General features: G+C 41.0%; 5 protein-coding genes and 2 pseudogenes across 15 annotated transcripts; 4 read left to right on the forward strand and 3 right to left on the reverse strand.

The window, feature by feature from the left end:
- The first annotated feature begins 9,869 nt into the window (after positions 1 to 9,869).
- On the forward strand, positions 9,870 to 17,280 carry TGIF1 (TGFB induced factor homeobox 1). Its single transcript, XM_004579623.4, has 3 exons — positions 9,870 to 10,240; positions 15,220 to 15,446; positions 16,234 to 17,280. Exons 1-3 carry the CDS (start codon positions 10,225 to 10,227, stop codon positions 16,807 to 16,809), a joined length of 819 nt encoding a protein of 272 aa, XP_004579680.1. The 5' UTR covers positions 9,870 to 10,224; the 3' UTR covers positions 16,810 to 17,280.
- Positions 17,281 to 49,654: 32,374 nt separating this feature from the next.
- On the reverse strand, positions 49,655 to 803,631 carry DLGAP1 (DLG associated protein 1). 11 transcript variants are annotated; one of them, XM_058676808.1, is made up of 13 exons: positions 803,516 to 803,631; positions 611,081 to 611,223; positions 508,339 to 508,420; positions 375,542 to 376,570; positions 299,825 to 300,039; positions 232,745 to 232,922; positions 226,383 to 226,623; positions 117,762 to 118,048; positions 98,486 to 98,577; positions 80,746 to 81,167; positions 58,279 to 58,370; positions 53,854 to 54,006; positions 49,655 to 50,976 (listed from the first exon to the last, which is right to left on the reverse strand). In XM_058676808.1, exons 4-13 carry the CDS (start codon positions 376,496 to 376,498, stop codon positions 50,767 to 50,769), a joined length of 2,847 nt encoding a protein of 948 aa, XP_058532791.1. In that variant the 5' UTR covers positions 376,499 to 376,570; positions 508,339 to 508,420; positions 611,081 to 611,223; positions 803,516 to 803,631; the 3' UTR covers positions 49,655 to 50,766. The 11 variants fall into 11 exon arrangements, with proteins under 11 accessions (XP_058532791.1, XP_058532789.1, XP_058532790.1 ...); XM_058676806.1 differs by having other exon boundaries at positions 117,762 to 118,132; XM_058676807.1 differs by having other exon boundaries at positions 117,762 to 118,132; positions 508,329 to 508,420.
- LOC101520238 (eukaryotic translation initiation factor 1-like) lies at positions 450,476 to 472,025 on the forward strand (annotated as a pseudogene).
- On the reverse strand, positions 488,169 to 491,279 carry LOC131482493 (myosin heavy chain, fast skeletal muscle-like). The gene has a single exon (XM_058676777.1). The coding sequence runs from the start codon at positions 491,277 to 491,279 to the stop codon at positions 488,169 to 488,171; it is 3,111 nt and encodes a 1,036-aa protein (XP_058532760.1).
- Positions 803,632 to 868,751: 65,120 nt separating the features above from the next.
- Positions 868,752 to 1,058,029, reverse strand: LOC131482514 (thyroid receptor-interacting protein 11-like). The gene is made up of 2 exons (XM_058676934.1): positions 1,056,426 to 1,058,029; positions 868,752 to 869,190 (listed from the first exon to the last, which is right to left on the reverse strand). Exons 1-2 carry the CDS (start codon positions 1,058,027 to 1,058,029, stop codon positions 869,025 to 869,027), a joined length of 1,770 nt encoding a protein of 589 aa, XP_058532917.1. The 3' UTR covers positions 868,752 to 869,024.
- On the forward strand, positions 1,048,306 to 1,048,479 carry LOC118758146 (U2 spliceosomal RNA; annotated as a pseudogene).
- A 75,073-nt stretch (positions 1,058,030 to 1,133,102) lies between the features above and the next one.
- LOC101535520 (ubiquitin-like) lies at positions 1,133,103 to 1,133,398 on the forward strand. Its single transcript, XM_058676930.1, has one exon. The coding sequence runs from the start codon at positions 1,133,153 to 1,133,155 to the stop codon at positions 1,133,381 to 1,133,383; it is 231 nt and encodes a 76-aa protein (XP_058532913.1). The 5' UTR covers positions 1,133,103 to 1,133,152; the 3' UTR covers positions 1,133,384 to 1,133,398.
- Positions 1,133,399 to 1,153,433: the final 20,035 nt, after the last annotated feature.

Below are 1,153,433 nucleotides of genomic sequence, written 5' to 3' on the forward strand. Positions count from 1 at the left end.
GTTGCGGCTCACTTGGGGAGTGAATCATCGGACGGAAGATCTTCCTCTCTGTCTCTCCTCCTCTCTGTGTATATCTGACTGTAATAAAATGAATAAATCTTTAAAAAAAAAAAAAGTACTGGTTGCTCCACTTCTGATCCAACGCCCTGCTAATCCACATGGGCAGAAGCTGATGACAGCTCATCCACTTGAGTTTCCATCACACGTGGGAGATCAGGATGGAGTTCCTGGTTCCAACTTGGACCTGGCACAAACCTGACAGTTGCATGCTTCCAGGAAATGAGCCAGCAGATGGAAGATCTCTCTCTCTCTCTCTCTCTTACTCTGCTTTCCAAATAAATAAATCATTTCTTTGAAAAATGTTCTTCTTTTCTATAGTTTACATGAGCACTTCATAAATTAAGTCCTTTGATGCAATTCTTTTTCTCAATTTCTTTGGTTTTGAAATGTTTGTGGAATTGCCTATAAATGTAAGCTAAAGATTTTTAAACTGAATAAATAAACATTTATATCTTATCATGCTTTGATTTTGTGCTATGGTTAGACAGGCCTTCCCAGTATAAGATTATATATCTATATGTGTGTTTCAGTGTGTGTGTGCATGTGTGTGTACATATAATACATCTTCTTCAGAACAGGGTGTCTCACCTTGGGCTCTTCTGGCATTTTGGACAGAGCTTTTGCTGTGGGAGCTGCCCTGTGCCTGGTAGACTGTTGAGTGCCATCCTTGTCCTGTCAACCTGGTGCCTATAGCATGCCTTCTCTCCAGTTGTGATCTTAAATATCTACAGACATTGCTACACACACTCTGGTTTAAGACCCACCTTGCTAGAACATTCCTAGATGTATATCTATTTTGTATTTGATAGACTGGAAGAGAGTTCTCAAGACTCCTGGGACACTGTGCCAATCCCCTAACAGTAGGGACGAGGCTGGAACTGAATGCAGCTAGGTGCCTGGAATGCAACCCAGGTCACCCACAAGGGTGGCAAAGACCCAGGGACTTAGGCATCACCTGCTTCCTTTCAGGGTGCACATTAGCAGAAAGCTGGATTCACGGGGAGAGCTGGGACTTAAACCAGGCACCCAGGTGGCATTTGAACTGCTGTGCCAGGCACTCGTGCCCCTGACTTTATTTTTAACTAAAGATCGTCAATTATCCCAATTCAATATTTATCTGGTGTGAAAAGATACCTTTGTCAAAATCTAAATATCAAGCACGTATTTTAATCTGCTAATCTACATGTCCTTTGTTTTTTCTTTACTCTCTGGTACACAACTTTCACATTTTAATGATAACCTTCAAAACACACATTTACTCTTTGGAAGGGCTCTCCCTGCCTCCTCTGCTTTGATCTCTTCATCTTTCAGAATTTGCCTGCCTGCTGTGAGGTGTTTAATTTCAAAGAACTGCAGCACTGTTTTGTCAATGTCCCTTAAAAACAAAACGGAACAGTCCTGTTGTTATTTTGCTGGAAAGTGCTTGGAATTGAAAGACTGACTTGGGGAGACTAAGCATCCATGCAGCTTTCACCACTGACCCTCGCTGGAAAGCAAAAGGTGCCTTTTATATCACTGACATCTTCCTTTATGTCTCTCAGTAGGGTTTTAAAGTTTTCTTCATAAAACTTGCACATATTTCTTGTTAATTTTATTCCTAGATATTTCATCATTTTATTGCTATTATAAATGGCTCCTCTACAGCTTTGGGAAAAAGTAATAATGGTGATGAATGGAAACATGTGAACAGATTAACCCTTGGATAGAAAGAGAAGGAATTAGTTAAAAACAGGTTCAGTATTCTGAAGGGCTTGCTGTTGCTGAACCAGGGTACTTATTCCAAGAAAATAAACACTTTTAAAAACCAGGATCCATTTACATTCCACATTTAAAATAGTATTTTGCTGCTTTCAGCTCTGCATATGAGCTTTTCTACTAACACTCCCCCCAAACAAACACCTAACACACATACACACAAATTATTTTTAAAAGAGGAGAAAAACAATCAGTACTATAGAAAATTATTAATGCACAAGAAAATATAAAATTGACAAGGGGGGCCCGGCACGATAGTGTAGTGGTTAAAGTCCTCGCCTTGCACGCCTGGGATCCCATATGGGCGCCGGTTCTAATCCCGGCAGCTCCACTTCCCATCCAGCTCCCTGCTTGTGGCCTGGGAAAGCAGTCAAGGACAGCCCAATGCCTTGGGACCCTGCACCCGAGTGGGAGACCCGGAAGAAGTTCCTGGCTCCTGGCTTCGGATTGGCTCAGCTCCAGCCGTTGCGACGCTTGAGGAGTGAATCAGTGGACGGAAGATCTTCTTCTCTGTCTCTCCTCCTCTCTGATCTGACTTGGCAATAAAAATACATCAATCTTAAAACAAAATAAAATAAATAAAATTGACAAGGGGCCAACATTGTAGCACAGCTGGTTAAGCCATGGCATGCAGTGCCGGCATCCTCTATGAGCTCCAATTCAAGTCCCAGCTGCTCCACTTACGACTCAATTCCCTGCTGATGGCCTGACAAAGGCAAATGGAAGCTGCCTGAGTGTTTGGGCCCCTGCCACACCCACAAGAGATCCAGATGAAGTTCCTGGCTTCAGCTTGGCCACTGGGGCCACCTAGGGAGTAAACTAGCAGATCTTTCTCTGTGTAACTGTGACTTTCAAATAAATAAATAAATTTAAGTAGACAGGTAAACATATAAAAATATTTCTTCCCCTTTCACACAAAATGTCAGTTCTAGAAAATTAGTGGAAAAAATAGGTTCCATTTATTTTCCTTTTTTTTTTTAAAGATTTATTCATTTTATTACAAAGTCAGATATACATAGAGGAGGAGAGACAGAGAGGAAGATCTTCCGACCGATGATTCACTCCCCAAGTGAGCCGCAACGGGCCGGTGCGCGCCGATCCGATGCCGGGAACCTGGAACCTCCTCCAGGTCTCCCACGCGGGTGCAGTGTCCCAAAGCTTTGGGCTGTCCTCAACTGCCTTCCCAGGCCACAAGCAGGGAGCTGGATGGGAAGTGGAGCTGCTGGGATTAGAACCGGCGCCATATGGGATCCCAGGCGCGTTCAAGGCAAGGACTTTAGCTGCTAGGCCACGCCGCCGGGCCCATTTATTTTCTTAAAAGGTAAGTTCTTTATGTTACTATTTAAAGGTATTTATTCATTTGAAATGCAGAGTGATAGAGCCAGAGACACAGAGAAAAATCGTTCATTTGCTAGTGCACACTCCAAAGGGCAACAGCAGCTGGGACTTGTTCATGGAGAAGCCAGGAGACTGGAACTTCATTAGGTCTCCTATGGGCTGGCAGGAGCCCGTGTGTTTTGGGTCATCTTCTGTTGCTTTCCCAAGCACATTAGCAGGTAGGCAGATGGGAGCCGAAAGGAGATAGGCTCAAACTGGCGCTCTGATATGGACTGTTGGCACTGCAAGTAGCGGTTTAATCCATTGTGCCATAGTGAAGGGCCCTGTGGAAGGTTTTTTTTTTTTTTTTAAGATTTATTGTATCTTTCTGTAAAGATTTACAGAAAAATAAGCAGACAGAAAAAGAGAGAAAAAGTGATCTACAATCCACTGGTTCACTCTCCAAATGGCCACAATGGTTGGAGCTGGGCTGTTCTGAAGCCTGAAACCAGGAGCCAGGAGCTTCTTCAAGGTCTCCCACATGGGTACAGGGGGCCTAAGAATTTGGGCCATCTTCCACTGCTTTCCCAGAAGTAGGAAGCTGGATTGGAAGTGGAGTAGCTGGGATTTGAACCAGCACCCACATAGGACACTGGCACCTCAGGTGGAGGCCTAACGCACTATGCCACGGCACCAGGCCCTGGTTGGTCTTCTAAATAAATGAGATCAGTTCAAATTTTGAATGCACATACTTTTCAACTTCCACCTTCCAAAAGATCTGTCAACATGCTAATCTGCTGAAATGTCAACCACAGGTTCCAGCGCACAGTCAGAAGCCTCTCAGAACGGGTGGTACCCACATTGTAAGTATTAAATAGTCCCAGTACAATTGCACTCTTTTTGTGTTTAGTGACAAACTGTTAACAATTAAATGCTCGTCCAGCCCAGCGGCGTGGCCTAGCGGCTAAAATCCTCACCCTGAACGCGCCTGGGATCCCATATGAGCGCTGGTTCTAATCCCGGCAGCTCCACATCCCATCCATCTCCCTGCTTGTGGCCTGGGAAAGCATTCGAGGATGGCCCAATGCATTGGGACCCTGCACCTGCGTGAGAGACCTGGAGGAGGTTCTAGGTTCCTGGCTTTGGATCGGCGCAGCACCAGCTCACTTGGGGAGTGTATCATCAGATGGAAGATCTTCCTCTCTGTCTCTCCTCCTCTATGTATATCCGCCTTTCCAATAAAAATAAATAAATCTTTAAAAAAAAAACAATTAAATGCTCGTCACCAGGAAAATTTTTTTAAACCCCACAAATTGCAAAATATCATGATTGTTTAGCTAATTGGCTCAGAGTTTACACTGGCATGAATAATTAAATCATTTTTCCCAATGGTGACTTCTTCACCTGTAAGGTAGGGATAATCATAATACCTCAGGGTTATTTTCACAAATAAATATGGTAAAATAAGACACGTATCTGTATTCTACCTGCCTGGCATGTTGTATCCAATTGAAGTTTGAGTTATTATTATTAATGATTCCTTATAGTGCCATTAGCATACACTATTTGTTGTGTATCTGTGATGTTTTCATAAAGGCTGAAATAATGAGTGTACATTTTGGAGAAATTACAAAGGAGAAAAAGCAAGTTAAAAATCAAACAAGGGCCTGGCGGCGTGGCCTAGTGGCTAAAGTCCTCACCCTGAACGCCCCGGGATCCCATATGGGCGCCAGTTCTAATCCCGGCAGCTCCACTTCCCATCCAGCTCCCTGCTTGTGGCCTGGGAAAGCAGTTGAGGACGGCCCAAAGCTTTGGGATCCTGTACCCGCGTGGGAGACCCGGAAGAGGTTCCTGGTTCCCGGCTTTGGATTGGCGCGCACCGGCCCATTGCGGCTCACTTGGGGAGTGAATCATCGGACGGAAGATCTTCCTCTCTGTCTCTCCTCCTCGCTGTATATCTGACTTTGTAATAAAAATAAAAATCTTTTAAAAAAATAAAACTAAATAATTAAAAATTGTGAGGGTAACCTTAACAAGCTAAACTAGTAGTTGCTATTCCCGCTCCGTATAAGTGTGTGTCTGAGTACTAGCTGCTCCACTTCTGCTTTAATTAACTGCTAATGCATCCTGAAAGGCAGCAAATGACAGCTCACGTACTTGGGTGACTGTCACTCTCAGGGGAGATCCCGAGGGAATTCTTGCTCCTGGCTTTCGCCTGGCCCCGCCCTGGCTGTTACAGGTATTTGGGGAACAATTCAGTGGATGGAAGATCTACCTGTGTTGTTTTGACTTTTGAGTAAATAAAAACATTTAAAAGGAATGTTTGTGCTATGAGAGAAATACATTGGCTGAGCTAGATCTGAGATTTGTCACCTTGGGTACATCTGGGGATGTCTGGAGACTTTTGCGCTTGTCCCAAATGGGCAGGCTGTGGTCCTACTGGTTATCAACCAGGGATGTGGCCCTACAACACAGACTTCACAACAAAAACATTATCCAGCTCCAAATATCAAAAGGGCTGTGTGAGAAAAGGCCTGAGCCAGGAGGTGGGTGGCGGGAAGGGGGGTGGTTTCCTAAGATAAGAGGACTCTTCATGAACCTTCAGACCAAACCAGGACTGGTGAGAGCCGGCCCAAACACCCATCATGAGGTGAAGGACTGTCCCAGGCGGAGGGGACTGAGAACAAATAGCAATGAAAAACCCACTGTTGACCCTCCCCGTGCCCCTCAGTGGTTCACATGAATGTGTATTCTTCTTAAATACGTAAACCACAGCAAAATAAAATAAATGTATTAAATAATAATTTACAAAATCCACCCCTTCATGTGACCACACCAGGAGCAGAGAGGCCAGGAAGAGGTCTTCAATTTCATCTCCCTTTCTATATAGAACTTCTTTCTCCTGGCCTTTTGGAAACAGACTTTTTGTTTTGTTTTGGCTTTTTGTCTTGCAAAGGGAGATTAGGAAGAAATGCAGTGCGTGGAAGAGGGCATCTGATAGAGCCAGTGGATTCCAGAGGGTGACTCCCCTAGTGTCTGGCGGCCCAGCCCCGTTCCTTCCCCTCCACACCCATCTGACCTCCCAGGAGGACAGGATTTCCTAGGAGTGCTTTGAGACCCAAATCAGTGATGTCCAGTTTTGGGTTTAATGCCTTCCGGCTCTATACCATCAATTACATGGCCAGTTCAGGTACTCAGTGAGATCATTTCAGCAAGTGTTTGCTCTGCTCTCTTGATTCCAAAACTCTTAAAGAGAAGTGAGACTTTGACAGAGGAGAAAGAAGGGCTGGGTGGGGGAAGTACACGCTCTGAGAAAACTGGTTAAAAACAAAAGTAGCAGCCCCAGAGACATTATTCATGCAGAGCCAAGAGGGGAGTTAGCCGGAGGGGGCTGATACAACCACAAGATGGCTGCAGCCCAGCCCCAGGCCCTTTAAAACACAAAGTTCAATCCTCCCTAAGCAAAGTGAGATTATGCATTGTTTGCACAGCGTTTGAAGCAGTGTGCAAATTTTATAAAAAGATCTGCCTTCCAGGTTCTAGCAACAAAAAGGAGCTAGTAAGTGCAAATCATCATTCCCCGACCCAGGACACAGAACCAGACAGAATCTTGAGTCTACAGGTGAAATGAACATACTCCCCAGTGGCTTCACCAACTGTTATCAAAGTGTTTCCTGGTAGCTGTGTAGGTGGGCACGCTTTTCTGCCATATTTGCCTCCCCAAGTTTTTGCTTTGGGTTTTGAAAGCTTTGCAGGCTGTGAAAAGTGCCTTAACTGTTTAGAATATGTTTGTTTCACGACTTGGCCTTGAGGAAGATTGAAACAGATGAGACACCAACTAGAACTGTGTGTGCCTGGAGACAAAGAACAGTGAACTTTCATCACACAGCCTCCAAAAGCACCAAGCAACGTCGCAATCGTACTCAGGAAATTTCCCAATGCAGTTCACATTCATGTGAATCCAGCAAACCATCCCAAGCAAATGTGAATCCATATAGTTTTAATTTTAGCACGGGGGTGGGGGTGGGGCGAGTTTAAAAGTCACCGGGTCTGTTTTACAGAGAGGCCCTGAGATTTTCAGGCACTGACAGAGCCAGAATGGAAACTCGTTTTTCCATCTCGGGAATGGCAAACAAACAAACAAGCAAAATATATTGTATGCAATTGCTGGTATGTGGAGCCCATAGTTTTTGGGGGGAGGGAGTTGTTTCCTTCAATGTGACAAAGCTAGGCACGTTGGGGAGGGCACTAATGCAGAGGTCCAAACGAGTTTGGGGTTCAGCTTAAGGGTGGTGAACCCTCTACCTAAGGGGTTATAAGGCTTCGGTAGCACAAGATGGTGGCCGTGTTCCCCTGGGGGAGCATCCCGCCAATTTTAACAAGGCCTTCCGTAGGATTTTCTCAAGCAAAAGGTGTGCATTGCAAGGATGAGGCCAGTGCGTTAGCCGGGGTGAGTTTCAAGTTTCCACTTTTTTTTTCCTCTTCAGGATGTAAAAGAGGCTTTACATTCTCTCCGCCCCCCTCCGCGTTTCCCCTAGAAAGTCTGTTTTCTAGCTGCAAACCGGCTCGCCCTCTGAGTTTCTACCCTGGTTGCCTGAGAATCGCGGTAATTGGCCAAGTTCACTTTAGAGCCGAAAGAAAAGCTATCTTTGTGTACAAAATGAGAGCCACCGCGTGGCCAAGGATAACCACGAAGAAGAAGGAAACGTTTGGGTCTCGAGCAGCCGAAAGCTGGCGGGTCGGGGGGTACGGGAGGGCTGCAGCCGACGGGAGGCTTGCTGTGCGGCCGGCTTAGCACCGCTTTCCAAGTTAGCAAACAAAGCGTCTCCGCAGTAACCGCCCGGCTTGCAGACTGGGCTGCTGCCACTCAGGCCGCCGAGCTCCTCCTCCTGGCGTCTCTCCTCCCTCCTCTCCCGGCTCTCCAGCGGATGTGAGCCACCAATCCCAGCCACAAACAACCCTTTAAATGAAAGGACCGGGCAGCCCTCTAACGGGCGGCGGGGCGCGGCCCCCTCCCCGCATCTGTCCGCCCCGGGCGCAGCAGCTGATTCATCCCCGGCCAGGCGTGGGGAAGGAGCTGCGCTGCAGGCGGAGGCAGGGCAGCTTCCAGCCTGGTGGTTCCCCCCCACCCCACAACCACCACAAGGAACCAGTTCCCCCCGCCTCGTGTCTCCTGTGCTGTTTCAGATGTGGGCTCTCTTCCGTGCCGCAGAAGCAGCAAAAATCCTAAGGTTGTTGCCTCTTTACAGTGACGCTTTTCTTCCGTGTTGATTCCAAGTTCCTATAGTTGGGAAACCCACCCCGGGCTTTTAAAACTCTGACCCGAATGCACGCACTCTTGGGGCGGGGGAAATTGGCTTTGTAAATGTTCAGAGTAATCCGAAAACAGAAGCTCTTAAAAGTCTGGTTAGTCATGTTTGGGCTGCCTGAATCCTCCTCTTCGGGGTTAACCTTATTTCCACTGGCTTTCTCTAGCGAGGTCACAAAACAAAAACAGCGCCGAGTCCACACTGGGGGCAGAGGCGGCGCTGACGTCTCCTCCAGGGTTATTTACGTTTGGAGGATTTTTTTTTTCTTCTTTGCCGTGGGGAACGTTTTCCCCGTGGCAGATGACAGATCGTTTGCTCCAAAACAACGGGACAACCCCACGCAAACACTAGACCCCGAAGGGGGGGAGGGGCTTGCGTGTCTCGAAACCAGCCTACAGCATCTGGCGTCTGCCAAATGGCATTTCATCAAGGGACTCCTGTTGGAGTCCGTCTGACTTTCCACCAAAATAAACCGTCAGGAACATGTGTTTACTTACTGGCTAGTTTCTGTTTGAAATACAGGGGGAGGAGAAGTGCTGGGTGTAAGTCCTCAAAGTAGACACTGTTTAACCGAAACGACCAGCAAACCCTCTTCCTTAGGCGTGGCTGCCCCTTCTTTAGAAAGGGTCCGGGAGTGGAGAGGGGTGACGGGCGGTCTGGCCGGGTCGCCACGGGGCGGGCGGGCGAGCGCGCGGGCAGTCCCCAGGCAGAGCTGGTTAAAGAGCATGTGAGCATGACAAGTGCCTGTCCGCAACGTGTTCGATTTCGAAACCGCCCTGCAATCCAATCCGGAACTCGCAGCTTTAGCCCCGGGGAACAGGCACTCGCCTAGGGTTGTCGGTGCCTCATCCAACCCCACCTACACCCCCGCCAGCTCTCGCTGTCTCCAACCGAGGAAGAGCCAGGGGAGAAGGGTGCGACGCGGCGCGCCCGCGTGTCCATGGCAGCCGCGCATTCTGGAAGAAGTTGGTGCTTGTCCCGAATACTTTTCCTCCCGCGCCCCGCCCCTTGGGCCAGAAGCGGCTCGGGCAGGGGCTGCGCCGTTCGAGGTAGCTGTCAAAAAACCAGAGGAGCAGCCTCTTCTCGGGGTTGGAAGAGGGGGAGGTGAGGGCGTTCTTTTTTTTCCCCACCAGTTGGAAATTTCTTACCCAAACGTACCCCCTTCGCCAGTCCCGGGAAGAAAGGCCCCAAGAGAAAACCCCCGGGAGGTGCTCGGCTGGTGATTCCGCCGCCCCGTGCGGGATGCGGGCGGCGGGTAGGCAGGAAGAATCGCGTTTCTGAACTCGGCTCCCAACTCCTTCCGCCCCCGCCGGGGACGGGGTGACAGCGGCCCGAGCTCGATCCGGTCCACCCAGGCTGGAAGGGCGGGGGAGGGGCCGAGGAGCGGCTGGACGGGCGGGGGACGGGGCGGGCGGCTGGGGGCGGAGGCAGGACCTCCTGTACCTTCCCTCCTCTCCTTTCTCACTCTGACAGCGGCGAGGTACGCCGAGCAGGAGCTGGGAACAAAGGAACCGAGTGCTGAGGGGAGCGGCTTGGGTGAGACAGAGCCCCCGGCCGGCTGCCAGAAGATCCCGGTAGGAGGAAGCCCAAGTGTCACTTGAATTCCACCCAAGGAGCGGGCGCCTGGGATCCGAGCGCCTTGTTTATCAATAACGGCTGGAACACGTCCTACAAGTTACGGGAGAATCGGCAGAGAGGCAGGAAGGTCGCCGGCCCCCCCGTGCGGCGGCTCCTGACCCCCCTGAGACCCAAGCCCTGCCTGGCGCTGGGAGACAGCTCCAGCATGAAAAGCAAGAAAGGTAAGGCGGCCGCAGGGGCTGAGCGCATCAGTGCGCGCGTCGCGAGTGCCGGGGAAACGTGCTGACCCAGCCGCGCTGGGTCGGGGGCCAGAGAGACTTGGTGGACTTTTCCCACCTGGGGACTCTGGGGCTGGAAAGGCGGCCGTGCTCTTTGTTGGGACAGCGTCTGAAACGCCAGTTGCTGTTTTTCCTCCTAGACACAACCCGAGGGGGCTGCTGGGGAGGGAGACGAGCCTAACTCCACGCTGCTTGGCGCGTTGTCAAGAAACACGCTCAGCGCCTTGTTTGTGCGCCTCCAAGTTTCATTGTCTGCTTCCATACCTCACGCTCGGCCCCGCCGCCGCATGGCTTCGCGAACCCTTTACCTCAGGCTGGAGGGGGGTTGTGGGGTCCGGGTTGGGGAACCCCGCGCCTAGCTTTTTCAGGGCGGGGTGAGCAGCGGAACCGCGCTGCGTCTTTGTCTGAAAGTTGGGCTCCGGGAGCCCCCTCACTCTCAGCCGGACCTGGGCACTTATTCTTGGGTGTGTGTGTGTGTGTTTACAATTAAGGGAATGTGAACCTGGCCCCTCACACGGCCCTCGTGTGTGAGCAGTTTTAGAAAGCTAAACTTCAGAAAAGAAAATTTCCAGTCTCTTAAATAACTTTTCCCACGATGAATTTGGGGGCAAGATGAAAAGTTAGGACAAGCGGGCCAGCAAGCTAACAAACGGCATTCAGTCAGAATGTGTCCCAAGTGTGACAAGCAGCAGGCTTGGTTGTAAGTACAGAAGAGCCAGGCTGTCATTGTTTCCACCAAGCGTTCTGGAAGTTTTACAACTAAAACTTGCCGTCTGGTTTAAAAAAAAAAAAGATCAAAATACACAAGGAAAAAAAAAACACCTAGAAAGGTCAAGGACTGAGAAGTCCCTTTTGAAGTTCACTTCGGAGTCCCGGCCTGGGAGGTCCCCCGAGTGTTCCGTGGAGGGCTTTTCTGTTGTGATTTATGTGGAGTGGATCAAAACAGAAGTTGATCGCGGGGGTGGGGGCGCTGCTGCGCATGCCCGGGAGCTCCCTCGCGTGTGGGACTCGCATTCTTTCAGACGCGGACGCCGAGCGCCGCTCCCACGGAACCATGCAGTTGTGGTGCGGCACACGCGCACGCACGCACCGCCCCGGCGTGCTCTTTCGGCCGCCTCTCTCCGGTGCGGGTGTCCTGTGATTCCTGTGAGACTTTGCAACAAGCCAAACTTATCTGCTCCCAAACCCGGCCCCTGACGTTTCCAGTGAGAGAAATACACGCGAAAGACCGGGTCACGGGGGTGGGGAAGAGTTCGTTGGTTGTAGGACTTCCCCTCTCTTCCTCCCCGAGGGACACAAGGGGACAACAGGGGCACGCTTAAACTTGGGGGACATTTAAAAGTCGGCTGTGAGGGGGCGTTAGCGGGAAGAACCGCGTCAGGCTGGACCCTGGCGGGGATGACAGGTCCGGACCCTCCCAGTGCCGCGGGGTTGACACCCTGAGGCGGGTGGGGTGGGGGTGGGGGCTGTTTTCTGACGCGGGTTCTAGCACGCCGAACTCCTAGCCCGCCTTCCGCCGGTGAGGGGGGGGCTCGCCCCATTGTTCGGGCTCCGACGGGGGGCTGCTCCGACCCGCCTCCCCCCACCCCAGTTCTCCTCCTCGGCGCCCCTCGCTCCCCGCTAATCCCAGGCTCCCCGGTATCCCACCCCCCAGCCCCCATCCACCCCCGGGCTGGGGGCTCGAGCGGGGCCAGCGGGCTGGATCCGTGGGGACCCCCGCGGCGCCGACTCACGGAAACAATGAAAGGTGACGTGTTGGAAGGGAACTTGGCGACTGCTTCAGGGCCCGTGTGGGGGAAGCTGAAAGTGACGAACTGGCCCGTGTTTGCTTTCCCTTTTGAGGTTTCCTCCCGGTTCGTCTGGGGCCGGGGCGGCAGGGTTCACGGCCTCGTTTCTGGGCTCGAGGGGTGGCCTGGAGCCCTGGCGCGTGCTCTTCCGCTCGCGGTCGCGGATAAAAAGTTTTGCGGGCGAGTTGCAGTGGAGGCCGCGGAGCTCTCCAGAACAAAAGCTGCCCGCTCTGCTCGGCCGGCTCCTCCCTCTGGCGCGAGCCTCCCGGCGTCCCGAGCCACCTGGGACGGGGAACGCCTTGCCTGCGGCCCACGAGCGACCCCCAGGGAGTCGGGTCGGGCCTCTGCTCTAGTCTGTGTGCATAGAGAAGTCTGAAAGCCTCAGGTGTCCTTAGAGCAAAAACTTTTGAACGGGATTCCGGAGCCCCGGGATTGGTCGGATAGGTCTGTGACAAGAAGGTCCTTTCTTGAAGGCTGAGGGTGCAAAAACAAAACAAAAAACACCTGAAATAGTGTAACAGTAAGCAGAGAGGTTAGTTGAAGAAGAACCCCTTCTTAATTCTCCCGGTTGCTGTGTGTTGAATTCCCGCCTGAGGGCGTTCGTCTTGGCTTGGGGCAGTCCGGGGGCACCTTGGGTTTTCGGTAACTAGGGAGTTTGAGTCGAATTTGACTTCTCCAGAGGAGATAATCGGAACTTGGTTAGGGTCGTCTGTTTTTTCCTTTTTCTTAAATGCCTTCTTCCCAGTTACTTCCAGATTCTTTTCTGGACTTTAGCCGCTAGGCCACGCCGCCGGGCCCCTTTTTTGGGTTTTTCGAGCCCTCCTTCACCACCACCCCCCTCTCGCCCCTTTTTGTGGTGTGATGGATCTGTTGAGAAAACGCTGGATCGATAACCGCTGCTCAGAGCTGTGGGATCCACAGGCCATCTTGCGGCTTTCGACAGCCCCATTTCCTTGTCTGGGGAGAGTCGCAAGGCTTGGGATTCTGCCCCCCACCCTCCCTCCCGGCCACATTTTTGAAGTGTAAGCAAAGCAAGACGTTTGGAAACACGTCGTAACCGGGAAACTTTTCAAAAGCTCTGTTACAGTAGGAAATGAGTAAGGAGGAAAAAGTCTTTTTGTTTTTCCAAGCCGAGCCACAATCAAGGGGGGAATTTGCATGAAAACAGCCCTGACAGCAGCCAGCATGGTTCAGCTGCAGTCAACTCTCAGCTGGCCGAGCCAAGGATCTCAAGTCTCCACTTCCTGTTACTTCAGCTTTTGTGCACATATTGGAAATATTTGTTAAGAGGTCCTGGGGCCTGGCATTCATTTATTTAAATGAACTGAGGACAGAGTGGAGTGGCGCTGCAGCTCCGCGGCTTAAATGAAACCTGCTTCTGAAACACCAGGCTTCTCGTGCAGCTCGCAGATCAAAGGGCAAACTTCAGGGGGTTTTTTGTTTTGTTTGCTTCAGACCGACCCTGTTATTATCAACTTACAGTGGGAATTCACTGTTCCATGAGTACATTTTCACACTTTTCCTAGATTTAAAAAAAAGAGGGGGGAGTGGGGAGGGACGAAAGTATAACCATTAAGAATGTCTGGCTTTTCAGACATTGGAGAGTTTCAACAAATTGCTTCATTGAGACGTGCTTTAGTGATTCGATTACTTTTAGTACTTTTAGTAGTGAAATCTCCTTAATTAGCAAAACAAATGTGAAACAGGAACTCATTTATAATTTACGTTGTTTTATTTGTGGTTCTTAACCCAATTTTCAGCTTTCTCAGCAGGGAAAGCTGTTTCAGCTTTCAGTATGCCCTTTTAAACTCTTCTTCTTAAGTTTAACTATTCAGGGTAGGGAAACGTCAGATACCCGGCTGTTAAAAGTTAGGAGTCCAGTGAGGTGTATTTATGGCTGTTTGTTGAGCCTTGAGCTAAAGTGAATTTGCAAGCTCATCCACCTCTTTTGTTAGAACTTGCTTTACTTTGTCTCTGGAGGGTCCTGCCTTGCCTGGAGGAACGCCCTCCGTACCTTCTGCCCCCTGCAGTCCAGAGCGAGGAAATGTCACCTAGTAGCAATCTTTGAGTCAATTAAAAGGGTGGCTTAAAAAAGATTCCCTAAGCTATTTTTTTTTTAATTCGCTAACCTAGATGTGCTAGTATTTGCACGAATGCTGTCGTTTCCCCTTCGTGTATACTTTTAAATTCCAGATAGCCTCCATAAAACACTGTTCTTTTGTCCTTCGGAATTGCAGGATGTACTTTTGGGGGCAGGGGGAGCCGAAGCATTTGTTATTTGGAAGTTTTTGTAGTTGAGAATGAGGCTCCAATGTCTCATAAGGAGGTCAGGTCTGAATTGTTACTAAAATCTGTATGATTTACATATTCTCTATGGTTTGAATTCTTAAAATTTCTGGTGGGATTAAAGTACTTGGGACCGAAGGAGCTTCCTTTGGGAGTAAGTTGCATATGCAAGTTTCTTTGTCATGTAATCACTGAAGACTGAACTCTGCTAATTGATATGTAATAGAGCGGTTCAGATTAAGCTGGTGGGGGAAATTTCAAGTTATTCAGTGTTAGGCATTGTTGAACCAGGAGTAGAAAAATATCTTTGTGTGATGAAGATAAAATCTGCAGTGATATATATTTTTTTAAGGTGACATACATTAGCAATGAGTCAGAAAGGACCGGTGGTAGAGTTTCGCTTGCTTTTACTCTAAACTTTTGCTGGAACCCAAAGGAAGAATACTGTTTAAAATATGCATTAGGACAGTCAGTGCATTGTTTCTCCCAGCTTGCAGTCTGCTTGAGGAGAGGAGACTGTTAGCTACAGCATCCTTCCTGTTCAAAACGTGTGCAAGCTATTGACCCTCGGCAGAGCCTGTCTCGAGTCAAATTGATGAAAGACTCCGAGCATCATTTAAAAGGAATGTGAGAATTGAATCCTGGAGAGAATAGCTGAGAAAATCTGGCAGTTGGTTGAGAATCTTTATTGTGTGCTGCAGGAGTGGACCTTGTGTAACGCTGGACGGGAAACTCCCGCGCTGGAGTGGAGGAAAGTAGTCACACTGAGCGGTCAGAGTAAAGGAGCGGTGCAGCTCACGGGGCTCTGCTGGGGATGGGGATTGACTGGAGGCCTTTGTCCCGTCCTAGGTGTCGTGGTGGCTTCCGGCAGTGACACTGAGGATGAGGACAACACGGACATTCCGTTGGACCTTTCCTCTTCAGCCTGCTCAGGCAAGAGGAGGCGAAGGGGCAACCTGCCCAAGGAGTCTGTTCAGATTCTCCGGAACTGGCTGTATGAGCACCGATACAATGCCTATCCCTCGGAGCAGGAGAAAGCCTTACTGTCCCAGCAGACACACCTCTCCCAGCTACAGGTAAGGAAAGAGCTCGAGGGCTAAGCATGCATTGTTATTTCCAAAAGTCATTTCACAACATTCCTCATTCCTGGGTGTCAAGTCATCAATTTCCTCTGCACTCAAAAGGCGAGAAGGAATATCTTTCTTTTTTTTTTCCTTATGGTAAACTTTACAGTGCTGGCAGCTAATAACTATTTCGAGAACACTGAACCACTTGACAGTCATCTGTCAAGTGGCGTTTCCTTTAATGCCTTAAAAGAACCCTCCTTTATGCAACAAACATAAAAAGGAGGTTAAACCTTACTCTATTGCCCTGGAAACTGGTTTATATTTAAACAAGGGCAGACTTCAGTGAGGTAATTCATATTGTGCCTGTTGACATAGTCATTTGAACTGAGAAAAATCAGTTACCGGGAGGAGTGGCACTTTTCATACACAGGAAAAGTTCTCCTGTAGTTGATTAACTTAAATGCTGGGGCAGTAGGTAATAGGTTAAAACGGAGAGAGTTAAAGGCAAACCTTGCTCTCTGAGCTCATTTTCAGGTGTTTGAGGAGTGAAAATCCTTTTGTTTCTTCTGCAAAGGTTTAAGCAAATTCAGTATTCAAGAGAGGGTGGTTGTGACCGGAGGCAGGCTTGCTTTCTTTGCTGGGTCAGATACCTTGAAATAATTTGGTCGCTTCAGACAAGCCCTCTTATGCCTTCCTTAACACAAAGAGAGGTCAGTTAGGCGCACGGAGGAATGTTCCCAGAACCTGTTTGCCAAGTGAATAAGGGAAATGTTTCAGCATACTGATGTGATTTCAGGTCTGTAACTGGTTCATCAACGCCCGCCGCAGGCTCCTCCCTGACATGCTGAGAAAGGATGGCAAGGATCCAAATCAGTTCACAATATCCCGCCGTGGGGCCAAGATTTCTGAAGCAAGCTCTATGGAGTCTGCAGTGAGCATCAAAAGCTTCATGCCAGCTCTCGAGGAGAGCCCGTTCCATTCCTGTACAGCTGGACCCAGCCCAATCCTAGGGAGGCCACTGTCTCCTAAGCCACCATCCCCGGGATCAATTTTGGCTCGTCCGTCGGTGATCTGCCACACCACTGTGACTGCATTGAAAGATGTGCCTTTCCCTCTCTGCCAGTCAGTTGGTGTGGGACAAAACACAGATATCCAGCAGATAGCAGCCAGCAGTTTTACAGACAGCTCACTCGTGTACCCAGAGGACACGTGCAAATCCGGACCAAGTACAAACACACAGAGTGGTCTTTTCAACACTCCTCCCCCAACTCCACCAGACCTCAACCAGGACTTCAGTGGGTTTCAGCTGCTCGTGGATGTTGCACTCAAAAGGGCTGCAGAGATGGAGCTTCAGGCAAAGCTTACGGCGTAACCATTTTGTCAAGCACAACAGTTCTCAAAAATGGCCTGGTTGCCGGGGTGATGGCAAGAGAGGAATTGCATTATTTTATATATTTTTTTATTAATATTTGCACATGGGATTGCTAAAATGAAGCTTCCTGTTACTGAGATCTTCAATGGAATACAGTCATTCCAAGAACTATAAACTCAAAGCTACTGTAGAAACGAAGGGTTTTCTTTTTTTCAATGTTTCTTGGTAGACAATTCAAAATGTGAGATGGTTCCCAACATCATGTGATCTTTTTTTTCCCTCCCTTTCCCCCTTTTTTGTTGATGTTTTTCAGACTGTGCAATACTTAGAGAACCTATAGCATCTTCTCATTCCCATGTGGAACAGGATGCCCATATACTGTCTTAATAAATTTTCATTTTTTTTCAAACAAATATGATTCTAGTTGATTGATGCCTTTTTTCATGACATAATAAAATATTTTCTTTAAAAGTTATTGTCATGCAGAGTATTCTGTTAAGGGAGGCACTCCTTAAGAAGAGAAGGGATATAGTGTCCAAAGAGCAGGAAGTTGGGTGTAAGACGGGATGTGAGTTAGGGGGTTGTCACCAACGCTTTGAAGAACTGGACAACTAGTCAGTGTACAGAAACAGGGTGTGTAATAGTTATGACTTGATGGGAGGTAGAAGCAGACCCTTGAATCTACTTCCAACTGAATGACACAAATTGAAGTGAATCAGATCATCTGTTTAGTTACTCAGTTCCTTAGTCATATTTCCTGCGTATTATAAAACATGTTATGTTGATAAGTCTGGAAGCTACTGCTTTTCCGAAAGAAGAATCCGAGCAGCCCTAGCAATGTGTATGTTCAACGCTACGGTGAGGGGGAGGCCCTTGCTTTCGAGTAACATCAATTTGTAGAGAAAAACCACTTTCTTCAAACATTTTTAAAGAGATGAAATAAAGCTTCTGTTTACTTGTGGATTATTAATTAGATAAATATTTTCCAAAGTCACGGATAGTGGAGTTTGTTGGGACAGGCAATTTTTATCAAGCAAGCCTGGATGGCCAGAAAGAAAGGAATGTTTAGTGTTCCTTTCACTTAAATGGTTGAGCAGATTTGTCACATGCCACAAAACCATTCTTTGTGGTCCTGCTTAGTGTGAGGTTTCTTTGTTACCATCAAGCCCTGCCCCAGCTAGGAATTGTCTAAGTTCGAGCTAGCATCATGCTTCAGTCTTGTCTAAAACATGCAGAGAAATTCTTTATTTACTAAGTGTAAATGTTTCCAATGTTTAAACTCTATTCAGAAAGTCCCTACTGGATGAAAACTTTTTTGTCAGTGAAAAAATGATATTGGCAACCAGGAGGTGTAAGAGAAGTGACGGACAGGTTTGGAGGTAATGCCTGATGTGTGTAAATGCATATTATTTGAAAGTAAGTAAATTTGGTTGAGAAGTAAATGTGAAAAGTTATTCATATTAAATCCAAATGGAGATTACTTCATTGCTTACTGTATTTATATATTGTAACTTTAATTTAGTATTTTCTGTTAAAAGTTCATCTCCTAGCATATAGTAGGGTCATGGTTTTTTTAATCTAATGACCTCTGTCTTTCATTTAGTGTATCTAGTGAATTTAGATTTGATATGATTTCCATATGTTTGGATTCAGTTCAATATTTGGATTTTTTATCTCTTCCTGCGTTCTTTCGGGTTAGTTGAATATTTCTATCAGTCGTTTTTATTTTTCTGTTGATGTCTAAGTTATACTGTCTATTTTAATGGTTCTGAGAGTTACAGCATGCATCTTTAACTTACTGCAACCTATCTCAGGTAATGTTGTATAATTTCATATAAAATATGTCTTATAAGTACAGTTCCAAACAATAAACTGAAAAGTCAGTGCTATAATTTGCACTTGAAACAGGCATATGTCTTTTAATCTAGTAAAAGAGAAAGGAATTTATATATTGTCTTTTATGTTTGCCAAATGTTTACCCTTCCAGCTCTCTTCCTGTAGGTCTGAGAGACATCTGGTGGCCTTTCTTGCCAGCTGGGAGGATTTTCTTGGGAGTTGTAGTAGGCTTGCTGGTGATATTGACAATGAGTCTATTTCACTTTTAGCTCATAATTTCACTAATGCGTCCCAGGCTCCTTGTTAGGAATCTGCCTCAGAAGCAGCAAGATGGGAGTGGGCGCCCTCGCTGGTGGCTTGAGTGCTGTGCCGCGGCACCCTCCTCGGTGATCTTTTCAATTTCCGCAGCTTGACCTTGATGTGCCTGCTAACTTTGATTTTCTTTGTGTGTATCCTGCTCAAAGGTTCATTGAACTGTCTGGATCTGTAAGTTTATGATGTTAGCTTTATTTTTAAACTTTATTTGAAAAACTGTTGGTCACTTTTTCTTTTAGCTTTCTTCCGTACTTCTAGAATTCCGAGAAATTTAGAGTGGATTACTTGAGACTGTCCTACGTGTCTCTGAAGCTGGCTTTTTTCCAGTTTCAGTAATTTAATTTCATTAGCTAACTCCTCTGTCTTCACTCATTTAGTGCGTTTTCCCTTCAGTTATTGTTAGGTTCACGTGTAACTTCCATTTAGTTCTTTCTACTATTGGGTCTCTGCTGAGATATTCTTGATTGATTTATTATTTATGCATCTATATTTCTTTAAGCTACTGGTCATAGCTGCCTTAAAGCTCTAACTGGCTAATAGTAACATCACAGTTGAGTTCTGTTGATTATATTTTGCTTTAGTCAGCCATTACATTTTCTCATCTAGTAATTTATTATACATTAGGCATTATGGGTGATTTTGTCACATACCTCTGAAAAGTGCAGTTTTGCCCTTAGGAAGTTCATTTGGCTGAGCTGAACCTTGAAAACCACTTGTAGTGGTTAGCAGCTAAAAATCTCAGATTAGTTCTTTTGCATTTCCAGGGCTGTCTTTCTCAGGGCCCATTGTGGGCTCCTGCCCAAGTCTACCCAGGGCTCAAGCAAAGTTCATATTTAGAATCAAAGATTGGCTCTTGTAACATCTTGCTTTGCCTTCTTTCTCCTGATTTTCCTAATCTTCCTGCTCTGCCCATACCATCTCAGGTCTCTCAGGCTGCAGGTGTCTGCCACTCCAGCCAGATGCAAAATGCGGACTGCCCCAGGGATAGAACCACAAGCTTTGTCTATCTGGAAGTTCTCTCCTTTTACGGAGAGTTCACTGCAGCTTCTGTCTGGTTGTGGTTATTCTCCAGGCTTTTCATTAGCTTTTTTGTGTTTATCCTTTCTCATTGTTAATCTGGAGAGGGATTTAGTATGGGGGGGGAAGGACTGTGATTGAATAAATCAGAATTTTACTGTAGATGTATGTAAACTGTGATTCTGCAGGTAGGCATCATCTGGAAAGCTTTAAGATACACTGGCCCGGGGTCAGGGGTTTTTAGGTCTCTGAGATTCTAATGTGTTTATAGGCCAGTTTGGAATCCCTGCCCCAAGTGATTTTTCAAATCAGCCATTGTTTGTCCAGCAAGAAATTGACCATTCTCTTTTCATACCTAAAAAATACTATTTTTCATTCTTATGCACTAGATAATTTCTGTAGAAGAAATATAATTTGCTGTAGAATTACTTCATTAGTCAGGTCAACTTACTATATTAGCATAAATTTGATGTCTGGGATTAGGCACAGACAATAATATACACATGGTTCATACTAGTAAAGCCATGCTGCTAATAGACCGAGAAATGCTGGAGTAAGGTGAATATTTAACGCAGCAAAGCAAAAATGCAAGTTTACCTGTGCAAACTGGCCAGGGAGCAGAAGGTAATATTGAGATGTCAAAGTTCTGGGTCTCGTTAAACTCCGTCACGGGAGGGTATGTCAAGACAGACTTGATCTCCAAAGTTATGATTTCCAATTAAAAGCAGACTGCCTTTGGGGGCTGTTTTCTGATTCAGAAGCTAAGAAGGAAAAAAAAAAAGATTCAACAAATGTTTTGTGGCTGGAGGAAGAGTTGATGGCCACAGTACAGCTGACACATGAGGGAATCATGACAAATTGACGAATGAGAAGTAGTGCAGGGATTTAGCCAAATGTCAAGGAAACGGGGTTTTTGAATGAGATGTTTTATAGACACAAATAGAATGTGCAAACTTTGAAGCACTGTGTGGCTGACTTTCAAATGAGCTCAGGTCTCGTAATGGAAACGTATTCAGATTTCGGAAGAACAATTACAGACAGGCATGTAACCAGTGGCATCTAGACAAGGAAAAGGGAGCTAGGGAGGATGTCATGAGATGGTCACCCTAGGAAGTACTGTCAGTTTTGCTTTTTTCTTTCTTTAAATATTCTAAACGATTGTGTTGACAAATAAAATGATTAGAAGTTGGGACATACCCACATTTGATCAGAGAGTTAACATTTTGTGAGTGGCAGGGAGGCCAACACTGGGCCCGTTGCCTCCCAAGCTGCACATTTGCAGGAAGGTGGGGATGGAAAGCAGAGCTGGGGCTCAAACCCACACCCTGCCACGTGGGACGCACCCTCACAGAGAGCTGACAACCGCGACCAAGGCCTGCCCTTCCATACACATTTTGATGTAAGGATAGGGATTTTAGAGATTATACGTAGATTAAAACATGACAAAAGTAGTTCTTTAAGTTTTTACATAGGCCTCTTTAAAAATCATTTTGCTACCCTTTGACTCGTTGCCTAACCATTAATGTCTTACTGCTGTGAAATTCTTAGTTTTTGTGTAGTTTGTTTTTTGCTTTTCTGTGTGTGGTGGGGTGGAAGAGGCAGAGAGACAGTGAGCTCCCACCCACTGGTTCTTTGTGCAAATCTTTACAAAGCTAGTGCTAGGCCCTAATGGAAGCCAGTAGCCTGAACTCAGTCTGGGTTTCCCACATGGACGGCAGGGACCCAGTCACCTGAGCTATCAGCTGCTGCCTCCTAAGATGCACAGCAGCGGGAAACTGGCGTTAGGATAGGAAATGTGGGCTTCTCGGGCAGCTCTTACTTGGTTCGAAACTTGGATTTACTTGAATGATTCTGTGAAAAGCAATGGGTACCGACAGTTCCGCCCTCGTCCACTGGTTTCACTTTCTGTAGTTTCAGTTACTCGTGGTCAACCTCAGTTTGAAAATATTAACGGAAAATTTCAGAACTACCCAATTCTTGAGTTCTAAATTGAATGCGATTCTGAGTCGCAGGTGAAATATTCCAGCAAGCTGCTCCGTCCCCTCCGCCCCCAGCACATGAGTCAGCTTGCCCAGTGCATCCACACTGGTTGCACTATCTGCTTATGAGTCGCTGAGTGGCTGTTATCAGAATGCGTGCTGCAGTATTTCGGTGCTTGCATCAAGGAATGCTCACTTTGGCCCCAAAGTGCAAAGCTAAAGATGCTGGCATTTCAGAGATGCCAGAGAAAAGCCATCAAGTCTTTAGGAGAAAAGATGAAAGTTCTCAATCTTGAAAAAAAAAGTATATACTGAGTTTTCTAAGATTGGCAATAAAAACCATACTTGCATTTATGAAATTATGAAGCAAGGATGAGAAATTCATGCTAGGTTTGCTAGCACACCTCAGACTGCAAAAATTTTGGACACAGCGTATGATGCTTAGTTAAAATTTTTGGAATTATGAGGGGCGAACATTTATTTATCCGAGAAAAAGAGTTTCAGTCTACTTGCTTACCAGATGCCCACAAACCACAGTCCTCTCCCTCACCCCACTTGGGGACTGAAGCAAACCAGAAGTTGGGAACTCAATTCAGGTCTCCCATGTGGGTGGCATGGACATGATGCTTGAGGCCATCACTACTTGTCACTGCAAGGGCTTGGACCAGCAGGAAGCTGGACTCAAACCAGAGGCAGGAATCAAACCCAGGTATTGTGTCATGGGATGAAGGCATATTAACTGGCTTCACAGAAAAGTGTGTTAGGGGGTCTGGCGCTGTAGCCTAGTAGCTAAATCCTTGCCTTGCTTGTGCCTGCATCCCATATGGATACCGGTTTGTGTCCCAGCTGCTCCACTTCCCATCCAGTTTCCTGCCTGTGTCCTGGGAAAGTAGTAGAGGAAAGCCTTGGGACCCTGCACCAACCCACATAGGAGACCCAAGAGAGGCTCCTGGCTGTGGATTGGCTCAGTTCAGCTGTGGCTGTTGTGGCCACTTGGGAGTGCATGAAAGGATGGAAGATCTTTCTCTCGGTAAATCTGAGCTGCCTTTTCAACAAAAATAAATAAAACTTAAAGAAAAGGAACGTGCCTTAATACTCTTGAGTCTGGAATTGTCATCTACGCAGTGATAACTGTACAGAATCCTCTGACAAAATCCCAGACACAGCCCACAGCTTCCAGCACAGCCCACAGCTTCCAGCACAGCTCACAATTTGTGCTCCACAGGGTGCGCTAGTGCCAGTGTTTTTTGGAACAGTATTCCAAAGTCACAAGAGCAATTCAACACTGCATTATGAAGTAGGCTTTGTGATAGATGATTTTTGCCTATTGGCTAACAAGAGTCCTTGTCCTAAGGTAGCCTGGGCTAAGCTATGCTATTGCGGAGGCTAGGTAAATTAAATGCATCTTCACTTTAAGTTATTTTCAACTTAGGATGGGTTTAATAGAATGACTGCGTCACAAGGGAAGAACATCTGTATTGCATTAGCCAACATTTCTGCCTGAGCCCTGTGTGTACAACACATCTACAACATCTGGAGCATGACTTATTTTACTTTCTTTAATAAGCCTTCAAATACATTGGTTACTCATTTGATTCAATAATTTCACAATGTATGGATATACACACACGCACACACACACACCTGTATACCAAAATACCACATTGTACATCACCAATATATATAATTTTTAGTTGTTAATTATAAAGCTCAAAAGCCATAAAATAAAAATTATACATATGATTTTTCTGAATCATCTGAAAATCGAGAATTGAAGAAAATAAGGTTAATTTGAACAGCATATGTAATCAGCGATTCAGAGCCCACATTCTCTGGGCTATTTTGTAAACACCCTCTGACTACACACGAGTGCCTGAACTGAAACATGGACTCATCTCCACTGTTGCTATGCAGCTCAGTAAAAGATGTGGGGTGGTTTTGGCAGACTGCACACCAAGTTTTATTTTCCAGGCACCTCCACTGATTTGTCGGCTGTGAGATTACTTCCTCCCCTCCCCCGCCCAGTTTCCTTTCAGCCACATCTGCTTCTTGGGGATAGGAGCAGGATCTGACTGACACAGCCTCCAGGTTTCCTAAGTCTTTGGACTAGCCAGTGCTTGAAATCAGTTTCTCCATGCCAAGAAATGTGTTTTGTAGCTTTTCTCTGTGAATGTATTAACACTTAATCTATTATTCAACGCATTTCATTTCCCTTTCTCTAAGTATCCGGCTTCCTAAGCCTGCACCCTGGGGCTGCTACCTTCTTTAAAAGTTAGGTTTCTGTTTTATTTTCACTGTTAGAATCTTCAGACTTTTTTCGCGTGGCTGTGGTTTACTCCGCACTACCCTCTTCCGATGTTCTGTCCCACAGCAATTACAGCTTTTAAGCTGTATTTCCCCAAATAGAAGTGAGACACGGCTCTGGAGTAGTAACACACTCTTAGGAAAATGAAGATTGAAAGGAAAATAGGCTGTCTCTCACAATCCCGAAACCTCTGCCTTTTTATTTATTATTATTATTTGAACCAAAGACGTACATTGATTAGATCTTCAGTTGTTTAGTCTTCAATCATTTACATCTGGGGGGAAGGTCAGTTTTAAAACAAATGAATACCGTCATGAAGACAATAAAGTAAGTCAGGAATAAACTTTGCCTTTGTGAGTTTTTATGAAAGGATGAACTTTATTTGTGAAATGTGTTGCTATTCCTAGGCGGGTGCTACACGAATCCAGCATCTTGGTGTTCATTTGAACCTGGCAGGCATCACATCAGAATTGCCAGGCAGACCCTAACCTCAGCCTTCCCATGGCTCCACATACAACAGCCTAGTGTTATTGAAGGGCATTTTCCACATTGTCTTCCCCTGCGTTATAGATTATGTTGGGTGCAACAACCCTCCAACCCTTCGGCCTCCTTCAGGGCTTATTCGTGACGCTGGTTTCTGCCAAAGGAGATTCCAGGTTGTTGGATTGTTGTAGTGGCATGCATGTGTGCAAATGCATTCCTGCTGCGGGAGCTGGAGGAACGGGAAGAAGCAGTCAAGTTTGTACAGCTCTACGGTCCATGGCCCAGTTCCCATGTGCAGTGAGTTCCGGCTGGGTCGGGGTGACATTCACTGAAACGCTCAAAGGAGGCTGGAAATTCAGAGCTAGGAACACCTGACATGTCTGTGTTCAATGTAGTGAATCCGATGGCAACAAGTCTTCTTTTTTTTTTTTTTTTTTCTTCAGTTGGCCTCTCATTCCTTCTGTTTGAAATTACAAGCCTGTACTTGCCCTTGGGTTTTATTTTCCTTTCGAGGCCTGTATATTTTTGGTTTCCAGGGTCTCCGGCCCCTGTGTTTGGACTTTTAAAGTGACTTTACTTTGTACATTGCCTTGAAAGGGTGTTCTAGAACTGTTGGCAGCAGAGGAAGAATTGAACTTGTGTAGCTGGAAGCGAGTTATTTGGCAACTCTAACCTTGGGTTTTTGTAATCTAATTCCGTAACACACATATAACATACATATGTGCACACAAACCACACATCTAAATCTCAAGGTTCATCAGAGAAATAAGTGGAATAACAAAGTGGAAATTGTAGAAGATTTAGGGGACAGCATTGCTGAAACTTAGAGCAAACTCACCTGGGTTGGGTTTAAAGCCTGTTTCCACCTGATGCTTGCAAGGTGAGGATTTAGCCACGAGATGCTTGTGCCGGTTGGGTTTCCTGTTTCCACCTGATGGATGTGTCCCCTCACACTGATCACAGCTATGTTGCTTGGCCTGACATGTGGCTTTTCTGCCACCTGTAGCCTGTTTTTCTGCAATTCCTTACAGCAACAGCAGAAGCATTCCCTTCTCCTGATCCTTCATGGTACATTTCCTTCTCTTCATTGATGTTACATAAGGAAGTAAGAAACATGAGGGTTTCAACATGGAGACTGTGTAGCACATTACACTGCTGCTTAGAACTCTTGCACCTGGACCTGGCACAAGCGCCTCATGGCTAAATCCTCACCTTGCATGCACCAGGATCCTACATGCCTACCGGTTGGTGTCTCAGCTGCTGCAGTTCCCATCCAGCTCCCTGCTTGTGGCCTGAGAAAGCAGTCGAGGACGGCCCATAGCCTTGGGACCCTGCACCTGTGTGGGAGACCCGGAGGAGGTTCCTGGCTCCTGGTTTCAGATCAGCTCAGCTCCGGCCATTGCAGCCACTTGGGGAATGAAACAGCAGAGAAAGGTCATCATTTTTTTTTCTCTGGAAATCTTCCTTTTCAACAAAAATAAATAAATGCTAAAAGAAAAAAAATGTGTCTGGGAGAAGCAGCAGATGATGGTTCAAGTGTTTTAGTCCCTGCTTAACCAAGTGGAAGACCCAGTGAACATCCTGACTTTGGCTTGGATCAGGCCCAACCCCAGCTGTTGTAGGCATCTGAGGAGTGAACTAGCAGATAGAGTTCTCTCTGTGCACTCTTCCTTTCAAATAAGTAAATACATACACCTTCTAGTATTAAAAATAATTTAAAAAATAAGTTCTGCATGGATGCGAATATTTTTCCAACAGTTATAAAACAAGTATTCAAATGAAAGGCAGAATGACAGAGATAAAAAGAGAAGGTGTTGGGCCCAGCAGGAGCCAGGAACCAGGGACTGCATCTTGGTCTCCTACACAGGTGGCAGGAGCCCAAGTACCTGGACCATTATACTCCTTTACTTTCCCAGGCACGTTAACAGGGAGGAAGATTGGAGGCATAGGAGCTGGAACTCGAACATGTATTCCTATGTAAGATGCAGGCATCCCAAGTGCTTGACTTGACCCTCCGTGTTGCAATACCTGCTTCTCCTCGAAACATTTGATTCATGGTTGCACAAAGCTGCAGATGCAGAATGGGTTGACTGTATAGCCAGAGCTTCTACCTCCGAGGAAGGACAGGTACTCAGCTGAACTTCCTGGCACCTCAGTATAGCACTGGCTGTGGGACTAACGGGAACAACTTCTCTGAGATAGTCTTCTTACCAGGAGAGTTAAGAGTTGGATTAGATGAGCTCTTACGCTTTTAAGGTGAATGTTCTAACATTCTAAAAGCAAAAGCAAAAACAATGCATTCAGTATCAGGGTAGGTTATTTGAAGTCAAAAATCAAACAAAGATCATCCTAAGTAAAGGTGAAAGGTTCTCTCAATGACAGAACACAAATAAAGAGGTGATCGATGAGGATCAGAAAATAATGAGATCGTCGCTTTTCAGAGGGGGGCAAGGGGCAAAATCATCAAAAGAGTGACCATTGGCTTTCCAGGGAACACGTCAGTCCAGGGAAAGCACAGTCCACACTGAAATATCCAATTGCAGAGCCTCATTGATTTGCTTCAGATTAAAGTGATGGGACTTGGTGTGAAAGAGAAAACACATCCTGACACAGCTGGCAGAGGGCAAAGGATAAGAGGGTGCTGGCTGGCGTAAGGGAAGACAGAATGGGGGCTGGAGGGCTCACTGGAGCCCTTGAGTCTCAGGGTCAGTGCTCCTGCCTGCCGACGCAGAGGGAAGACCGCAATGCACCTCCAGGGTTTCTTCCTCGAGTCTATTGTTTTAAATGAACACATAAAAATTGTATGTGTCTATGTGGTTCCGTGAGGTTTTGAGCCAAATATGCACTGTGTACTGTTCAGATGAGGTAAGTATCTGTGTTCTCAAACACTTATCATTTGTTTGTGGTGAACACATGCCTAATTCCCTTGTAGCTTTTTGAAATATACAGTATATTGTCATTATCTACGGTCACCTGCTGTGCCATGGGACACCAGAGCTTTGTCTCCTATCTAACTGTAACTTAGTTCTCGCTGACCAACTTTCCCCCCTACGTTCTACTGCCTGTGGTAAATACTACCTACTCTGTGTTTTTTTTCTTTGAATTCCACCTATGGATGAAATCATGCAGTATTTTTCTCTCTTGGTCTGGCTTGTTTCACGTAGCTTAAAATCTTTCAGTTTCTTTCGTGTTGTGGCTAATGACAGAATTTTATCTTTTTTTTTAATGGCATAATGGTATTCTATGATGTCTATTTATGACCTCAAGGATTTCTCTTTCTTTCCTTCCTTCCTTCCTTCCTTCCTTCCTTCTCTCTTTCTAATAGTGGAAAACGTGTTTAAAATGATCTCAGTCTTGTTGGCAGCATGCAAAGCATCACATTATCCGAACTGAGCCTTCTTCTCCCGGTCAGGCCTGATCAGGGTGTCGACCTTGGCTACATCAGTGTCACAACCTGTTTGATTTGGTGCTTGTTGACCTTGACATTCACAATAAGCACAGATGTGTTGTCTCTTCATGGCAGACTCAGGGATGGCATAGTGATCAAGCTCGTGTCTCCAGAGGGTATTCCTGTAAGGACATTCGCGCCACTGCCAGAACCTGGGTGAGTGTGTATCTTCTTCCTCCTCTTTGTCTTTCTTCTCTCTTCCTCTACCACCTCCTCCCCTCCTTCTTTTCTGGCCACCTTTCAGCACTGCCTTCTTGGCATCTGAAGACATTGCTTTCGCTTTGATTTGGGGAGGGGCTCTATCTTGGTGAAAATGTCTCAAAGATCTCTTAAGGATGGAAAGAACTCAAGGAAAACCTACAGTTAATTAGGAAAAATGACGGAATCACTCTCCAAGTGAGCCGCAACGGCTGGTGCTGCGTCGATCCGAAGCCGGGAACCAGGAACCTCTTCCGGGTCTCCCACGCGGGTGCAGTGTCCCAATGCCTTGGGCCGTCCTCGACTGCTTTCCCAGGCCACAAGCAGGGAGCTGGATGGGAAGTGGAGCTGCCGGGATTAGAACCGGCGCCCATATGGGATCCCGGGGCTTTCAAGGCGAGGACTTTAGCTGCTAGGAAAAAGTTTCTTTGGACCTGGCACAATGGCTCAATTGGCTAATCCTCCCTCCCCTTTGCAAGCTTGTATACCATATGGGTTTCCTACCCAGCTCCCTGCTAATGAGCTTGGGGAAACGGCAGAGGATGGCCCAAGTGCATGGGTCCCTGCAGCCATGTGGGAGGCCTGGATGAAGCTCCTGGCTTTGAATTGTCCCAGCCTTGGCCATTGGGAAGATCTCTTTCTGTCTCTCCTTCTCTCTCTCTCTCTCTCTCTCTCTCTCTCTGTAACTGCCTTTCTGATAAAGAAGTAATCTTGAAAAAAAATTCTACTTGAGGAAAATTATTCTGTAGAGCATCTGGTAAGATCTCAGATCCACAGAAAACTTTAGAGAACACTTACTAAAACAAGTAGTTTATCCATAGTAGCACAACTTCTTAGTGGCATGACCAGGAGTCAAACAGGTCTACCTTATTCCAAAGAACCAAAGGCAAAGATCTTAATTTGTAGATCTCTCTATTTCTCCTCACCTCTCTTTTTCCACTTACAGAATTGTGATGTGTTACACAGTGATGCCTTTTGTCATGTCAACATTGACTGTAGATTTCATCGCGGAAAATCTCTTGGCAAGGTTGTTCCCCTGAGAAGTTCACGGGAGAAAGGTGTGCAGAAGAGAGAGAAGGAGTTCTGAGGGCAAATGGGCAGCCTGCTTTGTTTTAATGAAGGATGATGAGTGAGAAGACAGACATCATGATAACATAGGTTAAGCTGTGGCTTAGGAAGACCTACAACCGTGTCAGATTGGTGGCTCAAATTCTGATCCAGCGTCCTGCTAATGTGCCTGGAAACAAGCGTGATGCTGGAATTGATGAGCTCCCCTTAGCCATATGCGCTACCTGGGTCCAATTCCTAGCTCTTAGCTTTCGCCTCATACAGCCCCAGATGTTACAGCCATCTGGGTAGTGAATCAGTGGTGCAACATTCTGCCTGCTTAAATTAATGAATAAATCCTAAAAGAAAATTTTTTAAAAAGACAGTGGCACAGTGCTTGGCAAGAATGAAGGAAGAGAAAGGAGAGAGGGATTAGCAAGATGAGGAACTGCTGAAAGTAGGTGCAGTGAGATGATCATGCCAGTTTTTATGCTGCCAACTTCTTTGTGAATTTTTTAAAAATATTGATTTATTTTTATTGGATATGAGTATCAGATTTACAGAGAGGAGAGACCGAAAGATCTTTCATCCAAAGTTGAGCAGTTATGAACCCAGGAGCTTCTTCCAGGTCTTCCACACAGGTGCAGGGTCCCAAGGCTTTGGGTTATTCTTCTCTGCTTTCCCAGAGCACAAGCAGGGAGCTGGAAAGGAAGTGGAGCAGCTGGGATATGAACAACCACCCATATGGGGTGCACTGGGGGAAGCTGATTTGGAAACAGGAAGAACAGAGGTAGAACCCGGGAACACTGATATGGGACTTGGGCATTCTGTGTAGATTTCTGGGTCTATCAGCATTAGAGACCACATGGGCTTCCTATGGCCCTAGAGATAAAATTACTTTGACCTACCCACTCCATTCTTTCTCCTCCCCAATTGCTTACCTGTGAAAGTTCACAATAACTGTTCAAGATTGCTGTAAATTCTTGGATAGGTACTTACGGTTTATTATCTTTTTAGCCTTTGAGTTCCCTGTATAATATACTTACGTTTTGTAGCATGCCAAATTAACTACGATGCCACAATGTCTTCCCTTCTTTATGCTTCTGATACTTGTTCTCCTGGCACCGCCTAATTTCTCTCTCTCTCTCTCCCTCTCTCTTTCTGTGTGTGTGTATGTGTAAGTAAACGGAGGAAGGAACTGAGTTCATAACTAATTCGCCATGTCCCTGCGTGTAAGCCCCTCCTTGAGGAGTAACAATGCTGACAATTATGCAAATAATCTGCTACGTGTATTCAAGTAAGTCTCTGGATCCAGGGATTCCACAAAAGCAGGAAAGTCAAGGATCAGAAAATGATTGTAGGTGATTCTTTATAACACGTTGAGTCTTGGGGTGTGGCATTGTGGCATGGAGTATGTAAGCCCTTGCCTGCAATGCCAGCTACTGTCTGAGTGCCTCTGAATCCGGCTGCTCTGCTTCCAATCCAGCGTCCTGTTAATGAGCCTGGGAGAGCAGTGGGTGACAGCCCAAATGCCTGGGTTCCTGACGGTCTATGCTCCTACCTTCAGTTTGGCTCACCTCAGCTGCGGCAACCATTTGGGGGAGTGATTCCCCCAACAGATGAAAGATCTCTCTGTGTGTCCCCCTCTGTAACTCTGCCTTCCAAATAAAATTTAAAAGAATAATAAGATTAGTTTTTTAAAAAGAAAAGAAAAGTATGTGGATTCTTAGTGCCAGGTGACTACACAGAAAATTTTTGTTGCATAGTAACTGGCTCACAATTTTATCACAAAATGTATATCAGCAAATAAATTCAAGAATTAAAAAAAAACACAACTTGTCAAAAGTGAAATAAAAAGATACGTTTATTTTGCTGCAAGAATATTGTTATCATGCATATTTGAACTCTCATGTGTATGTATTTCAAAACTTCTTCACCAAAATGAGCTTGTAAAAAAAAAAAAAAAAAGGAAAGTTGTTAGATGCAAGCCAGCCAATACGTAAGAATATGTTGTATAATGTTGTACTTTCTGCCTTTTGTGTTCCAATTCTCAAAGGACTGCCAAAGACCCAGGTCAACAAAGATGTTTAGCCTCAAGGGAGACCTCACACAGACTCAGCTCGGAACTGATAGCGTAGATGGATGTCGCTTACACACAGGCTGATAAATCGTATCCTACCAATAAGTAAAGATTGGCTTGTTTTTTTTCCTTGTACACAGGACGCTAGTTCCTACTTGTCCTCACTCTGGCATTTGAGTTAAAATACAACTTCAACAATGAACCTGTCATTCTAGTCGTGTCTATTTACCTGAGACTGATTCCTCAAACATTCACTGCTGTCTGCTTCTCCAGGCCTTTGCTCACTGATTGCTTTTGCTTCACAAAACAGCACGGTGGAGGCTCTCGACCTCAACGCACAGAAGCAGGAGGACGTTTGTCCTCCCAGACAAGCCTTTCTTTCTGTTGGTCTGCTGTGCAGATTTTTATGAAGTTCCCCAAATCAAAAAGCAGTACAAAACAGTACTTGCTCGGAGTATGGCCCATGTACTCTGGGTTTAGCCTCTACAGGGTGAATTTATTAGAACGACTCAGTACTAATTCCTCACCTTGCATGCACTGGGACCCCATATGGGCGCTAGTTTGCGTCCCAGGTATTCTACTTCTGATCCATCTCCGTGCTTGTGGCCTGGGAAAGCAGTGGAGGAATGACCCAAAATTTGGGGACCCTGTATTCACATGGGAGACCTGGAAAACCTCAGGCTCCTGGCTTCGGATTGGCTCGGCTCCAGGTATTATGGCTGGCTACTTGAGGGGTGAACCAGCAACTTTGGCCATTGTGGTCTTTTGGGAAGTGATCTGCTGTTCAAATAAAAGAAATAAATATTTTAATAAAGATTTATTTATTTTTGTTGGGATGGCAGATATACAGAGAGGAGGAGAGACAGAGAGGAAAACCTTCCATCCGTTGATTCACTCCACAAGTGTCGTCAATAGCCGGAGCTGAGCCAATCCGAAGCTGGGAGCCAGGAGCCTCTTCTGGGTCTCCCACGTGGGTGCAGGGTCCCAAGGCTTTGGGTCGTCCTCAACTGCTTTCCCAGTCCACAAGCAGGGAGCTGGAAGGGAAGTGGGGCCGCCAGGATTGGAACCACCACTTACATGGTATCCTGGCGTGTGCAAGGCGAGGACTTTAGACACTAGGCTACTGTGCATTCCCTCCCCCCTCTTTTTTTTAAGAGACAGAAGAAGTGCAGATAGATTCTCTGGTAGACCTTCAGATTGTCCCCCGAACGCTGCTAGTTATGCATTATTGTGCTCAGGGATATCAACCTCTTGCAAGTCAAGCCTCTCATCTATATTAATTTTTGCCTATTCCCACGTTAATTTATTACATGTATTAGAGCAATTTGTAAAAGGCAAAATGTACCGACCATTTTCCATTTTTTGTTGAAAAAAATTGTTGTTCCTTTCAGTTTTTTCTTTACTGTCCAAATAGAATGAGAAGATTTCAACAAATTCATGGAAAATGGAAATATGTATACATATATGTATATACATACATATATGTGTGTGTGTGTGTGTGTATCAAACTTAAGACAGTTTTGTAAATTATGATGTCAGCCATTCAATCCATTCCGAAAGAATGGAAGGTTCTGGAAATGTAATCATCAATGTAGTCATTTCTAGTTTTTAATGCAAGAAAAATATATGTGCTATAAAGATATTTTTAAAGCAAAAAGAAGTCAGAAGGAGAAAAATCAGTACTGTAAAGTGGGTTCCTAGTCCATGAAAACCCTCAGCAATCAATGTGAGGAATGAGCAGGAGTGTTTCTTCTTGGCAAAGAACTCCGGGGTGAAGATTTCCCAGGTATTTTTCTGCTGAAGCATATGTGAATTTCTCAAAACACTCTCTAGCAGGCAGATGTTAATGCTCTCTGACCTTCCAGAAAACCATTAAGCATAATGCCTTGAGTGTCCACAGTATTTGCCATGATCTTCGCTTCTAATTGGTTCAGTTTTACTTTAGACACTTTGTCCTCTTGAGAGCCATTGCTTTGGTTGTGTTTGGCTTTCAAAATCGTGCTAGGAAAGCCACATTACCTTGCTTGGTAGTGTTCTTCAAAGTGATCTCGGTTCTGTTTATTCAAAATTCCCACCAAAAGCCTTGCTTTTATCTTCGCCTGTTCCGCGTACTACAGCTTTGCTCACTTTAATTGTGGAACTTGAACGAGCTATGATGTCTTCGGAATTAGCTATTGTTTCTGCCTTTCATTGTAAGTCTGTAGGCCATGCACAAGATTTGTTTCATGACAAATCCCTGTGGATCATCTACCATCGCAGACACCATCTTCAATATCATCTCATTCCTTCTTTTTTTTTTTTAAGATTTATTTATTTTTATTACAAAGTCAAATATACAGAGAAGAGGAGAGACAGAGAGGAAGATCTTCCGTCCACTAATTCACTCCCCAAGTGACCGCAATGGCCGGTGCTGAGTTAATCCGAAGCCAGGAGCCAGGAACCTCCTCTGGGTCTCCCACATGGGTGCAGGGTCCCAAGGCTTTGGGCCGTCCTCGACTGCTTTCCCAGGCCACAAGCAGGGAGCTGGATGGGAAGTGGAGCTGCCGGGATTAGAACTAGCGCCCATATGGGATCCCGGTGTGTTCAGGACGAGGACTTTAACTGCTAGGCCACACCACCAGGCCCCATCTCATTCCTTCTTCAAGCAAGTTATTATTCCCCAACTGTAGGCAACTGCTTAGCTTGCCTTGTACCTACTCAAGTGTTACATTGCCGAGAGAAGAGCAGCCAGTAGCTGGCAGGTGTTCTGAGTCTGGTTCATGCCAAATCTGTGTTAACTGTATTAGCATGCCAGCGTAGCTGCCTGTTTTCTTTTCTTTTTTTTTTTTTTTACTACGTGGGGAAGGTGGGGAATGTCAGGCCAGGATACATCACCCTGGCCCTGGGGGTGGGGGTTGGTGCAGATTACCTGAAGAAGAGGGTCTGGGGATGTATTGGAGTGGGAGCAGCTGAGCAGCTGAGCAGCTGAGGGCATGTTTGACAGGAGAGCAATGACTTCTGGATTCTCACACAGACTGAGCCACTGCACTCATAGGTAGGCGGGGGAGCTGATACAGAGTGGTGTAGAGAAGGGGACCCAAGGGCATGCCTGGGTCAGGCCAAGGCACTTTCCCATGTGGGCGATCTGGGCAGGGCTAAATAACATTGCCTACTGCCCACTGGCATATGAAAAACCCGGGGTTGGGGGGCATGCCTGGCTGGACTAGGCTTGCCTACGAGTATTGCAGCAGGGAGTGAACCAAGTCGGGTTGAGCTGCAGCACCTACCACAATGAGAGAACCAGATCTGGGGACAGATTCTGTAGGAAACTTGTGGGCTTGCCCGTATGGGACTTCATCACCCTACTGTTTGCACGAGAGAGCTGAGAGTGGTGATGTGCCAGCTAGGCTGGACCACAGAAGCCTACCTGACACTCACAGGAGTTGGAGCTGGGAGAAGGCTGGGTGGGGCCAGGTTTCAGCAACCACTGGCACATGCAAAGGTCAGGACTGAGGAGAGACCATGCCAAGCAGAGCTGTAGCACCTGCACCCATGAGATCCTGGGCCTGGAAGGGAAACTTGGGAAACTCCCCTACTAGGCAATAGCTCTTGCTGGATAGCACAATAACTGGAGCTAGGTGTGGGCCAGGCCAGAAAAAGCTACAGTACTAAGTCATCATTTGTGTGTACTCAGTCTGGGCCAGGCTGCAGCACCTGTTGGCACACATGAAAGCCAAGATAGGGTGTGGGCAACGACTGGCTGAACTAGGCTGCAACACCAGCCAGAGAGAGCTGAGACTATGGGTGGGCCATATCAGGCCCCACCAGCATGCCCAAGATCTGGGGCTGGGAACAAGCCTGGTAGGAGAACTTTGGGGACTCCTCTGCCAGGCAGAAGCTCCTGCAGGTGAGTACAAGAGCTGGGACTGGGGGTGGACTGGGCTGGGCAAAGCTTTAGCACCCGTTGGCATGCATGTGGGCTGGATCTGGCAGCAGCCTAGACTATATTCCAGCACCCACTGGTGATCAATGAGAGCCAGAATGGATGTGGGATAAGCCAGGCTAGGTTGCAGCACCCACTGGGTCTCATGAGAGCTGGGCTAGGCTGTAGCATCCACTGACAAGAGCTGGAATGAATTTGGGCCAGCCAGGCTATGTTTCAGTACCCTCTAGTGAGTGCCAGCACTGGAGGCTGGTCATGTTAAGCTAAGCTGCAGCAATAGCTGGCACATACAAGATCTGGGGCTAGGAAAAGGCCTGATAGATGAACTTGAGGAACTCCCCTGCTAGGTCACAGTTCCCACTGGTGAGTGTGAGAGCTGGGACTTGGGGCAGGCCAAGCCAAGCTGGGCTGCAGCGTGTCAGCTCATGTGTAAGCTGGGTCTTGGGAAGGACTGGGCTGGGCTAGTTCACAGCACACACTGGCACGAGTGAGAACCAAGATGGGGCACAGGCCAGGCCAGGTTGGACTGCAACACCTGCCAGTTCAGAGTACTGAGGCAGGCTGGGCTGGGCCAAGCTGCAGCACCTGCTGGTGAATGCGATGACTGGGGGCAAGCCATCTCAGATTGGGTTGTAGCATTCTCTGACATGCTCAAGACCTGTGGCTTGGCATGGGGCCTGGTAGGGAAACTTTAGAGACTCCTTTATTTGGCCACTGCTTCTACTGGTGAGCTTGAGAGCTAGAACTCAGGACAGGCCAGTCTGGCTAGACTGATGCACCTGCTGGCAAGTGCTGGGACTGCGTGCAAGTCATGTCAGACTGGCAAACACAAGATACAGGGCTGTGAGTGGCCTGGCAGGGAAACTGTGGGCACTTCTCTGCTAAGCTGTAGCTCTTGCTGGTGAGCACAAGAGCCAGGGCTTATGGCAGGTCAAGCTGGCCAGGCAGCAACATCTGTTGTAATGCATGTGGACTTGGTTTGGGGGCAGAGCAAGCTGAGCTAAGCCACAGTACCCATGGTGTGCACAAAAGCCAGATAGGATGTGAGACAGACTGGCTAGGCTGTAGCACATGACAGCACATATGAGAAGCAGGGCTTGGACAGGCCTGGTGGTGGTTTTTTGGGGTTGCCCTGACTAAGCCACAGCACCTACTTGTGTATATGAAGACTGGGCCTGTGGCAGGCAAGGCCACAGCACCCATCAGTTTGTGGGAGACATGGAGCTGAAAGCAGAACTGACCAAACAGCTGCTTGCACCAGTAGGTGCATTAGATTGTGCAAGTGATGAACCAAACCTGACCCTAAGCTGTCTGACACACACCAGAATAAAATCTGAGGTCACTCCAGGCAAGGTTTCTTGAAGGACTCTCCAACTAGATCACCAAACTCAGATCCAGGCCATAGGGAAAATCACAAGATATGTGGTCTAACCTTGGAGTACATGTGTCAGGAAACTGGTCTCCTTAGTTGCTGATGCCTGTGCGGTGGACAGCATGCCCAGATGCACACAAGGGACAAGTCAACCAGCTCATCTAGGCCAGTGAGTGCCTCCTAAGAGGGTGAAAAGCAGAACAGGTTGGACTGCTCTCCTGACCAAGATTTGCAACATGTTTCCAGGCTTGCAGATGCACTAAGGTGGACTTGGTTAGCCCATAAACTTTGCAACGATTTTATCAACCCTGGAGCAAAGAAGCCAAAAATGTCCCAGAATATCAAAACAACTCAAGTAACACCCTTGGAACATTCTTCCCCATCTTGGGGTCTCTAAGACATCATAAATGACTAACCCCATCCCTGGGTGCTAGCATAGTCAGACAACAAAGAGCGGCCTTCCTCCTTATGTCCATGTGGATGCAGGAGAAAAAAAAATGAAACATTTGTTCCACCCACCTTCCTCCATGTCTTGACTCTCCCCACCCTGATTCTAGGCCCACATGGCCTAGGAAAATTAAACAGCAAGTTGTTGGGGCCAGTGCTGTGATATACTAGGCTAAATGTGTACCTGTAATGCTTATATCCCATATAGGCTGCAGTTGGAGTCCCAGCTGCTGCACTTCTGAGCAGACTTCTTTATGACTTGGGAAAGCAGGATTTCCTGGCTTCATATGGGAGACCTGGAAGAAGTTTCAGATTTCTGGCTTTGGACTAGCTTGGCTCCAACCATTGAGGCCATTTGGGAAGTGAACCAGAGTAAAGAAGCTCTTTCTCTCTGTTTCTCTCTCTCTGTGACTCTGCCTTCCCCCCTCCCGCCAAAAAAAATTTTAAAAAACAGTTACTCACAGAGTGCTGGTTTCTTTGTTCATAAAATTCTCGAAAGCATCAATGATTTATCATTGTCCCATTCAAGCTTCATCACTAATTCGGTATTTGTTCTTGTTTCCATTTTAGTACAATTGATGTTGCTCTGATTGAACTTCTGAAAAATGTGTCTTAACCTCCTTAGTGATTGAAAGTAAATGCTGGGCGTGGCGCAGTGGCCTAGTGGCTAAAGTCCTCTTGTTGAACACGCCAGGATCCCATATGGTCACCGGTTCTAATCCCGGTGGCCCCGCTTCCCATCCAGCTCCCTGCTTGTGGCCTGGGAAAGCAGTCAAGGATGGCCCAAAGCCTTGGGACCCTGCACCCACGTGTGGGAGATCCTGAAGAGCTCCTGGCTTCTGGCTTCAGATCAGCGCAGCTCCAGCTGGTGCAGTCACTTGGGGAGTGAATCATCAGATGGAAGACCTTTTTGTCTCTCCTCCTCTCTGTGTATATATATCTGCTTTTCCATTAAAATTAATAAATCTTAAAAAGAAAACTAAATGTTGCAGACAGATGATCACAACTCAGTACAAATTTCTTCTAGTGCTACAAGTTTTCAAACTTCATGCATACTTTTAAAAAAAATTATTTATTTTTACTGGAAAGATTTACAGAGAACAGAGGCAGAAAGATCTTCCATTTGTTGGTTCACTACTCAAATATCTGCAAGAGCCGGAGCTGAGCCATTCAAAGCCAGGAGCCAGGAACTTCTTCCGGATCTCCTACATCGGTGCAGGGTTCCAAGGCTTTGAGTCATTATCTACCGTTTTCCCAGGCCATAAGCAGAGAGCTGGATGAAAAGTGGAGCAGCCAAGACATGAACCAGTGCCCCCATGGGATGCTGGAACTTGCAGGTGAAAAACTAACCTGTTGAGCCACTGCACCAGCCTCAAGCATAATTTTTTTTAACATATACTTTACTCAAACTTTCCAAAGACCAGTTGTAGAATGGTGGCTACCAGAGGGTAAATACCAGTGTTTTCCATTTAATAAAGAGGTGGTTGTTTAATTTCAGTATCAAGTGACAGTATTTCCTGTTCTGGGGTGAAGTATGAACTAGACCTAAAGAAATTGTAGCTGCTGGGCGAAGTCTTCCACACAAAGGAAGCATGTCCTCAGATGTAATCAAAGTCACCAGACCATTTGCCTAATTGCAGCTGAGACTAGCATGCAGGTCACAGCTCAAGCACAGTGTTAGATGCTGACAGCCTAGAGGGAAGAGCGGCATTTTCTGGCCAGAAAGGAGTGGCCAAAACTGTAAAATGAAAAGAGTCACCACCCTATAACGTGACCAAGTGATGCATCTGGAAAACAAAGACTTCCTGCTCCTGACAAATGGATGTTAACAATTCCAGACTGTGCTATGCGTTCTGTCTGGACAGGAAAACCAGGGCTTCTTATTTTCAGGAGATCTGTTCAGGAGATCTGCTCTAACAGGAAAGAGTGGGCGGGCTGGGGGGAGGGAAGAGGGTGAACAAGAGTATCCACTGAAATGTTACTTACTTCCCAGAGAGAAGGACACATTCTTGGACTGAGTTCCAAAGGATGTCGGATTCAACAAAGATATCAGAACTAACTCTACCTTATTCTGGTTCCAGCTGTCTGCCAAGAACCTCGACTCACTCAAGTCTATTAAAGAGGGTTAGTTTTGAATGACACAATAGATGTACTACACCTGACGTGGTCACCTGTCAGTGTTGCGGGAGGCGAGGCAATCGCGCTCCTCTGAGCTTGCACGTTAGACTTCCAGTGTATGCACAACCATTACAGTGGGTTTTGGAACACAGAACAGCCTTTCGAAGTTTTGAGATCTCTAACTTGAAAGTAGGCTAAGTATTTAAAATGCTGAATATTTGGTCTTGGCTACCAGAAAACCTAAAGGGAACTTTATATTTGTTCAAACTCAGGGACCCTGAAAACCTGGAAGTGCAGTGACGTTATTTATCTGTATCTACTTTTTTTTTCTTTTCTTTCTCCTTTTTGGAATTGTTGAAGTTCTGTAATGCTGTAGATCATCTTAATGTTTCTTTATAATTATTTTGTTTAAGAGGAAAAAAAGTTAACAAGAAAAAAAGCAAACCCTCAGGATCTCAGTCCGGGTCCTGTGATATAAGTGTAACCATGAGAATACTTCTCTCCTCCTCCCTCTCCCAGCTGGCGCAGTGTGGTGAGTTCGTGCACCTGTGCAGAGTTCGTGTGCCATCCAAGATGGATGTAAACAGACCCATTTTTTGGATGGAGTCACACCCTAAGGCTACAGTTGTACTTATCGCTTTCTCAGTTCTGGGCACCTTGATCTGCTAGTTACAGAAAAATATTGTGTTGAAACCACATCTATATTTTTTGAGACTTTCTGTCCTGTTGAAAACTGACTGATTATTTGCTGTTTTTGCATATCTCTGAACTTGCTTTCTAAGCACTTTGTTTCTCTGTTTTCAAAAGATGCCAAGCTTTACCAGTAGGCAGCCTTAGATGATCTGCAAAAAGATTTCACTCAACCCAGAAAATGCCACAACAGCATGCAAATCATGAGATTCAAACATTCACATTCACTTTTTAAAAAATATATTTATTTTATTTTTCTTGGAAAGTCACATTTACAGAGGAGGAGAGAGAGGAAGATTTTCCTCCTGCGGAGTCACTCCCCAAGTGGCAGTCACAGCCAGAGCTGAACTGATCAGAACAGTAGCCAGCATCTTCTTTTAGGTCTCCCGCATTGAGTGCAGGGTCTCAAGGCTTTGGGCCGTTCTCTACTGCTTTCCCAGGCCACAAGCAGGGAGCTGGATGGGACGTGGAGCAGCTGGGACATGAACTAGCACCCATATGGAATCCTGGGTGCGTGCAAGACAAGGACTTTCACCACTAGGCTACCATACCAGGCCCCTTCATGTTCACTTTAAGAACACTTGAGAAACTTTCCAGAGCATCAGGGATATGCATATCTGAAAAGCCAGAAAGTATCTGAAAGCTGTCACCCTGGGGAAGCCATGTCTGCCATTTCTTGTTACAATGGTGGAGTTGGTAGGTGTGCCCAAGGTCATGCAGTAGGGTTGGATACAGGGTCAGTGGCCCTAAGAGAGTACTGAGTTTCCTCTGCATGTGGTTAAAAAGGCAGAGAGTGATGCTGAACTTTAGGGATCGGGTATGGATTTCCCAGTCATTGAGCACACCTGGGTGAACAGTACACCCAGGATACACCATCTACCGAGCTGCCTACCAGCTCCTGGTGGGATTAACCCATGAGCAAGTGATCAAAACAACTGAAAAGCCCGTCAGCAGGGCAGTAGATGACGCATGAATAATTAAACAAGGCAAATAGGAAAGAAATGTGTATAGTATGTCCACTTTGTGGGGGGAAATACATCTTCCCATTTCAATACTTGAAGATAAATGTTAGGAAGATGTTGTTGGTATAGTCAACCCGTTCAAAGACATCGAGCCATCTTGTGTGCAGCCACACCCATAGACAAGTTGAAATACTGAGAGTCACAGAGCAGCTGCCTTAGGGAGTAAAGATCACCCAGGTGACACGCTCCTGTTGAAATGGTTTGATCATCCAGGTGACAGATCAAGGAAGAACCGGGGTGAAAAGTGCAATCGTTGTACACTCCTTGTTTCTCTTTGAAAATGTCATGTGAGTCCTTTCCTCAAGAGGAAAAAAGAAAAAACCCACAATAGCTTTGTCTTGCACATGTCACATGTATGTGAATACAGAATCCAGCTCTGTCCGTTCCTGTGACCTTGAGAAACTCCCTAATCTCTCTGTAACTCAAATGTAGCGACTTCCTCATTGGGTGATCGTGAGGATTACATTACCAAATGCACAGACAACAGTTTGCCCCGGACACCAAGGCTGGCGGGGGGGTTCCTCGGTGAGTAGAAACTGATGGTAATGATGACAATGGTAATATTGATCAATTGTTGAAATACTGAACATGTGCTGGAAAGGGGTGGCGTGAGGACTCAGACCGGGTGGGCTGTTTTCAAATCTGACCCCTTATCTTCCACAGACAATGACCTTGGCTAGTCTGGCGTAATTTTGAGGTGGATGAGAGGGTGTCAAGCTTCCAAAAGAAACACTGGGAAGATTGAAAAATGTCACCTGAATGCAAGTCAGAATGTTATTACCGGGAAGGCCCCAGGGTGCCTCTGGTGCAGCGGGGACTTTCTGCTCTGTCTTGGTGGAAGTCTCCTGGGGAATCCTTTGCTGGGGCTGAAGGCAACAGGGAGATCTCTCTGGCTCTGTCACCTGCTAGACAGGTGTACTCACGAAGGGCCGTAGAGGAGCTCTCCTGGCTGGCGGACAGCATCCAGGTGACACAGTTCTGGCCAAGTGACTTCTCGCAGGTGATGTATCAAGTTTCTCATGGTAGTCACCTGTCATTTCTTTAGATAAGCTTTTCTTTAATATTTAACCCACGTTCTTTCAGGTGAACACTTAACCCAATTCGAATGTGTTGCCCTTGCTAGCCGGGGGTGGCGGGGAGGAAACTACAAGAACTGGTCTTTGGCCTGCTCATAACCTACCTAATAGATCTTGATAGGATAAAACCCAAACATCTGAAGTTCTACATTCCTGGGGTGATGTCATTTCCTTCTTTGCGGAATGACACTGGATTATCTGAATCATTATTCACCTTTTATGACGAGTTACAAGGTGCTTGAACACTCACTCTCAGCTTGGAGAGTCCCATTTTCCTGTGCCAACAGCTGCCCACTGTTACAGATTTCCAAACTGCTGCTCAGGTGTTCAGTGTCTGTGACGGCTTTGTGATTTCACGTGGAAGCACCTGCCGGTCAAGGGCTTCCTGGTATACCATCTGAGAACCAGTGACAGCCTCTTTGGAGATGCTCCCCACTCAGTCGTTCCGGCCTCCCTGTCATGCTTGGCTAATTCAGGGGCCCTGGAGCTGCTTATTCATGTTTGCCTAGCTGAGTGTTGAGGTGTGGGACTCACCCCTATCTCCTCCGGACCAGAGACGGTGACACTGTAGAGCCCCTTCTCTCTCTCAGCTGGCAGCCAGAGGGTGAGAAGGCTGCTCGGGCAGCACGTTCCCTTGCGTCACACCGAAAGGCATCTACAGGTCAAACGTTTACATCCAAGTCCCTTGCCATCTTTGTACATATTCTGCCTTTGGGATCCGCTTCCTCTCCCTCTTGGGAATTGCAGACAGACATCCTATTGGCTGAGGTTGTTTGGCACATTAGATCTTATTCTAAAAAAGCCCATAATGTCATAAACCTGGATTTAAAAAAAAAAAAAAGAGGCTGACTAGCCGTGAGGAGGGGAGGTTCAGGTGCATTCCACATTGGGCTTCACTTGTAACTCACCACCATGACCAGGAGCACATGCTGCTAGGGTGTAATGGCCGTGAACACTGCTTACAAGGGGTGCTGAACCTCGGGACAGCCTCACGTGTGGCATCCGTGAGGCCGCCAAGGCTTCAGACGAGCGCCAAGCCCATCTGCGTGTGTTTGCATCCAACTGTGGTGAGCCTACATATGTCAAGGTTGGTGGAGGCCCTGCGTGCTGACCACCAGATTCACCTCGTTAAGGTTGATGACAAAAAGAAACTTGGGGAATGGATATGCCTCTGTAAAACTGACTGAAAGGGGAGGCCCGGCGTGGTAGCCTAGTAGCTAAAGTCCTTGCCTTGGGATCCCATATAGGCGCCAGTTTGTGTCCCGGCCGGCCCACTTCCCATCCAGCTCCCTGCTTGTGGCCTGGGAAAGCAGCAGAGGATGGCCAGGGCCTTGGAACCCTGCACCTGCATGGGAGACCCATAAAAAGCTCCTGGCTTCAGATCAGCTCAGCTCTGGCCTTTGCAGTCACTTGGAGAATGAGTCAGTAGATGGAATATCTTCCTCTCTGTCTCTCCTTCTCTCTGTATATCTGACTTTCCAATAAAATAAATAAATACATCTTAAAAACCAAGAAAACTGAGAGGGGGGAACCCCCTGTCAGGTGGTTGGCTGCAGCTCTGCAGTCATTAAGGATTATGACGAAAGTGTCTTAAGTCAAGGATGCCATGGAGAAAATACTTCAAGTGCAAGAAATGAACAAATAAAAACTTCACACACACACACACACACACACACACACGCAGACACAAGGCATACACAGAAGTGAACAACTTCCACACCAAGAGGTTATTATCTAAGATTAAAGTAATGAAGAAGATGCCTCCTTTAAAACAGAACCTCCCTTTTTCAGTTAGAATATTTTTATGTGAATTCAGGGAGATGTTTCCTTGCCTGCTCTATGGAGCCTTCTGCAGTACATAATTCTTTTGAAGCTTCTCCTCACCTTTCATAATTTAAACTATTGTGATGGTGTTGCAAATGAATTCTCTGCCTGCTAGCAATTCATTCATCTGCCAATTCATTTCCCAGCTGCTCCACTTCTGACAGCTCTCTGCTTATGTCCTGGGAAAGCAGTGGAGGATGACCCAAGTCCTTAAGACCCTGCCCCCACATGGGAGACCTGGAAAAAGCTCCTGGCTCCCAGCTCCAGATTGGCTCAGCACTAGCTATTGTGGCCATTCGGAGAGTGAATGAGCAGATGGAAGGCCTCTTTCTCTGTTTCTCCTTCCCTTTGTGTGAATTCTGCCTTTCAGATAAAAATCAATAAACCTTTAAAAGAAATAAACTGTGCGTAGAAAAGCTCTAGAAAGAAAGAAGTGCCCATCAGTCGGTGAGCACACACTGGTCCTTTGGTCTTGGGGAGTGCTTGCTTCTAGGAGCCTCCATAAGTGCCGAACCTCAAGGATGCGCAAGGACCTCAGGTAGAGTGATACAGTGCTCACATCCAACCTACCCTCCCAAGTCCATGTCCTTCAGTGGACTTCAGATCATCTCTAGGCTATGCATACTGCTCTACTGGAATGCAAATGCCAACTAAAGAGCCGTTATCTCACACTTTTAGGAGATTGTGGCCAAGAGGGGTAGGGAGTCTGTACGTGTTAAATAGTGGCACATTTTTTGGCTTTTTTCCCTGATAGAGTCTATCTGAAGTTGATTGCACACACACATTCAGAACCCATGGATGAAGAGCACACACTTCCGGAAGGCTAGCTAGCTACAAAGGGAGGTTTTCTAATGGCGGAGCGGTGGCCTTCAGGAGTGTAAGCAGCCTGCCCAGAATCAGGGGTCAAAGGCCTTTCTGCCTCTCTCCACCACTTCCCCTATGAAACAGAAAACGCAGGCTCTACTTGCTTCCTCTTTTCCAAAATAAAAGGGAGGATTTTTCTGTGGAAGAATCTCTTTACTGAGATGATACATTTGATCTTAGCCAAAAGGCTGAGAAGTGACTTTACTATGATAGAAGCTCCCTCATTAACCCTCATTTGCCCAGCAAGCTTCCAAATAAAGTTAGAATTTACTCCTCCAAAAAGACAGTCTGGATGTGAAAAGGAGAGTGGCCAGTGTAACCAGTTTAGGGCAAACATTCTGTGCCATGCATGTGATAGTCACATTAGCTACAGAGAACAGCTCGATATCGAGCATTTGTGAAAATGCTTGAGTGTTTGCTTTATTTGGGTTTATGCTTGTTTACATAAAAGATCTTTGATTTTCTTTCTTTCTCCCTTCCTTTCTCTCTCTTCCTTTCTCTTTTTCTTGTTTTTCTTTAAGATTTATTTTATTTTTTAAATTTTTTTTTATAGAAAATCAGATATACAGAGAAGAGGAGAGACAGAGAGGAAGATCTTCTGTCCGAAGATTCACTCCCCAAGTGGCAGCAACAGCCAGAACGGCACCAATCCGAAGCCAGCCTCTTCCAGGTCTCCAACGTGGATGACTGTCTGTCCAGGCCACAGGCAGGGAGCTGGATGGGAAGCAGGGCTGCTGGGATGAGAACTGGTGCCCATATGGGATCCTGGGCACATGCAAGGTGAGGACTTCAGCTGCTAGGCTATTGTACCGGGCCTCTCTTTTTCTTTCTTTAAGAAAGATTAATTTATTATTATTGGAAAGGCAGATTTACAGAGAGAAAGAGAGACAGAGAGAAAGATCTTAGATCTGTTTAATTTACTCCCTAGGTGGCCACAATGCCTAGAACTGAGCTTATCCGAAGCCAGAAGCCAGGAGTGTCTTCCTGGTCTCCCATGTGAGTACAGGGTTCCAAACCTTTGGGTCATCCTCAACTGCTTTCTCAGGCCACAAGCAGGGAGCTGGATGGGAAGTGGAGCAGTGGAACATGTGGGACACAAACCAGCACCTGTGTGGGATTCCGGAGCTTGAGAGGCAAGGATTTAACCAGGCCCAGGTCTTTGGTTTGCTAAAGGGAGGCCCAGTAATCAGGATTTGTGCTGGGGATTCCCCTCCAGCGAGGTTTGGGTCATGTCAGCCGCCAGGAGAGCGCAGCACCAGGAAGTAGTATCCTATTTCTCCCCTCTCTGCTTTGGGGGCTTAGCAACTGGCAGAAAAACTTGCTTTTAAACTTGTATTTAGCTAATATTTTAGGATTGAGAGAGGGTTTTCAGACAGGGAAACTGGTTTCTGTTTGCCAAGGGGTTGATTCAGTCTTGGTTTAACAGCTAAAAGCCTGTTGAATAAATCCAAGGTAAATTTCAGCACCTTTCCGTATCAATGGTATTTGAGAATGAAAACATTCGGACACTATGATTTTTAACCACATTTATTTAAACCAAAATCAGTGTATGCCTTAAGGGGTGGGTTTCAGAGGTTTAAAAAAAGAAGTCAAGTTCACAGCAAGCCATTTTGTTCAATTTCTATTTGAAAACTAAGTTACATTTATTTTTGGAGGATGGATACTGTAACATGGGAAATTTCGTTGAACTTCAGATTTCTACATACAAAAGCTAGCTCATTTTTTCATTCTGGCCAAAATGTTTAAGGAGCCCCCAACGAAATATAAGAATTAATTTGCAAAAAGGTAAGAATTATAATCACTGTTCAGGCTACCTGAATAGTGAGTGCATGAAGCTAAGTAATGAGGTCTTCGCAAGCTCACAGGGCTGCGTCCTGCACATTCCTCGTTTGAAGCAGTTTGAAAAGAACACTGTGTTATTTTGATAACTGGCACAGGTCTTGTCTCTGTACAAAAACCAGGAAAAGTGGCTTCTCAGCTTACTGATTTCCAAGTGAGATCATTTAAGCGGATGGGTTTGCCCAGGAGCTTGCTGGGGGAGTTCAGGAAGCAGCATTGTAGACACAGGCATCGAATAATCGCGAAGTCTATTTCATAAAAATATTCTAAGTTTTTTCTTACTAAAGGCGCACTTTTGCTTACAGAGTAAGGTTTGCACAAAGGATCACAATGAAAACCAGATGAAATTGACCATGGCCAAAGGTTGCCCGCTTCCCATGTGGGAAGTGTGATAGAGGCAGGACTGAAGAAGGGGTTCCGTAAAGATTGGTATTTGGGACTCATGAATGTTGCTTGGTCATTGGCTCACCTTGGGCAGGTGCTAAACCTCTGTGAGCAGTTTGTCATGAGCCTGAGGATGGAATAAAATCCACCAAGCACTACGTTGTATGGGAAACAAAATGGGGGCGAGGAAGTCAAAATGGATGAGATACACACACACGTGTACACGTTTGAAAGGCTAACAGCTCCGTTCAGACAATCTCCGACTCTCACGGTCGTACAATTTCCTAGGTCTTGATCCAAAATTTCACATGTACACAATGATCAGAATGAAAAAAACATTTTCGTTCTTCCGTAGTGCAATGCGTGAACCCGGCTTCAAGTTCTCCCTGCTCACGCAACAGCGAATAGCATAGGTGTTATTACAGTGAAAAGTCCGGAAGACAGACTCTCGCTCTCATTGGTGAATCTCGCCCTCAAAGAACCATCGATGAGTTGTATTTTGGAAGAAACATGACTCTGTAGCAAGAACACACAGGCTTGAGAGCAGTGCATTGATTATTTTATTAATTTCTTCTTTTTACATTATGGGAAACATTCATCTATTTACAGTTTTATTTTTGTCCACACACAATCTAGGTAAATAAGCCTATGAAATTCCAATTCATAAAGCCATAAAAATGTTCCCCACCCCTCCATCTGAAGGCTTTCAAATGAATCTTTTTTTTTCAAACCAAAATAATTTTTAAAAATTACATTTGGGAATTCAGATATGCTAGTGATTTACATTCCAGTTATTTAAAATATGCATCTAGACATGTCTTTAAAAAGAAATGGTAAATTCACAAGGATAAGGCTTAAATTAAAGTGGCGATGCACAGCGAAACATTAAGGAAACATCTATAAATAACAGAAATATATTACAAATAAATTAGTTCTATTTACCATTTCAAATATTAAAAATCTTTAATCCATTTCTTCATCTCTCTTTACAAAAAGGTTATGTGAATTGTATGGAAACATCTGCAAAAAATATAATAAATACTTAATTTTTTTGAACGCTTTTGATGTGGGAGACAAACTTCTTTTGTAATTCTCCCCCCCAAGAAAATGCCCAATACCTTTATACCAAAGTTAAACAAAATAAGTAATTTTTCAGGGTACGTACATTTTCCATTATGAACTAAAAAACATTTCTACAAATTACATCAAAAAGAACAACGTAACAAAGGTTATGTCATGAATGTCAGTTTCAGGGGTCAAGTGGTTAACAAGCAGCATTGTGTGGGGTCATGTTCTAACATCAATAATTAGCTTTTTATAAAGTGTTTGTACAATTTAAACTGTGTTTTTAAGGAAGGCAAAGGTCATGATGCCCTGTAGGCATTTCAGCTAAAAGATTTTAAATTCTTACCAAAAATAGCTTATGAGTATACAAATACCCTTTTCACTTAGACAAGATAAATAGGCCTCCTCTTGTCTCTCTCTAGAAGATCCTGGGCTAAATCAGCGTCTACAGAAAATATTGTGGGATGACCTTGAATCGTACTAGGAATTGATTTCTTAACCCAAATCTTAACCCAACCTCAGTGCTCAGAGCTGTAATTGTCATGATTATGGGTCCTGGAGTGGGTGCTGCTTCTGTCATGTGAGTTTGTGAGTTCCAAGTCACTCCCACCAGTGAACGTGACCCTATGCTACCTAAGGTGGCAGATGTCCCTACTCCATGCAAGCTTTCGTCACTGCTATAATGGAAAGAAAAGGTGTATTCTTTCTAAAACCAGGAAACAGCTCGAAGTTCAAAACCTCTATGCTCCAACGTTACAAAAAGCTCAAGGTGCTTTGCTCATCCTAGTTAAAAGTTGATTGGTTGGTTTTGAAATAAGTGAGTAGCCCTTATCTTGTAAACCACAGCAGTAAACATTTGTGCCCTGTTTATAAAGATAGCTCAAAGCATCAATGGCTCTGAGAGGTAGCAAATTCTCTAGTGGTTTTAGAGTATGTCCATGAAAACATTTGTTGCCAGAACCCTCCTAATTTCGGAAATAAGATTAAATTAGCACCTGGCTATGAGAGTGCATTCTTTAAAAAGTGTCTCTGGTGCAAGCATTCTTGATGTTGTGTTTTAAACATCTCTCATTTTTTTCAATGGTAATTTCTAATGCTTTAGAGGGTGAGCTGGACACCAAATACCAGTGGTATTTTCAGTTTGCTGCACTCTAAATGTTTAAACTGCTAAAGTAAGGGCATTTAGCTAACAACTTCAGCTAGACACCACGGGCATACGGCCCACCAATCATGACTTCAAATGTAAGTCAACAGTGTCTGCCAAAAGCCTGTTCCTTCTTTCAGTAGTTCTACAATCACAATGCAGACCCAACCCCCTTCCCCACTCCCCTGCCTCTTCGGCCCTGCACCTGGTAGTCCACCCCTGCAGGTCAGATTCCCTCTTCACTACCTGGAACCTCAGGGTGACTTTTAGGCAGCTCTTTGAAATGAGGGAGCAGGTCTACTGGGTTAGAGAAGTTATTTTATCCATTTGACATAGGACAAAATCCCACGCGGGGGGTCTGATTGGACTGCATTAGAGAGATGAGCTACCTGGTTAAAACAGACGGACCTGAAGCATTCAAAGGGATCATAGGAAAACTCAAACTTGTCTCCGGCATCAGCTGTAGGCAGACATGCGCGTAGTTAGGTAGGTCCATCAGCATGGATGCTAACAAACGGACAGGACCAACGCTCTCCCCTTGCGGAACCACCGCCACAACAACAGAATATACACAGTACAACATTGATGAAACATTTCAGAGCTAAATGTTTTTAATACTAGGACCAAATAAATCAATCAATAAATAAAATCCCTTGTGTAGGATGTGAAACCATCCGGGCTACCATGGCCTTGCCTGTCTTGCTTTTATTGCCTTTCGGAATAGATTAATTTCCCTGAAAGATCAAATTTACAATCTTCTGCTGATTGAAACATCTGAAGCTGTGATTGATGAAGTAACAGTGAGGCAGTTTGTGCAGCTGTGAATGGCTGCAGGTTCCTCCGGCACCTGCAGCCGTGACTTCTGTCTCCCTTCTCGGCTACACATCCAGGTCCCCCACCCCCAGGCCGGCTTGGTCCCCTCTCTCCCTGTCACTCATTGATTCTGGTGAGATGATGTGATTACTGAGGCTGGGAATAAAGTGCTCCATCTGCTTTGTGAAAAGAATAGACCATTTAGGGGGAAATAAAGGGGACTGGAGCCCTCAGTGCTTTGCGCGTGGAAGACGGTGAGTCCCAAAGGATCGCCCTGTGCTGCTGCTGCTGGATTTCTGAAATACCCTATGATTTGATATTGCTGAGGTCTAGGAATAGGCTAACTTGAGAGAACTGAGGATGGCAGGGGACCTAAAGGGGTCCTTTCTACACAGGTGGGTGTGGCTTGGCCCAGAAAGGAAAGGGTTGTGTCTCTGGAGATGAGGCCGGGTGGCGGATTGAAACCTGCGGTGCGACTCGGTGGAGAAGATGGGCAGATTGGTCCAGGGAGCAGGGTGGTTTGGGGGTGGAGGGGCGGCTCCTGCGAGGTGGACAACTACGCCACGACAGTGGAAGTCACTGAGCTCAGAAACAGACGGGCTGGGAGGGGGCGGAGTGGAGGCCGGAGCCGGGCGAGAGGCGAGGGGACCGATCCTCGACGGGCGGCGCTCAGAGCCGGGTCTGCGCTTCGGGGATGTAGATTTCGATGCTCTCGGCGCTCTCGGTGGCCGAGTTCTGGCGGACGGACGCGGCGCGCTTGGCGGCCATCAGGCGCTTGCGGGCCTCCTGGCGCTGCGAGCTCTCCAGCGAGCGCTCCCGGATCAGCGGCGCGGGGCCCTTCGCCGGCTTCTTTGGCACTGGAGGAGGGGCCCTTCTCTCCTGATCAAAGCAGAAGGTTCAGGACATTACACAGCTTCTCAGGACAAGCTTGGGAAAAACTGGGATAGGTCAGTAGTTAGAACACACAGTTTTTTTTTTTTAAACCCCAGAGTGGTTACTTCTGATCTGCACAACACCCACACACACACCCACACACACTCACATACACATATATAATTTTTTATTCTGGTTTTGGTATTCAGAGGATCAAGCGGGGGAGAAAACTTTGTTGAGCCTAAGGCCAAGGGTAGGGCTGGGTAGCAGAAGTAGATTTCTCCAAGGGCACCATGTGGTTATTTTAAATGCCTCCTGCTGAACCGCTGCTCTCCCAGCAGTTCCCTGAGGACTTCAGGTGCTAGAACATCAGAGCAGCGTCTAGAACTCTGCCTCCGTTCTAAGGGAGCCAGGCACTGGTGTGAGCTCGGTTCATTGCTTAAATGCCCCTGGAGGCTGTCTCTTCGCTCAGACCCAGCCTGTCAGCCCGCCCCTCTCCCCCAGCCTGCCTGGAGGAAGAAGAGGGTTTTGATCTCAGGCTGTGTTCCTTAGTGTTGTTGATGCCACCGTAACCACCTTTTGCACAATCCGCAGGAACACACCGCAAAGCAAGACTGGGTAATATGGGGGAGGCAGGATATGGAGGTCTCCTACGGTTAGAAGGGGAGCCAGGTGCGAAGGAAGTCGGACCCCAGGCACCTCCTGATGAGTGGCCCAGAAGGCAACTGCGTTCACAGGGACAGAGACTGTGCCATGACAGTTTAGCACAAGCCAGTTCATTCCTGTTTTCAGCATCAAACTAGGAAAGCCAGTTCCAATGTCATTAAAAAAAAAAAGACAACAAACAAAACAAGCATTCATCCCTACCCCCCAAAACAGTGCCAGGTGGCGGCACCCATTGGTGGGCTGGGTTGGACTAAGCTGTAGCACCTGCTGCCTCGCGTGAGAGATGGGGCGGGAGGCAGAACTTACCAGGAGCTGTATCTACCAGTATGTGCGATGCCTGGGGTGGGTAAGGGTGAGACATCACCACAGACTGGGGGCAACGCGTGCTGTGCTCTCAGGCTGGGAAGGATTCACCTGGGTTGGACATTTTGGTTTCCAATAAAACACCCCCACATCACGGAAAACCCAATGAAACAGGAAATGTGAAACTCAACATGGTAATGCAGGAGTCTCCCAAGAGCACCCTTTGTGCTTCCCCACTGAGCCCACGACAGCAGTTCCTCCCTGGGGTGTCAGGGTACAGTGGCTTCTTAAACATACTACACGGCCGTCACCCCCCAGGCAAGTAAAGGAGGAATCTGAGTGGCTGAATGAAAGACAGGAAAAGGAAGGCCCAGCGTGCAACTAGAACCACCCCCCCCAGCTCTGTTTATCTGTTTCCTCTTGGATCCATGGAGTGATAGACAAAGTGCATTTTAAGTCTTAAACATCAATCTAACTAGTGATCACGTGAATAGCAGCAGCATCATGTCTTTTAGACATTTGAGATTTTCATGTTGGGTATTTCAGTGGACATTTTAGGAAATATCCATCCTGGAATCTTCTTAGTCATTTTCTTTTCCGTGTACATTTTTTAAAGCAACTTTAATTTCAAAAAAAATTATCACAGAATGAGAAATTAGATCAGCTCCTGAGATTACATTACCAAGTGGTTGACCTTCTGTGGTTGGTTTCTTTCTTTCTTTCTTTCTTTCTCTCTCTCTCTCTCTCTCTCTCCCTGTCTCTTTCTTTTTTTTTTTTTTTTAAGAAGACAGATTTTAACCCTTGTCTAGCTTATCCATTTTACATATAAAGAAAATGAGACTGGGTGCAAATGTTTGCCTTCCCAAGTGAGAGGCCCCTAGTGCACCAGTGCTACTGCTCACACTTAACACAAAGACCCCTCCCTCAGGGGAAGGGGACCGAACTGAAGATGGGGACAGTGATGACAGCATTGTCCTCCTGGACTTCTCCTGCGAGCCCGGAGCCCTGCAGGACCCTGAGATGAGTTAGGGCAGCAGCAGAATGCATGGGGGCGCTGTGAGGACCCTGAGAGGCAGGGCCAGCGGCGCTGCCCAGGAACAGCGTGCGGAATTTGCAGAATCTCCTGCCACATCTGATCACAGGCCATTGGAGAGTGAAGGGTGAAAACCACTGGCACAACGGGCCAGCCTGGGGGGTGGCCCCTGGATTCCTGTGGGAGTCTGCTGGACACCCTCCCCCGCAATCAAATGTGAAAATTACAGCTGCTGAATTAAAATAAAAGAATTTAAATTTTATTTCTAAATGTTTGCATGAGGTGAACAATATTACTCAAGGTAAGTCAACCAAAAGTAGAACATTTAAACCTCAAACATTAAAAAAAAAAATCCCAACAATTTACGATTAACTGTGAAACTGTATGGTTTATGTTTTTAGACTCGAACAACAGTAACTTCTTCCTTGCTAGATTTCTGAAATGATTCTCAAAGTCAATTATTTTTCAGGGCTTCCTATTTTTCTTGGAACCGCATCCCAAGGCGGGTAAGGAAGTTGAACTCTTGCTCTATGGAATCATGCACTGAAGATGTCATTTATTTTAGTTTAAAAAGCAAAATGGAGGCAGTTCCTTTCGGTGACTAAAATGGTTTAACTTAGTTTAATTGACAAAAAAAAAAAAGCCACATTCCCATTTTCCAATTCACAAAGACAGATCTTTTTTCTTTAAAAATATGCCTGAAACATTACAGATAATATCCCAAATGATTACTATGTCAACATTGTCAGTACAATGAAATTAATATGATATCAGCTCCATTTCACATTGTAAACGGCAGTACTAGCTGTAGAAGCCTACTTAGACTGTCCAGGGTTTGTGCAGGTTTTTAAATGAACCATACAAAATCTACATTGTTCTACCTTCTTGTCAAGAGGATCCATCTGTTTCCAATTATTGGCCTTTAATTGATGAAGTTCATCAAATTTCATACTAATATTTTCTATGGACAACTGCAGCATGTCCCAGAACCCCGCCAAATCCTGGGAGGTGGGCCTCGGATGAGCATTTGGATTCTGTACAAGACAAAGAAAAAACATTCCTGCTTTAGTAGCAATCCTGACAATAAGCCCAGGGCCAAAGATACTTTATTTCTCAAATACTTTAGATAACGTAGGGAGACGAGTTCCGTTTGGTTTTCAGACAGGAGATAAAAGTGAGGCTGCAAACAGCAATTTCAGACACTCATCCCTTTGAGTCAGTGGTTCTCAAATGTCAAGGTTGTAAAACTCTAGTGACGCAACATCTGTCAACAGGAGTATGGGGGGTGGGTGTCTGAACAGTCAACAAAATCCTGTGTGTGATCCACCGGATGCATTGTTAAATACCACATTTAAATGACAATGCGATCTTTGACAAAGAGATACAGCATATAATTATTAGCCTCAGGATCTGACTCTGTTCCACACAGTTTATTCAGAGACTAGACAAATAAATACGATTAGAATAATACCAGATGACAAAATCAATTTGAGCACTCACATTCAGTGAGACAGGACGGCAAACAATGGGCAAGTAGTAAGATACTTGGCTTTTCAAAGTGCCGTATGGTTGATAATCAGTATGTGAGGAATTCATTTTATCATGTGTCTGATTTGCAATCAAGATGAAATTGACGAAACTATAATACAGTCAGTGTGAGAACACATTATATGTACATACATGTATGTCTATGATTCATTTGCTAGATAACAGTAAACATTTTCCAGACTTTGACAACTGAATTTCTTTGTCTCCATCTACATACATTTGAAAATAAATATAAGTATATATTAAGATATACTTATAAAAGTAAATATAAACTTTGATCTATATGCTTGAAGACTGAAAAATTACAATTACATTTTTGACATTCTCATGCTTCTTGTTGACAAATACAACAGCAACCAAAGGCATTTCTGACTAGGTGGGTGGGAATCTTCGTGCATGAAGAACTGACAGTAACCCTGTGGATGCCAACTCTGGCTACTTCTGGATATTCTAGCAAATGAAATAGACTTGAAATCTCATGTCACCTAACAACACTGAGTCAGTGTGCACTTGTGATATTAACCCCTAGTAAAAAGAATATCATGAAATAAAGTGCAAACTTGATGCCATCAAAGTTAATAAGTTGGAAAGAACTTTAAAGGCCTTGTATATCTTTGGTCTGGCTCAAAATAAATGCCAAACAACAACAACAACAAAACCCATATGTCTGCAAATTTATAGTACTAAAACTATTCATAGTTCTACAATTCAAAGGAGGAAATAAATTCTAAAGTCTGTAAGTTTTTAGATTGCTATTGCAATGGATTCACATGGCATCTAAGTGACAGTTGATATTATTTTGTTTAGTAAGACAAATCAGAAGTTTCTCAGCATCTGCATGCTCAGGATAGATAAATGCTTTACAACGTGCTTTTCTAATAAAGTTTTATGATGCTACAATATATCTGACCCTACTTTGTGGTTAACTAGAAGCTAAACTTATGTTGGATTTAGTTAAGTCCAGGCCAGAAGCCCTATGGGCTAAATGTTTTCAGTGCCCTATTGCATGAAATGGTATAGTTTAATGGGTTTAGATCTGTAGTGTTTTCTTAAATGTAAATCACTCTGTAATGTGGGCAATTGGTTTCCTCTTCTTTGATCCCACATCTTCACAAAGACCACTAGGGAGACAGAAAGAGCTTGGGTGTTCAGCCATCCTTCCAAGCAGTGGGTCATAGGACATCCCATGCACTGGGGGGAGTGACAGCCACCGCTGAACCTAAACCAGGCCATCACAGAGGTGAGAGGTCAGGGAGAAAGTAACGGGATGACGAGGCCTGAATTCCTTGTTTTAGTTATTCTGGAAAAAGTCAACTTCTGCCTATTCATTCTGTGTCTGAAAGTCCATTCTGGGATAATGTGTAACTGTTTTCGGAGTAGGAATTCAAGGAAGGAGGGTTGGGTCTGGATCCGATCGACATGCCACTGTTACACAGCTGCGGACCTGCGCGGTGCCAGCAGCAAACCCCCAATGACAGGGCTGCCTGTGGCAAAGGGCGGGGTGCCCAGTTCTCTCCTCAAGTGTGCAGGCAACAGGCACCGGGGTTGCCCAGACTGCGACTAGTCTTGGCTTTGCCCTTTATGAGGGAACCCTGGCCAAGATTCTTAATCTTTCCATGCCCATTTCTCACATGTGTGCAAGCAGCGTTAACGATGACATCACGAGCAACCTTACAAGCTCTCAGCACAGCCGGTGACAGAGTGTGGGCTCCGGGTGTTCCCCAGGGGCCTCGGCTTGATCTAACCGGTGGCTCCCTTGCCTCAGCTGGCTCTGCCTCTGTCACCTTACAGTATTTCTTCCGTTTCATCCCGTTAAGTGCCTCCAGTGGCAGGAACATGAGCTCATCGGGAAGCAGAAAATGACAAAATTGGCTTTAACAAGGTTCCAATGTCTCAGAAATCTGCAAAACTTTCTAAAACTTTGGTCTGAAATTTCATCTTTAAAATCTGTGCAGCGTTTGCACTTGACTTCCTAGTGCACTGGCTCATCACGCTCCTTTAATAAAGTGTGCTATGTTCTCCCTCTACTGTAAATGTGTAGTGACTTTCGCATCACGTACCTGCCAGTTTGAGCACATGGTGTTATATGAGCTGTTTTACACTTCACAAAGGATTGTGTTCATTAAGTTCTGTGACACACCAGAAAGCTGACAAATTAGCTTGATTTCAGTACCTGGCACATAACTGAACCTCAATAAAATATCTGTAAAATGTATTCATACATTTGCTACTATAAATTGTCTCGTGAGCAAAATAAGATTTCTGAACTGGTGTCAGGTAACTTGCTGTGAGAAAGGAAAACCAACTATAGATGTATGTGGGTGTGTTTCCAAAGAAAAAAGGCTTGGAGGAGAGAGTATCTATCAACTTTATGTTTCATATTTTCTCTTGGTTGAGTCCTGTCAAAATAAATTCCTTTTAGTTCTATGAGGATGCTTCTAAAAGTTCGTGGAAAAATGGAATTTAAAAAATATATTTATTTGTGTATGAAATGTTTCTGCAATGCAGGCCAGTGTTGTGGTCCAGCAAGTTAAGCCACCACCTGGAACGCTGGCATCTCTGCTGCTCCTTCAGGTCCAGCTCGCTGCCAAAAGCCTGGGACAGCAGCAGAGGATGGCCCAGCAGGGACAGGAGGTCCCTGCCACCCACATGGCAGACCTGGAAGAAGCTCCAGGCTCCTGGGTTTGCCTTGGCCAAGCCCTGGGCATTGCAGCCATTAGGGGGTGAAGCAGTGGATGGAAGCTCACTTTTTCTGTTCCTCCCTCACAGTCTTGGTAACTTTGCCGTTCAAATAAATAAATCATTTTTAAAAATTGGAATTCATGCTTAGGAGGGATCATCAAAAAGTTCATGAAAGATGTGTATTGTGAAAAAAGTACGTGCAGATTTTAAAACTTTTTGCACCAAAATAAACCATACCTTGTAACTCCATTGTCCATGAACTTGAAATATTCTCTTAAGGTTGTCCTTGTTAATGAGAAGTAGTTAAAACCCTAAAATCATATCTTGGGCTATTGAAATTGCAAATCATCATGTTCTCAGCTTCCACAAGACATACAAGTCACTCTTCATTTTCTTGATTACAGTTCTAGTCTGAGTACCAGCTGAACAGTAAAAGTTGGTTTTGTGCACACAGAGCAGCATTTTTAAGGGCCTATGTAAGATGATCATGCGTTGTCATTTTGCAGTCAATTAGAAACAAAACAAAACAAAATAAAATATTCTGTTGTTAATAGTGGTGTTTTTATTTCTTTGTTTTGCTTTCCTGTGTTTTTGTATAGCAAGAAGACCGAATTCTTCTTTCTTATCAGAAAGAAAATAAAGAGCTCTCATCCTCTGGCCCTTGAATGAATACAGAGAACTCTTGATTAGGAAATGGCCATGGACAGCTACGTCAGAGAGATCACTACCCAAAACGATTTGTCAGTAACAGTGTGTTTGACATGGTAGTCTGTTTCTTACTGAGGTGAGGAAACTAAAATCAGAAATGCCATGTAAAGTCTGGAAATTTTTCTGTTCCAACACAGCTGGAAATGTAGCTTGACTTGACTAGATTTCTTTCTTCTGACTGTACATTGTAAAATGAGTATTTCTTAATCTGGAGAAAAGCAGGACACAGTTCATGGGCAAACTCGAGGTCAGGGAGAGACTCATAGGGTCCTTGGTTCAAAATCAGTTTTACTTGGGCTGGGCAGGTTTTGACAGCAACTTCCCAAGGAACTAGCAGGGAAGTAGGGGTGATGGGGCGTGATACCTACCAGGTTTTCTTCACACAGTTCTCTGAACTGGTAGAATTTCTGCGCCATGAGAAGTTGGGCACTGCCCACTGCAGTTCGGATTTTCCCTAGAACTGAAGAGAGCAAACATACAAAAAGTTTACACCAGATGCCTCGCGCTGTAGACTTGAGTCTGGTAAAACAGCAGACGTTGCGCCGTCAAGGTTAGGGGCAACGGCGCGCCCCTGCGGGAACACGCCCACCCGCTCAGCCCAATCACCGGCGCTGCTAACTGCTGAGTGCTACACTGGCTTCTGGGATACAGCACAGAATCAGCCTGGAAAAACACACGCTCCTCATGCGCATTTCTACGAGTCTTGGAGTTTTCCATCACAGCCCCGGACGTTACCAAGAGAAGAAGCAAACAGTTGTGTGTGTGTATGCGCGCACGCGCGCGTGTGTGTGTGTGTGTGTGTTTCTCCTTTAACGTCTTATACCGCAGGGATGAATGGCAAGTGTTTACCAGTAGAGTTAAAGATTTATGGAGACAGCAGTGGTGGTCTCCTGCTGTTTTCCTAACGAGCAAAACAATCCTAATTCGTAGGGGGAAAAATCTTGCCACGCACCAGACGATCAGATGTTATCTATATCCATATATATGTGTGTGTGTGTGTGTGTATATATATATATATACACATATATATATATATATATATTTTTTCCCCCCGGAGCTCAGCCACTGGGGACTGTCAAGAGGAAGCCCTAACCCGTTGACTATTTTCCTTTTTTTTTTTTTCCCAGAGCACACCTGCTCCACCACGGCGTTTACACTCCTGCCCAGTTTCCGTGCGATCCTAACTTTGATTTCCTACGCACTGTGCCGAAAACTTCCCTCTTTGCAAGCTACTCGGCATCGGCTGCGCAGCACCAGGGCGCGCGTGCAGAGCCCCGGCCGAGTACTCTGCAGTGCTGGTTCCCTGGAGACCAGGGAACCTGCGCCCTGCAGACCACGCGTGGCCGCTGCTGCGTGGGAGCCGGAGCCGGGTCGCTGGGTGGTTCTCAATGCACCCTCCCGGCGGAATACAAGGGCCTAGGGTGCCCTCAGAAGAAAGCAGAGATGGGGAATCTCCCAGGAGAGCACTAGGCCGGGAAATCTTCGCGGGGAGGACGGTATGGGATTGAAAGCATCTTGTTGTGTTAAATGTGTATCCTGCACACAGACTGTTTTCCTGTAGTTTGCTCCTCGGCAGGGCTAAATAATGATTCGTGATATTCAATGTATCTAGCCTTGGCTCACATATTTCTGTGCATCCACATCTGTTGCTGAGGGCATTTCAAAATCCTCCAACAAGTCATTAATCCCACCAAAGTGCATGCCTCCCCCATGATGGCAAGGGGTTTCCCGTGACAATTACCTGGAGACACCTTCTAGGATTACATTATTTGCCTTCTTTTGGGTCTGTTTTTGTTTAACGTTTTTATTTTCAATTTTGAAAGGAAGGATAAAAGATCTTTGATTCACTGGTTTTGCAGCAGTCAGGTCTGGACCAGATGGAAGCCAGGAGCCAGGAACCCCACCCTGCTCCCTCAGGAGGGTGGCAAGCCCTTTAACCATTAGCAGCTAACTCCCAGGGGTGCCTTAACAGGAAGCTGGATGGGAAGCTGAGGAGTTGAGACTTGAATCCAGGCACTCAAGACAGGATGTGCAGGCGCCCAGGGCAGTGACTCAGACCAGTTGCCAAAGGCAGCTCCCTGTCTGTTTCAGTCTTTTGGGATGGGTTTCCTTTTCCTCTGGAATTGATTCATGAATTGTATACAGTGTTCTTGTGCTTCAACATCCCAGGAGCAGAAAAGACAGTTTTTAGAGATATAGGCGCCACAGCAATGAAAAATAAGGGCCTCAAGTTAACCAGATTTCTGCTCCAACACTTCTCAACTACTGCTCTGGCCAAGTCACTTAACTTATATTTTCCTATATGGACAGTGGAGCTAATGCTATCTATCTGTAGGGTTGTGGCACAGCTTAGAAACTAGGGCAACTGTTACGGTGCACTGGCTTAAAGTGCCGCTTGGGACATGTGTAACTGCAATGGACTGCTTGGAATCTGGTCCCTGCTATTCTGTACTTGTGGTTGAACTTCCTGCTAATATGCCTAGCAGGTAGCCCAAGTACTTGGGTTTCTGCCACCCACATAGGAGACACAGATGGAGTTCTTGGCTCTGAGCTTCAGACTGGTCTGGCCCTGGCTGCTGCCATTTGGGGAGTAAAGCAATGGATGGAGGATCTTTCTCTCTGCTTTCAAGTAAAATAAATACATCTAAAAAATACTAAAAGGTGGGGGCAGTGTTGTGACATGGTAAATGATGCTGCTGCCTGTGATGCTGAAAGCCCATATGGATGCTGCTTCGAGTTCCAACTACTCCACTTCAACTTATTTGCCTGCTAATGGTCTCGGAAAAGCAGTGGAAGATGGCCCAAATGTTTGGGCACCTGCCATCCAAGTGAGAGATCTGGATGAAACTCCTGGCTCCTGGCTTTGTCCTGGCTCAGCAATAGCCATTATAGCTATATGACAAGTGAACCAGTAGATGGAAGATCTCTCTATTTCTTTCTCTATAACACTGACTTTCAAATATATAAAAACAAATTTTTAAGCATTTTTTTAGTTAAAAGAAATTTTGAAGGTTAAAAGCATTATATGAGTGAGTTAGGTCATTGTCTAGTATATGGTAAGTATTTTAATAAATGTCAGTTATGATCTAAGCTCAGAAAACCATACTTCCTTTGGGGGTATGCCAGCTGTGAGAATTACCCTTGCCCTGGTCTGAAACAAAGAGGAAAAAACAAAAACTGGGAACCTTAAAGGTGACTGGACATTCTAACGGTCCACGACAGGGCTGCCTCATGGATGATCTATCCCAGGTCATCCAGAGACATGGAACAGGCACCGCCCAAGTGAAATACACTACTTTTGGCAAAGGCAGAAGTTTGTGGACATCTCCTTGAACTATCTTGCAGAAGCGTAGGATTGCAACACCAGCAGATCTCACAATGAATCCTGGAAGCTTAGAACAAGGGTCCCTGTGTCTGCTGGGCATGCCACAACTCCCAGGATCTTTCAAAGAAACTCCAGCTCTTCGGAAACACCTAGGAACCTTGAGCTGATGGTTCTCAATGACATGGGAATGCCTGGCATAACAGACCGCCGAGGTCAGGGCAGCCTGGCAAAGCAATGATTCGCCACCATCACAAAGGCAACATGCCATCACGTGAGCCTTTGTGTTTTCTCGAAAGTGAAACTGATCTGGTGAGAGCCTGGATTGGGAACCCTAAGGAAGACACCTGCAGTGGGCTGCTTCTCTGGGTCTTCATCTTCTTTGCCTGGAAATGTCCCACTCTAGGACACTTGTGTTTTCAGTGTCTGGCTGATGCTGGTTCCTGCCCAGGGTGGGGAAACAAGGGCTTGGGCCTAAGGGAAACTATGGAGCAGGAAGGTTTGGGACAAGCAGGTGATTTTTATTTGGAAGATGATAATGCATATTTTCTTGCCCTTCAAACTTTCTTTTCCAGAGAAGTGAAAGCATACTTTCATCTAAGAAAAACACTTCAATGGAGTTTATTTTGTTTGATATTTTTTTCAAGTAGACACACACTTGGTGTGTCAGCTTAATTCTTTTGCTTTCAAAGTAGATTTATATTTGTAAATATGCCTTATAGAAGTAAGAAATGCATGAACAATAAGTGGCAAACATCGGTGAAATTAAAAAAAAATCAAAAGGAAAAAGCTGCAAGTTGTGAGATAAAGAAAAAGATGTGTCTTGATGTTGTTTTGAAACTACTCTAAAATGTTCATTATCAGCCTATTGCAGAGTGGGAAGAAAAAAACACCTCTTTCAAGAATACACAATAAGCGGTGAGACTGAAATAGTAAATGAAATTTGCTGGCTTTTCCCATGCATATTAAATGGCACAACTGATACGAGAAAGTTCTGGAAAGACCTAGGTGTAGAATATTAATATTGAATTTCACTTTATTGTTAAAATTTTGATTTTTGTGTGTTATTTAGTTATGAGGAAAGTGTATGGTAAGCAGTCCATTTGATGGTTTATTAATTGCCTTGTTGTTGAGAAGTTCGAGTTGATTATGTATTTAATATGATAACCATTTGTGTGCTGTGAATTGCATTAATAGTTATGTAGGGCAGAGATGATGCTTACTAAATGTACAAAATGGATTGATGAGATTAGCCAGTTAAATCTTTTCACCAGTAAGGCACTCAACAGCCCATGAGATATTTATTAAAAATGTCAAGTAAATCCTTTTATTGTTGTATCATAGTGTCAAATAGCAGTAAAATAAACATGTTAAGATCCTTAATCTACTGCTATGTTTCACTGTAAAATTTACCTTTGTTAAAATTTGCTTCTGTTCAAATTTGTTGAGATCGCACGTAAAAGTATCCTAATATTACTTTGGCTGGTATTTTCTAATTACTGTATAATATTTTGGGAATGCAAATTTTATTTGAATGTCAACTACAGTTAAGCATGTGCCGTTTGTTTTTCTTGCTCAGGTTTTGTAATTTGATGGAATGTTTTTATTATAGTTTAATAAATGTTTGCTTAAAAAAAAAAGTTTTTATTTGCACCACAGAGACAGAGCAGAGCTCCTTCTCCTTGGTTCACCCTTTGAATGTCCAGCACAGCTGGGACTGGGCCAGGCTGAAGCCAAGGGCCAGGAACTGAACCCAAGTCTTCCACATGGGAGGGAGGCACTCAGTTCATTAAGCCATCAGCTGCTGCCTCTCAGAGGGCACGAGAACAAAGGACTGGAATTCTGAGCTAGGTCTAGGAATTGAATCCAGAGATGCTGGTAAGGGATGTGCTTGCCCGTGAATACCTTACATGGTGGTTACAGAATGATAACTCCTTTGGATGTCTTTTTTTTAAGAAATGGAAAACAAAAATCATAACTTGAAGTGGTTTTGGGTACAATCGACTAGTTTGTTTTAGTAATTACTATTGAATTATATCACTGCTTTTTATTTGGAAAACTTAAAATACAAGAAAGTACAGAGGGCAATACAGCAAACACAGGTCTGTGTGTCCTCTGTCAAAGGAATGACAATGAACTACCTTTGTAATTTGCTTTTGAATCTTTCTCATCACTCTTTCTTTTCAACAAAATGAAACCTTATAGATAAAGTCTGGGCAGCTTCCAACTTACAAGAATGATTTGACTTGGGGGTATTTTTATTGCCTAAAGATGGGTGTGAAAGCTATAACATTTGGCAGAAACTGTGCTTGAACTGTTGAGTTTTATCTGTGGCTTTTTTCCTGGGTGAGCAAACTGCAGTCTGATCTCACAGTACTGGGCAGCTACAGCAAGAGCTACAACTCCTGGGGTCAGCATTGTGATGTATTGGGTAAAGCTGTGGCCTGTGATGTCAGGAGCCCATATGGAAACAAGTTTGGGTCCTGGCTGCTCCACTCTCAATCTAGCTCAGTGCTAATGGCCTGGGAAGAGTGGCAGAAGTTGGCCCACGCTGGGTCCCTGTACCCATATGGGAGATCCAGTGAAGCTCTTAGCTCCTGGCTTCTGGCTTTGGCCTGGCCCAGGCCTGGCTGTTGCAAGTGTCTGGGGAGTGAACCATTAAGAGCTCTCTCTTACTCCCTCTCTCTGTGTAACTCTGATGTTGAAGTAACTAAATAGACAAATCTTTAACAGAAACCTAAGTACATTTTAAAAAGAGCTACGGGCCCGGTGGCGTGGCCTAGCGGCTAAAGTCCTCGCCTTGAAAGCCCCGGGATCCCATATGGGCGCCGGTTCTAATCCCGGCAGCTCCACTCCCCATCCAGCTCCCTGCTTGTGGCCTGGGAAAGCAGTCGAGGACGGCCCAAAGCTTTGGGACACTGCACCCGCGTGGGAGACCCGGAAGAGGTTCCTGGTTCCTGGCTTCGGATTGGCGCGCGCCGGCCCGTTGCGGCTCACTTGGGGAGTGAAACATCGGATGGAAGATCTTCCTCTCTGTCTCTCCTCCTCTCTGTATATCCGGCTTTCCAATAATAATAAAAAATCTTTAAAAAAAAAGAGCTACAACTCCTGGTCAGGCACCAGTGAGGGTAGGGTAAATGCCCATACTCTGTTGCCAGTGGATTTTATATCTTGTGTGTTCCATTTCAGTATGTCTACAAAATATCCATCTGTGACTCCTACTTCTGAGAAGCCAAATGTATTTCTGATATTTTTGGTTTCTGACAGTTTTATTTTATTTATTTATTTTTTTTAGGATGTGACGTCCCTGTGAGTCGAAGAGCATCTGTAGAGGGTACCATTGTCCCCTGTTACTCTTCAGGGGCAGGGTTCCCAGATCCTTGGCAGAGAGCAACACTGAGGATGTTCAAGTCCCTTTTGTACAATGACATCAGTGTTATCACACACAACTGAAATGCCTGCTGAATGGGGAACTCTCCATTTTCCCTTCCTCCAGGACTTGGTAACCATGATGCCACCCTTAGACTCTATGAATCTGCCTGTTTTAGGGGCCTCATGTAAGTGTGGTCAGGCACTATCTATCCTGCTGAGAGCAGCTTCTCTCACACAGCACAGTGTCCCCCAGGTTCGCCCATCATGTTGTTTGTGATCGCCTTCTTTTGAAAGGTTGAATAATATTCGACTGTGTGCAAACATGTTCTTTAGCCCTGGAGAAGGATTTCTTTTCTTTCTATCCAGTTCTAGTGGGGAAGAGGGTGTCAAGCAAGTCAGTGGGGGAATCGAAAGAAATTCCCAGGGTCACATATCAGGAATGAGAAAGCATCTACTCAAAGGGGCTGGTGCACCAGGTAATTCAGTCATGAGAACAGGGTAACCAGAGATAACTTGATAAGGTTCACTGTGGAGACAGGGGTTTTGTGCAAACAGCAATGTAAAGTCTTTTGGCTATGCCAAAAAACTGATATTTAGGAAACAGCCTGCCTCCTCTTTCCCACTGACCTTTATGGAGAATGGTTTTCCCTTTGGAAACAGAGAGGTGGCTTAATACAGTCTTTAGAAAGTTTATGAAAAATGTGTATTATGGAAACAAGTGCTTGGATTTCAATTATTAAGCAAACATCTCATTTCATTTCATATCCAACAAGCTTTTTGATGTATCCTTGGGGTAAAGAAAATTACTATTTTTCTCTTAATCTTGTCAGTTAATTTCTCTGGTAGATAACAAGGCATTTGGAGATATGCCTGACATTTTGTTGAGTTAAAATCAGGATTTCAGGGGTAGACATGGAGTACAGTGGTTAAGATGCTGATTGGGATGTCCACAATTCGTTTCAGGGTTTTGGGGTTCAGCTTTTGATCCAGTTTCCTAAAAATGCAGCAGATGGTGAGTCAAGCAATCGGGTCCTTGTCACTCATATGGGAGACCCAGGTTCGGTTCTAGGTTTCTGGCTTCTGCCTGGCCCAGCCTGACAGTCGCAGGTCTTGGAGAAATAAACCCAGTGGCTGGAAGATCTCTCTCTGTCTCTCCACCCTTCAGGCAAAACAAAACAAAATCAAGATTGGAAATCCTGAAGCGTAATTAATGCATCTATCCTCCCGTATTCCACGATGAGTTAGGTCTCTCCATCAGAAAGACTGGAGCCCTGGCTCTTCTGATTTCAGTTCTTTACTATGGCTACCTGCAGTCATCAGGCTTCCGGGTTAAGGCCTCAGAAACAGAATAGACATATTTCTTAACACCCTTTATGTAGCTCTCCCGGTAGCCAAGAACTCCATTTCACTCACTGTAAAGTAGAGTGCCTGTGCCGCAATGATGTAGGTGACTCTAATGGACATGAGATGCAATCTTCACAATTGTCTGCCACTTCCACTCAATCCACCTGCTTAACATCCTTCAGGCTCACTCTGTGTGTCAGCTAGGGCTGGTAGGTTCAGAAACAGTGAACTTTGCCACTTGCCAGGTGCTGATCTTGGGAGAGTTTTTTAGGTTTTCCGTTTATTTGTCAAATGGGCCTAATACTATCTAAGAAGGCTGATGACTTAATGTAACGATATATGTGAATTGTTTTAACACAGCAGTAAATACAACGTCTTTATCCCATCTACACTCTTCAGTTCTTCAGCATTAACCTAAAAATTGAAAAGGTAACCTGGTTCCAACAGGAAATGATTTCTCCTCTGAATCCTCACCCTCTGACCCCCCTGCCCATCAGTGGGACTTGAGTGAAGGCCCCCTTCTTTTAATGCCTTCATTCAGGCAGATTTGCACTAGCGTCCTTGAGTAAATGAATTGGTTATTTTGTCTGTATATAGAAGGAATTCATAACAGTTCTTCAGGGAGTGGATTTTAGTGCCTCCGTCTCTAGTCTTTCCCTCCTATCAGCGCTAGGACCATGACCCACACAGAGGAGACAGGCTCTCCCGCACACTGGACACCAGGCTGCTCCTAGACTTGCTCAGGAAACTGAGCCCCGGTGACCCACAGTCACCCGCTCTTCATGGGCAGCTACTTCTGCAAAACAAGTTCCACCCCAGGATACAGAGTCCACCCACCCATCCTGCCAGCCTGTAGAATTGGAGCCTGACTTGGGGTTCGATAGTGCCTCACCATGGGACTCGCAGCCGAGGCCAAGCAGTGGCTGCTGTCCTCTCCCCGTTGCATGTTAGTTCTTGAACTTGCTCTGTTACCCTCACCACTGGCTGTCAGTCCCTGAATGTGCTTGGCTACCTTGCTCCTTGATCCTCATTTCTGACTCTTACTCATTCCTGGCTCAATTTCTAGTTCCTCATCTTCAACAATGCCTTGCCTCCTGGGGGAGGCAGAACATGAGGGAATCAGGCATGGATACTCTCAGTGTTGTGTCTTTCCTGGCACTTGCCACACACAGTCCCCTGGTGACTTCTCAGCAGCCCCCTGCCCATCCATGGCCTTGACCGGGTCCCCTCTCAGCTGCTCTGAGCCTGTTCCATAAGCCAGTCCTTGTCTGTAAGCTATGTGTCTGCTGTGGCACTCCCCAAGATACCAAGATGCAGCCTTAAGTCGCTCCAATTTTTTTTTTTTTTAAGATTTATTTATGGGACTGGCATGGTGGCCTAGTGGCTAAAGTCCTCGCTTTGAATGTGCCGGATCCCATAGGGGCGCTGGTTCTAATCCCAGCAGCCCTGCTTCTCATCCAGCTCCCTGCTTGTGGCCTGGGAAAGCAGTCGAGGACGGCTCAAAGCTTTTGGGACCCTGCGCCTGTGTGGGAGACCCAGAGGAAGTTCCTGGCTCCTGGCTTCGGATCGGCACAGAGAGAAAAAGAGAAAGACAGAGGCCACAACAGCTTCTTCTGGATCTCTCCACGTGAACGTAGGGTGTAGGGGCTCAAACACTTGGACTGTCTTCATTGCTTTCCCAAGCACATTAGCAGGGAGCTGGATTGAAACTGCAGTAACTGGGCCCGGTACAATAGCGTAGTGGTTAAAGTCCTCGCCTTGCACACCTGGGATCCCATAAGGTGGCTGGTTCTAGTCCCAGCAGCCCCACTTCCCATCCAGCTCCCTGCTTGTGCCCTGGGAAAGCAGTCAAGGCTGGCCCAAAGCCTTGTGACCCTGCACCAGGTGGGAGACCCAGAAGAGTTCCTGGCTCCTAGCTTCAGATTGGCTCAGCTCCAGCCGTTGTGGTCACTTGGGGAGTGAACCATCGAGCGGAAGATCTTCCTCTCTGTCTCTCCTCCTTTCTGTATATCTGCCTTTCCAATAAAAATAAATAAATCTTTTTAAAATATATATATAAAGACACTGGAATAACTGGGACTTGAACTGGTACCCACATGGGTTGCCAACACTGAAGGTGGCAATTTAACGTGACAAGCCATACCACTGGCCCCAAAGTCTCTCCCATTTGCAGAGGTGGGGCAGGGATTCTCCTCAACCGCATGGTTTCCTACAGCAAATGTAAAATTCTCTTCTCTGCTCGCATCAGTCATGTTATCACTATGGGTTAAGCTGCTGTTTGTGACACTGGCATCCCATATCAGAATGCTACTTTAAGTCCCAGCTCTGCTTCTGATCCAGGTTCCTGTTAATGTACACAAGAAATTGTCCCAAGTGCTTGGGTGCCTGTGATTTCCATGGGAGGCGAGGATGGAGCGCCTGGCTCATTCCTGGCTTCAGTCTGGGCTACACCAGGCTGTTGCAGCCATTTGGGGAGTGAACTAGTGTAAAATCAATTTCTCTCCATTTCTCCTCTCTGTCACTCTGCCTTTCAAACAAATATACATATAAATAATTACATTAAAATATTGTTAAATAGATTTTAAAATTTTCATTGGAAAGCCAGATCTACAGAGAAGAGAGACACAGAGAAAGATCCTCTATCATTTGTTCCATTCCCCTGTGACTGCAGTGGCTATAGCCGGCCTGATCCAAAGCCAGGAGCCTGATGATCCCTACGAGGGTTCAAGGACCAGGACCCTGGGTCTTCCTCCACTGTCCTCCCTGGCCATAAGCCGGGATCTGGATGAGAACTGGAGTAGCTGGGGCCTGAACATGCCCACATGGGATCCTGGCACTTAAGGGGGTGGACAAGCCAAATGAGCCACTGCATACTGCCCAAAAGAAACTTTTTAAGTTGAGGTATCTCAGAATGTGGTGGTATTTGGAGACAGGGTTCTCAAATAGATAAAGATTAAAATGAGGTCAATGCAATCTGATTGACAATCTTAGAGGAAGCAATTAGGAGACAGACATGTAGAGGGAAGACTACTTAAAGAGACAGGAAGAAGACAGCTGGTAAGCCAGCCAAGGAGCGAGGCCTTGGAGGAAAATTAGCACTCATCTTGGACTGTGAGAGAACACAGTTCTGTTCTTTAAACCACCAGTCCATGTCCTTTCTTGGACAGTCCCTTACAAAGGGGCTCTTGAATCAATGATTCTCTTTTCCCTTTTATTTCCTCAACTCCCGTTTATCTGCAGTCCCTGCCGCCTGGCTTTCTCTCCATGCTCGAACCTTCTGGACTCTGCCTTTGGAAAGGAACTTCAGCTCTCTTGGATCCCATACCCCACACTCTTTGGTTTACCTTCTATCTCCCTCATGCTCTTTTTCATTTTCATTTACTTTTTAATTTGTATTTATTTGAAAAGGCGAGAGAGAGAGAAGAAAGACCTTCCACCTACTGGTTTAATTCCTGACTGCAAAAGCCAGGGCTGGGCCAGGCTGAAGCCAGGAGCCTGGAGCTCCATCTAGGTCTCTTGTGGAAGGGAGGACCCTGGTACTTGAGCTATCGTGATGAGATGCAGAGGCAGGATGTGAACTGAGGCACTCTGACACGGAATGTGGGCATCTGGAGAGGAGGGCTAACCTGGCTGAAATTCTGTTTTTTTATGGACTTCTTTCTCTTATCCCACCTTGCAAATGTTGGACACAAAATCCAATCCTGAGTCCACTTCTCTACTTGCTTCCCTTATTTCCTGTCTCAGCTATTTGAAAGAAAGGCTTCTCAAATGTGTTAATCATGGGGAACTGACCCTTTAAGCTTCCACTGGGGTTGAATTTTGTAGTTCCTCTTGAGTAAGGCTCAACCATCCCATCCTTACTGGTCAATCTTGGAGATTTGGTTTTATTAAGAGAATTAGAGAGCCCTTCCGTCCTACCTCCCTGAATGTTCAACTCTAACAACTTTAAAACTTACTCCTTCAGTGAAACACCAGGGATCAAATGATCTGGTGTTTCACTGAAGGAGTAAGTTTTAAAGTTGTTAGAGTTGCCTACAAACTCTATGTCAACCAGAAAAAAACCGTAACTGCCGCCTTCTGCTCCTTGTGAATCCTAATGCATTAAGCTTCTTTACTGTATTTAACATATCTTATTAAATTATAAAGTTGACTAACTGGCTGACAGAATTCTTAACGGAGCTCTTCCTCCTCTTGGGTTGCTGTTTAGAATGCTAGCTACAGTGGCAGGCAGGACGAGCCAAGCCATCTGGGATAAATTGAACGTGTTTATTGGCGGTGGATTACATTTCTTTATATGCAAGTTTTGACTTTTTTTTTAATGTTTTGGGGTAAAGGAAAAAGAATTTAAAAGTGAATCCTCCTCTTACTTCAAAGTCACATGTACTTGTGAGTCCACATCCGTGTGATCCCATCAAGCTGGGATTACCCACCTGCAGACACTTGTTTACGATGTTCTCTTGGCAGAGAATTTTTCTAAACTGTGGCCCCGCAGCTCCTGGCTGTTCAGAACTGCTCTCAACAAACCATCCCACTAATGTCTTGGATGGTTTTATTCTCAGTAAAACTCAATAAAAACACTGCCATTCAGCTGTTTTGGTTTTCTAAGAGTCAAACTTTGGTGACTAATGAATGAAAACAGAATAGAATTCTCAAGTAGAAATCTTACTGGTGACTGAAAGCAGAGTTTCCATTGTTTAAAAAAAAAAACAAATCAATAAACTCAGGTTGTTTTATTTTAAAGAGCAAATGTTCAGAAACTTGGGTCATTTAAACTGACTTTTCCAGTCTGGATTCTACCGGGAGTCTTACTCATAAAGGATGATTAGACTTTGGGTCTTTATTTCAGCTGACATCAGTCATGGAACACTATCCATACACGAGGGTACTTTAGGTATAGAGGAAATAAACTGAAAGATGTTTATTTTGGTTCAGACATTTTTGATATCCAGGGCTGGCCTTGTGACGCAGTGAGTTCGGTTGTGTCACCAGCATTCCATAGGCACAACTCTACCTTCAACTCAACCCCCTGCTAATGTGCTTGGGAAAAGCTACAGAAGACAAGTGTTTGGGGCCCTGCCCCTGTGGGAGCCCCAGATAGGATTCCAGGCTCCTGGCTTCAGCCTGGCCCAGCCCAACTAATGTAGGCATTTGAGAAATGAATCAGCAGAAGAAAGACTGTTTTCTCTCCCTCTGTAACTCTGCCTTTCAAATTCATAAATACTTTTTTTTAATCCAAGCACACAAGGAATTTTGAAAAAGTTCATGAAAAAAAGTACACAAGTTTTTTTTTTTTCAATGCACCGAAGTAAACTTTTTCTTTTAAAAATTTTTAAAAGAGTAAGAGAGAGAGAGAGTGTGAGAGGGAGGCTTCCACTCACTGGTTCATTCTCAGAATGGTCAGAATGGCCACGGCTGGGACATGCTGAAGCCAGGAGCTAAGAATTTCTTTCATGTTTCCCACATGGGTCCAGGGACCCAAGCACTTGGGCCACCCTCCGCTGTTTTCCCAGGGTCATTGGCAGGGAGTCAGATCTAAAGTGAAGCAGCTGGGACTCGAAACAGCTCGCATATGAGATGCTGGGGCTGCGGACTGTGGCTTTATGGATGAAGCCATAGTGCTGCTCTCAATAAAAATCTCTATGAACTTTTTGAATTTCTGTTATATAGATCATGCAGGTCAATGAAGAAAGTTTTGAGAATTTGCAAGTTGGGTGAAATGAAATTAATTTCTATTTCCCTTGATGATTTAATAGAAAAGGACAGGACACTATGCCTGGAGTCCATTGCATTTATATTCCATGGGAATAGTTACTATTGGAGAAAACAATGGGAGATTGCCCAGGGAGTGGGTGCCCTCTCTCTGCAGGAATGATGGAAACACCATGGGCCTAGGGATAAAGTTGTTTCCAGACTTGGTGCTGCCTTCCTCTCACCACATCTTTTCTTCATCCCTTAACACCAGCTTCCCCTCCAGAACACACCCCTAGCAGCTCACCCACACCAAAGCTCCCTCCTGTCCTCTGCCACAAGCATCTTGCAAAGCAAAAGGAAGTAGGCATTTGTTTTTGAAGGTTAATCATCAAGCACGTTACACACTATTTCCTGTTCATGGCTGCCTCTTCCTCTGTACTCACTAAGCTCAGATTGCCTGTGGAGGCGTGGGGTTGGAGCAGGGAAAGCCAGGGGGGCGGAGACAGACCCTTTGAAGGTTCAGTTTAAAAGTAAGATGAGAATAAACCCGAAAGGAGCTGGGATGCGCCCACGGCTCCCTGCCGAGCAATCTACAGCGGCTGTAGGCGCTGAAGGACCCGTTCAGAGCGCTGCTTTTTCTGCCGCCGGCCCTTGTAGCGTCATCGCACAAACTCAGCCCGGGAGGCCTGGCGATCGCGCCGATAGACAGCGCGCCACGTCTGTAACCAAAGCTGAAACCAGGCAAACCTTATTTCAGGTCCTATTGGCTGCCCAGGCTCACCGGCCTTCTGGGGGACCCGACGGCAGAGTTTCACTAACGAGGATGCTATTACCAGGCACAATGGAAGTGGAATTCATCTGCCTCTTGCACATGCTCTAGGCTTATCAGTGTCTGATAAAGCTTGAGAATTCCTCACAGACGTTGTCCACCCTTCAGGAAGCAAAGAGGTTTTGAAGCACAATCAACCGGTTTTTCATCCTCAAGGCCATTGAAATCCGAGCGCCTGGCTCTCCACCCGGGCAGACAGCATTCCCAGGCAGGCGCATTCAGTTCCATCTGGCCGCTTCGTCCCGGCGAGATAATGCCAGACAGATCTCTGTGACTTGCATGGAGCCATCTCCCCGAGACAGCTGTGTCACACAACGGCGGCATTGTCTGGGCCAAGGCGGTCTCATTTCACTTCCAGGGCAGCGGAACAAGAACTCTGTCAGCTGCCATGGCTTGTAGGAAGCCTCACTCACTGTGGAGTTGGAGTATTTTGTCATCAAGCCAAAACCCTACTCTCCAGTGGGGAGACTGACAGGTTACAACCAGAACTGAAGTCTTCACTCGCCTTGGCTTTCATCAGGGAAAACAATAGCTGCACTCACCCAGAGAATTTGTAGTTACACTTTTTGGAAGACAGCTTGAAGTTACCAGGCGTCAGGGGAGCCTTTCAGTCTGTCCTTGGTTAAGCACATGTAGCCAGTTTTAGGCGAACGAGAAAAGTATTTCCCTGCCCTAGCATGCCAAAAATAATATCCCCAGGAAGCAGCTGTCAACATTAAGATAATAGCAGCACAAAATAATTGATAACTGGGTAATTATTTAAAACTGGATGGTCCCTCTCTTCCTCAACTCACCAAAGGAGAGATAAGTATAACAACCTGTCTCCCCGCCCCACCAATCCACAAGGTGAACTTCAAATTCCCATGGGGCAAAGAAGTGTCTCAGGTGTTGTGGACTCGGGAAGATACTTAGCAAAATGTCTTATCTTTCATATGAGAATGTTGGGATAGTCTGGCCATCTTGCCTACCATCAGGTGCTACGGCCCTTGGTTTTTTGGGGATAGTGGTGGTGAATTTTAAAATTTGTACTTATTCATTCTTTTTTTATTTGCAACGCAGAGAGGCAGTCACTGACAGATCTTCCACCTGCTGGCTCACTCCCCAAATAAGCACCACAGCCAGGGCTGGGCCAGGCTAAAGCCAGGAGTTTGGGAATCCAGTTCGGGTTTTGCAAGCGGGTGTCAGAAACTCTAGCGCTTGAGCCATCCCTGCATCCCAAGGTGCAAGTTAGCAAGCAGCTGGAACTGGAAGTAAAGCAGGACTCCAACCAGGCAATGAGCTTAAGGATGTGGCTGTCCAAGCAGTGTCTAACCAAACACCCATCCCTTAGGGGAGTATTTTGGCCATTTTAACCATTTTCAGTGTACAACTGGCGGCATTAAGTGCATTCACCAAATATTTTCTGAATATTTCAAGATTGTGATAATTCTGGTATTCCACACAATGATTTAAACAGGCATGATTAGAATCTTCCTTTATCATGTGCTACCTATTCATCTGCTCAATCTGACCTGGAAAAGCAGATTACCCGGGAGGATTTTGTGATGGAAGTACCTTTGTCATGTTCCCTGAAATGAGACCCACCACAAGGTACAAACCAGAGTGCCTCAGGAAGTTCATGGGGAAATGTGTATTTTCAAAAAACTACATATGGGTTTCAAAATTGTTTTGCATCAAGATAAATTTGTCTTTCAGTTTTATTTTCCCATATACTTTTTGGCAGTCCCTTCACGTGGGCGCCCAAAGATATAAAGTGACCAAGGGATGAATTTGTCCTTGCTGTTTCTCAGATACACACCGAATACAAAATGAGCAAAAGTTGGTTACCTGGAAATTGGCCTCTTTTCTTTACTATCTCCTTTTACAACTTAAAAAAAAAAAAAAAAAAGGAGAAAAGGTTAAATCAGAGAATCCAGAAAACAAAGGCCCTCTACAAGCGAGCCCAGTTATCGAGACAGAATTGTGGTTGCCAAGGAAGCAGGGGCACACACGTAGGGACAGCTTCACTGCAGACAGTGCCAAGCAACACAAAGTATCATTATTTTGTCAAATGTTATTCATGTGCTATCTGTTTTATCAGACACTTGTGTGTCCCATGACCTTGGACAAGAAGCTGCCAGAAAGTAGTTGGAGAGCAAATGGAACAGCACCTGTCAACATCTCTGGTCCACTGTCAGGGTCATTGTCAGGACAAGATGAATATTCCTCCATGTGCTTGATTCTCCTCCTCCATGGGGGTGGGGATGGGGTTCTGCAACTGCTGTATTGTCAGATTCTTCCCCACTGGCCTTATTAGAGTCTTTGCTTTGAGCATAGAGTTTTGTCTGCCATTTAGAATTTCATAGTTCTGGTAGTTTGAAACCCTTCTGTTGTGTCTCACAGAGCATGAAAAATGCGGAGGAGGGCTTCACTGTTTATGGGAAGCAGTTGCGTCTTAGGAGCTGGAAAAGACACATGGGTTTCATAGAGATGAGTCATCTGGCCAACACAGACGCTCTCCCTTCACTTCTGTGGCAGGTGCACAGCCCCTCTGCCACCAGCATCATTGCCCGTGTTGGAAGAATCTGTCATCTCACAGGGAAATATCCCTTCCAGTTTCTGGCAGCAGCAGCTGCTGCTTAATCATTATGGTCTGAATGTTTGTGTCCCTCCAAAATTTCTGTGTTGAAATCTAATCACTGGAGAGATAACAGGCCAACAGGTGGGGCCTGTAGGAGGTACCAGGCTATGGGAGTGGAGCCCTCCTAAATTCCTGCACATATTCCTGTGAGTGTCCTTCGGAAAGAGGCCTGAGGACATGTGGGGACACAGCAGAAAGGCACCAGCCTTGAGGCAGAAAGGGAGCCCTGGCCAGACACCAAACTGCCAGCACCTTGATCTCACACCTTCCAGTCTCCAGAACAGAAAGCAATCAATGTTTGCTCTATAGCAACGACCCAGTTTCAGCTATTTTGTTACTCCAGTCCAAACAAGAAGACAATATATAAATATTGATTCAAGTGGGGTTTTTTTTTAGCTAACTAGGAAAAAAGGTTTTTCCAAACAAAACACACTTATAAAACAGAGTTCCAAAAATCCTTCTGAAGCTTCCATTCTATGTTTGTGAACTCTCTACCTTGCGTCAGAGGCTGATTTTTAAATATTTATTTATTTGTTTATTTGTTTGTTTATTGGGCAGAAAGAGAGATTTCCTATTCACTGGTTCATACCCCCAAATGCCTGCAACAAGCAAGGCTGGGGCAGCCGAAGCTGGGGGCCAGGAAAGGCATGGGTCTCCCAGGGTTCTGGCAGGGAGTCCTGTACTAAGCCGTCACCTATGGGCTCTCTGGTGCCCATTAGCTGGGAGCTGGAATGGGAAACAAAGCAGGGATTTGAACTTGGACGTTTCAATAAGGGATATGGAGATGCCAAGTATTGTCTCTTAAAAAAGATTCATATACATATAAAACATCCATTTATATGTATTATTTGAAAAGCGGAGTTACAGAGACAGGGGAAGAAACAAAGAAAAAGAGCTCTTTCATCCACTGGTTCACTTCCCAGATGGCTGCAATAGCCAGAGATGGCCAGGCTGAACTCAGGAGCCTGGCACTGCATACAGATCTCCCAGGTGGCTGGTGAGGGCTCAAGCGCTTGGGCTATTCCTCACTGCTCTCTTAGGCACATTAGCAGGGAGCCAGATCAGAAGAAGCATAGCTGGGACTCGGAGCAGTGCCCACATGGGGTGCTTGGTGTTGAAGACAGCAACTTGACACACTGCACCACAATGCTGGTTTCCCCTCCCCAGGTGGTTTCTTACTAATGTGTCAAATAGGCATCCCAGAGGCCAGATAAATGAGACATGAATATTTTCTGTATGCAGGGTGCTCACTTCTGAGTGTAGGAGAGTATATGGACCATTATAAAATTACGTTCGAAATACTTACTGGATAAACACACAGTGTAACCCAGACTCCAGGGAGATGGGCCTGATTCAGCCTGAACAATGAAGTCAGTCTGGAACAGCAGATGGGTGGACGGGCAGTATTTATGTTCATGATTTTGAGACCTACCTGGCACTGTTCATTTTAAAGCATAAATATTTCTCCAGCAACTCTACAGAAAACCCGGGTTTTCTGTTGCATCAAAATAAATGTCATGTCCTTATAGCTCCTTTACTATTGAGGAAGATTTCCCACATGTTTCACAATGGCTGTTGGCAAGCCTCATTCTGCACCTAGACTGAGGGAAGTAGATCCAGTCTCCGATGCGGAGACCAATGAAAAGCAGACATCAGGTACCAGGGTCCCCTGGCTCCTGCCAGGAGCCAACCAGGGAGTTGAGCCAAGTCCCGAATGAAGGAATTGACTGAACTGAAATCTGAAAGGTAGTTCGTCCCCTCCAGCACTAGCACCAAGTGCCATGGCTCCTTAGATACCAGCGGGTCTTTTCTTCACCCCCATGGGAAAATCTAACCTAAACACGCACTAGCCAGAAAGAGCAGGATGATGCAATTGCTAAGGTTTTGTTACGCAGACCCACCACCAACCTCGCCCACAGTTACTGGCTGGTGCCTCTACCTGTCTACGCAGCCAAACGCTAACTAGCTTGTGCCTTAGCACGTGTGTTGTAGATCAGCATCCGGGAGAGTCTCCCGCAGTGATGCTCACAGCTAGGGGCAAATGTCAAGGACAATTACTTTTCCACTGCCACGTTGTTTGTCCTCCTCATGTGGAAGAGCTAAAGGAACTTTACAGAAACCCATTTGTGAACTTCCCAACTGACTCATGCAGGCAAAAAGAAGCTCTGCGGCCTTGCAGGTCAGAGGAGGAAGGCGAGCAGGGCCAAGCTACCAGCGGGAGGGCAGACTCGGGGAGGGAATCTCAGATTCTGTTCCTAAAAATATACCTAGGAGGGCCCAGTGTGATAGCGTAGTGGTTAAAGTCCTCAACTTGCACGTGCCGTGTGGGCGCCGGCTCTATTCCCGGCAGCCCTACTTCCCATCCAGCTCCCTGGGAAAGCAGTCGAGGACAACCCAAAGAATTAGGACCCTGCACCTGCATGGGAGACCCAGAAGAAGCTCCTGGCTCCTGGCTTGGAACTGGTACAGCACGGGCCGTTGTGGCCGCTTGGGGAGTGAAGCATCAGACGGAAGATCTTCCTCTCTGTCTCTCCTCCTCTCTGTATAATCGTCTTTCCAATAAAAAGAAATATAAATCTTTAAAAAATATATACCTAGAAGCCTCAGAAAGTTCACGGAAAATATGCAGTATGAAGAAACTATACGTGGAGTTCATTTTTTTCTCAGCAAAAGAAACTCATCTTTTATTTGTTTATTTTCAAAAACTTTCTTTTTTTTTTTAACTACTCCCATTGTCTCCCTATGGAAATACTCTCTGCCCCTTGACAAAGCTAGCCTGGTTCATTTAGTGTCTCTCACACGGTTTCCAGCGAGTGATAGATCTAATTATTAAGAAATGTACTACTCCTTATTTAATCAGAGATGATAATGCCTGATTATGTGCTTTAAACAATTTTTTTCTCTTTTATTTGACAAGCAGAGAGAGAGAGAAGAGAGATTTGCTATTTGACTCTCCAAAGCCCTGCAATGGCTAGGGCTGTGCCAGGCTGAATCTGCGAGCCAGGAATTTCATTAGGGTCCCCCACACGGGTGGCAGTGCCCCCGCTACATCCTCTAGCATCTACTGTCCCCTAGGGTCCACATGACCAAGGAGCTGGAATGGCCACAGGCTACACTCACACCAGGCACTCAGACAAGGGGGTGTTGAAATTGGTAGCCAAACAGCTAGACCAGACAATTACCTGTGGTTAGCATTCTAAGAATGTCCTTTTTCTCCTTGAATTGTAAAACGAAGTGGTATGAGGGCCTGGCACTTTAGCCTAGTGGCTAAAGTCCTCACTTTGCATGCTTGGGATCCCATATGGGCACCAGTTTTAATCTCAGTGACCCTGCTTCCCATCCAGCTCCCTGCCTGTGGCCTGGGAAAGCAGTCGAGGATGGCCCAAAGGCTTGGGACCCTGCCTCCACATGGGAGACCTGGAAAAGGCTCCTGGCTCCTGGCTTCAGATTCGCACAGTTCTGGCTGTTGCGGTCACTTGGGGAGTGAAACAACAGACAGAAGATCTTCCTCTCTGTCTCTCTTTCTCCCTCTATATCTGACTTTGCAATAAAAATAAATAAATTAAAAAAAAAAAAGAAAGAAAGTGACATGAGACTTTGGATTTCCTCTGGAATACTCCAGCAAAAAATATCAATAACAAATGAGAGAAAACATGAAGAGTGGGCAGTTGTTGAACGGATGATTATACAGGGGGATTAATTATATTTAATTCTCTACTTCTGTGCATGTTTTAAAATGTCCATGATTTAAAAATGAAATGGTTAGTTTACATAAAGGTCTAGAAAGCTACAGAATGGCAATGCTTTTCCAGATGATTTCCACACAAAAAATGTAACAATAAATATTTCTTAGTGCAAAAATATCAGTTGAAGAAGCAACCACTAACTTAATAATTGCTTTTCAGAGGACAATGAACATGTGACATTAAAGTGCGTACGCACTATAACTATATTCCAATTTCAGAATTGTTGAAAATGTGTCAAATGTATTAAGTTTACCCTAACGCCACCTCTGTACGTATTTCAGGAATGGCCTCAAAGTTCCTTTATGCTCCATCCTAAGTTGACATGTAAACAGGTTGTAACCTACTCTTGCAACAGAGAGCTGGGTCTCAGCCAATCACAAGCCGCCAACTGTTCCAACTAAGTTTAAGGAAGACTGATGTGAGTTACGACCAACAGGACTTCTCTGTAACTTCCTGCTGCTTCCCATAGCAGCGCTTCGTTTCCCCTGGCTCTAAGCACAAGCCATCCATGTGGTCAGCCAGAGTGTCCTGAACCATCTTGGGTCCCAACTAACACTCCATTCTAGAATTACCAACAAAGCCAATGCAGAAACAAATTAACAGAAAAACACAACGCAGAGCTGCAAAATCGCAACTGTGGGTTTTTTGTTTTTAACAGAAAGGCTTATTAAAACACCAAACTCAAAAATAACATATAAAAGATGGTGTCCTGTATTTCTTTTATTCAGTCATCCTTTTTTAATTTATTCTAACTCACTAAATTTGAACTTGTGTTAATTACATTACTGGTTGAAGGCTAGGGGTCTGCATTGCAGTGGTAACAGCTTAAGCTGCCACCTGCGATGCCAGCATTCTATATGAGCATTGGTTTGGTCTGGCTACTCCAGTTCCAATCCAGCTCTTTGCTCATGTGGCTGGGAGGGCAGCAGAGAACGGCCCAAGTGTTTGGGTCCCTGACACCCTTGTGAGAGACCTGGAATAAGCTCTTGTCTCCTGGTTTCCATCTGATCGAATGCCAGTCATTGAGGCTACTAAAGGAGTGGACCTGCAGACACAAGATCTTTCTCTCCCTCTGTTTCTCTTAAGTCTGCCTTTCAAGTTAGTAAGTCTCTAACACAAAAGTTGAAGATTTATCTCCCTGAAACTTCAGAGAAAGTACATGTTAAACAGACTGCTGAGTGCAACTCAGCATGAGTTTCTACTGGCCTGCCATCAGCCTCTTTTTTTAAAAAAAAAAAATCTATTTATTATTTTTGGAAATGCAGAGTTACAGAGAAAGACAGAGAAAGAGACAGAAAGAGAGAGATCTTTCATTTTCTGGTTCACTACCAAATGTCTGCAACGGCTGGAGCTGGGCTGACCCAAAGCCAGGAGCTGGGAGATTGCTCTGGGTACCCCTCCCTACATGGGTGCAGGGGCCCAAGGACTTGGGCCATCCTCCACTGCCTTCCCAGCATATTAACAACAAGTTAGATTGCAGCAGCTAGGACATGAACCGGTTCCCACAACAGGACACTGCCACCACAGGCAGCAGCTTTAGCTTCCACGCCACAACCCTGATCCCTGAGACTCTGTGACATGTCAGAACAATTGTGGGGAAAGAAGCCATGGTGGAGACACAGGGCCCCTCCATGATGAGTCTGAGATTTCTCAGAGAAGAAAAGGAACATCCCAGCCCTTGAGCTACAACAGTGTAACATCTGCGCAGTAGTTTTCTTTCTATCTGCAGCACCGAAGCTCCCGGAGTCTGGGCTGGAACTGCTTAGCTCTTCCACATGCCGCAGTTGGGGTGGGAAATGGCAAGGGCACACAGGTGAAGCTGGCAGGGCGAAAACAACGGTGCCCAGAGAGACACCGAGCGAGCCCTGGCCAAGCGCTGGGTGGACAGATGCCCAAGGCGGCACTACTTACTGTCTTCCGGCAGGTTGTTTTCCCTCTCCTCTCTCTCCATCTGTTGGCACCAGCCTTCCATACGGTCTCGCTCTGCTTGGAGAAGCTTCAGGAACCAGTGGCCGTCCCGGTGGCACACTGACCTTTGCACGGCCTCCAGAGGGTCCTCAGTGATAGAGTCAATCCAGGGGTCCGGAGGGGGCAGAATAGAGGGATCAAAATCCGTGTCAAAGTCATCGTCGGCTGCACAGGCGTGGTAGTGGTTTCCTGAGCCCTGAATGCTAACGGTAGAGGTGCTGGCATCCCTGGAGAACTGTCTGGCCATCGGACTGGGACACGAATTGTCCTCCACAGATTCCAGAGAATTTTCCAGATTATCATGGAAGTCCAGGTCAGCCTGTACTGCCGTCGTCACACTGTTGGATCGAGTGAACCTACGAAAGCTTGGGAGAAGAAAGAAAAAGAGGTTTAGTTCAAGGATGTATCTTGGAGCAACACTATCTTCTCCTTTTGGTGAAGGTGACAGTGGTGGTGGGAGGGGATCTTCATCTTAGTTTCAGAGCATGTGTGTAAGCAGGGGTAAGTAGATCTCCATGCAAAGTTACTGATTGTCATAACTGTAATGGAAAGAGCACAAATATCATTTTTTAAAATATGCAATATCTAAACATGTAACTATTTAAAACATTATAATACCCAATGTCCAGCTTCCTTCCCAAATTTAGGGTGGCTTACATCCTGAAGTTCAGATTAGTGATGAGAAAGAAGACAGACTATTTCATGGTGTAATTTTCTTGAAAGTGGTGGAAAGACACACTAACCTGGACCAAGATTTCAAGAATCCTGCAAAGCCACATTTTTCTAGGGGCAGATTGACCATTTGAGACTTCCTGAAAGCAAACTAAAGTTCCCTTAAAATGACCTGTCTCTGTCGTCTAAGTTATCATTAACATTTGTTCCAAAGCCTCTGGAACACAGACCACCTGACAGCTCTGGAGTTCTCCAGATGGACCTCTCTGCTTTAATTTTCCCTCTCATAGTTGTTGCAGGCAGATGATAAAAGCTAGCCGATTGCATCTGAGCAGTTGCCCTGGACTGCCAGGAGCACAGTGGGTCTGGTGGCTGGCTCGCTGGCCTGCAGGGAAGGTAAGGACACAGGCTGGCTGGAAGGCGTGGAAGAGACACGGCAAGGAGGGTGTGGACGCGAGTGAGTTAAAACGCATGCGCACACAGGGCTCCGCTGGTTCTGGATGGGCAGGAAAGAGCGGCAGACAATAGGAAGAGAGTTCAAATAACTTGTAGAAAACAAACAAAAAACAGAACAAAAGAGAAGTTTATTCTTTTCCATAAACTTGTGTCAATCTGTTAGCTTGTCTCTGAACTGTTTTTCTTTCTTTTTCTTTTTCTTCTCAATACTTCTTTTCCTCTCTTCTCCTTTCCCTTCTCCTCTCTTTCCTTTCCCTCTCTTCCTCTCCTGTTCCTTTTCCTTCCCTTTAAAAGATTTATTTATTTGAAGGGCAAAATTAGAGGCAGGGAGTAAATGATCCTCCAACCACTCAGCGGCCCAAGTGGTCGCCATAGCTGGAGCTAGGCCAGACGGAAGCTCCCCTGGCAAGGGTCCAGGCACTCTTGGGCCATTTTTGGGCTTTCCCAGGTGCACTAGCAGGGAGCTGGATTGGGGAAACAGGCAGTCAGGCCTGGAAACCATTCTCATATGGGATATTGGTAGCAGCATTGTCCCACAACTCAATATGCACAACCCCTTTCTTTCTAGAGTTCCTTCATAGTCGAGTGTTTCAGCCCTGATTGTGACCAAATATCTGTAACAGCTTACCCCCTTAGCCATCACTAAGTGCATCGTCCTGTCATGTTAACTGTCCTCACATGCCACGTCATCCCATGCACCATCCATCTCCAGAAGCTTTTTATCTTCTCCCTCGAAACCCATCACATGAGAACTCCTCGTTCCCTCCGACCCACAGTCCCCACCTGCTCTCTCTCCCTGGGAATCTGATTACTCCAAGTATATTTTATCAGTGGCACTGTGTAGTACTGATCCTTTTTGTCTTGCTTATTACAGTGAGCACAGTGTTTACAGAGGCTCATTTACATTGTGACATGCAGGAGAACTCTTTCCTTTTTAAGGTAAATCACACGCAATGTATGAACATGCCACCTTTTTGTAATCCATTTGTGAATGTGTGGGTCACTTCTCCCCTCTGGGTTATTGTGAATCATGCTGCTAGGAACACGTGTACAAATACCTCTTTGAATCTTTAGTTGTGGGGGTGTATATCCAGATGTGAAATTGCTGGATTTAAAGAAATTAAATAAATTCTATATTTAATTCTTAAGGAACTGCTATACTGCTTATTGTAATGGCTACACTATTTTACATTCCCACCAATAGGGCGCAAGGGTTCCATTTTTCTCCATATCTGTACCAATACTTGTTATCTTCTACATTTAATAAAATTATTTATTTATTTGAAAGGCAAAGAGAGAGAGAGACAGTGTTGGGATGGGGAGGGGCGGAGAGAGAAGAGAGAGATGAGTCAAGGGGGAAAGAGAGAGAGAGAGATTTTCCATCTACTGGTTCTCTCCCCAGGTGGCTGCAACAGTCTGCTCTGAGCCAAAGCCAGGAGACAGAAATTCTATCTGGGGCTCCCAGGTGGGTGACGGGGGTGAAGTAGCTGAGCCATCCTCTGCAGTTTCCTACGCACATAAGCAGGATGCTGGACCAGAAGCAGAGCAGTAAGAACCCTACTTGTCACTCAAATGACAGATGCCAAAGCCCTAACTCAGCCCACTACCACACAAGGCCGGCCCCTAGTCTCTGCATGTTAAAAATCATCACTCATGCTAATAGGTGTTAGATAGTATACTTTCTTGAGTAGTTTATGACTTTTAAGATTTTACCTGCCAGTTAACTTCCAATGTGTATCCTATTTAACAGTGCCAAAGTTAAAGGATCATATGCCACGTAATGCTTGTGGGACATTAAATATACCAGGTTATATTTTGTTCCTTAAAGTCCTTGTGGGGGGGAGTTGGCGTGCGTGATAGCCTAATGGTTAAATCCTCATCTCGCATCTGCTGGAATCCCAAATGGAAAAGCAGCAGAGGATGGTCCAAAGTCTTGGGATCCTGCACCCAAGTGGGAGAACCAGAAAAAACTCCTGACTCCTGGCTTTGAATTGGCTCAGCTCTGGCTGTAGCAGCCACTTAGGGAGTAAACCAATGGACAAAAGATCTTTCTCCTCCTCCTCTCTGCAAATCTGCCCCCCCTCCCTTTTTTTTAAAGAGTCAATTAAGACTAAGATTCAAATCTTTTTTAAAAAAAGACTAAGATTCAGTCCATCAAAAATAAGAACAACTGGGCCCGGTGAGGTGGCCTAGCAGCTAAAGTCCTTGCCTTAAACGCACTGGCATCCCATATGGGCACAGGTTTTAATCCTGGCAGCCCTATTTCCCATCCAGCTTCCTGCTTGTGGCCTGGGAAAGCAGTCAGGGATGGTCCAAAGCCTTGGGACCCTGCATCCGCGTGGCAGACCCAGAAGAGCTCCAGGCTCCTGGCTTCAGATCAGTGTAGCTCTGGCTATTGTGGCTGCTTGGGGAGTGAATCAATGGACGGAAGATCTTTGTCTCTGTCTCTTCTCTCTTTCTATATCTGACTTTGCAATAAAAATAAATCTTTTTAAAAAAAATTAGAACAGCCAATACAGTACCTGAAAGTGGCTATTTTGAGAGCTCTAGCAAGACTGGAAGTCAAGAACCAAAAAGGATACAACACCTCAATAAATCTATTTATTGCCCTAGAAAATAAATCCCAACGAAGAAGGGGCTGCAGGGTTGACTGGTGCTACTTGTTAAGATGCCCCATTCCATTCATTTCATTTCAGTCTCACCATTTGTTGTTTGCGGGAAATGCAGCAGGGACAGGCATTTGGCGCCATGGTTTAGGTTACCTTTGGGACACTTGCAGTTCAGCCAGGTTTCAGTCCCAGTGTTGCTTCTGGTCCCAGCTTCATGCTTCTGTGTAGCCCAAGAGGCAGCAGGTAATAATACCCCAAGTCCCTGGCCCCTGCCTCCCAGCTGGAGGGCGCAATGGAGTTCTGGGCTCTGGGCTTCAGCCCTGCTCACCCCTGGGAGTGAACCAACAGATGGAAAATCTCTTTTTGCCTGTCTCTGCTTTTCTAATAAAAATGAAAATAACTAAAAGTATTTTTAAAAAAGGCAAATCCCTGCAGTTAAATTGGTCATTTTTTTAAAAAGCTCTTTCACTCTCAAATGTACAAAAAAAAAAAAAAAAAATCACCACAAAGGTCTGTGTTACAAATCTCTTCTACTAGCAATGAAAGGAAAAACAGCTTTGCTAAAATGTTTTTCCACCTAGCACTCATTTCTTGGCTGCGAGCAGGGCACTCTGGATGGTCCCTGCTCAGCCCCAAATGTTCCATGTCCGCCCCTGGAGCTGAGCTCTCTCCAGCTGCGCATGTGTCAACTGGATGATTCTCCTTGCAACAGTTGACGTCTTGGCTGTTCCACTTACACGAAATCCCAACGACCAAAACATCAGGTTTCACTCTCCAAGGTCACATATTGCCAAAGGCATCACGTTTCCAAGCTGGAACAAGCCCTGGTTCCTCGCCGTTTCCAATCAGTGCACACTTGCCAGACACAGAAGCCGATGTACACAGCGGAAGAGAACGGCCTGCTTGTCCACGCCTCCGTTTTTATCCACACACAACTGTACGACCGGCATTCCTGAACACTGTCTCCTGGCTATGGGTCTTGTAAAGGATCCACCTTCTTAAGAAAAAAAATGACTTGGCAGTAGATTAATAGAAGCTTGCAGTTTAGTCACCCAGAAAAAAAAAAAAATAAAAGTTAAGTAAAATGAAAATGGTTTGGGATTAAAAGCGGTGCCTTTGAACTCGGGCAGTCCTGTCCAAGCTGCTAGTTTTCATCAATTAACTTCCTTAAGCAAGTGCTTTCAAAGAATGTTCTGCTCTATGAAACGTTTCATGTCTTTCATGTGCAAAGTTCCTTGTGGGTGAAGGGGTTCAAGAGGGTTGTTATTGTTGTTCTCAATGTTTGATAGGAACTCAGCAGGCTGTCCCTAGTCACTCCTGTACCTTTCAAAAGAACCGATCCCTTGGTGGGTGATGGTCTGAACCTAAAAGCCTGAGCCCGGCAGCTTGCTAGTTCTGAGCCCACACTCTCCAGACCTGAAGCATCTGCCAGCCCCTCGTGCCCTGCAGGCACCATGTGTAATAACTACAACCTGGGAAAAACGCAGGCCAGTATTTTGGCCAAAGGAGCAGAAAAGCATGAAAGCAAAGACTGGATGAACCAGTATGAAGTACAGTAGGCGCTCTGTTCTGCTGGCCGGGCACAGTCGCCTGCTGCCGCACACCGCTGCTGTTGTTTCATGCCCCTTCCATGGCACTGGCTTTTATTTCTCATCAGAGAATTTTCTACACCCCTGTTAAGACTTTTCTGTACAGCAGGTTACAAAACAACACGCAGGTGGCACATGGCAAAGGCCATCCTCACGCCTCCATCTGCTAAGGCTGCAGGTGGGTAACAGAAGGGGACACGGTCATAAACCAGGTGTCATCACAGTGTCGCCTGGCCTCTGACTGGTGTCTCTACCCTGTCGGTCGCAGGGCGACAGTTCTGCCACGTTAAATCCAGTTTCAACGAGGGAGGTGTCCATCTCCCTCTGTTCCTCCTCTCTTTGCAGGATCCTTTTAGTCTATTTTCCTGAGCCCTTCTGCCAAGGCCTGGGAATGGGCTCTGCAACGCTGCTCCTCCCAAGTGCAACTCCACGAAGTGGCTTCCTTGAAGGGAAAGTCCAAGATGCTTGTTATATTAGAAGAAAATCAAAGAAAGGTGTGGCAGTGAGGGAACACTTCTGGAGTTGGGTGCACACTTAGGCCTCGCAGGCACAGCATGGGGCCCGGGGCTCAGTACGGCTAGCTTTCCAATTCCAGCTGCCTGCCACTGTGCACCTAGGAGGGGGGTGGCAGGTGGGGTGACAGTGTAATAACTTGTGTACCTGACACTCACCTGTGAAACCCATATGGAATTTCTGGCTCGTGGTTTGAGTTTAGCCTAAACCTGGCTGTTGTGGCTATTTTGAGAAAGTGAACCAGTACATGAAGATTTCTCTTTCACGTAAATGGATAAAGCTTTTTTAAAAAAGCCTTGGGCCTGGTGCAGTGGCCTAGTGGCTAAATCTTTGCGTTGCACATCTGGGATATCATATAGGCGCTGGTTCATGTCCTGGCTGTTCCACTTCCCATCCAGCTCCCTGCTTGTGGCCTGGGAAAGCAGTTGAGGATAGCCCAAAGCTTTGGGACCCTGCGCCTGTGTAGGAGACCTAAAAGAACATCCTGGCTCTTGGCTTTGGATTTACTCAGCTCTGGAAGTTGCAGTCACTTGGGAGTGAATCAGTGGATGCAAAATCTTTCTCTCTGTCTCTCCTCCTCTCTATAGATATGACTTTACCATAAAAATAAATAAGTCTTTAAGAAAAAAAAAAAAAGGGCCCGGCGCAGTGGCCTAGCAGCTAAAGTTCTCACCTTGAACGTGCCAGGATCCCACAGGGGTGCCGATTTTAATCCCAGCAGCTGCTCCACTTCCCATCCAGCTCCCTGCTTGTGGCCTGGGAAAGCAGTCGAGGACAGCCCAAAGCCTTGGGACCCTGCACCCGCGTGGGAGACCCGGAGGAGGTTCCTGGCTTCAGATCAGCTCATCTCCAGCCATTATAGCCACTTGGAGAGTGAACCATCACTGTCTCTCCTTCTTTCTGTATATCTGCTTTTCCAATGAAATAAAGAAATCTTAAAAAAAAGAAGAAAAAGAAACTATCTCAAAATAAGCCTCTTTTAATTATTTAAAATCTTGCATGCTCATCATTCTTTTGCTTGAAGGTTTCTTTAAGCCAGAAAAAAAAAATTAGTTTTCTCTGTAAAGATCCTTGCCACTGTAAATGCATTTTGTGAAACAAACAAAAAAAAAAAAAAAAAAAAAAAAAGGAGGGGATGGAACACACATCACGTGATAGCTTCTGGAAGGGCCCTGCCTGCCTATTGCAGCCTCCTTGGGTACCAGCTGGGCCAGTGCACCTCTCTCTGCCAGGCTATCACTACAGGAGCCTCACCAACACGACCCTGAAGTGAGCGTGCCCAAGAAGGAACTCCTGCCCTGGCAGCCCAGGACATCAGGTCAGTCCTTGCTACCGACTCGACGAAACCAAAGCACCAGAGGTTTCACCAACCGTTGTTCTTATTTCTGGACAAACGGAAGGCACGGGCTTAGGAAACCACATGATGATTTTTGTCTGCAGACTCTCATGGAAAACAGGTAAAGGAGAGAGAAGGGAGGAAAGATGGAAGCAAGAAAGAGAGAAAATAAGAAGAGAAAGAGAGAGAGAGAGAGAGAGCGAGAGAGAATGCGTGAATTCTATCCAGAATTTTGCCAAGTTTCAGGCTTTGAAATCTGAAATGCACAAATGCCACACCTTTAACAGTCAGGTGCACAGTAAGGAACTATTTGGCTAGGTTGTGGCATTGGTGATTTGTGGTTACTAAGCTCTGTGGTACTCCAAGGAAACTATGAGGGGAGGGTATCGATTCAGAACTTCTGGTGTGCCAAGGAGAGATATTTTTGGCTGCCAAAGGTTTTCTAACCCTGTGGTTCCTGAACCAACTGTCATAATTTTGACTTTCTGTTATAACACCTTGGTGAGTCGAAAAGAAACACATCACTACAAACCCAAGTGTTGACGTATTTATGCCACTTGCCACCCAAAGAGATCTGTACAGCAGGAGACACGTGCTACAGGAAACAGGGTAAATTCCCTGTTTGTCCCACTCACCAAAGAGGCTGTGAGTTTTGATGTGGGAAAAATGAGGGAGATTTAAAAAATTCAGAGTTGGGCTACTTATAGAAAAAGAAACAAATCTGGGGGGAAAAGTACCCCCCACCCCCGCCAAAAAAATCCCTATTCGCTGAGGCCCTGGTTTCCAGGAACCAGGAGTGGCTGTCATGACTGATTGGTAGTGCTTTTCTTCCACCGTGGGGACTCCGGCTGTGCGTCTCAGGTCTGCTGGAGTGGCAGGTGTCACAAGCTCATGTTGATGGCAACCTTTTCTTGCCTTTGGCGTTGTGTGTGCTGGAAGTCTGAGCAGCATGCAGAATATGTAAGGCTACTCCAGGAGAGTAGGAGGTGGCTCCACCAGCTGGAGGTGAGAAAAAGCAGGAGGTTTTATACAAATCCTCAAACCGCCCATTTGTTCCTGATTAAAACTCAGCAACACGGGCCATAGATGCCGCTGTCTATGAGTGGGTCCCATCCGGACACACTGCACCGCTGCCAGACCCTCACTGCTTATCAGCCTCACCATTTTCAACAACAGCAATAACAACAACAACAACAACAACAAATTGCAACAGGAGGGTGTGATGAGGGAAAGTGGCCACATAATGGTTTACCATCCACATATCCTAGGAAAAGCTTTTTTCTCTAAGTTCCTGAATTTAGGAACTTAGAGGTGAATAGTCCTGACTCTTGCTTGGATGACCTCTGAAGATCCCCGAGAGTTAAAAAAAAAAAAAAAAAGTCTTTCACAAAAATTCAGGTGGAGGTGTTAAATTACATACACATTATCAAAAAAAAAAAAAAAAAAAAAAAGAATCACTTAAGGGGCTCATGTTGTAGCACAGTAGGCAAATCCGCTGCTCATGACACCAGCATCCTATACGGGCACTGGTTCGGGTCTTGGCTGCTCCACTTATATTCAGTTCCCTGCTAAATCACCTGTGAAAAACAGTAGAGGATGGCTCAGGTGTGTGGGCACCTGCTACCCACACAGGGCACCTGCATGAAGCTCCTGGCTCCCAGTTTTAGTCTGGTCCGACCCTGGCCATTGTGGCCACCTGGGGAGTGAAGCAGCAGATGGAAGATTTCACACTCTCTGTCTCTCCCTCTCTCTCTCTAACTCTTTCAAATACATTAATGAAAATTTTCTAAAACTGGGGACTTCTCTTTCTTGAAAACTATTGGTGGCAAGGGGTCGGGTAGGAGTGGGAGGACCATGAAATCAGGAATTCCATCCAGATGAGCCATGTGGTAGAAGGAGCCCACCTCCTTGGCCTGTCCTCTGCCACCCTCAGTGGGGAGCTGAACTGAAAACAGAGCCGGGGCACTCAAGTCATGGGGTCCATGGTCCCAAGTGGCAGCTTACCTCACTGTGCCACAAAGCAGGCAGTGGCCAGTAGTTTCTTTCTATATGGTCACTAAAGACAGATGCCATTGTCAATAAAGAACCAAGAAATACACACTTCTGAAAACGCTATCTCCTCTTAATGCTTCCAATTATAATGATGGGAGAGAATTTGCTTTACATTGTTCAAAACATGTCATAAGAACATAAGCCCCAACTACTCAGACAATAGGGTTGTGAACCAGCAGCTGGAAGATATCTTTTCTCTCTTTTCTTTCAAGTAAGACTTTCAAGTTTCTCCACCTTCAAGTAAATCAATGAATTAAACATTTTTTGGAAAGGCGATCCAAGCTACAATAAAGCTATAATAGCCAAGACAAAGTGGTATCGGCATGAAGGTAAAAAAAAAAATAGATCCATGGAAGGGAACATGGAGCAGAAATGCAGAAATAGACCCATACTTGAACGGCTAATGGATTCTTCAAAAAGGATATCCAAACGCAAAAATTAACCTTTGATCAATCCTTCACACCATACAAAAAAATGAGCTTAAAATGGAGCTCAAACCATAAAACCTACAACTTAAGACAATTCAAGAAAAGAAGGCAGGGCAAAGATCCCTGGTAACTTTGAAAAGATTCCTAAGCTATGACACTGAAAACATGATTCATGAAGGGGAAGTGGGACTTCATTAAAATTATTCATTTCGGTCTATGAACTCTATTAAGAGACTCAAGAGGTAAGCCATGGATCGGGAGAAAATATTTACAAATCACATATCTGAGAAAGGTCTTGCCATACAACCTAACAATGAACAACTCAATCTAAAAATATATCAAGAAGCACCTGACCAGAAAAATTATATGGGTAACAGTATGAACTCATGAAAATGAAAACCACTATAATACTCTGTTAGGGAGTCTTCAGAAAAATCCCTGGAAATGCATATAATGAAACAACTGTGCCCAAATTTCAAATTTTCTGTGCCCAAATCAACCTATTTCTTAGTCTTATTTTATTTATTTGACAAGCACAGTTAACAGAGAAAGAAGGAAAGACAGAGACAGATTAAGAGAGATACACACAGAGGGAATATCTACTATCTGATCGTTCACTCCCCAAATAGCCAGGAAAAACCCAGGGCCCTGGAATTCCATCCAGGTGTCCCATGTGGGTAACCCGGATCCAAGTTCTTGAACCATCGTCTGCTACTTTCCCAGGTGCATTGGCAGGCAGCTGGATTGGAAGTGGAGCATCTGGGACTTGAGCTGGCATTCATGTGGGATGCAGCATTTCAGGCAGCAACCTAAACTACTGTGTTACAATACTGGCCCATAAACTTGCCTTTTAATTCCATTATACATAAACTTTTGAAGTCCCTTTGTGTACCTACTCGTAGTCCTAAATTAAAGTTTGAGCAAGGATGGGCATTGGGTATGCTAGTTTAGACCACAGTCAGTTGGAATGCCTGCCTCCCAAATTGCCCTCGGAGCATGCTCCACGTCAGAGACCCTGGGATGGGAGGCTGGGTGGGGCTTCTCCCTTTATCTCCTCCCTTACTCCAGATACAATAACAGAGAGAGAGAGAGAGACAATGTGGAAACAATGGTTCTACCCATTTTCCTGTAACCCTTGACCCTCTGTGCCCTAATCAACTATGTAAAGATTATATTAAAAAAAAGTTCATGAGAAAAGTGTGGGCAAAAATACACCTGTTTGTATATAATAGAGTATTATTCAGTCATTAAAATTGATGCAATCTTATAATTTATGACAACATGTTTCATATAAATAGCATGCTCATTAACTTGGATATGCTGATTTTATTGTTATATAAAGTATGTATACACACATATGTGTATATATATCAGAATATATATATAAATATAAGAATAGCACATGGGGGGCCTGGTGCAGTGGCCTGGTGGTTAAAGTCCTCGGCTTGAATGCGCCCTGGGATCCCATATGGGCGCCGGTTCTAATCCCGGCAGCTCCACTTCCCATCCAGCTCCCTGCTTGTGGCCTGGGAAAGCAGTCGAGGACGGCCCAAAGCTTTGGGACCCTGTATCCGTATGGGAGACCCGGAAGAGGTTCCTGGTTCCTGGCTTCACATTGGTGCAGCACCGGCTGTTGCGCTCACTGGGGAGTGAATCATCAGACAGAAGATCTTCCTCTCTGTCCCTCCTCCTCTCTGTATATCTGACTTTGTAATGAAAAATAAATAAATCTTAAAAAAAAGAATAGCATATGGGAGCTCACAAGTATTTATAGTTGTTATGTATCAATTAAAAATTTTGTACCCATTTATTAATTCATGATTAACAAATTGGACATGAAGATATTAATTTTATTCCCTTATCAGTTTCACAATAGAAAAATGCTACCTTGCTTTTTCTAATAAAATGAATGTTTCAGTAACACGTAATCATTGTAAAAAAAGAAAGAAAGAAAGAAAGAAAGAAAGAAGGAAAGAAACAAAGAAACAAAGAAACAAAGAAGGAAGATAGGGACTAACATGATGGCTCCACTGGTTAATCCTCCACTTCCAAGAGCCAACATCCAATATGGACATCAGTTCATGTCCTGGCTGCGCCACTTCCCATCCAGGTCCCTGCTTGAGCCTAGAAAAGCAACAGAGGACGGCCCAAAGCCTTAGGACCCTGCATCCACGTTGGAGACGTGGCTCCTGGCTCTGGACCGGCTCAGCTCTGGCTGTTGTGGCCACTTGAGAAGTGCACCAGTGGGTGTAAAATTCTTCTGTCTCCCTTTTCTCTGTAATCTGCTTTTCCAATAAAGATAAAATATTTTTTTTTTAAGAAGTAGGTAATATACTAAGGTACTTCAAAAAGTTTGTGGAAAATATAATTGAAAGATATATTTGGTGGGCTTGTGTTGTGGTAACAAGTGGGTAAAGCCACTACATTCAATGCTGGCATCCCACATGGGCCCCGCTTGCTGTGCCAGCTGCTCCGCTTCTGCTCCAGCTCCCTGCTGAGGGCTTGGGAAGAGTACTGAGGGCTGGCGCAAGCCCCTGCACCCATGTGGGAGATCCAAACGAAACTCCTGGCTTCAGCCTGACCGCGTGCTGAGAGCTGCCACCCATGGGGAGTGAATCACCAGCTCAATTTCCTTCTCTGTTACTCCAAGTTTTAAAATATATCAATCAATAATTATTTATTCATTAATTTTTAAAGATTTGCTCCCCCAAAATGCTGCAACAGCAGAGGCTGGGCCAGGCCGAAGTCAGAAAGCAGAAACTCAATCCAGACCCCCTCTGTGGTTGGCAGGGAACGCGGCCTCTTGAGCCACCTCCTCTGCTGCTGCCAAGGGCAGCCGAAACTCAGAGCCAGGTACAGGAGGAAGCATTCCAGTTAGTCCTTTAGCCAACAGGCCAACCGTCTGCTCCCAGGCTGGATCTTTGAAAGCAATTTTTGTATATTTTAAAGGATGCATGCACTCCCCTAGCTTTTGTCAATTACTCCAGAACCTGCCGGAGGGCTGACACATGAACATGCTGCTGTAGATTTTTCCTTAAGGAAATTTGCATTCTCCTTTTCTAATAAATGCTATGATATTCTGTGTCCACCATCACAGAGCTCTACAGCTACCAGTGTGGTTCAGCAAAGAAGTCCTCATTTGAAGGCGTGTGAAAAGTACACTTGTTATCTGGAAGGAAAGGGGAGGTCCCTGGGAGCCTCTTGGCTTCCTCACCTTTGTCAACTGAAAGGACTGGTTTGCTAGATCTGCTAATTATCTGCTTGAAAGGCAAGAAGACCGCCTACGAATTCCTGGGGAGCGGTCACAAGGATGAGAGAGACTGGGGCCAGGATGCTGCAGGCAACCCCAGGAAGAGAGCCCTGCTGGAGAGGTGTGTCTTGGGAGGTGTGGCCGTAATTTGCCCGGGTGTTCTCAGCATCCGTGCTTTCTCTCAGCAAACGTGGGCCCTGGGGAGCCTACAGCAGATGACTGCCACTGGCTAAGACGAGAAGGTGGGAAAAGTGGCTAATGCTTGATGAAAATGGCTCGTTTCTTTCTTCTCCGGTTTGTTGCTGCCGCGGCATTGCCACTAGTGACCTGCGGGCAGCCCTTGTTGTCGCCCAGCCCCCATGGTGAGGCGACCTGGGAGGGCGGAGATGGCCGTTAGGCTGTTAGGCACACCGAGGAGGCTATGCACTGGGAGATTTGTAATGCCTGCTTAGACTCCATCTTCCTTCCGTTCTGAGTCGGAGCATTGAAGAATATCCTGCATTTACAAGTGTGTTCCTTTAATACACAAATCAGTTAGGTGGACTCAGCTGCAAGTTAGCTTGGCTTCCTAAATGATCAGAGGCAGTACGTTTCTTGGCCTCTCTCATCGTCTTTTAATCTTCAGCTCTTTGCATTATCTCTTTCTTTCTCTGGCTCTATTTTCCTTTCGTCACTTTTTTTTGGGTTGTTGTCTTTTCTCAGCCTTGTTTATTTGAGAAAGGAAGAAGGGATGCATTGTTACTGGCCACTCAGTGTGAAAACAGCAGTCTCATCTTTATCACTAGGTAATTAAAACAACCAAAAAAACAGCTGCCATTAAGTAATTTCATCTGTGTAATTTTGCTTTTTAAGATCCTATCTGGTTGAATTACCACCACATTATAAAATGAAGTACAGTTGAAGAGAGAGGATGAGGATAAAACCTTTTCATGACAATGGAGATCTTGTGGAGGGGTTAAAAACAATCATTATAAAGTGACCCTTGAGGAAAAGGACACTTTGGCAACTTACACACTACAATTGGTCTGCCAGCACTTTCTGGGGGATAATTTCCAATCTCTCAGTTTCCCAAGGAACTGACTATATTACAAACTTCAATAAATCAATTCAAGCTTGCCTATGGAATTGTATCATAAAATTTAAAAACTTACATATCAGTCAATGCTCAACTTTCTAAAAACATGATAAAAGTAGCTTCTTTGAAGCCCTGAGATTGCTATTGGGTAGATCCAAATAACGCAAAATTCAACGTTCCTGTGGCTGGACAGTGTCAGGGTGTTAATTTGCCAGGAGATTGATTGTGAGGGAAATATTTGAAGTCAAATAAACAGTTGATATGACTTTGTGTCATGTTTGAAGAAAAGATAGTACAATTGCTTTCTTAAAACTTCAATCATAGAAGTTTCTATTTCGGTACTTCATAAACTAGGAAACACATAGAGAATCTTACATGTTCGACATTCTAAAAAGTTTTACATAAATTTAATAGCACATGCTAGGACAACACTGAAGTAAATATCATTATCTACCTACTGCCACTGTTAAAAACCAAATCTTCCTTTCGTTTTCTAGAACGGTTTAAGGTTCACTGCAAAACCAAGTTCTGATGCCCCCTCTCCCCTCCCCGCACTGCACAGCACCTGCTCTCATATCCCCCAGCAGAATGGTATCAGGACTCCCTTGTGGGGGACGCTTTTGACAACTATATAATGGCATGACTCTACCACTGCATGACACTGAGCCAACCCACAGCTCTGAACTCCTCTGTGCAGTCACTGTATGTTTGTCCCTGCCCCCCAGCTACCCACCGGCAACCACGATTCCTTTTACTTTGTCCCTAGTTTTGTTTTTCCTGTGATGTCATAGTTGGACTCATATAATACACAGACTTTTGAGTTTGGTTTATTTCACTCAGCATAAACTTTATTTTCCTCCATGTGTTCAACAGTATGCTGTATCCCTGATATTCTGTATCAGAAAGCAGGTTCTTTGAGTCCCTAGCTGGTTCACACCCAAACCAGCTTCCTGTAAATGTGCCTGAGGAGGTGTCCCTGCCACCCATGAGGGAAACCAGAGTGGAGTTTCTGCCTCCTGCCTTTGAATTGGCCTGTAAAGTGAACCAGTGGATGGAAGTCGGCTCCCCTACTCCTAGTGTTGCCTGTCAAATAAATAAATACATCTTAAAAGAAATAAACTTTCATTTATCTGCTTGTGTGATCCATCTGTATGATATCTAATTTCTTCCTTTAGGCTCCTTAGCATATTAATCATAGTTTAAAAGACTCTTGATTTGGTAACTTCAACACCCCTGTCACACCCGTCTCTGATTCTGATGTTTTTCTATCTCTTTAAACTGTGCTTTTTCCTTATAGTATGCCTTGTAATTTTTTTTTTTTAAAGATTTATTTTATTTTTATTACAAAGTCAGATACACTGAGAGGAGGAGAGATAGAGAGGAAGTGGAGCTGCCGGGATTAGAACCAGCAGCCATATGGGATCAAGGCAAGGACCTTAGCCACTAGGCCAAGCTGCCGAGCCCTATGCCTTGTAATTTTTCAAGAGGACATGATACACTGTGGTAAATGGGCCTTTAGTAATGAATGGCAGATGTAGAGAGAAGAAACACAATCTATAGAACTCTAATCAGCCCTCAATGCGTTGGTGGATCTGTGCCCTCACTATGAAGCCCGCGTTTTTTAGTTTTAATTTAGATTTTTTTCTCCCCATTATGTTTTGTTAAAAACAGTGATAGAGGCCTGAGGTGGGAATTTCTCTCGCCACCTTCAACTCCAGAAGGCTAGAGGGAGTATTTCCCTTCCCCAGGCAGATGAGGCCTGATGAATCTTCAGCAGGCCAAAAGCCTAGGAACACAGTTTCTGTTGCACCAGGCCCTGGCATATTTCACAGTGGTTCATTCCCCTCCCCCTTGCAGGGAGCCAAAGGTAATTTTTCTCCAATATTCACAGTGAAGATCTGACAGAGCTCTTAGTAAACCTCACAAAAGCATGGGATCTTTGCATGGCAGGATCTGCCTTGAGTTTTCAACTCAGAGTTGTCCGCATGGAGCTTCCCTCAATGACTCAACTAACAGTTCAGGTTTTCCCACCCTGGCACAGGTCTTGAAGTTTTCTGACCATGGGCTTCTGTTCCAGTGAGCTCTGCTTCTCTGTTATCTGTGTCTCTAATTGTCAGGGGAACAGTTTGCTCTGTGACTCCACTCTGTCAGACACAGGAAAGGGCTGGTGATTTTTCAGTTTGTTCATTCTTTTATTTGTTTTTAAGAAAGAGTGGCAACTTCAAAACTCCTTATAGATTGGACTAAAGATTACCAATTGTGCCCCTTTTCAAGATGCAGTGATTTACTCAGAACCCTCCATCTGGTCAATGGTGGGGCCAGGATTTGGATATAGGTGATCTGGTTCCAGATTTTGTACTCTGAACCACAACACCATTGAGAAAAACAAGCAAGTTAAGCTGATGAAGGGTGGAGGAATGTGTTTCTTACTATGGGTTCTTTCATTGTCACTAAAATAGAATTTAAAAGCAACTCTCAAATCAATACCAGAAGATTCTAAAATAGGACCATTTTCAGAACTGATGTATGACTTCAGATACTCTGTCTATGAAATACATAGCTTTTATACATAGGAGGTTTATATAGTTATTTATCAAATGTATCTTAGGCCACTTCTTAAAGTTTATTTGGCTCATGATTCTAAAGACTGGGAAGTTCATGAACGAGACACACCTGTTAGGTTTGTGATTGTGGTAAGGGTTGGGGCTTAATTATAACATGGAAAAGCCCTAAAGAGGAAGATAGCTCACGCAAGGCAGCTAAGCACGAGGGGCTGGCTTCTCTGTAACAACCTTCCCTAACCACCCCTGTGAGAAAGGCATTAATCCTCTTTTACAATGTAATTCCTTTTAAGGGACCAACCTCCCAACATACCACAATGGCAAATTTTAACTTGCGTTCCAGAGTGGAAAAGCTGTTTTCAAACCATTAGTAGAATGGATGGGTAATGGATGACATCCAAATGATTGTTCCTAATTAATACACAAGACATTAGTGGCAAAATTGAGATAACATTCTGACTTATACGCTAGAACTCTCTGCCCTGTCATACTCCAGCTTAACTTTATACAGTCAACATTTAGTATGTGCAAAATACAGTGCTGGGAGGTGGGAATACCCGTACCCAATAAAACATAATTCCAACCACAGTTCAAGAAATTCAATACACTTTGTCTCAATCAAATTCTCACTTATAATGCCAAAAAATTTCCAAGGTACCTTCCAACTCCTGGATCCTGATCTGGTGAAATCCTAAATTTCCACTATTGATTACTACAACTTTAGAGTAAGCTTATTTCAAAGAGCAATCTAAAGATAGCGGAGATTCAGGGTAATGATAGGAAATATTTTCTTTATTTCTCCTCATTCATTCATTCATCATTCACTGAACACATACTAACTATCAGGCATTATGTGCTTGGAATAAAAATAGAAATATGTTCTCTTCTCATACAAGTCTATAATCTAAATGATTGAGGTCTTTAATAGAGGAATTGCACATGCAGTGTCTATGTGAATGTGATGCATTTACACTGTTATTGCATCTGGTACAAAATGCATAAAATGGAATCAATGCATATTGATTCAAACTTCAGTGCTTCCAGAAGTTGGTGGGAAGTAGCATTCAATTTTGTAGATGTACTATTTGGAACAAATACTTGCCAACATCAAGATGAAATAAGACAAACACCAATGGACTCACCACTTCTCTTCTTCTACTTGTACTCCCACAGACTGGAACTTACTGGCTGCCTTATTTTCCCCTGCTTTGTCAGGTTCGTCAGCATCATCCACCTAAAGAAATCAGAGAAATTGAGCTGTTCCATTTCAGTTAACTCATTTGAAAGACAAGTGTTATAGTTCATCAGGAATATGTTATATTGCTGGAATGCTTTGTGATTTGTAACCTATATGTTCAATGTTTGCATGTTTGGTGAGAATCCCCACTACTTTGTTAATGTGTTCTTTCCTGATTCTAGTAAAATGCTGTTTTTATTCAAAATTCAGGGTGCTAATCCATCTGTATTCCTCCAGAGATCTGTATCTCTATTCATCTCTCAGTACCCACAGGGACCTGTTTCAGGACCACTGACAGATAGCAGAATCTGTATATATTCAAGCCCCTTACATGAAACAAAATAGCATTTTCATATAACCTATGCACATATCCTTTTATATTCTTTAAAACAATTCTTGATGATTACTATAATACACAATGGGGTATACAAACTATAAATACTTGTTAATCTATATATTTTTAAGCAAATAATGGCAAGAAAAGAGTCTATAATATTCGTTATGAAATAAATTAAAAATACGTTTTCCCTTTGTGGTTGGCTGAATCTGTGAAAGCAGACCCCATAGACGCTAGAGACTGACTTACACAGTTCTCGTGAGCACTGTATTAGAGGGAAACATCACACAGAAGTGTGTTATTGGAAGGCTTGAATTTGTAGAAAGCAAAAAACAAAAACAAAAAGAAAAAGAAAATTCATGTATTTCAATTGTTGATGCTGATGATTTAGATACTAACCTTTTAGGACAAACTATAGAATTCATTAATTTTCCCTCCATATTAAATATTTGACTTTGAATATCACATTATGATTTCCAAAACTATATATACATATTAAAACTAATATGAAAAAGATATCCACATATGTCTAACAGCCTAAATGAAAGGTTAGCCTTAAGCCAAATTAGAAGTAAAGTGTGGGGCCCGGCGGCGTGGCTTAGCGGCTGAAGTCCTCGCCTTGAACACCCTGGGATCCCATATGGGCGCCGTTCTAATCCCGGCAGCTCCACTTCCCATCCAGCTCCCTGCTTGTGGCCTGGGAAAGCAGTCGAGGACGGCCCAAAGCCTTGGGACACTGCACCAGCGTGGGAGACCCGGAAGAGGTTCCTGGTTCCTGGCTTCGGATGGGCGCAGCACCGGCCGTTGTGCTCACTTGGGGAGTGAATCATTGGATCGAAGGTCTTCCTCTCTGTCTCTCCTCTTCTTTGTATATCTGACTTTGTAATAAAAATAAATAAATCTTTAAAAAAAAAAGAAGTAAATTGTGAAATTTTTCAGATTCGGTTTATTAGGGATTTAGCATTGCTGCTTTTTTATCCTTTTATATTTAGTGCAGTATTTGTCTCTAAAAACAAAAGCAATTAGTGTAAATTACATGAAATTAAAATACAGAGCCCAGTAGGGAAACTGTCGGTACGTCTCCGATGGGCTACAACTCCCACTGAGGAGCATGAGGACCAGGGCTGGGGGCAGGCCTGGCGAGTCAGGCAGTGGCACTGCCAGCATGAGTGTGGGCTGGACAATGTGGTTAGTTCGGCTGAGCCACGATCTAACACCCATTGATGTGTAGGAGAGCTGAATGGGATGTGGGACATACTGGACCAGTATGCTGCACATGCTGGCAAGCACAGGAACCAGGGCTGGGAGTGGGCCTAGTGGGGGTTATTAGTGGTTACTCCGACTAGGCTGCAGTTCCTGTTGGTGTATGTGAGGGCCGAGTGTGTTGGTCTGGGCCGCAGCCTCCATTGGTTTGCATAAGAGAGGGGGCTAGAGACAGAACTGATCCAGTAATTACAACTACCAGTGTGTATGTAGGCTGATGTGGGTGATGGACTAAGCCAGAGACCCCATACTGGCTAGGACACAAAAAGTCAGATCTGGGATCATCTCAGATGAGATTTCTTTGGGGATCACCTCAACTGAATTGCTGGACTCAAAACTCCAACCATCGGGAGAATTGTAGGATCTGTGGACTGACCATGGAGTGCATGTGTCAGAACTGGGCTCCTCGGGAGATAAGAGGGAGCAGTGGACAGCATACCCAAATGCACATGGAGCATATGGCAGTCCACTGGGGCCTGCAAAGGACATCTGGTAGCATAGCAGAGGAAGGAGGGAAGAACAAATTGGTAACCATCTTAGCCAGCGATGACAGCAAATATCTGGGCAAATGGAGATTCGAAGGTGGATTATGACAGCCAATGGACCTTGTCTTTGGATCGGCATTTCAGAACTATGGACACCACCTGAGCAGATCCCCTGGAGCATGCTCCACACTTGGGACTCCGGGATGACATTGGGTGTCTGTTCCCCATCCCCGGGCACTGAGGCAGTTGGGAGGTTGGGTGTGGTTTTTACTCTCATCTTCTCCCTGCCTGCAGATACAGGAGGAAGAAAAAAAAATTGGGAAAAAATGGGCTCACCCATTTTCCCTGGTGCTTGACCCTTCCCACCCTGATCAACTGTGTAAATATCATCAAAAATAAAAATTGAAATTAAAAATTAAAAAAATAAATAAATAAGCTAGAAAAAGAAAAAAGAAAGAAAGGAATTAGAACATAGGGGTCAATGCAGTGGATCCACAGGTTAATCCTCCACCTCGAAGCGCCAGGATCCCATATAAGTACTGGTTCATGTTCTGGCTGTCTCACTTTCCATCCAGCTCTGTGCTTATCGCCCAGGAAAGTATTGTAGAAGATGGTACAACTTCTTGGGCCTCTGCACCCACATAGGAGATCCAGAGGAAGCTCTTGGCTTCAGATCTGCTCAGTTCCGGCCGTTGTGGCCACTTGGGGAGTGAACAAGCAGATGGGAAGAAAACCTTTCTCTCAGTCTCTCTTCTCTATAATCTGTCTTTCCAATAAAAATAAATAAATCTTTAAATAAATAAAATAATATAATATATAATAATAATATAATATATATTATAGATTGCTGTCAGTTTGCTTTTAAATTTTTAAATTTTCTCCTAATACTGTTTACATGTGGAAAGGAATGCATGCCCGTGTGGGCCTCTGATCAGGGTGGTGAGGGTCAGATTTGAAGGAAGGTGGATAGGACAAATGCTTTTTGTTTCCTCCTGTGTCCCGGGGGGGGGGGGAGAGAAGGGGGCTTCTCCTTGCTGTCAAATTGCATTATCAACGCAGGGATGCGGGATGGTCATTTGATGATGCTTTAGAGATCCAGATATGGGGAAGAGTGTTTCAAGGTGTTACCTGAGTGGTTTTGATAGTTCTGAGATGTTGTTGGTTTCATTGCTCTAGGGTTGAGGAAATCTTTCCAAGGTCTATTGGTCAACAAAGCATACTTTAGTGCATCCACAGACCCAGGAACATATTGCAAAGCTTGGCCAGCGGGGTGGTCCAATCTGTTCTACCTTCCAAATTCTGACGTGGCAGTCAACATCCCCTGCTAGCCTGGCTGAGCTACCTGTCAGATCCCTCGTGTACATCTGGGCCTGCTGTCCACTTCACAGGCATTAGCAACTGAGGAACCCCAGTCCTGATATATGCAGTCCAAAGTCAGATCATGTATCCTGTGCTCCCCAGTGGAAACTGCACTTAGTATAGGAGTTCTCCAAGTTTCCCTACCATGCCTGCTCCCAGTGCTGGATCCTACATGTGCCAGTGGGTATAGCGCCCTGCTTGGCATGTCAGCCCTCAGCTCTTCCCTTTCCATGTGCCATTGGGTGCTATTGCCTGGCCCTGCCCAGCCTCCTCCCAGCCACAGCCCTTTTCAGTACCAGATGGGTTCCTGTCAGGTGAGTTCTGTGGTCCAGTCTAGACTCAGCGCATTACCACGCTCAGCTGTTTGGGTAAACCATTGGGTGCTGCCGTCCCACAGAAGGGAGCCTACAAATACTTTATAGAATCTGCCCCCAGATCCAGTTCTTTCACTATCTGGTGGGTGCTGTGGCCCAGCCTGACATGGTTCACCCCCTGCTCCAACCCTTGTAGGTGGGTATCGCAGCCTGGTCTAGCCAGGCAGGCTCCCCTAGCCCCAGCTTTTGTGTGTGCCATTGGGCTGCAGGTGATGCTATTTAGCCCAGCCCAGGTCTCCCATGTGGGCGACTGCCTTGACTTGACCCAGACATGCCTTCTGGTTTCCCTCCTCTAAAGACCTCTCCATCTCAGCTCCTCTGCCTACCTGTGAGTGCAGTGGCCCAGTCTGTATATGATTCTGGAAGTCATTCCTCCCCTGACATGCTCCCACTCCAGAGCCCTTTCCCCAGGCAATTCTCCCCCCAACTGCCTGGAGGCCAGGTTGCTGTCAGGGCAAGGCATTCCCTGCCTTCCCCACACATCTTAAAAAAAAAGGGGGGGGGGGAGGGCCGGCAGAGGCGAGGGAGAATAAAGAATAAGTAACTATGCTGGCATACCAGTGTGGTTAACACAAATTTGGCATGAACCAGGCCCAGAATGCCTACCAGCTACTGGCTGCTTTCTTCCAATAGTGTAATCTTTCCCTAGGTACAAGGCAACGTAGGCAGTTACCTATAGCTTGGAGGTTAGTTTGTTGGTACATATGTGCCCAGTGTGATTTAGAAATAGGTAGATATTTATAAATAATTATTAATACTAAAATTATGTAGGTGGGATCATATATACTTTTCCTGAGATTTGCTTCATTTATTAACACTGCTATTGTCTGAGTCTTTTGCTATGTCAGTGTATAGCTAGACGCCAGTTCCTTGGTGGCTGCATAAATATTTCCTTTAATGACTATTTAAGCAACATCATGGTGATATATTCTTTTTTGCTATTGCACATAGTGTTACAGATAATATCACCCATGTATCTTTAGAAGAGTTATGCAAGTGTTGCTTGGAAAACATTCTTAGGAGTGGAAATGGAAGACAACGAGCACACACAACTCTAAGAAGCATTACTCAATGGCTCTTCCCTAATGCCACAGCGAAAAATATCTGCTGCTTCTCAGTCTTCTTCTTTGGCTGATTATATCCTTTGCTTGTTTCTGCCTCTACCCAAAGTGAGATTTTACCAATTTTTGAGACCAATGCGGTGGCCCAATGGGTTAGGTCACCAACGTGAAAAGTGGCCCACTGTGTTGAAAAGCTAGTTTTAGTCCCAGCTGTGCCACTTCCAATCCACCTTCCTGTTGATGCACCTCGGGGGCGGTGGATGATGATGATGGCCAAGTAGACAGGTCCCTGTGACCCACGTGGGAGACTCCGATGGAGTTCCTGACTCCAGGCTTCAGTCTGGCGCAGACCTGGCTGTTGGAAACATCCGGAGAGTGACCCAGCAAAGCAGAGATTTCTGTCTCTCTTTCTCTGTTATCTCCCCTTCTCTATTAATCTGCCTTTGAAATAAGTAAATAAGTCTTCTTCTAAGAAATTCATGTTCAAGACAACAATGAGGTACCACCTAACTCCAGTAAGGATGGCACGCATACATAATACCACCAACACTTGCTGGCGAGGCTGTGGGGAAAAGGGAACCCTTCTCCACTGCTGGTGGGACTGCAGACTTGTACAGCCTCTATGGGAATCAGTTTGGCGAATACTCAAACAACTGAAAATCAGCATACCATATGACCCAGCAATAGCACTCCTAGAGATATATCCAAAACATCTCCTACACAAGAAACCAACATGCACGCCTATGTTCATAGCAGCACAATCTACAATCGCAAAAACCTGGAAGCAGCCAAAATGCCCATCAATAGAAGACTGGATAAGAAAGCTATGGTTCATCTACTCTATGGAATACTACTCAGCTATTAAAAAAAACGAAATGCAGTTCTTTGTGGACAAATGGGCCCGACTGGAATCCATCATGCTAAGAGAAATGAACCAATCCCAAAAGGTTATATACCACATGTTCGCCTTAATCTGAGATGAAAAGATGACAACTTGAAAGATAGTACCTGTATATTGTAATATTAGTGCAATCTCTAACAACCTGTATCCAATGCAATAAGATAACGCGATATAATCTATAAACCAACAATTAATGTCAGAATATTTAAGATCTACATTGTAAAACTGTAAAACCTACTATACCCTCAATATGCTATGTTAACCGGTAATGGGGAGGGAGTGCAGGGAAATCTTTCAGGACCATAAAAAGAGTGAGAAAAAAAGTACAATATAGCCTATCAAGGTCAAATCTGGTAATTCATAGACAACAGACTCAAAGCGGCACTAAACAACAATAAAACTATTATACCAATGCATAAGGGGGGAATCGGGTGCGATCCTGACAACCTCTTAACAGGAGGTCATGTGCGTGGAGCAGGGGGGCACTCCAGAGTGGAGCAGGTGGTAAGGAGGAAGCTTGGATCCCAACCATGAAGACTCCCAGACCTTCACCACAAACTACTAATACGAGCAACAAGGACTATACCCCAACTGCCAAGGAGGCCACAGGGAATTGGATGCCCTCGGAGGCTGAGTACTCTGAGGTCACCCACCCCCAACCGGAGCTTCCGCAGGGGATGGAAGAAGTCCAAACACTACCGCGCAGAAACCATCGTCCTCGGAAAGACAACCAGAAGCCCTAAGGGGTCCGCAGACACAGAAGAACAATAAATGTCCTTCGGGACCAGGGAGGAGAGCTTTCTCTGGTCCGAGCCTGGCTCCACCTCTGGACCCCCGCCCTCCCTCGCAGTGACCCATCGGGATCGCTTCAAAAACCCCTCACAGCAAACAAACAATCATACAAACTTAAAAAAAAAAACCTAAAATAAATAGACAAACAACAGAAAGTAGAGCTTGAAATCTGACAGGAAAGAGCTGGCGTGGATTGGCTCATGCCTTGCTGGGTGGGACACAAAGATTAGTCACTCCTCACCATGGTGTTGAGGATTTTCCTGCACACCCTCCCCCCGCAAAATGTTCTGCACCTTAAATGTTGACAAATATCTTGTTAGAGTTACAAGCCAGTCTAGATTATCCCCAAATCTGCCAAGATCAACAAAATTATACTTCAACACAACAAATAGTTAAATACTAAAATGAAATAGACACGAGACAGCTGAATGGTACCCTATAGCCTTTTCAAGGTATATAGCAGCCGGTCCGGTCCTGTAAAATTGAGATGTCAATGAGCTAATCATAGGCTGTGGTTAGGACTTGTTTTTTGTTTTTGTTTTTGTTTTTTTTTTTTAACATACTGGTTACTCAAAACCATGTCAATTCCATAATATTGCAAATTGCTGTTGATGTTATATTGGGACTCTTAATTGACTGTGATGATATTATACCAGCTCTGACTTCGGACCAGAAATGGTCTCCCCAAGAAACTGTTCAACCCATCTGGACAATAAGTAGCTGGACTCCATGATTAGTATATGTTTGCAAGGAAAGAATCTTGATTGAATTTGAACTGTAATGCTGCATCAAGGTGGAGGAATCCACCAGGGGGGAGGGGAGGGGGAGGGGTGGGGGGATTCCCAGAGCCTATGAAACTGTCACATAATGCTAAATATTAATAAAAATATATAAAAAAAAGAAATTCATGTTCACAGGATTCTATCTTATGATGCTAAATCCTTTCTTTTATGCATAACTGCAATTATTTTCTTTATCATTGATCTTTTAAACTCTGCGCTTCATTGTAGGGCATCTTTTACTATGTAACCATATCTAGCTTTTATGGTTTGAAAAGGACTTACCTTGAGCAAGTTTTTAAAAGTTCTCTTGTATTTACTTTTGTGCTTTCACATTCTTGGCAATTTTACTTTTTCTTTGGGATATTTACACCTTATCTCTCTTGCTTTGTGTCTTGGCTAATACAGGCAAGTGAAACTGAATCAGCTTGTGAAAACAAAGGATAAAAGTTGATTTCTAACTCCAGTTGGAATATTTCTATCAGTTCCCTCCTTTAAGTAGGAGTTTAACTAGCTTCTGGCCACAATTGGAGCTATATAGCGCTGGGGGTTCCCCATGGATACTTTTTACTGCATTGTTATTTGAAATGATTCTGAATTTAGCTAAATATTGTGTTTTTTAGTTTCTATCTGGATATCAGATTTTGTTTTTCATAGGCTGAGTTAACTTTTAATTTCTGGGCTATACACTGCTTGTCAATAATATATTGTCTTTAAAAAATGCTTACCTGCATTAGTTCTCAAATTTGGTTAGATTTCACAGCATTGCTTGTAATTGTATTCTGTAATTATATTTCTTCTGGGTTTTTTTTAGAGTTTCAATATCAGAGTTATATTTATTTGACCGTGAGAATCTTCACTTTTATTTACAAAATAGGAATTATTATTTTTTAAAAATTAAATGTTGCCATAACCTTTTCTGTAGAATCATCCACCTCTGTACTATTTTAGGGAGATTTTTTCTTTCTTTTTGTGTTTCTTTCTTTTGTACTAGCATATCAACATTTAATGCTTAATTATAAGCTATTTTTATCTAGTTTTTTCTTTTTTTTTTATGTTTGCATTTTCATTTCTTCTTCCAGTATCTGAGAGGAATGGAGGAGATAAGAGGAGAAGCCACACCCAGCCTCTCGATCACTGCAGTACCCAGGGATGGGGAACAGCCATCCAACATCAACCCAGGGTCCCGAGGTGGCATGTGCTCCTGGGAAATCAAGTGGTTTCGATGGTTATGAAATGCTGTTGATCTCACTGACCGAAAGGATGAAGGAACCCTTGCAATGTCCATTGGCTGGCACAGTTGGCCTTAGAGTCTCAATTCACCAAGGTTTTTACTGTTATCTTAGCTGGGGTAGTTGTCCAACTTGCTCTGTTCTCCATCCTCTGCAAGCTCTAATGGGCTGCCAAATACTCCACATGTCTGTGGGCCTGCTGTGCACTGCTCCGCCTTTTCCACTGAGGAAGACAAGCCCTCCCAGAGGGGCCTAAGGACCCATGCCAGGTGACTCGGGCCCTGTTTGTGAAGATTTTTGCTATTTTTACTATTTTTGCAATTTATTTTATTGTTGCTAGATTTCTTTTCCCAGCTTTTTTATTGCTTCTTCCTTCAGTACTAGTAATTTCCATAAATGTCTATTATATCTTGCGTTTAAATATGCCAACATTAGGGCTTGGCAAGGTAGCCTGGCGGCTGAAGCCCTCACCTTGAATGTGCCGGGATCCCATGTGGGCGCCGGTTCATATCCTGGCAGCCCCGTTTTTCCATCCAGCTCCCTGTTTGCAGCCTGGGAAAGCAGTCAAGGACGGCCCAAAGCCTTGGGACCCTGCTCCCGCCACTTTGGGAGTGAACCAGAGCATGGAAGATCTTCCTCTCTGACTCTCCTCCTCTCTGTATATCTGGCTTTCCAATAAAAATAAATAAATCTTTAAAAAGTAATCTCTATTAAAAAAACACGTATACCAGCAATAAATTGTCATAAGGCTCTAATAATTGCTGGACGGTCATTCCCTTTTTCCATAAGTAATTAGTGGCTTGAAGTTTCTCTTATTCTCAGATTTGCCCTTCATTTGATCTTGTTGAGAACCAGTTCTCATGGATCAATTCTATCGTACTGGCCATTGCCAGGCTCTGCTCACGTTTCCAATGCATGCATCTCCACTCTCATCATGATTATGTTCTTCCTGTTAGTTTTGTGTTTGTTTCCTTTGTGAATTGTGTTTTGGATCTGGGATATTTCTTCATAATTATGACAGAACACAGGGCTATAAATTGTTTTCAGACTGCAGTTCTAAGTCCATAGAAACGATTTACAGAACTCCCACTGTCATTTATTTCATAGTAGTCTTGAATTTCCTCTTCAATTCAAATGTTATTTAGATATTTTAATACATTCAAATGTTGGATTTTTATTATCTATTTCATTTTCATGCATTACGGTTGGAAAATGTAGCTAACTTGGGGGCAAATGAAAAATTATCTAAATTCTTTAGCTTTAGCTTAAGCTAAGTTAACTTAAGCTAAGTGAATCAGAGGATGGAAGATCTTCTCTGTCTCTCCTCCACTATATATATCTGACTTTGCAATAAAAATAATAACTAAATACATCTTTTTTTAAAAAAGTACTGAATTTGGGCTTGGCGGTGTGGCCTAGTGGCTAAGGTCCTTGCCTTGATCCCATATGGCCGCTGGTTCTAATCCCGGCAGCTCAACTTCCTCTCTATCTCTCCTCCTCTCAGTATATCTGACTTTGTAATAAAAATAAAATAAATCTTTAAAAAAAAAAAAAGTACTGAATTTAAAAAAAGTTAAAAAACAAAAGAGTTGGCTAGGACTCCTGTAGCCCGTGTTGCAGGGTCTGGGTTTGGCACCCAGCTCCGACTCCTGACTCCAGGTTCCTCTTGATGGTGATTGTAGGAGGCAGTGCTGATGGCTCCAATACCTTCCCTTTTGGGGCACCTGGATTGAGTTCCAGGTTCAGCAGGCCCAATCTCAGCCTTTACAGGAAAGTGAGAAATAAAACTGTGGGTAGGGCCCGGCGGCATGGCCTAACAGCTGAAGTCCTCGCCTTCAACGCCCCGGGGATCCCATATGCGCGCCAGTTCTAATCCTGGCAGCTCCACTTCCCATCTAGCTCCCTGCTGGTGGCCTGGGAAAGCAGTTGAGGACGGCCCAAAGCCTTGGGACCCTGCACCCACATAGGAGACCCGGAAGAGGTTCCTGGTTCCTGACTTCGGATCGGCGCGCACTGGCTGTTGCGGCTCACTTGGGGAGTGAATCACTGGACAGAAGATCTTCCTCTCTGTCTCTCCTCCTCTCTGTATATCTGACTTTGTAATAAAAAAAAAAATAAATCTTTAAAAAAAACTGGGTAAAAGCTTGCTCTCTGTTTCTCTCTCTTTGGGTCTGCCTCTCTTGTTTGGTCTCTTTACTCTCAAATAAATAAATAGATAAATACCGTTTAAAAACTGTTAGATACATGTGTGTATAAATGTATTTACAGATGGACAAATAATAAAGGAAATGTCTAAATCTTTTTTTTATGATTTATTTATTTTGGGGCCTGTTAAACCTTCACCTCACATGCACCAGGATCCCACATGGGCGTTGGTTCGCATCCTAGCTGCTCCATTTTCCATCCAGCTCCCTGTTTGTGTCCTGGGAAAGCAGTAGAGGATGGCCCAAGGCCTTGGGACCCTGCATCCAAGTAGAAGGCCTGGAAAAAGCTCCTTTCTCCTGGCTTTGGATCGTCTCAGCTCCCACTGTTGCAGCCACTTGGGGAGTGAACCAGCGGATGGAAGTCCTTTCTCTCTGTCTTTCTTTCTCTCTGTGAATCTCTTTCCAATAATAATACATAAAATACTTAAAAAGAAAAGATAAAATAGCATATTTTAAAGTAAAAATGGATTTATTTATTTTTATTGGAAAGGCAGATCAGATTTACAGAGAGAAGAAACAGAAAGAACCTCCATCTGCTGGTTCCTTCCCAAATGGCCTCAGTGGCAGGAACTGAGCCGATCTGAAGCCCGGAGCCAGGAGCTTCTTCTGCATCTCCCACACAGGTGCACAGTCCAAGGACTTGGGCCATCCTCCACTGCTCTTCCAGGCCACAAGCAGGGAGCTGGATGGGAAGTGTAGCAGCCAGGACTCGAACTGGGACCCGTATGGGATGATGACGCTTGGAGGTAGAGGATTAGCCAGTTGAGCCATTGTTCCAGTAAATCTGCCCTTCCAGTAAAAGTACATTAAAAAAAATTCACTGCAGGTGTTGCCCATGACTTTGTGATAATAACATAGAACTTGGCTGTAAATCTGAACCCAGCAGTCCTCCCCCCGCCCCAGCTGGTGCCTGTCAACACAGCCCCGGATACAGTGTTGGACGTGAGTGCCAGTGTTGTCTGTAAAGTATCTAGAATCATAGTCAGTGTTGAGAGATATTCCCAACTGATCCTAGACTTTCTCACTTCATTTAAAAAGTTTTTTTTTTTTTTTTTAAAGATTCCTTTTATGTGTTTGAAAGGCAGAGTTAGAGAGAGAGAGATCCTCCAACTGCTGGTTCACTCCCTAAACAGCCACAATGGCTGGGGCTGGGTCAGGCTGGAAGCAGGCTCGTGGGACTTCATCTGGGTTTCCCACATGGGTGGTAGGAACCCAAGTATTTGAGCTGTCCTTTGCTGCATTTCCAGGTGTGGTAGCAGGCAGCTGGATCGGAAGTGGAGCAGTTGGCATTCAAACTCATCTTACAGATTGCTGATGTCACAAGTGGCGGCCTAACTTACTGTGCCACAGCTGGCTCCTCATGGTAGGTTTTTCCTTTTTCTTATTTTTTTTTTAAGATTTATTTATTTTCATTGGAAAGTCAGATATACAGAGAAAACGAGAGACAGGAAGATCTTCTGTCCAATTATTCACTCCCCAAGTAGCTGCCATGGCTGGAGTTGAGCCGATCTGAACCAAGGAGCCTCTTCCAGGTCTCCCACACATGTGCAGGGTCCCAAGGCTTTGGGCTGTCCTCCACTGCTTTCCCAGGCCACAGGCAGGGAGCTGGATGGGACGCAAGGCCTGCTGGAATTAGAACCAGCGCCCATATAGATTCTGGTGCATTCAAGGCGAGGACTTTAGCTGCTAGGCTACCTCGCTGGGCCCCATGGTAGGTTTTAAATGCAGTCGCTCATGGAGGAAAACAGCTCATGTTTATCATGATCATGTGAATGCATTCTGTGGATTTATCTGCATCTCAGATTTCCATGCCGTACATCTCCAAGTTATATTCTTTCAACAAAGGAAGGCAGGACAAGGTCCGGGGCTTCTTCCTTGTTTGCACCTCCTGCTGGCAACCCTCAGCATCCCAGGGTGCAATGGCTGCAGCTTCCTGCTCCCTGCAGCAGCAGTCCAGATGCCCTGCACCCCTCAGAGGTCCCGGTGGGCTGAACATACGCCATCCATGGACCATTCTTCTGACCTCCTAAACCCCGGTAACCTCAGTTTTCCTTCTCTGTCTTACCAAGTCTAGGAGTGGTGCAGACTTGGCATCTTTTATTGCTCTCACAGCCTTCCCAGACTTGTGTAACCGATTCTGTGTATTAAACTGCCTCCGTTGAAGTCACAGTCCTGGCGTTTGATTTCCTCAGCTAGATTCTAATCAATTCCATATGGCTACATGCATGAAAATTAAAAATGCTTTGGATGGCAGCCAAAGTAGCATGTTACAGCTTTATACTGTAGGGTAACATCAAAGTGACCCAGTTGAAATGTTTTGCGAAAAAGGCAAGATAGATAATTTCCCAAGAACAAAGACCCTTCATATATATGGAGAAAAGAAGAAAGAAAGGGAACAGGGTCATGAGCACTAGAATGGAGACTCAACTTCTTCCTGGTTCAAGCTCACCAAAGTGGGGGGCATGTGCGATGAAGACATCACACTCCCTATCAGGTTTCTGCCTGGAGTCCTGGAGATTTTGAGCTTCAGATCCAGCTTCCTGCTAACATACACAAAAAGACCCCAGTACCTGGGCCCCTGATACCCACGTGGGAGACCCAAACACAGTTCTGGGTTGCTGGATTCAACTTGATGCAGCCCTGACTCTTATGGGCACTGGGGACGTGAACCAGCAGATGGAAGATCTCTCTTTGTCTTCGTGACTTTGTCTCTGTCTCTCACTCTGCCATTCAAATAAATAAATAAGTCCAAAAAAAAAAAAAGAAGAAGAAGAAGAAAAGAAAAGAAAAGAAAGACCCTGCCCTGCCTCCCTAAACTGCCAGCACCTTTGCATCAAAAGATTACCATCTTTTCCCGTGAGCTGTAAGCAACTGCCTAGGTTGCCTTGCTAGGCAAATGTTACACTGCTGGGAGAAAAGCTGCCAGTAGCTGGTGGGCATTCTGGGCTTGGCTAGTGCCAAGTTTGTGTTAACTACACCAGGGTGCCAGCATCGCTGCTCATTCCTTTCTTTTTTGTCTGTTTTTTTTTTTTTTTATAGATATGTGGAGAAGACAGGAAACAATAAGCCGGAAAACCCTCCCTGGGCCCCCCAGACAGTGGGGCTCCAGACTGCCTGGAGAACAGGGTATGGGGTCATGTTAGCGTGGGAACAGCTGAGGGCATGCACACGTAGTATCGGGAAGGAATGAGTTCTGGGGTCCTCCACAGACTGGGCCTCTGCACTTGCAGGCAGGTGAGGGAGCTGAGACAAGCTAGTTTAGAGAGCGGAAATCGAAGGCTTGTCTGGGTCAGGCCAAGGCACCCGCCCACGTGGCAGACCTGGGATGGGCTGAAAAGCATCACCTGTAGTCCATTGGCATTGGCAGAAGCCGAAGCTGGGGGGCACACCTGGCTGGACTAAGCTGTAGTACTTGTCCACACGTGTCAGAGCAGGGGGGTGGGCCATGTCAGTCTGGGCCACGGCACCCACCAGATAATGAAAGAACTGGATCTGGGGGCAGATTCTATAAAGTATTTGTGGGCTCGTTTCTGTGAGACTGCAACACCCAATGGTTTATGCAGAGAGCTGGGGGATGGTGACGGGTTGAGTCAGGCTAGACCACAGAGCTTACCTGACAGGAACCCACCTGATACTCAAGGGAGCTGTGGCTGGGAGGAGGCTCGGCAGACCAGGTTGTAGCACCAACTTGCACACACAAAGGCCAAGACTTAGGACAGACATGCCAAGCAGGACCGCTGCACCTGCTGGCATGCATGGGACCTGGGGCTGGGAGCAGGCTTGACCGGGAAATGCAGGGAATTCCCCCACTAAGCTGAAGCTTCTGCAGGGCAGTACAAGAATTGGGGCTGAGGCGGAACAGACCAGGTAAGTCTGCAGCACTTGTCAGCATTTGTGTGGGCTGAGTCTGGGGACAAGCTGGGCAGGCCAAGCTGAGTAACCACTGGCACATGCAAAAGATGGAACTGAGGGCAGATCATGCCAAGCAGGGCCACTGCACCCACTGGCACATGTGGGACTCAAGGCTGGGAACGGGCCTGTAGGGGAACTCGGAGGACTTACCTGCTGGGCTGCGGTCCCCACTGAGGCTGTGGGTGGAGGTTGGGTAAGGCTTCAGCACCATCAACGTGTGTGGGGGCTAGGTCTGGGGGTGGTTCAAACTGGGCTAGGCTCTAGTACTTGCAGGTGCTCTTGAGGTCAGAATGGGTGTGGGACAGGCAAGGCTAGGTCTTGGCACCTGCTGGTTCATGTGACAGCCAGGTCTTGGGGTGGCAAGGCTGTAGCAATCACCAATAAGAGCCAGAATGGGTACAGGCCAGTTAGGCTAAGCCACAGTACCCACCAATGAGTGCCAGGACTGGGAGGCCAGTCATGTAGTCTGGCCAGAAGCACTTGCTGGCACACGTGAGAGCCACTGCTGGAAGTGGGCCTGACAGGGGAACTTAAGGAACTCCTCTGCTAGGTCATAATTCCTGCTGGTGAATGTGAGAGATAGGGTCAGTCCAGATCAAGATGGGCTGCAGCACCCAATGACATACATGTGAGCAGGGTCTGTCCACAGCACACACTGGCATGAGCAAGAGCCAGGATGGAGTGCAGGACAGGCCTGGTTGGACTACAACATCTGTCAGTTCACATGAGAGCTGGGAGTAAGCCAGGGTGAGCTAGATTGCAGTACCTGTTGGTGAGAACTGAAATGGGAAAAGCCTGGGCTGAATCAGGCTGCAGCATCTTATACTGAATGCTGAGATTGGTTACGGGCCAGTATAGACTGGGCCGCAGCACTTGCGGGCACATGCAAGACCTAGGACTTGGTCATACATATAGGAATGTACATGACTCCCTTGCAGGGCTTCTGCTTCTACTGGTGAGCGTGAGAGCCAGGACTGGGAATAGGCCAGGCTGGGCTAGACTGTCACAGCCTCCGGTGTGATTCAACATGGGTGAGGGGTATCCAGACTGTGCCACAGCACCAGCTGTCAAGCACCTAGGCCAGGCCTGAGTAGGAGAAGTGTGTGTCCTGTCAGGCTTGACTACAGTACCTCGTGGCAGGCACAAGATCCAAGACAAGGAGCATGCTTGGCAAGAAAACTGTGGGCACTCCTCTGCTGGGCTGCAGCTCCAGCTGGTGAGCATGAGAGTCATGGCTGGGGGCAGGCCTGCTGAAGGGTACCATTAGGCTGTGGTACCCACTGACTGATACATGTGAGGATTGGGTCTGGCAGGCTAGCTGGGTTGGGCCACACCACAGCACCTGTTGATTCATGTGAGATCTGGAGCTGGGGTAGAATTGACCAAGCTGCATCCACCACTATGTGTGTTGGCTGGTGCAGGTGACAGACTATACCTGACCCTGAACTGGTGGGTACACACAAATCAATCTGAAGTTACCCCAGGCAAAGTTTCTGGGGGACTCTCCAATGGACTGCTGGATACAGATCCCAGCCATAGGGAGAAAAAAAATCACAAGCTGTGTTGTCTGGTCTTGGAATGCATGCAATGAGACAGGGCCTCCTCAGTTACTGAAGCCCATGCAGTGGACAGCAGGCCCAGATGCACACGAAGGATGTGACAGGCAGCTCAACTAGGCCACCAAAGGATGTCGACTGCCCTGTCAGAGGATGGAAAGCAGAATAGGCTGAACAATTCTCCTGGCCAAATTTTGCAACATGTTCCTGGGTTTGTGGATGCACTAAGGAAGGCTTTGTCAACCAATAGACCTTGGAAAGATTTCCTCAACCCTAGAGCAATGAAACCAACAACATCTCAGAACTATCAAAACCACTCAAGTAACACCTTGGAACACTCTTCCCCACATCTGGATTTCTAACGCATCATCAAATGACCATCCCGCATCCCTGCGTTGCTAATGTTTTTGACAGCAAGGAGAAGGGGAAACAGAAGAAAAAAAAAATTGAAGCATTTGTTCCACTCATCTTCCTTCAAATCTGACCCTCTCCACCCTAATCAGGTCCACACGGGTAAAACATCGCTCTCAATTATGCAAACAATATCAAAAAGAAAATTGAACTTTTAAAAAAGAAAAATAAAAGCCAAAGAATCTCACAACATATTAGCATCTTTTAGTTCTGGTCATTGTTTGCAAATTTCTCTCTATAACTTCCCTTCTTATTTAGATCTCATTGTTGACAGATGTCCTCTTATATATAATATCTAGGGTTGTTTGCTTAAATTTACAAAGTGGGTTTCACACTTTTCAAAAGAAATTGCAGGGTAAATATATCTGTTTTAAAAGAAACTGAGAAAGATCCCATCCAAAGCAGGAGAGAGAATGTCGGTGTGATTGGCTAGTGGGGGACGAGATGAGTGAGACAGCTCCACCCGACAGTGAGGAGCCCTTGTGTGCCGCCCCGTGCCGGCTTAGAGCCCCGCGCATGTGGTCAGGCCCCGCATGAAGACATTTTGGTCAACAACTGTGGTACCCTGGAAGACAACATGCTGCTCTATGACACCACAGCCATCGTAGTTGGTGTCATCACATCCTACAATGTTCCCAAAAAAACAAACTCCCCCAGATCTGTGTGTCTCAGAAGATGTCCCTGCATTAAGTGGTCTATGACTATATCACATAGGTTAAATTTTTTTTAAGATTTATTTTTATTGCAAAGTCAGATATACAGAGAGGAGGTGAGACAGAGAGGAAGATCTTCCGTCCGATGATTCACTCCCCAAGCAGTTGCAACATCTGGAGCTGAGCTGATCCAAAGCCAGGAGCCTGAAGCCTCTTCCAGGTCTCCCACACGGGCCCAGGGTCCCAAAGGTTTTGGGCCATCCTTGACTGCTTTCCCAGGCCACAAGCAGGGAGCTGGGAAGCAGGGCTGCTGGGATTAGTGCCAGGCCTGATCTCTAAGCATTTTTAAGTGTACCATTTAATGATCGAAGCACACTCCTCTTCTTGCACAATCATCAGCTTTTGCCAGATCTGGAATTTTCCCTTCAGGCCTGGTGTGATAAGCTAGTGGCTAAAGTTCTCGCCTTAAACGTGCCGGGATCCCATATGGCGCTGGTTTGGCAGTTGAGGATGGTCCAAAGCTTTGGAACCCTGCACATGTGTGGGAGACCTGGAAGAGGCTCCAGGCTCATGGCTTTGGATCAGCTCAGTTCGTTGTGACCGCTTGAGGAGTGAATCATTGGACGGAAGATCTTCTTCTCTCTCTCCTCCTCTCTGTATGTCTGTCTAATAAAAAGAAATAAATCTTAAAATAAAAAGATTTTTTTTCCCCTCATCTCAAACTGAAACTTTGTACCCATTAAAAATAATTCCATAAGAAGGTAGATTTTTGGAAATTTAGTTGTCCAAATAATCCTATAAGGGATAAATGAAGAAACCTAGGATTGGGGTGGTGGGAGGGGGAGACGGGTGAGGTGTGGGCCTTGCCTTTGGGCCCTCACTCCCTCCGTGTCATCTACTCCCAAGTTCCAATGTGACAATGTCTTCAGGGAAATTCAGCAACTTGTGCCATGGCAACCTGGGGATTATGAAAAGATTTGTGACTCACTGCTACTAGACAAAGATGAATCGCCTTTGAAGGTGGACTTTGCAAAACGGACTGTGAAAATACTGTGAAAAGTGCCTCCTGCCTGCTGTCTAGATGTGCCTTGGAATGGTTCCATGTGGGTAGGCTTACTGGAGTTCAAACAGAAGCTACAATTCAACGGGCACCTGTTGAACCATACTGCACAATAAGAACGAAGAGAAAAAAAATCATTTTGACAGAAGGAAATCTCTAGCAGGGTAACCCAAACCAAACAGTAGTTTTTTTAAAAAAAGACAGAATCAATTTTATCTGAAACAGACAGGAAACAGTGACCCGAATCGAGAAGCCTGCTGAGTTGTCTACTGCATTTATGAAATGCATGATTAAGTAGCCAGCAATCGGGCTGTGGCCCCTGCACATTGCTTCCTGGTGATGCTGGGAGGTGAGTTATTGCTTTCCACACTGCCACTCACTTTGGTCTTGCTCTCCCACATCCAGGAGAAATGACTCCCATTGTTTTCCCACCGGGTAACTCAGTGGGGTTGGACGTACTGTAACACAACCCCACAACTGAGGTGACCTTCGTGCGCCTCCTTCTTTGTTGAGGATTCAAATGCACCTTACATTTGAATGTACTCACATTCCTTGAATTATCTTAGAGTTTGAGTCACACATTGAACTTCGATAACAACAATAATAAAAAGCTGCTAGTTACACGTCTACAGACACAAATTCGTCCATGGTTTTGAACCACATCCAACTGTAGGAAGCCCACAGCCAGTTAATGTACAAATGCAATCATACTGTGGCTCTGTCCTCCTACAGGCCAACACAAAACGTGTTCCATTCCTCAGTTGTGGGTTCCCGTTTCAAACCCAGGAAGGGAGGTAGTTACCTGGATCCCAATGGAGAGGCATCGGTTCTTCTTAAAGTCTTTCTTCCTGTCCTCGGTGGTGACCGTGGCGATGGTGGTGGTGGTAGTGACGGTGGCAGTGTTATTGCCCATGTGCTGGCTGGCAGGGCCATGGATCTGGGCATTGGCGGCTTCGATGGCGGCAGTCAGAGCCTTCATACTGTCCAGGCTCTCCGTGGAGTTGCTGAGTCCAGACTGGCTGATGATGTCCCCGCGCTGGCCCTGGCCGTCCATGTAGGCATCTTGCGCAGATTCTGTGCTACTCTGGGCTGTGATAGAAATGAAAGGTTTCGTGGTAGTTCTGGGTGGGACTGGAGGTGGAGTCTTCTTATATGTTGTAATGCAAGATGACACTGGAAGACAGTGAAAACAAAGACACTGTGATTTCTGGGTGGGCTTGCATATCTGACACTGTAACTGACAGCCATTGGACCCGGGGCACACACAACAGCGTTACAACACTGGAGGTGGAGACAAGTCCCTTGACAGACACGGAAGACCCCTGCTTAGCTGGGGCACTTGGACCTCCCATGAGGCGATATCCCACAAAGGTAAGGGGCAACATCAACCTCTGAGATGGAAATTGACAGGAGTCAACATAGACTAGACGTCATCAGCCGTCTGCAGGAATCTGCCCGGGGAAACAACATGGTATAAACACATGGCTAAAGTGTGAGGTGCCTCTACCTTCTCAGGAAAGTGTTAACACACTGTTCAGGTCAGAAAGAGTATTACATTAGCGAAAATCCTTGTGGCTGAGAACACTGGGGGAAAAAAAGCAGGGAGAGCAAAGGGACTATGTGTGCTGACCCTAATGACAAGGCTTGGGGTCCCAGGAGCAAGCGCAGCAAGTTCCTGCAATGCACTTCAATGAGAGCCAGTCACTCCACCCTCTTTCCTTCTCTCCATCTTTCTTGGCTGTGTTTCTGTCTTCTCCACTCTGCTGCTTGGCCCTTCCACCCTCTTTCACTTCTCTGACAGGTGCTCATTGTCCATTTTTGTTGTGAACTTGGGTCTGTTTGGTGAAACAGAGCTGCTTACTGAGAAGGGGGTGCAGTGCCCCCACATTTCCCTGTTGTACCGAAAGCCTGGTATTACAAATCCATCTGTGTGTGTGGTCTGTCTGAGTCTGCTTCCTGATGTGCTTCCCTTTAAGGGGTCTGGATGGAGGACACACGGGTCCATGCCTGGTGTGGACTTGCCGAGCTTTCCCTGAGAGTCCAGCCGACATGGCCCCTAGCCCTTCCCCCAGCCAACTGAGTGTAACCCTGAGGATCTTAAAGCAAGCTTTCCACATGAGTGTTCTGTTTGCCATTTGTGGAGCGTGATTTAACAAAATAAAGGTCATAAAAGGTCTATTTAGGTTTCTGAGTGGGAACTCCCATCAGTGAAGAGTGAGTTCCTGGGGCTTGTTTAGTCCCCTCAAAAACTTTTTTTGATGTTCGGCTCGGCGATGGAGACTCCAGTTTAAGACGCCTTTGTCCGCCAGCAGAGAGTCTGGGCTCGGCGCCTGGCTCAGCTGCAGATCCCAGCTTCCTGCGAATGCAGAGCCTTGGGAGGTCAGCAGGCAGCGGCTCAAGTAGTTGGGTTCCTGCCACCTGGTCAAGCCCTTGTCACTGTGGGCGTGTGGGGGATAGAGCAGAGGGTGGGAGCACCCTGCCTCTCTCTCTTTATGTCTCAGATAAATTAATTAATTTAAAAAATGCAAACTATTATGTTTCATCACTTTGTCCTCATCACCTCACGCCTTTTCCGTTCATAACTGGCATTGCCGTGATTGGACTCAGACTTGGTCCCACAGTTCCCACTTGTCACCTGCAGTCCCAGCTACACAGGGGCCACTGCACTGATCTACTTGCTTTCCTCAGGCCACTCACACATCCAGGGTCAGGAGCAGAACCCTTCTGCTGGCCCTCCTGGGAAGCCCCTGGTTCAGCCATGCAAACACGCGGGCTGCTGGGACACGGCCTCCTTGTGCAAGGCACGGAACCCACCAGGGTGCTGCCTGTGGGCTGTCAGGATTAGGGAGAGTGCTCCGTCTCAGTGACCCCACTGAGAGCCTGTAGTGAGTGGGAGCGGAAAGCAGCACAACTAAGATTGGATCTGTCTCCTGTTCTATTGCCCCTAAGGCAAGTCTTCCCAGTGTGAACTCAGAATTTCGTTCCCAAGGCATTCTCAAGCCACTCAGCTCACTCACCCTGGGAAGCAGCTAAGTCACGCATCGCAACATCAACTGTCTGATCCTTTGGATTGTTTCAGGTACGGTTTGTCATCAGCTCTCCCAGACTTCCTCTTTGAGCATGGGTAATCAAATCTGAACAATGTGGGCCTGGCGCGGTAGCTTAGCAGCTAAAGTCCTCGCCTTGCATGTGCCAGGATCCCATATGGGTGCCGGTTCATGTCCCGATGGCTTTACTTCCCATCCGGCTCCCTGCCTGTGGCCTAGGGAGGGCAGTAGAGGATGGCCCAAAGTCTTGGGATCTGCACCTGCATGGGAGACCTAGAAGAAGCTCCTGGCTCCTGGCTTCGGATTAGCTCAGCTTTGGCCGTTGCAGCCACTTAGGGAAGTAAATCAGTGGATGGAAGATTTTTCTGTCTCTCCTTCTCTGTAAATCTGACTTTCCAATAAAAATAAATTAAAAAATGAGCAATCCAGCTAAGCATATCACTTCATTTTCTGTGATATACAGTAAAAATCCTGCCATGATATAATCAAGATGTGTGGGGGGATGTTAGGTCCCATTATGTCCAGTGTGGTGGTTGCACTTAAGACTGTGCTCCTGTGTGTTCCCACACTCCCCAGGTCAAATGCAGCTTTACTAGGGTTAGGTTGGGCAAGGAGAATGTTAGGAGCTTGGCTTCTGCAGTAGACGGGCCCAGCTCTGACACCCAAAGGAGCTAAGGGTTTGAAATGGTCCCACTTTGAATAAAGCAGCTTAGAAGCGGACAGGAACCAGCTGCATGGTCTGAGATGGGTGCTGCTGGGCAATGTGGGGGACAGTTATAACATGAGGGGATTTTATTATTTAAAAATGTTATTTGTTTGGGGGGCAGGCGCTGTGACGGTTCAGGTTGTGGCCCTGGCATCGCATCTGGGCTCCAGTTCAAATCTCGGCCGCTCCACTTTCAATCCACTCCCTGCTCATGTTCCTAGGAAATCAGGCGAGGATAGTCTGAGTGCTTGAGCACCTGCACCCATGTGGGGGACCCAGAAGAAGCTCCTGGCTCCTGGCTTCTGGCCTGGGACCCACCCAGCTCTAGCCATTGTGGTCATTAGGGGAGTGAAGCAGCAGATGGAAGATCTTTGCCTCTCTCTGTAACTCTGCCCTTCAAATGAATAAACAGTTTCAAAAGCGAACAAGTGCTTATTTTCATTCTACCTGAAAAACACAGATATAGAGCTTCTATCTGCTAGATTACTCTCCCAACGCTTATGATAGCTGCAACTGAGCCAGGGAGAGGCCAGGGACCAGAACTCCAGCCTGGTCTCCCATGTGGGTGGCTGGGATCCAAGTCCTTTAGCCATCATCTGCTGCTACAATCTGGTTCCGAGCAGAGCCGGAGCCCAGGTACCCGGATGGGGGATGGTAGGCATCTCAAGCAGTGGCTTAACTACTGAGCCTACCACCTGCTCCAGTGTGACACCACATTTCATGGCCACGTGAGATCTGGCACAGTCCTACCTCAGTCAAAAGCTTCCTGCGTTCCTCCCACAAGAATTTAAACAGAATTCAAATCTGTAAGCGTGGTCTCTGAAGGAAAGGAAGTGGGATCCACAGCGCAATGCCTCATGCTCTCTCCTTCTTGCCCAATTATCTGACACCGTAGGCTGTTCCAGAAATATCACTCAAAGCCCTGACTTCTTCCCTCCACGTCATTCATTCCCAGCTTTGCAGGCCAAACTCCCAGACCCTTTCTGCCCTCCCAAAGAAGCCTTGAAACACCATCTTCACTATTCAGCACCACAAAGGATTTCGAAAACCTGAGAAAGTTCGAATACCCCGCAAGTGTGTGAAATGCCAGATTCAGAAAGCAAGAGTGAGGGACTTAGACTTAGGTGGTCACCCTCAAAAAGCGGGATTTCAAAACACAAGTTGGCGGGGGGAGTATCTGGTCTGGCAGCTAATGTCTTCCTTGGAACTTAGGCTTCACTCTTGACTCAACTTCCTGCTAATGCCTGCCCCGGGAGGCAGCGGTGATGGCTGAGTCACTGCCATCTAACACTCACGTGGGAGACCTGGGTAGAGTTCCCAACTCCCAGCTTTCATTGGTGTTTTGGTAATGAACCAACAAGTAAGAGTATTTCTCTCTCGTTGAGAAGGTTTATTTATTTATTTATTTGAAAGGTAGTAAAATCTGGAAGGAAGGAGGGAGGAGGAGAGAGAGAGATCTTCCATCTGCTGATTCACTCCCCAAATGAATGCAACAGCCATGGCTGGACCAGGCTGAAATCTGGATCCTGGAATTCCATCCAGGTCTCCTTTGCTGATGACAGCGACCCAAGCCTTTGAACCCTCACCTGTTGTTTGGGAGTTCTTTGTCTATCTGCCTCCCTGCTTCTCAAAATACAAAAATAAAAGACTCATTAAAAGATTTTGGGAGTCGGATGGCCTTGACGGCTTGGAGTCGGATGGCCTTGACGGCTTGGAGTTGGAAGTGGCTCTGACCCGTTTGCTAGCATTGACTGCGCACATCTCTTCCTCCCTGTGTTTGGCTTCAAGTTGCTCTTGTCACGGATAGCTGTAAATGGGCAAGTTTCCGTCTGGAAGGCTAGTTGTACACATTTCCAGCACATCTCTGTGCATAGAATAAGGCTGTGTAAAGCATCCCCAGTCTGGTGCCGGTTCACACACTACCATGTTGGTTACCGTGCGAGAAGGGAAATGCTATACAAACTAAGAGGAAGCTTCTACTTATTGTACAGTGTTTGCTGAATCTAACAAAAAGAAAACACGGGGCTTGTTTTTATATGCTTTGCTTCTTAGATGTCCGTTCAGCTAGCATTTTTTTTTTATTATTATTGCATTTTACCAAAACTCTGATCTACAACAAGTTGAAGCTCAAACAAACTGGATGTTCATCAGACTGTGTGAAAAGCTCTGATGTTGAAATCTGCAAATCCAGAGAACGTATTACAGAGACAGGCAAGGTGTGCTTTGAGTCTAGCTCCTCTGTTTCCAATCCAGCTCCTTGCTGACGTGCGTGGGAAAGCAAAGGAAGATGACCCACGTGCTTGGGCTCCCGCCACCATGTGGGGAGACTGCGAGGAAGCTCCCGGCTTCAGCCAAATCCAGCTGAAACCACTGTAGCCATTGAGAAGTGAACCTGTGGTCTATTTCGGAGAGCATTTATGAAGAGAGCAAAAGAGAAAAAGTGTGAAGAGAAAGGATGAAATCTGGAAGCCACTGCAACAACTCAGACTAGAACAGCTCGGGCTGCAGAGGTGTGTCAGTGACTGTGGTATCTGCAACAGAGGGGGTGAGGGAGCTTGCCCAGCATCTTGTTCTGGGCCTCTTCTCTTTAAGAGAGAACTGAGGATGCTCTGAGGAGAGGATACTGCATCTTAAGAGCGAGGAGTGTTTGTGAGGGTAAGCAGGTGCTCCATGTGTTTTGGAGGGCTGTTCTGTGGCTGATGACAGGGCTGGTCGTGTGCAGGGTCCCAAGGGAAGCCACCCGGGCAAGAGCTCCAAGATGCAGGTTGGCCCATTCAGCCAGTGGCAGGTGTACACAAGCAGCCCATGTTTGGCTGAGAAGTTAGAGAAAAGGCGGCAATGTGTGGCAGGAGGCTGGCTCAGGCGACTAGAGCAGGCATGACTGGAATCGTGGCAGCTTCTCCTGGACAGACAAGCCCAACACGGGTGTCCTCTCTCCAGCTGTTCAGTGCCACCTGGGGACCCTGACTGCAGGAAAACCACTGGCCCCTGACTTCAGCTCTGGCTCTGAACCTCCAAATCCATGAACTGCGTCCCCCACCCCAGCAAAAAACAAACAAACAAACAAACAAAAAAACCCTTTCTTCCTAAGTAACATGTCTTGGATGTTTTACTGGACTAACAAAGGACTAACACAAAGCACCAAGCCAGGGGAGCAAGACAGACGAAGAGATGGGGAATTCGTTCAGGTCCCTGAAGTGCTACTAGATGTTCCTCATCTGCAGGGAGCAAACCCTTACTCTGGATGGAGCAGTGAGCTGTGACCTCTGGTGAGCAGACTGCAACATTCCCATTTGCAATGGCGGCTCCTAAGCCATACACAGGTGAGTTGTTGGAGTGCTCAGGCTTTCAAACCCCATCATTTTATTAGCTCAAACTGCTTCTATTCACTCCCCAAAAGAATCCAACAAAGCCCAGCGTTTCCCAGGAGTGACGCCTCAGTACAGAATGCTCAATACTCCATAGTAACTCAGGCAAGAGCCAGTGAACCAGCAACTGAACCTGAAGGTGTGAGAGGAGTTAGACCGGGTAGTAGGCAGTTAAGGTATTCTGGGTCTCCAAGTCATTTTTTTCTCAAATATAAAGGGGTATTTTCCCCACCATGTCTTGGATTCACCAGAGCACGTCTCTCCCAAGACAAGTGCATATCTTAACTTATCAGGAGTGCTTCCCCAAGAAACAGGGGCGACATTAACATATGTATTCCCCACCTGAAGCCTCCGCCCAATTCTGTCTCCAGCCATTGCCGAGGGGGAGGGCTTCAGACTGGCCTCCTTATCATTAGAAAGGGACCAAGGAAGTTGGCCAGTGACACCTTTCTGGCCTTTTGTCCCAAGGCCAGGTACCATGGAAACCAGGAATTTTCTCCACCATTGAAACAGGTCTTTTTGCCTTTCCTCCTGCCACGATGGCAGAGGATCTCAGAGCCCCCTCCCGTCACTAGGACGGGAGTCTCCTTTCTCAGCTTTTCTAATAAATCTTGCTTTAAAACTAAACTGTGTCCGCACGAAAATTCTTCTTTCCTGCGAGACAAGAGTTGAGGTTGCTGCCGTACTCGGGGTCAAACAACCCTACAACAAAGGGACCCACACAGGGTGCACCAGCTGCAATTTTTAAAAGATTGCAGGAAGCACGTTGAGCACAGCTGTCTCGGTGCTGTTCGGGACACTCTTATCTTCCTGTGCAGTGGCTGGGTTTGTCCCCGAGCCACTCCCGGGTCCAACTTCCTGCTAGTGCACACCTGACAAGCAACGGGGATGACTCAGGCAGCTAGGTCCTTGCTGCATGAGTGGAAGGTCGGGGTGGAGCTCCCAGCTGCTGGCTGCAGCCGGGTCCCGGCAGTTGGGGGACGAATCAGCAGATGGGAGCTCTCTGCCTTCCAAATAGACAGAAATAGCTCAGAAAGCAACTCTACGGAAGAAAAATGCACACGACCATGTTCCAGACTGTTTACAGCAGGCCACCCAGAGTGTGGTGGTCAGCTTCCCTGCAGGGGACGCGGAGATCGCTGGCGGCGGCGGCGGGAGGGTGGACATAGTGTGCCATTGGCCTCCTCTGGAGGACAGGCTCCCAAGAGGTGGCTGACTTCCACTGAAGTCATCTTCCACGGAAACCGCAAAGATGACATACTCATCCTCCCCTTACAAAGTAGAAAAAGCTGTGTGTGTGTGTGGGGGGGGGGAGCAGGGCGGGCAGACTACTGGCTGGTCCGTAGTTACCAGTATTCCAGACACTTCCTAATGCCAGATGAATGCCCAAGCCTCGGCACGTCTGGCTTGGAGATCTATTCAGCTGATAATCGCCGCCTCTTTTGGGGGAGAGCGGCTGTTGACTGGATGAAACACGACATTGTTCTCAGAACGGGTTGTGGGGGAGAGACTGGGAAGGTTTGTTTCAGAGTCACAGTTTTGTTTTTTGGTTTTTTTTTTTAAGAGGCACCCAAGTTGTTTTAACAAGTTCCTGCAAAACTCGGGGCTTCCTGAACTGATGCTGTTTTGCACAGTGCGAGTACTGTACTAAACTCCAGGCAGGGCGGGATCAGAAAGTGAGAGTCATTAAAAAAAAAAAAACTAAAAAGCCCCAGGCACTTGATGCCTGGAAATGATGTCAGAGACGGCCACTCCTCTGTTAGAACTACAACCAAACAATGCCGAGCAGCTGCTCGGTGAATGCCAGCGCCAACCCAGTTAAAAGCGTTACCAAGCCGCGGACTCAGGGCTGCGCCCCTCTCGCCCACATTGTCCCCTAGCCCTTTCGGGAACCTGGCAACAGGTAACGTGGCAACCTTTGACTTATAAAATGGCAAGTGGCATAATTTCAGGGAACAATTTTTTTTTCCAAGCCAGCTGCCTCTCCATGACCACCGCTCCCCAATCCCCCACCTCCCTGGCTCGTCCCTCCCAGCCCAAAGTCTGAGAAAACAAAGTGTAGCTGTAAGCAATCCTACTCGCGAGTGTCCCCTTGTGGCCAGGATCGGAACAGCATTTATGTACTCCTGAAATCCGCGGTTCAACTTCAAGGTGAGCGCTGCTGTGAGAAGAGGGGGACAACGTGGCCTTTTCGTCCAAAAAAAGCGTAAGTCAAGAATCATAACTTTCTGCCTTTTAAACTTAGTATCATCACGAGAATATAACCCTAGCTGCAGGTTTAAAAAAAATATCCCTGCATTGGGTAGGGAGGGATTGTTTGTTTCTGTTTCGAACCAGCTACTAGCATATATATATATATTTAGGTGACAGATTAAAAAGCAAGAACGGTTGTGCCGTTTTCCTTCCCAGTTCAAGGTTTGCAGTGGATGGTGGTGAGGATTAATAACCAGGAATGGGGGCGGGGGGACTGTTGCACTTGCCAGTTCTAGCTGAATTTGTACTTCCTCCAGTCTCCTCCTCCCAGGCCAGACACTGTTAGTTCTTCTCGCTGGCTATTAGGGGAGCCTGTTTACAAGGATTTAACTCAGGGTTTCCACACTGCAGGCCTGCTTCCCAGAGAGCATGCCTACATGCCCCACCTTAACTCTTTTACCTCTGATCTCTGTGTGGGGCAAACACCCACCCAAATGCCAAGGGCAGCATTTTTAACCTCCCTCCTTCCCTCGGCACAGGTGCTCCCTTGCCCGTCGGGGCTGTGGACGGAGGATAATTGTGAGCTGCATGGGTCGTTGTCCGAGAGAGAGGACATCTGTTGCATCTCGCTTTGGACATGTTCCCTGGAAACTAAGAAGGAGGTGAGATCAAAGTAACTGCTCCCTTTAGAAAGTTTCATTCATTAACTAAATTAGAGGACATTACATGATGATGGGGAGGGTGTCAGTCTAGAAGGCTCAGGTCCAGGGGCTAAGGTCTAAAACTTTTCATGTGCAGTTTTAATGTAACTTGCCGGTAAGTTAAATATTCGAAACAAAGTTTCCAAAGAGTACATCTGTTGCTACCTCGAGCCTAGACTAAAAGTGAACAATGTGGCACTCTGAGTAAGACTCACTTGACCAGCAATGAAGAAAAAATTTCTTCCCACAGCCAGGGCCGCCTTGTGGAAGCCAGGCTACGGGAGAACATCAGGTTTACTCATTTGCAGAGCAGGGAAGGGTGTTGCTTCCAGCAGGGAATGCAAGCAGCATTTCACGGCTCATTTTCCCAGCCTTTCCAACAGGTGCTATTGAGTCATCCTTGTACACAAGCGGCCGCTTGGTCGTTTCATCTGTTGGGCTTCAATTTCCATTTGTTTCCATGACTTGATGAAGTGATTTCTAACCCTGAGTCAGATACATCACTTCCGCTTGGATTATTTAAAAAAAACTAAACACGTGTAACAATGTGTGTGTTTTGCAAAATCTGTCCTGGCCAGGTCGATGGATCTTCCTGGGTTGAATGGACTGTTTACGGGAAGGGAAGATCAGGGGCCCAAGGTCAGCTACAGGATTATATAAGGTTTCCTGTTTGGGCAGCTGGTCTACCAGTCCCTCAGGTGAGACCAGGATAGGTCTTGTTGGAATTCAGGCTGGCTGGGTAGGGAAGCAAAGCTTTCTCTTTGGTTTTTCTGTGACCAGTTTTCATGTTGTGTCTGCTATCACTTGTCAGCAACCAGGTCCCATATTCCCTGCTAGTGGCTTTTCCCCCTGACCGGATGAGAGGAATGTGTTCAGTAAGGCAGCAGTCAGCGCAGGGCACGCACTGTATTCTGTCTGGGTCACGGATGTCGCTTGGAACACGTGTGGTGCATAGATGTGCCTGACGCACCTGAGGGAATGAGCTTGGGAGAGTAGGTACTTCCTGAAGGAAAAGAAAAAGGAGCTAATTGATCAGGAAAGGGGGTTCCTCAGGGTAAACAAATGCCCAAGCAAGACCACTCTCCGCGGCACCTGTCACCCTACGCTGCCTCCTCAGAGCCCAGTGGCTCCGTATTGCTGAGTTGTGCGTTTGCACCTTCAGCCCACCCTGGTGACTTTTTCCCCAATGCCTACACGGTGCAGTGGGACAGCCACTCGCACTGCGTTCACCCTGTAGATCTCTCAAGGCACCTAGAGAAGACCGAGAAGGCGTGCGAGGGTGTGCCCAGCTTCGAAGGAACCGAGTATCTGCAGGTTTTCATACCCCGGGAGTCCCAGCAGCAGGTCCCCACAGGCAGAGGGGCAATTGTACCGTCCTTGATCACCAACATTCGCTTTTGTGTGGCACTGGTCAAGTGCCAGGCTAATTGAAGTAAGCCAGCCCCCCAACTTTGGGCATGGAACTGGTGTCTCAAGTCCTAACCTGCTGTCAGGGTGTCATCCATTTACTGTCCTCCTGCAGGGTGTCACCCAAGGATGCCTGCTGGTGCCTGTGGAGGGCCCTGGTGTGCTAGCATCCCTTTCCTGCACAGCCGCTCCTCTCCTCCTCGCTCCTACTGCTCCTGGGACTTGTTCGCTGCTGTTTGTCTGCTTGCACACAAGTTGAAGGGTCACGGGGCTTCCTTCACATCCAGGGTGTCCCTGCAGAAGCCACATCATCATACAATGGGATGATGGAGACCAGAAACAAAGGATGAATCTGGAGTGGAATCCCGCAGTCTCCTGCCTCCCAGCCAGGTCTGGTGAAGAAACAGAGTAGTGCTTGAATATGTTCCTCCCCGAGGGCAACTAATGACTGTGGATAGAAACAGGATACAGGGTGCTGGCATAGAGAGCCAATTTGTTTTTCTTCAAGAAGGGAGAGACGGTTGCAGATCAGGACTGGCCATATCCAATGCCAAGCCAGGGTGGCTGAGGTCTAACTGACACTTGGATTACCAGTAGTCTCTGCTCCCTGGCAACCGCCCCCCTTGTGTGTTCCAGGGTGGGTGGAGCTAGCTGAAGCTGCAGCTCCAAGACCAGGGGCTGCAGGGGAAGCTTCATCCAGAACCTGCAGTGGGCTTCTGGCCCAGGCAAACTCAACCCTGGTGGGAGGATGATAATGACCTGGGCCTGGGAGCCAGGCCTGTGGGAGGTGTCTGCCGGCGCCCTGGGCTGTGCAGTTAGGCACTTAATTATATATCCAACTCCCCCCTCCTTCCTCCTGAAGCCCCCTCTAAAGGAATCACGGGAAATACTATCTGGGTTAGCCTTGTGGTCCTGTTTGTAGCAGCCCACTTGGACCAGAAAGGCTCCACTGCCTTACAGACACTCAAAGAATAGTGTTGGTGCTTTCAAAGCATGCCTCATGTTCCAACTACATCCCTGAGGAGGACGTGGGGAGACTCAAGACCCCCAAGAGACCTGTCTTCCACCCACTCTCAAGACTGTTTAAAGTGTTTTTCAAAGCCCACCTCCCAGTTAGTGCCTGTTGTTTGCCAAAAGTCAATAAAAAAGAACCTGGGTAGCCAGTAAGGCCAGCAGTGAAACCTCTATCAGTTTACTCTCCAGCACCCTCCTCCCCCTCTCCTCCTCCACCACTAAGGGTTTAATAATAAAGCCAAATGCTTTCACTGGAGTCTCATTAAATTCTTACAGAGGTTATGATCTCAATTCTGTGGATGGAAAGGAAGCTCCCTAGCTGGCTCGTCCAAGTTTGCCCAGTCGGAGTCAGACTGGAATCGGACTTGTTCCCACCAAAGCCTTTTTCTGTACCTTTAATTTTTACTTTAAAACATATTTGTCATGGAGAGAGAGAGAGAGAAAGAGAGAGAGAGAGAAAGGGAAATACCATCTATTGGTTTATCCCCGAAGGTATTCAGGTCTCCCACTTGGATGTCAGCAGAACCCAATGACATGAGCCAACACTGCCGTCTCCCCTGGTCTACACTGGCAGGAAGCTGGCTCCCTTCTTACACATGGAAGAGCTGGAAGGTTCTGTGAACTGGCTAGGTCCCTATCTGGAGCCAGACAGAGCCAGATGTGCCTAGGACTTTGCTAACACATTGTTCACCCAGCTGGATCAGGAACACCAACTCTTTTATTACCCTTGCAAACCTGTCTACAGACTAAGGTGAGGGTGTGTTGCCACACCGCACACAGCTCCGGGACCAGGACTTGCCTCGTGGCCTCCAGCACTGCTAAAGAAGGAATGAGGATCGAAGGAAGAGCTTGGAGTGGCCAGAGGGCCCCTCCGTGTCCTCCTGCAGAGGAACCCCTGCTCCTCATGCTCTATGCAGTGGACCACTCAGTGCTGTGGGTTGTGCAAGGCTTTATGTCTCTATTTAAGATTTATTTATTTGTATTGGATGGGCAGATTTAGAGAGAGAAGGAGAGACGGAGAGAAAGATCTTCCATCTGCTGGTTCACTCCCCAAACAACTGCAATGACCAGAGCTGAGCTGATCTGAAGCCAGGAGCCAGGAGTCAGGAGCTTTCTCTGGGTCTCCCAAGTGTTTGTAGGGTCTCAAGGCCTTGGGCCATGCTGTGCTATGTTCTCAGACCACAAGCAGGGAGCTGCATGAGAAGTGGAGCTTAATGCTTGGAGGTAGAGGATTAGCTATTGCTCTGGGCCTGGCTTTATGTCTTTAAAGAAAAGACAGAGCCAAAATGAGACTTCATTATTCAAAAAGTAGACATTAAAAGTACGTTAATTTTGGTGCAAAAACTTTTTAAACAGCATCCATAGCTTTTTCAAAATATCCATTTCATTGAACTTAAAAAAAAAAAGTTGTATTTACTTGTTTGCTTGAAAGGTAGAGCAACAGAGATCTCTTCTGTCAACTGGTTCACTCTCCAAATGCTTGCACCAGCCAGGGCAGGGCTGGGCTGAAGCCAGGAACTCCATCTTAGCCTCCCACCCAGGCAGCAGGAACCCAGGCCCTAGAGTCATCTTCCACACCAGCAGGAAGCTGGATCTTAAGTGGAGTAGGAATCACCATAGCGGGGACTGGATGTACCACGCCAATGTGCGATGCGAGTGGTCCCAACAGGTCATAAATCACTGTGCATCCACACTCCCCATCTTTCTAACTTCATTCCCTCTGTTGGGTGTCTAGATGTTTAGGCTCCTCTGTAGGAGAAAATTGACTGGATATCATTTGCATGAGAATAACTGAGTGGATATCATTTGACAAAACAAAGAGAAGGAGACTCCCTCTTGTTATTGAGATGTAAATGTATCAAACTCTCCTCCCTTGTGCCTACAGGACCCTGAGTCCTCGAAAGTCTGGTCTTGTTAATAAACTTCTGCTATTGACCACCGGTCAGTCAGTAGTTCACGTGTATTACCGGCTCCGTGCACCAGTCCATCGCTGCCAGACAGTGAACCTCCTCGCTCTGGTCGGGTTTCACACATCACTCTCAGAAACACACTTTGGTGCATTTTATTGTCTTGGGAATAGGGCTTTTAGCCATTGTCTTCCAAAGTGTGCAGTACTGTATGTCTGGGGTCTGATGTACCACGGTGGAAAATAACATTTGCAAAGGGGGTGTGCCTGATTTTGCTTAACTCATCCCACCGCCTGCCCCGCCCTTTCTTTACCAACCCCTACCCTCAGGCTACAGTCTGACTTCAGAGATAGTACGGCTTACATTCCTTGACCTGGCCCACTGTGATTTGCACTGACAGGAGGGCAGCTGGTGCTAGGGCCTGCCCGGGCTCTGGCTGATTTGATGTAGCCCAGGTCACTGGCCTGAGAGTTGGTCTGTGTCAGACACTGCTTATGCGTGAAAGCTCTAAGTCCGTATGCAACTTGAAAATCATTTCAAAAGAGCATGCTTCCACACAATTCCAACGTACGGGATACCTGACATCCACCCGACACGGCTTGAATAAAGCATCAATTGACAGAGGATTGACTTAGAAAGTTCCCAGATAATGGGATCAAAAAGGTAGAATCTCCAAAAAAATCATGCAAAAAAAAAAAAAGGCTCATTGTGGCAAAAACTGCATGAGACTAAGGATTTTTTTTTTTTTGCACCAAAATAAACTTGGGTTTGAATTTCATGGTCTGTGAACTTTCTGAAGTAGGCATGTGTGTCCCAGGTTAAGGGCAGACCTGCTGTATCAGGGCCTAGATCTCAAGCAAACCCTGCTATGGATTTCGTTTCAGTGGCTTACACAGAGAGGAAAGGCTATCAAAGTTTTTAAGACAGGGTCACCTTGAAAACTTCTCCACAAACCCTGAAATGCTACTGCACCAAGAGACTTTGGGGTCTCCTGAGTGGGGCTGGCGTGGAAGCTTCTCATTCCAGCTGTGTGCACTGGGCTCCTAGGGGGGCAGCTGACCCACGCAGGATTTTCTCTGCTTTGTTTAACGGCCGCTTTGGTTGCTAGTGGAACCCAACCGGACAGGCTCCTTGGGAGCAGGAATGCGGAAAACGTTTAGGAAAGTCGAGCGAGTCTTTGGATCGAAGTTAACTACCCATAAAGGGCTGGAAAATGGATCGCAGGGAAGGGTAGCGTTTGAATGGCCACAGCTCCAAGGTGCAACCCTTTGCAGCTGTAGATAACCTTGTCAGGTCGCCTGATAAAGCCACGTCTTGTCACCCGCAGGCACCTGGCTGAGAGGTAATAAAAACGGTTGCCTTATCTTCTAAGGGTGGGGCTAGGCAGACCACAGCCTGCAGTAATTATAGTAAACTGAAATTGCCTGTCCTTCACCAGGAAGAAAAAAAAAAAAACAGGAGCGGGGGAGGAGGAGGGAGTGAGGAAGAAAGGAAATTGTTTGTCTTTCTCCTTGGGTTTGAAAAAGAAAGCCAACAAAACAGCAAGAAGTTTTCCTGGGAGTGAGAAAAACAGCCTGGCCAGACTGCCCTCAGCCGGGGTTAACAGCATTGTTGACAGAACTGTCCCACGTGACTGCCGGCCAAGAAAAGAGGCTCACACAGCTGAAAATCTAAGCAATCTTCTTAGGAGCTGTCCTTTCTAAATGTAAATGACTGAGTCATTGCTTTGCTAAGGCGGGAAGCAAGTTACCCGCACACTGAGTGACTCATTCTTTGCTGTTAGCGCCTGCTGTTGGATAAAAAGTTTTAGCCCAAGCAGCAACAAATCTGCTTTAAAGACGGGCACAGCCAGGGAATTCCTCTCTTGCGGCGTGAATGCCATCCACACAAAAGAGCTCCTGCTGACATCTCATTTACAATCTCCCCCAGGACACAGGCAAGACCCTTTCAATAAACCCAGCTCTGAAGCACGGATTGTTTCAAATCTTCACCTAGCCACAGGCTACCACCACTCCCTATGGCTTTGCAAAATAAGAGTTTTTTAGGTGAGGAAGGTGGGGGGGATTGTGAAAACTGTGAGCAAAAGCTGGGGAAGGGAAAAACAAAAGTCCTGGGTGTGCGTGCAGGGAGAATGAAGTTCATGGCATTTCTTTTTTTCCAAGGAGAGCGTCAGAAATGTCTGTACTGCCGATTGGTGATATCTCGACCCCGTGCCAACACGGCGGCACTCCCGCAGCAGCTCTGCTGAATGAGCAGCCACGGCTGAACCTGACCTCTTCCCAGCCTCCCAGAGGCCCCGACGGCAGCTGCAATGAACCACAGGTGGGTCTCTACAGCGGCTGCTTGTTTCCCTGGGCACCGGTAACTCAGCCGCTCTCCTGTCCCAGTGGAGCTTTTGGGATGGACGTGGCAGCCCCTCTTTGCCTCTGGGCTCTCTCGTAGCCTCTTTATCCTCTTGCTGTCTCTTTTATAAAGTTTGACGTTTCCTGGAGTTGTGTGATTGCTTTCCAGGGATGCAGTGGTAAGTTTCTAACTCCAGGTTTCCTAAATGCATGTTGTTTTAATGCCACCCACTAATGGATTCACCTTCCTGGGCTCAGCACCCCACCCCCTTCATCACCCCGTGATCCAGTTGGCACTCTCCGTGTCACCTTTAACTCTTTTCGGGCCTTGTTTCCTCTCTCTTATGTCCCTCCTGGGATCCTGCCACGACCTCCTCTCCTGAATCTCAAAGCAGCTTTCTCCAATTCTGCGTTTTGATTCAGCCATGGGTCATGAAATCCGTGGAGGTGAGTCATGCAGTGTCACCATCTAGACGGCGGAAGCAGTTAGAATACCTGCGGGCCTGCATCGCGGAGACTCGCAGCAGTTCCTGTGTGTGCAGGTGCACGGACATTCTGTGCGTTAAGTGAAGTGTGCGTTGTCTGTTCATTGAGAAAAGACTTGCGAATTGCTCACAGGAAGTCTGTCTTGTCCTTGTTCTCACACTGTTGCACAGACGTACAGTCAAGACCGGAAGACATTGGACAGCTCCTTGTCACTCCTGTGTGCAAATCTGCCCTGGGGTAAAGGATTGAAGGTTTTGAAGATTCCAGAATAACTCTTCATTTTCCTGATCACTGTAACCTCTCGTGATTCGATCCATCAAGTTTCCTGACTCCGTACAGGAAATTCACCCTTGTAGGAAAATTCTTGCTTCTTCACGTACCAGTTTAGGTGTCGCTTCTTTTAGGAAGACATCTGGAATGCCCTTAAAATGCCAGGTTTCCAAACTGATTTCTTGCCTGGCAGCGCATTTTAGACATCATAGTGTCTTCCCAGTTGTCTGCCAGAGCTTAGCTGCAGGTAGTCATTCAGGAAATGTCGGTTTAGGCTGTGCAGGAACAGTGCCCTGGGTGACACGCAGCTCACACGCACCAGCTGCAAACTTCTTTTTTTTTTTTTTTCTTTAATATTCATTTATTCATTAATTACATTGCATTACATGACACAATTTCATAGGTACTGGGATTCCCCCCCCTTCACCCCAAACCCTTCCCCCATCATGAATTCCTTCACCTTGATGCATAACCACAGCTCAAGTTCCGTTGAGATTCCCTAATTAAAAGTTTACACCATACAGAGTCCAGCATCCCACTTGTCCAGTTCAAGTTCAACGCAGCTGCAAACTTCTTGCGTAGTTATTAGAAAGCAGCCTCTCTTTTTTTTTTTCCTCCAAATTTTTTTCATTATTATTCTTTTATGCTTCTCTATATCCAGTTCTTTGGCCTTCCAAACGCAACCTAACGCATTTTCAAATTTCCTGGGCTCCTCTTAAAAGTGACAGAACTCGGACAAGCTGTTTGTCTTTGCTGGACTCCTTCACCCTATGGAAATCTCAGATCCTTTAGAGGGAAATGCCAGGGTAGAATTCAGTAATGCCTCAGAGGGCTTCGGCTCTGAACTCTCTTCTACTGAGGACAAGAGAGATCAAGGGACCTTCCCAAGGTAAAAAGCTTTTTTTGGTGGGTGGAGGGGCAGAAATTGCCTTCCTATAGAGCTTTTCTGAAAAGAAAGCAGCCAACAGAAACAAACATGTTTCAGTGCCACTAACAAGTTTGTATGAGGAAAATTGATAAACGTAGTGAAAGGAACTTAAAACACAAGCTCCATAAGCAAAACAACAGAGATCCTGCCGAAGCAGGTGCTACATCTTATCAACGAGCTGGAGAAATGAACAGGGAACTGGCTCTGTGGCACTGTGTGTGAAGCTGCTGTTTGCCACGCTGAATCCCTTGTCAGAGAGCTGGTGTGAGGTCCAGCTGCCCTGCTGGTGTCCCTGGGCTGTTGGCAGGACACGGCCTACATACTTGCATTCTTTCCACTCCTGCAATAGACCAGGATGGAATTCCCGGCCCCTGGCTTCAGGCTAGCAGAGCACCCTATGGGGAATGAGACAGCAGGCACAAGCTTGCTCTCTCTCTCTCGCTGTCTTTCCAAATAAACGAGCAAGCCATGGCTAAAAAGTGTAGCAATAATCAGATGTCCTTTTCCAAAGGGAAGAATTTTGTGTATGCTGAGTTCTTGGCACATAGACACAGTGAGAATGTTCTAGTGCCATCCCCACAGCTGAGGCCCGGCTCCCGCAGCACGGACACCTCTCTAGCATGAAAGGCCATCTCCCCAGGAGGAAATGGGCCTCCATTCTTGTGCCCGTTTGCTCCTTCTGCCAGAACCACACTAAAGGCTAGGCTTTTGTGCCTGTAGTGTTTGCAAGTGGATGCCTTGCTCCATCGAGGAGAAATTCAACAATCACATCCCCTCCTTTGGGGGAAAACTCAAAAATGAACGATACTGCCAGCTGGGGCCAGAAATGTTACAGATTTCAATTTAAAAATACTTTATTAAAAAGAAGGTGGATTGAGTATTTGAAAGGCAGAATCAGAGAGAGAAAAGAAGAAACGGAGATCCTCTGTCTGCTGGTTCCCTACCCAGATGCCCCAGGACTGGGTCGGGCTGAAGCCCGGGGCCAGGACTTTCATCCGGATCTCCCTGTGGGGGCAGGTACCTAAGCATTTGGGTCATTTTTTTCCTGCTTTCCCAGGCACATTAGCAAGGAGTTGATCTACCACCCATATTAGATGCCAGCATCGCAGATGGCAGCTTGACTAGCTATGCTACAGTGCAGCCCACCACCAAATTTGGAATGTTTTCATAAAAGTATGCTATACACAAAATGCTCTCAAATCAAAACCTTTTTTGAACCCAATTTACAAAGCAGCATACACATTTCTGTACTGTGTTGCTTTTGGCTTCTCTAAGCCAAAAAGCAATAGCTTACTTTTGTTCAAATATTATGGTAAGAAGAGAATGACTTCAAAATATATTTATTTCTCTGGTGAGGTAGACTAATGGTTAAAGTCCTTGTCTTGCATGCACCAGGATCCCATTTGGGCGCCGGTTCATAAACAGTGGCCCCGCTTCCCATCCAGCTCTTTGCTTGTGGCCTGGGAAAGCAGCAGAAGATGGCCCAAAGCCTTGGGATCCTGCACCCATGTGGGAGACCCACAAGAAGCTCCTGGTTTTGTATCAGCTCAGCTCTGGCTGTTGCGACCACTTAGGGAATGAGTCAGTGGTTGGAAGATCTTTCTTTCTGTTTCTCCTCTCCTTGGTCTTTGCAATAAAAAAATTTTAAAACTTTTTTAAAAATTTGATGTGTGAGGAGTTGGTATTGTGGTACTGCCTGTTAAGCCACTGCTTGTAGCACCGTATTCCCATGTCAGAGTGCTGATTCAAGTTTCTGCTGCTTGCCTTTCAATCCAGCTTCCTGCTAACATCCCTGGAAAGGCAGTGGAAGAGGCCCAAATCCTCGGGTCCCGCTGGGTGGAAATTTTGGCTCCTGGCTTTAGTCTTGGCTGCTGTAGCCATTTATGGGAACTGAACCAGTTTATTACCATTAGCTCATGCTGTTTTTGTCTAGTTCTACTTCTACATGACCACCCAGTCTGCATCAAACCTAAGCATTTAAGACCAGTTTTCCTTGGGTCCTGGAGTCTTACGTTGACTCATTTCCCACATCATAGTAAGTGTTGGTTATATAGATTCATTATGCTTATCTTCTGTTATATGGGTGTCAGCCAGAATCCTACTGTTGAATAAGGAAAATATTCTATACATCGGAAAAGGCACCAGCTGGAAGTTGGGCAGACCGGTTGCATTTGTGAACTTAGACCACTGAACTCTTAGTTTCTTTTCTTTTTTTAAGAAAGATTATTTATTTATTTACTTATTTAAAAATTTTTTTTACTTATTTTTATTGTAAAGTCAGATATACAGAGAGGAGAAGAGACAGAGAGGAAGATCTTCTGCCCGATGATTCACTCCCCAAGTGACCATAATGGCCGGTGCGATGCCAATCCGAGGCTGGGAGCCAGGAATCTCCTCCAGGTCTCCCACACGGGTGCAGGGTCCCAAGGCTTTCGGCTGTCCTCGACTGCTTTCCCAGGCCACAAGCAGGGAGCTGGATGGGAAGTGGGGCTGTCAGGATTCAAACTGGCGCCTTTACGGTGTCCTGGCACATTCAGGGCAAGGACTTTAGCTGGTAGGCTATTGTGCCGGGCCCGAGCTCTTAGTTTTTAAGGAGTTAGGCTAATACCACCTGTCTTTACCAGCAGCAGGTGATGACCCAAGTTCATAAGAATCAGCAGCTTTCAGGATGGAGTTCCTGGGGGTTGGCCTGTCCCAGCCACAGATGTCAGGCATCTGGGGAGTAAACTAGTGGATATAATCTCTTACTCTCCCTCTTTCTCTTTGTTTTTCTTACTCTGTTTCTTTTATGATTGCCTTCCAAATAAAAAAAAATTAAAGATTCCTTTTTCTAATGATTAATATGAAAGGTTTTAATCACTGGTTTAATTCAGTTGTACTCTCCTTGGAGATCAGATCCATACTTCCATCCCAGCCCTGCCGTCCCACACTGATGTAAGAAGCACACAGAACACTCCCACGGACCCAGGTCTCGGTTCTCTGCCACTGCCCCATGCAGTGGCCTCATATGTTTCCCATTTCCTCTCTATCACCTTTCACTTCAGAAAAGAAAAAGAAGACATGTTGTGGCACAGCACGTTAAGCCGTCATTGTTTAGGATGCCCACATTCCATGATGGAGTGCATAGGATCAAGTCCACATCCGCTGCTTTCCATCAGCTTCCTGCTTAGGCACCTGAAAGACAGCCACTGATCATTCAGGCATTTGGGCTCCAGCCACCTGTGTTAGGAGCCCTGGCTGGAGTTCCTGCCTCACCCTGGCCCAGTCCTGGCTGTCTGGGGCATTTAGGGAGTGAATCGGGATGGGCAATCTCTCTCTGTTTCTATTTTAAAAGATTTGTTTTTTGTTTTTATTCGAAAGTCAGATATACAGGGAGAAGGAGAGACACAGGAAGCTCTCATTAGCTGGTTCACTCCCCAAGCAGCTGCAATGGCTAGAGCTAAGCCGATCTGAAGTCAGGAGCCTGGAGCCAGGTCTCCCATGTGGGTGCAGGGTCCCAAGGATTTGGGCCTTGGTCCTGCACTGCTATCCAAGGCCACAAGCAGGGAGCTAGTGGGAAGTGGGGCTGCCAGGATTAGAACTGGAGCCCCTAGGGGACCCTGGTGTGTGCAAGGCGAGGACTTCAACCACAAGGCTATCACACCAGGCATCGAAGATCTGTATTTTCTGTCTCACTTCTATACCTTTCAAATCAATAAAAAAGAAAGCTTTTTTTTTTAAAGGCAAGACAAAACAATAAAAAAAAAAAATCTTCAAACCAAAGTAGCAAACTTGGAAGCATGTTTTCTTCTGCCTCCATAGTCCGCACTTACAGTTTCTAGCTTGAGTGGACTGGAGGATGCAAAGTGAATGGATCCAGCTCACTCTCAGGGAGGTCAAGTGCATCCTTGAGAATTTAGCATCACAGATGCTCTGTAAGTTCTGCATCAAGTCTGGCAGCAACAGTTCCCTAGCTTACCATGGTAACAAGGTAGGGCATTAGCCACAAATCTTTCCATTAAAAGGACTGAAAATCTAGCTAACAAACAACAATAACTTTGCTTTGTTTCTATGTCTGTAAGCCAACATTACATGATGTTTAACGATGTAAATGTTGGGGACTGAGTTTGATCTGAATTGTATTACCTGGGGAGGTTTGATAAATCCTTAATTATAAGCATATTCAAAGAGCTTGTGGAAAATGGAATTAAAGGATCAGTTTATCTTGGTACTAGAGATTTTGGATTTTAGGCCTATGAGGGGGTCTTCAAAAAGCCCCCAGAAAATGTGTGATGAAAGGACTATGCATGAATCTTAATTCCTTGCAGCAACATGAACATTTTTATTTCTATTATCCATGAGTAATTTTGAAGTATCATCACATCTGGTTGTTTTTTTTTTTTCATTCTGTAAAATGGTAATAAAAACATATAGTAAGTGCTTAATAAATGGGAAAATAGCAATGACCTCAGTCATAGCACCAGCAACTCCATAGGAGAAATAACTTTCGGTCTTGCCTTGGTGGTTAGTCAGGTGCACCTGCAATCCTATATTAATGTTATCTAATTCAGTGCCAGGTGGTTGGTAGATGATGAAACCAATGAAATCACAGGCTAAAGTCTACCGCTCATTTTGTTAGTGGTGCTCCTAAAGTGTACCGAACCAAAATAACTGTCAGTTCACATTAACCATTATCTGCACATGTTAATTTCTCGTTATTCTCCACATGCTTAATTGAGACCAAAAGAAAACAGAAAGCAAAGCAGTGATAACCCTTCAACTAAACGGATCACGAAGTCTGGTCTGTTGGTCTGTTTTCCATTGCTAACATAAGAAGGATCCAATCAGAAAGTGTCCTGTTGAAAACAGTTTTTGAGCTTAAGTGAAATGTGGCTAATGCTTGATTTTCTAAGTGGTGCTGGAAATAAATGAAAAATCTTTCTCAGGAGAAAGGTTGGCATTCCTTAGAGGGAATAAAGGAAGCAATGTTGGTTGAAATGGCCCAGCACTGGTAGACTTTTTGCCTTTAGCAGTTAAGAAGACTCTGTGGGGCAGGCCTTTGGCATATCTGTTAATACACCACTCGGAAGGCTGGCATTCCATATTGCAGTGCCTGGGTTCAAATCCTGACACACTTTAGGAGGTAACAGATGATGGCTCAGGTGATTGAGTCTGCCACCCAATGGGAAACCTGAATGAAGTTTCCAGCTTCTGGCTTCAGCTTGGCCCTCTCCTGGCTGCTGTGGGCATGCGGGGAGTCAACCAGCAGAACAAAATGAATGAGAGAATAGTAAGAGTTCAGTGCCTGTATTTTTAGAAAGTAAGGATTTTTGTCTGGATGAATCAAAAGCTCTTGGAATTGCAGGTGGGTACATTGGTGGGTCTGTGACCTTAGCACTGCATTTAACTTTTCTATGAATGGAATGGTAATTATAAACAGTTGGTAGAGTGAGCATCCATGAGCTGGCATGTGTGAGAGTCTTTCATCAATTGCACATCGTTCAGTATAAACTAAGGATGTAATAGCTGCTACTTTATTAGGAGTCAGCTGAGTGGTATTTACAGAGCACAGCTCTTCCTGGAGTTGCATAACCTGGGTTGGTCCCTGGCTGATACCAAGTTGGGGCTCTGGGAGTATCACAAAATGTCATAAAATTTCCATAAGAGTGTGTGCACATTTAGGTCACACAGGAAGAAAAAATGCTGTGAAAAGTTTGTATGGATCAAAGGGAATGGATCTATTCATAAGCTGCACATTTCCCCTTCTAGCCAACTCCAACACTCTCATAACATTTGATATAAAAACACGTGGAGCCAATAGCTGCCATAGGGAGGAGCTATCCTTCCAACATAACTTAAGGTGAAGTAGTTAAGTAAATTTTCAAAATGTCTGGAGTCAAACATAACATGGAGAGGAGAGAGTCAATCTTTTTTTTTTAAAGACTCATAACTAGAGTTTGTCATTTTGGTGGTATTTGAATATGAGTAGAAAATGTGAGGCTTGAAGGTACAATGTTCTCATGGCTGAGGTCTCCATATTCTCACAGAGGTCTCCATATTCTCACAGAGAGACTGGCCTCTATGGGAAGGAGTTCAGACACAGGTTAACAAATACTGTTATGGAGCAGGTTCTTGGATGACCCTGCTTGAACTTCCAGCAGCATTAGCAGTGTATATTCTCAGGAGTTGCTGGGGTATTGGTTACGGAGATGCCCAGATGAAGAGAGAAAAAGGCCAGGGCGGATATTAGCAGTTGGCAGCGGGAGGGAGAGGAGATGGCAGATGGGAGTAAAAGCAAGAGGGGAGGGGATGATGGATAAATCCAGGCCAAGAAAACATCTCTCATCTCTCCTCGCTTATGTGGGAGGCAGTGTCAGCCGTAAGCCTGTTCTGAAGGAGGGGTGATTTCCTGAGTTTGTCTTTCCACAGGCAATGGGCAACCTGCTGCTGCCTTGACCCTCCTGGTCCACTCCAACCCCCATTCCCTGAGACACTTGCTGGGTGCTAGGTAAAAATGAAGCTGACCTGAGAAGGGAATGCACTGGGTCAGAGCAGTGCACATTTTTTTTTATTGCCTTTGATTTTATGACACAGTTTCATAGGCTCTGGGATTCCCCAACCCCTCCCCGTACCCTCTCTCCATGGTGGATTCCTCCACCTTATTACGGTATTACAGTTAAAATCCAGACATAATTCTTTCATTGCAAGCATGTACCATGCATAAAGTCCAGCATCTTATTGTCCAGATCAATTCAACAGTTTCTTGGGGAGACCATCTCTAGTCTAAAAGCAGAACTGGCAGAATATTACCCTGACCCATTAAAAGCCACAACATAACATCAACAACAGTTTACAACATTATGGAGTTAATTGACATGGTACTGAGTGACCAATATGTTAGCAAATGCAAGTTCTTAACCACATCCTGTGACTACTTCATTGACATTTCAATTTTAGTTTATACACAACTGGCTGTTACACACCTTAAAATGGCTATAGGGTACTATTCAGCTGTCTCGTGTCTATTTTCATTTTTGTATTTAGTAGTTTGTAATGTTGAAGCATAATTTTTACTGAACTTGGTAGATTTTGGGATAGTCCATGTTGGCTTATAACTTTAACAAGGCATTTGTCAAGAGCTGAGGTGCAGAACAGTTTTAGGAGGAGTGTGCAGAGAAATCTTCAATACCTTTGTAAGGAGTAACTAATCTTTGTGTCCCACCTAGTAAGGCATATGTGAGGCCAGGCTGACCGTTTCCTGTCTGGTACTGAGCTTTCCTTGCTGTTCTCTATCTAATCTAACTTTTTCTGGGGCCGGGGGGGAGCAGTGCACTTTTAAAAAGATTTGTCTGTTTTGAGAGACAGGGAGAAAGGGTGGAGAATGATGAATTTGCTTGTTCATGCCTCAAATGCCTGTGGCAGTTGGGGCTGGGCTTGCTGGAAGTCTGGAGCCCTGGATTCCATCTGGTTCTCTCCTGGAGTGGCAGCGTCACGGGCTGGAGCAGTCAGCAGCTGCCTCCCAGGGTGCACATAAGGAGAATGGAAAAAGCCGGACTTGGGAGTGGGGCTGGCACTCCAACCTAACCAATGTGCTATGGGATGTGGGTGTCCCGAGCGGCACCTCAACTGCTACTCCAAACATCTACTCCCGGAATGTGAATTTTAAAGGGCAGCAATTTTATCAAGTTGGTCTTAATTCCAGTGAATATCTAAAATTGGGAATTTCTGATAATGCTAATAGACCTACACTGGAAGCAAGCATCTTTCCATGACCCTCCAATCAGATTAAACCTGGAAACGAAACTACATTTTATCCCTGTCTGTTACTAGCATGGGATTGTGGAAGTGCTTGTTTTGTGTTTAGTACTCCGTTTTATAGATTCGGAAATGGAACTTTAGTTCCAAGAGGCCAGAGACCAGCCTGTGACACACCATGTTCTCTGAAGATAGCTGCCATGGGTCTCCCATCTCACAGATTCTTATAAAACAGGGCTCAGAACAATGCTTTTTGAATTTTATTTCTAAGTTTGACAGAGGAAGCTTCCATGTATTATTTCATTCCTCAAATGTCCATAAGGACTTGGAGACTCAATCCATGGTTTCCCACATGAGTGGAGGGGACTTGACTACCTGAGCCATGCCAGAGACTGCATCAACAGAAAGCTGGAGTTGAAAACTAGCCATTTAACTACGGGGGTCTAATGGCTGCCCCAGCAACCTTTCTTCTGTGAATACTCAGACAGTAGAAAAGCTGGGGCTTTGTGCATTATTTTGTTGGCCCTGGTTATTCAGCTCTGTCCCTGCAGCACGACCACGTGAAGACGCATTGGCATGGCTGTGTTCAGGAGGTGAGCAGGGCTTGCTCCCAAGGGCCCCAGCTTGTCAATCCCTGCCCTGCAACTAGGCTATTTCTCATCAGCAGGTGAAGTCCAATCCCCTCCCCTGGAATCTGGAGGGGTGTGGCTGTGATTTGCTTATCTTCCAGACATCAGGAAACATCACATGGCCTCTGAGCTACATCAGAAAAGGTGAAACAGCTCTACCAGTCACCTGGGAAGAAGGCCTGTCATCCAGGGGTCGCTGTATTGCATGGAAGCAGAAGATGGCCCACCTGGCGGGTTCTCTGCAGAAGCCCGTGATCTCTGATATGGGAAAGAGCGAGATGCTCACCAGGGCCCGGCGGCTGCTGCCTGAGGCCAACACAGCTCAGGCAAGGCTTGCGCTGGAACTCTGCTGACGCTGTATCCTCATTGCTGACCCCCACACACTAAGAAATAACAACGCCTGCTGTTGTGTGAAGGTGCGAAGTCTTGGAGTGGTTTGGTACTAAGAAATGAACAGGACGTTGCCTCCAAACTACCAAATGGCAGAGATGGGATCCCTACCACACACCCTTTCCATTTTTGGACTGTCTTCTGGCAGCCTTTTCAAAATGATGGTAACATGTTCACAACATAAAGTTGGTTGAATTATGAAGTCGTCAGCGCCTAGTCCGGCGCCGTCAAGTACGACCACACTGCTATGCAACCATCCCACCATCCATTTCCAGAACCCCGCTTGTCTGAAAACCAAAACCCTGGCTTCATGAACAGCAACTCCACAAGCCTCCCAGCCCCAGCCCCTGGAAACCGCCATTCCAGTTCCTGACTCGAAATCCAGCTACTCATGTATATATCTTGGTCTCTCATTTATATACACAACTCATAGTTCTTACATATAAGTATATCAGGTGACAAACATCATAGGTATCTGTCTATCTGTCTTTAGTACTCGTCTCAGAAGCCAAAGCTGTCCCATGTCCCAGGATGGCCTTGGCAGCAGCAATTACCTTAGCAATTACAATTCCAGTCACCGGCCCCTAAAGTGCTCTGACAGAGAGGAGCCTGTGTCTCTGGAGGAAGATAAGCTGTTTGGTTTGCTTCCACCTGCGGCCTGTTGGACTTCCCCATTAGAGCCATGCCTGCAGCATGAAATCATCTCCATCACGCCGGCCTTTCAAAGACACCCTGTCTGCTCTCATTTCCTCTAGACCTAGGTGTGCACTGACTTGGTGGAATTTCTGGAGAGCTAGTTGTGCAGTGAGGCATCAGGTAACACACCTAACCACAGGTCCACCTTTGGTAGCTTCTGTCGCCTTCCCTGTCTTCCTCCCATCCCTACCCAAGGCTGTTAAGGTTGAAGGACTCGCCCTACTGCATTGGTAGGCCACTTGTAATGCCAAGAATGAATGGAGGTGCTTTTAAAATCTCAAGATCCTAGCCCACTGTTGTAGGTGAAAATGTGTGCCCCCAAAACTACTATGTTAAAATCCTACGTCATAGTGCTTTAGAAGGTGACTGCATTTACAGGGACTCTTCTGAAAGGTGATTACATTACGATTAGGTCATGGGAGTGGGCCCTAATCCAACTGCATTCGTATGTCGAGAAGAGGGAAACCTGGGGTAGGTGTTGTGGAGCAGTCACTTAACCTGCTACTTAGGATGCTCACATGCCAAGTGGGTCACCTAATTTCACCCAGCTTGTGCCCGTGTGCCTATGATCCTAGTGAAAGCCCTGCCCTGTCCCTTGCCAGCTGTCCGAGCCCAGACATCTGTCCCCGACTAACCTGAGGGCATCCAAAACTCACTACTTGGAAAAGTATGATACCATGTCCTGCAGGGGCAGGCTGGCACCTAGAGGACCTGCCTGTGCGAGTGGCAGCCTGAGCGGCCAGCGTCCTCAAAAAACAGCGTTTCCTGTCATCTTGGCTCCTCCTTTCTCATGATGCACACAGCAGGCCTGTGGACTCCACCAGTGGGGTTGATGCTGGGGCACGGAGGGCCCAGGATGTAAACCAGAGTGTGAGCCTCCGGGCCACCAGGAGAGCCTGCGTGCACATCCCCGATGTCCAGGACAGGGCAGGCAAGGGATGATCACCACTCCCCTGCTGTTACTGCAGGTTCTTCCTGCTGTCCTGATAGGGCATTCCAGCAAATCAGTGGACAGTGGACTAGCCTTAGGGATTTCAAAGTCCAGCCTAGATTTCTGGGGACTTATTTGTAGCAAATCCATCTGCCAGGTCCCCAAACTTAAAAACCTTACCCCCTTGGAAAAAGAAAGGCCTATTTACTTCCATTCACTCTACCCTCCCCTCTCTGCCCCAAGGGATTGATTGATTTTTTTAAGAGTCTCAAGTCAATGTACTGAAAGTCCTGATGAGGAACACAGAGAACTAACACATGAAAGGTTAGCTGGTCCCATTTTTTAATTCAAATCTAATCTCTTGCTTGTTTAAGGATGAGTTGTTATAATGCGTTTGATATAGGCCATATTCTGAATTCCAAGAAACAGACCACAGAGATACGCCCAGGAACTTCACTGCCTAACCCCCTCGGGGCCTTAACCTCCCCACCAAAAGGCCTCCCCCAGTTGCTCCCCACACAGTGCCAAAGGGGGAACTACAGCCTGCAGCCCTTGGGGGCGGGGAGTGTCTCACAGAGCCTCCATCTCTGAAAGCCCTGCTAGACAAAATGCCCACCCCACCCCCTAGTGATTTTTATAACTGCCAAATTGTACTACTGTTTAGATGGTTGTATAAGGATTAGAGCATCCGACTTGTTTCTTTGGGGATAAGCCTCCATGAAGCTGGGTTGGCATTTTCTGTTTTGCACTCTGGTACAGGGTGTGTCTGTGCGTGTGTTAGAGATTATTTCAGGTGACACACACTACATGCACACTGCGACATACTGGTAAAGTTCTCCAGGTTTCTATTGTCCACCCAAACAATACCTTAGACAAAAAACAATTCACAGGCTAAATTTGGCAGTTGTTTCCCAGAAGGTCAGATTTTGAGCAACTTAATACATCCACCATAGAAAAATCGTTTGTTTTCCGACAATTAAAGCAAACATTTGGGAGGTGGGAGGCATGATCAGGTTATAAAGAGCGATTAATACTGTTCTCATGGAACTGAGTTAACTTGAGAGCAAGTGGTTACAAAACAATGCTGCCCTCCTACTTCCCTTAAGTCTAAGCATGCTTCTAGGAGTATAACAATGACTCATTTTTCCCCTTTAATTTTATTGGCTAGTCTAAAAAGTAAATTAATTTCTAGTGTTAGTACCCTTAACTTCTTCACAGAAAACACAAAATACTTAAAATACTGTAACTCAGGGCCCAGCGTGATAGGCTAGTGGCTGAAGTCCTTGCCTTGCATCTGCGGGAATCTCATATGGGCGTCGGTTCATGTCCCAGCTGCCCCACTTCCCATAAAGCTCCCTGTTTGTGGCCTGGGAAAGTGGTTGAGGACGACTGAAAGCCTTAGGACCCTGTACCCATGTGGGAGACCCAGAGGGGGCTCCTGGCTCCTGGCTTCGGAGTGGTGTAGCTCCAGCCATTGTGGCCTCTTGGGGAGTGGGCTGGTTGACAGAGGATCTTTGTCTCTGTCTTTCCTTCTCTGTAAGTTTGACTTTCCAATATAAACAAATCAATCTTAAAGAAAAAAGCTATAACTCAGTTTACCCTTCTTATTTATGCTGTTGGCATTACAAGTGTTATAGCTCTGAGTTTTCAATGTCACAAGACAATACTAGTACATCAAAAGCTGTTTGGAATTTTAAAAAGGTGAGAAGCACTATTCCATTCTGTTTCTAAAAACTTCATTGAAGTTGAACTTCCACAGATTCTGTAAAGGAGAAAATTCTTTCATATTTTGGGTTTCTGACTCCCTAGATGAATCTATTGAGAGCTACAGATATTCTTCTCCAGATACAATTCATGTGTGTGTAGAAGCATAACTTCTGACTATCACCTCATGTGGTTTAGGGGACCATCTTAAGCCTACTCATGGATCCAAAGTAAGAATTTAAGCTTGTAAAATATTGAATATGGGCCAGGAACTATGGCTCAGTGGCTAAATCCTCATATTGCATGTGCCAGGATCCCACATGGGTGCTGGTTCGTGCCCTGATTACTCCACTTCCCATCCAGCTCCCTGCTTGTGGCCTGGGAAAGCAGTCAAGGACAGCCCAAAGCCTTGGGACCTTGTACCTGGAGGAGGCTCCTGGCTCCTGGCTTCAGATTGGTGCAGCTCCGGCCATTGTGGTCACTTGGGAAGTGAATCAATGGATGGAAGATCTTCCTCTCTGTCTCTCTCTCTGTATATTTGACTTTGCAATAAAAATAAATAAATCTTAGAAAAGTGACTTATAGAAATGATTAGAATGACTTTACTTGCCATTACATTATGTAAATTATAATGTTTATGGTATATGCATAAATGTCCGCACAAAAATGTATTAAATGTGGCTAGACATTTTAAATCAGTAACTATCTGAACATTTTACCTATTGTAAATTTGAATTTTTTGCATGTATGAACAAAACCAAGTTATTTAATGGTTTTCTACTTTTTTTTTTTTTAATAATCCACACTACAAAAAGAAGAGATAGTAAGTGCTCATAGCTATGTGAATGAGCTCCTTTCCCACAGTTGAAAACTTTGACCTCTTTTTGTTTGAAAGCTAAAGTCCTCACCTTGCACACGCCAGGATCCCACATAGGCAGGTTTGTGTCCCAGCAGCCTCACTTCCCATCCAGCTCCCTGCTTGTGGCCTGAAAACAGCAGAGGATGGCGCAAAGCCTTGGGACCCTGCACCAACCCGCATGGGAGACCTGGAGGAAGCTCCTGGCTCCTGGCTTTGGCTTGGCTCAGCTCTGGCTGTTGCGGCTGCTTGGGGAGTGAACCAGTGAATGGAAGATCTTCCTCTGTCTCTCCTCTCTGTATATCTAACTTTCCAATAAAAATAAAGAAATCTTTTTGAAAAAAGACAATTTTGGATTTTTCGTCTTGACTTTGTCATTGGCTGATCATATTGCTTTTGCTTCTCTTCCTCAAGTTATCCATTTCTTGCGAACGTATAATGCTTTGATATTATATAGATGAAAGCTAGACTTATGTAGATTATACTGAAAATATTTTCTGAAGTTCTGTATGAATCTTTTATTTTCCATTCTACCACAGTCATCCGTGAATACTTTAATACAATTTTGCGAATTATTAAATCATACTGGCATCGTTCACAACAGATGAAGTGACTGGCAGAATAGCAGATGCTCTGATCATCAGGTAGAGGGAGGCATCTCTCAGCCGGTGGCGGAAAACCTGGTCACTCGTCTCCTAAACCAGCTAAGGATCAGATATCCTGCCTTCAGAATGGTCCCCAGCTCCAGGACATTGATGGGCTCTCACTGGCCTACATACCAATGTAGTTATGGAGGAGTGGGCGAAATAATTCTCATCTTTGTTAGATATTAAACATCCCATCTATTATTTCAATTTAACAAGAATCTATTTTTTGAAGCAGAACAAGTTTTCTGAAAATGTATTATCTGATATGAGGCACATTGTATACTATTAAAGAGAACTTTTTCGTGATTTTCATTATAGCAGGGTTGGGAGTGAAGTAAGGAAGTATGTACAACCATCACAGAGATCCCTACAACAGAAGATGTGGATTCCATGGAGATGTGTGAGTATTCTATCTTGCTGACCACAGAGAGTTTAATAGAAGCCAAGTGCTCAGGAGTCTGTCCCATTCTTACCAGTGAATGGGAAATGCATCTTCCTGGCCTTTGACCAATGCCACTGTCATTCATGCCAGCCAACTCACTTATTCATGTCTGGAGGTGTGCTGTGGTGGCGCTGCAAAGGGCAAATGACTGGCTAAGAACCACTTCCTGGGAACCAGGGATGCTGCTGGGGATAGATCCCAGCAGGGAGCCCCTTCAGCACTTGGCGGCTCAGCAACTTGGGATCAGTTGTTTGGCAACAATTTCTAGGTACAACCCAACCTTCCCCAGCTTCATGGAACCTTCTTGTACTGAATTCTAACCGCCAAAAAATAAAGAAATGGACAACCTTCGCTTTGTAAGCCATCTGGCTCTTTCACATCTACATTTAAATTGAAAGCACCTGCCTGACCCACTAGGCACAACATTGGCTCGAAGACAATTTAAATTGGAGAAACAGAGAAAAAGCTCCTACATCCCTCCTTATGTGTCTGTGATTGTTTGGCTCAGCTAAGTTGAAGCTGGGATACAAGAACTCAGTCCAGGTCTCTAACATGGTGGAAGGAATCCCATTATTTGAGCCATTTCTGATGCCTCCCAGAGTCGGTACTAGCAGAAAGCTGGAACAAAGAGAGGAAGTGGGTATTGAACCCAGGTACTCTGACATGGGTCACAGGCATCTTTACTACTATGTCCTTTGATATTCTTTGCTGTGCTGTCCACTTTGTAACACTACTTTTGCATTTTGTGGCTGGTATCAAGTAAAATAATAGTTACCTGAACACAAGTGGAATGATACTGCAACAGTTTATCTGAGACCCCAAAGGGCAGCCAAGTGCCTAATTGGCAGGCAGCACGCAGAAGAAGAATATGCTTGGACAAAGGGATAGCACACATCCCAGGCAGGGCTAAGCAGATCTCCACTAGGTGTCATCACAATACTAAAAGGCGAGTGTGCAACTTAGAACTTATAGATTGGGGCAGGCACAGCAGCACAGCAAGCTAATCCTCAGCCTATTGTGTCATGATCCCACATGGGTGTTGATTTGAGTCTTGGCTGCTCCACTGCTGATGTAGTTCCCTGCTTGTGGCCCGAAGCCTTGGGCCCCTGCACCACATGGAAGATGGAAGGAAAGACCCAGCTTTGGCTGTTGTGGCCATTTGGGGAGTGAACCAGAGGATGGAGGGCCTCCTTTCTCTCTCTTTCTTCTCTCTGTCTCTCTGACTTAACAAACAAAACCTGAATAAATAAATCTTTAAAAACTTAAATTTGCTTACTTTTGCAGTTTTCCATTTACTGTTTTCCAACCATGGTTGCCTGTGGGTAAATGAAATGATTAAAAGCAAAATGACAGGCACAGTGGGACTTCTGTGTTTCCCGCTCCACTGACTGGACCACGCCTAGACACTCCTCCAGCCTTGTATACCTGGCTAGACTCCTAAGCTTCCTTCAGGGCTGCTCTTGCCATTCTGGTGGAAACTTCTGGCTCACCCTTACTGTTTCTTCACAGGTGCTTCTCACACCTTCTATTCCACCTCTCACTACACACTTCTGTTGATCCAAGAGGTCAGAACTGAAGTCTAAAATATTGTGGAATCCAGATTTTACAAGGCTTGGTTCAATTCAATTTTTTTCAATCATACATTTATTTATTTTAAATTAATGCACATTTTTTCTAAGTTAACTGATTCCCCCTACCACCACCCAAAATTGGATCATTATAAAATAGATTTGAGTGAATATATCTTATTGTTTTAGGCACTGTAGTGCCGTGAGTTAAGCCACTGTCTGCAGCACCAGCATCCTATGTGACTTCTAAGACCCAGACGCGCCACTTCTGATCCAGCTCCCTGATAATACATATGGGACATCAACAGAGCATGGCTTCAGTGCTTTGGCCCTTGCACCCATGAGACCCAGAGGAAGCTTTGGCTCCTGGGTTTGTGCTGTCCTAATCTGGCTGTTATAGCCACTTGGGGAGAGAGCCAATAAATGGAAAATCTCTCTGTTGCTGTCTCTGTAATTGGGCCTTTCAAATAAATAAGATAAATTAAATTTTTCTTTCTCTGTATATTTAAAACCTGTTTCTTGGGGGTCAGCACAATGGCTTAGCTGGCCTATCCTCCACCAGCAAGTACTGTCATCCCATATAAGCAGCTGTTCCACTTCCCATCCAGCTCCCTGCTTACGGCCTGGGAAAGCAGTTGAGGATTGCCTAAAGCCTTGGGACCCTGCACCCACATGGGAGACCTGGAAGAAGCTCCAGATTCCTGGCTTCAGGTCAGCTCAACTCCGGCTGTTGCGGCCACTTGGGGAGTGAAGCAGCAGATGGAAAACCTTTTTCTCTGTTTTTCCTTCTCTCTGTAAAACTATCTTTCCAATAAAAAGAAATACATTTAAATGAATGAATGAATAAATAAATAAATAAATAAATAAATAAATAAATAAATAAATAAATGAAAATCTACTTCTGATTAGGGGTGAGGCTGCCTGGCTTTGATTCCTAGTTACTCAAGTGCCTTGGTTCAAGTCCCAGCTCTGCTTCTGAGTCTAGCTTCTTGCTAACGCACACCCTAGGAGGCAGCCGGGGAAGGCTCAAGCAGCTGGTCCTTGCCACTCCTGTAGGAGACCAGGGTTGAGTTTCAGGACCCTGGATTTGGCCTGGCCCAACCCTGACTGCTGCATGTTTTGATGAATGAACCAGCAGATGGGAGACATCTCTCTCTGTCTTTCCACCTCCAAAAATAAAAATATAAATATTTAAAAAATGATTTTATTTTGCAGAGAGAGTGAGGGAGAGGAAAAATAGGAGAGACAGAGTGCTTCTGCCTGTTGGTTCATATCCCAAGAATCTTCAGGAAAAGCTGGCTGCCAGAGCCAGCAGGATCCAGGAGCAGAGCCTGTCCCTCAGGATGTGTCTTAGGAAGCAGCTGGTTTGGAAGTTGGGGCATTCTAAGCAGTGTCTTTAAATGCTGTGCTCTCCCCACTTAAATCTGCCAATACTCACCTTCAAATATAGGTTTGTGTTGGCTTTTCTGTTGGAAAGGGTTTTTTTCTTTGTTTTGTTTTAGATTTGCTTATTTTTTATTGGAAAGTCAGATTTGCAGAGAGAAAGACATACAGAGATAGATTTTTATCCACTGACTCACTCCCCAAGTGTCCACAATGGCCGGAGCTTAGCCGATCCAAAGCCAAGAGCTAGGAGCTTCCTCTGGTCTCCCACAAACGTGGAGGGTCTCGAGGCTTTGGGCCGTCCTTGACTGCTTTTCCAGGCCACAAGCAGGGAGCTGGATGGGAAGGGGGGCTGCCGGGACATGAACTGGCTCCCACATCCACACGGGCATGTGTAAGGCAAGGATTAAGCCACAGAGCCATGGCGCCAGGCCCTGGTTTTTTTTTTTTTCTTTCATCTCAAGGCTCCATCCATTTTTCTTTGTACTTTGTTTCAAAAGATTTATTTGTTTATTTGAAAGACAAGAGTTAGGGAGAGAGGGAAGATGCTACTTACTCCCCAGATGGCTACAATAACTCATGTGGAGCTCATGTGGAGCCAGAAGCCAGGAGCTTCTTTTGGATCTCCCATGTGAGTACAGGGCCCCATGCATTCGTGTTATGCTCCACTGTGCATTATTGTGTCATTCTCCAGACTCATAAGAAGGAAATTGGATTACAAATGGAACAGCCAGGACTGGAACCGGCGGCTCTATGGGCTGTGGCACTGTAGATATAGCAGCTTTATCTGGTATGTCGTAGCACTGGCCTCATTACATGTTTTTCTTTCTTTAGTCACATTAATGTGTGTTTATCACTCTGAATATTGTTTTCATAATGAAACAATTTAACATTTTGTAAATATTACAGTGACTCTTCTGATAGTCTTATGATTTAATTTTTATTTTTAGAAGAGTGATTGTTATTTGAAAAGCAGATATTAGAGAGAGAAAGAGAGACACAGAGAGGTCTTCCATTCACTGGTTCACTCCCCAAATGGCCACAATGGCAGCTGGAAGACAGAAGCGTCTTCCCAGTCTCCCACCTGGGTACAGATGCCCGAGGACTTGGGTCATCCTCCACTCTTTTGCCAGACCATAAGCAGAGAGCTGAATCAAAAGTGAAGCAACAGGGACACCAGCTGGCACCCATATGGGATGGCAGTGTTAGCAGGTTGAAGATTACCCTGGTCGGCTACCATGCTGGCCTTAGTCTTATTTTGTTATTATTAAGATACATTATCTTAAAAGCAGCATAATTTAAAAAAATAGTGTCAAGTTCTTAGAGCATTACATTTTTGTTGCTTTTGACAACAGTAGAATATTCAATACTATGCATCATTAATATCTGAGTCCTATATTGTCTGGAAAACAGCTGTAAATTAGTGTGATCACAGCCTAAAATGTAGCCAGATCCCAAAATAATCACATTAATTTTTGATATCAAGGTGGTTATTAGACAGGTTACAATGATTGAAGAGTAAATGTTATTTCCTTTCGAGCCATGTTCAGTGGTGAGTTGAAAATAACTCGAAAACTAATGCTACATTGTTCCTTCTGTAGTTCCATTGGTTCCAAATGTGAGGATTTCCAAAGCTGTGACCGATTTCAGGGTTCAGAAAGTAAAAACTTGAAGCATAGAACTTTTGGTGCTAAGCTGAAATTGCTGTTTAAATTTAATTTTTTTTTTTTTTAAAGGAGAGAGAGAGAGAGAAAGAGAGGTATTTCCCATCCACTGGTTCAACCTCCAGTGGCTGCAACAGCCAGGCTGGGCCAGGCCAAAGCTAGGAGCTATGGACTCCACCTGAGTCTCTCACATGGGCAGCAGCACCTCAGCCATAATATACTGTGTCCCCAGGCACATTAGCAGGGAGCTGAATTGGAGGTGAGGTGTTGAAACTTGAACTGGTGCTTCAATATGAGATGTCAGAATCCCAAGTGGTAGCTTAATTTGGCTTCATTCACCACAACTCAGTTCCATTTCTTTCAAAGGATTTAATTACTTGAAAGGTAGATTGGCACATAGAGAGGCAGAGATAGTGAGAAAGGTATCTTCTATTTGCTGGTTCACTTCCCAAATGCACATAAAGCTCAAACTGGGCCAGACTGAAGTCAGAGACCTGCAACTCCATCTGGGAAACCCAGATGGGTGGCAGCAACTTTCTATTGTGTACATTAGCTGAAAGCTGGCACAGAGGCTGAGGTTGGACTTAATCGTAGGTACTCCCACGTGGTAGGCAGGTGTCCCAAGCAGGTGTGCCTCAACACCCACCTTTTATTTCCCTTATCTGGAAAAACAGTGGACCAAAGGTCTAGTCTGCCGAAATTGCTTCCTGCTGGGAAAGGGTAATGGAACCTTAACTCCTAGAAGGCTAAAAATCTGTTTTATATCAACTAGTAAGGATTTGGTTCTTTTGCTGGAGGAATGGGTGGAAAGTGCTGTGACAGCATCACTTTGACTTCACAAACATTCTGAGTTAAAGGACACTGGAAGGCCTTAGAGGTTACTTTATAGCCTGGGACTTTCTCGTTCTTCGTGCCCAAGCACAGAGGGTTTCCTGTCTGATGGAAGGAAGTTCTTTCAAAATAAAGGCAGGTGCCTTGGAAACCCCACCCACCGTCCCCAACATCTCATCAACCAATCAACCAATCAACCAGTGAAGCATTTTCTTTGAAGTTCCCTTATCTAGCTAAAGAGTGGATTTGCCCTTAGAGGAACAATCACTTTTGATCTCACTGAGATTTTATTGACTAAGGAAGGTTAAACTCCCATACTGAAGGAAAAAGCTTAACATGTAGCACCTCTAGAGCATCCAGAATAACTTGTCTCAGATAACTGTTTTATAGGCTCATTCCTTTCCTCTAAAAAGCACGTACTCCCATAGTAACCATGTTATTACTATAACAAAATGCCTGAGGCAATTATCTTCCTAAGGTAAAAAAGGTATATTTAACTCACAGCTTTGGAGGTTTAAGTTCTGGATCTGGCTGCTCTGTTGGCTTGACACCTGATGAGGACAAACATTGAGAAAGGCAGAGTGTGTGTGGGGAAGATTCACAGAGAGAGATGCCAAGCCCAACAGAGCTTTTCTAACCTGTCCTCTTATAAGGATTAGCTTTAAAGAACATACTCCCCAAAACATAAGCACCGCCCACAATGCCCACTTCCTAAACACCATAATTGGATTAAATCTTTGCTCCCTTGATTTTCTTCTTCTGAGCCAGTTTCCTGCTAATGTGTCTGGGAAATCAGTGGACATTGGTTCAAGTGCTTGTGTTTCTACCACCCACGGAAGAGACCCAGATGGAATTTGTGGCTTCTGGTTTTGGCTGGCCCAAGCTTGATTGTTTTGAATATCTACAACGTTGATCAGCAGATAAAAGTCAACATTTCTCTCTCTCTGCTGATCATTCAAGTAGATGCAAATAAATAAATAAACAAAACATACTTTGTGGGGCCGGCACCATGACTTGATAGGCTAATCTTTCACCCTATTGGGCTGACATCCCAGCTGTTCCACTTCCCATCCAGCTTCCTGCTTGTCGCCTGAGAAAACAGTAGATGATGGGTAAAAGCCTTGGGACTCTGCACCCACATAGACAACCAGGAAGAAGCTTCTGGCTCCTAGCTTTGAATCGGCTCAGCTCTGGCTGTTGTGGTCACTTGGGGAGTGAACCAGCAGATGGAAGATCTTTTTCTCTAGCCCTCCTTCTCTCTGTAAGTTTGCCTTTCAAATAAAAAAATTAATTTAAAAAAATGCACCATTTGACATAAGTGGGTCCCTACATGTATGAGAAACACACACACACAGGCTGAAATGGCGTAACGGCATACATGCCATATTGAAGGCCTGCTCTGGGCTCAAGACCATGTTGTTCTGTTCTCACAGCCAGGGGCTCTGCCCTCAAACCACATGCTGCAATCCTGAGTTTCTGGGCCAACAAGCATGGAAGGGTCCACTCTCAGGATGAAACACAGAATTCTTACTAACATGTAACAGTAGATACGATCTTCAAAGCGCTTCAAAGTGGCTGGGAAAGCTGGGCCTGCTATGGCAAGAAACAGCAGAGTTGGTTGCCTTTGACTCAGAGTGAGATGAGTTCTTCGTTGAGCAAATGATGGAAACCAACCAAGCCCTAGCCAAGGGGAATCCCAGCACACAGGGAAGTTGGCTAGACAAATCCCAGGCATGGGCTTCCAGCCTCATACTAGGGCCCAGGGATCACCTAAGCTGATAGCTTATCCTAGTTGAGGACTTGGTGCATAAATACTGCTCAAAACTCAGCAACTCTACAGCTACCTTGGCTTTATAAGCTAAGCTTTTCCAAAAAGATTAATCATCATTTATTTGAAGGTAAAGTAGTAGAGGGGTAGAGGACACACACACACAGAGGGAGGGGGAAGAAAAGAGAGAGAGAGAGAGATCAATCTTCCATCTGCTGGTTCCCTAGCCGGATTCCCGCAACAGCCAGATCTGGCACAGGCTGGAGCCAGGAGCTCCATTTTGGTCTCCCAGCTGGAGTGGCAGGTGCCTGAGTACTTCAGCCCACACCTGCTGCCTCCCAGGTACAGGAGCAAGCAACTGAACTGGAAGCACAGAGCAGCTCTGATACAGGATGTGGATGTCCCACTTGGCAACACGACACTACAATGCCCACCTTTTCAGTGACTCCTTATGTACAGAATTATTTTCAGATTTTAAAACATATGCTTGCTGTTGCTACTACAAGTACTCTCATTATTTATGAAGTGATTACAACATGCCAGACATCTATTCTAGGACATTACCTTGTATTAAACACTTTCAGGGTTACTCTTACTGTCATTCTAATTAATTTTTAGATTTGTTTATTTGAAAGGCAGAATGTCAGAGAGAAAGAAAGAGGACACAGAGAGAAATCTTACATTTTCTGACTTATTTCCAAACGGCCTCAACAGCGAAGGCTGGGCTAGGCCAAAACCAGGAGCCTAGGGCTGACTCCATCTTCGTCCATCAGGGGTGACATGGACCCAAGCCGTGACTTTCCAGGTTCCTAGCTGGAGCTGGAGGAGCAGCAGTGGGGGCTGGGATCCAGCACTTGGACATGGAATGCTGGTGGAGCTGAAGCTGATGAGGGCTTGCTTGCTGCACCACACTTTTCCAAACATTTATTTCTTGGAAAGGCAGAATTAGAGGGAAAAGAGGGAAGGAGGGAGGATTGGAGAGAGAGATAGAGACTTGACAAGACATGGAGATACAGGGAGAGCAAGAGAGACCTTCCATCTGTACCAGTTTTCTGAACAGTCAGAGCTGGGTGAGGCCGAAGTTCAAAGTTCAGAGCCCATAGTTCCTACTGGTTCCCTGGTGGATGCAGGGGTCCTTTCCTCTTCTTTATCAGGTACATTATCAGGGAGCTGGACTGCAAAGGGAGCAGCCAGAATATGGACTGGCAACCACATGGGGATGCTGGCACGTTAGGCAGTGGTTCAACATGCTATGCCACAATGCCATCCCCTGTAATTCAGGTTAACTGGGAAACCGAGGCACAGAGAAGTTCATTTGCCCATAGTGACACAACCACTTAGTAGGAGAACCAGAATTCATATCTATTCAGGTTCTAGAACTAAACTTTTTTTTAAAATTATTCATTTATTTATTTGAGTCAACAGCCAGGGCTGGGTCAGTTGGAAGCTATCCTGGTCTTGCAAGTGGGTGGTAGGAGCCCAAGTACTTAGTAGGGAACTGGATCAGAAGCAGATTAGTGGGAGTTGAATTGGCAATTGAGAACAAGATGTAGGCATCTCAGATGGTGGCTTAGCTCCCCGTACGACAACGCATTCCTCGGTCCAGGATTTTAAAAGTGCACCTAAGAGACAGGCCTGGTAACATACTGCTGGTGGGACGGCAAAAGGTACTACTGGTGCAAATATGGTAATGTCTAGTAAAATTACACTTGCGTCGATTCCTAAACTCCAGGTTCAACTCCAAAGAGTCCGCTTGAAGACAAAGCTTGCCAAATGTGAAGCAACACTGACTCAAGGTTATTCCCTGTGGCATCATTTATAATAAAAAAAATAAAAATATTCTAAAATTTTCACCTATATTAGTTGAATAAATTATGTACTACTTACCTAACAGAATACAGCCTTAACAAAAAATGAGGATATATTATGAAATTTAAAAAAGCAAGTTGCAATAGAGAGTACAGGAACATGGGAAGATAATCTCAAACAGGTTTTCTTCTTAATGTTTAAGAAGAACCTCAGTAAATCAGCAAGAAAAGGACTAGCAAGCTTGGAAAAGACTACACACTTAGAGTTCACTGAAAATGGAATTATAACTAACCCTCCTACATATGTCCAACATCGTAAGAGAATTGCAGACTGAAACCCCCAAAGTTCAGCAAGAGTTTGTTGAAGAAACTGTGGAGAGAGGGGTGGCAGTGAGTGGTACCAGTGGTGTCTGTCGCAAAACCCATGGAAGGAAATTTGGCAGCGATTTATGAGTTCATGCACCTTTTGTGACATGTATGGAGTTCGTGCTTCCCAAACCTGTGTTTTCTCTAAGTGTTGAAGAGCCACAGGACTAGTTTTGAATACTGTTTGTCACTTCTGGGATGAAGCTGCTTCCTCATGCCATGAGAGTGGAGGATGCAAGGGCTTCGTGGTGCTGGCACAAGGGGGTGCAGCCTGTGGCAGCCTGGGTCTCTGGCAGACTTTGTGGAGTGCAAACTTCCTGCCAACTTGGAACATGTAGTAGGGACTGGAAGATTTTAATTATGCTAAGCCACTGGAATGTGAAGGTTTGTTATTTAGCAAAAGCTAACCTGCATAATAGAATAAGCAGTCTTACTTTAGGGATTTAACCTGAAGAAAGTAGGACAAAATTTTGTCGAAAATATTATTTATGAAATTGCTGTCGGAAATTTCATGGTGTGGCAAAGCAGAAACTGTGTAAATGAAGATAAACCCAAACAGTGCAATACTGTACACAGGGAACTTCAAAAGGCTCACCGAGGGGTAGATGATAGTGCAGTGGATAGGCTGTTGATTAGGAGGCCTACCTCTCACATTAGTTGCTGTGTTAGGTTCCTCGTTCCTGCTACTGACTACAGCTTCCTGCTAATGCAGGTCTAGAAGGCGGCCAGGCTCAAGTTACGTGGCTCCTGCCACCCAGGTGGGGAGCTGGATGGATCTAAGCCTGGCCCAGCCCTGAGCGCTGTAACCATTTAGGAAGTGAACCAATGGGTGAAGAACTCTTTGTCTGTTTCTGTCGCTCTGTGATTCAAATACAATGAAAATAATTTGGGCCCGGCGGCGTGACCTAGCGGCTAGGGTCCTCGCCTTGAACGTCCCGGGATCCCATGTGGGCGCCGGTTCTGATCCCGGCAGCTCCACTTCCCGTCCAGCTCCCTGCTTGTGGCCTGGAAAAGCAGTCGAGGACGGCCCAAGGCTTTGGAACCCTGCACCCGCGTGGGAGACCCGGGGGAGGTTCCTGGTTCCTGGTTCCTGGCATCGGATCGGTGCGCACCGGCCCGTTGCGGCTCACTTGGGGAGTGAATCATCGGATGTAGGATCTTCCTCTCTGTCTCTCCTCCTCTCTGTATATCCGGCTTTCCAATAATAATAAAAAATCTTAAAAAAATGCAATGAAAATAATTTTTAAAGATGTATTTATTATTATTGGATCGGCAGATCAGACTTACAGAGAGGAGAGACCCAGAGAAAGATCTTCCATCCACTGGTTTGCTCCCCAAGGGAGCTGATCAGGAGCCGGGAGCTTCTTGTGGGTCTCCTACATAGGTGCAGGGTCCCAAGGCTTTGGCCATCCTCTATTGCTTTCCCAGGCCACAAGCAGGGAGCTGGATGGGCACCGAGAAATGAACCGGTGCTCATATGGGATCATGGTTCTTGCAAGGTAGACATTAATGTTTTAGCCACTGGGACATGGCGTCAAGCCAGAAAATAAATTTTTCGAAAAGATTTTTTAAAAGATGAGTTTATTTTGGTGCAACAAAACTTAAAATCTGTAAGTCCTTCCGTAGTATTCGTTTTTCCTCCAACTTTTTGAAGACCCTATATGGTTGCAAAACAGAACTGGAAAGTTTTCTATGGAAATAGTGAAATCTCACCAAAATAAACTGTTACATGGAAAACCAAAATACACATTAATGCATTTGTATGTTTTGTGTCATAAAAAGGGAAAATGCATAATGTTAATGTACAAAAAGCAGATACCTCTACAGAAAACAGACGTGAGGGGCCACAGGTGAAGGGCACTGGGGGCCAGGGTTAAACCAATGCCTTTTTTGCTGGTAGTTCGATTTTTGACTGTAATGGATAACTATTCTTTCACAAAATGAGATAAATATTAAAAATAAATGTGAGGATACTTTAAAAAATTTATTTTATTTTTATTAGAAAATCTGATACACAGCAAGGAAGATCTTCCAACCATTGATTCACTCTCTAAACAGCCACAATGGCTGGAACTGAGCTAATCTGAAGCTAGGAGCCAGGAGCCACTTCTAGGTCTCACACGCGAGTGCAGGGCTGTACTCGATGCTGTCACAGGCTACAAGTAGGGAGCTGAATGGGAAGCGGGCTGCTTGGATTAGAACCAGTACCCACGTGGGATCCTGGCGCATGCAAAGCAAGGACTTTAGCCGCTAGGCTACCACGCTGGGCCCAAGGATACTTTTAAAAGTTTGTAGAGCAGTGGAATTTAAACCTAAGTTTATTTTGGTACCAAAAATGTGTATAAGCAGTTTTTCATAAAACACATTTTCTAGGACTGATGTCGAGTTGCTGTGGGTTAGGCAGCCACTCGTGCCAACGTCCCATGTGGTTTGTCTCGGCTGCCGCGCTTGCACCTGTTCCCTCGGTGCCTGGGAAGGCGGTGAAGACGGGGTCACTGAAGGAGAACTGGCTGGAGTTCTGCGCTCTCGGCCCTGGGTCGGACCAGCGCCAGCTGGTGACCCTCTGGGAGGTGACCTGGCAGATGGAAGATCTCTCTGCTTCTTCCTTTATCTCTGAAACTCTGGCTTTGAAATAAATAAGCACATCTTTTAAAACATTCATATTTTCCATTAACTTTTCGAAGACTCTGTATGTATGGCTTTCAGAATCTTTTTTAAGCACCAAAATAAAGTTATTCTTGCTTTATTTTCTGTGGACTTTTTGAAGTGACTGTGAAGTGAAAAGCTTTGCTGGCAGTTTATTGCCTGAAGGAACCTTACAATGTGTGTCTTGCCCGCATGCCTGTTCTGGGCTTGGTTATTCCCTGAAGGCACGCAGCCTCAGCCACATGGCACGCAGGAGCGAGGCATACCGCTTTCTCTCCCTTACCACAGGGAGGCACATAACTCCATCCCCTGCCACCTTCTGTTTGCCTTCATGACTCTGATAGAATCACCTGTGCTCCTCCCAAGCAGCCGCGTTAGGCTGACACCTGCATCCACCTGATTCTTTTTATATACTTCCACTGCTACATTTATTATGTTAGAGTGACCTGTTTACACATAGGCTTCCTCTAGACATCAGAATTATGCCTATCTTTCCATTCCTATGGCTTAGTACTGACACTTAGTAGCTGATGGCTGCCCAGGGCACTGGAGACGAGGGGTTGGTCTGCTCCGGACCTGGCATGTCTCCCAGACTACAGCCTGGAACAGGAGGGGCCCCAGGAGCCAGTTACATCACCGACCTGGCAGGACTCCAGTTGACCAATGGCACACGTGAATGGACATTCCTTACATAGTTGGGGTACAGACAGCCCCTTTGCCAGCCCACGTGTCTATAGGAGTATAAAACTCCTCCACACGAATCTCAGCTGCCCTTTTCACCTCCCTCTTCCTTCCCCTCTGTGTGAAAGGGGCCCAAGAGCGGATTTTCCAATAAAGCTTCCCTTACAGCTCTGAACAATATTATTATTCCACCAGTGGGTGGATGGTCATCATCTAACAGTAACTTTATCCATTAAAATGTGCATAAGCAAATACAAGAATAAAAATGAAACATAGAATACATCATGCTTGGGCCCGATGCAATAGCCTAGTGGCTAAATCGTCACCTTGTACATGCCGCCAGGATCCCATATGGGTGCCGGTTCATGTCCTGGCGGCCCCACTTGCCATCCAGCTCCCTGCTTGTGGCCTGGGAAGGCAGCAGAAGCCCTGGGACCCTGCACCTGTGTGGGAGACCCAGAAGAGGCTCCTGGCTCCTGGCTCCTGACTCTGGATCGTCTCGGCTTCAGTCACTGTGGCCACTTGTGGAACAAATCAGTGGACGGAAGATTTTTCTCTCCCCCCCCACCCCTTTTCTTAAAGAGTGCATCATGTTTGCACAGTCTTTCTGTACATCTTGTCACAGGCCCTGAGTGACCTGATTGTACTACCTTACAGACCTTACAAATAGAATTTATCTGCACCTTAATATTGAAAAAGGCTGATATGGGGCCTGGTGCAGTGGCCTAGTGGCTAAAATCCTTGCCTTGAACGTGCCAGGATCCCATATGGGCGCCAGTTCTAATCCCAGTAGCCCTGCTTCCCATCCAGCTCCCTGCTTGTGCCCTGGGAAAGCAGTGGAGGACAGCCAAGGCTTTGGGACCCTGCTGCAGTGCCTGGACTTGATCCTGGGTTCTGAGCCTGCATCCAGCTTCCATCCAGGGTACACCCTGGGGCAGCAGGTGGTGGCTCAGGTAGTAGCCACCGTGTGGAAAACAACTTGAATTCCTGGCTTCCAGCTCTGGCCCTGGTCCCAGCACGCATGCGGGAAGTGAGGCAGGCAACGGGAGCTCTCAGTGTCTCTGTGTAGCTCTTCCTCCCACGTTTAAAAAAGTAATGACATATGCATTTTTGAATAATTCATGTTTGGGAACAATGTAATATAAATAAAAGCAATAAAACATGACATACATAAACACTTAAGTTTAGCTAAGTAGATTACTAGGGTCTTCATTTTATTTGCTCTTTTCACCATCAGAGTCCTCAGTAGCTTTAGCACCACTTTTAGATGAGGAAATTGTGGTTCAGGAAGGGAAAGTCTCTTTACTTTTAAAATTTTAATTTATTTGGGGCCCGGCGGCGTAGCCTAGCGGCTAAAGTCCTCGCCTTGAATGCCCCGGGATCCCATATGGGCACCGGTTCTAATCCCGGCGGCTCCACTTCCCATCCAGCTCCCTGCTTGTGGCCTGGGAGGGCAGTTGAGGACGGCCCAATGCATTGGGACCCTGCACCCGCGTGGGAGACCCAGAAGAGGTTCCTGGTTCCTGGCTTCGGATCGGCATGCACCGGCCGTTGCGGCTCACTTGGGGAGTGAAACATCGGACGGAAGATCTTCCTCTCTGTCTCTCCTCCTCTCTGTATATCCGGCCTTCCATTAATAATAAATCTTAAAAAAAAAAAAGAAAGAAATTGTTCCTTGGGTACTGGGTCACATGGCTCCATCTTTGCCATTTAGGAGGGTTCTTGTGGTAAGAAGCTAACATCAGCCTTCCGTATCTGTAATTTCTGTGTCCAAGGATTCAACCAACTACAGATTAAAAATGCTTGAAATGGTTGTATTGTATTGCAGTGGATTAAGCCACTGCGTGTGATGCTGACATCTCATCTATAATGTTGATTTGCATTCCAGGTACTTGATTTCTGATTCAGTTTCTGGGTAATGTGCCTGGAAAGCATGGAAGATGGCCCAAGGGTTTGGGGCCCTGAAAGCCACATGGGAGAACTGAATGGGGTTCCAGACTCCTGATTTTGGCTACTCCCTTCCTGGCCTTATGAGCAATTGGGGAGTGAACCAGTGGAAGATCATTCTCTTTCTTTATCTTTTCCCTTCTTTCCATAACTCGGCCTTTCAAATAAATAAGTGAATCTAAAATTCCATTTTAAAATGTTTGAAAAAAATAGCCCTAGATCTGTATTGAACATGTATAGGTTTAAGTCATCATTCACTAAACAATACAGTATGATAACTATTTACACAGCATTGACATCACATTAACTGTAACAAGAAATCTAGGGATTATTTTAAAATATTTATTTATTTATTTATTTGAAAGGCAGAGAGAGAGAGAGAGAAAGAGAGAGAGAGAGAGAGAAGGTCTTCCATCTGCTAGGTCACTCCTCAAATGGCTTCCAGAGCCAGGGATGTGCCAGGCTAACGCCAGCAGTCAGAAATTCTATCCTCATCTCTCACAAATAGCAGGGCTCACGTCCCTGGGCCATCTTCCCCTGCCTTCCCAGGCACATCAGCTGGATTAGAAGCCAGAACAGCAAGGACTTGAACCAGTGCTCTGACATGGACTGCAGGCATCACAATTGGTGGCTTAACCAGCTGGGTCACAATGCTGGCCGCAGACATGACTTAGGTATACAGGAGAATGTGTGTTAGTTCTACGCAGGTACTGTACCATCTGACTTGAGCATTCCTGGGTTTCAGTAACTGTGGGAGGTCCTGGAACCAGTCTTTCACAGACACTAAGGAGCAACTGTGTTTGGTAAATCCTCAATTGAACGCTTTCAGGCACATTACTACTTAATAGAAAAATCTTACCCAAAGTGTCATGAGAGTTTCTGCAAAACCCGTTTCAGACAAGCACGCTTATTTGTGCAGCAGCGGATCCAGCGTTCCGGTTCCCTTGTGAGCAAGAGGCCTGAGTTTCTTGGCATAAATATGTTTCTTGGGTCTTGTGGGTGGACACACTGCTGCCTTTCACAGTGGGGTGGAAAAGGAGGCATTCCTTCCTGGGGGGCAGCCCTCCCCGACCCCTGTCAGCCTCTGGGCCTGAAGGCTTTGATTTTCAGTAGTGGAAATACTGAAACTTCATTCTCAACTAGCCACTGGAAGGTGGCCTGTCACCAACTGATCTGTTCACGCGTGTAATGTAGTCCACACTGACATGTTGAGCAGATGGCTTTGCTTAAAACAAAACCAAGCACTTACAAAGACACAATGGCAAGAACCAAATTCATCTACAGAAGGAATGATATCATCACACTTGGAGTATTTTTAACACATTAAATCCATTTGGTTACATTGCATTGGACACATTGTGAAAAATAGAATTTCTTAAATAAAACCAGTTCAAATCTGCAACAGAGAAGCAAAACTTTCTCTTACAGATTTAAAATAAACAGAATGCTCCTGGTTTGGAGAATTTTGAAATGGGAGCAAAAGCATATCTTTGTATGACTATTTTTTTTTTTCTGAGATGGAGAAGTGTTGGCATTTGCTAGGCCCAAGGCCTGATAGGCACTATGGGCAGAACAAAGCATACGTTAAACATATCTGGGGTGCGTGTTTGACCCAGCGGTGAAGGCATTGCTTGAGATATTCACACTCCCATCACAGTGTCTGAGCTTCCAATGCAGTTCTGCTCTGAATTGCAGCTTCCCTCCTGCGCCCTGGGAGGCAGCAGGTGGGTACATAGATACTTGGGTCGCATCCACACTGTGGGAGTTCTGGATTGAGTTCCTGGCTCTTGGCTTTGGCCGGTCACAGCGTTAGCTATGCAGTCATTTGGGTCGTGGATGGAGGGTTTCTTTTTTTTTTTTCTCTCTCTCTCTCTTCCGCTTCCCCACCCCCATCTCTCTGCCTTTTAAAGGAAAACAATTCATTGGTTAAAACTTGGATATCATGTAGTGAAATGAAGAAAAAAAAGCAGGAAGGAAATCCACGTGCCTAGGGGAGTTTTGGCTACAACACCCAGACTGTTCATGGAGATGCACCAAGTTGAATCATTAACTCCAGCAGGCTTCTCTTGGATTGCAAAACAGAGAGGGTCCAGCAACCCCGGGCCAGGGGTCATCAGAAGCTGGCAGAGCTCTGATAGCATCTTGTCTAGCTGATGTCTTCAGGGAGGCTGGCTATCCCAGGAAGTCAAACTTCCTTTCCTCACAGGACTTTCTACAGGCGTGTTGAGTCATACCGGGGCTTGGGATGTCCACCTATAGGATATTAACAGGTTGCCTCGGAAGCATAGTTCATGTCAGAATCCATCCTGGGTACCACTGGCAAAGCCCTTGTTGGCCTTTCACTCCTGGGGCTGGTACCACATATCCATGGGGCTGCCTGTGTGACCTCTAATGGATAGAGCCTGTCTGGCAGGGGCTTGGCCCTCCCTCTCCGGAGAGAAAGAGTTGGCCATGGAGTTTCACAGCAGTGCTGACTTAGCTATGACTTGGCACTTGTGGTGTTCTCAATTTCCCTTGACAAGCCTCTGATGCTACTTGTGGAGACTGATGGAAAAACAAAATATGAGGACATCTACTTTAATACATGAAAAAAAAATCCATGTAGTAGTTTTTCGGTAGTCCTCATTTTCCATGAACTTTTTGAAGATCACTGGTATAAATGGATTTCATTTCTTTGTATGCCGAAATAAACTGGTCTTGTAGTTCCATTTTCCTTGAACTTTTGAAAGTGCTCTGGTATATGACCTAAGTTTAATTTCTTTTAGTTTTTAAAAAATCTTATTTATCTTTATATGAAAGGCAGAGTTACAGAAAAAAAGATCTTCCATCTGCTGGTTCAGTCTCCAAGGCCAAAAAGGCTGGAGCTGGGCCAGTTGGAAGCCAGGATCCAAAAGCTTCTTCTAGGTCTCCATTGTGGGTACAGCGGTCCAGGCCTTGCATTAACTTCCATTGCTTTCCCAGGCACGTTAGCAGAGACTCGGATCAGAAGCGGAGCACTGGGACTTGGATGCGTATGGGATGAGGGCACCATAAATGGAGGCTTAATTTGATCTGCCACAGGGTTGATCCCTCTTCCATTTTTTTTTTAAATTTATTTTTAAAATTTACTTGAAAGGTAGAGTTACAGAGAGAAGAGGGAAAGACAGAAAGAGAGAGAGAAAGAGAGAGAAAGTCCTTCCAGGTCTCTCACATGGTGAAGGCACCCGAGGGCGCAGGCCATTTTCTGCTCCTCTCCCAGGTACATCAGGAGGGAGCAGAGGTGAGGCAGTTGGGACTTAGGTGGGAAGGCGATGTCGCAGCTAGTGGCCTAACCCACTGTGCGACAGCGGTGCTTCCTTTTCCCCATTTCTTCTTCACAGGGCTGTGGCTTTAGTCTCCTTTGTGAAAGTATGTGTCACCGTCTCCCTGTTCTCTAGACTCCAACTTCAAGAAAGTCTCCTTCACTCAAACAGCAGGCTGACGGAGTTGTAAATCCTTATGAAGAGTTGTGACATTACGGGAAAAATCACTCAGGGGCATGGGAAATGGTGGGAGGGGAATCCCAGACTATACAGAATTGTATAATAAATTTCAAAAATTAAAAAAAAAAAAGGAAAGTGTAGAAGGTTCTATTCTAGGAAAATCCCCGGGGATGATTTTTCACCTGCTGATGTCTGGATGCACCTGTTTCACCCTGATTTCTTCAGTTGGGCATGCTCCATCTACAATTAGAGCTGCCGGGCTGGTGTCCCAGGGCAGCCTGTTGAGCTGAGGCTTGGGAGCCCAGCATTCCACATCCGAACACCAACTGGAGTCCTGGGTACTCCGTTTCTAATGCAGTGTCCTGCGAATATGCCTGGGGAAGCAGCAGAATATTGCTCACACAGTTGGGGCTCTTGCGGTAATGCAGGAGACCCACCTGGACTTCCTGGCTGCTAGCTCCAGTCTGGCTCACCCCCAGCTACTGCTGCTGTTTGAGGAATGACTGAGTATACGGGACATCTCTGTCTGTCTCTCTCTCCTCCCCAATCCTCTCTCTGACACAGCATTCCAAATAAACAAACAAAAATAATACAAAACATTTAGCGGTGAAAATCCATGGTGTTGTTTAATAAAACTATGTGATTCTTTCACTTAACTTTTTTTTCCTGTTCAAATATTTTTCCTACTGGTGAGATAATGAAGTCATTGTGTTTCCCTTGAAGTATAAGTTTGTCTTGCAAGGAAAAGTTCACTTTTTACTTACTGTAACTGTGATGTAAAATTCCTTCTGGTGAGTTTAAAAGCTGGCATGAAGTGGCAGAATGCTGAAGGGGAGCTCTGTGCTCCAGAAAAACAGCAGCTACATAATGAGGGCAAAAACATTTGGTACTTCTTTGCTCTCACAACTTTGACTGTCTGAAAGCAAAGAAGAACCTACCCAGAGACTAAACCCTATTTTCAGAGTTCTAGATTAACCCAGAACAGTGATTGTTAAGGAAATGAAAAGATGTCTTATCTGTGGCAGCTGATCCCCTCCGTAGCTCTCTGTGTCCATCAACACGATAGCTGTATGGAGACTGCCTTGAATTCATCTCCCAGATGGAAGGCAACACATCCGGTATCAAGTCAGCAGCCGCAAGATCACCATCAGAGGTCTGATTTCTCATCAAGAGACAGTGTTCAGCACACCTTCTACTGAGCATGCTGCGGAGTGTCGCGTTCCAGATGTGCTGATACATGCACCGAATACCACGCGCCCAGCACCTCTCCCACAGCACCCCTGCACACGCACGGAGTCTAACATGGTTGCAACACAACATGCTCCTGTTGCCTTCCAGCTGCTACAGCCCTCAGCCCTTAAGCTGCCCAGAAGACACTCACACGGCAGTTGGAGTTGGTCTTGACCTCTGTTATTCCAGAAGCTTGGGGGTCAGAAGCTACTGAAGAAGTGACAGGCAGTCATTCTGTCTCCTGCTCTCGCTTTCCTCTCAAACACGACTCTGTCTCCAGAATACACCACCCTGTTCAGGCCATGCCAGCCAGTAGCGGTCTAGTGGGACAATCTTTTAAAAATGATCTTTCTCTTGACTTTCTGGCTTCTAAGGCAATTTTGATGTTGTCTCTACATCCTCTCTTGTGGCACACAGAATCCTACGCTGAAGCCAAGCAGTCAGCCTAAAGCTAGGACTTCAATGCCATTCCTTGATAATACATCAAAACAGCCCAAGGTGGACCAAGTGTTATCTCTAATTCTATAGACAATGAACTGAACATCAGGCTCAAGCTGCCATTGGGAGTGTCTGCAGGCAATGTCCTCCCCATGGTCCTGCTTGGTTTCATGTATGGTTTTATTTTGCTAGGCGAGGAGTGCTCCGTAAGAGCCTGTTTGGATGGAGGAAGGACCGGGCCCAGGGCTGGGACACACAGCCTCAGCTCATGGAACTTTGTTTCTGAGTCTCCTCTGTAATACCCTAGCTGCACCTGTTGCTTGCCTGCCAGGAGCACTACCTTTTCAACTCAGTTTTGTAAAAGGTGATGGTTTTAAGTACACAAAGGGACAAGGACCCACCTCCTCTCCCCTCTCCAGGCCTGGTCAAGTCCCAGAACTCTGGATGTCTGTCCTATGGGTACATTTCTGAGCTTTTTCCCCCTCATTTCCCAGACTTTGAACCCCAGCCCATTGAATCTCTTTGCCTGACTCAGACCCAGGACGTCAGCATTCTATTTTTCCCACCCACCCTGTGTTTCCCTCCCCTTCTCCCCACCCATCTCCATGCATCATCACCCATCCATCAAGCCATATCCCTCTGTGGGTCAGAAAACTCACCTTAGAGCCCAACACCTCCTCCAGGCAGCCTCCCCTGATTAAGTGAGGATGAAGAAGCCTCGGAAGCATGACCGACAAACTCCCAGTAAGCGAGAACACACACACATGCACCCAAACAAACACAGAAACACGGTAGAGAACATTAGACAGTCTCTACTTTGGGGCTGTTAGAGCTGCTACGAGGGTCAGCTCCCTTTTATACCAGTGGCCAATGAATCATTTCAGATGCTCTGCCCTCTTTTCAAGCTTCCCGAACATTTCTCCTTTTTTGTTTTTGTTTTTGCCCCCTCGGTTTCTTCCTCACATAGCTAAAGGAAGCATCCTTCACAGAGAAGGAGGACATTGAGGTAAGCCGGTCTTCATGCCGCGTCACGGCGGCCGACCACGCGGGCGGTGTGTGAACTCAACTCGCGGCTGGCAAGGTGCCTCGGCCATCTGTTTTCTTACCAGGGAGCATGAATGACCCTCCACGCTCCTCTCACTCCCTGAGCAGATACATCTGCCGAACGGGGGATAAAGGACCAGGGTCCTCCACCAGACCCTGCTGAGCGACATCAAGGCAAAGCTTCCCAAAGCTCCAAGCTGCGCCTCCCTCAGGGCTGCCCGAGGGGACGGCATGAAGAAACGAAACAGACACACTGACTCCTGCAGCAGCACCACCCCCTGAGGTCAGGGTGGACGCCACTTGTTGGGGTCCTGAGAGACACAGGGCCTCACGGGACCAGAATGAGGAGCGACACAGACGGAAAGGCCAGGGCGGGCAAGTGGGACACGGCGTGAGACACCAGCGCCACAAGAAGCTCGCTAGCTACAAGCCACGCTGCGCAACCTCGAAGCAAAACAGAACCGACTCTGTGGCGGTCAAAACGTACCTTCAACTGCAGAACTCAGTTTTATGACACCTTGAATAGAAACAGAAAGTGGCAGTTATCTCATGGACCCAGGCGATCTTGGCAGGTACACACACACACACACACACACACACACACACGCTTCAGACCGCGACTGTTTTTGCTGACATTTCAAGAACTGAACAAGTATCAAAGTCGAAAATGAAATAATTGTCTTGAGTTCTTGGATTAGCTCTCATGGTGTCTTCATTGCTAAAGCTGGAACCATTTGTGAGAATTTTTCACTAAGTAGGAGATGGGCTGAGACCAAGGCCAAGCTTGCCTGGGGACTGTGCATCTTACGAGTCTATAACACTTTACACAGTAGGACATCAGGGACCAGTATATCTTATTTAATATACTGGGCATAGAGATCATTTGATGCTGGTTGGGACAGTTTTCATTGAAATCTGTGATGTCTGGTACGAAACAGTGCTGTCACCTGCTAATTTCTTTGAGCTGGCCCGATGGGCTGAGTTTTTGGTTCCCTACAGGTGCAACAATGAACAAACTCTGAGCCTGTTGGGTTGTTCGAGAAGCAAGGAGATGTTATCCTTGACCGAGGGGGAGATACATTTTCAGTAATTCAGTGGTGAAAATACTAATTAGATTGCATCTAATAATTTTATTTTAAAAGTATTGCTTTGTTCTCTGTAAGTCTGTCTTTCCAGTAAAATAAATTCTTTAAAAAATGTATTGCTTTGTAAGTCACCATTAAAATAAATAATGCTTTGTAATCTCTATGCCATAGCCACCATCCTCTAGGCTGGGCAAAAGTGGTGATAGTATTGTTTGGTTGAAATTCTAGTTCTCTTTTGAAACTAGAGGAGTTTCTGATTAAAATTGGAAATAAAACTTTTCAAAATGGTGAAGCCAAATTGGTATCAGCATGCTTCCACACTAATTTTAACAGACTATGTTCACAAAGAGACAAACCTGGTTCCATTATGGCTTTCTGAAAAAGCCACCTATTGAATTTCATCTTTCCTGCAGAATAGGTGGTGTCTGGTTAACACTTTAACAAGGGACTCTCCAGGGGGAAAAAGCTGCATCTATGTGAACATATGCTTATCAGTCTTGCCGATTTAAAGGCTGTGCAGCACGCAGTCCACGTATAATACACAGTTTATTTCTGGCAAGTTCCGTGTAGTCTGTCGACACTCGGAATGCTTTTGCCAATTTGCGCCAGTCTCTTTAGCCACAATTACAGACTGTTCAACCACGTGCAACAAAATCATGCTTTCAGTTGCATCTTGAGCTAGTACGTTTTTCTTGTCATTAACACCTTTTACATGATCGATTGTTAAACTGTTTTCACCTTCACACAAATTATCTTCTTGAAATCAAAACCTCTTTGAGCTTCAGCACGGTTGTAAATACCTGGTCCATGAACACCTGTCGTAGAATGCAGAGATGGGGGAGGTGTGTGGAAGCCATGGCAGTGGGTGGTGTTCCTACCATCCAGCCTGGGTCGTTGTAAACAACCACAAGAGCATGATGGGAAAATGTAGTCAGGTGGCTAGGAGGACGTGTGCTGTGTGTTTTTTTAACCTTTGTGTTTTTTTCTGTATAATTTATTTAAGTGTATATAATTTAATTTGCGATCATAGAGTCACAAAACTTCTAAAAATACAGTCAGTGATTCTCACAAGCTAGTGAACAGTTTTAGGACACCATTAATATTGCTAATATTTCCCCACTCTGTCTCAGGGCAGAACACCTTGAACTGACACTATTTCATAAGATCTTCACAAAGGGGTTGTAATTTAATCAAGCAGACCAAACGTGAGGGATTCTAGCATTCACTGTTACTTTGCCAGGAATTTAAACATCTCACACACCTGTCATATGCTAAAACACACTACACACGCATCACTGTGGAAGTAGCCACTGCAATCAACTTAGAACACAACCGAAATTATTGTTTTCTTTTTTTGATCAGGCAACTAAACCAAGAGGCAAAGCCAGCTATGAGCATTCAACTTTTAGACAAAAATCCAGCAGCTTTTCAAATTATATGATCTTTACATATTTTAGAATATTAATTTCTCAGCTGTATTTGTTTTTTTGGATAACTACAGTGTCAACAAGTGTTACTCACAAGGAAATAAAACATTGCATCCTAATCAATGTATAGAAACCTAACTATAAAAATCGACATAAATTCCTGATATGAAAGGAGTGTAGTGGAGGAAGTCAATAAACAGCAGTGGGGAAAAATGATTAAGTTGAAAATAAATAGAAGTTTGACTTTACAACTCTAACTATAAGCATTAATTTAATGAAACTAGTAGTGATTTATTTATTAGTTCCACCAGAACTTTTTTGGTCCCCTAAATTTTTCTCTATAGTAGTACAGGCATTTAAATGGAAAAGTAACTATGTTATATTGAAAACCTAGAATGAGCCAGATGTAGTTGTATAGCTAATATTAACATCATGTATACAATTATAGCAAGGAAGGGACAAGATATCTTTTAAGATGTGAAGACTTACAAAACGTTGAATATTTTTAAAGTGATTGACGTTGATGGTAAAAGCTACATATGGTACTGTTGAGTTCCAGCACATACAACAGACATTATCTGGTTAGCAGCTGACATTGACATTACCTGGGATTCAGGATAAGCCATAACACACACATATAAGCATATATACACACAATGGATTCCACAACTTCCGATTCCTGATAATTTGCAAAAGTATCTGAAAATAATATAGAAAAGATAAATATAAAAGAAAAAGGCATCTGACTGATTTCTTACTAGTTGATATCCGAGTGTAGAACAGTTGCTACCCTGGTGGTGATGTGTGTAGATGTAGATCCATTATCCTTCTGCAAGTCAGAGCCAATCACGAGCCAGGCATTATTTTTCCAAAACGTCTTCAACTCCAAAATTATTCTACCTTCTTTCATCCTTTATTTACCAAATAATTAATTCCAATTAATACAGAACTACAGGAGGGAAGGAGCAGGATAAGTTAACTAATAATAAGTGTGACTGACTGAGTTCACAGGACATTTATGCACACCGTGATGCTGCTGCCAAAAGCTGTGGAAACATTCAGACACACACATTTGTTTTGAAAAATAACAAAATTCGAAGAATCTCACGGAAAATTTCCCATACCACCCTGATTCTGAGCCTGAGACAAAGAAGGGAGGCCAAAGCCAAGGGCCAGGACTGCACCTGGATCTCCCACATGGGGGGAGGGCAGGGACTCAAGCAGCTACACCATCATGGGTTGTCTTCTCAGAGCATTAGCAGGGAGCTGGACCAGAAACGGAGCAGCTAGGAGTCACACTGGCACTCCCATGGGACACTGGCACTGAAGGCTGCGGCTTAACTCCCTATGCTACAAGGCTGGCTCTGTGTGCTTTGCCTAACAGGGTGAAGTCTAATAAGATTCATAGGAAGTCCACAAAGTTGACAAAGGAAGTCTATCAGTGCACAGCATTACCTTAAACAAAGGGAAAGAAGCTGCTCTTCAGGCCTGCAAACCACTATAGGCAGGAAAGAGACTGACAAGGTCATGCAGCTACTGCGTCATTTTTTGTGTGTGCGTGAAAGAGAGAACTCAGAAGGCAAAGCAAGGCCTGGCAGGTGCAGCTCAGAGCTGTGGAGCACCACACCAGGCAGGAGGACTGGGACCCCCGTTCCAGGAACTCGGAACACCTGCATTTCAGCATCGCCTCTGAGCCATGATTCCTTTGTGTCCACTGTAAAAGTGCTCCAGACGTTAGTCTCACACCAGCAGGATATGTTGCGTTTGCATGTGGGATAGATGCCTTTTTTTTTTTAAGTTCAAAAGTCTTTACAACAAGAGAAATTGTATCTGACAATTGCATTGAAAAGGGCCCCATCAGTGCCTGAACCTTACAGAGATAAGAACCTGCATTCCAAATTTCAATGTGGGCTTTTTTTTTAATCTTTAAAAGAACATTTTGCCTTACCTAGGATGTAAATGATTTGTGTACAAAGAATAAATTGTGGCTGACAGAACAAAGCCACAGATTATTTGAAACTCTCCCACTCCTCTTGATCTGGGAGTGCTCTGGCCAGGAGGAAATGCTGTCAGCCAGTGTCAGCCCTGACCTTGACTTCCTATCTCTGGGAATACTCCCTCGTGGAGTCCTGGGCTAACACGTAGGTTGCCTTGGAGCTGCAAGGCTGGAGGTGACACGGAGAGGTCACAGCTAAGCCCATGCTACTGGCTTGGAAAGCAAAGTACCAAGCATGTCAATTACACCATCTTGGATCCCATGACCACTTCAGCTACCATGGTTAGGTTGTTTATCCATTTGACTGGGCCGTGGGACAGCCATTCTGACTGTGTCTGTAAGGGTGTTTCTGGATAATATTAGCAACTAAATTGGTGAACTGAGTGAAGTACATTGCCCTCTGTAACATGAAACAAACCTCACCTTACCAGCCAAAGACCTGATCAGAACAAAAAGGTTGAATAAGAGACAATGCTTTCTGCTGATGGATTTGAACTTGAACTCTCCATTGCTTTTTTGGCTCTCGAGCTGTTGAACTCAGACTGGGAGGATGCCATGCACTTGCGTGGTCTCGCGCCAGTTTGCTCCCTGTGAAGTCACCTGCATCAGTTCCTTACTGTGCTGTTTCTCTGGAAGCCTTGATTCCCAGCGGAGAGTGCAGCAGAACTGCTCAGCTGAACCCTGCCGAAATCCCTCGGTATGCTGAAATGGTTGTTTTCAACCTGCTACACTTTAGGCTAACACAATTGTGCTTTGGTTTTCTGACTCCTATCTAGTCCCTTAGCTCTTAGTATTCCAGCCACACCACACCTGCAATCCTCTGGTATTGACACATACCATCCCGAGCAGGGCAAGAGGGAGATAAAGAAAACACCTAGACATAGGAAGTGCTGACTGAGTAAGCATTTGTTAAGTGGACGAGACAGCAAGGACACCTTTCGCACTCTGATGACTGCCACTACTTGCTCTCCCACTCCGCACAGTTGACTGCCCAGCCTTTACAATAGGAGGAAGACTGCGGTATGATGAGGCCCTGCCCCTGCTTCCCACCATCCGGGAAGGCAGCCACGTGCAGCAAGCACGCACAGCGGAAGGTCCTTCTTGTGACTCCGGGGAAGAGGAAGAGCAGCTGGGGACGGGCTGGCCGAGAGAGTGGGGAGATGAGGCAACACAGTGCTTGCCCATAGCTGTGTCTCTGCTAGGAACCAATCGGGTGCTTTCCTGAGAACCTAAGGAAAGCTGTGAGAGCTCAGAGTGCTTACAGCATATGAGGCAAGCTTAAAATAATTTATTATGAGATTGTGAGCTCCTTTCCACTGCTTTATTGGAAAGTGGAAGAAGGATCTATGGCAGAGCTGTCCTGCAAGCCAGGGAAATTCTGTCCCTTAGCCTTCACTGCCAGAATTGTTCTCTTCATACTTGATCTACATTTTTCCTGGTTAAACATACACCCCCCTTTGATTCTCTCTCAGCCTAGATGAGTAAATAAATAAATGAATGAAGAAGAAGGGAGTAGACAGTCAACCTCAGGCTTATGATGCCCCTGTTCCAGGTGACTGCTTGGGCCGGGCTTCTGGCTCTAGCTCCCCGCTCCGGCTCCCTCCTGGTGCAGTCTCCTGGGGGGGCAGAGGTGCCGGCTCAGGGAACTGGGTTCCTGCCACCCTCGTGGGAGACCCAGATTATGTTCTCAGCTCCTGGTTCCAGTGCAGGGCAACCTTGGCTGTTGCCGGCATTTGGGAAGTAAATCAGCTATGGGAACTCTGGCTGCCTCTTTTCTGGCTGTTAAAATAACTAACTATATACAGGCATACATAAACACAGTCCCTATTTAGTTGGTTGTGTGGACATGGAAAATGGATGCTCCACTGGAAATACACTTCAATAAAATTTTCCGACTCTACTATCAGTTTGTCATTTTTGCTGAGAATTGAATAAGCTCAGGTCTCTATAGATGGACTTAGAGTTTCCATTATACAACCTAAAAGGTATTTTCTTTTACCTCATCGTATTTTTCTTAACAGTCGTCTCCAAGTGGGTCTGTGGGCAATTATTTCATTACCCGGTTTAGTAAGCAGAAAGAAGGATATTCATTCCCCCTGTAATCTTCTTGTTCTTTCTTTACCAGTGCCCCTGCCTGGCAGGGCTCTCTGCAGACAGACCTATCCCACCTCATTTTAGTTAATGTACACACTCGAGACTGCCCATTTTCACGTCTCTGGTTTGTCCTTCCTCTGAGTGCACAATGCGGCGCTTGTCCCTTTTGAACATGTAACAGATTAAAGAGCGGCAGGAGGCAGATGCAGGCACACCTTTGATCACTCATCCTTGGGGGTTAAGGGAGGGCAGACACCTGGTGGCTGCCAAGCTGGAAACAAACCACAGGCCCGGACTGGAATTACCTTAAAAGGAGCCGCAACTCAGCCACAAAGGCAGCTGGAAGTGCTGAATGGGTTTGGAAGGAAGAGGGGCAAACGGTCGGGTGGGAGACGCAGGAGAGCCCTGACAATGTGATTCCGGCTAACTGGGGTTGGGCAGAATGACTGCTTCCTAGCAAAGGGCAGGAAAGACCAGGCAGCTGTAGCGAGAAACAATGGAAAGCACCCCTTTGTAAATAGTTATTTGCAAAACTTTCAGCTATGTACAGATGCTGGGAGGTGATTCTGACAGCAGTTCAGGATCCTTTCAAAGAAAGAAATTTTAAGCATTTCTTTTCTTGTTCCAGAACTCTCTAGTAAAGTGTTCAACTTTGCTCCAGGAGGCTTTCACAGGGTGTTTCCTAGGGTTCTGTGAAATACAGTGAAACTGCATTGCCCCCTGGTGTCTGTATACTGTCATTACATCATATGTGGGGCTCCAAGAAGCTGCAGCTCCATTTTATCCTACGGGGGAAGAGATCTGACATACACTATCAGAAAAGTTATTTTTATTTTTCATGTATTTTTTTAAATTGATAAGCAGGTGTATACAAATTCACACGCAGAGATAAACATACAGACTCCCATTCATTGTTTTATTCTCCAAAGGTTGGGACTGAACTGGGCCAGTCTCAATCCAAGTCTCCCAGGTGGGTGGCAAGGGCCCCACGAACTTGAGCCAGCATCTGTTGCTTCCCAGGAGAGTCCGTCCTCTTCTAACCTCAGCAGAATCTCCTCAGGAGCTCTGAACGGAAACTCGTCAGATTCCAATATGCTGGTTTTTCTTTTGTTTGAAAGGCAGAGAACACACACACACACACACACAATCTTGTCTGCTGATTCACTCCTCAGATGCCCCATGACAAGCAGGGGCGTGCCAGGCAGAGGCTAGGCACTCAGAACTCCATCCAGATTCTCCATGGGGTGTCAGGCCTGGAGTCAACATCAGCTCCCACACAGGGTACGCAGGAGCAATAATCAGGATTGGGGGTGAAGGAGCCAGGACTTGACCAAGGCTGTCTGCTATGGGATGACCACCGCACCAGATGGCCTCCCTAGATTCCTCTTTTACTTCCACTTTTCAACACAAACTTATGTCTAGCCCTACCAACCTTGGACTCTACGAAGCGATTCAAGCTATACCTTCCTTTCCCCAATGATGGCTCCTTTTCAGTGATATCATGAGCACCAGTAACATGTGGAGCAGGTGTGTCTAGGAGTCAGGGTGAAGGCTCCTAAGGATGTAATTGGAGTGACGGTGGCATATTGATGAAGGCAATGCATTCTCATTGGAGGGGCAGCAAAGGGGACACCCTGGGATTTCAGGCAGGTCCCTGAGGGAAGCAGCCTGAAGGAAAGGGAACAGATCAAAGATCGGATATCCTGGGATAATGAGCCCATTTTTACTCTGCAACGGATGTCACCTCATTACAAAGAATTAAAAATCAAATCTGAAGAATCTATCACATTAGAATAGGACAAAGAAAATTTACATTTATTTGTTTTAAAAATTTGAGTGACAGAGTTCTCTTCTGCTGATGCACTCCCCAAATGTTGGCAATGTTGGCAATCCCTGGGGTTGGGCCAGATGGAAGCCAGGAGCCAAGGATTAAATCTGGCTTGCTGCATAGGTGGCATGGACCCATGTGAGCCATCGTCACTGCCTCCTGAGATTTCCCTTAGCAGAGAGCTGGCATCAGAAATGGGGCTGGAGATTAGGGAAGACAGCCTTGCAGGTTACAGTGTTGCTACACTAATGCTATGGATCACAACTGCTTGAGCCATTTTCTAGATTTCAGTCAAAAAGTCTCATGGAGGAAGAGCAACACAGTACCAGCCCAATTCATACTTATTAGGAGCATGAATTAGGGGACCAACTTAAACAAACACACAAGCAATGCTGACTGCTACTTCCCACCTACCCATGGGACCTTGGAAAAGTCACTTTACCGTTCTTTGTCTTAGTTCCCTCCACTTGGACACAACGAGGCTGACATTCGGAGTACCAAGCATCTGATGCCCAGGAAATACTCTGTCACAGAGAAGGATCGTGTGAGGACTCCACGAGGGCAGACCAGGGGAATTATACATGAATTTGCATTGCTGACAGGGCCAGGCTCCTGGCCAAGGTCATGCTAGGAGGCCTTGTCAAAACACCCACACCACGAAGAGCTGTTCCGGGGCCTGGGCAGTCTCCAGTGCTGGTCTTGTCTCTGAAGCAGACCTCAGAGCAAACCTGGTGTTGGTCACATCTCAGACGCTAGCAGGTGGGTGTGCTGGACCTCAGAGAGTACGCAAGGCCTGTGGGGGAGCATTCTTGAGCTATCCAAGGACAGGGCTCATCCCCAGTAGGAAATGGGAATCAAGGACAATTCTTGGACCCGTTTCCTTCGGAAGGATACAGAATATGTCTCAGGCAATAAAAAGCACTTTGTGCTGAAAACATTGAACAGTAAACTTTCTTTAAAAGTGAAACCTCCCCAAAGAATGCAGCTGTTCTAACTTCCTTCCCCTTGAGTTTGTGTGACCAGGGCAGACCTACCGTTATCACCCACGAGGCACAGGCAGTGCACCTGACCAGATGTTATCACAAAACTTTCCCATCTCATCTCTTCTCCCATGCACCCATTTATCTTTTCTAAAATAACTTGTTTTTACCGAAATGTTCTTTTCTTCCTCCTTTCCCTGACTGAATTGATATATAAGTCTCCACAAGCCCCATTTTTCGGTGAGTTGCCATGTCTCCATGAACAAATATATGTCCTTTCTTGCATTCATCTGTCTTCCATAAGCTAAATGGGAAGCCCTTGCAGACACTTATCCTGAAAGGGCAGAAAATATTTTTTCCTCCCCATGCATTTTCCTCTATGCCTTTGGCCAAGCACCGAACTTCGCCAAGTGCAATTTTGGTCCAGGTGTTCGGAACCAGGTTGGCATGTGGTTCTGGGATATCTGTAAGTTAAACAGCTGTGTCAAGCGAGTCCACTATAAAGTGGACACAAATGTTCTATGTAATACTTGTGTTAATAATCAGAATATCTCTTACTAAAGATTGATACATACAAGTGCTAGGTAAGCTTGTTAAACAAAACTATTTGCTATAGTATGCAACCCCAGGCTTTCCGACAATGCAGATTAGCTTTAGGGTTCTAAGCCTTCCAGACATGTTTCTTACACAATGCATCTTTAAAAATTTTGCAGAGATTATGGAAACAGTGTATAATGTTAGCAAGTCTAAATATTTAGGGACAGTGCGGTGGTTCAACAGGTTCATTCTCTGTGCTAGCATCCCATATGATCACTGGTTTGTGTCCCAGCTGCTCCACTTCCAATCCAGCTCCCTGCTAATGGCCTGGGAGGATGGTTCAAGTCTTTAAGTCCTGCACCTATGTGGGAGACCTAGAAGAAGGTCCTGGCTCCTGGCTTCAGAGTGGTTCAGTTCTGGCCATTGTGGTCATTTGGGGAGTGGACCAGCAGATGGAAGATCTCTTGTCTCTTTCTGCCTTTGTCTCTGTAAATGTGCCTTTCAAATAATAATAAGTAAAATTTTAAAAATATCTAGACATTAATTGTTGGAGTAAATTATCAAAGATTATTTGAATGAATTTTGTCTTTGAAAATGTTTATTTTTATTTGGAACAGAGAGAGAATGCACGCGTGCGTGCGCATGCGAGAGAGAGAGAGAGAGAGAGAGAGAGAAGCTCCCTGATTTACTCGCCAAGTGTCCACACTGGCAGGCCTTGGCCAGCCACAGCCAGGAACCGCACACTCCATCCTGGTCTTTCCTATAAGGGCAGGAACTCAAGTATGAGAGCCACCACCTGCTGTCTCCCAGGGAATGCAATAGCAGGAAGCTGGAATTAGGAACAGAGTCAAAACTCGAACCCAGACACTCGGATCTGGGATTCAGGCATCTTAACCAAAGTCTTAAGTTCTAGGCCAAACGCCTCCCTCTAACTTCTGCCAAAGTTGAATTGGAAGTGCTTTTTAAAATGTGTGCCAAGTGTGTTCAGACTTACCCCCAAGAGAGCAAGTTGATGGTAAGGAAACAGCGCCAGCCATCACTAATACTGGGGCAAAATTATATTTCCCGTGGGAGGTTGGAAATCTATACTCTTTCAAGAGAGGAAGAGACTAGAAACCTATGTCCTCTGATACACTTTCCAAAGGCATCCCGGTATCCCAGAGCTGTGCGGGGCTGTCAGAGTATCCAGTTTCCTGGGAATTTCACTGCCTTCTCAGCGAACCAGGCAGCTGATAACTTCCTGAACAGCTGTTTCTCTCACGTACTCTTCCAATGCATTTTTGGCAATTGTCAGCTAAAACCTTACATGTGTGCACTATCTACCCTGCAAGAATCCATTCTTTGTAGGTAGCCCCATTTTCCTTCGGCAAAGGATTTGCAAGAATGGCACAAATTGTTAGTCTCTAAGTTTAAAGCAAGAATGTCAGCGTATGTTTCCTGCAAGTGTAATCAAGCATATCGTTGCAGCATCTTTATGAGAAATTCCTAAGCAATTCCTATTTCAGTGTCTCTAAAAGTAGCTCCGGTTCTGCTTAGATGTGCTTAGAGTAACATCTTGAAGTTAATATGGGACAACTGTCAAGTAAGGAAAATGTACTTGTTTTGATTGGCAAGTAACCTAACACGAACTTTTCCTTGACTGATCACACAGAGACTGAGGTCTGTTAATTTTCCTCATTAACACTACTGCAAAGTTTAAGTCGCTTGACTTTTTTAAAGGATGAGATTATTTATGTGAAAGGCAGAGTTTCTACTGCTTTACTCCCCAAATGTCAGCAATTGCTAGGTCTGGGCCAGGCCATAGTCAAGACCCGGAAGTTCCACGGGGGCCCATGTACTTGGGATGTCACTCGCTGCTGTCCCTGGTGTATTAGCAGGAACAGTTGATAGGAAGTGGAGCAACCAAGACTCCGGTATGGGATGTTCTAGGCTCCTAAATGCAGCTTCTAGGCTCCTAAATGCAGCTTCCAGCATCCTGGGTTCCGGGTACCCTCATGACTTTCAGCTTTGCCTTGGATCCTTCCCAAGACTTCCCCTCCCTCTCCCTTACTAAGGTGTGTGGTCCAGGTACTCAGGACTTCTGTTGAGTTCCCGTTTTTTTCCTTGTTCCTGCCTCTGACATCTGCTCTTTCCTGATCTTCAAGGAAGACTTCCTTGAGGAAAAGGCTGTCCCTTTGCCCTGACCACACAGCTCATGGTGGGTCTGGGACTGTGACTCCCTGAATTCTCTCTCCATTGTGCTGGGAAAAGGGTCAGTGTTATAGGCATAAACACTGCCCAGAAGATCTCCCTACTCTCTGCTCCTTGATGCCAGGGCAGAGGCGGGGGCAGCAGCAGGCTGTTACCTGGCATACAGCAGGTACTTAAATAGCGAACTTGAATGGACATGATAACCAAGCCACAGAAGCTGTCAGTTTCAGGCTGAGATGGAGTCTGTGATTTGTATAAAGGCAGAAAACAGATTTGGGCTTACACTCCCCCCAAGGCTTTTTAAACAGATATTTGCTCCCACACACACATGTGCACAACTGATGGAAGTATAATCTGTAAGAGAAGCTGAACAATGTAGGCTTGATGAAGAATCTATTTTAAAGAAAGAATCAGGGCCTGGTGCGATAGCGTAGTGGCTAAAGTCCTCGCCTTGCACACCCGGGATCCCATATGGTTGCCGGTTCTAATGCCGGCAGCTCCACTTCCCATCCAGCTCCCTGCTTGTGGCCTGGGAAGGCAGTCGAGGACGGCCCAGAGAATTGGGACCCTGCACCCGCATGGGAGACCTGGAAGAGTTCCTGGCTCCTGGCTTTGGATCGGCTCAGCTCCAGTCGTTGCGGTCACTTGGGGAGTGAATCATGGGACGGAAGATCTTCCTCTCTGTCTTTCCTCCTCTCTGTATATCTGACTTTGCAATAAAAATAAATAATTTTTTTTAAAAAAGAAAAAGAATCGCAGATACTTTTACTGTTGTCCCCATATAGTCAATTCCCAGCAGAGTAACACAAAAAATCCTTTGAAAATCAAGATCATGTGACCCCTTTGCTAAAACTCAGGAATGGCTCCTATTTCACGGACTGTGGAAGCCACATCCTTCCAGTTGCCAACAATGTACTATGTGACTCAGTTATTTATGGACTTTATGTTATTCTTTTCTGCAGTAAGATTTTTGTTTGGTAGAAAGAAAAGCATTACTGAAATGAGAACAGTGATACCCACAAAGGAGCTTGGGAAAGCTAATATTGTGTGTGTTTTTTATAACTGACAATAAGCTAGGAAGAATTCATATTTCTCCAGAAGGTGTATTTATTTTAAAATGTTTTTATTATTATAAAGAGAATAGAAAAAAAAATTTTTAATGATAAGAAACGTCCTGATCACTAGTCATTCAGTTGCTGATTAGACATACACACACACACACACACACACAAACACACACACACACACACACAAACACACACACACACACACACAGAGGAATTCTTCTATTGACTTCAACATTTCTCTTGCTCAAAAGTTAATGAGAAACAGATATGACCAGGGAGTGTTTGTGACTTAAGAGAACATTCACTCCCGAGGACTGGCTCTTCTGGTGGAATCTTTTTGAAGTCATTATGTGCTCCGGCACATCCCTGCCTCTCCATCAGCTACAGTGGAACCAATACTTCCCCTCCAGCGCCGTCTGCCCTCCATCCCTGGGGCCATGACTACGAAGCCCCTTGCCTCCCTCAGCCTCCAAAAGTGTTCTGAGGGCCCTTCCTGTTTCAGTCTTTTTCTTCTTTAACCCCTGCTGCTTAATAATGACTTTTCCAAATTATGCATTATTTCCTTATTTAAAAAGAGCTGCCCGGTTCCTACTCCTTAAAGCATGAAGATCCAGGCCCATCCCAATCTTGACCCAACTTTGTCCTCCATTGCTCTGACCTTTCTTCACACTCCAGGTACTTCTGCACAGCTGCACCTCTGCATGTGCCAAGAGACGGGCCCAAGTTTTCCACTTCACATCTTCACTTGACTCCGTACCTGGGACAGTGACACCTGCTCAGTCTTCCTCAGGCACCAGGAAATCCTCTCTGCATCACTTTACCACTTTGCATCGCTCTAGGCTGGCCCTTATGACACATCCTATCACCTACACCACGGCCATCATCGCCACGTCTACCACCTCTTGTTATTAAATATATATATATATATAATACACATATATTTGATATATATAATATATATAATACATATATATGTATTTGAAAGGCAGAGTTGCCAAGAGAGGGAGTGCAGGGAAGAGACAGCAAGATCTCCGATCTGCTGGCCCACTCCCCAAATGGCCACACAGCTAGAACTGGGCTAGTAGTCCTAAACCAGGAGTCAGGAGCTGCTTCCAGGTCTCCCACATGCATGCAAGGGCCTAAGAACTTGGGGCATCCTCTGCTGCTTTCCCAAGGGTATGAGCAGGGAGAGGGATCAGAACTGCAGCTGCCATGACTTGAGCTGGTCCCCATATTGGGTGCCAGCCAGGTGGCAGGCAGTGGCTTTGTCTGCTGCACCATAGTGCCAGCCCCATACTGTCTCCACTTCCACCACCTTCACTGTCACCCGTACCATCACTGCCACCACCATCACCCTCTCTACCAAATCCAGTTCCACACCTCTGCCCTCATTGCTTTCCACTACCTCTACCATCACCAGCCCCTGCCATCTCTACTCCCCCTGTGGTCCCCAAATCTACCATCATCATCCCCACTTAGCAGTATTTGTTGAGTTTAGTATACTTGTTAATATTTGCTAAGTACCAGGCACTAGGTTAGCTGTTTTATGTGTATTAACTCAGGTCATCTCTATAATTTGATTAAGAACAGACAATTGAAGTCCAGAGAGATTAACTCTGAACTTGTGATGATGCAGTTCTAGGTTTGCCAGAGTTGGACTATCACTGGGGGTTCACTGCCCTCAGAATCTGAGTTCTTGATAAGAAAATGTCTCCTACATTCCAAGTTTCTTGGAGGCAGAGGCCACTCATTCTGCTTCCTTTTGTAACTCAGAGTGCCATTCACACGGTGAGAGTGCAGTGAAACTCAGTATTGCACTTGGAAGTTGGTAGCCTAATTAACATTGAACCTGCTCACTAAGTGTATGTGTGCGTGTGTTTGAGTTAGAAATACATACTGTGGGGCCCGGCGGCGTGGCCTAGCGGCTAAAGTCCTCGCCTTGAATGTGCCGGGATCCCATATGGGTGCCGGTTCTAATCCCGGCAGCTCCACTTCCCATCCAGCTCTCTGCTTGTGGCCTGGGAAAGCAGTGGAGGACGGCCCAATGCATTGGGATCCTGCACCCACGTGGGAGATCCGGAAGAGGTTCCTGGTTCCTCCAGGCTTCGGATCGGCATAGAACCGGCTGTTGCGCTCACTTGGGGAGTGAATCCTAGGACGGATCTCTGTCTCTCCTCCTCTCTGTATATCCGACTTTCCTATAAAAATAAATAAATCTTAAAAAAAAAAAAAGAAATATATACTGTGCCATGAGTAACGGATGCTGATATTCTTTATAAAGTCTGCATTTCCAAACAGTAACTAGGGTTTCCATTAAGTGCATTCTTCACATTCTATCCCAAAACATTTTCTCTCTAGTCTAAGATAACGAGGCAAGGTAAAGCTGAGATTATCATTAGAAGATACCTCTCTAACAAGCATGATTACAAAAGAAGACTGTAAAGAGAAGATGAGAAGGAGGGAAGGAAGGGAAAGGAAAATGATGAGCTGTGGAGGTCACCCCATGTCCAGTAGTTTGAACAAATTTATGCAAAAGGAAACCTCTTTTTTTTTTCACAAGAAAATCTGTTCCAAGTATTCTCATCTGTCCTTGACTGACTCTCAGGTGAAGAGCCACAAATATACACAATTTTATTGCAAGCAGAACATGTGAATGAGTTCAGAATATCAGTATTTCAATGGAAACCTGGGGCTAATCAGGCAGATTTTTCCTGTTCTTGTGAAGACATTGCATTTGGGGGCCAGTATTGTGGCACAGCGTATGAGGGTGCCACCTGTCATGTCTGCATTCTGTGTGGGTGCTGGTTCAAGGCCTGGCAGCTCCACTTCTGATCTCGCTCCCTGTTAATGTGTGAGAAGGCAGCAAGAGATGGACTAAGTGCTTGGGCCCCTGTTAGCCATTAGGGAGACCCAGATGGAGTTTCAGGCTCCTGGTTTTGGGTTGGCTTAGCTCTGGCCATTGCAGCTATTTGAAGAGTGGACCAATGGATGGAAGATCTCTCTCTCTCTGTCTCTCTCTCTTCCCCTTCTTCTTTATAATTTTGCTTTCTAAAGAAATAAGATAATTAAAAAAGTTATTTCAGTTTATCTCCCAATTCCTTTCCAGTCATTTCTAGCACCTTTTCTCATGTTAAGGGCCTTCAACTATCAAATGAGATAGTTGTGTCACGCAGGCTGCCTGTTGCCCCTGCCCTCTGATTCATGGCAACATTCATCTACTAACACTGCCCTAAGCAGGGATGTGCCGGCCAGTGTGTAAATACCGGTTACCATGTTGACATGAATCAGGTGGCAGAATTCTCAAACACTTCACAGTCAGCTCTCAGAAAGAAGTCTATGCTGATCTGACTCCAGTCCCACTGGACACCTTTCTACAGTGCACGGCTCTCAGCTTCCACATCGGGCTGTAAGGAAACCAAGCAGGCTTCCTGGACGGCACCTCAAGGCCTTGCCAACCTGAAGCTACGTCCCACTCTTTCATGAGAAGAGATGATGTTAGCATGAAGCAAACGCTAGACAGAAAAAGCATGGACCTGTATCATACAATACATTAAAAACATCATATATTCATGGTTTAAAACTTAAAATTCAAACAGGGATCTGAGTGAAAAGTCTCTTTTTCCTGTGGTCCTGATCACCAGGTTTGTCTTCCTAAATGCAGTTAGCACCCTCAGCTTGCCTGTGTGTCAACATACTGCTTCATCCCCTTTGTTACTTACTTGCTTATTTTACAAAAGTTTAAATTTTTATTGGAAAGTTATCTGTACAGAGAAGAGGACAAAGAGAAAGATCTTCTGCCCATTGATTCACTCCCCAAGTGGTCAAAAAGGCTGGAGCTGAGCCTATCTGAAGCCAGGAGCCAGGAACTTCTTCCGGGTCTCCCACGTGAGTGTAGGATCCTCAGGCTTTGGGCCGTCCTCCACTGCTTTCCCAGGCCACAAGTAGGGAGCTGGATGGATAACAGGGCTGCTGGGATTAGAACCAGTACCCATATGGGATCCTGGCATGTTCAAGGCGAGGACTTTAGCTGCTAGGCTATTGCACTGGGATCCCCTTTGTCATTTATACATCATTTCTGTTACCACATCCTATAAGCTCTCTTAGTGTGAGGCCAAATCCACTCAAATGATTTTTTTTCTTTCTACACCAATGAACTAACAGGCTGCTTTCCATTTTTGGAAGGAATTGCTGCCCCTGTGTTACTGGCCTTTCCACCCCACACCCAGAGATGTCAACATTCATGTTGAAGGCCGTCACTTTAATGAGCTTTATCCCTACTTCAGTTCTTCAGCCGTGAGCTCAGTCCTATCTTCCCATAAGGAATTCCTAAAGCAAGAGCTGGAACGGGGAAAGTATTCTTTGGTGCACAGTTCTTCTATCTCGTACCCTAACCAGCTCTACAGGACTCTCAAGTCCGCCCCCGGCCGTTTGCATCCGGCACCAGTGAATCAGCCCCATCCGGTATCACCTGTTGTCTGTCTTGCCTGGACCCTCAGGGTTAGTCATTTGAAGCAAACGAATTCTCTCTTCTTGCCTGACTACCGCTTAGATCTACTCCAACGTTACTCATTACCCACGCCTCTGCATGCCTGAGCCCGGCTCTGCAGGCACTTCTGGGCTCACAAACCTTTGGCAGCGTCTCAGGAATCCTGGTAAACAGGTCAGTGCATTCTATCGTCTTGGGGAAATCCATAGTTCTAGGGTGTCTATTTCTATCTACTTCCTGGAGCCGGGCTTCTCCTGCTCCCTAGCCATTCATTTGATTATTCTTTCTGCTCTGAATGACCTCCATGTTTTGGCCCACTGGGGTCCCGTAGAGCCTCTATGGCCCAGCCTGCATCTTACCTCCTTTATCAAGTCTTCTCTGTTCTTCCACGGAGGGAACTTAACCTCTTCTATAAAACCAACCACATTCTCCTTAACATGATTATGCACATTATTATGATAATAATATCCTTAACATGGTTATTTGTAACAAAAGGAACTTTAAAAAAATTCCTTTTTAAAAAGATTTATTTTGTTTATTTGAAGGGTAGAGTTACAGAGAGAGGAAGACAAGGACACACACATACACCCACGCAAACACACGCGCGCACACACACACACAGAGTCTTCTATCCACTGGTTCACCCCCTCCCCAGAAGGCTGTGGAGGCCTGGGCTGGGCCAAGCCGGAGCCAGGAGCTTCTGCTGGGTCTCCTCTGACGCAAGCCCTGGGTCATTTTCTGCAGCCTTCCCAGGTGCATTGGCAGGGAGCTGGGTTGGAAGTGGAGCAGCCTAAGGTCTGTTGCCAGCTGGGATGTTGGCTTGCAGGTGACAACTTAGCCTGACGACATTTCCATTTATTTTTACAGTCCTCCCAATATTAAATAATGGAACTATGGATAGGATATATTGTAACTACCAAGGATCAGAAATCAAAGCAGCGCAAGGTCAGCATTTCCATGTTCTGACAGATTAGCGCAAGAGGCAGCTGCAGGAAGCTCACGGAGAGGGAATAATGGGGTGAGTTTAGGTTTTCCTTTTTAAATGTGACACATCCCTGTGACCTTTATGAAGATCCCTCATGCTAGGCCGTTCCTCTGCTTTGACTGCCTTGGAGACTGGTCTCTACAAATACAGGACCAAAGTCCAGGAGAGGGAAGCTCAAGCTCTTCTCTCCGAGAAATCAGCAGACACATTTCCAGATTTCCCAAATAGGCCAGTTTGGACAGGTATACGCAAATTTCCTCTGCTCAAATCCTTACTGAAAGGTAACTTGAAGGAACTTGCTATCAGCCTGCTACTTATTTCTGTATCGTTCTGTCTTCCCGGCCCCACTGTATAAGGAAAGCAACTTGCAAAGGATCAATCCATTCCTTGCCCTTCGTTTCTCCTTCTGCCCCACTCTTACCCGTTAAAACCAATGTCTGCCCAACCCACTGGAACTCTGATTTCTCCTCTATAGAAGACAGTGTCACCTGATCGTGAAACTGCCAAATAAATTCCATCAAGATCTTCAAAGTAAAACTTTTATAACTCCAGTTTTTCATAATTTGCTCCTAATTCTCATATCATTTTTAATTGATAATGGCATGCTTGTCTTCTCTGGTAGGACAACAGGAAGGCCTGATCAAAAATCCCCATGCAGTATCTATAAATCACTGTGATGGTGGAGTGGGGCAAATCCATACCCAAAATGTCAAAAATGGCTTAGGGTTACATGAAGGGGGCTGCAGAGACAGCAACCATGAATTCTGTCCACAAGGCCCCTGGGTCCCTACAGACAGTTGGCAACCTGCAAGGCGAGCAGCAATGCTCACAGGCTACTGGGCAGAAGGAAGCAGCAAGAGTTGGCACAGTGATCACAAGCTTTTTCCTTTTGGTAGAAAATAGCTTTTCTTTTTTTTTTTTTTTTGTCAGATCTATCCTTTCCTTTTATCCACCAAGTTCAATCTTCGAAAATTCAGGGGAAAAAATGTTTGTTTGGGAGATGGTAGAGTATTCTCCATAATCTATTGGTAGCATGGACACATTTGGGTCTAAGAAGAATGGAGAAAGTTGAATTGAAGCTACAAGTCTGGTTTCCCCGCACCCAGGGAAAGATGAGTACAGAAGGCTAAAAGGCCCAGTCATAACGACATAAACCCAGGACCAGACGCACAGCTGGGCTGCTAAAACCCGATCCAGGTTGGGATGAACTGGGCTTCCGGTGAGAGAAGAGAGGCTGATTCCAGCTTACCTTAGAAGTGCATAGACCTTCAACACAAAACAGAGGCTGACAAGGGTTTTATTCACCCACTGTTTGTGGAGTCAAAATAGGGGCTATGAAAAGGCAGCATCCTAGAGAGATCTCAAGTGGTGGGATTGCAGTTGAAAAGACTGCGATGCTCTCATCTCCCCCAGTTGCTTTCTTCATATAACGTAAAATGCCCTGGAGGAAGTTGTAAAGAGGTGTTTTTTATACTGGGACTAGGAGCACCGAAGAAAAGGATTGCCTTGCTAAGAACCTACGTGGAGAAAGCTAAGCCTCTAACACGTCGGAAGGCCAAGTACTGTGTGATCTAACAAAATGTTAGGCACTTTAACATTCAAGTTTTCTTTCTAAACATTTATTTATTTGAACGGCAGAGTTACAGAGAAAGAGATAGAAAGAGAGACATCTTCCACCCACTGGTTTACTCCCCAAATGACAGCAACAGCCAAAGCCATGCCAGGCTGTAACAGCCAGAGCTGTGCCGATTAGAAGCCAGGAGCCCGGAGCCTTTTCTTGGTTTCCCATGTGAGTGCAGGGTCCCAAGGCTTTGGGCCATCCTCGACTGCTTTTCCAGGCCACAAGTAGGGAGCTGGATGGATAACAGGGCTGTTGGGATTAGAACCAGTGCCCATATGCAAGGCAAGGACTTTAGTTGCTAGGCTACTGCTTCGGACCCAAAATGCATCATGTATCATCATCGAGATGAAAATGTAAGTTCTGTCTTGATATATATGGAAGTTTTTTGAGTATAATCTTTTTTTCCATAACACCTCAGGCTAGGTTTCAGTAAAGCCATTTACTTTCACAGGGTTATCTCAGAACATTTCTTGCTTATGCATTCCTAATACTTTTGGATTTAAATTGTTTACAATAAAGGGAAACCAGATTGATCTCTTGATGTTTTCTATGTATTTGATTTAAAAAAAGATTTATTTATTTTTATTGGAAAGGTAGATTTACAGAGAGAAGGAGAGACAGAGACAAAGATCTCCCATTTGCTGGTTTACTCCCCAAATGGCCGCAATGGGTAGAGCTGAGCCAATCTGGGATCCTGGCGTGTGGAAGGCAAGGATTTTAGCCACTGAGCCATCATGCTGGGCCCTATGGTTCATTTTCGCAAAAAGAAAAGCACTTCAGCCAAGATTCCATAGTACTGTATAGTAACTAATCTCTCAGAGGAAGTGGACGAAGGCATGGTCCTGGGGGCTGGGGAGCGGTTGGAGGCATTTGCTGACAGACACAAAGCAGGAGCTGGGGAGGAAGGGTCTTTCTCTTTGGTGGAGACATGGGTGAGATTTTCATGGAACAGGAAAAAAAAGTCACTTAAAACCACACCTGCACATAAAGTCAACGTTAGCTGTCAAATGCAACCCAAGTTGACAGAGTTGCATGGTGTGCCACCCTGTTTGATACAATCACACAAAAGTTTGAGTGCTGTGAAAATGTGCTAAGGGTTACTCAAATGAGAATGCAATAAGCCGAGTGTTTCTGTACTGAGGTTTCCCGTGGCTGGCCACAGCGTGATGTCTGACATTACTGATAAGAAACAGACTTTATCCCTAAAGATGTTGGGGCCTGCTGAGAAGCCTGCATAACCTTGTAAATAATAACGGTTCCTCCCTTATCCCTTGAGTTAGTTGAAAAGGTGTTTTACAAATTCAGCACACAGTACAGAAGTGGACTGAAGCCTGATATAGAAGCAACCCACAGAGAGAGAGGAGCAGGAAAAAAGGGCAAGATGTATTTCTCCCATTTCAATGCCTCACGGTGAAAATCCAACAGTGCTACCCTTTAAACCCTTATTTTGAGACAAGAACAAGCCAGGAACTCTAGGGGCACTTTATGTAATACGCAATAATTGCTTTTCAAGCCTCCACCATTATGTAATGAGGGAACAGTAAGGCTGAACAAGGGAAAGCAGCACAAGGGTGCTGCTTGGAACCCGTGTGGTTACGTACGACACCAGCAGTGCCTACCGGAGCAGTGAAGGGAGTGTGGAGGCAGACTGTTAAACTGCTATTTCAGAGACTAGGGCAATGCACATTGCCGATAGTATTCGCAGTATTGTCTAAATAATATGTTGGTTACAATAAGTGCTGCATATTTTTATTTAATATAGGCCAGATGTAGCATGCCCTTATATTAACGCTGTGGGTAGAACTGGAGGCTTTATTTATTTCTTCATTTTTAACAAAGGTTTTTCTCTTCCTTGCAATTTTATTTTGCCTTATAGGCTTTCACCATTGAACTACAGGCTTAAATGGTCCCAGAAAGAGAAGAGATTCGGCCTAGGTAAAGACAAAAATCATTGGTCAAGTTCTAAATTCACTTTTAAAATCTGTACCAAACAATAGGCAACCCCCACCCCTACCTCATTCCGGAAGTGAGCAGGAGGGTGGGATTATCCTTGCGGATGTCACAGGTACTGAGGTAGCTGAAGGATGGCCCTGCAAGGATGGTTGTTTGAACCCATGGAGCCTGTAAAGGCCATCTCATCTGACAAATGGAACTTTGGAGAAGTTATTGAAGTTCTTGAGCTGGAGAGATCAGCTTGGGTTCCTGGATGGGGCCGAATAACCCCCAGGTTTCTTACAAGGATGAGCAGATAGCTGGAGAACGGGAGTCAGAGGAACACACAGTGAGAACAACTCCACTGGTCTACACTGGCTTTGGAGATGGATGGGGCCATGAGCCAAGGAGTGTGGGCCGTCTCTAGAAACTGGGAAAGGCAGAGAAAGGGATTCTTCTTGAGAGTCTTCAGGAGCAGTGCAGCCATGCTGGCATCTTGATTTTATTGTACTTGAAAAATATACTTCTTTTTATTTTACTTGAAAGGCAGAAAAACGAAGGGAAAGAGAAAGGAGATAAGAGATAGAGTTCTTCCATCTGTTGGTTCACTCCCTAAATGCCTGCAGTGGCCAGTGCTGGATGAGGTTGAGGTCGGTCTCCCATGCAGGTGGAAGAGACCCCCACACTTGAGCCATCACTGCTGCCTCCCACGTGTGCATCAGCAGGAGGCTGGCTCGGAGGGGGAGCCAGGACTTGAACCAGGCACTCTGTTGTGGGATGCGGTGTTGTACATGTCTTAACTGCTGAGTCAAAGGCTCACCCCCTCTATCTTACTTTTAGTTCTAACCCACTTCATATGCCTGACCTCAGAGCTGTATGTATTTGTGTTGTTTTTGGTCACCAACGTTGTGGTAATTTATTACAGCAGCTAATAGGAAGTTCATTGGAAACTCAAACTCTTGTATTCCGTTTACTTCAACACACTTCGCTTGTGGATGTCCCATTAGAAGTCATTTCAGATTACATGATCTAGTTTTCTCTGAAGTAGACTTCATAAATGGACAGATGGTTTTAAAATATGAAGGATAAGAACAATAATTGGATCACAAGCAACTAGCATAATAGGAAAAAATGACGTGTTTTGGTATAGTTCTTTATGCATTACTATGTGGATTAATCATGGTGGTGATCTTACGAGAGCTGATGAGGAACTGGCTTCCAAATTTAAAATGATCAAAACTTAGAAAGAACATCTACCATTTAAGATGAGAACCAAGCTCTAAATAGATAGAGCTGCATTAATGAATTACATAAAATCACCACAAGAAGTTCTTTTAGAACTTTCTAAAAGAAATTATAGAAATATCAAAATATTAAAGGATAAGAATAATTTGAAAAGGAGTCATGGAAATGTATGAAGATAATACCTTCCAAGAAAAAAGTCTGAGAACTCAATGCCAAAAAATATGCAGATAAGCTAAAAAGTAAAGTATATGTGTAGGTTACAAGACAGGCCAAACACAGCAAATGAGTAATCTGTCAGAAAAGAGAGTTACCAACAGGAACTGTAGTAATAACAATCATAATGAGTATAAACTGCAGAGACCGATTGGAAATGTAGTCCCATAGGGATACCCTTTTATGTTGGGGTTCGTGGGTTCAGATCTCAGCTCTGCTTTTGATTCTGGGTTCCTGTAAACATGTACCCTGGGATGCTGCATGACATGGCTCCACACATGTGGAGATTAAGATCCTGGTTCTGGCGTCATGTGGGCTGATGTAGGCATCTGGGGAGTGAATTTAAAGGAGAGGATCTCTTTTTCAAAGAAGAAAGAGAAAGAAGAATAAAATGGAAACATTTAGCTACTGCGTAAGAAATTATTTTCCATCCAAAATGAATGTGGTTAATGGTCTAAATTTTCTGATTCATATAAAAAAAAATCAGTGTGACCTAAAGTCAATGAAAGATCCAAGACACGAAGTGGAAATCTAGAGTTACAAAGTGGGGACCTGTGTGTGTGTGTGTCTGCAGAGGGGTTCAGACATGGTGTGGACGCAACCCTTGGGGCCAGCAGGCCTTCTAGGGGAAGTAACAGCCCTCTGGGAAGTCATCAAAAAGACCCCTTAAAAAGTTACACACAGGAAGAAAAATAGAAATTTACAATGCCATGAAGCTAAATAACATGCTCCTAGATATGACAGTCTCCATTACACAGTTACTATACATCCCCTTAGATGAATAATCACAAAGCAAAATCAACAACAGGAAGAAAAAAAAAAGAAATTAACAACGCCATGAAGTTAAATAACATGCTACTGAATGACTAATGTGTCCTTGAAGAAATGTAAAATAAAATCAAGAACCTTCTTGAAGAAAATGATGCTACTGTATGATCTATGAGTCATTGAAGAATTTAATCAGAAAGTGTTTTGAAGAGATGAAACTAACAACAACAAAAAAATCAAAATCCATGAGATATAGTTTCCGCTGATTTTTGTTGGTGAAATGTGTCTCCTGTAGGAAACAAATAGATGGGTTTTGTTTTTTAATCCAGTCTACTAATCTATGAAGCTTGACTGAATTTAAGCCATTTACATTCAGGGTTAAAATGTATGGGTGGTAATTTGGTAACTATGTACGGGTGGTAATTTCTATTTTTCTTCCTGTTGTTGATTTTGTATTGTGGCTTTCCATTTAAAGGGATGTATAGTAACTGTGTAACGTAGACTATCATATCTAGATGTGAGGATACAATGCAGCATGCATCTCTACTCCCAGACTAAAGATGGGCTCCCAATGAAACTGTTTACTATATGACAGTAGGATGCTGGACTCTCTGCCATTGTCTGTGCCCACAATAATGGACATATGACTGTGTATGAAGAACTATACTTTAGTAATGATGTAGGAGAACTCGGTGGGGGGTGTTGAGGAGGGGGTAAGGGGAATCCCAAGGGCCTACAGAACTGTATCATAAAATGATGATGATAACAATAATAATAATAATAATAATAAATACTTTAAAAAAGACACACAGACCTGTGCATGTAAGACTACTGTAGGGGGGCCCGGCGGCGTGGCCTAGCGGCTAAAGCCTTGAACGCCTCGGGATCCCATATGGGCGCCGGTTCTAATCCCGGCGGCTCCACTTCCCGTCCAGCTCCCTACTTGTGGCCTGGGAAAGCAGTCGAGGATAGCCCAAAGCCTTGGGACCCTGCACCTGTGTGGGAGACCTAGAAGAGGTTCCTGGTTCCCGGCTTCGGCACACACTTGGGAAGTGAATCATTGGACAGAAGATCTTCCTCTCTGTCTCTCCTCCTCTGTATATCTGACTTTGTAATAAAAATAAATAGATCTTAAAAAAAAAGTTATCCATTAAAAAAAAAGACTACTATAGGGACTATTGTAAGATCTCAGAACAAATCAGAATGCATTTGCTTTTCTATCATCAATTTAAGGTTTTATATTCTAGATATTAAAAAAAAAAGACAAAACGAAACAAAAATAAGCAGCACAATTCTATCCTACCTAGCGATGACCCACAGGCTGAGGAAAGGGTTAAGGGGGTGGGCCTGGAGACATCTGGCAATGCTTTGCTGCCTTCTGCCTCCACCCCCTTGAATTCTTCAGTGTCTGCAGGAACTCAGGGAGCGGCTGGGACTGTGGCCTCTTTCATCTTGCTGCCTTTCTGGGCTCCGGAGCTCCCCAAGGCCCTGCACTGTTGATTCCACTTCAGGAACGTGCTAACGCAGAGCAGACTGGATGCCGGCAGTGCTGTCCTGCAGAATCTGGGTTTTCACTTCCTCCCACTCGCCCACTTCAGCCTGGCTTCCACTCTGCCCTGGTTTCATGATTTCCTCGATTTAAAGATTTTTGAGGTCCACTTCTGTGCATCGTCTCCTCTACATATGGTGCTTTTGCACATAACAACAGTGAACAAATCTTCATTAAGTTGAAAAAAAATCTTTGAAGAACATTCTCTAGTTTTATATGGGGGGGAGGGAAGTATAATTGTAAAGCAAGAACTGTAGTTGCTGGTTGAATTTAAATGCATTTGTCTCCTTGTTCAGGTTCTAAGCAAACTACTCCCAAACATTGCATATCCTCAAACTACAAACCTTTTCATCAATTACCTCGATAAAGTTGGGAATTAGCCTCAGAATGAGCGCTCCTCTCCATCTGGCCATTAATGGGTGTAACATACTTCTAGATTATTCCATCGCCTGGTCAGGCTGCCCTCGTTTGGCATGCACACTAATCTCCGTCCTTGAGTACAGCAGACAACATGTATCATGTAACCCCTTTAGCAGACCTATCCTTTTTCTCCTCCAAACATCATCATTAACAGAAGGTCATCAAGCCTTTCAGTGAGGTAGCTGATGCACTTGGAGAACCTAGGTGCTTCGATACAGGCCCAGGCCAATGTGGTGTAATTGTGATCCCAGCATTTCCCAAAGTTTATGCCATGCAAGACGTATCCTGACAGATATAAAAACAAATCTCAGAAAGAAAAAAATATGTATTGTACGTTTAAGAGAATTCAACAAATTACGAACTAATTGTGTTTCAAGTGTAGGGTCTTCAAGAGTCTTCAGTACGGTAAGGTTTGTAACATATGGAAATTTATTACTTTTTGCTTTTATTTTTTACTTTTTTGTTTTTCCTGAAAAACTTCATGTAATCTGGGAATAAAGTTTGAGAAACACTTGTTAAGACTTCTCCTCCCCTCCCACTTCTTTTTTGTGGGTTAAAATTCTAAATGTGTTGAGAATTCCTAAATGGGTAGGATTATTAGTGGTATCCTCAGGCCTGGGTCAGGATTTGAGTAATACCAAGGAAGGATACATGTTTCTGGCCTTTGGGTTAGCTCTTGGGAAAAGCCTTTGGAGATGCAAGATAACTTGGGGCTTTGGTTGACTGTTTAACATCAGCACCACCCTGGGATGGCCTGGAGTTGCCTGCTACTCCAACCAACAGATCTGAATTGCTTAGAGGGAGGGCCGGCTGACACAAAGAGGAAGATCTTACACATGAGTGAGAACAGGAAGTGTTGTGTTTTCTATCTCCTCATTTCTTCCTCTAGAATTTCTTCAAAAAGATATTTCCTAATGATATCAATTCCTTTCTGGCTTTCATACTCTTTCTCTGCAGGCTACCAATCTTATTTATTATTGTTACTATTATTATGTTTACTGTTCATGGAGGCCAGAGCTTATGATTCAGACATGTTCTTCGTCATCTGTGGAAGGAGGAAGCCTGATCTTGGAAAATGGTCCAGTATGGGCCATATCACGTTAGATTAGGTACAGGTCCAAGGCACACGTGACAGTCGGTTCAGGGACACACAAAAGCACCCAACTAAAGATCATTCCTAAATGGGGAACCTCTTCTTGGCCTTGGGACACATGATTCCCATAGTTGATAGGCCCATTTAGAAAAACATGAACAGGATGAACATGAATTACTCAGAAAGATCAAATTAACATGTCCACGGCTATTAAAAAGCAAACTTTCAAAAAATATCCTTAAATGTATTGGGTTGAAGATGCCTTTATCATTGTAGCAATATAAACACTGGCCTAACAACATTTTCAGAAAGGGGTGAGCGATTAGTTTGCTTAATAATTCATATCCAGAAATGATCAGCATAAAATCCTAAAAACTACATAACAGTGGTTCACATTTTTCATAATATTTGCTCAAGAAAATATTTTCTTCTTTCTCAGTTCCTCTTACTCTATAAACAGCCATCCTTAGGAGAACTCTGAAAATTTTACTAATCATTTTAACATTTTGTCAAAATAATACCTAGGAAAACAAATTTCTGGCTGCTTGGAAGCTGCCTCTTGTAATGTAATTTAGCTTCAGATCAAAGGTTAAGTGCCTCTCACCAGATGAGAGACGCAATCATTTCCATTACGTGAAATTTTGGAGTGTTTTTATTGTTAATACAAAATGAAATGTACTCTCCCTGCCACCTCCAGAGTGCTAATTGTTGTGCACGTGCATCCAAAACACATTATAAGAGTCAATTATAAAGTTTTCCTGGTGTCTGGAGTTCAAAGGCAATTCTATCATTTTAATTAGTAGTTTATGTATGTATTTATTTATTACCAGGCATCAGAGTATCTTGCAACAACGCACACTATGTGCCATCCTCAACCCCAGTTACAGTGGAACAGGGAGGCTTTGGCTCTTCAAGGTCACACAGTGCCTTTTCTCATTTGTTTACACTGACAACGGCTCAGGTCCTGGGAAGTCAGCCCTATCTACAAGTGCAGGCCAAGCAGCCAGGTCCAGCTGAGATCTGCACATGCCAGCTGTTTGCCAACAACTCAGCACTTTAACATTCCAACGCACTCTCCTGTTTTGGGGCTCCCATAAACTGCCAGCAGATGGACATTTGCCCTGAAGCAGTGTCATCAACCTACCTCTGTCATTAACTTTCCTCCTATTCTATCAGGAAAACAAGACGTTGTATCCATGGAAATTCAATGAACTTCCCTAGTGCTGCAGAACAAAATGAAGGAAGCGGGCCTGTTGGCCATTCAGAGCTGGGACCTCGGCTGCTGAGTACGGACTTGGCCAGTCAAGACCCTGCTCCTATTGGCAAGAACCGCACAGCCTGGCCAGTACCTGCAATCCTTAGTAAAGCAATTCCCCTTTTCTTGAGGTGTTTTGGGTTTTTCAACATAAAAGCCATGGCACTTGTTTGCAGTGTTAATGTCACAGAGCACGCAGGAGGCAAGTTATGTTTTCCAACATTTTCTCTTTTCCACATACAGTAATCTGCATGGAGAAGAAATGCAAAAATATTTAATTCTGCTATGCATGGGCAGAAATCCATTAAGGAATGGGTTTTAATGTGAAGGCAATCATTGCAGAACTGTAAGTCAGAACCCCAATGAATTTCAAGTGGAAATATTTTAGGAGAGAGGGGAATATGTGTTGGTCAGGAGTCAGCTGGGCAGGGGGAGGCATTTCGTCTTTGCAGTTCAGTGTTGTGGCCAGTGTCCAAAGCCTACTGATGGCCCCAGTGTCTACTATCAACCAAGCATAGAATTAAAAAAATTTTTTACTTTGTTTTTGTTTGAAAGTAGGTTTTTACAAAGGAAATACACGAAGAAAGGTCTTCTGTCTGCTGGTTCAACTCTTTAAAGGGCTGCAATGGCTGGAGCTGAGCCTGCCTGAAGCCAGGAGCCAGAATCTTCCTCTGGGTTTCCCACGTGGGTGTAGAGGCCCATGGCCTCCAGCCGTTTCCCAGGCCATAAACAGGAAGCTGGATCGAAAATGGAGCAACTGGGACTTGAACCAGCACCCATATGGGATGCTGGTGCTTACAGGCCAAGGATTTGCCTGCTATGCCACCATGTGGGTCCCACAATTTCTTTTAAAAATTTATTTATTTGAAAGGTAGAGTGACAGAAAAAGTGAAGCAGAGACAGAAAGATATAGAAATAGATCTTACATTTGTTGATTTGCAACTCAAATGACCGTAACAGTCACATCTGGGCCAGGTTGGGGCTGGGAGCAGAGGCAAGAACTTCCTGCTGGCTTCCCATGTTGGTGGCAGGAGCCGAAGAATTTAGGCTATGATCCACTGCCTCCCCAGGCACATCAGCCGGCTGCTGAATCAGAAGTGGAGCAGCTGGGACTCAAAGTGGCACTCTTAAACGGATGCTGGTGTTACAAATGCTGGCTTAACCTGCTGTACCACAACATGGGCCTCAAGTGAAGGTTTAACATTTTAAATGTGTGCCAAGGAGACAGGTAATGCTGAGATGTCTATGTTTGTGTCATTCTTTATGAATGAAACTGAAATTTAAAATAGCAGGTATGTTTCACATTGTTGAACTATGTGTACATCAAGGATGTGGACAAGATTGGGAAAGGGTACCCCAAAGTCACAATTGGGGGATCATGAATTGTCATCTGCTTGGCAATAGAAAAGTTTTAAAGAGAAGCAACACAGACCACTGAAGTAGAATGTGGCAGGTCCATGCGCATGGGTCTGTGGGTCAGGGTGCTCTGGGCTCCTGGACTTCTTCCCAGACTCTAAGCTGGGCTCGAGAAACAATGGTGCAAGGCAGTGATGCACACGGGAGCCTACACGTACCATCCTAGAGATGCTGGGTTACAGCAAAGCCACTGGCGTCGTAACAGATCATCTAGCTGGAAGGATGTCAGTAAAGCTCCACGTGTGGATTGAGGAGCAAATGCTTACTGGACTGGGGATAGGTAACGAGAAAAAAGCCAGAGAGGCCCACTGGCAAGGCCCCCAGCCAGGGTACGCGGAAAGGACAAGCGGGAGGGCGGGAGGTCGCCAACCCTGCAGCTCATCCCTCAGTCATTCAGAGACAGAATAAGAAACCAGGAACCACATCGCACAAAGGAGGACCAGGCAGGAACTTTGTTTTAGAAACAGGAACAAAGGGAAGTCGGGCTCACTGGAGTGTCCTCCTTCCAAGTAGCATTAATGCATAGCTGGGAGAGCAGCATAACCCTACTGCTGTTGGCAGTTCACAAGGTCACTTGAAAAGCAGGATAAGGCCGGAGAAGGCACACTCAGCGAGCATGGCAAGTCCTTTATTCCAGGATCCCTGAGAAGGCATGCAGGCCGAGGCCCAGGAGCACCAGAAACAGCTGGCTCCTTGCTGGGGCAGTTGGGAGAGGTCCTGACTAGGGGTCCTGCTGGCGGACAGGACCTGCCCCCCCCAACCCCACTCGGGTGCTCTAAGTGGGATCATGTGGATAGGTTGGAGAAAAATGACAGGAATGGCGAGAAAACATGAGAAGCATTATAAAGAAATCTTACAAGCAGAAATCGTGGCCCTGCGGAAAACATGAGAAGCATTATAAAGAAATCTTACAAGCAGAAATCGTGGCCCTGCGGAGAGGAGAGGAGGTCAGAGGAAAAGTGCCAGAATGCCTTTTGGTGAGAGCGAGTGGTGGCGCTGGTCTCTGAGTGCGAGGACCACGTGTGCTCAGGGGAGAGTCTCTCGTTTCCTTTCAGAAGATGTACGCATCATAGAAGGGTCAGCGGACATCCCACAGCCCTTGGACATCCCACAGCCCTTGCTTCCTGGGAACCATTCGGCGGCCGTTCCTTCTATCCTCCGCCAACACGCAGCAACGGCCGCCAGAGGGAGACAGGGCACACGAGGTTTTTGAGTAGGGAGCATTACCTAGGGGACGACTGTGCCCCACAAGATAACGAATTCATCCCCCTTCACCCCTTCCAGTTCCCCTTCCCACTTCGGGCTCTCATCCTGACGGTTCCCAGAGCAGCGGGATCGGATCTTTCTGCGCAATTATGCCGTTGGGAACATTAAAACTGCTCTGTGGCGCCAAGAGCACCCAGGAACAGATGCTTTTAGAAATGTAAAAACAAGACCGTGGTGACAACCTACAGGGTCATCGCGGCGGAGCCGGCTCCCTTCCCCTCTCCTCCCTATTTCTCCACGTGCTGTTTCGAAGCAGGAAGCTCTGCAGCCCTCCTCTCTTCCTCTCCAGGCAGGGCTGTGTGCTGCCTCGGGGGCACCCTGGGGTTGGCAGCGTTGGCTATGCCCGGATACCAGGCGCCCTGGAGTGGAGTGGGTCGGAAGCTCAGTTTCCCACGTTAAAGAGACAACTAAAATTCATGACTAACAAATGATTATTCAGTGGGCCCATTGCTAGATTTATGTGCTTCGAAACCGTTTTTAAATAACTTGGAATTCACACATCTCAGAGAACACAATGATTTCATGCCCCTCCACTTACTTCCCAGATTTCAAATGTTAGAGTTCAAGGGGTCGTGGGCATTTTGCTGCCAGGGGAGTATTTTAAAGCTGGACTGTGTCTGTTTGCTATTAAGATGATGTCACACAGACTGGCTGTAATGTGCGTAACAAGAGGAAGAGAGAACACCCTTAGGATTGATAGAAGTATTTAATATCTGTCCTGTGGGCATTTTGAATAGCAGGTTTGTGCAAAGGGAGCGCACATGAATTCTTGCAAAAACAGGCAAGGAAAAGTCAACATGTGTGACATTCTATTTTGGGAATCCAAGATTTGGTTAATGAAGTAGACGTGTGTGGATCTCTAAGGAATTGTTTCGGTAATTTTGCTCACAAAACACAGAATGCACTTAATAGAAATAAGAAGTGCACATTGTTTTTTAATTAGAAGAAAAACACATATAATTTGGTGGGGTCACTTTAAGTTTTGGAGACAGATGGATTTTATTGGCACGATGACTTCAGCCACCATCTGCAAGGCTATCTGACAGGAATTGAAAATAAATGAAGGGGTTATTCCAGTTTATTTTGGGGGAAGACACAGTTTCAACTTGTTAGATGACTCACTTTAAAGGAGACTTAAGGGAGTTAAGACGTGGTTTTGCTTCTCCTTGTACATCTCTGTGCCAAACGCTATTATATTTGTGCGTGTATTATTGTACAATATGTGCGTGGACTGATTTGCACTTGTCTCTTTAGAACATGCTGGAGAACACGCAGCTAAGTGTCGCACACTCCCTTAGTCACAGGGTAAATCCGCATGAGGGCCTGAACCATTGGTGAGGGAATGCTGGAATACCACCAATCCAGGGTCCTGGACTTACACACAGCTCCTCGCTCAAAAACTGCCGCATAACTGTGGGTGACTATTTGCTCAGTGGAATTAATATGGATAACTGATTAATAACTAATATGGCTAATTAATGTGATTAGCTCTGTAAAGCGACTCAGTTTGGGTGACAGATTAATGCCACTCTGCACCTTGTGCGTGCAGGACGATGGGCAGGGCTGGAACATTCTGTCCTCGCTGAGAAACTTCACTGATGCACTGAGTGGGTACGGGCTGCCACCCTTCCCTTCTGTCTCTTAGGAAATCTCACTCTCAGGACAGAGGACAGAAGACGAGGAGGCTGGCAAGCAAAACCAGTGCTCTTTCTCGAGGTGTCAGTGTGTGTAAGAAGGCACATGTGGCTGCTGAGAGCAAGCTGAAGACAGAGCCCAGGGAAGGCTCAGGTGGGTGAGCCTCTGAAGTGATGTCAGCCATTAGTCCAGTGATGCTGTGATCTGGAAACAAAGACCAGAGAGGATGGGACAGGTGATACAGTTCACCAAGCTGGCCTCTGTCATGAGGGCACCAGTGTGTGGACCCACAGGGCCAACTAAGTGAGAAACACGAGTGGAATCAGAAAGCGTGCTGGCAACACGCTAGTCCTTTCTCAGCCATGAGCTGGTTTTCTGTTATTGGCAGTCAAATATGATCTAGACATAGTACGTAGAAATTTCCAGAAACCCAGGGCCTAAGTTTTCAATGACTTTTATATTGTTACAACTGTTCTACTTTATTAGGAGTTATTGCTTTTAGTATCATATTATGTCCAGTTTATAAGTTAAACATTATCCTGGGCATGCAGGACTGGGAGAAATGAGCATAGAGGGAGTTTAACACTATCCAGTTTCAGGCTTTCATGGGGGGGGGGGTTGGACTGTATTCCCCTCAGATGGATGAGCACTACCGTGTGCCCTGGTGGAAAAAAACAGATCCCTTAAGTAAGACTTGGTGGGGAAATACTCAATTAGCGAATGTTGGTACCATTGACTTTCAGGAACTTGACATAGAGACGTTTTGATGCTGAATTCAAGGGAGGAGCTGAGGCCACCAAGGGTGAACCGAATGCTACCAAGGCATCACAGAGAAGTTCTGGGTTATGTGGCAAAAAGTACAGAAACAGGTGGTTAAGAACTCGGTGCATTAGTAAGCCAGGGCCTAGTATTACCTTCTCTCTCCTTTACCTTGTGGAGGCCACTTGGATGTAGCTTATACTTTCATATTTCACAACCATGTAAGTTCACTTGCATGTCGGTCTAGGAGTAGCAAGGATAAAGAGTGTGCTATGGGGCCTGGTGGTGTGGCCTAGAGGCTAAAGTCCTCACCTTGAACACGCTGGGACCCCATATGGGTGCCAGTTCTAATCCCGGCAGCTCCACTTCCCATCCAGCTCCCTGCTTATGGCCTGAGAAAGCAGTTGAGGACGGCCCAAAGCCTTGGGACCCTGCACCCGCGTGGGAGACCTGGAGGAAGTTCCCGGCTCCTGGCTTTGGATCGGCAAGCTCTTGCCATTGCGGCTGCTTGGGGAGTGAATCATGGGACAGAAGATCTTCCTCTCTGTGTCTCCTCCTCTCTGTATATCTGACTTTGCAATAAAAATAAGTCTTTTAAAAAATATTAACAAGAGTGTGCTGTAAACAGTGGCCTCTGGAGGAGCTCTTCCTTAGGGGCTTTTGATGGAAGGAAAGGAGAGGATCCCATATTCCCCAGTGTTCTCCTCTCACAGTACACCTGGACACAAACAGTGCTCTCTGGACGCTGAAGGGTTTTTCTGCTCTCCTGCATCGGCTGTTGTGTTTCTAGAAGGTAGTATGGCTTTCAGAGAAGACAAGCATCATGTCAACCTGACTGAATGGGATTCTTTGGAGATCCTGTCATATTATACTGGCAGATGAATGATGTCCTTGCAAAGAATTAATGCTGGGGCCACTGTGTGACTTGGGTCTTCGTGGCCAAAGATTCCCACTGACTGAATCTCTTCTTGGCTAGTGTGTGCTGCAACCTCTTTTGAAATTCAAAATGACCTTGCCTCTGTTGTGCAGAAATGTCAGAAATCTTATCACAACACAGTCTGTGTGTTTCCTGTCTGGGGGAGAAGAGCAGTCTGACTGTTGTCAGCACAGTCTTTATTATTGGACCTGCGCCTTCACCAGGTTGAAAGTTTTGTGAGGTGCTCCTCACCCAATGTGTCTGGCAAGGATTAGGGGTGATGAGTCACGATTTGTTACCCTGAGTACAGGACTCCAGTTCCCAGGCAAGGCGCCTCCGAAAGATGTGTCTCTGTCTTGCCTCCTCGATCCCCACAGAACCTGCAGGGAAGGCTGAGGGTGAGGGCAGCTGGTCAAGATGGGCATTGGAACCTCCATGACTTTAAGCTGCGCTGCCTGCTCAATAATGCAAGTGAGCCAATGTTTGGACATCACCATGCAACAAAGGGTTATCCAAGGAACTGGATTTTCTTTCCCCAGGGACAAGCAAAATCTTCAAACGCATCTGACAGAATGTACACAAAGGATCCAGGCCAAACACAGCACTGCAAATTTTTTCTTGAGTTTTCATCTGGGGCAGAGAGGGAAGAAGGAGTTCCTGTTAGGTTTCTCCCCCTCCTCATCCCCTCCCTGACTTGGAGATGGTTTGAACTTCTGGTTTGAATCCACTCTCCAAAGAGACTGGAACACAGAAACTTTACAAAGTCTGTTTGACAAAGATCTGTTTGTTTCTCACTATGTACCAGACCCTGGGCATACCTTGATGGGAAAAACAAACATAGTCCCTTCCCTCAAAGTGTTCATGTCAATAAATCCTTGCAAATGATGGCCAGTACTCTTAAGGAAAAATCACACACTGGCAAATTCAACTCCAAGCCCTAGACCTAAGTAAGAGTGAAATATTACAGTGTGATGCATAACACACATTTTAATTCCCAATGCATCTTCCATCTCTTCTGGCCATTTACTGGTCTGCCTGCCTCTAGGGGTCTGCCTAACATCCTGAAGCATGGATTTTTAAAAATCCTTCTCTGTACACTTATAAATCAAACAGCACTATTGAGTCCGCTCCTTTGATCTGACAAACTCCATTTGAGCATAAGCTTTATTTGTTAGCACTTCTGAGCCAAGTTCTAACAAGAGGCCAGTGGAGTTGAAAGCAATTGAATGTGTCCACCATATACAGTTCTGTGCTAACTTCAGGAGACAGGTCGTACCAGGGGTGTCAGCCTTCCTCAGTCCAGAAGAAACTTCCATTTGCACTGGGTCCTAGAGAATTTCACCTCTATGAGACAGCAGCACAAAATTTGAGAGTTTAAATATGACACTTGAAAACGTGACTTGACCATCCAGACATTTTGCTGTTTGGGTTGCAAAATTTGTCCTGGGCCCCATTCCCTCTAGATATTCGTGGATAACTGTGTGTCACATTCCTTTTTCTCCTTCCTTTCTTGATTATCTTCCCTTCCTTTACTCACTTCTTTCTATCTGAAAGGCAGAAACACACACACACACACACACACACACACACAGAGAAATCTTGCATCCACTGGTTTACTTCCTAAATGGTGACAGTAGCCAAGGCTAGATCCGTGTCAAACAGATCCTCATCTCCCACTTGGCGCGGAAGGACCCAAGCACTCGACTGTTGTTTGCTGCTGTCTCAGCTGTGTTAACAGGAAGGTGGAGCAGCCAAGACTTGAGCCAGTTCTTCCCTACAGGATGCCAACATCACAAGTAGCAAATTCTCACACTGTATCACAGTGTTGGCTCCCGTCACTGCCACACTCAGTTAAAACAGGAAGCAGAATGAGACAGCATGACAAGAGAGGAGTCTGTCCTGTTTCCAAATGCAAGGGGTCCAGGCTAGGCCCAATCCTGCTTCACAAACCAGCTCACGTCTTAAATTAGAACCACTGAGGTTGAATGAATGTTCTCCTTGCAGCCAATGGGAAGCACAGAGAATATTCTAAAGAGAAAGCTGGTATTTTTGGTAGTTGAGAGAGTGACTCTTGTTCAGTTAAGTTGGGGACGTACAGTTAGAAGGATTTATGCTTTATGATGGTGAGTGGGTCTTACCATCAGGCCCCAGGGGTCATTCATTTCAGGAACCAAGACCTTCTCAATTGCTCCTGGACCCTACTCCTCTCAGGAGGAAGGGATATATAAGGACGAGGTTTGAACGTGCTGTGATTCTTGCCTCCCTTTGGGAAACTAAAAAATCTCACAGTTCCTGATGATTTGGATGGATTTCTTACTTTATCCGGAACGTATTCTACTCCACCTCAGCTTCAGGCCCTGCAGGGGCACCTGGGGTTTTTATTTGATGAAAAGGAGGTGTATGGCCAGTGCTGTGGTGTACCAGATAAAGCTGCAGCTGTCTACAGTGCCAGCACTCCAGCTGGGTGCCAGTTTGAGGCCCAGTTGTGCTGGTTCCCATCCAATTACCTGCTTTTCTAAAAAAATTTATTTATTTTTATTGCAAAGTCAGATATACAGAGAGGAGGAGATACAGAAAGGAAGATCTTCTGTCATATAATTCACTCCCTGAGTGACCACAATGGCCGGAGTTACGCTGATCCAAAGTCAGCAGCTTGGAATCTCCTCTGGGTCTCCCACGCAGGTGCAGGATCCCAAGGCCTTGGGACGTGCCTGACTGCTTTCTCAGGCCAGAAGCAGAGAACTGTTGGGAAGCAGGTCTGCTGGGATTAGAACTGGCGCCCATAAGGGATACCAGTGTGTTCAAGGTGAGGATTTTAGCCTCTAGGCCACCACGCTGGGCCCACCCATCCAGCTACCTGCTAATGCGCCTGGGAAAGTGGCAGTGGATGGCCCAAAGACCCACTTGGGAGACCAGAAGAAGCCCCTGGCTCCTGACTTTGGAACAGCTCAGGCTCTGGTCATTGCAGTCACTCGGGGAGCGAACCAATGGCTAGAACCCCTCTCTCTTCACCCCACTCCCCCCATCTGTCTTTCTCTCTGTTACTCTGCCTTTCAAATGAGTAAACACATAAATAAATCTTTTTTTTTCTTTTTTAGGAGGCATGAGTTAAAAACGTTACACTTTGCTCTAACAATCGCCATACTGTTCCCAGCATACACATCAGTGTCACTGACCCTATCGAGGGAAGTCTGGGGCTCTGTCATTTCCTTCTGCACGCATCTCTAAATTATTCAGAATAGATGGTGTGGTTCTAAGAGCTGGGGGCAAAGCAGTAAGACAGAGGAATTCTTTGGCTAGAACTGAAATGAATGTCTCATTTCTTATAGCAGCTGGTGCCAGAAGAAACGAACTCTGGTGAGGAGGAGCAGACGATGTGGGGTGGTGCAGGGTAGCCATAACTGGAACTGGGAATGCGGGGATGCAAGCTGCGAGGACCCCAGGCACAGAGTGGGGGTGCCAGAGCCTCAAGGAAGGAACAAGCCTGCTGAGTTTCCCATCAGGTAGGTTGGGGAACCCGGGTAAGGCTTACAGAGCTGGGGTGACCTGATATAGACAGCTGTGCGAGTGCAGAGGGGGAGGGGCAACAGGAAACCCCACGTGTCTGCTAAAAGAGAAGAGGTCGGAGAAGCTGGGGCCACCTTAGGAGGCCTGGCAAAGACTGGGAACTATAAATATGATGGCCTCAGCTCGAGAATGTACTGTGGGCAACCCAAGAGGAAGAAAAGCATGAAGCACTTCACTTGTTTCAGGCCCTTCAACCTGATCAGACCCTGCTAACTGGGGATGATAAAAGCTATTGGTTGATGCTTGCCACAGAGTAACTCCAGTGAGCAGAGCTTTCATCACAGGAGTGAATCTGATCCTATCTCCAGCAATGATAAAGCTGGGTTAAAGAACAGCCAGGGAAATTGGCTTAGTGAATAAATGTTTATGACCACTGGACCAAAAATAAAACAAAAGGCTCATCCAGGTGAGACAATTTATGGAGAAGCCACATGAAAGCTGCGTTAAGTCTCTGAGCAAGCTAATCCAGCAGCCCGTGTGCTGGTGGTGCTGTGGTTTAGGGATGGGCAGGAAGCATGGGCTATGGGCAAGGGAAGTTTTGCACATTCCATAGCTGCAGATTCCATCAGCTGCATGGACATTTTTGCAGAAAAGAAAAAAAAAAGCCTGAATTTATAGTGAATACATGAAAACTTTAAACAACATCATTATTTCTTAAAAAAAAAAAAACACAGTGTGACAACTGTTTGCATCACATTGGCATTGTCTCAGATGGCTTCAAGTGTATAGGAGGAAGTGTGTAGGTTATATGCAAATGCAATGTTATTTTATGTAGAGAACTTGCACAGCTGCAGACTTTGGTATCCTTGGGGGTCCTTGAATCAATCGTACAGGGATACTAGGGGGATGACAGTATTCAACACGGGCCCTAGAAAGCACACGAGAATCCTCATTAGTGGACTGTATGGTAAACCCACCCGGGCCTGTGGTGGAGAGAACCGGTGAGGAACCGCAAGTTCAATTTCTGTCCTACTCTGTCCTCAAAGCTGAGGTTGCAACCCCAGAAGGTACGTTCACTGTGCTGACCTATCTCTCAGTTGCTCTTCAGAAGTGCAGTTCTATCTTAATTTGTGGGCTGTTCTAGAAGAGGTGGATGATACCCCAAATGGGAGTGGAGGGTAGGTCTGCCTGTAGTCACTGCGACACTGGCAGGGCTGCCCTTGGGGAGCGTGGACAGTGTGCTCTTACAGGGTCTCCAATGCACTTGGATTAGGCCTTCAGCTGCCTGGCCACGCAGAGTTTCTTCCCATTGCAGAGTCTTCCCCAGGACTGATGCTTCTCACCTACACCTGTTCACGCCCATAGGACTTTAGAGACTTGATAGAGTTATTTCAGCTAGTTATCAAGAACTGATAATGGGCTGGCATTGTGGGTAAAGCACCCACTTGACACTGGCATCCTAGGTAGGTGCTGGTTAGCATCCTGGTGTTCCATTTCCGATCCAGCTCCCTGCTTAGTCTGGAACAGCAGTGGAAGGTGGCACAACTGTTTGGGCCCCTGCACGCTTGTGGGAGACCCAGCTTTGCACGGGCCTGTCCTGGCTCTTGAGCTCATTTGCATAGAGAATCAGTGGGTAGAAGAGTTCTTGCTCTCTCTTTGATTTTCAAACACACAAATAAATTAATCCTAAAAAAGAGAATTCCCTCAGGTGTTTTTTCTCCAACTAACAGGCAGGCCCTGATTTTCAGCAGGTCTGCAAAGGGGGATGAATGCAGGCACCACACGGCAAGTGGAGGGACTAAAAATGATGGGTAAGAGATTCTCCACTCATGGAACTTGCCTTCGCATCATTCCTTTGCTCATGGCTGCTGAAACTGTAGGGGTGTCCAGCAGAAAATACAGGAAGACAAAGAGGTGAAAATAAATTCTAGTTTAAAATGCTCATTACCACTTCCTACAGTTGGTCGGACTGTAAGTTTAAGCTGGTGCACTACAGATACAAGCAGTTCTGTCTGTATGGGACCGGTTCTCTCCCACTGCACTCAACAACTCTGACAGCCAAACCTGTAAGACATTGAAGCAGCCTTATGCAGACGTCTTACACAATGTGCTTAGATGGATGGAGTGGGATATGGTGAGTATTTGCAAAAGATCCAGTATGGGTATTTAAAGTTGTTGTCCTCTTCAATTTAACCCCCCTTTAGACATTTACACACACAGGGTTGAACCTGAACCCCCAGTAAGTACCACCAGGGTTGTTCTGAATCAAGACATCTGCACTGATTCTTTGTCTACCTGTCTCTTCCTCACCATTATCAGCTTCGTTAGCTTAGCTGGAGTTTGCACAGTTGCAACTGATTGAACTCCCAAATCATCTTTTCTAGAAGATCTTATAGGTACCGAAGTGTGTAAGAACTGGCACTAACTACACAACCGGGTAGACTACGAGCAAGGAACAGAAAGGATGACGACAGACTACGTCCAAGATGGATGGAACTGGAGGTAAGTGGACACAATACTCAAACCTCTGGGGCTTCTGCAGTAACTGGAATGATCTGTCAAGCTGGTGGAGGCTGTGGCCTAAAAGTGGAGGCGAGAACATGCCACAGCAGCAAATCAGCAGTGAGAGGTAGGGGTGGTACAAATCAAGGCATAACGTGTGGGATGGATACATACTTGATGGAAGGAGACATTGTGGGCAGCAAACTAATGAATTATGTTTCTGTTTTCCTTTTTTTTTTCTCCATAGAAAGATTTATTGATTGATTTGAAACACAGAATAACAGAGGGAGAAAGAAGTTGGATTGGAAGTACCAAGTAGCTGGGACTTGCGCCAGCCACTCCTAGATGAGTTGCAAAGGTCCCATGTGGTGGCTTAGCCTACTGCATGACAGCACCTGCTCCCACGCTTTTGCATCTACTTCTGTTCTCCTGACTCCTAAGTCCTCCACAGGATCGTAACTTTAACCATGCTCTGTGCTGGTGGTCCTGGTCTGGTGTGAAGTGCGACACCTGTGCAGCATAAGGACATGCTCTGTCCAAGACACAAAGTCCAGGAAAACCTGACATAGGCTGCAGATGTCCTGTGGGCGTCCACAGTGCGACTGCGGGGGACCCACATCTCTCTGTGGCACATTCTGGGGCATGCCTCAGGAAGCAGACTGGATCAGTGTGCCCCTTTCATGAATGCTTCAGCTATCTGCCTGGGTCTATGTCGTCTTCAGCCTACAACACAGGCGGAAAGAGAGAAAATGAACAGATGGGACAGCCAAAAATAAAAGGTTTTAAGGATGAATTGCCATTCTGAATTGCAGAGGAAAACATAGGCAACCAAGTGGAGGCTGTGCCCTGTTCTGAAATGTCCAAATGCTCCCGGAACAGCGTTAGCAGTACAGACAACTTCTTAAGGAAGAACTTCATCTCTCTACCTCTCTCTCTCTTCCTCTCTTTCGTAAAAGCGTAATTTTGATTTAGAACCAATTCTAAGGGAAAGAGAGGTGTTTCCTGTCCAGCAATATCAGTCAATGAGGTTTTTCCTTGGAAGTAAAGCCAAACCTAGTATGTTCTTCTAAGGTGGTTTTGGGCTTTCATGATTAAAACCAAGATGAGTCACACTATAAACTACATGCAGGCCTGAATAGAATTGTTTCTTACAGAATCAGAGGTTGTGTGTGAGAGGATGGAAATCCAACTTCAGATTGAAGGCTCTGGATGAATATAGTTATTAAATCTAATGGTGAAACTGGCACAAGGCTAGAAGTAAACTTCCGTTTGCTCATCTCCTTGTTGCATAGATTCAGCATGAATGCGATCCATGTAAGACTTAAAGGGAGGGTGTCATGGTGCCATGGGTTCCGGCACTGCTTGGGAGGTCTGCAGCTGATGCCAGTGCCTGGTATGACTCTCGCCTGCCTTTCGCATTCAGCTCCCTGCTAACCATGGAAGGCAGCTAATGATGGCTCAAGTACTTGGATCCCTGCCTCCCACATGGGGGAACCACTGGGAGCTCTAGGCTCCTGGCTTCTCCCTGGCTCAGTCTGGTCTTTTGGGGAATGAATCAGCAGATGGAAGATCTCTTTCTCTCCACTGCTCTACCTTTCAAATAAATAAAGATAAACAAATACACTTAAAAGAAGAACCTAGGTCTTGTAATCATATTTCCTGTTAGTATAATGGCAACTGAAGTGTTCACTGAGGTATCATATAAGCACATGGGTTTTAAAATGTAGCAAACACAGCAGGTGTATAAATGCTTTGTCTTAGATGCAAGCTTCACAGTGCTTCTGAAATCACTTGTCTAAAAAGATGCAGTTGGGAAAGCTGAGCCCGGAATCTCCTGTCCAGTGCAGTGTGACCATATGAACAGATGGAACTTAGTTGCTTGTTTCTGGAGTCCCATTCAATTGGCATTCATTCAAACAGAGGGTTCCGGATGCATGTGTGTTGGAAAAAAAAATCAGATTTGTGGTTATTTTCACTCTTCAAAAGTATCTCCTTGTGTTGTTGGTTAGAATGGACGAAAAATGGTAAAGAACCATTGAATTCCTTTTGGAATAGAACAAAGAAAGGCAAAGGAAGAGTCAGGAAACAGGTTTAGAAGGGAAAGGCAGAGGCTGTGATGTCAACCCAGGAACACTACTCCATCAGCGCTGGTGCAGCACTGCACTGAAGTATGTAGGCTTCTGGTGCTTCGCCACATCTTTTGAGACAAGGCTTAACACCTTCCTAGTGTAGACGTGTCTCCACTACTTTCTCTTTTAGTGAATATTGATGCTATGATTTGCTAGGCACTACCCATCACTGCCGCTTTCTATTTTTGAAAGACTGCTCCTCTTTCTGAAAACACAGGTGGCCCACACCATTCTATGAGATGGCGGCTGTGGCAGAAGGCTTTGTTTTTCTTACCACAATTGCTTGAGGAGCTTTTCTGGCTCAAACACAGGTAAAGCTGGCAACATGCCTCTGGGAGTGGAGCTTTTGTCAGCGTAAGACTTACAAAGGCAAGGACTGATGTTTTTACAGACACCATAAGTGGGTTTTATGTAGCCCGACTCCTTTGTCCTGAACTCTTTTTTCTTGAAAACCACCTGCATGTGCGACTTGCAAATGAACTGCCTCTGACATCAGAAAAGAAAGAAAAAATTTCACAACGATTTAACTTGCTACTACTGTGAGAGCCAAAGAAGGGAACAAAGCAAGATTTCTAGAATTTTTTTCATAAGAAAATTAGATTTCTTTCTATAAAGGAAAGATCATATACTTAGACAAGTCAAAGCAGCAAGTTTCTGGATACCATCATCATTGTCTTTGTCTCTCATATAACTGATAGTGAATTTTTATTCTGGGCGCTGTTTTTTGACACATTCTAAACCATGTGCATATGTGTGTAGGAGTGTATGTACAAAAACAAAGTTTTTGGATACTGCTTTCATATACTGTAGATATATAGTTCAATGTATAGTAACTCCTCTTTGGTCCATATTATTTATGTATTATATCATTATCAACTTTTCTAAACATAATTTTCATAGTTACCTTTATAGTCTACTCATGTAGTATCCCATAATCTACTTTTCTTTTTCTATTGGCAGTCCGATACTCAGTTCCAGCTAAGGTGGTTGAAATTGTTCATCATGATGTAAATTGTTCATCATGTTGTAAATTGTGGTTGAAGCTGTGTTGTGGCTTTTCATTGGAGCGGATGATATTCTGCCAGCCCTACTTTCAGACCAGGGATGGTTTCCCAATGAAACTGCTGAATTTATCTGGACAATAACATGCTGGACTCTCTGCATGGTCCATGCCCGCAATGAAGGAATCATGACTGGTTTTGATCTGCACTACTGTAACAATGTGGAGGAATTCAATGTAGCAGGAGTGTTTGGGGGAATCTCAGAGCCTATGAAACTGTGTCATGAAATGAATAAATGTAGTTTAAAAAATTGTTCGTCATGATAGATAAAGCTATGGTGAGTTTCTTTCATTTGCTACATTCACAGATGGGAAATAGAGGTTAAAAAAACACACATTTTAAAAAGATTTTAGGGAGTTCAATGTGTGGCTTGGGTTGTCTATTATGGCTTGAATGTGTGGGAAGAGTGAGATTTTTGCTGTTTTTGAATTTTTTTTGTATTTATTATGCTTGAAATCCTGACAGATTGTCTATCAATCTGCCTCTCTATTCATCCACTTATCTATCATCCATCCATCCATCCATCCATCCATCCATCCACCTAGCTACTGAGACACGCCCCCCCGCCCCCATCAGCTGGTTCACTCTCCAACTGCCTATAATGACCAGGATTGGACTGGGCCAAAGTTAAGAGCTTAGAACTCAATCTGGATTTTCCATGTGCCCACTCGTATTGCTAATTTTTAGTGAAGACTCAAAACAGGAGACATAGCACTCCCTCCTCACTGTACATAGCTTTAGAGCATACCCAATATTCCTTTGGGAATGAAGATGATGATATATTTCACAAGAAAGCTAGCAAGGAGAAGAAAAGCAAACATAGGTAAGAATTTAACTTCATGTGGCTTTGACCAGGAGGAAGAACATAAGATAGAACAAATAGATTGAGAATAACATGGAGGTTGTTAGGTGTGGAAATGAACACCAACCATTCTCCTTAATATTGCCTACCACCCATTTCTGGACATTTTTTCCCTCAAATAGGAAATGACCAAACATGCCTCAGAACATATGGGGGTGAATGTAACCATCCCACTCTCTCTAAAATGAAGTGGTTTATTTTCAGGTGCATGACTGAAAAGAACTTTCTGCTTCCGTAAAGATGGGGGAGTCATCCCAGAAATCTAAAGCATTCACTGAAGAAGCCAATCTCCTGAGGAAATCTCAATTCTTCTGTCAGTCAACAAATATTCCTGGGAGAAATCTTATGTGCAAGAACTGTGTTCTGGGTTTAGAGGGCTATTCGCTGAACCTGTGGAAATGCATAAATTAAGTGGCATTTAAACTCCTTGACCCACTGCTGCGTCACATGGCAATAGCAGAGATCATATATAAAAGGGGTTAAGAGGGCTCAGCAGCGTGGCCTAGTGGTTAAGGTCCTTGCCTTGATCCCATATGGTCGCTGGTTCTAATCCCGGCAGCTCTACTTCCTCTCTATCTATCCTCCTCTCAGTATATCTGACTTTGTAATAAAAATAAAATAAATCTTTAAAAAAAAAAAGGGGGGGTTAAGAACGTGGCAACTAGGGCTGGCACCACAGCTCAAGAGGCTTCTCCTTCATTTCCAAGCTCCATCCTCTCCTATGGGCTTCGATTTGTGTCTTGTGGCAACTCCACTTTTGATTCAGCTTCCTGCTTATGGCCTGGGAAAGCAGAGGGGATTGGCTCAAGTGCTTGGGACTCTGACACACCCAGGGTGGGAGGTTCAGGGATTAGGATGGAGGCATGCCCTACGGGGAGTCTCTGGGAAGTGATGGGATGGGGTTAGGAGCTCATAAGGACATCTTGATGCAGTGATAAGGAAGGTCCTGGCAGAAGACGAAGAATGTGTGTCTGTCTCTCTCTGTCTCCTGGCTGGCCATCTGATTTTCTCTCTCAACCTCCGCCTTGCCAGCTGTTTCAGCTAATGTGACTGTGAGCTTCCCAGTGTAAGCTGAAGTAAATCCTTTTCCCTTCTCTCATGTACGATAGCTAAAACAACAAAAAGCTGATGAATACAGTAGCCCCTTACAAATGCTAATATATCCTTGGGCTAAAACCTAATTAAACATTGATAACTGACCATATTTTTAAAGGTAACCTGGATTAGTAATTGCCTTCTGTGAGTTAAATAATTAATAGTCCACTAATACTGATAATTGGAAGAAAAGTAACAAAAGAGAAAAATTCTCTTGATGTTTGTGGAATTTATGTGCCAATAAAATATTAGCAGATGGCAAAGAAAGCTACTGAGTGCTAATTGTTACATCACCACTTTGTTATTAAAACAAAAATATGAATATTCAAGTGCCAATTTAGTAAAATCAGGATATATGCATTATGTCCTTAGTGCAAAATTAAAGATGTGTAGTAGTAATAAAAGCTTGCCCTGAAAACTCGACAGAAGTTCAATGGCAGGAATAACAGAAATACAGAACTTTGGGCCTTGAATGTGCCACCTGGGCCTAACAGTGATACCCATCAGCTTTGGAAGGTCATCCTGCTGCCAGCTTTAATTGTTTCCAATTGCTATTACATTGTTTGTTTAAAGATTATGAGTTGGATCAGACAACTCTGGATCACGAAGGACTTTAAATATGGTAATTTCTACCTGTATAAAACAGTGGCTATGTCCTTTTAAAAAGTGAAAGAAGAAGAGTGTTTTCACATCATTCATTCTTTTGCGGGATTTTCCCACATGACAAATATTCATAGTGGGGGAGCCTGATTTTCTATGTGTGATTCCTGAGTCATCATCTCAGAGTTGGTCACCTCCCATCTCTCCTGACAGCTTAGTTAACCAACTCACCATACAAGAGTGAAGTGATTGGAAGGATTTTCCCCTTTAACCTAAGGGTGGAGCTCCCTGACCATTTCCATGAACTTCAAAAAGAGAAGTTGCGACTTGCTGCATGTGCAGTGGGCGTCAGCAGCATTCTCATGCCGTCTGGCTCTGTCCGACAATGCGACTGGGTTGCTGCTCGGATGTTAGATATTTCAGCTGCATGGCAATGTCAATGGACACCGTGTGATATGAACTTCTAAGTATTTTCCTTTCATTTTCATTTGTTTTTCCACCTTTAAGTAGAAATTTCATAGACAAACCAACCTGTGACCCACACCATTTCTTCTAAAAAAAAAGAGGATATGTAGAATTTTTTAAATGAAAAAACTATAAATTTTCACGCACATTGGGAACAAAATGAGTATTTGCAAGAGGAAAAATGGAAAGAAAGGAACCCCTATGCCTCTGGTTTTAGAGGCATATTTGTGTCAAGTTATTTCAGAACATGCCATAGTTACTGATGGTAATGGAGACTTTAAGAGCTTGCCTTTTCACTTACTTGTTATAATCTGGCCCAGCTGCGTTGTTTTTTCCCTCCCTTTGTATGATGGAAATGATGATATCACACACATGTCACATCGTATTCTCTAGGATTACATGAGCTTATGCAGCCGGCTCACACTGCTTGTGCTCACAGCAAGTGCTCAAAGGTTAGCTACTTGCATGACCATTAAACCAGGAACACTGAGAGATTTCAAATCAATACTGAGGAGAGGTATTCTGATTTGTAATGTACTTGGTGCCTCCCTATTATTTCTCTCATTTGAACCTCACAATTTTAAAGGCCACAGTGCCAAAAGCCCTTGGCAAGGGACTATTCAGCATGGGACCCTGCTTCACACTGTGAGGTATTAGAAGGGTTAACAGGTAGTTGGGAAAGGTCCCTCTGGGGATGAGGAGCCAAGCATTCCTTACTGCTGATGGAACTTGCCATCTGCTGTTTAGACAAAAGATACCACGGTAAGAAAATGAAAAGATGCATAGTTGGGAAACACAGCATGCCCCATACCCACAGGTCACCCCGTGAGAAACAAGGCTGCAGCCCCAACCAGAACACACCACAGAGCTGGAATCCCAAGTGCTAAGCAGTTCATCAGGTGGACATACACTGCCTTCTGTCATCCCAGTCACCAATATTGCTTAACTGTTACATCTCCCTGTAGGCTGATACGGTAATGTTTGTTAACCGGAACCATGGCCACTACACAAGAGTCAGAATGAAACAAAGCAGACCCCAACATACTGAAGTTAGGCATAAATACTGAGCCATTGATATGTACTCCCTATATAGGCCTCCCATACCCCGATGTATAGGACTCCTCTCTTGGGGACCCCTTCTTGTAAGCAGAGGTCTGTTTCTCCATTAAACCTGTTTTTACTTGCTTTGCTCCCACACCCCTTTATTCTCCACGTGGTAATCCTTCCTTTTGTGAGTCAAAGAACTGACTCTGGACCCTGGCAACAATATGGGCAAAGGTGACTTAGCAGCTGTTGACAGAGCATGGTACCTGAAAGCTTGAGCATTCTGTTTCCAAGAGATGATTTATCTAATACTGCTGCAAAACACAAAAGCATACGGTGTTCTTCAGATTTTAGTCCTTGTGCTGTCTGCTAAAAAACTTCACGTTTCATAGTATTGGAGATGAATCCCATCTTGGTGCTCCAAAGAAGACAGGGCAATTAGAAGTCTCCCACAGAGGTGGACATTGGTCATAAGCAATTAAGACAGAGCGTGGGACACCCACATTCGAACATTGAGAGCCTGGGTTCAGAAACACCTGAATTCTGCTCCCCATTCCAGCTACCTGTAGATGTGCATTCTGGAAGGCAGCAGCAGTGATGGTTCAAGGAAGTGAGTCTGTGCCACCGCCACAGATGTTTTTATGTAACTGGCTCCCACCTTTGGCCTGTCCCTGCCCTGGCTTTAGCAGGAGTAAAACACCAGATGTCCCTTCTCTATCTGCCTTTCCCATAAATAAACAAATAATCTCTAAGATTATGCTCAAAATTTAACTTTTCTAGAAGTTATTACTGTCAGTTTTCTCAGACACAGACACAGATAAGTCACCTCACGAGAGCAGCCAGGGTACGCCACAGCAGTCCTATTTTTAATTATCTTTCTGAGCCTCAGAGGGTAGGAGTAAGTGAATGTCTCCTATCTACATGGAGAGCTTCAAAGAAAACCTCATTATCAGAGGGACAAGGAAGCAGGCCACACCAAGTCTGGAATATTTATTACTTGATTTTATCTTGCAGAAAAAAACAAAGGTGCTTTGTTTGAAAGGCTCCTGATTGATATCTGTCCTTGGGACTTCTGAACCTTCCCTTCCTTGCTTAATAAGGAACTATTCATTAACTTAGTGCGGGGCAGAAAAAAGTGAGCTTTCTCTATACTCAATGAATGCTCCAGAAATGGCCATGAGGGCTGGTAAGAGAAGCAGCATTGAAATCTCGTTCTACACATGAAGAAACTGAAGTTCAAAGTTGCTTTATGATCAAGTAATAAATAATCTGCCAAGCCGGGAACCAAAGGAGCAAAGGGTTCTTTGCTAGGAGACTTGAATTTTTTGAACCTTCATTTCCTTACACAAAAATAGGTTTGATATATTAGAAAGGCATGGCATACTTCTGTGCAGGGCCCGGTGATAAACGATTTTGGCTTTGTGGGCCACATGGTCTCTACACCAATGACTCAACTCTACTGAGAAACAGTGAAAGCAGCCACAATATAGTCCAATGGGTGTTAACTGAAGGCCCACAGACCTTTAACGACAAAGGTAGGGAGTGGGCTGGATATAACCCCGGGGTGGTAGTTTGCAGAACTGGACAGGATGAAGTACAAGTTTCTTCTTCTGTTGATATTTTATGATTCAGCCTGTTTTTTTTTTTAAAGATTTATTTATTTTATTACAGTGAGATATACAGAGAGGAGGAGAGACAGAGAGGAAGATCTTCCGTCCGATGATTCACTCCCCAAGTGAGCCGCAACGGGCTGGTGTGCCGATCCGAAGCCTGGAACCAGGAACCTCTTCCGGGTCTCCAACACGGGTGCAGGGTCCCAATGCATTGGGCCGTCCTCGACTGCTTTCCCAGGCCACAAGCAGGGAGCTGGATGGGAAGTGGAGCTGCCGGGACTAGAACCGGCGCCCATATGGGATCCCGGGGCTTTCAAGGCGAGGACTTTAGCCGCTAGGTCACGCCGCCGGGCCCGATTCAGCCTGTTTTGACAGCAATGCTTTTTTCCTGGGGAAGTGATACTGATAATTTCTTTCTTTCTTTTGTTGATTAGGAAGCGTGCAGAATAATTCAGTAATTTTCTATATTCTCCCTCCCCTTTCTTCATCTAATGCTGAATGATTCCTGTGTATAGTAGCTTCAATCTATTACCTTAAACCAAATAGGTGGAAGTTCTACTTGGTTAGGGTTTGTATGTGGGTGGAGGTGGGGAGCAGGGCATCACATTGGTGTGTCTGCAGATGGTGGTTCAGTGTAGGCTCCTCACTGGGGTGACTTCTGGGGAACGAAGAGACCCAGTTCTGGGAAGAACTCTATGTCCTCAGATGATCAAGAGATCATTTGGTGTAGCAAGCTAAGCCTCCTCCTCTGGCGTTGGCATCCTATATGGGCGTCAGTTTGAGTCTGCCTGTTCAGAGTGTTTGGGCTCCTGCACCTACATGGGAGACCCGGAGGAAGCTCCTGGCTCCTAGCCTCAGACCAGCTCAGATCTGGCCATTGTGGGCATGTGGGAGTGAGCCAGCTGTTGGAAGATCTCTTGCTCTCTGTCTCTCCTTCTCTCTAAGCCTGTCTTTCACATAATAATAACAAACTATCTGAAAGAGAGAGAGAGGAAATTCTTTTGCTCTAACAGGCAGCGCTTGAGCAAGCTTTTCAGAACTTCCAAGGAGTGGCAGGGTATGTGAAGTAGGGATATGGAAGAACACAGCTCAGTTGAGGGAAAATGAGATCTTTCTTGTTAAAAATGCTAAAACTGCGAATATGGCTGTACTACGGTCCCCACCACATCCAAGAGAGCACATCCCTGGCTGGCAAACACTGGGTGTCCTGTACTCGGGGCTCTTATTCCCTTTTATGGGGGGTCAGGAGATGTAGACTAGTGTATCTCCATTATCTTTTTTTAAAAAAGATTTATTTATTTTTTATTGGAAAATCAGATTTACAGAGAGGAGATACAGAGAGAAAGATCTTCCATCTGCTGGTGCACTCCCCAGGCAGCTGCAATGGCCAGAGCTGAGGTGATCACAAGCCAGGAGTCAGGAGCTTCTTCTGGGTCTCCCACAGGAGTGCAGGGTCCCAAGGCTTTGGGCTGTCCTCTAGTGCTCTGTCAGGCCACAAGCAGGGAGCTGGAAGGGACATGAACCAGCCGGGACACAAACCTGCCTATGTGGGATCCTGGCGTGTGCAAGGTGAGGACTTTAGCTTTTAAGCAAAAGGAGGTCAAAGTTTTCACCTGTAGGAAAGGAGCTCATTCACATAGCTATGAGCACTTACTATCTGTTCTTTTCGCAGTGTAGATTATTTTAAAAAGTAGAAAACCATTAAATAGCTTGGTTTTATCCCCCTATAACCATCTGTATGCTCAGTTTGTGTGTGTGTTTGTACATATGCATATGTGTGCAGATACACACATAAAGTGAAGGCTTTCTCTTCCAGTCTTGTCCTTTATTCACAGTAGTAAAATGAAATCAGACCAAAGCCCTAAAGAGTGATTCATTAGAAAAGTCAAGGAGTTGGGCCTACATTGCCCCAGGGATCCTCTAGCTGCTTTTGAGGGTGAACAGAGATATCTAAGCAAAGCAGTGCGTATCAGGACCAGAACTTGGGAGTAATGAGCCATTACGCTTCCCTTCTTGCGTGTGCTTTTTGGCTGACAGAAGAGTAGAATCTTGTGTTCTGTTGGCCTATAATCTACTTCAAAGGCCCAGTTGTTTTATAAGTTTTATTTTGTTTTCAGTTGACATAGCTGTTCATGTTTACGGGTTAGAGTTAATGTTTTTGATACATGTTTACATCAACTTTGGGATAAATCTTAAGGGTAAGCATGTCTACCTCCAACATGTATCATTTTTTTTGTGATGAAAATATTCAAAATCCTCTCTTCTATTTGGAATGTGTAACACACGATTGTACATTAAAGTTGCTTTACTGTGCCACACAACACAACTTACTTCTCGCATCCAGATCAAAAGAAAAGAATTAGACAGAGGACAAATGCTGCATGAGCTCATTGGTATATGGGAGAACATACCACTGGCATATGGAGCAAAAATCATTGATTCCATAACTGTAGAGTAGCATGGTGATCACCAAAGGCTACAGCACTGTCCAGGCATTCCATATGGGCACTGGTCCAAGCCCAGGCTGCTGCACTTCCCATCCAGCTCCCTGCTTGTGGCTTGGGAAGGCAGCAGAGGATGGCCCAAAGCTTTGGGACCCTGCACCCAGGTGGGAGATGTGGAAGAGACTCCAAGTTCTAACTTTGGACTGGCTTATCTGTGGCCGCTGTAGCCATTTAGGGAGTGAGCTACAGATGGGAATTTCTCTTTCAGTGTCTCTCCAGTCTTCGTAACTTTGCCTTTCAAATAAAAATAAATGAATTACAAGGAAAGGAAAATAGCCCAAGTGCCTGTGCTCCTATTTCCTCCCCCACCTAAACAAAGGAGTACTGATTACTAGAGCTAGGAAGGGGAGGGAATAGAAAGTGGTGGAGAGAAGGTTGGTCAGTTGGCACAAAGTTCAACAAGTATTTGTGTAAAACACTGCATCAGGGATATTGGTTAACACAGTATCTACTACAGGGAAGCAAAATTAGAAATAGGGTCATTATCCTTACAACCATGGGAAAGTCAGTCTCTTTGCCTACAGCATCTGAATATTTTAGGTGAAAGTAGAAATGGGTGTCAGAAATATGTATAGCCTTCCACTTCAGAAGATGAATCAAACTCCTCCCCTATGAAATAGACCAATGCAATTTTGAGCACTTGAGGATGAATTTCCTTCTTACTTCCTGCACAGAACACTTTTTATAAACTATCAAAGGCATTATCACATTGTAGCTTGGCAGTAGTCTCAATAGGCAAAAACACTTTATCATGATCATCAATAGACACACACCCAGAAAGATACAAGACAGCTGCTTCTTTATATGGAAAAGTAAAGTCAAATGGGTAGGCATTGTGGGAGAGCAAATTAAATGACTGCTTACTGGAGTGCCTGGGATTAAGCCCCGCCCCCTTCCCATCCTGCTTCCTGCTAACACACACCCTGGAAGAGAACAGGTGCTGGGTCAAGTACTTGAGTCCCTGCCACTCATGTGAGAGACTCAAATGGAATTCCAGGCTCCTGGCTTTGTCCTGGTCCAGTCCTGTTACAAAGCCAGTGGCTTCTTCCAGGTCACTCATGCATGTGCAGGGTCCCAAGGCTTTGGGCCATCCCCTACTGCTTTCCCAGGCCACAGGCAGGGAGTTGGATGGGAAGTAGAGCAGCTGGGACATGAACTAGTGCCCATATGGGATGCCTGGCATTTGCAAGGTGAGGATTAACTGTTGATCCATCATGTCAGGTCCTAAGGTCCTAAAATGAGTTGTTTTTTTTTTTTTTTTTTTTAAGCAAAGGGAAATTCAGGAAAGATGGAGTCTGTTTTAAGAATTCAAGAATAATGAGCTAGGCAAAGAAGTAAAAGTAGAAATCTACATGAAATCCCACTAAACCTGATCTACATTTGACCTGTGCACATGGGGAAAATCATTAGACTCAGAACAAAGTCATTTCCCAATCTCTAAAGATGAGCATATTCTTTCAAAAATTAGTGAGGTACTATCAAAAAACCTGATTTTCTGTAGAAAACTCTATTTTATTCAATGTATTTAGTAAACAAATATAAGAAGGAAAGAAGCATACTACTGAGATCATGTGGAAAGAAAATAGCAAAGGACTAAGAGAGGGAGACAGAAGAATCATATGGGAACAGACGGGAAGGACAGAAAATAACAGACACTACGTCCTAAAAGAGCGCATGTTTAACGAGCGCTTATGTGAGGTGCTATTGGAATTCTTAACATTGTACTCATAACTGCCCAACAGACTTAAAACCTATTCTAATGGTGCAGTACTGATTTCTTTTCCCATGATGGCAAACATCCTATTTTGTAGTGCTTGGTTTGATGATTAAGGAAGATGCGAACCCCTGCCTTGTGCGAGAACTCATGTGATGCTTGACTCTTCACAGAGCAAAGTCGTAGTTTCCTGTCCCCGAATCCTTGCAGAACCTCCAGGCCTGACGTCACCTCCTTCTCGCCCACAGACAGAGGCAGGCATAAATGGTCCAGCACTTTACATAAGACTCACAGGGCCCAAAAAGCATTAGCTCTAATCACCACTTGCACTTGCCATTCATTCACGTCCCTCTGTTTCGGGTGTTCTACCACACAGGCCCTCACACTGGGCTTCAGTTCAGACTCTAAATGCAATAACGTAGGACATCAGCCCAGGTTCCTATTCACCTCCTTTGTACATTCATTGGATTTTAGCAAAGACCATTAATACCATAACATACTTAAGCAATCTAAATATCTTCCATATGGTATCTGGAATACTTACACTATAAAAATGATTCACTATTTATTTACCCAAAATTGCAATTTGTTGGATGACCCAGATTTTATTTGGCAACCCTATTGTTTCAACTCTAGAAGCCTCCAGAGTATATGGAAAAGGCCTTAGAAAGTCAGACCTGTGGGTTTTTGGAGTTGAAAGTCACGGAATAAGAACTGCTGCAGACAGCTCAAGCCAACTGCCTCTTACTGTCAAGAACACAAAATCCGGTGAGCAGGAAGCAGGGAAAAGCACCTCGAGTCTCTCCCCACTTTAACCACCTGATAGGGAAGGAGTGAGCCAACTGTAATTTTTCTTTTGAGAGTGCCTTTGGTATTTCTGGGCAAGGGTCAGCTTTTGGTGTATTTAAGGAGCGACTTCAGCCAGCAGGCAATGAGATTATTACAGAGAGGAATGGACTGGACACTGCGGAAGGGTTGTGTATGGGTAAGGCAGTTGACAATGGCAAACACCAAAAGACACAGCAATATGCCGGAAGCACAGGGCAGACCTCCAAAATTACATATGAATGCAAACACACACGATATGCTTTTTTTTTTTAACCTCTTCACACATTAATTACTTAACCTCGTCTTTGGCTTTCTTGGAGAACAGCCCAGTGAGGCAGAGCCTGTGGCCGTACTCTATGGCTTGAAGGTTGCAGCCTGGGTAGGTTTGAGTGGCTTAGCTTGTGCTCAGCCATGGAGCCAATGTGGCGTCTGGAAGTATTGCTTCTCTAAGCTTCAGATCTCACTTGGCGGTGGCCAGCGATGAGCTCTTGGTAAACCTCTAAGCATTTTAAAAGAATCCACACTTCAGTGCCTATTAATTACTTCATTCAGGTTTCAGGATCTATTAGCTCTTGAAATGCAATAATTCCAGACTGAACAATACTTTATGGTATTTGATGTGCATAGAATTAACACTGAATAATATCGATCGAGGCTTTCTTTCTAGCATAATCATCGTTATTCTTAGGCTCTTGGTTTTTGATGTTTTGACTTTCTTGCATACATATTGAAGTTATTCTGAATTCAGCCATAAAGCTAAGCCTAGTAAACATGGCAGAATTTTCTTCTTGGAACCCAAATGTTATATATACAGTAATACCTAACCTAAGGCTGCATTAGGTTCCAGAGTCACAGCAGCTAGTTAAGCAATTCTGTGCGTAATCTGCTGATAAAACACAGTGCATTCACATACGCCTAAACACAATTTAGAGGGAAAAAGAGGTGCTGTTTGTGCCTAATAGGGAGTCTTAAAAATCACAAATAAATCTGATTTGGTTTAGAAAGAAAACTCACAAAATGTTTGATATTACCAGGTCATACATTTCTTCCTATTTTTTCACGATGATATTTCAGTTCTTTTGGAAAAGTCATTTTGCAGTAATTAAAACCAGCCTTGCAGTTCTGTGATGAACATAATTCAAGGTGTCTGGTTCATTTAGGGGCACACCTTAGGGGCCAGGGGGTATTTACTGAGAATGAGGGGGTGGGTTGAGATCAGGGCGTGGGCCCTTAGGCTGCTGGGTGGGAATCTTGTCAGAACCTTGCACGTGCCCCGTGGTGCTACAGTTGTTTCCCTTGGTGATTCCCCAGATGGAGATGGGGGTGGGGGAGGAGGCAGGTGGACCTATGCGGCCAGAGCGGCCACTAGAGGCAGGCAGGTAGCAAAGTCGTTGCCTGGGGGAACGGGCGGCTTTCTGTCCCGGGCTGCCCTGGTGTGTGAGGACAGCAAGGGCGCCAGCCTCCCGGACCCCGGGCCCCGGGCGCCGAGGCCGGCTCACTCACCCGTGCTGCTCTGGATGGTGCGCACGGTGGTGGTGGTGCGCGGCGGGGAGGACGACCTCAGCGACACGCACTCGTCGTCCTGGGAGCAGCCCTTCTCGATGGCGCGCACGTAGCTGTGGCTCCGCATGCGGAAGCAGCCTGGCACGGGCAGGTCCAGCGCCTCCACGGCCTGAGACTCCAGCTCGCTGAACACAGACTCGCACACGGACTCGAATTGCCCGTTCACTTCCATCTCGCTCACCTGCGGGCAGACACAGGGGCCGTAAACGCTTGCACTAGGGTCTCCACCTGCTGCCACATCCACCTCTCCCTTCAACCTTTCCCCATCTTCAACCCCCCAGGAGAAGAAGCAGCGACTGGCTACGATGCCCTCAAAGACATTTTATTCCTTGATGTCACAGATTATAACAGAGCGGTATCCTGCTAAGGAGACCGTATCGTCCTTTACAATTCAAAAAACTTAGAAGGCAAGCAAGCGTGGGCTGGCAGTCTTACCGCCAACACTAGCTGAGGTGACGATTCCTATAAGGGCGAGCTTGGAGAACAGTGTTACTGGCTGTGCTCAGAGCCCACACGCAACTTTTTTTTTTTTTAAGCACAAACATTTCAGAAACTTTAACTTTTTTTTTTTTTTTTTTTTTTAGAAACTTTAACTTCTTATTGTGGTTTTTGAAGTGCCTAATTCATCGAGAACTTCAGTGTTGACTGAAGCTGAGGTGCAAAGCATGGCCCTGTGTCCTGTTGTTCCAGGCAAGACGCTCATACCTACACAGTAACTCCAGGTATGTAAAAATCTTGAAAAGCACCCTCAAGGTTGGTACTACTTACAAAGTTTTTTGTTTGTTGCTTTGTAATAGTGCTTTTTTTTTTTTTTTAAGATTTATTTATTGTTATTGGAAAGGTAGACACACATACAGAGGAGGAGAGAGAGACAGGAGGAGCTTCCACCTACTGGTTCACTCCGCAAGTGGCCACAATGGCCAGAGCTGAGCAGACCTGAAGCCAGGAGCCAGGAGCCTCTTTCAGGTCTCCCATGTGGGTACAGGATCCTAAGGCCTTGGGCCAGCCTCAACTGCTTTCCCAGAACACAAGCAGGGAGCTGGATGGGAAGTGGAGCAGCCCGGACACGAACTGGCTCCCGTATGGGATTCCGGGCAGGCAAAGTTACATGGACTTAGCCGCTAGACCACCGCACCAGGCCCAACAGGGTTTCACTTTTCTTTACAAAGAGCTGATATGGGCTACAAATTGCTTAATAGTGCATTTAAAAAATGAGGCCCTCTTTGGTTTTTTGAGAACTTGGTTTGTATTGGCACATGTTTATGTTCACACATCTGTATGTAACTTACACTGGATGTCCACACGACTGAAGGAGAAATAGAACCGGTTAGAAGTTTTGCTCAATTGCTTACTTTTCAGCTGACTTAATAGAGCTTTAGAAGCACTTTATCTTTCAGAACTTATCTCTTTTTCATGATACCCAATTCATGATTAATGAAGAATTTAACAGATTAAACTGTAATTAGAACATATACCAAAATATTATAATTTTGACTGTCTTCTCATTTAGTGTTATCTGAAGATGCAGTATAGTAATTGATTCACTTTGGAAAGCGTTTGATAAGGATGACTGGTTCCTTAAGGCATGTAACTGGAGGCAAACATGCTTTTCTCCTTCATGGGGAGTGTTTCCAGTTCAAAAATAGTACTTCCAGGCCCTTCAGCTAAGCTGATACCAATGCCTGCACATTTTAGGACTAACAACTATATGTGCTCATATTAAAGTGACCTGCATCTATATACTGCCATGTTTATTAGAAATATATAGATGTATGTTTGGAAGTAAAGGGATGTGGTACCTGCAACTAATTATCAAATGGAGTGAGGGAGAAAGTGCCAAAATTCCAACAGCCAATAAATCTGAATTGGGGTAAGGATATATGGCTCTTTGTAGTATATGTGTGATTTTTCCAAATTTGAAGCAAATTCAAAGTAAAAGGTTAGGCAAACTATATAGTAAATATACATATATGTGTATATGTATATGTATATATATATGCATGTGTCCATATATCATTCAGTTTACTAATATTTATTTATTTTTGGATAATACAGATTTATATACTTATTTGTAAGGCAGAGAGGAGAGGGAGAGAGAGAGAGAGGTCTTCCACCTACTGGTTCACTCCCCACAGTTCCACAATATCTGGGGCTGGGACAGGCTCAAACCAGGAGCTAGGAATTCAGCCCAGCTCTGCCACATGCGTGGCAGGATTCAAATACGTGAGCCATTCCCTGCTGCCTCCAGAGTGCACATCAGCAGGAAGCTAGAATGGAAGAGGAGGTGCGATTCACCTAATATGGCGTGTGGCTATTCAAGCTTCAACGTAACTGCTGCACCAAATGCCAGCCCCTAAATGTGTAATTTTTACTAGGTTTCCCTTTCCCATTCTTTCCACTGTATTATACAGATGCCAAATCCATATGAAGAAGCGCACACACACACACACACACACACACACACACACACAATCACAACATGCCAAACCTCCCTGAGACCACCACTGAGATCAACAGACAACTTTCACAGGCCACTCAGGAACCCTCCACGCGCCCCATCTTAGGAACAGTTCCAACCTCTCTCAGGAAGTAGTGACTGCCCTGAGCTTCACTCGTTTGCAAGATTTTAATTTTTTTAATGCAATTGTCTTTATCTCTGGACCCAGTGCACTCAATAGCTTAATCTTACTCATTGGAAAAAAAAAATCTCTGAGACATGTTTTAACTCACCTTTCACATATTGCTTCTGTTTTGTTTGTTACGGATTAATTAATTAATAGTCAAAGGGCTTCATTTGTCAGAGGGGAGTCTGACAGACTACTCCCTGGCAGGAGAGGCCCAGTGTGACTATATGAAGGAAATGGCCACCCACGGGGTATGGCACTGGGTTTTTATCCATCTTAGGCAGAGGGCATGGGAGAAGGCAGCAGATTCTTGTGACATGTAGTACGGGGTACTTATCATGGTGGGTGTTGATTTTTTTATGCAAACAAGGTTAGATGATTTGGCATTTCAAACATTCCTGGATGTTAGTGTCAGCTTGACATGGCAAGTGGCAGAGTCACTTCTGCTCTGCCCAGCCTGATCTCGGTGGGCAATGTTTGGAGTTGAAAAGGAGGTGCCTTAGTTGATTGGGGTGAAACACTAGCAGGTACTGGATTATATTGGCCTAGGAGGAGTTAATGAAAAGATTGATTAGTGAGGGCCTTGTGAAGCAAACAGGGTGTGAAAAGAGGAAACAAAAAATAACATTCATGGTTGTGGTAAGAAAAACACTCCTGATTTGTTTAGTGTGCATGTGTTGGCAAGGAGCTGTGGGATGGAGTTGGTCTGGCCTGCTTTTGGTCCTAGGCTCCCTCTAGTCCCTCCCTGGCTGTTATCAGGAATTAGGGTCACTGTTCTGGCTCTTTTTGAGCTGAGTGAGAGCAAAGTGGGAACCCGTGACCAAGGCAGGACTCCAGCAGAAGGTGGCTTCAAGGGAGTTGGCATTGTGGTATAGCAAGCTAATTCTTTACCTGTAGCGCCAGTATCCCAAACTGGATCTGAAGTGGAGGAATCAGGACTCAAAACAGGCAATCTGGTTGAGATCTGGGAACCAAAAGAGGCATTCCAACTGCTGTACCAAATGCCCGCCCCTGAGTCTTCTGTCCCTTAAAAACTGAATACAGAGCTTTAAAAATGCCATCCCAGGGAGAATCCATGAAGGATGGTCACACATCCTTTATTTTACTTCAGGCCAAATGACGACACTATGGGATTTGCAAGAACACAGCCTTAATGCTGCCATGTGCTGCCACAGTGATTGGTGGATGTCTGACTGAGCTGCCACTGGGATGGGATGCTGTTCATGGAAACCAGATTCACAGCACAGGGACTAATGCAGTAGTCTGCACAGGTACATTGACGTGGGGGTGGAAATGAAATGATTTTAAACAATTTAGCAGTATGAAAATCATGAGTGTGTATCAATATATTTCTGAGGAACGTTTTTTAATCTGTGTATTTCACCCAGATTTTTAGACCAGTTTACAGTTTCTACAGACTAAGTGGACCATAGGCTATGCAGCAGCAAGATATACCCCTCAAAATCTAAAATATTATGTTATTTGTGGTCGGTCTCCATGTCTATGGGTTCTGCATCTACACACTCAACTGGCAAAACTCAGATGTTAAAAATATCTGGAAAACGTTGTGCTTTACTGACCATACGCAGACTTCTCCTTCTTGCCATTATTTCCTAAGCAACTCAGTAGAACAGTTATTTGCATTGAATTAAAGATGATAGGTAATGCAGGGGTGACTGAGGTAGAGGGGAGGGTCTGCGTAGGTTCTGTGTGAGCTTGGGAATCTCTGGGTTTCACTGTTTTCAAGGCTCCCCTGGCTACAGTCCATGAATGCATTGTGAAAAATCAACCAAACAAGGTCAAAGTGCACTAAAATGAGACTCCAGTCACTTTTCTTACAAGTGTGAATGAACAAATTAGGCTGCACAGAATTATCCAAATGTTGTTGGTGATTTCTTTAAAGTTAGGAGTTATCCCACAGGCCAGCTTCCCTTGGTCCCCTCTGTATCCTCTCCTGAAGTCTGACTGTGGGCCTTGATGTTGCTTTTCAAGATTTCATTTTGAGCAGGTCTCTCTGGTTTTGTGGCAGAAATAAAGACAGAGCAGCGGTATTATTTCCAGGTTGTTCTCTAACAGATGCTTCCATGGTCCAGCCTACTGTTTCATTAGTTTTTTTCTTACACACACACACACACACACACACATACACATATATACTTTAATTGAAGCCATCACACAGCACCATCTTTGTCATCATAACCACAAGGAAACACCCCCACCAGCCTATCATCCCAACTGCCATCATCACCGATATCATCTGCAGCACCGTTCACCACCAGTCAACACCACCATTGCACCTTTGCCAATCACTACCACTAACAGCAAAAACATCACCATCACCACTGCCTCAACCACCACCACCATCACCACCATCACTGTCCTAACTATCACCACCAGCACCACTCCATCTCCAAGAGCTTCTCACCTTGCCAATCACAGTGTCTTCCAAACTAGCCCCTACCTTCTCATTCCCATAAATGTCTCCTACACGTATCACCACATTAACCATGCTATATGAAAACTCTGATCAGATCCTTTGCCTGCTTAAAAGATGAAGTTGTATTTATCGTCACCTAATCTCATTAACAAATAAAGTCTCTTCCTGGGTTTGGCAAGTAAGGCCATCTGCAGGTGTTCCTGGGATCTCCCAATGTAACCTGTACAACTATGCCAGCCACACTAGAGCATTCGTCATTCCTTGAATATACTATGGGCTAGCTTATTACAAAGTCTACATCAAATATTACTTTGTTCAAATCCCTTGGAGTATTTGTTAGGCATCATTTCCAGTAGCATCTTCCCATAGAATCCTGGCTACTTAACATCGTGTTGTCCATAACTTTGGGATGCTGTGGATGATTTTATGACTACAAACAAAGCCTCCTTTAGTATTTTGTTCCTTACATCTTTCAAGTGTTTTTAAGGACTAGTTTTATGAAAATATAAATCCCTGGCACAGTGCCTGACCCACTAAGTTCCCAACAGTCTTAAGGACCTGTGATTACACTAGTATTCTATTAGACACTGTCTTGCTTTTGCCAATGACATGTATCTTCAACTTCTATTCTTTAAGCATCTTTTTATTTTTACTGGAAAGGCAGATGTAAAGAGAAGGAGAGACAGAGAGAAAGATCTTAGATCTACTGTGTCACTCCCAAGTGGCCACGATGGCCAGATCTGAGCCACTATGAAGCCAGGAGCCAGGAGCCTCTTCCAGGTCTAACATGTAGGTGCAGGGTCCCAAGGTCTTGGGCCATCCTAGACTGTTCTAGGACACAAGCAGGGGGCTGGATGTGGAGTGGAGCAGCTGGGACATGAACCAGAGTTCATATGGGATCCCAGTAGATGCAAGGTGAGGATTTAGCCACTAGGCTACTGTGCCGGGTCCTTTTTTAAGCATCTTACAACAAAGCCTCAGCAACTCCTTCTTGGTAAATTTGCCAGTATTGTCTGACTACTGCTGAGCTTCTGAGGACCCTTGCATTGTGATAGCAGATGGTGATATCAGATGCTTGTGCTGGACACACGCGGCATGCTCTTTGCAGTATTTGACCAGAATTCCCATCTGATCCATCAGTGGTCTGCTCCTGAATGAGCGTTCATCCCTCCCCACTTGAAGCCTTCTCCATGATCATCAACCTCCCCGTGGTTAGTGGCTCATGCCCAGATGGTGCTCACCTGGCTGATGGTGCTCATGGCTCGCATGTAGCTCTCATTCCGGGAGCGGAACTTTGGTGACGTGAGCAAGCCTGCTGGGTCCAGGCTATCCAGGCTCCGGTTGATAGAGACTTCACTCACTGCCCTCAGGTAGCTGTGACTCCGGATCTGGAGTTTTGGAGAGTGTTCATTGGAGATTCTGGAAGAGAATGATGGAAGAGGTGTACTCAGTCATATTCCACAATGTAGGTGTGTCACTTGTGTACTTGCCCAAAACACCAGAACAAATGACACAGATGCCCTCCTATGATTGCGAAACTCCATGACAGGGTCTCAGAGAAACAGTTTATAACAGGAAATCAACATCTGCTGACAATAGATTGAATTTTGTGAACACAATTTAAATTGTAACCTAAAAAAATGCACATTTGCCTGAATCTTGACATGCAGAGAAAAGTGTCCACCTACCTGGTATATTTTGGATGAATTATAAAATGTACTGCAAAGTTGGAAATGTTGGAAATACCCCTTTTAAGAATCCAAGCTATACAGAAGTGCCCAAAGCCAAAGAGACTCTCTCTCTGTCCCCATTTCCCACCTCCACATTTGTACATGCATCGGGGAGCCACTCACAGCAGTCTGATGTGTAGTCTTCCTCACTGTTCTTGCACATATACAACAACTTAACATTAGTAGCTTAAATTTTTTTATTTTTAATATTGGTTACATAGTTAAGAGGATGGATGCCCATGTGGGCCTCTAATTAAAGTGGACAGAGGTGGGCAGGGTCAGCTATGAAGGAAAGTGGGTGGAATGATGGTTCAGTCTCTTTTGTTTCAATTCCTGTGACCACAAGGGAGGAGGAGGAGAGGGCAGCTCCTTGTTGTCAAACTACATCAGCACCTGGGGTGGGGACAGTCCTTTGAGGACACCTTGGAGTACCCTATGCGGGGATGTGTGTTCCGAGGGTGTTACTTGAATGGTTTTGATAATTCTAAGGTGTTGTTGGTTTCACTGCTCCAGGGTTCAGAAAATCTTTCCAAGGTCTACTGGTTGACAAAGTCTGCCTTAGTGCATCCACGGATCCAGGAACCTGCTGTACAGCTTGGCCAGGAAAATTGTCCAGTCTGTTCTGCTTTCCATCCTGTTGGTTTAGATGAGCTGCCATCATGTCCCCACTGTGCACCTGGACATGCTGTCCACTGCGCAGGCATCAACAATTGAGGAGGCCCAGACCTAAAACATGTACTCCAAGGTTGCACTACACTTGTTGTGATTCTCCCCATGACCAGGGTTGAGACAGTCCTGTTGGTGAGTCTCCCAAGAAACCTTACTGCTAGCCAGCGCTGGGTCAGGTGTGGTCTGTCACCTGCACCAGCCAAAACACATACTGGCAAATGTAGCTTGGTCAGTTCCACCCCATCTCCATGTCTCACATGAACTGACAGGTGCAATGACACAGCCAACCCAGTCCTCCATAGACCCAGTCTTCAGGCATACCAGTAGATGCTGTGGCCTAGTCAGGGTGACCCCCAGTAACTCCCACTAGATCTGTTTCCAGACCTGGTTTTTGTACATACCTCTGCCCAATCCAGCCCAGCCTACATTCCATCTGGCTCTCATGCACACCCATGGGTGCTGTGGCTTACTTTAGCCTGAACCAGCCCATAACCCAGCCCTTATGTAAGCTGACAGGTGCTACCAGTTTGTCCATTCTGGCCCATCTCCAGCTCTGGTTCTTGTGCTTACCAGTGATAGGTGCAGCCTAGCAGGGGAGTGCCCAAAGTTCCCTTGCCAGGCATGTGCCCTGGCAATTGGATCCTGCACCTGCCATGGGGTACTGGAGTCAAGCCTGATATGACTTGCACTCAGTCCTGGCACTTGCCAGCATGTGGGGCTCAGGGGCTGTGGTCAAGCTAGGCTGGCATGCACCTAATCTGGTTCTCATGCACAACAGTGAATGCAGCAGCCTAGCCCAGTCTGGCCCACCCCCAGACCAGGAGCCCAGTAAGGGAGTCCCTACTCTTAGCCCCAGGTCTTGTGAATGCCAGCAGGTGCTGTGGCCCAGTCTGACGGTCGCATTAGTCAGCAGGTGCTACAGACTGGTTTGGCCCGGCCTGTCTCCAGTCCCAGGTCTCACCAGCAGGTGTAGCAGCCTAGCCCATCCTGACCCAATCCCAGTAGCAGCCCTCATGTGAACTGGCTGGTGTTGTGGTCCAACCAGGCCTAGTCTGCCCTCTATCCTGGTTCTTCCTCATGCTGGTAATGTGCTGTGGACTGACCCTGCCTGGCCCAGCTTCAGCCCTGGCTAACACATGTGTCAATGAGTGCTGCAGCCTAGCATGGTCTAGCCTGTTCCCAGACCTGGCTCACAATCACCAGTGGGAGCTGTGACTTGCAGGGGAGTTCCCCAGGCTCCCCTTCCAGGTCTGTTCCCAACCCCAGATCCCATATGTGCCATAGGGGGCTATTGCCCAGACTGACTGGCTGGCCCCCAGTCCTGGTACTCACCAGTTCTGGCATTGCAGTCTATCCTGACTGGACACCCATTCTTGCTCTCACTGATGGGTGCTACAGCTTAACCTAGCCTGGTCCACCCCTAGACTTGACTCTTATGTTACCCAGAGGGTCCTAGGGCCTAGCCTGGCCTGTGCCACACTAATCCTGGCTCATGTGAGCAACAGTAGATTCTGAAGCCCAGCAGAGATTGGCCTGCCCCCAGACTCAACCCACATACATGCTGATGGGTGCTGCAGCCTTACCCAGCCTGGTCCATCCACAACCCTGGCTCTTTCACTTACTAATCGGAGCTGTGACCTAGCAGGGCAATTCCCCGTATTTCCCTAGCTAGGCCCATTCTCAGATCTAGGTGTTATGTGTGTGCAGGTGGGTGCCTCTGTCCAGCCTGACATGGCCAACTCACAGTCTCAGCTTTTACTGATATATGTTGCAGCCCAGCCCAGCCAGGCATGGCCCACACTCTGTTCTGGCTCTCTCTCTGTGTGTGCCAGTGAGTGTTAAGGTCTGGCCCAGACCAGCCTGTCCCCAGACCTGGTCCACACAAAAGCTGAGGTGTACTACAGCATTGCCTGGCCTGGCTCATCCCTAGCCCTGGCTCCCATCCTGTCCTGAGGGAGCTGTGAACTACCAGGGGAGTTCCTCAAGTTCCCCTACCAAGCCTGCTCCTGGTTCTCATGCAAGCCAGCAGGGGCAGTGGCCCTGCCTGGCACAGCCTACCCTCAGTCCTAACCCTGTCATGTACTAGTGGGTACTTAGTCTGGCCCCAGTTGGCGTTTTCCCAGCTTCAGCCTCCACAAGTGTCAGGTGGGTTCCTGTCAGATGAGTTCCGTGGTCCAGCCTGGCTTGGCCTTTTTCCACCCTTCAGCTCTCTAGTAAACCAGCAGGTGCTGTAGTCTCACAGAGGCAAGTGCACAATTCTCTTACTGAATCTGCCTCTATATCTGGTGCTTTTACATTCTGATGGGTGTTATGATCCAGCCTGACATTGCCCACTCCCTGCTCCAACACTCTTGAGTGAGTATTAGGGTCCAGCCCAGCCAGGCATGCTCCCTGGCCCAGCTTTTGCATGCACTAGTGGATGGCAGGTGATGCTATCTAGCCTTGCCCGGATCTCCCACGTGCTCGGTGTCTTGGCCTGACCCAGATATGCCCTCTAGTTTCCCCCCTCTGAAATACTCCATCTCAGCTGCTTGCCTACCTGTGAGTACAGTGGCCTGGTCCATGGAAGACCCCAGAAATCATTACTCCCCTCTCAAACATGCCCTCAGTCACTCCCACTCCAATAGGTTCCCAGAGTCCCTTCCCCTGGGCAATCTGCAGCCTTTCCCACTTGGAGGTTGGAGTGGTGGAGTCCAGGCCTGGAGTTCCCCACCTTCCCCACTTATCTTAAAAAAAAAAGAGTAAGCAATTATGCTGGCACACTGGTATGGTTAACCCAAATTTGGCATGTACCAGGCCCAGAATGCCCACCAGCTACTGGCTGCTTTTCTCCCAGCAGTGTAACACTTGTTTGGGTACAAGGCAACTTAGGCAGTTACCTACAGCTGGGATAGTAATCTCTAAAGTTTGTTTTCACAGAAGAATCAAGGTGATTTATCTCCCCCTTTTTAAAAAATTTCTGTAAGTTTTGGTGCAATGTTGCTTGTGATGAAAGAAGCATAAAGTTGATAGGAAGAAAATGCACGGCCAGCAATAGTGCCATTATTTCTCATGATTCCGTAGGTCCCGGCCAATAGAGTTAGAAAAGAAATAGGGAATGTAAATGTGGTAAAGGAAGTGATAAAGCTTGTGTGTTTATAGAGTAAATAATTACCTATGAATCTAAAAAACATCAAGTAAAAAATACATGGAAAGAAATGAGAGCCTCAAGGTTGGTAGACACAGATAAAATACAGACATTAATCTATTTACTATGTAAGGCAGGCAGCACATTGAAATCAAAAGAAGAGGTTTATTTCTTTATATATTTGAAAGGTGGAGTGACAGAGACAGAGAGAAAGAGAGAGAAAGAGAGAGAGAGAGAGTGCGTGAGAATCTTTTTATCTGCTGGTTTGTTCTCCAAATGGCTGCATTAGCCAGGTCTAGGCCAGGTGGGAATACGAAGCCGAGAATTCCGTCTGTGTCTTCCACGGGGTGGTTGGGCCTAGGCCCTTGGTTCATATGCACTGCCTTTCCAGACACATTATCAGGAAGCTGAGTAGCTGGGAGTTGAAACCTCCAATATAGGAGGCCATTGTTGCAGCCTTAGCTTAACCAGCTATGCCACAGTACTGGTCCAACCAAGAAGATATCTTCATTTAAAATCCAATTCAAAGTGGTAAATATAAATAAGTATAAATATGTATATGCTACATTTAATAAAATATTTATACTTTTTGTAAATTAATTTTTGTGCTTCTTGCAATTGTAACGAAGTCCCCACATACTTTTTAAAGACAAATGCTTATTTTAAACACTAAAGCTTACTTGGGATTCCCATGGTTCATGATAGTAAGCTGCTATAAACAATGACTGGATTTCCATATGAGGGTTGTTTATAGTGGGCAAAAGCTGGAGGAGGTGAGCCCATCAGCGCGGCTGCAGCACTGCCATATCCCAACAGCAGGTGGCAGCAGTTCTTGAGACGGGCAGCGACTTCAGCATGGACAGGCAAGTTTGATGTGGAAGGTGAATAGGAAGATGGGGGAGGATAAAGAACAGCAAAAAATAAGAATAACTGAAAACTGAGGGGCCGGGGATGCCTTTCATCAGATCTCAACCAAACTGTGCAGTGACAAGGCTGAAAACAGTGTGGTGAGGGTGAAGGGATGGATAAACCAGTGGGACAAATGAGAACAACAGAAAGGAATGTCAATTGCGTCACGCTGCAAAGATGGACAGTTCAAGTAAGCACGGGAAAAGAGCGTCATTTAATAATGGAGTTGGACGAGCTGAGCACCCATTTGGGGAAACACTGCATAGCACTACTCATGTAGGTTTAAAATAATATTTAAAACATGTAAAATGCTCTAGAATGCCAGATTTTACAATGTTTATTTCTGTATCTAAAATAACTTGCTCTCTCTCATCTCTCTGCTTCTCTGTCGCTCTTTCCCTTTGCTTCCCAAACTAAAAGACCCGGGCAGAATTGAGGAGAGAAAGCCGTAACTCAGATATGGTAGCTGCAGTTTTGAATACTTCGCTCCCAATAACGCATCGCATTATTTCACAGAAAATCAGCAAGGATCCCGCACACCCGAACACCTCCACCAACCAAGCAGACCCAGGCGACAGAACCCGAGAACACCCCTCTGAGGACAATGAGGACACACACCTTTCTCACGTGCGCACGGAACGTTTCTAGCATAGACCCCATACTAGGCTGTAAAACAAGGTCTGAATAAATGTAAAAGGCCTGAAATTACATAAAGCATGTCCTCCAACCATAAAAGATCTAAATTGGAAGAAAATCACAGCAGGGAATTTTGGAACCCCATGATTTGAAAATTAAATGATCCATTTATATAAAACCATGTTTTTTTTTTTTTTACGAAGAAATTAAGAATTGCTCAAATAAATGAACGCAGAGAAAAATCCATTTTAAAGTTACAAGGGAAATTAGAAAGTACTCTGAAGTGAACAAAGATGAAAACCTAATATATCAAAATTTATGACATGTAATGAAAGCAACTGGAACTGGGAAGTTAATAGCTTTAAAAACTTACATAGTAACAAAAGGAAAATGTTCTGAAATCAATAATCTATGCTTTCAGGGCAAGCACTGTGGTGTTGAGTAAGATCCTGCCTGGGGTGCCAGCTGCCCAAATGGGTGTGCCTGACTGGAGTCCTGGCTCCTCAGTTCTTATCCAGCTTTTGTGAAGGTATCTACGAGGAACAAACGATGGCTCAAGTGTGTGGGTCGCCTTCACACATGAAGGAGACGTGCTGAAGTATCAAGATACTTAGCTTTGACCTGGCTCAGCTCTTGCCATTTGAGGGAGCAAATCAGAAGTTCTCTCTCTGTTTTTCTCTCCTTCCCATTCTATCACTCTGCTGTTCATATAAATAAATAAATGTAAAAGCACCTAAGCTATCACCTTAACAGTTTTGAAAAAGAAGAGCAATTTAAATACACGCAGTGCAAGTGGAAAGACAAATACAATAGCTATAAATAATGAAGAATAAAGCAGGAAAAAAGTTTCTGAATAAAAGTTATTTCTTCAACAAAAATCAATGCTTGAGCTAAAAGAAACAAGAAAAAATGATCGAAATTAAGAATACAAGAGGAAACATTACGACTTGTGTTTGAAATTAAAAGCTCTATAAGAGAATACCAAGTTAAAAAAATCCTAGGTGAAATGGATTAATTTCTAGCAAAACAAAATTACCCAAACAGACTCAGTGAACAGAAAATCAGAGAAGGTTAAGAGTTCTAAACTATACCAAAGCATGTTCCCATAAAATGAAACCTGGGCCCAGATGAATTCTGGTGGAAATATACCAAACATTTTAAACGATATGAGTATACCAAATGCTTTTCAGAAAACAGGGAAAGAAGAAATACTTCCAGACCCAATTCACAGAGCTAGTGAATTTCACTCTGTTGCCAAGAACAGACAAAGAGAGTCCAGGAAAGAAAACCACAGACAGATAGTCTTCAGTAATCTAGGACAAAACTCCACAAAGCAGTTACTAAACTCAATCTAACAACACACAGAAGAGATTACACACTGTGATCAACTCTTACTTATTTCCGAAATAAAGGGTTGATTTAGCAGCTAAATCAATGGAATAAAGAGCAAAGCCACAGGATCTCCCCATGTGCGTAGATAAAATATTTGACAAAGCCCCACAGTCATTCTTGTTATAGACCTCGAATAAATGTGGAATAGAGGGGAATTTCCATGGTTATTAATCTGATAAATGCCATCCACCATTGCCGAATAGGTAACAATGGAAGACCAAGGTATTACCTGCAAGGCTGAGCGAGGCAAGGACGACTATTCCCACACTTTGTTGTAACATCATTACTGGAATTTTTTGACAGTTCAATCAGGGAAGAAACAGAAATAAAAGTCTACACAGGAATAGACCTGTCTGTCAAAAGCCAACTAAGAATCTGGACATTGGATATTACGTCTTGGCCTTGTTGTTAAAGATCTGAATGGTTTTGGGAAAAGGATAAAAATAGTTAGGCTTCAGGTTTCTATAATGTAAATGACAGCTCTGATTTCTAAGGTGCTGTAGCAGAGATGGCTTGCACTTAGAGTAATTCTCCTGGTGACGTCTAGCATCTCCTAAGCAGCAAGTATTTGCAGAACCCAGCAGGATGGCAGGTGCCTAACCTTCCCTCCTCTGCTCCAGACACTTGCAGTGCCAGCCACGTAGAGTTGCTTTTAAAATTGTACTCCTTTTTGGGCCCTCTTTGCTCATTTTCCTGTTTCTTAGGCATCTGGCTTCACAAAATGGTTGATTCCATCAACCATCAACCCCAAAGAAGAACACAGCGTCTGAAAAGTCTCCAAAGCTTAAGATGACAAATGAAGGAAGAAGCTCCTATACATCCCTGCTGTATTCTTTGATGGTCTTCCTTCATACATATTTGACATGGGGGTGGCGGTAGGGATCAATTTTAGCATTACTTCTGGGATACAAAGCAGTTGTCAAATGTTGTAGAACCTTGCTTTCCCCTGGGAGTCCAGGGTTCAGGTTGAGGTGAACGGGAATCGAGGGAAGAATTCTGCAGTTTTATTCATGCTGAACCTTTTTATTTGCTCTGTGAACTTTGCAGAAGACAAAAGTGATTCATTTGTTTGGGATTTCTTTACAATTTTTTTCTTGTTTATTTTCATTTTGTTGAAAGGTAGACAAAGAGATGGACGCAGGGAGACCTACCGTCTACTGATCACCCCCCCCGAAATGCCCCCATAACCAAGGCTGGATCAGGCCCAAAGCAGAGGCCTGGAACTTTCTCCAGGTTCCCCAGTTGAGTCATAAGGGCCTAAACATCAGCTCCTGGCTCCCAGAGTGTGCATTTGCAGAAAATTGGATTGGAAATGAAGCCAGGTACCCAGGGCTCCAACCAGGCACTCTGGTAATGGTTGGTGTCCCAAGTGGTATTTCAACAGTTTGCCAGGTGCAGCTGCTGCTGGGCGGTCTCTGACTGTTCAACTAGGGACAATGTGAGACACCATAGTCTCACTCTGTTCAAAGCCATGTGCTGGAAGCTGGGACAGTCCGTGTCAGTTTTAGAGAGGGTCCTGTGTCAAATGACTGTTCAGTCCTTTCCCTGCTAATATGCCAGGCATACGAGTTGCCAACATTAAATACTGTTTGCCCAGTGTGTCAAATATGTTTTTCATCCATGATATTTAGATTCCTGTGACACCTGGAATTCTCATATTCTTTTCTTGAATTTTCTAGGCTCTGCAACATTAGATTCAGAGCAACAACAAACAAATGTAGTATATTTTTCAATCACAATGAGAACAAACAAGAAATTAGTAACAGAAAGATAATAAGAGCACCTGTTGAAGTTGACATGAAACTAAAAGACTTGAGGTCAAAGAGGAAGTCTTGAGGAAAATAAATAAAAACATTGAACTGAAGAGAAATCAAAATACAACACAGTAAGATTTGTTGGACAGAGTTATAATGGTGCAGAGTTATAATGTTGGACAGTTATAACTGTCTGGAAGTTTTAAATAATAAAGAGTTTTCCTCATAAATTTACAAAAGAATTCCAGAGTAAACTTAAAACAAGTAGAAGGAAGGGAATAAGGAAGAGATGAGTAGAAATCACCGAAATTGAAAGGAGAAAAACACAGAGAATCAATGCAACAAATATCTGGTTCTTGGAAAAAAGCAATAAAATTGCCAAGCCCTTGAAAACTGGACAAAGAATCAGAGAAGACGTGACGTCCGTATTAGGAATGAAGTGGCATGTCACTTCAGGCGGTGTAGATATCAGGGAGCCTCTGGGCGATTCTACACATAGAAATGGGCCCACGCAGATGACACGAAGCAATTCCTTAACAACACGAATGACCATAACTCAGCCCGTTTGAAACAGAAGATAGACATAATTCTTGAGGTTATCGAAATCTTAATTGGAAACATCCTAAAAAGAAATCTTCAGGTCCAGAAAACTTCATAGGAAAATTTTACTATACTTTAAAAAATGACAACCATTGAAAAGGAAAATAAAAAGGAGTAGGGCTTCCAAAAATGTTGTTCTATGAAGCTAGTATTACCCTAAAAGAAAAGGCAGATGAAGACACCAGCGAAGACGAACACTGCAGATCTTGTGAATAAAGAGACAAAAGTTCCCAAACTATTGGCAAGTGGGATTTGGTGATATACAAAAAGAATTTTGCACTATCAATAAATGAAATTTATTCTACTTACATGGAGCTTTCCATTTGCAAGGATACAAGGCTCATTTAATATCTGGAACCTACCCAATGGACCCCACCTATTAATAGGTGAAGGAAACAGTCATTTGACTATAAATTGGTGCAGAAGGGTATTTGACAGAATTTAACACTTATTCATGTTAAAAAAAAACTCTTAGAAAAACAAATCAGAAGAAAACATTCTTAATAGACAAAAACATCTAAAGAGACTTGCAACTTCTGTACTATTTAATGGTGAGAGATTGAGTCTTTTCCCTCAAGACCATGAACAAACCAAGGATATCCACTCTCATCACACTATTTCCAAAGTGGAGGCTTAGCTCCCGAAGCCATGATGCCCGCTCTGGGCTTTCTGTCTCCTCCAAGCCTCTGAGAGCATAGGTAGATTCTAATGACTCAACTGCTGAATATATCCTAGACCATACAGGCACATCATTCGTTCCTACAGCTCCTTGTAGCCACCCGCAGACCGAGGTGGAAGTGGCCATAGCTTACTGGTTCAAGTCCTTGCCGTCCCTCATGGGCACAGGTTCTAATCCCAGCGGCTCCACTTCCCATCCAGCTCCCTGCCTGTGGCCTGGGAAAGCAGTCAAGGACAGCCCAGAGCCTTGGGACCCCGCACCCGTGTGGCAGACCCAGAAGAAGCTCCCGGCTCCTGGCTTTGGATCGGCTCAGCTCCAGCTGTTACAGCCGCCTGGGGAGTGATCCATCAGACGGAAGATCTTCCTCTCTGTCTCTCCTTCTCTTGGTGTATCTGACGTTCCAATAAAAATAAACATCTTTTAAAAAAAATTCAATTCTGATGTGAGAATGTGCACACACTGGCTATTTTATAGCTGCTCTGGCTGTAGAAATGCACCAGCTTTGAAATGTATACTATCCATTCACCAGAATCAAAATGAAAACAATAACATAAATGGTTTACCAGGAAATGTGAACAATCGTGAAGCCCACAGATGCTGAGCGGAGAGCATAATTTAGCCCCGACTTCAGGCAGAACCATACTTTAAAGCACAAAGCAAATAAGCACCAATCCCTTTCCACCAGAATCACAGCCCTTATGTGACCCCACCTACGCTGAGCTCTGCGGCTGGGCACAGAGATCATGATAATTAGTACTGGGGGCAGTGAAAAGAGCTGCTAGAGGCGATTAGCTGTTGCAAAGATGGCTTCTATCGCTTGTGGCACCTTTGTGCTGAGGTAAATGCTAATCCCTTTTGCATCAGCAAGAAAGCTAACACGTACCCATGGAGGATGGTTCACTTTGCTATAGAGAAAACCCTCAAAGTCGCTAACACATCAACAGGGACAATAGCTTTCTGGTCACAGTGGACTCTCCCATTGCAGCAACAGAAGAGCTCACACATACTCTGATGTGGAAAACCACAGAGTCCCGGCAGGGGAAGTGCGAGAAAAGAGAAAAGCGAGAGGCTAGGAGGTCAGGCACAAGCTAAAAACAAAGCTTCCCTTTTACGCTCGCTCTGCTAACCCCGAAGGCCCTTCCCCTTCTCTGGGTCGTTGTTAATTGGCCTTTGTCTCTCTTCTAATGAAAAGGCATTTATGCCCTGTCTTGCTCTTTCCAGTGCACACAGAGGTTGGCGGGGATAATGGTGTGGCTCTAAGCGGAGGAAAGAAGGAGCCTGTGTTTCCAAGGAGACGTGCTCCAGCCACGAGTGGAGGAGGCAGTGCCGCAGGCAGCCTGCAGGGGGCAGTGGACACCGAGAAATGAACAGGGCTGCGGAAGGTCTAGATGCCTTCAGGGCAGCCAGTACCCCAGGTGTTCGAGGATGTGCAAATCTCCAATAGAGGCTTCTAGGAAATCCAGGGTACCTGTGTTAGGGATCTGGGTTGCTCTGTCCTTTCTAAGGCTGTGCTTTTGACAGACCAGATGAAGAACTGGCCTCTGAAAAGTTCTAGCTGGTTGCAGATCTGACTAGACGTAGGATCCACTCACAACAACCTGTCCCAAATCTTAAAAAAGCTCCAAGTGGCTACTGCCTTATTTTAATTACGAGATAGGCATCTACATATCAAATACCCCTGCCCTTCTGTGATTTGAGGTGTCAATGGGGAAACTCGTGAGAGGCACGCAAGGGCATATATGAGATAAGACAGATGCTTGAATATGCAAGGGACCTTCCAAAAGTGCAGGACAGAGCGGAAAGAAATGAAAGCTTTGTTTTGGTGCAAACATAACTGAAATCACACGCATGAAGGAGCTTCCAAACATTTACTGAAAATGTCTATTGTGAAAAAAAGCATGGATTTTTTTTAATTAGGGTTTTTAAAATTGGTTTCACTGCATTATGTGACACAGTTTTATAGGCACTGGGATTCCCCCAACCCCTCCCTAAACCCCTCCCACCCATGGTGGATTCCTCTGCCTTGTTGCATTACCATAGTTCAAATTCAGTTGAAATTCTTTCATTGCAAGCATTTACCAAGCATAAAGTCCAGCATCTTATTGTCCAGATAAGTTCAATGATTTCTTGGGGAGACCATCTCTGGTCTGAAGGTAGAGTCAGCAGAGTATCATCCCAATCAATTAAAAGCCACGACATTACATCAGCAACAATTTATAACGTTATGGAGTTAATTGACATGGTATTGAGTAACCAATATGTTAAAAAAAAAAGAATGCAAGTTCTGAACCACATCCTGTGACTTCTTCATTGACATTTCAATTTTAGTTTATATATAACTGGGTTCTATACACCTTAAAATGGCTATAGATTACTATTCAGCTGTCTCGTGTCTACTTTAATTTTAGTCTTTAGCAGTTTATAGCGCTGAAGCATGATTTTGCTGAACCTGGCTGTTTTTCGGGTAGTCTAACTCTATAACTCTAATAAGACATGTGTCAACAGTTGAGGTGAACAGTTTTAGGAGGGGTGTGCAGAGAAATCCTCAATACCCCAGTGAGGAGTAACTAATCTTTGTGTCCCACCTAGTGAGGTATAAGTGCATCCACGCTGACCGTTTCCTGTCTTAAAAATGCTTTAAGGTCAGAATACAACTTTTTATCCTCATTTTCCACAAGCATTTAAAAGTATCCTTGTATTATAGAATTTGACTGTAACAACGAATTTTCTTGGTCTAGATGTACCTACTCACTGTCTCTTCATGTATTTGGGAGCCAGGAGTCTTTGATGGTAAGTTACACATTCATGCGACCATCTAGGGAACTGCATTATTGTTTTGTTTCCACCCTCCATGTCTGAGCCCCAGTGAGATGGCTCATTTAGCTCCTCGGACACTTTAAAAGGACGTTCCTCAGACTGGTGGCAGCAGCACCACCCGGAGCTTGCTGGGAACACAGAATTTTAGCCCCATTCAGTCCTTCCGCGGAGAAGCAGCCCCATACCAGAACCCCCAGTGGATTTTTTCACGCACAACTTGCTATGGCACAGCGGCTATGATGCCACTCAAGGTGCCTGCATTCCATGCTGGGTGTGAGTTCCAGCTCCACTTCTCAGGCATCTTCATCTGATGTGCATCCGGGGAGAGAGGGGGCATCGGGATGCTTCCCACGGCCAGTGCTGGGCCAGGCTGCAGCCAGGAGCTGGGACAGCAGCCTGCCCTCCCACAGGGGTGGCAGGGACCCAAGCACTTGAGCCATCACTTGCTGCCTCCCAGGGAAGCTGGAGTAAAGAGCTGATAGAATTCAAAGTCAGACACTCCCACAGAGGATGAAGGCATCTCAAGCGGCCTCTTGGCCACGCCAACCACCTGCCTGCACTCCCTTATGTATTAGAATACAGGACTTCAGATTTTTAAAAACGATTTATTTATCTTTATCGGAAAGTCAGATACACACAGAGGAGGAGAGACAGAGAGGACCTTCTGATTCATTCCCCAAGTCGCTGCAATGGCCAGAGCTGAACTGATCCAAAGCCAGGAGCCAGGAGACCCTTTCAGGTCTCCCACACGAGTGCAGGGTCCCAAGGCTTTGGGCCGTCCTCGAGTGCTTTCCCAGGCCACAAGCAGGAAGCTGGATGGGAAGTGGGGCTGCCGGGATTAGAACAGATGCCCATATGGGATCCCGGCGTGTGCAAAGTGGAAACTTCAGCTGTTAGGCTACTGGGCCGGGCCCTTCAGAATTTTTTGAGTGTGGAATCATAAGTGTTATCTCTTTCTGATTTTATCTTGTTTTCTTCTGGATGTACTGAAGGCTGGTGCTGCACTGACTGAAGTAGATCAGAGGGAAGCAGATTCCGACTCCACTGAAATTTCAGTGTAACCAACAGTCAGATGTTGTCAGTTAGAATTGCTAGTTAAAGATTAACAGACAGATGGGACTGACACAAGAAACTGAGACCTGGATAGAATTCCGGGCTCCTGGCTTCAGCCTGGTCCAGCCTAGCTCTGTCAGTCACTTGGGGAGTGAACCAGCAGAAGGAAGATCTATTTCTCTTTCCTTGTGTTACTGTACCTTTTAATAAACAGCAAATATTTTTTTAAAAGTTAGCAGAAAGAATTAACACAGTTTTTTTCTCTGGGACTACAATCTGAGAAATGAGATTGTTTGCCAAATCTTCATGCCCACATTAGGTTTCTTCTTCCCCCTACCCTCGCCCAGCAGCTGCCACCCACCTCCATCCACCTGTTTACTGGAAATAATGTTGAGCAGCTGTCTGGGGAAGTTCTACTGCAACTGCCAACTTCTGGGTTTGGGTAGCAACCTTAAGCTGTTCAAATACTCCCTGCCAGATTACTCCTCTAGGTGAGTGCCAGAACACAGCGAGCTTCGATGAGCTGTTTTAACCCTTAGCGAGAGCCTGGGCAGTAGCTTGTGCCTGTGAGACACCCAAAGGCGTATCTATCTCCTTGTTGCAAGGCGCTGCCTCGGGAAGGATGTGGTAGTGTGACAAAGACTTGAGGGGAGGGGAATCTTAGCAGCAAGAGTGTGCATAAGCCCTCTGTGTATGAACGTCATACGCAGCATCGTGATTGGAAGGAAGGCTGGAATGCCTTTTGCCCACTTGGGAGTGGCTGAGTCTGGGATGGCCTAGGAAGCTGCATTTGAGGTGGGCTGGAGTCCTGTACTGTACACGAGAGGGATCCATCTTGCTGGAAGGGCCTGGCTTGCTGGCTACTGTTGCACCTCTTGCTACCAAAAAGAGATGTTGATCCTGGAAGAGGATGGTAATGGTGGGACCAGTTATTCCGTTACTTGACTGGTGCACTATCGAAAGTGGCTTTTACTGACATATGATACATATGCAAGAGTGCACAGGCCATAAGTTGACTTTTTTACTTTTTAAAGTAGAAAACAGAATGGGTGAAGGTCAGTCAGGAAAGGCCACTGTTCCTGCTAGGGCGGGAGATGGACTAAGTAGGACTGACCCATGAACCCACGGGTGTGTGTGAGATCTGGCACTGGGAGAGGTTCTGATGGAGGAACTTGAGGAATTCCTCTGTTGGGACACAGTCCCTGCAGGTGAGTGCAAGAACCATGACAGGAAGCAGTACAGACCAGGCCAGGGAAAAGTACACACCAGCATCCATTTGGCGCAGGTTGGCTGCAAACCAGGCTGGGCCATTTCATTTCACCCACTAGTGAATCTGAGCACCAGAATGGAGTGCTGGTCAGGCTGGGGTTGGCTGCAACACAAGCCAGTTAACATGAGGGCTGGGACTGGAGACTGGCTGGGCTGGCTAGGCTGTAGCCCCCATCAACATGAACTGGAATTAGGGGTGGGCTGGGCCTGAGTGGGCTGGGTCCGACCATGCTACAGCACCTCCTAGCAAATGCCGAGGTGAGATGGGCCATGCCAGGCTGGACAGCAGCGCCCAACCAGCAGTCATGAGACCTGAGGGAGAGGGCAAACCTGGTAGAGGGGGCTATGTGGGGCTCCCCTGCTGGACCACTACTTCTACTGGTGAGTGCGAGAGCTGGGAAGAGGTAGATCTGGCCAGGCAGGGCTATAACACCTGTTGACCTGCATGTGAGCTGGCTTGGGTGAGAGCCGGGCTGGGCTGACTGTACCTACTGGTACATGCATAAGCCAGAGTAGGGGTGGATTGGCTGGGTTTTGCCACAGCATTAGCTGGCAGATGCTGGCACGGGGGTGGGCAGAATTTGTCAAGTTAAACTGCAGAACCACCCGGAGAGTGCAAGGTCTTAGACTCGGAAGTGGGCCCATTAGGGAAACAGTGGGCACCTCTTTCCTGGGTTGCCACTCCCACTGGTGCGCATGAGAACCAGGACTGTGTCAGGCATGGCAAGACAGAGAGTGACACCCTCCAGCAGTTGTGTGGGCTGGATGGTGGGGATGGCTAGATTGAACTAGACTTCAATGCCCATTGACATATATGAAAGCTTAATGGGATGTGGGATAGACTGGATCAGTCTGCTATACATACTGGCAAGCACAGGAACCAGGGCAGGGGGCAGGGCTGATGGGGGTTATTGCTGGTTGCTTCGCTGCCATTGGTTTGCGTGAGGGACAAACGTGTGGTAGGCAGGATCGAGCTGGGCTGCAACACCCATTGGTTTGTGTAGATGACAGGGCTGGAAACAGAACTGACTCAGTAATTGCAACCATAAACATTTGCATAAGCTGATTGGGGTGATGGACTGTGCCAGATCCTGTATTGGCAACCACACACAAGAATCAGGTCTGGGATCATCTCAGGTGAAGTTTTTTTTGGAATCCCCCAACTGAATCCCAACCTTGGAGAGAATTGTAGGTTCCATAGTCTGACCATGGAGCGCATGTATCAAAGCTGGGCCTCCTCAATGGCTTAGACGGAGCAGTGGACAGCACATCCAGGTGCACATGGAGGATATGGCAGCACATTGGAGTCTGCAGAGGACACCTGGTACCATAACAGAGGACAGAGGACAAAACAAATTGCTCAACTACCCCAGCCAAATGTTGGCGGTGAATATCTGGGAAATGGGAACTCTAAGGTGGACTATGTCAACCAGTGGATTCTGGAGAGATTTCATCATGCTTGGAGTGGCAAGATTAGCAGTAATTCAGAACTGTTGAACTATTAAAACCTCTTCAGCAAGACCCTCAGAGCATGCTCCATGTCGGGACCCTGGGATGGTGTTGGGTGGCTGTCCTCCATTCCAGAGTACAGAGGCATTTGAGATGCTGGGTGTGGCTTCTCCCCTTATCCCCCCTTCCCCAGATACAGGAAGAAAAAAAAAAAGAATATGGAAATAATGGTCACACCCACCTTCCTGTAGCCCTCAACCCTTAGCACCTTAAGCAACTGTGTAAAAATAAAGTTTCAGAAAAAATGGTTCCAGAGTGGAACCAGAGGTTCCTGTTAATTTTATTCTCCACCCAAAACTGATCAGAACCCTGGCTCCGTTTTTTCCCCTGAAAAATAGTTATTTTTATTTTTAAAAACATTTTGTCAACTTCATTTTCACCTGTAAGTATTATAGATACACATTCATAGTATTTTTCTTGAAAGCAGGGACACCAATACCACGTAATGTGGGACTCATGACAAGGATGAGAAAGTGAGGAAAAAAGAATAAATTATAATATGGGAGGTGGAGTGGTTAAGACAATCTTTACAACTATCTACGTAACAATTCTACGGTATTCACACATTTTTAAAGCTATACACCCACCTACTAGCTTCCACTTGAGCGAGAACATGTGGACCTGGTCTTTATTTCATGATCTCCGGTTCTGTCCATTTTATTCCAAATGCTAGGCTTTCAGTTTTTGTATGATTAAGTACTATTCTCTAGGTATATGCCACACTTTCTAAGAATTTGTTTTCTTTGAGAAGCAGAGTTGCAGAGAGAAGAAGAAGTAGAGAGACACAGAGGCCTGCCATTTGCTGATGCACTCCCCAAAAGGCTGCAAATGCCGGAGCCGAGCTGATCTAAAGTGAGGAGCCAGAAGGTTTCTCCAGGTCTCCTCCATGAGGGCAGCAGCCGAAGGATTTCAGCCACCCTCCCCTGCTTTCCCAGGCCAAAAGCAGGGAGCTGAATTGAAAGTGGGGCAGCCAGGACTCAAACCATCACCCATATGGGATACTAGCTTTGTAGAAAGAAGCTTAGCGTGCTACGCCACGGTGCCAGCCTCAGAGAGGCCACATTTTCTTCATCAGTCAGCAGTTGATAGGCATGGAGGTTGGGTCAAGATCTTTGCTATTATGAATTGGGCTCCAATCAACATGGAGTTCAAGCATCTCTTTCATATGCTGACTTCATTTCCTTTGAATATATTCCCAGAAGTGGGATAGCTGTGTCATATGGTAGACCTATTTTTAGTTTGTTTTGAATTCTCTATTCTGTTTTTCGCAATGCCTGTCCTAGCTTGCATTACCACCAAAAGCATAATGGAGTTCTTTTTCTTCACATCCTCATCAGGATTGTTATTTTATTTATTTATTTACTTGTTTATTTTTTACTTTTCAATAAGAGCCATTCTAGCTGGAGTGAGATGCTACCTCACTGTAGTTCTTAGGGACAGTGATCATGTTTTCATGTGTTTGCTAGTCATTCGTGTTTCTTCTTTTCAAAACTGTCTATGCAGATCCTTTGTCCATTTCTTGGCTGACTGTTAAACTTTCCAGCTACTTATAAATTCTGAATGTCAGTTCTTACATATTTTCCCCTATTCTATTAGTTGTTTCTTTTGTCTGTTAATTGTTTTCTTTGTTGTACAGGAGCTCTTAGTTTGATATTATCCCATTTGTCTATTTTTGCTTTTATTGTCTATTTTTTTGTGCCAGTTTCTTTAGAATGTTTCGCCAGTGTTTTTCTCTAATAGTTTTAGAGTTTCAGGTCATATCATTTAGATATTCGAACCATTTTAAGTTGATTTGATACATGTACACGGTATAAGGTTGGTTTCTTGTTTCAAATTTCTGCATGTGGAAATCCAATTTTCTCAACACCATTTACTAAAGATACTGTCTTTATTTAGGGGATGTTTTTAGCACATTTGTCAAAGATAAGTTGATTGTACACGCATGGACTTAAATCTGAGGTTTGTGTTCTGTTGCACTCGAGTCTATTTTTATGCCAGTATCTTGCTGTTTTGGCTATAATAGTACTGCAGTATGTCTTGAAATCTGGTATATCTCTGGCTTTGTTTGTATTGTCAAGATTGCTTTGGGTATTTGGGATCTTCACTGTTTCCGCATGAGTTTTAGGATTGTTTTCAGTGGAGTCTTTTGTCCTGAGGATAGACTGTATTCAAGTGTTAAATAATGCTGAATTCTTTTTCTATGTACTAAGAGATTTTTCACAGCCCTTCTGATTCAACTTTAAAATATTCTGCTCTAATTACTGTTATTGTTATATGCATGCATACATAGTATATGCATACTTTCATTAAGTATGATAATTAGTAAACTCTGTGAGATCAGCATTAGTTCACAGATTAGAGTACTAAAGATAGAGGTACAATAAAAAGATAGTTTTTAATATGGCTATGATATCAATGGTCATTACTACATATATGATACCTACAATGTATCAGACTCTATAGTTGGTGCTTTTTTTTAAGATTTATTTATTTTTATAAAATAAAAAAGTCAGATACACAGAGAGGAGGAGAGACAGAGAGGATGATCTTCTGTCCGATGGATCACTCCCCAAGTAACTGCAATGGCTGGAGCTGAGCTGATCCGAAGCTAGGAGCCAGGAGCTTCTTCTGGGTCTCCCACATGGGTGCAAGTCCTAAGGTTTTGGGGCCATCCTTGACTGCTCTCACAGGCCACAAGTAGGGAGCTGGATTGGAAGTGGTGCTGCTGGGATTAGAACTGGCACCCATATGGGATCCTGGTGCATTCAAGTGTTGGGAGCACTGCACGAGTGCCCTGCCCTAAAATAATGACTGGTTTAAGGCCAGGAGGCAGCAGGAAGACAGGAGGTCACAGGTGAGGCTGATCTGCCTCCTTTCCAGGGCCTGGCCAGTCAGGTAGCACCCAGTGGACCCACGGGAATGCAAGTGATGGGAGTGAGAGCTGAAATTGCTATGGCAATAAGTATAGTTATTGTTATTTTATAGGCTAGCCTGTTTTTGCAATTTTTTGGAGCATAGAAAATGTAGCTGTTTTAGCCGCTTTTATAATTTTTAGCTAGAGGAATTAAGGATGCTTTTATTAAAGAAAAATGTTTTTGATTATTGTTTTATTTATGGGGTTGCAGGGTCTATAGTTGTAGAGGGATTTAGTATTTGTAATTTTTGTTTTTAGATTTATATTTTTTCCCTTGTAAACTATTTTCCCATTGAATAATGGGCAAGTTGTAGAAATAGAAATGTGGTAGGAATGTACTACTGATTAGCAGGTAATCGCATGTGCCTTGGCCTTGGAGTCCTGGCTGCAGCTCCATGGCTACTGTTGAAGAATGAATAATGACTTGCTTTGAAGAATATGAATACAGTGTTTTAAAGAATTATCTCTAGGGACACCTGCTTAGCCTTGAAGTGCGGACAGAGTGACCAAATGTCTGTACATGTCCCCTTAGTTTTGAAGTAAAAATAGAATAATTAGTTGCTTGTGCAGAAGCTTGTGAGGTTTTGAGTAAATAAAAAGGACAGCTTTTTCTTGGGCTGTTGTGAGAACGCACCAAGTGTCAGTGTCTGTGTCTTTCTTTATCGCCGACTCCATGCACCCTTCCCGAGCTCCGAACTCTCGGCTGGAGCTGGACTCTGGCATTCAAGGGGAGGTCTTTGGCTGCTAGGCCACTGCTCCATGCCCTGTAGTTGGTGCTTTTTAAAAAGAAATTATTCATTTTTTTTATTGTACAGTCAGAGTTACAGAGAGAGAAAGAGAGAGACTGAGAGAAAGATCTTCCATCTGCTGATTCACTCCCCAAGTGGCCACTATGGCTGGAGCTTAGCTGATCCAAAGCTAGGAACCAGGAGTTCTTCCAGTCTTCCCCAATAGGTCTAAAGGTTTGAGCCACCCTCTACTGCTTTCCCAGGCCACAAGCAGAGAGCTGCAAGGGAAGTGGAGCAGCTGGGACACGAACCGGTGTCCATAAGGGATCCCTGTGATTGCAAGGTGACGATTTAGCCCTTGAGCCATCACACCAGAGCCTATGGTTGGTGTTTTCTATGTGACTTGTTCCATTACTATTATTATTATTATTATTGTTGTATTATTACTATTCCAAATGAGTAGCTTACTGCCTCAATGACCATTAAAGCTAACCTGTCCACAGTCACAGAAACAATGATAGAGTTGAATTTTGTATATAGTGTGCAGCTGAACTTCCAGTACAAACACCAGCCATTCATCCCATTCCTTGTCTGGTAAGAGGTAGAGGCATAGCTAGAACTTGGAATCCAGAACAAATGTTCATTTCACCTCAACCTTCAACATTTTAATTTCTGTGAGTCCCCCACTCCTACCTGGCACATGACAGATGAACAATGAAATGAACAGTGATCAGGTAGAGAAAAGAGACACGAGGCTATGGGAGGTTTGCATAATTCTCATCCTGGTTCACCATTGGTAAGAGCTTTCAGAGAAGGTATGTCAATATTAATCTTAAGGGAAGCACTGGTTCTCTTTATTAAGTTACTACTATTACAACCATCACCTGGAGCTCCCTATCTCACAATTCTAGACAGCCACTCAGTTACTTCTGTATAGAATTGAAATGGAATTAATTTCCAGGAATTCAGCAGTCTACTGATTATTCGTCTCTCATGCTAACCTGGCTCCAACACAGATCCAACACCTTGGCTTTTGGGAGGAACAAGCAATGACCAATTTTTTTAATATCAATTCAGTCTTAATTTCCCTGCTCAGGGGCCATGGCTACTCTTGGGGTCATGTTCACTCCATTACTAGCTAAAAGCAAAAATGCTTTCTCTCCTCACTCCTACCTCCCCTGTTGCCAGTGGCAGCATTTCCCTGTGGGGACAACACCTTAACTTTCTAATGCTGAATATGAAACATAATCAAAACAAATTATGTGACATCTACTCATTTGCCATTTCAAAAAAACAATTCAAAAACACCCTTGGGAACATTTTTTTTTATAAATGTGTTAATGGCATAATGTTCAAGGCCCCATAGATTTAAGTTTGTGTGTATCTGGATGTTAACTCAGAGTTACTCGTTTGTAAGCATGGCAGAGACAGTGTATGCTCAGACGGGCACACTGTCTACAGATTTAATGCTCTCTAAGAAATCATAGCCTCAACAGGATGAGCTCCTTCAGCCCCAGTCCCTGTGACCCATAGTGACCGAGTCAAGGACAACCAAAGGGACCACATCAAAGTCAAAAATGTATAGATAATTTAATAAAAATCAAAGTGCTGTAGGAATATACACCCATATCTGGACGGAGAAGATAGATGGATGATTCAAGTTTATGTCTCAGAATAAATTTCTTAAGAGTCCTGAAAACAAGTTTCTTGACTTCAAAACTTTTAAATATGGTTATGATAATTTCCTTTAGTAAAAAGACATAAATGCCATTCCTGGGGTGTCTGGGGTAGAGAGTATGCTTTGACTCTGAGAAGTGCTCCAAAGCAACCATCTGATAGAATGGCTCAGCAGGAGCTGGTCAGGCAAGTGCCTTGCCTTTTGATGTTATAAAATACTGCTGCCTTCAGATATACTGAGAGGAGGAGAGATAGAGAGGAAGTAGAGCTGCCGGGATTAGAACCAGCGGCCATATGGGATCAAGGCGAGGACCTTAGCCACTAGGCCACGCTGCCGAGCCCACAAAAACAAATTTAAACCAATTATAGTTGGTCCCTGAATATCCAGGGGAAATGTCTGACCGGAACAAGTTCTTCAGGTCCAATATGGGAGTCCAAGAGATGTTCTGCAGAATGTGTGTTTGCAGAACCTGACAGGGCTGGATCTCCCGAAGGAAGCCGCCTTTACACACCTTCCGTAGGCTTTTGCTTCGTTACCAGTCCCTCCCTTAGTGCTATGAGACTCACTCCAGGGGAATTCTGACGAAAGACACTACAACTAATTAACTTCATTATGCAGAACAGAACGAGTCATGGACTAATTTCCTTTTACGATGCACATAAAAAGCGGGTCATGTCTCTCATTTCAGCTGACATAAGGGAGAAGAGAGTTCTTGATGGAAGGATCTAGGTTAGCAATGAAGAGATGCTATTACTAGAGTGTGGGCTGTAGGAATAGTCTTCTCTGGTGTCTGGGATGCCAGAATGCCCAAGTGGAGAGAGCCCTGTAGCGTGGAGAGGTCACAGAACCACAGCATGCAGAAGACATCGGAGCCTGGCGGCTGTGTTTATCTGACTAGAAGGCTATAGATGGGGACTAAGGAACAAATGAAATTGTATTAGGATTGACAATGCCTTGGGAGAGGGGCTGCCCCGTGGGACTGGTGACATGAGGTCTACGGTGTGCTCACCCAGGCAGGGCCGTACAGTTTCCATGCATGCATGCTTACCTAGGTGGCTGGGCTCATGTTTACCCACAAAAGTCCAGGATGGCAGAACACATTGGATGGAGACCGGCTTCTATTTCCATGAGACAGAAACATGTGTACCAGGATAGGTCTTGGGTGGCAGGAACTTTTCTCCCACCCTCCACTAAGTTGAGCTGAGGAGTCTAAGAGGCTGCAGGGTGGGGTGGGACTCCTGGATTCCGTGAGACCCCGGGGCCATTGCTGGGAAGCCCAGGTTCCAGTGGTCTGCAGTGAGACCCCCTGAGGCTGAGAGCAAACACAGATCACAGTGTCTTATCACACCTGTCTTTTTAGTTTTTCCTCATAGGCAACCCTTTTGGTTTAAAAATGCTTTCTGAAGCACGCAATTTTAAATATCTTTTGAAATATATCTGAAACATTCCTGTATGTATCTTGTCTTCTAAACAATAATTATAACACGTATCATATCAAGGCATCTTGGGTCTACACTTTAATTGTACTCCTTTAAAGATTTTCATTTTTAGTTTATTAAGTTTCTATGTTCATTTTCTAGTGCCATTGCAGCAAATGGGTGTTAAGGTTGTCAGAAGCATGAAGCAGCTCGGGAGGGGATAAAGTCAGGTGTTGACAAGGTGGTGCTTCCTGCTGGAGCTCAGGGGAGAGAAGGTGTCTCCTTGCCTTTTCAGGTTTCTGGATGTCACCTGCACTCCTTGGCTTGTATCCTTTCCTCCAGTTTCAAAGCTAGCGATGGTCTCGAGTCATTCTGGTGCCACATCATTTGGTCATGGGCTCTTTTGACTCCTCGTTTCACATACAAAGTTCTGGGGGCCTGGTGATTATGTTCAGCCCGCCTAGATAATCTCTACTTGTTGAAGTTGGCTGATTGGTAATCATTCTATCTGTTCCTTGCCATATAGCATAATATATTCACAGGATCTAGGATTAGGATGTGGACAACTCTAGGGTACATTATTTTATTTTAAATTTTTGGTTATTTGTTTATTTTTATTTTATTTTGAATTTTATGGTACAATTCCATAGGGTCTGGGATTTCTCTGTCTTTCTAGGGGACATTATTTTGCCAACCAAATCATCCTTCAATGTATTTTTCCTATTTTATGTACATATTTCAATATCAATACAGAGAAATATTTATTTTTAATATGATTTTAAAGATCTGAGATGCTATACTTATCTGATATTATACACACACATATGTATATATATATATGCTTTGCATGAACAGATCCACTGTCTGTATTTTTTTGAAAGGATTTATTTTATTTGTATGAAAGGTAGAGTTACAGAGAGAGAGGGAGAGGCAAAGAGAAAGAGAGATATTTCATCCACTTTTCACTATCTAAATGGTTGCAAAGAGCCAAGGATGGGCCAGAGCAAGGCCAGGAGCCAGGAACTTCCTCTGCGTCTTCCATGGCTCAAGTATTTGAGCCATTTTTTACTGATTTCTAGGAATATTAACAGGGAACTGGATTGGAAGTAAAGTGGCTGGGATTTGAATTGGCATGCAGATGAAATGCTGGCATTGCAGAGGCCAACATTATGGAAAACCCACTATGTCTCTATTTCAAATTCATTTACTACTTATTTTGAATGTGCTTCGGATGTGGTCAGAATCTTAATGGAGTGAACAATACAAAACATGGCACTTATATTTATGAAGAAAGTTGATGTAACTTCCACCCATTCATATATATATTTGTTTTAGTAAATAATTCATCTTGCTTTTTTGTAGATTCACTTTAGAGGGCCCCACTATTTTTCACTACTACATAGTATTCCACAGAAGAAATGTTTTATAGTTCATTTATGTTTTTCTATGAACAGACGTTTCAAGAGCTACTAGCTGCTTGCCACTGTGTGTGTATGTGGAACACCCTCAGATAAGTGCATCTACAGCCTAAATGTTCAAGAGTGAACCTGTAGGGAGGCAAGCATGCACATATTTTCCAAGGGCAGTTTATACAGTTTAAATAGTATTTACTTATTATCTACCATTACATAAAGTAGAGATTTTAGAAATGCAAGACTTATCTGAATTCTAATTCTTACATTTTCAATATATTTACATTTTAAGGGTTTTCTCCCTTGTCCTTTTTAATTGTTATATATGTATTTTTCTCTCACAAGTGTTTTTTCTTTAATCTATGTAAAGTGAACAAATTTCACTTTCACAATACAAATTTAGGGGCGCAGTGATACGTCCCACTCTACCCTCATTCCGACACCACATTCCCCATTGACCACCTCCCTCCTTCTCTCTCCCCTCTCTCTATTTTCCTTTCTTTCTCCAAAATTTTATAATAGCATGACAAATCCACATTTTTTATTTGCTCAATTAAATTTCTATTCTTCTATGTCCAGCTCGATTGATTAACACACAGCTCTCATTCTTGAAACTATTACTAGTTTAGGAAATCAGTTTCTTTTCATTTTATTTGAAAGGTAAGGAGAGATTTTCTATCTGCTGCTTCACTCTCCCCAATGCTTGAAATAGCCAGAATCAGGCCAGACCAAACCCAGGACCCAGAACTCAGTTCAAGTCTCCCGTGTGGGTAGCATGGACCCAGATACCTAAGGCATCACCTGTCACCTTCCAGGCTGCGCAGCAACAGCAGCAAACTAAATCAGAAGTGGAGTATCTGGGACTCAAACCAGGCACTCCAATGTGAGATGTGGGCATCCCACGTGGTTACTTAATTTCTGAACCACAAGGTTATCCATGTTAGTTCCTTTAAAACTCTAGTAGGATGGTTGGACATTTGATCTGCCAGTTATGGCACCCACATCCCATGTGGCAGTGGCTGTGTTTGATATCTGGCTCTGGATTCTAGTTCCATCTTTCAGCTAAGACAAACCCTAGGAGGCAGCAGATCATAGCCTGAGAACCTGAGTCCCTGCCACTCAGGTGAGGGTCAGACATGAGTGCCAGACCTGAGTGTCCAGCTCCTGGCTCTGGCTGCGACCTAACCTCAGCCATCACGGACTCTAAGGAAATAAACCAGCGGATGGAAGCTCTATCTCTGTCTCTCTGCCTCTCTTATAAATAGAACAACCCAACTCTACAGAAAATTTTATGCATTTCAAGCTTTTCCAAACAGCACATTGTTCTGGTGATACAGGGATGCCTCAGTGCCACTGCAGCTCCCTTTTGGGTCAAAGATCTTTAGTATGAAACACTAGGTACAAATCAACTGCCTCAGACTAGTCACACAAGGAGAGTCTTTGTGGCAGTTTATGGCATCCTTATCACAGGAGCTCAGAGATGGGGACAAAGATCTGCAATCTTTTTTTAGAATGGCCTGATTGAGAAAGAAGACATGACTCACTGAAGTCTACCCGTCTTTGCAATGCCTTTCTTGCGAGTGTGTTCGTTGTACAGTGACTGTCATGGTAAGGAAGCCTCCTCCTTAGGATGCTAAGCTTGTCTGGAACTCAGTTTATGCCAATGTGAGTGTTGAGAGAAAAGGAAATAAGCTCTTCAAACCCAAGGAGACTTCCCAGCAAATATTAAAAAAAACAACAGCTCAGTCAACCATGGCATCATCTGTGTCTTACTCCAGTGACAAAATATCCAAACATCTTTATCAATCTTAGCATACCCAGCCTCTTAACTCATTTAACCAAGAACACAATTTCCCTTCATTTCAAATTTGCAGTTGAATCTCTTTTTAAATGGATTTGCCCTCATTAACTGTGACTATTCTTGTTTCTAAATATTGACCTTCATTAAAAATAAAAGCCTTTGTCATTTAATAGACATTTTCAAGCAAGTGGAAAATCCAGATGGGGAAAAATTTGTGCGAACCCTATCTTTGATAAGAGAAATGTATCTAGAATATATAGAAGGCTTTACAAATTAATCTATCCTAATATTAAAAAAAGAATCCTAACCTAATCAGACATAAGTAAAGGATCTGAACGGGTGCTTCTCCAAAGAAGACACTCACATGACTAATAAGCACATGGAAAGAAGCTTTACACTGTTTATTTTGGGGAAATGCATATTGAAACCACAATGGGACGCTACCTTACACACAGCACAATGCCATGAAGCAAGAAGGAAGTGAGAAGGAAAAAGGTAGTAAGAGCAGCGCTGGCTAAAGTGTGGGGAAATCATAGTCCTCATGCACATCTGGTGGGGAGGAAAAAGGGTGCAGCCACTTTGGAACACAGTTTGGCAGGTCCTCAGAAGATGAGCGGTAAGTTTACCATACAACCCAGCAATTCCACTCCTATTTCTCTCTCTCTCTCTCTCTCTCTCTCTCTCTCTCTCTCTCTCTCTCTCTCTCCAGGACGAAGGGAGCAAGAACCCAAGTTTGCATCTCATGCCATTTGGGTAGTAAATAGAGCATCTCCCAAGAGGGACTCGTACACTAAATTTCGAAACACCAGTTGAACCTTTCCCCCGTAACACTCTGCATTTTTTCTTCCAATCACATTGCCCTCAGGAAGCAAAACCTACTGAGGTTGAAATGCCTGCAAAAAGCTCATCAAATTTCCATCTACTCCTCCAATTTTTTGGAATTCTCCCATGCCTGTGAACATTCTAAGACCCCAAAGTAGAAAAAGCCCAGCTGGCTGAAGGACTGGGCCCTTGTCAGGTGTTCCTTCCATCTACACAAGGCAGGTGGCCACCCTGTGGATTTATTTTTCTTTTTGGTAATAAGTCAAAATTGGCTGTGAATCCCTACCCCATTTCTCTTCTTTTTCTGTTCTGTGTCTGTTTATTTTCTTTCTTTCTCTCCCTTTTTAAAAAGATTTGCTTTTATTGGAAGGGCAGATCTACAGAGAGAAGGAGAGACAGAGAAAGTTCTGTCCACTGGTTAACTCTCCAAGTGGCTTCAATGACCAGCGCTGAGCCAATCTGAAGACTCAGGAACCAGGAGCTTCTTCTGGGTCTCCCATGTGGGTGCATGGTTCCAAGGCTTTAGGCTGTCTTGACTGCCATTTTGTGTAGGAAGGCAGAGGCTATGGGACAGGACTGTGGATGTACTGAGATGGGAGTGAACTCATTTCTGGCTCAGTGAACTGCAACAACGTCATCACCAACAGCAGTCATCTCAAAGAAAGAGTGTCAAGAAACAAATGGTGTGTATGTGCCAGGGGGATGTGGATTCTGGAAGTACTAATTCCCAAGCCATGGTGTATAGCAGGATGCTGTTCCTCGGAATCCTGGAGGTGACCTCTTCCTTGGGTTTGAGCTGCTGCCTGCTTCGCCTGCTGCACAGCAACAACGTGTGGTCCTGGTAAATCCACAACCATTTTCTAGTTTTCTTTTCTATGGAAGTTCCTTCACTGTTGTTTTGTTCCTTTTTCTCGAGCTGTTATTTCAGAAGAGATCTCAATTGTTCTGTGTATTATTAAAAAATAATTAAAAAAACTTATGGGAAATCTATTTTTACTAATCTATTCAGGTATCCAAAAGATGAAGACATTTTCTTCCCAATCTATGGCAAACCACCCACAATGTCAGCGTGTTCTTTGAATTGGCTTCTTAATAATGGCCGTTGTATTCCTGCCCAACCTGGCTGCCTGTGGGGCTCTGCAGGCCACCTATACCCTGCTGCTGCTGGCAGGAGAAGGTGCCACACCAGTGGTGGGTAGGAGTTGGGAGTATCCTGAATCAGAAGTGTTTGCTATAGCTGACGGAGGGTCACTGCTGAAAATGTATTTTGTTGAAAACTGTGTTGAAAGATCTAATGCATGCATGATGAATAAAGCTAGTTAAATTGCAGCCCATCAGGGGATTATTTCACCTGCTCTTGTCACATAAAAAATATGTGGAGACAGATAAGTTAATCAGCTTCACTATAGTAACCATTCTCTCTATATATCCCATAGCATCATGTTGTATAATACAAATCTGTATAATCAGAAAATCCAAAAATAAGCTCTAGAAGATTCTAAAATTCCAAGTTTTCAGTGAAACTTGTAAAAGTATATGTGCCAGGCCTGGCATCGTGGCTCATTGGCTAAGTCTTCACCTTGCAAGTGCTGGGATACCACACAGGCATCAGTTTGTGTTCTGGCTGCTCCAGTTCCCATCCAGTTTCCTGCTTGTGGCCTGGGAAACCAGCAGAGGATGGCCCAAAGCCAGAAGAAGCTCCTGGCTCCTGGCTTTGGATTGGCTTAGCTCTGGCCTTTGTGGCCATTTGGGGAGTGAACCAGCAGGTGGAAGAGAAATCTGATCTGCATTTCCAATACAAATAAACAAATCTTTTTTTTAAAAGTCATGTGCCATGGCTCATCTCCTATTTCAGGTTTTCCCCTGCTCTCGCATTTGATCTCTCTTCTGTGTCAAGGATTTTCCTAGGTGAGTAAATTGGAAACCCAAGTTCTTTTCCTGATGCAGAGTGGAAAGATTTGGCCCCTCTGCTTTCTTATTGTGTCTGTCCTTTTTGCTAACTTAACCTTTGGCTCAGGGCCTTTCTGCTCAGCCTACACATGGACATGTCAGTGACTACAAGCATTCTGCCTTGAGGTTTTACAAATTGAATCTGAGGTGGAGTTTGCCTCCCCCAAGAAGGCAAGGAGGCATGAGCAGAGGTCATGACTGCTTTGTAAGGATTTACAGGAGCAGTTGAACAGATCCTTGTTTCCTATGTCAACTAACCAAGGGCAGAGAGTTCTGCAACCATTCTGGGATCCCTGCTGACACTTAAGTATCTGTAGCAATTTGTCACCTTTCAATCTCAACCCCTTCCCTTTTCTTGCTTTCGAAGGCACAAAGAAAATAGTTCCATTGGAACATTAGCCCTCCATCTTCTTGGTTTACTGACACTTTGGATAAACTCACTTTGTCTCAACTCCTTGCCCTTGAGACAAAGGTTTTATCCTGTGGCAGGCTGTTAAGCTTGCACTCAACAATTAAAAAAAATCTACCTTGTTTAGTGGACTAAAAAATAATGATCACTCCCCTTCTCATATGTTGTAAAATAATCTGCTCATCATTTGTGTACTCATTGTATCTTTGTCTCTCCATCTGCTGTCATTGGTGGAAGGAATTCTGAATGAGAGATTGAAATTGAATGAGTTTCCTGTTGCTGCTACAATGAATGACCAAAACATAGAGGTTTACAACCTGACAGGTTGGAGTTGGGAAGCTGGGAGTCTGAGTTGGTGCTTAGGTGTTGTGTTCAAGGTCTCTGAAGGATGGAGTCACCCATGGAGGCCCTAGGAGAGACTGTGCCCTGCTGCTTTCTCCTTAGGCAGAAGCCTGTGTTCAAAGGCAATGGTGCCGCATCATCCAGCTCTCCCCTTCCCTGGCCAACATGTGATTTTCCTGTTGTCTCCTTTCTGACCTTGACTCGCCTTCCTGCCTTTAGTGAGATCTCTGTGATGAGACTGTTATTCCCAGGATAACCTTTCATTTTCAAGAGCTCTCCTCACACCTGAAAGGTACCTTGTTTTGGCTGTTACATAACACATTCACACGTTCTGGGGATTAGGCTGGGGACACACTCTATTTTCTATAGATGTTAAAAGGCTAAGATGGCTCAAATGGATTGTTTTTGGCCATATTCTTTCCTTTGACTCTGATGATGATTATGTGTTTCTTCCATTTACATATAACTTTATATATTACATATAACTTTATTATATTAAACCTACATTAACAAATCTAATGAAAAAACTGAATAGAAACTACAAAAAAGCAGCTGTGAGTTTAGCAAACAAGTCTACCTTTCTGAAGAAGAGGAATCATCAGTGATAAAGGCTATCAATACCCTTGGGTCTGTCTGTAGTAGCAATGTCGGGGCACACTTAAATAACAGACTGATGGAATTACAACTCCTTATGAAGGACTATACTATTGTAACAATATGGTGAAAACCAGTCAGGGATGGGAATTGAGGGGGTGGAATCCATGACTGTACAGAATTGTATCATAAAATTCAAAATTTAAAATAAAAAAATTCTAAAAAAAAATACCCTTGGGTTTGCATTGGGTGGGCTGCCTGCCACCAAGGAATCCTCTGACTCTACCATTCCCTGATTCTAATGTGGGTGACTCAACAACTAACTGATTTTCTGTCAGATGAGGTGAGAACACGGATGAGGCCTTCTCTGAGCAAAGGCTGACCTTTTAATGTACCTAAAATACAAGGTGAGCTAATGGAACATACAGGTCAATTCATGCAATTTTTATTGGTAAGTTACTTTTAAGCAGTACATCTGTTTTATAATACAGACATTTAACTCAAGAACTATCCTGTTGTTGTTGTTAACCTATAGTTTCATCTGCCATTCAAAAGCTTTAAAGCAAAATGTGTGGAGTGGCTTTCTGGTTGTCTCCCTACTCTCCATCCCAGCATTTCAGTGTGACGGGTTTCTAAATGTCTTTATTTGAGAAGTGGAGAGGGAGAGAGACAGGAGCTGGAAGGAAGATAGGATTGGAAAGAGGAGGCAGGGAAATACGTTTATTATTCACTCCTCAGATATCCACAACAACTGTACTGGTCTGGGGTTGAAGTCAGGAGCTGGAAGCCAGTGCAGCTCTTCCAAGTGTGTGGAAGGAATCTAATTGCTTGGGCAGTTACTGCTACCTTTTAGGATCTGCATTAGCAGGAAGAGGGAATCAGGAGAGAGGCTTGCATATCAGACTCTGGCAGTGTAATGTGAGATGTGGGCATCTTAGCTGATGCCTCAGCTGCTATATATATAAAATGCATTTTATGACTAAAATGTAATAGTTGTGCACGTTTCTGGTTTACTGTCTGATAGTTCAAGACAGAATATCCTGATCAAACCATAGGAATTACAATTTCCATCTCTTACTCATTTTTTGAGTGTTTGGAATTCCTGACTTCCAGTTCTTCCTAAAATATATGGTCAGTTATTGTTAACTATAGTTACCCCATTGTACCATCAAATACATGAACAGATCCTTTCTATCTAACTCTGATTTTATTCCCAAGAAGCTTTAGGAAAGACCCTTGGACAGCCACCCAAAGTTTAATATAAATGTTCAACTCTGGCTTCTAGTTATGGTGAAGGAATAGTTGGAAATGAATGTAGCTTATTGGCAAAAACAACTTAAAAGAGATATCATGGAGTATATTGCTTGTGTTCCACATTGTCATAGTGAAATTGGTGAAGATACCAAATGGTAAATTTTGAGATTAATAATCAGAGAATGATAGCAGTTACTCGTGCAAGAAGAAGTAGCAAATATTACAGTCTAAGTTTCCAACAAGTGATAATACCATGGGAGAAGGACAAGGAGAAAATCTTTAAAAGAAGAAACTAGAGGACTCTAAAACGAAGGAGGACTTTGCCTCCCATCCCCCACTTGGCCCTTTGAACCTCTATTGCCAGGGAAAAATGGATTATCGTTAAACTGCTCTGCCTTGAAAGGAGAATGAGTTATTTTTGTCCCATAAGCATTTTTCAAAACTGTAAGATAACTAGAGATAATTTCTATTTGCCTAACACTCTTTGAGGATTGCAAACAGCTATGATTACATTCATTTGGCAAATAGGAAAATTTACTTTTTGAGTTGAGTACCTTTTCAAGGTCATTACAATTGGCACTGAGTTCTATGTTGTATTTATATATATATATATATATTTTTATTTTGATAATCTTACATAGTTAATTATGGCACAAAGGGCTACAGGGAAGTGGGTAAGACCATTATTTCCACACTAAAATCATTTCTCCCCCTGCCCTGTATCTGGGATCAGGAGAGAAACAAAAGGAGAAGCCCCACCCAGCCTCCCACCCATCCCAGGTCCCCGATGTGGAGCATGCTCCGAGAGTCCTGCTCAAGCAGTTCTGATAGTTCAACAGTTCTTAATTGCTGGCAATCTCACTGTTCCAAGCATGATGAAATCTATTCAGAATCTGCTGGTTGACATAGTCTCTTCACGGTTGGGGTTCTGAGATCAGCAGTTCAGTTGGAGGGATCTCCAATGAAACTTCATCTGCGGTGATCCCAGACCTGATTCTTGTGTGTGCTTGCCAGTACAGGGTCTGGCACAGTCTGCCACCCCAATCAGGTTATGCACATGCTGGTTGTTACAATTGCTAGGTCAGTTCTGTTTCCAGTGCTGTCTTCTACACAAACCAATGGGTGTTGCAATCCAGCCCGATCCTGCCCACTTTGTACTCTGATCTCACGCAAACCAGTGGGAGCTGCAGCCTAGTTGGGGTCACTTCCCATAACCTCCACAGAATCTACCCCTGGGCCTGGTTCTCGTGTGCTGGTTAGTGTCTTGATCCTGCCAAGTGTAACCTGTCCCCTGTTCCACCAATCAGCCAGGTACTGGTATGTAGCCCTGCCAGACAGGCCCCCAGCCATAGTTTTCATGTGGACTGGTGTATGGCAGTCAGTGATGCTCTACGTTAACAGCCTACCTCAGGATTCCCATTTGGGCTGGTGAATCAGTCTGGCCCAAATAAATCTTATCGACTCTCCCCTCCAAACCACCAGGTCTCAGTCCCCATGCTTGCCAGAAAGTTCTGTGACTCTAGAACTGGAATCACCCAGTGTTCATCCCTCACCTACACTCACACTGGGCTTATCCATGGATGTCCCTAGACAGCAATTAGATGCCCTAAAGACCCAAGAGCTTGCAACTGAGAGGCCAGCAGGCAGAGCCTGGTGCCAAATAGGTGCACTGGCCTCCAAAGCCTAGGACTTGGTCACCACTTGGCAGCAGTGACCATGGCCTGAGTTCCCAGCGTTGGGTCTGGCCTGGCTGGGGCCTTAATCCAGTTCCCAAGCTTCCCTCATGGTGTACTTACCCTGAGGGAAGAAATCTCTCAGGCCTGGAGAAAGCCTAAGACTTGGTCACCACATGGCAGCAGTGACTTTGGCCTGAGTCCCCAGTATTGGGTCCGGCCTGGCTCAGGCACCCCCCACAGCCATATGCCGCAGGGGGTTCTTTTTGTCCCAACCTCATGGCTGAACTAGTTCTATGTTTTAAGTCTAATCCTTATACGACTGGGTTCAACCATCTTACCACCATTATATTAGAATGGCTTAAAAAATTATTTTTGATGATGTTTACATAGTTTTGGGAAGGGTCAAAGATTAGGGGAAAGTGGGTAAGAGCATTATTACCAGTGTTCTTTTTCTTCATCCTGTATCTGGGAAAGTGGGAGAAAAGGGATGAACCTTACTCAGTCTCCCACCTGGCTCAGTATCCAGGAATGGGGAATGGACACCTGATGCCATCCCAGGGTCCCCCACGTGGAGCATGCTCCGAGTGGTTTCAATAGTTCCGATAAGCTGTCTCTCTTGCCAATCCAAGGATTAAGAAATCCGTTCAAGGTACATTGGCTGACATAATCCATCTTAGAATCTCCATTTGCTTAGATACTTGCTGTCAACACTTGACTGGGGAAGTTGACCAACTTATTCTGCCCTCCTTCCTCTACTATGATGCTAGATGTCCTCTGTAGGTCCCAACGGACTGCCATATCCTCCATGTGCCTCTGAGTATGTTGTCTATTGTTCCATCGTAGCCACTGAGGAGGCCCAGTTCTGATATATGTACGGCATGGTCAGTCCACAGGTTCTACAATCTTCTCTGTGGCTGGAGTTCTGAGTCCAGTGGTTCAGTTGGGGGCATCCCCAAAGTAACCTTGTCTGAAGTGATCCCAGACCCGACTCTTTTGTGTGCTTGCCAGTACAGGGTCCAGCTCAGTCCATCTCCCACATCAGCCCAAGCACACAGTGGCAGCTGCAATTGCTGGGTCAGTTCTGTCTCTAGCCCTATCTCTTACGTAAATTAATGGTTACTGCAGCATAGCTCAACCTGACCCACTACACACTCAGCTTTCACGTACAACAGTGGGAGCTATTGCTTTGTCAGAGTGACCCCCACCAAACCTCCACTAGGCCCACCACCAGTCCTGGTTCTTGTGCTTGGTAGTAATGCAGCAGACTGGTCCAGTCTGTCTCGCATCCCATTCAACTTTCATATACACCAATGGGCATTGAAGCTTAGCTCAACACAACTGGACCCATTATCCAACCTACACTCATGCCAGTGGGTACCACCACCTATCTAGCCAGGCCTGTCCCCAGCCCTGGTTCTCACGCTCACTAGTGGGAACTGTAACCCATCAGAGAAGTGGCCATGGCTTCCCTACTGAGTCCACTCCGAGTCCCAGATCTTGCACTCTCTAAGTGGTTCTGCAGTCAAGCTTGACAGGATTTGCCCCCAGTCCTGGAACATGCCAGCTGATGCTGTTGTCAAACCCAATCAGTCTGCTCTTATTCTGGTCTATGCATGTACCAGTGGATACAGTTGGCAAGCCCAGCATGGCTCTCCCCCTATACCTGCTCACCTGCACATACTCTCGCAGTGATTCTCTCTCCCTTCCATCCCTTACCCCCTTCCCGGAGCATTCTATAGTCCCTGTGCCCTGGAGCACATGGGTTCCCCAGCCTGGTCTTCCCAAGCCCAGTCTTCTGTTGGGGTAGTATGTTGACCTAAAGCTTTGCCTGCCCACTAGAGACTTCAGATCATAGATGGGTTATCAGACCTGATCTTCTGGCATGCATGCAGATCTTTCATCTGTTGGTTCACTCCCCAAAATGCTGCAACAGCCAAAGCTGAGCTGATCTGAAGCTGGGAGCCAGGAGAGTTTTCCAGGTCTCTCACATGGGTACAGGGACACAAGGAGCTGAACTGCTTTCCCAAACCATAAGCAGAAACTGGATTGGAAATGGAATGGCTGGGGCAGGAACCAGTGCTCATATAGGATGCTGGTGTCACAGGGTGGAGGATTAGCCTATTGAGCCACTGTGCTGGCCCCTGTGCTTTATTATTATTATTATTAAGATTTATCTGACTTTTATTTGAAGGGCAGAGTTACAGAAAGAGAGAAGGACACACACACACACATTGTCCATCTGCTGGCTCACTCCCCAAATGAGTGCAATGGCCACAAGCAGGTAGTCGCATTGGAAGTGTAGCAGCTGGGACTCAAACTGACATGTGTATAGGATGCTGGCAGGGCAGGTAGAGGCTAAGCCTACTATTATCACAGCATTGACCCACATTGTACTTTTCATTATTTAGTTTATTCAAGAAAAGTAGGGAACAAACACTAGATTAACTGTGTCCAGGACAGAATCTTAGGAGCAGGAAAGGGTCTGGGGTTTTCAGGGAACTGGATGGTGAATTCTTGGCAGTAGAAAGTGGGAAAGGTTTCCTTTGTAGGAGTTCCATGAGGGGTTGGGCAGGACGTCAGCCCCTGTCACAGCATGAGAGTACAGTCATGCTGGCCTCAGCGAGGCCCTTGAACTTGCGTTCAGCTGGAGATAAATCACTGTCACTTTGCAGACAGTCACAGACAAACATAGAGGCTACTTCTGCTTCATTTAAATAAAAGAAACAGCCGGACTCTTGTTGTGTGGCTTCTGCCTCTTTGAAATGACAGAATCCATTAGAGAAAGTTCACCCCAACAGGGTACCACGGCCATTACTTTGGGACGGAGGCGATAAAGACCTGTCAGCTACAATGATGTTCCCAGAGTATGGCGGGAACAAATGACAGCTCATCAGGCTATGGACAATGATACCCCACAAAAGTCGGTGCAGACATTGGAAGAATGTACTTGACAAGCACCTTACTTCCTGGCAAGTTTGCAGGCGTGATGATAATTACTAATCAAAACTGGCTAAATACAGCCTGGCAGGACTCACTGCCAACCAGCGTGAATTGGAGAGCTGTGGAAAGCCAGCACTTTCCCCTCGTGATTTCATTCACACATTTTATAACAATGGTGTCAGAAAATTCTGAATGTCTGATGGGGACAAATGGGCTATGAATTCACAATGTTGGCTTGCATCCGGAGATAAGTTTTGTCTGCACTGTATGACGATGCCGTGTATCGGAGCAAGGTGATACCGTGTGTAGTACAGGTGGGTATATATGTGCATGAGTGCAAGCCTGTATGTGTGAGAAGGGCATTTACTTATTTAAATTTGTAGGGTATTTTATTAAGGTTCAATGATAGTTATTATGCAATCCATGTGTATTATGCTTAGATGACCTTGTTTTATGTGAATTTGAATATATTTTTCAAGATAGTGTAATGGGCCCGGCACGGCGGCATAGCAGCTAAAGTCCTCGCCTTGAACGCACTGGGTTCCCATATGGGCACTGTTCTAATTCCAGCAGCTCCACTTCCCATCCAGCTTCCTGCTTGTGGCCTGGGAAAGCACTCGAGGATGGCCCAAAGCCTTGGGACCCTGCACCCACGTGGGAGACCCAGAAGAAGTTCCTGGCTCCTAGCTTCGGATCGGCTCAGCACCGGCCGTTGTAGTCACTTGGGGAGTGAATCATCGAATGGAAGATCTGCCTCTCTGTCTGTCCTCTTCTTTGTGCATCTGACTTTCCAATAAAAATAAATAAATCTTTAAAAAAAGATAGTGCAACAACCTCAATATTTTAAAACCTATTACCCAAGCATGAAAGGAAAAGTAGACAACTTAGCATGTTGAAAAACAAAATCATGTGTCCTTCTCTGTGCGTTCTTTCCTTCACACTGAGAGCCAGAATGGAGAGCTATGGCTGGTTGGCTAGAGTCTTACGCCATGCTGTATTGCACCTGGCAGGACCTAATCCCAGGAGCTTCCCGTCTCAGCCCCATGATGGGCTGTCCCTGGATGCTCAAGGGTAGATATAGCAGTCCTCTTCGTCTGAACCCCAAATATTAGGAAAGGACATCTGCCTCGGTGTCATGATGATTTCTTTGACAGGGGCCCTGAAGTCTCAACTCCCTCCTCTCAACTCCTTCCACACTGGTGGTGGAATTCTGAGCTCTGCAACTCCCCTTTCTTGCTCAGAGCAGTCATTACCCTGCCTGTGTGTGTTACCAGCACCAGCAGCTGCTCTGCCACACTGGCCTACATAGACTATATTCCTTGCACACTGATGTCAAGCAACACTGAGGTTGCCTTGGCTGAACATGACCCTCCTGGCACTTTCCTTTTTTGTCCTGCCTGACCTCTCTGCTTCCCAGACAGGGCAGCTTCATGATGGCTCATGCTGTTTCCATTTGTTAAGCCCAATAACTGGGTTGTTTCCTTCACTATTCACATCTTGGTCTTCCTTAGGCATGAGGGTCAGTATCTGCCAGTCTTTAGGGAATGGCTAGGCCTGTGGAGGCTCGTGCTTCTTTTCTAGCAGCCTTGAAGGACCAGCCATGAATGGCAACTTATGAAGTTTGGCATAGCAGTTTTGACCAGTGTGTGATAAGAGAGTGACAGGAACCAGCACATTACTCTTCTGCTCTTTCTCTCTTGGACAGTTCTGGCATGTAGGGATTCCACCTGGCCTCTCCAAAGATGTCTAACATGCCCAGGGAACCAGTCATGTTTTCCCACATGACTGTGGCCAGCCTGATGGTGCTCATGTTGGGTTGGCTTGCCTCCTTCCTGGGCTCTTTGTCATTCTTCCTCCTTCTGTTAAAAAGACCATGGAAGCTCTGCCACTTGTTCCGTTTCTGGGGAACTGAGTAAAGACAGATTTGGAAAGCACAGTCCCCTGGGGTAGGTCCATGGACAGGTAAGCTAACCAATGTTTGGTGCTACCCTTCCCTCTTGGGTCCATGTTGAACTGATGTTGAGATTCAAGCCTGTCTTATATCTGGCCATGTGGGCTATGACAAAAATGAGCATATCCTTGGATATTTGGCATTTGTTATATGTGGGTATGTGTGTGGAGGCTTGCACCGAAGAAGGGGAGGATTTTGCTTAATATTTGTATGGTTTAGCAGACCAAAACAGAAGAAGTTCTAGGTCTGGGGCTTAACTGTGGGCTTGGTGAGGACACTTTTGAAAACATAGAGATAGAATCTGCAGACTGATTTTGCAGGAGGGACAATTTTGCAAATAATATTTACTGTACTGCTGAATCTTTCCTAAGTAATGATCGGCTCACATTTTTAAATGTTGTTGTATTTCCCCAATATATGACACGGACAATTCTATGAAATAAACAAATCTGTATGTCAAGCTTTGGGGAATTCCCCACTCTTCAGCAACAGTGGAAATTTTGAGGCCCTCCAGGTTACACGTGAGCCTTGAGGGTCGGTGAGCTTCCTCATGTGTCAGACAATGTGTGTGACGGTTGTAAGTATGTATGGTCTGGGGGGGGATGCATCCTTTTCATCAAACCCTGAAAATGGCTCTTAAAGAAAGAAATCATTCATTAGTTGAATCAGTCTTTGACCCAATAAAAGTGTTCTTCCTTTCACTTGCGATGGAAGACAGAAGCTAAAGCCTGATTTCTGGCAAGAGGACAGCTGCTAGAGTCATCTTCTCTCTTCCCACGACCAGGCCTCTCATGAGGATTCAGAGGAAATGTCCTTTTCGATTTCTGAAGAGCTTTTGAGTGAATACTGAAGTATTCTTTACATTCTCGGGTTTTACAGTACAGCAGAGAGAATGTAATTTACAATAGCAGTTACATATCTGAGAATCTCTAGGAGAGAGGATTTTGAATGGATTCAAAGAAATGATCAAAGTGGAATGTGATGGATATGCTAATTGTACCCTAATGTACATAATGCATACATGAATAGAAACATCGCATTTTAACCCGTAAACCTGTGCTATCATTACATGTAAAAGCAAGAAAAAAAATTAAAGAAAGAAAAAGGGACCCTATTTTCTCCCAAATTTGTCCCTCTCATGATCTGCCCCTGCTTGGGCTGAAGTCAGAGCCTCGGTTTTTCTTTACTGTTCGCAGGGGACCCACGAACACTCCTGCCTTCAGACCATGGTGACCTCTGTCCACTCCCAACGTGGCTTTCACGACGGCTTCCCAGAAATACCAAGCAGCTTTTCTTTCTTCCCCCTGTGACTTTGTGTTTATTTCTTCTTGACTAACAACCAGAGTGATTCTCTCCTCCTAAAGCTTTCCAAAGCTTCCCTCAGCACGTGGAGTAAAATCCAAAGTCCTTCCATCTGCCTTCCTTGCTTCTAGATCTGATTCCGCTCCAGCTCTCCTCGCTGTGCCTCAGAAGCATCAACCCTATTTTGTGGCCTTTGCATGTACCACTCCTGGTCTCAACTGCTCTCTTTCTATTTTTTTTTTAGGAAGATTTATTTATTTTTATTGGAAAGGCAGAGGGAGTCATCTGCTGGCTCACTCCCAAAGTGGCCACAATGGCTGGAACTGAGTTGATCTGAAACTGGGAGCCAGGAGCTTCTTCCAGGTCTCCCATGTGAGTGCAGAATCCCGAGGTCTTGGGCTGTCCTCTACTGTCTCCTGGGTCACAAGCCGGGACCTGGATGGGAAGTGGAGCAGCCTTTCTCCTTTGTCAGGCTGCACATAGCTGGCAAGGTCTCTGCTGTTTGCTACTATTGCCTTTTCTGATATTCACTATGTGGCTGCCCTTTGCCCTTTGTCCTTTACTCCTTCTTTTGATTGACAATGTGGGTGATGATAACTCCATGGTCAGTGAAGAGACAGGAAACGTGCTAGCTGGGGCCTGACATACAAATCAGAAAGTTGGTATAGTTGACGATACCCACTGCTGTGCTCCATGTCCGAAGCTCATCTTGTTTATCGCTGTTGGCTCATTTTTTTTTTTTTTTGGCTTGACTTCAGAACTTCCAGTATCTAAAGTCTTGGTCCTAACACCTTGTTGGAGACGGTGATAGCCATGCTTGGGGAAGGGCCTGTTGAAGGTAGGTGGCCCCTCTATCAGGCACTGTGAATGGTTCATGAAAAAATGGAATTTAAAGAAAACTATATTTTGGTAAAAAAATTTGTTAAATCCCATGCACATGAAGGATCTGTAAAGAATTCATGGAAAATGTATACTGAGAAAAGCTATGCCTGGCTTAAAGGATTTTTTGCACCAAAATAAAATTTTAAATTCTATTTTCACAAATTTCTACAAGTCCCCTGGATAGAGGTAAAGAGAGCATCTTAGGCTTAGAAGTTTGTGTGGGACAGGAAGGGACTGTATCATGAAGTGGGGCTGAATCATTCACATGGCATCACATGTGGCCACAAGGTGTGGCTTGGGTCAGACTGCAGAGAGTGGCAGGGGATCACACTGAACGACCAAGATGGCTGTGTGGCTATGGGTTCCTGTCCAGGGAATCCATCCGCAGAGGAAGCTCTGCCAGTGTTCAGCACACAGGGCCTGGCTACCTTGATAACATGTGGTGAAGAAGTGCCTCGCTAGTTCCTTCCCCCACTAGAGCTGATTTCTGCCAAGCTGTAGTGCATTTGTTGTTGTGCAATGGGATCTTGGAGAAGACAGAATCTGTTCACTGCTAAGGAAGAAAGTGACTTCAGTCAATCTGCCTGTGAGTCGCCCTTTTGTTTCCAAGTTGATATGATGCTAATACCATAAACAAAAATAACTCATTCTGGTCAGGAAAAGGAGAATTATGGCATCACCCATTGAGTACACTAAGTCACAGGGATTTAGATTTCAGGAGTCAGGAAGAAGCTCTCAAATGCTTTGAAATGGGGATTTTGTAACTGGGGGATAAGATTGATATTAATTTAAAAAAATAGATATTTTCACCATTTGTTTCATTTATTTTCCCAAGATTGTGTGTCTTGTTGAGTACAAATTATCCAAAGAAAATACAATTGTTCTCTTTGTACCTATGAGCCAAAATTGGTTACACATTTGTTATGCTCACTTCTTACAGTCTTCGTGGGTATCTGGTACTGTTGAGAGACTGAGCAAGAGAAGTGAGCAGAGCTACAGGCTTTGTTCAGAGATGATGTCATCCAGTGGTAAAAGGGTTAACATGAAGCAATTTCTCCTATTGGCTGTCACCAATTAACAACCAGCTATTCCCAATAACCTTTGGTAAGCATTATCATGTTTGATATGTTTGATGACTGGCGACTGGCATCACTCCTCTGTCTGTCCTGGGTCCCATGTGAAAATATGTGAAAAAAAAATATATACACACACACACATACACACATAAATTAGTTTGTAATTCAGATTGTCAGAGCAGCTGAACTTTACATGCAAAGCTGTCTTTGGTAACATGCATAACGATGATTGCACGGAACAACTCTTACAAAATTATGCCCTGTATCAATTTCTTGTTTAGCATTTCGGAAGACATCCTGTTATGAAATTAATTCTCAGGTTCCCCTTACTTTTAGTTCTATTCAGGACCTGTTGTGGGAGGAGTAGTGTTTTGCTGCCTAGAAGGGAATTGTTAACAATCAAGTGGGATAAAAGTCACAGACTTTTACAATTGTAAAATTAACATAAAAGGAAACACTCTCTCTGCAGGTGACAACTGTTTCTAGTTAGCATCACATCCCATTGGTAAGATTCAGGCAGAATACTCTCTTAGAAAGCCTAGCAGTAGGGGTGGATGTGGGAGAAAGCTACCTTCCTTCATTGTTGGGGCAGTGTAGGCTAGTACAAACACTATGGAAATCAGTATGGAAAGTGGTCAGAGAACTGAAAATAAGCCTGCTGTGTGACCCAGCTATCCCACTGCTGGGAATATATTCAGACGAAATGAATTTTGCATATGAGAAGGGGATCTGTAGTCCTGTATTTATAGCAGCACAATCTACTACAGCAAAGACATGGAAACAACCCAGATGCTCATCCAAAGAGGAATAGATAAAGAAACTGGTACATTGGGCCTGGCGCGATAGCGTAATGGTTAAGGTTCTTGCCTTGCATGCGGCAGGATCCCATATGGGCACCGATTCTAATCCTGGCAACTCCACTTCCCATCCAGCTCCCTGCTTGTGGCCTGGGAAAGCAGTAGAGGACAGCCCAAAGTCTTGAGACCCTGCATCCACATGGGAGACCTGGAAAGAAGTTCCTGGTTCCTGGCTCTGGATCGGTGTAGCACCAGCTGTTGCGGCCACTTTGGGAGTGAATCATCATACGGAAGATCTTCCTCTCTGTCTCTCTTCCTCTCTGTACATCTGCCTTTTCAATAAAAATAAATAAATCTTAAAAAAAAAAAAAGAAACTGGTACATCTACTCCATGGAATACTACTCAGCCATGAAAAAAAATTCTACCATTTGCAACCAAGTGTTCCCAACTAGAGACCATTATCCTCAGTGAAATAAGTCAATCCCCAAAAGAGAAATATCATATGCTTTCTCTGATATAAGGCAACCTTCATGCAAAATATAAGATCAATAGCCCTTTTAATACCGTTATTGTGGCAACTCACGGGTTTTGAAATTTTTGTTTTGATTTTCATATCTACAAAAGAGTTTCTTTTATTAAATTCTTCACTGACTCACAGGTAGCATCATTCTCTCCAAGCAGGTTTTTTCTTGTTTTGTTTCTTTTCTTTTTCATTTCTTCAGCAACACATTGATTATTCAGTAGCATGTTAGTTCATTTCACGTTGTTGTAAATTTTTTTACATACATTTTTTATTGCGTTTCATTTTGTAACAACATTTCATAGGCTCTGAGGTTCCCCCATCCCCTCTCCGTGCCCTCCCCCCATGATGGATTGCTCCACCTTATTGCAGTATTACAGTTCAAATCTTGTCTTGTTTCTTTCAATGCAAGCATGTGCCATGCATAGAGTCCAGTAGCTTATTGTCCAGCTCAATTCAACAGTTTCTTGGGGAGACCAACTCTGGTCTGAAGACATAGCTGGCAGAATATCATTCCGACCAATTAAATGCCATAACATAGGTGTTGTTGTAAATTTTAAAAACTTTCTTCCTGTTGTTGATTTTGTTTTATGGCTTTTCATTTAAGGGAATGTATAATAACTGTGTAGTAAAGACTATCATATCTAGATGTGAAGATACAATGTAGTATGCATCCCTACTTCCAAATAGAAGATGAACTCCCAATGAAACTGTTAAAAAATCTTGACAATACAATGTTGGACAGTTTGCCATTGTCCATACCTGCAATGTCAGGATACACTTAAATAGCAGAATGATGGGCTTATGACTGCTTAGGAAGTATTACTATTACTACTTACGAAGTATTACTATTGTAATACTATTGTAATACAGTGGGTGGGAGACTTGGGCAGGGGAGAAGGGAAATCCCAGAGCCTATGAAATGTATCATAAAATTAACAATAAAATAAATGAATCATCAAAACTTAAAGCAAGCCCAGCAGTGGGTGAACATGCATTGAATGACAGTCCATTAAAGACAACCCGGAAGAAGCAGCAATGAGTAACCTGAGCTCGAGTCATTAAGATGTCTTAGGCCTGTGAGTCACAAACGCTCATCCAGTAAGCTAAGAGCTAAAGCTTGTTTGAGATGGGTCCTCACCAGCCACTCAAAGTAAATTCTGGTAGCAGATGCCTAGTGGGTAAAAACAACAGCCATTAAATTAATGACTGAAAATTGTATTTCCCAATAGCTCCTTTTCCTGAGGTGTGTTAGCAGCCTCTCTCAGGCTACTGCGGTCATGGCAAGAAGACGGAGGTCTGGTACTACAGACAGAATGATTGAGGCCCTAATGCGCACTGTGTGGGGCCGACATCATGGCTTGACAGACTAATCCTCTATCTGCAAGTACCAGGATCCCATTTGGTTGTTGGCTTATGTCCCGGCTGCTCCACTTCACATCCAGCTCCCTGTTTGTAGCCTGGGAAGTCAATGGAGGATGGTCCAAAGCCTTGGGACCCTGCACTCACATGAGAGACCCAGAGGATGCTTCTGCCCCCTGGCTCCGGGCTTCAGATTGGCTCAGCTCTGGACATTGTGGCATTTTAGGGAGTGAACCAGTGGATGGAAGAACTCTTTCTCTTTGTGTCTCTCCTTCTCTTTAGAAATCTGCCTTTCCAATAAAAATAAATAAATCTCTAATGCCCACTGTGATCATATTTGCAGAAGGGGCCTTGAGGTGGTGATTAAATTAGATGAGGCGAGAGCTTCCTGATGAGGCCAGCACAAGTATACGAGGGACACCAGAGCGCCTCTCTCCATCCATTTGATGTCAAGACTTAGCGAGTGGGCTCCTTCAGGAAGCCAGGGAGAGCAATTTGTGGGAGCTTGCCCCTGGATCTCTGCCTGCCTAGCCCATGTGGGAGGCCATAGGCACAAGGCACACTGTGCCCTTGGCTGAGACTCCAGCATGGCCTGTTCACTGGGCATGCCCTCTGCCCCTACAATAAGCTGTGCTAGGACTTCCTTTGTAAACAACTCTAGGAAGTCAACTGTTACATTCATCCTGCTTTTCAGCAGGTAAGGAGTCTGCCCTAAGACACAGTTTCCTGTGCTTCCTGACCTTTAACTCCATTGGAGAGTCCAGAGAGATAGACATACCTGTTAGCCAGTCACAATGTTGTTGTTGGGTGCAAGTATTGTTGGGATGGCCTTCTGCCTGCCCACTTCTCCACCCTATATAACTTGTGACTTCTCTTGAATAAACTGACATTCTTCACCAGTGTTTCTGCTGCAGAAGAGCACTGTTGCCTCACCCCCTGGTGGTTTCAGGGCCCGCTGGACAGAAGAGCATCTCACAGAACCTGAGCAGACTGGCAGTCTGATCTCAGTCTTATGGAAAAATACAACTAAATTACTGTTGGTGAAGCCACTCAGTTTGCAGTATTTGTTATGGCAGCCTGAGCATACTACCAGATGTGGCCTAAAGGATGAAACATGTGAATGATGAGATAGGAAAAGAGTTTTCTACAGTTAAAGGCCAAAATATTGGAAAATGGGATGTTCTTCACATTTTTAGTGGGGGGAATCCACTAGTTTATGTCGTACATTGTCAGAGGGGTATGTTTCACCAAACCTGGGGAGATGAGATGAGGATTCGGCACATCACGATGTACTAGGAAAACGATTCTGCTCACTGTAAACCCTGCTATTCTAATTGCTGTGTTCCTGTGAACATAGGCTAATCTGTGGGCTTAGCACAATCAGGAAAGCATTGAGCGTCACTGAACCATAGAACAACCATAGCAACTTGCCTGTGGGATGCTTCCAGCAGACAAGGGAAGTCAAGAGAGATGGATTAGGGGTAGACTCAAAGCGACTAACTGGGTCCACGGTCAGTGGATGAAACTGGGGAGAACTCCGTGGAAGCAGGTGGCTTCATGTTTCTCTGGGGAACCCTTCAGGTCAGCCAGGGAAGTATTCCTCCTCTGGGAGCAGGGACAGGAGTGAACTCAGGGAACAAAGATGAAGGACCATCATGAAGCTGGTTGTGTTCACGGCTGGGAGAGCAGGGCAGAGTTCTAGCTTTGCAAGGACCTGTCTAGCCTGCCAAGTTATGGATGATTGAGTAATCTATTTTGTGTCTGGTTTTCCACATGTCCCTTTTCTTCTAAGGTTGCTGTTGTTTTTTTAAGATTTATTTTTGTTATTGGAAAGTCATGTATACAGAGAGGAAGATCTGTTGTCCACTGATTCACTCCCCAAGTGGCCGCAACAGCTGGAGTTGTGCCGATCCGAAGCCAGGAACCTCTTCTGGGTCTCACATGCAGGTGCAGGGTCCCAAGGCTTTGGGCCAGGCTCGACTACTTTTCCAGGCCACAGGCAGGAATGTGGATGTGAAGCGGAGCTGCTGGGATTAGAACCGGTGCCCAAATGGGATCCTGGTACGTGCAAGGCTAGGACTCTAGCTGCTAGGCTACCGTGCCGAGCCCAGGTTGTTTATTTATAAAAATTTGTAACTTGCTCACAGAAGACACTAAATATGTGCTTACTGAATAAAGCATTCCAGATGAGGTGTTGAATGTTTGTTAGCTCTTTTAATTTTCACCATGCTTTAATGATAGGTAATTAGACCTATTTTAAAAATGAGGGAAACACACAAAGAAATGTAGTCACTCGTGTCACATCCAGATCTGTACCCAGTTCTGCCTCTCCCATTCTGTTCTTTCAGGCTGCCTTTTCTGACAGTGATACTGGCACCCTAGCTTACCCCTTTTTTGTGGCACCAGCAACCTGGGTGCCACCGTGGAAGGAGAGGCAGGCAGAGGGGGGTGGGCAGGCCTCTGTCCCCGCTGCTGGGGTGTCTGCATGATGTTCCTACTATTTCTAAAGCTGTCCCATCCCGAGCAGCATCAAGGGCAACCCGCAGATTCCAGGGATAAAGGTTTTCTAGGTTCAGTGTTTCACCACCTTGTTCAAATAGGATTTTTATTTATTTATTTTTTTTTAAAGAAAGGAGACCAACAGCCATCCTTAATATATGTAAATGATTGTTTAGATTTTGCATGGTTACCACCAGAGCCTAAAGAATGATTCTGGAAGCAAGACAGAGGCGTGCCAGGCTGCTTTCCACAGTACTGGATTCAGTTACTTGGAGTGTGGGTGGTTGCTATGGGCAACCTCTTAAATAAACTCAAGAAAGTCGGGGAGGGGAAAGTAGCACAGACACTTAGTGGATTCACTCAATTTGGGGAGAACAAAATATCACTTCAAATTTTTTTCCTTCCCTTTAATGTTAGGAATTTCCTCTACCTAAGATTGTTAACAAGAGGCAAGGAGGGCTCTCATCCTGTTTTAAACAGCTGCATTTTAAAATAGTCACATGGAAAAGAAGCCGGAAATTTCTACCTGGTGATTCGATACCATGCCTAGAAGTTACAAAATGAAACACAGACAAAAAATTCCATTTATTTCACAAAGGTCACCCAGGTAATTTTCCAGTGAAGAATTATTTACATTGAATTCTGCAGTGGCATATTCAGGACTGAGGCATGCTGACAGAACACTGAAATGTTGTTTTGCCTTCCAGTTTTGTAGGAAGAATATTCCCCACTCAAAGGGGGAAGTGATTATCTGAATATAATATAGGCAATGAAATATGCTGTAATTGTTAGAAATAAGACGGTTAATCTACAGGCCTTGCATGCAACAATATTTCAGATATAATTGCAAGTGGAAAGAGAAAACTGTAGAACTGGATGTCTTTTATGGACGGCAGTAAGGGATAAGTGAGGTGAAGAAAGTTTATATCTATTAAAATACTATGAGGCCATTAAAAGTTGTTATCAAATGTAATATTTTTATAATAATATAAAAGGGGGCTGGCACCATGACGTAGAAGGCTGAGACTTTGCCTGTGGTGCTGGCATTCTATATGGGTGCCAGCTCCTGTGTCTATCTCTCCTCTCTGCCACTCTGCCTTTCAAATAATAGTAATAACAAAAAACTAAAGCAAAAAAAAATTTTTTTAAATTAGAAAGACCTTTTTGCCATTAGTTCTAAACAGAAAACAAACATGTGTAGGTGTGGTGCTTATTGTATCCACACCAAGGAAAATCCTAACAACCTCTAAAACAGCAGCAGCCATCAGATTTGCCCTGCTGGGAAACTTGAATTTTGCTGTTTTTATTCCTCTGTGTCACTGTGGCGATCACTTCTTTCGCTTCACCCCAGCCTAAGCTTCTACAATTTCCTCCTTGGATCAGGGCAGCTTTCAGCTCTTTGCCTTGATTTAAAAATTCTCTGCCACTAGTTTGTTTCCATCGCATTCAGCAGCAGGAGAGAAGAGTGGTCAGTGTGGGCTCTGGATGCAAACCCTGGCTTCAGTACCCTTCTCTCTGTGACTTTCGGCAAGTCAAGCGACCTCCCGTGCCTGGTCTCTCTGCGCAGATGGAGGGTAACAACTACTCCTGTTTTAGATATCACGAGTGTTACTCATTGTGCCTGGTATAAATTTTTCCAAGTGTTAGCTATTATTCCCTAAGATGCTTTTCCTCTTTTTTGGTGGTTTTTGGTTAAAATTAGTATATATGACAAGAAAAGTAAGAAAGAAGCAAAAAGAAAAATGAAATAAAAGAAGTGCAAGAAAGAAAGTAAATATTATCCATTAAGCATTCCCACAGAGAATGAGTACTAAAATATCAAAAACACTGTTTATGTGAACAATGTTGAATACACATCCATCTACATGAGCAAAATCTGTCATTGGCCTGTCTGTTGCATACCATGCAGGCCATCTTCCTAAGACAGCACTTCATTTCCTGCCATCTGCCGTCAATGGATCCCTAAGATTAACTGGTTTGTAATCAAATGAATTCTCTGGGTATTTAAGGGTCTTGGATATAAAAATCCTTGCTGCCTATCAAAGATGTTTTCCAATTTTTAAATACTCCTCATTATGCACCCATCAGCCTAGTTTCTCCCCAGTCTGTTGTTTTTGAATGAATAATAAGGAAATTCCAGGTTGAAGCCTTTCCTTTTCATGAAATCATCCCTTGCTATTTCCGTTTTACATTAAATTTTCCCTTTATGAATGCACTTTGAGTCTGAAGTAGCACATAGAATGTAGTTTTACAAGTTGCATGTAATCACTGTACACAAAGCTGTTTTCATCTTTTCTGGTGGTAGGTAATCACATGAGCAGCTGCCACGGAGCCCTGCCTCTCTCCTTTCTCAGGGAATGTGGCGGCGTTAAAACTGGCTGAAAGAGAGAAGACTTGTATCCCCAGGCTTGCTGGACAGTTCAAGCAATGTTCTGCTTTCTTTTAGACTTCCATCTCCTTATTTGCAAAACAACAGGGTTGGAATCATTGCTAAGGTTCCTTCCAGTTTTGCCTCTATGATTTCTTTTCCTTCCTCTCTTTAAGAAAAGGCATGAAATAGAGTTATAACAACTTAAAAAGGACTATGCTATTGTGACACTATGGGAAAAAGCAGTTTGGGGGTGGGGGGCAATCCTAGACTCTACAGAATTGTACCATAAAATTCAAAATTTAAAATAAAAATAAAAATTAAAATAAAAAAGAGAAAAAGGCATGAAGATAAGGCACAGCAGCATACTAAGAAATGTTTCCAAATGGACTGTGGGAGAAAAAGGTCTAACTTCCGAGATATGTTGATTTCCGTGGTATAAACATTCTACAGTGGCTAATGCTGTGAAATCCCATCACAAAATGGAGTCACTTTGTTCAGGCTTGCATAAATTTGCTAACCTGCTCTTTATGCTTCTGTACAAAATCCTTTGCCAGCTTCCTGTTCTTTGGACCGGATCACAAGGTGTAGCATGCCCTGCCAGTAGCTCTCGACTTCACAAATTAATATTGTAAGATTTGCTTCACCCATTGTTCTCATGGCTGCCTCCGGTGGCTGCGCAACTTATCTGGTTCCCATAACTGTATAACTTACTCATTCTATAAAATCCCTGTAACCATCATCTGGGGGTCGCTCTCTGAAGCAATGGAAAGCTGACCCCAGCCGGTTGATATGTTTACCTGCTTCCTCAATAAACTTTCCTGCTTTGCAGAGTTGTCTGGGCTGCCGTTCTTGGGGAAAGGCTTAGCTTGGATGTAACAATGCCACCCTACCAAGGTAACAATAATAGATGTGGGATTAGGAGTCACATACTAGGGTCTCTCTTTGGCCAGCTGGGCCTAGCCCAACTTGCAGTGGTTTCTTTCAGTGCAGAAATGTAGCCATGGGCTTGATGAACATGGCCAGCTAGGCTTTCTAGCATTCCTCCCTCTAAGACTCCAACACAACCTTTCTTCCTTGAGTGGGGAAGAGCAGTATCTAAAGAACATGATCTGGGAACCCGCATTTACTTTTAACATATTGGTTACTCATTACTATGTCAATTAATTCCATAATGATGTAAATTTTTGCTGATGGTATGTTGGAGCTTTCAATTGACTGGGATGATACTCTGCTGGCTCTGTCATCAGACCAGAGAGGGTATACCTAAGAAGCCGTTGAACTTGACGGGACAATAAGATGCTGGACTCTATGTTTGGTATACGCTTGCAATGGGGAAATCTCAACTGAACTTGAGCTGTGGTTATGCAGCAAGGTGGAGGAATCCACCATGGTGGGAGGGTTTAGGGAGGGGTGGGGAGAACCCAAGTATCTATGTAACTGTGTCACATAATACAATGTAATTACTGAAGTTAAATAATAAATAATTAAAAAAAAAAAAGAACATGATCCTTGATTAGCTTTTCGATCCAGGTCTGGAAGATTGGAGTTGTAGGATGGGTCCTAACATCAGAGCAGTGACTGAGCCCCGTGTTTCCTCAGCAGAGCATCCGCCTCTCCTGAAATCTGGTAGAGTGATGATGCTACTGAAGTGCTGGCAATTTCCTATGCAGTTGATAACCTGGATCTGTGCTGAGGGCTCTCAGCTTTGCTTTCTCTGGGAAGAAGAAGTGGTCCAAACAAGTAAAACACGGTTCTGAGCTGGAAGTCAAGAACAATGTCCAGTTTGTGAAGCACAGTCCCAGGCTGTGTTACAAGACCGTGGAGGGAGAAAGCTGGCATGGCAGATAGACGGGAAAGCTTCTGACTCAGGGCTAACCTGTGCTCTGTCTCAGGAAGCTTGAAATAATAAGAAACCCTTGGTATATCTGTACAATGTTAATTGCATCAACTCCAAAACCCTTCCAAGACTATTTTAAGGGTCAAATAAGATGTACTAAAAATGCTATCTTGAAAAAAATAGGCTTTGATAGAATAGTTAACAGGATACAAGATGACATATATCCTCACTGGAATATGCATGTTCACAAATACATTTTATGAAATGCTAAGCAGTTAATGTGATCATTAGAGACAACTCTTCCTCCCATCTAAAAGAACTGGTTAATGCTAGTCACTTACAGAAGATCCTTACTCCTGCTCGGAGAAACCAGAAAGAACTGGGCTTCCCCAGATGAATAGAAGGGAATATGCTAATGTTCAAATTAGATGACAATACTAGGGACAGCTGCGTAGATATTTTTAACATGGTAATGTGTACCTGCCAGACTGAGCTTCCAGCCTCCAGGTGGGCTGGCAAAGCTAAGTAGGCTTGAGAAGGAACAGGGTGCTTTTCAGACAACCACAGATTCCCAAACAGGAGGAGGGTATAGAGTCTGAGGGAGCAGGCGAGTCAGATCAGCACCTTGGTTCAAGCTACGTGGGCAGCTACCACTCAAGGCACCTTAGGCTTGGAGGGATGATGTAGTTATCACTTCTTCAGCATCTCCTCGGGGCTGAATCTCATGCCAAGTGCCTCACAAGGATTAAGTCAGTGTTTGAACCTCCTTCTACAAGAGGGATAGAGGAAATAGAAAAGCAGACAACAAGACAGTAATTACTTCAAGAAATATTAACCCTGTACTTCAGGAGTTCTTAAGATGAAGAAATAGCAGACAACGGGGAGAGGTAAAATTTGAGATGAAAATTTGAAAGCATAGAGTTTTAGTTTCTTCCTCAATTTTTATTATAAAATGGATTCTTTTAAATATCCTAATCACTAATATATTCCAGCATTTAACAAATCGCACGTGGCTAAGAACATAATGTACTAGGCACTGGGTTATGTTGCACAAATGTTACCTTCTTGATTTTTCCCAATATTCCTGAGGTAAGAAATATTATCATCCCTATATAAACCCGAAGAGGAAATAAAGCCACAGAATGGTTAAATTATTTCCCCACAGTAGTCTATCTAAAAATAAGGGTTTCTGTGATTGTGAACTGAAATAATTTGGCTTCAAATCTTGTACTCTTGAGCAATAATAAGTACACAATAATAAGTCTTCACTGAATGAATATGTAACTATGAGATGACATTCTAGAAATACAGGTGAGAGAATAGCATAAACCAACGCCGGGAGATATCATAATGCAGTTCACCAAATACATCAGTTTTCCACTGCAGGGGTAAGTGGTATAATTGCACCTTCCTGCCTCTTTAAAATTAGAAGTGTTATATCATTCAGCTTTCTGTTACTATTGTGAAACAGCTCAGGCAGCCTGGCTTTATAACAAAAAAGAATTTTGTTGTGTACCTGGTCCCTGAGGTTCACAATTTGAGATTGGTTGTTCCCTTGGTTTTGTCTCTGGTGAGGGTGCTTCTGCTAGAAGAGCCCTGGGGTCACGTAGAGAACCACCTGGCGAGAGTCAAGGAGTGCACTGTCTATGTCTCCATACGTCCTCTCCTACAGCCACTAGGATTTGACCCTGGGAGTTCCACTTTAAGACTGCAATTGAATTAAGTTTGCACCCTCATAAGAACATTAACATAAAACTTAGAGAACTAAACTTTTGAGTCCAGGGACACACACACACACACACACACACACACACACTGACACCATAGCAGTGTGATTATGTGGTTGATTTTGCCAGTGAAATGTGAATGACAGTGATCAATACTACTCAATTCACGGCATCCCTTTCTTTGATTTAATGATTCTGGGGGAACCAGTCACGATGGACATTCTATCATTCTGAGCATCTGGGTGACTACAACGGACATAGCCTCTTCCTGTAAACTCATGATATCATGAGCAAGAAATTAACAGCTAAGGTCTGGGGTTGATTTTTCATTCAAATTTTAGTATATGTGCTACCGAAGCGAGCATGTGGGGTTGATTTTTACCAGAAAAAAATCCTATTCTATTCTAGGTAGGTCAATTGGTAGGACATAAATTGGTACAAGAAGTTGAATGCTCAGGGAACAAAAACAAGAAAATAATCCTGACATTTTTTTACTATGGTTTCAAGATTTGGTAGCACATAGCAAGGTAACTGTTGTCAGAAGCTGGGAAACGTGGATCTATGCTATGCAGTGGTGAATCACTTGGCAAATTGTTGCCTGTATCAACAGGAAGGTAGATGATGTAACAAATAAACTTATAACTCCAGAGGAAGTAGTTACAAAACATAATGTTAGCAGCATATGCTGAGAGTGAGCAGTTAGTGTGTTAAGATGCCTGTGTTCCCCAAATGAGTACTAAGGTTCAATTCCTGGATCTAGCTCTTAATTCCAGCTTCCTGCCAATGCATACTCTGGCGGGGTAGTGGTTTTGGCTCAATTAGCTGGGTTGCTGACTGCCATGTAGGAGACTGGATTGCATTCTTGGATCCTGGAATTGGTTCTGGTTCAGTTCTGGTCATTGTAAGCCTTGGGGGAATGAACCAGCAGATGGGGACTCTGTCTGCTAGCCATATTGTTAAGTGTCCAGAATGACAGATTCTGATAGTCATTAGTGATGCTCTCTGAATATTGTTTATGTGTCTATGTTCTGAGACCATGGTAAACTAGCCTTTTCTGTTCTCTTTACAGTTCAACGTTGTCTGTGTTGTCTGTGTTGAACTTATGTCACTTGCAGGTGGAAGCATTAAAATCCAAATTTGTTGAGATCGCACGTAAAAGTATCCTAATATTACTTTGGCTGGTATTTTCTAATTACTGTATAATATTTTGGGAATGTAAATTTTATTTGGATGTCAACTACAGTTAAGCATGTGCCGTTTGTTTTTCTTGCTCATGTTTTGTAATTTATCGAATGTTTTTATTATAGTTTAATAAATGTTTGCTTTATTAAAAAAAATCCAATGTTCTGTTCACCCTATGCTCTTCCTCTGTTTTAGCGACTTTGGAAGCATTTCTTGACATGGGATATCCACAACCTGGACCTGGGTGACCATAAAATGGACACGAGCATGAGTAAGAAATACATTTCTGTTAGTAGAAGCCTCTACAACTTGCGTACTTTTAATTTAACCTATCCCGTCTAGTACAGGATGGAAGCTAGCCAAATGCACTCTCAAAACAATCAGAGTTCAGTTTGACTGACACATAGAGTTCTTGTAAGGGGACAGAACAAAAGAAACCTCAAAGGAGAATGGAGTTTTATTTACCGTGAGAGGTTTCCATGAAATATTGAGGGACTGGGGAAAGATAAATGGGATACCAAGATGATTCTTCAGAAACCTGGTATGAAATAGGAGTCGGAGTAGAGAGAGCCTGCTGACAGCAAGACAAATTGGTTCACTGCAACCATTCAAGTGAGAAGTAGTGATGTTCTAAAGCCCGAAAAGGTGTGAGATGAGCTGCAGGGTTTTAAGACTGTATTTGGGAAAAGAGTAATTCAGTTGATAGGAAGGAAGTGATATATATAGGGAGTATTGAATTATTTGGGTGACTTGAAATCTCATCTTCCTGAATACTAACACTGAAACTACAAGCTCAGTGTGCATGATACAAGTATTGTGCTATGGGTTGAATTTGACCTGGCGGTTAGGATGCCATGTAGGATTCTCAAATGCCATTCTAGAGTATTAGGGTTCAATCCCCAACTTTGGCTCCTGATGACATCTTCCTGCTAATGCAGACCCTGGGAGGCAGTGGTGATAGCCCAAGGAATTGGTTTCCTACCATCCATATTGGAGACCTGAATTCACTCCTGGCTTCTGCTTTGCCCCTGCCCCCGACCCAGCCACTGCAGGCATCCGGGGAGTAAGCAAGTAAATGGGAGCTCTCTCTGATTCTCAAATAAAAATAAAATAATGGTGCTTACTTTATGCTGAAGCTTTGGGCTGCTTCAGACTGAGAAACTACTAACTTTTCTTTTTCTTTTTGGCCAGCTCACTCAAGTCTCCGTGCAGAATCAACAAAGCTCTTGGAGAAAGTTAATTCAGGTTGTTTCTAAAATTATTCTGTTGTTTCCAAATTAATCTATTCAATATTAACTATGTAGTTAGAAGTTCCTCCTCTTAGGTAACCTAAATAGCTTGGGCTGAGATTTTCATCTATTTTCCTCCTGTTTGGTACTTGGAAATGTTGATGGTTTTACAACTCCACGTGCATCCTCTGTTAAGGTACATTTATTTAGGACTTGGACCCTGCCTGCTGCCAGGGAAGGATCAGAGGCAGTTCCTAATGTGTCTGCCAAGGCTCCCTACTGAAATAGGGTTTCTCTTGTAGGAATTCCTGCCATAGGGGTGTGCACGGAGGATTTTTTAATGGTGTAAAATGAAGGCAATACTACTAACTTGAAGTAAACTGACAAAGTAGTAACCTGCAATAAAGTAATAAAAAAAAAACCCAACCTTTTCCCATGCCAGGTAAAGTTGATTTTTCTTACTAGAAAAAATTCCAAACAAAATTCTGCATGTTAATATCTCTAATTTCTGAATGTTAAGCTTCTTTTTTTCTCCATAGAGGCCATTGTTACTATTCTTAGATTCTAAGGTGTCTACCTATATCTGACTCTGGAAAACTCAATTTCATTATAGCACTTAATAAATTTATTGAAATCAAGGATAAATGAATCATAGAGCACTTAAATATTAAAAGGGATTGAATAAATGTTTGTTGTCTGCATTTTCAGGGGGAATGTAGATATTGAATTGAATATATAACAGTGAGCAGAACAGACAGAAATTTTAAGGTTCTTGGCAAACAGAAATTTCCCCAGTGTAACAGTGGGCAGTGTCTTTGTTCAGTACTCCCTAAAGAGGTATGGGGAGCTTGGGTTTTTGAAACCCCCTTCTGGGATCTTCCCAGCTCACATCTCTTTGCTGTTTCCAAAACCCTGTACAGTCAGCTGTGCCAATCTATCCACACCCATAAGTTGGCTCAGGTAGTATCCTTTAAACCAAGGAACAGACACAAGTCCTTGGCAAGTTGTGGCATAAAGATCCCCAAAGACAGGCACTTCTCCTAAGAGGCCATCATCGTTTCTGGAGTTGTCTGTCAGTCATGCCCCTTGAAACATTGGTCTTTGGGTTAGCTGGTCCTTGCTTCCCTCACTCCAGGCCAAACCTGAATCCAACAGTTCTCCACATCTTTCCTGGTTCAGCCTCATGCCTGCTGCATATACCTTCAGGTTAGAATTGACTTCATTGTAGCCCTCTGACCTCCACTTAAACCCATCTGTCATTTTAAAATTGGATGTCTCTTTTTTTCTGGCTCATTTCTCAGTTGTCCACAACTGGTTGGTCTTCTCTGTTCTCTAACCTTGTTGGCATAATTGATCATTACCATTTTAGCCAGTTTATCATTCTACCCATCATTTAGTCATTTTGCTTTCAACACCTCAGCTCCTCTTACCTCTGACATTTAACTAATTTGTAACCTTGGACTAGTTGCTTCATCTCTTTGAGATGCAGATTTTTCATGTATAAAATGAGCAGACTCATACAGATAGAGTTGTTAGGAGCAAATGATATCACAAATGTACGTTTGCCCGTCTTACACAAGGAAGAAAATGTCCCAAGACCTTCAGTGAGTTCCTGGAGCCACAAAGAGAGAATGGAAGCCTAAATACACTATGTATTTCGTCTAGAGACATGTCATTGTGACAGCCCACACAATAAAATAATTAGCAACAGTAAGCCTAGTCTTCCTGAAAATTTCTGGGATGTGCACATAACCTTGGGCTCTCAGAAAGTCCAGAACAGGGAGCGAGAGTACATATCCCAAGAAAAGATCTCATTCCAGAATGAGATTTTGCTTTTATTTTACAGCTTATGTGGTAAGTTGATTGGTCCAAATTGGTTTCGGTACAGAGGGAAGGTTCTATTTGCCTGGTTTAGGTCTTACTGATAGGATAGATTAGAGTGTATGATGCGTACATAGATTTATTAAATAGATTTATTATTTAATTTATTTATTATTAAATAAATTTATTTATTATTGAATAGATGTCTGTGTTTCACACTACTACAGCTCATTGGATAATTTGTATTGTGCATTGATATAAGCTTGGTTGGCTGAATGATTCACATCATGTACCAGTGCTCTCTTAGTTGATTGGATGATTGTTGTTGAGAACTCCTGAACATCACTGGTCAGGGCTGCTCCCCTCTTCCACTTGCAGTGGTATGGGACAGTTCACTGGTCAGCACTGGCTGACGAATAAAGACTCCTGAGCTTCAAAGAGTCTGCCTCTAACTCTTTTATGGGATAGATGTGGTCAACTCCCAACATTTGGAGGTCCCAGTGAATTCTGTCCTGAAACTCTAGGTACTTGATTTTTGGGAACTTCTCTGCTGAGGTTGTAGGGCCGGCACTCAGGGGATGGCTGCTGAGACGTTCCTCAGCCCTGGTGTCCGAGGGTCTGAGTGGGAGCAGTTGGGGTCCACAGAGATCAAGGCCTGCCAGAGTCCTCTGGAGTGGACAGCTCTCCCCAGGTCCTGAAAACCTCAAGAGGTTAAGTGCGGATTTTGGCAGTGCTGGATGCAATACTACTTCCCAGATCCAGGCCAGTGGAGAGATGTCACTCTGTACCCTCTGGTCTGTTTTATTCTGGTTCTGTTTATTGGTTACCACTAGTTTGATATCTGTTTTGTCTGTCTGTGTCCATTGTTGTCTTGGCAGCTGCTTGTATGTCTTTGTGCTCATCATCCTAAAACTACTTGGTTCAACAGGTTCAGTGCTGAGAAAACAACCGGTGGTCAGGGCTCTAAAAGAGCCATTTTATAGTAACACTACTTGGTCTCAATACTCTTTGAGATTGAATCATGGATGGCCTTGTAATAGACCTTAGTGGGTTTTTTTGGGCACATTTTTCCAATTAGAGTTGCTTTAGGAGAATTTCAGAATTGTTTAACATGCATTATTGTCTGTGTTTGCTGGCAGGGAAATGTTACTAAGTACAAATTGGGCAAAGGTAAATGAGGCAAGTGCTTCCTAGCCTCTTAAATTCTATGGGAAAGACAATTTGGGTTGTTAAAAAAAGTTTGCATAAATTAGCCATGCCAAATGATTGAAGACTACTTAAAAAGCAACTAATTTAAAACATTTGATACGTTTTTATTTAGAAAATGTCTTATTTTTGAGAGTTTTAAAGGATTATTTCAAAACCTAAGTCAAGGAAATTAGCAGATGGAAAATAGTTGCAAGGCTGCAAATGTGTTCTTGGTGGGAAAAGTTACAAAAAGCAAGATTCCATCCTGGAATGAGATAGTTTCTTGAGATAAGCACTCTCATTCCCCTTTTGAGACTTTGTGAGAACTGGAGGTTATGGACATGTCCCCGAAATGTTTCAGATCTAACCTTACTCTCACCATTTTTTATTATCTGTGCTCTCATGTCATAATTTATAAATCAGTTTACAAATTTGGCACAGTGAGAGATTAACAGTACTAAATGGCAAAATGGAACAGTTATGGCAATGCACTGTAATAGATGATGCATCAATGCAGTCTCTCGAAAAAGTCAAGGTAGATACCAATATTTTTGGACTGTAGTTGAGCACAAGTAACTGAAACATTGGAAAGTGAAATGGTGAAGAAGTAAGGTTACTGTAAAACCCCTAGTACTCAGTCAGGCACTTAGAACCTTGCTAAAGCATGAATGTTTCATTCACTTTTACAACTGTTTCCTTCTCTCTAAAAAGTACCTGGACTTCCTTTAATTCTTTTATGAGTCTTAAAGACACACAGGTGCTTCACACCTCTCTGTGGGCATACTCACTCTTTGGGTAATTCCACCGATGCAGTCTTCCTACCCCAACATGTTTTTCTAGAGTAATTATGTAGCAAGCTACTAGAATGGAAACTACACTACTCATACAAACTTCCATCGTTTGGAAGAAGACGTTCCTGTCTCAGTGAAGAACCAATTTTTTGTTTCTTAACCTGTGTGTGTGCGGTGATCAGGAATTTAATATCACAGGTAATCTCTTGTACTAGTTCTTATTTTTTTTGAAAAGTAAGCCTTGTTTCTAGCAGAATTTGAAAGGTATATGGATAATCTGTCTATGAGTAAGTGATAATTGGTATATGAGCAAGAATGGCTCTTGTTTTAGATGCTTTGAGTTTATAACTATTTTGGAAAGGCTGGAGGGAAGTTGGAAGGATAGAGGATTGCAGAAGAAAGAATTATCAGTGGTACAGCTCCTCTGGCAGGACACAGACCCTGCAGGTAAGCGCAAGAAGCATGGAGGGAACAGCCCAGAAGAGGTCATGGAAAGTGTCCCACTGGCATACATTTGGCATGGGTCTGGGGCAGACCAGGCTGAATCAGTTCACGTCATCCACTGGCAAATCCGAACGCTGGAACAGAGTGTGGGTCGAGCGACAAAAGCCAGTGCACAACACGGAATGCCAAGGTGAGGTGGCCTGTGCCAGATGTGACCGCAGCACCCAACCAGCACACTTGAGAATTACGAAGGTAGGGGGCAGAGTCGGCAGGGGAATAAGGGGTGGTTCCCTTGCTGGACAGCTACTCCCACTGGAGAGCGTGAGCTGGGATGGGGGCAGACCAGACTGGGCAGGGCTACAACACCTGTGTGCCTCATGTGGATCAGATCAGGGAAAACCCAGGCTGGGGTGATTATTCCTACTGGTGCAATCTACAATTAGAGTGGGTGAGGGTTGTTGGGGCTTAGCCACAGCATCAGCTGGCAGAAGCTGGCACTGGGGGCGAGTTCTGTCAAGTTAAACCTCAGAACCACCTGGAGAGTGCATAATCTGGGAGTGGGAGTGGCCTGGGAGGGAAACAGTGGACTCCTCCCTCTTGGGTTACCACCCCCCCATGGAAGGGCACGAAAACTAGGACAGGGGCTGGGGTGGCTAGACAGACACCCAACAACATCCGTGAAGGCTGGATAGTTGAGCTGGTTAGATGGAACAAGGTTTCAGTACCCATTGACATGCAGGAGAGCTGAATGGGATGTGGGACAGACTGGACTAGTCTGCCACACATACTGGCAAACCAGGGTATGGGGCGCACCTGGTGGGGGTTATTGTGGGTCGCTCCGACTAGGCTGCAGCTTCCACTGGTTCATGTGAGGGCCGAGTATGTGGTGGGCAGAACCAGGCTGGACTGCAAACACCCATTGATTCCAGTGGAAGATAGGGATGGAAACAGAACCAACCCAGCAATTGCAACCACCAGCTGATCGGGGCAATGGACTGTGCCAGGCCCTGCCATCAGATATATTTAGGAAACAATACAGAACTAATTGTTTCGCCCATCTTCCTGTAGTGCTTGAACCTTTTAACCCTTAATTATGTCAAGATTGTAAAAAGATAATAATTAATAAAAAAAAGAATTATCAGTGGTAAAGATGGGAAACTATCCTGTATTTATATCATTGAAGACCCAAATTCACAATTTTGTAGGGCTAGGTTGTGTTGTTCTATTATGTCAACCACTGTCTGCATTACTTAATGTCATATGTCTTACTGAGAAGCAAGCACGGGAGGAATGGAGTGAGGATAGTGATAAGAAAAGGACACAGAGACCTTTCATTCCTGGTGGACAACAGTAAGGGGGATATGCATTACTATGTCTTTAGAGTTCATACCTCTGGGAAGCAAATATCCAGGCTCCTATCCTTTTTCTCTCCCTTCCCTCTTTCCCATTTTTTTTCTAGGAAGACAAGGAACCTGAGGAAGATGAGGAACAGCATGTGGGCAGGAGGGGTGTTGGGAATGTGAACAGGTGAGGACATCCTGTACCTAGAGAGATAAAAAGGAGGCAGGACACTTGAAGATAAGCTATGAACACAGGCTCCAACAGGTGGTTAGAATTTTAGGTTTCTGATGTAGAGCCGATTCATTTTAGATCTCCAGATTTCTAGCTGAGGGAGAACAGCTCCCTTTATCTTGTTAAACTACTTTACTTGACAGTATTTCCTCTCTGAGCCTTTTCATTTCACTTAGACACATTTGTATCGAGAGACTTTCAAATAGAGTAAGGACATTGTCTCCAGCCATCAAGAATCAATGGCAGCTGAAGAACAGGGTTTATATGGAATTTGAGGCCTCATCTGCACTCAGTGGGAAAGGTGCTGGGATACACCAAAGCTGGGACCTGCTGATGCTCTCTGCCATGGTCCTGGGTGCCACCTGAGCGGTAGCCTCCTTACTAAACGCTTGAGACTCTCATTTCATTGGGGAGGTTTAGAGAGATTAAATTAGTTGCCCAAAGCCACAGAGCTATTTAGTATTTTGCCATTTTATCTAACACCACTGGAAAGGTTCAGGCCCAAGGGAAAAATGAAGATGGAGTATTAACCAACCTACAAATGAAAAAACTATATGCCTGCAGGTATTTAGGATAGAACATAAGTTTTTCTAAGGACTGTTGTTAGACTTTTAATTAAATTGCCAGGGGCTCTGACTGGCCCTCTGACAAAAGCCTGGGCAATTACAGAGAAATTTCAAAACTTATAATATTAAAGACTGACTATTTCATACAGGGAAAATCTTTTCTTAATGCCTGGATGAAGGGATAAGGAAGTATAAGAAATTCTAAAGTGCTATTTACCTTGAATCATTGGCAAGGATAAAGACGTATAAAGAAATTCTAAAGTGCTATTTACCTCGAATCACTGGCAAGGATAAAGACGTATAAAGAAATTTTCAAGTGCTATTTACCTTGAATCACTGGCTATTTGAATTTGACTTTAGAAACTTTTCAATGACTGCCCACTTTGTATCATTTGAAAAATGTCCTTTCTGCAATACAACGAATAAAAGTCGAGGTGAGATTTGGGCTTGGTTTTGCCTAATCATGATAACAGGCAGTAGTGTCAGTTCTGGAATAAATGTTATATCACAGCAAAACCATAGAGAAGCCAGGTTCTTCATCACAGCCAAGCTGTGCTGGAGTAGTGAGGGGCTTCTGGCCCCAAAACTCTCCCACATTGGTAAAAAAAATCTACTAGGGAATATTCAGAAATGTGTTTTGAAAATACAAATATTTTTGTGTGATGCTGCCATTTCATATTGCTAGCTACTCAACAGATAAGGAAAAGGGAAAGCTAGCGATCAGGTGAAGGGTTTTATTCACAATTGAAGAATATGAGAAGAGAATGAGAGAAACAGGCACTTTGGAGAGTAACTGCAGCAGGAGTCTTGTAGGTCTGCACTTGTACTTAATCATCTTAGCAACTACTCCTAATTCCAGAATGTTTGGCTGACCCAAGACTTTATATATTTGAAGATCAATAACATTAAGTAGCTGATGGAAACCACAAACAGAAATCTACCATCCAGATGCCTTTGGAAAACAGAAAAAGGAAAAGACAAAAAAACAATCTAAGAAAGTGTAGGAGTGCCGTCTTGCCAACATTCCGAGGGAACATGGGAGTTGAAAACCTCAAACTAAATGTTGCCCCAATCTCACATGACTAATTTTAGTTATCTTGGTTCATGAGTATGATTCATCCGTAAAGCTGTGAATTGCTGGGGAGGAAGGAGGGAAAAATTAACTTAAATGTCAAAGAAGTAGGAGCATAAATATATTTTTCTTTTCTTGGGGGGCGGGAGCTAGAATTCAAGGATATGGGGCTTGGCTTTCTTGGTGGATGAATGCTTCAAAGTTCTAGAAAAACAATGATCTCTAGTGAAAACATCATCAAGGAATAACACAGAATTTCTTGAGTCACATGAATTTCCCCCCCACAGTGGATTTTCCTTTTCTCTTTCTGTATTTCTCTAAATCCCATGCAATTAGACATCTTTAATAATCCTATGAAGTTGAACATGATGGAAGCTTATTATGTAGACTTGTAGTGATAAATGCAAGTCAGAAAATACATAAGGGAGAAATGAATAGAAGTAAGCAGAGCTAAGAACTAACACTGGGGAGTGGAAGAGATGTTTCAATGGTGGTCACCTGCATTCCTGTTGGCTAAGGAATAGGGGGGCAAGAGAGGCAGTTTGGTGACATTGCAACCCTGTAAAGAAAATACGATTTTCAGTTTACTAGGTGTTTATTAGTAACCTGATTACCATCTTGGCTTCCCAAAATTTGGGAGAAGGAAACAGCTGATGAGCTTTTGCTCAGGTCAATGATTTCACTGCCTGAACTAGCTACAATCAGCCTAGGCACTGTGTACTCGCTTCCTTGTACTCTTAAAACTCCTGAGCTCTGAAAGAAGTAACAGATGATTGTAAGGATACAGCCCAGGACGAGAGGAAGATAGTACTACATAAATGAGAGAGAAGACATTCTAGCAACTTCAGAGAGAATGCTGGAGGACAGAAGCCCCCAGGCACGAACCTGGTGGGATCTTGGCACCCACTGCTGTCCTCAGCACCTCTCTCACAGCTCCACTCCTTCCTGTTCCCTTCGTAGCTAGGTATTCCTAGGAGCAGCTGAATCATGGTGCCTGGTCACAGAACAGCCAAATGTGACCCATGCATCCTGGAGATAAACTAAAAGTCCCGTTGCTTAGTGTGTACATGAAGGAACTGTCCCCAGGTCTAAGTGACCTCCTTGTTCACATTCACTCCCACACATGTTCTGGAAGATGCCAATGAATACCACAGTCATGACCACCTGCTCATGGAGAGATGTTTTAAGATCTGTATAGATGATGATGACCAGAAGTTTCCTTGACTGTCCTCATCTCATGCTACAGTGACTCACTGCCTCTGTTACAAGTCCATTTCTTTTCAGATTGAGGATATCTAATTATCTGTGTTTATGCTAGGTATACCGAGGTTCAACAAAGCCTTGTTATCATTTTTTAAAATTTCTACCATGAACTCTTACCTTGTGTGGTCACGCTGTGGATTGCATTATGTTTCCCAAATAGATAAGCTGAAGTCCTCACTCCTAGTGAGGAATGTGACCTTCCCGGAGCAGTTCGTATTCTCAGGGGATATGTTCCAAGACTTCAGGTGGCTGTCTGAAACCTCAGACAGAACTGAACTCTATATATGCATCATGTTTTCTCTTGTGCCTACACACTTGTGAGAAAGTTCAATTTATAAACTAGGCACAAGAGGATCTTAGGTATAACCAGTAAGAAGGCAAAATTATAATAGTATAGTAAAATCAAAGCATCAACATCACTTTTGTTTTTTCTAAAGGGCTATTATTAAAAAAACTAATGATTACTTGAACACAAGTACTGAGATTCTGTGAAGTCAATATGATAATTAATATAACTGAATGACTGACAGTTTGCAGTGTGTAAAGCATGGATACATTTCGGCCTGGAACAGTAGCCTAGTGAGTAAAATCCTCGCCTTGCATGTCAGGGATCCCACATGGGTGCTTGCTCTAATCCAGGTGCCCTGCTTCCCACCCAGCTCCCTGCTTGTGGCCTGAGAAAGCATTCGAGGACGGTCCAAAGCCTTGGACCCTGCACCCATGTGGGAGACCTGGAAGAGGCTCCAGGCTCCTGACATTAGATTAGCACAGCAATGGCCATTGTAGTCACTTGGGAAATGAATCAATGGATGGAAGATCACCCTCTCTGTCTCTTCTTGTCTCTATATCTGACTTTCCAATAAAAACAAAATAAATCTTTTAAAAAAAGAACACATTTGACAAAAAGGCTAGTTCATGTTCCAGGCAGGCTAGAAAACTAAGATGTTGTGATTATTTTATCACACTACTCCAAATGGAGCACAGTTGAAAACTTATGTATTATTTCTAGAATTTTCTAGTCAATAGTTTTGAACCACAGCTGATCACGGATAACTGAAACCAAGAAAAGTTAAATCATGAGTAAGAGGGACTAGTGCATTTGGAAATGGAGTCTCCAGACTGAATCAAGTTAAGATGAAGTCTTGCGGGAGGAGCCTAAAGAGGCAGCCAAATGCAGCCAGAGAGGGAGAGCACCATAGGGGACAACGACAGAGACCAGGCACTACGGCTGGGGCGAAGGGGGTGAGGCACTGCTAGCAACAACCAGATCCCCTAGGTCTCCTAGGCTTCACAGGGAGTGTGCCCTGCTGGCATCTTGGTTTAGATTTCCAACCTCCTGGACTGTAACCCATGTCTGTGGTTCTTTGCGAAGATACCCCAGAGAGCCAATGCATTACAGTAAGAAGGCTCCCAAGAAGACTACTGAAAGCTGAAAGAAACCAGGAGGAGCTTCTTGGCTTGTGTTGCTTTAAGTATGTATTAATATTAACACCTAATTAGAATCTTCTACAGTGGTTCCATGTGCTTTCTGGGGAAAGAATTCACATGGCAATCCCCCTGTCCAGTTCTTTAAAATAAAATAGACTTTGTTATTTAAATAAATTCCCCTCATATACTAGATGGCTACATTAACGATTCTTGATTAACCATCTGGCTTGTTTTCCTTAGCCCAATTGCTTTGAACTTTTCTGCTTCACTGATTTATTTTTTTACATTTTATTCAGTAATCACACACATGCATAAAGAATAATTTATATTTCATCAAAATGTGGAATCAATGATACTTAAAACACTGATTATCTGCAATATGGTTTTCAGATTCAAATATAATTCTGTCTCTAGATTCATAAATAGTATCAAAAATTAAATCAGGGAGGAGGCAATTAAGATACTTGCGTCCCATAGGAGGTTCAAGTACTGTATCTATTCCTCTCACTCCAGCTTCCTGTTAGTGCATACCCTAGGAGACATCAGGTAATGGCTCAGGGTCACTGCCTCCTATGTGGAAGGGCTGGCTTTTGCCAGGAGAGCCCTGGCTGGCATGCTGGCATGCACATTTGCGGAGTCAGCTAATGCACAGGAGATTTCCCTCTGCCTGTCTTTCATCTTCTTTGCATTTCTCTTCCATTCAAATAAAATAAATGAATGCATCAAAACCCAGAGAACTTACTTAAAATAATAATTTTTAGTAGTCTTTGTAATGATATTATCTGTTCACAAATGGCACAAATACAGGTGAAGACGACTTATAATCACATTTTCAAAATAAAAAGAAGTTTTTACGGTGCTTAAAATTTTCTACGAATTTGGTGCCAAATTTTTGAAATGTGCATCAAGAATCTTTAAACACCACCCACTTTTAAACAATGGGCATATTCTATAAACTTCAAGGCATTCTCTTATACTTATCAATTGTCTGAAAAGTTGAAGGAGTTTTAAGCAAGAGTTCCACATATTAGTTGCTCAACAAATGTCCAAGAATTGGTATCTTTTCCTAAAAATCTTGGGTATTTTCAAGAGCCATTGTAGATTGCTTAAAAGATTTCTTTTTGGAATTTAGGTGTTTAGTTCATGAACTATGCAGAAGACATCTAAGTGTCCCTTCTTCGAAAGTGCAGGGACAATCAAGTCAGACCCAGTGTGGAAATCAACAGCTCATTCAGTGTCATAGACTGTTTCACCTGTAGAATGTCCCTTGCCTCATGTTATTCAGGAGTTACACAATCTGATCCTAGGCAACAATACAAGAAAAGGCACCATCAGAACATCGTGTTAGGAGTACTCACTTGAGGGTGGTGAGTTCTGTAAGGGACGGCTGCGTAGCCTTGAGATAGCTTTCTCTCCGTGCAGCCACTTTGGGAGAAGGCTTGGGGCTTGTGTCCGAGTCCCCACTATCTTCATCCCCCATGGCCTTGATGTAGCTGCCACTGCGCATTCTTCTGCAAGGAATTTCATCGTCTTTACCTCGAGGGGTGTACCCTGACCATTCATCCTGAGGAACCTAAACAGATAGAACACAGAGAAATTCACTTTTGATAAAATATTGCTTTTTTTTAATTTCATTTTTTGGGTCTGACCCTTTATATAGGCAATACAGATAATTATCTTGAACTTTAGATATGAAGCTTTCAATAACAGTGTTTTTTTATGTTTTTTTTAATTTTTAATTAATATTTAGCATTATATGAATAACAGTGTTTTTGTGGAGTAGTTCCATATGCACACGGTGTTTTGTTTTTGTTTTCGGAGAACATATAGTACATTCAAGTCTAAGTCATTAAAACAATTTAGACATTAGAAATAACTAAAGCAACTGGCTTTGGTTCATTTATATTTCTTATTTTTCTCATTCTGATAATAGTTGAGTCAGTCATAAGGATGCCTTTGGAGAAGAATGTAATTGTATTGGGGCTATTAAATGATTTAAATCAATGATCATTTAAGATTCAAGAATGTTTATTTCTTTATCTCCACCTTTCCTGAATCTCCCAGATTTACCATCTCATATCCAATCCATACTCTTCCTAAACCAGTGGTCCACACTATCTGTATTCACTTCTCAACCATCTACTTTTTCTGCATGTTTTTCAGCTTCACTAGATATTCTTAAACCACATTTTGAAGTTTCCAGTGATCCTCTCATGAGAGCTAAGGGGGTTTTCTTTGCTGGCCTGTACACATGTGTGCCCCTTGCTACACACCACCTTTGAGAGTTGCCTTTCTCTTGGTTTCTGGGTTGTTCTACTTACCTGTTACAGCTACTCCTCATCTGAACTCATCTTTTCTCTTGCTCTTCTTGTTTCTAGTCCTTCATTGTGAGGCTCACATAAGAGGATGCTGCCACTGCACTGTACTTATATCTTTATGCAATCATTTCTTCGCGTTCAGAAAAACATTACACTATGTTCTTGAGGGCTCCTTTATTACTTTCCCTTCAATTCCTCTCAGATTTTCTAATTCAATCTGAACTCTCCCTAGGATCTCATTTCTCCTCCATTTGGTGAAAGATATGTGCAATAACCACTCTTAATCCATCAAAAGTAACATTTACTGGACACAGAATACCACACAGGGCTTAACTAAAAAGTGGGGAAAAATGAAGAGAGCCAGTTCTTTTTCCTTAACATGCTTGTAAGAAAGACAAGAAAAGTCTAAGCAAGTTTGGGAACAGTTCCAAATCAGTACCTTAAGAAGTTGAACACATGGTGTCATAGATGAAATTTGTATAAAAGAGACATTATAAATAAAAGTTAGTTAGCAATAACATAAAGTAGGAGTCCCCAGGAAGACCTTCTTGGGACTAGCCAGTTTATAACAAAAATATAAAAAGATATTTAATATTTTAATGGTATTTACTGGTTATCCTTTAATAGGATATTGTATTTCATGATCAACATTTAGCTCTGCTAAGTGATTTGCTTACAGGATCTTGTTTTATCAACACGATAACACTGTATCTTAAAAAAAATATTCTGCAGAACATCAGAGAGCTTAAGTAACTTGCCAAAGCACACATAACTAGAAATTGCTAGCACTGGGATTCAAGGTGTTTCTGCTTTAACTCCGGAGATCATGATCAAATGACTTTAAAATGTATGACTGATAACATACAGATTTGAAATCTCAAGCGTTAGACACACACATATCAGACACGGATTCCAAATATTCTAAATTCTGGGAAGTGAAAATGGATGCTCTATTAAAAACACGGTTTTTTCCTCCTCAAGTTACGAATTTATCTGCGTAGATGGAACTCTATATCTGGAAACATCAGACTGAAGAGCGGCAACTCTCCAGGGACTTTAAAACACCAACTTGTAGGTTCTGATTCTGAAAAGTTCTCAAGAGGTTGTAAGCCTCACTATGCACCATGTTTTTTTTTTTTTTTCAGTTAACAAATCCTTACATTGTGCTTTATGTGTTTCCTGTGTGTCAGCTCTGCTCTTCTCGCTGAATAGAGGTTGGCTCAGTTCATCCATACAGATGACGGGATTAATGTCATTCTTATTATCCCATTTTCCCAATGAAACTAAGGTTATATAACTCACCCAGCATTACAGCTCTTTAGGCACAGCTTGTGCAAGGTGCTTTTCTTGTGGTTGACCACTGCTATGTTTTGAATGTCCTACAGTCTATGCAAAGAATTCATGCCTAACCCTGCAATTGCAACCACCAGCTGATTGGGGCAATGGGCTGTATCAGGCCCTGTACTTGTAAGTACACACAAGAATCTGCTCTGGGATCACCTCAGGCAAAGTTTCTTTTGGGATCTCCCCAATCAAACTGCCGGACTCAGAACCCATGGTCTGCCATGGAGTGCAAGTTCCAGAGCTGAGTTTCCTCAGAGGCTCAGACGGAGCAGTGGAGAACATAACCAGCTGTACATGGAGCATATGGCAGTCCATTGGAACCTGCAGAGGATACCTGGCATCACAACAGAGGGCAGAACAAATCAATCAACCACCCCAGCCATATGTTGGCAGTGAAAAACTGGGCAAATGGAGGCTCTAAGGTGGACTGTCAATCAGTGGATTCTTCAGCGACTTCATCGTGCTTGGAATGGTGAGATTGGCAGCAATTCATAGCTGTTAAACTATCAAAACCACTTGAGAAAGACCCTCAGAACATGCCCCACATCAGGGATCTGGGATGGGTGGGAGACTGGGTGGGGCTTCTCCCTTTATCTTTCCCTTTAGCCCTTAAACCTTTTTTGCCCTAATTAACTATGTAAAGATTGTAAAAAATAAAGTAAAAAAAAAGAAAAAAATCTCCATTTGCTAATTCACTTCCCAAATGGCTGCAACGCCCAGAGCTGGGCAGATCCAAAGCCAGGAGCCAGGAGCTTCCTCTGGGTCTCCCACATGCGTGCAGGTGTCCAAGAACGGGGACATCCATCAGGGGACTGGATCAGAAGTGGACCCAGAAAGGATGCTGATGCCACAGGCAGTGGCTTCATCCACTACATCACAGCACTGGCCCAGCTGAACATTTTTTAGAAATGCAATCACCCACTGTGTGACCTTGAGTGCCTGTTCCTATAGCTTACCGAAATGCTGCACTTCTTACTGTAGCCATCCTGGTGGATGTGAAGTAATATTTCACTGTGTTTTGATTTGGTATTTTCTTAGTGGTTAATGATGCTGAACATCTGTTTATGTGTTAATTGATCATGTGAATATTTTCTTTGAATAAGTATTATAGAAGTTATTTATGTGATCTAAATATTAGATCCTTGTCAGTACATGATTTGCAAATATTTTCTCTTAATATCTGAATTATGTTGTGACTTTCTCGATAGAGTTCTTTGATGCACAGAAATTAAATTTTGATGAACTGCAATTTATCTATTTTGTCTTTGATTGTTATGTTTTGTTGCCTAGCTAGGCATCCTTTTTTTTTTAAGATTTACTTATTTATTAGAAAGGTAGATTTAAGAGAAGAGATGGAGAGAAATCAAATGGTTGCAATGGCCAGAGCTGAGCCGGTCCAAAGCTAGGAGTCAGGAGCTTCTTCCTGGTCTCCCACATGGGTAAAGGGTCCAAGGCTTTCCCAGGCCACGAGTGGGGAGCTGGGTGGGAATTGAAGTATCTGGGACACAGGCCAGCACCCACACGGGGTGCCAACACTTGTAGGCAGAGGATTTGCCTATCACACTATCATGCCAGCCCTGCTTAGCCTTTCTTATACATGAACATTTTTATACACATTTTGGTATAAAATTCTCTTGTTCTAAAGCTTTTGTGAGGCATCCATTCCTGTCAAGAAGGTACCTTTGAGAGGAGTTCATGCAGTGCTTAGTTAAGCCACTGCTTGGGATGCCTGCTTCCTGTTTCAGAGTGTTCAAGAGGCAGCTCCCCAGCTGCTCATCCCCTTCCCATTATTGCACCTCCCTGGGGGGCACTGGTGATGACTCGAGTACCTGCGTGCCTGCTAGCCCATGGAGATCTAAATTAAGTTACAGTTACAGCATAGCTCTGGCTGTTGGAGAGTGAATCAGCAAATGAGGTATTTCTCTCTCTGCTTTTCTTGCGTGTATGTCTTTCTAACCTTTAAATGAAATGACAATAAATAAATGAAAATGAAAAAAAAAAAGAATTCATGCCTAAAGTGTTGGTACCAGAGATTATTCCATTCACAGGTGAGGCCTAGTGGGTGATCCCAATGTGCTCCTCAGAAAGGAGTTTCCATGCAACCCCTTGAGTCTGACTCCTTTCAACTAACTCACTCTTCTTGGTCTGAGATGTGCTCATGTTTCCACGTACACCTCCACCACTGTTAATCCACCGTAATGTGGTGCAGTTGTCATCAGAATTGAGACAATACAGACACCATGTCCTTGAACCTCCTAAACTGTGAGCTCAATAAATAAGTTAGCTCTCTCCACAACTCATTACAACTACCATTTGATGCTGCCTCTCTTTCTAGGCTTTGCTTTGTCGCACCTGCAGAGCAAAATAATTAAGACCCATGATGTCTTTGTAATCCATTTGATGCACTTGCCTTTTATTAGATGTGTTAGTAATCATCTGGAGTTTTATTTTTTTTAAACTAAGAGGCATAAAAATCACCACAGCAACAAGGATTTCATAGGAAATTATGAGCACTGAAACTAGTTTTGTATTTTTTCAATTGGCAGGTGACTCACTGCATAGATATGATCATGATCAGACTCTAATTATTGGCTTAGCAAATACACTTCACGAATTAACTTGCTACAGCCAAGGGTCATAGATGATGTGATCACACTTGCCATTTCTCAGTACCAAAACAAAGTTGGTAAGCATGCTTTCTGGAATATTTGAGATTACAAATATAATGGTTCATATCGGTTACGAAAAAACATGGGAAGTTTCTGCTTAGATGATATTTTCAAATTTAGTTTATGATAGAAGCTTGGCTTGCACAAGAAACAGTCTGTAATGGTTGCTACGGGAACCATTTGAGAACTATTTAATCACCATTCAATTAAATATCCTTGGCAAATGATAACAGCTAAGAAATACAGAAGTGACTTCTTTGGAAATGGAGTGGAATTTGAATATCAATACATCATTCATATAAACCTAAAGCTGGCATACAAGAATCCACACGAAAGAATAAAAAAATGAGCTCCATGAAAAAGGTTAAAAACTCAGAAATTCAAGACAATGGAGAAGCAAAACACGATCACTGAGCCAGAACGACCAGTAAAATCACTAGAATCAAATCAGTACTATGAATACATACATAGTATTACTTTAATTATAGTCTTATACTAGACCTCAACTGAATGGAAGGCCACTGAATTTAACATTCTAGAAGGTCATTGTTTTTCACTCTCCAAGGTATCAATGGCTGGTTATTCTTAAAATGTAGTCATACACCCACATTTTTATGCTGGTTTCAAGTTCAGCAATCATATTCACATACAGTATCCCTATTCATTATGCATCTATTATATGACACTCCCATTTTATAGATGAAAAAACTGAAATGAAGAAGTAAAGTGACTTATCCAATATAACGATCAGTGAGTGAAAGCAAAGCTGAGGTTGCAATGTATTTATTCAGTATCCCCTTTACCTGGAAAGCAATCAGGTTTCTTGTACTGTCCTGGATCCTAGCAACAGATGCACAACAAGAGGCTTGAACCCTTTTTCACATTTTACAGCCTGTGACCCTATCTCTATGACTGTGAATGGGATATCCAATAGGCTTCATGCAGCCCAGAGCACCCACCAGCCCTCCATCTACTGGCCTTCATCATTCTTAAATGTCTGGAATACATAAGTTCAAGGACAAGGTTTCAAAACCAGTCTCCAAATACAAAACTAATTCCCATTAAGTTTTTTTCCCCCATAAGTTCTGCTTCGTGAAAGAGGGCATTTGTGGGGAGATTCCTAGGAAGTCAGGGGAGCTGGCTTTCCCATAGCAATCTAAGGATTATAGGCTGCACTCTAAGTCCTTCGGGACAGGGTGAGATCCCAGGACACAGTGCTGGGGATTATCTGCTGAAGGGGAGCTCTAGCTTGGAGATGCCAGATGTAGATAGTGAATAGGAAGCATTTGCTTCTTATGTTTCAATTACTTCTTTCTCTAGTTTACCAAGAAAATGGAAAGCATGCATCAGAATCTTCTGCATGTCACCAAGGAGCATCTGCATGCCCAGTGACAGGACTGAGTGCTGGACACGGTGCAGAACTTGCACAAAACAGACCTTTATCAAGCACGTCTTGTGTGCTTGTAGGTATTACTTCATTTAAGGCATGTCTAATTCTTTGGGGTGCAGAACTGAAGAATGGAGAAGGTAATTAGCTTGTCCATGAGTGGCACCTGATCACTAGCCCAGCAGGGATGCCAACCTGGGCTGTCTAATGGCAGATCTTACCGTCTGAGGCCCTCAGCAATACCACTTCCCTAAATTCCAAAGAGCTTGTAGTGGAAGAAAATAAAGAACATTTGATGATGATGATGCAAGTGCTCAGTAGGATTCTGTGGATCAGAAGTTGGAAAACTTTCTCTGCTGTCTGTAAAGTCTAATACACGACCAAATCACCCTGCTCTTACAGCTCCAATTCAGCCTTAGACAATTGGGAATGAATGTGCGTGGCTATACACCAATCAAACTTTACAAAGGCACTTGGTAGACTAGGTTTTATGATCTTTATATAATGGTAACACTATAGAACTATGGAACAGTTGGCAGGAGATTTTGCAGAGCTGAGTTCAGTTCTAAAGGAATTTGAGATGAGTTTATAAGACTCCATTTGACTTGGCCCTATCCCAAAGCATTTCCCCAAATCACTTTATTTTTGTTTAATGATTTGTGGCCAGGCTGTTTTCTTTTCTTCTTTTTAGAGACAGGTAGAAAAGGACAGAGAGCTTGCACCTGCTGGTTTATCCCTCAAATACCGACAACGGTGGAGCTGGGCTGAGCTGGGCTGGAGTCACAACAAGGGGCCAGGAACTCAATCCAGGATTCCTACATGGCTAACGGTAGCCCCATCCCTTGTGACATCACCTGACGCCTAATTGAATTTGCATTGGCAGGAAAATGGAGTCAGAAGCCACAGCTAGAAATTGAATCCATCACTCCAACACTGGACTTGGGGTTTTCAACCAGTGATTAAACTGTCCATGTTCGCTACCCCCGCCTGTGGCCGGCATTTCCATTCCTGGTCTTTGATCACCTGAAGGACATCCTTTCTAGAGACTACAATGACCCATCCTCCAGCCTGAGAGCCCCTCCCTGAGATTTTCTCAAGGCTCAGCCCTTTGTTTATCTTCAGAACTCTTCTGAAATGCTACCTCTTTCGGGCACCTTCTCTGAAGAACAAGTTAACGGGCACCTTCTCTGAAGAACAAGTTAACGTAGCTTCCTCTCAGTCATCCTTCCATCTCCTGACCTTATTTTCCTGATAACATTTTTGTATTTAGAAATTTTCCTGTGCTCTCTTAGGTGTGTTTGTCTGTTACCTGTATATTCCAGCACTCCTTCCCAAATACAAGTTCCACGAAATGAGATCAATGTGTATGTTGTTCACTGCTGCATATTGTCAGCACGCAGACCATGACTAATAAGTGTGAGTGTATATTTGTGGCAGGGATGTGTGGTGACCTTTTGGCACAACAGTCAGGATGCCTCCAGGGAGTCTTCATTCTTCATCAGAGTGCCTGGCTTTGAGTCCTGGCTCTACCCGCAACTCCAGCCCGAGAGGCAGCGGACCATTGCTCAAGTAGCCGAGTCCTGGCTTTGACCTGGCTCAGCCCAACTCCTGTTCTTGTGGGCTTCTGTGGAATGCACTGTGAATGGAAGACCTATATCATTTTTACACACCTGATGCTTAAGTGATTATTCTCTTTCTCTCCTCTCTCTTTTTCTCTTTCTTTTCTCCTTTTAGTCTCTGCTTCTCAAATACATGAATATATGTATGCGTGGATATATAAATGACTGGTTTCATCTGAAACAGAAAGTGCACACTAGTTCTCATTTTGTCTTGTTAGAAATAAAGCTCTCAACTGATGACCACAATAATCTTGGTGAATGGAGCCAATGGACATTGGTGGGTGACATCATTCTAAGATTGGTGAAATCGGCAGCATTTCAGAATTATCCAAACCACTTGGACGGAACCCTTGGAATATGTACACATTGAGACTCTGGGTTGATATGAGGTGGCGGTTCCTCATCCCTGGGTACTGGGACTTGTGAAAAGTCATGAGAGGTTTCCCCCTTTGTTTCTCCCTTTCCCCCAGGAACAACAAGAAGAAATAGCAGGGTCCAGTGGCATGGCCTGGTGGCTAAAGTCCTCGCCTTGAACGCCCCGGGATCCCATATGGGCACCAGCTCTAATCCCAGCAGCTCCACTTCTCATCCAGCTCCCTGCTTGTGGCCTGGGAGAGCAGTCGAGGACGGCCCAAGGCTTTGGGACCCTGCACCCGCGTGGGAGACCGGGAAGAGGTTCCTGGTTCCTGGCTGCGGATCGGAGCAGCACCTGCCGTTGTAGTCACTGGGGGCGTGAATCATTGGACGGAAGATCTTCCTCTCTGTCTCTCCTCTCTGTATATCTGACTTTGTAATAAAAATAAATAAATCTTAAAAAAAAAGAAGAAATAGCAAATTTGGTAGCAATGAATTCACCCAATTTTCCATTAACCTCGATCCTTCCCACCCTGACCAACCTTGTAATCATTACTAAAAAATAAAATTTATTAAAAAAATAAAGCTCTCAACTGTAAAACAATGCTTAGACATTAAAATTAAAAAGCAACTAACTCCCTTTTTTCTAACTCCAATCTACCGCAAAACCTAATCTGCATCAGCTTACTTTTTATTGTTGCTTTAACATTTCTTGGCTCTAACCATGGCCTACCTTGGAGCAAAGGTCAACATTTCTCCAGACAGGGATCAACAAGCCCCTAGGCTCTTTTGTCTCTTCCAGTGACCTTTCCTGACCAAGACCATCCCTACAAGTGCCATCACTAAGAATAATGAAGTTTTTCTCATACATCTGCAAGGCTAACCATATTTTTTCTTTTTTTCTTTTTGAGTTTTCTAAATGTTTTCCCCATGTCTAATACAAGTGCAAAAGACACAGTAATCTTTGAGTAGGTCAAAATAGCAAGTGCAGCCACGATCAAAAGGAAGCAACGTTTCACTCTTTGTATCCCCTACACACTGGTATCCTTCCTTTGAAAACTGTGTTATTAAGTAATATCTTCCTTTCCATCTAGTGCGTAAGAAACTAAATAAAAGTTGGTTTGGATAGAACAGTTTTACTGTCATTTGCTATTCAGTGATCATGTTTTTCTTCTCCATTGTACCACTAACTTTTTACTCCACAGATGGTATGGTGCATTCCCATATCACAGATGCTAAAATGTGAAAAACATAGGTTTTAGAATCAATTTAAACCCACTTAAGATTATGTGTAAAAATAACAAGAAATGGGAAATTTGAATTGTCATGATAGAACTTAATGCTCATGTTTAGTAGTCAGAAATTAACAATAACCATTAACACTCATTTGCATTATGGTTTCACAAACAGAAGTTCATATAATGTCTCAAGATCATCCGAACTATCTTGAATGGCATTTGTTACAACTTCAGATCATCACATAAGGAAGTTGGGGACTGCAGAATTAATAATTAGTGCAGGGTTACAACACGCCCAAGCTGAGGAGAATCATTCATAGTTCTCCAGTATTCCCCCATGCACGCCACAATCAGACATGGTTTTTAACATACCTTTTGGGCAATAATTGTCATAGTATGATACTCTGCAGAACACATATTTCAGATAAGAAAACAATTTATAAGATTTTAAAGTCTGTTTGGCAGAAAAATAGTAGGTAAATAAGGAGTTACATGCTTTCAAACAAAAATTGCAAACTTAAAATGCTGGAAGTCTTATTTTCCAATGTCTCTTCCAAAGCATAAGTAGTCGGAGCCCTCTGCTTTGAAGGGTAAGCAGCTAGTAGGAACAGTCAGACATTGTTTGCCCATGATGGTCTGGAGACAATGGCTGAGCAATGAAGCCATGTGCAGGTGACTCCCTGAGAGTTTATTGTCTCAGGATGGGAAGCTGGATGGTGAGATTTGGAGTAATGAGTATGTGTGAGATTTGGGGAAATCTGAGAGCCACAAAAGGAATGAGGACACTTAGAAAGCCTGGGCAGCTGAAATGGAGCATGTGTCTTGAAAATGCTCAAGGCAGGCCTGTGTGTTTGTGAGCAGCTCTGGATTATAGAGATCAGGAGGGAAAACTGATGAACCTAAAGCTGGCACGTAAAGCTCTGTATCATCAGGAGACAAAGAAACTGGGAGAAACTGTGTAGGCATTGGCTGATCAGGCTGGATAACAACGCACCCAAGCAGAGCAGTTCTGAAAGCAGTGCGTACAAATCATAGCTCTGTATTTGCAAGCTGTTGATGTCACCGAAGCACAAGGTATTTCAGTGACAGCAGCTAGGAAAACAAGGGTGTTTGGCTACAAATGAGGGTGCCAACCTACTTTGCTCTTTCTGACCTTGACGAGGATGAGTCAATGGGAGGAGAGAAACTTGCACAAAGAAACTTCAAAAAGTTAATTGAAATCCATGCATCTGAAAGGTCTTAAAAAGTTGTGAAAAATGCATATCATGGAAAAACTATGCATGAATTTCAGATTTTGTTTTGCATCCATGTATCTTTTAGTTCCATTTTCTCTTGAACTTTTTGAAGTATCTTCATGTTGCAAGAAAAGAGTTGGGACTCTGACATTTATCAAACAACCAACAATTGTAGAATAATCTCTCACAGCTGGGGGCATTGCCTAGTTATTTTATTTCAGTTTTGCTAGAAACCTTGAGAAATAGTATGGTCTCCATTTTATTACTGCAAAACTGAGACTCAAAAAAGGTGACTTCTCCAAGGTCATAACAGAACCAGTAGAAGTCTGTGTCTGATTGCAAAGCTTTTAAGAATATCAGCCTGCCTCGGATAAAGTCAGGACGATCAATTGAACGAACACATATGTGAAGAAAAAGAAAAGTGGAGAAAAAGAAGAAAAAGGAAAAAAAAAGCCCTTTCTGGTACTGTATTTTTAAAAGATCAAATGTAACTATTAAAATAAACATGACTATCTTGTCACTAAATTGCTAGAGTTGCTCTGAGGGAGTCTAAAATAACAAAAACTTAAAATAATTACCAAGTGAGATGGTACTATTTCCCAGTCATATGGCTCCCTCGCTGGTCACTGTATGTGGTGACTACTTAAAAAAAAAAAAAAAGGGACAGTTTGCGAGAGAATCAGAAAACCTACGGGACAGTCACACTTTTTGGTGTGGCTCTGGGGGCCTCCATGCATCCAAATCACATGTCAGTGAACAAAGAGGCATTGCCCTGGATTCCAAGTTTCTGCCGACAGCTCTTCACAGAGATGGCTGCTGTGACTGGCCTTCTAAGCACTTTTAGTGGGCTCTCAGATTCCCTACTCACTCGGCTCCTGTGCATCTTCTTGGAAGCTGGGAGAACTGCTTTCCTGCTCCACACAGCTTTCACCTTGACAAATGTGACTTGGCTTAAGTGTCCCTGCAGCCTTTTAAGCTTGCTCTTCTCATAGCCAAAGCAGAAAAAAAAAAAAAAAAGAGCAAGAATAGGAAAATTACATTGATGTGACGTGTAGATCTCTAGGTATGGTTGTCATTTTCCAATCAGCAGAAGATCTCCCTGGCAAATGCCCTTTCTAATCCTTCAGTAGCCCTGAGCTCCTGAAAAAACTTAATTTGCTTCAGATTGCTTAAAATTACCTTTTTAGGACATGAGTAAATACCCACCTCTTTTAAAGAATAGCTTATCTCCTTTGCCACAGTCTCTTCAAAGAATGTTTTCAAAATGCTAGTGAAAGCACAGAATTTTTAAATAGTGATCTGCAATGATCATTTGCTCACTGCGATTTTACGGAATTATTCTCACCCACAAACATTGGTAGATATCTCCAGGGCATCTAGTACCACAGCAGGTGCCAGGAAAACAGAATCATTTTATCAGACAATCTCTTGTCTCAAGGGTGTTTATGAGTTTTAAGTGGATCAGGAAAATTTGGAAGATGGATGAAGGAAAAGAGTAAAAATAGCTTTAAAGCAAGTCAAGCTGAGTATGAAATCATGGTAGCTCGGAATTACCTACCCGGTTTGGAGTGTGTTCCTGTAAATCCTCTTCTCTGGGGATGAAACTGCTGCTTAGTAAGGCAGAGTGTGTGTATGTGTGTGTGTGTAACCTGAGCGTGCCACCAAGAAGCAGCAATAGTTGAGGATCACAGAAGAGTGAAGTCTGGCTTTCAAAGAAGAAAGGCATCTTTGGGGTCTGCTGGAAATGTGATTGAAGTGCTATGTGCTGGAAAGATGACCCTTTGACAACAAATCAGGAAACAGTAACTATGAGCCTACACTCCACTATGATGTGGGGATAAGTGTGAAGTGAACATAAATGGTGACAGAGACCTCAGTCAGACAGCATGCTGTTGGCTGCGAGGACGCACTGTGGCTGGCTATTAGGTAACAGGACCTTTCAATAAACTTCAACCATGACCAAGGAAAACTGGCTGTGCTTTAAGGAGTGGAGCTTTATGTCTTGGAGCAATGGTCGGAAGGGTAATTCATGACCCCGTTGTTCATCTCTCCCTGCACATAGATAATATTAGGTGTGCGGACGTAATGTACTTTGTTAATCAATAATCAGCTCTGCTAATTATTATCAGTTTTTCTTCAATTTTCAATGTGATTGATAGCCACACACATGTATGAATGGTTTGAACTTCATTCAATGTATGCACCACTCTGTAAAAAGTAAAAGCTATAACCTAAGTCAAGCTATGGAACAACTGACTGTTTTCTTAATGGGTTTAAATCCTCATTTACTATCTGGAAAACATTCACTTTAATTTTTCAGCCAGACTCTGGTCATTGCAACCAACAGGGGAAATGCAATTTATTAGTTATTCACTTTGTAGTTTTGACTATAATGGATGTCTGTGAGCTAGGATAGCCCAGTTCCATTCCCAGTTTTTGTTATATCCCCTGAATTTGCTGTGGAGATTCATTCTGTGTCCTACTTGAGGGCCATGAGCTTCAAGCAGGGCACAAAAGCTGGGCTAACTCTACTGGGATACCACCCTCACTCCCCTCCCTCCCCTTTACTGCTTGACTCAGTGCCAAATGTGCAATGTGAGCCAATTCCATCAGAAAGGACGCTAAAGCCTTTGCATGGAACACTTGAAACAGTAGGGAAGCAAGTGGCCTTAAATACCTGCTGGTAGGCACTTTATAGTTCCTACTTTGCACAAATCATTTTACATGATACAAATCCCTTTAAGGTTACTAATCCCATTGTAAAGATGAGAAAATCGACACTTCTTGGTACTGGAATGACTAATACTGATTGTATCAGCTACTATATCATAGTCATAATTGAAAGGTTTATCTCACATTTCCATTTCATTCCACCATACTTTGGTGCTGTCTATGAGTTTGAAAACTTACAGTAGTTTTCCATCAAAACAGAAAACTCAAGTGTTTAGTTGTTGAGAGAAGCAAGACTATAGCATTTCAAAAATTGTAACAAGTATTAAGCACTAAAATGCTTGAAAGAACCAAGAGGTCTTATAGTTATCATCACGGACACCCAGTACCCAGCAGTTATAGTGAAATAAAATTAAGAACACAAAAAAGAAATCTTCAAAAACTACAAGATTAAAAATAAGAAATTTAGGTCTATGATAAATATGTACTGATTTTATTGCCTCAGTTTTTATGTAACTGTGCATTTTCTGGTGTATCAGAGTCACAGGTAATGGTTTAGAATGCATAGTCAAGCAATTGTGTTTTTACATTTTTTAAAAGGCAAGGCAACAGAGAGAAACACACACACACACACACACACACACACACACAGATCTTACATGCACAGATTTATTTCTCAACTGGCTAGAAAAGGCAGTGCTAGGCCAGGCTTCATCCAGCAGTCTGGAACTCCATCAGGGTCTCCCACATGAGTGACACACATTCTGCTGATTTCCCAGGTGTGTAGGCAGGGAGATAGAGTGGAAGTGGAGCAAACAGGAACTGAACCTGTATCCATTTGGGATGCCAGCATTGTAGTTGGTAGCTTAACTCCCTGTGCCACAAAGCTGTACATAAACCTAATTTTTAATGCTGGTCTAAGTATTATGTACTTGGCAGCACACCTGTTTGTTCATTTACACTCCCTAAGGACTTGTCAAATTTTTATGAATATCAATGTCTTTACTTAAAACTTAATGTCTAAGGATGTGTAATGAGCAGATAATACTATTTTTCAGCTTGCTAATGAGTGCAGATTTTTCATGAGAATTTAAAATCTCTGATTATATTAACAAATGGTATGACTAATTTAGAGTCTGTAAAATAAGTCAATTATCTCAGGGATTAATACTTAATTTAAAATTATAAAGTTCAGAAAATATTTCTTTAGTCTCCCTATTATTAATTTTGGTATATTAAGTTTCTCAAATAAGGATATTAATGACTACGCTTGTGAATCATTAACCCAGCCTCTCAGCATTAACAAACAAAAAACTCCGAGAGAAATACGATTCATATTTTCCTGAGTGTCATCACCATCAGCTGGATACTGTTGCTGTTGTTTGCTGTTTTGACTTCTCACTCCAAATTATAGTCATAACACCTAGGAGTATACTGCATTCAAGCACACCAAAAATGCAAACTTTCCTTTCTTAATTCTGCATTTCCATGATGATCAGCCCATCAAACTACATGGTTCTTTCTCATTCTTGGTACCTAGAAGAGCTGAATAACATTTCAGTCTTAATGCACATGCATACAAAATTCCAGTTTAAGAATCATCATGGACAAGTTTCCTCTTGAGTATTTGAGCTATTAGACTGTTTAAACCTGTTGTGCACAACAAGCTATCCACAACTAACAAGAGTTGTTATACTACACATAAGCAGAACAGCATTAAGCTAGCTCAAGTTCCATTAAAAGGAAATGTTCCAACTGCAGTATCACTTATGGAATTTTGTGATAAGTTTTCTTAGTTCAAACTTCATTATTGTATTCTCTTTCTTCATTTTAATGAATCAATCAGTGGTTATGGTGAATTTGAGTCATGTTTTTTTCTATGACTTTATCAAAATGCTTCAAAATAATTAATTCATATGTTTCACACATTTTTTGAGCATGCATTATGAAAATGGGTGCTGCATTAGTACTGGAGACAGAAACATGAAGAAACAGAAAATCTTGACCCATATGAGGGAGAGGGAACTCAGATATTATTAAAATAAGTAAAATGTATGTCAGATGGTGACATGTGATATGGGAAAAAGGAAGCAAAGCAAGGAGAAGAGACTTTATGTAGAGGAGGCGAGGGTGGTGGAATACGTGATATTAATTGTGAGCTTCCTGAAGGCCGAACTGAAGAGTGGGATGTGAGCGAATGTAGGATGGGGTGAGGAAGGGATACTAAGATCTGGAGGGAATGTGCTAGAAGTAGAAAGAAGAGTACACGGGAACGCCATGGGGTGGGGACAGCAGGCATGCAATACTGACAGGAGGAAGCCACGTGGGCATTGTGGTGTGAGGCGAGACTGAGTCAGGAGTCAGGTGGCTGGGATTCCTTTTTGGTCAGTTTTACAGGCTGATGGAAGGACTGTGACTACCAGTCAGAGGGAGATGAGAAGAGAAGGAAAGTTTCGATGAAAGAGACAGTTGTTCTAGATTGGAATATTTCCTCATGCTTCTGAATTGAGAATGCTAAAGGAGAACAAGGGGATAATCCCAGGTGAGGTAGGAAGCTCCTACAGGATTCCAGTCTAAAGTAAGACAGAGGACCAGGCAGTCATGGTGGTGGAGGCAGAAGCTGGGGCCAACAGGGTTCTTCGTGATTTCTGTGTTTGCTGAGAGAAAGATGCCAAGGATGACCCAAGGTTTTAACTGAATCAGTTGGAATGATCAAATTCCCATTAACTCAGGTGAGGACACTTGAGGCAGGGCTGACTGTGGGTTGTGGAAATTAGGTAAGTTGGAGCATTTTTAGTCTCATGAGACATCTGAATAGAGATGCTGAAGATATCGGATATGTAAGTCTGGGAATCGTGACCATGTATGCCGGAAAAAATCCATGAAAATGCACTCATGGTGCCTGAGAGCTGAGACTGAAGGGACCTAAGGATGAGTGGCACTGGGAAATGTGAGTGGTCCAAGAGCTGTGCCCATTCAGCCTTCCTCTGGCTCTGGGAGATGGGAGAAAAGACCTACTGACAAGGCAATCTGAGAAGAATCCACCAGGCGTGTTAGGAGGAAGGCGTTTTGAACTGTTCCATGAATTTTCCCCTCTGGTCTTAATCCCAGATCAGCGATGCTCATTTTACCTCTTAGACAATCATTGTTTTATAAAATGGATTCTGCTGTTTATTAATTACCATTCTCTTCTCAGCCATATGCAAACTTATTGAGAGAAAGGTTTTTGTTTTCTTCTCTTTCTTTCTACAATGGTGGCTTTTACGTGGTTTTAAGCTGAGTGTCACAATACAAAGTACATCTTACTCTGGAAAGCAGCATATATATCTGAAAGAAACACTTGGAACGTCTGGCATCCCATGCACCTCATCATCTTTTGTATTCTCTTCCATTCTATTCTATTTAATTAAAAATAACATTGTTCATGACCTTCTACATTGATTTCACTATTAATTGGTTAAAACCATGAACTTGAAAAACACTGCTTTTAGAATAGCTGGCCCTAAGCCCTGGAACGTTCATGATTAATCAGGGACCCAATATTATTCATCTTGATTTCTCCTAAAGTACCTCTGGTAAAATAATGCTTTAATTCGTGCTTGGCAAATGAATAGTTTTGAAATGCTAAAGTAATACTTTAGGAATTGGAATTTGGTTTACTGGCCCTCTTTGTCTTTTTCTTTTACTGGATGTGTTTTATAGGATGTTTCTTTCAAGATCTGTGTTTTCAGAATGTGTACAGACCCGAGTGTCTCTGAGCAGGACCCTGCAAAGCTGAGCCTCAGGAAAAGCCTGGCTGTTTGGTGGTGCCGCTCCATATGGAGTGCGTCCATCCTTTGGACTACTTCCTCATATGCTGAATGAGTACAGGCAGCCTGACTTTGAACACTTTTGCAGAATCTTATACATCTACCGCCAGGCATAGGGCAGAGGAGTTCAAAACGTTTTAAAATATGAAGAAACAAATGCAAACCTAAAAAAAAGGCTTTCATCCAAATTGGAACGATCACGTGCTTTTATCCTGATTCATGTGGAGAAAACCTTTGACCTGTGATAGATGCAGCTGGAACAACAATCAGAGGGGTCACACGACTTAAGATTTTGTAAAGTCCAGCTACAGAGGTGACATATAATTTAATCTATGTCTGATTTAAGGAATCTTTAAAACATGAGCCAGCACACAGTGAGTCCTCAGTAAATGTAACCAATGTTTAAATTCCTCACCAGACCACACAATTACCAACTCAGAAAGTAGAGTCATGTTAATGCTGTGTAATTCGTACTCAGGAAGTCCATCACTAACCAATGTTGAAATTCCTTGCCAGACTGCACACTCGCAAACGCAGAAAGCGGAAGCATGTTAACACTTGTAATTCTCAACCAGGAAGTCCATCACTACTAGAGAAGGAGCATAATGAACACAGTTTAGAATTTGGAATCAGGCTAATGTGAGTTCAAACCTAACACTACTTAGATGAGAAGTGAATTCGACTTTACTTGCTTGAATATCTCTTCAGATTCTTTTTTCTAAATTTGTTTATTTGTAAGACAGAGAGAGAGATGGAGAGAGGGAAAGAGAGAGAGAAAAAAAACTTACATGGTGGCTCACTCCCCCAAGGTCCACAATAGGTGGGGCTGGGCCAGGTCAAACGTAGGAGCCTGGTTGTGGATCTGTCAGGTTGTGGCAGGGACCCAATTACTTGAGCTTCCTCCCAGGGCGCACACTATCAGGAAGTTCCAACCCAGGAACTCAAGATGGGATGCATATGGCCCGAGAAGCAACTTAACCACTGTTAAGTTACTTTCATGTAAAGTCAAATGATCCTAGATTTTAATCACATCTATAAAATCACTTCACCACAGCTTCTAGTTCAGGGTTTTACTAAACATCTCTGCATTTGAGCCTAGAGAAGTGTGGTAGAATTACGCACACAATGGGGGCTCTGGGGCAGCAATTTGTGGGAATATGCAGGAAGATTCTAAGAGCAGAGAGTCTCTCACCATGTATAAAGTTCCAGATCTTTTCAGTCATGAGGTACATGAGAGGGTATGTTAAAAAGTTCATAGAAAATATAATGTAAAGATATATTACAATTGGTGCAAAAGATTTTCAAGTCTGGAAGTGTGCATCTGAAGTGTATTTAAAAAGTTCATGGAAAAATCACATTTTGGAAAAATTACACACAGATTTCAGTTTTTTTGCACAAAAATACATTTACTTTTAAAACTCATTTTTTCCATGAACATTTGAAGCTCAATCCTATGTGCTCCATTCAGTTTCTGAGAACTCATAGTTTGGGTCTAAGACATAAATGTCAATACCAAATCTCTAACAATTTTTTCAGGAGACCCACAAAAGGTTTTTAAGCAAAAAAAGTCTCAGTTGTATTAACTTTACTGCTATTGCCTGCAGAACACCTGGTAAGCTGATGTCACTCATAATTTTCTAAAGTAACTATGGAGACTCTTATAGAATTCTTATCCCTTACTGACACATGAACAGAAACATCTGTAGTCACCTGAAACATTATAGCACTGTAATGATATTTTAAAATATCAGAAATTGGTAATTTTAAAAAAGGGTTTATTTACTTGAAAGAGCAAGAAAGAAAAAGGGAAAGACACACACACACATGCACACTTGTGTACACAGACACACGCACACTCTCTTCCATCTGCTGATTCACTCCCCAAATGCCCACAAAAACCAGGACTGGGTCAGACTAAAGCCAAGAACCATCAACTCTGTCCTGGTCTCTCGTGTGGGTAGAAGGGGCCTGATAAAAATAGGCACGTATCATTTGTCATGCACTCTATACCTTGATCCTAGATGGTAAAAACCCTAATAAAGCACAGCTTATTCGAGATTATAAATATTCTTTTGCATAGAGAGGTAACCTGAACAGTTGCTAATGTGCCATTAATCCTTCTGTTTCCAAATATGGAAAGGAATTCAGCCTTTATAATTTTAAGGGAGACAGAGAGACAGAAAAGCAAGCTTCTGTCTGCTGGTTCACTCTCCAAATGTCCTCATTGTAGGGCCTTGGTAGTCAGGCCAGGACAGGAGCAGGAATTCAATATAGGTTTCTCCAAGGGTGGCAGGGACCCAAACACTGAGTCATTGCTGCCTCCGAGGTCTGCAACAGCGGGACTCTGAAGTGAGGGCTGGAGCCCAAGTATCAGACAGAGTGCCAACCAAGGCATTCTGATAAGTGCTATGCCCAACTGACCTGCCCTGAAATCAGTCTTCAGTATTCTCTCTCTGATACACAGGAGCACAATACATTTCATATTTGATGGTGATGATGTGTTTTCCTATAATAAGCATTGTGAACCAGCCAAGCACAGTAACAATGCAGATGTATTCCATTTGAGAAAGATTTTCTCTATCATTTTTCCTTTGTCCTTTTGACAAAGTCAGGCTGAGCTGATAAAGGGTTCTTGAGATTTTTTTGTTTTCCCTAGTAAGGATGCAGGCTTTCTGCAATCTGTGTATCTTGCTACAGCTGGAAGAATGGCAACTAATCTTCTTTTCCAGTTAGTAATTATTTGCTTAGAGTATAACATTCCGAGTTAATAGGAAACTATTAAATTAAGCTCCATGTATGGTAACTCATCAGATAAAAGGGATTATTATTTTTAATATTTCTTACAACAAATCTAGATATATAACCGTAGTAGGGGAGCGTATTTTGTATTGGAATAGTATTCATAGGGAATTATGTTCTTTTTGAGGAGGGGATATTTTTTAAATCAGAAGAGGTAATCTATGTAGATTCCTATCTTGTTCCCAAATCAATCAAAATTCCCGAGATGACTGGCTGAATTCTGGCACAGAGAGGCTAAGTGGCTGGAGTGGGGAGGTCACTGTGGGGGTCGCAGGGGAGGGATGGGAAGCTGCCCAGCATGGTTTCCCTCCCCAGCATGCCTTTCTCTCTCCTGAACTCACTTGTCTAAAAACTCTGCTTCCGTCCTGGCTGTTCTGAGAGCTTGTGTTTGCATGTTCACCTTGTTTTAGGTCTAAATAAACACACAGGACAGAGAATCAGGAGGGGTTCAAATAGCTTTGTAAGGAGACGATCATAGCTGGCAGCTGAATATTTCAACCAATTATGTCAGACATGATCGTCTTGAACTTTCTACGAATAATGCTACACATTTGTTTGTTTCAATTTTATAACATTTTTCTTTTACTCTAATGTTGCAAAGAAACCAAAACAACATATAAGATTTTTATCTGGAAAGTATTTGGGTACCCTGAAATATTAAATCTGCAGTTTCTAGCTCAAGTGATGAGAAAAGCAGAGGGGAAACTGGGACATCAGAACTGAGTCTCTTGTGACCCATTATCATGGACTAATCCGGAAGAATTCAATTCCAATAAAAACTTAATATCTTTATTAAGAGACTTGAAGATGCACATTTACAAAAGATAGAATATCCCAGTAAAATTCTATCACCGTGTTAATTGAATCACCAGTGTGAAGTTACAATTCATTTCTAAAGAAGTTGATGAAAGCAAGGAAACCACCACTGGAAGACTGAATACATAAAAATAATTGATCCAGCTGATAAGTGGCCATAAAGGTTTGTTTACCAGATGACTCATCTTAACATTGCTTATAAAAACAAAGAGTGTGACAGTTAATGATGTTCATCAATATATGCCTCCAATATATTTGTACTAATTCTTTAATATGTGTGAACGATACAATAAAATGCGGAATATATGAAGGAGGAATTTGTTTTGTTCAGTTCCTCAATTCCAGTTTTTTGAACCATGGTTGGCATGTGGTTAAGAAAAAAGGGTGGGCATTAAACATCTGCTAAATGAATGAACATTTCCATTAACACAAAATTGTCATAACTATTAAAAGGCTATGGTGTATTTATATGTGTTGCTATGGAAGGATGGCCAATATGTTATATTAGGTCACAAAGGGCAAAGGGAGGCCCAGCACAATGGCTCAATGGCTAAATCCTCATCTTGCAAATGCTGGAATCCCATGTGGGCACCGGTTCATGTCCAGCTGCTCCAATTTCCATCCTGCTCCCCACTCATGGCCTGGGAAAGCAGCAGAGGATGGCCCAAAGCCTTCGGACCTGGGACCCACTTGGGAGAGCTGGAAGAAGCTCCTGGCTCTTCTTGGCTTTGGATCTGGGGAGTCAGTTGTGGGTGGAAGATCCTTCTCTCTGTCTCTCCTTCTCTCCATAAATCTGATCTGCCTTTCCACTAAAAATAAATAAATCTTTACAATTTAAAAGAAATTTTTAAAAAGGCAAAACACTGAGCAGTATTTCTAGTATGATAATAGCCTGTTAAAAAGAAAGAAAAGGTGTTATGTTTGCTTTGATTTATGAGTGTAATTCAAAAATCTCCTGGAAAATGGAATATATGATACTTATTTTGGTGAAAAAATTAAAATTCATGCATAATTTTTTCTTAACTTGCGTTTCTTTGAATTTTTGATATACCTATACACATGTCTACTTATGTGTTTGAAAATAAACAGAAAATATCAGAGGGAAAATGCTGATATGGTACCAGTGGGAGGGGCCAGGGCTTTCATTTTCAATCCTACAGCTTTCTGGTTTTTTTTTTTATAATTAACATATGCCATTTCCTTTAACAATGAAGATTCTGGAAGAATTTGAAACCTAAAAGTACAGATTTATTCTGAAAAAAAAATCTGCGTTGTCTTAACATCATCACCATTTAAAGATGCAGCTCTGTCATGTATAGAGACAACCTAAGGAGCCAATTTTTACTAGGAATGCATAAAAGAAAGCTGGGCTGGCAAATCAGAAATTGGAATCTCCAAGGAATCATCATTAGAGAACACATTTGTGTTTTCCTATTTCTTAAGCTTTGGCTGTCATTTTTACATTCAAAGTTAAGAAAATTTGCAAGTTGCTGTACACATCAACCCATATGATCTGTGTCACTCTGTACCATTGATTTCCAATGAGGTAAAACAGTTTATTTAAACGTTGAATTTTCCCATTGGATTTAAAACACTTCAGCTGTTTATCCAGTACCACTCTGCTTAAAAATAGATGGGATGACATTTGTGGGTGCTTTAAAAGAATCTGTTAGAGAAAGCAGCAGAATTCTCATGCCACAGTTACCATTTACCTTATATAAGAATGGTAAGTTTTTATGGATGGCTTTATAGAAAATATTCTCCTTTCAATATGTAAATGATAGCTCTTTTGGAATAAATAGCCATCATTGGATGGCTCTGAATGCCTCATGCAGATTTTACTGTTTGGTGATTACGTTTAAAGGAATGGGAATGGAAATATGGTTGGGAACAGTTTTTCCTAACTGCAAATGGACATTGATTCTTTCCCATACCCTTATGACATCTACTCGCCCCCATCATTCTTCTATTAACCATTTCTTGAAATTCTGCTATGTGGCAGGCATGACAGTGACAGAGATGAATATAAAGATGATGCTGAGTATGTTCTTGCCTTTGTAGGCTCAATAATGTTTACACTCATGTGTCAAAAAGAAGAAGTGGTTATTATTAGCCTTAAACCTGCTGTCATATGATTCCGCAGAGTTTGCGAAAAAATTCAAGTAGGTTGAACTGAAAATAGACTGTCACCTGAAATTTCAGGCAGAGTAGATATATGGCAAAACTATAGTCAATTAAAGTGTGAAATATTAAAATCAGTGTTCCCATCTTGGCAGCATTGCTGATGGCTGAGGACTGTGACACCAGGAGGAAATGAAACCAAATGCATCCCATCACTCCCTCAACCAGAATAACAGACCTATCTGAGAATCTTCTTCTTGATTTTAGTTTTTAAAAGCATGTACTTCAGGAGGAAATTGCATTTATTGAGTAATATCAAAGAGGAAGTCAGGTCTCTGTGAGTATATAGGTATTTGTCACTGGTATGCTACATTCTTCATTTTTATAGGAGGTTTCTCTGCACACTCATATAGAGTAACACAATAATGCATTTCTTTTTTTAAGCATCTCCTCCTCTTGAATAGTTGCAGGTGAAAAGGACTTGCCCACTGCTATCTGAATTGAATAACTGACTTGTTCCCAGTCCGGTGTGCCACCTGCTCCTGCTCTGAGGTGGCCTGCTGACCTGATGTTACTGCAAGTGGGTGGCCAGTTGAAGGTTCAAAGAGCTCTCAGCCTCCCATTTGCATGGCTCAGCGGACAGCCTTGAAGAGGGGGCCCAGGCGGCCTTCCTACTGAATACATTGTTTCATCAGCACCGCACTTTGCTTTTCTTAGAGTCTGAGAACACTTTTAATAGTCTTGGTCCCCCCTAAGAGGAAGGATTTATTGTTTGCTTTTGAATGGCATGGTACTATAGCTCTGAGCACCCCATGGCCTTCTGTAAAAGCGATAAACGATAACGATAAACGGACCATGAAGGTTCTCAAGCTCCTGTGGCTGACTACACGGGAGCTGAGAAAGAGGCGGAAAATAAATCAATTCCTAACACAAAGTCAAAATTTAGCAACTCATTAGATCCAACTGCTACACGGGGATAAGTTTGCTAATAAAATGGCACAGGACTTTTGTGAGGTGGAGCCAAGTGCGTGGAATGAATATGTGTTCAAGATATGTTTTCCATCTTCCTTCCAATTTTGGGTGTTATGATGTAACAGGATTTGGAATGCAAGCATATGCTATTTTTAATCCTTTTTTCCTTTTATGTTTAAAGCTCTGTTGTGATAAATTAGCTCTCCCTCCTCAATAACTCAGAGTGTTTGTTTCTTTCTATAAAAAGGAAGCATTCAGAAAAGAGGTGATACTTGGGATGATTTCCTCCTCACTCTTTCCAGCTTGATTTGTATGTGGTTTATGACTCAGGTGTGAATACATTAATTTTGGAAACCAACAGACACTATTAATCTTGTACTCTACACTCCTGCCTTTTCATAAACAAAACTTAAAAAAACACTGAATTTTTAAAGGCATTAGACATAATTGATCATTTTGTTTTAAGAAAGTGAAATAGCCCAGGTTATTAAAAGTCATGGTTAGTATGGTTAGTGTTAAAGGCAAATGCTAAAGACCTTTTTTTTTTCTCTCTCTCAATTCCGTGAGAGTCTAGAAAAGACATATATTTTAAAACCAGTATATTACTAGTTAGTGAAATGTAATTTCCTAGTAATTTCAAACTAATGTAGAGTAGGATGGAGTCATAGATCAAAAACAGTGGAAAAGATGAAACACAGTGGGTAGAAGAGAAAGATCAGAAACGATAACAATAATAGCCAATCCATGTTGGCTTCCTTATATGAGAGAGAATATATGGTATTTATTCTTTTGTGATTGACTCATTTCACTAAGCATAATGGTTTCTAGTTGGGACCACCTGGTTTTAAATAGAATAATATCGTTCTTCTTGACAGCTGAATAATATTCCATTGAGTAGATGTACCACAGTGGAAAGGGGCCCGAGAGTCAGTATACTAAGACTGTTCAGGAAATTGTGAATGTCTGTTACCAGACATTGACTGAGTATGATGAGCACTTGACTCAACTTGAGAAGGATATTTGTATGGCTAAAGAAGCAGCTTTGGAGGAAGCAGAATTAGAAAGCCTGGACCCTATGACTCCTGGGCCTCCTCAGCCTCCTGATTTGTATGATACCAGCACATCCCTCAGTATGTCTCGAGATGCCTCTGTAAATCAAGATGAGAGCAATATTTCTGTCCTGGATATTCCCACTGCCACTGCAGAAAAGCCAGTAATTCAGGAATATGAAAATGGAGATGGCGATCTTGCAGATGAAGAGGAGAGAACTGTGCAACACTCTCAAGCCAGTGTCCTATATGAGGATTTGCTTATGTCTAAAGGAGAAGATGATGAGGAAGATGCTGGAAGTGATGAGGAAGGAGATAATCCTTTCTCTGCTATCCAGCTGAGTGAGAGTGGAAGTGACTCTGATGTGGGATCTGGTGGTATAATACCTAAACAGCCCCGTGTGCTTCAGGAGAACATAAGAATGGGCATGGAAAATGAAGAAAGCATGATGTCCTATTAGGGAGATGGTGGGGAGGCTTCCCATGGTTTGGAGGATAGCAACATCAGTTATGGGAGCTATGAGGAGCCTGACCCCAAGTCGAACACCCAAAACACAAGCTTCAGCAGCATTGGTGGGTATGAGCTATCAGAGGAGGAAGACGCTCTGGGCCGAGTGTACTAAGCCAGGTCCACCTCTCAGAGGACGAGGAGGACAGTGAGGAGTTCCACTCCAATGCTGGAGACAGTGACTTGGACTCTGATGAATGAGGCTTCCTTTGGGCCTCCTTGGTCAGCCTTCCCTGTTCTCCAGCCTAGGTGGTTCACCATTCCCCAATTTAATTTGTTTCTATTTGTATGCTGTCTGATCCTGAAATCACTAGAATAACTAACACCTTTAGCCTTTAAAAATAGTGAGTAACTAGGAATAAATCATCTCTCCTGGTCTGGGACAATGTTACCCTCTGATCAAAACGAAGCAACTCCCTTCCCCCTACCACTACCAGATAGAAAACAAGCTCGTTCTTCGTTGTCTTCCTTTAACTTCATTTGTTGCTCTTGATCTAATTTTCCTCTGGGAAGGAGAAATTATAAAAGGACTAATTATGTCCTCTTGATGTGTTAGGAATTTCCTAGCATAATATCATCTCAGTTTTCTAATTTGCAGGCTGAATAAGTGAGAGTTCCCCTGCTGGGACAGAGAATTGGGATCTCGTAGGCTCTGTGCCATATTTAACAGACCTGCTGGACAAACTACCCGTTATTTTGTGATTTATTTGATTATGCAATGCCTTGTTCCTAAATGAATTTGAGGCAAATGACTATAGATTTTTGAAACCAACTATATGTCAGAAGCAATATGTGGTCTTATAATAAATGTGTTCTGTCCCTCCCCCATCCACCCAGGGGAAATAATAGGAAAATGGTAAGTTCCTTAGGACAAAATGGTAAGTTTCTTCTCATGCTTGGGATATGGTTCTGTGCATAGTAGGTGCTCAGCAAATGTTCCTAAAGCATTGGTTCCTCAACAGTTAAATTACTGAGTACCTGCTCCAAGATAAACACTCCATCAGATCCTTTGGATGGAAAGGTAACTCAAAACATGTAAATGAATTACTGCAGTACTGTGAGATAAGTACAATTAAGAAGCTAGCTATATACCTTAAAATGGCTATAGATTGCTATTCAGCTGTCTCTTGTCTATTTCAATGTTAGTATTTAGCATTTTATAGCACTGAAGCGTGATTTTGCTGAACCTGGCTGTTTTTCGGGTAGTTCAACTCTATAACTTTAACAGGACAAATGTCAACAGTTGGTAGTCCAACTCTATAACTTTAACAGGACAAATGTCAACAGTTCAGGTGAATGTTTTTCGGAGGGGTGTGCAGAGAAATCCTCAACACCCCAGAGAGGAGTATCTGATCTTTGTGTCCCACCCAGTGAGTCACAAGTGCATCCCGGCTGGCCACTTCCTGTCCGCTTCCAAGCCTTCCCATCTGTTCTCTGTCTATCTATTCTAGCTTGTTTGTTCATGTTTGTTATGAGAGGTTTCTGGAGCAATCCTGATGGTCCTTACAAAAGAGGGTGGGAAAAAAAAAAAAGAGGGTTGGGACCCAAAGTTGGAAGCAGGCAAGGGCCAGAGGAAGCTCCCTTCCCTATAGACTACGGTTGAATGTAAACCAAAGTTGAAATGTGTATGAGGAAGTCACAGGTTGTGGTCGAGAACATGCATTTTCCTAGTAACATATTGGTTAATCAATACCATGTCAATTAATGTCATAATGCTGTAAATGGTTGTAAATATTAGGTTGAGTTTATTACTTGATTGGGATGATACTCTGCTGGTTCTGCCTTTGGACCAGAGATGGTCTCACCAGGAAGCCATTGAACTTGCCAGGACAATTAGATGCTGGACTTTATGACTGGTCAAAACCTCCAATGAAAGAATCTCAACTGAGTTTGAACTATGGAAATGCAGCGGGGTAGAGCAATCCACCGTGGGGGGGGGGGGAGGGTTTGGGGAGGGGCAGGGGGAATTCCAGTGCAAAAAAAAAATGTGTGTCACATAATGCAGTGAAATTAATAAAAAAAATAGTAGCAATAAAAAAGAATTGCATCTATAAAAAAAAAGAAGCTAGCTATAAAGTATAGGGGTAAATAGAGAAGTGATTATGTCTTGAAAAAAGTTGGGAAGTCTTGTCTTCTAGAGATCATTTTTAAAGCTGATTGTTGGAAGAATTAGGGACTTGCCAGATGGAAAAGTCCAGGCAGAATGTAACACAAAGTGGAAAGGCCAAAATCTAGGGATGACAGTGTGTTCCTAGTTTGTTTATTTGTTTGATTGTACTGCCTTTGTTTCAGGAAGAATTTAAGGTAATTGATGTTCCAGTCTTTTCATACTGGAGTGGTTAGAGATGAGACTCAAAGATGGCAGGAAGTATATTATCAAGAGTTTTGTAATTGATGCTTGAATATGAATTTTATATAATGGAAAACGAACCCAAGAGGACTGATAATCAGATTTGTTGTGAATTTTCTGTATATTGAATGAATGAAGATAGAAATTGAAGATTAATATGTACATTTACGTGATTTCATTTTTGTAAAAGTCAAAAGTGCATTTATGTGTGTTATATATACTTGTATATACAAAGGAAAATGTTTCAAAGGATATACTTTAACTTGTTCACAGTGATAACCTCTGGGGAATGGGATTAGAGGGAAGGGGATTTATGTGGCTGTCTGTATACTGGGTGGGATAGTGTGCTTTTATTTCTGTATTTGAATTTTTAATAAATATGTATTATTTATGATAAAAGAAACAATAATAGCCAATCAGCTGTGCTCAAAGGACAACCCAGGTAGTGGGTTCAAGAGCATAGTTTTCTTGGTGCCATAGCCTAAAAAGATTGGCCTGCCACATGCACAAGGCTTGAAGACACAGTGATCAAAGCTAGTGGAATATAACTAGCCTATATGAAATGCTAAGTAGTAGTTGCTCTTTTATGACAACTTTTTGTTGGCAATGCAAGAGTTTTAATCACACAGTTCCGCTTCTTTCTGCTGTTAAACATTCTGCTGCATGGCATTTTCACAGACATGACTGGACATGCTCAGCAATTGTAAAGCACAGGAATTCTGTGTGGCGGGAGCTTACACTTGTATCACTACTGTGTTGGGCAATGTGCCTTGTGTACACCCAGTGTTCCAAGTTACACACACGATGTGTGACAGAAGCACCAAATTTCCACTTGGAAGAGAACTGCAAATTTTTCTGCTATGGCAAGAGGAGAACTCTTATAGTCAGGTTGTGAATTGTGTAATTCCTTTTTTAAAAAAGATTCATTTATTTTTATTGCAAAGGCGGATTACAGAGAGAAGGAGAGATAGAGAGGAAGATCTTCCGTCCAGTGGTTCACTCCCCAAGCAGCTGTGGGTCAGAGCGGAGCCAATCTGAAGCCAGGAGCCTCTTCTGGGTCTCCCATGCGGGTGCAGCGTCCCAAAGCCTTGGGCCGTCCTCGACTGCTTTCCCAGGCCACAAGCAGGGAGCTGGATGGGAAGCAGAGCTGCCGGAACCAGAACTGGCACCCATAGGGGATCCCGGGCGTACAAGGCAAGTACTTTAATCTCTACGCTATCGCGCCGGGCCTGAGTTGTATAATTCTAAATTTACAAAATACTTCAAATGGACATGAAATAAAGATGAAACAGTTTATAATCTGTCATTGTGACTTGGGCCTACCAAGTAGACTTTCTGAGTTGCTCGTTTGTTTTAGGTAGAAGCTGTAGAGATTTAATGATCTGATGACTTGTTTGTTAACGAATATAACTTTAAAAAATATTCATTTATTTTAAAGGAAGAGTTACAAGAAAGAAGGACATGGACACACACATGCACACACATACACACATGTGTATACATACACACACACACACACCCCTTCTATCTGCTAACTCACTCTCCAAAAGGCTGGAATAGCCATACCTGGGCCAGGCTAAAGCCAGGAGCCAGGAATTTCATCTGAATGTCCCAGGTGTACGCAAGGGTTTAAATTCTTAGTTCACCTTCTGCTGCTTTCCTAGGTGAATTAGCAGAGTGGTGCATTGGAAGTAGAGCAGGTGAAATTTGAACTGGCACCCACATGAGATGCTGGTGCTGCAGGCAGTGCTCAATCTCTTGTACCACAGCATAAGCCTTTATATTTAACTTAAGCAAGATAATTTGTATTCCAAATGTGTACATGTTTTACTATTGCTCTATTGATTTTTGAATAAAAAGGTAATATTATCATCCTCTTATAAATTTGGGGTTTTTTAAAGTTTATGTATTTTGGAAGGCAGCTTTGCTTAGCACTATACCACCAATGCCAAAGTTTATGTATTTTGAAAGGCAGAATTACAGAAAGAGGAGAGATGAGATGAGAGAAAAAGAGAGAGAGAGAGAGAGAGAGAGAGAGAGAGGGAGAGGGGGAGAGAGGGAGAGAGAGAGGGAGAGAGGGAGAGAGGGAGGGAGAGAGAGAGAGAGAGAGAGAGAGAGAGAGATATCTTCCACCCACTGGTACACTTCCTACATTGCAACACCAGCAATCACTGGGCCAGACTGAAGCCCAGAGCCAGGGGATTCATCCAGGTCTCCTATGAGGGTGGCAGGGACCCAAACATGGGAACCGTCATCTGCTGCTTTTCCCGGATGATTAGCAGGGAGTTGGATCAAACGTGAAGCAGCTGGGGCATGAGCGTGTGCTCATATGGAATGCTGGTATTGCAGGTGGCAGTTTTACCTGCTATGTGGTGGTGCCAGCCCATAAATTTTGTATTCAACATGAGGAGTTCTTCCTTTCTAAGAAAAAGGTTGCAGATCTTAGAAAAAAAAGTTCCCATGTGCGTTCGTCGGGCAGAAGCCAACCTGTGATTTTTTTTTAAAGATTTATTTATTTTATTACAAAGTCACATATACAGAGAGGAGAGACAGAGAGGAAGATCCTCTGCCCGATGATTCACTCCCCAAGTGAGCCGCAACGGGCCGGTGTGTGCCGATCTGAAGCCGGGAACCTGGAACCTCTTCCGGGTCTCCCATGCGGGTGCAGGGTCCCAAAGCCTTGGGCCGTCCTCGACTGCTCTCCCAGGCCACAAGCAGGGAGCCGGAAGGGAAGTGGAGCTGCCGGGATTAGAACCGGCGTCCATATGGAATCCCAGGCGTTCAAGGCGAGGACTTTAGCCGCTAGGCCACGCTGCTGGGCCCGCCAACCTGTGATTTTACTATATGTGAAAATAAGTTATGGAGCACTCAACATGCTTACTATTTTTCTACTGACTGCCTTGATCAAAAGCCATATCATAAAAAAATGGGAAATGGGCCAACATTGTAGTGTTTCGAGCTCTGCCTGCAGCACTGGCCTCCCATATGGCTGCCAGTTCTAGTCCTGGCTGCTCTATTTCTGATCCAGCTCCTTGCCAATGGCCTGGGGGAGCAGCTGAGAATGGCCCAAGTCTTTGGGCCCCTGCAACTATGTGGGAAACTTGGAAGAAGCCCCGACTCCCAGCTTCAGGCTGGTCAACCTCTGGCCATTGTGGTCATTTGGAGAGTGAACCAGCAGATGGAAATTATCTCTGTCTCCCTCTCTCTCTCTCTCTCCCTGTAACCCTTTCAAGTAAAATAAAAATTTTTTTAAATGTGAAAAAAATTAGATTTATGAGTAAAAAAAGCTTGCTCTCAAGTTTCATCTCAGATGTTGAGTAGCAGTTTGAAATATAAAACCAATGACAGAATTACTATTGGTTCCATGCATGTAAGATGTTCTTATGTTATTTTCTTTTGTTATTTCTTACTTTTGAAAGGTTAGGGCACAAACACTTATTTTCTTTAAAAGCTAACTGTGACATTCATGAGCTTATTGTTCTTTTTATCTTATGATAACTGTGCCCCCAGGATTTAGTTACATGAATTCATGTACCCACACCTTCATTCGCATTTGCCGAGTGCCTCTCCAAAACCAAGCACTGTGTAAGTAGAAACTATGGTATAAAAGACTTTGCTTTGTTTGCATGGATATTCCTGCCTACTGGAGAGAGGGGTGGAGTTACTGCAGGAGAGAGAGAAATGGCATTCAAGTGTGATTTGGTAAGAGTAGAAAAGGCTGGAAACTGTTTACATGGCAATATTTGCATGAATGTCAGCTTAAGGAGGTCAGACTTGACTTGAGACCTGAATGACAGGCAAGGCATTGGAATCTGACCAAAGACAGAAGAGGACATTACAGAGAGAACAGTGCATGTGCTGGTACGGACCCACAGGAGGGTACATCTGTGTTGTGGGAGATACTTAATTACCTGCAACGCAAGAAGAACTCAGAGGAAACATCCTCTGAGGATGCTGCAATAAGTAGATTACAGTGAAAGCTCTTAGTCTTTATGCCAATAGTCTTGGCATGTGCTTACAGCCTAGGAATTAGTTCCCAAGATTTCTTTTTCTTGGACTGATGTTTCTATCACCAATGTGACATTGAGAACAATAGAATGGCTCCTTTTCTTTCGGAGGCTCATATTAGTTGCTGAAGGGAAATTCCCCTAGCCAGCCTTATGGTGGAAGTGATCATTCTCTTCTGAACAGGGCATCCCACCATCTGCTCTGCCACCCTACATTGTTATGTCCCACCCTCAGCCATTACTCATTGCCTAGCTTCTCAGTAAGACACCACTCTTTATGCCTAAAAGCCCCACAAACGGCTTCAATGCTTCAACTGACTCCCTCTGGACTACTAGCACAGGCACTGCGATACCGCCAACTCCATATTCAGGTATGCACTGCATAACTCAAGTGGCCTCTCCATACCACCCCTTCAGCTTCTGTAATAGCATCTGTCTCCCATCCAAGTACTAGCCAGGCCCGACCCTGCTTAGCTTCCGAGATCAGATGAGACTGGGCACATTCAGGGTGGTATGGCCATAGACAATAGCATCTTACATTAACATTTTATAACTCTCTACCAGCAGACTGGGAGTAATCTTTCAGTCCTCAAAAGATCATAGCTCCTTAAGCTTCCTCTGGCTTCTCTACCAAATGACCACAAGCTTGTTAACTGAAAAACAATTCTCACTGACTGTTTCATGGTTCTGCAGGCCAGAACTACAGCATAGTTTCACTGAATTGAAACCAAGTGATCAGCACTATTGTGGTGCTTGGCAGGCTTTAGGGACAACTCATGTCCTTATCTTGCCCCCAATTTTTGAGCTGCTTCTTTGGCTTTTGGATCTTTCAACTTCATAACCTGGAGCTTAGCATCTTTAAACCTTTCATTTTTCAGTCACGCGATTTTTGTCTGTTCCCCTCTCCCTGCCTGCTATCTTCTTACAAGGCCACTTGGAAATACATTTAGGGATCAGATCAATAATCCAGAATAATATTCCATCACAAGATTCCTAGTGTAGTTACATCTGCAATGGCCTATTTTTTAACATTCAGGTTCTTGGGATCAGAGTATGGTCCCATTTGGAGCCATCATTCCACCTGCCACCAGCATCATTAGTCAAGAAACTTCTAGGGCACACATCATTCTGCAGGCCCCATCATTATTTCCATTTTACAGATCAGGAAACTAGGGTAAGACTTGCCAAGTAACTCGGTCAGGTCATACAGCTAGAGAGCTAGCAGAAAGGTTTCAAGCCCAGTTGTGTTTAACTCAAAAGCTTCCCTCCTTCTCACACTATCTGTCTCTCACATTCTGCGACTGCATCTGAGCTGGTTTGGATCATAAGGAGCCTAAAGATGATTACAGTCAACACAAAATGGAAACATTTCCAGAAATTGAGCATGTTCCTTCTACGACTGTACTTTCAGCTATTTCTTCCACTGAAGTTACTATTACCTAAATGGTTTGGTGGGAATACGCAGCAATTTTCTCTGCCAGTGAGAGACCAGTGGGGCCCCCTACATACGCTGGCATCTGGCTCAGGTTGAAGAACACTAAGGAGCAAGTGAGTTCAGGCAAAAGCCCTGTGCAAAGAGTAATCATAGAGCACAACCAGGAAAACAATGCCTGTTGACAAGGACAATGGAGGCCAGTTACTCTCACTGTAGAGAAAGTCAGAAAAGCTGAAAATGCCTGTAGACACACAGGTTATAAAAGAAAGCTTGGGAATAAAGACTACAACATAAAGGAAATATTAACAATAAGGCAACAAATACATTCTGGACAGACCTTTGGAGATCAGAAAGGAATGGAATATGGCAGGGGGCAAAAAAAAGTACAGAATTTCCTTTGGTCACTGCATACTTTCAAGATTTTTTTCTTTTACTGTAAGGAGGCAGAGGTCATTTGGAAGATACAGAGCTGGTTCCTGGAATCAAGCAGGCAGAAGGGCCCATTCCTTAATAGCAGTGTCACTATGGCACCTTGAATTTCAGCTCTCTCATTTACAAAATGGGAATGTGACCATAAAGATTAAAGAATTCACCTGATTGTGCAGGAATGAGCAATATAAACAACGTTTGCATTCAGTGCCTACAACATTATCAGAACAAAATACAGTTAGGCTTTTAAAAAGAGTCCAACTAGTTACAAGCACATTTATAGCCCCACTTGCTACACGCATTTTTATACTAGGCAATGTGCTCATTCATGGACTACAGGTAGGAATGAGAGGAAGGATACCTACTGTAATGACACTGATACATTAGTGGAAAAGTTAATCAAGCAAGTGGGCAATTTGTTTTACATAAAGTAAAATAAGCCTGATAAGGAAATAATGGATGTCTGAAAACACATTGGAAAAAAGTAACTGGGTCAAATACAGCCAGAAAAGAACTTCCAAAAGGAATTGTCATTTTTGACAAGGTTGAGAAAGGCTTAAGCTTGGAAAAGAGAAGTTTGGGGTGGATGGACACAAGGGACAAAAACGTAAGCAACTCATGCAAAGGCCTTAGGAAACAAGAGCACGAGAATGAAACAGGGCCCGGTGCCATAGCGTAGTGGTTAAAGTGCTCGCCTTGCACGCGCTGGGACCCCATATGGGTACCGGTTCTAATCCCGGCATCCCTGATTCCCTTCCAGCTCCCTGCCTGTGGCCTGGGAAAGCACTCAAGGACGGCCCAAAGCCTTGGGACCCTGCACCCGCGTGGGAGACCTGGAGGAAGCTCCTGGCTCCTGGCTTTGGATTGGCTCAGCTCCAGACGTTGCGGCCACTTGGGGAGTAAATCACCAGACGGAAGATCTGTCTCTCTGTCTGTCCTCTTCTTTGTGTATCTGCCTTTCCAATAAAAATAAATAAATCTTTTTTTAAAAAAAGAGAGAGTGAAACGTAACTCAGAATGACTGCCGTGTGGAGGGGAAGGAAGAAGATTAGGGGTGAGGCTGAGAGGGGAGAAGGGTCCCAATTACATCACACCCTGTGAGTCATGTTAAGGACTTAGGACTTTATCCTAAGGGTCAGGAGGAATTGTTGAAGGACTGTCAAGCAGAAAACATAGTGATTCGCTCTCCAGTTTAGAAAAATTATTCGAGCTATAATGTGTAGAATAGTAGGACTGAAATGAAGCTAGAGGGAGAAGACCATTCATGGAGTATTTACAAAAAGCCAGTAACTGAACCAGGATAGTAGTAGAGGAAATGGAGACAAGTGCATAGAAATAAGCTGTAGAGGACTTGCTGGTTTCTCAACTCTCATTCAATCAACTTTCATGAGTCGGCTCTGGGGATGTCATGTGATGGTGAGGTAGTGTAGCGGATGTTAATCAGGGTCATCCCCTCATGTTTCTGGTGCCACTGATAGGTGTTAGAGACATAGGGTAAGGCAGTTCCTGGGCTACTGGGGACATGGAGTTCAATTTTCAACAAGATAAGCTTGCAGTAATGCCCTTATTTTTGGAACTCAGAAATATATCATTGGGTCTCCCAGTTTGTGAGCATAAATGAGATCACATTAACAACAATAACCAAGTCCAGTGGTAATTTAGTCCTCTCTCATCTTTGTTCTTTCTCCAGTTAATTCTGATTGTCCTTAAGAATGGGCTTCACTAGTATCTGGGAACAAATCTGCCTGCTGCCTTCTGTCAGTCCTCCGTGCCATCCACAGTGCCAAGAACTTGTGATGGTGGTAGGCCATCTGTAACAGCACTGTGCTCAGTTGGTGGCTGTTCTGGTGTGTGTGTGTGTGTGTGTACACGTGTGTGTCTGCCTGTCTGTGTGTTTTTAGGAAAGGTGGCACTGTGGTTTTCTCTATACTTACTCCATTAATTAATACAGAGAGATGGTGTGTGAGTATAGAAATCACACGTGTAGTACATCTGGTATCGTTAAAAATAATTCAAAGGAATAACAACTTATCTCTAAGCATGCACACATTGGTCACAGCTTGAATAAAGATCATGAAAAGGATGCTGACCTAACATGGGTTTCAGGTAGCAAGGGTGTATTAAAAATTCCTGTTGGTATAAAAGTCTTCTTCTTGTACCAATGGCAGGAAATGGAAGATGACAGCTCAGTGGCTACACAGGTCGCCTATCTAGCTTGTTTCTTCCAGTTCCAAAACACGGGGCATCCATGGGGCTTTAATTAGTAATATTGGGGAGCAGGGAATTAGGATAAACACCAGAATAAAGGAACTGAAAAAGGATGATCTGGAGAGATGAAGAGTGAGCGTGAAAGGGGAAAAGAAGAAAATAAAACAAACACCTCTCGATCCAGTAACTCATCACAGCCACGCTCCCCATGTAGCTCTGCAGAGAACAGCATGAAAATGAACTTATTTTAACACAGTATGAACTGTGTCTATCTCGTTGCTCTTACATTTTAACTTGATTGATGAGAATACCACATTCCTATTTTTTTTGCAAGTTTACTAAATTTAAGACATTATAAAAGAGAAGCCTAACATTTGAAGGTGGGACAAATGAAATTTCAGGCAGAATTATTGGTAGCTAAATATTCTTTCCCAACTCTTGGTACCGCATTACTTCCAGGAAAAACAGACATAGTCAACAACTTAAGGAGAGAAAATAAAAGTTCCTCTGTGTCTATAAAGTTTGATTGCAACATTTAAAAAATTTCACAAAACAAAAACACCTCGTATGAACAGCTCATTTGCCATGCATAAAAACAGAATGCAAAGACGAGAACAGTAATAGGAAGATTTCCTTTCCATTTTTCCAAAAATTTCCCGCATACTTTGGCTTTTTTGGGAACAGATCTTACGAAATATCTTTTGAGGTCACCTACTCCGAGAGAATAAGTCTCTGATTTTCAGGTGGCATACCAGTGAGCCCAGGATGCTTCAAAACATACATTTAAATTGTATTTTTAATTTCTGTCATTCTTACAGAAAAGATTGCAATTTCTTCTGAATCTTGCTAAGCTTTTCACTTGTTTCAGGCACCTGTGCTATGATCTGACTAACACTGAAATTCCTGTGAAATACACCGAGAAGCACTGCCACCCTGGTCATTGTTTCATCACTTTTGTTTTCTGAAATACAGCAGCCAAGTTAGCTAACAATGTCTTAAATCCTATGATTTCTAATCCCCTCAACTTACCTGACAACTACATTTTCCACATGAACAGAAATCTTTGCAGCTGTGGCAGAATCATGAAACGAACAGCACAAATTCGCATTACTAGTATGCTGCTATTTTTAAAATGCAATTTTAAAAAATAAAACTCACCTAAACTGAAGCTGAGGAATGAATTTAGCAATGGAAGATCAGTACCTTTCCTAGAACAGTGTGTACTTGGAAATGAAATGATTCAGAAACCAACATGATGTATATACTCTGCTCTCTTTAGAGCAAATTCAGCATCAACTTATGCTATATGTGACAAAAAATCTTTAACAGCCAGTGCTTAAATAATTGACTCTCTCTTGACTGCATCTAAATATTCTGCTGTTTAACTCAATTAACTCTGTACTATAGATGATACAGATATTACCATAAAGATGTCATTCATACTTCAAAACTAGATTTCTCCCCAAACCTTCTGGTCCCATAAGCAATTTCATCAAAGCAAAGGGGTGCACTGGGAGTACACTTTTAGAAAATTGTTCATTCCACATTCATAAACACCAAAAAGACATGAAATTAACTCTAGCATGTTAAGACAAAAATTATGAATTTTCACAGCAGAAAAGCACAAAAAGACTATTTCTTTTCTTTTCCAAAGCCCAGAATTGATATAAACTTACCTTATTTGCTGAAATGCCAAACAGAATGTCTTTATGGAAAATTAAGTTCATTATTCATCTCAGCTTTGATTTGGAACAGTGCAGCTGAGAGCACTAAGCTTCTCTCTATGATTTGCCGAAGCAAAGTGGGTGAGTAAGGCGGTAAACACAGGACTTGGATGTGGGGGAGGGTGCCTGGCCATGGCTCACAACTACAGACTTGCAACTTCACATTTTTCATTCAAAGGAGAATTGAAGAATAATGGACATGTGAATACTCAGTGCAGATCTGAAAACCTGTGCAATCTTGCATAACAGGGTAGCCACAGGGTCCTGCGTACTTGTTGTCCTAGCAAAACCACATGGCCGTTTTTCATTACTTCAGTGGCTCCCCAGTCACCTAGCGGCACATCGAAGGGTGAAGTGCATTGTGCCAGGGAGAAGCACAAGTCGGAGCAATCCCTGTCAGGTTTAAGAAGAGAAAGCTGTGTCCAACTAGTGATGTGTGTTACAATTTTGAAAGTAAGTGTGCATACACAAACTGGACACAACATCCAGAGAGCTACCAGAGAGACTTAAAGCATCCAGGAGTGAAATAACAACGATATTTGTCTCCCGAATATCTTTTAGAAAAAAAGCTGTTGCTCTTAATAATTCAGTTATTTGATTCAAAAGGATTAAATATATTTTACAAATCTCTGGGCAAACAGTTTTCAATCTTAAAACTACTTACTACCATAGAGAAACATCCCAGCAGAATCTCTCAGTGGGGCAAAGGAACTATGGTAGTTTTCTCTCCCAGTTGTTTTACTACATAAACTCCAGTTTTATCAAAAGAGATCTACACTCACAATAGCAAGATCAATTTTAGGTTATCAATAGTCAAGGACAACGTGAGAAGGCAAAGCAATTTTCGTTCAGAGCAAAGACTAATTTCCCAACTGCTCTTTTCTGTCACTCTGTGAAACCGAACTCCAGAACTATCTTGTCCTGACTTCATAAACACCATGTCTGCCTTAAATGAGAAATGATAACAAAGAACTATAATTGCATGATTTGCTTCAAAATGTTGTGTGTAGTGTTAGCATTTGACCCAGAAAATATACTTACAGACATGACAGAAGAAATAAAAACAAAAGTCCACACAAAATTTGTGCACAAATATTCACAGTATCATAATTCACACTAGCCCCAAAGTGGAAACAGCTCCAGTGTCCATCAGCTAACAAATGGATTCCAAATATGCAGGAGGTTCGTGTAGCAGAGTATTATGTGGCATTAAAAAATAAATTATTGGAGCATAGTATCACACAGATGCATCCTAAAACAGTATCTTAATTGAAAGAAGCCAGTTTCAGGAGATCATGTCTTGTGCACATTTAAATGTAATTTCCAAAACAGAGTATGAGAAGTGACTGCTAATAGGCACAGGGTTTCTTATTGGAATGAAGAAAGTGCTCTTAAAATCTTAGGTTTTGATAATGTCTGCAGAATTCTGTAATTATTCCAAAGTTATAGGACTATATACTTTGGGTGAATTTTATGATTCTGAATGGCATCTCAGTAAAGATGCTAATACAATGAACTTGTCCCACAAACATTCTCATATAATGTTTATAGTCATATATTAATTAATATATAATTTAGGTACTGGATTAATATGTGGGATAATTAAATTAATGATATTAAATTATAGAAAATACAGATGAAAAGGAGATGAGAAGGAATGACCCCACTGTGGGAAACTTGAGAATTAGAGGGCTGTAGAAGAATTTAAAGGAGCATTTTGGGGGTGGTGTTTTACTGTGGCTACTTTTTGATCAGCAAAGCTCCCAACTATCAAAGAGAACAAGAGGACAAAGAAGAAAAGAAGGGGTCCTGGCACAATAGCGTAGCAGTTAAGGTTCTCGCCTTGAACGTACCAGGATCCCATATGGGTGCCGGTTCTAATCCTGGCAGCCCTGCTTCCCATCCAGCTCCCTGCTTGTGGCCTGAGAAAGCAGTTGAGGACGGCCCAAAGCTTTGGGACCCTGCACCCGTGTGGGAGACCTGGAGGAGGCTCCTGGCTTCGGATTGGCTCAGCTCCAACTGTTGCAGCCTCTTGGGGAGTGAACCATTGGACGGAAGATCTTCCTCTGTCTCTCCCCTCTGTATATCTGACTTTGCAATAAAAATAAATAAATCTTTTAAAAAAAAGAAGAAAAGGAGGCGAAGTAGGAAAAAGGGCAGGGGAAAGATGGGAATAGAGTGGAAAGAGAGGAAGGAGAAGAAAGAGAAGAAAGAGCAAGGGACCAAGAAAAAGGGGAGAGTTGGCTTCGAATAGAAGACATGATTCGAGAGAAGGTAAGATCACAGAACTCAGTAACAGCACATTATCTGGTGATCCAGGTGAGAATAACAGACTAAAACCTGTAAAAAAAGTAATTGTGCAAGGAAGACTTTGAAGTGTCTAAATAAAAAAAAGACACTTGTTTTAAACAAGATGGAAAAGTTCACAATTAAGGACAAATAAAAGTGAAGAGCATCTATAAGAATTGCGAGGAAAGGGTTGAATTCCATAATGAAACAAAGTTTGTGAATGTATTTAAAAAAAAAAAGCAACCAAAGATAGCAGAAGAAAAAAAAAGACCTTTTAACAAATGTGAGAACACAAAGAAGAACAAGGAAAATCCCAAGGTTTGGTCCAGATGGTGCAATGTGAACAGATGATGACAAAGGGGGAGGAATGGAAGAGGAGCCGTTGGGGGTGGGGGAGGGAATCAGAAATCAAACTTTTGTTTTCCACCATTTTCTCTACCAAAGCAAATGATCCTCACACACATATTAGAGAGAAATTTAAGCTCTTGTGCCGATCGCTTCCAAATGTATATTTTTCTACCGCATGAATTTCAGGTACCTGAAAACTTCACTTAGCATACTTAGCACCTTCAAAATAAAACTCACTGTATCTCTATCTCCACCACCCTTTTTGTAGTCATGTTAGGCTCTTCCAGAGATGCACACTTCAGTGAATGCAGCCACTATTTTTAGAGCAAATTAGAAACATGGGCATCCTTTTGGAAACTTCCCTCTCCTTTTACATCATGAAGGCCTGTAGGTTTGGAATTGCTAGAAATTTTCCACTTGGCTCACTGTCTCTGTCACTATCCTAGTACTGCTCACCACGTTTTTTCACACAAACATTGCAGTTGTCTATCATCACCCTATTCTCTCTTCCACTGTACTTGTTTCCATTGTATCAAAAGCTATGATTTCAGAAGGCGAAGCTGATATGAACCTTCCCCATTCCGTACACATACGCAAACAAAAGGCTCTGAAGGATGAAATGCTAACAAAATCCTCAGGGCTATGGATAACAGAGTTCCGCTGGTCTTTCCAGATTCACCTTTCTCCATCATGGTCCTCTAGCCATGCCAACTAATTTCCAATCCTTTTGTTTGTTCATTCCTCTAGCCAAGACAATAGTGGTTTGACATATCATCTAACTCATACTATCCTTTCCCTTGGATCTCATCCTCATATAACATCTGTAGGCAGACTTCACTGAACTTATGTCTACATGCTGTTAGATCTCTTTGGTAAGTGATGAGAAAAATGATCACTCAGAAATAGCATTGAACTACAAACAGGAAGTCAAGAAGGCATTTGGGTCACCATACCTTAGCATCTTTGAAAAGACTTCCTTGGGTTGAGTTTCTTAGCTAAAACCACTGTAGAAAGACTTGGATCCCTCTTGGCCACCATTCTACTAGGGCAAATTTGAGAATTCATTACATGAAGGAAGGCAGGGAATAAACACTGGGGCTCAGGGATCCGAGAGTATGATCAGATGTTTGGGAGAGTTACAAGAACTTTCAATTGTATATGCTCTAAAATCCATGGGGGACCAACCTGTGGGAAGCTGAATTCACCCATGGTTCCTTCTAATAAGGAAAGAGACAGCTGGCAATGTAGCTAGTTCATGGTGAGGGAACCAAGGAAGATGTCCCAGAATAATTCAACAATAGCCCTTATCATGGAAGTAAATTTGTATTCATCCTGTGATCAATTTGAATAAATCTTATGTCGCCACTGGATAATAGGAAGCTTGGCAGTCAGAATCCTGTTTCTGATAAATCGTTAGATTGCCTCTAAGCAGGGTCCAGCAATATTATACATTAATTATTTTAAATATCTGTATTTATTCATTTATTTAAGACACAAAGAGACAAGAGAGAAAATGCTCCCAGTTCCTGATTCACCAGACTCTAAAAGTCTGCCATCATTGGAGGTTGGCTAGGACAGAGCTAGGAACTAAACCCAGGTCTCCCACACAGGTAGAAGAAATGAATTACTGCAGTCTGCCAGCATTTCCATCAGCACAAATCTGGAGTAGGATCCTGTTCCAACATCAAATGAGAACTTCTAAACTTCTAAACTGGCATTTTAGCCACTATGTAAAATGCCTACTCCAGCAGCATGCATTTGATGAATATATTTTAAAATGAATTAGTGACAGAGCTGTTAAATTGGGGGCTGTGGTGAGATGTTAATAGCAGTGTAACCATTATTAGAAAGACAATTTAAAGTGTATGTTCTGTATAGGATGTCAGCCCTAGTGTTCTTATTTATAAATCTGACCATTCCACATCTTTCCTGGCCCATATGGTTATAATGTTATCATAGCAAGAATAATCATTATCAGCCAAACACATAAATCTCCTTATAAATTTAGTATGTAGTATACTGAATTAAAATATTACAATGTGTATTAGGTTAATAATTTAATTTTCCCAATGAAGACAATTTTCTTCAAAAAAGAGGGTATATCTAAAAACATCAAACTTGATTTTTTTTCTACTAAAATTACAACTCTTAAGAACTTCTGGTAGGAGCCTAACATCTGTGAGTAATTTTAAAGACTTGAAAAACAGGTGGCAGCGAAAGACTGAAAATATACAAGACTATTCTAAGGCATATATTCTCTCTGTATGGGCTTAACTTTGCAACTCAGCATTGTCATAAAACAGGCTGTTAAATGCAGGTCTCTCATTGCTAAGGGAAGCATTCAGGTTTACTAACAACTATCCTAAGTTATGCTTTATTTTTGAAGATTAACTTGGTTGATAGGAAAACACATACACTGAGCTTCCTTATGCAAAATCATCTTCAGAGAAAAAAATAAGAGGAAAATACTTCTGAATGCTAGCAGCACTGTCATAGCAGCTGAATTTTCTCACTTCTCCTGGAAGCCATTCTAAACAACAAACACAACACTAGACAACCAAAAGAAGTGGCCATAATTGATATTTTCAGTAAAACCTGCAGAAGATGCACAAATGTCAAAGAGTCAGGTGGAAAGTCAAGAAGAGAAGTCCTGCTAAAATGGTAGGTCAAAGGGAGTTATGACAGAATTTAGATGTAGCGGAGACCAGAAATAACCAACGAATATTCACTTCCCCAAGGTGAAGTCCCAAACTTAGAGGAAAGTGCTGTGCAAAAACCTAGGATTGAGGTGGATGCTTAGTCTCAGTGGTAAGACACCCAATAAAGCCCACCCTGACTCCCAGCTCTGGCTCCTGACTTCCTGCCAGTGCAGACCCTTGCAAGCAGGCAGCAGCGACGGCTCACGTAACTGGGCTCTTGCCACCCTCGTGGGCGACCTGGACCGTGTTCCTGGCTCCCAGATCTGATGCATACTTGTGGATATTTAGGAAGTGAAGTAGTGGACGGGAGCTTTCTATCCTGTGACTCTACCTCCTGAACAAATAAAATTCAAACTCAAAAAGACAAGACCGGGATTAACGTGGTTGATGGAGAATAAATTGTGCATCTCTTTGAAGGAGAGAAAAAGTCTCAAAGTGTTTCTCAAAGTGACTGCCTCATTTGTGCCCCAATGCACTGCCAGCTTATGAGGTGATCCCTGGAGTCACTGAGGAAGAACAGAAGTGTATCTGGTTCTCTGTGCTAGAGGCTGGGTGACTGTAAGATGCACCGTACTGCAAGAAACCAGAATGCAGGTGTTTAGCAGCCAAGAGCATCCTTGATGCCCAACGAACTGCCATAGGAAACTGCAGATATTCTGGGCAAATTCAACCCATTCAAATAGGCATAGTATTAAAGTAACACACGTGCAGAAATCATAAGAAATAAGAAAAAGGGCAGCCACACACTGCTAACCAATAAAAATGAATCTGAAAAATATGCAGTCACAAACACCTGCAACACCAGCATCCCTCGGAGCACTAGTGTCAGTCCTGGCTGTGTCACTTCCAATGCAGATCTCTGCTGATGTGTCTGAGAAAGCAGTCTAAGACAACTACAACACTACTACACAAGTGGGCAATATGGATAATGTTCTAGACGCCTGCTTTTGGCCCAGCCCTGTCCTGTGTGCTACAATAATATGGGGAATGAATCACCTGCAAGAGTGCACTCTCTCTCGCTCTCTATTTCTGTTACTCTGCCTTTCAAATAAATAATAAGTTCTTTTTTTTTTAAAGATTTATTATTATTGGAAAGCCAGATATACAGAGAGGAGGAGAGACAGAGAGGAAGATCTTCCATCCGATGTTTCACTCCCCAAGTGAGCCCCAACGGGCCGATGCGAGCCGATCTGATGCCAGGAACCAGGAACCTCTTCCGGGTCTCCCACACGGGTGCAGGGTCCCAAAGCTTTGGGCCGTCCTCGACTGCTTTCCCAGGCCACAAGCAGGGAGCTGGATGGGAAGTGAAGCTGCCGGTATTAGAACCGGCGCCCATATGGGATACCGGGGCGTTCAAGGCGAGGACTTTAGCCGCTAGGCCACGCTGCTGGGCCCAATAATAAGTTCTTAAAAAAGCCTTCAAATCCTATAGTTAAATTGAGAACTCAAGGATGAAACGAGAAGACACCAGGAAATTACTATCAGATTGCTGGGAGACAAAAACTGGCAGTGGAGAACTAAAGGTAAGCAAGGTGAATAAAAGATTACCTAAGATTTTTCAAAAACAAATAAATGATTTAGAGATGAGAAATACAAAAAAGGAACAGAGAAAGAAAAGAACTATATTGAAGTTGGGGAAGGTAGGTCCAACATACGTACAGCCAAAAATCCTGGAAGAAGAAAGCCAAAACAACGGAACACAATAGTTACTTTAAAGTATAATTAAAAAATTTTTTCTGAAATAAAAAGAAGCTTTAGGTCTGCTAATTCAGAACAGCAAATTCAAAAGCATATTCCAAACACATTTTTGGGAAGAATCCTTTGGTTGGGCACAAATTCAAACCAGTTAAGGGAGAGAAAAAGAGGTTGATGTCAGATTTACCAACAGAGACATTTAACTTCAACACACAAACAGTACCTATAAGATATCAAAGAAAAAGGCAGGAATCAAAGATGTTTCTTTTCTTAAAAATAAATTTATTAAAAAATAGATTTAGTTGAAAGGGAGAATGGAGAGAGAGAGAGAGAGAGAATGAGAGAGAGAGAGAGAGAGAGAGAGAGAGAGAGAGAGAGAGAGAGAAAGAAAGAGAGAGAGAAAGAGGAGACTGACTACCTTTCATGAATTGCTTAACTCCCCAGATGGTCGCAATGCTGGGTCCTGTGCAAGACTGAAGCCAGGAACCTGGGGCTACATCTGGGTTTTATTATTTTGTAATCAGAGTCCAAGCACTTGGGCAATCTTCTGCTACTTTCCCAGGAGTATCAGCAGGGAGCTGGATTCAAAGTGGAGCAGCCAGGACTGCTGGCGTTACAGGCAGTGCCACAACAGGGGGACAGAACTGAAGATCTTCTGTGAGATCACACTCTCCTCCAACAATCATGGCTTGTGTGAGAAGACTGCTTGGAATATGTAAAAATTCGGGAAATGATTCCTTTTTGTAAAAATGATTTTATTCTAGTTGAAAGTCAGAATTAGAGAGAGAGAGAAAGATCCATCCACTGCTTCACTCCCAAATGGCTGCTATGACCAGAGCTGGACCAATCCAAAGCTGGGAGCCAAAAGCTTTTTTTAGGTCTTCCACATGGGTACACAGACCCAAGGAATTGGACCATCCTCTGCTGCTTTCCCAGCCCATGAGCAGGGAGCTGGATGGGAAGTGGAGCTACCGAGACACAAACTGGCACCCATATGGGATGCCGGTGCCACAGTGGAGGATTAACTGGTTACTCCACCATGCCAGCCCCAGAGAAATAATTTCTTAGTGATCCCACATGAAATGAACTTCTTTATCTTGCCTATTTTATTTGAAAGGCAGAGGTACAGAGAGAAGGACAGAAAAGGGGAGATTTTTACATCAGTTTGTCTGCAGGACTGGAAATGGAGCAGCTGGGATCTGAACCCAGTGCCTATATGGGTGACGGTGCCATAAGGGAGACTTCGTCTACTATGCCACGGCCGGCCTGTGACATGATATCCTTCTTGGCTGTACAGAAGTGCACCTCAACATTTTTCCTATAGCTAATTTGTTAATATTTTTGCTTGTTAACTCATGAATGGCTGTTAAATGAGCTGGAATATCTACCTTGTGTATCGAGATAGTTGTGTTTTCTCCTTTGATTTCTCAGTGCAATGAGTTACATGATTATCTTTTCTAATGCTTTGTTCCTAAATCAATGCCACCTGGGCATATTATTGTACATTATTTCTAATTATTTCATTTACCCTTAAGTTTATTAAATAATTTTTGCACCAAGTTCAAGTGAAAAGATTACATCAAAATTTTCCTTTCTGAAATTGCCACTGCCTGGCTTAAGACAATGCTAATCCTTAAACTGGACATGTTTCTATTTTTTGTCCTGATCTCTGGAATTATTTTATGTTCTAAAATGTATTCTTATGTATTTGAAAGGCAAGGGACACACACAGAGGGGGAGAGAGAGAGAGAGAGAGAGAGAGAGAGAGAGAGAAAGGGAAGTAAACTTTCATTTGTTGATTCACTCCCCAAATGTCAACAAAAGCCAGTGTTTGGCCAGGCTAAAGCCAGAAGCCTAGAACTCCATCTGGGTATCCTACAAGGTTGGCTACGACATTGAACCATCATCCGCTGCTTCTCAGGCGCATTACCACGAAGCTGAAGCATGCAGCTGTGGTTCTTCACCCAGGCTTTCCAATTTGGGATCACAATTGATGGCTTACTCTACTACACCACAATGTCTGCCCCATACCAAAGCTGCCCGAGCTTTGATAGTGAAAACTTTTTATTTAGGAGTTCAAATGATGCTTTTAGGTGACCACATTAGAAACAAGATTTCCCTTCCTTCTTCTATATTCTGCTGCCATTTGTTATATATATCTTTTTAACAGTGATGAGTAAAACTAGGGCAAGTACTAATGAATAATGTAAGTGGTGCTCCCTATAGTTAGATAGAACAAAACCTAGGCACTTGTAACCAATGGCCCTAGTCTAGTCATATGTATTAATCTCTATACAAAAAAATTACTAAGAGTGAATATAATAACCCGTGTCACATTAAAACATCTAAATGTCCAGTACTGGACAAGCAAACATATCAACATAACTTTACATGAAGAAAAAAAAGGTCCCAGCGATTCTGCTCAAGAATCTAGTGAGACAGGTTGACATGGCTTTCTGACAGGCTTGTGCTGAGGTAAGATGTGCGGTGTTCACATCCCAAGATTTTTCTTGAATGTTATGGAATCCAAACACAGTAGAATTCACACAATTATCTCACAAGCAAAGAGAGACGTTTGTTTTTTGGGAGGCAAGGCACAGTTTCTTTTTTGAAATCTTGGAAGTGCTTTACAGACATGTTCTTTTGTTATTATTGCTCAACGAAGTTTTATTTATCTGAATTAATATCAAGCAAACCATAAATCATACATGGGTTTAGAGTTGTATAATTTCAAGTATGTTCACATATATAATTCATTTTATCATCACTGCAATTCTTCACAGAAGATGAAGTTATAGAGAAACTTACCTAAAAAAAAACAGCAAATGACTATGGAAATCTTTATTTTCTGACACTAAATTCCATTGTTTGAAACAACATTTATTGTTCTCTTAAGACTAATGAAAGTGATTCTAAGGATTAGGATTAGACAAGTTTAAAATTTTCAAGATTTATATAAAGGGGACAAGTTTCATGTATTTCATATGTACAATCTTAAAATACTATGATACTTTCCATCCTATCCTCCCTGGTCCCACCCTCTCCACTCCTCCCTTTCTTATTTTTCTTTTAATTTTTATAATGACACATGTTCAATTTATAATCATAACTCTCAACTAAATAATCTTATAATCTTAACTCTCAACTAAATCTTATAATCTTAACTCTCAACTAAATAAAGGACTCAACATGAGAAAACTAGGGATGTTAAAAGTGGTACAATTAGGTGGCAAATAATGGTCTCATTAAACATTCAAAGAATTGTCATATAGAAGAGTATTTGGATATAGTTCGTGTGAAAGGGCGGCAGATTTGGATTCAAGATACAAAAGAATCTCCAAAGGGATAGAAAGGCCTGCTCCCTGGAGCTCATCTGTGCAGAAAACCATGATTTGAAGCACGTGCATTTGCCTAGATTGTCGACTTGCAGGAACTGCTCCACAAGAAGAATTGGATACTGACTGGGACATTTGTAGCAGTAAAATATTTGGATAGGTTGCTAAATAAATGAGAGGAAAAGCAAAATAAATGGACAAACTAAAAGAACGAGAGCAAAAATAACTGGGAAAAGAAAAGGAACTCCATGCAACAGAAACTACTGTTACAGGTACAAGAGTGGAAGAGGGAGGGAGACATTATTAGAAAATTGCCAGTCAAAATAAGGTTGAATGCAGGCCACTGAGGCAATGGCCCAATTTCTTTGTTAATTAGATGAGAGAATTGTGATTGCTAAAATTAAACTTAGGCTGAGGTACTCTAGTGAAGTGAGGTCAACAAAAATAGCTAATAGGTGGAAAATTAGTCATTTGAAACTAAAAAACCTATTACTAACAGGCATTACGTTGTTTATAGTATAATGAGAGGAAACTGACTCATGTGCAAATTATAATATACTATAATGCTGCAACATTAGAAGGCTTCCACAAATAGAATAAACAAAACGCTTGCTTTAGACAGGTGCACTGTAGTGCACTGTGGGTTAGACAACAGCCTGGAGATTTCTGGATGCCTCCCCATGAAAGCAGTGGAAATGGAAAACAACGTGTTTCCAGACAGTTCTTGGGGAGTGTGCGGTTAGCCTATCAGCAACTTAAATGCCACAGTGGAGTATCTCGGTTCATCTTCTATCTCTGGTAGCTGACTTCAGCTTCCTGCTAATACAGCCCCTGTTTCTGCTGTCCATGTCAAAGACCTGGATTATGGTTCTAGCTTCCAGCTTTGTTCCAGGCCCAGGCTTTTGACTCTTTCAGGCATTTGGGAAGTAGACCACCAGATAGAAGCTCTCTGTCTCTTTTTGACTCTGTCTTCTTTCTGTTTCTCCACCACTTGAAGAAATAAGTCTCTGCAGAATAATTACTCAAAATCAAAATAATTATGCTAAGATTTACTTGTACTTTTTTAAATTAAAAAAATTGTACATAATATTTGGAAATGCTAGAAAAAAGCATTTTAGCCTTGTATTGAAAAAGACATCAACAGAACTATTCATAATGGTGAAAAATGGGAGAAAAATTTAAACATCAAATATTTGAAAAATGAATACGGGATTATGTTGCTTGCATACATTGGTGGCTATAAACATTTTTGCTAGAATGTTGGACTATCATTATAAATTTTAGACCTTTATTAAGATGATCAAAATGATTTTTACTCCATTAATTTAGGGAATTCCCTCCAATATTCAATAATTACTTCCTAACTGCCAAGTTCACTCTGGACCTTTCTTTGATACTTGACCTTGTTGATCTTTCTCTGTGTATTTAAACATTCTCTCATCCTTGCTTCCATGTTTTCCTGATTTCTTCCTATTCTTTATCATTAGTTAATCCTTTGCTTGTGTCTGTGTGGCTCAGGAATTTGGCCTAGGGTTTTATTCACTCTCAAGCTCAACTCTATCTCCCATGTGCCTTTTGTCGGTCTTGCTGGCTTCCTAATCTCCAGAATCATACATTCAACTGCCTCATTAAAATCTTTCATCTCCTCCCATCCCATCTACTTCTGGACCAAACTGACACCTTTCTGTTCTCCATCTTTGTTGCTTCTACCCTAATTTGAATCATAATCTTTCCTTACTTGGTTTACTGTGCTAACTTCTCGAATAGTATCTGAATAAATGAATGCTTGTTAATGGGTCCTCTTCTGCTGGAATCACTATGGCACGTAGGTTCAGCGTGCTTAGAACTAACTCATCTTCTCCATCCAAACTCATTCTTGATCAATATTAGTTATCACAGTTGGAGGTAATGATTTGCCCTCATTTTTAGAAACTACATATTGGTTGTCATTTCTACTCTTCTCTTTCCTGACACCTCAGTCGTTGAATCTCCAAATATAGGCAATTCCCTATTTTAAACATTTTTTTTTCCATTTAAAAATTCTCACTATCAGTGCTCCTCCTTACCTAGCACAGTGAGAACTCGTCAGGCAAAAGTCATGTCTTCTCACTGGTATATTCCCAGCCTTTAACAGGCAGGTTCCTGATACAGAATCAGTGCACACATAGGAATATATAAATACATATATATTTATATATACATGTAATATTTAATTGTAAATGTGAAAAATGTATGTACAGATGCCCTTGTCCTAACAATTGGATTATTTCTCAACAACCTGTGGTAAACTGAAAATACCTTAAGCTCAAAGTGCATTGAATACACATCCTTCTGAACGTCATAGCTGAGCACAAGGATACTGAAGAGTGTGTTAGTGTGTTTTCCTTTGTGACCATGAGGGAAAGCCAGCTGCACTTGTTCTGCCTGCCCACCGTCATAAGACAGTCATTCAATGGAGCATTAGTCTGGGAAAAGACGAAAATTTTAATTTTGAGGTGCAGTTTCTACTGAATGCATATCATTTTCATACCATCATGAAGTAGAAAAATCTTTAGTCAAGAAACAGGAAGGTGGAGACTCTCTGCCTTTGTAAGGGTATATACTGGAGAGGGAGATTTCAAATTTTACCACAAAGTTAGGGGAGTAATAAAAATGGAAAAAGCAGCAGCAAATGAGTACACATTAAGAAAGAGGGATCTATACACAATAAACCTGACATGGTTTGCAATAAGATCCCTCTCTCTATAAGTTCTTACATTTCAGTCATTGGAAGACAGCATTTCAAAGGAGAGGAGCACCACTCTCAGGTGACATTGAGTTAGCAGTTTAATAGAATGGATAAATGTGGTGGATGAAGTTATTGGGTGCTCATGTTTCAAAGAAGAGTGATTGATAAAACCTATATACCTTAGGGGTTGTTCCTTGTCTTGAGGTTAAATGTATGTTTCAAATAGGATATGCTAGAGCAAGTGGCACTATTTAACCCAAACTAAACAGTAAATTGTGATTCAAAAATGAATGGCATCTAACATGAATAAGTGTGATATATATACATAAATACATATTCCATAACCGCTCTGTCTTGAAATAGGTGTAGGTATTGCCTCAATCTTTTAGAATACATAGCACATAAGCTCTTAGATCCATTCTCCTGTTGTGGTTTATGCTAATTGCCCCACGTTTTCAGTCTCACTAAGAACAATATTTACAGGTGCATTATAGAATGCTGTATTTCCAAGCCTTGTTCTATACCTTTAAATGTATTAACTCACTTAATGCCTTCAATCATCACATGTTCTAGCTGTTCTGGTGATTCCACTTTGCCAGAGAGGACACAAAGACTGGGTTGCATGATTCATAAGACACAGCCTTCTGGCACCAAAGCTATACTGGCTCTGCTCAGAACTAATTTCATGGCTGTCAGTGAAGGGCAGGTCCTTAAATATTTATCATCTAGGGCCTGGCATGATAGTGTAGTGGTTAAAATCCTCGCCTTAAAAATGCTGGGTCCCATATGGGCGTCGGTTCTAATCCCGGCAGCCCCGCTTCCCATCCAGCTTCCTGCCTGTGGCCTGGGAAAGCAGTCAAGGACAGCCCAAAGACTTGGGACCCTGCACCCACATGGGAGACCCAGAAGAAGCTCCTGCCTCCTGGCTTCGGATTGGCTCAGCTCCAGCTGTTGAGGTCACTTGGGCAGTGAATCATTGGATGGAAGATCTTCCTCTCTGTCTCTCCTGTTCTCTGTATATCTGCCTTTCCAATAAAAATAAATAAATATTTAAAAAAATTATCATCCAAACCAATGTAATGGAAATTATTGTGGTACATGGAGGTTTGGCTCCATAATCTCTATTCTTGGTCTCATGCCCATGAATTTGCTATGTTTCATGGCTAAAGTGACTTGACAGATGTAATTAAGGTTACAGAAAGATAATCTCAAAATAGGGAGATCACCTCTGAGTAATGTAAGAGGACCTAATGCAATCACATGAGCCTTAAAGTAAGAGTTTAACATTATATGTAGTATACCACAATAAAACAAAATTTGAAGAGGATGAGGAAGAAAAAGATAAACAGGAGGGAGAGGAGGAGATTTCTCAGGCTAAAGGCAGAAGAAAGAATCAGAGAGATGTGGTAGGAGCTGGAAAGATTAAAGCACAATAACGATTCTTTGCCACTTGCTGCCTTGAAGATGAAGGGCTCCCTGGTTGTATCACTGTAAAGAACTAAATGTTGTGAACACCCGAATGCTTCTGGAAATAAGACCTTCCATGGAGCCCAGCTCAGCTGATATCTTCACTTCAGTCGAGGCCGGCCTTGAGCACAGTACACAGAGCTGTGCTCTTCCTGGACTTCTGACCCATGGACAGCCTGAATTCACCAAACTCCTTTCCTACTGCTCTCTTGTGAGGTTCAGAGCTGGGCTGGCCCCTTAGAGAGAACTGCTAGGATAATGTACAGTCTATCTCTTCTACTCTTTCTTCTTCCCTCCCTTTCTATTCTCTTCCTTATATGGTACCTACCATTTGTCTATCACAACAACACTCATCTATCTATCCACCCAAACATAAATGGTATTTGCTAGGTACTATGTTGAGTATGAAGGGGGAGGGTTACAGAGCTGAATTATTGAGAGATTAACAAACCATGAAAAATGTTAAGGGGGATCTTTTCCAATATGTGGTCATAGAAAGGCTACCAAAGCTTTAGTGATGCAGCACTTCAACTGGAAAACATCTCCTCTATCTTTCCCTTCCTAAAACCCAGTCTGGAATTCTTATGTATATAACCCCCATATTATTTGTTCAACTGTCTTCATGTTTATTCTTACCTTGCCTTGCACTGTTTATTTACTTAAAGTCTCAAGAGGCTATCAATTCTGAGAATGGGGTTTACTTAACATATCTTTGAATTCCTCTCTCCTCTCACCTTCAACCCTTGTTAAATACAACTGGAATTCTTGTTTATTTTGTTACTTGAACTAAACTGATCACTCAGAACTCCTTTACAATAAATTCTATTCCAAGATTTACTTTGCAATAGGACTTTCAAGTTCCAACAGAGAATCTAGTTATCTCAGGTAATATTCACCCCTCATTCATGCATCTTTAAAAAATACCTATCTTCAAATTACTCTGAATTAACACCCAATGACTTATCAAAAGAACTGCTATCCCAAGGGAGAAGGAAAATCATCAACTTACTCTTTTAAGGAAAAAGCTATCTACTTTTATCTGATCTAAATGTATCTAATTTAAAGTTCTTAGCAACTATGTATTTTAGGGACATGAGAAAGACCAATTATTTCTTTCCAAGAAGATTAACATAAATGGCCTTCTCCAATTTTTCAAATCATTTCAGTAGTTCTCTAATTCCACAGAATTCATTGTCGCATGCATAAGGGTTCACAGCCCCCAGTTAAAAACACTGGGATTAAGTGAATGGACGGGGTCTGTTCTTTTCCATTTGACTTTCTCCCAATCTCTCCTGCCCCAGCCTGACTCCCCACCAGGGGTCTTTTCATGGTAGAAGGAGTTCAGGAATCAGACAAGCATGTAGCTGTGCCAGTTTTGGCTTTGGGGCTTCCTTAGTCTTGTGAGTGACATCCCCGTGGATGCTTCAATGCTAGGCTAAAGCAGCCCCTCACTTCCCAGGATCCAGAGATGAACAGACACCGCTTGGTTTCACAGAACATGCTGAGAAAGTACAGGCTTTGAAGTCTGACCAGTAAACAAACGTGGGTAGGTTATCATGTTTTTGATACAGTTCTTCTAAAACAGAAGAGGTCTTTGAATAGTAGATACTGGCTATCATTTTGTGAAACAACTGCTTATTATCTGAGCAAGCAACTATGTTTAAATTCACAACAATGTGCCTAAGTTTCACAGTGTCACCTAAAACAGAGAACCTTAATTCTTCAGTGTGTAGCAAAAAGGCTTGAGACTCAGAGTAAAACAGAAGTAGAGTCAAGCCCTAGCTGGGCTAACCTACTAGCATGAACACTCCAGGATCTCCCCAGAGTTCTTTCCGTTTGATCGAAGGCACAGGCAGGGGTCTTAAGCAGGAATGTCTTAGATAGCATCCAGCCCATTGCTGTTGGAGGACCGGTCCGTCGGAATGGCACCAGCTGTGTGACCGGCAGTGGCAGACACGATGACACATTGCTGGTTTCCAAATCCCTTTGCACCTAGATGTAGCAAATGAGAAGTGCTAAAGCATTATAATTTACAAACAGATGTGAGGAGGAGAAAAAGTCTGCAGCTGTGTTTCTTCAAAAAGGAAGAGGATTGTTATCCAAGAGAATTCTTCAGCAAAAACTCCCCAAGTTTAGAGTGTATCAGAAACAGTCTTCTGTCAGCAGAAAGTTTTTCAAAAAAGTTGATGCAAATGTATATTATGGATTTCAAAATTCTTTTATACCAAAATAACATCTTTTCATCTAGTTTTCTGTGACCTTTTGGAAGTATTCTTGCATTAGGTAAGGTACTGCCTTGTCAGCAAATGACAAATCAGATACAAAATGAAGAGTGGGAGCAGAGGGGAGACCTACAGGGACAGTGCCAGAGCGAACAGTATGATCACTGGAGACATTTCCAGGACCTATCCAATCCCCTGGCCAGTGCATACTGAGTGACTAATGCATTGTGGGAAAGATTCTGGGTAGCATCCAGGTGGGTCTTCATATTTCCAGTTGTCCTTATTGAAAACCAAGAGCTTTAGATAGCTGACCCCTCAAAAGAACTCCACAGTTAAGAATGAGGGCATTATTTATTTTATGTCATACAGCGAGGAAGTGGTGGAGAGGAAATTCAAACGGGGCAATTCTAACCTCTCACTGCACTTCCCTCTCACTGTGTGGCCACATAGAAAGCTGATAGCCAGTTAGGTATATTTCTAACCACAGAAGATATCACAGCAGACTACTGCTATTTTTTGGAAAACTCTTACCTACTGGGAGTGAATATCATACAAAAGACAAAAAAGCAACTAGAGAAACACAGTCTAGGAAATCTTTCCGCAGCCATTGAAATGTTGTAGATCTGTGGTGTCCACTGTGGTAAACACCAGCCGCTTGTGACTACTCAGTACTAGCAATTGGGTATGGTGACCAAGGACTGATTTTAATTAACTTTAATGTGCTGAAATTTAAATAGCTCCATGTGGTCAACAGCTGCCATATTGGACCACGTAGAACCAGACTATCTGACATAAAGGAACCCTGGAGGATCACTTGTCCTTATTCACCAGACAGGGAAATGCATTTTGCTTTATTTGGACACACTCAGTTGCTTGTAATGCATTTTGATACCAAAAAATTAATCTTGTTTGGATTCTGATCCTCTTGCTAGACAAATCTTCCTAACCTAACAGATAAATCCTTAAGTATTACAACCATAAGATATAGTTAGATTTTGCGTAACAATAACCCCATTCATTATGCCCTGTAGAGACCTCCCAAGTTTTCATCTCTGTTCCCCTCATATTTGTGGACATTTAGGTCTCCCAGGGTAGATCCGACTAGGTCTGAAAGAGCTAGGTGCACCGTGTTGGTGTTACCATCTGCAGAATCCATGTGTCTCCACCTGCCTTCAGATGCTGCTGATAGGAACACAGTGATGCTACTTGGATCTGTGAACGTTTTCCCCTCTTGCTGTGCTATCTGCCTGGATTCTTTTCCCAGGGCACTTATCCTCCATTGCTTCTGGGGACAGAAGTCTTTCCCAGCTCTATTCTTGTCCTCACACCACTGATTGACCCTAAAAATGTGACCCAGCTGAACAAATTTGGACTGGTATCTTTGCATAGGGCCTTCCAGCTCCAACAGAGGATCTACTTATTTCAAGTAAACTTCACCCCCCCATTAATACATCTTTAAAAAAACACTTATCTTTGAATTAGGCTTCTAGGCTAGACAGTATCCTCCCTTTCAGCACATTTTGAGTAATTTAAGAAAAAGTTCTATATTATTCTGTTAGCCAGAGAGTAAATCCTGTCCTTCATTTGCTTATTCTCAACTGTCTGTTTTTTCCTTTCCCCAAATTCATCATTCCCTTTTGTACTTTCATCTAGAGTTTTTCTGGGTCAAGCAGGAGTTAAATATGTTTTGGTTGGACTAAAGACTTGTTACGAATAGCAGTATTGCTAAAACATTAACTTTTTCTTACTATATGTTTAGCAAAGGGCCTACATATTATGGCAGTTAGGAGGATTCACTGTAAGTTGAAGTTAAGAAATGCAATGCTACTTCTATTTACTGATTAATGTAATAACATCATCAAAACGTAAATGAGATCAAATTGGAATGGTTTAATTTTGTGAATTCATTAATTTCTTAGATCCTTACAAGTCTTTGTTAAGTGAATTATTAACATTTCATTCTTATGCATGAAGATCCTTTGTAAAATATTAAACTGAGAGATGGTAGAGGCCGTGGAATATGGCAAGACTGTGCACATCATTTTAAATTAGTTTTATTTAGGCCTGAGCAAAGAGAAGAAAGCATTAAATGAGGGTTTTCTGTAGCACACTGAATTATCTCTCACGTGAAACAGGTACATGAGAAAAATCACATGAGAAAAACACAAGCCAAGAAAGAAGATAATAAAGAATAAATTTACTTCCAAGTTCATTACTGATTGTGGCATTTTTATCATGATAGATTCCAAAGTCTTAACTGCTTTGTATTGTTATCTATTAAAGGGATTTGGTTCACACCCAACTGACTTTCCCCAGCAGCACTATTTATGCATTGGCTAATGCTAGTGTACATAATTCCCCCACACTGGATATTGTATAACTTGTTAATTTGGTTATACTGTTATGAGTAATTAAGAGGTATTCCAAGGCCAGATCTTTAGGGAGACTGGTATTTTCTTTCGTATCCAGAGCACTAATTTCGTAAAAATATTCACTTATTTATTTTCATCTGCTTGACAGGTAGTGTGAGAACAAGACCAAGAGAGGAAAGCTACTCTATTTTTTGATTCACTTCCCCAAATGGCCACAACAGTGAGTTTGATCAGGAAGGGCCCAAGCACTTTCTTCCAGAATGCATCAGCAGGATTTGGATTGAAAGCAGAGGAGTGGTGGACCAACAACACTGATGTGGGATGCAGACGTCTCAGATATTAGCTTAATCTGCTACACTTATAACACCCACTACTGGGATATTATTTTAACAAACACCAAAAACGGTACATTTTCTAATTATTGAGTTAAAATTCTGGGATACATGAAGCTTATGCTGCAAGTGGAAATGTGTCAGTTAAAAATCTTTTTTTCCTAAAATGTAAGTGCAGAAACAATACAAAGTACAGTGATGACAGAGGACTTGGGCTTGAGGTTTCCTTGTTCACTTCCTTTTCTCACTTTAGTGAGATGACCTCTTGCATTAGCAAACATTCCCAAATTAAACCTAGCAAAGGATCTTAAGTGGGCAGTCAGGGCTTACTTAGACATCTGAAACTGGTACTGTTATCAACAATGTCCTAACTCCATTCAGATCGGCAGTCTCATGGAGTTAATACTACTGTTTGTTTCTTAGTATCACTTCTCAGTCTTTGGCTGAGATCAAGTGTAATGTCATTTTTTATTCAAACAAACAGTTTTGAGCAATTTTTCTTTCATGGGCTAACATATCATTTTCATGTAACATGAACTAAAATTCTACTACACATTTCTACTTTTTGATATCTGACTTTGCAAATGAATCTCATATATCACTTCTTCTCATGGATGGCTACTTTGCATAGTTTATAATTTAGGTTATCACCAAATCATAGAGGTAGAACAGGTAGGTCAAGAGCAACTGCTCTTGAAATTCACACAAAGAAGCATAATATGAGGACCATGAGTGTGAAGTACAGGGCCAGAATGTCTCCATATGTTACAGTTCTTTTTCCTCTCCTTTCCCCTTCACCTCCTGCATTTTCTTCCTTTTCTTATCATTATTCATTTGTACACAGAAGAGAACCCAGCATGGGCTGGAAATGAAAATATGGCCAGTGTGGTTCTGTGGCAAGAGCAGCATACTAGACCTGAGGAGGCCGCATGTTTAGAGTCACTTGAGGCAGAAGGCATTATAGTCACAGAATTTGTTGATAAGAAAGGAAGAAAGTTTCTACAGCACAACTAGAAAATAATTAACAAAATTCAGAAGGAGATCCTGACTTACCAATGATTTCCTTGAACATGGAAGGACTTAAGCTCTCCAAGTAGAAGTTACAGAATGAATGGATAACAAAACAAACCTACACCCAATGATGTGATACAGAAAATTCACTTCATCTCTAGGGACACAGACAAACTGAAACTGAAGGGATGTAAAAGGATAGCCAAAAATCATAAAAGGAGACAAAAAAAAGGAGACAAAAAAAGATCACTATCTAATGATAAAAGGAACAACAAGATATAAAAAGACTAAATATATATGCATGCTACCCTAGGGTACATAAATACATCAGACAAATATTAGCCTCTAATAAGGAGAGATGTGCTGCAATACAGTAATAGCTGTGGAGATCAATATTCTACTTTAGCAATGGACAGGTCATCCGGAAAAATCAACAAAGCAGCTCCAAAGCTGAACTACATTGTAGACAACATTCCATCATCAACAGCAGAGCATGCATTCTTCTCAAATGTGCTTGGAACATTGTCCATTATCTTCAAGGATCATATATTATACCACAAAATAAATTGTGATAAACGAATAAAATCTGATATCACACCCAATGTCATATCTAATCACAATGATATAAAACCAGAAATTAGTAACAAGAGGGAAGAGGGACTTCTGGAAACTCTACAACTATACAGGAATTAAGCAATGTGCATCTGAGTAAGCACTGGCTCAGGGAAGAAATTAAACGGGAATTTAAAAGTATTTTGATACAAATGAAAATGGATACACTGAATACAAAAGCCTATGGGATACAGCCAAAGCAGTTCTAAGAGGAAAGTTTACACAACAAGCTTACATATTTAAAAATAATAAAATTTCATATGAACAACCCAACTTTATACCTTAAAGAACTAGCCAAATAGAAAACAATTTAAATCAAATTTAGTGGAAAGAAATAATAAAGATCTTAGTTCTAAAAAACAAAATGTAGACTAGAGAAATAATACCAGACCCACAAAATGAACAATTAACATTTAAGCAAAATTTTTAAAAAGTCAATAAACCTTTGGGTAGATCAAGAAAAAGTGAGAGGAGATTCAAAATCAGAGATTAAAAAGTGAACATTAAAACTGGTATAAAAATAGACTATTACGAACAATTATGTGCTGCTATATTGGATGATCTAGAAGAAATAGATAAAATGTTGGACACATACAACCAATAAAGGTCAAATCTGAGGAAACAGGAAAGTTGAACATACCAATGACAATTAAGGAAATTCAATCCATTATAAAAAGTCTCCCATCAGAGAAAAATTCAGAACCTGCTTACTGGAGTACTCAATTCTATGAAGTATTTAATACTAACGATCAATTCTTTCTAAATTATTTTTAAAAAACTAAAGGAGGAAATACTCCCAAACCCATTCTACAAGGCCAGTATCACCCTTTTACTAAGAAAAAGATAAGGACAAAGACATCAGTTATGGACACCACAGCAACAATCAAAAGCTACAGGCCAATAACCCCTGGTGAGCAAAGGTGCAAAAAGTCCCATAGTAGCACAATAGTAGTGAGGTGAATTTAATTGCACATTTGACAGATCAGAATTAAATAGAATTCACCTCAGGGATTCAAGGAAGTTTCAACATATGTGAATCAATAAGCGTGATTCCTCATATTAACAGAATGAAAAACATAAACCATGTGATCATTTCGATAAATACGGAAAAAGCACTTGACAAAATTCAACATTCCTTCATGGTCAAAATTTTCACCAAAATAGACACAGGAGGAATGTTCCTCAACACAATAATTCATGGTCAACACCATATTAAGTATGACAAACTTAGATATTCACCCTAAAATTTGCAACATGACCAGGATATGCAATGTCACCACTTCTCTTCAGTCTAGAACCGGAAGTCCTACACAGAGTAGTTAGGCAAGGAGAAAGAAATAATGGTAATACAAATTGAAAAGGAATTAAACTTTTCCTGTTTTCAGATGACATGCTTTATAACACAGAAAACTATAAAGGTCACTGAAAATTAATATATAAAAGTTCAGTAAAATTATAGAGCATAAAATTAATGTAAAATTCTATCTATGTTCTTTAACAGCAAACTATCTAAACAAGAAATAAAGAGAACAGTCTCAAATATCAGAGAAAAAGCACTTAGGAAAAATTTTAGTCAAGGACATAAAAGCTCTCCACACTAAGGACAGTAAAACATTCTTGAAAAAAATTCAAGACACAAATAAATACAAAGGTATCTTATGGCAACGCAATAAAGAATAAGTATTGTTAAAATGTCCATACCACCCAAAGCAAGATAGATTAAATGCAATTCCTATTAAAATACTAATGACAACAAAAATACTAATGAAAGTCTTCACAGAAATAGAAAAAATTAGGTTGATGTAACCACACAGGACGCCAAAAGACCAAAGCCACGTAATGCAAAATAACAAAGCTAGAAGCATCAGATTTTTCTGATTTTGAATTATAGGACAAAGAAAAAGAAACTAAAACAACATGGCAGTGACAGAAAAACAGAGTCATGGGGCAATACAAGAAAAGACAGCACCAGACAGAAGTACACAACTTTACAGGCAGCAGATTTGTGACAAGGGTTCCAAGAATGCACAGTTGGGGAAAGGATAGCCTCCTCAATAAGCAGAGTTGGGAAAATAGGTTATCCAGAATGAACTGACTTGCATGTCTCCTATCTTATGCAGAATTCAACTCAAAATGAATTCAAGAGTTAAATCAAGACTCAAATATGACGCTAGTAGAAAAAAACCCTAAGTGTAAGGAATGATTTTGTTTTGAATATTATTTTGAAAAGCAAAGGAAAAAGCAATAATGAAATGAAATAGGTAAATGAGAGTAAATCAAGCTAAAAGTTTCTGCAAGAGACAATTTATAATAGGAGAAAAGATGTTCAAACTATGCATAACAAAGGGATTGATTCTGTAACGTACAGGCAACTCAAACAACTCAAGAGGAAGAAAATAATCTCATTTAAAAAGGATCAAGGGTCTGAACAGAGTTTTTCTCAAAAGATACTTACATGGTCAATAGAAAAAATATAAATCAGATCCCACCTTATACCTGTCAGAATTACTATTATCAAAAAAGACAAAAGATAACCAGCAATGGTGAGGATATTGAGAAAAGATTACCCTTGTACCTTGTTGGTGGAAATGTAATTTAGTAAAGCAGATGAAAAAGAGTATTTTAGTTCTTTAAATATTGAAAATAGAATGATCAAATAATCCAGCCCTGATAAAGTTCAGCAATAAAAAACCCAGCAAGACCACTACTCTAAATATATCCAAAGAAAATGAAACTGGTATGTTGTAGAGATTAGATAGCCATATTCATCACTGCACCATTCACAATAGCAAAGATAATCAACTTAAGTGTCCACTGATGGATGCAGAGATAAGGAAACCATGGTATATATACATAGTGTAATACTACTCAGCCATAAAATGATGAGATTCTGAAGCAGAAATACCAATGATGCCTAATACCACCCATATTCAAAATCTACAGAAGTTAATCTTACAAAAGCATAGTAGAGCTCTGGTTATCAGAGGCTTAGGTGCTTTTAAGAGAAAGGGAAATGGGGAGATATTAATAAAAGACAGTTCATAATAACACGGTTGAGGGATATAAATAAAATATTCAGAATAGGTAATTATGGAAAGATGGAAAATAGGTAAGTGATTTTCTGAGCCTGGAGGTAGGGGAAGAGAAGATGAAATAATGGAGAAAAATGGAGAACGATGCTAAGAGATATGGATGTTTTTGCTTGTTTGCTTTTTTTTTTTTTAATTTGATGACAATGTTCTAACATTGTCTGTGTTGATAGTGGCACAACTCTGAACAAACTAAAGGCCACTGAGTTGCACATTTCATGGTGATTTACCCCTGTTTGGAGATCATGTGATTTTATACACAGGAGAACCAAAAGGCTCAGAGAGATTATTGCAAAACTTAAGAGCATTTGTCAGGGTAGCAGGGTACAAAATCAACAACATAAATCGATGGCCCTAGTATACTCAAAAACCTTCTGCCTGAGGAAAAACTTGTAAGAATGGTCCCTTTCAAAATAGCAGAGAAGAACTTTAAATCCCCTGGAATAAACCTAACCAAAGACTTGAAAGACCTCTATGATGAAAATCACAGAACAGTAAAAACAGAGATAGAAGAGGGCATTAGAAGATGGAGAAATTTACCATCTTCCTGGGTCATTAGATTCAATGTCATCAAAATGTCCTTAGTACAGAAGGTAATATATGGATTCTATACAATGTCAATCAGAAGCCAACAAAAATCTCAGAGAACATGATATAAAAATTAATCTGGAAACACAAGAAACCACAAATAGCCAAAGCTGCCTTGAAGAATAAGAATAAAATTGGAGGGATCACCATTCCAGATCTCATCATGTACTACAGGGCACCGATAATCAACACAGTCTGGTATTGATACAGAAACAAAGAAAAAAGATTAACGGAACAGAATATAAATCCTAGAAGGGATCCCACACATGTATAGCCAACTAATCTTCAACAAGACAACTAAAAATAATCCAAGGAAAATGGTTGATCTCTTCAATTAATGCTGTTGGGACAACAGGATATCAGCTTGTAGAAGTAAGAAACAAGTCCTTCACCTTTTACCTTATACAACAATCAGCTCTAAATGGACCAATGACCCAAATCTGCACCCAGAAACTATCAAACTCACAGAGGAAAACACAGGAAGCACTCTGCAAATCTAAGCATTAGGAATGACTTTTTAGAAAAGTCACCATAAGCTTTCTATCAGAACGTACGATATTTGTCTTTTGGGGATTGGCTTATTTGGTCTCTAGTTGAGACCATTTTGTTGTAAATGGTAGGATTTCGTTTTCTTAATGGCAGTGTAGTATTCAAAAAAGTAGATGTACCACAGCTTCTTTATCCATTCCTCTTTCGATGGGCAGCTGGGCTGTTTTCATGTCTTTGCTATTGTGAATTGTATTGCTATAAATACAGGATTGCAGGTCACTTTCTTCTTTGTACATGTTAGTGTATTTCTTAATGTAGGCCATTCTCACTGGAGATAGGTGGAATCTCAATGTGGATTATTTCTTCATTTCCCTAATAGTTGGGGAGTCTGAGAATTTTTCTATAGGTCTATTAACCATTTGAATTTATTCTTTTGCACAATACCTGCTTATTTCCTTTGCCCATTCCTTAACAGGCTTTTTGTCATTGTTGTTGTTTGATGTTGTTGTTTTCTGCCATTGAGTTTCTGAAGCTCTTTGCAAAGCATGGATATTAGTCATATCATATGTTCTGATACAAACCCCCATAATCAATTATTGTATCAGAACATATGATACTATGGGCGAAAATAGGGAGGGAGAATTGGAAGGGCAAGAGGGGGAGTCCCTATACCTACAAAACTGTATCATGGAAAATAATAAAAATCATAAAAAATAAATGTGGGGATTTGTAAGATATGTGAATTATATCTCAATAAAGCTGTTTTAAATAAAATAACAGGGCCTTTAACAGCTAAGGCCCCAAAACGATTTTGTAACCTCAAACAATCAGGATTTCTTGAGACCCCCATGATCAATTATTTATTGATTTTATTATTTTTTAATGAAGGACAATGCACCATGACTGCTACCTAAGATAGATGTGATTGGTAATTCAGCTCACCAAACTTGGCATTATTACACGACAGTTTATGGACTTTATGCGGGCGTCATGGTTTTATCAGCTGTAACATCAAGAGTGGATGCAAAATTTTTTCCTGTAGATGATTAAACTGTTTTCTATGCACCTGAGACTACTTAGTTGGGAAGGCACTACAAATAGTTGTCAAATTGTAAGACACCTGGATCAGTACAAAGTGGGTGAGCGAAAAGATTTACGATTCGAAGCTTCCTATTCATTTATCAAGGTGAGAACCTCTCTTTTAAATGATTTTTAAATACTTTGCTTTACTTGGACATGAATTCTCTGGGTTAAGGATAAAAATCACAGGCTGTGCAATGTTTCAGATTCTTTCAGATAACCGTTTCCACTGAGTGCGTATGTTCCCTAAGTGTTTATAAGAAGAAAAGCTAGAGGCTGGAGCAATGGCTCAGCCAGCTAATCCTCTAACTGCAAATGCCAGAAACTTATATGGGTGCCAGTTCATGTCCTGGCTGCTCCACTTCTTAAAATCAGAAGAAGAAAAGCTCAATGAAATCCACTCTCTAGAAACTCTAGCAATAGACCAGGCATTAACTACCAGCCAATGAGAATCAGTGACAAGCATGGAAAAAGCAAAGGGGAGGAGAGTGAGGACAGAATTATGTGAGAATGCAGAACAACATCAATTGGTGCTTCTTACTACATGCCCGAGCAATGCTCACAAATGGGATAAGAGGAAGTGAGGAGGCCTGCCCACAGTGCAGTGTCTCCACTGCTCTCTGCAGCCAAAGAGCAACAGGAATGCCAGTGGACATTTCCAGACTTCAGTTGCCTCATCTGCAAATGAATGGATTTGGGTCAAACTAGGTGACAAAACAGCTGCCCAAAAAGCGGTAGAAAGTTAGATGAAGGAAGGAGAAAGAGGAAATGTTGCTGCATGCCATCCTCTTGTGCTGAGAAGGATGCAGGGAACAGGGAGATGGACGGAGGAGAGGGTATGCCATGGTGTGGATGTGTTTTGTCACTTAAAACTTGTAGGATGGTATTGACATGATAGAATCTGCAAGAGGTGGGACATTAAAAAACCGTTTTAAGGCTCTTTGGACTTTTATTTCAAACAAAAAGTTTTAACTTTGTACAAAATTTTGACTAGTTAGTGATGAAATCATGGGGACTCTCCCTGTGAAGCAGACTGGACTAGTTCCTATGAGAGTAACTGACCTAAGAGTCTGGCTCCTCCTGGTTTCTTGCTCTGTTGCTCACACAGGTGCCTCCCAAGCAGGCATTCGATTCCATTCTCAATCCTCTCTGTGTTGTGACTGAGCTGACATTAGCATCCAGAATTGTGAAATAAAGCTCCATTTCGATATATGCTGCCCAGCATCATGCGTTTTACTAGGCTAAATCAACACAAATAGAATAACATAGCATATAATAAAGTCCACATACTGGATTTGTTTTTTTTTAATTTATTTTATTGTATTGTTGTTGACAATGGTTACATAGTTACACATACTGGATTTCTAAGCCTTACATACTGGATTTCTGCGGTTCATTTCAGTGAGATCAGTTGGAGAAGTCATTAGAATACCACCTAGCATGGTTACACTATTCCAGCATGTTCCATAATTTCACTGTGTGTGTTGAGGGGTGGGGAGTTGTGGAGATGGTGGTGAGGATGATGGATGGGCATTAGAGACAAGAAACAAGGCAGGTTCTATGCAGGAGAAGCTGTCTGTGAGCAAAGTTCAGACTGAAGGACAAATGGGGAAACAGTTTCACATTTCCCTACATGGAAGTGCTACAGGCATTGGTTATCTAGATTTACAAATGGAATCTAATAAACAACAATTGACTTTGATATTCTTCTTTTTTCTTTAAAGCAGCATGAAAGTAAAACAAAAACAAAAACAAAAACATGATTTTAAAGGAGCCCGAAAGCTCATATGAGACATTTTGATTGATTGTTCAGTTCATGATGTCATCTGGCATGGAATCTATTATTTCTTTTTTCGTATGATGATTGCATAAGTCAACTATGGCACAGCGACCTACTCAACCATTTTCGGCCTATGGGTCTGATTTTTCACCAGCCTCACCACACACCCCGTATGGAGAGCTCTTGTTTCTGATGGATTTGATTCACTTCCTTTGTGAAGAAAGCCTCAGAGGGAAGACAGCAAGCAGGAAAATCAGTTATTTATAGGCATTTCTGACTAAAAGTGTCTGCTCAGCGTGCCATGGACTACGTCCAAGAGCTGGGAACACAGGAAGCTATCTAAAATCAACTAGAAGGCTGGAGGAGTGCTGTGGGGGAATGATTTTGCATGGGAGTCATTTTCAGAAAGCTCAGGTTTCATTTGCAAACAAATGACAGTTACTTTTGCTGACTCTCCTAGAGCTACGAAGAAGCCAGCTAAAGTACAAGGAGAGGAGAAAAAAAAATCTGAAAGACTGAGTTCTTCAAGAATGGCAAGGGAAAGCCCCTTAAAGGGACTTTCAAGTGTGAAATCCTGTAGGAATGTCTGGTTCATGCCTGTTCATTCCTGAAGAGGTTAGCAGTCAGACATGCATAGTGAGCCTGGGCCAGTAGTCACAGGCCTTCTTTCTAAGTGTGGACCCGACAGGGCTCTGCATGCAAGCATATCCATCAGCATTCATCTCTATGTATAGAAGTTCATGTTTTCCAAATTAAGTCATATAATTTAATTTACTGTTGCCCGTTCTTTTTGTGAATTCTGATGGGTTTTCTTTTCATTGATTCAGTGGAAATGGGAAGGTAAAGGAGGAATTTGTTTTTTTTTTAAATTTTATTATTTTTTCCCATTAATTACAATGTATTACGTGACACAATTTCATAGGTACTGGGATTCTCCCCCCTTCACCCCAAACCCTCCCCGCCGCCGTGGATTCCTCCATCCTGATGCATAGCCACAGCTCAAGTTCCGCTGGGATTCCCAAGGAGGAATTTGTTTTTGACTGCTGAAAGTCAGGTGGTTGACAAAACAACATCATACATACAACATGATTAGGACACTATATCATCCTACACTCAGAAAGAGCCTTCTTGTGCCGTAGATTGGATATGTTCATCTTAACCCTGCTATGACGAACACTGGATCAAGCAAAATAATGGAGGGAGAAGAGATACGGTACATGAAGCACACAGAGAAGGGATAAAGCATAAATCCCAAACACATTCACACTGCAGTTTTCAATTATTCCACAGATTTGAAGTTCAACTTTTGTCTTAGATCTGAAACACTGTGCCCATTTTGCAGATCTAGGAATGGAAATACTAAGTAGAGCAAGCCCAAGGTCATGTAGGAAGTCAGTATCTATATCAAATTCCTTAGAAAATATAATATTTATTTTAAGTTATGATTATTTATGTATTACCAATCCCATACATGTATATTTACTTAAATATAACACATAGGCAGATCGCTTGAGGTCCATGGCTCAATCTATTAGACTCTACTGCCCCCTTCAGTAAATAAAATGAGAAACTAAGTCTTACTATTGCTTCGAATTGGTTTACTAAAGTGTGATTCTTGGATTGTCTGTCAGAATCACCTTAGATCTATAAGAATAAATAATACATACATGATTTTATACAGGCATGCATATTTGCCTAAATCAGCACCACAATCAAAAGTTTCATGTAGCACTTATAACATTATAAATATGTCTTCTTCCTAATAACGTCTGAACTTCAAATGCTGTAATGGCACAAGCCTGAAATTTGCAGGAACTACCCTAATTCTGTGAGAGCAGTGAAGAGCAACACACCGATAGAGCACAGAGAGCAAACATATATGAACAAAAGGATTGACCTATCAAGGAAACTCCCTTTGCAACTGTAACTAAAAATCTATTTTAGAAATGGAAGCAGACTAAAGTACATTCATAAACATTAAGAACTGGAAAAATACCTTTTAACAATAGTTCTGCATATTAACATACAGAATATATGTATATTAGTATGTTAGTATATATTAACATACTTAGAATGCTAGAGTATCAGAAGATGTCTTTTGTTGGTTATATATGTATTCTCCAAGACATAAAAATTAAAAGTCAGTGGAAATAAGAAATTGGTCAAAAGTAGCAGGAGTACTTGATATGTTTTTTCTTACACAGCACTACCATCTTTACCTCTGTTGGCAGTGTAATAGTAGCTAATATTTCAACAATTCTTAATATCATAACCTTTTAGTTACAGATAGAGTCCTTGGGTGGAGAACTAACTATGTTGGGAATTATTCCAACTGAGCATCTTTTATTGAAAAACTGAATGTACTTCCCTATTGTAGTTTAAGTCTAAGAAATTAGAAAAACGTTTAGATATGCATTTATCAAAGTAAGGGGAAACAAAAATTCTTCCTTCTAAAGTGTGTTCCACATGGCAGCTCAGCAGGGGCAGGGGAGCAGGGCACTTCATGTTGGGGGTTCAGGCAAGAAGCAAGGCAATTTTGAGAAGCAGATGGATGAGTCCCACATGTAAAGTCACACCCATTTTTTTCACTGAAGGGTGAAAGTTATGGGTTCACGTTTTCAAATGAGTAACGCAAATCATAGCAAAATGGTACAACTCTTCATAGATTCGTAGTAACCTGGTTTTATCGGAAGAGGCCGATTTTTCTCTTTCTGAAAGCTTCCTTAGCTAATGATGACACATGCCTGACTGGTATAAGGTACATTAGAATGAACCTTGTGAAGTTTCGCTTCAACTTCTAGAACCATACAGATGACACCTGCACATGATTCGGTTCTGTGCCATCGAGCTGCACAGCTATGGAAGCTGTCAACAGTCCTCTTTCACAATGAGAAACATGATATTGAACTTAATTAAGTAAAAGAATTATTCTATTGGACTCTAAACCCATCATAATCCAGTAAAACAGGCTGTTGCTTTTGAATCTAAAATCAAAATGGTGAAAAGCTTAATCTAATTATAAATTAAAGCTAGCTTGGCAATGTTGCATGTATTTTTTAGTGGCTCTTATAAAAACTTTAAAGATTACTGTACTCTATCATTCAGAAATCGTGGCATAAAGTCCTTTAATACCAATAGTTTAAATGGACCCGAGATTACTGAGGACTCTGAAAGGATGGTGAATGATTACCTTCAGTTACTGTCTTTTATTTGTAATCAAGCAATCCATCCTCTAACAAGAATGGGGAAAACAGAAATAAAGTCTACTGGTCTCTAAGAGAACAAGGGTTAATTTTTCTCTTTGACTCTTTACAGTACCACCCTTTGAATTACTAGATCGGAATCCTGTCTGATCAGCAAGTATGCATTACAAGCAGAAAACTGATTGTGGCTGTCTCAGTGCTTTAACTGTTGCTGAAAATCTTTACAACAATGAAACAGCAGACCATGAGAAATAAGGTTCTTTAACAGTTGCCATAAGTGTTTTCCTATTTAGGTTTGATCTTCCTTTATTTAATCCCCCTGAATCTCTGTGGACTCTCACTTATTCATGTTTTGTTAACTCTCTTTTCCCCTCTATTACTTGGATATAAGCAAGGGCAAGAGTAAGACAATCAGAGATAGAGATAGAGAGAGAGAGAGAGAGAGAGAAAATTCCAAGATTTGGCTGTTTGTCATTGATTCCACACTTCAAGTTATCACCAAGCAGGAGTAACCTCATCTCTCTATCAACCACAAGAAACATCTTTATTAAGATCAGTGAAGAAGAACAGATTGTGTAAAACATATAGAAAGTATACTCAAAAACCTTGGAATACACTTACTGGAGTATTAAGGCATTGTATAGTAAACAATGAAAAATCATTAATTAATGTGGTTGGTCCATACAGTTTTTACAAAAAGGCAGCAAGGAAACATTATAATATGCAGCCATTAGCAAAACTGTTGAGCACTTTTGTAAATTTCACATAAGATAGATTTAACTGAGTTAGCATAGTTTAAATTGTTCCAAGACAAGAGGAAGAAAAATTCTTAGCCACGGGAAGAAAACTCCCACTGGGCAAAGATGGAAATAATCTCGAACAGATTTGAAAAATATCGGTCCCTGTAGCAAATAAAATTGTGGGTTCATGCATACTATGAATGCTGCTTCTGGGATCTTCTGCGGGGTCTGATTTAAACAGACCAAAAAAATATCACCCAGAAATTTTAAATTTGCGAAGTAACAGTAAATACTGAGGATTCTAGTCCTGGAAAAGAACCGATCCCATTTCAGTTCTCAGCCGCATCATGCCCTCTACCCACCACCCAACACCGCACACAGGCTTCCGTTAAGCATCTTAAGAACCTCTATGGACACAGACTTACAGGCATCTACTTTCTCAACCTGTTTTTCTTTCCATCAGGACATGCATTAGTTTGCTGGCTGTTGGTTGATCTTACTAGCTGTGATTCAGAGAAGAAATGAAATGACACAAATTAGCCTTCTTCTCCACCAAAAGCCCATCCAAAACAACAGCACACACTCACCAAACACAAAGTAACCAAAGAGCTATACCCAAACCTGGTCAGTCCTTCCATTTCTTGAAACTTGCACACAAACTGAAGAAACCCATTCAGCCTTAAACAGGTCGATCATTTTGCTCTGCTACAATCTCATCTCTGGGAGTGCTTCTCAGTCTCTGCCTCGCTCTCCCTCGCTCCCTCTCAGTGTGTGTCTCCACTTGTACCGGAGAGCGTTTTGTTTCCCTTCTCCTGTTTCTGCTTCTGGATGAATGCAAAATACATGATTTGAAGGTTGCTTTTTTTTTCTAGGTTAACAGTTGGAAATCTAAAATCTTGCTCTTCTGAATGGCTTTTCATGCCAATCATTCAGCACATAACATTTACATAAAGAGGAAAAAACAACCAAGACTTTGCTTTTTTAAAAGCAAAAACAAAAACCACTTTTTTACTCCACCGAACCCCTTTCTGTATTATTTACTTAACTACTAGCACTTACCCTGAGATGTGCCATAAATGCTTTATTCCAAATGTATAAAAGCCAACCACATCTCAACTGGGAATTAAACAGTTTTAATGTCTTCAAATCCATGTTCCAGTTCCAAACCCTAATACAGACAGTCACTGGCAATGGTACAATAGTTCTAAACAGCAGACATCTGATTCTTGACATTTAAAAATAACAATATTGGGGGGAAAGGGTGTCTTTTTTTTGCAAATTAACTACAGCTTGTGAGTTGAGCACATACCCCCAATTGATTGTATTAAATAGAATTTACAATGGTTTCAAGTTATAATGTTTGATTTCTCAGTGCATGTCAGCAGTAGCTAAATACCTAGGGTCTTTTAATTTTTATAAAATTCTGGTAATGGTCTAAATGAATTCTAAATGATAACTCTACACAGAGGGAATTGAAAATTTGCCAGTATTTGGATTCTATTGTTGCTGACTATTAATTTGAACTTTGTTCGGTCAACCTTGAATCAAATTAAAGACATAATCAATCATTCCATTGCTAATCTAATTTATCACCCATGCGCTCCTAACAGCCGGCACACAAAGGATAGAATGCACAAACACAGTTGCTATGGAATAAAACTTGTAATGACATGAAAGGAATATGCATTTTCCTAAAACATACTATGGAGTCGGACAGATTTGAGACTGTTAGAAGCTGTTAGCTTCTTCACTTACTATTTGTGTGTTCCTAGGAAAATGATGCAATATTCTGTGTATTTCACTAGCTATAGAATGAAAATCAATACTAATTATGTTACAAAGGTGTTTTGATTCCTAAATGAGACAGTGATCATTTCTGGCACATGAGAGGTAGGTGCACCACAGGCGGAACCAAGGAAGAGCATAGAGAGGCTTCAGAGGCACAGGAATCAGGCATGCCACATGCCAGTGGCTTGTCCACGGCACCGTTACTTAGTATACTAAATCTCAGGTTCCTCAACTCTAAAATTATCTCTAGTTTCAGAGACCAAATTCGGCAACATTTAGGGAACATCTACTTTTAGTAGGCATTTTTCAAATGAGAATCCCAAGCCTTCCAACTCCTGAAAATTGCTCTAATTAGTGCTCTGAAGCATGTAACTTACAGATTTTAACATTCAACTTCCTCATTTTACAGCGCAGGAGGGAGGTCCAGAGAGTACAAAGAACCATGGCAGGCCACTAGTCAGTGGCAAACAGCTACTGCCTTACTAGGGTCCTGCTAGTGGAACTAGTGGGACAGTGACTTGATCACTAACAAAACCGTGTGATGTTGATGCTAAACAAACTTGGAAATCTAGCTTCAATACTGATAACAAAGGCAAAATAACTGAAAAATAAAAATGTTTCTGCTTTCCCAAGTTTGTTTGTTCCCTGGGACCTGCGTTCTGCTCAAACTATTTTCTGAGGAAGAACTTCCACGGGATGGCAGATTCCCTCCAACCTGCCTCGAAGCACGAAGGAGGTAGGAGTCCCTTCTCAGGAAGCACTTCCGGTACTCCCCCTTCCCTGTGTGAGTGCATAGCTCTTTCCTCCCTGTCTTGACAGCACTGTTTCAACCTCATCACATTGGTTCCATCTTACACTCACTCACTACCTCCCCACTCTGAAGTAGAAAACTTGCTGTTTCAGTTTGAAAACCTTGAATAGGGCCCGGCGGCATGGCCTAGCGGCTAAAGTCTTCGCCTTGAACGCCCCGGGATCCCATATGGGCGCCGGTTCTAGTCCCGGCGGCTCCACTTCCCATCCAGCTCCCTGCTTGTGGCCTGGGAAAGCAGTTGAGGACGGCCCAAAGCACTGGGACACTGCACCCGTGTTGGATACCCGGAAGAGGTTCCAGGTTCCCGGCATCGGATTGGCGCACACTGGCCGTTGCGGCTCACTTGGGGAGTGAAACATTGGACGGAAGATCTTCCTCTCTGTTTCTCCTTCTCTCTGTATATCTGACTTTGTGATAAACTGAATAAATCTTTAAAAAAAAAAAAAGAAAAGAAAACCTTGAATAGAGTAGGGACTCCACAAATGTCAGCACTTATATTAGGTGTCACCTACAGTTTGATTTGTACTTTAAAGGGTTGAACTGGCTTGGTTCAGGGTAAATTACTATCCAATGCAGAAGACAAGGATGAACTTTTTCAACTCTTCAGTATTTGAAAAATTGAAAACCAGGATGGCTTCTGTGGCAAAGTCAGAATAGTTATTATTTTGGGGAGGAGAGGAAGAAAAATGGGGTTGAGGATGTATAAGTCTGATCCACTGAAATTAATATTTCTTTTCTCTAGTTGGATGAGGTATAGAGTAACACTGTTTGCAATTTACTATGTTTTTTATACGTTTATATGGGCCTCCAATGTTTCACTGAAAATATGGCTTAAGAAGACAGATGCTTTGAAAACAGAATTTCCGAATCTGTAGAATGTGGGATCCCATAATGCTCTTAGACACAATTTATATCTGCAAGATTCCATTTTGATTTTAACTAAAGAGCATTTAATGGCATTTGTTTTACAGGTTTTATTTATTTTTTTTCCTCATGTCCTTGATCCTAGGGTTGCACAGGGGCCACGTGAGGAAGAATGTGACTTTGGCATCAAGTGGATGTAAGTGCAAAGGCCAACTCTGCAACTCACAGGCTACGGGGCCCCGCCCACTTGGTATTTCACAGCCTCAGTTTTCTCCCTTTAAGAACTGAGAAATATGCTATCTAGGGCTCAGGATTACTGTTACTATTAAATAAAATATGATGTGAAATGTGTGTCGGTTTTCCAGTGAGTGAGTCCTAGTTTTCTTCTTGTTTTCCTTATACTGCACTTCTACCACTTGAGACTTGTTAATTCAAAAAGGCATCTGAAGGAAAAAAGACAAGAGGAAAAGAGGAAAAAAAGGAAGGGAACATACAATTTAAGGTAGGAACAATGCAGGCAGTACGTGAGCATCAAGAAAGCATTTTGCTATAAACAAAGCTGATGCTAGATGCACACTCTATATCCTTCCTTAATCCGATCCTTCTCATCCAGTCCCACCACTATTTATTAAAGCAGGATCGCAAATTTTGTTTCATTTTTGTGGCCAGTCCCTGAACTTTCGAGGAAGTTTGCTGCATTCTCGGGCTTCTGTGTTCTTATCCATCTTTTCTTCCAGAGAAGCATCCTTGTGGAAACACTTTCAGTGGTGGATAGATTTATTACTTAAAGAATTTGTACCGCTTTCTGCTGCATCTATAAAGTAAGAAGTTCAGATTCTAGTCCCTCCTCTGGCATATGCTGACAGGATAACCTGCTAAGTCTTTACTTTGAGTCTACTTTTCAATATTCTAGGTGGATAACAAGATTCATTTAACTCTAAGTTATTCACAGTTCTTGATGACTTACTAATGCACATAGCCACCTTGCAGTACATTAGGCAACGCCACCTTCAGTGGGAAATATGGATCATATAATAGTATGTTACTTGTAAAATTTATCTATACATTAACGACTTCTTGGGAGAATGGACTCTGCCACTACCACAGCCCTTGGACTCTCAGCGGGGGAGGCACTCTTGCAAGGAGCCCTGGTTTTAAGGAGTTCAAATACAGCCAGAAGATGTCCTTAGTAGAAGAACTTTTCTTTGCATGCCTTCTTAAGATGGAAGGGGGGAATGCTTATATCATACACCTACAGTTCACTAGAAACAGTATTTTTTCCTTTTAAAATAGTACTAACAGGACAGAATGAGGAGAAAAGATACTGAGAGAAGGATAAATATGAAGGTCGTTTCTGTGGACAGTTTTGCTTTGGGAAAAACCATAATACCAGATGGAAGAAACTGAATGCCCCTCCTCAGTAAAACATTTGCATTCCAGTAAAATCTGATGTCAGTGAACTGAAGGACGGCAGCAAGCACGTGAGGAGACTGTGGCGGGAGAGCAGCCTGTCTGGGCCGTGTACGTGTGCGGGACTTCAACACTGACACTAATTACACTGTCTTTGCTGATCCTCCCTCTTGCTCCTCTGCTCTGTTGTGTGGGTCTCTGCAGCTGTGCTTGTTAGGCCCCTCAACTGGTTCCACCTCCACCCTTAGTGCCTCAAAACCTAGGGCCTCATCCTGGCTTGCTATGCACTGGACGGATGGGTGGGCTCATTGGCAGACGATGGTGAAGACCACTGCAGTGGTAAAGACACACACCTAACTTCCCAAGCCAATATCTTCAGGCAGAATTTTACAATTAAAACAAAATCCCTGATGGATGCAATTAATCTCGTTCTAAAGTTCAAATGATCACTGCTTATCTTTTTTTTTTTTTCTAAAGATGGCTTATTTAAAAAAAAATTGAGGGAGAGAGAGAGAGAGTGAGGGAGAGAGAGCAAAAGAGCTCCTATCTGCTGGTTTACTCTCCAGTAAACTAATGCTGGGAGCTGGGTATTCAATCCAGGTCTCCCAAAGAAGGTGGCAGGCACTCAATTACTTGAGCCATGACCACTCTCTCCAACAGTCTGCATCAGCAGGTAGTGGAGTTGAGAACTGTATCCAGGTATGCAGGTGTCTTCACCATAAATAGCCAAATATCCACCTCCATTCATTTACATTTTGAAAAAGCAGATTTATTCAAGAATCTGCATAGCTTCGCCTTTCTTCTCCTCTCTATCTCATGATCCCACACACAAAACAGGAAGCACTTTTCACCTTTATCTGAAACGGTAGGCTAATCTGTTAGGGTAAATGGATGAAACTGGAGCATTCATTCCCTTTTGTTTTCCTGACAGGGACACCTAGTCCAGGAACACATGCCCAGGCTCACAGCAATTAGAAAAGCTAGGATTAAACCCAGAATTGTAGCCCAAACCGTGAGGTTGGTTACAACTCCCAGGCACCTTGCCCTCTACATAAATGGTACCTGCAAGTACTGGCAGGATCGTTCTTGCTGACACGACTCAGACTTCACCATGGCCTGGTCCACGTTCACCGAGGCCTTCTGGTAAACCTCCCGGGCGCGGCTCACTGTGAGCGTCGACGACCAGGCGCTTTTTTTCAAGAGCGGTGCATCCAGATTGACGGGCAGGTTGGCACAGGTGGAGCACTTCATGTCGTTGTTGCTCCGGGAGGTCTTCACCGCTTGCTCGCTGATGGTGTTGTAGGCCTCCATGAAATATTGCGAGGTGGAGCGGTCGGGACACCTGCCCATGGTCATCACCGCTGAGGGCGCGTGGTAGATGCACATGTCGCTGTCCAGATTGTCATCGGAGCTCCACCAGCCCGGGGAAGCGCTGGACCGGGCCTTGGGCTCTGTGCGCCGCTCCTTGCTCTTGCTGCGCTTGCTGTATCGCACTGTCTGCGTGTCATCGGGGCTGGCCTTGCCCCCGTTGACACTGCCTTTGGACGGCCCCTCCAGCGAGTGCGACTTGGTGAAGAGCTTCTGGACCGAGTGCACCAGGTGCCGGATGCGGCCGGGGCTATCGCTGCGGTGCTCCACGGCCGTGCGCTTGTACTGCAGCGTGTGGTAGCCATCACGGCCCAATGGCAGCTGCCTTTCGAATTGGTCCAGCAGGTTGGCAGGGATGCGGTTCGCCTTATTGGCCAGTGTGCGTGGCACCAGTGCGCACTCGTCCTTCAGTTCTTGCTGCGACGTGTAGTGCCTGCGTGGAAAGGTGCTGCTGGCCAGCGGGTCGCTGAAGGGGCCCACGCACTCGGCCTGGAAGGAGTTGCGCTGCGTGTAGTAGGGGTGGTCGGCGGGGTGATGCTCCACCGGGCTCAGCAGATACGGCTTGCGCTCCGAGTGGTGCGACAGCGAGTCGCAGGTGGAATCACAGGTGACCCCGTGGTGATGGCTGCGGCTGCCGGATAACCCTTTCATTGCTGCCAGGTAGCAGCCGCTGGGGTCATGGACACCCCGTGGTCAGGTTCCAGACTGCTCCTGGGAGAAGATCTGAGGGAATGAAGCAGAGGAGGAAATGGTTAACACATGCTTGGGACCAACAAACGCTGTGCTCTTCTGAGCTTGAGTTGGCTTACTTGCAGACGGACACATTCCTGGTCCCTATTTGTGTCTTTGATGATTGCTGGGAAAGCTCCATCAATTTTCCAAGTTGATTGGACAGGTGATTGGAGATAAAAGCCAGGAAAAGTGGGAAAAGGCAACTAGAAAATACAAAATGGCTTTTCAAATGTTTGAATGAGTAACTCTTCCTTCCAAGACTCCAAGAACTGAATGTCTCTTTCCCTGGCTTTATTCTGAATGATGTGTTAATGGCAAAGATAACAGACCCAAAGGTGGTATTAGTTCCCCTCATGTGCTCCCACAATTCTCCAGAACCTGTAAGATCATTCGCCTCAGATCTTCTCTGTCACCTTGGGTCTTTGCAAGCTGGACTATCTACCAAGGCCCTCTGTGTCCAGCATGAACCAGCCATGGGAACCCTCCACAAATGGGAGTGGAAAAATCCGAGCAAAACAACTAGAGGACTAAAAGAAGCCACTGGCACTTTCTATCTTTAGTGTCTATCTTTATATCTGTATCATGTGCATTCCCTTTGGAATTCTATCATCACAATGACAACACTCAAAAGATCCCTCAGGTTAAACAAAGTTGAAAGAAGCAAAGATGTGATAAGGAAACCATAAAGACATAAAGAAAATATGGCCATCTATTTCTGGCATCCAAGGGTCAAGAGCTTTTTCTAAGGAAAGCTGGAGCAGATGAAGAATCATGAGGCTTGAGCAGGCTAATTTGAGTCTCATGTCATCTCCACTTCCTGGTTTAGGGTTTCTGGTTAAATGTTCATAAGCAATGGCCAGAAGGAAGACCCTTGGAAAGGGTCAGAGGACAGGAGTACAGGACTCTGGGCTTGATGGTCAGCTCAGCTTCATGGTTGCTCCTGCAGCTTTCACGAGATGGACTTTGTTCATGGACAGAGGTTGCATCTTCTCCAAGCTATAGCAATGGACACTGCACTTCTTGTTGGACAGAATATATTCCTTTGGTTGGAATACAGCATGTTCTTCAGTAACTGACCAAGTTCCTACTGACAGCCTAATTTTGTAAGAAACAAATGCTTCCTTCAGGTACAAAATTTGCCATATTAAAAGTCATTCTGAAAAGCCAGTGTGACTTTCCAAAATATCACAAGTGTCATTTCCGATGTTCAAACAGGGAGAGATAACTGGTCTAATTAAAAAGCAAAACAAGATGAAACACCCACACCTGGCCTAAGGCAGTCAGACAGACCTTGGAGAGGTCAGGTCTTTTCTGAGGGGACATGCTGCCTCTGGGAGCTCATGACAACATGGACAATCCCTATCCATGTTTAACAAAGTACCTGCTTCTTGCTAGCCCTCCATTTTCAGAGTAATCACGAAGGACTATTGAAGATTTTAACCACTAGAGTCTTTTGAAACTAGCTTGTCCATTAATTCTCGAGAGCAGAGATTATGTTTCACCCAGTGTGCAGACAAAGCCCATCACTGCAATGGTGGAAACATAGGAAATATTTGTTCACTGATTTAATGCATTAATGCACACTTTCCCAACATGCTCCATTATATGAATTAAGAGGCATCTGTTTAGTGAAGCCGTGACTGCATGGCGAGGGAAAGGCTAAGGCCAAGGAAGGATGCTGAAGAATCAAGAAGGACCATTTCATGGACATCCCAGGGACTAGAGGTTTTCAGAGCCAAGCAGGAGGCAAGCAAGCAAACATTCCTTCTGTACCCACCAGCCTTTGACTTCTTATTCCCCACAACCCATAGAAGAAGAGCATATATCTTACTTGTTTGAAAGTTCAAGTCTGGAGAATTTTCCTGTTTTGTGAACTACAGGATGTGTACATGGGGGGACCCATAGCAGAGAGAGAGAGAGAGAGAGAGAGAGAGAGAGAGAGAGCGTGCTAAAGGGCAATGTTGAGGCTTCTTTGTGTGTACTTACAACCCTAAGAGTAGTCCATAACAATGTTGGATTTAAAGTCAAATATGTTTTGAGCACAGTCAAGGTACAAACTAATTTAAATGGAAAAGGTGTTTTATGAGGAAATCTTTCTCTTTGCCAGGTCCCACTTGTTTGAAAGGTAGTTTCTGGAAGAGTGGCTTAACCCACTGTGTCACAGTGTCAGTCCCAGACATTTCTGTATTTCAAATATGGATTTTTAAAATTCAAAAACACATGGGGCTGGTGCTGTGGCATGGTAGGCTGGCTAGTTCTCAACCTATAATGGCAGCATCTCATATAAGCTCTGGATTGAGTCCGGGCTGCTTCATTTCCAATCCTGCTCTCTGCTTATGATCTGGGTAAGCAGTGGAGGATGGCTCAAGTCCTTGGGCTCCTGAACCCATGTGGTGGACTTAGAAAAAGCTCCTGAATCCTGGCTTTGGACCAACTCAACTCTGGCCATTGTGGCCATTTGGGAAGTTAACCAGCAGACAGAAGATCTCTCTTTGTCTTTCCTTCTTTCTCTGTAACTCTAACATTCAAATAAAAAAATTAGTTAAAACAAAGTAAGAAAAAGTTAAGAACATAACATTGCAGTGGAATTACAGTCATATAATGTCTTACTACATGTAACAGAATCTTATTATACAAAACATAATATATATTATATAAAATAATATGAGATAGTAATCCAACATTTCCTTACAAAGCAGCTGATTGTGGGTGGACATTTTATAGTTAAAATGTGAAGGGGCTGACATTGTGACATATCAGGTTAAGCTGCTGTTTTGATGTTAGCAATCCAGATCAGAGGGCTGGTTCAAGTACTGGCTGCTGTGGTTATTAGCCAGCTCCCTGCCAATGCAGGGAAAGCAGCAGCAGATAGCTCATGTAGCTGGGCCCCTGCCACCCGCATTGGGAACCTAGAAGGAGTTTCAAGCTCCTGGCTTCTACCTGGTCCACCCATGGTTGTTGTGGCCATTTAGGAAATCAATCAGCTGGTGGGTCATTTTTTTGTGCCTTTGATCTCTCTGTCACTTTGCCTTTCAAATAAATACATATATCTTCATTAAATCATAAATAAAATGTGAAACTTGTGAGAGCAAACAGCATGAATTATACACATTTATTCTCAAATGGATGAGATGATTTTAATCAGGTAGTCAATATTTAATAAATGAGTGGCATTTAAGATAAGATGATGTTACCTAAGGACAAGTGGAGCAAATGAAGAGCTTTTTAAAGCCACTAATGAGGAGTTAAATTAAATGATATAACCAATGATAATTTTTGTAAGTTATATCTATAATATGATTTTTACTAAAATAAGTAGGCAATTTCAGCATAGTGATAAACCTCACTTTTTTTTTTTTTTTTGAGGATAGCAAGTTGTGTCAAGTGTAAGTAAGTTAACTTTCCTTTATCTTTCTCACTTGTAAGGAGATATGTGACACTTTTTTCTCTATGATGCAGACCGAGATGGTTATAAAAATGGCAGTGGATGACTGTAAAGATTTCCAAAAGTCAAATCTGTCTTTCCAAACAAGACTCTGTAAACGACTTAATGCCCTGGCCTTTTCCACAGAAAACCTTAATACTCAATGCTAGCCTCTTGCCATTTTAAAAGGAAAAGTTTTCAATTTGTGATGATAAAGCGAATAGCATATGTAGTGACCACCTGGTAAGCAACAGCAGGTGATCTAAAGCCATAATGCCTTGGATAATGGCTAGATATTTGAGAGCAGCAACCACCATAAACATCTTGATACTTCTTGTCTCATCCCTCATTTTCCTCTTGCCTTACATTGTCTGTGTCGATTGTTCCTGTCGTAACTAATGTTGCTAAGCGGCATCCATGGACACCTTTGACCCTCTCCTGTAGTGTGACCAACAGCGTAAGTAGGAATCATTAACTGAGCATCCCCCATGTGTATGGTCCAGCACTCGATAATGCAAAGATGGGAATTGCCTCCAGCAAAACCCTAACGGCTCAAGGCTTAAGATGCGCTCAGAGACATAAGTCAGCTTAAAAAAAAAGATATTTCTCCTTATTTTATGCATTCTTGGAGAAAGAAGCTGCTAGTCCCCTGAATTAGATTTCAAGTGGCCATAAAAGACATCCAAAAATAGAAAGGGAAATTGCTTTTCATGCCTTGCTCTTTGAGTAAGGATGTGGAGTGTGGTCAGCTTGTCTTCATGAGGGTTTCTATGGATACAGTGATTATCTCTGATTTTCCTTGTTCATCTTGGCTTTAAAATTATGTTTTGTTGTTCTTCTATGTTCAATCTTGTCATTATATCACATGTCTCGGATTTTGAATCAAAGGATTTTTTGACTTTGTGGTTGACCAGGAGGTGAGCTCAGAGTGGCAGATACAAACTATTTTTATAGCATTTTCTACACCTGGAGTGGAAACAGAGCAGTGCAGATGATGACTAAAGCAAGAATGATCAAGAACAGTAAAGGAACCACTCTACATAGATAATGTATTAGAGCCAAATCAATAAGCAAACAAACCACATGTTAGAAGATGCTGATAAGGGGGAAACAGCCTTGTAAAGCTGCCAAGTTGGCATCTCACTTTGACTTATATGTGTGTCTTTATTTACAGCTGTTGTTGATTTTTTCTTTACATGCTGAGAGAAGAGCCATCTGAAAGTCCTTCCTCACTTTGCTTAGAGATGACTGGTAGGTGAGCAACCACAATTTGCTTTAGACATAACAGTGAGGTGGTTCCTGCTCAGAAAACAGGGAGCACTATGTTTCATTTTGGGGGGAAGGGTGGGAAGAGGAACTCTCTATGAATCCTTTCAGGGACAAACCACTTTTTTGGGGGCTTTCCTCCCTTGGCCTGCAACCTGCCCATGCCGGGTTGTAGCATTTGCATGGAGAGGGAGAGAGAAAAGACTCTCTCATAAAAAATACGAAGTAGTTACAAACAGTAATTGCATACCCCCAATCTCCTTAGTGCATAGGTGACTAATTTTGGCCAACACCATAATTGGAAATGGCATGTGCACTTCTTGGAAAAGACCTCTAAAGTAAAGGACATGCTTAATCCCTTCTCTGGTTGGAATCAGATGTGAGGGTTCACATGTGAAGGCTCAGATCTAAAGGCTGGTGAACAGCAAGGAGAAGAGTCACAGTTTGGAGATAAGAGAAACACAGGATAAAGGACCTGGTCACTTAGGGATGCCCTATCAACCCAGCTGTGTACTGCTGCATCTTCTTATTGATGTGACAAGGAAAAGACTTTCATTTTGTCTACAGGCCAGAATGTCCTCTGACATTTCCATCTAAACCTATTTCTAACTAAGAAAGGTAGCTAGGGTGTAATTACACAGATTTCTGGTAAGTCATGCTAGGATACAGCACTGCAGCTTGTGGGGGCTATATTCCACCAGAAGGGTTGAATCAAAACACTGGCATGGTCATGTGTGCGGTGAAGTTTTTGCTGGTTGTCTTTCCACAATAGACTGAGGGTTGAAGAGGGGTGAAGACTGAGAACCACGGAGGAGCATCCCCCTCAACCACCAACAAAAGCACGGACAATGCCCTGGCCAGCCCTGAAGTGATGCTCTGTTCAGGCCCCCTAGTACACACAGATCTCCTACTATAATTTCATCACACACCTGGCACATTGTTTTAGAAAGGAAAAATTCTATGTAGTGCATCTTTCATTAGTATCTTCCCTTCTACTTTAAGCTCCGATGTTATTGACTTTCACAATGATAAACTGAATGCTCACATGCTGCTGATTTTAAACAGCTTTTTTTTTAAAGCCACGGAATGGCTCAGATTAATATATTACTTAAAAATTAAACTATGGTATTTTAGGATAAATGTAAACAGAAAATGACCGTCACCCAAAGGCCATATTTTGCATATATCCTTCTGAGTTTATAGCTGCCAAGGGAAACTGAATTCCCTTTCCCTGCCATTTTGTCAGGTTTCCCTATTTAAAAATCGTAATATATGGCATACTTAAAATCACACAAATACTACAAAATCATCACTGAGTAACTGCAAGCTGAGTAACTGCAGCTTGAGATACAATATTACATAGTTAGAATGCAATGCTAAGCCATTTTATAGTTGCAGAATGTAGTTTGTTTTTTTAAAAAAACATTAATTATCGTCCTAAGCATTTGAAATCTGATTTTGTCAGACAATCTGCTCCTATAAAATGCCTTTAGAGTAACTTTCCTTTCAAAAGATATGGTATAATACAAAAACTCAAAATGAAATAGCAACTCAAACAGCCAGTGTGCTCACAGTAGGCGGCACAACAATCATTTTTTTCTTCACATAAAGCTTTCAAAAAGTGGTTTTATAACATTTAAAATATTTATTTCATATGGAAGAGGAGAGCGTGGACCAAAAAAGAGAATAAGAGATAGAGAATGAATGCCTATCCACTGATTTAATCCCCAAATGCCTGCAACAAGTGGGACCTGGTCAGGCCACAATTGGAGTTAGGAACTCATACGAACTCTACCAGGTCTCTCACACAGCACTACAACTACTTGATCCATCACTGTGACCTCTGATAACACACACTAGCAGAAAGCTAGGATTGGGAGATGCTGACATGGGATGCAGGTAGCTCAGGTGGTGTCTTAGCCACTATACTCAGCATCTGCTGCTCATAATCTTTGTTGAAAATAAAAGTGTAGAGGGTGATTTCTTGGGGAAATGCTTAATAACTCATCAGCAATATTAGTGTATGCTTATGTCTGCTTGAGTAAAATTATATATACGTGTGTGTGTATATATGTATGTATATATATATATATATATATAATTATGTATATACTTTTGGAAGGCAAAGAGAGAGAGAAAGAATCTTCCATTCCATTTCAGCTGTTGGTTCACCCCCCAACAGCTTCAACTAGTGGAAATGACCAGGATGACACCAGGAGCCAGGAGCTTCTTCCAGATCTTCCTTGTGGATGGCAGAGTACCAGAGACTTGGGCCATCTTTTGCTGCTTTATCACATTCAAAAGGAGCTAAATTGGAGGCACAGCAGGTGAGACATAAACCAGAACCCATAGGCACTGCTGGTGCTGCAGGTGGTAATTTAAACTGCTATGCCATAGCATCAGGCTCAGAACTTAAAGAAAACTTTATATGGAGAAATCCTCATAACTTGATTTTGAATTGACCTATGTAGCAGATGACTGTCTTGGCTCTATGGGACTTAGGGATGTGCCCTCTGTGGGACTGTTCTCATTTGTATTTCCAGAAGAGGACTGATTTTCCAGTAGATGGATTCCTGCCGGAGTCAGCAAAGGAACGTTGTTACTTTGTCCAGCCATGGTTGACGGTCATTTAGGAGGCGCTATGGGTAAAGAGATACCCTGACCTGCAGGGGTTATAAATGATATCTGCAAAATATTCATGCAGAGAGGCAAAAACCAGCACTATCTACTCAGAAAAAAGTGAGACAGACTTGCAAGCTGCTGATTAGGAGAAATAAGGAATGATGGTAGAAAAAGGATACTTAATGCCATGAGATGCAGAAAGGCAAATACCACATGTTCCCACTTCTGTGGAAGCTCAAAAGGTGAATCTCATGTAAGAATAGAATAGCGGTCCCTAGAAGCTGGGAATGGGTTTGGAGAGAAATTGGATAATGAGTTCCAGGTATAGTTAGATATGAGGAATAATTTTTTCTGTATGCAACACAGTAGGATGGCTATAGTCAACAACATTCTGTTATATATTTTATAAAGAACTAGACCAAGAAGAGTTTAAAAAATTCTAACAAAAAGCAAGGCTTGATATCTAAGGAGTGGAACATGTTAATCATTCTTACTTGGCCATTACACATTATTTACATTGTTTGCAATTATCACATGTGTACAATTCTTAGATGTCACAGGACAGAAGATGAGAAGTGGGGTAGGGTGTGGCCTGGTAGGATTAGGACACCTACATCCCCACTTGTAATTCCAACTTCTGACTAAGGTAAATGCTGGGAGGAGAGATAACAATACAAGTGATGAGGTTCCTGCCACCCGCGTGGGAGACCTGGATTAATTTTCTTGTTATTGACCTTGGCCCCACCCAGTCTCAGTCACTGTGGATATTTGGGGAGTGAAGCAGAGAATGAGAGCTCTCCCTAGCTGGCTTTCTCTGTCCAAAATAAATCAGTAAGCAACAAAATTCTTTAAAGAATTTGTCAAAACACAAAAACAACAATAATTAAAATTAGACAATAATACAACTTGAAAAGAGGCAGTGGAAGATAGCTTCTGATGAAAGCCAGGCTATTTTTGTCCACATCTCCCATAAGCAGCTAACGAGTTTTGTGAACATTTTCTGGCACATTCTAGACAACTTGTTTTACAGCCAACCTGACTCATGTTTTCTTTTATAAATTCTCCTCTTTTAAGTGCTGCTTCTTTTCTTACAAGTTTCTTGTACAAATCCATTCCACTAAATCAAAACCATGCCTAGCATGGGCCTCTTTCGTGCGTTATGTCAACACTTGTTTGTGGGAATTTGTTACCCATCTTCACCATCTACTGACAACCTCCTGGCTGGGACTGTTGAGGATAATTGCCAGAGTCTCTGAGCTGATGGGGCAAGGTTTAAAGACAAAACTCAGGGTCGTTCCCGCAGACTAACTGACCTAATGAGTTGCTCACTCTGGAAAATTTAAATGGGAATGTTGCCATTGACCCCTGGGGAGCTTATCTGCAAATTCAAGCCTAGGTAGGGCCCATGTTGGCACCATGGGAAGCCAGAGTTGCTTGCTGGTGTGACTAGGAGGGCAGTGGAAACCACACTCCCCATGGAGGGAATGTGTGTACAGCGAGGAGAGTCAATTCAGTGCCCACGAGGGAAAAACCAAGCAGAAGCTGCCTAGCGACTTTGTAAATCTATCAAGGACAGGCTCTCTGCCCAGAGCTGCTGAGGCCTTGGAGGGTTATCTGTGGCAGAACCAGGCAAGGCTCATGAAAGCTTACTCATCCCATGACAGGGGACTCTGCTACCCAGCCAAGATCCCTGCACATAACGGAACCAGTTCTGTTGGGGTCTAGGTCTCATCAGGGCCACATGGGAGTGGGTCTCAGAGTAGCTCCTCAGACGTGGCTGGGAGATCTCCATGTGGTTTATTCCAGTTTAAGTGTTTACTGGCTCCAGCAAGCTATGGCCACCGCTTCAGCTTTTACAAACTACCTTCAGGGACTGCAGCCAGATGAGAGGTGCTCCGACAGTGCACAGGAGGTGGGCAGGCTCTGCGACCAGCCCTTTTCATTTTCTGCAGTTGAGTTTGACCTTCCCTGGCATCTGAAGTGTGGCTGTTAATGAGGATTCCATTTGTAAGTCCTCAATCACTGCTCCTTCTTTTCTGCTTCCATTGTCACGCAATTCTCTCTTTAAAACATTTATGTATTTCGTATTTGAAAGATGTATTTATAGAGAGAAAGAGAGAAAGATCTTCCATCTGTTGGGTCATTCCCCAAATGGATGCAACAGCCGGACCTGCACCGACTGAAGCTGGGAGCCAAGAGATTTTTCTGGGTCTCACACAAAGGTGTAGAGACACAGCATCTGAGCTAACCTCTACTGCTTTCCTAGGGCCTAGGGGAGCTGGATTAGAAGTGGAGTAGCCAGATATGAACCAATGCCCATATGGGATGCCATCACTTCAGGCAGAGGGTTAGTGTACTAAACTACCACTTTACCTAAGTGGTCCCTTATGTTATTCTTACAATACCTTTATTCTTCACATATCTAGTAATTCAGTTCGATTCTTTAACTTTTCTCATTTTGCAAGCAATCTTTATTCCCCTGAAGATTCTGTACCCAATCTTGCATTTTAAAGAAACAAATCTATCTCCCATAAACATTCTTAAAAAGATAATTGCTGTGTTAGAGAAGAAAACACGAGATTCATTGCTTCTGGATTCAAGTCCCCGAATTGAACTTTTAGCAGATAAGGTATCAGGCAACAGATTCTTTTAATGTTTCAGGCATGAAAGTAAATTCAATCAAGATATATGAGTTTAGATCAATATCTATTTACTGAGTAATTATTATTTACATGTTGCCACCGCATGGACACTGTATAAAGATTTAAGGGTTCTTTGCCCCTTTAAAGGCTTATTTTTCAGGAATTACTGATGTTTCTGCTACCTCATGGCATAGGCTGGGCTTTCATATTTTTTTATTGCTTAAATTTTTTCTTTTTTAATTGAGAGGCAGACAGAAAAAAGACATACACTCCTCCCCTCCACACACAGATCATTCACCTACTGATTCCATTTCCATGTGCTTACAACAGCTAGAGTTGCTCTGGGCGGAAGCTGAGAGCAGGGACTCAGCCCAGGTCTCCCACATGAGTGGCAGGAGCCCAGTCACAGGAGTCATCATTGTAGGAGGACATTGTGACCCGAAAAGGTCAGTGAGCACAGGACTACAGTTGGTTGGAGAACACCTGGTGGAATATACAAGACAAAAGGAGTTCCAAACAAGCATTAATGGTTTTGTTGATAAGCTCAGCACTTCCTCCCTTATCCTATATGACCCTCAGAGTATAAAGTCTGATGCTACTAATAAACCTCGGCTTTTGACCATCAGTCAGGGGTCCACGCGTGTTATTATCGGCTCCGTGCACCAAGTCCATCGCTGCGGGACAGCGACAACTGGCGCCTGAACGGGGACTTGAAAGAAGAAGAGAAAGTGCAGCGGAGACCCCCACAGAAAGTGGTGAGTGGGACAATGGGCCAGAACCAGTGTAGGGCACAGTCTTTTATCTCTCTTATGCAGAATTTTTTAGTGAAAAGTGGAACGAAGATAACTAGGCAGCAATTGCATTCTTATTTAGAGCTTGTTAGTGAATATAATCCTTGGTCTCCAGATGAATGGACACTAGAAACTGGACTTAAGAATTTTACTCAGAAAAATGGTGAAAAGGCCGGAAGGATAGAAGATATTCACGTTAGTTTTTGGATTATATCGGCTTTAATTAGAGCTATTATTATAATTTTAGAAGGGGAATCTGCAAGAAATTCCTCTAAGGGGAGACACCCCCAAAATGTAGGTAAAAAAGAAGTGTTTCATAGTACAAACAAGGAAGAAAGAGAAAGGGAATCCTTAAGAGGCCCACCTAACAGGAAAGGACGCTGTAATATGGCTAAAAAAGAAACGCCTCATAGTACAGATGAGGAGGATGGCAAAGAGGAGCCCGTGAGAGATTTCCCTAACGGGAGACGCCACCGTAATGTGGCTAGGAAAGAAATGGCTTATACTACAGATGAAGATGAGAAAGAATGTGTGAGAGACCCTCCCACGAGGAGATGCCACTGTAATGCAGCTAAAAGAGAAAGGCCTTATACTTCAGATGTGGAAATTAGGAAAAGAAAACTTGGAAGATGTTACCATAATGTGACTGAAAATGAAATTAGAACTAAGAAAAAGAAAATTTTCAGTGTTAAACCACAGGATTTCTCTAGTGAGGTAAATGAGGCTGGGATAAAGCAACAGTTAAATATCAGCCCATGCCGTCTTGCTCTTAAATCTGATCAAAAATGTTTCCAAATGACTGATGTTCCCCGGAGACCTCATGAATTCCGATTGCTTTTTCCAATCATACTTAGTCAAGAAAATAACCAACCTACCTATGAAAGCCTAGATGTTAATGCCATCATAGCTTTTAAAAAGGCTTGTGTGTCCTATGGACCTACTTCTTCTTATGTGTGGGAATATTTAAATGGCTGGAGCCAGGGAGCAAACTGGATTCCTTATGATTTTGAAGTAATAGCAAAAATAGGGTTTTCTCCTTCTCAATATTTACAATGGAAAATGTGGAGAAGTGATGTGGCTAAAGAAAAACTGCTGTCCTTAGGAGCATCAGGTCGGCAACTCCCTGGTGGAGGACAACTGACTTATGATATGTTGGTTGGAGATGGACAGTGGGTTACTACAGAGCAACAGATACAGCTACCTCAAGCTGTGCTCATGCATATACGAGACGTAGCATTGTGGGCATGGGAGAAAACCGAAACTGGGTCTGAATTTGCAGGCAGTTATACAAAAGTCATTCAAGGAGCCAGAGAATCTTATGCTGATTTTGTAAGACGTTTGACAGACTCTATAGAAAAACAAGTTAGGGGAGAAGGCACTAGGAAATTGTTGTTAAAGCAACTGGCCTTTGATAATGCGAATGAGGACTGCCAGGCTGTTATTCGTCCTATAAAAGAAAGAGAGGATCTTCTGGGTTACCTGAAAGCCTGTCGCAACATAGGGACATTTAAGCACCGTGCCCGCCTAGCAGCACTTGAAACTTTTGCTATTCAAAAACAAATGAAGGCTAAATGTTTTAATTGTGGCAAGCCAGGACACCTTAGAAAAGATTGCCGAATGCTTCCTTCAACTCAAAAATACCCTGCGGATGCTTTTAACAGTCACTCCCCTGGAATATGTCCTAAGTGCCGAAGAGGCCAACACTGGAAAAAAGAATGTAAATCCAAATTTGACCATGATGGCAGATGCCTGTGGCCAGAAGACTCTGGGAGGGGTCAGCCCCAGGTCCCAAACATTCACAGGTTTACAAAATGGGAATCTGCAGAGAAGCTACAAACTTAAAACTGCCACTGTCTCATTGCCCCACCTGTGCTCCTCACCCTGCAAGTATAAATCCTGGAGGCTGAAATGCCAATCAGTTGTGGTGTATGCATGTTATTCATATAGTGCTCTTTCCTATACAGCATTGCTTAATCATGTATACTAATTTTTAAGTACAAGTCTTTATATTAAGTTAATTTTTATGTTCACTGCCTCATTACGTTCTCATTGTTTAAAATTAACAAAAGCGATGTTCTTGCTTTAAGGAGTGTTTGGGTGATGTCATTATATCATTATAAAGTGAATGTTTGCTGTTTTGTTTGTTAATGTACCCAAGTTGTAACCGCATGTCTTTTGGAATATCTTATAATGCTGAGGAAGCTGGCCTTCGGTTTAGTGGCTAGCTTTCACAATAATCACCAATTTCAAGGTCTTTTGTTGTGTTAGATGTTTAGCAAACTGACTTCATCTGTATATCCATTGCAACTTTTGGGAGCTTGGAATTCAAAGAAGATACTAGGCTTTTGTAAATCCTGAGGTTTTGGGGGGACATTTAATAAAAATGTGAAATTTTATCATAAATAATTTGGTATAAAATTGAACTCGAACACTATTTGATTATTTCAAGGTATAAGTTAATGTGATATTCATTGTCTACAAAGTGTTTGCATGTATTAATTGCATGTATTAATGTAATTCTTGTGTTTTTGGCTGGTTATCAAATCTCTCACTGCCTTTAATGTGTCAAGGTTTTGTATTTGTTTTAAAGATATTTGAGTGATGATCTCGCATCAATAACCAATTGTAATCTATCATATGTTATGCTAATGTCAACAACAAATCTTGTTTCAGATATTTTTAGCTATCCTTAAAAAAGCATTTAAGAATTCAAAGGTTTCAAATCCTAGGGATTCCCTTGGTATTCTTACGAGGCCTCAAGAATGCCAACGGATCTATCTCCCGTTTTGTGGAGACAGTTGACCAGGCTATTGGATTATACTAAGATTATTGCCAAATAACAAATGGAGTAAAATTTTATTGTGTCAAAACGTTGTATACATCCATGGAGTTGTGAAGGTTTAATTTTAGTTTGCGTTGCTAATTATGTATTCTTAGCATGGCTGTATTGCTGGGAAGACTGAAATTTGCAATTTTAGATTGATGGAGGGATTTCATAGCATGATCAATGTTTTCGTCTGAGTTTCTCAGTTCAAAACTATTGACTTAATGGTTTCACTTACTGGTTTTTGGTGAACACTACTACTAAGCTTGGTTGAGAATAATATTTTCAAGTCTCCAAAAGTGTGTGTGTGTGTCTGTGTGTGTGCGCGCATACATGTGTGTCTTAACATTTTGTCCTTTGTAAAAAGTTGTTTCAAATTGTTATCATGTGTTGCTGTTTGTTTATCAAGAGCAGGTTGCCTTGGGGCTGTGGCAACCTGCAGCCACGCCCAGAGCTTTCTGATAGGATTGTAAAATCACAAAGATGTTAAAGTTATGCTTTAAAAGCAGAGGGGGGAATATGCTACCCCTGTAAATGCATTAATTTGGTCTTACTCACCTTAAATTTTGTTCAGATTTTGTCTCCTGGTGAGCACCAGCTCTGCGTCACTAGAGGCTGCTTGCAGGCCCAACACAAATGCCTTTGGTTTGATGGAGGGACCCAGCCACTCACAAGTGGAGAGATCCTGACCCCTTGCTAACTGTGGGAAGAGGGTTTGTTTGTGTTTTTCCAGAAACTGAGCTGCAGCCTGTGTGGGTGCCAGCTGGTAATGTAAAGCCCTGGACTCCATTCACCGGAGGAAGCGCCTGCAGTAAGACAAATTCGCGACTTCATTCTGAAAGATCCATCTCCATCAAGGAGACATTGGAGGAGGAGGAGGAGGCCAGACCCCTTCCAACACCGGGTGACGTGAGGGATCCTAAGAGATTGGTGCATCAAGCGCAACTGTCCTTGACATTATGATGCATTTGATAAACACTAATAATCCGTGGGAAAGGTTATGCTCTTGTCCCTAGAATTTCCTGATGGATCCTCAAAACTATGGCTCATCTGACCTCGAAAGTGCTGCAGCTCCCTTGAACTCAACACTGCCCCTGGAGAAGATGGAACCCCCAGTGGAGCGTCCTCTAAGAACTGAAAAGCTAAATTTCTTTAATATTCCTCTGGTTCCACTACAGGTCAGGAATGCAGAGAAATTCTCCACCTTCTTAGAATGTTTGAGGAAGACTTTAAGTGTAACTTGTTATTTATAGATTTTAATGACCTTAGACATTAGAAAAGCCATAGAAATTTGTGGTGGCATCCAAGGACGACTCTGACACCCTCTTAAAGGAGGTTGTGTGTATAGAGCAAGGGGGATCTCAGGGTGGAGCAGGAGGATAAGAGGAGCCCTCTATCCTAGTCCCGGAGACCCCTGGAGGCCTCCCATGTGCTTTCGCTGCAGAAGCAGTGGATATCTGCCTCATCAAGGACATCGAGAACCGTATCCCGACTGCCAAGGAGATCACAAGGAAGATGAGTGCCCTTGGAGGCCGAGAACTCTGAGGTCAGTCCTTTCCTATTGGATTTCTCACAAGGGATTGAAGCAGCCCAGTACCCTGCTCATAGGGTCTGGTGACCTGGGAACTTAAGCCAGGAGCCCCGGGAGGCACTCAGAGACAAAAGGATTGTAGGAGGAGCTTCCTCTAGTTCTTAACTAGTTTCAGCCTTGGCTCCCAGCCCTCTCTTACACCAACCATCAGGGTTGCTTGTGAGCCCCATGTAGAGTTAAATTCTTCCTCACTCACTAAGTTGTTGGGGATTTCCCTGCTCACCTACCTAAAACTTTTCTATTCTTCAATTGTTAAGTGCAAAACTGTGCTTAACCTCTATAAACTGCAAAATTTAAATTGGGTTAAGAATCTCCCTGAAAAGCTTTTATTAATTTAAAACTGTTAATGCTAAACAAGATGTAACTGTAAAGAACTTTGATGTTATGTTTGAACTCAGCTGCTATGTATGTCAATGTTGGTCTTTACACTGTTCCTGTGCCACTCTTCTTTCGGTTAAATAATATTGTTTCTCCCCATTTTTCTGCTCTCCCAAGAGCATGTTTCCCCTACATACATCATTCAGGCCTAATTTTACAAAACACAGAAGGGGGATTTGTAGGAGGACATTGTGACCCGAAAAGGTCAGTGAGCACAGGACTACAGTTGGTTGGAGAACACCTGGTGGAATATACAAGACAAAAGGAGTTCCAAACAAGCATTAATGGTTTTGTTGATAAGCTCAGCACTTCCTCCCTTATCCTATATGACCCTCAGAGTATAAAGTCTGATGCTACTAATAAACCTCGGCTTTTGACCATCAGTCAGGGGTCCACGCGTGTTATTATCGGCTCCGTGCACCAAGTCCATCGCTGCGGGACAGCGACAATCATCATGCCTGCCCAAGGCTATTATCAGTAGGAAGCTCGAATCTAAGCCAGGTACTCCTTCTTGTCTGGGCTGGGCTGTCTTAATTACTAGACCATGTGCCCATTCCAGAATTGAGGACTCATTCATATTCCATCCTCAACATCCTAACTCAGTTTTCTCATCCCCTCACTCCACCTTCCATGTTTTTTTGGCCACTCTCATGATCATTTCTCTCACTCCTGAGTTCTTCTCTGATCCCTCTTCTAGGATTCTCTCGGCCCCTGCTGTGATCTCATTTCCACCCTTGCCAGCTTTGGAGACACAGCTGGTCAAAACTTCTGTTGGTAGTACCCTCAACTCCCTTGCTCTGTGGTCCTTCTGCTTCATCCATTTCAGACAATATAAACCAAGGATCTCCGTCTTTCCACAGAGGCCGCCGAGTGTCCCTGGGATGGGATGGGTGCTGTGACAAACTCTCAGTGTCTGTTTGCAGCTGTATTGCCAAGCTGGGTAGGAATGGTCCCGTGGGTGTCCTGCTTCTGTTCCAGCTACTCCAAACCCTTGGTCTCACTCATTTCTCATCTGTAAAAACCTGGTTGAAAGACAATGATAGGGCCCGGCGGTGTGGCCTAGCGGCTAAAGTCCTCGCCTTCAAAGCCCCGGGATCCCATATGGGCACCGGTTCTAATCCCAGCAGCTCCACTTCCGATCCAGCTCCCTGCTTGTGGCCTGGGAAAGCAGTTGAGGACGGCCTAATGCATTGGGACCCTGCACCCGCGTGGGAGACCCGGAAGAGGTTCCAGGTTCCCGGCTTCGGATCGGCGCATACCAGCCCGTTGCGGCTCACTTGGGGAGTGAATCATCGGACGGAAGATCTTCCTCTCTGTCTCTCCTCCTCTGTGTATATCTGGCTGTAATAAAATGAATAAATCTTAAAAAAAAAAAAAAAAGAAAGACAATGATAGTACAAACTAGATGAATTCAAAAGAAATGGTCTCCCAGCTTCTTATAATAATAATCACAAAGATTTTTTTAAATGCTTAAAGGGGATTTCAAATGGTTTGTGGAAAAATGGAATTAAAAATAAGCTTATTCGGTGCCAACACTTTTAGAAATCCATGCATAGATTTTGCATAATATGCATTTGCTATCAATTATTTGAAGACCATTTGCATACCAGGTACATGTTCGCCACTTTAAAAATCATGAGCTTACTTTATTCTGAAATCTCCCTATATGGTAGGATTACAGTAGTGCCTTCTCTTTCTATTCAGACAATCAATTTCCAACCCTACATGGGTGACTGAAACTATGGATGTAGCCCATATATACTATCTTTTATCCAATTCTATGATAGTTTAATTTGTAAATTTGATACAAAAATATTTACAACAACAATGTAGATATTCTGTAAATGATTTCATTTTTTAACTAAGATGAGAATTTTCATCTTTTATAATAAAAGATTTATAGCTTATCTCCAGATCATTACTTATGAGTTTTGGTGTCATTAGTAAGTAAAATAAGGGTTACTTGTATACCTACATTGTTTATACAGTTTTCTGATAACTAAGATGGCCTTCATGTGATTCACAGGTGAATAGCATTTACAGTGGAGACACACTGGTCCACAAGATGACTCATGTCCTGAGTAGCAGGAAGTGAAATTTTATTCAGAATGGCATGCAACTTACAACTATGAATAGCTTACTTCAGGAAATTTTCATTTAATATTTTCAGATTGTAGTTGACTGCTGGTAAGAGACCACAGAAGGTAAAACCACAGATGAGGCACAGGGCAGCGGGTGGGGAAGGTGGCTATGTAGAAGAAAGCAGTTTTTAAAAGATTAGATAATGCGTTTTGGATCACACAGTGCATTTTGAATGCATCACATTGTAAACCACTGTCTCCTAATAACTGTTCTGACTGGCTCTCTCACCCACCCACCCACCCACACACACACACACACACACACAATATGTCTACATTGATAACAGTACAATTTATAATGTAGTCTTTGTTATTTTATCGTGCCATTCTTTAGCTTTAAGGTCTTCCCAGGCTTCCTAGACCTTTACCATATAATTTAAACTTCTGACTGGGGCACAAAGTGGGAACCTTCATAGTTAGGCATCCACCTATCAGGCAGCCTTGTCTCAGCCCTCAGCTCTCCCATCTTAGGGTCCAGCAACACTGGACTCCTTGTCTTCTTCCTCATGTTCTGTCGGCCAGTGCCATGGGCTTTGTGCTCTCCAAAGTATTCTTTGCATTTGCACCGATTCTTATTCCTCCTTCACAAGTAGATATAAATATAACCCCTTCTCAAAATATTCCCTAGCTAAAATAATAGGCCTTATCTACTTTATAATCCAGTTCAGGAAATAACATATATCATATCATATCATATCATATCATATCATATCATATCAATAACATATCATCCAGTTCAGGAAGTAAGTCACATATATGTGAAGTCTAGAATATACAAAATGAGAGTGATAGCATACATCATTTTAGAGGTTTAGAAAGTTGAAAGCAGGTTCTTTGAAGATGAGGTGTTAGAATGGTGTGAAATACATGTTCCGTATTTTGCTCAAAACTAACCATTTCATGTCTCCTGTAGATGTTTTTAGTGTGTTCATTTCTACCTTTTACATTGTCTTTGATGATACTATCCAGCGGTTAGCCAGATTATGTGAGAGTTGCGACTTTGATCTCATTATTTGAATCTTTGAGTAAGTTCCCATCTGCTCTTAGACATTAAGGTGCTGGCCTGTGCCAGGGAGTTCTATGAAATCATTCTATGTTTGACATAATTTTTATGTTGGGATCTCATCTACCTTACAAAGAGTGACTTGTGAATGAGACACCCCAGAAAAAAAATCCCTCTCAGCAAATCACTGTGTTAATAACTTTAGTCTTGTAGGTTGTTCTAATCTTGAAAAATTATTGTGTTTCCTCAGCAAGCAGAGGTGTTCTAAATGGACTTCCAGGAAGTCTGCTGGAAACTTTGCATGAAAATAGTAATGATTTTATTTCTTTTTTATTGTTTACTCTACTTTTGTCATAGTTTCCTCAGAAGTTTATCCTTTTCCTGATACATGTAATCAAGTGACTGTACTAGTAATTTTCAAACTTGAGTGGGCATTAGAACTGGCTGGAGGACTTACTAAGCTATTAATTCCTGGCCTAAATTCTCAGACTTTTGGGAGTAGTTCTCAAGAGTTTTTCACTCCTAATAAATTTCCTGGCAATGCTTATTTTTAATTTTTAGATATTTATTTGAAAATACATACACAGAGAAACAGAGAGAGAGAACTGGTTTACTCCCCAAAATGCTGCTAATAGTTGCAGCTGGGCCAATCTGAAGCCAGGATTCAGGAGCTTAACTGGATCACCTGTGTGAATGGCGAAGCACCAGATATCTGAGCAACTACTGCTGCTTCCTGGGGTGTGCATTCACAGGAAACTGTAGCCAGAAGTGGAACTGGGGCTGCAACCCTGGCACTCTGATATGGCATGTAGGCAAATCAAATGATGTCTTAACTGCTATGTCGAATGCCTACCCTTCCCTGGTGATGTTGACGCAGCTCCAGGAAGCACACTTTGAGAATTGCACCAGATTATTTCTTAGATTAGTAATTCTTCCCAAGATACATATCTTCCTTTCCTCCATTAGGCTAAACTACCTTCCAAGTGGCAACAAGACTAGTTGCCACTTCTCTCTCTCTGTTTTTTTTCTCTCTAAATTCAGTCTCTATTAAAATCCAGTATGCAAGAGTTAACATCTGCCTCCTGTTACAAAGACAGACAAAGGTAGAACATCTAGTAATATGCTGCCAAGGTATATTCAACGGTTTCATTGGCAGTCCTCCTTTTATGTGGGAGTAAAGACGTATCTGCAACATTTCTTCTACTTTTGCCTATACATACGATGCCACAATGCACTTAAATAGTTAAACTTATTACTGTTACTAAGGACTATGTATCTGTGATAATAGGGACTATGACATAAATATGATAAATGTGAAAATGGCAGGGGCGTGGAGGGAGGGAGAAAGAGAAGGGGAGGGAGGAATCCATACAGGTACAAAAATTATATCAGGGAAAAATAAAAATAATTTAAAAAAAAACCTTTATGATTCTACCCCAAAAATGAAAGTAAGTATACATGGGGAGGGGGGAGGAGATTTTTTTCATTTTTCTGTGACAGTTTCCTAGGAAAGTCACAGACGTACAACATGCACTCAGTAAATGTTAGTCGAATAGATACACAAACTATGAGTCTCCAACTTAGGAAATAAGATACTTTTCATGTAAAAATTGGGTAATTTATAAACAACGAGACTATTTTTTATTTTGGAAATAATGTTTAGAGCACACAAAGCTGAGGCACTGGGCTAATCACTAAATAATTGTGTGGCCATTAATGAAGATAGTAAAAGCCCTTTTCTGTCTTGATGGCAACAACAACCGACCTGTCCTGCAACTCCTTCACCCACCTTCAACTGCCCAAGTAACATGTGGCTTTGAACCATAGAGAAAGTGACCTAAGAAACGAAAACATCATGTCACACTCTCTGTTGATCTCTGAATCAGATTTTCTGGTTAAACGTGACAGTCGATTGATCAACTGATGTCACCTAGGAAGTCTTTTGGTCTTTGTACACTGAGTAGCAGGTGACTCAATAAAGTGCTTTGAGTATGGGTATGAGTGTTTGCAACAAGAGGTTGATGTGCTGGAAGTTTGATCCTCAGTGTGTTGATGAGCAGAGATGGTGGAACCTTCAGAGGGGCCACTTGGAGGCCATCAGAAAGGATTAATGTAGCCCTTGAATTGTTATAATAAGAATGAAAGTGAGTCTTAACTCCTGCTGGTTTCTTGTTTCACCACATGACCACTGCTACATCTGTTCCTATCATTGTGATGCCATTCACCATGAGGCCCATAGAAGGAACTGTCCAGTTTTGGACCTCTGGCCTCCAAAACTTTGAACTCAACAAGCTGATTTTCTGCTTAAAGACCTAGTCTCAGGCATTCTGGTATGGCAACAAAAGTAGAGTAGCACACCTACTATGAGCAGGCTTTCATAAGCATCTTGCTAACCCAGAGCTCTGAGAATACAAAATATGTCTTAAAGAGACAATTAAGCAAAATTTATGCTCATTAGTATATCCTAGAAAATATTAGGAAATCACGGTATATGTATTATACAAATATGTAAGAGCTTTAAATTTTTTCCACACCACCAAAATAAAATTATGTTTTCATTTCATTGTCTATGAATGTTTTAAATCCCCTTGTATGTTTCTGCACAATATCACATCCCAAGCATTTTACCTATATTATTCCACTTATCATAGTATGAAATATGAAGTTATTATAAAATATGAAGTTATTATATTTATTTCCCAGAGTAGGTAAATGGCAGCCAGAGAAGTTAAATAATTTACTAACAGTTAATGCAGGAATTCAGACCCTGAAGCTCTTATTATGCACCATTACAGTGTCAATGACAAACTTCATCCTTGTCACTCAACACTGTGATGAGATGTCATGCAGGTTGCAGCACATGGTTGCATAAATTGTCTATACGGCAAGCTGGTGTCAAGCAATTTAGCATTCCCATCATTTTCCTATTCCTGATGAGCATTCAAGGTGTGTACTTTAAGGTAAATATAGTTTAACATAAGCATAATAAAAAAGAAATGTTATGCATTCTGACATTAAATAGAAACATTCATCTACTAGTATTATTATTATCTAATGCAACAAGCATGGAAACCATACAGAGTATATACACATTCACCTGTTGAATAGGTTGATTATATGTCTTTATAATCTATAATTTAGATAGCCTCTATAGACGAAAACGCTATAGAATAATTTTATGCACTTCTCTTTGTCAAATGCTTTTCTGTCTACACTCCTTTGAGTTTGATTTCGAGTTTCAAGTTCCACATGGCTACTTTTGTTCACCATCTGCTTATGTTGGCATGAAAAATGACCTCCAATTGTTCAGGGAGGCCTCCTATGCTACAATTAGAAGTAAAGAGATGTAAGCCAAATGAATGAAATAAGGAAAAGGAACAAACACAGAATAAACACTTCATCAGGCAAAATTTGATGAGCAGTTGGCTCTGGTGTTTCATCTAGAAATCACCATCCATGGCAGCTTTTCTTTTACCACAAAGAGGTGTTACTTCCTCTACTTGAATCAGTGTTGAGGTATATTTTCACTTAAGTAGGATTATAAATTTAATCTCCCATCCAAATAAATGCACAGCCTAGGAATTTTAGTAGGATGCATATGAGCACAGACATCCATGCTGACATACGCATCAATAGCGAGTTTGAAAATTAAGTATGCAAGGTGGACAAGAGGAAGCTCTCTACAACAAGACGTTAAAAGGATGTTGCTGAAAGGATAATGATTAATCTCAAACCTCAGAAGATGTTTTGGATAGTTAAGAAGCAAGATTCAAAATTTTGTTGTTCTATTCCTACTATTTATGTTGGATGACCAGGTCTGGTCAGATTTCAGAAAAATATCTACTACTATTGTCTTGACCTTCAGTCTAGCTACATTCTAGTGCTCACCATCTTTAACTAGAACACAAGCATTTTTAATGCTCTACATGATCTTATGAATGTATTATCATCTATCTATCTGTCTATCCATCATCAGTATCATCTATCTGTCCAATCTACCTCTATCATCTCTAGGTTTATATTTGGAGAAAGCATGCCCTATGAATGGAAAGAGTTCGGCTAACATCCTTTGTATATATCTGGTGGCTACTTCACCTGTTTTACACATAAATATTCTTGTCCTTCAGATGAGAAAGTTACAGTAGAATTATTTAACATTAAACGTTCAACCCAGATTTTTGTTTGGACCATGAAAATTATTCCCCCATCATTGCATGCACACAAAACTCCAAACAACACATTGTGGAGAAAATGGTCTTATTTCAAAAATTCACATGCAAGTGTGTGTGTGTGTGTGTGTGTGTGTGAATCCATGTGCGTGAGACACCTCCTGTCCACCGATTTACTCCTCCAATGCCTGTGACAGCTGGGGCTAGACCAGAAAGGAGCAAGGAACTGAGACTTCAATCCCTGTTCCTCACGTGTGTTCCTTGAGCCATCATCTGCTGCTTCCCTGAATGCATTAGCAAGAAGCTAGGATTAGGGGTAGAGCTGGGATCAAGCATGGACATTCTCCTATGAGACAAAGATGATTCAAGCGGCATCTTAATCATCATGACAAATACCTTTTCTTTTTTTTTTTATTAATTATTATGCATTATGTGACAGTTTCATAGGCTCTGGGAATCTGCCCACCCCTCCCCACGCCCCTCCCCCCTGGTGGATTCCTCCACCTTGGTGCAATATTACAGTTCAAATTCAATCAAGATTCTTTCCTTGCAAACATATACCAAACATAGAGTCCAGCTACTTATTGTCCAGATGGGTTGAACAGTTTCTTGGGGAGACCATTTCTGGTCCAAAGTTAGAGCTGGTAGAATATCATCCCAGTCAATTAAGAGTCCCAATATAACATTAACAGCAATTTGTAACATTATGGAATTGACATGGTTTTGCGTAACCAGTATGTTAAAAAAAACCAAACAAAAAAAACACAAATACCTTTTCTAAGAAAAATGTTTGTAAATATAGACATGACCTTTGCAAAAAGAGATGGAACCCAGTGGGGAAAACTACAATGTGAGAATAAATCTTTAGTTAATGAAGGTTGCACGGAAGAAATGCATTTGTATATTCTTAAACTCCTCAGAAAAAAGGGAGGGATTCAAGGAAGGAAGTTATCACTGACAGAGTTCATCTCTGCGGAGTTGCTGGAAGTTTGAGAGAACTTAAAAACAATTCTATCTGTACCAAATCTGGACATTGTTATTCTACATCAGATTCATGGAGTCTTCCCCCAGTAACTGGACAGCAGCTAATCACGTTATTAGCACTTGTTCAGCATTTATTCACTGGAGAGTAAATAGTTACACAATATCCTTTCTTTCCTCCAAAAGGAGAACCCCTTACCAGGAACAATTTGCTCAGCCACTTGTCCACTGCTAGGCACAGTGTGAGTGCTCACTAAAGAAACAGAAGGAGACAAAAGAGCCCAGCAACTTGTCAAATCATCTATATGCTCCATAAATGTGAGTGGCTATTTGAGACTTGTAAGACAGCAATATTATGCCTCTGGGATTTAGGAGAAAGTCCACACATGATGACATGAGGTTTAATGGGGCTAACTAGAAAAATTAGGAATTTAACTGCAGAAAGTTATTGTTGCCATGTAGGAGTTTGGTGTGACACACTGCTGCCTTTGAATATCTCTTGCTTGGTTTGTGAGTACAGACAGCAAAAGGGCAAGGAGAAGGATATCTGGTCAAGGCATAAAACACAGTCTGTCCAAAATTCCCGAACATCTTCTTCCACTACTCCAGGGTGATCTTTCCAATCTTCTGATATCATCATATCCCTTCCCTGGAAAGGATGACTCTATTTCCTTCAAAACAACAACAACAAACACAAAAAACTACAACTTTTGCATAGCCTGCCCAGTCCTGCGCCCTCTGGGAATATACTCCAGTCTCATCCTTACTTTCTCTCCACTATTTCTGCAAACCTCAGCTAATACCACAAAAAACAATTTGTGGTTTTCCATCTCCATCCTGATCTCCTGTTCTTTATGCCATTATGGATGGCTTTAACTTAGTGCAACTGGGAAATTCCTTCCCCTGCCTATTAATTCACACTCCTCTTAGAAAATGCAACTGTTCTTCCATCCCCATTTCTTTTTCATCTTTTACACACAGAACTCTGTCAATACCAGTCATGTTCTGCCATGGTTCTTCATGTCCCACTTTTTTCCTTCTAGGCATTTATCCTTTCACTTTGAGATAACCCAGGTTACATATAAGACCAATACACTCTCTGTGTTGCACCTAGTCCCCTTTTCTTCTATAAGCATTATCATCTTCCGTAACTACAAGTATGGAATCAGATGGATGAACTTTGGAGTTGATTGCCAAGGGCAAATAGTCTTCTAACTTCCTACAGCAGACGCATGATCGTGGGATGTTCTAGGAGGTCAGTTCATCTCCTTGAGTAGTTCTGCTCAGAGAAGGGGCTAGCACCTGACCCGCATGGCAACATTTCACTGTATACATGCGATATTTGAACATTGCTGCTCTGCCTAAAAAACACCACCTACCTCCCTCATTCAGTTTTCTCAGAAAACAGAGGTGGGTTATTATGCTTGTTCTCAGCAAAGCAAGGGAAGCAGCCCACACAAAAGGAGTTGGAATTCAATTAAATTAAATCTTGCAATGAGGATTTAATTTCTATGTGATAAGGTGCTAGGGAGTAGTCTCGGAGGAACACTTCAATCTCTCAATTGCCCAATATAATCCTAAGGAGTCCACCGCATACTGATATATTATTTTTGTTGTTGCGCTATGTAGTGTTGCTTTGTGTGTTTGCATGTCTTTGTGTGTTTGCATGTCTTTGTGTTCAACCCAACTCTGGGAGCGCACAGGGAAGCTCATCCTTGCCGCCCTAGTTCTCATCAAAGGAACTACTGCAGGAAAGAACCTGGCACTGAATGCTCATTCAGATCCTTATTTCCTATTCAATTGCATCTCCATCCTTTTAATTTAGTTAAAGCAGAACAATCTACATGTAATGATAAATTACTTTGCTAAGGATTTATTTGAATGGCAAATACAGAGGGGGAGAGAGAGAGGGAGGGAAAGGGGGAGACAGAGAAAGAGAGAGAGGGAAAGGGGGAGACAGAGAAAGAGAGAGAGAGAAATCTTCTGTTTTTCTAGTTAAACTCTCCAAATGACTACACGTGTAGGATCCAGCTGGGCCAAGGCCAATAGCTAGAAACTATCTGGGTCTGGGTTACCCAAACGGGTGGCAGGGCACAAGCACTTGGACCATCTCCTGCTGTTTTCCCAGGTGCATTAACAGTGGGCTGGACTGGAAGAGGAGCAACCAGGATATCAATCAGCACTCCAGTATTGGATGCTGATATTGCAAGTAGAAGCTTAACCTGTTGTACCACAATGTTGGCCCCCAATGGTCTGTTGTAAGAATCCATTAACATTTATTTCTCTTCTCTTTTATGAAGACTTCAGCAGAAGCTCTACCTAATAGAGTGACATTTGTTTTTCTTCTTATCATGACTAAACTTCAAAGTCAAATGGCAAGGTAAATGCAGGTGATAGTAAGGGTCCTTATTTAGAGTAGATATGTTCTTAAGTGTGAATTGATTAGTAAAAAATTATCAAGTAAGAATATTAATTAACTAACATTATATAAAAATGTCAGTAGAATTAGATATAGCTAAAATCACGGTGGTGTTAGACAGTGTTTGGAAAACACTTGAGTATAGCAGGTGTTCAATGATTTTTTATTTAATTAATAAATTAATTTCTTTCATTTCCTCTCTTTTTTAAAACGACTTATTTATTTTTTTATTACAAAGTCAGATATACAGAGAAGAGGAGAGACAGAGAGGAAGATCTTCTGTCTGATGGTTCACTCCTCAAGTGGCCACAACAGCTGGAGCTGAACCAATCCGAAGCCAGGAGCCTCTTGCAGGTTTCCCATGCGGGTGCAGGGTCCCAAAGCTTTGGGCCATCCTCAACTGCTTTCCCAGGCCACAAGCAGGGAGCTGGATGGGAAGTGGAGCAGCCGGGATTAGAACCGACGCCCATATGGGACCCAGCACATTCAAGGTGAGGACTTTAACCGCTACTCTATCGCTCCCGGCCCTCATTTCCTCTCTTAACTTCTATGTCTTGCATGGTAGATCTAGCTTTACTTCAGGTCTGCATGCTGCACCTATCTCACAGTACGAGTTATATCCCTGCCTCTATCTGTGCAGCTGGTTCTGTGTGCTAGCATCAAGCTATGGCCTCTTCCCACTGGACAAGAATGCTCTGACTTTAAACAATCAAGGTCCCCCAAACCTGGTTAAAATTTACCTTTCCAAATTATAATTCTTCTTCATAAACACTGTTGATTTTGTGGTTGCTAGATAATATATAGTATCTTCCTGGTTCCAAGCCTTCTGCTAAGTGGAAAGTCCCCAAAGTCCTACTCATCTTTCATGGACAACTCAAACTTTTCTGCCTCCAACAAGTCTTGTATATTCATTTTTTATTGTATATTTTTATTTTTGGTTGACACAAAGTAAGGGTACATATTTATGGGTATAGTGTGGCATTTCAAAATATATTTTTACATGTGCAATGATCAGATCGGGGTTATTGATGCATTTATTGCCTCTGACATGTGTCACTTCTTTGTGTTGGTATCTGACTGCTCATTTTATTTGAGTGTGATCTCCTTCTTCTCTGAGCTCAGATGGTACTGTGCCTTGGGAGAAATGCCGTGTGTGCATTGGGTGGGAGATATGATTTTAATTGTGCCCTAAGTGCCCTTTGCTCTCTCTCTCACAGGCTCCCAGAAGGTAAGTACTATTCCCACACTTCTTTCTACCCTTGCCTTCAGATTAATTAATAAACGAATGGAGATGATTGGAGATATATTCCAACTATCTCTGGGAAGGAAATTGGAAAAACAATACGCTGGTTGGAAATGTTATTATGGCTGAAGGAACAGACGGCATCCCAGCAGAGAGGAAAGCTCACTGGGTATGCAAACATCATAATTAATTCAATCTGACCATGGGTATCTACTTCCTTTTACAGGATACATAGTGTATTTAAAATTCATTTAAAAAAACATTATTAATGATCTAGCATTACCTTCATTTCAGAGGTAAGAAAATTGAGATGACATTATAAATGCAATGTAGAGACATAGATGAATTCAGTATTAATGTTACAACTATATGTGGGAAAAGAGTCCTCTGTTTTTTTGCCACATGTTTTTGAGTTCAAATACATCACATTCCAAGAAATTCCGTTGACCCTGACATACTGGTGAACACCAACAGCCATATTTGTATTGCTTGGTCTATTCTGCTGGGTCCAATAATTGCTGGATGTTTTATAGCCAACATAGTAAAGACTAAACTTCCTGTGGACTCATTAGGGCTGTCTTTTCCTTTCAGGATAAAGGGATATTATCATGAAAAATTTTCAGAAAATATCTTCAACAACAGCTAACCTCCAATTCTGTTTTATGGCACAGCAGATGCCTTATTAAAAATAGCAGTATTGACATGGCACAAGCAATAATGTTAACAACATGAGTACTTCCAGAACTAGTCAGCACAAAACAAAGGCAGAGGAGAATAGCCTGGGGTTGAATGTTGGCCCACTTGCATACAGGAGTATCATTAATCGAGCTGACAGCTCTGGGCTGGAGGAACAATTTCCTTTCCTAACCATATTATGGTGAGGGTTTTCTTTGGCTGCCTTCATGTTATCGACACAGCTAAGCAGAGATTCTCTCAGATGCAGCATCAGCTGTAACTGGGGAGAAGTCCCTTAAGTAATGGATGATATGTTCTTCATCTGTCTTTTCCAATGGACTCCCCAACCAAAGGGCACCCTGAGCAAAGACCATCACTTGACAGCCTACCATGGGCCAGGAAATGAGGGATTTGTTCTATAGCATTTTGGGGTTGCTTAGGTGGTCAACAGCTGTGATCCCTGTTGTTGGTGGTACAAAGCCTGATGAAGGCAAGAAACCCCGCAGCCATGCTGACATGGCTTCAGCATGACCTAACTATCTAGGGAAACACAATTTTGAAAATCTATTTATTCTCTTTCCTCAGCTAAGCCAAGACAAGTGTGGGCCTTGGAGGATACTGCTGTGGAAAGGAATTTCTAGTCCTGCTGAGAAATTTTAGTCTACAGAGTGAATCTATGATAGCATCACTCACAATTGTTGTGGAGTTATCCTTTGGTGGATTTTCGGTGATGATTTAAGGACTATGTTTCAATCAGGAGAACATGCTCTCAGTCTCTTACACTTTACCCATTGAACCACTGCTTCAGGAACAGACACTGTCACTAAAACAAATTTGTCAAGCTCAAGTGTGATTTTATAAAGGAGCATAATTTATATATTCCTAGCAGATAATGTGCTAAAATATTTCCCAGTCCTTAAGAAGTCTTATGACCACTCAGTCTTTCAATTTGATCTTTGCTCACTAACATCTTGTACATGATATATAAAAGGTATAAGAATATATATCCTATTCATCTGGCACATACAGCTACATTTTCCAGACTGACTGTGCATGGATTTGTACTAGTCTTAAATGGAAAGCCCCAACTCTGTTATTCATCACTGTTGCTATTATTTTAACACCTGTTCTCTTTTCTCAAGTCTTTCACTGATGGCAGAGAAGGGAATCAGGACATTTTAAATGGTATTTTGGGGATATGTACAAATGCTCTACAGGATGCCCACATCCTTATTGGAGTGCTTGAGTTCATGTCTCCATTCTGCTTCCAAGTCTAGACTTCTGATAATGTGCATTCATCCCTGGGGTCAGGAAATGAGCCAATAGACGAAAGATCTCTCTCTCATGGTAGCTGTATGACAGTATCTATCTCACATTATCAACTTTATACTAGTTTTCTCCCCCCTTACACTTTCTTTCTCTGACTCTCTGCATTTTAAATAAATGCAAGTAACATACTTTTTAAAAAAGTACCAGCACAATGGAAGGGACTAAAAAATTATAATCTGGAAGTTGTCATGATTAACACCAATACTGCACCAAAACATCCTATTCTTCCCATGTTTAGGGGTTCTTATTACTTAGCACCAAGGAAAACATCTAAAGAAGACCCTGGTAAGTTCTTTATCCCTTTTCAAGACTTAGTTCAAGAGTTTTTCTTTTAAAAACTATCTCACAGCCTCTAATTATTTATTAAAAGTTTTAATGAGGCAGCAATGAAGATCTCATTTATACAGTGACTTTGGAGTGAGAAAGAATCACTCACAAGTTGGTTCAACATTCCCAAAGTATGTTCTTCAACTCTCTGATCATGAGAGACATTCTATGAAAAAGAATATTTGGTGCAATATCTTTGGCCACAGCATTTTTAAAAAAAGATTCACAATACTCTTCATCCTAGGATGTGAAGTTTTATAGCAAAAATGCCTTTTTAACATTCTTATCCCAGTGTTTTGTGAGATTGTCTGGTCACTGAACCTTTTTTTTTTTAAGATTTATTTATTTATTTATTTATTTATTTTATTACAAAGTCAGATATACAGAGAGAGAGGAGAGACAGAGAGGAAGATCTTCTGTCCGATGATTCACTCCCCAAGTGAGCCACAACGGGCCGGTGTGCGCCGATCCACTGCTGGGAACCAGGAACCTCTTTCAGGTCTCCCACACAGGTACAGTGTCCCAGTGCACTGGGCCGTCCTCGACTCTTTCCCAGGCCACAAGCAGGGAGCTGGATGGGAAGTGGAGCTGCCGGGATAAGAACTGGTGCCCATATGGGATCCCGGGGCGTTCAAAGCGAGGACTTTAGCCACTAGGCCCATGCGCCGGGCCCAAGGAACCCTTTTTTTTTTTTTTTTTTTAAGATTTATTTATTTTTATTCGCAAGTCAGATTTATAGAGAGACAGAAAGCTCTCCCTAGTGGCGGAAACGACTTGTGCTGAGCTGATCTGAGACTAGGAGCCAGGAGTCAGGAGCCTCTTCCAGGTTTCCCACACAGGTGCAGAGTCCCAATGCTTTGGACCTTCCTCTCCTACTTTCCCAGGACACAAGTAGGGAACTGGAAGTGAAGTGGAGCAGCTAGGATACAAACCAGCACGCATGGGATCCCGGCACATGCAAGCCGAGGACTTTAGCCACTGGTCTACCATGCTGGACCCCACTGAATCTTGTTTGATGTTGCTGTCTTTTCATTTCTTGCAGTGAATGCTCTGCAGAACCTGCATGAGGAATCATTGATCTGCACCAAATCTTTCATTCTAAAGATAAAGAAACCGAGTGCAATTCCCTCTCCTTCCACCTGAACCATAAATAATCCAGAAGAACCTTGGGAAAGATGTATAGCAGCCTTTTGAAACTGATGGGAACTTGCTAGGCATTTACCAAGGAAGCAATTGAATTCTGGGAAATTTTCTGATTCACCTAATGTTATCAATGAAGCAGGTCATAGAATGCAGAAACTCTTTACTTCTGTCCTCTCCTATCAAGAAAATGCTGTTGTTGAAGCATGAGCATGCTTTTCAGATACGACCACAATATCGCTTCTTGGCCTTTTGGCTAAGATCAAGTGCAGATATGGCCACAGCCTGTATTTTGCTGGGTTTTGTGTTGAGTCTGCCGAATACTTTCATTATTAGGCAACCTCACACCTATTGTCGGTTTGTCTACATGTTGATTTGGTAGTTCAATTTGTATTTATAGCACTGCACCATCATTAAACAGAACAAAAACCATGCCGAACAGAACACAATTTCTTTAAAAATTAAATCGAAGGCTTTGTAAACATTAACTAAATGGGATCCTTTAAAAATTGCTGCCGAGTTGTTTCTGCTGATGGGTATCTGGGTTGGTTCAATGTCTTAGCTATTGTAAACTGTGCTGATATAAACATGGGGTTGCAGGTAGCTCTTAAATGCAGATTTTGTTTTGTTTGGATATATTCTCAGGAGGGGATGGCTGCGTCATATGCTAGATCTATCTTCAGCTGCCTCTGAGAAATCTTCCTATTGACTTCTACAGTGATTGCATTGTTTTATATTCCCACTAATAATGGATTGGGATACCTTACCCCCCCCACACCCTCCCCAGCAATTATTGCTTGTTGATTTCTGTATGTAAGACATTCTCACTGGAACCTCAATATGCTTTTTATATGCATTTCCCTGATTGCTAGCGAGCTTCAGCATTTTTCCATATGTCTATTAGCCCTTTAATTCTCATCTTTTGAAAAATATTTGTTCATGTCCTTTGCCCATTTCTTAGCTGGGCTCTTTGATGTGTTGTTGTTGAGCTTCTGGAGCTCTTCGAAAATCCCGGATATTAGTCCTCTATCAGTTGCATAGCGTGTGAATATTTTTCCCATTCTATTGGTTGTCTCCTCACTTTATTGACCATTTCCCTCATGGTATTGAAGTTTCTAATTGTGGCACAGCTGCACCATAGAATACTAGTTGTTGATAAAAAAAATAATGAAATCTTACCATTTGTAACAAAATGGTTCCAGCTGAAAAACCAATAAACTTAGTGAAATAAGGCAGTCACAAAAAGAAAAAATAATTATATGTTCTCTCTGATATGAGATAATTAATACACAAAGCATACATATTTACGCACACACGCTGTCTCTTTTTTTGTCTATCTATCTGCTCTACAACGGAAATGAGAATACTGGGGAATAATCGATGTATATAGCATGCATCTTTACTTCCAAGTAAAAACAGTATTCCCATTAATATTTAAAATTATAAATTATACTTTTTACAGTATGCATCTCTACTTTCAAATAAAAAACAGACTCCTAATGAAACTGTTAAATAAAATTTGACGAGAGAATGCTGGACTATCTTCCATTGTCCACACCTACAATGTCAGGATGCACTCAAATACTGGAATGATAGACTTATGACTGCTCTTGAAGGACTACACATTGTAATAATAAAGGGGAAACCAGTTGGGAAGAACACTTGGAGATGGGGGAGGGGAAATTCCAGAGCCTATGGAATTGAATCATAAAATAATAAAAATTATCCTTGTATATTACGTGATTATATTTTGAAGCCTTTCCTGTCTTTTCCATGTTGTGATACATTTTATGTCAGAAAGTTAAGCTTGTAACAGAGAAATGAATGACTATGTTCTTATAATAACTTGGGGACAAATAATAGTAGGGAAGTATAAGAAGGGAGGAAGGGAGGTATATGAACCCCATACTTATAAATCTGTATTGTGGAAGAAAATAATTTTTTAAGTTGCTGCCCAAGTTGTGGGCAAGAAGAATAAATAATGATAAAAATAATGACAAGTTAGAAACATTCTGCATTCAGATTTCATTCTGCATATGCAATTTTAAAAGCTGAAACAAATGTATAGATAGTACATGATGAACATGGCTTACACAAGAAAGACAACTTGGGACTCCAGTCAATAGACTATTTTTTAATATGCAAAAGACTTTTCCCTTCATGTAAGCATCTGTGTAAATAACTGCACACTTGTATATTTTGAGTTAAAATTAAATATTTGAGGAAGTATTTGTAAAGGGCTCTATTAATACAAATAGTTGACTACTAGTATAAGCAAATCAGAGTCTAAGGTAATTGTCATTATGTGACTAAACATTTTTTCCATTTTTAAGAATTTGTATAAAGTGAACAAATTTCATGTATTTCATGATAGAGATTTAGAACGGTGATACTTCCCAGCCGACCCTCCTTCTTGCCTGTATTCCCTACCACCCTCTTCCTTTATTTCTTGTTTCCCTAATATTTACAATGCTTATTTTCATCTTCTCTTGTAAATATAGGCTTAACACTCCATTAGGTAAAGATAACAACACATAGCAAGTTAAAAAAAAAAAAAAAGAACCTACTATTCCTCAGGAGTTCAAAGTTTGCAAACAATAATCAAATCCTAGCATGTCAATCTCATACATACAGATTACAATTTTTTGTACTCTATATTAGTTATCATAGATCAGGGAAAAGACATGCTGTCTTTCGGGGGCTGATTTGTTTCACTAAGCATAATGATTTCTAATTGGAAATAGCTACAAAAAACAATATTGCATTCTTTTTATGGCTGAGTAGTATTCCGTAGTATTATACACCACGTTTTCTTTATCCAGTTGTCAGTTGATGGGCATCTGGGTTAATTCCATATCTTATTATGAATCGAGCTTCTATAAATAGCTCAATTCTGTATCTGGGAGAACAGATAAATTTTGTTTGGATACATTCCCAGGAGTGAGATGGCTGGCGAGGTCATATGGTAGATATATCTTCAGTTATCTGAGGACTCTTCATACTGTTCTTCCATAATGGTCTCACTACTTAACAATAAATGTTGGCAAGGTTGTAGGGACGAAGATATCTCAACCCACTATCTGAACATTTAGAGATGCCTTTTCAGCGGACTCTTCGGCCTGCGGTGAAAAGCTTGCATCCTACACTTCACAGGCCAAGCAGGTGCAGCTACCTTTTAGTAGATGCCAATGAGCAGTAGTAAGGAGCTTCAGCGGAGAAACAAAACAGGCCAGAATGTGCGAAAACAGCCTCATCTGAGGTGGTGGGGCACCTGCTCAGCGTGATGAAAGGTCACTCAGTTAAACCGAATGTTGCCTTCAGAGTGGCAGTCTTCTGAGTTCTCTGTCTTGACTGGAAGTGAAATCTCAGATTGAGTTTAACTTTAGTTGTAGAAACTTACGAAAAGTTATGTTACTGCACATATTATCTATGACTGGAAATTTTAAGCCTGCTCTACCTGCCTTGAAAGAAACTTTTTTTGTCTGAAAGCAACATGCAGTTCTTGCTGTTATTTTTATCACTAATTCAGTGCCAATGTTCTAGACCTTGTACTGAACACTGCAACAAACATAATTCCCTGTTCAATTGGCTCATGGACAAAAAGAGAAGAACACAATATACAAACAGACAGTGTCATGGGGGAGAGTGATATGTCACGATCACAAATATGACATGTTTAGGAAGTATAAGTCAGTCATCTCATGACGCACTGCTTAAAGGCACCTGCGCTGTAGCAATGAACTCTGTACTCATCAGTCCTTGAGTGGACATCTTGAAATTAGTGCACAATGGTAGACTTTCGCCCCTAACTCTGCCTGGCGGGGATTCAGGATCCTCATCAACACTCTCGGAAAATAATCAATGTCTGGCTTTTACTCCTGAAAACCTGGGGTTTGGCTTGTCCATCTCCATTATCACATGTTGCTTTGGTGGTTTAAAGAGCATCTCAGTCATAGCCTTGGCTATGGAAGGTATTAAGAGGTTTATATTTTTACAGATTCTGTTTCTTTCTTCTTATGTTTTTTGTTTGACATACAGAAATAAGCCATGGGAGCTAACACACAGATATGATTTCACAGTGAAGAACTATCCTCAAACATAGGACTATTATATGTAACATACAACTTTTATGAACTAGGACACATTAAAAAAAACTATGGTGAAGTTGATAAGTTTTCAAAAATGTGTTTGGAGTATCATGCTGGGAGCTAACCAATTCCTTAAATATGAAATAATAAATGTGATGAGGCTGTGACTTTGCATATTTCAGCTTTTAAAATGCTCCTATCAATAGGGAGTCTCATTCATCTTGCTCTTCACAGTTTTGGTGTCAAAGTATAGTTCCTGTTTAGGAAACCCTAGCTTGATTGCTGTAATCAGTAGAAACACAGCATGCCATGGAAAGATATGGTGATGGGGAGTGAGCATTTAGCCTAACAACAAGCATGCTCTTATCCTGGGTTGGCTCTGCAGCTCCAGCTGCTGACTCCAGTTTCCTGCTAATGCAGACCCCTGGATATGTCTCAAGGACTTGGGTCCCTGCCACCCACATGGGAATTGATTTCTCGGCTTCTGGCTCCAGTCTTCATTTAGCTAGGACCACTGAGTTATCTGGGGAGTGAATCTGGCTGGCTGTTCCAGTATTTCTCTGTTTCTAACATTATAAAACATTAAAATTATGGTGGTGGCATTTAAGATCACAAGATAGAAATAATTTTTCCTTTGCTTCAGCACATCTAAGTAACAGTGATAATTCTGTACTCAAAACCATCTGGGTGTTTATTGTTGTAACAGCCCTCTGCTATAGGATGCAAAAAGTAGTAAAAGTGGTTCCTATTCTAATCAGTTGAGAATGGTCATTGAAAGTATGTTCTAAATGAAATTTATGACCATAGGCAAGAAAGACTTGTTGACGTTAGCCTTGCAGGTTTTAAACACCTAAGCCTTTATTTATGTTGCAAGATAATAAAAACTCAGCAGTTAGATTTAGTTTGTGCTTGACAAGTAAAGTTAATCTGCATTTTTCTACCACATTAATATCATTGGCCATATTATAAGTTGACCATTAGTGAACCATTAACTGTAACTTGCTGTATTCTCAAATTGTTTTACAAAAGGGACCAGCAGTCGAACAGTAACTGCCAAGAACATGCGATGGCAGTTTGTTGATATTATTGATTATGAATCTTGTTTTGCTTTTGATTTTTAGTAATTAGTGATGATAATTACTTCTATTTCACTCATGGTGATTGAATTAAAAAACATGTAGAACCTTAGAGCTATACATACTCCTTCCATTGCGTGATGCAATAGTTAACTGGTGGTAAATTGCTTGCATAGCAGAAATAACACACATGCTTCATTTTTTAGTGTTTATCTGGTATATCACACAGAGTGTGCTTGGACATTTTTTTAAGATTTATTTTATTTGAAAGGCAGATTCACAGCGAGAAAAAGAGATAAATAGCGAGAGATCTTCCATCCACTGGTTCACAACCCAAATGACTGCAATGGCTGGAACTGAGCTGATCCAAAGGTAGGGGACAGGATATTTCGGGATAGTTCTGGGTCTCCCACTCAGGTGCAAGGGCCCAAGTACCCGGGCCATCCATTATTGCTTTCCCATGCCAAAAGCAGGGAGCTGGATGAGAAGTGGATCAGCCAGGAGTAGAACTGGCACCTGTACAGGATGCTTGCACCTGCAAGTGGAGGATTAGCCTGTTCAGCAACGGCGCTGGCTCTGTGCTTGGGTGTTGTTAATTACTACCCATTTGGAAAGAGAGATATCATACATGATTTTTCCCCCTTTCCTAGATACTAATCATAGAAGGCTAAATCAGTTTTGAGCTCTCTAGAAGAAATACACTCTCTCCCTTATTTTTAAGTTGATGACTCAGTAAAGAAAAATTGCGTTTTTCTTGATCTACCATTCCAGCTGAGTTCCCTAAGATGTTCTCAGGGAATTTGCTCTCAGACTTTAAGAACAGTAAATATTCATCTGCCACTATTGACATGATTGATAATTTTACAAGTTAATACTTGAACTGTAAATGTGAATGTCTCCCATCAGTCATATAGTATTCCTAATACAGCCTCTCTCCCAGGTAATACGTTAGAGATAGTCATACTCTTGTGTTCCTTGCAACACTGTTCACAATGACCAAGATTTGGGGATACATTAAGTGCCCATCCGTGGACGAATGGATAAAGAAATGTTGATACACATACACAATAGCATACTACTTCTCCATAAAACGTGGGTCAACATGAATGGACCTGGGAGACATTAAGTGAAATAAGCTATGTCACATGACCTCCCTGATTTGTGGAATCTAAAAAAGCAGATCTCATGGAAGGAGAGAGTGGTTACCAGAGACTGATGCAAGACACACAGAGGTAGAAGGGAATGTGGGCACTGGCTAATGAGGGCAATGCTACAGTCAGGAGGAACGGGGGCCGGTGTTGTGTCTTGTGGTAGGGGGACTAAGATGAACTTGAAAAACAAAAACAAAACAGAAGATAGAATCGTGAATGTTCTTCCCACAAATAATAGAGAAAATGTTAGAAGTGGTGGATGTGCTAACCACTCTGATTAGATTATTACACAATGTGAATGTCTCGACACATCTTTGTAATCCATAAACCTACACAGTAATTATTAAAGCATGGTTAATTAATTAAAACATGGTAAAAACAAACAATGAAAAGTAAAAAAAAATTTAAAAATCTCCTTTTCAGAGAGTATTTTCATTTTACATCATTATCCAAATTCATCACTATTCAGATTCTAACAAGCCATTATAGTGGGGCTTTGCAAAAGTCATCGTATTATACGGAAGACAACTTTCTCCTCCATACTTCCATTTCCAAAAGAACTGATGATGTCAAAAATTTGTTGGAAATATCTGTTTCTACTATCTACTGCAAAATTAGAGGAAACTAAGAAAATGACACTTAGTAAAAAGTGTTTAGAATGGCATCTGAATTTTTTTTTCGAAAAATGATAGATCAAAATCTGTAACCATGAACATTTCCTGATTCTGTAGGCCAAATGCAAGTTGGATGACAATTTAGATAGATAAAAACACAGATATTTATTTTGCGACTTGAGGTGGACTTAAATTTTATCATCTTCTTAGTGGACTTTCAAACAATTAAAGCTATAAATGGCTGCTTGGAATAAAGGCCAAATTAGTAATTACAGCTCATTGCCATCTGCTAGTGCCTACCTCTGTGGCATGCGGGGGCTGTTGATCTTGGAGCTGTATTTGTAGCAAGCTTCAATGGAGTGACTCACCTCCTCTCTGGACAGAAATAAAGCACTGTGAAAGGATACCTCATTTTCTAAATATATGAAAATATTGAAGAAAATTAGAATAGGAATCTTTCTGATGACATCAGTAGTGTCTAAAAAAATCATGAACACTAGCAGAGAAGGCTAGGCGGAAGTGGGACAAGATTTCTGCAAAACCTGTAAGTATCATTACTCCCTGGGAATCAGGACTCATGGTTTAATACTGATTCTCCCCTTGCCTCGAGCTGCTTGAGGCTAAGACATTTAAGCACTCTAGAGGTTAATTTCTCCAACTGTGGACTGAGGAAGCTTTAGATGAATACCAACAGAGCAAATAGGAAACTCCTAATACAAAGTTCTCGATGGTAAATCCCTGTTAGGAAATTCACTGACCACCTCTTTGGAACCACAGTTCAGAAGTGGTTTTACATGTATTGCACAGTCATTCAGGAGGAAGTCTGAGTGTACACATATTTGATTAAGTCTTGACACAGTGGTTGGCTGATCAGCCGTATCAACAAATACTTGTTGAAAGCACTGATTTTACAGGTTATTTCATACAACTAAAAAAAAAAAAAAAACCCAAACAAACCATATTTTTGTGAGGTTGGGTAAAGGAAATGAGAGGTGGTAATCATGCCAATAATGCCGTGAGTGAATTCTATCCAAAGCCAAGATTTTACTTTATTCCTTAATAATTAGAATCTTCACTTTATATGATTTTCAGGAAAAATGCATTCCCAGCCTCTGTCAGCAGGTGAATTAGAACAATTAGAATAACTACAAAGTTGTTTGCTCACTTTGACGCTGCTCAATGACTGGATTACTGCTCACTGTGGAGTACACAGTGAGATGGCATGCTATAACTTACTGAATCACACAGCAGCCAAACTGCATAAATTCTCAGTCTGACAGAATGGCAGTCCAAATCAGTTTCCTTAGAAGCTGATTGATGGCTCCTCTGTGAACTATTTAGCACAATCTGAAATAAGCAAGATTTAATGCCTTTTACTGGATCATACGCTTTCTTCTTCCTTTTCTGTTGCAATGGATTGGAAAGAAAAAAGTAAACTGCTAACATATACTTAGCTGCTAGATGTTTAGCATGCACCAGAGGTTGAAATTTTACTTAATATCAAATTATCCTATTGCAATGAAAAGTCAGTGGTAGCTGGTTCTCAAAGTGAGTCCCTGAGAGTTCACCATTAGCATCTTCTTGGATTTGTTAGGATGTGCTTTCTCAGACTCCAGAACTACTATTTCTAAAGCTGTGTGCTAGTAAGCACTTTGGGCTGATAAGTGATAAAGTTTTGAAACCACTGATGTATAATATTTAATATGCCAATAAACAGGTATGGCTTTATTCTTCTTGGACTCATTTATATTTGTAGGTACTATTACATATTCATGTAGTCTTCAAGTCTATGTAAGCCTTAATAAATCGAAAAATATTTCTTGTGTTTTCCACTCCAGTCATAAGTTGTTCCACTGTTCTAGGTGGGACAGCTTCAATTCAAATCAATAACTGCAGCCCGAACACCTACTCCATATGAAGCATCGTGTTACACAGGTCCTGTGTGGGAAATGCTTGTGGAAAAGAACACCTACTTCCTTCTAGAGTGTCACTATCTTGTGGGGAGACAGATCTCACACAAGGCAGAGCATGGCAAGCTCATTCAGCCAGACACAACTACTTTTTGAGCACTTAAGAGATGGGACCAATTCTAGGTGTTAGAGATAGCTTGGAAAGCTGAGCAACACTAATCCTTGTTCCCATGGGGCAGACATGATAGTGGTTGATATGGACAATGAACAGAATGAGCACACTGGATGAATAAATGTATATTAAATACATCAACATATTCAAATAAATATGTGGCATGTTCTAAGGGCTCTAGAGAGGCGCAAAGCTGAGAGGGGCAGGAAAGGGAGTTGTATTATAAACAAAAACACTACTTTGTGAAATGATGTTGTGTTGGAGGGTCCTGTTGCATGGGGGCCACAGCCTGTGGCTGGCTAGATGACTATGGTCAAGTCAAGTCCTCTTTCTGTGCCTTTGTTTCTTTACTCCTAAAATAACCTGAGTGGGGCTAGAATTGTGATTTGAAAAGCTCCTTTGCTGACTTTGAAGGGTGGGGGTTTGTGGGAACCAACTTGGGAAAATTCTGTGCCTCCTGCTCCAACCAGAATGGCAACTTGTTTGTATATCAGGCTCCCTGTGGAAGCTTTTGTTTGGAAAAAAAAAAAAAAAGCCTTCTGCAGCTGAGGAAAATATAAACTGCTGAACTAGATGACACCAGGTTTCTTCCAGCTGCAGAGGTTCTGGTAGTATTCTGATTTCTTTGCCTAAAGCTGCTATGATACTACAGGGTGAAATAATAAGTATTTCTATTAAACACAGCTTCTATTTATCACTCAAAACAGGATATAAAAAACTTCTGAATTTTAAAAGCATGTATTTACATTTTCTACTTCTTATCTCGATGCAAGAACGGATAGAACAATTGTTTTCGCTATAGGTAGATTGAAATATACATGTTTTTGGAGTTAGCCCAAAATTTCAAAATAGATCAAATCTCAACTGAAAGAAGAAAATTATCATTATTTGAATTCTCATTAGTATTGTGCCTTAAACTGAATTTCACTCTTCAGTTAGTCTTCTATTTAAGATTATACTGTGACTGAAGCTATGTTCTCTCCCTAATCTAACACCATATGTCTATCTTTTATAACTTAAAAGTATCGCAATAAAGAGTGATTTTGCTTTCCATAGAGACAGAAAGAAGAGTACTTAAAATCATTATCACCCTTCTTTTTCATAACAACTAACCAACTCCGTCTTATTTATTTTTATTTATTTGGGCTGCAGCAGGTTATTTAGCCTATCTCTCATAGCAATTTTCGAACATCCAATATTATTTACAGTCATCTTGTTATATAATCAATCTCTGGACTTCTTCGCACTCATTGGAACTTTGTACCCTTGAACTCATGTCTCCTTATCCCAACTTTCAACTCTTCAGCGTCTGGTGGCCACCATTTTATTCTCTGCTCTCATGAGTTCACCTTTTTTAGACTCCACATGTATATGAGATGATGCAGTTTTTGTCTTGCTGTGCCTGGTACTTAGCAAGATATGCTTCCGGTTCACCCACTTCGTTTCAAATGACAGAAAACCCTTCTTCTTAGGCTGACTGGTGCTATCATGTCTTTATCTATTCATCTGTGGATGAACAATCTGGCTGCTTCCATGTCATGGATGTTGTGAATAGTGCTGCAAAGAACACGGGGGTGAAGAGATGTTTCTTCAATGAACTGTCTCACTCATTTTGGATACAAACCCAGGAGTGGGATTACTAAATACTATAATTTTATTTTTTATTTTGAAAGGAAAATCCAGAATGTTTTCTGCAACACCGGTACTTGCAGCAATGGGAAGACTTTTTTCTCCACATCTTTACCCATATATACTGTTTATTTTTTGTTAATTGTTATTCTAACAGCTTCAAGGTAGTATTTTTCAGCGGTTTTAATTCACATTTCCTTGATGATTAGGGATACTGAACATGTTCTCACATATCCATAGGTCATGTGCACTCACACAACTTCTGTTGAGAAATGCCCATTGAGGTTCTTTGCCTATTTGAAAATAGGGAGATTTGTTGACTTGGGGACTATGATACTTTCTTCCTGAAGATTCATATTTTTACTAATTTGAAAGGCAGAGCTACAGCAAGAGGAAGACACACACGACACACACACACACACACACACACACACACACACACACACACACACAGTAATCTTCCATTTGCTGGATTACTCCCCAAAGGGTCATAAGAGCTGGCGTTCAGCCATGTTGGAGTGAGGAGCCTGGAACTTTAACTGGATCCCTCACATGGTTGATTGGGACCCAAGTACTTGTGCCATGCTCTGCTGCTTTCCCAGGTGCATTAGCAGGGAGCTGGATCAGAAGTGGAGCAGCCAGGACTTGAACCATGCTCATTTGGGATGCCTAAGTCACAGGCAGTGGTTTAACTTGCCTTGCTGGCCCGGTTTGAAAATATGTTAAGCAGTTTTACTATAACCTGAGTTTAACAGGCTCAACTGTCACAATTATGCCTGAGAATGAGAACATTTATAGAGCAGACTAATTGAGCTTTGCTCATGTCCCTTTGAAGTGAATGTCATGGAGATTTAAACAGTGGGGGATGTAACAGATGGATTTCCAGGGTATCATCACTCAAGAATGAGTAGTCCAGTTAGACTCAGCAAGTTAACTGAGGATATTAAGACAGAGCAAGGATTGAAACTTTCAAATGCAATGAAAAAGGCATTGCAGCTCCAAATTCCAAACATAAGACACGATTGATGTGTTCTTTAAATTTCCAAAATCAATTAAACTTTGCTTCTTGGCAATAACGTGAAAAGGAGGAAAGCAAAACAGCAAACAAGTAGAAAACAGGCCATTTAGGAAATATTGGTTACATTTATATGCAAAATTCACATGTAATGTATCTATTTGGAAACTATTTATTTGGAGACTATTTTTTCATGAATATACTTTATTACCTCTTGGAAAGGATCATGAGTTTTACCAAGTTTGGACCTTAGATCAGGAACGAAAGTAAATAAAAACAGAAAATTTTCTGTTGTCTACTCTGGCAAGATGCCCAAACACAGAAACAAATAGTGTAGCAAGGAATGCTAACTACACAGTAGTCACTCTTGTTCAAGTGGGCAAATTGAAATCTCAAACCGCATCAATAGACTTAGATCTGAACACCTAGGGCTTGATTGGCTGTCATCCACCTGAGAATAAGCTCGGCTTGCTGGACTCCTGTCTGGTGCGAACTAGTCCAAGGACAGGAACGCTGCCTCAGAGACACCCACAGTCACAGCTGAACCAGCCAGATCTGTTCATGCGCCCATGTCTTCCCAGAGAACAGAGCAGCATATGGAGGGTTTGGGCTCCTGGCCATCTGTCAAGAGTGGGCAGGACAGTGCATGCCATCCCCGTATCCACCAATGCTTGGGAGACAACCATTTCCACAGAGAAGGGTGTGCTGGGCTCGGAGAAGAACAGCTCTCAATGATGACTATGACAAGCCATGTGACCGAAGCACTCAATTCCACTCCTTTTGTATCTATCCATTGCTCTTCCAGTCATATCTACATGACTTTAGGGAAAGAAAATCCTTACCTATTGCTCTGTTGAATATAGCTTGAAGACTGATGAATCACATGTTTTATGAGTATAATTTCATTTCTATCATCGTAATAGAAAACAATAGCAACATTTATCGAGCTGCAGTTCAATAACTTATCTTTACCTTCCACAAACACAGTGTTATACTTACTCAGTGAGACTGAGATCCACATATCAGTTTTTTTCTCATTTGTATGTGTTGTATGTACCTACCACCTAAGAAAATGGCATTGGGAATTATTTTCGTCAAGAAACTAAATTCTAGGTTTTCTAGCACCCATCTTTATTGCATAGAATCTTATCCTTTCTATAAACCTGGGCTAGCATCTAAAATGAGACAATGCAATACATATAATTAATGGGACAACCCTTTGTAAGGAAGGTAACCATAGAGGTTTGTATGAGGGCTTTTATTAAAAACTTAGCCAAAGTAATAGTATTAATTTTGAATTTCCTGAACCACTCCTCCACACATGCTAACCATTCAGTTACCCAGGGAGCAGGGTAACCTGAAAGATTACATTTCTAATCAGATGTCCTAGTTAGATTCTTTATACATTCCAACTCATCACATCTTTCTGCAACTTCTGCCTTCTACGTACTATTTATTTCCTCATATTACAAATGAGAAAAAGGTGCTTAAGGAAATGCATTCTGGGTGATACAGTGGGTGAGTGGCAGGGGCCAGGAAGCAGGAGAAGGAAGACTGACTCCACAGTCTGTGCTTTTAACCCTTAGGCTTCAATGCCTGCCACCTGAGCTAGGATGTGATACTTTCTGAGTGGATTTCGAGCTATTATAGCTCAGAGTGCGCTTAGAGAGTGCAGGAAGTATGGGAAGAATGAGACATACCCTCTTTTCATTTGCAATACACTAAGCTTGCAGGGAGTGAATGTGGCATCTATCACAGAAGGTAGGACTTTGCATTAGGGGCCGAGGGCTCTGCAAACGGGCGGCGGTGGGGGGGGGGGAGCAGCAGCATCCTACTCTTGCATCCATGGGTGCAAAACTGGAGGCATGTGTGGTCAATTTAACAGTGAAGGCTATGGGGCTGGTGCTGTGGCAGCAAGCTAAGTAGCTGCCTGTGATTCTGGCATCCCAGATGACCAGTGGTTCAAGTCCTGGTTCAAGTCCTTCTCTCTGTAACTCTGTTTTTCAAATAAATAATTCCATCCCTTCCCTCACCTCTTTTTTTTAAAGGTATAATGGCCATTGTCCAAGGGATCTGTTATATGGTTCTCAGTCATACTGTTATCTCTTTGGTCTCTGGAGGAATCATGTAAAATATGATGTTATTTTACATGTAGTTTTGCAGACCTATCGGTATTTCCAAAGGTGGAGGTGTGTATTATTAGACAAATATTGGGGGACTACTCTATTCAACAATTAGTTGTGATTACATGAATTCTAGGATAAGTAAGTCATATACATAATATACATATTATATATAATGCTACATTAACAACCACCCAAAGTATGCTCAAAATTAAAATCTTATCTTACTTTATATATATATATATATATATCTGTAAAGCCACACAATGATTTCTGATATAGTAATACTAATCGTTCTCCCTTAGCTTATTTGGTTAAATGGTATATATAGGAAAGTCAGTATCTAAGAAGGAAGGGAAAAAAATTTCAGATTTAAAAAAAAAATAGCAGATAACCTGTTTTCCCTCACAGCTGAGAGTACTAGATGGTGGAAGTGGTGAGGAATGCTGAAAGAAGATGAAGAAAGGGAAATCAGGCTTAAAGATCTTACCTACCCTCTTTAATCATCATCAGTGGTATTAAACAGAGTGGAAGCAATTTCACAGGTTTCCTCATATCTGACAATGAACTGCAGGATGGAGAGAGGAGTGCTAGGATATTGCTGTTCTGAAGAATGAAGAAACTTGCGTATTTGCATTTCTTTAGGTACTCTGCAATCAACATCATATTCAAGCTGAGCCTGAAACATATTGCACCTGTTATTACCAGGCTCCTGGACTAGATGTGTGTCTTGTTGTTCTTAAGATTGTATTTGTTGCTATGAGAACAGAGCATTCCACACCAAGATTTCAAATACATAAACTGAATTTGGCAAAAATCGCAGCTCTCAATAACGTTAGTTTTGATTTCATCCACTGATGTTTTAACATTTTCATGCCTAAGTCTGGGTCCGAGTGCCACTTCTGATTCCAGCTTCCTGTTACTATGTACCCTGGGAAACAGCAGGTGATGGCTCTAACAGTTGTTTCCCTGTCACCCATGTGGGATGCCTGCATTGAGGATTGAGTTCCTGGCTCTTTACTTCTGTCCTATACAGTCCATTGATGTGAGTCATTTGAGAAATAAGCCAGTGGAAGGGAGATCTGGCTTTCTCTGCCTTGGAAATAAGTAACAGTAGCCTTCCTTTACTTCACTTCAAAAGCACAATACAAGAGAGAAGCATTGGATTTCTGGTGAGTTTAATTGGGAGATAAACCCAGAAGGTGAGGCTGAAACCAGATGATAAATGACTTCACATTTAGAATTAAAAGACGGAGCTAAAAAAAAAAAAAAAAAAAAAAAAAGACGGAGCTACTGATGGATAAGCACACGGAAGTGGCACAGTCATAGTATTACTTACTAAGCTAATAAGGCTGCAGTAGAAAAATACATTGGCCAAGGTCTATTTCCTGAGTCATGCTGGTAAATAGAAACTTACAAAAGTGTTCTAGATATATGAGAGGTCTTCAAAATTTCATGAAAAATTCACGTAAGACATAAACTATGTGAGGATTTCAAAAATTCTGCACCAAAATAAACTTAACTTTTCATTAAATTGTCCATGAACATTTGAAGCATCCTCTTCCAAGGAGATAAGACTAGACTATAATAGCTGCACATAATTGCATGTTATGGTATACCAAGTAGTGTGCTAAATAAAGTACTTCATCTATGTTATCTCATTTAATTTTTTTGGTGAGTCTGCAAGTTTATCATCAGCCTTATATAGAGTAGTAAACACAGGTTCAGAAAATTTATAGTTCATACCCTAGGCCACACAGCTAGGGTTGAACAAAGACCTGCATGACTTCAAACTAGTGCTCTTAGCAAGCTAAGTGACCATGACAACGAGCAAATGCATGTAATTTTGTGATGAGGCAAGCTAGTGAAAGACTGCTACCTGGGAGGTGAGACTCATCTTCCTGGGAGATTTTCTACACATGCTACAGGTATGAGAAAAGAAGTCTTTGTTTCTTTTCTTTTGCATCTACCAAATACCTTAAATATAAAAATTTCAAAAATGGTTTGAGGGATAACTGGCTGGATGGATTAGAGCTAACTTGCTCGAATATTCCCAGCATGGTCATGAAGTACAAGCCAGGCTGATACCACTCATTGTAAAAATCAAATGGATTCTCTTGAAACTCGCCTCTGCTGCTGAAGGGCATGTTGTTTGGAATTCTTTTTCTTTTTTAGAATATCTATGATGCTGCCTATTGACACATTTCTGACCCCTGAATTTTTCCCTAGTAGCAACAAAGGTGTGTTGTTGCTGAATTTCACTGCATCTCATGGCATTGCACTTGACTTTTAGGGCACAACTCTCTTGCACTCTGTTTCCCCTCACCTACAGATACACTTTAGAGTCTCCACTCGCTATTGATGTAATAGGTCTCTTAACAGACTGCAGTCAGTACCCACATCTCGCTTTCAGGAAGACAACACTTCTTCCAAGTGCTTTCTTGCTTTCATAGTTGCCATAATGCTGAGTGCTCAGCTTCCCTCAAGAGATACAGGTTTGAAATCTCATCCTATCCATTTTCAGAGACGTGAAGTTTGTTATGTTATTAACTAGAGGAATTCTTGTAAAAAGAAAAAACGCAAGGGATTGGAGAGAGGATGTCTGAGACAACCAAATAAAAACATTTGACAAATCCCATGCTAAACTGTGAAATTATAAGTGTCAGAATAATTTAGATAAATTGAGGTAAATCTTGGACCTTAAGAGAGCATATGCATGTAAATGCATGCTTCAAATAATTGGAAGTTCAGAGTTAATAATGTTCTGTCTATGAGAACTGCTTTGGAGATACGTATGTTTTGGTTTTCTATTAAGTAGTTAGTTAACCTTCAGTACAAGCAGCACACCCAGCACAGAAGTCCCTACCCATACCCACAGGACTGCTCCAAGGCTTCCCTGAAACCACAAATGGTACAATATCCTATATATATTCTTTTTCCAATACCTATGCTTGTATTTTTATGACACAGTTTAATTTATAAATTAGACACAGTAAGAGATTGACAATCAAGAATAATAAAATAATTATAGTAATACATTGTGGAAGAAGTTGAGGTGGATGTATTATCCCTTCTCAGGGTTTCTTATCGTTCATTTCCGTTTATCTATTTATTTGGACTGTAGTGTAAGTAACTAAAACCATGCAAAATGCACTGTGGATAAGTAGAGACTACAGTCATTACATTTAACTATAATAGAACTAACCCTGGACTTGACAAATGTAAGGTCCAGGCCCCCAGGAGAGGATGATTAGCATAGTGTTTGGATTTGTGGGTCCAGAGTTTAGAAGAGTGGTCCATTGAGAGATTTAAATTTGGAAAATTACAGCATCCTAGCAGGAGAGGTGTCTCAGCAGGCTCTGAGGGAATGCCAATGTTTAACACACAAGGCAGGAGGCCACCTGCAGGAGACAGTGGTCCACAGTAACAAATTTCACAGAGAGGAAATGTGACATCAAGGCCAAAAAAGAGTATTCAACGCGACAGGTGGAAGCTCATTCGGTTTCTCTGAGCAGTTTCCATGGAGTTCAGGATCAAAAAGGTACCTGTTGTGTAAAGAACAAATTAGAAAACAATAAGGGAGGAAAACCATCCTGATTGTTTTTCCGAGTGTCTTGACATGCTAAGCTAAGCAGGAGGTCTGTAAAATCCGTCTCCCAGAGAGCAATTCATCAGGAATAGCTGATGAGAACAAAGAGCTCAAACGCAAGTGGCATCTGGTTGAAACAAGTGTATTTAAGGAAAAATGCTATGGCGGTATTGTTTTAATCTCTAAGGACAAAAAGAAAGTGAATTTACAGTCTTCAGAATCCATTCCACAGGAATCATCCTTAATGGTTTCTTTTTCAGTGTTCATAGGTGACTCACCTCTTGCTTCTAATGTTTACACATGAACTCATCTTGGATATGCTTGCAGATTATCATAGCAGACTCAACATCATTCTTTCCACATAACATGTCACTTCATTAATTTATCGTGATTTGTTCACCTGGACATTTACAGATGAACATTTATTGTTATTTGAAGTCACGTACTGGTTGCTCCATTATGCACATATTTTTACATGTATCCACATGATTAAATAACTGCAGACAGAGTAATTTCCAAGGTCATCGGAATAACAGCCAGGAGCCCTGAGCAGTCCGCAGAAACAGAACAGTAAACTTCCTTCGGGACTAGGGAGAGGAGATTTCTCTGGTCCTTACTTAGTTCCAACTTTGGATCCCCACCCTCTCTTGCAATGACCATCAGGGTCGCTCCGGAGACCCCCCACCAAAAAAAACCCCAAAAAACAAAACAAAAAATTAGAATAGATCTACAGAGAACAGCAAGGAAAGCTTAGAACCAGACAGGAAACAGTCAGCGTGGACTTAAACATACCTTACTACGTAGGACACAAAGATTAGTTACTCCTCACTAAAGTATTGAAGATTTCTCTGCACACCCCTCCTAAAACTGTTCTGCACCTCAACTGTTAACATTTGTCTTGTTAGAGTTATAAGCCAGCATGGACTATCCTAAAATTATGCTTCAACACTATAAACTGCTAAATACTAAAATGAAAATAGACACGAGACAGCTGAATAGTACCCTATAGCCATTTTAAGGTGTATAGCAGCCGGTTCTGTAAATAAACTAAAATTGAAATGTCAATGAAGTAGTCACAGGATGTGGTTAAGAACTTGCATTTTTTAACATACTGGTTACTGAATATCATGTCAAATAATTCCATAATGTTGTAAATTGTTGTTGATGTTGTGTTGTGGCTTTTAATTGATTGGGATGATATTCTGCCAGTTCTGCGTTCAGACCAGAGATGGTCTCCCCAAGAAACCATTGAATTTATCTGGACAATAAGATGCTGGACTCTATGCTTGGTATATGCTTACAATGAAAGAACCTTGACTGAATATGAACTGTAATACTCCAACAAGGTGGAGGAATCCACCATGGGTAGAGGGTACGGAGAGGGGTTGGGGATGCCAGAGCCTATGAAACTGTGTCACATAATGCAATGTAATTAATAAAAAAAATGAAATCATGTATTGGTTGCTCCATTATGCACATATTTTTACATGTATCTACATGAATAAATAACTGCAGACAAAGTAATTTCTGGGTAAGAGATATGAATAGCTTAAAATCTTAATCAATACTGCCATTTTTTTTTCAAAAAGCATGTACTGGTTTTGCTCCCTGTACTAACAGCATGATATAAATTCTTGTACAATGCTATCAATCCTTACTGATAAAGCTTGACTTTTTCATTGGTTTAATGAAATCAGCATCTTATTTGATTTTTAAAAACAGTATTTAATTTTAATTTTCTTCTTATTGCTAATGAAGTTGAATACTTTTTATGATCTTACTGGACACTTTCCTAATTCTTTTTCAAATTTTGTTTATAACTTTGGCCCATTTTGATATTATTAGCTTCTATTCTTGATTTGTAAGGATTAATTGATTGGCTTTATAGGAAATTTTGAATACTTTAGTCATAAACACCGATTTTTCCAGTCTATTTCTCTGTTGTTTTACAGAGTTATTTTATGTATTTCAAAGAGAGATTTACAGAAAGATGGGTGGTGGAGGGGGAAGAGAGAATGAGAGAGAAAGAAAGAAATCTTCCATCCATGGATTTATTCCCCAACTGACCATAACGACTAGATTAGGCCAGGTTGAACCTAAGATCTTGTAACTTCATCAGAGTCTCACATGAGTGGCAGGGGCCAAGCACTTGGATCATTTTCCACTGCTTTCCAAAAATCATTAGGAAATAACTAGATCAGAAGTGCAGTAGCCAAGACTCAAAGCAGTGATCCTACGGGATGCTGGTGTCACAGTGGCAGGTCGATTCACTACACCACAATACTATCTTCCTGTTTAAACTCCCTCTTTGAAACTTTGTCATTCTTATATAGCCAAACATGCATCTTATTTCAAAATGTACGTCATCTTTTCAACTTTTTTAACCTAAATATATATATATATATATACACACACAATATGTATTATATATAAATATTTAAATTTTCCTCATTTTTGACTTTTTGAAAACCAGTTTATTCACTTGAAAGGTAGAGGTACACAGAGAGAGAGAGACAGCAGGTGATCTCCCATTTGCTGGTTCACTCTCCAAGGGGTCACAGTGCTTGGCTAGGAGCCTGAACTCTATCGGTCTCTCACATGCATGCAGGGGGTCCAAGCACTTGGGCCATTCTCTACTGCTTCCCCAGGGACATTAGCAGAGAACTGAATTAGAAGCAGAGCGGCCTAATGCTGACCCCTTGATATTTTTTAAGATTCCAAAGAAAATTGCCTAACCTTTGATGAAAACAGTTTCCATCACATATTATTCTTGCATCTGGAAGTCATCCTTTATTCTTGTCAGCTAAAATAATAACCCAGGTGTTGAATATTAACAAAATTTTAGGCAAACATTTATTATATTATATTGTCAATTCACTTTCTTTCTTTTTAAAAAAAGATTTATTTATTTTATTGCTAAGTCAGATATACAGAGAGGAGGAGAGACAGAGAGGAAGATCTTCCATCCGATGGTTCACTCCCCAAGTGGCCGCAATGGCTGGAGCTGAGCCAATCGGAAGCCAGGAGCCTGGAGCTTCTTCCAGGTCTCCCACATGGGTGCAGGGTCCCAAAGCATTGGGCCGTCCTCCACTGCTTTCCCAGGCCACAAGCAGGGAGCTGGATGGAAAGTGGAGCTGCCGGGATTAGAGCCGGCGCCCATATGGGATCCCGGAGCGTTCAAGGCGAGGACTTTAACCACTATGTTATCACGCCGGGCCTGTCAATTCACTTTCAATAGGGAAGTATATTAAAGTCATGGCATTTAAGTTAGGGACAAAATTAGTATCTCAAAAGAGACGATGATGATGCTTAGTCATATCACACAGTGACTCACAAAGCAAATATAAGGGACTCTCAAGAAAAAACAAAATTAAAAGATAATTTTTGTGCAAAAGTTTTTGGAATTCCTGTTTTATTTCTCATAAGATACATTTTCCTACAATTTTTTGAAGGTATGTTAGGATATTTGATGTCCAGCTTGAATCACTGACAAAAACACAATTCTGCAATCATATCTGAGAGTAATCTACATGTACAGAAATGATACCCTTTGAGAGCATCTTGATGCCAAGAACAGAACAACTTGCTTCATGGGGAGTCACGATTACAGAAACAGAGCGTCACACAGAAGGGGGAGAGCAGTCAACAGCCGAGACCGGATGGAACACACGGCCACAGAATTCCTACTGCTCCTGTCGAAAGCAGAGATCATATCTCCTTGTGTTGCACTTGTGATTTCGTCATCATGGAAATAGTGTCAGAACATGTAAAAGTTTTTTTTCTGTATGGTTCAGAAAATAAGACCAGTCCTCCCATATCACTGTGGATCTCTTCTTCAGGCCTGAGAGCCAGCGCTACCTGAGGTCCCTCGATTTCCAACATGCATCAGAAACTTAAAAGTCAATATCGTTAGTATAAACAATCTCCTACTCGGGGAGGGGAAAAACAAAATCAAAACTTTCGAGAGCCCCTCACAGTTCACCATAATCATTTCCTTCCACAATTCCTTCCATGAATTCTTTGTACTATAAACCCATAAGCAACTGCCAGGTCTGTGCCCTTTCCATATTGGTGGAAGACCACATTTGACCTTGGATGCCGCCTAATTCATTTCCAAACAGTACTGATTATTAGTTATTTCCCCCACCAGGGATCAAAGCAGGAATCTTGCAATGCCTACCCTTCAGGTTTACTTCTGACTGCGAGTATCAAGATAAAAATAGCTTGTCTTGCCCATCTTTTGGATAGAATCTACAATGACACATAACATATGTGGATGAGCGTTCAAAATCCACATCCCAAGAACACACTGTAAATGGACCGTACGGGAGTTGTCTCCCCAAACCCATGCAAACACATCAACACCAAAGTTTCAGGTTAGAAGCTGATGGATTCAGGGTATAGACTTGATCTATGAATGAATGGCATCTGAAAGGCGTGCCTGTAGGGAGATCTTTAGGTTACCCGGAGTTTGCCCTTGGATGGTACTTCTCTTGAGGGGACTGTTTATAGAAGCCAAGACTGCCTCCTGGCTCACCGTGTCATTCTTTCTCCACAGAGACTCCAACCAATGCCAGCCTCCTATGACTGCCCAGTGCTGGAGTGTGAACCTCCAGCTGGTAAGCTCAAATAAACCTCTCCTAAATTGCTCTCCCCACGTATTTTAGTTAAAGTAATGAAAACTTGACTAGCATATCCATTTTTGTTACATTTCTATTTAAAAACAGATTCACGGGAACATTCTTAAAAAAATTCAAGAGCCCAAAGAGTACGTCCTTTGCAAGACTGGAAATTTTATTTTCATGATCTCTGCCACACCTTTCAACAGTCACTATCTATGCTACGAAGTTTGCATTTATCCCTAACTTAGACATAATGTAGGAGCACTGATTTTTAATCCTGAGCAATCGCTTTGGCACTTAGATCTTGGGCACCCTGGCCTCTCCTGTTGTAGTGTCGGCATGCCATGGGATCATCATAACCTTCAGTTATTTCCATTAAGGGGAATGTATAATGAAACAAGAACTTGTGAAAATAAACTCCTTTGGTGAGAAATTTAACCAGAAAACCCACACTGGTGTATAGGATTGACGTACTTAAAGATCTTCACACTCCAGAGTATTTAGAACTCATGAATATATAACTTGTTTAAAAGCTATAGATGCACAGAAGACAAACACCATAAAACCCACATTTTCATGAGTTAATTACATTAAATATACAAAATATAAATTATATATATATATATATATATATATATATATATATATATATATGCGCCATTACGCTGTGGCTAGCTTCAGGTTACAGATTGAAAAGAAAAAGATAATTCCTTTATCAAAAAGCAAATACTCAGCTGCAGTAAGTGGGTTTGTTTTACTGTTGAGATATGGAACAGCCATTTGGAAATACTTTTTGTATATCCTATAGTCTTGCTTCTGCACCCAAAGGAGGCCCTGTATCTCACTGTCAGAGAGGGGCTGCTTACAGCAACTTTATGGTGGCAGGTGGCAGTAGAAGCCAGGGCTTCTCCATTGTAGCTGTATAAGGATATTTTGAGTAAGACAATACTTTGTTGCAAGGTGCTTGGTTGGATAGTCAGTGGTACCTCTGTGTTCTGTGCTCTAGATGGGAACAGCATTGCCTTCCCCATGTGTGACAACCAAAAATGTCTCCAGATGTTGTTCAGGGTTCCCAGGGTATGCCCCCTGTGGGGAAGCACTGGCATGGAGTAATGTCTTTCAGAGAGAGGGCTGTGTGTGTGTGTGTGTGTGCGCGCATGCGAGTGTGGCCATAGTCACACATTTTCTAGCTCTGCCCGTTGAGAGGAGTTGGTGGCAAAGACACCTTAGTAGCCATGATCATGTCCAGCAGTTAGAACTTGGGTTCTGTTCTCCATTTGTGAATTGAGAGCCAGTGTGCTGTTTCCATGGCCAGGCTTAGGAAAATATAAGATAAATCTGAAACATGTTGGTAAGTCAAAGGTTTAAAAAAAAGCTAAGAAATACAGATGGAATCATGTAACAATATCATGGGGTATTGATCGCATTTACTCCTCACCAATAAATTCACAATATTGAGTAATCAAATGAACAACATTTGAACAAATTAGAATCCACTGTTCAAAACGCGTAATGAGATAGAAAGTATGTGTTTCTTTAGTGACTGCAGAAATAATTAATGATTTTATCATGAGAAAATCATACCAGTTAGCAGTTAGTGATTCAGACAAGGATAATTAATGGATAATGGATGCCAAAACTAGTAGATTAACGTAGATAAGAAACATGATATTTATATCGTACAATTTTTGAAAAGCCAATGATGTGACTGAGAAACATATATGATTGTCTTCATACACAAACACTTTTATGGAAAAAGAGAAAGAAGTTTAAATCATGTTACAACCTAGACTCAAGTAAGCACATATAATTACACTTAACAGTATCAGTGTCTGGCAAAATAAAGATTGTATATGAACAAATGAATGATCTATGGCTGTTGCTTTAATATGGGAATCATAAATGTGCCATTGTGATATATGAACAAAGCATCCGGCTGTGGATTTCTTAACCACAATAATCTTTAATTGTATCAGCAGAGACGTTTTAAATGTTCGGCCTTCAGCTATGCATACAATTTAGTTTGGATGCAAAACTCCTCCCTCCCAACCCATTTCTACTGGTAGGAGAAGGAAGGCAAACCTGAACTACTTCTTTATCCTCACAGAGTATTTTAATATGAAGTTCCACTTACATTAAACGATAGGCATAATAGTGTGTGAACTTTGTATTAAGGAGCACATAACCTTCACATTGTACATGAAATCACTGAGCAGTATGAATGCTTTTAAAAATATAATGTGGAACCATTCATTTTTTTTGTGGACTTGGTAAATTAAATATTCTTCCTTATTGCAATACTTTCCGCAAAGCTGTGGTGAGACCTAACTTACACATCAGAACACCTTCAAGAGCTGCCTGCTGGAGCGTGTTCTCTTCCATTAGTCCTTCTCCACTGCCTGCTGTTCAGATGCTATGTGATGGATGCAAGCTCACGTTTCTGGCTGTGAACTTTTTGAACTTCTTTTTCCTCCTCCCTCACCCACATGTATAGTTGTTTCTCTGCATCTTCATGACTGGGATGCAAGAGCTGCAGGAAGTGGCATAACCATTTGCACCACAACATCAGCCCAGTAAGTTTTCACTTATTGGTAGTTAGTGTGTCAGTTGTAGAATGTATCAGTTTGTTAACTCTTTGGTATTAAGTTGTTGCCATGTTGATGCTCCTAAACACCTTTCCCTGGAAGGTCACAAGCTTCTCTCCCCAGTTATCAGGCCGGAAGCTCACTCTGCTCCATAAAATTAAAGTACCTCCTCTTATCTGCCGATTTGGTTACCTGTTGTCAACCTCAGTCTGACAATTAGTGGAAAACCTCAGGAACAAATGATTCCCAAGTTCTAACTGCACACAGTCTAGCTACTGCGGTGACATTTTTTGCCACCCACTTCTATTTCACTCAGAACATAGATCCATAGATCATCCTTCTGCCCAGTGGGTCCATGCTGTATACACAATCTACTAGTAGTCCCTGAAGAGTTGCCTCTGCTATCAGATCCACTGTAACAATGTCACGGTGCTTGTGTATAGTGTTCAGTATTACCTCTGCTTTCAGTTAGCCACTGGGAGTCTTGGAAAACATCCCTTGCAAATAAAATGTAGGGTGGGAAATAGGACTTTTGTGCTTCTAACGAATTTACAAGAGAGTGGGTTGGAATAAAGTGCTCTGACATATTGACTATTTTCAGAACAAATAAAAAAGATACATGACTAATAACAACATAACGATAATAATAAATGTCTTGAATAGAGATCTTACTCTGTGCTGTGTAATGATTCCATGCACTTCAAATGAATTAGTCCATTCAGTCTGAACAATACCACCGAGCAGGTACAATTATCCTCCCATTCACAGATGAAGAGACGGGGCCAAAGAGAAATTAGCTACTTTGTTGAGAGTAAAAAGCCAGCAAGCCATGGACGCTGAGCTAACAGTAAGCAGGAGGGTCCCCAGAGTTCAGGCTCTTATCTACTCAACCGAATTTGTGCCCTTTGATTTCTACACAAATTTCTTCTTTGAGCAATTGTAATCTTAGATTTAAGGAGTCCTAGAGTGAAATAAATTGCTTACCTAATCTCATCACATTCTAAGCCAAGGCCTCACCAGCTAAAGTTATCAAGGTATAGCATATTGTCTCCATGGATTTCCACATAAATGTGAAAAGATATAAGTTGACAAAGCAAATTTCACAGTCTTGGCCATTCCAACAGTGGATTTGGATCCCTGTGTCTGTATCAGAAGAGAGAAGCTTCCCATGGGTCAAGGTCTGTGGTTCAACCCACGAAGCCACATTTGGGGTTTCTTAAGTGCAAACACAGAAGCCAGTGGTATTCAGGACCTTTCACTTAGTTAATATGTTCAGGAGGCAGATACTTTCAGGGTGCTGTCTGGGGCCATTTCCCGGGAAATGTAGGTACATGTGCAGAAATGGCCCTGTAGGTTTCCCTTGAGCACACGAATCCCAAAAAGCATTTTCTAACCTTATACTCTGTTCATTTTAGCAAGAGAAACAGTAATCAGAACTGGATTTAATTCCCTCAGCTGAACTTTAAATTCTATGCTGTGGGAGTTCTATTGGGTGTTCAGGAGTAATGTTGCCTTTGTGTTTTCATCAGTTATCTCAAAAAAAAAAAGTGAGCAACATTTGCAGACAAATATTTGTGCTTTTTTTTTTTTTAAGATTTATCTCTCTTTATTGGAAAGGAGGATTTATAGAAAGAAGGAGAGACAGAGAGAAAGATTTTTCCATCTGTTGGTTTACTCCCCAAGTGGCCAAGGTGGCCAGAACTGATCTAATTCAAATCCAGGAGTTAGGAGTCTCTTCCAGGTCTCTCACATGGGTGCAGGGTCCCAAGGCTTTGTGCCATCCTCTACTGCTTTACCGGGCCACAAGTAGGGGGCTGAGTGGGAAGTGGAATAGCTGGGACATGAACCAGAGTTCATATGGGATCCCGGTGTGTGCAAGGAGATTTAGCCACTGAGCCATCCTGCCAAGCCCCAGATTTTTGTTTTGGTAGAATAAGTTTACTAGAAGTGGAATTACTTGCACTCACAACTTTGTTGCACTCACAACATTAAATTTGGGTTTCACTATCCTGATTGATTAAGTTTGCAATCTCAGCCACAGCAGGGTGTGTATGTCTGTAGGAGGCACCCAATCCAACAGAATAAAAAACAAATTTTGTTAGTTAAATGTATAGCAAAGTGTTATTTAAAATTTTAATCTATACTTATTTTATTTTTATGGAAGATAACACAAATAATCTTCAAAGCTGTGTGGAAAATGTGTATTATAGAAAAACTGCATGGATTTTTTTTTTAAATTGCGTCAAAATTATCTTTAATTGCACCTTTTCATGAAATGTCGGTATATTTTTATATATTCCTAAAATGTCAGTATATTTCAGATACTCTTTAGGGGCCTTTTTTTGCATTTTTGAAAGGCTGCTGTTTATTTCACTTAATTAATTAATCAACTTGAACACAGAGGTGGGTGAAGGGAGGGAGAAAAGAGTGAGGGAAAAAGAGAGAACAAGAGAGAATTGCCATCTATGGGGTTCACTCTGCAAACGCTTGGAATTGTTATGAGTGGGTCACAACTATGCCAAGAGCCAGGAACACTCTAGGCCTTCCATACCGGTAAGAGGGACCTCATCCCGTTAGCTGTTAGCTGCTGTCTCCCGGATCCGCAGCAGAAGGAAGCTGGAGTCTCAGGCCAGAGTCAAACATGGAATCCCAGTGATCTGATGAGGGAGAGGTGACTTCCTCCCATGGCCAAAGACCTGAGGGCCATTTCTTCTGCAAATTGTCTACTGTGAACCATTCCTTTTTATATTTTTGAAGAACTTTATAAAATCTTGTTTCATGACAAGAGTGATAACTTACCCTAGCAATTACTTGATGCCTGCCACTACATGAAGCCCACCACCACTACAAACATAGCAAATATTGACCAGGTGGTTTGTGATTTAAAATACTCTCCTATGAAATCATCACTTCCCCTCCCCCTTGAGGCTGTTTTGGGAGCAGTCTCTTTTAGAAGCCTGTATTAGTTCATTTTTAGCATGTAACATCTTGAGAGGGGGACCGAGGCATGGAGCCTGTGGGGGCTGCCTGTTGATGTTGCTCTGAACATGGCCTTTGTTAGAGAGCTGAGAGGTTCGTGCCTGAGAGTGCATGCTCTCAGGTATTATCTGGACATTCTGGCTTGTGATTCTGCTAATAACTTTGGAATTAGGTCCCAAGTGCTTATGTGTGCACCCTTAGTGCCTGCTCTTGCACGGGACCCAAAGCAACAGAATCCCCAATGGCCAACATGTTGAAAAATCTTGATGCCACGTTCCAGTGATGCTAAAATATGGCATAGGAGTGGTCCAGAGGCCTCTTGAACATTAATCTAAGCACCTGTGAGAAACTGTATAGCAATATGATTGAGGGAGAACAGGGATGACTCACTGGCTCTCAAAATATAATTAGAGACATTTCTCCTGTGGTTTTGGAAGTTATCTACTTGGTTGTCATGGTTATTCAAAAGCTGGTCTAAAACGGATCTTCTGCTGGCATCTGTGCAGGGGTTTAACCACTTGCTTCTACCACTTTCTCCACTGATCACCCCTGCATCTCTTCTAAGAAGTTGATAAGGACATAGTATGGATTCTGATGTCGTCACAGATCCCTGTTTCCACTGTTTGCATCATGAAGGCTGAAACTGCCAAACATAGAGGCTTTTAACTGTCAGCATCTAACTGACAGGTATTTCCTTTCCTTTAACGGGGTTAAAGCTTTGGGTTTGGCAGGTAGGGGTGAAAAAAGCTGAAGCAGTCTTTCCATCTGTTCTGGCCCCAGCCATTACATTATTAGAAGAAGCTGCCCATGGGCCCGGCACAGTAGCCTAGTGGCTAACTCCTTGTCTTTCATGCATTGGGATCCCATATGGGTGCCAGTTCTAATCCCGGCAGCCATGTTACCCAGCAGCTCCACTTCCCATCCAGCTCCCTGCTTGTGGCCTGGGAAAGCAGTTGAGGATGGTCCAAAGCCTTGGGATCCTGTACTCACGTGGGAGACACGGAAGAGGTTCCTGGCTCCTGGCTTCGGGTAGGCTCAGCTCTGGCCTAATGTCCAGAAGATCTTCTCTGTCTCTCCTCCTCTCTGTGTATTTGACTTTCCAACAAAAATAAATAAATCTTTTTTTTTTTAAGAAAGAAGAAGCTCCTTTCTTATCTCTGACTTGTGCCCTCCCTCATCTGTGCTTGGGAATGAGGGTCACCTTTTGGACATACTTCTTCCTCAGGAACAGTGGTAAAGGGATAGGGTATAGGAGTGTTTGGTTGCAATTTTAAAATCTGGCTATATTGGAATGAATGAAATGCTGTTAAATTATGATTCTAGGCCTTGTTTGCCTTTGCCTAAAGAGGACTGGGTAGGGCTTGAGTGTCTGTGTTTGTGATTAAGTGATTAATGAACTGACTTAATTTATTAAGCCCAAAATAATTTAAAGCAGACTGTCTGACTTTTGGAAAACAACCAGGAGGCAGGACTGGAATATTCATATTTCCTAAGCCAAACCATCAAAGAATGTATTGCTTTAAAACTTTAAAAAAATCAGGCAGTTTTTTTATAATACTTATTTTCCAAGAAAAGAAAATACTGTATTGCTTTCAACATCTTCCTTGCCATAAATCTGAACAGCAGTTCGGTGCTACTTCTGAATAGAAAATAGCTTTTTAACATGTGAATAATTATTGTATAATTAAGGCAAGATAAAGAAGTCTGTTTTTTGTAAGTACAACCATTATAGCAACCAATGAAACACTGGAGGCTTCCAGTTGGCTTCTTCAACCATCTTGTTCCTAGCTGTTACTCAGCTCCTCATCCATTCAGGGCAGGAACGATATACCCACGGTTCTCCAGCTCTAGAGTCTTGGGCATACACCTGGGGCTTTTGTTCTCTGTTCACTTTCTCTCATCTTGCTTTTGGGCTTGTTCTCTTACCTGTATTTCTTCCATTAATGAGGGCTGCCATGGCTGCCACTAAACACCCACACGCGCAGTCACAGACAGAAAAGTTGCCTCAAAGTGTCCAGAAAGTACTGACATCTCCTGATTAGGTTCCTTCTAAACATAACTGCAGTGTTAAATCGAAAGCATGGTGACATCCATTGGGAAGAGCTGTGTGAAAGCCCCTGGCCATGTGGTGGTTGTCAGAGCCAGGGGTTGTGAGGTGAGTGAAGGGATACAGCCCAAAGCAAAGATTCATGACATCCCACCTCCCACAGACTGCAGAAGTCAACAAGTTCCCTTGGGAAATCACCCCCTCTGGAGATCAGGCCAGTAACAGCCAGCAAAAGTGCCTCATTTGCATCTCTGGCAGCTCAGTGGCAGATGGGAGCAACCCCCACAAGGCTGGTGCCGGAAGGAAGCCAGACTGTCAGCTTCCAGGGTGGAAAGCAGCAAATTTCACTGGGGAGGATCATGGGACCTGCTCCAATGGGAAGCCAACTCCTCCTCTGCCTGGATGGGGAAGGGGCAAAAGGGTATGGCTAATAATGAGGTAAACATTTGGAATGAGACAAGGGTAGCCAGGACAAAGTCACTTTTGGGGAAGTGATTGGTTTAGTGTCTATCTCATGAATAAAAACAGGATCTAGGGCATGACTGAAATATAAAGAGAACCAATGAGTAAAAATCACTCATTTGATATCTGTATGACTACTTGATGCTAGGCACTAATTGTCAGGAAATACAAAACTTTTGAGTCAATTGCTTCCTAATTGTAAAACAACATGAAAGAAAGAGAAACACCAGATTCCACTTGGAAAACAAGCATCTAGGATGCAGCATGGAAGCCAGGCGGAAGAAGCTGAACCTCACTTGATTCCTCTTCCGGGAGCATTCAAAGGGCAGTGGTTATACATTGGCAACATGATGCAAGCCATCCCAATGTTCTCTGACATTTCCTTGACATGCTAATGTCTCTGTGTTCAACTCAAATACATTTCACGACTGTTTCACCAAGTGCTTCATGACACTAACCTACTGATGTTCTACAAATGTAGGTTTGATAACTACAAGGAGGATATCCTCTCCACATCACCACTCTGCCTCTTGTTGCTTCATACTGCATTCATCAAAGGAGAAGATAATGATAAAATGGCAGGAAAATCCAGATGCCTCTCCCTTTCTGTGCCTTACAATGTGTAAGAGGAAATGGACATAAAGAAAGGATTACATACACACAACAGGTTCAGCATTTATAGTCACAATGCAGGTTGTACACATGGGATGTTTCCTGTCTCCCTGTGTCTGAACTTCACTTTTTCTCAAGACCCCATTTCTGCCAAGGAGTTTATGATTTTGTTTGTTTCTTCTTGGTCATATCTTGGCCAATTTATAAACTGAGCTAGACTTACAGTGAACTATTTAATGAAAGTACTCTCCCATGCCTATAGAGTTCTCTCCATTCTTCCTTTCTAGGTTTGCAGCTGGCAGCAGGAGAAATAACAATAGGACTGCCCTGGGCAAGACTCCTTCGCTAAGCAGTAGGAACATTGTCTTGGACTGATCCGTGCTTTCCCCTTTATCTCCTCTCTTTAATGGGCAAGGTGACAAGCAATAATTTAAGTCAACACATGTAACCACCTGGATCAGGCAAAATCAAGACCTTGAAAATTGGTCCTTATGAAATCAAATGTTGGCACTGCAGTCAACCTGACAGGCATCTTCAAACAGGCAAATTAGTCCTAAGATTACACAGTGGAGTTCATTAAAGCTCTTTTTTTTCCTTATGTAGAGTTCTGAGAAATCATCGCCTTGCTTGGAAACCTTTTCTACATGTTCCCTTTACAGAGTCTTTTTAAAAAAGATCTATGGTGTACATAATAAAGAGATGAGATTAAATGAGTGAAATCATTTTTCTTTCCTCTTAGTAAGGACTTCAAGTTTCTCACAGTGGTAGAGAGGGATGGTGGAGCACATGCTGACAGGATGGCATAAGCAAATCTTGAAAAAAAAAAGAGTCGAATTTAGACAATGTTTCTACTTCAACCCAAATGTGTGACCTTAAATGAGCTGAATTCAATCACTAATACACAAATACTGAGGGGCTTTAAGGAGGAGATCAAGCGATGAGGGTTCTGTTCTCCGGCAGAGAGGGATGCTGTTATGGGAGCGTATTTGTTCGGAAGTGGCGGTGGCCTCTCCTTGCTCTCTGGTGTGATCTCACCCTCCCATCTCCGACCATTGGATGACTCAAGAAAAATGCCCTTCTCAGATGCCAGCACCTTCTCTGGGACTTCTCACTCTCCAAGACCGTAAGAAATAACATTTCTCTTGTTGATAAATTACTCAGTCTGTGTATTCTGTTATAGCAACACAGATGAACAAAGAAAAAAATCCCCTGAAAGCTGCTGTCCTTCCAACTTATAAATGAGGAAATTGAGGCTGAAAGTGAAGTTAAATCATGTGTACAGGGTCTTGGAATTAAAACTGCTGATGCTGAAGGCAAGCACCTTACTGCAGAGCCCGAGCCTTCCCTCTCTCTACTACACTGCAGCCTCCCTAGGAGGGGAAAGCTACTGAGTGTAAGCTTTGGGGCTGGTGTTGTTATCACAGATTAAGCTAGCTCTTGCAACATTGGCATCCCATATGAGATCTGGTTCGAGTCCCAGCTGCTGTGCTTCCACTGTCTCCCTCTTGATGTCCCTGTGAAGGAAGAAGAGGATGAGTGGAAGACTGAATGGATTTCCAGGCTCCTGGCTTTTGTTTGAAGGAGCCTCAGCCAAAGCGGCCGATTGTGGAGTGAATCAATGGTCAGAAGACCTCTGTCTGTGGCTCTTCCTTTTAGTAAAGCTAAAACCACAATCCTGAAGACAGGAAAAGAAAGTCAGACTTGGAAGAAAGCTGTAGGCAGGATCGGCAAATCTATTACATCAGAGTGTGTGAAACCACATTTGCCTTAGGAACAAAATGCAGTATCTTGGCAGAACAGAAATGTGGATGCGTCCTGGGCTTTTCCTTTTCTGAAGAGAAGCAATTCGTTGTGAACAGGACTTCATGTGTACGAGGTCAATGGCACTTTTTGAATCGGTATGCTGTGACAGCATTCTTGTGAAAGTTGCTGGCACTGATCATGCTAGGAAGAGGATATTTATTATTTTTTTCTACACCTAATCCACATTGTAGAGATTGGGTATATATGGGGAGGTGATTTGAGTAGAATTTGGGAGTTGGGGTCCCAGGTGGAGGATTTAACCTAAGGATGAGACTTGGAATGAGCAACATGTTAAAGTCTTATCCAGCTCAGCCATCTCTTGATGCAGCTATTAAAAATAAGTAAGTTGTGGTTTCATTTCCAGCTCCCTTTCCCATTCACTTTCACAGAAAATTGGAGCCCATTGTTTTCTCTTTCTGTCTTAAATTTAATATTCTGTCTTAAATTTCATGGAGTCTTATCTTCCTCCTTTTCTGAATCTGCACACTTCCATCCTCTTTCAAGAATCAAAAGAAGTTGGGCCCGGCACGATAGCATAGTGGCTAAACTCCTCGTCTTTCATGCATTGGGATCCTATATGGGCACCGGTTCTAGTCCCGACAGCACTGCTTCCCATCCAGCTCCCTGCTTGTGGCTTGGGAAAGCAGTGGAGGATGGCCCAAAGCTTTGGAACCCTGCACCCGCATGGGAGACCTGGAGGAAGCTCCTGGCTCCTGGCTCCTGGCTTCCGATTGGCTCAGCTCCAGCCATTGAGGCTGCCTGGGGAGAAATCATCAGACAGAGGATTTTCCTTTCTGTCTCTCCTTCTCTCTGTATATCTGACTTTGCAATAAAAAATAAATACGTCTTAAAAAAAAGAATTAAAAGAAGTTGACAAGCAGATATTTTTGAGAGAAGGGAGGGTAGAGTTGAAAACAAAGTGGAGTAAACACGGCTTGTTTTGCTAAGAAACTGAGCTTGCAGGCCAAATGGCCTATATGACCTTTAGCACATGACCTTTAGCAGGGATGGGCCCCAATTCCCATGAATCAAGGCCAAATCCAGTTACCTCACAGATGGCTCCAAGTAAGAAACTAGGTGGTTACGTTAATTATTGGACCAGGGAAGAGCCAGGCCTGGGCTGTCCAGCCCAGATAGGCAGGGAATGTGTGGCATTTTCTCCCTCACCTTAGAAGCTATTGTTAATTTCTTCCTTTAAAGCTATTGTAAACTGCCCCTTTTAAAAAATACCCTGTGAATGTGCTGTTCTGGGCTGCACTCTGGTAAGGAGTGGTCGGTCCCAATGGCTGGTCAGTTGGTTGGTCAGTTGCCTTGCCTCTTATTTATGATAAAACTTTGCTGTGACTGTCACTGATGAATAGCGGTCGAAAGGATGTAACAGGAGGGAAAAGGAGCAATGAACTTTACTGGCAGCTTGGCAGTTAGGCGTTAGACTTCCAGGCTTTGCTGAGTTAATTATGGAAGACCATTCTGATTTTGCTACCAGCAAAGAGCTTATTCAAGTCCAGGTTTTAAAGGTGATAAACTACAAAGATGGAGGATTATCTACTGTTGAAAGTGATTTTTTTTTTCCTGGCATGAGGAAAGAAAATTCTCTGGCAGGTAATGGTTTGGGACCCAGCAGAGGATTACTTCTTTTGTGAATCTGCAAATCAACAGCACTGGTCAGCCATTGGAAAGAGGAGATAACATAAAAGCTGCAGATCACACCTGAGAAACACTGAAGTGAAAAACATACCCAAGTTCAAACGGCTTACATCCCAATTTTCTTCTCCCTAAATGCTAACATAAGGAAAGCCATTAAAGTGATATTGCATGACTGTACATTTATATGTGTGTCTCCTATGTCCACAGAACTCTTTTTGTTTAAGATTTATTATCACAGTTAAGAGTTATTATCACAGTTCTTGAGTTTTGGTGTCTGTTTTGGGAGAACTGTATATGTCCCAAGTTTCTATGTTGAACTCCTAACTCTCTATTTCTCAGAATATGACTTTACTGAGAGACAGTATAAGAGGTCATGTGCGTAGGTTCTAATCCAATATGGGTGATGTCCTTGAAGGAAGAAGACATCAGCCACATACACACGCACAGAGAGAAGACCATGAAAAGATACAGCCGGGAGGTGGCTGTCTGCACGCCAAGCGAGGGGCCTCAGCAGAGACAATCCAGCCTACGTCGTGGTCTCAGATTTCCAGCCTCCAGAAAGGAGAAATTAAATGTCTGCTGTTTACACCACCAAGGATGTACTTTGTCATGGCAGTCATAACAGGCTGGTAGGTTTCACAAAAATATTTCATCACCTTTATGCCTCTTATGTGGTAGTGTTTCTGTGTCTGCAGTGATGGGAGATGATGGGAAAAGTGCCTTAGCCCTTCTAGCTTTTGGTTCCTCAGATAAAAGCAACCAAGAAGTACAACTTGGAGAAATAGCTAGGTTTCCTGGATCATGCTTCAGGCCAACTATCAGGTGTTGCAGCCTGCTTTCTGCTGAGGATTTGGACTGGGTACCTGGACTCCAGAAGACTGACAGATGTTACCTGTGGGAAGCAAGCCAGTCCCTGGTTAGGAGTTACTGCTGTGGGACAGGAGTTGATCGTAGCAGTTAGGACATCATCAGGATGTGCACACCATGCATTAGAGTGCTTAGTTTCAATATCCTTTCACTTCTTGCCCAGTATCCTGCTGCCTTGCACTATGGGAGGCAGTCAGTGATGGTTGGGTTTCTCCCATCCACACTGAAATCCAGACTGAGTTCTGGGCTTGTAGGTTTGCCTGGCACAGTACTGGGTGTTGCAGGTATTTGGGAAGTCAACAGATGAATGGGAGATCTTATCTTGTCTGTCTGTTTCTCTGTCCTTCAAGTAAAAAAATGAGAAAAACAAGAATTGTATCATCACAATGAATCTGACTAAACAGTTGAAACAAATATTCAGCTGAGTCAAACAAAAGAAAACAAAATAAAAATCTTAAAAGGATGGACTGCCCGAAATGAACACTTATTAAAGAAAGTGTCATTTTCCTTAGAACACTGTATAGATGGCTGGGAAGATAACAATAGGTTGGGGACCAACACTTGGTTGAAACCATCCTTCTTTGCTGTGCTTCTGCCTCGGGTCTTTGGAAATGATGCAGACTCAACTTAAAAATGGGGAAATAAACCCATCAGACCCTCTCAAGAAGCATTATAGATATAGAAGCTTCACATGGTACTCTGGGAGACAAGCCTGAATGTGGCTGTTTTCCTCTTCTTCTCTCTTTTTTTAAAACTTACTTACTTTTATTGGAAAGTCAGATTTACAGAGAGAAGGAGCAACAGAGAAAGACTTTCCATCCACTGGTTTACTCCCCAAATGACTGCAATGACCAGAACTGAGGGTATCAGAAGGCAGGAGCCAGGAGCTTCTTTTGGGTCTCCCACGTGGGTGCAGGGTTCCAAGGCTTTGAGCTGTCCTCGACTGCTTTCTCAGTGGGAAGTGGAGCAGCCGGAACATGAACTGGCACACATATGGGATTCCGGCATATGCAAGGCAAGGATTTAGCCACTAGGCTATCACACTGGGCCCATGGCTGTTTTTCTAAACACTGCTATGGACAGTTTAAGTAAAAATATGGGTGATCTCTCCTCATTTAACTTCATTTTCTTTTAAAAAAGTCCTTAAAGTTGTTTATACTCTAGGTAAGAATGTCAGAGACAACACAGACTTTGAAAGCCAGGATCTGGTGCCAAACTGGGCTTGATAACCATTAACTAATCTCTCTGTGCTCTCAATATTCTTATCTCTAAAATGGGAATAGCAACATTACCATATTGATATGAAGATTAAAGGAGTTAATCTTGGCAAAATCTTTATAAAATTCAGTGCCTGGCATGCTCATTCACATTGTCTCTTAGAATATCTCCAACTGCCGCTAATAGTTTGCTTTAGTAAGAAAGTAAGATCTTCCATGCACCACCTTTCAAGACAGAAGAAACTTGAAAAAACAAGAAAACATGCACTCTGTGGTATTTTCATATTTCATTGTTTGGGAATACATAATAAAAGTATCTAAACTAGTTTAGTTTGAAAAAGAATACAAGATTTAGAAGTATTATTGAGTGGTTCTAATGCCAATATAGAGATAAAATAAGGTTAAAGTGAAAATCAAAGCAAATATAGATAAAACCCCAACAATCAAATATCGTGAAGCATATTTGCTCAGTACAGACAATGATCATAGCTGTTTCTTGGGAGTTAGCATACGCCGTTAAAATGGTTTTGAATATCAAAAGCTTTCAAAAAGAATGAAACTATAACATAATTCTGGAAATATATATATGTGATAAATGTAGACTACATATTCAGAATCACTGCTGATAAACTACTAGATATGCCAAGACTGGGACTGGTATTAACACTGGAACATTATAATAGTTTTGCTTTTGGTAGAAAGTCTCACTAGGTAAACATAATACAAACATTTGTCTGATTGGAGACTCTTACGGTACAGGGTGCTTTGTTCTATTATTTTTTCTTGAACATACTGATTTCACAGACAACTTAAAAGAGTGAGCGTTTGGTGTATAGATGCTGCAGTACCTACATGCCATCTCAGAGTTCCCTGGATCTGAATGCTGGCTCTATTCCTTGGTAGGTAGTTTGAACCGTGCCATCCATATTAGAGACAGGGATTAATTCCTCACCCTGTCTTTGGTTTCACCTGCAGCTGTGGTGAACATTCAGGGAGAGAACCAATGAATGGGTGATATTCTTCTGTCCCTCTGCGTTTCAGAGAACTAAACTAAATCTAAAAAGGAATAATTAATAGTAAGAAGCTTCTACCATCAGAGCACTTATTCTCACTCACTACCTCTAAGGTCTGTCAGTAGGATGGCAGGGCCAGTGTGGATTTCCTTTGATCTGCAGATGGCCCAGTCTGATAGCAGTAAGCAAGCATGATGTCTGAAGATCGAGTGTGCATCATATAACTATCAAAGCAGATCAGTTTAGATCTTTCAGCAACAGGAATGAACGCAAAGAAAATCAGCATCTTACATTAAAGTTCAAGTTGCAAATGCTGCCTCATTAGTCCACTATCATCAACACATTCATGTTACTAGATTAAGAAATGAAGGACTTCAAAGGGAATTAAGTTTAAATTTGTCTAATTTTTGTTGAACTATTACATTGAAAGTGTCTTGTGTCTGCTTCAAACACTGGTGGTGTTGGAAGATACATCTCAGACTCCGCAGTTAATTAAGTGGGGCAAGAAAGAATGTATCAAATTGTGGCACAAAGAAGAACATTAGGAAGCAAAGAACAGTTTCATATCTTATGTCTGATGATACTTGGTGAGAACTTGGAAGGAAAAAAAACTAAACAGTGACCAATGAAGGTCAGGAAAGACCCATGTAGTATTTCGTGATGCAGAGGCTGACAATCCTTCTCAGTCAAAGGTGATGTGGAAACTACATGTGAATATTTTACCAAGAGCTTGTCTTGCTAGGAATGGTGCCAGCGTGCAGTGTCCATGCATCTACAACAGTGCCATTTACCCAGTCCATTAAACGCTAGATTCACTTGACCTTTTACAAAGGCAAGTTTCCCAATACTGTTAGAGATTTGCAGAGTTTCTTCCCACTATGTGTGGGCAGTCTCTCTTGCCTGCAGCCTGGCTGGCTCAAGTGAGCCAAGAAGTATAGACTCAGTGTGATGTCTTGTACCGGGCGGCAGTTAAGCATTAGTGCAAACAGTGATAAAAGTCTGGAAGAAAAGGTAGCATATTCACTAAGAAGGAACTAAAAATGGATCCAAAGAAGAACACTGGTATAAGGAAAGGTATAAAGATAAAGGTTAAGAAAAGAAAAGGAAACACCAATAACAACGGAATCCTGTATCCTTCATACATGCTACCATGTAGCACTGAATTTTCTGGCTCTGTGTTGGTCTCTTGGTGCCCAGACTTTTTCTTCTCTCTCCTTCTTTTTCTTTTTGCCTTGCGCTTGCCTGTTCTGGATTACAGGCTGATTATAAACTACATCTCCCAGCCTTTCTTTTACTTTATTTTATTTATTAATTTTTATTTATTTATTATTTATTTATTTAATTTACCTTTATTTAATTTTACTTTATTTTATTTTTATTGCAAAGTGAGATACACAGAAAGGAAGATCTTTCATCTGATGATTCAGTCCCCAAGTGACCGTAACGGCTGATTCTATGTCAATCTGAAGCCAGGAGCCAGGAACTTCCTCCAGGTCTCCCACACGGGTGCAGGACCCCAAGGCTTTGGGCCGTCCTCCACTGCTTTTCCAGGCTACAAGCAGGGAGCTGGATGGGAAGTGGAGCTGTCGGGACTAGAACCGGTGCCCATATGGGATCCCGGCACGTTCAAGGCAAGGACTTTAACTGCTAGGCCTCTGCACCAGGCCCTCATGTACTAGTTTTTAACTTAAAAAATTTGTTTATTGATACTTTATTACAGTGCTCTAACTGAATTACACTTCCATAGTATTTTACAAAATATTTTGGAACTGTTAAAATCTTTTAGGTTTACAGAGAAGAAAAATTGGTTTGTGAACTATTACTTGTGTTGAAGATTCAGGTTATTGGAATTATTGAGACAGTATATGGAACATACAGAAGGAAATAAAAACAGGGAAGCTGCTACAACAAAATGATAGTTACCACTGTTCCATCACATTCTTGCTAGTGATTAACCAGTTTATGAGACAGGATCTAAAGTCACGCGTGGGAGTCTGACTCAAGTCAATGAAAACGACTCAGTTCATACCTTTTTGAGAAGAAAAAGCATTTCTACTCCTTGGGGAATAATGTTTACTGCTTTTGCTTTTTAATGTCAGAGGGGAACAAATTCTCCAAGTGTGCTTTAATTTTCTTGGCTCTTTATCATGACGCATCGTTATCATTCCAATTTTAGTGTACGTGCTGCTGAATGAGCACGTGAGGCATATTTTGACCACCGATCACTGGGACCAGTCTGTGCTGCTAGCATGAGCTAGTTCACCGACGGCACAGCTTATTTTAACTTTAGAAGATTGGTAACTCTCCCTTGGGGCTTGCATTAAACAGGTGCCTGAAAGGAGATAGCAAAGTGGCCTCTGATCACTGCCAGGGGTTGATTCTCCACTTGAATAAACTGGTTCTGAGTAGCTACTACCCCACCTAGACTCAGTCCTGTAATAAAATACTGTCTATTAATTGATTATCTATTGATTCCCCAAACTTCAGTGAAACTGTCTTATATAAGAGAGATGCCCATTAGGTGAAATACACATAAAAAAGGTATTACAGGTTGACAAAAAGTTGCTTTTATTGCCTCAAAATCAGAAAAAAAAATGGAATAAAACCATAGGACTGTGTGTGCAATAGGTCAGCATAGATTGCTACAGATTTCCTGCTTCCTGTCTAGGACCATGTGTTTAGATTGCCATGAAAGGATTCCTCTGCACATGGTCCTGAATTTCTGCTAGGTTTCAGCTTGCCTTGGACAGCTGAAGGTCTTCTTTAAGTCAGGTAACTGAAAGATACAGATACAACCCAGGAAATAGACTAAGTTTTTACAAACATTATGCTTCTAAGACATAACTCTGCTTCAGATCTTTGAGAAAGCTCTCCTTAGCACTCCTCAGTTCCTGCAATTCTGTGGCCCACTGTTCCATTCTGTGTTTTCCAAACAGAAAGAGTTTAGTTACCAAAATGTTGATGCTTACACAATGCTGGTAAGGTGTTTGTTATGTCAATCAGTATAAAAACACACACTAAGGGGCTGGTGTTGTGATGTAGTGCATTGGACTAGCACCTCTAACAATGGCATCTGATGTGACACTCCCTGCTTGTGTGGCTGGGAAAGCAGCAGAAGATGCCCCAGAAGCTTGGCGAACTGCTCCCACGTGGCAGTCCTGGATGAAGTTTCTGTCTTGGCCTGGCTTTGACCTGGCCATTGTGCCATTTGGTGAGTAGGCCAGCAGACGGAAAGATCTCTCTCCCTAATTTTTTCTGTCTTTCTGTGACTCTGTCTCTCACATAAGTAAATAAATCTTGAAACACAGACACACACACATAGAGAATTTTAATATCATCTTCCCGTGAGAATCCAGTGAGAGAGATAGAGGAAAAAAGATGTTGGAAGAGAATTCACAGCTTGAATGATGTTGCTACATACAGGGATTTGCTTGGGAGCTTTTTACCTGTTACTGTCAGCTTGTACCAAGGGCAGAAAACCATTCTCATCATTACTCATACACAGAGGCACTTCATCTTTGCTCATAATATCAGGAAATTATTTTTATTTTCTGCTTATCAGTATGTATATATAAGATACATACTTTATCATTTACAAATGCATAGGAATTTTATTTTAGGAAAGGAAATGGTCATTTATGGAAAGATAATGACTTCAGAAATTAAAAGATGAAATATCTGTTAAAATGAAGACATCTTCCTAAAAGGCTATTATCTTAATTTTTCTCCTTTCATGATAAACCGGAACCATATTCACTTGATGCCACCCCAGGGACTGAAATTAAAGGCACCGTAGGAGCGTCAGAAACCTCTGATATCAAATAGCCAAAATGAGATTTTTGATGTTAAGTGGTGTGGACAGATTTTCGTTTAATCGACACATCTAAGATGACTAATAGGATGACTGAAGGATCAAACAGTGAGTGCACTAAAATGAAAGTAACACAACGTAAAAATATGAAAATATAAAAGTGAGTCAAATCATAGGATGATTTCACACTAGAATAATCACACTTGATAATTTTTAAAGCAGAAAAAAAACATTGACTTGTCTCTCTAGCACCATAACATTGTGTTCGAGTGACTGGAAAAAGCTTAGAAGTAGCTATAACAAATATGAACCAAGGGCTGTGGCGATAATTATGAATACGGGCTTTTCAGTTTCCAGACTGCTGAAGGGAAGAGGGACTTTTGTCCAAGACAATGTCACAGACAATCAGATTTACTTCCTTCCTGAAACAAACAAACAAAAAAATCTCAGACAAAATGGGAGATAAACTGCTTATAAAGCAGCTAGGACCATGATCTCTGAGGGTAAGAGGCTAATGAGGTGAGTCCAGTCTTCTTCCAGAGGCTGTGGGGCAGGAGAAGGCCAGATCCTGAGTGTAGCGGAGCCTGGTGTGAGGGAGGCAGCTGGATTTGTCAGGACATAGTACCGGGAGGAGAGAGCTTTCAGGGACCTGCAGAGGGCCAGGCAGTGCATGCCTGCCAAGAAACTATCTGAGATTGGGGAAAATACCATGAGAAAAGATCAGAAACCCGTGCCTGGTGCTCACACAGGACCCAGAAGACAGCCTAATCTTTCCAGGCTGACTGGAAGAATTCAGAGTGTTCAAGGACATCTTGCTTTGGTAAGTGAGGAATAACCAGAATATGTAATACGTGGTGTTACATTGAGCATGCTCAGGACTCATCTCACAATCCTAAAAGCAAGACTGGAAAACCATGATGCTTTCTCCAGGTGATTTAACTGTATCAGAACAAAGTCAGGAATACAAAAACCTCCAGCACTCAGCAAGATGAAATTCATAATAGCTGACATCAGAAAGTTAAGCAGAGACACAGGCAATTAGAAAAGAGTCTTAAATTGGACATTCAGAAGAAAAAAAAAACAACCAACAACAACTTAGGTGTATGGGCCACTAAATAAACCAGATGGAATGAATGGCAGATTAACCATGGAAGAAGAAAAGATTAACAAATTTGAAACACAGAAATAAAAAAATGCCCATACTAAAAACAAATATGCAAAAGAGGAATTTCTCAAACACATCAGTATTATATTGGATAATGCAAGACAGCCTAATATATGTATGTAACTTAAATCCCTGATAGTATAGAAGAAGCAGTGGATTAAACTTGGTGAAAACAAAGATGATTTCAAAACATTCATGCAAAATAGAATTAAAAGGTTTCCTCTGATGTAATTTTTTGAAATCCACACACACAATTTTTCTGTAATATGCATTTCCACGAGCTTTTTTAAGATCCCTTCATTTGCATGGTTTTCAAAAATATATTACACCAGAATAAACTCCCCATTTAATTGCAATTGTCATAGCATTTTAGAGTTCTCTTACAACCTCCCAATCCTAGAAACCTGATAATCTGCAATTATGTGAGTAATAAGGAAACCTACACAAACACACCTCACAACAAATTAAAGGCAATAATAAAGAGAAAATCTTTTAAAAAGCAACTAAAAAGGATATTGTGTAGAAGAAAAAATTAAAAATGTCAGCCAATTTCTCAGAGAAGCAAGACAACCTTAGCTCTAGACAGCTTTACCCAGAGAAATTATCTTTCCAAAGAGAAGAAGAAATAAACGTGTGTCACTCTGAAGAAATTTTTAACACTTTCCATGATTCCTTTACCAGCATGTGAAATTGTCACAGGCTTTGCATGGCGGACAGAATAATCATCTTGCAAGATGTCTGTGCCTTACCCTGTGGAACCGGTCACTACCCAACACAGCCGAGGAGCTTTGCAGATGGAAGTAAGTTAGAGACCTTGAGGTGGGGAGATTATTGTGGAGACTGCTGAAGTGAGTTCAATGTGGTCACAAGATTCTGGCATGTAAGAGGAAGGGTCTGGCCCAGACATGGACTTGAAAGTGGCTTTCAAGTGGGGAGGAAGGATGTGTAAACCGTGGGATGAACATGAACTGCAGAAGCTGGAGAAGTCAAGGAACGAGATCCTTCCCTGGATCCTCCCAAAGAACCGGCCGAGATGCTAGCCTGGCTGGAGCCTGTGTGGGATGTCTGACTTCCACTGTAGAATACTAAATAATAAATGTATGATGTTTCAATCCATTACGTTTATGACAATTTGTTGGAGCACCAATAGAAAAGTAATACATTAACATTTTTTGATTGATTAACTATATAGATCTTAAGTGTATCACAAGCGTTTTGGAAATTTTACCTATTGGCAAATATTTAGACTGCCCATTCCTTTCTACTTAGTGTAAGCCAACCATGGGGAAATATAAAAATTTCTGCTTCTAAGTGATTTCATTTTCATTTACTTTTAATTTTTTAAACTGACTTGCAGAATCTGAATATATTGAAGTGGAAACATGTACCATTTGATTGCATGCATACTTCATGCAGTGTTCAAATTAGGGTAAACATATTTCCTCGTACATTTACCATTTTCTTTGTAGTGAAAACATAAATCCCTTTTTCTACCCTTTTTAGATACACAGTACATTGTCATTGTCTAGAGCCATTCTGCTGTATAATAAACATCACCTTCTAAAAATTTAAATCTGTTGAAGTTTTTGCCATTTTAAAGCAAAGAACTTAAATGCATAATTCATAGCAATCAAAGGCACTTCTCTCTTATTATCCAAGCCATTCATTTGTTTTTCACATTAAATTATGTAGAACCCAGTATGGAAATAAAAAATTCTATACTGGATAGAAGTATACTCTCCAGCGAGACCATTTTCACATTCTTTCCCAGCCCACGGTTGTTTAAAATGACAAATATAATGAAGGAGAAGTGGGTATGCAGGATGAATAGTAGAAGTAGGACAACTGTGTAGTACAGCTTGGACTTTTAAGCAGAGGTACTCTGAAGGGTGTGTAGAAAGTGGAATTAAAAGACAATGTTATTTCAGTGCAAAAGTTTCTGAAGTGTATGCATAACAAAGGCCTTGAAAAAGGTTACGAAAATGTGCTTTATGAAAAACTACTCATGGATTTCAAAAACTGTGCATCCAAATAAGAGTATCTTTAAATTCTGTTTTTCCAAAAATTATTTGAAGTGTCCTTGAAGTATTGTTAAGAAAGAATGCAAATCAGGGGAAGCCAAGGAAGACTATTTGGAATGCAGATGCGTAATAAAGTCAAGCTCTTAAATTAGGCCAAAAGAACAAATGAAAATTTGAAAAAAAAAAACAGGAAAGATAGAAAACATGCTTTTGTGGCAGGCTGTGTGGTATTTATAAAACCGGGATTTTTTTTTTAAGATTTATTTTTTTATTTTTTTTATTACAAAGTCAGATATACAGAGAGAGAGGAGGAGAGACAGAGAGGAAGATCTTTTGTCCGATGATTCACTCCCCAAGTGAGCCGCAACGGGCCGGTGCACGCCAATCCGAAGCTGGGAACCTGGAACCTCTTCTGGGTCTCCCATGCAGGTGCAGTGTCCCAATGCACTGGGCCGTCCTCAACTGCTTTCCCAGGCCACAAGCAGGGAGTTGGATGGGAAGTGGAGCTGCTGGGATTAGAACCAGCGCCCATATGGGATCCTGGTACATTCAAGGCGAGGACTTTAGCCACTAGGCCACGCCGCCCGGCCTGAAGCCAGGATTTTTAACTAGGATGTTTGCTATAGCCTTATTTCTCCCATTTGTGTTGCCTGAAAACATTGAGAGGAAGATGTGAGGAACAGCATCCCAAAGGTAACTATCACCTTTGTTAGGGCCAGTTGTGTTCAGTCACTGACCATGGGTTCCTTCCAGCCAAGTCCTGGCTTAGACATTGGATATGCTCCTGAAATGGATGCTCTCTAGGTCCTGAGGAGGACTTCCAATCTCTTCTTTCATCTCTATCTTTCTTCTTTCGAGTGCAACAAACGATGACAGCTGCTCACTTCTCTTCTTCCCACCAAAGTGCTCACACATCGTTGAGATTACACCACAATTACATTCTCATTCCCTGAACAAGACTCTTCCTTGCATCTGCACCTTTTTAATGCCTTTTAAATTTTTTTGAACTGTTACTATTTCTCAAGACACAGGTATAGGAATTTGTCCCTTTCTCTCCCTATTTTCCCTTCCCACCATGTTCCCTCATACTATCACAGTAGTACAGTCCTTTATAACAGTTACAAGTTTAACTTTCTGCTATTTCAGTGTATCATGACATTACAGGTACATGCAAAAGTAGAAAATCTAATATCATACTGTAAGATGATACATATATATATATATGTGTGTGTGTGTGTGTGTGTGTAGTTTTTATTGGAAAGGTAGATTTACAGAGAGAAGAAGAGCTAAAAACCTTCCATCTGATGGTTTCTTCCCCAAATGGCTGCAACTTCCAGAGCTGAGGTGATCTGAAGCCCAGAGCCAGCAGTTTACTCTGGTTTTCCACGTGGGTGCAGGGTGCCCTCGATAGGAAATAGAGCAGCTGGGACATGAACTGGTGTCCAAGTGGTATGTTGGGGCTGGCAGGTAGAATATTAGCCAATTGAGCCATACTGCTGGCCCCTGGCCAAACATATTTAACTAATTCATTGAGAGTTCTTTTTTTTTTTCAGGAGTAGATTTGCGCCTTGTAACATATCTTCAGTTCCCAATTTGCTAGTCTCCATATACAGTGCATCTATGAGAATATATGCATATCCTTGTTCACTTAAATGACTTCTCATTACAAGAGGAGAATTTAATAGAAGAATTTTAATAGAAGAATCTTTAAACAATAATATATGATGTCCTTTTATCTGAAACATCAAAATTTTTTTACCCAGTTTTTCTACTAACCTATAAAAATCTCATGGTAATGTGTACTACGAGAAAAATTAAGCACCCATTTCAAAAACTTATTTACAGTGGAAATTTGTCTTAAAATTCTATTTACTGTGAATTTTTGAAGTTTTTTTGTATTTGACTTCCAAACAGAGTTCTTCATCAGAAACATAATAGAGCCACAGTATAACTAAATATTTTGTAATAGTTACACTTCAAAAAGTAAACAATAGGGTCCAGCTCAGTAGTCTGGTGGCTGAAGCCCTTACCTTGAACACTCCAGGATCAAAAATGGGCACCAGTTCTAATCCCTGCGGGTCTGCTTCCCTTTCAGCTCCCTGCTTGTGGTCCAAAGGCTTGGGACCCAGCACCCATGTGGGAGACCAGGAAGAGGCTCTGGGCTCCTGGTTTCAGATTGGCATAGCTCTGTCTGTTGCAGCCGCTTGGAGAGCGAATCAACAGACAGAGGATATTTCTCTCTGGCTTTCCTCCTTTCTGTATATCTGACTTTTCAATAAAAACAATCTTTACAAAAAGTAAACAATAAAAGAGGTGAAGATAATGTTAATGTGTTTTAGCCCAATATATCAAAAAGTATTATTACTTTAACATGTAATCATGCAAAATTACTAATGGATTATTTTACATCCTCACCTTTATTTGTATGGATGGAATTTGGTGTGTATTTTTTTTTCTACCTACAGAATGATCACTTCTGATAGCCCCATTTCAAGTGCTCTTATGGGGAGTGTTTAGTCCTCTGCAGAGTGAGGCTGCCTTCCTTCGCAGCTCTTAGGAGAGATCCTCCCTGGAGAATACTTTTATTTCCAGCCTCTCTTACTTCCCATTGGCTTCTTTTTCTGTACCTTTCATCAGCACAGTCCTCCACTGGAATGACAACTGTTAGGTTACCACTTCAGTTTTCAACTTCCTGTCCCTGTTAAGCTCTTTAAATCAAACTTGGATCTTTTATTGACGTGTTTGATATTGCTAATGACTCTCTCCTCGATTGCTTTCCCAACTGCCTACTTGCTCTGCCTTTGCTTCTCCTTTGTGAATCTGTCTCCTCTGGCCCTTAAGGCGGCACTATTGGGTTTGGCTGGCAGTTCTCAAACTTTGTGGTGCCTGTTGATAACCAAAGGCTTGAGAAAACTCAATTTACATGGGCAGCATTGTGGCCTAGTGGGTAAAGCCATTGCTGCAATGCTGTCATTCTCACAAATGTTGGTTTCCTGCCTCGGTTCTCCACTTCTGATCTAGTTGCCCAATGGCCTGGAAAAAGCAGCCAAAGATGGCCCCAGTGCTTGGGCCGCTGCCATCCACACAGGAGATATGGATGAAGCTCTCTACTCCTTGGCCCAACTCTGGCTGTTGAAGCCATCTGGAGAGTGAATCAGCACATGCACGATTCTCTCTTTCTCTCTCCCTGTAACTCTGATTTTTAAATAAACCAATCTGCTTGGTGTGCCCCACCTCCACAGTTTCTGGTTTCAGGGATCTGGGGTGAAGCCAGAGCATCTGCCTTTCCAGTAAGCTTACAGGTGGTGCAGATGCTCCCTGGTACTCTGATTTCACTCCTTTTGGGCACCTGTTCCACTCCATGCCCTAATCCAGGGATGGCAAGAGCCCTGATCTAGTTTAGTGTCCAATGCCCTGTGCTTCAGCTGCAGCTGGATCTCCACAGTTTCAGAGCTGACCTTTCAGGCCAGGCAAAAGGGCAATACACATTCTCCAGCAAAGGAGATCTATAAGTCGGGTATAGAGTAGTAGCCTTTCTCAATGAGCAAAGGGAGGTGAGACAGGCTTGTTCTTTTTCTGCTTGTGGACACTGTGGCCTGTGCAGCACTGAAAGCTCCAGGGTCCTCTTGCATTTCCTCAGGGGAACTCATCGTTTTGGCTGTGTTCATTTAGCCTTGGACTGTGTATCTGTGTCTAAATTATTACTGTACTTGATGTAAAATTTTCTCTGCTTTCTTTTGTTGTTTAGTTCTTGTTTGTGGAATCTGTTGCTTCTCCTTGAAGGTACTGATTTTCTTCCAGACCTTGTGGATTCTTGTTTATTTGTTATACTATGGTGAACAATTACACTACAGGTTGATTTCCTCAATTCAAGTAAGAAATTTGGTGGGATTTTCCATTAATATGTATCCTGGTCTGCTATTATCTTACATGAGCAGGATGGGGGAAGAGGATTTTACCTCAACTGGAGTGTCTTTAATTAGAGTCCTTATATGAGACTGCATACAGAGACTTAACCCTAGGGTCAACAGCAGTTTCACAGCCATCTCATGTCACCCGTTTTCACTCTGCTTCTTGTAAAGATGAAGAACAAGAGCTTTCCTTTCATATAGAGAGGAGTCCCTGCATTATCTGCCTAAAGGAAAATGTCATAGCCACATAGGCTCACATATATGACAGGAAGAGGTACCAACCTACTTCCCTTTTCCAAAGGCCATCATTTAATCATGGACACATCTATACTTTAGTGTCTTATATGTTACTTGATTTTCTTTTAACATTGGAGGCCCATTTTCTTGTATATTTTGGGCTATGGTTTTTCTTGAATGTGGTTTTATTCTTACTTAGAATCTATCTGCTTTGGAAATTCTCTGCCGATAGCTCCTTCATATTTTCGATATGATGATGGATTCTTGATTTTTATTGGCAACCTCTTTATCTATGCCCTAATTGCTGATTTAGTACTCTGAGGATGCCCTTCTTCAGAATCTCCAGTGTAAACCTGTTTCCAACTCTCACCTTAATGCTGAGGCTGTTGAACAGGACAGAAAGTAGCTGGCCATGGAGCACTTGACAAGAAAACTTTGTACGGAGATAAAGAAATGTAAACATATTGTAATGGGTTTTCATACTAATTACAGCTTCAAGCATTGATAGTCTGGCTGTATTGACTTAAATATATCATTTAAATTTCACTTATTTGATTTTAGTTGTGTAACATGACTACCAGAAAGTTTATAGTTACATATCTGGCTTATTTTAGATGTTTTATTGTCTTATTGGACAGTTCTGCCCTACTATGACTCTACTCTACGGGAGTCATTCCCAAGATAAAATTGGGAAGAACAGGTCAAGAAGATGACCTCATAATGAAATACAAAAGAGTGGGAAAATTCACACTTTCAAAAGTGGCAAGGCGAACAGAAAGGAGATCAGGCAATACATTTCTTTGGCCAAGTTTACATGAATTACAGGTCTTTTTATTAACAATTAATAGGGAGAATAGGCCCAGGGGAAAAAAATCCAATGTTTCCAGCTGGGGAAAATGTCGAGAACTATGTGAATTGGAATACCATAAGAGAAGGAAGTAACTTGGGTAGAGATGTTGGTGGTGTGAAGATAACGAATGGGATTTTGGATTTGTGGTATTTGAGGTAGCCTTGGGCTAGTCATATATCTCATCAGCAATGATGGGAACACAGCTGGGGACAGCTCAGTGGACAAAAATCACCTAGGAACATATGGCATAGAGGAGGTCTCACTGTAGGTGGTTTAGGAAATTGACCATTTAAGAGAGGACCAATGAGTAACTTGTCCTATTAAGGTTACATCCCAAGCAACTGTTCATACATGAGTGCTTTCAGAATTACTGGAATGCAGTGTATATTTTCACCAATGGAAGCATTCATCAATGAAGGGTTTTTAAGAGACTGTGCAAACATATGAGAAGAAGAAAGCACAAACTGATAGAGAAGTTCCCTTAGCAATGGGAGCTTTGCCTTGCTTTGGATTGGGATGAGCAGATTCTGCTCTTATTCCTGACTGTTCATAGAAAACAGTCTTGTTATGCAAATGGAGGGTGTAAGCTTGCAAGAAAGCTTTTGGTCCTGATTGGTTGTTTTTTAAACTGATAACAGGTTCATTGGATGAGGTGGCAAAGAAGACTTTTGAAGATTGCTTATCTTGGCAGCTGAACCAGCAGTGTGCCTGGAAAAGAGCCACAATGTGATTTTTCCAAGAACCCAGAGCCTACCAGAAAGCATGAGTAACCACCAGTCACCAAGTGTCTGAATCTAGTTTGAATTTCTGGTAAAGCTTGCTAATCTTGCTCTATCTTGAAGCTCCAGCTTTCCCCAGGGCTTAAATATGGCAGAAAATGTAACCAAATTCATATCAATTGTAACCAAAGTACAGGGGCAACACTTCAAATCATAAGCACCTGGCCAATAATAGTAATATTATTTAACCAAGGAAAAGATCTCTTTCAAATTATACAGAAGTATGCAATCTCTACAGTTCTTTTTTTTGTGTGGCTAAAATTGAGACACAAGATATTGAAAAACATTTGACACATACAATCACTGTCACATGCATTTGAGTTGGGATTCTGGTCAGGATGGGAACTCTTCCACTTATTCTCAACTGGAAGGCCATCTCTAAGGTTCTAGAAGACTCAAATGAAAAAGCTTTTGTTTCTAACATTCTGGAAAAAAACACTAGGCAGAAGGAGCTTATGTAGTTTTAGAAACAATCTGTGGATGAAAATACAGGACAACATATAATCAATGGCTTGTGGTTACTGTTGAGTCTCAGGCTGTTATCTTTGAAAGATGCCTCTTGGGATTCAAGGGAAGAGATTTCCGTGTATGACTTTATCATTAATTAAAATAATCCACCAATCTGATTTTTGAATAGATTCTGAGCAAATTATGAAATGATGTCTAAAAAGGTTCCAACAACAGTTCTTAAATTTACCTGCACAACCTGTGTGTTAACATTTGTGTGATATTCCAACTGATACCCTTTGAAAAAAATAACCTCACCTTTACTAAACCTGAGTTGAGTTTAGTAAATGCTATTTAGTTCAGTACCAGGTGTTCTTCCAGATAGACATGAGACAGCTGACTGGACATAGATGGTTGACATGTGCTATCAGATAGTTGAAAACCCCTACCCAGCTGTGGCCAGTTTGAGGCTCCTGCACAAGCAATGATCCTACCCTCCCCTTCACCCCTGCCTTCACCCTCACCTTTTTGATCCAGAAAGCCAAGGACTGCATGCAATATACATGATCACTCTACAGGCATGTGTGCCTGCTCCCCTTAAAGTAGGTATAACACTTCCAGGACCTTCCCTATGACTCTTTGAGAAGTTCACTCTATAAAAATTTTTTCCCTTTCCTGGGCAAGTCCCTTATTTCATATTTTAAAACCACCTCCATTCTTAGTGGATCCATTCAAATAAACTCCCTGTGGTTCAAACCATTGTCTACATGTTTTCATTGGCATTTGAACTACTGTCAGGTTTTCTGCCTGATTATGTAGTTACTGTTCTCAATAATAGAGATCCAGCTATGGTGAACACAAAACCTCTGCTGGCTTGGATTTAACAATGCCATTGTCAGATCCAGACAAATTTAAAGGCCCTGCTACATGAATAATTATGATAGGTAATATGTCCTTTGAGGGAAATAAAAATGGAATAGAAATGATCAGGTGGTTGGGGAATAACACTGTGGTTAAATGGAATAGCAGCTACAAAGGGGAAAGCTCAGAGACAGGAAGTACTTGTTATATTCAGAAGGGACAAAGAAGGCTAGAATGGCTGAAATTTCATGGACATGGGTGAGGAGGTGGTAGGAGCTGAGAGTGGGTAAATAATGCCCTGCAAATGCAGTAAGAAATTTGGAATTAGGTTTATTTGTGGGGGGAAGCCTCCAGTAGGTCATAATCAGAGAATTGTCAAATGAGTCACTCCACAACATAATCACTCCAACTGCTCAGTGGAGAACAGGCCTTTGGAGGGAGGAGCAAGAACAGAGAGATATGGTACAAGGCTATAATCTAGGGCCTTAAGGGCAGCCTGTCTGACATGTGTCTGCAGCATATGCGATAATGCCAAGACATTGGACTAGAAGTTTTTGAGTAGACACAAGACAACAGAGGTTGTGGAGCATTAGCACACAAAAGAATTCCAAGGTGATGTTATCATTTTTTTTTTTTTTACCTGAGCAACTGATTTATAAGGGCAATCTCTACTGAGGTGGGAAAAAATGAGAGAGGTGGATATGAGGCAACTGAAGATTGCAATTCAGACCTGTTCCACTTGAGCCTTGTTAGCTATTCAAATGGAGATGATGGGATGGAAATCCAATGAGTGAGTATGGAGGTGAGGGGTGAAACTGGGGCTGGAGATCAAAGATGTGGTTGAGGCAGTGTGGTGATATTACTTGAAACTAAGTGAAATCACTGAAAGGTAGGCAAGACAGCAGTAAGGAAATGAGCTTCTGGGGACATTCAGTGTCCAAGGTCCAGGAGACGAGAAGGAGAAAGCAAGGATACTAAAAAGAAGTGGCCAAAAAAGCACAAGGAATTCAGGCATGAAGGTGACTCAAGAGCCTGCAGAAGAGAGCTTTGCAAAGGAAATATATCTTTCCTGGTCGTAAGTGCCGAGTGACTAAGACATGGAGAGAAACCTTTAGAGGACCTGGGGATAAGAAGATCAGTAGGGACTTCACAAGAATAAAAAGGCCATGGTTCTGCAGGTCCTTATGCACAAAGGTTATGATACCAATACAACACTGACTTCAGAGGAGCAAAGAGCAGATGACATACATGATGTCTTCAAGGAGTTCCTGAAGAACACCCGTTATCAAAAAACTAAGCACGACTTTCACTTCTCACATCAAAACAAACTTATGTTTTAATTACATCTTCAAAAAGCTTTTTAAAGTACCTTCATGTTTTGGGTATTTTCTAGTTCTTGAAGATTTACATTGTAGTTAGTTGTGACCTTTTAAAATCTTGATACAGCACTAAGATAATTTTTTAAAGTAAATGTTATTTAGTTCAGAACTGTGCTCTGTTGACACAGAGCTGTATCAACATATGAAGAATTTTGTGCATGTGGCTGTGCCTGTCTACAGAGATACAGAAAATAAACTTGTCACTTTCATGGAGGACATTTACTAAACGCTGACTGGGGTGGGCATGTGAGTAAGCCATTAAGCTGCTGTATGGGAAAGCTGCAGCCCACATTTGAATGCCTTGGTTTCTAATTCCTGCCTCTTGCTAATGTACACATGGGAACCAAGAGACTGGATCTCTGGGCTGATGAGATGGCTCAATTGTTTAATCCTTCACCTTCATGTGTTGACCCATATGGGCACCAGTTTGTGTCCTGGATTCTCTACTTCTGATCCAGGTCCCACTTGTGATCTGCAAAAGCAGTAGAGCATGACCCAAAGTTGGGAGCTTGCTCCCATATGGGAAACCCTAAAGGGGTTTCTGGCTTAGCTTAGCTCTGGCCGCTGTGGCCATTTGGGGAGTGAACCAGTGGGTGGAAGATTTTTCTCTTTGTGGATCTGCCTTTCCAATAAAAATATATATATATATATATATATTTTTTTTTGGAGAGAGATGATGGATGAAATAGTTGTGTTCTTGCTACCCACGTAGAAGTCACACATTGAGCTCTCTGTCCTAGTTGTGCAGTCAACCAATAGATGGGCACTCTCACTGTATCTCAAATCAGTTAATAAAAAGTAAATACATATTAGCTTATATTTCTTCCTTAAAACAGCTACTGAGTACCAGTGATGAGCCAGGCACTATGAGGTTCCAGGAAAGTCCTCAATGAGTGAGAAACTGAGTCAAGCAGGTAAACTTGCAGTGACATCAACCATTGAGATATCAGCCCTGGCAACCCCGAGTTTCATGCAGAGCCATGATTCTCAAGCTATGCTAGCCTGATCAGCAGCCTCGAAAGCAACAGAAGCCTTGTTGGGACTGTGAACTCTCTGGTTCCACGCGAGGCTCACGAAATCCATAGTTGTGATGGGCCCTAAAGTCCGGGTTTTAACAATCTCTCCAGGTGTTGCGGATGCAGACTAAGGGTTGGGAACCACAGCTAAGGAGGACATGGAAGACTCCCTCATGGAAACTCTACTTTTAAAATCGGTTTCCAAAGAGAAAATATAGAATATGGAGGTAATGATAGTATTTGCCATTCTCTGTTTCATTTCTGAAGCCCACACTTGGTTATTTTGGCTTAAAGCCTATTCGGTTCTACTTTTGGCTTCAGACTATGTAGGGCTATTTAAACATCTTTGAGTTTATTTATTTCTGTTACATAAGTAAAACTTTTGAGAGAATTCTGAGAAAATCTCTCAGCTGTGTCGACCAATCCCAGAATAAATACATACAATAAATATAGGGGTATTGATTGCACTGGAATCCCAGTGCCAAGGGTCAAACCCATGTTCTCTTTGCCATTCTCTCAGTCCCCCTGCATCATTCTAGCACATGTTTAGAATATTTGCCTACTTACTTATTTCCATCAACAAGTTACCGTTTGCTCTTCATTGGGAGAAGATATTATCAGAAAAACTCCTTGACATGAACCCTGAATATTTGCTTAACACATTTGCCTCTTTTTGCCTGACCGTGTTCAAATAAAGAAGCAATAACAGTTTTAATCTAAGCACATTGTACTGGAACTCCACTATCCCCTTCCCCCTGCATCTTACAGCCTTTTCTGACCATTTTCTTCAGTATTTAAAAACACTAGGAAGCTCTTTTATCTTAAAAGAAAATGCTGAGTCTTGCCCCAATTACACATCAGTCTTTCAGGAGTTCTTGAACTTAATTTTAATTTTGCAAGGTAAAATTTCTAGCACTTGTATGCATTTTCCTCTTCTTGTTCCCATTAGCCAACATGTTATATGGCTCATAGAGCATTCAGCTAAAAGATTCGCTAAATCAAGCAGCTGAGCATATAAAGGAAACTTGAAAATGCAATTACAAAAACAAGAAATCAAGAATGACCTCTTGACCCAAATAAAAAATACCAGAGATGTTTTAAGTAGTTAACATCTTTATATTTTCATTCTTGATATCCAAAAGATAATCATTTCATGAAGGTTTTTGAATAGAGTAATGTTGCAATAAAAAAGAAAAAGAAGTGAATAACGATTGAATAGTAGTCAGATTATTGGGATAATGTTTTGAAAGAAAAATACTATTTCTTAAGTAATAATGCAAAGCAAAGCATAATAATTTACTTTGCTACAAGAAAAGATCTCAGGAGAAAATAATTGAGGACCACAATAGATTAAATCTCTTCATCAATATTTTAATTTATGCATGCCAAGCTTAAAAAACCCTAATACTACTGGAGCTGCATTAGAAATCTCATTGGGCCTGGTATGGCAGTTAAAGTCCTTGCCTTGCACACGCCAGGATCTCATATGGTGCCTGTTTGTATCCTGGCAGCCCTGCTTTTCATCCAGCTCCCTGCTTGTGGCCTGGGAAAGCAGTTGAGGACGGCCCGAAACCTTGGGACCCTGCACCCGCGTGGGAGACCTGGAAGAAGCTCCTGGATCCAGGCTTCGGACTGGCTAAGCTCTGGCCATTGTGGCTGTTTGGGGAGTGAATCAACGGATGGAAGATTTTTCTCTCTGTCTCTCCTCTTCTCTACACTTGATCTTAGCCAAAATACCGAGAAGCAATCTTTGCTCCTCTCTGTATATCTGACTTTGCAATAAAAACAAATAAATCTTTTTTTTTAAAGAAATTTTACTACTAATGACCACTTGGCAAACCAACAGAGCCAATGAGTTTCACCTAAGAAATGTTGTTAGTCACTCCTTCTTGAAGATTAAATGGCACACTGATTGAAGATTAAAAACCACACTGAGGGCCCTGCACGACAGCGTAGCGGTTAAGGTCCTTGCCTTGAACGTGCCGGGATCCCGTATGGGCGCCGGTTCTAATCCCAGCGCTCCACTTGCCATCCAGCTCCCTGCTTGTGGCCTGGGAAAGCAGTCAAGGACGGCCCAAAGGCTTTGGATCCTGCATTCATGCGGGAGACCCAGAAAGAAGTTCCTGGCTCCTGGCTTCGGATGGGCGCAGCACCTGCCGTTGCGGTCACTTGGGGAGTGAATCATCAGACGGAAGATCTTCCTCTCTGTCTCTCCTCCTCTCTGTATAGCTGCCTTTCTAATAAAAATAACTAAATCTTGAAAAAAAAACCACACTGAGCTCTCTGTGATATGTTAACCATTGGGTATTTATAACATATCTTGTTGCACTTTCTACTCCATGAGTACTTAATACGTTAGTCAGCGACACATGCCAACTACAGGAACAGAATATTAAAGGGAGAAGGTTGCTTGCTCTCAGAACAAAAACTATATCTATGGAGAGAAGAGAGCTGTCCAGTACACGATTTTTTTTGAAATTCAGAATAAAGGTAAGATACCTACATTTGTAGAAAAGCAGCATCATATCCAAATGACAGAAGTTTCACAATTTCTGTCTGTTCTTAAAGGCATTTTGTCAAAGAAATGAGCACAAATGCAGCTCGCAGCCTTTTATTCCAGGGGTGAATGTGTACAAATTTATACAGATTCAAAAATACTATTTTTAAGAGCACAGGTTGTTTGCCAACTATTCTTGAGGCTATGGAGATTCTGTTCAAAGATGATATTTATTTTAATACGTCTCATGTAAAGGGCCTTTCATGTATATAATAAAGGAAAAGATGTCAGGAGTAAATATCTCTGATAAACACCTTTCTTTAGTTCAACAGTTTTGTCTGTGTGTTAAAATGGCAAGTACGCAGAGAGAGAAGTCAGCAGATTGTTGTGTGAGGATGTAAGCATTTAATAGGGCCTTAACAATAATAAGTTTGATTAATATTTTCCGTCGTAGGTAAGGCAAGGCAACCAGGTTTTCCAGAGCAGGAGGAAGCAAGCATTTTGCAAACGGGAAAATGCCGAGTTTGAGATGAGCCGAACACCATTGCACTTCATGTACTTCACCCTCTTCACCGTGTCTTCTTCACATAAGGGTATGATTTCAACGAATGTTAGTCTGTAAATGCTCAGAGCATTCGATTTAAATCACAAACCTGAAGCGATTTCTTTGCATTTGTGTTTTTAATCATATCTAGAGCTCCAGAAAAGGGCAACAACAACAGAAGACTCCATCTCGGGCATTCTTATTGTACCCTTTAGGCTCAATTATGTAACCATAATAATAAAAACCATCCAAAGAAAAAATGCATTGATAATAAACATACTTTGTACTTCAACTCAGGTACAACTGTCAAATGTTATTTTGCAATAAAAGTCACTGCTACAAATTATAGCAAATATGTAATGGGAAGGTGTGGGAGACTGGGGAAGAATATTGGACTGATCAAATGGTGCACTTTTTAGAAACCATGAAAAGTAAAGACAAACAAAGGAGATAAACATTTTGTCCTGTTATCAGACTGCAAAACAGTATTACTGCTTTTTTTCTGAGGTTTTGATCTATTAACTCTCTCACAGGTACAATATATGCAAGTGAAATATTTCCTGCTTCCCGCCCCTCCAAGATGGAGCTAAAATCCACTGTAATATAAAGTGGGATCCAAGAATTGGACATGAGCCTGGCCTCTGGCTAAGGTGTCCTGTAGGGGTCCTGTCCTCTGGAATCAGGAGACCTAGCTCTGTTGTAGTCTCTGGTCTCGCATCACATTTGCTTCCTGAGGCAGGAAATGCTGAACTCAGGGTTGCAGGCTTACTCAGGCCCTGATCTGATGGAAGTAGCCCAGCGCCACACCAGTGCCCTCCAGACAGTCACATTTGTTCCAAGTTCTACCGCTTCCACACCTGCTTTTCTCTTGGGAGTTTGGCAGAGGTATCCTTGCACCTGTCCACTCTGACTTGAGCCTGTAGACTTCACCTAGAACAGGAATCAGGCTCTGGCCACGGGTGAGAACTTGGAACAAGTTGTTGACAAGCTTGTGACAGTATTTTCGACACAAAGCCTTCAAACATCTTAAGCAAATTACATATTGTGAAACAACTAGGGCATACATTTTGATTTTTTGGTAACACATACATTTATCTCTTTGTCATATGAAATAATTTATTTAGTTTAAAGGCCAACTGTTTGAGAGGCAGAGATTTTCATTCATTGGTTGACTCTCCAAATATCTGCCGCAGCCGGAGTCGGCCCAGGATGAAGTCCGAAAGCAGCACCTAGGTCTTGCACCGGGCAATTACCTGGTGCTCTCAGTGTGTGGATGAGCAGGAGGCTGGATCAGAAGTGGAGAAGCAGGAACCTGATCCCAGATACTCTGGTGTGGGATGCAGACATGCAAAGCGGCAACTTAACAACCGAGTCCCAACACCCGCCCTTGAACATGTGCTTTAATTTAATTTTCTACAGACTTTGCAAGATCCTTCTCACTCTTTTGGGGTGGGGGGGTTCTTTTCATTCTACATGGTTTCCATTAGTTTAGAATGAAGTCTTATAAATTAGCGCTTACTATTTGTTTTGAAGAAGGTCATTCAAACTCTGGGATGACTTTTTATCAAAAGTCAGAAAGCAAATGTTGGTGATGATGTCAAGAAATTGAATCCTAAGTTAGCTATTGAGGAAAACCATTTGCTGGTTGTGCAAAAAATTGAAGAGAGGATTGACATATGATCCAGCAATTCCCTCTGTATATTCCATAAACAATTAAAACTAGGGATCTTACAGATATTTTTATATCCACATTTGCAGCTATAGTATTGAATATGGTCCTACAGTGGAAGATGTTCAAATGCCTATTGATGGATGGATAAAAGATGTGACACACATATATAATGAAATATATTAATCAGCCTTGAAAAGGCAGCATGTTCTGACACATGCTGTAACTTGGATCAACCTTGAAGATGAACCTTGTGCAAAGTTAAATAAGCCAGTTGTGAAAGCACAAACACATAATTCAATTTGCAAAACGATCTAGAGAAGTCAAATTCATAGACAGTACAGTAGAAAGTGGTGGTTGTCAGAAAAGGAGAAACACAGTGTTATTTAATGGCTACAGAATTTAAGCATGGGAAGGTGAAAAGATTGGAGAAAAGGGTTGTGAAGATTGCATAAAAAAATAAATGTACTTAGTGACATTAAACTGCACATTTAACATGGTTAAAATGGTGAACTTATGTATATTTTACTACAATAAAAATGTATTATGGAAAATGTAGAAAGTACATTTTATAGAAAAGAAAATAAGCACTACACACATAATTCTCATTAAATTAGCATGTTTTCCAGACTGTTTTCTTCATGTGTCTATAAAGTTTTTGCAATTTGTTGTTTCTCCTATGCTTTCCTTCATTTCTTGTTTATGGCAGGTACATCTGAATTATCACCTGCTGCTTCCCAGGGAATACATTATCAGGAATCTGAGACCAAGAGTGGAGATTGGAATCCAGGCAGTTAGGTGGTTTAAACTACTATTTAACTGAAAGGACAAACACCAGCTCTTACTGTACTAATTTTGAGTGACAAAGAAGCAGAGAAGCACCTATAAACTGGGGAAAGAGCATAAAACAAGTTTTACAAGTATGATTAAGGCAATGTTATACGGATAGCATAAGAATAAACACTTAACGCAAATGAGGATTTAGGAGGTAGTGATGGTGATGAGAGAGAAGGAAGACCAAGAGTGTAATGGTACCTCCAGTGGCTATTCCAGAAGAATGATTGACCTCTGGATTCAATGTGCATGCATTGCTGTAATGTAACTTTCCCAATTAAAAAAAAAAACTAGCAATAGTATGCATCAATCTTTCTCTAGAGCCCAGATAGTCAGTTAACTTATAATTCTCCAATTTCTCAAGTTATTTTGAAAAAGTTTTAATGGACAAATAAAAATATGTAGTGTATACTATGGTATACAGAATATGTACCTATTGTGTAATTGCCAAGTTAAGCTAATTAACATAATTTAAGTATCTCTTATCCTTATTTGTGGGAAGACACTTCACTTTTGCTGTCTTAGCAATTTTCAACTGTACAATACATTGTTCTATAGTCACCAGGTTATACAATAGATCATTTGAATTTATTCTATGAAATTATTTCTTAAATACAAGGTGTTAGTTCATTTTTATATATAAGATTTGCATTTTTCAAAGGATGGCCAATTAACAAACGTATTGAAAACAATGGGTCTACAGAAGATGGTAAAATCAAGACCTTAGAAATGCCTGTCCACCAAAATTCTGCGTGTTTTTGTATGAGCGAATGCAAGGTGCTTTCTCCTTTGGGGGAAATGTACTTCATTTATTAAATCAGAGCTCTGTTTGCTATGGCCATGATTTGAGAATAGCTTGTTTCTTCTGCAAGTCATATTGAAACCTGACTGTCCTTGTGGCAATGTTGGGAGGTGAGTTCTTTAAGTGACTGGGCCAGAAGTAAGTACTCTCATGAACAGATTAATCCATTTCGGTATTCATGGGTCATGGCAGGAGTGATGAACCGCCCGCTGTAGCAGCACAAGGTGGACTAGACCCCCTAAGAAAGACTCAGATTACAGTTACTTGGAGAGATGGCTTGGTCTGCTTCTCCAGTTGCTGCTCTGTCACCTTTATCTGATCTAACCTAGCAGGACAATGGCCACACTTCCACACAAGTTGAGGCAGAAGGACTGGCTGTGGGTTTGCATTCCTACAGGCAGTCCGAGTGATTGGCTTTCAGATATTGCACCTTGATAAGGGTTCTGACTGCTTTCCTGCCAGCTGGGAATGGGACATGCTCAAATGTCAACCGAGGACTCTGGGGGAAGGAGTACACAGGATGCAAAGGACTTAGGAGTCATAGGGGAAGAGAAGGAAGATGGGAATCTCGGCCCTAGGCATGGAGGAACCAATGCATAGTGCTTCCAGAAGCTTGTTAGTAGCCAAGAACAGGGACCTTGCAATAGCTTGGGGAACAAGCGAACGAGGTGAAAACAATTCTCCCTCAATCTCTAACATCTGTATGAGATTGAAATAACGGATTGAATATTTTCTGGGTGTTCTGGGATGACTTGGATTAAGCAGTAGAAAATTTGTGGTGTAACTGTACGATACACACATACACACACACAAACACACACACAAGCACATACTCAAACGTGCATACATCTATTGGTTTTAATGAGAGAGGTCAGTAGATCCTTAATTCATTAATTCCTCTCAGTTCCCTCATTCCCTCCTCATGAAGCCTTTCTCTCCAGCTGGCCTAGAATCTCTGTGATAACAAACAGCCCATTCTGGACCTCTCAGTATATTCTTCAGCATTTTTGCACACGGTCTCACGTAGTGTAAATGACGATAGTTACTTGTTAATTTGGTTTGAGAACATGATGGTCATGAAAGATGAAAACAGGAATTCTCACCTGATCATGCATCTTGTGAGATTTATTTTTAAGTTTTCTCAAGGGTGTTTTCTTCAATTATTAAAGCTATAATATTGCGAATAAAGAAAAAACGAGAACTGCTAATATTTGTACCTAAAGAATGCTAATAACAACCTAGTAACCTAGGTTGATTTAGACAGACTCACAGAAAACAGTAAACAAGTAATTATCAGGGGGTTATTTTTTAGTGTTTTCTTAAGGATAAAAGGAATATAACAATATTTATCTTTTGGACTTTTCTTGCTGAGCAGTGCTCTCAGGTCAGTTTGTATGCACAGCAGTTGCTCACTTATTATTCTTTTCAGAGGTCAAGAGCCATCTCAGAAGGTAAAGACCAACTATTCCTTAAATCAGTGATACTCTTAATGGCAATGATTTTCCATTTAGTGCTCATTTGTTTTCATGACAACACTACAAAGAGAACGTTTGCTTTAAATTAAACACCAAATTCAATACTTCCAAAATAAAAACTCATGTTCCTGATGGCCTCAGCCCTGTACCAATCTGCTTTGAACCAATAAGGCAGCTCAAGCACTTGCAAAGTTCACATGAACTGGTACGGGAGTTGAGGATATGTCTTCCACTAAGTACTCTAGACAATGAGCCATTCCATTGCCACAGCTTACCCGAGGCATGCTTAGATAAAAAAGGAATGCTTTGGTTGCTCTATCGGAACTGCCTGCAAGATATAAAAGAGCATAAACTGAGCAAAGCATGATTAACACCATCATGGAGATTATAGCACTCCTCACACTCCACTGCCTGCCAAGACCAAAAAATTCTACATTTGCCCACGCTCTGCCCCATGAAAAAGACTCTTCCATTACGAAAGACACATTTGCAAGACTTTCCAGATTAGGGAAATAGATCATCAGCCTGCTCTAAAGTCTTTATCTTCTTTCAAGAGGCCAACAACAGAGTCATCAGGCTGGCTGTTGCAGAGCAGGATTTCAGATTGCACACCCTATAATGATAGCAGGGACTGTTGAAAATATGACCCTGGGAACACACAACTGTAGTTTGAGGGAGAGATGGGAAAACATAGGTGATGTGAAATTCTGAACAGAGTGAAAGGTACAGAGAGCCCTTTTTGGCAGGATGTAACAGAGAAAGAGTGAACAACAACAACACAAAGCTCCTAGCAATAGGTAAACGATAAAAGAACCACACTGAATGAGAAAGTTTTGGGAATTTCTCTAGTTTGTAAAGGAAAAAAAAAAAAAGAAAACCCTGTGATAAATCAGACAGCACTATAAACACTTTTCATCGGGATTTTCACTTGGCTTTTAGGATGTTGATTTTAATGGTACCAAAATAACGTATTCCTCCAAGTGACCCCACTTCAATGTCATTTGCACTTTTCAGTGTGGCATACATTTACAAGGATGTGCACATATATATTATTTAGGTCATGTCTGAGTTGATGCAATGCATTGTGTTCTGTGACACACAGAATTGATACGTTACAATGTTAACAATGACCTCTGGAGTGTTGTTATACTATGGGAGATTGTTACCTGGACAAGATCTCAGAGAACAACAGTGTGGTACTACTTAGCACACAAACAGAAAGAGGGGTCAGTAATCTCTGGTAATTTGCTTCTTTTAAGGCTTTATTGCTCATTCGCCTTCCAATGATGAGTTTCTTACCTTCTGTTATTATAGGTTGAATTGAGGACCTTTATAGAGATAGCTCAAAGAATGAAATGAGGTCTCAAGGGTGGACTGAAATCTGGTATGCCTGGGGTCCTTAGAAAGAGACGTTAGGACACAGGCACACACAAGAGGGACTATTTGGTGACAAGGCGAGTGCAGACCATCAGCCAGTCAAGGAAAAAGACCTCAGAGCAAACAGACTTGCTGGAATCTTCACTTTCAACTTCAGTCTCTAAGTATTTCACTGGTTTAAATTTCCCTGACTGTGGCACGTTGTTAGGGCAGCCCCAGCAAACCCAGGCTGGTATTTTTCAACAGTCTCCCCTGCACTCAGCATGAATGTGTCCCAACAAGCTTTCAGGGATGGTCTCACTTCAATTATTCCTCACCTTACTGCAGCAGATGGCTCAAGTTCCCACTTACTCTGCAAAGTCTATCAGAGTCCTATCACTTTCATCCATACACCTGGTTTGAGAGCCCAAAACCGTATTTAATCTTCTTTTCTTAAAGATATATTTATTTGAAATGACACATATACACACACACATAGATCTTCTAACTGCTGGTTCACTCCTCAAAAGGCTGCAGTGGCCAGAGCTAGGAGTTGAGAACTCATGGCCCATGATCTCTCACATGATCTTCCCAGGCCCATTAGGATGTGAGGCAGAGTAGCCAGACTCGAGAGGGATCTATGATCTTGATCATTCCTTGCATTCAGTCACTGAGCAGTTTCTGTCTCTTATTTCTGCCTCAAGTCATTTTCCCTTCTTGGAAACTTCTATTTATCTAATCGTATCAGTCATCAAGTGTAATTTCAGATACAGTTCCTGACTGATGCTTTATTCAAGGGACACTGACTACATAAATCTGGCTTCCTGGAGCTCTTCAACGTACCCCAGCTTCCTTTCTATCTCGACTGGCAAGGATCTCTGAAATGAACTTGATGTGCCAGACGACACCCTCATCTCACGCTCCAGTCATAACCATTCCCTTCCTTTCTTGATGTGATTTTTGATATTGCTTTTAATTTTATTATCAACTTCCCTAGGAGTGCATGCTTTGTTTAACAACAGGTCTCAAATGCACATGGCCCAGTGCTTAAAGATGCTCTGATTAAACATTAGTTATCAAAATATGAGCAAATAAAAAGTTACACAAACTGTAGGATATAGTACCTCTACATATGTTTTCTGCTTCCCCGTTCACTGAGCTGCCTCCCTCTTGAGTGCCTGCAATTCCCACCTCTCCATTCTCTCCATCCAGCTTCCTCCGCAGCCTTCCCTATGCCTTTTCTACAGATGCAGAGGAATCCTACTCTGTGTCTGCTCTCTAAAGCCTCCGCTTTTTCAACCCCTTTGCTGATGCAAGTAAGGGTGAAGACTCACTTCCTGCTGGCATGGAAAATCACATCCATGTAAGAATTCAACAGCGAGATGGCAGTAAGACCATTAACTCTTGTTCAAGGCATCACTGATGATTGGTATAAAGAAACCAGCAAAAGTGTTTCAGAAGAAATTTGCATATAATGGTACTGTTATTGAGCATCCAGACCAGGGAGAAATAATTCAGGTACAGGGTGTTGAGCAGAAAAACATGCCAGTTCCTGGTAGAGACTGGATTGGTTAAGGAGGATCCGCTGAAGCTTTGTGAGTTTTAAATATTTGTGGCTCACATAAGTGAGGATTTCCTTGGAATGACTAGAATTTCCCTTCCAGCCCTTGTTACCAGTCAGAAAACCTCACAGCTTGTATAACGTAACCAGTTGGGGTCTACTTGGACTAAGGTAACTCCTTTATGTAGAGAGCTGAAAACACCCATGTGTCTGGTCTCAAAGTCCCTTGCCTTGGTTAAGCAGAGGTCAACCTTTAGGCGCCTGGCATTGCCCAGCCTGAAACAAAAACAATAACACGGTGTTTCAGCCAAGTCCATAGCCTCGAGATCACAGACTCCTGTGTGTGGCCAGAAACTCTTTAGGTCCCTTCATAAGAGGACCCCTGGATGATCCTCAGTAGATCTGAGAAGATGATAGGATGAGGCAGCAACAGCAGCTGCACCACCACAGGGGGTTCCTGGTAATTGGAGGAAGATGCCATGGTGCCAACGACCTGTCCAGGTAGGGACAACTTCATGGAGTTCAGAGGCCACCTTCCTGCCAGTGGGATGACTAGATATCCTAGCTAAGGGATGTCCAAACACCAGTGTGAGGACAGCCTCCTACAGTTGAACTTTTGACAGGGGAATAAATTTCAGCAGACACCATCAGTTAGAGCCACAAAACTCACCACTTACTAGCAGCAGCTGAGATCATATGAAGTAGCAAATATTTTGTGTTTTCCTTCCCTCTTCAATGTTAATGTTACATAATACATTCAAATCACCATTTTTTATATATATATTTTTGTTGTATTTTTGTTGACAATCTTTACATAGTTAATTACGGTAAAAAAAAAAAAGGTTCAGGGGGTATAGGGAAGTGGTTAATAGTATTATGTCCATATTGTTTCCATCATGTATCTGAGGTAAAGAGGGATATTGACGGAGAAGACCCACCCAGTTTCCCACCCACCCCAAGTCCCAGATGTGGGGCATGCTCTGAGATATTTGCTCAAATGGTTTTAATAGTTCTCCAGTTATGAATCACTGCCAGTTTCACTCGATGAGGTCGTCCACTGATTGACACAGTCCATCATAGAGTCTTCATTTGCCCAGTATTTCGCTGCCAACATACAGCTGAGGTGCTTGATTGACTTGTTCTTTCTTCTGTCTTTTCTCTGCTAGGGTTCTGAGTCCACCATTTCAACTGGGGAGATCTCCAAAGAAACTCTGAGGTATTCCCAGAGCAGATTCTTGTATGCTCTAGCAAGCACAGGGCCCGGCACAGTCCATCACCACAATCAGCTGGTGGTTGCAATTGTTGGGTTGGTTCTGTTTTCAGTCCCGACTTGCACTGGAACCAATGGGTGTTGCAGTCCAGCCTGGCTCTGCCCAGCACATTCTCGGCCCTTGCATCAACCAGTGAGAGTTGCAGCCTAGTCGGGGCAACCCACAATAACCCCCACCAGGCCCGCCCCCTACCCTGGTTTGCCAGTCTGTGTAGCAGACTAGTCCAGTCTGTCCCACATCCTATTTGGCTCTCGTACTTCTAGTCAGTGGGTATTAAAGCTTAGTTCCATCTAACCAACTCAACTCTCCAGCCCTCACGGATGTTGTTGAGTGCCTCTCTGTCTAGCCACCCCAGCCCCCATCTAAGTTTTCATGCCCTCCCGCAGGAGTAGTGACTCAAGAGGGGGGAACCCACTATTTCCCTCCCAGGTCTCTCTCAGTCCCGGTTTATGCACTCTTCGGGTGGTTCTGTGATTTGACTTGACAGAATTAGTCCCCAGTGCCAGCTTCTGCCAGTTGATGCTGCGGTTAAGCCCAAACATCCCTCACCCCTCTAATTTATGCTTGCACCAGCAGGAATCATACGCCTAGCCTGGCTTTTCCCTGATCTAGTCCACGTGCAGCGCACAGGTGTTGCAGCCTTGCTTAGTCTGGTCTGTCCCCATCCCAGCCCAAGCTCTCCAGTGGGAGTAGCTGTCTGGCGAGGGGACCAGCCCTTTAATCCCCCCTCCGGCTCTGCCCCCTCCCTTCCTGGATCTCGCACGTGCTGGTTGGGTGCTGCAGTCAAATCCGGTACAGGCAACCTCACCCTAGCGTTCCATAGTGTGCACTGGTTTTGTCGCGACCAGTGCCGGCCTGATCCACACTCTGTTCTGGTGTTCGGATTTACCAGTGTATGACATGAACCAATTCAGCCAGGTCTGCCCCTGACCCATGCCAAATGTATGCCAGTGGGAAACTTTCCATGGCCTATTCTGGGCTGTTTCCTATCATGCTTCTTGCGCTTACCTGCAGGGACTGTGTCCTGCCAGAGGAGTTGCCCAGACTCCTCCATCAGGTCTCCCAATGCCAGATTTTGCGCATACCAGGGGGTCCTTGAGCCAGCCCTATTCAGTTCACCTCATGTCCTAGCAGGAACAGTGGCTTTTCCTGGCTTGCTTTCACCCCGTTCTGGTTCTTGTTGTTGGATGTTTCAGCCCAGCCATGGCTCGTCCATACCCATGTACAGCTCACACATGGCTCAGTATGGGGTTGAGACCCAGCCTAGTCAGTCCCACATCCACCCTGGTTCTCCAGGACACCAGATGATGTTGGGGTCTGGCCTGGCCTGGTGCATCCAATCCCAGTCCACACTAGTGCCTCGGGAGATTGCAACTGTTTCCTTGATAGAATGCAGCAACCATTGCAGCACATGCGCCACTTGGTGGGAACCTCAACCCAGTTAAGATGTCCCCTTGCCTCCCCAACTGGGCCTGTTCCTAGCCGTAGATCATGCGCCTGCCAGTGGTTGCTCTGACTCAGCTTGTCTCAGTCCCTAATTTGTCCTGGCCTCTGCCTTAGACAGTGTGACTTAGTGTCCTTGACTCAAGTAGCTACCTAAGCAGCTATTCAGACAACCAATACCCCAGAGCTCCCTGGCCGGGCGGCCAGCAGACAGAGCCTGGCACCACATGGTGCAGTGGCCGTCCTAGGGAGGCTGAGGACTCGTTCACTGCCTTGCGGCAGTGTCTTTGGCATGAGCCCCCAGCATTGGATCCGACCTGGCAGGGGCACCCCCCACAGCTGCCACACTGTGAGGAGTGGCACTTGCCCCCAAACCCAAGGCCCGAACCGCACTTTTATTTTTTAAGATTTTATTTTTTATTACAAAGTCAGATATACAGAGAATAGGAGAGACAGAGAGGAAGATCTTCCGTCCGATGTTTCACTCCCCAAGTGAGCCGCAATGGGCCGGTACCCGCCGATCTGATGCCGGGAACCAAGAACCTCTTCCAGGTCTCCCATGCGGGTGCAGGATCCCAAGGCTTTGGGCCGTCCTCGACTGATTTCCCAGGCCACTAACAGGGAGCTGGATGGGAAGTGGAGCTGCTGGGATTAGAACCAGCACCCATATGTGATCCCAGCGTGTTCAAGGTGAGGACTTTAGCCGCTAGGCCACGCTGCCGGGCCCCATCAGCATGCACTTTTAAAAATATCTCCAGAAAATTACTTCAATACTCAGAAGAAAATTCTTCTTACTCTGTTTAAAAAGTATTGTTATTATATCTTAAAGGCACCAAAAAAGTGCTTACCACAGCTGGGGCTGCAGCAGGCCAAAGCTGGGGGCTGAGAACTCATTCCAGGGGTGCCCTGGACCTCGCAGCAACCCAGCTATTTGCATTATCACCTGTTTTTGCCCAGGGTCTAAACTGGTGAAAGCTGAAATCAGGGTATACAGCCAGCAAGCAAGCCCAGGCACTCCTATATGGACAGGAGCAACTTTCACTTCTAGGACTAATTCCTTCCCAAGACAAACATTGTTAAAGAAAAAATAGTAACAGAAAATGTACCAAGCTGTTTAGAGCTAGAAGTGTAGAACATTAAATTCTCATTTGTAATTATCTTCATTTTATAATTGTTGTATTTATGATTTAACAGAAACACATGTCACATTTGTAATCAGAAAAAAATATATACTAAGACATGTGACAGTATTTTAAATCTCCCTGGAAAGGAACTGTAATTTGCTACACAATAATGCCAAAAAATTGGTCATAAAACATGGATATAGTGGTTGAAGACACTTTTCTGCAGGTAACAAGAGCCTATGTTTCACAGTAGTTTAATATTTACATTTAGTAACTTATAGTTAACAATACCCACATCATCCTCTCTACTTCTCTGTAACCTAATCATATATTAAAATGAAACCTCCTAGGACAGGTGCTGTGGTATAGTGGATAAGGTCATCACCTTCAATACTAACATGCCTATGAGCACCAATTCATGTCCTGGCTGCTCCATCCTGATCCAACCACTGCTCAATGGCTTAGAAAAGAAGTGGAAACCAGCATGTTTGGGCCCCTACCATCTATGTGGAAGACAAAGATGAAGGCCCTGGTTCCTGACCTTGGCCTGACCCAGCCCTGAAATTGGAAGATATTTGGGTAGTGAATCAGAAGGTGGAAGAGCTCTGTCTCTCCCTCTTTCTGTATAACTCTGACCTTCAAATAAATCAATAAATAAAGCTTTAAAGCTTTCCCTCTTCAACAATGTTGATCATAGAAAATAAAGCCTCACACTATAACCTCTGCTTAGATAATAGGTATCAAATCAGAATTAGATTGAAAAAGTAAGTTCCTAGCATTAAAAAGTACAGTGGGGAAGCTATCATTTACATTAATCTAATAGATAGCACATGAACAAATAGAAGAAATTCCAATACTCAAATCAAACAATAGTGTTTTGGGGTGAGAGAGTATTCTCTGGCAGCGGCATCCCATACAGATGCCGGTTCATGTCCTGGATGCTTTTGACCCAGTTGGCTGCTATTGCCTGGGAAAAGCAACAGAATATAAACCAATTGTTGGCATCCTGTCACCCATGCTGGAGCCCGAGCTTCTCCTGGCTTCTGGCTTCTGGCTTTGACCTGCTCCAGCACTGGCCATTGTAGCCATCTGGGGAGTGAACAAGCACCTGTCATCCATGTTGGAGCCTGTGCCTCTCCTGGCTTCTGGCTTCTGGCTTTGACCTGCTCCAGCACTGGCCATTGTAGCCATCTGGGGAGTGAACAAGCACCTGTCACCCATGTTGGAGCCCGAGCTTCTCCTGGCTTCTGGCTTCTGGCTTTGGCCTGCTCCAGCACTGGCCATTGTAGCCATCTGGGGAGTGAACAAGCACCTGTCACCCATGTTGGAGCCTGTGCCTCTCCTGGCTTCTGGCTTCTGGCTTTGACCTGCTCCAGCACTGGCCATTGTAGCCATCTGGGGAGTGAAGCAGCAGATGCATCATACCTCTCTCTCCTCTTTGTATCTCTTTCTATCTCTTCCTTGTTCTTTCTCTCTGTAACTCAGACTTTGAGAATAATTAAGTAAATCTGTCTTAAAAACTAATGTCAAAAAATGGTAAGTATTGACTGTCCTGTTTCGAACAGTGTAGCCTACTTTATCCTTACCGTTTGCCATGCCCATGAGCAGGGAGCTGGACTGCATGCAGGGAAGCGGGACTAGACACAGTGCCCATGAGGGATGCTTGGCCTGTCATGGCACAAGGTTGGTCCCCATCAATTCCTACTGTCTGTGAACCCCTCTCCATCTACCATTCCACACCCACCCTCACGCAGGAATTAGCTCCTTGTGTGTCCTCTGAGTGGACCGTTGGCAGGTTCAAGAAATAACCTCCAAACAGCTGTGGAAAGCTGAAAAACTTTATGAGGACTTTGCCCGCAAAATCTTGCAGAAACTTTAACATTTATCGGTCTCTACAAAGTGCATGCCACTTCCCATTCGACTGAGTTTCAATATTAGTTCTTCAGCTTGCTCTTGCTCACTTTGCTCTTTCTCTGCATTTCCTATGTAAACACCTTCTTCTGGAGATAGTTCTTATGAAATTGAAAACTTTTCTTCTTAGGAAACAACAACGCGATCACTTTTCTCTTTCATGGCAGCGAAACGTGGAGGAGCGTTTCTCTGCGCATTGAGATGCTCTCTAGTCTCTCCTGGGGTAAATGGGAGGCAAGTCCTTGATGCATACTGTTGGCTTCACTAACACATTCAACTAGCTTGCCTTCAAACTGGAAAATTGCATGTCTTGACCACTCCATCTCTTTTTTTTCACCTTGTTTGTTTTCTTTAAAACAAGCTGTACATTACACTGCCCAGATTAAATTGACAACCTAAAAAGTTCTTCAAAAAATCAACATGAACTGCTATAAAAATGATTTCACAAACCTTAAAAGATGTTCTGAGGGAACTAATTTCAATGACCAAAGAACAAGAGAGTCATGTGTAAAACTCATTTCCTAAAAATGTAAACAATCCTATCAGGCTTGTTAAATCGCAAAAAAAAAAAATCCTCCTAAAGAAGTGCTGAGCTTTTGTTAACTGAGTTGATGTGTTGAGTGAAGGGGACAGAGGTGCTGATGTTCAGCCTGGGCTTGCCTACACTGCTTCTGTGGAGGGTGCCTTGCCAGTAGCATGCAGGGTTGCCCTGGCTTCTGTGCCATCCTGGTATCCAGGGCTCTCTCGCGGGCTAGGTGAGGAGCACCTGAGAGTAGGCTGCTTGTCTTGAGTGTGTTATCCCTGGGCTTGGCTGTGTACTTGATGTTTTCTGCAGTGGGGCCCTGGGCACGACCACCCCGAACCCAGTCATGAGGTCAGTGAGGTTAGGCTGGCTGTCGCACAGGTTACCAGAATCCACCAGGTGACTAGAGACGTGACTCAGCAGGGGTTGGTGCCGAGGAGCCCTGCGTCCTGGGAAGAAATGGGAACCACGCCACTCGGCCATGTATCTGCTGCCCCTCACTGCAGCTCCACCAGGGCCTGTAACATTGGCAGCCTGCACACCCTGCCTGCCTTCCTCCACATCAAACTCTACTGTCTCACCATCTGCTAGGCTGGGCAGGTAAGACCTGCCATTGTAGCTCTTGATAGCCGTGTGATGAACAAAGATGTCTTCTTGCACGTCATGGCGCCTGATGAAGCCATATCTGGACTTGACATTGAACCACACCACGGTTCCCACAACCTTGGTGGTGAGCAGCTTCTTGTGTCCTGTGGTGGAGGGCTTGGGTTCAGCAGGCAGCTGCTTGGACTCCACCTTTGCCTCAGCCTGGCCACTCAGGCTGGCAGTGCAGGTGGCCAGTGTAGGCAGTGGCATCTGTGCTTCCCCACAGGGTGACTCGATCACAGGGCCAGCAGCACTGGGGACGCTGCTCAGGGCTCTCAGGGAGCTGCTCTCTGCTCCTACTCCTGATTGAATGGCAACCAGTCCATCTTCCTCCTGCAGGGCTTCAGGCACGTGAGACTCTTGGGACTGTGCAAGATGCTGGTGGTCCCTCTCAGGCTCCTGGCTTAATTTGTCTTGTGAGGTGGCGCTCTGCAGGGCCACTTCCTGCAGCTGATCCTGTTATAGGGCCAGCAGCATTTCCTCTCTCTCCTGGTTGAACTCTGGGCTCTTCTTCAGCATGGACTCTGTGGCACTCAAGAGCTGCTGGGATGTGTCTTCTTTTTCTATTACCAGCTGTGCCCCAGTGTGGAGCTCCTTTCTCAGTGCAAAGGCAGCCCCCTCCTTCCCTGGGAAGGACTTGGGCATCTTTGTCTTGGTGTCTTTGAATGCTTTCTTCATTCTTGAGCAGATGAAATAGAAGTTAAATGCACTGTCTCAGCCTTTGTTATAAATAATTCTTTAATTAAGCCAGAAAAAGTAAGTAAATGTAAGCTATCCAAAACTACTTGGTAGATGAACTTATTCCTGAAATTTATCAAAATATTAGCTTCCAATTACAGATAATATGTTTGCTTTCTCAACATAGTAAGGAAAATGCATAAAAAGTTCATAGCTAATCTACCGTTGTAAAAACCTGAAAACTTTTCCCCCTAAGTCAGGAACCACACAAGGATTACACTTCTGCTGTTTCTGTCTTGCATAGCACTTGAATTCCACACCAGAGCAATTAGGAAAAAAAGAAAATACACTCCACTCGCAAGTGACAAGTAAAATCATCTCTGTTTCCACACAACAGGGGCAGAAACTCAAAGGATTCCACAAAATCAGGCTGAGTGAGTTCAGCAAGTCTGCAGATCTGCAGGTGCACATCAACAAAAACCAACTGCACTTCTAGACATTAACAGAACACAATTAAAAACGGGCTGCATGTTACATACAACAGCAATAATATAACACAAGTACTTATGGAAAAAAAGGAACAAAAACTTACACAGAAAAATGCAAGTTGCTTACTAAATACTAGTAACTTGTTAGACATCCTGTATTCATAGAAGACAAATAACTGGTAGCAACCAGTGCTGCCTAAGTGATTAATATATTTAGTTCCTAGGACAGGGGCTGGGGTGGCTAGACAGAGAGGCACTCAACAACATCCGTGAGGGCTGGAGAGTTGACCTGGTTAGATGGAACTAAGCTTCAATACCCACTGACATGTACGAGAGCCAAATGGGATGTGGGACAGACTGGACTAGTCTGCTACACAGACTGGCAAACCAGGGTAGGGGGCGGGCCTGGTAGGGGTTATTGTGGGTCGCCCAGACTAGGCTGCAGCTCCCACTGGTCTATGTGAGAGCCGAGCATGTGTTGGGCAGAACCAGGCTGGAGCATTGGTTCCAGTGCAAGTCGGGACTGAAAACAGAACCAACCCAACAATTGCAACCACCAGCTGATTGTGGTGATGGACTGTGCCGGGCCCTGTGCTTGCTAGAACAAAGAAGAATCTGCTCTGGGAATATCTCAAAGTTTCTTTGGAGATCTCCCCAGTTGAAATGGTGGACTCAGAACCCTAGCGGAGAAAAGACAGAAGAAAGAACAAGTCAATCAAGCACCTCAGCTGTATGTTGGTAGCGAAATACTGGGCAAACGGAGTCTCTATGATGGACTGTATCAACCAGTAGATTCTTCAATGACCACATCGTGCTTGGGGTGGCGAGACTGGCAGCGATTCATGATGGTGAACTATCAAAACTACTTAAGCAAATACTCAGAGCATGCCACACATCCGGGACCTGGGGTGGGTGGGAAACTGGGTGGGGCCTCTCCCTCAATAACCCCTGTACCTCAGATACAAGAAGGAAACAATATGGAAACAATAGTCTTACCCACTTCCCTGTAGCCCTTGAACCTTTTTAAGTAATTGACTATGTAAAGATTGTCCAAATTATAACAATAATAATAGTAAAAAGATAAAGTACTACATAGTAACAACCTTGCCTGACACTATAGGTCACTATAGGTCACACTAGGGCAGTTGCATTCTGTGTTTAAAGTTACACATCTGTGCAATGTTTATTTCAACTACCCAGCATACCATGTGTGATGTTTCTTCCCCTACCGTTCTTTACTAATTACACAAAACAGGCTTGTATTTAAGATTTTTTTTTGCTTCTTTCAACAAAAGGATATGCTCTGTTATGATACTACAAATAATAATTTGTCCTACATTGCCTGCAAATATCACAGAGATGTTCAATTTAAGAGAAAGTTCTCCAATTTTATATGTATAGGCCTGTATTTGTATATTTGTTCATTTTACTTTCAGTGACGTGTAAAACTCCTGAAATAAATAGAACATTAAATTAGCAATAATTCTAAAGAAATAAAAAAAGAGAATGAGGGGCAGGCAGGGTTAGGTGCCATGTGGGACACCACCCACATCCAATGTGAAAGTGGCTGCCTCACACCCAGGCTTCTACTGAGCTTCTGCTGATGTGCCTGGGTAGCTGCTGGAGACAACTCAAGATTTTCAATCCTGCCACCCACGTGGGAGACCCATGGACCCGGTTTCTGCAGCTGTCTGTTCTCGCCAAAGCTGTCGTGGACATCCGTGGAGTAAAGGAGAATACGGAAGGTCAGTATTCCTCTATTGCTCTGTCAGACTGCCTACTTTCAGACCGGGGATGGTCTCCCAATTAAAATGTTGAATTTATCTGGACAATAAGATGCTGGACTTTCTGCATGGTCCATGCCTGCAATGAAGGAATCATGACTGGATATGAACTGCACTACTGTGACAATATGAAGGAATTCAATATGTGGGTGGGCTTTTTGGAGGGGTTGGGGGAATCGCAGAGCCTATGAAACTGTTTTAAAAATGAAATAAAAAATTTAAAAAGGCAAAAAACATAGAGCTAACTACATAAGACATTAGAAAAACAATTTAATGTTGTTTGGTTGGTTTTTCTTATTTTTAACTTGACATTTTCTTTTTTATGTATGTATTTTTATTGGAGTTGCAAATCTGATATCCTCCATCCACCCGTTCACTCCCACAAATGGACACAATGGATGCAGCTGAGTCCAAATGAAAGCAGTAGCCAGGAGCCTCTTCCAGGTCTCCCAGGCAGATTCAGGAGCCTAAGGATTTGGGTCACCCTATACTGCTTTCTCGGGCATTTTTTAGGATGCTAGATGGGAAGGGGTATAGGAAGATATAAACGGGTGCCCAAATGGAATCCTGGCACATGCAACATGAGGATATAGCCATTGTCCCATCAGTTGGGCAATACATAAGTAAGTCTTTACTTACATCTACAAGGCCAGCATCCCAGATGGATGCCCGTTTGAGTCCTGGCTGCTTCACTTCACATGCAGCTCCCTGCTTAAGTGCCCGGGAAAGCAGCAAAAGAAGGCCTAAGGACCTGCACTCCTGTCACCCAGTGGGAAGCCCAGGTGAAGTTTCAGACTTCTAGATCCATCCTGGTCCAGAGCCTGCCATTGCATCCATGTAGAGAGAGATCCATTGGATGGAAGAACTCTTATTCTTTTCTATCTTTTCTTTACTCCCTGTTTGTAACTCTGGCTTGCAACAAAATAAAAATAAATCTTGCTCGCAAGGTGGCACAGCACACATACCTTCTACCTGCAGTGCCAGCATACAATACAGATTCTAGTTCCACTTTTAGCTGATCCGCTTCTGATCCAGCTCCAAGCTAATGGCCTTGGAAGGCAGTGGAGGAGGGCGCAATGCATAGGCTCCTGCATCCACATGGGAGACCCAGAAGAAGCTCCTCGCTCCCAGCTTCACACTGCTCCATCACTTGTCAGTGGAGCCACTGTGGGGAGTGAACCAGAACATGGAACGTCTCTTTCTCTCCCTCCCTACGTATCTCTTCCTCGATCTCTCTTTGTAATTCTTTCAAGCAAAATAAATCAATTTTTAAACATTAATCGTAAACACAAAGTATTGTTTCAAAACTAGTGGTGGCACAAAGACAAGTAGAGCAAGAAAAAAAACACTCACTAAAAACATCTACTAAGTTATTTTTATTTATTTATTATTTGGGATGATGTTTCCATAGTTGTTCACGGTGGGAAAGATCAATGGATATGGAAAAATGTGTGTGACCTTAGTTTCCAAATTTTCTTTCTTCTTTCTGTATCTGGGGAAAGAGGAAAGGGGAAGAAAAGGGGAGAAGCCACACCCAGCCTCCAAACCAATAAAGTACCCAGGGATGGTGAACAGCCACTCGATACAAACTCAGGAGCTGTAATAAAATTACTAACTCAGGATAATATTCCCTACCCTTGCCCTGCGCAGGTTCTTTGGGATGCTCACAGAACAGGTCCAATCACATCAGAGGGCAGGTGAGGTGACATCTGCAGAGGACACACCAAGGCCTTTCCCTCTCCTGGACTCATTGTGGAACCACAGCACCAAGGACACTCTGCTGAGCTACAAAGTAGAACTGCTTCCTGGGAGGCAGTGGGGGCGAGTAGGGTGTGGGTGGAAGGCTCAGAGAGCAGAGGAGGGGGGACGTGTGAGTTGTGCTCCCACCCAAAGCTCTCAGACACCTTCCCCTGCACAGAGGGTGACGGGTTTGTTACAGGGCCTGTCCAGTTGCACAATTAACGCTTCTCACACAGCCTGTGGTTCCCATGCAGGACACACTCTGGCTCACCACAAGCCGAATTACAAGGCCTAACTGTCCCTCAGTTTCACCCTGGAGCCAATCACTCTCCAACACATGTCCTTACTACATGCCTCCTCCCTGCTCCTTGCCATACAACTGGGAGGGAGAAAGGTCAAGGGTGCACTTCAGCATGACTGACCTCAAGGAGCTAAAACCACCACCCTGAACTCACTACTGGGACTCCTGCCAGGCACATGATCATCAGCCACACACTCCCTGCAAGGCACTGTAGGGTGCATGGGAAAAAGCAAATTCCCAGGGCGGGCTGCATCAGGGCATCTGGCAGCCCTGGATGAGACCTCACCAGTTTTCATCTTCTCTTCCAACACCTCTACCACGTGGAGCCTGATGAGCATGCAGAAGACGCTCCCAAGCAACTGCAAATAGGAGGCAGTCTTTCCAACAGGATGGAAATAGAGTCAACTGGGGAAGGGTGGAGGTGGGAAGAAAGTGGAGGAAACAAAAGAGAAAAGAGATTTCACACCTGGGCTCTTCCTCAACCCAAGAGGCTTGTGAGAGGTTCTCTGTCACACTGGTGACACTCAAGAAACACTCTGGTCTTTCTCCTTCCAAGGCAACCACAGACCAAGACAGAGCCCACGTTTACCTTGCACTATCTGGGGCGGCCCAGTTAGCAGCAGCCTCAGGGGAAGGCAGGTACGGGTGCCCCTGGACGGTCGGGCTGGTTGCTGTGGAGGAACTGTGGTGCTACGGAGCTGTGGTCCATTGCCTGCTCTAGAGGGACTGCTCCTCGCTGGCCGTATCCCTGGGCTGCAGAGGCCACGTGGAGCTCCACCAGATCACGTCAGCATGCTGCAACCAGGAATGCACGAGATAACAGCTTTCTGCCCTTCTGGCAGCTCTGCACGCTGTAGGCGGCCTTGGGAAGATCAGGAATCAAGGCAGGGATACATGGAGGCCCATGGAGGCTCAGACAGGCTCTACTGCCCAGCAGAGCAGCCTGCACCCCATAAGAAGAGGATGAAGGCTTGGAGGTGGTGCAGCTCACCAGCAGAGACCCCAGAAGTCACACTCTTGCTTGGGCTATGGAAGCCACAGGTCAGGGGCTCCTTTGGGCTTGGTCATCTGTTCTGGAAGAGCTCACGGCATTCCTCCATGATGGAACCAGAAAGAGGAAGGGAGAGCTGGCAGTTTAACTGCCAGGTATGGATGGTGAGTGGTGCCCCTCCCAGGCTCTGGGGCCTTGCAGAAGTCCCTCGGTCTCTTTCACTAGACCTGGGCCTCATAGCTACTCTTAGCTGCAAAGAAAGACTGGCCACAAAGAAGGGAGGAGAACTCTGGTGGTGTTTGCCTGCTGTGCTCAAGGATGGAAAGTGGGTTCATTCATAATTTCTATTACAATTGCAGAGTAAACACAGTTTATATTGTTGACATTATTATTATTTTGTTAAGGTTCGTTTACTTCAAAGCTATAGTAAGGAACTGTCACAGTGGCCTAGGGGCTCAAGTCCTCGCACTGAATACACTGATCCCATATGGGCACGGGTTCTTATCCTGGCAGACACATTTCCCAGCCAACTCCAAGCCTGTGGCCTGGGAAAGCAGTCGAGGATGGCCCAAAGCCTTGGGATCCTGCACCTACATGGGAGACCTGGAGGAAGTTCCTGGCTCCTGGCTTTGGATCGGCTCAGCACCAGCCATAGGGACACAGGGAGAGTGAATTATTGGACAGAAGACCTTCTTCTCTCTCTCCTACACTCTGTATGTCTGAGGTGGCAGTAAAAATAAATAAATCTTTCAAAAAGAAAGTTAAAGTGACATAATTGGGGAGAAATAAGTCTTCCATTTGCTGGCTCACTCCTTCAATGTTCACACATGCTGGACCTGGTCCAGGCCAAAGCCAAGGGCCAGGAACTCTCCCATGTGGATGGCAGGAACCCAGATGCTCAGGCGGTCACCTGCTGCCTGTCCTGGCTAATTAGTGTGAAGCTGGATGGAAAGTAGAGGAGCCGGCACTTGAACTGGCACTCCAATGGGGGATAGCAGCATAACCTGCGGTGCCACAATACCCACATTTGCTGCTGGCATGTAGTGGCAGGGGGCATGGGCACTAAATTTCTTGTCAGATATGTGACAGCTCCAAAGGAGGTGGAATGTCTAACTCAAAGTGTCAGTAACAGCTCTGTTGAAAGACATGGGCTTAAACACATAATAATTCATTGATGCAAAGTTGTCCTCATGTTAACGTATCACCCAGCACAAAATGCAGAATACAAGAGCACGACTACGGGATAGGCAAGGAAGAAAGCCTTCTGTCTTACACATTTTTAAATGAAAATTTGAAGCATATAAATGTTGATGAGTAAGTGTAATTTGGGCCAGGAGGCTGTTTCTCTGGATATGGATCCCCTAATTAGAGTTTGACTGTATTTTTCTCAATAAATCACACATACATGCTGTGATTTATCCTTTCAAGATGTGGTATAACAATGTAGACATGGGAAAGCTATCTAAAAATCTGGATACAGTATCAATCTTACAGTTTTCCAATTTTTTTTGGCCCATTTTGAATTTCTTTCCAAAGTAGCCATAGATTTTTGTTACAATGACTATGACAAGCCCTGTGTTTTCTCAGTTGGGGTACTAATTTGATTACATTTTGCAGTGAATATAAAGTTGTAAATTGACATCATGTTGGAGACACAGGAAAGCGTCTGGCTCCTGGGTTTAGGTTACCATATCATCAGCGATTGTAGCCTATTGGGCTATGAACCAAAGAATGGAAAGATTGCAAATTCCTTCTTTCTCTAGAGAAATTTGACACATCAAAATATTTTTTTAATTTACCATACTTTCACCCTTGGTGAGCCTGAAAATTAAGCCATAACTGTGAACTCTTTGCTCTTCAAGTTACACACAGATGTTTTCAAAGATATTTATTGGAGGAGCCAGTACTATGGCATGGGTATCTAAGCCTCCAGTGCAGTACCTCATTCCCCATTGCAGCTGCGTCAAATTGCAGCTGTTCCACTTATGACCAGCTCCCTGGTGACGTACCTACGAAAGCAGAAGGAGGCATTGAGCTCATGTAGCCATTTGAAAAACTTGGAGGAAGTTCCAGGCTCCTGGCTGCAGACAGGTTCAGCTCCAGTGTTGTGGCCACTGAAGAGTGAACCCGCAGGAAGAAACAGCTCTGTCTCGGCTACCCTCTCTGTAAATCTTTCTATTTAATTAAAAATAAATAAAACTGGATCTTAAATAGATCTTCACAAAAAGGAAATAAATCGATTTGAGAAAAAAAAACCATTAAGAAAAAGACATTTATTTGATGGCAGATGACAGGGAGAGAATGAGACAGAGATCTTCCACCTGCTGGTTCACTGCTCAACTGCAAGCAAGGGCCACACTGTGCCTGCCTGAAGCTAGGGGACACAAGTTTGTGTGGCTCCCCTGTGAGGGTACCAGGCCCCCAAACACCTACTTCATCCTGACTGCTTGCCATGCACATGAGCAGGGAGCTGGACTGTAAGCAGGGAAGCAGGACGAGACTCAGTGCCCATGTGGGATGCCGACATGCTTGGCCTGTCATGCCACAGGGCTGCTCCCCATAAATCCCTACTGTCTTTCAACCCCTCCCGATCTCTCCTGCCACACCCACCCTCAGCCAGAAATTAGCTCCTTGTGTGTCCACTGAGTGGACGGTCTAGTGGTTCAATAAGTAGCCTCCAAACAGCTGTGGAAAGTATTACAAATTTTTATTAGGACTTTGTCCATATTCTCTTCCAAAAATTTGGAATTTCAGAAGTCTCCTGATAGACCTTGTTTAACTGTTTCTTCTGCTGTGTGCTTTCTTCTGTATTTGTTTTGCTAAGACGTTCTATAGCCAGTTCTTGTTAACTTGTGAAATTTCCCCCTTAGTTAGCAATGCACTGATTTCTCTTTGTTTAAGCAAAGAACTCTAAATATGTTTGTCTCAATCTTCTTCAAAATCCCCTTCAACTTCTACAGTTAATCATATCTGGTACCTTTTTCTTGCGTATTTTTGACTTCAATAACACATTAACTAGAGTGTCCTCAGTTGGAAAATAGTATGATTTGAACACTCCATCATTTTTGTGGTTTATTTTCTTAAGAACAAGATGTACATTAAAGTGGTACATTCAAGTTGTTGGAAGAAATTGACAAATTAAAAATTTTTCAAAATCTCAACTTGAAATGATGTGGAAATAATTTAACAAACTTGAAAAGAGCTGAAGTCATCATTTTCATGACCAAGAAATGAAAGCCTTAGGTAAAACTCAGCAGAGTAAAGGGTGCTGATGGGAAGCCGGGCTTCACTACACTGAATCAGAAGAGCGTGCCTTGCCAGCAGCATGCTGGGCAGCCCTGGCCTCTGTGCCATCTTGGCGTAGAGGCCTCAAATTCCAGCTGCATGAGGAGCACCTGAGAGGAGGCTGCTGGCCTTGGGTGTCTTCTCCCTGGTCTTGGCTCTGCACTTGGTATTGTCCTGCAGCTGGGCTCTGGGCATCTTCTACCCTTTCATGCAACACCAGAGTGTGGGAATCCTGTCTCGGCTGGTAGCAGCGCACAACCCTTGGGCATTCTTGGGGCCAGCGGGATTGGGCCTGGAAGTCGCACAGGCTGCCTGAGCCCTCAGTGTGGATGCTGAAGTGTCTCCCCAGGGGATGGTACCGAGGAGCCCTGCGTCCTGGGAAGAAATGGGAACCACGCCACTCGGCCATGTATCTGCTGCCCCTCACTGCAGCTCCACCAGGGCCTGTAACATTGGCAGCCTGCACACCCTGCCTGCCCTCCTCCACATCAAACTCTACTGTCTCACCATCTGCTAGGCTGGGCAGGTAAGACCTGCCATTGTAGCTCTTGATAGCCGTGTGATGAACAAAGATGTCTTCTTGCATGTCATGGCGCCTGATGAAGCCATATCTGGACTTGACATTGAACCACACCACGGTTCCCACAACCTTGGTGGTGAGCAGCTTCTTGTGTCCTGTGGTGGAGGGATTAGGCTCAGCAGGCAGCTGCTTGGGTTCCACCTTGGCCTCAGCCTGGCCACTCAGGCTGGCAGTGCAGGTGGCCAGTGTAGGCAGTGGCATCTGTGCTTCCCCACAGGGTGGCTCAATCACAGGGCCAAAAGCACTGGATGGGCTAATCAGAGCTCTCAGAGGTCTGCTCTCTGCTCCTGCTTCTGATTGAACAGCACCTTGTCCATCTTCCTCCTGCAGGGCTTCAACCAGGGGAGAATCTTGGGACTGTTCAAGATGGTACTGCTCTCTGTCCTGCTCCCAGCTTAACTTGTCTTGTGAATGCTTCACTGTGCTCTGCAGGGGCTCTTCCTGCAGCTGATCTTGTTGCAGGGCCAGCAGCATTTCCTCTCTCCCCTGCTCAATCTCGGGACTCTTCTTCAGCATGGACTCTGTGGCACTCAAGAGCTGCTGGGATGTGTCTTCTTTTTCTATTACCAGCTGTGCCCCAGAGGGGAGTTCCTCCCTTAATTCACAGGCAGCCCCCTCCTTCCCTGGGAAGGACTTGGGCATCATCGTGTTGGTGTCTTCGAAAACTTTCTTCTCTTCTTGAAATGTTTCAAGGCTTTTCTCCTGTTCTTGTTGGAGTTTGGCTATATCCATCTGCAGTGTGGACACTGCTTCTTCTAATTTTCTCATGGCTTGCTTTAAAATGCTGTTCTCCTCCTCTTTCTTGAGAAGGGTGTCTTCCAGTGTGTGTACCTGGTAAGTTTTGGCTTTCACAACAAGCCCTTTTGCTTTCATTACTTTCTCTAATTTATGTTGTTTCTTCTTCAGTTTTCTGAGTTCTGCAGACTTTTGGTCCTCCTCGGTCTCCAGGTTGATGTTCTCAGTGGAGGAGTGACAGAGTTTCCTCATGATTTTCTCCCAAATGTTATTCTCTCTCTCTTTCTCTGCAAGCTGTTTGTTCAGAGAACATAATTGCCTATTTTTGGCATTGATGGAAATGTCTTTACCTTTTATTAATTTTTGCAAATATGCCTGGTTCTTCTTCAGTTGTCTGATTTGTGAAGACATCTGCTGGTTTTGTGCCTCCCTTGTGGTGGTGTCAGGCTTTGAAGAAGGCCTTCTGGGTATTTCTTCCTTGAGGAGCCTGACTGTGCTTTCCTTGGTTACTCGAGATGGTTGCAGTGTTTCCATGGCTCCTTCAAGGCCTTCAGCGGGCTCCCCCAAGGGAACAGACTTTGTCAGCTCTGCTGACTCTTTTGTGAATCCTCCCTGATTGGAGGCCTCTAGGAAATCTTTTAGGTGTTTTGGAAGGTCTTCTTTGGTTGAGAAGAATTGTCCAAGATTTTCAAGGACTTGGGCAAATCCCTGTTTGGATATTGTGCATCTGATGTCAGTCTCTTGGACATTTTGTGCCAAGTCAGTGTCTTCTGACTTTTGGTCAACATAGTTTCCATCCATGATGGGCTGTGTACCAATCTTTCTGAACGCATGTTCAAGACACACTGACTCTCGAAGCCTCTTTATGGTTTGCTTCAATGTCTTGTTCTCCTCCTGGATGTCTGTCAGATGACTCTGCAGGGAACGTACCTGATGAATTTTCACTGTGAGAAAGAGCTCTTTACCTTCCATGAGCTTCTCTAGACGATCTTCCTTCTTCTTTATTTGCTTGAGTTCTAGGGACATTTCTTGATATTTTCTCTCCACTTTGGTTTTCTGCAACATACCATGAGATAGTGTCTCGATTCTGGCCTGGAGGAGCTGGATGGTTTCTTCTTTTGTCGCTAGTGATGATTTGAGCATTTCATTCTCTTGTAGGAGACGCTGAAGTGTCTCTCTCCAGGACTCAGGTTCTCTTTGATCAAGAACGGCAAGATTGCTAGAGGCCTCCAACACTCCCTTGAGCTCTCTGAGTAGATCTTCTTTGTAGGAAATCTCCCCAGTGGTTTCCAGGATGTGGTCAGCTCCCTTTACATACTTTGCAGGCTTTCCTTTGTTGTCTCCATCAGGCAAGTCTGTGTTCAACAATGCAGATTCATTCCTGATTTCATCCAGTGTTTTTGGTACTGTAGGTTGAATGGCGGTGTGCTGGTTGTTGTGCCGCTCCCATGCCTGACACCATGCTTCCAGGTCTCTGGTGAGACTGGTCAGCAGGTCACCTTGACCTCTTTCAACTCCATCAGGCAAGTCTGTGTTCAACAATGCAGATTCATTCCTGATTTCATCCAGTGTTTTTGGTACTGTAGGTTGAATGGCGGTGTGCTGGTTGTTGTGCCGCTCCCATGCCTGACACCACACTTCCAGGTCTCTGGTGAGACTGGTCAGCAGGTCATCTTGACCTCTTTCACCGTCGTTCTTCTGGACGCCTTCTGGTATATATTTGTAATAGCCACCATTGTCCTTTGCCAGTGCTGGGTAATGGCCTAGCCTGGAGCCTAGGCCACGAATCCCTGAGGACATGGCTGTGGGTCACTTAACTGCCCTGGAGTGCTCAGAGAGCATGTCCAGCTCAGTCGGACAGTCCCACAAAGTGTCGCTAGAGCAAGGCATGCTGGGACTTTTATAGGCAGCTAACAATGGCCGTTGGTTGCCTGGAGATCCCGGAACTTCGGGGGCATGGCCGTGTGCCACCATGCCCCCGAAGCTCACTAGCCTCTCAGTTCTCTTGGACTCCTCCCCAGCACCAGATCCAGGTCCCACCAAGCACTACCCCAATTAAACCATCCCTGCCTGCCAGTATCTGTTAGTGACAGTATTAAACATACAGGGGCTGCCTTAAATGTAGATGGAAGATTCTGTCTCTCTCTCTCTCTCTCTCTCTCTCTCTCTTTCTCCCCTCCATGATACTCCTTCTTCTGTATTCATTCTGATACCAGATTAAAGATGACACCTAATATTAAATTGTCAGCCTTCAAAACTATGAACTGAAATCAACTTGTTCCTTCAGAAGGAGCTTCTCTCACTCTTTGTGATAGTGATAAAGATAAAATCTAACTCAGTATCTTGCCTCAATTTCAGATCTCAGTTCCGGTTTCTCAGATTTCATATTTATATTTTTAAAGATTATTTTTAATTAAAAGACAGTACTTGTATGTCCTTGGAGACATAATATTTTGATAAATGCATACATTTTGGAATTATTTCACCAAGCTAGTAAACATTGTCACCACTTTATCTAATTACTGTGATTTTATGTGTATAATGAGACCATCCAGCAACGGTGAAACACATAATATGTTATTCTTAACTATGGTCACACTATTATGCAATGGATCACTAAAACATAACCTGCCCCAAGCACTACTGGGGTAAACTCTTTGCTCAACTCTTTTCTGTCCTAGTTTCCAGCCCAAACCCGTGGTAACCAACTGCTTACATTTAGTTTCTATGAATCCAACTTGTTTAGATTGTCTGGAGGAATAAAAGTCCAATTCACACAAAATGATAACACTTTGGAAGCACACATTCATGGACAAAGTTAAAGGCAAGTGTAAAAGTAAAAAGAAATCAATTATTTGTGGATGTTCACTCATGGTTTGCAAGTCTTCCATTTGATCTAAAAGACTGATTAAATCCCAAGTCACTGAGAGTTTCCTTGAACTAGTCCACAAATGTTTAGTTAGAGACACATGTTTTGGGGACCAATGCTGTGGCTCAGCGAGTTAGGCCTCTGGCTTGCTACGCTAGTTTCCCAACATGGTACCAGTTTGAACAGCACTTGTTTGAGTCCCTGCCGTTCCACATCCAATTCAGCTCCCTACTAATATTCCTAAGAAAGCATCAGGAGATGACCCAAGCACTTGGGCCCCTGTCACCCATGTGTGAGATCAGGGTGAAGCTTCTGGCTTCTGGCCCATCCCTAGCCATTGAGGTCATTTGCAAAGTTAAGCCCCAAATAAAAGATTTCTCTCTATCTCTCTCTCTCTCTCTCTCTCTCTCTCTCGCTCGCTCCCTCTCTTTCTCTTTCTCTTTCTCTTTCTCTTTCTCCCTCTCCGTCTCTGTCACTTTGTCTTTTGAATAAATATAGAAACTTTGAAATAAAACGAAAGAAAAGAGAATCATGATTTCCTTGCAAACTGCTTGTAAATACCATTGGAAATCTCTTTGCACTTTGAACTGCCTCTTAAGAAGCTGGCCTTTATACAGCTTACAAAGGGCATCATCAGGAGAATGAAGAAATCATCCTAATTGAGGTAAAACTCACATGTATCACAAACGCCCAGAAATAAACCATTTCTATTTTTCCCAAAGCAGTGTTTCAAAAAAAACCTGCCTAGTAGAAATAAGAGAATTTCAAAAAATCCAAATCAAACTATTATTTTTCATTTATAATTTTTCCAAATAAAACCAAGGTTGATACAAATTCAATAAAATACATATTCTTATACGCTACTACTGCCAGCCCAGGAACTTTACATGAACTTCTTTACACTAATATTTTACCATTGTAAATGTATGCTTAAAAACTGCTATTCCTGCATCCCCCCTCACATAGATTGGATAACTGAGACACAGTTAAGTTACTTGCCTGAGGTCACCAAGCAAAAACATTGATGTTGCAGGATTTAAATCTGGGACATCTGATTTCATGGTGCAGGCATTCAGCCATGATGATGCTATACTAGTTCTGTGAGTAAGTAGTTTGACAGAGTAAATCAAGACGGGGCCCCGCACAATAGCCTAGCAGCTAATGTCTTCATCTTCCATGCACCAGGATCCCATATGGATGCCGGTTCTAATCCCAGCAACCCCACTTCCATTCCGGCTCCCTTCTTGTGACCTGGGAAAGCAGTTGAGGATGGCCCAAAACTTTAGGTCCCTGTACCCACTTGGGAGACCTGATGGAGGAGTCTGGGCAACTCCTCTGGCAGGACACAGTCCCTGCAGGTAAGCGCAAGAAGCATGATAGGAAACAGCCCAGAATAGGCCATGGAAAGTTTCCCACTGGCATACATTTGGCATGGGTCAGGGGCAGACCTGGCTGAATTGGTTCATGTCATACACTGGTAAATCCGAACACCAGAACAGAGTGTGGATCAGGCCGGCACTGGTCGTGACAAAACCAGTGCACACTATGGAACGCTAGGGTGAGGTTGCCTGTACTGGATTTGACTGCAGCACCCAACCAGCACGTGCGAGATCCAGGAAGGGAGGCGGCAGAGCCGGAGGGGGGATTAAAGGGCTGGTCCCCTCGCCAGACAGCTACTCCCACTGGAGAGCTTGGGCTGGGATGGGGACAGACCAGACTAAGAAAGGCTGCAACACCTGTGCGCTGCACGTGGACTAGATCAGGGAAAAGCCAGGCTAGGCGGATGATTCCTGCTGGTGCAAGCATAAATTAGAGTGGGTGAGGGATGTTTGGGCTTAACCGCAGCATCAACTGGCAGAAGCTGGCACTGGGGACTAATTCTGTCAAGTCAAATCACAGAACCACCCGAAGAGTGCATAAACCGGGACTGAGAGAGACCTGGGAGGGAAATAGTGGGTTCCCCCCTCTTGAGTCACTACTCCTGCGGGAGGGCATGAAAACTTAGACGGGGGCTGGGGTGGCTAGACAGAGAGGCACTCAACAACATCCGTGAGGGCTGGAGAGTTGAGTTGGTTAGATGGAACTGAGCTTTAATACCCACTGACAAGAAGTACAAGAGCCAAATAGGATGTAGGACAGACTGGACTAGTCAAATCACCATTTAAATAAAAGTTGTTTTCAGAAAAAATGTTTTTCATTACTTGCTCTATTTCAGTCGTATGGTTGTAATAACTTCCCTATCAGACTTGACTTCTGTAAGGCTGGGCCAGGCTGGTGTGTGGTGCAGCTGAGTCCTAGCTCTTCCACTTGCAGTACAGCTACTTGCTAATGCATTGTGTTGTGGGGGGAAGCAGATGATGCCTCAACTACTTGGGTCCCTGTACCATGTCACAGCCTTTGATGGGGCTCCTGGGTCTTGGTTTCTCCCTGCCTGTTGTGGGTATTTGGCAAGTAGAACAGCAAATGGAAGATCTTTCCTGGTGTCTCTGTTTCTTCTTTCAACTTAAAAGGAATGAAAATGAATAAAAATGTTTCTGAAAAGACAAGGCTTTTGACTTTTTGTGCATAGAACAATCCATAAAATAAGTACTCTATAAATATTCCCTTTTCAATTAAAATTTGTATTGTACTCTTTAGAATGACAAATGTATGCTATAGTAGATAAACTGATAAGCCTGAAGAGGTACTATCTCTTTCATAAAGGCAGGAGCAGCTGCTTTTGCATTAGGCATGTATTTTTTTCTTTACTTTTTTACAGGTTTGAAAAATGTGCTACATAAATACCTCAGTATGAGTCATTTACTTAACCAAACAGCTGCTTACTCGTTAGCCACATGCTTTTCTTTTAAAGTGATACATTTTAATGACTTTTCTCCTGTGCTTCTTTCCCACAGGAACAAGAAAAAATGATGTGTAAATAGTTTATTGGAATACTAAACAGACACATTTCTGGCTGTGACATGGGGGAACCCAATCTTCATGATGTAACAGGAAGCCAACCTGGGTCACGTGCAAGTGCTGTTTGTATATGTGTTGGTGGCCTTCCCAGCACACACAACACTGATTAGCCTTTCTCATCTCTCCATCTCTCATCTCTCATTTCTCAGACCCAATCTACCAATTCTCTTATGCAGCACACCCTGTAGGTCTTGTTTCTTCTCCTGGCACTATCACCTCTTGTTACGTGAATACACAGTCTGTGTCAAGGACCAACAGCAGAAATCATACACTTCACTAGGTCAGTGACAAGTATCCTTGTGGATTTTTCATAAAGATGAAACCACAGACCAACTCCTGTAATTCACAGCTGTCAGCTATTACTTTTTTTTTTTTTAAAGATTTATTCATTTTATTACAGCCAGATATACACAGAGGAGGAGAGACAGAGAGGAAGATCTTCCGTCCGATGATTCACTCCCCAAGTGAGCCGCAACGGGCCGATGCGCGCCGATCCGATGCCAGGAACCTGGAACCTCTTCCGGGTCTCCCACGTGGGTGCAGTGTCCCAAAGCATTGGGCTGTCCTCAACTGCTTTCCCAGGCCACAAGCAGGGAGCTGGATGGGAAGTGGAGCTGCCAGGATTAGAACCGGCGCCCATATGGGATCCCGGGGCTTTCAAGGCGAGGACTTTAGCCGCTAGACCACGCCGCCGGGCCCCAGGTATTACTTTTGATTCTTCATTTTCTTCTATGATGAATACAAAGTGGTGTTTGCAAATTCTGTCATAGAGAACTACTATCCAAATGTCAAAAATGACTTGGGTTTAAGCACTGCAATCTGACTCAACAATATTTTGGATGAACTCATCAAGGGTAAAGGGCATCAGGTTTGCAGGATCCGTCCCCATCTAAGTGAGGACACCCACACCTTTCTCTCCTTTAAAGTTGGTCAACATCATCAGGAGAACCTTTTTTTGCAATATGGTAATCCAAAAAATGTTTTGAAAGGGCTGAGACCAAACGGGAAGCAACAGATACAGCCTTCCAGGTGTTGTTTACAGTACAGCTGTTTGTAATAGGATTCCAACCCAATGTGGAGTTTTTCCACATTGAAGATGTCCAAAGGACAGCTTCAAATACCCAGAGTTGGTATTTAGCTGGTATCCATCCAGTAGCGGCTGTACTTTGTTGAAATCACCAGTTACTGAAATCAACTTTATAGCAACTGGTAATCACCTACTGTTTGGATTCCTGTGGTTCAGCTGTGCCAACCTCTTCTCACATGACTAAGCAGCCAATGCTAGACCAAGAAGGAATCCTTGGATCAATCTCCAACTTCTTAGAGTCACCCTGATTGAGTCTTGGCTAAATATTTGTATTAATATGCTAGGCACTGATTCCAGGAAGGCAATCTGAAATTGAGAATGACAGCATCTACATCACTGATTTTCCCACCTCTGACCTTGTGGCGTCCCTGGCTTTGTCTGCAGCCTGCTTCCCTGGGCGGTCCCCAGAGGCCACTGCTGATTAATAGGAACCTGGCTTGACTTCAAACCAAGCAGCTCCCCTTTCATTAAGAGCCATACTACCTTTTTGATTGTTACTGTTAAGAGACAGGAGTTTGAAAAATGGATTTTTGTTTCTAAAAGCAAATTTGGAAACTACTGACAAGTATAACCCTTTCATCTTATTTTAACATGGCAAAACTCAATAAATTGAAATTACAGAAAAAGCTGCTTCTGACAATAGCACATAGTTACATTGCAAGGCATTCTAAGTGCTTTGCATGTTTAAATTCTGTTCAATGAACAGCACTGAGAATTAATGTTGCAAATATTATTACAATTGTTAAAATTTAGTTTTCTTATATAGATACGAGGTCACAATCTATTCAAAACCCATATTTTTCCAATGATTCTTAAATATAAGTTGGGATGTTGTCTTTCTTGTGTACTCCATGGATTAGAATGTCTCTGAGATAATTTTGCCTTTTCCTCTAGAAGCCATTAGAGTAAGAGAGCACACATGTCACCATGTGTTTTACTATATTTTTTTCACCCTCAACTAAAACCTGAACACAAGATTTTACCGGCGGTCCATAGGTATGAGTTGGAATCACTGTTCATATGCTTGGGCATTTCCTCAGCACCAATTTCTGATTGTCACAGCTCAGTTGGGATAAACAACTGATGAAAATCTAACAATGAAATTCCTCATTGCTGCTTTTTCCATGTGGATTTAAGGAAGAGGTAGTGGGTCTTCCCACTCACCTCACCTGCCATCCACTGGGGTGCTTTTTAGGCTCTGGATAGCCCAGAGTCTCATCTTATGTCTCTCCGACGGCCCCACCCATGTGTTCTGGAGGGAGATGGGCGTCTGGCCATGGCTCACCTCAGCCACCTTAGTTGCTGAGTTAGCAACCTAGTTCACGTCTCTGCTAGTACAGGGCACTGTCTTTTTTTCAGTGATCCCAACAGAACTGAGAAATGGAAACCTAACCTTGTGCGAGAAAGTGAAACCATTTGGAATGAGGAAAAGAAAGTTCTGAGGGTCCCTCTGTGTGTGTTTTATTATTTTATTATTTTCCATGATACAGTTTTATAGGTATTGCAGCTGGAAAACACTCTAAACAAGTTGGAGTCATTGTTGCAGAACCCCCATAATGGGTCCACTCATCTGACATGCAGAAAACTAATCACTGACATGGGCAGGGAGGATGGAAGAAAGTAGGTCTTTATTGCAAAGCACAGAGCAAGGAGCCAGGTAGTTGTTGCTTAGTTGCCAGGCTCCCTGAGCAGTCAGAGTGAAGGTTCTTGCAGACAGAAAATTGGGGCTGAGAGGCACATAAGTCTAAGTTTCCTGATTGATCAGCAATGCCATAATCTTTAGGGAATTCACTAAGGTCTACTGGGCTCCAGCCCATGAAGGAGATGTTACTTAAATCTAGTTACAGAACTTCCTTCCAGACAATACTGGCCATCAAGTTTCTTATCTATTGGAGAAGCAAGTGACTCTGGGGAATGATCCCTTTAAATCTGTGAATTCCTTTTGATAAAAGGCAGGCCAGGACACCCTGTGTTAAGGGAGACAGACAGGACACCTAGGGCTAGGAGAATGGGATGGGTCTGGGCCGTGCTTTTACATTACTGGGGTTCAACTTCAGGAAACGGATTTCCACCCCCACCTTATGTCCTTCCTCTCTCCCGGTTCTCCTCCCCCACAACCATCCCCCTCCCCGTATTGTTAGAATTGCATAGTCCTTCAGCAACAGTCAGAAGTCCAATATTTTGCTGTTTAAGTGTATCAAGGCATTAAGTATAGACAGTGGTAGAAAATCTAGCATCAAATTGTCAAGGTATATTTAACAGCTTCATTGGGAGTCCTCCTTTTATTTGTGAGTAGAGATGCATTGTGTAACATATTATCACTTCCTGATATGCTAGCCTCGATACAGTTCATCTGTGAGAATATACGTATATGCATGTTTACCTACATATCTATTCATTCTGTACTTGGCATGAAAGTTACCTTAGATCAGAGAGAACATGTAGTATTTGTCCTTTTGGGACTGGCTTATTTCACTGAGCATAATGGCCTCTAGTTGGGACAACACTGCTAATGGTACGATTTCTTTCTTTTCTGTTCTTTCTTTTAGTAAGATTTATTTTTATTGGGAAGTCAGATTTACAGAGATAAGGACAGATGGAGAGAAACATCTTCCATCCACTGGTTCATTTCCCAACTGGCCACAACAGACAGGACCCAGCCGATCACAAGCCAGGACCCAGAAGCTTCTTCTAGGTTTTCCATGTGGGTGCAGGGTCCCAAAGTTTTGGGTCATTCTTGATCGCTTTCCTAGGCCACAAGCAGGGAGCTGGAAGTGAAGTGGAGCAGCCAGGACACAAACCAGCAGCCATATAGGATTTCAGCTCATGCAAGGTTGAGGACATTTCCTACTAGGTTAACGTGTTGGACCCAATTTCCATTCTTTCTAATGGCTGTGTAATATCCCATGGAATGCATATACCATCGTTTCTGTACCCATTTCTCTTTCAAGGAGCATCTAGATTGTTTCCACATGAGTTCCTGTGGCCATGGTGGGCAGGAACAGAGCCTGTGTGGAGCACTTGTGGGAGGTTGCCTGTTAGTGTGACAGGGAAGACACCTTCTGAAGGCATCCATCCATACAGGGGCTGTACTACAGTTTAACAGGGATGATAAACGGTTTCATACAGCATGTGTGGGGTAACAGCAGTAACCACCTATTCCAAGCTTCATCTTCCTGATCCTCAATGAATGCACAGACTTGTCACAGTACTGATGTAAGACAAAAACAAGAACAAAAACAATTATCTCTCATTACCAAAGTTTCTTTTGAAACTATAAAGAGAGAAACATAGAAAGAGAGAGAATCTCCTTTCCAGGAGTTTGCTCGTTAAATGCCTTGCTATGGGCTCGGCCAGGCCGAAGCCAGGAGCTGGGAATTCAATTCAAGCCTCCTATGACCCAAGTATCTGCCACTTCTTAGGGTGCCACTATCAGGCAGCTACAGTTGGAGCTTGAATCCAGGCACGCCAACAGGGGATGTGGGTGAATAAAAGCAGCATCCTACACACTCTGCCAATCACCTCCCTCTACCCACTGCCATTTATTCTTTGTCTCTATCTCTATCTCCATCTCCATCTCCATTTCCATCCCCATCCCCATCCCCAACCCCATCTCCATCTCCATCCCCATCCCCAACCCCATCTCCATCTCCATCTCCATCTCCATCCCCATCCCCAACCCCATCCCCATCCCCATCTCCATCCCCATCTCCATCCCCATCTCCATCTCCATCCCCATCTCCATCCCCACCTCCATCTCCATCCCCATCTCCATCCCCACCTCCATCCCCATCCCCATCTCCATCTCATCCCCATCTCCATCCCCATCTCCATCTCCATCTCCATCCCCATCTCCATCCCCACCTCCATCCCCATCCCCATCTCCATCTCATCCCCATCCCCATCTCCATCTCATCCCCATCTCCATCTCATCCCCATCTCCATCCCCATCTCCATCCCCACCTCCATCCCCATCTCCATCCCCATCCCCATCTCCATCTCCATCCCCACCTCCATCTCCATCTCCATCCCCATCCCCATCCCCATCTCCATCCCCACCTCCATCCCCATCTCCATCCCCATCCCCATCTCCATCTCATCCCCATCTCCATCCCCATCTCCATCCCCACCTCCATCCCCATCTCCATCCCCATCCCCATCTCCATCTCCATCCCCACCTCCATCTCCATCTCCATCTCCATCTCCATCTCCATCCCCATCCCCAACCCCATCCCCATCCCCATCTCCATCCCCATCTCCATCCCCATCTCCATCCCCACCTCCATCCCCATCCCCATCTCCATCCCCATCTCCATCCCCATCTCCATCTCATCCCCATCCCCATCCCCACCTCCATCTCCATCTCCATCCCCATCCCCATCTCCATCTCCATCCCCACCTCCATACCCATCCCCATCTCCATCTCATCCCCATCTCCATCTCCATCCCCATCCCCATCTCCATCCCCATCTCCATCCCCATCCCCATCTCCATCCCCACCTCCATCCCCATCCCCATCTCCATCTCATCCCCATCTCCATCCCCATCTCCATCCCCATCTCCATCCCCATCCCCATCTCCATCCCCACCTCCATCCCCATCCCCATCTCCATCTCATCCCCATCTCCATCTCCATCTCCATCCCCACCTCCATCTCCATCTCCATCCCCATCCCCATCTCCATCTCCATCCCCACCTCCATCCCCATCCCCATCTCCATCTCATCCCCATCTCCATCTCCATCCCCATCCCCATCTCCATCCCCATCTCCATCCCCATCCCCATCCCCATCCCCATCCCCATCCCCATCTCCATCCCCACCTCCACCTCCATCCCCATCCCCATCTCCATCTCATCCCCATCCCCATCTCATCCCCACCTCCATCTCCATCCCCATCCCCATCTCCATCCCCATCTCCATCTCCATCCCCATCTCCATCTCCATCCCCATCCCCATCTCCATCTCTATCTCTACAGCACCAGCCTAGTCCTGTATTGTATGATTTTCACCTGATGTCTTGCTCAGACTTTTTCAATACAAATCCTAATGATTAGAATTAATATCTCATACATCTGTATTTGCATACTGTCCTCCTCCCACCCCTACCCCTTTTGCTGTAGGGTAAAGTTGACAAGAAAGGGTAAGAGACCTGGTTGGCTAACAACAGGAGCCAAAGGCTTAAGTAAACAGGGAAACTGTTGGGAATTTCAGGCATGAGCCAGTGGGAGCAGGGAGATCTGGAACCAGGGGCTTTAAAGTTGAGTCACAGTGGAGGTTCGCAGCCCTACCTCCTCTTGAAGTTGATGAGTCTAGAAGCCCCAAGCTGTCTAGACAATCTTCGAGGTTCTTTCTGTCTGGTACTGCCCTTCTCCTTTCTCCCCACAGCTTAGAGAGCCAAAATTACACAAAGCATTTTTCAGACATTCCTGCTTTCTTATGTTAATATTCTGCCTACCTTCTGGAGCAGGACTCTAAGATCCTACCCTACCCGTTTGTCATAAAAAGAAAATTGTATGACATGTAGAATACTGTAGTGTGCCTGGTGGTTATCCCATTATCATTAACCACTTTGACATCATCTTTACTGAAGACCATGAAAAATGCATTTTTTGGTGCTATTTCTAAAAATGACAAATTAAAGAGATTTTATCTCTGGAGACCAGGCTCTTGTATTACAAAGTACTCCTTGGCCCGGATGGCTGCTCTAGTCACATAGTTTCACAATGAATAAGATAAATAAGGTGTGTGTGTGTGTGTGTGTAGAAAAATCCCTGAGCTCTTCAGGGCTTCTATTCTGATGCCTTAAACATACTCTCACTGTTTTGGTTTATCTTCTTATATTGGTTTACTCTATTTTAATGATGAACACAAATTTTGAAAAGATTTCCTGTTTGGAAAATCCTACACCAGGCAAATCTTTGTCAAGGCAGGAATGACTGATGGCCATGGCCAGTCTTTTAAAGAGAACTTAGGGATGCTTTCTTTTTTTAAAAAATAAGACCTGTCTCTTTTTCTCTTTCTCAAAATTAGTAATCCAAATTAAAATCATCTATTTAATTTGGATCTCATTATTAGGACTTTGTACTGAAAAAACAGACTGAATCACAAATGATGACACTGATAGGCACACAGGCATTAAAATAATTTAACCCTTCTATGCAATAGTTACCCAGATAATTCAGCTATTCAGGGTCCCTGGAAGACCTTGAGGACCTGTCTGTGTAAGAAGCGAGAACATACACTCTGGCAATTCACAAGACACATCAGCCGTAACTCTCTTCTGGTGCAAGTAACAAAACCCAGCTTTAAATGTGTCCAGAGCAGTTAAGTTAGTTTGGTATGGAGCTATGAAAAGGAAGACTGTGAAAGATGAGCGAATAGCTACTCCCAGCAGGAATTTTTTAAAAACAGTTATTCCTTTAGTTTCCGTCTCTTCTGAGGACTATCTTCAGAAGGCAAACAAATGACAAGATGAAGGCTACTGGTGGGTGCACCCACAGGAACCCATTTGTGTGCATCAGCAATTCCAGCAGAAAAAAGGAAGAGAAAGGGGAGAGGAAACTAAAAAAGACAAGGCTTTCCTGGGCTAACGGAGTGGCCTCCAGGGAAAGAGTGAAATAACACATTTTTATTCCCTGATTGCATTTCAGAGCAATCTACATTTTGAAGAAGAGTCAGTTGGCCACCAGCAGCTCTGCCCACACACATATGACGCAGTCATCAGTCACGTAATGATCCTATGCTTGGACTAAAATCCCCGAGGCTTCCTTTATTTTATGCATTCAATAAAAGTCAGGAAGAGGAGAAAGCAGAGAGGTAAGCTCTGTGCAAAGAGCGATAGTTCGTGAAAACGGAAACATGCTTTGCATTTGATTTTTTTTTTTCGCTGCAATTTCAGGTAGATTTTCACAAATAAGGGGAAGAAATGTGTAAATTAACAGAGTTGAGACTGCAGCAGTGCAGACTGGAGACACTGGAATAGCACGGGCTGCAACGGAAACTGTCTTGATGTACAGGAGGTGACAACCCCAGTCCCACTTCTGGGATTCCTGCCTCTTCAGGATCAACAGGCAGTTTCTTCATGGAATCCCCTTAAAAGTTCGTCAGGTTGAGATGTGGGCAGCAAAAAGCCTCAGATTTATATACAGCACAAAATTCTTCCTACTGAGTTGCACAATATACAGGAGGTGGGAAAAAGAGGCACCAGTTAGAAGCCTGCCATTTGTAACAGCCTTCCTATTAACATGTATTTTCCATTGGGTTTGACAAGACTGTGGGGAGGGAAGTAAAGAGAGGACAAGAGGCGCTTGGCCAAGAGTGAGACTGTGTTCATGAAACCCAGGACATTCAGGGATTGGTCAGCCTGCACTTGCTACATCTCTTTCCCCTGGTCTTCACCCACCCCTCCTTTGCTCTGGAGGCACAGTGAGCACACGGTTTATCTCTGGGTGCCTCAAACTTTGAGCTGCTTTTGCTTCCCCCCGCTCCCTGCACAGCCCCTTCTTCAATCTCATTGCAGCCTTTACACGGGACTTTCCTCTGGCATTCAGATTGATGTAGCGAGACTATAAAAATTACTTCCCCCTGCTGGGTGGTTGGCTGCGCTGGAATGTCCAGGTGTAAGACCCCGAATGACTACCACACAGGAGGGCAAAATATTTAGTATCTATAAACTTCTCAGAAAATAAGCTACAGAAATTCCAGGTACAGAAAATCTGAAGAAGTGAATCCAAATCAAGCAGGATTGTATTAATCATGCTCTTTTGTAATCATCTGAGCCACCTGCCGCTAAATGAGAAGTCTAAATCATGTGAACTACCTAGAATGACTTACTGAAGGAGGTCAAACCAACAGCAATTCAGTGTGTAACTCACAGAACACACGGAATTTAGCAATCTCAAAGAAAAACTGGCTTGTGACTTGAATATTAGGAACTGGGTTACATATTAAAAAGGTGCTGAGACTGAGCTGTCAGCTTATTCTGTATCTGATCTGTAAATGTTTAAGCATGCTATCATATATTCAGTATTTATATTGTCCACGCTCTATGCGCTAAGCAGTGCATACAGTCACAAGAATCCTACACTCTTAAGATAGACAACATATACACATCTGTTTATACTTTAATGTAAGTACTTTTTCTTTATAGCTTTTGCTTTTTTAGTTTAGACCTTCAGTTTTGGCCTCATTCTTTCTGTAGGTTGTAGTTGGTACTGAGGATTCATTACTGAAGCATCCTTTAACCTGAAATTCAACTGAGTCACGTCAAATTGAGAATAGAGAAGGGTGAGGAAGAGGGTGTGCGGAATATTCTCAAAAGCCAGAGGTTTGCAAAGATGCTTGGGAAGTGGAAGAAAGTGGGAATGAGTAAAGGGTAAAGTGAGGTGGCCGCGGAGCATCAGCCTGGGGCCTGGAGTTTGCATTTATATGTAATTACTTTCTGGCTATGTCTTCTCTTTTGTTTCCTAAAGATGGGACCAGAAGTTTACTTAGAAATAGCTTTACAAGAAAAGCTTATTTCCAACCTAAAGCGGGTCCTGGTTTGAGCAAAGATCATTTCCAAGAGGTGTGGATACTACGCACACGGTCTATATAAATTCAGGAAATGGACAACGAACAGCATTCAAATGCTTTCGCTGCTGTTAGACTTTATTGGATTAGTGATTGCCTCATTGGAGAACTCCTCATAGTCTCTTTAGAGCTTAATGCTCACAACACTGCCCCCTAGTGTTCTATTATTTTGCTGCAATAAAAGCATTTCTAGTTTCTGCGATTTGTTTATTAGATCACTATATGAATGTGTAGGATATCTTCCTGCAAGACAATATTCGGCTTTACAAGAGGTTTAGGGAATTTGGCATAATTTTTCATAAATGAGTAAAGATGCAAGTAAATGTTTAGATGCCACTAATTACTGATTCAGTGAACAAAAAACAAATCGCTTAATGCTTCTGAGTGCCTGCTATGCTAGGTATGTAAGAACTGGCATATTAAAAGAAAGATCAACTGAGCTTAGTTCAATAACTTACAGGTTTCTGATAGTTTAAAAATCAGAATTTTACTTCAAGTTAGAAATAGTAAAGGTGGAAGAAAAAGGAAGATTTACAAATTTGGCACATTTGTTTTGTTTATATTTTACTCAACAAAATTACTTTAAGCTAATCAGCTTCTAATTATATACAGGAATGCCTCTTGGAGCTTTAAAGCATTGAATTTGAATTGAACTGAATTTAAAACAAAACCTTTCTTTTAAAAATGTATGTCTCTTTATTGGAAAGGCAGATTTACAGAGAGGAGAGACAGAAGGGTTAAGGCTTTGGGCCATCCTCTACTGCTTTCATCACAAGTGGTGGTGAACTGCTGTATGGGAAACGCAGGCCTATAATTTAATTCTACTGAAATTATCTATTTTTTATATTCTGCATACCTGTTTATTTCAGTTTTTAAAATAGAGAAATATCATCATCATTTTTATGCTATTACAAAGGTTTCATTTCCTTGAGCTTTTCCAGGAATGATCAGTAGTGTTTTATCTCCACACATAGTATCATTAGGAATTCACCTGTTTGAACACATCTGATGTGCTGTAACCCACTGCGGTTGTCATACGTATTACTGCTTGGGTTTTCCCATCTTTGGTCACTTGGTATCAGAGTCCTGGTATCACCAAAGCAGCCCATGATTACGCAGGGTCCACCTCTCACAGACCTGAGCCAGCGCCAGCAGCACTTGGTTCGTTGGAGTGTGAAAGCAGAGAGGACACCGTGACCTCAGTGTGAGGCACTGAGCACCTTGTCATCACCCCAGAGGCCGAGCGAGGAAGCACTTAACTGATAAAATAACGTGCCTCATGCATTCACAATGACATGTCTTATTCAAACTCAAGAGCGGAGGTTTTTTGTTAGTGCATTTTTTTTTTTAATGTTAGGGTTTGTTTTGCTTTTAACCGCCATTCCCCTGTGTCTAATGCCAGGTCTTCAAAGCCATAGGTGAATTATTCATTTGCTTTACTGACTCAGAATAGATACTAAGAGACTAAACCACCAATAAAAACGATTACAAAACCAGGGTTAAGGTTCTTTGCAGCTGTTCTCACCCTTGGGGTAACAATTTTCTGTTCCTGCCAGCATCGTAATAGTCCTCTTGGTGTTGTTACGCCACCTACTGGACACACAGGCTCAACTGCCGCACTTCGCTTTTTATTTAGAAATTGCTACGCGGCTGTGTCAAAATAAGTCTAGCTTCTATTCTTATGTCCTCTATCCTATTTCCTTCCTTTCTTTTTAGATAACTATTTTATTTTTAAATCATATGGTACATCTTTCCATTAATATATTATTATATAAGCATAAAAATTAGTGAATACTCATATATTTTAATCTCTTCTTCCTGACATAAATACTTTACATACGTTCCAGGTGGAAAAATATACACGTATTAGTATTGCAGGTGAAGAAAAGTCTGGATTTATATAGTTGCCCGGTGTGTTAGAGTTTGCTTTGTTAGACTATTTGACAATCTTTTTAAGGTGTATTAAAGTGATAGTCTCTGACTACTTTGGTCTCTTGGGCAAACATAAAAGTTTATTATGGTATAAAACAATACTGAAATCCATGTCTACCAAGAGATGCTGCAAATGATTATAAACCTATTGCAAGTTTAACAAATGTGTTTATCCTCATTTGTACACAGAATCAAGGCCCTGTGTGGAGGAGTTAACGGTCTTTATGGGTGCCAGGGCAGTGCAGACTCGGGCTGTAGGAAGGAAGACTGTCAGGTGTTTGGTAATGTGGTTTAAAGGTGGACAATAAACCAATAGCTTGACTTCAATTTCAAAGGATGATTTAAGATTTCACTGGCATCTAGTATTTGGGATAATTTTTGATGAATTTATGGAAGCCATAGGTTTAGGGTATATTAGTAACTTAAGATCATATCACAGTTAAATGAATAATTAGCATACAGGATCCCTATAAGTCTTCAGAAAAATAAACATGTATTTCTGAGCTGCTCATATTTGTCTGTGTTCTAGATAGCATTTCTTCCACATCGAAAAAGGGACCAGAGAGATGGAGCTGATTAAAACTCAGTCCTTATTCTTGCAGTATTACCATTTTTCCAGAATTCCTTCCCCTCCCCCTTTCCTGTTTCTTGGATAGGACAGAACAGGGGAATTTACAAGTAGAGAGCTGGAGAGGCAGTTCCCAGTGGCTTCTCTTCCCTCCTCATTCTCCCCCAAGCAGTCTTTTCTTCTGAATGAACGACCCCCCACACTTGGATAATGTAACAACATCTAGCCTCTGGCCCCCTCAATCAAGGTTACCAGAAAGTTCTGTTAAAAACTTTCAGAGCTAAACGCTCTAAAACAGTGATGAATTCAGACTACCAGAATATTCACTAAGCTACAAACATGAAAAACAAACAAAAAACCTCTTATGAATCAGAACAAAAGCTCTGAATCATTAGAGTGTTACTCTTCTATTAATTTCAGCCACACCGTACATAATAACCAGTTGTAGACTGCCAGCTTTGACCCCCCCAAAAAATTATGTAAAATCATTGAGAAGTAAACTCTTTAAAAAAAAAAGCAAAAGCAATTCTAAATAGTGGAGCCCATTTTTAAAGTTAAATCGTTCGTGCCGAGGTTGGAGAAACAGAAGATGTTATTGATTCTTGAAAAGTTTTCAATACATTGGCCTTTTTTCTCTTAGGCATTCCTCCATATATTACGCTTCCCCAAAGGTCAGTGGGTCCACAGTTACTCTCACAGGGGTGGGTGGGTGTACATGGTTTTTTGATTCAGAATAAATGGCAGGAAGCTGGCAGTTGACTTAGAAATTCAATGTTCACCGCTGTAACCGTATCCTTTTTCAAATCCTAATCTGGCATGCTTGAAGTTTGTGGACCCCATTCTTCCCACGCTGCCACCCCTACCTTGACTTACTGTTGGTAGTATTTTTGTCATTCACTCAGGAGTTCTCTTGAGCAGCCACGCAGACCTCTAGGGACATCGCAGCTGATTGAGCCTGTGGGACGCAAAATGAGTGTTTTAGTCTCTGGGTCTATGACAAAAGGCAACAACCTTACAGGAACATGGGATGGTAGCAGGTTCTTTAACCGCTGAGTTTCCCAGATTTGTTTTTCAGATATTTACTCGGGTCACTTCATGCATTCTGTAAGTGACAACGTTGGCACACCTGCTTGGCGTCAATGTCATTTTGTTTTCAAGTTTCACAACTCAGCAGGCTGCTGGTTCCATCCTTCTCTCCTGCTGTCTATTGCACCAACTGCACCTGCATCTTCAGTTTCTTCCTTTCCACCCCCCAGGTAGCCACCCTCACAGGGATGCTCTCCAGCATGCCTTGGCCATGGCGATGCAGTGCTCAAACTGAGCCTGAAATTCCAAGCCTCCATTTTGATCATTTTCCTCCATTTGATCTATCCAGGAGTTCTCAACCCTAATTCTGTGTCCAAAAGCACCAGTAACTTTTAGGAGAAAAGTCTGTTTATTTTTTGGTACAGATACTCAGAAACACACCTGTAGAGGAGGTGATTCAGTAAAGTTCTTCTTGGGTTTCTGATGTTTTCAAAAGTTGATTTGATCATTGTACCATTCAGTGCCTACTATGTGTAGTCTCTAAAATCCAAGGTTTTCAATCAGCAGAACGTTCCACATGTCTCTGCTTATGACTCCGGCTCCACAAGTATTTCTCCCCACATTGAAATCCTGAGTCTTTGCTCTACGTGCTAAGGGCATGAGCCACACTTTATTCAGCTCACGCCCCCAGCTCTCCTAAGAACTGGAGAATATGCTGATCGAATGCATATCCCAGGTGGAAACCCACTCTCCATAGTCCGCCAAGTTTGCATTCTTCAAGTTTCTGGAGCAGCCCCTTATCTGAGCAAGAGAAGTGCTTAACTGCATCACCCAAGCACTCAGTGTATCCTATCTCGTGGGTTTAACTCTTGAATATATTTTTACTTGGTATATCCTCCATCTCTCTCAACTCTTTTGCACATTTATTGGGAATGGGAAGTCTCTTGTATGTATTTTGTTCTTTATAACACCAGGCTATGTTCTACACATATCAGCTTTATAACACACCCAATCCCTGTCTCATATTTAATAAGCCAATAGTGGCAGGAGGGCTGCTTTCTCCGTCAGCTTATCTTCCTGCCTGCATCTCACATTTCTTATCTAGCCTTGAACTCTGATTTTAATGACTCCAACAATTAGATTGTGTTCACCTGCATGAGCCAGAATAATTCCCTTGTTTGAAAGTGAGCTGCGTAAGAACTTTAATTCCCTTGGAAACCATTATTCTGCCTTTTGCCATGCCATGTCACACCTTAACAACACCAGCCGGTACTATTTTCAATTCCCGTTGTAAGGATGAAGACAGACACAAGCAAAGAGAATTCAAATAACTTTCCAATCCTGAGCACTAGCACTAGAATGTCAGAATTAGGATTCAATTCAGTGGGGTGGACCCAGAGTTTGTACTTCTATTCCCTCTGCTACTGATTTCGTCTAAGCAGTCTGGGACTTGCAAATTCCTTTCTATAGTTTTCTGCTTGGAAATCCATAGTAGGCCTATAATTTATTCATAAGGGGAGATCATTTTATGATCTGAAAGCATATCCATCAGCACTACTCAGTTTGATTCTCCTGATAACTGAGAAATCCACAAGGGCCCTTAACAAGACTTGCAAAAATATGGACTCCAAACTGAGTTTATGGTGGTGCAGAACATTGCAATCGATGCAAAGTTTTTTCAAAATATACATTTTCCAAATTTTATGAATGCGATTTTTCTCACACAAGATCCACTCACATTCTTAATTCCATTTTACCGTTAACTTCTTAAAGTAGATACACATTATGACTGCTTCTATTTTACAAAAGTAAGAACATAATTGAACCTGGTGTTGACTATTTGGCCTCTTCAGGAAACACAGTTAATGAGCAGCTCTACTAAGAGCTTGTTAGTAACTGTGACTTGGATTTGTGGTAATTTTTTTAAAGATTTATTTATTTTTATTGGAAAATCAGATTTACAGAGAGAAGGAGAGACAGAGAGAAAGATCTTTCATCCACTGGTTCACTCCCCAAATGACCACAACAACTGGAGCTGAGCTGATCTGAAGGCAGATGCCAGGAGTTTCTTCTGGGTCTTCCATGAGGATGCAGGGTCCCAAGGCTTTGGACCATCCTCTAGTGCTTTCCCAGGCCACAAGCTGGGAGCTGGAAGGGAAGCGGAGCAGCTGGGATACAAGCCGGTGCCCATACGGAATACTGGCACATGTAAGGCAAGGACTTTAGCCACTAGGCTACCGCCGACCCAGCCTCACTTTTCTGTATGGCTCCAGTCATAAGTAATCCCTTAACAATGCTTTCTTCAAACTTTTGGGCCAAGTTGTTCACTGCTCCACGCATCCATTGTCCTTTAACTGCCCTGGTCTCCCTGACCCTTCCTCCCATTTCCTCTATAGTGTGACAGTTTCAGGCCAAGAAACATTACCTGACTCAATTCTGTGTATTTGTTTCTTGTACCCCATCCTTAAAACCTAATGATGGAGAGTAAGTTATCCTCCTTTTTTTTACACAACTATTTATTTTAGGCCTGGTGTAACTACTCAATTGGCTAATCTTTACCTTGCAAGTGCCTGGATCCCATATGGGCACTGATTTATGTCCTGGTTGCTCCCCCCCCCCCCCAGCTCCCTGCTTGTGGCCTGAGAAAGCAGTAGAGGATGACTCAAAGCCTTGGGACCCTGTACCTGTGTGGGAGACCTGGAAGAGGCTCCTGGCTTCAGATTGGCTCAGCTCTGGCCGTCAAGGCCACTTGGGGGAGTAAGCAACAGATGGGGGATCTTTATGTCTGTCTCTCCTTCTTTCTGTAACTCTTCCTTTTCAGTATAATTATATGTGGTGGTATAGCAAGCTAATCTTCCACCAGTGGCACTGGCATACCACAGGGGCACCAGTTTGAGTCTCACTTCCTCCACTTTTGATCCAGCTCCGTGCTAATGGCTTGGGAAAATCAATGGAGGATGGCTTTGAGTGCACAGGCCTGTGCATTCATGTGGCAGATAAAGAAGATATGGTTTCTGCCTGGCCCAGCTCTGGCCATTAGGAACATCTGAAGAATTAATCAGTAAACAGAAGATCTCTCTGTCTGCCTCTCTCTGACTCTTTCAACTTATTTAAAAGCAGGTTTCACAAAGAGGAAAAGAGAATCTTCTACCTGTTAGTTCAGTCCCCAAATGGTCACCATGGCCATAGCTGGGCTGGTCTAAGCCCAGGAAGCTCTAGGCTCCTCCAGTCCTCCTAAGCGGATGCACAGCTCCCCTTGATTCAGCTTCAACTGATTAGGTATCCATCTCTTGCCATTGGTTAGAAGGAAAATAGCAGCCATTAAAGATAAGCAGAACCCTGGAACCATTTCTTCTATGGCCAAGCCAATTGAGAACCAGGTGAAAATGTGGAAAACGAATTGTTCTATTATTACAGAAAGCCAAGCAGTCCTTGAAACTGTAGCCATCTCCTCTCTACAGGAATGACCTCTCTTGCTTCTCATTTCTTTACCAGCACTTTACCCTTCCTGCCCACAAGAAGACTACTCTTTTTCAACACTTTCTATGGAATTAATTTAATTCTTTGATGAAAACAGAGGTATATGTCAAGAGTGCTATTACAGCTGTGAGTCCTTACTTATCTGGATTTTTACAGCCACAATCATAGGGGTGAAAGTAATAGCAGTAATCAACAGCCTAACTTATCAGTTCGCCTGAGTTATGTGTCCCTTGAAAAATAGTGCCTCTGCTCCCATGGCTATGAAACACAGGTACCAAAAATAATCAACTGAATAGGAAACACACAGTGGCTGTATCAGAATAGGGCTGTCGTGAAGGATCAATGAGAGGATGAAGGTTGAGACGTTCAGCACAGCACCGGGCCCAAACTAAGAACCAAGTACAGGGCTACTCATAGTAACATATTATATTCATCACAGTAAGATAGATATTTTATTGGACTCTCTGAGAATAAACTGCAACCGAGGTGGAAGTAGGAGAGGATTCTGTGCCTAGATGCAGCTACGGGTGGAGCTCACGGGGGCTAGAAGGGGAACCTGTTCTTAGGAAAGCCCGTGGAATCCAGCTCCCATCCTCTCCCTCACGCTGTTCTCCTTTACTTTTTTCAAGTAATTCCACTGCTGTGAGGTATCAGAATAAGCCTTAGAGTTTTCTCAAAAGGAAAATGTGTTTACATTCACTACTCAGCGTCTACGAGGTGATTTAACTCAGGAATTTATATGCGGTTGTCCCTCTGTGTATATGGGTACAGTATCTCTGCAGGTTAACTCACCAGAGATTGGAAATATTGGGAAGAAAGAGTCAGACATGTTTGGACTTCCTGTCAACATCCTCTAAATTGCCTAGCAACTATGTACACAGTGTTTATAGCAGTGGGTATTTGTAAGTAGTATGGAGATCAAGTACACTGAAGGATGTGCACAGATCATCTGTAAACAGTAGGCCTTTTATAGACGGGGCTTGAGCATCTACAGAGTTTGGAATCTGTGTGTGGCTGGGGGAAGAAAGATCCTGGACTAAATCAGTTATGGATAGTGAGGATGACTGCTTATTGCATAAACCATACAGATTCTAATCAATACTCGCCTTGAGAACTGAACTGTCTCTTTTACTTGAATCTGTCTTAAGCTTTCTATTGTTATATTTTATGGGAGATTGCCTTCCTGACTTTATTGGCAGCTTCTTGCTCTGTCATTTGTATGCTAAGAACTCAAATCTGGGAAATACGATTACTCACTTGTTTAATCATCACAGTAGCTATTTCTAAAGCATGGAATTGGTCGCTAACAAATCCTATTGGGCTGTTTCTTCTGCATGGACTCCAAACCCACTGGGAGTTTTGCACAGAAGTTTGTAACAACAAAGTTACCATGTCCAGCTCCTCTGTAAAATAAAATTGACTAGTTATCTGTAAAAAAAAAATCACACATCTATTATTTTTTCAAGAATAGTTATTAAAAAAAGAATAGTTGTGAAAAAGGACCTAATTTATAAGGTATCTATGTGTTCTTTAATTTGCTATCTTTTAAGCCATGCAGAAAAAGACTTACCAAAGACTACATAGCACGTTTTATCTTTAGAAGAGTCTTTTGTCATGTTACTTTTTTTTTGAAAAAGCAAATTTTCCCAAAGACAGGTATAGCTGTTGGAAATGAATATTTCCTAAGCTATAGCACATCTGTCCGAAAGTGAAAAATCATTTTCATGCCCATCATTTTCTAAGTTCTGGATCTCTCTGTGAAAGTGTTTTATTCTCATGTTATTAAAGGCAGATAGACCAAAACCAGCGATGGGTAAAAATAACAACCACAATTCCTCTACAATTACCATATGCTTTTTATTCAGGCAGCACAAGTGCTCCATATGTTGCTTTGGGGATTCTATTGTACTTTTGAACTCATGCACATAATACGGAACTGGTTATAAAGGCAGGAGGCGACAGATGCTGATAAATCCTTGCTATGGGACACAGGAGGGGTGGGAGTGATTGCCTTAAACTCTCTTCCAACTTTATGTCGCTCCAACCTGTAAGTGACTTCCAATCCTGGTCCAACCCTGTTTTCTAATATTGACCAGAGCAAGTATTTCTTGAGCCCAGTCTGTCCTACTCTGATGCAGTAAATTCTGGACAACCATGTTGGCAGCAGTTACCTAGCAATTTCATATTCATACAATCAGTCACTCATTCAACAAGTAAGTAAGAAAAGACAATGCCTAAATATGCCTGTGAGGACCGGTGAGGAGAAACACTTTTGCTCAAGGATCTTACAAGCCCATGCCTGTGATAGTACAGGTTCTCTCTTCCCTTTGTTCCTTTATTTCCAGCCTTTCCTCACAATACTGGAAATGGGAAATTTTCGTATGAAGGCATAAGGGTCATGAAATCACGCAGATTAGTAGGGGAATTTCAGAAATTTCATTGAAAAATTGGATAAGAAGGATGAACGTGTCAGGTGTAAGTCAATTAGAACATCATGTACATTTTCCACGAATTTTCTGAAGACCTGTCTCATGTGTTTACACCATGAAAATGATTAATTTTTCCACTGTAGAGATGGCACTGTAGAGCAGCAGCGTACACCACCATACTTTCAGCAACAGCAATCTTTGGTCAAAGGAATTTCCTCACCAAACCACAAGAAAAGGAATGGAATGGAGCTGCATCAAAGAGGGAGACAGGAAGGTGGAAAAGAAATAAGAGAAAGGGCCTGGTGTGATGGCTCAATGGCTAAATCCTCACCTTGTAAGTGCCAAGACTCCATATGAGCATAGGTGTGTCTCCTAACTGCTCTACTTCCCATCCAGCTTGCCACCTGTGGCCTGGAAAAGCAGTAGAGGATGGTCCAAACTCTTGGAACCCTTCACCCACGTGGGGTCCCCAGAGGAAGCTCTTGGTTCCTGGCTTCAGATGGCTCAGTTCTGGCCATTACAGCCATCTAGGAAGTGAACCAGTAGATGAAAAATCTTTCTGTCTCTCCTCTCCATAAATCTGATTTGCCTTTCCAAAAGAAATAAACAAATGTTAAAAAAAAAACTAAGGGAAGCTCTCTAAGAAAAGAAGATCTCAGGAAAAAAGGATTTTTGGACTCCCATATTTAACTGACACTTTAAAGTGAAGATGTAGAAAGGGTAAAAAAATTATTTGCAGTGTGTCCTGGAATTTGAGCAATAAAGAGTATGACTGTGTCATTTTCCTTTAACAGACTTCATCTGCAGGTTCTTCCAGACATCTCAGGACTCCACGCCAGGTTATATATAATTTCTCAAAATTTCCCAGAAAGATAAAATTTGTAAACTTCCTGTTTCAAGTGTACACTAAATTCCCTAGGTGATCTTAATAAAAACAAAAGTAAAATCATTAGGGGATTCATTTTAGTCGCCAAGACAGAAATCACTGTAGATAGTGTTAGATTTGGTTATTTACAATAGAAAACTCAAATAACAGTAGCAGAAACATAGGTTATAACTCTTAAGAGAGGTCGCTCAGAGCTGGGTAGTTCAATGCTGCTATTTTATTCTTCGCTATCCAGGCACTTGGATTCCTTTTATCTTCATATGCTCTTCTTTTCCAGAGCTGATGTCCAAGCTGAAGGTCATTTCATGTTCCATCATAGCTGTTGGAGTGTCAACCTGCAAACATGAGCTCACAAAGGGAAGGAGATTGGGACTTGGAACAGTTAAGGGAACAAATATCACAGAATTGTGTGTATTGTACGTATTTGTTGCTTCTACTTTTACTCATCAAAGCCGTCAGTACTTATGAATATTGTTACTCAGTCCTTTCTATTCTTATCAGCACAGACATCCAGGCCTTTCTATTGTCCCTTTGTCTTTATTGATTAATTAGCTCGTCCATCAAACATCCACTGATCACCTATTACACACGGCTCTGGTCATAAGAAACACGAAGAACAAAAAATTCCTATCACTGAAAAACCTCTTCACTTAACTGTTGATGATGTCAACTGAGCACAGTGAGCACAGGTTGCTAAGTGCTTCAGGCCAGCCTAGAAGGTGTAAGACGTCTTCACAGAGGGTTGCTGTGGGTTAAAACGCTCTAGAGGGATTTTTCAGATCCACAGGCTGTGCAGAGACAATGGTACCTCCAAGGGCAGGAATATATACAACACAGAAACTTCTCAGAGAAAACAGAGGACATGGACATTAGCTTCCCCAAATCACGATGTATTGCCAAATGAGATGATAACCACATTCCTCTGTATTTATTACTGTGGCACTTCAACTGCCTACACATAGGTGATGGCTAACTCTACAGTGTCCTTGAGTGTCTCATCCTCCCTCCTTTCTTCTGACAGTCTCAGTTCAGGCCTGGGCCCTTTCCCATCTGGTCATTACCTAAGTCTCCCAACTGCTTCCAGTCTTAAGAGTTTAGCCACCACTCTCCTACCCCTTGAAGATCCTCCATCAAACCAAGAAATGCATTTTCTGGAAGGCACATCTTCCTTCCCTGTAAAGCACAGACTTTAGTAGATCTCTGTGGCAACAACAACAACAACAACAAAAATCAAACCTTGTGCAACCTTGGAGGTTCCTGTTGAAACTTCTGTCCAACTCCAGATGAAATAAGGCTGTAACTACTGTGAAACACCTGACCAAACCTAGGCCTTATCTCATGCAACAGTGTGCTGGAAGAGCTTTGTATCTAGGCTGGGGAGTGGGACATGTTCCATACCACCTAGAGAGGCCCTGGAAAAGGCAGTCTCACTGTACTTTAGGACAAAGGAAAAGCAACAAGCAATCTACCAGGACCTCCTGACCTGGGTTTCTTGTACTAGGAGTCTGTCTCTTTACTTTTCATACTGTACCTTTTAGTACTAGTCTCCGGCTACTGGTTTGTCTTCAGTTTCTATTGCTGACACATTCTGTGTAATAAGAACTATTATAAGGGGCCAGCATGATGGCTCAATTGGCTAAAAAATCCTCAGCCTACAAGTGCCAGCATCCCATATAAGGGCTGAATTGTGTCCTGGCTGCTCCACTTCCCATCCAGCTCCTGCCTGTGGCCTAAGAAAGGATGGCCCAAAACCTTGAGATCATGCACCAGTGTGGAAGGCCCCTGGCTTTGGATTGACTCAGCTCTGGCCATTGGAGCCATTTGGAGAGTGAGCCAATATTTGGAAGATTTTTGTGTCTCTCCTTCTCTCTATGAATCTGCCTTTCTGTGGGGAGCGGGGTGCTAAACCACTCCTGGGATTGGTAGGGGCTGTTGCAAGATGGCAGCTGGCCCAGGGCCAGGAGGCGGAGTTGGTCTCACCAGCAGGTAAACAGGAAGTCACAGGGATAGGCTAATGCCCTCGCTGCAATTATGTCTTTGCTACTGGCCTATCACGTAGTGCCAAGTGGACCCATGGGGAGAAGTGATTGGTGGAGAACGATATAAAAGTAGCCGGTAAAAGCTAGGCGAAAAAGGATGGGACGAGAAACACGAGGAGAAAGACTGGGGGCGACAAGGAGAAAGACTGGGGAAGGAATGAAGGACGGGCGGCAAGAAGAGCAGCAGACAGAAGGTTTAAACGCAGCCGCTTTTGGCAGTGAAGGGTCCGGTTGCGGTTCCGGCTTTTCCCAGACCCTCAGAGTATGCCTCATTATTTTAGTGACGCTGCTGGGTAGCGACACCTTTCCAATGAGCTGACTTACAAACTGGATAAGTGCTATAAGCATTTACATATATAACTATTTAATATTTAAATTTAATTATCTTTATTTAAAATGGAGAGAGAGAGAGCATTCCATCTACTGGTTTGCTTCTCAAATACCTGTAACGGTTGGAGAGAGGACAGGTTTGAGCCAAGAGCTCGGAGTTCAGTGTAGGTCTTCCAACTTGATGGCAGCAACCCACCTGTTGCCTCTCAGGTTCACATGAGAAGAAAGCTCAACTTTATTGTGGATTTAAGACTTGAATCTTTGTGCTCCAAGATATGACTTGCAGGTGTCTCAAATACCACCCATTTATGTGAAAGCAACTTTGTAAGATAGAGCCAATTCTTAGATTCATTATCCAGATAAGGACAATTGTTGTGGGCTAGCCACGACAGACAATGGGCAAAATAAGTAGACAGTCTGACTCAATACTTCTACAAGTGTTTCCAATATGTGGTGCATTTGGGTATATATTTGTGACAAAAAAAAAATAGAGCAGCAAACTGGATTACTTTAGTAGTTGATGCAATTTTCCCTATTTTGTGTAGTCCGCACACAACAATGGAAACCTTACTAGGCTTCTCACATTTCAAGGAGCAATGGAAGCCACCAGATGGGGACTACCACACACTTTTGCCGTCAGTGCCATGGGATGCTTCTAACAGCCACAGAATGAAGACAAACTAAATTCCTTATGTGCTGTTGCTTTGTGACTTCATCTTATGGCAAACACTAATATTTTGAAATAATTTTAATGACTCCAGTTGTAATTATTGTCTGAGTAGAGTGCCACAAAATACCATTGTATCACGAAATTTAGAAATGCTATCTATAGCATTAAGCTGGCAAGATGAATGTAAGTCTGTATATTTCAGACACTGCACATGTCTCTATTTCTAAATGAACACGATGATTTTTATCTGGAAAGGTCTTTGAAAATCCACACAGCATGCTTGGCAACGCTTGGTGATTTTTGGAGGTATGTTTGTGTTCTAGAAAAGTCTCAGTGCGTTTTCAAGGTCAATTCCTGTCCTCCTTATCCTTCACAGAAAATAACAAAAATCGTAATGAATCACTGTATATGTATATACACTGTATATGTATCAGAACATGCCTAATCTGGGCAATAATCTGTCCAACACTGAATCCTCATTTTCTGGCTCAGAGGAGATGCTCCAGAAACATTTGTGGTCTTTTCTGGACGGGATCTACCTCTCCCTCTGCGTGCAGAGGTGGGCATTGGGGATCTGTCTGGGAAGGCTGTAAGATCTAAGGAATGGGAGGCCCCTGGTGCGCTTTGATCTGCAGCACACATGGCCTTGCCTTTAATCAGCAGCACAGAATGCTGGACCCGGACCTCTGAACAACTCACTGCTCATCTTTGAAAGCTCCTGAGAGAAATATCGAAGGACGTATGTTCAAAGAACCTGCAGTCAATGCGATTCTGACTGTGACCCTTCATGGATAGGAAGCTGCGACGTCTCACCCTACAGAAACATATAGAAAGTGGTGCATAATTGCAGAGGCCTGTGTACTCTCTGAAGCATGTAGGAGACTCTAGAATTCAGCCCCTGAGGATAAACAGGATTCAGCTGTTACCACTTCTAATCACGTGAGAGTGAGTGCCAAGGGCAATATGTTGAAGGGGATCTCAGTTCAGTTTGTTGTAAGCAGAAAAGACTTCTATGACCTATTAGCACAGTCTGTATATGACTGAGGAAAGCACCATACCAGTCAATGGGCTGTATTTTTGGCATCCTTATTCTGGAAATCAAAGTAAATTATCAGCAAGTAGTGTGTGTTGACCGACCACACACTTTATGATTTACCTAGAAAATTGTTTCCATTGAATTGGCTCTGGTCATCATGTCCTCAGCTTGTATTAGCCAACATTTTAAAGTTTTTCCTATTAGGACTGGGAGGCTAGCATTACATATCTGAGTCTTGATTTAAGTCTTGATAGCTTGGGGTTGGCATGTTGGCTCAACTGGCTAACCCTTTACCTCCAAGTACTGGCCTCCTATATGGGTGTCAGTTTGTGTCCTGGGTGCTCCACTTCCCACCCAGCTTCCTTCTTTGTCCTGCAACTCTATGACTCACATTCATTCTAAAGCACATTGGTCTCAAAACTTGAAAAGTTAACTGAGTTGGGGAATATTGCTTTCCCAGTTCTGAATAATTGGCTAAGTTTGGTAGACCAGAAGTATGATGCTCCTACCAGGGAGGTTTTAATGGAGTTGACACAGTCAAGAACAAGGTAGGTGGCCCTTGTGTCAGTTGTTGGCTGGTGGCTTATTATCCTTGTTTGGTTTCTAGAAAGCCACTTGGTGCCTCTCTGAGTCTCAGTTTTCTTACACGTAACGGAGGAATACAGATGGTATGGGTGGGGCAGCCTTTGGTACAGAAGTTAGGTATCACTTGCAATGTTAACATTTCATATGGCAATGCCTGAGTCCGAGTTTCAGCACCTGCACTGTTGTTTCAGCTGTCTGTTAACACGTGCCCTGAGAGGCAACTGTGATGGCTCAGGAGATGTGGTTTCTGCCATCTGCTTCGGAGATCCAAATTGAATTCCTACTTCATATCTTCAGCCTGGTCATGCTCTGGCCATTCTAGGCATTTTGGGGGGAATGAACCAAAGAATGAAAGGTCTCTGTGTCTGCTTTTCTCTCTTTCTCTGACCAGGTGCCTTTCAAATAAAGGGAAGATAATGAAGATTTTGAAAAGTACTATGCAACTCTCAGAAGGTGCAAACTAAATGCCATACCTGATTGTAAGTGTATGGGTGCACTAAATACTCAGTAATCTGAATTCCCTCATTTACCTTGCATTTCCTCATCTCCATAGTACCAGGTTCAGATGATGGAAAAGAAGTGAAATTTTTGTCTTTACCCTACCCTAAAAAATGACGTTTTGGGAGTCCAAGTAAAAGTGCCATACTGATATAACCTAAGCACCTGAGTGAGCCATACGGCCTGAGAACAGAACAGAATCCTCACAAACAGGCCTGCGCAGTGTGGTACATACTATCAATGTATTACGTGGAATCTGTGCCTTTTTCTCTTGCTCTTCCTTCTCTCTCCTGATAGATAGGAGAGAGAATGGAGGGGAGGAGGAAAGGCAGGAATTTAAGGCAAGGATGATGTCTGTTATCCTCAATGATGTACCCCACGTGTGTAGCATGGTATTTTTATACAAACTAGGTACTCAAGCAAATAAACCAAATTAAAGAATGAAAAAAAAACCCTGGAAGTTTGGAGACTTTATGCCCTATATGCTTAGAGTTCAAAAATGAAAACAGTTATGACTAACAAAATAGGATAAAGTCTTTAATTTTCTACCACAGTACAGACTCTAGATCTTTAGTTCCCTCAAAGACATACTCCATACCCTAACCCCTAAAACAAACCAAACAAAACCAAACATAAACTCACCAAACCATCGCCGAACTGATTCTGGAACCCCAGTTTTAACATTAGGCTACACGAACAAGGGAAAGAGTTGTTCTGCTGAAATTGTTGTTTTTCTTTTCCATTAAAAAGGTTTATTATTACTATTATTATCATTGAAAGAACAAACAGAGCTTTCATCTCCTGGTTCATTTTCCAAATGCCTGCCATGAGGGTTCCCGAGAGCCAGTGACTCAAGGCAAGGTTCCCATATGGGTGGCAGCAACCCAGTTCCTGGAGTCATCACCCACCGCCTTATGGGGTCTACATTGGTAGGAAGCAGCAGACTACAGCTGGAGTCAGGAAACAAACCCAGCATGCTCTCTCATGTGGGATACCAGCATCTGAGCAAGCATCTCAATCACTAGGCTAAAAGGACCCTCCAGTTTGGAGGCCTCCTCCTCTTCTGACCAAGGCTGGCACTTCAGTATGAGTTGCAACAGGTGTGATCCATGAGAGTCATTTGTTTGCATTTTAGATAGGAAAACTCTTAATGGATTTACTTCACTGATTAATAAAAAAAAAGCATGATTAAGTCTATTTAAAGTCTAATGTGTAAAGCAGGAAAAGTTGGAGCAGTGAAGGAGAGCCCTGATAACATTCTGTGAGACTAACTGACGATTCAGCTTGAAGAGCAGGTGTTGGGAACAGTAGCTAGGTCTTCATTTAGTATTACTGCTGTGTCCTGTTTCACAGTGCCTGTTTCTGGTCCCTGGTTCCTCTGCTTCTGTTTCTACCTTCCTGCTAATGCACATCCTGGGACACAAAAGGTGATATTGCAAATCATTGTGTCCCAGCCTCAACATGGGAGACTTGGATTGAGTTCTAGGCTCTTAGCTTCAGCCTGACCAGACCTGGTTACTCAACACTTCTAGAAGGTGAATTGGAGGACGAAAGAACTCTGTCACTATCTGTTTTTCAAACAAAATGAAAATAAAGCAAATTAATTTTACAGTGATTCAAAGAAACTAGTACAAAGAAAAAAAGCTAGGATATTATCAATTCTATCTGTCTTTCTAAGCACAATCACATGCCTAAAGTTAGGCTACAAAGTTTTGGGGAAAATATCAGAGGCTTTTTTTTTTTTGGCTTTGTCTTGGTTTTGGAGGCCTGGAATCTAATAAAAAACATATTTTTCTAACTAAAAACAGTGTTTCTCTGGATGCCAATACAGATAGTAGAAATAATAGGAACTGAGTGGGCTTTGACATTGATGTGCATGGTTTAGTCCTAGCTTAGCTTTGTGTTCTTGTAAGTTAGCTTGTGAGAGTCTTGGGAGCAGTTTCTTTGGAGTATGCTGTGTTGAAAACTACCACTGAATGAGGAAGGAAGGATTGGATGGAGGAACATGCTGGAGCTTCCTCCTAGGAAAATTCTTCAGAAGCATCCCAATTGAGGCCAGTGGGCTGGACCTTTGCATTCTCTCAGTGCCAGTCTATGGATACAGGCTGCCCAGTGAGCAGGCATAGCTTCCTTTCAGTGACAGGCATTGCCCCAGTACAGCGGCAGCTCAGGAGCCATCACTCGCAGGCACAGGTGGAATGAGCACCTGGGCTCCCAGGGGTTAGCTGGGTGGCCAATTCCAGCATCCAGTACAACAGGCAAGTTTAAATAACAAATTATTTAGGAGAGAGTAACTGACATCTAATTTACAAGTAACAGTTATTTTACAAATACTTTTTGACTGAATGAGAAGTTACTATGTGAGGGATAATAATAACTGAAGTAGCTTTAAACTCAACTTCTTCAGAAACTATTTTTAAAAAGTGAAAGAGAAATACGCTGTTCTAATATGCCACTCAGCACAGAAGAACTTCCAGCCTAGGCATCTCACTGTGGCTTTGTCACCCGTCACAGTCTGAATTTAGAGTAAGGAAAAGATTGAAAAGGAACTCTGGTTTGGAGAACCAAGGTTTGACAGGTGAGGGTCCTCCATGTATTACACTTTGTATTGTAAGACTTCAGTAGAAAAATCCAAGGCTTTTTGAAAAAAGAAATTATCTAATAAATGATGTACTGTTCTTTAATAAATGAAAAAAAAAGAAAAGAACTGGTTCATGTGAAGCATGTGAAAGAAGAGAAAAACATCATCGAATCTTCCTAAATTAATGGCTCTTTCTGCGTGGAGCCCTTTACTCTTAGGTAATTGTCCTTTAAAGTTCTTTGCGAAGGTCATTTTGGGGCAGTCTATCCTGCTCCGTCTTTGGTCTGGATCCGATCCCTCCTCCTCTGGCTGTTAGCATACTTTCAACTTGGCAGCCAGAAATGCAATCAAAGGTCTATTCCTAATATTATGTATTCTTATAGTAGATGGTACTTCTTATTTGCACAAAGTTACAGATGTCAGATGCTCACAATGGATTTTTTCTTTTAAAAAGTTTGTGCTTACTCATTTCTATTTTATTTGAAATGAAGAGACACACAGGTCTTCCATCCACTAGTTTACCCCTAGAGATCAGCAATAGCCAGGGCTGGGTGTGGCTGAAGCCAGAACTCCTTCTGGGTCTCTTGTATGGCTGATAGGGATTTCAGTACTAGATTCGTCAGTTGCTGCCTCCCAAGATGGGCATTAGCAGCAATGTTAGAGTGTCAGGAACTCCATCCAAATCTCCCTTATGGGATTCAGGGGCACAAGCAATTGGGTAATCCTCCTACACCTTCCTGGGTACATTATTAAGGAGCTGAATGGGAAGGGAACTAGAATAGGACTCAAGCCAGTAGGTGATGCCAAAATTGTAAGTAGTCGGCTGCTCCACAGTGCCTACCCCTGAAGTGAGAATTTACTGCACCTTTTCTTTCCATGTCAGAATGGCTAACCCTCTAAAACTCCCAGATGTTCATGCTGCATGACATTCAGGCTGAACTTTCACAAGGGCTTCCAGGTACAATAGTGCTTCCTACAATACTTTTTGCATCTAAGGTTCTTCAACTTTTAAATTTAATGTTTCTTTTTAAATAAGGACTTTGAATAAGCAGATTTAAGATGATTAAGACTTTTGTTCATAGTATTTGCCATCATCAGTCCATACAATGCTCTTAGTTCAGTTTCTCCTTTGGTTTCACTTTGTTTCTATTATCTTCTATCCCTAATCCCATGTTCCTTTCCCACCACAGTCAGCTTTTATAATATATTTGTGTTATTCAATTTTATCTGTTCACACACACACACAGAAACATACTCACACATTGGATAAACTTTGGAGAATGTTGTTGAGTGTTTTTCATTTGCATAGATGATACTGTGCCATAATTATCTTTCCATCATTTTTTATTTGGCATTGGTTTTTCAGATTTACTCATGATACTTCATATATGTATATATGTCCTATCATACATTGTTACGTTCACCAACAGTAGTAGCTTGGCCATCAACATCAGCACATTGTCCCTAAAAGCTGCAGTGGATTACATTTCCACCACCCCTTGGGGTCTCCATTCACTCCATTTCACCAGCATTTAATATTATGTGATTTTTTTTGGTCAATCTTCTGAATTGAGACATAGACTATGGATGCGTTCATTAAGATTTGCTTTAGTTTTAGGGAGTTTGAGCATCTCAGTATTTATTATATACTCAGGTTTGTTTTTCAATGAGTTGCCTATGCAAATATCACCTAAGTTTTCCTTATTTAAAATTATTTTCCCCTTTGTTTTCTTTAAAAATCTTATCTCTCGTTCTTTCAAAAATCACTAATACTGTCAGCTCTCTTGAAACATTTACAACTGTCATAATGAACTTCTTCACCTTGGCCTGTAGTAAACTTTAATATATAATCAGTTATGTTTACTCTTGCAGTAAGTTTATTTGCATTCTGGTGGGTTTTTTTAAAAAATTTGTTTTTTGAATTCAATGCTAGTATTAACTTCATTTTTATATCTCATCATATCCTAACTCAAAAGAAGTGTTAAAGGAATCAGGCATAAATAAATCAATAAGCTTATTTTTTTCCCAAAATGTACCCGTTTAATGTAGATTGTTCTTGTTAGAACAAAATGTGCTCCTACTCAACTCAGAATGACAAGACTTTTAGAGTTACAAGGCTGTGGGTGGCATCGAATGCGATCACATGTATTTCCAACAGGAGAACGAAAAAACTAGAGAGGATGCCTCAAACTCCTTAGGTGCTACCAGAAGGGGCAAAATTTGAATGGCTAGTACTAAGCTTATGTGTATATGTGATCAATCTATTTAAAATGTTCTATTTTTAAAAATTCAGTAGAACATGTCTGTATGTTATGTTTCTATGCAGGCCACTCTGTGGGAAAGTGTGTGTTTGTCGGAGACCTTGTTTTGTTCTTTTCCCTCAACCTCACCTTTCATTTTTTTACACTGTGTAACTGATTACAGGCTTCTTGTCTTAGTGATTTTCCTAGGGTTTTTTTTTTTTTTTGCCAAATTTTAATCTAATTTAAAATTTAAGATTTTCAAGTCATATTTTGGCTGTTAAAATTCCTCTGATATGAATGTGAAAATATTATCCAACTTGTTAATTTTATGTGAATGACTTATCTTTCCAGAAAAACCACTGGACTCAAAAATACTCTCCATCTAAGCTCCAAGGGCTGAAGGGTAAGTTGTGCTGTTGTAAAATCTCAGGGTTTGGGGTGCGATCTTATGTCCTTGTGGAATTCATACTGCCACAATGAGGCTTCAACAATCAGGGGCCACACAGCTGGGAAAGATCCTAGTCCTCCTGACTCAAATCCAGAGAGTGCTCCCCCTCGCAGGGCAGTCGTGCGGCAGACCCCCGCTGCTCCTAACCATTGCGTGTTCAGAACCACATTTCTTCCTACGCCCAAAGGATCAGTAAAGCAATTCACAAGGCCCCGTTATTTTCAAGGAGTCAGAGGAATGTCTCCCTTTTATGTACTAACAAAGGTTATAAGGTAGAAATATTGGACAAGTCCCAGCCCTGCTTCTGATTCAGCTTCTTGCTAGTGAGCAGCCTGGGAGGCAGTAATGATGGCTCAAGTACTTTGGTCCCTGCTACACACACAGAAGACCAAGAAGGAGCAGGCAGCTTCTGGCTTCCACCTTGCCAAGCCTCAGCCACTGTGAGATTTGGGAAGTATACCAGTGAAGAAAGATCCTCATCTGTCCCCCACCTCTCCATCCTCCACATCTCTCTCCTCTATTTCAAATAAACATAAGTAACAGTTTAAAAAACATATACAACAAGATGAAAATCTTCCGGTTTAAAACAGTTTCTAAGTTGTCAGGATAGAATATTTAAACCTCAGAATGTAAGAAGAACTTGGGGGGCTGGATATTACCAGAAAATTAAAAGACCTTAAGAAGGACAGTTGACAGCATAAAAATTTCCTGAGTGTATAGAACCATCCAGAGGATGGACCTGGGAGGATAAGCCATCATTTCTGGATCCTTAGATTGAAAAAGCATCAAGAGGCCACACCCTTCTCCACCAGATGGACCTGAAGTGGTACCCAGCTTCCTGTCTCTGATTCTTGGATCAAAATATGTCTTTCTGCTCAATGGAACTGCTTACCAGAAAGATATTTTAAAAAATCTTTTCTTCAACCTTAGTCCTGAAATATACTGCAATTTGCCCTCTGGTCTTATGAGTCAGCCTGACAGTTGTATTACTTCCCAAGCATTAAACTATGTCTACCATTGCCTAGGTGAGAATCGTAGGACTCAGTGGCTCAGCTACCAAGGTGATGCAGCCTGAGTATTCCAGCTGATCTTGGCAGTGGAGAGGCAGAGTGTGCCCTAAGAGAATACACAGGCCATCCCCAATCTTCAGGACACCAGATTTCAGTTGCCTGCCAAAGCAGACCTGGGCAGGCAGCTGATAATGGCTTAGGCATTTGAGTCATTACCACTCAAGAGGGAGACACTGAATTCCTGTCTCCCCAGCCCAAGTCACTGCACGCATTTTGGGAAGTGAACTAGCAAGTGAGAGCTCTGTGTCACTCTGCTTCTCAAATAAATAACTAAGTAAATGTTTTAACACGGGTTTCAAGAAATAGGAATAAGAACACACAAGTAGGAAGGTGATATGCAATGGCCCCTTTGCCTATCTGCTCCGAATCTGGAGCAGAGAAATATTTAGAGTGCCGGTTCCTTCCCAGTGCCTCCTTCCCCCATTGGAAAAAGTAGTCTCCATCGTAGCCATTTGTTCAGTGTAATCCTAACTTACCTGAGGTCAACTTGGAACTTTATTATTGGACAGAGAGAGAGCAAGATGCAACAGAGCACCTAGCTGGTGCTGACTCAAAGAACTTGTTTCCAGGCCCAGCGTGGCAGCCTAACGGCTAAATTCTCACTTTGCATCTGCCAGGATTCCACATGGGTGCCGGCTCGTACCTTGGCTGCTCAACTTCCCTTTCAGCTCCCTGCTTGTGGCCTGGGAAAGCAGTAGAGGATGGCCCAAAGCTTTGGGACCCTACACCCACATGGAGACCAGGAAGAAGCTCCAGGCTCCTGGGTTCCCACTGCAGCTACTTGGGAAGTGAACCAGTGGATGGAATATCTTTCTCTCTGTCTTTCTCTGTAAATCTGCCTTCCTGATGATGATGATGCTGATAATAATAATAATAATAATAATAATAATAATAATAATAATAATAAAGCTTTAAAAAAGAACTTGCTTCCTTCTTTTAGCACTAGACAGAATTAGGACAATAAATGAACTCAAATCCGATTTAGTTCGCTCGGTGCAGCACTTCACAGTCATTTTTGTGGTTCCTTCAATGCAGTTTTGTTTAAGGAGAGTGTGATGGTGATGCTCTCCTCAAATGGCGCTTCATAAACCCAACAGTGGCAGTCTCATCTAACAGTGGCAGTCTCATCTAAAAAAAATGAATAAAATCAAAATGTGGAGAGAAAGAAACTGTGCTTTTTTCCTATATGCAGCTTTAAAGTGGCACAAATCCAAGGTTGCTGAGAATATTAAAAATAAAATTTCCGCTAAGGTCCTATAGGTCAGTGAGGTCACCCTTTTAGTCACTCAGTGATCCAGTACAAATGTAGAGGGAGCCCCCTACTGGTGTTGATATGCATAGCTGTTGGTATGGATAGCTGTCACTTTTCTGTGTAGCTTTATGTAAAGCATATATTCAGAAGGAACTATAAAAGCATATAACAGACCATAAAATTAACACACCGAAAGCAACATTGCCTTGCTTCGCTTTATGTGATAGCAGCTTCCTAACTTGTTTGTGCATTAAAGCTGGCAGCAAAGGAATTATTATCTGATATTGTACAGTTCTCCAAAAATGGACAGAGCTCGCCACAGCAAGTATTGGAATGATGAGGCACATCAAACTGAACAGAATCTTGCTTGTGATGAACAGGACTACAGATGGGAATAATGAAATCTGCTACCCTTGCAACCCATCAACCTTACCACTCCTAGTCACATCCCATTGATCAGTTTCAGGGAATGAAATGAAATCACATTTTCCAGATTGCTGAAGTTTAACATTTAAGCACGAATCCCTCTTCGTTGTAGGAATTTGTGATGGGAAACTTTGTTAAATACAAGTCATTTGTAATGCTTTGTCAAATAAATGCATTAGATTCCATCTAACTTTGTGTGGGGGTGGCAAAAAGGTAGTACTTATTTTCTTCAAAATTGGAAAAATTATCCTTGAATTTAATGCATTCCATCTACAATCTTGTACTGTTTGGCCAATATCAAGCATTCTGAGTTTCTGTGAGTATAACATTTTTTTTTAAATAAGATTTCATGCGTGAGTGAGACTATGCAATATTTATCTTTCTGTTCTTGGCTTATTTTGCTTACCATAATTTCTTCCAGGCTCATCTATGTTTTAGCAAATGATAGGATTTCCTTTTTTTTTCAAAGACCAAATTGTATTTTATTGTGTATACATAGCATATTATTTCCCCACATTTCCCCTTATCTTGGCCTTTGTGAATAATTCTGGAATAAACACGGGAGTGCATGTATGTCTTCGAGACACTGATTTCCTTTGTGTATATAATTAGAAGGGCATGGCCAGATTCTGTGATGGCTCTTTTTAAATTTTCTTAGAGACTTCCATACTCTTTCCCATAATGGTTATACTAATTTACATTCCCACAAAGTATCCAGGGGAGCCTGCTTCTCCACATTTACCTAGCCCCTTAATGACTCAGTTTGTAGTAAGCAATTTCATTCTCCAGGCCCATTCCCATCTTTCATACTTGAATGTAAGAGATTCTAAGTCACTTGGTAATAGTCACGGGGCTGGATACAACAAGAATTTCAGGTTTCCTAATTCCACATTTCTGTGTTATTTCTAGGAAACAGTCATTCTCACTAATAATGAAGTTTTGGTCATTGCAAGGGTCTTCCTTGAGACTTAAGTCTCCCGCTGTCTAATCTTTCTGAGAGCTTTCCTCATATGTTACCTTCTGAATAACTCCTCTGCAAATGCCCTATTTACATTGGCAAACCACAGTTATTTCCCATAGTATTTGTCAACTGACATTTTATGCATGTCACTAAAATGCAAATTTAATGAATAAAATATTTTTCATCTAATTTATTCACAACTGTGGTCCTGGGGCCAGAATAATGGCTGGCAAACCATAGGTGTTAAGCTGGAGGCAAGCCTGATTTCTGACGCAGAGCGGGATTATAATGTTCAAAATAAAGACATTCAAGGATAAAAAGGCAAAGAAATTTTCTGTTCAGCAAAATTCTGATTTACAAGAATGAAGTAGAAGTTTAGCTGATTAATATGGAGCCAAGGTCGGCTTCCTATTAGATGCAACAAACATGTTGTGCTTTTACCAGTATACTTGCACAAAACGTAGAGCGTGGTGAATGCATTGTCACTGAAACTAAATTTTGAACCAAATGATGACCTGTTTATGACAATCCCGTGCATGTACACCAAATAGGTGCACAGTGACTGCTTCAGTGACTCCCCAAATGTGGTCTCTCTACTTCAACAGAGAGCTGATGTGTCCTCTGTGAATCTGATTGCTGGGAAATCAGTAATAGTGACTGTCAGAAACGACTGTAAAAATCACGGAGGTTGCTGGCTGATTTAAGGAGTTGTATATACAAGAAAGCTCTACAATAGACTTTCAAGGGATAAAAAAAATCTTCAAGGAATGTGGGAATAATGAAAATATAACAAATGTTAAGATGCTTTTTGGAGTGCTTATAGTGTGGAAGACCTCTAACTTTCTTTTATTACTCATTCATTTGGAAGGCAGAGTGACAGAGAGGGGAGCAGACTCACACACACACAGAAATCTTTCATCTTCTGAAATCCCCAAATGGCCGAAATGGATTGGGCCAGAGCAGGCCCAAGCCAGAAACCTGGAATCCCATTCAGGTCTCCCCTGTGTGGGATAAGGGTAGGTCACTTAGCACCCCAGGTGCCTTAGCAGGGAGTTGATGGCAATCAGAGTTGTCAGGACTTGAACTGGGCTCTCATTTGGGATACTGGCATCACCTACAATGGAAATGCAGTATAAACAAGAAATAAAAGCCACTGTGAATAGTCACAGCAGTATAACCTAGAACAGTGATTAAAAAAAAAGATTTATTTTAAAATTTAAAATGCAGATTTACAGAGAAAAGGAGAGACAGAGAATGATTTTGCATCCACTGGTTCACTCCGCAAGTGACTGTAATGGCCAGAGCTGAGCCGATCCAAAGCCAGGAGTCTGGAATTTCTTTCGGGTCTCCCACGTGGGTGCAGAGTCCCAAGGTGATGGGCAATCCTCTACTGCCTTTCTCAGGCCACAAGCAGAAAGCTAGAAGGGAAGCGGAGCAGCTGGGACAAAAACCAGTGCCCATATGGGATCCCGGAGCATGCAAAGTGAGGATTTAGTCACTGAGCCACCACGCCACGCCAAGGAATAAACAATGACCATGAAGCAGATTCCCCAGGTAACTTAGGAAAAAAAATGATTCGGAAGGAAGGCTGTGACTCAGGCTTTCAGACTGATGTTTAAAGAGATTTAAAAAATGTGTCTTTTGGATGTTCCAGATAATAGTAACTGCATCCCTCACAAACAAAACGGATATGTCGTTAAAGATTTGGCTTCCTTTGCAGATTCCGAAAGCAAATAGCTACTCAAAGTTCTGGAATTTTCCGTAGTGAAATCAATGATTCAGTTACACTTCTCTCCAAATTTCTAGACAACTTGCTTTTTTTTTTTCCTGTATCACCTATTTCTATTATTTAAAAAGGCCACTGTTTCACAGAGCACCCATTGTAGATACTAGGCATGACCTTGGTTCTTCTTCAATACTTTTGCACATAAGCGAATCTACAAAATTTACAAGAAAACAGTAACAGTAAGAAATTGAGTGGTCATTCAGGTGGCATTGTCCTTGAAAGCTGTTGCAGGAAGACTGATCTTATGTCTAATTGCTGGAATCTCACTGCTGGAGTCGGGAGGAAAGGAGGAAAGCCCTCTCTGAAAAGGGAAGCAGGTAGGGTCTGTCCCCAGAGACCTTTTCTGCAGTCTCAGCCAACCCAGAGACAGATCACTGCATCACACTGTTTGCAAGTGAGCCACTGGGAGCCAAAGAAGGTCTTAAGGCCCTAAATGGAGTCAGGAGCTATTAGGTAGATTTTTGAAATCAGACTTATGATACTTTGCACTTCTTATTTTAACAATATTATTAACTTGTAATATTCTTAGGAGTTCTTCTCAATAGATTGTTAACAGAAGTGATCATTATGATCACTTCTGTGTTCACCAGTGGCTGGGACTTAGAGGGTGTTGGATAACGACTCGTTGAATTCACGACAGAAAGCGTGGATGAATAAATGTTTTTGTACTTTATAGAATATTGAACCAGATGAACTCCAAATTCCTTCCATGTGTAGCTCTTCTGAAACATTTTAAGAAATGTATTTCAAAGGCATAGAGACAGAAAAGCAGAGCTGCACTGACTGAGACAGTTTCTATCTGCTGCTTCACTCCACGAAGACGTGCAACAGCTGGGGCTGGCAGGGGGTGGGAATGTCACCTGCGCCCCCACATGGTAGGCTGGGATCCAGCCACACACGAGCCCCCCCCCCGCCCCCCCCCCCCCCCCCCGCCGCTGCCTCTCAGGATCTGCACCAGCAGAAACCTGCAGGCAGAAGCTGGAGCTGGTCTTGAACCCAGGCACTCAGATAGGAGAAATGAGTCTTCCTAGTAGTGTCTTCATTGCTGCACCAGATGCTTGCCCTATAGGTAGTTCTTAAAATTGCCCTTAACTGGGCCCAGTGCGGTGGTCCAGCGGCTAAAGTCCTCACCTTGAACATTCCAGGATCCCATACGGATGCTAGTTCCCATCCAGCTCCCTGCTTGTGGCCTGGGAAAGCAGTCGAGGATGGCCCAAAGCCTTGGGACCCTGCACCCATGTGGGAAACCTAGAAGAAGCTCCTGGCTTTGGACTGGCTCAGCTCCAGCCGTGGTGGTCACTTGGGGAGTGAATCATCAGATGAAAGATATTCCTCTCTGTGTCTCCTCCTCTCTGTATATCTGACTTTGCAATAAAAATAAGTAAATATTTTTAAGAACAGCCCTTAACCAACTTTCCATTGTTCCATTATATTGGGAAGTACTAGAATAATAGCGGTCAAATTTCCCTAATTTCTGCTCTGTGCTTCAGTTTGACATGTATTTTTAACTTCATAATGTATGGCTGCATTGTAAAAACTCAAAACTTCAGACAAAGCTAACATTTCATTTGACTATCAGCTAAGCAGGCTCTGCTACAAGCTGGACATTTTAGAGTCAGTTTGGTTCACAAGATTGTCATCTTTAAGAATTTTTGATTTTAGAAAATGTGGGTTACTTAAGATTTTTCTGAATGACTACTCCATTAGGTATTTAATGTTTTCCCACCAACAGATATTTTCGTGTTATTCCAGCTTGTTACTATGGGAAATGCAGTAATATACATTCTGGTAGGTTAGCTCAAATACTTATGAGCAAAATTTTTAACAAACATATTAAAATATAAATATTACCAAATTATCATTCAGAAATTGGCTTATCAAATCCAGATTTCTGCCAGAAGTACTGAATATATGAGTTTCCTAAACTTCTGCCAAAATATATTTATCAAAACAATTAAAAATATAATTTTTAGTCTTTTATGTTTTCCTGATTACTACTGAAGTTCACATATTTTTAGATACTGTGGCTATATTTATTTTAGCCTAGACATTTTTAATGACATTAAAATGTTAATAGCAGAAAACCTACAAGTCATCACCATAAATAAGCACAACTGTATCTTTGAACCATTCACAGTTAGACAATTGTCCCTTTGTGTTGTTCCTGAAAAGACCTCTAGCATCACAAATTTCTAAAGCCTTTCCAGGAGTTGGTCATCTTTCGGTGTACACCTTCCATCATCCCTTGTCTACTGTCTCATTGCCTAACTGTGTATGTCACTAACGCTGCCTTCTTTTGCACAGACATTATGGTTACAGTTCTGCAGACTTTGTGCCTAGAACAGTGTCGGGCACATCAAAGGAACAGAGTTAGCAATCCAGTCAGGGTAAACTGGCAAACACTAGAAATCACTCTTCCTGATTTTTCCCACATTACGTTCAAATTTTGCTATTTTTTTGAGAAACAAACAAAAAAGATGTGTCCCTGTTGTCACCCAGCAAAGTAACTGTGATCGGAGTCCACAAGACAATGATGACGCAATGGTAAAAGCCATCCATTGTCTATTTGCTATGGCAAATAAACATCCCCAATTCCTTTTTAACAGGCTAAAGATGGTGTGGACAGTGTTTATATAAAAGGGAATAAGTGAAAGAATAAGAGTATTTAGTTACGATAACTGTAGTGTGTGCACACACGCATACACACATGCTGAATGGTGACGGCAGTGGGATGCTAGATAAATTTTTCAACCAATCATTTTCTGGAGCAGGTATTAAAATACAAACATTATTACAAAGGAAGAAACTTAAAGTTTATTATTTTCAAATCATACTTTTGGTGAAAAATCCTGACATTTAAGTAAAATGTTATTGGCAAGAAAAGCACAGATCTCTTGTTGTGCTGGAAATATGTTGAGGCTCTGAAGCAGTCTGTTAATGCTCATCCAAGTAAGTTTGCAATTAGTAAGTGGGATAAAAACACTTCCTAGATATTACTCATTATTCACAGATTTGATGGAAATAATTGAGACAGTTTTCAGTTCAGGGAGATTTGTTTTAAAGCACTGAGGCATTTTCAGAGAGCTACAATTTACTCCGTTTAAACAGATAATATTTTAAATTCCTCCATCCAGCCTCCCTCACTTAAATGCAATCTCCCTGAACTTCAAACTCACTCATGATTAAGACTGGGCTGAAAAGCAAAAGACTGCTCACGGATGGGCTCTGACACTAAACATTCATGTGACAATATGATTCTTTTCTGGAATTTTGGGTCTCATTATATAAACAAGGGATTTGACTATACTGAATGATAAAAACTCAATTTCCTTGACTATCTTCCAACATTAAAAAAATAGAGGTTTCACATGAAGGCGAATATTTCAAATGTTTTTTAAAATCCTGGCCAAGCAGGCACCTTATTTCACATCCTTTTCATCAGACGGAGCCAATGTAGCCATCTGCTTAACAGGTCATGGACCTCTTAGTTCACCTACGGTTCACCTGCTTGTTTACTTTGTTTTCTTTCTAATGCACAGTAGACAAGGAGGGTCCCTTGATGAGGTGGTGGAACTAGAGTTAGGCAGTGGCTACTATGCACAGGATTTTGATTTCTCTTTCTGGGTCTCCTTCTCAAAATACTTCACTTATAAAACAACAACAACAAAAATCCAGAGGACTTTATTGATCGCCCTGCGTTTTGGTAGATGCTCATTTTAATTCTTGACAAAGTATAAGGAGAACTGGATCACTGACAGCAAGATTCTGGCTTTGAAATAGGGAAAAGGTCACTAGACACACAGAACAATCCAGTGTGTGAGAATTATGAAGAAAGTGGAAGGATATAACTCCACTGTAAGGATGCAGTCCCTGCAGGTAAGCACAGAAACCAACGCTGGGAGCAGCCCAGACCAAGCCAGGTTACAGTACCTACCGGCATATGTGCGGGTCATGTCTGGGGGTAGCCCACACTGGATCAGTTCACAGTACCCATTGGCAGAGGTGAAAAAACCAGCATGGGCTGCAGAATAGGCACGGTTGGGCCACAACACTATCCAGTTCACATTAGGGCCAGGACTGGGGGCTGGCTGGCTGGGCTGCCTAGGCAGCAGCACTCACCACATGAGCTGGAACCAAGTGCAGACTGGGCCGTGCTAGGCTACAGCACCTGCTGGCAAATGCCGAGGTGAGGCAGGTCATGCCAGTCTGCACTGCAGCATCCACCAGCACACATGAGACCCTGGAGAGGGTGGTGTGAGCCTGGGAGGTGGGCAGCTCGGGGTCTCCCGCTGAGCCACTGCTCCCACTGGTGAGCATGAGAACAGGTACTTGAGGCAGACCAGGCTGGCAGAAAGTGGGTCCAGTATGGAAACTGTGAGCACTTCTCTGATGGGCTACACTTCCCACTGGTGAGCATGAGAACCAGGTCTGGGGACAAGGTGGTAGCACATACCAGCATGAGTGTGGGCTAGATAGTGCGGTCAGTTGTGTTGAGTTAGGCTTCAAATTCCTTTGATGTGTACAAGAGTTGAATGGATGTACAACAAACTGGACCAGTCTGCTGCACATACTGGTATGCACAGGAACCAGGGCTGGAGGCAGGCCTAGTGTAGGTTATTGGGGGTCGCTCAGACTAAGCTATAGTTCTTGCTGGCATACGTGAGGGCCAAGTGTGTGGTGGACAGAGTTGGGCTGGGCTGCAGCAACCACTGTTTTGCATAAGAGATGGGGCTGGAGACAGAATTGACTTAGCAACTGCAACCACCAGTGTGCGCGTGGGCTGATCTGGGTGATAGATTGAGCTGTAACCCGTACTGGCAAGCACATACAAGAGTCTAGTCTGGGATCACTCAGACAGGTTACTTTAGGGATCTCCTCATCTGAACTGCTGGACTCAGAACTCCAACCATAGCGACAATCACATATCTGTGGTGGTCTGATTGTGGAGTGCCATGTGTCAGAATTGGACTTCCTCAGTGGCTAGGGTGGAGCAGTGGAGAGCAAGCCCAAATGCACATGGAGGATATGGCAGTCCATTGGGGCCTGCAGAGGATGTCTGGTACCATAACAGAGGAACGAGGGCAGAACAAATTGGCCAAGCATTGACAGCAACTATCTGGGTGAATGGAGACTCTAAGATGGATTATGTCAACCAGTGGACCTTGGAAGGATTTCCTCATCTTTGGATTGGTGAGCTTGACAGCATTTCAGATCTATCAAAATTAAGCAGAACTCTTGGAGTATGCTCCACATCAGAGATGACATTGGATAGTCGTTCCCCATGCCTGGATACTTGAGGCAGTTGGGATGCTCCTCTTCCTGCTTCCCCCAGGATCAGGATAAAGAAAAAGAAAATTTGGAAACAATGATCTCATCCACTGTTTCTTAATCACAGGCTCTTCCCATGGTATGCAGCAGTCCACATGGGCATGCAATCCTTCTCAATCATGTAAATATCATCAAAGATAAGATTAAAAAAAGTGGAAGGACATGCTCTGTGAACTGAAGACAATTTTCACAGATTGACAACTGTTTTCATATTCACTTGAGGAATTTTTTTTTAGGTAGGAATTGGAAGTTGCAAAAATTCTGGACAATTTCATTAGCTTAGCACTTTCACTGTAAATAACGACTTGAAGAAACTTTAGAACCCTAAAATATCAAACAGAAGCAGCTTTTAACCTATGAAATAGACTAAAGCCAGTAGGAGGATTGCTATATGCCTAGGAATCCATTAATCCTAGCTTGCACTTGTAAGTTTTTTGCATACTCACAAAAATATATACTTGAATCACATAAAGCCAGCTATTCGTTTTTAGTAATTTGATATATGGTAATTTTATGTTTTCTATTTGCAGGTTTGAAAGTATACTGGTTCTTAGAAAGTAGGCTTGTTTTAAGCCCAATGTCTACTAATTATGTTTCACTATTTTCTCATCTTCAAAGTTTGCTTCTGCTATTTATTTCAGACCTTCTTAAAATATCTCACCTATCAAATTATTTACACTCAAAATTATGCCTATAATTTGTTTTTCTAGATTATTTTTTATTGGAAAGTCAGATACACAGAGAAGAGGAGCTACAGAGATGATCCTCTATCCGATGATTCACTCTCCAAGCAGCCGCAATGGCCTGAGCTGAGCCAATCTGAAGCCAGGAGATTTTTCCAAGTCTTCCATGCAGATATAGGGTCCCAAGGCATTGGGCTATCCTCTACTGCTTTCCCAGGCCACAAGCAGGGAGCTGGATGGGAAGTGGGGCCACCAGGATTAGAACCAGCCCCTGTATGGGATCCCAGAGAACCGGCCCCTGTATGGGATCCCAGCATGTACAAGGTGAAGACTTCAGCCACTAGGCTAGAGTGCCAATCCAAGACTATAATTTCTAAAAGGTAACTGAAAGAAGACTATTTGTGATATCTGTATAAATTTCCACTATACTTACTCCACTGCATTAAGATTTATTTTCACTAAAACTACAGAATTCGTATTAAATTACAGGATATATGGTTTATGCGTTAGGATCAAAGATGTCAAGATGCTTTTAAGTAAAAGAAAACAAGTGAAATGTGAGTTCTGAGTGCTTCATGTTATTGACTGTTGATGGCAAGATAATTATTTAAAAAAAACTTAAGGCATATTCTTTGAGTTTTTCTTTGCTGTGAAAGAATTTTATTTCATTTTTAAAGACAAAGGAAAGCTTTGCTGGGTTTGTTATTCTGGCTGACAATTTTTTTTCCTTTTAGTATCTGGAATATGTCACTCCATTCTCTTGTGGACTGTAAAGTCTCCTGTGAGAGATTAGCTGTGAGTCTGATTGCCATTCCTCTATATGATAATTGATTTTCATCACCTAAACATTTAAGGATCTTATGTTCGATTGAAGAGAGCTTGATTATCATGTGTCATGATGAAGATTGCTTTTGGTCAATCCTAATGGGAGTTCTGTGTCCCCCACGCTCCTGGTATGCTGTTTCCCAATTCTTTCTCCATATTAGGGAATTTTTCACTTTTTTCTTGTTGTTGGCTTTGTTTTGTGGCTTTTTCATTAAGGGTATGTGTAATAACTGTGTAATAGAGACTATCATATCCAGATGTGAGGATACAATGCAGTACGAATCTCTACTCCCAGTGAAACCGTTTACTGTATCTTGACAATAGGAGGTGGACTGTCTGCCATTTTCCATGCCCGCAATGATGGACCTATGACTCTTTATGAAGAAGTACACTATTGTAATAATAAAGGGGAAATCAGTAGGGGAGATGGGAATTGGGGGAGGGCATAAGGGAAATCCCAAAGTCTATGAAACTGTATTATAAAATAATTAAAAAAATTTTTTTAAGAAACTGAAAAAAAAATTCTGCAGGGATGGTCAGACTCAGACACAGAAAATAAATCATAGCTGAGGGAGATGATGCGCCTTCACTCCTTAGATTTTGGCCTTTCGGAACATTCCTGAAATAAATCGGTGCATTCAGAACAACAGGAAATTGCCACTTACGCACAGAAGAGCTTTCAGGATGCCACAAAGACACCCACTCACCTGACACTGTATCACTGCTAACATTTCTGGCTAAGGAACTTGTTGTCTTTGTCTTAATCACCAAGGGATCATTCCTTTTCAAAGCACGTACAGCCCACTGGACTGGCTAATCTGATTTTAAATGCTGCACCCAATTTTCTTCTCTATCTTCAAAGTTTTTAGGTACATGACCGGTCCACGCTCAGTGACAACTGATTCAACATTTACAACTCAAGTCTCTCTCTTTGTCATCTATCCAGAGGAAACCTACAAGTATTACAGATACATGAGAGGAAAAGGGTTATATTTCAGTATTTGTTTTTCTGCTACAGAAAAAATAAACTGGATATCTATCATTCTGTTTGCAAGTTTTATGATAGCTTTTAAAAAAAAACACTTCCTAGCTGATTAAGTATTTTTGTATAAACTAAATTATTGGTGGGAGGTATTACCGGAAGAAGCACAGCTGACCATCAATGTTAGAATCTTTTCAAACAGATGTGGGAAAACCTAAGGCAGGTATGAGGAGAACATGAACAGACACTTAATCACAAAGTCCAGTAAATGGAAACGTTTTCTGGAACATTTGTTTCACTTTCCCACCACTAAAATGAAGAAACCTAGTCTTACAATGATTAAACAGAACTGAAAAAATTTAACCTGATGTTTGCTCCAATGAATCTATCCCTAAATTTGCCATATCAAGCTTCACAGAATGAAGAGATAATATGGGAAATCTGTGTATACATTGCAAGACTTGGTTGTTAATGACTATTTGAGAAATCAGTCTGGAGACAATGTCATAATTGGGCATGTTAGCTCTCTCTCACTGCTCTAGAGAAGAGCCTTCTCTTCCAGGACTCCTACTTTGGGCAAATGAGTACACATTTCCTGCTTTCTTTTTCCAACAATGTGTTTTCCAGAACAGCTATAGAATAATGGTTAAGAGTTAACATTAACATTCAGCTCAGATTTCAATGCTATCACCAACTATATAATCTTAGGTATCCCTTTTTTAATAAAGATTTATTTTATTTTTTTTTTAATTGGAAAGGCAGTTATACAGAGAGGAGGGGAGACAGAGAGGAAGATCTTCCGTCCAATGATTCACTCCCCAAGAGACTGCAACAGTCAGTGCTGTGCTGATCCGAAGCCAGTAGCCAGGAACTTTCTTCCAGGTCTCCCACATGGGTGCAGGGTCACAAGGCATTGGGCCATTCTCAACTGCTTTTCCAGGCCACAAGCAGGGAGCTGGATGGGAAGTGGAGCTGCTGGGATTAGAACCGGCATCCACATGGGATCCCAGCATGTTAAAGGCGTGGACTTTAGCTGCTGGGCCATCACGCTGGGCCCGATCTTAGATATCTTAACCTTAACCTTCTTGTCCCTTAGCTTTTAAATTTATGAAATGGAGGCAATAATATTATTTTGTATGTGGTTGTGAGAATTAAATAGATTAAGAGTTAATATTATCATGCTAATAAATAGTGTGGACCATTATAACTACAGCCATAACAAAAGGAAGTTGGACTTGACTTTTAGAATACAACATACAGAATATAAATGGAGTTTGACTCAATTTAATTGATGGCTTTTTCCTGTTCAGTTCTCAAAACATTACATCAGTGACAAGATCTAGTATCCATTTAAGAAACTTGTATCTTTGCTCAAGTCAAGACAGAGAAAAAAGAAATATCTCAATTTCACAACAAGGGAAAAAACTAAACAAAGCAATAAGTGCAGTTTGTTTTCTATATCTTTTCCCCATCACACAACTCTCATAGGCCAAAAAAAAAAAAAAAATTGAGTGACTTGACTCTTTTCAGCCAAGATATCGTAGTTTGGTAATAATCTGTGCACGGTAGCAAATTGTTTAGAAGATGAAGTTCAAGAAAAAAGTGTCTAATGCCTTGGAAGCTAATATACAACTGTACCATTCGGCTACGAGCACAAGACCTGAATTTCAAGACAGGTTTGGAGTTTCAACACTGTGTGTGTGTGTGTGTGTGTGTGTGTGTGTTAAGGCAAGTTTCAATAAAATAAAGGGCTACTTGCTTTCAGCAACCTTGCAATCATGCTTATCGGTATCCCCAGATGTCTGTCAATGAATAGAGCAAAATAAGCCTTTATCTGTGAAACTGGGTATTATCAACGTGTTAGCAATGATCCTCAGACCTCCGTAATTTTGTTCACTGGGCTGAAGTGTTTCTTACTTTGTCGTATTGTACCTTACAGAAAAACTTTCACAGGAATTACAACGATGCCTGAATACACAGGGGATCCACCTTTCTACCACCCTTGGTACACCCAAACATTAGGGACTTGAATTAAGAGGAAGGCAAGCACCTAAAAGGTCCCTCCAACACTATAGAAATCTGTTTTTGCAGACTAATACTGGTGAGTAGTTCAACATATGCAGCAGCAATGCATCCTTAACCACGGGTACACATTTGAAAACGTATTGTTGGCTGTTGTACACACATCATGGAGTGTACTTACAGAAACTAAGATAGCTACAAAGTTACAAGACAATATAGCTTTATGGATTTACCACTGTACATGCAGTTTTATCAGCAACTGAAATGTCTTAATGCAGTACATGGCTGTAACTCTCTGGCATTTGGCCTGGAACTAAAGGCACTTAGAAAATAAATGCAAAAGCATTCTGACTTCTTCTCTGTTTCTTAATAGAAGGAAATGAAGTTAACGCATGCCCAAACTCCTTCCCAACACAGTAACATTCATATCTGCAAAGATGGAAAGTTTTGAAGCAAAAGGAAATCTGCACAAACCTTACTGAAGAAACCCTTATTTTCCTGGCCAGTTCTCTATCCATTTCATGACCCTTGCTTACTCCCTTTGGTCAGTCCCATTTTGCAACTTACTATTCTTGGTTCAATTCAATATACAGGTGATTGACTCTTACTGCTTCTTTGGGACCCTGCCTTTTCCTAAGCGCTACTGTGCCAGGCATACTTGAATTGAAGATTGGTAAGCTTTACACTTACGTAGCTATCTTATATCAATTTAATCGTCAGGTCCACAGGGACCATAAAAGGAAGAAGGCAGAATTTTGTCTCCTTACAATGGGAATATGTCAGTATAAAGTATGTTCCATTTCTTTGACTTCTTTGTTTAATGATGGAAATACAGGCATCTAGTGTGTTTTGGGATAATGTGTACCCATGTTCATCCTCATCATAACATAATATACTATCTTTACTCATCCTACATATTTCCAACTTTCCACTTTTCAAAAGTTTTATTTGTTTGGAAGGTAAAATGGTGGTTAGGGGGAGAGAGGGAGGGAAAGAGGGAGGGAGGGAGGGAGGGAGGGAAAGAGAAAAGGATGGAGTGAGGGAGGGAGAGGAGAGAAAGAGAGAGAATATCTTCCATTCATTGGTTCGCTCCTCAAATGGTTGAAATGGCCATGACTACATTAGGCTGAAACCAGGAGTATGGAACTCCATCCAGCTCCCATATGTGTCGTTTGGATTGAAGTACTTGGGCAAGCTGCTGTTGCTTTCCCAGGCATATCAGCAGTGAGCTGGATTGGAAATGGAGCAACTGGGACTACAGTTGTCCCTCATGCAGATGCCAGTGGCACAGATTGTGGCTTCATCTTTGCACCACAATGCCAACCCCCACTTTTTGTTTTCTTGAGGATTTCTATTTAGTTATTTGGAAGGCAGAGTGAAAGAGAGTGAAAGAGAGAGAGAAATCTTCCATTTACTCTTCTCTCCTCAAATGCCTACAACACCTATGACTGGATCCAAGCCAAAGGCAGAATCCATGCTGGTGGCCAGAGCCAAAGCACATGGGCTGTCACTCATTGCCTGTAGCAATAGATTTGCAGGAAGCTGGATGGGAAGATGAGTTACCAGGACTTGACCAGGAACTCCGATACGGGATGAGGGCAACCAAGTGGCCATAAAACCTGCAGCACCACAACACCCACTTTCAACTTTCCATTCTTGAACGCACCCACATCATTAGCAAGGAAGAATTCACCAGTTTTGATGTTGGCTCTAAGTATAGGATTGATTTGCTTCCTCCTTCTTTACACAGAATAGTGACCAAGTGCTTTCATCTGTAAGAGATTTATCAGTAATTTCTTAACATACAAGATGTGTAAGGTACAGAGAGATGAACAATAAAGCCTCTGACATCTCATTTTGTGAAACACCATTCAAAGAAAACACCGGAAATGTCAGGGTGATCTGTGGCTGTGGGCAGGGATGTGGAAAAGCACAAATAATAACATGAGTTCATTTTTATCCAAACAGTTTTCATTCCATTGTGTTTTACAAATGTTTCAATGAGACAAAGGTCTGTTTAAAGCAGAGAAATAGGGGTGGCTATTTGGCCTAGTAGTTGGGACATAATGTCCCATTTCGAGTGCTTGTGGTCCTGACCATGCTTCTGATTCCATTTTCCTAATAAAGCACACTATTGGGGGCAGCATTATTGGTTCAGGAGGTAGGAACCCTGCCACACCAATAGAAGACTTGGATTGAGTAGGGTTTTTTGTTTGTTTGTTTGTTTGTTTTAATTTTATCCCTCTACTTAGGGTGGCTGTAGAATGAATATGCAAATGAAAAATATCTGTGTGTTTATCTATTCTGCTTGGTATCTCTCTTCTCTCAAATAAGTGAAATTAGTGTATATATATTTTTAAATGAAGAGAGAAGAAAGAAGTGGTCCTATAGTGAATTGTCACATTGTTTGGAAAAGTTGTGATTCTTCCCAAAATATTAGATTGGACAATTTTGGGCTGGTGAATTTTTCAATGTACTAGTATCATCATTCAGGTCACTTGGAAATTTTGCAAAAATAAAATCTCCCAAATGTCCTGATTAACAGAAATAAATCTCTTGTCTTCATTTAGTATGAATTACAGCTTACTTCAAATCTGTAGTTTAATAAAAACAGCTCAGACCCCTTCCAAATTCTTTTTTCAGTATTGTATGACATGGAAGTTTATTTTCCACTATGATGGAGAGAGGATTCAGGCAGCTGTACCAAAAATTCTAAGTAGAATTCTGGAGATGGTTAGCAAGATATCATCACTTGATCATTTAATCAAACACGGACACTCCAGTGAAGGAATTTGACAGTTGTAGCTAAGATCCAAAATTGTGCTATTATTTTTAAAAAGAGACAAATGTATTTGAAAGGCATAGTAGACAGAGAGAGAGTAAAAGAGAGAGAGACAGAGATCTTTCATCACTGCTGGTTCATACCCCAAAGACTAAAATACTTGGGGCTTGAGCAGGGTGATGCCCAGAGTTTTTCCTGGTTCCCACATGGGTGCAGGGATCCAAACAGTTGGGCTATCTTCTGCTGCCTTCCAAGATGCATTAGCAGGTGGCTGGACTGAAACCAATGCCCATATTGAAATGCTGGCACTGCAGGCGAAAGCTTAACACACTACACTACACCAGAACACTGGTCCCAAATTTGGTGATTTGAAGCTATGGAGATTGTCGTCTAGGCTTGATCTAATTAGACAGGTCCTTTAATAGGCCAGTGGGGAAGCCAAGAGGGGATGTTAAGAAGACAGGAAGTACTGGAAGGATTCTCTGTGCCGTAGCTAGGCTTACAGAGGGAAGAGGACATGAGCCAAGGACTGTGCGTGTCCTGTAGAAGGGGAGCACAACTCTTAGCCAATAGCCAGCAAAGAATTGGGAGCCCCAGTCCAATAACTGTGAACAACCTATGTGTCTATGATGAGATCCTTCTTGAGACCCTGCAGATGACAGCCAAGGCTCCCTGACGTCTTGATTGTGGTCTGTATGCTCTGGGGAGAGTCTACATGAGCCTGCCCGTATGCCCTGGGGACAGTGTCCACGAGAGCCTGCCTGTGTGCCCTGGGGACAGTGTCCACGAGAGCCTGCCCGTGTGCCCTGGGGACAGTGTCCACGAGAGCCTGCCTATGTTACGGACCCACAGAACTTACCTTAAGCAATTGAGTTTATAGTAACTTGCAAAGCAGTGATGGAAAATTAATTAAAGTTCTCATGCTATTCTGATTATCAGCTATTTGAAGGAAGTTAATGTCCAGAGTAACAATGCAAACACTTTCTTTTAATTTTCAGTAGTTTTAATACAAAACATACTAATACCCTTCACAAAATCATATTTGCCAAAAAATGGCCTCAAACGTTAAAAGCTTATGTGATTTAGTTAAGAGCAAATAGCTCAAATGGAATTTTTCTTCTGCCAAAAGAGATTCATTTATCGGATTTGAAAATCACTTCTGGAAAAATTTCTCAATCACTAAAAAAAGCATTTGATTATATTCACCAAACATTCAGACTTTAATTTTTCTCTTGCTTTCTTTCTTTCCGAACAGACAGAAGCCTAAACTTCCTCATATGATTTTCATTATGGCAGTAATATTTGCACATACTTATTTCTACTGGAAATATTTGTTGTAAGCATAATTTCTATACACAGTACAGTCAATACAATAAAATTAAATTAATGAAAAATGTTTACATTGTCAGTCTGGCTAAACATTATGCAAATACAGAAAATGACAACCCTGTAATTAATCACCAAATGTCTGACTTTAGAACACAAATCTGTCAAAGCAGAAATAACGTATGAGTTAGAACAGTCTCTAATTTCATGCTCTCTGGGTAGGTTCCTTTCGATACCCTGATAAAACCAAGCATTTATTTATACTGGAACCTCTCCCCAAGCAATCACATGTTACATTCAGTGTAAATAAAATCACCCAGCACAAAATATTTGTGAGGAAGATTGAAAAAGGATGCCACGTTCGGATGCAGCCTATGTCTTACATTTGGCCTTCCTTCTGTCTTTGAAGGTTGCCTTGAAAAGACAGACACATCTTCTTTTACACTTCAACTTGACTGAATTAAGCCAGAACAGCCAAGTACACTAAGCTTTGAGGGACCACTACTCTGATTTATAATATCCTCAGAAGCGATTTGTTTTTCTCTTTGTGTGCATCCTTCAAGGATACCTTGAGGCGGCAACACTAGCGCATCTCAGCAGAAAGAGAGAAGAGCTGATGCAGACACTCGGTGTGAGACGATCATTTATCATCTCGACTTCTAGTAAACAAAAACAAAGGGAATGGACATCAATAAAACTTTTGAAAATTAACAGGGGTACATTAAGACTTACATGTTCTAGCTGTACATTTAGAACTTATTTAACATTAGTTAGTAATAACTGTCAACTGGATAATGTAGAATATTGCTTCTCTGTGTAAGGGACATGGCACCAGCAGTAAAAGAAGAGAAAGCAAAGTAAAAAAAGATATAGCATTTGTCCTTTATATTTTGCCCTGTCCAATATAAGAAATGTATCAACCTGTGATTCTTAAAATTTTTGGCTATTTTAATATGCCCGAGACAAAACTGGCATTGTTTCCCATTTCTTAGTCTGTTCTCCACATTTTCTTCACTTTTTAACTTTTTATATGATCTCACAAGAGTCTGGTTTACTTTATTTGTGCAATACTTTGATTTCCAAAGAAATGTCAAAAGAATGTTTTTAGAATGCATGGAGACTCACAATCTCATCACACATATCGACGGACAATTCTGATGGATTACAACATGGGTCTGTGAAACACGCTACAGGTGAAAGGCAGTGAATGCCAAGTCACTTGCATATGGCTGGTATTATCTCCTTCAGTCTTTTCTAGCACCTAGCACAGGAGTTGAAGTGCTCTTGAGCATCTTAGAAGCAAAATAAATAAACGATTAAATGATCTTTCTCTGCCCAAGACTGAATGCACTCTTGATAGAAAGTTTTTCTTTTCTTTAGGGAGAAGTATCTATGGAACACCCAGATGGAGACAGATGAGAATAGGAGTTTGGATCTCAAGTTTATCTCAAGTTTAGGGACCACAGAGCCTTCACCCCTGCCTTTGAACTAAGCAAAGCCAGCAGGTCGGAAAGCAGCTGCAGGGCTCCAGAGCTGCACTGAGGTTTCAAGGTCAACGAAGTCCAGCTTGTGGTGCTAACAGCTGTTATTCCTTTCTTCCAGATTGAACAAAGAGGCTTTCCAATGACAAGAAAATGTATTTTTGAGGACATGCTAAGAACTTACTCCAGGCTTCGACTTCCAGAAGAAAATTCAAGTCAAACATTGTTTAACCTGCCTTTGAAACAATACACGGAGAGTATTCCTGCTGTTTATGTAATCCTTTCTGAGTTCTTCTCCCAGAGCTTCCAGTCTTTGTAAGAGCTTCTAAAGCTATCTTTCAGAGAAACACAATGGTTGGCTTTCATTATTATACAAATGCACAATTAGCATATCAATTTGTATATGGCGAATTGTACAACACAGAATTGTAAATCATACTAAGCATTTTTATTTGGAAATATATTTGGTAAATATTACTGAGTTGAATGCAATAAGCCTCTTAACAATAACCACAAATTACATTTCTTTATGCTTTTCATCAAGATCAAGCTCTACTAGGTCAGAGCAACTAGACCGATAGACACCACCAATGCTATTGATGAAGATTTAGCCACCACACATAATTCCAAAAATTATTATGATTCACAGAAATTGATTAACTAGAAACTAAGTCTCCTGACTTAGTGGTCAGTGGCAGGGAATGAATGTTGATATCCAGTCCATCTGTGTCAGATGTCTCCTTGCGTCCATTCCCTGGAGATAAAATCTGGGCATTCTCCTTCTCCTCAACTAAGAATAAAGTTGCAGTGAACGCTCATCCGGTTTTTACCTATAAAATGCTTTGTTACAGGGCCTGGCGTGATAGCCTCGCGGCTAAAGTCCTCGTCTTGCATGCACCAGGATCCCATATGGGCACCGGTTCATGTCTTGGCAGCCCTGCTTCCCATCCAGCTCCCTGCCTGTGGCCTGGGAAAGCAGCTGAGGACGGCCCAAAGCATTGGGACCCTGCACTGGCGTGGGGGACCCATAAGAAGCTCGTGACTCCTGGTTTCAGATTGTCTCAGCTCCGGCTGTTGCAGTCACTTGGGGAGTGAATCAACGGACGGGAGATCTTCCTTTCTGTCTCTCCTCCTCTCTGTATATCTGACTTTCCAATAACAATAAAATAAATATTTTAAAAAATATACCTTGATCCATAGGATCACTGAAGTTAATTTAGCAACAAAGCCTTCTATTTGAATTAAGAGCTTGTCCATCCCATGTTCATTGAACTATACTAGAAACTTAAAATAGAAGGTGAGAGTGAATTACATCAGAGAGTATACATAATTCCTATTGGGCTATTATCAAGAAATGCATTAGTTCCTGACAAACTACAATTGTACAGTTTCGAGTGTAAGTCATCAAGAGCTGATTCTCGACATTTTAAAGTAATGAAATTCAAATTTTGCCTTTTATACTTCTCTCGTACCATATTGATTCACAACCATTTGGAGTTTTTCACAGCATGACAAAGCATGGAGCATGCAGTCTGCCGGATCTTTTTTTGGTGAAAAGTAGGATTTATCTTGACACGGCTGTCAATCATATAGTGCCCACTCACCCATGCAGTATAATAATCTAAACTAGACTTCAGGGGGATTTTGATGATTCTTTTTTCCTTTCTTGTCAGTGAAGAAAAACCTTGAAACAGAATTGGTATGAAAAGAAACAAAAAACCCTGCAAACCATGCCAAGTTTGGGTTTCTACTAGGTCAATCCTGCATCATACCAGGTTGAATGGGGGGGACAATTTGGATGGTAATTACCAATAAGTATGGAAAATATGAATATCAATTGCCAAGCAAAAGTAGCAGGAAAAAGTTTGCCTTGGGATAGAGAAGGAATTGCTGGGGTCCGGCACGATGGCTCAATGGCTAAATCCTCATCTTGCAAATGTCAGGATCCCAGATGGGAGCCAGTTTGTGTTCTGGATGCTGTATTTCCCATCCAGCTTCCTGCTTACGGCCTGTCAGAGCAGTATAGAATGGCCCAAAGCCTTGGGACCCTACATCAATGTGTGAGGCCCAAAGAGGCTCCTGATTCCTGACTTTGGATCAGCTCAGCTCTGGCTGCTGTGACCACTTGGGGAGTGAAACAGCACATCAAAGATCCTTCTCTCTTTCCTTCTCTCCATAAATCTTACCTGCATTTCCAACAAAAACAAATAAATCTTAAAAAAATAAATAGCTGTCCAGCCTCCCATAAAATTGCTGTCCTTAAACATGTGCTCACAGAGCTGGAGTGTTGACTTGGACCTCATAGATTGATCTGGTAAACTGAGAAGCACTAAGCACTCTAGCTGCTCTCTGCGAGCTGAGGCATCTTCCTTGGTCCGGGTTTGTTCTTTCCAGTCCCCATCTCCAACATGCCATGTGGCCTGCCTGGTGGGGCCACACTACTGAGCACCAACACCCTGCACTATCTGTTAGGATGCCCCACTGGTCAGCATGGTAGGTGGACTGAGTTTTGACTCTTCCCCAGTCATAATTACTGTTTCCATTGTCCAGGCATTCATGCATCTGTCCTCTCACGTATCCACCTATGGATGCACCCATCCATGCATCTACCCATCCATCTTTCCATGTATTTGTTCTTTCTTAAAGGCTTGCTCTTGTGAGACTCTGAACTTAGTGGTAGAGACACAATATTTTAAAATTTACATGATCCCTGCTCCCAGAAAGGCAAGAGATGGTTAAACAAATAACTACATTAAAATGTGATAAGTAGCTTCTCCTACACATCTGTCTGAGTAGGTGGCTCTTGCCAAGTGTCTGTACAGTCTGTCCTCACTATTCCTCTGTGCACATGCAGCTGTACTCTGCAAATACCAAAAAAAGGTAACATTTTAAGCCCTCTTTTATAGAACATCAGGAGAAAAACCATCATTTCAGTTTAGGAAAGCAGGCATTAACATTATACAGTATATATCTGTATATGTAATAACTCCTTATACTTTATGGAGCCTTCAATATGCAAACACTTTTATTTATAGATGTTATTCAATTCTGAATGCATTCTTGTGAGGTTTTAGGAAAGGCGGATATTAATTTCATGGAATCTAAAACAGTCTTGATATTTCTTAACATTGAAGGAAAAATCCTTATTATTGTCAATATTAAATGATACCCACTTGTAGAAACTTAAACTATTTCCATAAATCTTAGTAATGTTGGTTCTAGCTATTGCTACTTTTTGAAACAGGTATATTCTGGAGAAACAACAATCACACACAGAAGTTTAAAATGTTGATTTATCTTCCATTAAGTATCTATTACGTTAATCTATGAACTCAAGTCAGGAGGTAGAAAAATGAAATCACTTGGTTTTTATGTTTGAAAGATATGAGATCATTACTAAGCCCTGGCAAAAACAGCAGGTAGCTTTGGCAACGTTTTCCTAAGAACATTTAGTGATGGTTCATGACAGAAGTTCAATTGCGGCATTTTTCCCCCACACCTTTCATGGGGGGAGGCTCATCCTTTCATCACCTGTTGCCGTATTTAATTAGATTAACTGAAATGTGTTGCTATATGTCATTTGCTTCTCCTTTCCTTTCTGCATATAATAGTATGACATCCATTTCGCCAGTCTGTGCCTTGAAACCACAGTAGAGTGTCCTGTAGGGTCAGCCTCCTTAAATGCATCAGAGTGCGTAATTTGGAGATATCAAGCCATGGGGCAAAATCCAAAGGCACATCACACTGCCACACATCTTGGCCACTCTATTTACCTTATTTCTGAAATGGTGGGAGAAATGTGGTGTCTGCATGACACAATTAAGATACAGCTAAAAATGGAATTTCTATTTTTATGTGGATTGTGTTTTTATAAATTTACAACACAAAGATTTTGAGGTAATAATACAAATAATTCATTTTCCTTATTAATATTTCATGTTAGTATCTTTGTTCTTAATTAAGCAGACACAGGTAGGTTCCTCTACTTTTCTTTAATACTAATTCCTTTTATTCATCGTGCCCCTCCCAACTTCCAGTATTTAGCATTTGTACATGAAGATAAGCCTTAAAAGTTATTGTATAGTGTCATTATTTTGAAGTAACGGTACTCTAGAAATTTTAAAAGTTGACCCATCAGTCTTTAATTCTCTTAACAATTCTTTGTTAGCAGAGAGCAAGCTGTCAACCATTGGTGGCAAGGCCAACCAGAACTTGCTTGTTATTTCCATGTCATTTGCTATCAGGTGATTTTTGTCGCCTGATTTAATGGGATGGAGGACTTTCTCCAAATGTTTGGCACTTGTTCTCTCATACTGCACATCTAAATATCTATTCTCTCAAAGTGTTCTGGGGTGTGGTATTTGGAACCTGTTATTGTGGGAGCCCCAGGAAGGATATGATCATGATAAGGAGGAACATAACCCCAGAGCTCTCATGACGTGGGTCTTTAAAATGATTTTCCAAAGGACCTTAATTAAAAAGTTTCTTACAATGAAAAAATCAGCCATGAATCCATCTTTGAACAATGCACATTTCTTGTAAATTGAAGAGTATCCCTTTTGGATTAGGTACAGAACATACAATATTTTCCAAGTAAACAGATGAAAAAATTCACACATCTAAGTCATTCCACAACAGTATATGATTCCTTATATAAGAAAACATTGGTGTATAAGGATTAGGATGCATTTAACAAATTGAAAATTCCCTCTGACTTTATATGTATAGACTCTTCCAGTTTTCTCAGTTATTAACCTGAAGGCATAAAAAGACCCAACACATGCTAATAGTTCATTTGGTAATATTTAGAAATTTTCTAAACTTTCAGCTGCAATATACCCATTTATAAATTCCTTCTTAATTACAGTTTACTCTCAGTGCATGTTTGAACACATTCTAGACAATGTATTTAGTTAGAAGGTAGGTTCTTGAATTTTGAATCAAGCTAATATCAAATTTTATTATTTGAGCAATCTCTCCATAAGCATTCCTTCTCAGGTATTATTTGCTTTACTAGGAAGTTTTCTCAAAGAGTTTTTAGTTAGGGGAACACATGCCAGCACATGCCATGAGGAACTACTGCGCACGCCTCAGCAACTTACCACTACACAGTCTGCTGCTTGCTCACCCAATATGACCAGTGTGCTGAGCACACTGGCTCTGGCTCCTGTGGTCCTGGAGGGGCACACAGGCTTACAAGGTATCCTCTGGATGCATGTTTTCAAGTTTATTAGCAGCAGAAAGACTGGCAGCAGTGGGGTTATATATGGGCACTTAGCATTTCTTCTCAACAGTGACACATCACACTGCTTATATTTTATCAGCAAAAGAAAGCCCCATGATCACATCTAACTCTAGGAGAGAGAAGTATCATTCCGCTATATGTTCAAAGGGGCAGAGAGCTGGCAATGTCTGCTGAGCTGTATCACTACTACACAAGGAGGAAATATGTATGCCATTCAAGTGTCTCTAAGGTCATCTCTGAGCCACCATCAGCATTTAAGAAAAATATTAGAGTAATCTGGATCACTTAGGAATTGTTAAGATTCACAATAGCTTCAGCGTGTCTTTCATATATTTAAAATATCCTCAGAATCATAGATTAGTTGCTGATATCGATGAAAACCAAGGTCAACCATGTAATTGTAACACAATAAAACCTGCTCGACAGAGCACTTCTCTGCATAAGAATTCTTTACTGTTCTACAGTACAGAAAAGAAGAAAATGTCATTAATTATGGAATCACACCTGCACTGGGTCACTGGTCCTTGCTCTACACTGCCATCTGCTGTGTCTTGGAAAAATAGCAGGGAACATGTGGAATGCTTCAAAATGCCCACGGAGAGGAAGAAATCATACAACCCAGCTTTCATATATGTAGAACAGAAAAGAAAGAGGAAGCAACTGGCTTCAGGGTCTAATGTATGTGTTGACAGCAAAGTTAAAGGTGTGGAAGTGGTGTGTAGTGGCAACAATCTGTGTTCTGATGTGAAGACAAATTTAGTTTAGCATTCTGGCTGCATGCTTTTGTCTGAATTTCAATATCCTTTTGGGGTTCATAATATTTACATTACAGAGACAACAGTGCAGCCTCAGCATGATATCACAGCAGGTAGAGAGAGTGGTGAGCCAGGATCTGGGGTTACGGAGAACATGGTGGAAATCCAACATAAGAACCTAGACCTGGAACTCACTGGAGGGAGTGGCACAGTGACTGCAAACAAAGAGTCCTGTGCCAACCACAGTAAGTAAAATCAAACTAGACCTGTGGGTGACACAGCTTAGAAACCTGCTCCAAGGAGAAGAATCTGATAACCAGAAGTACAATGACCAAGAGCAAAAGAAGAGACAGAGGCACAATGAATATTACTGAAGACTCCCCTGCAAAGGAGCAAAACCCTATGCCAACCTCAGAGTTAACTGAGGAAGACATCGAGAAAATGGGGGATACAGAATTCAAAACACTTGTTAGAAAACTTCCTATCAACAACGAGAAGCACGTATAGCAGGCATTCAGGGAATTTAAGGAACATGTCACACAGGAAATGAACCAAATGAAAGCTGATATATCAGAAATGAAGAATGCAGTGGAGCTAATGAAAAGTACAGTGCAGAATTCCCAAAATAGAATGAATAAAGCCGAAAGAATCTCAGAATTGGAAGATATTTCCCGTCACCAGCAGGATCAAACAAAAAGCTGGAGGCAGAGCTGGGTCAAGCTAGAAAAAAAAAGTACTCAAGACTTGAAAGACACTATTAAAAGGTCAAATGTAAGAGTTATGGGAGTTCCAGAAGGTGCAGAAAGAGAAACTGGGGTCAAAAGGTATACTCAAAGAAACAATAAGGGAACATTTCCCTACTCTAGAAAAAAAATTGGGAAACAACATCCAGGAGGGGCACAGAACTCCCAAAAGGGTTGACCAAAAGCGATCTTCACCATGACACATGATAATCAAGCTCTCTTCAATCGAACATAAGGAAAAGATCCTTAAATGTGCACATGGAAAAAAAATCAATTGACATATGAAGGAATGCCAATTAAATTCACAGGAGACTTCTCACAGGAAACTCTACAGTCCAGAAGAGAATGGAGTGACATATTCCAGATTCGAAAAGCAAAAAAATTGTTGTCCCAAAATAACATACCCAGCAAAGTTTTCCTTTGTCTGTGAAATGAAATAAGATTCTTTTTTCCTTAATTATTTTTTAATAATCTTACTTTGAAATAAGATTCTTCTGCAGCAAAGAACAGCTCAAACAATATCCCTCTTCCAAACCTGCCCTACAAATGATACTCAGAGATGTTCTCTCGACAGAGAAGAGGAATAGCACCTACCAAAACCAAAGGCAAAATGTAGAGAACATCCCAGTAACATAATGACAGAAGACAAATCAGTGAACAACCTATTGCTAAAATGACAAGGCCAAATTATCACCCATTCACATTAACCCTGAATGTAAATGGTTTAAATTATTAAACAAACATCATAGATTAGTAGACTGGATTAAAAAACAAAAGCTATCTATTTGTTGCCTACAGGAGACATATTTCATCAACAAAGATCAGCAGAAACTATATCTCATGGATTTTGGTGTTCTAAATTTAGTTTCATCTCTCCAAAACACTTTCTTCCGATCAAATTCTTCTTCAAAGATCATATAGTAGCATCATTTTCTTCAAGAAGGATCTCAATTTTGTTTTTTATTACTCCCGTAACACACTAGTCATTCAGTAGCATGTTATTTAACTTCATGGCATTTTTAATTTCTTTTTTAATCCTGTCGTTGCTTTTGTTTTGTGGCTTTTCATTTAAGGAGATATACAGACTATGCTTTCTTTATCAGAATATAAATACTTCCTCAGCAAAGACAGCACAGCTTGAAGTTATAAGTGACATAAAGTATCAAAAAGACTGGAGTTCATAATAAATGCTTAAGTATTCCCTGGATGAATGATAGTAAAGGTAAGAACTGAGTCCCCTCTCATGTATTTACAAGTACACTGAAAATCCTATGTTGTGGATTGATAAGGCAACTACAAGTGATATGGATCAATATAGCTCTCCAACAATAGCTCATGAAGTGCCCTAATACATCACTATGTTGGTGTGGTTCATGAAAACCACAATTTAATTCTTACATTTCAGAATACTGATATTCACTATCTTGAATTCAAACTCAGCTTACAAAACACAAAAGCTTTAATTCATATTTTCTTCTCTAGTTTTAATTTATGTATCTATTCGAGACACATAAAGAGGAGGAGGAGGAGAGAGAGAGAGAATTCAGTCTCATCCACTGGTGCACTCGCAAAATGCTTCCCATAGCTGGGGCTGGACCAGTGCTAAAGCTAGGAGTTGGGGGCTTAGTTCAGGTAACCCACAAGGGTGGCAGAAACCAACTGACTGTATCATCAACACTACTCCCCCACCAAAACGCTGAAGTAATGAACGGAACCCAGGCTTCCCTTTGGGACACAGTTGCCTTAATTGCCACACTAAATGCCCATTCTTCTGCCTGATTTCCTATTTTTAAAAGATATTTATTTTAAAGACAGAATTAGAGAGAGAGAGAGAGAGAGAGAGAGAGAGAGAGAGAGAGAGAGAGACAAGCCAGAGAGAGATGCTCTATCTTTTGGTTTAATCTCTGATGGCCACAATGGCTGGGGATGGACTAAATCAAAGGCAGAAGCCTTGACCTCCCCATGAGCAGCATGGGCCCAACACTCATGCCATCTTTTGCTGTTGTCCCAGCACATTTGCATGGAGTCCAATTGGAAGTGGAACAGTTGGTGGTTGAACCAGTGTTGACACGGGATGATGGTGGCATCCCAGGCTGTGGTGTAAGCCGTTATGCTACAATGCTGGCCCCTACCTGAATTCCTCAATGGCTTAATAATAGAGGTTCACTACTTCCACAGAGGGCATATATTTATGGCAAAACAATCTTCAAAAAGACAACATTAGAATTGAAAACTTCAAGTCAATAATCATGGTGATAAAATAGCCTAAGAAGTATTCACAATTGTAAGTATCTGTTGATAGAAAACGTGAAAACTGAGCAATACTCAGATTCCAGAAGACTCCAAGGAAGAAACAAGCAAGACTGGGGAATGAAGAAGGTGGTGGGAAGGGCGCAACGCATGCTAATACTCTGATCTTAACTGGAGAAGGATATGGGTTGCTGAAAAAATCATATCATGCTGAACACTGATGAAAGCACCAAAGATGTAAGTGTAATTCCCACAGCGTTAGGAATAAAGTGCCCCAGCAATATTAGGAAAAATTAAAGCTGATGGGAACAATAAAAGGAAGAAAATAGGAATTTTAAATGAAGTTTTGGTTCCAAATAAATCTATAGAAATCAAATGGATACAATATCTGGCTTAAAAGATAGGAGCTCTAGGGCCACTTTAAGGTTTAGCATGTCAGCCTGTGGGACAGCTACATGCTAGCAGGCCTGGGAAAGCAGCAGAAGCTGCCTGCTACCCCAGTGGGAGACCTGGATGAAATTCCTGGCTCTTGGTTTGTGGCTTGGCCTGGCCTGGGCTGGGCTGTAGTAAATCAGTAGATGAAAGATTGTCTCTCTCTCTTTTCCTTCTCTTATCTTCTCTGCCTCTGTGACATTGCTTTCCCTTTTGCAACATGAAATAACCAAAGGAAACATAACACAACCAAATTCCTGCTTGCAACAGATGCATGTAAGACTAAATGACATGGAAAGGCCAGATATAAGATGATTCGTAAGATAGAGTAAACTTATCACAACAACAGAAAAGAAGTCAAGAAGTATTAGTATGAGATACAACAGAAGTTATAGAAAATTGCATGAAATGATACTAAAATATATTTTTTCACATCAATGAACACATCTAATCTGCAGACACAATAATTCAAACACACATACAAAGAGACATTCTCTAATACATGAAGCAAAAATAATTTGTTTAGGAAGTTAAAAATCGTGTCTGGAAAATTTAGTGCATGCCTCTCAGGAATCTATTAAATGATTTAAATTTTCTGAAGAAGTAAAAATTACAGTGCTTTTCCTGATTTTAATCATGCAACGATGAGAAGCTAGTCCTCCATCAAATTCTGATGTTATTCTAAAACTATGCCCTTCCATATCTAGTCCACTGAAATTTACTATTTTATGACTTCCAACAAATAAGGAGGAAGATTTTTTAAATCAGCAATAATTCAAGCTACTTGAGAAACTGCCTCATAATTTCCTTTATCTATTCTAGGTCTGGGCTATTACACATCATTTCACAACTATGAACACAAATGCTTCATGTCTTCTCTCAGACATGGCTTTAAAAGATGGGAAAATATGAATGTAAAAGCTAAAACTGAACCTGCAATACTAGCATCCCTTATGATGCCAGTTTGAGTTCCAGCTACTCCACTCTGCTCCAACTCCCAGTTAATGGGCCTGGGAAAATAGTGCAAATTTGCTTAAGTCCCTTGGGCCCCTGCACCCACGTGAGAGACCTGGATGAAGCTCCTGGCTCAGCTTTAGTCTGGCCCTGCCCTGGCTATTGTGGCCATCTGGGGAGAGAATCAGCAGATGGAAAATCTTCTCTCTCTCCTTCTCTCTGAGCACATGTGTGTGTAAATCTGCCGTTCGTGGAAACAAAACAAAAATTTAGAAAAAAGCTAAAACCAAACATGAAAATATATGTGTGTTAATTGTATGTGTGTGTGCGTGAGTGTGCACAGTTGCATTTGTGTTGATGTGTCTGACTAAAATATTTATTGGAAAGCAAACTTACTAAGGAATCCTTTGGGTGTGCATGTTCTGATACTGCTCTTGGGCCAAGTGAATGCTAATATAGCCATCCTCTCATAGGGAGAAAATAATGCACGTGTCAAAATGATACACTGAGGATGGGTATTGGGCTTAGCAGTGAAGCTCTTGGCATCCCAGATTGGAGTACCTGGGTTTAAGCCTTGGGTTTGGCTACTGACTCTAGCGTCCTGCTCATGCAGGCCCTACAAGGGAATACTGATAGTTCAAGTACCTGGCTATCTACTACCCATGTGGGAGACCAAGGCTGAAGTTCCGGCTCCTGGTGTGGGGCACAGCTCAGCCACAAGCTGAGTGTTCAGGTGGGGAGTGAATCGAGGATGGGATGGGATGCTTCCAGCTTTCCTTCCTCCCTCCCCACCGCCCTCTCTATTTTTTTCTCTCTCCTTTTCCTGGTATCCCTTCAGTTGTTCCCCCTTCCCATCTCTCTTTGTGTTTGCCTTTCAAATAGGTCATTGTTAAAAATGATTAACTGAGGGGCCAGTGCAATGGTTCAAACAGCTAATCCTCTGCCTTGCAGCACTAGAACTTGCTGATTCTAGTCCCAGCTGCTCTACTTCTGATATAGATCCTTGCTTAGGGCCTGTGAAAGCAGCAGCAGATGTCCCAAGGCTTTGGGACCCTGAACCTATGTGGGAGACCCTGAAGAAGCCTCTGACTCCCAACTCTGGGTTAGCTCAGGAACCAGCAGATGAAAGATCCTCTCTTTGTACCTCTCTTCTCAGTAAAGCTGCCATGCAAATTTAAAGAAAAAAAAATCTTAGAAAATGATAAACTCATATGTTCTCTCTGATGTAAGATATCCGTCATTCACAATACAGAACAAAAACACAAATGTCAACAAATGTACATTTATGATCTCATAAATGAGTAATGTTATGGAAACTAAAAAACTGGGAATCAAAGAATAATTGCAGCATACATCTCTACTCCCAAATAAGAGAAGGCCCCCAATGACACTCTTCAGTATGCCTTGATAACAAAATGCTAGACTTGCTACCATTGCTATCCCTACAGTGTCATGACGCATATGAAGTGTAGAAAGCTGGAGTCAAGCTACGGCTGAAGGACTATATTATTGAAAAATGCAGCGGACAATGGGGAGGGAAGCAGGAAGGGGAAGGACAGGGAGGGAAAGCAGAGAAGCCCTATTCCTACAAAACTATATAATGGAAAATGAGAATAAAAAATAACAGTACAATTAAATAAGAACGCATTCAGTAGAAACTAATAAAAAAAAAGAGTAAACTGATAAATCTTGTGATGAAGTAAATATTTCCTGGTCCATCTCCAACGGACTGGCTAAAGCACTTTAGAGCTTACCTTTAAGCATTTCAAGTACAATGAACCCAGTCTTAGGCAGCCCAACTCGTCAGAGCTGTCAGAGCTGTCAGTGTTATCTTGGGGAAATGATGTGGTTTCACTAATAGCACATTCACAGGTAGAATTACCTTTAATAAAAAGTCCTATTATTCTTGTGCTTAGTCTTTCACAATGTGTAATAATGACACTACTTTGAAATCCCTTCCTGCAAAAAAGGTTTGACCCTGACATTGTAGACAGGTCCTGTTTGAGCTATTTTGAAGCCGAAGCGGATGAGACACTGGTGGCCTTTCTGCCTGCAGCCAGGAATTATGATTGCCTAACTGTGTGAATATCATTTCATTGTTAGAGAATTTCTCTTTGTTAATTCAAAATTTCCATTATCCTTAAGTATATTGCAGTCCACCGGACTATTTCCAAGAGGAAGTTAGTTTGATTCAAGGTCATTTGCCCCATTAAGACATTTTCTTTATACAGAATATAAAGAATGTTTTCACAGATGTGTATAAATTTTAATTACTGCTTGGTTTCTTATAAAGACTGGGAATGTATGGTGTGTCTTCCTGTGTTAAACACCGTGATATAACAGAGTGAGTATTAAAGGGGCAATGCCTGCTCCGTGTAGACACTCAGGATCATGGAGCTAATTCAGCCCTCTAGACTGTCTCTGAAAAAGAATTCTTAGAAGGAGCCAGATAGTTTAGTGTCATAAAGCAGGAGGTTATTCTTTTGCGTGCATTTTTAGTAGAAATCTAACTCCACAGTTAATGGCGAAACTTATTTATTTATTTATTTATTTTTCAGACTCTGTTACATGCCTGGGATCTGTATTAAAACTTCAAGATTATTCACGCTAGAAGGAAAGTTCCTTCACTTTCCTTGTTATCAGTATCATTATTTTCATAATGACCTGGGAAAATATTCTTCATCATTTATACACAGATGGCTTTATTTAATTGATAATTTAAAAAACAAATTCATCTTTTCCCCACAATTATTTGAAGATTTAGAACACTTATTCTATTAAGAGATATGCATTCACCAAATGAGATGCTTCATGTAAAAATAGAGGTGTTTCAACTAGAGCGAATACATGTGTATTCTAAACCACTTCAACTATTTGGAGTGACTATGTTCATTTCCTCAAGATAATCTGTGATCAGACTGCTGGGTGTGTCTGTCGGTCCTCAGGTTCTTTCTTCCGCCATACTCTGTGGAAACTTCCCATTTTGATCATACGTTAGCTCAGGAGTTCAAAGGGAGCAGTACATTTCCCTCCCTTAAATATCCATGAAATGGTTATCTTTGTTTATAAGGAAAGTATGGGCGGAGGACTTTTACTTCAGAAATTCAACGTCTCTTCGGCTTGCCATGATCACTTTACTCTGGTTTCAGCATGATCCCCAGAAACTCACTTTAAGGTTAGTCTTCATTTTGGAAGGTAAATCACTTGCCAAAAATTAAATGCTAATAATATTATTTAGAAATAACCCAGTCACTTACATTCTCATTCTAAATGCATTGTCTACCAGGACTCAAGGTTTGTTTTTTTTCTTTATATGTGATTTAAAGTTCCAAGTCAAAGCTAAACAATAAACTGACATCTTAGACACAAAACCTATATTTCTCTGGAAAACTTCGATAAAAACTGTATTCTCACAGCTGTGTTCCCTTCTTGTCCTTTAAATGCAAATGTAACTTTTCATTGCAGTACATCTCATACTGGCATACAGGCAGCGCTCAGAAAATGTTTACTGAACAAATGGATGAATCACCACACTGAACATAGGCAGGACAAATCAAAGGATTAAAACTTTCAAATTGTGCTAAAAAAAAAAAAAGGAAAAAAAATTTCCTTCCTGTTCAGCCATTTTCTCCATTTTCCATTGATCTAAACGTCTGAAGGTCAGAGCTTCACTCTCATTAATTTTCTTGACAATAAAAATGACTTGAACCGTTTCCAGTTAAGAATCACCAAATTTACCAATGGGAATTTTCCTCTTGTGTATTTCATGGGGCAGCCATTTGACTTTAAACAGATTTCTCACCATCGTTATACTAAAGAAAAAAAAAAACAATGGCAATAGTTTCCCCGAATATCATATGGTGTTGCTGAGTCATGGCAAGACATCTTCAAATATTCTAATAGGATTTCTAGTTCCAAATTTGGAATTCGTGGAAATGAATAGGTCAACCTATGGTTTTCTTATGAATAGGTTAACCTAACTTTTTCTTGAGCATAAAGAGGTGTCTGGAAAGCAAATAAAAATACTTTCTCTTGTTTCCTTTTTTAAACATAACAAAAATAATCACTCAACCTATAAGAATAGAAAATGAACTGAATCTCAAATAGCTAGAGAAAAATTGATTGAACCTTCTTAAAGGGGCTCGTTACTTACGGCTACATTAATTTAGGGAAAATATAGCTGAGTCCTCAATTATTTGATTATTTAGTCACAAGCACACTGTGCAATATGGATAGTAAATAATGAGTGAAAAAGACCTCATTGAACAAAACCACAGAGACAGCTTGTTTTGTCTGGCATCATTAGCCTGGAAAACAACAACTGCCACGGAGCATTGCTTAATTATCCAGAACATAAGTATTAATAACAGCATTATATGAGACAAATGTGGGTTCAACGTCAACATTTCTTTCCGTCAGCAACAAGTCAAGTGTTGCTTCTGATTACAGAGTTGTTCTTTGTTTTGTTGTATTTAAATGCAACACGAGTGTTTAAGGCTTTACAAGACACATAATTATTTTGAAAAAGAATCTAAAGTGGCTTTTTTTTTGAAATGAGAATCTGTTGTTTGAAATATAATACACGCAGTCACAGAGCTTCTCGCTTATCCTGAAGCTATTGGGGTTCTTGGATTTCAGCTAGTTTTAAACTCTCTCTCTCTACCTCAGTGCACTTCATACTTTGTTTTGAGTCTCCTCTCCAGCTCGTGTTACCTTGCCCCCTTGCCTCCAAATCGATCACAGAACTTGAAACACAGTGCTGATGACACCTGGGATCCCCTGCATTCTATTCCAGGCCCTAGACCCTAACTCCAACTTCCTACCAAAGTAGACCTTGGCGGGCACTGGTGAGAGCCCAAGTCACTGAGGCCCTGTCACACCTGTGGGAGACAGCATGGAGTTCCAAGCTTCTAGCTTTGGCCTCGCGGATTCTAAGCCACCGTGGACATTCAGGGAATAAAGCAACAGACAGGAGCTCTGTGTCCGTCTCGAACGCTCAAATCCATGAATTAATAAAATGAGTACACAAGTAATGGCTTGGATATGCCAAAGGGAAAGCTGAAACTTCATTCTCTGCTTCTCTTTTTATTGTGGATTCCTGAAATCTCTTGTTTCTTGTCTTCTTGAAAATACATCATGTATTTTATTTATTTAATAAAAACATGTGTAATGGGGAAAGCTCACTGTAGTTGGTACATTTGATTGGATCTGGCATAAATTTTCTATAAGTTTGGAATGAACAAAATGTAAAGAAAACCTCATCTATCAACAAATTCAACACCTAATCTATATGCGGTAACTGGTAAATGATAGTCTTATATAGAACTAAATAAAATGAACAGTTAATATGATGATGCAGAGAAACATGAAAGAGAAACTGTAATGTACAAGAGCTAACCTTTGATGATGATGATGTATTTGCAGGCATCATTACTAAGGCCTCGTACTGAGATCGACATTAACCTCAGCAATTACCTTCAACTTTCCTCCTGCTTTGCTCTTCACACACCCAGTTTTCTTTCTTTATAGTGTTTATTATCCAGTTACTGTCCATTGATTGCTTGTTTGTCCAATGTTCATCTCTTTCATAAGGCTGGAATATGCAGGGTCAGAGCCCAGCTCTGCTCAGATCAGGTCTCCAGTAAACAAGCATCACCCGAATACATTTGACTGAATCACCTTCACCGTGTGTTCTCCAAGGGGTCAGCAATGAAGAATCAGATTTTGTACGTTTCATGTTTTTATCATCTAAATATGTAATTATGAAAACTGGTTAAGGTTATTTAACAAGTAAAGTATACCCGTGAACTTGTTTCTTGTGATAACCTGTAGTAAGCAATTTTTTATGTATTGGAGAGACAGAGAACAAGCAGTACTCCCATCCACTGGCTCACTCCTTAAATGCCTGCAAAGGCTAGGCTTGGTCAGGCTGAAGCAGGACCTATCACTTCCTGTCAAGTCTGCAGTGTGGGCGGCTGGGATCCAAGTGTTTGACTCAATATCTACAATATCAGAAAAACAGCACTCAAACCCAGGTATTCCAGAATCCCAAGATATCCTGGAATCACAAGCAGGGTCATAACCACTTTCCTAAAAACCTACCTCCTGTTTGTCAACCCTGGACTTTTGAGATGTTCCATGTTTAAGAGAAGCTGCCCCTCCCCCCTGGCATGGTGGCCTAAAGGCCTAAGTCCTTGCCTTGAACTAGCTGATTCTAATCCTGGCACCAGTTCTAATCCTGGCAGCCCTGCTTCGAGGATGGCCCAAATCCTTGGGACCCTGCACCCGCCTGGGAGACCAGGAAGAGGTTCCTAGCTTTGGATCAGCTTAGCACAAGCCATTGTGGCCACTTGGGGAGTGAATCATCAGATGGAAGATCTTCCTCTCTGTCTCTCCTCCTATCTGTATATCTGCCTTCCCAACAAATATTAATAAATCTTTTAAAGAAAAAGAGAAAAGTTAGATTGTTTTTCCCAAAAGTAAGTTATCAGAGCTATGTGGGATCTAATTTCTACTATTTTTATACATGTCCTCTGAGAAGAGCCATTCTGTCTAGGAACAAAATGAAAACTAATAGATTGAAACAGGAAAGCATCTGTGGTCAGTAATTAAAACAAACAGGACCGGATAAGAGAAGCTTTGTGAGGCAAATGCTCCAAACCTCTGCATGTTACACACTCACTGATACTTAAAGATAAATATCTGTAGTTGATTGAGCTGAAGACAAGTGGCCATAAACCATGTTCAGAACCTGCAAGGAGAGACTCATAACCTGGGATTTTCACTAGCCACCTCCGCCCACCCGCCTACCTGTCCCGGTAATACTAAAGTTGAAGCTAAGGTTGAACACTAAGGTAACACTCATGTTGAAGCCTCCAAGGCAACTGAATTAATAAAAGTAAAGTTAAGCACTTGGCACATCACACATTGGATGGGATTAAATCCTCAAAAATCACTGCATTTCAGTTGAAAAAATTATGGAAAGACAGCTTACGTAGGCAAATATAGATATTAGTGCCAATGCCACAATGTTATGAAGCAGTAACCTGCCAAACTGCTTTAAAAGGATTTGACACAATCTGGTAACTTTACCATTCAATACAGGGTTGGCATGGGTTAGATGGTAGACAAGGATGGAACCTGAGAACTCTTAGGCAATGCAGTTACCAAGTCCGATGATAAAGAGACAAAGATCACAGATCCAGTCCTCTCTAGTTGATGGTCACAGATTATATTTCTAAACTTTTACCACCTTTGCAAATAATGAAACTTCATGAAGTTTCAGTGGAGTTGTAATTAGATGGTTAAAAAGACATTCATCAGGCCCAGCATGGTAGCCTAGTGGCTAAAATCCTTGCCTTACATGGTCCGGCATCCCATATGGGCACCAGTTCGTGTCTCAGCAGCCCCACTTCCCATCCTGCTGGGGTCCGTGTGGTGGGTGTGGAAGACACGAAGGTGTGAAGAGTATTATTTCATTGCAGGCAGGGCTGCAAGGAATTTCCCGCAGGCAGGGCCTGGCGGATGTCTCTGCATCCACCAAAGGCATTTCCACCTCCCTTTACGTGGACACCAGACAACCCTGCTGAGATTTCTGTAATATATTTAGCCATTGTCTGCCTCTGTGGAGTTGGTCTTTACTATCAATGTGAGCTTGGAAGTTGATATTGCTGATAACATCTTGGCAAAAGGGCCTTTTATAATCCGTGTTGTCTCTGTCTCTGTCTCTGCTGCCCTCACTGACCATCCTTGATCTTTAGTTCCCTCCTTCTGGGATGCATTTCCTCCCTTAACTGATTCAAGATTAAGTTGTAGAAAGAGAATTGTAGTAGGAATGTGTTACTGATTGATATGTACCATCTATTGAGAACTTCCTGACCATAGAGTCAAGATGGATAACATCCTGCTTTAAAGTGAAACAAATGGCAGAATTATCCTTGGAAACATCCACTTGACCATGACGTAAAAAGTCTGAGCCAGAGTTTGACTGCTTCTGTATAAATAAAGCAGACAGCTTTCTCACATGGTCCATTATGATCCTGCAATTGCAATGGTCTGTTTCTATTCTCTTTGCGCCTCATCCACACACCCTTCGCGAGTTCCGAACTCAGCTGGAGCTGGACTCCGGCACCATCCAGCTCCCTGCTTCTGGCCTGGGAAAGCAGTCTAGGATGGTTCAATGTCTTGGGACCCTGTACCCGTGTGGGAGACCCGGAAGAAACTCTTGGCTCCTGGGTTCAGATGGCTGCAGCTCTGGCTGCTGTGGCCACTTGGGGAGTGAATCATCAGACAGAAGATCTTTCTCTCTGTCTCTCCTCCTCCTCTGTTTACATCTGATTTTCCAATAAAAATAAATAAATCTTTTTTTTTTAAAAAGACAATCATCCATCACAGAAGGCCCCCGAGGTTCAACCTGAACTGGTGGATGATCAGAGCATCAACTTCCCATGGAAGTCCCAGGCAACTAAAAAACAGGCAGGACAGATCTGGGCACTGCCATTTTGCATAGCGTGCCCATGCAAGATTCACTGGCTTCGGGAAGGGCATGGAATGAGAAGAGAGAAGCTCGGTGGGCAAGTGTGGGTTAGGAGTTCCTCCCATAGTTATGAGCCTAGGAGCCATTTTCTGGCTTTATTTTCTCCAGATTCAGGAAATGGTGCTTGGGTGTCAGAGAAGATATTCTGCCTGTGTAGTAAAGACTTGGGATAGAAACAATTCTTCTTTGAGTAGAGGAAAGATAAGAAGCAAAGACAAAGTTGCATTTCTGCTCTGTGACACATTTGAGATTTTACTAAATCACTCGTAACTCATTGATTTCCACTTATAGAAGTTACATGGAAATGGATGTCAAGCTTTAACAGGATAAGAATCAGCAGGTGGTGGAGAATGGAATTTCTAAGTTTCAGTAAGGGTGTCTGATTTAGTTAACTCTAGAAGGGGAGCAAGAGAATTTCAATTTAGGCATCTCCCCCATGTGATCCTTATATGCTCTCTGGGAAGCTGTGACTCAATCCAGTCAAACCTGTAATACACTTATAATCATAATTCTCTGCCCTGGTGTCACTCAGGATACTACAGTGCTTGCTCATCAAATTCTTCTTCGTGAAAATTGTTCAGGGAACAGAAGCTGAGTCAAGTGGTTAAGATGCCTGCCTCACACAAAGGAGCATCTGGGTTTCATACCAGGCTCCTGACTCCAACATCCTGTGAATGCAGACCCAGGGACACAGCAGGTGGTGACCCAAGTGACAGGAGAGCTGGATGGAGTTCCCAGCTCCGTGTTTGGTTCTATTTGGTGAAAAGCTCTTGGTCTTTCTGCCCCTCAAATAAATGAAATGAGTAAATTAAAATAATAAAAAGAGTGTTCAAAAACAAGAAAAAAATAAACTTCGTCTCATGAACTACCTAAGAGCAATTTATTTCCTTTTTGCCAGTTGATTTCCCACTTTAAGAAAAACTTCAAATTCAACTTTATTCTATTAAAAATACTGAAATAGTGGCTTGCTCCGATTGGCCGAGAACAAGCAGTGAGGGAACAACAGATTCTTAGTTCTTATTTATGCATAAAAATGGGCATAATGCTTCTCTTCCTAAAATTTGCTTTGGGGGAACCAGGATTTAATTTTAAATACTATTTTACTGAGTTGCTTTGTGGCTAGTCATGAAAGCATATTAATTATATTGATTTATTTAAAGTGAGATAAATTAAGAAAATGAACAGGATTTTTCAAGGTGACTATTTTCTTGTTTTCTGGTTTCTGGCATGGTGCAGGAAATCCATGTGTAAGGATGGAGACAGACTCTAATTTACTAACCACTTTGCCACTTTACTCCTTTCTTGTAATAATTCCTGCAGCAGTATTCCTCATGCTTTCTTTTTTATTTATTTATTTTTTTTTTTGTGGTTTTTTTTGGAGGGAGTGGGGAGGACAGCAGATGAGGACACTGAGGCTCTGAGAGTAAAGTAAGTTGTCAAAGTTTGGCAGAACAAGATTCCGGCTGAGTTTGTCTCACGACAGGGCACATATTCTTTCCTGGAGCTGGCTTCATAAGTACACAAACAATAGTCACCTAAGGGGCCTGGGTCTGCAAGGCCCAACCTTGATAGAAGGCAGAGCTGCAGCCACTTTGAAGACCTTAACACTTGCTGAGCAAGGCATTGTACCTTTGTTGTACAAAGTGTTGCAAATCATGTGGCTCTCTTCACTCCCAAAGGCTGATTATGGTCAGGGTCACTGATTTCCCCAGCACACAACACACACACACAGACACACACACCATGTACAGACATACCATACCGCATCACACCACACACACAATTCCCCCAAACCACACCACACAGACACACCATAACACACCACACTACACACCACACCATACCACAACCCCCCACACCACACCAAACCAAACCACACCACACTACAGTCCCCCCTCACACCACATCACACACACACACACCAAGTACAGACACACCATACCACATCACACCACACACACCACAACCCCCCCACACCACACCACACCACATATAGATACACCATACTACACCACACATACCACACCACAACCCAACACCACAACCCACACACACCAGACCACACCACATTATACACCACACCATACCACAACCCCCACACACTACACACCAAACCACACATTACAATCCCTCCTCACACCACATCACACACACACACACACACACACACACACCCCATACCATACCACCAGGAATTCTGAATTTCTACTAGTAGTGAGATGAATTTACATTGATCCTACTGATAGTAGGGAAAGACGGACCAGTATAAAAGACTCAAAGAAGGAACACCAGGAATGCTTCAATATGTTCCTTTAGGAATTCATGCACTAATAGGATTTGATTTTATAAGTCCTCCAGTTTAAGTTCCATTTTGCTTTGCTTAATAATATTTCATTTTATTATTTTCCTTTAGTAACATTATGAACATCTCTACCAAATGCTCAGTGTTCTATAAAACAATGTGTCCTTTTCTTGAGCATAATAGCACATTTCTTATAGGAAATATAAAAAATATATACACAAAGTTTGCATATAATTAACCAAGCAGAGAAAACATTTTGGCATATGAGTATGTCATTTTCCTAGAAGTATATAAATATATATTTTTATTTATATTGCTATCCATCTGTCTACCTACCTTGAGTCACAGATTTGAATTTGAATTCCGTGGAATTTTTTCCTTTCATTTAATCTATCTTAAGGATTTCTTTCATGAGAAAAATGATTCCTTACTAGATAGAACCTTCTTAAAATCATCTTTCCTTTATTAAAATTTAGAACTATCTTTAATGGGGTCCAAACTTTCAAACATGGAAGCATGAAGCATTATTTTAAACTGAAGGAATCTGAACAAGCCATAGCAGCGAGGTCTCTCTGACCTCCTACCAACAGGAAGGAGGGAAGCCACTAGACCCTACTTTGAGAGATGCCTACTGTATACTCAGAGGAAGGGAAAACCCTTATTTCTGAAAATCGAGAGAGAACTAGAACAGCACGCCTTGCAAAGTTTTCCCCATAATCAGATCATATCATTAGATCTATCCCCTTTGTCCATAGTTCATAGAGTTTTTGCATCTCATCAAACTTCACATAAAAATATACAAAGATCCCTGTTCCTCTGGTCTTTCCTGGCCTGGTAAAGGCTCCCAAGTTCTGCAAAACTTACTAAAAATATTTATTATGTTTTTTTCTCTGTTAATCTGTCTTGATAGTTTTTTTTTTTTTTTTTTTCAGATCTAGCTAGGAACCCTGACGGTTGAGAAAAATCTTCCCCTACATACTCTTCTTTTTAAATCTGGTTTTTAAATGACTGAATCTAAAGCAAGAACATGCTGCAAAATGCAGGCATGTGACAAGTTAAGGGTGGTTCACAGGGAATACATCACACTCACAAAACCTCAGACTAAAAGTCTGTGAGTCAGGAGGGTTTTCTGCATTTACAGGACGTAAGAATAGAACTGATGCTTCTATATTGTTCTATATATATCATACGATAATTACTGAGGCAAGCCAGGCAGGCTTGGAGCAACTGAATGGTGGCATTAAATGGGCAAACAAAAACAAAAAAAAGGAGATGGAAAATTGTATTTGCAGCATCTTTCCAAATGTCAGCCTCTTTAAAAATCAAGAAGCTAATTATTTACTGCACAGGAAAGTCACCAAGACAGAAAAAAATGTGGGCGGTCTTGATGTTTGATTATTTCCCTCAAGCAGTGATTATCTGCATCAGCATCTGATGTGCTTACATGCTAATTAGGGGCTTTATCTTCATTGAAGAATCTTCATCCTTTGTTTAATTCAGCAAAATCAGCTTAAATCAAGAGTTTGCTTTGTAGGGACTCTTTATCCTCCCCTTGTCACAGGAGAGACTGATTGCCTTCACATTTAGGGCAAAACACACCCTTCAGTGAGACCTGGAATTGTCATGCAGTATTTTAAAACATAGACATAACGAAACAGGAACATCATGGGAGGGCAAGACCTTTTCATGGGCAGTAACTGCTTTACAAATTTTACAGACCTGCTGTAAGACAGAAAATTGACATCATTTTCAAATCACAGGACTTCTTGTTGACAATACATTTTGCTTGACTGATCTCAGTCCCTGTCCGTAAGGAAGACAGCATGTATTTTTCCACTTGATAGACTCTGAAGAAGTTCCTCAGAAAACCTCAGCACAGAATAACCTGGCCCCTGCAAAGAATCTGGATATGCAATCCCTCGGGTCGCTGCTTCCTCTGCCGTCGGAGGGGCAGAAGTCGTTCTATTTTTGTTCTCTCCTGGATTCTTCATTTTCTTTAAGTTACTTTACTGTGGAGAGTGCTTGTGAAAGTGATTACTGACTGCAGTAACTCGGTTTGATTTTATAATTGGCTAACTTAACCAAAACCTGAGCTGGGCAGAAACAGGAATAGAATGTTGCTGGCGTCAAATAATTAACTTTCATTTATTTGAAAGATGGAGAGTGTACAGTGTTCAAGTCTGCCTCTTCCTCGCGAGGGCCAAGGAAAACCGAGCTAAAGCCTATACAGCGAACAGCGCAGAAGCACGGGGGAGGGGGCAGGCACGTGGTGAAGACTTGGGGGAGCTGCCAACAAGGTTGAGAATGCAGCCCAAAGGGTTCCAGATTTACAGCCTCGGCTTGGTCTGACATTTCCTCGAGGTCCTTCAGAACTGAACATCAGTGTAGTGCCCCTTATCGGGTCTCCTCTTACACTCCTGAAACTCAGGCTGCCCCATGCTGTGTTTTCTTTACCTTCCCCTTCAAAACCTCCAAATGTTAAAGAGCATACGTCTCCTCCAGGTTTCTTTTGATCGGTATTTTGTGATTTCAACTCACTACCTGTCATTTATATCTCTTAAATACTTTCATGATTTGTTTTAAAATCCTCACACTTTCTCATCTAGTGATTTAAATCTACTTTATACGTCGGGCACAAGACTCAAAACACTTTCAATTTCTCCTTCTGAACTTCTGTACTACTGTCGTCATAATCCCACCTTTAGATACACGATAAGCCCGTAGTACGTCATCATTGCCTTTCCTTAGACAGTCAGTGTTAGAGCAATTATTTTCCTCTGCATTATTTCCCCTTGCATGTGTAAGTATTTGCATTTGTGTTTGGATCTGTGTGTGTGAATGTATGTTCAATTTCACCACTGTTTGTGAGGATGCCAAGTTTGCCTCTATCATGGCTCCTTCTGCCTAAGGAACCTCTTTAATATTTCCTGAAGCACAGTCTTGGCTTCACGGGCAGTACTTTACCCACTCTGCCCCAGTGCCAACCCCACCTGGCACACTTTGTGGGAGAGCTTTAGTATAATTCTTTGTTTTTCTAAGAAGTCTGTTTTTTGTTTCTTTCATTGCTATTTTTTTCCAGCCACCATCAATATTTTCACATTATATTTGGATTTCAGAGGCTTAAACACACATATTCCTCAATATTTTTTCACCTCAAGGTTTTCAGAATTTAGTGGACTCTTCAGCTTCATTATGTGTGAAAAGTCCTTGACAATTATATCTCAAAATATATCTGTCAGCTTTCATAGGTTCTACATTCCCACATTCAATTCATTAGCCATTTATTGAAAACTAGCTGAATGTTTTTCTTACTGTAAGAAACCTGGTGTCTTTTCCTCTTGTGCTCAAACCCATGGAAGAATTTGTCTTTCTTAACATTTCAGGACTTACAGCTGATGTGTGCCCTTAGCTCTCTGGCAGGTTTAATAAAACGTGTAACTCACTAGCTTGTCTCATCTTCACTTATTATTAGGACAAGAGTCTTTTTTTTTTTTTTGCAACTAATAGTCTACCACCTACAGGGAAGTATAACTTAACTACATGAATTCTGTGTCTACATGTATACACACATAATACATATATACACACGTGTGTGGGTAAACATGGGTATAAACGCAATACATGTTTCCTTTTTTCAAAAAACGGATCCTATATAAATGATGAACACATTAGAAACACCAAATAGATATTTTAAGAAGCAGACACTGATGACTGAACACAAAATTCACGTTAAATAATTTGGGCTTTGGATTCTCTCCCAATGCCACAGAAATACTAAATTTCTTTCCCAAGATGTTAGAAATATTGAGTTTCTAATGTTCCTTTTCTGAACTTGAGAAGTAAAAAAATCAAATTCTGTCTTATAAGACATTTCTCAAACAGGGAATGAAAATGAACATGTGTTAAGTTTACAGATCTTCTAAAATATTTAAGAAGCCAATTTGCATTTTGTCTAATGGAAGATTTCCACAGTTAAATATGGAGTTATCTCTAACACACATATAAAAGCAAAAGTTAAATCTAACCTCAGAATATTAACATTAGTTATTTTTAAGAGTTGTCTTTAATAGTCTCCCCCAAGTTCATATACTAAGAAATAATAAATTGGAAAATCACAGGACAGAATTGGTTTGGCTTTTATATATCCTATGCATGGAATACTTAGGATGTGGTAGTGTTTTCTACCTTTTCATGCAATCATTTTTAAAATTCTAACATTGGGTATCTTTTTCTGTTTTACCCTATTGGTCTCACTACACTCTTGCTTACGATGGTTTCTTATAACTCTAGTATCCTGGTTGTGATATCTCTTCTATCTCTCCCATCCCTGACATGCCAACGTTTTCACACTCATGTCCCAACCACTCACTTCTAATGTGTGATTAAATGTTGGACTGTTCATTTACTTAAACCTTTTAAGAATATATTAAGGGCCCGGCGGCGTGGCCTAGCGGCTAAAGTCCTTGCCTTGAAAGCCCCGGGATCCCATATGGGCGCTGGTTCTAGTCCCGGCAGCTCCACTTCCCATCCAGCTCCCTGCTTGTGGCCTGGGAAAGCAGTCGAGGATGGCCCAAAGCTTTGGGACCCTGCACCTGCGTGGGAGACCCGGAAGAGGTTCCAGGTTCCCAGCATCAGATTGGCGCACACCAGCCCATTGCGGCTCACTTGGGGAGTGAAACATCGGATGGAAGATCTTCCTCTCTGTCTCTCCTCCTCTCTGTACATCCGGCTTTCCAATAATAATAAATCTTTAAAAAAAAAAAGAACATATTAAACATTAGTAAATTTTGTTCATGTGATTCTGCTGTCTTTGTTGTTAAGATTCATCCTATATATTTTATGATTTTGTTTACATTATGAATCAATCCAACTTTCAATTATGTTACCTAATTGTAATGGCTGGAACTTATAGAAAATGATGTACCGTGAGGTTTCTGACAATTGTTATTATTTGAAAAAGAAATTTTCTCTTAACTCTTCTTCATTTGATTATTCTTAACTGTTTATTTTTCATACAATGACAAGTTTGTTTCTTCCTTCTTATTGTTATCTGTACACTTTCAGAAGAAATAAAAACACCTGATTATGGCAAGATTTGCTTTATTCACGATTTTATTGAGGCTATCTTTATTGACATAGTTATGAACAAAATGAGCTGTTATTTTAAAATTAGCATCCTGTATCTTTATCTTCATTCTGATGTCATCTCTATGCAACTTCCTGTATTCTTAATGAACTTCTCTTATTTGTTTAGTCTGTAAGAGTGTTCCACTTTCTGTAGAATTGGTTTTGCTCTTATTGGCTCAGGTTTTTATAAGTTCATTTTCTTTCCTGACATATGCAATTTCCCATTTTTGTCTCACTCTGCCTATCTTTTAGCTGAATTACAGTTTAAGAAGGAAAGCAAAGATTTCCTCTTCCCAGCCCTTCTTCCTGTCTGTGATTCAATACCATCACTTCCAGGCTTGCCATGATGAACTTAAAAAAATCGAAATCAGAATTTTGGATGTTAAGCTATGAGCCTCAAAAAGACAGTGTCTTAAAATCAAGACATGTTATAGAAAGAAAGAATAGAATCTTTTTACTTCTTAATTATTGATTTGAAAGGCAGATAGACAGAGCATGATCTATCCCTGGCTTACTCCCTCTGATGACTACGACAGGTGTTGTAGGCCAGACTGAAGGCAGCAGTAATTCCCTGTAGGTCTCCTTGTGAGCAGAAGGAACCCAAGTTCACCATCTGCCTCCCAGGGTGTGTTAATTAGAAAGAAGCTGGAATCAGAAGCAAAACTGGGTCTCAAACATACATACTCCGATATGGGATGCGGCCATCTCAAGGGGTGTCTAACCACTGTGCCAACTGCTTGAACTTGTTGAGAGAAAAAAAAACCCGGGTTTTTAATTTTAGGCTATTTTTGTCATTAAGAATGGTTTGGAAAGAGAATAGAGACACTGGTCATCAACTCTCAATCAGGTAAAAGTCCTTCATGCTGGTGAACAGGAGATCTATAGGGAGGAAATCTTGGCTTTGATTTAAGACATAGAGAATCTCCAATGACAAGTCTGGATGAATGAAAAAAACCCCCGAAGAAGTCTAGCGAGGTGCTAGTGTCATGGTGCAGCAAGTTAAGCTAATGCCTCCAACCCTGGTGACTAGTTCATGTCCCAGCTGTTCCACTTCTGATTCAATGCCCTGCTAATGTGCCTGGGGAAGCAATGAAGGATAGCACAAGTGCTTGGGCCACTACAGTAACATGGGAGAACTGGAAGAAGCTCCTTGCTTCAGCCTGGACCCTATTATTGCAGTCATTTGGGGACTGAATCAATATATAAATATTTTAAAGAGAGGTCTAGGGATCTAGAAATAGAGAAAAATTGTGATCCATTCCCAGGGTGTATTTTCTAACTTTGTAGAGAAGTCTCCTTATCCAACATGTTATTTTGGATATGGGGAGGGGGAGCAGGTATTTAGCCTAGCTAAGATGCCTCTGTTTTAGTACTGATTATGACTTTAAACTACAATTTCCTTCCAAAAGCATGTGTGGGAGGCAGCACTTATGGCTCAAGTAACGGTTCTGCTCTCATTCATGTTGAAGTTTTAAAACATATTCCAGCCTTATTGCGTCTAACATTTATCTTAAAAATCTGTGTCTAATTGAGCAAAGAAGTTTTTGCATAGGCCGCATTTCCCTTACATCTTTATTTATCTATTTGAGACAGAAGCAAAAGGAGCAATCCCACCCATGAGTTCACTCCTCAAATGCCCACAGTGTCTCAGGTTGGGCTGGACCAGAGCACCAAATCCTGGTCTGCCAAGATTGGAAGTTAATTCTAACATTTTGGTCCATGCTTTTTCTACCATTATACTGTAAAATAAAGATGATTTTCTTCCATCATATAAGTAACTTCTGTTGATCACTGAAAACTTAGAAGTCACCAAAGCTTCAGTAAAACTATCCAGTGATAATAATTGACATTTCAGTATTTGTGCCTTCAACCTTTTATGATATACTTCTCTTCACTAATCTCACTAAAACATAGATAAAAGAGAAATCACAAAGGTTAGGATAACATTACAGCATATCACTGCACTGTTTTCTCATGTACAGATCTCATCAGAAGATAGAGTTTCAGTTATATTATTTCACCAGTTGAGTGTTTTTGAAACATCTTGAGAATATTGTGAGTAAAATATTTTGACATTTCTTTGGTATGCCAGAGGTTGAGCTTTAACTTACATAATTTCGGTTTTACTACTTGTATTAACTTTTTAATAGAATTCTATCTAGAAGTTTACTCATTGGCTAATTGGGTTAGTGGTCTTAATGTGTTGTATTGCTCATGTCACAAAACTGTTGGCACAATTTCCCCTCATTCCAGTACACACAGGACATTGCAAAGTTTGTGGAAAGTAAAATTAAAAGATAAGTTTGTTTGGGTGGAAAGATTTTGCTTTTATATCTAAGCATAGCTTTTTCCATTGTACATATATTCCATGAAATTAAAATATATGTTTGAAAGACGAACAGAGAGGAAAGGAGGGAGGAAAGGTGTGAGAGAGAGATTGCTTTTCCATCTGGTAGGAATGGGTGAGGCCAAAGCCAGGAATCAGAAAACTCAATGCAGGTCTCTCACACAGGTGGCAGGAATCCACATTTTTAGGACATTATCTTCTGCCTCCCACATGCTTTTGTAGGAAGCTGGATTCCAAGAAGTGTGATAAAGAATGCAGGTGTCCCAAGTGGTAGCATAACCTAATGTGTCAAAATGCCTGCCCCTTCAGGAACTTTCTTTCACATTTCATGACAAATAAAGTCTGGTTTTTTTGGAATTAAGAGACAAATATAGAGGCTGACAGGGTGGCACAGAAGCTTATCTTCCACCTTGTGGTGTCGGCAATCTATGTGGATGCCAGTTCTTGTCCTAGCTGCTCTGTTTTTGATCCAGTTCTCTGTTTATAGCCTGGGAAAGCAGCAGGAGGATGGGCCAACTCCTTGGGACCCTGAACCACCTGGAACACTTGGAGGCACTATCTAGCTCCTGGCTTCAGATCAGCCCAGCTACGGCTTTATGGCCATCCAAGGAGTGAACAAGTAGATGGAAGATTTTCTCTCTCTGTGAAATCTGCCTTTCAAATAAAAATAATAAATCTGCAATGAAAGATTAAAAAGCAATATATTTTTAATTTTTCTGCATTAGTCAAGTTTTCATTACTACAATGAACTGTTTCAAACTAGCTACAAAAAGGGATTTATTTTCCTGAATTTTGAAGGTTTACTGGTAAAGAACAGGTGGCCCCATTCGTTTGGTACTTAATGAAGATGTTCGTGGTGCTAGAGTTCCAAGGTAGTGTGGAGCATCACATAGAAAGAAGGAATATGGGGGAAGGAAGGTCTGGAAGGTGAGTCAGAATATAGAAAGACAGAACTTAACATAGACTTTATAATCAACCCTTGCAAGAACTATCCTTCAAAGGCAGTGCTTCTAAGGATCTCCCACAAAGTCCACCTTCTGAAAACCAAGAATAGGTCATGTTTCCATCCATTTAGTACCATGCACTTAGGACCTGACATTTAATCATCTGCCTGATTCCAGGAGCCATAAACTATTTAAAGCGCACTGTTAAAATTTCTTGGTGATTCTGACTTTTCTTGAAGAAAACAAATGGATCATGGTAATGATGGGGAAAAAAAGAGAGGCAACCTGGATCATTTGAATGTGTTATAAATTGAGTGCCAAATTGAATTGTACTGCTGGTTCATTCAATATCGGAAAGAATAGAAAAGAGGAATTAGAGTAGCTGCAGTTGTTGCTTTAGCTTGTTAAGCAAGTCATTACCCAACTGTGGGCAGTTGATTGAACAGTCTGAGAATAGCAGAGCTTTGGGATGTTTCCAGTTGCTTCTCCTTTATTTTTCGCTGAAGACCTTGAAGTTCCGTGTTGCCTGCATTTCAAGACTCTGTGCCTAGACCCATTCTGGGTTCCCTGAGGTGAGACTGGTTCCATTAAATGTACTTCTCCTCTGTCAACGCATTCTCATGTGCATTCACTCTTTGTAAGTTTGTTTTTTTTTTTTCATTTGTAAAGCAGATTTTATGGAGAGAAGGGGTGACAGAGAAAGATCTTCCATCCACAGGTTCACTCATAAAATGGCCGCAACAGCCGGAACTGAGCAGATCAGAGGCCAGGAGTCAGGAGCTTCTCCTGGTTCTCTCATGCAGCTTCAGAGTCCCAAGGCCTTGAGCCATCCTCCACTGCTTTCCTAGTTCACAAATGGGGCTGAATGGGAAGTGGAATAGCTAGGACACCACCTGGTGCCCATATGTGGTTCTGGTGCTTGCAGGGTAAGGATCAGCCCATTGAGCCATTGTGCTGAGCCAGATAGTAATTAAAATTTAATTCAAAAAGTTAAAATTAAGTATGTTGCTGCTATTAAAAATACAAGTAAAGCCAACTATAGTAAGTAAAACTCTTCCTTGCCAATGATATCTCTTTTTCATGGAACTGAATGTTTTTATTCTTTGCTCAAATTTCCTGGGTCATTTATTTCCTTTATTTACAAGTGCAGAGTTAAACAACTTGTGTTAGGGCCATTAGTGCTCTCTGATATATATATCATATATATACATATATACATACACACACACACATGCCTTGGAAATTGGAAAGATTTAGTTCCAGGGCTGCCCATGAAAATTAAAATCTAACCATGGTCAAGTCTCTCCTACAAAATAGCATAATATTTGCATATAACCTGCGCACATCAACCTGCAACATCCTGGATTATTTACAACACTTAATAGAAGATAATGTCTACGTAAGTTGTCAGTATACTGTATTGTTTGGCAGATACTAGTGTGAAAAGTAAACATCTGGTTCATTCTGGAGTAAGATGTTTAGCTATGAGTGGACAAGTAGCTGGTATAACAATTTGAAGAAAATTACAAGTAGCATTACAGCAAGGTTATGTGCACCTAGAAAGTTCTTAGGCAAACAGGTCCAAACAGTTGAAGCAAGCTCTGGGATGACGATGATTCTGTATTACTCAGCCAATGAGAAACTAGGGGAGGGAACTGCATGCTAGGAAATAAATAGCTTGCTGCAAACTGCCCCCGATGTGCTGGCTCTCCAGGCACTAGATCTTGCAAGATAAATAACGTCTTGCTTTTGCTATGCTTCCTGGGTGTGAATCCATCTTCAGGTGGACAGATGAGCTTGTTTCTTACAATGGGAAGGAGAAAAATCTGTACATGTTAAGTACAGATACTTTGATCCTCTTCAGCACATGAATGTGTAACCTGATTTTTAAAATGTAGGGAACTTAAATTCAAAACAGCAGCCAAAAACAAGAGGATATATTTGCAACTTTGTAGTAGGAAAAACACTTCTAGACAAAGAAAATACAGTAAGTGCAGAGCATAAAAAAAGGAAACTGCCTAAGCACTGACATCTCCAATAGCTTACAAATTCGGAACTGTTTATAAAACACACAGATGCAGTGCAGACAACGTAATGTGAGGCACAAATACCATCAGTCTTTGTAGTTGTGCATTTTGCTTCATTGAGTTCAACCAAGTCTCAAACATATTCCAAACACACACACACACACACACACACACACACACACACACACACACACCCTGCAGTCTTGCCAGTTCTGCTGTGTGTGCCTGGGAATAGAAATTCGAAAGAAAGAGGGAAGCACTCTAACACCAATGTAGGAAACTGTATATTCATTCTCAGATTATGCAGTTATACAGTTCTTCACCAATGCACCTGATTAGGGGAGGGGTGGAGGGAACATAGGGGCATTTTAAGTCCTTAACAGTGTTTTTTACAGCTGGTAATGAACATATAACTACAAACATTTCTTTTTCCCATTCTTCTTTAAAATTTCTTGCCTTTTCTTGCATATTCCCTTTTATACAATTTCTCGGGTCAACATTCTAGAACTTATGAGAACTTCTCCTAGCCCTTATGTTGGGACTGTATTAAACTTATGAAATAGTTTTAGGACAAATATCAGTCTAGGAAAAAGCTCCTATTGTATATTTTCTTCTGCTAACTCAGGTCTTCACAGTCTCATTGTTGTGATCAGTAGTCTTTATGCACCTATGTATATGTATGCCTGACTATTTAATGATATTGGTGACTACTGTGAAGACGACTTATAAAATTTGAAATTATGAGCAGTAGCATACAGAAGAAACATTATTTGCTGATTGATGACTATTTTGGTCAACTTGATTAAGCCTTTTATTCCGTCCAATAATTAGTTATTGATTTTGAATCCATGTGAATATTAATATCATCTTAAAAGATCAAAGTTTTCTCCTTTTATCTCCTGCATCTTTGTGGTGAATTACATATTCAGTTTATTAGTGTCTCCCCATTGACTATAATGCTTGCTCCAATAACATGTTATAGAAAATGACTTATAATGTTTTTTATACCTTTGAAAGTCATACTGTTTTGCTTATTTTATTGAGCTTTAGAATCCAATTATATTATTTTTCTTCCTTTCATTGTTAACATAGACAATAATACCAAAGGATAATCTAAATTGAGCTAGTTTTCCATAGTTAATTGATATACATATGTTTAATATTATAGAGGTATGGCTACATTTTAATTATGAATAGTTTAAGAATTTTGCATACAATCTTTAAGAGAAACTGACATAGTTTTTCTTTGTGCCTATTCTCGCCTCTGATTTTGTGTCAGTTTTATCAGTCCTTCTGAGCAGTCTTTCCATTATATGGACTGGTTTTATAGTATAAAAAATTATTATTCTTTAGTAGGAATCACGTATAATGTTTTCTGCTTATGAAGTCTAGTGATAAAGGTTTGGCTATTTTAAACTGTTATATGATTAGTGTTCTCTTGAAGCTTTCTATTACATTAGCTATTATGGTAAGGACTACAATTATACATACTAATAGCTACATCTAGAACTTTCAAATGTATACAAAGTATTGTCTTTTTCTTAAATACTTCCCCCTCATCTGTAGTTATAGTCTTTTTTTATTTACAACATCCTTTATTTATAGCATTGCCCCTCCCTAATTAGTCTTGCAAGGATTTGTCAATTTCACTAGCACTTTATGTAATAAGACTTTGATTTAATGCTGCATGCCTAGTGTTACTTATTTCTGTTTAGATAATTTCTGTCACTTTTTTGGTTTTGAAAAGCATTCAAACAGAATGAATTTCTGACATAATTCTATTTTATTTTGCAGCTGATGTGTTATATACATATATTTTCTGTGTTTCTTTCTCATTCCATAATATATTCTAAAAAGGAAACACATAACAATGAGGGATTGGTCTCAGTGACACAACTGAGATTCCTCCTTTGTCTGGTCCCAATAATGATGACAGTGAGGGAGAGGCAGCCGTGATCCACGAGTCTGATCTTTACTGGGGGAGTGCTAAATATTCCAGAGGCAAGACAAGCTGCCGGGTCAGGGAAGCTCAGGAAGTACCATTAGTCCTGAACAAGCAAGGGGAGATGAATGAAATATTCCTGGAAACATCATCACATAGAACTTTAGTTCACAGCTTGGTCTGTGTGTCTTTTCATGTTCATTTGTATAATAAGGAAGGCAGGTTAATTCTGAAAGCTATCAGTGAAAAGCCCTCAGTGCCGTGACTGCTGTCAGCAGTTTCACTCTGTTTTCTGGGAGTAAAAGGAGAACTGATGAAACTTAAAAATAGATAATGTGAAATTTCTGAGGTCGAACGATCATCTTAATGAAACTGTATGTTTTTCCAAACCACCAAGGTTTAAATTATTTCAACTGTTTGAGTGATGCTATTCTCACTTAACATTGAATTTTTGAATAAAACATATTTAACTTTGCAATTTTGACTTAGCCTTTGAAATTATGGGTGAATCCAAAGAAACGCAAGATACTATTTAAAACAATTTAAGATTCATCTATTTCTAAAAATACTAACTGGCTCTTTAACCCAAATGTCCGAAAATCAAGAACAGGGAAAATCTTTAAGCACTAATTAGAGGCAGGTGTTTGGCCCAGTAAGCCAGAGGTTAAGCTGTTAAGTTCCAAGTTTTCAATTCTATGAATATATCAATGCCATACACTTATTTCAAAGTTACTATATGCAGTGTATTTATTGCTTAATTAAAACTTTCAGGCTCCTACATATAGGACAATAGAACACAATGGGTTTAGATGGCCATGTGCCCCTTCCAGGTACCTGGGTTCTCCAGTTCTGACTCCTGCCCTGAACTCTCTGATACTGTGACCGTGATGGCACCTATGTGAGAGCCCGAGATTTAGTTCCCAGCTCTCAGCTTCAGCCTTTGTCTAGTTCTGGCCATTGCAGGCATTTAAGAGCAGTTCAACAGATAGAAGCTCTCTGTTTATATTCCTCTGCCTCTTAAATGAATAAATACATAAAAAGCAGTATTTACGGACTGGTGCTGTGGTTCAGTGGGTTACACTTTGGCCTGCAGTGCCAGCATCCTGAGTGGTCACAGTTCAGTCCTGGGTGCTACAATTCTGATCCAGCTTCCTGTTAATGTGCCTACAAAGGCACTAGAAGATAGCCCAAGTCCTTGGGTCTTTGCACCCATGTGGTAGATGCAGATGAAATTCCTGGCTCCTGGGTTCCATTGTGACTTCTTGGGGAGAGAATCAGCAGATGGGAGATATTTTTCTCTATGTCTTCATCTCTCTGCAAGGCCTTTCAATTAAAAAGGAATCTTTTTAAACAGCAGATGATTATTGTCTCCCAGAGCCTGTAAGACTTATTTGAAAACAGAGTGACACAGAGCGAGGGAGAGACAGAGTAAAAAGAAATCTTGCATCTACTGCTTAATGCCCAAGTGACAGCCACAGCCAAGGCTGCTCAAGGCTGCAGCTGGGAGCCTGGAATGCCATTCGAATCTCCTTTACAGACTGCGGGGGACCAATCACTTGGGCCATCTTTCTGTTGCTTTCCCAGGCAGGTTAGCAGAGCTCTGGGTTGGAAGTGGAATCTTATGAGATACCAGTATCATAGGTAGTGGCTGACCTTGCTACACTGCAGTGCCCTTCCCTAACTCAGAGATATTAATACACATCAGGAAGAAGTGACAGATACTTAATTTCATTAAAGACTTCATTAAAAAGGGCAAGGGCTAAGGAACAGCATTTTTAGTATCAGGATGCCTAAGATACTATAAAATAACTGATACGACTGTAGGTCCTACAGAATTCAGGGTCCTTCCTGGAAATTCCCCATACAAAAACTTTGTCTCCTGGAATTCACTCATTCCGCCACCATTATATGAAGCATTTCCCTGGTTAAAACCAACCCTGTTCCCTCAGCTGTCAACCCTCCAAGCCCTGTCAGTGTTAAAGTTCTACATTCAGGGGGTAAGAAGGAGAGGAGTGAGTAGCATAGATTCCATCTGTCTTCAGAAATTGGAAGATTGACTATTACACTTCATTGAGCTCTTTCAGTTGCACAAGGTAGAAATGTGTTCTCTGGTGTGCTTCAAACAGCAGCGGCAGCAACGAACTAACCTTCACCCAAACCTAAAAACCTGAGCTGCTGGTAATGCTTCTCTTCGGCCAGCAGAGGGAACAGGGGAACAAGACTTCATAGATCTCCAGACCCAAACTCTGCTTTCCCTTGTTTCCTAAGAAAAACCACATGGAAAATAGCGGTTTGGAAGAGGGATGTTCACCAGAACGTGTTTCCTGGGAACTTGTTGGGATGCCCCCCGACTGGGCAGAGATGCCACGGAAGCCAACGGGAAATACAGCTCACATTCAAAATTTTGGTCCATTCTTAACTCAAGCCATAGTGTATAACTCTCAGAAAGGAAAAGGCTTGTGCAAATTATTATGGTCGTTTGGTGCCATAAGCATTCTAGTCAGACTCTGATCATTTAAAAATAGGATGCACTGGATTTTTTTTAACACTCTGGTCTCTGAACTTAAAAGGAAAGGAAAAGAAAGGAAACCACACAGGGCTTCCTAAAAGGCACAGAATGCAAGTTAGTTGTAACATTGCTTGGCAAAGCATAGCAGCACTTGATTACAATAGCCTATCTGCTGAAATACAACACGCACTGAGCCGAGACTCTGTTTCATCCATTAGCCCTTTGAAAGCAGAGGGAGAGCACGGTGTTGAGGAACGAAACACACAAACTTCTTATACACCCTGACTCTCTCATTAGATCTAAATGGAAACATACACCAACTTTTTTTCCCACAAGATAAATTTGTCAGGGAAAACATTTTCGAAGACATCTGCCTTCCTCTACTAGAAAAACAGATGCCCAGGAAAATTTATGAAGAATATAGGGAATACTTCATCCCTCTCTTCTTGCCTGTTCCCTGTAACTGTTCCAAGTTTACCTGCTTCCTAAGGGCCCAAAGAGATGATGTTACCTTCTACTGCACCACAAAGAATAAAGAGTTTTAAGGTTTCCTCCTCTGGGGTTGACACATATGCACTGTCAAGGTCGTACAATAATATGAATAACTACATTAAAAAATCATTGGGGGCCGGCACTATGGCTTAGCCAGTCAACCCACCACCTGCAGTGCTGGAATTTCATGAGCTCTCAGGTTCAAGTCCCAGTTGCTACACTTCTGAACTCACTCCCTGCTCATGGTCTGGGAAGCCAGCAGAGAATTGTCCAAGTACCTGTGCCTATGCACCCACCTGGAGACCCGAAAGAAGATCCTGGTTTCAGCCTGTCCCAGGTCTGGTCATTGTCTCTCTTTCTCACTGTTCCTCCTCCTCTCGGTAACCTAGCCCTTCTCAATAAACTTTCAAAAGTCAAAGGATTTGTCATTGTCTGGTTCTACCATCTCCTCTCTCATGAAGAACACAGAAATGGAAGCCCTTTATAACCTGATCCCTGAAAGGAAGCCAGAACACCTAGGAAGATCACTCTCGAGATTTGTCTCTCCCCTTCTCCCTGAAGAGATACTCATGTCTCCATGACACTGGCTGTCCAACACTGGCCTGGGAGGCATGCCCACAACACCAGGTCAGTAATCTAAACAAGCCTTGCTGGCTACCCCAACGTATTACCATTGTCTCACACCTTTACACCTCCAATCATTTTTTTTTTCCTGCATGACTGCTGAGACAAATAGTTTTCTAGGTATCCTTAGTTCTTCCTTTGAAGACTCATATCGTTTGAAACTGAATTTCACAAATTCAAGTGTTTTTCTCCTGTTAAGCTGTCTTTTGCTCTGGGGATATGTCATGAATATAGTGATGGATGAGAAAAGAAATTTTCTCCCATACATTATAGTACACAATTAAGAATATAATCCAGTATCATTGATGTCTTTAAGAAATAGACATAATGATTAATGCCCGTCTCATGGTCATACTCTCTGTGATGTTCCTCTGTCCTGGCTTTCTCCCTAAAAATTTCGCCAGCAATAGACTCTTGTAAACGCCAAGCACTCATGTACACTTCCACAAGGCTGACCTCATCTAAAAGTTACGAAGTTACAGATAGTTTTTCTAACATACCCAGTAAAAGGTTCAAGAAATTCCATTGTGTTGCCAAGTTGTTGAGTGTCTTAAATCCTGAAAGGTTCTAAGATATGGAAATGATCTTGTGATTTTTGTTTCTTATTGTATTGATATAATGCATTTTTGCTTTTGGAGTGTTAAACCAACCTCACATTTCTGGGACAAATCCCAGAGTGTGTAATATTCATTATATGTCACTTGATTTCGTTTTCTAGGGTCTCTTGAAGATTTTTGTGCCCCTGGTGGTAAGAGTCAGAGATGCACAGTTTTGCCTCTTCTGATGTCTTTGCCTGGTTTCGGTATCATCAAAATACTACCCTCTACATCACAAGTTAAAAAGTGTTAGGTTGGCCTGACGGCGTGGCCTAGTGGCTAAAATCCTTGCTTTGAACGCCCTCAGGATTCCCATATGGGCGCCGGTTCTAATCCTGGCAGCTTCACTTCCCATCCAGCTCCCTGCTTGTGGCCTGGGAAAGCAGTCCCCAATGCCTTGGGACACTGCACCCACGTGGGAGACCCAGAAGAGGTTCCTGGTTCCCGGCGTTCGATCGGTGCAGCACTGGCCGTTGCGCTCACTTGAGGAGTGAAACATCGGATGGAAGATCTTCCTCTCTGTCTCTCCTCCTCTCTGTATATCTGACTTTGTAATAAAATAAATAAATCCTAAAAAAAAGAGTGTTAGGTTATTTAATTAAATCTTTCATTTTTAACAAATGCACTTACAGTTAGATACTTCCTTCTGAACTCCGCTTTAGCTGTTCCCCACAGGTTTGGGGATGTTTTGCTTTTATTTTAATTCTTTCTTGCTTACTTTCTGGTTTTTTCTTTGTTCATCAGTTATTTAAAGTGTGTTGTTAACTTTTACATATTTATGAATTTTCCAGGTTTTTTTCCCTTTTGTTTGATTTTTAATTTAATACCATTGTGGTGACAGAAAATAATAATTATTATAATAACTCAGATTATTTTTAAAAACCCCTGAATTTATTGAAGCTTGCCTTACGGTCAGCCATATACTCTATCTTCCAGAATGCTCCGTGTATATTTCAGAACACTTACTTTGCCATTTATGGGGATAGTGCTCTACCAATATCTGTTAGGACTAACTAGTTTATACTGCCACTCAGCTCCCTGATGGCCTTGTTGATCTTGTATTTAGCTGTTGTATCTATCACTGAAGACAGGGCACTGAACTCTCTTACTGTTGAGTTGCTCATTTCTCTCTTGAGTTCTGTCAGTGTTTATTTCATGTCTTTTGTGACTGTATTGTTAGGTACACATACATTTGTAATTGATGTATTCTCCTTGGGGATTAATAGTCTAGTCTTTACAGACTATGTGTCGTTATCTTAACCAGACGGGTTTTTTTCCAACATTTTTTTTCATACTGATATGGTCAGTCCAGTCCACTTAAAGGTTGCTGTGTACATGTTTAATTGCTTTTGTCTCATTTTATATTTGATCTATTGGTATCCTGAACTTAAAAGTATGCCTTGTGCATACAATGAGATATTATTTGTTTGCCAATCTGGATTTTATTTAATATGTTCTTTATAATATTGGACTTATGTATGCCTATTTCTGCTAATTTTCAAATCAACATGCCTCATGTTTATTTTCTTTTGTTCCTTCTACACTGAGTTATCTGCATGAATACTGTAGCATGACAGTTTATCTCTTTCAATAATTTTTTTTTTTAAGATTTTATTGTTATTGGAAAGCCGGATATACAGAGAGGAGGAGACAGAGAGGAAGATCTTCCATCCGATGTTTCACTCCCCAAGTGAGCTGCAACGGGCCGGTGCTCCGATCCGAAGCCAGGAACCAGGAACCTCTTCCGGGTCTCCCACGCAGGTGCAGGGTCCCAAAGCTTTGGGCCGTCCTCAACTGCTTTCCCAGGCCACAAGCAGGGAGCTGGATGGGAAGTGGAGCTGCCAGGATTAGAAGCAGTGCCCATATGGGATCCCGGGGCTTTCAAGGCGAGGACTTTAGCCGCTACGCCACGCCGCCGGGCCCTCTCTTTCAATAATTTTAAGTTAGTTTTGCTTTAACACTGATTTTTTCTAGTGCTCAGCAGGCACATCTTAATTGATCAAAATCTATTTCAGCTGTATAGGAAATTAATGTTAGTGAAATAAAACGGTAAGACAAAAAGTGTATGAAAAATTTAAGTTAAAAGATAAGTTTGGGCACAAAATTTTTCAAATAGATGAATAATTTTATCAAAATACTCATTTCACATAACTTTTTCAAGACCCTCAAATGCATGAATTTCAAATTTTTGCAGCTAAATTAAATTATCTAATCATTTAGGTTCCACAAACTTACTGAACACTCACAAAGAAATTTCATTCATATAGCTTTATTCCCTTCTCGTCTGGGTTTTGAGAACGGCAGTTTGTAACAGCATCTCTAGCAAAGCAACAGAGGTCTCATTTTCCTGTTTGCATGCACATCTTTTATTGGGTTTTGTTTGTTGTTGTTGTTGTTGTTGGAACTTGGACATTTCAAGTGGCATACTGCAGTAATTCTGTTTATTGTCTGTCCCTTCACTTCAAGGGCTTACCAATATTGCTAAGTTTTAGTTTTATATATTTAGGTGAGTTCGTCCTAGTCTTTTGCTCCTGCAGTGTGTAGCCTCTTGTTCTCTGTCTTAGCCAGAGCACTGAAAGATTTTCCCAGGGTCAGTAAAAACTGCGTACTCGTCATAGATTGCGTTTAAGCTCCTTTAGTTTTTCTTATTTTTGCCAGCACGGACATAAATTGTGTGTGTGTGTGTGTGTGTTGTGAGCATGCTGTTATTTCAGCTTAAACAGTTGATCTGTTTGCTTCCATATTTTGTCAGGGATTACTAACTTGGATTTCCCATTCCCCATTACTCCTGAAAAGGTGCAGTCTGAGACACCTACACATACCTTTGGATTGCCAGGGAGAGGTCCAAGTTTTGTTCTTAAGCTTATGAACATGTGGTTTGCTTCTGGGACAGAGTAGCTTATAGTTCAGCCAGTTTTGGTGAGAGGTTGTACTAGACCCTCTAATGCATGTGAATATTCTGTGTTTTGGGGATTGAACTGTGTGGTTTAGGGATGTGTTCAAGTCTCACCACACTGCGCTGCAACAGCTTCTGGGTACAATGTAGTATTGCGCATGCCCTATTGACTACTTGGATTATATGTGAGAGACACTCTTTTTGGATATCTCTTCCCATTGTTTCCTTGGTTGATTTTTAAAAGCTTATTTATTAGTTTATTTTATTTTAAACAGAGAGAGAGAAGAAAATAGAGATAGACACTAAGAGAGATCTCTTATCTTCTGGTTCATTCCCCAAAAGCCTGCAACAGCTGGAACCTGGCTATTGATGAGAGGAGTCGTAACCTCAATTTGGATCTCCCATGTGGGTGATAGAGACATACTGTTCAAGCTATGGGGGTTTGTATGTATTAGCTAGATGCCTGAATTGGGATTGAAGCTGAGATTCACATTCATGAACACTGATATGTGAGGTGGGCATCCCAAGATGCATCTTGCCCACTACACGAAATGACCACCACTTGTTTAAATTTTGATTGCTTTGCCATTTTTGCCAGTTGCTCGTTGCAACATGGAGCTATGAGTGTTCTGTTAATTGCTGTCCACCAAGATGTTCATTGCTTTTGATAATGTCAAAATTTTATCCATGCTCTGTTCCAAATAAAGTCAGCTTCCCTAGGCAGAGCTGTGGAGGTTTTCGTCCTTGAGATCTGCCTCTTTTCTTTCTGGGAAGTGTCTCAGTAGCACTCCACATGACTTGGGGACAGAATACAGTGGGTTGCTTTGTTCAGGGTGAGACACACTGCACCAGAGTGCAAGCTTGTATGTGCTGTGACCTCCACCTTTTTGGGTTGGCTCTCTGCGTATGGAACCTTGTCTTCACAAATGAGCTAGGGCAAAGCCAATCATTGCCCCAGTATTTTCAATGGTTTGTGTCTGTTGACAGAGCTCTGTCCTGTGAATGGGGTTAGATATAGGAAAGGAGTCTTCAACTGCTTAACAGTGCTTGCCTGAACTTGTGAACAATGGGAATGGAAGATGTGAGAAACACGGTCAGTTCATCCCTTCTCAGCAGACAGGAAGAGCTCCGCCTTCTCGGCTGCACCTTCCTGAATCAGAGGTCCCCCTTGGTACCCCTAGATTTTCTCATTTTCTTACAGCAATATTTGATCTTCATCCTTAGGATAATATTCACCCTGGGATTATTTTTTTTTTAAACAATTTCCTCCAGATAAAGGGAGGTTTCTTGTGGCAAGTATCTGAGGCACTCTCCACTCTTTTTGGAGTCATCTTTTCCTTTGCCTTATAAATAATGCGACTGAGGCAACTGATCACCCTTTCTTTTGGTGCATGTTTTTTTTTTAAAGGGCAGAGATGATATCTTCTATTGCTTTCACAGGTTTTTATGCACTAATAACTTATCTTGGTATTTTAAAGAATACAAATAGAGTACCCAACAATTGGCATACTGTAGGACAGAGTAGAGATAAGACCCTTTCCAATTAGTTTGCATTTGAATAGCACTTTGTTTCCCAGTGCTATTGAAATGTTAATAGGACTTGGTCTTTTTGGGAAAGTGGCTGGAGTGTTCCCAGCAATGAGGAAACAGAGGGCAGAGCAGCCGAGAGCTTGCAGGTGCTCAAGGCAAAGCTAGGTCCAGCATTCAGGATTCCCTGCTTCCAACTCTCTTCATGAGTCAAAGCGCTATTACTTTTCTTAAGTCTTTATTTTCTGACTGGATTAATCGCTTATCTACCTACAAAGCTTTAGATCATTATTAATCTGGGAATTTTTTTCTTGAATATTTTAATTCACTTACAATGTGACTGAACTTGTACTTTTGATACGACTTCTTCTGAGATGAGACATCATTCGATTATATAAACTTTCCCGCTGGTAAAATTACCTGACACACACACCTATTCTTTGATACAATGACTGAATTTTAAGTGTGGCTCGCAGGTTAAGGAGCCATTGAAAATGGGGGAAAAGACAGACTTTTAACAGCAGAGGGGGCTGGCTGAATGAATGAAAAGAATGTGCTGAACGAGGCCATCATTTATCTAAAAGATTCTCTTCAACACAATCACTATTTTGTAAAAGAATATTTGTCATAACTGAAAACCAATGAAGATTAATTATAATGCTACTTATTTAGAGACCTTTAAAAACCATTCCTTAAAAAGAAAACTATTAAACTCAGCTCCTCGTTGTTTAGACATTTATGTTTGCAATCGTTAAAAAGCAGCGAGCTGCTACTAAATATATCACAGTGCCCAATTAAACTGTTCCAAGTCATCAGATGGCGTCAGTGGCCAGTAGCAAGGCTGAAGTTAAAGGCTCCATCCTAAATGGAACAATTAGGCAACAGGAAGTCTGTCTCTAATCTAAGGCATGCCAGTATGTCAATATGACAACGTGAATTTCACATCACTCTTGGCTTTTATAACTGTGGTCCTCAGTTTAATCTTCATAAATGACAACTGATAATAATGAAGTCTGCAATGTTAGGAGAGCCATGACAGGTAAGGAAGAGCTTAGCGCTCAGAGCAGCTATGGAACCTCCAGCAATTCTCCTAACAGAAAAGAGATTAAGAAAAAACAAAAGAGAGCAGAGTAATTGTCTACCCTCTTCACTTAGCCTTAGAAACAAATCATTCACAATGCCTGTATTTCGCCCTTCTTCCTTTTGCTCTCTTCCTGCCCATATTGTCCTCCATTTTCTTCTTTATTATTGGTCCAACAGATATTTAATGAATGCCTTCAATAAGCTAAGCTCTTTGTTAGCGAGTGGAGACAGTCAAAATCAAGAAAGACATAGTAGTGACAGACAGATGACAATTCAGAAGGGAAATCCCAGAACCTTTGGAATTGTATCATAAAATTAAAGATAAAAAAGGAGAAGAAAACAAGATATATTACCCTAACATGGCAACAATTCTCTAACCTTATCTAACACCAAATCGTTAGACCTTCATTCCAGAAGAGATGCAGCTCACACCAGGGAGAACGGATGTTGCGGGTGCCTCCCAGAAGCACCTAAATCTCCAGGTCTTGGTAGATTCCCCTAGAATCTGTCACGTTACCCCAGGCTCTTTCTGGTCAATCACATTTCTACACAGCTGTCTCAGCTATATTGTTCTTTTGTTGGCATGGACTTGGTATAGGGGTGTAAAAGACAGGAAAGGTTTCACACTGCTCCACCCCTCTATTCTCCCTGCATTTCCACAGAGATAAAGACTGGCACAAATAGGAACTGCAGTGAACACTACTATCTAGATGTCGATGATCTGCTTGATACCAGAAACTTCGTGTTTGCATTCAGGGCAAGATTAACAAAAACAGCTATTCACCCTTTTCATTCTCTCCCTTCTTGGCACTGGCTGGCCAGACAGGAAAGGAGCAACAAGATCCTTGGAGATAGCTGGTGGAAAAAAAAGTGCAGTGAGGGGAGTTAGTGACTTTGGAGTTCAGGTCCTGGGCTACTTCTGTTCCTGCAGCCCAGCTGCAAGAAAAGAGAAAAGGAATGAATCTGACATCTATGCTAAATGTAGGCAGAACAGTATGTTTTCAGCACTTATAACAGAGATCGTATACGTCCTCAACAAATGTTTGTATCAGGGAACACAGACATACTTAGAGATGCACAGACAAGTGTATGTAGGGTAAGAGACTCATAAATAGACAAATACAATACAAATCAGTGACTGTATTTGGATATGCATAGGCCATCCTTAGAATATAGTAAAAAAGAAGGCATAGTTGTGGAGGGCAAGAAAGTATGAAAAATGACAACGTTAAGTAATGCTGATCTAATGCCACCAAAGGATTCTGAGAGCCCAGCTGGGCAGAGCAATTAGAGATGCAGATGAATTTCATAACCGTGAAGACAGTGGGTGGAACTGCTGACCTGGTAGATTAAGAACTATAGGTTAAGAAGTAATGTGGCACCTTGTCAGCAACTGCACCATGAACACAAAAAGTGAGGGCCACCTCCTCCTTTGCTGGGTGTCTTAATTAAAACTGGACTTCTCATAGAGATTTTGGACGAAAGAACACTGACTACAAGCAGAGAATGTGTGGGCTTATTTTGCCTCAAGAACTAATACTAATGGAATGGAATATTGGGGAAGAATGTTTGAACAAGCCTTTTGTCTATAAAAGTAGTCATATCTCTCAATAAACTATAACTACTTCAGAATATTGGAATTTGGTGTGGCTCAGGATGCAGGATCTCATCTGTCTGGGTCCTTGAATGTAGAAATGCCCCTGACAGGCCATGGCCTAAGCCCCATGGGGTACGGAAGAGCTGCTGACTCATCAGCTGCTGCTGCTCACACCAATGGTTCCTTTGGAAACAATGCTTTTGAACTTCAGAAGCTCTTCCACATAAAATACAGGACAAACTCATTAATCTCCATGAACAGCGTTAAAGGTGATCCATTCGATTCATTTTATTTTGCTACTGAGGAGAGAGATTTATCTGCCTGGCCTTTTCTTTCAAGGGTGCAGAGTTCATGAGAATCTATTATCTTTCTTTTGAAAATTTGTATTTATTTATTTGAATAATAAATTCATTTTATTTTTGACAATCTTTACATTGTTGAGAGCGATGCATGACCATGTGCGATTTATTTTTTCATTGAGTTGAAAAGCAAAGTAATACACATGTAGAGGGAGGCAAGGAGAGGTGGTAGCAGAGGGAAAGGGAGAGAGAAGGAATATCTTCTCTTTACTGGTGGAGAGGGAGAGAGAAGGACTATCTGCTATATACTGGTTCATTCCTCAAATGACCACAAGAGCCAGCGCTGGGCAAGGATAGAGCCAGAAGCCAAGAACTTCATCCCAGTCGGCTGTAATAGGTGACACTGACCCAAGCACTTGGACCATCATCTGTTGCCATCCCAGGTGCATTAGAAGGAAGTTAGATCAAAAGTGGAGCATTTTGCACTCAGATATAGAATAGCAATATTGAAAGCAGCAGCTTAAGCAGTTTTGCCAATATTTGCCTCAATCACATTACATTGAAGTGGAATATTGTCTGTACTGAAATGTAGAAAGGCCATGCAACTCTCCCAGCAATCTGTCCATTGTCAGCTGTAGCGGAAACATAAACAGGTCTTCCTGGAGACAATCCACCATTAGCCAGAGTTAAGGGAAAGGCAGAAGCATGAGGAAAGAAAGCACACATTATCAGTGGTGGTCACTTGCCCTGGCTCAATATGGGACTGCCAAGTGACAGGGTTTAACAATGCTTGGCAGCCAGCAGACAAGAAAATGAAAGAGATGACTTGTTAAAGTGCTTGTCCAGGGTGCAAGTCTGGGGATTCATTCATTACCTAAGAAATATTAAAACAACACATTCTAGTACCAGATATCGTGCGTTAGGACACACACACAGATTTGTATATGTATGTGGGTGCCATAAAAGTAAGTGGTCAATTAAAACCAATGCATGTGTTTGAAACAAGCACAATTTATCCTGAGACTATAATAGGAATGGGAAGTATAGGCACAAGAGGACATCAGAGAAAGCTTCACAGAAAATGGAAAGCCTGAGCTGAGTCACAACTGAGGCAGAACAATTCACCAACAGAAAGATGCATCCCAGTTATTATGAGCAACAGCTGGGCTCAAACTCTGCTACCAGGGATTGCAAACACCCAAGCAATATAAGTCAAAAACCTACACCCATCATCTGGTTGTGCAGATACATAGCTGAAATAGTGGATCATGGCTTGGCCAGGGAAGTGTGGCAACTTCAGGAAAGCGGAGCTGTGGACTCCAGGAAAGAGAAAAAGGGACATGTATCCAGAAAGAGTATGAACTAAGACATGGGGTATGAACTCTTATAACGGAGGAAATGAAGGATGTTCAAGGAGACAGACGGAACATACATATTGTCTTTTTTTTCCTTGCCAACAGCTTACTGCTCTTCATGCCTTAATCTGGGGTCAAGTATTTGTCCTGAAGTCAGCATAGAGTTGGGTACACAGGAGGATGGGGACAGAGTGGCTACAATCACAACAGAGGACCACTGGGACTAATGGGCTCATGCATTAGCCAACACGGAAATAGGGCACAAGCCAGTGTTGGCGAGACCTGATGAGTGAGGTGGTTTTCTGACCTAGTTCAGGCTTTCACTGTCATTTCCTTTGCTGTAGCAGTCAAGCCCAGCACAGCTGGTCTTGGGCTCAAGGACGGAAGGTTGCAATCTGAAGCATGTGGCTAACATAACCCGTGCAGGGCAGGAGCAGAGCTGCAACTTTCTGTAAGTGAATCCTTTCATGGAGGGGGGTGAGGGACCCATTAAAAATAAATAAAAGCTACTGCAAAGATGGCTGGAGCCAATCTCTCAGTTATTATTAAACACTTTGTCTCTGAGTTGACTTTCTTCTGCCCTTAAGTGAAAACAACAGGAATCTCAGCAGTGCACAAACTCATCTGACCAACAATTAGAGAGGGTTAATAGCTATGAGCACATCTCTCAGCGAAATGCAAAGTGTGTTTAATATCAGTTATCATGCTAAATGCTATGCACAAATGCATACTGTGAAATACTTGTTTTTTTTTCTTAAGATGTATTTATTTTTATTTAAAAGGCCGTTTTAGAGGGAGAAGGATAAACAGTGAGAGAGATCTTCCTCCCACTGGTTCACTCCCCAGATGGCTGCAATCACGTGGCATGATGGCCTAATGGCAAAAGTCCTTACCTTGCATGCTCCAGGATTCCATATGGGCACCAGTTCGTGTCCCTGTTACTCCACTTCCCTTCCAGCTCCCTGTTGCTTAGGAAAGATGTAGAGGACGGCCCAAAGCCTTGGCACCCTGCACCCATACGGGAGACCCGGAAGAAGCTGCTGACTCCTGGCTTTAGATCAGCTCAGCTATGGCCATTGTGGCCCCTTGGGGAATGAACCAGCAGAGGTAAGATCTTTTTCTCTGTCTTTCCTTTCTCTGTAAATCTCAGTTTCCAATAAAAAAATTATCTTTTTTTCCCTCCTATATTACCCTGTTGTGTTTCTGCAGGCCTCTAACTTTGCAATAAAATTTGGATAACAACTATAAGGAAATCAGTAGTCCATATTGTCATATATGGGTAACATGAAATTAAATAATGTCCCTTTCCATTAACATAAATATTTACTCTATTAAAAATGCATCACTGGTGGTTAATGTAATTTCTCCCACTTTACAGTACCTCATCAGATTTTGTGAGGAGCACTGAAATGAGCGTGGAGTTTTTAAATAATCCCATGGAAACATGGCAGCTTGTACTGCTTGTAAAAATTACCACTTTGCTTAGAGATGTGGCTCAAGTGGCTTCTTTGCTGTTCTTCTGAAACTTCATAATGATTTTTAGAAATCTCAGTTTATCCTACAGTATCCTGGGCCATTGACTAATATTACCAAAATATTATTAAGCAAGTCCATGTCTTTCAGGTAGAACTGACAAGCAGCCGCTATAAAAGTAGAGAAAAAGTGAAGCGAAGCAGCACATCTTCCAGAGACACTGTCATGCCACCTGTCGCCGTTTACTGCAGGGTGTTCGCATCTCCCTCAAGGGACGAAGGTTTCATTAATCTGGGACAGCTACCTGAAGGGTTTTTATCCTTTTTAGAGGTTGCTTTGGAGAATTTTCTTTGATATCTATATAGTTTGGTTTCTGTGGCTTAAAAATTGAAAAAAAAAAATCCTTCCACTGGGAGAGTGTCGGGCTGCTGCTGTGAGGCTGCACACAGACGTGCGAAAGGCTAGAGCCAAAACGATTTCATGATTGTAAGCAGCTACAAATCCCCTAAAGGAGAAAGACATTCTCATTTTATTTTATAGCTATAAATGCATAACTAATATATATGTATGTATATCAAACATATAAGTATCTTTATAGTTGCTATTTGTGTGTACATACCAGAGAGAGAGAGAGGAGACTACAAAAAGTTTGTGGATGAATATAATTTAAGAGAAAAGTTTATTTTGTTGCAAAGTTTTGAAATCCATGTATATTTTTTTAAAAAAAGTTTCACTTATTTATTTATTGGAAAGGTAGATTTACAGAAAGATCTTCCATCCACTGATTCACTCCCCAAGTGTCCACAATTGTTGGAGCTGAGTTGATCCAACGCTGGGAGCCAGGAGCCAGGAGCCAGGAACCTCCTCCAGGTTTCCTGTGCAGGTCCAGGGTCCCAAGGCTTTGGGCCGCCCTCAACTACTTTCCCAGGCCACAAGCAGGGAGCTGGATGGGAAGTGGAGTAGCCGGGATATGGACTGGCAGCCATATGGGATCCTGGGGCATGCAAGGTGAGGACTTTAACCACTAGGGTATTGTACCATGCTTGTGTATAGTTTTTTAATAATTGCATTTTCATGAATTTTTGAAGATCTCTCATATGCATGTTCCTTTAGGACAACTAAATTGTCAATACAAATAAATATGGAGACATTTAAAATATGTTATACAAGTATTTGACACTGTGTATTTGTGGGTACACTGTGATGACATATCATACTCTCCCTGCTATGCCAGTATTCCATATAGGTGCCAGTTTGGCTGCCAGCTGTTCCACTTCCAATCCAGCTCCCTGCGTATGACCTGGAAAGTAACAGAAGATGGCTCAAGTCCTTGGGCTCCTGTACCCATGTGGGAGACGCAGAGAAAAGCCCCAGGTTCCTGGCTGTGGATCAGCTCAGCTTGAGCCATTGCAGCCATCAGGGGAATGAACCAGTGAATGGAAGATGTCACATTCTTTCTCAGTGTTTCTCCTTCTCTCTGTAAATCTACCTTTCAAAAGAAAAATACGATAATACTAATAACCACTTACATGTTACATTCTGTTTTCTAAATGCTTTATGATCTCATTTTATTCAAATGAGAGAGGAAAAGAAAGCTGCCAGTACACATGAAGGCATCCTTGATGAACACGTGCATTGGCTGAGTCCTTATGAAGATATGTGGGTGAGTAAAAGATAGTACTGGCCTGAAGAGGCATAAAAATGGAGCAAATCAACAAAACCTTGGGGCCCGGCGGCGTGGCCTAGTGGCTAAAGTCCTCGCCTTGAACTCAACGGGATCCCATATGGGCGCCGGTTCTAATCCCGGCAGCCTTACTTCCCATCCAGCTTCCTGCCTGTGGCCTGGGAAAGCAGTTGAGGACGGCCCAAAGCTTTGGGACACTGCACCTGCGTGGGAGACCTGGAAGAGGTTCCTGGTTCCCGGCATCAGATCGGCACAGCACCGGCCCGTTGCAGCTCACTTGGGGAGTGAATCATCGGATGAAAGATCTTCCTCTCTGTCTCCTCCTCTCTGTACATCTGACTTTGTAATAAAGTGAATAAATCTTAAAAAAAAAAAATCAACAAAACCTGAAGTGAACTAAGCATATCTCTAAGACCAGGCCATACATACACACACAGAGCAAAAATGCACGGGAAAAGCTAAACATGGTTAAAGACACAAATGCTAGGTGTACTGACCTCAGGGCGACACTTGGGTGACAGGAGGTTAGGGTACTCTAAGTTACCCCACTGAGTTACTAAGTGCTGAGAAACACTGGGAATGCGTTTATTACATTAACTCAAAGTCTTACAAAATATCTGCAAATTTCCATCTAAAATCTGTGTTTGAAATTTCAGAATAAATTCAGGGTAAATTCATAAGACTGGAAAACCTATAGAGGCAACAATCTTTATGTGTGTGTGTGTGTGTGTGTGTGTGTGTGCACGCGCAGAGGGAGGGGGTGTTCAGTAAGCAAAGGAAAGAGAAGCATTTAAATTCAAAAGCCATCCTTCAGTACAATATAATCGAACTATCTAACTCTAATCAAGAAGATTCCAATGAAAGGGCTTCACTGCATGTAGAAAAAAAAAAAAGACTTCTCTTTATCCCACATAAAGACAGAGGAACAATGCTATGTGGAGGTGAGGAGAGAAAGAACCATTGAAGGATCTGTATCTACTAGGAGCATGTGAGGCGCTTCTGATTCCAGCCTAAATACAAGTTTCACAAACATGTTGAAGGGCTGGGCAAGTCTGCAGGTACCAGAGGAAGTGCCACCCACCGGGAGATGCCATCTTGACATGCTGTCTGCCATGTGCTCTGCGACAGTTGTGTGGGGCCACATCAGGGAACACTTTGCTGAGAGTACACTGCATCCAGGAATGAGTCATAGGACAAGGGCCGGTTATCCACAAGCCAATATACACAGGGCCTGCCTTTTCTCAGTCCGTGGATTACTGGAAGCCTAGGAACGACAGATGGGAAGTTGTAGGCAGTTTAAAATTCTTTCTGACCATTCTACTGTCTTTTGGCACAGGTTTTACACAGGAGCATCAGCGCTGTGGGTTAAAACTGCAGTTCTTCCAGGAAAGGCTGTGATTCATAAAGATCTTTCTAAAAAATATTGATTTGAAAATAAAAGATGCTGTGATCTTTGCAAGTGTTTGGAATATCAGGTAAATAACTACTTTTGACAGTGATACGACATAATTGGTGCTATCCAGAGATATTTATTATCTATCCAAATGGGAAATATATTTTCTTGGAAAAGCTTAATCACACAGTCATTCAACTACCTTTCTACCATGTTCAATCATTGTAATTTTACTATTACCATCCACTCAGTTTCAGGACAAGGACATCACTTTCTCTTCCTGTTGGTGTTTCAAGGTATTCTTGAACTTCATGTATTCCAAATTTTTTTCTCAGCTATGTAGACAGATGACTGCCTCCTATTTCCCAAATTTTCAAATGAGTAAATGTCAAAAGCATCATTTGCATAATATACTCTGGGTGCCTAAAGTGAAGAGGAAAGGACATAGGAACAAACACCCGAACTAATAATTACTGATGATAAATAATTGATTGTTAATAATATATGGCATCAGAAAAATTGGGTAAAAAGTATAATGTCATGTATGTATGTATTAATATCTCTTGGCATTTCAATGTGTTCAGATCATTAATTTATTTCACACATATTTATTGAACACATAGAACATGAGAAACCAGAAAGAAACAATGATGAATCATGGAATATTGTCCTCATTCTGTTGTAGTTTGAACTGTCATGGATGGGATGCATCCTACCCGTTCTATTTGTGCACACAGAATGTGAATATGGACGAGCGGGGAGCTATATATTGTGATGAGTGTCAGAAACAGCATGGACATGGGGCCAAGGGAGACATTTCAGGTCAGGGAGGGACACTTTGAGAAGGCAATGCACTGGCAGAGACCTAAAGGCAGCACAGGAGTTGGGAAAGGCCACAGGGTATCTGGTAGTAAGTTGTAAGAAGCTGGCCTTTGGCAAACACTATACGGATACCATACACTGTAAAGTACCAGGAGGAGGTAAGTGTGTGTATGTGTGCATGAGCCAAGTGAGTGAAGTTACTATTTTCATCTAATTCTATTTGAATAACAGAAGCATGATATGAATAATGTTTCTAATGATAAAAGACATTCTGTGTTTTGTTTTCAGAAATATATTACATAGCTATGTTGTCTGCCTCCCAGTGCAACAATAGAAATTCAGACTGTCAGTAGAAAGCAACAAAGGTTATTATTGTGTCTAGTTTGTCAGTTTCAGGAAAGAAATGTGTGTGTGTGTGTGTCTATAACATTTGTGTGTGTTAGTAAACATTTGAAAACAAAGTCAAACCACATAGGCTCTTTGTGTTATGTTATCCAGGCCACCAGAATCCTTCATTCCACATGATGAACAGAATTAAAATAGAATGAGAATTAATAAGAAAACCAATGAAGAGCTGCTACTACCTCAGCACACACAGGTGGGCAAACTTCCTCAGGGGCTGGACAGCGAGGGATGGCAGGTTTTTAAGACATTCTTTCTTCACCTCCACCACCCCGTGGACCTTTCTGGTAGAAAAACAATCTCAGAAAACACAGAAAACAATTGTTGTGGTTGTTCTCCAGTAGGTCATATGAGCACTAACAAGAGAGATCAGGTTTGGCCCATGGGATGCAGCTTGCTAACTCCTGCATTAAACAATTAGGAGACCAACACAAAACAGCTCAAAAGAGTAACTCTGAACTAGCAAACAGATTCCTGAAATGTAGGCCTGGGAGAGCCAGGAAAGGATGCTAAGAAACTCTGCTGAATTGATTAGCTCAATGTCCCCATATTTTGGTAGTCATAAACACAAAATTATGTGCTAGTACAAAAAATTCCATAACTATTTCTATAGATTCTATGCAAATGTTAGAGAAACATTCGTCAAATGCCTTATTTTTAAAATTTATGAAGGCTTCTGGCATGAGGAAGGAAGTTGGCACAGATGATTCCAAAGTTCCTATCCAACTCTAAAATTCTAAGACTCCAAACTTTGAATTGTAATACAATTACTAATATCTGGCAGGATTTCAAGAGCTGTTGAATGGTGTTTCATGATTTTTTTTTCACGGCTTAACAGTTTTGCAAATTCTAGAATGTTAATTGTCTAAGCTTGGCAGCTCCAACAATAATTGACTATTTCCTAGTCACTTTGCAACTGCATTCTTTTAACTGAGGATAAATTGGTACAGCATGTAAAATCTGAAAACTAAAAATGGATGCTTTAGGGAAGTTATTTTTTCACTGCCATGACTCAAGCACAACTAAAGGATAAATCTACTTTTATGCTTGTGATATCAATCAGTGAATGGCTGAACTAACCACTCACATTGAGGAATCATTAAGAACATTTTCATCCACATCCTGTTGGGCATAAAATTTTTAAGATACTTCAGGCATGAAAATGTTTCATAAATGCACAGGTGAACACAGGGTCTAAGCCATGGTACCTGGGTTCTAATCAAACTTTGCCACTTACTAGCTGTGTCATTTGGAAGAAATTACTTTTCTATGCTTTTCTTGTTCATCAATAAAATGAGGATCAAAATAATACCTGTACCGCAAATACTCTGAAAATAAAATGAGATATTAACTGCAAAGTACATGGCATCGTGCCTTTTACATCATCAAATTTCAACAAAATTTATAACATTTCTTTCCATTTTTAATCTAGTAGGTTCAATAGTTACTTAGCATGCAAATATCATTTAATTCCAATGCAGAATGTATTCTCTCAGAGGACTAGGGTACTACTGATAAACGCTCACTTAAAATGCTCCTGTATACATATAAAATGGAATACGATCCAGCTGTAGAAATGAAAGAGATCCTGCCATTTGCCCAAAAATGAATGGAGCTGGAAGACATCATGTCATGTGAAAGACATCGTGCTAAGACACAACCAGACAAATACTTCATGCTTTCCTTGAAATATGGGAGGTAAATTAAAAAACAAAGAACTCGCTCCCAGTAGAGAATGCAGATTAGTGTAAGCCAGGAGAAACAGGAAGGCTGAAACATGAGGGAAGCAGAGTATGGCTCATTCATTATGAAAGGAGAACAAACATGAGATGTTAATAAGGGGAATCCGTAGAGTATATTTGGGAATTCTTTATTTCTCTGCTTCACCATTTTTATTTTGTAATTTACAACTATTGTGAAATAAAGTCATCAAAAAATATTCAACCGTAAACTATGCTGTGCTCAGTATAAGAAGTGGCATAAAATCTGAAACGAAAAATCTGTTAATATAAACATGGCAGGTGTTTTGATTTGCTCTGTAAAATAGTATTGGGCACTATGAAGGCTACAAAAGCATCGAAAGCATTATTCCTGTTACCAAGAGCCTTAAATCTTACGAATAAGAAAGAACATAAAAGCAGGTAAAAGTAATTAAGGCTCACATGGCCCATTTATTTTTTTTTAGTATTGATACCAGTCACTGAAAGCATAAAGATACTTCACAGACAACCGAAAACACAGACAGGAACCCACAAGAGTAGGTCCTCTGTTGCCTCATGATTGGAATGTGGATGGTGGTGGAAACATCTCATCATGAAAACCACTACAGAGCGATCTGCAACGTCACAGCTCACAGCAGAGAGCTGGAGGGAAGGTGGACAACAGAAGAATATCTTGGAGGGGTTTGCAAGACCAAGAAGCTAGTGAGAGTAGCCCTGGCACACAGATCTGACATGCTAAGAGAAGGGCTGGTCTGTGACAGACTCACAAATGCAAAGGATCCACTGCCCACCATGGGATGTATCAGGATATCTCCAGACTCAAATCTTTCTAATCCATTCAGCATTTCCCTATCAGAACCGATTAGTAAAATAAAAAGGACCATGTTTTGAAAATCACCCATAGATTAAATTGATAGAATTTTTCAGAATCTGATGGAGCTTCCCCAGCTTCATTTCAGGTTTCAGGCCACCATTGTCCTTCTTACACATGGTCATACAAGAACCTAAGCAAAAACAGTTCAGATGTTTTCTACTAAGTTGCCATGACCTTGGGTATGTTATCCAAATTCTATAAAGACCAATGATCTCATATGCAATGTTGGAATAATAATAGCATCTACTATTTAGAATTGTTCAAGTCAATGAAATGAAATGAAACAGCATACTTAGTGTATTATCTGGTACAAAAAGATTTAACAAATACTACCAGAACTTTATCAGAGACAGTACTGGGAAAGGCTAATTAACGGAAATTTGGAAGATGGGATTCTGCAGTTTGGTATGAAGCATAAACATTGGTAAGGCTGCTACTGAATCAACTCAGCTAAGGGGTGCTGAAGGCCTGAACAAGGTTCAGGGTTGGTCCAGAGGATCCCAGGAAGGGAGGGATCATAAAGAAGTGGGAGACAGGATATGCAGGCGAGAATGCGTGGAAGATGATACTAAAAGGTTAACATTATGCTAATGGTGGTGCTATCCAGAAATGAAGACGTCAGTTGAGCCAGAAGAACTGAGTTTATAATTTCACAGCTTAAACAGACTTAGAATGCAGACATCATACTGAAAAGAAAGAAAATTCCACATTTAAAATTGTGACATGACCATGACAAATGTCCTAGTCTGAATGCTAAGATTATTCTCTTAGCTTTCATGACATCTCTCCTGCTCTGTCTGCTCCCAGTTGACTTCAGCTTTTTCTGTTTCAGGAAAAGTGCTTTTCCTCCAGGTCAAGCCATCACCGTGCTCTTCTTATCCGAGAACTCTCTCCCTGTCCGTAGGCACTGAGGTGCAGGACACACCTTATGCTTGATATCCCGCTGCTTTCCTGGCCTCTAGGTTTCCTGCCCAAGGCTCTTCTCCCTGTATACTATGTATGCACAATTTTCCATGCCTACAAATATAATAATACAGCTTTCAAGAAAGAAGCAATAATTTCAAAATCCAGGAAGAGAACATTGTTCAAGCTCTTAATAGCAGCATGCATGTTGTTTACTAGTGACATGTCTTAAATCCGAAAGTATAAGTGTTGATGAATCCTCCCCTGTATTTCACGTATATTTTCTATGTCACACTTAAGAGTTTTATGATCCCCAAGGGAGATTAAAATACATGGCCAATTAAGTTCTGATACAAGTTTAAGGTTGAAGCATTGGAATTTCTTATTACTGAAGACCCAGGAAGTCTTTGATTAGGAAAGCTGTCTTGCCAGGAAATGGATTTTTTTCCCCCAGGAGACATAATTAAAGAGGGCAATACTGCTGGGAGAAAGTGCCGGCCAAAGGCACTGTGCTGTATTTGTCACTATACACAAATCCTTCATGGCTAGCAGAGACACCTCCGTTACTCTGCTGTGGCTTTCTCATGAATATATCAGAATGCTTGAGAAAGTGCCAATAAAATGCAGTTACCAGGCAAGTTTACTTTGATGCAAAAACATGTTGAAATCCAGGCATATGTTGATATTCAGAAAATGCTTGGAAGTGACAAAAAGACTAAGCATGAATTTAAAAACTTTTTGATTATTCTTGTATTTAAGCTCAATAGCAACACTTCCACCAAAAAATGCAAAAACGAACAAAACCCTAAACAGCAATTGAATGTGACCAGAAATTCAAACCCATGAGAAAGAAGCTTGATCTAGAAACTCACTCTGACTATAACTATATGACTAAGGTGTCAGGTAGTTATCATGATAGTTCATTCAAGAAATTCACTCAAATTTACAAAGGCAGAGGACAAGAGAGATTTCATAGCTGACTCCAGGTTTCTAACTTAAGCAAATGGGTGGGTGGAGAGATAGACAGAAAAGAAGAGGAAGCAGGTGGGAGAGGATGAATCTGAGTTGAGTTCAGGAAATAATGAAGTTGATGTGGCTGTGAAACTACAGTGAATGTCTTTGTATTTATTAAATAGACACTGGGCATGATCAGCTTCTCAGGTCTCAACTATTCAAGGGAAGTAATTTAAGATCATTCAAGCCACATTCACAGCCTCATAATAATGTTTCATTTGAAGATGGGCCACATACAGCGATCCCATAGACTGTAACAGTACAGTAATCCTATAGATTAAAATGCCTGGTAATACTGTAGAAACCATTACAAGAAATCTACAACATTTCCTTTAGTCCTCTGTGCCCCGCCCCACCATGCCCTCCCTTCTCACTCTTTACATCTAGTTTTGAAAAGACAGAGTTTTAATCTACTTTATACTAACAGGCTTAATTCAACACTAATTGTACCATTAAACAAGTAAGGTGATTTTCTTCAAATGGTGTCTGCCTCTCTGCCACACACAATCATGCTTAATCCTATGTTTTGGATTATAAAGAAAGAACAGCAGTGTTCCCAAATATTTGAACTGCCACAGACATAAGGCACTGTGTCACATCAATTATTTGGTCAAAACTGTACTTCGTCTGATTTACAATTCCAAAATTATAATGTAAAAATAAAGGCACTCAGATAACCAATTTTTGCTTTCTCCAGCACATAAGCAGGAGACTGAAAAAGAAGTGGAGCAACTGGAAATCGAACCATTACTCTGACAGGGGATGCTGGTGTCAGAAGCAGTCGCTTAACCTGGTGAGCCACAATCACAGCCTCCCTAGATTTTTTTCGACAATATCGCAGGTCTTTAAAGCAACCCTGCAGATGACATTGCTGCCATGTTACGAAGATTCTATGGTGCTCAGAGTTCTACGGGACATTCATCAGGATCACACAGTAAGTGTGGGAGATGGGGGTCTGAACACACATCTTCCCATATTCAAGATCCTGCCCTTTCATCTCTGTCTTCACATATGTTCTGCTAACTGGCTGTGCTCAATCTGGGCCTGATTTTGGAAGTGTTTTATATGAGTTCTACACTGAGATTGCAAATGAAGATACTGGAGAGAATCCCAGAGGTTATTTCTTGTAATCCCTTCTTTTTATAACCAAGGTAAATGTGGCCAAGTGCCTCAGCCAAGGACGTACGCCAAGATAATAACAAAATTGAACCTGGGACTTTCACATTTTAATTAGGACACAAACTTTGATATCAGGGAGACTATAAAATGAAACAGAAATTTCGATTCTCTACCACTAAACTGAATCATGAAAAGCATTCTAAAATAAAGTTTCAAGTATATATGCTGTCATGTTATAGGAGGGCACTTTGGAAAGTTTGCGGAAAATATATTAAAATCTATGCTTGTTTTGGCGCAAAAATGTTTGAAATGTATGCATATGGGGACTCTTAAAAAACTCTTGTAAAATGTTTATTGTAAAAAAATCTATGGCTAAGTTTCAAAAGGTTTATCATAAAAATTTATTTTTCAAAAATACATATTTTAAAGGCATATTTAGAGACACACACATACACACACATAGAATGGGAGGGAGGGAGGAGAGAAGGAAAGAGAGAGAGAGAGAGAGAGAGAGAGAGAGAGAGAGAGATCGAGATCACCTGGTTCACTACGCAAATGGCTGCAACAGCTGGGACTGGTGCAGCCTCAAGTTAGGAACCTATGACTCCATGGTGTTTCTCAAGTGGATGGCAGGTGAGCCAAAAATGAGACAAAACTTGCACAGGGGCTCTTATGGACTGTTAGAAGGCAGCAGTTTAAAGTGTTGTACCCCCAAAATGTATCTTTTATCTTATGTTATCACAACGTTTTGGCAGTACTACTGTATATCACTGTAGAATTTTGCCTGGTGTATAACAGAAGTGACTACTACAAAATCCATCACAGAAAAATGTATATGGGAACTTGGTGTAAAAACATACAGAATAAATTGTACACTGAACTCTAAAAGTAGGCACCAAGCACAACTTCTAGAATAAATCAAAGAGTAGGCAGAAAACAGCAGGAACAGTTATTTTAGTAAGTAAAGTAGGATAAATTTATCAAGCCAATCATGGGATGATGTATGCAAATAAAAGAGGCAAGGAGAAAATGGGCAACGTTGATACATGAACACATCTGAATGCAAGAAAGCACAATTGTCCTAAATGTGAATAAACATTCAAATTATGCTGCAGCTGCAAAATTTAAACTCTAGAAGAGACATTTGCAAAGGAATTTATTAAACAGATGTGATTTCCTAGTTTCACATACCCAATGGCTCTATTATAAAGTAAAATGTACAATTTGTCTAGGATATAAATGACATTTCCTCCTGTTGTTCTCAATCAAACAGCACAAAGTCATTTGTGAAAAACTTCACTGTTTGAAGAGCACAATTGTGTCGGTACTGTGATGCTCAGGCATTGAATATGGAAAGTTCATTCTACCCAATAAATATCCCATGTATAAAGTATGTCTTATACAATGAAGAGGCTTCCATGTAGAGGAAAGCAATGTCTCCTTATGGCACATGCTACAGTGGTTTCCTGTAAGGAGTTAAGTTTCCTGTGAAATCAACTCATACCATGATTTCATTGTCGTTTCTTACTTTCATCCAACACATATTTTTGAGCCCCCAGAAACTGTAAGACAGTAAGGGATAGAAAACAATGCACCAAAAATGCATAGCTAGACATTCTATATATTAAGGTAGTATTGGATCAGAACACTGGAAACACTGCTGCTTTTTATTTTTAAACAGTTTTAAAATTTTTATCACATTTGAGTTTTCTTAGAGACAGAGAAGGCGAGAGGGAGAGATGGCTCCATGCTGATGGTTCACTTCCCAAACGTTTGCAACAGCCTGGCTGTGGTAGACTGCAGCTGGGAGCTAGGAACTTCATCCAGTTTTCCCTGTAGATGGTAGGGATCCTGTTATTGGAACCATCATTCTGCTTCTAAGGGTTTACTTTAGCAGGCAGCTGGAGTTCAAAGCCTGAAGGGGGAATCTGACTCCAGGCAGAATCAGAGCTTCCATAGGATGCAGGCATCCTTTGCATCTGCACTACCTAATGCCTGTTCCTGCGACTGATCTTCAACTAAGATCAACACCTACTGGGAACTTGTGAGAAATTCAGATTCTTCAAGAATCACAAAGGTTCAAAGTCACTTGGGAGATTTGGTCAACTGCAGAATTCAGACCACTGTGACTAAAATTTCAAAATAGTAAAGAAAGAAATAAAAGAAGACACTGAAAATGGAGGAAAAAATTTCTCAACATGCCTGCGGATCAGTAGAACCAACATCATCAAAATGTCGAGATTACCAAAAATAACAGATTCAATGCAATCTCGACAACATTCTTCTCAGAGCTAATAAAGGCAATGCAAAAAAATTCATCTGGAAACACAAGAGACCATGAACAGCCAAACCTATCTTGAACAATAACAATAAAGCTGGAGGGAACACAACCCAGATTTCAAGACATAGTGCAGGGCAATAGTCATCAAACAATCTGGTACTAGTACAGAAACAGGGAGGATCAATGGAACAGAACAAATCTCAGAAGTAAACTCAGACATGTACAGCCAACTAATGTTTGACAAGAGAACTGCAAATAACCAGGGAGAAAGTTAGTCTCTTCAACAAATGCTGTTGGGATAATTGGATATCCATTTGCAGAAGCAAAAAGCAAAACTTCCATATTTCACCTTAGATAAAAAAGCTTGTAAATGGACCAAGGAACTAAACATGTATCCAGATCTGACCAAACAATTAGCAGAAAACATATGAAATGCTCTGCAAGATATAGGCGTTGGTAAATACTTTAAAAAGGTCACCATAAGCACAGGCAGTCAAAGCCAAAATAAGCAAATGGGACTACATCAATCTAAGAAGCTTCTGTACAGCTAAGGAAATGATCAACAAAGCAAAGAAACAAGCAACAGAATGCCAGAAAATCTTTACATACTACACAATAGACAGGGAACTAATATCCAGAATTTACAAACAGCTTCAGAAACTCAAGGACAGCAAAACAAAACACCCTGTTAAGAAACAAGCAAAAAAAAAATGAGTAGGCAGCTTTTAAAAGAACAAATTCAAATGGTTAACTGACATATGAAAAAAATGCTCAGATTCCCTAGCTATTAGGAAACTGCAAATAAAAACCGCATAGAAGTTCCACCTAACTCCAGTGCAACTGACCTACATACAGAAATCAGCGAACAACAACTGCTGGTGAGGATGTAGGGGAAAAGGTACCCTAATCCACTGTTGGTGGGAGTGTAGGCTAGTACAGCCACTATGGAAGTACAACTGAGAATTGGTCTACCATATGAGCCAGATATCTACTCCTGAGAATATATCCAAATGAAGTGATATCTGAATATGAGAAAGTGACCTCCAACCCTATATTTATAGCATCATAAGTCAACACGGTGAAGACATGGAAACAACCTAGATTCCCATCAACAGATGAATGGATAAAGAAACTGGTACATCTACCATGTGGAATACTATACATCTGTTAAGAAGAATGAAATTCTACCATTTGCAGCAAAACGGTCCCAACTGGAAATCAACATGCTCCATGAAATAAGCCAGTCCAAAAGGACAAATATAATATGTTCTCTCTGATATAACTTTCACGCAAAACACTATGTGTATGTGTGTATAATCAATTATACACATGCATTCTCATACAGATGACTTGTATAATAGAGATCAGCATACCAGGAAGTGAATATGCATTGCAGTACGTGCTTATACCCTAGAATAAAAGAAGGACTCCCAGTGAAATATTTAAATATACTTCGGTGGTAAATTATTAGATGTTTTACCTCTTTATCCCTACAATGCCATGAAACACTTAAATACCAGAATATTAAACTTGTAACTGTTACTAAAGGATGCTACTACTATGATAATATGGGAAAAATGACAGAAGGGAAAAATGGGGAGGGAAGAAACAAAGAGGGAGGTAGGATTCCCATGCCTACAAAGCTGTGATACAGAAAATAATCATCATTATCATAATGAAAGAATTGAGAGTTATAGGCAGTGGGCTACAGCACTGGAACCCAAAATCAAGGAATAAGAAATGAAACTGCAAACTTAAAGTGACAGGCTTTGCATGCCTGACTTAAGAGTTCAGACAACAATGTAGTGGTAAATCAAAGGATGTTTCCTGGGGGAAAATCAGATATGATTAGAGCTGATATTTATGAAGTCTTTGGAGCTGACTGCAGGTAAGAAGCCAATGAAAGGCAGTTCCACTTTGCAGGGAAGCAGATATAAGGAACGAGGGTCCCTTAGGCAACTCAGGGGTTGGTGGTCACATCCCTCATTAACTGGGGTCATTCCTCCCTCTGCATGTGGGGCATTCTAAGCATCATCTCTTCCTTGTCATGAATTCCTTCATCCTACAGCTCCGTTCTGTCTACCCACCCTGGGTTTCTGTCTTATCCTCTATCACTTCTGTCCTGGCTTCCCATCCTACAATTTTCTCACTTTCCCATCTGTGTTTCTTTCCTTCGCAAGAAATATGCACATCCATGGGCATCAGTTTAAATGCTTGCTGTTGCTCATTTGTTTTGAATTTAACAGCTGGTTCATAGAGAATTACCAAATATCTGCTTCAGCTGAACTTATGATCTTCCACAACCCATATATCCAACCTTTATCAAACTTTATTTGAAAAAAAATCTGACTTTAATACACACATTTTTCAAGCTGACTGCCCCTCTGCCCTCATACCCAGGTATTCATGATTTAAGCCACATATTTCATACAAAAATTGCCACTGATACTAGGGTTATTTCTAAATAGGAAAGACAATAATATATTTTTTGTACAAAAAACTTTGTATATGATATACTATACAGTAATAAGTAAAAATATGATGAAATGTCATATTTCTTTAAAATTTTTAAGTGTTTTTAATGAACATAATATACATATTTATGCATATAAACTAATAATTTGACACATGTCTGCAATGATCATTTTAAGATAATTAACATTTTCTTGTCCTCAAACACTTATCTTTATTTTGGAAACCTTCAAACCCTACTAGTTCTTTGTAAAATCTATAATTGTTGAATTAAAGTGCTATGGAACATTAGAACTTATTCATATATATATATATGAATAAGTTGGGTACCTGTTATTCCATGCTAATTTAAACTTTTTTTCCTCCCCTCTCCTGCAATCAATTGCCCAATCTACTTTTGTGTGATCAACCTTTTCCATTTACATCATTCCAAATGTTGGTCATACTTTCCTCCTTTTATATAACATCTCAAATACTTTTGGGCAAAGATGCATTTTTCCCACATGAACAGGTACAATCTACTGAATTAGTTTTCAAATTGAAGTCAGCCTGCTTCCAAGATATTTGGATATATTTTTTGGATATGCTAATGTGTTTTAACTCCGAAACTTTCTCTTCTCAGAAATGCTCCATTTAGAAAGAAGATGCTATGATGTGTGATACAGTAAGAGGGAGGGTAACAGGCATTGTGGGTTCCCTGCTTCACATTCCTGGGTCATCCCTCTGATTTTATCCTCAACTGCAGCAATAGGCATTCAAACCCACTCAGAATCTCCTCACCTTTACGGCATCTGCCACAAGGGGCAGCTGACTACGATTCTGCCCTATGCATTGCCATGGCAGAGCAAGAATGTGGAGTATGTCCCTAAGAGAAATCCAGTCATATGCAGAATATCTCTTGCTGCACAGCCTTCAGGCAAAAACACTGGGTAACATCTGTTTGAGGTCACTGCAGAATTCAGCGCTCAGTGCCCACAGTGGTGGCCTTGTAAACCCCACACAGCAGGGCTTATGCTTCCGACTGATCATACCCCTTGACATGCGTGTTCAACTTCCCAATAAACTGCCAGACTCGAGTCATTGTCTCAGGCAAGTATTCCAAACAAAGATCACAGTTTATAAAATAATCAGTTCTACAAATCCCTACTTGATCTGATGTCATTTATGTAGTGCACCTGATGCATATACATTGTTCAGATTTCTTTTATTAACTTTCAAAAACCACTTGAGGAAATGAAAGGAGTGGAGATAGCAGCATGGACTCAATGTGTCCAATGTCCATTGAAGGCATGTTGAGTGCGTTGTTGCAAACAAAAGCATGTTTGTACAATGTGCCAAGAATAAAAGCTAACACTATGTCAACTACTTCTGCAGTTCCAGGCTTACTTTTACGTACAGCGTCATAGCCCTCAGACTCACCAAAAAACCTTTGCCTGCTATGCAATGCTTAAGACACAATGCAGATGAAACCTATAAAACATGTAGGGTCCCTATTCTACACCGGTAACAAGCAAGAAATAAACACAAGCTTTATACTCAGCCACCTGTTTCTATGTCTAGAATTACAGGCCTGAAATACTTATGTTTAAACACAAGCATACTACCCTACTTAAAAAAAGAGAGAGAGGCATTGCTTACTAAGCTGGCTGATGAGGAAATGGTAGCAAAGGAATTTATCAGGAGAAAGGAGACAGTTTTACCTTTGATGATCAATGTTCCATTTCTCTTTCATGCAAAGCAGGTAAAGATCCAAACTGCAGGTTTGTTCTAAGTTTGTTTTTCGTCTGTTTATTTTGTTCTTTTTAACCCTGATGTCACTCTTGATTCGTGATGTTCAGCTTCTCTGAAACAACAAGACCATAATTAGATGTAATGATTAGGCTAACACAAAGATATTGAAAGATGATTTCAGAAGAGCTGTTCTGGCAGTCATTAGATTCAATGATGTGAGTCAAGAGCTTCAGAGTAAATTTACACAGCGGTGGTCGTATCACACCCTGGAATTTTATGTTTCTCAGAAAAAGTCAATTACTAAAAGTGAAAAACAATAATACTTAATAAATAAGCTTGTTATTCTACAACGTATTTTTGTTACCAATTATTTATAATCTGTTTTAAAAGCCATAAAAGACAAGCACTGATGATCTGATTTTGTCATAGTATACACATAAGGCTGTGTTCATTTCCTAGGTATTCTTTTTACCATCAGCCACAATGCAGCTGTGACTAAAAATGACAAAACAAAAGCAAGAAATCATCACTCTTTCCAGGCAGACATTAGAATCACTGCAAAATATTCCCAAGTGACTCACTTTGGGCTTGCTGATGCCTAAGCCATTCCATTACCCCTAATTATTAACGGTGTTTTCTTAGGAAAACAACCAAATGGAACTTTTCACCAGGTCCAAACTCATGGGGGAGGAGACGGTCCAGAACACATCCCATGCTGTGTGTTGAGTCATGACTTTCCTTCCTTCATGGAAGATCACATAATGAAGGCCTTCTGTCACTCCCACACACGGGCATGTGTAGGTATCCACAGACATCTGCTTGTATTCTCTTCAAAACAATATAGTTTTGTAGAATTAGGTAACTAACATTAAAACAGCATCAAAACAGTACCAGAAAGTAATGTATCCTAGTGTTAAGCAGAGATGCAGTTGACAATCTACAGTTGAGAACAACTATTTGAATATCACCATTCTCTTAATTATCTAGGAGCCCTAGTGCCCGAGTGAATGTTGGATTCGTATAACAGAAAAAAAAAACGAGAAGTCAGCAAAGGTTATGCAGCTTGATCAACTTGATACAGCGAATAGACAAAAACATCACTACATGCCAGTCCTCTGAAACGTCAGTCCCTTAGAAACCCAGAGCTTTTGATTTCAGAAAGAACAGGTGGTGTTCAAAATGCCCAGGGTGAATACGACACTGCAGAAGTTGCTAAAGCAATATTTAGAGACTGACGAAGCTGACAGGTATGTGGATGGTGAAATGCAAGCATAAAGTAACTCAACAGTATTTGTGTTTGTATGACACTTATTGCATGTTGGAGAGATCATACTTTCAAACACAGCTATTGAATCATGTTTAAAGATCAAATAAAATTTTATTATAAAAGGCTTTCAGTTAAAATTTAAAAATTATGATTCCTGGTTTATAGGCTATTATCCTGTTTTCTCAACATTTCAGCCAATCAGAAAAGTCCAAAGAGAATTTTTTCTCCTGCTTATACAGAACTAAGACACTCCAAAATAAAAGGAAAAATCAATTCTTATATAGAATTTCTTAAAGATTTATTTATTAGAAAACCAGATTTACAAAGACAGAGAAAGATCTTCCATCAGCTGTTTCACTCCCCAAGTGACTGCAACAGCCGGAACTGAGCCTAACGGATCCCAGGATCCAGGAGCTCCTTCCGGGGTGTTCACAGGCAGGGAGGGGGTGGGGGAATGTGCAAGGGCCCACAGCTTTTGGTCATCCTTGACTGCTTTCCCAGGCCCCAAGCGGGGAGCTGGATGGGAAGTGGAGCAGCTGGGGATGAACTGGGGCTCATATGAGATCCTGACACATGCAAAGTGAGGACTTTAGCAGCTAGGCTACCACGCCAGGTCCAAAAAGAACATTTTAAAAAGATTAATGTTCTTTTAATTGGAAAGGCAGGTTTTCAGAGAGAAAGATCTTCCATTCTCTAGTTCACTCCCCAGGTGGCTGCAATAGCTGGAGCTGAGCTGATCTAAAGCCAAGGGCCAGGAGTCTCCTCCAGGCCTGCCACATGGGTACAGGATCCCAAAGACTTGCGCCAATCTCTGCTGCTTTTCCAGACTACAACTAGAAAATTGAATGGGAAGTAGGGCAGCTGGGAAACATACCAGTACCCTAATAAGATCCTGGCATTTGGAGGTGGAGGATTAGCCAGTTGAGCCATTGCGCTGGATGGAAAATGATGCAATTTTTGAAAAAAGATATCCAGACATTAACAGAATCTTCTCAGAATTGTATCTAGAAATTTCATTGAAATTTTGCTCTTTGTATTAATATCAATGCTAACACGAGTTGAAAAAATAAAGAAATGAAGATATATGTCTAGCACAGCATGCTGTACTTACTTATTTTTAGAAATGATTTATATATTTATTTCAAATATAGAGACACATACATAAAAAGAGAGGAGAGATAGAGATCTTCTATCTGGTGCTTCACTCTTGAAATGACTAAAGGCGAGGGCTGCGTAGGTATAAGCCAGAAGCTAAGAATTTAATCATGGTCTCCTCCATTGGTGTCAGCATCCCAAATAATTGGGCCATATTCTGCTGTTATTTCAGGTGCCTAAGCAGGTAACTAGGCTGGATGGAGCAGGCAGGCAACATGGGAGGCCAACTTCACCTGCAGTGACTTCACTCATTGTGCCATTATGCTGATCCCCCCAACAAATGAAGTATTTCATATCATATAATTACGGGGAGAAAAGTTTTTTTTTTTTTTTAAACTTTTAACACCAGGAACACTAGCAAGTGTCTTCAACTTTATCAGCTCTGGAAAGCTGAAAATACTAATTATAGGATTTTACACAAGATCTTCTAAGTCAGAATGTTCATGGTTGAATCCAGAGTATCTTCATTCTAAAAATACTCTCAGCTAATTCTTCCCATCAAATAGGTTGGGAAAACTATTGATTCTTGTCTAGTCCTCTCATTATAAAAATGAGGAAATTGAGACAAGGGAACTGATTCACCTAAGGCATTTACTTTTTGGTGATTTTTCTTCCATGAATTTCTGTCTTTTCCTTACTTCCAAGAGTCCCTCTTTTTTTTTTTTTCCTGTCTTGAAGTCACCAATATTGATAAGGTCCAGGGTTATGATTTAGTGGTAAAGCTTTTAGCTGCAAAGCTGGCATCTTATATTCTCACTGGTTCATGTCCTGGTTGATCCAATTCCAGTCAACTGAGTGCTGATGACCTGAGAAAAGCGGCACAACATGAATGAAGTTAGGCACCTGAAATCCACGTGGTAGACCAGGTTAAAACTCCCAGTCCTAGCTTCGGTCTGGCCCAGCACTGCCTGTTGTGGTCACCCACACTGCTCCCTCTGGGAACCTGGGGAGTAAACCAGGAAACGGATGCTCTCTCTCTCTCTCTCTCTCTCTCTCTCTGTGCATGTGCTCCTCATTTTATCTCTTTCTGTGTCCCTGTTCCTAAGACAAACAAGAACAAGTAGACTGTAACTGTGTGAAAAGACGCTAAGATTTCTCATTCATAGTGTCATTGCAGTTACAAACATGAAAGTTGAGAAATAGAAATTTGAGCTGTTTGACTCACTTGTGAATTGTTTCTAATGTCACTTACTGTTGGGGTACCTGCTGAACCATTTCTCTAAGGTCTCTCCAGCACTCCCTATCCTGCTTTGTCAAAGGTGTCCTTTCATGGTTGTTTGCATAATGTGGCCTCATTCCTGGCCAATGCTGCCAGGACTGTATAGGTATTTACCCAGTCAGAGCCCATTCTCAAGGACTAGAGGCTTGCAGTGCTGTTCAGATGAAAGGGTTATGGATAGTTACTTGCTCATCTTTTTCCAGACAGGCAGAAAGAGTGAGTACTGGAAAAGCGTGGAGAATGAAGAAGGAAAGACACCCATCCACATGGAAGCTGAAGTAGAAACCATCTTAGCTCTTTTAACTGTTTCTTTTTTTTTTTCCTAGTGACATTCATGGGTTCATAACCTTTAAGACAGGCTGTACTTTAAAAATATGTGTTTTTGAAATTATTTATATACTACTCAATTGTATTGTGCCATCTCAATTTTGTTTCTATAATGTTCCAAAGTACAAATTATCATACTTCAATGTTATTTTACTGACTGAATAATATTTATTCTGTTTCTATAGTGTTCATTTTTGTGCCAGTGTATAAACCTGTATAAACATTAGTGTATACACATTAGTTACATTACATTTAAAATTAAAAAAAAATTCATGATATGATCATATGACTTTTATTCTTCAATTTGTTGATGTGTTGTATCACATTTATTGTTTTGCATATGTTAAACCATCCCTGCATGCCAGAAACAAATCCAGCCTGGTCTGAATGAATGATTTTCTCGAATGTATTGCTGGATTCTACTGGCTAGTGTTTTGTTGAGGATTTTTGTGCCTATGTTCATCAGGGATATCAGTTCACTTTCTCTGCTGTGTCTTTATCTGGCTTTTGTATTAAGGTGATGTTATTTTCACAGAAAGAGTGGCGAAGGACCGACACTCTTTCTATTGTTTTCCGTAGCTGGTGGAGGATTGGGGTAAGTTTTTTCTTGACATGTTTGGTGGAATTCTGAAGTAAATCCAGTTGGACCAGCATTAAGCCCAAAGTGAGTTCTCCCTTGCTTAGCACATGATCAGCTCACTGCTGTACCTCACAGAGCCTTTGTCACAGAAGTTAAAATGGTGCCTGATGTGGCACTGGTGGGAGTCTTGACTGTGAAATCCATCCTGTTTCCACACATATCTGCTAGGGCTGTGTAACTCTGCTTTCGCTCATGATTGGATCAATCAAATCAGCAGTAACCAGAGTTCTATGTCTGGGTTTACCTCCTCATTTTCCAGTAAACTCCCCTTCCCACCTGGCTGCCAGTAGAGCTCTGATCATCCATGGCGTATCTGTTCACTACAGCACCACTTTGCTGTCTCTGCTGCTTCCCCATGCCCATGGGTCTCCAGGCATCCCTCTACCACAGGCTTGTCCTCTCCTGCTTCCCAGGATCACACCCTCTCTGCAGCTAATCCTTCTCCATCTGTTTGAATCTATCTTCATCCTATTCTGCATTCTTATGTTCTTAATTACACTATTCTAAAAGTTCTGTTTAACATTTTTTGATTGAAAGCATGGAGAAAAAGGAATACAAACTATAAAGGCACTGCCTTTTATGGAGTATCTGTATTTTCATAAAGTGTAGTGTTTTGAAGTTCAAGAAAGTAGAAAATGTTCGTATTGAAGAAATATGTTTTCATCTCGGCTCTCTTAGCAGATTTCTAACCTGTCAAAGTTTGAGTTTCAACATCTTTATTTGCAAAACATTTAATGACTAACCTTAGCCAGGTTAGCTTGAAAACTAAATGAAAGGATTCACTTATTCATTCATCTTAAGAATTCTACCAAGTATTATTAAATTTCTATATTATGACAACACTACTTATGGACTGGGAATACAACAGTTAACATTAAATTTCATTATAGTAAGCATGGTAAAACAGTAAATTAGAGAGTAATTTAGACTGTTAAACATGGGATAGAAAAAGAGATACAAGAAGAAGAGACTGAGGTCAGGGCAACGGAAATGTATGCATTGCTAAGTGTGACAAGTTGAGAGAAGTGGCTATGGTTTAGACGTGGCATGAGAGGGTCCCTTACCGCTTTACCTGTTGAAGGTTAATTCCCAGTATGGTAACGTTAAGAGATGGTGGCAGGCCATTGGCTCATTATGTGCATTGCTCTTGGAAGGAATTAACGAAGCTCTCATAGTGTCTTCATTAGCTATTAAATTGGGTATTCACAGAAGAGAAAAACTGGTTTTTCCTTCTCCCTGGCTTCTTGCTTCTCAACAAGCTTTCTCCTTCCTGCATGTGCTCATACCAGTGTGGCATTCTTGGCTGTGAGGTCCTCATTGGAGCTGAGCCAAAACTGATGGTAGGCCCCTGAGTGTCTGCAACTGTGGTCTTTACCTACACTCTGGTATGTTGTTAACAGCAGGGGAAAACAGCTCACTTGCAGTGAGATGCGATCAAAAATTTGAATGATGTGAAAGAGTTAGCCACTCATAAGGGAAGTATGCTCTAGGCAAAGGAAAAATCCAATTTTAAGGGCCTGGCACAGTAGCCTTAGTGCCTAAAGTCCTCACCTTGCACATGCCAGCATCCCATATGGGCGCCGGTTCTAATCCCAACAGCCTTGCTTCCCATTCAGCTCCCCTGGGAAAGCAGTGGATGATGACCCAAAGCCTTGGGATCCTACACCTGTGTGGGAGACCAGGAAGAAGCTCTTGGCTCCTGGCTTTGGATGAACACAGCATGGGGAGTGAATCAGCAGATGGAAAATCTTCCTCTTTGTCTCTCCTCCTCTCTGTATATGTAAGTTTCCAATAAAAAATAAATAAAACTTAAAAACAAACCCAACTGTAAGACCCTAAAATGAGAATGTGCTTGTTTGTTTTTGACAGAGAGAAATGGGAGAAGGAGAAAACGCTGGGGTGTAGGGTGGGGCGTAAGGCTGCCAAAGAAATAAAAGCTTTCAATATGAGAGTGAATATGAGCCAATCCAAAAGTCTAATCTTCTAGTTGGGATGATGAATGTTTCAAAAGGACCATCATGGCTATTGGGGAAAACATAACATGCAGGTAGTGAAGAGGCAGTCGGAGAGTTTGTCAGCCATGCTGGAGAAAAGTAATGTTGGCTCAGACTCCAGTGGAGGAGAGGAGTGGAAAGTCCCATGCTAGACTAGCTTTGAAGTGAAAGTCAACAGCATCTCCTGGTAGATAAAGTGGTGACAACAAGAAAAACAAAGTTTCCAGCCACAGAAACTGGAACAAAGACGTCAGCATCACAAATTCTTGGGGAAAGGTAATGAGCTCAGTCTTATTACCATAATAACTTTGATGTCATGGCCAAGTAGATTTGCCGTGGTGATGGTTGGATGTACAACATTGAAACACAGGCAAAAGGTCTGGCTGCAGTTTCAAATACAATATTTCTAATGTAGCAGAAAGAATGAGTGGTATTCTTATTTTCACATGATAGAAATGACTATGTGGAGTTTAACAAAATCATACAGCTCAATAGTCACATCACAGGAATGGAATGTAATTTAATCCCCTTGTTTGTTCTGCCTTTATTATTAGGGTACTTATATTTTTGTGGACTACCTTTGTATGTTAATGGTTTTCAAAACATGAGAAAAAAATCTGATTAAAAGTGTAAATAGGGGGCCCGGCTCTAAAGCATAGCGGTTAAGGTCCTTGCCTTGAACGCGCTGGGATCCCAATGCGTGCCGGTTCTAATCCTGGCAGCTCAACTTCCCATCCAGTTCTCTGCTTGTGGCCTGGGGAAACAGTCGACGACGGCCCAGAGCATTGGGACCCTGTACCACGTAGGAGACCCGGAAGGAAATCCTGGCTCCTGGCTTCGGATCGGCGCAGCACCAGCCGTTGCACTCACTTGTGGAGTGAATCATCGGACGGGAGATCTTTCTCTCTGTCTCTCCTCCTCTCTGTACATCTGGCTTTCCAATAATGAAAAAAAAGTGTAATAGGGGCTGCTGCTATAGCTCCATGGGCTAACAATGCTCTGCTCAAAGCACTAGCATCCCAAATGCTGCTAGTTCAAGGTCCAGTTACTCTGCTTTCCATCCATCTCCTAATTTATGGCCGGGAAAGCAGCAGAGGATGTCCCAAAGCCTAGGGACCCTCTATCCACATGGGAGACCTGGAAGCAAGCTCCTAGTTTTAGATCAGTTCAGCTCCAGCCATTGTGGCCATTCGCAGAGTGAACCAGTGGATGGAAGAACTTTCTTGTTGTCTCTCTGTGTAAATCTGTCTTTCTTTAAAAAACACATAAATCTTTTAATTAAAAGGGTAAAAATGGCAATAGCACTTTATGAGTCATGAAAGAACTTTCAGCTGGCTAGCGGCATTTTAGTTTGAACAAGAGCTGAAAGACAGAAAAGAAAAAAAAAGAAACACAGAACAGAAATTATTTCAAGGATTTAAAAGGTCACTCAACTTCCCTCAAATCTCCTGGATCTCACATATTTAATTTTTGACTTTATCTTTTAGCAATGTGCCCTTTTAGCAATGATTAGTAGTCGTTCGAGATGAAGAAGGTGAAGAAACATAACAAAGATGATCATTCAAGTAGGTCAAGCATACACTAAGGGAATGTATTTGCCTTAAGGTCTGAAAGTTCTGGAAGCAATCCTCTGAAGCCTACAATGGTATTGACATACCTCTTTTTTTTTTTTTAAAGATCTATTTTATTTTTATTACAAAGTCAGATATACTGAGAGGAGGAGAGACAGAGAGGAAGTGGAGCTGCCGGGACTAGAACCAGCGGCCATATGGGATCAAGGTGAGGACTTTAGCCGCTAGGCCACGCCGCCGGGCCCAGCCATTAACTTTTACGATCCAATCCTTTGGGCTGAAAATCATTACAGAAAGGAAAGAGAATGGGAATCCATAGTGAATTGCTTACTTTTTATTTCTTCCTTATTCACTAATTAGCTCAAAGAAGAGACTGTTGGCATACATATGTGTGAATTCAGAAGTGAAATAACAATTCAGTTTTTTTGGGGGGGTAGTATTTCCACTCTTCTGATACAAATGACATACACATGGATCACTGATGAATACATTCTCTAATATTTTTTCGATTTTTTTAATTTTTCTTTGTATATGATAAATACGTAATAAAACATCTTAATTTACATCTCTAAAAACTTGAAGCAATGTTCACTATTTAATGAAAATTGCCATGATGAGCAGAAGCAATGGCTCAACTTGCTAATCCTCCACCTCTAAGTGCAGGCATCCCATATGGGCATCAGTTGAAGCCCAGGTTGCTCCACTTCTGATTTAACACCCTGCTTATGGCCTGGGAAAGCAGTGGAGAATGGTCCAAAGCTTTGGGACTCTGTTCCCACATGGTACACCCAGAAAAACCTCCTGGCTTTTGGCTTCAGACTGGTTCAGCTCTGGTGGATATGGCCATTTGGGGAATGAGCCAGCAGCTGGAAGATCTTTCTGTCTCTCATTCTACCAATAAATCTACCCTTTCAAAGAAAATATGTAAATCTTTAAAAACAAAACAAAAACTATTATGAGAAGTTCAGAGAAGAAACACAACAGTCTTAGACTTTGCTATCTTGCGGGAACCTTTGTTCCTCTTTTCTGGATATGTTCTTTTCTTTTACATGTCCATTTTGCCCCGGGTCCCATAAATTATATAGCCATTAACATTCATCACTGTAATGAACTGGCACAGATGTTAGTGAGTGCTTCAAGCATTTAAGTATTACAGATAGGTTTTTGGAAATGGACCACCTCCTTCGGCAAATCCTAGTGCAACTACAAACTAAATTAATCAGTTCTTTATTGTTCTCAAGTCTTCTGTCCATTACTGAACTGACTTCTTGGACATGTGACCAAGATTAGTAATTGAAGTCAACCTCTCTGAGACATCCTTTAGTTTTTAATTTAACTACATTTATAACTTAATTTAATTTTAATTTTCCACTTGACATGCCATTGCCCGCAAGGTCAAATATTAAGCTGGGTCAGAGAAAAGCATCACTGTTATAAGATTTTCCACACTGGTGTAAAATGGAAGACATTTTTGAGAGATATTTATATTCTACAAAAAGCATTTTTGCGTACTTCAAAAATTCTCTAAAAATTGGAATTAAGAAGTAAATTTTATTTTGGTGCTCCCAAATTTCAAAATATATGCATAGTTTTCCACAAAATACAAATATGTAGGAACTTTTGCACTTACATGTCCACACTCATCATATCCCATGATATATATGTGCAGTTTTTTAAAAATCTCAATTATACCTCTACAAAGGTGGTGAAGACATTAAAAAGAGCATTTGTCAGGACTAAATGACCTTATCGCACAAAAAAAGTCCAAGGAGAAAACTTTTTACAGTTTTCTAAAATTAAAACAAAAGTATTAAAGCCATCACAATCTCTGTGGCCTTACTGATTTCCTCTTGCGTTCCTTCCAGTCCCTAGGTTGACTGATACCAATATTTTTTCTCAATTTTTGCTCCTCTTAATGAGTGTATTGGAATGTAATCAAAATAGTTAAATGTATCAGGTGCTTACTGTACACCAAACATGGTTCTAAGCAATTTCATTGGAAATTCACAATTGTTCAATGTACTAGAGTTATTATTGTCATCATTTTATAGAAGATGCAGAGATAGTAAGAATGAACTCAATTTTTACAGCTGGCAAATGAAGGTGTCATGATGCAGACAAGAGTTGTCTGCAAGCCAAACACAGATTCACCTTTTGTGAATTCACTGATACCTTTTGATAAATTTTTTTATATCAAACCAAGCATGTCTCTGGAACTTGAAATAAATTAATTCATTTGGATATGTTTACCCAATTTGCAGTGAGACGTCTAAATGAAGACATACATAAAGAAGTTCTCAGAAAATTCAAGAGCAACATCTAAAATCTATAACAAAAATGATTTTGCTGCACTTCACTCTTTCCTGCTATACTGTTTTGTTTATTGTTAAAAATCAATTTTCCATGCCGAATTATGAAAGAGGGTTTATTACTTTTTAATCAAGTTGGTGACTAGTTCAGTAATAACAGCCAAATTTTTAGTTGCCAAAGGGACCAAAACATTAACAACAAGCCTGTCATATATGCCAACTGGCAATGCTGGATCCATGGACATAAACCACAATTCTGTTTCCAACCAGGCACATCCCACATTCACGGTGCTAATTTCAAACCAATGAATTGTACATTTTCAATTATGGATTGGAATCCATCACCCATGAGGTATAATGTCTGCATGTCATAATTACAAAAGGCACAGAGAGAGCAGGTGGCATATCAAGGATCACACAGCAAATTGATAACAGAGGCAGAACAATCATAAACCTGGGGTTTTATGGTTTTTCCATAAAAAAACCAACAATCTAATACAGCTGTATTTTCAGTGTCTGATATAGCAGCTAAGACATGGGATATGATGCCCACGTCCTTATCAGGACTCAGGTACTGAACCTCTCCCAGCTCCCTGTGAAGAGGCCCCTGGGAAGCAGCACAGACAGCACAGATTTGGGTTCATGCCACACCCTGGGGATACCTGTATCCAGTTCCCAGCTCCTGCCTTGATCAGCAACGTCCATCATATGCACTGAGATATTGGGATATGAATGGATGAATTGGAAACATTCATAGTCTCTCTCCCCCTCAAATAAACAAATAAAATTTCTTTAAAAAATATGAAATGGTACTGCCAGATCTGCTAGCTGAAAACTTCCTGCCCTCACAGAGCATTATATGCTGGCTTTATGCCAGTGAAATGTAATGAGTTGTTAAATGATAGCATGTCATGTGAATGTTACTAACTTTGAATTTAATAATGTTATCTAAAAAAAAATATTTAGGAAACACTGGCTTGAATTAGGAATGAGCCAAAGTTCATAGTTCAAGCTTCATTACAGTTGTTATTTTGACTGGGTTAAGGAAAACCTTGGCCAGTGGTCGAGCACCATTTCTAGGTGTGTCCAGGTACTTCATAGGAGATTCACACATCAATGAGCTGAATGACCTTACTTTGGTTGGCACCAGGGAAGCCAGAAGGAACACGAAGTGTTGTAACACTCTCTTTTCCTCCTTTCCTGCCATTGGACATGACGGTCCCATGCTCTCTGGCCTTTGGAACTCCAGTGCTTACATCAGTGATCCTTGGATTCTTAGGTCTTGATGTTAAGCTGAGCATTACAAGACAGGCTTCTCAACCTTCGGTTTCGGGAGAAGCCATTGCTCCTGCTTCTTCAGGCTTCCACTTTGCAGATAACCTATTGTAGGAATTCTTGGCTGCCATAACCTTCCCTGAGCTAACACCCCTTATGAGTCCCTCTAATACCACTAAAAATCCTGTACATTCTATCTCTCTGGAGAACTGCAGTTTTATATGTAATTTTAATATGTGCCTATTCTGCATGTATAATCTGTAGTTATGCATGTGTAATCAATGCCTAGTCATTGGAAAGAACAATGGATATCAAATCAGGATGGCAGGAAAGATGTAAGGTTCTTGCATTCAAGAAACTAAGAGAAGAAGCATGAGTCAGGTACATTGTAAGATGAGAGGATAATGTTTTTCTTTCACACTCAACTTATTTAAGCAAATTCTGTAACATTGTAAAATTATCTTTTACTCCATGACAATTAAAAACCATTCTCTATCGCTGCTCAATTATAACTATAATTACAAAAATAATCTGGTAGCCAATAGCTTCTCTTAAATTTTCAGAAACTGATGTTCTGAGTTTTCTAAAATGCTTCATAGCATATTAGCAATATGCCCAATGGCCAAAGAATATTTAGCAAGTAGCAAACTGTAAATTTGCCTTTAAATTGATATACAATGTTTTCCCCTAGTCAATAATTATTATAATGAAGTAACAAAATTAAGCTCTTGGTTACAAAGGCTTGTTGCATTTGCTATGGCTATGAACATAAGTAAACAGCTACCCTAAAGCTAGTTAATAATGGAGAACACAAAGCAATGCAGCTTAAAGCACTTTGCTAAGCCTACTCTTTAATTACAATATTTTGCAATGTCAATATATACTGTTATCTGCAGCAGCCTGATTTGTTAAAAAAGACATCTTGAGCTAATCACAATTGTCTTTCAAGATGTTAAGTGCTTATCATCTGAGTCACTAACATAAGTATGTGGAAGATTTCTGGCTGAAATCACCTCTCCTGAACAGTGCCTCTGGAGACCAATGCTAGGACGCCTTGACTAGAATCCGGCAACAGAGAGACATCTGCCACCAGTGCAGAATTCATTGTTACAGATTCACACCCATTCAGCTTTACTCAAAGGTTTGTCTAAGTGTTGAACTGTTGAAGACCCAGCTTCTAAGACACACGTAGCCATTCTTCAGGATTGCTTTTGCATTTTCCTTAGATTCCTCATTCACTGTTTTGAGGGATAAAGGCACACTTCCTTACATTCAGAAAGCATACAGAACAGCAACTTTGGGAGAAAATCAAAAGGCTAGCAATGGCAGCTGCGCCATGCAGTGTTATTTGGATCTCTTCTTCACATGCCTCTTAGAAGGCAGGGAGGAACTCGGGCTGCACGCAGCAGCTTAGATAAAGCAAATGGAAGCATGATGTTAAGTGTACTGTCCAAACAATGCAGTGCCAGATAGTGTGATTATTCAGACTTTAGTTCCTGCATGGTTCATAGCAGGCAGCATCTTCAGGAGCAAATTGTGCAGACTGTCATAATCTTCACAATAAAATGTTTTGAACACAGGCACCAACAATGGTTGAGTTAGCAGTTAAGTGAGATGCACTTCTGGATTCTGTAGGCAGAATCTATGAGCAGGATGTTGGGGAGGGAGTCTCCTTCCATTTTTCTTTTTCTTTCTTTCTTTTTTTTTTTTTTTTTTTGCTTTTGTCACAGAGGAAAGCTTGCAAGGCCATCTCTAGAAAATGCTAGGAAACAGACTTGCTTTTTTATGTTCTTTTCCTGAATTCATGTCCCCCATTTTCATCTTTTTCATTGTTAAAATTGCACAAACTCCTATCACTACTTATGACCATTATTTTGATAGTTATTATAAATGACTATATGATAGCTATGATAAAATTGGCATTATAAAATATATATGGCGAATTAAAAATTATTCTGTTGGTATCATTAGCACATACTGTTTGCTATAAATTACTGGTAAAATTATAATTGAAGACAGTAGGGATAATCTTCAGAAATCTAAAAACAGATCTACTGTATTATCCAGCTTTTCCATTCCTGGGAATTACTCAAAACACATGAAGTCAGAGTATGAAATAATTATTTGTATTCACATGTTTATAGAAGCCCAATTCACCACAGTTAAGATCTGGAATCAACTCAGATGTCCATCAACAAGTGATTAGATAAGGAAAATGTGGTATATATGCACAATGGGAATAGTACTCAGCCACGAAAAGAATGAATTCCTGTGCTTTTAAAACTAAATGGATGAAATGAAAAAAATTAAAACCTAAATGGATGAACTGAGTGAAATAAGCCAGGCCCAAAGGGACAAGCATCACATTTTCTATTTTATAGTAGCTAATCTGCAGAGTACAAAAATTAAAAAAAAAAACAATATATATGAGGGAAATTGACATCTATGGACCTGATTATACTATGTAGCTACCATCTGTTTATTTGCTCAAAAGTATTCTCTTTGCTTAATTTATTGATTGATTTATTTTGTGGAATAGTAAGCCTTTAGTTATTAAAAAATAAAAACAAACATGTTATGACATTGTGGCATATCAGGTGAAGCTGTCAACTGTGGTGTTAGCTTTCCATAAAGGTGTCAGTCCATATCCCAGTTGCTCCACTTTGTATCTAACTACATGCTAATACTCTTGAGAAAACGTGAGATGGCCTAGATGCGTGGGTCCACACTACTCAGGTGGAAGTTGTGAAGGAAGCTCCAGGACCCTGACTTCAGCCTGGCCTCCCCTTTGCAAATGCCACCATCTGGAGTGTGAAGAATGCATGGAAGAATCAGTCTCTCTCTCTCTTTTTCTCTCTCTCTCCCTCTCTCTCTCTCTCTCTCTCTCTCTCTCTCTCTCTCCTTTTGCCCATCTTTCTCCCTCTTCTGTAACTCTCCCTTTTAAGTAAATAATCTTTAAAAATATGTTGTCACAGCAATTAAAAAGACAAAGGAGGGAGACACATTTCACTATATTCTTAGAATTATATCTATTGACTACTTTTAATTTGTTCTGTTTCTATTAACAAAAAAAAAATTTAACAATAGTTAACAGTCTTGGGCCCAGTGGCGTGGCCTAGCGGCTAAAGTCCTCGCCTTGAACGCCCCGGGATCCCATATGGGCGCCGGTTCTAATCCCGGCAGCTCCACTTCCCATCCAGCTCCCTGCTTGTGGCCTGGGAAAGCAGTTGAGGACGGCCCAATGCATTGGGACCCTGCACCCATGTGGGAGACCTGGAAGAGGTTCCAGGTTCCTGGCTTCGGATCGGCGCAGCATCGGCCCGTTGCGGCTCACTTGTGGAGTGAATCATCGGACGGAAGATCTTCCTCTCTGTTTCTCCTCCTCTCTGTATATCTGACTTTGTAATAAAATAAATAAATCTTAAAAAAAAAACAATAGTTAACAGTCTTTTGAGTACTCTGATCTTAGCTCCCAAAGAAAGTTTCATTTCTCCTGTAACACTAATGGAGTGTAAATTTGTTACAGTTCTAGGAGTCTTCTTACTTCTTAATATCAGTAGCCAAAACAAATGCATCACTAAGGTTTTCCTTATATGAATTATGCAGTCCTGGGGGAGGGAGGGCTATAGTTCCACACCACATTTTACCTCTTTACAGAAGCATTCTTTAATTCTTTTTAAATATGTTTACATAGTTGAGAAGGCTGCATGCCCATGTGTGCCTCCAATTAGGGTGGGGAGGGTCAGGTATGGAGCAAGGTGGGTGGGACAAATATTTCAGTTGTTTCTTCTTTTTGTCCCCCCTCCTGTGTGCATAAAGGAAGAGGAGGAGGAGGCTGTTCCTCAAACAAGCCCCATAAACACTCAATGGACCTGAAGTGTGAGCTTTGGTCTTAGACCTTGCTTCAAATCCTTCCTGACTTCATAGCTTCATGACTCAGTCTTCAAAGCAAAAAGTGAAAGTAATCACTGTGAATGCAGCTCTTGCTCAAACCCAAACAAGGTAACACGGTGAGTCAGTGAAGACAGAATGTTAGCTCCTGGAGACTTCTGGAAGGGTGCACGCAACGAGTGATGGTGTTTTACAGTAGGTGTGTAGCAGGGCAGGCGGGAAGAATGGCAAGATTCTACACATATTGTCAAAGTCAAGCTCATAGCGTTTATTTATTTATTGAATGTGAGGGATAAGAGAGGAGTTGAGAAAGGACCCAAGATTTTTAGCCTCAGAAGTGTGATTAATGGGTTTCCATTCACCTCAGTAAATAAGACTGATGTTGAAAGGATTTTAGCATTATGAAAATTCAAGTATTAGGTTTATAAAATATGTACCAGGCGACCAAATGAAGACAGTGCACAAACAGGCTTGGTTTGTGTTCAGAAAAATCTCTGAAGAACAGTGAGACTGGAAATAGAGAACAGGTCCTTCTCTGCCTTTAGAATAAAGCAGATAGCTAAAATAATATTAAAAAGACACTGGAATACTATAATAGGATAAGGTAGAGCCTGATATAATGTTGTGGCCATGGGGAACAAATGAAGGGATCTAGAGGAATTTGATGATCACTTGGAAATCAGGGACGAGACATAAGAGATGGTCTCATGATGTACGGAACGAGATAGCAGATAACAGTTGAACAGAGTCTAGGAGAGGCACATTTCAGTTGTTGAAAAATGAATGAAGCTATGCAGCTTAATCTAATTTCTATATTGAAATAAAACTAACTTATATTTAAATATGATCAGGATTATTAACTGTCCTTGCAAAGTTTTCAGGAAAAATAATAATTCAAATTGAAGTAGGGTTCTACACAAGCCTTTGCAGCTTCAACCACTTTTGGGCTCTCCTATCCTGCAAGCTCTCTCCTTTAGCTTACAATGTCTTCACAAAGCAACTTATTAAAATTACCTCCCTAGAGGAAGTGGTACAGCCAGCCCCAAAGGGTCCCTGAGGACAAGACTCAGGATGCTACCACTCACCGCCTCTAAAGCTAACATCCTGAGGTTTCCTCTTGTCCTGAGGTTTTAAACTTTTTTTCAGGGACTCCAGGTCTTGACAAGTCTGGCTTAATGAAGGCCGCTTTCCATCCTCCAACATTCACAAGGGAACACAATATTGCAGACGAATTAGTCTTGAGCACTGCAGATCAGCTAGAGACCTGCACATCATCGGACCATGGGCCTCTCAACTCCAACTTCCACCTCTGAGAAGCTTCACCCCTGAGCTCCTGGGGAGCCCGGGGATCCAGTGATAACTATCCAGCTATGGTCGCTGCTACTGAGACTTTCTTCCACCACTCTGACGTCAGTGATGGACCAGCTGCGCACCCCATGAGCAGCCCCAGATGCAAAGTATTGTCTAACAAAATCACTGAAAACGATACTAGTGTTCATGCAGGTTTTATATTCTTTTGTTTGTTTTTCATGACAGGTATATGGAAAGGGGAGTAGAGGACACAGTTTGAGAACTGCATATATAAGTTTTTGTTCTTATACCTTCACTGCTGACCTTGGCTTCTTGATGTGCAACGACTTTAAGGCTTAAATATTAACTAGTGTAAATATATATGGATATTTATGTAAAACACACACATATTTATACATATGTGTGTGTGTGTATAAATCCTGAGTAGGAATTACGTATATTTTGGAGTTCTCTTCCACTCTCATTTTCTATTTAGAATAAAAAAACCTTTTATTCAAGAATACAGTATTGACATTTATAAAACCATATATATGTCACTTCTCTGAAAAGTCATATATCAATAATTCAGTGAAATGAATTTTAAATTGTGTTCTCTGTAAGTCAAGTGCACGCAACATTTTAATTATTAAAAAAACAGAAAGCATTTTTAGGAAGCAGCATATTGAGATGGAAGAACTACTCTGTAGTTGAGAATATATGCTGTCAGGAAAGGATTGAAAGTGTTTTTTTTTTCAATTAAATTTTATTATAGAAATGTCAAAATCTCTCATAAACCAAGTTTGCAACGTCCCCTAATGCTTAAGAGTACAACTACTGGGCCCGGCGGCGTGGCCTAGCGGCTAAAGTCCTCGCCTTGAACGCCCCCGGGATCCCATATGGGCGCCGGTTCTGATCCCAGAAGCACCACTTCCCATCCAGCTCCCTGTTTGTGGCCTGAGAAAGCAGTTGAGGATGGCCCAAAGGTTTGGGACACTGCACCCGTGTGGGAGACCTGGAAGAGGTTCCTGGTTCCCGGCTTCGGATCGGCACAGCACCGGCCGTTGCAGTCACTTGTGGAGTGAGTCATTGGACGGAAGATCTTCCTCTCTGTCTCTCCTCTCTGTATATCTGACTTTGTAATAAAAATAAATAAATCTTAAAAAAAGTCCAACTACCATAAGAAAGTAATAAGTACATAATAAGGACATACATGTCTTTTAGTAATATGGTTTTTATTCTCCAGTTAAAGCATAAGTCCACCTCCGATTGACTAAGCAACCACATTGCAGAAGCTCTCAGATCTCAGGAGCTGGTGTTATCAATGTTATTTCTTCCAACACGTGAGATACAGAAGATTTTTGCAGCTTAATCATTACGATAGTGAGTTTATTGTTTCTTTTCAAAAAATTTCAAATTTTGCTTTGGCATTTGTTTGCAGCAGTCAATTAGTGCTAGCACATTACAGGGATAAACACAGCTTATGACAAGGTTAAGCCGATGGTGGAGAACTCTTAGGCCAGACAGAATGACCTTTGAGTTTTAAAGTATAGGAAATCATAAAACTGCATATGAAGAATGAATCTGAAATAGCAATTATTGTGCTAATTTTGACAGTTATGCCTGGTTTGACAGAGTGTGGTCACATGTCATTCAAAATAATTCTCTGTTAGAATAAGTTGGTAAATGCTAACATCTATCCCTTTTTATACACCTAAATGTCATGACTTAAGAATGACATGTCTAGAACACAAGGCTCTAAATGTATCATCATGTGTAGTTTTGTATGTCTGCATATACATACATATTTCTGGATCATAGCAAGGAATTCTTCATATGTTTTCTAAGGAGGAAAATAATGGGACTCCTTTATATTTAATTTCAATCCTTGCAAAGCTGATCAACATTATTGAGCCTACCTATCAAATTAAAATAAAATAGAATGATTCAACATAGAAAAATGTCAGCTGCCGAACATAAGGGCACCGAAATAACCAATCATAGTCTGGCAAACACTCAAAGCATCCCCCATAGCAACCGAGCTGATGGCATAGCAACTGCAGCTGCTTCACTACAGAAAAAAAAATTAGAAGAAACATTCTTTGGGAAAAAAAGGCTTAATTTATGTTAAAGTCATATATGACATTTTCCCTCAACACAGCAAAATGTAAGCATGAATATGTTAAATTCATGCTTGGTGGCTACTGACGCTCTAGTGGAGCTGAAACCCACTCTGAGGACAGCACTGAAGGCCAAGTACTTTGAAACTAAAATTTCCTGGGTTGTTCTCATTGAAATTGTTAGGTTCTTGTTATGTTACAGAATTATCTTTTCCTTAATTATTTAGCCTGCATAGATAAAAAGTATTCCATGCTATCTTGAAAGAATCATTGGACAGAAAAAAATTGCTCAAGTTAAAAACCTGCCTCATTAGCACCTGGAGAATGATTTTAAAAACTTTAATGAAATATCCAGCATTGTGATGTAGCAGGTTCCCAAAGAAGAGCACTGGTTTGAGACCAAGCTACTCCACTTTCCACCAGGCTCCCTGCTCATGCATCTGGGGAAACAGTGGACGATGGAATCAGGTTCTGTGCCCCTGTCCTCTGTGTGGGATACCAGGTGGAGTTTCATGCTCCTAGGTCCTACCTGTGGAAACCAATGTGGGAGGACCTCCACCTCTCTGTTTTTCTCTTATCTCTGTCACTGCGCCTTCAAAATAAGTAAGCAAGCAAGTAAACAGATCTTTTAAAAATCATTCTTAAATGAAACATACTGATTCAAATACTTCTAAATTTCATAAAACGTCTTGCAGAAGTAGATTTTTGCCAGCTAATGAGAATACTTGCAAAAACGCTGGGAATATCTAATGTAAAAATTTGATCACTTAGTATTTCTAGAGGGTGGCAGAAGTCAAGTAGCTTTGCCCATGTGAATGAAAAAACAGTAAAGACATGTGTAACAGGATCTAATTCTAGAAGGTATAAATCCTGCAAAGACTGGCTCTTCTCTGAGTTCTACATACGATGTCATTCATCCCCATGGACCTGTGGAGTTTGAGGGTAGACTAACAACAGCCGGACGAGCCAAGAGTAGAATGAGCCTAATACATGGATACACCATCACGTTAACTTGGCCCATGTGTGATTCAGTTTTCTGCAGAGCCTGATTCTCAGGACTTTGGTAGCTATGGAGACTTTCTATAGTATCGCATGTTGATTTCTTTAGAAGTCTGCATGATTACAATGAGGCAAGGCAGGCTTCTGAATTTGTCTCTGAAGGCAGAAGTAACTGCACCACATCCTGTCATTAACAGAGGGGATGTGACCATGGAATCCTTCTTTTCTGAGGTTATTAGACAGAGTAGGTTGAATGTTATTTAACTATTTCAGATATTTGTTATTTTAGTCAATTAATGTTCATATTTTCAAACTGAAAATTATTAGAATTAGCTTTGTTTATTAAAATACAAAGCAAGTGTACTTTCAGTGCTGGGGTTCACTATGTCCACATGAAATGATGATGCATGTGATACTGCAGTCTAGCTCAATCATAGACTCTCAAGTTTCAGTGAAAAGGAGCACAAATGCTAACAGGAGTCCATCCAGACTGACCTAGTGAAAGAGAAGACAATTTAGTGCTCACATTCCCTAACAAAAGCAATTTCAAAAACTTAGTCGTTTCCCTCCATTTTTATCTGATTCCATCCAATTAGATTCAATCCTGGTTTTCATCTGGCTCCCATCATATTTCCAGGTCCTTTATTCACAAAGAAACCATATCAACACTTGTATAAATTCCACTCAACTTTTTTCCCTTTCAACTTCTATCCCTTTCTCCAGCTTCTATATAGAAAGTTGCAAGTTAGCTTAGACCCAGGATACCACCCTCATTGCCAGTATTCTTTGAATCAACCAGGCAGTTGATCCAATGCTTCTACGGCATTGGTTCTAGCTGCCTGGAAATACTACCCAAGCATAGCATTCCTGATTGCCTTACTCCTAACAAGAACCCATTCCAGCCCAGGTTGCAGTCTGCTGTAGGAAGCAGCTTCCCCTGTGTGCCAGCTGTCAGGGTCTGAAACCTGCCCTCAGCTGCCCTGGTTACGCTGCTTAATTTGCACTAGCCCCTTTATCTGGGTCAGAATTTTGGACTACCTAACTTTCCCTGCTCGTTACATGTTTTAATTTGACATTTATTCCAGCCACCAATTCTAAATGACTTGTCACAGAATCTCCAATGTTTCAGCTCATTTACAGAGATATACTGTGCATTTCTCTTTAAAACCGAGTAGCACTGCCATATCTCTGGAACCTAGCTTACTGCTATTCCACCCCAGCACTCAATCATGAGGTCTATGTTTTTGATGAGCCAACACATTCATATTACATAAGTTCAAAGCTGAAGAGCTAACTTCTTTTACTAATCAACATCAGCCCTAGACTCACAGCTTGGCAGCTACTCTGGCAAAGCAATGATTGCTGCTCACCTTTTCTCAAGCTCCTCCTTCAGTGTGTGTGTCTGCAACAGAGTATCCTTGGCTCACTGGGTTTTCCTGTAAGTACAGTCCTAAGACAACCTAGGTAGCGATCTTACAAGATGCCCCTTATTTTCCCATCTTCTTCCACAATTGTGAAAGGTCTAATTGACATAATACTGTATTTTGCCAACACACAGTATTTAAAAGATGAAAACTTGACTAATACATGTGCCTAGCCTTTAGATGAAAACACAGCACACACACAAACACATTCTCATATCCGTTGGGTTTCTAACACACAAGAAGTTTCCAGCTGAGATTCTAGTATTTTTATCCTTAACTTTCCAGACGTATCTTTCGGCCACTCCCATTGAAATCCTCTTCTAATTCTATTACATTTCCATTCTTTCTGTTTTAATTCAATTCATTTCTGCTGAAATTCTTTGCCATTCAAATCTTATTACAGTTCTCATCATTTCCCTTCAAATACTTAGTGAACGCCTTTTGGGTTCTATTACTGCAATATATGCTATGCTGTGATAGAGTCTTGTTCTCCCTTCTTTGTCTCTACTTAGTAGAACTCAATGCAGATTGTAACACTGGGTCTCCATAATAACTTCTGTGAAAAATCCTTATTGTTTCCATTATATGTAAATATAACTGCATTCTCATTTGAAAGGCTGAATGACAGACATTGAGATCGACAGAGATCTAACATCTGCTGGTCCATACACCAGACACCTACAACAATTGGAGCTAAGCAATGTTGAAGTTGGGAACATATGTTTAAGTTCCCAGTAGGAATAATCTCCCTAAAGACAGTAACTAAATCTAACTTATTTTTGTGTATCCATAGCCTTGGTATGGTGGCTCAGAAGTGAAATTAAGTATTCATTCAATATCTGCTTAGTAGATAGTGAAATTGAGGATCAAAGTGGAGGTACCTCAGATTAAAATGCCACCAGGGATGTTAGCATCGTATAGCGCAGTGCCAGTTTAACTCCTGGCTGCTCCACTTGCAATTCAACTGCCAGTTAACACACTTAAGAAGTCAGGAGAAGATGGCCTAAGCACTTGGAGTACTTCCATTCACATGAGACACCTGGATAAATTCCTGGACTCCTAGTTTAAGGTGAAGCATTCCTGACCATTGCAGCCACTTGGAGAGCAAACCAATGGATGGAAAAATCAATCTTTCTCATTTTCTCCCATCTCTCTCTCTCTTCTAAAAATTCATTTATTTTTATTGGAAAGGCAGATCAACAGAGAGAAGCAGAGACAGAAAGATCTTCCATCTGCTGGTTCATTCCCCAAATGGCCACAATGGCTAGAGCTGGACCTATCTGAAGCCAGGAGCCACAAGCTCTTTGAGTCTCCCATGCAGGTACAGGGTCCCAAGGATTTGAGTTATTCTCAATTGCTTTCCCAGGGCACAAGTATGGAGCTGCATGGAAAGTGGAACAGATGAGACATGAAGGAATTGGAGTAGCTGAGACATGAACTGGTGCCCATATGGGATCCTGGTGCTTGAAGGAGTATTAACCAATTGAGCCATTGTTCTGGGCCCTCTTGTCTCTTGCTTTCTACCATTTTGCCCCTCAAATCAACAAGCAAATAAATCTTTAAAAATAATGTATAGATAAAATATTTTTTTCATATGCATTTGCTTGACAAATTGGCTAGTAATACCCAAAATTTAGAATGGTGTGATTTTGTATTATCTATAAAGGAAGTAACATTTATAACAATATTCTGCTAGGGAAAATTATGAGTTTTCACTGTAACAGATTCTTAAAAATCTGCAGACTGAGAAATCTCATGAATCTTGAACAATAAGTCTATGTCAAACAAAACGTATTTTCATATTGCTTTTTAGAGTATTTGTGAAACACAGTAAAGACTATATGGAAAAATAAAAACCAAAAGATATGCTATCACATTATCCTTAAATACAACTTTACATATACCCCTTGTATTTATAATAAATGGATCAAGGACACTGTGAGTCCACTGTTAAAATAAAAATGTGCTACAAAGCTAATTCATACTCCAAAATCACTGAGCATTCACACAGTAAGAATGATTTCATTCTTTGATTTCTTACAAAGTTAGTACCTTCGATTTTCTCTCTCTCAACTCCAAGAAGCAGAACCAGGTATGGACTAAAACACAACGTTGCTCTGTAATTTTAAGATAAAGATCTGCTTATTGAAAAAAAAAAGTTACTTTTTTCACTTTCAAATTAATAAGGATAATGAAGCAAAAAACTCTTAGCAGGCAGTAAGGGAAAAGTCATTGCTGGTAAGAATTGCCTTAGATGCACTTCATTCTGCTAAATGACACAGTGACAGTAACAGCTGTCGCACGTAATGGTCCTAATGATGCTCATAGGCGGAAATGCTCACTATTCAACAAAAACACAATGACAGCCAGCTTCTGCTGAATGCACAAATCTGAACTTAGGGCGATTTCCTCTTAAGATTTTGCTTTAGTTTTAAAAGTCAGCCGTTATTGAAAATTTATTTCAGTTTTTGAGAGGCAGAGTTACAGGGAACAAAGATTGAGAGACAGCGAGAGAGGGAAAGTAGAAGGGAGGAAGGCAGGGATGGAGGGAGAGAAAAAGAAAGAGCATGTGGGAGACAGACACTCAACCAGAAAAGGAGCAACTGGAACGGAGGAACTGCAGTAGTGCTTATACAGGATGCCGGCACCACGTGGCAGCTTACCCTGGGGCGCTACAGCGCTGGTCTCTGGTCTGGTGCTTACTGATTACAAAGTACTACGGAAAATACTTCATATTGGATTGTACAATTGGCATTCTATGGTAACACAGCTGAGACATGGGGAATTTATTGAAGGTCACGTCTAGCCTGAGCAGCATAAACTCAGACTCTAAGATGCAGATCCAAGTTTTAACATTTAAAAGTCTCCACTGCCCACCTACACTACGTGGTTCTAAAAGCTTCATAATTTAACCTTTAATAAAATGAAGAGGAAATGAATGCTGTGTTTTATTAAGTACATGAATTAGACAATCAAAACTTCATAAATTGTGAATTCTTCCCGTAGTAACTTCATCAAATACATATCTAGGCATTTATTAAATCTCATTTAATCTTTCTTAAAAATTCATCTTCATGGGCTCAGAGCAATGGCTCAATTAGCTAATCCTCAACCCTTTAAGCACCAGGATTCCATTAGGCGGCCAGTTTGTGTCTCAGCTGTTCCACTTCCCATGCAGCTCCCTACTTGTGCCCTGAGAAAGCAAAAGAAACATGGTCTAAAACCTTGGGACCCTGTACCTGTGCGGGAGACCCAGACAAGGCTCCTGGCTCCTGGCTTCAGATTGGCTCATCTGTGGCTGTTCTGCTCATCTGGGGAGTGAACTAACAGATGGAGAATAGTTCTCTCCATTTCTCCTTCTCTCCATAGATCTCCCTTCACAATAAAAATAAACCTTAAAAACAAGATTTTTTCTCTTCTAGCCCAAAGACACCACCCTAAATCAAATCCCTACTTTGTACATTAAATATTGGTTGTTTAAAAGAAACATACAACTTGGTACCACAAAAAAATGATAAAAGAAGAAGAGCTTTGACTTATTAACTTCTCCTTTGAACAACACTTTTAATTTTTGTTAATATGAAGATAATAGTTTCTGTAGCAATGACTTTGAGGATAATCATACTTTCATTGCACGCCTTCAGACATCCTTCAGTGCCCCTGCCTCCTTACTGCCTTTTCCTTGAATATTTGCAAGAATTGTTTTCAATTCATCTGTCATTATATGTTAAATCCATCACTAACCATGATATTAAACAAGCAAAAAAGGCCCCAGCTCCCCAGGAGTATACATAGATAAGGGCTAAAAAGCACAATCGTATCACAACATGTCCTTTCATTCCTATACATGTTTTGTATTCTATATTATCAGCCAGATGACAGAAAAACCTTCAATAGCTTTAATTTTCATTGTGACTATGGAAAGATGGTATATTGTCTTCTACATGCTCACCAATTTTATTATAATCCTCTAAATAAGATTATATTTATGTTATATGAAAAATAAAAGACTCTAACAGTGTAGTGATAGAGAAGACATACTACTTCTGACACTATCTGAAAACAGCCTGTATTGTCTAATCAGTAAGTTGTCTTCATACAGCTGTCCAAACGGGAAGACCAGTGTGAATGATACAGCTGAATTAATATGAGGGAATTTGCATGGAGGGGTAGAATTAATGCACAGGTCAGTTTTAGGTAGCTGGCTCCTGAAAATCATCCAACTAAGGAATAACAAAATACCCATATAGGTAACAAGAGCAGAGCTGTGACTCCGATGTACCCTGTCCAGGAAGCAGCCACTGGAGTGGTTTCTAATTCTCATGTTTATGGAGTGCCTTGGAGGACAGTTCCCCTTTCTGTAGTGTCCACCTCTGCACACCGGCACAAAAACACCAGCTGCACAACTGGGGGAGGGAAGGAGAATCAGCGGCAGAGTCCTGGACACATGGTGAGCCTTAAAAATAAGACTTCTATTCTGAGTGAAGGATTTTGGCTGCTCTCCTGCTTTGGCTTGGAAGCACTCCCCTGGTTTCCCACTGCTTACAGACGCAACTGAAACGCTCTGGCTTGAAATTTTTTCCCAGCACTCTTGACACCTGCTTTTGGTTTTAGTTGCACTCACCTACTCAGAGTTCCCTCAAAGATGTGTAACCAACTCATCCCAAATTTGTGGAAACTCGCCACATTTAGCACTGAACATCCAGTGTCTGTGAACCTCCTCAGTCTAGGACAACTGGGACAGCTGATCATCCTAGCCCAAACATATTATATATTCCTACATCTCCCCTTACGTTATTTTATCAAGAAGCTGACATACTGTGAAGCTGAATTAAAACACAGATTGAAGTATCCTTATCTGAACTGAGTCATCTTTCTTTCCAGATTTTCATAAGTATGATGACATCAAATTCATTCGGCTTAATCATAATTCTATGAATAGCTCAGAGGTAGCTTTATGCAATACAATTAATAATTTTGTGCAAGAGACAAAGTTTCATGATATGGAATTATCTTCTAATGTGTTGGCATGCTACATGCATTTTAAGTTTCATATTTTGAGATTAGGATCCTTATTTTGCATCTTAATTTTTATTATTAGCAGTACAGATAGCTATAGAAGAATTGTCATTGGATAAATGAATGGGGATCATATATTCAACTTTTCATTTATAAGTACTTGAAATAAACAGAAAAAGTTGCAAAATCAGTGCAAAATATACAGAGACCTTCTGAACAGATTCATCCCCTATGAAGATACTTTAGAACATTAATAGACAACTACAATTTAAATATAGGCTTACGTTTTACCACAGTTTTTTGAAATCTTCATATAGTTTTTGTTAGTAGGCATTTCCATGAACTTTTTGAAGATTGATGGATTTAAAAAATTTTTAGCACCAAAATGAGCTGTTCTTTTCATTCCATTTTCCACGAGATGTTTTAGAGAACTCACCTATTCGTATTTTGCTACTATGCTCTTTCTCCAATCTATGTTGAAGTATTTTTTAATGATGATGGGCTTAAAACTTTTTCTAACATAGAATATAGATTTCCGTGAGAGAAGTCATTTCTAACGAGGAAGAAACAAGGTATGCATTGGCTTTCATCAGAAGTCAAATGCCTGAGCTATCCTTTCAGAAACGACCATTACAAGGGTTCCTAATAAGACCCAGGAAAGCAAGGAGTTGGGGGACCAGTTGGGAGGGCACTCAGCAGTTCCAGACCAAGAGTTCCACTAAAGGATAGTTGATACTTTGGGGCTAAAACAAAAAGGAAATAATACCCTTAGTGCCCAAGTAAGAAAACAGAGATTCACATTTCCTTGACTATTTGACCTGCCTGAACAAGACTATTTGTTTAGAATTTTGTAAAAACAAAACAAAAACAACAAAGCAAAGACTCATTTATCACACTCATTTTCTTACCCAAGTTATTCATAAACAAAATAATATCACATTTAAGGGCCATAGAAGGAATCAGATCCTGTGATTTCACATCATGGACTACTTTTCTTGACACAGTTAAACAGATTGACTTGATTGGTAACTAAAAACATGCCTCACTCTTGAAACTTTGTGATCCTGCTCTTAATTTTCGTTGACATGTCACCAGAGGCTCATTTAAAGTTTTTTTCTTGAGAAGACACAAACTAACAAACTGAATTCAACTTCTATAGGGGGAATTTTTTAATTTCACAGCTGGTTGAAAAATACAATGTGGTTGTTTAAAGGAGAAAGAGTAGCAATGGCTACCTATGATAAGAGAATATACATTAGTGGATGACGAGAAACGCTTGTATCTTGGTGAAAACTTTTGTCCATAACATAATTCATAGCTCCCATATCTCATGTTCTAAAATCTCAATAATTCATTTTCAATTATCTTTACTAATATTTCTATGGATTAAAATCAACTTTTAATGTACTTTATTGCTCCCTTATTAAAATCTATTCGAATTTCTTCCCTTTTTAAGTGTCTGGTATTTTGTACTCTCATTTCTCACATGGGATATATTTATGTTTGTTCCAATAAACAAACATTTACAGCCTGCACTTGGCATGGATAATGTTCTGTTTATTCCAAGGAAAGATATCATGGCAGTTCTATTAGGAAGGTGATAGACACACCATTAATAAACATAAGGGTTGCTTTCATCCATTAAGAGAAGTACTGATAGAAATGTGTATTTCAATCTGTGGTGGGTTATGTGCAGTAACTTCAAGAGATGATGATGGGTGTAAATACAGAACCTCATGCTGATCCTACTGTATAGTGGGGTTCTGGGGTTGCCTATTGCCAGCTGGGGAGATGGTGAGATTTATAAAGCAGGAGAGTAAGTGAAGACTTACTGCTCTCTTGAAGTGAAGAGAGTACATTGCAGAACTTGGCAAATACTAGAAACCTTATTCCTAAAGCTGGGCAGGAGGGGACCAAAACAAGCAACCCCAGTGTATGTGTCTTTGGGACAAGGAGAATTCAGCTGTTGAGCTGAAAAAACAAATTTAGGAAAGCTTTTGTCCCTCTCTCTTCTTGTCTAGTAGCCAAATACAAGTTTACAAAGACAAAATGTAACCCACACCCCTCTCTGCTTGATCGAGGAGAACAGAGATCAACCACAGAAGACAACTTCAGATCCTGTGAGCTTAGAGACGGTATCAGAAGAACTCCCATTAACAAGCTTTACTGATTAGGCTTGATCTGCCATTTACTTGCCTTTCTCCAAGGTGCTGCCCCTGGAGAGTCTCTGTTCCACTACTCTTCTAAAGGCTTGCAGCTCGTTGTTGACGATGCCTTATTCATTGCAACTGAAGAACTACTCATCCTCTTAGTAGCGCACACTTAAATGAAATATACGTGCTGTTAAACTTTTGCTTGTTTTTCTCTTGTTAATTTATCTTTTGTTACAGGACTTCATTTCAACTAAGAATTTATGAAGTTAAACACAAAACAATTTTCTTTTCGCTGTATCATTATCAGCAGATCAATGTCTGAAAATGATCTTTGGCTTTTAACTATGGTTTTACAAATGCCCGGTCCCAGACAACAAGATTTGAATAAAGACAAAATGCACTGCCCTTTCTGAAGTTGTTGTCTATCAATGGTTGCCTCCTCTAAATTGAACTCTTAAAGACAAAGAGGAAGAGAACAGTGTTTAGAACAGACTGTATAAAAAAGGGAAAATATTTCAGAAAAGATGATCACATTTAGGCTCCTTGTAAAGCAATTATTTATTATTTCACAAGTAGGCCAATAACTGATGGATCCCAAAAAATGAACATCCAAAATGCAACATAAGAAATTTCTTTCGGCAAACAAATACATTAAGTCTAATTATTAATATCTTAAAAATTAAAGAAAAATAAATGTACAAGTCATGCTGAAAGTCATCAAGCTGCTTATTGTATAAATTGATGTCTGGAAAAACTCATTTTCTCTACTTGACAATCTATAACAGACAAGTTTATCTATGGAACAGAATTAAGGATTACTCGTTGAGTTGATATAAGAGGCTAACCAAAAAAATAAATATTAGGAAAGAAGGATATATGAAGATTTCATAGGTGATATGGGAATAAGTAGAGAAAATTGTCTTTGTGTATTATTTACACATACATATCTCTCACTGCCTATATATATACGTACATACATAGATTTACAGACACAAACATACACATATATTTATACAAGATAATCATTTTGGAGAAATAAAAAATTATTTGAAGGAAAAAGTCACATTTTTGCCAAAGTCTCATGTACCTTTTGTTCTATCATTTCACCTTCCCTATCTCCTTATGATGTCCCTTCACTTTCATAATTTTTTTTAATTGTGTAGGTACTTTAGGGTAGTCTGCATTGCCTTGATTTTCAGAAGGAAAGATTCTTGGATTTCAATCTTCTCACTGGAAACCAGGGAGAATCAAGTGCCAAGCACATTTCCTTAAAACACATCAGGTAATCTCTTTAGAGGCTTCAAGCAGAACCATGTCTTTAACAACATTCTTAATCTTACCTATAAAATAATTCTGCCTCTTGGTCCAATACTAAGATATAAAAGCACTCTAACTTTTCCTCACACTAAGTGTGGTTTAGGCAGCCTTTTCATTTTTCTTTTTCCAGAAAGCTTTCACAATAAAAACAGACCAAAGGATTTTTCTCATCTTGCTGCAGAAAGCAACAGTACAGTAGGTGCATGAATGCCCCCGCAGTAGAGTTAATAATATTCTACGCGGCGTCTATTTTTGACTAATAGAACCAATTGACGTAAAGCAAATCTGTACTGCAGAATAGAAGATCTTTAAATGTCTGAAATAATTCTGAATAAAATTTAAAAGAAAAAGTGATGTTTTCTTATTTTCACATTTTGTCTACAATAATTAAACAAATTCAAACACTTAGTTGTTTCATAAAGGTCATTTGTTGGTATTGATGATAACCTAAATTCTTTGTATGCAGTTTGCAGAGAAGAATTTGACTCTGGAATCAAAACTCCTGAAGAAAGAAAATCTTTGGTCATCTTATATATTAAATGTATTCTGCAAAACTCAAAATTTGAGTCTTAAATTCAACATACCCAGTTTCCAGCAGTCACTCAAGACCCCACTGTTCTCTCAGCCAGGCCACAGATTCTTTGATACTCTGGGACCACAACTGAATGAAGGTACATCAAAATTGTCATAGACAAATGATTTTTTTTAAAAAAGCTTTTCTGGTGTCTTATTTTTAAAAAAATATGTATAGGTTTTTCAGTATATTTCATGGAAAAGATAAAATATAAATTTATTTCTAAGCATACATTTTATCAACTAAGATTTTTTTTCTTAACCAACTGATGCTTTGGGGTCCCACACAGTAGCTTAGTGGCTAAAGTCCTCGTCTTGCTTGCTATGGGTACCAGTTCCTATCCCACCTGCTGCACTTCCCACCCATTTCCCTATTTGTAGCCTGGAAAAGCAGTAGAAGATGGCCCAAAGCCTTGGAACCCTAAACTCACATGGGAGATCTGGAAGAAGCTCCTGGCTCTGGATTGGCTCATTTCTGGCCACTGTGGCCATGTAAAATGGGAAGTGAACCAGTGGATGGAAGATCTTTCTGTCTGGCTCTCCTCTGTGTAAATCTGACTTCCCAATCAAAATAAAAAAAATCTTTAAAAGATAACTGTGATCTTTTGGAAAATGAGTTATTAATGGCTAACATTATGATTTTCTTTAGGCTAATGTTTCCTTAAGCTTTACAGACAGCCTTAATGATTTCACCTGTCTTCAAGTAAAGCTTAAGCATTCATTTGATATTTCTTCTTGCTTCAATTTTATAACTTCATCTCTTATGAGAGGGACTCTTTCCATGAAGTCTTATCTTCTTCATGCCTCAAATTACATCCTCTTCAGCATATTACAGCAAGCTACACTACATTTATTTTGGCACAAACACTTTTTATGAACTTTATAGACGGTCCAAGTATCACCAAGTACCACTGAGTACAACCACTGCCACCCACGTGCAAGCCCTAGTTGGAGCTCCGGCTCCTGGCTTCAGTTTGGAGAAGTCTCAGCAATGGTGATCATGTACACAGTAAATTAACAGATGGAAGCTCTGTCTCTATTACTCTATTCTTCAAGGAAGTAAAAGAAAAATTTTAAAGGGAATGAATATTATAATTGAAATTTATGCATGAAGGGCTCTGTTGAATGATTTTGTTCCTTGTTTTCACAAAAATTTCTGAAAAATATATCACACATTTTCATGAACTTATATCATAAAATTGTGTCATTATTTTCTTTTTATCACTAGTTACTTGGTTAATTCATTAATTTTAAGATCTCACATTTAATTTAAAAATTATTGATAAACTCTATTTGTCAAAATTTTCCGATTAAATACATTTAAATAAACTGTCTCAGACTATCTTTGCAATGCAAAACATCTCTTAAATCCATTGACATTTCAGATAAAACAAATTTATCTGTTAGGCTTCTGATGAGTCACTTTCCTCATGGAAAATACTATTTTTGAATGATATTTCTGCTATTGTTTTATCATTTTATGCTTAGCATTATTGATGTTATTTCAGTGTGAAGATTAAAAATTTTAAGAAAGTAACCTTTTTGTTCCTTTCTAATTTTTAGATGGATGAATACTGTAAACATGTAAGGATTATATCACCAGAAATAACATTATAATCTTTATTAATGTCTTCCCCACATAAGGAATGCTTTGCAACTACTTGCTCATCAACAACATATTTAATGCATGGAAACACTGAATAAATGTTTCTTGGTAATATCCACTTACATTGAATGTGGTTAGTATTTTATTTCCTTATGGCATTCTTAGATGCTACAGTTTTAATTTTTTATTTGTTAATCCCTATGTAAAAAGGCAGAGCATCACAAAAAGACAGAGAGACAGAGAGACAGAGAGACAGAGAGACAGAGAGAGAGAGAGATAGAGAGAGAGATTTCCCATCCTCTGCCTCATTTCAAATGCCTGCAACAGCAAGGGTTGGTCAGGCTGAAGCCAGGAACCAGGAACTCTTTCCTGGTCTCCCAGATGAGTGTAAGGGGTCCAAGCAGCTGCACCATTATCCACAGCTTTACTCCTGTGTTAGCATGCAATCAGGCTGGAAGCTCCACAGTCAGGACTCCATTTGGTACTGTGACATGGGTGCTGGCATTTCACATGGCATCTTGATCAGTTACAGCACAATGTTGATTGCTCCTTTTGCTTTTCTTTAGATTACCGAAGAATATTATTTCAAAGATATGTGGTTTAAAAGAAGAAGTTAATTAAAACTATATCACATTTAAATTGGTAGATTCTTAACTTCTATAATAGGCCTTCTAAAATATATACGCTGAAAATACAAAATAATAACGAAAAAATTTACTGTATAACTAGTGCTGCAAATCATGCAATATGATTAAATAATAGACAAATTGGTTATGAAGGCAAAATAAAGAGCCCAGAACTCAACTGTGGCTGATTGATCCTTCATAAATGAGCAAAATGAATTCAATGGGGAAATGGTGCCAGAACAATTTCACATCAAAATGCAGAATTACTAATAAAGACACAGATCTTACAAGATCTTCTAACTATGTGTTGCTTTGAGAATGCAAGATGGTAGGAACAATTTGGAAGACAGTTAACGCATTATTTTTTTAAATCTAGCATTTGCTTACAATAGGATCCAGTATGCATACCCCTATCTATTTATCAAAACGAATTCAGATATATGTCTACACCAATTTTTACAGCAGCTTTATTCATAATTGCCATGACTGGAGGGATGAATCCTTGTATGGCTGTAACATTGTATCATGAGCAATTTGACAAGAACTAAAATTAGCTTTTAATATTGGTGGAATTCATAAAGTGCAGGCCCTGGGTGCTTCCTTTTGGGGAGGGTCTGACTCAATCTCCATCTTATTAATTGATCTGTTTAGGTGTCCTATGTCATCATGACTCAATTTCGATATACCCTATGTGTGTAGAAATCTCTACACTGGCTTAAAAAATTTCTACTTGGTGATACATAGCTGTTTTTTGTTAGTTGGGCCAGTGGTTTTTACTTTTTTTTTTTTTAAACAGCACTGCAATTCACTGATTTTATGTATCAGTTTTTGGCTTAATATTTCTTCTCTAACTTCAACAATTTCTTTGTTCCTACTAACTTTGAGTTTGACTTGTCATTGTTTTTCTAGGACCTTGAGATGAATTAATGGATTATTTATTTGATGAATTTTTCATTTCTTGACGTGAGCACAAATTGCTATTAGCTTCCATATTAACACCACTTTCGTCATGTCCAGTAAGTTTTGATATATTGTGCTGAAATCATTTATTTTAAGGATTTTTCATCCCTTTTGATTTCTTTTATGACAAACTGTTCTTTCAGTAACATGTTGTTCAATCTTTGTATATTTGCATATTTTCTGGAATTCCTTGAATTGTTGATTTCCAGCTTCATTCCATTGGGGGTCAGAATCATACCATGTCAATGTTTTGATTTGACGAGGCTTGCGTTATTGCATAGTGTCCTGTCTATTCTAGAGTAAGTTCCAGGAACTAATAAAAATAATGAATATTCTGTATTTGTGGAATGAAATGTTATGTAGATATCAACTAGGTCCAATTGTTCCATTGTAGATTCTGTTGTTTCTGGTTTATTTTCTGTCTGGTTAATCTGTTATTAGCTATTAGCATTATTAGTGTGTTGGACTTTACAGATTCCTTTAGAATTGCTAACAGTTGTTTCAAATAGCCAGGTGCCCTAATATTGGGTGATAGCCATTTACTATAAGTCACTTTTACTTGTTGAATTGATCACTTAATCATTATGTACTGACCGCTTCAAATTTATTAATAGATTTTGTGTTAAACCTGTGTGTCAGATACTAGATTGGCTATGTCTGCTCGCTTTTCACTTCTGTTGGCATGGAATATCTTTACCTATATTTTAACTTTCAGTCTGTTGGAAACATGGGTTTCTTGTAAGGAGCAAATAGATAGGTCTTGGTTTTTTGTTTTTGTTTTTTAAAATACACTATTCAATCTGGAACTTTTCATTGGAGAGTTTAAGTTATTGCACTTAAGGTTATTATTGAAAGGTGATGACTCGATTCTATAATTTTTCATAAATATTCTCATTGCTTGCTTTAAATTTCCTTTGCTTTTGTACTAGACTTTTAACCTTAACATTTTTAGTACGGTGATTATTATTCTCTATTTCTGTGTGCAGCAAATCTTTAAGCACAATTTGTTAGGGATTGGTGGCGGAAAATTCTTTCAATGTGTGTGTTTTAGAAGATCTTTATTTTGTTTCCTTGTATTAGAGAGAGCTTTGTTGGATACATTACTCTGGGTTGGCAGTTTCATTTGGAACTGAGTGCTATCTCTCCATTTTCTCCTAGCCTGTAGGGTTTCTGCCAGGAAATGAGCTTTCAGTCTAATTTGGGATCCACTGTAGGTAAGTAACCTAGTGTTTCTCTCATGCATATTTTAGAGTGTTTTCCTTTAGCTTTACATTTGAATGTCTATAACGTGTTGTGGTAAAGGTCGTTTCTTATCATACCTAGTTATCTATGCTTCTGATACTTTCATGTCCCTTTCTTTCTCCATATTAGGAAAGCTTCCTGCTATTATTTCACTGAATAGGCCTCCTAATCCATTCTCTCTATGTCTAGAGGAAACCATAAGATACATAGGTTTGGTTGCTTAAAAGTTTCTCATAAGTTTTGAATTGTTTTAAATTTTCTGGAACTGGCATGGTAGCCTAGTGGCTAAAGTCCTCACCTTCAACACACTGGGATCCCTTATGGGCACAGGTTCTAATCCCATTGGCTCCACTTCCCATCCAGCTCCCTGCCTGTGACCTGGGAAAACAGTTGAGGACAGCCCAAAGCCTTGGAACCCTGCACCCGCATGGGAGACCAGGAAAAGGCTACTAGCTTTGGATCGGCTCAGCTCTAGCCATTGTGGCCACTTGGGGAGTGAATCAGCAAATGGAAGATCTTCCTCTCTGTCACTTCTCCTCTTATCTGAATTTGCAATAAAAATAAATAAACCTTAAATTTTTGTAGATTTTATTATTATTATTATTTGTAATATTGAGATGTTTTAAAGGTTTTATCTTCATGTTTTATCTCCTGTCTCGGCAAGTCTGGTATCGAGACTTTCCACTGTGTCTCATATTTGGCATATTGAATTCTTCATTTCTTTCAGTCTAGTTTCTCTTTAAAATCTCAATCTCTTTGCAAAACTTTTCATCCATATCATGCACATATTTCTTTTAGTCTATGATTTCTTTCTGTTTGTTTTTTGGTAATTGTGTGATTATCTGTTTGCCATTCATTTCAAGCATTTCATCAATCTTTATCATCACATATTAATAAACATCACATTGAATCATTGTTACCTTGTTATGTTGCTTTTGAGGAGTCATAATGTCTTCTTTTTGTTTTTTTGTGTTTTTTTTTTTGGTCAATTTCTGCTTTATTTTTAAGCACTTTTTGAAGTATTTGTTAGTTTTCTCCTTTGAAGCTTTGTTATACTTAACAACGTCTTTCTGCCTTGGAGTATCTAGAAGTGTGCGTTGGATGAGGCCAGTGTTCTCTGCTCAGTGCTCAAGTGTGAGCGTAGAGCTCAGTCTGAAACCTACGTTGAGTGGTGGACCTCTTCTTTTGTCAGCACAGGGGAGAGGTAAATATCACGACCTCAGCTCCTCCCTCTCAAGGTGTTCAAAGCCTGGGGCTAGTCCATGGTGGCAACAACTGTCACCCACACCAATGCATGTACCACAGAGAACACATGTGCCTAGAGATCCAGTAACAGACCACACACTGTTGTGAGATCACAGAATCTCCACATTCTTTGCACACAAGTGTTTCACAGAGGGGGCTGATGATCTCCTCAGCCCCACAGGCCTGCCATGGGCAGTGCAGAGGCCTTCTCAGTACCAACTACCCATGAGTGCTCCACCTTGGCAGCTTGCAACATGGCTGCCTCAGGGTCTGTAGAAGGGTAGTGGTGTGCACACGCCTCACTGACCCAGATGTGTGTATCACCCTCTGACAGACGACCAGCCCAAGCTCAAAGTCATTTCAGAGCCCAGATGTATCCTTTCACAACCACCTGATCATGTGCACGCAGGCATAACCAGGCGTGCAGTTGCAGTAGTCACTGTGGCCTTTGCTGATCTTACTCTGGATCTGCTCTGGGCTGCCTTCAAAATGGCATCTTCTCTTTGCTGTCCAGGCACTTAGTGAAACTATAAGGAAAAGTAATGTGTGCTTTCCCCATGATGACCAACCAGAACCCTTCCTCCTGCTCTGGCTCCAGTCCAAACAGAGAGCCAGAGTTGTTGCCAAGATCCTATGCCAGGCAATGCCAACATGACCCTGGCCAGTGCAGTCTCCTCCCACCCCTTTCTCTGGGACTATAGTCCTCTCCTGTCCCAGCACGGTGTCTCTACTAGCTGTTGTGTGACTGTCATCCACACTGTCATAGCCCTCCCCAGAATTTCTTTGGAACTTGATCCAACTCTCCCCGAGGAATGTTTCTCATCTGCTTCTCTTTGACCAGTCCTCCTTGTCAAAATCAACTCATCTTTCATGATTTGGCCATCTTAGTGACCCTCAATTTTTTAAAAGTAATTATTGCTTTTTTTTAATTTATTTTTTATCAGAAAGGCAAATTTACAGAGAGAATGAGAGACAGAAAGATCTTCCATCCATGGGTTCACTCCACAAATGTCCACAATGGTCTGAGCTGAACTGATCAGGAGCCAGGTGCCTCTTCCAGGTCTCCCACGTGGGTGCAGGATCCCAAGGCTTTGGACCATCCTTGACTGCTTTCCCAGGACACAAGCAGGGAGCTGGAAGGGAAGTGGAGCAGCTGGGATAGGAACCTGGGTCCATATGGGATCCCAGCAAAAGCAAGGTGAGGTCTTCAGCCACTAGGCTACTGTGCCAGGTCCAGTAATTACAGTTTCTTAACCTGTGGTTACTTTGAATAAAAGCTGTTAAAATTTGAAGATTATGGCCTGGCACGGTGGCCTGGTGGCTAACGTCCTCGCTTTGAACGCACCAGGATCCCATATGAGTGCCGGTTCTAATCCCGGCAACTCCACTTCCCATCCAGCTCTCTGACTGTGGCCTGGGAAGGCAGTTGAGGATGGCCCAAAGCCTTGGGACTGCACGCACATTGGAAACCTGGAAGAAGCTCCTGGCTCCTTGCTTTTTAATTGGCAAAGCACCGGCTAGTGCAATCACTTGGGGAGTGAATCATCGGATGGAAGATCTTCCTCTCTGTCTCTCTTCCTCTCTGTATATCTTGCTTTGCAATAAAAATAAATAAATCTTTGAAAAAAAAAGATCTGAAGTTTGGGAGCTGATGTTGTGGCATAGTAGATTGAGTTATTGCCTGCATTGATGGCATCCCATATGAATGCTGGTTCAAGTTCTGGTTGCTCCACTTTTTATCCAGCTCCTGTCTCCTGGCCTATTCCTGGCTGTTGTGCTTATTTGGGGAGTGAACCATCATTAGCAAGATATCCATCTCTTTCTCACACTCTTGGTAAATCTTCCTTTTAAATAAATAAAAATATTAGAAAAATATTTAAAGCTTTGGCAACATCCGAATAATTATTGTTCACATAAGTTCTAAAAAACACATTTTTCTTAAAGAATCCTTTACAATTTTTTCCATAATAAATATCCCATTATTCTTAAAATAGAGAAAAATTCTTTCATAATTATTTACTTTCTTTTGAGATATTTCAAAGTATATTCATCTTATGGGAAATACATTAAGTATGAAAGTAATGACTTAGGGTATAGACACTTGGCCTAACAGGTGAGCACCTGCTGGGATATCCAAATATATCTCATGTTAGAGGATCTGAGTTTGAACTCCAACTCCACTCTTGATTTCAGTTTCCTGCAAAATGCAACCTGGAAGGCGACAGGTGATGGCTCAAGCAGCTGGGTCCCTCTCAGGCACATGGGAGACTTAGCTTTGCATTTTCGGTCCTAAGATGTGGTACAGTCCAGACCTGGCCATTAACAGCCATGAAGGGAATGAAACAAAAGGGAAACAATGCACCTTTCCTCTAACCTCTTTCTCTTTTTCTCTGTCAAATTATTACAAGTTGAAAGAAAAGAAACTGATTACTTGAAAAGCCTTTGATTGCTTCCGTAATGTAGAAAAAGTGTTGAGAAAGAATATATCTCATTAAATTCTTTTATTAAAAAGCCACCAATTCTTCTTCTCCTTAATGACATGTATAGATTTATTTCTTATGTAATTATTTTCATATGTTTAGTAGCCAAAATATAGTTAGCATAATGGCAGATAAATACCATGTTTTCCTTGCTTTTTAATGTATTTTATACCCATACCTTGCACATGCACACTAATTTTGGGATTATTATATAGGATTTGATAAACTAATCCTATTTTAAAATTTTCTTTAATAATTCATATTGAAGAAATTAAGCAATAAGTGATAAAAATAAAAAATTATGAAATAGTATTTTGCAACTTAACATATCATGCGTACACATGATCTAATTACAATTACAGAACAAATTTATTCTGTCCATCCTTACATTTTTTACCTTATTTAAGTTTCTTAAGAACTCTAAAAGCTTCCTATTGGTGCTCTCTGTGCTCCATTTTCCTTCTTCCTAGTTTGTTCTTTAAAGAACAGCTGTAGCGATCTTGCTAAGGCACAGCGTGACCAGATCACACTGGTGCTTAAACTCCTTCAAGGTCTCTAGCCTGGCTCGCTTCTGTTGCTAACTGACTTTCTTTGGCCAAGAATCAGCTGCACCATAACCTTCCATGAGAAGTACATTCTGTCCCTATGCAGTGAAGGACAGTAAACCTCTTAAATTCTCAGCATGTTACATCCTCTAGAGTGTTCACCCACCTGCCATGATACAGTGATGTGTAAAATTGAAAGATTGCTGTTCATCTCTTCAAAGAGAAAATGAGCTCCATGGGTATGTAAAACTGGTATTTGTGTTACAAATCTAGTATTTGGCTTAGCACATAAACACGGGTGCTTCAAAATATGTATGGTAAATGCGATTAGCAGATTAGCTGGAAAAACTATTCACAGAATTCAAATTCTCTGCACCAAAATTAACTTAATATCAACTTTAATATCAGAAACTTTTTTTCCCAGAAACTTTTGAAGTAATCTTAAACATACACAACAAACATTTCATGGACAATCAAACCACCATTAAGAGAAACTAGAAGCAAGACAAAGGCCCACAATGAAGAGATAACAGGTGAAGAGGCAGAGGTAATACAATTTAGACAGCAGAATTAACCAATAGGGAAAGACTTCAAGGAAAAATATTTTTTGTATAACCATATGGAAGGTCTTGTTCAAAAAGTTACCTCAGGGTGAGGCAGGAGCATTCTGTTGCTCCCAGTCCTGCCGAAAAACAAACTAAAGACCCAAAACCTTTATCAGATTTTCTAGTTTCTTCTTTAAAGTGCAAGAAATCAGAGTAGGCCTTAAGACAAACCAATCATGCTTTTCCTAAGTGCTCCCTTCAAAGGAAAACAAAACAAAACAAAAACAAAACAAAACAAAACAAAACAAAAAAGAAACAGGAATATCAGAAGCAAATCATTTGGTAATTGTAATGCGTTGTCTTTATACCCAAACAGCCAGCGTTTGGAAGTGGTCTTAAAATAAATTTTTCTTATTCACTGAGAACAAGTGATGCTAAGTCAAGAAGATGCTCTCAGAGAAAAGGCCTGCAGGAAGCATGTTCACAAGGTGAGACAATGAGGGCATGTGACTGCAGCAGACTGTGTCCATGAGAGTAAAGTTGTAGGCGGATGCAAAACCATGGGCTTAAGAGTAATGTTGTGTATGTTCTGTCTAAAGACTTGACAGAACCTGATGAGGAGAGAAGAGGAGCAGCAACAGGAAAAAAGTTAACCAACGAAAAGGTACTAATAATCCAAATTCTAGGAAACGATATCTCAAGTCCACTTACCCTTGAAGGATGATGTGGAACTGCAGGGTCAACTAGATAGATTCAGACTCGGCCCTCTGGATAATCCCTTTAACTTTCTAATGCTATCATTGGTGCAAGCAGCTGGCTGTCTGCACTGATGAGTCAGCCACTGCAGAAAACTATCAGTCGTGGAGGTACACCCTAGTGAAGGACTCACTTGTTTGTAAGCTCTTTGCCATGACAATATGGCTTCTCTGGAGCATCCTGCAGAGCTCAGGCACAGCTCCACACAGATCTGGCCTGCATCTCAGGACTGTGTCAGAGCCAGCCCTGGCTGGAACTCATAATTGTTCTCATTTTTAATGTTTGCCTTATTGTTTCCAAATTATACATAAATTACTGTGACTGGATAAAAAATTCGTCAGTCAAATCAAGTTAATAATTCATGATGCCATGGCAATTCATCCAATCAAACAGAATTTAGAAAAGTTTTGCTGTAGTGCTGAAGTTGAGCCCATGTTGCAACTCAGCTGAAGAGCCTAAAAACCACAGCTTTGGGAGAAAAGAGTCACAGAACTGGCACCAATTTCTGTTCCGGATCTATGAACAGACTGCTTAACAGCCAATGAAGTGAGATGGCTTCATGGTTTTTGCTTTTGAAAAGACTCTGCAAGAGAAACAGCTAATACATTGGATAATGTTATAAACAGATATGCTTCAATGGTATTTGGAAAGAATATGAATTGCTAGTGAGTTAAATAAATGTAATAAGCAATGAACCTGAGATGGGAATTCCCAAAAACCAAAGCTAAAAAAATCCAGAGTTTTGTACACATCGTTCCTCACTGGCACTTTGCTCTTTCTGTTTTGTTAACATTTCCAAAGCCCTGGCACACTTATTAATACTTCCAGAAACTGAAAGGATTTGAAATGATTTAAATCCAAAACCTAATGTGAAAACCAGGGAATTTCACAGAATGACATGAATGTAGAAGAAATTTCATTTTCAGTTGTTAGTTTTAATGCTTTTTTCTTGGTCTCTATATCTTAAAGATTGAAATTAAAGGTGAATTTTGACATTTATATTTGCAACATTATTCTAAAATCATTCATATTTTTCTTAAACATTAAGTCATTAGTTTTGCTGCACAAACAGTTTTTTCAAATGGAATTAGTGGAGTTGAAGTCAAATCACTGTTGAAACTGCTTAGAACTAGCACAGATAAAACATCATTTAATAATTCTATACATATCTGTATATATGTGTGTGTCTAAAACACAGTCTATTGCTTTATATTTTCTGTATTTATAAACTACTTTGAGTCAAAATCAAAATAGTGGTAAAAACTACTCTAGTGAAAAACTCTACAGAATTATTTTAATATATCTAACAAAGATTAAAGTTACTTATCAGTTGTGAAATTTTAGGGTCTCTTTCATTAGTTTCCAGAGTCATTTTACTTTTTTATTAATATTATTTTTGATTGAGAAACCATGATTACAAAAATGCATAAGGAGCATGCGACTTTTTGATACATGTATAAAATGAAGAGTGATAAAATGAAGCTAACTTTTTACACACATTCTTACCTACTATTTTTATGTTTGAAAGATACTCTCCTAGCTATTTTAAAATATGTAATTCCCACTTACTTGCAGGACCAAGTCCCTTTAACAGACATTTCAAATTGTGGAGGCAACCAAAACTTACCTACACATGTGCTTTTCTTATATACATACACATGACAAAGTTTAATTAGTAGATTTATTGTAGTGAGAGACAATAATAACTAATTGAGAAAATGGAACGATTGGTTCAATCTACTATCTTGAAAGCTGTGCAAAACTAATTTCTCTCTCTCATGAGTCACGACAAATTTTTTTCAGCTTAATTAACATATTTTATTGAATGAGTTAAAATTTTTTTAAAATTATTTTTTAATGATCTTACTTAGTTGATTAGGGTACAAAGGGTCAAGGGCTACAGGGTGAAAGTGGGTAATACCATTGTTTCCACACTATTATAATTTTTCTCTGTATCTGAGGTTAGGGGAGTAACAAAGGGAAGAGCCTCACCCAACCTCCCACCCCTCCCAGATCCCCAACGGGAGGTGCGCTCTGAGGGTCCTGCTCAGTTTTGGTAGTTCATCAGTTCTGGATTGCTGCCAATCTCGCAGTTCCAATCGCAATGAACCCTATTCAGAGTCCGCTGGCTGACAATCTCTTCATGGTTGGGGTTCTAAGATCAGCAGGAATCAGGTCTGGGATCATCTCAGATGAAGTTTCTTTGGAGATCCCTCCAACTGAGTCAAGACAAATATTAACCTTTCTAGACTTCAGCTGACCACAGGTAACAGCAACCATGAAAAGACACCTCAGGTAACATGTAGGGGGCGCTACTACGGCACTACAGAGTGCAGTCCACTTTGCTCTACAGCAGATTGCAACATGCACTCAGAAAGAAAAAGAAAAAAATAATTACTCCAAAATACTAAAATATTTGAAACTGGCACCCCTAATAATTAATGTTTAGAAAAACAGGAATATAACTTAGGACATGGTAGAGTTTTGTCAGAATTTAGAATCCTAGAAATTGTTTAGCTTTGTGCACAGACAAGACCCTCAAGTTCAGGAATTCCCATTTAAATCTCACGAGATAATATATGAGAGAGTAAAAACTCTTTTTTTGATAAAAATTATTTTTACCTCATGGAAAATGACCCTATGAGAAAGAGAAATCATTTGAAAAGATAATATGCATCTGAAAAGCTATGAAGCCTACACATTGGCACAAGCAGACAAAGCATCAGACACATTTCACCCTGTGTTGTGTTGCTCTGCTCAGTCCCACTGCCGTAAGGCTAAGTAGGATGGACAAGGGATTTTTTGAGATTTTAATCAATGTCAGAATACCATGATACTGTATTTTGTAGACTTCTTTTTTAAGGAAGAGCTCTTTTTCTATGCTTGGATTTGTAACTGTGAGCTGTGTTTCATTCCTGTTTGTACTGCAGTGGTTACATATGTGCTGTGAGATCGTCACTCCATCATTGCTTCACTCAGCCATGGACTGGATGCTGTTGACTGGCCAAAGTCCACTGGTACACTGGGTAATGGCAGTGACCAGGAAAAGCAAAGTAGTCATTTGCACGGACATGAGAGCTAGCAAAGAGTCACATCAATGTATAAATCACTACAAATTATGAAAGGGTATTGAAGAAATGGTATGCAAGGAAGGAAACTGACCACACTCACTACAGGCAGCCTTGAAAATGGGGTGAGGAAAGAGTGGGTATGGGCAACTACCCAAATATGGACAACAGAATAGGGACAAGAAACTCAAAGAAACGAGTTAGGGAAACAGACATTACTGACAGGTTGAATTATGGTGTCCTTGGAAGGATGGATAGGACATAAGTTTGTAGGAATTGGATGATTTCAAAATAGAGAAGTCTCAATGGTAGAAAAGGTCGGGGTTGAGTACATGTCACTATTAGTTCCAGTGAAAGGATGATGATGATGCCAGCAGGGCCAACTGTCAGCAACGCCCGCGTTGCCATATACCCCGAGTCGAGCGGAGGGACTAGGGTTACAAAGAAGACAACACACACTGGGCCATTCGTGCAAAGAGAATGCCTCTTTATTGAAGTCTAGCCTGTCTTTTATACTCTCTGGTTCCTCCCAGTATTTTTCCACCATTCAAGCAGCTCCTAAGACCCCCAGGGGCATCCTGATAAACGGGAAGCAGGGAAGCAGGAACTTGTGGTTAAGCCAGGAGCTAAATGTATCAGGCCAAGATTGTGCATCCTGCTACCCCTTGAAAAACAAGCTAAGCTGTGGAGTTAATCCTTGGGAGACCCGGCCCTGCAGCCAAGAAATGAACAAATAGCTAGGACTCAACAATTAATTAAAAGGATGAAGCTCAAAGTCTAAGAAGTTTCAAATATTTCTAGTGGGCATCATTCAGAAGATGCAATGTTTTAAACGGCATTGAAGAGACACTAGGGACAGGAGCATACAGAGATGTAGAGTTACACCTTCAACGTGCAGTTACAAAGCTGTGTAGGAGTGCAGGTAAAGGATGTTCACACAGAGAGAAATGCCAATCGATCACATCAGCTGAAAGACTGGATAGTAGAGACTCAGTAGGCAGCAATTCCTGAAGAAGAACGGGGCATCAGCATTTACTTCCCAGTAATGCTCAATTTGCTGTGACAATGGGAAGTCGAAAAACTTTAAAACTTTGCAGAGAAGGATGCTGCTTCCTAAGAGAAGGTCATGGGCTAGTCGAGATATCCCCCACACCTTCAGAAGGAGCCAGAACCTAAGAGAATTTGAAATAATGGTTTATCAATGAAAGCAGCAAGCTGTGTTCCCTCCAAGGTCCTAACAATGTGTATTCCTTTTCCTTCCTATTATAACGTGTCCACTAAGCAGGTACTGGATATGATTAGGAAAATTTGACTTTCTAAAAAGATCTATTTCTTTTTGTTGGAAAGACAGATTTTAAAGAGAGAAGGATAGACAGAGAGATGAAGATGGTTCACTCCCCACATGGCTGCAACACCCGGAGCTGACACAACCTAAAGCCAGGAGCCTCTTCCGAATCTTCTATGTGGGTACAGAGTCTCAAACATTTGGGCCATCCTTCACTGCTTTCCCAGGCCACAAGCACAGAGCTGGATCAGAAGTGCAGCAGCCAGGACATAAATAAGTGCCCACATGGACGCACTTTCAGGCAGGGGATTAGTCCGTTGAGCCACTACATTGGCCTCAGGAAGCATATTTGAGTACGGTGCATTTCAATAATGCAACAGGCAGAGATCACTCTTTCTAATCCTAAAAATAGATTCAAGTTGTCATTGATAATACAAAAACTCTCTAACCTCAAAACTAAAGTCCATCAAATTTAATTAAGATGAAAGAGTTGGCCAACATTGTTCTTAGCAAATTGTGAGATTCGCAAGCTATAGAACATCAAAAGCTTTCAGTTTTATGGATACTTAAACTCTATCTTTCCATGATTAATATTTCAGATATTTAACAATATTTGTAACCAAAGTCATAAGATAATCACAAGCATAGTTTATATTACTACTTTATATAAGCATAATTTTGTATCTTTTGTCTATTTAATCACTACTGAATTACAAGTATCTTATGGTACAGTCTTTGTTTACTGCTACCTTTAGTGGCTGAATAATAACCTCAAAATCCCTTTATTTTATATGTAGGTTTTCATTTTGTTACTCCAGATTGGCAACTCAAAACTGTGATAGAAAATATAAGTTATAGTAGAAAATATTGGTGTAGTTTGAAATACATCTTTAAGTAGAGTTTAATAAATACAGTTTATGTTATTGAAGGTATACGCAACTCACGGCTCTATCCAACAAGTGTACTTGCTTTTTATATGCTATCAAGAAAAGTTTCCACTTACTCTAACATTTAGTGTTGATAATTTGGTTTATTTTTATTTCTGGCCTTTCTAACAGATGATAAATTAAATTTACCTTGCATTTCTTTGATTAATTATAAGGTTGAATAACTTCCCATATGTTTGTTTGATGATTATGATTCCTGCTTTATAGATTGTCTGCATATGTCTGTACTGATTTGCATATTCAGTTACTTTAGTTCATTCACTCAGTTACAATATTTTTGCATAATAAATATTTTCAGCAATCTGAAGCATTTCATATTAAATATATGTATATTTTCTGTTATTGAGGCATAAGTTTTTTATCAGACACAGAATTGATACATATTAAATCTAGATTACTTCAAATATTTTACAAATTAATTTTAATTTTTAAGAATTTATTTTACTATGGTCTAGGAGTTAAGAGTTTGATTCGTTTTAGGTATTTTTATTGGACAATTATAGCATATATTGAATAATATTTCTCTTTTCAGATATCTGATACAATTCTATTAATGTACCAAAATTCTAGATACATCAAATATTTGTGGACTAACTAATCCTAACTTTTCACAAGATAAAAGTCAGTGACTTTTACTATTATTGTGTAAATATTTTGTAAGCTTTCGCTCATTTTTTACTTCCTTACTCATTATTATATGTTTTTATTTCCTTCTTAATATTTCTGATAAACCTTAGAGATATTTCAACAAGAATATGTTTTTGGAGTTTCGATTGCATAAGACTGCCAAATCATAGTGAAATATCTTCAGTGTTTACCACTATATTTTAGAAGTATGTTCTCTCATGATGTTCAGCTTATTTGAATGATTTTATTATTACATTTATTCTTATTAGAATTATTGTCAGGTTTATTTATCTGACATTTTGAAGCATTTAGTTGAAAACATTCAAGAGGCAGTAAATTTAGAAGCAATGATGGTCTAACACAAATTATCAGGGTTATTCCATTATTATCTTCATAATTTTGTAATAAGAATCAACTCCGCTCAATCCATCTCTAAGTTTTTTCAGTAATATCTGATAGAAAAATAACCATATCCAGTAAAAATAAACCCAGCTGAAAGCTACACTGATGCAACACATTATTTCATGTTGAGAATATCTCATGAATATTCCTAAACATTTCAGAGAAAAAAGTAAATATTTTTAAACTATTAAATATGCAACAGCATACTAACATCAGCAAATATTTATTTTGTACTTTTTCATTACATGTGTCTTTAGGAATGTTGAAGACAGTATATGGCATCTTAGGAATTTACCTCTGGAAGAAGAAAGAAAAGAACTGTTTTACAGGATGATTTTGCCACTTCTGATTATGAAATTTTACTTCATTCTTTCACTTCATGAACCAAACAGGTCACAATAGTTCAGAACAGAACTTTTAAAATGAAGTATGATTTTCAAAGTCTGAGGATTGAGACGTATTAAGAAAAATGTTGCAACAGCACAGTGTGTGGAGGAGGAAAAGACCTGGTAATAAGAGAAGAGAATACAGTGCAGGGAAGGTTACCTCTAGTCTCGGGGTGCGGTACTCCAACGCTCAGAATGCTCCAGAAGGTTAATTATCTTCAGGAAGTTAGCAATGTGTTGCTAGGATGCTAAACTAGCCAAGAGCTTTCCAAAAACAATCTCTTCTTCTCTAAAATTCACAAACACTTAGTGGCGATTTTGTGGATCCCCATTCCAAAATGCCGAAAGTAAAATCCCCCAAATCAGAGTACAAATCTCTCATTTACCATTGTCAGAGGAGAAACAAGACAACGCGGGCAGGTGTGTCATGCTGGGTCAGATTCCTGACACAGGTGTACACACTGAGCTACATTATGGACCATCTAGGGGAGGAGGTCCAGAGATAGGGCATTCCCACATAAAAAACCAGCAAGGGCCTAGGAACATCAGGGAAGAGGTACCTCTGTTGGCATGCCTCCATGAATATCATTATTCCAACACAAATACTCCATTCTACAAAATATTATTTGATATTGAGATGTGTATTTAAACCATGTCACATTCCAGGAGGCACACATATGCACCAGTAAATTTTCTCTCAAGATAAATCTTTAAATAACTTCATTAAATAGGAAACTATTACAAGTGTATTATTTTAAGACATACTCTCAGATATACCCTAGTTTCAACAATGCATCCTTGAAATATTCTGGTCCCATCTTTGCCATGGTAGATTCTAGGAATGGTTAGATTTAGTACTATTTTTCAGATCTTGAAATATAAAAGTCATCAATCAGATTTTTAACAACATGTTTGTTTCCCCATGAACTTTCATTTCGGCTTTTATTCTGACACACTTCAAAGCTCTTGGGTCCTTTAAAATTTCAGAGTTTTAAAGCTTTTGGATCTCATAAGACTTAATGAGATTATTCTCATCAATCAGTATGCCTACACTCATTCCTTCCCCTATCTTCTTCAACCCTGTCTCTCACCTGCCTTCCTCCCTTGCTTTTTTCTTTTTAAGACTGATTTATTTTTATTTGAAAGGCAGATTCACAGAAAAATCTTCCATTCCAAATGGACACAATGGCCAGAGCTGAGCTGTTTCAAAGCCAGGAGCCAGGGGCTCTTTCTGTATCTCCTACACAGGTTCAGGGACCCAAGGACTTGAGCCATCTTCCTCTGCTTTCCCAGGCCACATGCAGGGAACTGGATAGCAAGCAGGGTAGATGAGATATGACTTGGTTCCTACATGGGGTCATGGCACTTGAAGGGGCGGATTAGCCAGTTGAGTCAAAGCCCTGGCCCCCTCCCTTCCTTTCTTAATTTTTTTCTTCCTTCCATCATGTCTCACCCCTGCCTCCATGCACTGAAACACTGACTGACTGCCTATATAATCCACCACAACATGCTCAACTATGGGAGGTACATGGTATTTGGCTTCAAAGATTGCACAGGCCAGTGCAGAATGCAGAAATATACCAGCCTGATAACATATCACTTTGTGGCTCAGTCTGAGGAGGTCAGCAAGGACTAAGAGGAGGAAGTTGGGTCACTGTTTCCACAACTGTTCTTCACAGTCAGTCCTGGCAGCAAACTCACCAACACAAGAAGCTCTGCATTGACCTCCATTTCTAGCTTTGACTGTCAAAGAACAAATGGCCCACAATTTTAAATCTGGTTTACTCTAAAACTCTGCATAGCAAAAATGGAAGTTAAAAAAAAAAAGTCATTACGAACTCATTTTCTAAAACATTCAACTCTGTTTAATAACCACAACTTTTTCACCTATCCATATGTAATAATAGAGTCAATGAAACTAGAATAGTTTGATGAGTTGCTGAGGAGCAGACTCTTAAATAATCCTTTTAAAAATGGTAATAACAGCGTTCCCCAAAACATAGCAGACTGTTTTCCTTCCGTAAAATCAGGACAAGAAGAATGCTATTCTTTCACCCTCCAGTAAGTTCAAAAGATGGGAATCTTGCCAAGATTACTGAATGAAAAGGAAGTTATTTTTTTCCAGAAAAGCTTCAAAAATATCATTAATTCACTTTGATTTTTATATAGTGATTATAAAACATTTATTAGGCTGGCCTCTATCTAGCAGTATTAAGTGACAGAACTGATTTTTTTCTATTGCAGTATGTCCTTTAAAAAAGGAGTTTCACAATGGGAAATCCAAGCAAACTGTTCTATTTTTTTATAACCTTGAAACATATATGATGTGCACACAATGGAAAAATCTATTGCTTAATTACTTTCAGAAGATTTGACATCAAATAGAAATACATTTGAAAGGTAGATGAATTAAGAGCTAAAAGAGCTCAATTTAATATTATAAAGGGAAATGTTATAATATTGCCAGGAAGGTCAAAGTCAATTTCTTTCTGTTAATTTTCTCCAAAGACTTACAGGTATGGGAAAGTGTGGTGGACTTTCTTTCATCTGGTTTTTCACTATTCTCTTCCATAGTCTACGCTAAAAGTCAGCTGACTTTCCCCCTCTAGTCTATTAGATATCTTTTTTTTTAAAGATTTATTAATATTGGAAAGCCGGACACACTGAGAGGAGGAGAGACAGAGAGGAAGATCTTCCATCCGATGATTCACTCCCCAAGTGAGCCGCAATGGGCTGATGCGTGCTGATCCGATGCCAGGAACCAGGCACCTCTTCCGGGTCTCCCACACGGGTGCAGGGTCCCAAAGCTTTGGGCCGTCCTCGACTGCCTTCCCAGGCCACAAGCAGGGAGCTGGATGGGAAGTGGAGCTGCTGGGATTAGAACCAGAGCCCATATGGGATCCCGGGGCTTTCAAGGCAAGGACTTTAGCCGCTAGGCCACGCCGCCAGGCCCTAGATATCTTTTTTTTAAAGATTTATTTATTTTTATTGTAAAGTCAGATATACAGAGAGGATGAGAGACAGTGAGAAAGATCTTCCAACCGATGATTCACTCCCCAAGTGAGCGCAACGGCCGGTGCTGTGCTGATCCGAAGCCAGGATCCAGGAACTTCTTCCAGGTCTCCCACACGGGTGCAGAGTCCCAAGGCTTTGGGTTGTCCTGGACTGCTTTCCCAGGCCACAAGCAGGGAGCTGGATGGGAAGTGGCGCTGCCGGGATTAGAACCGGCGCCCATATGGGATTCCGGTATATTCAAGGCGAGGACTTTAGCAGCTAGGCCACGCCGCTGGGCCCCTATTAGATATCTTTCATGTTGTTTTTCAAGAATTATGAAATATACTTTTTAATTAGCATAAGGAAAAAAACTGAGATTGAGAATATAATGGATAGTAAAAATAATGGTCAGGCGGGCATTCAATGTTTTTTAGAGAATATGTAAGTTGGTATGGGAGCCCTGGATAGAGTACTTTTTGAACGATGTTCATGACACAAAATGAGAGGTTCTCAGCAAGTTAAGCAGAGAAAGAATCTATCCAGTCTATCAAACACACACGCAGGCACACACACTCACACGACATGAGTCCACAGCATTTAGTGCCAGGTGTACAGTCTAGGAGAGGGAAGATAGGAATGCTTTGGTTTGCCTTTGAAGGATCTTACTTATTATGCCAAAATTTTGATTTTGCCCCCTACATAAATCTGCACTTTCCAATATGACAACCATGATCCTCAGGTAGCTATTTAAATTTTAAGTTAGAAAAAAAATTTTTTTTCAGTTGCACTAGCCACATTTCCAATGCTGGATAACCACCTGTGACTTATCAGTACTATACTGGACAGCAGAGATAAACAATATTTGTTACCACTGAAAATACTAAAATACTAACAGACAGCATTAAATAGGAAGAAGCCACATAAAACTGATAATTATGAAATGAGAGACTGACTTAATGAAGATTGTGATTGATGATAAAAGGAAACTTGGGCATGTGAAAGATTCACATGCAAGTCAGTAGGGCTGCAGGTGGGGCCAAGGAAGACATTCAATAACCGAACCAAAACTGGTGCTTGGGAAATGGAGAAAGTTACATGTTCAACATTTAATGGAAGAAGTTCAAGGATGGTGACCTTTACTGGAAGACACCAGAGGAAATTATGTTAGGGTATAGAGAGATGGTTAAGGTTTTTGTTGTTAATTTTATCGGCTGATTTGAAGTGCTTGGACTTAAAGAGGAGTTTGAAGTCAATCTGAGCAGTAATTTCTAGTTATGTTTTCATTAATAATGCCCCAAATATGCACGCTAAGCTCTCACATGGCTCCTATTGCTTTCAAAAGAGGTTAAAAAGGAAAGAATAGCTGAGGTGTACTGCGGCACAAAGATAACTTACTCTGGGTTTAAGCTCTCAGCACTTTACTTCCCTCACTGCAGACAAGCAGGGCAAGAAAGTTCTATCAGCTGAAACATGAGAATGGGGCTTGTTCCTTGTATCATCCTAGTTGTAAAGTCTGGGAGTCTGTGAAGTCCTGGTAGTTATTTTTCTCCAGGCCGAAAAAAGGAATGTTGGCTTCCAGGCTTTAACACAGAGCAGCTCAACAGGTTCCACATCAGCGTGCAAGGAAATTCTCTAATTTTGTATGCTTCTCTCTCTCTCTCTCTCTCTCTCTCTCTCTCTCTCTCTCTCTCCTTCCCATCTATCTTCTTCACTACTGACCAAGTCCACTTCACAAAGGAAACAGAAATACAGGCCAAACTCCACACTCACTGTTGCCATCAATTGTCTCCATTGACTTCCTGCATATCCCATTGCAGGTCACCCCTACACATTCCCTGGCTTAAAAACAGAAAGTCAGAAGGGACACAGAATAGCTCATTACAGAGAGACTGAGTATAGAGTTGCTAACATATTTAAGATAAAGACCAATTAAATATGTTTATGTATTTGCAAAAAACAGCAATAGTAAGTTAACTCACTACTTGGAACACTCCCATTCTATTTTGGAATGCTGGTTCATTGGAGTGCCACTTCCATTCTTGCTTTTTCCATTTTAAATCTAGCATTGTGGGAGACGGCAGGTGATGGATTCACATGCTTGGGTCTCTGCATCTCATGTAAGAGCCTTGGATGGACTTTTAGATTCTTGGTTTCAGAATGGCCCAGCCCTGGCTGTTGTAAGCATTTGGGGAGTAAATCAGCTGAGGGACAATCTCTTTTTATGCCTTTGCTTTCTCATAACTCTGCCTTTCAACTGGATGAAAACAAATTTAAAAGTAAATGCTCCTATAAAACAAAGAGTAAAGGTGAGTACATTCAATCAAGTGGATAAGACATTGGTAGGCGCACCACATCTCATATCAGAGTATGGGTTCAAGTTTCAGCTCCATTCCCAATGTTAGCTTCCTGCTTAATGTGAACCCTGGGAGATAGCTGGTAATGCCTAAGTACATATATTCCAAGTACCCATCCAAGAGAACCTGTTTGAGTTTCTGGTTCCTAGATTTGGCGTGATCCAGCTTTGGTACCAAAGGCATTTGTAGCACAAACTAACAGAAAGGTACCCTCTCCATTTCTTTTTGAAATGCAGAATTACAGAGATAGAAGGAGAGGCAATTTTTTGCAATGTTCATAATTGTGTGGACAAGCCTGTGCCCAGCTGGGTCTCAGCCTACCTTGTCTACGCTAAGTGTCAGAGTCCTGGGTGGGCTCTTGACAGATGCCTAGAGACCTCCTGGGAGTAGGCATCCATCTGGAGGTTCCCAGGCATTGGGACTTGACTAAACATTCTACAAACTTGGTGCACACCTAGAGGCACCCGTGGACTTGGCAGATGCCTGTAGGTCCCCCCAAACCTGGCTTGAAATGGTTAACAGGAGGGAAGACTCCACCCCGCCCCAGCACACCTCCTCTACACACCTACCCTTACCAAAAGTCCATTTCATTATAAACAGCTTTAGGATGCTGATAGGCTGCACAGTGCCACCCGGCAATGTATGTGACCTTAAGGATAATTGGCTAGGCTTGTAACACATAACAAATGCTTCTTCTACCTTATGGAATTACTATTGCTACCCCAAAACTCATCTTCCCTGCCTCACTCTATATAAGCTTGTACTTGATTGCCAATAAACAGACACACGTCCATCTGAACTGTCTCCAATAATTCACTGCTAAGTGTACCACACCACATCCCTGCTGAATGGCTTGGGTGATCTACTGGCCATAGACACCCCAAACCCCCACAGAGCCAGGCTGCTTTGAAACTGGGGTCAGGAGCTTTTTCTTTGCTCTCTCCACCCCCATGTGAGTGTATGGGTCCAGGGACTTTAGCCATCTTTCAATACTTTCCTGAACCATTATCATGGAGCTGGGTCAGAAATGGAGCATTCAGAACTAGAAATACTGGTGACTGCAGGGGATCCTAGTTTAGCCATGGTGCCAGTCCCATCTGTATGTCTTCATGTCTTTATGATTCTCAAAATTAGACAGTAGAGACCAAGACATCAAAGGCACAGAAAAAGAAGGGTTGCTGCTGTGGCCTCAATTAGAAGCTGGAGTAGATGAGATGGAGAAGCAGAGGTTAGATTAGCATGGGGTGGGGGGAGGAGATAGGACAGTTTCTCAAGCTTCAAAGAATATCGGAGTGTAGAGTTCAGTGTAGAGAAGGAAGCATCTAAGCTGAATTTTGAATGTTTCAAAGGAATTACCCATGCACACTTGTCCCAGAGTACACATGCAGTGGGGTGCAGCCTGTCTTCTTACCCATATGGCTCCATATAAATTGTAATTTCTGTGAGCTGGTTTATACATGGAACACATCCAGTCCTTGTATCCTCAAAAAAGCCAAACTGTCATCCATCACTGCTTATTTTTTCAGGCCCGAATCCTAGATTTGTGTTTCTGCTCAGGGATATATTTATCTTGGTTTGAATCCTAGCTCTTTTAAGCTTTCTTTTGATCCCTATTTTTGAAATCACTTCTGTGTATGGAACAGAGCGATTGTTATAAACTGTTAGCTGCCCATCAGACACGTTTTTGAAGGAATGAACATCCTTCCCTTTTGCAGTCATGACACCAGGTGTCCTTTTCAGTTCATATTCTTAGAATATCCCCCGATGACAAGAATCCTCCCTTTGTAATACACGTTTTGCTTTAGCCATTTCTATACAAATGGAATTTAAAATGAAAATCTCTATTATGACTCATAATACAATGGAAGAAGAGATCAAGCACAGAATCTCCCATTATTATTTCCTGCACAAGTTGTCCCTAGCTTAGGAGCAGATAGCATCTTGGAAGTTCACTTGTAAATTGAATATTTGGAACATATGACATAATTTCCATAAGAAAAATGCTTTGAAAATTGTAATGAGGTTTTTAGGCCATCTCATAAAAACAGATTTAATAAACACTATACTGAAGAACCACAAATTTGCATGAAATGATAGGAAATAGCCTATGGAGTCATGATCTGTTTTGCTTTTACAGGCATCCAAACATTTTCAGAAACTATGCAACACCCAGTGACATGACTAAATTAGAGCAGAAATCTGAGCCTTAGGTGCAGTTCAGAGCTCCATTCTGTCTATTTACAAATGCTAGTAACACAGCATCTTCATGGGATTTAGGATGAGTAGTGCAAGCTGAATTGGGAAATTCTAATGGCGGCTTGGGGGTGCCACAGCAAGAAAACATGACAGACTTGCTCTTGTGCCAACATATCATTTTTTCTTCTACCACCTTCAGATCCCAAATAGTCAAGATGAGTCCTCTGCAATTAAGATCAAGGGAGAGAAAAGAAAGCGATGTGGAGAGGGGAAAAGTGACAGGCAGGGGTGCAGAGGTAGGGAAGTAATGAGGGGAGGAGGAGAATGAATACAAATGCGGACTGTGGGAACAAGGCAACTACCCTGACATGTACTCCAGGGGAAGCAAACAAAGCAGCTTTAATAGGCAGCGAGCTCATTACCTGCAGACAGGAGCGATCCCTTGTGACCAAAGCAACCATAGTTGGCAAATGAATTTCCAAGTCTTGGGGGAAAAAAGTCAGCAACTGTTTTCAGATCAAGAGAAAAAGAGTTGCTTCCTCCACTACAGGAGTCAGAGGGAAGGGCTAAGCACTTCTTAGCTGCTACTAAAGACAAGGATGCACCGAGAATAAAAGCAAGCTCACCCCTATCAGGAGTAGAGCAAAGGGTCTCACCTGCCTTAGCCGCGACCCTACAGAGGTGACCAGTAGTGGGGTGCCAACAGTGAATCACCACCGAGAAGCCTAGGAAGAGCAGGAAGAGAGATTTGGAGCCCCGAAAAGAAGCCAAAAGAGACAAATTAGAGTTGTTCTTGAGGGAAGACAAGAGGATCTTATAAGAAAAACACGTCATCACATACAACCCAAGTGTCACTCATGTGTGTGCCCATCAGAGCTGCCTTTTATTGTTGATGACTTGTCCAACAGATCTACTTATAGTGATGATTCCAAACACTCTTTTAAAGAAGTCTTCCAACAATGATGCTGATATGAATGTCAATCATTTAAGGTGTATACTGTTGTAGCTCAGTGAAATTAAAAAATATGACACACCTCATATTTAAATATGCTTATAGAGGCAACACTGCATCAAATTTTAGTTCTCTTTAGAGGAAATAGTACTATACACAAAAATGGTATAAAACAAGACATCACCATAATATGTGTTTGAAATGCAACTTAATTTAAAAAGGAGATGTCAGCATATGAAAGTTTGCTGGGTACATATCACCAACTATGCTGAGTCCATGCATACAATGAACTATACAGAGACATGGTGCCTTCCCTCCTGGAAGATGATACAAATGAAAGCAAACAGTGTTCTTTATTATTTGTCAATTGCATGAACGGTAGCATCATTTCAGGTAAGTTAACCCTCCAAATAGTTCAAAGATGCTGGGTAAATATCCCATGAATAAACGAATGAGTAAATGACTGGAATAATGCCTGTGTTCTAATTCTCGGAAGCTTCAAGTTCGAAGCAATGGGTGATGTACAGTGAATTATCACTCTACTCAGCTCACAAACTGAATTAGACATCTTGGGTTGACATCACTTTCAGGAAGGCAGAAACTCAGTGTTTAATGCATAGGTAGTAACAGGAGGGGCAAAAGGGCACTTTCATCCCCAAATCATGAACAGGAAGGGTTTGAAATGCAACTTGCTAGACCACAGGATATTATCAGAGCTATTTAATCCCTAACACACATCATTCAACTCTCAAAATGACTAATTTTGCTACTAATCTAGAGGAGTAGGCGAGAATAAAGTGATTCAGTTCTTTTACGTAGAGATAATCATTATACCAAATCATAGGATACTTATGAAAATTAGATCATCAAATTGGCATCACAGGCTTTACTTAGACTCATAATACAAATATTCTGGCTAAATGAAAGTAAGTATATCTATCATATGGACTATACATTTTAAGGAATTTAAACTATCCAATACCTGAAATAAAATCTAAATAATAATCAATTCTAATCATCCAAGCAGTTTTTCAGGAAGGCCAAATAAATTAGCGTTGCTATCAGAAACAATTACAATATTTATAATCAAGAGAAGATCATTTATAAGAATGATGGTAAGTAAACTATATTTACGTTATTTCATAAGGTATTTTCTCTCACACATATTAAAACATAATGACAGTACTTATTATTCTATTCAGTTTGCTTATGCATTGAGCAAAACATTCTTGAGTCATTCATTAGGTATAAAGTACTAAATTTTTTAAAGAGAAAGAGAGAGAGAAATAAAGAGAGAAGAGAGAGAGAGAGGAAGAGAGAGAGAGAGAAAGAGAGAAATAAAGAGGGTTGTTACTAACTGGTTTATTCACGACCAGCATCAGAAACCATAAAAAAAAAATCTGGATGGGCTAGCGAGAACCCAATGACTAAGCCATCACTGCTTCCTCCCAGGGAAGCTAGAGTCAGCAGGTGGAACTTGGAGTCAAGCCAAGATACTTCCACATGCAACATTCGAGTCTTAACTGCTGGGCCAACTGCCTGCTCCTAAGCTAGACTGTTGAGGGAATGAAGATGATGGAGCAAACAGGTAACAAAATATAAGAGGCAATCCTATCCTAGGATTTCATTGTTGCAATGAATGTTATGGGAAACCATTGAAGAGACAGCATTAGTTTGCCTTTAGAGTAACTTGGGAGAAGACTGAAGGGACTGAAAACAGAACTTGGAAGGTGCTGGAATAATTGAGCCAAGAAATGATGACATGAAGGCACTGGAACTAATATAAAGTTAGTGGAACAATGGAGAGAACAGATGTACTGGAAAGGCATTTTAAGAGTGTAAACTCCACTGGTGTGAGAATTAATGAAGAGGTGTGATTATTCCAAAATTTTCATTTGGGCTTCTTGGCAGATGAGAGCACCATTATAGAAATATGGTACACTACAGAAATACCATGTTTAATCTCAAAGAAATGATGACAGAAAATGTGGACAGAAAATGTCAAAGGGGAAAATTCAGTAGACACATTCCCCTTGAAGCTCACAGGCAATATTAGTAGTTATTGGATGTGGACATTGACATATGGGTATGGATATTGTTTAGCGTGAAAAAAAGGATCATGGGAATATCTGCTTCAATACAGGGAAAGTCCTCTGCAATTAACAAGCCAGAGGCAAAAACATGTTTTCTAGGATGCCCAAGATGTGAAAAGTGAGACAACATAATAGTTTGACAAGAAGATTGGAAAACAGCTAGACATTTAGGAGGAACATGAAAGCAATGAGTGATATCCAGGTTCTAGAGGCCAGAATGAAAGGAAGTACACATGGCTGACTGTATCATTTCAGGCAGATGTTGGCTAAACAGATTTCATCAGAGACTAGAGCATCCTAGATTGAGCAGTTGCTAACAGAGATCACAACATGGAGATGTTACTACCTCCAAACGTTTGCATTAGTAAGCACCTGGAATCATGAGCCAGGGCCCAATACTGAGCCCACGTAGTACAATGTCAATGGCAGAAATCCGAACCACTAGGCCAAATGCACAGTCCCACACATTTCAAATTCAAGCAAATCTCTTATAGCTTTGGTTTGCTGTTTGCAGTTAGAGCAGAAATCCTCGTGTAAACTTTCTATCTCTTACACATACAAACGAGTATTAAAATATTCTACCTTCTCAGATATAATTACTATCAGCAGTCTCATAAGTGGTGACCAATATATGGATACATTAGTTATTAATCTAGCCAGAAAATGGGAATTAATTAACCTTAGTAGTGAACTACATTTTGACCTTGGTCTAATCAGGCCAATTTTCCACTTTAAAGAACATGACTAATTATGTGGTTCATTTAAGGTAGGAAAGTCAACAAACCAAATACATAAATATGGGAATTTTTCCTTAATTATTAGTACTTTAGTGCAATTTCTGATACAGTAAGTTTCTTCAGATGAAACATGTATAATAAATTAAAAATGACATTATCGACCCATGAATCCTAAAGAAATGGGTAAATGAAGAGTTCAGATTAATTTTATAAGGAAGAAATGAGATTTATTTAACTGTATTATCAAATATATATACTTAGTTCTTGCTTAATTGTATTTTGCATTCATTTCCCCCTTTGTATGGAGTAAACCGAAGTAACATTAACATTCCAAATTCCTAAAAAAGTGATAAACTACTCCCAAATACTTAAAATGATACCATAGGCATGCGTTACTTTTAAGTTAATAAATTTTAATAGCATCTTAAAATAGTTAAGAAAAATCTTGAATGTGGAAATAAAATGAAGTGCACATAAATGAAATCTAGATGCACAACAATTGAGTGATGATCACAACAAAATATCTTAAACTGAAAGTCCTGTATGAGAAATTTTATGAACCATGTTTGTTGCCACCAATATGGATATAAAAAACTTAAGGACAGGTTTTACAGAATTGCCTAGGTTTTTAAGAGAAAGTAAAATTTCACAAAATAAGTAAGGAGACACACAAAAGCACATTCTATGAAGGGAACATCTTACGTGATCCAAGTTTCTGTATCTTTCATTGATTTACCAAATGATCCTTCGAAACAATTGCTATTGAGAGGACAGCAACAATTCTGATATTGCAGTCAGTAATTCTGGCTAAATGTGGCAAGGAAAAGGGGCATTTTTCCCCTTTGATTGAAACAGATGGGCTTATTTACAATCCAAAAGTAAAAAGCATCACCATTAATTCAGGGCATCCCTGCGTGCCAAGGGGATTGGCTGATTCTTAACACTGAACAAATGGCTTGATGTGTTTTCAAAACAAGCACTAAGGAAAGGTAAAACATGACATCTCTGGCAATACAAATCCTCTTCCTTCTTTTCCTTTCCCAAAGCAGGAGGAGGAGCAGGAATAGGGTTAGGATGGAGGAGGCGCACTGCAAATTCATCAAGGACAAGGGTCAATTGCTACAGCAGAGATGTGTGGACAGAAACCGAAAGCCTGAGGCAGTTGAGCACATCCAAACATATGAAGAAACTTCAAAGAGCTTGTGGAGAATGGAATTCGAAGATAAGCTTATTCTGGTGCAGAAACATCATGCATATTTAGGTTCTTCAAAAAAGGGGGGAAATGCAGATTATGAGAAAATATGCATTGATTTCAAAATCCCTTCATTAAAATAAACTTACCTTTGATTTCATTTTTTCCTGCCTTTTAATGTACTCCTCTCGCATATCGTCTGCTTTTAATACACTGCCTTTTTTCACATTTTATCTTTATCATTATTATTTCATTTTATGACACAGTTCCATAGGCTCTGGGATTCCCCAAACCCCTCCCCAAACCCTCCTCCCATATTGATTTCCTCCATATTATTACAGCAGTACAGCTCATAACCAGTCATAATTCCATCATTGCAAGCATGGACCATACAGAGTCCAGCATCTTATTGTCCAGATAAATTCAACAGTTTCATTGGGAGAGCATCCTTTTTCTGAAAGTAGAGCTGGTTGAATATCATCCCCTCCAATGAAAAGCCACAACACAAATTCAATAACAGGAAGAAACATGGAAATTTACAACATCATGAAGTTAACTGACATGGTACTGAGTCACCAATGTGTTAGCAAATGCAAGTTCTTACCCACATCCTGTAACTACTTCACTGACATCTCAATTTTAGTTTATACGTAACTGGCTGCTATAAACCTTACAATGGTTGTAGGGTACTAATCAGCTGTCTCGTGTCTTTTTTCATATTTGTATTTTGCAGCTTATAGTATTCAAGCGTGGTTTTTACTGAACTTCACGAATTTTAGGATAGTCCAAACAGGCTTATAACTCTAAAATAAGCTATTGTTAATGATTGAGGAGCAGAACAGTTTTAGGAGGGGTGTGCAGAGAAATCTTGACTACCTTGGTGAGGAGTAACTGATCTTTGTGTCCTACCTAGTAAGGTATATGGGAGTCCAAGCTGACTTTTCCTTGTCTGTCCTAAGCTTTCCTTATTGGTCTCTCTTGTTCTATCCAATCTAATTTTTGGGGCTCTGGAGTGAGCCTGATGGTCATTGCAAACAGGGTGGGGATCCAAATTTGGAACTAAGTAAGGACCAGAAGAAAGCTCCCCTCCTGAGTTCTGAAGGAAGTTTACTGTTCTGTTTCTGAGGACTGCTCAGGGCTCCTGGCTGTTTTTCCAATGACATTAGACCCTGTGTAATACACTGCTTTTCAAAGCTTAAGATCTCTTTATTGTTTGTTTACATTTTATTGATGTTTATGACCTAATATTTACAGTAACTCTTGGCATGCTTATGAAAAACATGCTATATGCAAACATATACTCAAGGGTCATTTTATAAGTTCTTGGGAAATACATACTATAAAAATAATTCGGCATGGATTTACAAGTTTTCCTCATCAAAATTAACTTACACTTAAATTTTGTTTTCTATGAAGCATCTTGAAGCACTCTCATACAAAGAAATTCAGTTATTTTGCTAAACATGAATAAATACACTGCAGTTTCAACAGTGCTTGGGCTTGTAGATTCACCTTGTACAAACACATCATTACAGGAGCTGACCGTTGAGACAATGCACGTATACAGCATACATAACACATGTGTATCTAATCAGGTTATTAGGTTTAATAAAATTGAGTTAATTTTGAACTTTTGATTTATGTTATTGTTAGAGAAGTTTTTAAGGTCTACAAAAAACACTGAGTTGAAGGTACAAAGAGTTTCTATATACAGTTTTTCCTAATATGAGCACCCTGTATTTGCTAGTGGTGCTGAACCAACATTGCTCCCTTGGTATCAACTAATGTGTAGTTCACATTGAGTTCACTGTCGTTGTGCTGCAATGGGAAGGTTTTGATAAATAAATTGCATTACCTATCTGTCATTACAGTATCACATTGAGCAGTTTCACTGCCTTAAATATCTCCCATGTTTCATGTACCCAAACTTCCTTCCTCTTAACAACCACTGTTACTATTTATATTTTTGCCTTTTTCAAGAATATTATGTCCCTGAGACTGAACAGTATACAACCTGACATCTTTGATTTAGCAGGATGCATAAAAGATTCTTTCATAGTTTTTGTGTCTTGACAGCTCATTTCCATTATTGAGCAAGAATACTCCACTATATTGATACACCTTAGCGCCCTCATCCACTGAAGGGCTCTTACTTGGTTCCACATTGGGGAAATATGAATTGATATAAATATTCATACAGAAGATATTATGTGGGGATTTGTTTTTCAATTGCTGGTACATATGGTCTTATTGTGTAAGAGACTGCGCCAAATGGTTTTCCAAAGTGTCTGTGCCATTTTGCATTTCTGCCAGCAATGAATCAGAGTTCCTGTTTTTCTGCAGCCTTGCCAGCATTTGTTATTATCTAGATTTTGGATTTCATCCATTTTTTTCTGAAAAAAAATCCATTTATTTATCTCATTTGAAAGGCGAAATTATGACATGGGTGTGGGGAGAGAGCAAGTGAGGAAGATAATGAGAGTAAGAGAGAGAGAGAGAGAGCACAAGAGATCTTTCTTATGCTAGCTCACACCCCAAACAGTCACAATGGCTGAGGTTGGTCCAGGTGGAAGTCACGAATTCCAGCCAGGTCTTCCAGTGTGGCTGGTGGAGCTCCAAGCAATTTAACCAGCTTCCAAGCCTTTCCTGGCACATTAGCAGGAGCTGAATGAGAAGCAGAGGCGCAGGGATGTGAAAAAATGTTTATATAAAATGTTGCCATTGCAGGGGGGCATTTTACCCCATTGTGCCACAATTCCAGCCCTGATTTCTATACAATGTAATGTGTAGTGATACCTTGCTTTAATCATCACTCCCCTATTAACATGTGATACTGAGCATCTTTTCCTATGATTATTAACTATTTATATATCTCTTTTGGTGGTATCTGTTGAGATCTTTTCATTTCATGATTTTGGTGGTCATTCCCATACTATTGAGTTATAAGAATTTTTTGCATACTTTGGATATAAATGGCATACTAAAGACAAGTATCTATTTGCGAGAAATAGATAAAAATAATGGAGGTGTGAGCAAGTAACCTAGAGGTTAAGCTTCCAGCTAGTATGACTGTAAATGCATATCAGAGTGCCTGGGAGTGTTTCCAATTCCATCATCCTGGTAATGTGTACCATGGAAGGCAACAGGTGATGGCTCAAAGAATTTGGCTCCTGCTATACAGGTGAGAGATTAGATTGGGTGCTGAGGTTTTTTAAAAAGATTTATTTATTATTTAATTGGAAAGGCAGATATACGCAGAGGAGGAGGAGAGACAGAGAGAAAGATCTTCCATCTGATGATTCACTCCACAAGCAGCCGCAATGGCCGGAGCTGAGCCAATCCAAAGCCAGGAGCCAGGAGCCTCTACTGGGTCTCCCACGCAGGTGCAAGGTCCCAAGGCTTTGGGCCGTCCTCGACTGCTTTCCCAGGCCACAAGCAGGGAGCTGGATGGGAAGTGGGGTCGCCGGGATTAGAACTGGCACCCATATGGGATCCCAGTGCGTTCAAGGCAAGGACTTCAGCCGCTAGGCTATCTCGCAGGGCCCTGGTGTTGAATTTTTTGTTTTGGACTCATCCAGGCCTGGCTATTATACAGGTAAGTTGAGGACACTAAACAGCAGATGGAAAGTTTTTCTACGTCTTTTCAGCAAAATTAAAGATAATGTGCATTTCTGATGAATTCTTGATAACTTTTAGTCTGTGTTTAGCAAATATTATTTCACTGTCTGTGCTTTATCTTACTCTCTTAACCGTTATTTTTAAAGAAGAATATTTTTAATATTATAAAGTCTAACATAGCTTTTTTTCTTTATTTCATGGATAGTGCTTTTGATATTAGATCCGAAAAGTATTCCTAAGACACAGGTCATCTAGATTTTTATCTTATGCTGTCTTCTAGATGTTTTCAAGCTTGCAAATTGTTATTTCATGATCCGATTCTTTGAAAGTTGTAAAGAACAATTATTATTTTTAATAGAAATATTCAATTATTAATGAGCACCAATTGGGGGACTGTTTATCCTGTCATCAAGAGTATCCTTTGCTTCTTTTAGATGACTAAATCTGTGTGATTATTAATGGGCTCTCTATCCCATTAATATATTTTTATGTTTTTTCTCTACCACTGTCCTGTCTTTATTAACTTAGACTGTAGCAGTGTTGGGCACTCCTTTTCTGGCTTTATGCTCCTTTTCAATATTGTGAGTCTTTCGCCTTTCCATGTTGACTTAAACTCAGTTTTCAGGTGTTCACAATGGCAATTGTATTGAATCAATTAACCTAGTTGGAAAGAGGTGACATAATTACACTGACTTTCTATTCACATGGAATTCTCACCCTAAATTTAGATCTTCCTTTCTTTCATCAGGATTGGCAATTTTTCTCATATAAAATAAGTATATTTAGTTACACTTAAATATTCAACTTTTCTTGGTGATTACGCAAACGTTGTGTTTTTAGTTAGTTTTAAGTTAGCTTCAGAGTGCCTTCTGTCACCTTTTTGTGTATTTTACAAGCAGATCGTTGGCAAACAAAAGGAAGTTTTATATCTTCTTTTCCAACTTGTGTATATTCACCCTCCCCAATTTATTAACCAGAATTTCCAGTATAGTATTGGAGTCATGGAGCTAGACATCTTAGTTTTTATCACAATTTGGACAAGAAAAAAGACTCAATTTCTCACCATTAATTATGGTGTTATGGGTAGGATGTCTGCAAATGTTCTTTATCAAGTTGAAGCTTTTTATTCCTAGTTTTCCCATAAATTTTGTTTCTCATCTCGTTTAAACACTACGCTTATTTGCCTCTTGTGAGGGGGTGGCTTACATTGTGACATTATTTTGATGAATCACTAGCTCTTCCTTCTTGCCACCATCCACTGCAGCTGACCCTCTCATGCTTACACATCCAAGCTGTTGGAACCTGCAGAGAGCCTCTCTCCTGTGACAATGAATGTCCTCAGTATCCAACCTCCCAGCTGCATCTCCACAGGGACCTCTCCGTGTTCTCAGGCACCTTCCTCAAGCTGCAGAAACCACCCAGGACACCACACCTTTCATTTCTTCACTTCTTTCCCCCCCCGCCCCGTTTATGTTTCAGGGTCCATATTTCATCCACACACTTGCCATGAACATTTTATCTTGTGTTCCTCCTCATTTCTTCACTTCCATCTGGCAAGACAGTAACCGTGCATGAATGCTACTCAACTGTTTTGTTTTGCCTACATTTGAGAAAACACAGCTGGAGAAATAATAAGAGGAAAAATAGTGACACTGTAAATTTATAATCAGCAACATGAAATTGACCCGAAGAACTATTTATCAGTTTGATTATATGAGGGTACTTCAGAAAGCTCATGGAAAAATAGAAATAAAAAAAGAAGTTTATTTTAGCATGAAAAAAGTTTAAAATCCATGCATTATCTTTTTCACAGAATGCATTTCCTCAACAACTGGATGATTTCTTGTTATTTTTCCAGTCCATATTTCGTGCTCTCTCCTACAGAAACTTTTTCAGAATGGGTCCACAATTCTCAATACTTGTTCCCATTGTTCTAGCATATTTCTAAGGTTCCACTTCACTAAGCGAATAGAAACTATTTTTTTTTCTAGTAATCTATAACAAGCCTACACAATGATCTAAATAAATTCTTGCCAATTTATTTTTGCCTGTGAAATAGTCTGTCATTCTTTTCTAAGCATTCTTTACTAATGATTCTATTACAAACTATAAAACAGAACATTCCTGATTTTCCTCTAACATCTTGCTGCTTCCTTTCAATTCTTTCTTCCTCCTCATTTCACTGATCATTTTCTGGAATTTCTCAATAGTGTCTCCTAAAATTCCTAAAATTTCACGTCTTCTAATTCTCCAACCTTTTACTGGGTAGTTTCACATGATACATGATTTTGTTTTTACCCTTTACCTACACCTCAAACATATTTTCAGTGCAAGCTTCGATTTGCATTTTTTTAAAATCTAAGATATACTTCAGTAATGGGCAGAACTGTAGATAAAGAAAGAGAAAAGGAAGACAGAAAGAGCTGTGAAGGGTGGGGTGGGGGTTGGAGAAAAGAGAATTTCCATGTGGTACTGGGTGGTTCAGGCTGAACTTGGGATCTTCTGTGTCTTTAACATGGCTGGCACAGATTCCTAAGTACTTGAGGCGTTTCCTGCTGCACCCCCCAGGTATATTAGCAGGAAGCTGAATCAGAAGTGGTGTCATAGTTATGATGTGAACATTGCAAGTACCAACCTCCTCCACAGTGCCACAGGGCCTCTCAAATAAAGTTTAAAAATGCTCTCTTTTTTATGGCTCAGTGCAAATCATGTTCATGGAGGAGTGATGTTTTCAGTTCATCAGAGATTAAAAACGAATGACTTTGCTATTCTTCATATATCCTGAATCAAGGAAATACTCCAAGAATCTATTCATGTGTTGGAATTTTGCAGTTGATTAGCTCAGTCTATAATGTTGTACTAAAATAGTTGCAACCTTTTATATAGCACTCAGATATTCCTGGGTGTTTCTGACTCCTGGAAAAGACATGGTACATGAAACACACACATATTTTACAGAAAATGATGTTGTTGACATAAGTAGAAAAACATATTAGATGAAGTTGTGCAACGCCATCATGTGTAATAATGTTACTAAATCTTAATGTGATGTAACAACATTTGACAAAGTAAAGATCACTAGATACGCAGACATTATTATAACACTCTCCCACAAACACAGTTTTCAGTACAGTTCAACTCCAATTTTACCTTGGTTCACTATGAGCCCAAGGAGTAATCCCACAATCATCCTTGTGGCAGATAACTACGTAACTTGTCATGGAAGAAGGGTCAACAAAAGCCTACTCATGGTATGAAATTCTAACTTGTGCCTTTGAAAACATTTATATTACCATTTAGACAGTAGCTGCAATCATTTAAATGCAACGGAAATTTCAGCGAGAAAAATGGGTGTGGCAATATGACAGTATCCAATCGTTTATTCAAAACTGAATAAAAAGGTAAGTTTACTTGGGTGCAAAAATAAAATGAAAATCCATGCAGGCCTCCAAGTATCAGAAAGGCAGCAGGAAGGAAGCTATCCATGGTCCTGAAGAGGTCTCCAAAGTGGTTTGTTTTATTTGTTCAGCATTTGCAAACACAAAACTTCAAGAACAGTTTTGCTTGCTTGTTTATTGGCAGATATATTATTTCTTGAGAGGAAACAAATGTCATATTTAACAATAATGAAATGATATAATTAACTTATACGAATATTTAAATGGAATCTCCAGGATATTTGAATATGACATACTATATACAGTTGGATTCTGGTTTTTGCCTGGGGAAAATAGTTGCAGAGAGTAACTTAGCAGATGGCACAAGACAAACTGGAGTGTTTCCTTTGTGTGTTTTTTACAGGAAGCACAAGTGGTTTTACAGGTTCACTTATTTACTTTCTTTTTCTAATGTGAATGCAGAGGGAAGAAGGGATGGGGGAAGAAGAGAGGAAAGAGGGACTGGGGCTGATGAGAATCTTCCACCTGCCAAACGCCCACAAGAACCAGACCTTAGCATAGCTGAGGCAACAGCCTAGGACTCAATCCCCTCCTTAACAAGGGAGGCAGGGACACAAGCCATCACTGTTGCCTTACAGTGCGTAAATTATCAGAAAGCAATAACTTGGAAGTGCAGTTGTGAATGAAACTGAATATGAAATGTAGGCATTCAAGGAGTATCTTCTCAGTGTTAAATATTCAATTACCTACTTTTTTCCATGTTACTTTTCCCCAATTATGTGTTCTTTTCAAAAAAGATTTTATTTATTTTTATTGGAAAGTCAGATACACAGAGAGAAGACAGAGATGAAAACCTTCCATCGGATTATTCACTTCCCAAGTGGCTGAAATGGGCAGAGCTGAGCCGATCCAAAGCCAGGAGCCAGAATCTCTTCCGAATCTCCCACACAGGTGCAGAGTCCCAAGGCCGTCCTTTACTGCTTTCCCAGGTCACAAGCCGGGAGCTGGGTTGGAAGTGGGGCCACTAGGGTTAAAACTGGTGCCCATATAGGATCCCAATGCATGCTAAGTGAGGACTTTAGCCACTAGGCTATGGCACCAGGCCCCAGTTATGTGTTCTTAAAAATTTCCATAAGCTTAGTGATCTTTTTTATTTTTTTTTTATTTTTTTTTTTAGGGTTCAAGCCTATTTGGGGCCTGAGCTCTTATTTTTTAGTGTTTAAGGAAAATAGATTATTTTTGGTTTTGTTATTGTCTGAGTCCTTCATATCCTTAGTTTTGCCACCTACTTTGTAGATTTTTGATTTTGGGGGGAAAAAATTAAAAATATGTATTTGTTTCAAAAGCAAAGTAACACACACAAACCCAGACACGTATACCCACCACCCCCCCACACACACGCACACATACAAACACACAGAGAGAGGAGGAGAGAGAGAAAGACGGACAGATTATCCATTTACTGCTCCCATCCCTCCAGTGGTTGCAACAGCCGCATCTGGGTTAGGCTGAATCCAGGAACCTGGATCTCCACCTGTGCCTACCATGTGGATACTAGCGACACAAGCTCTCAGGCAATCTTGTGCTGTCTTCTTCTTTACATTAAGTGGAAGCTTGAATGGAAACAGAGCAGTTGGGACTCAAATTGACAGCCTGATATGGTATGTCAACACTACAGTTATCGGCTACAGGCCCCTTTGTAGACTATTGATCTGGGAATACTTCTAAGTCTCTTTGGTGATCTCCCCAATCGAACTGCTGGACTCAGAGCCCTGGCTAGGAGAGGATGGAGGACGGAACAGGTCAATCAACCACCTCAGCTAAACGTTGGGCAGCGAAATACTGGGCAAACGAAGACTCCATGATGGACTGTGACAATCAGTGGCTTCTTCAATGACATAATCGAGCTGGAAGGGATGTGACTGGCAGCGATCCATAACTGGAAGACTATTAAGACCACTTGAGCAAGTATCTCAGCATGCCCCACATCTGGGACCTTGGGAGGGTGGGAGACTGGGTGGGGATTCTCCCTCAATATCCCCCTTCACCTCAGATACATAAATAATATAATATATATTTAAAAAAAAGAGTAATTTAAAACCTACTGTTTCTGACCTGCATCAGGAATAATACAGAAAGTCTTTGAATAAAACCTCATATTCATAACTGAGAAAACATTAGTACAGAAAAAGTAAACATTAACTGCCAACAATATAGGGTAGTCAGGAATAGGCAGGCTGATATCACCATCATATCAATTAATAGAACTAAACAAACATTTCACAATTCACAATTAGTTGGAGTTTACTAAGATGTTAGCTTAAAATTTCAAAAAGAAGTATTTTAAAAAACACAGAATTCTGCTTGTCACAATTGTACCTATTACTTCCATAAATGTAAGAATTATGGGCATTTAAATTACAGATTGTCCCAAACATCTGCTTCAATGCAAAAACAGATATTGGTTAGAAAATGCAATCTGAGTTGCAGAAAAGCTGTTATGTACTTTTGTTTTAGTGCTAGATATTACTTAACATTTACTAATGTGTCCTTCAGTACACAGAAAAAGAATAATTATAAGAAATTACCAATGATTAGACGTTGTTTTTCAATAATAACCTTTCTTTCAGAAAGCAGCAACTTGGCAGGTTGATTGATCTAATTCATGTGTCCATTTACAGACAAAGGTAAAAGGATTTTAATCATGAAAGTCAACTTCGTTAAAACCACACTTTAGTATAAAAGACCACTGTGCAAAAAAAGTTGCAAGAGCTTGAACTGATTATCAATCCTGAAAACTAAACATCAGAGGGTAGGTACACAGCTGAGCAGTTAAGATGCGGGTTAAAACACCCATGCACCATCTTTGAGGGACTGGTTTTCTTGACCACAGCTTCCTGACAGTGCAGACCCCAGAAGGCAGTAATGATTGATGATGCAAGTCACTGGATTCCTGCCACCATGTGAGACCTGGACTGGAATTCTGGCTCCGGGCTTGACCCAGCCAGTCTCAGCTGTCACGCTGAGGAAACCAGTGGACAGAGGGCTCTGTCTCTCTCTCCTTTTCAAGTTAGAAAACAAGATAGTAGAAAGAGTGCAATAGTGTTTCAAAGTGACACAACTATTCAATATTCAGTCTCTGAACTTATAGAGTGCATGTTTCTATATCTATATCCTTATATTCTCTATTGCTGGAAAACCAAGTAGTTTAAGACAAAAATTACTATTAAGTGAGTTTTTCTATTGTAGAATTTTCACTGGATTTGCAGTCAGATTAATATTGGAGATTTGTACAACTGGGTCAACCTAGAACTGGAAAATTGACTCTTGTGATAGGCTAACTGGTAGTAGCAGGTACTGATTTTTTTCCCATATAAGAACTTTCCCAGGACTATAGGAGAAACTTGGCCTCACCTTTTAAAACATATTTTTTGCTCTGATTCTTTATGAAAGAGAACTACAGAAAGCAAGATGCCACCTTGAAGCTTAAATGGCAGGATGACTAAGTATGAGAATTAGCAATTTTCAGGAATTCATTCATAATAGGAGAGATGGATGGAGTGAGGGAGTAAAAAAGGAGAGAGACACTTCCACTTGCTAGTTCACTGCCCAAATGGTTGCAATGGCTGCTGGGCATAGGGAAAGCAGGAGACTAGCATTCCAACTGGGTCTTCCATGTGGGTGGTACAGGCCCAAATACACTGGCCATCACCTATGGCTTTCCATGGCACATTAACAGGAAACTGAATTGGAAGTGGAGCAATGAGATGTGCAATGCCCATGTCATACGTGGAAACTCAGCCCACTGTGCTATAGTGCCAAACCACTGATTTCATTAGCTTCCATTTTTAAAAAGTTTTGTAATAGTTTTATATTTAAAAAGGGAAAGTTAGTAGAATCTTCTATATCCTGCATCCAGCTTCTATTAATGGTAACTCTAAATATACATATCAGAATCATCAAGAGCTAAGGAACACTACTGCAATGTTATGTAGAATCTGCTTGGATTCTGAGATTTTCCACTAGTTTTCCCTCTTTGGATCCTGGCCCACAGCAAGAGTTTTGTTGTCTTATATCCTTGGTTACCTCCAATTTATGGTCACATCTTAGTCTTTCCTTGTCTTTCATGTTCTTGCAAATTTAGAAGAACATGCCACCTACTTTGCCACCTACTTTGTAGATTTTTGGTTTTTTTGGGAAAAAATTAAAAATATTTATTTGTTTCAAAAGCAAAGTAACACACACAAACCCTATATTTTATATTTTATGAGCTATATTTTATGAGCTCTCTCTCCACTTGGGATGGTCTGGTGGTAGTTTTTCATGAGCAGACTGAAATTACAAGTTTGAAGGAAGAATACCATGGAGTAGAGATGCTCTTCTATATTCTTCACAAAGAGAGCGTGTGATATCCACATGTCATGTCACGATTGTTGCTAACCTTAGCCTACTCTAATATGAATGCCAGGTCTCTTATTGTAACTGCTTTCCCTTTGGGTATTTTACATGTTAACTAATCATTGCTCTGGTTGACAATCAAAAAGAAGAGAATTCAGCTACATCTTCAAAGAGGGCGCATCATTTTACCATCTGGGCACAAATGTGAAAAACCCTATTGTGTTCAAAAGTGTTTGATTGAGGTTAGAAGACATTTATTAATGGAAATAGAGGATTGCATAGGAACAAATAATATCTTCAGGAATCTGCGAAAGAATTCAATTTCATTTTGATTAATCACAGCCCATCACCATTTTTATGTACTCGTTTTTATATAATAAAATGGCGCAGGTTAATTACATTTTCCTCCTATTGTAACTATACTACATCAAACAACTCTAAAATCCCTTGAGATGCATGACTGAATTATGTAAATATTTCAGTTCATACCCTTACTTAATTTGAGAAAAATAAAAAAGATGTAACTACAAGTGATTATAACAAAAATTATTCTCCAAATACCAGACACATAAAGTGTCTTGCACTGCTTTGTTTTTCTTAGCGTCTAGAAAGTAAGTTCAAACAGGCACTAAGTATGATGGTCCCCAGGGAATACTAATGATGGTACCAAGAACATGTTGACAAAGTACTGGAGAGGATCCCAGATAGCAGATTTTTAAGACTGAGAATTACATTAGTAGCACTAAAATCCAATTTTAATTAGGCATGGCACTTATATATACTTTAGAACTGATGAAGTGCTCTTCAGACTAACAGTTCTTAACAAGCTTGGCTTAAACTTAATTTCCATTTCCATTTGACAGTTACCAAGGAAAACTTGGGAGTCACTATAATGATAACAGCATTGTTCAAGTGCTGCAAGTAGTCAGTACATTTTCAGTCATTCATTCATCCAATTTAATCCCCAAATCATAAACTCTTGTGCTATCACTTCAAATAACAATAATTTATTTTGAAGGATTTCTTTACTTTGATGGAAAAAATACATCAAAAGGAAAATATTTTATATAACATGGTACTTTTGTGCATTAAATTATTGGAACACTGGCACTTATTTGAATCATATTTAAAGAAAGATATATTTTATTAAAAGGATGATGGCTGAGCAAGTCCAGTGCCACCAGAAAAGCTGTAGTAATTACATGCAGGGAAAAGATAACGTCATCACCAATTTTCACGGTGCCCCTTCCTCCTCATGGCAATAACTACAGTCTACATTCCCTTCTTAATTACTCATAAAAATTTATATAAAAACAACTTCTCAGTCTTCGGTCTAGCATCAATTAAAAATAAATGTAAAAAATGAGATTAGGAAAAAAGAACATGCCAGAAAAACATACGTATTTGGGAATTTATTTTTAATTACCTCATTCCTTCCTTTCTCCCAGAGCTAATTTTATCTAATTTATGAACAATTTTCTGATTTCAAGCAAGGTCAGTATTTCAAACTCAGGCAGAACATTTGTGTCTCTCTGTCAACATGTCTGCCTGTCAAACTTTTCTGATGATTGGAAGAGTCGATTCTTCTTCCACTAGATGATGCATTCCTTGAAATTAGAAAGCACAGTGCATTCATCTTGTGCCCTCACGGTGCCCCCAGAGTGGACACCCACTAAATACTAACTTGAACTTCTAAAACATACTCTACATTAAACATTCATAAATCATAAGAAACCAGGGAAGCAAGAGGAAGGAAAAAAATTAAAAGAAAACCCACCCAAATTGCATAAATGACAATAAAATTGCCATTCCCCATCAAGACGTGTGGGAGTCGGGCTTGGGAGGTTATGTAGCCCAAGCACACAGACGGCTTCAATGACAGTTCATTCTCCATCACATCTTAGGGTTGTACCTCAAGGTTGCAGAATGGTATTAATGAACCTTTTCAAGTTGGAAATCATGAAAGTGTGACAGCCAATTATCAGAGATGTTCTATTTTCTCATGCATTTACTGACTCATATATCATATTATTTAATATCTGCCTGCCAAATATTACAGTTCTCACTTGTTAAGACAACCTGGAACTCTTCAGCAGCAGCAGCAAGGGAAGCATGGCTAGAACGAAAGTTGAGTTTAGGGCACGTAAAGGATTTAAGCTATTGATCCAACTATCAATAAAAGGACTGACTGCGCTAGCAGAAAATACAATTATCCACGAGTGATTGAATGTTCAGGAAAAATAAGAAGGATTTCAATGACTAGTAGCCTCAGCTAATTTTAAAACAGTAGGATAGTATGAATAAAGAAGATTAAGATCAAAATTATCTACCATCAGTTATAAAATTTCATATTTGGAGTTGTTTGGGTTACGGCAAGGTTGCGGTACATTCAGATGTGGGCAATGCTGGCACAACCTTGACATGAAGGAAGGAACTGAACTGGGGCAGCAGTCAGCACAACAGTATGTGGAGAGAGGTAGAGGTTCAGAGATTGGTCCACTCCTTCCTCCCCTTACTGTGAAGGGATGACTGGAGGCTGGGGGCGGGGTAGCGTCATGTGAGTAATCAGATGAACATCACAAGAGCCACGTGAGAATTCCTTGTTTGCCTGGGAAATGCAGTTATCATGCTTATGGAACTAGGATCCACGCAAGTATTTTAATTTTTTTCAATCTATTGGTTCTTTATTCTTAGCATTATTTGGAATAAGGCATGACAGGAAAATTTTGCTTGCACCTGCTCTTCTAAAGTAACACTTTGTTGTACTCATCTGATAAGATTATCTTTTTCAACATACCTGAGAAAGGAAGGAAAAACCCAAGTTACACCTATTAGCAGAGCTTACAGTTTTATAAATGCAAAAAGGGCTTTTCTCTGCTTGCATCTTTCCATAACAGAACATGTGATTTTCCCTGAAAAATGTTCCTGCTAGACCCATAGCATAGATTTTAGCACCCCAAATGGCCTGGGTTCAAATTTTGCCTTGAACATTTCTAATCTGTCAGAGATGGGCAAGTCAATGAAAGTCTTTAATCTTCAGCGACTTGAGCTATAAAGTGGGGGATAAAATAATGTTACCGCTCCATAGAGTAACTCAGGGTAACCTGCTTCTTCATAGGTGAGGAATCAGTAGATGAAAACCAGCTCCTATACAGAGTGGCATGTGGTAAGATCCAAAGCAGTGTTGGGATATAAATATTGTCCTGTTAGTATCAGTGGCAAAATCCCTTCAGGCACTCAGGTTCTAAAGCCTGGGTCTTGGCCAACCCCACAGGGTCTCTTGGCGAATAAGTGTGAAAACTGCAGACTCTGAGATGTCTTCAGAAACTTCACGGAAATGTGTATTAGGAAAATGCTGCTCACAGGTTTCAGAATTTTTTTTGTACCACAATAAATACGATGTTCTAACTCCATTTTCCTTTAACATTTTGAAGTTACCTCATAGGAGCAGGTAAAGCTGAACCAATGTTCCCAAAGGACACTCAAAAGTGACTCGGGCAGGGAGCGGGGGATGGCATCGCACTTTACCTTGAAAAGCTGCCATCTGTGGCACCTGCATTCTTCTGGTGCCAGTTTGTGTCCCAGTCCAGCTTCCTCATAATGACCTAAGAGTGCAGCACAAGATGGCCCAAATTCACGGGCCCTGGCACCTGCATGGGAGACCCACATGAAACTCCCAGCTTCTGACTTTAGACTGACTTAGTGCTGGCCTCTGGGTCCATCTGGGAGTGAACCAGCAGATGGAAGCTGCTGGTTAGGGGTCACTACTCTCTCTATAGGTTTGATTATTAAATAAATCTCTTTTAAAAGGAAGCGACCCTAATGCACGGGCTGCATTTAATAATTCAGACACTTTAAATTGTGGTTTGTTTCCTTCCCATCCAAGAGTTACCTCAATACTTTGTGCAGTCTTGTTTAGCTTCCATGTGGAGCTACTTTCACTGCCATTTATTTTTAGAAAAATGGCTCCAAGTCATTAAAGAAAATGATACACTTTATACAATCGTTGTTTTGAGCTGATTTGTAAGACTTGGGTCCCTGCCAGTTTCTGGAATATAGGGGAAAAAAAACTCCTTTTATAGAGGTTATTTGTTCTTATCTCTATATATTTATCTGGCAAACATATATAGATTATTTTGAAGAGATGTGCTTGGTGGCACAATTTGGCATGAGAAACTATCCTATAAACAACTATTTGCTGTTTGGAAACAAATAAATCACGCCCCTGCCCCACACCTTCCCACTTTTCCTGGTCTAGTCCACAGGACTTTGTAAAGATTGGTGAACTATGCGTAGCACCACTACCTCGCTAAGGTCACTGTCCAAACCTACTGAGTGGTTCTGGGGTAGGATACAGCAAGCATTAAGGAGGAAAATGCTAGGGGATGGGGCCATCTTGTTATTAATTGTGAAATCACCAACTGATGGCATACTGTTCATAATCTGTAGAAGACAGTTGTAGACCCTGCACTGGAAACACCTTCAAAGTATACTAAAATTCATAGTGCATTCCACAAAATCCATTGAAAAGCATTACTTCTTAAGTGTGTGTCTATTTGCAATGGAGATGAGTTCCAGTGAACTCCTTCACTCTGTTGCTGCATGTCTTTCAACAAATTATTTATTTGTTGCAGGTGGTGTTTTGCTCGCCTTTGTTGATTTGTTATAAATAACATCAATAATGTAAAGCCTAATAACGCCTAGCATTTTTAAGTGCTCCAAGCAGCCAGGTACATGTCCCAGATATAAGTGAGGAATCAGAAATCAGAGTTTCACTTCGTTAATCCTCCACATTAAGAAATGAATTATGGAGCCATAAGCTCTAACCGATCTAATGTTAAAAATTTTTGGAACCAAAACAAAATGATTTTAAATATAGAGAAACCCTGACCTGCAGGATTCATATCTGAAACATTGTTGAAAGGATTGTTGTAAGGCTGAACTATGTAATATAGGTAAAAAAGTCTGGCATACAATATGTGCTGTTATCACTTCTTTATGACAGCTAGGGTATGTATTGACACAATTCTGGAAATGGGTATGCATGATGGGTGCGAACTATTGAAACAGACATGCATGTTAAAATATAAGTCAAAGCATACAGTGTTTAGTAGTTGATAACTGGAATGAAAGATGTATCTGCAAAAAAATGACAATGTGGTTTTTGGTAGGAACGTAGTAGTACCACGAGGAGGTTTAATTGCGTTTGTTATAAATGTCTGAATCTTAACACTAAACAAGTGCTATCTTTAAAATACAAAAAATTGAAGCTAGAATGCTCATCAATTGGTGCCTTCATCTAACTTCCTCATGTTCCTTGTGGAGATATTTTTGGTAGAGTAATGCATCTGGTTTTGTTACGCAGAACCTACTGATGATAGGATGACTTCATAGGAGGTGGTTTGAGAGGAGAAGCAGAGGCTGCTCAGCTCATCTGTCGCCCCTCCTTGCTGGGGACTTGCCTGCTGATGAAGACCACAAGTCAGTCTGCTTGGCTGCCTTAGGGTCTTGGCTCCTCCAGGGTCTGCCGCATGTGGAGGTGAAATCTGACGAGCTCACATGACATCACTGGACATCACATTTTCCAGTCAGCTCTCCTGCTGGCTTCAGAAGGTGACAGCATCATCTATGACCTATGAATTTGTCTGTGGTGTGTGTGTGTGTGTGTGTGTGTGTGTGTGTGTGTACAAAACTCAGAACATGAAAAGGCAGGTTACTCCTGTTACTCAGATTCCAGCAGAGGCTAGTTCTTACATTATCATGCTTTGCTGTCTCATATCTATCCTCTTTCTCCACAGTATCCCTATTTCCTTCTGTGGAATTCAGGAGAGGACAAATCCAGAAAGTGACGAGAGTCCTTAGGGATTCCGTGAATTCATAATCAGAGTTGAGTGGAGAACCAAGCGTAAGCAGACGCATGCTTGGACTCGATGCCTTGATTCTGGAGGCGAGGACATAGCACTGTTTCAGCCACGCAGGACTTGACTTCAGAGCTTTGGACTATCCAGGCTGCTGACTCTTTTGTTTCCTCAGAATCCTTTAAATGAACTTGTGAATTGTTCTTTGCAAAAACAGTTCCTATTTCCCGAAGAGACTCTAATAACTTTCATTGTAAATGGGGGAAAAAAGAGCAAGCACTTGTTTTGCTTATGAGTTATGAAACTCAGCTTGCACAAATGGTTCCAGTGGCAGCGTAAATTATTTAACTTGAACAAAGTTACGTTAACAGGAATCATTTCATAATCGCTTCCTATCACCGATCATGACTAGCGTCAATGAGTTACAACAATCGTAAAGCTATAATTAAACAGCGTTGATGCAATATTACAACACCTGTAAAGTCAAGCATCTCTTTGGACCGCGCACCTGCAAAAACAATCTGTTGAAGCCATAAACCACATGAAGTTTTTCAGGTGAAGCACAACCCTTGGACAGTTTGTGAAGGACACCAGCTTGTGAATACCAGTCATTAAATGGGATGCATGGATATTCTTAGATGACCATTCACAAATAGTTTTTCCAAACAATCTTTTCACTGAAACTCAAAGGTTAAGTTTTGTCCTTGTTAAGTAGGCTATATATGAAAAAAAAAAAAAAACAACCAGAGGCTGACAGCTGCAGTGATGTAGATCATACAAAAGAATAAATCTGGCTTTTTAATTTAAGCCAATTTGACAACTTCTTGACAATGTTTTGATGAAATGCATTTTCCTCTAATTAAATAGAAGCAGAAAATATCTTCTCAGTTTTGGATTTATTTTTAAACCATGCAAACACACGGGAGAAGTTTGGAGAACAATGTTCTCTATTTTCATGCTCCATCATTGGCATTCTTTCCCCTTTAACATGTCTTTATTTATTTCAAAGTCAGAATCACAGAGACAGGAAAAGACACAGAAAGGAAAGACAAATTTTTCCATCTGTGGATTTACTCTCTAGACACGGAGTCCAGAGTTCTGTCATGGATGGCGGGGGCTCAGACCCTGGGGCCATCCTCTAAGGATTAGCATTGAGCTGGATTGGAAGAAGCAGCAGCTGGGCCATGAACTGGCTCCCCAACTGCACTACAATGCCAGCCCCCACTTTTGGTATTCTTTCTCTAAAATGTTTACTCAGTATCTACTTACTAAGATTTATTATGTAAAAAAAGAAAAACAGAATGGTATGAGATCCTGTTGCATTATATATGTGTAGCAGCAATATTGATTCCAATAAAAACATGTCATTTCTCTTTTATGGGCTATATTGAAAGAAAATAAGCCAGCAGTGTGAGCTACTTCATTAAGTGAGACGGTCTGATAGGTACCTTTAAGGAAGAAACCTCTCCTAGTGTAATCCATGTACCCCGTGCATCCCCAATGCCTCATATCGTAGGTCTGACTGTATAGCTTAATTCTGATTTTAATTCTCATCATGAAGAAGATACCAAAATAACAACTGAGAAAATCCATGCCATTTGTACTTTTTTTTTTAATTTATTTATTTTTTATTATTGTATTGTTGTTGACAATCTTTACATAGTTAATTACAGTTAAAGGAAAAAGAAAAAAAAAAGAAAAAAGGAAAAAAAAGGTTCAGGGGGATAGGAAAGTGGGCAATGCCAATATGTCCATATTGTTTCCATCCTGCATCTGAGGTAAAGGGGGACATTGAGGGAGAAGCCCCACCCGGTTTCCCGCCCACCCCAAGTCCCGGATGTGGGGCATGCTCCGAGATATGTGCCCAAGTGGTGTTAATAGTTCTCTAGTTATGAATTGCTGCCAGTTTCGCTCGATGAGGTCGTCCACTGATTGATATGGTCCATCATAAAGTCTCCGTTTGCCCCATAATTTGCTGCCAACATATAGCTGAGATGAATGACTGTCCCGTTCTGTCTTCTGTCTTTTCTTGGTTAGAGTTCTGAGTCCAGCAGTTCGATTGGGGAGATCTCCAAAGATACTCTGAGGTATTCCCAGATTAGTTTTTTGTATGTTCTAGCAAGCACAGGGCCCGGCACAGTCCATCACCCCGATCAGCTGGTGGTTGCAACTGCTGGGTTGGTTCTGTTTTCAGTCCCGAGTTGCACTGGAACCAATGGGTGTTGCAGTCCAGTCTGGTTCGGCCCTTACATCAACCAGTGGGAGCTGCAGCCTAGTCGGGGTGACCCACATTAACCCCCGCCAAGCCCGCCCCCCACCCTGGTTTGCCAGTATGTGTAGCAGAAGACCCGTCTGTCCCCCATCCCATTTGGCTCTGGTACCCGTCAATGGGTATTAAAGCTTAGTTCTATCTAATCAACTCAACCATCCAGCCCTCACAGATGTTGTTGAGTGCCTCTCTAGCCATCTCAGCCCCCGTCCTAGTTTTCATGCCCTCCTACGGGAATAGTGATTCAGGAAGGGGGAACCCACTTTTCCCTCCCAGGTCTCTCTGTCCCGGTTTATGCACTCTTTAGGTGGTCCTGTGATTTGACTCGACAGAATTAGTCCCCAGTGCCAGCTTCTGCCAGCTGATGCTGCGGCCCTGATCTAGTCCACATGCAGCGCACAGGTGTTATAGCCTTGCTTAGTCGGGTCTGTCAACATCATAAAATATGAAATCTGGCAATGGTCATCTTTTAACTGACTTCTTAGATCCTGAAAAAATTATCAACATCAGTTTGGAAAGTCTGCTTCATCACTTATTTGATGAACTGAAGGGTTTTTTGTTATTAGGGAACTAAAGATAAAAATATTTTATTTATAAAACTAAGTTACTAGAAAAACAATCTTACTTACAACAAATATCATTTTACAATCCACAGCTGTTTAAAAACTTTCAGAAGATCCTGGAAAATCATTCTAAACCTCATTTCTTCCTTTCTTATTATGGCAATAGTGCCAGGAGTTAGACTGCTACTTTAAAATACAGTTTCATGTTGGGCCCAGCACAGTAGCCTAGTGGCTGAAGTCCTCACCATGCATGCACTGGCACCCCATATGGGTGCTGGTTCTAATCCCAGCAGCCCCATTTCCCATCCAGCTCCCTGCTTGTGGCCTGCTAAAGCAGTCAAGGACGGCCTAAAGCCTTGGGACCCTGCACCCACATAGGAGACCCGGACGGGGGGGGCTCCTGGCTTCGGATTGGTTTAGCTCTGGCTGTTGCAGACACTTGGGGAGTGGATCAATGGACGGAAGGCCTTTCTCTCTGTCTCTTCTTCTCTCTGTATATCTGACTTTCCAATAAAAGTAAATAAATCTTTAAAATACATATATATATATACATACATACATATGTACATATATACCTATATAGTTTCATGTTATAAAATTTAGCCTGCATTTAAGCATTCCTAGGTGCCACAGCCGAAACTGAAGCATCTAAAAACTCATGTTAAGCAAACCGTCCTGAGTTTAAAATGATACAGGTCTCTTTGGGTGTCTGCATCTTCACTGATGTACTTCAGATATGGAACATAAAATAATGCTGATATATAAGGTTCAAAGGTGAAACTATAATTTCTTCAATTGCTACATCTTCAGGAACATATTTTTTAATCAGAATGTGGTTTCTGCAAATCTTCACTCATTCCATGGGCTTTTCTTTAGTGCCATTTCCTTCCCATAGTCTATCCTCTTTCTCTATGTTCTGTTATTTAAATCTTGTGTTAACTTTGTCCTTGAAGCATGTCAGTTCTCCCCCCCAGAGAGAATTTCCTGTATCTTGAAATGTACTTTTTATGTGAGAAATTCCCAATTAGTACAAAGCAAAGAATTTATTAGAATTAAGGAGTTGCAGTTAATGAAAGGAAAACCTATGAATAGCTATTCTTGGTTTCATCAGAGAGAATGTGTGTGTGTGTGTGTGTGTGTGTGTGTGTGTGTGTGTGTGTTGTTTGTGTGTGTTTGCGCGTGAGAGAGAGAGGGAGGGGATTATGAAGAGGATAGAGTTTATCTTAGATGTAATTTTTCTTATATTCCTGACAATGCACCTTAGCTAGTTGGTATAATTTATTCATGAGAATGAGCAACATGATACCTTAACTGGATTTAAAAAATCTACTACCAAAGAAAAATAGTTATGACAAATTTGTCTTGGAAAAAGAAATGTTTAGAACTGGAAATAATGTAGACTCCTAGGAACGCAATTCTTCTTAATAAGTTCCTAGAAAATCAATATCAGACTAATAACACTCCTGAAATCTGATTTTCTAACGAAAGTAGAAATGATAAGAGCAGACTGAAAATAACAAAGAAATTAAGCTGTGCAGTAAACTCTTTTTGGTATGAATAATTATATAAATGAAACAAATAACATCGTAAGTATTCAAACTTGAGTCACACAGTCAAGGAATGTTGGGAAATTATACTTATGAGCCACAGAAGAACTCTATCTTTTCTGATGTGTGCTGAAGTGTTGAGAGCATTGAAATCCAGGCATTTTACTACAAATTGGCAAAAATTTCACATATCCCTGAAGCATGTTATTATAATTATCAATAATTGATGGGCACTTTACAAATTTCATGTGACTTCCATGCAACCATGCGATCTTCCACAATGGCATTCGGATTAAGTGATGATATGTGACACAATACAAAATGCACATGTCCTTTGGTTTCAGTTTGAATGAGTTCCTCCTTCATTATCACTTTATTCTCCCATTTTAAATGAAATGCCAAATAAAAGAAGGCAACAAAGACAATGGTCTTTCCATTTGTACTCTTGATTAACTCAAACATTCCATTTTCACTCTATAAGCCAAATCGGTAAATCACTAGGTCTTTGGTCACATCTTTTTTTCACATTATGATTGTTATTGTTTGGACATTAGGGGACAGATTCAGCAATCATTGAGCATGATGAAATAGGATTTTCCCCCAATCTTAAAACACTGATTGGGAAGGGCCAATGTCAGAGTCCTTGATTCGATAGTTCCGGGATTAGGCTTCAAAATTTGCATTTCTAGCAAGTCCTCGGGAGATATTCATATTAATATTTGAAGCTCATACTGTGGGTACAGCTCTGGTAAGTGACTGCCTTTCGAGGAAACATTGATGGTGATGAAGATATCTTACGATAAGTCCAAATGTACTGCCTCCACTTGGAACTATTACCAAGAGGGACTTCTTGTAAAAGGCAAACATGTGATAGAAGTTCCTAAGGGACAGATCTTTCTCTAAAATGAATGGATAAATTACAAAAAAGAAAAATCAATTGAAGCAAACAGAAGTGCAAAAACAGAAATACGAAAGCTACCAGCACTAGTTGTTAGAAAAGAGATAATACTGGTAAAAACTGCAGAGTTCAATTCTACCTTTTTTATTTTGTTTTTAAAAAGCATTCAATTTGGGCCCAGCACGGTAGCCTTGCGGCTAATGTCCTCACCTTGAACACACCAGGATCCCATGTGAGGGCCAGATCTAATCCCCGCAGCTCCACTTCCTATCCAGCTCCCTGCCTGTGGCCTGGGAAAGCAGCTGAGGATGGCCCAAAGCCTTGGGATCCTGCACCCATGTGAGAGACCCTGAAGAGGTTCCTGGCTCCTCGCTTTAGCTCGGCTCAACTCTGGCCATTGTAGCCGCTTGGGGAGTGAATCATCGGATGGAAGATCTTTCTCTCTGTCTCTGTTCCTCTTTGTATAACTGACTTTCCAATAAAAATAAAATAATCTTTTAAAAAAGTTCATCTTGCAGTTTGCCGTTTCACTGCTACTGACAGATATCCTCTGAATGAACTCTAGAGCATAACTCTTTTAGACTATTAACTGGTCAAATGTGACTTCTTCCTTACAGTTTTAAATAACCTTAAATTTATTTTTATTTTTGATATTTTTTACATATATGACAGGCATGCATGCCCATGAGGACCACTGATTTGGGGTGGGGAGGGTTGAGGCATGGGGGAAGTGGGTGGGACAAATGTTTTGCTTCCAATCTTCCCTTTCCTCCCTTTTCTCCTGTATTGGCTGGGGGGTGGGGTGGGGTGATGGAGTTGCCAGCTGCTAAACTAACATTCGGTCTTTGATTGACATAAATACTGTGGATCTTAATGAGCAAAATACATTGCTTTGAGACACATACCCATTGTGCACAGCTGAATCAAGCTATGCCCTTACCACTATCTAGGAAGGACATCTACCGTAACGATATCTGATTCTGTGTCCCTCATGGAAACAGGTGCCAGATGTATCTTCCACTCCAAGGCTGCTCCCCTTCCCGTTTGCAGCCTTTGAGCCAGTAATAGATGACTGATGTTTTTGTGGAATATGTCTTTCCACGATAAAAAAAATACATTCCATTTCTTTGTTTTAGGAAGATGTAACCAGCCTTTACAGGGGCCAAAGGAGCACTTTCAAGAGGAGAGCTTTAGCAAGATTCATCCTAAAATATCCCATGCAGTCTTCTTTTTTTAATTGACAGGAATTATATGTTTGTGGCTCACTTTTCAAGGGCACATTCGGCTCTTCCAGCTTACTGTTAGAACCAGTTTTGAATGCAGGTCCTGAGTTCTAATATGCTAACTGAAGGAGCGTGAAAGCAGCCAGACATTAGGGAGGTTTGGTCAACTAGACGTGTTTTGAAAACACAAACTCAGAAAATAACTTTCTCCTTCAGAAAAGTGTCATAATTTCCTTGGAGGAGTGTCAAAGCAAAAGGGTCTTTCTATCAAGCATATTCAAAATTTCCTTCTGGAAACAGGACAACGGGACACCAAGGAAGAAACCAAGGTGCAGAAGGGCAGGGAGTAACAGAAGGGATGAGCTGGAATTGTCTGTGACCACAATTACAGTATCCAGGAGGAGGCTGGGACACATTTGATGCGCCCCATGAGCTCTCTGCAGCTGCAGCAGGTCACACTTTGTGGTGAGTGGACATGAGAGAGGACAGGGAGAAGGCACAGCTGATGCAACTGCCCGCCCAGCTGCTCACATGCAGAGTTCATTTCCTTGATTCAGCTACCATTAGGCAATGCTTTGTGTGTCTTCTTGCACAGTGCAGCATTCCAGTGGGGAAGCTCTGCAATCATTCTGAGTCACTTAAAACTTGCTTACTGAAATACATCACTTCAAGTCTTTCCTAAATTTCACGTTCCCATCTGTAAATGAAGACAATAACAGCTCTTTCCTGAGAGGACGTGCCTGAGCATAATAGAGTGCATGGCCAATAACTGATGGGCATTAAAAACCAGAAACATGAGCGACACATAGCAGGAGTATTACAATCTCTAAGGTAAGCCGAGGAAGAGCAACAAGCGATGGCACAGAAACTAGGGACAGTCTTACCCCTCAGTGTATTTCCGTGTCCTGTGGCGTTATGAGACAGAACTCATGCTCAAAGGACACATTTGCCATCCCTGGCCTTGTCCTACAAGAGCTAATTCAATGTTATGTTATTGTGCTGTTTAACACATTTGAGATTTGAATACTAAGTCCTACATAACACCAACAAATCTGAATAGAAAACAAAAGGATATTATAGCAATGTGATCTCCCAGTGTATATTCCATGCTTGTTTCTAAACTAATTAACTGTGATGATACATATCATCATTTGAGAATTTCCTTTTGGTCCCAGATCTATATAGTGCTTTTGTTTTGTTTTGTTTTGTGTTGTTTTTTTAAGATTTGTTTATTTATGGGCTCAGTGTGGTGGCCCAATGGCTAAATCCTTTCCTTGCAAATGCCGGGATCCCATATAGACATTGGTTCATATCCCGCTACACCACTTTAAATCTAGCTCCCTGCTTGTGGCCTGGGAAAGCAGTGGAGGATGACCCAAGGCCTTGACACTCCACACTCATGCAGCAGACCCGGAAGAATCTCCTCACTTCTGGCTTTGGGTCAGCTCAGCTCTGGCCATTGCAGACACATGGGGAATGAACAAGTGGACAGAAGATCTTTCTGTCTCTCCTGCCAGGACTGAGCCAAACCTAAGCCAGGAGCAGCTGGCGTGGAGGCATTCCACATGGCCATTGAAACTGTGCTATGCTATGTGGCTAGCCCTTAATGAGCAACACTATTAAAGTTAGGCAATTGGAGTTTCCATTCATGTTTGCAGTTTCAGTTCTTGGAAAAAATGAAGCAAACACACATATCTGTTTTCTTTTATTTTTAATGTTATCTTACAATGAGAACAAAAGATAAGCAATGACCAAATAACCTGCAAAAACTAAAATGTCAGACTATTGGAGTATTTTCTTCCTACATCTGCATTTTAAAATGGCTCAGAATGTTGAAGAGTTAAAAGGAATACATATAGCTGTTGGTTCAGAATCTCATTTCATCAATTGTCATTACTTTTCTTATTTATGTTATCTTTTTGAAATTAAATTGCAGATTCCAAAACACTGCACTGTCTTAATATCTGCCTGCCTATCTACAAGCTAAGACAGGGCCCAGCAAAATTACTCCATTGGCTAATCCTCTCCTTTAAGTGCCAGGATCTCATATGAGTGCTGATTCAAGTCCCAGCTGCTCCACTTCCCATCCAGCTCCCTGCTTGTGGTCTGAGAAAGCAGAGACGGATGGGCCAATGCCTTGGGACCCTGCACGCACATGGGAGACCCAGAAGAAGCTCCTGGCTTCAAATCAACTCAGCTCTGGCCATTGTGGCCACTTGGGGAGTGAACTGTAGATGAAAGATTTTTCTTTGTGTCTCCTTCTCTCTGTACATCTGCCTTCCCAATAAAAATAAATAACACTATATAAAAGGAGCTAAGAAACCATACTCCACAATCTTTTATTACTTTCTGTTATTTGGCATTTATGCTATTAATTTTATGTATTTATATAAAGTGGAAAGCTTTTAAGTATTACATAGTACAGATTCAGGAGCATAGTTATGCCTACTTCCTACTGCAATCCCCATCCCCTCTCCTTGTTTAACTCCCTAATGTAAAGGTTTATTATTTACTCTTTTTGAAAGTCACAGTTACACATAGACATGGAGGGAGGGAGACACACACACACACACACACACACACACACACACACACACACACACAGAATTTTACACCCTATGGTTCACTCCCCAAATGGTTGCAACGGCCAGAGCTAAGCTGATCTGAATCTGGGAGCTAGCAGCTTCTTCAAAGTCTGTCACTTGGGTGTAGGGGCCAAAGGCCTTGGGCCTCCTCTGGAAGGGGAGCAGTCAGGAGCAAAAGCAGTACTTCTAATACACAGGTAGAAAATTAGTCTGCTAACCCACTGCTCCAACCTTTCCTTTTCCCCTTAATTTTTACAATGGCATATTTTCTTTTCATTTCAGAGTCACAAACTTAGCACACCAACAGATAAAGATATCAACACATAACAAGTAGAAAAAAATCCTACTATACCTCAGGAGTATATAGACAAAGGCTGTAAAAAGTAATCAAATCTCAGATGCCAATTTTGTTCATAAAGATTGTCTCTGTGCATAGTACTGTGTGTATTATTTATCTGGGAAACACGATATTTGTGTTTTGGAGACTAGCTTATTTGACTAAGCAAATTAGCATCCAATTTAGTTGCAGAAGACAAATTCGACTCTTTTTTATGGTTGAGTAAATTCTACAGTGTATATCCACCACATTTTCTTTATCCAGTACAATATCAGTAATTTAAAATGCTTCCATTTCTTTTATGACTATAATATGAAATACATGTTTGTGCGTAAGAAAGGTAGCAAGAAACCTGGGTATCCAAGGTTCATCATGTCCTTTCAAATACTATGTAGGAAGGCAACAAACATTCTAAGATAACCATACTTTGATTAGATTAATGCATCAATTCTTAATAATTTAACAAACAAATCTGGTTTTCAATTTAACCAAATTACATCCTTTACTTTCTGAACTGCTGAGATAGCTTTTTAAATTTGGATGGTACCACACGTTATTTTCTTTAAAAATGACCTTATCTACGAACTTTACCTTTTTACTCTTAGAACAACTTCTACAGACCACATAATGATATGTGAATGATGCCTTAGCTGTGACACTATAAAACAAAAACAAAACAAAAAAAGAAATAAAGGAATCACCAAGTTACTAACAAGGTAAATACTAATGAAAATAAAACCAATATTGTTGGCTATTCTTAAGGTTGTCCCTCTTGCAAATTAAAAATACCCAAGGAACTACAAATCATATCTAAACTGTTCATTATTTTCTTCTCTGATCCAACAAGAAAGATCACAGCATTGTCAGTATCACAGGAAGCTAAGAAACTAAAGCATATAGAATGGATTTTTTTTTAATTCACAAGTGATAGGGCATTACAGAATTCCGTATTACACACAGTCCTGTACACTGTAATCTAGGATAACAGAAAGGGGTTTGGCCAAGTATATATTCTCATAATGCAGAAAATAGCATTATATTTTCAGAAGAGTTCACAAAATTCACTAAAATGTTCTTCTATTTTATTTTTCGTAAACACTGTTAGGTCAAATCATATTCACTAAGAATAGTATAGGTTTAAAATAGTCTAAAATAAGCAATTTTATGTTGCTGAACTTAACATTTGCGATAACCATGGTCTATTCCTATTTTAGCTATCAGTGCCATTTTCCGAGAACATCACTAAAATATTCAGATGAGCATAATAATCTGATAAAACTGTATAAGCTTATGCATATGCCTAGGAAAATGTCATACTACATTCAATTCATGAGAGATATTACTACAATTATTAATTCTACAGTGTCCAACTAGTCTTAATTTCTATTTAAGCTCTAACATGCTAAATATAGACTGTGATGAATTAAAATCATCACTTGCAATCTACGAAATACATATGCTCTCTTATTTAAACTTACATTTCAAAGACTTCTTCAAGCAAATTTGTTTGGTGAGGTAAGGGAATTCAAAGAAAAAAGCCAAACGACGCTTTGCAGCTTATGTGCTCTTTAAAAAAAACACACAATAAAACATTTCTCTTTCCTGTAAGTGCTAGCCCTAGCAAAGCTATCCTTTCTTATAAGCAATATTGCCTGATTTTAAGATGGGCAAAGGGCTACAGATGACAGCAGTGCAGAGATAACAGAGGCCCAGAGAGAATTCACTGCTCTTACAGTAGGAAATAACAATGTATCATCAGAATGTGCCGGGGCAGTGCAGTGTCACTTAGGCAAGAAACATCAGTCTTCCTTTTAAGTATAATTTTATTTTTCTGCTATTATGAGAGAGGCTGAGAGCATTTATATCAATGAAACGCAAACAAAATCTTTTATTCATCTAATATTATCACACCTACATTCTGAGAAGCAAGCCAAGAGTGTGGGGGCAAGTCTTTAATGCATTCGTGTTTCTATGCCAAGCTCGAAACTGTAAGTCATTCTCATGGAATGAGGAACCTTTTCATAAAAACCAAATCCCTGAAATCTATATCCAAACAGTGCTACTGAAAACCTGTAATTTCAAAGCATTACTTGCTGATGAGACAGAAACCTTACCTGTATGATTCTTAGTATTATAATCGAAGAGTTTGTGCCTGTTGTTATTGGTGTGTGTGTGTGTGTGTGTGTGTGTGCGTGTGTCCTGGTCCTATCAAGATATACTCTTGTAGAAAAATCATGACAAAATTACAAATATGCAATCAGGCATAATTGGGTTTTATGAAGCTCTCTATAGAGATATCAAGGAAATGTTTTGAATTAGTACTCTTGTTGATTTGAAAACACAGGGAAAATGGCAGACAGTATTTCAACAACATCAAATAATTTTACGTAAAATTTATATATATAGCATTTGTAGATGATTTAGTCAGTTATAGAACAGTACATAATAATTGTACTGTTAGCTTCTGCACATGTATATCTGCAACATATAAGGAATCTTAGAAAAGTTTCCTCAAGGGTCAGTGCCAGCCAAATCCAGTGTCCAAATCCAGTCTGAAAGAACAGGGTGTTTCTTGTGTCTCCCCACTCACCCACTGCCTCACCTCATCTTCGTATTTATCAGGACATCAGTCTTAAGAGTAGAGAACATAGAAATGAAGATTCAGTTAGGCAAAATAAGTGGCAAGAAAAAGAATAAAAACAAAAATTTGCTTGAAAAGGCTTCCAAGTTATTAATTTTTGGTTTATGTTCAATTTGAAATGCATTACTCATTTTATCTTTATTTCTCCCTTTAAGAAAAATAGAGGCATCAATTAATTCATCATAATAGATCATTTTAATATTGTGAAGGCCTATGATAGGCTCTCTTAACATACTGAGAAATAATGGTTTGGAATCTTGCCAGTATTAAAACACTTTGATTATTCCTAGGATTTACTGTGGGATGGGCTGGTAGTAATGGCAGTAGTAGTCCTGTGAGGAGGAGACAAATCAGCAGGAGGAGGAAGAGAAGGCAAACAGCACACTGTATCTCTCCCCTCAAGTGAGACACCGCAGTGGATGTCTGGAACTATAGCTAGTAACAAGTCCTATATTTAGTGTGTTCCCCACCCCCAAGCATATATATTTATGGTAAAGCCTAATTTTTGTAAATGAACCATAGTAGGAGATTAACGATAATAACTAATGCTGAGATAGTACCATTATAAAATACATTGTATCAACATATTGTACTACTCCCTCAAGTTTTCATTTAAAGAAAGCACCTTCCATGGGCCCAGCACAGTGGTTAAACTCTCACCTTGCATATGCCAGGATCTCACATGGGTGCCGGTTTGTGTCTCAGCTGCCCCACTTCCCATCCAGCTCCCTGCTTGTGGCCTGGGAAAGTAATTGAGGATGGCCCAATGCCTTGAGAGCATGTACCCACATGGGAGACTGGAAAGAAGTTCCAGACTCCTGGCTTTGGATCAGCTCAGCTATGGCCATTGCGGCCACTTGGGAAGTGAACTAGTGGATAGGAGATCTTTCTGCATCTCTTTCTCTGTGTAAATCTGACTTTCCAACAAAAAGATAAAGTCTTTGAAAAAAACACACTTTACAGTATCTTTTTGACATATCTGAACTGCCAGCATAACTACTTAGGATCATGAAACAAGCATTCTCATGACAGTCCATCTGACAACCAATATCACTACTGGGATTGATGGATGGGTAGCATACATTGCACGTACACACTGTATAGATGACTCATGTCCTAGACAGGATGGAACTGGGTCATAGAAGGTCATTTAAATATTTTTAGTTACTGATTTTATATTTATTTGAAAGGTAGAGAGTTAGAGAAACAGAGACAGACAGAAATCTTCCATCTGCTGGCTTACTTCTAAAATGCTGACACATCCAGAGCTGGTACAGCTTCATGCCAGGAGCCTGAATCTCAGATGGGTGACAAAAGGATGCCCAGCCAGTATCTGAGCCATTATCTGCTGCATCTCAGGGTACACATTAGCAATAAGCTGCAATCAGAAGTGGAAATGGGAATCAGACCCAGGCACTGTGACGTGGGACCAGGATGTCACAAGTGATGTCATAACTATTGTGCCAAAGGCCTGTCCTACAGGCAACACTTTGTTCTGCTACACAAAAGTGCCACTTTTCACTTAATATTTTTGGATTGTAGGTGACTTTGGGCAAATAAAGATCAGGGCAAGCAAAACAATGGATAAGGGTGACACTTAACATAGCAATAAAAGTATTTCTAGTAGTAAAATTTATCATAAACCTTATGAAATAACATTTGTGAACCTGACACTGCTGTATTAATTTAATGTGGTAGGTCATTTAATCTTTTACCTGCTAAATTACACATCATACTTTAATTCCCAATTTTCAGATGAACAAACTGAAGCACAAAAGTCATTAATCCTGACTATGTTCACCCAGCAAGCAGGAAACAGAACCAGAATTTGAGTCTAGATTTGATAGTTTCAACAGTTACTATCTTATTTCTATGCCAACTGCTAATAAAAACTATCCTTAGAAATGCTACCCCATATGTTTTTCACAGCAAGGATTGGAGAAATGAAGTTACTGTCATCATGAGGATTAAATTTCTTCCCCAAGGTCACTAAAGGAAAGCTATTTGGATCTAACCCACTTTCATTCATTTTTATTTTATCATGAGATGCCCATTGTCTGAGCAATCAGTACAAACTGAGATCTTGAGTTAAATATGCCAGTGATATGCAAAATCATTTCAATTTCTAAGGCAATAGCACAGCATCAGGGTAAGAGGTGATGAAAATATATCATTGATTCTCATTAGTCACCCCAGACAGAAATGTTAGACATGGCATTTCAGGTTCCTTGCCTGCAACTAGAAGTCCAGACACCTTCTCCACATATCTGTCTCTGGGTCCCTATACAATTGTATTAATTAGCTTAGTGGGGAATCAGGGAGCATACGCACCATTGCTGACTTTATAACTCAAAGGAAGTATGAACAATGACCTTCACAGTGAAATGAACAAATGCAAGGGGCCTAACCATATTTCACAAGCCTTCAGTAACACTGACTCCTTGGAATCTGAAATGCATCAGAAGACTTCATTAATTAAGCATTTATTTTATTCTAAAGTAAATCTTTTTCTTCTCCACATTTCTTCACAAATGGTTCTGCAATTAACTGCCTGTTCCATCACTTCTTAAGAGATGGCTAGATCTGCTCAATTATTTAAGGGGATGCTACGGACATGCCTAACATAATGGAGAAAAAGAAGAGGCTAGAACTATGAACACAGCCCTCGTCAGTGCTCCAGACTCCAACTTCCATGTGGCTAGGAGGCTGCTCCCCCATCGTTTATACACATATCTCTACGGTATTTCTCAGGCTTAAAAACACCTTCTGGATTTCTTCTTGTCTCTCCTAGCCATAGTAACTGCTTTTTAAAAATGTCAAATCATTGTCCTCCTTTCTTAAAACTCTCATATTGAAGCCAAAATCATCCAGTGGATGTCAAGTCCTGGTGTGAAATTCAGCTTCCTGTGGCGTCATCCATGCGCATCGCCCATGCAGTAATAGTGACCTGGACTGCACACAGTGCCTCAAAAACTGCACAGGTGTCCTCCAATCCCCAATATGTTGTCTGTGTGTTGTCTGGGCTTCGAATATCTGCATAGACACACAGAGTGTCTACACATCTGCTTACCGTCTCTACACAAAGGATCCCTGCTTGATGAGGCTGCATCCTTCACGATTCCACGGAAAATACCAAGACACCCCATCCCACCCACCACTACTTCCTCTTGCAGTTCACCATCACATAGCAAATTTATTGCATGATAATAACCGCTTATGTTCATGTTATTATGGTCCTTCTAGAAGGTGACCTGCAAAACAATGAACTTTATTTTTTTCAATTTTCTAATTCATGGAGCGCTGTCAGGCATACAGTAAATGCTCAATGCAAATTTGTTTCAATCAGTAAATTAATACAAATGATTTTTCATTGTGTGAAACAAGGAAAAGAGACTATGTGCAAAAATACTCAATTGCACTTGTGGATATCTAGGAGTGCTAGAAAGTCCATCAAATTAAATACCTGAGTTGGTGGAATGTTCTGGAAAAGAAAATAATAAGTATGCATCGGCCATACATATTAGTTATGATCATTCCCATGGAGTCAGGCTATGAATGTAAAACAGCCATTGAGTAATGATGGACTTTAGAAACTTAGTATTTACATTCTGCAGTGAGCTCACTTCTGCTATTACACATAGCACAGAGAGCTGTCACCTATTTGAGCAGTTAATAGGAACAAAAATAATCTTGTCAGTCCCAAATCTCACATTTCAATCTTGCCACATCCATGTTCCACTTATTCCTAACTTAGACCTTTTGTTCCAACTCCTGTAGCCACAGTCCCTAAGCTCATAACCTTCAGACATCTGCCTGTGGCCAGTTGTTTCATCGTTCTGTGCCCCTTTATGAAGCAAAGGTGTCAAATTTCACTCAGAAAAAGCACTTGCAACTCCAGCAGATGCTCCAACTTCCCTGTAGGCAGGGCCAGGCAACAGATAGCTGTAAAGAAAACTGCTCTTTTCTGTTCTAAGATTCTTTCTTTGACCTTGACCCACAGCATCAGCTTTCAAAGAGAGGTCATGTCTTACACGAAACAGAAGGCCTTGTTATCAAAAACCAGCAAAACACTTAATGAAGTTATCACTACCTTGACCTTAGTATTTATATTCTGCAGTGAGCTTGCATCTGCTGTTAGACACAGCACAGAGAGCTGTCACCTATTTGAGCAGTTAACAGGAACAAGAAATAATCTTGTCAGTCCCAAATCTCACATTCTGTGCACCTGAGAAGGTCCTGATGCCAACAATTGGAAGATCACCAATAACATTCATTTGCTATGTTTTTATATCTCCAGTTTAATTAAATTACCAGGATGCTAATTTCTTTTCTCCGCTTGGAAACATTTGTTGTTGTAATTGTACGCTCATATTTAGCAGTGATATATCTGTCACTGTTCTTCGTCTTTCAGGTTTATTTATTTGAAAACCAGAGTGATGCAAAGAGATGGAAAACCAGAGATTACCAATCTATTGTTTCACTGTGCAAACAGTTGCACGATTAGGTCAAAAGCAGGAGCCGAAAACTCCACCCAAGATCTCAAGTGGGCAGGAGAGACCCAAACACTCGGACTACCTACTATTGCCTCTCCAGTCACACTGACATGCAGCTCGACTGGCAGTCAGCTGGGACTTCAACTAGGGCTTATCTGGAGTGCTGGTACAGGTGATGGCTTAACCTACTGTGCCACAACAATGGCTCCATATTGGGAAGGGAGGAGCAAAGTGTTAGAACCTGCTGTATGTAACTTCCTCTACACCATGGAGTCAAGAGGTATTCCTTTCACCAGCAGGCCACTGTGTGTAGGCATGGACAGTAACACTTTTTTTTAAATTAGATTCCTTAAAGGATTTATTTAACAACAGATCCACATGATGCTGCAAAAAAACACAAATCTTATATTATATGTGTATATATATGTATCTGTATATATACACACATACATGTGTGTATATATGCACACACATATATGTATATATACATTACACATATGTATGTATATACATAGCCATGCAATGTGAGTCAGCAACAATATGCCAAATCTTCAGTTCTCTAAAAAACAAAACAAATAAGACACACACACACACACACACACACACACACACACACACACACCTACTTCCAGCTAAAGGGATTACAAAGGTAGGGAAAGAATTTACAGAGGTAAGATCTACAATGCCTACAGGAAACTGAGTTAAAACAGAGTGTAAGAACATTGAATATGTTCCAGAGACCCAAAAGTGAAAGGGTTTTAAGTTCTCCCAAGTTCAGGGAAAATACACTTAGCACATTTGAGAATGAGAGAGATGGACAGAATCAGAGATACAAGCTGAGATAGAGGTAGAAGGGTTTATCTAACTTTCATGGACAGATTTTTTTCTCAATTTTCTCTTCAAGTTTTGCAGACACGGAGTTAGATAATTTTAAAAGCTGGAAGGTCTGTCAGAGCTCATTTAGTTCAAGAATTTGACTTCACAGATGGGAGCACTAGGTCCAGCAGGGGTCAAGCAGGAATCCACCACAGCGCTCTCAAGTGCTCTGCAATGTCTATCTTTACAGCTACTGTCAGAGACAGCCCACTTACCACAGTCTCCTTGGAGAGTCAGAGAACTTGTAGGGGCTGAAAAAACCAACAGCACATCTTCTCCGACAGATGAGTAAGCCTGAATCCATGACAGCTTTACCTCATTTAAAAACTAGTCAAAGCACAGCATGTTTGCGTGTTCCACTTTTATAATAAAATAGAATCTTTAAATATTTTGGTGCTTCACAATCTTGTGTAGAAATTAATTAACTATGGGAAGCAATATTAAAACCTGATAGGAGTTGATCTTATCAAAAGAAAATAGATTAAGGGCCCAGTGCCATGGTTCAATGGGTCAAGTCATTTCCTGCAATGCAACATCTCATCTCAGAGCACTGGCTCAAGTCCTGGTTGTTCTCCATGAGTTGTGGAGTGGTATCTGGACCTGAAAAGAGCATGTCCCTAAGCAAAGTTGCATTAAATCATTTCAACCCTGGGGACTTCCCTGGGAGACTGTCCAGTGGCTTGGGTCACTGAAGAAGAAGTACCTTCACGGATCTGCTGTAATCTGAGAGTGCATAACTCACTTCTAAAGAACTGGAGGAAAAGGTTTTCTGCAGAATTTTGAACTATTTTCTTATTTCTGTTTTGCTTTGATAATGTCATTCTCATATTATGAAAGAGAGAGAGATAGAGATAGAGAGAGAGATGTCAGAAAAACAGTAATTAGGAGAGAGGGATATTCTTTTGGAACTAATCTTTTAATACTGAGGAAAGAATTTGAAGTTGAGGTTGGTGATGCATACATTGGAATAAAGTTTGTGCACACTAACATTAAAGAGAGTCAGAAAAGGGAAGAAAATGAGGAAAACTGGCAATGTTCTCACACAGCCGTATGCTCTAAGTTCCTCTGTTATGCACAAAGAAGCGTTCATTACTATTACAGCAGAAGGCTTTAACACATTGGTGCTTTTCCTTCAACTAATAGCTAACAAAAGGAAAGCCAAACAAAACAGGTCTACCTTGCATTCCAAGATAATAGGTTTTGCAGAACACAAATGCAGCCACTGAAAAACTAAAACATTTGCTGATGAAGAGACAAAAGAACACTGCTCAAGATGTCAGCATAGTTTATTGCCACAGAGCTGAACATCAGAACCCAATCCATGTACCATGAGGGCTGAGCCACTAATCACAAGGTATTTTTTTTTTAACAAAGTCACATTTTCTTACTTTCAAAAATTTCTGAGGCTGAATTCTTTCAACAGTGGAGACTGATCTACAGATTCAGAGTACTGTAGCAGTCAAAGTTGTTTTTTTTTTTTTTTAATCTACAGGGTGGTGCTGGTGGCTGGCATTTAAAATCCCTGTGAGAGTACTAGTGCATGCAATTGCTGCAGTATGAATTGTATGTTGTTACAGATAAGCATACTCACCAACTTGTTTGGCCTCTGTGCAAGTAGCAAAGGATCATTCATTTCTCCAATAAATTCATATAAAGGAAAAACAACCTAAAAAACACATTACGTAGTGGAATTCTGTGGCCACCAACCCCACTCATTCAACCCTAACCAACCTTTTGCAGGATGCTGTGTTAGAGATTCTAAAAACTCAAAAGAGTAAGCTGTCGCATTATGATGTAACCAAAAGATAAATTTCAGAGAGAGAAAGAAGTTGAATCACTCAGCTCTAACAAACACAAAAGAGGCATTTCTTACAACTGTTATTTTAAAACCCTATCCTTATTTCCAATGTGAAATATAAATTCGGCTTTTGAAGTGACTAAACGCAAAGAGCTACTAAATTCTTGGTGCACTGTGCTAATGTAAGAGTAAATTCTTTTGGACCACGTTCTAACAGTTACCCCCATTCATACTGAGGTAGTGTTACATTGTTTCTTTCCTCCTTAAGCTCTGGTTTGCCTGCCTGTCTACTACAGCCATGCCAATCTCTCTCTTCCCAATTGCTTTTCTGAAATGTACTTTGCATCAGAGAAGACAAAAGTAAGCGAATGATGGAGACTTTCTTATTTTCCCTTCTTGCCCTTGTTTTCATCCACTCCAGATACTCTGCCATGCACCACTTTGAAGTTTAATACATTTGCTTTCCAGTAGTGTTCCATGGCAGGCAGGAATTGCTAACAGAAGAGAGAACAGGATCACCCAGGGTAAGTGGTTCCCAGGAGGTCCTCTCTTCTCACAGTCTCAAAAAGGGAATCCTGATTTCCAGAAGTGATTGCTTTTTTCCTGTGCCATGATTCACGGGTGCCTTATTTTGTGTAGTGTTGCTTCTGTTGGGGAGCACCATGGTGGCACATCAGATGAATCCCATATGCGCCCCTATGTGTGCTCCACTTCTGATCCAACTCTCTGCCTGTGGCTTTGGAAAGCAGTGAAGGATGACCCAAATCCTTGGGGCAATGCACCCACATAGGAGTCTGGGGAGAAGCTCCCAGCCTCATGGTTTGGATGAGCTCAGCTGTGGCCATTGTAGCCAAAGTGAACCAAAGGATGGAAGACTTTCTCTATCTTTGATTCTCTCTTTCTGTGTAATACATGTCTTTCGAATAAAAAAGTAAATAAATAAAAAAATAAATCTTTAAAAAATGTTGTTTCAGTTAGTGATCCAAATTTTCATGTATTAAAATGAAAACATTAGGGTTGCAAGAGATAACCAATCAGTCGAAACTGATCAGAAGGTAGGAATATTAAAAACAATAGAAGACTGGGCCTGGCATGGTACCCGAGCTGCTAAAGTCCTTGCCTTGCACATACCGGCATCCCATATGAACAACGGTTCTAATCCCAGCAGCCTCATTTCCCATCCTGCACCTTGTCTGTGGCTTGGGAAAGCAGTGGAGGACAGTCCAGAGCCTTGGGACCCTGCACCTGCATGGGAGACCCGGAAGAGACTGTGGGCTCTTGGCTTCGGATTGGCATAGCTCCAGCCACTGCAGCCACTTGGGGAGTGAATCATCGGATGGAAGATCTTTCTCTCTGTCTCTCCTTCTCTAAGTATATCTGACTTTCTGGTAAAAATAAAATAAAAAAAGAACAAAAACAATATAAGACATATAATGTATCCACAGTTATCCAACTTGTCAGTGAGAAACTATTGAAGATAATAGCTCTGAGCTACCAGGCAGTTGATAACTGAGTCAGCTCTACTATATACATTTTATCACCTACACCAAGACTTTCACAACACATTCCTTTTATCTGAAGCAAACATGTCCTGCATTAGGCAATACTATAATTCTTTCAATCAAAGCACTTCAGATCACCCGGAAGACACACAATGAGTCCACATTATAACATCAAGGAACAAAAAAAGTAGAAGTTTTTTTCTATAAATGATATGATAGCCCATTCTAGTTTGTAGAAATCAGAAAAAGTTGAAGTAAATATATTTCCGTCCCACCTAACTGCAAATATCTAAGATGTCGCCTGGATTACAGGAAATACTGACCTGTGAAACATGAATCAAGACAATCTACAGCAAGATGCCAAGCTACATGGGACAGCATGGAAGTGTATGGAATGCACACGAGGAAGACAAGCTCAGAAGGAGAACAGAGAAAGATCCAGCAATTGCATGAAGGTCCAGCGAGGAGCCCAACTTGGAAAAAGCACAGATGAGGTGCTAGTGCCGAATGGCACCCTCCCCACACTCTACATGGGAAGTTGGCCTTGGTGCATTATAGAGTACACAGTCATTGCATCTATCTTCTTGCTTGCATTTTGCCTTGATTTACTGAACCTATTAAAGAAGCAGAGGTGGAAACAAGGGAGCTGACAAATAAATATGAAAACCTGTTTTCATTAGTTCTGGGCCCTTAATTCATGCTTAATTCCATTCAGTAGAATATTGCCTCTCCATTTTTGGCTCAAGGACATTATGCTTTTCCTTATCCCTTTGTTCTGCTTTTCTTTCAAGCTGACTCTACCTATTTATAAACATATTTTTCTTTGTAAACTACAGTCATTAGGGATCACTGTTTTCCCTCTTCAGTGAAGAGCTAAATCTGAGCATCCAAGAGGCATCATCTGAGAAGCACAGCATCTTTTCGTCACTACGTGCTCTTTCTGACGCCTCGATTTTCTGTTCTTATTAACCATTTGTATATTTGTCAGGTCAAAAACCAAAGGCAAGAGCTGTTACTACTGAAACTTCCAGTGAAGTGATATTAAACGTTCCAAAAATAAAGATGAAGTCTCTTTTTTATAAAAGAAAATTATGCAAGGCCACCATATTTAATGGAAAAAGCTAACTATTTCTTAGCTAAAAATTTCAAATAATCTCAAGGAAATTCAGTTTCAATCGTTGTTTAGTTTCTCTAGCAGCACAGGATCAGATATTTTGAGCCACCCAGTCAAGTCCTCTCAATATTTATGTGTAAGAACTAGGACTGCAGAAAATCACACAACTTCTGACAACCCCAGGGTAAAAATAAGCACAGAGACGCTAATGCAATTTGAACCACTGACGCTCCACATTACTACATGCAAAGCACTGGATGAACAGCTCTGCTGGCCCACCCTGTGGCAACAACTAATCAAAAGCTTTATTACAAACAAAAATCATACTTCTGTACAGAAGAGTTCCTACTTAAAATGATTTTATTTTACTTCAATATGTTTTGTACAATTTATTCAGTCTCATCCAACTCAGATTCCATAAGGCAAAAACATGAGTGGCTTATGGGTGCATGTGTCTATTAAAATGCACTCAGCATTTTTACGGTTGAACATATTTCCATCCATTACAAAACAGTCATAGAACATGGGATAAAAATTTTATTTTGATGTATACAAATTTGGAAATCCATATGTGGATTTTTTTTCATGTTGTGACATTTTTATGAACATTCTGAAGATTTCTTGTGTGCAAGGGAATTCCACAATTTTTGTAATCAAAATTAACTTTACATTTCAATTCGGTTTTCCTACAGATGCTGTTAGGTATTCTTATGTACACATACATACTTTCCATGATTATGTTTTACATGTTTCTGTTTCATGATTGTCTTCTATACTAACAGCATTGAAAAATAATATTTTTGGGATTACACAAATATTTTGTCCTGAGAAAAACTATAGAAGTAAAATGTTATAAATTCCTGAACACACCATAAAGATAGACTGAATGTTCTTGTTCTTAAAGGTTAGGCTTCGTCAACAGTCATTAGAGCCAGCGAATGTGACTGCAGGGAGGGTGCAGACAGCTGGAAAGGAGCAGGACTGCAAATGCTGGGTGCCCTTTCCGGCGCAGAGCAGGTGTGAACAGCACTGTCAGCATGCACAGTGTGACTCTGGCACTGATCTCGCCTTCCTGAAGTAACACAACTGACACATTGCCAGGGAGTCTAATGGGTGTGTGTTTACCCTCTGTTCAAGGAGAAAGACATTGTGCACTGTCAGAAAGTACAGTAGGGAGGCTTGCCAGCTGTATCTTCGAAAATCAGTAATCATTCCATCAAAGTATAGGAACTTGAATGGCCAGAGTAAACAGAAAGACTCGGTGGTTTCTAATAAGAAAATGAGAGAAAGCCTGAGCAGAATGGTGGAAATGGTGTGTTGCATGCCCCAAACAAGACTGGGTTAGATAGATCAGTGTCTGATGAACAGGCTAGAGGAAGGTACTGAGTGAAGTTGTTCAGGTGTCAGCAATAGAAGCCTTGACATGAACTGGTTATGTTTTGACAAAATTAAATTTTACTATAGGAGTTGCCTTGAGATAGGTCATGGAAAACAGGTATTATAAACAAATTTTAGCTGGATTTCATTTTTTTTTTTGCACCTAAAGAAACTTACCTCTTAAACTGTTTTGCACACAACTTTTCAAGTAACCTTGTACATTACATTATTTTGCAGCATCTGGTTAAGTTTGTCATAAAATATGGAAACTGCTGCAATATTACAACTAATTAAGAATTATAATTTACTGAATATATCACTTGCATTCCTTCATGAAGTACCTTTCTTATTCATAAAACCCAGCTGAAGATCCAAGACTTTTGGAACCACTTCATTTTGTATTTAGTTTTTAAGCATCTACTTATCATTTTCCCTATTTGAAAGGAAGAGTGACAGAGGCTTGCTTTTTTTTTTCTTCTTACTTTTCTTATCTTCCATTTACAGCTTTGTAACTATGGGCGTTCCCTCATTTCCCTCCCAAACCTCCCTTCTTCTCTCCTCCCAATTGTCCCATGTGTTTTAAAATAATATAGTCCTCTTCAACTGTAGTCTCAACTCCAGCATTCTGTACTTTGCATGTGTCAGGATACTGTAGGCATAAGCAATAGTAGAAAGTCCAGTAACTAGTTGTGAAGATATACATAACACATTCATTGGCGGCCCACTTTTATTCAGGAATAGAGATGCATATGGTCAATCTTGGATTCCCGGTGCCCTGGTCTCCGTTACATCCTTCATTTATGAGATTACAAATGTACACTTATTTGCCTATATAGCTTTTCATTTTGTGTTTTGGATGAAAGCTGTCTTATATCACAGAGTGAGAGGTTTTTATCTGCTCATTCTCTCCCCAGATGCCTATACCAGCTGCAGCTAAGTCAGGCTAAAGACCTTATGTTAAACTGAAGCAGAAAAAAAAAAAAAAAACAGATTTTTTTTTTCTTAGTCAAACACATGATTCAGCTAATGTATGCTATCACCTCAATTTCTGGGATTAGCCTTCAAAAGTTTCAAAGGACAGTCAAGGATGTAGTCAGACAAAATAATGACTCCTCCTTTCAACCCAAATGTCTAGGCCTCCTCTTGATTAATTACACTTTCGAAATTTCCACTTTGAAGGACAAGATAATTTGTATTCACAGTTTATCTCCTTTTCTATTTCTTCCACTGTCTACAAGATTACCAAGCATCACTTTTGAACACCTGAGCAAGTGCACAATGCAATGTTTGAGAAAGACAAGTTATGATGTGAATATGCAAGTTTTCAGATACATAGGATAGAAAATGTAGAACTATTACAGTTAAGTGGGGAAACTGAAAACACATATATGTATAATATGAAATGTTATCCATTGCACCAGAATTATATTATGATTTGGATAAAATTAATAAAACATAACTGATTTCATTTCAACAGTTAACCATATGTTTCTTATAATAACACTTTCCCTTGTCCTAATGCACAAAGTAAAAAATGAAAACCAAATTAAAAAAAAAACACACTATGAACCTGTGCATTTTCTTTTGCATCATATTTTTTTCATGAACACACACAAAAAAGCAAAACCTTTCATGATCTTAAAAATTGCACAATTAGAAACCATGGGAGTTAAGCAAAGACTTCTTCTAATTTCTAGTTTTTAGTACTTCTAAGATAAAAAGATAAATCTCAGGAAATACTTACTTTATGGCTGTTTTTTAATTTGGACATATGGCCAAGCAAACTCAACAATGCTTTTACACACTTGCATTTTAGTAGTCAGATCATCCATACATGGGATTATAGTCATTATACACATGAGCACAGCATGAGCAATTTTTGGTATAGACAATGCCTGGTCCACAACTGGGTTCAGGATTCCTAGTTGGCATTCTTTCTCCAGAGGGTCTGGAGCACTCTGGGGAGGAATCACTGCAGTTGCAGGTATGACTGACACTAGAGAAGGCAGAGGGGAAACCAAGGAGAAACCAAGAAAAGGTCTATAGAATGAGGAACGCATTCAAGAGAAAATATCCCTTGCCGTTTGTACATGCAATATTTCTCTTAATTGTCATTCAGTAGCCATAACTTTGTGCCTGGTTATTTTGAGGTATTGTAGAAAGAGATAAATTCAACTTTCTTTCTAGCAAAGAGTAGACAGACGATTTTGACCTGAGCATTTTTACTGAAGTCCCATACTCAGCAGTAGCAATGGGGAGGCTTAGTATCTGAAAAGGGACAAAAGTGCTCTCTAGAAATCAATAAAATTCCCAAGATGTCACAATAGCCCTTTGAAACTGGCTGAGTTGGGCATTTGTGTTTTTTGGTTTGTTTTTTGTTTGTTTGTTTGTTTGTTTTGTGGTACTAGAGAATGTCATGACTACCATTGAGCAGCAAAGTTAATGCATTTTGACATATAAGGTAAGGGATAGAAACAATAAAATCCATAGCAAAAATAACCCACATAGGCAATTTTTGTCAAGGAGTCCACTGCATCCATAGAAATAAAATAAGTTCAACACTGAAACAGACATTCCCCCACAAAAAAATATTTATCATTTGTGAGAACATCCCATGATAGGCCCACTGATATCCTTTACTACTCTATTCAAATAACTTCTCTGATAATTTATGCTGGTTATAGTGTGTAATACTGTGACCAGAACAACACTGAAGAAATCCAAAAAAATCATGTAAAAGGACATTATTTTGAACCCTGAAAAAATCAGACATATAACTTCAAAATCATATGAACTGAAAATAACACACATTTATTTTGTGATTAAGCTTAATTCCATGTGTTTGTCTAAAACAACACAAAACAAAACAACAACAACAAAAAAAACCCAAGATAAATTGCCATGTTTTGCTTTTGGAGCATGGGTTCAGTTTATTTAAAATGTTAAAAGATACACCAGTTACAACAAACATAGAGTTTATCTGCACCAACAGAAGCTTGTGATTGAGCAGTTTCATTCTGCTGAGGAAATGTAAGGGAAGACTACTTCATACAATGAACAAAAAAGAAGAAGAAAAATGTGATTGGTTCCAGGCAGACAGTTCTCTTACTTTTTGTCTTTCCCCTGATGGAAAGTCCCTAGTTATCTAACTATAAGGTAGTTTGTGCTTCTGTTTGGTTACCTTGAAGCTTTGTTTTTATTTAATACATTTATTTATTTATTTTTAAAAGATTTATTTATTTTATTGCAAAGTCAGATATATAAAGAGAGGAGGAGAGACAGAGAGGAAAATCTGTCATCTGATCATTCATCCCACAAGTGACTGCAACGGCCGGAGCTGAGCTGATCCTAAGCCAGGAGCCAGGAGCTCCTCTGGGTCTCCCACGCGGGTGCAGGATCCCAAGTCTTTGGGCCGTCCTCCACTGCTTTCCCAGGCCACAAAAAGGGAGCTGGATGGGAAGTGGGGCTGGTGGGATTAGAACCAGCATCCATATGGGATCCTGGTGTGTTCAAGGCGAGGACTTTAGCCACTAGGCCACTTCTCCGGGCACTAATACACCCATTTATAACACAAGTATTCGTTATGATTGTAAATCTGCATAGTTAATGTCACTTGTAAGATCCAAAGGCCATGTCTGTTGAGGTATGATTTCAGTCTCTACCTTTAATCTACTTTAACAGAAGCAATATTAATAGGATATAATGGAACAAATGCAACTCAACTTATATCATCAAATATATAAAGAGCAGATAGATGTTTATTGGAGGGTAAGAATCTTTCTCATGTCTTTTGTAAAGCATTGAATTTCTGGGAAGAAACATGCATCTGCTGCTATTCCCTCAGATACAGAAGCACACTTATCAAATGGGTAAATGATGCAAAGCTTAATACATAATTATCATACAAACTGTATCATGCATCCAACGATGTCATCAGGAAACAATCACAACGAATGGAGCTGGAGTTTATAACCCAAAACAACGTACACAGATTAAATGAAAAGGCACTCAAAGAAGTTTAGAAAAATACTGCCCTTACCAAAAAGATCTGCTGTGCTAACTGGCTGCAGACTCAAATGCATCAGAAGCACAGCACACCATAAAGAAAAAAAAAACTGATTGTATTAATGCAATTAGAGTATGCAAAGGAAAAACACAGACATTTTCACAATTTGATTTCTTTCAGGAAACATCTAAAAGATTTTACTCAATTTTGGTATCCCTGTTTCAACTGGTAAAATGACATCTAGGAAGCCAAGTATGCTCATGATTGAAATAGCATTGAAAATACACCACAGAGTGTGAGAACAAGGATAGCTGTTTTCCTACAAAACAGAACAAAGGTAAATGGGACAGCTGCTCAAGGGGGAACCTGTCCTTCTGGATCCTCAACTCTCATGAATACGTAGTGACCACACACTGGGCGCAAGTCATCCAGTGTTCCTCCCACTCCAGATGCACCAGTTCTCTGTTCTCACACTTGTGAATTATGAGTTCCCTAAAGCATGTCATAATCTCACCACCCTTTTCTTTTTGAGACTCATCTTGGGTAATTGTCCTTTTAAAATCTCTGCATTCCTTCTTCTTTAGCAAAGACTTAGATCACACTTTTGCATTCCAGGAATCAGTTTGTGATCCCTTCCTCTCTTCCCCCACCCCTTTTTCTGCCCAAACCTGGTAATTCTTCAATGGTTCTGTGGTATCCTGTGCATAATTTAAATGATCCCTGTAAGACTATCTAATGTAGCAGGTGGACTGATAAGCAGAGACTCTATCTGCTAATAGCTGTGAACTGATATTTGCCAAAGTGAACTAAATGCTTGATATATTAAAAGAGAAATGGGCTTCCTCAATAACAAACACAAGTTAAGCCCACCCAAAGTCACTAGAAGTGAAGCCCAGAGACATAGGCTACCTTATACCAGAAGGAAGAAGGAGAGCAAAGGAGTATGTGCTTGGCATAGAAGTTAAGCCTGGGGAGACTCGCAAGATGGCTGACATAGGAGGAAGACTGTGAGAGAGCTCACAGACAGAGAGGGCTAGAACGCGACAAAAGCGTAAGTGGAGCAGCATAGAACTACAGGGAGAAGAACGTGAAGTTCCCTGGACAGTGTGGAGCCAAAAAAATCCACACAACTCGGAAGAGCAACCAGGGAAAAACAAAGCAAAGGACAGGGAAGACGACTTTCCGCTCCTGACCTGCTGAGTCACCTCTGAGTGCAGACGCTGAAAGCCGCCGAACCCACCCAAAGACCGACCTGCAGACGCTGTGGCCGTGAGGACCGGAGGTGATTGGGAGCCGCTGGCATCTGCTCACCCTGGTCACCAGGACTCGCCAGGACCTGCCCCGCTGCAGACACCAGGACCCTGAATCACCGGGACCCGCCGGCATCTGCCCACCCTGGTCGCCAACCCCCGGGACCTGCACCAGCCGCAGCCTCCAGGCTCCATCGCGACCCGCGCGGAGACCAGCAACTGACGCAGCAGTCGGGAGACGCACTGGCGGCCAGGATTCCCACCAGAGGAAGAGGCAGACTGCAAGAACCTGAGGTTTGAGTGAGTTGGGTGGGGACAGTGGTGGGTTGGAGGCTTCGGGAGTTGGCCCCCCAGGGGCACGGACAGAGCCTGAACACAATTGGCCTCCCCGCCCCTCCCCCCCCCCAGGCTCCAGCCTCTAGAGACACAGGGCGAGTGCCTTGAGACTGCCAAAACTGTGTCTGGGAGAAAGGCAAAAGGCACACTGGATACTCCCCTGTGCCTTTGCGGTGTGGCACTCAGCTGGGCGGTGCTATCCCACAGGAACCCAAGCACGCCTCTGGGCTGGGCAGTTCCCTGCTAGCGCAGGGGCGGTCGGTCCCCTGCAAGTGCTGGGGTGGGCGGACCTGCGCAGGAGGCGTTTCCAGAGAGCACCTGGAACACGCCCTATAGTCCCTTGCTCCGAGCCCTGTGATCCAGTAAACAGGGTGCGCGCACAGAGAGTGCCTTCACTCCCCCACGCCCTGTGGTAGCATACCTGTAGGGGACGAGCTGAGAGTGCGCTTTGAATCCTCTGGGCCCTGGAAGAGGCGCCCTGAGGTCCAGTGTTCTGGAGACGCACCAAAAGTGCCTTGAAAATTCCCACACCCTGCTACTCCACGCCTGCAGACTCCGATCTCTACAGGATAGTGCTTGGAGACCCCTCAGCACACTGGTGCCTAGGTCTCTCAAAAAAGAAACACTAACACAATGGGAAGAAATACCAGAAAAGGTAATGATCCAGATGAGAGTGCCAACACCCTACCAATAAAGGATCGAAAGCCAATGTCTATTTCGGAGATGCGAGATGAAGACATAGAAGATCTACCAGACAAGGAATTCAAAAAAATAATGTTAAAATATGTCAGAGACAATGAGAAGAATTGGGAGGACTTCAAGGAATTCAAGAACCACATAGCCTCAGAAATACAACAAATGAAAAGTAAAATCCTTGACTTAGAGCACAAAATTGAGAGCCTAACCAACAGAACAAATACAGCAGAAGAGAGGATCTCTGAAACGGAAGACACACAAAACGAACACACCCAGTTCATGAAACAGCTGGAGACAAGTCTGAACAAAGCCAATAAGACCATACAAGAAATGAAAGACAACCTCAGAAAATCAAATATTAGGATTATTGGCCTTCCTGAAGGAGCGGAAAAAGAATCAGGAATGCAAATGGTGCTCGACGAAATTATACAGGAAAACTTTCAAAACACTTGGAACATGAATCCAGCTCAAATCCAGGACGGTCAGAGGACTCCCAGCAGATATGACCCAAAGCGATCTTCACCCAGACATATGGTGCTCAAGTTCCACTCCAACGAAGACAAAGAAAGAATCCTGAGACAAGTACGAAGCAGAGAAAAGATCACATACCGGGGAAAACCAATCAGGATCACGGCTGACTTTTCTGAAGAGACCTTACAAGCAAGAAGAGAATGGACAAAGATCTTCCAAATCCTGAATCAGAACAACTGTCAACCAAGAATATTGTACCCAGCAAAGATCTCATTCGTATTTGAGAACGAAATCAAATACTTCCACAGCAAAGAGAAATTAGAAGAATATGCCAGCACAAAACCAGCTCTACAAAATCTCCTTAGAAATGCACTAATTCCAGAAAAAAAGGAGGTGAATCATAAACAAAGATGGCAAACAGGAAGGTCTCCCCACTAAAGTCCACACAAGGAAGGGCAATAACACAGATATCAACACCCACAAAAACAAGTATGGCAGGGCAAAATCACAACCTCTCAATTTTAACTCTCAACACAAATGGCCTGAACTCACCAATCAAAAGGCATAGATTAACAGAATGGATTATCAAACAGCACCCAACTATCTGTTGCCTACAAGAGACACATCTAACCAGAAGAGATTCAAAGAAGCTGAAAGTGAAAGGTTGGAAACAGATATTTCATGCCAATGGACGAGAAAAAAAGGCTGGGGTAGCTGTCTTAATTTCAGATGATGTGGACTTCAATCTGACACACATCAAAAAGGACAGGGAAGGACATTATATATTGGTGAAGGGACTGATCCATCAGGAAGTAATTACCATTGTGAACATATATGCACCAAATTCAAACGCACCTAGCTACGTGAAGCAATTACTCACGGACTTAAGGGGAGACATAGATATGCACACAATAATAGTGGGTGATCTTAACACCCCACTAACAACTATAGACAGATCAACAAAACAAAAACTCAACAAAGAAACAACAGAACTCATACAAACAATAGAACAACTGGACTTGGTTGACATTTATAGAATTTTTTACCCTAAGGCCACAGATTATACATTTTTTTCAGCAGTACATGGCACCTTCTCCAGGATCGACCACATGATAGGACACAAAGCAAACCTAAATAACTTCAAAAAGATAGGAATCATACCATGTACCCTCTCAGACCACCACGGAATGAAGCTGGAAATCAGCAATTCAAAATGCCCCAGGAAATACAGAAACTCTTGGAGGCTGAACAATATGCTACTAAACGAACAATGGATCAGAGAAGAAATTAAAGATGAGATCAAAAAATTTATGGAAACCAATGAAAACTCTGACACAACATTCCAAAATTTGTGGGACACTGCCAAAGCAGTGCTACGGGGTAAACTCATCGCAATTGGAGCTCATGTCAAGGCCCAAGAGAGGCGCCAAATACAGGAACTAAACACACACCTCCAGGAACTGGAAAAACAACAGCAGAAGAGCCCCACACACAATAGGAAACAAGAAATCATCAAAACAAGGGAGGAAATCAACCAGATAGAAATAAAAAAAACCATACACAAAATCAATGAATCAAAAAGCTGGTTTTTTGAGAAGATAAACAAGATAGACACTCCACTGGCCCGACTGACAAAGAAAAAACAAGAGAAGGCAAGAATTAACAGCATCAAAGATGAAAAAGGCAACATAACAACAGACACCGCATCCATTAAGGCCATAATCAGAAATTACTACAAAGCACTGTACTCCAACAAATCAGAAGATCACCAAGAAATGGAAAAGTTCTTAGACTTCTACCACTTGCCAAAACTTAGCCCAGAGGCAACAAACGACCTGAACAAACCCATAACTGAAGTAGAGATTGAATCAGTGATTAAAGACCTCCCAACAAGGAAAAGCCCAGGCCCAGACGGCTTCACTCCAGAATTCTACAAAACATTCCGAACAGAGCTGACCCCAATCCTCTACAAACTCTTCAAAACAATAGAAAAAGAGGCAACCCTTCCAAACTCATTCTATGAAGCCAACATTACCTTAATCCCAAAACCAGACAGAGAACTAACAGAGAAGGAAAACTACAGACCTATCTCTTTGATGAACATTGATGCTAAGATTCTCAACAAAATCCTAGCCAACAGAATTCAAAAACACATCAGACAGATCATTCATCCAGATCAAGTAGGATTCATCCCTGGAATGCAGGGATGGTTCAACATTCGAAAATCTATAAATGTGATACACCACATCCAAAAACTGAAAAACAAGAATCACATGATAGTATCAATAGATGCGGAAAAAGCTTTCGACAAAATCCAACATCACTTCCTACTAAAAACCCTAACCAAGGTAGGCATAGATGGAAAAATCCACAACATAATTAAAGCAATATATGAAAAACCCAACGCCAGCATCATACTGAATGGAGAAAAGCTGGAACCCTTCCCACTGAGATCTGGAACAAGACAGGGATGTCCACTTTCTCCACTACTATTCAACATAGTCCTAGAGGTACTCGCTGAGGCCATAAGACAAGAAAAAGAAATCAGAGGAATCCAAATGGGAAACGAAGAAGTCAAGCTCTCACTATACGCAGATGATATGATTCTTTATGTAGAAGAGCCAAGAGACTCAATACAGAGACTGCTAGAACTTGTACGAGAGTTTGGTAGAGTGGCAGGGTACAAAATTAATGAACAAAAATCAACAGCCATAGTGTATGCGAACAGCCCCAAGATGGAAAAAGACTTAACCAGCAAGATACCATTCAAAATAACAGAGAAAAGTATGAAATATCTGGGAATAAATCTAACCAAAAATGTAGAAGACTTATTTGAAGAAAACTACAATCTGCTTAAAAAAGAAATTGAACAAGACCTCAAAAGATGGAGTAATATCCCATGCTCCTGGATAGGTAAAATCAATATCATTAAAATGTCTATACTGCCAAAAGCAATATATACATTCAACGCAATCCCAATCAAATTGCCCAAAATATTCTTCATGGAACTGGAAACAATGATCCAAAGGTTCATCTGGAAGCACAAAAAACCACGGATAGCTAGAACTATCCTGAAGAACAGGAAGTTAGCAGGGGGAATCACAGTTCCGGACCTCTGGACATACTATAGGGCAGTGGTTATCAAAACAGCGTGGTACTGGCACAAAGATAGAGAGGAAGATCAATGGAGCAGAATAGAAACGCCAGAAGGAAACCCACACAGATACAGCCAAATAATCTTTGACAAAAAGACAAACGACAACCCAGGCAAATGGGAAGGTCTGTTCAATAAATGCTGCTGGGACAACTGGTTGATAGCCTGCAGAAACAAAAAAATAGATCCACATCTCTCACCATACACTAAGATCAGATCTAAATGGATAACAGATCTAAACCTACATCCAGAAACCTTCAAACTTTTGGAAGAAAATGTTGGAAACACACTGGAACACTTAGGGGTAGGCCCTCACTTCCTAAAAAAGACTCCAGATGCAGTAGAAATCAAGACCAAAATAAACAATTGGGACCTCATCAAACTAAGAAGCTTCTGTACAGCTAGAGAAACAATCAACAAAGTAAAAAGGCAACCCACAGAATGGGAGAAGATCTTCGCACACGACATAGGTGATAGAGGGCTAATATCCAGAATATACAAAGAGCTACAAAACAACCAAAATGTCAAAACAAACAAGCCACTCAAGAAATGGGCACGGGAAATGGGCAGACACTTCACAAAGGAACAAACCCAAATGGCAAATAAACATATGAAAAAATGCTCAAGTTCCCTGGCAATAAGGGAAATCCAAATTAAAACATCAATGAGGTACCACCTAACGCCAGTAAGACTGGCCCACATGAATAAAAGCACCAACGACACTTGTTGGCGAGGTTGCGGGGAAAAGGGAACCCTACTCCACTGCTGGTGGGGCTGCAGGCTGGTACAGCCTCTATGGAAATCAGTATGGAGAATATTCAAACAACTCAAATTCAACATACCGTATGATCCAGCAATAGCACTCCTAGGAATATATCCAGAACACTTGTTCTATGAGAAACCAACATGTACTCCTATGTTCATAGCAGCACAATCAGTAATTGCAAAAACATGGAAACAACCAAAATGCCCATCAACAGAGGATTGGATAAGAAAGCTATGGTTCATCTACTCCATGGAATACTACTCAGCTATTAAAAAAACCAAAATGCAGTTCTTTGTGGCCAAATGGGCCAAACTGGAAACCATAATGCTAAGGGAAATGAGCCAATCCCAAAAGGTTAAATACCACATGTTTGCCTTAATTTAAGATGATATGATGTTATGTATAACATGTTATGTTTTGAATGTTATATGTTGTGTATAAACTAAAATTGAAGTATAGGTGAGGTGGTCACAGAAGGTGGCTGGGAACCCGCATTTACTTTTAACATATTGGTTACTCATTACTATGTCAATTAATTCCATAATGATGTAAATTTTTGCTGATGGTATGTTGGAGCTTTCAATTGACTGGGATGATACTCTGCTGGCTCTGTCATCAGACCAGAGAGGGTATACCTAAGAAACCGTTGAACTTGACGGGACAATAAGATGCTGGACTCTATGTTTGGTATACGCTTGCAATGGGGAAATCTCAACTGAACTTGAGCTGTGGTTATGCAATAAGGTGGAGGAATCCACCATGGTGGGAGGGTTTGGGGAGGGGTGGGGAGAACCCAAGTATCTATGTAACTGTGTCACATAATACAATGTAATTACTGAAGTTAAATAATAAATAATTAAAAAAAGAAAAAAAAAGAAAAAAAAAAAAAAAGAAGTTAAGCCTGCTTTGGATATTCATATCGCAAATCACAGTGCTTGGCTTTGAGTCCTGGCTCTGCTTTTTATCCCATCTTCTTGCTAATACACACCCAAGGGGACAGAAGGTGATGGCTCAAGTATTTAGGTCTGAACCATTCGTGTGGGGAACCTAGACTGAGGTTCAGGTTCTTGGCTCCAGCCTGGCCTACATCTGGTGTTGGGGCATTGGAAGAGTGAACCAAGGAGTGGAAGATATTTTTCAATCTCTACAGTTCTGTGTCTCTCTCTATCTGCCTCATTCTCTCTATCATTTTTCTTCTCTCAAATAAATACTTCTCAAAATCAAAAATGAATAAATATTCGATTCAATAATGGAGCAACTTTCTAATGCTTCCATCTACTGGAAGTGGGAATGGAATGTTGGGTAAAGAAGTTTGCTTACCATCAGTGAAACAGCCATGAGTACTAGATTCTATATTATCTGCTGTCTTTTCCCTTCATCAAGTGTAAGGAAAATCAGTCTGAACCTTCAAATAACACATCTATAGCCCATATATCTCCTCATTTAGTGAAAAATATTATTAACAAAAGATTTTGCCATAGAATAGCAGCACATAGTTAAAACACAAAACATGGAAATGCAACTTAGAAATTAATATTTCTTCTACTTAATTCTCTTAATAGAGAAAATCTCCTTTCCTTTATTAAGGAAAGCATTTCCTGAGTAGCCTCTCTCTGTATAAGCATGTGATCAGGAAGGATGGCATTCAACTGAGCAATTTGTGTATCCATGTAAGTGGACTATAATTGCTAGAAATTACTGAGAAGCAAATACTGGCCACTCACATCATACCCTTGCAATATAATGAAATAATGGCTACACTTAAGAACAAATAAAATAATAAATGAACACATTTTCTGCTAAGTCTAATGGCTTAGAAGGAAGATAAAAGTGGTTATTGTTCAAATGAACTCTTGATCCTTGTTCTTGATAAGAAAAGCAGTAAAAAGTCTCACAGGCACACTACCCTCTGATAGACCACTTTTAGAATCACAGAAGAGATAGTTTCCAAGAAAACCAGTGAATGCCAAAACTGCCAACAGTACCCATCCTGTATGTGCTATTTTTCCAATATAAATTGATCTTTGTTAAATTTATAAATGAGGTGGAATAAGGAACCAACAACAGTGACTAATAATAAATATGAATATTTTAACAATGGCATACAATTACACCAGTGTCATAATAAAAAATACAATATTTTGTGCTCTCTCTCTCTCTCGAAACATCACGCTCATTTCTGCACAAAGGAAGTCCTTTACAACATCAGCTTGGCATAAACAAATTGCCACTATCACTAACATCAAGCTTTCAAACCATTATTAAGTAAAATAAGGGTGACTTTTACCAAGTACTGTGATATTGCGACAATCAATGGGATAATCAAAATGGTTACTAAGTGATTAACATGCCAGCAGGACATACAACATGGATGTACTGGGCAAGGTATGACTGATGTCTAGGAAGTGTAATTTAAAAATTCAGGAGAGTTCATTTCTGTAAATTTCCATTTATTAATCATTGTTGACCACAGGGCAGTGCAAAGTTGGAAAGCAAAGCCATGGACCACGAAGAGCTATCAGACAGGCACTATGTGTGTCAGGCAGCAGAGGGGTAAGGAGCCTGCGCTCTGAGTCTGACCCGAGGCACACATCACTGTGGGTCCCTGGGCAAACCACCTGACTGCTTCAGATTCTCATTTTCAAATAAGAACAATAACATCTGTTTCATACTAGGAACTTACATAAGAACATCACAAGTTCATGGGGAAAAAATGGAATTCAGAGAAAAGGTAATTTGGGTGCAATCTTTTTTGAAATTCTTGCAGAGGAGGGTTTTCAGTCAGTTTATGAAAAACACAAACTTTAAAGAAATCACAAACGAATTTTAGTTTTTTGCTCCCAAACTTAGCTCTAATCACAGTTTTCTGCAAACTCTTTAGAGTGCTCCTAAGACTCATGAGATAGGGTTAATGAGACTATCTTGCAAAGCACAATGAAGTTTTGAAACATGATAAAGAGTCACAAATTTAGCTTTCGTTATTTTACAAGGACACATTTTCATACCAACTGTTTCACAGCTTTCAATCTAAACTAAAATCTTAGTGCTCATTAGTTAGTTTCTAACTGCCAGGGTAGATTCAGAAGTTATGAACCATAATCTTCAGAGATAGCATAGATTACATTGCTTTCCATTAATTATTTCATTTCAGTGCAAGAATTTACCTCATAGAGTTTAGATAATTCAAGGAAATAAAAATGAAATAGAACTTAAAATCTTGCTTCTACTAGTTACCATTTATCATTATTCTTACACATATCATAATACTCTCTTAACAGATGAGATAAACATATTTGATGCTGTACATAAAGCCAGTGTCTTTACACCTGTCAAAACCTAAGCTGCAACACCAGCTTCAGAAGAGGAGCAGGTATCCAGAGAATACAGACCACCAAAAGACCAGAGCAAAGGAATTCAAACAGCACCAGGTGGCATTCATTTCTATGTGAGTAAAATGTTACATTTGGTCATGTTCTACACTGCATTAACTGCTTATGTGACAAGATTATAACAGAGCTGAAAATTCCTATTAACCATGTTAATGTCAGAACATGATAGCACAACATATCAGTTATAGAATTGTGATGATGTGGATATATACAAACTTAGACTTCCATTCCTAAAAAAGTATGGTACATAGAATTATATACTGTTCTAATACTTAACAATGGGAATAAAGGATAACGGTAATGGACTATGTATTTGCTACTCTATTTATCACTTCTACCATGTACTCCTGTTACATAGAAAACAGCTTGCTGTAAAACAGTATGCATTGTCATGCATTTTGTGCTTGCCATATCTCTTGACTGTATCAAGAAAACAGTTGGAGTGACTGACGTAGACATTTTAGTTGTGTCTGAGCAGATTCTTCAAAGTTCATACCATGGCAAAATCATTGCAGAGTATATCGCTGTAATTAAGCAGAACTCTACGTATGCTATGCAGCATGAGCTTTCATGTATGAATACACAGTGCAATGGTTAAATTAAGCTAATTAACACCTGCATTGCCACACATGCTTTTATATGGTGAAAATTTGCTTACTTAGCTGCATTCAAGCATAGCACCCATGTCATTAAGTATGGTCATCATGCTGTACAAGAGATCTTAATTCATTCCTCTTCAGCTGATATTGCATGTCCTTTGACTTCAAATGTTATAGAGCAAACTAAAATATGTAAATGAAAGAGAAAATACAGAGAAAGAATGGTGAGAGTGGACACAGATTTGACCTAAGCGCTCATTTCTTTCCCAGACAGGGAAACTTTCAGCAATGTAGTTCATAGAATAATAGCTCAGACGATGTCTGTGACCTCTGCTTAGAACCTATGAATCTATTAGGTTGCAAGGCAAAGGAAGGCAAAATTAAAGAAATATTAAGGGTACCACTAAAGGGACCCTAAATAGGGTTATTATCCTAGCTTCTAAAAAGCAGTACCAAAGACATCCACATTAAAAGTGGAAGACGGAAGCAGAAGAGCCAGAGATGCCAACATGAGAAGAACCAGCTGGCCACTGCTGGCTTTGAAGATGGAAGGATGAGCCTTGAGTTATATAATGAGAGCATCTCTAGAAGCTGGAAGAGGCAAGGACAAAGATTGGATTCTGCAGAAAAGCACACAGTCCCACTGACATCTATAATTCACTCCAGTGAAATTCCTGCCAGGCTACATACCTCCTGTACTGCAGGATCATAAACATACATGGATTCAAGTCATGATGTGTGTTCTGATTTGTTACAGCAGTGATAAAAACCTAACAAAGTAGAAATCTTTTCACACTGCTAATAATGACTTAAGTGCAATTATGCGTCTAAATGAGAATAAGTAAGTCTTTCCTTAGTCTAAACTTATACTTAACTTTGATTATGCAAACAAACCATAACCACCTAGAAGTCCACAGCCTCTCTCTCTGTTCTCTGTATACGAGAGAAAAGTTTTCCTTTCAAAGGACAACAGATTGTTGGGAAGTGACATGCAGGTTATAACCAGCAGTACATTACTCAATATGGGGAACTCTCCCATGGCATTTTGCTCCTTCTAATGTATATTCTTCCCCATGACTTAATGGAATCTTAAATTTGCAAAATATATGAGAGATCATTTTGACCAGGAAACTATTTTCCTTTTAATTTATTAAACATAAAAGATCATGCTGAATAAATCTACCCATTAACCAAAATGCCTGTCCATTCTTCATACAACCTGTTTGCAAGTAACTCCACATTTTACCTGCCACAACCCAACAACTCTCCATGTGGTTTTTAACTTACCACAGATAAAGCCAGAATGGATTTCATAAATTTGTTGATTAGATGATAGAAAAAAAAGAAAGAAATGATATGGAGCAATGGAGCATCAGAAATTAACATAAGGTCAATTAGGGTACAATGTTAAATGAATTGTGAACGTCTAACCAGGTGACTAGTGAGCACGAAGCTTTGGGCCTTCACAGCTAACTACAGAATTCCTGTGGACAGAAAGTTAAAACTAAAAACTAAGTGATATTTAGGTCAATCTAGAAGCTGACATTTACTCATTGCTGGAATGATCAAGAATTAACTATACCCTGGGCAAAAACCAACACACAAACAACAACAACAAAAAATCCCTCAGATTTTTTTCAAGGAAAACTTCTGGAGTCAACATGTGTGCTACAGTTATAACTTCTAACAATTCATCAGTAATAGAAACAGACAGACAACCCCTAAAGGGAGTATTTGGCATTCTGGGCAAGCATACATTAATCTCTGCCACTGAGTTTATTAATGAGATCACAGCTAGTAACTGAGTTAGCTGAACAACTGTTACTCAGATATTTTTCTCCTTGTCTTTTTCCTTTTGCCTATTTTTTTCTTGTTTGTACATTGGTCTGAGACGTTATTTATTAACAGCTTCTCAAAAGCACAGCTCTCCCACTGGGCTAGTTAGAACAGTAACATTTGTTTCCATCATTACAATGTAAGCAATATATGGATATGTATTTTAGGAACATAACATGTCAGCTGACTATGGTCTAATTCTATCATTAATCCTAACTGCTACCTGCACATGAACACTCCTAATCTTTGGAACTTTCAATTTGTAGGTGAGCTGAATAGGCTATTAGTGGGAAAATGTGATGATGACTAGCTATTTTTCTGTGTCGTGCCAAATTATCGTATTGTCCACAGAATTATTTTGGCTAAACCCTAAAGTTACATTTTCTGCCCATAACATTTCAAAGAATCTTCTCCATATCTCCAAATACTAACATGGAAACATAGACTGACAATCATAAAACCCAATCTTATATTCCAAAGAAGTACTCTTGTCCTATCTTGCTGCATAGCTAATTGCATTTATTATCTCACACTAGTAAAGGATTGGGAATCTGGGAGACTTTAGGTGAGTGATTTCTGCTCAGCATCATTTATGAAGCAAGCTGTCAACTGGGGCTGGTCTCATCTAGAGGCTTCTGAAGTCACAGGGACTCTCTTCTAAGCTTCCACAGCTATTTATTCAAAGGCCTCCACACCAAAGTGTCTCCACAGGGCAGTGCATATCATGAACAGGCTTTCCTGGGAGTGAGAGATACTTGAAAGGGAGATGGAGTAGAACAGATGACACACTGGCTATTACAGTCCCACTATCACTTCTATCATATACCACGGATGACCTAAAATTACAGCCATGTGCTGAGTAACAGTGTTTCAGTCAACAATGGAACACTGAAACATCTGCTGCAGGAAAATTCCTGTCTCCTGGTGATACTGTTCATCCTATTACAGTGAAAGTGTTTTTCTACCTACTACTACTACATTCCTTTCTGTTGTGGAGGGTTAAACTTATGGTCAGGAAAAAAATTGAAAGTATGTTACCATAAACATTAAAAATAAGAAAAGGAGGAAGAGTGGAAGGAAGGAAGGTGTATATACTGTATATGTAAAATGCATACAATTAAAAAAGGAGGAAAGTGAATATATTATTCAAATGCCTGCGGCAATGCTTGTGTAAATAAAGCTAGTGTTCTCCATTGTAAAAAAGTTGTATAAAAGTATAGCATGAGCAATTATGTGCAGTGTATGAACTTGGTGCTGACAATGAATGGCCATGTTGCTGCATCATGCATTTCCTACACAATCTTTCTCCTGATATTTCAGAGTGTAATTACCTCTACATATAAAAATGCTTATACCCACACCAGCCTCATGCTCCCATGTTGATCACATCTTTTGCTTAAATCAAGATTGACTGCCATATGTAGCATCTAGAGTCTCGTAAGTGCACTCTACCCAGGCCACACGATGATGTAATCATCCAAGAACTCATTTCTCAGAACATATCCCTGCTGTTAATCAAGGTATGACTGTGGTACAATTTGGCACGTAACACTTTCACAAAAACGGATGAATGCAGGAGGTGGGGCACAATGGGGGCCTTCTTTGGGGCTGGATACCACAGATGTTAGATTTCTGACAGGGTGTTTATTACCCCAGATGGCAATCTATTCCAGTTCTCTACAATTAAATCTGAAAGACACCCACTGAGGCCAAAAGTTACTTTTGTAAAAGTTCAAGGGACAGAAACAAGGACAAATCACTTGATTTTGATAACCTTCCTATTTTTGTGTGAGATAAAATTGTGAATAATATTGTTGGGATATGAAAGTTTCAATTTGACTATTTCGGAACTCTTGAAAAATAATAAACAGAATTTTCAACATTTTTTTTTTTAATCCCACAATATGATCAAATAGAAATAAGCCAGGAGGAAAATTGGTAAATGAGGATTACAGGGAGATATCATTGTACACAGACAGGACAATTAATGTTGAAGCATTGATAAATAAATAAAGAAATAAATAAAGAAATAAATAAGGACAAAGTGTGTTAAAACTGTGTTGAATCTAAAACTGTGTTTTATATACAAACTTTGCTCTTATTTAATTAAGAGTAGTTATCTGGAAAAAATGTGAACAAGTGTTGCAGCCATGTCAATATATAATTGTATATCACAGAATGATGGTGTATTAAAATTATTAAATCAGAGTCTGGTATCACCATTTCAATTTTAAGAGATCCTTTTTTAAATTTGTGAATCAATTCATTGCTGTTAATTGAGTTCACACATGAAAATCAGAAGTGTATCCATGGAATACTAGTTTAGCTTTCCATATGCCTATTAAACTTTTTAAAAAGATTTATTCATTTTTATTGGAAATGCAGATTTACAGAGAAAAGCAGAGACAGAAAGATCTTCCATCCACTGGGTCACTCCGCATTGGCTGCAGTGGCTGCAGCTGAGCCAATCCAAAGCCAGGAGCCAGGAACATCCTCAGGGTCTGCCACGTGGACGTAAGGACTCAAGGCTTTGGGGCTTCCTCTGCCATTGTCCCAGGCCATAAGCAGGGAGCTGGATGGGAAGTAGAGCACCCAGAACTTGAACCAGTGCTCATATGGGATCCTGGTGCTTTCAGGGGGAGAAACAGACAATTCAGCCTTTGCAACAGGTCCCTACACCTATTCAATGTATCAATATGAATTTGTAACATTGATATCCCAAAAGTAGAAATAATTTCTGTCAGGAAAATAAAATGGCAGTGCATTATTTTACTTTCACTCATAAATAAAAGTCATGATTATTATATAATATATTTACATAAAATAGTCTATAGATGTATACATTTATCAAAACATGCTGGGTCTACTTTCTGCCACAGCAGAGCCAAAATGCAGCAACGATGGCTTGAGGACTTCAGTCTCTGGCACTCCAGTGGGGAGATCCGGACTGAATGGCAACTCCTGAATTTGACCTGGCCCAGCTCCCAGGCACACACTTGCTAAGGAAGATCTCCTTCTGTATGATTCTCTTTCTACCTTTAAAACACAATGAAAATATATATATTTTTAAGAAAAATGAAATGCTAGGCCTAATCGTGAGTAACTTTCTGTAAAACTTCTTGACTTCTCGCACAATTTTAATCTATAATTCTGTTTCTGCTCACTTCTTTCAGCTCTTCTGTAGTAATGCCTTCGTTTCTGAAGCATGTTTCACATTATCAAAGCCAACAAGAAATTACAACTGCATGCTATAAAGGGCAGGATCACACACATTTTTCATAGTAATCAATTTTGAGTTGTTCAGAAGTCTGTATTAAAACTTAGTTTCAAACAAAATGGTCAAAGTTTTTCTTGCGCAGGAAGTAAATCCCTCCAACCTTGAGAAAATCACTTTGCAGATGTGACACATCACCACATCAGCTCATTACTAAATGACTAACATGGGTCAAGCTGTTCAACGCACGGCAGCTCTCAAATAAACCACTCAACAGTGGCATTATCCCTTCTTCTCAAGGATACACAAATAGTAAACACTGGCAGTAATGGAAACCTTAATGCTCCTGACTTAATCTTTGCAGGATGTATGCACGTAGGGAAACATAACAACATATGCCACAAAATTCAGAATTAGTACATGCTGGTTAAAAACAAAATTTGTATTTAAAAGTGCCATATACGGCATCCCTTATCACATACTGAATGATAATAATAATAATTGTTTTATTTTGTTTTGTTTTTGCTTGTTTTAAAAGATACCATTTATTTTGATTGGAAATGCAGATTTACAGAGAGAAGGAGAGACAGCGAGAAAGATCTGCTGGCTCACTCCCCAAGTGGCTGCAACAACCAGAGCTGAGTGAATCCAAAGCCAGGAACCAGGAGCCAGGAGTTTCATCTGGGTCCGCGAAGCAGGTACAGGGTCCCAAGGCTTTGTGTGTCTCTCTCTCTCTCTCTTTTTTTTTTTTTTTTTTTTTTTTTGCTTTCCCAGGCCACAAGCAGGGAGCTGGATGGGAAATGGAGCAAGTGGATATGAAATAGCACCCATATGGGATTATGGTGCATGCAAGGCAAGGATTTAGCCACTGAGTCATTGCACCAGGCCCAATAAGGATAATTTTAAAATGCACCATTGTATTACTCTGGAGACATCCTACTATTAGGCAGTGACTTTTCTCCTGCTTGGGTCACTGCCTTTCCTCATATTGCGAGGGGTAGCCCTTTGAATGAGGAGGGTAGACGATCTTTTAAAGTTGAACAAACATTTTTAAGGACAATTAATTTAGGGATATTCCACTAAAATATTCCATGTGGGTAATTTCAGATCACCAAGCTATTTGGAACATATTTTTCTTAGTAAGAGTCTTAATGAAAAATGAAGAACGTTTTAAAGCTTATCCCTGGGAAGGGTAGCAAAAGTTGATGGAAAGAGGTCAGATGATTGAACAAAACGCAAAGGAGAAATAATGCATATTACATGCATATGCTGCAATATCAGACTCACCTGAGAAATATGTACAGTTAGAACAATAAATAATAAATAATTTGAAAAGAAAACCACACAAAACTAACAAAAGTTTTCGAGGAATCACTATGTTCCTTTATAATAATCTTTTTTTAGATTTTGAATTAAATTTGCCAAATGGAAACTACTGACTCTCCCCACTCTTTTGCAGAAATTAAGTTTCTAAAACCAAAGGTAAATATTGTCTGTCACTAGTAGCCTACACTATAATTCATTCATGACGTTTTTTGTAAGCTTACTTTTGAAAAGCAAATTTCGATGAAAAATTTTCCATGGAACTGCAGTTTCTGTGTTGTGTAGGTATGTCTCAGAAGCTGCTATCAGATGCTGGCTTATGCCTTCAATAGTCCCTGTTATGAATAATACACCTTATTCATCACGTCCTCTTACTATTTGACCTTGCCACTGTAACACTGGTGAAGCAATAGTTTTCATCAGTGAAGTTCCCTTTCCTGTGACCTCACTTTCTACAGCTTAAGCAGAGATTTCAGAATCAGCCTCTCCTTCTGACTCATTCCAAGGACAGAAAGCCCTGCTGACTCAAAATCCCCTCTCTAAACTGGAAAGCTTCCCGATTTAAAAAAATGGCCCAAGAGTCTTGAGGCACAGAAATGTTATTATTTGGAATAGATCTCGCAAAGCTAGTTGCACACTATAATATTCTAGAAGATTTTGCAAAGGACTCAAACCTAGAACCAGACACTAGAAATAATGATTTAACTGCTCTGGGCTGAGGACTGGGAACCAATGTTCTTAAAGTTCCCCAGATGTGTGTAGTGTGTCAACATGATTTAAAACTTCTAACTTAACAATATTTACAAAGAATTTAATCGATTGACTTTTTGACACTATGTGAGTTCACAAGTACTCATATGAATTGAGGGAAATGAGGTAATCTTTGAAGCATCAAACCATCTGTATCATTTGGGAATGAGAAGTATAAATGAATGAAATATCGGAAACATAGCCTACCAGTCCTTAGATATTAAATATTTCACCAAAGCTGTTTCTGATTTTTTTCTAATAAATACGGAATATAACTTCAAAAATTAGACTGTTTAGTATTTCCTTATAGTTGAAATTTATCATTGTTGACATCTGTGGCTGTTGTATCTCTCCGAAACATTGAAGCATCTCCACTAAATAGAGTCAAAAATAAAAATATCTGAAGAAGGGGTCCTTCCTCACTCTTATCATTTTTTTTTATCCTGTGGTTTCACTTACTTGAAATCAATTGCACTCCCCAAATACTAAATTATACAAGGATGTTTTGAGAGATATTTATATCACCTTTGTTATAGAACACAGTTTGTTAGAATTCTTCTATTTGATTATTAGCTATTATTGCTAACATGATACTGTGAATGATTCACAAATTAAACTTCAAGGGGATATCCACAGAAGTAAAAGCACAAACACACTTGGGGACAACTGTGGCTTCAGCTGTGTGCTTCAGATCTTGGCACAGCTCTACTTCAAGTAAGGGAAGGCTACCGCAATTAATCTTACCATCTCTCAATCCAAATTAGTACTTCTTAGTATTTCCAATGGATCTGACCCACCTCTTTCCCTCTGCTGTAGTCCTTCATGCTTCTAATCTAATGCTGTCAACACTGGTTATGCTGAACTGACAATATCATGGGGGAAGACCTTACAATTTGAGAAAACAGATCATGCTTTTCAAATCAAGCACCTTGATAATACATACATTTCCTGCTCAGAAAGCTCTGTTGTGAGAAGATGAGGGTCGCCGTTCTACAGAAGATAGTCCATAAATAAAGCCACTGTATCCCCCTTGTACTTCATCTTTCCCCATGATACAGGGAATGTATATCCTCCACTGGTCAGGGAAAGCTAGGTCTTTGCTAGTGATATTGCCAGAATATTAGACTGCTACCCTAGCAAAACATCTCCTCTGAAAACACTGTGGAAAGAAAGTGTACAGTGTATTTAAATCAAGGGAGATTTATGCACTTGAACACACTTGCTGGCAGGAATACTGGGCAATTATGCCTCTTTTCACATGATTCACTAAGTTTCCTTTCCGAAAATAAAATCCACACACATTCATCTGATTGCTACCCATAATACAATATATGTTGTACACACATATATATTAAAATTCTAAAACTTCAGCCCACGTGCAGCAAAAGAACATGCAAAGTACATTACACACACTTCATATAAAAGGAGATACAAAATTCTGGTTTGTAGTTTTAGACAAATACAAGAAGCTTCAACCTAGACACAAGGGGTTAACATTATTTCTCAAATGTAAGTCTGCACTTCAGTGTTCTGTTTCTATGAGGTACAAATACTCAATTCCTAAGAGATTTTATTGTCCTTTTTTGAGGAAAACAAATTTTTCACAAACAAGTCCCTCTTCATCAGCTAAATCCTGTCACCATTCTCGTGTTCCTTCCCTTAGAGCCTGACACTGAAGTCACAGTATAAAATCAGGAGTGGGCCATTTAGTTGGAGCCAAAGCCTTTCCTGAAACACTCTAAGCTGGCATAAACTGACGAGAATGAGTTTGCTGAATTTTACTGAATGCGACTGAACACTTGGTGATTTAACCGCCATGGGAAATTTGTTAAAAAGAGTGAGAAAAAAACCTCTATGAACGCACATTTGGTTGGTGATAAGCCGTCTTTAAACCCTGAGACCTTCAAATAACTCTTTCGAAATAGAACTTGCCTACCAATTACTTGCAGCATTCAATCCAATATTAAACATAAATGACATGTGCTTGACTAAACTAAGATTTGCAGGTAATCAGCTGATACCAGTTATTTATACTATTTTTCTTTTAAATCACTTTAAGTAATTTTTTTGATAATTCACATACAAAGCACTCACCTAAACTGTACTATCCACTTAAACTATACAGTTCAACTTCTCAACATGTATGTTAGATAATGTGTGATGAAATGGTTACAGCAGTCAACTGTAGAACATTTCCACTATTGTCAAAGTAAATCCAGGGTTCTTGAGCTTGCACTCACCCAGGCCTGCAACCCTAAGCAATCATTACATGTACATTTTTGGTCTCTTCTGGAAATTTTTATTTCATCGCAACTACATCATATGTGATCTTAGCAAACAGCTTCTCAGGAACAGTGATTTCAATAGTGTTTTCAGCTTTCACTTATGTTGTAGCATGCATCAGCACTTTTGATGGCTGAATTACATTGCAATGTAATATGCATATACCACTGTTTTTGCAATGCATCAACCGATAGGCGTACATGTTTTTTTTCACCTTTGGTTATCAAAAATAATGCTGCTATAAACATAAGTGCACAACATTTTAGTGTGAATATACGTGTTCATTTCTCTTGGGCATATTTTTACGACTCAGTAGTTGAGACACACAGCAACTCTATGTATAAATTACTCGAAGAACTGCAAAATAATCTTTCAAGACAGCTGTACCATCTTACATTCTCACCAACAATTTATGAAGCCTTTGATTTCTCCATTCCTCTCCAATATTTGCTATTTTCTGAAGACTACATTCCCAATATTCCACTTGACAGAACGTAGTTTCTTACTGTGATTTTGATTTGTATTCCCTATGATCCATGTTTTCTAGGTATCTATCTGCTGAAGTGCTTATTAGAAATTTGTGTATCGGGGCCACTGTCATGGTACGGCTGGCAAAGCCACCACTTGGAATACCAGCATATCATACATACAAACACTGGTTTATATTCAGCATGCTTCACTTCCAATTCAGCCCTCTGCTAATGTATGGGGAAGGCGGCAGAGGATGTGTGAGGTGTTCGATGCCCTGATACACATGTGGGACACTTGCATGAAGCTTCTGTCTCCTGGCTTTTGCTTGGGTTAGCCCAGGGCATTGACACCACTTGTGAGTGAACAGCAGGTGGAAGACCTGTCTCTCACCTTTGACTTTCAAATAGATAAAGAAATAAACAGCTTTTGATGAAGATGTAAACCTTCACCGGAGAATTTCTTTGCCAAATTTTGGCTAACTGATCTTAAAATACTGAGCTGTAAGAGTTCTTTAGATATCCAAGATGTGCGTTTCTAATCAATTACATAATTTGTAAATATTTTAGTTATCATTTTTCATTTAATTGATGGTGCATTCTGAAGCACAAAAGCTTTTAAATTTTTATAAAAGTTCACTTTGCACACCTGTGGGTAGAATGTTATTTTTGGTATAATATTTAAGAATCGTCTGTCGTGTGAAACCTAACGCTAGAAATATTCATAACTGTGTCTTTTAAAGAGTTATATAGTTTCAGCTTTTATGTTACAATCTTTGGTCTATTTCAGATTTTTTATAATTGTAAGATAAAAATACATGTCATCATTATATATATAAAATAACAATTCAATTTTTTAATTACAGTTTTTCTCTCTGTCTTCAAATGATGTTAATTTCTATGAAAGTATTGACAATGCAACCACTTTTGGGTCTTATTTTAGGAGTTTAAATACTCCATTTTCTTTATCAATCCAGGAAAATGTTTGTCAATTTTGTCAGTTTTTACAAACCAGTTTTTAAATTCTTTTTTATTTATTGATCTATATAATGAAGCAATTCCATAGGCTCAGAGATTTCCCCTCCTCCCCTCCCCAAATTACCTCTCCTGACTCATTTTTCCCTCTATTACGATGACACAGTCCTTCAGCAACACTCATATGCCCATCGTTCTGCAACTTACGTGTATCCTGACACTGCAGGTGTAGAAAATGGCAGAATTGAAAGCAGGCAACTAAGATAAGGATAGGCCACCATATGTCAATGTAGTGTACCGGGCTGCACCTTTACCTGACGCGTAACAACATCCCCTCCAAACAGCAGTGTAAGATAGAAGCTTACAGCACTCATTCAACTTTTATTTTCTATTAATGCAGACATTCGTAGATAAAAGTTCCCGTCTGAGCAAAGCTTTAACTGCACTACATAAATTCTTTAGTATATTGTCCTCAACTTTGTCCATCTCAAAGTATTTTTCCCTTAGATTTCTTCTTTGACTCACTGGTTATTTAGCAGTGTTTTACATCAATTCCTTACATTCATTAATTTCCCAACTTTTTCTCCCCATTGAGTTCTATTTTCATTCTATTGGGAGATTAGAGAATATAGATATTATCATCTCTGTACCTTTAAAAATACTGAGGCCTACTTTATGGTCTAGCATATGGTTTATCCTGGAAAATGTTCCATTTCTGTGAACAGTCAAGGATTTATTCTGTATCTTTCATTTTAATCCAGAGCATAAGGAATTTACAAGCAGTTCACTGGGATACAATCTGTACTACAGATACTTGGTATTATAATCAGACTGAGCTTATTCAAATGAAAATAGAGTGGATACATGAAAACCCATCTACACAAGCATCTTCCATTTAAATTAGCGCAGAACCTGTCTTTAATTGTAATTAATGATTCATAACATCATCATTCTGATAGCTACGATTATACAAACCTCAACTGAGACTGATTATTTGAACCTGGAGTCCTCAGGGGTTGACAAGTGGATACATTGATTAATTTACCATAATTGAATGTGTTAAGCCAGTTAAATAGTTGCATAAATAAAACTCATCTGGACTTACTCTGCTGACATGGAAGACAATGAGTTCTTGACCACAAACTCTCCCCCCAAAAACTAACCCCAATGATCCTTTAGTTGTACAATGCAGTTAAATAATAATTTTGAAATGCCAAAAGTGAAATATAGAAAGACTGAATAGAGGAAAATATGCTGATTTTGACCAGGGGAAGCTAGTGGAGGAGTGGCAGAGGAGTGCCTTTTCTGGAAACTGAGACACCATGGAGAGCATGAAGCAGCAAGTCTACACTGGCCAGCAGCAATGCTACCACTAGCTCGCTAGGCCTGGGACTGTAAGAAAATGTAGCTGCTGAGCAAGATGGAGAGAGAAAGTTTTCATAACCAGAGTCACCAGTAACGCTGTCTGGTGAGGAAACTTGTAAACACTAACTTCAGGCAGGTATCCCTAGATCACCCTGGTGGAGAAGGATCACAGTTGTCCCCACTCCAATGCCCTCAGTTAGGTGTCTGCACCAGGGAGGAATGAGTGCTGTTTTGAACTCAGTGGAGGTTGCCGTGGGTTTTGAACGTGAGAACACTACTGCAGGTAACATTACCTGACACAATACTGAATCCCAGTGACCTCCAGCTCCTATTTGAGTCAAGGCAGGAGGCAGAGTGTCCAGGAATCATCATGGGGGAACAGCCCACATCTAACACCACATCACAGCAACCAGGGCAAGGACCAACCAGAATCTAATGCTGCCTGAAGTTCAGTTAAGGTAGGCTGCAGCGTTATGCCAGCAGCTGTATGCATGCACACAACTACAACATTTTAAACACACACCTATCTGTGCTCTCTACTGACTGTGGGCCCATACTAGTAGCTTGACAGGGAGCTGTGGAGATGTACATGCCCCCTCAACCTAATACAGGTTCCAGAATGGACACTCCTGAGGCAGAGAACTCATATGTATTTGGAGCTTGGAAAGCCTCTCTCTCTCAACAGCAGGGCAGGCTCATAAGACTAAGTGAATCCTGGAGGAGTTCTGAGCATGAAGACTGCAAGAATTCTGTGACTGCCTCATAGACTGTGGCATGTACTTTGGTCTCTGGGCATCCAATATGTCTGACATCAGGGATTAAGAGATTCAAGTTTGCCTAAGATGAATCATCACAAAATTTGGTGTTCACAGTAACACCACAGAATTGTCTGTATTATGTGTCAGTAGGGGTGGGAGCTGTGGCTATGGGGGCTTATCAACATGAGAACGGGAAGTGAGGTGCTGATTATACCAACAACTGTGATCACTTCCTCCCCAATTCCAACAAACCAGGAGATTTACCACACTCAACTTAAGTGTCACAATGAAATCTCGTCCAACACTTGAGCACTAACCAAGTACCGTAGCCTGGCCTCACCCTGAATATACATCTGGATTTCCACGAAAGGAACACATAATCCGCCAAGCCACAGAGACATAACTCAAAGACGAAAATAATCAAGAGACAAAACCAACAAGTGTTTCTACAAATGCCTAGTAATAAATGCAGAACACAAAAAATAAGACATAATGACTCCCCAAAAGGAACCCAGCAATTCTTCCACATTGGAATGAAAACATGAAAAGACTGAAGAAATGCCTGTCAATGAATGACACAAATGAGTACAAATTACTTAAAAGAACACAGAAAACTGTAGAAGGACACTGTGAATCTTATGCCTTGCAAAATCAGACCTAGCAGCAATTTCTTCAGAAGGCGCCAAGGAGCAATTGATACAGAGATGAATGAGCAGGAAACTTGCTGCTTCACAGGTTTAGCTAAAAGACCTGCTAGAGGAACAAGCCCTGCTTTGGGGAACTGTACCTTGCTGTTGAGATGTAAATGGCTCAAGCCCCTCCTCCCTGGATGCCTACCTGACAACCTTCTTTTAACAGTCTGGTGCTGATAATAAACTCTGGCTATTGACCATCTGTCAGTACTCCATGCGTGTTATGACTGTCTGTGCACCAAGTCATTTGCTGCATGACAGCGAACAGAAAACAAATTGTTGAGATAAAGAAATGCATAATGTGGATGAAAATTTTGCAAGGAGATTGAGATTTTGAGGAGAAACCCAACAGAAAAATTAGAAATGAGCAATACAACATAAAAAATGGAAAATGCAGTTAAAAGTGACTACAGCAGGCAAGCCAGAAGGAAAAATTATCTAAGAAAAAAGACAAAATATTGCAAACAGTCTGGTAAGAAGAAAGGAAAAAAAAATCAGAAAAACTCAAAACAATGTTCGTGTTCAGGATTTGAGGGACCCTGTCAAGCAGCTATCCGTAGGTATCTTAGGAGATTCTGAAGGTGCAGAATGAGAAACAATTAAGAGAATCAACTAGAATCAGTGAAGTCATATCTGAAACCTGCCCCAATGTAGAGAATTAAAAGGACATCCAAGTAAAAGGACATATGGAACGCTTAATAGACTGGTGAGAAACTTTACTATGACATACTTTCAACAGTAAAATATAACAAAGAGAATCCAAAATGTGTGCAAGAGAAATTCCAGGTTACCTTCAGAGGATCTCCAAGAGACTAAAAGCTGATTTCGCACCACAAACCCCTACAGGATATCAGAAAATGGAAATACACGGCAAGGACCTAAAAGAAAGAGACTCCCAACCCGGGAAATCATGCTCAGCAAACCTCTCATTTATATATAAAGACAAAGTAAAGTCAGTTCAAAACAAACGGAAATTTACTTTAGCACCAGCAGTCCATTCTTACAAATAATGTTTATGGACTGCTACACACAAACACAGAGAATTATGATTATCAAAATGAAAGAATGTGAAGGTAGAAAATTTGCTAATAAAACAAAGGAAATGCAAAGCAAGCAATAAGATGTTTACAAAAAGATAGCAGAACCAACTAGTTATCTTTCAATAGTAACCTTGAATGTAAATGGTTTAAATTCTGGAATCCAAAGGTACAAACTGGCTGAATGGATTAAAAATAAGATCCATTTATTTGCTGCCTATAAGAAATACATCTTACCAACAAAAGTATACACAGGTAAAGGGATGGGAAAAGATATTCCATGTTAACAGAAAGGAAAAAGGAAAAATTGTAATCATTATAATGTCAGACCTAATAGAGTAAATATGAAATATATTAAAAGAGATGAGGAGGGCATTGCATAATGAATAGGGGATCAATTCAACAAGAAGTGATTTTAGTAGATGTATATGCACTCAATGCCAGGGTACCTTATTACTTCAAATCATTGCTTTAATAAAACTGATCTAATAGGAGATAATAAAGACTCCCATACAATACTAATTGGGGACTTAAACATGACAGAAAATCAACAAAGACAAAAACTAATCCAAGAGCACCAAATGGACTTAATTTAAACCTACAGAACATTTCATGCCATAGTCAAAGAAAACACTTTCTTTTTCATCACTGCATGGAACTTACTCTAACATAGACCATTCGCTAAGGCATAAAGTAAGCCTCAGCTAATTCAAAAACACTAAAATTATACCATGTATCTTTTCTGACACCGTGGAATAAAGCTGGATATTCAACAATTTAAAAACTTAGAACCTATGAAAACACATGGAGACTTAAGAACACACAACTGAAGGAACAGTGGGTCACAGAAGAAATGAATTAAGAAGACAGGATAACATGAAAATCTATGGGATATAGCAAAAGTAGTGTCAAGATCAAAATTTATAACAAATTAGTGCTTATATTAAGAAATCAAGGCATCAAATTAATGAACTATCAATGCCTCTCAAAAACATACAACACCTCCAACCCAAAATTAGAAGAAACAAATAACTGAAATTAATGAAGAGGGGCCTGCACAGTAGCTCAGTGTGTTAATCCTCTACCTGCATGTGCTGGCATCCATACGGGCGCCAGCTTGTGTTTTGGAAATTCCATTCCTATCCAGCTCCCTGTTTACATCTTGGGGAAGAAAACAGGAGCAGATGGCCCAAGTCCTTAGGACCCTTTACCCATGTGGGAGACCTGGAAGAGTTTCCTGGCTCCTGGCTGAGGATTGGCTCAGCTCTTGACAACTGTGGCCACGTGGGGAGTGAACCATCAGATTGATCATCTTTCTCTCTGTCTCTCCTGCTTTCTGTACATCTGCCTTTCCAATAAAAATAAATGTTTAAAAAGAAAATTAGGGAAAAATAAACAAAACTGAAAAACATGAAATAAGTCATATGAAGTGTTGATTTTTGAAAAAAATAGATAAAAGATACACTGTTAGCACAACTTACAGAAAAAAAAAAAGAAGACCCAAATCAATAAAATCAGATGAAAAAGGAGACAGCAGTGCACATCACAGATATACAAAAATTCATCAGGAATTACTAAGTAGAGCACTATACTAACAAACTGGAAATCCCACATGAAAAAGACATTTGATGGGCCCGGCATGATAGCGTAGTGGTTAAAGTTCTCGCCTTGCATGCTCGGGATCCCATATGGGCGCCGGTTCTAATCCTGGCAGCTCTGCTTCCCATCCAGCTCCCTGCTTGTGGCCTGGGAAAGCAGTAGAGGATGGGCCCAAGGCACGTGGGAGACCCAGAAGAAGCTCCTGGTTTCAGATAGGCTCAGCTTCAGCTGTTGTGGTCACTTGGGGAGAATCATCGGACGGAAGATCTTCCTCTCTGTCTCTCCTCCTCTCTGTATATTTGCTTTTCCAATAAAAATAAATGAATCACTAAAAAAAAAGATCTGAGCATATATAATCTATGTAGTTGGATCATGATGATATAAAAATCTAAATACACCAATTACTAAGATGCGGACTTAGTTATAAAGACTATCCTAACAACGAAAAATCCAGGACTAGATGGTTTCACACTCTTAAGTCTACCAAATTTTTCAAGAACTTAATTCCAATTCTCAAAGTATTCAAAAAAGAATTAAAAGTGAGGAAAATGTTCCCAAATTCCTTCTATAAAGTCAGCCTCCCCTTAATTCCAAAAGCAGAAAAAGATACAAGAAAGAGAAGTATACATCAACATACGTAATGAACACATAGATGCAATACTCCTCAAAATGCTAAGTAAATGTAGCCAACACCATATCTTAAAAATCATTCATCCAGCCGGCCCTACCTTCAGACCAGAGATGGTCTCACCAAGAAACCATTGAACTTACCAGGAAAATAAGATGCTGGACTTTATGCTTGGTAAATACCTCCAATGAAAGAATGTCAACTGAATTTGAACTGTGGAAATGCAACAAGGTGGAGCAATCCACCGTGGGGAGCGGGGAGGGTTTGGGGAGGGGCGGGGGGAATCCCAGTGCATAAAAAATGTATCATATAATGCAATGTAATTAATCAAAAAAAATGAAATGCAAAAAAAAAAAATCACTCATCCACACCCAGAGGAATCCATGCCCGATTTGCAGGGATGGTTCGTGTGCACATCCAAAAGTGGGATGCATCATATCAACAACCTGAGACCAAAAAAGATGATTACCTCCATAGATGCAGAGAAAGAATTTGATAAAATACAATATTCTTCTGTGATTAAAATAAACAAACAAAACCTTAAGCAACTTTGAAAGAACAGCCAGCATCGTACTGAATGAGAAAGTCGAAGACATTTCCACTAATACAAGAAACCAGACAGAGGTGTCAATACTCATCACTTCTATTCATTACAGTCCTGAACCCTTTAGCCAGATTCATTAGGCAAGAAAATAAAATCAAATGGATTCACATTTGAACAGAGTACATCAACCTATCCCTTTCGCAGAAGGCATGATTCTCTGTGTAAAGGAACCAAAAGACCCTATAATAGAGACTACTACAACTCAGAAGAGATTCTGGCAAAGTTGTAGGATATACAAATCAACATGCAAAACTTGACAGCCTTTATATACACAAATAATTTCATGGCTGAGAAAAAAATACAAAATCAGCCCTATTCACAACTGGCAAAAAAAATCAATATATCTTGTTATAGACTTAGCCAAGAATGTTATTGATATCTATAATGAAAAAAATCACAAACCATTAAGGAAAGAAAAACAAGACACAAACAAAAAAACAAACCAAAACACACACACACACACACACACACACACACAACAAAAATTCTTAGATGTTAGCAGACTGCTGGAACAGCTGCAATCAAACATCTATATTACCAAAGCAATCTGAAGAACTAAAACAATCTTAAATACAAGCAAAGCTGTTGGAACCCCAATATCAGACCTCAAGACATTACAGAGCACCTCTTACCAAAACAGCCTGTTATTGGCACAAAACAGACCTAAAGATCAATGGAACAAATCAGAATCTCAGCAAGTCATACAGTTATTTAGAGCTAGCCTTAGTAACTGATGAGTGAACTCTCTCCTGTACCACTGCTTTGTGCCCACCTTCAGGAGTGCTCTGCCTTCAGAACCACATGCATTAACTCAGCGGGTTGCCTTCTCACACGTTTACACAGATTAAAACATCATACCTGAAATTTCAACCTGCCTCCATGATCCTTCCATTGTAGGTAGTTTTAGTCACTCACCCTAATTCAAAATCACCTATCCTTTCCTAACAGACTGTATAATTAACTTCTCTATCATATATGGAGTTTCTCTGCTCCATTTCTTCCATGCTATAATGTAGAGTCTAATAAAGAAGGGGTTTTAGCAGCTTTTTCACTCCCTCACTCTTTTTTTTTGAACATCCTAATGTATTTATTATTCCTTGAGCAATGACCAAGTGTAATCACTGGGATAGTCATACAGCTTTGCAACGTGTAAGACCTGTTGCACTCACTACATTTGGGAAGTTTATTTTTAAGTGGAATAGAGGAGAGCTAATCAATAGTTATATGTACTAAAGCACAAGACTGAGGTACAAGTGTGTTCACAAAGAAATGAGCAGTTCAGTGAAAATACATAATAAAACAAACACTTACATATTTCCAGTTAGACCTCATTGATTGGAAAAGCTTATGCTCAAAGACCAGAAAAATATCCTCAACTTACAATGTAATACAGGAAACTTCAATACGTTTGTGAGCATAAAAGTAATTTGAAATTAAATATATAACTTTCATTTGGTTCACAAAACAGAAATTCATGCATATGACAGGTATTTACAAAGTTCATGAAAATGCATATTATGAAAAACTGCATATTAAAACTTTTGCTTCAAAATAAATGTCTTTTAATTCTATTTTTGGACAATGTTTCCAAAGTGCCCTTGTATAAGTTACAACAAAGGAATGACAATGTGCAGATGTCCTGTTGCAACGGAGAGGGATAAAAGACAAAAAGCAAAAGAGGAGAACTTGAAGTAGGAGGGAAGAAAGAGGGTAGTCAGAAAAGCTCTGTGGTTATGTGTTGGCCTTGGTAGTCATTCAGGTAAAATGGAAACTCTCAGGTCTTCTGCTTTTTGTTTTTGGGGAAATTCTGAGGACAGGACAGTAGGAGACTTAAGATTAGACTTATGATTATGTTATGGTGAGATTACTTTGGCAACAGAGAGAACTATTATTTAGTGAGGGAGAATAAAACAAAACCATTTTATTTTCAGATGATTAGGAGCATTTCATAGCAAAAGTACAACACGTCTCAGAGGATGTTTCTACTAATAGGTAATTTTCAAGATTTACAAGACACTTAAGCAATGAACATCTGTTACTCTAAATGCCATGGGCCACTTTCAAGCGAGGCTTACAAAAGAAGTGTTTGGAGAACGTGCTGTGTTTCATGGGGTTTAGCTGCCAACTGGGACATACGCATTGAATGTAATATTGTCAGGAATGGAGCCCACTTCCATTTCCAATCTAGCTCCTGGTTGCTGGGAACCCTGGAGGCCCCAGGAGATGGCTCAAGTATTTGAGTCTCTGCCGCTAATGCAGAAGTCCTACATGGAGTTTGTGGCTCCAGGATTTCTCTGTCCCAGCTCTGGCTATTGTGTGCATCTGGAAAGTGAATCAGAGGATGGAGAATCTTGCCCTATGTCGCTTTCTTTCTCTATCACTCTGATTCTCAAATAGAAAAAAATTAATATACACATTTAGAAAAAGAAACTATGTAAATATATGCATATGTAGAAATAAAACTCACATTTGGCATTAAAGGAATGCACATGTTACTTATTAAATATGGATAAATTTTGGCCCTTTATCATGTATTTCATATTTGCTGGACTTTAAATGAATGTGGTTAGAAATGCATAAACAAATGTTCTCAGTAACATAGCTCACAGCAATTTTTAAAAAGAACAAAAAGCTGGAATACAATTTTCTTTTCAACACAGGGGGTGTTCTGTTCTCTCCCTGTATAATGCTGGCCATCCTCCCGAGCATGTAGGTGACACAGAGGACTGTGAGAAGCAAATGTCTTCCACCTGGGGACCTTGTGCCATGGATGCATTCACGATGCAGTAATTCTGATACTTTATTATCAGAAACACATGGAATTATACAGTATTGATAAAAATATGTTTATAGAATTTTTGAAGTTTATTTACAACCTGAACTAAGAAAGAGGAAATGTGTAACGTGTGTGTGTGTGTGTAATCCAGTCTTTACTGTTCCACCATAATTCATATGTTGATCATGTCAGGATTCCCATGATTACTTTGAACCAAAGGTGCATTAGTATGTTTTCTGAAAGTAAAACTGTAAAAGTTTGAACTTGGGGGAAGGGATGTGATACAAGTCACGCGTTTCCTAATGGGAAATGTACAGTAGACTATATAGAATATTTGGGGGGTTCTTAAAAGTAATCTGCTTACAATCAGCTTTGAATAAAATCATTTTTCTAATTTGCACTTGGCAAAGCTACCTATTGTTGGGTTATTTAATACTAATTATTTTTCACGGGCTGTTATGACGTATTAATGTCATCCAGGCAGTGTTCAGAGATACTGACGTGATGTAATGCAACAGGGGAGGCACAAGATATCTCTCTTTACATCTTGACTAAATTTTTATTTGCCCAAATATCAATAATATTGACATCGTAATCTTTTTCTTGTGGAATTTCAGCCCTGTTGAATAGAATGTTTGCTTCCCTTCTGCTCAGGCTGTGAAATCCTTTATCCAACTTTTTACCATACAGCCCAAAACTGAACAATTCTTTATTTTGGGGAACTGATAAATGAGATTAAAAAAAAAGCTTTGTGATATGTTCAAATTATTTCAGGAGAGAAAGGGTCATGGTCTTTTATTTTTATTAAAATTCCTTTTTATCATTGCTTTACATTTGGTAACTTTTATTTTTATTAAAATTCTTTTTTGGGTCCGGCACGAGAATGTAGTGGTTAAAGTCCTCACCTTGCATGCTCGGGATCCCATATGGGCGCCGGTTCTAATCCCGGCAGCTCCACTTCCCATTCAGCTCCCTGCTTGTGGCCTGGGAAAGCAGTAGAGGATGGGCTAAGGCCTTGGGACCTTGCACCCGCGTGGGAGACCTGGAAGAGCTTCTGGCTCCCGGCTTCGGATTGGCTGTGCTCCGGCCGTTGCTGTCACTTGGGGAGTGAACCATCAGATGGAAGATCTTCCTCTCTGTCTCTCCTCCTCTCTGTATATCGGCCTTTCCAATAAAAATAAAATAAATCTTTAAAAAATAAAATAAAATTCTTTTTTGATCATTGCTTTACATCTGGTAACAGTATGACAACTATTTGCCTATAATACAAACCACGCACAGGCCATTTAAACTACAAATCCATAATTTTAGACTATGGTTGGCAAAACAGGTTTATTTTTTCCTACTTGATGCCGTGCTTCCACTCTCACAGAAGAACAGAACACTGGAGATTACAGTCGAAAGACTATATTCTTGTGAACCATGGGGATAATGGGGAGGGGGAATAGAGGAGAGAAGACAGGGAGGGGAAGAGGAGAAGCTCTGTACCTACAAAACTGTAAAACGGAAAATAAGAATAAAAAAATAAAGATAAAATTCTCTAGGTTGTCTTAAAGGGTTATGCAGAAGGGCAGCTATACACTTTTTAAATGAATAACAAAGAAAATCATTCAATATTTCTTTGACCAAAACAGACAAAATGTATGCCTTAACCCTCATTTACAGCTGTAACCATTAGTACAGTTTGCTTGTTGCCCAAATGAGCCAGACTCCTGCTGGGGAAAGCCATTCGCAAAGGCGATGAACAGGAGGACAGTGGCACAAGAAGCCAGAAGCAGAAGGCTTAGGTTTAATTCCATAGAGCTACTCATTAGTATATTTGTCAGAGTATATCCAATCCATGTGCATTTTCTATGTTTCTTCTCCCAAGAAATAAAGAACATTTTGCTTACAAGAAATACATTTACTTACATTTTACAAGAACGTGTACTGTACAGTATAAAGTCTCAGTCGCTGATGAGAAATTTCTAACAGTTTAACAAGAAGCATCTATTAATTTTTAATCTCCTAGCTAGTGTGCTTTTTTTTGAAAAAAAAAAGTATCTATTTTTTTTCATGAAAGATTTTACAGCAAGAAGGGGAGACAGAGAGAGAAGGTCTTCTATCCCCTGCTTCACTCCCCAAATGGCTGCAATTGCCAGACCTGAGCTGATCTGAAGCTGGGTGCCATGAGCTTCTTCCAGGTTCCCCATGCGGGTACAGGATGTGGGCCACTGTCCCCTGCTTTCCCAGTGCATAACCAGGGAGCTGGGTCAGAAATGGAGCAGCTGGGACAAGAACAGGTGTCCATTTAGGTTGCCAGTGCCACAAGGCACAGGATTAGCCTGATGTGCCATCAAACTGGCCCCTACCTAGTGCTTTATAAACACACCAAGCAAGGGTGTTTTACAAGGATTCTAAGTAATAGTATTATTTATAGTAAAGTAATGTAACAGCTAAAGGGCCTTCCTCACTAATGAAGGTCCTGTGGCCTTCAACCAACACAATGTTGACTGAATCTTGATCCTGGTGGTGAAGTGCTGGGTGTGAAAAATCCCCTCAAAGTACAGAATATCTGGTCTTATCATCACTACATGGCACTAGATAAGGAGTGGCCTTGAGGCTTTGCAGTTCAGCCATCACTTACAATGCTGGCATCCATGAACAGAGTTCAAGTTTGAATACTGGCTGTCCTCATTCTGATCCAGCTTCTTGCTAATGTGCCTGAAAAAGCAGCAGATGGGTGCCTGCCTGCAAGCTTAGTACTCATGTAAGACAAAGCATGGCGTTACCCACTTTTAAATTCAACCTGTTGCTGTCCTAGCTCTAGTGGCTGTTTGGGAAAGGGACCCAAGGAACAGAAGATCTTTTCCCTTTTCACTCCAATTTTCAAATAAATTCACAAACAAAAATTGTTTTAAAACCTAGTGGGGCCCGGCTTGGCGGCCTAGCGACTAAAGTCCTAGCCTTGAACATGCTAGGATCCCATATGGTCACCGGTTCTAATCCTGGCGGCCCTGCTTCCCATCCAGCTCCCTGCTTGTGGCCTGGGAAAGCAGTCAAGGACAGTCCAAACTCTTGGGATCCTGCACCCGTGTGGGAAACCTGGAAGAGCTCCTGGCTCCTGGCTTCGGATCGGCACAGTACCAATCATTGCGGTCACTAGTGGAGTGAATCATTGGACGGAAGATGTTTCTCTCTGTCTCTCCTTCTCTCTGTATATCTGACTTTGCAATAAAAATAAATAAAAATAAATCTTAAAAAAAATCTAGTGGAGGTGTCTGTACCTTTAATTGCAATGATATAGATATGATCAACATTTTAAAGATAGTTAGGGGAACTCTAAATAATTCGCCATTTTTTAGACATTTCTGGATAAATAATAACCATGCATTGAATTTACTAATATAAATTTACAACCTTTTGAAGATTGATAAAACTTAAGCATATAGTCCAAGTATTTTGGTTTGCATTATTTTTACCTATTCCATTGCCCATGCTAATTAACAATGTAGTGTTATTTCAACATCCTACCTTGGAAAAGTATACCCTTGAATGTTTTTAACCAAAATTCTAAATTATTCAATAAGAAGTCACTATTTGTCTTCAAGGATAATGAGTAAAACAAGTTCTCATTTTCAACATCTCCATATTCTTGCAACATTGCAAAAACTTCTGGCATTCCATTTTTAGCTTCATTGAGTTTGTCAAACGTAAGAAACAGGTTTGGCTTGCTCCTCACTTAAACATGAGCTATATATTCCTGAGGTTGAATAAAATTTTAATACCTGAATAAATTGATATAAAATTCTTTAAATATTTGTGTTCTGTCAATCCTGCAAGGTACCCCATAATCGAAAGATACCACGTCAGCCAATTGTGCTACACTGGCCACGATTCTTTCATTCATTTAGCCAACAAATATTCAGTGAAGATCTTTCCAGACACTGATGCTAATATTTGAAAGACAACAGAGAATCAAACAGATAAAATCCTTGCTTTCATGGCCTTGCTGAACACAAATGAAGAACTGAAGCCCTGACTGGGGATAAACTGCCTTTCCCAAGCCGGGGCACGGCGTACTTTAGGGTTTACTCAATGGTACAGCTTCACATAAAAATCACACATTCGGACTAGGGATAGTCTCACAATGTTCTGCTCTTTCTAATCTCTCAATCAACTCATAATTGGCAGCAATGGATTCTGTAAAGTCATTTGTCAAGTGTCAGGATAAAGTGCTTTTATGTGAATGCTAGCTGCAGGTATTGGGATGGGGTATGGGTCTCATCTTTCTAACTATGAAGTAAGTAACGATCACACCTTATGAGTCTGACTACAGAGTATGGAGGATTGGAATGAAATACCAAATGACCGGTTCAACCTGACAAAGAATTCTGATTAAAAGAAAAACCAAAATGAATACTAATTTTAATGGTTCCAACTCCTTTCCTTTTCCATGAGGTGCCTGGTATTCCTCTTCACAGCACCTAAGTAGAAATACACACTTATTTTTAACCTTCACATTTTCTTTGGTTATATTTTTGAGATATACCTGTAGAAAATATATGAGAACTTCAAATAACCTTGGAATAATGGAGTTACAGGTAAGCTGATTTTAGCACAAAAGGTTTTGAAATAATTCATAGTTTTTCATCATACGCATTTCTATGAACTTTTTAAAACAAACTTATACTGATTACAGCAGCTTCTTCTAAAATAAACTTTTGGCCTGATGTCATTCTTGTTCCATCTTTCATCACTTGAAATTCCAATGATGTAAACTGGTTTAGAATGAACATTTATATGTCTTGCATTTCAATGACCTGAAGCCATCTACTTTTGAGATATGAAAAAGCTAGAGACGCGTTATTCTTACCATTGAAACGTGTTGTTTGCAATTTTCTTAAAAAAGCGGCCTGTCTAAAAATTTGCATTGTTATTGCCCATATTTATTTTAATTCTTTTGTACTTATTTAAACATGTTATTTTTATTGTTTTCAAGATCAGTAAATAAAGAAATATAGCCGCTTTTGTGAAATGCAGTTCCTGCTTTTGTTTTTAAGATCTATTTTATTTATCTGAAAGGCAGAGAGGAAGAAACAGGGAAAGAGAGCTTCCATCCTCTCGCTACTCCCCTACTACCTCATGACAGGGGCTGGAGCCTTGAAAGCCCACCTTGGTTTCTCTGGGTGGTAGGGGACCTAGCCCTCGGACCATTTTCCACTGTTTTCCAACACACATTAGCAGGGAGCCAGATCTGAAGAAACACAGCTACAATTCAAATCTGCATTGCAATTGTAATATCACCATAGCAGGCTGCTGACCTCTGAACCACAGCTTTAAACTCACTTCTTAATTTTCTTCAGGGTTATATACACAGTAAAACACACATACAATGCATATTATATATATATATATATATATATATATATATATAAAATTGAATAGACATATACATATGAGCTGACATCACAAAGTTGATATGAAGCAAAAATGAAAGATAATGGGATTTTCCATTAACTTTCAAGGCTTTTTATGCATGCAATGAATATGTACTCTTAGATTTGTGATTATGATTCTCAAAGAAAAGATTTTTCTCCAAGTGAAACATCTCTACTGAATGAACTCTTAAAATCACCTCATTCGTTTTTTACATTTTTCTTTAAAAAAAAAAGAGATTTATATGTTTTTAGTAGAAAGGCAGATTTATAGAGAGAAGGAGAGACAGAAAGCTCTTCAATCCACTGGTTCACTCCCCAAGTGGCTGCAACAACCAGAGTTAGGCCAATTTGAAGCCAGCAGCCAGAAACCAGGAGCTTCCTCTGGATCTCCCATGCGGGTTCAGGGTCCCATGGCTTTATAGACCATTCTCTGCTGCTTTCCTAGGCCACAAACAGGGAGCTGGATGGGAAGTAGAGCAGCCAGGACACAAATCAGCACCCATATGGGATCCTGATGTGTGCAAGCCGAGGATCTAGCCACTGAGCCACGTGCTCGGCCCAAAAACCACCTTATTCTGTTTTGAGTGTTCATATCTAATGGAAATGTATAATTGTTTTTAAAAATCCATATCTTCAGTATTCCTGATTGCTGTAAATATCTTTGATAATGGTTTAAACAGAAGAACAGAAATGATAGAATTTATGATAGTAAGAAAAGAAAACATGAATTGTGAATAGAATTGGTATACATAACACACCTAAGAGCATATATTCTAATACACTCGCCCCTCACAGATACAAAAATGCTGTGCACAAATCATAAATCAGTCATAAGTAAAATGATAAATTTTTATCTCAACTCAGGTAAAGCAACACATGTGGTACTGAAGACACATCAACATATATGGTGAAGTGCTTTAAGTCTGCAAAGGGTATTCTGTGGAAGTATTAACACATTTTTATCTTATGTCTATTAACACAGCCACTAAATATTGGGAGCAACCTTGTCTGAGATCCCATAACTGCAGAACAGCATCATGAGAACACAGCATGCTTTACCTTGCCACAGCAGCACACCTCTGACTCAAAGCTCAATTTTCAATAGCATGGATGTGATCATAATTCCAGGAAGGATGGCATAACTTAGTCAAACATATATTAAACTGCCCAGGCTGTTTTATGTCAACCATGTCACTAAACAATGGTTGTATCAAAAACAATAATCAGTCCTTGTAAATGTTAATCATCCAAGGTGGAGAAAATGAGTTTGACATCATGTTGTGTAAAAAAGAAAATGGCAAAATGAATGGGACAAACGTCGGAAGCGTTCCACGGCTTTAGTATCAATCTGTTGTCAGTCTGGCTGTGAAGAGCAGCCAATAAAATACTTAGCTGCAGAACTTCAGCGCCGAACAAAACAAAGAGAGCAATGATCTCACTGTCCCCTGCAGATCAGACACTGTTTCATGATGATTTCTGAGAGTCATTTTTCAAAAGGAACGTCAATGAGCTAAAATGTTTTTGCAATAAACACTCCTGATAAATTGCAATCTGAGAGACAAAGTGAAGATATTTATTTCATAAAACGAGAGCATTAAGAAAACATTTCTGTTTTGAAATAATTGAAGAGATGTGAAGATGACTGAAAATACGCACAGGGAATGAACATCATAGAAATTACGTGGACTTGTCATTGTTCTGCACCAAAACAGGCTCACGTCTCAATGCCATCTTTCCACAAACTCTTTGAAATACCCAGGTATTATAGGAAGAAGGATTATATTTATTTTAGCTTTTTGAATCAGCATGAATATACTACTTGCCATCAATGGACAAGGGCTCTGCACAAATATGTCAGTAAAGACATTAAAGCTCAGAAATTGCCAATTCTAGTGAAAACAATTTTATGATGTTTCACTCCACCTGTTGTTTTCTCCCAGGATGCATTTGTGTGACTTTCAATTGGAAAGTAAGAAAAGGTTCCAGGTTAGAAGAAAACAAGCAGTTAATGTAAAGGACATTTTAAAATATATTAAATATGATAATGAAGACAGAAAACAGACTGTCAAAAAGTCATCTGCATGTTGGCATAAACTTATTTTTAAAGATTTATTTATTTTTATTGGAAAGGCTGATTTACAAAAAGAAGGAGAGACAGAGAGAAAGATCTTCCATCCACTGGTTCACTCCTCAAGTGGCCACAATGGCAGGAGCTGAGCTGATTCAAAGCCAGGAGCCAGCAGCTTCTTCTGGGTCTCCCACATGGGTGCAGTGTCCCAAGTTTGGGCCAACTCCAATTGCTTTCCCAGGCCACAAGCAGGGAGCTGGAAGAGAAGTGGAGTAGCCGGGAAATGAACATAAGCCCATATAGGATCCCGGGGCTTAAAAGGTGAAGACTTTAGGCACTAGGATAGCCCACTGAGCCCAGATTAGCCTTTTAGTCAATGAAGTTAACAAGTAAACAGAAGAGCATTATTTTTAATAAAACTATTTATAAATTCCATTTTAAAACAGTCTATTAGCTACAGAAAGCTCCCATCTGCTGGAGTATACCACAAATGCCTGAATAGCTGGGCTGGGTAGGCTGCCCAGGCCGGAAGGGTAGAACCCAATCTGGGTGTTGCATGTTGGTGGCAGCACCCAAGCCATCATCTGCTATCTCACGGCATGTTATTAGCAGGAAACTAGAACACAAAGCAGAGCCAGGAAACCAGCTCAGCACTCTGCTGGACCCAGGTGTACTAAGTGGTGTCTGAAGTCTAGGCTAAACACTTGCTCTAAGTTTAATTTTCTTTTTCTTTATTTAAAAGATTTATTTTATTTTTATTGGAAAGTCAGACATACAGAGAGGAGGAGAGACAGAGAGGAAGATCTTCTGTCAGTTGATTCACTCCCCAAGCGGCACAAAGATCAGAGCTGCGCCGATCCAAAGCCAGGAGCCAGGAATCTCTTCCATGTCTCCCACGTGGGTGCAGGGTCCCAAGGCTTTGGGCTGTCCTGGACTGCTTTCCTAGGCCACAAGCAGGGAGCTGGATGGGAGGTAGGGCTGGTGGGATTAGAACCAGCACTCATATGGGATGCCAGCCTGTTCCAGGTGAGGACTTTAGCTACTAGGCCCCAGCGCTGAGCCCAGTTTAATCTTCAAACAGTGTACAGACATACACAAACTGCTGAATATTCATCAGTATACTTTTGCCTGAACTAGAACGTCGGAAACTCAGGGCTATCAGGCAGGTAGTGGGTTAATTCCAGGAGCAGGGTTTAAGGTGCATTCTAAAATGGAGGCTTCTTTCCCCTACAAGACGAAACTTGTACATAGGATTCAAAATCACTGGTTACTTCCGATTCAAGAGCAAGTGTGGTATTCTAGGTTGAGAGAAGTCCTTCCGCAGCAGAGAAAGAGAGGTGAGTTCTTTCTACAGGAATGCGTCCCAACAAATGCGAACTGAAAGTGTGAGTGCATGGGGAAGTGGGAATGGAAGCACACAGTGGAAATCACAGTCACAGCAGGGAAGGGAATCAATGAAGGCATGAAGCAAATTATCCTGTCTACGATTTAAGAGCAAGGGCATCTTCAGGTGAAGCGCCAGGGAAACATTTTCAGTGTCAATGAATTTGTGGAGCAAAATTATGGTTTCCAGTGTTACAAGGTGTGGTCTTCACAGACTACAGGGGCCTTTCGTCATAGATCAGCAAAATGATTACACAAGATGCTGAAGCTGTTTGTTCAGCTGTGGAAATGCCGAGACAGTGTTGTCTCACATTCACACTGCTGTGCTCTGTGAGGGTGGATGCAGGTGCAGGATGCTTTGGAGCAGTGCCCTTGCAGTTTGTTGGTCACTTCAGGTCCTCTCATTCTCAGCTCCGAGGATCCTCTGCCCGGCCCGGACCCAGAGTGCAGGGCTGTGGGAAGGAGCAGGGGAACTGATCTAGTTGCAAACAGGAAGAGCAGGATCAGAGAAAATCTTAGGAACATTTCCCAGGTAAGTGCCCAGTGAGGAAAGTTCAGTCCATTTCTTTCAAACTCAAAGCTAAGAGGTAAAATTAGTAACTATCTAGAAGGCAAAGAATAGAGTAAAAAACAAATAGATTTGTGAAAATCACAGAAAATAAGCCAAAATATTCTTGGAATGGACAAAAAAAAAAACAAGAGACGTTACCTTAGAAAAATGTTCATGAATATACATGGAAATTCGGATTTTAAGGGGAAATGGACCTGTACACAACCTGATGACTTTTAAGTTGGTCTGGACTGATGTAGACCGATTGCAAAATTATTCTACTCAGAGGCCAATGTCATCAAATGTATTTGAAAAACAAAAGTGACGTTCTGGCAAATTCAGAACGCAACAACTTTGCCTAAAAGGACAGATTCTGCACAGGATCTGGAAGCCAAAGAGGAAGGATAGAGAAATCCCTGGGGACAAAATGCACTGTAAACCCAGGGAGGGAAGGACCTAATGCAGCAGCAGGTAATTAAATCAAATAAGCAAATACGCATGCAAGCAGCAAGTCAACCCTGCTGAGTTTATTTGGAAGAAAACAGAAAAGAGAGGTCCATTCCTTCATTAAGATTGAAATATGTAAACAGGATTACTTCTCCAAGCTTGGAATAGAATGTTTGGTGCCTGTTAGAATACAATCAAAATTATACCAAACAAAGGACTTGGGGCAGGCATTCAAGGACTCACAAGTTTAGGTGCCTTCAAAGAAGCTGTCCTCAGGACACCAGATTTCCGGGCCTGTGGAAATTCAGGGCAAGAAGAGCCCTGCAGCCACTTGGCATGGGAGTCAAAATGCCAGTGCTCGTTATGACACTGGGGAAGCACTTACAGAAAGGCAAGGCTGGAAAAGGCATGCTTCTGTCACTCCAACAAGAAATATAGGGGGATTTTTAAAAGTTAGTGAAAATGCAATTAACATATGCTCGTTTTGGTGCAAAAGTCTTTTAAATATACATATATAGGGTTTTGATTTTTATCATATGCATTATCTATGAAGTTGTTACAGAAGTCTGGCATTTAATGAGAGTTAGGATCCATTCATGATGTCAACAATGTAGAGAAGACTCTCTAAAAACGAGAGACAGAGAGAAGGAGAGAGAGAAAGAGAGAAAATCTCCCGTCCACTGGTACAGTCACCATGGCTGGGCTAAGTCAAAGCAGAAGCCTAGAATTCCATCCAAGGATTCCACAAGGGTGGCAGGGTCCCAAGTCCCTGTGCCATCCTCAGTTACATCCTCAGGAACATGAATAGTGAGCTGGACCTGAAGCACAAAAGGAATTCAAGCTTGCACATGTGGGATGTTTATATTACAGGTGTTAGCTTAACCTATTGTACCACAAAGCAGACCCTAGAGGTGACTTTGATAAGGACATATGAGTCTTTCCTGTGGGCACAAAAGCAGTACAAATTCAAGGCCATGAGGAGTTACTTGTACCAAAGAGAGAGGTGCCCTGCTAACAAAGGCAGTGGAGGCTGTCACCATACAGATAAGGCCTTTGGACACTGGACAGAGGGTAAATATTTTTCATGTGCCAGCTAAACATTAAGAAGGAGATGAAAACTAAGTCACATGAAGAGGTAGGATGGCAAAGTAAAAGGTAAAAATTTACAGTAAGGCAGAAGGTAAATGGATGATTAAGGGAGGCCTGTCTTTTAATTTGAAGGATCTGATGTTAGCTTCCGGATATTTTGGCCTCTGTAATTGTGTTCATTTGAAATCTCCTGTCTCATTCTACCACATTAAGTGTCTGGGCATCATAATATGAAATAGAAATAGAATAACAGATGGATTTGTAGAACAGGCTACAAAGTGTTTTTGGAGATAGCTAAACCCTGGCTCTGTTCTGACCTATTTTGGAATCTTCTGATGGTGAGTTGCTCAATGTCCCGGGGCCAGTAAAGGCCTGGCCCAGTGGAGACAGACAGGGTTTCCTTGTGTGTGGTTAAAGGTGGTAGGACAATTTTCCGATGCATGTGAAAATCAGCACCAGCCACATACATAAGAAAAAGGAGGTAAAAATTTTGAAAAGCTCCTATGGCCAGAGATCAATACCAAAATAATATGTTGAACATTAATCCAATTTATAAAGAATGGCTGGAAATGCCAGACATCAGTAAGGCAAAATATATTGAACATGTTGCTGAAAACACAGACAAAAACAGAGATTATTCACTACATCTCTTACAGTATCAATCCTGCTCAATATTATGTGACAGGGACTCAGTGTGGTGGCAAAGCGGCTAAAAATACTCACCTTGCACACACCAGGATCCCACGTGGGCACTGAATCTAATCCCACCAGCCCCACTTCCCATCCAGCTTCCTGCTTGTGGCCTGGGAAAGCAGTCCAGGACGACCCAGTGCTTTGGGATCCTGCACCCATGTGGGAGACCCAGAAGAGGTTCCAGGCTCCTGGCTTTGGATTGGCGCAACACTGGCCGTTGTGCTCACTTGGGGAGTGAATCATCAGACGGAAGATCTTCCTCTCTGTCTCTCCTATCTATATATCTGCTTTTCTAATAAAAATAAATAAATCTTTAAAAATATATTACATGACAGCTCCTGCAGTCAAATTTGATTCCAAAAGCATGAGTATTTTCCAGGTAGGAGAGAGAATAAGATAAAAACGGAGGGATTTCCTTGAAAAGATTTTAAAAGAAGCAAACCTGATTTTGTTTGGTATAAAAAATAGGTTAAGATTTCCATTAGAAACCAAGGGAAAATGAGTAAACTTTGTTTTCAAGTTTTAGTTGAAGGCGAGAGCTAATATCCTGGGGGTTATGAATGTAAAGCCTGCTTCCTCACTCTCGGTAATGAACCACCACACTTATCTCACAGCTGAGCTTCTGCATAATTATAAGAGCTCTCTGTGACAGAATTTTATAAATAATTTATATGCAAAGTTGCATATACACTTATTAAGACAATTACTCACTTTTCAATTTGTATGCTTGAGACTCCCTATCTTGTGGTACATATCAAATTTCCTTAGGTTGTTAATATATAATAGTCTATGTACAAAAGGAAAACAAATCAAAAGTTATGTGAAGGAAGTACTACTACACCTGTTAAATTATTAAGTTTCATTCCTCCCAAGGGCAGGTTTGTCAAATACAGTATCTTGATTCGGATTAAGTTCCTACTGTCTGTTCTTATCACCAAAAAAGACGCGTAGCAACCCTTTCAAACTGTGCAAAAAATACTTTCGATTTATATGCTGGGAACTGTACACACATTGTTCAAAATCACAGACTAGGAGGAAGATTTAATTTATGTAAAAACTCAAGTGAAGTTTCATAAAAGAATATGACCTTGAAGGTAAGAACTTAGCATTATGTAAGAATTTAATATAAGTTGAGATAATAAAAAATGTAACCCTCTACTCATCCTTCTTGGTTAGTAAGAGACAATGGCTAAGTGCACTGATGTGGAGATGAAAGACACCTGTCTGGGATGGCGGGTGCTTCCTCTCAGGTGCTGTCACAGAGAGAAGGCCCGCATTGCAGGAGTGAAGGTCGGTGAACACTGAACCACCTTCAAATATTCACAAAAGAAAACCAGTCTGAGGAGCACATTTGGGTGTCCCAAGGGTAAAGATGCAAATCGCCAGTAAAGATCTTTAAAATGTGAAACAAAGAGAGAGCCATATGCTTGGGTTGTCCATCAATGGTCACTGAGATATTCAGGGTTTCAGTCCATAGCATCTCATTGTAACATCAAATAGTAAGGGTTAAAAGTAGCAAAGAGCCACCCCGAAACAGAAAAGAAAACCAGAAATTAAGATCTGCCTTATTAACTGTTTAAATTTATGATAACTTTTCACAAACCTCATGTGAATGGCTCTGCATGGAGCGGTTAAAATATTTTGACATTCCTTCTTTTGGTTAATAAGAAATTAAACACTTGACATGAGAAATTGAAATACAGGTGGATATTATCCATCTTGTAAAAATGAAAGAATCATAGCAGGAGGGCCAGGAACACACAGGGATATAACTTTCATAATAAGTATCTCCCAGCCCAAGACGCTGGGCGTTAGTCTAACTGCACGGGCACAGTGTATGTGATGGCCCTGGTGATGACATCTAGCTGTCCTACTCTTGGTTCAGCAGACAACAGAAATGAAGGCTGAAATACAGAGGTGGACACATCAGTAACAAACAGGAAGGACGTTGACTGACTAGCTAGACAGCTGTGGTTTCATCCAGGAAAGAGTAACACTAACAGATCATGGCTTTTCATGCTCAAATGTATGTATACAGATGTTTGTTTTAATCACAAAAGATTTACTCAGTATTCACATAAGTTCCTTGTTTCTAGAAGGCCCCACAATCAGCTCTTACAATAAACTACTTATACCTAGTCTTCCAAATTTCAATACTTAACAGTAGATCATCTACCTAGCAATCAATCATGCATATATAAATGAAACATTCAATTTTACATTGCTCCACACATATTTAATGACATCATCAGGTCTGAGTTATTGCAGTAAAATAGGAACAACAGTAGCAATCATGAGAAACCCACATGTGATGCTATGGAATCTTCAGGCCATACTACTGGTTTATGTTATTTACTGTTAAAATCTCATCCTTTGGAACCAGCTTTGGGAGAAGGTTAAGCCAGTATCTTTGATGTCACAATCCCATGCAGGAAATAAGTTATGAACACTGGCTGTTCCTTTCCTGGGAGAGGAGTGGAAGATGACCCAAATACTTGGGACCATTCTGCTATTGTGAAAAACCTGAATGGAGCTCTGGCTCTTTGTTATGCTTGGCCATGCCCTGGAATCTGTGGCTATCAGGAGACACTGAGATAGTGGATAGAACATTCTCTCTCTCTCTCTTCCTCTCTCTCTCTCTCTCTCTCTCTCTCTCATTTCTCTTTGTCATTCTGTTTTTAAAATAAATAAAAATAAAACAAAAACAAAATCAGAACTCATCTGTCAAGTTAGAATGTAGTCTATTAAGATACTATCTCTATACACACAGATTTAATGACTATTGATCATCCTAGTCATAGTAAATCTGAGACTAATGAAGCATTGATTTTGCAGCTAGAGTATTGCAACTGTAAAAAAGTTTAAGTTACATAAGAGAAAATATTTTCCTTAATCGATGTCACTCAAATTTTGGCTGGATACTGAAATTGTTCAGGGTACTGTTTAAAAATACAATTGTCGGAATAGCACAAGCAGATCTGATTTGGTAGATGCCTGATAACTATGTTTACCAAAATCCCAGTGATAGTCAAAGTTATTACTGGATGCATTCCATTGAGAGCACTACAAATAGATATTTTCAAGCAAATTTCTATCATCAATAAGCAATTCAATGTACAGAAGTGTGAGCACCATGAAACTGTCCTAATTAAGTAGAGCTGGCAACAACAAAATTGATTCAAATTGATTAGAAATTCATCCTATTTCTGGAAGTATTAATCTTTCTTGTTATTTAATTATATAAGCAAACATTTATTGCTTTTAGACAGTAAAGGTAAAATTAAAAAAACTGGAAAAATAACTCATTATCAAAATGTTTGTTGATTAACAGAGGCAACATTTTCTTTCAATGTTTAAATGCAAAAGGAAAAATATTTAATGAGATTGCTAGTCTATGTGCTAGCTGGTTTTTTTTATATCTAGCAATATACTATAGACATGATCTATGTTGCCAAAGTCTCTTAGAAGATCCTATTTTAGATCCAGTGTGGTAGCCTAGGGGCTAAAGTCTTTGCCTTGCAACTAAAAGAATCCCATTGTGACTCAGGTTTGTGTCCCAGCTTGTTCACTTCCCATCCAGCTTCCTGCTTGTGACCAAGGGAAGCAGTTGAGGACGGCCCAAAGTCTTGAGACTCTACACCCACGTGGGAGCACCCAAAGCAGCTCCTGGCTCCTGGTTTCAGATCGGCTCAGCTCTGGCCATTGCGGCTACTTAGGGAGTGACCCGGTGGATGGAAGATATTCTCTCAGTCTCTTTCTCTCTGTAAATCTGACTTTACAACAATATAAATACATCTTAAAAAAAAAGAAAATTCCATTTCATGATATATGTTAGTTCATACTGTAATATGCTTAACTAACTTTTATGGAAAAAAAATGAAGAAAATTATTTATAATAAATATGGCCCTTTGATGATGTCTTCAGAATAATTTTTAATGTTTTTAAGTTTATGTATTTCCAGGAATGGTGTGCCCCTCCATGGGCATGTGTGCGTGCATGTGCGCACGCGCGCGCGCACACACACACACACACACACACACACACAACATTGTCTTGCCAGTAGAAATTAGCTCAGATACAAGTCCAAGAATAGTGTTTTCTCTCTACCAGGAAATAGGAGCCACAGCAGGGAGAACCAGGTAGGAAGTTGGTGAGTGCTGGTGTGTGAGATGAAGCCAGATATCCGATGAAGAGGCTCAGTACCTGTGCCTTCCTATTCCAGTGATCCTGCAAGCTGACCAAAGCATGACTAAGCACAGGAGATCCATCCTCAACCTTCACATGGCTTCCTGGGTAAAACAAGACTTTGGAAATGTAGCTCTTTCCTATCCACCGAGATAGAGTTGTAGGTACCCATATACACATGTTCCATAAGAAGGCCGATGAAACCCATGGCAGTTCAGAATGTTCAGTAAGGACAAAGGTAAGGAAGATGCTAATATCTGGAAATTGCCACAGACATTTCTGTCATCGATGTAAAGAACAAGATGATGGCAGTACCTGGGCCATGCAAGTGTAGGTTTGGATATAAAAAAATGAGATCATCACATATATATTCTATTCTGGAACAGAGAAACATCTCTGAATGTCCACAGAAACCTCAGTAACCTGCCAGTTCTGAAGTCTCCTCAATTCTCAGACAAGGGACAAGTAAGATCTAGTCTATGCAGTGAATTCAGTACTATTATCAGAGGCCATAGTTAAAATGCCCAAAATAACAAGTCTGCGTTTTACAAAATCTGATTAAACTTCACTCCAAAACTCTACCAAATCACTTAAAAGCAGCGTCTTCTCTGGGAGACTTACTTGTGCAATGACAAAACAATCATGTCATGTGACACCAGATTCATTCAGATTCACCTTAGACCATTTGGATTTGTGTTGAAGATACTGAAGACAGAATCAGTATCTTAATGACAAAAAGTCTTTTTTTTTATTTAGCAAAAATAGTTACAGCATTTAAAACCACTGAAAACTATCATGCACGCTATTGTATCCTGATTATTTTCTATGGTTCAATTCACACCTGCCTTCAACCTCCTCTGCTAAAGAAAGAATTCAAACTTTCCAGGACATCATAGACCATTTTAAAATAACACAGTCTTGGGGCCACTACAGTAGTGTAGCCTCTGAGAGTGATAGTTCATGTCCCGGATACCACACTTCCAATCCAGTTCTCTGCTTATGGTCTGGGAAAGCAGCAGAGGATGGCCCAAGCCTTTGGGACCCTGCACCCATGTGGGGGATCAGGATGAAGTTCCTGGCTCCTAGCTTCAGCTAGACTCAGAAAGACTATCACAGCCACTTAGGGAGTGAACCAGCAGATGGAGGACTTCTCTGAGTCTCTGAGCGCATACAGGACAGGTGCTATGGCTGCATCAGGTGACACTGCCATGCCCTGGTAAACCAGACCACCCAAATCAACCGTATCTCCTATCTCTCCAAAAATACGCCTTTCACACAAAAATAACAAATCTTTAATATCAATCAGCCTTGCTTCAGTCATACAACTTAATGCACTTTTGGGAAATGTAATGTTGAAGCACTGCATATTTAGTACAGCAGGTGAAATTGTAAAACCAATACTACAGTTTCAAGTTCAGCTCATTTATCAGTGCCAAAATATATCTGTCATTTAAGCTTGACATTATTTTATTCTTTGTACCTGTCATATTCTCTCCATTCTGAGTCTAAGAAAATCAGTGCACTCTAGATCCCAAGGGTTTATTTATGTTGAGCAGAGATCTGAACAGTCTCGTATACTCCTTTCATCATTAATCCTTTTTGAATGCACTCTTGTTTTTCACTTATGAGTCAAGAACCCAAAGCCTTTATCAATTGAGTCTCACCTCCTTTCCCGTTTACTTCCTCTGCATCCTTCACAAACGTAATGAAATATATCGAATTTCCTCCCATAACTGATCACATCTGTTTTGTCACATTCTCCGCCAAAGTGCCTTCCATGACAGTTAGCACTTACCTTCCTGGATCTGAGTTGAGTTGAACAACCTCCAGGAGAGCATTTTTAATTCCCCAAGGTGGGTAAGGTAAGATCTCACATGTCCTCAGTGCACCTCAAGATGTGCAGTATCCAGCTGCTGCAGGAATTAAGCACTTCCATTTCTTTACTTTCTGTCTCTGATATTCCAAGAGTGTCTACATCTTGCTATATGCTAGCACACACAACTACACATATGGTTACAGATCTGGATTGTCTTAAAAGACTTGCGGTGGACTAGTGTCTAATTCTTACAAAGACCTCAATAAATGTATGCTGGTTATTAATGAATTCTGTTTCCAGGGTAAAGTTAATCCCTTATTTCTCCCAGAACACAATCCTAAGGACAATATAACTGAGGTAATAAATGAATGGACTAACTGAAATATTAAGTTTGCTAGCAGTGTGCTGGAGTGGAGAGAGCAGGAACAAGAAGATCAATAAATATGGGTCAAGAACCTGTCATGCTAAATGGGCTTATACAACTCTATCTGGAATTGAAGCATACATTCTCTGATCTTCTGTATCATTATCTGTAAAAGGAGCAAAAACAAAATACCTAGCTTTTAGTACTAATTATAAATACAAATAAGGGTCAATAAGGTTCATAGCTGAGTACATATAACACATATTTATGCTTAATACATGTTAATAACTATTCCCCGTTAATAACCATCCTCTGGTTTTCTTAGAAGCCTCCTGTCATTCTTGTCAAGAAAAGCTCTTAATTGTACTGAATGATACTAATGACTTAAATAAGAAAAGTACCAATAAAACCAGTATTTAAGTACATAATATGAGCTGCTCACCCTTCTTTGGTGTATTACATCATTTTATAAAGAAGGGAATAGCATTTAAAGAGGATCAACTTCAACAACGGAAAGGAACCAAATTCATAATTCATACTTCATGAGCTGAATTCTTAAAGAATAGACAACAATTAAACCAATTTCTATGAGAATGGCTACACATTATGCTTATCTTCCCTTGTCTAGATTTTGTCAGACTTGGCCTTGTAACAGTTAGAGACTTTACTTACTTTGTTGTTCCAGTTAAGTTGTAAATCCCCTAATGAAAATCTTGAATAACTCAATTTTATAACACTCACAGCCCAAAGATGGCATATGCACATGTGTGCTCTTCCCTCAACACACACACACATGTGAAGAGCAGAAGTGACAGGATGGCCCTATGTTTGTGGCGAACATAGAACAGATTCAAGAAAAGGCATCCTTAGCATCACTCCAGCCAGAGCCGATGAACTGGACCACCCAAAAGGAACATATGCTTACTTTCAGAGTAACATATTTTATGGTCTAATCTAATGGAATTTTTAAATTGGTAATTCATTGAGTTTGTGCTCCTTCAACTTGAATCACTGTATCATTGGATCTCAGATTCCTTCTCTCTTAAATCCTGTAGTTAAAACCATTTTCAGCTTGCCATTCTTGATTAATAGTTCAGACTGTTAACATTGTGTGTTCAATGAAAGGTTTTGTGCTCCAAAGTAACTATTTACTTCTAGATGTTGGCAATGTCAATGTCAAAAGTTTAAATAATCACCCAAAAGAGTGTTGCTCAGGTGAGGTTACCACCTTGGGGAAACCACTGTTTCCTGTCTTTTAACATCACATATGAACTGGATGGTTGAGCAGCTGGTTTCTGGATGCAGCTCTCCTCTACTGACAAAAGAGCCTGTTCACAGGCAGAGAATGGATGCATTTAAACCTTCACTATCTTTAATCACCAAATATGAACAGCATTTAAAAAAAGCATGGTCACAATCTGTTGTTCTTTTCTTGAAATGGCAACACTTGAAATGGTAACACTTGACAAATGTGACCTCTATCGTGTATTAGCTAGACTTGTGCATCAGCTTGCTTTGGCGGAGGTGTGGGGGGCGGAGGAGGGATGCTCTATGACTGTCATTCCCTTGAAAATAACTACAATTGTAAGTTCTGAACACCTGTTATATACAGTAGGTGCTAAATGAATTTATTTGTATCTTCAACAATAGTATAAGGAAGGCATCCTGATTTTACAAATGATGAAACTGTTGTTCAGAGAAATTAGGCAGGATTAGCATCAATGTGATGGGGTCAAGGACTTGTTTAGCAAGAAGAGAGCAGGGCTACCAGTCCCTTTCTATGACTTCACATAATGCAAACAAACCCTGTGCCTCTCCTGCAGCCATACTGCCACTTCGTACACAGAAAACCGCTGTTGTGGCTCATTTTGATAAAAGCATGATCTTTAAAAAGTTCTCAGTCACCTATAATTATGCACATTAAGTGTATTTCCTGGCTTATTGTGCATTGTAATTGGTTAACAATCAGTGTCACAGCCAGTGCAAAACACTGGGTAAACCTTATTGAACCCTTTCCTGCAATACCTAGTCCCACCTATATACAAATAAAACCACACATCCTGACAAAATTCTGTACACATGCCTCTGATGATTTTAGGATTTTAAACAAATGAATAGGCAAAAAATACTACATGCATACTCAGCTGTATAAAATAATAAAATTCTGATATCTGTGATAAAATGAATGGAATTTAAAAATACGTTAAATTAAACAACCAAGACAAAGAAAGAAAAACACTGCATATTTCTTTTAAACGTAGAATAAGGGACCCAGCATGATAGCACAGTGGCTAAAGTCCTCACCTTGCACGTGCAAGGACCCTGCACCGATGTGGGAGACCCAGAGGAAGCTCCTAGCTCCTGGCTTCAGATTGGCTCAGCTCCAGCCATTGTGGCCACCTGGGGAGTGAACCAGTGGGTGGAAGATCTTTCTGTCTCTCCTTCTTCATTTAGGCCTGCCTTTCCAATAAAAATAAATGAATCTTTTAAAAATTTACATACAGAATAAGAATCTCGAATGATTAAAGGAACATGGGCCTAGCTGGGGTATCAACAGAGAAAGCATATAAATCAATTCCCTGAAGAAGGAGAATACTTGGAAATATAATAAATTAATGGCTTAGCTCACTGCAAAGAGATCATCCTAAGTTATGAATTAACAAATTAACTGTGTATCATTAAAAAGAGAGACAGCCATAAAAACCCCATTAAATGTTTTTAGAAATACTGTTTTATATATATTTGAACTTCACACTATATTGACAATAGTAATAGTTTGTACTTGACTCTGAACTTTGTACTTTCATTCCTCAGTGCAATTCTTATCTTTAAAAGTCTCCCCTTTTCCAAGTATGGTTAAATGGGATAAAACAGTTTCTCAAAAGTTATCTTCAGATATTACATGGGAATGTCATATACTCTGAGTCCGGAGTCCGTATACATTAGAATATGTTTTCTTTGATAATCACTCCCTGAATAACAGGTGTATAACTGAGCCATAGAAGTTAGATATATGTTCTTAAATATCAGGGCCTTTGTACTGATTTGTTTTGAGAAAATTTTCTCCTCCACTTTCAAAAGCCTTGTTTCCTTCATTTGATTTTTTACCTTCTTTGCTAATTATCTAATCAAAACAAACATTCTCATTTCCTGATTATTTTTTCTCTTCACAGTTTTACAAATTATGAAAAATAAATTTATTCTTACCTTAATTGGCAAAATTAGTTGTGCATATTTAGGGGTACAAATTCTGGTATGATTCACAAATATAATACAAAATAATTGAATCATACAGATGTTATCTGACATATTTTTGAAGTGAAAACATTTTAAATACTCATAGTAATTTTGATATGTATAACATCAGTATTATATTTATCACAATGTGTTATAGGACTTAATAACAACAAATGAATTAATTTCTGCTCTGTATCATTTCAGTATCGTCCTTGCATCCCCCAATTCCATGGCCTTTGCTAACCATCCTCTCATTTCTTTGGGGAACTCTATGGAAGTAGAATATTGTCTGGTTTCTGTGACTATTGAAGAATCGTTCCTTATTATCTTATTTGCATCTATTGTAAAATATATCAACAGAGCAAGAAATTCAAATGAGTTTAGGATACCATATTGTTTCAGAAATCACATTTATCAAGATTCAGTTCCTGACAGTTTGATAACATTTGGTTTTTAAAAGTATTCAAGAAAAGATGACTTAATACCAATAAGAAAGAACAATTTGCACATTATATCTTTGTAAGATTTTAATTATTATTTCCCAATAATAATGCAAATTTATTCCAGTGGAGAAGTACCACTTGTACTTCTTAGTTTAATTTATTTTTAAAAGATTTCATTTAAAAATTTTTTATTGATATAAAGAGAACAGATTCTGTTCATTTCCTAGGTATAGTTCGAGGAAAAAAAAATATTACTTAACTCACTCTGCTGCTTGCTTTATGCAATCCCACTTATATATCTTTGCTTCTCTTTTCTAAGCTTCTGGGGTCTCTCCAATGCGTTAGCACTGTTATCTTAGATGGATATGAGAAGAAAAAGAAATAATGGGATAAAGAAAGGAAAACATAGAAGAGAGGAGGGGAATGGAGAGAAGTGACGAATAAAAAAACAGACGCCTTATAAAACCATTTGGCTATAAACTATTTCCTTATACAGCTATGAAAATTGAACTTTAAATTGAAAGAATTATAATTCATCTTTGTCATGAATTTCCAAAATGATAGAGGAGTCGGGCATTTTAGACTACGTTTCAGGTTTTAACTGACATTCTTTTCTAACGCCTATTTATGGGATTGGGTATGCATGCTTCAAATTACAGTTATTACCTTCAACCCTACATGTGACTTATCTAGTCAGAGGCAACCTGAGTAATTTTCATAAGAACTTATTAAGTCTGTGAACTTTGTTTATTTCAGGGCGACATATTCTCATATTCACGAATTTTAGGCAAGTGATACAAAGCCTCTCCAGGGAGTTAGTGAATTTGTGTTCTGTTTTGCTTTTCCATCTCAATAGCATGCTACCTTGAGGTTTACAATACACACAATCTGACTTCACAAGTCACAGGAAGCTATGCAAACAACCACAAAAACTGCAGTACTAAGCAAGACTATTCAAATGCATACTTTGGCAATTAGATTGTTTACAGTGTGCAGGTTATTTTTTGTTTGTTTTTTGAGCACCAAAACCATTCTAGAAGGTATTAATACGCTGTAGTATTATGTATGTGGATCCGTGCTGTCCTGGTAAGAATGTGTATCACAGTCCAATAAAACGGAGAGTCTCTGTGCTGGAAAGAGAAAAGTCACGTGTGCATAAGACATTTCAGAATGTTCTTTTCCCCTCTGCTGGGACGCCAATTGCCAGATGGCAACTCCTACTCCTCCTCTAACTCCCCTCAAACAAAGACCTGCATTCTTCAAAAGCCGCTCTGTACAGCCTGACTCAAAGTGCCACCCATTCATTCATTTAGCCAATACTTCACACACACACACACACACACACACACCTCATTTGTTTCAGTCTGGTTTATGATGCTCCACATAACAATATCTACGTTACACATAACAATCCTTTGGTGTAATACCACCTGCTTGAAAATCAAGCAGGAAAATGGCAGACCCCCGCTGCAGAGCCGGCAACCTCTGCATTCTGTCCGCAGGTCTCTGTTCATCAGGCTGAAAAATTTCCAAGTTTCCTAGCTGCCAGTCCTTTCACACCCCCATTCACATTCACACCCCGATCATGTCTGAGCCATAACACAATCTGATAAGCAAGGCACTATTATTACTGACATAAGCACACAGGGCAATTTGGGCACACAGAGGTTAAGGAAGTTAGCACAATCCTACAAATGTGCAAAGGGATATGTCACCAATGAACTCTTCCCACCTATAGCTCGAAAGATTCCTCAGCCATTGCACCCTTCAACCCTTCCTACACATGTACAACTGCTTGGTGACTAAATACCTGCCACCCTTGAGAGCCAAATTGTAACTGTATTGCAATGATTTCTGCTACACACTTGATAAATACAAATTTACTTGCAGCCATATCAAAGATGACTGGTAAATAAACCAAAACTGTGAAATAGTCATCAAAAGTACTCTACCTGCTCTTTAAAATAATTTTCATACTCTACTGTAATTCTTTCTTCCAAGGACATTTTTAATTTTACAAAAGATAAAACGAACTTCCAAAAATCAAAATATACAGAGGTGACTCAAGTTTTGCAGCACATGCAGAACTTTAAAAATCACATTTTATGCAGGGATATAACAAGTAAACCTCTCCATCAGTTTGAAAATAAAAACAGAAAAACTCTTCTTGGGCTAATCTGAGAAAGAGTCACAAAGTAAGATCAGGTTGTGTTCATCAGAACAAATTGTGATAGACTCCTAATTGAGCCCCACGCAGGAGTGAAGGGGGAGAAAAGCACGAAGGGACAACTTCTATTTCTATGTGAAGAGCTGGCAAGAAACCTAATTAACAGAACACAAAGCCTGGAGCAAAGGAGCTGCTGTAACACCCGGTGCCAAAGAAAATGAACTTCACCTTTTAAAAGCTCCAACCAAGCTCACATAGGCTATCAAACAGAGAGACATGAGAAACGCAAGCCTTTCAAGGACAGAGATGGCAGAAGAACAAATGAAACTGCTTCAATTATTCATCAATACTTTGGAAAGTAAACACATCCTAGTTATTAGGACACCAAAGTCACATAAATGTATCGAATGCAATATGAAATAAAATGATATACATGAAAGCATTCCATGAACTACAGGCCTGTGCAATCATCAGGTAAAACGCAGGAGGCTAAGACATAACAACAGATACAGTTTCATTTTCAATTCAGGACCTTACTGAGGAGTGTAATTTCTAATAATAATTTCCATTGAGAATACAAATTTTGCCTAGCATAGCGTTTTAGGGTCTAACTGTGAAAGTTGTAGCAAATCATTTCGGGGAAGAAGTGAACACAGGAATCACACTAGACCTATAGCAGAACATAAGTTTAGCCTAATTTTGTGGATCAGGCATGAAAAATGTCAAAAATCTGATGCAGGCTTTCAAACAAAAGACCATGCAAGACAACTGCACTGCATTTTGCAGACGTGTTAAGATTTGTGCATCTAAAAAGGATCAAGAACAATGAATGAATGAGTGTGTCAGCTCTGGAAGGCCAAGAGTTAGATAAGCACTTCATTTCAAAAACGTCTTCCCCAAAACTTGAATCACAGAACTAAGGTGCAAAGAAAAAGAAGAAGTTGGCCCGTTTGGTTTTCTTCCTTAGTCTGATATCTTCAAGAGCAGTGGAGAAAGGAAGTTAATGATTTTGGCTAAGAGAATAACAGTGTTAATAAAAAGAAAATTCTGAATTTTTAGAAATGAAGTAAAATTCTTATCCAGAAGTTTTCTACTCTTGTGATTTGGACACTTTATTTGGTATTTCTGTATTTAATTTGTTTTTTTCATGTATTATGCTATATAGAAATAGATATTTCCTTGAGAGACACAAAGTCGAATATCAGAATTATACGCCTTCCATAAGAAATAGAATAATTTGGTATTTCTAAGCCTCAGTCCCACACCTACTAAATGGGAGCATTACGGCTTCATTTGTAAGATTTCTAAAGCTTATATGAGACTTAGCTTCTTTCTTATGCCATCTATTTTCAAAATATAGAGAAGAAAGATCTACGCATTTGTTCTACCACAAGTGTTAATGGTGCCTTAGTCACTCACAGTGATAGTTTGGCAACAATAAGTACTGTAGCAGAAATGACAAAACTGTTTTATACATAAAATATTAGCTTTTAATATTTTATGCATAAGTCATAATAAAATTAAATAGCATGTGTTAAAAAAAAGCATTAGCCAAGTTATATCTGAATTTTAGTGTAATTAAGGAAACAATGAGGAATCAGGCAGTCCCCAGAACAGAAGAGGTTTTAGAGAACACCACCTGCAATTCAGGTATACAAGGATGTATGGCTATTAAGTGGAAGAGAGTAACAGAAACACCTCGACTCCTTACAGAGCCTTGGTTGTTTAATGTGAACACGATCGGCTCTCTGTCAATAAACCACAGAAGCTCAGCTACTGTAACTGGTTGAGACTTAACTTTTTATTACAAAAGTCTTAATTAAATAATTAATTATACTTGAAAGGCAGGAGCTGTATCATGTCTCCTTTTATATCACTTTTTTTGTGTGTTTCACAAATTTCATTGTTTCGCACATGGAAAGCTTGTGACAAGCCTAAGTCCAAAAAAGTGTTAGGACCATTTTTTTTTAATAGCTCAGATGACTGCTTGCATATTTTAGGGGTAAAGTTGGTTTTCCTCATTAGCATACCGCTGAACATTTTTAGGAAGATTCATTTATTTTTATTGGCTTTAAAGTCAGACTTAAAGAGATAGGTGTAATATCCCAAAGGGTGGCTTCACTATTGTACCACAAAATTAGCCTCAATGAAATATTTGTAAAATTACAATATGTACATTTTTACAATAAAACTACTGCACATTTTGACTGCACTGAAATGTAAACATGATTTTTATATGCACAGAGAAACCAACATATTCATATAATTCACTTTGCTGCAATAGTCACTATATCTACTACCAGGTTCCAAAGTTTGCCTGTACTTCTCTTTTCCTTTGCTGGATGCTTTTTGTTGTTCTAAATTGCATCAGGTTAATTGTCAGCCTAGGATAACACACCCAGCAAAGTTTTCCTTTGTCTCTGAAAATGAAATAAAATTCTTCCACAGTAAAGAAAAGTTAAAAAGAATTGGCTCTTCCAAACCTACCCTACAAAGGATACTTAAACATGTTCTTCTGACAGAGAAGAGGAATAGAGACCACCGAAACCAAAGGCAAAATGTGGAGACCATCCCAGTAACATAACAGAAGACTAAATTAATGAACAACACATTGCTAACATGATAGGACCAAACTACCATGCAGTCATATTAACCCTGAATGCAAATGGCTTATACTCATCAATCAAACATCATAGACTAGTAGACTGGATTTAAAAAGCAAAACGCATTTATTTGTTGCCTACAGGAGACATATCTCACCAAAAAAGATCAGTGGAAACTATATCTCACGGATTATGGTTTTTTTATTTAGTTTCACCTCTTCAAAACACTTTCTCATTAAATTCTTCACTGACTCATAGGTCATACAGTAGCATCATTTTTTTCAAGAAGATTCTTGATTTTGTTTTACATTTCTTCAGCGACACATTAGTTATTCAGTAGCATGTTATTTAACTTCATGGCATTTTTAATTTCTTCTTTTCTTCCTGTTGTTGATTTTGTTTTGTGGCCTTTCATTTAAGGGACTGTACACTAACTGTGTAATGGAGACTGCCATACCCAGTAACATGTTATTTAATTTCATGGCATTGTAAATTTCTATTTTTCTTCCTGTTGTTGATTTTGTTTTGTGGCTTTTCATTTAAGGTGATGTATAGTAACTGTGTAATGGAGACTATCACGTCCAAATGTGAAGATACATTTTAGTATGCATCTCTACTTCCAGATCAAAGATGGACTCCCAATGAAACTGTTAACTATATATTAACAATCAGATGCTGGACTCTGCCACTGTCCATGCCCACAATGATGGACATATGATGTTTATGAAGAACTATAGTTAATAATACAGGGGAACTCAGTGTGGGGAGGGGGAGGGCTTCTCAGTGGGGACGGAGTAAGAAAAATCCCAGGGCCTATGGAAACGTAGCAAAAATTATAGTAATAAAAGTTAAAAAAGATTACAATGTTTTCCTTCCTTTCATTTTCTTATTAACACTAAAATGTTTGCTTTATGTCATTGCATGGGTGTTTCTGAAATTAAACATCTACAAACCAGTAGCATTACCATCTTCCCCAGGAACTTTCCAACCTCATTCTTTAAAATGAATTATTTGTCACTTCTCTGATCCACTCCTCCAGCTAGATTAGATACCCTTTTGATGTAGTTTCCTAATACCATGAATACATCTTATTCAATGTGCTTCCCATAGGGTACATATTTATATATGCACAGACTTTGAGGAACTAAGCTACGAGTACTTTGGAGGCATGACTCTACTTAATCCTCTCTGGACTTTATGTTCAGTTGCACAAAGTGAGGCACTGAATACTTCACATAATATCTGTATCTGGAAGCAAAGAAAAATGTCATCCTGTCCCTTCCAATTCAAACCGCAAACATTACTCCATTTATCAAACGGTCCTGTTCATTCAATACTTCTGTAACTCACTTTCAAATATGGAGCCTCTCTGTTCCAGTACTTCATAGCAACCATCCAATGCTTAGGTGTCATAACAACTCTCCTTAAATACACATTTACCCTATGCTTGAATGCAAACAATGCTGAGTTGTCCCTTAAAAATCTAAGCCTAAAACCAAAAATACAATTTTAAAAAGCTGCATTGTAAAACAGACAACACAGTGTCCATGTACAAATCCAGTATCTTGGGCTAGATCTGGCAAGGATGAACTACCCACTGGGCAAAATGCCTCCGCAATCAGAGCTGCTAGCAACTGGCTTGAACAGAACTCTTCAGTATCTGATTACACAGGACTAATCTTGACAAAGGCAAATATCCCTTTACCCTCTAATTCATAAAAACTCTGGATTTATGCATCAGCTTCCCTTCTTGAAAGTGCCCACTGGGATAATTACAGTGGTTGCTACACTCTTGTCTGCCTTATTTAGAAAATAAGGCCCCCAAACCCAAGGATGCCTTTACACTTTCTATCTATAGTACAAAAAAACAACATATCCAAGTAAGACTGGTGAAACGATAATGCCAGGGTTTTAATATCTTTCTTCTAAAATAATCCTTTGAACAGCCTAGAAGCTATATTAGAGTCAAGTTCTGTTTATTTGCTTTTTGAGATTTCTTTATTGATTCAAATGCTAGAAATTACAGGCCATTAGTGTACTATTTATAATTTTCTCTTAAAACATTTTCAGCTGTGCATTTTTGGCACTTAATTCCACATCTGTAGCAAATATACAGATTTTTCTAGGTCCAACACCAATAATTTCATAAATTTTTATAGGGGAAAATTGAGTAATAAGAGTTTGTCCAGCACTGCTTCTACTGATTTCTATATAAAAAGATTAATTTTTCAAAATTTATTCAGTGTCTCATAATAGGGAAGGAACATTTAGGATTTTTGAATAATAGGAATGCAGCCTTACTACCAATATATTCTCTGCAAAGATTATAGTATATTAAGTAAAGCATTATTTCAACTTCAAAAATTTAACATGAATTATAAGATTTCTAAAAACATTAAACATAATCAGAGCATTTCAGCATTTATCTGTAAGTTTTAAAAAATTTTAATTCTACCATCACATTTACTGATAACTTTGTGATAAATCACTTCTGCAATAATGTATAGACATTGAAAATTATTTTAATTTTTATTGTAAGATTAATGATTTTAAAGTAAAAATGTCCTTGAGAAATTTATTTGGCAAAATTGATACTACTACTTAAAGAAATTGAAGGAGTTATGTCTTAGCTTTAGATATGAAAATGTGTGCCATAAATGTGTGCCTAAAATGTACAGAAACTCATGTAAGCTTTGCATTTCCTTTGGATTTACTCTTCTGGTTTTTTGGTCTTCAAAGGGGTATTAAAATACTTTCCACCTTTTCCTTTACTGAAAATTATGCATGAAGCAATTTCTGTAAGTTGTATTCAATCATCCAACTAATACTCTTTTCTTAGAATGCTCATGGCATGTAGCACCCTTCAGAAACAAAGAGAAAACAAAAAGTCTGTCTACATGATGCTTACCCTGGGGTGTCAGAAGAGAGACAAAAACAATATATGCAGCATATAACTAATTTTGGTAGGTTAAATGATGGAATTTGCCGTGGATTTTTTTAAAAAATTGAGTAGAGTTAGATGGATGGTGAGTGCTTGGGAATAAGCACTGAGCTGTATTGCAACATAGATTAGAGTAGCCCTGGTTGGCACTATTGACAAAGTACTAACTGAGGGAAGAGACCTAAATCATAATGTTTCATGATGGGAATGCATCCTGGTGGACAATATTTTTATGACTTACATGACTGATATTAAAAGTTGTTTCTCATGAGTTAGCCATCATGTGCGGTATTAAAGGAAATTTTGGCAATTAATTGAAGGTGAATATCTGATCTGTCAGAGGCAAGAAAGACCATAAATAAGCCCAGGGGAGGGACCACTTCTATTGGCACTCAAACTCTGACCCAGCATTATTCCTAAGTAAGGAGAATTCACCAGGTCATCTTTTGAACAAAATGAGAGGGAGTTGGGAAATGAAGGAGATAATTATCGAAGAGTCCCCTAAACTGATGGCATGAACTACTGCAGTATGTGGAAGCAGAACAGGTCATCAATTGAACTTCGACAGAGGTTAAGACCTTAATAGAGTATAGCATGCAAACTACAGGATCACCAAATAGACAAACAGTTGGAAAAGAAGTGAGTCCAACTTTCAAAGGACTAGTGCTCAACAACACCTCCAGGTTAGATAAGGCTGGATATCTTATCTAAGTAGACAAAGAAAGGATGTCTGGAGGCCAAGTAGAGAACCACCCTCCTTTGCTGTACATAAAGTGATAACAGTAATAGTTTCAAGAGTCAGAATCTGAGACGTGGGATTGCAACTTTCAAAGCCTCTCCAGACAGTGTTTGGAGAGGGAAATTTCAAAGCTAAAGGAAGATTCAGTTTCCAGACGGTGTCTGAAGAGGGAAATTTCAGAGCTAAAGGAAGATACAGTTTCTAAATGCAGATATTAATTGGGCAAATCAAAAGAAATTGCACATGGTTAGAAATATGGAAGGTAGTTTTTCTTCAAGTATCTGAGATTTACCTATATTCTCAGCCGCTCAGCAGCAAATGGATTCAGTGCTAGACTCCCAACTACAACTGGAGGACACTGCATACTACTTAATATTGCACCATGATCTAAGAATGTCTGGAAATATAAACCAAGCAATAAAGCAAGCTCTGAAGTCATAATAACATCTAAATGTAAGGCCTGGAACAATGAAACAATGAAAACAAATCTACAGAAAGCAATACTGCATTGACACAGCAAAATTTTTTTTTACATAAAATACCAAAAATGGGCAAAAGCAGACAAACACAGAAATAGACAAATAGCATTATACCAAAAAAATTCACTTTATCAAACTAAAAAGCTTCTGCACAGCAGAGAAAAAATCAGAGTAAAGGGAGAATTCATAAGATGGGAGAAAATATTTGCAAAATATTCACCTGACAATGGATTAGTACCACGAACAAACCAAGAACTCAAAAAACTCAACAACAATAATAACAGCAACAACACAAAGCCAAATATCTAAATTTAAAATGGGCAATTCATCTTAGTAGATATTTCTCAAAAGATACAAATGGTTAACAAATACATAAAAATATTACGTATTATTAGTCACTATGGAAATGCAAGTCAAAACCACACTGAGACAACATATTATTACAGTGAGAATCACTTCTATCAAAGTTACAAAAATCACAAATACTGTAAAAAATGCAGAGAAGCAAGAACACTTAGATAGTGTGGGTAGAACCTGAAATGTGTACACTCACTATATAGGAACATAAAATAGCCCACAAAAAAATACATGTTATATGACCCAGTCATACTGCATCTGGATAGATTTACAGAGGGAGATGAAACCTGTGCACCTGTGCCCCCTTGTTTATTATAGACTGGTCAAGGCAGACAAGATACTAAATCAACCATTAATGGATATACAGATAAAGAGTATGTGCTATACATGCATAATGAAATATTATTTAACCACCACAAAGAATGAAATAGTTAAAGGGATGGGACTGGAGATGATCATGTTAAGTGAAATATGTCATTATAGTCTCCATCGTGTTTGGAAGTTTACAGTAGTCACATCAATAGTTTGATTACTGAGCTGGTGTTGTGGCACAGTGAGGTTCAGTGCATACCCGCGATGCTAGCATTCCCGATGGCCCCGATACTCCACTTGTGATTCATTTCCCTCATCATGTGCCTAGGATAGCTGTAGAAAATGGTCAAACTGTCTGGAACACTGCCACCCATGTAGGAACCTAGCTATACTTCCTGAATTTGGTCTGGCCAAGCTTCAACCACTTTAGCAGTTTTCATGGGGGAGGACGAACCATCAAATGGAAGATCTGTCTCTACCCCTCTTTCTCTGTAACTGCCTTTCAAATAAGTGAATAATTTTTAAAAGATTTTTTTATTAATCTCTGGGAAGAGGGGAAAAACTCAATAATGAGTATCAAATCGCCACAGAGAGAAAGTAACAGGTTCTAGTGTTCTAGAGTACAGGGGAATGATGGATAGCTCATGACACGTATTACATTCTGTGCAAACAACTGCAGCAGTGAAGCCAGCAGGCTCCAAACACAAAGAAAATACAAAGAAATGAAAAGGCCACTGGCCTACTTTGATTGCTTTATGTTGGAACATTGCATTGCAGCCATAAAAATGTGCAAGAATAACCTGTTAATACAAAATGCAAATAATTTTTTAAAAGATTTTATGAGCCTTGGTAATATTACAAATTACAAATTTGTGACTCTCATAGTTCTTATTTATTTTTCAACGCAACCATTACTTTCTCAACAAAGTTATTCTACTGCATAAAATCCCCCAGCCTTACAATCTCATAGGCCTCCTATAATTATAATTAAGTAACTAACTACATTACAGTGATTTCTAGCATATTTCTTCCTCTGAAATATAAACTTATAAAAAACACAAAAGCCTTCTGTGAAATATCATTTTCTCCCTCTCTCCCAGCCCCCAACCCCACTTCTAATATGCTAGCCCATTGCTTAGATAAAGTAAGGACCAAAACACAACTTAAATACAACAATGAAGCAACAAGCCTTAGGAGTGATTTTCACAACAAATGTAGTCAGTTATGTTAGTGGAATGGTACATAGGTGAGTAAAAAAAATTAGACACAGAAACTCAGTTACAAGACTAGTTAAAAGAAGCACAATCATTCGCCTTTATCCCCAAGGGTCACGTTCTGAAACGGTGGAAACTAACACACAATTCTGTGTTCTTTCTATACCTTCATACACATCTACGATAATATTTAACTTGTAAATGAAACACTGTATAACAATAACACAAAAAAACCCAGAAAAATACAATTTTGTATAATAACAGGTATACCAATCCAATCTTTCTCTTTTGCTCAAAATAACTGAGTGTACTTTTACTTTTGCCTATAAAAGAAACACTTCATATCACTTCTCTTTGTCATCTCCAAATTGCCAGCACCCTACTCTTACATTTGGGGACATTATGAAACGGAACTAGGACAAGCAGCACAGTAGCGGATCTAACAGTGATTGATAGGTAGGTGACACATAGCATGTGTCAACCCCGGAGAAGGAGATGAGCCATGTCCCAGCTGGGAAGAGACACAGCTAGGAATTCACTATGCTACTCGGAATCAAACGCTTTCATAATTTACAAAGTGGTTATTCCTGGAATTATCCTTCTAATGGTTTTGGAATTTGCAAAAAAAAAAAAAAAAGCTCAAAAGCTGGAATATTGCTGACCCCAAATTTACACAGATATAAAGAAAATGAACTGACTTCAATTATTTAAAGTATTGTTAATGCCTACTGAATTTACAGAGTAATAAAAAAGTCATTAATCTAAATAAAATATCTATGTCTTTATAAAAATTAAGTTTTAGGGATTGTTAAAAACTGATTATATTAATATTAGCCATAATATTCATGCTAAGTCAGTAACATCAGGGAACGTTTATAGGCATAGATCTTGCAGCCAAACTACCACAGTAGTCTCCAAGATGCCAATTAGTAGCTCAATAAATTTTCTAATTTTCTCAATTTTCTAATCTGCAAAACTGAAACAGTAAGCATAAAATGAACCTTACAGTCACAAGAATGTAATTGCATTTAATAGAAGTGCTTAGAACAAAAGTTAGCATATGGTAAAAGGAATAAAAATCAGTTATTGTTGTTATTTACACACATTTTCCTGCCATGTTACTACCTAGATATTCCAAAATGAATAATATCCATGCCATAACATAATCCCTGATACTCAGAATTTCCTCATTCATCTATCAATCAGCTTTTGACATATCTTTTGGGTACTCTCTAATCGTACCGATTTATAAACTTTTAAAACTATAGATTATTTCAGAGTCTTAACAGAAGTAAAATATAAAAGTCATGATCTTTGAAGTAGGGTGCAATGAATACTATTTATTATGCTTTACAACTTGCAAATTCATTACCATTATACCTTTTTAAGTCAGTCTGGAGGTCAGTCGTCTCCATTGACTTAAACTAGTGGAAGTTAATATACCAAATGCACCAAACATTACAGAAAAACTGGTACAATTACTCAAACTTTTAAATTGTGTTTTTTTTTTTTTAAGATTTTTATTGTTATTGGAAAGCCAGATATACAGAGAGGAGGAGAGACAGAGAGGAAGATCTTCCATCCGATGTTTCACTCCCCAAGTGAGCCGCAACGGGCCGGTGCTGCGCCGATCCGATGCCGGGAACCTGGAACCTGGAACCTCTTCCGGGTTTCCCATGAGGGTGCAGGGTCCCAAAGCTTTGGGTCGTCCTCAACTGCTTTCCCAGGCCACAAGCAGGGAGCTGGATGGGAAGTGGAGCTGCCGGGATAAGAACCGGCGCCCATATGGGATCCCGGGGCTTTCAAGGCGAGGACTTTAGCCACTAGGCCATGCCGCCGGGCCCTAAATTGTGTTTTATAAGCATTAAAATTATCTGTCTGTAACCTTTACATGATATTCCAGAATAATTTTTTTGTGAAGCAAGAATGTTCAGCAAATAAAGTGCTCAATAAACATGGACTGATTAAATGATTGGCTGAATTCATGCCATTCCCCATGTCATTGTAAGATTTGAGTTTTATCACTACTATTATCACTATTAGAAATGTACCATGTTACTTACTATAAACATTTAAGGATAAGGAAAACATAAGCTACAAACACAAAACTCATTAAAAACCTTCCACTGCTATCTATACTTTTTATTTCCACTAGTTGAAAATAAGGAAGTTTAAAGCAAAACCAGAAGAAATATATTCTCTATGCCCAACAATAATGATACTGTAGTCTTTATTTTTCAATTACTTGGAACTGTTAATGTTTAAAAATGTGTGTATTACACAGCACTGCAGGTTTTAAAAGTAATAATACAAACAATTTCACATGGGCATCACATGACATAACTACTTACTGCATAAATTTAGTATTGGATATGAACCTACCAGATGCTCTATTTATTATCCATAATAAATAGTGCAATTCAGGGAATAAATGCCTCTTTTCTCTCCTCTCGGTCCTACGGTGAAGAGCTATTACAGAATCAATGGAGAAGATGCAAGTTCAGTGGCCAAGTAGGGTGGCACTAGTGTCGCTAGTAATTCTGCTTACCTTCCACTCTTAACAATTTTACTCAGAGATTTCCCAGAAAGCCGCTGTACGCTCCTCGTGCTAAAATAGTGAGGATCCTGTTAGAGCCCAGAGGACTCCAAGCACAGAAGACATCAGTGATAGAGTCCATTTATTAATGGCGCCAGCCCCTGAAGTTTCTGTCCACTAATGGATGCAGAGTTGCAGCCTCATCCTGACCATATACAGATGGATTTAAAGTTCTCCATCTGAACACTAAGCTCTTTGTATCCCAACCTGCTCTGCTCCCAGTGATTAAACAATAGGATCACCCTCTTCCTAAGACCTGTTACTGACCTTATGGTATACTTGGTCACCACATGTATAACTTTTTCTCCATATCTATATTCCTGCTGAGCTCTCCAATATTCGACCGAGGCATCAACTTGTTATTATCACCCCTTTCTACGGATTCAGGGATGTCTGTGGCTTTTTCTTTTGGTAATGCCTCTCCTATTTCATCCTATTTTACCTAATGACTGCAGCCAGGTGTCTGGGCAAAGAACACTACACAAGAGCTATCTTAGGTGGAGATGTCACTTGTGTAGTCTGAAATCGGGTCACAGTGTCAATATGTCCATATAAAATTCAAGAATGGTGGAAACAATCAGTATTCTTCTCAACTTTGCAACTATGTTCAATGTTATATTGTTGACCTTAAATAGATTCCTCTCTGATCTGTTCTATCACCTATTAGGACACCAATTCTTCCCTTGTAAACAGATCTTTGGGAAATAATCATTAGGTTACATAATTCTTCATCTGTTACTGTCTCTTCCAAATAATGGTCCACCCATTGAGCTGGACTTGTCAATCTGTTTGCACTTCTCCATAACATCTGACAGCCCATATCGAATCATATCATAACACAGAAACAGACAAATGATAACTGTAAGGTATTATGACATTAACTTGCTTTGTAATTTATTCAGGGCAGTTTCTTACACCTTGTTGCACAAAAGGAATCTACTCTTGCCCTATTTTTGATTCCTAAAGTTGGTAGTTAAAGAACAGGAAGAAAACACATTTTCTGAGGCTCTGTGATCAATCTTTTCACAAATTTTCACTGGATCCACTGGTATGCATAAGTATGAAGTTAACAAGCTTCCAAAAAATGAGCTGCATATTCCCTACTCCTCTGACTTTACTTCTGAACTCATCACTCTTGTTCCTGCCACCCCAAGCACTCCAGAATCTGTGAGAAAGTCAAAGAGTTGATATGTAATTGGAATTGATCTTAAAAATGATCAATCACAAATCATAACAGCTGTTACAGTTGAGAGGGTATAGAACAGTGAGTAAAAATAACCCAAAACTTTTATATTTATATAGAGAGAACAGATTTTAGGTGTTTCATCAATACAAGTTTAAGCCCATATTGGTACTTCCTCTTCTCCCTCCCTTTTCTTTCCTTCCTTTGTTTCCTTTTAGATGTGTAATGCCATACTTCCAAATTACTTTTTGAATCACAGGATAATCCCTCATTAAATAAAGAATTCAACAAATAGAAAGCAGAAAGACCACTGTTCGACACAACAGGCAAGGGCTTTAAATAATAATCACATCTCTAATTGTCTATTTCATTCTTATATCCATATTTACTACAAATCAAAGTAAATGACATCAGTCTTTCTGGAACTGAAGCAAAGTGCAAAGGAAATGGGTGTACATTCTTCACAGGATGAAATAGCCAACTTGAAAAAATTCTCAGGATCACAAGCCATCAGGCAAATATAAATAAAAGTCACAATGAGGTATTATATCATCTCAATCAGAATGCCTATCATCCAAAAACATTTTTTAAATGACAATTGCTAGCAAGAGTGTAAAGAAAAAGTTTTCCCAGTGCACTGTTGCAGTGAATGTAAATTAATAGAACCATTATGGGACACAATGGGATAATTCTCCAAAACTTTGAAAATTGATCTAACGTATGACCCATCTAGCCCACTCTTGGAGATTTATTCAAAGAAAATGAAATCAACATAAAAAATATGTGTCTAGATCCCCAATTTTATAGTTAGTCAATTCAAAAATAGCTGAAAGATGAATCAGGCCAGATGTGCATCACCTGATGACTGCATGAAGAAATTGTGGTGTTTCAACACAATGTAACATTACTGAGCCGTTACAAAATGAGGTTCCGTCTTTTGTGAGGAAGTGGATGCAACTGGAGAGTGTTATGCTTTGTAATATTTTATTTTCAACAGGGAAATTTCTCTCCCATGAGAAAATGGTACTAAAAAAGAAAAACACAGCATAATAATTACATACCGCCAATGCCAACGACTTTTCTCCCCAGATATCATGAAGTTTTTCCTTTATTTTAGCATTATTTTTGTAACGATGTATTTATTTATTTGAAAGGAAAAGTCACACACACACACGGGGGAGGGCAGGCAGAGAGAGAGAATAAGTTCCTATACATCTACACTTGGCAAATGGCCACAGCAACAAAGGCTGGACCAGGCTGAAGCCAATATCCAAGAGCTTCATCTAGGTGTTCCGCATGGATGGCAGAACTCAAGTACTTGATAGAGAATAGTTGGATTTGATGCAGAGTCACTAGGGCATGACCTGGCACTTGAATATGGGATGCCAGCATCACAAACAGCTGCTTAACCTGCTGAAAAACACCTGTCCCAGATTTCTTCATTGTTAATTCTAATGAATATCCAATGCATTCCTTTCACTGGCTACACTAATATTTATAAATCCTTACAGAGGGTAAGAATTAATAAGATACAAACTGCTGAACCATGAAACTGCACTGCAGAAATAGAAATAAGAAAGCTATAACATGATATTAAAATCAAAGCCCAAGTGAAGCGCAGGCTAAATCAGGAATGATGCATTAAGCCAGTTCTTACAGCCAGTCTGCACATGGATGATGCGGAAATGTCATCTATGCAGGAAAAACTGGACCAGGGACGAGCATCAGTGGGAAGTATGAACAAAAGTTTTCTTTTTTTCTCAACAAGATACCTCTTGAGGCAAAAACAAAACAAAAAACTGAAGAGACCAAATTCTCTTTTTTAATATTCAAAAATTAATTATATATTTCTAAGTCTTAAGTCACCATATTTTTCCTTAAAAAAATAAAACAAACTTCAGTGTATGTGTTTGCCTCAATGAAAGCATTATACTGATGGCCATCTTTTACAATGCCAATCTTGAAGTATCCTACATGTATTACTACAAACAGCAAAAGACATTCCACAGGGCTCCTGATTAAAATAACACAGCTGTTCTTATCTCAGGATATAAAATTTCCATTAGACAGGCAAAATAAGTTCAAGCATTTTATTACATGATTGTTATGACATTTAATAATGATGCATTCTCTACTTGAACTCTAATAAAAGTGGAATTTATCCTCATTACACAAGTAAGGATGAGGTCATAAACACATTATTTACCTTAAGTTAGCCATTCTACACTTCATACAGCTATCAAAATCTCATGATATATACCAAAAACATATACAATTGGAAATTTTCAAAAAGCAAAGTAAGTTGCTCTTTTAAAAGGACACGAATGAAGTATTTTTTTCCAACTGTACAGGAGCTATTACTGACTTCCGTGATAATCACTTTAAACGTTATACATGGTGGGGCAGCACAATGGTTCAACTGGCTAATTATTTGCCTGCAACTGCCAGGATCCCATAAGGATGACAGTTTGTGTTCTGGCTGTCCCACTTCCCTTCCAGCTCCCTGGTTGTGGCTTGGGAAAGCAGCAGAAGATGGCTCAAAGCCTTGGGACCCTGTACCCATATGGGAGATCTGAAAGAAACTCCTGGCTCCTGGCTTCGGGTCAGTTCAGTTCCAGTCATTGCAGCCATTTGGGAAGTGAGTCAGCAGATGGAAGATCTTCCTTAATGGCTCTCCTTGTCTTTGCAAATGTTACACCTGGAGGTAGACATGTGGCTTAGGAGTTAGAATACCAGGTAAGATGCACACATCTCGTTTCAGATGATTTGTATGTCCAGTTATGGTTCCTGACTCCATGTTTCTTATAATGTAGACCCTGGAAGGTACCAGTGGTGTTGCAAGTACCTGGGTTCTTGGCTCTTACTTTCAGCGCAACCCAGTCAAGGGTACTGTGGGCATGTGAGGAACGGACCAACAAGAGGGAATACTTTCCTTCTGTCTTTGCCTGTCTGTCTCTTTCCATATCTGCAATCTCCCAAATAAATTTTAAAATTTTATTTATCTTTTTTTACATACTTTACATAGTTGATTAGGGTGGAAATGGTCAAGGATCAGGGGAAAGTAGTTGAGACCACTGTTTATACATTTTCTTTTTCTTTTTCCTATATGTGGGGGAGGGGGAGTTGGGGGAGAAGCCACCCCCAGCCTTCCAACCATCTCAGTACCTGCGGATGGGGAAGGGCTACCCAGTGCCATCCCAGTTTGCTGTCAATCTTCACTGGGGTAATTGATCGATTTCTTTTGTCCTCCTTCCTCAGCTTCCTCTATGCAAATCGAAAGGTGCAGCAGGCCAGTCCGACTCTGCCCACCACACACTAGGCCTTCATATATACCAGGGGTAGCTGCAGTCCAATCAGAGCAATCCTAAATAACTCCCACTGGGTCAGCCCCCATCCCTGGTTGCCATGCCTGCCAGCATGTGCGGCAGACTATTCTGGTCTGTCCCACATCCCATTCAGCTCTTGTACACATCAGTGAGCACTGAAGCCTAACACAGCCCAACCAATTTCACCCTCCAGCCCACACTCATGCCAGCAGGTGCCACAGCATATCTAGACAGGCCCTCTCCCTTACCCTGGTTCTCATGCTCACCAGTGGGAATTGCAGCCCATCAGAGATGTGCCCACAGTTTCCTTACTGGACCTACTCCTTGTCCTGGATATTGTACCCTCCAGGTGGTTCTGCAGTCTAGCTCGACAGGACTTGCCCCAGTCCCAGCACTTGCCAGCCGATGCTGTGGGAAAGCCCAATCTGCCTACTCTTGCCGTGGTTCATGCATGTAGCAGTGGATACAATTAGTTATGCCAGTCTCTCCCCCTAACCCAGTTCACATGTACGCTAACAGGTGTTGTAGCCCTGCCCAGCCTGATCTGCCCTCAGTCCCATCTCTCACGCTCACAAACTCACCAGCAGCAGTGGCTCAGAAAGGAAGTCTCCACTGCTGCCTTCCTGGGTTCACATCCCTCGTTGCCTGAGAGTCACACGTGCTGGTGGATTCTGCGGCCCAGTCTGGCCTGGCCCGGTCTGCCCCACATTCCAGTTTGTGCTGGAAGAAGCTGCTGCCCAACCTTGTCCCGACAGCCCCCGGTCCCATTCCTGACGCGAACTGGCTAGTGCTGCAGAATAAAAAAATCTTTAGAAGTTATACTGTGTCACCTTTGGAACAATAACAAACAGTAATCTCATCCTATGTTACATAGATATTATACTTTATGTGACCTTTAAAATGTGAGGCCTACTTATGCTTCATTTATTTTATTTCATATACTCTGACTGATGTAAACCATTATGGGTATGCTAAGAATAAAAGGACTAAAAAGGTAAATTAAGAGGCTGGTATTATGATGTAGCAGGTAAAGCTGAAGCCTGATAAGCTGGCATCCTATATATGTATTGGTTCCTGTCCTGCTTGCTCCACTTGCACTCCAGCTCCCTGGTAATATGCATGAGAAAACCAGGAAAAATTTTGCCCCAAGTGTCTGGGTCCTTGGACCCCTGCACTCATATGAGAGACCCAGAAGTTTGTGGCTTTTGGCTTTGGATTGGCTCAGCAATGGCCATTGTGGCTAACTGAAGAGTTCACCAGCAGATGGAATATCTCTGTCTCTTCTCTCTCTGTGAAATCGATCTTTCAATTAAAAATAAGTAAATCTTGATCAGCAACTGATAAGCTGTAAAATTGCCCATTAAATATCCTTAAGTCTCCACCCATTTGACTAAAAAATATTTTAGGTGGCGGTCACTGAATATTTCTAAAAATGTAAATAATACTCGAATGCTACTTGGGAGAAACGGCAGTATTTTCCATTCATTCCTTTACTTGTTTCCCCTTATCTTCTTCAACAAGGAGGCCAAACCAGGCACCCCTTGCCCGGGCTGAGCCCTCTTGCTCCCAGCAGGAACTGGATCCATCACTTGTCTCCATTCCCTTTCACCTTCACCACGTCTTTGTTATTGATATTTCTGGCAGGAATTTAATTACTAAGTATTAATTAAATTCCAGCAGAATCACTTTCAATAATATTAGAGGAGCCCAGGAGAAGGCCCCAGTGGCATTTTCCCCCTCAACACAGCACACTCTGAAAGGAGGTAATTACGAGGAAGACAGAGAGAGGAACTATATAATTGCTCCTGTTGCCACTGTTCTTTCCGCCCACTATTTTTATAGCTGCTTGCGTCACTGTAGCTAGTGGCTAAGGGCAGTGACCACAGCAACACCAAATATGGAAGACGATGCTTATTTGGTGAGTTTCTTTTATCCCTCCAGATCCAGTAAAGCTGAACAGGTAAACAGAAACTTACTTCTTTCAAGTTTTTCAAAAACTAAACATTCATTTTTATCATAGCTCAATAGATGATGCATTCCATCTTTGTCTCTAAAGTTGTAAAGCTTTTGCTCACTCAAATGCACCCACACAGTACCCTCTAGGACTGCGTAGGAGGTAAACAGGGAAAACCAACAGGAGACATGTAAAATGGGCCCTGAATAAGCAGTGTGGCCAAGGGCCCCCATTCACTCTCCTGTAAACACAATCAAAAGCTCTGATTGCAATTCCTTCTTGCCTTCATTTATAATGAATTAAAGCTGCCCTTTCCAATATTTAAAAACATCTGTGGTAGAAATCTAATAACAGTTTCAAACACAGAGAAATAGAATCACAAAAGGAAAACTGCCAAAACTGATATGTAGATGTTCAAAGGAATTCAGAAACTACTAAAATTCCAAAAGATCATGCCTGCTCTTTTATCTGCTGTGCATTATGAAATTTATACACCAAAGAAACCTAAGAGTGGCTTCTCATCAGAATGGTAGTTGATTTTGAGCACTTACCAGTTTAATAGAATCAGCCTTATGCAAAGACTAAGCTCATTTTAACACTGTACTTTAAAGACATTACAATTTCCAAGCTCCATAGTGTCCAAAGATATTTAAAAGAGTTTTTTAGTACTCCTAGAAAACCATGAGAAGACCAATAATCATCTGGGAAAGATATTAAACTAATTCAGCTCAATCGTAAAAAATAAAGAGAATTTAGAAACTGTTACAAGAATATTTTTCATATTACTTAGGGCACTCCTTGATTCCAAATATTATAAGTTAAAATGAGGAAGTAGCATTGAGTTAAAACAGACACTTTGAAACTATTTCATAAAGGCTCTTCCATTTAAGTATTTCTTTACTTATTTGAAAGTCAGAGTGAGAGTGGAGAAAGAAAGAGATCTATCCACTGAATCACTACTCCAATGATCCAAAAGGCCAGTGTTGTTCAAGGCTGAAGGCAGGAGTCCAGAACTCCATTCTGGTCTCTTTCTTGGGCAGCAAGGCCCAAGGACCTGGACCATTACAAGCTGCCTTCATAGGTGCGTTAGTAGGGACAGTCCATTATCCACTATTTTCACAAGAGCAGTATTAGGGAGTTGGCTCAGCAGTAGAAGAGATCATGTTTTAACCAGCCATCTGGTATGCAAGACCACTATCACAAGCCCAAACTGCACCCTGCTATCCTCAAATAGTTTCTTTAAACATGATGCACAATGTTGTCTTGACAAAACAAGGTAAAGCTAGAGATACTACATTACCTGATTTCAAAATATGTTACAAAATTCTAGTCATCAAAGCAGCATGAAATTGGCACAAACACCAAAAAACCTAAGAACATTAAGAAAACAGAATAGAAAGCCAGAAATAAGTCCACACCTTCACAGCCAACTGATTCCTGGCCAAGACATAAAAACGTTCAGTGGAAAAACCAGTCTTCAAGAAATGATACTTGGAAAACTAGGTATCTGTAGATAGAAGAGTGAAATTTGATGCTTTTCTCATACCATGTATAAACTTAAACTCACACACTCATTTCTATAAACATTTTATTTTATGCATTACAGAGTACGAGATCAATAACACATTACTAGTGCTTAAGTGAAATAATTGTAACAATTCAGTGTAACAAAAGTTATGTAATCATGATCTCTCAAAATATAGATTCAATAATTACTCTATGAGGAGAATCATAGAATATACTGTCAAAGTTAGGATATCACTCAGCAATGTATCCTTAAAGAAGCACCATTGTACATGTGGCACATTGTTGGCCAAAATTTGATCAATAAATGCATGACTACATTACACTACTTGCAAGCATGTGACATGATGCATTTCCTACATGATGAGATAAGGGAATGCGATGACACAGGATGAAATCACGCAAATCTAGGCATAATTTAAAATCCACGAACTTTTTATTTCCAGAATTTTCCATTTAATACTTTTGGACCAGAGCAATCAGAACTGTGGATGGGAGGACTATGTATGCGTAATGTACCTGCTGACAAACTTGTATTTCATTGGGGTCTTTTTCAGCTGTCTCTCGTAAGCCTAATTTATAGACACTAATCAAAGAAATCCAATATAGGGGAAAGAAAAAGACAAAAAAATTTGTACTGTAGGGACATAGTAAACAACAGAGTTTAATAAATCTTTAAAAAATATTGGGCTTTTCATCCTCCATGTCCCAATTTGCTTGAGAGAATTTTGGCAGTTTTCAGTTTTGCAGAAAATTTTATGTTTCATTTTAATAATCAAATGTATTGGCCTGAAGATGTTCTTAGTATTACCGTAGTATCCTTCTTTTTGTACTGGATCCTTAGTCATCCACAGATGACTTTCCTGGAATCATTTTCTCATCAGCCTGACTGAAGGTTTTTGAACTTCATTTATCTTTTCCAAGAACCATTGTTTTTGCTTCATTTTCTTTACTGATTTTCTATTTTAATCTTATTTGCTTCTTAATTTACACATAATATTTTCATTTTTCTTTTAGTTATGTTTAATTTTCTCATCTAGTTATATATAGAAAAAATATTTTTCTATATATATATAGAAAAAATATATATAGAAAAAATGTATATTTTTTCCTCCTTTAGGCTCAAACTTAGACAACTGATTTGTTAATTTTCTTCTTTCAGAATACAAACATTTAAGGCCCAATATGAAGTGTCTCTAATTATTGTTTAGCTGTATCTTTCCCGTTCCAGTCCACTGTCATATAATTTTCAGTCAGCAGAAACCACTGTCTAATTTCCCTTATGACTCCATCTTCACAATATTAATTATCTATAAATATGCTGCTTAATCACTAAATAGTTCAATTTCAACACACTCTTCCCTAACTAGTTTCTAATATAATTCGTTTGTGGTCAGAGACTGCACATTGTATGATTTGATCTTCCTTTTTAAAAAGATGTGTTTGTTTATTTACAGGAGCAGAGGTTGGTGAGGGTGAGGGGAGCGGGCTGGGGCAAGTCCATCCATGGGCTCACTTCCCAAATGTCCATGACTGCCATGTCTACTGCTGGGCCAAACTCAACCCAGGATGTCACAGCTCCGTCTAGGTCTCCCATGAAGGTGGCAGGGGCTATTGTTGCATTCCCAGGCACATCAGCAGGAAGCTACATCAGAAATGGAGCAGCCAGGAATGAAACCAATACTCCTCAGTGGGATGCTGGCATCACAGGGGGCAGCTCACCCTACTATGCCACAGCGCAGGCCCCTCAATTCTCTTGATTTTGACTAGCATCATGATCCAGGATATAGTTTTCTGGTGAATGAATAGGTGCATTATGATTAATAAACTTAAAATATTTATTTTTAAGACAGAGGGAGAAACAGAGAAAGAGAAGTGGTGGGGGGGCTGGTGGAGAGAAAGATCTTCTATCCATGGTTCACTCCCCAAATGGCAACAATGGTTGAGCTTGGCCAGGTGGAACACAGGAGCCAGGAGTAGCTTGGCCATCTCCCACAGCTTTCCCAGATATGTCAGTATAGAGTTGGACTGGAAGTTGAGCATATGGGACTTGAACAGGTGCCCATTTTGGATGCTGTTGCTGTTGCAAGCAGCAGGTTAAACACTTGTGTCACAATGATGACTTTAAAAATAAACATCTATTGAAAAATTATTCATTTGAGAAAGGGAGAGACAGAACACACTGACTTCAGCTGGCTCACTACTGAAGTGTCCGCAGCATCCTGGCTGGGTCAGGCTGCTAACAGAAGCTGGTGACTCCATGCAGAAGTGTTGCACAGTTGGTAGACATTCAATTCCTTGATCATCAGAACTGATTCGTAGGGTTCCAGTTAATAGGAAGACTGAATCTGAAATGGAGCTGAGAGTTGAATCCAGGTACTCCAGGTTAAGGATGCGGAGTTTCTAAGCAGTGTATTAGCCACTATGCCAAACATGCACCCTCAACCTCCGAAAAATTTACTTATTTCATAGATATAGAAAGTGATTTTCATTTTTATTTCTTTGAAAAAGAATTTAATTTCAGTTTCTATGTATTTTTAAAATTTATATAAATGGAACAAATTTCTTATACTTCATACATATACTTCTCACCCTATGTTCTCTCCCTCCCTCTTCCTTTCTTATTTTTCTTTTAATTTTCACAATGACATACTTTCAACTAACATTATGATTTTGAGCTTAACCCTATACTCAATAAGGAGTTCAGAAAAGGCATATGTTCCTCAGGAGTATATTCAAAAGTTACAACCAATAGTCAATTTTCAAACTATAAGTTTCACTCATACATAATTGCTAACACTCCATATTAGTTTATAAGTTATCATAAATCAGGAAAAAACATCATGTTTGTCTGTTGGACTGGCTGATCGCACTAAGCATGATGCTCTTTAATTGCATCAATTTCCCTCCTGCAGAACTATAACATAGGTGCATTACTTTCATAGCCTATGTTAACTGAGAGTTTAAGTATTTTAAAAACATCCAATACATTCAATGGCTGAATGCTGTAACAAGCTTTTGGGAAGCCTTAACGGAGTCCCAGGTTCTTGGCTCTCACAGCCATTTTGGAAATAAAACTGCAGATGGAAAATCCCTTTCTTCTTCTGTCTCTCCCTATTTCTCCATCATTCTGTCTTTCAAATTAAGAATCTTTAAAAATGAAAGAAGCATTTTGTTTAAGTTCTTATATCAACAACTACCCATGTGTGGAAGGCATTCAAAATATATTTGTCATTGAATAAATGCATAAGTTAATATATGAATGAAAAGCTATGTCATTTCAAAATTTTGATTCTATGGCAAATAATGACAAACTATCAAAACATTCTTTTAGTGGTAGCACCTGAATGCCATCTGTATGCAAGCTGATCAAAATAAATGTTCTTGAGATCACCCAAGTTTATGAACTCTGAAATATCATGGGCTCCCTGACCTGATATTTTTCCGCAGGAGCATTTTCTTTTTTTCATAACAAAGTGAAATATTCCAGCTACAACAATAACTGGAGAGTCTCTAGAATCCGATTGCAAATGGCTTGTAAAATAGTCTAGGCATCAATTTAGAGAGTGTGCAAGTGTCTCAAACAGCCGCTATGATATAGGGGAAATCATATTCATTCAACTAAGAAATCAGCTTCTTAGAACACAAAATGCAAAAAAGGCAATAAGCATCTTACTTCCTTAAGAACAACACAACAGTGGCCACTACGACTAAAACATTTTACTTAGATTCATATCCATCTACATCTGGATTTATTTAAAGAGTGACTTTTAAATCTGCTCAAAATTCAGTGATCTTCAAAATTTCATGGAAATAATGCATATTATGAAAAATCTATATACTGCCAATATTTCTTGAAAAGAATTAAACTTTTCCTTGAACTTTTGTGAGTATCCTCATATTAAATTGAGGTTTGGCTTTATCTAAATTATATATAAAATGTGCCTTTAGCAATATATATGAGTGATTTTCCAACTCTTTGGAAATAAAAAAATACATAAAGGGACAATGAAGAACACCATGAGGAATTTACAGAATCTCAACTTTCATATTTGGCTTTGAGCAGTTATTAACGTTGAATAATAATTTATTCATCATCTCATGCAATAAGCATACTGAGATACTAACACTGTTGAAAATCTATTGGCTCAAGATTCTCTGTTTTATGCATTACAGGTCAAACACATGTCAGAAGATAAAATAAACTAATACACAGTTGATTCAGTGAAACTAAACAGTTGATAAAGCAGTAAGTGGCTGTCCCAGTAGGATCTACTTTCTTATGAGTGAACACATACAGAACAAAATCGACCATTTTGTGGTTGCTTTCAAAACCATGCCAAAGAATGCATGGGAAACTTGGTCTCAATGGCAAAGATGCACCAAGTCACAAAACTCCTTTTAGTCTGTCCTCCCTCCTTCACAATATCATCCAACACAGAAGAGTAAGGAGCCAAACTGATCCTGGGTGTGCAGCAACCATCCCAGTACTTTTCACAACAGAAGCGGCAACAATTACTGAACAAAGAGTTTAGTAGTTCACTAAGCCAAGCAGCCTCACCATACAACTTGAGCTTGCTTCAACTGGACACCAGTTGCAGGGTTTATATGTTAGATGAAAGTTCAAACTTAACGGGAAGTTTGATAGTTTTTTCGGTTTGGGCAGAGAAAGAATCAAGGCAGTACTGCCTGGAGGACGCAAGCTTCTCTTTCAAAGCAATGTGACTATCTGTAAATCTGCACACAACAGTTGATACAGTCAGCTCTCCGCTTTCATATCTTCTATATCCATGAGCTCAAACCGTGAAACAGTGAAAATACTCTGAAGATTTCATTTGCACTGAGTCAGTACAGACTGTGACACAGATTCAGGCTCCTAATTGTGGCCCAGCTCAGCTCTCACTCTTAGCTCTCATGAGCGTTTGCAAAGTGAGCCAGAGGAACAAAGTTTCTCTTCCTCTCTCTTTCTATCTCTGTTACCCCTGCCCTCCACTCTGTTTCAAATAAAATGAAATTAAGTGAATAAAAATGAAAAGGTGGTTATTTTGGTGCAAAATTTTAAGTCTCAGTTTTCTCATAATACATGGTATCTAGGAACAATGTGAAGACATCTCAAATACACAGATTTCAAAAAAAAATTCTGCATCAATCCGAACATCTTTCGATTACATATTCAGAAAAATTTTTGAGGCATTCTTATACACACACCACATAACTTCATTCTTCTAAAGACTACTCATTTGGGTTGTGAATGAGTAAGTGATTCAAGGTGAATCAAATAGATCTTTTCCAGAAATTTTATATGTGCATTTAAACTGACTCATTTGGAATGGTTGTGGGAAATGTTGGGGGCCACTGTGTTGGCAATGACCACATGCAAGCTTGGAAGAAGCAAGCTTAGGTAGAAACTGATGATGTAAGCTCAATGAAAGGGTGTTAAGAGGTAATGCTGAGGCCAGAAGGTCATCAGCGAAGAGGGGAACAACTCCCTCTCGGCCAGGCTGCACCACACCACAGCTACAGTTCCTCTGTGTTCCTCTACTTAAAATACCTCTCTCAGGCCATCCCTGTAAGTCAGCTCTATCAGTGTCAACAAGATGGAGTCTATCTTCTTTATATCGAAGTGAGTTTATATCTAATGATGTCTCATAAGGGGCAAGGTCCATGGTTAATTCAAAGCTTACTGTCTGCTCTGCTTTATGTCCAGTTGTATATTAATATTACCCCCTTAAAAGGATATGTATTGAACAAAATAGCGAAAAGAACAATGCTTTCCTAGTTTCTTGTTGTAGAGGTGAGTTTAATTTTTTTTTCTGTCCTAATAAAGTGCAAATTCCTTGAGGATAAAAGTTAATCAAACTCAAGTTACTCAGTACCACTCTATTTTAAAAAGAATAAAAGGTAGCAGAGTTTGACCACTGATAACCTGAGAGGTCATTTTTATACCTATATTTCTAAAATAATTTGTTATAATATTATGCTTAAGTTTACATTTTTAAACTACCATCATTGACCCACATTTATGTAGACTCCGTAAGCAGAGTTGGGGCACAGCAGTTAAGACATGACTCGGGATGTTTCACCATGTCTCTTACCAGAGTACCTGCTTTGGGCCCAGGGCAGCTCCCAACCTCAAATGCCAGAGAATGCTGACCAGAGAAGGCAGCAGGTGATGTGCCTGCACTCTGTCCCTGTCATTCACATGAGACAACAGGGTGAGTTCCAGGCTCCTGACGCCAGCCTGGTCCAGCTCTAGCTGGTGTAAGTCCTAGGGAAGTGAACCAGTAGATGCTCCTGTCTTTGACTCTATGTCTATGCCTTTGAAATAAAACTATGTAAAAATAAAATAAAATAGATTTCAATTTTAAAACATCAATGTACCCTCTATTTGAAAAAATTGCGGAAAAATTGACATTTTAGGAAAAACTGTTTTAGCATTCTGCAAAACATATATAAACATTATCAAAAGCAGTTATGTCAGGGGCAAATTATAATCCTATTTAATAGGGAAAAATAGCAGCCAGACTAAACAAAAAATGAATAAGCACATAAAATGATAATTTCCTCATGGACATCAAAGCATCATTGACAGTACTGCAGTGTTAATCAAACTGTTATTCATTTTTCACTGTAAATATCTGAGCTTTTAATTTCCTAGTTTCATAGCTAAACTGAAAATTCATTTTGATCTCACATTTTACAATATTTCTTTCACAACACCCACTCACAAAAAATTCATTCTTTGTATCTCAACATCTTTCTTTACTTCTGTGTATAGGGTATAAGGAGCCTGACCAGGTTTAACATCAAAGGAAATTTATGAAGTGACGCATAGCTTCGCTCTCCTTTTGTTGAGTTTCTTAAGGTAATGGATGCTGAGCAAGAACTAATCTCATCACATTTTTTTTTGCATCCATTACAAAATTACAGGAAGTCTCAATACACAGATCTTAAAGCAGTTGTTGGGACCTCACACTTTAATTTCCATAGTTAAACAAGTTCATTTTAAAACAAAATTAAAATATAGTTTAATTTAAAATACTTTTAAACTTGGCCAAGTATTCTTTTAACAGCTAGGACAGTTTCGATTATTGATACACCCACAGCATGCAGAAATGAGTTGGGCACATGTGAATAAAATTTCCCAAGTGAATAAATCAGTCATGGGATGGGTCAGCAGGTAAAGAGAGTAATCCTGGATCACACTGGCTGGCTCAGTGAGGTTGAGCTGGCCTGATTAAATTTAGCTTCAATCATTCCTTTCCTAACATTTACTGAGTGCCATCAAGAACTTTGATTGGGGTAAAGAAAGCAAGATAATTCAAACATAGATGGTTCTCTCCAGGAGTTCGCAGCAAAATGGTAAAGTGGCAAATGTAACCCTTTGCATAACAAAGTTGTTATGCAACAAACAATGAATGAGTAAAGTTAGGGCCCGGCAGCGTGGCCTAGCGGCCTGAATCCCATATGGGCGCCGGTTCTAATCCCGGCAGCTCCACTTCCCATCCAGCTCCCTGCTTGTGGCCTGGGAAAGCGGTTGAGGACGGCCCAAAGCCTTGGGACCCTGCACCCACGTGGGAGACCCGGAAGAGGTTCCTGGTTCCCGGCGGCATCGGATCGGCGCGCACCGGCCCTTTGCGGCTCACTTGGGGAGTGAAACATCGGATGGAAGATCTTCCTCTCTGTCTCTCCTCCTCTCTCTATATATCTGACTTTTCAATAAAAATAAATCTTTAAAAAAAAAAAAGAATGAGTAAGGTTAATTTTAGAGCAGGGAGAGCCTTTAAAAAAAAAAACAGGTAGACTGACAAGTTAAAACAGAAGATTTGATGGCACAGATTATTTTCTTCACAAAGTCATCTATAAAACATTCTATAGCTAATCAGGGAGATGATGAAGACATTCATATCAATAAGTCCTCTTAGGAGAAAGGAATAGGTCTAAAATTGGATACAAGGTTTCAAAAATATCTTAATTGCCCATGGATTTAGAACTTCCTCAAAAGCAAGTTATTCTAAGTGCTTTACAATTTGTATAGCATTGAAAGAAGGTGTTAAACTGACAGCGACAAAGCAGTCACTGAACACAGAGCAGCTCAATGATTTAAAACAAAATAAATATGGAGAATGTACAATTAAATGTTAAAGAGCTCTGACTGTGGACTCACACAAACCCAAGTTTTGATTCCAGTCTCACAAAGTGTTACTTCATCTGTCTACTTAAGTCAGGACCAAGTTTTCATCTCTATCGGAAAATTTTCTTCTGATGTCAAAACATACAGTCACACTTGCAAATTGAGGCCTTACGTGAATTTTCTCTATCCCCTGACTACAAATCATCATGAATTCACCCCAAGTTCGAGTATGATTACAGTATATGCATAATTTTAATTTCCTTCACATCACAATTACTCAGATTATACATATTTTATTACTCTTCATTTAAAACTTCTGCGACAATGACAGGGAACTCTAAATCTCCAAGACTCAAAAATCCAACGTGGGTTTAGCTTTTATTAAAAACAAATTATACCAAATGTCAATACTTGTAATTACTCTGCGCAGGTGCAACCAATGACAGCAGCACACATATCCACACCCTAAACAAGGAGAGACTATGCAGTAGCACTTAAAGTAACCAGAGCGTGATTTCAAGTCTATGGAAAATCTTCAACTTCAAGATTTTTTAAATAAAAAGGTGTAAAAGACTTTTACCTGTAGACTTAAATAATTCTGTAATGAAAGCTTTCATCTTACACTATAGCAATATTCATATGTGCCATTCTTACAGAGCCTTTGCATTCAAATACACTCCCACAAACACTGCCATGATGATTTCCATGACAACCCAATAAAGTATTAGTGTATATTTAAGGAAAAAAAATCTAATAATCAAGAGGCCAAAGAAACAAGTTGTCTAAAATTAGAGATAGAAATGTTGTCCTCTGATTTTGAGGGTAGCACTCAATCTTTTACACACAGATACTCTTTAAGGATGAATACAAAGATCTAGAAACATCTGTGCTCTCACTCCATTGTGTGCTTAAGCAGCATACCTACTTCTTCAACACAAATCTTTGTTACTGTCAGTTACACAACCCACCTAAGTAGATTTTTCCTGGTAATTCTGCCATGTAAGACACTAGATAAAACTGATTTTTACAAAGAACATAAAAGAAAAACTGACTAGGTATTAATCTTCTTGTATTACAGAAGAGAATCTAAATAAAAAAATTACATGTGGAAGAGCCCCTAGAATGCTTAAAATCATTGTTTTGGAAACAGTCACAGTACCTTACATTTTTCATAAATGCAATCTGGTTAATTTGAGGTTTATAATCCCATATTCTGAATCATACAAAGTTATAAATGCTGTTTACTCATATTCTCTCAAGGTGGAGGGAGAAAAACAAGAGAAAAAAACAGCTTCTTACTCAGTCAAAATAGGATTAAATAGGGAGGTAAACTAGGATACTTCGGAAAGAAAATCTTTAACTACCAGGAACTTTTTCTCTCTAAAGCCTTCTCAGCCCATCTTCAGCAAAGTAATGAAACAAAACTAGATTATTAATGGCTACCTTAGTAATAAAAACCCAGAATGATCAAATATTGATCTAATGAAAGGATATAATATTTAACTGGACCTGCATTTTCATTAACTATCAATACCAATGCCAAATATTTATTTGCCTACAAAACATTAGAAAAAAAATAGTACATTTCTTCCCAGAAATTTTCTCACATCCAAACATCCTCAAAATCTTTCCCTGCTTATGAACCTGTCCACTGTCCAACTGGGGCTCTTTTCAGAGGACAATAAAAGCACTTCTTAGTGACCATCAAGAAATGGGATCTTCTGCCTAGAGATTTTTAGGAAGCATTTCTTGATTTCTGATAGACATCAAAACCATGAAGGATTCATTTTAAGTCTGTCCCAAGAGGAATTTATTCCTCAAAGAATCTTTGATTAGTGAAATAGGACACATGATACAAAGTGAAAGTAGTTTTTAAATTAAGCTGATGTGATCTATATTTGTGTGTGTGTGTGTGTGTTCAGTCCTTGGTGTTTTGATTTTGAGCATGTCACTGAAGTTCATGATCTCATTTTATCTCAAGGTACAATGGAATAGGGGGCCTCATAAGAAACAAAGTTCCTATAAACACTAAATATTACTTCCTTTTGTGTTTTTTGAAATTAAAAGACACAAGACACAATCGTTAGTGACTATTGATATCTCCCAAGTAATAGTGTCTTCTAATTAGCTAATTTGGCAGTGGGATGACTGTAGAAATAGTAGCACTGGATTTACCTAAACACAGTGCTGAATTTCTTGCATTGGAATCATGACCAAGTTATTACTTTAAAAAAAAATTCGATGACATAGTAAAATATTTTCAAAAATTCCTATTTATTTAATTTTACTAGAAGGGCATAGATTGAGACAGACATTTCCCATCTACCAATTCATTCCCCAGATATCCTCAATGGCTATAACCAGGCCAGATTGAAGGCTTGGAGCAGGTCATCAATTCAAGTCTCTTATGTTGGTGATAGGGTTAAAGTACTTAACCCATCACTGGATTCCAGAGCTACAGCTGGAAATCAAACCCAGGTAACTGCAATATGGGACATAGACATCTTATCCACTAAGTTGAACAACATGGAGTCCCAAGTGTTGTTTATATTTGAACTATAAAACATGGTATTCAGAGCCTGACACAACAGTTCAGTGGCTAAATCCTCACCTTACAAACACCAGGATCCCACATGGGCACCAGTTCACATACCGGCTGTTCTACTTCCTATTCAGCCCCTTGCTTGTGGCCCGGAAAAGCAGCAGAGCATGGTCCAAAACCTTGGGACCCTACACCCAAGTTGGAGACCCAGAGGAAGCTCCTGGCTCCTGGCTTTAGATAGGCTCATCTCTGGCTATTGCAGCCACTTGGGGAGTGAACCAGCAGATGGAAGATCTTTCTCTGTCTCTCCTGTCTCTGTAAAATCTGCCTTCTAATAAAAATAAAATAAGTTTAAAAAATCATTTAATAATATACATAGAAAAATTTTCATTAAATGGATGAGTATCGTTTTACAGAATTTTTACTTTCAAAATATAGAAAAGAAGTATTTTGTGCCACTAAAACCAAATGAGTTTTTAAAGTGCATTTATTTATTCTTTTGAAAGAAGGGGAGGGAGTTAGAGAGACATGCCCACAACAGGTAGGGGCAGAGTCAGGTAAAGCCATGAAACGGGAACTGCTTTTGTCTCCCTGACAGTGGTCCACATCCAAGTATTTGAATTATGACCTGCTGCCTCCCAGTGAGTTGGATTAGAAAGGTGGAACTCAATCCCAGGTACCCAAATATGAGATGAGGGCATCCCAAGCAGTGGCCTAACACGTTTACCACAATGATCATCCCATTCAACTAAATGATTTGAGAATACTCCTTTGCTTTCAATGAATAAACAATTTCTAACTCTGTTCAGATGGGCTAATATACTATTTTCTTGCCACTTGAAAAACTCTCATGCTCTATCTGCCACAAAACCTTATAACTGCTTCAGTGAACTAATTTAATTAGTTCCTTTCAAAATCTGACTTAGGCCCAGATTATATATAAAGGTAAATTAGTACTTCTGTTACTTACTTAGTACTTAGTTAAGACTGCATATACCCTAAAACTCTACATGATCATTCAAGGCCCTGATACGTTATTTCTATTCCAAGCTAATACAATTAACTCACTAAAAAAATATGAGAAATAAAGTAATAAAGAACAGAGCATAGAAAATATAAAATAAATTTCTGAAATATTTTTGGTTTGCAACAACACATAAAGAACATGTTCATCTCCCTGGTACAACTCACTGCAGTCCAATATCTGAACTTCCTATAGGCGATGCAGTAAAAAACACTCAGTGCCCTCAATGTTTGCTGTGTATTTCAACTTCAGCACTGCACTCTGGCGTATACAACCTGAATCAGAGCTGGACTTTAAGGCTGGTTCATGGGAAATTGTTCTAAAACATTCAGAAAAAATAGAAATGAGACAGAGCATACAGCTAGAAGGGTTAGATGGAGCAGGAGGCAGAGAATGTTGGTACCCTGAATACCTGGTGTGTAATTTACGATTTTAGGGGATTGTCAGCAATTCAAGGTTACAAATGATGGTAAAATTGCCAAATGGTTCATATTAAGAATCATCGAAGTGTGAAGTGATTTAAAGTGGATGTTGAGTAATTTCCCAAAGTAAAGTTTGAGAAGTTTTTAAGGCAGTTGTCCTGGAAGAAAACTTGGTATGCATCATGAAGTGATAGTTGTACTTCAGCTAATAATATGTTATAGGGGTACAAAATGATGATCCCTTATATTTTCAATAACGTCCCAAGATTTCAAATATGAACATCACATTAAATTTTCTTTTGAATGTCATGCTTCAAATTTCACAAATTACAGAGTAACATTACCAGCAATCATACCAGTAGTTGCATACATTTTTAATAATAGTAATTACAATCATAACAGCTCTGATAATATTAGTAGTAGCTGTAATGTGTAATTCTGTGTCATATGTTGAGCATTAGATTATTTGATCTTAACAATAATCTTAAATCTTATCATTCCCATTTCAAAGAAAAGTTAGATAATTTATCCAAATATGAAGATGCTAGGAAGTTACTGAATTAAGATAATAAAATTTCAAATTTTGACAATTTCTAGAAATGCAATGCATGCCATATATTGTCTTCCTATCTATGGTTGACTGCATGATATAAAAAAAAGAAGAGTTTGCAAATGAGAAATTTAAATTCTAATACAGAAAAAAGTACTGAGACCAAGTCACTGTTACTTTACAAAAGCTCTTACAAATATGTATATATTTACATAGGAATGCCTATTTAGTGAATAGGAGTTGAACACATGTCCATTATTACATGGTTCTTTATAGATTAGGTCACTGATTTTGCAACTTCCCTAATAATCACAGCCTAAAGGACATGGAGTAAGGATTCAAAACAGAGAGACTAAACTGTCCCTAGAGCCCAGAGTCATTAGATAAAACACAACCTTCCCAGTTTTCATTTACCAATTCTTGATCACTAGAAAACTTTGGAAATAACCTCCATTATCCACAAAATACTGCAAGGGTTTTTTACACATAGTATAGGAATTGTAAGAGATCTAGTCCTCTTACCAAAAAGCTCAGTCTTTCTGACTGGTGTCTCAGAAGTCCAAACTGAGTGTTGAATCTAAGGTCTCTGAGAAGCAGTATAACTTGCAGGATTGAGAATGGACACCCTTCAACGGCCCTGTTTCTCAACACCTGTCCACCCACGATAATTTCACATCATGGCCATGTAACTATGCTCATCCCTGGCTTCTGATCTTCAGGAAGCCACTGCAGTGCACACCTAAGAGAAATCAAGTCACGTTTGTTCATATGAACAAAGTCTTCCTTGTGTGAGACTTCTATTCTGCCACTCAAATCAATGTCGTTATCTTTTGCCATCCCTACAACATCTTTCTTGACCTTAAGGCCAACAGGGGTGACTCAGCAATTTAGTACACTGGAACAGAAAATTTTGAAGCAGTGGAAATGATATGTAGAAGTCAACTTCTAACACTAGCAGCACATGTAAGAGAAGCCCTCAGTTAAGGGATGATTTGCAAATAGATCATCACAACTGTTACATTTCATCATAACTAATCTCAATGAGATAGCCTCTTTATTTTACAGTTATTCATTTTATAGCTGTTAAAACAACCCAGATTGCAATTACAGGTTTCATAAAATTGTATGCAGTTATATTATAAAAGAATGCTTTTCATGAAAAAGTATACTAAATGTTACCTCCCTACTATTACAGAAGTAATAAAGATATCTTTCAATCCATCAGCATATGCCTATATAAAAAGCTCAACCAATGCATCAAAGTCATTTTGTAATAACCCACTTCCCTCTCTACAATTAACATTTTCAAATGTATAAGAAAGCAGAGATATTTCAGATCATAACATCAAAAATCACCTGCAGAAAATAAATGTGTTTTTAAACACATATCTTACCTTAGTGAGACAAGCGTAGTACACTCAGCCAAGGCTCCATGAACTGGGACTATACTGTAGCAAACTGCTTGTATTCTAGTCCTTTCAAAACAGTGTCTCAGGAAAGGTGGACACAGAAATCACCTGACAAAGCCTGGGGGAACAGTTCGCAAGATGCTGAAAGACAGAAAGGGGTAAAAAAAAAAAGAATGCAAATCTGTTAATAGAGCTTTACAGGTATTGTTTTGATATTCCTTGCACATGTAAAACCAAAGGGAGAGCAGGCTCAGCCTTATTTTCTAACTGCTAGTTCAGAGATAGATGACTCTCTTTTCTTTGACAGGCAGTGACAGAGAGAGGGCAGGGAAGATACAGAAAGAGATGTCCTCCATCTGCTGGTTCATTCCCCAGGTGGCTGCAACAGCCATGGTAGACCCGGTCAAAGTCAGGAGCCGGGCGTGAGAAATCATGAAATGGAACATCACCAACATACAGAATGATTATAACTGTTTCAGAGGCAAGAGACACTAAAGGGCACACCTACAAAAAAGCCACATTGGCTTTGCATCAAATGATCCTCCCACAGATACATATTAACTGTGCATAGGTTCAGGAAGGGAAATGGATGAATCACAACTCAGCAATAAGGAGGTATGTCAACATCATGTATCTCCGCACTAGGGTCACATCACACTGTGAATAACCAGAATTTAATTGTGAAGAAGCTTTAAAAAAATTCATGGGCATTTGCATTTTACCAAATAACAAGCCAGCATTCCGGAATAATGTCAAGGTCATGAGAAATAAAGTCTAAGAAATTTGCCGAAGTGAAAGGAACTGAACACATATACTTATTTATTTATACAAATTTATTTATACAAATAAATATAATCTTCAGTACTCAGGTTGAACTTGAGAAAAGGACATTTATGACACAGGTGGCAAAATCTGAAGAAAGTAAACATGTCATATCAATATTAACTTCATGCTTTTATGATGACACTACTTGTTCACATATAATACTTAAAGTAGGTAATATGTTGATGAGAATCTATCCCATTATTTCAAATGTCATATAAATCCTCATTATTTGAAAATGATCATTTAAAGCATGGAAGAAGTACCTGGGGGAAAACTACAGACTAATTTCAAAGAAAATAGATGAAAGAAATGAATACATTATGAGTTGAAACAAAATAAGCACACATGTGAAATAATCAACTATGTTGAAGTTTTTATAGAAACCCATAATAGAACTGATGACAAAGTATGTAAAACAGAACAAAGAAATGTCACACATAAACATGACTACTTGAAATCTGAAATACATTGCTATAATTGTAACAAATCAGATCTTTTAAATAACTGATATTTGATAAACTGAAAAACTAAGTGAAAATGTCTTCATGCTTCCTTTTGTCATATCCAAAACATAAAAATAATGCCAGATGGGTGGGAGACCAAAGATAAGAAAGATTCTAACAAAAATGACTGAAATTTCAAAATACAATAACATTTTGAGGTCTTTTTCTTACTATCATTATTTTTCATGATACAGTTTTGTAGATATATGTATCCCTTCCTTCCCCCCCACTCTTCCTCATCTTCCCATCCCTCCATTCTCCCCCATATTATTTTATTAGGATAGTCCTTTAGTAACAGTTATTTAAGCGCATCATGGCATTGAAACTACAGGCGAAGGTAGACAATAAACTACAGGCACCCGTGGATTTCCCTTCGAAAGCCCTACATTTAAAGAGATAAAAAATAGAGCTTCCTTCCTCGATGAAATCACATTCAAACAGCGAAGACACAGAACTACACTACATTCAAATGCTCAACTGACATAGGAAACATGAGATCTAGCCACACAAGCATTAGCTTCTTGCAAAAGAATTGGAACTACTCGAGAACTCCAGCAGCGTCTACACTAACCAAAGATCTGTAGGACAATGTCTTCACCAAGACTGGGCATCAATCTAGTAGGGATTCTCAATTCCAAAAGATGACACTCTCAAGGCAAAAATGTAAACAGCAAATTATGACCAAAATGTTTCTTTAGAAGAAGTCTGGTAAATACATAAACATTCAATTTCTGGGGGTAAAAAATAAACTAAATCAAATGTGGCAGTGTGGATATGTTCCAGGTATCTAGACAATCTATTTATCTGTCACTTTTCTGTTCAGCAGCATTGCCAAGTAAATGTGAAGTTACTGTGCAGAGACAGAAAACCATGTACAGATAAAGAAACAAAATGGGGATTGTGCAGTGGGACTCGGGTAATTGTATTTTCTGCTAGAATTTTAATGGCATTTCAGCAAACATATAACTGCTGTCCATTAGACTGTGAAGATCCTCTTTACTTCCATTCAGCTCTATTCACTTAATAAAGTTTCCTGTTACTCTGAATGCAGCTTTTTTTGCTGACATTGCCAATCTATCAAACTTGTAGGTCTGATCTAATTATGGAAGCATTATTGGAACCCAGGTAGTGGCATGTTATTATTATGCTAATTAACGCTCTCCAGGAGACATTGGAATTCCTATAGGCCATTTTGCAGAAATACAGACCAGTGAAATTCACAGCTCCAACACAGCTGAAGCAAGCAACTCAAACAGGCTCTCATTTCTTTAGCAATAAAGGGAGGGGTTAACAGTCATCTGCAGAAGGCATAAAGAAAGCAGCAGCTCGTAATGGAAAGAAAACACTACCTTCGCAGGCAATGACAGATTCTGCCTTGATGATTCTCTGACGATGATGTAAGCCCCTTAAAAAGGAATATTGGGGAATAATAGCATAACTTTCTCTTCCACCAACTGTGTGCTGGTTTGTGGTAGATTTAAGCATTGCCACAGACTTCTAGTGGTTGGCAAGTCAAACTGTGGAAAATGTCACCGGGCTTTGCTGCCTCACTAGCTGTGCTCCACGAAGCAGAAAATTAAGTTGACATATTTGAGGGAGGAGTTTGCTGGTTTGTAAGAATTTATAAAAATAGCCATAGTCATCTATTCCAGGGTCACAGTCGTACGCTTTTAACAGAGCCCTGCCATAATGCATGTACTTTCATTTCACATGCTCATGTCATTTCACACATCACCATGACTCAGAATCTACAGACTGTTTCCTCAGGTCAACTGACCTTGGCCTTGAATTAAAATGACACATAGATACCCAGTAAATAAAATACTTCTAAACTTATGACACATTAAAATAAACAGAAACAAACTACTCTCTCAAATGACATATGTCTTCTTATTTTCCTGATTCCTTGAGAATTCTGAATAGTTCATCATTCATCAAAGTATTAGCTTCATCTTGAAAGAATTAGATTTGCTGTTCTAATGTGATACAATACAGGGCACCAACAATGAAGTCATTAATCTAAGTCACATCAGCCTTGAATTTATTTTGTTTATTTTATGCATTCCTCTTGAACTCTGCTGAGATGGCACATGAATAATTGGTTTTCCTTTAGGAAGAGGTTTGCTCAGGTACTTGAGGCACTAAAATACATTTTTGTCTCTGTTAAAAGCAAAATGCGGTTTTGCCTCACTTCACAGATGGCTCCGTAATACCTCATTCTAAAATCTGGAGTAAAACTATGACCTACTTGAAATTCAGTATGGGAGGAAAACAAGCACAGTACCATCTCTGGAGAAGCACACAATATTTTGCAAATGACACTTAATTGATTCACAGAGGATGGGCCCCCTTGGTTAGAGACAAGGTGACATTTCCCCCTGCTCTAGCCAGATTTCTTCTTACCTGATAAATACTGTTAAACCCCACCTGGGAAGAATTATGAATCCTATCAGTTGTCTAAGTTCTACTCACAACACGACAGGTTCATTTTATTACACATGCCAACAATTCCAGCATTCACAGAAAAATGCCTCCAATTTTCTCCCTTCCCTAGCCCTATACCCCTCCGGTCTGGGCAATGTTACCATTCTTGTCAGCACTGCGCTCACTAACCATAGCTGGGAGAAGCAACCCCTCTGCCTTTTCCAAATCCTATCGATCAAGCTAATAACATTTACACAGCACCTGCTCAATGAAATTCACTTTTCTTACTATGCAGGATACAGATCCTGTAAACCTAAGACACAAGCAGCTCTCTAGCAACAAGGATAGATGCCTCTTGACTCTTATCTTTGTTTTATAAAGCAGCTATGATGCCTGAAATTTTCTTCATCTTTCAGCTGTCAAAAACCTCACCCACTTAACTGCTCCTGACATTTTGTCTTTTCTGTGTTTCCATGTGCATTATGAGAAACTAACATCCCCCCCAAACCTGATGATTACAACCCTGGAATTCCGCATTCATTCCTGTCCTGGATATTTAACACATGTACTTGTGGCAACTATTTTGTGGATATATTTTAGCTTTTATTCTCGCTGGACTTCATGCTTCTTTCCTACTGGTGTCCTTTGCCAGACTCTTCATGCCTCTTCTAATTTCCCAGGGAGTAGTGAGAGGCTGTGACCTTGTGAGCACTCAGCAGAATGAAGCTCTGGAGTCACACTGCTCTGCCAGGGAGACAGGTGTGCCTCACCCACCCCTGAACTCCTCTGCGCAGAACTGCCATCATCAAGACAATGACGGAATGCAAGAAAGCCAGCGTTTGGGCTATCATTCTCGCACCCTCAGCAAAATCTGTGCGGGACAATGTATTGTCAATCAGGAGCAGATCACATTGAAAACACAAACCACCAAAACCCAAAACTTTCTGTACTTTGACTGTACATTCTTTGCCTTTGGAATTCATGGCTGCTTATCCCCTATTTCTTTTTGCCTTATTCTTCCTTTTTCTCTGGGTCCCAGGAGGTAAGTTGGCTCGCTACAGTCTTCCCAAAGAGTACGGGTAGCATGTAACCGATCCTTGACAATGACCTGTCCAAAGCTGGCATCTTTCATATGACCTGAAGAAGCTGTATCTGTTTGGTCAAATTATTACAAGCAGTTCTGAGAGCAAGCCTCATGCTGGGCTGAACAAGCATGACCCAGGCTCCTTCCGGACTCCAAGAGACTCCAACCCCCTTATGATTGGCAGTTAAAGGCCTGGCTCTTTCCAGCACAAGGTAACTTCCTCCTCCCTGTGGAAGACTCTTTGCAGCTTTCTGCTTTTTGGTTATTTTTTCTGATGAGCAAATCTGACCTAGAGAAAATATTATTTACAGACTGAGAATGGAAAGCATTCTGTGTCCTAAAAATATAGACATCTTGAACGAGTCTGAGGTTTTTCAAGTACACAGGAGGGCGCTTCAAAAGCTTAGGACAAATTGAATTAAAGCATTTTGGTGCAAAAATGTTGAAATTCACACATTTGAACTTTTTCAAATGTTTCCAAAAATGTTTTTAAAAACTATATATAGATATCATTTCTTTATTTTTTTTTACGTTTTCAAACATCATCTTAAGTTTCTGTCAAACACATTTTAAGGATGATACACTTTTGTTGTTTTAATGATCTGTGACTAGTTTTAATTTTAATGTAAATGGGTGTAAAATGTGAAATCATTTTTACTTGCTAAGCATGCATTAATTTATACTTTGACAAATATACCCTAATGACCACACTTTTCACATAAAATATAAAACAAATCTAAGTTGTGGCATTGAGATTTTGACTTTGTTTTCTTTGTTTTCATTATTGTTCTTGTTTTCATCTCACAGGAAGTTAAGACTATTGGATGATAAGTGCTCATGAGCACTCACTGAATACCACGGGTTTACAAAGTCCCATCAGATACATTACTTGATGCTTGTAAATCTTAGTTGAGTTGCACAAAGAAACTCATATCTGGCTAGATTCTGCGGCCACCACATCCATATCCAGGATCTGTCTGCCACAGTCATGCCCTGGAAGTAAAACAGGGACATTTGGGATTGAATGCAGGCTCTGAGTTCCTAATGTTTCTTTGTTTTGTTTTGTTTGGAAAATAGGGCCCAACACCTTCCAAGCAGTTTCCATTTTCCATGCAATTATTGATGTCTTTATTTTACTTGAAATGCAGAGAATCACAGACAGCAAGAGCAACAGCAAAAGGTGGGACAAGTAAAAGCCAAGAAATGGAACTAAAGTTGGTTTTCTATGTGGAGAGTGGGGACCCAAACATCTGAATCATAACCTGCTGCCTCTCAAGGTACGTGTTAGCAGAAATGTTGGAACTGAAAGCAGAGCAAGACCAGAATCCAGTCACTCCAACGTGGGATGCAGAAATCCCAAGTGATATCCTAACCACTGCTTCAAATGTCCACCCCTACTATCTTTTCAATGGTGGAAAGCTGGAGATGGTGAAAGGCTGAGTCAGGTTGGAGCACAGAACTTACTTGACAGGATTCATTTGACAACTGCAGGTGTCACGGTTGGGAGGAAGATGTTAGGCTAGCTGCAGCACATGCTGACACATGCCAAGGCAAAACACTGAGGACAAATCATACCAAGCAGGGCCATGGCATCTGCTTATACACATGAGATCCTGGGCCTGGTAACAGAACCTGGGGAACTTACCTCCTAGACCCTAGGCCAAAGCTCCAGCAGGGGAGCACAACAGCGAGGGTTGGGAGTAGGCTAGGCCAGGCAAAGCTGTAACAAGTGTGTGAATTAGGTCTGGGGGAATGCCGGAATGGGCCAGGCCACATCACCCGCACCCACTGGCACACAAAAGAGCCAGGACAGGGTATGGGCTGTGCCCAGCTGGGATATGCTAAAACACCTTCAGGGAGAGCTAAGACTACAAGTAGGCCATGCTACCCTGGCTTGAAGCACCTGCCAGCATGTGCAAGATCCAGGGCTGGGAACAGGAATGGTAAATCTTTGGGAACCTCCCTGCCAGGCTGCAGCTTCCAAGGAGGAGTGTGAGGGCCAGCACCAGATGTGGACCAGGCTGGACAAATCTGCAGCAACCTATCAGCGTATGTGTGGGCTGTGTTTGGGGACAGGCCATACTGGGCTAGGCTTCAGCACCCACTGGCATTCATGAGACCCAGTATGGGTGTGGGACAGGCTAGGTTTTTGGCCACAGTATCTATTGGTTCACTAAAGCTGGGTTATGGTGTGAGCCAGGCTGGGTTAGGCTGTAGCACCCACTAGTGAGAGCTGGAAGGGCACGTGCCAGTTATGCTAGGCCTCAGTACCACTGAGGCTACAGATTGGGGGCCAACCATGTTAGGTTGGCCCACAGCACATGCCAGCACATGCAAGATCCAGGACTGGGAACAGATCTGGTAGGAGAACTAGCGGAACCCCATACTAGGCCGCAACTCCCACTGGTAAGCACAATAGCTGGGGCTGGGTGTAGGCTAGGCTGGGCTTCAGTACCCAGCAGCATATGTATAAGCCAGGTCTCAGGATGGAAAAGGCTCCACAAAACACCTTGGCACCACTGACAGCCTGGCCAGGGCACAGGTTAGGCTGGATTGGACTGCAACACCCACCAGTTGACATAAGGGCTAGAGGTAGGCCAGGCTGGGCTGGAATACCACATCCACTGGTGAGAGCTGGAACTGGGGATGGGCGAGGCTAAGCCAGGCTTTAGCACCTGCTGGGAAATGCCAAGATTGGGGATGGGCCATTTCTGACTGAGCCTCAACATCTACCGGCATACACAAGAACTGGGGCTGAGAATGGGCCTGGCAGAGGAACTTCAGGGACTCCCTTGCTGAGCAACTGCTTCCACCAGTGAGCATGAGAGCTGGGACTGGGAATGACCTGCCTGGGGTCAAGCTAGGCTAGGCCACTGCACTCACAGGCACACACAAGAGCCAAAATGGGCTGGACCTCCGCACCTAACCCTGCCCTGGCTGGTGCACACAAGAGTCAAGTCTGAGGTCACCCCAAGCTTGGTTTTTTGGGAGAATTCCCCAGCTATTTGGTGGGTCTCAAACTGCAGCCAAAGGGAAAATCACAAGATAGGAGGTCCAACCTTTGAGTACACGTATCAGGATTGGCCTCCTTAGTGGCTAAAGCCTGTGCAGTGGACAACATGCCACGTCTAGATCCACATGGAGGACATGTCACACAGATCATCTAGGCCACCAGAGGAAATTGAATGCCTCATCAGAGAATGGAAAGTAGAAGAGCTTGGACAATTCTCCTGGTTCTGCTTTACATCATGTTCCTGGGTCTGGGGATATACTAAGGTGGACTTGGTCAGTCAATAGATATTGGAAAGATTTTTCTCAAACCTGGTGCAACAAAGCTGATGATGTCTCAGCACTATCAATTCTGTTCAAGTAACACCCTCACAACACTCTGCTCCACATTTAGGGTCTCTAAGGTGTCATCAAATGACCATTTCCATCGCCAGGTATTGATGTAATTTGACAGCAAAGGGTGGTCACCTTCCTTTCCTTTCCTGCTAACACAGGAAAAAAAAAAATTAATGAAACCCACCAACCTTCCTCCATAGCTCAACCCTCCCCACCCTAGTCAGTGTCCCATAAGGGCATGCATCCATTTTAACTATGTAAACAATCTGGCCCAGAATGGTAGAATAGGGCTAATGACCTCGCCTTGGATACACCAGGATCCCATATGGACGCCAGATCATGTCCCAGCTGCCCTCCTTCGCATCCAGCTCCCTGCTTGTGGCCTGGGAGGGCAGTTGAAGACATCCCAAGGCCTTGGGACCCTACACACATGTGGGAGACCCAGAAGAAGCTTCTGGCTCCTGGCTTCAGATCAGGTCATCTCTGGCTGTTGGGACCACTTCGGGAGAGAACCAGAGGAAGGAAGATCTTTCTCTCTGTCTCTCCTCTCTCTGTAAATCTGACTTCCCAATAAAAGTCCTTTAAAAATATCTTTAAAATAAAATTTAAAAAGTTTTGTTAAAGACCTGACTAGCAGCCTTAACTGTTTCTGACTACCATAGTTGTCAAGAACAAGCACAAGCTTGCTGCCCTGAGTCTCCATCAATCAAGACTGTTTCTGCACCTTCATATCTACAATTCACCAAATGAGAGCATTTTTAAAGGTTTTCAAAAAATCTGTAAAAATCAACAGATAAGTTTATTTCTGCATGAAATCCTGGAAATTCATGCATAATTTACCCATAACACACTTTTCAAGAGCTTTTACACATGTTTATTTTTTCAACTATTTGAAAAGTAGAACAACAAATGGGCAGGAGAGAAAATTTTTCCAACCAGCAGTTTACTCCACCAAATATTTACAACAGCTGGGAAGGGCCCCAGCCATCTAGGTCTTGTCTATGTGTGGCAGGAGCTCAGGAATTGGAGTCGCATCCTCTACCTCCATGGTGTCAATTAGCAAGAAGCTGCATCAGTGGCAGATCACTGGAGCTCACATTGGCTTTCTAATATGAGATATGGGTATTCCAAACGGTGTACTAAGTGGCGATGCTAAAATACTTTTTTATGAGTATTTTGAAGACCCCCTCACATACACTGACTTCAAAACATTTTTCACTCTAAAAACCTTACCTTTCAATTCAGTTTTTTACAAACGTTTTCAGTCAGTCTTATACACACTGATGCACTGATGCAAAAGTCACTCAGCTTTTTAAAATGAAGGTTATCATTTAATAAGCTTGAAGGAAACTAAGAAAACGTTAAAAGGGCAGGCAGCCTGCTCACTTGTTTGTTTGCATGTTACAATTACCCACAACTAAAAAGAGAAATCTTTCCCGACACACAATGAAATGACTGAAATAAAAATACCAACAACAGAAAATGCTAGCCAACTTGGGTACCTCACACATAGCTTGGTGGGAAGGCAAAATGGTACAGAAACTCTGAAAAACGGTTTGGCAGGGTCTCATAAAACTAAACATGCACTTAAGATACAATCAGACAATTTCACTCTTGGGCATTTGTCCCAGGGAAATGAAAATTTATTATCACACAAAAACCTCAACACAAATGCTCATAGCAGCTTTACTGAAAATAAAGCCAAAAGCTAGAATCAGCCTTGATGGCCCCCAGGGGATACATTCACACCACAGAATACAACTCAACAATAAAAAACACACAAAGGCTTGGATGAACCTTGAAGAAATTATGCTGAATGTGAGAGGTCAGCCCTCAAGGATTCCATTTTTATAACATTCATATAACACCAAAAATTACGGGGACTAGATTAGTAGTCACCAGAAGTGAAAGGTAGGATGTGTCTATTCAAAGGGATGACAAAAAAGGAACTATGTGGTGATGGGAATTTCGGGGTTTTCCTTATACTGGTGTTCACAAAAATGTATACAAGTGATTAAATAGAACACACACACACACACACACAATACATGCATAGCCTGAAATTTCAACTTGTGGCTTGTGGGCTTGTGTCAATATCCAATTGTTGGTTGTGAAATGTTTCTGTTAATTAAATAAGCTGTTACCTTTGGGGGGAAATGGGCTATAAGTAAGTGAGACTTTCCTGTACATTTTTAAAAATTTTTAATTTCTTAAGACTCTAAAACCTCAATTTTAAAAGCAAAATAAGTACATATAAAAAGCCATCTTATCTTCAGCCCCTACACGCATTTAGCTATGCTGTTCTACTTGCCCGTCTACCCTTCGACAGCAAGCTTTCTGAAAGCCATGTTTGCTTTCTCTAACCGCTTTCCTATAATGTCAGATCTGATCCAGTCATAGCACTGTTTCCCCGAGTAGCAACAGTAAAACGTCCTTATCAATAACACCAATGACATCCACATTCCTAAATCCAGAAATAAGTCGCACTTCTGTCCCTTCTGACTCCAGGGCCATCTTTGATGGAAATGCTCACACCCTGATCCACAGCATGCTCCCCTCAATTCAAGGACCACCTAGCTTTCACAAGTAGCTTTTTCTAAATTTCTTATTTTCCCGAGACCGAATGCCTTGTTGAATTTCGTCCATTCTGTTTCAACACTGTCTACCCTCTGACAATTTCCAGATTTATGTCTCTATTCCAGATATTTTCCCTGAATATCAACTCTTCATGATTAGCCAACTGCTCCTGCAAGACCCAGGTAAGGAACTAACTGGCATTTTAAACTTTGATATCTCAGAGCAAACCCTTGATACCAACACAGGCTCAATTGGTGTGACCCATGTCAAAAATCGACTTGCTATTCCTAGTAACACAAGTGAAAAATATGGGTATACGATGTTTTCCGATTATGTTTCATGTCCTATCAGAAGACGTGATAGCTCTACTTCCCAAATTGTTCCAAAAACAGACATATATCTCCTGAATCCAAGTACTTACCGTTACCTCAACTGTTAACATTCAGTTCTTCATAATTAGCTCTCATATGGACTATTGAAATAATTTTCTCATCTCTTCTCTGGCCTCTCTCCTTACAGTATACACTTAGCACAATAATAACCCAATTTATTTCTTCTGGCCCCTAAAAAAGAACCTTAACAGATTGATTTTTTAAAGATTTATTTATTTTTACTACAAACTCAAATATATAGAGAGGAGGAGAGATAGAGAGGAAGATCTTCCGTCCGATGATTCACTCCCCAAGTGACAGCAACAGCCGGTGCTGTGCCAATCCAAAGCCAGGAGCCAGGAACTTCCTCCAGGTCTCCCACAGGGGTGGCAGGATCCCAAAGCATTGGGCCGTCCTTGACCACTTTCCCAGGCCACAAGCAGGGAGCTGAATGGGAAGTGCAGCTGCCAGGATTAGAACCGGTGCCCATATAGGATCCCGGGGCGTTCAAGGCGGGGACTTCAGCTGCTAGGCCACGCCGCTGGGCCCAAAAGATTGATTTTTATATCATTTATTTGAAAGATTTTCCATCTACTGGCTCATGTTCAAATGCCAGCAAGAGGTGTATGTGAGCCAGAATAAAGCCAGGAGCCTGGGACTCCATCCAGGTCTCCCACGTGGGAGCTGGGAACCCATGTACTTGACCCAACACCTGCTACCTCCCAGGTGTGCGATAAGAGCAGGCTGGATCGCAAATGAAGCAGAACACTGCAATATATGGAACAGGCATCTCAAATGACGTCTTAATCACTGCACCAAATGGCTGGCCCTCTTGTTACTCTTTTAATCCCATGCTTTACTATTGACCCCCTTATTTGCTATGCTCTAGCCCACTGGCTTCCTTGAACTTCCCAGAACGTGCTAAGTATATTCCACAGTGACTCCGCATGTATGATTCCAACTAAACATATTGCCATGGGATAATCATCTTCATTTCTCATTCAAATGTCATCTCTTCATGTGGATTCTCATGATTCCATACTTTATTTTTCTCCACAGGACTCAGCACCAAATACATACTATATGTACAACATTGATTATATATCTTTTATGTATGACATAAGATAGATGAATATGTACAACATACCATTATTTTTCTATGGATTTCCACTAGAGACTAAACTAAATAGAAAGCTCATAGAAACTTGACAGGCATTTTTGTAGGGATTTATTTATTTATTTATTTATTTAGCTTCTCTATTTTCACTATCTAGATTATTCCAGGAACATAGAAGGTGCTCAACAATTAAGTGAGTTAAAATTAATTCTTTCACCAACTGTGCAATTATTCTTACTTCCAAATAAGATAAGAGTTGGAAAACTGAGGGCGACCTATGTTCTGGATTCTGAACAACTGGAGAAAAGCCCATCTGTTCTGTGATTAACTTCCCCGGAAGCAGAGACTGTCAGCACCCCACCGATGCTAGTGCTGCTGGTCTCAAGGCCAAGAGCTCCAACTGAACAGCCAAGAGGGCCTTTGGCGGGGACAGCCTATCTGTGACCCTTGTCCCAGGGATCGTCCCACAACCACACAGCAGCAAGAAGCATGGCTGGTAGGAGCCACGGATCTATGCTCCCAAGTGCCTCTCATCACAGAAGCTGATATTCTGGAGTTGGAAAGAAATCAACAACGCACATGCTAACAAACGGATGAGAAATATCATTTCAGATAATAACTGCTTTTATGAAGATAATAAAATATGATAAATAGCGGATGGAGCTCCCATCAATTTGGCAATCACGTTATTGCTCTAAGGTGAGCATCTGAACAGAAATGTGAGGGATTTTAAACTATGAGTTATGTAAGACTCATAGTTTAAATGGATCTTAAATGAAGAAAAAAAAGAAATGGATCTTTTTTTTTTTAATGAGAAGATTTTATCCATTTTATTACAGCCAGATATACACAGAGGAGGAGAGACAGAGAGGAAGATCTTCCATCCGATGTTTCACTCCCCAAGTGAGCCGCAACGGGCCGGTGTGCGCCTATCCGATGCCGCCGGGAACCAGGAACCTCCTCCAGATCTTCCCACGCGGGTGCAGTGTCCCAAAGTTTTGGGCTGTCCTCGACTGCTTTCCCAGGCCACAAGCAGGGAGCTGGATGGGAAGTGGAGCTGCCAGGATTAGAACCGGCGCCCATATGGGATCCTGGGGCTTTCAAGGCGAGGACTTTAGCCGCTAGGCCACGCCGCCGGGCCCAAGAAATGGATCTTAAAAGAAGAAAAAAATAGACCTTAAAAGATGAAAAAAAAAAAAAAAGAAAAGCAAAACTCAGAAGGCCTTCAGGGACAAGTGGGGCATGTTTGAGAAAGGAAGAATGAAAGCCAACCTTTGGTGTGGGAGGAGAGTTCCAAAAGAAGAGAAGTAGACCCTCACTCCTACTCAGTCCTAGCGCCCCTACATGAGGATTTTAGGTCTTATTTTAAGGCCAAAGGCATGAAAGCTGCTACTGTGAAGCACTACTCATTCCACATGCAAAAAAAAAATGAGTTGAGATCAACCTGCCAGGCTTCTGCTCTGGTTCTCACATGCTGATTAGTGGTGAAGAGTCGGACATGCATAGCTCAGTGTTTTCCTCTCACCTGCACAGAGCTGGGCTCTGGTCTGTTTTAGGCCAGAGGGTGAGCTTTCCAGTGACAGATCTGCCTGCAAAACGCCTGGCCTACTTCTATTCAGAACTGCCTGGGACTGCCTGGGCTGGTCTCACCTAATCACGGGGCAAGAGCAGGGAGTCACGGTTGGTGTCCACTCTGTCATACTCTCCAAAAGCTCTGTTTGTAATAAACGGACACTTTGTTCATACACTTCACTCTTTTGTCTCCCGTAATTGCTTTGGAACTCAGGTTATGCTTCGAGTTTTACTTTATCAGCTCTCTTATATGGCAAAAGGAAGTTGTTTTCTTTTCAAACAAGACATACAGTGAGCTAATTTATGTTTTAAAAAGATCACCCTGGCTTGTCTTTGGAGATTTAATTACCGAGGAAGAAAAATGAAAGACAAAGATGCCAATGAACAGTGAGAGAATTTGGCACATGCTGTCTCAAAATACACAACCGTCAAGGCTGCCACCATGGTACAGTAAGCTAAAGCTTCCATCTACTGAACCAGCATCCCATATGAGCACCGGTTCCAGTCCCGGTTACTCCACTTCTGATCCAGCTCCCTGCTTATGGCCTGGGAAAGCAGCAGAGACTGGCTCAAGTCTGGGGACCTTTGCACCCACATGAGAAAACTAAAAAAAGTTCCTTGCTCCTGGCTTTAGATCAGCTCAGCTCCAGCTGATGTGGCCATCTGGGGAGCGAATCAGTGGATGGAAGACACATTTCTCTCTCTGCCTCTTCTCTCTAATTTCTACCTTTTAAATAACAATAAATCTTTTAAAAAGACAGGATATCTTGACCATGAGAAAATCAGGGAAAAAAATTCCCTCTGAATTCTCCCTAGACACAGGTTATGAAACCTAGAAAAAGTCTGCAAACTTCTGAAGAGGACGTAAGATCATTCTGTGAGTGGTATTTGAATGAAAGGAATATCCTTATCCCTGAGAACACAAGACACAGAGAAGGCAGTACACAAATAAGTCTGCTACCCTCAGCATCCATTACCATCAAGCCATTACCTCGTCAAAGTTCCCCATTACCACTCTTGATCACATGTAAGAAAAATCACACAGGTTTCTGTATTGTTTCGGTTTTTCATTTCTGAAAGTTCCTATGTCATACAAAACTTAATAACAGTTTTTCTTGCTAGTGTCTTTTTTCTTAGGGTCATCAGTCATGGACCTAGTAATGAGAAAAAGAAAAATCTTCTACCCTACGAGACTCTGTTGTACAAATGGTTGTGATCTGGACTTGGATTGCTAGTGCTGGACCAAGAGAATTCTAAGGAATCAGAGTTATGCATTCCGCTTATAATGAATAATATTTGATTAAATTGATGTTAAGGGTCATGCGAAGTTACCATCGATATATGATTTCTAAGATATTTCATATGTAACTGTGGACAAAGAATAGCAAAGGATACCCAAATGTGGTTCCTAGATTGTATAGGTAATTATGGAGTCCAGTTAAAGTAGTTGAGGAACACAGACTAAATTTGGGAATTGTCGGGAGGTGTTTAAATCTACTAGACTTAAAACATTGGCATAGAAAGAACACAGGGAGAAAAAGCCAGCACAAAGACAGCTTCAATGAGTGTCAGCACAGAACACTACAGTTTTAGAAACAGTGCTAGGTGGCACTAAATGTGAGTGCTCAGAGGTGATCTAAGATATTAAATTTCAAAACAAGAATTAATTTCATTCATATAGAATTATAATAGCCAAAAGGGAGGTGTAAGACAAAAACAAATGGAAAGTGGCAAGAATGTCAGAGCACACAGAAACGAGAGGAATGTGAATTAAAGAGGGACTTTCCAACACTAAATGAGAGAAATTTCATCTCAGATGAAATTAGGCGCATTTAATATTTTTAGCAAAACATAAAGAATGATGAACAGATAAATGAAGCACATGTGAATACATTAGTAAGAAAAATTAAAAAGTGTATAACCCATAGCATAGCGTTGTATTCTCAAAGGAACACAGAATATTGATGGAAGAACAATCAAGAAAATTTGAGTTCATATTTGCCTTCTATTTCTGAGATGACTCCAATAATTTGCTATTGCATTTAAATCTAAGCTTTAGCTTAAAAACTAAACACTCTGTAAGGAAAATCACAAGAAACAGATTTTCTTTTAGAATTGTGGCTCTAATAGGGTTTCTATTAACAAATTACTAATGTTAACAAATTACTAATGTCGCTTTATGAAGTAGCACAAATGAGAGTGCAGGTTCTGCTCTTCCTGCTGTAGCTCCCTGCTCTCGCTCTCCACCCATGCAGACCCCGGGAGGCAGCCGTGATGCTCAAGTAGACTGATCTCTGCCGCCCACAGGCTCCTGGCTCCCGCGCTGGTCCAGTGCCTGAGTCTGAGGCCATTTGGAAAGAGCATCAGTAAAGTGGAACCGTATGTATTCTCTTGGTGTACATTATCACTCTTTTTCTCTCTGCCTCTAGGGGAAAATGTGTAACATTTATTTCAAAATAAAAACAGAACCTATGACATGCAGCTACAGCAGTACTAGAACCAAATTACAATTTCCGCACTAATATTGCAGAAGTAGGACTCTAGCTCAGTATCCTAAGTTTTTACCACCAAGAACTAGAAAGAGAACTGCAAAATGAATGCGTGACAGCTGAGCCGTTACTCTTCAGAAGCACAGACAGAGCAAGTCTCTAACAAGAGAAAGCCTGCAGCTTTAGGTGGAAAGGAGGACTGACTTCAGACAGGCTTGAGGGGGTTTCTTAGAAGTGACAGGAATGCTGCAAAGTGCGACTGAATGATCACTGTAAAAACTATAAGCCGCATTTACAGCCACTGCATAATACAACTTAAATGAGCAAATTTACTTTCAAGCTATTAGAAATGACTTACCAGGTAAGAGAATTTGCATATGTGTATATATCATAAATAAATGAAACTATTATTCAGTTGAGTTGCTTAGCACTAAACGGGGTCAAGGAGAAATTTATTTAATCTTCCTTTTTAAAATTTACATTCAATAAAATATCCTCATCTAAATCTTATCCATTAAGAATGAAATAACTATTTAAATAAAATATTTGATTGACATCATAATTTTTGAAAAATTAAAGTTTATTAATAATTATATGCCACTGAAATATTAAGTCAAAACATGAACCAATTCTCACAATGATAGCATGGTAATTATTTAATGATGTTTTTCTAATTACATAGGTATAAATATGACTTGCCTTGTCTCCCTCCCAAACTACTCTGAGTTTGCAAGTGAAATTACTCTAAGAATGAAACAAATCAACATTCATTGAAGAAGATTTACAGTTATATTGAGTGCCAAAATGACATTATCATTTCATCTGATACAGTTAGAGGCCACATTTTACAACAAAATTTCTCTAAATTTGTATTGCAATGGCCCATGTACCAAGATGAAATGGATTAATATCATGCTGAATTTTTGAAAATAGTCTGTCCAAGGTTTAAATACTAAATAATCCTCTAAAAGAATTCTATGTATAAATAAATAGGTTAAAAATTAGACTCCTGAAAAGAACAACATTTGAACTCTTTTCACAGGGGAGCTCAATTTTCTTAGAAAGCAAAGATTCTCAGAAAAAAAGAAAAAAATCAGACTCCTTTCAATGTAAAAGTCTATTAATGTCTAAACCTAATAGAAAAGATTAAAGCTAAAAAGGATATGTCATTCATCCCAACAAAAAAACTGCTTCTTGCAGGGAGTGAGAAATCATAGGTATTACCATGATTTGTGTCCTACCGAGGACCAGAGCACAGAAACAGAACACAATATATTTGTGATCCATCACAAGAAACAATCTGTAGGTAAGTCCAAAAAGATTCCTTACTTGAGGTGATGAAGAAAAAATCAGCAGTGAATTACTGGCATGGTAGATGCTTTGAAGATAATTTAAAACTAATTTATTTGGCTCTTCCTTTCTTCCTCATTTTTTATAAATTCTCTCTATAGGTAAGGTCCTTACAAAATTGAAGCCTTTCTAGTTGATAATGTGAAATGATAACATGAAGAATATAAGAACACTTTCCTTGCCCATTTCCAGAGGCGATCTCCGAAAAGTCAGTAATGCTTCTCATCTTGTATGCTATAAATCAAGCAACACAAGTATGCACAGACAGATGTCAAAATAATCTCATGGGAAAATTGATCTTTTGATCTTCACTTTCATAACATGTAAATTCCACATAGGAATCCTGTGTGCTGTTGTCAATGGGGGAAATATCATCTACTTGCTTATCCTGCAGCTGCTGAACAAAAACAGTTAAAATTGTGCTCGTCTGGGGCGCTGGTATTTTCTTTGCTGACCTAAATTATAAGGGACTGATTTCAAGGACCATCCAGTGAACTAATTTTAACACCAATTATGTCTAACACATAATATAGCTGCTTATTCAGAAGCAGCAATGCAGATGCACTACAGGAACTGACACAGTATAATTTCAGGAAAAAAAATAATGAGCTTATCATTTTCAGAACTATTTTAAAGCCAAACTGGTAAATGTCAAATCTTAGTCTGATTTATTATTTTTGGAATTTGAAATAGATCCATGGTGATCATTTTTCTAATCTGTTTTTCATTTTATCAAGTAAGCTTTCTTTCACAAAAAAAAATTACAAATTTTTCTGAATAAATTCAATACAGTGGACTTTTTTGAAAGTGCTATAAAGTCACATTATTTTTTACATTTATTTAGGAAACTTAAGTGGTTTCAGTGAAAATATTGTTACTTTAGTTGGTTACAGGTTCACACAAAAAAATCAATCTATTTTTTATCAACATCTACTGATATAAATAATGAATATTTATATACAATCAAAGAAGACGTTTTACTGTTCTTTAGAACAACCAGTAACACACAGACACTATGACAACCTCATAGCAAATTAATGGCTTTGCAGAAAAAAAATTTAAACATACAACTCATCACATGTTTAAAAATACTACATGAGAGCAGTATTTTGGCTAAACTTTTTTCTGAAATTTTAAGATTTTCTGACACATATTTTACCTCTCAATCACAATTTTCTCTCAGTCTAGCCAATGGGTTTTGAATATTTAAGGTTTAAATACTACAAGGTCTAATTTTGTATATCAGCTTGGCTCAACCATAGTACTTAGACATATGAACACATCTTGAGGTTTCCAGGAAGGCATGTTTTAGGTCAAACATTTAAGTAGACTTTGAGTAAAGGAGATCATGGTGGGCTGAAAGTCTTAAGAAAATTAAATTAGTTGAAAGTCTTAAGAAAAAGACTGGCCTTTCTCAAGGAAGAGGAAATTCTGGAAGCAGACAGCCTTCAGATGCCAGCTGCAACACAAAGCTTTCCTAGGTCTTCAGCCTGCAGGTTCCCTTTGTAGAATCTGCCACCTTCCACAACAGTGTATGCCAAGTCTTTAAAGTCTGTGTGCGTGTGTGTCTGTGTCTGCATGTATGATTCTACTTCCTTACAGAACCCTGACTATGGCAGAATTAAGTATTTTTAAATGATCTGGGCTGTTATTTGTTTGAAAGGCATGGAGTGAGGGGAGGAGAACACCACTAGATTCTTATCCCAGTTACAACAGCCAGAGCGAGGCTGGCTGACTTTGAGTCAGGATCTCCCCTCTACACTCCCGCAGAGGTGACAGCAGCCCAAGAACTTGGGCAGCCTGTGGACACTTTTTCAGGTGCATCCATAGGAAGCTGGCCCAGCAGCGGAGAGGCTGAGGAACTCAACCAAAGCACTCTTACATGATTTCCTTTTCAGGTGCATCCATAGGAAGCTGGCCCAGCAGCGGAGAGGCTGAGGAACTCAACCAAAGCACTCTTACATGATTTCCTTTTCAGGTGCATCCATAGGAAGCTGGCCCAGCAGCGGAGAGGCTGAGGAACTCAACCAAAGCACTCTTACATGATTTCCTTTTCAGGTGCATCCATAGGAAGCTGGCCCAGCAGCGGAGAGGCTGAGGAACTCAACCAAAGCACTCTTACATGATTTCCATGTCGGCGGTTTAACTTGTTCCAGCATAATATTACTAAAGAATTTTCACCTAGTAAATATTAACAATTCCTGATATAAACACTATTTGAAATAATATCATTATTAAAATTAAAGTTCTCTCCCTACACATCAATGATTGATTGATCAACAGAAAGACACAGAGATGGAAATAGACAGATTCCCCCACTCTATCTTTTTAAGCCAACACCCAAAGGTATATGAACAGAGAGGGTTAAAGACTGCAAGCCATTTTTAAGCAATCCAGCTTATCAGCATCCTGCAGAGCATCAGGGATTTGGAGCTGTTTCTTTCAAGAAAGAAAACAAATTCAGCTAAGTGAAGACAGGTCTTTAATGTCACAAAAGCATCTGATGGAAAAGCCACAAATAGAACTGTTTGTCATCTCCAAAATGTACTCTACACTGGAACTTACTCTTCCCACTTTGTGCTCCCTAATGCGCACGTGTGCAAATGTAAATGCATAGATTTGTGTGTATACACTGAGTGTGAAATTACATGTACATTTCACTGGAAGGTCCCATATCTGGAAAAAAAAATATGTTCTGCTTGGTCTTTAGGGGATAAGAATCCCCAATCTTACCTTTTTATTGTAACTATAGCAAGATCTAAAATCTCTACCCAAATGTTTAAATTACACACACCTGTTATTACATTTTTTGTAGAGCAAAAGTTTAACACAGTGTGTTTCTCTTTCAATGTTATAATCTAAGCATCTTCTTCCATCTAAATTAAAATACCTACTGAAGAGTCAGCATAAACTTTGGAAAACAGAGTCAAGTGTCTCACCTCAACAAGTTAGTATTTAACAAAGACCTGGGGCCAAGGATTCTGGGGAATAAAAGGACAGACATTTTCTTGGAACGAATAGAAGTGCTGGATGCTGGGCTGATGCTTTTGTCCTCCACATGCAGTAACCACACCCCGTAAGGGCACTTGTTTTTATCCTGGCTGGTCTGCTTCCCATCCAGCTCCCTGTTCATGTCCCGGGAAAGCAGCATGGGATGGCTTAAGTCCTTGGGTCCCTGCACTCACAAGGGAGACCCAGAAAAAGCTCCTGGTTTCTAGCTTAAGATTGGCTCATCCTTGGTTGTTGCAGACATTTGGGGAGGGAGCCAGTATACAGAAATCTCTCTGTCTCTCCTCTCTACCTTTCAAACCAAAACAAATCTTTTTGTTTTAAGTGTTGGATGGCATTAGAGCAGCGTGGGAGTGGGTTTAGGCAATGTGCCACATCCAAGGAAACCTTCTACGAATCTTAAAACTTGAAAAGAAAAATGCTGAATAAAAGAGGAACAGTTCTCTGGGTGATGGTGACAACGCCATCGAGGAGCATGGACACACCAAGAGCCAGGCAGGAGATCAAGCTTGTGCGCCCATGAAAAGGTAGTGATACAATCATAACTGTGCTGCTGCAGTTACTCTTCCAGGAGTGGGAGCATGCCACTCTCCAGAAAAATTATCAGGATACTAGAGCTTTCTGTCTTGTTTAAAAAGTCAAAAGCAAGAAGGCCTGAAAATGGCACAACACATTAAGCTGTTATCCATGACACTGTTATGACATACAGGTGCCGATTTGAGTCCCTGCTGCTCCACTTCTGATCCAGCTCCCTGTTGATATGTTTGGGAAAGTAGTAGAAGAAGGTCCAAGTATTTAGGCTGCTGCCACCCATGCAGGAGACCTGGAGGAAGCTTCTGGCTCCTGAGTTTGGTCTGAACCAATGCCAGCCATTTTGCAGATGAATTCAGATAGAAGATCTCCCTCTCTATCTCTCTCTCTCTCTCTTTTTCTCTCTTGAGTTTCTTGTTTAAAAAAATAAATAAACAATTCTTTAGAAAAAATGCTAAAAGTAAAGGCTGAAGACTTAAGATACTGGTGCTTGGCATATAGGGAGGCAGTGGATTTGAAAACTATGTGTTCTTCAGAGAGGTTACACCAAAAAAAAGTTATTACAAAATACTATGCATGTACTTCCAACAAATTCGCACCAACAGAAACTGAAGTTTTAATTCCATTTTGCCAGAATGTTGGAAGTATTTTGACTAACCTAGCAGCCAAATCAGATTGGGGCAGGGTGAGGGAAAAGCAAGAGAACAGAAGCAGCTGCTGATGTCAAGGAGCAAGACGAGAAAAAGCAACGGTTGTGGTGGAGGGGGAGGTAAAGGACGGAGGAAAGCATCTTAACAAGTTCAGGCGTGACACTCAGATGCAGATGTGCACTCATCCACGAGCTGAGCAGGACCGGGTCTCACAAAAGAAATCCAGGAAGAAATAGAAACTTGAGAATCAGCGGCTCATGAGTCAGGAACCACGCCACAATTACTGAGAAAAGCACTGTTATAACAGCAGAACTGGCTTTTCCTCCTGCCCTTAATATTTATATCAACATCATCTCCTTAATCTTGTTTGAGGATTTAAGGGTACCCACAGCTTAGTACAGTCTTGTCGTCCCAGAAAGAAAAATGAAGTAAGCTCAAGCCTTACCTCCTGTAGAGAAATGTGGGTGGCAGAGCTGCTGGTGATTCTGGGTAAGAAAGATGAAAACGGCCTTGCAGAAAAGCTGCTATTCCTGCCCCCACTGTTTTCTTATTGCATTACTCTGTTGGCTCTGAATTCATATTACAGGTACTGTATCTTTGTTTCTCAAAAGGTTAGCCTATGATACTCATGAACAAATACACAAAAAATAAGCACAAATCATCATTCCCCCCATCTCAATCAATTCATTATGTTCTTAATAAGTAACCCATAATGGTCATCCTGGTGTCCTTATTTAGGCAAAAAACAATACAGCCACCACAAATTAGAATAAGCATACATAAGGCCTGAAGCAATACCATAGTGGCTAAAGTCCTCGCCTTATATCTGCCAGGATCCCATATGGGCATTGGTTCTAATCCTGGCTGCTCCACTTCCCTTACAGCTCCCTGATTGTGGCCTGGGGAAGCAATTGAGAATGGCCCAGAGCCTTGGGACATTGCACACATGTGGAAGACCCAGAAGAAGCTCCTGTTTCATGATCGGCTCAGCTCCAGCCGTTGCGGATACTTGGGGAGTTAACCAGCAGACGGAAAATCTTCCCTCTCTGTATCTCCTTCTCTCTGTAAATCTGCCTTTCCAATAAAAAGAAATAAATAATTCTTTAAAAAAAGAATAAGCATACACAAACACAAACGCACACAATCAACAAAAACAAGCAAAAATACTCAGGGGAGGAACAAAGGTGATATGGCCAGCAGAGAACAGTCATTCATTCACTCATCTGGCAAAAAATGGAATCTTAGGCACACTGCTAGGTACCAGATGTAATGTAAATAATACTGTGATTATCCTCAAGGAACTTATACCTGATCAAAGGAATCAGAGTGAAACAAAAAGAAAAACAGGTGGCTATTAGAGTACAATTTGATAGTAATCAAATATTGAAGGGTCCTTCAAAAACTCCATAAACATGGAATTAAGAGACAAGTTTTATTTTGGTGTAAAAATAAGAAAATCATGGACAGTTTCTTCACTGCACACGTTTTCCATGAATACTCGGAAGCCCCCAAGTACGTGGCTAAGTACAGGGCTAAGCAAAAGGGAAAATGAGAGTAAGGAATGTAATGGAATCTTTGCTTCTACTACGTGACATCAAGGCACTGGGAAATGCTGCCTTAAGCACTTAGGTTTTAAAACATGAATTTTGTTTGCTTAAACATAAAGTATTTACTAAGCAAGATCACATCATATGCATCTGTGATTTAAACAGACAACCCTCTTAACCTGCAGAGAACTGAATAGCTCCAACTCCACATCACTTCAAAGTTTCTTTGCTCTCGCATCCCATTCCCAGCATTTTAGTCACTGTTATAACTTCTTTTTCTGATCAGAGTCTCTAATAATATCAATTAGTATTAATCATTATCAATTAAAATATGCATTTACTTTTCATAAGAATAGAAACGAAAGAAGACTTCACCCAGAGAACAAAGTTTAGGTAATTAGGATTCATGTGAGGCAAAATGGTACAAGAGGCAAAGGCAGCTTAAGGAATTTGTCCCAACAGGTTACTATATGAGTCACGAAGGACAGTTAGCCACTGGTAGAACGGTGCATGCCTGACATGTCTCAAGAGCTCAATTTTACCATACTAATGATGTTAAGACTAGTTTAACCACAGCCTCACACCGAGGAGAACCTGGCAGCTCTTTTTTTCTAAGTTTTATTTATTTATGTGTAATACAGAGTTATAGAGTCGCTCAGATAATAGCCTGAGTTTGAGCAGTCATATACCAAGATGCAGGAGTTTCTTCTGCATCTCCCACATGGGTACAGGCATCCAAAGACTTAGAGCAAAATCATGTTATCTACAGTGGTAAAGGTTACAAAGGATGAGCAAAAAAAAAAAAAAAAAAAACCCAGCTACAGAAATACTCTAAGGGGAAAAAAAAGAAGCCCTGAATAAGCAAGGAACTAACAACAAGCAACAACAGTGACCAGGAAGGACCACAAACAGGCATTACCAAGGACAAGGAATTCATAAACATAGACACTAACAAACACAGGATTAATTGCATGAGAAAATGACAATGAGCGTGTGAAGATTTGGAGGAATCAAAGCAGAATCCCAGAGTTCTAACTTGGTTAAGAAAGGAGATCCAAGTAGGGGTGAAATGCAACTAAACATTTCATTGCACTACATAGAGTGTCCCACTTAGGCCACTGTAGGCACACACAGATACAAAATCATGTATGTATGAGCATATACATATGCTTGCATGTTCTTTCCCTTCCTCTCATTTTTTTTTCAAATATCTATTTATTTTTATTTGAAGGGCAGATATACAGAAAGAGAAAGAGAGATAGAGGAATATTCCACCCCTTGGTTCAAGCCCCAAAAGGCCATAATAGCCGGAGATAAGACCGTTCAAAGCCAATCCAAAGCCAGGAGTCAGGGACTTCTTCTTAGTGTGCCACGCAGGTGCAGAGTCCCAAGGAGTTAGGCCGTCCTCCACTGTTTTCCCAGGCCACAAGCAGGGAGCTAGACAGATAGTGGAGCAGCCAGTGCTGCTCTGTGTATCTCCTTTTATCTGCAAATCTGCCTTTCCAATAAAAATAAATCTTCAAAAGAAAATGAAGGGAAAAGTCATTTGTCAAACCAGACAAAAAGAGCTGTTTCATGAGGGACAAGTAAAATCAGGATGGACTTGAGCGCTGATCAGGGCCAATGCGACAATGCTTGAAAAATTCACAAAGAAATGAAGAAGACATAAAATGCGAGCTGAGGGCCCAGCAGTGTGGCCTAGCGGCTAAAGTCCTCGCCTTGAAAGCCCCGGGATCCCATATGGGCGCCGGTTCTAATCCCGGCAGCTCCACTTCCCATCCAGCTCCCTGCCTGTGGCCTGGGAAAGCAGTCGAGGACGGCCCAATGCATTGGGACACTGCACCCGCGTGGGAGACCTGGAAGAGGTTCCAGGTTCCCGGCTTCGGATTGGCGCGCATCGGCCCATTGCGGCTCACTTGGGGAGTGAATCATTGGACGGAAGATCTTCCTCTCTGTCTCTCCTCCTCTGTGTATATCTGGCTGTAATAAAATGAATAAATCTTTAAAAAAAAATGCGAGCTAGAAATCTTATGCTCTTTCAACATGGTATGGAGGTAGAAAAAGCAACATGCCACAGCTTTTAAATATGCCTAGTGATATTTCTGACATAGTATTTATTATGAAAACAGGAAGAGTTGACTAAAAAAGAGAAAAACTGCGGCAAAATTATGACAGTGTATCAACAGGGAACTATAGGTAGACAAAAGACAATGCAGATATTGAAAGCAGATAAAGAAAATGGAATATAAAAAATGCTGAACGTGTCCAGCTTCACTTATATTAACAAGCATCATATTGCATATTTTGAGCAACTTCATGATAAATTATAAAATAATACTTCAGAAAGTTGATGAAAAACATATAATTTAAATATAAGTTTTATTTCTGTGAAGAAATATATCTTCTAAACCTAATAAGTCAGTGATGGCTTTAACTGTGTTTTCCAGTAAAAATACTAAGAAATATAATCGCTTGATTAAAAACAATGGCTAAGAAAGGAGGAAACCATTTCACTTAGTGAAATATATCAGTTCCCAAAAGACAAATGTGTTTGCCGTAATCTATAGTAAGCAATATACAAAACACCAAAAATGTGACGTATATGAGTGAGACTGACCTTTCAGGATTGACTGTTGCTTTAAGCCCTTTTTAAGAGTCTTGAAGAACAGTTTTTTTTTTTCCTTTTACTATTTGTTAAATTCTTCAGTTAGTGGAAGGTTAACCCTATGGTTATAAAATACATTGAAAGCATGACATTGTAAACATTAATAGAAAAGTAAGAAAGGAAACATGAGGGGTAGGGTGACGGAAGGATCACTACACTCCAAAACATGTGTATCTGAAATAAATGAAATTTTATAATCTTATATAAATGAAAAATCAAAATAATGAGGAAGAGAAAATATGCTGATTTCAACACTGAAGCAGTGTTGAAATATTATTGTAATTATTAGAAATATTATTCTAATATTCTATTAGAATATTGTGTAATGAGAGACAGCAGTATTGTATTAGAATATTGTGTAATGAGAGATAACATATAAAAAAGTAGTTTAGGGCTTGGCAGCGTGGCCTAGTGGCTAAGGTCCTCGCCTTGATCCCATATGGCCGCTGGTTCTAGTCCCGGCAGCTCCACTTCCTCTCTGTCTCTCCTCCTCTCAGTATATCTGACTTTGTAATAAAAACAAAATAAATCTTTAAAAAAAAAAAGTAGTTTATAACAACCAGATTGGAAAGTGAAGAAAAAGAAATGGATAACTTTTAGCTATGAATAAAAGAAAAAAAGAATTGGAAAAATCAAATCACCACTTTTTATTTAGTTACTTATAGGATTCATTGTTTTTAGACAAGCAGTAATGTATGCATCATTCATAAAAAAGCCAATTCAAGTCACAAGATTTTGTAAATACCTCCAAAAATTATATTGTATCTCACCAGGATGGTGAGCTCTTCTTTTGTCTAACCTGTGTGATAAGACAATAGTTCACCAATTCACCATAATACTTTCTACTAAATTGATGGATTCCATACAACATTTCCAAAACTTTTTGCAGTGAAATACTGAGCGCGCATGATGACGAGCAGCCACATAAAGCTGTGGGGCAGCACAGTAAGGTCTCTCAACAACATTGGGATTGAGTGGCCTATAATTAATCCAAAAGTCTCTTGTTGATATTGTTCCCATCAGCTGAGCTTCTACAGGAACCCTAGGCTGAATGATAAATGTTTATTCTATAAATATTTTCCTTATCTGCCAGCAGCCTGTCACAAAAATAATATATATTTCTAGAAGTAGTTACCTCCTTTCATACAGATCTATGGTTTTCAAAACCAAAACCAACCAACTGGGGCCCAAAGATGTGTTCTTTCTAACGTGAACATGTGTACTATCTAAGCATTCTTGATCTGATAAAACTCCAAGATCAATAGGATAGGAACTTTACAGAAAAGTCAGCGGCCTGAGGTTATTCCGTTCTTCCCAGTCTGAGCTCACTGCCTCAGGGCTCCTGAAACCATGTTCACCCCAGCACTGCAGCAGAGCTTGTAGCGCAGAATGGGATGTCAAGAGGGATCTCTGAAAGTGTTGGGCTGATCAAGAAGCACTACTATAACAATGCTTTAATTCAATGAGATTTGAGAGTTGATCTTTATCATACTGACTATTCGCTTCAAACACAAGCAAATCCTTACTTCTGGTTAAAATGTAAAATTATCCATAATGATGTCCAGCGTTTATAGCTATACAAAAAAAAAGTTTCCTCTTCATCAATTTAAACACACAAGTTATAAATGTTGATTTCTACCAAACACAGATGGTTTTAATTTTTAACACACCTCTATGATTTATCAAAACGAAAAATAAATCTGTAGGTTTTAAGATTCTAAAATAAGAAGAGTAAAATAAGAAGAGTATGAAAACACTGAAATACATTTGATCACTCAAAATTACCCAATAGCTTCCGAAAACCACCACAAGGGATAAACAATGTTTGGCATCTATAATGGTGTTATCACAAATATTGCATGTGGCCCAAGGAAATAACAAGCTGTTAATGTCACTGTGATCTCCTACGCAACTTACTAAAATTATTTTTTAGTCTATCCAGTAATTACTTTTGGCACATACTCCAGTTCTATAACTTGTTCTCTTCTACTTGAGAGCTTTCAATCTGATTACATTTTCCATCATGTAAAACCATAACTCCCTTAGTGCAATGCAACTAGAAATTGAAGATCTTGATGTTGTTCCTCCCGCTGCTTTATCTGATATTCCCTTATACTCTTATAAATGGTTATTTGAATTTCAATGGAAATCAAAGTGATGTATTTTTTACCACGGTTGCAGTCATTAGGGAATTCACTGTTCCTATCTTAAGACTGTCATCTTTGTCATTTATTTTATTTTTATTGGAAAGTCAGATATACAAACAGAAGGAGAGAGAGGAAGATCTTCCATCCATTGATTCAGTCCCCAAGAAGCCTCAAAGGTCAAAGCTGAGCCAATCTGAAGCCAGGAGCCTCTTTCGGGTCTCCCACACAGGTGCAGTGTCCCAAGGCTTTGTGCCATGCTCAACTGCTTTCCCAGACCGCAAGCAGGGAGCTAGATGGGAAATGGGGCTACCAGCATTAGAACTGGAGCCCATATGGGATCCTGGTACATGGAAGGTGAGGACTTTAGCTGCTAGGCTACCACACTGGGCCCTTTGTCATTTTTTTTAAATGAAGGAAAATCCATTGATTTGGAAAGGATTACTTTTAGTCCAAATATAAATATTGTCAACAGAAAACACTGTAAATTAGAATAAACATGACCTCTTCTCTTAAAAAAAAGGTCAAGATGTATTTGGTAAACAATCCTGAGCACATGGCCAGTGAATCTTAGATAGTTATATTTCTCTCCTTTAAAATGTTTCAATAAGATGAAGTAATACTGAGCTAATACAGTCAGGGATTTGCATTGTGGCCCAGTAGGTTAACCTGCTGCTGGTAATGCCATATTCCATACACACATCAGTTTGAGTTCTGGCTGTTTCATTTCCAATTTCCCTCCCTACTAATGTGCTCAGGAAAGCAACAGTGGATGGCCTAAGTACTTGGGACCCTGTCACAGCCTGACCCAGCCAATATGGGGAGTAAATCAAGACATCTAAGATTTATCTCTCTCTCTCTCTCTCTCTCTCTCTCTGTTTCATAGGTTCCTTCCTATGCTCCGTCCTTCCCTCCCTCGGTAACTGTTTTTCAAATAAACAAATAAAGATTTAAACAATTTATTTAACTGGTTCCCTTATTACTTCTCATACAAAGAAGTATCCTGGGTTTGAATTGTTTGGATTTCATACTATGTTTCAGAGCAGGGCAAAAAAAATTAACTCTCTATAATGCAGAGCATCTACAATTTTCTGGACAAGTTTTTAAGACTACTTATAGATTAGATCCTTACAATAACTTTGTCGAATCCTTCCTTTGAGTCACTCCTTTGACTGAATGCGAAGAACAGTTCAATTACCAAGAAACTGAGCCTTCAAAACTGTGACTGTGATATGTCACACAACCCACACATCTCCAGGTACATTCAGTGTCCCTGGTCATTTCCTACACACACACACAGAGAGAGAGAAGGCACTATTGGCTACGTGTGTGTAATGTGCCATCCCAAGTTCTTGGTTCACCAAAGATAAGGTAAGTCCAGTATTTCATTCTGCCTTTTGTAAATCAGAGAGAACATTTCCTCCATTGAAACTCAGGGAATGGATAAACTTCAGAACAGAAAGAAAAAAAAAGATGCACATTCCTGTAAATTCATGATTTCTAAAGTCTGAGGCAACTGTTTCATCCAAACATATTATTCAAATAGTCAACTGTTTATAAAACACCCAACATTTATCAGCCTTTTTAAAAAGAAAACAAGGAATATGTTTTCATCTTAGTGAGATGAGTAACAAATATTCCTTTTAAATAATAAACAGGTACTATTGAAAAGATTATATCTTTTAGAATTTTTAAATTCATCTTCACTCACTTATAAAAAAGCTTTGCCATCAGCTTTAGATTGTGACATGTAAATTATTACTTCCTATTAGATTATATAATCCTCACCATTAAGGCAATATAAATGCAACCATGATTCACTCTGAAAAGATGCCAAGAAATTATTCTCAATGCAACTGGTGAGGAAGCAGAAAATACATCATCTCATGCACTGTTCGTCTCAGTGTAAACTGATGTAGTTATTCTGGATGGCAACTTGGATATGTTCAACAGAATTTAATAAGGACATATCCCTTGGCACACAAATTCTGTAACTGGGAATCCATCAGATATAAGTATAATTACTAATTACAAATTATGTAATGCAGTGTTCATCTTTGCACTAATGCTAGCAAAATAACTCACTGAGTAGGTCTTATGATGGTTAAATTAAATCCATATTATAAAATAACATGAGCTGTATCAATCTGTAGCTCTCCCACTCTGTGTGCTTAGGTATGCTTGAGCACTAAAAATAAAGATGAATCAAAAACAGATTGATGTGGTTGATACCTGCAGTTATCCTCAGGATTTATCTGCAGTTTTCCCAATAACACCCTGGAGATAACAACAATCCACCAATCTTCAATTTCCTTATTTTAAATGGCATAGTACATGAATATATCCTAGACATATCCCCTTGAATAAATTAATCCCTAAACTACTAACGATACTTAAAACAATGTAAATTCTACTTAAATAATTATTATAGTAAATTTCAGAAAGACAAAAATTTTGTATAGATACACTTTTCTCATACCTGAATGTTTTTTATTCAAGTTTTTGGTTGAATCCATCATAATAGAACCAGGATCATGTGTATACAAGAGTCACATATTTACATAAATTCAAAAAAAGTTTAGAAAGGTCCTTAAAACTATGATCACCTAGAGGGAAGACTAAAACATGTACAGTAGTATAGAATGGGGCTACCAAGAGGATGTAAGGATTCAGACTATCAAATTTTATATTTCATATTCCATTTTTATTGTATAGATTTTCTTTTAATTTTTTATAACGAATATGTATCCCATATGAATTTTCAATTAAATCTTCAAAAGAAAAGCAGACAGAATAATGCATTACATCATAACTTTAAAATCACAAAATCACGCAGTATAATTAAACATGTAAATTGTATGCCTGAGCGATAGAGGCAATAGCCGATGCCTTGAGACAAAGTTTACCATCTAGGAACTGCATCATGAATTATTTATAAAAATTAAAAGCATAAATAAAAACAAGCTGTTGATAAGATTACAAACTGAGTAGGAGGGAAGATAGATCCTACACCATATGGAAGCACCTAGTAAACTTGTTATACACCATGTACTTCGCACATATAAGAATTCTGTCCTCTTGTGAACATCAACTCACTACTTACTATGAAACCATCTGATTCATTTGTATTCTCTACTCTTCTTCACCACATATTTCCCCTGCTAAAAACTGGTTCTCTCACAATTCCATAAGCTCCATTCTTATTCTTTACCTCTGCATTTAATGAACTTGGGGTTCTACCTCAGTCAACACCCTCTTTGACAACTACACACCATTTCTTCAGAGAGTAGTGAGTCTGCTTTTCCATATTCACAGTCCATAATCCCCTATCCCAGAGGATCACAGTCCATTGCTCCAAGGATTAAGATTTTACCCATGACTGAAAGCAATTAAACTTTCTCTCATAAGAACTGAACCAAGATAATCAGACTATAACACTGAACTGGCAGTATCAGTTTCTGGACTAGTAATATGCAGAATGAAGAACGATGGAAGGCACTGGGGAAATGTACACAAATAACTTAGCAGAAAGAGTCAAACTGCAGTAACTTAAAAGCAGAAACAAGAAATACATGATAGGTATAAGAACAAGAGGGGAGAGAGAGTAAAGCAAAGGAAAGGGGACAGATCCAGCTGCTTCCTTTTAAGGGCATTTTAGTTCTTCCCTCATCACTGAAATCTACTGGAAGTGCTGTAATCGTTCATAAATATTTTCTTGAAAAGGCTCATGTGACTGTATTTTCATGTCTTAGGTATGAGATAAAGACCATTCCTTACATGATTCTTTTTTTTAAAGATTTATGTATTTTTATTACAAAGTCAGATACACAGAGAGGAGAGACAGAGAGGAAGATCTTTCGTCTGATGATTCACTCCCCAAGTGAGCCTGCAACGGCCGGTGCTGCGCCGATCTGAAGCCGGGAACCTGGAACTTCTTCCGGGTCTCCCACGTGGGTGCAGGGTCCCAAGGCTTTGGGCTGTCCTCGACTGCTTTCCCAGGCCACAAGCAGGGAGCTGGATGGGAAGTGGAGCTGCCAGGATTAGAACCGGCGCCCATATGGGATCCCGGGCGTGTTCAAGGCGAGGACTTTAGCCACTAGGCCACGCTGCTGGGCCCACCCTTACATGATTCTTTTTTTTTTTTTTTTAAAGATTTTATTCATTTTTATTACAGCCAGATATACACAGAGGAGGAGAGACAGAGAGGAAGATCTTCCGTCCGATGTTTCACTCCCCAAGTGAGCCGCAACGGGCCGATGCGCGCCGATCCGAAGCCGGGAACCTGGAACCTCCTCTGGGTCTCCCACGCGGGTGCAGGGTCCCAATGCATTGGGCCGTCCTCAACTGCCTTCCCAGGCCACAAGCAGGGAGCTGGACGGGAAGTAGAGCTGTCGGGACTAGAACTGGCGCCCATATGGGATCCCGGGCGTGTTCAAGGCGAGGACTTTAGCCGCTAGGCCACGCTGCTGGGCCCACCCTTACATGATTCTTATATCCAGTCTAAATCAACCATTTTACTCTCACCCAATACAATTCCCTTGTTCATGAGTTCCATGAAATGGTAAGTGTGGGATTCCAATTCACCACAATCACTCTTTCTCTGAACATAATATACAAAGTTTGTGTCTCACAATTTAAACTTCGATCGCAGTAACTTCCACCTGTAAAAATGACTTCGGGAAGATCTAACTCACTTAACTGGGATCTTCTTCATAAAAGAGGTGGAATTATTATTCTTCAGTACTCCTACAAGATGAAAGCTCAGAAGGCATTCAAAAATGTGTTGACTAAATTTCTGAGTGTGAATGTTCCAAAACTATAACTGAATCTCATCAACTGAAATAAGCAAATAAAGTACGGATTCTAATAGGGGCACTGAGATATAAAAATACATTTAAACAACAGTTCTCCAAGTGATGCTATTTGAAATATACATGAAAGTATCAAGTTCATGGTCGAAATCTATGTAATCTCTTAGAAAAAAGAATAATATAAGTAAAATAATATTTTAAAAAATAATATTTACACACAAACACCATTGTAGGGCATGAGTCCTAGGAATAGCAGTTAAGATTTCACAATACATGCATCCCATATAAGATGACATGATTGGAGTTCTGGCTCTACTCTAATTTCAGCTCTTTGCTAAGGCACAGTCTTGGAAGGTAGCTGGTGATATTTTGTCTATTCAGGTCCCTGATATCAATTTTTATGGGTTTAGTTCTGGATTCCTGACCAGTTAGCTCTGGGTTCCCAGCTTCCTTCAGTGTAGTTTAACCCTGTCCTTTGCAATTATTTGGAGAGTGACAGGATGGAAAAAAAATCCCAATCTCTCCTCTCTCTCTCTGTTTATCTCTTCCACCATCACCACCCAATTTGTTTAAATAAAGTTTTAAAAATTGTAAAAATAGTCTTGTCAGTATAGTTTGTGAAATATACAAAGTCCTTAAATAAAATGATACTCAAGACTTTTAAAAGGAGATGTAGTCCAAATATGTATAATAACGGATAATAAAAAGTGCTTCAAATGCTTGTGGGAACATGGAATTCCAAGAAAAATTAATGTGTCTGAAATAAATTTTTTGAATGCATGCAGAGCTTTTTCATAAGTGTATCTTATTTTATAACTTTTTAAAGATCCATGTGTATCTGAAACATGCAACCCTTCATGTTTTTACAAATATCACACACTGAAATACAAAAAGGATATGGCTACATTCTGCAAATAATTCTTGGTTTAGTTAGCACTAAAATAAAATAATTTGTCCTTTCAAAACTATAATGGCCTTCAAGATGCTGCCAAGTCAGTAAGTCTAAGAGCGGATGCCTAAAAATTTACCTTATTTGGAGAGTAGACCTCTACCAAAAGAATAAAAATGGAGGAGAAACAGTCATGGCAGAAAGGCGCTCAGATAAATCATTTTCATCTTTCTCTTTTTTCTCCTTGCTTCTCACAGTAATTCCCTCCCCTTTTTCTAAAGATGATCAGTGTGGAAGTTGGAGACTTCAGACAAGTTCTCAGGGTCAGGAAACGCACAAAAATGAGCACTTGGCAAACCCTGGAATGTAGAGTCTAATCTAGTAGATACACACCGTGAGTAACTGTTAATGTCTGCAATGTCCTGACTTCCTATTGGTCCTTGCTGCCCAGGTATCACTATGCCTTTAATACATATTCTTGTAGGTCAATTCACACGTTTATAATAGCAATAATGTCTGTCACTCAGACAGCACTTTCGCATACGTCTTGGTCAGTTCACAGAACATTTTTCCTCAGAAACTGGCTATACTTAGAATATTCCAGAAGGCAGCTTGAAGATACAGTTTCCAGTTTAGCTCTACCTTGGTATTTACATGCAACTTCCTCCCCTTGACAACCCACAAAAGACAGACATTGTAACATCTGAGGAATAAGTGGATACTGCTTGAAACCTCTGACATATTAACACATGGCTAACTGAAATATTTTCCCATATTACGATTACTGTACTTTTGTTCTCTAAAGACTGAAAGCTTAAGACATGTGCAGTCCTTTTTTTTGGAATAAGACTACAATTCCACAAATATTTTCAGAAATTATTACTTTACAGATAAATATGTAGATAGATGCAAAAATACAAAAAAGAAAAAAAATCCAAGAATGATAAAACATTGATCAGTATATTTATGCCATAAAATATCATCACAAAAAATGACCAACGGATTAAGATACAGACTACATTTTGAAAGTGCCTATGCACAGATCATACTTTTCAATAATATCTAGGATCAGTGTTATGGTAAAGCACATTTATAGCTGTCGTATGCAGTGCTAGCATACCACTTGGGCATTAGTTCAAGTCCTGGCTGCTCGAATTCCTACACAGTTACCGGCTGAAGTTCCTGGGAATCTGCTTGGACCACTGCACCCATGTGGGAGACCCAGAAAAAGTTCCTGCTCCTGGCTTTATCCTGGCCCAGTTCTGGCTGTTGCATCTATTTGGGGAATGAACCAGCAGATTAAATTATCCTCCCCCTCTCTGTATAACTCTTCCTTTCAAACAAATAATAAAAACGAAACTTACACGGGTCAGAGCGGTGGCACATCAGGCTAATCCTGCTCGCACAGCACCAGTTTCACATATGGGCATCTGCTCATGACCTTAGGATGCAAAGCCTTAAGACTCTGCACCCCAGATGGGAAACCTGGAAGAAGTTCCTGCTTCCCAGCTTCAGAGTAGCCCAGCTCTGGGTGTGGTGGCCATCTGGGGAGTGAACCAGCAGATTGGAGAGCTGCGCGTGCGCACATGTGTGTGTGTGTATCTACCCTCCCTCTGTAATTCTTTCAAATAAAATAAACCTTTACAAAGAAACTGTAAATAAAACTATAAAAATAATATTCAGTGGAATGAGGTCAAAGTAACTAGATTAGTGGCACTAATTAGGTATATTTAACATCTGATAGAACATACTTCTCATCTTTCTAAAATCGTCTCAATTTCATTTCCACTCATGCTGTATTCCAGCATACAGGCACTAACTAGGCAGTCACTCAGCCCTGCTACTCCTTTGGCATGTAATCTGTTTACTAAATATCACGGGTGTGTTCAAATCCTGTTCATCCTTCAAATCCCAAGTACAAATTTCATTTTTATGAGCTCTTTTGTGATTCCTTAGTCTTGATGGTGTTGTTTCCTCCTATGAGCTGTCAGCTGGTGGTTTCTAGCTTTCTGTCTTTCCTTCACGGCTGAGGTCACCAACAACACGGTTTCTGGTATCAAATTTACCCAGATCCATTTTCCAGCCCACCTCATTCAACCTCGAATTCTTCACAAGAGGAATAATTTTAGGAGTTTATTCTTTTCTATTGAGCAGCTAATAAAAGCTAGGCATTATTAGATACTATTTTGTATTAATGTTATTAAAACTTATTTGTATTTAGAAGTTTCTTAGCAACGTAGATTGTCAATACATAGAGTTTTTCAAAGTCAGGACAACCAAATATTTTCAAAGTCAAGTTCTAGATTTAGAGATCATAGGAGATATCTACTCAAGTCTTTCCACTACAGAATTTTGCCTAATGGAGGTCAAAGGATTGATCTGCCTACTAGCAAGATTTAACAAATAAATCAGAGGTTAATGAGCTTCACTCCTTCTTTTTAATAAAGTTAAGTGTCCTCAGAATTAACTACACCATCATCCAGATAAAACAAAAGCACAAACAAAACATTAAAATGTTACCTAGGGAACATTCATCTTAATGAATTACTTAGGATTCATCTAATTGAAGGGCCATTATCTCTGGAGTTTTAATTTTTTTTAACTCAACTACTGTGAAGGAACCCTTATTAATGAGTGAAATATCATGTACTCAGTTGAAAAAATATTTAGTATATCCACAGGAGTTTCATGGTTTACATTATTATGTATTTTCCTTTTCTTATGCAATTAACTTCTGAAAGATTATTCCCAAAGGAATTGGGATGTAAGATATCCCTTTCCAGCTAAATGGGCAAGGGTGGTCAAAAGCTATGTAACTAAATGAATGAATACATAAATAAATAACACTAGACAAAAAGTTAAGAGTTATAGACTCTAACCTAAAGTCAGTTCAATCAGTTACACTTGCATTTGCACACAACTACACATTCTCACCGTAAAACACAGCAAATTATGCACTGAAGTGTAACGTTACTCACAGGGATCAATTGGAATAGTATTGAGACTATGCTGCGTAGAACACAGTGTGCTCTAGTATCACACAGAGGTTTCTTTTTCCTTTTTTAATCTATGTAGTAAAGAATCATGGGACCTACTGAAGAAACCAAACACAGTGAACCTTACACAAACTAAGTATCACTAATCCAATGTTTGAGATTGAAAATGTTTCAGATTTCAGATTTTTATGGGTTTTGGAATATTTGCAAAATGTGAAGGATATCTTAGGGAAAGATTAAAGCCTAAAAATAAGATTCATTTAAGTCTAATATACCATGTGCAACCACAGCCTAAAAATAATTTTAATAATTTCATTGTAATCCAGTAAAACTGTCATGTGAGGTGCGGAAAATTTAATTTGTAGGCTCTAGCTGCCTGGAAAGTCTCTATATTTTAGAGCATCCTAGGTTCCTGATTTTGGAATTAGAGATGTTAACCCAACTGCATTCAAGAGATGAAGGTAAATATTAACATCTCCATCTGACAGTACACTACCCTGCATGTTCAATCCCCAGGCCTGAGGGTATGATTCAGTGCAACTATTACAATGATTGCTTCTTAATACAATAACTGAAATCAATGATCACAAAACACAGTTCACTCTGGTAATACAATGCACAAAAGTCAGAAGAGCTTCCAAACACAAAGTAGCATACTAAGATAGTAATTTATTTCTCTAGCAACAATCAATTTGTTGCCCAGAAAAACTCTGGTTTTGTGTTTTGTTTAATTAATTTACTCATTATTGGAAAGTCAGATATACAGAGAGGAGGAGAGACAGAGAGGAGGAGAGACAGAGAGGAGGAGAGACAGAGAGGAAGATCTTCTGTCCAATGATTCACTAACCCAAGTGGCCATAACGGCCGGTGCTGCGCCAATCCGAAGCAGGAGCCAGGAACTTCCTCCAGGTCTCATTGTGGGTGCAGGGTTCCAAGGTCTGCCATGCGGGTGCAGGGTCCCAAGGCTTTGGGCAGTCCGTGTCTGCTTCCCCAGGCCACAGCAGAGAACTGGATGGCAGAGAGCTGGATGGGAAGCAGCGCTGCTCGGATTAGAACTGGTGCCCATATGGGATTCTGGCACGTTCAAGGTGAGGGCGTTAGATGTTAGGCCACCGCGCTGGGCCCCCAGAAAAACTCTGATCAATAGCAAAAGAGCCTCCTCCTGGTGCATCTCTAGTGACAGTTAAATGTATGGTTCAGTCCTAACTGGAAGAGTGATGGAAAGTAAACATCGGGCCCAGAGGCGTGGCCTAGCGGCTAAAGTCCTCCCCTTGAAGGCCCCGGGATCCCATATGGGCGCTGGTTCTAATCCCGGCAGCTCCACTTCCCATCCAGCTCCCTGCTTGTGGCCTGGGAAAGCAGTTGAGGACGGCCCAATGCATTGGGACACTGCACCCGCGTGGGAGACCCGGAAGAGGTTCCAGGTTCCTGGCTTCGGATCAGCGCAGCACCGGCCTGTTGTGGCTCACTTGGGGAGTGAATCATCGGACGGAAGATCTTCCTCTCTGTCTCTCCTCCTCTGTGTATATCTGACTTTGTAATAAAATGAATAAATCTTAAAAAAAAAAAAAAAAGAAAGTAAACATCAAACCTACCTAACATTAGCTTTATCTAAGTTTTTTTTTTTTTTTTTCCAGTTTTGGAGCTAAATTTTCATTACAAAGGTAATGGCACCAGTAAACACGAATTTAAAAGAGTTCTCAGAGAATTTTGTATTTAATACATAAAACTGATTAGGCCAGCACCTGCATCTTAGAAAGTGTTGAAGAAGCTGAGAGAAGCATAATCATTGTTCCATTAACTATTCTTGTGCATGTGGAACCACTCCAGACCACACTTTTGGCAGAACACAGGACTAAGAATGAACTGATCTTCCTACACTATATTTTGTTCATCAAACAATTTTAATTCTTCATCTCTGGAAAACGAGTAGAACATTCACAGCAACTGTGAAGCATTCGTTTTGTTCATTTTTTTTTTTTTAACATTAGGGCTATTGTCAGATCAAGCATACTCTGTATGCTTCCTCCTTCCACTATAGCTAAATGTACTCCGGAACCATGGGTCATTCCTCATCATAAAAAGTTAAGAATGGAAGCCAGCCCAGCAATGCCAACCTGTTGGTGCCTGTCGGTCAGGCCTTGTGATTTCATTAGGAGTGTCCTGTCAGAATAGCATGGTACCGGGTTTGGTAACTAGTAAAAAAAAAAACAGTGAATTCAGCAGTTTTATTTACTGATCACAACACAAGCAAGCCAAAGTTATCTGAAACTGACCTGAGACATTAGATCCTACATCTTTGCTTTCAAAGTTCTTCTTACCCTGCACCGTTTTTCTCCACTTGCTTTAACTTTGCTGATTCCTGGCTCCACTGTGGCTGCCCTGCCTCCTTATGCCTGAAGACTGCCTTGTTGCCATGGAAATAATCACTTTTTTCAAAATGTGATACAATAAAATAAGTAATAATGAAAGCAGAAGCAGCCTGTACTGCAGTCAGGAAGAGAGCAGAAGCCAAATACAGAACTCAGACCCACTGACACTGCCAACTACTCCCTTTTAGTAACCATTAGACTGCAAGAGTTCCCTTTCTTTTCATCACTGTTACTTTCACACATGGACTGTCAGAGGAAAAGAAGGACCACATAGATTTTAAATATAGAAAAATAGGAGCATATGAAGACACTGATATGGGCCCTGTGATTACCTGAGATCATGTCTTGATTTACCACCCACATGATCACAATAAGCTCTTAAAATGCCCCCATTGGCCCTCCCAAAATCTGGGTCAAATACTACTAGATTGAATATTTATTTTTCCATTCCTTTTCAGTTGCATTATTGAAAATGCATTTACTTTATTCTTCCCTTAGTACAAAGTCCCTCTATAGTTGATCACATCTGATTTGAGATGAAGATCTCTGCTACAAGGAATAATGTACCACATCATATATATATACATGTATGTGTGTGTAAATAAATTACAGTCAGAAGACTGAGTAACATTTTATAAAAACATCAGGATGTCCAATAACTGTAAGGCTGTTCTAATAAAAGAAATCTACATATTCAAGGTTCTTGTCATCCAGAGATTTCCAATAACAAACATATAACACATACACACACACACACATATATACATAAAATAAAGATGCAAATAAATTTATTTTCTACATTTTACTTTTATCATATTAGCTACAAACAGCCCCATTAATGGTGGAGTGATATGGAATCGAATTAGCTCAAACATGCACCTAAATATAGAGTAATTTTTGTGCTGTTGTGGTGTACATAAACCTTTGTATTTTTAGAAGAAACATTATGGAAGTTCTTCAAGCATACAGAAGCCCAGAGAAATATACAGAATGAGAATCAACACTACAAAACTGCCTGGAGGATCTGGAAATGCACTGGTATGGGCTGAAAAAGTGTGTTAAAGGTGGAGGATCATTTCCTCAAAAATATGTTTAAGACTTGAGGATGTGCAAGAATTACAGTGACAGCAATGGCCTTCCTGGGGCTTTAGCCATGGATTCCAGAGCTTATAATCCACTGGATATGGAAAATATACAAGCACAGCATCAGTTCCATCATGATTAACATTTCATTAATAATATGTAAAGAAAACTTACAGTGGCTATTTTTCAGTTGATTGCCTCTCAATAAGCGAGTAAGACTGCCTAAGGTAAAACTAGTTAATATAGGGGATAATGGGAAAATGCAGCCAGGAGTATTTTCAGGTCCTTACAATAATGAGAAAGATCACACGAGGATATACGAGGATATACTACACTGCTGAGGAGGTGATCTTAGACAGAAGCTCTGTTAGAGACCATCAGAAGATTGTGTGGGAGAACAGGATCTTAAGTAATGAGGATCTATATATAAATGACCAGGAAATAGGGCGATTTCAACATGAGGAACTGCCAGGGATATCAAAGGAAAGGAGACGGAGAAAAAAAGCAGTAATGCATCAAAGTTACATGGTACGGATCAACAGAATATATAATCTAAAGAGCAAAGGTTTTGGTTGGAAAGAGAAATGATACCTCTATCTAATTGAGATATTAGGAAGAAAAAACCAACTTTCTTCCACCTTTTACAGATGTAACAAGATTTAACATAGAATACAAGCATCCTGCTTGTTCCTAATGTTCATCTAACACCCACTGTGTTCAGCGTGTTCTAACTACCAAAATCTTTATTGGAATGGTAATAAAAAATAAGCATGATGATAAAGGTAAAATGAAGAAAGCTGAGTGACAGCAATGAAAACACATTCAGCAAAGACTGCACACATGCCTACGGAGTGTTCTCTAGACCATTTGGGAATTGAAAAGGAATTTAGCAGTGTAACTGGGAAATAAGAGATATGTAAGTGAAAAGAAATCACACCAGACCATATTTGAGTAATTTATGCAACAAAGATAAAAACAAATCTCTGGGCCCGGCGGCGTGGCCTAGCAGCTAAAATCCTCGCCTTGAATGCACTGGGATCCCATATGCGCCGGTTCTAATCCCGGGGGCCCTGCTTCCCATCCAGATCCCTGCTTGTGGCCTGGGAAAGCAGCTGAGGACGGCCCAAGGTTTTGGGACCCTGCACCTGCGTGGGAGACCTGGAGGAAGTTCCTGGCTCCTGGCTTCGGATCGGCGCAGCATCGGCTGTTGCTGTCACTTGGGGAGTGAATAATCGGATGGAAGATCTTCCTCTCTGTTTCTCCTCCTCTCTGTATATCTGGCTTTGTAATAAAAATAAATAAATCTTAAAAAAAAGTCTCCATCATTGTCAAGGTGATGCCTTTACTAGTGTAGTGAATATGTATTTCACAAATGAAGTTAAACTAATTTTAAAACAATACTTATCGCTTTATTCTAAGGGTTCTGAGATATCTCCTGCTCACAAGAATGAACCACCTGTTGCACTTTCTCAAGTTCAGTGCCTTCTCTCAAATTTTTCATATGGTTGCTGTTCCCAAAATTTACCTCTCAGCTGTTTTCTTCAAGAATCATTGTTTAATCAGTCTACTTAACCTGACACCCTCCTCTCCACTATTTTTTATCTTAATCCATTAACTGTATGTTTAGTGACATTTTATATATAACTGGATTTTTACATGTATTTGATTGCTTTTGTCTCTCTGAACAGAACATGAACTCGTAATTCTAAGTCCATTTTATTCACTTTGAAACACCAATCCACAGAATAATCAAATACAAAAAAGCATGCAATAACTAGTTATTGAATACATGAATGCAGCAGCATATATTTGAGTATGGAAAACTGTAAGCAAAGTTTATGCAAATATAAAGAAAAAAAGAAGAAAGCCAGGGAAGGTCTACTGTGAGGCCAGGAGCCTAAAGACATCTTCACAAAACAGATGCTGCTGCTAATCAAAGGACGAAAATTTAATAATTATCACAGTCCCTTTTTCCTTGATCAAGAGAGTTCCCGGAACTATTGAAGGCAGGTAAGCTGACTTAAAAATAATTTTCTTTTGCTGCATGCACTACTTCCTTGACATCCTGAAAAGAAGCTACTTCAATCTAAGTAATTTTTTAGATGACAACATTTAAAGTATAAAACAACACTGAAAGATGTACTAAATGGAAAGACTCCCTTGGAGAAGAGTTTGCAGGTGACAATTCCAGAATGGAATGCCATTGCTTTATGAAAGGATTAGTCTAATAAATATTCATGAAATGAAAACTTCAGTTTCATTATTAAAAATTATCTCCTTGGTGAAATAAAGTCTTTTCCCAGTGAATCAGATAAAATTTTTTTTTATGTAGGTGGGAACAGTTCTGTTTTTAGAAATCAAGATATTTGGCAATCAGTGAAATTCAGAAGGTTCTTGATGCCAGTAGTGACATTTTCAATTTCTTCCCACTTGCTGGACCTCATAAATTGCTGTACAGTGTTTCGATACCCTTCTGTTGACTATAAAAAGCGCTCATCTAGAACAAGTGCAGCAAACAAGGGATAACATCAGGAATATCTTCATTAGGCCCAACAATGCTGAAACTAGCCATTGGATCCTGGAAGTTAACATCCAGAAGGAAAACCTTTCCCAGAATAGTTAGAGAACAAGGATTGTCTTCTTCACCTACAATAATACTTCTCAGTGCTAATTTTCTACTTGCTGATTTTCAGTATTTTATTTGAGATTTATGAACAAATGTTGAAGCATTCCAATAGAGATGCATGTTATAAAGAAATGGAGTATTGCAGTTGGAATTTTTTAGCTAACCTCACATTTCCCCAATTGCCATATAAAATAAAAAGGAAGAATAATAAAATTCCAATGGAGCATTAACTTTTACTTAATCTTATCTTTTTTTCTTTTTATATACATGTTACTCTCTCTAAAAAATATTAGAAAGGCAAGTACTCCTCTCTCTTGAGTCATTAGAAATCAAGATAAACATATTCAAAATCAACTAACAAGCTTACAATAAAATTTTGTCTCATTTTTAAAGTGATTATTACTTGTGCATACTTTAACGTGAAAATTCATTTCATTACCTAAGCCAGGAGCTGATATTTTCAAAAATAATTCTTTTGGGTCAAAGTGGTTATTCTTGAAATATGTGCCATTAAAAGGTATGGACTAAGACAAAGGCAAAATGAAGAATGTTTTCTGGTAAACATAAATTAACCAATTGTAAATTTGAGGGGCAGAAGTCTATTTCTTCATCAAAGTGTTTATGAGCACTCTAAGAGTTGCTCACAAAATCTGCTTAAACTAACACCCAATAAACTATAAAAATCCGAATTTCTGAAAAACAGGATATTGTAAGACTCTTTTGAATACTAGAAATGAATACATAAACACTTCAAATCAAAAGCCCAAATAATACTGAATGTCTGAGCTGCAGTTAATGCTAAATTAGTGATAAACACTACCTGAGGGAGATTCCAGACCGATTTTATCCAAGAAATACGCTTCCTGCACAACCCAGAAGTCGACGGAAGCAATCCAGAGGTTATCTTCAATATAGTAACTGATACCTCACTCCACAGGCTGGAGGCAAGGAAAGAGCTCAGAAATTATTTACAGACACACCAAAGGTGCTGAGTGAGGCTCTTCTAGATGGATCGACCTTTCTAATCAGTAAGGAGAAATAAAAAAGTTAACACTCAATTCCAAGTCTGAGAAAGTAGAATGTAGAGAAAGTGAAAATGGATGAAGCGCCATAGAGCAAGTAATTACTCCACACAAGGCCCAGGTCATTGAAGGACTTAGCACTGTCATTCCGTGACAGAGTACAACTACCTGTAAGTCCAACACGGAACAGCAGCAGCACCCTCGCAGCAGAGATCAGCGTAACTCTTTTAAAGAAGTGTCCTTTCCAACAGTAAGGGCCAAGAATTTACCCACAATTACAAAATGAAAAGAGACTGGGTTGTTCTCAGTAACTACATCTTAATGTTACTCTGAGGTCCAAGAAATAGTAGGGAAAAGAGCCTTTGCCAAAAATGAAAGAACAAACCCTAAAAGTTCGCAGTAGCATTGGTACTGGGTGTCTCGGAAAGAATGCCAAATAGTCTTCCCTCTCAAGAGCACTTTAGCTTGTCCATTTGGGAAAGCAAGAACTTTGCATAGCCCAAAGAGGCCTGTTAGGGTTTGCATGTACTCTGTGCCCAAGGGATCCTGCCCTGTAAGCTTAGTCCTCAGTGTGGTGATGTTACCGGGTGGTAGAACCTTTGAGACATTGATAGGGCTTCACAAAAGGTAAGGAAGCCTTAGAAGGTGCTGCATTTGGAAGTGACTAACCTAATTCAGATGCTGTTCTGGTTGTTCTCTCAAGAACAAGTTGTTATAGAACACCAAAGTATGACAAGTTTTATGACAAGTTGTTATAAAAGAGCAAGCTCCCTACTGGACATCCCAGGAAAGCTTTACAAAAGCCAAGTGTACCCTGGCTGCTCTTGAATCCATACTGTGAGTCAATGAACTTTTGTTTATACATCACCCAGTCTTATGTATTTTGTTACTACATGGAACAGCACGGGCAAGAGAGGGGGGCGGGGAAGTTTATATCACTTTGTCACATAGTCCAGGAGGAAAGACCAGACTTGCAGAGAATGATAGAAGGCGACCAGGTGGGAGGGCAGGGTTTGTGCTTCACAGGGTTAAAGGCTGCTAAAGAGATGTTTTCCAGGGTTTTCACAACCCATATTGCATAATATGTACTAATTTACACTCTGAGCTAATGAGAATCTCATTTGTCCAATACTTTCCAGCAGAGAAAGAAGCAACAATAGGAAGGCTGTCATGGAGTTAAGGTGGTAGCCCGAGAGTAGCAACACAGACTCCAGTGCTGGACACGAGTGGGTACAGATCACACTGCAACATACTGGCTGCATGACCAGGGAAGGTAGCACAGGCTGCATGAAGCAAATGAAATCAATTAAAGTCCTCAGCAAAATACCGAGTGAATAAGAAGCTGTGGTCCACATGTTTAACAGCAGTGATTTCCTCAATAACCACAACTAAATCATCAGAAGACTACGCAAGGGATCTTCAAAAACTTCGACGAAATTGCATATAATGGGGAAAAAAAACTACTTTGGCTTGGCAGAGTAGTACAGTGGCTAAAGGCCTCACCTGACACACGCCAGGATCCTATGTGGACGCCGTTCGTGTCCTGGCTAGTCCACTTCCCTTCGAGCTCCCTGCCTGTGGGCCTGGGAAAGCAGTGGAGGACAGCCCAAAGCCTCTGGGACCCTACACCTGCGTGGGAGACCCAGAAGAAGCTCCAAGCTCCTGGCTTCAGATCGGCTCAGATCCAGACTTTGTGGCCACCTGGCAAGTGAACCAATGGGTGGAAGATCTTTCTCTCTGTTTCTCCTCTTCTCTGTATACCTGACTTTCCAATAAAAAAAAATCTTCAGAAAAAAAGAAAATTGCTCATAAATTCTATTTTTGAACAAAAATAAATTCATCTTTTTATTTCATTTTCTCATGAACCTTGGGAAATGCCTTTGTATTTCCTTAGTGATTCTGGTGTTCTGCAACTACTTGATATTGAAGTCAGGATACAAAGCCAAGAGTTTATTTAAAATTGGTAAAATCTTCATGATTACAATTTTAAAATGTGAGGACTGCTTCTTTGTAGTTAAAATCCACATTTTATGTAGATCCAAGCATTTCTTTTTTTTCAGTAGATAAGTCATTTGAAATTATTTACATGCATTTGTATAATGCTAAAGTCCCCCAGGTTTTTTTTCAGGTATATTCATTATACTTATAGGTGTATGCAGACCTTTTTTTCATACATAAAGGAAGTCACAACTTAATCGAGTAAAACTTCAAAGAATCCTGAACTAGAAATTAGAAATTTCCATCCATTTTATGCTTCTTGTTGATAAAATTTTAAAGTATGAAAGGATACACAGGTAATTGCATAAATTAATCTGGGCTTCTTTTAGAAGCCTGTTGCAATTTACAAGTCAGATCAATCAGCTAGAAGCAAAATTGTCTTAAAATCTTTTCTCCCATAACATTTTTATCTGGCTATTAAGCGGGGTCTATGAAGAAAAAAAATCATTTATCAATGTTACTCCAATTTATTCTGTACTTTTTTGTTGAAGATTTACTGACTTCCAAAGGCATAAATTCCCAGCATGGTGTTGGGGCTACATGCAGCATGGTATTATTTTGGGTATAGGTATTCATGTATCTTTCATAAATTGTTTCTTTCATATGCATTTTTAGAAATATATATAATATATATAATACTAATTTAGACCCAACAAATATTTGTACATTCTTTTTATGTACTCAGAATCCCAAGGCATATAAAAACATGTGGAGAGATAAGGCAGATCAATGTGAAGCAAGCAGAAAAAAAGTGTACTGTGTGTTTAACTATTTTTAAACAATGGACAGCATTTAAACAGAACTCCCCATCATCCCACTGTCTACACATTTCCAACAGATGCTGGACTGTCTGACACTGTCTGTACCAGCACTATCGGGGGACACTTAAATAAGAGACTGATGGAATTATGACTCCTTATGGAGGACTATACTAATGCAGCAACATGGGGAAAATCTGTGGGGAATGGGAGTTTGGACAGGGGAATTCCAGTCTATACGAAATTGTACCACAAAATTCAAAAATTCAAAATAAAGATAGAACAAAAAAGACCTCCCCAAAGTTCTAATTTCTCTTCCTGTTTCAATGAAGAAATACAGAAAAAAAGACTGTAATAAGGTAAAAAAAAAAAAATCTTTATTAGTGCTATTACTCTTCATTTTCCCAGTTACTTTAGATTTTGAAATCAAATACAATCAAGGAGCTGAATTTATGTCAGACAGACAAGCTGTGGAGGTTCTAACCTGAAATGCCACTTGCCTAGCCTGGTACTATCATGGACAAATTGTTTACCAACTCACTCCTGAGCAGGGCTGCAATATCTATTAACTTCATCTCTCTCACAGAAGATGTTTTAAAGCTGATGGAAGATGATTGTTGAATGGAAGTTGAAAGCCTTACTGCTGCTACTAAAAAATAAATATAGGAACCACTTCCCAAACACTGGACATTCTGTAAATGGAGAGAAACTGTTGTCCCTTCACGTTCATTATTAACTCAATTTTCTATGTGTTCATCAGGACGGGGCTAGGTCTCTAAATCTCAAATGAGGGAGGACTTTTTAGAGTTTAACCATCTGAGATGAGCCAGAATAGTCCAAATCAAATATGATCTATTTTAAAGACTTCCAGAAAAGGTGATTTCATAGCAACTTTATGACAACTCACTTCCACGCCAAGCTATTAAAGAAGAAAAGAATTCATTTTCATTTTTTTAAGAACTATTTACAACAAAGTGAATTATTTTCACATTGTAAATAAGGTCTGCCTACTACCAATTGGAATAGCTACAATCGACAAAATTTACAAATGAAAGTTAATAGTGCTGAAGAGTTCACTTATGTGTATCACAAAATTATATTAATTGTATCTCACACAACAAAACCACTTTAAAGTAGATATTATCCCATGCCAGAGATAATTAAACTGAGTCAGAAGGCTTATTTTTTTCCCAAAGCTAACAAGTCAAGAAATATACAGATACTAACTTTTCGAAGTATTTTATTTTTCAGTATATTATGTCCTAAGAAACACTTTGTTTCTTCTTTCTTCTGAAATCCTACCCTTGACATGGTTAAGGGTAAGACCAGTGCTCTGCCTCACCGCAATTAACAACAAACTACACAGTAATAAGTTTTTTTTTAAGTTACAGTTTGAGAAGCAAGATTTCTGTCCTTTTTAAAAAATTTAAGCTTATTTATCATTACTGATTTGAAAGGCAGACAAATACAAAGACAGAGATCTTTCACCTCCTGGTTCACTAACCATATGTCCACAATATGTGCCAGGGTTGAATCAGGCTAAAACCATAAACCCAGAAACTAATTTGGGTTTCCCAGATGAGTGACAAGGCCCCATGTGCTACCTTACAGGATGTGCTGTAACAACAAGTGCAACATGAAGGGCAAGTAGGATTGGAATCCAGGTAAAGTTCTCCGATATGAGATGCAAGTGGCACAAGCAGATTCTTAACCATGGAGCCTATGCCTGCGTCCTGGAAATAGGCATGCTTAAGAAAGCCAGGTAGAGAAGCAGAGAGACATCGAAAAAGCAATAGGAGTGAGAGGGGAGAAGAAGGAAACCAATCCAGTTATGAGCTGTTACACTACTGCATAATTTCCCTGTATTCTCCAAGCCTCCCTTCCTTCCTTTTACACATCCACATGTGTCAAGGTAACATATTTAAAAGACAACTATTTTTGTGCACGTTCTTTTGAAAATCCATATATACGGTATTCAAGAAGTTCACAGAAGTGTACATTATGAAGCAGTATATATTAAAAATATTTTACACCAAAACTACCTTTTAAATTCGTTTTCCACATTTTAAAGGCCCCATGTATGTGGAAGTAAGGTCTAATTGCTGTGGTGTTTTTTTTTAAAGATTTATTTATTTTTATTGCATAGGCAGATTTTAGAGAAGGAGAGACAAAGAGAAAGATCTTCCATCTTCTGGGTCACTACCCAAATGACTGCATGGCCAGAGCTGAACTGATCCAAAGCCAAGAGCTAGGAGATTTTTCTGGGTCTCCCACAAATTTGCAGGGTCCCAAGGATGTGGGCATCTTCTTCCGCTGCTTCCCCAGGCCATAAGCAGGGAGCAGGATAGGAAATGAAGCAGCTGGGACACAAACCAGTGCCCATATGGGAAGGTGGCACTTGTAGGCTGAGAATTAGCCAATTGAGCCATCATATTGACTCCATGTTGTGCTTATTCAGTAGCAAAATGGCTCGGATCAAAACCCGGATATGTCAAGTTTCACAATGTCCCCAAGTGCATCATTAGAAAAACCCTGTCTGAGAAAAGGCTCTGGAGATGCCAAAACTCAGTACCTGTAGGAGCATCTGCACCACACCTAAGGCAGCCAAGTGTGGTGATTACACGTCATGGAAGACTGAAGGAGACAAAGATTCAGACAAGACATTAACAGGTAGCTGATCAGGTTCATAGAAAAGATGGCTTGAAGCAGGAGTCTATTCCTGTTGCTGTTCTACAAAGTGGAAGGACAGATGAGCTTTCGACCTGAGGCTACATCATTTGATGATGAGTAGATACTGCTTTCTGAGAAGGGCACGGCCACAATAGGCCTGACCATGACCAAGAGAAGCAGTACGCTATCCAGATGGCCATTAATATTTTCAGGGATATTCTTGTATGCCATTAAAGTTAATGGATATGAAATAAACTTTCAGACGCATACACAGAATGTCCATCAGAGACTCCACAAGAAGCATCTGGTAGAGACAGAATATTACCTCCCACCGCAGCTCAGACTCAGGGTTGATGGGTGTGAGTAGCTGCAAGACTAGCACTGTGAGCTGCTGATATCACAGCAAGAGAACCAGACCAGAATGAAGCAGCATTAGAAAAAACTTTTTAAAAGTTCAATAGGCTAGAACATGTGAGACGATAACTCACTTCCATGTCAAACTATTTAAAAAATAATTCATTTCCACTTTAAAAAATGATTTACAACAAAATGAACTATCTCTACATTGTAAATAAGTCTGCCTGCTCCCAAAAGGAATTTCTACAACCAACAAGATTTTCAGGGGTATACTTGGCAAACATAATCATAATTTCTAGTTTTTCAAAATAAGAAATTCAGCTTAAATGGGTGCTGTATACCTCCCAATGTTGAAAAACTACAATCAAACATGGCTCACAAATGGCTCTGCAGCAATTGTTTCCAAATTTTCGCATCCATCCAGATCACCTACAGTGCTCCTTATACCTACCTGATAGCTGGGCTGCTCCCCAGAACTTCCAAGTTAGTGGAACTGGAGTAGAACCTAAACAGCTGTGGAGAATTTAAAAATTTATTTATTTGAAAGGCAGAAAAGAACAAGGGCTCAAAGAAAGAGAGGGAGGAAGGGAGACTGAAAGAAAAAGAGAGACAGAGACAGAGAGATCTTGCATCTGTTGGTTCACTCTTCAAATGTCCACAATGGCCACGGCTGAGCAAGGCCTAAGTTAGGAGCCAGAAGCCCATCGAAGTATCCCATGTGGGTGGTAAGGAACCAAGTATTTGGACCACCTTAAATGCTTTTCCACGTGTATTAGCAGGGAGCTGGATCAGAAATAGAGCAACTAACACTTTAACAAGCACTCATAAGTAATGCCAACATGGCAGGCAGCTGCTTAACCGGCTACACCATGATGATGGTCCCAAGAATCTGCTATTCTGAATCAGCCCCATTTACACTGGTATTACTGGTTATTGTGAACACTTGAGTAACTATTTCTGTGGAACCATCAGCTCTGCTTTCAAAATTCCCAAGACTTCCTTTCCCTTCACTATCCTTACCAAAGCTCCCTATTGGTGAAAACACCAGGGAACCTTGTTTTCATGCTTCTCTTTGGTAATTAAAATGTGGAAAAATATTTCAAATTACTTCAAAGTCTATATATCATTATGTAAAATAATAAGAGTTTGAGTAAGTCATGTAATAAGCAGGGAATCAAGTTACTGTCATGCACTCTCACTGATGACAACAGAAGCATTCTCAACGCATCCGTAGCTCGATTCAAAGCTTCACCCAGTCATGTCAGCTGAAGGCAGAGCCAATCAACACCTGTTACAGCTTTCAACACAAAACACTTTTGTCAAAATGAGTTCTGCAACTTCTTTGTGAATGTTCACAGACCCTAAATGAATGAAAGCTGTAAAAGGAACTTACATCTTTACATCTCATTTTTATATTTTTAAAAAATTGTCTTTACAAAAACAATGCTGCTTTGGCTGCATAGAACAGAAGAACTAGCTCCAACTGTCAGCCAAAGTAGATCACGCTCAGAAGCACCAGACAGTGGAAAACACATGGAAAAGGTTCACCTCCCATCACAGAGCTCTGCTTGCGTACGACTCAGCAGAACTCTACTTCAAATGATTTGTCAGACATCAAAAATTTAGTGACCCAGAAATAATAATTAGTTATTACTGTGCATTAGCAGCACCTGGAAGTCTTATTTAAACAGTGAAATCCCCCAGGCCTGCCGACTACAAGGGCCCAGGAATGTGATTTCCAGAAGCACAGCCATGCCTTCAGCCCCAGACTGTCTAAAAGACAAGGAATCAACACTTTTGCAACATAAAGGCAGAGGGTCTCCTGATCAGAGTTTGGCCAGTCAACACCTAAGCAGAAGTGAATGACTTCATGTTGGCCAGCAGTGATGATATATTTAATCTCCCATTAGGACACTCAGATACACAAGCACTCAATGTTGAATTCACAGGCATGCTATTACACTTCATGTAATTCACTAAACGGAAGAAAATTACTTTGAATTTTGGGAGCAAACTGGGTGAATCAGAATCAGAGAGAATTTTTGTCTATTTTTATTGAAAGGCAGAGAGATTGAGGAAGAGACAAAGAAAAACATCAGTGCCATCTCCCAGGTTGCATTAACAGGAAACTTCAGCATTGAACTCAAGTGCTCAAATACAGGACACTGGCATAATAAATCACTAAACATCTACTTCTATGCATATTCACATTATTGTTAGGAGCTTAAAAATAATAACCTCATTCCATTTATATAACACAGTCCTGTTCAAAACAACAAACCTTATTCATTGCCTTAGTTGCTGTTCAAGAAAATTAAGGGAAGCAGATCATTCCAACATGGTTAATTCTACTGTGCTAAGGACAAAGACCAAAGACAGCTTAAAATGGCATTTATAAGGATGTGAATCAAAACCAGAGCTTACAGCCATTGTTTCTCAATATGAGGTCTTCACCATTATAGAATAGACCTTTATAAAGTATACTAAAGAGCACTGAAGTGTAAAAAGAAAATGTAATAAAAGGTATCCGAAAGTCAAAACTGCCACAGAGGACCCAGTGGAATGGCTCGGGTGCTAAATCCCCAAGTGGCCACCTGGGCAATGAACCAGTGGGTGGAAGATGTTTCTCTCTGTCTCCTTCTCTCTGTAGATCTGACTTTCCAAAAAAAAATAAATAAATCTTTCCACAAAACAAAACAAACAAAAACAAAAAAGACCTCCTAAGCCCATAGCAAAAACTCTGGTTCCAATAACAAAGGGAACTCATCTTAATTTTGCATCATGATGCTCACCAAACTGATCACAAATTCAGACTTGATTTCCAATTTATATATATTTTTATCTCCAATCATACTGCATACTTGGAATCCTCATTTTTATGTTGTCTATTACATATAAGTTATGGTTCAAATTATCAATTATGATAGACACTTAGTCATGATTAACAAAAGATTTACAGGCATCCTGTGACTTCATTTTCTTCTTCCTCTGAATAATACTGCAAACAAAAGGCTTATTTCCTAGATAAACTGCCATTCCATATAACTAGTCTTACTTCAGAAATGTCAGCACACTTTTAAACTTGATATATTATGATTTATGTCTTAAGTCTGACTCCTATTATTGTTTAAATGAACCTATTACCATGTTAGTAGTTGCTTATTAAGATGACTTAACAGCATGAAATGTTTGCCTTGTCTGTTAACAAAGCACTGAGGTTCCACCAAATAGGTCTCTGCCCTATGATCCAGGAGGCATACCTGAAATGCACAGGCTCAATGCTTAAAAACAAAAACAAAAACAAAGCAGGAAATACAACACAATTATACTGACAATCCTAATGGTTTCACCCTAAAAACCCAGTGCTACTATGATGACGTTTAATGCTACTCACATTTTTTTTAAGATTTATTTATTTTTATTGCAAAGTCAGATATACAGAGAGGAGGAGAGACAGAGAGAAGATCTTCCATCTGGTGATTTCACTCAAGTGACCACAAAGGCCGGAATTGAGCCCATCCGAAGCCAGGAGCCAGGAGCTTCTTCCGGGTCTCGCACATGGATGCAGGAACCTTGTCCTCGACTGCGTTGCCAGGCCACAAGGAGGGAGCTGGATGGGAAGCAGGGCTGCAGGGATTAGAACCAGTGTCCATAAGGGATCCCGGCACAATCAAGGTGAGGACTTTAGCCGCTAAGCTACTGCACCAGGTAATGCTACTCATATTTTGAAATATGAGACATCTTCAGCAGAAATTTCCCCTAAAGAAAACAAATCTTAAATCACACATAATGCTTCACACCATGAATGCTGAAAAATATAAAATCCTGAAGATGAAGTTTTCCTGCCCTGTTAAGCATACATTCTTGCCAAATTCTAAATTATGTTTTAGAAATGTTTCAATTATGCAAATCAACATTTTGTTACATCTTAAGATGCAGAACCTTGTTCTCATGCTCATGTTTATGAAAATGTATTTAAATTTCCAAAAGCCAGACTGCCTTGCAATAAAAATCTCTCACTCTTCTCTCTCTGTCTTGCACTCTATCCCTCTCTGTCCCATCATCCGTTCACTGTTTTCCCCTCATCAAACTCTAGTGACAATCCATGATTAGTTTCAGTAACAGATATTCTGAAGAAAATGCTGCACGTGTATTAGGTTATGCAATATCAGCGAGAACTCGATGTCACGTCTCTCTTTCCTCTCTGGCTCTTCTGTCCAGCCTGTTTCATCCGCTTGCTCAGTCCTGGCTGCTGCTTTCCACACTACCTGCACATCATTTATGCTTCCCTCCTCTGGTCACAACTCCCCTGCTACAGTGCTCTCAGGCTCGGGGCCCAAGGAGAGACCACAGATGGCCAGTGTTGAATCAGGAGGCTTTCCGCCAGACTCCAAAAGTCAAGAGACTTTTGATGGAGAAAAGCCAAAGACATTTACTGAAGGAAAAATGAGAATGAAAGTGCATATCCATCAGCTTTGTATCTACAAGCATATGAATACACTATTGCATTTTACTAGGAAAAAAGTGATCAACTCTGAAAAGCATTCATTAATGAGCAGAAGGAAATGGAATCTCACCTAAAAGCCTTAGAGTGCTTAAAATTTGGTTCTATGTGAGCCAGGAAGATAGACTGTTAATCCTGTAAAACGAGTTTTCCTTCCTAATTACTGACCCAGGTTTGCTTGTATTTGCTGCCCCACAGCAACTACTCCACATGTAGCAAGTTATAGGGAGAAATCAGAATAAAGCTTATATGAGGGCACTTCAGAAAGCACATGGAAAATAAATTAAAATGTGTTTGTTCAGCGTCATTTATTTAAAAAATATCCTTGCATAGAACAGGTCTTTAAAAAGTTCACTAAAAATATTTTCTGTGAAAAAACTATAAACAGATTTCAAAAGATGCTTGCATCAATATAAAATTATGTTTTCCCTCCATTTCCATGAACTTTTAAAGTTCCTTTGCACAAGCTGATCACTGGCAATTCAAACAGTTTATTTTCAATGAGAATATATAGATTTAACAATTTTTAACATTTTAACTGGCTTCATATATAAATATATTTTTGAAAGCATAGATGTATATATTAGTATCACATAATGTGGTATTCGAGTCAAAGGTCATAAAATGAGGCCATGTGTTTTATAATTATTAAGAGGTAAAATACAATAAAAGTAAATTTATATATTGGCACTAAATATGTCAGTCACACTTCTTATATGTGTATGTGTGCATATACATATATATATATACACACATAAACTTCCACACCGACGAGGAAACATGCTGTATTCTTCTTTCTGTGTCTTGTTTATTTTACTTAAGACTGAGTATTTTCTTCTTCTACAACATTTTGTCACATCTGTCTGAATTCTTTTAAATGGAAATTACTAATATACAATGAATCCTATTAAATCAGAAGTCACAGACAGTTCCAACAACAGTGAGAAACATCCCAGATGGCTTACAGGGATCACTTGTGTGAGGCAGTTATATTCTTATTTAAAGACAAAATATCACCACAAGATGTCTTCCATCCTTGTGATGGTGTTGAAACAAACGTTTTAAATGCAAACAACGATATCCTACCAGTTTTTTGCACAAATAACCATGTAAGGAAATGGTCCCTCCACTGCACAGAAAGAACAAGAGACCAGAGATCTATTTCAGCTTAAATACACTCAATTAGGCATAGTCGGAAAAAAAGATTCACATTCACAAGTGAGGTCTGAGCACTTGGCTCAGTCAGTGACTGGAGAAGAACAGGGAGTCTCCAGGCAATTATAAGATACATCTCAAAGAGGGATTTCCATCAGCACCCGCACCGAGGCTGTGTGCAGCATGCCTGCTAGCGCTGTAGCTATTACGCAGGGCAATCCAAAGCAGAGGGCAATGTGCTGGTTTATTTCTTCCTGTTGGAAGAACATACATCAGGACAACACAGATGACAGATTTATAGCACACCCTAGATCATTCTGTCTGGATAGTTTCTACAATCTGGACACCACCTAGGAATAATCAAAATTAATGCTGATAGGGGGAAAAATTCCATATTTTCTGAAGTCCAGCCCTTTGACATGCACTATCCGAATATCAACCAAATAAATATTTTCTCAGAATGCCAATCCTTCTTTCTTTCTCCCAAACCTAATTGTCGTCTGAGAATTTAAGAATGGAGAATGATTAAAAACAGATGATGGGAGGGGGACATGTTAGCTCCCTGTTGTTCCCCATGTGACCTTTTGCATTGTCCCATCTCACACAACGTGGCTTTCACTGTTTCTCACTTAGTTGATCTATCTTTTGTGTTTAGAAGACTATCCCCTGACAGTAAATGAGTCCAGTGAAATCACGCAAAGCACAAGAATCAATGGTGTCGCTCACAGAGAACCCAAACTAGTCTTAACGAATACCTCGACCACAAAAGAAGGGTGTCAGAGTGCTGAGAAAATGAAAACAAATACATCCTAGGTTGCCTCATATAAAGAGCACTGTCCTGAGAGCTACAGGGAATAAAATACCAAGCAAAGGTATCCCTGCTCAAAGGAGCATAAACTAGAACAAACGCAGCAACAATCACTAACATTCTCAGGCCCAGGTGAGCAGACTGCAGCTGATTCAATTAAAATAGAAGCAGTTCATAAGAAACAAGAGTGAGATGCCTGACTGGGGCTCTGAACATTGAGGAGGCTACTGCGAGACAGGATGTGACACTGGCTGAGTTATGTCCACAAAATAGAACTATTAGGGCATTAGTCCAACTGACACAAGGCTGGAAGAGTTCTCAAAGCATGTTTGTGCCCACTCTTTACCTCATGCACCAGCTCTGTGAGGTGGAAGAGGGAAACCTGCACTTGATAGCTTTGAATGCAAGTTAGCAGAGGTCTAACAAATAGCCAAGATCATGCTCCTAGGAAGAGATGGGTGTCTTATCACCAGACAGCAAAATAAGCAGAGAGTTGGCAGAAATCCTTCTTCAACCCAAGTAGCGCAGAATACTGGGAGTTGTAGCATGAGTAAATTAGATAAGAGGCAGCAAATCAAAGAGGAAGGAGGTGATCCACTCGAGAGGTGAGATTAGGAAAGCCTATCAAACAAGTCTCACAGAGAGCCGAAGAGATCAGCTGTTCTTGAAATGGGAAGGAATTTTATATACGATTTAAAATTAGTACCCTCATATTAAAAAAAAAACACACACACACAGGTCAACCATCAAACTCTAGAAGAACCTACTTCTCTGATGATGATTTGTATTGGTGGTTTAAATAAAAGTAGTCTCTGTGGTGATGTCCAACTGCCAAGAAGCAGACAATTCTATGATCAGAATATTTACTTTTAAAATTATACTCTCCTGTCACATTAAGGTAGCTTCATGTGAGCCGACGAACCATGAAACTTAACTACTTTATGTAAGAAGGTGGCTTTCTCCATGCAATTTTGGCCACAAAACAATAACAATTAAGTTTAATCCCACATTACCAATACAAATTTCACCAACCAGAAAAAAAGAATGTGCAAAACACAATTTAGTTAAAAGTGAAAAAAGTAGCATTTGCAGTAATCAACAAGGAAATTTGGGGTGACAGGACTTTTAATGCAAGCCACCCAGAAGTACTATTTGACTGCCCAAGCTTTTTCCATAAAGGAAATGAGTTACATTTGGATGAAAACCAGATAACAAAAAGAGAGGGTTGGATTTGTACTTTCTGAATTTCTAAATTTACTTGCTGTACAAAAGATACCCATCACCAGTCCTTGTCTTTTTTTTTAAAATAAGTAGAGGAGTAGCAACAGACCACCCACTTCCACTGATTCACTTCCCAGATGACCGGTGATGGCTGGGCCAGGCTGCAAGCAGGCTAAGGTCGGGAGTTTAGAGCCCTGTTCGGACTTCCCATATAAGTACAGAAGCCCAAGCACATGGGTCATGTTCTGCTGCTGTCCTCCTGTGCACATTGACAGGGAGCTGGACTGAAATAGTGCAGCCAGGATTTGAGCCATTGTCATTCTGGGATGCCAGCATTGCAGGCACAGGTTTAACTCCCCAAGTCATAAGACTAGCCCTCTTGGTGATGCTTCTCTGTAGATCTTTGAATCAAGCAAACAATGTTACTGAGTTGTGTATCTGAAGGTATTCACAGAAATCAATTATGCAACCCTCTATAGCAGATGTTTGAATAAATCCTGGGAGCACAGAGGTAAACATGTTTGCCAAACAACCTGTTGTTCCATTAGATCATACAAACCTAGAGTCAAATCCTTAAGTGTTGGTTGCCAGTGGAAGGAAAAATGAATGGCTAAAAATTAACTTAATAGTTTTATGAAGATATGTGTGGATTGAGTGAGTTCAGCTGGTAACATTCATTCTCTATAAGATATTGCCTGAAATCATCTCAATATCCAGTATTCCAGAATATCAAATATGATTTATTTATGTAGGTGGCATTGTATGCTAGCTCTAGGCTAGAATAACAGATTAGCTGAGGATTTCAACAGATAGGCACTTCAGTTCTACTTCATATGACTCTCCATGTTGCTTGTGCATTGTAACTGTGGGTTTGGGATTCGAGTGGAAGAAAAAGAAAATTACAAGTGCTCTAATGGGCTCAAAGTCTGACATCCTAGCTATTCCGGTTGCCACATTCAACCAGCCAAAGCCAGTCACATGTTCCACCCAATCCTGGAAGAGAAGGAAAAGTAAGCTCCATTTGTGGATGAAGTCAGCTATAACAATGCCAGTCCCTCTGTTGGAAAGTAGAGGGACCCCCAGATCTGACGTATAGATAAAAGTAATGCACTTGGAAATATTTAACCAATAAATTCCCTGAGACTGCGTACCTTGAACAAGTGGTTCAATTCAATAAGATAAGATCAGTGCCACTCCCCTGCACAAACATGAAGCAGAAGCCTCTGCCTTGCCAGATTACAGGTGCCCCCATCAGAATATAGCTCATAGTTCATAGCTCATCCAGGCTGCCAAATGGCTAGAGCAGTAACAGTATAATGCAGCGGGATAAGTACGGTGTCTACTAAGGGAGAAAAGAGTCTGTATACTGAAACAGTTAAAGAACCTGGCTAGTGGGCAAGGACAAGTTTAAGGCCCAAGTAAGACACTCAGGGTCTAAGATCATATGGAAAACAACACAATGTCCATGAATGGCCACCTTACTGATTTTGGGAAAATCATTCACAGTATATCATGTAGCTCCATATACAAGAACTCAGATGGAAGTGTTGATGTGTTGCTATGATGACCACTGGAAACACAGAACAAGCAATGGCTCATACCATGGAAGATAATTTTAAATGATCAGTCCTGGTACGATGGTTCAATGGTTAAATCCTCACCTTCCAAATGTAAAATCCCCATATGGGCACCAGTCCATGTCCTGGTTGCTCCACTTCCCATCCTGCTCCTTGCTTGTCACCTGGGAAAAAGTCAGGGACAGGCCAAAGCCTTGGGACCCTAAACCCACATGGGAGACCCAGAAGCAGCTCCTGGCTCCTGGCTTTGGATTGGCTCTGCTCCAGTCATTGTGGCCATCTGCGGCTTGAACTAGCAGATTAAAGATCTTTTTCATTGTCTCTCCTTCTCTCAATAAATCTGCCTTTCCAATAAAAATAAATAAATATTTAAAACAATAATTAAAAAGGTACAGAAAAGTAGGCATGGGAGAGGATATATTCTAACATATCTAAAGTCATAATACTTCTTATGTGGTCATGTTCCATTATCATGAAGAATATAACTTTTACAAAAGTTATATAAAATCCATAGTTAGGCATAAATAACAGGGTAAATTGGAAGAGATGCTGTTGTAAAAACTGTGTCTGATAGCAAAGCTGAGTAACTGTTATAAAAAATAAAACACATAAAGTAAAACACAATGGGGACTAGGGATTACTGACCCATAGAATAATAAAAATAGCAAAACTGAAATTTCTTTGTGTGAAAGATAGATGGACAGCCAAAAGAAGTTCATTCAATTATTTCTGAATGAAAGATGTCTGGCCAGTGGCCTTATATTCGTATAAGGCCAGTGAATCATTCGACCTGGCCCTGCCTAGGCAGCTGCAGGTGAGTAATATGTTTGACAAATCTATCAGAGGCATTGTTTTATGTGGATAAACATAAATGGCCCATGAATGGGGTCATAAATATCCAAAAGGCCCTTGTCAAGACAGGTTTCCCACCACTAATACATGATTAAAATAGTGGTGACAGATAACCATGAAGTTTAAAATAGCTGCCACTGAATAATTTTTGAACTTGCACCAGTTTTTAGACTCCAGGCCCATTAATTAAAGGATCAATGTTTAATGAAGAGAGATCCAAAAACTCAGGGTAAGCACATTTGTTACTAGTTTCTACAGACCTTCCTCAAAGGTGTCAGGTAAGTATACCCCACAGAGAGAGAGAAATACTCGGCAATATCCACTTCCATTAGAGTACAGGAGATCACAGAATATAACGTGCCTTCCCGGATTGGCGAGCAAGCTGCTAAGGTAATGATTAGAAGACGGAAACAAGGAGTTCTGGAGAAGCGGAACCTAGAAAGAGCTATGGGAGTGAGCAAGAGGCATGGCGAGCTTTGGATCACATGTTTAGCCCACCAGGGGCTTATGCAAGCAATCAGATCAACTGACTCAAACTGCTACCAGTCAGCTTAACACTGACCTCCAGTGCAGCAAACTGGACACAGAATAGACTGGCCATGGTACAGGAACAGTTGCTCTGCACAGATACAATATTATCTACTCTAGCACACCAAGACTGAAATACCTATAGTCCCAGACATACGTAAAATTTGCCAGCAACAGAAATCAACACCAGCAATTCACTCCAGCGGCATACCTTAACAACAAGCAGACACTTGGCAAGATGCAACTCAAATGCTGTCAATCCATATTCTATGTTAGTTTGCATTCGCTGCCAAAAAGAGATCAGCACCATTGTCTAGAAGTTTATGATGTGTTTGTTCTACTAGAACAGAATCCTACAAGCATTATATGGGACCAGGGTGACAATTCATATCAAATGAGGTGGGGAAGTGGACACATGAATTTAGAATCAGCACAGGTCACACCACCCTCAACTAGTTATTCTTATTCAGTGACTGAATGACTTTTTTTAAAAGTTGCCACTAAGGTGTCAATTTGGGGACAGCATCTGGCAAATGTAGGATATCTTGTTTCTCAGTTGCAAAACCACATTAAATTGTGATCAGTGTTAGGGTGTGAGAATGACATTTTTGCCATTTTTCTCAATGACTCCTGTGAAGAATTGATGCTATCGATATCTGCCTTGGTTACAAAGGGCTAGAATTTTGTTTCCCAAGGAAAAAGCCTTCCATAGGGACTCCATCAAAGAAAAGTGACTTTTAGCTAAAACTCCACCTAAACATTCTGAGCTCCTTGTGTCAAGTGAACAGAAAATAAGGAGACAAGTTAAATTTGGGCATGGGTATTTGATTTTGACAGTCAAGAAGCAATATACTATGCCACCCTTTGCGTTAGTGAAGGATGCATTTGCCACTGGGTAATCTTCCTGGAGCACTTGTGATATTCCCCTGCTCAAGGGTAATGGGTAATTGACTAGCTCCATGGCCTAAAAAGGGCTCAAACTCTTCAAAGAGGAAGATCTGTATCACTCCATCAGAAATCGATCTGTACAAACAGGGATGCCAAACTGGGGGGCTGGCACGGGAGAAGGAAAATCTAGAACTGGTAATAATGAAAAGAGATGACATTAGTTGTGATCCAGAAATACATTGCAGTCATGAGAACTTTATTCTACCCCACCAGTAAGCCCTTTGCTAGTGCTCCAGAAAAAGAAATCAACCCAAATCTTGAAAGAACACTTGACGGTTGCCAATGATCCAGCAGGTGGACTCAAACAGATGCCAACAGTAAATTCTTGATGTCCTTTCAAGTTCGCCCTCCTTGTTCTGTGGGCCATAAAACACCCTTTCCTGGGTGAAACACTAAGATGAATGCCTGCAGCAAGCTAGGCAAGTCATGACCAGTGAGACACTTAGGCACACGCACAACCGAGTGCTAACTTTGCATTTATCTGTGAACAATTGATGAAAATTTACCTGATAGTTTAATTGTAAAATGTGATCAAGTTATTACCAAAATTGAAAAAATAGAGTTAGTGTCTAAAATTGTGTTAGCAAAAACTAGAGCTCCCATGGAAAAAATTGTTATGCGCCAAAAAAAATTCAGAACTGTAAGACTGCGTCTGTATCCAGATTGTCAGAGTGCTTTCCCGTGTCGAAGTCCTTCCACTACATCTTACTTTAAAGACCACTCACCGAGTACTAGTGTGATGTGTTGAGAAAAACATAGGCAACTTTTAACTAGGGGATCCACATCCAAAGAAATAGCCTCCTGGGCGAAATTACACTTACTAGCCAACATTTTTGCGTTTCAAATTGTTGTTTAAAAATGTGTAACACAGAAGGCTTTTTTCCTTGCCTATCCACAGTCATGCTCTCCTATTCTGCATTTTGTTTGGGGTGATATGCTAACATGGTGGACACACCTTTGCAACAATGAATTATCATGTGTTTAAGCCCATGTCTTTCAGCAGAGCTGTTACTGACACTTTGAGCTGGATATTCCACCTCCTTTCGAGCTGTCACATATCTCACAGGAAATTTAATGCCCATGACCCCTGCCTCTACATGCCAGCAGCAGATGTGGGTATTGTGGCATCTCAGGTTACGCTGCTATCCCCCATTGGAGTGCTGGTTCAAGTCCCAGCTCCTCTACTTTCCAGCCAGCTTCACACTAATGAGCCAGGACAGGCAGCAGGTGAAGGCCTGAGCATGTGGGTTTCTGCCATCCACATGGGAGAGTTCCTTTCCTGGCCCTTGGCTTTGCTGGAACAGGCCCAGTAGTTGTGAGCACTGAAGGAGTGAACAGGCAGATGCAAGACTTATTTTCCACTTCCTTCCTTTCACTTATCTTTCAAGTCGAAGTAAGGATAATGTCAACAATACCCTCTGTGCCGGGCCCTGTGCTTGCTAGAACATACAAGAATCTGGTCTGGGAATACCTCAAGGTTTCTTTGGAGATCTCCCCAATTGAACTGCTGGACTCAGAACTCTAACCAGGAAAGGACAGAAGACAGAACAGGTCAATCATTCATCTCAGCTATATGTTGGCAGCGAAATATGGGGCAAACGAGACTTTATGATGGACCATATCAATCAGTGGACGACCTCATCGAGTGAAACTGGCAGTGATTCATAATTGGAGAACTATTAAAACCACTTGAGCAAAATCTCAGAGCATGCCCCACATCCAGGACTTGGGGTGGGCGGGAAACCGGGTAGGGCTTCTCCCTCAAAATCCCCCTTTACCTCACAAACATGATGCAAACATTATGGACATAATAGTATTACCCACTTCCCTATACCCCTGATCCTTTTTTTTTAACTGCAATTGACTATGTAAAGATTGTCAACTATTTAATATTCCCTTAGATTTCTTTTTTGTTCATAGATTATTTTGATAATATATTTTGTTACTTTAAAATATTCAATATTTTTGAGTTGGAGTTGTGGCACGTTGGATTGAGCCTGTTTTTCAGAGGCTGGCATCGCATATGCACGTCGGTTTGAGTCTCGGCTGCTCGTTTTCTTATCCAGCTCCATTCTCCTGTTTCTAGGAAAGCAGTGAGGGATAGCCCACCTCTGTGGGAGGGTCTGATGGAGTCTCAGGCTCTTCCTCTGCCTTCAGCGTAGGCCAGCCCCAGCCACCTGGGTCCATTTGGGGAGTAAACCAGCCAACGGAAACTAATCTCTCTCTTGCTCTCTCTCTTTCTCTCCCTTGCTACCTCTGTCACTCAATAAATACACACAAAATCTTTAAAATGTTGTGTATTTTTATAACGAGAACATAATCTGTGTTGCAGAACGTAAAATGTATAGTCAAAGACATTGTACATCGTGCTAGTTTTTACATCATGTTGGCTGATGATGTTACTCAGCTCTGCTGTACACTTACTGATTCACTATCAACTTGTTCTGTTATATAAGAATGTTAGCGTCTTCAACTACAGTGGTGTTTTTATGTGTGCAGTTGTATGGCATTTGTGTTTAATATTTGTAGGCGCTGTTATAAGATTCATGCATTATTTTTTGAGGAACTGATAATTTCATCGATGCATTTTTTTTATAACATCTCTATAGAGCCATGTGCAGTGGCCTAGCCTAGTGACTAAAGTCCTCAAGTTGAGTGTGCCGGGATCCCATATGGGCACCGGTTCTAAACCCAGCAGTCCTTCTTCCCATCCAGCTCCCTGCTTATGCCCTGGGAAAGCAAACAAGGACAGCTCAAAGCATTGGGACCCTGCAACCATGTGGGAGACCCGGAAGAAGCTCTTGCTTCCTGGCTTCAAACTCATTCAGCTCTAGTGTTGTGACCACTGGTGTGTGAACCAATAGGAAGAAAGATCTCGGTCTCTCCCTATTTTCTACGTAAACCTGTTTTCTACTTATAAGAAAAATTACATACATTTTTGAAAAAAGAAAATTCATTCGATGGCAAATTACAAGGAGAGAAGGACAAACAGAGAGTGATCTTTCATCTGCTGGATCACTCTCACCTAGACTGCATGCAGGGAAGCGGGACTAGACACAGTGCCCATGAGGGATGCTTGACCTGTCATGGCACAAGGTTGGTCCCCATCAATTCCTACTGTCTGTGAACCCCTCTCCATCTACCATTCCACACCCACCCTCACGCAGGAATTAGCTCCTTGTGTGTCCTATGAGTGGACCGTTGCCATGTTCAAGAAATAACCTCCAAACTGCTATGGAAAGTTGAAACTCTTTATTAGAAATTTCTCCACAGAACCTTCCATACAAATTGGAATTTCTGGAGTCTCTGGAAAGTGTGTTCCACCTCTGAGATATCCTGTTCAACTGATAGTTTTATAGTGTACTCCGCATTTTCTTTAAGAAGTTGTGTAGACAGTATTTGCTAAATTGCCAACATTTCCCCTCAGTCAGTCAGTAAGCAACATGGTGATTTCTCTGTTCCTTTGAAGGCAGAGAACTCTAAATGTGCTTTCATTCATCCTCAAAATCCTCTTCAACTCCTCTTCCAATAAATTTTAGGATGGAACAATTATTTCCATATTTTCAACTTCACTAACACATTTAACTAGTATGTCTTCAATTGAAAAATTGTTTGTTGACCACTCCACTTTTTTCAACTTGTTTCTTTTCTTAAAAACAAGTTCTACATCAGTTGTCATTTTCAATTCATAAATATCCTGAAATTATATTAGATTAAAAATAATGTAACAAACCTTGATACATGTTCTGAGGGAAAAATTTTTTTAAATTATTATATATAATCTTTGTTGCATTTCATTTTATAACAACATTTCATAGGCTCTGATGTTCCCCCATGGGAAAAAAATTTCAATGAGCAAAAAACAGAAAGCCTTATATAAAACTCAGCTGACACAAATGTAGACAATTCTATCAGGCTTGTCAAGTGACAAAACAATCAAATAAGTGCTGAAGATCTCCATCTCAAAACTTTTGTTCTCTGAGTTGACTTTCAGAGTGCTGGGTTGTTTGGTGAGTCAAGGGGACAGTGGTGCTGAGTTAGCCAGGCTTCCCTACAGTGCTTTGGGAGCAGGTGTATTGTCAACAGCACCCTGGGTGGCCCTGGCCTCTGTGCCATTTAGTGTCTAAGGCTGTGTGGCCGGCTGCATGGGGAACACCAGAGAGGAGGCTGCTGGCCTTGGATGTTTTCACCCTGATCTTGGCTGTGCACTTGATGGTTTTCTGCAGCTGGGCCATGGGCAACTTCCATCCTTTCACCCAACAGTGGTTTGTTGGAATCCTGCCTTAGGCACCAGCAGGGTCTTGGCTGGTAGCAGGGCAGGAGCCTTGGGCAGTGTTGGGGCCGGCAAGGTTGGGCCTGGTTGTCATACATGCTGCCAGAGATCTCAATGTGGCTCTGCATGGTTTGGCGCTGAGGAACCCTGCATCGGGGCAAGCAGCGGGAATGGCGCCACTGGGCCACGTATCTGCTGCCCCTCACTGCAGCTCCACTGGGGCCTGTTACGTTGGCCGCCTGTACACCCTTCTGGCCCTCCTCCACATCAAACTCCACGATCTCACCATCTGCTAGGCTCGGCAGGTAATACCTGCCAGTGTAACTTTTAATAGCGGTGTGATGAACAAAGATGTCTTGTTGGATATCATGGCGCCTGATGAAGCCATATCTGGCCTTGACATTGAACCATACCACGGTTCCCAGAACCTTGGTGGCAAGCAGTTTCTTGTGTTCTGTGGTGGAGGGCTTGGGCTCAGCAGGCAGCTGCTTGGACTCCACCTTGGCGTCAGCCTGGCCACTCAAGCTGGCAGTGCAGATGGCCAGTGTAGGCAGTGGCATCTGTGCTTCCCCACAGGGTGACTCGATCACAGGGCAAGCAGCAATGGGGACGCTGCTCAGGGCTCTCAGGGAGCTGCTGTCTGCTCCCACTCCTGACTGAATGGCAACCAGTCCATCTTCCTCCTGCAGGGCTTCAGGCACGTGAGACTCGTGGGACTGTGCAAGATGCTCGTGGCACCTCTCAGGCTCCTGGCTTAATTCTTCTTGTGAAGTGGCACTCTGCTGGGCCACTGCCTTCAGGTGATCCTGTTGCATGGCCACCAGCATTTCCTCTCTCTCCTGGTTGAACTCTGGGCTCTTCTTCAGCATGGACTCTGTGGCACTCAAGAGCTGCTGGGATGTGTCTTCTTTTTGTTGCAGCAGCTGTGCCCCAGTGTGGAGCTCCTTCCCCAGTTCACAGGCAGCCCCCTCCTTCTCTGGGAAGGATGAGGGCATCTTCGTCTTGGTGTCTTTGAATGCTTTCTTCTTTTCTTGAGCCGTTTCATGGCTTTTCTCCTGTTCTTGTTGCAGTTTGGCAATATCCATCAGCAATGTGGACACTGCTTCTTCTAATTTTCTCATGGATTGCTTTAAAATGCTGTTCTCCTCCTCTTGCTTGAGAAGGGTGTCTTCCAGTGTGTGTACCTGGTGAGTTTTGGCTTTCACAACAAGCCCTTTGGCTTTCATTATTTTCTCTAGTGCATGTTGCTGCTTCTTCAGTTTTCTGAGTTCTGCAGACTTTTGGTCCTCCTCTGTCTCCAGGGTGATGTTCTCAGTGGAGGAGTGACAGAGGTTCCTCATGATTTTCTTCCAAATGTTATTCTCTCTCTCTTTCTCCTCAAGTTGTTTGTTCAGAGAACATAATTGCCTATTTTTGGCACTCATGAAGACATCTTTACCTTTTATTAATTTTTGCAAATATGCCTGGTTCTTCTTGAGTTGTCTGATTTGTGAAGACATCTGCTGGTTTTGTGCCTCCAGGGTGGTGGTGTCAGGCTTTGAAGAAGGCCTTCTGGGTATTTCTTCCTTGAGGAGCCTGACTGTGCTTTCCTTGGTTACTCGAGATGGTTCCAGTGTTTCCATGGCTCCTTCATGGCCTTCAGCAGGCTCCGCCAAGGGTGCAGACTTTGTCAGCTCTGCTGACTCTTTTGTGAATCCTCCCTGATTGGAGGACTCTAGGAAATCTTTCAGGTGTTTTGGAAGATCTTCCTTGGTTGAGGAGAATTGTCCAAGATTTTCAAGGACTTGGGCAAACTCCTGTTTGAACTTTCTGGATTTGTTGTCAGTCTCTTGGACATTTTGTGCCAAGTCAATGTCTTCTGACTTTTGGTCAACGTGGTTTCTGTCCATGATGGGCTGTGTACCAATCTTTCTGAACGCATGTTCAAGACACACTGACTCTCGAAGCCTCTTTATGGTTTGCTTCAATGTCTTGTTCTCCTCCTGGATGTCTGTCAGATGACTCTGCAGGGAACGTACCTGATGAATTTTCACTGTGAGAAAGAGCTCTTTCCCTTCCATGAGCTTCTCTAGACGATCTTCCTTCTTCTTTTTTTGCTTGAGTTCTAGGGACATTTCTTGATATTTTCTCTCCACTTTGGTTTTCTGCAGCATACCATGAGATAGTGTCTCGATTCTGGCCTGGAGGAGCTGGATGGTTTCTTCTTTTGTGGCTAGTGATGATTTGAGCGTTTCATTCTCTCGTAGGAGACGCTGAAGTGTCTCTCTCCAGGACTCAGGTGTTCTTTGATCAAGAACAGCAAGATTGCTAGAGGCCTCCAATACTCCCTTGAGCTCTCTGAGTAGATCTTCTTTGTGGGAAATCTCCCCAGTGGTTTCCAGGATGTGGTCAGCTCTCTTTACATACTTTGCAGGTTTTCCTTTATTGTCTCCATCAGCCAAGTCTGTGTTCAACAATCCAGATTCATTCCTGGTTTCATCCAGTGTTTTTGGTACTGTAGGTTGAATGGCGGTGTGCTGGTTGTTGTGCCGCTCCCATGCCTGACAGCATGCTTCCAGGTCTCTGGTGAGACTGGTCAGCAGGTCACCTTGACCTCTTTCAACTCCATCAACCAAGTCTGTGTTCAACAATCCAGATTCATTCCTGATGTCATCCAGTGTTTTTGGTACTGTAGGTTGAATGGCGGTGTGCTGGCTGTTGTGCCGCTCCCATGCCTGACACCACACTTCCAGGTCTCTGGTGAGACTGGTCAGCAGGTCACCTTGACCTCTTTCACCGTCGTTCTTCTGCACGCCTTCTGGTATATATTTGTAATAGCCACCAATGTCCTTTGCCAGTCCTGGGTAATGGCCTAGCCTGCAGCCTAGGCCAGGAATCCCTGAGGACATGGCTGTGGGTCACTTAACTGCCCTGGAGTGCTCAGAGAGCATGTCCAGCTCAGTCGGACAGTCCCACAAAGTGTCGCCAGAGCAAGGCATCCTGGGACTTATATAGGCAGCTAACAGTGGCCGTTGGTTAGCAACAAGCTGTTGCCTGGAGATGCCGGAACTCAGGCACAGCCCTCTGATGCCCACTAGCCCCTTGGCCCTCTAGGTTTCTCTTCCCCATTGCCACACTGACTCCCACCATGCCCGGAAAATTTCCCACATACACTGTCATTCCCCTAATGTGTATTAACAAGTATCAAAAACGCAGGGATGGCCATTCTTGATCCACACCCATGACCTCTCTATTTTGGTGAAACCCAGTGAGAGGTCTGAGTCCTCTATCCCCTCCAGTGTCCATCTTCCCACTCATGTGTGCTCTGAGAGGTAGCCAGTGATGGCTCAACTGTTTGGACTCTTCCTAACTCGTTTGTTGGCATGGTGGAGTTCTGACTCCTGCCTTCTGCGTGGCCCTATTTGCACTGTGTGGGTTTAGGGAGAGTGAGTCCTTAGCAGATGCCAGCTCATGTTCTCTTTAGTGATTCTTTCATATAATTAAAAACATTAAAGAAAATAGAGACACAAATGTAAAAGAATTAAATTGTATATGTTGCAGAATGTTTCAATGTTAAAACTTATTTTATCACAGGTTATTAATTTGGTGTCTAACTCATAAAATCTTACATTGCCTAGGCTGAGTTAATTCAACATAGTGCAAAATGTTGTGCTTGATTTCTAGTCAATGGACCTCAACATATTACTTGTAGAAGGATTTAGGATAAAAAGACTCAGGTAATATTTGGGTTTTTGTTAGCTATTTTATCCCAGTCATTTGTTTTTACAAATTTACTAATGTGTTTGAAAGAGTTACTGAGACAAAGAGGGAAAAGGAGGAAATGAATTTTCTCCACTAATTTATTTATTTTCAAAGATCTCTATCTTTTTTTAAGAATCACCTATTTGAATGGAAAGTCCAATTTTTATAGACAGTAGGAGAGACAGAGAGAAAGAGCTTCCATCTGCTGGTTCCTCCCCATGTATCTGCACTGGAAGCAGCTGAACAAATCCAGTGAGCCAGGAGCTTCTTCTGGGTGTCCTTTGCATGAGCAGGATCCCAAGTTTTTGAGCCACTCTCAACTGTTATTATTGTCCACAGGCAGGGAGCTGGATGTGAAGTGGAACAGCCAGGATACAAACTAGGGCACACATAAGATCACAGTGCAGGTAACGCAAGATCTTCAGCTACTATGCTATTGCAGTGGAACGTCCTCAACTAACTTAATCACCAGTTGGCGGGACCACCAAAAAACTCCATCTGACTGTTGTGACTACTTTGCCAGATGCAATAACACAGAGCTGATCAAGGGGCCATGAAACACATCAGTTTGCTGTGAGTTGGGATGAGGCCTTGCTGCATCTTCACCTCAATCAATCTTCCTACGATGATTCTGCCCTTCCACAACTGCCTCTCAGAAGATGTGACCTGTGGGCTCCACAATAACTTACCTGCATGTCTGTCTTCAGCCTTGTGGTGGCTTTGAGGAAAGGGAATCTTAGTCAAAGGCACAAGGACACATACATTGTAATCACCTTTATGTACCACCCAAACACAGAAATATATTTGGTATACTTTAGATAGATAGATAGATAGATAGACAGACAGACAGACAGATATTCGAGACAAAGAGGTTTCTTCTTTTGCAAGAGAGGTAACAGATTAAAAGAGGGATGAGAGGACTTCTGGAGAAATAATACTGTTCTCATTTTTTATCTAGGGAATACTGACATGGATGTAAATACTGTAAAAATGTATTAACCTGAGCACCTAAGATTAAAGCATTACTGCAATTTATCCACATTTTTATACTGTAAGAAAATGTGCTTTAAGAAGGCTACATTCACAATTATTCTTGATAATTACAAGAAGATTCCACTTTTGAGGTGACACAAGAACATCAACATGACTATGAATTATTCTGTTGCATCAGCCTCTGAATTTAAGTCTATGTTCAATGCCAGAGCTGAGGTTTCATCACTATGTGAAGTTGGTCAAAGTTCCAGCACTCCTAACTTAGTTCTTCATGTCTAACAGGAAGGGAAGTAATACCAGATGGGATTGTTGAAATTGCTAAATTTAAAATATACAAATTATTCAATAATGTTAACTAATATGAAAGTATAACATTAAATTTAAACTATCGGACATCTGCTGAAAAGTGCTGTCAAAATAAAGATGAGGTCATGTTTTTTTATTTATTTACTTATTAAAGATTTCTTTATTTTTATTGGAAAGTCAGGTTTTCAGAAAGAAGGAGAGAAAGATTTTCTATCCCCTGGTTCTCTCCCCAGTGGCCACAATGGCTGGAGCTATGCCGATCTGAAATCAGAAACTCGGAGCTTTCTCTCAGGTCTCCTACGCAGGTGCAGGACCCCAGGGCTTTGGGCCAACCAGCACTGCTTTCCCAGGCCACAAGCAGGCAGCAGGATGGGCAGCGGAGCAGCCAGGACATGAACTCGCACCCATATTGAATCCTGGCTCATGCAAGGTGAGGACTTTTGCCATTAAGCTACCGTGCCAAGCCTTCATCTGTTTCATTTTATCTATAAAAAATAATGTTCCTTGATTTATATACAAAGAGAAACTGTATTCACAAGATGCTTAGTATATAAATAACATTATTATGACATGCATAGATTCTGTTATGCAATAATAAAAAATAATATACAGATGAAATTCTTAGCACAGTAAGTGCCAAATGAACTTATGTTATAAAACCTGATGTTCTCATGTTTGAATTTTGACTTTGCAAACTATTAACTGTGCTAGTTTGAAGAAGTTGTTTAGCTTCAGATTCTATAGTCCTTTGGTTTCAAGGTGCAGGATTTTCTGTGACAATATATGAAAATCTTTGAGCTCGGCACATCTAATCAGCCACAACACTAATTTCTACTCTTGATTCAGGCCAAGGACACATTTATGTTCCAGATTCCAATATTACAGAAATAATTTATAATCAATGAATAGTTTTCTTTTGTTTTTTTAAAGATTTATTTATTTTTATTACAAAGTCAGATATACAGAGAGGAGGAGACACAGAGAGGAAGATCTTCCATCCGATGATTCATTCCCCAAGTGACGGTAACGGCTGGTGCCGTGCCGATCCAAAGCCGGGAACCAGGAACCTCTTCCGGGTCTCCTACGCGGGTGCAGGGTCCCAATGCTTTGGGCCGTCCTCGACTGCTTTCCCAGGCCACAAGCAGGGAGCTGGATGGGAAGTGGAGCTGCCGGGATTAGAACCGGCGCCCATATGGGATCCCGGGGCTTTCAAGGCGAGGACTTTAGCCGCTAGGCCACACCACCAGGCCCAACAATGAATAGTTTTCAAAGAGATTTTTAAACCAATTCTTTTGCATCCAGCACTGAGCCTTACGTGGTATGTTGCCAACTAGTGTTTTTGTTAGATAAGAAATGGATTGCAGATATGCAGAATCCTCAGTTGAGAGCACAGTGTCATGCTCTGGACCATTTCTCTAATATATTACAATGTGAGTCATAGAACTGATTGAGTGAATGTGATCATAGGACCATGGTTCATAAACCAAACACTTACACTACAGCCATGCTTGTAATACTGAAATGGATTGTGTTACTTACACCATCAAACGAGCATTCAAAAAAAATAATAATAAAATAGAAAGCTCACATGAGTCAAGTGTGCAGGTGGGTAAAGCTTATGAAGACATATTTGTAAGGCTCAATCTTCTGTTGCCAAAGAATTGAACTGCAATTTATAAGGATAAACATTGCTTTTCTGCAAACGTGCCTCAACGATGTCTCACTGTTGCAGAAGTCAACTTGCAGAAATGCACAACCTGTGGAGTTCTACCATAGCTGACCCAGGCTCACAACTCAGAGCTCTCATTTAGGAACTCTGGCAGGAGCTAAGTTTCCTATCTCTCTGAACCTACACATATTTATCTGCAAAATAGGGTTAACATCTACCTCACAGGGTAACAAAACATTAGAAAAAAAAACCCAGGAAAATAAAACACTGAGATAGAGGAGCAACCCAACAAAGGAGGCTGCTTCTGACAGTTGCCTTATGAATTATCGTGGTGTCTGGGAATTAATTTTGTTGTACTATTTACAGAACGTGCCAGGTCGCATTTTCTGTCTCCCGATTGTTTGGCAACTTTGTGGTTTCTCAGTAAAACACAAACCTGCAGTCCCATTCATTATATTTTTTGCTATTTTACAAACACATGACAGTGTATCAATTCTGGCACTAGTATCTAAACATGAAACTTGGCAAAAATATATTTCGTGCTTCAGGACCTAAAAATGTAGTGATGTACTAATGTAGTAATACACTGTAAAATTCTAGACTCAGTGGCTTTTAAGGGAAAAAAAAGTGGATGTTCACACTTCACTATACAGCATTGTCCACCCTATGTCATTTTTAAGGGGAGTCATGGAAATCTTGCTCTTTCTAAACAACTTACAAGAATTTTAAAGATTACAGACTCCAAGGTGAGGTAGCTAATGTGAACAGTGCTACAGTAGAATGTCAAAATAGGTGCATTTTATGAATAACAAATTTTACATTTAGAGTTCATTTAGGAAGAAAAGTACAGCATAAGCTCATTTTCACTGATAAAAAATTAGAAAACTACATGTTTAGATTGTTTTCTAATTCACCTAAGAACTGTACAAAAACACATTTATGTGATGTATGATGTGAACTTTCAGAAAGTACTAATATGCTTGGCCAATGTCTTTTAAGCAGTAAGAAACCTATGTACTGACTGCATACACATTAACCTAGAAAATCCTAAATCCCCTAAGGCAACACTTAGTACTTGTAATCTTCTGAACACCAACTTACAACTGTCAAGGAGAAGATACTGCTACCAGTTGTTGAAAGACCAATAAAACGGGTCTTCAAAAGTTCAAAGGAAAGATTATGAAAAACTGCATAGATGTCATTTTTGCTCCAGAAGTTGTTATCTCTTAACTCCATTTTCCTCAAAATTCCAGAAGTCGAATCATATAAGATGCTAGAGAAAAGGGGTGTAAAACACAAAGTATACCTTTGTTTACCCGTCTTCTATCCATCAGAGCGAGCGAACACAGGCTCTGCTCCAAGCGTTAGCTGAACCGGCTGTAAGAGCCAGCTGTCTTTCTCTCACTCCTCTCTTGAGATCTACAAGGTGTTACAGAACACACCAGGACCTAATGTATATTCTTTCCTGAGAGAGCTGAAAATTAGGGGCATAATTTCACTCAATTATCACAGTTGTTCTATATTTATGGGTAGGATCGATTCCCATTTTGTTCAGAGGATCTGAAACAGCAAAACACTATTAAGAATACTAAGACATCATTTCCACCTTTGCTTCCCTATTCTGTATGAGCTTAGAGTACAATTACTCAGAGGTTATATGATAACTATGAACACAGACATATGAGAGAGACTTGAGTACCGAAATGGGAACTGTATTGTACTGTCTATTCAGACACTAAACAGATATGAAAAATTATACAAACATCACTATTTACAATTAAATACAGCTTATAAAGGAAATGTTTCATTTTCAAAAAATGTTATATAAACATGCAGCCGGTTTACTATCCTAATTTTTATGACTCAATATATTTTAAAACATTTGAGTTCTGGTATTCTGCACAGCAATAGATGTAACCCACTAAAACAAAATGTCTTTGGGGCTTTCAATAAGGTTTACAAGTGTAGAGCAATTCCATAACTGAACGGTTTAGTAAATAATACCTTAGTGTAATGATTTACAACAAAATTAAGAGTTGTGGATATTCAGGTTTTCACTCACAGATGAAAAAAGCTGAGAAGAGATCACCTTCACTTTTACATAAGGTTTCCAAACTCACAGTGAGATGATGTCCTGATAAATTCATCATCACTTGAAAACGAATTGCTACAACCAAACCAACCAGCCTAGGCTACTTTCAGCATATCAGAATTTTTTTGGCCTACAACTGGGCAAAATTATCTAACAAAAAAATTCATAACGAAGCACAAATTGCCACATGTAATTTACTGAATACTGCTGATAGTGAAAAACACAAACAGAGGTATAGGTGGGCCATGGCATTGTCAGGAAGTCCAGAAACGCCAGGCAAAGCTATCTTTGTACAATAAGAAACTAGATAAATCAAAAATATTCACAAGTTTTCTTGAACTCGATAACTAAGGTTGTGGGACCAAAAACTGGCCCCAAATTAAAGAAAGGCAGTTGACTGGACCTTGACACAGCCTGAGCCGTGGCTTCCTTGAGACAGACACAAGCAGGTATCAGTAAGAAAGGTGCCACAAGGTGGTGGCAAAAGTAGAGACCAACAGTGAAGTGGCCAAAGTTAGAGCCTATGGGGAGGTGTCAGAAAAATTGGAACATCCCACAACCCTTTCAGAACATTTTCTCCATGAGTTTCAGGATGTGGTCACAAGAGTGTAAGTAACATGAAACAAGGGATGCTGGTTTGAGTAACAGCTCCTACTGCAGAAGTACAGAACTTCACCTGAAACCTGCCCTAGAGAAAACGCAGGGCAAATCATAGCATCACCCAGGACTCTAGAAAACAAACATGCAACTAGGAGAAGAAAACAGAAAGATGAGAAAACAAAGCACAAAACTTTTTGAAGAAAAAATGAGTCATATTCAAAATTAAAATAACACACCGGACTGCTAATAAAATAAAATGAATTCATCAGGTTTATCCAATTTAAAATGCTGAGAACAAAAGACAAACAAAATTTCAAGTCAGCCAAAGAAAGAGACACATTACAAGTTCAGGAACAAATGTAAGAATTACAGTATATTTCTTGCAACTAGAAGACTAGAGTAATACAGCAAAAAATGTCAACACAGAACATATCCAGTGAAAATAGCCCTAAGCACTGAAGGAGGAATAAAGGTAATCCCACACAAAAAAAAAAACCAGATAACTTTTGGCCAGACCCATCCTACCCACAGATGGTAAAGACAGTTCTTGAAGCAAAAGGAATGAAATAGCAAACAAAAATGCAGATCTGCATAAGGAAGTAAAAGCTGCTAAAAATGAAAACAATGACTGTAAAATAATCATTTCTTATTATAAACTTCTCTAAAGTATAACTGCCTATAACCAAAATTGTAACACATTATTGTAAAAATGGATAAAGAAGTCAGTTTTTACTTGACAAAAAAACAAGAGTGGTATCAGAATGTCTGGCACGGTTACATTCAAAGCCTTACATTTGAAAATCATAAAGAAAATATTTAAAATAACAAAAATTAATAAATAATGTTAACACAAGAGAAAAACAAAATTGCAAAACACATTCAATTTACAAAAAAAGAAGGTAAAAGATGAAAAAAGAAACACAGATGGGACAAATAGAAAAGAGCTAACACAGATGGTTTTAAAAACAAAAACACTTGGGCCAAGCGCATGGGCCTATTGGCTAAAGTCCTTGAACGCTCCAGGAGCCCATATGGGCGCCGGTTCTAATCCCAGCAGCTCCACTTCCCATCCAGCTCCCTGCTTGTGGCCTGGGAAAGCAGTCGAGGAGGGCCCAAAGCCTTGGGACCCTGCACCCGCGTAGGAGACCTGGAAGTTCCTGGCTCCTGGCTCTGAGCTTCGGATTGGTGCAGTCACTTGGGGAGTGAATCATCGGATGGATCTTCCTCTCTGTGTCTCCTCATCTCTGTAATCTGACTTTGCAATAAAAACAAAAGAAATCTTAAAAAGAAAAGAAACGAAACTCAAGACCTAAATATACGCTATTTATACGAAATGTAACTTCATTTGATCTGAGCCAAAGGACAGAAAAGCAATGGAAGGAATGTAGCTTAAAGACAAAAGTATCACTAGATAAAAAGCAAACAGGAAGAAAATAAACTATGGAAATACTAATCAGAGAAAGTTGGAGTATTTATACAAACGGGAAATAAAGACTCCAGAAGAAATAACAGTGATAAAGATACACTATACCTCAGCGCTGGCACTGTGAGAAAAAGATTATGCAGGAATTTGCAAGACAGTCACCTCCTGTCAGAGCTGGTTCAAGTCTCAGCTACTCCACTTCCAGTCTGACTTGTGCTAATATGTCTAGAAAAGTGGCAAAGATGACACGCATGCTTACGCCCCTGCTATCCATGTGGAAGACTGGGATGCAGGTTCGGGCTCATGCCATCAGCCTGGTCCAGACGTGGTTATGGCAACCGTTCTGGGGTGAACGATCAGATGTCAGATCTCCCTCTCTGGCTCCCTCTCTGCCATTGCGCCTTTAAAATAAAACAGTATACATATAAATACATATATATACATATTTTTTTAAGATTTATTTACTTCTGTTGGAAAGGCAGATATATAGAGAGAAAGAGGGACAGTTTGAAGATCTTCTGTCCAATGATTCACTCCCCAAATCACTGCAAAGGCCAAAACTGCGGCGATCTGAAGACGGGAGTCAGGAGCTTCTTCCGGGTCTCCCACGTGGTTGCAGGGTCCCAATGCTTTGAGCTGTCCTTGTTTGCTTGCCCAGGGCATAAGCAGGGAGCTGGATGGGAAGAAGGACTGCTGGGTTTAGAACCGGTGCCCATATGGGATCCCGGCACACTCAACTTGAGGACTTTAGTCACTAGGCTAGGCCACTGCACATGGCTCTATAGAGATGTTATAAAAAAAATGCATCGATGAAATTATCAGTTCCTCAAAAAATAATGCATGAATCTTATAACAGCGCCTACAAATATTAAACACAAATGCCATACAACTGCACACATAAAAACACCACTGTAGTTGAAGACGCTAACATTCTTATATAACAGAACAGGTTGATAGTGAATCAGTAAGTGTACAGCAGAGCTGAGTAACATCATCAGCCAACATGATGTAAAAACTAGCAGGATGTACAATGTCTTTGACTATACATTTTACGTTCTGCAACACAGATTATGTTCTCGTTATAAAAATACACAACATTTTAAAGATTTTGTGTGTATTTATTGAGTGACAGAGGTAGCAAGGGAGAGAAAGAGAGAGAGCAAGGGAGAGATTAGTTTCCGTTGGCTGGTTTACTCCCCAAATGGACCCAGGTGGCTGGGGCTGGCCTACGCTGAAGGCAGAGGAAGAGCCTGAGACTCCATCAGACCCTCCCACAGAGGTGGGCTATCCCTCACTGCTTTCCTAGAAACAGGAGAATGGAGCTGGATAAGAAAACGAGCAGCTGAGACTCAAACCGACGTGCATATGCGATGCCAGCCTCTGAAAAACAGGCTCAATCCAACGTGCCACAACTCCAACTCAAAAATATTGAATATTTTAAAGTAACAAAATATATTATCAAAATAATCTATGAACAAAAAAGAAATCTAAGGGAATATTAAATAGTATGCATCAAAAATAAAAGTAACCACAGGATACCAAAATATGTTCGATGGAGCTAAAGAAGAGTATTACATTATTTTACTAGAAAAATAATACCTCTGAAGGAACACTGCTAATGTTCAACTTTGGTACACTCTGCAGCAAAATTATGTCCCTGAGTCACCTCTTCCGAACTTGTCAATGGATTCAGTTCTTCACTTACAATATAATGGCGATTATAACTCTTACTTCCTAAGGGCATTGTAACAATAAGATGCAATGGGATTCAAAACGGTGGACTAGGGTAAGGACACGATTAAACAGATGCAGAATCATTAACCAAAGATCAGAGAGAGCACATTCCAGGAAACAGGACAGGACAGGCCCACAGCAGAGGGCACCTGGACACTCACTGATAGACACAGCAAAGCAACAGAGACAAGGAGACAACGGTGTGGTGTTGCAAAAACCAAATACTCCAGTGGCAATCAGCAAGCAATGATCTGAGATCCATTAGCAGCCAGAGCTCCAGCAGCCAGGTGAGAAGGGCAGTTCACTGGGAGGGAGCTCAGGAGGTAAAACCAAAGAACTACCTGTCCTGCTGATTAGTTTGATTTGACGAGGAACAGAAACTGAGCAGCAGATCCCAAACAGGCGGTACAGGAACAGGGTAGCTTTCACAGCACAAACCCCCCAACAGAGTTGCACCAACTGTCATTCTGTGTAGGAAAGCAAAGGCTATGGAACAGGACTGTGCACACCTTAAGCTGGGAGCAAACCGATGGTTCCACCCAAAAGAGGTTCCAGTTAGCCCCCAGACCTAAAGGTTAGCAGATTAAGGACTCCACCAGTGACACATCGGGCACAATTTAGTACAGTGCGGAAAAGGCTTTTGAAACTGGAGGGACATGCACTGAGCTGCCAGTGAACTCACTGAGCTCAGTAAACTGCACTAGTACATCAGGAAAATAGTATCGACCACCCTGGGATAATAGGCTGCCTGGGATAATATCAGGACGCGGGACAGGCCTGCATGGAGGCTCCAGTAGGTGTGGGTAGGCTGTCCTGGCCAGGAGAACATGCCAGGTGCTTAGTAACTAATGGAGGAGGCAATGCCCAGCATGGTGGTCTAGCAGCTGAAGTCCTTGCCTGGCAGGCATCAGGACCCCATGTGAGCGCCCGTTTTGATTCCCACTGCTCTGTTTCCATCCAACTCCCTGCTGTGGCCAAGGTCAGCAATTAAAGACTGCCCAAGGCCTTTAGATCCCACACCTGCATGGAGACCCAGAAGAGGCCCTGCTTCCTGCCTTTGGATTGGGTCAGCTTCAGCCACTATAGACATTTGGGGAGTGAACGAGCACATTGAAGATCTTCCTCTCTGTATCGCCTCCTCTCTGTGTATCTGACTTTTCCATAAAAATAAATAAATCTTAAAAGAAAGAAAGAAAGAAAGAAACAAAAGGATGAGGAAGGCTTGGAGGTGGTGCTGCTCACCAGTGGGGAACCAGGGAGTCACACTCTTGCCTGGGCTCTGGAAGCCGCAGGTAAATAAGACCCTTGGGTCCTGGTAGGTCACGTTGGGAAAGCTCGCAGCATCCTCCATGATGGAACCTGAAAGAGGGTGGGCAGAACTGGCAGTGTAACTGCCAGGTATGGATGCTGAGTGGTGCCCCTCCAGGCTTTGGGGCCTTGCAGAAGTCCCTTGGTGTCCTTCACTAGACCTGGGCCTCACAGCCACCCTTCACTGCAAGGAAGGACCTCGGACACAAAGAAGGCAGGAGAACTCTGGTGGTGTCTGTCTGCCCTTCTGAAGGTAGGAGACTGGATTGTTTTACTATTTCTATTACGCCATCAGAGAAATCACAGAGGGTATTGTTAACATTATCCTTACTTCGACTTACCTGAAAGGTAAGGGAAAGGAAGGAAGTGGAAAGTAAGTCTTGCATCTGCCTGTTCACTCCTTCAGTACTCACAACTACTGGGCCTGTTCCAGCAAAGCCAAGGGCCAGGAAAGGAACTCTCCCATGTGGATGGCAGAAACCCACATGCTCAGGCCGTCACCTGCTGCCTGTCCTGGCTCATTAGTGTGAAGCTGGCTGGAAAGTAGAGGAGCTGGGACTTGAACCAGCATTCCAATGGGGGATAGCAGCGTAACCTGAGGTGCCACAATACCCACATCTGCTGCTGGCATGTAGAGGCAGGGGTCATGGGCATTAAATTTCCTGTGAGATATGTGACAGCTCCAAAGGAGGTGGAATATCCAGCTCAAAGTGTCAGTAACAGCTCTGCTGAAAGACATGGGCTTAAACACATAATTCATTGTTGCAAAGGTGTGTCCACCATGTTAGCATATCACCCCAAACAAAATGCAGAATAGGAGAGCATGACTGTGGATAGGCAAGGAAAAAAGCCTTCTGTGTTACACGTTTTTAAACGACAATTTCAAACATAAAACTGTTGATTAGTCAGTGCAGTTTGGCCCAGGAGGCTATTTCTTTGGATGTGGATCCCCTAGTTAAAAGTTGCCTATGTTTTTCTCAACACATCACACTAGTACTCGGTGAGTGGTCTTTAAAGTAAGATGTAGTGGAAGGACTTCGACACGGGAAAGCACTCTGACAATCTGGATACAGACTCAGTCTTACAGTTCTGAATTTTTTTTGGCGCATAACAATTTTTTCCATGGGAGCTCTAGTTTTTGCTAACACAATTTTAGACACTAACTCTATTTTTTCCATTTTGGTAATAACTTGAACACATTTTACAATTAAAATAATAGGTAAGTTGTCATCAATAGTTCACAAATAAATGCAAAGGTAGCACTCAGTTGTGCATGTGCCCAAGTGTCTCACTGGTCATGACTTGCCTAGCTTGCTGCAGGAATTCATCTTAGTGTTTCACCCAGGAATATGTGAGCACTGGCCGCTTCTTCACCAGAGTCACTGCTCTCTATGGAAATAACTGATACTGAAAAAAAAAAAAAGACCTTTTTTTTGAAGGACAAACTGAGCTATTTAAACAAAGGATCCATTTTAACACATTTTTTCACTTCATTTTTCTGCAGTTCTGTTGCTATAACTAGATTATGTTAATGCAGACAATTTTTAAGATTCTATCATTTTAGGGACCTGCACGATAATGTAGTGGTTAAAGTCCTTGCCTTACACGCACCAGCATCCCATATGGGTGCCAGTTCTAATCCCAGATGTCCCGCTTCCCAACAGCTCCCTGCTTGTGGCCTGGGAAAGCAGTCAGGACGGCCCAAAGCCTTGGGGCTCTGCACCCATGTTGGAAACCCGGAAGAGCTCCTTGCTCCTGACTTCAGATTCGCGCAGCTCCGGCCTTTGCAGCCACTTGGGGAGTGAATCATCGGATGGAAGATCTTCCTCTCTGTCTCTCCTCCTCTCTGTATATCTGTCTTTCCAATAAAAATAAATAAATCTTTAAAAAAAGATTCTATCATTTTATGCTTGAAAACATCCGGTTATTACAACACAGAGTGTCTTGTGAAAATTTTGTTTTTTTATTTGTTTTTTTTGAACAGTGGCAACTACCATGAATAACTATGCCTAACGGTAATTCAAAAAATTCTTGAAAATTGAATTAAAAGATGCTTCCTACAGTGCCAAAAAGTTTAAAGAACTCTTTCTGAGTAAGAGAATACAGAGGGTGACAGAGAGCCCATCAGCTGGTTCACTTCCCAAATGCCCACAGTGGCCAGCCCTAGGACAGACCACAGCCAGGAGGGAGGACCTCCACCTTCAGGACTTGAGCCATCACTCCATCTTCCACAGTGTGCCTTGTCAGGAAGCTGGGACTACTAACCACTCAGTAGTTGACACCAGTATTCTGCCATGCCTTGTGGGCATTCCAAACAATATTTTAGTGTAGTGCTGTCTATCTCATATTTAAATTTAAAACATCAATGCAAAGAATTTGTCAGTGATTTTTAATGATCCAACTAAATGTGTATATTCATATCGACATAAATACATATATTAAAATACACATTTAGATGTCAAGACACGAGTGCAATTGATACTACTAGGGAAACATAGGTACTGCTCTCTTCCTTTCCAAGATTTTTATTTTTAAGCCCACTTCACGATCTTTGTCTCCAAAGAGAAAGCAGGACTAAAGATTTTTCTTTCTGTGTTATCATTATCTTCAAGAATAATCATTTAGCCAGACGTAGTAGCCTAGCAGATGAAGTCCTCAAATTGCATGTGCCAAGATACCATATGGCCACTGGTTCTAATGCCAGCGGCCCTGCTTCCCATCCACCCCCTGTAACACAGACTAACACCATCTGGTCCTTATAGGAATTCTGGTCAAACGTGAACTGTATCACCCCGTTGTTTGGTTGAGCTCTAGATGCATTGCTTGGAAATGGCAGCAAAAGTGTAAAAGGGAAAAAAATGACCGTGGTAAAGGGATGTGTTCATCTAATTTCCTTCTTATGCCTTCTTTGAGGTACACCTGAATTGTTCCAGCTGAATACTTTAAAGAGAGACTCATACCCCTGTTGATTTACTGGAAACCAGAGTTTCAGAGAGCTGGAGAGACACAAAAAGAGAAAGGACTTATAAAAACTAGTTACCTTCCCAAGTGTCCACCCAGGGGGGCAGCCAGGATGAAGCCAGGAGCTTCTTCCACCTCTCCCATGTAGGCACAGGGCCTGAGCACTTGGATCATGTACTTTTGCTCTCCCTGACACACTGGCAAGGAGTTGGAGCTGAAGCTAAGCAGCCAGGACAGGAACCGGCACCCAAATGGGATGACGGTGTCACTGGCTGTGACTTGAGCCACTCTACCATGACTATCCCTAGTGCTGACCTCCAGGCCACACTGCTGCACGGAAAGGCACACACATTGTCAAAGCTGCGAACTGACAGGACAGGGAGCCCAAGAGAACTAACAACTGTGGCCGTTCTGATACAGCTGATAGCAACTGATATGTGTGAGAATTGGAGCCTGTGCAGGTGAGACAGGGGTCCTGATGCCAGCCATATGCCCTTTAACCAAGGAAGTAACTACAGATGATGTGATGGATCTGCATCCTTCACCATCCTCAGATCAAGAGTACAGTTGAAAAGAGAGGATAATACATCGAGTTTCATCCTGTTGCACTGGCATCCCATATGCATACCAGTGTGTGCCTGAGGTATTTATATCTGATACAGCTCTCTGCTTATGCCCTTGAGCAGCAGTACAGGATGTCTCAAGGCCTTGGATTCCAGCACTCATGGGGGAGATGCTGAAGAAGCTTCCGGCTCCTGGCTTCAGGTTGGCATATCTCCAACCATAGCAGCCAAATAGGCTATGGAAACATTGCACTCCAATTCCCTCTCTATTGTAACTTTAAACATCAAAATATACATAGAGTATTAATTTACTATATTTTCACGCCTGGGGATCCGAAGAATTCAGCCATAACTGTGTACTCCTTGCTCTCAAAATTACACATGCATAGATGTTTTAAAAGATAATTGAGGATACACAACTTTTGGCACAGTAAGCTAAGCCTCCCAACCAGCACCCCAGACCCAAAGGCAACCGGGTCAAATTCCACTAGTTCCACATATGACCAGCTCCATGCTGGTGTGCCTGGGAAAGCATCAGAAGCAGGTGCAAGGCATTGAGCCCATGCAGCCATGTAAAAAACTTGGAGGAAACACTAGGCTTCTGGCTTCAACCTGGTTCAGCTCTAGTGTTGTGACCACTGGTGTGTGAACCAATACGCAGAAAGATCTCAGTCTCTCCCTATTTTCTATGTAAATCTGAATTTTTATTGATAAGAATAATTACATACATCTTAAAAAAGGGAACTTCATTTGATGGCAGATTACAAAGAGAAAACGAGAGAGACAGAGAGTGACATTTAATCTGCTGGTTCACTGCTCACCTTGCAACAAGGACCAAACTCTGCCACACTGAAGCCAGGAGACAAAAATTTGTCTGGCTCCCCCCTGTGGGTGGCAGGGGTCCAAACTCCTACTTCTTCCTTGTTGCCTGCCATGCCCATGAGCAGGGAGCTGGACTGCATGCAGGGAAGCGGGACTAGACACAGTGCCCATGAGGGATGCTTGACCTGTCATGGCACAAGGTTGGTCCCCATCAATTCCTACTGTCTGTGAACCCCTCTCCATCTACCATTCCACACCCACCCTCACGCAGGAATTAGCTCCTTGTGTGTCCTCTGAGTGGACCGTTGGCAGGTTCAAGAAATAACCTCCAAACTGCTATGGAAAGTTTAAAATTTTTATTATAACGTTGTCCACAGAACCTTCCATACAAATTGCAATTTCTGGAGTCTCTGGAAAGTGTGTTCCACCTCTGAGATATCCTGTTCAGCTGATAGTTTTATAGTGTACTCCGCATTTTCTTTAAGAAGTTGTGTAGACAGTAGTTGCTAAATTGCCAACATTTCCCCTTAGTCAGTCAGTAAGCAACATGGTGATTTCTCTGTTCCTTTGAAGGCAGAGAACTCTAAATGTGCTTTCATTCATCTTCGAAATCCTCTTCAACTCCTCTTCCAATAAATTTTAGGATGGAACAATTATTTCCATATTTTCAACTTCACTAACACATTTAACTAGTATGTCTTCAATTGAAAAACTGTTTTACTTGACCACTCCACTTTTTTCAACTTGTTTCTTTTCTTAAAAACAAGTTCTACATCAGTTGTCATTTTCAATTCACAAATATCCTGAAATTATATTAGATTAAAAATAATGTAACAAACCTTGATACATGTTCTGAGGGAAAAATTTTTTTAATTATTATATATAATTTTTGTTGCATTTCATTTTATAACAACATTTCATAGGCTCTGATGTTCCCCCATGGGAAAAAAATTTCAATGAGCAAAAAACAGACAGCCTTATATAAAACTCAGCTGCCACAAATGTAGACAATTCTATCAGGCTTGTCAAGTGACAAAACAATCAAATAAGTGCTGAAGGTCTCCATCTCAAAACTTTTGTTCTCTGAGTTGACTTTCAGAGTGCTGGGTTGTTTGGTGAGTCAAGGGGAGAGTGGTGCTGATGTTAGCCAGGCTTCCCTGCAGTGCTTTGGGAGCAGGTGTATTGTCAGCAGCACCCTGGGTGGCCCTGGCCTCTGTGCCATTTAGTGTCTAAGGCTGTGTGGCCGGCTGCATGGGGAACACCAGAGAGGAGGCTGCTGGCCTTGGATGTTTTCACCCTGATCTTGGCTGTGCACTTGATGTTTTTTTGTAGCTGGGCCATGGGCAACTTCCATCCTTTCACCCAACAGTGGTTTGTTGGAATCCTGCCTTAGGTACCAGCAGGGTCTTGGCTGGTAGCAGGGCAGGAGCCTTGGGCAGTGTTGGGGCCGGCAAGGTTGGGCCTGGTTGTCATACATGCTGCCAGAGATCTCAATGTGGCTCTGCATGGTTTGGCGCTGAGGAGCCCTACATTGTGGCAAGCAGCGGGAATGGCACCACTGGGCCACGTATCTGCTGCCCCTCACTGCAGCTCCACTGGGGCCTGTTACGTTGGCCGCCTGTACACCCTTCTGGCCCTCCTCCACATCAAACTCCACAATCTCACCGTCTGCTAGGCTCGGCAGGTAATACCTGCCAGTGTAACTTTTAATAGCGGTGTGATGAACAAAGATGTCTTGTTGGATATCATGGCACCTGATGAAGCCATATCTGGCCTTGACATTGAACCATACCACGGTTCCCAGAACCTTGGTGGCAAGCAGTTTCTTGTGTCCTGTGGTGGAGGGCTTGGGCTCAGCAGGCAGCTGCTTGGACTCCACCTTGGCCTCAGCCAGGCCACTCAGGCTGGCAGTGCAGGTGGCCAGTGTAGGCAGTGGCATCTGTGCTTCCCCACAGGGTGACTCGATCACGGGGCCAGCAGCACTGGGGACGCTGCTCAGGGCTCTCAGGGAGCTGCTGTCTGCTCTCACTGATGACTGAATGACAACCAGTCCATCTTCCTCCTGCAGGGCTTCAGGCACGTGAGACTCGTGGGACTGTGCAAGATGCTCGTGGTCCCTCTCAGGCTCCTGGCTTAATTCTTCTTGTGAAGTGGCACTCTGCTGGGCCACTGCCTTCAGGTGATCCTGTTGCATGGCCACCAGCATTTCCTCTCTCTCCTGGTTGAACTCTGGGCTCTTCTTCAGCATGGACTCTGTGGCACTCAAGAGCTGCTGGGATGTGTCTTCTTTTTGTTGCAGTAGTTGTGCCCCAGTGTGGAGCTCCTTCCCCAGTTCACAGGCAGCCCCCTCCTTCTCTGGGAAGGATGAGAGCATCTTCGTCTTGGTGTCTTCGAATGCTTTCTTCTTTTCTTGAGCCGTTTCATGGCTTTTCTCCTGTTCTTGTTGCAGTTTGGCAATATCCATCAGCAATGTGGACACTGCTTCTAATTTTTTCATGGATTGCTTTAAAATGCTGTTCTCCTCCTCTTGCTTGAGAAGGGTGTCTTCCAGTGTGTGTACCTGGTGAGTTTTGGCTTTCACAACAAGCCCTTTGGCTTTCATTACTTTCTCTAGTGCATGTTGCTGCTTCTTCAGTTTTCTGAGTTCTGCAGACTTTTGGTCCTCCTCTGTCTCCAGGGTGATGTTCTCAGTGGAGGAGTGACAGAGCTTCCTCATGATTTTCTTCCAAATGTTATTCTCTCTCTCTTTCTCCTCAAGTTGTTTGTTCAGAGAACATAATTGCCTATTTTTGGCACTCATGAAGACATCTTTACCTTTTATTAATTTTTGCAAATATGCCTGGTTCTTCTTGAGTTGTCTGATTTGTGAAGACATCTGCTGGTTTTGTGCCTCCAGGGTGGTGGTGGTGTCAGGCTTTGAAGAAGGCCTTCTGGGTATTTCTTCCTTGAGGAGCCTGACTGTGCTTTCCTTGGTTACTCGAGATGGTTGCAGTGTTTTCATGGCTCCTTCAAGGCCTTCAGCAGGCTCCCCCAAGGGTGCAGACTTTGTCAGCTCTGCTGACTCTTTTGTGAATCCTCCCTGATTGGAGGACTCTAGGAAATCTTTCAGGTGTTTTGGAAGATCTTCCTTGGTTGAGGAGAATTGTCCAAGATTTTCAAGGACTTGGGCAAATTCTTGTTTGAACTTTCTGGATTTGTTGTCAGTCTCTTGGAGATTTTGTGCCAAGTCAATGTCTTCTGACTTTTGGTCAACGTGGTTTCTGTCCATGTTGGGCTGTGTACCAATCTTTCTGAATGCATGTTCAAGACACACTGACTCTTGAAACCTCTTTATGGTTTGCTTCAATGTCTTGTTCTCCTCCTGGATGTCTGTCAGATGACTCTGCAGGGAACGTACCTGATGAATTTTCACTGTGAGAAAGAGCTCTTTCCCTTCCATGAGCTTCTCTAGACGATCTTCCTTCTTCTTTATTTGCTTGAGTTCTAGGGACATTTCTTGATATTTTCTCTCCACTTTGGTTTTCTGCAGCATACCATGAGATAGTGTCTTGATTCTGGCCTGGAGGAGCTGGATGGTTTCTTCTTTTGTCGCTAGTGATGATTTGAGCGTTTCATTCTCTCGTAGGAGATGCTGAAGTGTCTCTCTCCAGGACTCAGGTGTTCTTTGATCAAGAAAGGCAAGATTGCTAGAGGCCTTCAACATTTCCTTGAGCTCTCTGAGTAGATCTTCTTTGTGGGAAATCTCCCCAGTGGTTTCCAGGATGTGGTCAGCTCCCTTTACATGCTTTCCAGGTTTTCCTTTGTTGTCTCCATCAGCCAAGTCTGTGTTCAACAATGCAGATTCATTCCTGATTTCATCCAGTGTTTTTGGTACTGTAGGTTGAATGGCAGTGTGCTGGTTGTTGTGCCGCTCCCATGCCTGACAGCATGCTTCCAGGTCTCTGGTGAGACTGGTCAGCAGGTCACCTTGACCTCTTTCAACTCCATCAGCCAAGTCTGTGTTCAACAATCCACATTCATTCCTGATGTCATCCAGTGTTTTTGGTACTGTAGGTTGAATGGCGGTGTGCTGGTTGTTGTGCTGCTCCCATGCCTGACACCACACTTCCAGGTCTCTGGTGAGACTGGTCAGCAGGTCACCTTGACCTCTTTCACCGTCGTTCTTCTGCACGCCTTCTGGTATATATTTGTAATAGCCACCAATGTCCTTTGCCAGTCCTGGGTAATGGTCTAGCCTGCAGCCTAGGCCAGGAATCCCTGAGGACATGGCTGTGGGTCACTTAACTGCCCTGGAGTGCTCAGAGAGCATGTCCAGCTCAGTCGGACAGTCCCACAAAGTGTCGCCAGAGCAAAGCATCCTGGGACTTATATAGGCAGCTAACAGTGGCCGTTGGTTAGCAACAAGTTGTTGCCTGGAGATCCCGGAACTCAGGCACGGCCCTCTGATGCCCACTAGCCCCTTGGCCCTCTAGGCTTCTCTTCCCCATTGCCACACTGACTCCCACCATGCCCGGAAAATTTCCCACATACACTGTCGTTCCCCTAATGTGTATTAACAAGTATCAAAAACGCAGGGATGGCCATTCTTGATCCACACCCATGACCTCTCTATTTTGGTGAAACCCAGTGAGAGGTCTGAGTCCTCTATCCCCTCCAGTGTCCATCTTCCCACTCATGTGTGCTCTGAGAGGTAGCCAGTGATGGCTCAACTGTTTGGACTCTTCCTAACTCGTTTGTTGGCATGGTGGAGTTCTGACTCCTGCCTTCTGCGTGGCCCTATTTGTGCTGTGTGGGTTTAGGGAGAGTGAGTCCTTAGCAGATGCCAGCTCATGTTCTCTTTAGTGATTCTTTCATATAATTAAAATACTAAAGAAAATAGAGACACAAATGTAAAAGAATTAAATTGTATATGTTGCAGAATGTTTCAATGTTAAAACTTATTTTATCACAGGTTATTAATTTGGTGTCTAACTCATAAAATCTTACATTGCCTAGGCTGAGTTAATTCAACATAGTGCAAAATGTTGTGCTTGATTTCTAGTCAATGGACCTCAACATATTACTTGTAGAAGGATTTAGGATAAAAAGACTCAGGTAATATTTGGGTTTTTGTTAGCTATTTTATCCCAGTCATTTGTTTTTACAAATTTACTAATGTGTTTGAAAGAGTTACTGAGACAAAGAGGGAAAAAGGAGGAAATGAATTTTCTCCACTAATTTATTTATTTTCAAAGATCTCTTTTTTTAAGAATCACCTATTTGAATGGAAAGTCCAATTTTTATAGACAGTAGGAGAGACAGAGAGAAAGAGCTTCCATCTGCTGGTTCACTCCCCACGTATCTGCACTGGAAGCAGCTGAACCCATCCAGTGAGCCAGGAGCTTCTTCTGGATGTCTTTTGCATGAGCAGGATCCCAAGTTTTTGAGCCACTCTCAACTGTTATTATTGTCCACAGGCAGGGAGCTGGATGTGAAGTGGAACAGCCAGGATACAAACTAGGGCACACATAAGATCACAGTGCAGGTAAGGCAAGATCTTCAGCTACTATGCTATTGCAGTGGAACGTCCTCAACTAACTTAATCACCAGTTGGCGGGACCACCAAAAAACTCCATCTGACTGTTGTCACTACTTTCCCAGATGCAGTACCACAGAGCTGGATTAGAAACTGGGTTCAGCATGGTAGCCTAGCAGCTGAACTTCTTGTCTCACATGCACCAGAATCCCACATAGGATGTTCATTTCCTGGCACCTGTGCTTCTTATCTCGCTCTGTGATTCTGGCTTGGTAAAACAGCTGAGCATGGCTCAAACCTACATGAGTCATTGGAAGAACCTCCTGGCTCCTTATTTAGAATCAACTCAGCTGTTGCAGCCATTTGGGGAATGAATTATCAAAAAGAAGATCTTCCTTTCAATCCTTCTTCTACTCTTCATATCTCACTTTCGAATAAAAATAAGTAAATGTTTAAGAAAATAATTAGAGTAATTACGATGTGGCCAATGCTGTTTTACAGCCAACAAAACTACAAATTATAGCTCTGCCATCCATTATCTTCACCAATTTAAGTCCTGGCTACTCCAGTTCCCATCCAGCTACCTGCAAATGTGCCTGGAAATGCAATGGAACAGGGTCCAACTGCTTGGGTCACTAAATCATCATGAAGATCCACAAGCTCCTCTTGGCTTCAGCCTGGCCCTGTTGTGAATAACTAAAGATGAACCAGTTCTCTGACTTTCTAATAAACACAATATGGCCTCAAAACAACAGGTAGAACATCTGAGACTTAACCAGTATTCTTAGGGAAGTCAGTACTGCAGGTAACATATCACTCCACTGTGTCATAATTTCAGTCTCTTGTTAACTCTCCCACATGGGTGCAGCCGCCAAAGCCTTGGGCCAGCCTCAGCTGCTTTTCCAGGCACAGCAGCAGGGAGCTGGATCAGATGTGGAACACACAGGACTCAAATCACTGTCCAACTGGTTGCCGGCCCTTGGAGGTAGAGCATTGCCCTGTTGAGCCATGATGCCAGCCCCTGAATATGTTTCTGTAAGCATTTTTCACTAGGTGAGGATTGAAGAAGTTTTAAGATCAGCATTTAAAGAATTAAACTTTTTAAGCTGATGTCTTTTTACTATGATCTTAGACCTGAATAACAACATTTCAGTCTGTGTGTGATATTGGAAAGTCTGAATCATAACCAAAAAATGGGAAACAATTCCTAAGAAGTTAGCAATAAACTATCCTCCCTATTAGTGTCATTGCTAAATGGAGTTACTCTTCTTTAAGCAACACATTGTCTAATACATGCATAAAGGGAAATCTAGGGAAAATTGTGTATTTTATTGTTTGTAGTACAATGCACAATGATACACATTTAAAAGAGGTTAAAACTGATCATTCAGAAAAGTTTTTAGGTCCATCTGTCTTTGCTTTTTGCCAGAATCTTGATCTGTTGGTAGAGTTTCCATATAATTCATTCTTTTTTTAAGTGAGTTCAAAGGTGGCAAGAATCTTAGCACTCAGTGCCAGTCTGGTATATTCCTTCATTCAGGAGCAATGATCCAAGTTTGTTCAGATCTAGACGCTTTTACATTCCAAGACCTGAGCCAATCCAGAGCCAGGAACCTAGAGGTTCTTGTAGGTCCCCCACTGGTGTGCAGGAACCCAAGGACTTAAGCCATCTTCTGCTGCTTTCCCAGGCCATCAGCAGGGAGCTGAATGGGAAGTGGAGCAGCCAGGATAAAAGGAACCCATATGGGATGCTGGCACTGGAAGTTAGAGAATTAGCCTGTGCCAAGCCATGGTGCCAGGCTGTTTTTCTTTGTTTTTGCTTTTGTTTGTTTGTTTTTAGTATTCATTGTTTTAATGTATAGTCAGAAACAAAGATAAACAGAGAGGGATCTTCCACATGTCACTCAACAAAAGGCTGCAATATCTAGAGGTTGGTTTGTCCAAAGTGAAAAGTTGGGAACTTCTTTCTGGTCTTCCACATTCACGCAAAGGCCCAAGGTTTTGTGCCATTCTCTGCCGCTTTCCCAGGCTATTAGCATGGTGCTAGATCACAGCCAGGACTCTAACTAGGACACATATGGGATGCATGAACCACAGGTGGAAGGTTGGCTTGCCGTGCCTCCTTGATGGCCTCTAAAGAAGACTTTGATTTCTCCATAGTCTTCCTAACTTTGTTATGTATTTTACTCAGCTCTAGCTCCTGGGTTAGGACTAGCCTAGCCCGGGCCATTGCAGCTTATTTGGCCATAAATCAGCATAAGGAAGAGCTCTTTGTCTCTCACTTCTAAATAAATAAAACTTTCTAAAAGCAGCAAAAAAAAAAAAAAAAAAAAAGAAAGAAAGAAAGAAAAGAAAGAGAGAGAGAGGGAAGGAGGAAGTACAAGGTAGTAAAGAACTGAGGCTTCCTTTCCTGGATACCTGTGATGAGCTGGGATTGTGAGGGTACCCTCTGGGCTTATTATTCTTGCATTTAAGTTTCCCTTTTATTTTGATTTGACTACAGAAATGATGACTCAGTACACTTAAGCCAAACCTCAAAGAAGCTTATAACAGCCTATGGATGACACAGCACTCCTTGGATGGGATGAGAAGAATGGTCAAACCGTGCAAACATTTGCTTTTGACTCATCATGGTGGTCTGCCTCTGGACACTGCAACTGGCCTTTGAGCTTATGAATCTGCTGGTACTCCCATAAGTTACTTCAAATTTCTCAATTAGGTTAGTTGTTTTGATGATGCAATGAAATTTTAGAGTGCACTAACATATGCGATTTGGATATTTTTAATATTAATCATAGACCATACAAAATATATCACCCTGCTACAAATTTTTTGAAGAACCAGTTCTACCTGTGTTTTACAGCCAACCAAATTGTTTAGCATCCATTATATAGCCTCACACACAACATCTTGCATCCATGGTAGACACGCTAGGAACTGTTAACTTCGTAATATATGTCCATTTTCCATGCAAGTCATGGTGAACCATTTTGACCGAACCTGGTGGTTTCAAGGAGAGGTGGGAGTATCCTGAGAGATGACATATTGCCAGGCTGGTTTCAGTGATAGTATCACGGGAGAGAGTTTACTTTCATCTTACTATTGAAGACACAACCAATTCCAATGTTTTTAATCTAGATATCTCTCTAAGAATGGTTTCATTCCTAACACACGGTTATTGAGTTCTCATTGTTTATCAGATATGGACTTTAGTGCTCCATTCTAACATTCACTCTGAATGGTACCATGAAAAACTATGCTTTGGGACCAGCACTGTGGCACAGTAGGTAAAACTGCTGCCTATGTTGCCTTCATCCCATATGGACATCCCTGAGTCCTGGATAATCCACCTCTGATTGAATACTCTGCTGATATGCCTAGGAAAGTTGCAGAGGATGGCCCTAGTGCCTGTGCTCATGTACCCACTTGGGAGAACAGGAAGACCTGGCTCCTAGCTTCAGTTGACTGAGTTCTGTCATTGCAACCATTTGGAAGATGAGCAGGTAGACGGAATCTCTCTCTCTCTCTCTCTCTCTCTCTCTCTCTCTCTCTCTCTCTCTCTTTCTCCCTCTCTCTCCTTATCTCTCCCTGATGTAAATAAATCTTAAAAACAATTATTTAAAAAAAGAAATTATACTTTTGCAAAAGCTAAATAAAGGAAGAAGTAGAGAAAAGAAAGGAACTGTGATTTTTCTTACTAGAATGGTACACCTGAAATACATGAGCTCTCAGTCTTCATGCTTGTAAAAATTCTTTTAAAATGCCAGTTCAGCGGCCCAGCACAGTAGCCAAGCAGGTGAAGACCTTGCCTTGCATATGAAAGAATCCCAGATGGACACCAGTTCAGGTCCCAGCAGCTCTACTTCCCATCCAGCTCATTGTTTGCGGGTCTGGGAAATCAGTCAAGGACAGCCAGCAGTCTTAGGACCCTAACCAACCTGGTAGACCCGGAAAAATCTCTTGTCTCCTGGCTATGGATCTGCTCAGCTCCGGCCATTGCGGCCACTTGAGGAGTGAGTCAGCAGGTGAAGATCATGTGTACACAGACAGAGAAACACTAGCCAGTGTGAAGCAGAGAAGGCACATTACACGAAATAGGAGAGGACAGAATGACAGCAGAGGGGTAGCTGGAACTGAAACACAGGAAAGTAGCAGACTCAATGGTGTGGTGTTGCAGTGACTGATAGACCAGAGGCATTCAATGAGCTGTGATCTGAATTTTGCAGCAGCAGCTGGAACTCCACCAGCAACAACATGGGAAGGGACGTTCACTGGGAGCTCAGGAGGTGGACCTAAAATACTGCTCGTCCTGCTGGTCTGTTTGATGTGACCAGGAGCAGAGACAAAAGGCAGGTCTCTGGTGGGTGATGTAGAAACAGGGTGGATTTCTCAGCCCAGTCTGCATCGTAGAGCCAAATTGGGACCCATTTTATTTAAGGAGGCAAAGGCTATGGGACAGGACTGCACATGCCCTCAGCTGGAAGTGAACTCATTTCTGACTGAGTGAACTGCAACAACATGGCATCCTACAGATTAGACCAAAGATAGGTCTGGGTAACCCTCAGACCTGATGGCCAGCAGATCAGGAACTCTACTAGTGGCATATCAGGTACCGTTTTGTACGATGTGGCAAAGGCTTTAAGACTGCAGGGACAAAAGTAAGCTGCACATGCACTGAGCTGGAAGCGTATTCACTGATCTCAGTGCATTACACTAGTCCCAGGGAGTATAATACTGACTTTGGCATCACACAGGTCAAAATAGATCCGTGTGGCCCTCAGACCTAACGGCCAACAGGTTCTGGAAAGATCAGCACCACCAACAACTTTGCTATATAAAACACCTGGTGCTTCCCTAATCCTGGTTCTTGATTCAACCGGAAGTGGAAGAAAGGTTGTACAGACAAGGGTGCAGCCTCCACACACTATCACAGGAGGTAGAGAGTGGTGAGCCAGGAGCTGGTGCTATGGAGGCCATTTTGTAAGTCTTACATAACAACCAAGACCTGGAACTCGATGGTGAAAGTGACACAAGTAACTGCCGACAAAGAACCATGTGCCAACTGCAATAAGTAAAACTGAATTGTAGACTTTTGTGTGACACAGGTTAGAAACCTGGCACAAGGAGAATCCTCCAACCATAATATAATGACCAAGAGCAAAAGAAGAAACAGAGTCACAACGAATATTACTGAAGACTCTCCAGCAAAGGCGCTAAAGCCTTTGCCAACCTCAGAGTTAACTGAAGAAGACACTGAGAAAATGGGGGATACAGAATTTAAAACACTTGTTGTTATAAAGCTTCTTATCAACAATGAGAAGCACGTAATACAGGAGTTCAAGGAATGTAAGGAATATGTCCCATTGGAAATGAAGCAAATTAAAGCTGATATATTAGAAATTAAGAATACAGTGGAACAAATTAAAAATACAGTAGAGAATCTCCAAAATAGAATGAAGGAGACAGAAGAAAGAATTTGAAAATTATAATATTTCCTGTCACCAGGGGGAAACAAACAAAAGCTGGAATTAGAGCTGGGTCAAGCTAAAAAAAGTATTCAAGAATTGAAAGACACTACTAAAAGGCCAAATATTAAGAGTTATGGTAGTTCCAGAAGGTGCAAAAAGATAAGCTGGGTTTAAAAATGTATTTAATGAAATAATAAGGGACAATTCCTTAATCTAGAAGAAAAATTGGGAAACAGCATCCAGGAGGGGCACAGAACTCCCATCAGGGTTGACCAAAACCGACCTTCACAATACATCATAATCAAACTCTCTTCAGTTGAACATAAGGAAAAGATCCTTAAATGTGCAAGTGATAAAAAAAATCAACTGAACTATAGAAAGATGCCAATTAAATCACAGCTGACCTCTCACAGGAAACTCTAGAGGCCAGAAGAGAAGTGAGTGATATCTTCCTGATTCTAAAAGTGAAGTCATACCAAGGAAAGCTTTCCTTTGTCTTCGAAGGTGAAATAGCGTTCTTCCACGGTAATGAAAAGTTCAAAGAATGCAGCTCTTCCAAACCTGCCACATGTATCATATTTAAAGATGTTTTCTTGACAGACAAAAGGAATACCACTCACCAAAACCAAACGCAAATGTGAAGAACTAAATCAAACAATGAACAACCTATTGATAAGTGACAGAACAAAATTACAACCAATTCATATTAACTCTAAAAATTAGTGGCCTAAACTCATAAATGAAATGTCATATATCAGTAGACTGGATCAATAAACAAAACCTATCTATGAGTTGCCTACGGGAGACACACCTCACCAACAAAGATCAGTGTAAACTATATCTCATGGAATTTGATGTTTTTGTTTTTAGTTTTATTTCTTCAAAAGTTTTTTATATTAAATTCTTCACTAAAGCATACAGTAGCATCATTTTCTTCAAGAACATTTTTGATTTTCTCTTTCATTTCTTCAGTGACACATTAGTCATTCAGTAGTATGTTACTTAACCTCATGGCATTGTAAATTTCTATTTTTCTTCTGTTGTTGATTTTGGTCTGTGACTTTTCATTGGAGGGGGTGTACAGTAACTGTGTAATGGAGAATATCATATCCAGATGTGAGGATACAATGCAGTATGCAACTCTACTTTCAGATCAAAGATGGATTTCCCATGAAACTATTAACTATATCTTGACAATAGGTTTCTGGATTCTGTCATTTTCCACGGCCACAATAATGGACTTATGACTGTTTATGAAAAACTATCCCATTGTAAAAATACAGGGGATATCAGTGGTGGAAGGAAGGAACTTGGAGAGGGATAAGGAAAACCCCAGAACCTATAGAACTGTATCATAAAACAATAATAAAAAAGAAAAAATAATTAGATGCAATGTATTTTGCAAATCCCTTGCCCTTGGCACAATGTTTAAGTAATGCTAATTTTTAGATGGCTTCAAATAATTGCTGGATATTTTGACAACTGAAGAGAAGGATGACAAATAGGACTTACCTTCAAAAATCTCACAGACTAATAGACAAAAAGATTTATAAAAATTACAACTTGAAACAAAACTGGGACTACATGGAAATGAGTCTTATACCAAATTAAAGAAATTATAAAGTGTTTTAGATCAGCAGTTAGTTAAATGCTATTTTTTAAATTATTATTGGAAAGTCAGATATGCAGAAAGAAGAGACTGAGAGGAAGATCTTACGTCCACTGAATCATTCCCCAAGTGGCCACAATGGACAGAGCTGTGTCAATCCGAACTGAGGAGCCAGGAGCCTCTTCAGGGTTTCCCACATGCATGCAGGTTACCAAGGCTTTGGGCCGTCCCTGACTGCATTCCCAGGACACAGGAGGGAGCTGGATGGGAAGTGGGGCTGCCGGGATTTGAACTAGCACCTCTATGGGATCTGGGCGTGTGCAAGGCAAGGACTTCAGCCACAAGGTTACCATGCCAGACCCAATGCTAAAGTTTTAAGGTGTCCCTGAAATGTTTGGAAAAATAAATCTTCATATTTACACATACAGAAGTGGTGCTCCTTATGGTAAGCATGAGTGGTTTTACAAGTAGAATAGAGACCCAAGCTAAAACACGTGTTAGGTTCCACCATGTGATGCCATCTATGCTGTTATGATGCAACAAGAAGACAGGTGTCAGATTGCAGTTGCACACTGTTAGACTTCTTGCCCCCACAACCATAGGCCAAATAACCCTCCAGATTTGCTGTCTCCTGTATTTTGTTACAGTGACAGAAAAAAGAACTAATACAAAGAAAAGACCATCCAGAAAGAGAATGCTCAGAGTATAGCAGAGAAATGTGAGATCATGAGCAAACTTGGAAGCTGCACTTGGTACAAATGACAGAGCATAGTTTTTCCAACATCAACTGGCAGGAATACAGATACGCAGGAAAAAGAGAGCTAATGACCTTGCCTGTCTTTCCTAAGCACTGTTTTTGTTTTTCCCACAAAGGATCTGGGTGACAAGGTACCTGGTATGTTTTTCCCTTGGCTGCACTAAGAGGGTATTTAATAGTTATCTGTGGGTGAGCATGGAGAGAGTACAAAGGAGCAAAATGGTACCTGTTACAGATGTGACAGGTGTTGCTACCTCCCATGTAGTGCAGATGGAGTAGCAAGAACATCAAGAATGCCTCATACATGATTTTATATGGCGGTGATTAGACACGTGCGAGTGCCTTCGCATTCGGAGTGGAAGGAGGCAGCAGTCACCATGGATGTTAAGAGAGGATGCGGGGATTGAGAGTGAATACATGGAGTCTGAGATGCTAACACCAGTGTCCAGAATACATAACCCAGCAGTGACAGATCAGGCAGAACTGTAAGTTTGGAAGTTTTCTAGGGTAAAGTTGTAAATGAAGCCTTGGGCATCAAAGACCTTCCTACAGAAAAGAATGCAGTTCAAGAGAAAATCACAAAAGTGACTCAAAGTTCTAGGATCAATTGGTAATAACAACCACTCTAAGTAGCTATTAGAAACATGTAAGAACTTAATTAGGTAGTGATGATTCTTGAGAATTTGGCTTAGGGATTTTTTTTTCCTTTTACATTATTATAGTAGAGCAGTTACCCCACCCTTACATCAGTAGAGAATACATTCCAATTTCCTCAGTGAATACTTGAGAGCTTAAAAAGTACCAAATCCTAAGTATATGGTAATTTTATAAAATAAAATGCCTACAATAAAGTTTAATTTATATATGAAGCAGAATAAGTGATGAGCAACAATAAAGCAAAACAAAGTTATATGAATGTGGTCCCTACTATACTGTATTCACCCTTCCGTGGTGAGCTGGCAGCTCAGTCTGACTTTTGGTATTCACAAAATCTGGATCTAGCCTAAATAGCTCAATAATGGATCACATGAGGCCCAGATTTTATACACATACAGACACACACAGATACACACAGTGCATTGATACAAGGACATGATGTGTGGAGAGTAAAATTGATAATTCCTTATTTACTGACATGTAAAAGAATTTAAAATATGATCAAGTAAAAACAACAGAAAATGCTATGCATAATATTTAAGTAAAAAATATCCAAACTAATATGGATAAATTTATCTCATGAACATAAAGAATGATGTAAAATAAATTTGCTAACTCATGCTGAGCTATGGTTTTATATTTCGCTACAAAGTTAATTTACTAATACATTACCTTTTCTTCATAATGTATGCACCGATCCTAAAACTTATGGACAGTTCAATGCTTGGCATTAAATTATCTAATGATTGATAAGGAATACTATGCATAAACAAACAAAATGATGTTAAAATTGGGCCCGGCGGCATGGCCTAGTGGCTTAAGTCCTCGCCTTGAACGCCCGGGATCCCATACGGGCACCAGTTCTAATTCCGGCAGCTCCACTTCCCATACAACTCCTTGCTTGTGGCCTGGGAAAGCAGTTGCGGACGGCCCAATGCATTGGGACCCTGCACCCATGCGGGAGACCCGTAAAAGGTTCCAGGTTCCCGGCTTCAGATCGGCGCAGCACCGGCCGTTGTGCTCACTTGGGGAGTGAATCATCGGATGGAAGATCTTCCTCTCTGTCTCTCCTCCTCTCTGTATATCTGACTTTGCAATAAAAACAAATAAATCTTTAAAAAATCAAATGCTTTTTTGTAAATACTACAAAATCTAAACAGCAAAGAAGTTACAAATACTTAAGTAAAAATATTTTTTATTATGTCATAACAAATGCAAGAAACCTCTGTTACTGAGTATAACAAACATTCATTATTTAGGAAAAATTTGATCTACCCATGAAAATACACTTCCCAGGCCAGATAAGAGCTCATTACACATGCCTGAGCAAGGAAACCATGAATGACCACATCTACACAATCCTATGCATTCAGTATGAAATTTAATTGATATTGGGAAAAGTCCTAATCTTATTAAATTACCAGATTAGGCATGTTTTTGGCTGCAAAATCCATCTCTAAGGTTTACTGTTACTTACAGTTAACTCAGAATAATGATCTTTTTAATACCAGTACAAAGCATATTTTATAACTCAAACCTAAAACAAACTTGACTTCACCAGTTTTCTATTATTAAATGTAATCTGCCAATTACTCCCAAGCAAATACATCTTCACTTGCTCTGTTACACGCCATCTCATCTGGAAAATGGACTCCTGCAAAATGTCCTCTTCGAGCTTTATGGAGAAACATATAACTCTTCATAAAATGAGCACTGGAAAGTGTACAGTGTCCTCTGGCAGAACATTTCCATTAACATTATGGTGAGAAATAATGCAAAATGAATTTAAAAACAATGAACTGATTAAATGCTAATAACTTTTAAATACACATTATGACTTTTTCTGTTTGCCTGGGAAGTGCAAAGCATTTCATGTCAGCCCGCAAGACCAGCTTTCCCAAAGAGTCGCAGGCTGGAATCCTCAAGCTTTTAAGAAAAAAATATTTGAAAGGCAATTACAGAGGGAAAGAAAGATGTTCCATATGCTGGCTCCCTCTCCAAATGGTTGCAATGTCTGGGGTTGAGAGAAGCAGAAATCACTAAAAGCAGAGGTCTGAGCACTTGGGCCATCTTCTCCACATTTCCAGGCACATTAGCAGGGAGCCGAATCAGAAACAGCAGCCTGACTCAAACTGGTTCTAATATGGGATGCCAGCTCCACAGGCAGCAGATTCACCTATTAGCGAAACACAGGTCTCCAAAATGCTGAACACTTCAAAATAAAAACACAGCAACTGGCCCAATTTTGGCAAATCATAGAGAATCAAATATGGATTCTTCCAAATTCCGATTTTATCTACACAACCTGCTAGATGACCTTAACATCTTACAGAACACTTATCGAAATGTTCACTCGCATGCTTTGTCCTTAAAAGGTCACAGTGTTTTATGAATGAACCTCTTATAACTCAGACTCTATCATAACAGAGCTGTCTATTTTCACAATGCATAAAGGGTGGCTTTCCTAGAACACCAACTAGATAATAAGGGAACCAGAAAAACAAAACAAGAACTTTTAGTAGGACCTGGGGAAGGAAAAAACAGAGACTCTGAAGTCACACAAGTTTCCTAGGCCCTTGATGGAGGCGAGGTATGAGTCCTTACAGAATGCAGGATCAAAAGAGCTCCAGGAAGCATTTTGTTTTTTCTAATTATGCTTGATTCTAGATAAGCAACTGAACCAACACCATATGATTAGCCCAAATCTCAGGACCCCACCATTCCATATTCTGGTTTACAGAAAGCTTGAAGAGTTAACATTGCCTCCTTTGTTTCTGGTTGCTATGCCACCTGCTTGTATTATTATTTTGAAAATTTTTCATATAATTTTAAGCTTAGCTACCCTTTCCACAACTATAACAAAAGGTAACTAGAATCATGGAGATGGATGAACCATTAATACTTCAAAGAATAGCATTAGTCATTTACACTGCATTCTCTTAAAATTAGTTTTTCTTTAAACCATTTGGGAGTGCCTTCAAACTGTGACCAAATATTGAGCAAACTGTTCTCTGTGGGATTCTGATTTAATACATGGTAAATGTGAAAGTGCAGAGTTATTAATCACAAATTGGAAGAGAAGAAAGCAGTAGTTCTGCTTAATTACTTATTTCTGAGAGGTGTTTTTCTTTTTCACTTTTTTGGTTTGGTTTGGTTTGGTTTGGTTTGCTGGTTCCTGGGAGATAGTAGCAGAAATGTGCAGATACGAGAGATGACTAAATCAACTACTAAATCTGCAACTCATTCTTCATATACTTTCCCCAAACCAATATATTACTAGGTTTCATTAACAACATGCGCCTAACATTTATTGCCACTATTCATTCTACTGGAAGAAACTTTTTAAAAATCTACAATACAAAAAAAACTCTAAAATACAGTTGTTTTTAGCTTTTACTCAAACACACATTTAATGCCCAGTTACACAAATGTGCAAGAATCCAGGCAAGGATATGTAAGAACCACACATTCCTTATGGGGCTAAAATTTTCTTGACTTTTTAACATTATTTCTTCAAAACGCAACATCTAGAAAAAAATACTTTTGAATTAGAAAATTATTTCTTATAAGGAAATTCACAAAGCATCAATAGAAAAGCTTAGTTTGATGGGATAAGAACAAATTTCTGTACATTACTCTGAAATCCCATTATAAAATTAAGCCTTTGGGGCCGGTATAGCAGACTAGTGGCTACAGTCCTCGCTTTGCATATGCCAGGATCCCATATTGAGCCAGTTCTAATCCAGGCAGCCCTGATTCCCATCCAGCTCCCTGCTTGTGGACTGGGAAAGCAGTTGAGGATGACCCAAAGCCTTGGGACCTTGTACCTGTTTGGGAGACCTGGAAGAAGCTCCTGGCTCCTGGCTTCTGTTAGGCACAAATCTATTCTGGCCATTGTAGCCACTTGGGGAGTGAATCATCGGATGGAAGATCTTCCTCTCTGTTTCTCCTCCTCTCCGTATGTCTGACTTTTCAATAAAAAAAATCATAATAAAATTAAGGCATTAATTTTGGACCATCAAACTGAAATTAACAATGGTGGTTCAACATGCCCATAGTCTTAGTACAGTCAGATTTTAGTCCAGCCTCCTACTATCTCACTGTGATATGAATGTGTAGGAAAGTGTCCAGTACACTTGGCAGCAATAAGCTCAGTGGGACAGCCACTGTGACAGGATGCACTGAATACAACCCTGCAAACCATCACTACCCCTGAAAGACACAAAGTTTAGTCTATTCTCTGGACAGATATGTGGCAATAAGGAAAGAAACATCATGTTACTTTTTCCTTCCCCCAAAGTCTCTATTAACTGATTTACAATAGTTGTACCCATTCACAATGTACAATATGATATCTGAAGTATATACACATTTTAATAACGAGGATAACGACAATATCATTTCTTTGTAGTTAAGATGTTAAAAATACTCTCTACCAGCTACTTGCAAGTATAAATACTATATGATTCCAGAATCACTGAGCAGTGCATCACAACACCAAACTTATTCAGCTTACTGACTTACATGGAAGATTCCAAGAAATTCAGCATCAAAATGAGCTTCCTAAAAATTCCATTTTTCATGAACTTTCTGAAGTATCCTTGTGTAACACTCCAATGATCAGCTTTTCCCCATCTCCCATGCTGACCCTCCCCAGCCTCCAAAAGTCACCATGGACTCCAACACATCAGCTAGATTTTAGACTTTCCACATAAGTGAAATCATGCAGTATTTGTTCTTCTGTGTTTGGCTTCTTTTATGAAACATAATCTACTCTAAGATGATTCATGATAACATTTTATCTTTTTTGACTGAATAACATTCCACTGTGCCAGATTTCTCATGTCAGTATCATTTGTTGTGGGACCATGGATAATTCTGAACCTGTTTCCACATGTATACAAGGGGATATCAATTATAGCTTTTGTAAAAACTAAATGATAATACATGAAACACCTATCAAAGTATCACCTGCCTAGCATAAAAGTGAATATCAATAAATGTACATTAAATATTATTTTCAATTTGCATACGAATTATTCCCTCAGTTATATTGCAAATCATGTAAAACCAATAAAAACATATTGGACACCTTCAAGATTGCTACATAGAAATATTCAAAATCGAACTATAACTAAAGAAAAAATATTTAATTATAAACAAGCACATGGAATGAATGTAGTTACAATGATTAATTGTGCAGATATGATGAGACTCTTAAAGCTGGAGATGTTATAGAACTTGCATTGGTAGAAAAAGAGTGCTTTCTTGTAGCAGATTCGGGAAACTATAGTTTACTCAGGAATGTATGTGAGGACGCAGGAAAATATTTAGAGACATCCATGATTTTTATCACCTTCTAAACGCAAAAGCAAGTTGAGCCACAGACGCCACCAGAAATTATTCAGGCAAATAGGGCAGAACCCTGTGCTCCCATGGCAGTGATTTCTCCATGAGCAGAGCTGCAAGCAGAAGGGATACATACAAGGGAACACAGCAACAAACAGATGGGTTAAATCCACCTTGGGAAAAGTTTGGAGTTGGAGTGGGCAGGGGTGTTAGACAATAAACACAGCATGGAATCCACAGGGACACCTTTGCTATCCTGAATTCCTGAGTTTCAGATCTTCTGGAACACTGCCATCAGTCAGAGAATCCACCTTGCCCCAGCTCCTCTTGAGAGTGCAAGGAAGGAATTTTGAATTGGTAGAATTTATTCTTTTAGAGTCTCTGTAAATTGACTTGGGATTGGAAATTCTTACAGCATGAAATTCGGATTGGGACATTTGTAGCCATTAAAGAGAGTGAAGCCCACCCAAGAGGAGTAAAGGATAAAAGGAAATTCTCAAAGAAAGTCCTTGGACATGATCAGATTAGGAAATTTCATTGTTGCCACCCATTGTTTTGAGGTATGCTGGGATGGTTACAAATTTGAATTGTTCCCAAACTTTGTTACTTTTATCTATCACTTTCTGATATCTCAGAGCTCAGATTTCTTATGGCGATTTCAATCTCTGAAGGGACTTGTTCCATGTTCAGAACTTTATTACCAATAATTTCATGATACAATTTTTACTGTCACACCTGACTGAAAACTGCTCATATATCTGATCAGACAAGGAGATATTTATTTTACGTTTCACTCAACTTTGAGCATACACTGACTTTCTTTAACAAAAGATGCTCCATTTCTCTGAGTTTATTCATCTAATTTTAGTAACAAATTTGTACGGCTAAGCTGTACTCATATGTTTCAGATAAGAGTGGGAAAGGGTATTATTTAGGTTCCTAAAATGCATTGGGATATTGAAATAGGAAGTTGACACTACCACATAGAATCTCACAGACAGCAACCAATAAAATAATCCAGGAAAACCTCTGACACACCGTAGAAATATTTAAATATCATTTATGTACATATAATAAGCAGGGCCAGGACACTTTTTAACAAAGGCCGAAAGAGTTTTTCCAATTGTGAAAATATCAAGGCAGTTCCAACAATTACAGTGTTATAACTTCTATAAACATTTGCCACTTCATCTATTTAGGTCAATGAATGATATCTTCCTGAGTCATGGATACATGTAGGCAATTTCCATTTTATCATTTTCTCTTCCAGGATAACTTAAAACAGCAGGATAAAATAAATAACCAAATAAATTGGACTGTATTTAATTAATTCAAGATTACCATTAAATATTAACAAACATGGAGGTGTTACTGCTAAATTTAGTTAACAACCATCACTTTGAATGTGCAAAAATATACCTCCAGTAACAAAAACATTAGACATTTTTTATGAAAATGTGACATATTTTCCTTAATCAATTTGCTTTAACTGAGTATTTTTAAGATGTCTTGATTTTTTTAATCCACTACTAGTATTGTACATTTATTTTGATGAGAAAAAAATCAGATCTCATATGACTATGAAAATAACTTGTGAATATGAAGACCCCCGACTAACAAAAATTTGGAAGTCTGGGGACACTGCGCAGCAACAATTGAGACCACTGGGGACTCTTCCACACCACTAGTGGGAGTCTAAAATGGCACTGACACTGCGCAAAACAGCTGGGTATTCTGTTGTAAAGCTGACTGCCCAGGCCAGCCTCCAGCATGTATTCATCATGAGACATGCCTAACGATGTATGTAGCAACCAGTGGGCAATAGCCAAATCAAACAAGCTAACAAAACACAATTCTCAAACAATCCAAATGTACAACATTAAGAGATTGGATAAACAAACTGTGAAATGGTCCTATGTTGCTATTGGCACAATATTTAAAATTATTAACTGTGTCCCTGAGCAGGCACAGAACTTCAAAGCATGGTTAAAAGCAAGGCGTACACAAAGAGAAACCTTTTGCTGTCATCGTGATAAATTCTAGGCACAAGCAAAAACCCCAAAATAGACCACCAGGACTAATACACACATTAAGGTAAAGAAAAGCAGAAATGTGAAATAACAAACATGTCATGTTCAGCAGAGATATCCACTGCTGGAGGGCTGAGAAGCGGCTGAAGTTAGGAAGCAGCAACACATGGGCATTCTATGGTGCCACTGTTCTACATACAGACTGATGGTCTGTGCATACATTATTTCTTAAATTTTTGTTTCCTATCATAAGGAAATGTTAGTTAAATTACTATTTAATGCATCACCTTAAATTTCAATATTTCCTCTTAAAAATGTGCATTTAATAGCTGAGGAGTATTTCATTTTTTACCAAATCAGGAATTATGTTATCCAGTTTGATGCAATCAGTGAGCTTTGTGACTTTGCAGAAATCACAAAATCTTTTTTCCAATGTGAAGATATGAGTCTTAGGGTGTGTGTGTGTGTGTGTGTGTGTGTGTATGTGAAATACTCTTTTCTGTTTGCCTTTCTGCTTGCCTGTATTCAACAGATAAACTTGGCAAATAAAAATTGCATGAATTTACGTGGGAGTATGAATTCTAGTAGTGCAGCCCTGGATGTGCTGTGGGAGGCTAACAGGACCCTATGTGGCAGGGCCTTTCTTGAATTCTGGGCGTACAACGGGATGTAGGGCTGGTACTCACTCAGGCAAACAGAACAGACACAAGGCGATTCCTTGAACAGGCTGAGCAACTGGAATTCAAACCAAGGCAGCAACTACAAGTCATCTGATATTGTGACTCACTTGCAGAATTACCTCAGGAAAAAGTTAGATATCACTATTCTGCATATACAATGGGGCTCCAATGTTTTGCGGAAATAGAATTAAAAGGATATGTTTATTTAGGTGCAATTTTTTTTAACATCCACAGTTTTTTCATACCTGTCATTTTGCTTGCTCTTTCTGAAGAAAAGTCATAATGCCAGGACTGTTACAAAGACTGCTTCCTGGGTTGAGAGTTGGGGGTGGCGGGGATAAGTAGCCAAAGATCTGTATAACTTCATGCAGGGGTGACGTTGGACCTTGTTCCATTCTTCCTGTCAAGTGCCCCACTGTTCTAACAGCTGACCAAGATGACCAGGGCCAGGATAAGCCGCAAAAGAAAAAACAAAAATGCCAAGAAAACACAGCCAAAGCTCAATAACTCAAAAAAGGACTAAAGAAAAGAACAGCTCTTCGGCCACTGAGAAAAGTCTGAAGCTTCAGGGGGCTAAGACAACAGCTCTGTTCTGATTCTAGGAGAGCATAACTTGGCAGATGGAACCTGACCAGGCAGGAGAATCGTTTCAGCACTGACCTCCCGCTGGGGACGTTTACTCTCAGGTACAGACATTCACTGTTGTCGGCTGACAGTTGCTGGAATGCAGCATTTTTCATAGTGCAAATTTTTCATACCTGACATATGCACTTACTGTCTTGTAGTTTAGGTTCTGGACTACAGGAAAAAAATGAATTCAGAATATCTATTAAAATAAAGGCTGAAAATTGGATCTTGCTCTGGACAAAGGCAACTATAAATGTAAAAATCAGTTTTCCCTGAGGTAAACAGTGTGGTTTTGGCTTATATATTGCTTATTAATTTATTAATTATTACTTCTTTCTTGGAATAGAATTATTCTGCTTTTCCTAAAACAAAATAATATTAATCAAGGAGTACTTACATTTTCTGCGATTTTTTTCCCATATTAGACACTGAGACAACTGATAATTATCAAGGCATTATATATTAGTTAATCTCAATTCTTTTTTAAAAAAGATTTATTTATTTTTTATCTTTTATTTTTTATTTATTTATTTAGGAAAGTCAGATATACAGAGGGGAAGAGACAGAGAGGAAGATCTTCTGTCCACTGATTCATTCTCCAAATGGCACCAATGACTAGAGCTGAACTGATCCGAAGCCAGGAACCCTGAGTATCTTCCAGGTCTCCCACAAGTGTACAGAGTCCCAAGGCTTTGGGCCGTCCTCGACTGCTTTTCCAGGCCACAAGCAGGTAGCTGGATCAGACGGGGGCCGCCGGGATACGAACCAGCGTCCATATGGGATCCCGGTGTGCGCAAGTTGAGGGTCTTATCCCTAGGTTATGGTACCGGGCCCTAATCTGAATTCTTTCTTTACTTATTTATTTTTGACAATCTTTACATGGTTAATTAGGGCACAAATGTTCAAAGGCTACCAGAAAGTGGGTAAGACTATTATTGCTTTTTTCCCATTCTCTCTCTCTTTTTTTCCTGTATCTGGGGTACAAGGGAAGATAAAGAGAGAAGCCCCACCCAGCCTCCCACCTAATCTGAATTCTTAGAACTTGTTTACTTACATATGCATCTAAGAGGCAAACTTCTGATCCAATTCCCTACTAATACATTAGGGAAAGCAGAGAAAGATGGACTCCTGCACCCACGTGGGACACCTCAAGGAAGCTCTGGTCGTCTGGCTTTGACTTGACACAATTCCAGACACTGGAAGCTATATGGGGATTTTAAGTGGATTTTAAGATCTCTGCTCACACTTTCTCTCTCTCTCTCTCTTTCTCTCTCTCTCTCTGTGACTCTTGTATTCCAAATAAAATAAATGTTTCTTAAAAAGCCAAGCATTATGAAAAATGCCCAGCACAGTAGTCTAGCAGCTAAAGTCCTCGCCTTGCATGTGCCAGGATCCCATATGGGCACCGGCTCTAATCCTGACAGCCCCGCTTCCAATCCAGCTCCCTGCCTGTGGCCTTGGAAAGCAGTCGAGGATGGGCCAAAGCCTTGGGACCCTGCACCAGCGTGGGAGACCTGGAAGAGGCTCCTGGCTTTGGATTGGCTCAGCTCCAGCTGTTGCGGTCATTTGGGGGAATGAATCATCGGACAGAAGATCTTCCTCTCTGTCTCTTCTCTCTGTATATCTGACTTTCCAATAAAAATAAAATAAATCTTGAAAAATAAAGTGACACCGTTAAAATGACTTGACAGAAAACTTGGTGATGATATGGATGCTACTTTAGCTTTGTACTTCATTCTTGGTTATAACTTGTCTGGTACTGAGATCGCAAAATTTCTGATCAAACAAAGTTCAAGATGAAAATTAAATTTTCAAATTTGTTCAAAGCAAATGGTAAAGATAAACTTACTAGCTAGAAAAAATTGGGGGGGGTCATACCAGTAACTGAGAGAAACTGTTAAATTATTTCAAAATGAGAATGTGCTACCGTTAGAAGTAGGAACAGATTGTTTTCTTCAGTTTAGTGGTGCAATTGGAATCTTTTACCATTAAACAGGGATTTTCATATGATTAAGAATTTTATTCATTGTCAATACTTAATAGCTTATTAGTGTTTTTCCAACCTGCAATAATGAATTTTAAGAAATTAAGAAGTTTATTATATAAATCAAATACTTTTCAATCTAAAACTGCTTACAGTTACAGTGTACAATATGCTATTCTTACACACTGTGAGACAATTTCCACAATGAAATGTATTCACATTATCATTCACCTCCCTGCTATTTCTCTTGTGTGTGTGATAGTAATGACATTTAACTCCTATTCTTTCTGTAATTTTCAAAGATAAAATATATTATTACTGACTATATCTTTTTGTTGGATAATAGATCTTGACAAAACGTATTCATCCTGACTCTAATTGGTCCGCTTTGACCAGCCCCTTGCTACTGTACCCCCACAATCCAGTCTTAGAGAATATTCTTACAGTTTTATGCAGCTCTGAGCCTACTTTCTTCAAATTCAGTCTTCATGAATTCAAGTCTCCCAGTACATTAAATGTACCATCAGTGCAGTCTTTTTTTAAAGCACCAAACTTACAATAACACCACAACGTTCATTTTCTTCTCTTTTCTGTCACCCTAGGATTTACTGTTCTCACCAGGTATACAGGGTAAGCTCTCCCTCTGGAAAGTCAGCAGAGCCAGATGAACACACAAGTGGCTTGCCACGTTATATGCTAAGACCAAAAGCTAGAATGCTATTCTTAACCTGGGATTCAACAATTGTAAACATGTGGGAGTGAACCAGTGGAGGTGAGTACACACGCACCCTCTCTCTCTCTCACTCTCTCCTTCCCTATTTGTCTGTCTCCCCCCACCACTACCCCTAAATAAGTAAATCCGTTTTGGAAAATTTTCTAATCCACTTATTCACCTCATAATAATATAGTACAAGGCAGAATCGAACAACTACTCTTGTCACAAACAAGACACGGGAACTTAGAGAAGATGACTAAAGGGTTGACAGCCAGGACATGTTTTGCCACTTCGACCCACTTATTTTCTGACTTCATCACACACCTTTAATGCATCTTACCCATTAGAGCCATTCTCTTGTCCACATCTATTTAACACTCAAATATTCTTGCCTTGGTCTTTCCAGAATATCCTATTCCATTCTGTACGGTCTTCAACAAAGTTCTACTTGAAAATAAAAATGATCTCCCACGCTGCATAATGAATAAGATTAAACTCTTTAGCTCTCTAAGTTACTCACTGATCCACAGCTGGCCACACAGCCTATATTCTTCCCATCACAAATGATTCTTTGTGGTCAAAACAGCTTAGTTCTTTCATTTATTTGCTCAGCCTTCGAGCGTGAGCCTGGGTACAAATTTGTCCTTAAAAACCCTAACCCAGAGGAACCAAGCATTAAGCCTTTTATATAAAATGCGAAGTGACAACTCCACATCAGAGTGCTGGGGTTTCATTTGCAGTTCCAGCTGCTGACCCCATCTTCCCATCAGGGCAGACCCTGGAAGGCAAAACTGATGTCTCAAGAACTTCGGTTCCTGCTACCTACTCAGGAGACTTGGTCAGAACCTCCAGTCATCAACTCTAATATTAGTCCAGTCCCAGTCACTGTGATCAGCTAGGAAGTAACTCAGTGGATAGAAGCTCTCTGTCTCTCTCAAAAACAAAGCCAAAGTGTGTTTTTTATAAAGTCTTCTCCAACCAATCATCTATTTTATGAAGTAAAACCTGTTCCTTACTTCCAAAGCATCGCATCCCTACACAGTAGCATTTTCCTAGCTGTTTTATATCATAAATTCTCATCTATATATATTTCCCAAAATGAAAGCTATACCCTGTCTAAATTCTCCACCCACAGTACCTCCAAGTATAATGAGATGACTGCTTTAGATCACTAACAATTGTGATAATTGGTTAAGCAGTAAAATATAATGTGTGTGCTGGGGCTGGTGCAATGGCACAGCCGGCTATTCCTCCACACTATGGCACCAGCATACCATATGGGTGCCCGTTGGTGTCACAGCACCTTCACTTCTGATCTAGCTTTCTGCTCATCGCCCGGGAAAGCAGTAGAGGACAGCCCAGTACTTAGGACCCTGCAATCACACGGTAGACCCAGAAGACGTTCCTGGCTATGAGCTTCGAATCAGCTCAGCTCTGGCTCTTGGGATCATTTGGTGAATGAACCAGCTGATGAAAGACCTTCTCTTTCTACTTCTCCTCTCTCTGCAAAATGTGCCTTTCAAATCAAGAGATGTATTTTATAATAAGATAATGTGGCTACTAACATATCCTTTGTATTGATTTTTTTTTTTTTTGCTCAATTCTGGGTGCTCCAAACCTTCCCTAAACCCTCTCTCTCCCTCCTTGAATCTACTCAAATTACAGTCCACGCAGCACTCTTTCTTGTGCTGCAGGGCCTCCATTTCCCACATCCTTCTTGGTTCTAACATTATTCTCCAGTGTCCCCAACCCCTGCTCCTTTGGAGAAGTAACACCTCTGCCCATTCTTTAAGTGCTCGCTCTTCTCAGGCCACTGAGAGATCAGCACAGGGTGGGAGTCGACAGGGAGAAGGGCAGACACATTTTGCAACATATCCTCATAAACACTGGAGATGAGGTGTTATGGAAATCTTCCCAGAGAAGCTGTGGGAGCCCATGAGCTGCCCTTGAAATAAAGTTAGAGATCTGTCATGTAGAAAAAGAAGTAAGGGCATCCCAAAGAGGGGAAACAGCAGTAGCAAGATAAATAGCGAGTGAGAAGCACAAAACATGGTAGTATTTAGGAAATGACAAAACAAAGTGGCTTGAAACACAAAACTACACGGCACAGAAGAGAGCTTAGTGTTTAACATAGGTTAAATTTAGTGTTTAGCTTATCAGGGTAAGCTGTGGCTTAGGGTGCCCACATCTTGCATCAGACATCATGGGATCACATCCTTTCTCTGCTTCCCATCCATCTCCCTGCTAATGGGCCTGGGAGAAAACAGGAGATTGCTCAAATGCTTAGGCTAGTACAACAGTAGATGGCCCAGGGGAGTCCCTGGCTCCTGCATGAGGCCTGGTCCAGCTATGGTTGTTGTAGGCACTTGGGGAGTCAGTCAACAAACAGAAGATCGCTTCCTCTTTCTTTCTGCCTATCAAATAAATCAAACTTTTCCGGCCCGGCGGCATGGCCTAGCGGCTAAAGTCCTCGCCTTGAACGCCCCGGGATCCCATATGGGCGCCAGTTCTAATCCCAGCAGCTCCACTTCCCATCCAGCTCCCTGCTTGTGGCCTGGGAAAGCAGTCGAGGACGGCCCAAAGCTTTGGGACCCTGCACCCGTGTGGGAGACCCAGAAGAGGTTCCTGGTTCCCGGCTTTGGATCAGCGCAGCACCGGCCGTTGCGGTCACTGGGGGAGCAAATCATTGCATGGAAGATCTTCCTCTCTGTCTCTTCTCCTCCCTGTATATCTATCTGACTTTGTAATAAAAATGAATAAATCTTTTTAAAAAATCAAACTTTTCAAAAATAATTAAGGCTAGAAAGTTATACTTGACAAAGTAGCAAGAGACCTCCAAAGCCAGAGCTACACTATAAATCTGAAACTTTATCATATAGGTTATGGAAAGGTAGACATCAAAACTTAAGTTAAATAAACACATTTCAAAATTATTTCTGCCCTCTCATAACGTACACCAAAACTTAAGTTAAATAAACACATTTCAAAATTATTTCTGCCCTCTCATAACGTAACTTACGAGTGTACTCTGGAGAAGGGCGAAACTGAACAATGAACGAATAGTATGGAACCTTCTGGAATTACAGAGAAAAGAGAAGGCTGACTAGGGGTTTCCAACTTCTGAAATAGACATGAGTTTGAGAAGCTGCAAGCAGTTAATCAGCACAATAATATGAGGTGCTGTGAGGAATTACAAGTGGAGGCTGCCTCACGAGTTTTTGATTTGAGCTACTATAATGTGCATGAAATCGAAAACGCAGGCACATAAAAACACGGACATAAAACTCGGAATAATAAAAACATGTTACAGTGAAATAGAAAGAATGAGAGCTGGGAAAGACAATTCCTAGAACCCCAGAAAGCAACATACGAGGTAGGAGAGGGGGGAAACTGAAATAGGTGATGGTGGTAACAAGCAAGGCAACAGCATTCAGTCACAGCTTAATCCCCACACCAGTGGCAGGAGGGCACGGATGCAAATCTGTCATAATTTAACTGCATCCACAATTCAACTTAGGGAAGTATTTAGTATATATTTAATGCACTTGCTCCAGATGTTCTACAAACTCATAACTCATTAATCACAGTAACAAAACCACTCCATAAAAATGTAATTCTGGAGAGATAAAATCATCTCAACTCTTAAATTCTTGCACTTCCTTCTCTCTACACATGATAAGCACACAGCCACAGTCAAGTTCACAGCAGGTCACAAATCCAGGAGCTGGGTGAGACCAGCAAAGCTGAGCACCGGCGGGATAAAGAGTGGTGGGAAAGCCCAGGGACTCAAAACTAAGTAAATGTATCAACAAGTATTAACAATTGGATAAGTTAGGCCATCAGACTACCAGCGAGTATCTAGAATGGTCTTCAAGGAAGCACAAATGAGGCAAGGTGACTTGGGAGTAAGGGGAAGGCTACAGATTAGATGTAGGGAAGGAAGAGAAGTTGCCTGGGAAGCCACCCAGCGAGTAAAGCACACAAGGCACTGGTCAGTAGCCACAACCCTCTGCGGGCAGCAGTGTTCTCAAAGGCTTTTGTTCTCTTCTATGAAAACAACCAATGCCTGTGGGCAAAGACACAGAGGAGTAAGTACTTGGCTGGAATGATCACCTAGAGGCTGCAGACTGTGAGATGGCCGTGTGCATCATCGTCATCACCCTCATCATCCAAAAGGTCATGAAACTCATTCCTGGACCCCTGATGTTCCTGACTCTTTCTGCATTGCAGCCTGAGATCCAGCATTTCTGAAAAAGTCCTGGGTACTCAGACGCTGTTAAAAGTTTATTTACATATTTATGAATGTTTGTTTGAAAAAGGAGAGACAGCAAAAGACAGAGTGTGTGTGTGTGTGTGTGTGTGTGTGTGTGTGTGCGCCCTTGTATCCACTGGCTCTCTGTTCACAAACAGGCAGGATTGGGCCAGGCTGAAATCAGGATCCTAGAACTCAATCTGAGTCTTCCACATGCTTGGCAGGGACCCAAGTACTTGAGCCATCGTTACATGCTGCCTCCCAGAACTCACATGTGCTAAGAAATATATTGCAAACAGAGTAGCTGAAGGCTCAAGCCAGCACAACTACAGAGGTGTAGCATCACCACAGGTTCTTCATTGTCCCCTGGGCACAAGGACCACCTCAATCCATCCTTTGAGAACTACTACAAGTGAACCCATCAAGTGTCAGATGATCTCTTCGGTGAACTCAACAAAATATCTGAAAGTGAAGTAACCCTTCTCTCCAAAACTATGGGTTAATATTGTTCAATGTGGTCGAACAGCAATTATGTTTAACTAAAGCACTTTATTTATGGTTACTGACAGGCTAAACTCAATCAAAGTCCTATTAATGCCAACAGCATCAATAATATATAAGCTCTTTTAGAGTTTAATTTGCTTTGGAAAGGAAAGAAGAAATCTCTACAATGAAAGGAAAACTTTCATTTTCTCCATGTATGTTACGGGGATTTAATGAAAAAAAAACCCACAGTTTTTCCAAAACAATAAAGCAGTAAATAGGGAAATTCAGTAAGCAGTCAAGGAACGCCAATAGATGGGTCTGGCAATTTCTGAAACTTTATGAAGAATACTGACCAACAGACACATGGATTCCTCCCCTGCCATCCTTGTGGGAGTCCTGAATTGAGTTCCTGGCTCCTGACTTCCCAGCCTCTGCTACTGTGGGCATCTGAGAAATAAATTAGCACATTGGAAATTTTCTCTCTTTTTCTGCATATCTCTCTTTCTCTCTCTCTTTCTCTCTCTTTCTCTCTCTCTCTCTCTCTCTCTCTGTCCTCTCAAAATAATAAACAATGAAAAAAATTGTTTTGGTTGTCACATTTTGGTTCATAATCTTTCTAAATGTTTGTAACCTTTATTCATTCTCTGTGCCTGTATTTATTCAGATTATCTGAAGTCTCATTCTTGTACTAAACAGAGTACAAAAAAATAAATCTGGTCTAGATATTTCATAGAATAAGGTACAATTTTTACCTAATGTTGTAGCAAACTTTTAAACTCTAATACTCTCTCCTAGTACAGCATCACTTATTTCAACTGTGTCCCAACCTCCCCATTGAGTTATTCCTTTATCATCTTGATTAACCACTCTGTCACAGAGAATATCCACAGTCCCCTGAAGAAACGTGGTTTATCAAGAGCTCCACTTGCAGTACTACCTATCTTAGCACTTAACAAAAACACATTCATTCTACCTTTACAGCATTCCCTTGGCTGCAAAACTTAGCTGCTAGCAAAATTCCAAGAGAGATGGTACAAAATATGTCAAAATGCTCTTGATCATTGTCTCCTGTATGCCTCTGGTATGAACTACTCAGCTCCAATTATATAATTTCTAGTAGCACATTTTGATTCATATAGAATCAATATATGTACATGAAAATTCATTTCACGAGCATGTCCACTATAAATAAATTTAATTTGAATTCAATTTAGGAGTCTGTGGATTGAAAACCATTAAGCCTTTGGCGATATGTCCGTTGCCTTCAGCACAATAATGTATCAGTATTAATACCTTTGACTTGTACCTATCTATAATATTCACATAGTTTATGTCCTGAGTCAACTAAACATTCCAATCTATTTTGTCAGGAATGCAAGGCAATTCAAAACAACAACAAATAGATTAGTAATCACCTAGACAAAAAATCTGGGAGAAAGATTTGAGGCATTTATTGGACAAAGTGCATTTTTCATCGACAACACTGAAAAGACAGCAAAGACATTATATATGTGATTCCCTGTTCTATCAGCCATACTTAAATCCACTTTCGCTTTAGCTTCTATTAATGCACATGAGCAAAACATCCTGTACTGATATTCAGTGATCTGAGACAAGGGCACCTTTACATTTAACTCTTTTTTAATTTCAAAAATTAAAAAGGTTAAGGTTTAAAACAAGCTGTCGAACATTCTATGGACCCACTGACTTATCTGGATGCAAAATTAAGAGTTCACAATAAAAACATGCCACATAAAAAAACTGGGAGAGCTAAGTTTGTAGACTCCAATTATCAAGAAAAAAAATAAGGAAATTGAAAGGTTAACATTCTGATACGATGGGTTTTAACTGTGTATGTTGTTAAAAGATTGGACACTATGTCATAAACATGTACAGGTATTACATGTTAATCAAAAATTTAAAATGAGGAAATAATTAAAAGAACAATGTTGCTACATCAGCATCTTCTTGAATGTTTTAATTCCATCAGGTTGAGCTGTCAAGAAGGGATAATGAGTGCTTTTTCTTCAGGCACACGCTGGGAGGATGATCTAATACCTTTTTTCCACCTTGCCACTAGAATTCTTATCTGAAACTTTCAGAAGATGTGGCAGGTTTGTTAATTAGGTTCGACAAGTTTTGTCATCATTGCAGACCTCCTCCTCCTCCATTTGTGCTCCTTTGTCTTTGAGGTATGTGTTCATCCATCCTTTCAAGCGGATGGGCCGGTGGGGAGCAGAGAGCTAAAGATTGTCTCTCAGAGCAAGATCCTTTCCTGAAAAGAAGAAGGTGATCTTCTCCAGGGTGAGCAGATGGTCACACCCCTAGAAAGTTCCACGGAGATTCACCTCTGCCATGCAGAATTTCTCTGACAAGTGGGAAGAGAGGTGGAAAGGGGAAGGTGAGCCAAGCACAACCTATTTATGCACTTCTTGATGCCATGAAAGTGACTTGTTCCCTGCCAGATCTCACTGAAGGAGGCACCGGTGAAGACTGAGTGGGGCTGCAGAGAACCCGAAGATCCTACTACAATTCCATTCCTGAACAAAGCAGCTGCATAGGCAGACCACAGGACAGTGGTTTTAGCAAAAGCAATTTCATTTATACTGCGTTCAAAAACCATATATAAAGAGACAGTAGCGGGAATTACAGAAAAGGTAAGGTAGTTAACAGTTCAAGAATTTCTAAATAACTACATCTCAGGATAGCCAAACTGTGAAGCCAGACAACCTAAAATAAGAGGAAGATGTATCATGCAGGCAGCTAGCTATGCATCTCTGACACTCACCAATTTTGCAATATTACTGTTTAGTTTGCTTTCATTTCACTCTATATTTCTTTCTATTTAAACTTAGCAGTTTATAGTATTCAAGCAAGATTTTACAGGACTTCACATATTTTAGGGTAATCAAAACAGTTTTTTAACTCTAACAAGCCATATATTAACAATTGGAGAGCAGAAAAGTCTTAGGCAGGTGAGCAGAGAAATTCCCAATATCTTAGCTAGTGAGGAATAACTGAGCTCTGCATCCTACCTAGTGGGGCCTAGGAAAAGCCAAGTAAGATACAAGCTGAGCAATTACAGGCCAGCTGATTTTTTTTCTGTCTTTTCAAAGCTTTCTATATTAGTCTCTCTGTGTCTATCTGAGCTCATTTTGGGACTCTTGATCAGCCCTGGTGTTCAGTGCAAGACAGGATGGGCAGCCAAAGCTGAACTAAGTAAGGATCAGAGAAAGCTACTCTCCTGAGTCCAGAAGGAAATTAACAATCCTTTTTATCTCTGAGAACCACCCAGGGCTCCTGGTTGTTGTTCCAATGTCACCAGACCCTATGAGAAGGGTACTGGGCTACTCCAGTCCCATGTGGAAAATCTGCTAGGAAATGACTGACCTCAGAGTTCTTGGCCTACAAGGCCACTCAAATTCCCTGTGATCTCCTTGGCAGTCGGAATATAGTCCTTGGTGCCCATACTGACAATCCTTGATGAAGTATCTACTTGCTTCTATGGCGAAAGCCCTTGAGAGTCCTCCAGGGTTCTCATGGGGACTAGGATACAGACCTCCTCTTATCCTCCTGCTCTGCTCTGGGATCCCCTCCTGCTCTGTGCACATGACCTCCTCTAAGACGCTATCAGGGTTGTCCCTGGATCCCACTGTAAGTCTCCATAGTTTTTGCTAATGTCTAAGGCAGTTAAGAATCTGTTATCCACTTAGGAGTAGGCCCTGACTTCCTAAAAAGGACTCCAAAAGCACTAGAAATCGAGACCAAAATAAACAAATGGGACCTCATCAAACTAAGAAGCTTCTGTACAGCTAGGGAAACAATCAACAAAGTAAAAAAAACAACCTACAGAATGGGAGAAGATCTTTGCACACTTCATAGGAGATAGAGGGCTGATCTCCAGAATATACAAAGATCTCCAGAGAAACCAAAACAACAGAACAAACTGCTCAAGAAATGGGCACAGGAAATGGGCAGACATTTCACAAAAGAACAAATCCAAATGGCAAACAAGCATATGAAAAAATGCTCAAGTTCCCTGGCAATAAGGAAAATCCAAATGAAGACAACAATGAGGTACCACCTAACTCCAGTAAGGATGGCACACACACATAATACCACCAACACTTTGTTGGCGAGGATGTGGGGAAAAGGGAACCCTACTTCACTGCTGATGGGGCTGCAGGTTGGTACAGCCTCTATGGGAATCAGTTTGGCGAATACTCAAACAACTGAAAATCAACATACCATATGATCCAGCAATAGCACTCCTAGGGATATATCCAAAACATCTCCTACAAAAGAAACCAACATGCACGCCTATGTTCATAGCAGCACAATCTATAATCGCAAAAACCTGGAAGCAACCAAACTGCCCATCAATAGAAGACTGGATAAGAAAGCTATGGTTCATCTACTCTATGGAATACTACTCAGCTATTTAAAAAAACGAAATGCAGTTCTTTGTGGACAAATGGGCCCGACTGGAATCCATTACGCTAAGAGAAATGAACCAATCCCAAAAGGTTAAATACCACATGTTTGACTTAATCTGAGATGAAAAGATGACAACTTGGAAGATAGTACCTGTATATTGTAATATTAGTGCAATCTCTAACAACCTGTATCCAATGCAATAAGATACTGCGATATAATCTACAAACCAACAATTAATGTCAGAATACTTAAGATCTACATCGAAAAACTGTAAAGCCTACTATACCCTCAATACGCTATGCTAATCCGTAATGGGGAGGGAGTGCAGGCAAGTCTTTCAGGACCATAAAAAGAGTGAGGAAAAAGTACAATATAGCCTATCAAGATCAAATCTGGTAATTCACAGACAACAGACTCAAAGTGGCACTAAACAATAGTAAAACTGCTATACCAATGCATGAGGGGGGAATCGGGTGCGATCCTGACAACCTCTTAACAGGAGGTCATGTGCGTGGAACAGGGGGGCACTCCAGAGTGGAGCAGGTGGTAAGGAGGAAGCTTGGATCCCAACCATGAAGACTCCCAGACCTTCACCACAAACTATTAATATGAGCAACCAGGACTATATCCCAACTACCAAGGAGGCCACAGGGAATTGGATGCCCTCGGAGGCTGAGTACTCTGAGGTCACCCACCCCCAACCGGAGCTTCTGCAGGAGATGGAAGAAGTCCAAACACTACCGTGCAGAAACCAATGTCATCGGAAAGACAACTAGAAGCCCTGAGCGGTCCGCAGAAGCAAAAGAACAATAAACGTCCTTCGGGACCAGGGAGGAGAGCTTTCTCTGGTACTTGCCTGGCTCCACCTCTGGACCCCCACTCTCCCTTGCAATGACCATCGGGAGCGCTCCGAAAACCCCTCATAGCAAACAAGCAATCATACAAACTAAAAAAAAACCTAAAATAAATAGACAAACGACAAAAAGTAGAGCTTGGAATCTGACAGGAAAGAGCTGGCATGGATGGACTTATGCCTCGCTGGGTGGGACACAAAGATTAGTCACTCCTCACCCTGGTGTTGAGGATTTTCCTGCGCAACCCCCCCCAAAAAAGTTCTGCACCTTAATTGTCGACAAATGTCTTGTTAGAGTTACAAGCCAGTCTAGATTATCCTAAAATCTGCCAAGATCAGCAAAATTATACTTCAACACAACAAATGGCTAAATACTAAAATGAAATAGACACGAGACAGCTGAATGGTACCTTATAGCCATTTTAAGGTATATAGCAGCCGGTGCTGTATATAAACTAAAATTGAAATGTCAATGAGCTAATCAGAGGTTGTGGTTAAAAACTTGCTTTTTTTTTTTTTTTAACATACTTGTTACTCACAAACATGTCAATTCCATAATGTTGCAAATTGCTGTTGATGTTATATTGGGACTCTTAATTGACTGGGATGATATTCTACCAGCTCTAACTTTGGACCAGAAATGGTCTCCCCAAGAAACTGTTCAACCCATCTGAACAATAAGTAGCTGGACTCTATGCTTGGTATACGTTTGCAAGGAAAGAATCTTGATTGAATTTGAACTGTAATACTGCATCAAGGTGGAGGAATCCACCAGGGGGCAGGGGCGTGGGGAGGGGTGGGGGGATTCCCAGAGCCTATGAAACTGTCACATAATGCAAAATAATTAATAAAAAAAGAAATTATACATATCTGCATACAAAAAAAAAGAATCTGTTATCAATAAGTCACCCGTTACAGTCTTAACATATTATACTTAAACTCTTCCTCAAACATTCTAAGAAGGTGGAAGATTTCTCTGGACTCTTGACCTGTTGTGGAACAAAAAGGATATTAAAAGCAAATCAGTTTTTTCATGAATCACAACTAATGTCACAGCAGGGGTCTGGAACCATGGAAATATACCACTATTGCTCTTAGCCCTCAGTTCAATTCTCTGCTCTACCCATGGTAGTTCTATTCCTACAAATACATTCAAGCATTTCATTTTCACAAAATATATAAATGTGAAAATAATAATAACATTATTTATATAAGGTGTTTAGTGCCTCATAAGCACTCAATAAAATATAATTACTATTGCTACTACTAGCATTAGTATTACAAAACAGTCAAACGCATAGGAAATATTCCTTAGGCTATCATTCTCCATCTAGTAGGAGAGCATAAAAAAATAAGAAACCAGTAACAATATAACCATCAAAAACAGGTAGCACTGTTAAAACAGAAAGTGCAAAAGAATAACAGGTCAGTGTAGGGCCTCTTCAAATCCTAAAGTTTGAGCATTGCTAATGTCTGCACTTAGAAAGCCGGTAGAAAGCTCCATTTCCTCAAAGCAATGTATCCCATAAGGTTCACAGAAAAGTAGAATTCATGCATACAGGACGTCATGTAAAAGTTCATTAAAATGTGCATTATCATAGTTTGTAAAGGGTTTTTTCCACCCTCCCTCCAAATTCACACAGATGTTTGAATCCCCAACTCACTCAATAATGGTTAGTGAAATTACACTAATGGTTGATAGATTAAGAGCAGAAACTTCACCCAGGTATGGAATCTGAAGGTGGTCCTCCGAGAAATGACTAGATGGGGTCAGGTGCATAGGATGGAGGCTGTGGATGAAACCATGGCAGTTTCACACAGAGAGAGACCTGGGGCTGGAGGAAGTGCAGGTTCATGGGCTCTGCTTCCTCGCTCACCATGGGCTCCTCCCTGACACACATCCTGCACTGCCAGATTTTCGACAAACTGTGCTGACAAGTGACCTTGGACTGTGAACCTACAAAAATTTAAGATTAAGTAAACCTTCCTTCCTACGAAGTTCCTCTGTGGTACTTCCCTTAAAACTACGAAGACACAGAAGCACACCTAATACAGGAGAGGAAAAAAATCTAAGCATCAGTTTTAAGATCAGAAAAAAAAAAAAAACAGAATAAGCATCTTTTGATCTCATTTTTATGAATTTTTTGAAGTGCCTTCATGTGCCACTAACTTATCAAAGCAGAGTACGCCAGCCTCTCCTAACTGCATGCATTTTTCTTTCATGACTGGTAGCCTAACATTCTTAAAAAACTGTTTTGGCCACCTAAAATGAAACACAATTTGAAAAAGGCACGGCTTTTATTTTTTGTTGTTGCTCTTTTTAAAGACTGGGTTAAAAGTATCTAGAATAGTGCTTAACAAAGTGGTTGTCTTATAAATTGTTATTTGCTAAATGACTAAAAGAATTAATGAATGAGTTAGCAATGGCTGTCTTCCAAATGTATTTTTAGAATGTGTAATACACAGAAAAATAAAAATAACCAAAAATCTGGCCAAAAAAATCACCAAGTTCAAAAAAATATCTTTCTCTTTACTAACACCTAATTAAAGAAATTATTTAAATAATTTAGAAAATATTTGGCTTTCACTGAAGAATATAACAGAGGCAACTGAACTATACTATATTTTCTTCCTTTACTCAAATATCCATAAAAGAGAAGTTTATATAAATGTGCTACTTAGCAACTGTTAGTGCTATGAGCTACCTCTGATGGTTCCAATATCCTCCCATTAGATTCAGACTCTGGATCAACTCAAGCCACACCTGTGCAGAAGTCACTGGGGCCTGAGTATCATCCAGCACCAACTACTGACAGGGCCACGGGTCCTTATTCTGCAGCAGGGGAGTGCTATGTGATCCTGGACACAATTTGGAATTTACTTTTTCATAAACGAATGGTCCTAAATGTATGGTTTCCAGAACGCTGCCTCTTTTGCTTGAGAAGATTGGTCAAAAAGACTACAGAAATGTGAAATCAGATGCCAACTATCATCATGTAGCAATTTCTCAGGGAGCATTCTACTCAATGTCCCAAAATATTAAGCTCATAAATATATCTTTGGAAGACAATCTACTTATAAATTGGTACTGGCTACACTTAAGTCACATTAAATGTCTACATACCAGCTCTCTGGGGAGCAACTAAAACCACTTTATGTATGCCAATGTGGCTACCCAAAAGAAACCCACGAAATAACAAACATGTAAGAAATGTGTGATTTTGCATTCTGTTTTAAGGTCAAACCACGAATAAGAAATACTGTGCTAATGTATGAGAACGAAAACTCAAAGGATCTAGATAAAGCTGAGCAAAAACCCTTCCCTTAATGAAAAAAATAAATGGAATGCCTAAACAGTCAGTAAAGTCTTCTAATCTTGTCTTCCACCTCTAATCACCATAATTGGATTAAGTTTCTGCTCTCTTATAGATAGAAATTTATGACTTTTGGTTTAAAAATGCACACGAAGTACAAAGCTAAACTCTCTCCAAACTACAACAAGATGGCCATAATCAGAAGACAGAAATGCTCAAATGAACTTAAACCATGCCATGGCCATAGGTTAGGCAGACACTCCTCTGTGAAAATCAACGCTAACGCCCCTTTGTGGCAAGTCTGCCCATTCGTTCCATATCCAATCTCACTTCAAGAAATAGTGATCCTGGGGATGGGGGTTTGACCTAGTGATTAAGCTCCCAGTGGCAGCTTCCACTTACTGCACTGAGAAGCAGTAGCAACTCCTTCAATTCACATGGGAGACCAGGATTGACTTCCCAGGCCTTGGCTTTGGTCTAGTCCAGCCTTGACCTTTACGGGAATGGGGAGAGTGGACCAGAGGAAAGCAGGAAGTGAAGAAGCAAGGGAGGGAGAACGCAAAGAAAAAATAGAGGGTTGAAGAAAGGGGAAAGGAGGAGAAGCAGAGGGGAGGAGACGAGAAGGAGAGGACAGAGCAGAGGAAATGAGAAAAGAGAGAGAAAAGGAGAGTAGAGAGGAGTGGGGAAAGGGAGGGGAGAGGAGAAAAGTTCTCACCAAAGTAAATTAACAGTCACATGCCACATTTTGGATGTTACTTTAAATATACTGAAATGCTTGATGAAACTATCTTCTCAGGAACACAATTAAATATTGGTTAAAAAGAAAGCAATGTCTTTGATCTTGCCTGTAGTATTCCCCTAGCAGTGGAGACCATATCCGACAGCGTTGGGCTACGGCTTCACTGGGTCTCTTCCCACCACAGATGCAATACATAAAGCCTATGGGTTATACTGAAAGCTCTATACTGCAGGGGTACAAAGACCAGGGTGCTCAATAAACACTCGCTATTATTAATCATGTTCAACAAACTGCTGCTATTATCATCATATAAGAAAGGAAAGTGAAATAAAAACCTAGGGACTGTTCAACTGTAGAAGAAAAAAATTCATGAATTGACAAGTACACTTAAAAATCTTTACTTGCATACTCCTTGGTTATGAAAAGGTGGCTATCAGATTAGTTTTTTAGACAAAATTATTGTTAGTAAGAGCATCTTAATTCTTTACTGTGAGCTCACATTTGCATTAGATACTTTACATAGGTAGGCTCGACTAATCCTTTCAGAAAATTTATGTGTGAAGTTCAGTTATCCTTATCATTCAGATGTGAAAATTGACTTTGGTAAAATTAACTTACCCAGAGTTATATAATTATTTACATGAATTGGGATTAGAGAGTGAATGATTTTTTTTTTTATCTGAATTGGAATTAAGGAGCAAATGACCTTACCGTTTTTTTGTTGCTTTTTTTTTTTTTTTTAAATCTGGAGCAGAGAAACAACCGCATGTATTGTGGATCTGGTGGCCACTGCTTCACCATAGCTCCTCTGTCAACATCTCAAACATATTTTGCAATTTTATTTCATAACATGTCAGGCTTAATACTTTCCCAATGCTTGTGAGATATGTCTAATATCATATAAAAAACCGACACCCCAAGTAAGGGTCAGGTCCTTGGTACAGTGTTTCAGACACTGCCTGATATTCTCTCATTCCATTTCAAAGAGCCTACGTTCAAGTTCCGTGTTCCTTCCCAATTCCAGCTTCCTGCCAATGCAGAAGACAACAAGCAGGTGGTGAACCGCATAGTCGTGTCCTGGCTATCCGCCTGAGAGACACAGATTGTGTCCCTGGCCAGCAAGCCTTTGGGAAGTGAATTGTTGGACAGGAGTTCTTTGCTTCTCCCTCTGTTTCTCAAATACATCGAATAAAATAAAAGATACCTGGTACCACAATAGAGGACAGAGGACAGGACAAATTCGTCAACTACCCCCAGCTAACTGTTAGCAGTGAAATTTTGGGCAAATGAAGACTTTAAGATGAACTATTTCATTCAGCCAACTCTAGAGAGATTTCATCGTGTTTGGAGTGACAAGACTGGCAGCCAGTCAGAACTACTGGACTATCAAAACCACTTGAGTAGGACCCTCAGAGCATGCCCCACATCAGTGAACCAGGGATGGCAGAGAGGCTGGGTATGGCTTCTCCCTTTATCTTCCACCTTTCCCTAGGTACTGCTGCAGGGTGCAAGCAAGATCATACCAGACATGTCTAAGGCTTATTAAGGAGTCTTTATTAACCAAGCTTGGTGATAATAGAGCACAATAGCAAATCACAAGTCCATACGTCAACCCAACCAATCATAATCCCAAACAGAACAAATGGTCATCATCCTTAAGTCCATCCATTAAGCTGAAGACCTATGTCCCAGCTTCCCCAGCAATATAAGTTATCCTAAGAGAATAACCGGGACATACTTACAAAGAACCTGGACACACTTACAAAGCTGCAAACATTCACCTTTCCCTGGCTTTTCTGCCCACATTCTACTACTGCTTGGCCTCACCCCTCTTGGAACTCCAGATAGTACACAAAGCAGAAACAACATTATTATAACCATTGCCTCTTCTAAGCAGTACACAGGGACCATGCTCAGGGGATTACCTGGGTCAGCCAAGAGTCGAGGTGCTAGCATAATGGAAGCACCTGGCCAGAAAGAGAGTGAGAGCCCTTGCTTCATGGGCCTTTTAAAGGGGCTTGTGAGGGGCGTGGTTACATGACAATGCAATACCGTCCCCTCTCAGTTGATAGTTGAGTCACAGGTGGGCAGGATCGAATATCTAAGTGTTGTGGCCTAAGGAGTTGATTAGTGCTCCTTGGGATGGCAGGTACAGGAACTGGGCTTGTAGCTAAAACACCTAGACTCATTGGATTTCCAATATCCTGGCTAATTTAGGATGTGGGGGAAGTGGTTGAGGATGGAATTAACATTTCATTGCTGTTAGGACTCACCTTCAGGACAGAGGGTAGAGAACACAGCCACATTTCATTTGCCCACTGTCAATGGGTGCTGGCTATCACTGGCTGTACCCCATAACAGTACAGGAAGAAAAAAAAGAGAATGTAGAAACAATGTTCTTACCCACTTTCCTCTAGCCCTTAACCCTTTGCGTCCTAATCAATTATGCAAAAATCATCAAAATAAAATTAAAAATATATATATATACTTTAAAATCTAGCATAATCAAAGCTCAATTATTGCAAATCAGTGCCTATGTAAAACCCTTTTATCTTCCAGTAATGTCACTATTTCCAGTAACTTAAAGTTCCAAATCTGTACTCAGCTTACGTCATCTCCAATAACTAATTACCAATCATCAGAAAAGCAGCTGCTACCCACTCAAAACCACTCTGCTAGCTGCTGGGCTTGGGCTGATGAAAGATGCCAAAACATAAACTAATTCATTACTTAGAGGAGCTTAAAATCCAGGAGTATTCACATAAAATGTTTAAAATGTAAATCATAAAGTAAATGATCCAGAAAAATGCAACTGGAATTCAAAAGAGCTTCCCTTGGTGAGAGGTGAGAGTGTGAAGTGTTTTAGGAGCCTGCAGAAACAAAAAAATAGACCCACATCTCTCACCATACACCAAGATCAAATCTAAATGGATAAAAGATCTAAACCTACATCCAGAAACCTTCAAACTTTTGGAAGAAAATGCTGGAAATACTCAGCAAGATCTAGGGGTAGGTCCCTACTTCCTAAAAAGGACTCCAGATGCAGTAGAAATCAAGACCAAAATAAACAAATGGGACCTCATCAAACTAAGAAGCTTCTGTACAGCAAGGGAAATAATCAACAAAGTGAAAAAGCAACCCACAGAATGGGAGCAAATCTTTGCGCACTATGTAGGTGATAGAGGGCTAATCTCCAGAATATACAAAGAGCTACAAAACAACCAAAATGTCAAAGCAAACAAGCCACTCAAGAAATGGGCACAGGAAATGGGCAGACACTTCACAAAGGAACAAACCCAAATGGCAAATCAACATATGAAAAATGCTCAAGTTCCCTGGCAATAAGGGAAATCCAAATTAAAACATCAATGAGGTACCACCTCATTGGCTTAGGGTAAACACTCAAACAGAAGGAGATGAGGGAAGAGTTGATCCCTCACCACCCTCGCCCTAGTCTCCAGGGCACCCACTGTCAAACAGAATTTAAGCATCCAAAGAGAAAAGAAATGAAGAGGAAAGGAAGTCAGGGCAGTTCAGCCTGACAAGCAGGTGGACAAGGGCAGCAGAGGTTGAAAGCAGAGGCCTGAAGGCCAATAAAGGCTATGCACAAGCTTTGGGCATAGATCAGCAGGGGAAGAAACCCGCCTGGGAGCACTGTCTTGTGGAGGTCTTAGGGACAATGGTGGGGTTTTCACAAAGGCATTGTCATTCTTTAGAGAAGTAAATACCGATGCAAATTTCTCAGAAAGGCTCGCTGAAGGCAAGAAGTCCCATCAAGACAGGCTTCTGTGGTTTCTGGGTATTAAGTAAGAAAGGACAGAGATCATATGGCAGTAACCACATTCACACGGTAGGATGACCTTGCACTATAACTTCATGAGGAGGAAACCAAGAGCAGAAGATACATGAAACCATGAAAGTCTTGAAGAACCAAATCTGAGGATACAGGTATAATAACTTATGACATATGAGAGCATGATACAATATCTAGATCATTTCAGAATAAGCTGAAGAAAGAAGAAGCATAATTGCAAATATCTTCAAAAATTTAAACATAATCATTTCATTGAAAGACATCACAGAAAAGATAACCGATTAAATAGGTAGAAATTACGGAAAAACATATCCTCAAAAATATCTGGCATCCAGAATACAGAAGCAACTTGTACAAACTAATGAGTCTTTCAAACAAACAAACAAACAAAAAGGAGAGTGGACAGCATGCATAAATAAGCAATCCAGAGAAAACATAATCTTAATAAAGAAGGAAAAAATGGCCAGCATTTGGAGTAGTTATCAAGTATCATCTCCCATCCATACAGCTGCTGCACTAGCCGGGCACAGTGCCGTAATGGTGTAGTGCCTGGGGTCCTCGCCTTGCATGTGCAGGGATCCCATATGGACCCTGGTTCAAGCCCTGGCTGCTTCCCTTCCATCGGGCTCCCTGCTTGTGTCATGGGGGGGCAGTGGAAGACAGGGCTTTGGGACTCTGTACCCATGTGGAAGACCTGCAGAAGGCTCCTGGCTCCTGGCTCTGGTTCGCTTGGCTCCAGCCCTCGCAGCCACTTGGGGAGTGATTCAACAGACAAAGGTCTCTCTGTCTCTCCTTCTCTCTGTAAATCTGACTTTCCAGTAGAAATGAACAAACTTTTTTAAAAAAGAGTGCCAAAATATAAAGTCTCACCAATGGTTGGCAAGGATGTAACAAAAAGAGTTGTTACAGGATTTGGAGGGGATACAAAAATAGAACTTTTTTGGTAATCTGGCATTGTCAGTCAAGGGTAACTCTACAAATACCACTTTCTGAAATGTCTTCCCTATTGAGATTACCCAAAGGAAGCTGCCTGTTCTAGCACAAGAGATATGCACACGGACACTCCTGGCAACCTTAGTTCGCAATATCTTACCAATCCAAGGGCAGCTGATTGACACACTAATCATGCCATAGTTATATAACGGGACACCATAAAGCACTAAAAGTATGTAAGTAGAATCCATACATCAACAAACCTTTGAACAACTAAATCAAGGTGAAGAAGACTGCACTGAATATGCTACTATTAAGGACCACACAATAAGGCATGTATCTGCACAGCAAAGTGTAAGGAAGCGCATGGAATTGTTAAAATTTGGCAGATGCAGTACTTCCAATGGAAGACATACTTAGAGAAAGTATACTGTAATTATTAGCAAGATGTTCGATGATTTATTGCATCATCTGAGTGGTGGATACATACCGGTTTATTACAATATTATTTAATTCTTGTCACTGAATTTTTTTTTTCTAATTTAAACTTAATCATAAAGACCTGAAAATGTGAAGTGCTGCAGGTATGGAATAATGGTATTTGAAAATTTACATTTAAAAACCCGCCTCTCTAGAATTAATTATGAAACCTTTATGCCTCGGTGTAGCAGCCTTCTATATGTTTCTCTGTCCACATCTAGTGTAAGACTCAGCTACTTTTGTCAGTCCAAAGGGGTCACTTCCTTGTGTTATGCCATTTCAGAATCCTCCAGTGGCCCCTATAAACTCAGCTTATAAAGCTCCTTGAAACTTTCTGTAGTGTTTTCATCCAGCTCAATCCAGTTAATTTCCTGGTGGAAGCAAAATACATCAGGCAGTACTCTGCTGGCTCTGTCTTCAGACCAGAGAGGGTATACCTAAGAAGCCGTTGAACTTGACTGGACAATAAGATGCTGGACTCTATGTTTGGTATACGCTTGCAATGGGGGAATCTCAACTGAACTTGAGCTGTGGTTATACAACAAGGTGGAGGAATCCACCATGGTGGGAGGGTTTGGGGAGGGGTGGGGAGAACCCAAGTATCTATGTAATTGTGTCACATAATACAATGTAATTACTGAAGTTAAATAATAAACAATTAAAAAAAAAATACATCAGGCAGGTTGGTCTAGAGGACTGTCTCCCAGACCAGAATGTCCCAAGCTCATTTGCATCTCCCCACCCTTGAAAACGCATTGCCTTTACCTGAAAAGCCATCCTTTCATCTTATTTAACTCCTACCAATCTGTGAAGTTCCAGTCTCAGACCTTACTCTTCAGAAAGCACTCCACAAATGTCTCACTCTTCTTGCAGCTCAACCCCATCCACCTCTCAGAAAAGTTTAAAATTGGTGGGATTGGTTTTTCATAGCTTAATTTTATCATGTAGCATGTTATGACTATTTCAAATATCTCTATCCTTTTGAAAATTTATTTTTATCTGAAAGGCAGAACGACAGGGGTGGAGTGCAGGGAATAGGAGAGAAAAGGAACGGCTATTTTGACCAATCAGTTTGCTCTCCAAATGTCTGCAAGAACTAGGGCTGTGCTGGGCAGGGCTGAAGCCAGGAGCCTGGAATTCCTTCCAGGTCTCCCAAGCAGTGGCCAGGGATTCAAATACATGAGTCCTTATCTGCCTCTCAGAGTGCACATTAGCAGAAAGTTGGATAGGATGTAGAAGCAGGACTTGGTCCCAGGCACTCTGATACAGGATGATGCTCTCCCAAATGGTGGCTTAGCCAAGCAGTGCAATCCAAAGTAGGGTACAAATGGCAGGTTGACCCAACTCACACATCATTCAAAAATGCACAAGACTTGGCAGGCGAGCACAATTTAAAAAAATCATGAAAGTATCTTAAATCTGTGGGCCTATGTCATTAAAATCACTGGAGTTTAAAGCTTCCTAGGAATGAGCTGTTCCAATAGGTTCTACGCACCTATCCAGAACTCAGGTGAGAAACGAGACTGTATCCAATTCTCTCTCCCACCCCTGAGATATGGTTTTTAGTCCTCAATGAACTTTTTCATCCTCCCATATGCAAACCCTATAAAAGCCACTGTGTTATCCAAAGATTAGGATTATGATATAGCAGAGACGCACATATGCAGAAAATGAAATATGAAACTAAGATATCGATCCAGTGAGGCCCATGTATACATCAATGATTTGAAAACTATGACATCAAAAATGCTTCTAAAAATTACTCTGTATTTAACATGTACAGACTTTTATCCTTACCATGGTATCCTAAACCATACAGTAGAAAAATTTATATAGAATTTACACTGAATTAGCTGTTGCATTTAGTCTAGAAACCATTTACAACGTTCAGGAGGATGCGTGTTGGTGATACGCAAGCACTGTGCTATTTTATATAAGGGACTTGAGTACCTGTGGATTATGGCGTCAAAACCACAGCCCTTCAACCACAGGCACCCAGGGACACCCGCTGCATCACAGTCAGTAGAAACATAGAAAGGAGTGGTCAGCTGTACACAGTGAGAGGGAAAGAAGCTTATGCTGTCTTGAGAGGTAAGTATAATCCTATGTTTCAGCAAAAACGAGAAGATACAGGGGGCACAGGCAAACTGTTTCAGTCTCATTTCTTTCGTGATTTTTCCCTCTCTTCAGCCACAGACTGTGGGCCCCCTAGTTGGGAACTGTAGCACAACACAACCTGTAATACTCTGGCCACGCTGAGATCAGCCCCGTGTTTAAGAGGTGTTGTCCGAGTAAGCCTAGGATCAAACAATGTGGAGTCTGAGAGTGCAAGCAGGTCCAGGCAAAAGTCATGCAGTTCCACACTCAGACTTACGATCCCTACAAGGTCTGAATCGCAACCACATTCACCTGTTTATTCAGTGATTCACTCAATCAATGTTTACTGTATCCGTGACGTTTGTTGAACATACTATGTTCAATTCTTTTTTTTTAATTTAAGATTATTTGTTCATTTTGAAAGAGAGTGAGAGGAGAAGATATGGAAACAGAGACAGTTCTTTCGTCCCCTAATCCATTCCCAAGATAGCCACAACGGCCAGCACTGGGCCAGGCCAAATGAAGCCACAGCCTTCATTCAGATCTTCAGGTGTCTTCCAAGTGGGTGATAGTGGTCCAAACACTAAGGTCATCTTTAGCTACTTTTCCAGCCTGGGACACAAACCAGCACTCATAAAGGATGCTCACAGGAGGCTTTACCTGCCAAGACACTGTCCTGCTGCTTTTGTTTAATTTTTTCACTACAAGGAACACCAAGTTCAGTGGGGAAGGCTGTCAATAACACAGTTACAAGTTCCATGTCCAATTATTTATCTTAGGAGGACAATGGGAAAAGTCTAAAGTGCTAAAGCTGCATTCAACTGGAGCGCATCAGGATGAAAGGCGTTTTTAGTTTAGTTGGAGGAGGAAACAAGGTGAGAAACAATGCTCCAGGGAAAAGTTGGGGACAGCTTCCCCTCCAGGAGCTTCATAAAAGCTCTGGAGTCAAGGGAGTGTTATCTCAATTTCCTGGGCAAGGATTCACCGAGTAAACTTCCAAGTCTACAGCTCTTCAAGATGCCCAGCCCTCAGTGGGAAAGTGAGTCCACATGGGAAAGAAGAGGTTACTTTGCCTTCCAGGTTAATGCCAACAAGCAAACAGCTTTGAAAAGAGTGACTGCACCTTACTGTTCTGATATGATGAATCATATCAAGGCAGAGCTGCTTGCCAAATCTGAGACAGGATAAAAATGCCATTTTCCTCTGAAACCATGGCATGTGTTTTGTAAAGAAATCTCAGTGATATCTAGCAAGGAAATTTCTAATCCAAAAATAGACTTCACACTAAGTTTCCACTAAAATTGAGACCAAGCAAGAACGAGTCCTCAGGGAAAGAGTAAAATCAGAAGGTTATTGTGAGGGTTAATGCCAGTCCTCCTATGACATGCTCATAAACGCTCTCCTGCAGCAGAATTAAAACGGAAGTTACTCTAGCAGATGTTTTCAAATTAACCAAAACTGTGTCATGGAGTAAGGCAGTGGAGCTGGAAATATGCCCAGGGAGACCTTCCCACAAGCTGCAAAGGGAGCCTTTTAAATGTCTCTCCTGATGCAGACATTCTAACGCCAGGCCAGGGAGACCATCTCTCTTCAATTGCTTATCCGCAGAGCCAGGAGGACCGGCACTCAGATGAATACTCACTCAGGAAACCTAGCAAGATTTGGCCGTTCCAAATCAAGTGGCGTATGGCTTGCTTTCACGCTGTTGCTTACAAAGCTGACAAGAAAAAGGCTGAGAGAGATTGTCAACCACAACAGATGAGCAAACTGTGATGGGCGAAAACACAAATGAACACTTTGGTTTCTGGCAAATCCCAGGAAGAGAGATGAGGACAGGTTTGCTTCTTCACAGTATATTCTGAGCACTGACGTCTAGTTTAGAACTTTGTAAGCAATGAGCAATTGTATCCCAGCTATAGGAGTTTTGATCTCAACTAGATATCAAGCAGGGCTTCCTGGGCCTGAGCTAGTTTTCCCAAGTGGGATGTCACTTATTACCCAGTAATCATGAACTCCTACAGGAAGGAGAAAATAATCAACACCAACCAGGGAAAGACCTTAAGTCAATAAAGAATGAAAATATCCCTAATTTCTCACTCATGCAACAATTGTCTGACACCTACCATTCACTGGCAGAACAAATGAAAAATTATGGGGTCGGCACATCTGTGCAAAACCCACCCCTGTGCCATCAGACCAGGGAACAGAAGCCCTCAAAGGGAAGTCAATCACCTTTTATACACACCCCATTTTCCTTGTTCTCAACCCCATGTTTTGCTCTGTAGGTTGGTGTATTACAGGACTTCAGAGAAGGAAGTAGCAAATATATATTTAATGAGCCAAACGGATAACATGTTAGAAAAGAACTAGCACTTGATATCTCATACATTCGACTATTGTGGGTGTTAAATAAATTAAAGTGAATGTCAGAAAACTGAACTCTCCTTTATGGGGGAAGTACAGAAGCCTTCCCAGGAAGAATCTATTTGGCTGATCCTGACACACACACACACACACACACCCCTAGTCACCTTCGTCAAGCAATAACAGAAATCAGGCTACAGATTCTCCATAATTCCAAAATTAAAGTAGGATGTGTTTTTCATACCACTGTTATTATTCCTCTCTTGAAAATGGAGAATTATAAACGCCCAGGATCATCTGGATATGAGAGCCTGTTTAACATTTGTGGTATTTTTATGACTCCAAGTTTCTCAATGACACAACTATTCTCTAGACTGGTAGCCATGGGCCTCTGTGTGATAGTGCTTCTTTAAAATGCAGAATCCCAAGGACTAAAACACCATAGACCGAGACAGCTTCTAAGTAAGAGACTGGGGAACTGGCTTTCCAAAAGTCCTTTACTTTCCCTTCCTAACAGTATTCCTTTAGCAGGAGAAAAACAAATACCAAAGGAAAAAAGAGAAAACAGCAAAAGAACTAACAACTGCATTGTTTCCTTAGAAAAGTGAGATACACGCAGTTTCTATAGAGACAACATTTTCATAAAAACCTTCCCATCCGACGCTCCTCAGAGCAACCAATTCCCTTTCCTCTGATAAAGTGAAGCAGTCTGTGAGGACTGACCTTGAAAACAACATAATACAGATTTCAGTCCACCGTGTGTCACCACAGAAATACCACCGTTTCTAAATTTGAAATATTATGTGAAAGCAACATCAAAATACTGATTTGCCTGTTTCCCAGAGCTACCACTCAAATTATATGGTTATGTTTCTGTTAAGATGCAACTCACACTGCTACCATGCTACATAGCTCTGTAAGAGTGATTCCAAGTTCTCTTGTCAGTTTTCATTTTACATGAAACCAATTTACAGAGATGGCTTATCTGCAAAAAAAGACATCTATATTTACTGAAGTAAAATCAAAGTACACTAAGAGTCTTCTCATACGTGATTCAACAGGATGCTTCAGTAGAAAGGGTCAGAAAGTACAAGGGGGCAGGAAAATTTTCGTGGAACATGACATTGAAATATGCTTACTGGGCATGAGCTGTGGCCTAGTGAGTTAAGCCACCATCCTCGCAGCCCTGGCATCTCATAAGGAGGATGGCTCCAGTCCTGGCTGCTCCACTTCTGATCCAGCTCCCTGCTAATGCACCCGGGAAGGCAGCGGAGGATGACCCAAGTGTTTGGGCACATGCACCCATGTGGGGGACCCAGAAGAAACTTTCAGGTCCTGGCTTCAATGCAGCATACCCCCAGCCACTGTAGCTACTTGGCGAGTGAGCCAGCAGATGGAAAACCTATGTCTCTCCTTCATTCTCACTTTTTGTTACTCTATCTTTCAGATAATTGATAAAAATAAATATTTTTTTAAAAATAAACAGTGTGTCACAAAGATATTGCAATCCATGCACAATAATCTTCAAAAAGATAATGGAAATATAGCTTATGAAAAACCAATACATGCTTTCAAGTTTTTTCCATGAAAATCAGTATCTTTCAATTTCATCTTTCTGCAGACTTTTAGAAATAGACCATAACAGTTTTGGGAGATTTCTCTATAAGGGGAACATAATATTTTAGGAGAAAGCTTTATTTCCATTTACAATCAATCCTTACGGAGTTTTCAGATCTGGTAGACAAAATGTTTATGGTGAAGGAGATATTAAATATGTAAAAGCATTAAACATTCTCTCATAAGGAAAAAAGGACATATTAATCTCCAAAAACTGTACTACTCACTTGCCTCTAAAGAGCTCTGATAGCCAATGACTTGCTTTTTCTTTCTTATCTAGCTCATTCTGCCAATATTTATTGTTCCTACAATTTCTAGGAAAAAGTACTTGGGGCAAGGTAATGTGTGCATGAACACATATACAGAGATGTGTGAACTCCAAAAAGTCTACATTTGCAAGCAAAATAATTTTTTTTCCTCATACAAAGCAAGTCAGATCTCTACAGTCAGAGATTTTGTTCCTTTGGAGTCACACAATTTGGTATGTGGCACTAGGCATACTTCAAAGATACTGACTTCAGCAACTTTAAACACCCGAAACGCCAAATCCTCCAAAGAAATCCAAGAACAAGTCCACCTACAATAGATTTGTATTAATATTGTTTCAGTGGGGGTAGGGATTTTATGAACTAAGGCTTTATCACCTAAACTTTCAAATTCCACAGTCTGACCCACATGCAGCTGCTACTGCTTTCTGGCCTTGGAGTGCCTCTGTACAAACTGAAGCCAAAGAAACTTCATTCTTCGAGCAGTCAATGAATGAGGATACTTGTAACCCAGCCTTGCTTCCATGTTATTTCTCTTGCAGTTGGAAGCATCGCTATATTCCCATAAAAAAAAAAAAAAAATGACCGAAGCCAATAGAAAGTTGCTTCCTGAAACTGAAATGGTGCTGCTATAAATAACAGTGCAAAGGCTGTTCTTTTTGGAACAGCTTCTTCCTAGTACAGACGATCATTTTGCAAGATGTTCGCCTTCCCTCCCCAAATCTCACTCATGTCAGTCCTCATGCCAGCATCCGACTCTGTCAACGGAGCCACCTCCACTTCCCAAGCAGCAATTCAGGAAGATCACAAAAGTGGAAGACGTGTCTTTAACTATTACTTTTATTTATACGTCTTTCCTCCTTGTTATTCCATAAATTCACGCGTTAAGCGGGTGGGCGGGGGCATCCTGCCCCCTCCTCCCAACCAGGAGCCAGTCTCCTAGTGTCAGGAGTGAGAACGGAGGAAGCCTCTCGCTCGCCTTCCTCAAAATGTAACACCTCGTACCAGTGTACCCATCCTCCCTGTCCCTCCAGCCACCTCCAGCCCCTTCCCCTCCGCGCGTCCTTCTTAGACGACAAATTCCGAAGCGCCCCGAGTCGGAGCAAGCTGCGCTCCTGCACAGGCGCGCGGTGTCTCCGGCGCCCCACGACTCCGGAACCACGGCCACCTCTTCCCACCGCCTCCCTCGGGCGCCCAACGAAGCCGGGACGGCGCCTGCCGCAAGTCTTGAATGCGGGGTCTTCATCGTGGCGCGGCCTCTCGAAGGTCCCTCCCCCAGCTGCAGCCGCCCCACAATGAAAGTGCAATTTGTTATCCCTCCCAGTCAGGCGGAGAGGAGAGGAGAGAACCCTGTTTGGTCTCGGTTCCAGCTCCGCTCATTCATTTCGCTAAAAACCCAGCCTCACTATCCGCTAGGCGACGCGCCGGGAAGTGGCCGTGGCCGCAGGCTAGGGGCGCCTCTCCTGTGACCTCGTCTCCGGACCCCGACCTGTGTGTGCGTGTGCGCGTGTGTGTGTGTGTGCGCGCGCGCATGTGAGCGCGCCTCTCTCACAACCTCTCTTTGTGTCTCTCTCAGGCTTTCTCTCTTACACTCAAACACATGCACGGGGGAGGGGTGTCTCTCCACAGCCAACGCCAAAATGTCACCCAAAATGCAAGTGCAACAACTTGCTTTGCAAACGACTCGGGAGCGCGTCGGGAAATTGCCTGCAGTGACCAGCTGCCTCCTCCAAGGCAAGGTGCATTGGAGGTTGGGGGTTGTGACTTTGGAAATGACAGGGACTGGGGACCAATGTCCTACTCCCCTCCCCCTTCCGGGACCCTGTCGCAATTAGAAATTCGTCCCCTTCCCGAGTTCCCGCAGGCAACCGAGAGGACACGCTCCTGGAGAGGGACCCGCCAGACAACCGCAGGTCTCGGGGTCCCCAGGGGATATGGGAGTGCGCCCCGGTCTGCAGAAGGGGGAGTAGGAAAGCGGGAAGCGGCGGTCAGTGGAGCCCACCCGACCCGCAGCTCCTCCGCGGGCGAGGGCAGCAGCGACCGCTCGGCGGGTAGGAGCCACCCCGCGCGCCGACGCGCGAGCCCCAGCCCCGCGGCGACTCCGCCGTTACCTTGCCGCGTCCCGCAGTCCGGCCCTCGCAGGCTGCGTCCGTCCGCCCGTCCCAAGAGCCTCAGAGGGAACGCGAAGGCTGTCTCCGCGGCGGTAGCTGTTGGTTTTCAGCAGAGTGGTGCGAGGCAGTTGCGGTCGCTCCCGCCGTCACCGCTGCCGGGCCGCCGCCGCCGCCGCCGCCGCCGCTGCTGCTGCCGCTGCTGCCGCTGCCGCCGCCGAGTCCCAGGGGCCAAAGGTGTCGGCGAGGCCGTGTCCTCGGGATTGCGGCGGCCGGAGCACAGCGCTCGCCTCTGGCGCGGAGGCTGAGCGCCGGGACGCGCCGGGCTGAGGCGGCGAGGCTGGGCTGGTCACCCGCCCCTGGGTGCATGTTAATACGGTGGGGAGGAGGAGTCCCGCGCTTCCTCCGCCCAACCACCGGAGCCGCGGCCGGGAGCCAGCCGCTCCCACCCGCCCCGATACTACGGCGCGGCCACTCGCGCTGGCCCGGGCCCAGGCACGTGCGCCGAGGCCGCACGGGGGCGCCGGGGCCTCCCGGAGCGTGTTCCCGGCCTCGAGGGGCGGGGGTGCTGCCCTCACAACCTTCAGGTGGGAAATAGGCTCGCACCGGCCAGAGACGAAAGCCCTACAGCCCCGGAAGTCAGCCCAGAGGCGGCTACCCGCTAGTGGGTGTGACCTGTGGGTTCTCCTGCGCCGAGTCTTGGGGGAGAATTAGACCTTGCGCTCCTCGCTGGGCATCCCCTGGTCCTCCTACTTTGTCTTTCTAAAGGGTGAAAGCAGAACTCGCCGCACTTTCCCATCACAGGATGGGAGTTGACCGACCGCGGGGCTGCCGACCTCCCCTCTGAGGAAGCAAACGCCAGGGAGGAGCCAGCGCAGAACCCAGCGCCCTTATGGCCCGGCGGAGACTCCCTGAGCACCAGTTTAAAGGGGGATCATGTGAACTAGATTCTACCGGTTTTATTGCCCAGTGTTGGCCTAGAGGCACTTGGGGAAGCCAGTGTCTTCCTGGTGTCCTCCAAGCTCAGTTAACTCCAAGCGCTGCAACCCACGTGCACCTGTAAGCCAGGCCTACCTGCTGACCTGCGTTCCATGCCTCCACGTGCTCTGAAAACCAGAGGGAGCCCCCTGGCTTGCAGTTAGAATGAGAAAAATCATACTTACAGGTGAATTGAACAGCAGGTCAGAAAGACCAGTCCAGCTGTGTACCGAAGCCTTGCTCTACTCATTGAAGGTTTGTGTTAAGTATTAGATATTACATTGAGTTTTGTATGTCATTATAGGCAAAACCATTGCTGTTAAACACTGTTACCTTCCACTCAAAACAGAAGTTACATCTTTATGGAGAATATCCTTTGTTATCCAGCTCAGAGAACATTATGCTAAAAAAAAAAGCAGATATAATCCTCTTTATATAATTTGTACCCTATGAAGTTATAGCGTAAGATTTAGCATCTGCTTTCTGTGCTAATTATAAATATTAATAGAATATTATCTTTACAGAAAACACTTCTAAAGTTGCAGAGATGTGAAAAAACATTTCTATAAAAAGTATGACTCAGATAAATAATCCCATTTACACAATTTCACTGAGGCAGTTTCCATTAAGAAGAAAGAAAAGAAAAGAAAAACACTTGTGAAACCACTAAATGGTGGTAAATTTCCCTCGTTATGAACATGCCATGACCATTGCTTTAATTATCTTGAAAGATATTCCTAGCCAATTGGAGAATTCGTCTAGTCTGTGGGGATAGCATGACTCCAAATCAGATTCTGTAATTGCAAACATTTACATGTTAATATCCTAATAGGAAAAAGACAAGTGCCTTGCCTTTCCAGACTTGTAAATGTAGTTAATCCATAGAGTTTTTAATGATGCCGAATAAACAAGAAGGTCAACCAAACTGTCAGGGCCCAACTTCAATTAAATAACTGTAATGAATAAAATTCCATAAAGTAGAAAATCAGTTTTCTTAAAAAAATACTTATGGGAGATTTAACACAGCAACAATGATATCTATAAAACACTATCATTGTTAGGATTTTTGAGGGACAGAAGCCAGATTTGCCTAACTTAGAGTGACTTAGTTCAAAGATACTGAAAGCTTGCAGAACCACAGTGAGGGCTGGAAAACAGTTTTGGAAGTAGGTGGGATGTGAGGCCATACTGGCTGGTCATGAGGAAAGAGAAACCAAAGCAGTTTGGTTGGGTGCTGCAGAGCCAGCAGGAGTAAATGCCAACGTGGGTACATGCCTTCCGTGACTGGATCCAGATTTATAATCACAAGGTGGAGCATTGAATGCGTCAAGCTTTGTCAGGCAGTGCCTCCCTGGATAGGCCAGGAGTTGGGAGACAAAACACTGATTTCTTGCTTTCCAGGGTGGAAAGCAGACACTTGACTTTACTGCCCTTCCAAAAGCACATAAGAGGGGAGAGAGATAATTCTTCAAGGTAAAATCAAGGAGCTATCAAGAATAATTCAATACTTTTTTTGACAAATGTCTGTTGTATTCACTAGGTGTGAAACGTACGTTATAACTTATTTAGCTCCTTGGAAACAAACAGGGACAGTGTGTAAAGAAAACCAATAAGAGTTAATTTGTTGTTGTCCATAAACTTGGTTTGAATCCAGAGATCAAAAATATTGTTTCAGTATTGTCTGGCAGTTACCTCATGGATGTCAGCAGTGCCTATAACAGTAATACCAGCCAAAACTAGTCAACCGCACTCATTTGTATGGTCACAAGGCGATTATGCAATGACAGCTGTGGGAAAAAGTCCCATCTTAATCCTTGGAAATACTGAAAGGGTCATGACAAGACAAAAAGGACTATCCAGATGTGATTAAAGATCCCGAGATGGGGAGGTTCTCCTGCATTATTGTATGGGCCCAAAGGCAAACACAAGGATAGAGTCAGGAAGTCAAAGGCAGAAGAAAAAAAATATAGGGTTATGGATCAAGAGTTTGGTGTGCTACATTTTGAAAACATACAAAGGTAGCCATAAACAAAGGAATAGCGGTGGCTTCTGGACACTAAAAATGACAAGAAAAAAATTATTATCCCCAAGAGCCTAAGAAAGAAATACATGTCTCCTGGCCCTGATTTTAAATTATTTTAGCCCAGTTAAATTGATGCCATACTTGTCATCCCAGAACTGTAAGTTAATAAATTTGTGCTGCTTATGCCAGCTAGTTTATAGGAATTTGTGACATCACAATGGGAAACTAATTTAGATTATTTGCCTGAGCCTTGAGAATACCCTCCAAAAGCAAAGTCTTGGCAGCAAGTGGCCTAAAAGTCTTCACCATAGAAACAGCACAAAAAACTATCACTGCTTCTGGTGGAGGTGGCTTAATACTGGCTAAGTCCACAAACAGGTTTGTTAAGAACAGGAAGTTGATGTCACTTAGTTCAAAATGGTGGTAATTCCTCCTGGACCACAACACAATCAAATAGGTTGGAGCCCATTGAAATGAAGCATGATTGTCCAAGAGTTCCAAGGACAGACTGAAAAGTTAACATAGAAGTCATTTTTTTCTCTGTATTGGTGGAACATACATTGCCAAGATTTTAACAGCTCAAAGACAGTGAGAACACTCTGATATGTTGCATTAGCTTTAATCTCTCAACTATGTTTAAAATTCATGAACAAATCCGTTCAGAAATTGCACATGCTTCAAATGTAAACTCAGTGATTTCTGTCCTTGCCTCCCTTGCACATGTATTCCATTCCACATTCCATGGAATCATAGTGCTATCATCTTTCAAATCACCAGCACCGAACACTGGTGAGTTACCTTAGACATTCTCTCTTACCAGTAACCTCCAATGGATCACCAAATTCTGTTAATTTTTCAGCTGAATAGGTCTCACGCCGTTTCTCTAGACCCATTTTTGTCATATAGACCTCTCAGGCTTTCGTCATCTCATCTCTACATCATTATAGTATCTTCATAACTTATGTCTTTACCCGAAATGTTGCCTCGAGTGGTCTGCAGCTCTGGACCATGTTACCCTAATGCTTTAAAATGTTTTAGCTGCCTCTACTTACAGTAGCTCCCCGTAATGATATACAAGATTCTCTGTACACTTGGTTTTGCCTTCCCTTCAGTCTTGTTACATTAAACCTCAGAAATCAAACTGCCATTTCTGCTATGTGATTTTCCCACAACTATCTTGAATGCTTTCTGGTTTTTGTTTGTTTGTTTGTGGCTAATAACTAGTTATCTTTCAAGTCTGACTTTAGTTTACCCTTAATGTGAATCATAAAAGTGGATTAGATAATATCTAGTTTTATATATTTACAACTCTTTTGATTGCTTATATTAAAAAATGGACTATAGATCTATATAGATATATGTATAGATATATACACAAACTACCCTTATTTGGATCACCGTTACTCATAGTAATTGCTTATCAATAGATAATGAATGACTGCTTATGGAGCTCAACTGGCCTGATTTGTTTCAAGGGCATTTTTGATGCTGCTATATATGTTAATATTAATAAAAGCCCATGTATGATATAATCAGTAGTCACATTTTCAAATACACATCTCATCAGATTTAATAAATGGAAAAATATTTTTCATACTACACAAAATGGAGGAAAGACATATGATGATAATATTACTAGTCTTTTTTAATATAATTGATTCTGTGATTTTTGTTAGTGCCACATACTTTTCCATAAATATTTGGCTTTGTGTTTAAGTTAGAATTTTTTTAATTGAAGCTGTAAATTCTACAAAACAATGTATTTACTTCTGTCCCACTCTTTTTTTTATCCTGTTATTAAATTAATCTACATTCGCAGTAACCTCTTCTTGTCGTTGTCCCCATCCTCATTTACTCTTTACCTGTTGTAAGATGTGTTGCACCCTGTGTTTTAGTCTAATCAAGTTGTCTAATTTCACAAGTACTCTTTGTATCCTGTTTCCGTGATCTCATGTACAAATTTTAGACTGTTGATAACTGTTTTTGCAAAAATGACACTAGTAACTTCCATGACTTAATTTTTTTCCCCTGTTTCCTTCTAGTTCTGTGTCTCCAAAATTTTCTGCTACCTCTCCTAAGTTGAAGTTGACGTCCCCCACAATGTAATTGAGCACAATGGTAAGGATGAGCTCTGTGAAAAGGGCAGGGTTGATGTCTGAACTCCGGGCAGCCTCTACAATACCCACTGGTGAAACAGCATCAAGAGGGCAGTGTAACAGCAAGCTAAATGGGAGAATAATATGAAATGAATTCAAATGAGAACCCTGCATGTATCCAACCTGAAGGAAGACATGAGTGTACATGCCACAGATTCAGTATGTCAAACCAAATGGGCCATCTTCCTTTCCTGTGATAACAACTTTTCCAGTTGTCTTTGCACTAATGATTGTTGGCTTCACCAAATGTCACTAAAGATCTTATAGTTGAAGTATAGCCATGATTTTTAATTCTTTTAATCATGATTAGAATTCATGTGAGAATTCTGAAGCAGAGATATTGGTGTCATTCTAAGACAATTTCTCTCAACCAATCACTAAAGTGTTCTCAAGTTGTTAAATATGAATTATCCCCTTTGCCCTTTCTTGAAAATTTTCTTCTAGTCAGGGCCCAGTATGGATGCCTAGTGACTAACATTATCACCTTGCATGCACCAGAATACCATATGATCACTTGTTCCTGTCCCAACTGCTCCACCTCCCTGCTTGTGGCATAGGAAGGCAGTTGAGAATGGCCCAAAGCTTTAGGAACCTGCACCCACATAGGAGACCCGGAAGGAGCTCCTAGTTCCTGACCTCAGATCTACTCAGTTCCGGCCATTGCGTCCACTTGGGGAGTGAACCAGTGGATGGAAGTTGTCTGTCTCTCCTTCTCTCTGTAAATCTGACTTTCCAATAAAAATAAGTAAATCTTTAAAAATTTTTCTTATAATCATAAAGATAAAATGAAAAAACTCTAGGATTTTTCTAGGATAATTTCTTCATGAAATTATCAAATAACACATTTGAGTAGACCATTCTTTTAAAGGTTTGTTAAAATACATTTTTCAGATTGGAATTGATGAACATTAGTTTAAATATGAATTCAAGAACAATAAATGTAACAAAAAGAAGATATTTACACATTCATACTGAGAAGTGCTGCTTGTACATAGTCCAGTGTGAAGTATGTGAAGTGTCTGTCAGCAGAGCAACAATAAAAGAAGAAGAAAAGATTAGAATATCATGGTAACTAACAAAAATAAATTCACGTTATTGTGAAATGTTAAAAAGAGAATGATTACAGATCCTTGTCTAGAAGCACTGCATTTAAGAGCCCTCCTTTAAGTAGTTTAATTTAACCATGCTTCTTATTCTCTGAAGAATTCCTTCTTTGATTATGTAGTATTCTAATTTCTCCAGAGAATAAGTGTTCTTGACAAAGTATATTAGTTAAAACAAATAGCAGAATTAGGATTTGATCTTCAATTTTGTATGCAACATATCCAGCCATCTGAAGGAATAAGTAATGTCATTATCAATCTTCATACCCTATTTTTATAGGTTTGCAAGTTTGTGCATATTTTTCACTCCAGCTTGCCTTTAAGGTTTTCATCTAGGAAAGTCATATTCTTGATTGGCCAATGCCATTTTACGTATGGCCCTTGTTTGTGAGAGACTAGATTAAAGATTTCCTAATGGTGGAATGCCTAATGTCAATATGAACCAGCAACTAAATGAGCAATGAATGTGCATATTTGTGGGGTTTTATTGCCATTGTTACAAACAGCAGGTTTAAAAGGAAAACCTTTTCTTGTTTTTAGTGGAAAAAAAGTATCTTTCAGGGAAAATCACCAGTGAACTTCTAGTGATTGCATGAGTAGCTGCATAGATAACACAAAGAATTCTGTGAATCAGCCACACTCCTAGGAATCAGATCATTTCAATATAAATGAGTCAGAATGGATCATTGATTGAGTCCTGAGAACTGTAACTCCAAAAATATAATATTGACCTTTTAAGATACACTAAGAAACAAGGTGAATACATTCTTTTTTTTTCTTTTCTTTTTTTATTATATTTTTTTTACTATCTTTACATAGTTAATTAGGGTAAAAATGTTCAAGGGCTATAGGAAAGTGAGTAAGACTATTATTTTCATATTGTTTCCTTCATGTTCAAAGAGGGATATTAAGGGAGAAGGCCCCACCCAGTTTCCCACCCACCCCAGGTCCTGGATGTAGGGCATGCTCCGAGGTTCTTGCTCAAGTGGTTTTGATGGTTCACCAGTTATGAATTGCTGCCAATATTGCCACTCCAAGCACGATGAGGTCTTTGAAGAATCCAGTAATTGACATAGTCCATCATAGAGTCTCTGTTTGCCCAGTATTTCGCTGCCAACATATAGCTGAGATGGTTGATTGACCTGTTCTGTCTTCTGTCTTTTCTTGGTTAGGGTTCTGAGTCCAGCAATTCAATTAGGGAGCTCTCCAAAGAAACTTTGTCTGAAGTGTGCTCAGACCAGATTCTTGTATGTACTAGCAAGTACAGGGCCCGGCACAGTCCATCGCTCGGATCAGCTGGTGGTTGCAATTGCTGGGTTGATTCTGTTTTCAGCCCCAACTTCCACTGGAACCAATGGGTGTTGCAGTCCAGCCTGGTTCTGCCCAGCACATACTCGGCCCTCGCATAGACCAGTGGGAGCTGCAGCCTAGTTGGAGCGACCCACAATAACCCCCACCAGATCTGCCCCCTACCCTGGTTTGCCATTCTGTGTAGCAGTAGTCCAGTCTGTCCCACACCCTGTTCGGCTCTCGTGCATGTCAATGGGTATTAAAGCTTAGTTCCATCTAACCAGCTCCACTATGCTGCCCACACAGATACTGTTGGGTGTCTGTTTAGCCACCCCAGCCCCTGTCCTAGTTTTCGTGCCCTCCCGTGGGAGTGGTAACCCAAGACAGAGGAGCTCACTATTTCCCTCCCAGGCCTCTTCCACTCCCAGATTATGCACTCTCCAGGTAGTTCTGTGGTTTGACTTGACAGAATTAGACCCCATTGCCAGGTTCTGCCAGCTGATGCTGTGGCTAAGCCCAAACAACCCTCACCCATTCTAATTGTATTTGCACCAGTAGGAATAATCAGCCAAGCCTGGCTTTTCCCTGATCTAGTCCACATGCGACGCACAGGTGTTGTAGCCCTGCTTAGTCTGGTTCTGCCCCCATCCCAGCTTATGCTCTCCAGTGGGAGTAGCTATCCAGCAAGGGGACCCCCCACCTTATTCCCCCTGCCGGCTCTGCCCCCTCCATTCCTGGTTCTCACGCGTGCTGGTTGGGCGCTGTAGTCACATCCAGTACAGGCAACCTCACCTTTGCATTTCGTATTGTGCGCTTGTTTTTGTCGTGACTGGACCTGGCTCGACCCACACTGTTCTGGTGCTCGGATATGCCAGTGGATGACGTGAACTGATTCAGCCTGGTCTTCCCCCAACCCATGCCAAATGTATGCCAGTGGGTAACTTTCCATGGCCTAGTTCTGGGCTGTTTCCCATCATCTTTCTTGCGCTTACCCGCAGGGTCTGTGTCCTGCCAGAGGAGTTGCCCAGGCTCCTCCTTCAGAACCTCTCCCAATGTCAAATTTTGCGCATACCAGGGGGTCCATGAGCCAGCCCTACTCAGTTCACCTCATATCCTGGCAGGAACAGTGGCTTTTCTGACTGGCCTTCAACCCAAGCTGGTCCTTGCTGTTGGATGTTTCAGCCAAGTCATGGCTCATCCATACCCACATACGGCTCACACATGGCTCAGTAGGGGTTGAGACCTAGCCTAGCCCATCCCACATCTACCCTGGTCCTCCAGGACACCAGGCGTTGTTGGAGTCTGGCCCGGCTCGGTGCATCCAATCCCAGTCCACACTTGTACCAAGGGAGACTACAACTGTATCCTGATCAGAACGCAGCCCGCTTTCCAGCCCACATGCCCCTTGGTGGTAACCTCAACCCAGCTAGGGTTGTCCCCTTAGTTCCCCAATTGGACCTGTTCTCAGCTGTAGATCACACGCATGCCAGTGGTTGCTCTGACTCAGCTTGGCTCAGCCCCTCACCTGTCCCAGCCTCTGCCTTAGATACTGTGGCTTAGCGTTCCTGGCTCACGCAGACCAGTAGGTGCAAGAGCCTAGCTCGGCATGACCTGTGCTCCATCCTGGTTTCTATTGCTGTTTGTGGGCTAAGGTTAGCTCAGTCCTGCCCAGTACACCCTGTTCCATTACCAATTGACACATTAGCCAGCTGTTGGAGCTACTATGCCGAGCTTGTCCAACCCCCAGGTCTGGACCACATGTAAGGTGAATACATTCAATCTGAGTCACTAGGAAGACCCCATCAGGTAAATTTTCTGGGGGATTGAAGTATGTAAAACTAATAATAAACTCCATTTCCTCTATTCAATGACCAGCAGACTCACTGGGGGAGGAAAAACAGAAAAGAAAAGTCAATTAATCAAACAGAAAAAATCCAAGATGTCTTCTGTGCTTATAAAGCCTGCACTCTAAGGTGGATGATAATATCCATGCACAGCCACGGATATTCCTGAGGCTAAATAGTAAAGCTCATCTGAGTGTTTCTTACAGCTTTCAATGGCAAAAGTATGCTACCTTTTCACCAAGATGTAACTTCCAGAGCACATAGCTAATCTGCTTTCCAAGATTCCCTTGAAATTATAACTATTTCACTGTGTTCTGCTGAAGTAGATATAGGTGTAAATTATATTGACCACACCTAATTCTGGCCCATAGAAACTTGTTACAATGGCTGACTATATCTTGACAATCAGAATGTGCCTTGTTCTGAAAATAGCAGATGCCCAAAGACTTTCTCTGAAGATTAGAATATTCTAGAGTCATGAAGTAAATTTCTGTCGCCTTTAGTTCCTGAGATCTCTGAATTTGTTATCTACAGAGAGAGCTACATCATCTAACCAGTGAAGACTGGCTTGGAAAAATTCTGAAGTGTCTTCTAGATTTGATTTTGCACCTACATTTTATTTATTATCTCTTTCTTAGTGGGGGAAAATAATACTCAAGTTAGATAAATTTCCTGGGATCTACAGCTGATGGCAGACTAAGAACCTAAATCTGAGTTTATCGGCTTTCAGGTTTGCGTTTTCACAGAATTTCTTCTTGTACTCTTTGGGTGCCTTTCAACAAGTGAACAATTAAGTGTTCCATTCTGAAGAGAGCTTTAAAGCCATACATCGAAACACATTTTGGTATTCGAAATCCAAGATGACGAAGAAGCGGAAAGAAACTGAAATAAGGTTTCACAAACCTTAGAAGTCTAGGTCATTTACGTGAGTAAATAGACTTAATTAGAGTTAGAGAAGGTGATAGTATCTATGTAATGTGACTCTATAATGCTCTTAGCATACTTAATAAATCTTTCTGAGTTAGTAAGAGAAGATACCTTTTTTTTTTTATTAATTACATTGCATTATGTGACAGTTACATAGGCTCTGGGTTTCCCCCATCCCCTCCCCATACCCTTCCCCCATGGTGGATTCCTCCACCTTGTTGCAATATTACAGTTCAAATTCAATCAAGATTCTTTCCTTGCAAACTTATGCCAAGTATAGAGTCCAGCATCTTATTGTCCAGATAAGTTGAACAATTTCTTGGTGAAACCATTTCTGGTCTGAAGGTAGAGCTAGTAGAATATCATCCCAGTCAATTAAGAATCCTGACGTAACATCAACAGCAATTTGCAACATTATGGAATTGACATGATTTTGATTAACCAATATGTTAGAAAAAATGCAAGTTCTTAGCCACATCCTGTGATTAGCTCATTGATATTTCAATTTTAGTTTATATAGAGAGCCGGCTGTTATACCCCTTAAAACGGCTATAGGGTACTATTCAGCTGTCTCACATCTATTTTCATTTTAGTATTTAGCCGTTTATTGTGTTGAAGTATAATTTTGCTGAACTTGGCAGATTTTGGGATAATCTAGACTGGCTTGTAACTCTAACAAGACATTTGTCGACAATTAAGGTGCAGAACATTTTTTTTTGAAGGGGTGTGCAGGGAAATCTTCAACACCATGATGAGGAGTGACTAATCTTTGTGTCCCACCTAGTGAGGTATGAGTAAATCCACGCTAGCCCTTTCCTGTCAGATTCTAAGCTTTACTTTTTGTTGTTTGTCTGTTTATTCTAGGGTGTTTTTTTTTGTTTGTATGTTTGTTTGTTTTGAGGGGTTTCCGGAGTGCTCCCAATGGTCATTACGAGGGAGAGTGGGGGTCCAGAGGTGGAGCCAGGCAAGTACCAGAGAAAACTCTCCTCCCTGGTCCCGAAGGACGTTTATTGTTCTGTTTCTGCGGACCACTCAGGGCTTCTGAGTCGTTCCGATGACGTTGGTTTCTGCACGGTAGTGTTTGGACTTCTTTCATCCCCTGCGGAAGCTCCAGCTGGGGGTGGGTGACCTCAGAGTACTCAGCCTCCGAGGGCATCCAATTCCCCGTGGCCTCCTTGGTAGTTGGGGTATACTCCTTGCTGCTCGTATTAATAGTCCGTGGTGAAGAAGATACCTATTTTTATACAGTGTTTAAGAAAGCAGGAAATTATACAGTTCTGTTATCCAGGTTTGTTAATACATAGCAAACTTAATTTGCATAATAAGATAGATTTTGAGGAATTTATATATAAATATGCATTTGTATATGTATTATATATGCATCATGTATATGGTAAGTTATATGTTGTGTGCTTTGTTGTGGTGAGTTCACTTCTTTTTATTCTTCAGCAGTCCTCCATTGTGAGAATATAATAGTCTGTTTATTCACGTACCTGTCATTAATGAGGTATCTAATCATCGCAAAATAAGATTTCATGAACATTTAAGTCGTTGCATGAATACCCATCTTTATTTCTCTGAGATAAATACTCAAGAGAATTACCACATGTCAAAGTTATGCACATATTTAATTTTTGAGAAACCACGTATCATGATTTCCAACATGTTTAATCGTTTTACATACCATGGTGTGTAAGAATTCAACATCTACTATATCCTCCCAATACTTGTTAAAACTCATCTTTTAAAATGTTACGCATTGTATGGGTATCTTCTTGGGACTTTAATTTCTGACTACCCAGTGACCCATAACATAAGGCATATTTCCACTCTGACACTTACATATTTTCTAAGTGAAGTATCTGTTTTTAATTTTTCCATTCTTAGTAGGCCTTTTTATTGAAAGTTTTGAGTCTTGAAAATGTTTCAGTCATTGTAGGTACAATTTCTTTTTCAGATATGTTACTGAAAAAAATATTATTTTTCTAGACCATAGCTTGACTTTTCATTAACTAAAAGCTTTAAGTGTTTAATTTCTATGAAATTGAGGTTGTTGCTTATTCCACTTATAAATTATGCACTTTGTATTATTTAAGAAATTCGTCAATTTCTTAAGAAGAGGGAGAAGAGTAAGATGTGGAAGAAGAAGGAGAAGGAGGTAGAGGAACAGGTGACACAGGAGGAAGAGGAGGAGTAGAAGAAGAAGAAGAGAAAAATGTAGGGATTTTAATTTGGATTGTTTTGAATCCAAGCATTAAGGAGAAATTACATCCTAAGAATACTGCATAGGTAGGCCTTCATTGTATTGAAATTTTTAAAGCTTTATTTTTTTATTTTGAAAATCAGTCTTAGAGAGACAGAATGAAAGAGAGAGAGATTCCATCCTCTAGTTCATTCCCCAAATTGTCATATTGGCTGTACCTGAGCTGATATGTAACCAGGAGCTAGCTGACTTATCTGGGTCCCCCAGGTAGGCACAATGGCCCAGGATCCTGAACCATCCTCCACTTACCTCCCAGGGACACAGATACCTGCTCATGTGGGATTCTTGGGTTGCACGTGAAAGATTAGCTTGCAGGGCCCTCAACCCAGTCTCTGTGTTGCCTTATATTCATAAGCTATATCTACATTATGACTTGAGGTTAAAACTAGCCTCATAAAACATTTACTTGAATTTTCTGAGCATTTGTTTTGAATTATTATTCCTTCTTGGAAAATTTGGCAAAAATTATCAGTTCATTACATGTGTCTTTCAGTTTATAATTTATTTACAGATATTTGGTTACAATATTAACTTACAAAGGGTCTTCATAATGGTCTTGGAGACAGGACTTTGGCTTGAGGGCTTTATGTTGGAATGTCCCCATCCACTACCTGAGTGTCTGGAATCAGATCCTGACACTGCTCTCTATTGTAGCTTTCTGTTCAGTGTGCATGCTAGGAGGCAGCAGATGATGGTTCAAACACTCTGGAATGTGCTGCCCCCTGCAGAGACTTGGACTGAATGCTCTGCTGGTATCAGCCTGGTCCTGTCCCAGCCAGTGTGAGCATTTGGAGAGTTAACCAGCTAACGGGGCCCTCTCTCTCATTCTGTTTCTTAACTGATCTAAAATTGTTACAGAAAATACATCTTACAATAAAACTGTGCCTAGGTCTCAAAAAATCTTTGCACCAGAATAAATTCATATTTTAATTCCAGTTTCCATGACATTTTTCAAACATATATTTTATTTTTATTTGAAAGACAGAGAGAAGAGGAAGGAGATACAAAGAGAAAGAGAGGTCTTCCATCCAATGTGGCTCACTTCCACAATGGCGGCAGTGGCAGGAGTTAAGCTGATCTGAAGGCAGGAGTCAGGAGCTGCTTCTAGGTCTTCCATGTGGATTCGGGAGCCCAAAGATTTGAGTTGTCTACACTGCTTTCCCTGGCTGTAATCAGGGAGCTGGATCAGAATTGGAGCAGCTAGAACATGAACCATATGACATACCACGGCAGCAGGCAGACATTTAGCCCATTGAGCCTCAACACTGACCTCTCCATGAATGTTTTGAAGAACTCTTACACATGGGAAAATAATAAGATTAATTTCTCTTTATGAACTTAGTTGAACTAGCAGAAACTTTTTGGACATTATTCCATCAAGATTCAAAGTTAGATTATTTCTATTCCACAGTGTTTGTGAGTAATTTTAATTTGTAGCAAATGAAGTTTAGAAAGCTGAAAGATTTCTATCAGTCTACATACTAAATATGTAATTAGCTGCTATTTGAACTCTTATTCCTTAGCTATAAAGCCTTTTCAGGCTTTCCTTGCAGACGGCATGGCTTCCACTGAGAGATTTCGGCTCTTACCACAGGGCTTCTGACTCAGATTTGTGTCCTAGCTGGGCAGGCATAAATCAAATCTTAGATCAAACCAGTTATAATTTATATATTCATCATGTAGGAATTTACTTTCCACACCTTGTGTTATTGGAACTAAAACGATAGGAGTTAGTTAAGGTGTCCAAAGCTGGGGCCGTTGTATTTGGTTGTTCCAGGTGCATCCCTGTGATGGAACCATAACGGCTGTTGCAGAGTGGTCTAGACAAAAACACATCCTCCCTCTTGCTCTGTGGTGCTCCACACTGCCTTGGGACTCTGTGAGCAGGATTACTCTCTCTAGAAACAAAGCCAACAGGCTGTTCAACCTCGGACGGTGAGTCTCCAGAACCGTGGACACTGATAAAGCTGTTTCTTTAGAAAGTAGCGCCCCTCATGTTTTCATTATACTGATATAAATCTGATATGCAAAAAGCCTGTTTGCTTGTTACATATGCATGGCAACCTGACGTCCTTGCTTCTGTGGATATCGTCTCCAACAAGAATCATAGCAACCTGAGTGCGGAGCTTCATTTGGCAGGAATCAGCAGTAAGACGGGAAAAAACGTAACTCCCATGGTGTGATCATATCGTGTATAGCACCTAAAGCAGAACAGTCCATTCTTGGGCCCAACTTTGAGTGCAAACGCCATGACACAATGACTACAAATCTAGTTTTTGGTAGCTGCATCCCTAGCAAAGATCCTAAAAGATAGTGGGTGTAAAATAAGATTATTGAAATGATCACACGTGGTAGGTAATAATGAAGCTTTTTCTTCCAGTGGGGCTTGCGGCCTTCAGCTGAATCCGACAGGAAGAACCAGGGTTTCATACCTCCAGTCCATCGTCACTAGCTAACACTCTTGCAGATAAATGTAAGGCTCTGAAGAGGATGCAAAGAAGTGTGAGACTTTATCTTTGCCTGCAAAGATTTTGTAGGCTGGAGGGAGAATGAAAAATTTAGTAACCGCTAACTATGATCCAGGACATAATTATATACAGGCTAAGTGTATAAAAAGTGTGTCTTTGGCAAGAATGATTAATTAAGTTTAATAGAGATGCCTCCTTCTGAGTGCTAGGATGATAATCTGTATGAAGTAGGTGCTAAATAAATGTTGCTAGTTAACTAGAAATTAGGTAATTTTATTTTAATGAGTCCCATGATAAATAAGGGAACTTTTCCCCTTTGGAAGATTTTGCTTAGAATGGTAACTGAAGTTTATTACACTTTTGAAGGGTATTCCATCCCTTTTGCTTCCCTGGCTTTTTAATAATTTTTAGTTGTATAATGCCAGGCACCTGTTCCAAGCTTGTCTGGAAGCAATGGCACAGATTCATGTTCTTTTCCATTATTTGGAAGCATTAAATTTAAACATCCCCCTGACATTTTAGCCAATTTTCCCTCCCTTTTTGGTTGATTTCACTGAAGTTATAATAGTGAATTGGCCTCAAAAAGTGCCTCAGAGAATTTAGACTTCAGAACCATTCTTGTTTTACATATCCATGTATTATGCAGACATCATATTTCAGGTAGAAATATTGATACTTCATGTTTCTAAAACTTAAAGTTGCATTTCACATCATAACACTGTTCAACTCTGCTTATTAACGCAGTGCTCAACTCTCTTCATCATCCTGAGAAACTAGAGGGTCAAGTTGTTGAGGTGTGAAAATGCTATTTCCATCACACCCAGACACATTTTAACACACATCTGCCACAGTGCAAGGAAAACCACACACTAGCCTCTGGGAGCAAGAGGCACTTGGCTTTGACAGAGTCAGGAATAGAGCCTTGAGTGTTTTACAAAGTCAAGGAGGAGGGACACATAAAAAAAAAAAATCAGGTGTCATTGAGGATCTAATCAAGAGAGGGGGAAAATATCTTTTTTTTAAAGAAATCATAATTTCAAAATTTATGATATCACTTTTTACTTTTTAATATTTGAAAATCTAGCAGAGAGGGGGAGAGATGGTGGGAAAGAGATCTCTCCACTGGTTCACTCCTCAAATAGCTGCAATAGCCAGGGCTGGCCCAACTGGAAGCCTAGGGCTCTATCTGGGTCTCTCACATGGGTACCAGAGCCCCCAAGCAGTTGGATCATCTTCTGCTCTCTCAAGCACACTAGCTTGAAGTCAGATTGGAAGTGGAGCAACTGTGACTTGAATGAATGATCTAATATTGGATGCAGTGTCAAAGACGGCAGCTCAGAAGGTATTAGAAACTTTAGGGCTCATTGCCATTACAGTAAAAGCCTGAAAAAATGGTTAACTTGCTTGAAACTTTTTTTTTTTTAGATTTTTTTTTATTATTATTATTGGAAAGCCGGATATACATAGAGGAGGAGAGACAGAGAGGAAGATCTTCCATCCGATGTTTCACTCCCCAAGTGAGCCGCAACGGGCCGATGCGCGCCAATCCGAAGCCAGGAACCTGGAACCTCTTCCGGGTCTCCCACGCGGGTGCAGGGTCCCAAAGCCTTGGGCCGTCCTCGACTGCTTTCCCAGGCCACAAGCAGGGAGCTGGATGGGAAGTGGAGCTGCCGGGGTTAAAACCAGCGCCCATATGGGATCCCGGGGCTTTCAAGGCGAGGACTTTAGCCGCTAGGCCACGCCGCCGGGCCCGAAACTTATTTTTAAAAGTTTTTTTTTTGAAAGACAGAGTTAAAGAATGGAGAATGAGATCTTCTATTCACTAATTCACTCTCCAAATGGCTGCAAAAGCTGGGGCTGGGCCAGGCTGAAGCAAGGACTGCTTCTATGTCTCCCTTGTTGGTGGCAGAATCCCAAGGACTTGGGCCTTCTTTCACTGTTTTCTCAGGTATATTAGCAGGGAGTTGGATTGAAAGTGGCGCAGCTGAGACTGAAATCTGTGCCAATATGGGATGCCAGAACTCCAGGTTGCAACTTAAACTGCTGTGTCACAGTGTTGGCTCCAATTTACCTGCTACCTAATTTAGTAACAAGAAAGTGCAGAAGAAGAGGAAGTAGAAATTTAACGGGGATAACAGAAGAAAAAGGATTTCTGAAGATCTTTTCACTATTGAGCTATGCTAGTAAGCACTAAACAATCCATCAATAAGAGGCAAATAGATGTCTTGATGAAAGTTCCTATAGAAAAACTGAAGAGGTTTGCTGAGTATTAAGATGGATTAAAATAACTTTGGCAGATTTCACCAGTTAATGTGACAGATCTTCAAAAGTGCATGGAAAACACATGCTATAAAAATATGCCTTGATTTCAAATAGTTTAAAATAGAAAATCAGAAAGTGTGTAATTTTTTAATGAAAGTCTGTATTATGGGACAGGCTTTTGGCATGGTTGTTACCATGTTATCCAGCATATCCAGGATACATCATAAAGTGCCTAAGTTTGAGCCCCAGTCTGGTTCCAGACTCCAGCTAGTACTGACTTTGGGGGGCAGCAGGAAATTCTTCAGGTCATGGGCTCTTGCCATCCAGCTAGGAGACACAGACTGAGTTTCTGACTGTCAGTATTCCCAGACCCTGCCCCTACTGATGTGGGCATTTGGGACTGGGGAGTGAGCCAGGGGATAGATCTCTTTCTCTCTCTGCCTTTGACAAAACAGATTTTATAAGAAATGTGCATTACACATTTTTAGGATCAGGGAAACATGAAATAATCTTCTGAATATGGAATATCAAAACTAGGACATATTTTGCACATGTATATATACACAGAAAATGTTAAACACATCCTTTATTTACATGTCCTAGTACACTATAATTTTCCGATAGTTCCTAGTATACTCAAAGTTTCACAACAATCACCACCACTTCATCATAGAATCTTCCATTATCCTCACCCACAAAAACCCAGACTTATTAAAAAGCTTTTCATGTGGCAATTCATCAACCTTCTTCAGAGAAACATGCACTCAAACGTTTTCCCTGGTTTTTAATTGTGATGTCTTTTGATTATTGAGTTCTAAAATATTCTTTATTCGTTTTGGATACTAGATACTGGTATATATATTATTTGCAAACTTTTTTTTTTACAATTATATGGGTTCTTTTTCACTTGCTAGATAGCATCCATTGAATCCCAAAAAATTTTAATCGTGATAATATTTGATCTAATTTTTCTTTGATTGCTTTGCTTTTTTGTCATAATTGGAAAACTATTGTCTGATCCATGTTCACAAATATTTACTTATTTTTTTCAAATCATTTAATTGTTTTAGCTCTTGCACGTAGGTTTTTAATAACACTCATTTTCATTTGCCTATGGGATACATAAGACCCAATACCATTTTTAAAATTGTATTAAACACAGCACTCTTTCTTGAATCTATGATTTATTTTTCTGCTAATGATCTCCTGGAAAAACACCCAAGTGGGTGATGATGAAAAGTGAATATTTCTTAAGTTTAAACTGAATACACAGCTTAGTCAATAGCATCAATGTGTCACCTTCGTTTAGTTTTAACTTTTGTTTGACTAAATGATTTTGTTACCTTTGCCAATAATTATCATTGTCAGCCTTAAATTTACCTTACTGTGAAAATTGCCTTGAATGCAACTATAAAAATAATCTGAGAGTATTTCTGAATTCTTTTTTTTTCTAAAGATTTATTTTATTTTTATTACAAAGTCAGATATACTGACAGGAGGAGAGATAGAGAGGAAGTGGAGCTGCCGGGATTAGAACCAGCGGCCATATGGGACCAAGGCAAGGACCTTAGCCTCTAGGCCATGCTGCCGAGCCCTATTTCTGAATTCTGTATGGTTTTCCTGCCATTAGTTGTTCCTTTTTTTTTTGCTTGTTTGTTTCCTATTTTTATGTTTCTTTCTTGCTCAGTAAGTACTACAAAATAAAATCTGTGAGAGCTAATTATTTCTTTTTCTCATATCAGGGAAAGCGTTATTACTGACCTATGCGTTTCAGGTGACAGAAGGAGACTAATCCAGATAATTCCGATCCAGATAATCAAAAGTTGATTTGTTTCCTGGAAGAATGACCAATGACCATGTCAGTTACACTTCCATCCTGGTTAAACAAGTTCCCTAAAATTTTGAAGCATGCTGTAGAGGCCATGGAATGAAGTATCAATCAATCGGTTATTGCTTCTCTAGCTATGCATGTCAGAGGAACGGCTGAGTGAAATGCGGATTTTATATCAAAGAATGAGTCCTTGTGTTTGTTTGCCAAATCCTAACTTGCTATCTGTGGTGTTGTTTTCAATTAGTTTTATTTCAAAATAAAATTCCCAATTTATCTAGTACAGCCTCAATCACTGGCTATCAGCAAATCGAAATCTGCTAACTTGATGTTCATTCTTTCCTGCAGAAAGGTGTAAAGTGAAGACAAATCTTTAAAAATCCTACTGAGTTTGAGCCATCGTGTAGATAAACATAGTTGTTCCTGTGTGTACAAAGAACCTTTTCACGAGGCGGACAGCAGGAAGAAGCAAGCGTGAAGATCTTCTGGTGGTGGTCCAGCTAGCGACTGGTTCTGGAGAAAAAGAAAACTGTCTCCTCTAGACAGAACAAAAGGTAAAAGACAAAGGTTTAGAGGAAGCCAGTATCACCAAGGGTAGTCTGGTGGAAGCTGGCCAAGTATTGTCTAAAAGACCTGGGTCAAAAGTATACGAGAAAGCATGTAAGGAAAAACACATGAAACTAAATTACATAGTTGCAGCACATTGCAAATAAATACTGTGAAGTGTATTTGATTTCTATTTGAACTTGTTCTATTTTGTTCAAAATGCTTGCTCTGGTGGAAAAATTAAGCTGCTTATAGAGAAAAATACCAGACATAGCTATGCATGATTTAAAATTAATAAATGTGTTTTTATGAAATAAAAATATGAAAAATCATTTGCCATGCAAAATGCAGTATGAGCTCATTGCAGAAATTGTGCTTATTTTAAATGTTGTCATCTACATGTGGCAATCCTAGCAATTTGGCTATTCATACTAAATAAGTAAAAAAAAAATCACCGCCACAAAGACACTATATGTCTCAGGGAATTATGAAACAGTGGAAATATCATTTCCAAATTTAGGCATTTGCTGCTTTAGAAAAATCTTAGTTTTTAAAATCATTGTGTAATGTACCCAGTTACACTCATTGTTATATTAAATAAAGCGTATAGTTGCAAATTCTTACCAACAGCAAAAATTCACCAGAAGAAAGACAAGACAGGCGTCTATTAATTCCCTTTTATTTTCTGTTAATGAAGTAAAATTTAATACCTATTTTAATAACAGCTGCTTTTTAATATGTACTCTTGCAAAGGTATAGAAATGCAGCTTCCCCCCCCCAGGAAAATATTCTCTTAATCATATTAAATGGGTGCAAATTATATGCCAGGTAGAATGCTATCATCTTTTGCAATGGCTATCAACCGAAGCAGCAGGGAGCATAGATAAATGCTTGATAAAAACAGTTTAGGTCTTTTGGGTCTCATAAGTATTTATTCACGTGCATTTTGAGAAAAATTAGTATGCAGAGGCTGACCTCCCTACAGATCTTTAGACTAAATCAGTTTTTGAAAGGCATAGAGTTACAGAGATTATTTAATGTGAAGGCATGCGTAAAGATGAAGAAATCAAATTAGTCATTCAACTAACACGTGGTGTGAAGGGTCCTTGGGTTTCCCGTTCCTTTCTAGAGCAGCCCCATTTGGACAGTTATCCTGAAACCAGCCAGTTGAGATGAAGCCCGGTTTCTTGCTGGCCCAGTGCTTTCCTTCGGGAAGTCAAAGCCACGTAAACAGAGCTGGGCCACAGTGAGCTCTTCTTCCCCCACTGGTGTGGCAGGAGCCTAGAATTCCGTCTGTCTCTAGCCTAAGTGCAAGGGGCTAAGCAGGTGGGCCATCTTTTGCTGCTTTCCCCAGGCCATTAACAGAGAGCTGAATCACAAGTGGAACAGCTGAGACAGAAATTGAGACACATATAGGGATTCCAACATCACAGATTTACATGCTATGCCACAATTACAGACTCAAATAATTAGAACTTAAAGCATCTTGTCCTCATGCTTGACTTCTTGTTGTGTAATAAACTATGTATGATTTATATCCCAATATCCATCCTTTGTTCAGTCTCCTGCATGACAATTCTTAAAGTCCCAAACCTGAGCTGGAACCATGATCTCATAGTTAATATTTTAATCTCCAGGTTGTGTTGCCTCCAAAGTATTTGTTTATTAGAATCATCTTACAAAATTACAAAGTCATCTTATTAATGTATTGCTAAGTAGGCATCATAGTTCCTTCAGTGTCTGTGAATTCATGTCAATACCTTGACTCCTTTCAAACATTTAAGGCTTTCCTTTTCAGGCTCCTTTTATTCAACCATTTATTTATTTAAATTTAATTTGCAGAAGGGGAACAAATGTATTTCATATATATTTTTTTTTATTTTTAAAATTTTTTTCATATATATAATTTTTAAGAGCCTAATATTAATTCCTAGCTTGCCCCCCCTTCCTTTTTCCTTTCTTCCCTCCTGACTCTTACCTTTCTTATTTTCACAATGACATATTTTCACTTCACTTAGAAGCACAAGCTTAATAGTCCTCTAAATAATGGATTCAGTAAGCAGTAAGTATAAAAACCACTATTCCTCAATAGATAAGGGATGCAAACAGTGATAAAATCTCTGAATGTATATTTTGCTTATACACATTGAATTTTTGGTCTTTATGTTTGTTACCACAAATCAGGGAAAGCAAAATGATATTTATCTTTTTGAAACTGGCATGTTACTCCAAGCATGATGGTCTCTAATTTTCTCCATTTTATTAACTGCCAGTCATTTTTTGTTGTTGTTCCAACAGTGTTGAACAGTACGGCTTTTGCTGAAGGCTATTAGGCTTTACAGTGGGATATTCTTTCTCTTGTAGGACTTCCATAGTTCTCTGTACCTGTCTTGCTAAGTCTTGTGCATTGTACAACCCTTAAGTTCTCTATATAAACATATGATCTTGTTTCTCACAGCAAGAAATGTACACTTTTGCTTTCCTCCCAGTTGTCTTTCTTGTACTACCTTTGTTTTATCATTTAACTGCTTCACTTTATCATAGTGTGAGCTTGCATTATTTGGTTTTAGTATTCCTAGGATTTAAAATATGTTCTTCGTGTGTTGGGTTCTCAATATGTCTATGGAATTAAAGATTTATACAACTGATGTGTCTGGCCATTCATGGTAGTATTTGTAGGAATCAGAATGTAAAGGATCTAGGGACAAGTACTTAGTCTAGTGGTTGAGACATAGGTTAGGATGTCCCCACCACACAATAGGGTGCCAGGGTTGGATTTCCATCTCCATCTCCCCAATCTATAATGTAAACCCTGACCTCTCTCTCTTTCTCTCTCTGATTTTTCCTCTCTCTCTCTCTCTCTCTGATTTTATCTTTTTCTCCCTTTCAATTCTTTGAAATAAATAACAAAAATACTTGAAATAACCTAGGAAAAAGGAGGTTTTCACAAACCTCCTTAGATGTGTAAAATTTCCTTTGCATGGCTTTACCTTCAGAGACTGGATAATGACACCATTGCACCATTGTGGGAGATAAAAAGTAAGCATTCTTTTTCTGGATGTGGGATTTCAGATAGTCAAAAGAGAAACAATATATGGCTGCGATTTGCATGCAGGTGCAAGTGGTGTTTGTTTGGACTGTATTAATCACTAAGATAATTTCAATTTAGAATTGGTGACTAACTTCCACACAAACAGTAAGATTGATTCCCTAGTGGAACTGATAGAATTCTAAAGAGTAGTGTATTGCTTTTTCTGCCTTACATTAACTCTCCTTAAAACATGTCAAAAGTCAGAAACAAAATATGATCCCAGACAGCTCAGCAAACATACTACGTCTTCTTTGTTCATCGTAGGGCACCTGAAAAAACGGGAGAACTTTACTGTTAGGACAAGCCTTGTACTTAATAAGAGAAAGAGTGGAATTAGCATGCTTTCATGACACACCCAGGGATTGCCTGCAATAGAAAAATGTTACTAAATAATTACCCAAAGGACCAAAACAGCAAACATGACACTTAAAATACAAATACTGAACAAGTCCTTTCATTCCAAACACCAATCCGATAAGTTCATTGTGAATAATGCTATGTAGACCAACTGGGTCTTTAGGGTTTGTCCGTCACATTTATACTCTGCTGTCATTTCATAAGCCATGCCTCTCTAAAGCCTGCTTCACTGTCAAGTACCCAAAGACAAATGCAGTAGTGTTTGAACCGTCAAAAGGGAAAGATCTCAGTTCAAGACAAGCATTGAGAAAGTCATCAAATTGCATGTTTACAAGTTAAAACACACACACACACACACACACTTTTATCCTAAAGGAATATAGTAAGGCTTGTGTTTACCTTTGTTTTACAAATAGTACATTCAATTTTCTCACAGCATTTATTGATTACTCTTCCAGGCACTGATAATACAAGATGAACAAGTCATCTCTCTTCTGTTAACTATATTTCTGTTTCTTACATGATATGGATCCTGGTTCCTACTGCTCTGAAGAAATTCAATTTTCTTATCAGTTCTCTTGAATGTTAACTAGAAGATTGAATTGTAGGCCTTCAGACACTGACTGAGATAAGTAGTCAAAAATCTGAGCTCTCTACCTCCTCAAATTAGAAAGCTGCATGACTTCTAATGAAGCTAAATCTTAAATTTTAAGGTAGGTACGCCTAGTTCCAAAAATATAGTCATTTGCTTATTATTTACATAAACTACTGGTAAATATTTCTTTTTTTTTTAGAATAAAGACTCGATTTGTTAATTTATTTTTCTCATGGTAAATATTTCTTATTTAGTTTATTAAATAATGTTTTAGAAATTGCTGGGAGTGTGGTGAGTGTTCGGTGCTGGCAGTAAAGACGATGCTTGAGGCACCTGCATCACAGAGCAGCTTGCATGAGTTGGAGTCCCAGCCCTGCTCCCTATAAATGCTTTTTAAAAATGTGCATCTTAGGGGGCAGCAGCCTATGGCCTATGTCCTTGCATTTCTGACCTTGCCATGGAACTCATACACTGAATTCTGGGACCTGAGCTTCATTCAGGCTCAGCCCACAGTATTGTGGGCATCTGAGGATTAACCAGTTGTATGGAAGATGTCTGCCACCGTATCTCTATGCTTCAAATAAATAAATACTACTAAATCAAGGATGATATATTTAGGCCACTATGATATTGTTCAGCTTCATGTGTTTGAGTTCATTGCTTAAACATGCCAGAATCTTAACCACTCGTCATTTGACTCTCTAATAGAATGATTTTTTGTGGTCACTCTGGAACTGCTGAATTTAATCAATTTGTTTTCTTAATTCAATCTACTGACAAAACTGGAAAAAGGACATAAGGGAACTCTTGCCCAATACAATTAATGATTTTCCTGATTGTCATCCTCAGCGTGTGACAAATTTTGTTAACACTGTTGGGCTGAAAATTTTTAAATAGACATGATCTCGACGAGTTGTGCAATAACACAGCTGTACTTTTCGGTATTGTCTGCAGAACCCCAGCGCTGCACTTACATGCACTGCTGACAAGTAAGATACTTTTTACAAATGTGTAAACTCCTCAACTATCCTATAGACCTAGTCACAAGTTGGTTCAGGAGAATCTGGTTCAATATTAAAGACAAGTTTCTTTTTATAAGGGTTTTATGGAGGACTTTTTTAATGATATTTTGAAGAATTTGATTGGGAACTGATACAAAATTTTATAATATAGAAGAATCAGATTTTTTAAAAAATATTTATTTATTTTTATTGTAAAGTCAGATATACAGAGAGGAGAGACAGAGAGGAAGAATATTCATCTGCTGATTCACCCTCCAAGCGGCCGCAATAGCCAGAGCTGAGCAGATCCAAAGCCAGGAGCACGGAGCCTCTTCAGGGTCTTCCAAATGGGTGCAGGGTCCCAAGGCTTTGGGCCGTCTTTAACTGCTTTCCCAGGTCACAAGGAGGGAGCTGCATGGGAAGTGGAGCAGCTGGGTAGCCATATTGGATTCTGGCATGTGCACTAGGCTACCGCACTGGGCCCAAGAATCAGATATTTTCCCCCCTCCCCCCCGTGATGATTAGGTGATGTTGGTATATCCAAATTCACCCAAAACTTCTCTGCATACCCAGGATTTGAATTATATTGCTAAGCTCATTCATATATTTCCCATGAGCACATTTTGAGTAACTTAGACTCTTACTGTTTCTCACCTCTATTCGATGCTAAATCTCGCCCAATAAAATTAACTATTTCTTTGTATTACAGAAAACTCTATTAGCAAAAAGGAAGAATAAAAAGAGTATTAAAAAAATGAGTTGGCTGCAAGCCTTACAGCATCTGCCTAAATGGTTGTGCCTTAGGCCAGCTTTGGTGGTATTCCATTATCATTGTGTTATGATGACAATAATGGAAGTGACATGCTATTTCCATAGACATCCTTTATTCCATGTTTGTGTATTCAGGATTGGAAATTGTGATTTTCCAAACTTAAGTTCATCAGAAAGTTTCATTTGAGACTCATTCTTTAGGGCTTGGGTACTTTCTGTCAGTTCATTGTGATTTGCATTTGTAATGATTAAGAATGTATCATTCATATTGATTACTATTTTATTTAAGGATTTCTCATCAATTCTATCATATCTATATTCTCTCTGAAATATTTTTAAAAGGGAGTTTTGTTAAATTATATCCAATATTTTTATAAGCATTATAATTTCTTTTTAAAAAAGAATTATTTTATCAGAAAGGCATATTTACATGGAGAAGGAGACACAGAGAAAGGTCTTCCATCTGCTGGTTCATTCCACAAGTAGCTGCAATGGCCAGCATTGAGCCAGTACAAAGCCAGGAGCCAGGAGGTTCTTCTGGGTCTCCCACATGGGTGCAGAGTCCCAAGGATTTGCGCTATCCTCAACTCCTTTCCCAGGGCATAGTCAGGGAGCTAGAAGGGAAGTGGAGTAGCTGGGACACGAGCCAGTACCCATATGGGATCCTAACTGTGCAAGGTAAACACTTTAGCTACTAGGCTACCTTGGCAGGCCCACATTATAATTTCTTACTTATTTTTTTTAATTAGAATGATCCATTTTCTATTTAGGGTTATTCTTATTTCTTACCTAAATATCACATATAAATGGTAAAAAAATATATATGACTTACAAAATTTGAAATAGTTTATCTCATTACCCACCAGCTCCAATTCTGCCACTGAGAAGCAAGCAGTTTTAGGACTTTATGTTTCTTCCTTTTTTTTTTTTTAAGATTTATGTATTTGCATTTGAAAATCGGAGTTAAAGAAAGAGGGAAACAGGCAGAAAGAGAGAGAGCTTCCATCTATTGGTTCACTTCCCAAATGGCCTGAAGCTGGAAGCTTCTTCCACGTCTTTGACCTGGCTGCAGGTGCCCACGCTCTTGAGCCACTCTCCCCTGCTCTCTGAGTTCATAAGCCGTGAGCTGGAGCCGAAGTGCAGCCACTGAGTTCGGAACCGGTCTCATGTAGGATGCGTGCGTTGCGGGCTTTAGAATCTGATTTGAGGTGAGTACTTTCTAGGCGTGCTACACATAGGAATTCTGGTCTTTGCTCCCTAACACACCTGCTCTGTTTCTCCTAAATTTTTATGTTTTTTGAGAAATTTCTCAGAGAAGTTACATTAAAGACCAAAGTGAACATATTTTTGCCACTAGGATTATATCATTTTTATTTTGTCCCCACATGGAACAGTTTGATCAGGTACAGAAGAATAAATTGATGTTATAAATCTGCTGTTGGTAGGATTTAAATACTTCAAATTTTCATTTCTCTATCTCTCAAAGTTTAGGGTTTGCGTTTCTTGTAGGTGTTATAAAATTTCATAAGGATTGATGTGTATGCGACTTTTGAGAACTCACATTTCTTTGCATTGCATGGATCTTTTTGTTTTTAATTATTTTTCACCAAATGCATTTTTCTCCTTTTTCATTGTTTTCAGTTCCCCTCTTAATTACCATATGGTAAAATTTAATTTGGTGTACAATTCTGTCTGGTGAAAGCATAAGTAAATTGAACACAAGATATTATATATATATATATTTCAAATATTCACTTGTGGTGTTTTTGTAGTCAAATCCTGCATTTATCTGATGTATCCGTTATTCCTGTAGATTTATCAGGAGATATCATCATACAGTACATAGAGTGAGTATAGCTATTTCACTTAGGAGAATTCCTTTGGATCCTCCTGTGGTGTGTGTGTCACTAATCTATCGTGGTTTATTGCCAAGTAGTGTTCCAATATACGAGGTTCAAGTTAGTTGTTCTGTCACCAAAAGACAATATCTAGTGTCAAGCTATTGTAAATAAAGCAACTCTAAGCATTCACAAATAAGTTATATAAACCGATTTTCATTTCACTTGGCTATAACATGTCACAATGTAACACAAACCATCCATGAAAATTCCAGTCATTCGACTCTCCCAACATCATTCACATTGTACACTATTTTAAGTTTTAAATATTCTGTTGATACCACATTACTTTATTTGCATTGCTTTTATTACTGATATTAAGTTTTATTCACGAGCTGCTGTATCATCTGTGTATCTTCTTTAGTAAAGTATCTGCTCTTGTATTCCACCCAGCTGGTAATCAGGGAGCTTTTCTTATTAGGAAGTTTAAAGACTTATTTGTGCAGTCTAGATTTATTTCCTTTGCCAGATATAGAAAGTGAAAAGATTTTTGTTTATTCTTTGTGTTGTCATTTTCATAGAGAGAAATATTTTTATTTTGAGGAAATATTTCACAGAGAGAAATATTTTTATTTTGAGGAAGCATAATTCACTATTATTTATGGATTTTGCAAATATTGTCTTTTAAAATATTTATTTTATTTTATTGGAAAGGCAGATTTACAAGAGAAGGTGATACACAAAGACAGATCTTCTGTCTGCTGGTGTCTCTCCCCAGGTGGTGATGATGGCCGGAGTTGAGCTGATCTGAAGCCAAAAGTCAGGAGATTCTTTCAGGTCATCCATATGGGTGCAGGGTTCCAAGGCTTTGCGCCATCCTCTACTGCTTTCCCAGGGCACAGGCAGGGAGCCAGAAGGGAAGTGCAGCAGCAAGGATACAAACCAGCACCCCATGGAATCACAGGGGTGCAAGGTGAGGATTTAGCTACTGAGCCTTTATGCCTGGCCTACAAATACTTTCTTCTGAAGGTTTTTACAGTTCAAAATTTTACATTTAGTGCTATGACTTTTAAAATTCGTTGATGTAATAACATGGAGCATAAAACAAAAATCCTTTTTTTCTTTTTTTGGATAATGGTCTGTTTACATCTCTCAATAGGACTCATCTGAAGATCTATGTTCCTTTATTTTCTTGCTTCAAAATTTGCAGTTTCAGAAGAGCAACACACTCAAACACTCAAAATCATAGTTTTCTTTTTATCTAGACAACAATCTATGGTGTCTTATCAAACTTTTAATATTATGACTCATTTTCTCAATATGATGGATACTTGTTGGGGACATCACTCTATAAAACGTATCAGCTGAGCCATGTTGCTAGAAGACATGGATTCCAAGCAGTTCATGAACAGCATGTATATTGCCCTAGCACAAGCAGGGGAAAGAAGAAATAAACAGGTGGTGACAATGTACCAATGGAAAACCTGATTGAACAGTTGCATTGTATTTTGATAAATCACTAAAATGAATCTTCCTGGGATTTTCTCCCAAGAATTTGGAATAATCTGGAGAATTAGAGCAACTCATGTTCACCGTAGTGTCCAGGGCATATCACTCTTCATTTGGGGGCCTGGTAGAAATGGGCCATGACAGTTTCCTTCTACAGAACCCAACATAATGGTCCTGAGTGACCTAAGCTCTAGTTATCTAAGCATCTGAGGTGGTCAAATGAGAAAATCGCACCAAGGCAAGCGTCGCAGCGGGCTGAGCAGTAGTGAAGCAGGCTGTGGTTAGTGATCACTGATGAGCAGTGACAGGGCAGCAGGCCCTGTGCTCATCTGTGGAATCATTCATCTATTCAGAACGACTGCAGAGGAAGTACAACGTGGCAGTCCTGCTTGGGGATTTTTCACATACAAATGAGCTTAAAAAAAAGTTTTGGAAAAAGGGCATTAAAACACAAGCTTATTTTGGTCCAAATATTGCAATGTATGCTCAGTTTTCTTCCTTTTAATTTTAATTGCCCGATTCACTTCATATGTGTCCCATTGCATACATATACATGAACACTATTTTCTTGCAAATAGGGACATTCATAGCACATGTAACATTCATGGATATCGTATAGTGAGGAAAGGCGGGTATATTGTCATGAACATGGTATAATTTAATGAAGCAATACCTATGACTGCGTACCAAATAATAACCCACATAATTTTTATACTCTCTATAATTTGCTTTCACAAATTGGGAAAAAACTAGTGGTATTTAATTTTCTGGGTCTAGCTTATTTCACTTGGCATACTGATTCCAGTTCCATCCGTTTTGTTATACCAAGGCATCCATTTCACTTTTTATGTTGAGTAATATTTTGTTGTGCAAATAGACTACATTATTCAGGTTGAGCCCATATCCTTACTACTGTGAAAGCTTCCTAGAAACATGAGAGTGCGGTGTCTCTTTCATACACTGATTTCACTTCTTCCCAAAAGTGGCATAACTGGGTCTTACAGTAGATCCATGTTTGCTTTTGGAGAAATTGCTATGCTATCTTCCACAAATGCTGCTACTAATTTGCATTCAACCCAGCTGTGTATTAGAACAATCTTTTGTCTGCAACTTAGTCATTATTTTTATTTTTAAATGTTTTTCACAATCGCCTTTGTAATTGGAATTAGAAGGCACGTCATTGTGGTTTCATCTGTATTGATTGATCTGATGGTTAGTATTGCTGGTCTTTGAAAAACTCTGTCTTTGAAAGATTATTTTGATATCCACTGGCCATTTATTCACTGTTTTAATGTGTATGTTTTTATAAATGTGCATGTTTTAATGTGCATTTTATAACTTCTATAAACATAAATTTCGTAGTAATTCTAATAATGTGTACATTACTTTATCACACAATTATTTTTCCATAAACTCCAATTTTGAAGCTATTAGGAAATTTACCAAATAGAAAATGTGATAGCAAGATTTAAAAGATAGCAAAAAATGTATTTGTATATATGTCAATACAAGTATCATACTAATTATATGATACTAAAATATGAGATGCATAATGTTATCAATGTTTTAATGTAAGAACAAAATTTAATGTTGACAATGTAAATGATTTTCCTATTGTCATTGCCCAATAATAACTGTTTAAACATAGGGTTTATGGTGACCTTGGCTAGATTGGAAATCTCATTACACTCTTGCATTATTGGCCTCCCTTGTCCTACCCCTCTGCAATCCTCCATCTCGATATTCTGACTAATTTGTTTGGGGTTGGGTCCAGAGACTGCTACTTCTAATAAGCATTGACCATTTTTTGTGAATCTGAAGTCAGCCATGCTTAGGTCATGATTTTAGAAAAGATTTCGTAAGCAAGGGAAGAAATTGTTTCCAGGTCATTTACTAACTTTTTTCCTACTGTTTTCCAATATATTACTAATTTGAGTGATTCCATTAATCCTAAATGTTGAAAGGAATTCTACATAGGCAGATGTAGAAAATTGGGGCATGGGTTTATTTGTTTATCTAGTACAAATTCCTGGGCCAGGTTTGGTAGCCTAATGGCAAAAGTCCTTATCTTGCATGTGATGGGATACCATATGGGCACTGGTTTGTGTTCTAGCTACTCCATTTCCCTTTCAGCTCCCTGCTCGTGGCCAGGGAAAGCAGTTGAGGGCAGCCCAAAGCCTTGGGACCCTGCACCCACATGTAACACCTGGAGGAAGCTGTTATCACCTGGCTTCAGATCTGCTCAGCTCTGACCATTGCAGCCACTTGGGGAGTGAACCAGCAAGTGAAGATCTTTCTGTTTCTCCTTCTCTCTGTATATCTACATTTCCAATAAATAAATAAATCATTAAAACGTTTCCTTTAGGTTTTATTTTTAAATATTTTTATTCTTTTGTTCATACTATTTTTTAAAGATTTCTTTCTTTTTTTTTAAAGGCAGACTTACAAACAGAAGGAGAGACAGAGGGAAAGCAAGAAAGAGAGAGAGAAAGAGAGATCCTCCATCTGTTGGTTCATTCCCCAGATGGCTACAATGGCCAAAGCTGAGCCAATCCAAAGACAGGAGCCTCCTTTGCGTCTCCTGTCACACAGGGGCAGGAGCCCCAGGACTTAAGCCATCCTCTGCCTTTCTAGGTCATAAGCAGGAAGCTTGATTAGAAGTGGAGCAGCTGTGACATGAAGATACAGGCTGAGGATTAACATGCTATGCCACTGCAATGGCCCCTTTTAATTATGGCACTTTCCAATTGTGCAATGAGTTTAGCTTCACACAAAAAAATTGAAAAATAGTAGATAGTTTTCTACTATATTTAAATCAAATTTCCTCTATTATTAGTCTATTATAGTGAATAAGTGCCATAGTTGCTAGATTGCATGGTGAGAATAAAGAGGTAGCACTGTGTATTCTCAGCAGTTACCAGTCGGAATTTCTATCACCCCTAATTCTTTCAGACAATTCATGTTGTAAGTATATTTTGTTTTTTAAGGTCATTTTAATTATATGTAATGTGAAGTCCTTTGTTTTGATTAATTAACATCTTACTAATGATGAATTACGTTGAGAATTTTTATGGGTTTATTTAACATTGATGCACTTTCTCTGTGAAAGTATCTTTTAAGATCTTTTGCCCAGATTTGGTAATCTTTGTCTTCTTATTGTTACATGTATGTCTCCTACCAGCCTATTCGGGCTTAGGACTTCTGTATCTAAAAATGTGACTATCTTTGGCAGAACAGGAACTTTAATTTTAATACTACTCAATTTATTAACTTATATCGTGCTTCTTCTGTTAACGTCATTAGATCTTGAATGATTAGGTATAGCTTTATTATTAATACTGGAACAAGGTAATTATTGAATAAATGATAAACAATTTTTAAAACAAGACGATGAGTCTAAATAGTTTCCCAGGCTCATGTACATCTGTCACACAGGGTTCTGAAATGAAGGACATGGTGTTGGCTAGAGATGTGGCCAATCTGAGGACACAAACCATGCTTGAAAGTCTAAGATAACAGAGGGTTATTTATTTCCACTTCTTAATGTACTCCAGTTCATGAATACATAACATTTTTAGGCTTCTCAAATGAGGTAATTTTAGCTAACTTGAAAATTTTTACATATGTATATACATATATGTAATACACATACACATTAGTGATGAAATACTTTTCTTTACGGGCTAGTCATGTAGTACGGTGGGTTAAGCCACAGCTTGCAGCATTGGTATTTTGTATTGTGATGTTTGAATTCTGGCTATCTGTTTCCAATCCAAAATGGTGTCTCTTAAAACATAATCATCATTGTATTATTTTTAGAATCTGTTTCGACTTAGCTGGATCTTCTGCTCTTATTGAATGTATTTGATGCAGCATCTGTTAGAATTGTTGGTGGAGGGGCCTGATATGATAGCCTAGTGGTTAAAGTCCTCACCTTTCACACGCTGGGATCCAATATGGGCGACAGTTTGTGTCCCAGCTACTCTACTTCCCATCCAGCTCTCTACTTGAGGCCTGGGAAAGTGGTTAAAGATAGCCCTAGCTCTGGCTGTTGCAGTCACTGGGAGAGTGAACCAGAGGATAGAAATTTTTTCTCTCTGTATCACCTTATCTCTAGAACACTATCTTTCTAATAAAAATAAATGAACCTTTAAAAATTGTTGGGAAAAAAGTAAAATATAAAAATAAATTGTTGGGCTTGAATACCCTAGGTGGTTTCACTGCCAGGTAGTGCCATAACATGGAGCTTCTGAAGACAAGATATCTAATCAGATGGCTAATCCCCAACTTCAGTGTTGATTTTGGGGGGCTTCTCCCTCACCATTTTTAATAAAAATGTTTACTTATTTGTGAAAACGGAGTGACCAAGAGAGATACAAATATTCTCCATCTTCCTGTTCATTTCAAAAAATGCCACAAACAAGTCTGAACATTGACCTGGAACCCCATCCAGAGTCCCACAAGGGGGGCAGGAACTCAAGCACTAGGATCATCATTTGTTGCCATTCCAAGTGAATTAGGAGAAAACTGGACTGGAAGAAAAGAAGCCAGGACTTCAACTTACACAGTAATAGGAGTTGTGAGCATCTCAAGATGCAGCTCAGCTTGTGTCATAACACTCACTTCTGTTCCTCTCCATGGTGTATCTCTATATGATTCTCTCCAGCAGGGCAGCTGGACTTCTTATGGGATGGTCCAAGGTTGCTCCAGGAGGGTAGTCATAGAGGCTTGCAGGGTATTTAAAGGTTTAGAATCGAGTCCAAGGGTGTATCCATGGCACAGCAGTTGAAGGCACCACATGGTATACTCACATTCTATATCCGAGTGCCTAGTTCAAGTCCTGACTTTTCTTCTGACTCAGTTTACTGCTAAGGTCTGTCGCATGCACTTGACCACTAAAACAGCTCCTGGGTGCTGATCCAATGTGTCACTGGAGCCTGTGGAGGGCCCTGGATTGCTTCAGTCATGTGTGAAAGATCCAGTCAGAAATGGCTAACCCCGAAGTTCTCGGCTTTTGAGGGCAGTCAAATCTCCATGATCTCCTTGGCAAGAGGGACACAAACCTGGGTGACTTATTTGAAGAAAACTACAAACTACTTAAAAAAGAAATTGAACAAGACCTCGAAAGATGGAGTAACATCCCATGCTCCTGGATAGGTAAAATCAATATCATTAAAATGTCTATATTGCCAAAGGCAATATATACATTCAACACAATTCCAATCAAATTGCCAAAAACATTCTTCATGGAACTAGAAACAATGTTCCAAAGGTTCATCTGGAAACACAAAAAAACCACGAATAGCCAGAACCATCCTGAAGAACAGGAAGTTAGCAGGGGGAATCACAGTTCCAGACCTCTGGACATACTATAGGGCAGTGGTTATCAAAACAGACTGGTACTGGCACAAAGATAGAGAGGAAGATCAATGGAGCAGAATAGAAACACCAGATGGAAACCCACACAGATACAGCCAAATAATCTTTGACAAAAAGACAAACCATAATCCTGGCAAATGGGAATGTCTGTTCAATAAATGCTGTTGGGACAACTGGTTGATAGCCTGTAGAAACAAAAAGACCCACATCTCTCACCATACACTAAGATCAAATCTAAATGGATAAAAGATCTAAACCTACATCCAGAAACCTTCAAACTTTTGGAAGAAAATGTTGGAAATACTCTGCAAGATCTAGGGGTAAGGTCCCTGCTTCCAAAAAAGGACACCAAAAGCAATAGAAATCAAGACGAGAATAAACAAATGGGACCTCATCAAACTAAGAAGCTTCTGTACAGCAAAGGAAACAATCAACAAAGTAAAAAAGCAGCCCACAGAATGGGAGAAGATCTTTGCGCACTACGTGGGTGATAGAGGGCTAATCTCCAGAATATACAAAGAACTACAAAACAGCCAAAACCCCTTGATTTTAAACATACTGAAAGATAAGAATTCCATGCTGTGAGCAGTTTTTATTTTAGCCCTAGTTAATCAATACAGGAATTTTGACGATTATGAAGAACCCTGTCTTTTTTGGAAGAATGGATTTCAATCTGTAAGGCTTTAGATAGAAACTTGAAGATATGAATATTCAGTGAATAACCAGATTATAATCTCACAGGAAACTATTCAAAAGGTCCAAATTTTAGAGACCAGAATTATGAGACTATTTGATATTATTCCTTCAGTATTTTCAGGACAATGGCAATGGCAAGAAATAGATTTGAGCTTTCATTTTAAAGGTTTCGCATTGACTCTTACCACACATTTAGTTTATTTATTCTATCCTATTTTCTAGGGTAGTGTGTCTTCAAAAAAGGCTGACATCAAATAAACAAGCTGATTTCATCATTCAATCACAGGCAATGTGTATGAAATAAACTGACGTCATATTTTTTCACTGTTACTAATGCCAAATTAGTCTGTACTTGACTGGGAATAGACATGGGTACATTACTTTAAATTACACTCCTTTGTTGAAAGATTTACTTTAGTTATTTTGAGGGTAGAGTTAGAGGAAAAGAGAGAGGGCTAGGATGGTGAGGGGTCAGAAAGACAGATAAAGCAGTATTCCACCCACTTCATCACTCCTCGAATGGCAATAACAGCTAGGACTGGATCAGATTGAAGAAGGAGTCAGGAGCTTCTTCAGCTCTCCCAAATGGGCCCAGGGGCCCACACGCTACGGCTGAGCTCTGCTGTTTTCCCAGGTACATTAGCAGGGAGCTGGATCAGAAGTGAAGCATCCAGTGCTCTAAACAATGCCTATATGGGATGCTGGTTCCATAGATAGCAGCTTAACCCATTGCGCCATAGCTCCAACCCCTTATTATTTTATATTCTTGTCGCTGCTCTGAATATTATAATCTTACTCAAAAAAAGTACTAAGACCACATATCAAAATGGTACATAAGGCACAGTGCCTTCTATGAATAATTTGACATATGTGATTCTACTATTTTCTTTATTCATTATGTAGAGAGAACAGGAAGGCTTTCTCAATCTGTGCAAGCATTTGTGAATAAATGTTATCATCTTGATAAGACTTTTCAGTGTGGTATCAGAGATAAGGCAACAAATATTCAGGTGTTGGTACTGTATACATTCACGGTGCTGCTTCAGGTTGTTTTCCAGAGAAAGGGGAGTGAGGGAGTCACTGAAATGAGAGAGACTAGCCTTTGCTTCAAGACAATAGTGATCGGCAGTGGCAGGACATCGGTAGTAATCTACTCATTAGCTATGGAGGTTACCATGGACACGGTACAGCACAGCAAATTGTGAGTGGGAGAAAAAGAAATTGAGAACCAAGAATAGTTTCTCTACATGATGAATGTAGATAAGAAAGATAATTATTTACTTGTAATGTTCTATTGAGTTTTCCTTTGTTGTTTCATACTGTTGATTTTTTTTTACTGTCCAAGGCTTTCGAAACAGAAGCAAAATGGAAAGATTGATTCACATATTATTAGCAGTCATTTGTATTCTAGTCTGTTTTGAGCCTTTTTTTTGGTTAATTTCTAAAAATGTTACCGCTTATCAAAAGAACTACAGGACATACGGTTTTCTTCTTTTTCTCTAGAATAAAAAAAAGTCTTGTAAAATGGGCTGCCACTTCAAAGTTTTTGCTAATATTTATTGCAATATAAATACAAATATTTTAATCTTACTCTTGAAGAAATAGTTTCATCTGATCAATCAGATAGATATACTTTCAAATACTTTATGCATTTTCACATTCATATTTTAATTTATTTCATGGATTAATTTTGATATGAAGTGAAAATGACATTCTAAAATGCATCCATATAGTTTATGTATAATGTTATGATGTTATGGTAAGCTCAGCATTTTGTTTTGAGTGTGACACAGCTGTGTAATACAAAATATGACCATGGAGCAGTGATTCCAAGGAAAAATTGCAACATAACTTAGCCAGGATAGAAGCAGTAGATGTTATATGTGTGAGCATGTGTATATATGAGTATGTGTGTGTGTGGTTCATATGGAATTGGCTTGCATAACTATGAAATCAGGTTAAGAAATTTCTGTAAAACTGTAATTTAATTATTGCCAGATCACCACATAGAAAGTTCACTGGGCCGGTGGGCAGAAGGAAGAAAGCTGTAAATTGGGGGAATGGACTCCACAATCACGAGCCAGAAACCCATGTAAATGGTTTGAATTTGTGTAGTATTGCCGCTATCCTGGTCATGATAGCAGCGTATGGAGGCCTTGAGGTTTGTCATGAAGCTGAGTACACAAACCATATAGCCTGGGAAACAGAAAACCCATGGGAGTTTTCAGGGACACGTGTAGTTTCATGTCAGCAATGAGACATCAGCCATTTAGTAACTCACATGAACTACAAATGGCTCCTGGCCACTTTCTGCCTTTGAAACAATCACAGGGTCTCCATTATGGACTTGGCTAAACATTTATTCTCTGTACGAACCAGTGTTGTGGTACAGCACATTAAGCCACCATCTGTTATATTACCATTTGATTTGGAGCACCAGTTCAATTCTTGTTGTTCCAGTTGCAATCCAGCTACCTGAGAAAACAATAAAAGACAGTCCCAACAGTTGGGCATCCGGAAGCCTGGATGGCATTCCAGATTTCTTACTTTGGTCTGGACTAGCTTTGTTTGGATGCTGTGTCTGTTTGGGCAGTAAACCATTGGATGGAAATTTCTCTCTCCCTACCCTGTCTCTGGGTCACTCCGCCTTTCAAATAAATAAGTTGAGGATTTGGCCACTGAGCTACTGCGCTGTGCTCTGGTTATTTCTATATATCGGGTTTTTTTTTTTCCTAGCATATGGGAAAGGCAAGAAAACATCTTACTCTCTTTATTCTCATATCAATTTGTATTTTCTCTTGTGTTTCATACTTTTATCATATTGTAACTATATGAAGGAGCATTTTCACTTTTTTTTGCAAAAATGCAGAGAATAAAATTGTATTTTAAGACACAGCTTTAATACTTTGTGATAAAATGCTTATCTTGGCAGTAACTTTTAGGCAATAATTGCAGACATTTTGGTCTTTTTTAAATTGTTTAAAAATACACAACAGTTCTTTGGAATGACAAACTGCTTCTGTGGCCTTGACATAAAAATTTAACATCACTCTGTGTATCATGATTAGCCCGGGGCTATCAGAGCAATCCCTGGGAGGACTGACTGTTGTGTCAGGGATCAGATGAGCACCAATGAAAAGGTCATTTTTCTCCCCCCAGGAACCAAGAGAAAAAAGGAATATAGATGCTTTGTTGGCGACAAGCAAACAGAGAAATTAAGCCTCCTGAGTGCACTAAGCAAGTTCTTGGAACTGATCTAAGCAGGCCTAATTTTAAAAGGAGCATTTATTAGCATTAGCCAGAGAACACTACTGAGAATGGAAAACATTTTGGAAATAGTTCTATAAGATAGCAGAGGATTTTTGTTATTGAGTCTTAACTTCTGTATTTAAAAGTAACTGGGGGCAGGCATTTAGCTGAAGAGTTGAGACACTAATGCTTAAGATACCAGTATCCCACTTCAGAGTACTTAGGCTTGATTCCTGCCTGTAGGTCTTCAATGTCCTGCCAATTCTAACCCTGGGAAACAGTTTGGTTCTAGCTACCTATATTAAGACCTGGACAGAGTTGCTGGTTCCCAACTTCAGCCTGGCTCACTCTTGGTTGTTGGAGGCATTTGAGGTGTAAACCAAAGAACACAAGCCTTTATTCTGTTACTCTCTCTGCTTCTCACATAAACAAAATTTAGAAATATGATGTATTATTTTAACTGTGGTTTGAATTTTTTCTAAGAGGCAGGAACTCAGCTAGCTTCTGGTCATACAGCGGATAATAAGTGAAGACTTCTTATCTTAAATAAATGAACAGAGAGTAGGGCACAGAACTGAAATGACCTGATGGAGAGTTAAAATGAGAACAGTCATAAGAAGACCAAGGAATGAGTGTTAAGTTTTCGAGTGAACCTTCTTTGGAGGTAATCAGATCTACATCATGAACTACTGATAGAATTTAGCTTAAGAAAAGAGTTTAAGAATGGGGAAGCAAAAAAAATGCTATGCGGAATGATAGGAAGTGAGAGAGTACATGACAAATTCTAGGAGCAACAATCTTTACCACCTGAAAAATTTACATTCTAGAAATATATTGTGTTTGGGATGCTGTGATTTGCATAGTCATGGTTTCACAGAAAGTACTGGATCAACTAAAATGAATGAGAAAACTACCACATAACTTTGATTTAGGAGATAAGGTCCTTCAAGATCAAGTAATGAAACAGAATTAATCCCAATTGTCAAGCTCTCAAATATAGGATCACTGGAATATTCAATTAATCTGGAAATATTCTTGAGTTATTATATTTTTCATTTGTTTATTCTCCAATATACTTTATACACTAGACATGATTATTAATTTTCTGAGCTCATCCTTTTGAATTTACAATCTCCTTAATTTATTTTTAAAATTATTCATATATCCTTGTTAATATTTTTATAAATTATTATAGAATTTAAGAACCCCATCTCTCTATTGTGGTTTCATAATAAAGACATAGAATATTTTCCACAGTTTCTTCTTAATTCCACATGACCTTTAAGTAGGCAAAATAGCATTTTGTAATATTTTTCCTTCACAACAACTCAACATAACTAAATCAGAAAAGATCATCCATTAACATTATTTATCATATGCAAACATAGCATATCATACCAAAATCAAGACTATCATAGCATTGTATTGATAGAAGAAATAATGAAATTAATATGGGGAGATGATTATGGGTAAGGCAGAGGAGAGATCCCCAGAGTCGTTTTCATACCCAGTTACAGAACCTGGGATTTATACTGAAAGTGGTGATAAATAGTTAAGGAGAATCAACGGGGTTAACATGAAACTTTATGTGATAATTTTGGTGTTTGTGGATTTTCTGTGAGCAAGGCTGAAGATGGAACAACCAGTGTTTCAATGATGATAACAAGATTGGGAAAAACATCAAGAGAAACTAATGGCCTCAATTAGGGAAATGACAAGGGACACATACAGAAGCAAGTGCATTTGAGATTTGTTTAAATGGACTATCAAAAGAACTACATGATTGATTTTGGTGTGTGAGAAGGAACAGAGAGGAAATGTTGGGGCTAACTGATATTGGCGGTCAAGTACATTAACAACTGTAATTTGGGAACAGATTCCTGAGCAAGGAGAGTAGCTGGACACTTAAGGAGTGTCAATATTTGCTTTTTGTAATTTTTCTTAATATTCCCAACAATACAAATCGAAACTCAGAGAAATGACTCAATGTGTCCGGCCTAACAAAACTTGTATATTGAGAAAAGGAGATGCAAATTCAAATACCTTGCTTATTTCCTCACTTTGTTTTAAAATATTGAGTTTGGGTTCCCTGTACAACTTCAAAAAGGAGATGCCTAGTAGAAAATGGGCTATTGAAAATTTTGACATTGAGAAGAAACTATATAATTTTTAAGTATGAAGACATGGCTGTTACTGCCCGTAGAATGTGAAGAGACTTGAAACCCAAGTCAATGTGCAAGGCATACGTGGAAGATGGATTATTTGTAAGTAAAACAGAGAATCACATTGCCAATCAGCACTAATAATAATTTTTAAAATAGGAAGTGATCATCAGTGTCCAATGCTATATTAAGATCAAGTTACCTTAACATACATGTAAAATATAATGGTTTAAAGGTTGTTGGGAGTGTTGATGGGTCTTTCAGTTGATGCTAAGGGTGGCAGTCAGCTCACATCTCCTGTATGTAAAGAAAGGAAAATTGAAAAGCAACTAGAGAAATGGTTCATAAAATTTGACAGTGAGGGGGAAAAGAAATAAAAGGATTGACTGATCCTAGGGAGGGTGATTAGTGATTACTAGAGATAATAAAGTCAAATACTTTGAATAATGGTTAAATATGATTAAATGTTGTCATGCAGGAAATTAAATCATGTCATTCCAGAAATTCCTGTGGAGGGAATGTAAAAGTTCAACTTTTGACTCATACTGTCTACAAGGTCATGGTGATAAGGCACTATTTTCTGCTTATCTACCAAGCCAAGTCATGAGGGAGATGCAATATGTACATGTTCTTAACAACAGTTTGGGAAGAGAAGAATAGTGTCCATCCCCTTTTCTAAAGTTAAAAGACTGAACTTTGATTTATGTCGAATATGGAGAACATAAATGGAGTTCTTTGTGGATCTGACCTTGTTTTCCAGGAGGCTCTTGCAATGATTATAAAGAGACACATTTGCCTTTGGGTCAAAATTTTCTGTCACGGCAAGAACATGAAAAGAACGAAGCAGGAACATGGAGCATATGGAACAGGCACAGGGCTGGGTGTTTCTCTCCCTTGCTTTGGTATTGCATCAAATAATTCATGGAGTCAGGAAATGAGAAAAACAGAGGGACTCTATCAAGTTCACAGAACCTCCACGTCTGACATAAAGTTCTTTGAGTAGCAAAAGTATAACATTATTTTATTATTGGTAGACTACATACAATATATATGGATTCCATAAATGCTTCAGACACTTAACATTATGAGTCTATTCACAATTCTTTATTTTTCTTGATTTTTAAAGCATCCATTTGAGAGGTTGGAGAAGACAGAAAACAGAAGTAAGAGAGAGAGAGCGTGTGAAAACACTTCCATTTGTTAGTTGAACACTTTGTTGAATCCCTAGGTGCCCACTGTGGGAGATCCCAGCCAGGTTTCTCAAATGACAGGTAGGAAATCAACCACTTGGCACATGACTGCCATATCCAAAGGTGTGTATTAGTAGGAAGTTGGAGTCAGGATTTGGAGTCGGGAGTTGAACCCAAGGTCTCTGACACAGAATTCAGGCATCTTAACTGGCATATGAAACACCAGGCCAATGCCAACTCACATATCCCTTTATTGCTATTCCTAATTAATCCATAAGCTGAAAATAAGCTCGTAGTTTCTTTTAATGACTCGTTTATTGTACAGGCTTACAAAATGTTATATGCTTATCATACACATCAGCGTGGTAATAACATTCACATAGAAAATTAAAATATCGCCCATTTATCCTACCTATATATGAAAACAGATTTTTATGGATGCTATTCATGGAGTTCTTTTTTGGGGTAATATTTCTACAAAGCTATCATCAAATAACCTTATTTTATCTACATTTACTAATGTTATGATTTGTACTAGTATAATATTTAATGCAAATATATAGAAACAATATTTAGTAATAGAAACAACATAATTTGGTTATTCCTTGTTCTATACTTTAAGAGACAAGAGTATTTTAAATAGTGGAAGTAATGAATATATTTGTATTCAATTTTTTGTTTTTTCCACTTAATATAGATACATAAAATAGAAATTATCAAACTGTTAAAACTAGTTGTCTTTTTTATTGTTTTATGATACAGTTTAATAGGCACTAGGGTTTCTCTTCATTCTCTCCAAGTTATATTGTTTACATTTTTATGAATGATTTTTTACTTTTAAAATTTGTTTTTTTTCATGATACAGTTTTTAAGACTTGGGGATTTTTATATGCTGATTCAGGTAATATTCAACAACCACAAGGTACAAACATTAATGTTATCCCAGAATATACACTGTAAATCCCTCCACCGTGCCATTCTAAGCTGAAGCAGTGTATATCTGCGTGTGAAACACTTAAGAACTCTACTGGAAACAAGAGAATGCACAATAATTAGTAACCAAAAAGTTATTTTTCCTTGTAATTTGGCCTTATACTCATGCATTGGTAGTTTTGGAATTTTCTTATCAAAATTTGCAATTTTTCCTGGTAACGTAAGACACTTTTTTTATGCACCCTTTTCCTCCAGAAAACCTTCTGAAAAGCAATCAGACTTTTAGCTCTTTCCCAAAATATAAATGACTGTGTGCAGGAAATTTAGAGTAGATTGTATATTGAGGAAACAGTTATTTTACTGGAAAGTCAGGTATACAGAGAGGAGGAGAGATAGAGAGAAAGATAGTCTGTCCACTGACTTCTCCCCAAGTGGCTGCAATGGCTGTAGCTGAGCTAATCCAAAGGCAGAACCTTGGAGCCTGGGTCTTCCAGCAGGTGCAACATTCCAAGGATTTGGGACATCCCCTTCTGCTTTCCCAGGCCACAAGCAGCGAGCTGGAGGGGATGTGGGGAGGGTGCGGGACATGAACCGGCACCCATGTGGGATCCAGGCTCATGCAAAGTGAGCACTTCAGCTACTAGGCTACTGTGCTGGGCCAGAACAGCTTGTTTTTATTTGATGTCTTGCTTCATTGCAACAGATAGCTTGCTTGCAACACAGAATGGAGAATGGGAGTTCTTGTGAGCAGTAAGGCATAAGAAAAAAGCTGGGTAACTTCCGTCCCCTTTATTATCATTCTACATTGTACTTTTGTTACCAGTTCTTAGACTAATTCACACAAGTTTCAAGATAAAAAGAAGCGATAAAATTGCAGTTGATCTTGAATGAGGAATTCAATCCACACAGAGAAAAAAATGAGATGGGAAGGACATTTTAGGGAAGGATGTAAGGAGAGTAAAATGAGACCCATCTAACAAGGGTTATCTGCACACCTGCAGTAATAGGCAGAACAGTAATTGCTAACCGATTGAAAGACGAAATATATTGATCTGTTCTCAGGCTTAGTTCATGGAACATAAACACATCTAACAGTATTAGTTCATTTGTAGTACTATAATAAAGTACATGAATATTGGTTTTTCTTTTAAAAAGAGGATTACTGGGCCCGGTGTGGTAACCTAGGGGCTAAATCCTAGCCTTGCATCCACTGGGATCCCATGTGCACGCTGATTTGTGTCTCAGCTGCTCTATTTCCCATCCAGCTCCCTGCTTGTGGCCTGGGAAAGCAGCAGAGGAAGACCCAAAGCCTTGGAACTTTGCACCTACGTGGGAGACCTGGAAGGGGCTCCAGGCTCTTGGATTCAGATCAGCGCAGCTCCAACTATTGCAGCCACTGGGGGGGGGGAGTAAATCAGTGGATCGAAATAGTTCTCTCTGTCTCCTTCTCTCTGCATATATCTGACTTTCCAATAAAAATAAATAAATCTCTCTCTCTCTAAAAAACAAGAGGCTTATCTGCTTCACAGTTTGGGAACTGGAAGTTGAAGGCAGGCAGCTCATGTGCCTGGTGTCTGATGAGGGTCTTCAGAGCTGGTAGCATTGTGGTGGATACAGATGGGAGAGGGAGAGATCACACGGTGAGAAAGAAAGCCAAAGAGAGGAAAGGGGCCAGGCTTGTTATTGGTGGGGTCCTTATGAAGGGCCTCTGGAGAACTGTCATCACACTTTGTGAGGGCAACACTTCTACAGCTTAACCATTTCTTGCTAAGCTCCACATCCAGAAAATCCTACAGCCTCTTAACATCGCCACACTGGACACATTTTGCGACAAATGAAACTTTAGACATTCAAACCATGTACACAGCATATCACTAATACTCACATAGGGTTAAGTCAACAAAAATTAAGGGTTTTCAGTGAATTCACTTAAATAGCAAATAGATTTATTTCATCATGGAAGGAATTTGGAAAGAATTGAAAACCTTCATAGAAGTGATGAATTTTCTAATCAAAGACAAGTAGTAAAACTGATGAAACCAAAGATGTTAATGTATCGTGGCCAGAACCAGCATGCAGCATTAGTTAACTACTGCTGCACAACAAAAGCATCACAAGTCTAGCAGCCTAGATTTGTTAGCTACTGAGCTTTGCAGGGCATGCTGCTGTTGCTCTATCCCTGTGTTGCCCTCAGGCACTGACAAGCTCTACAGCTGCTACTAGGCATGCTACTAGTACAGCCACCAGGGCTCAAAGGAAAGGCCCCATTGCTCACTGACCTTGCAGAAAGTGACAAAACCCCCCAACTGGGTACACTACCCACAGAACTGCCAGTTAGAATTCTCCTCCTAAGGGAGGTATTCCCAACCAGAAGTATCCCACAAACCCTGAATCTAGGACAAAAAGAAACCTACAGACATTATGTCTGTTGGTTACAGCCAAGGAACCTACAACCACCTGGAACAAAATGCAGCATTGCATAGCCAGGGAATATTCTAGGACACATTATAATCCAAAGATGTTCTGCTTCAAAAATAATTCAATAAAAATGGTAGAAGCAGCTGCCTCACCAGATGTGCAGACACCAATGTAGGGTACAGAATCACCTGGCAAGGTATTATTATGACAATTCCAAAAACACAACTCTTCAGCTACAGGGTACGCAAAATGGAAACTGATGAATTTTCTGACAAATAATTCTAAAGAATCATTTTAAGAAAATTTCATAAGATACAAGAGAATCCACCAAGACAGGTCAGTAACATTACATAAATAATTCACGATATGACAGGAATTCAACAAAGGGAGAAAAGTTCGTAAAAAGTAACGAACCAGAAACACGGGTTTAAACAACTCAATAATTGAAATAAAAATTTCTGTTAAGGGTCTAATAGTAGAATTGAGCAGGCATAAGAAAGAATTTGAGGGCCCGGCGGTGTGTCCTAGTGGCAAACGTTCTAGCCTTGAACGCGCCAGGATCCCATATGGGCGCCGGTTCCAATCCTGGCAGCTCCACTTCCCATCCAGCTCCCTGCTTGTGGCCTGGGAAAGCAGTCGAGGACAGGCCCAATGCACTGGGACCCTGCACCCACGTGGGAGACCTGGAAGAGGTTCCAGATTCCCGGCTTTGGATCAGATCGGCGCACACCGGCCGTTACGGTCACTTGGGGAGTGAATCATCGGACGGAAGATCTTCCTCTCTGTCTCTCCTCCTCTCTGTACATCTGACTTTGTAATAAAAATAAATAAATCTTTAAAAAAAAGAAAGAATTTGAGCTTGAAGACAGGTTTTTGGAAACGCTCCTGGTAGACTGGAAAAAAAGAAAATTGCAATAAAATCTTTCAAGATTTTTGAGACACTATTAAAAATATTCACTGTAAGGATGTTTGAGAAAAAGAGAAAGGGAAAGGTATTCAGTGAACTAATTGCTAACAACTTTCCAAATATTTAGAAAACTATGAACCATTCAGATTTATGAAGCCTGTAAATCTGTAAAAGATTAAAGAAAAAAAGGAAGCCTTTTTGTTCTGTCAGGCACATTATAATCAAACTTTCAAAAACAGTGTTCTAAATGCAAAAATGCAATACCGGCAACAGACTTCTGTAGGTCAGGAGAGAATAAGATAATCTTTGAACTTCTGAGAGAAGACAGTTGCCAACCAAGCAAAGCTATCCTTTCATATTCTTAAAAAAAACACAGTACTCACCTAATACCAGTAAGAATGGCTCACATACAAAAAACCACCACCAACACTTGCTGGCAAGGATGCGGGAAAAGGGAACCCTACTCCACAGTTGGTGGGATTGCAGGCTGGCACAGCGTCTATGGAAATCAGTATGGAGAACACTCAAACAACTGAAAATCTGCATACTGCATGACCCAGCACTAACCCTTCTAGGAATATATCCAAAACACCTGTTATGCTCAAAGCCAACATGCACCCCTAAGTTCATAGAAGCACAATCAATAATTGCTAAAACTTGGAAACAACTGAAATGCCCATCAACAGAAAACTGGATGAGGAAACCATGGTTCACCTACTCTATGGAATACTACTCAGCTATTTTAAAAAATGAAATGCATTTCTTTGTGGTCAAATGGGTTCAACTGGAAACCATTATGCTAAGGGAAATGAGCCAATCCCGAAGGGTCATGTATCACACGTTTGTCTTAATTTAAGATGAAATGATGTCAATCAAAAAATAGTACCTGTAAATTATAATATTATTACACCTTCAAACAGCCTGTATCACACCCAATAATATATTGTGATGTTAACAAGGAACCAGTATTCAATGAAAGACAGACTGCTTATGATAACACTGTCAAAAATTAGCCTTTTAACAATTAATTTTTAGTGCTCGCTTCGGCAGCACATATACTAAAATTGGAACAATTAATTTTTAAAACTGGCCACAAGGAGACTCGAACACCTCTGCTGATAAACATTTTTCTACATTCACTGATAAGACCTTACAATAGTGAAGATACAATAACTAAACAATTGGTAGCCTGGAACACTAATAACCAGTGACAAAAATCACGTAGCTGTCAGTAGTCTTTTCTGAGGGACTGCGCTGAAAAACTGTGGGTTTCCCTATGACTCCACTGACCACAGAGGTGCAGCAAATACCTGGGATACAACACTGCCCCTGGAGAAGATGGAATTCCCCATAGGATCTACATGAAATAACTGAAAAGCCTGATATGCTATTAATACCCTTTGTTATTCCACAGTGGGTCGGGAGAGCAGAGAAATCTTCCACCGTCTTAGAGTGTGTGAGGAAGATGTTAAGTATAATCTATCAAGACTGTAACAGGTAATTAATAGTTAGCAGACTCAAAACTTTATTAGACATTAGCAAAAACTATAAAGACATATAGTGGGATCAAAGAATGATCCTGACAGCCTCTTAACAGGAGGTCATATGCACACAGCAGGAGGGGACCACAGGGTGAAACAGGAGGACAGGAGGAGGTCTGTATCCTAGTCCCGGAGACCCCCGGTAACCTCCCAAATGTTTTCACCATAGAAGCAGTGGATACCTCATCAAGGACTATCCGTATTGGTACCAAAGACCGTATCTCAACTGCCAAGGAGATGACAGAGAATTTGAATGTCCTCATAGAACAAGAACTCAGAGGTCAAGCATCCCCCTTTGGATCTCCCACATGGGATGGGAGAAACCCAGAACCCTCCTCACAGGGTCTCATATACCTTACTAGGTAGGACACAAAGATCAGTTACTCCTCACTAAGTTATTGAAGATTTCTCTGCACACCTCTCCTAAAATTGTTCTGCTCATCAATCGTTAATATGTGGCTTGTTAGAGTTGTAAGCCTGTTTGGATTATCCTAAAATTCATGAAGTTCAGTGAAGTCTTGCTTGAATACTGTAAGCTGCTAAACATAAATATGAAAAAAAGTCACAAGACAGCTGAATGATACCCTAAAACCATTTAAGGTTTACAGCAGTTGGTTATGTATAAACTAATACTGAGATGTCAATGAAGTAGTTATAGGATGTAGTTAAGAACTTGCATTTTCTAATACATCGATCATTCAGTAGCATGTTAGTTAACTTCATGATGTTGCAAATTTCCATGTTTCTTCCTATTGTTAAATTTGTGTTGTGGCTTTTCATTTGGGGGGATGATATTCTGCCAGCTCTACTTTCAGATCAAAGATGGTCTCCCAAAGAAACTGTTGAATTTATCTTGACAATGAGATGCTGGAATCTGCATGGTCCGTGCCTGCAATGAAGGAATTATGGCTGTTTGTGAGCTGTAGTACTGTAATATTGTGAAGGAAGTCAATGTCGGGGGAGGGTTTGGGGAGGAATTAGAGGGAATCCCAGAACCTATGGAACTGTGTCATAAAATGAAATAATAAAAAATAAAATAAAATAAGAAATTATAAAAATCATAGCAAAAATAAATGGGATTGAAACTTAAAAACTACAAGAAGACGAAGAAGAAGACGACAAAGAAGAAGAAGAAGAAGAAGAAGAAGAAGAAGAAGAAGAAGAAGAAATAACACAGTACTGTACTATTACTTGTTTTTCAAAATATTGACTACATTTCATCAGAAAACCTATTTGGGTGTTTCATTATCTCTGGAGGGAACTTTTGAAAATAAAGTCAATTGCTTAAATATGTATTGGGGTACTCAAAATACTTTTTGGGGGGCTCATGTTGGTTTTTCTGCTATTCATGAAGAAGAAATATGTGCATTTCATAAAAGTTGCCAAAAACTGATGGCAGAAAATTGCTTAGCAATCTTCAAAAACAGATTACAAATGGGGAGCTAATCCTCCACATGCAGTTTTGGCATCCCATCAGGGTACCGGTTCAAGTCCCCACTTTTCCACTTCTCATCCAGTTCCCTGCTTATGACCTGGGAAGGCAGCAGAGGATGGCCCATATCCTTGGACCCCTCACCCATGTGGAGACCTAGAAAGAAGCTCCTGGATTGGCTCAGCTCCAGCTGTTGTGGCCATTTGAGGACTAAGGAGCAGATGGAAGACCTTTCTTCTCCATCTCTCTCGCTTTCTTTTCTCTCAGTAAAGTCTTCCATCCAAATAAAAATTAGTCTTTAATAAATATTCTATAAAAATCCTAAAAATGGAGCTATTTGATGATGCTGGAATACTATTACATGATAAATATCCAGTGGAAATAAAGTATGTTTGTTAAAATGACATCTGTATTCCCATGTTTATTGTACAATTATTCACTATAACCAAGATTTGAAGTTAACATAATTGTCCATCACCAGATACATGCATAAAGAAAATATTGCGTAGATGAACAATGGAATATTATTTAATTAATAATAGAGTTCTGATTCTTTTATTATCACACAGGTGAACCTAAAGGAAATTTTGGGAGGTGAAACAAGGCACAGAAAAATGAATGCTCTGTGGTTACATTAATATGTTTACTCCAAAATTTGATCAAATGAAACTTCAAATTAAACTGTAGTAACAGAAATGTGGAGAAGTGAGGATGAGGTAGTGGGAATGAGAGCGTTGGAAATATGGAGAAGTTTGTCAATTGATATAATATTACAGTTAGAGAGGAGAAATGGTTGCTGGCATTCTATTGCACATTAGAAAGAGGCCACTAAATAATAATATGTTATATATTTTAAAATAATTAGGAGGCTATTTTAACATTCTAACCATAAAGGAATGATAAATATTTTAAAAGATATGCTTATTACTCTAATGTGATGCAATGGATACACATTTCCAACCATCATTTTTTTTTAATTATCTATTTTTTAACTTCATTAATTACATTGTATTATGTGACACAGTTACATAGATACTTGGGTTCTCCCCACCCCTCCCCAAACCCTCCCACCATGGTGGATTCCTCCACCTTGTTGCATAACCACAGCTCAAGTTCAGTTGAGATTCCCCCATTGCAAGCGTATACCAAACATAGAGTCCAGCATCTTATTGTCCAGTCAAGTTCAACGGCTTCTTAGGTATACCCTCTCTGGTCTGAAGACAGAGCCAGCAGAGTATCATCCCAGTCAATTGAAAGCTCCAACATACCATCAGCAAAAATTTACATCATTATGGAATTAATTGACATAGTAATGAGTAACCAATATGTTAAAAGTAAATGCGAGTTCTTAACCACATCCTTTGACTTCTTCATTGACATTTCAATTTTAGTTTATACACAACATATAACATTCAAAACATAACATGTTATACATAACATCATATCATCTTAAATTAAGGCAAACATGTGGTATTTAACCTTTTGTGATTGGCTCATTTCCCTTAGCATTATGGTTTCCAGTTTGGCCCATTTGGCCACAAAGAACTGCATTTTGTTTTTTTTAATAGCTGAGTAGTATTCCATGGAGTAGATGAACCATAGCTTTCTTATCCAATCCTCTGCTGATGGTCATTTTGGCTGCTTCCATGTTTCGCAATTACTGATTGTGCTGCTATGAGCATAGGAGTGCATGTTGGTTTCTCATAAAACAAGTGTTCTGGATATATTCCAACCATCATTTTTTAGTGTGCATGAACTAAAAATAAGTAAATAAATTTCCAAAAAATCCATCAGACTCCCATTTAATATCCCTATTACAGCTTCAGTCCACATCCATGGACTTGAGTTATAGGTATAAAGCCAATAATAAAAAAACCACGGAATTTGAACTTTATGTTTATGTATTGATAATACAGTGAAAATCTTGAAATAGCATGAATTAATATGCAATGGGTAAAATTAATAAAATACGTTTAGAAACTCAAATATATTTTAGGTTGGTTACTCCAGCAAGTACCTTAAGGCTGCATCTGAAGACAGTAAGATTACTTGGAAACTGTTCAAGTGTAGGCTGAAAGGATATGAATCATCTTGCTTACTAATTTCATTTACTACAGTATAGAAAATTTAAGAATCTCTCTTAGAGTGTGTTAATTATGAGGAGCAGAAGCAAGGAGAAAAACCACCTAGATATTAAAAACTGATAAGATTTACATCATTATGGAATTAATTGACATAGTAATGAGTAACCAACATGTTGAAAGTAAATGCGAGTTCCCAGCCACCTTTTGCTGATGGTATGATGGAGCTTTCAATTGACTGGGATAATACTCTGCTAGCTCTGTCTTCAGACCAGAGAGGGTATACCTAAGAAGCCATTGAACTTGACTGGACAATAAGATGCTGGACTCTATGTTTGGTGTATGCTTGCAATGGGGGAATCTCAACTGAACTTGAGCTGTGGTTATGCAACAAGGTGGAGGAATCCACCATGGTGGGAGGGTTTGGGGAGGGGTGGGAGAACCCAAGTATCTATGTAACTGTGTCACATAATACAATGTAATTAATGAAGTTAAATAATAACAAAAAAAATGTAAGCTTTGTAAGAAAAAAAAAAAAACCTGATAAGATGATCAACCATAAGTAGGATAGAATAGGAGTGCACAGTGAAAGACATCGAGGAGGCAAGGATACTTACCTCAGTACTGTGGCATGTTTTGGATAGCAGTTTAATGCAAAGTTGGCTAAGTAGTTAAATTGAAATGATGAGTATTTACATTTTATTGAACTTTATGTAATAAAGTGAGGCTACATAATAGGATTTTAACAAAAGAGTGATATGACAAAGGGTGTGTATTGAAAGAATATCTTAAAATGAAAGTGTCAGGCTAATTAAAGTTACCCACAGTTTGAAAGACTGAAACTGTAGGTTGATCAAATATTTAATCTCTGAGATGATAAAGAGGTTGATGACAGATACACAGAGAATAGAGAATAAATGTAGAATGCTCTGGAAAAAAGCATGATGACAAAAAGGAAGTAGAAAATTCAGTAAAGGAAATGCTAAAAATGTTAAAAGAAAATGTGACCATCTAAGTTAAGCCTTGTTTTCTTCTGTTTCTGAGACTCCATAAAGATTGATTTGATTCTGAAATAATTAACTGATTGTAAGACAACCAACAATCATTGTACTTTCCTTTTTTTTCTACCCAACTACATTTTTTAAAACAACTTGGAATCCAAGAATTTACTCTTTTGCAACTGACAAAGGTTAAAAGAGCCATGCCAAACTCCCACTCAGTATCAAAATATTTCATTATATTTTGTTAAAGAACATGATTTTAAAACAGAAAAAAATGTTAAGCTAGTTTCTGGCTGACCAATGCTCAAACTGAGATAAATTATCCTTTTGGAAATTAAAAATAAAGTATTAGTTTTCAAAAAGTAGTCAAGATCCAAGGATGTGAAGTGTCAAGAGAACAGGGAGGAAAAAAAAAGTTCATGTAAAAGTGAAATTAAAAATATAACTTTCACTTTCTATGAACTTTAAAATTGCCCTTCCATTTCACACAACTCTTAACCTGGCCACTTGCCAAATCACAATGACAGGTTGAAAATATAACATTAATTCCAATGTCTTAATAATTCAGTATACAGGAAGTATATCAGCTACCGTTGGAGATGCTCCATATCCCATACTAAGTGCCAGTTTAGGCCCTTGCTCCAGCGCTTGTGACTCAAATTCCTGCTAAAGCATCCTGGGAGGCAGTAGATAATGGTACCAGTATTTGAGTCCCAGCTACCCAACAGAGAGACCAAGGGTGGGAGGTGGGAGAGTGGGAGGGTGAAGGTTCTGGTGCCTGGCTTCAACCCAGTGCAGCTTTGGGCATCTGGGGAGTGAGTCAGTAGATGCAAGGTCTCTCTCTCATTTCTGTCACTTTGCCTTTCAAATAAAATAAATTTAAAAAAATTCTTTAATATTTTGACATGCAATAATTTGGTATTAGGCTCAGCATGGTAACTTAGTGGCTTAAGACCTTGCCACCTTGCCTTGCATGTACCGGGATCCAATATGCGTGCCAATTCCTATCCTGGCTGCTCCACTTTCCGTCCAGCTCCCTGCTTGTGGCCTGGGAAAGCAGAAGACAGCCCAAAATCTTGGGAATCTGCATTCATGTGGGAGACATGGAAGAAGCACCTGACTCCTGGCTTTGAATCAGCTCAGCTCTGGCCGTTGCAGCCATTTGGGGAGTGAACTAGTAGATGGAAGATCATTCTCTCTGTATCTCCTTCTCTCTGTAAATCTGCCTTTCCAATAAAAACAAAAATCATAAAAAAATGTGATGTTTAGGGTCTTTCAGAGAAGTAATATTTTTCCTGTTAGTGAATCTGTAAACGTGGCTAAAACTCAGAGATAAGACTGAAGCATAGCTACATATTCTCTCCAGAAATACTGAAACACATCACAGAATTAATTGAATTTCTGCCTGTATTAAAGTGAACTTCCCTCACATAATAGCTTGTCAGAAAAGACATCTTTCCAGATCAAAATAATATTAGAGAAAGCCAAATATCATCTCTCAAATTTTATTATGCAACGTCCAGCTTGAAGCATTGCCAAATGTACATAGCAAAAAAGCCACGTGATCAGAATTGTAGGAGATTAATTCAGACAATAATTATTATAAATATTCTATATAAAAAGTATCATAAACATGATTTATTCCTGCAGAAATTAATAAAAAGAAGGATTTTTGCAAAGGATTAAGCAACTATGGAGAAATCAAATGCATAGTTTTACATTTTTTAGATTGTTATTCTTTCTCACGTTATATACTTTTAGGTATAGGAATTAATTCCCTCCTCCTCCTCGCTTTCCTCCTTTCTCAATTTCTCCTCCCACCATTTTCTGCATATTATTACAGCAACATAGACCTTTAGTAACTGGTACAATTTTAACATACTGCTATTGAAGTGTATCATGGCATTGTAGATAAAGACAAAGGCAGACAGATCTAATATCCTACTATCTAGGCATATTTAAATCTCAAAGTACAAACTTAAATGTAAAAGTTTCCAAATGTATTTGATATGTTAGATATGGCTGAGAAGAGAATTAGTAAAATGGAAGACAGGCCAGAATAACATGTCTGAACAGGAATTTATTAAAATTTATAAAAAGAAAGATAAATATTTTAAAAAAGCATTTAGGAATGAAAATGCTTATTCTATGCACAGTTAACAAAAGAATATAGTCGAATAAAAGCAGCTTTTGAACAGAATTAGATAATATCAAAACTGAATAAAGATACCAAATTATGTATTCAAGCATTAATATGGATCTAAAGTGCTAAAAAATGAGAATTGCAATAAGGTGTATCAGCAACTCTATTGCATACCATGATAACAACAAAAATCTCAAAAACAATAAATGATTAATTCATTTATTTTTAGACCAGTTTAAATATATATTATGGAATTGAAAGAAAATAAAAGATTGCTAGTCCAAAATTTAAACTTAATCCAGTAAAGTCATTAACAAAAACAAAGGGATAATAAACACATTTTCAGACAAAGAACTAAAGGAATTTGTCACAAAGAAATTTGCCCCACATTAAAGAAAATAATATAACAATGAGTTTTAATATTTATTTTCTTTGAAAGGCAGAGTGACAGGGAGGTTTATATATAGAAAAAGACATTTCTATCTTCATGCTTACTCTCAAAATGTCTGCAATGGACAAAGCTTGACCAGGCTGAAGCCAGGATTCAGGAGCTAGGAAATTCACATGGGATCTCCCACGTGGTACATGGTCTCAGGCAATTGGACCATCTTGACTGCTTTTTGCAGGAATATTAGCAGGAAGCTTGCTTGGAAGCAAAGTAGAGTGGCTCCAACTTACACTCCGATATGGGAAAGCCAGTATCATTATCAGTAGTTTAACTTGCTTTACTACAGTGCCACTCCAAGTAAACTTTTTAAGGCATAAGGAAAATGACCTCATATGGAAGTATGGAGAAAAGGTAAAAAAAATATATATATAATAAAATAAGAATCATACTCCTACTTCAAAATCTTTATTAGCATTAAATGTTAAATGTAAAATCCAAATTAATACAGTTTCTAGAATGTGGGAGAGTATCTTTGGAAATTTGGAGCAATGTTTTCTTTTAATAGTACACAAAAATCACTTGACTATGAGAGAAAAAATGCTGAATTTTAGTAATTTTAAATTATAATCAAAATAAAATTTTGAAGCAAACCTAGTGAAATACAAGGTTACTTCAAAAAGTATGTGGAAAGATAAAATTAAAGGTTGTTGCAAAAATTTTAAAACCATTTGCAATATTTTAATGTTATGCTGTTTTTATATTGATTTTTAAATTATTGAAATGTTAAATTTTAAAAATTATGATTTTAATAAAATTTTAAGCTTAAATTATTAATTTTTTAAAAAGTTTTGCACCTGGGGGAGGTATTTGGCATGGCAGTGGAGATTTTGCCATTATGCTGTAATTCTATGTCAGATTGCCTGGGTTTAAGCCCACCTCTGTTCCTGATCCCAGATTCCAGCTACTGCACACCATGGGAGCTGGTGGGTGATTGTGTGCATGGTTGGATCTCTTTGTCACCCACATGGAAGACCTGACTTGGATTCCCAGCTCTTGGTTTTGGCAATGGGCCAGCCCCCGCTGTTGTGGACATTTGAAGAGTCAATTAGTTGAAGAACCATGTCTGTCTTTCTGTATGTTATCTATTTCTCTGCCTTTCAAATAAGACAAGTAAAAAGCAATTTAAATGTTTCAGCAAATGAAACATTTAATTGCATTTCCCATAAAACTTTGAAGTGTATATAATTCTCACAAGGAGTTAAATTGTGCAGATATAAAAAAACTTCTGCAAATCAATAAAAAAGGGACAATGGAAGGAGGTATGAACAATGATTTACAAAATAAAAAAATTCAAATATGAAATGAACACGAAGGACTGAGAAGCTTCCTGAGTCATCCAGGAGCTTTTAAGTTGATTCAAACACAAGTTACAACACCAGCACACTTCTGGGCAAAGAAAGCTACTTATAAAACAGCACTGTCTCTTATATGTATGTCCAAAAATGTGTGTGATGTTGGAATTCATAGTAGGAGTTACATTTTGGAGGAAGTTGAGTTGTGCTTGGGAGAGGACCAAAAAAGGATTTCTACATCAGCAAATGAATCTTTTGATTGCATTTCCCATAACATTCTGAAGTGTATATAATTTGCACAAAGAATTAAATTTTTCAACTGTAAAGAACTTCTGCAAATCAGTAACAAAGGGACAATGGAAATTTCTGTCTGATATTGTTCTATTAGATGGTCATACTGTTGTTTAGTTGTAGTATGCTATAATAATTCAACATTCCATGTACTATGTCATCACATATTGTCATACAAACTGAGTTTATCATAGAAATGTTTAAATAATGACTTAAAATACACATCATGTACCAACTACTGTAACCAGCTGTTTTCAAGCCAAGGTGTGACACTCTATTTTTGTATTTCATCAGCTTAATCCTCGTTATTTGATCATTATCTTTTTGTCATATTATTCATCAAATTGAATGTTTTAAAGTACATCATTATATACATTTTTTGGCTCACATTGAAAACTTTCTGCTTTCTCAGAAGTCAACTAACATGGGGAACAAATGGAATGCTTTGCAGAATGCCAAGGTTATTTGGTTCTCTTCAGGTTCTTGGAACAGAAATAATCACTGAAATAAAGCTTTTTTGGACAAGATGATGAATATATTGTGTATTCCAAAGAATGTAGTAACTTCTGATCCTCTTTCCACTTACAGAATGAAAAACAAGCATTGACTGGGTCAGTATTCACATATGAAGTTCCAGAAAGTGTTGGTCAGCTTTGAACATTGCACACTGATCATCGCTAATATGTCTAGAAGTGTAAATATTTTTGACATATTTCTTTGGTGTCAAAATTGTCATCCCAAAGTAACTTCATTCAACATGTATTGCAAAATGAATTCATGTATTTCATTGCTAAGCTTATTTTATTATGCATCTGAATATATTACTATTATATGATCATGCATTTATGTTTAAATAATCCTATATACTTATAAAATATGGGGTCTAGAAGTGGCATGACACATAAATAAATTAATGGTCACATTAATTGTACTTAACATGTATCAAAAAGTATTAAAATAAAAAAGCTAAATTTCTATTTTGGTTCCTTTCAAGCTTTGTGTATGGGATAGGTATTTTGCTCAACAGTTAGGATGCAGCTTGGGATATCACAACCCGTGTCACAGCACCTGGGCTCCATTTCCAGCTCCCGCTTTATCTCCAGCTTGCTGTTCATGTATACTCTAGAGGTGAACAGATGATGGCTCAAGTAGTTGGCTCCTTGTCACACACGTAGGAGACACATACCAAGTTCTTGGCCACTGGTGTTATGCCATTCCAGACGTGGCTGTTGTGGGCATGTGGGGAGTGAGCCAATAGAAAGAAGATCTCTTTCTGTCTCTATCTATCTCGCTGTGTCGTCTGCTTTTAAATCAGTGCATATAGCACCAAAATTTCTTTGAAAATTTTCTCAACTTGGCTGCATTCATTTAAAAAAAATATTTAACAAATGAGAAGCATAGGAATATATGGTAACTGATTTCTACTTTAACTCAAAATCTATTTTGTCTTAACAAACACGTGTTCTAGCAATAATTGTTTCCTTATGGTTTTAATATGTAGTATATGATTAATTTTTTCATTTCAGCATCCTCTTGACATTTTTTGAAAAATTATCTTTTTTTCTAAGAATCAATGTTAGTTTTGGGTAGAAAATGAACATGTCACATTTTAAATACACAATTTTAATCTTTAAATTTTATAACTACATGATAGTTTTATAACTACATGATAGTTCTTAAATGCAAGGCATAAGTTGCTTACAATACTTCATTAAATTATTCCAACAACTCTAAGTAAAATTAATATTTCCATATGATTTAGAATCTTGTTTAGAGTTTGAAATTGTTGACAACTGGCAGTTTGTCCTTATAGTTCAAGTTCTTTTCAACTATTTGTAATTACCATATTTTAACATGTATTAGAGAAAAATTAATTTTATGTGTAATTATCAAATAAATGGATATTTCAGGAAAGCTCTTAGCATGTGATGATAAAGGGGAATAAAGCAAATATTAGTTTTGGAAATATTCAAAGACAGAATTTATTAAAAGATGCAACTGAAAAATTAATGTTAACCAAAAAAAGCATCCAGTTCCTTGGGTTGCTTAGTAACCTTAATGATGCAACAAGGTAATAGACTGGAACAGGCACAAGTGGATGCTGAATTTAGCAAAAGATAAAATGTGTAAAACCTTGGAGAATCAGTTAGCTCTTTCCTTATTTAAGAATGGATGGGTTCTGAGAATTGAATCTGTACAGTTGAAGAATCCCCAGATGGTTTGAATGATTGGACGGGGCTTGAAAATACTACCTTGGGGGGTTAATGATTGATAGATGACCAATTTCTTAATGTTATATTGATCAAAGTTCAAAATCAGTAGAAAGTGCTGAGGGAAGATGACAAAGCAGAGTGAGCATAGGTTTAAACAAAGAATTACTCAAGGAGAAGCAGACCAATCCAGAGGGAAGCCTGGAGACCCATGGAAACAGGGAAGCAGTAGGAACAGCAGTGGAGTGGTACTGCAGTAAACAGCTATGCCAGAGATGACCGGAGCTCCAACAGTTAGGTAGGAAGAGAAGTTTACTGGTAGCTCAGGAGGTGAACCCAGCCATAGAACTGTGGGTCCTGCTGATTTTTAAAAATCCAATCATGAGCAGAGTGGCAGAGCCCAAGTGCTCAGGTGTGGGAACAGAGTGGATTTCATAGGCCGGACACTCCTCTCCCCCAAAACAAAACAAAACAAAACAAAACAAAACAAAGCAAAACAAAAGCATTTCCTCACTGAATGCCAATTTAAATTCTGTGGCAAACGTTCTTGGGAGAAACACCAGCAAGCTGTGCTTCTGATAAGCTGGGGGAGAGTTCACTTGCAGCTCAATGCATTGATCTAATCCCCCAGGGGGAAAAAAAAATCACTGACTTGGCATCCCACAGCTTCCATCCAAAATAGATTCAGGTTGCCCCCCCAAAACCTATTTTCCAGCAAGTTCTGGCAAGAAGAGGAAAGGAGACCCTGCAATGGTAGACTAGTGGCTAAATTCCTCACTTTGCAACTGCTGGGATCTCATATGGGTGCCAATTCATATCCCAACTGCTCCATTTCCCTTCCAGCTCTCTGCTGAAGGCCTAGAAAAGCAGAAGATAGCCCAAAGTCTGCAGGCCCTGCACGTGTGTGGGAGACCTGGAAGCAGCTCCTTGCTCCTGGCTTTGGATTGGCTCATCTCCGGCTGTTGAGGCCACTTGGGAAGTGAGCCAGTGGATGGAAGATGTATCTCCTCTCTATAAATCTGCCTTTCTAATGAAAATAAATTAAAAAAAGAGCAAAGAAAGAATGCATCAGATGCCACTGAAAACCCTGTGATCTAGATTAATGCCACAGCTGGTATTTTCCTAATTTGTGGTACTGCTGGAACCAGCAATGGGAGAAAGGATGAACAGGCAAACAGTGCAGCCACAACACCAGATCATATGGTGTGGAGAGTGGGCAGATGGATGCCTGTGTTGTGGAGACTGTGGCAGAAGTGTGCTTCCAGGACTGAAACTCGCTGCGGGGGGGGGGGGGGGGAGTGCCATGAGTGAAGGCAAATGGAGAACCAAATACTGAACACGATCAGTAAATTCGACGTGTAGATCTGTGGACAACACATCCTAAAAGCTGCCCCCCAAAAAGAATTTGTGAATCAGTTGTAATGGTCAAGGGCAAAATAAGATGCATTGACAAAATTAATGAGGTTATTGATGCCTCTCCTGCAAAGCAGTGAAAGTCTGCATCAACCTCATAGTTAGCTAAGGAAGACATCAAGGAATTGCTGAATAAAGCATTAAAAAAAGTTATAAAGCTCCTTAAACACAATGAGAAACACATGAAGGTGTTCAAGGAATTGGAGGTGTATGTTACATAGGAAATAGCAACATCAAAATAAAATAAAGCTGAATTATTACAAATGAAGAAAATAATACAGCAAATGAAAAGTTCATTGAAAAGCTTCAATAAAAGAATGAGTAAGTCAGAGGAAAAAAAATTCTCAGAACTGGAAAACTCCTCCTTCAACCATGATGAAACAGTGACAAGGCTGGAAGAGGGACTGAGTCAAGCTAAGAAAAGCATCCAGAAGAGCATGCAGTGATATAATCCAGACACTAACAGAAAAAAAAAGAATTGGCATCTCAGAATAACGTACTCATCAAAACTTCCCTTTTTATTTGAAAATGAAAAATACTTTTAAAGCAAACAAAAACTGAAAAACTTTGTCTCTACCAGACCTGCCCAACAAATGTTGCTTAAAGATGTGCTACAGAGAAAAAGAACACTTGAAAAGCCAAAGACAAGAACTCTTTGATGGAAATTACAAAATAATAAAACAGAGAGAAGGAAGATATTAAAAGATGGAGAAGTTTACTGTATTCCTAGATTGATAGACAAAACATCATTGGAATGTCACTATTACTGAAAGTAATACACAGATTCAAGTTAATCCCAATGAAAATCCCAAAACAATTCTTAGAGCTGGAAAAGATGATATAAAAATTCATCTGGAAATGCGAGAGAACATGAATAGCCAAAGCTATCCTGAGTAATAAAAGCTAAGCTGGAGGATTCATACTTGCAGATCTCAAGTTATGCTACAGGGTCCGGCGTGGTAACCTAGCAGCTAAAGTCCTTGCCTTGCATGTTCCTGGATCCCATATGGGTTCTAATCGCGGTGGCCCCACTTCCCATCCAGCTCCCTGCTTGTGGCCTGGGAAAGCAGTCGAGGATGGCACAAAGCTTTGGGACCCTGCACCCATGTGGGAGACCTAGAAGAGGCTCCTGGTTCCTGGCTTCGGATCGGCACAGCCCCAGCCATTGTGGCCACTTAGGGAGTGAACCATCGGATGGAAGATCTTCCTCTTTGTCTCTCCTCCTCTCTGTGTATCTGACTTTCCAGTAAAAATAAAATAAAATCTTTGAAAAAACTGTATATTACAGGACAGTGGTGATCAAAACAATCTCCTATTGGTGCAGAAGGAGAAGATCAAAGGAAGAAAATAGAAATCCCATCAGGGAGCCCAAACATGTACAGCCAACTAATCTTTGATGAGAGAATTGAAAATAATCCTAGGAAAAGGTTGTTCTTTTCAACAAATGTTGGGACACAACTGGATATCAGCTTGCAGAAGTAAGAAGCATTACCTCCACCTGTCACCTTATTAAAAAATCAGCCCCAAATATACTGAGGGCTACTCAGTTGGGGTGAATAACAAAAAGTTGTGGAGGGAATGGCTCCTCTGCTGGCAAGGAGCTCCCAGATGTTTGGCAAGGCCTGGAGAACGTCTCTCCAACCACTTCAACACAATTTCACCCTCTTTGCATGAACACTTAACTATCTCTTTTTAAAAATCCTGAAATATGCTGAGAGATTGTTGTTTGCCCTTGTTAGATGGTTTCTGTAACTGAGAGGTACTTAGGAGCTAATGTCATTAATACTGTCTTGGTAAGCTGGTCTTTAACAATTTATGAGACCAGGTTGTGCATAGAAAATGTATCTCTGTTTATAAGCCAGACTAGACTTCCCGAAAAAAAGCCAGGTTCAGCAAAATTATGCTTCAATGCTATAAAAAGCCAAATACTACAATGGAAATAGACACAAGACAGCTGAAGAGTAATCTATAGCCATTTTAAGGTTTATAGAACCCAGCTATATATAAACTAAAATTGAAATGTCAATGAAGAAGTCAAAGGATGTGGTTAAGAACTTGCATCTTTCTTTCTCTCTTTATTTTAACATATTGGTTGCTCAATACCATGTCAACTAATTCCATAACATTATAAATTGTTTCTGATGTTATGTTGGGGCTTTTAATTGATCGGGATGATACTCTGTTGGCTCTGTCTTCAGACCAGAGATGGTCTCCCCAAGAAGCTGTTGAACTTATCTGGACAATAAGATACTGGACTCTATGCTTCGTATATGCTTGCAATGAAAGAATCTCAACTGAACTTGAACTGTGGCAATGCAGCAAGGTGGAGGAATCCACCATAGGGGGAGGATTTGGAGAGGGGTTGGGGGAATCCCAGTACCTATAAAACTGTGTCACATAATGCAATGTAGTTAAATTAAAAATATATATTAATCATCTGCCATCACAGATTATAATAATAAAAAAAGAAAATGTATCTGTGTTGGCCGGTCCCATGACACCTTGTTTAAAGGAACTCAAGTTTATTTGTACTAACATTGTACAACATGCTTTCCAACTATTGGGGTTGTAAAGCCCATGGTTGTAGCGGAAACTTAGGTTTAAAGCTTTTTTGTTTCTGAGGTTTATGTTTTTCCCTTTATGATATATTTTCTCCTTTAAATGATAAGTTTTAGAAAGAGAAATGTAGAAACGTATAATTGATTAATAGGTGTAGCCAGCAGATGAATTCCTGGCTGAAAAGTCAGAATGAATAATTGCCTACCTTGAAGTAAAATGATTTTAAGAATTATCTTTGAAAATACCTACTTAAAAAAAAAAAAAAATACCTACTTGACCATGAAGTTAAAAAGTGTATGGAAAAGCTTGTGGCAATTTCTGTATAAATAAAGAAGACAGCTCTTTTGAGTTGTCCATTACGATTATTGAGTTATAGTGGCCCGTCTCTTCTTTCTTGCCAACTCCACACATGCTTCTTGATCTTTGAGCTCAGCTGGAGCTGGTTCAGCCCAAATAAATCCAGGACTTAAATCTGCAACCAGTAACCACCAAACTATTAGAGGAAACTTTGGAAAGCACCCTATAAGATATAGGCAGAGGCAAAGTCTTGTTAGAAAAGTTACTAAAAGCACAGGAAATAAAAGCCAAAATAAACAAGTGGGAAAACATTAAATTAAGAAGCTTCTGTACAGCAAAGAAAATGATCAACTAAGTGAAGAAGCCACCAACAGAATGGGGGAAAATCTTTACATACTACACTACCGATAGGGGTTAATATCCAGGATTTAAAAAGAACTTCAGAAATTCAATGATAGCAAATCAGCCTTGTCAATGAGCAGGCATTTTTCAAATGAACAATTTCAAATAGCTCAATGACATATGAAAAAATCCTCAGACTACCTGGATACTAGTTAAATAGAAATAAAAATCATATTGAGGTTCTATCTTACTCAAGTGAGATTGACCTACATTCAGAATTCTAACAACACCTGCTGGCATGGATGTGGGGAAAAATGTACCCTCCTTCACTGTTGGTGGAGTATAACCTAGTGCAGCCACTGTAGAAGTCAATATAGGGCCCGGCGGCTTGGCCTAGCAGCTAAAGTCCTCACCTTGAACGCCCGGGATCCCATATGGGCGCTGGTTCTAATCCCGGCAGCTCCACTTCCCATCCAACTTCCTGCTTGTGGCCTGGGAAAGCAGTCGAGGATGGCCCAAAGCTTTGGGACTCTGCACCCGCGTGAGAGACCCGGAAGAATTTCTTGGTTCCCGGCTTTGGACTGGCACAGCACCAGCCGTTGCGGCTCACTTGGGGAGTGAATCATTGGATCTAAGATCTTCCTCTCTGTCTCTTCTCCTCTCTGTATATCTGACTTTGTAATAAAAATAAATAAATATAAATCTTAAAAAAAAGTCAATATAAAGAGTGGTAATACAACTGAAAATTGAGCTACTGTATGTCCTAGCTATCCCATATTTGAGACTATATCCAAAAGAAGTGAAATATGCATATGAGAAAATGACCTGTAATCTTATATTTATAGCAGCAAAATCCACAACAGGTAAGCTTTGGAAACAACCCATTAAAAAGAATGAAATTATACCACTTGCAACTTGGTCTAACTGGAGGATATTAAGTTCAGTGAAAGAAGCCAATCCCCAAACAACAAGTATCATCTGTTCTCTCTGATACAGGCAAACTTCATACAAAAATGCAAAACCTATAGATACTTTAACGAATGAGTCTATACATACATTTTCACAGATGAACAGTATAAAAAATACTAGCATACAGGGAAGTGATGATATATCATAGATGGCATGCTACTCCTAAATAAAACAAAAACTCCCAGTGAAACAGGTGAATATCATTGACAATACGATTACACTTTTTCCATCTTTGTCTATACCTACAAAATATGCTGTACGAACACAGAATATTAAACATGTAACTACTACTGAAGGACTATCTATACTACTGCGTTAATATGGGGGTTAATGATGGGAGGGTAAGATGAGAGAGAGAGAGGAAGGGCAAAAGGGAAATCTCCAAACCTACAAAAATGTATCACGAAAAATAATAAAATCAGCAAAAAATAGTTTTATACATTCAGGTATCCATCATCCATGATAGTTCACATGCAAAAGCTATAGTTTTCTTTTATTTATTTATTTATTATTTTTAATTCATTAATTACATTGTATTATGTGACACAGTTACATAGATACTGGGATTCTCCCCACCCCTCCCCAAACCCTCCCACCATGGTGGATTCCTCCACCTTGTTGCATAACCACAGTTCAACTTCAGTTGAGATTCCCTCATTGCAAGCATATACCAAACATAGAGTCCAGCATCTTATTGTCCAGTCAAGTTCAACGGCTTCTTAGGTATACCCTCTCTGGTCTGAAGACAGAGCCAGCAGAGTATCATCCCGATCAATTAAAAGCTCCAACATACCATCAGCAAAAATTTACATCATTATGGAATTAATTGACATAGTAATGAGTAACCAATATGTTAAAAGTAAATGCGAGTTCTTAACCACATCCTTTGACTTCTTCATTGACATTTCAATTTAGTTTATACACAACATATAACATTCAAAACATAACATGTTATACATAACATCATATCATTTTAAATTAAGGCAAACATGTGGTATCTAACCTTTTGTGATTGGCTCATTTCCCTTAACATTATGGTTTCCAGTTTGGCCCATTTGGCCACAAAGAACTGCATTTTGTTTTTTTTAATAGCTGAGTAGTATTCCATGGAGTAGATGAACCATAGCTTTCTTATCCAATCCTCTGCTGATGGTCATTTTGGCTGCTTCCATGTTTCGCAATTACTGATTGTGCTGCTATGAGCATAGGAGTGCATGTTGGTTTCTCATAAAACAAGTGTTCTGGATATATTCCTAGGAGTGCTATTGCTGGATCATACGGTATGTTGATTTTGAGTTGTTTGAATGTTCTCCATACCGATTTCCATAGAGGCTGTACCAGCCTGCAGCCCCACCAGCAGTGGAGTAGGGTTCCCTTTTTCCCTGCAACCTCGCCAACAAGTGTTGTTGGTGCTTTTATTCATGTGGGCCAGTCTTACTGGTGTTAGGTGGTACCTCATTGATGTTTTAATTTGGATTTCCCTTATTGCCAGGGAACTTGAGCATTTTTTCATATGTTTATTTGCCATTTGGGTTTGTTCCTTTGTGAAGTGTCTGCCCATTTCTCGTGCCATTTCTTGAGTGGCTTGTTTGTTTTGACATTTTGGCTGTTTTGTAGTTCTTTGTATATTCTGGAAATTAGCCCTCTATCACCTACATAGTGCGCAAAGATCTTCTCCCATTCTGTGGGTTGCTTTTTTACTTTGTTGATTATGTCCCTTGCTGTACAGAAGCTTCTTAGTTTGATGAGGTCCCATTTGTTTATTCTGGTCTTGATTTCTATTGCTTTTGGAGTCCTTTTTAGGAAGTAGGGACCTACCCCTAGAAAAAGCTATAGTTTTCAAAAATTTCAGATATATATCAAATGTGGCCACTTGAAAACATAGTAAGTATCTAATAAAACCTAATAAGAAGGGGCAACACTCTAAAAGCATTAAAGTAATTTTAGAAATACTTGCTATGTTTTAGGAATTTCAACTTTTTCAGAATTTTTAATATTATATAAAAAGAATGGATACAAAATGAAAAATTCAGTACTCTTTTTTTTTTTTTTTTTACCATAGTGGATACTGTAATAACTTACGACATCTGCTAAAATGAACTAAGCAAGTGTTTTAGCAATTTTGTCTCCATATATCTTAATGTGTTTTTGCCCTCCCATTTAATATTTATGTAGGCATTTCAAATGATGCATTTTTGTTCTGATAAGAAAAGATTCTAAATGTGTATATTTGCAGGATGCTAAATAATTCAACACATTTCTAAAAGAACAAAATTTTGAAAAACAACTTTGTTCATTTCTCTAATCATCCCCTTTGCTTCAAATCTAAAGCAGAAATCAATAATACATTCAAAGTTCAAGGCCAAAGGACTTTGCTCTGGGACTGAAAATGTCTCCTGTGCGTGACTGAAGTATAAATATCAATGCATGACTGAGGCTAAAGCCTTGATTTTTCCTGAAGCATCATCAACTCCACACCAGAAAGAGTAACAGGATTGGAATTCTCACACAGAAAGTACCTCAGAGACAATGTGTAAGACGAAAGAAACTGAAGTGTTTCTTTTAAAAATACCCAATAAGCATAAATATATAGTGAGCTCCTCGCATTCCTACGAAGGTTGTTCAGTAAAAGCAGGATGGAGCAAATCTCAGAGCAAATTGAAAGTGAATAACTGAAAACTTTCAAGATACAAGGCATGTGGCAAATACCCAGATGAAGGAATAAAAAAAGGGAACCAACAGACATATGCTAGAAAGAATAAAACGATAGGAAAATGAGAACTATCTTAGAAGGCATTGCGGAGAAACAATGCATTGTAATGATGGACATTGGACGACAACTGAATCGTATACTTAAAGTGCTGATGGAAAATAACTGGAAGGCATATACACAGAAGAGCTAATTATTTAGGAGGAAAACTAATGTTCATGCTTACAATTACCAGAAAAATTTACCACGTACACAGACACTCATTAAAATAACTAATAAATACATACTTCAGCAAGAAGAAAACCAAACAAAGATGAAAGCTGTGGGGCTCAAAAAAAAAATATGAGTTTCAAAATTGCTTAAATATCACAAAATGTCATTTGCTACGGATGATCAAATATAAGCAAAAAATTATATTCTAAAATAACAATTTAAACCTGTTTGTGAGGGGAGCATTGTTTCAGAGAGCTAGCTATATAAAATATTTAAGCTGGCAATGAAAAAAATAACACATTCAAAATAAGATAAAACGTCATAAATATAAAAATTAGATGGTGAAAATAAGTTCAAATATTTCAGAAATCGCAATTACTAAACATAGTCAAGGGCAAACTGTATCTCATATAACCCTTCTGTGATGCTTATGTGAGAAGTTTCTAAAATGAAGTTAGAAGGCTTGAAAGTGAATGCAGAAGAAAAACAGTTTTTTAATTTGTAATTACTAGAAAGCAAGGAATGTTTTTATGGTTAACACTCAAAACCCAGAAATAATAAAGGGAAAGACTGACAACATTGATTAGATACTGTTTAAATATGTGCATATACATCTGACAATAAATAGAGCCAAGAGAAAGAAAGATATTAGAAAAACAGCTGTAGCTATATCAATGAAAAATAGTTAATATTTTAACATATTGGAGGATTACAAAAATATCAATTTTTACATATATTTATAACCATGTAGTATATTGTCTTCTCTCTTTTTAGACACACAACTCTAGACGCAGACATCTCTGCAGAATTGATTTTGTAGATCAGTGGTACACATAATGATAGTGTATATTTAAACATTCAAAATGTCCATTGATAGGACCTTTTGTCAATTGTTATTTTTAAAGATTAATTTATTTGTATTAGAACAGCAGAATTACAGAGAGAAGCAGAGACTGAGAGAATGATCTTCCATCTGTTGGCTCACTCCCTATATGGCTACAATGGCTGGAGCTGAGTTGCTCTGAAGCCAGGAGCCAGGAACTTCTTCCTAGTCTTACCAACAGGAGTGCAAGGTCCCATGGCATTGGCCCATCCTTTGCTGCTTTCCCAAGCAACAAGCAGCGAGCTGGAAGGAAAGTGGAGCAGTTGGGATATGAACCAATGCCCACATGGGATTCTGGTACTTGAGGGAGGTAGCCTGTTAAGCCACAGGGCACGCCCCAGGTCCATTTCTATATATTGACAAAGCAGAAAATTCTGTAAAGGTTAAACTAATTTGACCATCCAAATTCTCATGTGTATTTATGTATTTTCTTATCTATTATATAAACGTACTATGACATAATATTAGCTGCATATAAATTGTATCATCCTGTTCCAAGTTATTCTTTCCTTGTTAATAATTATTGACACACTTGACTGTACTGTTTAATGTAGCTGAAGTTATTCATTTTGTTTTTCTTAAATATCTTATTAAAACTGCATCACAGCAAATGTTTATTTTCCTTTAACTTGGATACCAAGAATGTATAAAAGAAGGTAAAATTTTAGATGGTGCTCTCAGGATTTTTCTGCCACTATCTTTCTAACACTCAATTTTGAAGAAAATGAAGGAAATTTTCTTTGTCACTGTAAGCCTCAAGAAGTTGTGCCATAATTACTAAGCTAATGTTTATGTAATGGGAGGGGTCTCTCTTAGTGGGCTCTTATCTCCTTCCTCAGTTATTGTTTCAGTGTGCAATGAAATGCGAGATCAAAGTTCCTCAGACATAGCAAACCCTTACCTGGTCTTTAATCCTCTCATTCTAACATCTATTTTTCACCTGACCTCTGACAATTGTCCTAATAAATCATACTTAGAAATATTTCGGGTCATCACCAATTAAAAGATCAGACATTAAGCAGGGATTAAAGGAAATGAGAAGGCCTGCTGTATTTGCAATTCTTAACTCCACATGAAGAATTAGATTGAGTAACTATTTTGAGATTTATTGCTTTCAATTCCATTATTATTCCTTAGTTATCTAAGCAATTGGATCATTTTATATAGTTTTCATTTACTTTTATCTGTTTTAATTCCTTGTTTCATCGAATATTTTACATTGGCCGGGAGAAGAGACAATGGCCCTCCCTAATCTCTGACTTCTGCGTCTGTAGTTTTGGCCAGGCTCCAACAAAGCATGTTTCAGGTGCCACAGCTGCAACCGTACTGAAAAGGCACACACGTTTTCTTGTAATCATTCCCTAAACAGCACAATGTAACAACTCTTTACATTACATTTAGAGTATGGTAGTTTTGTTACAGATAATGTGTGTAGATTTTATACAAATAATATGTCATTTTATAGAACGGACTGGAGTCTCTATGAATTCTGTTAGCAACAGGAGTTGGAGTGTTTCTAAAACCAATCCCCAGAACATACCAAGGAACTGGCAGTTGCTAGTAACAATATCCAAGGAACTGAAAAACATAAATTTCAACATGAGACACTTTATAGCCCAAAATGAGTTTAGGGTTTTGTTTCAGTCTTTAGGATAGGGGACTGTTTTATAAAAGTTTGAAGAAAAGAATGAAAATTTTGTTAAAGGATCAATTTTTCTTTTCTTAACCTCGTGCTATAAAGTTTCCATTAGCTTCCTGGAGTTCTCATTTTTCAGGATAGAATATTTTTAACAAGACCAAAGAAAGTGCGTCAGTGTCAAAGTTCCCAAGATGCACCTGTGCATGGATGGTCCCAACAAACAAGGATGGAAATTTAATACTGCCTCAAGTATCTCTCTGTTTATCTTTGTTTGATTAAAAAATGACTAGGGCCCAGTGCGATAGCCCAGCAGCTAAAGTGCTTGCCTTGAGTGCACTGGCATTCCATATGGATGCCGTTTCTAATCTTGGTGGCCCCACTTCCCATCCAGCTCCCTGCTTGTGGACTGGGAAAGCAGTCAAGGTCGGGCCAAAGCCTTGGGACCCTGCACCTACTTGGGAGACTCAGCCAGGAGTCCTGGCTCCTGGCTTCAGACTGGTGCAACTCTGGCCATTTTAGCCATTTGGGAAGTGAATCAACAGATAGATCTTCCTTCCTGTCTCTCCTCCTCTCTGTATATCTGACTTTGCAATAGAAATAAATAAATATTTTAAAAAGCTAATGGTGCTTTTTGATATTCATCTTATATTATTAATCTTAAAACAGGACAATAAGTAGTGAAATATTTAGAAATTGTGCCTTATAGACAAATATCCTTTTTTGAATATACTTTTCACATTAAGCTTAGTTCATATAAAATCTATATGAACTAAATAGAATCTATTTCTACCACAAAGTACACTACAAAAATATCTGCCCAGTAATTACTATTTACAAAATGATTTTGCTTTAGGGAAACTTGATTATTTTACATATGTTTTAGTGACTAACTGAAATAAAGGCATACTAACATCTGTGTATTAGCATCAGTAAAGGAAAATCACATGTAAGGCACAGTTTCTTATATAAGTTCATTTGATGATGTGCTTCACTCAGAAAACGAAGCCGTTTCCACTGCTGCAGTGTGAGTGCTGCTCCCCTCACTATACTGGATACTAGCTGGCTTCTGGTGAGTGACGTGTGATAGTTAACACTTTGCTTGAGTTTCCTTGAAGATGCTAAGAGTATATGTGCTTGTGGGACAAATCTAGGTCTTCTGAACTGTGTCTACACCTCTGCAAACACTTGGTGTGGATGTTATTTCCTTTTCAACATAAAGGGGTTTTATGTGTCAGTGCAGCTGAAACTTGACCCCTAATTTCTTTTTGCAGGTTTACCAGACTGTGGTTTCTCTAACCCAGCTTATAACTTTTTGCTTTCACTTTGAGGATTATCAGTCAACTCTACTAAAGATGTACTCACTCAATTAAGGGACAAGCCCAAGGGACAGGATGACCCCATCACCACCTCTTGTGTTACTGTGCTCATGCTAGAATCCATTCTGAGAACTTGCCAGGAACTTCATACCCTGCTGGAAAAAGTGCTGCCCAATCCGTCTGTCCACCCTAGATAGAATTGTGTTCATTTTGCCATCATTAAAGAACACATCCCTTATCAGCAGCAAATCAATCTGTGTCTGCACGGACCAACTGGAGACACCATCTGAGTTGATCATGTGTTGCTCAACCCCAGCTATACAAGATTCAGCAGTCCTCATTCCTCAGAGAGCTTGTGAATTGGGGCTGCCTGATGCCTTCTTCTGTGGATTATAATATAAACACGTTTGTCCTTCTCACACCCTGGCATCAAAACTGACTTGCTTTACATGGGACAATTGGATTCAGAATTCTGGAGTTTCAAAAACAGCCTGGGCTGGAGCAGGCCAAGTGCAGGAACCAGGAGCTTCTTCCACTCTTCCACATAGGTGAATGAGGCTAAACACTTGGGCCATCTTTTGACACTTTCCCAGGCCATTAGTAGGGTGTTGGTCCAGAAATGCAGCAGCCAGAATTCCAACTGGCATGCATAGAAGATTCCAGCATCACAAGTTGTAGGTTTACCCATATGCCATAAAGCTTGCTACAAGTTTTTTTTATTTCATTTTCCATAAAATTTTTGAAATCCCTCAATATTGTAATCCTTTAACATTGTATAGAATAATTTCTGTACTCCCAAATAAAAGGACTCCCAGTGAAACAGTTCAATATACCTTTACAATATGACACCAGATTTCCATCTGTGTCTATATCTACAATTCCATGTTGAATTTAAATAGCAGAATGTTAAACTTGTAATGGTTACTAAAGGTCTACACTACTTTGATAATATGGAGGAAATTGTGGGAGGGGAAAAGAGGAAGGTAGGAAGGGAAGGAAAAGGGGGAATCTTCATGTATCATGAATATGTATGTATCATGGGAAATAACAAAAACAATTAAAAAATAACAGTTTCTCCCTGTAACTTTGCCTTTCAAATGAAAATAAAATGAACAGTTAAAACAAACTAACAGGAAAGGAAAATGTGTAACAAGGGTTGACCTGGAAGAAATCATGCTAAATGAAATCAGCCAGACATTGTTTCATTGTTTCCTCCTCTGAGATACCTAGAGCAGCTGAAGACACAGAGACAGGAAGTAGAATGCTGGCTCCAGTTTTCCAGTTCCTGAGGACGTAGCAGGCTATGGGAAGGTTTTATCTAGAGGGAGTGGAATTTCAGCTGGAGAAGATGAAAACCTGTAGGAGGTGGATGGCGGTGAGGGTTTCACAGCAATGTGAAACCGCTTCATGCCATGGAACTACATGCTCCAACATGATCAAAACTGTCAATTTTCTACAAGTATATGTAGAGAGAATAATAAAAAAAAATCGACTCAACAAAAAGATTCACTGATTTCATCAATTTCTTTTTTTTTTCTTCAAAACTGTAGCTATTTTCCATCCTGGTCTTTCAATATAAATGATAGAATAAGATTTTTATTTATTTTTTTTTATTTTTAAATTCTCCAAATAACATACTGGGACTTCAAGCGTTGTGTTAACCAATGCATTGGTATCAAAACACTTCAAGATTTTCAGCATACAAATTCTGTACATGTATTATCATGTCTAACATACATTTCATGCACATTTGGCTATTATAAGTTGTACTGTGATTTTAATTTCTGCTTCTGTAAGTTCATTGTCATTACATTGAAATGTAATTGATTCTAGTGTGTTGACCTTAGAGCACAAATTTTTCTTCAACTTAGTTCTAGGAAACATTTTTTAGATAGACTTCTTAAGATTTTTACTTAAAATTATCAAATAATATGAACAGCAGAAAATTATTTTCTAAAGATATATTAATATATTTGCAAGTCAGAGATCTTCAGTCTGCAGGTTCACTCCCTAAATGGCTTCAGTAGCCATGACAGTTTCAGGACGAACCTAGGAGCCAAGCGTTTCCTTGTTCCTATGTGCAGGGGCCCATGTATCTGGGCTATCCTCCTTTGCCTTCTCAAGCACAGTAGCAGAAAGCTGGACTAGAACTGAAACAACTGGGTTTCAACTGGTGTCATGTGGGATTGTAGGCATTGAAGGCAGTGGCTTTACTTGCCAACACTGGGAAAACATTTTAAAAATTATATGTATCTATTTTATTGACTTTTGGCCTAACTAGAATTTGCAAAATTATGTAGAATAAGACATCTGTAATCTGGGTTGCTGTCTCTGACTGATTTACTGAGACCATGGAAGTCTAACAAAAGCTGTCTCCATATTTTAGAATACCTTGTTAGAGCCTGCTCACATACACATGACAACTGAATTAGTGGAAGTATATGATGAAAAATGAATTAGTGTCATGTATTTGAAGGTAAAGAGGGTTATCATAAAATCACATCTAGTTATGCCACTATAAGAAATAATTCCTCTTGGTTTTGTTTGGTATTTATGTTAAATAAGATTTGAATGAAAAAAATTCAAGTGCTGATTACACGTTCTCAAGTTGTTATTATGAATTTATCTCACAATCAAACAGACCGTGGGTTACTTTTTCTACAAAAACAATGGTTAATTCTGTCAACTATAATTTTAACTCATGCTTTAGGAATATAGAGATTTTACTGTCTTGTAAGATATGAGACCTAGACAACTTCAAAATATAGGCTCTTCCAGTTTCACAAAGTGAGGATAAATATATTTTGTTGCACTAGCAAGATAATGTTCATGAAACATACACATCACACAACATTAAAAACTTAAGATATTCAAAGTATGAATATGCCAGGATTATGCATTTTTGGTTGATCGACAAGGGCAACCAAATCAGAGTTATGTAATAACCTTCATAATCAAGAACTTCCTCCCAGGCCTAAATTATTTAAAATAAACAGGAAAAAAAAATTTAAATTTTTTTCAGATTAGAAGCTGTTGATTTGGCATAATGAGGTTAAGTAGGCACCACTTCAGTATTTGAGATTCTATTCCTAAATCCCACATGGAAAACTGGGTTCAACAAGATAGCTTAAGACAGAAACACTTAATTGCAGAAGAAGTGTTAAACTAGAGAACTCAGATATATCAAAATATTTAATTTTATCAGTTCCATTAAGCATTATGTTTAAATTCCTAATAAACACAATAGAAAAAAGAATAAAAATCAATAGAGCACAGACTTGAACAGAGAAGCTAAAGTTATGAATTACTATTTACAGATGAGATATGTGGTTATGCAGCAAATTCGGTCAACATTTGCAGATAAACATATATGTAGAGTAAAGCAAACTGCTGAACACAGGAGAAATACAAAAAGGTCAATTGTATGTTATTTTTAAAATAGAGTTACTATATTTACTTGAGATGGTACATCCTCCCATCCACTGATTCACTTCTTAAATGCTTAGAATACACAGGACTGGATCTAATGCAATCTGGGTACTGGGAACACAGTCCAGCCATTTGCAGAAGTGGCAGGAACCAGACTACCTGAGTCATTCACTTCCCACTGCTGCCTTCCAATGTCTGCAATGCTAGGAAGCTGTAGTCGAGACTTGGAGCCCTTCCATTCTTACATCCTGTAGTGTGAGATGCAGGCCTCTTTCCCAGCATCTCAATGAGGCCAACAGTTCCAGTCCATTGTGCCTTCATATATCACAAAACGGTATGACATTTAGGCATAAAAAACATAAACATTAGAGGATAAATATAAGAAAAGATGAGCCAGGGATAATATTCAAGTAATCACAAAGCTTTCATAAAAGACATCATGACCAAAACACTAAATTCATTCCAAGGAATGCTCAAGACCTTTCTCCATGCTGGGTGATAGATCCACTGTAACCCCAAATAGGCATATCAGCAGAGTATTCAATCAGAGGTGGAATATCCAGGACTCAGAGGAATGTCCATATGGGATGAAGGCAACATAGGCAGCAGTTTTACCTACTGTGCCACAGTGCTGGTCCCAAAGCATAGTTTTTCATGGTACCATTCAGAGTGAATGTTAGAATGGAACACTAAAGTCCATATCTGATAGACAATGAGAACTCAATAACTGCATATTAAGAATGAAACCATTCTTAGAGAGATATCTAGATTAAAAACATTGGAGGTGGTTGTGTCTTCAATAGTAAGATGAAAGTAAACTCTCTCCCATAATACTATCACTGAAACAAGCCTGGCAATATGTCATCTCTCAGGATACTCCCACCTCTCCTTGAAACCACCAGGTTCAGTCAAAATGGTTCACCATGACTTGCATGGAAAATGGACCTGCATTATCAATTTAACAGTTCCTACAGTGTCTACCTTGCATGTGAGATGTTGCGTACTCTAAAAATTCTTTTTTTAAATTTATTTATTATTTTTAATTCACTAATTACATTGTATTATGTGACACAGTTTCATAGGTACTGGGATTCTCCCCACCCCTCCCCAAACCCTCCCACCATGGTGGATTCCTCCACCTTGTTGCATAACCACAGTTCAACTTCAGTTGAGATTCCCCCATTGCAAGCATCTTATTGTCCAGTCAAGTTCAACGGCTTCTTAGGTATACCCTCTCTGGTCTGAAGACAGAGCCAGCAGGGTATCATCCCGATCAATTAAAAGCTCCAACATACCATCAGCAAAAATTTACATCATTATGGAATTAATTGACATAGTAATGAGTAACCAATATGTTTAAGGTAAATGCGAGTTCTTAACCACCTTCTGTGACCACCTCATTGGCATTTCAATTTTAGTTTATACAGAACATGTAACATACATAACATAACATGTTACACATAACATCATATCATCTTAAATTAAGGCAAACATGTGGTATTTAACCTTTTGGGATTGGCTCATCCATAGGCTGGTATAAGCCTCTTTGAGGTTTGTTTGGTTTAAGTGTACTGAGTTGTTATTTCTGTAATCAAATCAAAATAAAAGGGAAACTCAAATGCAAGAATAATAAGCCCAGAGTGTACCCTCACAATCCTAGCTCATCACAGGTGTCCAGGAAAGGAAGCCTCAATTCTTTATCACCTTGTACTTGTGCCTACCCTCACTCCCTCCCTCCCTCTCTCTCTCTCTCTCTCTCCATATATATATATATATATATATATATATATATATATATATATGCATATATTTTTGCTGCTTTTTAAAAGTTTTATTTATTTAGAAGTGAGAGACAAAGAGCTCTTCCTTGTGCTGATTTATGGCCAAATAAGCTGCAATGGCCCGGGCTAGGCTAGTCCTAACCCAGGAGCTAGAGCTGAGTAAAATACATAACAAACTTAGGAAGACTATGGAGAAATTAAAGCCTTCATATAGAGGCCATCAAGGAGGCACAGCAAGCCAACCTTCCACATGTGGTTCATGCATCCCATTTGTGTCCTTGTTAGAGTCCTGGCTGTGATCTAGCACCATGCTAATAGCCTGGGAAAGCAGCAGAGGATGGCACAAAACCTTGGGCCTTTGCATGAATGTGGAAGACCAGAAAGAAGTTCCCAACTTTTCACTTTGGACAAACCAAACTCCAGGTATTGCAGCCTTTTATTGAGTGAACATGTGGAAGATCCCTCTCTGTTTATCTTTGTTTCTGACTATACATTAAAACAATGAATACTAAAAACAAACAAACAAAAGCAAAACCAAAGAAAAAAAAGCCCGGCACCACGATTTGACACAGGCTAATTCTCCAACTTCCAGTGCCAGCATCCCATATGGGTTCCTTTTATCCTGGCTGCTCCACTTCCCATCCAGCTCCCTGCTGATGGCCTGGGAAAACAGCAGAAGATGGCTTAAGTCCTTGGGTCCCTGCACACCAGTGGGGGACCTATAAGAACCTCTAGGTTCCTGGCTCTGGATTGGCTCAGGTCTTGGGATGCAAAAGCGTCTAGATCTGAACAACCTTGGATCATTGCTCCTGAATGAAGGAATATACCAGACTGGCATTGAGTCCTAAGATTCTTGGCCCCTTTGGTGCTCACTTAAAATATGAATGAATTATTTGGAAACTCTACCAACAGATCAAGATTCTGGCAAAAAGCAAAGACAGATGGACCTAAAAACTTTTCTGAATGATCAGTTTTAACCTCTTTTAAATGTGTATCATTGTGCATTATAGTACAAACAATAAAATACACAATTTGCCCTAGACTTCCCTTTATGCATGTATTAGACAATGCATTGCTTAAAGAAGAGTAATTCCATTTAGCAATGACACCAATAGGGAGGGCAGTTATTGCTAACTTCCTAGAAATTTTTTTCCCATTTCTATGTTTATGACTTAGATTTTCCAATATCACACACAGACTGAAATGGAGTTTGTTCAGGCCTAACATCATACTAAAAAAGACATCAGCTGAAGTGGTTTAATTCTTTAAATATTGACCTTTAAACTTCTTCAATCCTCACCTAGTGAAAAATGCTTACAGAAACACATTCAGGGGCTGGCACCATGGCTCAACAGGGCAATGCTCTACCTCCAAGGGCTGGCAACCAGCTTGGGCAATAATTTGAGTCCTATGTGTTCCACATCTGATCCTGCTCCCTGCTGCTGTGCCTGGAAAAGCAGCTGAGGCTGGCCCAAGGCCTTGGCGGCTGCGCCCATGTGGGATAGTTAACAAAAGAGACTGAAGTTATGACACAGTGGAGTGATAGGTTACCTGTAGTCCTGACTTCCTTAAAAGTGCTGATTAAAGTCTCAATGTTCTACTATTTGTTCTGAGGCCATATTGTATTGATTGGAAAGTCAGAGAGAGAGGGCTGGTTCACTCCTCAAATATTCACAATAGGGCCAGGCTGAAGCCAAGAGGAGCTTCTTGTGGATCTTCATGATGATTTAGTGACCCAAGCAGCTGGACCATGCTCCATTGCATTTCCAGGCACATTTGCAGGTAGCTGGATGGGAACTGGAGTAGTCAGGGTTTGAATTGGTGAGGTATGTGATACTGGCTGGCACACAGCATTCCAATTCCTCTAATCATTTTTTAAAGATTTATTAATTTTTAAAGGATTTATTAACTTTTATTGGAAAGTGAGATATACACAGTAGAGGACTGATTGAGAGAAAAATCTTATGTTTGATGATTCATTCCCCAAGTGGCTGCAAGGACTGGAGCTGAGCCAGTCCTAAGCAAGGAGCCCAGGATGTTCTTCCAGGTTTCTCACATGGGTGCAGGGTCCCCAGGGTTTGGGCCATCCTCGACTGCTTTCCCAGGCCAGAAACAGTGAACGGGATGAGAAGCACGGGTGCCGGGATTTGAACCGTCCCTCACTGGGACACTGGTGCATGCAAGGCAAGCCCTTTAGTTGCAAGACTACCATGTTGAACCCAATTTCTAATCCAGCTCTGTGCTATTGAACCTGGCAATGTGGCCAGATACAGCCAGATGGAGCTTCTGGAACATCCAGTGACTAGGAGAGCAAGTTAGTCAAGGACGATCCACTGCAATAGCATAGTAGCTACAGATCTTGCCTTATCTGCACTGTGATCTCATGTGTGCCTCAGATTATGCCCTGGCTGTCCCACTTCACCTCCAGCTCCCTGCCTGAGGACGGTGATAGCACTTGAGTGTGGCCCAAAGCCTTGGGATCCTGCACCTGTAAGGGACACCAAGAAGTTACTGCCTCAGTGCCTTGATGGGCTCAGCTGCCTCCGATGCAGACGCTTGGAGAGTGAACCAGCAGATGGAAGCTCTTTTTCTGTCTCTCCTCTGTAAAAATCTGACTGATCAATAGAAATAAATAATTCTTAAAAAAAGACAGAGACCTTTGCAAATAAATAAATTAGCAGAGGAAGTTCATTTCTCCCTTTGTCTCTCTTCGTCTCAGTAACTCTTTGAAACACATTAGTAAATTTGTAAAATCAAAGGATTGCGAGAAAACAGCTAACAAAAACCCAAATATTACATGAGTCTTTTTAGCCTAAACACTTCCACAAGTAATATTTTGAGGTCCATGGCCTAGAAAGGAAGCACAATATTTCGTTCTGCATTGAATTAACTCAGCCTAGGCAAGGTAAGTGTCCATGAGTTGACAACAAATTTAACACCTGCGATGGAATCAGTTTTAGTTTGGAAAGATCCTGCAGAAATGCATAATTTCATTCTTTCTCATTTTTGTATAGTACTTTTAACTACACGAAAGCATCAGCAGAGAGAACACCAGTTAACATCTGCTAAGGGCTCACTCTGCTTAAGCCCATTGTACAGAAACAGGACCAGGCAGAAGCCAGGAGTCACAACTCCAACCTGCCCACTCACGAGTGGGGAGAAGTCCAGACAGTTGAGCCATCACTGCCTACTTATCAGAGCACACATGATTGGGATGATGGACACTGGAGGGGATAGAGGACTCAGACCTCTCACTGGGTTTCACCAAAATACAGAGGTCGTGGGTGTGGATCAAGAATGGCCATCCCTGCGTTTTTTGGGGGAACGACAATGTATGTGGGAAATTTTCCAGGCATGGTAGGAGTCAGTGTGGCAATGGGAAAGAGAAGCCTAGAGGGCCAAGGGGCTAGTGGGCATCAGAGGGCCATGCCTGAGTTCCGGGATCTCCAGGCAACAGCTTGTTGCTAACCAACGGCCATTGTTAGCTGCCTATATAAGTCCCAGCATGCCTTGCTCTGGCGACACTTTGTGGGACTGTCCGACTGAGCTGGACATGCTCTCTGAGCACTCCAGGGCAGTTAAGTGACCCACAGCCATGTCCTCAGGGATTCCTGGCCTAGGCTCCAGGCTAGGCCATTACCCAGGACTGGCAAAGGACATTGGTGGCTATTACAAATATATACCAGAAGGCGTCCAGAGGAACGACAGTGAAAGAGGTCAAGGTGACCTGCTGACCAGTCTCACCAGAGACCTGGAAGTGTGGTGTCAGGCATGGGAGCAGCACAACAACCAGCACACCGCCATTCAACCTACAGTACCCAAAACACTGGATGACATCAGGAATGAATCTGGATTGTTGAACACAGACTTGGCTGATGGAGTTGAAAGAGGTCAAGGTGACCTGCTGACCAGTCTCACCAGAGACCTGGAAGCATGCTGTCAGGCATGGGAGCGGCACAACAACCAGCACACCACCATTCAACCTACAGTACCAAAAACACTGGATGAAATCAGGAATGAATCTGCATTGTTGAACACAGACTTGGCTGATGGAGACAACAAAGGAAAACCTGGAAAGTATGTCAAGGGAGCTGACCACATCCTGGAAACCACTGGGGAGATTTCCAACAAAGAAGATCTAATCAGAAAGCTCAAGGGAATGTTGGAGGCCTCTAGCAATCTTGCCTTTCTTGATCAAACAAAACCTGAGTCCTGGAGAGAGACACTTCAGCGTCTCCTACAAGAGAATGAAACGCTCAAATCATCACTAGCGACAAAAGAAGAAACCATCCAGCTCCTCCAGGCCAGTATCAAGACACTATCTCGTGGTATGTTGCAGAAAACCAAAGTGGAGAGAAAATATCAAGAAATGTCCCTAGAACTCAAGCAAATAAAGAAGAAGGAAGATCGTCTAGAGAAGCTCATGGAAGGTAAAGAGCTCTTTCTCACAGTGAAAATTCATCAGGTACGTTCCCTGCAGAGTCATCTGACAGACATCCAGGAGGAGAACAAGACATTGAAGCAAACCATAAAGAGGCTTCGAGAGTCAGTGTGTCTTGAACATGCCTTCAGAAAGATTGGTACACAGCCCATCATGGACAGAAACCACGTTGACCAAAAGTCAGAAGACACTGACTTGGCACAAAATGTCCAAGAGACTGACAACAAATCCAGAAAGTTCAAACAGGAATTTGCCCAACTCCTTGAAAATCTTGGACAATTCTCAACCAAGAAAGATCTTCCAAAACACCTAAAAGATTTCCTAGAGGCCTCCAATCAGGGAGGATTCACAAAAGAGTCAGCAGAGCTGACAAAGTCTGTTCCCTTGGGGGAGCCTGCTGAAGGCCTTGAAGGAGCCATGGAAACACTGGAACCATCTCGAGTAACCAAGGAAAGCACAGTCAGGCTCCTCAAGGAAGAAATACCCAGAAGGCCTTCTTCAAAGCCTGACACCACCACACTGGAGACACAAAACCAGCAGATGTCTTCACAAATCAGACAACTCAAGAAGAACCAGGCATATTTGCAAAAATTAATAAAAGGTAAAGATGTCTTCATGAGTGCCAAAAATAGGCAATTATGTTCTCTGAACAAACAACTTGAGGAGAAAGAGAGAGAGAATAACATTTGGAAGAAAATCATGAGGAAACTCTGTCACTCCTCCACTGAGAACATCACCCTGGAGACAGAGGAGGACCAAAAGTCTGCAGAACTCAGAAAACTGAGGAAGCAGCAACATGCACTAGAGAAAGTAATGAAAGCCAAAGGGCTTGTTGTGAAAGCCAAAACTCACCAGGTACACACACTGGAAGACACCCTTCTCAAGAAAGAGGAGGAGAACAGCATTTTAAAGCAATCCATGAAAAAATTAGAAGAAGCAGTGTCCACATTGCTGATGGATATTGCCAAACTGCAACAAGAACAGGAGAAAAGCCATGAAACGGTTCAAGAAAAGAAGAAAGCATTCAAAGACACCAAGACAAAGATGCCCTCATCCTCCCCAGAGAAGGAGGGGGCTGCCTGTGAACTGGGAAAGGAGCTCCACACTGGGGCACAACTACTGCAACAAAAAGAAGACACATCCCAGCAGCTCTTGAGTGCCACAGAGTCCATGCTGAAGAAGAGCCCAGAGTTCAACCAGGAGAGAGAGGAAATGCTGGTGGCCATGCAACAGGATCACCTGAAGGCAGTGGCCCTGCAGAGTGCCACTTCACAAGAAGAATTAAGCCAGGAGCCTGAGAGGGACCACGAGCATCTTGCACAGTCCCACGAGTCTCACGTGCCTGAAGCCCTGCAGGAGGAAGATGGACTGGTTGCCATTCAGTCAGGAGTGGGAGCAGAGAGCAGCTCCCTGAGAGCCCTGAGCAGCATCCCCAGTGCTGCTGGCCCTGTGATCGAGTCACCCTGTGGGGAAGCACAGATGCCACTGCCTACACTGGCCACCTGCACTGCCAGCCTGAGTGGCCAGGCTGAGGCCAAGGTGGAGTCCAAGCAGCTGCCTGCTGAGCCCAAGCCCTCAACCACAGGGCACAAGAAACTGCTTGCCACCAAGGTTCTGGGAACTGTGGTGTGGTTCAATGTCAAAGCCAGATATGGCTTCATCAGGCGCCATGATATCCAACAAGACATCTTTGTTCATCACACCGCTATTAAAAGTTACACTGGCAGGTATTACCTGCCGAGCCTAGCAGACGGTGAGATTGTGGAGTTTGATGTGGAGGAGGGCCAGAAGGGTGTACAGGCGGCCAACGTTACAGGCCCCAGTGGAGCTGCAGTGAGGGGCAGCAGATACGTGGCCCAGTGGCGCCATTCCCACTGCTTGGCACAATGCAGGGCTCCTCAGCGCCAAACCATGCAAAGCCATATTGAGATCTCTGGCAGCATGTATGACAACCAGGCCCATCCTCGCTGGCCCCAACGCTGCCCAAGGCTCCTGCCCTGCTACCAGCCAAGACCCTGCTGGTACCTAAGGCAGGATTCCAACAAACCACTCTTGCGTGAAGGGGTGGAAGGTGCCCAGGGCCCAGCTGCAGAAAACCATCAAGTGCACAGCCAAGATCAGGGTGAAAACATCCAAGGCCAGCAGCCTCCTCTCCGGTGTTCCCCATGCAGCTGGCCACACAGCCTTAGACACTAAATGGCACAGAGGCCAGGACCACCCAGGGTGCTGTTGACAATACACCTGCTCCCAAAGCACTGCAGGGAAGCCTGGCTAACATCAGCACCACTCTCCCCTTGACTCACCAAACAACCCAGCACTCTGAAAGTCAACTCAGAGAACAAAAGATTTGAGATGGAGACCTTCAGCACTTATTTGATTGCTTTGTCACTTAACAAGCCTGATAGAATTGTCTACATTTGTGGCAGCCGAGTTTTATATAAGGCTATCTTTTTTGCTCATTGAAATTTGTTGCCTCAGAACATCTATTAAGGCTTGTTACATCATTTTTAATCTAATACAATTTCAGGATTCTTGTGAATTGGAAATGACAAGTGATCTACACCTTGTTTTTAAGAAAAGAAACAAGGAAAAAAAGTGGAGTGGTCAACAAACAATTTTTCAATTGAAGACATACTAGTTAAATGTGTTGGTGAAGTTGAAAGTATGGAAGTAATTGTTCCCTCATAGACTTTACTGTGGGATACGTTGAAGAGGATTTCGAAGAAGATGAATAAAACACATTTAGAGTTCTCTGCCTTCAAAGGAACAGAGAAATCACCATGTTGCTTACTGACTAAGGGAAATGTTTGCAATTCAGCAAATACTGTCTACACAACTTCTTAAAGAAAATGCGGAGTACACTATAAAACTATCAGCTGAACAGGATATCTCAGAGGTGGAACACACTTTCCATAGACTCCAGAAATTCCAATTTGTATGGAAGGTTCTGTGGAGAAATTTCTAATAAAAATGTTAAACTTTCCATAGCAGTTTGGAGGTTATTTCTTGAACCTGCCAAAGGTCCACTCATAGGACACACAAGGAGCTAATTCCTGCGTGACGATGGGTGTGGAATGGTAGATGGAGAGGGGTTCACAGACAGTAGGAATTGATGGGGACCAACCTTGTGCCATGACAGGTCAAGCATCCCTCATGGGCACTGTGTCTAGTCCCGCTTCCCTGCATGCAGTCCAGCTCCCTGCTCATGGGCATGGCAGGCAACAAGGAAGAAGTAGGAGTTTGGACCCCTGCCACCCACAGGGGGGAGCCAGACAAACTTGTGTCTCCTGGCTTCAGTGTGGCAGAGTTTGGTCCTTGCTGCTAGGTGAGCAGTGAACCAGCAGATGAAAGATAATTCTCTCTCTCCTCCTTTCCTTGTAATCTGCCATCAAATTAATTTCTCGTTTTAAAAATCAATGCAATTTTTTCTTATAAATAAAAATTCAGATTTACTTAGACAATAGGCACAGAGATATCTTTCTGTCTGCTGGTTCACACACCAGTGGTCACAACACTAGAGCTGAACCAGGTTGAAGCCAGGAGCCTGGCACTTCCTCCAGGTTTTTCACATGGCTACATGAGCTCAATGCCTTGTACCAACTCCTGATGCTTTCCCAGGCACACCAGCATGGATCTTGTCTTAAGCAGAACTACTACAATTTGAGCCAGCTGCCTTTGGAAGGAGGAGCTACTAGAGAGGCTTAGCTTACCAAGCCAAAGTGCTGCTTTATTCTCAAAAAATCATCGTTTAAAACATCTATCTAGGTGTAACTTTCAGAGCACGGAGTCCACAATTATGGCTCAATTCTTCAGATTTCCAAGGGTGAAAATAGAATAATTTTTTTTAATTTAATATTTTGATGTGCAAAGTTACATTAGAGAGGGAATGGGAGTATAAACTTTCCATCCTCTGGTTCACAGCCCTCTAGGCTGCTATGGTTGGGGCTATGCCAACCTGAAGCCAGGAGCCAGAAGCAGCTTCTGCATCTCCCACATCCTATACTGCTCTTCTAGGGCATAAGCAGAGAGCTCCATCAGATAGAGAGCACCTCAGGCACACACTGGCATGCATAAGGGATGCCAATGCAACAGGATGAAACTCGATGTATTATACCACCACATCCTCTCTTTTCAACTGGACTCTTGATCTGAAGATTGCTGAAGGGTTCAGATCCACCCAATCATCTGTAGTTACTTCCTAGTTTAAGTTGCATAGGGTTGGCCTATGTGGCGTTTGGGACTCTGACTCTTCACATGGATCCCTCTCGGGGACTGGAGGACTTGCACTCTGTGCTGGTGTCTATGTCCCGTTGGTCTTCATCATTACTGGGACACAGTGTTGGCTCCTTTGCACAGGAGTCAGCAATGTTGGTGGCCAAATCAGGCTACCTGTGTGGATAGACCAGAGCACACACCTTAGGTTCTAGTCCCTGAGATTGGAGAATCCTAAGGTGTCTGCGGTTACATGAGATTAAAGGATGGGCTGTCTGCCAACAACAAAAACCTTTGATGGGTCTGTCCCCACAGGCAGTGCAGTGGCCTGGCCAGGGAGATGCCTCAGGACCACTGCCGCACCTGCCACTGGCTCCAGCACTCACACACACTTGTACTATCACCTGTACCAGAAAGGCCACAGTGCTACTTTTCCTGGGCTCCCTGTCCTGTCCATTCCCAGCTTTGACACTGTGTGTGCCTCTGCATGCAGCAGAGTGGCCTGGAGGTCAGCACTAGGGATAGTCATGGTAGAGTGCCTCAAGTCACAGCCAGTGACACCGTCATCCCATTTGGGTGCCAGTTCCTGTCCTGGATGTTTTGCTTCAGCTCCAACTCCTTGCCAGTGTGTCACGGACAGCAGAAGTACATGATCCATGTGCTCAGGCCCTGTGCCTACATGGGAGAGGTGGAGGAAGCTCCTGGCTTCATCCTGGCTGCCTCCCTGTGTGGGCACTTGGGAAGATAACTAGTTTATGCACGTCCTTTTCTTTCTGTGTCTTTCCCAATCTCTGAAACTCTGGTTTCCAGTAAATCAACAGGGGTATGAATCTCTCTTTAAAGTATTCAGCTGAAACAATTCAGGTTTACCTCAAAGAAGGCATAAGAAGGAAATTAGAAGCCTCTGAGCTCTGAATTTGTCTCAGTTTATATTAATACTTGTGAACACATCCTTTCATCACTGTCTTTTTTTCCCTTTTACACTTTTGCTACCAATCACAAGCAATGCATCTAGAGCTCAACCAAGCAACAGGATGAAACATCTCATGCTTGACCAAAAGTTCTAGAAGGACCAGACAGTGTTAGTCTGTGTTATAGGGAGCTGGCTGGCAAGCGGGGCTGCCAGGATGAGAACTGGTGCCCAGATGGTATTCTGGCACATGCAATGCAAGGACTTTAGCCACTAGATTACCATGTCTGACTAATCATTTTTTTCTTGAAGATAATGATTTTGTAGTATTAACTATGTCCACAGACAGCAATCACTCTGCTAAAGGACAAGCGATCAGTGCTGACGCTTTCCTGGGTGAAACACTAAGATGAATGCCTGCAGCAAGCTAGGCAAGTCATGACCAGTGAGACACTTGGGCACATGCACAACTGAGTGTTAACTTTGCATTTATTTGTGAACTATTGATGACAACTTACCTATTATTTTAATTGTAAAATGTGTTCAAGTTATTCTGAAATGGAAAAAAATGCAGGGAGTGTCAAGAGTTATTTTGCTAGCAAAAGCTAGAGCTCCCTTGGAAAAATTCTTATTGGTCAAAAGATAATTGACAACTGTAAGATTGATTCTATATCTAAATTGTCAGAGTGCTTTCCCGTGTCGAAGTCCTTCCACTACATCTTACTTTAAAGACCACTCACTGAGTACTAGTGTGATTTGTTGAGAAAAACATAGGCAAGTTTTAACTAGGGGATCCACATCCAAAGAAATAGCCTCCTGGCCAAACTGCACTGACTAGCCAACATTTTTATGTTTGAAATTGTCGTCTAAAAACGTGTAACACAGAAGGCTTTTTTCCTTGCCTATCCACAGTCATGCTCTCCTATTCTGCATTTTGTTTGGGGTGATATGCTAACATGGTGGACACACCTTTACAACAATGAACTATGTGTTTAAGCCCATGTCTTTCAGCAGAGCTGTTAGTGACACTTTGAGCTGGACATTCCACCTCCTTTGGAGCTGTCACATATCTCACAGGAATTCAGTGCCCATGACCCCTGCCACTACATGCCAGCAGCAGATGTGGGTATTGTGGCACTGCAGGTTACGCTGCTATCCCCCATTGGAGTGCCAGTTTAAGTCCCAGCTCCTCTACTTTCCAGCCAGCTTTACACTAATGAGCCAGGACAGGCAGCAGGTGACGGCCTGAGCATCTGGGTTCCTGCCATCCACATGGGAGAGTTCCTAGGCCTTGGCTTTGGCCTGGACCCGGCCCAGCAATTGTTAGCATTGAGGGAGTGAACAGGCAGAGGCAAGACTTAATTCCCCCTCCCCCATCCTGTCACACTATGTTTCAAGTAACTGAATCTGGGGGAAAATAATGGTAACAATACCCTCTGTGATTTCCCTGATGGCGTAATAGAAATAGTAAAACAATCCAGTCTCCTACCTTCAGAAGAGCAGACAGACACCACCAGAGTTCTCCTGCCTTCTTTGTGTCCGAGGTCCTTCCTTGCAGTGAAGGGTGGCTGTGAGGCCCAGGTCTAGTGAAGGACACCAGGGGACTTCTGCAAGGCTCCAGAGCCTGGAGGGGCACCGCTCAGCATCCATACCTGGCAGTTACACTGCCAGTTTTGCCCTTCGTCTTTCAGGTTCCATCATGGAGGACGCCGTGAGCTCTTCCAGGGTTGCTGATAGGGCCCAGGGGGACCCCCGACATGGCGTGCAGTTCCCAGAGCCCAGGCCCAGCGTGGGGGTAGATGAAGGAGTCTCTGGCTGGAGTCCTGGTGAGTTTGAAGCAGGAGTGTGACTCCTTGGTCTCCCTGCTTGCGAGCAGTACCACCTCCTGGCCTTCACTGTCCTCCTCTGCTTCTCCTTTCTCTTCCCGAGGACCTGCAACTGCTCCTTGTCCTGAACAGCCTGCCTGAGCCTACAGGAGCCTCCACGCAGCCCTGCACTGAGTAGTGATCTCATCCAAGACAACCAACGGCCTGCAGGGACCCCAAATAGGCGAAAAGCTGCCGTCTTCCGCCTTCCCGCTGCCGCACGCCAACGTGACCTGGCTGAGTTCACTGCGCCCGCTCCTGCACAGGGACATGCGCAGTGAGGAGCAGTCCCTCTACTCCAGGCAGAGGACCTCTGCTCGGCAGCACCACGCCGACTACAGCAACCAGCCCGACCCGGCCACGGGCGCCCGCACCTTCCATCCCCAGTGCCTGCTGCTGACCGGACCGCCCCAGGTAGGGCCAGGCCAGGCCGGGCTTGGTCTTGGGCAAGGGCTGCCGGGAAGGAGAGGCCAGGGGGGCTCTTGGGGCTCGGGTGGGTGGGACAGAGTGGAGGGGACCTCCCACATGCCTGTCAGGCAAAGGAAGAGCCCAGGTGTGAAATGGCTTTTCTCTTTTCCTTCCTCTCTTCTCCCTCCTCCACCTTTCCTGAATTAACTGTATTTCCATCAGGTGGGAGAGCCTGGCTCCTATTTGCAGTTCCTTGGGATCCTCATCTGCATGCTCATCAGGTGAACGTGTTTGAGGAGGAGATCAACCCCGGTGAGGCCTCACACCAATACACGCTTGAAATGGTAGATAAAAAGCAAACTTTATTGTTGTACATAGTGTTATTTGAATTTGAAATATATGAGCCACACCTCTAGTGTTTTTATTCTTTATCAGTTTTTAAATTTATCTTTATGTTTATTTACAGAGAGACAGAGTGAGAAAAAAAAATCTGTCTGCTGATTCACTCCCTAAATGGCTGCAGTGATCAAAAGTCAAGAGCCAGTTCTCTCTTTTGGGCCTCCCATCTGGGCACAGGGTCCCAAGGCATGGGCCGTCCTCAACTGCTTTCCCAGTCCACAAGCAGGGAGCTGGATGGGAAGTGGGGCTGCTGGGATTAGAACCGGAGCCCATATGGGATCCCGGTGCATTCAGGGCGAGGACTTTAGCTGCTAGGCCATGTTGCTAGGCCCAGGAAGTAGAAAATCTATGTGACTGGAACAGAGATCAGTGGAGTAGATCAGGTGAGCAACGTTCTCCTGCATCAAGAATCACTTGATTTTAATAAGCATGTCAGTTTCAGTCAATAATGCGAAAATTGTGATATGAAAATATGGTACTAGGGCAATTGAATACCCACATTAAAAATGATAAAATCAAACTCCCTTAATGTGAAATCATTTTAAGTCAAAGAAGTTAAGTCAGAAATAAAATGACAAAACTCTTACAAGGAAACATAGTTAATACTCTTATGGTATGGCATTTAATGATAGTTCCTTAGATATGATAGCAAAGCTTCAGTAACTAGAGTAGATTTTTCCAAAATTTTTTAAAAGATGTGATTCAAAAACTGAGACAATAACCCACAAATTTGTGGAAAAATTTTACATCTACAGATCTAATACCAAAATAGATAAAGAATTTTTAGATTTAACAGTGAAAAAGACAAATAATTCAATGAAATTAAGCAACTATTTGAACAGATGCAGACCTGAGGTCAGTAAATATTGGCCAGCATGTATCTGAAAGACATTCATCATTATTTCGACTACGGAGTTTACGAAGGAAGAAGCAAAGTGATATAACATTTCATACCAATCAAGATTTCTATAATCAAAACAAGCAAGAAATAGCAAGTGTTAAGATACAAAAAAAAATGGGAACTCTCATATCCTGCTGCTGGAAATACACAAACTTGGTTGGTATTCAGGTTCATCATGTTAGCCAGAAAGCGGAAGCAACAGGCAATATATCTGTCAACTGATTGACAGATGAGATGAGGCACATCTACACAATTAATTATGGCTCAGACATAAAAAGGAATGAGGTGCAAAAACACACTATAGTAAGCAACAGCAATCAAACACATAAGGCCGTGTATTGTATGGTTCTATTTCTACTAAGTGTCCAAAACAGGCAGATTCAATAGAAATATAGTACATTAGTGGTTTCCAAGACCTACAGGGAAAAAATGCTTCTAGAATGGGTTTTGTTCATGGAGATGATGAAAATGTTTTGAGAGTATATATGGTGATGATTTCACAATATTGTGGATGCATTAGAACCCACTCAAACTGTACATTTTTAAATGGATGATTTTATCATATGCAAGCTATATCCCAATTTTAAAAGAAAAGTTATGTAAACAAATATTGGTAAAAACAAGAGTCAGTGTAACAGTAAATATTACATTTTCCTGTTTTTTCCAGTGCTTTAAAACAAACAAAAAAAATCTAAGACTTTTGTGGGAATACAGAATCTAAATACTAGAAAATTAATGGCATATTGCTGTGGACTGAACATTTGTGTCCTCATAAATTTGGTAAGTTAAAATTCTTATCCCCAGTGTGATGATGCTTGGAGACAGGCCTTTGGAGATAATTAGGATCAATGAGCTTAGGAAAGAGAAGCCCTATCACATGTGCTAGTGCCCTTCTAGGCAAACGATGGGGCCAGAGCCCTCTTTGCCATGTGCAGATGCAGTAAGCCAGTGCTGCTCAGCTCACCAGCAAGCAGGCTGTCTCCAGACACCAGCTACCCCAGTGTCTTGGAGATGGGCTTTCCAATAATCAGAACTGTGAGAAACAAATGTTTGTTGTTTAGGCCATTGGGTTGGTTTTGGGGTGTCTTCACCAAATCTTATAAATCGCATAGTTTATTGGACACAGAGCTTTATTTCTAAGTCTCAGATCAGGTTGCCAGTGATGGTAGGTAGGTTCTGGTAGGTTTCGTCTTCTAGCTGGCAGGCTGCTGACTTACTATGTCATCCCAGAGCAGAGAACAGGAGACAAGTTTTCTCATTGCTCTTAGAAAGACACTGATTCAGTTTGCTGGGGCTTAATAACATCATGTAATCTTAACCAGCTCTAAAAGCCTCAGTCCCTAGTTTATCACATGAAGGGACAGAGTCCTATTATATAAATACTGGGGCGACACTACTATTCAGTCTGTAACAGTCACCCAGGATCTAGTATGTCTTTTAAAACTGTATTATTATTATTATTATTATTATTATTCAATGAGGTTCCATAGGCTCTAGGGATTCCGCTTCTCCCTTCATGAATTCCCTCCCCTTACTGATTTCCCCCATGTTATTGCAGTAGTATAGTCCTTCATAAACAGTCACCCGTCCATCATTCTGCTATTTAAGTTTAACATTACATTGCAGGCATGGACAACAGCAGAGAGTCCAGTGTCCTATTGTCAAGACATATTTAAGAGTTTCTTTGGGAGTTCATTTTTGGTTTGGAAGTAAAGATGCATGCTGTATTACATTTTAACAATTGGTTGTGTTCGTTTCTATTACACAGTTACTGTATTTCTCCTTAAAATGAAAAGCCATAAACCAAAATTAACAACAGGAACAGTATTTTAAGAAATACAGCTTGAAGTTAAATAATTGCCGCTGATTGACCAATATATCACTGAAGAAATGAAAAAGAAAAAAAAATTCTGAGGGAAGTGATGCTACTGTAGGTGTCACCGAAGAAATTAGTGGGACAAAAGAAACCCCACTTTTTTTAAGAAATGAAATTAAAAATAAAAACTATCAGAACCAATGATATGTAGTGAAAACAGAATTAGAAGGGACTTTTATAAAGTCTCCCCTCCATTGTCCCCTGTATTCTGTAGTAGAAGAGTCTATCAGGTGTAGTCTTTTTTTTTTTTTTTTTAAGATTTATTATTATTGGAAAGCCGGATATCCACAGAGGAGGAGAGACAGAGAGGAAGATCTTCCATCCGATGTTTCACTCCCCAAGTGAGCCGCAACGGGCCGGTGCGCGCCGATCCGATGCCAGGAACCAGGAACCTCTTCCGGGTCTCCCACGCGGGTGCAGGGTCTCAAAGCTTTGGGCCGTCCTCTCCTGCTTTCCCAGGCCACAAGCAGGGAGCTGGATGGAAAGTGGAGCTGCCGGGATTAGAACCAGCACCCATATGGGATCTCGGGGCTTTCAAGGCGAGGACTTTAGCTGCTAGTCCACGCTGCCGGGCCCCAGGTGTAGTCTTAACTCCAAATTTCTGCTATTCACCTGGGTCACTTTTCTGTCACTTTTCTTTGGTTCCTGGTATTCTGGGTCCATTACATCTGCTGTCTTTGAGATTACAAGTGCATTTTTGTTTACCTTAGTTTTTGTTTTGTAATCTCAATGAAGGTCTTCTACTAGAGTAAGTGAACATATGATATTTATCCTTCTGAGATTGGCTCATTTCCTTGAGCATAATGGTTTCCAATTGGGACCATTTGGTTGCAAAGGTTTTTTTTTAAAGATTTATTTTATTTTTATTTGAGAGTCAGATATACAGACAGGAGGAGAGAGGAAGATCTTCCATCCGATAATTCACACTCCCCAAGTGGCTGGAGTTGAGTTGATCTGAAGCCAGGAGCCTCTTCCAGGTCTCCCATGTGGGTGCTGGGTCCCAAGGCTTTGAGCCATTCTCGACTGCTTTCCCAGGCCACAGGCAGGAGCTGGATGGGAAGTGAGGCTGCCAGAATTAGAACCAGTGCCCATATGGGATGCCAGCACACGCAAGGTGAGGACTGTAGCTGCTAGGCTACCGTGCCAGGCCCAACATTTCATTTTATATAACAGCTGAGTAGTATTCCATAGAATAGATGTACCTCAGTTTTTTTTAATGGAGAAATATATCATGTTCCTGGATGGGCGGAGCTAATGTCATTAAAATGTCAGTATTACCAAAAGTAATATACATATTCAATGCAATTTCAATCAAAATTGAAGAACATTGTTCATAGAGTGGAAAAATGATACAAAAGTTCATCTGGATCTACAAAGACCACGGATAGTCAGAACTATATCAAAGAATAAGAATCAAGCTGGAGGAATCTCAATTCTAGACCTTAGAACATATTATAGGGCTATATTAATCAAAACAGCATTATACTGGTACAGAAACAGAAAGGAAAATCAATGGAGCAGAATAGAAATATCAGAAGAGAGCCCACACATGTACAGTCACCTAATATTCAACAGGAGAACAGAAAACAACCCAGGGAAGAAAGAAGTTCTCTTCAATCAATGCTGTTGGGCAGCTGGATAGCAGTTGCAGAAGTAAGAAACGAGACCCTCACCTTCCAGCATCTAAATGGGTAACGTATCTAAACCTCCACCCAGAAACCATCAAACTACTAGAAGAAAACGTAGGAACTACTCTACAAGATACAGGTCTACGCAAAGACTTTCCAGAAAAGTCAAGAACACAAGCAGTCAAAACCAAAATAAATAAATGGGACCACATCAAACTAAAAGCTTCAGCACAGCAAAAGAAATAATCAACAAAAAGCAACAAATGGAGTGGAGAAAAAGCTTTGCACACTACACAATAGATAGGGGGTTAATATCCAGGGTGTACAAAGAACTCCAGGTACACAATACAACAAAAGATATAAGCCAGTTAAGAAATAGGTGAAGGAAATGAGCAGACATTTTTCAAAGAAATGAATCCAAATGATTAACAGACACAGGAAATAATGCTCGAGCTCCCAAACAATAAGGGAAATTCAAATTAAATTCTCACCCCGGTGAGAATGGCACATACAGAAAGCTACTAACAACACCTGTTGGTGAGGATGTGGGAAAAGGTTGGATTGTACACTGTTGCAGCTAGTTCGGAAGTCAGTATGGAGAACACTGAAGCAACTGGAAATTCACATACCTCATGACCCAGCAATCCCATTCCTGGGAATATATCCAAAAGAACTGATACATACACATGAGAAAGCAACCTGCATCCTTGTGTTCATTGCAGCACAATTGTAAAACCATGGAAATAACCTAAATGCCCACTGAAAGAGGACTGAATAAAGAAATTTAACTCAATTACTTGCTAATGTGCCTGGGAAAACTGTGGAAGGTGTCCCAAGTGCAATGTTGGGGCACTGCACAACTGTGGGAGACATAGAAGAATCTCCTGGCTTTTGGCCTTAGCCTGGCCCAACTCAGGCCACTGCAGCCATTTGGAGAATAGAACAGCGACTGAAAAATCTCTCTCTTTCTCTGTGTCTATAAAAATGCTTTTCAAATAAATAAGTACATACTTATTTATCTATTCATTTCATTTTGAAGCACACTAATGAAGAGTGTCCCTTTGCTGGCCAGCAATAGTCAAGGGCAGGTCTGGTGAAGACAGGAGCCAGAAGCTCCATAAAGGTCTCCCGTGTGGATGCCAGGAGTCCAGGAGCTGAAGACATCATCTACTGCCTCCCATGCACATTTTTTTAAAGCAGGGAGCTAGCTAATCAGAATATGAGGCGGGACTCAATCCCAAATACTCTGATACGGGATGTGGTTGCTCAAGAACAGCTCAATACACTATGCTAAAACACCCATACCAGACTGTTTTTGGAAACTGAGGGAAGGCACATGTAAATCTCAGAGGGGTAATTAGGGTTAAAATTCACTACAATCCCTGCATTACCTGGGACAAAAAATTCAAAATCTGTTGCTTGGAACAATTTAAATTTTGTATATATATATATATATACACACATATATATGTATATATATATTTAAAATGTATTTATGTTCTTTATATATGTGTGTTTTCTAAATTTTATATGCATCTAACCCAAACTATTACTCATTGGAAAACTCATTACAAAGAGGAGAACAAATAAATGCATTTTGTTTATGGAAGAGATGTGACTATTTTTGTGGCCAAAGGACAGATTAGAACATATCACGTTTTCCTGATAGCCACAGCAACATTTTTGAGCAGATGTGTTCTTTTGAACAATTGACTGTAAAATGAGATCCATTACCAGGAAATAGGATGCATTCTGTAGTATCTCTAAAAGTAGGCTAGCAAAAGTTAGCACTGCAATTCATTGGCTTAAGCTGCTATGAGGCTTGGTTCCCATATAGGAATGCCAGTTTGACTCCTGGCTGCTCTACTTCCAGTATAGCTCCCTTGAATTGGGTCTGGGGAGGCAATGGAAGATGCCCAATGCTTGGGCCCGCTCCATCTATGTGGAAGACCCATATGGAGCTTCTGGCTCCTGCTTTCAGCCTGGCCCAGTCCTGGCCATTGCAGCCATTTGGGCAGTGAACCAGCAGATGCAAGAACTTTTATTCTCTATGTAACTGCCTTTAAAACAAATAAATCTTTTGAAAAATATTAGACAATTTCTTTGACAATAGAATGTGAAGAATTTGACAATATATGACTTACAGCACAGTCACAGAAGGTGACACAATTTTCATCTAATTCACTTCAGAAACATTTGCCTTTGGAACCATGTTGTGAGGAAACCAAGAGAGGCTGTGTATGCATGTTCTGACTCACAGCCCCAGCTGAAGCCATAACCTACCACCAATATCAAGCACAGATTTGTGAGTGATTGAAAATTCCAGATGACTCTAGCCCTTTATTGCCTTTTGTCTGTTCCAGCAGATACCAAAGTGGTGGTGGTAAGCTGCCTCCTTCTTATTTCACAGGGCGTGTCCAAGACACACATCAATGAACAAAGTAAACATTATTATTAAAAGTCACTAAGTAGAAGAAGTTGTAACTTGGGCCTGGCGGGATGGCCTAGCAGCTAAAGTCCTCGCCTTGAAAGCCCCGGGATCCCATATGGGCGCTGGTTCTAATCCCGGCAGCTCCACTTCCCATCCAGCTCCTTGCTTGTGGCCTGGGAAAGCAGGAGAGGACGGCCCAAAGCTTTGGGACCCTGCACCCGCGTGGGAGACCTGGAAGAGGTGCCTGGTCCCGACATCGGATTGGCGCGCATCGGCCCGTTGCGGCTCACTTGGGGAGTGAAACATCAGACGGAAGATCTTCTTCTCTGTCTCTCCTCCTCTGTGTATATCTGGCTGTAATAAATGAATAAAAATCTTAAAAAAAAAAAAAAAGAAGTTGTAACTTAGGGGTCTTTGTTCTCTGTGATGCAGAGGACAATTTTAGAATGTTTTTGAAATTGTTCATGGATATGGAAGTTTTCAACTTTTTGGAGTTTATGACTCTTGTAAACACTCAAAATGTAGGCAAGTATTTCTAAAAATTAAATGATTGAAAACAATTTCAAACTTGTCAGTGACAGTCACTGCCCAGTTATTTCTAATGTGTCTGAACAATCCTCACGTGCACTGTCTGCTTTGTTTCCCTTCAGTGCTGATATTTCCTGGAAGCGTTCACTATGGCACTCTCACCGGGTGATATCCAGATGTGCTGACGTGTTGATGGCTCTAATCAGTCTGAGGCCTCCCTTGGACTGGTTTTCCTCCCTCACAAACAGCAATGGGCACCTGCTTCTGAAACGAGCAACCCAATGGACTCAGCTCAATTTTCATTTGATAGTTGTAGCAAGAATAGCCAAGTCGTTGACTGGAACTTGATGATACAATTAGAACAATCCAATAGTTGACATCTGCTACTCTGATGAAAAGTGACATTAGTTGTTAGTTCTTTGAGGGATGGAAAGTTAGGATAGGGTCGTTACTATCCCAAGGAAATGTAGGCTTATAAAAATAATAAGATTGGATAGAAAACAAGGAAATAAAATAGAGTGAGTTTAAATGTTTTTAGAACACTTAATGCATGCAGGCAGGCTCTTGAATAATAAACATACTTTATCTTTAATTTTAGTGTTTATTTTTAACTTGAAATGCATAACATGAGGGGAGGTAGGGATGGATGTTGGAAAAGAGAGAATAAGAGAGAGGTAGAGTGTAGTGTCCATCTTCTGGTTGACTTCCCAGATGCCTGCACCACCAGATCTGAGCCTAGAACTCCACCTGGGAGGTGCAGCCCAAGTACTTGAGCTATCATCCGCCATGCTCCAGGATGCATCCGTATATGGATATTGGTCAGATACGGAGGAGCCGGAACTCAGCTGGCACTCTGATACGGAAGGCAGGTGTTCCAAGAGACAGCCCAATCTGCTCTGCCAGAATGTTTTCCCTAAAAATGAATTTTTAGAGGGAGAGCTTTCTTTGATCAAAAGTGACATTATTCCTATTTATTCTCTGAGGTAGCTGATTTTTTTCAGGACATAGAAGTAGGACTTCAGGTATAACACAGCTTGTCTCCACCCTTAAACATGGATAACACAAAAGTTTTCTTTGTACCAAAAGGCATAAAGAATATCTGAGAGGAATTCAGTCAAAATTACAGAAAAGAATAAAGGCAGAATTTTGTTATGAAATTTATTTACATTCTCTTGACTTCCTAAAATAATATCAGGCATGACCCAATTTTTTCTCCAGGTGACACAAACAAAATCCACTATTGTTCACAAGGATTCTGTGCTCAACATAGAGTATATTTTCAATTGCTTACTCTCTGTGTATGTGTGTGTCTCTCTCTCTATATATATAAAAACACATTTTAATTAATTAGTTAATTAACTAGTAGATAGAGTCCCCTTCACCAATACACTAAATGTCTACAACAACAAAGATTTGGACTGGGTAGAAGCTAGGAACCAAGAACTCAGTTCACATTTCCCATGTGACTGGCTGGCAGGGACCCAATTACTGGCGCCACCAGTGCTGCCTCTCTGAGCCTGCATGGGCAGAACACTAGAATCAGGAGCTGGAATCCCGGCACAATATGTGAAACGGATGTCTTGACTGCAGTCTTACTCACAAGTGCACAAACCAAACATCCACTCATTTGTTTAATATGTTATGCTGTTAGAGGCTGGGTGTAGCAGGGTGGATGTTGAGGTAGATGATAGAGTGGTGGATAGATTTAGGCACAGACAGAGATATAAGCATATTTCAAAAAGGTTTATAGAAAATGGACCAAAAAAATGCAGATTTTCAATAAGCTTTTTGAAGACTCCAAGCAGATGTACACACTAACACACACGCGCACTGTAGTTTCACATACAGAGTTGTCACCCTGAGATGCTCTTTGTCCTCTTAAAACTGCTAAACAAAGCAGATTTTCACATGTGTGTATACTCAGAAACGAGAACCAAATTTCTGGGGAAACAACAGTTATTTTTAGGAGAACAGACTTCATAACAACCCTTCATGGTAAAATATGAAGCTGGGGAGCTCAGTAGAAACGATCAATTTTCTAGGGCAACAGCTCCACACAGAACGGTTCTTTAAATGGAAACAAAATGCATATTCCTACTCTTGAATCAAAGCCTATTATTTGTCTTTCTGAATCACCACAAATAATTACTTCAAAAAAGAATTCTGAAACATGAAATAACAATACATGCTTGCTTAAAGTGCCATTTTATACATTCAGGACAAACAAATGGAAGGCTCTGTATTTCCTACCTTTGTGATCTATCTAACAATAAATGAAAGTTATAATTTTGTATGCTAAGTAACATTATCGCTGATAAAAATTTACGCTTAAAAAGCAACTCAAAGCATCTATCAATGCTGAGAGCGGCTGAGTTACAAAATCTTCAGAACAATATTGCAGCTGCTCTGACTTCCAGTCTTGCTCCTGGCTCACGGCCTGGACAATGCAGCAGAAGATGGCACAAACTCTCGACCCTTGCGTCTGTGTGGGGGACCTGTATGATACTCCAGCCTTCAGCCCGACTTAGCCCTGGCCGTTGCAGCTACTTGCAATGGACTAGCACAGAAAATCTGTCTCTGTCATCTGTGTAACTGACTTGAAAGTAAATAAATAAATTACTGGGACAACAATACCTCAAGTTTAGGGTTTTTATAAGGAATATATTCTATGCTAGTTTTTTTCTACAATGACTGGAATAATTGATTAGTGCTTTTCAAGAATAATTTACAGTGCTTGACTGCTATAAACAGAAACATATTTGGCACAGATTTTATATATATTATACGGATTTTATATATATTATAAGGACTTTATGCATACTTTATATGTCCTAACAAACCTATTCTATGTCTACTAACAATTAGGTAATAATTATTTAGGTGTTGCATGTCTATAGGGCAAAATGTGGTGACAATAGGCATCTATTCTTTTTTTTTTTTTAAAGATTTTATTATTATTGGAAAGCTGGACATACAGAGAGGAGGAGAGACAGAGAGGAAGATCTTCCATCCAATGTTTCACTCCCCAAGTGAGCTGCAACGGGCCGGTATGCGCCAGTCCGATGCCGGGAACCAGGAACCTCTTCCAGGTCTCCCACGCGGGTGCAGGGTCCCAAAGCTTTGGGCCATCCTCTCCTGCTTTCCCAGGCCACAAGCAGGGAGCTGGATGGGAAGTGGAGCTGCCGGGATTAGAACCGGCGGCCATATGGGATCCCGGGGCTTCCAAGGCGAGGACTTTAGCCGCTAGGCCACGCCGCCAGGCCCTATTCTTTTTTTTTTTTTTTTTTTTTTTTTAACAAAGAATGTCAGCAAATAAATGCAGGAGTAGTAGAGCTGGCAAACTAACTGCTTTCTAAACATTACTGTCACAGTTAATTAGATAAATAAGAATCACAATTCAGTGTTGAAACCATAGGCAATATATTGCTGAGCAAAAGATGCACCCATTGTCAAGGTTATACTTCATTGATTATTCATTAGAAGACAAACAGGTGCATGTAATTTGGTGAGTTTCCATTAAACTCCATACTGAGACATCTTGAGGACTCTGCCATAAAGCATGGGAAAGCATTCCTTAACACTAATGTGGTATCTTGTGAGCAGAAGAGGAATTTGACTCTAGGACAAGCAGATAACCAGGCAAGTGCAGAAACATGACAATCTGAAGCACTGGGCCTGAACTCCTGAAATTAACATGAAAAACAAGAATGAAACCTGTGTTTTTTCAAGGAGGGCAAGCAAAAGAAACAGGAAAAATGCAAATGATGAAGTTTTTGTTATTGAGTCCTGGGTCAAAATGAAAACTTGAATCAAACCATAGCAAAGAACATTCTTAGGACAGCTAAAGACATTTGAATATGGCCTTCCAACATACTATATATGAGCAGCAGCATACTGGTATGGAACTTCTTGGCTATGGCCCTCATACTGAGGATAGGTGGGAGATGGTCCTTGTTTTTAGGAAAGCTCTGCACCTGTGTTAATGATTAATTCAATGTCAGAAAGAATGAATCTTAGTGAGTTGATGGGTTTTATTGTACTAGTCCAGAAATTTTTCTCTGTGTTTGAACACTTTGAAAACAAAAACCTAAAAAAATTCTGTTGCTTAACTACATATTTCATTGATTATGCATATGAGATCATCATTCTAGATTGCTGTAAACATTTTTAGAAAATACAGGCAGGACAAGACAGCAGTTAAGATGCTTTGGTGTTTCTCCAGAGACACCAAGTTGATAGTCACTCACACACCAAGTCCATTTCCCTATAGCCCAGGAGCCCAGGCACTGGACCTGGATTTAGAGCAGTAAGAGAAAAGATCCATTGAAGAAGTCAGGAGAGTTTCAAATCAATCCTCTCAGAGCTTCAAACAGCTCAGTATCCAGAAATATGCCACTTTGCGGGGGGAGGGGGAAGGAGAGAAATTTAGGTATAGACTTGTGGTGTCTCCCCCACAGATTCCTCTAGCACCCCGTTGCAGGAGGGGGTGAGCCTGCAGCCTGCCACCCAGCCTCCTGGTGCATGGGAGAGACAAACAGAGGGACAGGGACTCTAAGCAGTTCCGGTTTATCTGGGAAGTACAGATTCTTATTAAGGTAAGGGATAGCTTCAGGCCAGGAATTTCAGGAATTCCAGGAGGGGAGAAACCGGGAGCCAATTACTAGGACTATGACTGCGGAACCCACCTCCCAAAGAACAGGTGTAGGTGAGCGAAATGGCCCTGGCCAATCAGTGTTTGTTTGAAATGCCTTAACCCCTGCCCTGGTTCACGCCCAGGGCTCTGTCCTTGGCCGCCATCTTGCCCGCCACGTGTAACCCAGTGACCTTGACTGTTAGTCACCATCTTACTGACTTAGAGACCCCTTTGTCCCTGAGCCCCACATAGACTTCAGACTTGGAGCCCAGTATGAGACCTGCTATAGTAAAACAGAAGTTAGAGAGCATCCAACAGACTCTATCACCAAGCCAGCACCTGTAGACCCAGTCCTTGGAACCTCCTTAAGCAAGCAGCCAAGAAGCCAAACTGTTCACCCTCTCTGCAACCTCCACCAGAATCTGGAGCAAAACTCCAGCAGCGTGGGTACAGGATGGGAAAGTGGACTTAGTTCTGGACCCTGAAGTTCAGCATCTAACTTGCTACAATGAAACCCAGCACCAGAGAAAGCCTGAAAGTTTCTGTAATAAGGCCAGGACTCATAGAAACAGGCTCTAGATTTTCCCGGGAACAGGTACACACCTGCTTGAGCAGACTCAGTTGGGCCCATCCCACCACTAACATCATTCAAGTCTGGAATGGACTCTAAGGCTGTTCACAGTCCAGTGAGTGTGAGGCTTAGGTTCATCACCAGAATGGGTTGACCAAGCTGCTGCCTACAACCTTAATCAGACATCCAGGAGTAGGAACAGTATTTGAAAACAGAGCCTTGAATTCTACCTTCACATCAGATGAAGTCTGTGCTTCATAGGACCAATGAGTGCTTCAATCGGTATCACCTCCACCTTTCATAGGCTTGGCCTGCATCTGTAAGATAGCACCGAGCCATTTACCTGTAGGATGTGGTCCAGGAACATATTAGTTTGGGTGGCTGAGGAATAATCTTCACCAACCTTCCCCCAACTGTAAGACATCAGGGAACAAGACTGCAGCCACTGGGGAATGAGACACAAAAGTGAACACAAGAAGGCATTCCGGGTTAAAAAAATCATCACTGGATGAATATTAATGGTTCCCCTGCATAGATCATTGTGTGCAGACAAAGCCAGTTACCTGTCCTCATCTCAGATGGAGACTCATGTGTTCAGTAAATTGGAAATTCGTAACAGCTAGTATCACCTAGATTTGATGGTAGATCCTCAGGGTACAAGCTCACATCAACATCAGGCAGCCTATAGCAAAGTGGACATTATCCCTATATCATGCCATGCTGATTTTAACAGGCTCTGAGCCTTAAGTGTGACCTGTCATTGTGGTGTAGGTGGCCAAAGGACTTCTCCATTTCTTCTCTAACTCCAAGCATTATAAAGTGTATGGAAAGCAGTTATCTGTTTGGCAGCAATGAAAAATGAGTAGATGCCAAAACCCTGTATTGAATCCAGAAGCGTGAGTCATGAGAACTCATGCAACCCTGCTAGATCTAGGGCCTACTCCATTGCCACCCTGCAAATGCCCCAGGGAATGCAGGAACCTGAGTCACCACTATAGGTCTATAGTTCAGAGCTCCTAGAATGCCAGCCACAATGGCCTGAGGTTCTGTTGCTGAAATCAATACACCCTTGTTGGGAAGCTCCCAGAATACCAGTCACAATGGCTTGAAACCAATACACCCTTGCTGGGAAGCTCCCAGAATACCAGTCACAATGGCCTGAAACCAATGTACCCTTGTTGGGATTGAGACAAGCATTCACACTGTAACTGCCATTGCTGTGAATTTTGGCAGAAAAGGATGTAGAGGAAGATTATATTACATCATGCACCTGGGTAGCTGTCATCATTATTCAATGTATAAAATTGACTGCAGAAAGAACACAGAATATTTAATAAATTTTTTTTTTTGGAAAATGAAAGGACAAAGTCACATCAATAGTAACCTCGAATAAAAAGACTAAATTTCTCTACCAAAAAAATACAGAGTGTCTGAATATACTGAACAGAAGACCTGGGAGGTTCTGTTTACAAGAAGTTAACTGGGTCAGCACTGTGACATATGGATTAAATTCCCTATGGGCAGTGCCAGCATCCTATGTGGGTGCCAGATCAAAACCCTGCTGCTTCAGTTCTCTGCTGATGGCCAATAAAAATTAGCTGAAGATGACCCAAGTGTGTATATGTACCATGTGATCCAACCATCCAACTCTTTGGAATTTACACAAATGAAACAAGCATATAAACATTTCCTGTTCTCCCATGTTAACTAAGCTCAGCTTGCCAGCTAAGATATGAAATCATCCCAGATGTCCATCAACAGATACTTCAATATGCATGTGAGAAAAGTCAGTTAACCTGTAGAGGAACCCCAATGAGACTCACAGCTGACCACTCACAGGAAATTCTATAGGCCAGAAGAGCATGGAGTGACATATTCTGGATCCTAAATGGAAAAAAAAGTATCAGCCCAGAATAATATACTGAGTAAAGCTTCCCTCTTTACCTGAAAATGAAACAAAATACTCCCAAAGCAAGCAAAAACTGGAAAACTTTGTCTCTAATACAGATGCCCTACAAATGTTGGTTGAAGATGTGATACAAGCAAAAAAGTAGAACACTTACCAAATCCAAAGACAAATGTGGAGAAAAGCTCAATAAAACCACTAAAGAAACCTAAATCAAGTAATGAGAGAACCAATCCTAAAATTACAGTAGCAATTCACTATGCATCGATATTAACCCTTCATATAAATGGATTAAACTTATCGATCAAACGCCATAGATTGGAGGACTGGATCAAAAAAACAAAACCCACATTTCTATTGCCTAAAGAAAACACATCTCATCAACAAAGATACATGGAATCTGAAAGTGAAAGGATGGAAAAGGATATTCCAAGCTAATGGAAAGGAAAAATGAGCTGTTATACAAATTCTAATATCAATTTGAAAAGAATGAAAAGAGATAAAGAAGAATATGACATACTTACTAAGGGATACATTTACCAAGTAGAGATTTTTGTAATAAATGTATACACACCAAGTGTTAGAGCATGAAGCTACATGAAAATAAGTATTAATAGATTTTAAAGGAGAAATAGACTCCAATACAATAGTAGTTACTATCGTATTTAGGGACCTTAACGTGCAACTAACCTCAATGGACAGAGAAGGAAACAACACAGAACACATTTTTTTCATCAGTCAGGAAACATTCTCCCTGAATTATCATATTATAGGCCATAACATAAATATTAGCAAATTTAAATAAACCAACATCATACCAATCTTCTTCTCAGACCATCATAGAATGAAACTGCATACCAAAAAGTCAAAATACCCCCAGAGATATGCAAATCCTTGGAAACTGTACAACATGCTGCTAAATGAACAATATGTTATACAATAAATCAAAGGGGGAATTTTAAAAAATGACTGAAATAAATGAAAACATCAACACGACATATCAAAATGAGTGGGGTACAGTGAAGGCAGTGTTAAGGGGGAAGTTTATTGCAATTAGCGTATATGTCAAGAAACTAGAGGGGGACCAAATTAATGAGCCAACCATACATCTGAAGAAGCTAGAAAACCAACAAAATAATTCCAAGATTAATAGAAAAAAAGAAATAATCAAAATAAGGGAGGAAATAAATCACAACAGATCAGAGGATCAAGATGGTTGTCACTTAAGGGGATGTACAGTAACAGTGCAATGTAGACTATCATATCCAGATGTGAGGATACAATGCAGTATGCATCTCTACTTCCAGACAAAGATGGACTCTCAATGAAACTGTTTACTATATCTTGACAATAGGATGCTGGATGCTGGACTCTCTGCCATTGTCCATGCCTGCAATGATGAACATATGACTGTGTATGAAGAACTATACTATAATAATGATATAGGGGAGAGGGAGTTAGAAAGGGGATAAGGGAAATCCCAGGGCCTATGGAACTTAATCTATCTCTTAGGCTCTCAATGTAAATAAGGTTCAAAACAGGTATAACGCTTACATGTTCTTTATTGTCTTTTCTATTGGTTAACGCCATGCCCATCTATAGAAATCACAGTAACTTCTGTTCCCGTTTCAATGAAAATGCTCTTGATACTTGTAGTTAGCCACCATTTTATCACCCAAATCCAGAATTGATACTTTAAAGTATGCTTTGGTATAAAGGTTAGCCAAAATCAATTTGCTGAAACTGTGAGACACAGGTCTACATCCAATTTAAATTTGTCAGAGTGTCCGCCATATTTCAACTATAATTTAATTTTTCTTCTTAGATCAACTACAGTAATAATACCCATCATACTTTTAAATAGAAACTTAACAGTAGTTTTTACTTTGTAATATGTGGACTCCTCACTCTTGCAGAGATCTTTCAGGAAAAAAATCCTACAATGATAACGACATCTAATTGACTCCCATGACAAGACATCCAGTGACATACTTCTCTTTAAAGATGCACATTATAAAAATAGAGTACCAGCTTTAGTTATTGGGTAGCTTCAAAAAATAATTTAAAACATGGAAGTGTTGCCGTGAAATAGGTGAATTCTCACTTCCTAATACCCTGTTTTACATATTGAAAAACAGTCAGACTTTCTTAGCAGTGCTCCAAGTATTGGCCACATGGCATCGATTCAGGTAGAAGCTGTCACTGATTTCTGATAAAGAATTTAAATTTACTGTTAACCAGGGACTGTTATTTATGGAATTTTTGCAACCCAGTGGTGTCATAATGACAATTTCAAGATAAAGTGATATGAGAATAAATTGCAGCTTTAACTTTTCATGTATTCATACAGCAAAATAAAGTTGGCAAGCTTTCTATTTCTCCTCTATACAATTTTCCTTAAGAATTTTGCTGGTTTGTAACTCCCCCAAATCAGTCAGCACTGATTTAATGAAGCTTCTGCCTTTCTACAAATACTGAATCTCTGGACAAATTGTAACTATGGCATACAGGGTCAAACAGAGCTTTGAGTGGATTTTTTTCCAAAGAACAAATGCACATGGCTAGCAAGTAGATGAAAAACTGCTAGGTGTCACTGGCTATCAGGAGATGCACTTAAAAACTCAATGATGTATCTTCTCACTCCAATCATAATGGCAATTATCAGAAAGATAAAACAACAACAAATTCTTGTTAGGTTGCAGAGAAAAGGGAACCCTGAAGCATTGCTGGTAAGAATGCAAACTAGGGCCCAGCGGCGTGGCCTAGTGGCTAAAGTCCTTGCCCTGAAAGCCCCGGGATCCCATATGGGCGCCGGTTCTAATCCCGGCAGCTCCACTTCCCATCCAGCTCCCTGCTTGTGGCCTGGGAAAGCAGGAGAGGACGGCCCAAAGCTTTGGGACCCTGCACCCGCGTGGGAGACCCGGAAGAGGTTCCAGGTCCCAGCATCGGATTGGCGTGTACCGGCCCGTTGCAGCTCACTTGGGGAGTGAAACATTGGATGGAAGATCTTCTTCTCTGTCTCTCCTCCTCTCTGTATATCCGGCTTTCTAATAATAATAAAAAAAAAAATCTTAAAAAAAAAAAAGAATGCAAACTAGCACATCCATTACAGAAAGCAATATCGAAGTTTCTCAAAAAACTAAAAATAACTCTATCATATAATCCATCTATCCCACTTCTGGTAATATACCCAACAAAAATGAAATTGGCATATGTAGAGATACCATTTTGCTGATGTTTATTGCAGTGCACACAATAATTAGGATCTATAATCAACCAAGTGTTCATCAATGAATGAACAAGTAAAGAGTGTAGTAAATAGTTTATTTTCTCTTGTCGAATTCATCGTTGGCTCATGGATTGCATGGTGACATCATTTTACCCAAGAGGCTTTTGTCTTTTCTTATCGTCACCCATGCGTTGGTTATTTGGTGGGGCATTTTTTTACTCCATGGTGCTGTAAAATTTTTTGTTTTAACTTCATACCTGTTGACTTTGTTTTGTGGCTTCTCATTTAAGGGAATGCACAGTGACAGCGTAATAGAGATTATCATACTCAGATGCAAAGATATAATTAAATATGCATCCCTACTTCCAAATCTAAGATGGACTCCCAATGGAACTGTTGGACATATCTAGTCAGTGGGATGCTAGACTGCCTGACGTTGTCTGTACCAGCAATGTTGGAACACACTTAAATAATGGACTGATGGAATTATGACTGATTATGACAGGCTATAGTATTGTAATAATATGGGGTTTGGGGGGGGAGAGCAGTCCCAGATCCTATGGAATTCTACCATAAAATTAAAAATAAAAAATTTCAAAAAAATTTTAAACGTGTGAAGTAAATATATACAAAGAAGCATTATTTGGCTCTTAAAATGAATGAAATCCTGACATTTACCACAAAATGAATGGAACTGGGGCTCATTATATGAGGTAAAGTAAGACATATTAAGACAAATACCCCATTTTCTCTCTCATATATATATATACTGTATATGTATATTAATTACTATAGATCAGCAGATATAAATATATATATGATATTTGGCTTTTAGGGACTGGCTTATTTTATGAATCATAAATTCCAGTTACATTAATTTTGTTGCACATGACAGAATTTCACTATTTTTATGGCTGAGTAAGATTCTATCAAGTATATATTGCAAAATATTTTTATCCAGCTATCCAAATTTTTAAAATAAAATATGCAGGGCAAGAGTTGTGAGTTAAGCATTTACTTAGGATTGACACATCTCATATTGAAGTTGTCATTTGATGCCCAGCTACTCTGCTTCTGTTCTAGTTCCCTGTTAATATGCCCAAGAAGCAGAGAGTGATAGCTCACACGCATGAGAACCAGTCATCTACCTGGAAGACACCAGCTTGTATCTTAAGCTCCTGCTGTTGCAGGCATGTGGAGGGGGTGAGCCAGATAATGGAACATTCTCATCCTCCCTGTTACACACTCCCTTTTTTCAGACCTGAGTAGCCTGTGACTTTACAGAACTCCAGTTTGATTCTAAAGAGATGAAACAATTTAATGAAGAAATTTACATGCAATAAGGCAATAATTTCTGGAATTTTTAAGTATTATTGTCTAAAAACATTGTTTTGCTAACATATATAGTTAACTAACGGCTGTTAGATTTTAAGAATCTCTTACTTTTTACTTCTTATATTCTCAATGATTTATTTCTCATTTTAATGTAGATTTTTAAAAATTTATACTGAATCAGACTATATTAATATAAAGTAAGAAGATAAATTCTCTGAAATTCATGTCTCAGTTCGTTAAATTTTTCAAAATGTGTATGAAGTAAATGGATTATTCTCACATATATAATTTTTATCCATAATGACATTTCCCCATATCCATCTCTATATTCTCCTTTCTTTCTTTCTTTTCCCCTTTTAATTTTACTAGTAGTGTACTTTTTAGGTGTGTGTGGGGGGAGTATGTGAAGTATAACCTGTCTGCTAGGGACATGGCAAGCAAACAGTATAAAACTAAATAAAGAATACGAGAACATGATGTAATTGACAAGATAAACACAAGATGTATGAGGCTGGCATAACACATCATGTTGTTTTACTGTAAACTCTTTCCTGTTAAGTTGAACAAATATGTTCAAAAATAACAACAGAGTAAATACCTAAACCAGAAACATAGGTACTTCTTGTCATTACCAAATATGTTCTGTAAGTGGTAGGCTTTTATTTTTTTCCTGATTTCCCGTCCTTTTTTTTTTTTAATTTTTAAATTTTATGGGTCGCTTCTTGGTCTTTTGGCTAAGATCAAGTGTAGTATCTGTTCTTTTCAGTGTAATATCTGATACCTTCTGTATCCGAGGACAGAAAATTAAAAGAGATTATGGTAAAATTCCATAGGGTCTCGGCAGTAATGTACTTACAACTTGCTATATAGTTATAGGCTTAATCCTTCAGTAAACAAAGAATTCAACAAGTAGAAAAATTCCTTTGATTTTTATGTTCTCTGCGATGACTTTTATATACAGCCTTAGAGATATTCTGATTGTTACACTGGATAATCCATAGCCTTTCTTCTATTAAGAGTATGGAAATCATATGTAAGTAATAGTTTAGCTATCGTAGATGGAAATGATAGAAATACTGCAAAATGGTAGTTACAACACTAAGGCTTCAAAAGCTAGAGGCTGCAAGATGTGTCTATCAGCCTTTCTCTTTCGGCAAATCTGCCATTCCAATAAAACTAATACACTGTAAAAAAACAAAAAAAGCGGAGACTTTTAAAAAATGCTGGAGGAAATTTTTGAAAACACCTGCTGTAGGAGACATGCCATAAATAGATAATATCTTAATTCTAGCAGAGCCTCCAGCATTTTCATTCTTCTTTACCTGAAAGAACCTCCAATAGATTTGTCTAAGAGACCATTGTTAATACAACATATTAATCAATGAAAGAATACTTATTCAAGACTATATAGCTTGATCTATTTTTAAAAAATGAAATATATATCAAAAACAAAATCTATTTAATTTTTTCATGTATAAAGTTTTATCTGTGTATTTAACTTTTTATGTACTAGGAACTATATAAATAGCTTTAAGAATAAAATATCACCAAAAGAAAGGAAAGATCCTTTTGAGTTTCCTAAATCATGGTTCTCTAATAAATCTTCTTCAGACAGATTAGTGCATCAGTGCCCTTCTTGCATGAGCAAGTACTTCTTTTTTTAACATTTATTTATTTTTGTTGGAAAGTCAGATATACAGAAATGGAGAATACAGTGTAGTAAATTAAAAGTACAGTGGCAATTCTCCAAAATAGAGTGAAGGAGGCAGAAGAAAGAATCTCAAAATTAGAAGATATTTCCTGTCACCACAGGAAAGCAAACAAAAAGTTGGAAGCAGAGCTGGGTCAAGCTAAAAAAAGTATTCAAGAATTGAGAGACACTATTAAAAGGCCAAATGTAAGAGTTATGGGAGTTCCAGAAGGTGCAGAAAGAGAAACTGGGTTTAAAACTATATCCATTGAAATAATAAAGAAAAACTTTTCTTCGCTGGAGAAAAAATTGGGAAACTACATGCAGGAGGGGTCCAGAACTCTCAGCAGGGTTGAACAAAAGCGATCTTCATGACACATGATCATCAAGCTCTCTGCAGTTGAACATAAGGAAAAGTCCTTAAATGTGCATGTGAAAAACAATCAATTGACATATAAAGGAGAGCCAATTAAATTTACAGGAGACCTCCCTAAGGAAACCCTACAGGCCAGAAGAGAATGCAGTGATACATTCCTGATTCTAAAAGTGAAATCATACCGAGCAAAGCCTTCCTTTGTCTTGAAAGTGAAATGAACTTTTTCCACTGTAAAGAAAAACTCAAGGATACACCTCCTCCAAACCTACCCTACATATCATATTTAAAGCTGTTCTGTTGACAGAGAAAAGGAGCAGCTCCCAAAGTTTCACTTTCTGCTGATGCTAAGGAGCCTGGTGGAAAAGCTGGAGGAATGTCAGGTATGCCATGGGCAGGAAGTTGAGGGTGTGTGTGCCCTCCACACAGGCTTCTAAAATCCTGGAGGTAAACTGGTGCTGAATGAAAATGGGGCTGCAGCTGTAATCAAATGACCAAATCAGGATCATTTTTCCTGCCCTTGCTCTGTCCTGGTCCTTTGTCCTGGTCACAGAATAGGTCCAACCAAATCACAGGAGCAGGTGAGGCGAGATCTCTGGGGCAGACACCGAGAGCATTCCATCTCCTGGGATCCTCATTTTGGAAGCCCGGATCTAAAACACTATCTGCTAAGCTGCAAAGTGGAACTGACTCCTGGGGGGCAGTGAAGTGGAACAGGGTGGGTGGAGTGCTGCAAGAGCAGAGGACAGGGAGATGTGCAGTTGTGCTACTGCCCACTGCTCTCAGAAACCCTGCACCTGCACAAGGGATGAAGTGGTTGGTTGGAGGAGCTTGATGAGCATGCACATGAGGATCACAAGGAACTACAAACAGGAGCAAGTTGTATCAACAGGATGAAAATAGAATTAATTGCAGAAGAGTTGAGCAAGGAAGAAAAGGGAGGAAACAAAAGAAAAAGGAGATTTCACACCGGGGCTGTTCCTCTGCCTCCGAGAGGCATGTGGGAGCCCCCGCCCTTCAATCTGTCACATCTGCTCTATGCCCAAAAGTACTCTGGCTTCTAGGCTTCTGCGGGAATCCTAGTCCAAAACAGAGCCCAACCTGGTCTCTCCCTACCTGGGGTGACCCGGTTAGCAGCAGCAACCAGAGATGGAAGAGACGCGTGCTAGTGCCTGGGTCAGATTAATTAATGTAGTCAGCATGGTGCTGCCGAGACAAGGTCCATTGCTTGGAATAGAGGGACTGTCCCTCGTTGCTCACGTGCCTGTGCAGGAGCAGGCCTAGCAAGCTCAGCCAAATGTCCTTGGCTTGCAGTAGCAGGAACACAAAGATGGCAGCTTTCCACCCTCTGGTATCCCAGCAGGCTATAGGCTGCATGGGAAAATATTAAGACTCAAGTCAAGGCTGAGAAGGTCCTGGTAGGCTTGGGCAGGCTGTCCTGACCAGGAGGGCGTGCCAGGTCCTGAGTAAGAAAAGGAGGAGGAAGGGACCGAGGTGGTGGCCTGTTGGCTGGAGTCCCTTGCCTTGCAAGCACAGGGATGCCATATGAGCGGCGGTTTTGATCCTGGTGGCCCCACTTCCCATCCAGCTCCCAGCTTGTGGCCTGGGAGGGCAGTCAGGGACAGACCAAGGCCTTGAGACCCTGCACCTGCTTGGGAGACAAAGCAGAGGCCCTTGGTTCCTGGTTTCAGATTAGCTCAATTTCAGCCATGTAGGCATTTGGGGATTAAATTGGCAGATGGAAGATCTTCCTCTGTACCGCCTCCTCTCTGTGTATCTGACTTTTCCATAAAAACAAACAAATTCTGAAAGAAAAATGAAAACAAAGAGGAAGGCTGGAGGTGGTGCTGTGCGCCAGTAGAGACATCGGGGGGTCACACTATTGCCAGGGCACTGGAAGCCACAGGTCAAGGGGACCATTGTAGCCTGGTGGGCTGCGCTGGAAGAGCTCACAGCATCCTCCATGATGGAACCTGAAAGAGGAAGGGCAGAACTGGCAGTGTAACTGCCAGGTATGGATGCTGAGCGGTGCCCCTCCAGGCTCTGGGGCCTTGCAGAAGTCCCTTGGTGTCCTTGACTAGACCTGGGCCTCACAGCCACCCTTCACTGTAAGGAAGGCCTGTGGCCACAAAGAAAGCAGGAATACTCTGGTGATGTCCATCCATACTTCTCAAGGTAGGAAAATAGGTAGCTCATTTTGTGATTTCTGTTTCATCATCAGGGAAAACACAGAAGGTATTGTTGACATTATCATTATCTTGATACACTTGAAAGGTAACATGAAACGAAGGCAGTGGAATATAAGACTTGCATGTGCTGGCTCATTCATTTAATGCCCTCAACAGCTGGGCCTGATCCAGGCCAAAGCCAAGGCCCAGGAACTCTCCCATGTGGATGGCAGGAACCAACATGCTCAGGCCGTCACCTGCTGCCTGTCCTGGCTCATTAGTGTGAAGCTGGCTGGAAAGTAGAGGAGCTGGGACTTGAACTGGAACTCCAATGGGGGATAGCAGCGTAACCTGAGGTGCCACAATACCCACATCTGCTGCTGGCATGTAGAGGCAGGGGTCATGGGCACTGAATTCCTGTGAGATATGTGACAGCTCCAAAGGAGGTGGAATGTCCAGCTCAAAGTGTCACTAACAGCTCTGCTGAAAGACATGGGCGTAAACACATAATTCATTATTGCAAAGGTGTGTCCACCATGTGAGCATATCACCCCAAACAAAATGCGGAATAGGAGAGCATGACTGTGGATAGGCAAGGAAAAAAGCCTTCTGTGTTACACGTTTTTAAACGACAATTTCAAACATAAAAATGTTGGCTAGTCAGTGCAGTTTGGCCAGGAGGCTATTTCTTTGGATGTGGATCCCCTAGTTAAAACTTGACTATGTTTTTCTCAACATATCACACTGGTACTCAGTGAGTGGTCTTTAAAGTAAGATGTAGTGGAAGGACTTCGACACGGGAAAGCAATCTGACAATCTGGATACAGAATCAATCTTACAGTTGTGAATTATCTTTTGACCAATAAGAATTTTTTCCAAGGGAGCTCTAGTTTTTGCTAGCAAAATAACTCTTGACACTCCCTGCATTTTTTTCCATTTCGGAATAACTTGAACACATTTTACAATTAAAATAATAGGTAAGTTGTCATCAATAGTTCACAAATAAATGCAAAGTTAACACTCAGTTGTGCATGTGCCCAAGTGTCTCACTGGTCATGACTTGCCTAGCTTGCTGCAGGCATTCATCTTAGTGTTTCACCCAGGAAAGCGTCAGCACTGATCGCTTGTCCTTTAGCAGAGTGATTGCTGTCTGTGGACATAGTTAATACTACAAAATCATTATCTTCAAGAAAAGTGATTTAGCCAGACATGGTAGCCTAGCGGCTGAAGTCCTTACATTGCATGTGCCAGAATACCATCTGGGCACCAGTCCTCATCCTGGCAGCCCCCCTTGCCAGCCAGCTCCCTATAACACAGACTAACACTGTCTGGTCCTTCTAGAACTTTTGGTCAAGCATGAGATATTTCATCCTGTTGCTTGGTTGAGCTCTAGATGCATTGCTTGTGATTGGTAGCAAAAGTGTAAAAGGGAAAAAAAGACAGTGATGAAAGGATGTGTTCACAAGTATTAATATAAACTGAGACAAATTCAGAGCTCAGAGGCTTCTAATTTCCTTCTTATGCCTTCTTTGAGGTAAACCTGAATTGTTTCAGCTGAATACTTTAAAGAGAGATTCATACCCCTGTTGATTTACTGGAAACCAGAGTTTCAGAGATTGGGAAAGACACAGAAAGAAAAGGACTTGCATAAACTAGTTACCTTCCCAAGTGCCCACACAGGGAGGCAGCCAGGATGAAGCCAGGAGCTTCCTCCACCTCTCCCATGTAGGCACAGGGCCTGAGCACATGGATCATGTACTTCTGCTGTCCGTGACACACTGGCAAGGAGTTGGAGCTGAAGCAAAACAGCCAGGACAGGAACTGACACCCAAATGGGATGACGGTGTCACTGGCTGTGACTTGAGGCACTCTACCATGACTATCCCTAGTGCTGACCTCCAGGCCACTCTGCTGCATGCAGAGGCACACACAATGTCAAAGCTGGGAATGGACAGGGCAGGGAGCCCAGGAAAAGTAACCCTGTGGCCTTTCTGGTACAGGTGATAGTACAAGTGTGTGTGAGTGCTGGAGCCAGTGGCAGGTGCGGCAGTGGTCCTGAGGCATCTCCCTGGCCAGGCCACTGCACTGCCTGTGGGGACAGACCCATCAAAGGTTTTTGTTGTTGGCAGACAGCCCATCCTTTAATCTCATGTAACTGCAGACACCTTAGGATTCTCCAATCTCAGGGACTAGAACCTAAGGTGTGTGCTCTGGTCTATCCACACAGGTAGCCTGATTTGGCCACCAACATTGCTGACTCCTGTGCAAAGGAACCAACACTATGTCCCAGTAATGATGAAGATCAACGGGACATAGACAACAGCACAGAGTGGAAGTCCTCCAGTCCCTGAGAGGGATAAATGTGAAGAGTCAGAGTCCCAAACGCCACATAGGCCAACCCTATGCAACTTAAACTAGGAAGTAACTACAGATGATTGGGTGGATCTGAACCCTTCAGCAATCTTCAGATCAAGAGTCCAGTTGAAAAGAGAGGATGTGGTGGTATAATACATCGAGTTTCATCCTGTTGCATTGGCATCCCTTATGCATGCCAGTGTGTGCCTGCGGTGCTCTCTATCTGATGGAGCTCTCTGCTTATGCCCTAGAGGAGCAGTATAGGGTGTGGGAGATGCAGAAGCTGCTTCTGGCTCCTGGCTTCAGGTTGGCATAGCCCCAACCATAGCAGCCTAGAGGGCTGTGAACCAGAGGATGGAAAGTTTATACTCCCATTCCCTCTCTAATGTAACTTTGCACATCAAAATATTAAATTAAAAAAAAATTTACTATATTTTCACTGATGGAAATCTGAAGAATTGAGCCATAATTGTGGACTCCGTGCTCTGAAAGTTACACCTAGATACATGTTTTAAAAGATAGTTTTTTGAGAATGAAGCAGCACTTTGGCTTGGTAAGCTAAGCCTCTCTAGCAGCACCCCATGCCCAAAGGCAGCCAAGACAGACTGCACTAGTTCCGCTTAAGACAAGATCCATGCTGGTGTGCCTGGGAAAGCATCAGGAGTAGGTGCAAGGCATTGAGCTCATGTAGCCACCTGAAAAACCTGGAGGAAGTGCCAGGCTCCTGGCTTCAACCTGTTCAGCTCTAGTGTTGTGACCACTGGTGTGTGAACCAGCAGACAGAAAGATATCTCTGTCCCTATTGTCTAAGTAAATCTGAATTTTTATTTATAAGAAAAAATTGCATTGATTTTTAAAAACCAGAAATTCATTTGATGGCAGATTACAAGGAGAGAAGGAGAGAGAGAATTATCTTTCATCTGCTGGTTCACTGCTCACCTGGCAGCAAGGACCAAACTCTGCCACACTGAAGCCAGGAGACACAAGTTTGTCTGGCTCCCCCCTGTGGGTGGCAGGGGTCCAAACTCCTACTTCATCCTTGTTGCCTGCCATGCCCATGAGCAGGGAGCTGGACTGCATGCAGGGAAGCGGGACTAGACACAGTGCCCATGAGGGATGCTTGACCTGTCATGGCACAAGGTTGGTCCCCATCAATTCCTACTGTCTGTGAACCCCTCTCCATCTACCATTCCACACCCACCCTCACGCAGGAATTAGCTCCTTGTGTGTCCTCTGAGTGGACCGTTGGCAGGTTCAAGAAATAACCTCCAAACTGCTATGGAAAGTTTAACATTTTTATTAGAAATTTCTCCACAGAACCTTCCATACAAATTGGAATTTCTGGAGTCTCTGGAAAGTGTGTTCCACCTCTGAGATATCCTGTTCAGCTGATAGTTTTATAGTGTACTCCGCATTTTCTTTAAGAAGTTGTGTAGACAGTATTTGCTGAATTGCAAACATTTCCCCTTAGTCAGTCAGTAAGCAACATGGTGACTTCTCTGTTCCTTTGAAGGCAGAGAACTCTAAATGTGTTTTATTCATCTTCTTCGAAATCCTCTTCAACGTATCCCACAGTAAAGTCTATGAGGGAACAATTACTTCCATACTTTCAACTTCACCAGCACATTTAACTAGTATGTCTTCAATTGAAAAATTGTTTGTTGACCACTCCACTTTTTTTCCTTGTTTCTTTTCTTAAAAACAAGGTGTAGATCACTTGTCATTTCCAATTCACAAGAATCCTGAAATTGTATTAGATTAAAAATAATGTAACAAGCCTTAATAGATGTTCTGAGGCAACAAATTTCAATGAGCAAAAACGATAGCCTTATATAAAACTCGGCTGCCACAAATGTAGACAATTCTATCAGGCTTGTTAAGTGACAAAGCAATCAAATAAGTGCTGAAGGTCTCCATCTCAAATCTTTTGTTCTCTGAGTTGACTTTCAGAGTGCTGGGTTGTTTGGTGAGTCAAGGGGAGAGTGGTGCTGATGTTAGCCAGGCTTCCCTGCAGTGCTTTGGGAGCAGGTGTATTGTCAACAGCACCCTGCGTGGTCCTGGCCTCTGTGCCATTTAGTGTCTAAGGCTGTGTGGCCGGCTGCATGGGGAACACCAGAGAGGAGGCTGCTGGCCTTGGATGTTTTCACCCTGATCTTGGCTGTTCACTTGATGGTTTTCTGCAGCTGGGCCCTGGGCACCTTCCACCCCTTCACGCAAGAGTGGTTTGTTGGAATCCTGCCTTAGGTACCAGCAGAGTCTTGGCTGGTAGCAGGGCAGGAGCCTTGGGCAGCGTTGGGGCCAGCGAGGATGGGCCTGGTTGTCATACATGCTGCCAGAGATCTCAATATGGCTTTGCATGGTTTGGCGCTGAGGAGCCCTACATTGTGCCAAGCAGCGGGAATGGCACCACTGGGCCACGTATCTGCTGCCCCTCACTGCAGCTCCACTGGGGCCTGTTACGTTGGCCGCCTGTACACCCTTCTGGCCCTCCTCCACATCAAACTCCACGATCTCACCGTCTGCTAGGCTCGGCAGGTAATACCTGCCAGTGTAACTTTTAATAGCGGTGTGATGAACAAAGATGTCTTGTTGGATATCATGGCGCCTGATGAAGCCATACCTGGCCTTGACATTAAACCATACCACAGTTCCCAGAACCTTGGTCGCAAGCAGTTTCTTGTGACCCGTGGTGGAGGGACTGGGATCAGCAGGCAGCTGCTTGGACTCCACCTTGGCCTCAGCCTGGCCACTCAGGCTGGCAGTGCAGGTGGCCAGTGTAGGCAGTGGCATCTGTGCTTCCCCACAGGGTGACTCGATCACAGGGCCAGCAGCACTGGGGACGCTGCTCAGGGCTCTCAGGGAGCTGCTGTCTGCTCCCACTCCTGACTGAATGGCAACCAGTCCATCTTCCTCCTGCAGGGCTTCAGGCACGTGAGACTCGTGGGACTGTGCAAGATGCTCGTGGTCCCTCTTAGGCTCCTGGCTTAATTCTTCTTGTGAAGTGGCACTCTGCAGGGCCACTGCCTTCAGGTGATCCTGTTGCATGGCCAGTAGCATTTCCTCTCTCTCCTGGTTGAACTCTGGGCTCTTCTTCAGCATGGACTCTGTGGCACTCAAGAGCTGCTGGGATGTGTCTTCTTTTTGTTGCAGTAGTTGTGCCCCAGTGTGGAGCTCCTTTCCCAGTTCACAGGCAGCCCCCTCCTTCTCTGGGAAGGATGAGGGCATCTTTGTCTTGGTGTCTTCGAATGCTTTCTTCTTTTCTTGAGCCGTTTCATGGCTTTTCTCCTGTTCTTGTTGCAGTTTGGCAATATCCATCAGCAGTGTGGACACTGCTTCTTCTAATTTTCTCATGGATTGCTTTAAAATGCTGTTCTCCTCCTCTTTCTTGAGAAGGGTGTCTTCCAGTGTGTGTACCTGGTGAGTTTTGGCTTTCACAACAAGCCCTTTGGCTTTCATTACCTTCTCTAGTGCATGTTGCTGCTTCTTCAGTTTTCTGAGTTCTGCAGACTTTTGGTCCTCCTCTGTCTCCAGGGTGATGTTCTCAGTGGAGGAGTGACAGAGTTTCCTCATGATTTTCTTCCAAATGTTATTCTCTCTCTCTTTCTCCTCAAGTTGTTTGTTCAGAGAACATAATTGCCTATTTTTGGCACTCATGAAGACATCTTTACCTTTTATTAATTTTTGCAAATATGTCTGGTTCTTCTTGAGTTGTCTGATTTGTGAAGATATCTGCTGGTTTTGTGCCTCCAGGGTGGTGGTGTCAGGCTTTGAAGAAGGCCTTCTGGGTATTTCTTCCTTGAGGAGCCTGACTGTGCTTTCCTTGGTTACTCGAGATGGTTCCAGTGTTTCCATGGCTTCTTCAAGGCCTTCAGCAGGCTCCCCCAAGGGAACAGACTTTGTCAGCTCTGCTGACTCTTTGGTAAATCCTCCCTGATTGGAGGCCTCTAGGAAATCTTTTAGGTGTTTTACAAGATCTTCCTTGGTTGAGGAGAATTGTCCAAGATTTTCAAGGAGTTGGGCAAATTCCTGTTTGAACTTTCTGGATTTGTTGTCAGTCTCTTGGACATTTTGTACCAAGTCAATGTCTTCTGACTTTTGGTCAACATGGTTTCCGTCCATGATGGGCTGTGTACCAATCTTTCTGAAGGCATGTTCAAGACACACTGACTCTCGAAGCCTCTTTATGGTTTGCTTCAATGTCTTGTTCTCCTCCTGGATGTCTGTCAGATGACTCTGCAGGGAACGTACCTGATGAATTTTCACTGTGAGAAAGAGCTCTTTCCCTTCCATGAGCTTCTCTAGACGATCTTCCTCCTTCTTTATTTGCTTGAGTTCTAGGGACAGTTCTTGATATTTTCTCTCCACTTTGGTTTTCTGCAACATACCACGAGATAGTGTCTCGATTCTGGCCTGGAGGAGCTGGATGGTTTCTTCTTTTGTCGCTAGTGATGATTTGAGTGTTTCATTCTCTTGTAGGAGACGCTGAAGTGTCTCTCTCCAGGACTCAGGTTTTGTTTGATCAAGAAAGGCAAGATTGCTAGAGGCCTCCAACATTCCCTTGAGCTCTCTGAGTAGATCTTTGTTGGAAATCTCCCCAGTGGTTTCCAGGATGTGGTCAGCTCCCTTTACATACATTCCAGGTTTTCCTTTGTTGTCTCCATCAGCCAAGTCTGTGTTCAACAATGCAGATTCATTCCTGATGTCATCCAGTGTTTTCGGTACTGTAGGTTGAATGGCGGTGTGCTGGTTGTTGTGCCGCTCCCATGCCTGACAGCATGCTTCCAGGTCTCTGGTGAGACTGGTCAGCAGGTCACCTTGACCTCTTTCAACTCCATCAGCCAAGTCTGTGTTCAACAATCCAGATTCATTCCTGATTTCATCCAGTGTTTTGGGTACTGTAGGTTGAATGGCAGTGTGCTGGTTGTTGTGCCGCTCCCAAGCCTGACACCACACTTCCAGGTCTCTGGTGAGACTGGTCAGCAGGTCACCTTGACCTCTTTCACTGTCGTTCTTCTGGATGCCTTCTGGTGTATATTTGTAATAGCCACCAATGTCCTTTGCCAGTCCTGGGTAATGGCCTAGCCTGGAGCCTAAGCCAGGAATCCCTGAGGACATGGCTGTGGGTCATTTAACTGCCCTGGAGTGCTCAGAGAGCATGTCCAGCTCAGTCGGACAGTCCCACAAAGTGTCGCCAGAGCAAGGCATCCTGGGACTTATATAGGCAGCTAACAATGGCCGTTGGTTAGCAACAAGCTGTTGCCTGGAGATCCCAGAACTCAGGCATGGCCCTCTGATGCCCACTAGCCCCTTGGCCCTCTAGGCTTCTCTTCCCCATTGCCACTCTGACTCCCACCATGCCCAGAAAATTTCCCACATACACTGTCGTTCCCCCAGTGCATATTAATAAGTATGAAAAACGCAGGGATGGCCATTCTTGATCCACACCCACGACCTCTGTATTTTGGTGAAACCCAGTGAGAGGTCTGAGTCCTCTATCCCCTCCAGTGTCCATCTTCCCACTCATGTGTGCTCTGAGAGGTAGCCAGTGATGTCTCAACTGTCTGGATTTCTCCCCACTTGTGTGTGGGCAGGTTGGAGTTGTGACTCCTGGCTTCTGCCTGGTCCTGTTTCTGCTCAGTGGGCTTAAGCAGAGTGAGTCCTTAGCAGATGTTAACTGGTGTTCTCTCTGCTGATGCTTTCGTGTAGTTAAAAGTACTACACAAAATCAGAAAGAACGAAATTATGCATTTCTGCAGGATCTTTCCAAACTAAAACTGATTCCATTGCAGGTGTTAAATTTGTTGTCAACTCATAGACGCTTACCTTGCCTGGGCTAAGTTAATTCAACACAGTGCACAATGTTGTGCTGCCTTTCTAGGTCATGGACCTCAAAATATTACTTGTGGAAGTGTTTAGGCTAAAAAGACTCATGTAATATTTGGGTTTTTGTTAGCTATTTTCTCCCAATCCTTTGATTTTACAAATTTACTAATGTGTTTGAAAGAGTTACTGAGATGAAGAGGGACAAAGGGAGAAATGAACTTCTTTGCTAGTTTAATTTCTCAACTCATGGACAATTAGATGTTTGCAACCTAAGTTAGAAAATTCTGATATGAACATTCAGGTACAATGTTTAAATAGTGTTAAATAAACATAAATGTGCATATACAACATCTTACCACACACACAGGGGAAAAGAACAATGATTATTTTAGTGAATCCATGTGTAATCTTTTAAGAAACTGGGAGACTACTTTCCAGAGCTGTGGCACTGTTTTATCTTCCTGTAGGTAGTGTGTAAGTGGCGTTCCACTTTGTCCCATTGCTACCAATGTCCATCATTTTAGTTATGCTAGTATCACCTAGTACCCATGAAGTGGGTTCTTACTCTGGTTTCTTGTTTGACTCCTTTAATAACTAATGGGATTGAGCATCTGTTTTTATACTTGGCCATATTTTCTGTTTTGAAGACATTTTTTTCCAGGAATGTTTAATTGGATAGTTTCCTCTTATTGTAATTGTGTTACTTGCTTCTGTTTATCACCAATGTACAAGAGTTCTTTGTTTTCTGTAGACGCAGGTTCCTTATCAGATATGATGAGGCTTTCCACATTCATCTCAGTGTCCTTGGGTGCACAATGGTGTTAATTTTTTATCAGACTCCAATTTTTTTACTTCTGTAAGTTGTGCTCTTTCTTGGAATCTGGGGCTTATCCAAGGTCACATAGATTTATGCATATTTTTATCCATATTGTTTTAGCTGTTACATTTAGGTATTTGACTCATTTTGAGTTTTTGCCTCTGTTATGAAGTGTGGGTGCATATTTAATTCTGCATATGGTTATGCAACATTCCTAATATGTTTTGATGAAGTGACCTTCGTTTTCATTGAAACTGTTTTCGGAAAACTGCAACTGATACATTTGAAGCCTGAATTTGGGATCTTCATTGATACAGGATTAACCTGTTTATCTATCTGCATTCATCTTAAAATAGTCTTATTTAAAAGGCAGAGTGATAAAGACAGATGTGAAAAAAGGATTTGAGAGAGAAAAAGAGTAACAGTGAGAAAGAGAGAGAGAGAGAAAGAGAGATCTTCTGTCCAGTGATACACATCCCAAATGGGCATGGCAGACAGGGTTTAGCGAGGAGAAACCCAGGAGCCAGAAGTAAAGACTGGGTCTCTCACACAGTGACTGAGATTCAAGTACTTGGATCATTACTCATAGCATTTGCAGATGTATTAGCAGAAACTGGGATGAAAAACAAAGGCACTTGCACTCACACACAGACTTCAGTATGGAACGGAGAAATCCCAAGCAGAGGGTAACCCACTGTGCCACAACACTCCTACATTCATTTTTGTAACTGCTAGAACTCGTACTAGCTGTACCCTTCACACACACACACACACACACACACACACACACATTCATATGTGTGTCCACTGAGTGGCAATAATGATAAACCAAGAGGATTCAGGTTTCCTGTCTTAAGTCATTAATTGTACAACTCCATGTGGTGGCTATCAATATATTTATAGCAGCCAATTATAAAGTTTTCCAGTTTACTTCTGGGATAACAGTAGTTGTCTAGTATAAGGGCCTGATCCAAGGTCAGATAAGAAAGCTGCTCCATTTCCTGGTACATGTTTTTTCTGTTATGTAAGTATTTCTTGGCTATAACACTCCTCTATGTTCTTGTCAACTCCATTCTTGAATACAGGTGATAAAATTATATTTACAAGAAGCACAACTCTGAATTTTCTTTGAAACTCAAAAAAACATCCATTTTGATATTTTGGGCATTATATATTTTTCTGTGTTATATAAGTACCTAAACTGAACATGGCAAATGATAAGGGTAGCACTTAGAATGTGGAAGATATATTACCCCTATGTATACACCACAGATGTTTAATGTCATGTGTGTTATTCTTTGGAATTATAATCTCATTTGATCTTCCTCCCAGCAACAGAAGGCATCATTATTATACTATCTATCCTAAGAAAAATTTCAAACCACAGATAGTCTGAATAATTTAACCAAAGTCACAGAACTAAAAGGCTATGTAAACAGTTTTTTTGTGTGTAGATATGATCAATTGTAGGGCCTATCAATTAAAAATAACTAAAAAAGCATCATCATAATATTTTCATATCATAAATTGCAAGAATAAGATCTCAGTAAGCCAAATTATGCAATGCCACAGAGTATAAGTTTTCAGTTGGGTACTGCACACATCCAGGGGTATTGCTATGCTGTGCTGCTTGCTCAGGGTATTTTCTTAATGACAGCATTTGCAGACTGTCTTCCTGTATCTTTCAAAATTCTTATAACCAGATTCAAATTAAACATATGTCTAGCTTTATACTCATGTTTGCAGGTTATATTTTCTTAAATACTCAAACACTATATTTTTAATACTATCAGCTCATCACAACTTGCATGATGTTTTGGGATTCTTGAGATATTCATTGTTTTGGCAATATCTTACACGGTAAAGCTGATTTCTTGTTGGCTCTGTTCCACAGACTGTATCAAAGGCATAAAGCCACGTACCATCCCCACCCAGGACTTTGCAGAGCACTAGAGCCGCCCATAATCCTGATCTGCCTGGAACAAAGATGGATTTCTGGGATGCAGGGCTTTCAGTTTTGAGACTAGAATGGTTCGTGTAAGCTGAGTTATTAATCACCATACTTTCCATATCCTAAAATTCCTCCCCTGTAGCCTTTTATAGACAACCCCTTTTGCAGTCTATTTCCCATCACTACAATTTGGCTGTTATTAGAATACCAAATAAACAGAATCAGATAGCATTCAGCCTTTCATAAATAGCTATGTTAAAGTGGTTTTTTTTGGTGGATTTATGAAAAGTCATTAATTTGCAGCCTGTTCATACTTTTAATTATTGTAAGATGGCTTGTTCCAGCTCTACATTTCAAAGTTGAAATCACTCATTTACTTTTTGAACAGAGGAAACATTATTTTGGATACAATAATACTTAAAATGTGGCCTAATTTGTTAATTTCTTACGTATTATAAGCAAAATGAAATCTGTGATGGTTTGAGAGTTTTTACCATTAAAGGTGCCATAATAGGAATAACTATAACACAAGGAACAAATGAAAACGTTCTAGATCATGCAGAATAACAATGCAGGCCTAAGTGCTTGTCAGACTGTAGAAAGAAAATGGTCCCTTTATGTCCATCTAGGGAAACACTTTATCCTTTAACAGTTTTCTGCTAACTATTGGACTCTGATATCACCAATTAAAGACCAATGTCTCATGAAAAAACACTGATTGGTGTCATAATTCTCTTTGCACAATGCTGTAAGGGATAAACATTTGACAATTGCCATTTCCTAATAGACTCACCTCCTAACAGCAATACTAAAATTATTACTTAGCAACCTAGTAAATGATTGCAAATTACGGTAATAAGCAAAAGGTATTCAACCTTGTTATACAATTGAAATATTCCAACATTAACCAAAGAAATCTGTAATAAACAGATGAAGTATTTCTCACAAAATAATACTGTATATTGATCTCTCCACACCACTCCCTCTTTGAAAGTTTGATCACCCAAATGTAGATGACAATTACCTCCAAAACACTGCTTCTCCTGACAGTGCATTTCTCTATTCTCATTGTCTTACTCAGCTTGATTGAATATAAAAGTGATCATTTGGGCCCGGCGCAGTGGCCTAGTGGCTAAAGTCCTTGCATTGAATGTGCTGGGATCCCATATGGGTGCCAGTTCTAATCCCAGCAGCCCCACTTCCCATCCAGCTCCCTGCTTGTGTCCTGGGAAAGCAGTCGAGGATGGCCCAAAGCCTTGGGACCCTGCACTCGTGTGGGAGACCCGGAAGAGCTCCTGCCTCCTGGCTTTGCATCAGCACAGCACTGCCCATAGAGGTCACTTGGGGAGTGAATCAATGGACGGAAGATCTTCCTCCCTGACTCTCCTCCTCTCTCTAGATATATCTACCTTTCCAATAAAAATAAATAGGTCTTTTTAAAAAGTGGTACTTTTACAACAGTATTTGAAGGGAGAAACTTTATATAATAAGAAAGGGAGATAGCAAATACTGTATCATACAAGACTTCAAATAACTTTCAGAAACAAACAATGATTAAACATCAAGTAACAGCAGAAATACACCCAAACCTTAATGACATTCTGGAAAAGAAGGAAAGTACACTTCTCTTGACCTTAGACACTGTAATGTTTCATATGTGAATAAGAGAAGTTAGGAACAGAGAAACATACATGTAGTCATTGGCCAAAGTTGAACATAAACTGGGACTTGCCTTTGAGGTAAGGGGCAGAGCAATGACAAAATTTGTCAGCACTATGACAAAATTGGGGCCAAAGTAACTTGAGTTAATGCTAATTCAAGTCTTAGGCTCTAGCTCCTGAAAGTTTTTGTTATCTAAAGGTTTCAAGGTAAGTCTACATAGTTTGGAATATATGTTAAAAGAAGAGACTGTAGAAGCTGGTATCCCAAAACATCCTATAGGAGCTAGTCAGAAGACCATAATTATGCCCAGCAAACATGTCAGTTTATCCTTCCTAGTTCTCCCTTAGAAATCAATCTCACAGTCCTCCAAAAGCTATTCAGAACAATTGAAAGAAAGGCAATGCTTCCAAAACCTTTCCATGAAGTCAAATCGCCTTATGCAAAGCAACACACAAAGAGAATTACAGAACAATATCTCTGATGAGCATAGATGTAAAAATCCTCAACAAACTACTAGCCAACAGAATCCAGCAATGCATCCGACAGATCATTTACCTGGACCATCTGGATTTACTCCTGGCATGCAAGGATGGTTTAACACACACAAATCAACAAATATGATTAATCATATTAACAAAATGAAGAATAAGAACCATATGATCATTTCAGTGGATGCAGGGAAGGCATTTAGTAAAATCCAACACCTGTTTGCAGATACATAATTCTATACATAAAGACTCAAAACTATGAGAACTCAAAGTTTAGCAGGATAGCAGGGTATCAAATTAATTAACAAAATCAACAACCCTAGTATACACAAACAATTCCATGGCTGAGAAAGAACTTGTAAGTACAACCTACTTGAAAATAGCAGAGAAAAATCCTAAACACCTTGAAATAAACTTAACCAAAAATGTGGAAGAAATCTGTTATGCAAATCACAAGAAAGCAAGCAAGCAAGCAAGCAAGCAAGCAAGCCAGCCAGCCTGGCCTGATAGTGTAGTGGCTAAAGTCCTCACCTTGAATGTGTCAGGATCCCATATGGGCACTAGTTCTAATCCCGGTGGCCCTGCTTCCTATCCAGCTTCCTGCATGCAGCCTGGGAAAGCAGTCAAGAATGGCCCAAAGTCTTGGGACTCTGCACCAGAGTGGGAGACCTGGATGAAGCTCCAGTCTCCTGGCTTCAGATTGGCTTAGCTTAGGGAGTGAACCATCAGATGGAAGATTTTTCTCTCTGTCTCTCCATCTCTCTGTATATGTATCTTTCCAAGAAAAATAAATAAATCTTTTTAAAAAAAGGCATTTAAAAGATGGAGAAACATACCATGTGCCTTCATTGGCATGATCAACATAATCAAAGTATCTATGTTATTAAAAGTCATATACAGATTTGCTATGATGCCAGTCAAAATTCTAACAATATTCTTCTCACAGCTGGAAAAGAGGCATCAAAAATTCATCTGGAAGCCAAAGAGACCACAAATAGCCCAGCTGAAGAAATCGCAATTTCTGATTTCAAGACATGTTACAAGGCAACCATAATCAAAACAGTCTGGTACAAGTACAGACACAGAGAAGAAGATGAGTGGAACAGAATGAAAGCCCCAGAAGTAAGCCTGCACTTGTACAGTCAACTAATTCTTGACAGAAGAATTGAGAATAACCCAGGAATAAAAATGTTCAACTCTCCAACAAATGCTGTTGGAACAAAGGGATAGCAGCCTGCAAAAGTGAGAAGCAATAACTGTCACCTTATTAAAAAAAAAGCTCTAAATGGATGAAGGAATTAAATATGCACCCAGAAACCTTCAAAGTATTAGAGGGAAGCATAGCAAACACTCTATAAAATATATATAAATATATATGTATATGTAAATACTTCTTAGAAAAGTTACTAAAAGCACAGGAAATAAAAGCTAAAATAAACAATTAAGAGAACATCAAACTAAAAAGCTTCTGCACAGCAAAGGAATGATCAACAAATAAAGAAACAACCTCAGAAATGGGAGATTATCTTTGTACACTACACAACAGAGAGAGGATTAACATCCAGGACTTATAAAAGCCAGTCGCAGAGTACCCACGGTTCCCCTGGCAGATATGTTCCCAGTTCCAGATCTTGTGCTTGATACAGGGTATTGTAGCACAGCCTGACATGACTTTCATCTAGTCCCAGCACTTATCAGCTGCTGCTGCAGCCTAGCTCAGCTGGACCACACCCATTCTGGCTCTTGTGCACACCAGCAGGAGGAGCAGTCTAGCCAAGCCTAGCCCACCTCAGACTGGCCTACTCCAAGTCCCAGCTCTGACTCTTACTAGTGGAAGCAAAAGTCCAGCAAGGGAGTCTGTGAAGTTCCGCTACCAGGCCTTTTCCTAGCCCTAGGTCTTGCATGTGGCAGCAGGTGCTATGGACAGTTTGACATGGTCTTCTCCCAGTCTCAGTAGTCACCAGTAGGCAATACAGCCTACCTTATCCTGGTCCACCCCCAAACCTCAATCCAGCCTAACCTACAAGCTGTCCTGGCTCTCACTTGTACCAGTGTATACTGTGGACTGACCCTGCCTGGCCCACTCCCAGATCCAACTCACACATGTGTCAGTGGTGCTTTGGCCCAGTCTGGTCTAACTTGCTCTTAGCCTTGGTTCCTGCACACAGCAGTGGTAGTTGCACCTAGCACGGGAGCTTCCCACATTCTCCCATCAGGTTCCTTCCCAGCTCCAGATCCCTGTGTGTGCCATTGAGTGCTGCTATGCAGACTGACATGGCCAATTCCCAGTCTTGGAACTTACCATTGGGTACTGTGGCTCCCACTCAAATATGTCCCCAGATTCCTCCCTGCAAATTTTGGAGACCCCAAAATTCCTGACCCAGGCCGGAGTTTCCCAACTTCCCCACTTAGCTTTAAAAAAAAGGAGAAAATAGGATAAACACCTATGTTGTTATATTGGTACAATTAACACATATTTGGCACTAACCAGGCCCAGAGTGCCTGCCACCTATTGATTGCTTTTCTCCCAGTAGTGTAACACCTAGGTACAAGGTAACCAATACAGTTGCCTACAGCTGAGGTTTTTGTTTTCTAAAAACAGTATTATCTTTTTATGTAATACTAAGCCTAAGAAAATACCTTGTGGTTGCTTTGGACTATGTCCTGTCATATAATTTGATGTGTGTAACTGGTTGGTACTATATGTTTTCAGAGTCACAAATCATTTCATAAAACTTTTTACTTGTATTATAACTATAAATTCAGCTGTTTTTCTAGTTGCTGATTTTAACTGTCAACTAGGCTAGATCCCACTTCCAAGATGCTCAATCAAACATTATTATAGGTGTTAACATAGGGTACTGTGAGGATGTAACTAATCAGTAATGCGTTAACTATAAGGAACATAGTTCTAGACAATCCGAATCATCTAGTTCATCTACTTGCAGGACCTTAACAGAAGTGGCAAGCTTTCCTGTTGTGGAAGAAACAGCACTGTGGACAATGGCATCTGTTCATACCTGGGAGTTCTGTGCTTCCTCATGACTGGGGCTTGCCTAGGATACTCCTAGAATTGCATGAATCAATTCTTTGTATTAAGTCTCTGCATTCAGATACTTGATTGATACAGTCCCCAAATCAAAAAACAATTAAAATTGCACAAAAGAACTATCATTGAGAATAAAAGTTAAGTGATTCTATGAAGAAAGTTAATTATAATTTTCCTTACAGAATGATGCTAAATTTTCAGGTAGGGAAGCACGGTTTCTTGGTTTCTGTCATTCAGTTGCAAATACCTTGCCTTATGATTTTTCTTTCTCCAAAGACTCTCTGATGATTTCATTTTTTGAGATTTTCTTATTAAGACCAAAATCAACCAAACAATTCAATTTCAACTCAGGCAGCAGTATTGTGACAGACCCTAGATGCCCTATATTGGTTTATTAACAATTTTGTGTTTCTTATTTGACATTGAGTGTACTTTATGACATCCACAAATTGACCCTAGACTTGATCATTTTCATCATATGTATAGCCTTTCAAAAAAGAATGGTAGTGTGTTTGCTTCTGTTCTTAGTATAGATGAGAGAATAAGATGTGATATGGGCATTAACTATTGAGTGTTTGAGATTTTATGTACACTAATTATTTGTTGGGCTAGCCACTTGTCAGAGTAATTACTGGTTGCAATAATCTGCTGCAGCCCAGATAATGTGGAATTAAATATTTTGAAGAAGTATGCAATAAATGTCAAGATAATAATACTGGATTTCTTCAAGTTTCCTTGTCTGATTTCTCTAGAGTTTCACATTAAAAACATTTCATAGTTAAGTAACTTGAGGAAATATTTATTTACACAAACATTACAGATGTCCCAACTGCAAGAATGCTCAAAACCTTACCATGCTAACATGTACCATGAATCACTCAGAAGCCAGCATATCGCAGATTTGAGTCACCTGCCACCCCCCATGCCCCAACAATCCATCTGATGGGCTACTGCCAAACTTCCTTCCAGGATCCTCACTGCTAATATGAGATGTTTCAAAAAGCCTGTGTAGTGTAAAATAAAATATTATTTTAGTGTAAAAAACCAAAATCTGCAGAAATTTTTATAATAATTTTTAAATAACATTTTTAAATATCCCCATGTGTATGAGTTTCACTTTTTGCACAAAAATAAGCTTATTTTAAAGTCCCATTTCCATGTATGTTTTTCAGTACCTCCTATCTGAAGTATGGGACAAATGATCTTCACAAAGGATTATGTTAAATAGAAAATGCTATACAATTGTCTACCCAGACATATTGAGAATAACCTATAGTTTTGAATGTCATATCAAAATTTCCTGAATCTCTTAGATAATAGATAACATTTGTCAAACTTACAAAACTAACTTGAAGTTCAAGGTATTTTTAAATATCTTCTTCAGATTTTTAGTCCTGCCTTCAAACATCAGAGAATATTTTCTTTTAATACACTCCAACTCTCAACATAGAAATCTTCACCAAACTTTTATAAAATCTCAGAGACAGACAGTGCTGAAAAACTGGTTCTGGTGGTCTGTTGTGTGTGGTCAAAATCTCAACAACAATCTGCTCCTGATATTTAAATTTGATCTTTCGCATAACCATGAAGAAATTCTGAATTTTTTGTTTATTTTCATTTTTTTCAAAGATTTATTTATTTTTATTGGAAAGGCAGATGTACAGAGAGGAGGAGAGACAGAGAGGAAGATCTTCCATCTGATGATTCACTCCCCAAGTGAGCCACAATGGCCGGTGCTGCGCTGATCTGAAGCCAGAAGCCAGGATCTTCTTTCCGGGTCTCCCACGCGGATGCAGGGTCCCAAGGTGTTGGGGCTGTCCTTGACTGCATTCCCAGGTCACAAGTAGGAAGCTGGATGGGAAGTGGAGCTGCCGGGATTAGAACTGGCACCCATATGGGATCCCGGCACGTTCAAGGCGAGGACCTTAACCATTATGCTATCACATCGGGCCCAAAATTCTGAATTTTGACCAGAAGACTGAAGCAGTTATTGACCGTTTGAGCTAATCTACAAGAGATAAATTGTCTAAAACTCAAAAAACATATTAGTGTTGTAACTCATACACACACTATTTCTTGTTCATATTCTCTTGTTGTTTCAGGTAGTCTTATCTATGCAAGGATTGAGGTGGAGGGAGATAGATCAGAAAGTACTGATGCATGAATAGTTGGTACTCCAGGATAGACTAAGCCTTGCTGAGAGAGGTATCATTTGCCAAGTCTGACATAATTCTCTAGCGAAATCAGAAAGACATTAAATTATAGTGAAAAAACTCTGTACTAATTCACAAGAAAATTAAAGCATAATTGATGTATAACAAATTAGCCCCCAAAAGGCTGTCCAATTCCTTTATTCATTTCAAGGGTTTTAATAAGCTTTACTATTTTTAAACAAAGAATACAAACTATAATTCTACTTTTCAACAATTAAAGATTAAACAGTGGGCATATCAGTCATGTTGATTAAGTTCTGAATTAATTCTAGGAAATATAAGACCTATTTTAAAATACAGTAAGTTGGTCCTGTGTTATTCAGATAATTATTCAGAATAATAGCTTCAAAATTCACTAAAACAAAATGCAAAACCAAATTCGCAAAAGATTTTTTCATACTCTTCTGCCTTTATAACAAAGTAAATATAAAAATGTGTGATCACTCAAGCACCAAACAGACTTTTCCCCCTTAAATCATTGACTATCTTACATCTATTCATGGAAAACAAAAAGCATTTTAGTCAGCTGACATGTCTCCCCTCCTTCCTATGCTCCTTCCTTCCTTCCTTCCTTCCTTCCTTCCTTCCTTCCTTCCTTTCCTCCCTCTTTCTCTGTGAATATATCCTATCTTTATAAAGATTTCTAAAATTATGTATCAAATATGTAAGACCAAAACCTACAGTGTTTACTCCAAAAGCAATGCAGTAATCAAAAGGACTCAGTGCATGCAACCAAAAGAATACATACAGTAAGCTCTCTCATGGTTTCCATCTGTTTCCAATAATACCTTAGGAAAGTCTCTTTCCCCTGCATCCTTTCTTTTTCATGTATCAAGAGCTGCTTCTGAAACTACCTCCTCAGAAAACAGCAGAGACACAACTCAAATCGTCTCCAAGTTCATATTTTCTCTTCTTTTCTTTTCTTTTCTTTTCTTTTCTTTTCTTTTCTTTTCTTTTCTTTTCTTTTCTTTTCTTTTCTTTCTTCCTTCCTTCCTTCTTTCCTTTCTTTCCTTTCTTTCCTTTCTTTCTTTTCCCATTGCTTCACAATCTTTGAGAAATAACCAGGGTTGGGTATTTGACACAATGGTTAAATCACCACTTGGGATCCCCATACTGCATATCAGAATAGCTGGTTTAAGTGCAGGCAACTCCACCACCAGTTCAATTTTGTGCTAATGTGCACCGTTGGAGCAGCAGGTGATGGGTCAGCTACTTGGATACCTATCACTTACATAGGGGACCCAGATGGAGTACAGAATCCTGGCATTGGCCTGGCCCAACCATAGCTATTGTGGGGAATGAACCAATAGCTAAAGGATCTAAAACTAAGATAAGAGTGCCGTAACTCCTTCCTATTCCTGAGTTGGCATTCTCTGTTGGTAGCTTCCTTGGGAACCTCAAAGATCATCTTCCAGGATTTGCTTCTGCCTAGGTTTCCTATAAATTCCAATCCACCATATGTTCTGAGAGACATAATCTAAAAGGACTTCATGCATTTGAGTGAAAATTAGATGAATAATGCTACGGATGGGTGGAACATAAAGACAGAGAAGAAAATAGCAAACTTGAAATTTTAATAGGTTCTACGGGCCCAGATTATGTAAGGCTTTCCTCTTAAACCAGTGAAATATTTGTGATTCTGTCCTAAAAGTAATGAGCAACACTTTTGTAATGTGTTGAGAGGAGTAATGAGAGGAGAAAATAATGAGAGGAGAAAAATCACTAGATTCATGTAAAAAGTTTAGTAGTACTAATTTCAGAGGCAAGGAGACATAAAGACAGAGTACCTATTTTGATTTTATTTCCCAAATGTCCACAAGGGGCCAAATCTGATATCTAGGAACAAAATCCAGGTCCCCAGCTTGGGTGACAGGAATCCAATGATGTGAGTCATCACTGCTGACCCTCAGGGTCTGCTTTGGAGAGAAGTTGGAATCAGCAGCAAGAGCCTAGAATCAATTCTTACAACTTTGAAGTGGAGGCAAGCATCTTAACAGCTAAGCCTATTAGACCCACTCCAAGACCAACACCCACTCTAAGGATAGTCATTTTAAAAGATTACTGGGTGGGAAAACGTTTCTCAGTAATTTGTATTGGTTGTTTAATAGCTGGGTTTTGTTTTCTAATTCTATCGCTTTCCTGTGATTATTTTACTCAGAGGAACTCATTTTTCTTGTTTATTTGCATGTCACTTAGTGATCCAAAGTTAGAATGTTACAATCTGTCATTGCTGTTGTTTTTAATCATTTCTCACAATTGTTGGTTATTATATTCTGATGTGATTTGTCAAGTACAAGCTCATAAAAAAATCTATCGTTATTATGAAGTTTCTTTTGTAAAAAATGTGAAACACACGAATCTTATAAAAGTAAATGCTCACCCTAATTGAATTAACTTTGTAGGGTTTTCAAGATAAATGTCTTTTTGAACAACTCCAGAATACACAAAGAAAATCTGAAAGTCACTGATAAGATTACTTGGACATTGGGAGAATGTGAAAGAAATACTAAAATTTTGTAATCACATTATAGCTTACCTAACTCTCCAACTCATTGCCATTCTCTCTTTGCTGGCCCCCTAGGGATCAATAAAAGCTGTTCTGGTTGGAAAATTCTAACTACTAGTGCAGAAGAGAATTGTGTTGGGTTTATTTAGTCATGTCATGAGGCCTGAAGGAAGACCATAAAATCCTCTGATGCTCTCCAAAAAGGCAGAAGCTTAGCACATGGAAACAAATGTTCTAAAATGGTTTTAGTATTTGAAGAAAAGCAGTTCAGCTACTTTTCAGTGACGGGAAAAGAAAGTTGTGCATCTGTGTTATATGGGATATTAGATGGAATAACAGCACTCTTCAGGGTAATAAAAAGGTAAGGGTCCCAAAAGGAGATGTGGTCAAAGGAATAAAATGAACATTATCTACCAACAAAACTATACACATTGCCAGTAAGCAAATATGAAGATGTTGGACATTATTGGTCATCAGGGAAATGGAAATCAGAACCACAATGAGACCGCTTCTGCATCCAGTAGGATTACTAGAATTAAAAGCTCAGATTAAAGCAAGTGGTTGCAGCGATGTGGAGAACCTGGAACCTTCATTAACTGCTGGTGAGATTGTGTCTCAGCTGCTTTGTCATACGGCCTGTAGATTCCCCACCTGTTAAAATGCAGAGTTGTCATTTTTAAAAGATGATTTTGTTCATCAGAAAGGCAAAATGACAGAGACAGAAAAGAGTGACAGAGATTTTTCATTAGCTGGATAACTCTGCAAATGACTGCCGCTGTGAGCTGAATCAAGTCAAAGCTAACAGCCTGTCATCTAATCTGCTTCTCCTGCATGAGTGTCAGAGGCCCAAGAGGACAATCGTCACAAGCATGTTGGTAGGGAGCTGGATTGGAAACAGAGCAGCTGAGAGCTGAAGCTTCAGTGGACAATCTGCTACAGGATGTGGCAGTCACAAGCAGTGAGTGAGCATGCTACGCCACAGTGCTAACCTCTACCATGGCAAAAATGAACAAAACACAAAACTCAAAACCTCCTACACATTCACAAGTGAGCATACATGTCTACACAAATGCACAAACGCAAAAATAGAGGTGGATGTTCTTATGTCAGTCACCAATAGTGAATAATCTGAGTATATAAACTAAATGTTGACATACATTCAATGGGAAGTTATTCAGTAAACTGTCAAATATAACTTGATAATCAGATGCTAAACTATCTACCATTGTATATGCCTAAGAGCAGAATGTTGGACTTGTGGCTGCAGCTGAAGGAGTTGCTGAAGGAAATACTACTGTAATAATATGAAGGAAAACAGTAGGGAGGCAGAATCCCTGTGTTTGTTGGAACAAGATCATAAAAAAAAAACAACAAAAACAGAAGAGGAATGGCGATCAGATACATGCTACTACGTGGATGAATCCTAAACATACTATGAAATACCGGTTGATTAGGGGTAGGAAGATATGGGTCTATGAGGATAACAGAAATTAGTAAAAATGGTAAAAATAATCAGGATGGTAATTTGATGTATCTGTGGGTTTTCAATTTCATTTGTGTACAAATTTTTGAAGCACCCTATTACACCAAAACTACCAAAGTCTTCATTTTAAGAGAATGAGCTGCATAGCAGGTAAAATTGTTTCCAAATAGATTTTTTTCCCAAAGAAAAAACTCTTTTACAAAACACAGGAAAGTCCATCATGATCCCATTTAAGAGGTTGCAATCTAGATTATATTTGGTATATATTTTAATGTGGTTTCAGCTCTTACTTTGAGTGAGATGGATAACATAAATTATTTCTGAATAGTTTTTACCCGCCCCCCACCCCGAAGATTTTTTAGGATGCTCAAGAAGGTACATAATTACCCTATCTGTTTCTCATCTCTGACTGTATTTTGCATATATTTTAACGCAAATTCAAAACCTCCATGGCACTGGTGCCAAACCACACTCCAGTCATATACCTGGGACGTATCAGAGCAAAGCAGTGAGTGTGTTGCAGTCTTGCAAATTTCACTATTCTGAAGCATGTGCATTATGTCTCACAGAGTCAGTGATGAGAACATCAAAGCTTTATTTCAATTTAAAATAGTCAACAGTGCCAAATTCACCACAATGACAGGATCAAAAAAACCTGAAGCATAACCACCTGTGCACATGGAGCATATGGCGGTCCATCAGAACCTGCAGAGGATACCTGGCATCACAACAGAGGGCAGAACAAATCAATCAACCCCAGCCATATGTTGGCAGTGAAAAACTGGGCAAATGGAGACTCTAAGGTGGACTGTCAATCAGTGGATTCTTCAGCGACTTCATCGTTCTTGGAATGGCGAGATTGGTAGCAATTCATAACTGTTGAACTATCAAAACCACTTGAGAAAGACCCTCAGAGCATGCCCTGCATCAGGGACCTGGGATGGGTGGGAGACTGGGTGGGGCTTCTCCCTTTACCTTCCCCCCTTGCCCCAGACACAGGAAAAAAAACCCCCACAATGTGGAAATAATGGTCTTACCTACTTTCCTCTAGCCCTTGAACCTTTGTGCCCTAATTAACTATATAAAGATTTAAAAAAAAAAAAATGAAAAAAAAAGAAAAAAAAACAGAGCCCTTCTTTGTAAATTCATAAAATGTCTCCTGAAATTCAAAAAAGTAGGTTATAAGTGTTTCAAAAATTTAATTTTCTCTGGTGTTTATCTACTCTGGGCAATGGAAGCCCGTGTTTGGTTAGCAAGACCTTATTTGCCTGATTTCAGATTTTCATTTGGAAACATTAATTCTTTACGAAATAAGGGCTTGTATTAGCAATGAACCTGTAATACATATCAATAACATGATTAAACACCTTACCTTTACAAAATGCAGTTAAAAATACTCATCAGATTGCATTAAATTTTAAAATAAAATGATTTACAATACTTGTGTTAGTCTGAATGTCAGAATGGCCCATCTTCTTGCCCATTTTTGGGTAGAGAGAAGCTTGACATTAGCACTTGTTCAAAATTGTCATGACAATTATGCATACAGATTTTTCTGTGATTGTCTCTGATTCAAATTACATGTCTTACTTTCTCTCTGTATTCACACTCATCAGACAGCATATCTGAATTCTTGTAGAATTTGATCACTCTGTGTAAGTGGGTTGCTAAATTCAGAAATGAAGATTGTCACTACCTGATCTATAAAATTATGGAGACAGACTAAAAAACACAGAGGCCCTTGCAGGTTTAGAAGGTTCTTTGAGGAGCTCAAATAAGCACATTCCACATTAGTGTCATAATAGTGGAAAATTTGAACTATCAGATTATTATAGCACTGCAGTACCATCACTGTGTGGGAAAAAAACATGCTTGTCTTCAAAGGTGAGTCTCACCAGCTGGTTTTCTAGGGTCTCCGCCTAACTGTTCCCTTAGTTCAATGATGAAGTGGAAAACGTGTATTCCAAGGAACCAATTTGGTGCCGTTGTTTCTATAAACTACTTATTTTAGGTCTTAGAATCCACTGATACCAAAAAGTCTTCACTCTCTAATCCAGCCCCAGGAGAGAACCGCTTTCTTCTTTCTTGTATAGCAGAGACTAATAAGCTACTCAATTCATGGTGGTTAAATCTAACAGCCAATGATCATTTAATTCATTAATTGTTGTCACCCAAATACCTCTATGCTGTAAAACTAATATCAAAATGTAAGAACTCAGAATTACTCATTTGTAAGGATTCAGGCACTTCCGGGGTTTATGCTTCAAGTAGGTTTGGTTCGATACTTTTAGAAAGTATCTTAACTCTTGAAAACCACAAGGGGTCTATTTAGTAAATTGCTACTTCTGTGCTAATTTGCATGGCTAACTTGCTCTAATTTTTAGATGGTTTGGGAAGTCGGTAGGCACAGTGAATGAGCAGAACTATTACAAGTGCCTACATGAAAATAAGCTGAAGTGTTATAACACAATATTAGCTTTGATGAAATGTTTGTGATAGTTACTGCAAAGGCTTATATAGCATTTCAAAGATATTGGTAGCAACATGAATTTGGGCTTTCTCCATTAGCTACCCCAATCACTGGTGAGCAGCAGGTGCAGAGGCAGTGAGAGCAAATGTGTTTTGTGAGATCATTAAGCAAACTAGGATCCTTCTGTCCTGCTGCCTTACTGCATGTTAAGATTGGTGTCTTTGTTCTCTCATCAGTATATCTACTTCCCAACTTTTAGGGTGGAAGAAAGCGAGGACTTGTGGACAGGGACATTTGAATTTCAGGAATTCGCATTCTTTGTTTCTACTCAGATTTCACTGGAGACAACTTAGTCACATGGCAGTACTGGTAGCTGGGAATCAAGATCACCCCCAAAGACACATGTGTTCTGTCAACACTTGGTGAGTATTTATGTCCAAATGGGAGAATGCAGAATCATTCTATGAAAAGCAGAGACTGCATGGTGGTAGTGACAGGGAACTAGAACAATCTCTTTTTAGGTTCTTAAACAATTATTTTATAAAGAAAGAACTTAACACTAAAAAGAAAAAAGTAATTGAAATTTGTAAAAAGGTTCTATAAGTTCTGTTATAATGAAAGACAAGAATAAATAGTCAAAATAACTTAAAATTAAGAATATAAAATAAACACAAACAAAATAAATCAGTGCATCTAAGCAAGAGTGAGGAAAGGATAGGAAGAAAACTTCTGGCTTTCCTTGTAAATGCAATAGTTTAAAATGCTTTTTAATCTACTATAAATTATGCAGGTTACGAATTAGAATATAAACACTCCCAATCTGAATGAGCCCTATGTGAGATGAAATTTGACCCCTAGGTACACTGAGATAATCGAGAGTGAGCAATATGCATAAAAATTAATTCACATCAGTCAATCTGTGACTCAACAATTGCAGGGTCAGTTAGCCTCTTATGTCTCCAGATTGGCAGGGAACTCACTCCTCATAAGTTATCTGCTGTGTTACCTAAGTATATCAGAATCTCTACATTCCTCTCCACTCCCACACAGCCCCCCTGTAGCATCCCTACCATCAAGCCACTCCCCATTCATGGAAGTTAGTGTAACTTCACAATCAAAACTTTGAATTGGGTGCACTTCTACATATACTGACTTCCCATCAAGTTTCTAAAGTTTTCCATACACTATTACTTCTGCCTGGAATAACATGCTCTCTCTTATGTGGATTAATTCTCTTGGTTATTTTTAATTTTCAACTAACATTAATTCCTCTAGGAGTTAGTGCTCTATTAAGTAGGTTCTGATAACATTCTTGCAGTCTCCTAAAGGCTACTTATGGTGGTTAGTTGTAATTCCTGTTGGTTATACCCGTATGGGGAAAGGCATCATGCTGATCATGTTCACTGATGTATCTTTAGCACCTAACACAGAGCGGATTCGTGAATAAATGAACATAAATTCTTTTGCGCAGGCTTCAGTGGGTAGAAATTTTTTCTCCCCATATAATGAATATTTAACTTCTGAGACTATATTTAAAATTTCCTTTCTCATACTTGAAATTTAATATTCTTAATTACAAATACTTTTAACTTCTTTCACATTAAATGCTTATCATAGCTTTTGTGAGACCACAATACATTGCAATTTTTGTCTTTAAGAGTAACAAACTGAGACACACACAAAGATCACATGAGTAATCTATTAAATCTATCAAAGATGCAAGCTATGTTCTAGTATGTCACTTCAGTCAAAGGGGGAACTAGGTTTACACTGGGCCCCCAGTACCTTTGTTTCACACATAGCTAGTTGAGAAATTTTGGCTTTATAGAGTAGATTCAGTTATCCTTGGTTGTTATCTTGCAATGAATTGGGATGAAGAAATAAGGATGAAATTTTAGCATTTGTGTATCTTTTAGAGATTTGCTCCAGCAAACTCATAAATTAGCTGTTGCTACTAGCAACCAAGTAAGTCATAAAATAAGATATAAGGAAGATTGTCATTGGCGGTCTCTTCATACAGAAACATAATGAAAATTAAAGGCATCTTTTCTCCAAAGGTGTAGCTAAGTCAGCTTTCTCATCCTCCTTTATGACACCAACTTCTGCAACTTTAATTGAGGGCTTTATTGTAATTACTGTCAAATTTTACTATTTATCTAGGATCATAATTCTAGAATATGGACGTTTACTTTATTGAATATTTTTTGCTTTGCATAAAGAATACTTTTGCCAAGGTGTTCCTGTGTCATCAGAGTCATTGTCTACACTTTTGATCAGGATGACCTAGAATTCTGTTAGAGGTCCCTGGAGATGTATGGCCAGTGTGTAATTGTGTTAGAGAGGTATGATACCCAAATGTACCACTTCCTCATGCTTCTTTGCTTGCTGTACATAGCGACCTAAAGTAGGAAACTTGTGCTGTTGCTGGAGGTGACAATACACGCTATAGCTATAACCTATCATTTCTTCATTTCCTGTTAGCTCTATTTCCATGTATAGAGGCAGTCCCTAGTTCTATGCTGTGCAGGAAACAATCATTAGAGCACACTCTTCATTTTCTTGATACAAATGATTTCCTGTAGCCTCTGTGGGATTTCATTTTCTCAAGAAAATGCCTCCATTGAACACTTTATAACCATTGAGAACATTATGCTCTGCAGGGTTAATTCAGTCTCTTTATTCCCTGGCTCACTGCTCTATCAGTGGGGCAAGGAAAACATTATGTGATTCAGTCAAGGATCACAGTGTTCACACATAATCTAGATGTGCCATTACAGCTATGACAACTGCAGTTTCCATATTGCTGTCACGGAAAATATTGCCCAAAATGTTTTTGAACAGTAGACAAAATTAGTGTTTGACCCTGAATTTTATCATTTGGTACCAGATAGTTATTATGTAGTAAAAAACTACTGTTTGGGGGGCCCAGAACGATAGTGTAGTGGTTAAAGTCCTTGCTTTGCACATGCCGGGATCCCATATGGTAGCTGGTTCTAATCCTAGTGGCCCCACTTCCCATCCAGCTCCCTGCTTGTGGCCCGGGAAAGCAGTCGAGCATGGCCCAAAGCCTCGGGATCCTGCATCTGCGTAGGAGACCCGGAAGAGTTCCGGCTCCTGGCTCCTGGCTCAGGATCAGCGAGCAACAGCCATTGTGGTCACTTGCAGAGTAAATCATTAGATGGAAGATATTTCTGTCTCTCCTCCTCTCGGTATATCTAACTTTCCAATAAAAATAAATAAATCTTAAAAAAAAAAACTACTGTTTTGGTAACATTAAAAATTAACCTCTCTTAAAATTAAAATGTTGTTTTAAAATTAACCTGTTTTTCCCACCATTAATCTTTCAGATATTGAAAATGACCATTATACTAGAAAATTAAGAATGATGCACAATGGGTCACATCTAGTCGCACAAAACACATTTTATTCTCAGAGTGTGTCTGATATTTATGAAATACATAACAATTGAAAACAATCACATTTATTATTTAATGTATCTGAATTTCCTATTGAACATTGCTGTAAATATGCAGGATAGATGCTACTCGTTCCTTTTCATAGATCAGGGAACAAAGCCAGAGAGGTTTTGTCCCACTGCTAAGGAAACAAGGCTTGGGTTGCACTAGATCTGAACATTCAGCTGCCATCTTGTTCACTGTACCATGGTGACCAGCAGTAGGTATCACAAAAAATAAAAATTAAAGTCCTTTGTTATCATTACCTCCTAGAAAATTGAAGAAGAGAATATGATCATTATATTTTCAGTTACCAATTATGCTTCTAAATAGTTCTAGTTAAGGAATTCAAAAAATGTCCCAGTCATTTTACCTGGTTGCTTTAAGTCTCCCAGTGCTAGCTGACATTTTTGTGTTCCAGGTGGGATATCACTAAATAACCAATGCTAAGACATGCACATATGGTAGGCCTTCCATGCCATGTGCCTGAAAATATTACTTATAAAGCAATAGAGGATGGCCCAAAGCCTGGGGAACATGCACCTGTGTAGGAGACCCGCAAGAAACTGCTGGCTCCTGGCTTTGATTAGCTCATCTCTGGTCATTGCGGTCACTGAACCAGCAGATGGAATATTTTTCTGTATCTCTTTCTCGCTGTATATCTTCATTTCCAACAAAAAAATCTGTTTTATTTTTTAAAAAAGAAAATATTCCTGAAGGGTTTTAAAAAGCATAAGAGAGTATGTAAATGTTAGGGATTATCATTATTGTTAATTGCAAATCCCTTTTAGATTGTAATCCATACAGCACAGTTTGGCTTTGCTCCTCTGAAGAAAGCATTGTATCTTTTGAACAAATATTCTGCTACATGTAAAGTATAAAGTGTAATTTCTGAGCTGTTTGCTCATGCCTTTCTACCAATAATGTGGGAAAAAGAGAAGAAATTCTCTTTTTGTTTCATTGGGAACATAATATCCAGAATGTGCTGCTATAGCATCTGAAGCAAGATGGAATCTGGTGGTTGTGAAAGGATGTTTTGACTTGAGTGATGCAGTGAATGTGGCACTGCTGCTGACGGAAAATATTAGCTTGTTGGTCTGCTTTCAGATATTAAGCCAAATAGTTCACAACTCAGAAAGGAAAGCTGTGCTAAGCATTACTGTAACTAGAGATCTGCTGGGTTGAACAAAAGCTACAGCATCTGCAGACACAGGCAGGACGGGGACAGGTGGACCAGCAGCCTTTATGCCAGCGTTCTCTCACAAATGATCCTTATTACTATAGTGCCACATTATCTTTGGAATGCATGGACAGCACTTTAAGCACTGACTTCACTTTGTTTATAAAACTCTGCCTATTTACCTTGAAGTCGGACTGGTGTTGTGATCACAGAAATTCATGAAAGAAGCAAAGTAGTAAAGAAAACTGAAAACAATCCAGGAAAAAAGCCTGGTCTCTTCAACAAATGCTGTTGGGACAACTGGATAGCAGTTTACAGAATTAAAAAGACCCACATCTGTCGCATTATGCAAAAAAATTGTCTCTAAATGGTTCAAGGACCTAAATCTACACCCAGAAATCATCAAACTATTAAAGGAAAACATAGGAAGCATTCTCCAAGATTTAGGGACAGGGAAAGGCTTCTTAGAAATGATGCCAAAAGCGAAGGTTATCAAAGCCAAAATGAACAAATGGGACTACATCCAACTAAAAAGCTTCTGTACAACGAAGAATACAGTTAACAAAATGAAGAAGTAACCAACTGAATGGGAGATGTTTCAGAATCTCCTCTGAAGTATTTGATAAAATGCTGATTCCTAGGGGAAGGATGAGAGTGGGAGTTTGGGTGACAGGTACCAAAAAACATAAATAGAAGGTAACTTCTAATGTCCTCCTGCACAATGGATTATCTGTTGTTCACAGGGGCTGTTTCTGTATTTTATGTATAAAGAGAAGGAGAGACCTGCAGGCTCTGATCATAGAGTAATCAAAAGGAGACATTTACACATTGCAAATATTTATAAATGGTACACTGTACTCCAGAATTTCATAGTTATTACATGTTAATAAAAATGTTAATTTATGGACTGACACATGAAGGTTGTGGTGCAGCTGATTTTGTATAGAAATATGTGAATTGCACTTTTGATAAGCATAATTATTCATGTTTGATTCATGATTCAGAAGTGAAGATCCAGTGACATGTTGGAGGAGTCCAGTGCTTTGAACCAGACAGAACTATGATCAAATCCAATTTTTTTTTGCCACACACTAGCTTTGGCACTTTTTGAAAAATTCTTATTTTAAATGATGCTTACATAGATGATCAGGGTGGGAGGGATTGAGGGTTAGGGAAAAGTGGGTGTGATCCTTGTTTCCAGGTTTCCTATGTGTTTTTTTCTGCACAAATGTGTAGACAACTTCTGTGCTGTCAGGAGCCAGTCACTCAAAGAAGCAACCTTCAAAGTTTTCATAGAGAACCGGCAAGACTGTGCATGGATCTTTATCACTTCAATAAGGAGACAGCACATGTGTAGAAATGGTACAGGTGTAGAAATATATATCTTCATCCATGTAAATATCCATAACATTTGCATGATGCTTAAGTATTTTACACATAAAAACTTTACATGATGATCTTTAACAAGTCTAATATTTTCACAAGCCAAAAAAAAAAAAAAAGGAAGAAGAAAAGAAGATTGTGAGGGAGAATGGAAAATTTGGGAAATCTGAAACAAAGGCAAGATTCTTACCTTTGGTTGGAAAGCATGAGATCAAAGTAATATCTTTCCCCAAAGAGTACAATGAAATTATTTTAATTAAACACTAATAATGCATTTTATCTCCTTAGATTTTGTTTGCAACTATTCAATGCAATATTGGAAAATATATTGGAAGAACCACTCAGCATTTCAAACTTGATTGAAGAAGGGCAATCACAAAAGAAAGTACAGGGATTTTTGCTGACAGCCGTGACTAACAAGGATAGATGTTCTTCCCACAGGGATTTGCAAATGGACAACATAGCGGCATTACGGTTCTCAGGCTCTGGGACATCTGTCAGTGGTGGTCAGTGGTTTCTGAGAAGCAGCGTGTGAGGAGGGCACTGTGATCACCCCAGCTTCATCAGCAGAGTTTGGAGGACGTGCACAGAAAGAGATGACGTTTCAGTGATAGATTCTAATCCACAGTAACAGAGAAAATTTAAATGAACATGAGAAATAAAAATATAAACCGGAAAACACTAAAAGTAGCTTAGGCACAACAGTTGAAAATATTAGTAAGCTTGAAGCCATAGGATAGAAACTATCCCAAAGGAAATGCAGTGAAGAACAGAGAGGATGAGGAAAAGAATGTCAGAAAATGTGGTACCACCTCACATCCTTAATATGTATATTCTTGGAATATCTAAAGGACATGAGAAAGATGAGGAATGCAGAGAAATGCTGAAAATTTCCAAATTTTATCAGAACAATAAAACTACATTTCCAAGAAGCACAAAGCAACTCAAATTGTAACAGAAAGAAAATTACACTTGAGTACATCATAATCAAAATCCCTAAAACCACTGAAAAAGAAATCATGTTCCAAGTACTCAGGAAAAAGTACTAAACACAAAGTACTTTAACCATAAAAAGTACTAAAATGGAGTATTATCATTTCTCTTTGACAATAATAGAAACTGAGGAGCAACTATGTACATTCATTAGAAAGATGTTTACTATGGCTAGATTTGCAAATAAGTGGGAGAAAGTATTAGAAAACAGCTGAGAATATTTGATAACTAATAAACATGAAATCTGAAAATAATGAGCGATCATATTTCAAAAATGGTTAAAAATTAAGAGTTTTTATGTTCATTAGGCCTTGAAAGTACCGGTCAGGACTTTATAGTTTAAAGCTATAATAGTAACTCTACAGAAAATCAAGACAGAAAAGAAGTTTAAAGAAAAGCAAGTAGAAAGATCAGCAAAAATAACCATTAAAGGACGCTGGACTTCAAGTTGATAATAGAGGTCATAAGCAGCAGCAAAGAATGATGAAATTAGAATTTCTTTTTCAAAGATCAGTTACTGTTAATTTATATTTGCTAAGAATTTTAAAGAACAATAGACAAAAATTGTATATATTTAAGGTAAACAAATTATGGAAATGAAAATTTCAAATTCTTTACTCAGTTATCATTTGAAAAAAGAAGGTAAAATAAAACTTTTCATACGTTAAAATCTGATAGCATTCACTCTAAGAAGACTCACAAGAAATACTGAAAAAGTTCTCTGCATAAGAATCATTTCAGAATAAAGAATGATTATATAGAAAGGAATAAATAAAGTAAGAATTCTAACCATTTAGAAATTATATCACTAATTTTCTATTTAAACACTTTTTAAATGTTGAAAATTTACACAAAAAGGACAAAATAGCATGGGACTCTAATTTTCACAAAGGTAAAATGTGTGACAATAGTGACAAGGACCTAGTAAGGAAGTCATACGTTAAAATACCTAAAGTTCCACGCTAGAGAGACTGCAGTTTATACCTACTTTTTGTTGCTAACTCCAGCTTCCGGTTAAATCAGACTTGGAGAGGCAGCCAGCGGTGGTTCAAGGGACTGGATTCCTAACCTTCATGTGAGAGGGCCAGATGGGCCTCTTAGTATCGGCACGGGATCTCCTTGGGATCCAGGCAAACCTTTGGGAATGGAATCAGAGGACATGACTACACTCTTTCTATCTGCCTTCCTCTCTGTATCTCTACTTCTCATTTTTTTTTTTAAAAAAAAAATTAGATTATCAAGGTAAGCACCATGACATAATAGGTTAAGCTGCCTGTGTGATTCCCATACGGGCACCACTTAAGTCCTGGCGGATCTACTTCCAACCCAAGTTGCTGATAACGTGCCTGCGGAAAGCAGTGGATGCTAGCCCAAGCGTTTGGGTCCCTGCACCTGTGTGGGAAATCTAGATGGAGTTATAAGCTCCTGGCTGTGGCCTGACCCAGCCCCAGGCACTGAGGCCACTTGGATAGTGAACCAGCAGGTGCAAGATCTCTCTCTGTATCCTCCCCAGTCTGTCTTTAAATAAAACAAAAACAAAACAAAATCTTAAAACTTAAATTACCATTACTTTGAAGTGCTAGTATGAAATAAGTCAAAAAGAAAGTAAAATATAATGAAAGTCAGGAAAGAATAAAGAAACATATTTTATTACTAGCAAACATAGTGAAAGAATAGCTTTCATCCTAATTGTATCAAAACATTAAATGTAAATGGCCTACATAATCCGGTAAAAAGAAGTTATTTTAAGAATGAATGAAAGAGGAAAGATAATTAAACACAGAGAAAAATGTTTAAAGTAAAAGATTAAAAAAACTACAGTATGTTGGCAGTAATTGAAGAAGTCTGAGTATGTACATTAATGTCAGACAAAGTGATTTTGGAACAAAAAATATCACAAGGGATAAAGGAAGTTATTTCATATGATTTTGATGTCAGTTCATCAAGAGTCCATAATAAAGTTTTCAAAGGTTACATGCCTAATAATAGCTTTAAAATACTCAAGATGAAGTCCGATAGAACTGAAAATGATAACAAATAAAAGTATCTCAACAGCATGTCCTAGATCTAAATGGGAAAACTAAGACTACATGATTCAAAAAGGACAATGTGGAAGTAAACTTTGACTTAGGTAATGATTTTATCAGATGACACCAAAAGTATAAATTTTAGAAAACAATTTGTTGAATTCCTAATTCTTCAGAAATAAAGAAATTGCTTTAGAAAAATATGGTTAGTGATGGGTATTTGCTGCAGCAGTTAAGCTATTGCTTAGAATATGTGCACACTATTATATGTTTATTAGCTCCAATACAGATGTTAACCAAATAAAGGAAGCTGGCATAATTGTGTTGGAAGTGAATAGATAGCTATTCATTCAGAAACAAGAAAAACCAAACCTTGTGATCATCCTCAGAGAGGATGAGCTACCGGGGACAGAGCCACTGTTGTCACTGCAAGATGAATGTGTCTCTCACTGAGGATGTAGCAAATGCAGAGAAAGGATCTAACGGGCTCACCTGAAGCCCGTGCTGCCCTGGGTGATGCCTTTATTTCCACAGTGGAGTAGAGATACCTAGGATGTACCTCCCTTCAGCCTGACACATCAACTGACAAAGAGTAATTCCCCAAAAGGAAGAGAAAGATGTTTCCACAGGAAATGTTTGCAAGAAACATGTTTACAAGAAAAGCAGCAGTCATACTAGTTAAACAAGACCTGGGGGAATTTTTTATTTCTGCCTTTATCCTTTGTGAAGTTTCAGCAGCAGAAAATCTATTTAATGTAGGTATTTCCAATATCAGTTACTGAAACTCTTGCATTCTTTATTGATACAGTAGGGTTTATTTCATGTGAAATTTCTTCTTCGGGGCAGCATATCTTTCTATCTTTTCTATTGGCACACGTATTTATGGCCATCAACTACCCACTTCTAAGTGAGTTCATAAATCCTGTGGACCTCAGACCTCTCTGCTTTGTTCTTCACTACTTTTTGAAGAAGTAACCATATTTATGAATTGGTTTTTTATTCATCTGAATTTGTAACTTATGGGTATCCGGTATGTATTATGCAATGTCAGTTTTATTATCCCACAACAAGTGAAAACACCAAGCCCTACTGATCAGTAACAATGTATTTTATTCTTTTTCATCCTTCATAAAACAAACAGATGTAACATGCCTACCTTAGGATGGTTCATCATGAATTTTCATGTTTTTTGGCAAGAGTAAAATGCAGAGCAAGTAGTAGGAAGCTGTACAGTTAGTAAAAATGGATAGGAAGCCAGTTCTCATGGGTTATTTCTGTTTCTCATGGTTCATTTCTCAGGGAAATCACTTCGCTGTGTCTTCATTTTCCAGCTACAAAGAAAGAAGAAACTATTTATTTTGTGAAGATAGGGATAGAAAATGATTTGATACCCAAGTTTAATGGGTTCATTTAATTTCCTCACTAGATCCACTACTATCTTATAATTTGCAGAAACAAAAGCATGCAACAACCATAAAAAAGCATAGTCTTCAGGCTGCCAGGTTCTATAAACCTAAACATTAGAACCAATACATTTCTGCACATTGTTAGGGTTACAAAACTTCTTACGTGCGAAAGAGCTCATAGTGTAATTTAAAAGGAAATGAACCTGAAGTTGAATGTAAACATTTGTATTTCAAAGATATGATGAAGCAAGAGAAACAATCGGTAAAAAAAGTTATTAGACTCTTCTTCAATAAGTGACAAGAAGAGCAAGTTAGATAAATTATTCTGTTTTGTGTTCCTCTAGATACTCGTTTGAAAGTCATTTCTTAGAATCTCTTAAGTTACCCATAAGGCTAATAAAGTTAGCATTGAATTTTCAATCAAAATATAGCTGATTTCTTAAATAAGTGCATTGTCTTGTTACATGCTTTTTCTGACTGAATATCTCTATCTATTTAGTAGACAGAGAAGTCACAGAAGCAGCACACAAACCACCACTCTCCACACTTTTTTAAAAACTAAAGATTTATTTAATTCTAAAAGGTAGATTTGTAAAGAAATGGGAGACAGAAAGATCTTCTGTCCATTGGTTCACTCTTCAAGTGGCTGCAACGGCTGGAGCTGAGCCATTCCAGAACCAGGAGGCAGGATTGTCTTCCTGTTCCCCCACACGGGTGCAGGATCCCAAGGACTTGGGTCACCATCCACTGCTGTCCCAGGTCACAAGCAAGGAACTGAATCAGAAGTGGAGCAACTGGGACACAAACTGGTACCGTATAAGTTGCTGGTGGTTTAAGGTGGAGGATTAGCTTGCTGAGCCATGTCACCCACCTCCACTCTCCATTCTTTTTTTTTTTCTCTTTTTCTTTGTTTTATTTTTGATGATGTTTACATAATTTATCAGCGGGGCGAAGGATAGAGGGTTAGGAGAAAGTGGATGAGAGCCTTCTTTCCAAATTTTCTTTTTTTTTTTTCCCTCCTGTGTCTGTCTCCATTCTTATATTCATTACAGGCATTCGTAATTAAGAATGAAAGTGTTTCTATAAAATTCACATCCTACTTCAGTACCTTTGTAACAGAGCACTTTACTAAATTAGATTTTACCCTATTTTCTTGAATGCTTACTTCATTACAGTGGTAATCCATACTAATAAATTCCATTTTGGCACTATGCATACTATCCTTGCTTCAAAATCAGGCTAAATAATTCTGCAGGAGTCACATAGGAGAAGTGACAGAACCTGAACGTTAATAACCTGTGATTTTCTTCGTTACGTTGCCTTTGAGGCCTTTAGAGTCTGCCTTGGCCCACATGTTCATTAACACTGAAAACTTGGAAGCAATACTTCGCAGGGGTAAGTCTCCTCTCTTCTTTGGGGTTGTGTATATGACTTTTTAAAACATGTTTTCTCAGTTTTCTTACTAGCACCAAGTCCATTGCCTCGCACGTAAGAGACAATCACTAAATGTTAACTGAATACATAAAGGTAGTTATCTCCATAGCCAATATTTCCATAATTTACAAACATATTTAACATATTTTTTTAAAAATTTGCTTTTGTCTCTGTCAGTATACTATTCTGCAACAATGTGCTTTCATCATCCAGGCAGCATCTTGTTTGAATTCCTAGTCAAGGTTCTTTCCTCTGTTCTTTTCTGGTTCTCATTGTAACAATCTGTTTGCATCCCAGAAGTAAGCATTTGGCCACATGCAATATCTAGCCATGGAAGCAGTCACAATGCAGCTCATAAACTGACTTTTGCTGTGCAAGAGAAGCAGCCTGACATGAGAACAGTCAATCGGTAAACTTGAAGAGCAGATGCTCTGGAGTATAATTAGTAGAAATTTGCAGTGACATAGCTGGTAATTTAACTAAAAAGGGAAACAGAACAAAACCCCCCAATGAAACCACATTAAAGGGAATCTCATGGTGAATAGGTCTTGCCACAACAAGAACTAACTGGCACCCAATGTTTATAGCAAAGTATATAGGATTAGAGTTAAGATGACTCAAAACTATTGATAAATGTTCTTCATATTTATGACCAATCAGGATAAATTAATCTATAAATTGCCTGAATTATAAGTGATAGTACAAAAGCTACAAATAATTAACAGAGCACATGCTTGCTTCAGTCTAATCAGTGACGTTTGGTTTGATTAACAATAAGTCAGAGTGCTCTTACAAGGTTATTGACACATTAGGCTAGTGCTTTTGAAGGCATTTCACTTTTCCCAAGTGCAGTTTTGAACTCAGGGATGAGGGCTTGGGGAAACTTCAAATGATGAAAACAAGAGTGTTTGCCATTAATTTCAGCGTATAGGAAAAGAAGAAATAGAGGCACGAATGGAATAAAGTTATACCCAACAAACAACATGGACAGAATCGCAGTGAAAACTCACTGGTGCTACTTGAACCACAGCCACCAGTTGCCTCCTCGTGTTCCTTTGTGGCTGCTGAAACTTCTCCCAAAGCACACTGCCAGGTGTCCAACTTTGGGAATGAGTCTGCATCATTCTGAGAAGAAAGCCGCTCATGTGTGTATGAAGTAACTTTGAAAATTTGCGAGATACTTTTCCTCAGGGGTTAAATGATCATCAAATACACCTGTCCCGCATCAGAGGGCCTGGGTTCACATCTGCTCTTGGCTCCTGCCTCCAATGTTCTGTGTCTGTAGACCAAGTGATGGACTATGCAGTTCGGCTTCTGCCACACACAAGGGAGACATGGATGTGTGCCCTAATTCATCACCTGGTCCAAGTTCTGTCCTTGACATTGCAAGTATTTGAACCAGCAGATGGGAGCAAACTCTGTTTCTATCTACCGCTAACAAAAGCTACTTAAAATAATTAAAGAAACTTTGTGAAAAATATACTTACAGATGAACTTATTTTAGTACAAAAAATCATAGCAAATCATGTATAGCTTTTCAATCACATGCATATCCATGAATTTGTAAAGACCTTTTATATTCAGTTGAAAGAAAGCTGACTGAAATAAGATGAAGATACTGTCATATCAAGAGGGAATTGGTATTTATTTTAATAACTACTATGGGAAATATTGCAGGAGCGTTTTGCTTTAAGGGATGTTGAGAAGTTGTGGCAATAGGCAGGGACCAGGATAAGCAAAAACCATTGCTTTCATAGTGTATGTTCCCTCTTGGGTGGAACAGTGGTGTATAACAGGCCCAAAGTCAAATACTGAACTTTTCTACACACTCTCAACTGCCTTGACTGATTATCTAATTCTGGCAGCTCCTGGCCTTGCATGTATTCTTCTACGACTTTGTACAAACCCAGAGCCTAAGGTCACTTTTCAAAGAGGCCCATACTCTAAAACTGTTATTCTCTCTGTGCCATGGACTGAATTGTGGCCCCCTCAGTGTTGTATGTTGAAATTTTAACCCCCAATGTGGTGGTATTTCAAAATAGGGCATTAGAAAAGTATTGTAATTCGTGTTAGGAGGCATCATCCCGTGACGGAATTAGCCTTCAAACGAAAGGCAGTGAGCTTGCTTCCGCTCTTTCCACCTGCATGATCTGTAGAAGGTCTTATAAAGTCATAAGCAGTGTCTGTAACCTAAGGATCCATCCTCAGACAATAAACTCTGTTGTTCTCAGACTTTGCTTGTACACATTGAGCTGCCCTTTATCTCACCCACAGCAAAACAGATGCATGATCTGACCCTCTGTGTTATAGTTCTAGAATTTTTTCACGAGCTATTTATTTTTGAAATGAAAATAATTGGTGTAAGGCTGTAGAAGGTATCTTGAGCAGGGAGTTTCCCTATGCACTCCACAGCATTTATCTCAATCATCATGATAGAAATACAAGAGTAAGCAAATTGAGCTTCCCCTTCAGCTGTTGCCAGTCCTGATAAAGAATGTTAGAAAATGTTAAAACAGAAGAAAATTAGCCCTGGAGCCCTGGGTCTGTTCCAGCAGCAATAAATCCTTTGTGGCCGTCATTCTGTCCTAAGGAATAAAAGACCCATGAAAACTACTGACACACACTGTTTGGTGCTGGCCAAGTCTCATGATCTGATGAGCTGATGCCACCAAGGCACCTGCTCAAGAAGTCAGGAGACTGTGCTGTCAAGTTAGACGGCTGTACAATGCCAAGTAATGGGACATGCTCCTGGCTATGGCTGCCATTAGAATGATACTTCCTAAAGGATTTCATTTAGGTGAAGAAGTCAATTTTGTAAAATCTGAAAGGAGAGCATCTCTGTCTGCTTTCTGTCATCCCAGAGCTCCAACACATTCATAAATCATAGTCTGGCATATCATAAAAATTACTGCAAGACCTTTCAAAAGATGGCTCACACTCTGTTCTGGGATTCTTGTTCTTTTGTTATTTCTCACTTGACTAATATGTAAATGGTATACAATAGCAACATTGTACAGGGAGCCTTTTTCTCAGGCAGTGGGTAAAGGAAGGCAATTTAAATGACAATCCTTTTAACTTTTTCCCACTTTTCTGCATATAACTCTGTCCTTGTTCATCTCAATTCTAACTGAAAGGAGCTAATGTAAAAGGAACTCTGGAATCCATGAAAAATATGAGTGATGGAGACAGATGATGCCTTAAAGAGTTAGTTGGACCAAAAATAACTTCAGAGATTCTTACAGCTTTCCTGAGAAGCAATGAAAAATCACCCCATGCTGATTGAATTCTTAACAGTAGGACCTTGGCTTGTAACAGATATAAAGTCATAGAGAACTAACAATTGGGGAAACATTTAAAAAGTGGGTTCAGGGAAGAGCAGCCACAATTATTTCCTGGAGAATGCTTCAATGTTAAATTGATCAAGTAATTGTTCATGTCATCACTTTTGTTGTAATAAATGAAGGCAAATTTTAAAAACAATAATGATCCTTTAGAATTGGGTTCCTTGAGAGTCAGTCCTCAACTTGGGTAAATATCTTACACCATTTCAATGTAAGGAGAATCATTTATCAAGCTTGATTTTGCCCCCCAGGAGACATTTGGCAATATCGAAGGACCTTCATGTAGAAAAATATGGGAGGTGGGTATCATTGGATCCCAGTAGGTAGAGGTCAGACACCTTGCTAAAAATCTCATGACACAGAGAATAACCTGCTAGCAAATAGCATCTGATCCTAAATTCTAACAGTGGAGAGTTTATGAAACCATGGTATAAACAACATATACTTTCAAAATATGGTAACAAAGATATTCGGTCACAAATAGTTAGATGGCCAGAACAAATAACTACCTACATATAAGAGAAATAAAATTAGCAAGACAGAAAGAACTTCAGTCTCATATTATATAAGGACCATTCATTAAATTTAAATTTTGTTAACAAATTAAATGTCTTGGACATTCCCCATATTTTTTAAAAGGAAGGCTAAAGTTGGAGAGGCAACTGTTTTCAACCATAGAAATTTCAGTTATTGGCTCTGGACCAATGGGCTCATAGTAATTCACAAGCTTAAGCACCCAAATAAAAAAGCACATTAGCTATACACATGGAAATTTGGAAGGTTAAGTGTTAACGTTTAAGAGAACATCTCACTTTTGTCCTACAAGGGCACAACATCACTTGAACAAGGAGGCATGAATGGACACATTACTTTTGTTCTTATTTATGTATTGAACATATTTTATTGCCATCCTCTATATGTCAGCCTCTTGGCTGTCCCATGTATATACATACCATGATTATCTAGACTACTGCAATGAGACAGAATTCAGAATAAAAGTGAGAAGACAATCTACAAGAGTTATCACCAATGAAAGTATTACTGTATATTTAGGGCATACATCAGAGGACCTTTACACTCTAGAAGTTAAAAGAACTTCTAAGAAAGTAACATAAAGACTAGGTTAGAATGACCCAGAGACCAAATCAGGGTAGAAAACAAGGTTCTATTAAAATATTATGAGGATGCTTTTTCCCCTCACATAGTCCAAGCTTCAGAAGAAAACAAAATTAGCGTGTATGATGAAAAGAGGAAACTTTTCCTACCATCTTCTTATTCACTCGACACTACTCAAGGTACTTTTCGGAGCTTTCGGATTGCTGCTTCTGGAAACCATAGTTATCATTTGTTAAAAGGATATCCATCGAATGCTTCTTTTTCTGGCTTCTGTCCATTTGTAGAGGAATCTAGAGATGCTCATAAAAAGGAAATGCAGCATTTATTCATCTTGATCCCTGACGGTGACACTGTGGTCTGCCAAGGTGTGTGCTGATGAGGTCTGTCTGCAAATGAACAGAGTACAACTCTGTGCCGTGTTCACAACATCAGCACAAGCTGGGAAAGAGCAACAGCGGTCATCATGCAGGATTATGAGGAAAAGAAGAGAACATTGACCAATGGCTTGGCTGTCTGCTTATTTTTAATTTCTTAAAAAATTGTTGATTTTATAATACAGTTCCATGGGTTCTGGGGTCTCCCCTGCCTCCCTTCCCAATTCCCCTCACTTCACTGATTTCCCTTATGTTATTACAATAGTATAGTCCTTCAAATACAACTGGAGACCATTTTGCTCAATAAAAAATAAGCCAACCCCAAAAGGACAAGTATCATACATTCTCTCTGATACAAGATACTCTTCATGCAAACTACAAGAACAAAAAATGTATGGGTAAATATATTCAGGAGTCAGAGCCAATATTGAAACTGAATGTGGCCAAAATGGACAACTGGCATCTTAACTGTTAGTCTAAATGTTCACCCCAAACTGTTGCTCTCTTAGAAGGTCCAGGATTAATCAACTTATCTTCTCTACCCAAGTTAATAGTTCCTGGAAGTTACATGAAGAACACTCATTTCTTCATTAATATGTAATATAAATTCTTAAGGTTAGACCTCACAGTTTGAATATGAAAAATGGAAAGCCTTTACCTTTCACATCAAGTAAAGGAGGAAGATAAAGACACAGTTTATTTCAGAAAAAATAGAAAATGAAACACTGCAAGCATTTAGACTTTTCTGAAAGTGAAATATTCTACTTAATAGAATACTTACTAACTGTAAGGTGCTATATGAAGTTAAACTAATCCTGGGAAGTGACTGCTGAGTTATAGACTGATTCTTCCAGGACACTAGGAAATTTCAGTATTATAGGTTTTATATAGTGTCACCAGCTGATAAGAATTATCTGACCTAGACAGATGATTGGACATGGGAGAGTTTCAGGAATTTGTCCATGCGACATTGCTTATAAGTACTAAAAAAAAAAATAGCAAATGGTTCACACCTCATAAGCTTAGCAGATTCTTCTAAATTCCATAAATGCTATAAAATTCTGCAGTGAAAGTAATTTTGTGGAGCCGCGTGGAAGCATAAAGGATGAGTCATCTACCTTCTCTGCAAGATGGAGAGAGGAAGGGGGCATTGGACCATAGGAGAGATGTGTTCCCACAGGAGAGTTGATGGTTGCTGTACAGGACAGAGCAGGCTTGCCCAGGAGCAGACTGCTGGAATCCCAGGAGTTAGCAGTAGCCTGGTACATCAGTAAATACAAGCAATTCAGCCTGGTGGAGCATTCCTGGGGAGGACAGAAGAGGAAGAGTTAGCAGTGGGAGAAGAAGATGATGAATAACAAAATGTCCAGGAAAGTAGGGAGAAACTCAGGCTTTTATGTTAGTGTTTTTCAACACTTGAACTTGAAAACACTTAAATATGTTTAAGATGCTCATTCTCAAGGTTCAGTCTTGGAGGAGCTAGGGCAATGAGGAGCAAAACTGGGGACTGGAACCTGGCAGTCCAGACTAGCTAGACATGATGAAGGACACGGGCAGTAGCGTGGCTTGCTTTTTCACGCTTTTTTTGCAGATTAAATCCCTAGAGCTGCAATGTGAAGCCATTTAGCAATCTGTACCTTGAATAATAAGATTGTTCTTACAGAGGAAATTACTTGTGTTATTTCTTAAGAGGAAAGATTATGTTCAATAAATTAGACCTCTGAAAAACTACTGAGAAAAGAATTGGTAAAGAAAATTTCAGAAATAATTCTAAGTGGCTATTAAACATGTTCAAAAATGTCTGAAACAATTAACTTAAAAAATCGACTTAAAACTATGAGGAACATTCTATTTCAGGACTATCAATTGAAAATTGACAAAGCAAATGTTAGTAGTTCTCATACACTGGTAAACTGAGTCAGATATTCTGGAAATAATTAGGCTAATAGTTATAAAGAAAAGTTAAAAATTTCCACATTCCTTTTTCAACCCCTGAGAATTTGTATAGATAACAGAATGGTCTGGAATAGAGGTTAACGGTAAGAACACTAGGATTGGATTGTCAAGGTTTTAACCCAACTCCTGCGTACTTCAAAGGAATTATGCAGTTATACTGCTCCCCAGCTTTTCCAAGTGTAAAAAGGTGGTTCTTTATTTTATATATATATATATAAAATATATATATATATAAAATATATATATATATTTATTTATTTATTTAAAGATTTATTTATTTTTATTACAAAGTCAGATATACAGAGAGGAGGAGAGACAGAGAGGAAGATCTTCCATCTGATGATTCACTCCCCAATGTGACCGCAACAGGCCGGTGCTGCGCCGACCCGAAGCCAGGAACCAGGAATCTCTTCCGGGTCTCCCAAGCGGGTGCAGGGCCCTAAAGCCTTGGGCCGTCCTCGACTGCTTTCCCAGGCCACAAGCAGGGAGCTGGATGGGAAGTGGAGCTGCCGGGATTAGAACCGGCGCCCATATGGGCTCCTGGCGCGTTCAAGGCGAGGACTTTAGCTGCTAGGCCAGGCCGCCAGGCCCAAAAAGGTGGTTCTTTATGGTACCTAGCTCAAGGTACTATTTAGAGTCCAAATATCACTCAAGATTATTAGACATTTACAACATACAAGTATGCATAGGTAGTAATATATATATATATATGTATATATATATATATATATATTCATTCTAAATAATCGAACCTGAAATTTATGCATAATATTCACTTCCATTGGTTTGCCACGGTCAACTACTGTCCAAAAACACGTGGAAAATTCCAGGAATAAATAATATGTGAGTTTCAAGTCAAGTGCTATTCTGAGCAGTGTGATCAAATATCACATCATCGTGTTCTGTCCATTCAAGATGTGAGTCCAGTGTATCCTCACTATGTGTGCTATCCCGTTAGTCAATCAGTTGTCTCTCAAGGTGCCAAATGGGCTGTCACAATATCATAGCACTTGTGTTCAAGTAACTCTTATTTTGCTTAACAATGGTGGCAAGACACAAAAACAGCAATGCTGGCACTTCGTGCTTCCCTGTAGTGAGAGGTTGAATATTCTTGACTAATAATGAAAAGAAAAATTCTACCAAGATCTAAGCTACAATTTCAAAACTATATTTACTTTTATTAAAGGCATAGTACTTTAGATTTAAGGCTGTTGGCGTTAATCTGTTACTATGACTAATTTATAAATTAAAATGTCCATAGGTATGTACATAGAGGGAAAATACATACGAGCACAGTAACATCCACTGTGTGGGGCACCCACTGGGGAAACCACCCATGGTCCATTAGCATGTGGATTTGGAAGGTTGAATTATTATTTTACCATAATAAAATATAAAGAAAATTTACCATCTTAACTGTATTTCAGTACACAATTTACATGAAGTACAGCCATGTTCTTAGATCTCCACTGTCACTACTCAGCTCCAGAATTTCTTTAAACATCTCCAAATGAAACTCCATCCTCAGTAAATAACAACTGGCCATTTCCTTCTACATATAGTCCTAACTACCACAGTTTTCCTTTCTGTCTCTACAAATGTAACTATTTGTAGCTCACTATCATGGCTCAATTAACTAATTTTACCCTTGCAAGTGCTGGGATCCCACATGGGTGCTGGTTCATGTCCTGCCTGCTCCACTACCCTTCCAGCTCCCTGCTCGTGGCCTGGAAAAGCAGAACAGGGATGGTCCAAGACCTTGGGACCCTGCACACACATGTGAGACCTAAAAAAAAGCCCTTGACTCTTGGCTTTGGGTTGGCTCAGCTCTGGCCTGTGAGGCCATTGGGGAATGAATCCGTGGTAGATCTTTTGTCTCTGCATCTCTCTGTATATCTGTCTTTCAGATGAGAATAAATAAATCTTTAAAAATAAAAAAAATGAATTTGAATGAAGCCTGGCATTATTAACTTAAAAAAATTTATTGTTTGTGATACCTAAAATAAATGGAATCATTTATTATTTGCCACTTTGCATTTGGTTTATTTAACTTAATGTTATTCCTTTAAGGGTTTACTCACATTGAATCACATGTCACAGTTTTATCTGTTTATGTGGCAAAATGATGTCTCCTATCTTCCATAAGTGGTCACCTGGATGGCTTCCACATTTTATCAATTGTAAACAATACTGCCATAAACATGGATATATGGGTCTGCTTTTGGTTCTCTAGGTTTAAGAGTGTTCTTCGCAAAGTTTTGGGAGAAGACAGCTGTTTAGGATACCTGCACCCCACTTTGACGTCTGAGTCTCCACTAGGCACCTACTACCCAAGTTCGTGGTAACGTGCATGCTGGAAGGCAGCAGCTCGTGGCTCAGGTGTTTGGATTCCTGCCACCCATATGAAAACACAGAATTCAAGCTCTTGCACAGTTGAGGTGTGCGTCAGCAGACAGAAGCTGTCCTTTTCTTTCTCTTTCTCTCACTGTCTCTCCTTCTCTATCTTCTTCCCTCCCTGTGTTCCTCAGACTCTCAAATAATTTTTTGTTCATTTTATTTTTAACTGGCACACAAAATTGCAAATATTTATTGTACCAGGTAATATTTTGACATGCATCATGCATTGTGTAATACTGACATCATAGTAAACATATCTACATTCTCGTTTATCATTTTTGTGATGAAATATTCAAAATATTCTTCTATAGCTTTTTTCCCCTTCTACCCTTCCTATTTTCCCTCCCTCTACCTTTTGCAACAAAGGGTCCTAACTTCAGAGCATTATGCTCAATGAAATAAGCCAATCACAAAAGGACAAATATCACTTATTCTCTCTAATAAAGGCAACCTGCATGCAAAGAACAAGATCAATCGATATATAGGTAAGCATGCATGAACATATACTCATTTAGGGGGACTATACAACAGACGCAGGTATATTGTGAAGTGAAGAGACGTTGCAGTATGCATCTCTACTCATGAATCAAAGATGGACTCCCAATGAAACCGTTAAATATATCTTGACACTACAATGCCGGACTTTCTACCGTTGTCTACACATATAATGTCATAATACACTTCAATGATGAACTTGTGATTGTCATTGAATGACTTATTGTTATAAGAAAGAGCAAATAAGAATAATTAAAGTTCATAAAAACATACATTATGGAAAACACATGAACTGATTTCCTAACTATAAATATATCTTTAGTTCTTCTCCATGATTTGTTTTAATTGTTGGATAATATGAGAACTCTGTGTTAAAATTTTTTGAGAAACTAAAATGATGTTTCCCATGCTAACTGCACCATTTTGCATTTTACTAATGACTTATGAGGATTCCAATTTATCTACATTTTTGCCAATACCTGATTTTTATCAGTTTGTTTTTAAAGACTTTTATTTTGTTTGCTTTTTCTGTTTTTAATAATGGTATCCTTGTGGATGTAAAGACATTGTGGTTTTAATCTCCATTAGCTCAAGGGCTAGTAAGAAATTGATCACATTTCTTGTGTTTATTGACCATTTGTAGACATTGGGAAAACATCTATTTATATGTTTTGCCCATTTTTAAACTGAATTTCCTGAGTTGTAGTAGTTCTTTAAATATGCAAAATATTCCCATTTTGTCAGATATTTGATTTGCACATATTTTTTCTTATTTTGCAGTTTCCTTCCTTCTTCTGTTGACAGTATCTTTTATGCACAAACATATTTCATTTTGATGACGTCCAATTTTGTATTTTGCGTGTGCTTTTGGTCACATATTTAAGAAATTGCTGACAAATTAAATATCATGAAACATTTCTGTAATATTTTTCTGACATTTGAATTGTTTTTCATTGGCTGGGTTTAGGATTATTTTTACTTTACTCATTGATCCAAAAAAACCAAAAATCTTCATGAAATACAGTTTGTAATTTTTAATCTAATACTTAGTTTCTTAGTGCTGCCAAAAAAAGTCATTGAGTCTAATAGTTTCAAAAACAAATATGTTTCCTTTAGGGTATATTGCATATAAAGTATGTGGAAAATCCTGAAGAATACAGGTTGATATACTCAACTACGCTTCATGATATTTCTCAAGGATGTGAGCACCTCTCTTCAAGCAAACATGTTGAATTTGTATTCCAGGAACAACAATATATGAACTGAGTTGAGTCACTGTGGCTTAAGTGATGGTGTGGAAATGAGACCCATCTGTTAAAGCAGGGTTTCTGAAAAGTCATTCATCACATTTATTATGTATTCAGTTGGTGTGGACATAATGGACTAAATTATAGAGATAATATTATGGAATCAAACACTGAAGTGCTTTATGCATCGCACTACTTGGCAAGCTGCTAAATGAGAGGCTGCTTGCATTTTGCATTCAAGAGCACTGAAAATTGAAAGGGCCAATAGAGCTTATGGTACTTTATTTATAGCTTCATTCCATAAACATTTGTTGAGAATAAAGCAATTCATATTTTGGTTTTGAGGATTCTTGAAGTGGAAAAAAAAAGAGGAAAGAATTCAGGACATGACACCATTGTTCAGAATGAGATACACTTTTATTGGATTTAATGAATATATTCTGCTTTGGTAGATTGTACAGGTGTTGGGATGCCAGGAAAATTCCATTGAATTCAAGTTAAGATTTTTTAATAAGTGGTGCTGGAAAAACTATATAGCTAGCCAGCTAGATAGGTATAAACACAGCATCTAACATCGCAAACAGAATAAAACAAAAATCGTCTCAAACTGGATCACAGTTTTGGGGATAATCTTAGTTCTGTGAGTACATGTACACAACTTAGTCAGACATTAGGCAAAGGTTTCTTAGAAGCCACACAGTGGCCAGCTGCTGGCTGGGATTTCTCATCCAAGTACCTGCTGCTTAAATCTTAAAATAAATAAATAAATAAACAAACACCAAAGAATTAGTGAAAAAAAACCAAAAACAACAACAAAAAAATCAGGCAACCTGAATGTCATCAAAACTTGGTAACCCAAAGAACACTGTCAAGAAAGTGAAAATACAGAAACACAGAATGACACACAATATTACAAATCACATATCTGATAAGTGACTTATACCCAGAATATGGAATGAAATATGACATTGCTATAAAAAGACAAAATACCCGCTTTTAAAAATGAGCAGATGCTTCTCCAGTGAAGATCTGCATATGAAGGGTAAGTGACACATGAAGATAGGATCCACAGCTTTACTCAACATGGAACTGGAATACAAACCCACAGTGATAGCAACTCATTCACAGTGATAGGTAGCAACAAAAAGACAAAACAGAAGTTAGTGAGGCTGGGAGAAATCAGTCTTCAAATATTGCTGGTGTGCATTTAATTTGGTGAAACACCTGTGGACTCAATTAGTGGTTCCTGAATGAGTTAAACAGTAACAGCCATAGTTCATCATGCAAATATTATGAAATACCTGAGCTTGGTAGTTTAAAAGAAAAGGATGGGGGTCTACTTGGCTCACAGTTCTGGCTGTGAAGCATCCAAATAGTGTGGTACTGATATCCTGGAAAGAGTCTCTGGTTGCATCAAAATATGATGGAGGAGATTAAAAGGAATTGATTGTAAGAGCAAGGAACAAAGAAATAAGAGAGCAAGGAGAGGCTTTGGTCGTTCTCCAAATAATGTGCTCTTGTGGGAATTAATACACTCCCAGAAAGTGGCATTAATTTGTTCCTGAAAGTGAATCCTTTGTGACTGAATTACCTTCTTTCAGGCTTTCCATCTCACACCTAATACTATCACACTAGACAACAAGCTTTCTAGCACATGTCTCTTGTGGATTAAACTCCGTTCAAAGTAAGGCAGTTTCCAAATGACCCGTCAATTACACAACTACATATTAATTTAAAGAGAATGAAAATGTAATTCTTTCTTGAGAATAAGCATTTTTTTTCTTTTTAATATTTGTATTCTCAATTCTCTGGTATAAAATAGTAATTATGAGTGAATGAATGCCTTTATGAATAAACAGTCCTTGAGAGGCTCAAAAAAGCAAAAAACATTTAGATGGAATAAAACTTGTGAATGCTTCCTAAGTTATAATCGTAAAGATTTCTTCTATTTCCCTACAATTTGCAGAGAAACTTGTATATGTATATTAACAGCAATATCATTCATAACATCCAAAGAGTAGGAATAAACTAAATCTTCATCTACAACTGATTGATGGGTGCAAAAAATGTGATATATCCTTGTATGAAACTATTATCTGCAATAAAAGGAATAAATTGCTGATGCATTCTGCAGCTTTAATGAACCTTGAAAAACATGCTGTATAAGAAACAACTCATGAAAGAATACATAATTTTTTAATTTATATTAAATGCCCAAAGGCTGAAAATATATAGAAAAAATGTATTTTAGTGATTAGTTGGGGTTAAAAAGAATGTGGAAGACATCAACAGTGACAGATCACTTTTACAGTTATAAAATGTTCTTGAATTAGATTAGGTCGGTGATTATGCAACTTGAATATATTAAAATGGTTGAAATGTGTCAATTATCTCCAACTGCTAAGACTTACATTGGGACTAGACAGTTTATCCTTTAATTCCTTTGGAATTTAAGGCAGCAATGGGAAAACCAAGCTTTAATGTTTGCAATTCAGGGAAAATCTGTAAGTTTCACCTCACATGATTTGGTTTTACTTCATTGAGTTTTTGGATTAGTTAGTCACTCCTTCACGGCATTCGTTCATTCATTCATTCATCCTCTCCCAGCTGTTGTTATAAACTAAGTACTGAGGATCCAAATGTTAAAAAGACAAAATGCTTGTTCTGAAGCTCATTAATTAATGGAATGTGTGTTGGGGGAAGGGTTGAGCATAGTGCTAGAAATATAGAATTCATGTAATGAAACACAGAGAGAAGATGACCTGCCATTTGTGGACTTGAGTTGTGCATCAAGAGGAACAAGATCAAGAGGAACTTCCTGGAAGGGTGGATTTGAGCTTAACAAGTACACAGGGAAGATATGAAAACCAGAATATGGATGATGCAAGAGAAGGAAGAACCAAAGATGATTTTTCTTCTATCAATTCTTAGAGTCACTTTCACGTATGTAGTTCTCATTTTCTTCGGATATATTTCCAGAAGTGGGATAGCTGGGTCATAAGGCAGATCCATTTTCAGTTGTCTTAGCACTCCCCATGCTGCCTTCCAAAGTGGTTGTACTAGCCTACACTTCCACCAGTAGTGAAGTAGGGCGCGTTTCTGCCACTTCCATGCCAGCAGGTGACCTGTAATCCTGTATTTACTGCAGCACATTGTACAATAGCAAAGACATGAGTGGAATGGATGAAGAAACTGTGGCACATCTACTCCATAAAATATTACTCAGACATTTTAAAAAATGAGATTCTACTATTTGAAACATAATGGTCCCAACTGCAGAGTATTACGCTCAATGAAATAAGTCAATCCCAAAAGCACAAATATCGTATGTTCTCTCTGTTATGAGCCAACCTTCATGCAAAATATGAGATCAGTAGATATATAAGTAAACATGTATGTAGATATATTCATCTAGAAGAGCTGTGTAATAGAGACTTCATATTAAAATGTGAAAATACATCTCGACTCCAAAATCAAAGATGAAACTCTTAACTGTATCTTGACAATAAGATGCTGGACTCCCTGCCATTGTCCATTGTAATGTAATGTAATTGCAACATCAGGATACAGTTAAATAACAGAATGATGGACTTGTGACAGTTTATGAAGGACTATAATGTTGTAATAATAGAAGTGAGATCAGTGGGAGGAGGAGCGCTGGGGAGGGGGTAGAAGGGGACATCACAGAGCCTATGAAGCTGCATCATACAATAGATAAATAAAGAGTTAAAAAATTCTTAGGGACTTTGTGGACCCCCAATATCATGCTAATTATTACAAAGGATCAAACCATAAGTTTAACTGAAAGGTGTGATTTTTGTTAGCGATATTCACAAAACTCACTCTGGGCCTAAAAATTAGAAGTTTTTGCCTTTCTGACTCCTACATGCTCTGCTTTACAGTCTCCATGCATGAAAACGGGCCAGTTTCCCTTGTGCTTCTGGGATGCTGTGTTTGATGAATGCTAAAATGCTGAAAACTACATAATGCAAGTGTCTGTTCTCACACTTGATTTTCATCAAGCTTTACATGGCTTTTCAAAAAGCTACTTCCTGGAGACAGGTAAAATGTTTTAAAAAGAATCACTTAGATAGTGAGAGATAGCACCATTATTACTTCTAAACCAAGTTCCTGCCTACTCAAAGAATGGTCTTCATTCACAGATTCACCTTTGTCCAGCAGCTTTCTTTATGTGATAAATGCAAGGGGCGTGCAGATTCCTCTATTGAATGAAGATCATTATGTCCTCACAGTATGATTTTTCAGACTTACTTTTCAACTTGCTTCTAAAAAGAAAATGCACTAACCACTTAGATTATTGTCATTGCAATAACTAAACACTGGGTATGCCGTTTTAAAAGTGAACACACTGTACAGAACCTGGTTAAAGATGCCATTGAACTTAATGCCAGGGAACACACTTACCATCACTGCTCAGTGACTTTAGACTAATAATGTTAGGCTTGGATATAAGACATCAGACCAATAGCACATTAAAAAGTAGCAAGAAAATATTAAAGAGAATTTGGGCACATTTTTCTTCCCTGCACATAGGGATCTTATAATTCTGTTTACAGATTTTCTTAGAATTATCCTATGCTCTCTCTCTCCCTCTTCCTCTCTTTCTCTGAGAAAAGAATAAATAATGTTGTATTAAATGAGAAAAAGAGAAGCTCCAAATGGTATGAATGGAGTGGTTAGTAGAAATAGAGAGACTAAGTGGCTGAGGTCTTGCAGTCTAGCGGTATTTATGTTTTTACCACATTATCTTTGAGGAACAAATAGTTGCTACACATTAGCTACTGTGAAGGCTGGGGGCAGTCTTAGTGGAACCCTTCCTAGTTTGTTTTTATAAAATCCTAGATCCTGTCATCACCAGCAAGGATTTGTTGGAAGGGACTTCCATCTTGTTTACATGCTAGGAAAGAGCAGCAGCTGTGGAACGGCATTAGTCCGGCTTGCTTTTCGTCCTGGGCTCCCTCCCTCCCTCTCTGTGAATAGAAACCCTAGCTGTCTCCATTCTCCTTTTGGCTTTAGAATGAGTCTGAAAAAAAAAAATGCCTGTAGTTGTTTCATTATGATCGTACATCATATAGCACACATATATCTCTGAAATCAATCATATTAATGAATAATTTTATTATAATTTCCAAAACAACTCATCAGCTAGGACAATTTTAAAAATGGATCCTAGCTTTTCTTTTCTGTGGGAAAGGTTTCTGGTGCTAACATGTGTTTCTAGATCCTGTTGTGTTGTGTGTTATGTGCGCTCCCCTTGTAACAGCTGTTTTTCAAAACATGTAATTAGAACAAATTACAAAAGACATTAACATAATGATATCCCTTTAAATACTAATACTTCAGTGGATATGAAATGGGCAGACATTTTTCAAGGCAAATATTGTAGATTTCCTACATCACTCATTACTAACACTTATTAAAAGCAATGCTAATTGATAATAAAAAGATGTTCAGGAAAAATAATGAGAAGAGAAAGCCCAATGACTTTAAACCAAGTGATAACAGAGCAGTACATGGAAGATATGTGGCATGCTTATGAACATGTGTGTTATGTAGAAGCCTGCAGGCATGGATTTCAAAAATTTTATGCAACAAAATAAGTCACATTTAATTTTTCCATAAACTCTCATGCACACTCATTAAATTCTAATTTTTCTTCTTGCCATTCTTTTAATTTTAGCTTTCTTTTGACTACTGATACGACAAGACTTTGTAAACCTCCTGAGAAGGCTAGAAGCACCTTCTAAGAACAAAGGTACCGTGCTGCTGTTTTACTGAATGTATACCTGTAATGAATTTGCTAAGCTTATTGCACATTCCATCTATTGATCCAGATCTACTCTGTGGAGTATTATTCTCTACACTGAATAAATGAAGTAGCTGATTCTTAGACAGTAAGTATCAAATCTTATCACCAGTAGATAACTTACATAAGATTGCATGCTAGCGTGATATCTGCCCGTGACGACCCTGCAACCTATCGACTGTTTGGCTTCATCTGAACTCTTTGAGATTCTGCATCTAAAAATTTTCCAAATTGTAAAGTCAAGTTACACATATGTTCTATAATCTATCTGCATTTTTGGCAGTAAGGATGGAGGGAAATCTTGTTTTGTCTGATGTAGATGGTAATGAGCTTATAGATGCATTTTTAAAGCTTTATTTATAATTTTTAATTGGAAAGGCAAATATACAAAGAGAAGGAGATGCACAGAGAAAAATCTTCCATCTGCTGGTTCACTTGCCAAGTGAACTTCTTCCAGGTTTCCCATGTAGGTGCAGGGTCCCAAGACTTTGGGCCATCTACCACTGCTTTCCCAGACCACAAGCCAGGAGCTGAGTGGGAAGTGGAGCAGCCAGAACACCAACTGGCACCTATATGGGACCCTGGCAAATGCAAGGTGAGGATTTAAACACTAGGCTTTTGTGCCACACCTCTAGAAGTCAGGTTATACACAACTGAGAGGATACTGCCAGTGAAGGAGGGAAGGGTTGTGTATTTGGTGACTAATTTTTTTTTTTTTTAATTTTATTTTAAATTCATTAATTACATTGTATTATGTGACACAGTTTCATAGGTACTGGGATTCTCCCCACCCCTCCCCAAACCCTCCCACCATGGTGGATTCCTCCACCTTGTTGCATAACCACAGTTCAAGTTCAGTTGAGATTCCCCCATTGCAAGCATATACCAAACATAGAGTCCAGCATCTTATTGTCTGGTCAAGTTCAACGGCTTCTTAGGTATACCCTCTCTGGTCTGAAGACAGAGCCAGCAGAGTATCATCCCGATCAATTACAAGCTCCAACATACCATCAGCAAAAATTTACATCATTATGGAATTAATTGACATAGTAATGAGTAACCAATATGGTAAAAGTAAATGCGATTTCTTATCCACCTTCTGTGACCACCTCATTGACATTTCAATTTTGGTTTGTACACAACATATAACATTCATAACATAACTTGTTATACATAACATCGTATCATATCAAATTAAGGCAAACATGTGGTATTTAACCTTTTGGGATTGGCTCATTTCCCTTAGCATTATGGTTTCCAGTTTGGCCCATTTGGCCACAAAGAACTGCATTTTGTTTTTTTTTAATAGCTGAGTAGTATTCCATGGAGTAGATGAACCATAGCTTTCTTATCCAATCCTCTGTTGATGGGCATTTTGGCTGCTTCCATGTTTTTGCAATTACTGATTGTGCTGCTATGAACATAGGAGTGCATGTTGGTTTCTCATAAAACAAGTGTTCTGGATATATTCCTAGGAGTGCTATTGCTGGGTCATACGGTATGTTGTATTTGAGTTGTTTGAATGTTCTCCATACTGATTTCCATAGAGGCTGTACCAGCCTGCAGCCCCACCAGCAGTGGAGTAGGGTTCCCTTTTCCCCGCAACCTCGCCAACAAGTGTTGTTGGTGCTTTTATTCATGTGGGCCAGTGGTGACTAATTTTTATGCAAAAGTTTCCCTTTGACTACTATTAATGATCAAGTTGGAGCTGTGTTTTAAAAGCTTGATTTTATTTGCTTGAAAGGCAGAAAGAAGTACAAAGAGAGGAAGGGAGGTAGAAAGAATCTCCTATTCATTGGTCTATTCCCTAAATGTTCACAATTCAGTCCAGATATCTCACACAGGTGCAAAACCTAACTACAGAGGTTATCACTGTTCATAACACGCTTGAGCAGGAAGCTGGAATTGGCAACAGAGCCTGGACTTGAATCTAGGCATTTTGATATGGAACATAACCACTTTAAATGGTGTCTTAAATTCTGCATAAGACCCTCAATGCTCAAGCGTAAATTCTTAAGTAGAATTTTGTGCAAATATTTCTCAGTGATAGAAAATGGTATAAACACGTGGATAAAAAGGGTAATACTTTCTTCATATTACAGAAGAGCCAAATTAATGTTTATAATTTTAGAGCAAAAATATGTTGTTGACTTCTTCCCCATAGGCAAATTTTTGTACTTCAATACAGAAAACAAAAATATATGTTTATTAGTTCTCAACTGTATATTAAAATAAGCAGGAGAATTTTATATGTATATATGAGGTATATTTCTTTGAGAAAGCTATTAATTCAATTTATTAATTTTACACATCTTGATACTCTGGCAAATCACTTCAATTCTTTTGAGATAATGATAAGTATTTGGTAAAATGTTTTTTTTAATGAACTTCTTTTATTGATCATACCTTTCCCAGTGTTATCCCTACTTATTCCAGATTTATTAACTGACATTACATTTAAGGTTCTGAAAGTACCATTAAGTGATATAAGGTATAATCAGTTACAAAGATGCTTTAAGCAGTATTGTTGTCTGTTTCCAGGATTTAAGAGTTAGGAAGCAGAACTGTTGTTCAGCTGTCTCCTCAAAGAAGAGACCACAGGCTTGTGGAATAGTCAAGGTCATTCTCAGTGAAACCATTCTTCTAACAAAAGCAACAAAAAAATGCAACGCAGTAGGTGTTTGACCTTGTGGTTAAGATGCCATTTAAGATACAGATGCATCTGGGGCCCAGGTTGTGATGATGTACACCAATGGGAGCGCTAATTTGTGTCTTTTTTTTTTTTTTTTTTTTGAGTATTTACTTTTATTGGAAAATCAGATTTACGCAGAGAAGGACAGAGAGAGAAAAAACATCTTCCATCTGCTGGTTCACTCCCCAGATGGCCACAGTAGCTGGAGCTGAGCTGATCTGAAGTCAAGATCCAGGAGCTTCTGCTGGGTCTCCCACAAGGCTGCAGGGTCCCAAATATTTGGACCATCTACCACTGCTCTCCCAGGCCACAAGAAGCCAACAGAGTTGGAAGTGGAACAACTGAGACATGACGTCAGGCACTTGGGTTGAGCATGATAGCTCAATGGCAAATCTTCCCCGTTGCTTGGCTCTTGATTGAGCTCCTATTAGTGCACTTAGAAAATCAACAGAAGCTGACCGAAACATTTGGGCCCATGGTACCTTTGTCAAAGACCTGGATGGGATTGTGGCACTTCACTTCAACACTAACCATTGTGGGCATTTAGAGAATGAGCTAGCACATGGGATGTGTTACTCTTTCTCTCTTTTTAAAAAATCTTTAAAAATTATTATTTAGGGCCTGGCAGCGTGGCCTAGCGGCTAAAGTCCTCACCTTGAAAGCCCTGGGATCCCATATGGGCGCCGGTTCTAATCCCGGCAGCTCCACTTCCCACCCAGCTCCCTGCTTGTGGCCTGGGAAAGCAGTTGAGGACGGCCCAAGGCTTTGGGACCCTGCACCCGCTTGGGAAACCCAGAAGAGGTTCCAGGTTCCCAGCATCGGATCGGTGTGCATCAGCCCGTTGCGGCTCACTTGGGGAGTGAAACAACGGATGGAAGATCTTCTTCTCTGTCTCTCCTCCTCTCTGTATATCCGGCTTTCCAATAATAATAAAAAAAATCTAAAAAAAAAATTATTACTTAATAATGTGGTTCTATAGGCACAGAGATTATCCCCTCCATCCCTATATTCCTCCCCCTAACTGTTTTTCCCCATATTATTACAATAGTATAGTCCTTCAGCAACAGTAACAAGCCCAACATTCTGCTATTTAGTGTATTATGGCATTGTAGGTATAGATAATAGAAGATAGCCTAGTATCCTATTGTCAAAAACAATGAAAAACTATTAACTTTTTTTCATACTATTATGATTTAGTTAACAGGAATCTGAAACAAATTTCCTTAAATTAAGACTTATGGTGTAATTTCCAGCTAAGTACTAAGAAATCAATTCAAATAGTATAGTAAAAAGAAATTAAAAATCTGAAATAGAGTCCAGAATCTTATTGTCCAGTCAAGTTCAACGGCATCTTAGGTATACCCTCTTTGGTCTGAAGACAGAGCCAGCAGAGTATCATCCCAGTCAATTTGCTGGCTCTATGTTTGGTATATGCTTGCAATGGGGGAATCTCAACTGAACTTGAACTGTGATTATGCAACAAGGTGGAGGAATCCACCATGGTGGGAGGGTTTGGGAAGGGGTGGGGAGAACCCAAGTACCTATGAAACTGTGTCACATAATACAATGTAATTAATGAATTGAAAATAATAAATAATTTAAAAATAAAAAAAATTTTAAAAAGTCTGAAATAGTAAACAGTACATACTTAATTTTTAAAGATGTAATAGATACCCAGAAACAGAACACATAATACGTATGGAATATAAACAAAACAGTTCATAGGAATACTACTATATCAATGATTGTATTCTATTTCAAGCTATAACTTTTCCAATTAAAAGTTAGAAGCTGGGGCCAGCATCATGGCATCACAGATTAATCCTCTGCAGAGTGGTACTAGCATCCTATGTGGAAACCAGTTGTGTCCTGGCAACTCCACTTCCAGATCCAGCTCTCAGATTAGGATCTGGGAAACAGCAGAGGTGGTCCACGTCTTTGGGCTCCTATATCCATGTGGGAGACCCAGAAGAAGCTCCTGTGTCCTGGCTTTGGATCACTCCAACTCTAGCCATTTCGATCATTTGAGGAGTGAACCAGCATTTGGAAGAGCTATGTCTCAGTGACTCAGTAACTCTGACTTTCTGAGTAAAATGAGCAAATCTTTTATTTTTTTTTTTAATGGGAAAGAAGCTATCAGCCTGTGATGTGAGACACTAGACATTCCAACTAAAATGTTTGAAGAAAAAGAATAGGAAAACATACATCATGTAGACAGTAACCTAAAGAGAACAAGAATGCTTATACCAGCACAAGAAAAAGACTTTGAAGAAAAAATGTTACCAAAGTCAGAGCTCTTTTATAAGGAAAGGTGAAGTTACGTATTTACACATCAAACAACAGGAACATGGCAATAAACAGGAAAAAGGAAACTGTTAATCCTGTTTTTAACATGAATGCATCTCAAAATCATATCACTAATGAAACAATGGTGCTCTTGAAGTAGTTGATATGTGATACGGTCTCAGTGGAAAAAAACTTCAATGACCAATGCACATTTCCTGTTCTCTAATTCCTAAAATGTTGAAGAAAATTGGCCTGGTCTTCAGTTGAGTAAAAATATTAGAAGACCCTTGAAGATTGTAAGCTTAGGCCATTCTTATTGTGAACATCAGTCAAAATGATACCTACACTAAACTTAAGCAATAAATTAAATTATAAGTTGTTCATGAAAAATATCTTCTCACAGAAACAAGTATAAACAAACCATCCTCCCAGCCTACAAAAACAGAAACAAAACAATCCTTTAAAATACTTTTCCTGCTAAATTGGCATTACACAATACCAAAAATTCAAGTACAAACAAAAAAACAAGGCACCAGGAATGAAATCAAACAGAAACAACAGAGAAAAAAAAAGATCACTTTGACATCTATATTTAATTTCTAAGTTTCAAAGAAAAATACATGCACAAAAGAGAAAATTGTCAAAAGTCAACATGTTTATTTGAAAACAGAAGATTTAAAAGCTAAACATAATAACACGAAGATAACAACTACTAATTTGGATAGCATAGCTACAAATATAAATAGGAAACCTAAAAGATGTCAACATAAATCACCCGGAATCATTTACATAGAGAAGAAACCACTGGAAAATTGGAAAGAGGATCTATATGACATTGGAATAACCATTAGTCTCAAAAGAAACAGAACACCCTTGTGTGAAGATGTAAAAGATAAAGATGGACCTCTGAGAGAGTAATTGTAAACATTATCACCATTCTTCATCCCTCCTTGAATGCATGATCTTTCAAGGTGATGTTGTAGAGATATCATTCTTTCTCCTGCATTTGGAAAGCAGCCTGTTCTATGGACTTGCTTTGGCCAATGGAACGATGGAAGGATAGAGGCCTCTCCACAGCCTAGGCTCCAGCAAAGTCTTAGGTGACCCCATCCTTTGTCTTAAGACCTGGATACTGATATCCAGACAGAATTTAGAAAGTGTCTTGGATTGTTCTTGGCAGTTGTGTCACAGAATTGGAAGAAAAAGAAATGAGCGAATGTGAAAAGCAACCATTGTACAAACATGACTTAGAAAAATGATGGAGAGCAGGAAGAGAGTATGTTCTTCACCTTCAGTCCTCCTAGTCAATAAAATTTTCTATGTACAAAATGAGTCATGAGGCCTAACATAAAAATCAAGACCATCACATTAAAATACTTCTTAAAGAACACTGAAGAAAATTTTTTCTTTTGCTAGGAATGTCCTCTCAGCACAATAGGGATTTTAGGAAATTTAAGAACATTGTCTCACAAAAGTCCAGTACTAAGATAGTATTAATTCAGACTAGAAGAACACACAAATCAAAAATATGTAGACAAAATGCTGGAGGCAAAACATATTCAGATAAAAGAGATGCCCAGAAATTTTTAAAGAAAATTGAAATTGCAAAAAAAAAAAAAAAATCAAGCTTAAATTAAAGGGACTTGGGGTGTTCAAAGAGCAGTGAGGCTTCTAAGCTGCAAGTTGGTGTGAGCAAGGAACAGACTGAGAAAACCACTCAATTGAAAGGTTAGGCATTCTTTAGCTGGTCAAGAAATGTAACAGAAAAGGAATGATGGTAAACCACTTTTAACAGAGTAGTTTAGTTGTAATCACGAATCACTTGGAATTTAAAGGGAAAAAAGTTGCATGAAATTAGAACTGACATCCATTAGTAGGGCAGACATTGATTTCCCTAAACAAATATATTTTCGGGCCCGGCGCCGTGGCCTAGCGGCTAAAGTCCTCGCCTTGAAAGCCCCGGGATCCCATATGGGCACCAGTTCTAATCCCGCCAGCTCCACTTCCCATCCAGCTCCCTGCTTGTGGCCTGGGAAGGCAGTTGAGGACGGCCCAATGCATTGGGACCCTGCACCTGCGTGGGAGACCTGGAAGAGGTTCCAGGTTCCCGGCTTCGGATCGGCGCACACCGGCCCGTTGTGGCTCACTTGGGGAGTGGATCATCGGACGGAAGATCTTCCTCTCTGTCTCTCCTCCTCTGTGTATAACTGGCTGTAATAAAATGAATAAATCTTTTAAAAAAAAAACAAACAAAAAAAGAAGCCAAATATATTTTCTTGAATCATAATTACTACGATCTGGTAAAAGATGAACTATAGAATAATTTTAATGAATTTGTAAATAAGTATACTCTGACACTGGGAGAAAACTCATATGCTTTGTCTTATTCATTTATTAATGCCACCATTGAAGGTTGGTTATAAGTCCATTGTGATAATCTTCACAATTTAACTCTATGATGGTTAGGATATTGTCTGTCATTTTTCTTCATCTGGATTTTTATCTCAGCATACATAAATGAAGTTTATTGTCTCTTTCTCCAAGAAAAATATGAATATATAGAAACCTCCTGCTCTCTTCACTTAAATTCAATAGGGGTAAAAGCTAATCTACTGTTTGCAATGCAAAACACTTTAATTTCCTATAAAATGTACATATGCTCATTTAAGATGTAGATACAGATAAAAGATATAGATATATAATTCCAGGGTAAGAAGCCATTTAATAAGTAGTATCCCTTATTATTTAATGCATAAAATCCATTATAAAGCTTAAAGCTCATTCATTAACTATAAAACAAAAGGTAACTGATGTCTCCTATATTACTGTGATAGTGTAGTCCTTCAACAACAGTCACCAGTCCATCATTCTGCTACTTAAGTATCATGACACTGTAGGTAGAGACTACAAACCCTTACTTGTGATATTGTTATATGAAAACACAAGCAATGGGCAAAATGAATAGTATTTACAAGGTGTGCTTCAAAATAAAGTTTATACCAACAAGTCAATGTAAAAATGACAAATTTTTGTGATTTGTTGCACTATTATTAAAACTCTGAAATGATTCATGGTTATCTGAGGGGAGAAACGGCATATTGAAACTCTGCATGATTTTAAGTGCAAAATCCGCATTTTCGTGTTTATTGCTGAATGCCTATGTGTTTGATGGTTTGTAAAAATGTTAAATGAATTTAAAAAATTGATCCCTCCTTTTTAGAATGCCACAAATTAAGACAATATTGTTCAGTATACATTCATCTTATGGGCTATTGCTTGAGCTGTTAAATTTGAACAAATAAATATATGTGAGAACAAGGCTAGGGGGCTAAAGGGACAACAGCAAGTGGTTCATGTGCTAAGTCAGAAGCAAGCTCATTCCCAGCTTGACACATTATGCTGATCCCACAGTAAGGCTGCTGTCATTTGTAATAATGTAATTCATATGGTGTAAAGAACCGAAAGAGAGGATCTGGTAGACTCCAGACACAGAGGAAGAGAAGTCGATGGCCTGACACCGCCAATGTTAAAATACTGTGCTGGGCCCCGTAAGGAGAAGGAAGCATTGCATGTAAATCAAACATTTTCAATGAAAAGAAGCCTTAAGGAACAATCTGAAGCTGGAGGATCCCAGACTCACGGTCAGTGCCTTCACTCTTCCGGGCCCTTCTCACCACGCTGCTCTGACAATGCCACCACCCACCAAAGCCCAGAAAATGATCGCTTTTTTCAGACAGCTCTGGTAAGAGCATTCTTCTGTTTAAACTGCGCTTAGGTCCCTTGAATGTCCAAAGAATTTTATCTTTTCAAATCACAACCAATCTATTTCTGACACAATTAGCCCTTGCTACTTGTGTTTCTGAAAAGTATCCTGTAGTCCTGCTCCAATCACCCAATGAACCAATGTAAATTTTTACACATTTAAAGCAAAAGAGTAGTCTTGGATGAGCATGGAGAAATTTGTGTGTAGGAAAAAAAAACAGTGTTTTTGCAATGCTGTTGCTATGCAACTGCTATAACAAGCAGCACTGAAATGAACTGTAACTTTGTAAGTGGGGGATGGTTTGAAAGAATGTGTTGAGAGACTGTTAAAGCCAGCATCTGCTAGAACCTTTTAAGGAAGGAGCTGGAGAGGAAGTTAAGAGCTGCACAATAGTTAGGATTTTTAAAGGAAGTTTAAGTACAAACTTAATATTGTTCCTTAAATTCTGTGATTACCGTAGGCATCTGGAACACACAACCAATTTTGATTAAAGCAGTAATGGGGCCACCTACACTAGTTCTGATGCCAAAAAAGATGCATCACCACTTAGATTTCTTAAGTATTTCAACTATAAATGAAATAGGAAGTGAATTTTTGTTATGGAAAGAACATAGAGACAAAGAAACCTGGAAACATTAACTCTATAGTTATGATACTTAGGGCAAAATCCAGTCATTTGAGTGTTAGCCAAACTCTTTAAAATGAGAATATATTGTTTTAAGAAATGTTAGACTAGCTAATAACATAGTGAAGTACTACTTAAGAGAATTTTTTTTTCAAAAAGGACGTAAGAAGATCCCAGGTTGCTGAATAGGCTGGAACTGCATTTTTAAATCAGTGACATGCAGTTTAAACATCATGGACACTCTGAAAGCCAGCAGAGAGAGAACTGTCACACAACAACTCCTAGCCTGGCTCCTCAGCCAGCGAAACTCCATGGAGATTAGAAGGCTCAGTTACCCTCATCACGACTGCCAGGGGTCCACAGTCCTCGCTGATTTCAAATATCATTTGGGTGATTACTTTGCTCTCAAAAGGAATGTGCATTACCCAACGATCCCTGAAGCCTCAGGCTGTGTTACTATAACAAGACCTTGCTGGATTGCATTCTGTCTCAGGATCAAGTAGGCAATCCTGGTTCTCATTAGAAGCCCCTGGAAGCACCAAGTGCTTCACAGGACAAGGGGCAGGCCCATCAACATCCTACAGCTGTAGAGTTGGGATGCATAAGACCCTAGAGTCACCCTGGCTCATTCATCAGGATCTGAAGAATTTTCTCTCTGTGTATTGTAGTGCAAGGTTTTAAATGCCTAGAGAACAAGGCCCCAAATTACCCTTGCTTGTCTCATAGGTACTAAGGAAGTACCTGACAGCTGAGAAGCCAAGATTATAGTGTCAGTCTCAGTGAGAACTGTATTCTTCTTGGGACCTAGGAAAAACCCCATCTTCACAACTTCATACTGAATGATGCAGGAACACAACCCCTAACATCATCAACACTCACCTCTCAGAGCCTAAAGTGGCCCTGTCCAAGTCCCATGGCTCCAGAACCATGACAGTTAGGGCCGGAAGCTTCAGCAGCATCTAGTTCACCCCATGGAAGCTAAGACAGTTCTCACTGTGTCCTGCACCTTGGTGTAGGAAGCCCAGAGTCACCATCACTCAAGCTGTGTGACCTCCAGAACATCCTCTTCTTGCCCTACAGCCCTGGGCTGTAAGTTTGTTGCTACAATTCGCAGAGTCACCCCAGCTGATTTTAGGACCTGTTAAGTCTCTTTTCGCACCCTACTGCTCCAATCTCCAGGATAATCAGTGTTTGTTACACGGAACTCTAGGTGAAATCCATTCACATCTTCTAGCACTGATATTGTATCAGTTATGTGTCAGTGCTACTACCTGAACTTGTTTCACAGAACCTGGTGATGTTTTTTCTACATCCTGAAGTTCTAAGACTATAGTTGTTGGTGCCCTAAGTCCCAGCATCACTCTCAGTCATCCTTTGGGAACCTGTGTTAGATCTCCACCAGTTCTCTAACCAAAAGACTATGTTGGTTGGTACTACACTCCCCAAGTCTGTGACTACCACTCCACAGGACCTGAAGAAAGTAAACTGCATCGTCCAGTTCTCATTCCATGGCTGTCAGTGCACAAGGCATGGCACAGCCCATGCTTGCCCCCATGAAACCTTGGCTAATGTCTCCTCCACATTCCCTGGTGCTGGGATTGTGGGGATCGGTCCTGTGAGTCCTGGCATGCACCTGGCCCATTCAGAAAGCCCACAGAAAGGTCCAATGCACATATAAACGTACCAGGGTTATTGCTGCCAATGTCACAAGCTATGACATCATCCACACTCACCTGCTTAGAACCAGGAACCCTGAGTGTCCTGTAGTACCAGGAGTGTGGTTACTGACATCATAAACCCCAGTATGATCAATGTTTGGCTTTTCTGGATCTGAAGACACACACCTTTAGAATTTAGCATAAATTGCAGTTATAATTCTACACTGTTGTAAAGTCTGGCAATTCCATCACTCATGGACAATGATAATATTTATGAGGAAATTACATATAGACTACACTTCTGGTTTCATCTAGAACCAAAGCCAAAGCAAACAGTCAGTTGATCTGCCACATCCCATTAAAGAAAAAAAAATCTTTTCCTATCAATGCTTATTCATAAAGAAGATACCAGGTAAACAGCCGTGAATATAGAGACACGGGAAACAAGAAACAACTGCAAAAGAACACAAGAGCTCTCTGGAAATAGCTACTTATTGAAGAAAATCTATGAACTGCATGGAACAGAATTAAAAGTAATACTAAGGAAACTGAATGAGATACAAGAGAATGCAACCAGACAGATCAGGAAAATAAGAAAAAACATACTCATGAAGACTGAGAGATAAAAACAGGTAAAAAATCACAGAAAGAATAAGATTTCTTAGACTATGCACTCCTATATAAAATTATTAAAAACTGAGATCTTAAAAAAAGAATAGATAAAGCAGAAAAATTTCTGTTCTTGAGAAAAAGTATTTTACAATAACTTAAATTTGGATATAGGCCTAATTAGAAGTAAAAAGATAGCAGAAATCCAAAAAGTATAAAATCTACAGCAAATCAGATAAATAAGAGAATCAAACTTTATCGTAACAAAATCTACTAAAACACAAATACAAGAGGCAGAAGGAAATTATATATAGATTATATAATATACACACACACATATATATACTCACACAACCACTAATACTTCTTACCTACCCAAGCAATCTTTAATAGAAATGGTAAACTCCCCAATAAAAAGAAAAGAAATGACAGAACGGATAAGTAGTATCAAGATCCAACTATAGCATGCCTTTAAAAATCCACTTTGCAAGAAAAGATATACATGGAATGAAAGTTAACGGTTGGAAAATAAATGTGCCTTGGAAATGGAAACCAAAGTAAGTAGAAATAGCTATAAACATAGCATATAGCAAAATTTATTTCTGAAACTATGAAGACAGGAAAGGGTCATTATGTGTAGATAACAGATTCATTCAACCAGAAGATAAAAGAACTTTAAATGTATGTGAATCAAACAACAGACCATTAAAATATAGAAATGAAATAATCTAAAAGGACAAACAGGTTCTAAAACAATACTCAGGGACTTTAGTACCCTACTGTGATAAGCATGCAAATGACCTACACAAAAACATCAATAAAGACATATTAAATTTAAACAGTATTATAGAGAAAATGGTCCTAGAAAACCAAAGTAATTTATGATAAGCAAACTTAAAAATCAATGCAGGGAGAAAAGATAGTCTCTTCGACAAATAGTTCTATTAAAAAATGGTTCTACATGTACAGACATGTGAAACAAGATTCCTCCATTACACTCTATGCAAGAATAAGCTTTAGATGGATTAAGAATCTAGACATAAGACCTCATTCAATCAAATCACTAGAGAAAATCATTAGGGAAATTCTGCCAGGATTTAGGATTAGGTAAATGGTTCTTGGAAAGACCCCAGAAGCACAGACAATTAAATTTAAAAAAAATAAATAAACAAATGAGATTACATTAAGCTAAGAAGCTTACGCAATGCGTCCCCCACCAAAAAACCCTCAACAAAGTAAAGAGGCAATCAATAGATTGGGAGAAAGTATTTTCAAGCTGTGCAACTGGTAGAGGATTAATACCTAGTACTTACAAAGAACTCAAGAAACTTAACAACAACAGATGAAACAACACTTTAAAAAATGGTTAAAGGAAATAAACAGTCATTTTTTTTAATGGATGAAATTCAAATGGCCAACAGACATATAAAATAATGCTCAGGTTCACTAGCCATCAGAGAAATGCAGATAAAAATCAAAATAAAGAAGCTGGTGATATAGCATAGTAGGCTAAGCCTATGCTGGTACCAGCATCCTATAAGACATTGGTGCTAGTGTTGGGTGCTTCACTTCTGATCCAACACCCTATTTAAGGCCTGGGAAAGCAGAAGGATGTCCCAAGTGATTGGGCCCCTAAACTGGCTAAGTTTGGATCAGCTACGCTCTAGCTTTTGTGGACTTTAGGGAGTGAACCAACAGATGGAAATCTCTCACTCATTCTCATCTCTGTCTCTCCTAAATCTGCCATTCAAATAAAGAAATCGCAATGAGGTTTCACCTCATCCCAGTTAGAGCAGCTATAACCCAAGAATGAAAGAAATTAATTGCTGTTGAGAATGTGGGAGAAAAAGTACTTTATATTATGGTCTGTGGCAATGCTAACTCATCAACCATTATGGAAGGCAGTATGGATATTCCTCAGATATCTTAAAAAAGATCTACCATACGAGCCAGCCATCTCACTCCTGGGAATTTATCCAAACAAAATGAAATCATCATATCGGAGAGTTATTTGTACCCTCAAATTTATAGTAGCTCAATTCACAAAAGCTAAGATACAGGACCAATCCAGATGTCTACCAACTGATGATGGATTTAAAATATGTGGTTTATATACAATACAGAATACTCATCAGGCACATGTTCTGCATCCAAATAGATGCAAACCACTATTTTTATTGAAATTGGCCAATCCCAAAAGACAAAAGACAAATATTGTATATTTTCCCTGACCTGCGATAACTAATACACAACATACAAAAAATAGAATCTATAGAGTTTGATATTCAAAAATGTGTTTATTGTGTATAACTTATGTTTATAATCTGAGGACTAGTAGTTTTTCATCATAATTTCCTATTTGCTATGTGTTATAACTTTACCTAAGGAGTATTATACTTATGATTACAAAGTGAAAATATGCTACTGTAAAAATTAGGAAAAAAAAAAACAAACTAGAGAGGAGGAGGGTGGGTAGGGAATATAAGCAGGAGAGAGCATAGAAAAGGAAGCATCACTAAGCTCCTAAATCTGTGTGGAAATTTACATGATATTTGTCCACTTTCTATAAATCAAAACTGTGGAAATCAACAACAAAAATAACCAAAAATGTATAAATATATTGGAATCAAAATGCTTCTTAATGAAGGTTGCATCATTGAAAAATTTAAAAGTAAATGAAAAGATGGGTTCAAATAAATTAAAACATGGCATACCAAATTCTGTGATAACTAGCCAAAGAAATATAAGAGAGACTTAGAATGGTATAGAGATGCATCAAACATATAAATATTTTAAATAAACTGTCCGACTTATGAAGGCAAGAACAAACCAAATCCCAAATTATCAAGCATTACTCAAATACTGAGACAAAGTCAACAGCAACAAAAACGAACCACAAACCAAACATTTGATGAAACAGATAAAATAATCCTCAAAAAAAATAAGAAAATTGGCTCTAACAGCATGTTAAAATGTTCACACACCATGATCAAGTGGGATTTATCCTAGGGATGTGCAATTGCCATTTAGTATTTACAAATCAATAAGTGAAGTAAATTACAACAGAATAATAACAAAAAATGAAGAAAAATATTCAATAAGATTTTACATTACTTCTCAAAGAAAACTCTCACCGTATATAAAAATCAAATCTAAATGGATAAAGTAACAAAATCTACCTTCAGAAACCATCAAACTATTACAAAAAAGGATAGGAAGCACTCTACAAAATATAGGCAAACACTTCTTTAAAAGGTCATCAAAAACACAGGTGGTCAAAGCCAAAGTAAACAAATGGGGCTACATCAAACTAAGAAGCTTCTGTGCAGCAAAAGAAATGGTCAACAAAGCAAAGAGTGAAGAGTTCCATTTGATAATTTAGATGAAAGTGTGACCCAACTACATTAATATCCACAATGAAATTAACAAGATGTAGAGAAACTACTTGAAAGAAGAGAGAGCTCTTTCAATTTTTTGGTGGTGATCCCAGGGACATAAACCGGTAATGGCAATGGAGGTAGAATAGAAACAAACAAACAAAAAAAGGTATTAAGTGCATTGGATCAGCAAGGATTTTTTTTTACAGATGGGATATGTGAAAAACATAAATAGAAAGGAATTAGAAGTCACACTTGGATTTCAAACACAGCAATTATGTTAATTTGTGGCAGGAAGTTTCCAGGTCAAGAGAGACAAGGGATTGATTTGGAACCTACTGAATGAAACATTTCTGAAAAGCATTCAGAGAAGTTTGGCAGAAGGTTGGATGTTTAATTACTGAACTCAGCATATAAAGCTCACAGAACTTAAGATGGGCATTTTGGGGCAAGTGCGAAAGTGTAGCTGATAAAAGCCACTGCTCACGGCGCCAGCATCCCATCTAGCCATTCTGGCTGCTCCACTTCTGATCCAGCTCCCTGCTCATATGCCTGGAAAAGTAGAGAAGGTTGGCCCAACCGCTTGGGCTCCTCTACCCACTAGGGAACTTAGAAAAATCTCCTGGCTTCAGTCTGGTCCAGTCCCAGCTTTTGTGGCTGTTTAAGGAGTGAACCAGTGGTTGGAAGAACTCTTTCTGTAACTCTGCCTTTCAAAATAAATAAATCTTTAAAAAGAGATGAACGTTTTGGAAGCTATTGGAGTCAGTAAAAAGATGGTGTTAGAGTAAGAAGTTATTCCAGATAGAAATGGGTGTCTAAAAGATGGAAAAGAAACTATTCCTGCAGAGGAGGGATGGCATCCTTGCAGAGAAAGGCTGAATACAAGAAAGGGAACTGGTTATAAGCTCCTTGGACTATACAGAGGTGCTATACCCAGAGTGGCCACTTGTCAAAAATGCTCTTAGTCGCTCACCTGTCCATTAATGTCTACCAAGGCCAACCCCAAGGACACTTTTGAAAAGTGTTCTCAACAACATTCCACTCCTTATACTAAATATACAGTTAAATGTAATTTTAAAAATGTTCTCCATTTCACATGATATACGTGGCAAGCCTAACCACTACACTTATAGTCCTTCACTAAAGTGTCCTCAAAAATTTCAGGGCTGTATTTGGTTGAAATGTTATCAACCATAAGGAGCAAAAATGTATCTCAACTCACTACAAATCACAGTTTCTGTGTTATTTGGTCCTTGGACAGAAATCCTGGGTGTTGCGTCTAGCAACCTCTTGCATTGCTGGTGTCTCACATGGTCGCTCTTTGCATTCCCAGCTACTGCACTTTTGATCTGTCTTTCTGCTAATGACCTGGGGAAACAGCAGATGGCCCAAGTCCTTAGGCCCCTGAAGAAGCGTCAAGCTCCTGGCTTTGGACAGGCCCAGCTCCACCACTTAGCAGGAATTGGGGAAGTGAACCAATAGACAGATCTCTTGTCTCTCATTCTCTCTCTGAAATTCTGCCTCTCAAATATAAACTTAAAAATCAAAAAAAAAAAATCTTTTCCTGAGTCACGGTTTCAGCCTGCTCTATAGTTACAGGATCACTGTGCCATTGATCATAATCTTCAATAAGTCAAAAGTAAAAAGACTACATTTCCACTGGAGTATAAATGACCTAAAAATATCACTCATACCCCAAGTGATCATTTCATTCCTACACTTTTTGATGTGTTCTATATTGCCTGCCACTTGCCAGAGAAAATTTAAAACATTATTTTTTTAGAAAAACAAGCAATACTCTAGGTTTGCTCTGAAGTGAACCAAATTAAATAAAACTAGAATTTAATTTTTCCACTTAATGCAATTTTAAGTCTGATTGTAAATTTTATGATAAAGTTGATTTCTATTACTTACACAACAAACACCAGTTATGATATAGAAAGCAAAGAATGAAAATTTACCAAATATATGAAAATACACAACAGTTCTCATTAATTATATGGTAATAGACCATTGCTATTTGCATAGCATATAATAAAAACATCAAAAATATTTTTCATTTAGAAAACCAAAGTAAAAACGTAAAATATCTACAACTGGCAAAAACAATTTGCAGTATCTATTGAAAAAGTTACAGAACTTAATTGGAAAACGGAAGGCGAAAGGAAATATATTGACACACATTTCAAAAACAATACTTTTAAAAACTTGATTTTGAAAAACTCAGTATTTCTCAAACCAGTTAAAGTGATTCAATTCAATGATTCGTAGTGTTCAATCGTGACAGCATTTTTGTGAACTTGACAAACATGGTTTTAAGTACACAAATATGGTTGTAAGTTCACTTGGAAGAATACGTATAATGATAGTGTTACGATGTCTCAGACAGAAATTGTTAGATGTACAAAATGTAAAACACATAAGTTTGAAACAGGAGAGACGGAGCCCAAGATAGCAAGGCAGGTAAGTTTAAAGGACCATTATGGATGACTGGGACTGAATTACTCAAATACAATTTTGGGACAAAGTGGCCCTAGAAGGGATACGAATCAAAACTAAGTCTCACTTTATACTCCATATTAAATGTAAAAGGGAAAAAAATGAAGAAAGTAAAAAAAAAATACATATTTGATTTACTTTTGTCTGAGGAAATACCTCCTAAACACAGAAGAAATGGAAAAAAATAATTTTGGCTATGTAAAAGCAAGTTATAAATATTAATCAAAGGCTGTCTTCATTGCCTCTCGTTTCTACCGTCTTCTCTCTGTCCTGCTTATCAACTCTTTCCCTGAAGACCAAGCACATCTCCTAAGGATGTCTCGCTCCACTTCTGCAGTTAGTGTCACAAAAGCAGCACTCTTTATAGTTCACAACATAGCAAGGTGACATGCCGCTTTGTCCAATAATGCTTGGTTGTAAATTGCTGCTACCCTAACTGGATTCTGGTGTTACTGACTTGACATGCTAAATGAACAAGTGTCTCATTAAACGATGCTGTATGAAGTCCCTCAATGGTTACCTTATGTGGAATGTTGTTCACATTTTCTCTTAATATTTGGTTCTGATAATTTTTTTAGTATTTTGTTTCTTATTGGAAAGGCAGATATACAGAGAAAAGGAGAGGCAGAAAATTTTTCCATCTTCTGGGTCACTCCCCACGTGGCCACAATGGTCAGAGCTGATGATCCAAATTCATGAGCCAGCAGCTTCCTCCAGGTTTTCCATGTGGGTTCAGGGTTCCGAGGCCTTGGGCCATCATCCATTGCTTTCTCACACCACAAGCAGGGAGCTGGAAGGGAAGTGGAGCAGCTGGGATACGAACTGGTGCCCATATGGGATCTCAGCATACGCTAGGTGAAGATTCAGCCATTGCGCCATCACACTGGGTCCTGCTTCTGACAAAATTTATAATCCCCACAGTCCTACATATTAACTTGCTTTCTACCCAGCGAATGTCAACAGCCTTCAACTCTTTCCACTGCCAGTCACCAACAGCATGGCCCCACTCTTGCTACAAATGCAGCAAATTAGTGGCCTATACTCAGCCAATTCTCCATCATTCCTTTGAGACAGTGAAATGCATTCAACATCCTTCACCTGGAATTTGAAGGACTTCCAAATTGCCCCTCTGACACAGACAACCAACACTCCCAGGAGTTCAGTCACAGCTGGGAGAAAGACAATGACTTTGAAGTTAAAGGAGGTCTGCAATTTACTTGCTGAGGCTTTAAACTGAGGTACCAATAACTATTGGATCTGAGGTCTAAATCTACAAACAGCTGCCTCACCAATCCAAACCAAGAAACTGGCTCTTTCAATCAAAACATCTTTGAAACAGAGAAGGCATGCCCATGTCTTGCTTCTTTCTCCTGCTGAACACCTTGATCAAGCACTTGCTGCCTTTGCTGTGTTCCATGAGGGTGCTCTGCAAGCAGCACATGTCATTCTTTTGCTATTTGTAACATCCTCCACTGCGTGGGAAGCCTGGGACCGGGAGCAGGCTAGAGTGACTCCATCCTACAGCTCCTTGACAGCATGTATGAAGTGTGGAACACCCTTGTAACAAATATTTGTCAATAATGATAATATATAGGGTTCCATGACAAGATTTTTTTTAATCTTGTGAACTCTTTTTAAAAACTGTTTATATTATTTTCTGCAACCCATTTGTAAGTATAGTGATTCATCCCTCACCTTCCTCTTCCTCTTCCTCCCTACTCCTGTCTCTCTCCCCCACCATTTTCCTTCATATTATCATGATAGTATAGTCCCTTAGTACAAGTTACAAGTTTAACTGTCTGACGTTTAAATGTATCATGACACAGTTAAATACAGGCAAATGTAAAAAAAAAAGAGCTAGGTTTTAATAGAAACACAAGCTAGGCAGGAATCATTGAAACTGTCCCTAACCTTCATAGGAATTGGTATAAAAACACAATCTTTGTTCCTTGAAGATACCAGTACACCTGGGTTGCAAGGCTACAATGGCTTGGTGTCTCTACTGCTACGAGCTTTTCTGATCCTATCATTAGAAACTTTTCTTTCTTGTTAATAAAACTTCTACTTTCACTATAAGTGGTCTCCTACTTGGCATCAACACCAGGACACACTAGTCTCCTTTAGCACTTCTCCTTTAACAGCGATAAGCAGGACAATCCAAAGGAATCTCAAATACCTATTCACTCAAAAAGTTTCCTAAAACATAGACCACATGGACTCAAGCTCACATCCCTTGATCTTCAGAATGTCTTTGTGTGACCTTTTCCAGACCCACGGAAGGTGCTGTCTGCACACACCCCTCTCTTCCTCTTGTATGTCTCTTCCGGGATGTCTCTGTATCTGATTACACTAAAATCGATACATGAATGTAGGCATTGATATGTTGCCCTCTGTGTCTGCTGAGTAATTCCTGACACATGGCACAGAGTTAGAAATGCTGGTATTTGTTGAAGAAACTAATGAGTGACACCAACTTTACTTAGAAAGTTTCTTGGGTATGCATTACACATATTTCCTGCATTGTACAGATTCTAAGAAGCTGTACCAGAGGAAGGGTAGCTTTGATTTGCACAGGAAATGGCAGTAAAAGGGCAGGCAGATGACTGCAGAGAGAAACTATTTTGAGATACAATTAAAATGTCTCTTAGAGGAGAAAGGGTGAAAGTAGGAATGGACTGGCTTGATTCAATTAATTCTCAGGATGCTGAGATCATCTATTTTATACTCTATTTTCCCTAAGTCTTAAATTTGTTCTTCTGTTCAAAACATGAGTCTTTGCCCCCTACTAGCCTTTGCCCTAATTTTCTCCACTAATGCCTTCAGATAATTTTATTCAATTCTGTTCAAATGGTGATATAACAAATAGAGCTTTTAAAAAGACTTCCTGATATCTGTCTGAGTCCATCACTCTCTCTCTCTCTCTCTCCCTTTCATCACCTTTCAAAAAGAAAAGAAAAGAAAAGACAAGACAAGACAAGACAAGACAAGACAAGACAAGACTTCCAGGTGCAGGTGCTGTCAGGACTCTGGCCACCACCAGAAAACCCACACATCATACTGGAGTGCTGCTCACAGTTCCAACTACTCCACTTCTAAAGGCGTTTCCTGCTGATGAGCTGTCAAGTCAGATGGTACTTTTTTTTCCTGCTGATTTCTACGTATCCTAGAAAACAGCTGTCGTCGGCATTCAAGAACTGAACAGATAGAAGATTTTCTCATCCCTGTCTCTCCTTTTCTTTTACTTCAGAATATATACAGATTACCTTTCCTAAAAAACAAACAAAAAACCCTCCGTCCTGAGGTTACACAATGTTTAATGCATTAAGAGTGCTTTTCTCTTGCTCAACAGGTTTTTTTGCAAACTGAATATTCTAATTTGTTTGAGTCCAGAAGTGTTATATTTTAATTTGTATTTTCATTGAATATTTTCCTTTCCTTTGCCTTTTTTTTCTGGCTATGCCTACAGGGTTGACCAAAAAATGCTTTAAATCTTTTCTCTCTCTTCATTATTTATTAAGCTAAAATTTTATTTACTCTTGGATTTTTTATTTTCGCTGAGACATTTTATAGTTTGAATTTTTAAAAACAATCACAACATTGCTATGCTTTCTTTCTGAGTAAAGAGATCCTCTAGAAAATATTTTAAAAGTACAATAAACATATTAGGTAGAGTTTGTGGAATTCACGAAAATTAGTATTTGTTGTGAGCATAATATTTTGGTCATGTTGAGAGTCGTGTAAATTTATTTGCTTGTATAAGCTGATTTTAAACAATGCTTGCAATATGATTTATTCGTATTTGACACTGCAGTGTTTGTCTACTACATTTATAGAAAAATCATAAGGGTAAAACTAACAAGTCTTGTTCTGAAGTAACTTCTCTAGTTCTTAAAATTTTTCTTCACAAAAAAAACAAAAATGTTTGGTGCAGTAAATTTCAATTTTCCTTTAGGAAATATTGAAACACCAATCTAAAATCATCAAAAATTGATATGGACTAATTGGAGCAGGAAAAAAACTATATTATTTTAGAGAGCTCTGTAAATAAGCTAAATACTGAATATTGAAAATTGGACTACTAAGAAGAAAAGTATTAAGGTGATGTATATTCTAGTTAACTTCATTCAGTCATTTCATGAGATACACGTATATAAAATTTCCATATTTTGCTTTGTAAGTATGGACAATTATACATGTCAGTTACAACTTAGTAAATGTAAGGGGAAATTTAAGTTGTGAAAATGAGAGCTATCTTGACTCTCATGACGTTTGGGAGGAGTGGAGGTAGAGTGGGATATGTGCCAAATTTGCAGGAAGCAGTGACAGTGAAGATAATGCTGGGGAGCACTAACCCCCTTTTCACTGGGATCTGGGGTATGAATCTGCATGTTCCAATGCGGTGTGCAGGGACTCTATCTTCTAGGCTAAACAAACAACCCGTGCAGAGTTGATACCACTGGGTAGGGAAGCTGGGCATCCACCTTCTCCACCATGCAGAACCAAGCAACCACACGTGGAGCTGAAAAATAGAAGGGAGGGGCGGTGGGCACACAGTAAGACACCAGTACCAGCCACCAGAGCAGACAGAGCTCAACCTGCAGTGCTCAGGGCCGTACAAGTGAAACACGCTGGCCTGAAAGAGTTTCCAAACAGCATTAATTTATCTGCCGTAGCTGTCTTTTCTAGAAGATTAATATTTGAAAGAAAAATTTTTAAAAATGCATTATTTGCTTGTGTTTTGAACCATGGTGACTTGTGGTAGTATGCTATTAGTATTTTCAAAGATTTTTTTTTATTGGAAAATTCAGATATACAGAGCAGAGGAGAGAGAGAGGAAGATCTTCCGTCTGATGATTCACTCCCCATTTAGCTGCAATGGCTGGAGCTAAGCCGATCTGAAGCTAGCAGCCCAGAGCTCTTCCGGGTCTCCTGCATGAGTGCAAGGTCCCAAGGCTTCGGGCCATCCTCAACTGCTTTCCCAAACTACAAAGAGGGAGCTGGATGGGAAGTGGGGCTGCTGGAATTAGAACTGGTGCCCATATGGGATTCCGGTGAGTCAAGGCAAGGACTTTAGCCTCTAGGCTACCGCACTGGGTCCCAATCATTTTTTTAAACTAAAAGAATACATAGTTTGAAAATAGAAAAGCTACAAGAATGATAATGGGATATGTGAAACAAATGGACGATTTATTAGACATGCATGGTGGCTTGGATATTCACTTTTTTAAACACAGAGCTTCAAATAACAGCAATGATGGTGTCACTGCTATTAGTGTCTGTAAAACTAAGCTATAATTGACTACTTGGAAGGCTCATTAAAGTCTAAGGGTCATTAAAGGACTTTCCCACTTTGTAAGCATGTAGCATTCAAAACCTGAAGCCACTCTGAGGGCATATTCGTGTGATTTTTTTTTTAAATCTTTGAACTGTCTCACATTCCTGACATTATGTAGGTAGCTTGAAAACAGATTAAATGATACAATTCAATCATCTAACCTTGAGCAAGCTTAGGAGGCCTCCATTCTATCTAAGTAGTGAAATTCTATAATGTTGGGAATTCACTCCTTTAGGCTGTATTTCTAATCACAACTTTTCAGTACTCTAACCTTTAAACTGAGATACAAAAAACAAAAGCAGTATGTTTTCTAAGAACTAATAAATGTTAACTTCCTTGATGGGAATAATATGTAAAATATCTGTCATTTCTTCTCTTATCTCTATTATTCAACCGGGAATGATTTCATCCTCTGTAAAAATCAGAAAGCTATTGGTGATGGCTCAGTGGCTAAATTCTTGTTTAGATCACTTTAGGATCCAATATGGACACCAGATCATGTCCTGGATGCTCTACTCCCCATCCAGCTCCCTGCTTGTGGCTTGGGAAAACAATGGATGATGGTCCAAGGTCTTGGGACCCTGCACTCATATGGGAGACAGGGTTCAACCAGTGTGGCCCTTTGGAGAGTGAACCAGCAGACAGAAGATATTCTTTACCTTTCTTTCTGCCTCTCCTTCTGCAAATCTACCTTTGAAAAGAGAGAGAGAGAGAGAGAGAGAGAGAGAGAGAGACAGAAAGAGAGAGAGAATATGTGAAGAAAAAGAAGAAGTTATATTTCCCAAAGGTTAACTTAGAGTCTGTTCTTGGATAGGGTTCTGGTCTAGAATAGATGTTTTTAAATAAACCAAGAATACCATCTCCCTGAACTTCAATCACCTCATCAATAAATTGGAGCATTTGCTGCCCCTTTCCTCTGAGTTATAAATAGGCAGAAATGATCTCCTTCATGAATGTTGTGAGGCTGGGGGAATGTCAGTAGGGTTGGAAGCAAGAGACCTTGGCAGTAAAGCTGGAATTGGTGGAGTGTGGACTGGCAGACTAAACGGTCTTCCATGTCTGAAAATCTTTCCATTCATTTCAATTTCATGGCTCCTCTTGGGAAGAGGCAAGGTTAGATTGTCAGAAGACAGACATAGATCCTGCTTTGGGGAGATGTAAACCAGGTCGATTAAACTTCAGTTCATATTCATCTACTATGAAAATGTGTATAATTCTCATCATTTATGGGTTTTCTCACATAAATATTTTGCAATGCACAGAATTAAGTTGTGCCTTAAGAAGAAATATAATGAAAAAAACATTGTTACAGGACTGTTATAAGAGCCAAATAAAGCTGAATAACTCTGAAGGTGTATATTTCTATTAGAGTGCATGATTTATTAGACTTATTTATATCCCCTCCCACTATAAGATCAATGGCAGCGGGTATTTTGTTAAGTTTTCTGCTGTATCTTCAGATACTCAATTACTAAATTTGGGACCTTGCCAGAAGAAAAAGAGGGCTGCAAGGAGATTCAGGGCTGATTTAAAGAATCATCCGAATAGAGGCAGCGGTCGTGGGGCATGCTGTGACCCACATAAACTCCATCATAACAAAAGGGCAGCCCCAGTAAAGTCAGCACAGAGATTTGCTGTTCAGTCACTTTACTGGAATAATAACAGTGGAAATGTGGGCTTTACCACATTGTATAACACCCTTAAATAAGACGAAAAAAAGCACCAAGTTCACAAAGCAGTCAAAAACTTGTGATAGACATGACTCAAGAAGCCATCTCTACCCATGGAAGAAAATGAGGGGAAGCTACCTTGCTTCAGTGGAGTGGAGATTGTTATTTTTCAAATCACAATTGCATGACAGTTTAAGTCATAGTGTTACTGACTACAGCCGTAATTTCTGGAAGGAATAAAATGAAAAGAAAGAAGATGACATTGAGAAAATTGTATTACTAATATTTGGAGTTTACTGTAAGTAAAAAAAAAGTATGTTAAACATTCTACCATGTATCATCTCAAAAAACCCTTTGTGAAAGTTCTAGACATTTAAAAAAAATCCTCATTATCCAGGTAAAGAAACAGAGTCTATAAAAGTCATGTGAGGTTGCCAAGGCCACCCAGGTACTCAGTGTGGCCATAGATACAGGTGTCTAGATTAGTTCTGCCTCCTGCAAAATTCTGGCATTTTTCTTCTATGGTATTTCATCTGATGAATCCAGTGAATGGGGATCTTCTGACGTTCTATCCAAAAATACTTGTAGTACCAGGAAAAACTTCCAAGCAAGAAATGGATATATTCTTATTTAGCAATTTAGGAAATAATGGGAGTAAAGGGGAAAAAAATACCAAAGCTCTTCAGGCGACATTCAATCCAAACTTTAGCAGAGAGACTTGTTCTTGTAGAGGGAGAGCAAATAGTTTAAAAAGGCCTCTGAAGAGTCGTCTACTCTGGAATAGAAAAGCAAATACAGTAGAGGAGTTCAAAGACAGTACAGGAGAACAGAATCTACAATCCCAGAGGAAGTTAGGCCTTACAACCATAGGAGTTACACAGAGGGAATCAGAAATGAAAGAAGAAACTGGAAGAAAGAGCAAGCGGGGTTATGGCATGCTGTGAAAATATATCATTGCACGAGAGACAGAACAGAAAACAGGAATATAAATTGTAAATCCTGCAAATATGGAGGCATATTCTTGAGAGAATCTAAGTAGAGAAAATTTATTTTGAAACTAGACTGCACAATGTTGTTAACTGCAATGATTTGAGTTTTTCACTTCAATTAAAAGGGAAAGCTTGCTTCCAGAAGGCTTTAATTTTTTGTTTAGTATAGCAAAAACTGGGGATTTGAAAGAAATATTTCTTATGTGACAATATGAGGCGAATGCATGCTGGTGATCTTGATTTTAAGAAAAACTTAGAAACAAGCATAAAATCATTTTTTTAAAAAAACAGCAGCCTAGAAATCCTCTTCAAAACTAGAAAGTTACCTAGTAGATCAGACAAGTATAAAAGCAACAAAGTTGGAATGCAAAAGATAACCAAACTGTTAAATGGCAGACTTTCTCACAAGAAAGAAAATATGTTAGCACTCTAAAGTTGAGGAAATCACTGTAAAAAATTTATAAATGTCTGAGAAATGATGACAGTTCTGCTTTCTTTAGAAATGTGAAAAAATGTTAAAATAATAATGTACAGGATGATAGTAATAATATTTCTAATATCAGAGAAATTTTCAGTGTGGAGTAATTGTGTGGAGGAAATATTTTCTGCTGTAGTTGGAGCATAAATGATGAAAATTAAGTGAGCAAAGGAGTTGATTCCAGCTGCAAATAAAAGACAGAAGAAGAATGAGATGAAGATGGGTGGTGGTGGCATCTAAAGAGAAGGCATGCTTAATTTTTAAAAAATTAAGTAACAATGTGATGGAGAAAATAAAGAGAAAATGGTTTAAAGCAAAGGCGAGCCATTGAACAATGATGAAGTGCATAGCCTGACAGAAAAGCACTGTGCGTCTTCCCAGATATGTGGGTCACATCAGAATTTTATACAGGGAATCTGAGGAAAAGGGCAAAGTCATTGGCGTTGCTTTCTTCTGTTTCGTGGCGAACGGAGTAAATGAGCAATAACACAGAAAGTAGTTATTTTTAAAAAGAAGTGCAAAGGTTGATGATCCGGCATATCAGATTCCTCTTTAGACCATCTGACTCAGCAGAGAAGTTTCTGAAATGTTCATCTCTCTATTCTTTACAATGAACTATATATTTTTTTTCTCACATACCCTTATTCAACTAGAAAGTTCAATCCTAGTGAACAACAACAACAAATGTATCTTCATGTTTGGATGCTGGGTTTACCAGGAACATAACAAGTGGTTCACAGCTGTTCATTGAACAGAATTAGGTATGCAGACACACCGTATACTTGTATAATTAGCCTTCCTGAATGAAGAAAAATCAGAAAAAAAAAATGAACTCAGTTGAGGTTGCTTCAACCTATATTTGTGTACACACCGTATACTTGTATAATTAGCCTTCCTGAATGAAGAAAAATCAGAAAAAAAAAATGAACTCAGTTGAGGTTGCTTCAACCTATATTTCTGTTAAGCGTTTGGTATGCAGCAGTTAAAATGTATACAGGTATGACATTTGATAGTATACGCATAATATTATATACATACTAAGTAGATTCCTCCAGTCTCCAAAATTGTGGAGATACAAGCTTATTGTATAGCCCACTCCATCTGTGGTACATGGTATTTATAACCTCAGCACCTTAATAAGGACTAAGGAATAGATAAGAAAAGCACTTGAAAGGTAGAGTTGGCAAAAATTATTGCGTGAGTTAGTTGATGGTAAAGAGAAAGAATGATTGTAGGATTATTTCCAACTTCCTGGCACCAACACAGAGTCATGTTGATTCTTCAGTTCTGGAGTCCAGGAAGTCCAGCACTTGGCAAACTCATCTGGTGAGGAGCATTTGCTGCTTCCACTCATCTCAGAAAGTGGAAGGCCAAGCAGGTTTGTGTAAAACACAGGGGTGACTTTGCTCTCATGGTAAACCACTGAGTTCTCTGAATGAGAACTCAATCCTAAGAGACATCATCAAGCTATTCATGAAATTTTCACCATCCTGACTCAAGCATCACCCATTAGGCCTCTGTAGAAGATTGAACAAGACTTAGGAGACATTTAAATCTCAATGTTTTATGCTAATACCCATTTAACTAATGATAAGGGTTGATGGGTGAGAGTGGTGACTTCATCTAATTGCAGCAACTAGGCGGTGAGGTTAATGGAGAGTCTGTTAAGCTATGGGAGGACTTGCTCTCAGAAAGTAGTTGCTGTTTGGCTCCTCCAGATCCCTACTTCCCCATGTACATAATCCCATATTTCCAGCTTCCACCCAATCCTGAACTATGAGCGTCCAAAGTACAAGCAAGTACGGAGGCGAGCAGCTTTGTCCAGTCGCCGTCGGAGTTGGTACTGCCATTTCACCCCAACTGCTGTTCCAGGACTTTCCAGCTTTCGCTGAGAGATCAAGATGCAGATCTTCGTGAAGACCCTGACCGGCAAGAACATCACCCTGGAGGTGGAACCCAGCGACACTATCGAGAATGTCAAGGCCAAGATCCAGGATAAGGAAGGCATCCCTCCCGACCAGCAGAGGCTGATCTTTGCAGTCAAGCAGCTGGAAGATGGCTGCACCCTGTCTGACTACAACATCCAGGAGTCCACCCTGCACCTGGTCCTCCGTCTTAGGGGTGGCTGTTAATTCATCTCATTGCCTAATAATGGCATTACTCGACCATAGCATTTGCCCACCCCCAATTTAAGTTTAGAAGTTACCAGCTTCAATAATGGTTGAATCTGTTCAAAATACTAATAAAGGTTTGGTTGCATGATTAAAAAAAAAAAAAAAAAACAAAGTACAAGCAAAGTCTTAACATAACTATTTTTGGGGATTAACCTCAGTGTGAGTTTTGATAGAACAAAACCAACATCAAGGCATAGAAAATAGAATGATTAACAAGGAGTTAAGGAAATTTCACTTTTTATATCTTCTAAATGAAAAAAATTCAGTCATCAAAGAAACTGTTCTTATCAATATGTCCTGAACTGCACTAGGACATTAGTGTTTGAAGCAAAGGTAAGCAGAGTATTTTATGATTCTTAATGTGGTGAATTCCTGTGACTCACAGTGCAAATAATACATAGAGATACTACATTTGTGGGCATGAGAGTAATAATGGTCAGTGGAAATGGAAGCTCCTTGCCCACGCATTTCAATTCTAGTCTTCAAGTATTTCACAGCACCGTCCAGACATTAGGCAGCTCTGAAGTGTGATATAAAATCTAATTTTGCCTCACAAAAAATTCCATTTCCAATGCTACTTCCTGTTCCAGTGCCACCTTCATTTTCATCAATCACACTGCCACTCACCATATTATATTCTCTGTCTCTCCAACATTCTCTTTCCCCCCATCTCTTTTATTTTCTCTCTGGGGTGTATTGGAGTAGAAGTATATTTGATTATATGTCCACATCATATTTGGCATATCTTAATATTAATGGATATTTATTGGATAGAATTATAATCACTTCTCAGCCTTTTGGCTAGCTTCCATGATTTGTTTACACTGAATGAATAAATGAGGAAGTGAATGAACTTCAGAGGATTTAGTATCTCAAAGTTGCTTCACACATGACACTTTCATTTCCACGTAAAAAAAAGAGAAAGAAAAATCACTAGCATATTGGTTGTCAGTTTTAATCCACTTGTTTCTACTTTGTAGTGTTGACTCTGTTATTATTATCTAATTCCCTCTGGATTTCATGTTGTCTACAACTAGAGCTCAGCAATGTCAAAACAAGTATATCAAAACAGGAACATTTAGATTTTAAATAAAATGTTGTCAATCGATTCGCTTACACATTCTTTATGGATTTCATGAATTTCTCCTGAGAAAGATATATAATGGGGCAGAGTAAATATCTTTTCCTAGACAAAAGTCTTGGTAACTGAACAGTTTCCACAGCCATGTTGACCTATTCTTGCAAGCACAACTGCTGAAAGAGGTTGTATTCCTTCAAGATGGAGGGAAATTGCATCTTGAGTGGACAAGGTGAGTCATCTCTAGACTAATACATCATTGCTTATAATAGGCATGCTCATTTGCAATAAGCATGGCTAGTTACATTAAGCAATATCACTTGTATTGCCACATTGTTAGTCAGCAGTGTATACTATTCAATTTGCCAGGCTTCTTTTTCCCCGTTTGCTCATTTTTGTGTTGGCTTTGTGGGGAAAGCATTTTATTCCAGAGAATAAAAATGACAAAAAAAATTTTTTTATATCATTACCAGAAAATGTTTATATCCCCAAAGCTCAGGGGATAATAAAACTGAGCAGAGACCATGGTTTGAGGAGGAAGGCGTGGCAGGAGAAGTAGTGGCTCTTGTCGGAATGGACCACTGCCCGTGAAAGCACTAAGCACAGCAGGATGGAGGTTAAGCTACCAAAAATTGAGGAGTAAAAGGATGCTTGAACTACAGGAAATCCAAGAATGCAAAGTGGAAGATGCGAGAATACACTTGGCTTGATGAGTGATGTTACTGGTATGAAGCATCCTGTTTGCTGAAATTTTGATAAATGACACATTTTCCCAATGCAGAGGAACAAAATGAACAAGATCTATATGAAATATGATGTGAAAAAGCATTAATTTGTAAAAAGAAGTCCAGAAGAATGGTTGGCTATTGGTAAGGAGTAAAAGCTAGATGTGCCTCTTGGAGAAGTTTCTGTCTTTTCTTTTAAAAGAGTGTTGTTAATATGAGTACCAAAAGAAGAGTCGATGTGGAAGATGACTCCCACCAAGACTAGATATTTGGAATGTCACTGTTAATCTGTTGGTACAACATTTCTTCTTGCCAAATGGTATGTTCAAAAGTTGAGTTTGAATCAAAGACAATTATTTAGACAGCATTCTGACAAAAACGCTATCAAGTCTTTCCTTTTCCATCAGATTACACAATGCGTTTGGATGTTCTCCGTAATTATCAATAACAATATAGCTCTAGAATGTGAGTTTACATTGCCTTTTGGGGAAAGGAATCTGTCATACATATATTATGGTAAAAGGAAATTGATACTGAACTTTAAAGTTCTGTGAGTCTGTGACTTGATGGTTTAATCCTGTTCTTTTTTCTGAAATTTTAGAAATATAGACAAAAGGAATTCTTCAAGCTATTCCATAGGATGTTAGTATTACAATCCAGTATGAAAATGCAAAAATTGAAATAATCCAGGAGCAAGCATTTGACATAGTCTTTAAGATGCACTCAGGACACCTGCACTGCTGCCAGAGTTGAAGTTTAGGTTCCAGCAACACTTCCAAGTCATGCTTTCTGCTGTAGGTGTTAGCTCAGCTCATTGTCCATGCCACTCATATGACATATCTGAATTGAATTCCTGCCTCTTTTCCCTGCTTGGTTATTGCAGATATGTGAAGACAAAGTAAGTAGACAGAAGAATCTTTTTCTCCTTCTTCTCTCTCTCTCTCTCCTTCAAATTAAAAAAAAAAAAAAAGGAGAGAAGAAAATGAGAAGATCCAAATATGTAGATAAAATGTTTTATACATATTTGGTAATTTCACTTTTACATGATATGTTAGCCAGGGATCTTCAGAAAATAAAGTTAAGAAGATGTGTATTTATATTGATACATATTTAATTTCAAAAATTGTCTACTCAATTGTGGAAGCTTAGCATGTCCCAAAAATGATGAATAGACTATCTGTGGTCCCCACAAAATTCATATATTGAAACTTCATCCCAATATGGTAGCATTTGAAGGTGGGGTCTCTGGATGAGAATTAGATGAAAAGGCAAAACCTGGGGGAATGTGATTGGGATTTCACAAGAGACAGCCCAGGGAGTTGGCCAGCCTCTCCTGCCCAGTGAGCACACAGAGAGATGGTGTCCTCTATGAACCAAAGATCCACCTACATAGACATCAAATCCACACGGGTCTTGATTTGGGATCTCCGTAGCATTAGAGCTGGAAAAAATAAACTGCTATTCCTTAGAAACTGTCTATTGCTTATCATATTTTATGGCAGTACCAGCCAGCCTACTGGAGACTTGGGAAAGAATGTGGAGACAGAAAGGACTCACACCATCAATGAGGGCTGTGGACTGCCAGCAGCATTCCTCCCTGCCTAGAGAAAATGCACCTTTGGCTCCATTCAGACACTCAGCCACACAGATGAGGCCAGCCACATTCCAGAGAACAATCTGTCTTTCTCAAAGATCAGTCTCATAAAAAAATTATGAATATATGAAATACATGGAATTTGTTGACCTCGTATAAAATTTTTAAAGATTATGAAAAAGCAAATAAAAAGATGAGTAAAAGAAAGAAAGAAAAAAGCAAAATAGAAACACCTTCATAGAAATACCCGGAAGAATGTTGTTGTTGTGGCTGTTCTAACTCATACCAGTTGCTGACCTTGTTTCATGGCTTCTCACTTATGGTAATGTATAGTGATGTAGTTCTGGGGACTATCATATACAGACGTGGGGGTGTAATGGAACATGCATCCGTGCATCCAGATGAGAGACGGATTCCCAATGAAACTGTTGGACATGTGTAGACAATGGAATGCTGGGCTGTCTGACATTGTCTGTACCAACAATGTCAGGGTACACTTAAATAAGAGACTGATAGAATTATGATTCCTTATGAAGGACTACACTATTGTAACATAATGGGAAAAATCTGATGGGGGTGGGAGTTTCGGCGGGGGGATCCCAGCCTATACAAAATTGTACCACATAATTCAAAATTCAAAATAAAAATATATTTAAAAAAAAGAATGTTGAATCCTGGTCCATGACGTTAACTCTCACGTCTGGAAATAAGAGGGAGAACCTCCTTGGTTTTGGTCTTTTCCTGAAGGAAGAGAAAATGCATTTTAAATGTAGGTGTTTTTTTGGTATCTCAGCAGCTTAAAAGGCAAACTGAGAGCACTAGTAGTTATAATAAAATGCACAATCTTCATTTACATTGGACCAGACAGCATGGCGAGCCACAATTTAATCTAAAACATATAATGCATTGGGATGTGTGTGTGTGTGTGTGTGTGTGTGTGTGTGTGTGTCATGAAGTCACATCTACTGTTTCCCCAAGCATCTTGGTAGGGAGACAGAAGGAAAGTGGAGTTGCCAGGACTTAAAGGCCTGCTCTCATTATAGGATGAGGGTGTTGCAAGTGAGCTGCTTTGCCAGCTATGCCATAATGCTGGCCTCCAACAAGATTTTTTAAGGAAGTATATCTGACATATGCATGTTTTTACCTGAAAACTAGCCCTCCAAATCCACCACTGATCACATCACAGGTCATTCTGTAGGCTTTGTTTCGGAGAACTCCAAAATCCTTCTTTGTTTATTATATTCTAGCAAGCCTGAAATAAGTCCAAAGGTTAAATTTGTTTCCAGCTGAGCCACATTTTCTGGGAGAAAGACTGAGAGTAATATAGTACAAGTTTCAAATGAGGTTCTTCAGAGCCAGGGTGCCTAAGTCACAGCGGGACTGGCGTTTTCAAGCACTTTAGGCCATCACATTCACAGAAAGAGCTGGAGGCCTTGTGAATGAGAAACCCAAGAGAGGTGTTAAGAGCCATGGGAGGAGGCACTCTGCACTCTGCTTAACAGCAAGCGCTGACCCTGTTGTCAGTGTTTACTCTGTTCTTTTTCTCTCCTTTTGCCCAGTAGCGTTATGACTCTGGTATGCTTCAGTGCATCTTCCAAAATTTCATGTGCAGGGGTGGCAGTGCAGGGGATGGTGGCACATGGAAAAGGTAGAACCTAACAGGTCACAAAACTGGCCTTTACCTGCTTGCTGCTTGACTTCCTATGGTGACAATGATCTCTCTCCATCATGCTTCCATGTATTACAGATAATGCCACGGGGGTGGCGGGGAGGGCTTTGCAAGAAGCAGCACTATGCTGTTTAGATTTTCTGTCTCCAAAATTGTTCGCTGGATGAACCTGTTCTATTCAGATGCCCCTAACCTCAGGTATTACATTATTGTAACAGAAAATGTACTTTTAAAGGGATGCTCTCAACACTAAGTTTTGTTATTTGTGCACTATTCTTATTGCAATATCAAATCATGGCAAAGGCCTGACCTGCCAATAGTATCACTCAAATAGTAGCAACTTCCTGGACCTCTTCATACAGGTTATTTCAAGAGCTGGAGTTTGATACTTGGTTAATTGACACAAAAATTTACTTTTTCACATAATTATGGTTTGATCGTGTACCTCAAGCTCATTGATTAGCATTTTACTTCACTAGGACAAAGCTCCTGTTTTCTAGCCCTAACTGGGGCGTCAGGTCTGTGTGCTATCTCAAGGCGCTGTCTTGCCTGTTATGTCTGTCCTGGTAGTCACCCCAAAGAGCTCTGGCTCCAGTCTTCTTCCCGGCTCTACTTGTTGTTGAGTGTTGTTAGTGCCTTAGTACTCTATTATCTTTGTTTGACCTCTGGACACTGCTGACTGAGGGACTGAGCTAAATAAGTTTAGATGTCATATTAAACTGCCTGGCTGGACATCACTGTCATCATGTATATCCAGAGCCATCCACAAATGCCTTGCCCTACTTGGGAAGTCTAAGGAATAGTGTGGCCCTACATTTTAAAGTCTGCCTTTGGTTGATGGAATGAATGAACTTTTTCTTTCTTGCTTGTTTACTTATTTTTTAAATATTTTGTAAACACTCACATCTGACCAACCTTAAGCGCTCTCAAGCTTCCAAACAAGTACCAAATATAACTCACTTGTCTACACCTCTCACACGTGCTATTCTAGCTCCACCACAATCCTCTCTTGCCTGGACTATGACAGTAGTTTCCTTCTGCCACTTTCGATTCCTATATTCTGATCTCTGTACAATTGTCAAAATGATATTTACCAGAGAGTTGATTTTCTTTCTTGAAAAATCCTCATAGTTTCAGGTACATAATGAAATTCAGACTTCTTATCTTGGCCTGTGAGGATCTTTGATGATGTAGGCCCTGATTATATTCCACACACCTTGCATCCCAATGACACAGTGCCAAACTCAGCCTCAGCCCCCTTGAATTTTCTCAAAACCCAAGCTTCTTCAAGTTTTAGGATGCTGTAATGAACTAATCTATTTCTTGATAGATGGGAAGATAGATAAACAGGTATATGGATAAGATCAAGACAAGATAGGATGGGATGGGATGGGATATAATAGAAACACACACACACACACACAGAAATCAAACTATTCATCTATTGTTTCACTCTTCAAAATAATACAGCAGCCAAGCCATGAACTTGAACAGCAGCTTCATCCAGGTTTCCATGTGGCTGGCATTAGCCCATGTACTTGGAGCATCTTTCCATGTTTCTGAAGGCACTTCAGCAGGGAGCTGAATTGGAAATGGGGCAGCTGAGACTTGAACTAGAGCCCGTAGAGGATCCTAGTAGAGCTGGCATTTAATGCTCTTGTCATAGTGCTGGTACTCCCCCAAATTTCACAAGTTTGCTTGCTTTGCTTATGTTTTCATTCGCGCATTTTTTTTCTTTTATATTTTTCACTCCCAGGCTTGCAACCCGCCCTCGCCCTGCCCACATCTTTCGCTTCTGCCGCTGCAGCCGCGGCCAACAACCTCACTGCTGCATTCTTACAGAACCCTTCTGTATCCACATCACCTAAGACATCTATAATACATGTACATACGTCTCCAACTAGCACTCCCGGCCTCCTTCTCCTGCTTGTTTTTCCATCATGACATTTTTTTGTATTGGGATTAGTTTTGCTTTTTGAATTACTGCTTTTATTGCCTGGGATGTAAAGATTGGGAAGAGATTTCTTTCATCATATATCCAATGCTAGGTAAGCACTTTACATATTTTCTGAAAGTTTTTATGATTATATGGACTATTAAGAAAGATTAGAATGGAAGAAGGGAGATTGCACTCACCTGGAGTGGGAAAATAGGGATAAATTCAAGAAGACTAAGTTATCCAGTGTTAAATAATGACTGATGTGGTCAATCTAGGCAATCAAAATAACAAAGCCCATCCTTTGTTTTGGGCTCCAGACAACATCCTAAAGTAATGTGCTCTCCTTGGTCTTCTTGTCGTCTGTGTTCATTTCTAAACTCTTCTCAACATACTACATTTTCTTGTTGTCATTTCTGATGCATCCTACTGAGTGTGGGATTCTCTCGTGAGAGCCAACATACCTCGAAGTTTCAAGTTCTTCATCTGTAAAATTGGAATATGCACAGGAACCAGTTAGTAGGCTAAGGGCTTGGCAACAGCATAAAATGAGTTACAATAAGACGTTAAATGTTATCATAGTGTTGTTCAAAACTCAATACTCAGCAATATTAGAGGCTAAGTATTAAAGCCTTTTCCTTTTTCCTCTTTCTCTTACAGAAAAATTGACTATATTTCAGTGTTTTGACTGATTTTTAAAATGACAACAGTATTAACATTTTTTGCTTTTAGTTATATATACGTTAATTGAATAATTTATGAAAGGTGTATATATATATAGCATCTTACAGGTCACGAAGTAGTAGATTAATATTAGCCTAGTTTTATTCTAAATGGACTCTGTATCCAATAAATCTAATTACTTGTTCAAGGTCACAAAATTGGTAATTAGGAAAAAAATGAGTATTTAATTCTTACTAAAGAGCCAGGTTTCTTTCATTAAGTTTCATAATGTAGCCACTCTTTAAAACAAAGTCTTCTTAATTAAATCTCCTTATGGGCTGTGGTTATAATTTTAAAACCAGAGAAGTGAGTGGTAATGAATACTGACATTTACACTATTTGAATTCTCAAAACTCTTGTATAATATTTTAAAAATTCTATATCAGCATATTTCTTTTCTGTAACAAAATACATAATGCAGTTCAAATATTTTTAGCAGTCTGTCTCCAATCCTTGAAAAACAGTTGAAATTCCTCAGAGGGTTCAAAAGAAAAGGTCAAGAAAAACCTGTGTGAATGCATGATCTAATATAACACAGAGCAGATATTTGGGAAAAAAATGAAAGAGTAAATAAAAAAAATTACAGCTCCTATAAAAATGCTGTCTTTATTTCAAGCAGCATTCTGTATCTTTTACATATAAGATAAATATTGAATGCAATAAGGCCTAAAGGAATATAATGAAGTAATTAAAGAACAAAGTTAAGAACCCAACTTAATAATGGTCGATGGAAGATTTTTCCTTTATTGGCCCAGTCTTGGCTCCAAAAATGTGCATAGTTGGGCTTATCACCCCTTTTCTGCATATCAGAGGCCTAGCCCAGTTCCATCACCAGTGAGAACATGAGCACAACCAGGAGATATCAGGGAGATTTTCCAATCTGCAGAATAGGAAGACAACTTCTTGTAAGACATTAAACCAGTGGTCTAAAATTGGAGATTTGGAAGGAAAATATTGAGAAAAAATGGTGAAGGAAAAAATGTCTTAAAAAGTCCCAAACTGCTGTACTGCGTTAACTGTCATCCAAAAATTAAATGAAACTCAGTCATAATGAATATAAACATCCCTTGTGCAAATACCACATGTAAAGAGAAGAAAACATGAGCCGTAAATAAGAGCATATTACATTTAGCGAAGTAATGATGAAAACAGTGGCTGGTAGCTTGTCAAAAATAATGGAGGCCAGAACACAAAGGAATGACCTATTTAAAGTATTGGAAATTGGGATATCGACCATGTATTATACAGTCAACAACATGCTTGCATGTCTCAAAGATGAAGACAAAATGAAAATGTTTTCAATGGAATCCAAGTTGGAAGAGTTCAATGTCATCAGATTTGTATTCTATGAAAGGCTAAAGGAGGTTTTTCAGACAGAGTGGAAGCAATCCAAATAATAACTTATATCCTCAGGAAAGAATAACGAGTACAAGTAGTACATATAAATGAAAATAATTGTTCAATGATAAGCATTGCCCAGTTGAATGTTTAAGTGCATGGCATACACAAATGTAAAGTGCTGATTGAGGTGCTCAGGAGGGCTCAGGATGAGATTCTATTATTTCATGCAAAGTGATACTTCGTTATCTATAGCCGAATTGTGATATGCTAAGAAAAATCTGTAATACCTACAATTGCCACCTAAAATTATATAAAAGTCTGAAAATCTATTCAAGAAATTGTAATTCTTTTAATGAAGATAAAATGAGCAGAAAAATGAAAAAGGAGAAATGAAAAATAATTACTAATCCCTTTATAATTGCAGATAATATCAATGCAGTAAACATCTTATTTCACATACTTTAATGTTTTCTTTAGTTTTTAAAGATTTATTTATTTTTATGGCAAAGTCAGATAAGCAGACAGGAGGAGAGACAGAGAGGAAGATCCTCTGCCCAATGATTCACTCCCCAAATAGCCACAATCGCTGGAGCTTAGCTGATCTGAAGCCAAGAGCCTGGAGCCTCTTGTGTAACTCCCACACGGGTGCAGGGTCCCAGGACTTTGGGCTGTCCTCGACTATTTTCCCAGGCCACAAGCAGGGAGCTGGATGGGAAGTGTGGCTGAGGCGCTCAAATGGAATCCCGGCGCATTCAAGGTGAGGACTTCAGCTGCTAGGCTACTGTGCTGGGCCCTGTTTTCTTTTAATTTAACAACAATTATCTTCCAAAGAATTCTGCTCCCATGGTCTATTTGTTCACTCATTAGACGCTTTTTCTATAAATCCTTGATGATTTTTAGAGTAGCTGTCTTAAACCTGTTAGTTCCAATGAGGCATTTGTTATTTCAGATTGCTTTTAAAAAAATATTTACTTATTCAGTTACTTATTTTCATTGGAAAGGTAAACATCTAGAGAGGAGAAGAGACAGAGAGGAAGATCTTCCATTTGCTGATTCACTCCCCAAGTGGCTGCAGTGGTCGGAGCTTAGCTCATCTGAATTCAGGAGCCAGGAGCTTCTTCCAGGTTTCCATTGTGGGTACAAGATCCCAAGGCTTTGGGCCATCCTCTAGTGCTCTGTCAGGCCACAAACAGGGAGCTTGATGGGAAGCAGGGCTGCCAGGACTTGAACTGGCACCCACACGTGATCCCCGTGCATATAAAGTGAGGACTTCAACCACTAGGCTACTGTGCTGGGCCCAAGAGTATGTTTTTATTGCAACTTCTCTTAACTATGTGTCAAATTTCTGTTTTCCTTTGCACATATTTTTTTTTACTGTTTTATAAGTATTGTTCTTAGACTTCTGTTGTAAATACCTCCAATTTGTATTTAGGAAACATATTTCATGAATTTCATAGATACAGTATTAGCAACATAATATTTCCCACTTTACTCTTTATTCCTCCCTTGTTCCTACCCTTCTAGCATCTTTCATTTCTATTTTTCTTTAGATTTTTTCAGTGACAAACGTTCAGTTTATACTCACAAGATTAATCCTCCCACTAAATAAGGAATCCAACAAGTAATAAGTAGGAAAATCATTGTTCCTTGGGAGTACAGATGAGGGCTATATACAACAATCAAATCTCAAAATATCAATTTCATTTATACAATTACAGATTTGTGTTCTCTGTATTAGCTACCACATTTCAAAGAAAACATGTGTTTGCTGTTTTGGGATTGTCTAATTTAATTAAGCATAATGGTCTCCAAGTTCAGTCAGGTTGTTGCAAAATACAGGATTTCATTCGTTTCTCATGGCTGAGTAATACGTCAGCATGTAAATGAACCACATGTTCTCTAACCAGTCATCAACTGATGGACGTTTGGACTGATTCTATCCCTAGGGACATACCGCATATTCCGTGTGATGATTTTAAAAGAGATGGGAATATGAAGAGTGATACAGGATAATGGGCAGTTAGGCCAAGTAAATATACTTCAATTTTCTCAAAGCTGGACAGAATTGTAATCCTTGGCTTCTGATTAGCTTTTATTCTGCTCATTGGTTAAATCTAGTCTTGATTTTCAGAAAAAAGGCTAATCACAGAGAGAGCCATCTTACACTTATTTTTTTATTTTGATGATCTTTACATAATTGATTAGGGCACAAAGGGTCAAGGGTTACAGGAAAATGGATAAGACCATTGTTTCCACATTCTCTTTTTTCCTTCCTGTATCTGGGGGAAGGGGAGAGACAAAGGGAGAAGCCACACTCACCCTCCCAACCATCCCAGGGTCCCCAGTGTTGGGCTCCGAGGACACTGCTCAAGTGGTTTTGAAAATTCATCTGTTCTGAATTGCTGCCAATCTTGCCATTCCAAGCACGATGAGATCTTTTCAGAATCCACTGGCTGACATAGTCCACCTTAGCATTTCTACTTGCCCAGCTTTTCACTGCCAACACTTGGCTGGGATAGTTGATCAATTTGTTCTGTCCTCTGTTGTGGTATCAGGTGTCTTCTACAGGCTCCAATATCCTTGATGTGCTCCTGTATATGCTCAGCTCTGACACATGCATTCCCCAGTCAGACCATGGAACCTGCAATTCTCTTCATGGAATCTCATGTTTATAAAGGGCAGGCACTGGAAGCAGGCACTCTAAGCTCCTCCTCTTGAAACCCACCCCCGTGCTCACTGGCTGCTGCATAGTGCCTTTTCTTGCTTTTAATAAATTTTGCTTTACTCTAGGTACCTATCTGTATGGAAGTTGCTCTCTGGTGTCAGACGAACTGAGATCACACTCATTCTCATCCTACTGCAACAATTTAATGTCTTTAGGATAAATTCCCAGATTGGGATGGCTGGGTCATATGGTAGATTTATCTTCTGATTCAGAGGAATCTCTATACTGTCTTCAATAATGACTGTATTCTGTACATTACACCAACAGTGTATGAGGATACATTTTTCTCCAGCATTTGTTATGTTTTTGTTTTTGGTTGATAGCCATTCTACCTGTAGTGAAGTGTAATCTCATTGTGGCGTTTATTTGTATTTCCCTGATGGTCACTGATCCTCACCATTTTTCATGTGTTTATTGGCCATTTGTATTCCATCCTTCAAAAAATGCCTGTTCATTTCTTAACCGGAACAGTTCTGAAGAAAACTTCTACAGCAGTTTTGAATAGTAACTGTGAGGGTGGGCATCCTTCTCTGATTCTGAAACTTAATGAAAATGCTTCCAACTTCTTCTTGTTCTGTATCATTGTTCACTGTGTATTACCTTGATTATGGTGAGCTGTATCTCAACTATCTGTAATTTAGTTAGGGTTATTTTCCCATGAAAGGATGTTATATTTTAACAAACACTTTTTGTGTCTGCATTGGGATTATCATATGGTGATCTTCAACTTGTTAATGTATTCACCTACATTTTTATTTTATGTAGATGAATTTATGATTGAGTATATTGAGCTTGTGTAAGCTTATTTTTTTCTTTTGTGTCATAGCACTGTGAGAAGTCTAAGCTGTTCACCAAGCCTGCCTTTGTTATCAGCACTTTATCTTTAAGTCTATTGCTCAGGTCTGGAAGCATTGATAAGAATTTTTATCTTTTCAGATTTTATTTTTTAGAGTACTTTTAGAATCACCCCCCCTTCATGAATACCTTGGTATTATTGACTGCCCAATTTAATCTTGTATTTTCACAGTGTTTTAGAGATGTTTACATTTTATCTTCGATAAATTCTTTAGGCAAACAATACCACTTTTACTGCTGAGATGTGTCCATTTTGAGGTTTCAGTTTAAAACTCCAAGCATTTTCTGGGTCTCTTTGTCATGCTTGGATTCAAATTCCGTGCTCTATTCATGTGTGGTGGGCACATGCTGAAATTTTGCAGTTGGTTTAACTCTAGAGCTAGATTTATGTCCTCAGAGATGCTTGAATTCACACCTTGCCAGCGTCACAGGTCAAATACTTAAGAAAAGCTTGTTTGGGCTCAGCAGTGTGGCCTAGTGGCTAAGGTCCTCACCTTGATCCCATATGGCTGCTGGTTCTAATCCCGGCAGCTCCAGTTCCTCTCTGTCTCTCCTCCTCTCAGTATATCTGACTTTGTAATAAAAATAAAATAAATCTTTAAAAAAAAAAAGCTTATTTGCAGATGTGTTTTATATGCAGTTCTTCCCTTCCTAGACTTTCTCTCTTTTCTTCTCCTAGCCGATTTGCAGTGACCCCAGCAGTCTCCAAACCCATCTTCTGATGCCTCAGACCAATAGGCCAGTGGAACCTTTGATTCCATGTAAGTCCTTGAGATTTTTCTCACATGCTCTCTGAGAATTGCAAAATTCCCTCATAGGAACATAAATAAAATCTCATCCAGTATAGTTGTCATTTTTTAGTACTAAAATATCCTCAGATTTCTTCCTTCTTTTCACCATATTCCGTTGCCGCAAACAGTTGCCATTTACATTCTGTTTAAAGTTTTATTCTTGCCATTTGTAGACATAATCTTTTAAAATCAACTTTCACTTTTTTTGGAAACTACTTTTCCAAGATTTCTTCCAATGCTCTATTTTCATCTTCCCAACTGCTTCAAAGTTACTCCATTTTCTAGATGATAGTGCCCCACTGTTCTTATATATGCTCTCTGCAGCTATAATGGAACAACTCACTATACATCTCTTATTTGGAATGACCTTAAGAAGACTGTCTAGCAAAGTAGTCTAAACATGGTCTTAAGATTTCACAACAACAGGATGTCATTACCTTTCATCTGAATTCATTTGAATTCATTACTTTCTCCTTTACTTTCTCTGCTTCAGTTGTGCTGGCTCCCTGTTCTTTTTCAAACGTGACAGCATATTTCTCCCTCCAGGCCTTTGAACTTGATAGTGCACCTGCTTGAAATCATCTTCTACCAGATGTCCATGTGTTTCATTTTCTCACATTATGTAAGTTTTTACTCAATGTCTCCTTCTCAGGGAGTCTTCCTTACCTTCCTATTGAAATGATATCTTTTTTTATATAATTCGCTTTAATTATTCTTTCTTTCTAGCATTTGTTACCATCAAACACACTAGTAGTTAGGTTGTCTTACTTTATAACCGGCTGCAAAGAATTGAACCTCAGTATATGGTACCTGAGAAAACAGCACAAACAAAAGATCACTGTGACCTTTCCCTGTCCTTACTCCCCTCAAGTAAACAATAGAAATGAGATTTTTCTTGCTTTTTATTCCAGAATAGCCACAGAAACTGGGTAGATCACTTTCTGGTTTTTTCCCTCTCTTCTTCCCTGAGATACCCATGTGGCAGTTATTCTGTCCTGTGCCTGCAGAGAAGGAAGGTCACACACATACACAGGGAAGAATTTGAACCAGCAGGTCTTCATAACTTTTGTTCATTTTGTTATTATTAGATTATTGTAGTTCTTCAAGTCTGCCTACCCTTCATGAAATCTGAGCATGAAAATACAATCTCTCCCATTTCTTTGTGTCTTCATTTCCGAAGGTGCTGATGTCATGCTCACCTATATTAAATAGATGAACATGCTTTGCCCTTGCCAACCTGTATTTGATGAAAGGGACTTCAAGAATTAATGTTAGGTTGAGTGAGGAAAACATATTTTCACCCTGCACTTGTTACAATATAATTCCATGAAGGAAGACATTTTTGCCCATTTTACATACTTCTTTCTTCTTGGCATTAAATATTGTTAAATAATTGAACATTTTAATTCAACTTGCTATCTGATTTATTACCTAACTTCCTTTGTAGATTTCTTTGATGTCTGGTCTAGGACCAGTTTGTCCCTTAAGATCCAGAGCTCTTCTCTTTCAGTTTTTGATGACTTGTCCTTTGGAATTTGCAAAAAAAAAAAAAAAATGTTAGCTTTGCTTGTTTCCATAGTAAGTTGAAAAGAAGAAGTACTTACAAAAATACCAAAAGACTGAGGTAGTACAATATTCAAAGTGAGATATGCTTTGGAGTCAACAATAAAATGAGACGATTAAATTATATTAACATAGAACGCTAACCACTACGATGTTTGCCATTAGGGACAATCCACCTGCACATTGGTTCCATCACTTGGGCCTCAATTTCCTCCTACATAAATTGGAGAAATTAATTGCAGTCAAAGGAAAATTTGTAAGACATCTGTTTAAATATTTTAATTGACTTTTATTTTAGATTTTTACATGAAGCACCACTTCATTCCATAGCACAAAATAAACTTTCTAATGAACTAAGCAGATTAAGTTGGGCTTATAGACAGAGCCAAACAAGAAAAGCTGAAACAGAGAATCAATAGCTAATGAATTACTTCACAGTTACTTTATATATATATATAAATCAAAATAGAAGGGAAAGCAATGTAGAATGGCCCAAAGCTTTGGGATCCTGCAACCCAGGTGGGAGATCTGGAAGAAGCTCCTGGCTCCTGGCTTTGTATCAGCTCAGCTCTCATGGCTGCAGCCATTCATGTAGTAAATTAGTGGATGGAAGATTCTTTCTGCTTCTCCTTCTCTTTGTAAATCTGCCTTTCAAATAAATAAAACAAAATAAATAAAATAATAAATCTTAAAAAAAAAACCAAAAAGCAGAAAGGACTCTGTTATTGTCGTAGTTAAAACTAGTTCAGTGGGAATTAGGATAGTATCTCTCTGTTTTTCTCTGAATTTTATAGAAGATCAGATAAACAAATTAAATTTTACTTGGTCGTGTAAGATTTTAGCGCCAGTAACTTGGTTTGGATTATTGGGTTCACAGTAGGAGCTTAATCCAAAGCAACAATCCCTATGATGGTGTCAGCTGGGAGAGTTATCACCTGGCCAGAATGTATATCAAACACAGAATGGTGTAAGACTGCGTGGTGAGCACCAAAGACGCACTAGCTATTGTTGCATAGCCTGGAGTATGATCCTCCATGCAGGAGCCTCAAGACGAACCCGATTCAGCATTTAACACACCAGTGTCTTTGAAAAGCTTCCAAGGCCAGTCAGGCCTCCTGCTCTTGAAAGAGTTGTCTAGTGCATGTGTAAAGATGGAAACAGTTACATTCACAGTTATGTTCACACAGTAAACTTTTACTGAGGAAACAAAATAAGTGAATTGTTGAAAAAGTTATCCTGAGGAATAGGTGCAATGACAGACAAGTCAAGGATAAAAAGGTGTTCAAGAATGTAGAAGTTGGAAAAACAAATATTGTACCAAAATTGTTGAGGTCAATCACAGGTAAAACAAACAAACCCAGTTTGTTAAGACTGATTGGAAACATTGCTTATTTGATAAATAGAATAAAACAAATAATCTTATTAGGTCCTGCGCCCAAAGTTCCTTGATAACGTAAATCTAATGTTTTTTTCTCATCCTAAAACTTCCACAGCTTCATGCTGCCTTATTGCTCTACAAGGCACCCTGCTGACATCCTTAAAAATTCTACAAAGTTCCTTGTTTCTCTTTGCTTCTCATACATAGGGCCTTGATCTGATTAGATATTAAGAGGATAGAGGGATGTCCTGGCTCAATAGCTCTGGATCCCCTATGGACACCAGTTAATGTATTTGCTGTTCCACTTCCCATGTAGCTCCCTGCATATGGCATGGGAAGGCAGTGTAGGATGGCACATAAGCTTTGGGACTCTGCACCATGTGGGAGACCCAGAAGAAGTTCCTGCTTCCTGGCTTTGGGTTAGCTCAGCTCCTGCTGTTGTGGTCACTTGGGGAGAGAACCCACGGTTGGAGGCTCTTTCTGTCTCTCATCTTCGCTGCAGATTTACCTTTCCAATGAAAATAGGCAAATCCTTTTTTTTTAAATGGGAGAGGCAGCAAACAGAGACTACTTAAAAAATAAATCCTCCCTAAGACCAATGCCCTGATGTGTCAGTCATTGTGGATGGCTTGTAATCATGGCAACTTATGCCACAGCAGAGTCAACAAAAGGGATAACCCTTGGTATCCACATGACCTGCAGGTTCTCAGGTAAGACCAGTGCATGATAAAACCAATTAGTCGCTGAGGTTGTTTGGTACCTAAGTGTGCTTCTTAAGAGAGCACCATGGGCCCGGCGGCGTGGCCTAGCGGCTAAAGTCCTCGCCTTGAAAGCCCCGGGATCCCATATGAGCGCCGGTTCTAATCCCGGCAGCTCCACTTCCCACCCAGCTCCCTGCTTGTGGCCTGAGAAAGCAGTCGAGGACAGCCCAAAGCTTTGGGACCCTGCACCCGCGTGGGAGACTTGGAAGAGGTTCCTGGTTCCTGGCTCCTGGATCGGCGTGCACCGGCCCGTGCCGGCTCACTTGGGAAGTGAAACATCGGATGGAAGATCTTCCTCTCTGTCTCTCCTCCTCTCTGTATATCCGGCTTTTCAATAATAATAAAATCTTAAAAAAAAAGAGAGAGAGAGAGCACCAGACCATTTTCCCTGACCTTCCAACTCAGTCTTCCTCATTTTGTGAATTGTAATCATTATTTTAATGGCAGTTGTATTCACAGATGAGGGCCTGCAATAATTTCTTAGGAAAAATCCAAGAGTCTAAGATCTCCAATTTTAGTGTGTACTAAGTTTCATTTCACGAGCAGAAGTTCAGATGCCATAACAAAGTTTGAAATTTTAGCACCTTCAGGAGGAAAACAGTAGGGGGTACTGAAGGCTCATGGCTAGTACTCCTACAACAAAATTAACAATATTAGTAATAGGAAAACAACACATGGACTTAACCAAAGTTATTTTTTTAATTATTTCATGTATTTGAAATGTAAAGTAACAGAGAGACAATGCCAGAGAGTTCTTCTGTCTCCTGGTTCATATTCAAATGGCTACAAAGGGTTAGGCAGCACCAGACCAGCCTAAAGCTAGGAGCCTGGAACTCTGTCCATGTGAGTGGCAAGGGCCTGTTCACTTGAGCCATGTTCTGCTAACTTCTCAGGAACTTTAGCAGGAAGTTGTTCGGAAGCAGAGCAGTCTGAACCTGAAGAGGCCCTCCTATAGGGGTTACTGGCACTGAAGATGGTGGCTTCATCCTCTGCATCATAAGACTCGCCCTTTAACCAAAGTTTTATACAACATGGGAGCCTTGAGAAAGGAAAACGCAGAGATCCATGTACACCATTTGTTTTCTTTCTCAGGTTCAATGAAGAACAAATAATCATGTAGAGATATGATGAGCAAAAAGGGTGTGAGCTAATGGTCTGTTTCCTCAGATTCTTCTCCATACTGTCATTATTTTATCATTGCACGTAGACATCTGTCACATGCAGGTCTACAGGGGAGAAAGGAACAATTCGTTTATGATCTCCAGAGAGAGGCAGAAGATGGTCAGAGAAGGACATTTCTGTTCTGCCAAGCTACTATATTTTAAAATTGTATGGAGCCCAATATTACACTATGAACATTGTACTATGCAATGAGGAGACATGTAGATGGCGTAGTCCAGAGACACTCGGGGTTTAAATCTAGCAACCACTTTGTCTAAGTCTTTGGATTCATGTTCTTTCACTGTTGTCCCTAGAGATGTTCTTGAGAGTGGCTATGTGAAACCCCTGGCAGAAAGATCTGCAAGGTCTAGGATGCATGCCCCACAAGGCTGATGGTCTAGAGCCCTGTACATCTTCCAGTGACCACCCTCTGGCTTCTTCTGCTGTACCTCATTGACAGCTTGTGTTCATCTCAGCTCTATTCTCACTACACATGCCACCTAACAGCTAGGAGTTGGAGCTGGGTGAAGAAATCTCTTAGCTTCTTTATGAGTCTTCAAACTAAAGATCAGAAGCAGAGCTTCATTACCATTTGGCCCTACCTTAATAGCAGCTCTACCTACCTCTCTAACAGGTGCTCTTTCCAACACACCGCATTCACTCTATCAACAGAGGCTTCATCATAGTATAACTTAACATCACAACTGCCTCTGTTCCACAACATCTGTTATACACATCTGGCTTGAATTTCTCCTCTAACAATGGGAACTCACTGTGGCTTTTCTTATCCTTGCATTCCCTCTTAAGGACAGATCTGCGAATTATGAAAGAAACAAGTTACAGAACAAACAAGGTGGTTAGTGTGACGGTGTCTTAACTATTGACTTCTATGTGTTTGTTGTATTTCATCTGCTCTTTGGAAATTAATTTCTATTGTGACTTCTTTTAAGTTTTGACAGTTCATTAGCCAGGAAAGTTCCTTCAATGATTTTTAAGATATATTTTAGGAACTGGGCCGGAAACACTGGCTCATGTCTGCAGAAGGTGACACATGCCTGACTTGTTCTTGATGACACCTGTGTCCCTACCATTTGATCTAGAGATTTCATTCCCTTCACCTGTCTGCTCAGCTTTAGCTTTTGAGCAGATGAAAGTCAGGCTCTGGTTTCCCCATTTTTCACACTATGTCCAGCCTCCCAGGAAGCTCTTCAAAAACACTAGAGAATACTCTGATGACCAAAATTTTTCTGCCATCTAAAATAACACTCTCCTAGCCAGCCCCTGCCATAACACCACAGTGTCAAGGGAAGGTTAAGAGCAGCGAGTGAGAGGGAAGGCAATTTGTGGCAGCTGAAATGAAAGCCACAATGTCTTTGGATTTACCTGTTTGGTCCTAACCTTACCTGTCATGAGCTGCGGATTGGACATGCCATTTGGGTAGCATAATGACTAGTTACCAGCCCACTCCAAACACTGGTTCTTAGGAAAGCACACTTTCTCTGCCCGTCAGCTAATGTGCAAGCTTTCTTAATGAGACATCCAGCCTTGTGCTGCATCATTGATTGCCTGTATGTCAATCATCTGTGGTTCCTACCAGATGCCCCTGAAATAGACCACTGCCCACAACCCTGCAGGCTGGGGACGCGTATGGCTGCAACAATTACAAGAGGCTAATTAACACACTGGAGAGGTGGCAACCTTGCCTTTC

The sequence above is a fragment of the Ochotona princeps genome, chromosome 18 (genome assembly GCF_030435755.1).
Source record: "Ochotona princeps isolate mOchPri1 chromosome 18, mOchPri1.hap1, whole genome shotgun sequence".
NCBI classification, from domain to species: domain Eukaryota; kingdom Metazoa; phylum Chordata; class Mammalia; order Lagomorpha; family Ochotonidae; genus Ochotona; species Ochotona princeps.

Excerpts from the sequence above, each read along its gene's own strand:
- TGIF1 (XM_004579623.4), top strand. Across the intron at positions 15,447-16,233 it reads CACACCTCTCCCAGCTACAG|GTCTGTAACTGGTTCATCAA; the intron begins GTAAGGAAAGAG and ends ATGTGATTTCAG.
- DLGAP1 (XM_004579625.2), bottom strand. The coding sequence starts at position 376,498 with ATGAAAGGGTTATCCGGCAGCCGCAGCCATCACCACGGGGTCACCTGT. Across the intron at positions 300,040-375,541 it reads GATCCTGCCAGTACTTGCAG|GTTCCTCAGGATGAATGGTC; the intron begins GTACCATTTATG and ends CTATCTGTTTAG. Across the intron at positions 58,371-80,745 it reads AAACAACCTGCCGGAAGACA|TTCTAGGGAAAATCCGAACT; the intron begins GTAAGTAGTGCC and ends TGCTCTCTTCAG.
- LOC131482493 (XM_058676777.1), bottom strand. The coding sequence starts at position 491,279 with ATGTCCTCAGGGATTCGTGGCCTAGGCTCCAGGCTAGGCCATTACCCA.
- LOC131482514 (XM_058676934.1), bottom strand. The coding sequence starts at position 1,058,029 with ATGGAAACACTGGAACCATCTCGAGTAACCAAGGAAAGCACAGTCAGG. Across the intron at positions 869,191-1,056,425 it reads TACCAGCCAAGACTCTGCTG|GCAGGATTCCAACAAACCAC; the intron begins GTACCTAAGGCA and ends CTGGTGCCTAAG.
- LOC101535520 (XM_058676930.1), top strand. The coding sequence starts at position 1,133,153 with ATGCAGATCTTCGTGAAGACCCTGACCGGCAAGAACATCACCCTGGAG.